This window comes from Sus scrofa, chromosome 1 (genome assembly GCF_054392235.1).
Source record: "Sus scrofa isolate SSC_HxYL_T2T_F1_AM1 chromosome 1, Sscrofa_HxYL_maternal_Yorkshire_Landrace_v2.0, whole genome shotgun sequence".
NCBI lineage: Eukaryota > Metazoa > Chordata > Mammalia > Artiodactyla > Suidae > Sus > Sus scrofa.
Genome location: NC_139383.1, coordinates 63308608 through 64462040, shown reverse-complemented (window position 1 = coordinate 64462040; position 1153433 = coordinate 63308608). Strand labels below are relative to the sequence as shown.

The 1153433-nt window shown below is 37.5% G+C and overlaps 8 protein-coding genes and 3 long non-coding RNA genes across 84 annotated transcripts in view; 7 read left to right on the top strand and 4 right to left on the bottom strand.

Annotated features, from left to right (window-relative positions):
• The window catches only part of MMS22L (MMS22 like, DNA repair protein), a 153865-nt gene extending 133065 nt beyond the window's left edge, over positions 1–20800 (top strand). For all 9 annotated transcript variants that reach the window (XM_021073207.2, XM_021073193.2, XM_084960511.1 and 6 more), the window contains 5 exons: positions 260–471; positions 2735–2898; positions 14423–14519; positions 15842–16009; positions 16830–20800. In XM_021073207.2, coding sequence (XP_020928866.2) covers positions 260–471; positions 2735–2898; positions 14423–14519; positions 15842–16009; positions 16830–16923 — 735 coding nt within the window. In that variant the 3' untranslated portion in view covers positions 16924–20800. The remainder of the gene's footprint in view (positions 1–259; positions 472–2734; positions 2899–14422; positions 14520–15841; positions 16010–16829) is intronic.
• On the bottom strand, positions 19695–246895 carry KLHL32 (kelch like family member 32). Of its 50 annotated transcripts, XM_084960653.1 has the most exons (13): positions 246522–246895; positions 226309–226396; positions 198301–198388; positions 198004–198044; positions 189512–189692; positions 147216–147323; positions 117967–118065; positions 92216–92431; positions 65565–66291; positions 45690–45748; positions 42296–42488; positions 40537–40631; positions 19695–23915 (listed from the first exon to the last, which is right to left on the bottom strand). In XM_084960653.1, exons 5-13 carry the CDS (start codon positions 189680–189682, stop codon positions 23754–23756), a joined length of 1830 nt encoding a protein of 609 aa, XP_084816779.1. In that variant the 5' UTR covers positions 189683–189692; positions 198004–198044; positions 198301–198388; positions 226309–226396; positions 246522–246895; the 3' UTR covers positions 19695–23753. The 50 variants fall into 50 exon arrangements, with proteins under 50 accessions (XP_084816779.1, XP_084816702.1, XP_084816746.1 ...); XM_084960576.1 differs by lacking the exon at positions 198004–198044 and having other exon boundaries at positions 198292–198388; positions 246489–246895; XM_084960620.1 differs by lacking the exon at positions 198004–198044 and having other exon boundaries at positions 246489–246895.
• An 11589-nt stretch (positions 246896–258484) lies between these two features.
• On the top strand, positions 258485–264845 carry LOC146406123 (uncharacterized). Its single transcript, XR_014806303.1, has 2 exons — positions 258485–258624; positions 263291–264845. It is a non-coding gene; the product is annotated as an uncharacterized LOC146406123 (long non-coding RNA).
• Positions 264846–266273: 1428 nt separating this feature from the next.
• On the top strand, positions 266274–280565 carry LOC110260384 (uncharacterized). The gene is made up of 6 exons (XR_014806302.1): positions 266274–267318; positions 270222–270320; positions 270474–270739; positions 274215–274318; positions 275170–275334; positions 280447–280565. It is a non-coding gene; the product is annotated as an uncharacterized LOC110260384 (long non-coding RNA).
• A 216-nt stretch (positions 280566–280781) lies between these two features.
• On the top strand, positions 280782–337841 carry NDUFAF4 (NADH:ubiquinone oxidoreductase complex assembly factor 4). Of its 3 annotated transcripts, none has more exons than XR_014806206.1 (4): positions 280782–281005; positions 281530–281633; positions 313579–313670; positions 337407–337841. XR_014806206.1 is itself a non-coding variant. In XM_001925477.6 (3 exons), exons 1-3 carry the CDS (start codon positions 280870–280872, stop codon positions 287007–287009), a joined length of 528 nt encoding a protein of 175 aa, XP_001925512.1. In that variant the 5' UTR covers positions 280782–280869; the 3' UTR covers positions 287010–290704. The 3 variants fall into 3 exon arrangements, 1 of the variants encoding a protein (XP_001925512.1); XR_014806205.1 differs by lacking the exons at positions 313579–313670; positions 337407–337841 and adding exons at positions 286722–287574; positions 287638–290704; XM_001925477.6 differs by lacking the exons at positions 313579–313670; positions 337407–337841 and adding an exon at positions 286722–290704.
• A 14344-nt stretch (positions 337842–352185) lies between these two features.
• Positions 352186–473753, top strand: GPR63 (G protein-coupled receptor 63). Of its 5 annotated transcripts, none has more exons than XM_013992707.3 (3): positions 352186–352440; positions 396004–396081; positions 409321–414775. In XM_013992707.3, exon 3 carries the CDS (start codon positions 409471–409473, stop codon positions 410728–410730), a length of 1260 nt encoding a protein of 419 aa, XP_013848161.2. In that variant the 5' UTR covers positions 352186–352440; positions 396004–396081; positions 409321–409470; the 3' UTR covers positions 410731–414775. The 5 variants fall into 5 exon arrangements, with proteins under 5 accessions (XP_013848161.2, XP_084817008.1, XP_003353313.2 ...); XM_084960878.1 differs by lacking the exon at positions 352186–352440 and adding an exon at positions 392767–394810 and having other exon boundaries at positions 394878–396081; XM_084960882.1 differs by lacking the exons at positions 396004–396081; positions 409321–414775 and adding an exon at positions 473294–473753.
• Positions 473754–574124: 100371 nt separating this feature from the next.
• Positions 574125–620301, bottom strand: FHL5 (four and a half LIM domains 5). The gene is given in 6 exon segments (NM_001243314.1): positions 574125–574463; positions 579729–579915; positions 584746–584915; positions 586810–586984; positions 587871–588042; positions 620220–620301. Coding segments are annotated over 5 exon segments (855 nt in total). The 5' UTR covers positions 588030–588042; positions 620220–620301; the 3' UTR covers positions 574125–574299.
• A 7086-nt stretch (positions 620302–627387) lies between these two features.
• Positions 627388–687768, bottom strand: UFL1 (UFM1 specific ligase 1). The gene is given in 19 exon segments (NM_001243440.1): positions 627388–627907; positions 628543–628723; positions 629536–629621; positions 630206–630286; positions 639833–639963; positions 653332–653498; positions 654396–654513; positions 656315–656431; positions 658912–659032; positions 660732–660911; positions 661461–661636; positions 662965–663111; positions 665202–665260; positions 680037–680167; positions 682243–682357; positions 682896–682993; positions 685228–685256; positions 686297–686442; positions 687628–687768. Coding segments are annotated over 19 exon segments (2379 nt in total). The 5' UTR covers positions 687705–687768; the 3' UTR covers positions 627388–627688.
• A 127-nt stretch (positions 687769–687895) lies between these two features.
• LOC110260380 (uncharacterized) lies at positions 687896–1096184 on the top strand. 8 transcript variants are annotated; one of them, XR_014806290.1, is made up of 4 exons: positions 687896–687980; positions 718730–718815; positions 721397–721467; positions 1093594–1096184. It is a non-coding gene; the product is annotated as an uncharacterized LOC110260380 (long non-coding RNA). The 8 variants fall into 8 exon arrangements; XR_014806288.1 differs by lacking the exons at positions 721397–721467; positions 1093594–1096184 and adding exons at positions 951371–951451; positions 968824–971819; XR_014806286.1 differs by lacking the exon at positions 1093594–1096184 and adding an exon at positions 934596–936368.
• On the bottom strand, positions 912192–1112826 carry LOC106508899 (4-galactosyl-N-acetylglucosaminide 3-alpha-L-fucosyltransferase 9). 4 transcript variants are annotated; one of them, XM_084960883.1, is made up of 3 exons: positions 1112094–1112331; positions 1003785–1003873; positions 912192–917189 (listed from the first exon to the last, which is right to left on the bottom strand). In XM_084960883.1, exon 3 carries the CDS (start codon positions 917179–917181, stop codon positions 916102–916104), a length of 1080 nt encoding a protein of 359 aa, XP_084817009.1. In that variant the 5' UTR covers positions 917182–917189; positions 1003785–1003873; positions 1112094–1112331; the 3' UTR covers positions 912192–916101. The 4 variants fall into 4 exon arrangements, 1 of the variants encoding a protein (XP_084817009.1); XR_014806183.1 differs by lacking the exon at positions 912192–917189 and adding an exon at positions 998026–1001005 and having other exon boundaries at positions 1001677–1003873; positions 1112094–1112826; XR_014806189.1 differs by lacking the exon at positions 912192–917189 and adding an exon at positions 998026–1000961 and having other exon boundaries at positions 1001677–1003873; positions 1112094–1112826.
• On the top strand, positions 1111850–1129204 carry LOC102159560 (uncharacterized). Its single transcript, XM_085013059.1, has 6 exons — positions 1111850–1111904; positions 1111989–1112343; positions 1113208–1113375; positions 1123811–1124060; positions 1124501–1124595; positions 1126694–1129204. Exons 1-2 carry the CDS (start codon positions 1111850–1111852, stop codon positions 1112273–1112275), a joined length of 342 nt encoding a protein of 113 aa, XP_084869185.1. The 3' UTR covers positions 1112276–1112343; positions 1113208–1113375; positions 1123811–1124060; positions 1124501–1124595; positions 1126694–1129204.
• Positions 1129205–1153433: the final 24229 nt, after the last annotated feature.

Sequence of the window (1153433 nt, the reverse complement as noted above, 5' to 3'; positions counted from 1 at the left end):
GCTTGCTCTGTCTTCTTTTCTTCTCCCTTGCCTTCTCGGGCTGTGCCCTGAACACGCATATGCTTGCTTAGGTATACCAAGCTCAGCTGCTCCCTGAGCTTCATACAGACACTACCTGTTGATGATGGAAGGTGTCCTTGTTGATTGGGATATGTTATAAATCCTGATATTAGTATTAATGCTGGGGGCAAAATTAGTTACTTTCTACATTTTTTTTTAAATTTTACTTTTTAATGTTTCTCTCTTTTTTCTTTTGTAGGGCATGTGTGTCGTGTGTTGTCAGTCTCAAAATCCGAATACATATTTGAGCCAATTGCTAGGGAATGTTATTGAGCTCTATATTGGGCGGTTTCTTCCAACTTCACCACATGGTTTAGGTGTTGGACAACATCCTGTTCTGTTGGCATTGAGAAACTCAGCCACTGTTCCACTGATGTCATCTCTAAAGAAATGTATTCTCCAAGTCATAAGGTACATATAAATATTAACAATTAGTGGTACTTAACTTTATTATTCTCTATTATAAAGTAACAAAGCATCTCAAAAGTATTGACAACTCTTAGGATACTGGTGATTTAAAAACATTTTTTTCCTGAGAAGCATTGTCTGAGAATTCGTCAAAATGACTTGGGAGCCAAACACAATGCTTTTTAAATTGCTTGTTTCTGAAGTTCCTGTTGTGGCTTAGTGGAAACGAATCTGACTAGTATCCATGAGGACGCAGATTCAATCCCTGGCCTCGCTCAGTGAGATAAGGATCTGGCGTTGTCATGAACTGTGGTGTAGGTCGCATACGTGACTTGGATCTGGTGTGGCTCTGGTTGTTGCATAGGCTGGTGGCTACAGCTCCAGTTCAACCCCTAGCCTGGGAACCTCCATATGCTGTGGGTGCAGCCCTTAAAAAAAACAGGCAAATTGCTTGTTTCTCTATGTAGCTGTTATTTGTCTTATATATGTCCTAAAGATATATAGAAATAGCTATATAGGTGAATATATGTGTATGTATATATATTTAGTTTTTATCAGATAAATAGTAATTATATTTTGCACTGTACAAAATGTAGTAATTAAATTTTATAAGAGATAGTTAAGTAAAAAGATGGATGCTAATATTTATGAAAAAGTAAGCACTATAAAGTCTTATTTTGTAAGTCTTCTCTCTGTCTTAATAACTCACTTTTATCATTAGGCAGAAAAATCAGTGAAACTTTTTAGGTTTTTTAGTCAACTCCCTATCTTTGAATTGCAACATTAGAAGTTATTTCTTTGTCTTCATAGAGTATTTAGCTTCATATAAAAGTAGTTTTTAAACTTTAAAATGCTATGGTGATATATATTATTCTAATCTAGTTTTTTCTTCTGTGTTTTTTAGTGATCTGATAGCTTAATGACTTGATATTACACATCACCTCACATTATAGAATTCCATGTTCTTAGGCTTTAACCTGGCACACCATGTACCCAATAAATGTTTATTCTAGGTATTGGAAATTCAGTATTAAACAAAACAGAAAAAAAACTCTTTCCTTCAAAGAATGAATCTTCTAATGTGCAATATTTGTTGGAAGTCATTGTAGGGAGTAGAAATGATCAAGGCATAGTTCTGCCCTTAAAAGCTATATAATCTTTAGTGACTTTTATGCCTTATTTTGACAAATTATTATTGCTTTGCAATTATATTTAGATGTCTAGCTTAAATTTAGCTATATTTGACAATTATTCATATTGTCTAGACTTTTTAGAAATGAGCAATTTCCGCTTTGATTTATTCACGTTAAAAAGGTATTCTGAATACCTGTTATGAGTTGAGACCTGTTCTAAGAGGTAAAGATACAAAAAAGAATCAGATAAATTATCTCTGTGACCTCTGTTGAATTCGAATACTAAAAGTTGTCCTGCTTTAAGAGAAGATATTAAAACCCAATTTACCTCCATGATTCTTCTACTTCTTAAGGGAAGGAAGGAAGTAGGCTGGAATGAGAAGATGATTCCTAGTATAAGTCCTTTTATTGATTTGGAAAAATAAGACCCCCTTCCAAATCTCTAAGTCAATAAATGTGAGGAGAAATATATTTATGCAAATTTGACATTAGGGAAAATGTTTCATCATTGACCGTCTGATAGAGGAGATCAAACATACATTAGAAAAGAAAAAAATTAACAATTAGATTTTCATTGGATTTCAGTTACACTTATTTTAAAACCAGGTTACTTTATATTTAGCTTTTATCTGTATTCTGCTTTGGTTCTTATAATGCAGAGAAAGGATGTGCAGTCATTGCTTCAAAAATCTTTTTTTTTTTTTTTTTTTCTTTTGTCCTTTTTAAGGCTGCACCCACGGCATATGGAAGTTCCCAGGCTAGGGGTCTAATCGGAGCTGTTGCTGCCAGCCAACGCCAGAGCCACAGCAACGCCAGATCTGAGCTGTGTCTGCAACCTACACCAACCACAGCTCACGGCAATGCCAGATCCTTTAACCCACTGAGCGAGGCCAGGGATCAAACCCACAACCTCATGGTTCCTAGTCAGATTCATTTCCGCTGCACCACAATGGGAACTCCCAAAAATCTTATGTTTAAAGAATACATGGTAAAATATACATACTTTTTTTAAAAAATTGTGCTTTACTAACTTGGGAGATAAAATAGGCCAGTATCTTTAAAGTATATGACATTTGATTCTGCTCTCTTGAAACTTTAAAGAGAAGGAAAAACAAAACTGTGCTTCGTTTCAGGAAGTCCTACTTTGACTTTAAAGGGTCCTTGCTCCCTCCTCGCTTAGCATCCGTTCTGGCCTTCATCCTCCAACTTGTTAAGGAAACTAACATCGATGTGTCTGAGATTGAACTCCTCCTCCCTGGAGTGTTAAAATGCCTGGTGTTGGTCAGTGAACCTCAAGGTTAGTTCATTTATGAGTGTGTGTTTGTTATACTATTATGTGCGCAAATTAAGAGAGTACTCTTTCAGTTAAATTAACATTAACAAAGACATATGGTTGTTTTATATCAGTTTGATTATATCGTGTAAATATCAAACTCCAGCCAATAGCTGAGGTTGGGCATGATAAAATTGTTAAAAACTGACATGTTTCGGTCTAGTTTGTGGGGTTCCTCCCCCCCGACAAATAGTTTATTTAAATTTATTTAATTTTTATTTAATCTCTTGAGTATTAAATGCGGCTTATTAAATATCAAGTGGTGAGGAGTCAGCACTTTATCCTATTCAGGTTTCTGCTAGCATATTTAAGCTGATCTCTGGAAAACTTGTAAGGATCCATCAATTCTTTTGTTTTCAGTATTAGCGACCTTACTGCCAGTGATCACTTTAAAATATTATTTATTTAATCCCCACTGTCTGTAGCATGCTTTAATAAGCTTATTGAGAATATGCAAAATAGTAGCCAGAGTTCTATTTTGAAGGGGTTTTTAGTGTAAATAGAGTGGTGTGAGTATGTGTGTGTGTGTGTTTATCATTAGAATGATTGTCTGGGGCAGGCTTCTCAAATGCTTCTGCCTGAGTGCTTCTTACTGCTGTGATAACTGAGTACAGTATATAGCCTAAAGAATATGAGAGCTGCACACAAAGTGGTAGCTGAAATCTCAAAGAGCTCTTTGAAATGTTCTGCTTTATCTCAAAAATGTATGCATATTTTGTTTTAATCCATATTTATTTCAGTATTTAAAGTGTTCCTCTCTGCTTCTAAGCTTGGTCTTGTGAAAAATGTTGTATTATCTTAATGTAAAATACCCTTACTTGATAGTAATTCGTCTTCAGTGAATAATATCCAGAGATAGACCCTAGATTCTACATTACAAATTTTACCCTCTTTGAAAACTTTCATATGCTTTTAATCTCCTGAAAGTCTGTTGTACTGTACAATATAAAACTTGAGACAGAGCAGACAGTATAGCATTTTAGTTAGCCCCTTGTTTCAGTGATAAGAATATTTATCATTAAGGAGATCAGGATTTGAAAGGTTAATTTTGCTGCTCATTTCTAGCTAGTAGTGTATCACATGTTCAAAATTGAAGGCATATAGAATTCTCTATCTCCACATTGCTGTCTTTGGATGCTGAAAGAGCAGCATTAAACACAGATATGGGTGACTGACTGACTTAAAGAAAATTTTCTGACTCTCCCTGTAATCTGAGCATTTAGAAGAACAATTTGTAAAACTGTACAATGAAAGTTACTAAATGACTCAGCAGTTCCATTCCTAGATATATGCCCAAGAGTATTTTAAATATATATCCACTCAAAAATCTGTGCACAGTAGCTTCAGGAGTTCTACTTCCAGCATGACAATGTGAGGAGCTCTACAGTCCTGCTCCCCAGAGGAAAAAAAAAAAAAAAAAAACTGGTGAAAATTATTTACAAGAAAGCACTTAAATTCTCTAGAAATGGCCCTAAGAGTATACAACAAATGGAAAAACATTTATTTAAGAAAATCTATTAAAACTTGGTAGTAACAACAAGTCCTTGATATTTGAACCAAGATTACTCCTTTCTTTCTTCCCAACTCAGTAAAGATGGAAACTGTGCTTTAGATTGGTAAATTGAAGCACATAGGGCTCCCTCTCCCAGTGGGAGGGCTATCATCCTGTGAGAGGCAGAATGTCAATATTGCTCATCCTGCATCCTAGCTACTTGATGCTGAGGTTATATTCCAGGGTAGTGTGGGTGATGGGGCCTTCATTCTTCCACTCAGCCCCCACTCATGGTATGGGCACACTACACTGAGTATGGTACCACTGAGAATATTGGGCCATTGATTGTCCTTGTCACAACTTAGATGTAGCGATTCTATGCCAAAAAAAGCAAGCCAAGAGGACCTGCAGCTAAGATTGTTCCTTCTACAAGCATTGAGTACCTAAAGTGGGTATATCATTCAGAAAATAGTGGATACCATCATCCCTGTCCCCAGCATCAGAGCTATACATCTAAGTTTTGCCTGGGAGCAGGAGGTGGTGGGAGGAAAGCCATAGAACAGAGGACATGGAACAGTTTCCGAAGAATCTAACTTCATTTGCAACAAAGTGTGAAAAAGTTCACGCCTCAGGGTCCTGTCAAAAACTTTGGAGTTTGTGGTTGAAATGCATTAGGTAGAAGAATGATAGATTTATTAGAGGTATAAACTAATCTGTATATCAGCTAGTTTAGTGAGAGAATGGGTGAAAGAGACAGCTGGAATGAGCCCTTAGGTCAGAACAAATCTCAACCTCAAAGTCATCCTTTTAAAAACGCCTGATTTGATTAAATCATGCATTTTTCACATCTGTGAAAAAAAGAAGTCAACAGAAACTGCCAATGAGAGCAGTCAGGATTTAGTAGACAAAGACTTCAAAGTTGCCATTATAAAATGTTCAAAAAATTCAAGGAAAGCATGATTAACAAAAGAAAGAAAGGCCCAGAGCAACAGAAATAAAAGCGAAAATAAACCAATGGGACCTAATCAAACTGACAAGCTTTGGCACAGCAAAGGAAACCATTAAAAAAAAAAAAAAAAAGACAACTTACAGAATGGGAGAAAATAGTTTCAAATGCTGTAACAGACAGGGCTTAATCTCTAAGATATACAAACAACTGGTACAACTCAACAGCAAAGAAGCCAACAACCCAATGGAAAAATGGGCAAAAGTCCTGAATAGACATTTCTCCAAAGAAGATATACAGATGTCCAACAAGCACATGAAAAAATGCTCAATACCCCTGATTATTAGAGAAATGCAAATCAAAACTGCCGTAAGATACCACTTCATACCAGTTGGAATGGCCATCATTAATAAGTCCACAAATAACAAATGCTGGAGGGGGTGTGGAGAAAAAGGAACCCTCTTGCACTGCTGATGGGAATATAAATTGGTACAACCACTATGGAAAACTGTATGGAGGTACCTTAGAAAACTAGACAGAGAACTACCATATGACCCAGTAATCCCACTCTTGGGCATACATCCAGACAAAACTTTCCTTAAAAAAGACACATGCACCAGCATGTTCATGGCAGCACTATTCACAATAGCCAAGACATGGAAACAACCCAAATGTCCATCAACAGATGATTAGATTTGGAAGATGTGATATATATACACAATGGAATACTATTCAGCCATCAAAAAGAACAAAATAATGTCATTTGCAGCAACATGGATGGAACTAGAGACTGTCATCCTGAATGAAGTAAGTCAGAAAGAGAAAGACAAATACCATATCATGTCACTTATATCTGGAATCTAATATATGGCAGAAATGAACCTTTCCACAGAAAAGAAAATCATGGACTTGGAGAATAGACTTGTGGTTGCCAGGGGGGAGGGAGTGGGATGGATTGGGAATTTGGGGTTGATAGATGCAAACTATTGCCTTTGGAATGGATAGGCAATGAGATCCTACTGTGTAGCACTGGGAACTATGTCTGGTCACTTATGATGGAGCATGATAATGTGAGAAAAAAGAATGTATACATGTATGTGTGGCTGGATCACCTTGCTGTACAGTAGAAAATTGACAGAACACTGTAAACCAGCTATAATGGAAAAAATAAAAATCATAAATTAATAGATAAAAAGCCAAAAAAACCCCAAACAAACAAAAAAGGTATGATGACAATGTTGCATCAGAGAATATCAGTAGAGACACAAACTATTTTTAAAAAAGAGCCAAGTGGAAATTCTGTTTGACCCCTGGCCCAGGAACTTCCATATGCTGCAGGCACAGCCAGGAAAAAAAAAAAAAAGCACAGGAGTCAGGTTACACAGGATGCAAAGGAGCCGTGAAACCTTAGGCAAATTATTTAACCTTTTTGATCCTTATTTCCTTTGACAAACTAATCTGTGCTTTTAGGAAGGGCAAATGAGAAAGTGGTTAAGAGTGCAGCTTGTTGGCTACAAAGCCCTGCACAAATGTGTACTGTTCATAACGTCTCTCAGTTACTCTCTGCTCCAACAGGCTAGGCCCTCAGTACTTAAAGCGAGGTCTCGGATCCACAGGGTGAGCATCACCTGGAGGTTTGTGAGAAATGCAGAGTCTTGGGCCCCATCCACCTCAGACCTACTAAATCAGAATCTGCATTTTACCAAGATCCCTGGAGGGGACTTTTTTTTTTTTTTTTTTTTTTTTTGTTTTCCTTTTAGGGCCACATCCATGGCATATGGAAGTTCCCAGGCTAGGGGTCGAATCACAGCTGCAGCTGCCAGCCTACACCACAGCTCATGGCAACACCAGATCCTTAACCCACTGAGCTAGGCCAGGGATCAAATCAGCATGCTCTTGGATCCTAGTCAGATTCATTAACCACTTAGCTGGGAACTCCAGGACTGAATTTTTGTTTGAGGAGCAGAGTTTGGCCACCACCTGGTGGCAATGTATGTTAATTGCAAATTGAAGTACAATAACTAAACTGAAAAAAATCAATTTTAATTTGAATTGGCAGAAGAATTAGCAAACTTGAAGATAGATTTTTATGGATTATGCATTTCAGAAAACAATGAAGAAAATGACAGAACTTTATAGAGAAATGCAGGATATTATTAAGCACACCATCCAAAATGTAATTAGTATACCAGGAGAGGACAGAAAGGAACAGAAAAAGAATTAAAGAAATAATGGCTGAAAATTTTCCAAATTTATGGCCTAATACTAATCTATACATTCAAAAAGCTTAACTAATTCCAAGTAGAATAAACTCAAATGAAATAGATGCATCATAGTAAAAATGTTGAAAATCAAAACCAAGAAGAAAATCTTCAAAGCAACAAGAGAAAAACAACTTCACTTTCAAAAGAACCATGGTAAGATTAACAGCTGACTTTTCAGCAAAATCAGTGGAAACCAGAAGGCAGTGGGATAATGCTCTGAATGATCGAAGGAAAACACTGTCAACCAAGAATCTTGTATTCAATAAAGCGACCTTTCAAAAATGAAAGTGAACTAAATATCTTTCCAGATTTAAAAAATGAAGGAATGTATTGCTAGCAAACCTTTATAAAAATTGCTAAAGGAAGTTCTTTAGAATAAAAGTTGAATGACCTCAGACAGTGACTTAAATCCACATGAAAAAGAACACTAAAGGTAATTATGTACAGTTGACTCTTGAACAGCATGGATTCAAATTAATATTTTCATGTAACTGATTTTAAAAATAACTATATAAAAATTATGTTTATAATATATTGGGGGGCCAAAACATAAAGTAAAATTCATAACAACATATTGCTGGATTTTAAAATTTGTTGATGTGATATGTATAAGAACAATACCACAGAGAGGGGGAAGGGGGTAGAGCTATATAGGAGTAATGTTTCTATATTTCAATGGAATTAAGTTCATAAATCTGAAGCTTTGAAAAGTTAAGATGTATGTGGTAAACCCAGAGTGACTGCTAAGGAAATAATTCAAAACTAATGGAAAATCATTAAGGTAATTAAAATGCTGCATTTTAAACCATTCACTTAATGCAAAAAGAAAAGTAATGAGAGGAACAAAAAGAAGACATTTAGAAAACTAAAAGTAAAATAGCTGATGTAAATCCAACTATATTATTAGAACATTAATTGTGATTAAATTGAACAATCTAATCAAAAGATTATCAGTTTTTTTTTAAGGTCTAACTATACTCTATTTGCAGGAAACACTTTTGATTCAAAGATTGAAAGTTAAAGGATAAGAAAGGTTATATCTTGCAAATTGTAACCACAGAAAGCTGGAGTAGCTATACTAATATCATACCCAAAAAAAGACATTAGGCAAAAAAAAAAAAAAAAAAAATCAGATTAAAGGGAAACATTTAAAGTGACAAAAGGGCTAGTCATTCAGGAAGATTTAATAATTATAAACATACATGAACCTAACAACAAGCAGCAAATTACAAGAAAGAAAAACTAAGAGAAATGAGACAAATAGACAATTCATAATAGTAGTTGGAGACTTTTTGGTTTCCACTTCACATTTAAAGAGCTTGAAAGTTATCACTTTCATGATGGAAGTCATAACAAAAAAAAATATGGACTGAAAACAGCTCTTCTTAGATACATCAGAAAATTGAGGTGATAGGGCAAACTGTTGCCCTCAAAACTGAGTATACAACAGTTTGTCAAAGAGTTTCAGTTTAAATATCCTACCAACATCAGCTTCATCAGAAGGCTTCTACTCCTGGTAAGCAGCGATTCTCTGTATCCACCACTTTCTCTAGTTTTAACTATTCAAATAGGTCATTCTTTGGTCAAAATAATAGAACAATGTATTTGATGATTATATTTTATGAATAAATGAGATATTAAGACATCAATGTTATAAGGGATAGGAAAAAGGAATTGGGAATACTCTCTTTAAAGTACCTGTACTACCCATGAAGGAATACAGTGTATTTGAAAGTAGACTCAGTTTAGTTGTAAATATATACTATAAACTCTGGGGCAACCTCCAAGAATTATTTACAAAGATATAAACCTGTTGTGCTAAGAGAGGAGGGAAAATGGAATCATAGAAAATGCTGAATTAAAACTTTCCAAAGCTCCCACTGTGACTCAGTGGCTTAAGGATCTGACTGCAATGACTTGAGTCACTGCAGAGGCTCGGGCCAGCTCTGTCCAGTGCATTAAAGGACCCAGTATTGCTGTAGCTGCAGCGTAGGTTGCAGCTGTGGTTTGGATTCAGTCCCTGGCCTGGGAACTTCTTTATGCCACAGATGTGGCTGAAAAAGAAAAAAAAAATTCAGAGAAGGCAGGAAAAGAGTAAAAGATTAAAAAAAAAAAAAAAAAACACAGAACAAGAGAAGGGAATAGAAAAATTACTTGCTTTAATAATTATTGATGTGAGTAGTCTAAACCAATTAAAAGATAAGAGACAGAGTGGATAAACATGGTCAAATTATATGTTGCCTAAAGAAACCCACTTTTAATATAAAAACTCAAATGGAGTAAAAGTAAAAGGGTTGAGAAAAATATTCAGTGCTAACAATTCAAAGCTGCGTAGCTATATTAATTTCAGACAAAGCAGACTTAAGAACAAGAATATGAGGCATAAAGAGGGGCATTACATAATGATGAACTAAGAATAAAAGAATGTTGATTCAATCAGATGAAGGACATCTATGAAAATCATAGAGCTGATATCACACTTAATGATGAAGGATTAGATGCTTTCCCCTAAGATTAGGAACAAGACCAGGATGTCCACTTTTGCCATGTCTATTCAACATTGTACCGGAAGTTCTAGTCAGGGAAGAAAAAGAAATAAAGGCCATCTAGATTGAAAAGTAAAATTATCCCTATCCATGTTACAGAAAATCCTAAGGACCCCACTGAAAGCTATTAGAACTAATTAATAGGTTCAGCAAGGTTTTAGGGTACAAAATCAAGTTACAGAAATCAATTGTATTTCTATATACTTAAGTGAACATGTGGAAATTAAGTTGATTCTATTATAATAGCATCCAAAATAACAAATAGGAAAAAATGCAACAAAAGAGAAATACAAAACCTACCATATGAGAACTGCCAGTTGTTCTTGAGAGAAATTAGGTAGTATCTAAATAAATGGAAAAACACCTCATTTTTATGGATCGGAAGAGTTAATATTGTTAAGGTGATACTCTCCAAATTAATCTTCAGATTCAGTGCAACTCCTACCACATTGGAGCAAGCTTCTTTGTAGAAATTGATAGACTGATTCTGTAATTCATATAACAGTGCAAAGGACCCACAGTAGCCAAAACAATCTTAAGGAATAACAGAGTTGGAAGATAACACATTTCAATTTGAAAATTAGCATAAAACAATGGTAATTAAGGCAGTGTGGTACTGGCATGAAGATAGACATAGATCAGTGGGATGGAATTCAAAGTCCAGAAACAAACCCATGTGTCTATGGTCAACTGACTTTTTTTGACAGTGGTGCCAAAATGATTCATTGTGGTGGGGTTGGGGGACTAGTCTGTTCAAACAATTGTGCTGGTTCAAATGGATAGCCAAATGCAAAAGATCAAAACTTGCACCTTTATTTCACATTGTGTATAAAAATTAGCTCAAGGAGTTCCCATGTGGCACAGTGAATTAGGAATCCAGCAGTGTCACTGCAGCAGCTTGGGTTGCTGCTGTGGTGCTGGTTTGATCCCTTGCCCAGGAACTTCTGCATGCCGCAGGCTTGTCCAAAAAGAAAAAAAATTAACTCAAAACGGAGCATACCCCTAAATGTCAGAGCTAAACCTATAAAACTCTTGGAAAGAAGCATAGGAGTAAATCTTTATAACCTTAGATTTGGCAATAAATTATTAAACAGGACACCAAAATCAAAAGCCACAAAACAAAAGAGAAATAAATTGGACTTGATCAAAATTAAGACCTTCTGTGTTTCAAAGGACACTATAAAAAAGTGAAAAGACAACCTGCAGAATGGTCTCCAGAAAGCATTTGCATATCATTTATAACGAGGTTGTATCTAGAATATATGAACTATTAAAACTCAAAAAAATTTTTATTGTATTTTTTGTCTTTTGTCTTTATAGGGCTGCACCCATGACATATGGAGGTTCTCAAGATAGGGATCCAATCAGAGCTGCAACCACCGCCTACACCACAGCAGCAGCAACGCCTGGTCCTTAACCCACTGAGCAAGGCCAGGGATCTAACCCACAACCTCATTATTCTTTACCTTATTTAGTCAGATTCATTAACCACTGAGCCACAACGGGAACTCCTCAAAAAATATTTTAAATAGGCAAAGGATTTGAGCAGAGTTTTCTGCAAAAGATAGAGACAAATGGCTAATATGCACCTGAAAAAGTGTTTAACATCATCAGTCATCAGAGGAATGCGGATCAAAACCATAATGAGATACCACTTTGTGCTCACTACGTTGGCTATAATGAAAAATATAATAACAAGAACTGGCAAGACCATGGAAAAATTGGAATTCTTATGTACTGCTACTGGGGATGTAAAATGGTGTAGCCACTTGGGAAAGAGTCTGTTAGTTCCTCAAATGCTTAGACACAGAGTTACCATGTGACCTAGCAGTGCCACTCATAGGTATATACCCAAGAATAATGAAAGCATATGTCACACAGAAACTTGTACATTAATAGTTATAGCAGTATTATTCATAATAGCCAAAAGAGAGACTGCCTATCAACTGATGGATGGATTTTTTAAATGTAACACATCCATACAATAGAATATTATTTGGCCATAAGAAGGAGTAATGATACATGCTAGCAGGTATTGCTGAAAATATTGAAAAAATTCATGTAGGTGAAAGAAGTTAACAAAATGTCATATATAATTCCATTTATGAGATGTCCAGAGTAGTTAAATCTCAAAAGTAGAATAGTGGTTGCTTAGGGAATATCAGGGGATAGGGAGTCATAGGTAAAGTGTACAAGGTTTCTTTTCAAGGTAAAGAAAATTTTCTACAATCCCCTGTGGTGATGGTTGCACAGTTCCATGATTATATGAAAAACCATTGATTGTACATTTTAAATTAGTCAATGGTATAGTATATAAATTACATGACAGTAAAGCTATTATTTGAAAAAAAAAAAAAAAAGCCCAGTTTTTTAAAAAAGAATGCTCGGTTCAATTGAAGAAATAAACAAAGATAACAGATTTTTTTTTTTTTTAGAAACCATGTACACTAATGCTTGTTGCAGCATTATAGTAGCCCCCAAATGAAAACAACCATATGTCCATCAACTAATGAATGGACAAACAAGATGAAATGAATCCATACAGTGGGATAGTATTTGGTCACGAAAAGAAAATGAAATAGTAACATTCTATAACTTGTATGAACCTTAAAACATTATGCTAACGGAAAAGAATTCAGTCACATAAGACTACATGTTGTTGATTCCATTTTCATCAAATTCCCAGAATATGCAGTCCACAGAAGCAGAAAGAGATCAGTGGTTCTAGGGACTGGGAAAGGAAGAAAACGGGGAATGACTGCTAATGAGTCTAAAAGTTTTGGGGGGAAGTGATAAAAATGTTCTGAAATGAGATAGTGGTGATGTCTTTACAATTCTTCTGAATATGCTAGAAACAAATGAATTGTAGACTTTAAAAGATTGGTTTTTATATGCGAATTATACATCAATAAAGCCGTTATTTTTTTAAAAATATGATTATGACAATACTTTATGAAGACTATTTTTCATGTTCCAGTACTTTTCCACAGAAGAACTTTTGGGCTTCGTTTTTGGGGTATTTTTGGTTTGTTTTCAAGAAAATATCTTTAAGAAGAACCAGTTGTATTGGCTCTAGAATTACATCTAATATGAGAACTTCTTTGTTCAGTAAAGACTAGTTAGTATGCTTTATCTTACCCACTATCCTCATGCTATGGGAAAACATTATTTGCTACTTAATTTAAGTTGACCTGCATCACATGTTTTGTGCTCCTGCCATACTAGATTACAGTTTCTAATATTTTTCTTATTAAAGAAAGTAATGTTTTCCCAGCTACTTATATTTAATGTGCCAAAAACAGTATAACAGAAATGTATGAGCATTTGGAACATGGTGAGTGTTCTACATTCTTTCTTGATTTTTTTTCTCATTTTTATATACAGGTGCACAGTTTTAAAGTAGGGATTTGGTTAAATACTGAGGGAATATAAATGTTCTTTTTCTAACTTTACTGTCTTTCTAAAGGAAGATAGCATCACAAATAGTTGATTATGTTTCACTAATTTTAAATGGAGGTAAATTGTTGGTAGTTTCTAATTTGCTACATTTATATTTGTTAGGAAGTGGGAGGAATACGCTTATGAATTTAAAAATCAACCCACTTGTCTCTAAATCATCAGATTTTTGTTGTTTTTTTCTTTGTCTTTTTAGGGCTGAACACACAGCATTTAGAGGTTCCCATGCTAGGGGTCGAATTGGAGCTGTATCTGCTGGCCTACACCATAGCCACAGCAACGCCATATCTGAGCCATGTCTGCAGCCCAAACCACAGCTCACGGCAACGCCGGATCCTTAACCCACTGAGCAAGGCCAGGGATTGAACCTGCATCCTCATGGATGCTAGTCACATTCGTTTCTACTGAGCTGGGAGGAGAACTCCTCATCTGAATTATTAATGGTTATCTTTGTCAGTATGTAACAATGTTTGAAGGACTAGAATGATATAGTGTTTTGGAATATGGGCTCCTTTCTCAAAGACATAATCTTTACATGTGTTTTTTCAGTTACAGGATTGTAAAAAATAGAATCTTAAGCATTTTATATTTTCTAAAATGGAAGATTGGGAGACTTTACAACGAAACAAAAACTCACAACTATTTCATTTTGAAAAATAACAAAAAAGATTGTACATACTTTTTAAGAAAACAACATATTTTTCTAAATCAAGAGTGCTCATAAAATGAGGATCCAGATGGTCAACTCAGACACAATGTGTAATGCTATAATTTTTCCTCCTAGTTAAAAGGCTGGCCACCGAGAACCTGCAATACATGGTAAAATCCTGCCAAGTGGGGTCAGGAGGAGAACCTGCCGCCCAGCTGACTTCAGTGTTTAGGTAACTGGAAAATATGCCAACTGGCAAGGAAACTATTGCCAGCCATTTGACAGCCAGCATGTTTTTTAAACAACTAATTATCCAAAACATAATGTGTTACTACTTGTTTGTAGTTTCAATTATTGTATTTTTGGCAGTAGTCTTGTTACATTGTGTTGTTTTATTAAAAAATAAAAGTACCAGGGAGAAAGATAAGTGAGTGGACTTAAAATTACCTGCAAATTTAGTAAGGAAGATTCTTGCATGTATTTAAGAGAAAAAAATGGGAAACGTGAGTCATGATGCTTTGGAGCTGCTAAACATGTTACTCAGTATCCAGGGTAGAAGAGCCTGTCACTGGTTTTCCTACTCGCTTTAGATGTTTTGACCCATAAAGCTTCATTATATGTAATTTATGAAGCATAGACTTGGTCGATACATTGTTCTTCACAAGGATAACTGCAACTTGACCAACATCTTCTGTAAAGTCTTATGCTTTCTGTTAGAACAGTATTTTTAAGTATTTCTTTTTCACAGTTTCTACCAGTTCACCTTTACTTTATGTATCTCCACTCTAGCACTACCATAATCAATAATTTGGTCCATTTCCATTTCCTATGTTAGGTTTTTGATTCTTCAGGTTTTATTTCATTTTGTATCACATAGTTGGCACGTGTCATTGTGTACAGTTTATTTAAATTATGATCATTTGAAATAAATACTGGTTTTATGAAAACTTAAAGCCTTAAGAGAGGAGGAAGGATTATATATGAACAAAGAATGCATGTTTGTTAAGCACAATTTATTAAACTAGGTGGCTTTTATTTTGTTTGGGGGGAGTAGAGATTTTTAGGGCTATAATATGTAAATTCTTATTCATAAAAGGCCTTCTATGAAGGCCTTCTGTGGGTCTAAAGTCTCTTGTCCGGTTAACAAATATAGGAATTTTTACAAATAACTTGCTTTCCTAATAGAAATATTGTTTGGTTTATCTAAAGCTAGGAAGAACTGAAAGATATAAAAGAAGTTTCTTCTACACCCTCACCATGCAGATGTCGACATGCAGAGTATAGCACAAAGGTCCCTGGGATTAGGTTTCCTGCTTATTTTTCCTCCTGGGATTCCAGCTCTTCCCTCTTTCTTCTAATGTCATCACTTAATCATGGCTCACACTGAAGCCACGCTGTTCTTTACTAGAAGTGTTTGTATAGCATCTAGATTCTTACAGTAAACTTACATGAAAGGATCTCTTTCTTGTGTCCAGCTTAGAGATTATTGCCATATAGATACCAGCCCAGAGAATTGTCCCAGAAATAATTCTAAGTAATCTGTTTTACTTTCAGGCAATTTATTGAGGATTATGGTATGAGATATAATTATCAGATTTACAGCATTTTAGAAACAGTAGCAGCACTGGACCAGCAGGTTGTAATCAACTTGATTTCTACCCTTACTCAGTCTCTGAAGAGTTCAGAGCGGAAATGGGGCCTTGGCAGAAATATTGCCCAGAGGTATGTTTGGTAATTTGATTATATCCTTTTGGACAGTGATTATGAAATCTAGAATCATTTCCTAGAATCGGACTGTGTTCCCAGTCACAAAAATGTGTAGTATATTCAAGTTGAAAAATGTTTTGAGGAGTTCCCTGGTGGCCTAATGGGCTAAGGATCCAGATTGTCACTGTTATGGCACAGGTTCAATCCCTGGCCCATGAACTTCTGCATGCCGCAGGAGTGGCCATAAAGAAAAAGTTTCGATACTGTGATTGACACAACTGTTCACATATTGTTCTTAAAGTGACCACCTTAGAAAGCTATGTATTTTATCATTGCTGCTGTTGCTCAGAACACACTCTGTTCCTCATTGGGAAGTGGACCTAGAGCCTCAGGTGTCTTATTTCTTTATAAGATCCATGGTGGCAAATCAACCCCTTTGAGGAGTGCTTGATTTACTGAATCAACTATATCATGTTTCCTCAGTAAATAAGAATAGTGACTCATTTAGATAATATGGGTTTTGGTCAAAAAGAGATAGAGGGTTTTTTTTCTCATAGACCACAATCCAGCTGAAGATAGTCCTGGACTATTTAGAGTAATGAAACCCTGCGGGGATGAGCCTGTATTTCCTAAGGAGATTGTTTTCAAGGGCTAATACTATAATTCCTGTGTCCTAAAGTGGTGTATTAAAGAGTCAAAGTACTTTAGTCACATCGTATGTGATGTGTGTAGACAAATAGACATTTGGGCAGGCTCAATTTGTACATACTTAGGTGAAAAATAATGGAAAAGGCAATAAATACATGTCTGTCTTCTTTTCTTTTTTCTTAAACAGGGAAGCCTATAGTAAACTTTTATCTCACCTAGGACAAGTGGGACAGGATGAGATACAGAGACTGGAAAATGATAATACTGAATCGATTTTGTGATTCGTTCTCTATATTAACTATAACCACCTAAAGCCACTTTGCACCATCTGACTCCTACTTTTAATTAATTGTATAATGTTCTGTTAAAAATACCTTCTAGGATTTTATCTTTAAATAACTGTAAGTATAAAGTATATAAATAAGGAAATAAAAGTTAAATATGCTGTAGGACATTTGGAACTGGGTAAAACTGCATTCTATTTTGAAGAGCTTTTAGTTAAACTAAAGAAACTTAACTGGGAGTGTTATCTGTATATATCTGTTAAGCAAGTTTGTACTGGTTGATCCATGGATATTTTACCATAATATGACTTTTCTGCCTTGTGAGTAATTTGTTTCTGTGTTTTTTGTTGTTGTTGTTTTTTGCATGTTTTTATTATGATACTATTTCAAATTACCTGGCTGCCTAATGCTGGTTTTTTTTTTGGAGGGGTGGTCAGGAGCTAGGACTATATGTTTGTTATCCTCTTTTATACTCTGCATGAGGCAAATTAATAAAACCCTTACAAAGCACACTTTGTGAGGAATGAGACTGAATCTGGCTCAATGATTATACAGATAATACAAACATTTTATTTAAATTTAGGCCAACAGCGTTTATGCTTAGGTTCCAACAGTTGCCAGATGTTTTTGTCTACTCACCCTTTCTTTTAGACAATGTCATTAAAAAACATATCAGGAGGAGGGTAAATAAGAGTCTTTATGAAAAGAGAATAACTAATATTCTGGAAAATTTTAAGATGACAGATTAATCTCATTGCTCTTACATGTTTATGGGTAACCAGTTTAGTTTCCTGTAGCAGCTCATCTCTCAATCCTTTTAACTATCTCATTCAGATTTATTTTACCAGTTGGGCTTTTGTCCTTGACTCCTTTTTCTAGTGAGCATTATTTGAGCCTGTATTTCATGCACGAAGATAAAGAACACCTTTCAGTTGTGCTCCTCTTGGTGTGTCCAGAATGAATGATCCTACTTCTTTTCAGTGTTTTCTTACATATTGTTTTCTTCTTGGGCCTCTGGTGTTTATCATGGTTTTACATTTCAACCCCCTTCTGGCTCAGGAAGTTATCTTTTAAAATCAGATGCACAGCAATCAGGAAACTATGGTTAATAGCCCTTTCCTAATTGTTATCTGTGTAGTCTAAAGGACTTTATGACATATAAATGGTCTAATCCTTGCCCCCCAGATCAACTGTCTTTACTTAAAACAAATGGGATGAATAAAAGCCTCTCTAAGATTACTTAAGACTTCGTAGCAGTGAGTCTTTTCATTATAATTGTTTCTTGTTATACTAATGATGTATTATTACTTTGCAGATTTTAGCAATTGAAATTTAAATTATTTAATGGGATGCCTTTAAAGAGCTTATTTGTGTATGTGTGTATATGTGTATTTATATATTCCCCACCCCAAGATATAAAGATACGTTGGAGAATCTTGCTCCTTAATGTATGAAGCTTAAGGGTTAAGAAAATCTGCTGCTGAATCATGCATTAGGGTGTATCTCTAGATGCTAAGAATAACTAAAGCTTATCCATAAAAAATCATTAAGAAGAGAAAGTCTGTAACAATATGTGTATAAATATGTATATAGGTATTTTTAAAAGTGTGTTTCAGTAAAATTTTAAAGAAAGTTTTATTAGTTGAAGGAAAAATTTGTGACTCAGTTCCATTTCTTAAAAATCTTCACTGACCCATAATTTATTACTATAGTTGAATCTTTTTCCATTCCCAGACTTATCTATGTTATCCCTGCTTCCTTAAATAGTCATCTTCTCCTAAAAACCCTATAATCCCTGAGGCTGCTGCTTCTACCATCGAAAGGTAAGCCAGTCTCTTTTGGTCAAATCCGGGGTGTGTTCTCCTTTTTCTTGGTTTTTCGCACTTCCGTGACATTTGCATTTTCTTTTATCTTCTCATCCCTTCCTCAGCAGTCCTGCTTCTTCCTGTGTAGGTGTTTTTCCTTCTTGTCCCCACTGTAAGATCTGGCCTTTCACCAGCTCTATCTCAACATTCTTCTAGTGGTGAGCTGATCAGACTAGCTTAAACTTTTCTCTCTCTAACCTAGCTCTAGTGCTAATTTTTCTCTAAACCTGTCTAGTTACTCTCATGAAATGTCAAGGCAGCATATCAAGCTGCCCTTGTCACCTTCTTTGCTACTCTGATGCTTTCATTTTCTACCCAGAGAATACACCATTTTCTCAAGTCACTTAGCCTTGGCACTTCTCAGATTCTTCACTGTTCCCCACTTTTTATTTGATCACCAGTACAAGCTCTTGCTTTTTTTTTTTTTTTTTTGCCATCATATGCATCCAAATGTTTTTCTCTTGGGTATTATAAGCTCCTTATCTCCGGTCTCCTGAAATTTACTCTTCTCATAGTTCTGATATTAGTGTTTCTAAAATACTACTTTCCTCTTGTTATTTTCTGCCAAAGACCTCCATTACTCCCCATTGTTAATAAGCTAATATTCAAGTCCTTAAGTCAAGAGACTTTCTGCTAACTGCTTCTATTCCTTCTCTAACCTTTTCTAACCTCAAGAGGAACTAGAATATCTTAGCTGCTTCTTCTAAATGACATTTTCATTCTAAACCATGGGCCCCATTCAGTTTGCCAACTTAGAATCCCATCATTTCTATAGAAACCTAACAACCTTAGGACACTTAAATAGGAAAAAAATTAAAATATACATGTTGAATACATAAGTATTCTAGTCAAAAAATTTCTTTAAAATATCACATGGAGCATTAAAGAGATGATTGAAGGACAAAGAGTGATGAAAAGACTTTATTAAACACTCATATTTGGTTACGATTTAAATTTCAATTGAACATTTACTTAGATTTCCATAGGAGAGAAAAAGACATGGAGTATTCTCTCTGTACAAAACTCATTCAGTATTGAATTCACTTGTATCAGAAGAGTTTCATAGTTTAAAACTTTTATATATTATTTATAGCTAGCATATTTTCTTTTCTTCCTAAGCATATTTGACTTTTTCTTTATTTTTTGGTATGTAAAAAAATAATGATTAATGAGTTGTTACTATGTGTTTTCATTACACATTGTCATCTTCCATGCTTCATCACAAATTTTTAAAACAACTTTGTTCTTAATTAGTTACATGGGCCCATTTCCATGTACTTTAACAGAATCTTTGACAGTTTTTATTTTTACCTCCCCTTTGTTATGATTATATGTCATATAAAAATTTGACAGTCCTTTGCAGGTAGAAAACACCTTTAAAAAACCTATCTTGTTTAAATCCTACACATTAATGTAGCACTTGTGTTTCAAAGATAAAGGTAGATATCATAGAAACTTCACCCAAAACTGTTCTATCTGTTCTAAACCAGTGCTTTTTGAATGCTGGAATTTTTACATAAATCTTACATTTTCAAAAACCGATTTCCTGCCTACTCCTTATAGGGTTAAAACAATTGCCTTGTCAATCAAATGTATAGTATGCTAGTATAAATAACATGCCTTGTTTGGCTTAAACAGTTGGTTTGGGAACCTAGCAAAATAGCATATTCTTTCACGTATTTAATAAGATGAGATTTATATTTTGATTTTGTGATAAACTGTATTGGTAAGGTTACCAAAATCAGTACCAAATGATTGGAATTTACCAATTTCTCCTTATTAAAGTGTTTGGTGTGCTGATAAGTTATCCATTTTATTGCATTTGTAAAGTCTGCTTTTAGAAAAATTCTGGGCATTCTTCTTTTTTTATGCATGTTTTAAGTTATTTGTGTATGTAGTAATGATATATAATTAATGTATATACTCAACTTACACACAACAGTGATTATTCAACCCCCTTTTTATGACAGCTGACTCTTTGAAAATAAAAATAAAAATGAACCATGTTACCTGGAGGAATAATTTTTATTTTATTCATTTTGCTGTTATACCCTCTGTGCTATAAAACAAAAGAAAGTTAAATTTTTCAGCCACTGAAAAAGTAAGGGTATATAATGGCTGAAGGGTATATAATATACATGTAGTTAAACTGTGCGGAAAATATGAAAAAGTATGAAAAATATCCTAACCACTTGGCATTTTGTTAAGGATCTAAGGAACTTTATTGCATTTCACATACATACATATTATTTTAGAGATTCATGTCTCTTCTGGCTTTTCCTCCTACAATAAGAATACTACTAGTATCTGTTTTACTGCTTTTAAGTCTTGAAATGATGTTAAAATTGTTGGAAGTTTCATGGTCTTCTTATGGAAATTCAAATATAAATACAATGTGGTCTTTAAGTTTGATGAGTAAAAACAAAAGAAGCATTACTGTAGGATAGTTCACTTAAATGGAAAAATATATTTGAATAGTTTCAATGGAATTTGGTTTATGTGATCAAACACTACTTTCTAGAATTTTTCTTATACACTCATGATTGATAATTCGAGGAAAAGGATCAAATTATAAGTGGTTAGGGTTTTTTCTTAGGAGATGGATGTACTTTCAACACAGTTCTTTGGCTATAATTATGTTTTGAAAAACTATGCAAAACTTAAAAATTCTGACTTCAATTCTGTAATATTAGTGAATAATACATTAAATTTCACTGAAGAAAGGTTTGCTAACATGTACTGATTAAGAATAGGAGTTCCCATTGTGGCTCAGTGGTAACAAACCCAACTAGTATCCACAAGGACTCAGGTTCAATCCCTGGCCCCACTCAGTGGGTTGAGGATCTCACGTTGCCATGAGCTGTGATGTAGGTCGCGGACGCAGTGTGGATCTGGCATTGCTGTGGCATAGATGGCAGCTGCAGCTTTAATTTGATTCCTAGCCTGGGAACTTCCATGTGCCACAGGTGTGGCCCTAAAAAGACCAAAATAATAATAATCTCAGGCTGTCTTTCTGTTATCAGTCAAGCAAGCTTACTTTTAGACCACTTCCCTTCAATTGGATAGAAGGTCTAGGATTAAAAACAGATTGTTTTATAAGGTAAAACTGCTGGAGAGAAAATAGATGTGTCAAGTAAAATTTTAGTAAATCTGCAATAATTCTTGTTTAGGTCCTTGTTGAAAAGATTTCTGAAGTGCTGGAGTCCATTTTCCTGACTTGGTAAGACATTTTAAAAATTAAGTTTAGAGGTTTATATCTTTTAAAGAGACTGTCTTCCTTCTAAATATCAATTTTCAATTTTCAGAACTTTACAAATACTCTTAAGATTTTTTTGTTTGTCTAAACTAAATCTCTGTTCTTTAAAAAAAAAATTACCCTTTTTTTTCTTACCCCTAGCCTCCCCTCCCACCCTTTAATCTGAATACCTGAAATTATATATATATTAAAATTAATCTTTTAGGTATCTTTTAATGTATAAAATTAGTGAATTCTGTATTTAGGGTAAAAATATTTTTATTCACTTATAATTTACTAAAAGTGGATACATGAATAAAATAACAGTTTCCCATAAGACAGGGATTGCAGAATGATTAAACTATGCCAAGGGAAAAAGTCAAATCTTCCTTTTAATAAAGATGACTTAGATCCTAACAAGATTAGAGAAAGGGGGGGAAACTCACTTTATACCTCGAATTTTGTCCAAATACGATTATTGAGTTGTTTTATTTTTTATTTTTTGTTATAGACAAAGCAAATCCAAAAACCTAGCCTAAAAAAATCCTTATGCATTATTAAAAGTGGTAGTAATAAAATATGTATCGGTGGTGGTGAAGAATTCCACAAGCACTCAAGATTGACATAACCTTTAACAAAGTGGAAAAACTTTTATAAGAACTACTGATTCTAGGTTCAAATTTATGTCAAAGCACTTTATGTTACCAAAATTAGCACAACTAATTTTTTTGTGCTTTAAAATGTCATTTTTCACTAAATGAGCTTAAATAAAATGTTCAAGAGACTTATTATTTGAGGCAGGGATTTGTACAAGTGCAGGAATCTTTGGCTTTGGTAAACTCCCTTTTTCCTAATTAGCATTTCTCTTTCACATGCTTTTCAGAATCATTTATTTCACAACATATGTTCCAAGTTCTATCCAGTAATTTCTAAACCTCAAAAATAGTCTCCTGTTCCCTTACAAGTTTCTAAAGATAGTAAAATACCTTGTAATTTGAGTGACATTTTTTTTTTCTTAGGCAAAGTACTTTAGAGCATTTGCCTAATCCTCACAACATTCTTCTGAATTAATATGGAAATCAATAATTGCCCACCTTAGAAAGTGGGAAAAGTGAAGCACTGTATAGTTAAGCTCCTGGCCCAAGGTCACAGAGCAATCACGGTGAAAAATCTGTGTATTCCATCTGCTATTCCAGTGTACTTCTATTATTCGTATTACCTTGAATAAAATATGGCATTTAAAAATTTATGATGTCATAATGGTGAGTCTCTACTGAGCAGGGCTGTATAATATTAAATTTTTAAAGGAAAAATTACAAACTCAGGTTTAAGTAGTAAGGGGATTAAGTACTAACAAATTTTTTTAAGATCATTGATGAAAAAAAAAAAAAATGCCTTACTAAGAGTGTAACATCCTGGACAGCACTGATTAGACAAAGTGTACAAAGAATGTTCCAAAGACCCATGGACCATTGAGTTGGCATTAAGCGTCATCACAATAAAAGTCATACATATTGTATATTGACACACACTGGGAAGGGTGACAGGTATTTTCAATAACGTGTATTTTAGAAAACTGTTCATTTTTTGCTAGTGTTTATCTGAATAAAAGGCCTAGAAAATAACAAGGAAGCACTGAGTATTTTCATGCCCAGTATCCAAAAGTCAGACCTTTTTTTTTTTTCCCCCCTCCTGTTCATGATGGTTATTAAGAGAGCATTGGCTTTTCAGATGGTGCCAATCCTGTGATGAGGCACTTGAAGAGTCTGGAGGTTAGGGCATGTGAAATATGGAGCTGGGAGGAAGCATGCTGCAATTCCATTAGAAGCAAAGGGGAGTGTAGGCCCATAGAATACTTCTTCTTTGCCTTCTCTACTCACATCCAATACCTACAAAAGAGGAGAAACCTGTACATTAAATGATGGTCATTCAAATAAAGCTGTGTACACATAAAAGAAAGCCTGAAGTTAAATTCAGTTATGCCACCATGACTACACCCTACACATTACTATTTTTCTCATGGTATAGTACCAGAAATATGTATTAAGTTCTTACAAAGTGCTACTCTATATGTTTATGTTTATGCATATATATATATATATATATATATATATATATATATACACACACACATACACACACAGATATAATCATGTAATCTTCACAACAGTGTTGAGGTAGGTAGCATTATCCTCCTCTAATAAAACTACCTTAGATTGGGTTAAGCAGTTTGCCCAAATTAGTGTCTTCAAATGCTGGCTTTCAAATCCTCATCTATAAAATGAAAACAACATTGACCTTGCAGCTTTGCTCTGAAAATTGGTGATCTAGCTCATTGCCTAGCACGTAAAATATTATAGCACAGCTTAGTAGCAGATTCAGAAAAATCACCTGATTCTGGACATTTTCCCCCAGTTATTCCCCTTTAAGTTTATAGGAAAAGATTCTTTTTGTTAGTCTGTGCCTGCTGTCACCTCACTGATTCTGGCTTAAGCTTACTACTAGGAAAATCCTTTCTTAAGGACAGTTGATCCTGTCCTATTTGTTTAAAGCATATTGCTCCTTCCAACCCTCAATCATCTTAACCTCTCTTCCTATGACCTTCCTCTACCTTCATTTAAAACCTTTCCTTCCTTGGGTCCCATGACCTAAACAAAAAGTTTATCACTGTCATTGGCCTGTTGCTAGCCACCCTTGGTCCACTTCTTCCACCTGCATTCTAGAAGTAGGCAAGCCCCAGTATTCCAACCACAGACCCCTTGGTACTCTTCCTAATTTTACCTACTCTCATGCCTTTATCTCTCACCTAAGTGGACAGTTTTAAGCCTTTAATGCAATAATGCATTATTTTAGATGAAAGGGGCCCTCGAGACCTGGGGAATCTAAGCTCATAAAAGAGGAAATCACTAAGGCCTAGAATAGAAGATCAAAATTATAGCTTTTTTTTCTCCCTAAATGGACATTTAGCCATCCTATCCTGTTTATTGAACAATATGCCCTGTCACTACTAAGTTTAAATAGTCCTAATATATGCTACATACAAATTTTTCATTGTTCTCTTTCCTTGATTTATCTCCCCACAGTACCACATTTACAGTTCTTTTGACTGAGTAGGGCATGTCTCCCCCATTCATTTTCAAGCATTTTTGATTACTTGCTTATGTCTGCTTTCCTGGAGAAAGTTTAAGATCAATTTGACAGGATTATTCTCCCACCTTTTGAGAAAAAGGAAAATTCCAAGGGGATTTTAACTATATTTCTTTATAGAAAGTAGAGCTCCTTCAATAGTTACCTCATCTATATAAGATTGTTGTCTTTGAAGTTGCAGAGAAGAAAACTGAGATACAAAGAAAGTTCAGTGACTTGCTCAAGGTCACATGGCTAGTAAGTGGGGGAGCCAATATTTTATCAAGGTTGCAGCCCAAGAAAGAGCCAGGATTTCATGCCATTTGTGACATCCCCTCCCCAGCTGAATACATTTTTAGAAGACAAAATACATCAGCTGAGGTCATTGTCCAGGGAGTCTTGTCTGGTTCCCTGGGCCAACAGAGACTGCATATGTTAAGCAGATGCAATTTATTTAATCTGTGAGATGGGAAAAGGGAGTCTTGGCAGTTTTTCTCCAAAACACTCCCCTGTAAACTGGCAGAAAGAAGGCGTTTGGGAGAAGAAGGTGCCAGCTTGGCAACATATCCTGCAGCCCAAAGGAAGTAATCACAAATCAATAGCAATGGAGGTGATCTGGAAACGCAGACTAATCACTTGCACACTCAGGCAGCTGCTCCTCACATGCTGCCTGCCATCCTCAGAGTACCACATGAGAGTCAACCTCTGTGCCAGGCATTAGCTTACACCTTCGCTGAATAAACAAGGGTGCCTGACTCTCCTCAGCAGTCTATTCGTAATATTTTCCACAAGTCAGTATTACCAACAAATCCAAATCTCAATCTTTAAACAAGTATTAATTTAAGAGCATCTCAGCTTTTTTCTTGTATGGGTTGCCCTTGTAATGGATCAAATAGTCCATGCTAAGTCAAGTACTAGAAAACAAAATAGTACACTTTCTCAACATGCCTCATCCCTGTGTGGCTAAATCCTACAAATGACAAATAAGCTTTTATGAGAGTCCAGAAGGGTCAATCTAATGAGACAAGTTATTGGCTAGTATTTAAGAGGAAAAACAAAAAACAAAAACTTTAGTCCAGGAAGTTAGTGGACCAATCTATGAACTATTTAAGTGTGACCTTCATTAATCTTAACCATGCCTTTAGAATCCAAGGATTCTATAGATTTGTGACTTATGAAAAATTTAAACTTTGATATTTTTAATATGTATACTATTTTATCTACCACTCTTTCCTGTATATTGCAACCTGCTGATTCATGCTTTAGAATTTCTACTGTCTTAATCAGCATCTTCTCATGAACACTCTGTCTCTCATTATCTTACTTCTCTGTTGATATTCTTCTAGCAAGCAGTAAAGAAATGGCTCGCTTTTGAACATTCAGCTAGTCTCTCCAACCATCAATATATTTCTGTTAATGAACCAGAATAAACAATTCTGTAGTGACCAAAAAAATTTTGAGATTGCGCAACCATAGTTTAAATGAATAACATAACCAATTGTCAATAACAAAAATGAAAGGATATATGATGAGTTTGTTTCCATGAAGACCTCCATTCCAGACATCTCTTTGGCAGTCCATATGCTTATATGAACTTATAATCTATAAGCAGTAAAGGCTCTAAAAGCCTTTGTCAAATTTATCTGTGCTTTGTGGGATTAGCGTGCCAGCCAAGGGAATAAACAGAGCATTTGCAGAAATGATTGATTTTGTACATCAAAATAACTACTGAAACACAGAACTAACAATAATGCTGACTTTTTTTAAAAAAAGCAAATGTAATAGAATATTTTATTGTCCAATTTCAGAGATAAAATTTATTCCACTGACATAGGCACTGATTAAAACATTTATGAATCGCCTCTTTTAGAATCACCCGAATCCTGGGGCTACTTGTCAGTGGTTTAAAATATACACATGTACCCCCTCATCTTTTGAGGATAGAGTTGTTTGTTTAGGAACAGCCAGAAGTCATGAGTTAATTAGTGTATATGATTAGTGACCATTCTAACTTGATTTCTATTCCTTGAGCTGATTTAATGTAACAATGAATGGAAATATACCCATAAGTATTTTTAAAATTCGCATCTTTATTACCCAAACGTGTTTTCATCGGTTAAGTAGTCAAATGAAGGGTTCCAAAGCCACTTAAAAATCAAGGTCCCAGCATTACAGAGCAATGCCTGTTGCCCAGTTCAGTGTTTGACAATTCTGAAAAGTGCAAAATAAAAAGAAACCCCCAAAACAGTGAAGACTAACAACTGCATAGATGAAAGACTTGAAGCATTCCTTAAAAGAAAACTGTTGTTATCCAAAAGGGTGGACCAAGCTCTAGTAAAAGGCAGATTTCAATTAACTAAAAACTCCACTAAAGACTTACATTGTTTTTCAAAGAACCAACTTGTGGGCTTTAATAGTATATGTTAATCCCAAACTCAGAACATATCCCTCCTCCTTTCCCCTTTGGTAGGCATACATTTGTTTTCTATGTCTGTGGGTCTACTCTGTTTTGTATAGATTAGATTCCACATATAAACTATATCATGTGATATTTGTCTTTGTCTAGCCTACTTAGTATGATAATCTCAAGATTTACCCATGTTGCTGCAAATGGCATTATTTCATTCCTTTTTATGTCTGAGTAGTAGTCCATCGTGCATATATACTACATCTTCTTTTTTTTTTTTTTTTTTTTTGTCTTTTTGCTATTTCTTTGGGCTGCTCCCGCGGCATATGGAGGTTCCCAGGCTAGGGGTCTAATTGGAGCTGTGAGCTGTAGCTACCGGCCTACACCAGAGCCACAGCAACGCAGGATCCGAGCCGCATCTGCAACCTACACCACAGCTCATGGCAACGCCAGATCCTTAACCCACTGAGCAAGGGCAGGGACCGAACCCGCAACCTCATGGTTCCTAGTTGGATTCGTTAACCACTGCGCCACGACAGGAACTCCTACTACATCTTCTTTATCCATTCCTCTGTTGACGGACATTTAGGTTACTTCCATGTCTTTCCTGCTGTAAATAATGCTTATGTGAACACTGGAGTAAATATATCTTTTTGAATTATGGCTTTCTCTGGGTATGTGCACCACTCCTGGTTTAGGGTCATACTGTAACTCTATTTTTAGTTTTTAAGGAAGCTCTATACTGTTCTCTATGGTGGCTGTGCCAGTTTGCATTCCCACCAATAGTGGAGGAGGGTCCTTTTCCTCCACACTCTCTCCAGCATTTATTATTTATAGACTTTTTTTAATGATGGCCATTCTGACCACTGTGAGGTGATAGTTTTGATCTACATTTCTCTAATAACTAGCCATGTTGAGCATCTTTTCATGTGCTTCTTGGCCATCTCTGTGTCTTTTGTGGAGAAATGTCTACTTAGATCTTCTGCTCCTTCCCACCTGCATTTTTTTTTTTTTTTTTTTTTTTAAGAGCTACACCTGCAGTACATGGAAGTTCCCAGGCTAGGGTCGAATTGGAGCTGCAGCTACCAGCCTATGCCACAACCACAGCAATGCAGAATCCAAGCCACATCTGTGACTTATACCACAGCCTCTGGCAATGCCAAATCCTTAACCCACTGAGCAGGGCCAGAGATTGAAACTGCATCCTCATGGATACTAGTCAGGTTTGTTACCTCTGAACCACAATAGGAACTCCTGCCCATTTTTCGGTTGAGTTGTTTGTATTTTTGATATTAAGCTGTATACATTATTTGCATATTTTGGAGATTAATCCTTCATCAGTCACATCATTTGAAATTTTTTTCTCCCATTCTGTCGGTTGTCTTTGTTTATGGTTTCCTTTGCTGTGCAAAAGCTTTTAGGTTTATTTCAGTCCCATTTGTTTATTTTTGTATTTATTTCCATTATGAGAGTAATGACAGGTCCAAAAAGATGTTGCTGTGATTTATGTCAAAAAATGTTCTTTGTTTTCTCCTAAGAGTTTTATAGTATATGGTTTTACATATAGGTCTTTAATCCATTTTGAGTTTGTTTTGGTATATGGTGTTAGAGAATGTTCTAATTTCATTCTTTTACATGTAGCCGTCCAATTTTCCCAGCATCACTTACTGAAGAGACTCTTTCTCCATTCTTGCCTCTTTTATTATAGAATAATTGACCATAAGTGCATGGGTTTGTTTCTGGGCTTTTCCTCTCACTGTATTTTCTCTTTCCTTCTACTTTAAGTTCTAACTTAATACAGTGCAGTTAAGAGATCAGGGTCTGCATAATACTTAATTTTTGAAATCTGCTGAAGTCTTCTTAACCTTAACCCTAGTATATGATTGGTTTTTGTAAATGTTGCATTTATGCTTAGGAAGAAAATATTCTGAGAGAGTCTATATCTATATATATATATCTATATATTTATCCTAAGCCATATATGTGTGTATATATATCATGTTAGACCACAAAACCAGTCTTAATAAATTTGAGCCTAAAATCATATCAAGAATCCTTTCCAACCACAATGGTATGGAAACAAATCAATGACAAGAAAACTGAAAAATTCAAAAAAAATGTAGAGATCAATTAACATGCTACTGAACAAAACAAAACAAAAAATGACCAAAGAAGAAATCAAAAAAGTCAAAAAATCTTCAGGCAAATTAATATGGAAATACAACATACTACAAGTTATGGGATACAGCAAAAGCTGTTCAAGGAAAGATCACAGCAATACATGCCTACATTAAGAAAAAAAGCTCAAATAAGCACTCTAACTTTACACCTCAAGGAACTAGAAAAGAACAAACTAAGCCAAAAGTTAGTAGAAGGAAGGAATTAAAGAATCAAAGTGGAAACAAATGAAAAAGAGATCAAAAAGACAACAGAAAAGGTCAATAAAGCTAAAAGCCACTTTTTAAAAATGATAATAAACTAGCTAGACATATCAAAAGGGGAAAAATTCAGAAAGGGAGAGGTTAAAAGTAGAAGGAATAATGCCAGTTACTCCAGATGCCAGGAAATGGAGAGACATCCAAAAAAAAAAATAAAATAAAATTCTTAAGACTGATGTCAAAGAGATCTGCCCCAAGATCAGCCAAGATGGCACAGGAGTAAGATCCTGAGCTCACTTTCTCTCATAAGCACACCAAAATTACAACTATTTGCAGAACAACTATCAACTAAAAAGACTGGAACCTACCAGAAAAGATCTTCTACAACGAAAGACACAAGGAAGGAACCACGGCAAAACAGGTAAGAGGTGTAAAGTTGTAATTTAGTCAAGTCCCATACCCACAAACAGCAGAATAACAATTGCAGGGGTTCTCCCCAAAGGAGTGTGGGGTCCAAGCCCCACATTGTGTTCCCCAGCATAGGGGTTTTCCACCAGGAAGATGAGTCCCCAGAGTATTTGGCATTAAAGGTCAGTAGAGCTTACTTTTGTGAGTCTTAGAGGGTAGGGGGAATAGAGACCTTATACTTAAAGTGGGTACACAAAATCTCACATACTCTGGGTACCAGAGGAGAAGCAGTAATTGAAAGAAACTTTGGTCAGACCTGCTGATCTTTCAGAGTATCCTAGAAGGCAGGAGGCAACTGCAGCTCACCCTGGGAACAAAGACAATGGTGGCAGCCATTTGTAGGAGCTTGTTCTACCATGTAGACACTGGTGCTAGGATGTGCCGGTAAGGAATCCTCCTTCTAGTTTATTGTCCTCAAGATTTATCTTACAGGTGCCAGTGCTGGAACACCTCAGGCCAATTAACTGGGCATGAACACCATCCTACCTACCAGCAGACAGGGCTGCCTTAGATCTCCTGGGTCTAGTGGAAATGGCCCTGTCCATGAGAAGCCCTGGGACCTGGCCCCACACAGTAGTTTGCAGACATTAGAACTGAGACCCTAAAGGCCTTCTAGCCAGACACCCTAGGACTCAGCTCCACCCAGGACTGGGCAGATACCAGCCCCAAAATCTTCTGGGACCTGGCCCCACCCTCCAGTGAACTGTCCCTAGCCTCCCTGCTGGCCTCACACACCAGGAGGCAGACACTACCTTTCAGACAACAACTGCAGCCTTAGAGCCTGTGGACCCAGCACACACCCCAGCCAGCCAGATCCTGCTGGGCCCCAGCCCCACCCATTAGTGAACCTGCTCTAGTCTGGGAATCAACCTCACCTACCAGCAGGTGGGTTACAACACCCTACAGCCTGCAGACCTGGCCCACAGACTAGCAGGCCAGACCCTGCCCTGTGACTGGGTGGACACCAGCCTCGCCTATCAGCCAACAAAAGCCCTGGACCCCATAGCCAACTGTCATAGCAGCTCTGGCAACCAGACCCCAGGACCTGGCTTTATCCACAAGTGGGTAGGCAACAGGCCCTGTGAACTCCTGGAACCTGACTCCACCCACCAATAATAGTCCCAGGGTGACAGAGCCAGCCTCCTTGTGACACAGTTCTGCAACCAGTGGCCAGCAGCCTCTGCCCAAAGGAAAGCCTGACAACTAATAGGACTGGGGGTCAGCCAAGCCAACCAGACTACCCACAGTAGGTAGTCAGTGCACATAAGGGACACATCTCGAGAATGTAGCCCTGGTGATGAGAGAGGGTTGCAATGCTGGGACACAGGGAAATGAAAGAGTTCTGAGTAATGATTATAAAGATGATATGAGAGCTCAGGAAAAGAATGAATGCATAGAATGATAAATCAGAAGTTTTTAACAACGTGTTAGAAAATCTGAAGAATAACCAAACAGGAGAAGAATACGATAAGTGAAATGAAAAGTACACAAGAGGAATCAATAGTAGACTAAACTACATAGAGGGATGGATCACTGATTTCCAGTTCACTAACTGCAAGACAGAATAGTGGATATTACTGACACTAAACACAATGAATGAAAAGAAATGAGAATTGTTTAAGAGACTCTAGGACAACATCAAGTGCATTAATAGTTGCATTATAGAGATCCCAGGAGGAGAAGAGAGAGGAACAGAGAATATATTTGAAGACATGATGCCTAAAAATTTCCCTAACCTGGGAAGGGAAACAGACATCCAGGTCCAGAAAGGCAGAGAGTCCCATACAGGATTAAACTAAAGAGAAATACACCAAGACACACTGCAATTAAAATGAAAAAAACTAAAGATTAAGAGAAAATACTAAAAGCAGCCAGGGAAAAGCAACAAATAACATAGAAGGAACTCTCATAAGGCTATCAGCTGACTTTACAGCAGAAACTGCAGTCAAGAGAGGGTCACAATATATTTTAAGTGATGAAAGGGAAACCCCTATAAACAAGAATAGTCTACCTGGTAAGGATCTCATTCAGATTTGATGGAGAGGTGAAAAAGTTTTAAGAAAAGCAAAGGCTAAAAGAGACCAGCATCAACAAACCAGCTTTACAAAAAAGGTTAAACAAACTTCTTTAAGTGAGAAAGAAAAGGCCACAATAGAAACATGAAAATTATGAAAGAAAAAAAAAAAACTCATTAGTAAACGTAAGCATGCATACAGTAGACATTAGAAACTGTCCATACACAAAGCTAGTAGCAAGGTTAAAAGATAAAAGGAGTAAACATCTATATTCACAGTAAGCAGTTAAAGAGATATACAAAACAATTAGAAGCAAAATACAACACCAAAAATAATAATCATGAGAGAAAGTAAAAATGCAGGGTTCATTTCATTTGAAGTTAAAAGATCAGCAATTTAAAACAATCATTCATATACACAGATGGCTAAATTAAAACCTCATAGTAACCACAAAGCAAAAATCTGTAATAGATATACATACATACACACGCACAAAGGAATCTAAGCATAACACTAAAGACAGTCGCTAAATCATGAGAAAGAGGAAGGAACAAAAAAGACTTTAAAAAGCAATTAACAAAAATATCAATAATGACTTTAAATGTAAGTAGACTAAATTATTCAACCCAAAGACAAAGAGTAGCTGAATGGATACCAAAAAAAAAAAAAAAAAAAAAAACCCTTATATATGTTGCCTACAAGACATTTCAGATCTAGAGAAATAGACTGAAAAGTGAGAAGATAGAAAAAGCAATTCCATGCAAATGGAAATCAAAAGCTGGAATAGCAATACTTACATCAGACAAAATTGAACAATGTCTATAACAAAAGACAAAGAAGGGTGTTATATAATGAACAAGAGCTCAATCCAAGAAGATATAACAATTCTAACTATATATGCTCCCAAGATAGGAGCATCTAAATACATAGAGCAAATATTAATTGAGAGAAAGGGAGAAATTGACACTAACAATAAGAGTAGGGGATTTTAACACTCCGCTTACATCAATGGACAGGTCATCCTGACACACTGAACCCAGGAATAAACAGAAAATAGGAATAGACCAATTACCAATAATGTAGTTTAATCACTAATAATTTTTAAAGCAAAACCTCCCAATAAACAAACTCCAGAACCAGATGGCTTCACAGGTGAATTCTCTATCCTCAAACTATTCTAAATACTAACAACAAAGTATCAGAAATTTACAGAATCAATCCCATTTACCACTGTATCAAAAAGAATAAAATGCCTAGGAATTAACATACTCAGGGAGGTAAAAGACCCATACTCAGAAAACTAGAAGATGCTGATGAAAGAAACTGAAGACAATGTAAACAGATGGAAAGATATACTGTATTCTTGGATTGGAAGAGTTAATATTAGGATGACCACACTACAATCTAAAGATTTAATGCAATCTCTATCAAAATACCAATGCTATTTTTCAAAGAATTAGAATAAACAATTTTAAAAGTTGTATAGAAACACAAAAGACCCTGACTAGCCAAAACAATCTTGAGAAAGAACAGAGCTAGAAGAATCATGTTCCCTAACTTAAAACTATGCTACCAAGCTACGATAATCAAAACAGTAAGGTTCTGGCACACACAAAAATATATAGACCAATAGAACAGAATAAAGAGTCAGAAATAAACCCACACACGCATGGTCAATTCATCTATGACAAGGAGGCAAGAATACACAAGAAAATTCGTTATCTTTAATAAATGGTGCAGGGAGAACTGGACAGCTATTTGTAAAGAATGAAATTAGAATATTCTCTAACAACCATACACAAAAATAAAATAAATAAAAGATCTAAATATTGGGAGTTCCCATTGTGGCACAGTGGAAACAAATCTGACTAGGAACCATGAAGTTGCAGGTTCAATCCCTCCCTGGCCTCGCTCAGTGGGTTAAGGACCTGGCATTGCTGCGAGCTGTGGTGTAGGTCATAGACGCAGCTCAGATCTGATGTTGCTATGGCTGTGGCATAGGCTGGCAGCTGCAGCTCTGATTGGACCCCCAGCCTGGGAACCTCCATATTGCTGCAGGTGTGGCCATAAATAAATAAATAAATAAATGTAAGGTTGGATAATATAAAACTCCAAGAAGAAAGCATAGGCAGAACACACTTTGAAAAATTGAAACAATATTTTTTTGGTTCCTCTGCTAAAACAAAACAAAAGCAAAAGTAAATAAATGGGACCTAATTAAACTTAAAAGCTTCTCCACAGCAAAGGAAACACCAGCAAAATGAAATGATAACTGACTGAACAGGAAATGATAACTGTAAATGGGAAGACTCACAAAGGGTTATATATAAACAATTCATACAACTCAACATCAAAAAAAAAAAAAAAAAAAAACCCGGTGAAAAAGATAGGCAAAAGAACTGAATATACATTTTTCCAAAGAAGAAATGCAGATTACCAAAAAGCACATGAAAAGATACTCACACATCACTAGTCATCAACAAAACGCAAATTAAAATTACAATGAAATATAACCACACCCCTGTCAGAATAGTTATCATTAAAAAGAACACAACAAATGTTGGCAAGGATATGGAGAAATGGGAACCCTCCTGCACTGTTGGTGGGACTGCAAATTGGTGCAGAACTATGGAAAACCATATGGAGATTTCTCAAAAAACTAAAAATACAATGACTATATAACCTAGTAATTCCACACCTGGGTATATATCCAAAAGAAACCAAAACTCTATTTTGAAAGGACATATGCACCCAAATGTTCATAGCAGCATTATTTACAATTGCCAAGGTATGGAACCTAACTGTCCATTAGCAAATGAATGGAAAAAGATGTGGTATATATACAAGAGAATGCTACTCAGCCATAAAAAATAAAATTTTGCCATTTGCAGAAACATGCATGGACTTGGAGGACATTAGGCTAAGTGAAATAAGTCAGAGAAAGGTAAATACTATAGATATCACTTATATGTGGAATCTAAAAAGACAACAAAGTAGTAAATATAATAAAAAAGAAGCAAAGTCACATATATAGAGAATAAACTAGTGGTTACCAGTGGGGAGAGGGAACAGTGAAGGGGCAATGTAGAGGTAGGGGATTTTTTTTAAGGGTTATTATGGGATTATATGAAATCGTATCCAAGAAACTTTTGAAAATTGTAAAGCACTAGAGAATTTAAAGGATCTTTCATTCAATTCAAAAAAGATTGTGTTTAATAGTCACCTCTTGATGGTTCAGCTTCTCATTTGAATGTTGAAAACACTTAGAAAAACTTAAACTATAAAATAGCAATCAGACAAATGAAAGAAATAAAAGGTATCCAGATTGGAAGAGAAAAGGTAAAACTGTCACTATATGAAAGCAATTATTTTTAGAAAACCCTAAGGACTCCACACAAAAACTATCCAAACGGATCCATCAATTCAGCAAAGTAGCAGGTTACAAGATTAACATTCAGGAATTGCCACAGTAATCCTAAGGGGGGAAAAAAAATCTCAGAAAAAGGTATAACTCTTCCAGACTTCCAGATAATGTTACAAAGCTTCAGTAACCAAAACAGTGTGGTACCAAAACACATATTGATCAATGGAACAGAACCGAGAGCCCAAAAATAAATCCACACATCTATAATCAGTTAATCTTTGACAAAGGAGGCAAGAATATAAAATGGGGAAAAGACATTCTTTTCAGCAAGGGGTGCTGGCAAAACTGGACAACTGCATGTAAATCAATGACACTGGAACACCCCCTCACATCATGCACAAAAATAAACTCAAAATGGCTTTAAGACTTAAGACAAGACACCATAAAAGTGCTGGAAGAGAAGAGAGGGAAAACATTTTCTGACATCAACCATACAAATGTTTTCTTAGATCAGTCTCTCAGGGCAACAGAAATAAAAACAAAAATAAACCAGTGGGACCTAATCAAACTGACAAGCTTTTGCATAGCAAAGGAAACCATTAAAAAAGAAAAAAAGACAACATAAAAATGGGAGAAAATAGTTGCAAGTTATGCAACTGACAAGGGCTTAATCTTTAAAATATACAAACAGCTCATACAACTCAACAACAAAAAACAAACAACCCAATTGAAAAATGGGCAGAAGACCTAAACAGACATTTCTTCAAAGAAAACATACACATGGCCAGCAGGCACACAAAAAATGCTCAACATCACTACGAATTAGAGAAATGCATATCAAAACTACAATGATAAACCACCTCACACCAGTCAGGATAGTTATCAATGAGTCTACAAAATAAATGCTAGAAAGGGTGTAGACAAAAGCCCTCCTACACTGTTGGTGGGGAAGTAAATTGATACAACTGCTATGGAAAACAGTATGGAGTTTCCTCAGAAACTAAATATAGAACTACCATATGATCCAGCAATTCAATTCCAATCCTTGGTATATACCTGGACAAAACTACAATTCAAAAAGATACACGCACCCCTACATTCTCAGCAGCACTATTCACAATAGCTGAGACATGGAAACAACCTAAATGTCCATCAAAAGATGAATGGATTTAAAAGATACACATGTATACATAATGGAATAGCACTCAACCATAAAAAGAACAAATTAATGCCATTTGCAGCAACATGGAAGCTGTACAGGAGAAATTAACACTGTACATCAACTATGCTTCAATTAAAAAAAAAAAGAAGACAAATGGAAAGATATTGTGCTCATGGATTAGAAGATTTAAAATTGTTATGATGTCCATACTACCCAAAACAATGCAATCTTAATCAAAATGCTAATGGTATATTTTGGAGAGGAAAAAAATTCTAAAGTATGTATGAAACCACAAATGATTCCAAACAGCCAATACAGTCTTTTAAAAGCAGAACAAAGCTGGAGGCATCACAATTTCAGATTTCAAACTACTGTACAAAGCTATAGTAAAGAGAACAGTATGTTGTTGACATAAAACCATACACATAGATGAATGGAACAGAATAAGGAGCCCAGAAATAAACCTATGAAAATACAGCCAATTAATTTATGACAAAGGAGCCAAGGATGTACAACAGGAGAAAATATGTCTTTTAATAAATGATGTGGGAAAAACTGGACCCCTGTCTTATACTATACACAAAAATAAGCTCAGAAGAGATTAAAGACTAGAACATGAGACCTGAAACCATAAAAATCCTACAAGAAAACTCAGAGCTTAAACTCTCTGACATTGGTCTTGGCAAGGATTTTTTAATTTAACACCAAAATCAAAGGCAACAAAAGTAAAAATAAGTGGGGCTACATCATATTAAATAGCTTCTGCACATCCAAGGAAACTGTCAATAAAATTAAAAGTCAATCCATGGGAATGTGAGAACATATTTGCGAATTATATATCTGATAAAGGGTTCATATCCAGAAAATTCAAAGAACTCATAACACTCAATAGAAAAAAATCTAATTAAAAAAATGGGCAGAGGCTCTGGATAGACATTTCTCCAAAGAAGACATGCAGGTGGCCAACAGATATATAAAAACATGCCCAACATCACTAATCATCGGGGAAATGCTAATCAAAACCATAGTGAGATACCACCTCATACTTGTTAAAATGATCATTAAAAAGACAGGAGATAACAAGAGTTGGCAAGAGAAACCTTATACACTGTTGGTAGAAATGTAAATTGATTCCGCTACTATAAAAAACATTATGCAGCTTCCTTAAAAATTTTAAAAAGAAACTACCTTATGATCCAGCAATTCCACTTACAGATATTTATCCAAAGGAAACAAAATCACTATCTTGAAGAGACATCTGTACCCCCATAGTCACTGCAGCATTATCTGTAACAGCCAGGATATGGAAACAACACAAACGTCCTTGACGGATAAATGGGTAAAGAGAATGTGAAAATATATTTGTGTGTTTGCGTGCGTGTGTGTGTGTGTGCCATAAAGAAGAAAGAAATCCTGCAATAATATAGATGGACCTTGAGGGCATCATTATGTTAAGTGAAATAAGCCAGAGAAAGACAAATACTCTATGATCCCACATGCAGAATCTAAACTGAACACTGCAGCAGCATGGATGGCTCTAAAGGTTCTCATAATAAGTGAAATAAGTCAAAGAAAACCAAATACCACATGATGTCAATTATGCATGGAATCTAGTAAAAATGATATAAATGAACTTATATACACAACAGGCACAGACTCACGAAATTCGAAAACAAACTTATGGCTATGAAAGAGGAAATGTAGGAGGAAAGGGATAAATTAGGAGTTTGGGATTAACATTTACACATATAGAATAGATAACCAACAAGGACCTACTATATAGCATAGGAAACTCTACTCAATATTCTGTACAGATATGGAAAAGTATCTGAAAAAAGAATGAATGTATACATATAACTGAATCACTCTGCTGTATACCTGAAACTAACACAACATTATAAAGCAACTATACTCCAATAAAAATAAGATTTTTTTTTAATTAAAAAAGATCTCATAGAAACAAAAACAGATTGGTGGTCACCAGAGGCAGCAGGTAGGGGAGTGATGGAAATATGTGAAGGTGGTCAAAAGACACAAACTTATAGTTATGAGAATAATAAGTTCATGGGATGTAATGTACAGCATGGTGACTATAGGTAACAATACTGGACTATATACTTGGAAGTTTCTAAGGGAGTAAATCTTAAAAGTTCTTATCATAAGAAGAAACTTTGGGGAGTTTCCATTGTGGCACAGTGGAAATAAATCCGACTAGTCTCCATGAGGATGTGGGTTTTATCCCTGGCCTTCCTGAGTGGGTTAAGGATCCGGTGTTGCTGTGGCTGTAGCTCGGATTCGACCCCTAGCCTGGGAACTTATATATGCTCTGGGTGTGGCCCGAAAAAAAAGAAAAATACTTTTGCAACTATAAGAGGCAAAAGATGTTAACTCATTGTGTGGATCATTAAGCAATATATACATATATAAAGTTATGTTGTACACTTTAATATAAAGTGTCAGTTATGTCTCAATAAAACTGAAAAAAAATATATTCTTTCTGCTTGATCTGGAACATATATATCCATTAACATAGCTTGTTAATTATATTATTCATATTTGTGCTTCCTTTGATGATTTAGATCTACTTGATCTATATCAACAAAAGAAATATGTTAAAAATCTCCAAACGAACCTCTGGCAAAACAAATCAAGAAGAGAAAAAACAAACTCTATTGTGAAACATAAAGGGGATTATGAGGATAACTTAACAACTATAGGCTAACAATTTTGAAAACTTAGCTAATAAGGAAAAGTTTTTTGAAAAAAAAATATTTGAGATGTGACTGAAAAAGAAATTAAAAACTTGTAGTCCTGCAACTATTAGTCCTGCAATTATTAAAGATATTGAGCCAACTGTTTAAAACCTTCCCACAAAGATGGGATGAGATAATACCAGTAGTTATAAGAATATATTTTTCTGGAGACAGGAGAAAGGTCAGGGCTAATACAGGTCAATATGTTATCAGAGAGCATATAAAGTAGAAAAACAACTATGGTAAGAATTGTTGAAAAATATAAAAGAAAATAATAATATCTTGTCTATATATATCAAAAAAAGCTATAGTTCTGAAAGGCCACTGGCAACTTGCCCAGCCTGGGCTCCTCACAGGCTGATGTGCCAGGACTGTTTCCAGGGCAGAAGCTGTCCTCAGCAGACCAATCATAAACCACTACTGCTCACTTCTGCCAGAAGGAAGAACACTTTTGAAGGTGGCATTTATTCAATGAATAAACTGCAATACAGAAAATAAGGAAATAGAGGTTGAAAGTAGACATGTGGTAAAAGTACTATTACCAAAACTTTGTAGGTTTTTTTGGTTTATGACAAAGGGAAAGGTATCCCACTTTCCCACTTCCAGAATATACTACATACATTTCCAAAGCTCATTCCCATCTTTATTTTCAATAGAGCTCCATCATTTCCTAGATATCATCTTTTGGATGCAGGATGTTCAGTGGCTGAACTAGCTGCACAAAGAAAGTTCAAGCTTCTTTTTACATGTAAATATCTTTTCTTTCCATAACAACATTGCAAAAATAACCTCACTGAACCACTTGAACAAACTTCAAAGAGAACTTCAACTACTCACCTGGATACAAGCCAGAGGCTCATTTGTCCAAATCGAATATCCACCAACTAAATATATTCTCTCATTATGGACAGCAACTCCAGATTCATTTTGGCCTAAAGTAAAGAGAATTGAATAAAAAGGAAAAATACATCCATTTTTTTTGCATGTCTTAATTAACCCTTTTGCACTGAGGGATACAATTTCTCCCTGAGGCACACTTGGATACTCCACGGGATTTCTGCAGGAAGTAATCACTGCCTCCCGGTTTTCAGAGGGAAGAATTCACCACTCTGAGAGAATGAATCTGGTTTGGGTCAGAATCAGGCCATAGCACTTATTAGCCACACAAGTTAGTAAATGCAGCACTAAAACAGCAATAATAAGCCACATAGAACTAAGGGTTTTATACTGTGTTGCATGCCATTAATTTATAGTGATGGAAATAAGGTATATTCTAGGAATGCAAAACACTTCTTGTACTACAAATGCTTTTAAGGCAAGTGCTTACATTTGTTAACAGCTACAACCTCAAGAAGCCAATAAAACAGAGCCCTGCCCCCTGGTGTGCCCCAAATGAAGACAAATGAAAAAAAAGATTGATAAAGTTTGATTCTCCTTTTCTTTACATACACAACAGTTTTAAGACTACATTAAAGTTCCTGAGCTGGGACCAGCCCGGGTAGTCTCTAGGTACTGACACGCCAAAATGATGAAAGGTTCCTCCCCCATTTAAAAAAGAAGACAAAATAACTCACTACCACATATTCATCCCTGGAGGCCATCAGAGAGTGAAATAGTTGCTTTTTATTGATGGGCTGACACAGGATTGACTCGAGTCATAAATAAGATGGATCCTATAGCAGAGGGGACCGAAGGGCTAAGGTACCACTACAGCAACTTAGAGTTAAGTGCTTGTAGGTAGGACTCAAAGATCATTTTCCCCAAGACAGGAACTCAATATAAAGCACCCAAACCTCTCCCATTGGTTATGCTCCCAACGTGGCGTCCCTAGCGGCAGCTGTGAATGACAGAGCGCCCACTCAGCGTATTGAAATGTCTTCAGGCACTAGTCCTGCCCACCCTTCTGAGTTAGTGATTTTCCTATTATCAGAGCAGCCTGGAAGGGATCTGATCACTTTTGGATGTTAATAACACCAGCCAAAAAGGGAGGAAAAGTTTTCAACTTCATTAAAAAAAAACGTCAGGTATAAGCCGCTCACGGCTTTCATTTTATTCCCCTGTGGGACGAGACTGATCCTTTCCTGGTGCTGCCACATGGTAATGCTTGGAGAGGTCTGTGTGGTCAGCATGCACAGAACTTCTCTAAGGGTTAGTCTTTCGGAGAATACAGCCAGAGACAATACTTGACAGTGACAGATAATGAAGACCATTCTCCTGAGCGCACAAGAAACAAGAGGACTCAAAGTAGTGAGAAGTAAAAAATAAACTGCTTCTGTAAAGAATCATTAACTCCTTCAGCACCTGGTTCCTCCTCCTGGTATCAATCTTCCCACGTGAATATTGATTGATACTAATGGACTTGAGAAGCCTCTCTTGGCAACATGCACAAAGTAATACAGGCCTCGAGAAACCAAATGCTTGGCCACCTGACTTAGTCGGACTTTGTGAGATAAACGGTTTGCACATTTCTGGGTAATAAGAGCAAGTTGTTTTACCATCATGCACTTCATGTTTAAAGCTGCACTTAGATGTTTAAGAAAACAAGTTTGGCAACTGCTTGAATCCCTGCTTTTCCTAGTTAATCAAAGGTACTTGCCAGTCAACAGGTTAAAATTACAGCGCGTCCACTGGTCGGTGTCTATGTTATAGGAATCTATATGCCGCACGAGGATCCGGTCGTTATTATAGTCCAGGTCATTGCCTCCAAGAACATAAAGCTTTCTTTGGACAGCAGCCATGGAGTGGTAGACCCTCCTCTGCAGCATGGGGCTGCGACTTATCCACTTATTCTGAAAAAAGAAAAGAAAAAAATTCAGGTGATTTCTGTTAAGTGGAGACTTCGATGGCAGAAAACAGCAGTGCCTCATTAGTACTGGGCACCCTAACATTGGTCAATAACATTCAATTTGAATGTTGTTTACATACTTTGAAAGTATGGGCTTCTTACCTAAGAACAAGTGCAGAAGAGCCCACATGTTCCAACCCTATTTTGCAACTTGACATAAGGCAATTACTCGTGTTTGGGTTGCATGTTATATGGCAGTTTGCATTTGTAAGGGGAGCATTGAGAATTTACAAACTTTTATGATGGTTATTTCTCCCAATTGAGAGAACTTACTCCTCCAAATGATTTAAAAGAGCAAGTGTCTGGGTAGTTATACTGTGTATGGTGGTGTAATGATAACAAAAGAGGCTCTGGATTCAGGATGCTTGCTTTAATAATCTGCACATGACCTTGGCAATTTACTTAACCTATCTGTGCCTGTTTTCTCATCTGTAGAGTGGAGATAACAGTACCTACCCGATAAGCCTGCTGTAAGATTAAATGAGCTAATACACCTAAAGCATTTAGAACAATGCCTGGCACACATGTCCAATAATGTTCAAATTTTAAAAGTTATTATGATATAATCATTGACTGCCTGAGGCCCCTACATAAGCTAATGTTAGGGCAGCTTTGCTGCTCTTTCCAGGATGAACCTCATTAGGTCAATGAAATAGCTAAAGATTTGGTTCAGCAACAAACCCCTCAAAGCCCTTCATATATTTACACTCACATCTTTGCCAAATTGGGAAAAGTTATTTTCAGGCACACAGTTTTCTTGTTTTTATTTTATTTTATTTATTTTTTTTGGTAGAAGACCAAATTTTCTATGATAATTTTAGGGAAAAATGTAACTGCTATTATTTGGTTCTAGATCACTCTCAGGAATGAGAAACATATGCTCAACTCCTATCAAATAAGGCTATTTAAAATATAAAAATAGATGAAAAGCAAATATGACTTTAATTTCAAATCTCAACTAAGTAATGGACAGGTAAGTACGCTTAACCATTTTCTTTCTACATAAACATACAGAAAGAACACAGATTATTTCTTTTTGCCAAGAAAAATTTGGATTTTGACCAGAAAAATCATATGATGTTTTGAATACACAGAATTTCACCAGTTCACAGAGCTATAAAGGAAGGAGGAAAAAAAATGTTTTGTATAAATATTGGTCCATCACTATTGGCATATCAACTAGCTCATTTCTAATTACTCTTTTAAAAATACACTAACAAGAAAAAAGGAAATGATTTGTCCAGTTTTTTAGGCTTGCATTTATCAGCTCCCCCTTTTAAACCTGTCATAATAAGAATCTCCTTCCAATTAAATGTATCTTTAATAAAACAGTCAAACCTTTCTTTCAGATATTCTGCTTAGAAATACCTTTAATACATTATGCATGAGTGGATTTAACTCAAAAGTCCGATGATGCTTTCCTTAGGTCCCTTCTATGAGGCAACCCATCATAGTATTAGGAATCACTGTTTGCATTAGCAGCCCAGTCCCCTGCCACAGGACTATGGATGCCATCTGGTTTGCAAAGCCTGCCTGCATCCCCTGATTATATCTTTAGCTTCCTTCACTGCCGTGCCTGCCAGGTGAGCCGCCAACCGCTGCAAAGGCAAAGAAACAGGGAGGCCTGGTGGGGTCATTCCTAATAAGCTAGCGTGTGAATATTAATCAGTGGTGGGGAAGCAGAGGTCACCCCAGCCTGCCTGTTGGCAGGTAGCGATGTGCTCTGTGGCAGATGGCAGGCATTATCGACTCTCCACAAAGGCCTAGAAGAGAAATAAGCACCAGCGCTGAATGATAGAGTTATTGAGATTCTGAGCAAGATGCAAGCAGATGTGATGTTTGCCAGTACCCACCGTAAACAATATGCCAGCAGAATTTTTAAAAAGAGCATGTGTGTACAAACATGAAACAGAACTCATTTGAGAAATGTTAACACCTTCTTCCCTTTTAACCACGTGTGCACCAAACTCAATTGCAATTAGGGATCCCTCTTGAGACATCCAGCCCAGGGACATGTGGTCTCTGAAATCTATAGCTTCTAATGGCATCAGGAAACACGCTTTCAAAGATAGAAATACCTTCGTTAAACTCAGAATCAAGTAATTGCTAAAATAAAAAAATCCTAAATAGGTTGAGATCACTCTGAACATATATTTGATGGCAGTCCTGACCCAGACTGCCAAAGCCAACCTGTTGGTCATGATCCATTATCTTCAGCTGATGAAGATTAAGTTTCCAAATCAAATCACTCTGGAATATTGTCACAATCATGAAAAATACTTACATTACCCAAATTGCAGAAATGGCAAAATTCAGCAAACATTTGCCACAGTTACAGATACTTTGGTAGAAAAGAGAATAAAAATAGTTCTTCTTTTGGGGGTAAAAAGTCATTAGTGGACATAAAAAGTGGACAGAAGAAGGGACAGTCACCATCAAAATGCCCCCAGTTCCAGGACAGCTGTTAGATGAAAAACACTCCAACTCTCCAAATACTTCTACTTCAGACTTGTCCTACACACTGTCCTGGGTCATTTGGCTATACTGAGTTAAATAAAAGTTGGTATTTTATTAGGGAGTAATGACACCATAAGCATGTTCCCTCCTAGAATTACAGGCCTTCTAAAAGGATGTAGCAGGGGAGTTCCCTTGTGGTGCAGCAGGTTAAGGACCTGGGGTCGTCACTGCAGTAGCCTGAGTGGCTGCTGTGGCAGGGATTCAGTCCCTGGCCTGGGAGTTTCCACACACTGGGTGTGGCCAAAAACAAAAATTAAAAAAATAAAAGGATGTAGCAAGAGGACAATCCAAACCCTTTCTTAGGATGCCTCTAAGATGAATAGTCACTTGAGATAATGGAAATAAAGGCATTTAACTCATCAACATATTTTCCCTTTTTCATACATTATGCAAAACTGTAAAAGAGTTAAGCACTATGTACAGCATAAAACAAAAAGAGCTGAAATTTTGTGTTTTTTGAAAAAAAAAATAGCAAACAAAAGCAGTTTATCCAGATGCTTCCTTTTCTCTATGTAAGTTTAAGATGCATATGTGTGTATAGACTTGGCATTCCAACTCCTAATTACTGTGGAGATCTTTAAAAATTCATTTTAATTAAGGTAATGAGCTTTTCTTATATGAGTCTTACCTGGTTAGGTTCATATACCATTAGTCTGTTCTGATATTGTGCTGTGTTAGTTACTCCACCTGTAATGGATTAACACGTGTTAGCACTTTCATGAATAAGAAATGGGATATTCCAACACAAGAATGTGATACAATTAAAGGAAAATTAGCTACTGCTGAGGATCTGTTTGTATACCCTCGTGATGAACCCGTGACATAATTAAGAAGCTTATTGTTGAAGCAGTTTCATTTTCAAGAAACATTTCAGAAGCAATCCAGTTAAGAGCAAGCAACAAGTATGCTGAAATTACCAGGAGGCCCCCAATTCTGGCAAACTGCTCTGCATGGCCAGAATGAGGAGCGAAGTAAGGCAAGGAAGTTGGAACGAACACAGCACACAGACGAATCTCTACACAATTTATGCCAGGGACTTCAGTACATGGAAAATTCTTGTCCCTAGCTAACCTGGCAGTTTTATAGCTCTAATCTTTTGTGCACTAACAGAGATATCTTGATCTCTCTCTGCAAGAACCAAATCTAAGAAAAGACATTACTTATCAAAAAAGATCTAGAGCCAGTGCTATCCAGGAGAATATAATTAAGAACCACAAACAGGAATCACATAAGCAATTTAAAATTTTCCAGTAGTCACATTAAAAAGTAAAAAGAAACTCTTTAAACTTAGGGAGTTCCTGTTGTGGCTCAGTGGGTAAAGAACTCGACAGAGTATCCATGAAGATGCAGGTTTGATCTCTGGCCTTACTCAGTGGGTTAAGGAGCCAGCATTGCTGCAAGCTGTGGGGTTGGTGGCAGGCGCAGCTCAGATCCTGCATTGCTGTAGCTATGGTGTTGGCCTGCAGCTGTGGCTCCCATTTGACTCCTGGCCCAGGAACCTCCATATGCAGCAGTTACACCTGAAAAAAAATTAAATTAAACTTAACATGTATTGAATTTAACTCAAGACAGTAGTCCTCCCTTATCTGTGGGGGATACATATATTCTAAGACCCGCAGTAGATGCCTAAAACTGTGGGTAGTACCAAATGATATACATACTGTAGTTTTTCCTATACATGATACCTATGATAAAGTTTAATTTATAAATTAAGCACAGTAAGAGATTAATAATAACAAGGAACATAAGCAATTATAACAATATAGTCTAATAAAAGATATCTAAACGTGGGCGCTCTCTCAAAATACTGTACTGTATTGTACTCCTCCTTCTTGCAATGATATGAGATGATAACCTACTACTTGATGGGATGAAGTGAGGGGAATGATGTAAGCATTGTGACACATCATTAGGCTACCACTGACCCTATGACAACATATCAGAAGGAGGACCATCTGCTTTAGGTCACCCTGGATCATCAAGCCATGATACTGTGAACGGCTGGATGTCAAAAGCAGACCATGTCAATGGTTGGAGATCCTGAGTGAGACAAAGTGGAATGGCACAAGATTTCATCATGCTATTCAGGACAGTGCTCAATTTAAAACTTATAAATGGTTTATTTCTGGACATTTCCATTAAATATTCGGAGACCAATGTTTGAGTGTGGATAACTGAAACAGCAGAAAGTAAAACGGCAGATGACAATGAACTACTATATAGCCCAAATATCACTTCAACATAAAATCAACATAAAAATCATTGAGGTATTTTATATTTTATATCATACTAAACCTTCAAAGTCCTGTGTGCAACTGACACAGCACATCTTGAACCAGATTAGCCACATTTCAAGTGGTCAATAAGCCACATGTGGCTAGTGGCTAACCACACTGGACAGCACAGATCTAGAGTAAGCAGTGCAGTTACTGTTCTCAACTTAGATCAAGACTTGAGACCTCCTACTTAATCAAGAAACACTAGGGCTCTCTTGTGGCACAGTGGGTTGGGTCACAGCTGTGGTGTGGGTTTGGTCCCTGGTCCAGGAACTTCCATGTGCCATGGGCACAGCCAAAAAAATTAAAAAGGAAAAGAAAGAAAGAAACATTGTGGAGTCCCCAGTGTGGTGCAGTGGGGAAAGGATCCAGCATTGTCTCACATCAGCACAGGTTTGATCCCTGGCCCAGGAACTTCCACAAAATACAATGCTGGTACAGCCAAAAAAGAAAAAAGAAAAGAAAGAAACACTAAAAAACTTCACACTTCTAGCTAAGTTTCTCCCACTTGTCCTCATACTTCTTTTCAGGCTTGTGGTGTACACTGAGCCCCATAAAATCCCAGAAATTATTGATTCTACTTTAATTTTATCACCAAATGGAAAAAAGAACACATAAAACAACACAGTGAGAAAATAACACTAGGAGATATTAAATATTAAATAATAAAATACCAGAAATATGAGAATTCCCCCCAAATCTATCTTTAGAAATACCGCCCTATACATACTTCTAGATGCTGGTGTGAAATGAAAAACATTCTTATTTTAATAAGTACCACAAAGAAGCAACTCATTTTGCAATAAAGATCTAAAATTCAACCAAACTAAAAGTTTCCTAAGGGAAATTTTTTGAATTTAAAAAATTAATACTGAGGCAGGATCAAGATAACAGAGTAGGAAGATCCTGGGTTCACCTTCTCCCATGGACACACCAAAATGATAACCACACATATAACAAATCTCTGGTAATGACCTGAGGCTAGTAGTACAGATTTTCTACAATTAAGGATATAAAGAAAAGGCCACATTGAGATGGAAGGAAGGGCAAAAACACAATCTAGTCAGAATCCACACACCAGGTACAGCAACCTATAAGCAGGAAAGATAGCACTGGTGGTCACTGCTGATGAGCAAGAGGTCTGAGCCCTACAACAGGCTTCCCAGCCCAGGCGACCTGCACCAGGGAACAAGCCCCCATAATGTCTGCATTTGAAAAAGAGTGGGGTTTATGTTTAGGAGAGGGCTATAGGAAATTAAGTCTCTGCTCTTGAACAGCTTGCACAAAAACTCACTCATTCCAATCCAGGGCAGAGGCAACAGCTTGAAAAGCACCTGAGTCATATGAAAAGGAGATTCATTCACTAATTTTAGGACTTATGCCAGAGGGACAATAATCTAGTGGAATTTTCTCTAGGGACAGAAGCACTGGCAGGAATCTTTTTACTTTCCTTCCACCTAGCTGTCCCCAGCACAGGTGGGCACTGTTTTTGTCACTCTCTATCAACCTAGCTAAAACTGTACACCCTACCCCAGCATTCCTTGAGGATCAGCCCTGCCCAATCTGCCTGTCTCAGCTGGCCTCTCCAAAGCAGCTCCTGCCTCAACCCACCAAGTGGGCTACTCCAGCCAGCAACAGCCAGTGCCCCTCCAAAGTAGATGCCACACTGGGGGACCAGTCCCATACAACAGTACACTTTTAACAGTCAAGGCTGAGCTGGGCTGGGGGCCCAGCCCCACCCACCAGAATATCTGTACAAATCACAGCCTAAACAAAACAGGAGGGTACATGTAGCCTACACATGGGGTACCACTGGAGCACCTGGCTCTCATAAGCAAAAGAGATTGCTCCACTGGGCCCCTCAGGACACCAACATAAGGGCACTCTTTCAAGACTGAGAGATGTAGTTGATACATCTAATACAAAGAAATAAGCATAGTGTTAGGCCAAATGAAGAACCAAGGAATACCTTCCAAACAAAGCACAAGACAAATCCTCAGAAAAAGAAATAAACCAAATGGAGATAAGCAATTTGCTGGATAAAGAAAGAGTTCAGAGCAATAGCCAAAATGATGCTCACCAAACTCAGGAGAAGAACAGAGGAACACAGTGAGAACTTCAACAAAGAGACAGAAAATATTTGAGTTCCCTCCTGGCCTAGCAATTAAGATCCACTGTTGTCACCACAGTGGCTCAGGTTGCTGCTGTGGCACAGGTTTGATCCCTGGCCTGGGAACTTCCACATGCCATGGGCAAAGCCAAAAAAAAAGATGTAAAATATAATATCAAAAATGTGTAGGATGGGCAAAAATGTAGTGCTTTTAGAATGTACTCAAACTTAGGTGACCATTAACTTAAAATAAACAGCTATATGCAGAGATTGTTATACGCGAATCTCATGGTAACTACAAACCAAAAACACATTAACAAAGACACAAAAAATAAAGAGAAACAAACATACTACTAAAGAAAGTTATCAAATCATGAGGGAAGGGAACAACAGAAGAAGAAAGGACAGAGAATAACTACAAAAACAACCAGAAAAAAATTTACAAAATGGAAATAAGTGCACACCTATCAATAATCACATAAATGTAAATGGACTAGACAATCCAATTAAAAGACATAGGGTAACCAAATGGATGAAAAAATAAGACCCGTATATATGTGGATATATATGCTGCCTACAAGAGACTCACTTCAGGCAAAGACACACACAGGCAAAAGTGAAGGGTTGGAATAAGCGACTCCATATAAATGGAAATGAAAAGAAAGTTGTAGTAGCAATACTTATAGCAGACAAAATAGACCTTAAAACAAAGACTGTAACAAGAGACAAAAAAAAAAAGACATTATGTAATGATAAAAGTATTGATCCAAACAGAGCATATAACACTTATAATTGTTTATGCACCCAACATAGAAGCACCGAAATGTATAAAGCAAATACTAAGAGACATAAAGGAGATATTGACAGAAATACAATAATAATAGGGGACTTTAATTCTCCACTTGCATCAATGGATACATCACCTAGAATGAAAATCAATATGGAAATATCACCTTTAAACAACATGTCAGACCATACATAGCTTTAATAGACATATACAGAATATTTCATCCAAAAACAGCAGAATACACATTCATTTCAAGTGCACATGGGCCATTCTTCAGGATAGATCACAAAACAAATTTCTTTGTTTGGGCCACAAAACAAGTCTCATAAATTTAAGAAGACTGAAATTATTTTGAGCAGATTTTTTGACTGCAACAATATGAAACTAGAAATCGACTGTAAGAAGAAAATTAGAAAAAAAATATAAATACACAATAAATGCAGAAAAAGAATTTGACAAAATTCAACATCCATTTATGACACAACTCTCAATAGAGTGGGTAAAAAGGAAACGTACATCACCATAATAAAAACCATATATGACAAACCCACAGCTAACATAATACTCAAAGGTAAAAATCTAAAATCTTTCATCTAAGGTCAGGAAGAAGACAAGGATGCTCAGTCTCACCACTTTTAACACAATATTGAAAATCCTAGTGCAAGAAATCAGATGAGTGAGAGAGAGAGAGAGGGAGACAGAGACAGAGAGCAGACATCCAAATTGGAAAGGAAGATGTGAAACTGTCACTTTGCAGACGGCATGATAATTATATATAAAAACCTTCACAATTCCAAACAAACAAAACTATTAGAACTAATAAATAAATTCAGTAAAGTTGCAGGATACAAAATTTACATATATTTATAAATTTATATATATATATATGTTGCATTTATATACACAAATAAACTATTAGAGAGACAAAGAAAATCCCACTTTTAATTGGATAAAAAAGAATAAAATACCTAAGAATGTATTTAACCAAGGACGTAAACGGCCTGTGCTCTGAAAACTGTAAGATATTGATGAAAAAAAACTGAAGAAAACACAAATAAGTAGAAATATATGCCATACTTAGAAATTAGTACAGAAAAGAGTATCCAGAAAGAAACCCATGTTTCTTTTTCAAATAAGAAATATTTTGTCAAATAAAGGAAATATTTATATTGTCAAATAAAAGATTTATTATCAAAAAGAAGCCAGAAAGATACTTTTGGGAAAAGACAGTCTCTTCAATAAATGGTATTGGAAAAACTGGACAGCTACATGCAAAAGAATGAAACAACTATTTTTTTACATTATACACAAAAGTAAACACAAAATAGATTAAAGTGTTAAATTTAAGACCTGAAACCATAAAAATTCCTAGAAGAAAACACAGGTAATACACTCTGACATCACTCTTGGCAATATTTTTGGATTATCTCTTCAGTCAAGGTAAACAAAAGTAAAAATAAAAACAAATAGGACTACATCAAACTAAAACGTTTTTGTGAAGCAAAGGAAATTATCAATGTAATAAAAACCAGCCTAGTGAATGGGAGAAGATATTTGAAAATCATATATCTTACAAGGTGTTAATATTCAAAATAGATAAATAACTCATACAAATTATCAAAAAATAAACAATCTGAAAAAATGGGCAGAGGATCTGAACAGACATTTTTCTAAGGAAGAAATATAGATGGCCAAAAATGCATGGAAAGATGCTCAACATCACTAATCATCAGGGAAATGAATCAAAACCACAATGATATATACACAATGGAATACTACTCAGCCATAAAAAAGGATGACATAATGCCATTTGTAGCAACATGGATGGAACTAGAGAATCTCATCCTGAGTGAAATGAGCCAGAAAGACAAAGACAAATACCATATGATATCACTTATAACTGGAATCTAATATCCAGCACAAATGAACATCTCCTCAGAAAAGAAAATCATGGACTTGGAGAAGAGACTTGTGGCTCCTGATGGGAGAGGGAGGGAGTGGGAGGGATTGGGCTTATCAGACACAACCTAGAATAGGTTTACAAGGAGATCCCACTGAATAGCATTGAGAACTATGTCTAGATACTCATGTTGCAACAGAAGAAAAGGTGGGGGAAAAACTGTAATTGCAATGTATACATGTAAGGATAACCTGACCCCCTTGCTGTACAGTGGGAAAATAAAAAAAAAAAAGAAAGCAAGACACTTTGAAGAAAAAAAAAAAAAAAAAAACCACAATGAGTTTTCACTTCGCATCTGTAAGAATGGCCTTTATCAAAAGACAAGAAATAACAACTGTTGTCAAGGAAGTAGAAAAGGGGACTTTTGGTGGGAATGTAGGTTATTGCAGCCACTGTGGAGATCAGTATGGAGATTCCTCAATAAATTAAAAACAAAACTACCTTATGATCTACCAATTCCACTTCTGGGTATTTATTTGAAGAAAATGAAAACCTAATTCAAAAAGATATATGCACTCCTACATTCATGTCCATTGCAGCATTATTTCAATAGCCAAAATATGAAGGCAACCATATGAAGGGTATTATGTGAAGTTAAATAGACTAAGAAAGACAATCACTGTATGATTTCACTTATATGTGGAATCTAAAAAGCAAAATAAGTGAACAAAGAAAACAAAACAGATTCATAGATACAAAGAACAAACTGGTGGTCACCAGAGGAGGAAGGGGTGGAGGGTTGGGTGAAATAGGCAAAGGGGATTAAGAACCATAAATTTTAGTTATAAAATTAAAAAAGTGGAGTTCCTGTCGTGGTGCAGTGGTTAACGAATCCGACTAGGAACCATGAGGTTGCAGGTTCGGTCCCTGCCCTTGTTCAGTGGGTTAACGATCCGGCGTAGCCGTGAGCTGTGGTGTAGGTTGCAGATGCGGCTCGGATCCCGCGTTGCTGTGGCTCCAGCGTAGGCTGGCAGCTACAGCTCCGATTGGACCCCTAGCCTGGGAACCTCCATATGCCGTGGGAGCGGCCCAAGAAATAGCAATAACAACGACAAAAAGACAAAAAAAAAAAATTTAAAAAGTCACAGGGATGTAATGCACAGCATAGAGAACGGTCAATAATATTGCGATAATTTTGTATGGTGACAGATAGTTACTAAATTTACCATAATGATCAATATCACGGTAACGTATATAAATGTTGAATCAATATGCTGTAAACCTGAAACTAATATAGTATTGTAGGTCAAATGAACTGCAATTAAAAATTAAAATTAAAAATGTATGCCATTACAGTATTAACCAAGGTAGCCTTAACATTCCCCTCAGCTTGATTAAACTTTAGACAGGCATCCTCCTGACTCTGGTTCTTCTGACTTCCCTTTTCTTAAAGCATTTGTTTTAGGAAACTTGTAACTGTAAATTCTTTCTCTCTACCTCTTGAGATATAAATCATTTAAGAATCTTCTTGCAAGTTTTACAACCCAGGAATATCTTCCTTAAAGACCTGGGAGCCATCCCATTAAAATGCTATCATCAAGGAATATAACTCTCCTATCTCCCAGTTTCTCTGGAGGCTAGAAGCCTAACTCTGATGAGTGCAAACCAGCAAACACAAATGACCTAATCCCAGAGAAACACGTAAAACATTTACAGGTAACTCAATATGTTCAACACATCACATGGATCAAGCTTCCTCCGAAAGTACTTTAGAACTTTTCCACTAGCTCATTCTACTGCTTTAAAAAAAAAAAATGTTTTTCAGAAGAGTTGATTTCAGACTGCATTCTGGTTTCCCTCCCCTGGTACAATAGTCTTGAATAAAGTCTTCCTTGTCTGTTTAACTTTGTCCAGTATAATTTTTACTTTTGGCAGTTCAAATACTTTGAATAGGTCACCACTATCAACTCCATGGCCAGAAATCAAGTCAACTAGAATCCAGAGAATTAGTGCATCATCTTAACTGGAATAATCAATCAATACTAATGGATACATAAAGGTGAGGCAACCTGTCCAGTCCAATCATTATTCTCTCATTCAACCCCAGTTAAGAAGATTATATCTTTTATGTGATTAACCATGGGTATTATTAACTGGAAGGCTTTAAAAAAATCTCTCTCTGAAGCTTGCATCCACTTTTAAAGATCAATGAAAGCTTTGTCTGTAGAGGAAATTCACAAAGAACAGAGAGAAATGAGCTTCCTGCCCTCAAAGAAAGTCTTCTCTGGATTTCTCACTGAATGTCTCATTTATAATGATGAAATCAAAGGAAAGATAATATACTTAAGAAAGCTGAGGCTGAAATGCCTATATAGAGTCAAAATGTATATCAAAATAAATACGGAGTATGTTTGCTTTAACCCCCCACCTTCCTTTTTTACAAATCTGATTAAACATGGAATATCCAATAATTCTTTCCCCACACAACAACAGAAGAATAATCAAATCTACTGAACCTTGTAAGTCTTCAGGGTTAAAATGATTGCCAAGTGCTTTTGATCTGGGCCATAACCACCAGATTAATGTCCAGCTTGCCTATAATCATTTCTCCAAATGAGAGGGAACAGAGGGTAAACTCCTCCCCATTACTTCAAAACTTGGACGCTTTCTCTGCTTGTTTTAGAAATATGGGACAGAATTAATAGCTACTGCAGTAAACTATCTGTTTATGACACTATTGGAAAATATTTACACTACAATATGTATCAGGCGCTGCCCATTATAGATTAAATGTACAACCGATGGATTAGAATGCAGCAATTGCATCCTCTCTCGCAAGCAGGGCACACCATTTATCTTCATGCTCTTCAGAACTACTATTTACTGTCTTCCATAGATGCATTTATAATACAGGTTTTTTTCCTTAATTTGCACTCAGTAATTAGATTCCTTACCCTTACACACAAATTTTCACTCACATGACAATGTTTAGAAATGAGATATCGGGTTACTAGTTGGGGGTAAAAATAAAAGTCCTAGTTAGTTATTTGGTTGATTACTTCTAGAATGTTACACCACAGGAGGTGCCTAAAAAACCAAGTGCTGTAACTTTTGCCAAGTCAGGATTGCAAGGGAAAAACCTTAAAAAGTGGTTCTATTGCTTTCCCCCTTTGAAATAACTTACCAATGAGCATATAAATAAAAACCATTTCTTCTCAGTACAAAAAATAAATAAATTCAAAAAAAATCCAGGTTTGCAGCCCCCATTTCTCTAGCAGTGTTACTTATTTTCAGAGCTTTATCATTACATTCCCTTCACATAACACTCTTCACTTTTAGATTAATCTTCTGAAATGAGATGCTAAGGATTTGCATACAGATTTGACTATACAAAAATAGATATGGAATTAATAACAGTCTCTATATGTTTTAATTTCTCCTAGACTGGAGTACCCTTGCCTGCAGCAGTATTCCTGGCTTTGAAAGTCATCAAGCTGATTTGTCTGCTCTGGGTTATGATGCCACATGCTGCTATACTGTCCCCTGCAATCAAAGCACTTGCAAAGATAGATTCCATGCCTTCCTCTATCGAGTATATTTTATAGATTGGCAGTTTTGATCTCCCTCCCCCACCCCAGGGGGGGATAATCTGCATCTTAACAGCTTTCTATAGATACATCTGTCATTAAATATGCCATCTCGTATCAGCATCCATTTTGAAAGCCAAGTTTTCCCTAACTTTGAAGTGCCAGAGTCAAAGTTAAGACTGTTCAGCCAAAATTGAAAATGAACAACCCTGTCTTATACTTTTGAACTGTGACTTAAAGATATACTGCAGGTTCCCCCAAAGTCAAATAAGTCTTTAAAAACTGCCAGAAGGAATGAAAAGTTACCACCACACTACCAGCAGTAAGAAATGCTTTCTATCATCGAGACAAGAGTAAAGCATTTTTCTTAAGCTTCCCTGTTCAGCTTCCCACAAAACGGTGTGACAAATGGATGAATGCATGCCCAGGAGAAGATGACAGGTGACTGCCAAACAAACAACCTTTGTCACCACTACTCAGAGGTCACCAGCTCCTAAACTCATTGTGCTCAAAAGCAACTTAACAGTATACATAGAAAAGACACTGGCCAGGGTAGGACAAGTCTGGTGGCTCTATTTTTTTTTTTTCAGGGACAGAAAATATCTCTGTCGATAAATAGCGCTACACTAAACTCTTTAGTAGAAGCCTGTGGTACCCAATGCAGTGCTCTCACCCTTAACTGGAACAGAGCGAGATGCAAAGAAATGAACAGGTCCATGCTCTTTATGAAGATGCTCCAGACTAGAATACTGTAAGCCAGTTCAGTATTGTGGAAAACCATCTCAAGGTCTTTGCCACTCTCTTGGAGGTTTGCAGTGCCAGCTTCACACTAGTCTAGGGGGCGAACTTCAGCACAAGTTGTGCCATCAACCCACACAGCTCCTTTATGATGCCATCCTTGGGGGAATCACATAACAGTCAAGCCTAGGTTTCTCATATGCAAAAGGGAGATGGTAAGACCTCTCTCATAGGTTTCAGATGAAAAAGAGTACTTGATATAGAAGCCATCCATTAAGGGAAGTTTACTACAATACTATAGTAGTTTGTTTATGAAAATGTCTTGCCATTTTCATAAAAGGTACAAATAAGGTACAAACATTTTCATAAAAGGTACAAATATAAAAGGTACAAATACGGACTATTGAAAAAATAACAAAGTATAGAATGCTGAATTAATAAATGAATAAAATTTGTAGTCTGAAATAGATTACTTATAGTTCTTTTTTCTAAAGACCACAATTACTCGCTGGTTTATAAGAGTATCAGAGGCTTTTTCCAGCGTTCCATTGTGGTACAGTGCATTAAGGATCCGGCCTTGTCACTGCAGCACTCAGGTCGCTGTTGTGGCACAGGTTTGATCCCTGGCCCGGGAACTTCCACGTGCCGTGGGTGTGGGGAAAAAAAGTCTTTTCCCTCATTTAATAGTTTAAGCTTCTCTATAAATTTGTTCCGATTCTCAAAAGACGAAAAACCTCACACTCAGTCTGATTATCAAAGAATGACCTGGCATTAGGCATGAGCTCATATGAATCATTTTTTAAGAGAACTAAACTCGTTAATATTCCTTGATTAAAGGGATACCATGAGAATATTTACCATAAATGCAAAAAAATCATTTTTATTATCTATTGTTACATTTTTATTATCTATTTTTAGACTGTCTATATTTTTGGAGTGTTTATAATGCTACACAAAAAATTAAAGCCAAGAATATTTCTACTAAATTAGCATCTTGAATAGAAGCATACTTAATCCATGCATTAAATTAAAACTAGTATCCATATTATTTCTGTCACACTTGAGGAAACCACACAAATGGATAGATAATTGATATACTCAAAATTAGCAAGGAAAGTCTCAAATTTACAAAATATCTATAAAAAAAGGTTTATGCACTTGAAAATATATTTATATCACCTAGAGTGCAAAGCTATCAACTTGTAGTCCAAAATATGTAAAGCATGAATCGTGTGTTATTTTAAATAAGTGAAATAATAATTGATGGTAAAATCTACTATAGCGCAGATGTCAGCTGCTCTTTAAAATCACAATAAAATTTGCTCTCCCATTCCTCAATCTATGAAAGCTGAAATCCTACCTCCAAAAATTTCTTCAAGTTCCTAGCAGAGTTAAACTCTCAAGGTCACCTCTGCCAGCTCTAGTATCCTGGTTTTGCTGTGTTCTTGTTGGATCTCTAGTTTCCCACCATCAACCAAATTCTTTAGCTATTCCTCATTTCCATTATGTAGCTTTAACCTTCTTCTCTCCTCTTGGGAATAAAGAAAATGACATATATCCCATATTCTTAGATAAAGCAATTCAGCTCACTCTTTTTTCTAACTTCTTTTTCCAGATTCATCTAGACAGATACAAATGGATCATCCAAACAAAGGCTGTTCTCACCATAAGAGGAATTCTGGAACCAGAGAGGTGGACTTTTTTTTTTTTTTTGACTACTTAAACTACCAATTTTAAAGGCCACTAGACTATGATATTATAATATGTAATCCTTTCAGAAAACAATGTTCTAATCTAAACCAATATACTTTAGAGTAGCTCTATATTATCACTAAGTTTCCTTATACATTTTAACTTTACTGTTTATGTTTTAGAAACTAAACTACAGAGATACAAAAGGGAAACATTACATAGCTCAGTTTCCTGCCTTGAGAAAAGATGGGCAGTTAAACAATTAAAGACAATCGGGAGTTCCCGTCGTGGCGCAGTGGTTAACGAATCCGACTAGGAACCATGAGGTTGCGGGTTCGGTCCCTGCCCTTGCTCAGTGGGTTAATGATCCAGCGTTGCCGTGAGCTGTGGTGTAGGTTGCAGACGCGGCTCAGATCCCGCGTTGCTGTGGTTCTGGCGTAGGCCGGTGGCTACAGCTCCGATTCAACCCCTAGCCTGGGAACCTCCATATGCCGCGGGAGCGGCCCAAGAAATAGCAACAACAACAACAAAAGACAAAAAGACAAAAAAAAAAAAAAAAATTAAAGACAATCAAATGATTATTGACCTTAATCAAATCTCCAGGTATGGTTACTTCTCTGTGTATCATTTCCTTTCATTCATGCCATTTGGAAGTCCTTTTGTACAATGTAAGCATCTGTCTTTGAGACCTCTGTGGAAGTAATAAGCAACTGGTTTGTGTGGTTTTGTGGGAAAAGTATTGTTTTCAAAAACCAGAGACACAGAGATCAACTCTAACTTTGTCAAATACTAGCTGTGTGATCTGGAAAAGTCGCTTAATCTCTTTAAGCTTTATTTCTTAAGCAGCAGTGTGAGGGGAAACCAAGTGTTACTTCAGAACAAGGGAAGTCAGTTCAGGATGAAAGCTTAGACAGTTATTTTGGAGAATGTAGGTGATATGATTGCTTTCTTCAAACCATTTAGCTCTTTCCAAAGCACTGTAGAATGGTTTGGTTTTGTTTGGCTTCCATCTCAATACAATCTTGTAATGGTTTTGTTTCAATCTCTTTGGGATGGATGGAGAGTAGTAAAGGGGCAGAAATGAAAAAAAAAAAAAAAAAAAAAAAAAAAAAAGGATCAGAAAAAGCAACCACTGGGGGAGTTCCCATCGTGGCACAGCAGAAAGGAATCTGACTAGGAACCATGAGGTTGAGGGTTCGATCCCTGGCCTCGCTCAGTGGGTTAAAGATCAGGCATTGCTGTGAACTGCAGACATAGCTCAGATCCTGCCTTGCTGTGACTGTAGTGTAGGCCAGCAGCTTTAAGTCCAATTCGATCCCTAGCCTGGGAACCTCCATAAGTCATGGGTGTGGCCCTAAAAAAAAAAAAAGAAAGAAAAAAGAAAAAAGAAAAAAAGAAACTACTGGGGACAGTTGGTTCCTAGAATCTAAAGCAACAAGAACATTTCATTCTTAGTGTAATTCCAGTTCACCAGGAACTTTTAAATGGAATGTCAAGCTATCAACCCAAACCTCTTCCAGGGGCAACAAACAGGTCCTCTCAGTACTCACTCCACCACACAACATCCTTGTTTCTCCCTCAAGCAAACCTCAAGCACTTGACTCTCACCTAAATGGGGTCCCAACACGCTGAGCTCCTTCCAGTAGGATCATCTGGGCTATTCCCAGCTGAAAATCCTTCCATCAAGAGTGAAGCCAAGGATTCGCCCTCTCCAGTTCTCTGGTGAGCACCACCAAAACATTGAATAGGAATTTGCCAATCTCTAGTTTGCAAACTACAGCAACGTTGCAGTTTTCAACCTTAGTGTGGGTTCAAACACACTTTTTCAAAACATGTTTTCTTGGAGTTCCCATCGTGACTCACTGGTTAACCAATCCGACTAGGAACCATGAGGTTGCGGGTTCGATCCCTGGCCTTGCTCAGTGGGTTAAGGATCCAGCGTTGCCCTGAGTTGTGGTGTAGGTTGCAGACTCGGGTGGGATCCTGCGTTGCTGTGGCTCTGGCGTAGGCCGGCAGCTACAGCTCCGATTCAACCCCTAGCCTTGGAACCTCCAAATGCTGCGGGAAGTGGCCCTAGAAAAGGCAAAAAGACAAAAAAAAAAAAAAAAAAGGTTTCTCTCAGGTTTTTCCCAAGGCCACTTCCCTCAGGCCCCCTACCTGCTGAATCCTTCCCAAGTCCCTCAGACTGTCGGGGCCCCTGTGTCTGTGGTCAATACTGTATCCCCCAGACTCATCCCCATTCTTGGTACCTAGGAGTTGCTCTCAGTGTTTACAGAACAGAGGAAGCCCCTACTCCCTTCAATGCAATTCCACTCTCTCCTTCCCCTTATCTATAAATCTGCTAATGCACTCAGATCCTTAAAAGAAAAAAAATCCCTCCTTTGACCCTGGATTTTCTCCTCTAGCTACTCTTTCTTCCCTTAGCCAAACTTCCTCTTCTTTTTTTTTTTTTTCTTTCCTTCCATCTTTCCTCCTAAAACCAAAACACAATTTGTTGATTTATAATGAAAACTACAGCTGTCACTCAGACCAAAACATGTGTGTACCTAGAACAGCACAGCCTCTGCCCGTAGGCTGGAGTGTAATAATTGGAAAGTGATCAGATTCAGATTCAGGCAGAATCAGATTCACTCAGATTCAGGCAGCAAAGTTTGGCTGAAATCCCAGCGCTGTGCAGAGGTGGCTTCTGCCTGCAGTGTGCACTTCCTCACGCTCCTTCCACACCTGCAACCACTGCATTCTAGCTTCCACCTTCTTCCACTCTCCGGAAGCTGCTTCCACTAAGATTACCAAGTAGTTCCTGACTGAACACTGCAGAGGAAATACTCTGGACTTGGATGGACCCACAGTACTGGACACCTCTCACAGCCCTCATCTGCTTTGGCTCTGGTTTCTACAACACTCCTCCTCCCCTGGCCTTGCCCATCGCACATTCTCAGGCTCCTCCCCTCTTTCCCCTCCTCTGCACCCTTCTTGCCAGTGTTTCACAACCATTTGTCCCTCTCCAGACCATCACTGACTTCTCCGTCTCCTCGCACTCTCCACTGACCTCTCATCCCACCTGACTTGTGATAACCTCCTCACTTCCATTTGCTCTGAGAAACAGCGGGCAAAGTTCTCTCACTAGGTCTGAGGAGAGTGAGGGCATGATAGCCGGTGAAGGAGTGGGTGAGACCCCAGCGGAGGGTGTGCAGGGAGCTTTGGGGCTGCACGGATGCACACACCAAGCCCTGCTGCTAGCAGGCCTCCTCCCACGGGGTTCGGCTGCCCAGGTACGGGGACAGAGTAGACGACTCGGTTGGTCCAGCAGTGTGTGCCTTTCAGAGGGCAAGGGGATTATTGAAATGGTGGGACCATGAAGCCCAAACCTGAGCACAGGGACAGCTTAATGGGTAAGTGGGAAGCCAGTGGACCTGAGGTCAAGTGAGGCTGAAGGTGTCATAAACTTCTGTGTCGCCTCTCATGCCCCGAGCTGATTACTTCCTACTTTATACTGCTTCTGTACCTTGGAAAGATGTCTATTATCACACACATCACATGCTATGGCGTAATCATCCATTTAAAAACTGTGAGCCCTGGCATGGGACCCAGCTTACTCTTCTCTGTGGCTCCCATGCTAGCCCAGAACAAGACGAACAAGATGGAGGGAGGCAAGGAATCTTGCTCAGCATCTCCTGGTTGGTAAAAAGTAAGCAAGCTTCACATGTGCATGTGTCCTCACTCCGTGACCTCAGTGCACCACAATCAGCCTCTGCCATGGCCCCTGTGAGTTCCTGATATTTTGTATACAGTTATTTCAGACATAAGTAAAATAATACTTGTACAGTAAAGCTACAGTTATGGCATTTTTAAAATGTTAATGATATTTTATATTGTTCTAATTTTAATGAATATGAGAAAGGCCAAAGTTCCTTTAGTAGGTTTGAATAAAGTTATTTAAAATGGGGCAATGTAAACTGCATCTAAATTTTAATCAAGATGAAAATAAACACATCTTCTAGGGAGTCAAAGATGTTCTAACAAACAAATGTCCTTAAATTAATGAAACAGCTGAAAAACGCTGGATTATCAGCTCCTAGAGGGCAGGCACTGTATTTGCTGAATTAATCTTATTTATCTATGAACCAGCACCACTTCATAAGGATGTGGCATTCACCAAGAGAATCAAGAAAACACTAAGTGCTGCTTTTGAGGAAATGGAGTAGAATTTGTCTTATTTTTACAATTTTAAAGCACTAATTTTGTGGTTAGTTTCCCATTATCCCGTTGCCATTTGACAAAAACGAAAGGTAAGTTATTCTGCAAGATGAGCTCAGGATTCATTTTCACTCACAAGAAAATCTTTTTAGTAGTTCACAAACAATTTCTTACAATTGAGAGCGTACCTTTTAAAGCACAACTGCAGGATATTTAACGCTTATTTTACTTCAGTATTGTGGATTTCAAGTAGAAATGATGTGGCGCATTTGTGAATTGGGTCACAATGTCAAATGCTAGAGGAGCCGATAAAATCTGGCCATCTCTAACATCTTAAATGCAAATGGGCATATCTATACAGCCTGATTTTCTGAATTCATCTCTGCTTGTCTCATTTTAAAAACCATGGACAGGTTTCAAGATGTCCTGACCCCTAAAATGGACAGAGAAAGGGGAGAGGGGTACTGAGAGGGAGTAAGCACACTGGAAATATCAAGTCTCTAAAGAAACATTTATTTTGTGTTCTGTAGAACAGAAATAAGCTCCTAAAATCCACATCCTATAATCCTTACTACCTTCACCTTAGGCAAAGCTTACAAAATGCCAGAAGGATGCTAACGATCCAATCCCCCATCAATTAAACTGGAAATATCTGATTATTTGGTAAAGGGTAAGGAATAGCCTCAAACATTTTCATCTGTTCCCCCCCCAAAAAAAAAAAAAAATCAGAGTAACACTTCCAAATCAGGATGAAATACAACTGTTTTTTTTTTTTTAAGGGGCCCATTAGTAACCCCTCACTATCCATGGTTAGATTCACAATTGATTTATTATAAGCTGGGCCTGAGGAAAGAGGCAGATGACTGAAGGTATTAGAAATGTCACTGGTGATTTCCTCTTCTTTCCAATTAAAGGTATTGTACTGTACACAGGGAAGTGAGTTTTTCATCTCAAGTACACAGTAGGGAGAAACAAACCTGAGAAAATTGTGATTGTTTTCATTAAGTATGGTTAACACAGGCAGCATATATTAGCACAAAGGAAGAACAAAGAAAATGCATTTCCTTTCATGATAACGAAAAACAAAGTGATATAGCAGTACAAACTGTAATAGGTTGATACATTTAACAAAACAGAAAAGGAAACATACAGACCCACATGGAAAGAGAAGTCAGCTTGATGCCAAGTTGATAGATTCTAGCCAGGCTAAGATAAGCTTCTCTGCTTTCTTAAGGCCTCACTAAAGAAGGTATTGTAGTGATATCTTTAAACCTATGTAAGGGAAACTCGAGCAATTTTTTTAAAAACTAGTTTTATAGCCAGAAAATAAAAGTGAGTGAGGAATATTTATTACACTACTTAGGAGAAATTTATACCAAATTTAGAAAATGCAATGCAAAATTCAGGAATGCTGTATTTTAGCAATATATGAAAACTAAATGAGTCAGTGAAAAGAATGTCAATTGGAAGAAAATACAAATTACCCTGATTTCATAAATCCATCATTGTTTTATTATCTGAGGCAAGTATAGATTTGTTCCTCCTAATAGCAAAGACTTATTTGCAGCTAAGTTTAAGGTTTCTTCAACAAATCTAACAGGATATAGTTCTGGTGGCTTTTTTCTTAACTACTGATATGCATACTTAAAAGGGAAAAAGTTATCAGATAAATGAGGCCTTTATCTAAATATATGTGTGTGTGTCTATATATATATATATATTTCTTTGTTTTTTTTTAGGGAGAGGGAGTGTGTGTGTGTGTGTGTGTGTGTGTGTGTGTGTGTGTGTGTATAGGAAAAGGAAACATACAGACCCACATGGAAAGAGAAGTCAGCTTGATGCCAAGCTGACACACACACACACACTCATATCTAGTGTTTATTTGCTATACAGGACGAGTAACTATTGGATACAGCTTATTTATCCTCTTCCTCAATCCCAATCTTCATTCATTAGTTACAGAGCACTTAAACCTGGACATGAGAGAGGTTTCATCAATAAAAATCAGTGAACTGCTAATAATTTAGGCACTACCCAGAGAAGCCAAGACTACAGCTATCTTCCTAGATATTGAGGATAGCAGAAGGGAAAAAATGGGCAGGGACTAAGGAATTCAAATGCAAGGGAGAATTTTGTCAGAGTGGATGCTAAACTAGTAGAAGATTACTGAGGGAAGTTGAGAGATCTTCACAAGTGTGCTTAAAAGTTATTGTTAGGCCCAAGTACAAACATCTCCAAGCTACTCTTCGTATTTAAGGCATTTGATTTTTCTATTCTCCCTTGTCCTTGACAGAGAAATTCAACAAGTTCCATTTGGGTCACAAAATGAGTATCCTCCACTGAGAGAAGATGCAACTTTCTTCCCTAATAGGCAAACCTTTCAAATGAGGACATTTTAAGTCTTTTCAGTCATAGAACTGGAAACATAGCTTGATCATGTGATATTTATAACGCATGTCTCAGAGACTCCTTCTGTACCAGGGAAAAGAGCACGTGGGTGTGAATGAAACAAGACAGCACTGATGATAACTGCTGAGGCTGGTTATGGGCACATGAAATTCCTTATACTATCTCTCCTTTTGTCATAATCAAAACACTTAAAAAAAGAAAAATAAACTAAAATAATTGAAACCCCCAAATAATCAGGAAGAATGAGAGAGTAATGAGGTATGGTATGAATAAATACAATTCAAAGATAACAAAAAAAACATTACTTTAGCCAATAACATTTCTTCTAGCAATACACAGCATGGCTCCTAGGATCTATATATACCCACGTTTATACCATCAAAATGGACTTACTGAGCTTTTACTTTGCCTACCCTGTCTTTGATAAAATGAGTCCTAATCAGGCAGCCCAATGTGAAAGGAAAAGCAAATGACGCGGATAAACCACAAGGTTTTGTAATACAATCCATGAATATCAAAACCTGACAATCAAACGATAGAAGGCTTGGCAGAAAAAGAGATGTGATGGGCCATTATTTTCTATCTTGAAATTTTACTCCACTAATCACTCACAAAGTCACAGAAAGGTCAATTACTTCCCATTATACTGCTCTCTACAGAGCAGGTGCTCAATAAATGAATGTTAATTAGCTAACATGGTAACCATGGCTGGACGGTTCAGTTACACAACTACTAATGCTTGACTCTGCAATGTATGCCACAAGGAAAGTATTTTGCAATCAATCCAACACATGAAGCATGTTCTACCTGATATCCAAAGAAGACCATCAGCCACATATCCAGCATGACACGACAGGGACCGGTCAAAGGACTGCACGAAGGTCCATTTGTTCTTCTTGGGGCAATATCGCTCCACTGTGGGCAGAACCTGGCGCAGTTCATTCCTGCCCCCAACCGCATAGAGGTATTCATCCACAGCTCCCAGCACAAAATGCTCTCGACAGTTTTTCATGGGTGCTATCTCTGCCCAGGAATTACTGCGGGGGTCATAGCGACAGGCAGTCCTCACAGCACAGGTCCGGCCGCTGGCATGCTCCACTTCCCCTCCCGCTACAAATAGGAAGTCCCCCATGACTGCCACACAGTGGTGGCTCCTTCCCACAGGCATGGGCGCCAGCTCACTCCAGTTGGCAATGGCAGCTATGAGGGCATTCTCCTGGTCCACGGGATTGAAGTAGCGAAGTTCCTTGACCTTACAGACCTCACGTTTCTTCCCACCAATGATGTACAGCGTATCCGACTGGAACCGCGGTTTGGTCCTGCGAGTCTGCCACACGGGCTGTGCGTAGATGCTCTGGTGGTATTCCAGGGCTTCATTGACAAGCGCTGTTGCGGTTTCACTTGCCTGGACCAGGGGATGGGACAGGGCAACCGTATGGAGGGTATCCACATCCATCAAGCCAAAGCGGATGTACTGCAGGAGCTCATCCATGTATTGGTAATGGCAGCTGTGTTCCAGCCACCTCACAGCTAGCTGAAACAGAGGCAGGGAGGTAAAGGAAGTGCAAAGGTAAGAAAAAAGCCAAAGCAATGGGGCTCAGTGGCTGGCTGCCAGTGTATTCTTTCAGACACTTAATAACACTTTTTTTTTTCATAAACCATGTAACACTCAAATATTTTGATACCCAGTTGAAGTATTTTATTTTCTTTCTCTATCAGCAGAGACACAAGTGAACTCAAGACATTGTTGGAGAAATAAGAAACAATGTTAAGCAACACTAACATGACAAAGTATCACTTGGGATAACCAACAATTACTTTTCAAAGAAGGAGTATAAAGAACAGCCTGTTCCCCTATGTTTCATGCATTAGAGTCTCCGGTCCACCTCACCACCCGGAAATGTCAACATTAAGCAGTGTCATCAGTTCAAGCAACATATATGTCAGCCTGTGAGTCGAGATGCTGTTATCAATATGAGTAATGTGAGAAAATACATGATCATCTGAGACCACTGTGTGTACTTGAGAGAAAATCAATATGACACTAGCAGCTTTAGAAAAAGGGCTTTTTTTTTTCCCCCTGCCCCTTTGGTAGGTATATCAGTCAGGAAGAAAGAGAAGAAAAAGAAAGATTGAAATCTATCAATTTTATTTTTCTCAATTAGTTTTCATCTCAAAGACAGCTGTTGTTTGCCCATGAAAGATACAGGAAATTGGTTAGAGCCATTTTCATAAAAACAGGATACAGAGATTATTTTTGTATTATGGACACAATAGCAGAATAGCAATCCTTTTTGTTTAGGTCTATATCTCTTTCAAGAAGGAAAGGAGTAAGAACTTATGTCCACAGACAAAATTTCTTAAAAACTAAAGCAGAGGCATTAAGTCATAAATAACATAATTGAACTATAGTTTAGAAAACATCAAAAAACCAATACATGTTATGGCACACCTGAAGTAATTTAATTAATGTGACCATATTTAAGTCTGGCAAAATTTTACCCACACCAGCATAAAGAAATATACCTAAATATAAATAAGTTCTATGGATTGTACCAATGTCAGTTTCTTAGTTTAGATACTGTACTATGGTTGAATAAGATGTTAACCTTGGCTGAGGCTGGAGAAAGGCTATGTGGGACTGGCTGTAACCTTCTGTTAAACCTAGAATTATTTCAAAATAAAAAGTAAAATACAAAAAAAGAAGTATATCTACTATCTGCAGTCAATATATTTGATAAAATTTATGCTTAGCAGTACCTATATTAAACTAGACCTCCCAAGCAATGTAAACGTGGACCTGAAGGAGTTAGAATGAAAAAAAGCAATGGGTTAGAATACTGAAGAATTTTGTTGTGTGTTACTTGCTTTCTGACCAATGGAATTGGGATTTCTGGGCTTTCTTTTTCAGCTGATGCATCTCACAGGGGAAAAATGTATACAGAAGAGAGAGAAGGAAGTGCAATGCCCTTGGACTATTACTCCTTGACAAACATGAGCTGGGTTTTCATCCTGGAGGAAAGGATCACTAAATTCTCTGAAGCACTAGATGATTTCAGACTTTTACAGTTTTTGTATCCATCTGACAACTAGCTCCAAAAGCCAAGGCATATTTGGGGCATGCCTTTTTAGTTTTCCAGACGAAGAGAATGTCAGAAGTGACTTTACTTCCAATACATTCTGAATTGCCTTTCTTAATGAAGAATGAGTGAAGAGAAATGAAAAAAGAATGTCACTGTGTTCCAGGTAGCCTACAGATGCCATGGAAGCAGACACCATGAAGGGTAGATGAGTGACACTCTTTAGCTATTCTTCTAGAAACCAGTATTTTTATTTAAATAAGATACCAACCTGATGAAAAAAAAAAAAAGTATCTGTGTATGGTAACATCATTAAAATCAAAGATAGTGCAGAATAAAAACCCATCAATCACCAGGTCTCTGCCAGAAGTGGAGTTTTCCCACAGGCAACATCCTGGTTTTCCTCCACCCTAATTTTAGAAGTTTCAAGAGATGGGTTCCAATTATTTTCCTGGGAAGATAATTCTACAACTTAATAAATGATTTTCCATTCTTTGCCCACAGAGCTTTCAAGAGTTTTCAGGGATAAAGTCATCCCACTCAAGGTTACTCCTCATGCACCTGGCAAATTTTTCTGAAACTTAATCTTTCCTATCGCTCCTAATTTGAGTAATTCTAGCTGGTATTGCTCTGATTTGTAACAAATGTCTTAGCATCCCTATATCCTAATGTTTCTGCATCTTGCATATGGATACTATAGGAAAAGAGCACTGGAGAAACATTAAATAAATATCCATGCCTCTATAGCCTCTTTTTATAGCATAGTGCTACCAATTTAATTATTTTTATCATTCCTCATAAATCAGTTCTTCCTATGCCATAATCAACCTTCTAGCTCATCTCTTAACACTCTCTGATTTACCTTCACCTTTTTAGCAAACAGTGTCACTGTGTGAAAGGTACACAAGCCACAACTAGGTTTTGCCTTTAAGAAAATTTCTAAGGAAACCCACTGGCACTGGAACAGCGACTACTGTGATCTACTGCTGATTCATTTCTGGCTTTCTGTCTACTAATCACCCCTTACATCACAAATATCACAATGGTTGCCATGTCCAATTTCTCCAAATACTATGTAATACAGAACACTTTGTGCATATACATTTAATTTCCATTTCCTGTGATAATGTTTATTTATTACCAGTGTCTAACTTCTCACATTTTTCATATAATTTTCATTTATTATTTATAAATATTTTCAGGCTGCACAAGTCATCCACACTTGTGGGGTTTATCTTTTCTCCAAATCAAAGGTAAATATAATTTACAATTTTGCCAACTTTAAACAAATCTCACCTAGATGTAGTATTATTTGTAGATTTAAATCCAGTGCTGCTCAAACCTAACATGTACACGAATTACCTGAGGTTTCTAGTCAAAATAAAGCTTCAGATTCAATAGGTAGGAGGAGGAGGAAGAGTATAATTCTGCATTTCTAACAATCTCCCAGGTGATCATATGCTGCTATAGTCCATGGACCACACTTTGAGTAGGAAGGTTTTAGACAAGACTCCCACTCATGAGACAGTAAATTCCTGCTTGACTAAACTAAGTCTGTTGTTTTAAATTTAAAAAGGTTTAAATATAATGAAGTTTAAGTAGGATGACTTAATAGAGATATAGGACATGTGAAACTAACACCATGGATAAGACAGTGTATTTCCTTTATAGTATGATACGGGGAAGATCTTACTATGAGTTAGCATATTTTGAGACTTTGGTTCTATGAAATCTATAAATCAACAGCTGATTCTGATAGTATAAAGTAACCCATATAAACACTCTGTGCAGTTTTGTTTTTGTAATAATAAACAAACAAATGTAAAAGTGGTATTATACTCACTTTTTACTTTTGTGAAAATGTAAAAGTGAAAAATGACTGAAACCACGGAACTTTTATTTATGCAAATAATGGAAGAAACAGCAAAGAAAATCCAAAACAATGGGCTACCTCAAAATCACTACTATACCATGAACCCTACCAGAGCACTATTCATTGCCAGGCTGAATTAAGGGGCAAGGGGGTAGAAGGAATTCTGGAGCCCATCTAAGAAGTTTAGAAGCTATAGTAAACAGAAGGCTGATTCCTCTTTGGGGCGTCATGGAACACAAAGGCCACAGTTAGCTTTGTAGTGTATTTTGGGGCTCATGTTGAAAATGCTTATTCTGGGAACTTCTGCCTTTTAATGATATTACACTTGGAAAACATAACTCAGGGCAGGCTTGAATCCTATTCTATCTTACTTATTCTGGCACACAGACATCCTCATCACCCTAAACTCTAGCATATTTTAATTGGGGGAAACACAGAGCATATAGTGAAAGTTTTCTCTCTCACTCTTTAGGTGACAAAGCTGGCAACAGTGGAAAAGAAATCAAGGATTCAGTTTGGAAGGGCATGCTAGAGAGTACTTAGGAAACAGGGCCATTAGGCAAGATGTTTTCTAAACCATCTGAAACACAGGGACTGTCATCTCCAAAGACCATAGGAGATCTCCCAAGCACCCTGCCAAACCATATCTAGTTCATCTTACCCTGATGGAGAACTCATCCTTCCTATAAAAAGCATCCACTACAGCTTATTCCAACCTCATCTCATCCTCAGATTCTTGATAAGAACGGTGTCTGGCACATAGTGGGCTATACATACTTGTTGCATAATGGAAAATTCTTTATAACCATTCTTAGGCTATTTCTCATCTTTCTCTTGAACAAACAATAGCAGTCTATAGGTATATATACATATTTATACACACACACATATATTTACTTATCACAGGCTTCAATCTCCTATTTTATTATCTCATCTTTGTGGCTTTCCTATAAAGCCCTTAAAAGCTCTCCAAACTCCATACGGCAGCATCTACTATATTGGACATACTTAAATAGAGCCCTTGTTTTACACTCTACATGGTTGGTGCTGGTCACCTCTATTTGAAATTCTTGGTAATGAAATGAACACCACAGTCTGTTAAATCCTCAAATAAATAATAAAATATTAGGGCAAGAAGAAACTTTAGTATTCTTTGGTTCAAGCTTCTCAATTTTACAAACAGAAATTAAATCCAGACAAGTTATTTGACTTACTCCAAGTCATGCAGCTGATGAGTGGAAAAACCAGAACCAGAAATAGTTTTTAAACTATACAATGTGTTCTTCAATTATATCGTGTCATCATTATTTTTCCATTAACAATTATTTTCAGGTAGAATCCTCCAGTTACTCAAAAAAAAAATGTACTCAAAACCAAACTTAACTCCTATATATTGTCTAAATTAGAAAAATAAAGGTTTTTTTTAAAAACATTCTTTGCTTCTAGATAAGTGATAATACGTTTCAATGAGTTTCATTTACAGATTACTTTTGCATAAAAAACATGCATTTAATAGTACCAATTAAAGAGTTTATAAATAAAGAAGTCTTTAGAGGAAAAGGCATCCTTTGAATCTTAAATAATTCTTCCACTTTTTATGGAAATATGTATTTTAATTCTAGGTTATTCCTTGTTAACTAAAGCTGGCTCAAATATATGGAAAAATAATCCCTTCCTTTTCTCAGTGTATCCCTACTGATTGCTATTCTATGGATAGAATATATGATATATATAATCCTAAATATAAAAGTATATAATTTTAAATTATACAATTTTTCTCTAATTCAATTGAAATGTGTAATCTACTCATATGTATCTCAGAAACATATCAATTAAGGAACAAATGTTATATTCCCAACATTAAAGCCCACAAGTTATGATCCAAATTCCTTTCCTGTTCTTGCTTGAATGCACCCAGATAAAAGTTGCTGTTTTAAAATCTAAAATTCCTATCCTTTGAAAGAAGCTGATGTTTTGAAATCTACCTTGGCTTAAATGTATGTATCCTACCCAACATGACCCCAAAGCAATGCCTAAACAATAAGAAGTCTTAAATTGATAGATTTCCTGGAAAATATATGAATTGTGAAATCACCCCAAATCCAAGAATACCTATCAATGCATTCTTCCATAAAACTGCCTTTATGTCTTGCAAATAAACAAACAAAAAAAGGCCCTTTACAAAAACAGTTCTCATCGGATGTGTGATTGAATTTTTTTAAGCAACACTAATGCAAGCTAAAGCCCTTACAACATTGTCAAAAAAGCCATAACTATTTCTTTCTTTTGGATCACAATTCTTCTTTTTCACTGAAAAGGATATTCTCATCACAGAATTCATCAGCCAGAGCTGAGTAAGCAAGAACCAGTATTTTTGCCCACAGTCTGATTCTTCCCCCTTGGCCAGGGGCAGCTATAATTGATCTCCTATTTTTAAAACCTGGTTGCAGAGAGCCTTGCTGAAGGAGCAAACTGAGCCCTGCCTTTTGCAGGATCCCATGCTGTGAATGTCCTTGCCAGTGGTGTCTATGGCCTTGCCAGTCCTGTTATCCCACTGAGGTCAGCCAGGACATCAGTCTCCCCTCAGTGCCCAAAAGGTAGCACAGATTCCACGCTTTTGCAAATTCAGCAAGGAACAAAGGAGAGGCACAGGAGCAAATTGACAACCAACTGGCACTGCTGAAGCTCCACCAAAGAGCCAGGGATGTTAAAGAGCGCTTGGGCAACAAGAATTGGGGAGCCATGAGGGCATGTTTTAATAGAATGAATGAGAAGGCATAGACAGAATTTTTCTATTCTAAACAGAAGATCAAGGATGCTTATACCATTTTATAATCCATGTGCTCAAAGGGAAAGTGCACTATTATAAACTGAATTAAAGTAATTAAAGTAATTATGTATTATTTTATAATCCCTTAAATACAAATAAATATAAACATACAACCTTTAATATATATATATATGGTTAAGATACCCTTATAATACATATACAGTTACTTTAGGTAATGAGCGTGAAAAGTTTCCTTGGTGCAAGTGAGCAGGCGTTGAGATTTACCATATTAAACTATACAGAAGCTCATTTCTTTAATGTGAGTCATGTAAAAGGTCCAAATAGTGACATATTAAACCAGAATAATGACTGACATAGAGAGGAAAGTTTGTATTAATAAATAAATACACCAAATTTTGTAGCCCTATTTTCTTCTTTGAGACAAAATGAAAGATTTCTGTTCAAAAGGCAACATTCCTATAAAATCCAAAAGCACCAGAAACTGGGGTCATAAAATCAGAGTATTTTGCTGTACCAGAACAATGAAAATGTTACCATGGAGGAATATTAAAAATTATAAGTGTTCACTCGAGTGCTATAATTAAAACTGTGTCAACATTTTGCTTGTAAAACAGATTTTTCAAGGGAGGTTTGTATATTAACCATTATAGCTGACTATGAACATATAGGCTATTTTTCCCTCTAAGAAATATATTTCAATAGAATCAAGTCTGATGAGATCCCAGGTTCATAGAAAAAAAAGATCAGGAAAAAAGACCTGACAGATTTTAAAAAGAGTATTCAGCTTAACAGGAACGATAAAAACACATATTCTTTCATTGTTCATTTCAAAACTTATAAAGTTAGAAGACTAACAAATGCTCTTATTTTCACCTTTAACCCAACGTTTGTGCTTGATAATACTATGATATTTATAGATAGATTCCTAGAGAGTAAGACAGAGACAGAGAACATATGATAAAGCAAATGAAGTAATTTGCTTAAGAAATTGGTAAATTACATGGGTGTTCTTTACTATTCTTATTCTTGCAGCTTTGATGTAAATTGGAAATAATTTTTTTTCTTTTGTCTTTTTGTCTTTTCAAGGCCACACCTGCGGCATATGGAGGTTCCCAGCCTAGGGGTCCAATCAGAGCTGTAGCTGCCGGCCTACGCCAGGCCACACCAACGCCAGATTCGAGCCACGTCTGCGACCTACACCATAGCTCGTAGCAATGCCTGATCCTTAACCCACTGAGCGAGGCCAGGAATCGAATCCACAACCTCGTGGTTCCTAGTTGGATTCGTTTCTGCTGCGCCATGATGGGAACTCCAAATTTGAAATAATTTTGGAATAAAAAATTGAAAGAACAAAAAATAATTGTGCCTGATAATCCCCTTTAATATCGTATTTCTTAAAATATATATATACTGCCAAGCATCAAAAGCAAAAGCCCTGGCAACCAAGGGTGTCTTTCCCATAAATAGTGATAAACACACAGGACTGGAAAAATCACAAAGAAAACTGGTGTTTAAGTTCCAGGTGTTTGGGAGGGCACATATAAGTAACCTGAGTTGCCCTTTGGTTCAGTGTTATAACACAAGGCAATTTTTTTTTTTTTTTTTTTTTTTGCTATTTCTTGGGCTGCTCCCGCGGCACATGGAGGTTCCCAGGCTAGGGGTCTAATTGAATCTGTAGCCACTGGCCTACGCCAGAGCCACAGCAATGCAGGATCCAAGCCGCGTCTGCAACCTACACCACAGCTCACGGCAACGCCGGATCGTTAACCCACTGAGCAAGGGCAGGGACCGAACCCGCAACCTCATGGTTCCTAGTCAGATTCGTTAACCACTGCATCACGACGGGAACTCCATAACACAAGGCAATTTTTTAAAAAGTAAATTGTGTATAAAGATGAAGAGAAAAACAAAGATAGGAAAAGAGATGGAGGTTAGTATACTTCGATATCGTTTTCACTTTCGAGAACTGGCTACCAGTTTGAACTGATCTTTGAAAAGTCAATACAAAAAACAGCATGAATACATGGCCAACACTGGACCAGTCATTTAGCTTCTCATCTATAAAATGAGTGCATTGATGAGAGCATCTCTTCTACCACTAGGGTATATATGCCATTTATGGATCCACCAAAATGTAATATTTTAAAGTAGAATCCTCCAAAATTCCTATAGGTGGGAGAGGCCATCGCAATTAATCACTGTCTCATAGCCAAGCCACACATTTCCATGACATAGTTTATATAAGTCTCTTTTTAGAAAAACGAAGTGATTTTTTTGTTTGTAATTCTGAATTCATCAAAAATATACACGTGTGGCATGTGAAAATGTGCACACACAGGCCACATAAAAATAAAATAATCCCAGCCATGAATGTTCATAGCAGCTTCATTTATAATAGCCCCAAACTGGGAAAAACCCAGAAGTCCTTCAAGAGGTGGGTAAATGGTTAGATCAACTGGGGTACCACAGAATACTACGTAGCAATAAGAAGGAACAAACTATTGATACATGCAATCTAGATCAATATCCAAGAGAATTATGCACAGCAAAAAAAAAAAAAAAAGTCAGTCCCAAAAGGTTAGGTAACACATGATTCCATTTATGTAACATTCTTGAAAAGGCAAAATTATAGAAAGGGAGACTAGATTAGTGGTTGCCAGAAATTAAGGACACAGGAGAGGGCATGAGATGAGAGGGAAGTGGAAAAGGGCAACATAAAGGATCTTTATGGTGATGGAAACATTCTGTGTCAGTGTTAAGGTCCTGCCTGTAGCACTGTTCTATGGTTTTGCAAAATGTTACCACTGAAGGAAACTGGGTAAAGGTTAAGGGCACACGAATCTCTCTGTATTATTCCTTACAACTGCATTCAAAACTACAATTATTTTTAAATAAAAAGTTTTTACAAAGCCCAAAAAATAATCTTAGCCAAATAACACACATTTCAGATTTGTAAGGTGACTGCTTCAAGGTCATCCTTATTTAGAACCCTGGGATGAGGTTTCATTTAGCAATGAAAATATTTAGTAAACTCTTCACATAAAATTTTTACCTCAGGACTATATTTAAATATACCATCCCATCCCCATATCTAGTATATATAAAGCTTTGTAAATGGGAAGACTGTCCCACAGGACAATAAAGACAACCAACATCACCTACGCTGTGGGGGAAAATGGAACCCACTCTTGGTTTTCTCACACTTGAGCAAAATACAGGAACAATAACTTCCTGTATTTGCCACCAATGGTCTAATAATAATCTCTGAGCCAAAAGGTAATTAATACTCATCCATCTAATCATTGATGGCTTCAGAGTATCACTTGATGCTGAACTGATGACATGAGACTTATAAGTAAGATACTAGTGATGCATATTTATACATGATGTCCTTCTGGATAAAAAAAGCACACTGCATGTGGTCACTGAGGTATTAAGCTAATATTGTCAGAACAATACTGGAAAATAAGAGAAAAACAACTTGGTAAACAGAAGAAAATCCTGCAGTATCCCACTGGCAACAGGGACTAGGCGTGATCTTTCATGGGTCACACCATTTCACATTATTTCCCAGCTATTACATGCAATGAGGATGCAGTATCAGGATAAGTCGACTGAAAAGGCAGGGATATGCGGATTTTTTTTCTAACACTAATTGGTACACAGAGGTGAACGTGACACAATAAAAAGGGGACAAGACTTGATGTCAAAAGACCTGCTTCTGCAACTTAATGTATTTGAGCATTTATAAAAAACATACAGAGGCTCAGTTTCAATATGAAACAATGAGGATGTTACATTTATCACAGGCTCTACACAGGACTGAATGAGATAACATGTTAAAGTACTTGGTAAACTATGACATGTAGACAATAAATAGAATTAATATGATGGCAATGAACCACCAACATATGAAGCTTATGCTCAAATCAATCATCCTCTGAATTCAGGATAAAGCCAGCACATACATTCAGATGATTCTTATATAACACAATATTGTGCAATAGTGACATAAAATTTGAGAGATCTCTGTAGTTGATAAGGAACTTGCTACACAGTATTCAATTCTTCACATGTTGTAAAATGATAATAAAAGCATAGCAGATAATCTGTTGCAGATTACACCTAGCCCTTGCAATGAGCCTATTTCCACAACAACAAATTCAGCAACTCTAACCCTGTAGTTAAAGGTATGTGGCTTTGTCAAATTTGAAGTCAGAGAAGCGTGAATAAATGAAAGATGAATGAATGAATGAATGAAAAAGAGACCTAAATCTATTTGTCTCTGCATAACACTCAGCATATAATCACCTTCTTTACTTGGCTTGAGTCTCCCATTAAAATACTTGGGCTCACATCCAGGAGTCCTCTCAAATCTCAACTCAGTTAACTTCATAGCAAAGAAAAATACATATAAACTAAGCTATCTGGTTTGAGAAAACTAAAATAATGATTAACTACTTTCTTCTTGTTTTGTTGCTCTGGGGTAAATACTATAATCATGAATCTTTTCTTTTAGTTTTTTTCATTTATCCAATCCTCAATTTCTTATTGAGTGTCCACAATGGGCCAGGAACTTACTGAGTGAGAAAGAAGATTCTCATTGTTACATATACACAGCCTTACTTGCCATTCACTTCCAAGCTCTACCATAAGACTAAAGCCCTACTCTTGACCTCAAGTGTCTTAATGCACTCCTGTAAAACATACTCAGGGAGCATGGAATTAGGGGAAGAAAAATCTTTCACTTTTGGAAGTTTTATTGCAGACAGATTTTCCAACACAAGCCAAAAATCATCGTTTTATGTTGTCATTTTCCTCATGGGTTTTTTTAAATGTTGCTAGTACGTTTATACATTTTATGTTTTGTTTTGTTTTGTTTTTTTAAAAAAAAGCTGTTTAATTTGTAAACATGCCCTGGAGCATCCTGAGAGCATCAAACCTTTGAATATTTCTTTATGAACTGACTCAATAATAATGAACCAATTACAGGTTCACTGGCACATACCTGAAATGAAACCTTAAATGACCAAAAGGAGCTCACAGCCTCAAGCAGCTGCCCCAGGTCATGGATACAGAGATAGTCATATCCCTCAAACATGTGGTACTGTGATGAATGTAGATGTCCAGGAAGTACTAAAGCTGCATTTAAAGGTTAATGTTGGCAGCCTCCAAAGAAAAAGAAAAGAACCCTCAAAGGCCACTGTAAGCATGAATTTAGAGTCACAGACCACAGTGGTTCGAGTGGGGAACCCACCAGCTGAAGCACATGCCTAGCCATGGTCAGGGGCTGACTCTGCTAGCTAGGGGTGGGGGCAGTGGGCTGGGGCCAGGGCCAAGGCTCCAGGGCCTACATTTTCAATGAATTGCAGAGAACACACACAAATGCCATGCTGACCACTGACCACCCTTACAACATGAACTTCAGCCTGGCTAATGATGTCTGAATAGAATACTTCACACTGCCTTCTCTAGCTTCATCTCAGTATAAACAAGTGGGCAACATCAAATCCTCTACTTGCACTATGAAGCATCTTTCAGCATAATACACAGTGATATTTCTGCCCAAGAAGATACACTCTTTTCAGCACAATTATCACAAGTGTTTCTGAGTAGGGGAAGTGGCTTAGAGAGCCAATCTGGAATAGTCAGATATGGAAAATGGGTATGTGGCAAGATGGGCCCAGTAGAGGAGAACCAGTGGTTTGACAATCTCAAAAGACTTGCAAGGGCAGAGGGGGCTGTTGTGGGTGAAGGGAGGAGTAGAAGGTAGCAGCTGTTCCATAGGCTATCACTGAGACAAGGATCATGTTTCAGCCCCAGGTCCAGGCACCTAGAAGGAAACCCCCACGTATTTGCTGAAGGAGAGAAAATGGGAAATATGAGACTGCAGTCTGGAGAAATCATAGATCCAAGGCATCTTTAAAAGCTTAGGAGGAACAATGTGTTTGAAGAGCAAGAGAAATCTTGAAGGTGATGGAAGGATTAAAAGGAAAGAGAAACTGGGTCCAAGGACCAGAAGAAATGCCAGCCCAGCTTAGGAAACGAAGTGTGAGGCTTTGGGGACCTTCTAAGGGGCACATCCCTGCTGAAAGGATGCAGTCTTGATGAACTGAGTCAGCGAGAGAGCACAGAGTTGGGCGGGGGATGGAGGGCTTATGAAGACAGGAAAGGTCCTTTATTTTGAATGTTAGTTTTCCACAGGTAAAGGTGAAAGGTACAACAGCTGGGGGAAGGTGGAAACTCAGTCAGGCTTGGACCAAAAACAATTTGAAATAATGAGTTATATTTCCTTTAAGAAGAAATTCTTTAAGTCTCATGAATTTGCAAACACAGTGAATCTAAAAATGAAATATAGATACCACTGTGACAATGAGTCACACTACCTTTTTAAATACAAAAAAAAAAAAAAAAAAACCTCTCTTGATTGATTGGACTGATACATTTCCCCCCCTAATTACCTTTTTACTCCCCGTTGCTGAAACAAAAACAAGGCATAACTAATCAGTCATTTCACTGAGCATCCCTGAGGCCTATTTTATCCACGCTGTCCAGAGAGCTAAACAAAAATAATCATTCGAGGTTTAGTGCAGTGAAGACCATATATATGCACAATCCTATTCTCATAGCTTTTGAAATATTTTAAACAGCACTGTTGCTTAAATAAGGGCTGCATTAAAACAGTAACTGGATTCAATGACTTAATTCATTTTTTTGAGCCTCTTCACGTGAGACTGAATTACTGCTTAATGACTCTCTTCACCATTCAAAAATGAATAGCTTTTTTTTAAAGCAAGAAATAAATAATGTGAAAATAGAACACTTGAAGTAAAATTATAATCATTACGATGCTGTCACTTTAACATCTATAGACTTAATTGTTTTACAATTGACATGTGAGAAAAAATGTCAAGGCTAGGTAGAAATATGCTGCTGAATGTTCACTGGTGGTGGGGGGAGAATCCAAAGACAACACAAATGAAAGAGCAGAACAATGATTCCGGCTCTCAGGTGCCTAATCTATGGGACCACTATGCACAGCTTAAAGACAGAAAGAAAGGATTTCCTTTACTTTTTCTTTTCCTTTATTTTTCTATTTTACAGGTGCGCATAAAAGAGGATTGTAATGAGCTGCACACTGTAAACACCAGCACTATTAGGTGCCTGCATCTTTTCTACCCTATGCTTCAAAAAGCAACAAGATTAGGTGCTGGGATTATACAGATTGAAATTTGCAACTTTTAATAACCTTCATACTTTGCAGACAAATATCTGTCTCCCTGGTTCCCTCCCCCCACCCAAGCCTCCCAAGAAGGGAAAAGGAGTCAGATGACGCCTTTGGAAACAAGAATTCATCAAACTGTTGTGAGACATGCTGGTGAGAGAAACATAAGGAGAATAGGGCCTTCGGTTCCATATATGTGCTCATTTTGAATTTACTAGCTTTGCTGGTTGGTGTAAGAAACAGTGCAGAGCAACTGTGGGAGCTGCTGCATTAGCAAACTGGCCAAAGTAGCCCTGTCATTTATACCGCCTGCCCCCCTCCCCAAACTCCCTGCACAACCGGAATGGAAACATTTGCTCTATTGGAAGGCAGTGATAAGGATGGATTTTTAAAGTTTCCATTTTTAAGTGAAAATGAAAGAAAAATGCTCTTCTAGATGTGTTGTGCCTTTGAGCTCCATTTGAAAAAAGAAAAAAAAAAGGCAGAGAAAGCTGCTGTGAAGGTCACTGAGTGAAAGAACTTCCTCAGGGCACAGAATAAATTAAATCCCAAGGAAAAAATAAAATGTGATTTCTAGAGTGTGAGGCACAAACTCCAAATGACAATGATTGACAGCCAAACTATATCCGTGCAATATCCAAGTCTGCACGTTCTCATTTACCTCAGTGTAGCCAGCAAGCGCCCATTAAACATCCGTCTGATGCCCAAATTAACCTTCTTGGCAAACTGAAAGAGGCACAAACTATCATAATCAACCTTTCATTATCACAGCAGCCTCTAGTTAAAGGGTCAGAATAATTGTGCCATCAGAGCCTTGATTGTTTTCAATCAACAGACGGCTGGAGTGACAGCTCGGTGATGGAGGGGTCTGATGAAACCGCACCAGGCCTAATCAGAGCAGATGAAAGGAAGGCATGATTGGTGCAAATGAACAGTCGTGCCTCTCCTTTTCATTTACAATCTGAAATTACTCTTAAATTTGTGGGGTTTTTTTTTCCTCCCTTATGAGCACCACTGAAAGAATGTTTGACTTGTTATGAGTTCTGACAGTGCAGAGTTATAAAACACAGGTAGGGTTATCAGCTGAGGCTTTAAGTGGGTATTCAGCATAATTCTAGCAAATTCACTCTTGAAAAGCACAAAACGACTAAAAAGGCTTCCAATGATCTAACCTCTCAGTGCTGTTTGATTAACAGACCCATTTATTCTGCTGGCATTCTAAATGATGAACAGATAAAACCGAGGGCAGAAATACCCTGTAAATGTTTTCTCTCAACCCCTCAGCTGTTTACTTCAGCACCAGTTGCTCTGCCCCACATCCTTACTGTTCTCGAAGAACATCCCATTGAGCTCAAAGGAGCTCATCCATCAGAGGACCTGGATCAAATAGGGGCGGTTTGGGGTTAAGAACATGAAGCTGCACTGGGAACCACAGAGGTAGGAAAGACTAGAATCCACCAACCCTATGCTGATATCAAAAAGAATATTGGGAGAAAGGGGATAGAAAATTCTGTGATAGACCAGGCTAAATTTGGAATAAAAGGGATTGGGAGAAAATTGAGATAATATACAGATGCATTTACATAGAAGTTATACAGACTATAGATGTGAATATCATTTAAAAATTTATCATGGGAGTTCCCGTCGTGGCGCAGTGGTTAACGAATCCGACTAGGAACCATGAGGTTGCGGGTTCGGTCCCTGCCCTTGCTCAGTGGGTTAACGATCCGGCGTTGCCGTGAGCTGTGGTGTAGGTTGCAGACGCGGCTCGGATCCCGCGATGCTGTGGCTCTGGCGTAGGCCGGTGGCTACAGCTCCAATTCGACCCCTAGCCTGGGAACCTCCATATGCCGCGGGAGCGGCCCAAGAAATAGCAACAAAAACAACAACAAAAAAAGACAAAAGACAAAAAGACAAAAAAAAAAAAAAAAAATTTATCATGAATGGAATATCCACTTGGAGTAGTGAAAATAAGCTGCTAACAGAGTTCCCCTGTGACACAGTGAGTTAAGAATATAACTGCGGTGCCTCACATCGCTGGGAGGTGTAGGTTTGACCCCAGCGCAGTGGGTTAAAGGATTTGGCGTTGCCACAAATGCGCAGGTCGCAGCTGAAGCTCAGATTCAATCCCTAGCCTGGGAACTTCCACATGCTGTAGGTGTGGCTGTTAAAAAAAATAGTAATAATAAGCTTCTAACTTTTGTTCTTCTTTAATCTTAGGAATTAACCATCCAATCATGAGAGTATTATGACTCAGGTCAGTACTACAAAACAAAAGTCTTTTAGCTGCAAAAATTAATATGCATGCAACATGTGATATGTGTGTGTACCTGCAAGTGTGTGTATGGTATCATACCCCAACTGCGTGTGTATAAGAGATGAGGAACAGAGTAGTTTTTAACTTCCTACTCAAAATTTTTACATAAAACTTGGGCCACTCTATTTGCTAGAGTCCGAGTTGGAATGCTATGATAAGGGTATATAATCAACAAAGTAAAAAGAATTATTAAAGACACTTTGGAATTTTCCATGCAGTATTTAGCAAAATTTGTTCCCTCATAGCTAGACTTCATTTCATGAGTTAATTGCTTTCCACAAAGTACCAAGAATATACAACATTCCCATAGTTCTACCTACATGTAAATATACTTCAAGCAGGATATTGCTAAATCTGTCCTAGGACTTTTTGCAGCATTTCAACGTTTTCATTTTGGTTTTGTTTTTTTTTTTTAAGGAGACAATTCTCAAAGGAAGATATCAAGAGAATGGTTCAAACACAAGTATTGTTCCAAATTCATCCTTGTTCTCCCATCACTTGTCCCAAGTGACCAATTCTTCAACAGTCACCTTACTCCTCCCGCACACAGGTACCTCCAGCTTTCTCGGTGACCCAGTTCCATTATCTCCTGAGGGCTTCGTTCTTCTCTCAGAGTGGCATGGCTTTTTAAGGCACAACTTCCTTATGCCCGGAAGGCAGTTTTGGTATTGGTTAAATAGGAGTGGTTTGGAATACCGACAGCACATGGGACTTAAAAGGAGATTTCCTAACTGGTTCAACATGAGGACGAAAAGCAGATCAACCTGGGTCAGTGCCTATTCTAGCCCCCTAGAATCCAATGGGTGTGGAATTCATCATTCTAAAGGACTACACAGGCTTCTATGTGGCCTATATAGGACAAGAGATGGAAAAAAGCAGAAAGATTCTTCATGGGACCTGGAAAACCTGAAGAATCAACCCCTTTGTTTACTTTATTATTCATTCTTTGTCTGGGGCTTCACTCACAGGTTACAGTCCCATCAATGGGCAGAATAAGAAACCACCTCCACCATAAAAAAAAGAAAAAAGAAGTTTCCACCATGGCACAGTGGGTTAATAATTCCATTGCAGTGGCCCGGGTTGCTGCAGAGGTGCAGGTTCCATCCCCAGCCCAGTGCAGGGGGTAAAAGGACCTATGCCACAGCTGTGGCTCAGATTCAATCCCTGGCCCAGGAACTTCCATATGGTACAAGTGCAGGCATAAACAAGCAAATAAACAAAAGTTACAAAAATAAAGATTTTTTAAAAAGAAAATCACTTATAGTCCTTGGCAGGTTCAAAGTCATTCTCACAGCCAAAGAGAAGGATGCCTAAAGTCTATTTGCCTCTTATCTAAGCGCCGTCCTTTCTGGATGGAGAATTTTAGTTTTACTTTCAGCTGTGAGTAATTTCCCATTGTGATTGGCTGACTTATAGTCAATTTAGTATAATTAATGCCAAATTACATTGTAATTCACAGAGAATTACAAATTAAAAGCTATATTAAGAGCAAATGAATTAATCAAAATTAATGATATTATGCTCACTTGTTTTAAAGTGTTAATAAGACGGGTCCTCTTAAAACGTTTAAACTTTAGCGCACCATCCATCACTCCCTTCAATTACCTGATTTCCTTGTGCGGCCAGAGGAGGTGGTGTGTGGGCATTTGTCATCAACAAGAACACACATGGAGAAGATATGTGCATTCACCCTCTGGCTGGCCTGCCTCTTTTCAGCTTCTGTTCCTAAAGCAAAAGTAGTATTTGTGCCACTTATGGAAACAGACTTGTAATACTTCCTAAAGACAAAGGAAAACAGTGCAAAAATCTCTGCTATTTATCTTTTGAGCCCATGAAGTTTTTTTTGTTTTTTTTTTTTTTTTTCCTAAGAGAATTTTTCTTCCCAATTATGCTTTGGCTACCAGAATATGGAAACCTGTTTTCATTCCTCCAAGGTGCCACCCCAAGTAATGAAGAGGTGGTTAGACTAAGGAGTAGAACCTCGCCACAGAGAAAGCATTACTCCGTATTGTGGACACAGAAGTCTGAGAACGATCTTTATCTCTGAAGGCCACCGACAATTACTATCTTAGAATGGCCACGCTTCTCCTTCAGGTGTGTCAAGCTGAAAGATGTTCTTATTTTCACGTGGAGCAGAAGTTCTGGAGGCAGGGGTAGGAGAAGCAGTGTGTAAGTATGTCATTATTCAACAATAAATCCCAAGGCTTCCTCAGACAACTCTTTGGATTATAGACACGTCTAGACCTCTGGGCCACTCCACAGCTAAGTTTAGATCCTCTTCTCTAGAATGCTCTGAATGGGCAACCTCTATGGTCTGACATGGCCAACTGGCATAGCCAGTGGGCACTCAATTGGCCTGATAAGGATTCCTAGAGAATCTGCCTGATGATACAGGATATGGGGCCCAGGATCACCTCGGTTTTAAAGAGACTAACATTTATCAGAATCAATAAATTAACATTTTTCCCTTTCTCTTAAACCCCCCTATCTAGACTATCACTCAACTGTCAATTTTGCTGCATAAATTTCTTAATTTTAATATTTGAGTATAAAATGCAGATATCACGATTAATCATTTCCATTTGTTCCATCTACACTCTAACAACAGCCTGCAGACGTCCCACATGCAGTATGTAGAGCTGCAGCAGAAATAACCATGCTCTAGGTTCTTTTCCATACTGATTTAAATCTCTTGGTCAGATTTTAAAGTGATCCTCCCTTATGGGCCTTCTCTGTCTGCTTGAAACTTCATCACTTTGTACCTTGAAGGAATGACAAGGAGTTCCCTAGAGTCTACCAGAATTCTCCATTCAACTCCTTCTCATCAAACCATCTAGAGCCTCAATTTTCTAGGCTCTGATAAAGACCCTCAGCAACACTTTCTTGTATGACTTTTATTAGAGTCATTTTTGCAACTTCCCACAAAGCTTCACAACAGGTGAAGGTGAAAATTGGTAATTTATTAGGAAACATATACTGCTGGCTCACTCATTACAGAGTAATACAACTGCTTTGACTTTTGAGAAGATGCATCAGGTATTTTGAGTTTCTGTTTTCTTAAGAGATTTGGAAGTATCTGAGAGAATACAGTGAGGCAGGGAAACCGATACTGTAAAAGGAGTCAACCACTTAACCTCCGTGAGCTTCCATTTCCTCACTTGTTAGAATTTGGGGAATACTTGCCTTATCAACCTTAACAAGGCTGATGAGAGACTTGGATGAAATTTTGTGTGTAAAAATGCTTTAAAAGTATAAAGCTCTCTAAGGATTGTAAAAATTATTATTGCTGTTATTATTATTGATGAACTTCTTTGCCTAGCCTCGGGGTTTCCACCTCATGTTTAGCATATAGTTAGGTTTTATTTTTAAATCCCTGATAACCCAGGTAGCAGCAATATTACTGCAGGCTACCAATGCATAAGTAATATTCTCCAGTCATCTTTTTCCTTCTCACAGCAGCAACAACAAAAATATCAGTCTGGAAACAACATGAATCACAATGAAAATTAGAAGCAGAGAACATAAATATGTCATATCTCATAAATCACCTTGTTCTGTTGTGCTCATTTAGAAAAAAAAGGGGTGGGGGAGAAAAAACAACTATTAACTCATGGGAACGGCAGCACATGAATACAAGTTAGGTCTCCTATAATTTCTGATAATCACTGCCCCTCATAGCTACTTGACAACGTGGAGCTGTAGCACCGAGGATTAGCTGCAGCAAAGTCCCTCTGAAATGAATGTGTCATGCATCTCACAAAGGTACGTGGTCCAGACAAACAGCAGGGCTGCTGGTCAAGCTCCTCAGGTATGAGTCCTCAGGGAGATCACAGATCAGGACAAACGACTAATACACACTCTGGCAGCTTCAAACACCATAAATAGCAGAATTGCTCAGTGTCCAGCTGGGGGCCCTCGGAGGATCAAACATCCTCTGGGCACAGCACTACTGGGGATATGAAGGAACCACTATTTTGTTCTCTTCCCTAACATCCAGTAAAGAGGAAATGGCAATGTTCTCAGCACATCTATAGAAAAGACTGAAGGTAACTGGGAGGGACTGCCAGAGGTTTTGGGAAGAAAATTGAGAAATGGTACACATTTAAATAGTTTAAGGAATGATAAGTAAAAAAAAAAGAGAGAGAGAGAGAGAGATACCATGAAGATGCTCTCTGAAAAACATGGTAATGACCCTGGCATATATGAACTTGAATTGAGGAAGGGAGGGGATATAATGAAAGACTGCAATTTTAGTGGGGGCGATGAGAGTTCCCAGGCCACAGTATTTTACTCCATTTCTAGTTACCAAGGTCCTAGGGTTAAGAATGAGGATACTACCTACAGAGTTTTTGGATTAAATGATCACCCACGGTCCAGTTTCTTTGAGGTGTGGACTGGTACCACAGGGATTGAAAGAGGTTTGCAAAGCTGATTAGAGGGTACGTACAATGAACAAGAGTTAACAGTGGATAAGGCTCTGACGAAAAGGCAAAGGGACACCGGGTGGTACTGAGATGTCCAAACAAAAGGATTTCATTTTCCAATCTACTCATATCATTTCGACATGCCCAAAATTAGCAAGGAAATCACTACTCTACTTGGCATGGGTCAGTCCCCACTGGGAAAGAATCAGGCCACAGAGGGGAAGAACATCAAGTATAAAGCTCCATGTCAGACTCTGTAAGATCCAGGAAAGCAGGGCCACATCAGCTCTTTCTATTATCAACTGCCCAGAACCCATCACACAGCAGGCAGCAGTGGTGCTTGATAGCACATGACCGGGCAGAAGAGGCGCTCAATGACAATTTGAAATGAATGAAAGATCGAATTAAGCACCTGGAGCAGAGAGTTAGAGACACAGGCATGAAGGGAGGCAGAGTTGGCTGTTATCCCTTTAATCTACAGTCACTTCACCAGAGAACAAGAATGGCCAAGCCCTTCCTAATTTTTTTTTAAAGTCACAGGATTAATCTGATGCACCTCTGGTCCACCATGCCCAAGTACTTTTGCACGTCTATTATGAATGTAGAAGTTGTGGACCAAAGTAGGGGAAAAAAAACCCCAAGAATTAGAAGACATGAATTTGATTTCTAGCTTTGTTACCTCAGTTTCCCCATTTGTTCCCCAGGAGAGCAAAGCAGTGCAAAACACAGAAGCATCCTGGAAACTGTGATGTGATATTCTAATGTGAAGTATGATGATAGCATTAGTGGATGCATACTACTGTTTGAAGTCCTGCTTCACCCTGCCTAGAGGTGCATTTGAGACAGTTTATCATCTAAGAGATAAAAGATGAGAGCTGAGGACGTCACTGGTGTCCTCTATTTTCCATCTATAAAGGGATAGTAGCTTTTTGTTTGGTTCACTTTCTGGGACTCCTTTTGAGGAAAATGTCTAAATCAAACCCTAAAGTGGGTGGTTTGCAGAGTAGATAAAAGCTCAGGAGGGGCTTGTCAAAAAAAAAAAAAAAATCACTGCGTCTGAGGATGCTGACTGCTCTAAACAATATGCAAGCTACATCTCTAGGGATATAAAGTGAATGTGTTGTTAACAGTGTGACTACAGAAGCACATTTCCAACAAAAATACAAGGAAAAATGCAGTTTTAAAAGGTCAAACTCATTTTGTATACCAATTTTCCTAGACTAAATCCAGCCTTATGTAGGAATAGTAGGATGTCTAATTATCCATTCAGTACATTTTAATATGAAAACCATACATTACTGTTTTTATTTATTATTTACAGAGTGTAAGAGAATACCACAGTAGCACTCAACACAAACCCTGCAGGCACTGCCTCTGCCTTTGGGGGTGTATAATCAAAGACAAATGTAAACATGGTCACCCACCCTCACCCCCACCCCAAACCAGGTAACATGGTCCCTCTTTGCCAAACTAAAATGGGACAGGAGTGGGATACAGGAGATTTTCCCTGCTAAAGGTCTGACCTTGTCTGACATCAGTGATATGACCAATGAATTGTTTGGTCCTATTTCCACCAAAGTCCAGGAAAAGTTAGACTCAAATATAAGAAGCAGCCCTCCACCCGAGGTTAATGAAGGAAGAAAACCACTGTCAGATGTACTATCTTTATAAAATAGTAAGATGAGCCCTCTTCACGAAAAGTAGGAACCAGTTAATAAATTAATAGTTCAAGGTAAATAAAGCTTCAGAGAGATGACACTAAACTAAAAATCTCTAACCCAATAATTAAACATTTTTATAAAGCTTTTTACCCTGGGACCTAGGTTCTAACATTGTGCTGAGCACATAACAGGTGCTCAAGAAACACTCATTTGTATTTCTATAAACTATCCATTTTTAAATATCCTTGTTTCTGCTACTTCAGAGATGAAATAATAACCCAGAGAGCTGGATTGATGGTTTAAAATTCAGAAGGATCCTTCCCAATTGAGGTGGGGCCTGGGAGAGGGAAATGGAGGTAGCTAACCTGTACTCTGCCTTCCATTCCATAGTTTGGGGTATTTAATTTTGGGCTTAATAAATAATGAAGGACAGAGAGCCACACCTTATTCCTATGCTACCAAATATAAGAATTTACATTACATTCAGGTTTGTCCATAAACTATACTCTCACGGAAAGTAATCTCCTCATTCTCAGAAAAGAGAATCGGACATACAAAAGGCAGAGAGTGCACTTTCCTGAGGAAAAAAAAAAAAGATTAGCCAGAGCTTCCTATCAAATGAAAACAGGCCCAAAATGTGGAAGTGGTATGGAACTGTTTCATTATTTCCTCTAAGGTTTTAGAGCAGCACTCCCTGCTCGTAGTCTAAAATTATATGTTGAATCTAACAGGAGAAATTTAACAGGGCCCTGTTGAAACAAAGCCCTAAGTTAAAGCTAAAACCCGAAAGCAAAATAAAACCAGTGGAGATTTGCCAGGTCACGGATGTGAGTGACCTCATGCCCCGTGTATCCTTTTCAGCTGATTTGCTCATTTTTAGTCTCTTCTTTCTTTGAGCCCAATAACCAATTTGGTGTCTTTCATCTGGAACCTGAGAAATTGCTGGCCTTGAACCCTAAGACCAAACTGTTGAGCTGAATACTTTTAAAAAGATTTTTTTTTGAGGGGATTTCTCTGTCCTTGTAAATCCAAAGTGTGTATATGGTGCAGTCTCTATATTGCCTGTGAATATAAAGTGAAGTTAACAGACTGAGTAGTTTCAGGCTATGCAAGGCAGAAAGAATTGTCTAGGGGGGATGAAGAAGCCTTCTGTGAGTGAGGAGACTTAAAAGTTTTAAAAGATCAGATAAAAAAAAAAGACAGAGAGAAGACATAAAGCATAATTCTGGGGGATTTCACAGGTGTCCAGATCCACAGGATGGTCATTACGGCTGCGGCACATTTTAGCAAGAAAGGGACTGGATAAGGAACAGGAAAAAGTGAGAAAAAAAAAAAAAGAGTTTCTTTAGTGAGCACAACTTAATGGTTAATGGTTCTTATGACACATCTTTAGAGCCAAACTGGGTAAAGTTTGATGAATAATAAAAATTAGGCTTCTTGCTAAATAAAGTGAATATTCCAGGTTAGACAGTGGAAGAGCCACATGTGTAGATGTACGTGTGTGTGTGTGTGTGTTCACTGAGTTCTCACAAATTACCAGTCGCACATATTAATCAAACAGCACTACGCCTCCCTCTGCTTTTCTATTACTTGTCCTACTTTGTGCCAATTTCCTTTTTTCCTCCCCAACACCCCTTGCTTCGCTGTTCTTCTTTAAGACACAGGATAGGGATTTGTCAAAGTCAATGAGCACTTTATTACAGTGAGAACGTCCCGTAATGAACAATTCAGCAATTTAATGAGATTCTGTAGATCTGTCTCCAGCCTGTCCATCAAGTTTCACTTCTATAAAGCACCCTGACACTAATCCTCTGGCATACCCAATCTTCACCCTGGGCTGAATATTAGATTCTTCCATGGTATATTGCATTTCTAGTATAACCTCAGCAAAAATGATGAACTTAACGATACTTGAGGCAATATAACTGGACTGATTAGATTTTTCTCTATTGGGTTGAGTATGAGGGAATTACTTATTTACTAAGATAAAGCAAAAACAGTTTCTTATTGCCTACTGAATGCCTAAATTGATAATATTTATATGAGTATTTTAATTCTTTCTTGAGGACCAGGCATAAAAAAATATTGCCTGCAGTGGAAAGCAGCTTTTGAAATTCTACATTATAATATTAGTAGCCTTTACAGAGGTCATTATGATAACTCTTATGTGGATAGTATGGAATTTTTTGGACACTCAGACATCTGCACATTACCATGTTGATATCTGGCAGTGCCTTCAATAAGAGACAGAAGCCACAAAAAGAGACAGAAGCCACAAGGATGGTTGGCTCAGATCTCAAATTTGGTTAGAAATAAATGCAGAATTCATTCTAATTATTGCAAGTCTTCCTTTTCTAAGTAAGAAAAATTGGCAACTCCCCACTTTGAATTGACCAGAGTAATTCTGATGATTTGTGTTTTTCACAGATAATCAGAATTCGTATAAAAAAAAAATCATCCTCCCCAATATTTATGATGTCTGCCTGAACAAACATTATCAGAAATACCTAAGAAGTGGAAAATAATTCATGGCTTGTATTTTCTTGTCAAGACAGTGTGGAATACTGGAGAGGCGTCGGCAGGTGTCAGCATACGTGGATTTGAGGACTGGCTCTGCTCGTAACCCTGAGGCAAGACACTGAAGCCTCATTTTGCTTGTCTGGAGGATGGAATGATAACAGCCATCTTTCAGGCCTGCTGTGATGATAAGTTAATGAGACGCAAAGAGCCTGGAAGGCCCTCAGTGCACCACAGCTCTTATCATCCTCACTGGTGGAAGCAACAATGAAGAGGGAAGTTGCTAATTAAAGTAAGATAAAGAAAGAAATAAGGGAGAAAGGCATCAGGAAAATCATTAATCAGTAGAATTAGATGCTGGATAATTAACAGCTACCTTTGACTCTGTTTCGGCCAGAATTAAAGTAGACTTTGAACATCACGTGACAAGATACAAAGTATTCATTGCCTCATCAGCTAATAGAAGGTTTCCTATTTCCCCCTGTATTCTGCATATAAATATTTTTCAAATGATCATGAAATCTTTTTTTTTTTTTTTTGCTATTTTTTGGGGCCACTCCCGTGGCATATGGAGGTTCCCAGGCTAGGGGTCTAATCGGAGTTGTAGCCACTGGCCTACGCCAGAGCCACAGCAACGCGGGATCCGAGCCGCGTCTGCAACCTACACCACAGCTCACGGCAATGCCGGATCGTTAACCCACTGAGCAGGGGCAGGGATCGAACCCGCAACCTCATGGTTCCTAGTTGGACTCGTTAACCGCTGCACCACGACGGGAACTCCTGATCATGAAATCTTGAAGGTATGGCACCCTAGAAGTAACAGCAGGGTTAGCCAGTGCTTCAGAGAGTGAGACAGAAAAAGTGGGGGTAAATGGACTCTGTTTCCCAAAGACACTATGTGGATTGTTCAAGGATAGTCACTGAGGATGAGCAGAAATGGATTTAAATTGAATAAGCAACTTGAAAATACAAAACATCCTCCAGTCCCCCAGACAAAGAATATTTGAAAAGAATGCTATGTCAGGCAAAAAGGCAGGGCTGAGGAAAATGGCCATGAATGCAGAATGAACTAAGGAGGGAGATTTTTCCACTGCAGAGCAAGGGGAGCTTCGTCTCATTTAAGGCCCCAGCTACTCTCCACTGCAACAAAGAAAGGTTTCTGAATTGTTTAGAGGAAAGCCCAGAATTTATTCTGATTCCATTGGTCTTAAATACGCATAACTATCCTTCTACAATCCATTTTTCTTATATTCAGTTTAGAAACTATGTTTGTCAGGGGAATAAAAACCCTTGGCTCTTTCTGATGGAAGCAACTTAGGTTCTGGGAAGCCAGGTGAAGGTCTGAGGACTCTCACCTGTGGTTCCCTGAGTTAAGCTGAGCAGCCCGAGGCCTCAAGCCTCAAGGGCTGATGTTCTCCAATTACTTGCCCATCAAGGAGCGCGACTTCTAAGACTTCAACACCAGTGTGGACCAAACCAGATGAAATAGCTGTCATTGTCCCTCAACCCCTTAACTTTTAATCATGCTATGTCTTCACGCCAAAAGAGGACCCATGCAGAGCGCCCTTACCTGCCAGATCTGCTCTTCACTCAAGGAGGTCAGACGGTCGCTTTTCAGGACCTCCTGAAGCAGACAATAAGGGAGCGTTAGAATGTCTTCCGGGCGACTCTTCAGGAGTTCAGAGAGATGTTTCACTAAGAAATCGATCACTGCCTTCTCCAACAAAGTGAGGTTAAAGAGGTCAGCAAGTCTGTACAGATCCAAGTAATTAAAGCTATTTAATTCCTGGGTGCCAAAAAAAAAAAAAAAAATGGAAAAAAAGATCTCTTAGAAATCAATCCAAGAAAGAGCAAGCAAGAAATTCAGATTGACTCCCTAAAGTCTGCCCAACAGGAGTGGGAGAAAAGGACCTGCACTCTGGTTGACAATGTCAACAAGATCCTCAATGGTAAGGCTCTGGGCAGAGAACTGCTGTTGTGGAATTTAACTTTCCCCCTCTTGAAACCCATATACTTAAAGACATCTTAAAGGGATTGAATGGGGTTTCTGGTTTAACTGGCTAGGAAAGCAGTTTTTCTACCTTTGCCATATTTTACAGTTCTCAGGAGGTAAGTTTCTTCTCCTAAAGATAATGTGGGGCAGAGTGGGAGCCCTGATTAGATAACAGACTATATGAAGACAGACTAACCTCTTTCCAAAACTTCAAATTCAGGGCAACTTTGAGTAAAAACTACCTAACCTGACTTAAAAAACCAAAACAGATTTTTATATGGAAAGTCTCAAGAAATGAAGAAATCTCACAGAAAAGATTCCCATCCTGAATAATTCTATCTACATCAAAGTCACCTGAGATGGATGATTTATAATTGTTCTTTGCTTTCTGTTAGCCTCAAAATTCAATCAACAACAATCTTCAAAGAGTTTCTATAGCAATGCTTCTTTTACCTATCCCTACAAGTTCTCAAACTCATAGCCAGGGCATAAAATAAGGCCCCCAGGGAGCCAGGACATCTGGAAAAATGTTGCCTTGTAACTCCTACTAGAACCATAGTGGGCATGCAGGTTTGTTAATAGAAAACTCACCTCTTTCCAGTAGACTGAGTGGGCTGGGTCCTAGTTTCCCCTCATTTTCAACTTGTAATTTATTATTATTAGGTGAGCAATATTTTCCCATAACTTAAGGAATGCAGAATACCATTAGAGAGCTATTTTATTCTATTGATCTATTTAAGTATTTTCAACATATTTATCCCATTTTCTAGTAATATAACAGTATTAAGAACTCTTTCTAAAATAGTTATATTCTATGTCAAGTATTTGTTTCTCTAATATTTGAAAGCTTAAAGGAATATGGGCTGAATCTGCCCTGTCTGACATGTAGCTATTGAGCATTTGAAATCTGGCTAGTGTGATATGAGATGTGCTATAAGGGTTAAATATATACCAAAAGCAAGGAGTAAGAAAAATAAAATGTAAAATGTTTCATAAATAATTTTTAAATTGATTATGTGTTGGAAATGGTATTATTCTGGATATAGTTAGTTAACTGTATCATAATTAATTCCACCTGCTTCTGTGTACTTTTTACTAGAAAATTTAAAATTAACATACATGGATTCCATGATGTTTCTCTTGTACAATGCTGTTCTAAATAATGAAATGTATAATAAAGAACGTATAAAAACAGATCTCAGAGTAACAGCTGCATCATCACCACAGCTTCCTGATTCATTTTTTTTTAATTCTAGATTCAATTTCTTTCAGTGGGAGATGACACTTTAATTACATTCCTAACAGGAGTCAAGCTACAGGACTTCAGGAATCAGCCATAAGAGCCTGGCTCTTAATAGCTCTATTTGCCAACACAATTGAAAAGGAATAAATGTTTATCTTTAAAATGAAGTTTACCACAGTTGCCCACTAAAATCCATTACAACTTAAGTATCTAAGGGCCCATTCACAGCCATTCAATAAAAACATCCTGGCTTCCCATTCAGCAGATTTTATCAAAGGAATACTGAAGATTTTGACTCCATCTCCAATTTTTTTCAAGTTATGTTTAAACTTATTCTCCAAATCTTGCTCTTTAGGATTGGTAAATTCTACTGTGGGAGAAAAGAAAGTATAACCTTTGCACGTGGAGCTTCCACAGCAAACTTTAGGAATATCTCCTCGGGATAAATAAGTTATTTCTGGTCAGTGCATCTATGAAGCAAGTTGAACTGTTTCAGGGCCCTGGATATGACTTCAGCATCCCAGTGAGTCACTGTAGAGTCTCCCAGAAATGTGATTGGGGTGGGAGCACAGTGTCAGCACCTTTCAGGTAAGGAAGCTCAAGCCTTGGCTCAAGGTCCTGCTGCAATGCCCGGTGGCACCACCCAGAAAAATGAGCCTGAACAGAGGCCATAACAACCAAGCTCTGCAAAATAACAGGTGGATGGGTACAGCTCAGGAATGGTGTTTTCTTCCCACTTGTTCTGTGAGAAAGGTGTATATGACTGAGTTTGGGACTGGATTATGCAGCAGCAGTCAAATATTCTTTAGTAAGTATCCTTATCTTTACATTGAGATAGTGAGTTTCTTCTGATTGGAAGCTTGCAACATAAAAGTAAGCCAGTTGAAAAGCGGGTGAACCGGAGAATTAATTTAACTTAATATGGGAATTTTAAAAGTGTGTTTCCTTTCTGCTGTGTTCCTTTTGAATGTAATTATTTAACGCTTGCTTCCAGAGTCCTGAAATATTTTGTTTCCTAAGGGTAAAATTTTAGATAACCCCCAAATCCAATCCTTTCAAATTAACAAAGCCTTTCAAATTAGTGGAGAACTATAAAGACTAAAAGGACAAGTGTCACTGGCTAAGTGAACAGCAAAGGGGGACTAAACTGATACATATTTGTGTACGAGAGAAACAGTAGTTAAAAGTCTGCTCCCTGGGAGTTCCCATGGTGCCTCAGTGGAAACAAATCTATGCAGCTTGGATCCCACATTGCTGTGGCTGTGCCATAGGCCTGTGGCTACAGCTTCAATTCGACCACTAGCCTGGGAACCTCCATATGTCGAGGTGAGGCACTAAAAAAAGACAAAAAAAAAAAAAAATTTTGCTAACTTTACCTTTTCATTTCTCTTCTGCTTAAAAACATAATTTCCCCACATCTCCAGTGCTTTCCATGTATGTCAAAGATTTCTCTCCCCCTTGCCCCATATACTTAGCACCTCAGTAGTTACACTGTATAATGTGGGGCATTGAGGAAAAAAAGAAACCCTTCATTGAAACCTTGATACATTCCTCCTATTGGTGCCAACATGCTTATGTGAATCTTAAGCAAAATCATCATTTCTTTTCCTTTTGGCTAAGACCACGTTCAAGCAAAATAATCACCCATAATGCTGCTTTTAAGGATTCCTATTAACGTGACAGGAGGGAGGCGGGAAGCAATGATTAAACTACATTAAATGCCCACCTATAATACTCTTCATGGAAGAAAAAATCATCACTGTTATGGAAATAGCACCATTATGTTTCTGGTTATAAAAAGAAACAAATGTTCATAAAATTCAGGAAGTACAAAGTATGGAAAAGAAAACAAAAATCATTCATATTTCACCATGCAGAGATAATCACTATTAATGTTTTTATAAATATTTCTAGACTTTTTAAAAAATAAGGCTTTTATATATCAAAGAAAGAGAAAGAATAATAATTGAATTCAGGAGCAGAATAAACCAGCAGCAGCCATAGGCACTTGGAGGCAATCCAGGTAGGTGGAGAAGAGCAAAGACTATAGAATCAGGCAGACCTGGTTCAAACCCAGTCCTAATACTTACTGTTGGCTATGACCTTGGATCAGTCACTGAAATTCTGTTATTTCCCCATTACAAAATAAAGAGTTCACCCAGTTTATGTGGTTATCATGGAAATAATGAATGAAAAGCACTTATTACAGAGCTCGGCACCAAGTCAAGAAAGTAGACTTGGCAGGTAAGGAACAATCAAGCATATGAGCATCACTGTTTGCCATCCATAAACCCTGATGCAAGGAGGTCAAAGTGAAGAATGTGGTCACTTTAGCTATCAAAGTCTTAAATAAGATGCACCATTAGGTTAAGGAAAAGGCGGATAGCCAATGTAAAAACCATACAATTGAATTATACACTGATTATATATTAATGTCTCCCATATCTATATTTCAAGCCCAACTCCCTTCCCTAAGCTCTGAATTCTTTTCCCCAAATGCTGATAAGAGGGCATCTTCTCTTGGATATTCCTAGCCCACACTGGACTTACTTTTTGCAAACTTGCATCTTCTCCTATATCCCCTTTCTTAGAGAATGACCACATCCTGTCCCCATAGCAGGATCCTAAAAGGTGGCCCATACTCTTCCCTCATAGCCCACTGGTCACCTAAGTCCTGTTTGCTCTTCTTCCTTGGCATTTCTTATTCTGTTTGTCATTCCCTATCCAGACTTCCCACAACAGGGTCCTGAACTACAATTCTTGCCTCCAGTATTAAACTCTCAATCCTATCTTTTCACAAGAATCTGACTATACTGGTCATCTATGTAAAACCCATTCATAGGTACCCATTTGCTTAATGGAAGGAGTCCAAACTCAGTAATAGCCCATAGCCTTCCATGACCCAGACCTGCTGACCTTGCTCTGCAGTATAACAGACCCGCCCACCCTTGCCTGGCTTCTGCCATTCCAAGGACCTACACATTCACATCACGCGCCAGGCATAAGCACAACAATGACAAGGAAAAAGAGACAGGTCCTAGGCCTCATGGAGTGTATAGTCCATTGGAAGAGTGAGCCATTAATCAAACAATATTATAAATAAATGGAAAAATATAATTGAGGTAAAGGTTACAAAGGGTAGAATATAGAGCTATGAATGCCCAGAAGGGTGGAAAGTCAGCAAAGGCTTCCTAGAGAAGCCACATAGAGCTGATAACTGAGGGAAGAGCAGATATTGACTTAGCAAAGGGTAGGGTAGGGATGCATATTAACTATATACTCTGACTTTATGGTGCTCTGGCATCTGGGGCCTCATTGACTGAGGAAAGACTGCTCCTTCCAGGACTAGCCAATTTTTTTTTTTAGAGCTAGAAAAACAACTCACCCAGGAATGCATCTTTCATATGCAAACTAGCTAGCTCCTACACTCCAGGTGTCAATGTTCCTGTGCCCTAATAATCCCAGGGCCAAGTACTGGACAACTAAAGATGGCCTATATCCCCCAGAGCATGCTTAAACTATTCAAACGAGCCATCATAGGACTACTTCTGCTCTTGCCCGCTCTCTTCCCTCACTTCTTCTACCTCCTGACCAACTCTGGTGCTTCCCTCTGTGGCTCTGTGTGCTAGGCCATGCCCCCTTTTCTTGGGAACTGTCAGTAACAGAGCTCTTTTCAATGGCAGTTGTCTCCTGATCAGTTGGCTTCACCGGATATGAATAATAATAAAACTTATAATTTAAAACATGATGGTTGGTGATGGGATTGAGGGAGAATATTCCAGAGGAAGCAGCATTTGCAAAATTCCTATGGATGAGGATCGTGTTTTCATTAGCATGTCCCCCTTCCCCTCCCAACCCCCCTCTATCACATTGCTCCATTTTATTTGCCTCTAGCAATCATCACTGTCTATAATCATCTTCTGCATTTACATGGCTACTTATTCATGACATAGTTGCCCCCTTTCCCCAGCCCCTATTAAGAAAGTTCTCTGGGAGAAAGGACCTGTTTTACTGACTACTGTATCCCTAATGCCCCCAAACGGTGCCAGGCATGTGGTAGGGACTCAAGCCACACTTGCTGAATGAATGAACCCATTTCACCCTTTCAGCTTCCCTGGTTCAGATCGAATTGACCACTTCCTCCTTTGTGCTTCCACCCTGTCCCCTGCAGATTTCTAGCATGTAAGTAAATGCTCTTTGATTACAGATCTGCTTACTGAATCTAAGGTCCTTGGTGCCAAAGATTGTATTGCATCCCTAACATGTATGAGGGAGCAGATGCTCAATATATAATAGTTGAATGAAAGAATGTCCATGAATGTTTTCTATTTATTTATAATCAAGCAAAAACAGAATAGGCCATGCCTTTCCAACATGTCTACTCAATTCTGAATATCATCCAAATTGGCCCAATTTCATATCTCATTGGCCTTCCTCATCTTCCTTTTCTCTCTGGCCTCTCAACACATACACATGAGGCAAAACCAGTGGCCAGTTTTACTAATGGGAAAACCATTAACAGTGGCTAGAGTGGAAAGTGTTAATGGATAAGTGCAATATAATAGCTCTGCTGTGAAAATAATTTTCAAATACTTCGATCCACCCCAAATTTCTTTTTCAGCCCAAGAAAATTATTTTCTCTATCAATCGGCTATTCAGATCAAAACAGCTTTTCAAATGATACTTGGTTCTAATTATGAGATTGTCTCCCTTCTCTTATATTCTACGACTTAGAAATCCAAGTACTCAGGTAGAGGCAGTGGTTTTGAATTGAAGTTATAGCTCAGCAACAAGAAACTCTCTTGAGTAAAAGGAAATCTTTTTCTCTTTTTCTAAAAAGGTTTCATTTCTGTCACACTCTTTCCACTTGAAATTTAGTTTCTATTCAGAATTATGGTGCATACATTGTTGGTCTTTGGGGACTCTTTTTAATAGTATTTATTTTCCTTTGGTTTAGGGCTATTTGGCTTCTCTCTTCCCTTCTATTTGTTTGTTATAGTGTGAATGACAAGTTAAATAACAGAAGAAGAGCCATAAAATGTGTCCCCAATACTATACTAGCTATGGAATAAACGTCAGTTTCCCAAGTGCAAGAATTCTTCAACCTTATATACTGCCCAAATTCAGTCTTTTGGTGTGGTTTATTCCCCTAATTAATGATAATGGTTATTCCCCAGATTACTGAATATGGCAAGGAAAAGAAAGCCAAACACTGTCTTATTTGGCGTTATATTCAAATATAATTTTTTTCTTTTTTTGTTTTTTTTCTTTTCAAATATAATTTTTTTGTGAGGCAAATTATCAGGTGGTAAGGCTGTGAGTGGGGAGGAAGTAGGGCAGTTGGGGGTCAGTGGGGAAACCTGGGATCCTTTTACCACTTTTCCCAAACCAGGGGAGGCAGCAAAAATCCGCCTTTGTGATGGATGTCTCCTGGTGGGGTTCTCATTGGTAGCAGAGTAACTGGCCATTGTTTTAGCAAGTATCTTTCAATATCCCAATTAGTATTAGTGATGAAAGTTCCTACAAGACTTTATCTATATTATAATTTAGAGAAGATTTAAGCCTATGCCTGAACTAATGTCACCCAGACTCACTTGCATAACTAAGATACTTTCTGGAATGAGAGAAAAACATACAGCTTTACAGCTGAAGTCTGCATGCTCACCATGCATAACCCACAGCCTAGCTCCCGTATGCCACAACATAGAGATGTGTGTTGATGTATGCCAACAGCAATACAGGCTGAGAATCAATAATGGATAGGCTAACACATAGTCTATATTTGTTTCAGTCACACCCCTGTGTCTCCCAGCCTATCAGTAACCTCTTGCCCCCCTAGCACTGCAGTGTACTTATAGCCCTGGCACAGGATGCATACAGAACACAGAAAATATCTGTCATCTTGTGACTGCAGCCACTGTAGATGATCCCCAATATCTGCCCAGTAAATACTCTTCCTCAAATCTAGGAGTCCTTGTTAAACTGACAAGATCTGGAAATCGGATGAAGATGCTCTGAGTTAACACAAAGGATAACCATGCAAAAACATGGCCTTAATAACACCGATTTCTCTTCTTGCCTCATGTAGCTCTGAGAACATTACTGACTTATGCAACAAAAAGAAACATCAATAACCTGTACTATCAGTATGGAAAACTATGACTTATGCTCAAGATAATAAACAGCTTCTCTCAAGGTCAAAATAAAAGTAACACCATTTTCATTTCTTGAATTTTTCCCTTTCTCAGACAACCAAGTTGAACAGGATTCCAGATTTTTCTAGGTAAGAACACGCAAAAGATGTGACTATTTTGACAATGCTATTTTTCATCATTACAATTATAACTTTTCCAATTATTAATGCCCTTCACTTATACCCCCTTCAAAATGTCACCTCAATTACCACATGTAAATACTTCATTACAGATAAAGATGGTCAGGAGATACAGTGGTTTCTATGCTTCTCATATAATAGCACACATAAAAATTGAAGTTCTATTATAAAATGTTGATATTATATCACATTTTGAGGACTCTTCTAAATAAAAAGTTAACCATGTTATGTGAAAAAAAAAATCTTTTTTAAAAGGCTATTCTCAAATAGATTCCAAGTAGCTTGATAAAGCCACTCTGCATATAAAACCAGTATGATTTAATTTTTAGCAATGGTAACTAAAAGTTAAATAAAAACATTGTATTGACTGCTTATAGAGACCAATACCAACCTAGACGTAGTACACAGAAACCAAGTTCTTTCTCACTAAGTCCCAATGTTTACCACTTCAAATTGCCCATCACATACCAATGAACTTGTCGTAAGATACTCATGGATATATCTTCCAATAAGTAAAACCATTGCTAGTAAAAAGTAGATTTTACATCTTACGCTTTTTGTATCCTCTATGATGCCAGCTGCAATGCTTTATCACAGATTGTAAATAAAAATATTTGTTGGATTAAGGATTTTTAAAAAGCAGCATGTTTTTTTTTTTTTTTAATTTTTTAAAGCACACCATGACTTCAAATGAAAAGAGGAAATGACAGTTTGGTTATAGGTCTGATTTCATAATTGGGCAAAATGAACAGATTGCTCACCATTAACTGGGGCAGGTGCTCTCAAACATTTGATCTGAATTTAGAAAATTCTCTCTTGATGCTAACTACTCATCAGGGTTTTATACAATCAGTAAACATGGTGGAACACCCATTTGTGGTACCAGATGCATCAGGCCTGGCTTCTGCAGTGAGGCTTGGGTCCTCTGTCCTTTCACATGTTGATTTTTTTCCTTCCCAGAGGTTGAAAAAGGAACCTTACATCTCTTTGTATATAGTGACAACTAGAAATACATAAATGTCCATGCTGTTTGCCAAAAACATGTCAAATATTACCAGTGTTGGGGAGAGGACAACGACTAGCATCAGACTGCACCTCCTACGTTGGAAGGACTGTTCCCTCTTATGACTTCTAATTTCAGGAGCTATTTGTACACCCAGATCATTTGCTTAACCCTTTTCTGTAACCCTTCGCTACAACTCTTTGTTGTAACCATTTGGTGATTACATACTTTTTCCCCCAGTTGTACAGACTTTTTCTGTAGTTCTTTAGAGCCATCTATCTTCACCAAGTGGCAACTTTATAAATTTTGACTTATGGATAATGGGTACATAAGAAAGAATATGAGACCTATGAAAATTCAACATTATCTCCATTTCTCAGTTTACAGTAAAACATTGATTCTTCTGCTCCTCTAAAAATCAAATATTTTAAATATTTAAATAATGCTGTATTAAATATTAAATGAGTTGATTAAATATTTTAATATTTAAAATGCCTAGAATGTTAGCCACACTGGAAATAAATACAGCAGGCAGAAAGAGAAGAGGAAAAATAGATATTGCCTAAACTTTTTACAACTGTATGTCATTTTCGGCTTACCATTCCATAGCAGGCATATTGCCATTTTATTCTTTATGACTCAGAAAAACTGTAAGCTCAACTTGTACCTATGTATTTAAGTTCACAATTTTACGTTTTCCCTCTATCACTAGGTTATAAGTTGTGGGGACAAGGAACTGGCTGCCTCTTTAGTTTGGAGCTATAGGAAAAGCACATGATTTGAAGATGACACATAAGGATGGCTTCAGCAAATGATTAACCTCTCTGAGTCTAATTTTCTCATCTAAAAAATGGGGAAGGCGATCTGTGGTAAGGACTTCCAAAAACATATGTAAAGTACCTTCCACATAGTAGATGCTCAACATACAGTAGCTATCTCATTATTATAATTCCCTTTTAAAAATACTATTAACAGTGCTTAAATTATAGCTTTGCATATTCTGTAAATATTACTCACTGATAGGGTCAGAGGAAAAGACTGAATATCTAATATGGATGTTGTTTTTCCACAAATAACAGCAAAATCACAGTTATTATGTAAAATCATTCATTTCTTTTGTACTTAAAAACCCTGCACCAGAGATAAAAAAGGAGAACAGATTGAGACATTATACTGGACCATCACCAAGTATGTATGACTACAATGTACTCTGGTTTCCATGTTCTATATTACACACAGCGGAAAAGGCACACAGAGAAATCTAAGGACAGAAGAGCTGCATTTCTTTATGACCTTATTTGAAAGATAAACTCCTTGGGGAAATACAATTTATTCAGATTATCAAGACCCTGCTGTGCAAATCTACAGTCTGGGAGCACACTATGGAGATCAAAAAATATTTACTTTATTCTGTTGGGTATAAAAGCTTTTAATGAATGCATAATTAAGGCAAAAAAAAAGTGTATACAGCTTTAGAAATTCCACTGCTGAGCCAAGCCATTAATATCCAAGGCACCATACCCAGTTGCGATTCCACCTGTTTCATATTTGGATTACAACCTAGTTATAAATCAAGGTATTACATGACTACATGACCTGGTGCTGCAGAAAAGGACTGCACTCCAGGACTAGAGAAAGCAACATAAAGGGCTTTGTTGTGGATGTGTGGTGAAGGGCTGGCCCTTTGGAACATGTTGAAACAAACAAATAAACAAAACCCAAAGACTGAGGATGAACCAAGGAGGAAAAAAGTCATCATGCATATCAGGTACATAAAAGGACCTGTGAGTCTTCTCCATAGTATCTTAGATTAGGTTTGATAGGATAAAGTCTAAAAGTTATGGAAGAAAAAAATGAGCAATTCATTGACAATGCAGGCCAGATTATTTGTGATAGGATAAAATAATGTAAAACCAGATATAATTATTTGCATAAATGTATAGAGAGATATAGATACATTTATATACAAACAGATATATCTGGACAAGTGAATGCAACTATTTATTTATGAATCAATATAAATATGCATATGATACAATGCGATTAAACTAAAACAAAATATTAGCAGCAATTCAAAAATACAAGGAAAAAAAACCCAGCATGCTCTAATTCTTGGAGTCTTTGAAGGCCTATTTAAATACATTTGTGCTGTATAACAGAGGAATTCTACAATTAGGTTACTAGTACATTTTCATAATCAATTGTATGCATAATATCCACGGCTCATGAATAATTTTATATTGTTCCTTGGGAAAGTCCGTAGCAAGCTGGAAATCTCGTAGGATGGAAATGCAGAGACACAACCATCATCAACAACTAAATAATTCTGGCCCCAGTCATCACATGCTGCAAAATGCTATTGCAAAGTTTACTAAAGCTGCCTCAGCACATCAGGTGATTACCACTGAATTACAGACTATATAGAGGAAATTAATGTATACTTTTCTTTCTTTAATTGAAAACAGTCTATTTGGGCAACTGGGGCTTTCAAACTAAAATTTCAGTAATTACAAACCTTTTTTGAATGATGAGAGGCAAAATCAGGTTAAAAAAAAATTTGGAGAATACAGCCTAGACGCAATTACGATGTATTTCCTTACTTAGCTCTGCTATTCAAAGTCGACGTGCTAAAGATTAGCCCAATTCTGCAGAATTTCAATAATCCCTCAGTTATCCACATACGCTTTGTCTTAATGGTTATTATATACAAGAATAAAGATTCGTAAGGGTTTTTTTTTGTTTCAAATCTGCATTGTTTTTGGCTTTTTACATTTTGGAAGCTATGAAGGATATATAATGGTAGTATTTTTATGTATTATACATAAAATTTTAGATATATTTAAACTAGGACCAATTCCAATTTATCTAAATGTTTTGGCACTTTCAAAATCTGAATATCAGTGGCTTAGGCTGGTAATTGATGTGAAGTGAGGTGGCAAGAACACCTAAAGCAGTGTTTCTCAAACTGCGGTCCCCAGACCAGTAACATCAGTATCACCTGGGAACTTGTTAGAGGATGCTCAGCCTCCTCCTCAGACCTGAATCAGAAATTCTACAGGTGGGGCCCAGCAGCCTGTTTTAACTAGCTATTCAGGTGATTTCCACAATGGTCAAGTTTAAGAACTCACACAGAGCCTGCATTTGAGTGAAGAAAGGAATGACTCTAACCTGCATAAATCTATTCTCGCAGAAGAACGAGATGTAGAGCCAGCCCCTCATCCCTGCCTCTGAAGGGGGTAAACATTATACTGAAGGTATGGGGCTGACTGCATGGTACCTGGAGCTGAACTAATGACACAGATAAGCAGTCACTTTCCAGGACCTGAGCACATGTCCCTCGAAATGCAGCAAGGAAAAAGTTGACAGCCTGCTCTAAAGGATATTTGTGGAGAGACAGTGAGAAAGGGGGTGAGGTAGATGTCTAGGAAGTAAAGACAGCTGGAGTGAGGCAAGCATGTGCAGACAGCAGTCTCCTAGTAAGAAATAACCTATATTTTTTTTCTGTTAAACAAATGCACTGCCTATATTTCACCTAGCCAGGCAACTCAGGGCACCATGCAACTATAATACAAAAAATTCCTATCATGGAAGCACATGTAGAAGGAACTCGAACATGCGTTTCTAAGCAAATATTAGAAAGATTTTTCCAATTTTTCCTTGAATTCTGTATATGAGGATAGGGTAAGATATGTTATTACCAGGAAGGGCACAGGAAACAATAAACCAAAACTCCCTATCTACAAAGCATCAATTTTGGAGTTCTCACTGTGGTGCAGTGGATTAAGAATCCGACTGCAGCAGCTCTGGTTGCTGCGGGGGCACAGGTTCCATCCCCAACCCCAGCACAGTGGGTTAAAGGATCTGGTGTTGCTGCCAACTGCAGCTCAGATTCAATCCCTGGCCCGGGAACTTCCATATGCAAGGGTGTGCCATAAAATTTTACATAAAAGTAATTTTTTTTTTTACTATTTATTAAAGTATAATTTCAGTGTGATGTTTTCATTTATTAGAGGCAGGGAGAAAGCAATAGCCCATTTAATTATTTGTGACTTATTTTTTTTCTAAAACAATACATGTACTTCTACAAAAGCAAAGAGAAGTGGCCCAGAGGGGAAAAAAATACCTTTTACAGAATCTTTTACAGAATGGTTACTATTTCCAAAATTTTCAGGAATAGACTTATCCAGTATGCTATTGACTGGAAGTAGGTTGTAAAGTTTGTGACATTTCCAGGAATGAAAGAAGACAGGAGTGACAGGAGTGGGTAGGAAGGTACCTGCAGAGTAGGTAGAGAAATTCACAAGTGAAGCATCCCATTCTACTGGTTCTGGTTTTCAAGGTACCTACTGCATGTAGCATACTATGCTACAGGATACTTTGCATGCACTATCTTATGAACACTTCAACAGCCTTAAGGTGTACTCTGTGTATACAAGAGCATATCTGTATTTTACAGATGAGGTATATGGACAAAGAGGTTATGTTACTTACCCAAGATCACATAACTCCGGGACATGAATTTATATCACAGGGAGACAAATAAGTAAATCAACACAAATAATGTAGTGTGATTAGCACCCTGGATGACTGCCCATAATTAATGAAGAGGAGGGAAATCTAACTCCAACTATATGGATTGATCAGGCAGCTCTGGAGGAGGAGACAACACATGAGCAAAGTACTTGCAGGTTAAAGAGGAATTCATAAGGTGACGTAGTGAGGGAAGAATAATCCATGGAGAAGGAGGCTTCATACAAAGTGGTTTGGGTACAGGGAAATGCATGAAGCTCACAATGACTGTGGCAAACCATGTGGGCAGTAAATTGTTTTTTTTTTTTTTTTTTTTTTTTTTTAAAGGCTAATGATATAGGAAGTTTCATAATTAAAATGGGAACTGTGAGCCACATTAAGGAGAATGAACCTTATTCTGAAGGCTATGGTGAACCACTGGTTAATGAATGATTTTAAGCGAGACTTTGATATAATCAGATTATTATTGTTTAAAAAATTAATCAAATACAATTTTTTAAAGTTTTTAAATATCAATTAACCAGAATTTTGGAGGAAGGATTGGAGTGAGGCAAGAACGAAGGCAGGTTCATTGGTTTCTTTAGTCCAGGAAATAAGGGGATTTGAATTAAGACAGTGGTATTCAAAATAGAGAAAACGAAAGATTTTAAAAGTTGAGGGAGTTCACCCAAAGCTCTGCCTACAGATATTTATAACAACTTGGTCATAATTGCCTAAACTTGAAGTGTACAAGATGTCTTCAGTAAGTGAAGGGTTAAGCAAATTGTAGTACATACATCCAGACAGTGGAATATTATGCAGCACTGAAAAAAATGAGCCATTGAGCCATGAAAAAATATGAAGAAAATTTAAATACCTCTTACTAAAGCAAAGGAAATAAATCTAAAAAGACTATATACTGAATAAATCCAACTACATGATGTCCTGGAAAATGTGGAGCTATGGAGACAGTAAAAGATCAGTGGTTGCCAGGGGTTGGGGGTACGGGAAGGAAGGATGAACAAGCAGAGTACAGAGGATTTTTAGGGCAGTAAGACTACTCTGTATATTATAATGGTAGATACATGACATTGTACATAATATTAGTCCAAATCTACAAAATGTGTAACACCAAGAGTCACCCCCAATGTAAACTGCAGACTCTGGGTGCTAGTGATGTGTCAATGCAGGTTCATCAATTGTAACAAACTGATCATGGGGGAGGCTATTCATATGGGGGAGGGGGAAAGGCAGGCATATGGGAGGTCTTTGTATCTTCCTCTCAATTTTGTATGAACCTAAAACTGCTCTCTGTTTTTTTTAAAGGCTGCACCTCTGGCATATGGAAATTCCCAGGCTAGGGATCAAACTGAAGCTGCCGGCCTGCACTACACCCACAGAAACATCAGATCCAAGCCACATCTGAGAACTATACCACAGCTTTCAGAAATGTTAGATACTTAACCCACTGAGTGAGGCCAGGGATTGAACTCATATCTTCATGGACACTATGTCAGGTTCTTAACCCACTGAGCCACAATGGGAACTGCTAAAACTGCTTTTCAAAAACAGTGTCTTTAAAAACAAAAGGAGTAGAACTGAAAGGTTTTGGTGACAGTATACGTGTAGCTCAAGGAGATGGAATATTGTAGGATGACTCCTGGGTTTCTGGCTTGGGTTAATACTCAGAAAGGTCACGTGCCCACGGGATCTCCAAGAAGAAATGCTGACAAGGCAGTTGGCCTAGAGACAATAAAACATGCTATCCTTGGGTACCGTAAGAACAGGTCACAATCAGGAGACAAGAAGGAAAAAGGACAAGGTTAGAAACCTCGTCTGTAACAAGCAGCTCGGGATCCAGTTGTTTTGGGGCCAGAAAAATAATTTAGCTTATTCAGTATGGATTAGCTTTGGACAATAGGCAGGAAGCACATTTGAACATCTAGGAAAAATAATCCAGACCTGAACAATGTCAGTGACAATGAAGAAAAAGAGAAGAAGGTGTATTTGAGAACTACTTAAGAGGCTAAACCAATAAAATTTTGTGGGAACTCATGAGATCATGGAGCAGCATAATATTACCATCCCTATAACATGACGGTCCTTAATAGAGGATCAGGTGCATGAGACTTGGTGATGATGAACTTGAGATGCACATGTGATGCCAAGTGGAAAGACTATCTGAACACAGAGGTCAGAGCTCTGGAGAGAGGACTGGGACCCTCCACATGTGGATGAAACAGAGTGAGGGTGAGCAGAAGAGAGGGCCACCCATGTGGCACCACTGTACTCAGAGGGATGATCATGGCACTAATAGAAGAAGAGCTTGTAAAGGAAATGAAAAGAGGGAGGAGAACTAGAAGTCTTGAGACAACAGAGGTGTAAGAAAGAAAGACTGAAAAGACTACATACCAGAGTCAAAGACTGTAGAGTGGTCACATGAAGGGACCATAAAAAGCCCACTGCCTTTGACAATTTGGAGGCTTTGGTGCCCCTTGTTGAAACAGCTTTTGAGGAGTAATGAAGGCAGAGCACTGAGTTCAATAGGATTGAAAAATGAACAGAAGATAAGAAGTGCAGATACTATTACCAGTTTGGTAGTGAATAGAAGGATTTGGTTGTGGTAATGAGAGAAGAGAAGTTTCTCCTATCATACTGATCCTATCTTAAAAGGAAAGGAAGGAGTTTCTGCTGTGGTGCAGTGGGATAAGGATCCGGTGTTGCCACAGCTGCAGCTTGTATTCAATCCCTGGCCTGGGAACTTCCATATGCTGTGGGTGCAGTAAAAAGGAAACAAAACAATAGATAAATACATAAAAAGGAAAGGAAGGTGCCAGTGGAGAAGACATTGAAACCAAGGGACAAGAGGTATCTGATGCATCAAGTCGCTGCAAGATAGTTTAGCTGTAGCGAGCAGGGCAGACATTAACTATGGCAGAAATATTTGCAAGTGGAGGGTGGGAGGATGAATATCTTAAATGAAACATAGATTTTCTTTTAATGCCTCTAATTTCAAGTATTGATAATGGAATTAAGTGAGATTGATTTTGTTTGCTTTGTTTATTGATTCTGAACTCAAGCATTAATAAAACATTGGAAACATTTTATTTTCAAGAAAAACATGCTGAAAGTTATTTTAAAATTGCCCACTGAACAAGAGTTAGTTCAGAATAGGAATGACTAATATTAGAAAAATCCTTCAAGACAATCTTTCTTCCCTTGAAAAACTCACCAACAAGAAACAGTGAACCCAAGATTATCCACATAACAAATTAAAATGCCAAAATGACTTCCTTGGCCAGTCAGCGTATCTCGGGGCTCTCACTGACATCTTTTGCTGTGGGCTTAGGGAAGAAAAGCCAACAGAATAGCATATGAAAAAATTAACTGGAGTCCTAAAATGGCTACTAAAAAAACTTACATTTTAGAGCCAAATATTAATGATATTTGGCAAATATGATATTCAGGATCATCCATGCCAGATAGCAAATATCCATGATTAGACTAATTAGGAGTTGGATAGGATTTAGTAGGGCTGATAAATTTCTACCCTTTTTAATCATTTTAACTGAATTTTTTAAAATACTAAAAGATTCAACTGTTTGTAATATACTTTCCAAAATTCATACTTTAACCTCCTCCCAATACAAGGGTATCAGCTATAGTGAACTATGGAATAGCACACAGTTAGTGTACTTGATTAGAGACATATTAAATATATATGCTGGTACAATCATTTGTCTTAGCTAATGTGGAAAAAAATAGCTCAGCAGTGGAGAAAAATGAGTGTAAGTTATAACTTCTCAACCTTGAAGATAAATTATTCTACTCAGAACACCCACTATATATTATGTATTTAGGAGATACTGCTAATTTAATAATTAAAATTATAATAATACATTGTTTGGAAGAGATAACCTCCTATAAGTCATTGTAATATTACTTAGTTTAAAAAATGATAACCGATTAAAATACTGTAAAACATGAAAGATTTCAGTGCCAAATGCAATCCCCATAGAAAGCGTTTTCAACATACACAAAAAAATTCTATTCAATGGGTAAAACTAATGAAAGACTGACTGATTAACATATTTTTTGCCCATAGTATAAAATTTCAACATTTAAGCAGGAAAAAAATTACTGAATGGATGCACCATTCATTCCCTCAGTACATACTGCTGTGGACTAAACTATGTCCTTCCAAAATTATATGCTGAAGTTCTAAGCCCCAATGTGATGGTATTTGGATATGGGCCTTTGGGAGGCAGCTGGGTTTAGGTGAGGTCATGAGGGTGGGGCCCTCATGGTGGGATCAGCGTTCTCCTAAGAAGAGACATCGAAGAGCTTGCTGTGTTTCTCTGCTATGTGAGAACACAGACAGAAGGTTGCTGTCAGCAAGCCAGGAAAAGAGTCCTCACCAGTGCAGCACCTGGCCATGTTGGTTCCCTGGCCTTGGACTTACAGCCTCCAGAACTATGACAAATAAATATTTGTTTAAATCACCCAGTGTGGGAGTTCCCATTGTGGCTCAGAAGTAACAAACCTGACCAGTATCCATGAGGACGCATCCAGGTTCGATCCCTGGCCTCACTCAGTGCGTTAAGGATAAGACGTTGCCATGAGCTATGGTGTAGGTCACAGACTTGGCTTGGATCTAGCGTTGCTGTGTCTGTGGCGTAGGTGGGCAGCCATAGCCCCAATTCAACCCCTAGCCTGGGAACTTCCGTATGCCACAAGCTCAGCCCCAAAAAGCAAATAAATAAATAAATAAATAAATAAATAAATAAATAAATCACCCAGTCTGTTATATTTTGCTATGGTAGCCTGAGCTGACCAATACACACACCAAGCTTTTGTGACTGGATGTGAGGGAGGGGTAAAATATAAAGAGGTATAAGACAGGCATGATCCCTGCCTTTAAGGGTCCCACAGAATAACTGGGGTGGGTAAGACACTTTCCAGCCACATTAACCCATGAGAGAATTGATGCAAATGCAGCACTCAGATACTTTCTGCTTCTCTGAAGCTATTTCAAGGATCCAGTGCTTCCCAAAGTTAAAAGAGGAAAAATATTTTCTAAGTAAAAGAATATTAAAATCATCATTTATGGAAAAAACCCCAGGATACCCAGAATTCTTCCTAATACCCTCATGAGAGAATAACATTCTTTAAACCTCTGTACCTCCACTGAAGAGAGAAAATGACGAATTCTCACAGTAGCCCATTTAGTGTAAAACTAAATGAAGACAAGGGATGACTAATCAGCATCAGTCACAGAGGAGGGAGATTTGGGGCAGGAAGCCACTTCCTCCCTCCTGCTCCCTTTACCTTCTCAGCTTCCAAATGATTAATAGCAAGAATTTTGGCTTTGCTTTATAAGATGGTCCAAATGTGTACACTGTAAAGAAAGCAATGCTTTCAATTTAGGGAAATAATCTTTTATGTTTGTAAAAGCAGAAAACAAAACAAATGAAAAAAAAAAAAAAAAGACACCCCCTCCCTGTTTTCCTTACAGTGACAAAATGCTCTACCTAGAGCATTCCTGTCCCTTTCCTGTCACATCACAGTGGCACGTCTCCTCTTTCAGGTCACGTCTTCCCCATAAAAGTGCTAAACTAATGCCGCTTAATGACAAATTAATGTCCATGAATAAAAAATACACCTCTAATAGCATAGAGTAATTTGCCATTACAATATCATCATTGGACATGCCCCTGGTTTAATACGATGTATTTAATTCATAACCTAATGAGTGATATATAAAAAGAGGGAGATGAACCCTGCAATTACATTTATGTGAGTCTGTCACCTTATTTGTAAAACCTTAGAGTCATTTACATTCAAATTAGAACAAATGAGTGATTTCACAAAGTACGGTGATAAATGACCACAGCAGCCCAAGACAAAACTGTATTTCCTGTGAACACATTAACAGTTTCCTATTATTTGTTAAAAATTACAATGCATATTGCCCAGTGTGGTGTGAATAATGACTTTTTTACTGATTAGGTCACAAGACTAATATGTAGCAAAATAAATAATTTTTCTTTTCATTTTTTCTGATTTTTGCTTTAAATTAACTCCTGAGTTCTGGTGGATTCACACTGCCACCTGCTGCCTAGGAATAGATACTAAAAGTACATTCCTATCAAAAGGAGTTAATTTCACCACTTTGGTGGTCTTATTGAGAAAGTTGGGTGAGGGTTCTTTCTTTGTGTGTGTGTGTGTGTGTATGTGCGCGTGTTTTTTGTCTTTTTAGGGCTGTACCCGTGACATATGGAGGTTCCCAGGCTAGAGGCGAATCGGAGTTGTACCTGCTGGCCTACATCACAGACACAGCAACTCGGGATCCGAGCCTCGTCTGTGACCTACACCACAGCTCACAGCAATGCCAGATCCTTAACCCATTGAGTGAGACTGGGGAATCAAACCCCCATCCTCATGGGTACTAGTCGAGTTTATTAATCACTGAGCCACGATGGGAACTCTGGTTCTTTCCTGACAATATTTAAATTGCAGTTCATAATAAAGGCTGATACCTAGCAAACAAAAATAACACCTGCTAATCAAATAACAGGACGTACTATTTGCTATCTAGGGGACTACAGAATGTACAAACTATTTTTTTTGAAAGGTAACTACAAAAGAAGATATTTTCAGAAATTCATGTGTCTCTCCTCATGCATTACTTTCAGGGGGTACAACACAAAGTCCACTGGTCAGTACCCTTGATGTTATGACAGGGGAGGGTGAGGGAGGGTGGATGTGTGTGTTTCTGTGTCTTTTCCCTAATCCTGCCCCTTGGTGCAATCTGAAGGCAATGCCTGAAGGCTCTGCAGATCTCTGGGGCTCCTCATCACCTAGTCTTTCTTCTTGATGACAAATTCCAACATGAAAGGAAGGCCTCAGGGTCCAGAAAACAGCAGACTAGGAAAGGCATGGAGACTGGAGATGAGGCCAGGGTGGAACAGACCTGGCTACGGAGAGCAGGCTAAGGGTTCTCTAGGTGAAATGATGCTCCTGAATGATCATGAGGGGTGCCAGTGGAGGTTTTCAAATTGAATCAACATCCTAGTTCTGAATATAAGTTTCTCCATCTGTAAAAAGGAAAGAACACCCACCTGCCTTAATGGGTCACTTAGCAGAGCGGAAATGGGAATCCTTGTGCAAAACACTCAGTACAGACAGGCTCTCCATAAATACCTGTCCCCACTCCCACCCCAAGAAAGATAATGATGGCTCTGGCGACTATGGTTTGGCATGGATGGAAGCTAGAGAGGGAAGACCCTGCAGGAGAAAATTATGAACTCTTCTTAACTTACAGCCAATTATAGTGAGAGTCTAAAGAAGGGTAAGAAAATTAGAGACAGAGAAAAGACAAGAGCCTGAGAGATATTTGGGAGGTAGAATCAACCCAACGTGGTAACTGATTGGATACGGTAGTGAAGAAGGAGTTAGAGATTGTGTCCAATTTTCTGGACAACTAGTAGCTCAATAGCACTATCAACAGACAAAAGGGCAGGTCTTCTCATGCTACACTTGAAACGCCTATGTGATATTTAGATAGGCATGTTCAGAAGTTAATTTTTAAAAAGACTAGGAAATGAGTTCCTTCTGTGGCTCAGCAGGTTAAGAACCTGATGCAGTCTCTGTGAGGACTCAGGTTCAATTTCTGGCTTTGCTCAGTGGGTTAAGGATCCAGTGTTGCCGCAAACTTCAGCTTAGGTCACAGGTGCAGCTCAGATCTGATATGCTGTGGCTATGGCATAGGCCTGCAGCTGCACCTCTGATTCAATCTATAGCCCAGGAGCTTCCATATGCCACAGGTGCAGCCAAAAAATTAAAAAAAGAGAAATAAAATAAAAATAAATAAAAAGGCTAGGAAAAATCAAACTTTGGAAAAACAAAGTAGATTCAAAACGTCTGTAATGTTTTTCTGAGGATAAACTAGTAGACACACATCCATAGGCCATTTCTCCTGAGAATGGTCTGCAGAGATTCCTTTACAGGATTTAATATAGTGAATCGCATTCATGTAAACATGCATACTCTGAAAAACAAGAAAATCTGTGCATTTTACTGGACCCATTTTAAACCCAAATATTGCTCTTTAATGAACTGATGCATCTTTCTGGTGAAACGTTTTTTAAAAAGCAACAGACAAGGAAGAGGAGTAGAAGGAGGAAAAGGGAAAGAAGCATTCACTTTTTATTGGGACTGAATCTCAGACAGCAGATAAGTCTGACAGGTCATACTTATTAATAATATATAATACGATCAGGCTACATTTCGTTGCAAAGCAAGTGAGAGAGGATGCAAACTCAGGAGTTACTTCTGAATCCTTCATCTTGGGATGATGGGCTATTGCCGCAGCCCCTTCCCCTTGTAGCCACCCCTCCCTACATCAATTTGCTGTTATCACCATCAGGCTACCAGTTAATCCCACCCACATGCACTAAGAATGTGTGTGTTCTCAATGAGGGATCTTTGAGAGGGCCTGGAGCCAAAAATGAATATGGGGAAGACCTCACAGTCTGGGAAGGGTAATTTGATGGTGGTCTTCACTGACACAGAGGGGCACTGCTCCTGTGCTATGGGGTCCCGGCCCTCAGTGGACTGCCAGAGGAAAAGCAAGAAAAAGGAGCCCCTACAGTGGCCTCAAAGTGTCCCTTCCCTGGGCTGGGGGCAGCAGCAGCAGCATCTAGGCATATGCAGAAGAGCTTTAGGTCAAGGCAAGAGCTTTGGGTCAAGGCAAGAACTCCCTGGGAGGCCCAGGGAGGCTTAGGGGGAAGCTCAGGAAGTGTCCACCAAGGCTTCTCCTAGCACATGCTTTTTTTTTTTTTTTTTTTTTTTTTTGGTCTTTTCTAGGGTCACACCCAAGGCATATGGAAGTTCCCAGGCTAGGGGTCTAATCAATCAGAGCTGTAGCTGCCAGCCTATACCAGAGTCACAGCAACGTGGGATTTGAGCCGCGTCTGCAACCTACACCACAGCTCATGGCAATGCTGGATCCTTAACCCATTGAGCAAGGCCAGGGATCGAACCTGCAACCTCATGGTTCCTAGTCGGATTCGTTAACCACTGAGTCACAACGGTAACTCCTAGCACATGCTTCTTAATGGGCACTGGAGGACACAGGAGGTACAGAGCAGAGGTCTACCCTGCACAGCTCTGAAATGATGGTCATTTGAGAACAAAATGATGTATCTTAGGAAAATGGTTTCCCAACTCCTATTTGGGAAAAGTACTGAACAAGGGTGGAGAATATGTTAGCCTATGTTGATGGGTCATAACTTCTAAGTACATTTTAAGTGCTGGAGATTTTTTTAACAACAAAAAAATATTTTATGTACCCAGTAAAATGATTTCCTAGGAAATTAAAAATCAAGTGGGCAACAAAACTAAAATCTGTAAATAGATTGAATCAAAATATAAAAGCAGACTGACCCTTTCTGGAAATCTGATAATCCCCAAAGAGAGGCAGGGCATATATTTTTAAAAGACTGACATAATGAAAGTTTTTGCATATGTATGGTCTTAGTCCTCTTATAGTGAAAATTTTCTTTTCCAAGTTGGACATTTTGCAATATCACAGATAAAAAAGAAAAGTTATTTAAGAGAATGAAATGAAAACATATTGGGAGTTCCCATTCTGGCTCAGCAGGTTAAGGACCTAGTGTTGTCTCTGTGAGGATATAGGTTCGATCTCTAGCCTTGATCAGTGGGTTAAGGATCCCATGTTGCTGCAAGCTGTGATGGTGTAGGTCACAGATGTGGCTCAGATCTGGCACTGCCATGGCTGTGGCATAGGCTGGCAGCTGCAGCTCCAGTTCGATCCCTCCTGGGAACTTCCATATGCTGCAGATGCAGCCCTAAAAAAGAAAACAAACAAAAAAAAAAAGAAAACATATTGATGAAAAGAAAGTGAAAATTCCAACCACTGCTCAAGAAAACTAATAATAAATGAAACTGTCCATAAAACATATCTGTATTCAAACTACACTTTTCCCCAGCAAAAATAATGAACTGCAAGAATTAAATTCCAAAGTGCATACACGTCACCTGGTATCTCAAGAGATTCATTTGATGGGGTAGGGAAGAAACACATGTACTTCCAATGTTCACCTGGAATTCTCGTTTAGAGAAAATTATAGGTATAAGTATTCACATACATATCTGTATATACACACTATTTTAATATGCATCATGATAATCAGCACTATAATCAAACTTTTGTCAACACATATCATCGATTTTTACCTGCCATGGAAAAAGTGAATCAGGTGATGATGCTGAAAGCTCAAGTTGCAATATTTGATATAGAAATGTCAAATAAAAGTAATTTCAATTTCACAAGTCAAACACACACCTCTGAAGGCTTGTAACCTTTCTGTTATTCCCATTTGTTACAGGAAGAAAGGGATTAAAACAGCTTTCCCACATCACCCGACAATATCGGGGGGAAATGAAAGGAAAATAAGATAAAATTCGTTAAACATTTACTGTTAGATTAGGGATTCTGAGATAATGATAAAACTTTCATTTGCTGTATTTGAACTGCTCCGTAGGTGAACATTGCTGGCAGTCCTCTCACTACCTCCCTGGGAAGCAGTGGTTCCCATTTTCTGAGGTTGCCAGGAAGACGAAATAAGATGATATATGAGAAAGAGCTTTGGAAATGACCTAACGAGGAACAGAAGTAAAGACTGTGTTTAGAATTAGAGAAGGGATCAGGAAGAAAATAATTAGGCAGCAAAACAAATAGGATGTTTCTCCTTGTTAATAACATGTCATGTGCCACAAGGATAGTAGAATTCAATTGTGTAGATTTATTATTTTTTAAAATTTATTTTCACCATTGTTTTAACGCTATAAGAAATGCAAATTTAAAAACTACACCAGGAGTTCCCATTGTGGCTCAGTAGGTTATGAACCTAACAAGTATCCATGAGGATGCAGGTTCGATCCCTGGCCTCACTCAGTGGGTTAAGGATCCACCGTTGCCCTGAGCTGTGGAGTAGGTCGAATACTCGGCAGGGATCCAGAGTTGCTATGGCTGTGGCTGTGGCTGGCAGCTGCAGCTCCAATTCAGTCCCTAGCCTGGGAACTTCCATATGCCATAAGTACAGCCATAAAAAAAGAAACAAAACAAAACAAAGCCATACCAGTGGAGGAAATGGAAGGATATAGGGGATTAGTACTTAATTATGCAAAATAAGAGACTTACAGCCAGGCTTTCTCCCTAAGATGTCCCATGTCTTACTATTGAACCCAAGAGGTTTCATCCAATAAGGAAAAAAAGGTCTTTGGAATCAGAAAGGCCTATCACTCATCAGTTCTGTCACCCAAGGCAAGCTGAGTATATTTCGAAGCTTTGAATTTATTTATTTATTTATTTTTTGCCTATAAAAATGTGCAATGTTGTTATGAGGACCAAACATGAAGCATCAGTGAGCACACAGCAGGTGCTCAGGAGGTGGGAGTTTTCTTCTCCTTCCCCCTTGCAGAGCCTTTCCTGAAACCCTTGCAAATCAGGGCAAGAATGCATAGATCACTCATCATTTCTCCAGCAATTATTGCCTGGGAAGTTCATGCAGCAATTAATTATGTATGACTTTGTGATATGTTAGCTACTGCTACTGAAGTCTTTCTTTTTTTTTTTTTTAGGGGCTAAAATCGGAGGTGGAGCTGCCAGCCTACATCACAGCCACAGCAACTCCAGATCGGAGCTGTGTCTGTAACCTATGCCACAGCTCATGGTAACACCATATCCTTAACCCACTGAGCGAGGCCAGGGATCAAACCCATATCCTTATGGATACTAGTTGGGTTCATAAACCATTGAGCCACAAGAGGAGCTCTCGTTACTAAAGTCTTAAATGACTATCCAACTTTCATGCATTTCTGCAACCAAATAGCAACTGCTTCAAAAAAAGAGTCTTCCCAGCCTCACCTCCCAGGGCCCTAGCAGTGAACCCTGTGTATGGTTGTTGAGTTCCTCTGCCTCCCAAGGGCAGTGGGAACCTGGGGTGGGCAGGAAGAGTCGGGGACACGAGAGCTGCAGCTGCCTTCCTAGGAGCCTCTGGGCTTGTGTTCTGGAGAAACTCCACCACCAAAGGCCACATCTCCTACCTCCTGACCCCCCACCCCCATTTTACCTGTCACTGGGCTCCAGTCCATGAAGTACTGCAGGGAGAAGGGAAGCACAGGGCATATTAACAGGATGTAAGCTCACATACCTGGATGAGATAGTGGGAACATAAATTGAGAAGCTCCAACAGCTGTAGGTGACTGCCAGCTGCTAGCACATCCTGGATCACGCCTGGCTCCAACAAAATCTGTTGTTTTTTTTTTTTAATAAAAAGAAATGATCAGTTACTTTAAAATTAATTCTTGCTTAACATGCAAATATACTGTATTTAAATTGCTGCTTAACATCCTACATCTGAATTAATACTGTTCCTTATTATGGAAGTCAGTTCTTTTTTTCTATTCTGATTAACGAGCTGTGGCCCTCACTCTAACAGCTGAGTTCTCATTTCCAACACTCATTTCTTGTGGATAAGGGCTTCACCCTTTTTAAAAAAAAATTTTTTTTGGCCACATCCATGGCACGTAGAAGTTTCCAGGCCAGGGTTTGAACTGTTAGGGGACCATTGACTGGAACTGCCCACTTTGGACAAGCACAACAATAGCCACTTGCAGGAGTTGTCTCACAGCAGGAGGCCCTGATAAGCAACAGGTGCTGCCCTGAAGACTAACCAGGAGGATTTGGGAAGATCCACTAGGATGGAGGAGACAACCAACCTCCCAGAATCCTTGGCGATGGAATCCATCTGGGCTAAGAGATGCACAGGCCACCAAGAAGGACCTTGAGTCAGACCAAGTACCAGCCAAGCAAGATGATTGGCCAGAGACAACCCAGAAATTAACCCCATTCCCATAAAATTGGAGACCGCGAGCCACATGGCAGAGCAGTTCTCCTGGGCTCCCTGACCCTCCTGCTCTCTGCCCTGGAGTCCCTTCCCAATAAAATCTCTTGCTTTGTCAGCACTTATGTCTCCTCGGACAATTCATTTATGAGTATTAGGTAAGAGCCCACTCTCGGGCCCACGAAGAGGTCCCCCTTCCTGCAACCATGGCAGTGACCTGAGCCACAGCAGTGATGACGCCGGATCCTTAACCTGCTGAATCACCAGAGAATTCCTAAGGCTCTGTACTTACCCACTTGTTGTAGAAGGATGTGAATGTTTGCAAAGAAAAATATAATAGTCTTAAAATTCAGTTTGTGATAAATATCTTATAAATACAAAAGAACTGAATTTTAGTTTTTCAAAGTATATTTCAGAATGTTGTTCTGTCGTAAATCATAGAAACAGTATGGCTGACAGGTATTTCAGGGAAAGGGGGCGTACATTTCTCCTTGAAATATGAGATCAGAGGTGGATATTACTCATTTTACTTCTAAGTCCAACAACAGTAAACTTCGACCATACACTCATTTTTTTTTTCCTTCTCAATCTCAGGTTCTCTAATCCATTCTGTTTCAAAGGAAAGATGTAGCAATAACATTTTAAGAATATAAATGCATCACAGAGAAACAAAACTTCCCAAATATATTGGTGACATCAATTCTTCATTTTTCCTAGTTGGGGTCCAACTTTGTGCCTACTGCTGCCAGCTCCTGAGCTGGGGAACAGGGCTGGAGAAAAACATACAACCACCTTGACTAAATTCACTTTCCTCGAAAGACTACCAGGCACAAAGAGGTCTTCAGTGCTGCTCCCATCATCCTAATGCATTTCCCGAGCCCAGTGGTTCCTAAAGTCTAGCCTCTGCACCAGCAGCATCAGCATCACCTGGGAGCCTGTGAACACTGCAAATTCTTGGGCACTTCCTCAGACCTAACTGAATCAGAAACTTTCAGGGTGAAGCCCAGCAACTGGTATTTTAACACTACCCCTTTTCCCCGGCCTGTGCTTCTGACGTACATGGAAACCTGAGAAACACTGACATGGTCAGTTTGCTTTCCCACTCAACTCCCTCTCGCATGTTCCCTTTTCCTTAAGCCTCCACCTCCTCCTCTCTCTCTTTTCTGTGATCTCATGATCTTCCAAAGGCTCCCACCACCAAATCTACCGTTCCACCTTCCTGTACCTGTATCAGCACATTTTACTTTTCTCAGCACCTCACTTGTGCACTAGATCCCATCCCCCCATTCCCATTTTGTTCTCCCTCGTTCCTGCATCATTATCTGTTCCATTTCACTGGGTGGTAATTCCCATCAGCATACAAATATGCCCTTATGGCTCATGAGTCATAAAAATCCCCTCCCTTCACCCCACAGATCCCGCAAGGCTCCCCCTTCATAACCAAGTTCCTCAGGAAAGTTGTCCATATAAAACACTGCTATTTGCTCTACACTGCTCTCTCTCAAACCCACTCCTGCTGCGTTTTGTTCCCATCATTCCTCTAAAAATGCTCTCGTCAAGGTCACCAGTGGCCTCTGATTCCAAATTTCTCGGTATTTAATCTTACTCCAGCCGGCAGCAGTTAGCAGAGTTGATCGCTCTTCTGGAGTGATTTCTTCCCTGGTCTCTAGCACAACATTCTCTCTCTCTTAGTTTCTTCTACTTCAATAATCAGCCGCTTTCCAACTCCTTCCACTCTGTAAGCTTTGAGATGCCCAGAGCTCAGTTCCCAGATCTCTTCTTTCCTCTCTCTACTTATTCCATGGATGACCTCATGTAATCCCACGGCTATACAACAATCCATACAAATTTGATTACACTCAAATTTGCTTCATTAGACCCAACCTCATCCTTGAACCCCAGACTCTGATAGCCAACTGCCCCTTCCACATCATCACTTGGATGTCTAAAGGGCAGCTCAAGCTGAACATGCCCCAAACTCTACTCTTCACTCTCCACCAACCTCCAAATCTGCTCCCATTCCATCCCTACCATTTTAGCAAACAGCAACTCTCAGTTATTTACACCAAAACCTGAGTCATTCTTGAAGCCTCATATCTCACATCCAGATCCATCAGCTATTCCTGTTGGTTCTATCTTCAAAAGAGTGTAGAACCCAAAATAATTCTCAGTACTACCTCCACCATTGTCCCTCTAGTCCAATCCGCTGTCCTCCTAGACTATTATACCCTCCTAACTAGTTGAACTGCTTTCTCCTTTGCCTCCTCCCACTGTTTTTAATAGTACCAATCAAATGGGTCCTTTAAAAACATAAATGAAGTTATGTCATTCCTTTATTCAGAACTCTCCAATGACTTCTTATCTCACTGAAAAAAAAAAAAAATCCAAAGTCTTCACTATCCCATAAAAGGTTCTTTGAACCCACTGAGCACCTTAGTGTTTATATCTAGCTGTTCTCTCTGCCTGGACAGTCTTCCTCAAGACATCAGGGTGGCTCACTCCCTAATGTCCTTCAGACCTCTGCCCAGATATCACCTTACCTGAGAAGCTTTCTCTGCCCATCCGATGTAAAACAGTACCCCACACCCCATCACCCTTATTCCCTATCTCCTCACTTTGCTTTATTTTCCTTCATAGCACTTACCACCTCTCAACATAGTACATATCTATTTGTCTATTGGATGATTTTCTACTCACTAGGATGTAAGATTCAGCAGAGTAGGGACTTGGTCCATTTTGTGTCACCAGCACTTAGAACAATGCCAAACAAAAAAGCTTTCACTTAATATTGATGGGTTTATCATATAATACTTCATTGACAAATTACCTTATCTCTAGGTAGATTTTTAAGTTCAGAATTAATTTAATTAATGAGCCTAACATGAGAGGAAAGAGGTAAAAGGACTACAAATTTTATTTCTGAACTATTAAAGAAGTGAAAAAGTTAATAAGCACATGTGCCAGAAATGCCAACATTAATCTTTTTCTGAAAACTCTCTACAGCTCCTTTCTTGTCTAGTCAGAAAGAGAGACTGGAATTTCTCCAGCTCCTCAAGGAGAGAGGCTTTGACTGACATTCAGGAAATTATTGCAGCTCTCATCACAGTAGCGTATTCTTGCAGAAGAGGCATGGCCTAAGGCACAGAATGGGGAATAGATGGATTAGAAAGGTTAGTCTTAGCCTTTAAATCCTGTCAGTTGCGCTTATTTCACACAACTGGCATTCATGATAACCTCCAAGGCTCAGTGATGCCAAACACAAAGACAGATATCACAGAGAGACAAGTGGAATACTCCACAGCACGTGTAACGTGTCCAGCAGGCTCACCTGGAGAAACCTCACAAGAGAAACCCATACTGGCGCTGTTCCTATCTTTGTTTATTGGTTTTGTTCTGTAGTTTTTTCCCTTCTCTCATTACAGCATAGGTTTACCTAAAAGATGCTTTAGCACAGAAAATCTCTACATGCTCTTATAGGGCATAGTTTGAAAAAAAACAAAAAAACAAAACCCACCAGGAAAGCTGGGTCTCACTTATGGAAATAGAACCAGCATTCCTCAGCTCCACTTACAGTAGAGTCTTTTAAATTCCACCATGTTAATCTTTGATGACTGGTGGTCCTCGACACATTTTCCCAGAGAATTTGTATTTGTGTTTGGGTAGGAAAACAAAGGTTCCATCTCCTCACGATTTATAGTATGGTGAATCTGTCCATCAGCCACTTAGAACTGGGTGAAAATGGGCCGCTTAGAAGAACTGAGTGGAAATGGCCCCTGGCACTCAGATGTGCCAGTTTATGGAAGACAACTGAGACTGCTAAATTTAGGCGCTGCAGAGCCCGTCTTCATTACCTTTGGGCCTTTCAAAAATGTATACCCATCCACGTCTAGTCTGGCACCCAAAGCAGGACAGACAGGAGGAAAGAGCACCCCAGGACCACCCACAGGAGGGACAGGTGTACCCTGAGAGTTCAGAGCACCGAGTGGTGCAGGGGAGCTTGACACATCTAGTCATTCATCAAACTGGAGGAGCTTAGCTCAGAGGAGGCATCAACAATGGACAAAACAAATGTCTAAATAACAAAAGAGATCAAGAAATGCAGGATGCATAAAGCTAAGTGGTCTAGAAAGCAGAGGCAAAGGTGAAAACCACCAAAGCCACCAAACTGGGCTAGGCATCATCTCTTTCCTAGATGTCGCTCACCTGCTTGGGTTGAGTCAGAGCCGGGGGCATCTTGAGATTAAATGGAACAGTTCTGATGTAATCTCAGGTGGGGCACAAGTGCCTCCTGCTCACAGGCCATCTGTATGGAATCTGGTCCCCCAGCCACCCATTACACCTGACCTCCAGGTAACAGAATACAGGAGGCTGAACTTGAGAGAGGGAAGCTGGACAGTACTAGCTGGGAAGGTGACAATCTCATTACAAACGCTTTCTTGCAGCAGTGGCAAGCTAGGCCATGTGAACTGAGGAACGGTCCACAGCTGGCCTCTGCCCCAAATGCTGAGACTCTGCACTCATTTCGATCCACTGAGGATAAGAACTGGCCAGGAGCTATGGTCAGGGTGATACTTGGGGGGCATGACAAAGTAATAGAAGTAAAAGCTACAATTGCAGTTGAAGAGAGTGGCTCTAAAGATACCTATGAGAGTTACTACATGAGAATTCCGTCCTGAAGGGGTCTAGCTGCCCTGATAGAAGGAGGTACTCTTGAATACTCCGTCCAAACATAGCCTCTGCCCACCAGTCCAAGAAGGGTTGAATCTGTACAACCCTAGCGAAGGTCTCCCAGACTGGAGTAAGACTGGGGCACCTGGTCCCAGAAATATCCTCAGGCAGAACACAAGACCAGACACTCATGAAAGAGGAGTATAGGAGGTGAGGTGAGATCCTGCATGTGGTACCACTAGATGGGCCATCTCCCCATCTTCTCACCTGACCAGACTATGGGAGGGCAGGGCTTGGACTGATAGCACACAGACTCCAAGGCGTTCCTGCCTTTCCTTCTTCAGCTCCTTCTGACCAATCCATCCATCCTTTTAAATCTCCTCCTTGTTCTTTTTCTTCTATTTTCCCTCTCACTTTGACTTTGCTACTTACATTAGCTGCTGGTATGGACTGTCTTTAATAGCCATGGAAAGGCTCACTGTGATTTTTTTTCCCTCTGCTTTATGAACAGGTGAGTTGGCATCTCCAGAAAATGTTGTATCTCAGGTCTTCAAAGCTATCATCCTCCTTTCTTGCTTTAGGAGATCTTTTAATTACTTACTTTTGCATCTGTGGACTAAGTAGCCAGAAGGAATTGAACTTGTTAAAGCCAGACAATGAAGGTCTTTACCAAACGTACAACTGTGCACACAGGAACACAAGCACTTTTGAAAGCTCTAGTGGAAGTGCAAATTGGTTGTACCCTAAGGCTATTTATAAGAATAAATAAGAACATTTATTATCCTTTATACTTTGTTTCTTTAAGATTTTTTTCTGTATGATATAGCAAAAGTGGCAAATTATCACATTTTTGTACTTATAAACCAAAAAAGTCAATTGAATACAGCAACATAAATAGCTTTTAAATGATCAAGATACATAAAACCCTTTGCATAAAGTTCTTCAAGAGTCTTATAGACAGACTACGAATCATGAGATCTAGCAATGAGTAATTGCCATCAATTTAGTTTCATTTCAAAACCATTACACTAAGGATTTTTTTAACCACCAGGTGGCGCCCATGTTTAAAGGAAAAGAATTTTCTAAATTACTCATGTACTGCATCTTTATTACAGACAACTTATTTTTAAGGAAGAAAGAAGCAATTCAAATAAGTATAATAAAACATATGAATTCTACTTTACAGGTGTCTCTATAATTTTTGGTAATGTTCATAAATATTTCTGTTGAACTGTTTGTTCTGAGTGACTCTGATTAGAATTCAGTAGTTCTCCATAAATGAGGCCCCAATTTATGAATATAGTTCAAACCTTTTGTCTTTCTTTTCAGAAACTCTCATGATATGGCCTCAACCTACTGTATAAAACTTATTTCCAACTCTGCAACCTTATGGCCCCTTTGTTAAAGCCAATAGCCCAATGTTACCCACATAAAAGGCCATACATTTTTCTCCATCTTGAATGCCCTCCTTCTAACTTCTAAAATCTCTATATATCAAAAATCCTGTTATTCAACATATTATTGGAAGTCCTAGCCACAGCAATCAGACAAACAAAAGAAATTAAAGGCATCCAAATAGGAAGAGAAGAGGTAAAACTGTCACTATATGCAGATGACATGACACTATACATAGAAAACCCTAAGGACTCAACCCAAAAACTACTTGAACTTATCAACAAATTCAGCAAAGTAGCAGGATATAAGATTAACATTCAGAAATCAGTCGGATTTCTGTACACTAACAATGAAATATTAGAAAAGGAATACAGAAATACAATACCTTTTAAAACTGCACCCCAAAAAATCATATACCTGGGGATACACCTGACCAAGGAGGTAAAAGACTTATATGCTGAGAACTATAAAATATTAATCAAAGAAATTAAAGAAGATGTAAAAAAATGGAAAGATATTCCATGCTCCTGGGTTGGAAAAATTAATACTGTAAAAATGGGCATACTACCCAAAGCAATCTACATGTTCAATGCAATCCCTATCAAATTACCCAGGACATTTTTCACAGAACTAGAACAAACAATCCAAAAATTTATGTGTAACCACGAAAGACCCAGAATTGCCAAAGCAATTCTGAGGAACAAAAACCAAGCAGGAGGCATAACTCTCCCAGACTTCAGGCAATATTACAAAGCCACAGTCATCAAGACAATGTGGTATTGGTACTAAAACAGACAGACAGACAGACCAATGGAACAGAATAGAGAACTCAGAAATAAACCCTGACACCTATGGTCAATTAATCTTTGACAAAGGAGGCAAGAACATAACATGGGAAAAACACAGTCTTTTCAGCAAATATTGCTAGGAAACCTGGACAGCTGCATGCAAATCAATGAAACTAGAAGACACCCTCACACCATGCACAAAAATAAACTCAAAATGACTTAAAGACTTAAATGTAAGACAAGACACCATCAAACTCCTGGAAGAGAACATAGGCAAAACATTCTCTGACATCAATCTTACAAATGATTTATCAGGTCAGTTTCCAAAAGCAACAGAAATAAAAGCAAAAATAAACCAATGGGACCTAATCAAACTGACAAGCTTTGGCACAGCAAAGGAAACCAAAAAGAAACTAAAAAGACAACTGACAGAATGGGAGAAAATAGTTTCAAACAATGCAACTGACAAGGGCTTAATCTCTAAAATAAACAAGCAATTTATACAACTCAACAGCAAAAAAGCCCTCAACCCAATGGAAAATAGGGCAAAAGATCTGAATAGACATTTCTCCAAGGAAGATATACAGATGGCCAATAAGCACATGAAACAATGCTAACATCCCTGATGATTAGAGAAATGCAAATCAAAACTACCATGAGATACCACCTCACACCAGTCGGAATGGCCATCCTTAATAAGTCCGCAAGTAACAAATACTGGAGGGAGTGTGGAGAAAAGAAAGCCCTCCTGCACTGTTGGTGGGAATGTACGCTGGTACAATCACTCCAGAGACCAGTATGGAGGTACCTTAGAAAACTATACATAGAACTACCATATGACCCAGCAATCCCACTCTTGGGCATATACACAGACAAAACTTTCCTTGAAAAAGACACATGCATCCGCATGTTCACAGCAGCACTGTTCACAACAGCCAAAACATGGAAACAATCCAAATGTCCATATACAGATGATCGGATTAAGAAGATGTGGTATATATACACAATAGAATACTACTCAGCCATAAAAAGAACAAAATAATGCCAATTGCAGCAACATGGATGGAACTAGAGACTCTCATACTGAATGAAGGAAGTCAGAAAGAGAAAAAAAATACCATATGATATTAATTATATTTGGAATCTAATATATGGCACAAATGAAACTTTCCACAGAAAAGAAAATCATGGACTTAGAGAAAAGACTTGTGGTTGCCAAGGGGCAGGGGGAGGGAGTGGGATGGATGGGGTGCTTGGGGTTAATAGATGTAGACTATTTCCTTTGGAATGGATTAGCAATGAGATCCTGCTGTGCAGCACTGGGAACTATGTCTGGTCACTTATGATGGAGCTTGATAATGTGAGAAAAAAGAATTATACATGTATTTGCAACTGGGTCACCATGTTGTACAGTAGAAAACTAACAGAACACTGTAAACTAGCTATAATGGAAGAAAATAAAAATCATTATATATATAAAAAAATCCTACCCATTACTCAAGACTCAATTCTAAGTCAATTTCTTGTACAAAGTGTTTCAATATCTTCCATCACTCTAGTCTGCAGCTGGGATTAACCTCCTGGGACACGAAACCACAACAGATGCCTATGGACTAAACCCATGGGCTCTATGTCACACCATCTGGCTTAAAACCCTGGCTGAATGAGACCGGAAAACTACTCAATTCTATCTGCCTCAGTTTTCTCATTTGTACAATGGAAATAATAATACCTATCCCAAAAGGTTGTATTAAGGACTGAGAAAATACATGTTTATCATTACAGTTGTGTATGGCCATGTCAGAAAAATGGCTTAAACAATTTGGGACTTATTTTTACGATAAAACTTGAATTAGGCAGCTTTGAGTGACAACAAACCAGGCTCCTTGCATTTTCCTACTTGGCCAATCCTATCCTATGGTTTCATGACCTCAAAATGGTTGCCATACTTCCAGGCACTGCATCTACATTCAAAACAGAAAGAAAAAAGAGGGAAGAGAAAAAAACAAAAACTTGTGCCATCTGAGTCTATCATCATTTATTGGAAAACAAGAGATTTCCTACAAACACTACCACATACTTCCATTTACATTTATCTGCCAAGTCTAGGTTATATGGCTACTCAAAGCTGTAAATGAACCTGGGAAGTTGAATTTTTACAACAGATGCACTATTATCCTGAATTAAATTAGAGTTATATATGTAAAAAAAAAAAGAAAATGGATGTTGTACAGGCACTCAGTACAGGCCATGGATCTTAGCACAGTATTTGCTTACATAAATCTGTGATAAATGTTAACTATTATATGCTTCTTTTTCAGGTGACTAAATGCTTTTGCCCTAAATGAGTTAAGTGTGTATATTTTATGTTTTACCTATGAGACTTTGATGGCAGGGTCCATCCTATTTCATGTTCATTGCTGTTGAACATCCTGAATACCTCAGGAATTATTTAGTAAAGAAATTTATAGGCTTGAAAAATACAGGTCTTGGAGAAAAGGTTAGAAGATGTCGAAAGCCCCCATGGGAGAGCCTGGTCCTACGCTAATTCTCATCGAGAATTATCTAGTTGAAACAGTTAAGAGGATAAAATTTACATTTCAAATTATAGTTACAGTAATATGTCCAAAGAAAGGTCAACTTTGGGTTGGATGTTACACATAATGAATTTGTTATTTGATTGTTTATTCCTTAAGTTACAAATTTTGTCAGGCAGCTTTCTTCCAAACATAGAACACTGAGTCAAATTTCTAAAAGATCTCAATACCAAACATTTTAAAATACTAATTTATTTTCAAATTATAAGAAAGAGATCAACTTTTCCATCTATTTGGATGTGAAAAGAGAAAGCTAGATTTGATTTTCAGCACATTTTAAAAGAATATTTTTAAAAAACTACAAAGGTAAAACCATAATAATAACATACTAGTAAAAAAGAAAAGTGTGGAAACCCCTTAGAGAGTCTATTGTTTTCCTTCACAAGTTTACACATCCTTGTTTGGTGGATTTCAAGTTATCTAAGGTTACAGACAGGTGGCAGAAGCATAGCCTCTAAACACCAAGAAGAAACCTAAAAGAGATAAGGACACTATATTACATTACTGGGAAACTGCATGCTACCCTACAAAAATTTTATTTATTACCATTAATGCAACTTAAAGCTCTATACATGGTTCTATTCATTCTTCCTTTCCTATTGTAGGACATGTGGAAAGTGATGAATTAAACACTCAAGAGAGGTGCTCAAGTAGAAAGAAGAAAAGAGTCAGATGGAATGACTAAGCTGGAAGTCACGCTCTGACAGCGGTGGGCACAGAGTGCTGCAGAAGCACTTGGCTGGAGCTGCTCATTCCATTCAGTCTGTGAAATAATCCTTCGTATTAAAAAACTTAGTCCCTGCAAACAGTCTGAGCAAGGCCCGCTTTGCCTATCTGGCAGAAAGTCATTTCCAATGTGTTTTTCTTCACTGTGTTTATATTAACAAAATACATTATTTAACAACGTGAAGAGATGAATTATATATACTTACATTACTTTTAAAATAGGGCCTAATTTAAAAAAAAAAAAAGAGAGAGAACAAACTTTTGAGTTTCTAACTCAAAGTGAAAGCAGTAATCCCAGCAATTAAATATAATGAAACATGAAGGTCATCACAGGTTATAAGAAAAGCCAAATTGATTACCAGAACTTATTGTTGTAACCAGTGCCCTTTCAAGAGTGATGACTATGGGAAGCTTCCTCCCATAGAGCGTTATTAATGAAGCTAGGTTCTTCCACACAGAGCTAGTTTCTTGCAATGCCAGCATGGCCAAAGGAGAAAGAAACATTACTTTAAAATACTGATGTCCCATGATGGAAGATCTCTGGAAGAATGAATGGAGCTGGCGCCAATGTTCTTTTATAGGTGGTTACTACTGTGTCACTGCTGGGTTCCTGATCAGAGACAGAAGTAGAGAGCCAAAAGGAATCATTATTCTGTGGTGTAATTTCTGCTAAGATAGCGTGGGCACAGTATGGTATAGGAACGCTTGGCTGGGGATGTCTCATTTCATTGAAGGAAACCGTAAAATAATTTTTCCTATGAAAAAATACCTCAGTAACATCCAATGCCATGTTCACTTGGGGAATTCCTTGAATTTGCTGTATAAGGAATGGAGATAAAATTATGGCTCTAGGGGCCACTGTAGGAACATGGGCAAGTCACTGGCACATTTATTTTTAGTACCATCGTGTAAAAAAAAATGGGAAATGACTATTACCTACTTTAATAGAATCTTTACAATGATAACATGAGATAATCCTGGTAAAATGTTTAGAATTGGGCCTGGCATGTTTCACAGGGTAAAAAAAATGTGGCTGCTATTGTTATAACTGTTGTTGTTAATTCTATGGAAAAATAAATCTACTTTGCAAACAATGACCCCTATTTCTATGTTTACATATTGTCTACTATGTACTAGGTACCATGTGAGGTAATTTTGGACATGTTATCTCTCCTTCTTACATTCTTCCCCATTTCTCACTCCTACAAGGTAACTATTAACCCATATGGCAAAGAAATTTAGCCATTCAAATAGCAAATCTTATCTGAGTGCTACAGTGTGGGAGGCACCTTTCTAGGTACCGTGGATATGACCATAAAAGCAAGACAGACAAGTTTCCTTATTGTATGGTGCTCAGAGTCTAGGCTTTGGCCAACTGGATAGACCGTGGTGCCATCAATTGACAAGAGTATAATAAAGAAAGAAACAAGTTTGGAGGGAAGATCAAGAATTCTATTTGGGGGATATGTTAGGTTTGTGATGGTTGTCAGTCATCCAAAGAGAGAGATCGGGTAGACAGAAATATGAATCTAGCTGGCAAACTCTAAGTACAAGACCAAATTCTCCTTTCACACATCTTTGCATGGCCTGTGAGCTAAGAATGGTTAAAGACAAAATTTTTACTAGCATTTCTTAAATTTCGCTTCTTCATTAATAGACTTGATTTTTAGAGCATTCTTAGGTCCACAACAAACTGAGCAGAAAGTCTAGACAGCCCCATATTCCTCCTGCCCCAACATACATAACCTCCCCCATTATCAATGTGTCCCACCAGAATGGGACATTTGTTACAATTGATGAACCTACATTAACATGTTATTAGCACCCGAAGTCCACAGTTCACGTTAGGGTTCGTTCCTGGTGTTGAGTTAGGATGAATGTATAATAACATGTACCCACTGTTATAGAATCATATAGTGCATTTTCACTGCCCTAAAAACACTGTGTCCCTTCCTCCCTACAGCCCCTGACAACCGCTGATCTTTCTCCTGTCTCCACAGCGTTGCCCTTTCTAGGATGTCATAGAGTTGGCATTCGAAAGTATGTAGCCTTCAGACTGTCTTCTTTCACTTAGGAATGGGCACCTAAGTTTCCTCTGTCTTTTCATAGTTTGATAGGTCATTTCTTTTTAGTGCTGAATACTACTCCATTGTTTAGATATACAATAGTTTCCTGAAGGAATTTTGGTTGCTTCCAAATTTTGGCAATTATGAATAAAACTGTTACAATCATCTGTATGCATGTTTCTGTGTGAATGTTGTTTCCAACTCCTTTGGGTAAATACCAAGGAGCATAATTACTGGAGGTAAGATGTGTCTTTTGTGAATATTTTCTCCCAATCTGTGGTAATGCATGCTCATTCTCTTGATAGTGACAATTTACATAGCAGTTTTTCATTTGAATGAAATCTAGCTTATCATTTTGTGTGTGTGTGAGCCATGCCTCTGGTGTTGTATCTTAAAAAAATATCACCATACCCAAAGCCATCTAAGTGTCCTCCTGTTATCTTCTAGAGATTTTATACTTTTGCATTTTACATTTAGGTCTGTAATCCATTGAGTTAATTTTTGTTTAGGGTGTTAAGTCTATGTCTAGGTCCATTTTGTTGTAGGGGAGGCAGTTTTTTTTGCATGTGGATGTTTGGTTGTTCCAGTACAATTAGTTAAAAAGACTATCTTTGATCCATTGTGTTGCCTTTGCTCCTTTGTCAGAGATCAAATGACTATATCTATGTGGGTTTTCTATTCTGTTTCACTGACCTATTTGTTTATTCTTTCCAGCCTATATCACATTGTCTTGATTACTAAAGCTTTATAGTAACTTGAAGTCTAGCAGTACCAGTCCTCCAACTTTGTTCTTCAATATCGTGTTGGCTCCTCTCAAGTCTTTTGATTCTCTCCATAGAAGTTTTAGAAACAGTTTGTCGATATCCACAAAATAACTTACTAGGATTATGATTATGATTGGATTATGATTATGATGGCCCCTCATTTTTCCAGATCAAATAGGGAAGACTGACATATTAACAATATTGAGTTTATCCACGAACATGGAATATATTTCCATTTGTTTAGCTGATTTCTTCCGTCAGAGTTTAATTTTCATCATATAGATCTTATTCATATTTTGATGGATTTATTCCTAAGAATTTCATTTTTGGGTGCTAATGTTTAAGAATGGCTTTAACTTTTTTAAATAGTTAGGGAAAATCAAAAGATTAATAATATGCTGTTATACATAAAAATAATATGAAATTTCAGTATCCTTAAATAAAGTTTTATTGGAACACAGCCATTCATTCATGCATTTGTCTCTGGCTATTTTTATGCTACAATAGCAGAGTTGAGTAGTTGTGACAGAGCTTTATATAGCTTGCAAAGCCTAACTTATTTACTACTGACCCTTCACAGAAAAAGTTTGCTGATATCTAGTCTGAAGTATAGGTAGGGAGTGGCAGTCAACAGCATGAGAGCATACCAAATAATATGGGTCTGGACGACACCATCAAGGAAGCTGGTTAGACTTAAAAAGGAGAGTCCTGACACATGAACTCTGAGCCTGTGGCAAGAAGGAGCAAGCAAAGACACCTGGAAAGGAATGATGGGGGAAGATCTGGGGGGCACAGAATAATAACCCAGAGTGTGTGGCATCACAAAAGCCAAGAGAGAAAAGTCTTTTTTTTTTTTTTTTTTTTTGTCTTTTCTAGGGCCGATCCCATGGCATATGGAGGTTCCCAGGCTAGGGGTCTAATGGGAGCTGTAGCCGCCAGCCTACACCAGAGCCACAGCAACGCAGGATGCGAGCTGTGTCTGCAACCTACACCACAGCTCATGGCAACACCAGATCCTCAACCCACTGAGCAAGGCCAGGGATCGAACCTGCAAACTCATGGTTCCTAGTTGGATTCGTTAACCACTGAGCCATGACGGGAACTCCTGAAAAGTCTTCAATGGAGAAGCAGGTTGGCTGTACTGAATGAAGCTGGGGTGGGGGGGCTTGTCACAATGATATCACTTCATTGTCTTGGCAACAGCTGTGATCGTCAAGGATAGTTTCAGCAGCATACTGAGGATGGAAGTCTCCTGACTTGATGACTGGAGAGTGAGTGAAAATGAGAAAAAGGGAGAGCATTTATGTAACTCTTCATAAGTTCTGTTGTGAAGGAAAACAGAGGAGTAAATGGTAGCTGAAGAAGAATAGAACAAGAAAGGGATTTTGAAAGACGAAAAATAAAGCATGTTTAGACACTGATGGGAATGTTGCAGTGGAGAAGAAGAAACTGATGATGGAAGAGATTTAAGGGTGAAAATCTTCCTGTCTGCATCTATTTTCTCAATGGAAGGTAAGTTTTCCTTGTAATAAGTGTACCAGAGGTGGGTAATGAGGGGGGAACAGGGTTTGAGAAGAGAGCAGAAGGAGAAAATGATCAGGCAGAAGAGGAAAGCAAATTTACTAAGGAAACAAATTAGCACTGATTAGCTAGGATGAGTATCGGCCTGAGATTTGGGATTTGAAGTGAAAACGGTATCTTTTTCCAGCAACAATCAGCAGAATTGATACTTTACAGTGGGATTCAATCAACAATTCTTCAAAGTTGCCATAGGCTGGAATCAAGGTTGAGGCCATACTCTTTGGCATGTGTCAAACTGTTTCTACTCTCACAGATAAATGCTAATATAAGGACGCACAGCTAGCATCAGTTTTTCAGGAACTTCATCTATTCAGTTATCATATATCAAATGGTTACCTTTTCTGCCTGCAAAGTAAAATGCAGGTAGTACTCTGTGAAGTACTAAAGTTCAATTATTCATTCTCCTATCCGAACTAGTGTAACTTTTGGAGCACTGAACATCCTCAGATGCTTCACACACAAATAATTCAGGCCCTTGGTGACCCATCTCCAATAAATGAAATGGTGTGTTAATCTGGCATTTCCATTCACTGTTCAACCCACTCTGAGAAGCATTCACAGCGTTTTTCTTCATCCATGCCTCCCTAACACCTAGTGGGTCCTTAACACACAGTGGCTGCTCATTAAGTATTTGATGAATTAATGGATCTCATTTTAAGAAAAAAAACATATATAGCTGGATAGTTTTTATAAAGTATATAAAAGAAATAAAATACTCATAAATTTACTTAGAACATTCAATGCATTTGAATTAGCCCTTCATTTGAATGTTTGCATCATTATTCTACTCATGGAATATCTACTTGCAATATAAATTTTGTCAAAAGTTTTGTTTGACCAGTTTTGTTTTTCTGCCTTGAAATTAACCACAAGCACCATATATTTTTGCTATCAGGTCATTTGCTTTTTAAAAACCTTACATTTAGAATTGCAAAACTCCCATATATTACTACTCATACAAATACTAAATGCTTCCAGCAGAGGGCTCAAGAATTCTTTCCAAAGGAAAGAAATTTAAAAGCTCACTGCCCACAGTAGCTATTACAAAACTCTTTTAGAAGGCAACCTTAAAAAAAAAAAAAAAAAAAAAAGTTTCTCCTCTTGACCAAGAAATTTCAGGTCGATGAACTTATTTAAAATAATTCAAATGAGGACTTCCCGTTGTGGCGCAGTGGTTAATGAATCTGACTAGGAACCATGAGGTTGCAGGTTTGATTCCCAGCCTTGCTCAGTGGGTTAGGGATCTGGCGTTGCTGTGGCTCTGGCGTAGGCTGGCGGCTACAGCTCCAATTAGACCCCTGGGAACCTCCATATGCTGCGGGAGCAGCCCTAGAAAAGACAAAAAAAAAAAAAAAAAAAAAAGAAAAAAGAAAAACACACACACAAGAAATAATTCAAATGAAAGAAAAAATTGTACTACAATAAGGCAGCATTTTTTTATTGCATTTGTGGATAAGTGTGCTTTTACCTAATTTCAGAAAAGACAATGAAGTAAATTATAATCACAAAAATCTATATAAAATTATTCAGGCAGATGGTCCAAAACCAGGAAAAAAAAAAAGAAAGATAACATAATGTATAAGTAAGTGAAAATTTGGGTGAATAGTGCTTTTCACTTTCACTCTTCTTTATGTTCATGTAAACATTTGGGGGATTTTTTTTTCATTTTCAAAGATGAAAAATAGTCATTTATTTTTACAGAATTTGCATGTTTTTTAATTTTAGTTCTGAAAATAAGGATGGAAAAAATTTAGGAAGCCAGCAGAATGGCTTATTTAAGAATAACTTGGGATTCTGGAGACACTCATTTTTGTAGGCACCACTCTATTCAAGCCTACTAATAATGTTAAAATGCCCCTGGGATTCCAAAACCTTTTAAATAGAGGTCCCAAATCTTTTTATTCACTTTATTTTCCAAAGGATCTGAGGCATTAATACAAGCATATAAAAATCAGGAACATCGACAATTTGAGCTGGGAGTAAACAGAAAATAAACAGTAATATGAGGTCAGAAGAGGAAACACATTATGCATATATCCTCATGACTATTAAAAGTGGGCCACAAATATGGCTCTAAGCTTCCCAGTATCAAAACTAAAAAGATAATGTAGCTGAATATGAGATAAAAAGATGAAAATACTAAAATGAATTCTGGCCTCTCCACGTCCTGAGTTCTAACAGAAAATTTTCTGCAGACATTAAGTCTATCACTGAATGACTTACCTGGTGATCCTTTTAATATTGTCATAAGTATATTTGATAAAACTTTGTATAGGAGTTCCCGTCGTGGTGCACTGGTTAATGAATCCAACTAGGAACCATGAGGTTGCAGGTTCGGTCCCTGGCCTTGCTCAGTGGGTTAACGATCCGGTGTTGCCATGAGCTGTGGTGTAGGTCACCGACGTGGCTTGGATCCTGCATTGCTGTGGCTCTGGTGTAGGTCGGTGGCTACAGCTCCAACTGGACCCCTAGCCTGGGAATCTCTATATACCGAGGGAGCGGCCCAAGAAATAACAAAAAGAAAAAAAAAAAAAAAAACTAGAAAAAGTTACTAAAGAGATTCTTCCAAATTCAAACACTCAATTTTCTGATTTTTCTTCCTTGATACCTTGATCTGGGTATAACATTGAGAGTAGCTGAGCAGTGGTTCTTAATGGAGGAACTACAACTTTCTAGGGAGCAACTGAGAAATGCATGCAGGTGTTTTTTGGTTGCCCAGGAGGGGGACACTACTGGCCTTTACTGGGCGGTGGTCAGGCAATGTACAGGATAGCCACTAACCACAAAGAACTGCCCTATATATCCCGAACTTCTGAGCGTCCTGCCAGACATGTACCCAAGTGAAAAACTTATTTATAAAACTCTAAACCTAGAATCTAACACTGTTTCAAATATAAACACATTTTTTTTTGCTTTGTTTTGTGTCAAGATACACTGAAGTGTATTTTCCAGGAATGCTACCACAATAGAAACCAAGAAAAGACTATTGTCTTTCATGAAATTTTACTAAGAATTGTTCACTCGTTCAGAAAATCATGTTACCAAGGGCATGCCCTTGTAGTATCTCAGTTGCCGGCAAAACACCCATGTGTCAGTCTGCATCTGGATGCAGTCGTCCCAGCATGAGGCTCTAGACAAGCCACTATTTCTGTATGTCTTCCAAAGAGTTCTATTCCAGCAGGGACAAACTAAAATACCTATTATTTTCATTATATTTTCTTTTCTCTATCAATTTGTATAAGTTACATTATTAGAAATTTCAGAAGTTCCCATCGTGGCTCAGCTGAAACAAATCCAACTAGTATCCATGAGGATGCAGGTTCGATCCCTGGCCTCGCTCAGTGGGTTAAGGATCTGGCGTTGCTGTGACCTGTGGTGTAGGTCACAGATGTGGCTCAGATCCCGTGTTCTGTGACTGTGGCATAGGCTGGCAGCTACAGCTCCGATTCGACCCTTAACCCGGGAACTTTCATGTAGCCCTGAAAAGCAAAAAAAAAAAAAAAAAAAAAAAAAATTTCATTTCAGGATAGTAAAGGTGGCCTGATAGATGACACTGAGAACCACCAAGCCAAAGAGACAGGCTGCCCATCTTCTAGAAATCCATTATGTGTATAATTTCTCTCAAAGAACTTTTAGTGAGAGTTTTCTAGCAAACAGGCTGAGGCTGGAATGTAATCATCATCTTTTGCTGATTATGGGGAAAAGTTCACGTTCTTCAAAAAGCCATCAATAAGCTGACGTTTTCTTATGAAAACTAAGGAGCTAATCAAGATTCTCCACTATATATATATTGTTAACCTTCCTCTACCCAGAGGTGATTCGATGCAACACCTAAAAGAAGGGTAAGAATTTCCTTAGGGAATGATTCTGAGTACAGCCAACCCTCAAAAATTCCAATAATCAAGAAAGAACACAACTGTAATGATTTCTGCTTAGAAATATTCCAAACAAAAGCTAATGCTCATCCACCATGCCAAAGGAAAAATATCAGATGGACATGTAAAAATTAAAAAAAAAAATGTTTCACAAGGGAACGTTCTGACAAAGAGAAACAAATGCACAGAAGCTCAAAATCCACCCTGAGTTAACTTAGTGAGGATGATCTACTATTTTGAGTTGCTGGATATTATCTATTTCTACACTGGAGGACATCAACTAGAAAAGAACTGACTGCTTACTGCTCCACTTCTGACAATAAAGCCATTATCAAGAACATACAGGAAATACTTCTCTTTCTGTGCCCTGTACTGGCGGGAGGGTGGGGTAGAAGGTAAAGAGTAAAGGAAGAAGAAGGAGGGATCCAAGGGCAACAAATCCAGCTCATTTAAATGGAGTTTTATACAATGAAGATGGTGTTAAAACACAGAGGGGTCATGCGCATCCTTGTCATCCAGTGTTATCTCAGATACCCAGAGCCCCTCAGAGTGTGTCCAGTATGCATGTTCTGTACACATGAGCTCCAGCACCTTGGCCTACAATGGGACCCTCAGCACAGAACTGATGCCAAGATTATAAATGCTGCAAGCAAATTGTTCAAACACATTTTGTTTTCATTAAGTGGCTAAGTTTCACAATGTCCCAAAGACAAATACCTGTGCCTAAAATGTGACCATTACTCAAGTCAAGTGCTAGACGAATGTACCACAGTCTGACTCTACTTCTGATGTGTGACTACTGACAGCTCTGAACCCCCACCACTTGTTCTTCCCTGCTTGCCCTGCAGCTGGGAAAATACAAGAAAGTCCGAGCACCCTCTCCCTTGGTGCTGGTGCGAAGTTCAAATTACATATGCCCCTGCCTGCATGGGCAACCCTCCAGCTCCACTCCAAACCACAATAAACACCAAAGCGGATCATTCGCCCCTATTTGCTCTCTCAAACCATTATTGGACCTACTGGGTCACCCTTTATTCCTCCGTAAGGCCACATTATGTAAGTAATAAACCCTTTCCTAGCCTCTTGGTGCACAAGTGGTGCTGTGAGTCTCAATAGCTGAATCAAATGGTGGTGGGTGAGGAGGGCATTCTCCTTCTGCAGAGGGACTATCAGACAACTAAGAAACCCCAAACTTGCAAATTGTTACAGAAAAGCCAGGAAACACTTTTTTTTTTTTTTTTTTGGCTTTTTAACAAAAAATCTTCCATTTGGAAATAATTTCAGAGGTCGAAAACTTCAAGAACAAAAAGAATACATTGAAATAAAACCATCTACCTACCCTTTGTGGACTGTTAACATCTTATTTGTTTTATCATTTATACTCTCTCTGTGTGCATATGTAATTTTTTCCTGAATCATATGAGGTTAAGTTACATATATCTTGGCTCTTGATCATGGTGCCCATGTTTAAAGGAAAAGAATTTTCTAAATTACTCATGTACTGCATCTTTATTACAGACAACTTATTTTTAAGGAAGAAAGAAGCAATTCAAATAAGTATAGTAAAACATATGAATTCTACTTTACAGACGTCTCTATCATTTTTGGTAATGTTCATAAATATTTCTGTTGAACTGTTTATTCTGAGTGACTCTGATTAGAATTCAGTAGTTCTCCATAAATGAGGTCCCAATTTATGAATATAGTTCTAAGAAAAGGGCTATTCCATCATATAACCACAGGAAAGTGGTCCGCTTGGTAAATTTACACGGATACAATATTTTCCTCCGCCCCCACTTTTGGAATTCCAGGTTGTCACTGATTTAACAGGGCTCTTTTTAGCACTTCCTCCTTCAGTTCAGGATCCTGTCAAGGCTCAGGTCTCCCATTTAGTTGTCCCTTTAATCTAAGCCTTTCTTTGCCTTTTCGGAAATTTATATTGTAAGGAATATGGGTTTCCTTCCCCAACCCCCATCTTTTTTTTTTTTTTTTTTTTTTTGGTAATGAAGGTTCCTTATTTTGTGTTTGTCAGATGAGGAGGCACTTTTTAAAAGTATCAAAATTATCAGTTTGATTACCAAATTGGAAAACTGACTTAAGAAGAGGGCCACAGTTATTCCTCACACAGAGACATTTTAGACATTGTTACACTGAGCAAATGGCTTTATCAGGCCTGCAGTACAATCAACACCCTGAGTCCTTTCTGACCAGACAGTACTCGCTTGGCTTTCATGAGGGAGATCATGAGGGAGAACAGGCTGGCACAAGGTAGAGTGTCAGGTGAGCTGACCCCTGCTCTACAGTAGGAGGCGCTCTCACGTGACTTCACTTTATCTGAATCACTGCTCTCCATGAGGAACAGACAGGGTGTGGGTTCAGTATTGTTCTTGGGTCCTCAGCTGAGAAAAGTAAGCTTTTAAGAGTCAGTCTAAAAGTCCTTAGTTTTTCACATTAAACATTTAGATCTCCAACCTGTCCTTATCAGTTTTGACCACCAAGTCAGGTCAAGGATTTGTTTTTTTACTTGACACCATGAGACGCCATTAAAATTTCATCTGGCATATGGTTCTTGTCTGTCAAGTTGGTTGACACATTCTAGGAAACCATGCATGGAAACGTGTAACCACTTTGCCCCCCTAAAACAAGCAGACACATCTGCTTGTCTGTTTGTTTCAATAGTGAACTGATAAAAGAGAAAAGCTCTCCAAAGGCAAGTAATAGAGAGTCTCAAAAGATCCAAAAAAGCAAAAACTCACTGATGGAATCTGCACTTTTTCCCTTCATTTCACTCTTCTCAAACTTTCTATGTCAACAATCCAGGTATGGACTCTGGCATAGCTCTGACAAGAATTAAGGTAGGAAGAGAATAATCACTGTAGGCACAATTCAAAATATTCTTCTTTAGTATGTAGATTTTAGACTGAGTGCTCAAGAGCCTGGGGCACTGAGTGGGTACCCCAGGGGCCTCTTGCTTGCCAGGCTTCTGAAAGTACTGCCAGGTGAAGAAAGGATGCTGCAGCTAAAATATTTAAACCACTGTATAGTCTTAACACTGCTCCAAAGAGAAGCGTTTAAGAAAAATTTCTCCCAGATTTGTTCTATGTGCTACCATTTAGTTCAACCCCGTCATGTTTATAAGAAAACTTTTCTCATGTAAAGTGACACATCTAGCCCTGAAGGGGTGGACCATGAGAAGGCAGCTCCAATTACGACTCCTGTCACTCTGCTGTCAGGTCTGAAACTCAGGTCTCCAGAGAAAAGTATTCTGTTGTGGAGAATAAATACAGTTTCAAGGATCATCAAAATACAATGCTATAGTGTCTGCCTTATCAGTGCTAAAAAAAATGTCATGTGAACACATTAAGGAATCAGATGAGAATCAGGAAGAAAACCTTTACTACACAAGAGCATGAAAATTAAGGGGCAAGTTCTTCTAGTTTTCAATTCCTGATTGCATGACTATCTTTACATGACCACAATTACATAGCTGGGAAAAAAAAGGTTTTTTTCACTCAACAGAGTATCATGTTTTCCTAGATTTCCAAAGACTTCAACATATTAATACTAATAGTTACACAAAATATCCTTGTGAAGACTATAGTAAAGCATCCTCTAGATTGGAGAAGCGTAATTAGGATGTGTATCTCCACAGAAATGGGTTCTTCCATGATGTTAAGTTGCCTGGGGTTGGAGTTACTGGATATGAAGAGAAAAGAAGAGTAAAAACAGATACCAAAAAATTCTTTTTATCTGCCAGACATGATGTAACTGGTTCATGACTGACAAAGTCAGCAAGGAGGGGTACTGCTGGGACATTTCAAAGGGAATTGCAAATTGAAGTTTCCTGGTGGCACAGTGGGTTAAGGATCCATCACTGTCAATGCTGTGGCTTGGGTTACTGCTATGGAGTGGGTTTAATCCCTGGCCCAGGAATTTCCACATGCCAAGGGCATGGTCAAAACAAACAAACAAACAAACAAACAAAAAAACTTGGGACTGCATATCCTTCCACATTTTGAGCAGGGCTCTTCTCCCTATGAAAGGGTTTTGGTGTTAAGTGCTCCTCACTGTCTGGCCAGGTTTTCTTGGCAACCTCTGTTGCTCTGAGTGGCTGACCTCTTGTCCAGTTTGGACTGGGATTCCTCCCCACCAGGCAACACCTCCATTAGTATCCTTTTTTGCTCCTTCTTCTTTTTTTTTTTTTTTTTTTTTTTTAAGGGCTGCACCCATGGCATATGGAGGTTCCCAGGCTAGGGGGTCTAATCAGAGCTGTATCTGCTGGCCTACACCACAGCTCACAGCAATGCGAGATCTGTAACCCACTGAGTGGGGCCAGGGATTGAACCTGCATCTTCATGGATGCTAGTCAGATTTGTTTCCCTTGAGCCATGACAGTAACTCTCTTTTTTTTCTCCTTTTTTGTCCTGTCTCTTCTACTCAGGACTTGGCTGAGATACGAATTAATTTCTGGCCAGAGTTGGAAAGCAAGCAGATGGGGAGAGTCCTGGGTAAGAGGGTCCCTTGTTCAGCATAGGGAGTGAGAGCTGGCATTTTCTTTTTTTTTTTTTTTTTTTTTTTGTTGTTGTTGTTGTTGTTGTTGTTGTTGTTGCTATTTCTCGGGCCGCTCCCGCAGCATATGGAGGTTCCCAGGCTAGGGGTTGAATCGGAGCTGTAGCCACCGGCCTACGCCAGAGCCACAGCAACGCGAGATCCAAGCCGCGTCTGCAACCTACACCACAGCTCACGGCAACGCCGGATCGTTAACCCACTGAGCAAGGGCAGGGACCAAACCCGCAACCTCATGGTTCCTAGTCGGATTCGTTAACCACTGCGCCACGACGGGAACTCCAGAGCTGGCATTTTCTTAGGTTCACTTTGTCCTTTTCTCCCCAAGGCAGATCTGCCAAGTGAGAGTTTATATCAGGCCCTTTGCTTCCAACCTAGCTCCTAGCACCAGCCCAGATCAGGCCCTGCTGAGCAGCCTGGCTCCCCTGCCCTCCACAGTCAATTCTGCTGCGTCTAGCAGTGCAAAGTCACCCACCAGGGCTGCGATGCACATGGGGCTTTACTCAGGCTGCACCCCAAGCAGGGTCCACCCACACAGGAGGGGCACGCCTCTAATTATCGTGAAGGCAGAGTGTGTGCTTGCTCAGCCTTGTGTGTGTTCCTTGGTAAGAAAAGTGCATGTATTTTAAGGATGTGTTAGTATTAGGGGGAAAGTTTGCTTTTTTCTATAAATTTTCCTGGATGAAATCTATGACCAATTTTAAGAAGGCTATGCTTTAGAACAGTGCGTTGGAGGCACACACACACACCTTGTTACACTTAGTGGCACTCACTACACCCACTCTATACTTCCAATTTCTTTCTCAAGACAGCAATGATTTTCAGACACTTATAATACTTAACATTTTATACTATGCTTACTATAACAGACTAAAGGTATAATCAACTGTCAGTAGAAATAGCTACAGGTAGATGAATTCAACATTAATCCTGATTTTTACAAATCTATATACATATCATGGCTACAGACCACATATCAGTGAATGTCCACAACAGTAAATAACAATTAAGAAATTGAAGAACTAGGCTTTTATTCACATTCCCATATTCCAAACTCTTTGTTTAATTTTAATTTCACTTCCACAGTAAGAGAAAGCAGCTTCCTTGCATTTTCCAGGTACACTACAATTTCACTTTTGCCATTATCTGAGTTCATGTCTCAAAGGGAAAACGAATTTATTATGAAATCCCATTGTGGTGTTTAAGAAACAGAACTGCCATGGATGTTGTCCAAGAAAGTCTATATCAACTTACGCTCTGAAGGAAAGAAAAATCATGTACAGAGCATAGTGCCGTAACTCGGAGGCAGGTTGAAAGAATCATCAAAAAGAGTTCACTCTCTGAAATGTCCAAACACTTCCCTGCCTCCTTCATCAAAGTATAACAGATGTCACTTAACCCTTTCTTAATGACATAGCACATTAGGAAAAAACAATGGATTTGAAATTAAGAGGCGAGTTTGACTCACTGGGGCAGTACACCCTGGGAGACTGTTCTTGGTCATTAGTGCACCTTCCAAGGCTTATCATCTTTAACTGTGAGATCACTGAATTCCTCAGAGCTGTCCAGAAGATTAGGGAACATGGCAAACATGAAGTGCCTGGGGCAGTGCCCTGGCTCTTGCGAAGGGTGCTCCATGAAATGCCAGCTTACTTCCTGTCCCCTCAGAGCACAATCTGAACAGATGAGTTACTGCTGTATGTGCTGCAGGGCTCTATGTGTGGAAGCAACATCAACAATGGGTCACTGGGCAGAATAAATTCAACTCCAGGTCTTGCCCTAGAACTTTCTTTTTAAGTGTAGGGGTGTGTGTGTGTGTGTGTGTGTGTGTGTGTGTGTGTGTTCTCTTATTTGGCTTTCTTCCTCATAAAAGTAAAATATGAGCATATGACTCCCAGGCAGTAAAATATGCCTGACCTTTGGCAAACTTCTTCCCTCCTCCCAAGCAATTTTCTTACCCTTCTGAAAGTCAGCTCTCCTTATGCCTTTATACTATCTTCAGTTCATGTTTCACAGATCCTTTGTACCACAGGCACATTTATATATATATAACTTACAGCAGCTTCATTTATAATCACCCAAAACCAGAAGTAAAAGGATGTCCTTCATATCCTAACAATGGAAGAATACTCAGCAATAAAAATGATTGAGTCACAAAAAGACAGGGGGGAACATTAAATGCATACTGCTAAGTGAGAGAAGCCAGTCTGAAAAGTCTACAAACTAGATGATTCCAAGTATATGACATTTTAGAAGAGACAAAACTATAAAACAGTAAAAAGATGAGTCAGCGGTTTTCAAGGAGAGAGCAGGAGAAATGAACAGGTGAAGCAAAGGGCACTTTTAGGGTGAGGAAATATATATATATTTTCTATACATATAAGTTTACACACACATGTAAACTTCACCATTGTGAAAGAAACTGTAAATCAAGGCAAATGATAAGGCAGCCACTTAAATTTACATATATGTTTTACTTCAGTGTTCACAGCAATTTTTGTGCTCTTTTGTTTACCTGTGACTTAAGCATGATTTACAGACTATAACCTCTGAGCTTAAACCATTTCATTGTTAATGCATCTTAGAAACCACTTACTTGGGTAGCTCTATCAAAAAAATGCTATTTAGGAGTTCCCACTGTGGTGCAGTGGGCTAAGGATCTGAGGGCAGCAATCTGGGTTGCTACTGAGGTGAGGGCTTGATCCCCGACCTTGGCATAGTAGATTAAGGATCCGGCATGGCCACAGCTATGGTGTAGGTTCAAAGTGCAGCTTGGATTTGATCCCTGGCCTTGGAACTTTCATATACTGTGGGTTTGGCCAAAAAAAAAGAAAAAAAAACACAATATTTTTACTATTGCATCCCCACTGCACACCAGTGAGGTATGAACTATGAGTTATCAATTATACTTTAGAGATGGGCACATGCAGATGCAGCTTTAACTCAGGTGTGAAGACAGAAATATACACAAGACACAATTTAGGGCTGGTATCTTTCTTTATGTCTATAAGCCAAAAAGCATACAACACATTATGCATTCTCTTCACTAGGAATATGTTTTGGCAACTCTGTGAACAATAACTGTCTGCCTTAATTTTCTAAGGCATAAAGTTTGGTTGAGCTGACCTGAACTTGTGATCTATCTCCTTTCTATTCTCCTTTATACCTGCTACTTGATGGATCACTTTTTCCTTTATATATATCTACTATTTTTATTGCAGTGGCCAGAGTTCCCTTGTTTTTCTATGGAACATACCTTAAACTCTACTAGCTCTAGAGAAGAGAATGGATAATGTCATATACCTTAATAAGCCTCTAAATAAAACAATGTAATAGAAAGGTAAACTCCCAACATTCTCCAAGACCCAAACACCACCTTCTTGGTGAAGGTTTGCACCGATGGCCCCAGCTAATCACACCCTCCTTTTTGTCCCCACTGTGTCTTGTATTCTGCTTCTATCACACCTCCCAAACTGTAAGGACATGGAACTATGTATATGACTCCTCCCCCCCTCGCAGGAAGTGGGCCTGCCAAGAGAAGAAGCCCTTATTTTAGCACAGAAGACACTGAACATAAGTAGGATGAAATGGAATTAAAGAACAAAACCCTGTAAAGAAGGTAAACATCTAGTCTGCACCTGGTTTGATTTAGGTGAGGAACTGAAATTTCAAATGAAAAGGGGAGTGAGGAGGGTGGGAAAAATGGGAGAAGGGGAGTCAAAGGTCCAAACTCTCAATTATAACATAAATAAGACCTGGGTATATAATGTATAACAGGGCAACTGCAGTTAACAATACTGTATTTTATATCTGAAAGATAATAAGAAAGTAGATTTTAAAAGTCCTCATCACACAAAAAATTTGTGGTGTGGATGTTAATTAAACTTTAGTAATCATTTTGCAATATATATGTATGGCAAACCACTCTGTTGTATACCAAAAACTAAAACAATGTTATATGTCAACTGTAACCCAATTAAAAATAACTCTAAAAGGAGGGGTTCTGGAGTCCCCACTATTGCACATTGGGTTAAGAATCCAACTGCAGCAGCTTGGGTCCCTGGGGAGGTGTGGGTTTGATCTCTGGCCCAGCACAGTGGATTAAAGGACCTGTGACCTACATTACAGTAGTGTGCAGGTCAATCTCTCACCTGAGAACTTCCATACGCTGCGAGTGCAGTCTTTAAAGAAATACATGCATATATACATACATAAATGGAAAGGTTTTGTGTGTTCTAATACTTGCTTCACCAACATGAAAATAGATAAGAACCATGAAACTTCAGATCTGGATTCATACAGTTTTTATGCAGTTTTGTTTTGATTTGCTGTAATAGTTATACAGGGACTTGTATTCCTTGTCACTATTATCCTTTCATTTAAAAAAGAAAAGAAATAAAGTGAATGTTCCCTGGTAATCTCTGTAAATCCTAAACAATTTTAGTGATGAACAACTTTGGCTTTTAAACCATCACATTCTAATTTATTACTTGAGGCCCTGATCCTGCCTGAAATAAATGTAGAGGACAGAGTGCCAAGATGCTAGACTAGCTCTTCAGGGCTTAAAAAAATTTTTGGTCTTGTTTTTAAGCCAATAAAGCCATTGAGTCACCGAGTTTCAGTTACAGCAATGAGAATTAACTTATCTTGCAAACTCTTTCCCACATAATAATTCTTTAGGATATTTTAAAATTACACCAGCAAGCCATTGAGCTAAGATTAAAATACTATGTTCCCTGGGTCATATTTAAAATCAAAATGTTTTACTTACCTTTCCATTATTTTAGTTATAACATTAAGTAGATGTAAAACTTTTTTTTTAACATCAAAATGAATAACAGGAAAAGTACCTAAACCAGGACCTACTGTATATAGCACAGGGAACTATACTCAATATTTTGTAATAACCTATAAGAGGAAAGACTCTGAAAAATAATATTTATATATTTCAGTATAACTGAATCACTTTGCTGTACACCTGAAACTAACACAACATTGTAAGTCAATTATATTTAAATTAAAAATTTGGGGGGGTGAGTTCCCGCTGTGGCACAGCAGAAATGAATCCAACTAGTATCCATGAGGATGTGGGTTCAATCTCTCAGTGGGTCAAGGAGCCAGCATTGCCATGAGCTGCCATGTAGGTGGGAGACATGGCTCGGATCCCACGTTGCTGTGGCTGTGGCATAGGCTGGCAGCTACAGCTCCAAAGCTACCCCTAGCCTGGGAACTTCCATATGCTGCACCTGCAACCCTAAAAAAGCAAAAATAAAAAATATAAATATAAATAATTTTTTTTGAAAAAGAAGCTAGTAACTATTTTAAAAAGGAAATTATTCTCTAGTAACTAACTTATTTTCTAGTAAACTTCAGTAAAGAAAATTTACTATGCACAAAATAAGAATAAAAATAAATGAGTTTGAGTATGGACATTGAAAAAAAAAATGAGTAAAAAGAAAAATACCTAAATCTTATTCCTCAGGGAAAATGTTAAAATGTTAAGCCTCTCAGATGGTGTTTGGTACCTTACCTGTCCTGTGTATGCAAACTCCAGCGCTTGCTTTAAGCCAAGGCTGGTCACACCATGTAAATTCACCTCGTCGGCACCACTTTCCACCATACAAAGACTGAACATGGCCTGAGGTGGGAGAAAAAGAATACAGTTATGGGACTTAAAAAGCAATGGAACATGACAAAGTCCTAGTGAAACTAGGAGAGAAGAAAACGTTTTAAAGATTAAAGATTGATTTTGGTGTTTGAAATGCTTCCCCAAAGCTTCCTTCACACAAGCCACTGTAAGTCATTTTGCTATCTAAACAGTTACTACTGTTTAGGGCTCTGTGTACTTCACGCACAGAGTGGCAGTGAATCCCATAGCTGTCCTCTGGGGTCACTTGGGTTTCGCTCACTCCCTGAAGTCATTCTCAATCCTGGGGTCCCAGAGCTAACCATGCTATAGGTAGCAGTTCTGAACGTTCTTGCCAATGGGACAGAGAAGGTAGTGCCTTGTCTCTCAAGTTGTCTCCCTTTTTTCTGCCTCACCTCAATGACACATCTCATTCCTCTCATCTGCCACACTCTAGTCTGGCCTCTGGACCAGCAACATGCATCTTTTGGGAACTCCTTAGAGTAAAGAGTAATGGGGCTCTAGCCTAGACCCACAAAATCAGAAAGTCCAAGTGGGATGCAACCATCTGGGTTGTAATGAGCCATCCATGTGACTCTGATGTGTATCTGAATTTGAGAACCACTGTCTAAGTTATTCAGTGAAAATCAATTTGCCTTCAAGCCAATTCTCCAAATGACCATCTTACTGAAAATCAGCTTGTCACAGGAAAACTTTAAAATTAAAAAAAAAAAAATGAAAACTTAACAAATTAAACAAAGGCATAGGTTCCCTTCCATCAAAACAATGACAACAACCACCCAGACTAATGTGCATACCTTTAACAAGTCTGACTTAATAAAGAGAATATTCAATTTTGGGCTACTAATGATGAAATACACCCTTTAGAAAAGTGTACATCTGTGTAATGAAGAATTAACCTTACCCAAAGAGAGGTCCAGGCTTTGCCTTTGGTTTCTGGGAGATGATCTCTAGGCCTTTGGAATATCCTACCTGATAGGAGCATCTTTGTTTCCCAGGACTTTGGCCATGGACAGTCTAACAGCATGATGTATGATGGGGGCTTTGGGCCATACTGTTTCAGTTGTGACCTCCAGAGGAACTAGAGATTAAAGGCATCAGTCTGACTGCCAGGAGAGGTTGGAGATAAAACGTCAGCCAGACAAACTGTGATTGAGCACCAATAAAAACTCTGAACACCAAAAACTTGAGTGAGCTGCCTGGTTGGCAGCCCTCTGTGCACTTGTCACAGAGCATGGTTAGGAGGGGGACGCTGACTCCGTAGGTGGAGGATGGCTAGAAGCACCACAGGTGGTCCCCTTCTGGACCCATGTACCTCTTCCCTTGGCTGGTTCTTATTTGTAGTCTTTCCCCTGTAATAAGCCATACATGAGAGTATATAACCTTCCAATGAGTTCTGCAGTCTTTCTAGCAAATTATCAAACATGAGAGTAGTTTTAGGCATCTCCTCAAACTTACAATTGGTGTCAGCAGTAAGAGAAGTCTTGATGGGACTGTCTCTTCAGATTTTGCAGTTGGGCTAATTTCTCAGTTGAAACAAACAAACACACCAGCCCTCACTGTTCTATGTGGTAATATTTCAGTTCATACTTTTTAATTTAATTTTAATTTTAATATTCAGTCCATTCTTTTTAATTTTAAAAGGTGATTTTTTTTTGTTTTACCAATGGATTAATATTCACCCTCTAGTAATTTTTTATCGAGATATATTTATTTTTGAGCCTCACTATTTTATATGTTTTAAATTATTATGTATGGAAGAGTGGTTTTAATTGATGGTCCATCGTTCTTTCTGGAGGCCCTCATTTCCATCTCATTGCATTCAAGTTGTGAGTTTCATAATGAATAGGCTGCTCCTTGATAAAGCTAAAATTTTAATTGTTAGAAATACAAACATATTGCTCTCTTGTCATTGGAGAAATTTTGTAGAGTATTTTAAATGCTTACAATTTGAGAAAATAAACATTCAAAATATCCTAAAGACACTGGGAGAATGTAACATGTAATATATGCAATTATATTTGCTATATTAAATAGTAAGCATTCAGAATATATTTAACTTTCAAAAATTTACTTTATCATGAATAAATGAAAGCTAACATTTCTTTAGAAGCTGTTAAATGTGAATGGCCAAAATGGTATTTATGGCAAGATGGTTAGCTAGTGAGTTAATGTGACTTTCCACTGATGTCACAGAGGGTAGTTAAGTACTATGTATAGGTTAAGAACACTAGATTTGAAGTCATATAATTTTTAGTTTAATGAAACAGTGATTAAGGGCAAACTTTTTTTTTTTTTTTTTTTTTTTTTTTTTGGCTTTTGCCTTTTTAGGGCCACACCCACAGCATATGGAGGTTCCCAGGCTAGGGGTTGAATCGGAGCTATAGCTGCCAGTCTAAGCCATAGCCACAGCAATGCCAGATCTGAGCTGTGTTTGTGACCTACAACACAGCTCACGGCAATGCCGGATCCTTAACCCACTGAGTGAGGCCAGGGATCGAACCTGAAACCTCAATGGTTCCTAGTCAGATTCGTTTCTGCTGTGCCATGACAGGAACTCCATGGGCAAACTTGTACCCAAACAATTCTGGGTTTGAACATTGGCAAGTAACTATGATAAACATGTAACCTCTCTGTGATTTGGAGTTCTTACCTGAAAAATGGGGCTAAAAATTGTACCCACTTCATAAACTTGTTTGAAGATTACACCATAGTATATATATTCAGTACAGTGCCTGATACATGGCAAGCTCTTAGTGAAATTTCTATTTTATGACAATAATGACACAGAATGAAGTTTCTCTTATGTATTCTTGGGTTAAAAGAATTAATACATCAAAAGCATCAGTTTGGGGTTTTTTGGTTTTAAAATCAACTATGGCTATAGATAAAATATCCTAATAAGAAATTGACTTAATGTTCACTAGATTCTGCTTATGCATTTGTAGAAGATCTGAAATTAAAAAGCACAGGTTACAATACAAATCTTTCAATTTGTGTAATTCTAAATTTGCTTCTAGATTTCTCACAGATGCTTTTAAAAAAAAAAACCTGAAAGAAATTTGTTTTTTCAATGTCCATTCTTTTACCATATGAGTGTTTTAGTTTTTAATATTCCTCACATTAATTTCTTTTTTCAGGTCTTTCAAATTTTGCATCTGATATGGTGACCAGCTGCTCTCCATTAACCTATATATAGAGCAGGACAGAAATGACTCAAACTGCAAAAAAAAAAAAAAAAAAAAAAAAAAAAAACCTATCTGGAATAATTAAATGAAAAGTTTCTGAGAGCAAAGGTTAAAAAACAGAACAAGTTGCCAAGGGAGTTTTTTGAATCTGCTTTCCTAAGAGCCTTCCAAGAGCAGCCAGGGAAACAATGGCACAGAACATGTAACCATCCTTGCCCAGAGACTTGAGTGCTCCTGAATTTGAAACCTGGCTTGGTAGAGTCGGGGAAAGAATATAACCCCTTAAATAATGTACAGATATATTTGCACATGTTTGTATAAGCAATAAAGCAACACCAAACTGACCACTGCAGTTATATTACAGAGTATGACTTAGAGGGAAGGAAGAGACTATCACTTCAGTCCATTTTATATATAATATTATTTGGATGATTAACATGAACATGTGTTACCTGTGTATTTCCTACACCTGTCTTTTGAAAACCTTGTTTTATTTTTTTTTTATTTATTTATTGGCCATTCCCATGGCATATGGAAGTTCCTGGGCCAGGAATCACACCTGTACCACAGCAAGTGACCTGAGCCATAGCAGTGACAATGTGGAATCCTTAACCTGCTGAACCACAAGGGAACTCCTTGAAAATTTTGTTTTATTTTTAACGTTCAGGTTTGGGCAGAAAGACACATCTGATTCAAGTCCTGATTCTATAGCCTATTGGTCATGCAGGTAATTCACCTTGAACATGTGACCTTTGGCTAATTTGTTAACTTCTCTGAACCTCAGGCATGTATCTGTACATAACGGATAATACCAGCCTCACAGGGTTGTCTTGAAGTTTAGATACAATCTGCTTAATATCAAGGATAACACCTTGCACATAGTAGATACTTAATAAATAGAAACTGTTACTCTAATCTAGGCTGATTGTCCTATTCTCTTGTGTCTCCCTTTGATTCCAATTGGAATGAGCTAAGAAACACACACCCCACCCCCTGCCCTCTGCCCAAATCCATTCCTTTTGAAGACTTTCATATTGGCAATCCCACTCAAAATTCCTATGTCTGGCTGCAGACTTCCCTTCACCACACACTCCTTTACCTTCCTTTAAGGTAAGGACTGACTTCATCATAGAAACCATCACCTCCATTTCTAAAAACACAAAACTATGATCCTGATAGCATATCATACAGTCTTGGAAATTTAATGTCACAAGCAAACATACACTTTTTTTTGGTCTTTTTGTCTTTTCTAGGGTCACACCCGCGGCATATGGAGGTTCCCAGGCTAGGGGTCTAATCGGACCTGTAGCCGCCAGCCTATGCCACAGCCACAGCAATGCGAGATTCAAGCCGCGTCTACAACCTACACCACAGCTCACGGCAATGCTGGATACCCAACCCACTGAGCAAGGCCAGGGATCGAACCTGCAGCCTCATGGTTCCTAGTTGGGTTCGTTAAGCACCGAGCCACGATGGGAACTCCTATAATTTTTTAAAATTAGAAAAAGTGGTTAATTAAAAGATAAAAAAGACAACTACTAAAACAAGGTCAATGTCTTGAGTTTAATAAACTTACAAGGCACCTCAATTAGGAAAAGCCTCACTGGATACTAGCAAAGAAGGAAAAACCTGGCAATTGGACACAGTGAACGCCAGCTGCCTAGGTTGCCTGAGCTTCTCAAACAATGTCTAGAGGCCTGCTAGAGGCCTGCTAGAGTCTATGGGGAAGGGCAGAGTCTCCTTTGTAGCAGAATAGGTGATGAGACAAAGAGTGCTATCTTTTAGGATCAAACTTACTGAAAAGTAAACTGTAATGTGCATGAAAGTGGTCACCACATTTCCCTTCTTTACCATGGAGCCCCTAGACCCTAGCATTGCATGCATGCAATAAATACAGGTCAATAAATGAAGAATGAACTGACATACTCTTTAAAAATTCAGCTGCAAGTGATGTCCAGCTATTATACATTGCTGTAAACAAAAAGAACTCGATATAAGAAAGAATTTTCTGGATGTAAGGTGTTTTAGACACTGGGATGTAAAAAGTAGTTCAAGTTTAAGATTATCTACCAAATGAGTGCAAAGTTAGACATTTAGAAAAAAGTAAGAACCTACAGCAAAGTCCTCTATCAAGCCACAACATTCTGCCAAAGAATGGGAGGGTTCTGCTTAACATAGGATAACATTGCACAGGCTCCTTCTTGGTTCACACTGTTTTGTCTTTGGGAGCATCTTAGCCAGGAGGAGATTTACAGTCATCACAGCTTACTCTTGACTGATAATGTGCTCCAACCACCACAAATCTTTCTAATAGAAACCCCAGTTTGTAAGGATACAATCCACTTTAAGTGTCTACCACAGAGAGAGCTGTGGATTTATAATGTGTCATTCCTCCTGTATTTCACACAGAAATGACACAAATTGAGTCCTAAAATCACAGTATATGAAGTTTCCTTGGGTCACATTAGGTTTCATGCAGTCCCAAGATGAGCTCCAACCAATTTTAGGCTGATACGTGATGCCGTAAAACTGACCAACTGGAAATTCTACTATATCCTCAAAGATAAGTAGAATGACAGACGACAGACTTTTTTAAGCCCTTAAAGTTGGTGAAATATGATCTTTTTACCCGGCAAATTACACATAGCTTTGGAGTTGCACTGGATATGGGCAAGATGTACAGTGAATTCCCATTTTATCAGGAACCCAAAGGATTTTATAGATGAAATAACTGGATTGTTTGGGGGCAGAGTCAACCCTTATCCTCTACGAGAGAATTAAATACAAGTAAAGAAAAAACTTAAGGAAGTTACTGAACAGAGCTACTTAAAATGATTGCAGCAGATCTAATCCTCTACACTTTTTATATGCCTTTTATAGGTTTTATAACTAGTGATGCTTGCAATGGCCATGAGGCGTTAAAGAGATTTGAGCTAACTTCTGAATCAACAAAGATTACATTTTGCTCAATTCAGTGTTAACTGTGATTATTCTTTATTGCATTTTTTAAACCTCACATATAAAATAGTAAATCTCAGTTAATGAGACTGTTCAATTAGCCACAAGAGCCCATTTCCCTGACATTAAAAAGAAAAGGGTCCTATCCACAGTTGAGTTGGACTACTTACTTTATCTCATAAATGCAAAAGCAATCTAATACATTTGAGGAGCTTAATTGCCTGAAAGAATAGGGATGTTTGGTTGGAGGGTTTTTCCCCCTATAGATTTACAACTGTTTTAATTCTTCCTCAAATAGTATAATAGTACACTAAGAGAATAAAATGTCAGGACAAATGAACACAGTGAAATTATATTACTATAAATATAATTAGGGAAGAGTTCTCTTGTGGAGCAGTGGGTTAAGGATCTGGCATCATCACTGCAGTGGCCTGGGTCACTGCTGTGGCATGGGTTCAATCCCTGGCTGGAGAACTCCACAAGCCATGGGTGTGGCCAAGAAAATAATAGTAAAATAGGCAGAAAAGTTAATATTTCTGAAATAGCAGTTTATCCTCACTTTAGCCATATAAAGAGAAATCCACTTTATATGCTAACAACTGTGAGACATTTTGGTTTTCCCAACATCTTCAAATATGTGGTTCATTTATTCAAAGAATCTAACTATGCTTCACAGCTTTGCTATTGGCACAGTTACTTCTTAAATTAACTACATGCTAATAATGGGCCCTTTGAAAATAGCTTGATTATGGTCTATCCTATTTCTCCTGAGATTTCTCCTCCTCCTATGATGTGGCTATATTTCAGCTACCTGGGTGTTCTGGGGGAGAATGGAAAGGAATGGAAAAAAGACACAAATCAAATTATAAATGAAGGCCAGAAGCTGTTGCTCATCATGAAGTCAGGTTCTCCACAAATGGTATTTATCCTTGTCACCTGTTAGGTACCTTGGAAAATGATACCCACACATCTGGCTTTAGTCTTGGGTCACTCTCTCAGATCTCTCATTCCTCTGGTGCTTCTGTTACCTTCTGGTCTATGGTTATATCCATGGGCATGGGATTTCAATACTTCACTACACATATGCAAAGAAATCTATTCTTTTATCTTTAGATGTCTTTCAACTACTTAGGAATGGCACTCTTATTCTTCCTTATTGAATATGCTGGATAAGCTATTACTGGATGAATCATTCCTATGTAGAGACCTTTTGGTCTGTCCTCATATGTTGTAACCAATGCCACAATCTTGCTTTCCAGATCCACTAAGGATACACCGACAAAGACCAAACCTAGATTTCTTGAATTTTGACAACTGTCCTAAGACAGAATTTGGGGCTTATAGGAAGGAGAGACCTATCAGATGTGATACAGAGTCAGAATGGATCAGGGGAAGCAGCTATGAAGAAAAGGCATTTTTAGAGGGTATTAATATCAGAAAAGTTTGAAAACCTTAAGAGAAAAAGAAGAGGTGGAGGTACTGGGAAGGGAGAGCGAGAGATTCTGTGTAGACTGAAATACGGTAGGCAGTCAGGAAGAATGCTGTAAGACACAGAAGAGACACTCATGTGGCTTATCAGAGCTGCACAGTATCATGAGTAGACTCCAGATTTTCTTCTATAAGTAGAATTTTAAAAACTGGAAGGTACTTTAGAGATCACTGGCACCTTACACCTCAGGCTGTGGTCCCTGGGCCAGCAGCATTGGCATCACAGGGACCTTGTTAGCAAGGCAGAATCTCAGATCTACCCACACCTACTAGATGGGAAGCTACGTTTTGTTTTGTAAGATATGGTTCCTGGCCTGGTAATTCGCAGCCTCACCCTATTACAAGTTCTTTGAACAGCTTTTATTTATCTGCTTGTTTGATTTTTTTTGGCTGTGTCTGTGGCACATGGAAGTTCCTGGACCAGGGATTAAACCCAAGCCACTTCAGTGACAATGCTGTATCCCCAACTGCTAGGCCACCAAGGACTCCAGAAGTTGAGTTTTTATAAGCGTCCCTGGTGACCCACATGCAGGTCAGAGGCTGAGAGGCACCGCTGTTTGGGGGGGGTCCTCCCCCTGCCTCACCTATCTGAATATTTGAGGCGATGAGATGCTCAACACTTCACAGGAGAACACGATGTATTGGTAACACTTTTGGAACACTGAACCGTGGACATCCTCAGGATAAGTTTCTCCCCTTGGTCCTAGTAGAAGGTCAGTTAACTCACACTCTTCCACTTAATAGCCTTTCTGCCATTATGGTAACAGCTCTTAAATCTCCTACTTAAAGAGCATCTACTCTAAATTCTCTCAGTCATAAATTGTGAGCACTCAAAGCCAACGCTAGAAATCCTGCAGTTGTGGCAGGGGACCTGAGTTCAAATCCCAGCAAGTGAACACTAATCTTCAGATTCAGAGGAAAGGGAGGGAAGGTTATTGCTAAGGCAACAGAAGTTAAGGAAAGACCCACGGTTCCAAGAATGAGTCTTTCAAAAGAATAAATCATCCCATGTTCCTGGATGGTGGAGTGGTAGGAGACTTCAGGCAAATCCATCATGTCACCTTCCTTTTCCCAATTATTTTCGTTGACTTTCTCTGGCCCATTTCCTTCTTATATTTTCCTAAAGGGGAATTTTGTATAGCCACCTCAGAGTTGCTATTGACACAAATCCCTCAGACTCATTCCTACGTAATTCAAAAGTAGAAATTTTTGGGGTTCCCTGGTGGTGCAGCGGGTTAAGAACCTGGCATGGCCACTGCAATGGCTTGGGTCACTGCTGTGGTGTGGGTTTGATCCCTGGCCCAGGAACTTCAACATACTGTGGGCAGCCAACAAAAAGTAAAAAATAAAAATAGAACTACCATACGATCCTGGAATTCCACTGCTGGATATATCCAGAAAAAATGAAAATGTGAATTCTAAAAAAAATATGCATCCTGATGTTCATAGCAGCACTAGGTACAATAGCCAAGACATGGAAGCAACAAATGACTGGATTAAGAAGATGTGGTATACATACACAATGGAATATTACTTGGCCATTAAAAAGAATGGAACACTGCCATCTGCAGCAACAGATAGACCTAGCAAATATGATGCTAAGTGAAATAAGTCAGACAAAGATAAACTCTGTACAATATCACTTATACATGGAATATAAAAAATTAATACAAATGAATGTAGATACAAAACAGATTCACAGATATAGAAAACAAACTAGAGTTTTACCAAAGGGAAGAGAGAAGGGAGCAGGGACAAATTAGAGGTATGAGATCAACGGATAGAAACTCCTATATATAAAATAGTTAAGCAACGAGGATATGCTATTACAGCCATTATCTTGTAGTGACCTATAATCTGCAAAAATACAGAATCACTATACTGTACAGCTGAAACTAACATAATATTGTAAATCAAATATATTTCGAGTTAAAAAAAAAATAGCCAAAGCAGTTTCTTGTCTGCTCAGTCTCATACTAGTAGTGGCTGCATGGAGCCCTGTTTAGGGCTGTGAGGCCACATCCAGGCTTAAGAGAGAGTGGTCAGGATCTAGTTATGATGTCTGTCATAAATTTTAAGAGGAAGCAGGAACAGGTGTGCCAGCTCTGTATCCTAAAGTAAGCATATGTCCAAGCACTAAAACACAGTTTCTGTCCTAAGACCCATGACATCGTCATATAAAATGCTTTACCTCTTCTCTATAGAGAACTTGTGGGAAGAAATGTTGAATAGTGTGGAAACACCTCAGTTACCATTCATTATTCTACTCTAAAAACTCAATTAAAGTTAGTGATCACTCTTTAAAAATTTAACCCCAAATTTCAACAGTTCCTATTTTATTTTTAATGTCCTCTCAATATATTTTTCTTCAACATGCTAACATAAACTCAGGTGTGTAAGAATACAAATACAGGCACCTAGTCGAGCTGCACCATCTTTTTTCAATCTTTCATTTTATTCATCACTTTGGTTTGACAGCTGTGAGTCAGGCAATACCCACTGGAGCCACCCTCCCCATTGTTCATTGTTCCGGTCTTCACACAGTGGAGGGCAAGAGTCCCAGCTAACACATGGTTTCCTCCAACTCCATTAGTTGCTAAGCAACCACTTCACTGGAACCTTCCTGATCCAAGGCAGAAGAGGCCAGTCTAATATGAGGTGTTCAGGTCGTTGCATATGCTCAAGTTCACTCTTGCAAACACATCTGATGCTTTGTGCATGCAGGCAACATGCAAAATCTCCACACCTTACAAAATGGGGGAAAAAAGTTTAAGAATAATCCCCAAGAGCTCAAATACCTTTCCAAAGTAACTACATGAAAAGCTTCTTTTAATCCTATAAAACATATATATGCATAGATATATAATCTGTAAAGTGATATGAATTGTTTGATATGAAAAATCTCTCATCACTTTAGAGTCACATCTCTCTAAATGAGAATACTGTGATTCATTCCTTCAGGAATCCAGGCATGCAAGCCCCAAATCCAATCAACATCAGATGAGCTAATTAAAAGCAATTGATTCAGCAGGCAGCTGGATCAACCCACAGTGTGGACAACTCATTTTGTATCAGTTTTTTATAAAAACAATAAACAGAATCAGGACATATCTATAGATTCCAATAACACTTTCCAACAAGTCATCAGATTCACATGATCAGCTGCTTGTCCCTCTTTTATAAAACATCTGTCTTTGCTCAATACTCAAATCTCTAAAGGTTTAAAATTTTCATCAGCTTCATTATCCATGTGTTCTTGTTCTTTCTGATGCAATTAAGGTTGACTCTAATACTGTGATTAAATAAGCATGAATAAAATCATGATCTTAAATAAAACAGCATGAAAGTCATAACTTTAAAACATAAAAAAGATTTGGTAAAAAAAATATTTCAGTATAAACTTTGGTACATATAAAGTGCTTAGCACAATGACTACAGAGTAAATTATAAAAAAGTTATCTATTATTATTACATAAAAAGTATTTATCTAATCTCATAGTATTTATATTCAATGGAAGTGAATCAGTTTAAATAAAGGAATAAAATGCAGACTAGAGTTCATCATTCTACGCTCACTACAATGAGCACAGTGCACTATCAGCACGAAATGAAATGAATAGTTATCTGTCTGAAATGTTAATGATTTCTCTGGCACTGATGCAAGTAATTTTAAAAGGGGATTTAACAATGACTGTTTAGAGCTCTTAGTTTTCTATTTAAAAAGGAAATACCATTTGACCACTACCACTATTAACTGGTACTTCACCTTGAATTAAAGGCAGGAATACTATTTTTAACTAATGTGTGCATTTTCAAAAGAAAATTATGAACTCATTTTAACGTAAAAAAACAGAACTCCCCATACTTTTTGGTGCTCACAAGTTTCCTATCCCACAGTATATGTAAAATCAGCCTTCTCCTCGTTATTCAAACACTGCAGCTTCTATAACAGACAGATGTGTAGCTGTTCATTGTTGGCCAGGCAATTAATCCTTATCGACCATCCACCAGGTGTGAGGCTCTATAACAGACTGTCTATAAAATGTCAGATTGACTGCTTAATTTGGCTTTGCTGAATGTCAAGGCCATCAATAATGGTGCCATTTTTTTCTGGCTAAATTTAAAAGCTAGTTCATGAGGGCTTTTCTTGGTAGACATTAACTAAATGACTAATCAGCAGACACAAGTTGCAGAATGCCAACCTCTACTCGTAGACAACAACTGATTATGATTTAGGTGAGAAATGGAGCACATTTTCAACTGTTGGTGATTTTTGTCAATTTCGACCGCTAGAAATTTGGAGCTAGATTTGTAGGTCGTTTTAAAGACATCTTTGCCTTTAAAAGTCTATTGTAGGAGTTCCCGTTGTGGCTCAGTAGAAACGAATCTGACTAGAAACCATGAAGTTTCAGGTTTAATCCCTGGCCTCGTTCAGTGGGTCAAGGATCGAGCGTTGCCCTGAGCTGTGGTGTAGGTCGAAGATGTGGCTCAGATCCTGCGTTGCTGTGGCTGTGGTGTAGGCCAGCAGCTATAGCTCCAATTCAACCCCTAGCCTGGGAACCTCCAACTCTACATGCCGTGGGTGCGGCCCTAAAAAAGCAAAAAAAAAAAAAAAAAAAAAAAAGTCTATTGTAGTACTTTAGGTACCACTCTGAACCGGATTCTGGTATTTTTGGAATTACAAATTGGAAGGAATCAACCAAACACTGCCACATTAGGTCCCCAGCTATTTAGCTAAGGGCTCTAAAACTTAAGAGGGGCTAGGTGTCCGGGTTTCCCTGATTCCTAATTTCCTAGTGGCTTCAGGCAATACTGCACAAGTTAGATAATATCAGCAATGCCATATTCTCAAGTGTGAGGAGTAAACAATCAGTACCCCCGTGCCTCTGAGCCTTACTTTTGCTCCCCACCTACCCATTAGCTATTATACAAAGAGATCTGTACAGATAAAAATGAAACATATTATTCAGTTTTAATGAAAATTATTTTTACTTGTGAAAGCTGAGACAGGTATTAATGACCAGTTCTGTATTTACAGTTGAATCTACATGGACCCAGGCATCCAGGTTACTACTGAATAAATACCATCTAAATCTCAGAAGCAAAAGAGCTTTTGCTGACTGGACCTATGACTCCAAAAAGTTTTTTAAAAAACATATGATGGCGTTTTGTCTTCACCATTTTCTAGTAATATAAGTAATATATAACCAGAGTCTTCTTTGAAAATTAGGTTATCATAGATAAAATTAAAGTCTTACTTTCTAAGAAAGGAATATTTGAGCAAAGATCTGAAGAGGAGCAAGTCACATAGCTATCTAGGAGAAAAGTAATGCAGGCAGAGGAAAGAGCTGTGCAAAGGCCCTGGGGTGACAGCATGCCAGGAACATCTGAGAAACAGCACAGAGGCCACTGGTGATGGGAGTGGAGGGAGGAAGAGCAAGAGTTACAGGAAGGAGGTCTGATGAGGTAGAATCATGTAGCCCAAAAGACACTGGCTTTTACTCTGAATGAGTGTCGAGTAGAACTGATATACCCCAACTTGTTTTTGTGTATGCGTGATTTTTTGGGTTTTTTTGTTTGTTTTTTTTTTTTGTTTGTTTGTTTGTTTGTTTGTTTTGCCTTTTAGGGCCACACCCACAGCACATGTTCCAGGCTAGGGACTGAATCAGAGCTGCAGCTGCCAGCCTACACCATAGCCACAGCAACTCAGAATCCAAGCCGCATCTGGGACCTATACCACAGCTCACAGCAACGCTGGATCCTTAACCCACTGAGCAGGGCCAGGGATAGAACCTGCAACACCATGGATTACTAGTTGGGTTTGTTACCACAGAGCCACAATGGGAATTCCCCAACTTGCTTTCAATAAGATCACTGAGGCTGAAGTATTGAAATAAGACTCTGGGGACTCAAGGATTAAAGCGGGAACATAAAGCTGGCAGATACGGCAAAACTCCAGGCAAAATTGATCCCTGTTTGCACCCGAGTGGTAGAAGTAGCAGTGGTTGGAATCTGCATAGATTTTGAAAGTAGAGCCATGGAGCTTTCTAGCAATCTGGTTGCAAGAGAAAGGAGTCATGAATTACTCAGCGGTCTGGGGCCTGCACTAACTATAGAGTTGATGTTAACGGAAATGCAGAGCACTATGCAATAAGCTTGTGGGAGGAAATTGGCAGTTTTATTTGGACACAGTACATTCGTGATGCCTCTTAAACATCCAAGTAGAGATGCTGAGCAGACAGCTGGATAAACAAGTTCTGGAGTTTAGGGGAGGGTCCCTTCTGGAGATATCAATTTGGGAGTTATCATCTGCGATGATTAAGTTTATTTGTCAACTTGACTGGGTCACAGGGAGCCTAGATATTTGGTCAAACATTATTCTGTGTGTTTCTGTGAAGGCGTTTCTGCATAAGATTAACATTTGAATCAACGGGCTGAGTAAAGCTTTTTCCTATTTTTGGACACAAACTGAAACATTGGCTCTTCCTGGACCTCCAGCTTGTTGACTGTGTAGATCTTGGGACTCATCAGACTTAGTAATTGCATGAATCAGTTCCTTGTAGTCAATCTTTTCATGTAAAATTCTACTGGCTCTCTGTTTCTATGAAGAACCCTAACATATCATTTTAGGTAGATGATAGATGATAAACAGACAGACATACATATACCTATTGTGTGTGTGTACATATATATATATATATATATATATATATATATATATATACACACACATAATGTAAATTCATGAGAAAGTTTGACTATTATAAAAGCTAGTATAGACAAAGAAATTGTTTAAGGACTGAGTCGGGGCCACTCCAATTTTAAGAAGTCGGGGATAAGGCAAAACCAGCAAAGAGTATTAAGAAATAGCTGCCAATAAGTGAGATAAAAACCTGAAAAGGGAGTTCCCGTCATGGCACAGCAGAAACGAATCCAACTAATAACCATGAGGTTGCAGGTTCGATCCCTGGCCTTGCCCAGGGAGTTAAGGATCCAGCATTGCCATGAGCTGTGGTGCAGGTCGCAGATGCAGCTCAGATCTGGCGTTGCTGTGGCTGTTGGGTAGGCTGGCAGCTGTAGCTCTGATTCGACCCGTAGCCTGGGAACGTCCATATGCCGTGGGTATGGCCCTAAAAAGCCAAAAAAAAAAAAAAAAAAAAAACTGAAAAGAACCAAAAGCCAAGTGACTAAAGTGTTTCAAGGAACAGGAAGTACTGAGATTCTGATTAAGTTAGAAAAAAAAGAAGACTGGAAATTAATCATAGGATTTGGCTCTATTTTATTGATAATTTTTGTATCTACGTTCATAAGCGAGATTACGTTCTCATTTGGCTTGCTGCACTCGTGTCTTGGTAAAAGAATCATGCTAGCCTTAAAAAATTAGGTGTGTGGCTTTCGATTTTCTTCTATGCTTTAGAACACGTTTATGGGCAATTGCTGTTACACAAAGAGTTGATAGTACTAGCACGTAAAAAATCTGGGCCCGCTCACTGCCTTTCAGAGGAAGTGTGTGGCTATGACCGCTACCCAAGTTTCTTTTAGTTCCCCTTTTCTTTTGGTCCAATTTTGGTAATTTATATTTCCTAGAAACATATTCACCAAGGTTTTGGTGTTTATTACTATACAGTTTCTAAGGTTCCTTTGATAATAATTTTTCCTTTCTTCATCTTCAAACATCTTTTTCAGTTTTTATATAAAGTTGTTTTCAATTTTTATACATTGACTCTTCCTTTTTTATAATTCTTACATAAATCTGGCCAAAGTTTATATAAATAAATCATATTTTAAAAATAGTTAAGGAGTTCCTACCATGGCCCAGTGGGTTAAATATCTGACTGCAGTAGCTTGGGTCACTGCAGAGGTGAGGGTTCGATCTCCAGCTGGGACCAGTAGATTAAAGGATCTGGCATTGCCAGAGTTGTGGCATAGGTCAGCAGCTGCAGTTCTGATTTGATCCTTAGCTCAGAATCAAATGTGCAGCCATAAAATAAATAAATAAATAAAAGCTTAAGGAGTTCCCCAGTGGTCTAGCAGTAAAGGATCTGACGTTGCTGCCATGGGTTCCATTCCTGGTCCAGGACCTCTGCATGCTGTGGGTGTGGTCAAAAAATAGTTAATGAATACCTGATAAAAAATTTTTTTTCTATTTCTCGAATACCTGCTTTTATCCTTATTTCCTTCTAGCTATTTTATTAGGGTTTATTTTATAATTCCAGCTTTTAGAGTTGAAATCATAGTTCATTATTCTAGATCTTCCCTATTTTAAAATAAATGCACCAAGGCTTGGAAAGAACACTGTGATGTGGCCCCCAGACCTCTCTCCAATGAAAAGTCTGTGGTGCCAGCTGCTGGGAGAACTGTGGGCAGACAAACTTCAGCTGCCAGCCTCTTCAGGGACTGCCCAGCTGCTGAGAGTGCCTTGTCTAAGATCCTGCCCCTTCCTGGGTGGCCCAAACTCAATGACTGATCAGTGCAAGAATATAATGTCCTGGCCACCTTGACCCGATAGTGAAGGGCATTTTAGCTCCAGCGTTCCCTATGGAGTCAGTTGAGACTATTGTTGGACTGGCATCAAAGAGCAACTTCTGCTAAATCCTGCTTTCTCCACCTCCTTCTGTGGGTGTTGATCCCAAAGCCTCTTCACACTAAACTCTATCTCAGAGTTATCTTCCTTGGGAACCCAAACTTCAAAGAAAGCTACATTGTTCTTCAAATCCATGTTATGATCAATGCTTTAATTAGAATTCAGTTTTAAATGTTGTGTAATTTTCACACTGATTTTCTTTTTAATTCATGAATTATTGAATGTTTTTTGAGAAAAAAATTGCAAGTATATGAGGGTAAGACCATTAACTCTGATTTCTGTTTTAATGAGTTCTTTATGAGCTACTTATACCACAGTTTTCACATCTACTTTGTGTGTTGAATGTGTGCTAGCTAGAGCCTCCATTTAATTTTTTTAATCTACATGATCTGTCAGTTTCGCAAAGAAGAGTGTTAAAAATCTCTCACTATGATCGAGGATTTGTTGATTTATCCTTATGATCCTATTATTTTCCTAGGATATTTTGAGCTTTAATAAGTGGATACAGATTGATAACTGTCACCTTCTTGATGGATTGTTACTTTGGTCAGTACAGAATATCACCTTTTGTTCCCTCTAATTCTGTTCATCTTGAATTCTAGCTTATGCCATATTAATATTATTACACTCACTTTGTTAGTGTCCGACTAATATATTTTTAAAGGCATGTTTCTTATAAACAAAATATAATTAGATTTATATTTTCAGTCAATCTGAGTTTGCACCTTTCAAATGACTTTGAACAGTTCATATATAATGTTATCACTAAATATTACTAAAAATACTTGGTCTAACATCTGTCATCTTATGTTGTGTTATAATTTTTCATGTTTTTGTTACTTTTCACCCTCTTGGACATATGTAGCAATGAAAAACATTTTCTTCATTTAGAATTAATTATACTTAATGTAAAATCTCCTTCTGATTGTATCAATAACCATTTTCCACACTGTCACAGTTTCATCCATTTGTTGAGTCTGTTGATAATGTGACATTATAATCTTAGGTGGCTTTAAAACAGATAAAACCCAATTCCCATGGCTTCACTCACTCATGACACAGCCCAGTTGAGTATTCCTAGGTAAGCCACTATCCACACGGCTTTTTAGGGCCAGGGTTCTTTCATCTTTGGGCTATGATCTCCTCCAGGTCCTTTTAATTTGGCTTGTAGACAGAAAAAAACATGGTGGAGCAGTAACATCTGCTCATAACCACTTTATCCTGTAAGCAACTCATACCTTCTCTTCATGTGCTCTTGGTAAGAACCAGTCCCATGGCCCCACCTAGAAGCAAAGGTGGTGGGGGTTAGGAAATGAAGTCCCTGACTAGGTAGATGCTTCCAAGCAACAACTCCAGAAGGGGAGGGGATTATCTGGCCATCTCTGCCACATTCTGGTCTCTGCCTTCCTGAACTATCTGGTTTGTCTCTCACTGCTTCAAGGACAGAAAACACATGGCACAGTTCATTTCTCTGTGCTCCATGCTCTTGTCTACTTAATCCTTGCATGAGTCCCAGTCTTCTGTTTTACGTTTGGCATTATCTGCTCCATTAGCCCTTCTCTGCAATAGGATGCTGCCAGCAAATCTTTACCTACAGGTAAGCAGACCAGTTATTCTTCCAGTGATGAAGGTATTCCCACTGTTGACCTAAACCTTGTATAAGAAGCCTGAGAACTCAGAAATTTCCAGTTAGAATTAGCTTTGCCACTGTCCCTGAGCTCAAGAAAAATTCTTTAGACAGGAGTTCCCGTTGTGGCTTAGTAGTTAACAAATCCGACTAGGAACCATGAGGTTGCAGGTTCGATCCCTGGCCTCGCTCAGTGGGTTAAGGATCCCACTGAGCATTGCCGTGAGCTATGGCGAAGGTCGCAGACACGGCTCTGGCGTAGGCCAGCGGCTACAGCTTCAATTAGACCCTTAGCCTGGGAACCGCCACATACCAAGGGAGCGGCCATAGAAAAGGCAAAAAGGCAAAAACAAAACAAAACCAAAAAAAAACAAAAACTTTTAGACACAACCAGGCTCTGCTTGTTAATCCTTGAAGTCCTAAACACACCTACTTACTTCTTGATAATTATATGTATCGGTCTATATCTATCAGTTTATTTTGCTATATGTTTTCATTGCCTTTTAATTTTAAATCCTTTTAGATATTGTTTACAGCAATATACATGATTTCACCATAAAAAGCCAATTCCTATTTATCTAGAATGAAAAAACTAAGGAGCTTGTTTACTCACTGTTTCCATGGCAACATAAATGAAAACTGAAATTTGTATTGGACATCCTAAGGCAAGGAAAACGCCAAGTGGTTTTTGAATCTCAAAAAGATTAAATTCCATCAGAATAGCTTTGCCCTATATATGATTAACCATATGCACATGCTTTACAGAATCCATAGTTCATACTTATTTTAGGTTAAGGTTTTACATCTATTGTATTATTTGTGTAAAACAATCTAAATAGATACATTTCTCTTAGCTAAAATTATTATTATTATTATTATTTGCTTTTTAGGACTGCAGGTATGGCATATGGAGGTTTCCCAGGCTAGGGGTCCGATCAGAGCTGCAGCCGCCGGCTTACACCACAGCCACACCAGATCTGAGCTGCATCTGCAACCTATACCAGAGCTCATGGCAACACTGGATCCTTAACCCACTGAGCAAAGCCAGAGATTGAACTCATGTCCTCATGGATACTCGTCAGGTTTGTAACCTGCTGAGCCACAATAGGAATTTCCTCCTTAACTAAAATTTTAACTATTTCCCAGCCACATGAAGAGTGGTAATATTTAATTTAACTATATTAAAAGTACCAAGATAAAAAAATAAATGTAAGTATTTTTACGGGAATTAGGTGTGAAGGCTGTTTCATCTACATTAAGACAGTCAAGTGTAAAGGTAAAAAGACATTTTTCTTATTCCAAAATAATATCCAAAGGCCCACATTATTAAAAGTTAATTTAATACTAGGGAATTTTGTTTGAGAAAAAATTTTAAATGTTCCATTTGTCCAACTGATAAATTATCAATATGTACTTCAAAATCTACTCAATATAAAGCCAAACTGTGTTTCTATTGTTTAGGGAGAGATGTTTAAGGGGAAGATCAGTGAAAAGATAAAAGAAAAATGAAGGAAAGAGGAAATAGTGGTACAAAGTAAAACAGATACATAAAGAAAACCATAAATAGCCAGACAAGAAACTAGAAGAAAAACAAATACAAAAAGTCAAAGAGAGTACCATGGATTGAGGGATGCAGTCATCCACTTACAGGCCAAGCAAAGGACATAAAAATGAGTCAAGCTTTTATCAAATAACAACTCTATACCTTGAGCCCAAGAGTTTATGATACGCTACTATGGCTATTCTGCAACTATAAACAAAATGACACGTTGCTTCTATTTTTTTTTTTTTTTTTTTTTTTTTTTTTTTGTCTTCTTGGGGCCACACCTGCTGCATATGGAAGTTACCCAGGGCAGAGGTCAAATTGGAGCTTTAGCCACTGGCCTACATCACAGACACAGCAAAAGATGTGGGATCTAAGCTGTGTCTGATGCCTACACCACAGCTTACAGTAATGCCAGATCCTTTAACTCACAGAGCAAGACCAGGGATCGAACCCGGGTCCTCATGGATACTAGTTGGGTTTGCTACCGCTGAGCCACAACAGGAATTTCGCATGTTGCTTCTTGAAACATAATACCAGCAAATTCACACCAGCAAATTCATACGTGCACTCAGTAATTATTAGTTGAGTGCCTGCTAGATGCTAGACTCTGTTGGAAGTGTTGCAGGTTTAGCAGGGAATAAGAAAGACCAAAATCTTTGCCCTGATGATGCTTTCAAGTAGAACTGAGTTAGCTGTCTACAGACTACAGACTGTGGTTTCTTTGCTCAACTGTGGAGTAACTTTTCAACTTAATTGCCAATCACTTAAAGGTCAGTCATTTCCTTTAATCTCAGTTTTTGATTTCTAACAATGCTGAAAAAGCTGTGGCCTTGAATACATCTATCACCACAATCCTACTTAGTACACAAAAAAGCTAGAATGTTGAACATTATATTCTGTGTTCTGTTTCACTATTCTAGTACTCTCCAAACTTTTTTTTTGATTGTACAAAAAAAGCATAAAATTTTGAATATTTATATATTTATAAATTATGGAGATATATCTTGTTCCCATCTGTTCCATACATTACAAAACCCTGAGGCAAAGGAGTTCCCACTGACGCACAGTGGGTTAAAGATCTAGAGTTGTCTCTGCAGCAGCTTGGGTCGCTTGCTGTGCTGTACTGTACATACAGTTTGATCTCCGGCCCAGTGCATCAGGTTAAGGATCCAGCGTTGCTGTAGCTGTGGCTTGGATTTGATTCCTGGACCAGGAACTTCCATGTGCCATGGCCCCCAGGTAGAAATTAAACTGCTAGAAACATTTGCAGATAGTAAGTGTTCTCCCACATCCCAGGGCTCATCTGTGCTCTGAGGGGTGCACCAAAGTTCCACGTGAAAAACCACTGTACTTAAGGTAATTTTTCACACTTTTAAACTTTATGACAACCAGCTTATAAAATAACCCTTTATCCATTTTGACAATTATTGCCTGTGACAAAAGGAAAAATAATCTAATTCAGTAAGTTGCAGCAAGTCGCAAAGCTGGCTTGGTTCCCATAGTTTACTGTTTTCTTTCTTTGCCTCAGTAGGTGATAAACATTTCTGCTCTGGGCACAGTGAGAAATTAATATAAATTCTGACTGAAGACATTTGTGAAGCTTATATGAAAAGACTGAATTATTTCTTAATGAACACTAACACCATTAACTAAACGTTACTTTATCCTTCTATGGAGTCAAAAGGTCACACAAGGCCTTCCACTGTTGGAGCTGATGTATGTGTGTATGTGAATTTGTGAATGTGTGTGTTTGTGTGTGCTTCTTATTAATAACAAGAACACTACCCATTGGTGTAGCTATTTTTATTCTTTTCGAATCATTGACATTTATATTATCTCGGCACATTTTTTTTAAATGAGATAACAGAGCAGGTACCATTAATGCAATTTCACAAAGAAACCAAGGCACAAAACCTGAAGTAATTTTCCTAATGTGGCAAATGAACAATAGAAATTCTTAAAAAAAATTCACCAATACTAGCTCAGTGTGCCTTCCTAATACCAAACTGCTCTGATATCCTAACAATTGAAATTTGCATTTTCTACTACAATGCGTAACTTCACAAATCTTTTCCTTGTAAAGTACCAGGAATGCTATTCCTCATAAGGTTTGTTTTAAGAGCACTTACTGTATTTCACTTATATGAAGGATAGAGGATATATCCTTTTCTCACAAAATCACAAGTCACAGGATTTCTTCTATTTAAGCTTACAAAACTCACCTTTCAATCGAGGCTAGAGAAATGACAGTAAGTGAAACCACATCTGAAAATTCACAAAAACATTAAAGGAGAAAAAATCACTGCAACTTGCTACTGTTAAGATGCTTATATTAGTTTCCTACTGCTGCTATGATAAATTACATAGACTTAGTGGCTTAAACCAACACAAATCTATAACCCTCAGGTCTGAAGATCAGAAGTCCAAAATGAGTTTCACTGGACTAAAATCAAGATGTCAGTAGGACTGTGTTCCTTTCAGAGGCTCTAGGAACAATCTGATTTCCTGACGTTTCCAACTTCTAGAGGCTGGGGCATCTCTTGGCTCATGGTCCCTTTCATCAAAGCCGGCAATCACATCACTCCAACCTGTGTTTCCATGGTCACATCTCCTCTCTGATTCTTCTGATTCCCTCTTCCATCTTTGAGGGACCCTTGTGATTACACTAGGCCCAGCTATATAATCCAGAACAATCTCTTACCTAAAAGTCTTTAATTTCGTCATATTTGCAGAGTCCCTTTGCCGTGCAGGACAACAGTCACAGACTACAGGGATTAGGATGTGGACATCTTGGGGCCATTATTCTGTCACAGAAAATTCTCTGAGGTCCATAGAGTTTGGTGTCAGAGAAAATTTGGGGGTTTTGGAGCCATGTGGACCTAAGCTGGGATTTTGACTCTGGCATGGAGCAGTTACTCAATCTTTAATTACTCAACAGTGAGCAAGCTCAAGTTCCTTGTCTGTGAAGTTGATATAAATATCTACATCTGATGGGATTAAATGAAGATAAGGAATGTGAATACACAGAGTACTGGAGCTGGTTAACAGAGAGGTTAAATGAATGACATAAATAAATCTTTAGACTTTACAGTCTGAGTAACAATCATTACTTAGTAAGAAAGATATTAATTTCCTAGTCAAGCCTTATATTATTAACATTCTTTTCTACTAAGAAGTTTCAAAGAACTTTAACATTTAAATAACTATGGGATCATTTGCAATGAACCTGATGCTTAATTTTAATTCAAGATAAAAGATCGATCCAAAAAAAAAAAATACCTCAGTGAGTTAGGGTTTTAGAAGAATTTATAGTTTTTAAAATTTATGGCAAAGGAATTCAACACTTTTATAATTTAATAGTCTTTGCCTTTAAAAAGTGACATTTTTCATTCATTATATAAAAAAGTACATAACTCTTTTCATTACAGTTTTGAGATCTGCTCCCACCACACATATACCTGGTGATGAGTAATTAATAATTGTCATCGCTATTAGAAAGCTTGTCTCATTCCAACCATTAAGACATAATTCACTGTTTTTTTTCTAGGTGATTTATCATGAAGCTTCTTTAAATTGACTTTTGGCTATAATATGAAGATATGGTTCATATTTTTTTCAGCAACCATCTCTTGCAGCATTCAAAGAAGAACATGTCTACCATTATAAAAACTAGAAATTTTATCATAGGGCCTCAAATGCTAACCAAATGGAATTTAATGTGGACTTGGCTAGACAAGAGATGAACAACCCAGCAAGGAAATCACAGCATACATCACAAACACATCGTGTTCCAACACTGTCCCTCCTCCCATTCCTACCCCCATCCCCACCCCCACCCCCACTCCTACCTCAACTCCCGACACAATAATGCTCCAGTGGGACTCGCTCATTTACCAACTAGAAACAGAATCCTATTATAAGCAGACTGCCAGATATACCAGATATGAGAGTTAAAGTCCAGAAAATACTTCCACACATGCACAAATATTTGCTTTTTGCCTTGCTGGAAAATCTCCAGTAAATAATGGTAACCTTGAGACTCCACATGTCTTAACTTGTTGTCCAAAAGACTCAGTGAACCTAGTGACAGTTTTGCTGCTCAGAAAAAGTAAAAGGGGTAAGAAAAGACTGATAAGAGATACAGAATAATGTACTTTTCATCCTTCTAGGTTAGCTTTATTAGGTGTAAAAAGAATGCTATTTCCTTCCCTACCTGGCCAGGTTTAAAGCCATTTGGATTTTTTCCCCCAATATTAGAATCAAATACAATATACAGGATATTTACAGGTGTTTTTTTCTTTAATAAAATACTTCCTGGAGTACTTTGTTCACTCATGTACACACAAAATTGAGAAAAGATAAGAAATTCTTCTCTAAGATAATATGATACATCAACAGAAATAATTTAGGGGAACAAAGCTCTTTATAGGACTCAATTTATGAAATATTTTGTGATGATCTGAATGATGTTCACAAATGTTTTCAAAAGTATTTGCTGTACTAATTATGGGCAAAGCCCAGGGTTGAGAGAGCAAGGTGGTTGGAGTAGGGACAGACATACGTACAATACTGACTTTCTTCCAATACCATCAGCCCTGCTCTACCGGCCATACCAGAACCTACCAGAGTTGTTTCTGCAATCACAGTCCTTAGCTCTCTATCTGTTCTACAACTGCTACCATTGTTTCTACTATTTTTTCATTTATTGATCATCTTCTTTGCTTATTTTTGGCCACACCCGAGGCAGTTAGAAGTTCCTGGGCTAGGGATCAAACCTGCGCTTCAACAATGATAACGTCAGTTCCTTAATCTCTGGGCCACCAGGGAACTCCTGTTTTTATTGATAATCTTCAATGAGCCAGGAGCATGACCTAGGTGTCATATATTTTCCTGTATGCTCACTTAAAAAAAAAAAAAAAAATCTGCCCAATTCTTTTCTGGCCCCCAAATCAGGGGGAAAAAAGAGTAGCTTGTTTGGGCCATCTCAGTTTGTTTGTTTTGGCTTTTTCTGTATGAGGCTGAAAAGAAGTCCTCACAGGCTGCAGGATGGAGACAGAGTAGCCTGTGTGTGAGGCCATCTGACTGACAATGCCTCTCAGTTCCCAGAATTGGTATCAACCCGATTTCATGAGGAATGCAAATTGCCCCTGAACGCTAATCTCTGCCTACATTTTAAAGACACTAGGATTAAGGTCAGGAAGTTTCTTACACACTGTCAAAACTGCTCTTAAATATGTAATCGTATAATACTTTGGGTAGGTGTGAGCATGAAATATAGGCAGGCTTCTTTGCTACTATCCAGCAAGAACTCAACTAACTTCCATCAAACAAGGAATTCAAAGAGGAAAGCAAAGTCTGTTCAAAACAGTAAACACAACGGCAACAAGACACACAAACAAATTCCCCTTTCATAAAATATAAAGCAAGGGAACATTTCACTTGCATTCTTACTAATCCCACAAACCACTTTTCAAACATTTAAAATTACATGTATAGTTATCCTGGATTTTATTTTATTTTATTTTACTTTATTGCTTTTTAGGGCCACACCAGCAACATATGGAAGTTCCCAGGCTAGGGGTCAAAATGGAGCTGCAGCCGCCAGCCTACACCACAGCCACAGCAATGCCAGATCCAAACCGCACCTGCGACCTACACCACAGCTCACGGCAATACCGGATCCTTAACTCACTGACTGAGGCCAGGGATCAAACCCGTGTCCTCATGGATACTAGTTGGATTCATTTCTGCTGTGCCACAATAAGAACTCCATATCCTGGATTTTAAATTAAAGCAGAAGCAATTCCATGGCCAGTAAATTCAGTGAAGAAAAATGTGGGTGACTGGAGAGCTTGGCACATTTCAAAAGATTAAAGATTTATATCTTAAAATACTGCCTTAGGGAAAAAATCATTTCACTTGAAATCTAAAAAACAGACAAAATTGGCAAAAGTTATCTTTGCTGAGTAGCCTTAAAGCAATGCTGCCTCCTAAAAGAATTTAAAAACCAAAAGTCTGCTCTCCTCTGCTTGGAAAATAAAAGCCACCGCTAATACCAGTAAACCACCAATTTAGCATCCAGTATATTTCAGACCTTTGGCTTATACCTAACATTTACTATTCCATTTAATTTCCACATTCGCCCCATGAGGTAATTCACCTACTTTTACAACTGGAGGAGACAACAAAACTTAGAAAAAAAGCCACTTGTCCAAGGACAGACTCAGTCAGAAAATATTTGAACTAAGCTGTTATAAACCAGATTGATGTTGTCTAAAACCATACTGCCTCTACAATTAATTCCTTTAAAATCTGAGCTCTTTATTAGAATACAAAATATATTCTTTCTTGCTCATGGCTGTGTGACATATTTTTTAAATTAAGGGTTTTTTTAAATGTGATACCTTAAAAGTGAAATTATTAGAGGCAGGAGGGGATACCCCAGACTCATGTTAGGACTTGAAACACATCCAAGCCCTGGTGTGTTTTCAGGGGAGGAACTGAAGGAAGTGGAGCTTGTGGCAGGATCCTCCTCCCTTTTGCCAGCGGAAGGAAAGGGACAGGGTGCCGTTATGTCACAGTGGAAACATGATTACACGTAGGCTTTGGAAGTGCCAGCCTTGGCTCTGCATTGCTGCTCTATGACTTAATTACCACGAAATTGTAGGATACTTTCCCACATCTTCAGTCTTAGCGTTCATATGGGTAAGTAGGAATAATTATCACATCTGGTGATGTCACAGTCATGTGAGACTGAATAACTCATTGGTACTAGTTACCACAGGACAGGAGGAGGTCTCATGATCTTTTCTTGCCCTCGACCTCCAGGACTACCTTACTGCTTCCCTACCCTGGAATGCACTCCTGGAACTTACACTGTGTGGGTAAGGTCCTCCTCTTCCAAGAAGTCTCCCAGATAACTGCAGACCAATGTTTCCTCCATCCTTCAAAATCATTTATTTATTCACCCATTCAATTCAGCAATAACATTCATTATGATACTGCACTCAAAGCACTTTGCTAGATAATACAGGAGATGGGAAAAAAATCCGATTTCTTCTCCCAGATAACTGAGAGCCAAATATATAAAGCTATGCAAGTCAGCTACTGTCATGAGCCTGGTGTTTTAACCAGGAATAAAAACATCTACATAAATGGCTGTTTTCAGAATTAAATGGGGATGGTTTTGATAAATATTATTACTATTACTATTATCATTGGCACAAGTCTATCGTTTTGGCAGTCTCATCTTCCTGTTAAAGTGTGCATGCTTTGGCCCCTATCAAGCCAGAAGAGGCTTCCAGCTAGTGCTTTCAGACCAGCTCTTGGTCTGGCACAAAGTTGTGCACATAAAAATACTATTTGCTGGAGTTCCTGCTGTAGCTCAGCTGTAACGAACCTAACTAGTATCCATGAGGATTCAGGTTCAATCCCTGGGCCTGCTCAGTGGGTTCAGGATCTGGCGATGCCGTGAGCTGTGGTGTAGATCACAATTCAGCTCAGATCTGGCATTTCTGTGGCTGTGGTGTAGACTGGGAGCTGCAGCTCCAATTCAACCCCTAGCCTAGCAACCTCCATATGCTGTGGGTACGGCCTTAAAAAGAAAAAAAAAACACTATTTGCTGGATGTTTCAGCCCCACAGAGACTAAAGACTTTTGTATGATTTCATTACCAAGATAATAATACGCTACTTCTAGTCAATAGGTTCGCTGGTGACAAATCTGTACAAAACCCATCACCTTTAGAGAAACACAACTCTCCTTGTCTACACTTCCAGACTCTAGAATGCAAGTAAACTATAATTTATCAGTATATTCATCCTCAAATGCCCAGTGAGTATAAACCATGGGTGAAGCACTGCGCTAGGCAGAGGGCAACAAAGTGAACAAGATCCTGTGATGAAGACCAAAACCTTTCCTCCCAAGAAGGTCTCCATCTGGTGGGGGAGACCATGTGTGCACAACTACTAGATAACATGTCGTAAAGCCTATATTTTGTTGTTAACATAACCAAAGGACTACAAAACTTTCCACAACCTCCCTAATCCTAGTAAATGATAACTTCACCCCTCCAGTGCCTTAGGCAAATGCCTTGGAGTTGGCCTTAACACCTCTTTCTCTTACACTCAGAGACCATTACATTCCCTGAGCTCCTCCTTCAAAATGCATCCAATAGTCCTTACCACCTCCAGCCCCGTACTACTCTAATAGCCTTGTTCCCATACTACTCTAATAGCCCCCTTTTAGAATCCTTGCATCTATTCCCATCTCCTGACAGAAGCTGGAAAACCTACGAAGACCTGAATTATTAAGAAACAGAATCTGAAATGACGAATAACAAACCAGGAGATTAAATCAGTCATCGAGGAACTTCCAACAAAGAAAAGCCCTGGACCAGATGGTTTCCCTGGTGATCTACCAATCATATGGAAGAATTAAACGCAATCCTTCTCAACTCTTCCAAAATCCCGAAGAGGAGGGATTACCCATAAACTCGTTTTACAAGGCAACTATTATCCTCACATCAAAGCCAAATAAGGACACTACAGGAAAAGAAAAACACAGGCCAATATCCCTGATCAATACAGATGTAAAAATCCTCAACAAAATATTATCGAGTGAAATTCAACAGCACATTAAAAGGATGATACACCATGATCAAGTGGGATTTATCCCTGAGACATAAGGATAGTTCACCGTATGCTAATAAAGTGTGATAAACCACATTATTAGAATAAAAGACAAAAACCATACGGTTATTTCAATGGATGCATAAAAAGCATTTGACAAAATTCAACATCCTTTCATGACAAAAACTCTCAACATCCTAGAAGAAAACAGGCAATAAGCTCTTGGACATCAATCCTGGTGATAATTTTTTGGATTTGACACCAAAAGTAAAGGAAACAAAAGCAAAAATAAACAAGTGGGCCTATAGCAAACTCAAAAGCTTTTGTATAGCAAAAGAAACCATTAACAAGGAGTTCTCGATGTTCCTGTCATGGCTCAGCAGTAACGAACCTGACTAGTATCCAAGAGGATGCGGGTTCAATCCCTGGCCTTGCTCAGTGGGTTACGGATCAGGCATTGCTGTGAGCTGTGTTGTAGGTCGCAGATGTGGCTTAGATCCCGAGTTGCTGTGGCTGTGGTATAGGCCGGCAGCTGTGGCTCTGATTTGACCCTTAGCCCGGGAACTTTCATATGCTTCGGGTGTGGCCCTAAAAAGAAAAAGAAAACAACAACAACAACAAAGAGTTCCCATTGTGACTCAGTAGGTTAAGTACCCGACATAGTGTCAGTGAGGATGCAGGTTCAATCCCTCGCCTTACTCAGTGGATTAAAGCATCCAGTGTTGGAAGAAGCTGCAGCTATAGGTCAAAGATGAAGCTCAGATCCCACATTGCCATGGCTATGGCATATGCCGGCAGCTGCAGCTCCAATTCAACCCCTAGCTTGGGAACCTCCATATGCCGCTGGTACAGCCATAAAAGGAAAAATAAATAAATAAAAGTAAAAATGGAGTGGTGTATATAGCTACATTGCTATTATTTGTGTCACTGCTCCTCAAAGTAGGCTGTCTTCGAACTGCTTTTCTCCCATCTGACACAAGGTGAAAAATCCCTGCCAGAACACAAATAAAATCACTGCTTGTTTTCTTGAGAAAGGCTTCCTGTGAAAAAAACGGCAGTTGAACTAACATAGTGTTTCATGATGTAGCGGATTCACATACTCAGTAGCTCAGCAACATGGACCATTAACAAGCATTTCACAGACTGGCAGAGTTCCATGGACCTCAAGAGGCACTGATCAATATTTTTATACATCACCCCTCAGGTTCTGGCTTCTCTTCCCACACTACTGAGATCAACTTCTTTAACAACAGTGAATTTTTTTCTGCATCCTCCTTGGTCTTCTGCAGAATACGTTAATATCTTGAAACCCTTTTCTTTTCAGGGCTTGAGGAAAATGTACATGCTAGTTATCTTTATAAATCTTTGACTCTTCTTTTTTTGCCCCCTTGGCCATCCTCTCATTACCTTTCTGCCATGTGACTAAAGGCATCTTTTAGGTTCTAACCACAGACATTTTTTTCTGCTCTCTCTTTTCCCTCCTGATATGCAATTTCCAATGTTCCCAAGGTATGTCACCACCTTTACCTCTGATGCAGAAGCTGCAGTGGTGATGTTTTCTGTATCCTTTGCAACATCAAACACAAACATTTTTGAATATAGTAGATGCTCAGTAAATACCTATGGGGCGGAGAAAGTAGTGAATTATATGCACCATTCGGCATCTTTATCAATCATGGAGTTAATCTGTCCTTAAAACATTAAGTAATAGAGAGTTCTCACTGTGGCTCAAAAGGTTACAATCCCAACTAGTATCCATGAGGATGGGGTTTGATCCCTGGCTTCAATCAGTGGGTTAAGGACCCAGTGTTGTTATGAGCTGTGGTGTAGGTTTCAGGCATGGCTTGGATCTCTGCAGCTCTGATTTGACCCCTAGCCTGGGAACTTCCATATGCCACAGGCATGCCCTAAAAAGCAAAAAAAAAAAAAAAAAAAAAAAGAAAGAAGTACATTGATTTGTGAGGTAGTAATAAATACTGTATTAATATATTAAATACAATTAAATATTAAGTACAAAGTACTACCTAAGAAAATGAACATGGAAATGTTTAAAATATTACAAATAAAAGATATTAGAGGTAAATTATTTCATAGCTGCATCAGTGAAATGTTTACCATCAGAAAAAGAATATAGCAGGGATAAGATGGTCTTAATATTTGGTTTTTATCTTTTCTGTGGCCAGGAGTTCCTCATCCCACAATTTAACCAAATGCAGTGAAAACAGATAACTACCACCTACAAATAAATTATTTTCTTGGTGGTCTTGCTATAAAAACTCACACAAAAAAGGAAATAAACATTTTATTTTTTTTCTTTTCTTTTCTTTTTAGGGCCATGCTTGTGGCATATGGAAGTTCCAAGGATAGGGGTGAATTGGAGCTGCAGCTGCTGGCCTACACCACAGCCAGAACAACATGGGATCCAAGGCACATCTGTGACCTTCACCATAGCTCCTGGCAATGCCTGGATCTTAATCCACTGATCGAGGGAGGGATCAAACCTGAATCCTCACAGACATTATGTCAGGTTCTTAAGCCACTGAGCCACAAGGGTAACTCCAGGAAATACATATTTTAAAAACATCATATACCTGAATTACTTTCCAATAGTCTTTTTAATCTGCCCAGTAGAATCTTCCCGTTAGTCTTTTTAAACTTCCTTAAGAGTCTCCCCTTCCCACTAAGGTCTTGACAATATCTTCAGTACTGTAAACCTCATCCTCCAGCCATAGTCTTCAATCACTAATAGATATTGTTCTACTTTTTAACTATTTCTACGAACAGATATGAGAACAGTAGAGGTTAAAGCAAGTATCCATGTGATGGAAAGCTATAATAAGTTTACCACGTAATGCATAAATCTGTGTACTATGAAAATGATAGTCTGGTGCCTCTGTGATTGATACACAAAATGCAGATGGTAGGGAAAGGAAAGAACACGGAAGTGTGTGAATATGCAAGAACTAGCAAGGCTGCTGCTTCAGCATAAGCGCCCAATAATCACAGAACTCTAGTGCTTATTTAGCCTCAAGCAAAGTAATTCATCACAGAACAGGCCAATGTAAAACAGACTATGGAAAATATTGAACATCATGGAATTTAATTTTAGTGACATTCATGCACCAATTAAATAAATGTAGAGTAACAAATTGCTCTTTAGAACAGTAGTAGATATCTATATGCTTACAGCAAGCATTAAAAAGATAAACTGAATATAATTATGTATTGAAGGATTTAAGGGTTATTTACTATTTATTCTTTTTTTTTCTTTTTTCTTTCTTCTTTTTTTTTTTTTTTTTCAGGGCTGCACCTGCGGCATATGGAAGTTCCCAGGCTAAGGGTCTAATCAGAGCTACAGCTGCCAGCCTATGCCACAGCCACAACAGATCCGAGCCACATCTGCAACCTACACCACAGCTCACGGCAATGCCAGATCCTTAACCCACTGAGCAAGGCCAGGGACTGAACCTGCAACCTCATGGTTCCTAGTCAGATTCGTTTCCTCTGCACCATAACAGGAATTCCATCTTTATTCATTTTTTTCTGAAAAGGAGGTTAGTTCTAAGCTATTCCCCACTAAAGTTTAATTATTGAGAACTATACCTATCAGAGTGTGACAAAATCCTGTGGATCAAAAAGAGTAAATCCTCATTACAGTATTGAGCCCAGAGATTGCTCAGAAGGTTCCTGCAAGAAAGCTGTGGCAGAGGTGACTGAACAGAAGACAAAAATGGACTATGAAAGTCCTTTAATATTTATACAGATAGCATTTGACTGTATACAATGTACATTTAACATTATTGCTAATTTTATCTGTTGAAGCAAAAAGATAGTTTACTAGAAGCATATTGGGAGCTCAGAGAATCCACAGAGGCTCAGGAATAGGCAGGGAATGAAGGCAGGAGGCTGCAGGCTCAGCGGCTGGAAGAGAAATAACTGGCAAGGGTATGTTGCTGTTTACTGTCAAAGTGATAAACACAATGTGTCTTATAGATAATTTTTGAAAATCAGAAATTTAATGGAGTCTATATAAATACCAAATGAGACAGCAAAAACCAAACAATGATCTCATTTATATGTTTTAATGTCAGCAGTGCTATTACTTTCAAATCTTTATAGGAAATCTGCTTAAGAAATGAGAGGAATTGGGGTTCCTACTCTGGTACAATGGGATTGGCAACATTTTAGGAGTGCTGGGCCTCAGGTTCAATCCCTGGCCAGGCACAGTGGGTCAAGGATCCGGTGTTGACACAGCTTTGGCATAGACAGCAACTGGGCTTGGATCTTATCCCAGGCAAGGAACTCCATATGCCTCGGCAGTCAGAAAAGAAAACAAAAGAAATGAAGAGTTCCCATCATGGCTCAGCAGTTAACAAGCCCAACTATATCCATGAGGACGTGAGTCGGCTCCCTGGCTTCACTCAGTGGGTTAAGGATCCAACATTGCTGTGAGCTGTGGAGTAGATCACAGATGCAGCTTGGATCCCTCATTGATGGGGGTGTGGTGTAGACTGGCAGTTGCAGCTCCAATTTGACCCCTAACCTGGGAACCTCCATATACTGCAGGTGTGGTCCTAAATAGACAAAAAAAAAAAAAAGGAGAGAGAGAGAGAAATGAGAGGAACTAATGTGTTAAACAGAGAGTACATATAATGGGTGTTCTGAGGGAGAATGCTCTGAGAAGAGACTGGTGAGGCCCCACCCACATGACACAGCAGGAAACGGTTCCAGTCAGATTGTAGCCTGGAGAATAATATGGAGGGTCCACTGTAGTGGATGCTGGGGAGGCAAGGATCAGAAAAGATCTGGCCCTCAAGGGGAACTTAAAGCCCTCACTCAGCCTTCCCGCTGGCTCTTTCAGTGGTACAGCTTCCTTCAAGATGGTGCTCTTTTCCTAACACCCTCCTCACCTCTGAGGTGAGTGCGGGCACCCCCTGCTCCCACCACTCCTGGTCCTCCAGTCAGGCGCTCACACATTTTCAGGGTTTTCCTCTGCCTCACCATCTATTGCGTGGTCCTGGGGATTCTCCCTCCCCAACACCATGCCTCACACACATCTTCTCTCCATGTCTGCTCCCCACCCAGGTTAAGCCTCTATCAGCTCTCGCCTAACTGCTTCCATGCCCTTAACACGCACTATTTCAGTCTCCATTTCTTTTTATTTATTTATTTATTTATTTATTTATTTATTTATTTTTGTCTCTTTGCCATTTCTTGGGCAGCGGGGCAGCATATGGAGGTTCCCAGGCTAGGGGTCGAATCGCAGCTGTAACCACCAGCCTACGCTAGAGCCATAGCAATGCGGGATCCGAGTCGTGTCTGCAACCTACACCACAGCTCACGGCCACACCGGATCCTTAACCCACTGAGCAAGGCCAGGGATCGAACCCGCAACCTCATGGTTCTGAGTCAGATTCGTTAACCACTGTGCCACGACAGGAACTCCTCCATTTCTTTATTTTTTAAGTGGAGATGATGATGATGGTGGTGATGATGATGATGATGACGACACCAATGACAATAATATTTAATAATAATACCATTCATCTTGTAGGTTTCTTCAAAGAATGAAAGGAATTGATACACATAAAGCATTTAGAATAAGTATCTATAGGATAGTACATATGTAATTAGTGGTAGTTATTATGACTGTTATTAGTGATTGAGAGTGCCAGAGAGAGGAAGAGGGATTAAAAACAAGGCCCACCCCCCCCAACGCCACCCAAACATTAATATAATTACACTACACTGTGGTTATCTGTTCACTTGCCTGTATCTCCTACCACAATGTGGCTTCATTCTGCATCTAGAAAACAGTAGGTATGCTTATTGAATTTTAAAAAACATTTATTTGTAATTACATATTACATACTCATTTAATAGTCTTTAATGCCATTTTAATCAAATCATGACTGGGAGAGTATGATTATCAAAATACAGAGAATATACTTTTATTATCATGGGCCTTATCCTCTTCTCTCAAAGCTAAAAATTAAATAGGCAGAGCACACTGAGGCTCTAATGGAAAATGATACTCAAATATTTAACTTTCCAAAATGTCATATTTGAATCACTTTACCATCACATATGCGAAGCTATGTTAGACAGTCAAGACATCTGCTTCCTTGACCAGAAAGTGTAGGCATTCACAGAGATGGAAGATAGAGACAGCAAATGTTAAACAAACAGCCTCCAGAGCCTAGGGCTGCCCACGCTGGGGCCCCCAAGTCAGAGGGGTTGTGCAGCGAAGAGGGTGGAGGCTGCCTCATCCCCATTTCTCACAAACACCCTAGGTCGCAGGGCCCTTATTTTCTCCTGATACCTCTGGTTCAGTACCCCTTCATTCAGCTCTGCTCAACATTACTTGGATGGACTTCATGTATCCTCAGCTAGTCATCATCACTCTCAGAGAAGCCACTAGTGAAAGGGACTGCAACACATGACACATAACCTTTGATTGCTTTTTAAAAACAATTTTCCAGCTTTACTGAGATATAACTGACACATAACATTGTGTATTTTTTTTTTAAATCATTTTTTGTTGTTGTCTTTTTAGGGCCACACCCCTGGCATATGGAGGTTCCCAGGCTAGGGGTCTAATTGGAGTTGTAGCTACGGCCTACGCCACAGCCACAGCAATGTAGAAGCTGAGCCACATCTGTGACCTACACCACAGCTCATGGCAACGCCGGATCCTTAACCCACTGGGCAAGGCCAGGGATCGAACCCTTGTCCTCAGGGATGCTAGTCAGGTTCGTTAACCACTGAACCATGACGGGAACTCCTAACATTGTGTAAGTTTAAGGCATACAAGGCGATGATTTGATACATGTATATATAGTGAAGTGGTTATCACAATAAAGTTAGTCAAGCCATCCATCCATCACCTCACACAGTTCTCTGTGCATGTGTATTAAGAATTTGTAAGGTCTACTCTTGCAGAAATTTTCAGGTCTGCGATATACCATTACTAACTATAGTCACCCCGCTGTACATTAGAGTCCCCAGAACTTATTCATCGTGTCAGTGGAAGTTTGTGCCCTTTGCCAGCATTTCTCCATTTCACCCTCTTCCCAGCCCTATCTTGTTCATCTTCCAAGGTTTATCACAACCAACAAGTGTTAGTCAAGCCATCCATCCATCACCTCACAGATGAGGATGAATGATAATTACACAGCATGAAGGCCACTCCAGGGGTCTGGCAGACAGGCCTTGAGAAGCTCTGGAAGACCTGAGCAGGGGAGTGAAAGTTAATCACACAGTCATCTATCTGCACACAGGTTTGCCAAGGGACAACCAGAGGAGAAAGTTACCATTTTATTCAACTACCATTTTATTCTCAGTTTCTATGAGATCGTGCAATATGTGTCTTTCTCTGTCTGACTTATTTCACTTTGGTTAACCTGCTCATGGTTCATCCAAGTTGTTGCAAATGGCAGGATTTCCTTTTCTCATGGGAAAGAAGGAAATAATATTCTATTACATACACACACAGACAGGCAGACACAACATATTCCTCGTCTGTTCATTCAAAGACAGACATTTAGGTTGTTTTGGCACCTCAGTTATTATGATTACGACGGCCATGAACATGAGAGTGCAGATGTCTCTTTGAGATCCAGATTTCATTTCCTATCAATATATACCCAGACGTGGGATTACTGGATCCTACGATCCTTCTATTTGCAAGTTTTTGAGAAATCATAGTGTTCTCCACAGTGGCTGCACCAATTAATATTCCCACCCACAGTGTATATGGGTTCCCTTTTCTCAGAATCCTAACATTTTTAATATCTTGTCTTGGGAACAGCCATGCTAGCAGGGTGAGGTGATTTTTCATTACAGTTTCCCTGATGGTGATGCTGAACATGTACCTGTTCAGGCCCATGTGCCTGTGGCTATTTGTATACCTTCTTTGGAAAAATGTCTTTTAACATCTTTTGCCTATTTTTTAATCCTAGTATTTGGGTTTTCACTATCAGGTTGTAGGAGTCCCTTATATATTTTGGATATTAACTCATTATCAGAGAGACGGTTTGCAAATTATCTTCTATTCTGTAGGTTGCCCTTTCGTTCTATTGATCCTTGAGGCCTCAGAAAAGAGGAACCTCGCATATGAATTAAGAGCGATGGGTGGACAGAATAGGGCTCTGTGGAGGACTTAACACTTGTTGGTTGTGATAAACCTTGGAAGATGAACAAGATAGGCTAAGAGGTGAGTAGGAGGCTGAGGTAGAAGGAATGGACACTGGCAAGGCTGAGAAGTGAAAAGGCTCTCGGGTGAATAGAGTATCTGGAGAACAGTTACGGCTGTCACATCAAAGCACAGATGGGAAAACACAGATGAGGATGAATGATAATTACACAGCATGAAGGCCACTCCAGGTGTCTGGCAGACAGGCCTTGAGAAGCTCTGGAAGACCTGAGCAGGGGAGTGAAAGTTAATCACACAGTCATCTATCTGCACACAGGTTTGCCAAGGCACAACCAGAGGAGAAACTTAAATGGCTACTAGAATGTTCTAAACAAGAAGGAAGGAGGTGTCAGATTCAGAAAATAACCAAATGGGAAAGGGTGAAACCAAAATGTTATTCTGACCCATCAAAAGGTGAGGGAGTCTGAAACCACGAAAGCCTAAAGGGGAACAGCCTTTGTTTCCCACAACTGGCCAGTCAAAGCATGACCAGGGATCCCAGGTTAGGGATAATGTTTACTGATGTTCTGCTATGTATCAGATTCAGTGCTAAGTGCATTATACACCTTCACATCTGAATCTCTATACCAACTATTCTGAGAGTTATACTTTATGATCACTAATTTACAGACCAAAAAAAAAAACACAGGTTCACAGAAGCTAGATGGCTTACCTATGCTCAAAGAGTAATTAGCAAAGAGGGTGAATAACCCAACAGATATTAATAGAATAGCATCGTGGAGTTCCCGTCATGGCTCAGTGGTTAATAAATCTGACTAGGAACCAAGAGGTTTCGGGTTCAATCCCTGGCCTCGCTCATTGGGTTAAGGATCTGGTGTTGCTGTAAGCTGTGGTGTAGGTCGCAGATGTGGCTCGGATCCCATGTTGCTGTGGCTTTGGTGTAGGCCAGTGGCTACAGCTCCAATTAGACCCCTAGCCTTGGAACCTCCATATGCTGTGGGTGTAGCCCTGGAAAAGATTTAAAAAAAAACAAAAACAAAAACAAACAAAAAAAATAGAATAGCATCTACTATTTGTCAGAGACTGGGAAACAATGGCAAAAGGAGAGACGTGGTCCCTCTTGCTATATTCACATCAGGTCTGACTCCTGAGCTCTTCCTTTCTTTCTTCCAGTGCTGTTTTAAACTTTTTTTTTTTTTTTTTTTTGGCCATACTCGGTATGCAATAGTTCCCAGGCCAGGGATGGAACCCGTATCACAGCTGTAACCAGAGCCACAACAGTGACAAGGCTGGATCCTTAACCCATTGAGTCATGAAGGAACTCCATACTTTACTCTTATAAAAGAAGCCCCTGATCTGACACAGTTAGAGCTTTTGACTATTGCCATGTTAAGCCCGCACTGCCAATATAAAGCCTAAACTTAGTTTTTTTAAAAAATCATATTATGGTTGAAGAATGTGTCCCTACCCTTTCATTTAAAATGCTGATGATCACAGGAAGCCACAATATTTTGTGCTCAACTGCTCATTATTCATATTTAAGCGAGAAAAACTGATACTATCTCTCAGATCAATGTAAAGGAAGTTTACATCAAAACTTGGGCCTTCTTGCTCTTGCTGTCCCACATTTCCTGAATCAGAACAATAACTTCAGCTTCAAAATAATCTGCCAGATATCAGAATACAGAGTACAAAAATCTATTTAGGTCAGAGCCCTAATTAATGCTAATAGATCACACTGGAAAGAAAAATCCATAAATAATTTGCATATTTTATATGCAAGATGTTAAAATTGAAATATACATGGAATTCTCTGAAAATCAGAAAACATTTTTAATTCACTTAATAAATATTTACTGAGTACTGACGTAACATTTAAGTGATGTGAGAGATACAGAAACTACTACAACAGGACACTTGGTAATCCTACTCTAAGTGTAGAACATTAAGACACAAGGAAGACAGATATAATTATAGTTCATAGCATGTGGTGGTTAGGAGGCAATTCTCCATGGGTATCTCACGCTTCTGTATGTATTGTGAGTGAGGCACTGAGTGTCCTTGTTCTGAACTCTCTTTTCAAGGGTGTTTCTATAGCAAACAGGCTTGGAGGACAGAGTGGTATCTCCTTTCAGAGCAAAGATTAGTTTTGCATAAGATCCTAAGAGATAAGAGTGTCTCTTTGCAGAGCAAAGGGTAGGCATGCTTACTGTCCAGTATAATAATATTTTCCTCCAGAGCAAAGGACAGATACGTTTCCGACCCATTATGAAAGATTTGGGTTCCCTAAGCTCAATGAACCTCTCCTATAACAACCCACTTTGTGTGACTTGAGATTTTCATGTCTTCTAGCAGAATCTCTGAATCTGTGATAGACGAACTTGCTGGTTCCCAACCCACATACATCACAGATCCTCGACAGTTCTTGATAGTGATAGGTTGCAAAATGGCAACAAATTCTTCCCCTGCCTGCATCCATGCCCTTTCATAGACCCTCTTACACTGACTCAGCCGGGCCATGTGACTTGTTTGGCCAACGGGACATTAGTAAACATGAGGCAAACAGAAGCTTGAAAAGCACCTGTGCATTGAAGTGAGCCCTCTTACCGTTTTCAGAATTTAGTTGTCATGTGAAATAGCCCAAGCTAGCTTGCTTATGAGAAATACAGGCCCAGTGTCCCCTACAACCCCAACCACAGTCTACCAATCACCAGACAGGTGAACAAGGCCAACTGAGATTATCTAATCTCCAGCCAACACTCCAGTTAACTGCTGATGTGAGAATGAATCCAGCATCAATCATGGAAGCTGGCAGGCCAGAGGAACTATCCAGCTTCTAAGTTTTAGTGTGGTTTGTTATGCAACAAAAGCTGACAAAGACACAAGGTACAAGGCAAAAATGGTTTCCTCTAATAACAACTGTATTACAAGTTCCATAGCATTCAATATTTTAGGTTTGGTAAAATATTGTATAACTAACTATAGCACTTAGCATACTGCCCAGAAAAGAGTTAAGTGCCAATGATTCCAAGTTTGCCTTGGTTTCTACATCTGAACAGTCAACCCACAAGTCACTGAAATTCTACCTCACAAGCAAGTCATGAAATTAAAGGAACAGTGTATGAATCTAGCAGGGCACATAGTTAAGTAGGAAAAGCACAATTTGGTTGGTACTCAAGGAGACAAATGCTCTGATATGTGGAAATCAGCTCTTCTACTTAGTATTTGGCAGTCCTTGGGCAAGTTATTTAAACATACTGCAATTTAGTTTCCTTATCTGCAGATGAGAGTAAAAGAGCTTTCTTCGCAGGCTTTATAACATCAGTATTTTAAAGCAGGCACTCTGTCGGAGTATGAGGGACATTGTCGCAAAAAAGATGAAAAACTTGGAGTACAAACTTCAGCAACAAGTGAAATGCTCTTTGGTGCTCCTGTGGATACACTCACATCTTCCCTCTCCTATATACGCATGCACAAAACCCAACATACTGAGACCCAGGAAGAGAGAAGCTAAGAACCAAGAGGGCTATATTATGGTGTGCAAAAGAAAAAAACTCATATTCTGTGCGCATACTGTATATAACAACTCAAAATAAGTTATTTCAAAAGCATTCCAAGTACTATAAGCTTTTTGGATTAATGACTAACAATGTGAGAGTGTAAAAATGGGCATTATATTAATGAAACTGTAAGGTCACTTTATAGATATTCTGCTTCATTTCTGCAGTTTAGAATTAAATCTTTACTTTTTTTCTTTTTTGGCCACATCCACAGCAAGCCAAAGTTCCTGGGCCAGGGATAGAACCCCTGCCACAGAGGTGACCAGAGCCGATGCAGTGACAACATCAGATCCTTAACCCACTCAGCCACAAGAGAACTCCTTAAATCCCTATTTTTAATTTTAGATAGACGTTTTAAGTAATTATCTCTTTATAATCCACATTATTAGGTTTCCTCATATTTAAAACAATTTTTTTAAAAATCTTTCTTTTATGATTTGGCATCTTTGAAAATTCTCTTTAACTGATAGTTGGCAACTGAGTACAGTTGATGTTATCTAGTGAGCATCAAAACACAAGATTCCTATTGAAAACTTCCAAATCAGGAGTTCTGCTGTGGCACAGCAAGTTAAAGATCAAGCATCACCACAGGGCTAGGGTCACTGCTATGGCACTGGTTTGATCCCTGGCCAGGGAACTTCCATATGCCACAGGTACATCCAAAACAAAACAAAACAAAACTTCCAAATCAAGACAACATATTGCCCCAGGCTGGAGTCGGTTTCTATATCATTTTGAGACTTTGGTAAGAAAAAACGGTTTTCTTTATTTTTTAATTATCATTATTTTTTTTTGGCTTTTTGTCTTTTCTGGGGCCGCACCCGCAGCATATGGAGGTTCCCAGGCCAGGGGTCAAATCGGAGCTGTAGGCGCCACTCCACGCCAGAGCCACAGCAATGCCAGATCCAAGCAGAGTCTGCAACCTACACCACAGCTCATGGCAACACCGGATCCTTAACCCACTGAGCAAGGCCAGGGATCGGACCCGCAACCTCATGGTTCTTACTCAGATTCGTTAACCACTGAGCCACAACGGGAACTCCAGAAAAAATGGTTTTAATTCACAGTTAAATGTGTATTCTAATTTATAAAGAGACTGAGAGACTGAATGCTTCAATGTTTTGAAATTACCTAGTCACTAGTTAACTGAAATAACATTGAAAAGAATATGAAATAAGAACTATGTAGATTAAGAAATTGATACTTCAAAAAATCTGATTAATAATTGTCACAAATTTCTTATATACGTGTGAGGTAGATTAGCGTGCTGGTTAAGAGTCAGATATGGATTTTGATTATAGACTTGCCATTTCAGAACTGTGTGACTTATTACTTAGTCACTGAGAGTCAGTTTCCTTATATGTAAAATGGTAATTTTCATAGTCTATATATTTATAAAATGGATTACTGTGAGAATTAAATGAGATATGCATATAAAGTCCTTTGTCTACTACCTGAATCATAGGAAACACTAAATAAATGACATTAAATTTAACTATAACCATACACTATGCACTCATCTTAAAAAAAAAAAAAAAAAACAAGAATAAATACATCGTCACATATCATTAGCCACTAGAAATCAAATTTCAAAGTTCTAGGAGTTCCCGTCGTAGATCAGTGGTTAACAAATCCGACTAGGAACCATGAGGTTTTGAGTTCGATCCCTGGCCTTGCTCAGTGGGTTAAGGATCCAGCATTGCCGTGAGCTGTGGTGTAGGCTGCAGATGCGGCTGGGATCCCACATTGCTGTGGCCCTGGTGTAAGCCAGCGGCTACAGCTCTGATTCCACCCCTAGCCTGGGAACCTCCATATGCCGCAGGAGCGGCCCTAGAAATGGCAAAAAAAATTAAAAATAATAAATAAATAAATAAATAAAAACAAAGTTCTACTAAACTAGACAACATGTCTTCAGCCAAAGAGATACCCACAAATAATAAAAATCAACCAATAATATCGACCATAAATACCCTTTGGGCCAATTCCATCTCTGTCCCTAAAGCAGAATGTTGAAAGCACTAATACCAGAACATCCATAGAAAATCAAAAAATCAAAAACACTATATATTTATGGAATTTAAAAAAAAATTGTTTTACAGAGTGTCCTTCTAAACCTGAATCCAGAAACATCTGTCCCCACCCCCCAGGCTGCACCCCGCTATAGCACATTGCAATGCCACACTTTCTTAGGGTGACAAAGTGTCCAATGCCCCTTGGCTCAGACACAGAGGAGAGGCATGCTTCCCCTTGGAGGGACATCCAGGGTCCAGCCCTGGGAGGATCCCATTGGGGCCCCAATTACAGCCTGACCAGGAAGGCCCCTCACATTCACAACACTGGGACTGATGTCTAACTGGCTGACTCACATGTCAGTTCAGGAAGCTGTCACCCTCTATTTATTCATGTTTTAAGAGCAACAAATACACAAACTACCGTGACTTACCCGGAAATAGTCGCTGCAGGCGGCGAGGACAGCCTTGTGAGCATGGAATTTCTGCTCCTCAGCTATCAGGGTGACATCGCAGAGGATGCCATCACTTCTCTGCTGATTCAGTGCTGCCAGGACACTATCATTGTGAGATTCCGAGTGGCAGAGCCTCTGGCCTGTCAGCATTTCTTGAATACTGTGAAGGAGAGCAATCAAGTCAGCATTCTTCCTCTCACCAGGCTGGCCACCCCCACGCTCCCTTCCTCCTTCAACAGCTACTCAGGGAATGTGGATTCCAACGCCAGCAGTACTGTGAACCTCCCAGTCCCCGTTTTCCACCATTCTCCTGCTTTCCTTTTCTCTAATTCTCTTTTCCTCACCTTCACAGTCCCCCTCTTTCAGAATGTGTGTTCATGGGTATCCATCTGTGTCTGTGTGCCTCTGCTTCCAGGCCCCCAGACCCTTAGATGTGTACATCTCTATGGCCAAAGCTTTCTCTGGATGTGTGTACATATGTGTGTGACCCCTTCCACTTTGGGAACCCCTCTCTAGCTGATTCCCTTTCAAGATTTGTTCCACCTATATGGGATTCATCCATGCTCAGAACTTGATCACTGCTGTGCCCTCATCCAGCACAGAATCCACTGCACCTGCATGGCTCACCAGAGACATGGGAAGTTACCAAGTCTCCCCACAAGACACAATAACAAATAAAACAAAACTGAGCAAATGTTGATAAAGCATAAAAAGGGCTGCCAGTCACCATTTCATGCAAAAGACTATCAATTGAAACACAGCAGCTTATTATTTAATTTAGGAAATTATGTACCACCAGGAGAATATCGAAAGAAATGTCATTGTAAATGAAAAAAAAAAAAAAAGTTAAGGCTGAAAGTAAAACATGTCATCAGCCCACAATGTCCATGTGTGATCACTGTACTAGACTTGGAACGACTGTGTAATATATTTTTTGTTCTTTTGTGAACTGCTATGCTTTCAAAACTCCTGGGTGAAACCCCAGATCTTCCTGGAATAATGTAGAAGTAATGCCATAAATATCAACTGCAAACTGAATTTGTACATAATTATGAACAATTCCATCCTAGACCCATGAAAATCTCCACAGCACTCCAGACTCTCAGAACTGGCACTAGACCAAGAAGCATGAGCTACACCAGTCATACATTAGTTACCCCTCAGGATGAGAACAAGGGCCATCAAGCTCTATTTCTGCCTGCAGACTCTTCTTAAAGCTGAGTAGAGATACCACAGGAATGAGTGAACGCTGTCTCTCCCATCCTGACAACTCCTGCACCCCGTCTCTCCCTCGGAGTATGAAAGAGCTATTCCGGGGAGCCAGGGAGTCACCACCAGCCTAGTCTGCACGGTTGGTTTATCTGACAGCTCTGCCCAACCGATGGTGCCAGTTGGCTGGTAAATTACAGTTCAGCACAAATCACCTTAAAGTAAACCAAATGAAATGCCAGAATGCAGCCAGTAAATTTTATCAGACTTTTTTTTTTTCACTGGGGAGCCTGAGAAATGTCAGAACTATTGAGAGAAAAAAAAAGAAACTTGACAGGAGGTGATGATATAGGAAGTTCTCGTGGGAAGGTGGGAGGATTATTTTCAGTTGAAATGCAGCAGTGAGTTTGGAAATGGTTACTGTCATCGAATATTCATCTAGTGGCTCTAGCTATAGGCAGACTTTTAAAGTCAGTAATTGAAAACCACACTCAGAAGCATAAACAACACTTTTACAAATTGCTATGCAAAGCCTAGAATGGAGATAGCATGGCTCAGTTAAAGAAATGAGGGAAGTGAACAGTAATAGAAATATGACATGAGCTAAGTAAGCTTCAGAATAGTCTTTAAAAAATCTTTCCTAAAAGGCTGACATTTTTACATATTTTACAAACACAAAGTCATGAATTATTCTAGTGATTTACAATTATTAATTCATTTAATCTTCATAACAACCCTATAAGGCAGGTACTAATATTATCTCTCTTTCATAGATAAGAAACCTGATAGTCTAAGATCAAGCATTTTGAGAACCTGTCACCATGAACACAATGATGTAATTCATTCTCCTGTTTAAAAAATAAAAGAAACAAGAAAACCCAAAATAAAATCAAAAAATTATAATCTGGAGTTTCTGTTGTGGTTCAGCAGTAACAAACTCAACTACTATCCAGGAGGACATGGGTTCAATCCCTGGCTTGGCTCAGTGGGTTAAGGATCTGGTATTGCTGTGAGCTGTGGTGTAGGTCGCAGACACAGCTTGGATCCGGTGTTGCCGTGGCTCTGGCGTAGGCTTCAGCTGCAGCTCTGATTCAACCCCTAGCCTGGCAAATCCCACATGCCTCAGGTACAGGCCTAAAAAGCAATAAAAATAAAATAAAAGACAGTCTGTAAAGATCTCAAAAATCTAGGCTAGAGGTGAAAAATCCCAAAGTCCATATTAATTTTATATTTAGATTGTGCATAATTAATCTCAACATGAAAGTTACCTTTAAAGAAAAATAAACATTTATATTTCAAAATAAACATGAGATAGTGATAAGAAGTGTTTGAAAACATGCTTCACAAAAATGTATCTTTTGTTCTCTAAGTTTGAAGATAGAAAATACTTTAATTATTATAATCTTAAAACATTTCTCTGAAACTTTCATAACTTTTCTCCCTTTTAATATCACCTTAAATGCTAAATAAATGTATTTTGAAATTTCATTTGTGGTGGAACAGAAGAATATATTAAAATAATTGCCTCATAATATTTCCTTACTCATTCTCCAAATATAGAGCCATAATTCATGTCCTTATTATTAATACTGAATCAGTATTTGCATTTCAGATCTCCATTGACAGAGAATAAATCTTGCCAGGGAAAGAGCAGCTGTAAACTGAAATCTGGCAAAGAATAAAGGGCTCAGTTCTGAAACAATTGTGATGCTGCACCATTTCACAGGATCATTCAGTTGGGCCTGAAATATTCAAGCTTAAAGAAAACAGTATGCTAAATATTTAAGGCAATACTTGGCACAAGATTCTAAATATTTTGGAACCAATATGTTAGAATCCTTAAAAGCAGAAACAAATACTCCAACATTTGGCAAGAAATAAAGGCCCATTAATCAACAAGTCATTATTGTATTTTGAAAATAACTTCCCACTCAGCTCTCAGATGTAAATCTGCAAAAAACCTCAACCCCTTAAATGCTAAGGCACAAGTGGCCATAGCACACAACTGGACAGCCACAGGCCCATGTAAGCCAATAATCATAAACCAGGGAGGAGGTGATTCAAAGACCATCATGAACCATGTCTAAATTAGGGTGGGGAGTAGTCCTAAGTTTACAAATGGCTGGCTCCCTTGGCATCAAAAACTTATATGAATTAGCAAACTGGAGCTCCCAACTTAGAGCAATGTCCCTACATTATTTGGTAAACAAGGAAGAAGGAAAGAAAAGCATAGTCCTAAAACTTTCTAAATTACTAGAAAAGAATCTCAAGAAAAAAACCCAAAGAAAAATGCATAAAACAGGAGCCACGTGTCCTGAGGGTATATAGATTTAAGTATCACCCTAAAATTGGGAAAGGTCTTCCATGGAAGCAACACTGCCATTTCAAAATTCACAAGTGAGTGCAGAGGATGACCTGGCTTCCTCAAGGCAACCCCAAAACCCTTTCCTCTGAAGAATTCCCTAGAACTGCACTGTCCAATGTAATAGTCATGAGTTATATTTGGCTTTTGAGTACTTAAAATGTGGCAGATGTGCTTGGAAGTGGAAAATGTACACTGGATGTCAAAGATATGGTAGGAAAAAAAAGAATGCAAAACAATCTCATTAATATTTTTATACTGATTACATGTTGAAATTTGAGGTATACTGGGCTAAATATATTATTAAAATTCATTTTACCTCTTTCTTTTGTCTTTACTTTTTTTAAATTTTATGGGCACTCCCATGGCACATGAAAGTTCTTGGGCCAGGGACTGAATCTGAGCCTTAGCTGTGGCAACCTGGCATCATTTAACCATTGCACCAGGCCGGGGGTTGAACCTGCACCTCCACAGGGACTCCACTCAAGCTGCCACACCCAGATTAGTAACCCACTGTGTGACAGTGGGAACTCTTTATTTTTTTTTATTTTTTAAAAAATGTGTCTGATTGAAAAGTTTTAAATACACACACACACACACACACACACACACACACACACACACACACACACATCACATTATGGTTCTACTGGACAGTCTACAAGTTCCCTAGGATGTGTCTCTCATTTCTTTCCACCTGAACTCTAAAAGGGCTCCAGGTGCCGATGAGCCTGGGCTGTTGCTGAATCTCACAGGGCTCAGCCTCTGTCAGCACAACCTGGGAAGCACCAGACTCCTTGAGCAAGAAACTGCTTTTTAGTGATGCAGGGAGCAATCATTTGATTGGCCTGAGGTTAGCATACAGTAACGGGAGATAAATAAATGAGGTCTCAAGAAAGACAACCATTCATGACTACAAGTTTTTAACTTTCATTCTGGAGTTAACAATAAAAACTAAAAAATCAAATGCAGAGCATGGTGTTCATAACATCATGAATACGATACTTATCACGAAGCACCATGTGGATACAAACTGCTATTCAAGTTTGTTGTAGTTAATATATTTGATTATAGAAATCTCTCAGGATCTCATTTTCATAGCATAAATTTTAACTGAGTTCAGTCAGTTCATAAGATACAAATTCCGAAACAGCTGTCCTGTCTTGTTTTTAAGCACATCTGCATTTTAAATTTAATATTTAAGTCCATTTATATATCAATGTTTATTGAGTATTTAGACAAAGTATATGCAAGTAGTCTTTGAGTAATGAGGCATTACATACTTATATACCAAAAATATTCAAATAGTAGAAAGACCCTCATTTCCTAAATAGATTACTTTACACAATAAAGAAAAAGGACTGGAAAAAAAAACCTGATAGTACTGGCATTATGCATGATTATGTCAATTCAGGCTATTGATAAATTGTGCTCTAAACACTTCAATTCTACAGTCAAAATATTTTAATAAAAATTAAATACATTAATATTCAAACAACTCTATTTATTTAAGCAGACAGGTTGCTTAAAAAAACCAGTATGGAACTTAATTTTATTTTTATAGTATACTTTATAATTTATAAATACTTTTAAATTAATACTAGTAATTGGGAGTTCCCATTGTGGCACAGCAGAAATGAATCCAACCAGGAACCATGAGGTTGTAGGTTCGATCCCTGGCCTTGCTCAGATTGTTAAGGATCTGGCGTTGCTGTGAGCTGTGGTGCAGGTCACAGACATGGCTTGGATCCCATGTTGCTATTGCTGTGGCTGTGGCATGGGCCAGCAGCTGTAGCTTCGATTGGAACCCTAGCCAGGGACTCTCCATACGCTACAGGTGCAGCCCTAAAAAGCACACACACACAAAAAAATTAGTAATTAACAGCAATGGCCAAATAATAAGCAAAGAAGATCGAATATGCTTACTGGATGACCAACAAGTGATGAATACTATGAAGAAAGGAACTTAATTATAAATGGATAGTCTTGTTTCCTTCCTTTCTTCATTCATTCAACAAACGTTTATTCATCCTGGGCAGGTATTGTACCAGATACTGTAGATAAAATGATGAACAAACCAAACTGCAGCAGCCCTTGTGGAACCCTTAGTTTAACGAGGCAGTTACACTTTAATCAAATAATCTAGCCTTCTTGAAGGAATAATACTGGAGCTGGGCTGAAGGATCAGAACACATTACCCTGGCAAGAGCGTATGAGTTTTCCAGGCAAGGGGACAGTAAGTGCTCCGATCCTGTGGCAGAAGGGAGCATGGCCCTTACACAGTCTACAGAATGTTCGTGGCTGGAACTCTAAGGACAAGGGCAGGCAGGATGCAGGACCTGGAGCTCAGAAAGAGGCCGCGGCTAAAAGTCTAAAACTCATCTGGATAGAGAGATAACAGAAGCACAGCTGTTTCCAGAACACAGCTGAGAGACAACCAACAGTCAAAGGCTGCTGAGAAGATAAGAAAGATAGGATTCAAAACAGAAGCAGGGCTGGGCTCAGTTGTGGAAAAGGACTGCCTTTTGAGTAGCAGGAACAAGGGAATAAGTGAAACAAAAACACAGAGGAAAATTTCGGAGAATTCCCAGAGTGGCACAATGGGATTGGTGGTGTTTTGGGAGCACTGGGACGCAAGTTCTATCCCTAGCCCAGCACAGTGAGTTAAGGATCCAGGGCACTGCGACAGCTGTGACTTAGGTCTCGATTGTGGCTCAGATCTGATCCTGGCAGAGGAATTCCATATGCCTCAGGAAGGCCAAAAAAAAGGGAAAAAAAAACAAAAAACAAAAAAAACCCAAGAAACTTCGGGCATTATTTCGCTTGTTGACTCTAAAGATTTAGTGGAACCAATATCCACTAGATGATATGGTCATGGAAACATGGATATTTGAGTTCATGTGGGTTTGATTTTTTTTTTTTTCAGGCAAGTGCATCAGGAATGCAGAGATCAAGAGAAACTGAGGATTTAAAAGAGTGATAGAATCTAAACCAGGTAAGAAGGAAAATGAGGGAAGGAAAGTACTGCTGGGTTGGTAGAAACTGATAGGGCCAGCAGATGTAGACACTGCAGTGAGGTCAAAGTACAACCACTGTGGGGGCAGGTAAATCAGCAAGCTACAAGGTCCTGGTAAAGGCTGATGCCATGGTTTCAGAAACAAAGTGACTACTGGAGATGCAAGATCCAGGGCACGACCATGGCAGCAGGTGGCTGAGGGAGGGAGAAGGTCCTTAGAAATGAGCAAGTTGGAAATCAAGACCATGAACTTGGACAGATCCTCACACAAACAATGAGGGAACCAGGAAGTTGTAAAGGGTTTGTGGTGAAAAGGAAGATGGACAGCCAGGTGCCAAATGCTCAGTGAATGCGGGGAAGTACCCTGCCAGCAGTGAATGAGGGGAGGAGAGAGTTGAGGAACACAACCTTCAGAAGTGCCTGTCTTGGTTGGTTTATTGTTTTCTCCAACAATGGATATAAGGAGTAATGATCTAGAAGCAAAACTATGTGCCAGAGTGACAATGATCTCTCTACCCACTGCTATAAAACATAATATATGAGAAAATAATGCCAGGACTTGAGAGGGCTACAAAAGAAATGGTGCCTCAGAAGAAGACAGGTCTCAGGGAAGGCAGGTGATGCTTGGAGCTTTTCTGGGTGAGGGAAATGATACAGCAGGGCACATGTACGGTCCTGGTGCAACTGTTCCACAGGGCACAGGGGAAGTCTCAAAGGTGGGCAAGGGAGGGTCTGTGTTGTGACAGAGAAGGAAAGTCCATTGCAGAGATGATAGAGCTGTGGAGGACAGCTGGTGGTGGGATCAGGGTTGACCAGTGAAAGCAGAGATGGCAGATTTAAAGTAAAAACTCAGTTGGAGAAGAATACACATGGATTCTGGTGGCCAGAAATAAATCACGTGGCTGAGGTGGCAGCAGACAGATACCATGGTCTCCACATGCTGTACTGGCTGGACACTAGACCCAGAGCAGCATCTCACAAACTCAGTGAAATTGACATCCTGACATTTTTTGCTAGGGGGGTATCCCGTTCATTGTAACATGTTTAGCAGGATCCCTGACCTCTATTCACTAGATGCCAAGAGCACCCCCAATCCTGGTGACAACCAAACATGATGCCAGATATTACACATGTACCCTGAAAGCAAAATCATCCCCCAGTGAGAATAACCCATCTAAACCAACAGACTCACTAGGAGAGCACAGAGGCACTACATGCCTCCATTTCTGAACACATTTTTGGAACTTATCTCTAATAGCTTCAGAGTCACGGAAGAAGGCTGGTCCCATTATTTCATAGACACATCCAGTCCTTGATGTTTCAAAAGAAGGTAGTTCCCAGGCTTAACACCGCTCTCCTTCTTTGCTTTGAAGGTCCTTTTGACCACTTCCTTGGATGATGATAAAGACTTGCCTCCACTGAGAACATTCAAAGGAAGGCCCTGCATTTTCTTATGGACTGCACCCCTCAGTGTGGGGGATGTGTCAAGCTCCTTCCTGCCCAAGGGCATTTCCTCCTGTCATCCCACCCTTCAGATCTCACATCACAGAGCAGTTCTTCAGAAAGGTTCTCCCTCATCCTATCAATCTCTCAAAGCACTTTTCACAATTACATTTGCATTATTACTGGTGTGATTTGTTTAAAGTCTGTTTCCCCTATAGAACATACACTTTATGAGAGTAAGAAGCCTTATCTGGTTTATTCACCGCTAGATTCTCTGCACAGTAGTTTTCTTGGCTCAGTAAATATCTGTTAAATAAGTACTAAAGGAAAATATTATGAGTACTTGGAGAATACATAAAATACTCCCAAAAGTGATTGCTTTAAAGGGGACCATAGTCATTTACATGTATAGTTCTCTGCTTATTTATTTAAATCATATACCTTTATAGCAGTATGCCTTTTGTTTGAGGGAGGTAAGCATCCTAAATAAGAAAAATATAAAAAGTAGTATCATTAAAAGAATTATGAAACATATCTAGATTTGGCCAGTAATTAGCTCTCTGCAGTTGGTCCTTATGCTACCATACTACACTCAAACAAACTCTAACTGGTTTGCTTATTTCCTTCAAATACAAATTCAGCCTCTGCTCTGTGCTCACTCTTGAAATGTACAGTGTGACAATTTCAAGTCACACATGGCTCACTACACCAAGCAAAGATGTAACCTACAGGGCCGACCTGAGGAAGCGTTCAGACGGCATTCTCCAGCTGGGTTCCTCAGGGTCTCAGCCTTAGAAGTTTGCAGAGGAGTCAGCAAGCATTCCAGCTGAATAAAAAGATAAAAAAGAAAAGAAAAGCACAGTGAGCTTAATGCAAAAAAGCACACTCTGGGCCATGATGATACTAATGTTCTAGAAGCTCAAGGAAGCACCATGGAGTTATATAACATTCTAACTGAATCCTCTTGTAACAGGCAATGGTTCAAAATGTTTCTAAGTTTTAAAGTTTTTTCACCTAATCAGAATTTCACAGACTAAGAAGTAAAATGTGTTTGAGAACAAAATATAGCAAAATTAGGAGTTACAGTAAAGGAGTTCCCTTGTGGTGCAGGGGTTAAGGATTGGGGGTTGTTACTGAAATGGGTTGCTGTTGTAATGAAGGTTTGATCCCTGGTCTGGGAACTTTCACATGCTCTGGGTGTGGCCAAAAAAAAGGTACAGTAAAAATTAAAATATCTTAGGAGTTCTTTCTGTGGTGCAGCAGGTTAAGGATCTGGTGTTGTCTCTGCAGCTATGGCATAGATTGCAGCTGCAGCTTGGATTCAATCCCTGGCCTGGGATTATCCATATGTCATGGATATGGAGAAAAGAAATTAAAACATCTGATGGTCAAAGGGAAAAATTAAGATTTATTAAATATTGCTATGATTTATGTCAGAGAATGTTTTGCCTATGTTCTTTTCTAGGAGTTTTATAATGTGATGTCTTACATTTAAGTCTCTAGGCCATTTTGAGTTTATTTTTGTGTATGGTATGAGAAAATGTTCTAACTTCATTGATTTACATACGGGTGTCCAGTTTTCACAACACCACTTGCTGTAGAAATAAAAGCAAAAATAAACAAATGAGACCCATTCAAACTTATAAGCATCTGCCAGTAAACCATAACAAAACAAACAAACAAACTATAGAATGGAGAAAATATTTATAAATAATGCAAACAACAAAGGCTTAATGTCCAAAATATATAAACAGCTCATATAGATTAGTATAAAAAAACAAACAGTCCAATCAAAAAAATGAGCAGAAGACCCAAATACATTTCTCTAAAAATGACACAGAGGTGGCCAACAGACACATGAAAAGATACTCAACACTGCTAATTATTAGAGAAATGCAAATTAAAACCACAATGAAAAATCACCTCACACCAATCAGAATGACCATCATCAAAAAGTATATAGATAAAAATGCTGGAGAGGGTGTGGAGAAAAGAGAGCCCTCCCACACTGTTGGTAGGAATGTAAGTTGGTGCTGCCATTATGGAAAACAGAATGGAAGTACACTGAAAAACTGAAAATAGAGTTACCATGTGATCCAGCAATCTCAGTCCTGGGCATACATGCAGAGAAAACCATAATTCAAAAAGATACACGTAGATAAAGGGATTAATTCAAGAAGAGGATATTACACTCATCAGTATATATGCCCATAGTATAGGAGAACCCAGACACATATAACAAATGCTAACAGACATAAAAGGAGAAATTGATGTGAATACAATAATGGTAGGAGGTTTAACACCCCACTCACATCAGTGGGCAGACCCTCTAGATAGAAAATCAATAAGGCAACAGAGATCCTAAATGACAATAGAAAGGTTAGACTTAATTGATATTGTCAGGACACTACAACCAAAAAAATCAGAATATACATTCTTGTCAAGTGCACATGGAATATTCTCAAGGACTAACCACATACTGGGACAGAAAAATAACCTCAAGAAATTTAAGAGTACAGAAATTATATCAAGTATCTTCTCTAATCACAATGCCATGAAAGTAGAACTCAGTCACAGGAAAAGAAATGAGAGAAGACTGACTACATGGAGACGAAACAACATGCTACTAAAAAACCAAAGGGTTAATGAGGAAATCAAAATGGAAATGAAAAAATAACTCAAGACGAATGATAATGAAAATACAACCATTCAAAATCTATGGGATGCTGCAAAAACAGTGCTTAGAAGGAAGTTCATAGTGATACAGGCCTTCCTCAGAAAAGAAGAAAAATCTCAAATCAACAACTTAACCTACCACCTAAAAGAATTAGAAAAAGAAGAACAAACGAAACCCAAAGTCAGCAGCAGGAAGGAAATCATAAAGATCAGAGAGGAAATCAATAAAACAGAAATTCAAAAAAGCAATAGAAAAACTCAATAAAACCAAGAGCTGGTTCTTTGAAAGGGTAAAAAAAATTGACAAACCTCTAGCCAGACTCACCAAGAAGAGGAGAGAAAAAACTCAAATAAATAAAATAAGGAATGAAAAAGGAGGAATCTCAATGGATACTGCACATATACAAAATAAATAAATAAATAAGAAAATACTAGAAACAATTGTATACCAACAAATTTGACAACCTAGAAGAAATGGACAACTTTCTAGGGACATACAGCCCACCAAAACTGATTCAAGAAGAAACAGAGCATTTGACCAAATTGATCACTAGAAATGAAATTGAATATGTAATAAAGAAAAAACCCTACAAACAAAAGTTCAGGATCAGATGGCTTCACAGGTGAATTCTATCAAACATACAAAGAACTTATACCTATCCTTCTTAAAATTTCCAAAAGGGTGAAGAAGAAGGAACACTGCCAAAGACATTCTATGAAGCCACCATCACCCTAATACCAAAACTAGACAAAGATACTATAAAAAAAGAAAATTATAGGCCAATATCTTTGAAGAATATAGACACAAAAATCTCAACAAAATTTTAGCCAACTGAATCTAACAACATATAAAAAATATCATACACCGGAACCAAGTGGGATTCATCCCAGGTTCACAAGGATGGTTCAAAATATGCAAATCAATCAATGTCACATACCACATTAACAAAAGAAAAGTCAAAAACCACACGATCATCTAATATATGCGGAAAAAGCATTTGACAAAATCCAACATCCATTCATGATAAAAACTCTTACCAAAGTGGGTATAGAGGGAACATACATTAACGTGATGAAAGCCATTTATGACAAACCCACAGCCAATACAATACTCAATGGATAAAAGCTAAAAGCCTTCCTGCTGAAATCTGGAACAAAACAAGGCTGCCCACTCAAACTACTTTTATTCAACGTAATATTGGAAGTCCTAGCCACAGCAATCAGACAGACAAAACAAATAAAAGGTATCCAAACTGGGAGAGAAGAGGTAAAACTGTTCCTCTGTGCAGATGATATGATACTATATACATAGAAAACCCTAAGGATTTCACACAAAAATTACTCGAACTGATCAATGAATTCAGCAAAGTAGTAGGATAAAAGATTAACATTCAGAAACAGGATGCATTTCTATATACTAACAATGAAATATTAGAAAAGGAATATAAAAATGCCTTTTAAAATTGCACCCCCAAAAATTAAATATCTAGAAATAAAACTGACGAAACAGGTAAAACACTTCCATGCTGAGAACTATAAAACATTAACAGGAAATTAAAGAAGATATAATGAAATGGAAAGATATTCCATGCTCCTGGGTTGGAAAAATTAATATTGTAAAATGGCCATACTACCCAAAGCAACCTACAGATTCAATGCAATCTCTATCAAATTACCCATGACATTTTTCACAGAACTAGAACAAACAATCCAAAGATATATATGTATCAATAAAAGATCCAGAATTGCCAAAGCAATCCTGAGGGACAAAAACCAAGTAGGAGGCATAACTCTATGAGACTGCAGGCAGTATTATAAAGCTACAGTAATCAAGACTGTGTGGCATTGGCACAAAAAAAGACTTACAGACCAATGGAACAGAATAAAGGATGCAGAAATAAGCCCATACATCTATGGTCAGTTAATCTTCAACAAAGGAGGCAAGAATATAAAATGGGAAAAAGAGAGTCTCTTCATCAAGTAGTGCTGGGAAAACTGGACAGCTGCACGTAAGTCATTGAAACTAGAACACACCCTCACACCATGCACAAAAATAAACTCGAAATGGCTTAAAGACTTAAAAGTAGGATAAGACACCATCAAACTCCTACAAGAGAACATAAGCAAAACATTTTCTGATATCAACCTTAACAACTGTTTTCTCAGGTCAGTCTTTCAAAGAAACTGAAATAAAAGCAAAAATAAACTAATGGGACCTAATCAAACTGACAAGCTTTTGCACAGCAAAGGAAACCATAAAAAACAAAAAACAAACAACAAAAAAACAGATAACCTATGGAATGGGAGAAAATAGTTTCAAACAATGCAACTGACAAGGACTTAATCTCTAAAATATACAAACGACTTATACAACTCAACAGCAAAAAAACCAACAACCCAAATGAAAAATGGGCAGAAGACCTGAATAGACATTTCTCCAAAGAAGATATACAGTGGCCAAGAGGCACATGAAAAAATGCAGTAGTTTGCATCTACTAACCCCAAACATATACATATATATATATATATATATATATATATATATATATGTATTCATATATATTCTTTTTCTCACGTTATCCTCCATCATGTTCCATCACAAGTAACTAGATATAGTTCCTTGACTATACAGCAGGATCTCACTGCTTAGGCATTTCAAATGCCTGAGTTTGCATCTATTAACTCTTAACACAAGTCTGGGTTCTCCAAGTCCATGAGTTCCTTTTCTGTAGAAAGGTTCATTTGTGCCGTATATTAGATTCCAGATATAAGTTATATCATATGGTATGCCTTTCTCTTTCTGACTTACCTCACTCAGTATAAGAGTCTCTAGTTCCATCCATGTTGCTTCAGATGGCATTATTTTGTTCTTTTGTTATGGCTGAGTAGTATTACGTTGCGTATATATACCACATCTTCTTAATCCATTCATCTGTCGATGGACATTTGAGTTGTTTCCATGTCTTGGCTGTCTTGAACAGTGTTGCAATGAACATACCAGTACATGCTATCTTTTTCAAAGAAAATTTTGTCCTAATATATGCCCAAGAGTGGGACTGCTGGGTCATATGGTAGTTCTATATTTAGTTTTCTGAGGTATTGCCATACTGTTTTCCACAGTGGTTGTATCAATTTACATTCCCACCAACAGTGTAGGAGGGTACCCTGTTCTCCACACCCTTCCAGCATTTGTTATTTGTTGACTTGATGGTGATGGCCATTCTGACAGGTCTGAGGTAGTACCTCATAGTAGTTTTGATTTGCATTTCTCTAATAATTAGTGATGTTGAGTAGATAAGCAATGAGATCCTGCTGTACAACTCAAGAAACTATATCTAATCACTTGTGATGGAACACAATGGAGGATAAAGTGAGAAAAAGAAATGTATATATGTAAATATATAAATAAATATATAAATATATATAAATATATAAATATATATATATGACTGTGTCACTTTGCTGTACAGCAGAAATTGATGGAAGATTGTAAATCAACTATAATTTAAAAAATTAGAAAAAAAACAAAAAGGTACATGTACCCCAATTTTCATGGCAGCACTATTTACAATAGCTGCATGGATGCAATATCTAAGTGTCCATTAACAGATGAATGGATAAACAAGAGGTGTTATAGAATATTATTCAGTCATAAAAAAGAATGAAATAAAGCCATCTAAAGAAACATTAATGGACCTAATCAAAGACAAATGTCATCTGATATCACTTATATGTGGAATCAAAAAAAATAATACAAATGCACTTATTTACAAAATAGAAATAGATTCACAGACATAAAAAACGAACTTATCATTACCAAAGGGGAAGGGTGGGGAAGGAAAAATAATATAGGATCAACAGATACACATGACTATATATAAAATAGATCATCCAGGTCCTACTGTAATAGCACAGGGAACTATATTCAATATCTTGTAATAACCTATAATGGAAAAGAATCTAAAAAAGAACATATACATAACTGAATCACTTTGCTGTATACCTGAAACTAATATAGGCCTGTAAATCAACTATACCTCAATTAAAAAAAAAAGATTTGATAAAATAAAACTGCATAGGCTAAACAACAAATACTAGGTGACTTGTCCCTTAGAGTAATTTTACTTTCCTTCTAAGCATGAATATTAGTGAAATTAAGTTAAAATCAACTATGCGTTGGTTAGATGTGAGGGAAAGATGATTTTCAATTCAAGGAGTGGAGTTTTGAAAACTAAATTAAAAGTTACATATGGAGAGAATGAAAAGTAGAAGGAAATGGAAAACAGATTCTTACAGGAGCTTCAGTATTAGCATAATTGGAAATACATAATAGGATGATGTTGTTACGCTTGAAATCGCTCCTTGGCTATACACTCATTTAATCCCAAACTCCACACCTAGTCTTCATTTTCAATCATTGATTTAACTCTATATTGAGAAGTAAATTATTTGAATAGTCTGGGACATGGTCCATGGCTATGCTTTACAACCCTCATTAGACAGTCTAGCTCCCACTTTCTAATATACCCAGGAGCAAAATTAATGCCAATTTGGATAAACAGGCTCTCTTTGAGCTTCATTTTGTAAAGCAGTAACAGTGTAAATAACACTTATGAAAGGAATATACAAAGCTGTGCCTATTTCTGCTGATTTACATAAAAGAAAGAGCTATGATTTCCAATCTAACTAAAAGTTTTGCTACATTGTATACAAACCTTCAATGGCTATGCCCATAGTAACTCGCATACACATATCATAATTTGCAGAAAATTCCAAACAAGGACCAAACACCAGGTCCTTTCAAACATTTTTCATACAATTATACTTATTTGGGTTTTTTTATTATTGGCCACACCCACGGCACATAGAAGTTCCTGGGCCAGAGATCAAACCTATGCTGCAATTGCAACCTATGCCACAGCTGTGGCAACTCCAGATCTATAGCCTGCTGCACCACAGGGAACTCCCACAATTATACATATTTCTTGTTTTCTTTTTTAATTAATGAAAATAAGATGTCTATACTTTCATTTATTTCTTCTTTGTCTTTTTTTTAAGGCTGCAAGTACAGCATATAGAAGTTCCCAGGGTAGAGGCTGAATCAGAGCTGCAGCTGCTGGCCTACACCACAACCACAGAGACACCATATTTGAGCCGCATCTGCAACCTACACTATAGCTCATGGCAACATAGGATCCTTAATCCACTGAGCAAGGCCATGTATCAAACTCGAGTTCTCATGGACACTAGTCAGGTTCATTACCACTCACCCACCACAAGAATTCCAATACTTTCATTTATTTCTAATTTAAGTTTTGACAAACCTAAAAATAAGCATCATTTTCAATTGATCCATTATGACAAGCAGTAAAGAGACTCAGAAAAATTCAAGGCACATTGTTTAATTAGCTAAGAGACTTTCTTAGCAACCTATCACTGCTAGATTCCTTTCAGAAACTAGGTTATACACTCCAGTCTCTTATAGCATAACACAAACACGAACAGAGATGGATACTTGAGAATTAAGATGGCATAAGGCTATTTATTACTACAGAGAAGTGAAAAATAAACCCTTAATATTTCTGAAAGTTTAATATTTTTAAATGCTCCCAATATTTAGGTGAGTGTAGAACAAGAATCCTAAAAGTTAAAATAATAAAAAATTAAAGGACACATTTAACTTGATATTTTGCAGACATTACAAACATGACAATTAAAAATCTTAAGATAAATAAAATTCCCATATTGTTTGGAAACCAAATCACTAAATCAGCTTACCTTAGGAATTATCTAATTATAATCTGGTCCATTCTACAAAGTTTAGTAGAATAAACATTTTAAAGGTGAATTAGGAGTTCCCATGGCGGCTCAGCGGTTAACAAATCTGACTGGCACCCATGAGGACGCAGGTTTGATCCCTGGCCTTGCTAAGTGGGTTAAGGATCTGGCGATACCATGAGCTGTGGTGTAGGTTGCAGGTGCGGTTCGGATTCCACGTTGCCGTGGCTATGGTGTAGGCCAGCAGCTGTAGCTCCGATTAGACACCCTAGTCTGGGAACCTCCATATGCTGCAGGTGCGGCCCTCAAAAGCAAAAAAAAAAAAAAAAAAAAAAGAATTAAAATGAGTTACAGATGAATCAATCCCTGAAAATTATTATTTACTATTATTACATATTACTATTTACTACATTTTATATAAGCTGTATCAATAAATTCTAATTTTCCTTTTGCGTAACATTCGTTTTTATATTTTGTTCATTAATTCTATTTTAAGTTTCCCTTACATGAAGTTTGTCTTTCAGCTAGCCAGTCCTCTTTACCCTCCCCCTGTCTCCTTGTACTTTTTCCTGCACCTGGGATGTGGATTCCTTTTTAACTCAGTGCTCTTCACTTTTCCAAGTGCCCAAGGAGATCCAGGCCAGGATCCTGCCTTTCCCTTCCTTAGAATTCAAAAAAGGATTCAGGGCTGAGCCAGTTTGGAAGGGCTGTAGGAAGCAGAATGATAGGAGAAAAAGTTAGAAGTGTTCTCTAAGCATCTAGATCTAAGGGCTGCTCACAGCCCCTTAGAGATAATACTCACTTTTAGCACAAGTCCTAAAGGTAGTGCTATGTGGGGTTGGGAGCACATGAGGTGGCTCTTTTTCTGTTAATTGAGAGTGATCACTTTCAAGGTCCCTTTGTGACCATTTACAAGTTTCTAAGCCTATTGGCACCATAAGTCCAAATCATCCTATGATGAATTGTATTCGTCTCAGCCCTGTAGATCCATGACCTTAAAACTAAAAAACTAATACATTCCCTTCCACCAAATTAGTCTTTGTGATCACCTGGGCAAAGAGCATGCAATTCTGACTTGTTTGTCTACTTCCACTTAGAGCAGTATGTTCTTCCCAATCTTGCCTCACCAGAAGGACCATCACTCCTGAGGTCTAGATCTGTTCCTTTGGTCCACCTGATCCCTAACCAGAGTCCACCCATGTCCTTTCAAATCCAGGGCACCTATCAATTAGCCCAAGAATAAATGAAACCCCTGGGGTCTGACCCCCACCATCAATGCTATGCAGTTAGGAAAGAATTTGAATGTAGCAAAATCAAAAATACCTCCAAAATTGTGGAGATTTTTTTCCCCACTGATTCATAAAATAAATCTTTCTTGAGGAACCACTTTACGCAAGAGCCAGAGCTGAGTTTCTAGGATACAGTAATTAATAACATGAGTTCCTCTTTTCACAGGGCTCGTAGGGGGCCATAGTGGTCAGCAGGGAGTGCCCTGAGAGTATTTTAGCCTTCACTATTATCATTCATCGCTCTCAAAGCCATCCCAAGTAAGCACTGCCCAAGCCTCAGGATCACCTCATAGCCCTTCCCTTCTTAACAAAAGGCTGCCCTCCAGCCCCATCCTGGCTACTGCCAGTACCTGTATAATTCATTCTTTAATCATAATTGTCATAAGTACAAAGGGCTCTAAGCACAATTTTCTCATCTTAAAAATAGCAATACCCACCTCATAGGATTATTGTGAGGATTAAACACAATGAAATTCTCAGAAGATGTCCGTCACATAGTGTTAGGTATTATTATTATTGTTTTATTACTATTTATGATTTATTATTGTTTTAACATAGCAGGAGACTTGTCCCATCCTGTGTGATCAGGGAAGGGGCTTCCTTGAGGATGTGACACCTGAGCTGCTTTCTGAAAGATAATTATTACCTTGGTGAAGGGGTGGGGGAATGATGGTTGGGAGGCATCCTGGGCAGAGCCAACAGCCTCTGCAAAGATCCTAAGGCAGGAATAAGCGGGGCCTATTAGAGGTCAGAGGGAAGATCACACAGCAGTGTTAAGAATACTGGTCTTCACAGACATGGAGAACAGACTTGTGCCTGCCAAGAGGAAGAAGAAAGGAGGGGGATGGACTGGGAGTTTAGGGTAGTAGATGCAAACTATTATATTTAGAATGGATAAGCAATAAGGTCTTCCTGTATAGTCCAGGAAACTACATCCAATCACTTGTGATGGAACATGATAGAAGATAGGAGATAGTATGAGAAAAAGAATGTATATGTATGACTGGGTCACTATGCTGTACAGCAGAAATTGACAAAACATTATAAAACAACTATAATTTTAAAGATTTTTAAAAAGAATATTGTCTTTATCCTAAAACTAGTGGGAGTCCACTGAAGGTTTTTTTTTTTTTAATCTTTTTAGGGCTGCAGCCGTGGCATATGGAGGGTCCCAGACTAGGGGTTGAATCAGAGCTGTAGCTACAGGCCTATACCACAGCCACAGCAACTCCATCCAAACCACACCTGTGACCTACACCACAGCTCATGGCAATGCAGCATCCTTAACCCACTGAGGGAGGCCAGGGATTGAACCTGCGTCGTCATGGATAGTAGTGGAGCTTGTTACCACTGAGCCACCACAGGAACTCCTGAAGGTTTTTAAGCAAGAGACTTGCATGATAAGACTGGCATTTAGAAAGACCACTCTGGCTGTAGTTTGAAGGTTACTGGAAAAGTACTGGATTTCCCAAAGGAACAAAACACAATCTTGTATTCTTTGGCCTACTGTATAAGGGTAACCACCAGTTCACACAATCAACCTTTTCCCAACATCAAAACCCCTCTGGCTTTCTGTCTGAGAAATGGTATTTACTTTCCTCATCAGACCCTGACCAACAGTGCCAAGGACTTTTCTCCTGCCTTGTACATGGCTAGTACTAATTTCTCCCTGGTTGGCTGAAATTAAATTCTCTGTTCAAACAGGCTCAACTCTCCCCTTCAGGGCTTGGTAAAGTTAGTACTGGTGTCTAAGGTGAGGAGAAGGAGAGTCCAAGTGTCAGAGTTCCCTGGCTTATTTGATCCTGTCCAGTCTCTCCTCACATGCAAGAACTGGTGCTTGGAAAGAGTGACCACCTATTCTTGTGCTTGCACATCATCCCACAAGGTTTTGTTGGTATCAAGCACCTGCTACCACCTGGCCTGAGCTGATTGGTCAAAGAGTCTGGGCCTAAACCAAGTGGAGCCAATCAGAGCCCTCCTCTGGGATTTGGAATGGGAACCACAATCTCAGGTTAGTTGGGCTGCTGATTTGCAAGTAGAAAACAATACAGTAACTGACAGATGTGGCTCTTTTTACACTAATCCTACCTTTATTAAAATGTTTATATTATGGGAGTATGCCGTGGGTGCAGCCCTAGAAAAGGCAAAAAGACAAAAAAAAAATGTTTACATTATGTTCATCATCATCTATGAAATTAAAATATTATTTATTTTACAATGTTATTATCTAATTACATTTAATTACATATAATTGCATAAGTTACATATAATTTCATTAAAATATTATTTATCAGATCATCTAATTTTTTGATGCCTTCTTAAATTTTGCACCTCACTTGCTTCACCCTAGCCTCAATTCTGTTTTCTGTCGTGTGGATCAGGAAACCAAGAAAACAATTCTGTAGGGAAAAAAAAAAACAGAAAAAAGAAGCAAGTGTGAAAAAGTGAGAGGCAGGAGATGGAGAGAAAGATGACATTCTGGATTTTCCACGCATTTCTGCCTTTTGGGGTAAATGAACCAATCCAGATTTTTATAGCAAATTCCTTGTTTTATTTAGACTAACTCAACTGAAGGTTAAAAGATTCCCAAGAAATTCAATTAGAGTCCTCCATAAGATTTTGTTTGTGAAAAGGGGGGGAGGGGCTCTGCTGCTTTAAAAACCCAGAGAGATGGACATATTCATTTATTATGAACTTATCAGAAAACCTAACCACCATTTAAATTTTAAATATTGCTTCTATGAGAAAATGCACTCCAAGAACTCCCCTGAAATCATGGGTTTAGATATGTAATGTTCACATTTTGTTGAAATTTAATGCTGTTTACCCTACATTCTTTAAAAAGCCAAGCTCCTGAAGACTCAATTTTAACTGCTTTCCTATGCAAATTCATTATATGAGGAGGCAAAATAAAAAGTTTATGCTCGTGACTTAGTGGTCAACCACTGAATGTACAAAAGTATTATTTTGGTGAAGAGAGAATTTACTGACTTTACTAAATATCATTCAAAGCCTAGAAATATATTTATAAAAAAATTAAGAAATGTAAACATTTTAAGTATATTTTGACCAGCTTCAGCTTTTAAGCTCAGCTTAATGAACTTGGGAAAAGAGTAGGGAATTTTCCTCTGGAGCTTGATTACAATAAAAAAACAAGGTAGGTAGAATTCTTCCCACTTATCAGATGGCTGTGGTACCTTCCAAAAGTTGTAATGCTCCCTAAAAGACTAGTAATATAAATATCAGTTTTTGTGTGAGATTAAAAATACAACCAAATAAATTTAGCATGCAAAAACAAAATAAAACATAGATTCTAGGAGTTCCTGCTGTGGTTCAATGGGATCAGGGGCATCTCTGTAGCTCTGGGATGCAGGTTTGATCCCTGGCCCGGCACAGTGGGTTAAAGGATCCACTGTTGCTACAACTACAGCATAGGCTGCAACTGAGGCTTGGATCTGATCCCTGGCCAGGGAATTCCATATGACACAGAGCAGCCAAAAAACAAACAAACAAACAAACAAAAAGATTCTATAAAATAGAGCTGTGTTCAGGTATCAACAGCTGGCCCTCCCTAGGCTGCCCACTCTTGGCTAGTTACCTAACTTTTTTGAGTCTTTTTCATTTTCTTTTTTTTTTTTTTTTTTTGTTGTTGTTGCTATTTCTTGGGCCGCTCCCGTGGCATATGGAGGTTCCCAGGCTAGGGGTTGAATCGGAGCTGTAGCCACCGGCCTACGCCAGAGCCACAGCAACGCGGGATCCGAGCCGCGTCTGCAACCTACACCACAGCTCACGGCAACGCTGGATCGTTAACCCACTGAACAAGGGCAGGGACCGAACCCTCAACCTCATGGTTCCTAGTCGGATTCGTTAACCACTGCGCCACGACGGGAACTCCTCTTTTTCATTTTCTAAAAACACAGATTAGAGCACCTCATCACAGGGCTATACAATACATGGAATATACCCAGTTCAAAGACTGATACTTCACAGGGTCTCTGTAAACATCAATGTGTCTCCTTTTATTATATGTACAATATGAATCGCATAGTGATTTGCTCAGGTGATGGGGATATATATAGGTGAATTTTTACTTTTGTTTCATTTCTTTGCTAATGTAGTTCACATATTAAGCGCCAATTTTTTTAATGCCAAAAATATCAGCAACCCTCCCAGGGCTGTTCTCCAGACCACTCCTACTCTAAGCTTTCTAGAGGAAGCTTGCACTCACTTTGGGAAAGGCAGCCAACATTTCTCAAAACTACAGCAATTCTTTCATGCAATCAAAATTATTCATTGCCCTCACCTTTAGGGAAAGTTCATTAATGAAGTCCCCTCTCATACTGGTGAATTTCTTTTCAAACATAACTTGTTTGGGATGTAGGATTGATGGGATTTAACCTTTATAGTTTTTATTTTTATTAAAAATGTTTCAAGGTTGTCAGAACTTCACTTTGACAGTTTTATTTTTTGTCTTTTTAGGGCCACACCTGCACATATCGAAGTTTCCAAGCCAGAGGTCCAATCAGAACCAGGATGGGAACTCCAACTTTGATAAATGAACATTAAAATGTAGTATTTTCGAAGAAAAAAAAACCTTATTAAGCCATACTAATGTGAAAGGGAAAATAAAAAGCCTCTCATAGGTCTAACTTGATTACATGCAAAGAAAGACCAGACAGACTAATCTAGGTTAATATGATTAAAAAAATTAAATACTAAAAAATTAACTATTGGATACACACCCATATATAAGAAACCAGTTAACTCCTGCTATTATCATAGATTTGTTTAATAATATTTTAGTATTAACTCCTTTTTAAAATGATGATTTTTTAAATATATTAGTTATTCATGATTGATCTCAGCAATTTACAGTAATTAAAGGGAAATAACACCACATTTTAAGCAGGCAAAAGTAAAAAGCAAGAGATATAGACATGGTTTGCAGAATAAAAACCCAGGGATTTTTTTAAAAATGAATTATAGGTATAAGTCTTGACCATGAAAGAGTAGTTACATTAAATCATTCTTCAATATACTCAAGGCTTATTAATCCCAATCAACAAATTACATCAAATTAATACATCTTGAAAGGAAATGCTCCTTCTAAGCATTAAAGAATCAGCACACATGCAGTGGGCCTGGTTACTATTTTTTATGTATTACATATGGCGGTAATTTATCTTTAATTCTGATTATTTCATAAATTGGTGTATTTTTTAAACCAGTACAGCATCACATGGCATGTAACGAATGATATTAGCTATCTTTTTAGTCTCAAAGGCAAGCATTCAGGGTACCCCACTGGCATACCCTTCTTGTATAGAACATCATTCCTGAAGGTTAACAAGGATGCTTGCCCTTTCAGAGCAACACATCTAAGCTCTCCCTCCACATAAAAAGACGTTAGATGACTTAACTCTAACAGGAAAGGTCCAGTCTGTGATTAAAGCACAGTTCACTACCGGAATAAAAATTTAAGCCAAAAGAACACAATTGTTTCATTCTTACAAAACCCTACAATCCTTGTAATGCATAAAATTTTAAAAGACATAATCATTCAAAACGTGTTTCTGAGATCATAACCTTAAAGCCTTTCTAGGAGTTCCCGTCGTGGCGCAGTGGTTAACGAATCCGACTAGGAACCATGAGGTTGCAGGTTCGATCCCTGCCCTTGCTCAGTGGGTTAACGATCCAGCGTTGCCGTGAGTTGTGGTGTAGGTTGCAGACGCGGCTCGGATCCCGCGTTGCTGTGGCTCTGGCGTAGGCCGGTGGCTACAGCTCCAATTCAACCCCTAGCCTGGGAACCTCCATATGCCGCAGGAGCGGCCCAAGAAATAGCAACAACAACAACAACAAAGGACAAAAAAAAAAAAAAAAAAGCCTTTCTAGTACATAGCTGCTATTATAAGTTTTAATTGAAAATATATAAATAATAACCACTTCACACACCACCATGAGTGATTGCTATTATGCTAAGAGATACTTCACATGTATGATCTCATTTAATCCTCACAATAACCTGATGTGGAAAATATTATTATTTTTCATTGTACTGACAAAGAACCTAGGGGTAAGTAATTCACAAAAGGCAGAAGACTAGGAATTGGTAGAGTCAGGGAGCAAAATGCAGTCTGTTTGACTCCAAAGCTTGTACCTTAATTATTCTGCTTTGATCCCAAATATTTTTAAAAATTTATTTTACTGAAGTAGTTGATTTACAATGTTGTTAATTTCTACTGCATAGCAGTGTGATTCAGTTATATACAAGATATTGAATTTCTCCCAAGATACTGATTGTAGTTCCCTGTGCTAAACAGTAGGACCTTATTGTTTACCCACTCAATATACAAAATAGTTTGTATCTGCTAATTCCAAACTCCCAATTCATCCCTCCCTGCCACTAAATTCTCCCTAGGCAACTGCTAGTCTGTTCTCTATGTCTGTAGGTCTGTTTCTGTTTCATAGATAGGTTCATTTGTGTCATATTTTAGGTTCCACCAAATTTTATAATAAATCATAAAAATACTGCTTTTGAAAATACAGCTAATCAAAACATATTAGATTATATGAAATTACAGAAGAAATACAGTCAGTAATTTCTTAATATAATCTATAAATAGATGTATAATGATATACTAAGCATTTCTTTTAATCCTATAAGAGGGAGAAAAAAATCAAGAGGTAAAAAGTTCATCATCTTCTTGTAGATGGATCTTACCAAAAGTCTCCAGAACACATAGCCAACACAGGTTGGGCCAGCACACTAATGCCAGATAAACAGATTTTTATAGTAGGAAGAGAGCAAACTCTTTTTAAATTATGGAACACAATGAATCATCAGTTATTCTGAAAAGGGTGATGTGTAACCACATGTGTCATTGTTGTGAAAGAAGAGTCAATATCCACGTCTATAAATGCTCGTGTAGCAGAGCTCTGAGATTTTCTATGTTATTCTACTTCAGATTTTACATATTTGAAAGCATCTAGTATAGTGTTTGGTATACAGTGGTGCTCAATAATCAGTAGTTTGACTCTTCTTCCTCACCTCCTAGACAGAAAGACTGAGGGCACACTGTGCTAAAATGTAGATAAGTGCATCACTGGAAGAGAAACTGTGCAGGATGGATGAGTCAGCCTCAGGTAGCATCTGACATGATGAGGTTATCAGGGCCCAGGAAATGCTTCTGTACTTCATTAAAAAGTAATTATTAAAACAGAGGAAGTGTAGCTTAACAACCTCAGGAGATTTTTTTAAAAACCCTAGTAATTTGCATGACTATGAATAGCTGTCAAAAGAGCATGAGACAGTTCAGTAAATAAGCTATTTCGACATCAATAAGAAAAAGATGAACAACTCCATGGACAAAGAGCATGCACAGGCAAATCATCAAACTAGAGATATAAAGGAACAGTAAATATACAAACAAAAAATGTTCACTCTGGTTAGTAATAAAAATACAAATAAATTAAAAAACATTTCCTTCCAATCACACTGGCAAAGAATGATTGATGGCCAACGAGAGCAAGGAAAATGACACTCACATACACAGGCAGGTATTTAAATTAGTGCGATCCTTCCAGAAGGAAATTTGTAAATATATATCAAAGGCCTTAAAATGGGCAAACCCTTTGATTAGAAATTCCACGTCTAAAAATCCACCCTAAGGAAATAATCAGGTAAGTGTACAAAGGTATGCGTGCAAGGGGTTTCACAGGGGTGTTGATTATACAAGTAAAACACAGAATTAATCTGTTTGTTTAGGGATGAATTAAACAGCATATGTATTTCAATGGAGATACCAACCAGTAATTTTAAATGACTCCAGAGTTCCCATCGTGCTTCAGTGGTAACGAACCCAACTAATATCCATGAGGATGCAGGTTCAATCCCTGGCCTTGCTCAGTGGGTTAAGAATCTAGTGTTGCTGTGAGCTACAGCATAGGTGGAAAATGTAGCTCAGGTATGGTGTTGCTGTGGCTGTGGGGCAGGCCAGCAGCTAAAGCTCTAATTTGACCCCTAGTCTGGGAACGTCCATATGCTATGGGTACAGCCCTAAAAAGCCAAAAAAAAATTAAATAAATAAAAAATAAAACCAAATGACTTGAGAAGTATATTTTTTTGTTTCTTTTTTTTTTTTTTGCCTCTTATGTTAAAAGGAAGGGCTGCTGAGACAAACAACAATGTCCTACTGTACAGTATAATGAACTATATTCAATATAATGAAAAATAATATATATGTATACCTGAGTCATTGTGCTGTACAGCATAAATTAATACAACACTGTAAAGCAACTATACTTGAATAAATGTTTTTAAATAAAAAAAAAAGGGAAGGATGGGTGATGATGAAGATGATAGGACAACCTTTATTGAGCACTTAATAAGCATCCAGAACAGGAACTCCTTTCTGTACCTCATGTAATTCATTAGGCACTTTATTATCCCTGTTTATGGATTAAAATACTAAGGCATAAAGAGGTTAAGTAACTGGTTAAAAGCCACACAACCAGTAAATGGTGAATCCAAGGTCTAAACCCAGCAGACTGACTCCGGAGTCCACACTTTCAGCAAACCTAATGAAGGGAACACATTTTCCAGGACACAGTCCTCAAGTGCTAAAGAGATAAGGAGCAATAGCCACAGGCACCTAGTACCAAGGCCAGAGAGACAAGGCAACATCAACTCTCTCTGACTCAGTACACAGTTTCCAATAATCTAAGATGCCCAATGGCGAAATAAGTAGCTATGCCAGATAATATCTCCCTCACTGGAAGTCAAAAATGGGACCATAACACATTCGAGGTTGTTCTAAAGGGAATGCAAATGGCCCTAGGACTGCCTGACCCAGAGAAGCTGACAGCAGGGGATGAGGACCTGCCACCACCACTGGTTGGTGTCTCCCATGGAGGTCCCACTTATGGGCTGAAAGGGGGCCCCCAAATTCACACATGCAAGTCCTCACATTCAGTCCCTTACAATGTGACTGTACCTGGAGATAGGGCCTTTAAAGCAGTAATTATGGTAAAATGAGGTTAGATGGGTGAGTTCTAACCCAATATGACTGGTGGCCTTATAAAAAAAGGAGATCAGGACTCACACAGATAAAGAGGAAAGACCATGTGAGGACACAGTAAGAAGGCAGCCATCTACAAGCCAAGGAGGGAGGCCTCAGAAAAAACTAACCCTGCCCACACCTTGATCTCAGACTTCTAACTTCCAGATCCAAGAGAAAACAGATTTCTGTTGTTTAAGCCACTCCGTCTGTGGGATTTTGTTATGGCAGCCCTGCAAACTAATACAGCCCCAAGGACAGCGCAAAGCGCAAGGTCCTCGCCCTGGCTGTTTTCTGGCCATCACTCTGCTCCATGATTGAAATCAGTCTTTCCTAGCCACTGCTGACATGGCTGCCAGTTTCCTCCAGGCTTCTGAAGCTCATAGGCTGTGCCAGACCTGCTGACCACCCTACCTCCAGGTTTGGGATAACTGCTGCTCTGCTCAAAAGCTGGATCACAGGTGACTCAGAAGTGTCAGCTTTGGAGGACCCCTGGGGACTGGGATAGCTGCTTCTCCACCACTGCTCCCTTGAGCAGCTGGCTCCTGACTTTCACTTCTCCAATCAGGGCTCACCAGGTGCTAAATCCCACCATCCTTAGAGGAAATTCCCTCTGGGAAGTTGCCTGGACTCCTAGAGACACAGCTGGTTTTATAGGAGCCCTCTCCTCACAGGTTGCATAAGCACTGTGAGGGCCCAAGCAGAGCGGGAGGAGGGGAGGGTCCACACTGTGGAGGCACAGCCTGGTCATGTGCTGAAGCACCTGCTACCTCCCCAGACTCCGTCTCTGAGCCCAAGCTAGGTGCACCTGTGAGCCTTCCACGTAACTTCAGGTAGGCTTTTACCAAATTCCCCTGGGCTACCCCATTAGCCTGTCACTTATGACTGAAAACATCTGTACCCTACCTAATACAGACCTGTTCTGGATCCACCCACAAAGGTAATGGGGAACACTGCCCATCTCCACATGCTGGGGGATGTGGAGATGCAGCCCTTGCCAAGATACCCTGGTACATTGCAGTCAAATGGCAAAAGTCCTTATCCATCTGATCATTTCAATGCTCTGGTTTAAAATGTTGTGAAAAGTCAAATTCCAAAATGGTACCCCTGCCACCATTTCCAACCTCTGTCCTGCCACTTGACTTTGTTTTCTGGTCACGGTTACAGAGAGCTTCTCATCTACATCAAACTCTCTCTCCCTTCAGGACACTGGTATTTACCATCTTCTCTGCCCAGAATTTTCTATGCTCCTCTTTGCTTGATTAGCTCCCATTCAGCTTGCAAGTCCCAGATGTCACCTCCACCGGGAAGCCTTCCCTGAGCCACCCTGAGTTCATTACTCTCATATGAGCTCCAATAACACATGTATATCCACATTCACAATATAACTAGCACCCTATACAATTACTTGTTTGGGGAAAGTGGAGGCAGAAGCCATTGGCTCAGCCTCATTTCCACCCCTAGCCTCACCCAAAACACTAGGGTCTTTAAGCAAGATGACTAATCATCTTGGGGTAACCACAGTTTTGTCTGTTGTTCCAGTGTAGTTACCAATTGCACCCCCATTTGTTCTCTTTGGTTTCCCAATTTGGATGGTAAACTATTTTGATCATCCTGTCTATGTAGACAGGATCCACATCTGTCGTGCTGTCTTGAAGACCCTGGGACTACCATTATTGTCACAAAATGCCCAAAAGCAGAAAAGGTGAAAGTATAATGTATCTCTGTTTTAGAACGAAGAGCATGAGATCTTAATGTCAGATTATTCACATATATTGAATCACAACGTTTTAATTTATATTATCGAAATTCATGCCCTAAAAGAATAAAATGGTGCACTGAATATCAAAAATTCCTCTAGCAAGATCAAGGATGAATTATCTAATCACCTTCATGAATACAGCTGGAGACCTTAGAAATCAAACTAAAATATAATGTTTGAGTCAATTCTTCCAGTCACATTTACACACCCCTTTTCAGCTCTTACTTTAACTTAATTTTTAGCTTCATCACTCCCCTATGAATAGAAACATAAAATGCTTGGATCGGTTACACAGTCTTGTCAAAATAACCTAACCTGCAATTATAACATCCTAAGGTGCTTTTTTAAAATGTTGCCATGAAAACTTTTTATTAAAGAATTTCTTACAGCTCTCACACCACTGAAAATTAAAGTATCCATTTGCATCTTTATAGATGACAAAATGTAAATCTTGAGTGTTTTGCTATATAAAAATTAGCTATATGATAAAAAAAAAAAACTGTATGGAAAAAAATCAATGTGGTATGTAATTATTCTACCTCATTAGAAAACTGTATAAAAAAGTACTTAAACAACAAATGAACATTCTTCTCTAATTAATGACTGCCTTCTAACAAACAGAAAATAAAGAGTTTTTAGTTCTCTAACCTATGATCTAGGTGTAATCCAATCCATTTTCAAAGAAAGAAACAGTCTTAATATTAAATTCTAAAACACAGACTCTTCATTCATTCAAATATTTACTAAAGGCTTAGTATATTTCCAGTAATCACTGAACAAGATATGATGACAGACACAAAAGAATTAAAAAGAGTCTCTCCCCTTCAAATAGCTTATAATCTACAAAATAAGGCATAACATGCATATTTGCATCCCCCTGATAGTACAAGTCATTCTGCGTTTTCTTCAACTGAGATATGTACAATTTTTCCTCATTTTAAAATTTCTAAAATTGAAGTTGTACCTTAAATCGATATGTCCGATAATATGCTGATATACTGAAAACCTGGTGTCTATCTTATATCTGCAAGCAGCATTAGAACTGGGGAAGCACCATGGTTCAAGTGCCTAGATAAGGAGACTAGGAGTACAGACCTGCACTATTACGTTTCATTCTCACATTAAACTGGCATTATAAGAACTAAATGGATCCATTCTTTTCAGAACTAAATGGATCCAGCAATATTTGAGAAATTGGAATACTTGAGGTTAAAACAAAACAAAACACAACTGCGAAAAATAATGAAGCTGAGGTTCAAATCCAGCTCTGTTACATTCTGTTGCACCACACCAACCTACCTACGGCAAGAGGGGTGTTGGTTAGAATAGCAGAGGAAGGTTAAGGCGAGGAGCTCTGAAGCATGCAGAGAAAAAGAAGGAGGCTTTCCAGATGAAAAGTACAACACTGAAAGATACAGAGGCTTCTTGTAAAATAAGAACCCTGTACCAGCTGGAGATGCAATGTAGACATGTATTCAGCATGCAATCTTTAACAGGAAGCCTGTTTGGTACGTTCCATTTTTATACCCATTTTACTGATTAGGAAGAATAAGTTTAGAGAAATTAAGCAACTTCACAAAGGTGACACAACTAGTATGGGAGAGGGGGTGAAAACCTAGGCAGTCTACCTCCAGACCCACTCTTTTTAACTAGTAAGCTATCCAGCATCTCTAGCTAGTATAGTATATTTTATAAAAGTATAACTCAGAAGCCTCTATATCTTTGAGTGTGTTGCATCTCTCACCTGGAAAGCATGTAGCAAACATGCTAATTCTCTCAGACGAAATATTTGGTTTTCCATGAGAACACAGCTCTGACCAAGCTGAATAACAAATAATTCACTCTAACTAACCATTCACTAACCATCTTCCCACTCACTCATTCAACATTTAAATAGCGTTTTCCATACGCCAGGAATGCATGTAAAGGAGTAAGATTAAAACGACTTTGTAAAGCAAAATGTCTGGGTTTTTTTTTTTTTAACATGACAAGTGATAAAAGTTATCACTCCTTAAAGCATAATTTTCTTTTAAAAAATAGATGTAAGGTAGAGGAAAAGACGTGGGCATGAAGTTAATTTCCTTCGGCTGAGCAGAACTACACATGAACTGACATCTTAACTGTGAGTTATAGGGACAGGGACCATGTCCTGCTCATCTCTGTGTTAGATCTGTTCCCAGAAGACTTGTTAATAAATGAATTGTTTATAAATTGTTCTTGTTTAGGGAGTGAATGCGCTTTTACCACAAATGCAGGAATTCCAGACATCTCCAAAACCACTTTTCCCTGTCCCTGTTTCCAAGTCTTTTACAGAATATGCACATAATCCTAACCACTTCAAGAGATCAAATTGAAAAGGAAATCCACATTTCACTTTCACTTAAAAATTATTGTCACTTTAAAACTTGGGTGCAGTACTGAACAAAACACTGTGATGTGAGAGACTCAATGGGCATTTGGTTTCAGTGGTCAGGGAAAGCCTCTGAAGAAATGAAGTTCATCTAAAACATCACTTCATTATACCAATGACAAAATACTAAAGAATATTCCAGAGACCAGAAAGTTTTCCACATTATGTTTTTTGCTTGGAGACATGTTTTGAATTGCTACATGACTTAGTGGCATGAGTCAGAAGAAGAGGAGGAAAGTGGAGTCTGTTTTCTTGGCTCAGTCAATAGGCTTGGGTGGGCCCAACAAGTGGGAGGATGAATCTCAGAGAGAGGAGTGTGGAGGAGGTCGAGGGGGAAAAAAAAGGCTGTCAAATCTATCATGTTTGGTATTTCACAATGACGAGGTAGAATCCTTCATCAATCCTAATTTTCCCAGTGCACAAAGTCTAAGATCACATAATTTTTAAGTGTATTTTCTAATGAAGACATTATTGCTCTTTGGTGATAGTCTCCCTATGGATAGGGTATATGGTGTACAGTGCTAGATACTATTAGTTAAAAACACCACCACCATGTTTATTTCATGAAGAAAGCACACTGTAAAAATATCCTATGGTTTCAATAATTATGTATAACAGAGAAACAGACTTGCCCACCTACAATCACAATTTTAAGTCTCAAGAACTAGTGTCTTGGCTAAGTATTCTGTATCCACATACCGTTAAAACAACAACTTTTGGTCTCTCTGGGGAATTTACTAAGAATACCACCTATAGGAATCTTCTGAGCAGAGACTATGAATCCAACATCAAGTCTTAGGTAGAGGTGAAGCAACTTTCCCAAGGTCACTGAGAGAGTAAGTGACAGAGCTGGGACTGAAATCCAGGCAAGTCTGACTAGAGTTCACACCCCTCATTGTAGACTATGTTGCCTCCAGAATTACCAGCACAGAATAGCTGGACGCCAGGGATTTCCAGTGAACAAAATCTCTTTCATCGATGCTCAGTAATTTCCAAGATGTCAGCTATCAGGAGTTCCTACTGTGGCTCGGTGGTAATGAACCCAACTGTTATCCATGAGGATGTGGGTATGATCCCTGGCCTTGCTCAGTGGGTTAAGGATCTGGCATTGCTGTGAGCTGTGGTGTAGGTCACAGACACAGCTCAGATCCCTCATTGTTTCAACTGTGGTGTAGGCAGCTGGACCTGTGACTCAACCCCAAGCCTGAGAACTTCTATATGCCACATGTACAGCCCTAAAGAGACCAAAAAAAAAAAAAAAAAAAAAAAAAAAAGTCAGCTATCAAAGATAATTTTCTGGAAAACATTCAGCATAATCATTTCTCTTGTGGATTCTAAAAATCTGGCCTTGGGTTCTAGAAAGGCATTTAGCACAAGGATAACTATGCAAACACTGTAATCACACTGTGTGGTATCAACTCCCAGTCCACTAGAAACATAACCTTGGACAAATATACAACCCTTCTGTGCCTTAGTTTCCCCTTTCTGCAAGATGGTGTTAATAACACTACCTACCTCAGCATCATTATAGGGGTTTAAGAAGTCAATAGAAGTAAAATGCTAAGAACATAAGTTTTAGCTATCATTCTTAACATGGCAGAGTAAAAAAGGGCTAGACTTCAAGCCTATTACACCTCCTCATCTATATTCCCCAATTACCACCACTCTATATACTAAGGCATAAGGTAAATAAAAGCTGTGACAATTCTGTAAAGATACCTAGGGATACACTGCTCATGATACTAACTTTTCACTGAGATTTCATTCTGATGCTAGGATAAAGAAATGAATTGTACTGATGCTCCTGAACAATCGCTTTTCTTTTACTTATAAATGCTTTAAATCACATAACTAACCAAGCTTCGCATTTTATGCCACTGAGAAGAATATTTAGAATGAAACCTATTCCTCCTCCTAGTAAGTATCTAGAACCCAGTGGTGTGCTTTTTTCTATGATTGTTCATGGTTCATTTTATGGTCATTTCCTTTCTGTTTCCTTTGCCAGCCACTTCTCATTTAAGTTAAACTGCATTCTTTTTTAATAATCAAAGTATGAAACAAAATGTCTGGAGGAAGAGGAAAGGAAAACAAAGTGAGAGTGGTGATCTCCTTAGGATCTACTTTCAGGTCTGTGGGAGCAGCTTGATGCCTGCTTCCGAACTAATGGCTTAGGAAGGGCAAAACAATAAGGTAAAAAGCACAAATTTGTAAGGGGCCTGACACAGGCTTGCCCTCACCTATATGTTAATCTGCTTAAGGACCAATATAAAAGTATTCTCCAGGCCCCTATTCCTCACAAAATACAAGTCATAGGACAGAACTGACAGATTCTTGACTTAATAAACAATAAGGATCTGCTGAGTGCCTACCACATTTCGGGCGTTTTTCTAGGCACTTGGAATATATCCTTGTACAGAACAGACTAAGTGCCTGCCCCCAAATCTTATCTTCCACATAAGAAAGCAGGTCAACAATAAACATGGCAAATAAGTAAATTACACGGTGTACCAGGAAGTGATAAGTGCTGTGAAAAAAGTCAAGCAATGTAAATGGGATCTGGGTGAAGGGTTCATGTATTAAAATATTTTTTTACCAGAAACTGAAAATAGATACTACAATAATTCTAAATGGTTATATTGGTTAAAATGATACATATCATTCAATATACATACTTATTCTATATACATAATTCTATATGTATATACATTCTATATACATAATTATATATATATATATAAATTTTTTTATCCTAAATAAACTCACATTTTAAAAGTCTGAAATACCACTAATTCTATTGATATTTCTTTGGTAAAGTGAACACTTTTCATAAAATAAAATAAATCACATCTTATCATTTGTATAAATCCTTTATTTCCTAGCTACTTTACTAAAACCTAGGATTCCAGAAACTTTTACATGATATTCTGGTCTTTCACCCACACTCATAACTTTGGAAACTCCAACTGCACAGAAAGACAGGTCATCAGTTTCAGAGTTTGTTTCTTGGGTTCCCACAAAACATAACCATCCTCTCAGTTCTATATTCTCACTTGGTCACTGTGCAACACGCCCGCCACCAAATCTACCATGTACGGAAGGGCAGAGGTTCGTGCCAAAATCACTGAAAACAGCGGCAAAGTCCACAACAGCCTCTAGGCAAAGACACTTCTCTGGAGTCACTGCTCAAAACTGCCCTTTCCTAAAATGACCACAATTCTAAGCACCAGCACTGCCCACCTCACCAATGCCACCCTTCACTGAGAATCCACAGGGGTTGCAGTCAAACAACGTGTTTTTGTTTTTCTTGCTCTTTGTAAAGGATCCTTCTCTTTCCAGGCCTTACACTTGAATCCAGGTGAACCTGGGCCAGGGGACAATATGCATGACAGGTGACAGACACTGTGCTGTACTTGGATTCAAGCTTTTGTTCTGATATGGGCCCACTGGGCTAGAACTAAGCTTCTAAGCTTCATTCTCTCCATGAGGTCTCTGATATCCAGAAGTGCTAGGCCCACAAGTTCTCCAGACATGCCTCAATCTTAGGGTACGTCTTGGGACTTATGAGCCAAGGGAGTTCCAGCTCTTTGGGAAGGAAGCACAGTTTGTGGGTTCTATGGCATCATGGTGAGCTTGCAAAGTGTTGGATTTGGCTTGCTATGCACTGCCTACAAAGAGCTGGCACAGCAATGTGCTGAGATAACGGGAATGATCTAAAAAAACAACATATAAAAAACGAAGGTGATGATTCAAATACAATATAAGGTGATAATTAAAAAACAACATGGAGTTTCCTTGTGGCTCAGTGGTAACGAACCCAACTGGGATTCATAAGAACTCGGGTTTGATCCCTGGCCTCGCTCAGTGGGTTAAGGATCCAGCATTGCCATGAGCTGTGGCGTAGGTCGCAGACTAGGCTTGGATCTGGTGTTGCTGTGGCTATGGCATAGGCCTGGGAACTTCCATATGCTGCAGGTGTGGTCCTAAAAAGACAAAAAAAAAAAAAAAAAAAAAATGGAGTTCTCCTGTGGCACAGTCACTTCAGTGGCTTGGGTCACTACTATGGTGCAGGTTTGATCCCTGGCCCAGGAACTTCCAGATGGCACAGGCGTGACCAAAAAAAAAAAAAAAAAAAAAAAATCTCAAAGAAAAGCTCTCCAAAAGACAAAAGACAAAAAAAAAAAAAAAGAAAGAAATAAAGAAAAGAAAAGAAAAGCTCTCCAAATTAACATTAAAATATTCAGGGTAGCTCATGATAAAAGATATACAAATTCAGTACAAAAATACTAGAACTACACAATATAGGGCAGTCATATCCTACATGTGAAAAGAATTTTCAAAGTAGTATTGTATTCTTAGAATTACAAATTTAGGAATAAAGACGATCATTCTTCCAATGAAGAAAAGTCTGTAAGTATATTAAAAGTATTTTTCCTTCCTGTGACTATTTATTCTTCTGATGAAAAGCAAACCCCAGAAGATTCCACCAAAGAAGTTTTTCTTTTATATTCCCCTGAACATAAGAAATATTGCAAGGGGAGTTCCCACTGAGGCTCAGCAGATTAAGAACCTGAAACAGTGTCCACAAGGATGCAGGTTTGATCCCTGGCCTCCCTCAGTGACTTAAGAATCCAGCCTTGTGCAAGCTGCAGGATAGGTCACAGATACAGCTTGCAACCAGTGCTGCTGTGGCTGTGGCTGTGGCTGGCAGCTGTAGCTCTAATTCAACCCCTAGCCCAGGAATTTTTACATGCCACATGTATAGCTGTTAAAAGATTTTGTAAAAAAGAAAGAAATATAGCAAGGATATATAGAGCTTTCTGCCACCTCACGGATTTGGAAAGTGTTATGAAACCATGAACCAATCTTATGTTCTAACCCAACCCCATAACGTATTACTTGCGTAACCTGGGCAAATTCCTTATCTTTCTCATCCAACATTTACTTGTCCATAAGACAAGAGTAAAACTACCTGCTGTCCAAATACTTTCAATTGACAATAAACGAAGTGATGAGTTTGAAAGTACTTTCTAAACAATGAGGTACAATATAAGCAAACAACCTCATCACACCTCATTCTATGACTGCAGCAGATGGGGCACTTCTCCCATAATAACCTGAGAAATCTAAGAAAACAGACTTGTTCACCCAAAACGGCATTCCTCCAGATCTTATTACATAATTCTGTTTTGTAAAGTAGTTAAAAAAGACAATTAGCTAAACTCAAAGTTCATTATCTCCATAGAGCATTTTTAGCCAGAATACCTGAATAAAACAGAATGAAAACATTTTAGTACTGCTTAGGCTATTCTACATACTGCCTTTTTTTTCTGACACCTTGAATGGATGCTTGCCTCTTAGGTAACATTTTCAATTATTCAGGCACTAGTTAATATTGCTGGTGTCGGCATGATCAGTAATTACTATCTTACTAATCACAGGCATCTGATTCCAGCTGCTCCCATCTTTGATATAACCATTAGCAACAGCCTGGAGGACAGGAACTGACAGAGAAAGAATACGGTTGGGGGTCAAATGAATGCTGGTGGTGTACTAGCTTTCAGTGAGCTGCCAAAGTCAGAGACACAGGCCAAGAAGTGAGACCTCCAATTCAGAAAGCAAAAGATGAATGTCCTGAGAATTTTATACAAAATAAAATATTTTTTATGAACACGAGAATGGCTTTCGAATCTAGATCTGAATAAGCCGGCTAAATACATCATACCTTCAACAACTTTCTTTTGAGTAATTATAAAAAGAATTCATCTGCATACTCACTCTCCTGCCAGATGAGACTTTTCCTTTCCCCAGATGGCTGGGGTGAGTGTCTGTGCTGGGAAAATCAGCAGGAGTTCAAAGTCCTTAACTGTAAAAAGAAGCAAAGGCTTATGAAACATGTACTATGTGAGACACCAAAGGGACCATAAAACCAAAGAGCAACCAATGAACACAAGTCCTGGGTAACCTGTGTCCTGGTCCCAGTTCTGCTCCTGTCTCTCTTGGACAAGCCAGTTTGCTTCTCTGGACTTGTGCTTTCTCACGTGGGCAGTAGTGTGATCCAACCTAGTCTGGAGAGTTCTCTATAGCCTATCTGAAATTACCCAACGCTGAGGGTCAGCAAAAATAGGTAAAGCAGCATCCTTCAGTATTCACCGGGGACTGGCTGCTCCAGGACCTGTCTGCGAGAGATACCAAAATCCACAGATGCTCAAGTCGCATAGTATGCCCTCTATGTCTGTGGATGCAGAACCTATGGATACAGAGGCCCAGCCATAGAGGTAAAAATCATATTACCACAGAGATTCTGTGTGAACACCACCAAGAGACCCAGTCCTTTAAGAGCTGGTTCTAGGGGAATATGGAAACTGCATTTACCATAAATGAAATATATTTTGAGGGAAAAAATTAGTGCAGGAATGAGAATATGTGTATATGTGTGTGCATGTCTAGTGATGCATGTGTGTACATATACATGTGTAGGTATGCATATGTGTGTATGAATAGGTAGACTGTGTTGTGTGTGTGTATATATGTTTATAGAGAAGTATGGACAATCTATCTCATTTCTCTTTTTTCTCTTTTTGTTTATTGCCCCTCCTCTAAATCTCTGGCCCTGAGCCCTTAATTCGACCCCCCCAGGCTGGAGGTCGAATTGGAACTGTAGCTGCTGGCCTATGCCACAGCCACAGCAAGTTGGGGTCCAAGCAGCATCTGCAACCTACACCACAGCTCACGGCAAGGCCAGAATCTTTAACCCACTGAGCAAGGCCAGGGATCAAACCCACATCGTCATGGATACCAGCTGGGTTTGTTACTGCTGATCCTTGATGGGAACTCCTTAATTTAATTTTCAAACAAGGCTTGTAGACAAGGAAGAGCTGAGTAACAGCCTACTTATTACTCCCGGATAGCTCAGAAGCCATTCTGTACTATGAGTGATTCTCTACAGAATGAGGATGCTAAAGGATCAGTGATGCTGGTGGATGGGGAAGTGGTGGCATCAGAATCATCTGAAGAATGGCTTTTTAAATTTCTCTCTGCTTTCTCCTTACTCCTTCCCTCCTTGAGATTCTCATATGACCCTAAAAGGATAGTCTTAATGCACCACACACACACACACACCCTGCAAGTCATTGCTATCAGTTTGCTGGATAGAATAAAAATTGAAGTATTTCCCTGCCAATGTCCTTTCCTGCTCTGACACTTTAGGACATTGATATACGTTCTAATTAAAGAAACACTTGAGATGATCAGAGAACAGCAGAAGTCAGCACTGCACAGCTATGTAAAAACTGAGTGAAGTAGATGAGGACTTTAAAATAAGGAGAAATACAGCATGACAGAGCTATGCAGCAGTGGTTTCATGGAGGAAATGGGTACTGAGCTAAGCCTTGGTACCCAGATCTAAGCACACCAGGGGATCAGGCATGCACAAGATCCAGCACATGCATGAGGCATGAAAGACATTGAGAGGGGACAGCAGCAGAGCTGGGAGTAGCACCAGGTAGGGATGACCAGGAGAAGTGGGGCCAGCTGACCTTTGGCTGCAAACTGCATGGCACCAGAACTTAGAACAGTGACTGTGGAATCACCACTGACTGGCTCTAAAGCAAGAGATTGCTAGGAGGAACAAAAATGCGTCTGAGGAAGCGCCTTCAGATCCTGGTACCCAGGACGGCTCAGAGCAGAAGGTTCTAACCTGGCATCTACAAACAGACTTCAAGTATGTGACAGCCCCCACTGCTCTACGCCACTCTTTTAGGAATCCACATGCAAACATGCATTTTGTACAGAAAATAGGAATTTATTTAATTCTCAAAAAGCTGTGTGACAACCCCTTCTCCCATCCGACCCCCATACCGCCCACACATAACACAGGAAAACTGAGACTTCAGTAGAAGAAAGTGTTTGCAGATTTTCCTTGTGAGTCAAGGAGGGTCTTCTGGCACAGGTGAGGTAGATCCGTAAAGGGTACAACCTAGAAAAAGAGTAGCTACAGAGCATCAGCCCAGGTGATTCTTGTGAAGCAGCAGCCTCCACAGAGATGGCAGGGGGCAGGGGGAACAGAGAAAGGAGGATGGACACTGAGAAGCCACTTTCCAGGCTCAAATTTTTTGGGAGGTGTTGATAAAAGGGGCTTTCATTGATTAACAAAGTTGGCTACAACATCGGTCTTATCCAGAATTGTTTGCCGATTATCACCTCATATCAAACCTCTTTTGCATAAGAAAATCAATTTCCCAGAGCTATAGTTTCACATAAAGTGTGTCTAACTCATTCAGGAAACTAATTTAAGGAATTCAATCAAATCAAATACAGCTAATTCTTAATGGGGATACAAACAAGCTCCAAAAAAGGAAAGCAAGAATCATCCTATTTCTTAAATAAAATACCAAAATCCACATTTGACCACCTCCTAAATAGAATCGTTATTTAGCAGAGATATTTCTCAAAATTAATATTTTAAAAGCTAGCATCAATCCAAGTTGAAAGAACAAAACATACCTTCTTCACTCTCTTTATTTTTCATCCAAAGTAGTGCTGATTTTTTGGATACTTCAGTTAAATTTAGTTTGTTATTGGAACATATGAATCATAAAAGCTGTACCTTTAAAAGCATTTTCAGAGAAATTCATTTTTTCAGATTTCAATCAGGTAAGCAAACCTTTGAAAATGACTTGAAAAATTTGTTTGCAAAAGTACAAAGGAAGAAGTAACACCTGAGAAAGTCTAATGAGCCATTGGTGTTGCTTTAAAGTAAATCACAAGGTGTTAATTATCTCAGTTTTCCAGGAGGCTTCTTACCCTAAAATATGCTGTTTTTTGGTTGTGCATTTCATGTTTCTGTTTCTGACTGTGCATTCCATACCTTCTATTAAGCTTTCCCTTCTCTGAATGCCAACAATTTGTGCCTGTGTTGGGATACTTACATTAGGCCCAGGTGACAGTTATAGATGTGTTATAGTTCTAGCTTTCCTCTCTGCTGTTTGGGGACTGTATTCAGGACATGGAGCACTTCTCAACCAGGTCCATGAAAGTATCCAATAGAGTCTGCTGAATGAGTAAGCAGACATCATTTAGGGAGTAGGTAGGAACCTTACTGTAAACTCCAGTATGCAAGAAAATTAAAAGCTTATCTCTATGTTTTCCACAGTTCAAATTCAATTCCTATTCTACCAGCTGGGAAGCTCTGCCTTCCTGGGGTGCTCAAGCAGAGTGATAGCGTAGTTTCAGGATTTACATGGTGGCAAAGTGACAAGGGCTGGACTGCTTGGTGCCTCTGCTCCCCACGTCACTGGGCATCTCTTAGCTTGACTGTCAATAAATCCAACTGTCATTTTCTATCCTTGGCTTATTGAATATGGCAGCATTCAAAACCAATGAATGCTCTCTCCTCCTCGAATCGTACTATTTCCTTGGCTTCTATGATCCCACCCGTTCTCGGTTTACCCCCTTCCTCTATGGCTACACATTTTATTTGCTCCTCCCTCTCTCCCTAATCATTCTGTGCTATGGTCTGTGAGATTCGGAGTTCAATGATCTGCTTTATCTCTAAGCAATTCGAACCCTAATTAAAAATTGCATCACAGGCCTAGAGTCTTCTATGATGTCTTCATTTGAACACCTTAAAGACAGCTCAAATTTAATACTGCTGTAACCACACAGGTAATTTCCTTCACCCCCCTCCGCTCCTCTCCTAGAATCCCTTTCGTGATGAATCATACCAACATACATCCAGCTGAATGGAATGTCACCACCACACAGTTATATGTATCACCATCCATGCAAATGCCTCCACCCACTCATTTATATGTAATGCACCACCACCACATAGATATAGAACTCACCAGGGTTCATGCTCTCTCATTCTCAACATCCAATCCATCACCAAGACCTGGAATGGTCTTCTTTCTCTGTCCCCACTTTCCCAAGCCAAGGTATTACCATCGTCTCTAATTTGAGCCAGAGCAATAGAGTGCAGCACCTTCCTATACTGAAGAGTGCTCTCCTCCTACCAGGTCCTCTCACTCTTTGATTAAAATCCTTCCTTGGGGGCTTTCCACTGTTTCCAGGATAAAGACCCAGGTGTGGTCCTGCCCTACCCACCCTCCAGCATCACCTCCCCCCACTCTCCCTGGCTCTCAGCACCCTACTCTACCCTGTTGTCATCATTATTTCTTCCCCCTGTTGCACTGGACCTCTGCATATGAGGTTTTTCCTCTTATCTGAAGCATTCTGGACCTCTGGCTTCCCAACCTCATTAACTTATCACATCCTTCAGACTCCCAACTCCACAGTCTCAGGGGAGGCTTCCTCTCCACACCTCAGAGCAGGTCAAAACCATTTTTACACTTTCCATAACACCACGAACCCCCTATTCTCAGCATTTATATCTATTATAATGTTGCCTTATTTGTGAAGTCATCTGGTGAGTGCCCATCACTTCCACTAGAGTGTCTGCTCCAAGACAAAGCTCTGATCTGTTTCCCTTACCATTGAATCATCAGCACTTGGCACAGTGCCTGACATCTAACAGATGCCCCAGAACTAGGTGCCGAATGAGCATTCTTGACACAATAGGATAATGTTAATGAGAAAACTGGTGATGCTTTGAGAAGCAAACACACCAATGGCGGCATATTTAATAAGCAACAACAACCCAGGCTTTTATAGCTTTCATCCTGAAATGAGAGATAAAGGGTTACACAGGCACACCAGGTGTGGCCGGTGAAGCACAGCTATCCTTCTGCATTAGACACTGAGTATTAGAAAACGAAAGCTTTCTACAAACAAAATAAGATTGCCTACATTCTCATTATCCCCACACCTAGGGAGAGGTGATGACGGGGAGAAAGACCTGCTCGTCTTGATGACAGGGGAGCAACCTCAACTCCCAGTCCCTCCTGCCTCTGCTTAAGAATAATCATAGACACCCAGCAGACATTCAATATGTACTGGGTGCCTACTTCCTGCTGAACAAGGAAATTTACATTCCCTTTTTCCTCACGGATCCATTGGATCCATGATTACACTGCCAAGTAGGTATAACGGTCTCTGGAACACAAATGAGGATATTCAGGTTCAAAGAGATAAATAACTTTCTCAAAACCAAACAACTAATAAACAGAAGAATCAGGATTCAACCTTAAAGCTGTCTGTCTCTAAAGCCATCCCACAGATGCATCCCACTGCTGCTGTTCCACAAAGAAAGGCAGCTACAAGAAGCCAAAGCCCCACTGGCTGTGGAGGAGCTAAGGGGCTGGGGGACAGTGTCGTTCAAAGGCAGCTTTAATATCACCGATCTTCAAAAAGGGCCAGAGCAGCCAAAAGCAGTAACAACGGCACAGAAGAGGATGGACGTGACATCTATAGCACGTGGGGGGCACCCGAGAAGGCTGGATCCCAGAAGAAAAGGTCTCCACTGTGGGACCCAGCCCTGCCCAGTACCCTGTGGCAGGGAACAACAGTGAATACAGAACCCAGAACCATGACACAGAGCTGAAGTCTGCTCCTCATGCTGGAGGGCCTTAGCCAGACATGGGTTTTGTTTCCACTATAGAATTAATCTTGTAACTTTCTTTCACTACACCGGTGGCTAGAGAAGCTCTTGATTTAAAAACAAAAACAAAAAATCCTGGATATAAAGCAAATTTGGAAGTGTCACTGTTTTGAGAATACTCAACATAGAGAAATATAATAGAGATAAATTAATGGATTCCTTTAAATAGCCAACTCCCAGGAGCTTTAAACGTTTTTTTAATTAAATCACACATTACTTGACAAAGAGGCTTAGGAATCAGACATACATCACACTAGAGGTTGGAAAGAAATCAGTACCTCCGGAAAGCCTGCTTATTTCCAGAGCCCGAGAAAGGGAGACAGTTCACATGGGGAAGAATTAGAAGGCAGATGGGGAAATGTCTTTTGAGACTAATTTGGCCATGGGTCGAAAAGGGGCATAGGAGGTTTTTAGAAAGAATGGATGGGATCAGCAGGAATTGACAGAACACTGTAAATCAACTCTAATAAAAAAAATTAAAAGGAAAAAAAAGAAGAATGGGATAATGAAAGCCAAGTTTCTAAGGATATTCGTGTGACAGCAATCCACAGGAAGGGATGGAAGAAAAAACGCACTACTTTACTGGGAGACCTGAATCAGCCAGTAGAACTAAGGGAAGAGGAGGGCATGAGAGAGGCCAGGAAGGAGAAATGCAGAGGCCCTATAACACCCCAGTAGCTGCGGGTAAGGTCAGAGACACACTAATAGGCTAATATTTAATTTTACAGAAATACACAGCTCCTTTAACCCACACGTACTGAGCACTGGTGGCACAAAGTCAGAGAAGACCAAGATTCAAATGTCTAGAAAAAGGTGCATTTACTGACATAAAAGATCAGAAGTCACTTAGGATGGAGTTGGGGTGGGAATAACTACAAGTGGGCACAAGGGAACATTGGAGGTTGGTAGCAATGTTCTAAAAGTGGATCAAGGTGATGGCTGTACAACTTATATACATTTATAAAATTATTGAACTGTACACTTACGCTGGGGTGAATTTTATGGTCTATAGACTATATCCCTCAGTAAAGCTGTTCTTAAAAAGTAATGAGGGAGTTCCCGCTGTGGCGCAGCATAAATAAATCCAATTAGGCAGAATTATACCATTTGCAGATGAGGAAACTGAAACACAGAACATGGAAAGTTGCCCAGGCTTATTAAGAGACAGTATCAGGGACTTCCCATCATGGTGCAGCAGAAACGAATCTGACTAGGAACCATGAGGTTGTGGGTTCGATCCCTGGCCTCGTTCAGTGGGTTAAGGATCTGGCGTTGCTGTGAGTTGTGGTGTAGGTTGCAGACACAGCTCGGATCTGGCATTGCTCTGGCTGTGGCACAGGCCGGCAGCTGTAGCTCCAAATGGACCCCTAGCCTGGGAACCTCCATATGCCATGGGTGCGGCCCTAAAAATAAAAATTAAAAAAAAAAAAAAAGTAATGAGAGCTATGGAAAAGGAAGGATAGTACAGGATAAGGAGAATTGTGGGTGAAGGGGGTAGGAGAGGTGGGGAGTCTGTGTTTTAAATAGTTGATGACAGTGGGTCTCAGTGAGAAGGTGACATCTGAGCAAAGACCTGAAGGAGGTGAGAGAGGGAGCCCAGGGACAGCCAGGAGGAGCAGCTATCCAGGCAGAAAAAACCAGGAATATGCACGGGTTCGAAAGCAGAAAAGGAGGCCAGGGAGGTGGAGGCAAGAGTGTACAGGAAAGAGTAGAAGAGGGTGGGTAGATGGGAGGGAGGGTAGATGGTTCAGATTGTGTTGGTTCATGGGATGGAATCTATTGCAGTTTTGAGCCAAAGAGTAAGGTGATCTCATTCAGAGTTTCCAAGGATCACCTTGGCTGCGGTATTGGGAAGAATCCACAGGAGGCCAAGGAATGTGCTGCAGTCATTTAAGCATCAGGTGATGCTGACTGGGGAGGCGGTGGGAGCAGGAGGTGGTGAGAAACGCTCAGATTCCCAGTGTACTTTGAAGGCAAAAGCCAAAAGAACTTCCTGACTGCTTGGATGTGAGCTGTGAGATAAAGAAGCACAGATAACTCCACAGTTCTGTGCTTGAGAAACTACAGATGGGGAAGCCCTGGATGAGGCAGGTTTGGAGGAAAAAACTTTAAAAGCATCTATGGGGAACTTCGCTACTACATTCTCTTATTTATGCCAAAGTCCCGTCCCATGATATTGGTAACTTTCTTTTAAAGGTGAATTTCACCATAGGGTAGGTTCCTGTCGACACACTGATTAGGTGGGGTATTTTAGAGAAATGAATCAGCCACGTATAATGTAGAAATGTTTACTGAAAATCCTGATTCTTGGCCTTTTTATCTTAGGAATGCTGAATAGCTTACTTTTTAATAACTTCTTAATTCTACTTCTAATGACATGAGACTTAACCTGGCCTGGAAAGGTCCTGCTGTTGGTCCAAGTGAATCGACAAAAAAGAGCAGTGACAGGAATGGCAGCCATGCATCCCATGCATCCCTTAGAGTTGCTGAGCTGGGAAAAGGCCCAATAAGTAAATGCTGGGATACAATCATGAAATCCACCTTCTGTAAAAAAATTTCACTGTTAGAGCAGCATGCAGAAAGTATCACAACGAAGTGCCAAAATTCAAGGTCAGTCTCTCTTGTGAGTTATTTATTGCTCCTTAGAAAAAAGCCATTGTAAAGAGAGGAAGATAGAAAAGGTTAAACCCTATCTGCAGATTTAAATAACACCTACTCTCATTTCACAATGTAAAATACAGGGTTTTTTTTCCTTTCTTATTTTTCTAAATTTTTGTGTTTGGCTCTATTTATTCTGCACATTTAGCCTCCAGACTTCTCCACGTGATCATTATCATTAATACATGAATTAGAAATACACATTAGACTCAGCAGCTGTGCCCAAGGCCATTACTTCCTCTAATTTGGCACAGATGGCTAAAAAGATGATTTTGGCAGAACAGCCAAGTGCTTACCCCCTAATGAAGCTGCAGCCTCAAAACCAACTGATGGTAAATGCAGTTCTACAGTTACCTTCATCCATCCTCTCTCTGTCTCCCTCTGTCTCTGTCTCTCTCTCCTGTCCTTAACACAAAAGAGAGAAGAAAAAGTAAACCCTAACTCTAATTTGGCAAAGTTCTAAACACAGCATTTCATCTGATTTTCTAGGGAGGAAAAGGTAACAATAAGACAATTCCAGTTCTGAAATGGCCATTCTTTAGGTCAAAAGACTTTTTCTTCAGCTCAACAATTTTCCCGCAGTAGGGCTCAAGCTGGTCTGTACCTAAGTCAACATCAGAGAAACCATCATAATAGTCAATAATGATTAAAGGACACAAACAAATATACTATGATATCTGCCCTCCTTTCATACACTCACACACCTCAACATAACTACTCTTAATATTATAAGTAGGTAATATCCTCACCATGACCACCACTCTGATCATTTTCATAGACGTATAAAATTCATCCGTAAAGTCACAAGTTGTCTAATGGCAAGGTTTCTTTTTCTCCTTATCTCCATGTGACTAACAGCTGCATATCTCCTCAAAATGCCTGATATTCAAATGTTCTGATGCTGTTCGATCATGATAGTTAAGAAGGTCATGAAAGTCCCCTCAGGCATAAAAAGATGCATGAGTGCGCACACACAGTCACACTGTTCCAGCCAGTCTCTAAAGACAGAATATTAAATTTAAAAGCCTATTAAAAACTTGCAAAGCACCCTCTGAACTCTCCCTAAAATAAAGAGTAAATGACAATTCAAATTTATGGTTTCTCTGCTCCCAAAATCCTGCTGTAAAAATCTACACTATTCTGCCACAGTTCACCACAGATGGGTTAATCAATGACTCATAGGATTTCATCCACCATGAAATACTGTATTCTCCAGCTGGCTTATATAAAGCCATGCAATCACCATTAATGCTCTAAATCTTAAAAGATATAAAATAAAAAGCATCTGATTTTGTGCGGAAATGTCTTATTTTTTAATCAAACTACTTCAATATTGAGTAAAACTGCAATGAGGATATTTATAAACATGCTCCTGTAGTAATTCACCTGATTAGTTGTACACAAATCTGAGTGGAAAATCCTAACCTCTGTTCCAGCAGTGAAGATGTTTTTAGTTTTCATTTGCTTGGGCCACGCCCACAGCATATGGAAGTTCCTAGGCCAGGGACTGAACTCGAGCCACTGCAGTGACCCAAGCTGCTGCAGTGACAAGACCAGATCCTTAACCCACTGAGCCACTAGAGAACTCCATCAGCAATGAAGATGTTAATCACACATCACAACTCTTATCCAGATGAAGCACTTGGTTAGTAAAAAAGTGCCTGCAATGTTTAAACATCGCTTAGTTTCCAGAGAGCTGTGTGACCTTGGAACTGATTTACCTTGTTATTCTTTTGTTAAGTGTAAATGATGACAAAACTGAGGCCATGGTCCAGGTGGCATGTCCCTGGGAGGTAAGATATAAGAGGCAGAGGGTGAGCAGGTCACTGTGTTCTTGACCTGCAGCTCCTAGATCAGACCTACCATCAGAATCACTCAGAGAAGGTGTTTTAATACACAGGAGTTCAGCGCCCATACAGATTCCAACACAATAAACACAGAGACCCCAGGAATTTCTTTTGTTTTTGTTTTTTGCTGCACCCACAGCACGCAGAAGTTCCCAGGCCAGGGATCCAACCTGAGCCACAGCAGTGACAAAGCCAAATCCTTAAATGCTAGGCCACCAGGGAACACCCAGGAATATATATTTTGAAAACAACTAGGTCCTGAGGATCAGCCTGGCTGCAACCTCTGAGCTGGACTTACTTATAGAACAGTGATTAGACATGAACTTCTAAAACAAGTTTTCCAGAATGGCCAAAAGTAATAAAAGAGCTCTTTTAACATACACAGAGCTTTTAAAAATTATGTCTAATTTTATTCTCATGATTCTTACCATGATCCCAGTTTCTAAAAAAGAAGACTCGGCACAGAGTTCTGAAGTCAAGTCCCCCAGCAGAGCTGAACCCTTAAGGACCCCGAGGGCCCTTGCCCTCCTGATCCGTCTCATTGTGCCTGCCTCCAGCCTCACCTTACTCCACAGAAATTCAGAGCAGTGAGGGATTTTCAGTTCTGCTCTGGGACCCAAGCAACCACAGGTGGGAGCAGCCTTAAGAAAAAGCCTTATCAACTCTGGTCCTACCCTTAGGAAGCCTGGAAGTTGGCTCTGGAGGGAAATGTGGCTTACTCCTGTGACAGGATCCTCTTTCCAGGCTGAAATAATGATACTGAGCTACTGGTGGGTACTGTACTGTCACAGAGAAAGACCCTCTCCTGAAATTCTCAATCTGCTCCCAACCCTGAGGTCCACCATGAGGTTCTAGATAAGAGAGAATAAAAAGTTAAGTCAAGTGATACCTGGCCTTCTTAAATATCTTGGGTCTGAGTTCCCATTGTGGCTCGGTGGGTTACGAACTCAACTAGTATCCATGAGTATGTGGGTTTGATCCCTGACTTCATTCAGTGGGTTAAGGATCTGGCAGAGCTGTGGTGTAGGTGGAAGTCACAGCTCAGATCTAGCCTTGCTATGGCTGTGGTGTAGAAAGAAAAAAGTTTAAAAATTAAATATCTTGGGCCGCATGAGCAAAGAATGAAGAAAACAAAATTCTGAAGCAATCAGAAGATACAGTTTTCCAAAAACAGGTCAATACCGAGGGAGCAGAAGAATGCTAAGAATACAGTGCCCCTAAAGAAAAATAATCAAGGCATATATTTAAGGGGTCTGGGAATTTCATGCCCCTTTAGGTCCAAGGGTAAAGTATGTCCTTATTTATAAAGGTGATGCCTGGGGCTGATGCTACTACATAGTGAAACCATGGAACTGACTCCTCCTATCCCAGTTCTATGCTTACCAAACCCTTCGCCACAAAGAAAAAAGGTGCTGGCCACTGAGTTCTAACCACATCTGCAAATCCCTTGTCAGTTACATACATCAAATATATCAATATTCCATTTTAACAATTAATAATATGTAGTGACAATAAATTAACTACTGACTTCTGGAGAGCAATACTGATAGAACAACATGAAACACAGAAATCAAAAGTTGACAACTTTGTGAAAGATGACAAGGCCAGAAAAGCAAATTTAACCATAAAACCCTACAGATGACACTAAGATTCACAAATTAAAGTTCCAGTAAAAAGTCAAGTTAAAGGCTGTAGAGAAGGGCCTCAAGGCTGTGCATGAGTTTCTCAAATGACATTTGATCAATTAGGCAGCCCTATCTGTAGATAATATTAAATACCTTCAAGAAATGATAAACAGTTTTGACCCAAAGCTAAAAAAGATAAGCTGTCCCCAAATTAAATCAGATTGTAGGTAATTAATGTTCCCATAGAAGAAAAAAACCCAAAACCTTCATTCCATATTTCTTTAGGCTTTGAATTCTCAAAAAACCAATCAGCCATATCAGCTCAAGGACATCAGTCAAGAAAGACTAGTGAATCTTTGCAGCTGAAGGGTTATTGTATTATATCTATCTACACTAGGACCTATCAGAAAAGCTTTAAAAAAAAGTCTCCCTTTAGGGAATATCAAACAATAGATCAGGAAGCAAGTCAAAGAGAGACTATCAAAATAAATCTATTCAGATATCTACCTCAAATATGAAGCTAAGTCTCCAAAATAATAACCGTAGCTGTCACTTGGGAAGTGGTGAAGAATATGCTCATACTTAAAGGCTTTTTTCCCTGAGTAATATGATTTTGTAACTTTGCTGGTCTGTAAACTGAATTCAAATGTAAGATCTGGCGCTAATGTCATCCTGGCTACCATATTTTTCATTCTGAAATTCACACCTCACTGTAGTTATTATCTACTACATATTGAATCTTTTTAAAAAATTTACAACATTCTCTTCTGGATTCATAGAGAGTAAAAAAATGGGTAAAGAATATTCTGACAAACAATCACAAATTTACCATCGGCAATTCCCTAAGCCTTTCTTATTTTAGGTATATAAACCAATGTTACTTACCAACTACTAAACATATATCTGAATTATTAAATTGCAAAACATTCAAAGAAACAGTAAAAAATACATACCTACATGCAAACATGTATGCATACATACATACATACCAGAGCACATTTTAGCACAAGAAAGAGTCTTTTCTGGAATGAAGTGCTCTGTAATTCCCTGTATGATAAAAACAGAACTTAGCTTGGTAAGTTTCTAAAATTTACTTCTCGGGCTACCTTCCTAGAAAAAATGTCTTTTGTTATCACTGCTACAAAAGTCACCAGTGTGGTAGGCTGCCAGTAGTTCCCACTGCTGTCTGGGTTACCCCAAGCCCATGGGGGTGACCTTGAAAAAAAGTCAGGACACACTAACCTCATCTGCACTCCTAGGTCGGCAAAGAAGCAAAAGATATCACAAAAGCAGAAAGATTACTCTGCCATTTGTGAGGATGAGTTGCTTAGCAGGGGCGGGGGAGGGGACAGTTGGTGGTACGGAGAAGAAAGAAAAAAAATAGATTTAACTAGAAAGTATTCTCTTTGGGAAGACTTTAATCCTATCTGACTTGAAAGTGAATTTGAGGAGTTTTTTCTCTGAGCCTGGGGAGCTCTTGACCTTTTCATAAAATTTACATAACTCAGCATGAAGGGAAACTCAGTTGAATAGAAACATGTTGGCAACTAGAACTTGACCTCACAGAAAGGCTAGGAGGTCTGTACCCACCAGGTACTAGGTGCTGCTTTTATCAATCCCCAGGGGACACAAGGGGCAGCTTTGTGTTTTTTTACAGATGGGACCTCCTGAAGAGACCCTATAATAGAGCCCCGTCGAGTTGCCTGACAGGAGAAAACTGACCCGCCCTCCTTTGCTCTGTGGTTAGGCTGGGGCTCCAGGAGTGGCAGAAAAGCAGGGGAAAGCTTGCCAGAGCCTTCCACAGACATTAACCCCAACATACACACATCCCTCTTCCCCAGGAGAGCCCAAACAAGCAGTCCACTGCTCACTCCAAGCTCCATTACACAAAGAGGTTAGCTCCTCTCTAAGGCAGGGACCAGATTCATTTTATATAGTACATAAGACATAAGTGAATTCTACCCTCATTTTTTTTCTTTTTTTCATTTTTCCTTTTTAGTGGAAGTTCCCAGGCTAGGGGTCAAATTAGAGCTGCAGCTGTCAGCCTACACCACAGCAACAACAAGCCAGATCTGACCCTCGTCTGCCACCTATGCTGCAGCTCAGAGCAATGCCAGATCCTTTAACCCACTGAACCAGGCCAGAGATTGAACCGGAATCCTCATGGATACTGGTCAGGTTTGTTACCACTGAGCCACAAGAGGAACTCCTACCATCACTTTTTTTTGTTTGTTTGTTTTGTTTGTTTGTTTGTTTTTGCATGTGAGTGACTAATTTTTCATCTTTTTGGGGACGGGGGGCACTGTGCCTTCAGCATGTGAAAGTTCCTGGGCCTGGGATCAAGCCCGCACCACAGCAGTGACCCAAGCCACAGCAGTGACAATGCCAGATCCTTAACCTACTGTGCCACAAGAGAACTCTACACTCATTTTAAGGAAGGCAAAGATAGGAGGGGAAAGAGAAGCTAAGGGAAGGAATTAGTAGGTATTCAGATTGTATTATACATGCAGCAGTGTGTTAGATGTTTTCTATGCCTATCTTATTGAGCCTCAGAATAGTCCCATCACCAAGGTAATAGAATTCCTATTTACAGATGAGGAAAACAAGACCAAGAGGGGATATGTAGCTGGACTCTGGATCACAGAGCCAAGAAGGCTCCACAGTTCTCATTCTTTTGACTGTGCCATGCTACTTTGCACATACAATGTGTAAGAACTGGAAGAACAAAAACTCATAAATCATAGGGCTTCTAATTAATGATTTTAAATAAGGTACAGAACTTGTGTCATAAAAAACTGCAAAATGCCTCCTCCACTGCTCTAGGCATCTGTCCCATTAGCACTGACTATGTTCCCACTAAAGCAATCAGCCGGGATGGGATTGCTTATTCGAACAATATACTGTATGCCAAACAGACAGTTCGGTGGGGGGGTAGAGGGATTGTAGGAAAGTCCTGCTTCTAAGTAATTGGGACGAGCTCATCTGGCACGGAAAGTAGAATATATTATATCTCAAATAAACATGTAGGAGAAAGTCAAGAGTCTATGAAAACTGCCAAAGATTTTCATTTAAAAATCATCTTATCAGTCAGTAATTCCAACCTCACAAAACTCTTTTAGACAAATTTACAGCTTTTTGTGCTTTTGCCATATGCAGAACTAATTTGACTTCAAGTCAGGTTTGCAAAACTGTTATTTTTTTATACATGGTTCTTTTTAAAATCTCACAGAAATTTATAGTGCCATATGTCTAAATCAAGTTATATTAAATGCTTTAATGCATTATAATGTGCATATTGAAACAAGGCAAGAGCAAAAGAAATATGAAGAAAGTTTAGTGCTTCTTGCATCTCTTAGGTAAAGATCTCGGCAAGAAGGGTATGAGTAGGAAGGACCCTATCAGAATTACAGAACCAACATAAACAAAATGAATTTCATCTATTAATTCCTAGTAACAGGGAAAGTAAGATATTCTAGAATAAATGTTTAAGTTCTTTTCTCCAAACTAGAAGAAATTCTGAAATAATGTGAATCAAATATAGAAGGGAGGCAGGAGTAAGGCATTGCCTGACAGAGACAAACCCACTCTCACATGGAGTTCTCTTGTGGCGCAGCAGATTAAGGATCCAGCAATAGCTCAGGTCACTGCTGTGGCACAGGTTTGATCCCTGGCGCAGGAATTTCCACATGCCGTGGGCATGGCCCAAAATCAATCAATAAATAAAAACCACTTTCTTCAAAAGCCCAGTTTAATAAGAAAGATGGGCTCCCAACATCATTTGTTCATAATATTTTCCATTACCTGCCAAAGAGCAAATCATTACACTGGCTGATATTGTATTTAATGGGAATGAAAATCCAACTGCAAAGAGAACTCCTGTCATGCCATGTCCTCAGCACTAGACCTTAACTGACTATGTCTTCTATGTTATTTCATCTTGTTACCTTGTGCCCGTGGTTCCAACTGGTGGTTCTCCTATCCAGTCACTGCAGATCTAGTATTTGAATCCAAGTCTAATTTCCACTTAATTGTCACATATCTTTTTCCACTCAGGTAACAAATAAAAGTTGACCCAATCAGGATCAAGAGCAAAGTACGTTGATCCATCACCAAGGGCTTCCTACTGAGTATGAGTGTAGTTTTCCAAACAGCAACACACAGCATACTTCTCTCCTCTCCGGTCCCACAGCTATGAGATGAGACTTCATCAAAGGTGTGTCTAACATTAAAATCTCTCTCTGCCAAGAGCCTCCCTAACCTCCAAGTCTATGGCCCCACCAAAAGAAAAAGTTTACAGTGATACATTCATTTCTCATCAAATGTTCACAATTTCTCATTTTTGAAAATATAGACATTTGTCCACTCTGACTGCATTCATGTAAAATATCGCTATACACTTTCCTTCCATAGAAAAGTGATAATATGAGTAGAAATTGTCTACGGGGTGTTGGATATTAAGAATACACACACACCCTAGTAGTTAATGGGTACTTACTGTGTACCAAACTCTGTACAGAGAACATAATAGTTAGTTCATCCTTTCCCTTATGGTCTGTCTTTTAGAAGAATCAGCACTACACTCTGGATTCTTTTCTGGGTCTACAATTCCTCTCTTAGTCTCCTTCACCAATTTGTCTTCCTCTACCCCCTCCCTACATCCCCAGTTCCTTCTTCTTGATGCAGTCCTATTGGAGACCAAATTTCTTCCCACCGCTTGTGTCACCCTTCCAGTTACAACAATGAGTTCATCAGTATCAGAGATCATGCACATTATCCTCTCAACTCACAATTCCAACTGACTGGTAGAACCTTCCATCTTTCAACAGCTAAAGGGATCTTCATTTACTATAACCAACTCAGCGATCAGGGTCCAGCACTAACCCTCCTCCCACACTGGACCTATCTGACCTCCACAATCATATTTTTAAGTATTTTTAAATATTCTAAAATTTTTTTCATGGATCTGTGCTTCTGTGGGATTTTGTATCTCTGTTGCAGCATTTAACATATGGCTGCCTCAAAGTCACAATTATGTACAGGTCTATAACCTCCATTAGGTAATTGGCAGGGAAGAGTGGGTATGAAATAAGGAGAGCTGCTGAGGTTTCAAGTTTTCTTTCATTGGACAAGCTTAATTTCACATAATCTTGGATTCTTCATCTGTCAAATGGAAATAACTTCCTCACTTTAGAGGGATATTGTGAAGACATTATGGAAAGCAGTTCGCATATAAAAGGGGCTGGAAAAACAGAAATTGCAGGAGCAATATATTTGTTTGCTTTGAATCCTTGAGGGCAGAGATGTTAGCCCCACAGCACCCAGGCAGGATTTTGTTATTTTAGTACTGTCTAACATCCACCTGGCTCTTTCCTAGAGTTGTAACACAATTTCCAAGAATTGAAACCTGAAATGCATGTATTTATTACTAAAGCCTCTTAGAGGGTGATTTTAGAATAAGAAAGCTATTAGAAGCCACCGTCAAAACGTCGGCTTTTTTTTTTAATGAGACCTATTTGGATCCACAAAAGAAATGATGTAAATAAAATAATACTCCTTCCTGACCAGGTCTGCTTCAGTGAAGTCTACTGCCAACTCTGCAGTTTTAGGAGACATAGCAGAAAGTGGCAGCCTCTCAAAAGGTATTTGCTTCATTAGAAGATTATTTAAAGCATAAAGAGCATTTTCTCTGCCAGTGTCCTGAAATCGAATGTCCATTCGAGTTACCATTAACATGTCTGTCCCTTTATAATCTTACAATATTCTATGGTAGGTTTTAACTAACTTCCTAAAGCCTTAACAGGAGCTTTCATTGAAAGCCCCAGGATGATCCTTTTTATAACCAACGTTTTATTCTACTTCTTCCCACGATGACAGGTACTTGGACTAACTTTTTCTATACTTTTTAGTCCAATGTCCAGAAAAAAAAAAATTAAGCTAAGAGCATGAAAACTTTTAAACTATAAATCTCTCCTTTCATTAGATTCAAAAATTCCTCTTTTGAAGCACTTCACACTCTTTTATTTTCTCTGAAGTATAAGAAAGAGACCAAGGAACCCTCAGAAACAAAATTGGACCTGGTTATTGAAGAAAGGATGTAGTGCACTTTTCGGAGATTTTAATATCAAAATCAGAAAACTTCCACTCTCATAATGATGAATGTATTTGTTTACATCAGTATTCTATTAAAGAAAAATAGTTTAGAATTGAATGAGACTACAGGGGTTATGCACTGCAAACAGGTAGGCCACAGGCCACTTCTGGCCCAGATATATTTTTAATGTTGTCCTCACAGTTTTTTTAAATTAAGCACATTCCTAATTTAAAAATCTGGAAGTTTCTTTGGGGGAAAAAAACAAAAAGCTTTTAAAGCCAGGGTGGCAATAACTACCAATAGGCAAGTAGGAGCTGCCCCCTTTACAATGATTTGCACGTTCTAGAGGCCACAGTCTACTACCCCTCTCTCCCACGTTTCTCCCTCTGGGCCTGTTCCAGTCCTTCACCTTACCTGTCAGACTCCTGCACACATTGAAAATACAAACACAAGATTTTTTGTTTTTGTTTTTTTGGCCACACCCTCACCACGTGGAAATTCCCAAGTCGGGGATCAAACCTGCAATACTGCAGCGACCACTACAGTGACAACGCTGTATCCTTAAACCCCTGCACCACAAAAGAACTCCAGAGGATTTTCTTTAAAGGCAATGAGCCTGGATCCAACACGGGCTTTCCCATTCACTAGCTCTGTGACCTTCAGCAAGCTCTGAGTGTAGGTCCCTCAGGCTCTAAATGGAAGAAAACTCCTTGACCTAAGAAGGTTGTTATGGGATTAATAAAGAAGTGTACAGAAAGTACTTTGTAAACTGGGATGTAAAATGTTCATTCCCAGGCCCCTTACTGGCTGTATAAATCCCCTCTACCCACCTCAGTTATCATTGCCTCCCTTCTTCCTCATGTTATTCCACTCTGTATGACACAGCTTAAAATCTAAATTAAAAAAAAAATTATATATTTCCTGGCCTCACATAATAAGAAGTAGCAAAGATGAACAAAGATCAAAAGAAAACAAAATGTATTGTTCAATGCCAGTATCTTTACTAGATCATTTCTATTTGTAATGAAAGTATGAAATTGGTGCAAAATGTTAATTACTGGGCTGCTGCTCTCTCCAAGAGCTATGTTATAAGTTCACCCATTTAGGCACCTGAGGACTTGAGGCCCCAGTGATTAGGGGTTCCTGTGAGACAGGAGAACCAACCTCCTCACTGGGCCTCTCCCAGTGCTCCAATAAAGGATTCAATCTATCAGAAAAGCCCAGCAGGATCTATAAAGCTTTCTTGGCTTCCTTCCTCTCCACATGCTAATATAAGCTCTTAAAGCTTAGAATCTGGTGTGTTAAGCTATGGCAAACATTTTATATCTACATCTATAGATATATGTCAAACATCGTAAGACACTGAAAGAAAACAGAATCTTCTCAGAAATGGACAGAGGGGCAGAAAACTTAAATAGTGGTGCAGTGGCTATAGAAATGTTAGCAAAGATGTATGTTATGAATACTCTCTCCTTTCATTAAGAATTCACATAAGTATTCCTGTTATGGTCATTATACAACAGAATATCATCCTTTTGTGGGGAACCACAATTAATTCATCTTCTGCTTTTAATGTTAAGACAGTCATGCCTGAGTGAACTGCAAAATAACTGGAAAGAGAAGGGAAGAGAGTTTAACTGGAGTCAGCTTTCTTTATAAGATCACCGAAATGGGAGTAATTTATGATTCAAGACACAATCCGTTGAAAAATTCATCTGACGAATCCTTTTTAAAGCACTCCATACAGTGCAATTACCGTTTTCCTTGAAGTTGAATGAAACCGTTGCCTGAATACAGATTAACAAATGTCAAATCACATGGTCCTCAATGTATATTTCCGTTTTAAAAATCAAAATAAATAACAGAATCATTTAAGAAACCAATTCTTTCAATAGACGCCCCAAGGCTGATGTTTAAGCAAGTCTCCTTGGCAACCAAGGTGGAAAGTACATCTTGGGCTACGAGAAAGGGGAGAAAGGGGGAACAACTCCAGGATTGAGTAGAATAAGTAACCGGGAGTAATCATTGCTCCCGCTAGACGATACCAGCTAGAGGCAGCACGGGCTGCATGCCCCTGAATTTCAACTCCGGTTTCTACCCCATTGGCTCACCAGCAGCCTCCCTCCGGTCTACAGGCACCAACCCCGAACAGGTTACGAGAAGAGATACTGGCTTACCCGATGGGGTGAGCAGTCTGCTGGGTTACGTACCCGAGGTGGCAGCGCAGGCACCGGGCTCTCCCAGATGTCAATGGCCCTGCTTCGCCCCACGCGGCTGAGGTTAAGAAAAACCGCAGTAGCTTCGCTCTGCCGGTTTGGGGATGCAGTTGTGAAGAACCAAAGCGCTAGCTTGCGCGCGCGCGCGTGTGTGTGTGTGTGTGTGTGTGTGTTCGTGAGCGTGTATGATGTGTGTGCGAGCGTATGTGTGTGTGTGCGCGCGCGCGCTCCTGGAGTCTCCTGCGGGGAAACAGTGTTTCCTAGTAAATAAAGGCAGCAGTCAGCCCTGCGGGTGGCGCGTCCAGCTGGCTCCGCGCTAGGCGACAGCGTCAGCCTGGAGACGCACCTCCGCGATCCCGCGCGGGCTCAGACCGCGAAGCGACTCCGCCCCCTCCCGCCTCTGGCGAGCCAGCGCGCACGCACGCCCCGCACCCATCGCCGCCGCCGCGGAGGCGCGCACGCCTCCCACCCCCTTCCTGCTCTGGAGGGCGAGCTGGCGCGCACCCTCTCTCCCCGGAAGTCCCCTTCTCTGGGCCGCCGTCTTTCTGCTCTCTGGCACCTGCAGTGCCGGCCGCTGGGTCACTGGGAATGCCTGCGGGCTCAGCTGCGGTCCCTCCTGCGACTAACAAGACCCGGGGGCCCAGCTTGCCTGCTCCCCCGACTCCCTCCCAGGGCGGAAGAGCGACATGTAGGAAGAGACGCCCAGTCCCCAAATTGGTGTGGCCGTGGGCTCTGGCCCTCTGCTTCCTTCCCCAGACCCAACAAACTTGTGAAGTTCAAATCGTCCCTATTACTAGTGGTCCCTTTTTCAGGACCTATATAGTGGCCCTCCTTCGGATAATAAACTTCATGGTGCTGTTGAAAACAGCTATCCAGTAATCTTAGATGAAAGGGGATCCCCAGGGATGGACAGAAGCCCTGAACCTGAGAAATAAGAATATTTGGTTGCAGCTAATACAGCATCAAAACTGCAAACAGACAACAACCCTAGAATACCACCATTAAATTCCGGGTACTGGCCCACTCTTGCGGGTCATTCTTGTCGTTCCTGTGTAAACATGCTTAGAAACCTAAGCAAAGTGAATAGTTTCGATAGGTAAAAATAATACATATTCGACTTTTGAATTGAAAAACTTGGTTCAATGTAGAGTTATGCAACCACATAACAGTGAAATGAAACTAAATTGGAGTAAACTGTGTTTAGAAGAACCTCAAGTGTTAAACTACTACAAAGATGGAAGTTTCTCTCTTTCAGGTGTGTTCTTCTACAGTTAGGTTAGAAATAGTGCCCTGATCTATTTTGAGATGTCCTTAGCATTCTCATTAGTGTCAAATCAAATGTTCAGCAATTTTTCCACTTTCAGACCCAGAGGTTTTCTGGGTCTCTTCCTCCTTCACCCAGTCCCTTGAGGCCCACCTGGTGTCCAGTGCTTCATTCCAATGGTTTTGATATTTGAACACTCAGTTCCACTTGTCTATTTGTCCTGGACACCAAGATAGGCACAGGGAGAGTGACAAACAGTTGACTACAAACATTAGGTGCAATGTCATCCTCTAGAATTTTTCATAAGCAATTTTATATTTTTCATTCGGTATTATTTTGTACCAGAAGATCAAATGTCTGGGTGAAACCAAAATATTTACAATGACTTGGTAGCAATAAACATAACACTGTTAAGATTCATAAAATATCTGTCACTAAACTTAATGTACTTAAAAATGTAAGCCCCATCTATAATCATTAGATTATCTGTTTGTTTAGAATGCACAGAAGCTATTTATTAAAAAGAAAGAGAAAAGCAAAGACTATAATTGTATTCATACACACACAAAAACACAAAATATGTCATCAACTCACTGTCCGTGTGACTATGGAAATGTTTCTTACTGCCCACACTGGGTCTGTCTTGTTCATCATTGTATTTATAACAAGCTAACACAATGCCTGTCCCGTATTAGGGGCTCAATAAATATTGCTGATGCATAGATATAGAGGATTAAATAAGATATGTTAAATGTCTACTAAAATGTCTAATTCGGAGAGGGCAATTTTTTCCTAAATGACTTCTTAAAATTGATTTAAAGTATAAGTTTTTTAAAATTAAGAAAGCCTTTTATTTCTCTGAAATAAAAGACTCCGTAATTTGTTAGATAGTCATACGAACTCAATCCAAGCATGTTTTCCAATATATCCTTTCACTAGAGGAGGAAATAGATTTCAGGTACTATTTCTCTCTTGGGTATCATTGCTATGGTCTTTCTTTGTTAAGAAAATAGTTTAAAACAATGCTTCACAAAAACTAGTTATTTGTTCAATAAAAAAATTTTGATACAGTGGGAAAATAAAAAAAAAATTTTTTAAAATTAAAAAAAATTTTGAGCTCTTAGAATGTGTTTCACTGTATGATCAATGTAGGGCTTCAGATGTAATTAAATAGACTTTTCCCCCATTTTAGTCTAATATTATGAGCAGCAAGCTAAATAAGGGGGGAGGGGGGACTGTGAGTCCTTTGGTTACAAAGTAGCAGAAAACTTCTCCACCAGATTTAAACAAAAAGGAATTTGATGGAAGGATTACAGGCGCTCTGAGAATTGATGAGCAGCCTAACTAGATAGTCAGGCTAGGACGCTGACAGGAGTTAAAGCAACTCCAGGGGGCAGAGTGGCAGTGACAACAGGATAATAGAATTAGTCTATTTTATCTAAGGCAGAAGTAAAGCAGTAATACACCCCAAAGGAGAAGTAAGGATGCAGGCATTCCCCCAAATGAGGAATGTGCCAGAGAGGTGATTTAAATCACTTACATGGGACTGTTCTGGGTCAGGCAGGAATGTTGTGATTGGTTGTCCTCCACTTTTGGAATGGGTGGGCCCTGATCTACTGCTCTTTGATACTCCAAATCCAGATTCCAGTTTTCACTTGTCCTAACTTGGAGTGCTGGCCTGTCCCTCAGCTAAGGTAGGGTGGGATCGATTTCAGTGAGACAACAGTGTGTGATCGCTTGAAGCGCAAGATCTTAATTCTCTGCTCTGGAGTTGAACCTGGCTGCCTAGATGAAAACCAGGAATCCTAGCCACTAGACCAGACAGAGGCTAGAAGCAGATTTTCGCCCCCCATTGAAAGCAAGAAAGTCTCAAGGAGGCAAAGATAGTAAAAACCGGTACAAAGTTTATTGTTAGAAACACAATACAAGTAGGAGAGCACACAGAGAATTAGTCTATTTTATCTAAGACAGAAGCAAAGCAGTAATACACCCCAAAGGAGAAGTAGGGTGCAGGCGTTCCCCCAAATGAGGAATGTGCCAGAGAGGTGATTTAAATCACTTACATAGGACAGTTCTGGGTCTTTGTTTTCCTTTGGCCAATTATCTTGTTTTATCTCTCATACCTGACCAGACCCAGGGACCTCCAGATCTGCATGCCCATCTTTTGGCAAAGAAGAATTCCAAGTGATGGCTATATTGGGCTCAGCTGAATGGAAAATGAGTGACAGGTGGCTCATAGTGGTGGAGGATAGAATCTGCATGCCAACTTTGCTCCTGTCCAAGGATTCTTCTCGGCCAGGACCCTTGATCTGGCCCCAAGGACCATACCTCCTTGTCAAGTCTTCAGTCTCTTCCCATCATCCCAGTTCAAGGAATTGGGACCCTCGTCAGGAAGCTTCACTCGTCCTCATCATGTTCTTCCCCTAAACTGTTTTTGCTTCTGGCCATATGAAACTCTGCTTTTTCTCTGAGACCTAACATTTTAAAACTCATAGGTTAAGAAGCAAATCTGGTTAGTTCATTTATTTCCTAAGCTGTTGTCTCTAATGTCATCCCTCCTCGGAAGCAAATTGTGTAAAATGCCCCCTCGGTTAAATGAGGAATAGGCCCAAGTACTAAGAAACATCAAGAGCCAGAAGCATATCAATTATATCTAGAAATACCCTGAATACAAAATGTTTAGGGAGTTCCCTGGTGGTCTAGTGGCTAGGATTCAGTGTTTTCATTGTTGTGTCCTGGGTTCAATCCCTGGGAATTGAGATCCCACATGAAGCTGCTATATGCTGTGACCAAAATGTTTATCCTCTCTAGAAAAGGGGGTAATGTGGTTCTTTTATTTTTCACTTTATAGCTTTCTGTACTGTTTATACTTTTTTATGATGAGCACAAATAAAATTAAAATGCATTTTTCAATAAAAAGTACACTTTTAAAATTGACCTTTTTTTTTTTCTTTTTTTGGCCACTATGTGGCATATGAAGTTCCTGGGCTAGGCCCAAGCCATAGTTATCACCTACTGCAGCAAAGCTGGATCTTTAATCCACTGTGCCTGGCCAGGGATCAAACCTGTGTCTCAGCACTCCAAGATACCACTGATTCTGTTGTACCACAGTGGGAACTCCAAGAACTGACCTTTTAAAACAGGTATTTTTTTTTCTCTCTCTCTTTTTAGGGGCATAACTGTGGCATATGGAAGTTCCTAGGCTAGGGGTCAAATCAGAGCTTTGGCTGCCAGTCTACACCACAGCCACAGCAACACAGGATCCAAGCCACATCTGCAACCTACACCACAGCTCATGGCAATGCCAGATCGTTAAGCCACTGAGAGGGGGTAAGGATCGAACCTGAATTCTCATGGATACCAGCTGGGTTCGTTAACCACTGAACCATGATGGGAACTCCATAAAATGGGTATTAAAATACTTTTACTTGCATGACTAGAAAATAATAGTCACCACAGTCAGAAAAAAGTGACCTAAACATTTTGGGAGTCTTGACATTCATCAGGCTACACTGACAATGACCTAACTATACCTGCATATAAGCCTGGAATGGATAGAAGACTGAAAATCAAACACAAACACATATAAATCAATCCTATATTCCAACACTTAGTGAACACAAACCCAAGATTTCTCTCTTTCAACTCTGAGTCCATACTCTTTCCTGACCCTCTCCCTTTCTTTTTAGCCATTATGACAAACCAGTGACAATATTTTGGTCAGAGTCTCCTGTATCGATTACAGCTCTTTGGCTTCTGTTCTAAGTGGTAGAAACTGATTCTGGATCACTTAAGCAAGAACGCACTTTATCAGAGGATACTGGTGACTCAGTGTATAGGACTAAGAGGGGAATTCCTTGGTGACCTAGTGGGTTAAAGATCTAGTGTTGTCACTGCTATGGCTCCGGTTCAATCCCTGGCCTGGAAAGTTCCCTATACCATGGGTATGACCAAAAACTAAACACACACACACACACACACATACACACACACACACACAACCACCCCCCCATCCAAAAAAAAAAAAAAAAAAAGATTAGGAGAGAAAATCCAAATAGCTCACAAGAGCCCAAATAATATCACTCCATCCATGATTCAAATTCCCAGAAGAGGAGTTCCTGTCATGACTCAGTGGTTAACAAACCCAACTAGTATCCACGAGGACACAGGTTCAAACCCAAGCCTTGCTCTGTAGGTTAAGGATCTGGCATTGCTGTGAGCTGTGGTGTAGGTCACAGACATGTCTCGGATCCCACATTGCTGTGGCTGTGGCATAGACCAGCGGCTACAGCTCCAATTGGACCCCTGGCCTGGGAACCTCCATATGCCATGGGTGCGCCCCCCCCCCAAAAAAGGACAAAAGACAAAAAAAAAAAAAAAAATTCCCAGAAGAGCCTAATAAGCCCATCACTATGTGGATTGTGGTTGGGGGCTCTGTGGGGTGGGAGGTGGGGATCTGACCATATGGAATAGAATGGGAAAGAAGTAGTTCCCCAAAGGAAAGGAAGAGTGAAGTTCTCTTATCTCAATAAGGTGTAAGAAATTCTGTGCAAGCAAAAGCAATAACTACCCATTACTGTCAGCTTTTAAATGGAGACATAACTAAAGAATTTTACTATTTCCTTTTATTATCTCCACTCTTGCCCTTTTGCTGCTTCAAATATATTTCAGGTGGAACCATAATTATTTCGAAACAAATTAATGAAAATGTAATGATATAAATTCTTTAAAAGTAAATGTATTAAATATAAGGATGACATCTTAGTGACCCTATTTAGAAAATTTTCTCTTATGTTTAGGATACTTATCATGGAATTTAAATCAAACACTTGATGATACATCAAAATTTTAGTTTCTAATCTTAGAACTCTCTGTGTGGGATCAATTTTCACAGCAAGTTCATCACTATCTTACAGTAGTATAATGGAGATGAATGTTCCTGATGCTTCTAAAACTCTAACCCCACAGCAGTAATATATGAATTCAGGCATGCCATTAAGAAAAAAAAATTAACTTCATTCATTAAAATCATCCTTTTATTGTAACTTTACTAATGTTTCCCAGGTCACATCAGCCTAAAGGTAAAATAGGTCATGTAACTGTCAAAAATAACAAAAATATTTTTCCAGCTTCAGCCTGTCAGTTCACAGAAACCAGCAGCCCCACTTCAAGTTATTTCAAAGGTATTTTACCAAAGAACTCTGATGACTCATCCGACACATCTCTGGTAGCAGAAGAGGCAGCCTTTTTGCTGCAGACATAGCAAGTGCTGCCTCCACTCATGCCCTGGACATCAGCTCTTTCCCTTTTACTTACCTTTTTTTATTTTCTTAATACCTCCTTTCTTCCAGAGCAAAGGCAATCTTGCTTCCAGGGGCATAATGTCTGGAGATATTACTGTTTTTCATGACTGGAAAAGGAAGGCATGTAGAAGGGGCAGACCTAGGCATGCTGCTGAACATTCTGCAATGCACTGGACAGCCCCTCACAACAAGAACTATCTGGACCCCAATGCCACTGGTGCTGTGGCAGACAGACTCTTCTCTGGACTTGGACCTAAAGTTTAGAGAGCTGACCTACAGGACGATCTGGAGAAGAGAAGCTGTTCCATCCTCAAAAATCACCAGTCCTCTGATATTTTTAAACTAAACATGCTCCTCCTCTCTGCCTTCCCTTAGGATGATGAGACCCTTGCAACATTAAAGATGGAATTGCCTTCTCTCTAGAGAACACAATGATCATTTGGGGCACTGAACAGGAAATGGTCCCTCAGTCAGGGCTATTGTTTTCTGTTACCACACCTTTCTCTGGCCCCATCCTTCTGGTAAGAGATCCCACAGTCAAGTCCTCATGGGTGGGCCTGTAACTCAGGTCAGCCAGACAATGGGCCTTTTTCTGAGGAGGTTTTCTTTTTAAGTCAAGCTAAAGAAAAAGAATCTCTTTCCTGGTCTGAAGGCTATAAAGTAAGAGGCTCTGGGGGAAACCATTTAAAAGGCAAAAGATTTATGTGATCTGAAGAGAAACCAGAGTATGGGGGGAAACCATTTAGAAACAAGGAGGCTCTCCTGCAGAGAGAAGCAGAGAGGAGGGAAAGCAAGGTGAGAAGAGGGAGTGAGGGAAAGTGAGTGCTTTTGTCCCAGGTCATCCCAAATCCAGCTACATCCCCATACCTCCCACAATTTCATTTTGTGTGCAGTAAGTTTTCATTATCTGTTTAAGCTAGGTTAATCTGAGACTTATCATTTCCAACATAAGAATCTTGACTAATAGACCTGTCTTCAAAATCCTTACTATTTAACACAGAAGTTTAGCGCTAGCATGAAAAATGCTTGTATAAAGTACACAGGGTGCTCTGGAGGCTCTGGTTATGTTTGAGACTCTAAAAGGCATTTAGGATTATTCACTTCACAACCATTCATTGAGTTGTACATTCATGTTTTATGGAAAAAGCACTTCCTTTATGATAAGCACTAAAAATAGCAACTTAAAGGAATCTAAGGAAGAAATTTAAAGGAAGGCAAAAAAGAAATGCTATTTGACCTAGACCATTAGTAATGGGTTTTATTTAAATAAGTGTAGGGGAAGAAAAAAACCTTTTCCTCTACTGGCTAAGGAAAAGTTATATGCCTGACACCCATGAATTAAACTGGCAAAAGACAGATTAACAGAAGAAAAGGTATACAAACTTCATTTAATGCTAATAGTTCAATTTTTATGCACACAGGGGTCTTCACAGAAAAGAAGTGAAGACATAAAGAATTGGTTTTACCTAGGGACTTATATAACATTTTTATAAAGGGCAGTAAATTGTAGCCAAGATAAAGGAAAAGAGGTTTGGGGTTTAGGGGTGGGAGACTGTGGGAAGGTAAAATAAATATGGGGGAAACTAAAGGATTTTAAGTAAGGTACATTTGTGCAGACCCACCTCAGTGCTGACTTTCTGGCTCCAGTGATAAGCCTTGTTCTTCTGGTGTGGGAAAGGAAATGGGAAATGGCTTCAGAAGGGAAATATGTGTCCAGAATTTAGGAAGATGGAGGGAAATGAGGTTTTGTTTTGTTTACGGCCACACCTGAAGGACATGGAAGTTCCCAAGCTAGGGAGCTGCAGCTGCCAGCCTATGCCACAGCCACAGCCACACCAGATCTGCAACCTATGCCACATCTCGAGGTAACGCTGGATCCTTATCCCGCTGAGCGAGACCAGGGATCAAACCTGAACCCTCCTGGATACTAGTCAGGTTCATTTCTGCTGAGCCACAACAGGAACTCCTATGTTTGCTGCTTCCTAATTGCCTTAAGCAAAAAATTAATCCTTAGGCCAACATGCAATATTTTGGGATAGCATATTCTAGTCCCTTTTATAAGTAAACTGGAATCATATGTGTCACACTTTTCAGATGACAGCATTTTAATTCTCACTCTTACTATTCACAATTCTATGGGTATTCTCTAACCTGTTTTGTCTTCATGAATAAATACTCAGTTAAGAAACTAATTGCCAAATTGGGGCTGAAATCCAGGTTTCCAGCTCACAAACTCAGTGTCCTTTCCATTAAGATGTAGCTGCTTCTAAATGCGGGAAGGAATCACAAAAAAGACAGACTAGGCCACTCCCTCCACTGAGCTCCCAGTGTACCTGGCATTCATTGTCATACATTTCTGATCTCTGATGTGCATATTTCAATTTCCACCATTAGGCTATAAGTTTTACCTGTATGTTTTTGGTCTTCCTTCTTCCGATGCCCAGCACGTGTGTTAGAAAAGTACTTGGTAAATATTTGTTAGATGATAAATGGATAGATGAATGCATGAATATGAATTAAGAAGCAATGAAATGCAGAACAGCTTTAGGCATTATTGTGATTGAACTATACACTTGAGTAGAGGAACACTGAGAAATACCTACAGCAAAGCAGATTAGGGCAAAGTTATGGGAAGCTGTGGATGCCAACCCAAGGTGTTTGTACTTTAGCTAAGAGGTACAGATGATATTAATTCTTTCTATTCAGGAAGGCTTACCTTCCTAATGGGTTGGAGGAAGAGTTCCTGTAATTATCTACAATTTAGGTGCTGGAAATGTGACTGTGGGGGCTGAGGAAATGGAAAGGGGGGGAACAATGTTGAGGCTATGACAAGCTCAGTCCCCTTCTGCCTCTTGAGCACACGATGTTAAATGGCAGTGGTGCAGGGATAGACAAATCAGTCTGTCAAGCCAGGTTTTAAATGCCAGCAGGATGGAGTACAACTAAGATCATAGGGCCAAAGGCAGAATCATGCTTAGGGTTGTAGAGGATTCGGAGCCCACAGGATATAGACTCAAAGTTAAGCAGGTCTTGAGCAAGTGCAGAGGGTCCTTGGTAGTGTTTCATAGTGATTCCCCTTTGTATTAGTTTCCTGTTGCTACCACAAATGGAGTGTTGCCTGAAACAACAAACTTATTATACTACACCTCTGTAGGTTGGAAGTCCAACATAGGTGTCACTGGGCTAATATCAAGATGTCAGCAGGACTGAGTTCCTTCTCTGGGGGAACCAGAAGCAAACCTGTTTCCTGGTCTGTCAGCTTCTAAAGGCTGTCCACAATCTGTCACTTGTAGACCCTTCCTCTATCTTCAAAGCTGGGAACATTTGACCAATTTCTGCTCATGCTGACATTTCTCAGGTTCTCTCTCTTCTACTTCCTTTTATTTATTTATTTATTTATTTATTCATTTATTTGGCTCTACCTGCAGCATGCAGAAGTTCCCATGTCAGGGATCGAACCTGCACCACAGCTATAACCAGAGGCATAGCAATGCCAGGTCCTTAACCCGCGCATGAGGGCACTAATCACTCTTCTACTTTTAAGGACCCTTGAGATTACAGTGGGCCCCCTGGATAATCCAGGATAATCTCCTCATTTTAAAGTAATTTGATTAGCAAGTTTAACTACATCTTCATTCTTAACTCCTCTTTTACCACTGACATAGTCACTGATTGCAGAGATTAGGATATGGAAATTGCGGGGGGGGGCATTATTCTGTCTACCACACGCTTCCCCCCCTGCCAGAGGGATGGCGTCAGACCTGGCTTGCGTAAGAGACCTACTTGCTAAGGTGCACATATGCCTAAGGAAAGCATGGAGATCGCCTGAGCCAGGCCAGTCTCAAAATCACCACTTTCTCTCAGATACATTTTCCAGCCATAATGAATATTCATTCATGGAAAAAGAGTTCACATAGTCCCTCTACCCACCTATCCAGACTGGTGTACTGGAGCCAGCCTGGAAGGCTTACAAAAAGTTTCCATTACATTTTCAAGAATTTTGAAACATCAGATTGACATCAGCTAAGGTAGGCCTGTTTACACCATGGCAATGAACAAATACTACAAATTAGCGCCTTCCCCTTGGGAGGTGTAGGTATTACACGAGTGTCTATTAATTTAAAAGTGAGCACCATTGGAAGTTTCCCTATGGTGCAGTGGGTTAAGGCTTCAGCGTTGCTGCAGCTGTGGCACAGGTTGCAACTGGGACATAGGTTCGATCCCTGGCCTGGGAACTTCTATATGCTATGGGTGTGGCCATAGAATAAAATAAAAAAATAAGCAAGCAAATGAAAACTGGTCAGGTGGGGACCCACATTATTTCAAAGATAGTGGCAGTCTACTGTAATTAGTCTGGATCTCCCAGACAAATGCCAAAACCAAATAAATTACAGTTTTGTCTAATTGGTTCTGCTCTCCACTGGACATGCAGAATCCAGTTTATTAGTTGCTGGGGTATTGCCAAGGCTAATTGGAGTCCTGATATACCTAAGCTGGGTGGGCATGCCAGGAAGGCCATACTTTGTTAATATACTTCCCGATCTTAGCAAGATTATTGATGAGGACTCAAGTACTTTGAAGCTGGCCCAGGAAGTGGAGAATTAGCAGAACAGATAGCAATATCACATCGGACTCATGTTTTATCCATATTCTTGAGTCAACAAAAAATTTTGAGCTTATACTAAGAGTACAGAATACCACAGGAAAAAAGACAGTTATGGTTCCTGCTCTCACAAAGCTCACTTGGTAGGAAGTGTGTGTGAGTGAGTGTGTGCACGTGTGCGCGTGTGTGTGCACGCACGTGCGCACAGGTATGTGCAGTTGGTGGGGAGAGAAGAAAACAGACGAATAACAGGCAATTCAAGGTGACTGGCTCCTGGAAGTACTTATGAAGGTCATCTTACTGAGATTGCCCAGGTCAGGCAAGAAGTCCTGGATATAGTGACATACAAAATTAACCCAACAAGCAGCAGCAGCAGTAGCGGTAGTAATAATAGTAGCAGTAGCAGCAGCAGCAGCAGCAGCAGCAGCAGTAGTAGTAGCAGTAATAGCTAATACATATTAAGTTCCTTCCATGCTAAGTCCTAAGCTCTTAAACTTGTTTTACTTCATTTACTTCTTCTGACATCCAGGAAGGAGGTATAACTATTATCCTCATTGTAAAAATAAGGAAAATGAGGGGAAGCCAAGTTAAAGTTTCCCAAGGTTTCATAGTGAAAGTAGAAGTGGGAGAGTAGGAGTTACCCCTTTTAAGGGATGATGGGGAGAAGCGTGTTCCAGTAAAGTAAACAACATATGTTAAGTCACAATGGGTTCCAGGAAAAGAGGAAGCTTATTTGATTAAAGATTAGAGTAGGGGGTTATGAAATGTGAAAGCTACAAAGAAAAGCACAGACTGGATAGCAAAGGACGTGGTAAGCAGTGTTTGTTTGATGTTAATCCAGGTCATGAGCAAGTTGGCTTACTTTTAAAGGATCACCACAGTATAAGTATGGATGCAGAGGGAGAAAGCATGTGATCCAGGAAAGAGGTAAGAGGGGATGAGCGTGCAGTGCATGATGAAGGGGGTGCAGAGGGGGTCAGAGTTGAGAAGGCTACTCGGGTATGCCTTAGACCCCTGGAGTGGTGGTGAGGTCCGTTAATGTGACAGGGAACACTGGAGGAACAGCAGATTTGTGGGGTTCAGCTGAGAACACTACATGTTCAGGGTCTACAGGACATCCAAGAGGAAGTATCCAGGAAGCAGGTGGCTCAATGGGTTTGGTGCTAGATAATACTGTTATTTAGGGAAAGAGAAAAGAAAAAGTTGATGTCATCTCTCAGGATGTGAGAGTAAGAGTGGTATGGAAAAGACTTTGATTGATGGTCAGTTGTGAGTGCAGTGTTGGCTGGTCCACCTGCCAACCAACTGAGAGTGCTGGAACCTGGGCCTTGTCATTCTAAATAGTGCAGACATAGCTGCTGCTGCTTCTTTTTTTTTTTTTTTTTTTTTTTTGCATATGCAGACTAGAATTAATTTTAAGGAATTGACTCACTTGAATGTGGCGGGTCGACCAGTCCAAAATATAGACCTGCAAGGCTGGAGACTCAGGGAAGAGTTGCAGTTCAAGTGCAAAGGCAGAATTTTTCTTGCAATTTTGTCTTTCTATCTATGTCTAGATGTTGATGGCTGCTGACAGATCACGATGGTAGTTGCTAAAGGCTGGGGTGGCTGTGGCACTTTCTCTTCATATGGCTTCCTCTTTGTCTTCTGGAGTAGGATATCTTTTTGAAAGTTTCCAGTCCATTTCGTTGAAGGTTGTTCAGCATTTGATTGTAATTCTGTTGTTTTTATGAGAGAAGGTGAGCTCCAGTCCTTCTATTCCACCATCTTAATCCCGTCCACCTCAGACATAGCTTCTTTTTTTTTTTTTTTGCTTTTTAGGGCCGCACCTGCGGCATATGGAGGTTCCCAGGCTAGGGGTCCAATTAGAGCTGTAGCTGCCAGCCACAGCAGCTTGGGATCTGAGCTGCATCTGCAACCTACACCATAGCTCATGGCAACGCCAGATCCTTCACCCACTGAGCGAGGCCAGAGATCGAGGCCAGTAACATCATGGTTACTAGTCGGGTTTGTTAACCACGGAGCCACAATTGGAACTCCAGACATAGTTTCTATATCGCCTATTTTTCCTGGTGACAAAAGGCTCAGTATGGAACACATCCCTCTGCACTGGCTTCAAGGGAAGGGGAGCTGGCCTGACAGCTGAGTTTCTCTAAGTTACACACTTTCTCAAGCTGTAGAGTATCAAAGACAGAGTGTTTAAAGCTGAGTGTTAAGTGGGAATTTGAAATCAGCAAATCATGGGAGTTCCCTGGTGGCCTAGCAGTTAAGGATTCAGTGTTGTCACTGCTATGGCTGGGGTTCAATCCCTGATCCAAGAACTTCTGCATGCCTCAGATGTGGCCAAAAAAATAATAATCATAGAAACTGCCCCTTGGAATCACAAATCCAAAGAGGAGAGGTAGTTATTAAGAGCTAACAATGGAAGTCAGGAATTTGAAAGTCTGGCGTTAGAGATCAGGAAGCAAGGGCTCTGGTGAGTAAGAGGCAGCCTTTAGGAGTTCCCGTCGTGGCGCAGTGGTTAACGAATCCGACTAGGAACCATGAGGTTGTGGGTTCGGTCCCTGCCCTTGCTCAGTAGGTTAACGATCCGGCGTTGCCGTGAGCTGTGGTGTAGGCCACAGACGTGATTCGGATCCCGCATTGCTGTGGCTCTGGCATAGGCCAGTGGCTACAGCTCCGATTTGACCCCTAGCCTGGGAACCTCCATATGCCTCGGGAGCGGCCCAAAGAAATAGCAAAAAGACAAAAAAAAAAAAAAAGAGGCAGCCTTTGAATACTGGAGAGCAGTGCTTGGTGAAGAATGATTCTACTTGTTTCCAGCAGTAAGGAATGGTGGGAGAAAAGGGGAGGATGCCAACTGACTTAATATATCACTGAGTTGTTTGTATCTGAGGTGCATACAAGAAAAACAAGAACCACAGGGAAACAACATACCAGCTTTCATAACATTGATCAAGTGCCCAAGGAACCTCAGTGCAGGGGCAAGAATGAGGTTGAGCAAAGGGCTCATACTTAATGCTAAATGAGGGCATCCTATGTCTTATCCCCTGAAACTGCCCATTTGACTCCCAAACCCTAAGTGTAAGATCTCACCATTGACTGAAAGAAAGCACAGTCTGAAGCACACCCACCTGGGCCAGGGCTCATTATTGGCCGGAGAGGCCCTGATAAAAACCACTCCCTCTCTTGCCCTCTTGCAGTGTGCCTGGCAAGCATGAGGCTTAGGCCTAGAAGCTTCAGTGCCTGCAAGGAGCTCCTGACTCCCTCCCGAACACTGTGATGTGACTGCCTGCATCAGGGAGTGGAATGAGCCAGCTGCCTCTTAGCCAAGGAGCTGGTGATGCCAGTAGGGGAGCTGGCCAGAACTGCCTCCTCCAGGAGGAAGACCAGCCCCTTGGCTGGTTCCATGTGCAGGATGATAGCTAGAAGTACAAGGGAAAGAGAAAGGTGCATGCCTGGATCCTGCCTTTAAGGCAATAATAACCTCATCCCAGAGAATCTGACATGTTGAAGGTTTATCAGGTTACCGTCATCATTCCTCCTGCATTGGATGGGAGCTAAAAATGGGGTAGAAAGATGGGGTCACTTTTTCTGCCATAGGTAAGGAGGAGAATCAGGCCTACTTGCCCTAATTAGAAAGAAAAGCAATGGAAACAGATTTGAAAAAATCATTTAGTTAGACATAAAGAAAAATATTTTAACTGTAAGGATGTATGGTGAGTCAGACTGGGTCTTTCTTTTCTTTTTTTTTTTTTTTTGCTATTTCTTGGGCCACTCCCGCAGCATATGGAGATTCCCAGGCTAGGGGTCCAATCGGAGCTGTAGCCACTGGCCTACACCAGAGCCACAGCAACGCAGGATCCGAGCCTGAGCCTCGTCTGCAACCTACACCACAGCTCACAGCAATGCCGGATCGTTAACCCACTGAGCAAGGGCAGGGACCGAACCCGCAACCTCATGGTTCCTAGTCAGATTCATTAACCACTGCACCACGTCGGGAACTCCCAGACTGGGTCTTTCTAACTGCCAGTACCTCAGAATAGAACCTTATTTGGAGACAGGGTCACTGTAGATGTAACTGGTTAAGGTAAGGTCATACTGGAGTAGGACCAGCATGACTAATTCAATGTGAATGATGTTCTTATCAAAAGGGGGAATTTGGACATAGACATGCACATGGGAGAAATCTACGTGAAGATGAAGGCAGGGAACACCAAACATTTTCAGCAAACTGCCAGAATAGCCCTCAGAAAGCACCAACTCTGCCAAAACCTTGACCTCAGATTTCTAGCCTCCAGAACTGTGAGACACTAAATTTCTTTTGCTTAAGCCAATCAGTCTGTGGTACCTTGTTAAGGCAGCCCTAGCAAACTAATACAGAATATTGAAGCACTTTGTGTACAGTCTATTTTTTTTCTTGTCTTTTGTCTTTTTAGGGCCACAACCCCAGCATATGGAGGTTCCCAGGCTAGGGGTTGAATCAGAACTGTTGCTGCCGGCCTACGCCAGAGCCACAGCAACGCCAGATCCAAGCCGCGTCTGCGACCTACACCACAACTCACAGCAACGCCGGATCCTTAACCCACTGAGCAAGGCCAGGGATCGAGCCCGCAACCTCATGGTTCCTAGTTGGATTTGTTTCTGCTGCTGCATGCAGTTTTTAAAGATATTTAGAGTATAGTTGTATCATATATGATTTATATAAATAATCATATTCACTTTATAATACATATTCACATCAAATTAATCATATATATGAATAACTAATTTTAGTAAAGAGTAGTACTTTAAATAAACAATTATTTTCTCTGCACAGCACCTGCTTGAGTGTCAAAGCTTGAGTTTCTTCTAGTTTCATGTCTTTTTAATTTTATCAACAAACTGTGCCAAATCTAATTGCTTCGTGGTAATCCAGATTAAAATCATATTTCTATTAATAACTGAGGATTTACCTAAAAGGCTTAAGGGATTACATGTGGAAATGCAGCAAAGATTGAGGAATAAATCAGTAACTTCCATCAAGATACAATAGGAGTTCTCTTGTGGCACTGTAGGTTAAAGATTCGGCATCATCACTTCAATGGCTTGGCTCACTACTCTGGTTCAGGTTTGATCCCTCGCCTAGAAAGTTCCACATGCCGTGGGTATGGCCAAAAATAAATAAATAAAGATACAACTGATTTTTTAAATAAACAAAAATTATAAACTTCATTTTGTTATCAGCAACGAACATTTATTAAGCATGTATTGCATGTATTTCTTCTTTCTTTCTTTTGACTATGCCCACAGCATATGGAAGTTCCTAGACCATGGATCAAACCTGTACCACAGCAGCAACCTGGGACACTGCAGTGACAATGCCCAGGTCCTTAACCCCCTGCTCCACAAAAGAGCTCCTAAGCATGTATTTCAAATCACCATATATAGTACTGGAGATACATGGAGGAAGTGATAAAGATACTGCTCCAGGAGTCTTACATTAAGGTTGGGAAAGCCAGTGTCAAAGTAAAAATAATAAATAACACAAGTTAGAGTGTTTGCACAAAAAGATACTGTTGCTTATCTAACTACTGTTTACATTTTCTTTCAGGAACAAGGAAGTCGATCTTCATTCTATCACATTGGTTTATCATATAAACTCATCCTTGGATATGGTTCTTTGAGAGTACCCTCTCTGACTTAACTATGAAAAAAAAAAAAAGAGAAAATCTTATTTTTTGCATTATCTTCTGTAGGACCAGGGTCATTAAAAACAGGGAGGTCCTAGGTGTGGGACTTCTCAGATGCCACTCCCTGGTTCCAAACAAAGGAGACTCCATAGAAGGGGTGTGTTATGGGTTGTGGAGAGGTCTGTACAAGAACCTGGTATAGCTCTTGGCTCCTAAAGTGAGAGGCTCTTCCATGGGGCTTAGGGGAGATGCCATTTCGTAACAGAGCTGCGGTAAGCTTTAGTAACCTGGCTCGTTTCCCAAACTGGCTATATGAGCCTTGTCTCTGGACTCCTGGCACACACCTCCAGTCTTCCTCCTGCTGCTTCTCCTTCCCACCCATCACATGGATGGAAAGTGCAAAGAGCAACATGCTTTAACCACCAACTATCTTAATATTTATATAATTCCAGCTGGACAACACTGCTGACATTCTATTTCTTACTTTCAATGTGTCCAAATCACAATCCCTTTCAGTCTCTTCTGAATGTGCTGATGTCCTGGCAATAACTCTATCCATTTTCCTTTTCTGGTCAGCTCTGAAATGCTAGATTGAAAATCATTCCATGCAGAAGAACACTGGACGGGGATGGTTTAATCCCTGCTTGGGAACTTTTGCATGAGGCAGGTGCAGATAAGAAAAATTTAAAAAAAAAAAAGAAAAAAAAAAAAGAAATGTATCCCTTGATTCAAAGTCTTCTTTTGTTGGGACAGTTCTCATCAGTTGCAGCTAAGGGATCAGCGATTAGGGAAGATTTCAGCATCTGGAGAGCACATGATACTCCGGATGGCAGGCCTGGGCCAGGTATCCTGGGGCAGACTGCACAGGGAACTCTGCTCAGAGGTTAGTACAGGCTGAGGCAAGGGATAACATGGCCAGAGCAGCCACGGGGAAGGTAAGGCTGTGAGAGATGAGCCTGACACTTTTGATTTTTTGTTTGCCCTAGCTCTATAAAAGCTACCCTTTAGTGAAAGTCTTGGCAGGAGATGGAAGAAACTTAAGGTTAATGAGTGAAAATATTTTGGCAACTTGACAGGATAGTGTCGCAAGACATGTTTCCTTGAAAACTCCATCTTGTCCTTCTTTACTTTATCCCATCTTCTTGTCTTACTTTATCCCATCTTCCTGCTTGGAAAAACAGTCACAGTGCTGGTAAATGACTTAAGCTTAAGAACAAAGACCTAAAGGCATAAGTGTCTTAAGCTTAAGAACTGTTATGTGCCTAGAGGTCAGAGTAAGAGCTTAACCCTTTACCACCTAAGTGGCTTTTTAAATAGTAAAAGAACTTATATAATAGTAAATAAACCCTGTATCATCCACCCATAGCCACTCCTCACTTGATCTCATCTAAAGAGCACAATAAAAGCAGTGTGGATTCTTGAGGCAGGGCTCTTGGTCCCTGAGAACTTGAGTCCCCGGCTCCCACCTTTACTTAAGATAAATGTCTCTGTGTCTTGTTTTATGATAACCTTTTTTCCTTAAGTTCCAGAGCACTCGTTCTTCAGCCCCACCTGCTGAGCTGGCCCGGCAGGATAGTAAAGTCAGTCTATCTAGTCTGAGGTAGTTCCTAGGAGCTGGGAGGGGTGGGAAGAAGTGTGAAGACGAGTCACAAGTCTCATACACCAGGATGTTGTAGATGCCCTGTTTACTAACAGGTAGTTATTTTCTCCATTAATCATGTGTCTTTTGTGATAACTCCATATACGCCATCCTGTTTTTCACAAGCGAGGCTTGGAGCTGCCTAGAAAGCATTAAGACAGTGGAATGAATGGGAGCTCTCATAGTGGCTCAGTGGTAACGAACCCAGCTAGGATTCACGAAGACGTGGGTTCTATCCCTGACCTCCCTCAAGTAGGTTAAGGATCCAGTGTTGCCATGAGCTGTGGTGTAGGTCACAGACATGGCTCAGATCCTGCATTACTGTGGCTATGGTGTAGGCCAGCAGCTGTAGTTTCTATTTGACCCCTATCCTGGGAACTTCCCTATGCTGTGGGTGTAGCCCTAAAGAGACAAAAAAAAAAAAAAAAAAAAAAAAAAAAAAAAAAAAAAGGAGAGAGAGAGAGAGAGAGAAAGAGAGAGACACACAGTGGTGTGGATATCATTTTCATTAAAATAGACGTTAAAAGACATGGGAGCTAGTGCAGCTAAACTCAGCCTGGCCTTGTTTCCTAAGGCAGGACAGGGATGACTGCTTGTGTTATCCTCCTATAGCAGCTGAACCAAGGACGTCCGGTGGCTGAAAACCATACACATCTCTGCTCTTACAGTTCTGGAGTTCACAAGTCTGGAGTCAGTTTAACTGGGCTGAAATCAAGGTGTCTTATGGGCTGTGTTCCCTTTGGAATCTCTAGGGAAAAGTCTGTTTCCTTGACTTATGGCCTTTTCCTGTCTTTAAAGCCAGCAAAATAGCATCTTGCTTCACTGATCACATCACCTTCTTCTGTGTCAAATCTTCCTCTGTTTTCCTCTTTTTGCAGAAACTTGTAACTGCATTTAGTGTTCAGGAGGATAATCTCCTCAAGACCTTAAATTAATCACACCTGCAAAGTCTCTTTCTCCAGGCACGGTACTTCCACAGGGATTAGGACCTAAATGTCTCTGGGACCCTTCTTCAGCTGCCACACCTCTAGATCTTAGTTGATCTGTTAAGTTTAGGAATTTTGCTGCAAGATCTACTCTTCCTGAGTATAGGAAACCTCTGTCTGTTCCACCAGATTCTGAGTTAAAAGATGAAAAATTAAGAGTACCCAGGTGGTGCAGTGGAGTCAGGATACAGCACTGTCACTGCAGCAGCTTGGTTAGTCACTCACATGCAAAGTAGAGCTGTTAGTTGTACATCATGGGCACCAACCAGAACCCTGATGTGGTGGGTAAAGTTAAGGAGCTGGCCAGGGAGCAGGGGTGGGATGTTGTTATTCACATGAACCAGACTTCACTTGTTCATCTGGATCAATGAACCAGTTGAAAAAAAAATGGCGTTGTAGCAGGAACTGCTATAGAAATGAGCCAGGTTGTCAAGAGACATGCTTCTACAATATTTTCTTAGCCTCTTTGCTTCTATTTTCTATGCCGAAAACTCCATCTTGTCCTGCTTTACTTTACCCCATCTTCCTGCCTGAAAAACAGTCACAGTGCTGGTAAATAACTTAAGCTTAAGAACAAAGACCTAGGAGTTCCTGTCGTGGCTCAGTGGTTAACGAATCCGACTAGGAACCATGAGGTTGCGGGTTCGGTCCCTGCCCTTGCTCAGTGGGTTGAGGATCCGGCGTTGCCGTGAGCTGTGGTGTAGATTGCAGACACGGCTCGCATCCCGCGTTGCTGTGGCTCTGGCATAGGCCGGTGGCTACAGCTCCGATTGGACCCCTAGCCTGGGAACCTCCATATGCCGTGGGAAGTGGCCCCAGAAAAGGCAAAAAGACAAAAAAAAAAAAAAAAAGAACTAAGACCTACAGACATAAATTATTCATGTGGTCAGCTGAATGAGGACATAACGCGTTGGTCTAGGCATGACGGACCTGTGCAGATAGGCACGGAGTGGTGATTCTCTAGATGCTATGCATAGATAGCTGACACCAAGTTTCCTCAATGCTAATGATTGTTAAATGCCTAAAGGTCAGAGTAAAAGCTTAACCATCTACCAGCTATGTGACTTTTAAAATAATAATAAAAAAAAACCCCACTGTATCCTGCACCTATAGCCCCCTCCTCACTTGGCGTAATCCTAAAGAGCACAGTAAAAGCAGTGTGGTTTCTTGAGGTGGGGCTTTTGGTCCCTGAGATCTTGAGTCCCCCAGTTCCCACCTTTAATTAAGATAAATGTCTCTGTGTCTTGTTTTATGTTAACTTTTTCCTTAAGTTTCACAGCACCCGTTCTTCAGCCCTCACCTGCTGAGCTGGTCTTGGCACCAGGTGAGTTCAGTTTTGGCATTTTGAGATTACAGAGTCACTCTTCTGATGAACAGCCAACCCTCCAGCCTTTTAGAGGGAGGAAAACAGTGAAAGAGAAGCCTGTGGGCAGGGAGGTATGCAGAGAGGGTGATGATTTCAAGACCTTTTTGTTCATGAAGTGTTTAATAGCCATACTATGACTTTACTGCTCAAGTTCAGTGCAATTCATATCTAACTTAACAAATGTAAACCCATTAAAAAGTCTGTAGTTCTTTTTCATTCATAGCTTTTAAAAAAAAGATTGCTATTTTTTTTTGGTTGTTTTAAAAGAGCAGTCTTTGGTGAGACACCCTTAGAATGATATGATGAATAGAGTTTGCCTCAAAATAACCAGGGGAGGTAGGAAAATGGGAGGGTATACAAAAAAAAAAAAAGAAAAAAAAAATCAGGTTGGCCATGAATTGAAAATGATTAATTCTGGGTGATTGATACACGGTAATCCACTATACTAAACTCTGTACATTTAATTGTGCTTGAAATTTCACAATTAAAAGTTTTTTTGTTTGTTTGTTTTTTGCTTTTTTAGGGCCGCACCTGTGGCATATGGAAGTTCCCAGGCTAGGGGTCGAATTGGAGCTACAGTTGCCAGCCTACGCCACAGCCACAGCAACATGGGATCTGAGTTTGCATCTGCGACCTACACCACAGGTCACAGCAATTCTGGATTTCCGACCACTGAGCAAGGCCAGAGATTGAACCTGTATCCTCATGGATGCTATTTGGATTTGTTTCATCTATGCCATTATGGAACTCCCAAAAGTTATTTTTAAAAGGGCTACCACTAGTTTTATAATAAAGCTACATTACTAAATCATATGACCTCTTAGTTGCATAAACATTTAAAATTTCTTATAGTAAACATATTCAAACTCCTTAACAAAATAAACCTAGGTACACGAATTTTTTTTGACAGAAATCTCATATACTAGTTTACTAGATCACAGTGCTGACAGCTACAGACAGAACTGATATTTTTAGCTTTCTCTGGCAGTATAAGTATTATTGTGCCTGTGGCCATGGGCTGTGACCTGCAAGTCACCGAGATAACACAGGTACATTCTGAGCTTGTCCTCAATCATAAACTCTAAAAAAAGACTAACCACACCAAGAATGGCAGAAGAATATGAAAATAGCTGACTACATTTCATGTTCCAGCCTCTGAATCCCAGATCCCACTATCCATTCATCCAGCTGAAGTGGAAGATATACATTAACAGTGTCCCTCCAAAGATCTCTTATTGTATAGCTATCCTAAGAAAACTGGACAAAAAAAGCTTACCTCCCACACGGACAATAAAAATAGCATCTTACCTGGTCTCTCTTTCTCTTCAAAACAATCCTTTATGTAGACGTCAATCATCTTTTTAAAACAGGTCTATGACTCGCTTAACTTCCATTCAAGAGACCTGCACACATAGAAAATAAAGACCAAACTTGATTCCATCAGCTAAAGACTTCCACCAGCTGATCTGTGATGACCTCAACAATAGCTTCTCCCTGCCCTGTCTCTTTCTTCTTAACATTCTACTCCTTAAAAAAAAAAAAAAATCCTGATGGCATGTGTTTTGACTCTTTGAACCTGTTGTAAATCTTGCTGGTTCTCTCATTTATGAATTAAACAAAATCATCAACACATATAAAGTATGAGTGTGATTTTCCCCTTTTACTGGCAAAATCTTTGTGAGCTTTATGTATGCTTACTCCTACTTAGCCTCTCATGTTTTTGGTTCCTAGTATGTTCTTTCTGTCACTATTCTCATGTGATAACACTGCATTACAATACTGTCACCGGTGGTTACAAGGATCTAACCTTGACTTTACCCCTAGTCCTTCATATAGTGCCTTGGTATGTTGTCAGGCACTTGATATGGGAGTGAAATATGGGGGCAGGATGCAGTCCTTGAGCCCTTCTAGGTTCGTACATTCAGGGGTAGGGGGCACATCTTCCTCAGGCTTATGATTGCCTGGATGCCCCACCATCCACCCCATCCCCAACCTTACTCTCACATTACTTGCTCTATTCATTTTCTATTGCTATATAACTAGTCACCACAATGTAGAGGCTTAAAACAATATCATATGGTTATTATCTCATGACTCTGTAGGTCAGAAATCCAAGCAGGCTTGTCTGGGTTTTCTGTTTAAGGTCAGTAGGGGCATAGAATTCTGCCTCCCACACCTGCCTTCCTGCCAGCAGTGTCACATCCACAAAAATAAGATTCAGAAGGAGGGGGTGTGTACACTAAAGCTGGGGGACAGAAGGTGGCAAAAGGGGAGCCTGTTGAGATAAAGAGACAGAGTTGTGCCTGCAACGTCCATGACCAACACTAAGAAACTGCTCCCAAAGGTCCATGGACATGAGTAAGTGCACTTCATGTACTTTCTATTCCTGCCACTCTAAAAACAGGCAAATAAATGCATCCTCTGAAATGACTAATATGGATACAGCTCTAGAGAGTGTTGCCAAAACATATCTGAAATAATGTAATAATGTATCTGAAATAATGAAATAATGTATCTACAAACACTAATTTCTAAACTATAAAATACTAACCAAACCTAAGCTATTACAACTTAGATGCTTCATATTTTATTACTATTTTTGTTATATAAAAGAAGAGCTAACAGGCTTCGAGTGTTTGCTGCATGCCACGATCTGTGCTTTCACATGGATTATATTTCACAGCCATCTTACCTGGTGAAGCAGTATTGTTATTCCCATTTTATAGATGAGGAAACTGAGCGCCAGAAAATTTCAGAGACACCCCAAAATCATGCAGTCAGGAAGAGAGCCAAGATTCAAATGCAAGACTGTCTAATGCCAAGCTTGTTTGTAGTCATTATGCTTTTCTGTTGCTGTTAAGGAAAGACTCAAGGAGATAGTTATAATCAGGAAGAAAGACAATGGCGAAACAAATACGGACCCAAACTCTGCAGTCACTGGGCTGGGCTCACTAGATAAGGTAACCTGCTCTAGTTGTAATTTGCTTTTCTAAAGTCCTTCTGGAATTCTCTTTCATATTCCCTGTTTTCATAATGTTGGAAGTGAAAATTGGTTCTTGTATTTGCTTGTTCTTTATGACTTTTCACTTTTCTTTTCCTTGCCAAATTGTCAGGGATATCCTCTGAGGCTGGGGCCAGGATGGAGAATCACTGTGCTGATTAAATTGCCGTGGACAAAACAAAATTACTTCATTGGAATCAAACCAAAACCTAGCCATGACTAAATGTTCCCTACATCTATAAAAAAGCAAAACAGTGAGGATCTGGAGGGGTAGATATGTTATTAAAGCTATGCGATGCAAGGAAAACTAGAGAGAAAAAAGGAAACAAGGAAGCAAGAGACACATGGGAAAAGGGAGGAGGAGGAAATGGTGGACTGGTAAGTCAACGATGTTGGAAATCTGGCTATCTATTTGGGGAGTGGGGAGTTAGATGCTTACATCATAGGGTGATTTTAATGTCACCCAGTATTCAATCTGTCTGATCACTATTATATTTACTGATTTATCTATTCCTATATCAATAGCAGAATGTAATTTTTAAATTGTATTCTGATCTTATAGATTATGTCCTCCCTCATTGCTGTTTTTCAAAAATTGATTGATTTCAAAACAATCTTTGCCGCCTCCAGCACTGCAGCACTGCAGAGATCCTGAAAGAGGGAAGGCGCAGTTTAATAAAATACACAAGACTCCTTTACATTTAGAAAGTGGGGGACCAGGAGGCACTCTTGTTCTGCAGAACAAAGGTGCCTAGGCTTTACCCCACATGACTTTTATTAAGGCAGGTGACAAGATTAGTGTTAGTGGGGTTAAGAAGGTTACAAGATTAGTGGGCAAGATCAGGCATAGGCAATGACTAAGGTTATCTTCTTTGTGATATCAAAGGGGTATACCCTTAGAATATAGTGTAGTCATTTATAGAATAACATGGTTAATGCATAAGTCCCCTATTTTGTCTTTGAAGGAGACCCTGAACTTTAGAACTCTGCATCCACAGATATTTGCCTTCTGCAGAGTTCAGCTGTTCAGTGGTCTCCAACAAATCTTGAGAAAGAACAAAACTAAAGGCGTCACGCTCCCTGATTTCAAACTATTTTACAAATTATAGTAATAAAAACAGTATAGCACATAGATCAACGGAACAGAATACAGGACCTAGAAATAAACCCATACATACACAGTGAACTAATTTGTGACAAGGAAGCCAAAAATATATAATGGGGAAAGGACAATGTCTTCAATAAATGATATTTGGAAAACTGGACATGTAAAACAATGTAAAAGAATCAAATTCAACCACAATCTTACACCATCTATGGAAATTAACTCAAAATGGATTAAATACTGGAACATAAGATCTGAAACCATAAAACTCCTAGAAGAAAACATAGGAGGCAAGCTCATTGATATAGGTCTTGGTGACTATTTTTTGGATCTGAAACCTAATGCAAAAACAATAAAAGAAAAAATAAATAAGTGGACTACATCATACTAAGAAGCTTCTGCACAGAAAAGGAAACCATAAACAAAATGAAAAGGCAACCTACTTAATGGGAGAAAATGTTTGCAAATCACACGTGTGATGAGCTACTATCAAAAACACATAAAGGACCCATACAACACAACAGCCAAAAAAAAAAAAAACGGGCAGAGGGGAGTTTTCCTGTGGTGCAGTGGGTTAGGGATCCAGTGCTATCACTACAGTACTCAGATCACTGTGGTGTCACAGTTTCAATCCCTGGCCTGGGAACTTTCAAATGCTAAGGGTGCAGCCATAAAAAATAAATAAACAAATAAATGGGCAGAGGATCCGAATTGACATTTTTCCAAAGAATCATACAGCTAGCAGACAGGAACATGAAAAGATGGTCAACATCATTAATCATCAGGGAAATGCAAATCAAAACCACAATGAGACACCACCTCACACCTGTTAGAATGGTTATTATCAAAAAAACAAGAAATAACAAATTCTGGAAAGGATGTGGAGAAGAGAGAACACTTGTGGACTGGCGTTGTTAATGTAAATTGGTACAAACATCATGGAAAATAGTATAGCAGTTCCTCAAAAAATTAAAAGTGGAGCTACCATATGAATCAGCAACCCCATGTTTGGGTATATATCCAAAGGAAATGAAAACACTATCTTGAAAAGATATATGCACCCTCATGTTCACTGCAGCATTATTTACAATAACCAACATATGGAAACAACCTAAGTGCCCGAGGATGGATAAATGGGTACAGAAATTATGGTTAAGATACACACAATGGAATATTATTCAGCCATAAAAATAGTGAAATCTTGTCACTTAAGATAACATGGATGGACCTCAAGGGAATTATGCTAAGTTGAAATAAGTAGGAGAAAGACAAATACCATACAACCTCTCTTATTCGTGGAATTAATAAAAGAAAAAGAGCAAGTTAATAGATACAGAGAACCAAATTGTGATTGCCAGAGGACAGGGTGGGGAAAGTGAGAAATGGGTGAAGGGGGTATAAATTAATTTCAAAAGAAAAAGAAAAAAAGAAAAAGATACAAAACAGTATAGACTGTATGCTACATTTGTGAAAAAAAAATTATTGGCTGTTTTTTCACATTTTCTCTGTCAGGTGATCTTTCATACCAGTTGCCAAGTTTCACTTCACAATTCTGACTGAAAGTGAATCAAATTTATGGATTAATTTGTGGAATAACATTATTACACTCCTGAGACTGCATCAAGGAAATTTATATGTCTACCACTTGTTCTTTTTTGTTTTTTCATAAATTTGAGGGTTTACCTAATTTAGGTTTTGCACATTTTTTGAAGATGCATAATGGTTTTTGTGGCCACCATCCATGAGATTTTTGCCATTATATTTTCTAGCTCGATAGCTAGCTTATGAGTTCTTTCATGGGCTCTAACAGTTCTTTGAATGATTTCTTGAAATTTCTAGGAAGACAGAGGTACCGATTGTTCAAAAGAACAAATAGTTCTCACTTGCTTTCCTTGTTCTTTATCAGCTAGGACCTTCAGCAAGTGGTGGAAGGCACTGACTTTATTGGGCTGGCTTCTAACATTTCACCATTCCATATGGTATTTTTGTTTATTTTTGGTCTTTTTGTCTTTTAGGGCCACACCTGCGGCATATGGTGGTTCCCAGGCTAGGGGTCCAATTGGAAAAGTAGCCACCGGCCTCCGCCAGAGCCACAGCAATGCAGTGGCTGTAACCTACACCACAGTTCATGGCAACGAGGGATCCTTAACCCACTGAGCAAGGCCAGGGATCTAATCCGAGTCCTTGTGGATGCTTAGCTAACTGCTGAGCCATGACAGGAACTCCTGTTTGTTTGTTTTCTTAGTTTTTTATTTTTATCGCTCCACCCACAGCATATGGGCCAGGGATTGAATATGAGTTACAGATGCAACTTGCACCACAGCTGTGGCAACTCCGGATCCTTTAACCCACTGTGCCAGGGCAGGGGAACAAACCCATGCCTCTGCAGTGACCCAAGCTGCTGCAGTTGGATTCTTAACCCACTGCACCACAGCAGGAACTCCAGTGGTATTTGCTACCATTTTTTGATATGTATTCTTTATCAAGCAGAGGGAGTTTCCTTTTATTCTTGGCTAAGTATATTATTACTAGTAGGTACTGATTTTAACCAATTATATTTTGTGAATCCATTGAAATACGGTATTGACTGGGCTGTGTTAATTCCTGGAGCTTGGGTCCTCTTTCAGGCTCATGTAGTTGTCGCTGCAATTCAGTTCATTGTGGTTGTGGGCCTGAGGTGCCTGTTTCTTTTTGGCTGTTACCTGGGGGTTGCTCTCATCTCCTAAAGGCCATGTGGCCTCTTTACAGGCTATCTACAGATGCTCTAACAACTTGGCAGCCTGCTTCTTCAAACCTAACAGAAGAATCTCTCACTCCTGACGCCGAAGATTATGAGTTTTAAATACTGTAAGGTAATTACGAGAGTGACATATCTATAGTCTATTCTGTTCTATATGCCCTACACTATTCTATTCTGCCCTGTTCTGCGTGATTTTATTCACAGTTGCCACATTCCATTGGCTATAAGCAAGTCACTCAAAGAGAGGAGATTATATATTAAGGCTCTGTATAAAGTGGTATATATCATTTTCTCTCATTAAAAATAATTTTCTATACTTGTGATCATTCTCTTCCAATTCCTAAGGATTTTTATCTATGCCTTTATTTTTACTTAGATATTTTCAAAGAACTATCTAGTTTTTACTATGTAATTAATTTCTGTTTTATCTTTACTCCTTTAACATTTTTTTTGGATTTATGTATATTTTTTTCTTGTGCTTTTGATTTGGATGCTTAATTCAAATTCATTTACCTTTGATCTTTCTAGTGTTCTGACAAATGTATTTAATAGAAACACACACACATTATCTTTCAGTACTGCTTTGGCTGCATCCCACAGTTTTTTAAAAATGAGTTATTTTTTTTGGCCACACCCACGACAAGGGATCAAATCAATGCCACAGCTGTAACCCAAGCCACAGCAGTGACAACCTGGATCCTTAACCTGTTGCACCACCAGGGAACCCCTGCATCCCACAGGTTTTTGATAATTATTTCTTTCAATGTTGTTCATTTATAAAGAGTTTGTACAAGGAGAGACCAGGAGGAAAAGCTGTTGGGAGAGGACTGGGTCCAAAGCTTCCTCAGCCCCATGAAAGGTTCTACACGCCCCCTTTCTGCCTTTGATTATTCTTTTGTTCCTTTCCTTCTCTCTCACCTCCCATTTTTTTGCAGTAGCCTCTCTCTCTCTCCTCTTTTACAGATAGCTATCTCCTTCCATTCCAAGTCCAGAGAAAGGATGAATTCTTCCACAAATGGCCTGCCTTCTCCCAAAGCACCTGCCTTTTAAAAGTGGATACAACAGGGGAGGAAAACCTTAATGCAAAGAAAGGAATGAGAGGGTGATTGTGAAATTCTACGCTGAGAGGTAAGTAATGGAGTGGGAAGGAGAGAAAGGTAGTAGACTTTTGGTCTCTCTAAAATACCATAATAACTAATCGTGCTGCCAAGGGAGACACATATTTTTGCTCACTGAACCTTCTTAGATACAGGTGCTCCAGAGAAAGTGTTAGCTTGGGACGCAAGAAGAATTGTTCTGTGTAACAGAATTGGCAAAGTAGTGGCAAATTTACTAGTGAGTTATGACAGCTCTTAGGCAAACTCTGAGAGAAAGAATGCTATTGCCCAAGAAAGTTGGTTTTATTCTTTCATCAATTAAGTTCTTTCATTGGAATACAGACACCATGGGGCTGAAGGGATACTAGACATTCTCTCCATTGTTCTATTTTTGAATTTTACTAATTTGATCATAGAGATACTCTGAAGATGATGACTGTGCTGGGCAGAACATGGTCCTCCAAGATATCCATCTATTAATCCCCAGAACCTGCAAAAGGTACTTTGCAGACATGTTGAAATTAAGGATTCTGAGATGGGAGATTATCCTGGATCACCTATGTTAGGTCCAATGTAGTCACAAGGGTGTTATAAGGGAAAAGGGAGGCAGGAGGGTCACAGCCAGAGAAGGAAGGAGATGACAATGAAACGATGCATTTGCTGACTGCCAGATGCTGAAGAGTCTAGAAGCCAAAAATGGCAAGGAAAGAGATTCTCTTTTAGAGCCTCCAGGATGAAGACAACTCTGCTGACCCCTTTATTTTATTTTATTTTATTTTATTTTATTTTATTTTATTTTATTTTATTTTTTTGCTTTTTTAGGGCCACAGCCATGGCATAGAGAGGTTCCCAGGCTAGGTGTCGAATTGAAGCTATAGCTGCTGGCCTACACCACAGCCACAGCAAATTGTCAGATCAAGCCATGTCTGTGACCTACACCACAGCTCATGGCAATGCCAGATCCTTAACCCGCTGAGTGAGGCCAGGTATCGAACCTGCAACCTCATGGCTCCTAGTTGGATTCATTTCCGCTGTGCCACAACAGGAACTCCTGACCCCTTGATTTTAGCCTCTGAAAACCCATTTCCAACTTTCCAACTTTTGACCTCCAGAACCATTAAGATTGTAATCTGTTCTGTCTTAAGGAACTATCTTGTGGTAATTTGTTAGTAGCAATAGGAAACTAACAAAATGACAAAAGCCATGACTGCAGCAGTCACAGAGTAGCCATCTAGGTATTCTTGCTAGTTGATAATTATAATCTCTGAAAGTCAGGCTTTCTCAATATAAGTACTAGATCTGCCCAAGCCTAATCTGTTCCAGGTTTTGGTTTGGGTTTTTTGTTTGTTTGTCTGTTTTTTTTGTTTGTTTGTTTGTTTTTTTTGGCTGTGCCCGTGGCACATGGAAGTTCCCAGACCAAGGATCTAATCTGTGCCAAGCAGTGATAACCGGATTCCCAACCCACTGTGCTACCAAGGAATTCCTAGTTTTGCTTTTATTCCAAAATATTCTAAGTTTCACAAATATACAAGACTGCATCACTATGGAAATGGTAAGGCTTGGGAACCTGGGAAATGATCACAGCTGGCCTCACAAATTCCTTGGACCCTGGAGCCAGAATTCGGGATCTGGAGAAGTTCTCTGTTTAAACCTGGACACCCCTGCCAGTAGGAATCATTCCTCTGTGAATCTGCTGTGCTGCCCAGTAGTGGTTGGGATTTGGTCAAGGAAACCACTGGGGACCATCTTGGGCGTCTCGAGTTACTTGTCACCCGGGTTTACTGACTGCAATCCTTTAGAGAACACAGAATACCTGTGAATTATGTTCAAAGGAAGGAGTGCACAAAGGTAAAAGTCTAGGCAGAAAAAGAAAGATTCAGGATGGAAGGAAGATTGAGAATGTGGTGTGGGGGGTAAGCACAGAGGGACTGGTAAGGGACTCTCTCTGCTGCCAACAGCAGGCAAAGGCAGGTGGTATTTTGTGCCTCTGAGCTAATGATTCCACCTAATTCTAACCCTAAGGAGCCCAGCAACACCACCACATGTGCAGAGCATGCTAATCAGTGAATAAAAATCAAATTTAGAATACTTACTTTTAAAATTCTTTTTTATTTTTTTAATGTATTTATTTTGGGTTGTGCCCTCAGCATGTGGAAGTTCCTGGGCCAGGGATCAAACCCATGCTACAGCTGTGACTTGAGCCACAGCAGTGACAACACTGGATCCTTAACTCACTGAACCACAAGAGAATGTCTTTAAATTCTTTTTCTTTTTCTTTTTGTCTTTTCTAGGGCCGCACCCACAGCATATGGAGGTTCCCAGGCTAGGGGTCTAATCAGAGCTGTAGCCATCGGCCTACACCACAGCCACAGCAACTCAGGATCTGAGCCGCGTCTGTGGCCTACACCACAGCTCACGGCAACGCTGGATCCTTGACCCACCGAGCGGGGCCAGGGATCAAACCGTCAACCTCATGGTTCCTCGTCAGATTTGTTAACCACTGAGCCACAACAGGAACTCCCTCTTTTTCTTTTATTTAATTGAGAAAATCTTCACAGCCACACCGGTGGCATATGAAAGTTCCTGGGCCAGGGATTGAGCCCGTGCCTCTGCAGTGACCTGAGCTGCTGCAGTCAGATTTTTAACCTTCTGCGCCATAGCAGGAACTCCTTTAAATTAAATTCTTGAAGAACCTGAATCTTACTTTACTTTCAGATATTTAGTTATTTTGTCCTTTTCACTCACCTGTAGACTGGGGCATCAGAATAGCTGGTCCTTTTTCAAACTTCTCTCTGTTCCTCTGGAAAATGGAAAGCAATGCAAATACTGAACATGATATTCTGAGTTAGGCACTATATTAGATGCTTTAAAAGTTTAAAGTGTGTGAAACTCATTAGATAAATACTATCATCTAAGATTAAGATGAAGGGGGCTCAACTAGAGTGAATTTCACAAGGACTCACTTCTGGCAGAGGGGCTGGTGTTCAGGCAGAGAGCCTGTCTAGGGCCTGGACTCATCAGTCCTACTCAGCTTGTGGTTCATTTAATATTCACCTAACATTTGTTTAGTACCTACCTGCTGTGTACCAGGCACTGTTCAATGTGATGAATACAGCAGTGAACAAAACAGACAATAATACCTATACTTATAGAATTTACATTGTATTTCTTGGCAAGATCCTGGGTTATTTCACTGGTACCTTAAGATATTCAGCAGTATATACCCATCATAACACTCCACCCAGAGAGATGCTTAATTCTTTTTTTTTTTTTTTAATGGCCACACTAGCAGCATATGAAAGTTCCCAGGCTAGGGGTTGAATTGGAGCTGCAGCTGCTGGCCCATGCCACAGCCAAAGCAATGCCAGATCCAAGCTGTATCTGAGACCTACACTGCAGCTTGCAGCAATGCCTTTACCTACTGAGTGAGGCCAGGGATCGAACCCGCATCCTCACAGGTACTATACCAGGTTCTTAACCCACTCAGGCACAACAGGAACTCAGAGAGATGCTTAATTCTGAGTAGCATCCTAGATACTCTTTCCTTGGGGACCTCACTTTATCCCTAACATAAGCCTAGGGAAAGTTCCGAGTTCAGATTTCCTGATAATTTGCATGTTTGACAAGAAGAGCTGGAATTATGCATTTATGAGATAGATTTTATTTCCAGGGATGATTCCCAAGGAGTGACAGTCAATGGTGCATTTCTGGTGAAGCACCTCTGCCTTCTGGTCTGCCCTTTGAAGACTTGAGTAGCACCTGGCCAGGACTAGGCAAAGCAACTGGCCCAAGTTAGACGCTTCTTAGATGCTGAATCCAAACGCTACCCAAATGTGGGAATTCAAAGAATTCTTTCACATGATACTTCCCACAGCCCCCTACACTTGCTGTAACTTCTGCCTAACAGTACTTTTTCATGCTGCCAGAAATACGGAATTTCCATGAAAGTGAATTTTTCACTTTGAAAATATTTTAATAGTGAATGTAATTGCCACCATAATTGTAAAACGCATGGATACATGAGGCAGATGAAAATTTCTTGGCAGCCACAAAAATATGAATACCTGGTCTATAAAGCCTTAAGTTACAGGCTCAAAGATGTCTCAAAGATGGAAATCTTGGAGCAGCCTGCCACCTTCAGGATAACTTCCCAACTAACTCTACCAGAGAACATTGGTTTTGGCTTCTATAAATTCTAAATACCAATTCCAGTAAAAACATTTCATGATAATCAATGGCGAGAGCTATGGTCCTTATAGAACTTTTGCTATGATTATCATGTGTAATAGTTATATGTTTTCTTTAAATAAAACTGCCCCCTTCTTTGAGATTCTTTCCAAAAAATTACTTTGATTCAATTATCTTTACATCAATTATTTCATTGCTTTTATACTTCATTTCACTAAAAAGAGCTGAGAACACTAGAAACAGACCTTGCAGCCAGAGTTTGTGAAAAATACCGTAACTTTGGAAACTCTGCTACTTCCTAGTGGGTACTTTGATTATGGATTAATGACAATATTTCTAAAGAATCTTAAGTAAAAGCAGCAACACAGTAGTCCATTTGAAAAACAGGAGGCAGAAGAGGGAGAGAGGGAATGAGAAAGCGAGGAAAAGAAAATATGTAAACAGGACTCGTTTTTCCTTTTCTATTGGCTGTTCCTTTAAGATACAGGGTCTCCCTGGCTTAAAAAAAAATGAGGAAGGCACAATGAGATATAGACTAAGGAATGACGCGGTGACCCAGCATTTAATAGTATGGAGACATAACACAAAGTGACATAAAAAATACACAAAAGGAAGGGGCAGCTAAACGGAAATCGATATAATTAGGTCAAGAGAATTATGATGACGTGAATGCAAAAAAGATTACTGTAAAAGCAAACAGGGCTCAGACTCAAACGCATTGGGCAAGGGGACAAGAATATGAGGGGGTATTTAAATAAAAGAGTAACAGAAAAAATATTCATCGAAAATAAACTTTCATCATTTTCCTTTCACAAAAGTAGTAAAGGACCATTTCAGAACCTTCTTGGCGCAATGAGTTCATTTTTAATGGAGTCCTCTCTGGCTGTACTGACCAGTGACAGGACTTCAAAGTCAATTACCTCAGATTGATTCTCAGCCTGCAACTTTCGATTAGCAGAGGAAGCATGGACCAATGCCTGTCCTCATTCAGGCGGAATTAAACGGAAACTCTGGCGTCACGCCCAGCAAGAAATTGTTTTAAAACTTCCCGCCCGACTGCGCCAGGTTCCAAAGGTGAGCGCCAAGGTGGTCGGAGCCTGAAGTCCCGCCCCATCTCGCGGGAGGCAGCCGCAGATTGGAGCACATCCCCCACCCCGTAGAGAGGCGCTCTCTTTGTTTTACTCTGGGTGGAGACGCGGTCTGTGCCCTCCCGACCGCGAGGGGGCGAACCGCGCGCATTTAGCTCCGGTTTTCCGGCGCAAGACCGAGCGGACTCCCCCCCCCCCCGACGTGCGCATGCTCGGTCCGTCCCGGAGGTCGCCGGCGCCGGTGTTCAACCACGTGTGTTTTGAACTTAAGGGCATTATGTTGTGAAGAAATGGGGGCTGCAGTGACTCGTGCAGTCCGGAATTTCAACCTAGAGAACCGGGCGGAACGGGAAATCAGCAAGTTGAAACCTTCCCCTGCTCCCAGGCACCCCTCCACCAAGACCCTCCTGCGAGAGCAGATAAACAGTAAGTGGTGCATGGGCGCGTCGGGCTGCGGCTCGGGGGCTCCCTGTGCCGGCTGAACGCAGCCGGACCTCGGTCCAGCGGCCTGGGGAGCCTGCTTTATTCGCAGTCACTCGGGTCAGCCGAGCGCGGAAAAGTGGAGCCGCCAGGCCGGTGACATTGAGACAGGCTCCTTGCGCTCGTGAAGGAGTCCGCGGCTCCACCTTCTTCGTGTCCTAGAGGTTTTGACTTGTCCCCGCCGCTGACCCCGTTCTCGCCAGCTTTTGTCTTTAATACTTACTGTCTCGATACAAGGAATCAAAATCAGAAGGGATTGTGTGCAAGGGAACTTTTCTCTAGATGTCTTCACAGAACGATGGACACCGAGCTCGACCTAGCACTTTGATTTATCTTTAAAACATGTTCCGTACTGTCCGAATGATTGCTAATTAAGCAAAATTAAAGGTGACTGTCTTGTGCTAAGTGTTTAGGATCTTAGATAAAACTTTCTTTGGCATTAATATTGTGATTTTTTTTCCCCCTCTTAGGCCATCCAGAAATTAAGGGAGAAATTGCTAGAAAAGATGACAAACTGTTGTCACTACTAAAAGATGTGTATGTTGATTCCACAGATCCCGTGTCTTCTGTGCAGGTAATGTGTGTTTTAATAAAGTTAAGTTTATAATTTAACTCTTTGGGGCTCCAGGAAAATAACCATGAGAAGTGTGGCAAATAGAAGTGAGTGAGTATATAATAGCTAAGCGTAATTGTCAGTGTGCTTGTGACCAGAATGCAGAGCATTGGCAAAACTGAAGCACAGCAGTCGTAGCAAGACACACATGTTATTGGATATTTATTAAAGTTAAAAAGTCTTGTGAAAGTATGGATTGAAAGCAGTTCTGTGGATTATTTGTTATTATTTCAGAATTTGTAGCATTTGGTAAGTAAGGTACTTCTAGGGGTTATCATCTGAATGACCAAAGATGAGCTTTAATACTATTTTCTCACCCTTCAGTGTACTGAGGTATGTTCTATCCTTAGTGGTTCCTTTAATATTGTGTTGGTTTTTTAATTTTGTTTTTAAAGAACATATTCTGATAGACTGTAAAAATAGGAGATCACAGAACATATTGGGAATGAGAACCTTTATGTAAACGGCAGGCACAAGTGCTTTGTGTATGGTGATGAACAAAACAGCTCCAGTCCTTGCTTTCATGGTACTTAAGGTTTTGTGATGGACACAGGCATTAAACTGATGAGCAGCCATAGGTACATAATTACTGATAAGTCTGTGAAGGAGAAATACAGGCGCTGTGAATATATCAGAGGGACCTATTGGAATTGAGATTGAAGGATGAAGGATGGTTTCTGAGGAAGTGACATTTAAACTCAGGCCTAAAGGATGAGTAGGAATTAACTAAATGGGTGTGTAGAGGTAGGAAGGTTCTAAGTAGGGGCAAGAGTTTGATGAAAGGAGAGGGAACTGCCAGTGACAATTCCCAGATTTTTTTCCATTCTAGAATTCTCTGGTTGTCTCTCTCTTAGGAGGTAGACTGTTCACACAGACATAGTTATTAGTGAAATAAAACTCATGTGTAGAATAAGGTATGTAAATTGTTGCACACACCGGGAGTTCCCATCGTGGCTTAGTAGTAGTGAACCTGACTAGTATTCGTGAAGACGCCAATTCCATCCCTGGCCTTGCTCAGTGGGTTAAGGATCTGGCATTGCCGTGAGTCGCAGGTGCAGCTTGGATCCTGCATTGCTGTGGCTGTGGGGTAGGAGTTCCAGCTCTGATTCGACCTAACCTGGAAACTTCCATATGCCACAGTGCGGGCCTAAAAAGACCAAAAAAAAAGAGAGAAAATTGTTGCATAGAATAGCAATTAGAGTATTCAGTTATCTCCAAATGCTTCCATTAAAATATATATATATATATATATGGGGGTATTTTTCTCTCTGTCTCTCTCTCTGTGTGTCTATTTATTTATTTATTTATTGGATGGTGGCCTTGGCATGTAAGAAGTTCCTGGGTCAGAACCTGTGCCACAGCAGTAACAACACTGGACCCTTAACCACTAGGCCACCAGAGAGCTCTCATGTTCATGTTCTTTGTTATTTTTAGACAGGTGTTAGATAATACTTCCAAGTATTATTTCTTACATGTTATTCTTAATCATTCATTCCAAAAATGGCTCTTGGGGCGCAAAAAAGCATTTAACATTTCTTATGTATAAAACACAGAAATGTAGATAGAATAAGCAGATATAGAGTGGTATTAAAATTTCATTGGGGGGGTATTAGGAAAAGTCTGAAAAAACTCATGGAGGAGTGATAATGAAGAAAAGGTTGAAATACCTGTTTGTGTTTTTTGTCCCTTTCTTTTGGGCAGTTCAGAATTTTCTTAATGATTTGTAATACCTCTAGACATGTGATACTGTGTTGTCATGTGTTAGTTTATTTTTGTCTGACTTTTTGTTGCTGTTCAGAATTCTGTGTAATATATTTGCCTGTTCATTCTTCATGGTATAGGAAATCTGAGCTCGGTCCAACCTAGAAACAGTCTCATGTATTTTCTCTTAATATTTTTATGCCTGTATATTTTATGTTACAATGTTATATTTTATTTGGCATTAAAGTATAGGGAGATCTTTTCAGTTGTATGGTCTGTTGTCTAAATATAATTTATTGAATAACCCAGTCCTTTTTTCCACTCATTTAAAAATTCTAATACATATAGGTCTGCTTATGGATTCATCCATTCTATTTATTTATTTTTCTATTTCTACACTAAAATCATACTATTTTAATTAATAGAGCTTTATAATGTGTCTTGATACATTTTGTGATCTTTTTTCTTTTCAGAAGTTTCTTGACTCTAACCTTGCTTTTTTTTTTCTCCCCAGATGAACTTGAACAGGTTCTTTTAAGTCCTGTTTGGATTTTGAGTGTAATCGAATTGAAATTTAAGATAAATTGAGGAAAATTAATATCTTGTATTCTTGTATTATTGAGTCTTTGGGGGATGGAGGGAAGGTTGTTACTTAAGCTTCACCTTAAGTTTTTAAACTGTTTATTGCTAGTGTCAAAAGTGAGTGGTTTTTGTACTGCAGGTACCCACTTTGTAGTTTATTTCTATTAGTTTTTCAGTTGATTATCTTATTTCTCTGAAGTTGTTCTCATGTCATTGGAATATAATTACAATTTTCTCTTCCTTTCCAGTATTTATGCTTAATTCTTACTGTTTTGTCTATAGCATGAACGTAGCAGTGAAAGTTAGTATTCTATCTTGTTTTTGCCGTACATAGGATGCCTCTAACGTTTCAGAATTAATTATAATGAAATGATATGGCTTCTGATTAAAGATACTTTTATCATATTTGGGACATTTTCTTCTATTTTTAATTTGCTAAGTTTTTTTTATTAAAAGAACATTGCATTTTATCAGATATTTTTTCAGTGCAAAATACTAATTTTGGTATTTAATATTAATGAGAAGGGAAATCTGGATGAACGTGTGTATGATGTGGAAGGAAGATCTGGGAATAGAAGGATAAGAGAAGCCTTGAGTTTTGGAAAATGAAGTTGTCAGGAGTGTTTCAGGCCAGACTTACAGTATAATATAAGGGTAGGAGAGTGTAAGATGCCTTTGGAGAACTATTAGAGTTCACTACAGTTAGGAGAAAGTACAAGGGATGAATTTGGGAGAAATGAGGTAGGATAGGGAGTAATAGGGACCAGATCATGAAGGTTTTTACTTGTCTTGCTAAGGAATTTGGGTTTTATCCTTAAGGCGATGGGAAGTCGATGAACAGTTTCCTGTTGAAAAGTTACCTCAGATTTGCTTCATTCTGGGGGCTGGAAGGGAATGAAATGCATTTTATCCAGTTAGAGGAGACCAGGCTTTTGCAGTAGTTTCTGCAAGAGGCATTGGCTTGGACAAGGCTGGTTTAGTGATTTGGAGAGAAGTTAATGGATTGAGAGGGACTTAGGTAGCATCAGCAGGATTTGGTCATTGCTTGGCTGTAATGAGTGAGGGAGAGGGAAATGTCAGGTGTAACATAGTTTTGGAGTTTTAGAGCAGGATGTGGGAGGTGGGTGGTGTAGGTCACTGACCCAGAGAATAGGGAGATAGAATTGGATTTTCAGAGGAAAAGAATAAGCTCAGTTTTAGACATGTTGATTTTGAGGTGCTTGTCAGTTAACCAAGTGAAGATGCCCTTAGTCATTTGGGAATTTGGATCAGGAAATCAGGAGAAAGGTCAATGTTTGTGATCAGATTTGATAGTCAATAACAAGTAGATGATAGTAATAAGAGGGTATGTGAGATTGCTTGGGAGGAATGTGTAGGGTGAGAAGAGGGCCTGGGCCAGAACTTGGGCCATACTAACATTTATGGGGCAGTGGGAGGGACATAGTCTGCAAAAAAAAAAAAAACAAAACAAAGGAACCACTGCAGAGACAGATGGAAAACTAGGAGAGGGTGGTACAGAACCCAAAGGAAAGTTCGGAGTCTGTGGCCAGGTGGGAGTGGCCAGCTGTGTCAGATGGTGCATTGAGTTCAAATAAAGCCTGAAAAGTGTCCTCTGGATTCAGATCTAATCCTCTGGATTTGAGAGCACAAATATTATCTTTTAAAGTTGATCGAAAAAGAAGGAAAGTGGTCATAAAAGAAGTGTTGGTTTTGGGTTTGGTGGGTATTTGCAAAAGATGGTGACTACAGCATTTTAATATTTTGACCAAACAGCAGTAGCAGGCAGGGTGCATTTGAAAGGAAAAGTAAAGGGGGTGGTTGGCGTTGCTGATGGAGGAATGAAATGCAAAGCACGTAACCCGAGGATTAAGCTTGGATGGAAGGATGGGTGTGTGTAGGTGGTTTCATTTATATCTGTGGGGGTTTGGGAAGCATTAGTTTATTTTCTCTGAAGAGGCAAGATCTCTAACTATTTAAATTCATTCCATCCATTTGTTTGGAAGCACTGAATATGAAATAGAAAAGTAGAAAGCAGAGGATTTCCCTTGTGGCACAGCAGATTAAGGACCTGGCCTTATCACTGCAGTGGCTTGGGTTCCCTCCCTAGCCTAGGAACTTGTACATACTGTGGGTGCAGCCAAAAAAAAAAAAAGTAGGAAACACAATGGAGATTATTATCAAGTGAGCTGTTAGGGCAGCATCAGAATCCTGCCTTTGTAAAGCAGTTTCGTTAATCTTTTCTGTTCAATTCATTGCTGTTTTTCTTCTAATATATATATGAAATAATGTAATGAGTGAATGGTACACATTTGATTATTGTCTTCTAGAACTTCCTAAATTTCTTAATGATGTTTGAGCTATAGTTATGAAATGGGGATGTGGCAAAAGTGCCTTCGAAACTATGGCTCATTATGATAGGAAAATGTAGTTTGGAAAAGCACGTGCAGTATTATTTGAGGAAGAATAATGGGAGAGTTTCTGCTGTGGCTCAGTGGGTTAATAATCCAGCTTGTCTCTGGAGTTGCCAGTTCAGTCTCCGGCCTGGTGCAGTGGGTTAAAGATCCAGCATTTCTGCGGTTGTGGCATAGGTTGGTCCCAGTTGCAGCTTGGATTCCATCCTTGGCCCAGGAATCTCCATATGCTGTGGGTGTGGCCAGAAATGGGGTGGGGGGCAGAATAATGAAGATTTGAGAAGCTCGGGAGTAGATGTCAAATCTGTGCTCTCATCTTGAAAGCCTATTTTTGGTTTTTGTTTTTTGATACTAGGTCAAGGATACAGGAGCACATCAGAAGCCAAAGGAGTTCAGGTTGCCGAAAGACCATCAGTTTGACATGATGAATGTTAAGAACATTCCCAAAGGCAAAATTTCTATTGTAGAGGCATTGACACTTCTCAATAATCATAAACTGTATCCAGACACATGGACTGCTGAGAAAATAGCCAAAGAATACCATCTAGAACAGCAAGATGTGAATTCCCTTCTCAAATATTTTGTTACCTTTGAAGTCAAAATCTTCCCTCCGGGAGGCAAGAAGGCAATACAATCAAAATGAAGAAAATCTTGAAATTACTTTTCCTATATGTCTTCCACATCCTCATGCCCTGTTTATTTTCTCATTTTTAGCATACTAAATTATATAAATTACCAAATGTATAAAGCGCCTTCCTTGCGAGAACATGCTATTTATTGAGCTCTGCTGAATTTTCAGGATTGCTGATAGAAGGAATTTTGTTCTCTTTTAAATTTTAATTTGGTTTAGGCATATGTTCATATGTAATATCAGCATGACTAATCAGCACATGTATAAACGTATTATAAATAAAAGAGTTATCGTATTTTGGCACATCATATCATCAGCTTTTAAATGGTCATATGGTTTCTTGGAAAATGTCCAGAATCCCTCATTTAACATTCAAAGCTTCACCTTCCAATTTAGGTGGTTAGTTTATTCTTCCAATGGAATAATGAAAGTAAGAGTTTTCCAAACTCTTAAGGCTTTTGTCATTTTGTGGTTAAGGAAAGGGAGACTTGTCAGTGACATCAGTTAACAGTACTTCCTGAATAAAGGCAGACAGGAGACTGGATCCAAAATCAGTAGAAACTATATTATTACTTCTGTGGGGAATAAGAATTAGGACTTTGTTTTGAATGGATTTTACATATAATATAACTTTATATAGATAAAATGTGGGGAATAAGAATTAGGACTTACTTTGTTTTGAATGGATTTTACATATAATATAACTTTATATAGATAAAGAAGAATTGATGTTATAGAATGTTAGCAGTCTGCTCTGACAAACAGGTTAAGTCCAAAAACTTACAGAGAGGCAGGCACTAGTTCAAGCTATCTGAAAAAATAAATTTTCTCTGGACTTAATGTAGAAACACAAGAAAATTTTGAAGAGTGGTTTAAGAACTACGGTAAACTGAATTAAGTGATCAAATAGGTATTTTCTAATTTAAATGTGAGAGAGAAAGAAAATAGCATAAAATGTGATCACTGGAAGGGACCTGGGAAATTGCTGCTTCATCCAATGAACAAACTTTTTTTTTTTTGTACAGAATAAAATACATACATTTACACACAATTACATTCACACAGATTATTATAACATGGATCTTAAGAAACAGATTAAGTGACTCCCACTGGAGAAGTGGAATGGAAAATATGCTGAGACCAATGGGAAATTTATTCTATACTTTATCCCAATTTTATGGCTTTCATCTTTACTACTTAGTTTTATCTATTACATTTCAATTTTTCTTTAAAAGTTAGCATTATATTAAATTGTTATATTATGCAACTAAAATTTATAAAGAAGAAAGCCTTATATACCATTAAATATTTTACATAGCATAGTAAAAAGAATAACAACTGGTAAGCATAACAAAAATAATACACCCTCTGAAAATAAGTAAAATATAAAATGCATAAATTGGTTAAAAAACAGTGTAACTATATAAATATGTCCTCACAATTTGTTCCATCTCATTGGTTCTTCAATAAAGGCATTATACCATTCTAGGTGATGTGATAAACAAGGCATTATAGACTTTACATTGTACCATGGAGAGAAATGGTTATTAATAATACAATTGTAGAACTGTATTATTTAATTGTACAGTGGCATTATTTAATTATCATAAGTTCTTTGATGGAGAGGAAATCAGAATCAGATCTAAGAAGACTTCAGCATTCCAAGAATGATGTCAAATGACCCCCTTCATGGTGGATTATGCACTTAATTTGCTATGAGATATATTTCTTCTCTGGAGATTCCTTGTTTGTGTATCAATTGTAGATTTTTGGTTTGCAATTATTCTGAAGTTTTGATGTAAGAGTCTATATGTATATGAGATTGTTTTAAGTTGTTGGTCTCTTAATTGCAAGTTCATCTCCGGTGTCCTGCATTTGTACCCACCTCTTCTCATGATTTCTGATTTTGATGGTATAATTGTGCATGGATGATTTCGTATCTTTACTGTATACATACCTTCACTGGTGAGCCTTGTCATTTGTGGAATTTTTGTTTCCTGTTGCTGATCTTTTCTTTCCTGCCTAGAGAAGTTCCTTTAGTATTTGTTGTAAGGCTGGTTTAGTGTTGCTGAATTCTCTCAGCTTTTGCTTATCTGAGAAGGTTTTTTATTTCTCCTTCAAATCTGAATGAGAGCCTTGCTGGGTAGAGTATTCTTGGTTGGAGGCTTTTTACTTTCATCACGTTAAGTATATCATGCCACTCCCTTCTGGACTGCAGAGTTTCTGCTGAAAAATCTGCCGATAACCTTATTGGGGTTCCCTTGTATGTCACTTGTTTCTTTTCCCTAGCTGCTTTCAAGATTTTCTCTTTGTCTTTAATTTTGGTCAGTTTGATTATTATGTGTCTCGGTGTGTTCCTCCTTGGGTTTATTTTATATGGTACTCGTTGTGCCTCCTGGATTTGAGTGAGTGGTTCCTTTCCCATGTTAGGGAAATTTTTGGCGATTATCTCTTGGAATATTTTTTCTGTCCCCTTCTCTCTTCTCTTTCTAGCACCCCTATAATACGAATGTTGGTGCGTTTAACATTGTCCCAGAGTTCCCTGAGACTCTCTTCATTTTTTTTCAATCTTTTTTCTCCTTTCTGTTCTGCATCCGTAATTTCTTCTAATCTGTCCTCCACCTTGCTTATTCGTTCTTCTGCCTCCTGTATTCTGCTGTTAGCTGCTTCTAGGGAATTTTTTATTTCAGTTATTGTATTTTGCATCTCTTCTTGTTTAAGTTTTATATCTTGTATCTCTTTGGTTAGTGTTTCCTGTAAGTTATCCATCTTTGCCTCCAGTTTATTTCCAATGTCTTGCATCATCTTCAGCATCAACAGTCTAAAGTCTTTTTCCTGGAGGCTGAGAATCTCCTCATTGCTTAGCTGATTTTCTGGGGTTTTTCCTTTCTCCCTCTTCTGAGTTATAGTTCTCTGTCTTTTCATTTTTATAGGTTTTTGGTGTGGTGACCTTTTTATAGATAATAGAGCTGTAGCCTCTCTTACTTCTGGTGTCTGCCCCCCTTGTGGCTGAAGTTGTTATGGGGGCTTGCTGTAGGCTTCCTGATGGAGGGGCTGATAACTGCCCACTGGTAGGTGGAGCCAATTCTAATCCCTCTGGTGGGTGGGGCTTAGTCTCTGGATCAGATTAGGGACTGCTGTGTGCCTGAGGCTCTTTAGGTAGCCTGTTTACTGAGGGGTGGGGCTGTGATCCCACCTGGATTGTTGTTTGCCCTGGGGCTTCTCAGCACTGACTGGCGGTGGGGCCAGATTTTCCCAAAATGGCCACCTCCAGAGAAAGGCAACTGCTGAATATTCCCGAGAGCTTTGCCTTCAATGTCCTTCCCTCACAACAAGCCACATTCCCTGTTTTCCCATGATGTCCTCCAAGAACTGCAGTCAGGTTTGACTTAGGTTCCTGTGGAGACCTTGCTCTGCCCTGGGACCTAGTGCACGTGAAAGTCTGTGTGCGCCTTTTAAGAATGGGGTCTCCGTTTCCCCCAGTCCTGTGGAACTTCCATTAACAAACTTAATGAACACAATGTACTAGTACTAAGATCTTGGGCAAGACTGTAAGTTTAGCTCTGTCATATTACTACCTGTGGAATTTGGGATAGATTGTATAACTTTTCAGATTGAATTTCTTCTGTAAAATGAGTTATATGCTGCCTTATTTTAAATCAAACAGTTACTGTGAAGATTCATAATAAAAGACTGAACAAGTCTGACTTTTTTTTTGAGAACAGAAGCCTGGGGAAGTTTCATGACCCATTTAAGATTATTCTGGAGTTTATGATATAGCCAGGACCAGAACTGAGGTTTTCAAGGTTGTTGTGTTTTTGTTTTTTTTTTTTTTAACTGCCAAAAACATCTCAAAAGATCAGGAGGTGTGAGTTGTGGAAATATTTGGACAATGTGATAAAAATTCCAGAGTAATGTCTTTCTGAGGTGAGCAGACATTCCCTACTTCTAGGGATTCCCCTCAAAATGGCATGGACGATGATGAGAGGCACTTGTAGTGCTCAGAAGAGAAAAAATTGAAATGGGAAAATTTTACAGTATTCAAATACAGTTTCATTATATTAATATACCTTGCTTTTATTTGGTTGAAAACTAATTCTTTTAAGAAAACAAGAATTAATATATAGTTGTATTTTAGAACTCTGGTAGCTCCATCAAAACTGTTTTCCTTTACCAAATAAAGGTCAATACCTGTACTTGAATCACTGCTATTTCTGAGCCATCTTCCCTATTGAAATCTGCACTGTGGCTAGTCAGCCATAAATATGGCTGTTATATGATGTCACATGATAAAGTACTTCACATATTATTCATTGACCTATTACTGCTTTTTATTACATGTAGGGGAGTGCTTGGGTAGTAGTGGTGTCACAGAAGTCATGAAATTTAGATTCAGAAAATCTGGGTGTAGCTCTCAGCATCACCACTAGCCATGTGATGTTGGACGTGTCCTTCACTGTAAAACAGGTAATAATTGCTAACATTTTAAAAGCAATTACTGTACCAGGCATTGATCTAGGTGCTTTACATATATTAACTTGCTTAATATTTACCACTCTTAACCATATTTTATAGGGAAAATGAGGATAAGTTACTGTTAACCATATTTTACAGGGAAAATTGAGGCACAGAGAAGTAACTTTTTTTTTTTTTAATGGCCACACCAGCATATGGAAGTTCCTGGGCCAGGGGTTGAATCAGAGCTGCAGCTACTGACTACACCATAGCCATGGCAATAGCAGATCTGAGCCACATCCCCTGGGCAACACCAGATCCTCAACCCATTGAGCAAGGCCAGGGATTCAACCCCATCCAGAGACAGCTTTGAGTTTTTGACCCACTGAGCTACAATGGGAACTCCTAAAGTCCCTTTTTTTTTTTTTTTCTTCTTCCTTCTCCTGCTTTTTAGGGCGGTGCCTGCAGCATAATAGAGATTCCAGAGTAGGGGTTGAATCGAAGCTGTATCTGCTGGCCTGTGCCACAGCCACAGCAATGCAGGATCCAAGCTGCATCTGCGATCTATCTCACAGCAACGCCAGATCCTTAACCAACTGAGCAAGGCTAGGGGTTGAACCTGCGTCCTCATGGATGCTAGTCAGGTTCATTAACCACTGAGCCATGATGGGAACTCCTAAAGTAACTTTTAAATGATCATTTAGCAAATGTTGGAACCTGGATTTAAACCCTAGTAGATTATTTTCAAAACCTGGTGCCACTAACTGCTACCCTATGTTGTCTGTGGGATTGATCATAAGAATTAAGTGCAATGGCATGCAGGGTGCCTGGGACAGGTGAGGCCAGGACTACTCAGTGTCCACTGTGTATAAGAATCACCTGTGGACCTTTGTGAAAATAGATACCTGGGCCTTCTCTGCTGTGGTGGACTTCTTTAGTAAGGCTGAGAGACTCTTGATGAGCTCTGGATCAGGAATATTATAAAAATATTTAGTGGCCAGTGTAGCACCAGACTGTCCACACCACATGCTGACCATCTGTTTGGTTTGAATATTAGCCTTAACTGGGCCTAAAGTTTCCTGTGAAAGAAAAGGAGCAGGAGATAGGAGGGTGGCTTTGAAGGATTTTGAAGGAGAGATGCTTTCTGGGCCATGATGAAGGGAAGGGGAAAGAATTCCTGGAGATGAAAAAGTTTGAGGTTAGTAGAGTCAAGGGAAGAGGGAAGGAGGTTAATCAGGGGTGGGCGGAAGAACAGGGATCTAGGAAGCAGATACAGAAAAGCTCCCCAAATGGGGGTTTTCACAAAGTTCTACCATAAGTAGAGTCACCATATAATTTATGGCCCAAACTGGGACAACTTAGAGAGTGAAAAGGGCACCAATTACATTAGGACAATAAGGACAATAGGCATAAACTGGAACTATACTGGACAACTAGGAGGTATGAAAAGGAACTAATGGAGGTCTTGAAGGTCACCTGGGATCTGGATGCAACCCTCTTAGCTCCATTTGGTCAACATTTAGCACCTCACCATTCACCACTCAGAGCAGCCCCTGTCTGTGTTCTATTTGGCCCCAACTAAGGCTTGAGCACAGATATCCCCTCCTCCATATCTACTCCATGCTCTGAAACACCCATAATCCCCCCAAAAGGAGGGTGCAGTCTTGGACAATTAAGGTGGTGTGATGAGGTGCTTCTGTACTCATACCTGGAGGGACTTTAAAGTGGCTCAAAGTACCCTGGATTGGAATTAAAGCCAGGTGGTTGGGTACAAGCTGAAAATATATAAGAAATGAACACATATAGGACGGAAATGGTTTTATGCATCTTAAATAGCCATTACTCGTTGCTGTACTAGCACACTTGTTCTGGTGACCAACCCATCAAACTGTTTGAGAAAAGGACTGTATCCGATGGTTTATCTGGATATTCCATTTCTTCTGCTAGGAATGGTAGGACTGAGTTACTTATTAGGAGAGATGGTAAAATAACAAGCCCTTAGATCTAAGTCCCTAGTCAAAACCAAGCTTTACATTCAGAGCATTTGGGTGCCTAGTTCCATGGCCTTTGTGTGCCATTGTCAGCACTCCAACGATAGAACTGTGTCTTGGGTGCACACATGGGTAGATTGTAGAAGAGGGACTCACTGAGTAGAACAGAATCCTGAGTGCAGATTAAAGTTCAGTAATTTTTTAATGTGCTAATATTGTGAAGTATATAGCAGGTAACACCAAAAATGATTCTTTACTTCCTGTGAGGAAAAAAGGCAATGGCTAAGTCACTATAAAGAAGAATAATTTGGAGATGAGAATTTAGTCAAAATGATATTAAAGCATTACTTGGAGAAGTAATCCCTGGGGTGAAAGAAAATAGATGACACTGAGCAGCCTTGATGAGCAGGAAGATTTCTTGGTTGCGTGAGTGAATATAACCTTCAGAAAGGTTATCTAATTTTGAAAGAGGAAAGCTACAACAATGCAATCTGAATGAAAATGACCTCAGTTTATGGCTCCAAAGAAAATAAACTAAAAAAAGGATTTATGTGTAGGATTGATTGCTGACATTCACATCTAGAAGCAGAGGGGGGCCACTGAGTTAAAAATAAGCAGTATTTAATTTATTTGTAAAATAAGTCTCAGGTCTTTTTTCTTATCCTGGAAGGACAAGCAATAATTAAATTTAAATCATAAATGTTTGGTAGTAAAAATTCCATCTAGAGATAGTGATTTTGAGCAATTGTGCTATTTTACTGTACTTTATAGCACTTATATATGGGAAATATTGTAGCCAGATTTTTCTTTAAATGCCTGCCTACATTTCTAAGTAAGCATAATTTATTAGACTAACAGAACTATATAATGAAGATTATTACTTTTATTTTGTAATATCTGTAGTTTCATTTTTCAGTATGCTTATTACACAATAGTATGCTTTTTGTGTAATATTTAAATTTTATTTTTCTTTTAGTGTACTTTTCTCAACATATGGCATTATGATTTCATACAAATTTATATGAATTGGTGAGTGTATAAACAGATGCTGCTTTTTAATTACCCAACTAAGAAACAATACAAATGGGCTCCTACTTACTATTCAGATTTTTTCATTAGCATAGGGAACCTGCTGCACTGAGTATTCAGCTCTCGTTAACTCTATTTACTGCTCCTTAGGCCATTATCTATTAGTTATTTAATCATTTCCATTTCAGCCTTCCTGCTCCTAGTGCTGGTCCACAGCTGATGCTGTTGGTTTGGATAAAGAGCTTTAAAATGGAAAACCACTTAAAATTCCACACTGTCACCAAAGTAAATGAACACCTTTTCTCCCTTTTGGTTATTCTTTTGTTGCTGACCATGGTGTTTCAAGAGGAATAGTGAAAGGTAAGATAAAAGATTTTAAGAGGACCAGATTTAAGAGATTCTAAAGCTTTTAAAACAACATCCTTAATGAGGCCTTTGCTAAATATTTAGGTTGCCACATTCTATTTTTTAAGAGACCCACTTTTAGGTAGGTCATATATGTGACCCAATTCTGAATGTAGATATAAGATTAATAGCATGATTTTTAAAAACTTTCTCTGCTTGTTCAGGTAGAAAAGAGAGAAGTGGCTTTTCAAATCATCTCCTCAAATCAATAATATTGCTAATTATTAATTTACATACTCATCACTACAAATATTTATTCTGTTTACTGTGTGGCAGACATTGTTCTAAAGCTAGGGGCACAGAAGGGAAGGTAACAGTCTCATGGGCCTTACTGTTTTACAATATTAGCTGCTTTTTCAGTTACCTATTTCTCCATGACAAAGCGTCTCAGGACCTAGTGGCTTGAAAAAACAATTCCTTATTATCTCTCAGAGTTTTGCAGTTTGTTGGAGCTCAACTGGACAGTTTTCCCTTGAGATCTCTCACACATAGTTATGGCTGCTGGTGTCACCTGAAGGCTAAACTGGGCTAGGTGTCGTAGAAGGCCCACTCTTAAGGCAGGCAGTTGATGCCGATTGTTGGCTGAGTTCAGCCATGACTGGATCAGAGCATCCGTTGGCAAGCTCTCCATGTGGCACGGGCTTCTTATAGCTTGGTCACTGGCTAGGTTCCAAAAACAAATGTTGCAGGACCGAAAAAGCAAGATTGTCAAATCGTCAGAGCATCATTTCTTTATCCTATCTGCCTGCGAAGTCACAGAGCCTGCCTTGATTCAAGGGTCCCTTTGCAGTGCATCAGATCTGGAAGTGCTTGCTGACAGTTTGTCTGATTTGGATGATGCTAACTTTGACAGCCTGGTGAAGGAGGTATCTGCCATCTTTTCTCTATAAAACTAATATTATTTTTCTCTTGTAATTAATATGTTATTGATTAGGAAGGGGCATGAGAGGTACTGGATGTGTTCTCTGTTTTGATCTGGATGGACACTACTTTGGTATATATTCATGTACAAATACATCAAGGTATTCATTTCTAAATAGAGCATTTTACATACTTGCGTACAATATGCTTAATACCTCAATTAAAAAAATAAATTTAAAATCATAGTTGTCATTTTCACCTTGCCTGGTTGTACTCTAGTTGTTTTGACAATGATTCCACTAGTCTCCCAGTTACAAAGTCTAAAAAAACTCAGCCACCTCTGGCTGAGTTTAACTACCTCAGTCCCACCTACAGCTTCCGGCCTCTGTCATGACTCTATAATTCATTTTCCAGTTGGCACCCAGACTAATTTTTCTGAAAAAATGCAAATGTGAAACTGTTGTTCCTCTGCTTTAAATTCATTTCATCACCCTTAGGATAAAATCCAAGTTCCTTGAATTTTAAGGAGCTCCACGCCTGTCTAATCGCTCTAAATTCATCTCTTGTGGCTTTCTCAGTGTGAATACAACCTTCCTAACTGGGTTGCTTATTGAAGTATGTGCTTACCTATGACCTAAAAGGCAAAATAACACTTCAGTGGTTTATTGAATGGTAATTTAGTTCAATTCTGTTTGATGAATATTACTGAGTTTTAATTGAGTGCAAGTTTCTGAGCTGGGTACAGAGGTAAGAGTTATGATAAGGAATGAATATAGTCCTTGCTTCCTGTTGGGATAATAGACGTGTACAAATTACTCCACTACAGGGCAGAATCTAATAAATGCCCTGAGGAGTATGAACACAATACAACGGGAATTCATAGGAGGGTGAGAAGAGAGCTCTGCTGAGCAGGGTTTGTCTTAATGCTGCTGTCCTGAGGAGAATGAGGCAGACATTTAAGGGGAAAATCAGATAAAAGTAATTAGCTAGTCCAAAAAATGAAGGTTCCAGAGAGCCCAGTCTCTTGATGTGGGTGGCATATTTGGTGACTGTGCACATAAGTTCTTCCACTCCCGGTGAATACACTTTCACATTTCTTAAGAGGCTTTTGAAAGTATTTGCCTTTTGTGTGGTTTTGATTTTCCTTGCTGATAGTTACTGTTTCCATTTTTATTTTCTTCTTGCAGAGCACTGTGGCTCATGCAGCGTAGGCTGACCCTCTCTCTCTGATGCTCATCCTGGGGCTCTTGTGCTGAGCATGCTACCCTGAGAGGGATCTCGGTAATGTTTATGGAAAAGGTGTGACCTCAGATCTTCATATTCCATTAGGTATCTAATGTTCCTTTTATACCTAGTATTTACATACATTAGAATCCTTGGTTTATATAGTGGCTATGGAGGAACCAACTTTGATTTGCTGGCATTGCCATAACAAGGTACCACACACCTGGTGGCCTAAACAACAGATTTCTCCCAGTTCTGGAGTCTGGAAGTCTGAGATCAAAGTGCTGGCAGGATTGTTTCTTCTGAGGCCTTGCTCGAAGATCACCATCTTTTCCCCATGTCTTCGCAAGGTCTTTCCTCTGTGCCTGTGTCTTAATCACCTCTTCTCATAAGAACATCAGTCCACATTGGATTAGAGCCCACCCTAATGACCTTGCTTAACCCTAATTATCTCTTTAAAGGCTCCGTCCCCAAATATAGTCACATTCGGAGGTACTCTGGAACAGGACTTCAAATTTTGAGGGAACATGGTTCAATATGTAACACCAACCTATGTCGGATTTTAGTTGCATATAATTATTTTTTAAGGACATAATTGATTTTGGTGCATTTTGTATACCAGAAAGTTCAAGTTGGGTAATGCTGCAGTTTAGACTACACGTTTCTATTCATGATAACTGGGACTTCTGCCCATTGAAGCATCCTATAGCTTTGAATGGTATTTTAGTCAGGATCAGGTAAGTCCAATTCCTTCATTTTGCAGGTTCACTCTGGTGTCTAAAGTCAAGCAATTAAAAGTAGACTCTAGAACTCAAGGTCCTTGTTTCCCTAGTTCACCTTGCAATGTTGCACCTACTTTGTAAAATACTGCTTAATTTCCTAAAGATGACCTGAAAACACTGTAATATTTTATAGCCTCTCATTTGTCATCAGAAATAAAATTAGTAGTACTAGTTTTAGGTTTAACATTTTTAATTGTATTCCAGTGCTTTGAAAATATTTGCAATCCATGTGTAGTACCCATGATAATTTTTTTGTAAGTGAACTAGAGGTTATAGATAGAACATATAAGCAAGGCATACCTGTGTTCAAATTTTGGCTTCTCACACACATTGGGAATTACTTAAACATTCTCAATTGCGTTCCCCCGAATGAAGTTCCGCCATACTTGGCTCTGAGAATGTATCAAAATAACAAGAAATAAAATGTATGATCTTCAGAATAAAACAAAAACCCATACAGCAATGTACCATTTTTACATCTCCCTACCATAACTGTAATAATGATTAAAAAAAATGGTTTCTGGGTCTATAGTAATTCTTTATTTGGTTATTATTTTATTTATGACTTTGTAAATTTAAATCTTTTCCCTGTCAAATGTGTTTCCAGATTTATAAACATTTATTACAGTTTTGAATTTTTTAAAGAATTTATAATACAGTTCATAACTGTAAAGTAGTTTCACTGAGAGTTGAATCAATTAAAAGGAAAGAAAATTCTGTACAAGAATGTATTAAATTTTTTTCTTCTTTTTTAAGGGCCAGACTTATAGCATATGGAAATTTCCAGACTAGGGGTTGAATTAGAGCTGCAACTGCTGGCCTATACCACAGCCACAGCAATCCCAGATCCGAGCCATGTCTATGATCTACACCACAGCTCATGGCAACGCTGGATCCCTTAAGCCACCGAGTGAAGCCAGATATTGAACCTGCATCCTCATAGACATTAGTTGGGTTCTTAACCCACTGAGCCATGATGGGAGCTCCCAAGAATGTATTCATTTAAGAGAAATGTCAAACTTGATTTGTGATAAGTTATGAGAAATAGTATGAGATATAAGACATTAGAAAGAAGATTAATTCTTAATTAACTTGATGCATAGTATATTATAACCAGACTCCATCATTTGGGATTTTTATTATTTGACAGTCCTAGACAGAATCAAATCATTTAAATAAAAGTGGTCTCTAAGAAGAAAGCAAGTACTGGGAACACATTTAATTTGTTCGGGAGAAGAAATTGCTTTTAAAACTCAAAATTGCTTTAAAGACATAGTATAGCTTTTAAACTTTTTAAGCTCAAAATTGCTTAAAGACATATATTACTATGTATTTGAGGAGATAATGCTAATTACAAATGTGTGATAATTCTTTTTCCAAGGAGACTTCTATTTATTTTATGGTTATTTTGTTTAATGGTCACGGCCCCTAGCATATACAAGTTCCCAGGCCAGGGGTTGAATCCAACCTGGGTGGCAGCTGCGGCAATGCCAGATCCTTTAACCCACTGTGGGGGAGGGGCATTGAACCCACACCTCTGCAATGACCTGAGCCACTACAGTTGGATTCATAACTCACTGTGCTACAGGAACTGCAAGACTTCTATTTAGAAAGATGTGTATGTTTTCACATTTTTGCTTATTCTGTGAATGTTCAAGAGATAAAACTGCACTCCTTTAAAAATATTGTCATTAGTGCGTTTTCCAATTTTGTCAGCTTGATTTGGGAGATTTCGACCTAACTCTTAAAATGGTAAATCTTTATGAAATGAATAATCTGTAGGAAACCCCAAAGTAAAATATTTTATTCCTTTGTGAGAGTACTACAAATATATGAACCATTGTTTATAATGATAATGTTGATAATAATAATATTTTTATTGTGACATATATGTAGAGTGTTTATTATTTACTAGCCATGGTAGTAAGTACATTTCTTATTTCATTTTATTCTTACAGTTACTTTATATGGAGCTTTTTTGTTATCTGCAATTTATAGGTGAGAAAACTGAATATTATGGTGCTAAGTGCTTGCTTGACCTACAGTTATGTTGTCAGTCAAAGGGGAAGGGGCCATCCCAGGCGCACTTTCTCTCTAGAGCCCAAGACTTGACCATGCTGGCACTAGGCCACTTTATCATCACCACATCTCTATTCTACTTGTAATCCTCAGTGCCTAGCAAGCAAACTCTTTTTAATTCTGAGGCTAGAAAAAATATGAGCATTGTGTACAGCAAAGATTCCCAGAGAGATAATTTCAAAGGAAAGTGATAAACCACAATGAATCTTACAGGAAAAGTGGTTATTTGGCTGCACATTAAAGGAAAGAGAGGAATTTGAAGGAAAGTTGAGTGCAGAGAAAGGGAACAACATCAAATACTGGAAAAGGCGTTTTACTTGGTATTTATTGAGTATGGATCAATAGTATGCCTTACATTCTTTTATCCTTCATTTCCTCTGCCATCTAGGAGAAATTATGCTTTTGGTTTCTTTTTTCTTTTCTTTTTCTTTTTTGTCTTTTTGTCTTTTCTAGGGCCGCACCGGTGGCGTATGGAGGTTCCCAGGCTAGGGGTCTAATTGGAGCTGTAGCTGCCGGTCTACACCAGAGCCACAGCAACGCACACGTCTTCGACCTACACCATAGCTCACGGCAACGCCAGACCCTTAACTCACTGAGTGAGGCCAGGGATCAAACCCGAAACCTCATGGTTCCTAGTCAGATTTGTTAACCACTGAGCCAGAACGGGAGCTCCCTGGTTTCTTTATTTTCACAGATTTAGAGGACCTAGGCTACCTTGTATTCTAGAGCCTATCTTACATCACCTTTTGTCTTGAGACCATAGGAGTCTGGCTGTTTGCCTCATCTTTGATGAATCAGTGCTGGCCTTTGAGGTGCACACACTAGGTTCTGCATAGTATCCCTGGTGATGAGATGCTGATACAGGCTTTCAAATGCTGATTAACTAGACCTTTATACCTCAGACATCTCAAGGGCTCGGAAAAGAAAGGTCAGCTCCCTAAATGAGATTTCTAAAGTCATGCACCAAAAGCTCTCTCTTAACAGCATCTTATTATGTTAATTATGGCATGTAGGTTGGTTGTTCTGATGATCCTTAAGGGAGAAGAGGCTGAGCAAGGAAAGGGTGGTTAAAGGTTTTGCTTTGAGGAGAAGGAAGCAGGCTCCAGCATCTTTTACTAAAGTTCACTCCCATTAAATGGCCTTGAGTATCATGTTACCTCTGTCTGTGGTGCTGTATATATGTAATAAATAAATACTTGAGAATCCTGGAAGAGTAAGAAAAGGACTAAGACATTTGTGCTTGTTTTCTTCCATCTGACTAGGCTCTGCCATCACTTAAGCCTCTTGACTTAACATTTATAGTCATGTCCTAAAAGCAGTATTGATACATTGTTTCTGTTTGATTTTTTGTTAACAGCATTTAAAGTTTTCAAAGTTTGGGGTTTGTTTGTTTGTTTTTTTTTTCTGCTTTTTATGGCCGCACCTGCGGCATATGGAGGTTCCCAGGCTAGGAATTGAATCAGAGCTACAGCTGCCATCTTATGCCACAGCCACAGCAAAGCCAGATCCAAGCCGCGTCTGCGACCTACACCTCAGCTAAAGTTTTCAAAGTTATTTCTCTTGTTCTATTGCTAATGTATTTGATTTTAACAATTATAATTAAAACATAATAAAGTAAATACTTGATCTTTACCATTCTTCAAAGCTCAGCTATTGAGGTCTTTAGGCAGAATTAATTCACTCCATTGATTAAGATTTTGGCAAATATGCCCCCTTTCCTCCTCATATCTAACAGTTTTGACTGAGAGGGTTTTGGGTGACCAGACATCATCATGGGCTTTTCCTGGGCTTCTCTCCTTCCCAGCCAATTGTGATCTTTTATTATTATTATTATTATTTATTATTTTTTTTTTTTGCTTTATAGGGCCGCACTCGAAGCATATGGAGGTTCCCAGGCTAGGGGTCCAATTGAGCTGAAGCTGCTGGCCTACGCCAGAGTCACAGCAATGCGGGATCCGAGCCGCACCTGCAACCTACACCACAGCTCACAGCAACACTGGATCCTTAACCCACTGAGCAAGGTCAGGTATCGAACCCACAACCTCATGGTTCATAGTTGGATTCATTAACCACTGAACCACGACAGGAACTCCTAATAGTGATGTTTTAAAAAAGACATCCTATCAGGCTGTATAGTGCCGTCCAAACAATTACAGATATGAAAAATGCAGACTAGCCTCCTGCCACACTGTCTATATTAACTTAGGATTTGGAGAGCCAGTGAGTTGGCCTAGATTTCCCTCTGGCCTATTTGAAATATCAAAGGAAATATTAGGGGAACATTGACCGAAACTGCCCACCTTGGCCAAGCACAACAATAGCAGCTTGTGTGAGTTGTCGCACAGCAGGAGGCCCTGATGAGGAACATGGTGCTGCCCCAAACACTAACCAGGAGGATTTGGGAGGGACCAATATGAGGAAGGAGACGACCAACCTCTCAGAATCCTTGGTGCTAGAATCCATCTTGGCTGAAAGATAGGCAGGATACCAAGAAGGACCATGAGCCAGATCAATATGGGCTGAGCCAGACAATTGGTCAGAGACAACCCAGAAACTAACCCTATTTCATAAAACCAAAGGCCATAAGCCACGTGGCAGAGCAGTTCTCCTGGGTTTCTTTACCCTTCTGCCCCCCCGCCCCCGGGCACCCTTCCCAATAAAGCTCTTGCTTTGTCAGCACGTCTCCTGAGACAATTCATTTCCGAGTGTTAGACAGGAGCCCATTCTTGGGCCCTGGAAGGTGTTCCCCTTCCTGCAACAGAAAGACAAAGCAATTTCACCCACAGTATGAGAAACCTCTTGGGTGAAAAGTGAAGGTGGATTGGCCATCTAATTTATTGTTCATTTCTTCCTTTCATCCCTTCCCCAAAGTCAGTTAGGAAAAGGGAGGTCAAGTCTCTTTTCGAAAAGGAAAACAGAGAAAGTTGGCAAGAATTTGAAGAAGATGGCTTGAATTGTATTTTCCCCTGGATTTTCAAAAACAGTATTTGCATGTATAAATACTTTTACGTTATCCTAAAAGTGAAGGAGGAAAATGATCATTTTTTTGAGAAGGGGCAAGCTAGAGTTGAAAATACAGGTATGAAAGTTCTAAAAGAATGCAAATGTCTGCTGTCTCGATTTACTTTCACTGTCATGCCAGGGGTACAAAGAACAGAGATTCTGCTATTTTCCTCTACCAGGCCCCAACCTCCTTTCTTTCTCAGAAGTCTGTTTTGTGTTTTTTGCAAAATCCCAAGCCCATGTTTATTTTTCCAATACAGTGTACAGTTTAACACATCATTTATCTTCATTCATTATTTTGTATACTTAGGACTTCATAAACATCTTGTTCTCAGGATTCCAGAAGGCACTCAAGTCACACAGGCTTCTTCTCCACTTTACCTCAGAACGACACAATATTATCTGGGTATTTCTATTTTTACCTTATAATGAGGACACTCAATCTAAAATTGCACACAGCCCTGAGCTGTTACATTTCTGGTTCACTTTAACCTGAACTAGGGCTTCAGATTTTCCTGAAATCAGATGCATGCCATGCCTGTTTCAAGGCAGAACATAGCTTGTTACTGTCAGAATTCAATATTTATTTCTCACTGTAATGAAAACAGCCCTCTGGCCTTACCAGCTGTAATCTTTCACCAGTTCTGAATAAATATTTCAACCCATAATGAATCATTGTTGGATTTGATGAAGAAAATGGAATTAGAGTAATTTATATCTATGCTGACCACACATAAAAGGTTCTCACCAAATGTGGGTGAGACAAAAATATGGCTATGGTTTTTCAGAATGCAGAAAAACATTTGAAAAAGACTGATGTTACCCTAATATACTGCTCTGTGAAGGAAACAAGCAAAGCTGCTGCCCTTGCTGGGGTGACTGACTGGCCTACAGACCTCTTACTCTGTGGCAGCAAATATTCTATGGAGATGAAGTTGGATCCCCTCAAGCAGGACCTAAGTTTCCACCCTGGGAACTGACCCTGAAGGATCCATCCCTGCTCTACATTCCAGCACCTTCTCATAATTGAGGTGGGAGTTTGGGCAGAAGGAGGGCAGTCCAGGAAGATGGTTCCTGTGCTAAAGAGGCCTGGGTTGGCTTCTTCTGTAACCTGCATGCCTCCTCTTGAGACCTGGAAATCTGTGCCCTTCTGGGCCAGTCAAAGCATTTGGAGCAGAGCCTCCTTTGCAGAGCCCCAAATAATTCAGAACTCTCCCAGGTGTTTTAAGGAATTCTTCTTTTATCCCATCTCTATTCAGGGCAATTTCTTAGGGATAGCCTCCCTAAATCTCCTGTAGTTCCCCTTTACCCATTTGAACCACATGAGGCATTTTTCTCAAATAATCAAGTAAACTGGCCACATTTTAGCCAAGACAAGTCAAGTTGCACAGCTTTAGCTTTTGAGCTTTATACACTTTTAAAGTTCTGGCCTTGATGCCAAAAAGTATCCTTCTCAGTGTGAAACTGTATATTTGACTTTGTTTTTTATTATTATTATTATTATTATTATTTTTTGGCCTCACCTTGGCATGTGGAAGTTCCTGGGCCAGGGAGGAAACCCACAACGTAGTACTACAATGATAATGCCAGATGTAATAGCTCAGGGCTGTGTGCAATTTTAGATTGAGTGTCCTCATTATAAGGTAAAAATAGAAATACCCAGATAATATTGTGTCGTTCTGAGGTAAAGTGGAGAAGAAGCCTGTGTGACTTGAGTGCCTTCTGGAATCCTGAGAACAAGATGTTTATGAAGTCCTAAGTATACAAAACTTAGGCTGCACCACAAGAGAACTCCCATATTTGACTTTTATAGTGGAATTTTGGGAAAGATCAGGATCCTCAGAGTGATGAATGATGGCATAGCTAACCAGACTACCACAAAAAAAGGGAAAGGAAAGCTTGAGAATCCAGTTAATAAGCCTAGGCTGCAAAGTGCAAAACCTTATTAGCATTCAGTATTATTCCTTGGAGCAAAGCTCCACATCCCATGTCTTCTGAGTTGCCAGTTTCCCTGCAGCCTCCATGCCCTCTCAAACAAGACACAATTATGCTTAATTTTATATTCACTAGTTGAATTTCCTTAAAACACTTTAAATATCACAGTAGCATTCTCTACCATAAACAGAAATGTTGTTCTGAACAGAATGCTTTAAATGAGTTTGTCACTTTCACAGACAAACTGGAGATCTTTTAGGAAATTTTGTTTCCCGAAGAACTTTTGAAAATACTAGCAAAGATCTTTTGTTAAAGTGAGACAAGTGATAAAGAACCAAATCTTTCTAAAATTACAGATTGTGAATCACCGGAAAAATGAATGGCTTATGCATATCAAATCTGTGCACCAAAACATCATATTGCCAGAGGGCTGTGACTGGAATGTAGAGTGGAAAAAAGATGCAAAACGTCAATGGCGAATATGTAAAAATGATCAGACAGATCGTTTTTGACAGAAAAGCAGCCCTAGTAACTATTTTTACTACTCGAGCAGGCAATATTACCCACCTTAGGTGCTGAAAAAAAAAAAAAAAAAAAAAAAAACCTTGTGTGATGGTTCCGAGTGAAAGAAAAATCAGATTATTTTAAAGGATATTGACATTTACATAAAAAGCCATTTTTGCTTACAAAGGCCATGGCTTCCTTTTTTAAATAATGATGTGGGCTTTTAAAAATGATCTGATTCTTATATCTGAGGGCATGATGATTATAAAATATGAGATAATGAGAGAAGGAAAGTCTATTAAAGGATCTATGGGTAGTTTTTGCTTTTCTTATTTTTTAAAACATTGTATAAGCAAGGGAATTATCTTTTCACATACCCTCTGCCATCCCACTTCATGCTTCCTCTTCAGGAAATGATGGCTGCACCACAGAGCTCTCTCCTGGGTGTTCATTTTACTTGTCCCTGTAGGGGAGAAGGATTTTATGAAGTTAAAAAAAAAAAAGAAGGAAAAAAATTATGTATATGAATTGTATATGAGTTTTAGATGTTGGTCTTCCCTCTTTTTTAAAAGTAGAGTGGTCTTTTATATTTCTGCATTTCCTCTAACATGAAACAGAGAAAATGATCAGTAACAGATTTTTTAATAAATGAATATGCACATTCAGACTAGTGCAGATTTCCATATAGACAGAATCCAGCATGTATCATACCTAGAATTGATATAACCCATTAAAAAATCAACTCAGGAGTTCCCATCGTGGCTCAGCGGTTAACGAATCCGACTAGGAGCCATGAGGTTGTGGGTTCGATCCCTGGCCTCGCTCAGTGGGTTAAGGATCTGGAATTGACTTGAGCTGTGGTGTAGGTCGCAGTCACAGCTTAGATCCCGTGTTACTGTGGCTGAGGTGTAGGCCGGTGGCTATAGCTCTGACTGGACCCCTAGCCTGGGAACTTCCATATGCCCCAGGTGCATCCCTAAAAAGACAAAAAGACCAAAAAAAAAAAAAAAAAAAATCAACTCAGAGATCGCTATTAAAAAAAAAAAAAAGTTTTGAGACAAATGTAAGCTAGGCAAATGTAAGCTAGGAATTTTTTTTTTTTTTTGGTCATGTGTCTTCAGATACACTGCCGCTTAGAGCAATATTGAGGGAACCAGTGTGTGAAAGGCTTTACTACTATGCCGAAGACTTTACGCTTGATGCATTGGCCCTGGGGAGGCACCAAAGGCTTCAGAAGATCAGAGAAACATAAAGAAGACATGGTGAACATAATGTTGTGTCCATGACAGTTGGGGCTGGGAAGCAGAGACACCAGATAGGATTCTACAGTGACTTGTCCAGGTGTTGCAGGAAATAGACCTGGTGTCAGTAGAAATGGAAAAGAGACAGAAATAAGAGGATTTTTGAGAAACTATAAACTCCTTGAGGGCCAGAATTTTGTTTCACATCTCTCTCTCTCTCTCTGCCTGCTCCATCACCTCATTGTAAGGGACACTAAGTATCCAGTAGACATATATTAGGGTAGCACATGAAGACTAAGTACAAAGCAATAATGCTTACAGTGCCTATGATGTTGTTCGGGATGAATATTGTTCTATTTTGAAAAATGATTCTAATATATCAATAAATAGGAAAATTATACCCTTGAGAGAGACTTCCCTGGGGTCAGGGTCAAAATCAAACACTAACTCCATCTTTGCTTATGGTGCCTTTGAACCTTCCCCAGACAGAATTCCTTAATTCGCCCCCTGTGCTCTATGGACCCTCCATTCACTAAGTATATTGTTGCTCTTATTATGTTATATTACGATTAGTCTCTTCCTATTATAACTTCTTGAAAGTAGGGACCTGATCTTGTTTATTTTTTAAAAAATTTAGTACGATATTCATGCAGTAAAATAAACATACAGAATGTATAGCTCGGTTACTCTTTGCTTCTGTGTACACCTGTGTAGTCGCTACCTAGATTAGGATGTAGAATATTTCAATCATCTCAGAAATTTCCCTCCTGCTCCTCAGTCAAAGGTCAAAATGCCTCTGCTTAAGCTCCTAGTAACCACTATTCAGATCCCTACTATATAGATTAGTTTTGCCTGTTCTTGAATTTCATATAAATAGAAACATTCCGTGTGTATTTTCACCCAGTGTAAGATTTTTGAGGTTCATTTGTATCACTGTTTGTATCAACTAGTTGTTTTTTAAATTGTTATTTATTATCCTATTGTATGAATATGTCATTTTGTGTTTCCAATTTTGAGTTATTATGAATAAAGCTGATATTAACATTCTCGTACAGGTCTTTTATTAAAACATGAGTATGTTTATTTCTCTTGGGTATGTATCTAGACATTGGATTGCTGAGAGGTACATATTTTTTTTCCCACTCTATAGCAAGGGGATCAAGTTATCCTTACATGTATACATTATAATTACATTTTTTTCCCACCCTTTGTTCTCTTGCAACATGAGTATCTAGACAAAGTTCTCAATGCTACTCAGCAGGATCTCCTTGTAAATCTATTCTAAGTTGTATCTGATAACCCCAAGCTCCCAATCCCTCCCACTCCCTCCCTCTCGCATCGGGCAACCACAAGTCTCTTCTCCAAGTCCATGATTTTCTTTTCTGTGGAAAGGTTCATTTGTTCTGCATATTAGATTCCAGTTATAAGTGATATCATATGGTATTTGTCTTTCTCTTTCTGGCTCATTTCACTCATTATGAGATTCTCTAGTTCCATCCATGTTGCTGCAAATGGCATTATGTCATTCTTTTTTATGGCTGAGTAGTATTCCATTGTGTATATATACCACTTCTTCCTAATGCAATCCTCTGTTGATGGACATTTGGGTTGTTTCCATGTCCTGGCTATTGTGAATAGTGCTGCGATGAACATGTGGGTGCATGTGTCTTTTTTAAGTAGAGTTTTGTCCGGATATATGCCCAAGAGTGGGATTGTGGGGTCCTATGGCAGTTCTATGTATAGATTTCTAAGGTATCTCCAAACTGTTCTCCATAGTGGCTGTACCAGTTTACATTCCCACCAACAGTGCAGGAGGGTTCCCTTTTCTCCACAGCCCCTCCAGCACTTGTTCTTTGTGGATTTACTAATGATGGCCATTCTGACTGGTGTGAGGTGGTATCTCATGGTAGTTTTGATTTGCATTTCTCTTATAATCAACGATGTTGAGCATTTTTTCATGTGTTTGCTGGCCATCTGTATATCTTCCTTGGAGAAATGTCTATTCAGGTCTTTTGCCCATTTTTCCATTGATTGATTGGCTTTTTTGCTGTTGGGTTGTATAAGTTGTTTGTATATTCTAGAGATTAAGCCCTTGTCAGTTGCATCATTTGAAACTATTTTCTCCCCTTCTGTAAGTTGTCTTTTTGTTTTCTTTTTGGTTTCCTTTGCTGTGCAAAAGCTTTTCAGTTTGATGAGGTCCCATGGGTTTATTTTTGCTCTTATTTCTATTGCTTTGGGAGACTGACCTGAGAAAATATTCATGATGTTGATGTCAGAGAGTGTTTTGCCTATGTTTTCTTCTAGGAGTTTGATGGTGTCCTGTCGTATATTTAAGTCTTTCAGCCATTTAGTGTATTTTTGTGCATGGTGTGAGGGTGTGTTCTAGTTTCATTGCTTTGCATGCAGCTGTCCAGGTTTCCCAGCAATGCTTGCTGAATAGGCTTTCTTTTTCCCATTTTATGTTCTTGCCTCCCTTGTCAAAGATTAATTGACCATAGGTGTCAGGGTTTATTTCCTGGTTCTCTATTCTGTTCCATTGGTCTGTCTGTCTGTTTTGATACCAGTACCACACTGTTTTGATGACTGTGGCTTTGTAGTATTTCTTTTTTTTTTTTTGGTCTTTTGTCTTTTGTTGTTGTTGCTATTTCTTGGGCCGCTCCCATGGCATATGGAGGTTCCCAGGCTAGGGGTCTAATCGGAGCTGTAGCTGCCAGCCTACACCAGAGCCACAGCAACGCGGGATCTGAGCCGAGTCTGCAACCTACACCACAGCTCACGGCAATGCCGGATCCTTAACCCACTGAGCAAGGGCAGGGACCGAACCCGCAACCTCATGGTTCCTAGTCTGATTCGTTAACTGCTGCGCCATGACGGGAACTCCAGTAGTATTTCTTGAAGTCTGGGAGAGTTATGCCTCCTGCTTGGTTTTTGTTTCTCAGGATCACTTTGGCGATTCTGGGTCTTTTGTGGTTCCATATACATGTTTGGATTGTTTGTTCTAGTTCTGTGAAAAATGTCATGGGTAGTTTGATAGGGATTGCATTGAATGTGTAGATTGCTTTGGGTAGTATGGCCATTTTTACAATATTGATTTTCCCAATCCAGGAACATGGAATATCTTTCCATTTCTTTACATCTTCTTTGATTTCTTTGATTAAAATTTTATAGTTCTTGGCATATAGTTCCTTGGTACATATTTTCACTTTAGAAACTACCTAATGCTTTTCCAAAGTGCTTGAAGCATTGTACTCTCCCTACATTAATGAGCCTTGCAATGTATCCAAAACTTTACCTATACTTGGTGTAGTCAGTTGTCTAATCTTAGCCTTTTTGGTGGATATGTAATATGGTATTGATCTGTATTTCTCTGATGAGTAATGATGTCTAACACTTTCATTTGCTTATTAGCCATTTGGATCGCTTTTGTAAAGTGGCTCTTCAATGTTTTACACATTCAAAAAATTGGATTGTTTGTCTTTTCTTATTTAATCATGTTAGCAGTTCTCCTGTGACACAGTGGATTAAGGGTTTGGCATTGTCACTGCAGCAGCTTGGGTCGCTGCTGTGGCTAGAGTTTAATCCCTGGCCCAGGAACTTGCACACACAGCAGGTGTGGACAAAAAAAAAAAAAAAAAAAAATTACTTTTTGTTCCTTGTATTCAGCATGGTGACTGGCAATTAACAAATGTTTTTAAAGGTTTGCTGAATAAGACCATGAGAGTAAATAAAACTGGCTTTATTTACAAATTTTTCTTTGTCACTGGCCACAGGAAATAGGTTGTGGAAGTAATTAGCTTCTATGGTGCATTTAAATTTGTTGGGTTTTGAAAATATCGAGACATAAATTCTAAACACAGCTGGTTACATTTGTGATAGAAGCACTTGTGATTTTATGTTAAATTTTGGTTCATTCATGCATTTAAAGTACTCATCATCATAGTGTCTGGAAGCCCAGAAAAATTTTGGACTAGAATACAAATTGTAATATTACTTTCTGTTCTTCTTTCATCATGTTAATAAGGTAGATTAGATATGATATCCCAAATGCAGGATTTATTCCACTAGTTACATTTTTCATCTGATTTCTAGACTAGAAACATGCTTTCAAATTTCTTGAAGATAAATGAGCTTTAAAAAACACAAAAAATTTAAAGTCCAGATTTATATTTATTTTATATTTTATTAGCATTTTATAATTACAAAAATAAAAGCCACTCATTTTTTTTTCTTTTTTAGCCTATGGAAGTTCCTGGGCCAGGGATCAAATCAGAGCTACAGTAACAACCTACTAGCCATAGCAATGTGAGATCCTTAACCCACTGAGGGAGGCCAGGGATTGAACCTGTGCCGACACAGAGACGACACCAGATCCTTAACACACTGCACAGCAGTGGCAACTTCAAAGCTACTCAATTTTGAATACTTAGCAAATGCGTCAATGTAAAGATAAAAACAGTCTTTAAATTGAAGTATAATTGATTTACAACATTGTACTAGTATCAGGTGTACAACAAAGTGTTCCATTATTCTTTTTCAGATTATATTCCATTATATGTTACTATAATACATTGAGAGTTGTTTCTGTGCCTTGGCTACCTTAAATAGTGCTGCTATGAACATTGGGGTGCATGTATCTTTTTGAATTAGAGTTTTTTTTTTTTTTTTTTTTTTCGGGTATATACCCAGGAGTAGAATTGCTGGATCATATGGTAGCTCTATTTTTAGTTTTTTAAGGAACCTCCATACTGTTCTCCATAGTGGCTGCACTAATTTACATTCATATCAACAGTGTTCTCTAAGAAAAACAAACTTAATTTGACCAAATACAGATTCCTACTCTGAACATCTAGCCTTCTTTCTCTGGTGTTTGTGTGTGCATGCATGTGTGTATGTATCCCTGCATATGTATGTAAATATATGTGATGTATGTAGCTACATGTTTATTTTTGCAGCTCTACTCAACCTTCTCCTATGGTAGATTGGAGGGTTGTTTGTATGTACGTTTGTAAAAAGAAGAAAGTTGGCTGTTTAATGTCTCTGGCATCTTTTGTATAACTCTTTGCTTCATGAAGCAAAGCTGAAAATAGGTATATGTTAATCCTTTCCTACTCTCTGTGCTTCTTTAGGATGGTAACTGTGTCCATTTTTCCTGCCTTCTAGCCCCAATCATTATGCCTTGTGTATGTAGCAGGCATACATCACAGGTTAAATTATCAACAGGACTTTGGAAAGCTGCTGGCTCTATTAAAGTCATCCCCAATGTAAAGAGGATGCCAGATTCTGTGTACTAAGTAAGAGTAGGCTGTTCTATGTGATTCCAAGTTGATGTAAGAAACTCTTGGTTTGTTTACTCCTGAGGTTGTATAGACTTAGGAGCTCAAAGGGTCCCTTAAAAGTCTTCTAATTTACTTCTTCTTTTTAAGGGCTGAATCCTCAGCATATGGAAGTTCCCAGGCTAGGGGTCAAATCGGAGCTGCAGCTGCAGGCCTATGCCACAGCCACAGCAACACCATATCTGGGCCATGTCTGCAACCTACACCACAGTTCGTGGTAATGCTGGAAACCTGACCCACTGCCCTGACCCACTGCATGGGGCCAGGGATCAAACCCCTGTCCTCCTGGATACTAGTCTGGTTTGTTACACTGATCCCAGTGGGAACTCCTGAAATAGCTCAGTTTCAACTTTGAATTTTCCAATCTTAATGCAAATAATTTTATTCCACATTTAGGTGGTAAGAGACAATGGTAGCAGAAAACAGTATGCTGAACTTACAAAGTAAAGAGGTTTTTTTCTCTAAATTTTGGATATACAAAGTTGTAGCCCTGCAAATTAATGTGACATATAGTTTTATTTTATTTTAAAATTTTTTTTCTTTTGTCTTTTGTCTTTTTAGGGCCCCATGCATGGCATATGGAGGTTCCCAGGCCAGGGGTCTAATTGGAGCTGTTGCCACTGGCCTACGCCAGAGCCACAGCAACACCAGGTCCAGGCCGCCTCTGTGACCTACACCACAGCTCATGGCAACACTGGATCCTAATTCACTGAGCAAGGCCAGGGATCGAACCGGCAACCTCATGGTTCCTAGTTGGATTCGTTTCTGCTGCACCACGACGTGAACTCCATTTTTTTTTTTTTTTGACATATAGTTTTAAAATATAAAAATTAAATGTGATTTTATAAAATATCACTTATAGAGAAATAAACCCAAAGGAAATAACAAACATAGTGATCACTGATTAGGTATGTTTTCCCTTAGATCTTTTTTTTTTTTTTTTTTCTCATTAACCATCTTATTTTATTTTATTTATTTATTTATTTTATTTTCCCACTGTACAGCAAGGGGGTCAGGTTATCCTTACATGTATACATTACAATTACAGTTTTTCCCCCACCATTTCTTCTGTTGCAACATGAGTATCTAGACATAGTTCTCAATGCTATTCAGCGGGATCTCCTTGTAAATCTATTCTAGGTTGTGTCTGATAAGCCCAAGCTCCCGATCCCTCCCACTCCCTCCCCCTCCCATCAGGCAACCACAAGTCTATGTTACAAGTCCATGATTTTCTCTCCTTAGATCTTTTTAAAAAATTAAAAAAATTTTTTAGGGCTGCACCCACAGCCCTGTGGGAGTTCCCCAGGTGAGGGATGGAACTTGCATCCTCACAGAGACAATGTCAGGTCCTTAATCCACTGAGCCACAACAGGAACTCCTCCCTTAGACCTTTTAATAAACACTTTATGTGTAATGTGCCTTTAAAGTTACCTTCAAACATTATTTTCTCTTAAAATGAGGTTTATGTTGATCACTCACGGGAACTTTACATGAATTTACTATGTCTTTAAAAACTTCAAAAGGCTTAATTAGCACAAATGAAAATGAACCTTGACCCCAGACGTTCCCTTCAGGTAAAAGATAATGCCAGGTGTATGGAAGGCTGCCTCCTATATCATTATCTCCCCAGAGTTTTCTATTAAGGGGGAGAGGGGATCTACCCAAATCCTTTGATAGGCCAAGATGCTCTGGAAAATGGTGTATAACCTACACTACCACGAATTTTCTGGGTGTTACAGTGTTGAAGCTGTGAAATATTTGTAGCAGCAGTGGTACTGAGCAGCTGCCCCCAGGAATACAAAGCCAGTGCATCATTGCTGACCCTGAACAGGTAAAATAATTCTGCTTTTCTTTTCTCTGCCCATCTCCTTTCATAAGGGTTTCCCTAATAGGAAGAATTAAGCTTCTGAGTATGATCAGAGTGCATGTTATATTTTTGCAATTGATTATGGTTAGTAAATAGGCAAATATTTTGTCAGTACCCAATGTGGCATTGAAATCCTATTATAAATCTAGTTCTTCTTATGTCTGAAATATCAATTTAACTGAGTCTGATAAAACTCAAAACTTGGAAAGCTTAATGGAATTTAAATTCCTTGAGCAGTTCCATATCAAAGTACCTAGTAAGGTTAATGTCATACTATATATTTATTGCACCTTACTTCATACAATATAGGACATTGAAAAACAGTTTGTGTTTTTTGTGAGTAAGAAGGTGAAATCTTTGTGTGGCTTATTCTTTTAAATACATCCCTTTAAAATAAATAAAATAGATACATAGGTAAAACAGACACCGTCTGCTGTTAATCCCTAATGTTCCCTTTCCCACTAGACATCAGGTCTGTTGATCACTGCTCGGGAGACCTTGTTGGCCCCGTGAGTCTTTAAAATTGCCAATTAGCTGCCTTGCCCAGATGCAGCTTGTTACCAGCCACAAAGGAGGGATGTTGTTTAAAAACAGGCAGCTCGTTTCTCCCATGATTGGGCTAAAAACCTGTGAGTAGAGCTACGTGAAACAAAAGGATGGCTTTGAAGTTGTTGAAATCACTCTAAAACTGAGAACTGATGCTGGAAATTTTACTGTATGCTTCAGTACCCCTCCACTGAGGATAAGCACCCTGGAGACTGCAGGTGATGTTTTGCTTCTCTCAGTGCAAACTGCTTTGAGACTCTCTGACATCATTAAGTCAAATTTCAGCCCAGACGTTTTGTTGAGACCTAAACTCTGAATGACACTAGCTTGGTTGATTATGAGGGAAGTGCAATGTCAGGGAACTGCTCATAATGTGATACAAATGTCAAAGGGTTCAACTTGGGCGGATATAAACATATATACATACGTATATGTGTGTGTGTGTATACAAATACAAATATATATGTATGTAATTTATATGTCTATATCTATCAATCTATTATCTATCCATTATCAATCTACCTATCTAGTATGTATCTCAGCTCTCAATATTATATCCTGCAGTAAAGATTTTAATTTTTTCTCCTGCTGACACAGACACGCACACACAGGTTAGTAGTTCCAGGTGTGGGGTAGAATTTTGTGAGAAGCGTGAATATTCTTTTTGTTTGAGGTGTTCTCTCCCACTCCAGCTTCCCACCTCCCATCCTCTATCTTTAAAAAAACTGTTCACCTTTCCACTTGTAATCTTTCAAATTTTAATGTTTTAGTGCTGTGAGTTGAGTTTTAAGTTTTGTGTTGACAAACTGTTGTCAGCTAAAAATAAAACTGGGCCAAATTTATAAAAGATCGATTAAATAAGTTTATTTAAAACAAGTTCTGTATACTTAATTTTGTTGGGATAAGACCTGGCCTCTTGCCTTTAAATAGAATAGTAGAAATAATAATGTAAGTAATAACAACATTAACATTTATTGCAATCTTATTCTGTGGTAGATATTGTATAAAGTAATTTTTTTTGGTCTTTTTTTCTTTTCTAGGGCTGTGCCCACAGCATATGGAGGTTCCCAGGCTGGGGGTCCAATCGGAGCTGTAGCTGCTAGCCTAAGCCAGAGACACAGAAATGCCAGATCTGAGCCACGTCTGTGACCTACCCCACAGCTGAGAGCAACGCGGGGTCCTTAACCCACTGAATGAGACCAGGGATTGAAACCCGCAACCTCGTGGTTTCAAGACAGATTCATTAACCACGGAGCCACGATGGGAACTCCTGTATAAAGTAATTTAAGTGAGTAATCATCTAAGACAAATTCAATGATCCCCATATTTCAAATAAAGAAATCGAGGCCCAGGAAGGTTATGTAACTAACCTAAGGTCACACATGTCAAATGGGACCCAGGTAGGACAGATTTGGACCGAATTTGCCTGACTCAAGGCTGACGTACATGCACAAGGCAGTAACCATCTGTGCAGGGCATCAGGAGAGCACGTGTTCAGATATAAGGAGGGTAAGAAAAGGAGGCATGGGTGGTCAGGAAAGGTTCCATGGAAAAGTGAATGCTCTTGGAAGTGGTAAGTTGGAAATGCGAAGAAGAGGAGCCTGGAAGAGCTCTTGAGGGAAAACTCACACCCTCTGTAAACCTGTACAGACTGTCCCACATTGAGTCTTTAAGTCCTCAGGGTCCCCATGTTTGCCAATATTGTCAGGCCGAGCAAAGTTGTGTCCATTCACTCTGCCTCTGGTTGGCCTTCTGTGTACAGAACCTAGTGGGTTTGGTCTGCATTATAGCACTGACTTACAGCTTGGGGGAAAATATCAGCATTAGATTCAATTAAAGAAACATAATTTTTCAGAAATTATTTCCATAGCATTTTCAAGAAAATTATCTTATTTTGGTTCTATCAAAGTGGGATTTAATTGTGGTGAAGAAATTAAGTCTCAGAAAAGCTTTAAAGAGCAGTATCATACTGTACTTTTAGGTATCTTAAAGGTACTTTTGTATTGTATCCTTTTTCCTTAAAAATGTATCATTAGCATATTCTTATATGATTAAATATTCTTTTTTTTTTTTTGTCTTTTGTCTTTTTGTTGTTGTTGTTGCTATTTCTTGGGCCGCTCCCGCGGCATATGGAGGTTCCCAGGCTAGGGGTTGAATCGGAGCTGTAGCCACCGGCCTACGCCAGAGCCACAGCAACGCAGGATCCGAATCACGTCTGTGGCCTACACCACAGCTCACGGCAACGCCGGATCGTTAACCCACTGAGCAAGGGCAGGGACCGAACCCGCAACCTCATGGTTCCTAGTCGGATTCGTTAACCACTGCGCCACGACGGGAACTCCTAAATATTCTTTTACACCATAATTTTAAATAGTTGCATACATTTCCTCATGTGGGTATGACATAGTTGCCTTAAGCAGTTCTCTGCTTTTAGACATTTAGATTGACAATATTCCTCTATTGCCAATAGTGTGGGAAAATTTTTCCTACATTGTATATATCGTAGATGGGAGTATAATTGACAATATTTATTAAAATTTAAAATATGTATTAAAAATTTTTTATGGCTGTACCCATGGCACATGGAAGTTCCAGGGCCAGGGATTGAATCCATGTGCTGGACCAGCAATCAAACCCATACGTCCACAGTGACCTGAGCTGCTGCAGTCAGATTCTTTTTTTTTTTTTTTAAATCTGTACCTGTGACATATGGATGTTTCTCAGGCAAGGAATCAAATTGGAGCTGCGGCTACTGGCCTACATCACAGCCACAGCAACAGCAATGCTGGATTTGAGCCACATCTGTGACTATTCCACAGCTTGTGGCAGTGTCAGATCCTTAACCCCCTGAATGAGGCCAGGGATTGAACCTCATCCTCAGGGACCCTGGATCCAGTTCTTAACCCACTGAGCCACAATGGGAACGCCATACATTTAGATTCTTAACTCGCTGTACCACAGCGGAAACTCTGAAATATATGTATTTTTTTAGCAAATGACTCTACTTAGAAAAATTTGTCCATTAGAAATATTCACATATATACAACAGAAGCATTGTTGATACTTCCAGAAACATTGGGACTAACTTAAACATTCATGTATTGCAAGTTAGGTGGATCATGATATATCCATACAACGAATTCTCTACAGCCATGAAGAAGATCCAAATGTGCTGTCATGGAAGGCTTTGCAAAATACGTTTTGAGTGAAAAACATCAGATGGTAGAACAGTATTAACCCATTTATTAAATATGTGAGTAGAGGCATATATGTGTAAAACATGTTTGGAGTAATATAAACCATGTTATTAAGAGTGATATTTTGAAAAGTTTGTGGGGTGGGTCCATGTTTATATTGGACAAGAAAATGGAGGCAGCTTTATATTTGATATGTTTCTGATTTACCTTAACTTTAATTTTACTTTTATTTCTAAAACTTTTTAAATTAAAAAAACCCCGAAGTTTTCTCTGGGAAAAAATGAACAAGTGTCACAGTTGGTATGGACCTTCTCTGCTTGACTTCTGACCCCTCAACTTGGCTGGGCCCAGGTTTGAGTTGTGTTTCAGGTAACTTGTGCCTTCCTATTGCACCACTGGCTCTTTGCTCAGTCGAGCTGCCCTTACTCTGGGGTCCCTCCTACCCGGGTACCCTCAACCACCCTCTCTCCCCTACACCTGGAGCCAGCCAGACTCAACTTTCCCCCCCAAATTCTCCCATCTATCCCATAACCTACTTCTGCCCTTCCAATCAAGGAATTACTTGTGAGATTTTTTTTCCCCACCTAATTTTCTGAGAGGTCAGGCTTTTCAGTGTAATGAATTTCACAGCCAGATTCCATGCTGTTCTTCGATCTGGACCCATCTGCACTGCATCTGACAGATGTCTCTCGTATTTCAGTGGTTTATTCCCAGTGCTGATGTGTACTTATTCCCTGTTTTTACATTCCCTTAATTGTTTTGGTCTGGAAGAGAGGGAGGAGAATTGTCTATCTCTTCTCACATTTCCATCTTTACAGGGAACTCACAGAGCTCCCTAGGAGGGTGTATCAGACCTAGGGGAGGGTAGCGCAAGCAAAGGCACCAGATAAGAGAGAACAGGGTACATTGAGGAAACTGCAGGTAATTAGGCATAGCTTAAAGATGTTATAGGAATATAAAATATGTGTCCTTAAGCCATAATTGCACCTTCATCTACTACACGCAGCCAACTCATGCCTGTGGCAGACTTCACTGATTAATTATGGAGGTGATCCCATAATCCTTTCCACAGACTCCACCATCTGTGGGTATTAGTTTATGAGAGGAAACTCATTTTCTGTCTCAGCTGTAAAGCCTTCCCTGGGGCCCCAGTATAGTTGGTCACTATCTTTGTAGTGTGACCTTATTTATAGCAATCATGACAATACCACGCTGACAGTATTCAATGGGTGACCTTCATTCTAATTTATTTAGTAAGCAAATATATTCACTAATCTTCCTATTCATTCCTGGAAGGCAAATGACTGTCTAAGGAGATGAAAATTTCTTGAGAGTCTTGAAAAGAGCATCACTATGTGGTTGAGAAAAAAATTCAGGGCTGAAAATTTCATTTTGATTTAAGAGGGAGAGATAGAGCCACTGTCCTCCACTAACAGATAATTTATCTCTCCATTGTTCCCCACATTTTCCATTGGATAAGTATTTCTTAAGTTTATTGTTCTGTATTTAAGTATTATATTTATTCTTAACATGTATTTGCTGACAAGATCAGCTTTAACCAATGACAGAGAAATTTAAGACATTTAAAATGGATGTTTCAATGTTAATAGTTGGGGATTAAAGATGTTTATTTTATAAAATTATTTTTATCTCTGAAGCAATTAACATGCACTCTACATTCAACAGTCCACTTTTTCTATTGAATGAGTAGACTCTTGGAGATACTTACAGTCTAAAAAACTGCTGAAATTATGGATTGAATTAAATCTGAATCCTTCAGCACTATTTCATATCCTTAGTTCTGTTTTTAATTAGGAGGACTTTTAATGATCATCATTAAAATGTTTACAGTTAAATTTATATTCAATTCTTTGTAATGAAATGCCATAAGCAACATTTGCATTAATAGAACAATATTTTCCTATATTTTTTATGTTTTTAAAATTTATTGTCCAAACCAAGTAAATTCAAAATAAATATTCTCTCACAGTCTTACCCTCCAACATTTCCATCTGTTTTCATTTTTATCTGTTCTAACTTCTTGTCTATGTATAACAGAAAATTTTAAGTTGTACTATAATAGAAAAACAATGTTTATTTTTACTATAACAGGAATTACATTTTACATTTCACAATGCAAATCTTTGTAAATAGCTTCTTTTCTGGTGTCATTTTTCCATACCAAGATTTCTTAGGTTCTTGCCAAACTCCTTTTCAGGTGTGTTCTCTCACTGAATTTGCATGGCATGCGGCCTCATCACTTAGGAAATTACCCCTGCAGTCATTTCATAAAGGAAAAGGCAGGAGAGTCTCACATTTTGAATCTGTTGGCTTTGTAGCATAGCAGATCCATCTTAGCTAAGAAAAAGAGGAAAATGTAATAGGTTTGTACCCAGGAGATGGGCTTGGCTGTAGAACGGGGCTCATGAGGCCAGTGACCCAGGATAACTTGGTAAAGAGGATACTTCTCCCGTCTTTAATGGGTACAAGAAATTGTGGCCACAGGAGGACCCGAAGCCAAGATGTTTGGTTCTCTAAAATACAATGACCTTGAAAGCAGGGCAAGAGTCACTGTTTAATTCAAGATGGCCCTGACTGGAATTCAAGTATCAACCCTTACCAGATGTGTGCCACAGAGCAACTTGTAAACAGCTATTTTAAGACTTATTTATTTATTTATTTAGGGCTGCACCCACAGCACTTAGAGGTTCCCAGGCTAGGGGTCCAATCAGAGCTACAGCTGCTGGCCTACACCACAGCCATAGCAACGCAGGATCCGAGCCTGTCTGTGACCTATACCACAGTTCACAGCAATGCTGGATATCCTTAACCCATTGAGAGAGGCCAGGGATCGAACATACATCCATCCTCATGGATTCTAGTCAGGCTCATTAACCACTGAGCCAAAAGGGAACTCCCTATTTTAAGTTTTAAAATCAAGATGTATCAAAGTATTTTTACGTATTATCTGGACTATAAATTCCCTCATGTATGTCAAAATCCCATTAATTTTTATAAGTTATAGCCTTGTCTAAGATCAGCAAGAGTTTAAAATCTGCTAGATACTAAGAAAGTTTTTATTTTTAAACATTAAAAATTTTTTTTCTTTTTCTCTTTTTTTTTTTTTTACGGCCGTACCTGTGGCCTATGGACATTCCTAGGCTACGGTTGAAATGGAGCTGCAGCTGCCAGCCTATGCCACTGCCATAGCAACACCTGTTCCAAGAGACTTGTTGGGAAGTTGAGAAGAGTTGGTGAAAACTTGTTATGGGAGACATGGCAGTGCAAATAGGAAATGGGATAGAAACTTCTCATCTGTATTCATTCTGACTATTCCAGAGAAGGTGTTTGAGCTTCAAATTATTTGTAGAATATAGTAAAGCCACCCCCCTTTTGTAACCTAGGATGCAAAGGAACTGCTTGGACGTGATACTTCTGTGGACAGGGAGACACCTTCCAGAGTTTGGGTAGAAGCCCTTTCAGGCTGCATTTTAACCTCAAATTTCAGATATGCCTTGGTCTTTTCACACAATGGCACCACCCAGACTCTCTTCTCTAGTTTTCTTTTTCAAGATAAACCTTCTCACCTTGTGTTCTCCAGTGATCATGACTGCATTATTAATGCACATCATTGTTATCACGCTAAGAATCAACACTCAGCTAGAGCTCAGTCCAAGATGAGCTTATTAGGATATTTGGGGTAAACTGAAATTCCAGGCCTCTAAGCAAATTTTAGATCAGAGGTGATTGTGTCAAAGAAAAAAAAAAGAGGCTGGGAACACAGTAGTTGAATGTGAGGAAGAAAAACAGTCCTCCCTAAGATTTTGCCCAGAGCCCATCAGGATTCTGTCTCCTGCTCCATGGTCTTCCTCCTCTCCTCCTCTCACCTCTCCTTCCCCCTCCTCCTCCTTCTCCCACTTGGGTGCAGCTGGGAAGGAGGAGGCTTGCTTTTAATGGAGATTTGGTTTCCCTTTGATTTAGCTATTTAGATTCCATGCGCTTAATCAGAGCTGTCAGAGCCACACTCCATCCTTTCGACTTAGTATCGTTTCGCTTCTCTTTTTTTTGTTTTTTAGGGCAGCACCTGTGGCATATGGCAGTTTCCAGGCCAAGGGTCCATTCGGAGCTACAGCTCCCGACATATGCCACAGACACAGCAACATGGAATCCGAGCTGCATATGTGAACTACACCATGGTTCCCACTAAGTGAGGCCAGGGATCGAAGCTGTATTCTCATGGATACTAGTTGGATTTGTTTCCACTGAGCCATGACAGGAACTCCTCATTTCACTTCTTTATGCACTTTGATAATAGTGAATTAAGTCTTCTCTATTTAAACCACTGTGGTGTTGGCCTGAGCAGTCCTATATTATTTGCTTAAAGCTCAGTTTAGGTAGAAGAAACAAGCTCGAACCTATTTCTGCTGCGTTTTAGGGTTTTTTATTTGTTTGTTTGTTTAGCTTTTATTTTAAAAAAAGTTAGGTGAAAAATGGAACAAATTATTTAAGATTCCAAATTTGAACTCTACTTGATTTAATAAACCAAATGCTTCCATGTGGAATTTAAACAAAAATCATTTAAAATAACCAATTTGATTCTTCTAGTGAAAACAAGAATAATAACAACAGCAAAAATAGAAAGTTCCTCTTTTTTGTAAGAAACGGCTACTCTGCGACTGAAAAACAAACACACAAAAAACAAAACCCAGGCTTTACCAAGAGAGAAGTCAGCAGATACATGGATAAAACCAAGAGGAGAGAGAGATTCATGAGTGCTTGCTGATTCTTGGCATCTGTCTTCTCCTTGGGTTGGGTTCTGTTACTTATAGCTAGAACTGTCTTCACTAATATTAGAAATGATATGAAAAGCTGTAGAGTCTGAAAAATGAAATTCAAGAAATACTTTTTGCTGAAAGGAGTGTATTGGAAACTCAGCTACTGAGAACTGTTTACCTTTCAAGGTCAAACATTGAATGTCCTCATGGGGAGGGAAGAGCTGCTACTACAGCATTTCTCAGGCCAGACCCCGACACCCAGGGGAAGGAAGGTAACCTAAGGGTAGGAAGAAGTCATGGAGTTAACACAGGAAGGCACAGTTCTGATGCCCTTTGTTGTGCTTGGCTCAGGGAGTTGTTCACTTGTGTATGACAGAATACTGGGGCATTTCAGGAAGGGTTTGTGGGACAAGATTCTGATAGGGAGATGCCAAGTGCACTAAATGCACTTCCTAATCCCTTAAGATGCTCAAAAGAAACCAGAAGTAGACAATAGAAAGAGAGAAAAATAAAAAATTGAGAACGACTTGAAAAGACATATTTACTTGGATGAAATACAAAAGTGTAACTCATCTCAAAGTTGCTTCAACTGGTAAAGAGGCATGAAGGTATGTGGACTTTAAGGCACTTGAAAATGGTTTGAGGAAGAAAAAATAATGAATGGATAAAAATAATGTAGAAATGGAGTTCCCACTGTGGCCCAGCAGGTTAAGAACCTGACTAGTATCCATGAGGATGCAGGCTTGATCCCTGGCCTCATTCAGTGGCTTATGGATCTGATGTTGCTGCAATCTGTGGCATAGGCCTCAGCTGCAGCTCCAAGATGTGAATGTTCAGACTTGTTCAATTTAGATACTTTATAAATTTTGTTTCATTTTATCTTTGATGCCCTAGAAATATAAAATGACATGTTTCTCCAGATTTCTCCACCACCAAAGAGTTTGAAGAGACAACCATTCCTGCTTTTGAGGAAAGAGAAAAGTTTTAAGATTTAGGCTCTGGGTGTAATGAGCTTCACAGCTCATTGTGAAAGAACAGAATAGAGTGGAGGGTTTGTAAAAGAAGCAGAATAGCATGGAGTAGCTGAGGCATGAAGGGACTTCCTCAGCTTGAAATGAGATTCTCCTGGGAGGAAGGAGGAGAAGGGGCTCAGAGCATCTGGAGTCTCTAGTTCCAGCAATGACTGCAAGGTGAGCCTATGGAGGGGAGATCCTAAGTACTAGAGCTGCCAGACTCCTGGAAAATCCCATGTCTTACTCAAGCCACGCAAGCAGAGTTTAAAAGACCCTGTCAGGCTTGAATAATGAAGATGCCTGCAGCAGCCATGGCAAAAGAGATATTAGGGGTCTTTCTCCCAACACCTAAGTGCCTTCTGGTTTCTGATGAAGCTCTGAGATGGGTTTAGGGGTCCTAATAAAAACACAAATAGAACTGAACTCCAATAAGATAGGCTCTAAGAATTTGGACTGAGTTCATGAAAATTAGGTAATTTTTCCGTTATGCTTGAAATTGTGGACTGAACTTCTTACTACTACATAGTTTTACACATAGTGGCCCAAACTATCAATGCATTCACTCTTGTTTTCTGTGAAGGTACTTTAGATACACATTTCTCTATGAAGTCTGTATTATCTTCCTTTTGGAACCCAAAACTTTACCCCCATTTTCTCTTATGGAATCTAATAGGAATTCTGAGAGTGAATAAAATTACCCTATATTTACAAGATCCCCAAATACATGGAGTAGTCCCTATCTATCATTTCTTTAATACTTCTTTAAAAGGATTAGGTGTTAACACGTCTGATGAGGGTTTATCTAATAGGGCCAGGCTTCACTGGATTTGGTTATTAATTTTAAGTGTCTCTCCTTCTAAGCAGACTGGATAGAGGGAACTCAAATTTACATTAGCAACTGATCTGTTTTGCATAAATGGAAGCCTGGAATTTAAAAAGTCTTTGGCTGAGGTACTTCCTGCTTGTAAAGTGGTAGCAAAATCCCATTTTTCTATTCTATGTATTCATTCTCAGATGAAAGGCCTAGGGTGTGGAGTAGCAAAGTCATAAATCGCTGAAGCTAATTCAGGGGTCTTTTCTTGAGAGAAATTTCTGTGAAGTAGAAGCAGCAGAGGGCAGATTTGGATTTGATTTGAGCAAGTGTTCTTACCTATGACGTGCTGAAAGATTTGTGAAGCAAATATGAATTGCAAAGTGGAGATCAGCTCTGTCATAGACTGGTGGTTGTGTTTATAAGATGTGTTGGATCAGATGTAGAAGAGGGCAGGAAAGGAAGATACCAAATTAGTTTGAAGTGTTATCTTAATGATAAAAGTGTTGCATACTCAACAGAGGAAAATGAAAATTAAATATAGAGAAGAAAACAAATCCAGAAATACCCATTAAAACATTTTAGTGCATTTATATGTAGTGTTTCTCTCTCTATATATAGATACATATAGAAATGCATACACATATATACATGCATACTGATATTCCATTGGAAATGTGTAGCATAACTTACTTAATCATTCTGTCTTTTAAAGGATGCACATTTATTGCACATAAACCTTAGATATAGTTTATTTCCTCATAAAGATTAGTAGATGTAGAATTACTTGAAGAGACAAAATATATGAACTTTTCTGTGGCTCTTAAATTATATTATGAAATTTTTTTCTAAGAAGGTTGTACCAGTTTATGCAAGAGTGCCCATTTTATTATACCTTGAACAGTATCTTATGAAACTCTTTACAATTCAGAATGCTTAAAAATTCCAGTTATTTGAACTTGCATTTCCTTGATTGTGAGTGTGTGTATACACACACACACACACACTAATATATATTAGTGATCCTTTGCTGTATTTGTGATATACATTATGAATTACACAGTATAAATGTGTTTCTATACTAAGATTATACCATTCTTTGCCTTTGCTGGAATCTATTTAAAATTTTTTTTTATTATACTTGATTTACAATGTTCCATGAATTTCCGATGTACAGCAAAGTGACCCAGTTATGTATATATACACACACACACACACATATATATATACACACACACACACACATTCTTTTTTTTTACATTATCCTCCATCATGGTCCATCAGAATTGATCAGATATAGTTCCCTGGGCTACACAGCAGAATCTCACTGCTTATCCATACCAAATGTGGAATATATTTTTATTTCATGTATCTATCCTCTGAAGTTCTTATCAATTCTTCAGGGGCCAGGTCAAATCTTTCATCTGCCTCAAAGCCTTCCACTATCCCTGAAATGAAACAACACTTCTCCCTTTCCACAATACCATCATATTTGGTTTCCTTACTCTATGTCACTTATTTTCAACTGCTTCAGAAGAAACCTTCCTTCCTTGGAAATAATGATTCTTTTTTATCCACATTGATATCCCTTTCAGTACTCACACAATCCTTTGCACAAAAAATTTTCAAATATATGCTTGCTGTGTTAAATGAAGCAATATCAAAGCCATTATAGCCTAACTTTCAAGGAGAGTAGATTCTTATCATCTTACAATTACAACTGCAGTAGACTTGACAAAATCAGCTATAATCTGGTTGAATTAAAAAAAAAAAACTCACCATGAATTTTTCTCTCATAATCCAAAAACAGGCTGTGGGATTTGTAATTCTGTAGTAGTTTGGTTGAAGTAAGTCACTCATATGGGCTTCTTCTAAACTATAACCTTGAGCCCATATAATTAAATTTCACTGGGAAAATATATCATAAAAACTACTCCAAGTAACACAGTTATAAAAATGAGAAATAGAAGTTAGGCTGGCCCACTTAATCACAACTTCTAATGGCATTAGAAATAGAAAAACAATAACCAAAACAATAAAACATACAAGAATTAAATTAACACACCTGAGTCAAAATTGCCAGGAGGGACTGTGAGTGGTAGAATTTTTGTTTTATTCATACCTAGGGCCATTAAGGATACAGAAAAGAATGATAAATGTAACCAATAAATAGGACATTACATGCTGTAGTAGGAGACTATTCACCAGGAATGCAGATGTAAAAGGCTTTAGCCACACAATTGTAAAACTCGGGGCCTCAGGTTTTTGTTTTTTTGTTTTTTTCTTTTTAAGAAGCAAGAATTTTTTGGGGGGACACAACGAACTTCTTTGCAGAACAGATACTGACTCACAGACTTTGAAAAACCTATGGTTTCCAAATGAAACAGGTTGGGGGGGGTGAGAGGATGAGCTGGGGGTTTGAGATGGAAATGCTATAAAATTGGGTTGTGATGATCCTGTACAACATAAATGTAATAAAATTTATTGAGTAATAAAAAATAATTGTTTTTTAAGGAAAATTCATATGAATATAAGTCTAAAAGATGGGCCATGAGCAGAGCCTAAGACTACTGTTAAGATGCCAGTTAAAGCAGGATTACTGGTGCCCTGTCTCCTTGGCTCAGTGGGGATGGAGATTCACCTGGTGTTCAGGTGTGCTTATTCCTTCAGGTTGACAGAAACTGTCCCCTGAAGCTGGTACCACTTATGGGGGAAAGGATTTAATAGTGAGTGCTTCCTCTAGAACTCAGAAGACAAAAAAGAAGGAAGCCTCTAATGGAAGACATACTAGTTTCTTCTTCCTCTTCTTTTTTCTCCTCCTCCTCCTCTTCTTCCTCTTGTTCTTCTTCTTTTATTGAAACATAGTTGATTTACAATGCTTCTTCCATTTCTGTTATACATCAAACTGACCCAATCACTTTTTTCTTAAGCTTTGATGTTCTAAGGTACAACTGAACTGTGCAGCACCAGAGGTCTGGAACATCAGTCGTTCTGCCAACGAGATAAAAGACTTCTAATGCCGAGTCACAGAGATGGAAGAGAAATAGAATTCTGGGCAGTGCTCATCTTCTCCAGCCCTCCCTCCTTCCTTCCTGTTTTCACGTCCTCTCCCAACAACAAACTTTTTTTTTTTTTTTTCTGATGGGAGATACAGCAGAGAACACAAGGGAAGCTGTGCCCCATTACTTTTTAAAAATCTCAAATAAAGGCAGTTTTTTCTCAGCAAATGTTCCTGGGCTGTCAGGCAGGGGAAGTCTAACAGATGGTGGCAAAGGGATAATGGACTCATATGAGTGCTCACCTCATAGATAATAATACTGTGATCGAAGATTACATGCTACTCTGGAATAGTGGTCGAAAATTTAATTTTAGAACTGGAATGCACTTCAGTGATGACCTATTCAAACTCTTATATTGTACACATGAGGTGGTCTGACCAGAAAATTTAATTACTTAGCAAAGCCACTCAGCTCATTGGTGGCAGAGTCCAGATTAGGATCCAAGCTTTCTATTGCCTGCTCTCTAGGACCCCAACTCCTCATCTTCCCAGGTTTCTAAATTCTGATCCCAAGCATTTCTTTTATAGCTTTGCATTTTATAATTTTTTTTCTTTGTCTTTTTTTGCTATTTCTTGGGCCGCTCCCGCGGCATGTGGAGATTCCCAGGCTAGGGGTCCAATTGGAGCTGTAGCCACCGGCCTACGCCAGAGCCACAGCAACGCGGGATCTGAGCCGTGTCTGCAACCTACACCACAGCTCACAGCAACGCCGGATCGTTAACCCACTGAGCAAGGGCAGGGACCAAACCTGCAACCTCATGGTTCCTAGTCAGATTCGTTAACCACTGCGCCACGACGGAAACTCCCATTTTATAATTTTTTACATAATTAAAATATTAAGGCACATATATAAACAGACTGTGTTTGTTTGTATTTTTGTTTTGTCTCACATATATAAACAGACTGTGTTTGTAGTTTTGTCTGTGCCCACAGCATTCAGAAGTTCTTAGGCCAGAGACTGAACCTGCATCATGGCAGTGACCTGACCTACAGCAGTGATCCAAGTCACAGCAGTGACAATGCTGGATCCTTAGCCCACCAGGCCACCAAGGAACTCCTAAACAAAGTTATTTTTAAAAAGAAAACCATAGAGTTGCTGCTGTGGTGCAATGGATTGAAGAATAGAGCGTTAGGGTTCTTGCTGTGGCTCAGTGGAAATGTACCCAACTAGTATCCATGAGGATGAGGGTTTAATCTCTGACCTCACTCAGTGGGTTAAGGATCTGGCATTGGAGCAAGCTGTGGTGTAGGTCACAGATGAGGCTTGGACCTGGCATTGTTGTGGCTGTGGTGTAGACCAGGCAGCTGTAGCTCTGATTTGACCCCTAGCCTGGGAACTTCAACATGATGCAGGTGTGGCACTAAAAAAAAAAAAAAAAAAAAAAAAAAGAATCAACATTGCCACAGCTTTGGCTCAGGTGGCAGCTGCGACCAGCTCAGATTCCACCCCTAGGCTGTGAACTTTCATATGTCAGGGTTGCGGTCATAAAAAAAAAAAAAATGCATTGCTCATTTTTGCTTGTTTTTGGGTTCTAAAATATCTATGGTAGCATATTGTAAGTGCTCTTCTTGGACTTGCTTTCTTCACTCAATGTTAATCAATTGTGCTGCATTTTTCTGAGTTCATTGTAACATCTTTGTGATATTCCATTATGTGAATGCATTTGCATTACAAGTTATTCATCCTCTCTCCTGTGGACATTTGCTATTTCCTTTTCTTCTTCCTCCTGCTAGGAGCCTTGAGAGGAGGAGCGTTCTTGTGTTTCCTGGTGTTCATATACACAGTTTCCCTTAAGTGTATAGTTAGGCGTGAGATTGCTGGGTCACCTGCTATAATAATGGTTAACTTTTAGAGATATTGACAAATAGGTCTTCCCTCTAGCCATAATATATATTTTCATTGATTCAACAGCTTTCCACAATCACTGTGAAATGATATGCTAATGGAGTTGAAAAGTTTTTACATTTTAAATATTGACTGATCATTAATTTTCCTCTTCTACGAAAAGCCGACCTATATTTTTTGTTGATTTTTCTATTAGATTGATTATCTTCTTCATGATGATTTGTGGGAGTCATTTATATACTATGAATATTGTATGAATTATGTCTTGTGCTTGTTTGTGGTGGAATCAGTAAGGGTCCTGCCAGGAAAAGAAACCACACCAGTTATTTGAACAGGAAAAATTTAATATGAACAATTGTTAAGTATTAGAAGGTAGTTATCTACTGAGAGGGGTGGAATATGAAGCTAACAGATCCAGAAATAGTAGGTAATTAGCCTCCCAACCTCCCACTGCCATGACTGAGATTCAGACATCTTTGAAGACGAAAAGGATACTTCAGAAGCCAGCTAGTGGTGTTGCCAAAATTTCCTAGTAGTTGCTGCCTCTGTACACTGATTGCCAGATAGAAACTCAGAGACAGAGTTGGAGGAAAAAGAAAAAGTAGCTTTAATTGACAGGCCAAGAGGGAATAGAGCAGGCTAGTGCCTCAAGGACTGTGTCCCCATTGGAGGGAGTAAGCGAGGAGTCTTAGAGTGTTCAAGGCGCAGGGTGTGATCAGCTCCTGGACATTGGGAGTCAGGGTCATCAACCTTCTGGTTCCAGCAGATCTGGGGTCTACATGCTTATGGGCAATACACATTTGCCTTCTTCCACCTGGTGGGGGCTTCAACACCTGGAAAACAGCTTCAAGGAAATGGCTCAGAGTATTATATATAGTCCTTGAGGAAGAACTGAAAGTCCTTGAGTTGTATTGAATGAATGGCTAAACTATTATTATTCTCTTTCTTGACTGTTTCCCTTTTTTTTTTTTTTTTTTTTTTTTGTCTTTTTAGGGCCGCACCCAAGGCATATGGAGGTTCCCAGGCTAGGGGTCCAACTGGAGCTGTAGCCCCTGGCCTACACCACAGCCACAGCAACTCAGGATCTGAGCCGCATCTGAGACCTACACCACAGCTCATGGCAACATGGGATCCTTAACCCACTGAGCAAGACCAAGGATTGAACCTGCGTCCTCATGGATGCTAGTCAGATTCATTTTCACTGAGCCATGAAGGGAACTCCTTGACTGTTTTCCTTTTTCTCTGAATATTCTCACTTCCCTGATTAAATTGATTCTTTGACTAAAGTTTTTCTACAGACAAAAAGGCAGGCAGAGGACATGAGTGGGGTCCACTCTGGGAAGGCCTCACGGGGTCCTGATCAGTTACAGTGGTGAAGAAAGTTTTTAGAGTGTGTGGCCATAGCTATTCTATTAGAAAGACTTGCCAGTCTAGAAGGTGTGGGTGAGCTGAGTGTGACCTCTTAAAGCAGCTCTTCATTACTGGAGGGCATAGGTGGGTGAGAGCTGGCCGGTAGAGCCAACAGCCATTGCAGATGATGTGATGACTCAGGGATGGACAGAAGTTGTGTCCTAAGGTTTGATTAGATTCAGATTAAACACTGTTGGCAAGACTACTTCATAGGCAATATTGTGCTATTGGACCTTACCAAGCAGCTTCTGGTAAGTTAGTTCTTGCTATCTCCTAGAACTCTCCATGATAAACCTACATTTCCCTCTTTGCTATAAGATGATCTGTGGGATGAAATTTCGTACTCTGAGAATATACTTTTCCTTGACAACATTTCATGTAATTTTAAAAATCATTTTTACCTTGATCAAATTATACATTGGGAATTGCAGTGGTGATCATTCCAAATCTTTAGTGCTGCTTACATTTATTAACCTGCATTCTTCCGTAAAGAAGTACTTTCTTTTGATTTTTCCCTTTTTCTGATGACAGCAAGTAAGCAAACACCCAAAGACCGATAAATAGTGTTAAAAAGCTATAGAAGTCAGCCAGAAGAAGATTTCATACCAAATTTGAGCACCCAAAAGAGTCATACTATAATTAATTATAATGTACGCAATAAACAAAATTCTTAAGTCTATAGTGATACAAAGAGCACAAAGAGAAAGAGATCTTTCAAGTATTAAGTTTAATCTATTTACATTTTTGGTTATGATTATTGATATACTTGGACTTATATTCACATTCTTACTTTTTGACATCCATTTTTGTTCCATTTTTTTTTTTTTCTGCGATTCTAGTTTTGAGTTTGTTTCTTCTGGTGAAATTAAATTTAGTTGTTAGTGTTCATTTATTTTTGATTTTTCCTTATTCCTTTTTCCCCCTTCACATAATCTAAATTTATAAATTATTTTCATTCATTTAGTGTTTGTCTTTGAAAAATTATTATTTATATTTAGTTTTCCAAGTCTCAAGATAAAAAAATCTGTATCTCTCACCTGTACACACAAAGACCTTAGAACACTAAGTAGTTACCCTCCAGCTTTGAATGCTATTTTGATTCTATTTTTGGTTCTATTTTGGGGGGGAGGGCAGATTTTTAAAAGCATTTTAAATGAAAAATTGTTTCATTATTTTATTATTTTAAATAGAGATATAGTTGAAGCTTCCATTGTGGCTCAGTGGTAACAAACCTGACTAGTATCCACAAGGATGCAGGTTCGATCCCTGCTCCTGCTTATTGGGTTAAGGATCCAGCATTGTGTAGGTCACACACATGGTTCAGATCTGGTATTGCTGTGGCTGTGGTGTAGGCCTGCAGCTGCCACTCATATTTGACACCTAGCCTGGGAACTTCCATGTGCCATGAGTGTGGCCCTAAATAAATAAAATAAAAGTAAAAATCTTAACTTGAGATATAGTTGATATAAGTTTCAAGTGTATATCATAATTATTATTTTATTTAGAAATTTTTGTTGGGATTTATGTTTCTGTTTAATATTTTATTAATTTTTCATTCTTTCTAGCATCTTCCTCTAGGATCATTTTACTTCCTCTAGGATCATTTTCCTTTCTTCCAAATTACATCTTCTAGCAGCTACTTTAATGATGATCTTGTGGTTAAAAAAAAACTCTCAGATTATGCTTATCTGCAAGTGTCTTTATTTCACTTGCATATTTTTTTTTGTTTTGTTTTTTTGTTTTTTTTAGGGGTGTACCTGCGGCATATGGAAGTTCCTAGGCTGGGAGTCTAATCCAAGCTGCAGCCACCAACCTACAACAGCCACAGCAACACAGGATCCGAGCCTCATCTGCAACTTACACTGCAGCTCATGGCAATGCTGGATCATTACCCACTGAGTGGGGCCAGGAATTGAACCCTGAGTCCTCATGGAGACTAGTTGGGTTCATTACCACTGAGCCACAAAGGAACTCCTCACTTGCATTAATAAGGAAACAGTTTTGCTGGCTACCCATTTCTAGGTTGATTATTTTCTCTCAGCACTTCGGTGATTTTATTTCACTGCCTTCTGAATCCATTGCTGCCCTTGAGAAGTGTGTGTCGTTCTAATTCGGATTCCTATGTGGGTTAACAGTCTTTTATTCTGTCTGTTTTTAAGACCTTCTCCTTGTTTTTGGTGTTCTACACTCTACTACCATGTTTTGAGGTGTGGCTTTCTTTCTCTTTACACTGCTTGTATACAGTTCTTGAATCTGTAGAGTCACCATTTTAATCAATTCTGGAAATGTTTCCATTACTAGCTTTCTAAATATTACCTGTTCTTTATTATAACTGTTCTTTCTCCTTCTAAGAGTTATTTTGTATGTTAATTACTTGTGTTCTTGTATTAGTGAAGTTTCTCTAGAGAAACAAAACAATGCAGGATGTGTGTGCACACACATACACACACATCTTGGGGGTTTGAAGAGAGAGAGAATAGAATTGGCTTTCATGATTGTGGAGGCTTGGTGTAATCCGAAATTTGTAAGGTGAGCTAGCAGGCTGGATGTCCAGGAAGGAGCTGTGGTTGAATTCCAAAGGCAGTCTACTGGCAGAATTCTCTTTGTCAGGGAGGTCCATCTGTTTTTTACTAAGAACTTCTTCAACTGGTTGGATGAGACTCACTCATTTTATGGAAGATAATCTACTTTATTAAAAACCTACTGATCTAGGCGTTCCTGTCATGGCTCAGGGGTTAACGAATCCAACTAGGAACCATGAGGTTGCAGGTTTGATCCCTGGCCTTGCTCAGTGGGTTAAGGATCTAGCGTTGCTGTGAGCTGTGGTGTAGGTTGCAGATGGCTTGGATCCTGCGTTGCTGTGGCTGTGGTGTAAGGTGGTGGCTACAGCTCCGATTCGACTCCTAGTCTGGGAACCTCCATATGCTGCAGGAGCAGCCTAAGAAATGGCAAAAAGACAAAAACAAAACAAAAAACCCCAAACCAAAAGCCAAACCAAACCAAAACAAAAAACCTACTGATCTAAATGTTAATCTCATCTAAAAAATACCTTCACAGAAATATCTAGAATAATGTTAAATAAATATCAGGGAACTTTAGCCCAGCCAAGTTGATATATAAAATTAACCATTATAGCCCCTTTCATGTTTTCTCTCCTGTTATTCTATTATGCATTCTGAATAATTTCTTTGCATCTATTTCAGCCACTATCTATCTCTTAGATTCTTTTCAGTTTATATAATCTACTATTTAATAATAAATAGGGTGGTTATTTCAACAAATATATTTTTAATTTCTAGAGGTCATATTTTTATTTATTTATTTTTAAATGAATTTTATTACATTTGTAGTTGTTAAATGATCATCACAATCCAGTTTTACAGCATTTCCATCCCAAACCCCCAGCCCATCACCCCCATCCCCAACCTGTCTCATTTGGAGACCATAAGTTTTTAAAAGTCTGCGAATCAGTATCTGTTCTGCAATGTTCATTGTGTCCTTTTTTAATTTTATTTTTTATTGTTATTTCCCCAACACATTTTTTCCCCTACTGTGCAGCATGGGGACCCAGTTACACATACGTGTATAGATATTTTTTCTCCCATTGTCATGCTCCGTTGTAAATATCTTGACATTGTTCCCTGTGCTACACAGCAGGATCTCATTGCTAATCCATTCCAAAGGAAATAGTCTACATCTATTAACTCCAAACTCCCAATGCACCACACTCCCTCCCCCTCCCCCTTGGCAACCATAAGTCTATTCTCCAAGTCCATGATTTTCTTTTCTGTGGAAAGGTTCATTTCTGCCATATATTAGATTCCAGATATAAGTGATATCATATGGTATTTGTCTGTCTCTTTCTGACTTACTTCACTCAGGATGACAGTCTCTACTTCCATCCATGTTGCTGCAAATGGCATTATTTTGTTCTTTTTTTATGCCTGAGTAGTATTCCATTGTGTACATAGACCATGTCTTCCTAATCCAGTCACCTGTCAATGGACATTTGGGTTGTTTCCACGTCTTAGCTATTGTGAATAATGCTGCAATGAACATGCAGGTGCATGTGTCTTTTTAAGGCGAATTTTGTCAGGATATATGCCCAAGTGTGGGATTGCTGGGCCATATGGTAGTTCTATGTATAGTTTTCTAAGGTACCTCCCTACTGATCTCTGTAGTGGTTGTACCAGCTTCCATTCCCACCAAGAGTGCAAGAGGGTTCCCTTTTCTTCACACCCCACAGCATTTGTTATTTGTGGACTTATTGATGATGGCCATTCTGACTGGTGTGAGGTGGTATCTTGTAGTAGTTTTGATTTGCATTTCTCTAATAATCAGGGATGTTGAGCATTTTTTCATGTGCTTGTTGTACATCTGTACATCTTCTTTGGAAAAATTTCTATTCAGGTCTTTTGCCCACTTTTCCATTGGGTTGTTGGTTTTTTTGTTGTTGAATTGTATAAGTTGTTTGTATATTTTAGACATTAAGCTCTTGTCAGTTACATCATTTGAAACTATTTTCTCTCATTCTGTAAGTTGTCTTTTTGTTTTCTTTTTGGTTTCCTTTGCAAAAGCTTGTCAGTTTGATTAGGTCCCATTGGTTTATTTTTGCTTTTATTTCTGTTGCCTTGGGAGACTGACCTGAGAAAACATTTGTAAGGCTGATGTCAGAGAATGTTTTGCCTATGTTCTCTTCCAGGAGTTTGATGGTGTCTTGTCTTATATCTAAGTCTTTCAGGCATTTTTAGTTTATTTTCATGCATGGTGTGAGGGTGTGTTCTAGTTTCCTTGATTTGCATGCAGCTGTCCAGGTTTCCCAGCAATACTTGCTGAAAAGACTGTGTTTTTCCCATGTTATGTTCTTGCCTCCTTTGTAAAAGATTAATTGACCATAGGTGTCAGGGTTTATTTCTGGGTTCTGTATTCTGTTCCTTGGTCTGTCTGTCTGTTTTGGTACCAGTACAACACTATCTTGATGACTGTGGCTTTGTAATATTGCCTGAAGTCTGGGAGAGTTATGCCTCCTGCTTTGTTTTTGTTTCTCAGAATTGCCAAAGCAATTCTGAGTCTCTTATGGTTCCATATACATTTTTGGATTGTTTGTTCTAGTTCTGTAAAAAATGTCATGAGTAATTTGATAGGGACTGCATTGAACCTGTAGATTGCTTTGGGTAGTATGGCTATTTTACAATATTAATTTTTCCAACCCAGGAGCATGGAATGTATTTCCATTTTGTTTCAACCTAAAACCCGAGAATATGGAGTTATATTACATTTGTATATATGCTGTATGTATATGTATAGACATATGTATATAAGTACATACGTATAGATAAATGCATACACATATAGATATATGTGTATATACATACTCCATAATCTTGGTTTTTGTGTTGAAACAAACAAAAAACTTATACAAGTAACATGTTAATAGTTATGATATTTTCTACTGAAGTCTATAATAATTGATGCTTTTCTTATAAACCATGTACACATGAAACCAGCTGAAGAGTGCATCTCCCTGTGGGAATATGAATTCCCTGATGGTTGGTAATAGCATAGTCTTAGTAAATATATAACCAGTTGTCAGTGAAGGAGGCGTGGGTTAGCACTAAGTGCTTTAAGAATATTTATGGAGTTAATTGCTGTCTTTTCAACAGGTCATTCTTCAGGATTTATATTGGTATCTGTTATTTGTGAATTTCCTAACTATTCAGAGGTAAATGTTGTTATAATGTCTTTATAAATAACAACAGTATATATACTCCATAGACCTCTTAAAAGGATGTCTAGTTTATTATGTATTATTTAAACTGTGATATTTTGCCCATATAAGTTAACTCCCTATTACCCATGTTTGAAGGAGAAGAATGAGGAGTGACTATTGTTAGTGTGAGGTTTCCTCAAATTCCACCACACCCTTTCTTCCCCTCAGGGTTCCCTTGCTGACACAGTGGTACATACTTGGACTAAGCCAACTGGGGAAACAATAAATAGGGTACTTTATTAATAACTGGGAATATATCTAATATTTCAGGTTAAGACTATAGGAAAAAACAGCATTGGCTAAGCCAGAAAGATATCTGCTATGCACTTGAATTAAGTGTACCCGGCTGCTAGACCTGGATACTTACTCACCCAGGAAAGGGCAGGAGATGATGTTCAGGTCTGATGGGGAGACTGTCTACAGGAAGCTAAAAGATTACCCACTGCACACAGGAATAGGACCTAAAGGAAATGCTTGGTTTGGTTTCTTCCTTTAAGACACAATAGCCTTGTACATTAGATGTTTATGGCCTAATGAGGGTTGATCTGCTCACCAAATATTTACTTAAAATGTATATAACCAGATACAAAGAAGAACACATTTTATCCTTATTCTAAGAGTTCACAAGCTAGAAAAATCTTTTTAAAAATGTGAATTCTAAAACAGGTTCTCCACATAGAAGACATTTGTGTTCAGGAAGATTTGAGAAATGCTGAATTGTTGATGTCTGCTTGGGCTGCTATAACAAAAATCCCAGGGACTAGGTGACTTAAACAACAAACAGTTATTTCTCACAGTTTTGGAGGCTGGGAAATCTAAGATGAAGGAGCCAGCAGATTGGGTGTCTGGTGAGAACCTGCTTCCTTGCTCATATCTGACTGTCTTCTTGCTGTGTCTTCACAAGGCAAAAAGAGAGTGAGAGAGCCCTCTGGGATCCTTTCATAAAGGCACTAATCCTATTCATGCCACTGTCACCCTTATGACCTAATCACCTCTCAAAGGCCTACCTCCTAATACCATCACATTGGGTATTAGGATTTCAACATATGACTTTTAGGGCAGGTCACAAATATTCCGCCCATTTCATGGGTTATAAACATTAAACAGGCTTATTTTTGCAGGGCCTCTTAGAGTACTTAATATGCAGAGGACATTGTGGTTCTCCACAAGGAACAGAGACTATAGTGTTTCCCAAATGGACTAAGCCTCTAATGTCCCATTGGAACCATGTAAAGAGACACTGACCTCATCTATTCTTCTCTCCTTTTCTCCAGGCCCACCAGTCTCCTGGCTGTTCTTTGACTCTTCTAGACTCCCAGCCGCAGGCGCAGGCATGGCTTTGATGTTCTTCTGTGGTGGGGGCACTTTTCCCCAGATAGTCACTGCCCTGACCACTCTGTTGTAATTTTATTAATTGCTCTTCCAACCCTCTTGTTCTCTCTTCCCTTTCTTTTTCTCCATAGTAAATATCACCTCCTAACATACTTCATACTTTATATATTTATTGTGTTCATTGTCTCTCTCTCCCCAAGAAAATATAAGCTCCTGAATACCGGAGTTTCTTTTTTAATGAAATATACTGATTTATAATATTGTGTTAATTTCAGATATAAGCAAAGTGATTTAATTTTTTATATTTTTTTTCAGATTATTTTCCATTACAGGTTATTATAAGATATTAAATATAGTTCCCTGTGCTATCCAGTAAATCCTTGTTGCTTATCTATTTTACACACACACACACACACACACACACACACACACACACACACATACATATATACATACACACAGGAATATTACTCAGCCACAAAAAGAATGAATATTGCCATTTGCAGTGACATGGATGGACCTAGGAATTCTGTTCACTAACTTCCAATAACCTAAGGAACTGTATATATGACTGAAGGAAGAACTGCTCTAGAGGGAGAATTGCTATGAGTGAGTGAGAGATATATTGTGCAATAACTTTAAAATTATAAATGATTATATTATTCTCATCTGTAAATATTCTAGATTATCCCTCCTCCTTGGTTTTCAGAGATCTAAGCCTTTAATGTCAATAATTTATGACAATTTAAAAAAGAAAAACTACTATTTAATTCTAAAACTTGCTCTACCCAGATTCCACTTGCTATAATGGAGAGGTTGGTGTTGATGAAAAAGGAGTAGATCTGACTTTAAAGTTACTTTTCAAATCTTATGGAGCACTGATCCAAAAAGACAAGATCCATAGGATGTATCTAGAGCAAAGCCTAAGAAGAATTGGGCTAGGGGTCGAATTAGAGCTGCAGCTGTAGGCCTGCACCACAGCCATGGCAACACCAGATCCAAGCCAAATCTTTAACCCACTGAGTGAGACCAGGGATTAAACCCACATCCCTGCAGATCCTGCTTTGGGTTTTTGACCCACTAAGCCACAACAGGAACTCCAAGAAGAACTTCTAATTTTGACCTTAAGTTCATTCTATCCTCACCATTGTCTCCCTTAGTAGTAAGATATAATAGAAATATATCCTTAAATAGGGACCTGTGAACCTGAAAAAAAAAAAAAAAGACCACTCCTCCATCCTATGTTAAACGCTTGTTTATTGAATTTTCCTCAAATGTAATTAAATTAAATTGTGTTCATTTAAGCTTATATCCCTGTATGCCACAACAAGACTTCCAAGATTTATTGGATTAAAAACTAACAAAAATAAGAAAGAAGAAAGATTAAAAACTAACAAAAATAAGAAAGAAGAAAGTAATACAAGTTATTTTAGCTTCATCTCCCTTTGAAAAATAAACTCATGAAAATCTAACTTTTCTGATCTAATTTTTAAGGAGCATTGGGTGTCAATGCTTAATTGAATTGTCAATGCTTTAATTGAACTGGAATAAACTTTAATAAATTTTTGTGTTATGAAAGTTTTCAAGCATACCCAAATGTTGAGAGAATAATACAATAATCCTACATACCTCTTCTCTAGCTTCAATATCTATCAGCATTATATCATCCTTGGGCTAGACTTTAAATATATAAAAAATGAGTCTTCATTCTCAAAGGAATCTTGTTTTCAGTACTACATCAAGTCCAAGATTTATAAGATTGTAAGATTATCTTGATTTCACAATCTATCTTAGAATCAGGGGAGTTCCCATCGTGGCGCAGTGGTTAACGAATCCGACTAGGAACCATGAGGTTGCGGGTTTGCTCCCTGCCCTTGCTCAGTGGGTAAAGGATCCGGCGTTGCCGTGAGCTGTGGTGTAGGTTGCAGACGCGGCTCGGATCCAGCGTTGCTGTGGCTCTGATGTAGGCTGGTGGCTGCAGCTCCGATTTAACCCCTGGCCTGGGAACCTCCATATGCTGCGGGAGCGGCCCAAGAAATAGCAAAAAAAAAAAAAAAAAAAAAAAAAATATATAAAAAAAAAAAAAAAAAAAAGAATCAATGGAAAATGTTAATAACTGAATTTGTCCAGAGACTAAAGGTCTCTGCTTTGACCTATGGTCCAGGACTAAGAGGGGGAGATTCCTTACAGCACAGCTGAAGGCAATGGTGGGAGGGAAAATAGCTTTTTCCTTTTGTTTACTGTTTGTGCTCCTATTGAGTTTATCCCACTTAATAAAATAAGAACTATTGTCAATATTAGTTACCATTTATTGTGTTGTCTTCTCTTCTCTATTCTAGCCAATTTACTTTTTCCTTTACAAATATTTCTTCTTCAGTTTTCACCAACCCTACAAGCTATTCATCCCCATTTTACAGATGAGGCAATTGAAAATCAGAATGACCAAGTAAGTTTCTAAGGTCGCACAGAATCTAGAGAACAGGGCTGGGATTCAAATTTAGGTCTGCCAAACTCTTAATTAGATACACACCACTCTCCGCACCCACCCCCAGGCTATGCTGTTCCTAGTCCTGACTCTTTGAGACTCCCTGCAAATCTCTTTACCTTCACACAAAAGATGCTATCACCACCCTGCTCAACCTCCTTGGCATGTAATAGGTGCCTGCAATCCAATCCTTCTCACTGTCAGAACCTGCATCTCTGCAGGAGGGCTCTTTGCCATCTGTTCCAGCACCGGATAGATAGGCTGGACGTTCCAGGGAGTTGCCACTCCCTTCTCACCTAGTGATTGACGGGAGCTATGTATCCTAGCTTTCTCATTCGCAGCCTGCTGACTCTGAATGGCTAGCTCTGTTTGGCTCCACAGTTTCTCAGCAGTATTCAGTTCTAGTTGCATGCAGTGTGAACACAGCCCTTAACTATTTTTCCCCCCTCCGTCTCAATTAACTTCTTGCACTCAAATCATTGTCAGAATATGCATCTACAGCAGCTAAAACGCATATGCTTCAAGTTCCTTAAAGGTAAAGTGTGAAAGTGTTGTATTAAGTCAATTTGAATTCTATAATTCTATTGTATGATAGAAAATATAAGTCGGAAATCAAATGGAGTTTTCTTGGCTCTTATGCAACAGATAAAATGAGCTCAACATCAACCCCAAAGTCATGGCCTTGGAAGTCCAAAGCCTTCTCAAGTGTTCTGAGAATTCTTGAAAGACTTAAGCTCTATATTCATATCTACTTCTTGGGCTTCTGCTTTTTTAGGTACTCTAGCCTGTACCATGTAAACCTAGGTAGGGATTTCACTGTGAATTATCTTAAAGCAAACAAACAACAAACAAAAGCAATTGTCCTAAAAGCATTTGTTAACAGACCGTAATGAATTTCTGGAGCGACAAGGAAGGAGTGGTCTAGATTCTAGAAACACGAATAGCCTCAAACGCTCCAGCTCTTAGCATAAATCTCACAAGGTCCTTTGAGAATCCCATTTGGGGGGATTCACTGACCCTTCCCTCATTTGGTTTCAGTCTTTTCTTTCTGGTTCTTCCTCCTCTCTGGCTCCTTACCGTTTCTCTTTCTCTGTTACTCTCAGGAGCAATAACATCCCACCCCCATTCAGGCAATTCAGCTTTTCCCTTCTGGAGTATTCAGACATGTTTGTCATCTAAGTCTTAACAGTCTTGTTTATATCAACTGGAATTACCAAGTTATTCTCCCAAATAATGCCACCTTTCTACTTAGGGAGATTCCTGGTTCAGTGAATCATCAATTCCCATTCTCCCAACCCTGTCCCATAGGAGTTAGAAAAAAATTCTTCTCTTTCTCTTCCTCTAGTGGGCACTGCTGTTATCACCTCGCCTTAGCAAAGCAGGAATCCTATATTGGTTTTCACTTTCTGATTCATATTCTTTTCTTTTCTTTTTTTTTTTTTTTTTTTTGTCTTTTGTCTTCTTGTTGTTGTTGTTGTTGTTGCTGTTATTGTTGCTATTTCTTGGGCCACTCCTGCGGCATATGGAGGTTCCCAGGCTAGGGGTTGAATCGGAGCTGTAGCCACTGGCCTACGCCAGAGCCACAGCAACGCGGGATCCGAGCCGCGTCTGCAACCTACACCACAGCTCACGGCAACGCCGGATCATTAACCCACTGAGCAAGTGCAGGGACCGAACCCTCAACCTCATGGTTTCTAGTCGGATTCGTTAACCACTGCGCCACGACGGGAACTCCCATATTCTTTTTTTTTTTTTTTTTTTTTTAATTGAAGTTGCAGTTGATTTACAATGTTTTATTAGTTTCAGGTGTAAAGCATAGTGATTCAGTATTCTTACAAATTATGCCTCATTAAACGTTATTATACAATAATGCCTATAATTCCCTGTGCAGTACAATGTATCCTTGCTGCTTATCTATTTTATGTATAGTAGTTAGTATCTGCTATTCCCATACTCCTAATTTGCCCTTCCCTCTCTCCATTTACAACCACTAGTTTGTTTTCTATGTCTGCGACTCTGTTTCTGTTTTGTATATATGTTAATTTGTATTATTTTTTAGAGTCCACCTATAAGGGATAGCATACAGTATTTGTCTTTCTCTGACATTTTCCTAAGCATAATATTCTCCAGGTCCATCTATCTCTAAGTTGCTACAAATGGCAAAATTTCATTCTTTTTTTAATGGATGAATAATATTATATATATTTTATATATAACATTATGTCTTATATAAATTATCTATATATGTTTCCTTTATCCATTCATGCCTGTTGGGTGATATTTGGGTTGCTTCCATATCTTGGCCATTGTGAATGGTCCTACTATGAATATTGGGGTGCATGTATATTTTAAAATTAGTGTTTTCATTTTTTCTGGATATATACCCAGGAGTGGAATTGATGAACCATATAATAATTCTATTTTTAGTTTTTTGAGGAAACTCCTTGCTGTTTTCCATAGTGGCTGCACCAAATTACACTCCCATCAGCAGTGTACAAGGGTTCCCTTTTCTCCACATCCTCTCTAACATTCTGACAGGTAAGAGGTAATAGCTCATTGTGGTTTTGACTTGCATTTCTCTAATCATTCACAATGTTAAACATCTTTTCCTGTGCCTGTTAGCCATCTATATATCTTCCTTAGGAAAATGTCTATTGAGATCTTCTGCCCAATTTTTGACTGCATTGTTTGTTTATTTGGTATTGAGTTGTATGAGTTGTTTATATGTTTTGGATATTAACACCTTGTCAGTCATATTGTTTGCAAATCTTTTCTACTATTCCATAAATTTTCTTTTCATTTTTTCAATAATTTCCTTTGCTGTGCAAAAGCTTTTTAGTTTAATTAGGTCCCATTTGTTTATTTTTGCTTTTCCTTCTCTTGCCTTAGGAGACAGATCCAAAAAATATTGCTATGATTTATGTCAAAGAGTATTCTGTATATGTTCTTTCCTAGGAGTTTTATGGTTTCAGGTCTTATGTTTAGATCTATAATCTATTTTGAGTTTATTTTTGTATATGATATGGGAAAATATTCTAATTTTTTCTTTTACATGTAGCTGTCCAGTTTTCCTAGCATCACTTATTGACAGTACTCTCTTTTCTCCACTTTTTTTGGTCTCCTTCATCTTATTGACCATAAGTGCATAGATGTATTTTTGGGCTCTCTATTCTGTTCCATTGATTTCTGTGTCTGTTTTGGTGCCAGTGTCATGCTGTTTTGACTACTGTAGCTTTGTAGTATAGTATATTACAAAGGAGACAAAAATATAGTGGAGAAAAGACAGTCTCTTCAATAACTGTTGCTGGGAAAACTGGACAGCTACACATAAAATAATGAAATTAGAACACTTCCTACCACCATAGCAAAAAGAAATTCAAATGGATTAAAGACCTAAATATAAGACTGGATACTATAAAACTCCTAGAGGAAAACACAGGCTGAACACTCTGACATAAACAACAGCATTATCTCCTCAGATCTACCTCCTAGAATAACAATAAAAACAAAAATAAACAAATGGGACATAATTAATCTTAAAAGTTTTTGCACAGCAAAGGAAACCCTAAACAAAATGAAAAGACAACCCACAGAATGGGAGAAAATATTGGTAAATGAAGCGACTGACAGGTATTAATCTCAGAGTTTATAAACACCTTCTGCACCTCAATACCAAAAAAAAAAAAAAACCCAAACAAACAAAACAACCCCCCCCCGAAAAAACCCAAACAATCCCATCAAAAAACGGGCAGAAGATCTAAACAGACAATTCTCCGAAGACATGCAGATGGCCAAAAAAGACCATGAAAATATGTTCAACATCACTAATTATTAGAGAAATGCAAATCAAAACTACTATGAGGTATCACCTTATACCAGCCAGAATGGCCATCATGAAAAAGTCTACAAACAATAAATGCTGGAGAGGATGTGGAGAAAAGGGAACCCTATTACACTGTTTGTGGGAATGTAAACTGGTGCAACCATTGTGGAAAACAGTATGGAGATTCCTCAAAAAACCAAAAATAAAATTACCATTTGATCCAGCAATCCCACCCCTGGGCATATATCCAGAGAAAACTATGACTCAAAAAGATACATCTACTCCAATGTTCATTGCAGTGTCATATCCAATAGCCAAGACATGGAAACAACCTAAATGTCCATGGACAGAGGAGTGGATAAAGAAGTGGTATATATATGCCGTGGAATATTACTCAGCCATTAAAAGGGAAGAAATAATGGCATTTATAGCAACATGGATGGACCTAGAAATGATCATGCTAAGTGAAGTTAGACAGTGAGACACCAATGTCATATGTTATCACTTACACGTGGAATCTAAAAAGGCACAATTAATGTCTTTGCAGAACAGATACTGACTCACAGACTTTGAAAAACTTATGGTTTACAAAGGAGACTGGTTGGTGGTAGGAGGAATTGGACTAGGGGTTTGGGATGGAAATGCTATAAAATTGGGTTGTGATGATTGTTGTACAACTATAAATATAATAGAATTCATTAAGTTAAAAAAATAAAAATGTGCATAGCTGATAAACAAAACAAAACAAAAAGCCCACCATCAGCAGGGTAGGAACTACTTCACTTGCTAAAAAATCATGCTGGAAAAAAAATTCCTCACTGATATTGAATATTTTTAGTTATGTTTCTGAATGGAAAATTTTCAAATCAGCTGCCCATTATTCCATGACTTTCTAAATGGGAAAGAGATAAAATATAAACACTGTGATGGCTCCAACCCGCATTGACCTTAACTTTGTATCAGAGACTGTTAATAGTTTTAGATGAATATCTCAATCCTCATAACACTTCCTTCTTATTTTCAATTTACAGATGAAGAAAGTGAGGGTTGAAGAGGTTAATTAACCACCTCATTTCCCTCCATCATGTAGCACTAGAAGTAGAGCTTTTGATCATCAAACGCCAAAGGATTTATTTATCTACTACACTACCCTGCATTTCTAGTGAATCTCCTGATCAATTGGGCTATCTGTGTGGGAGCTACCAAGCTTCTTTCTGCTTCTGTAGTTAGATGCAGAATTTTAAAATTCTTAGTTGTTTATGAAACACTTTTGTGAATTTTGTCATATCTTGATAATAGCTGACCCTTTTGGGGGGGAGGGGGGCTCGCCTGTGACATATGGAAGTTTCTGGGCCAGGGATCAAACCCATGCCACCGTGGTGACCCGAGCTGCTATAATAACAATGGCAGTGGGATCCTTAACCCACTGTGCCACAAGGGAACACCAGTAGCTGTACTGTATTCATTTAGGGTTTTTTTAGTTGACTAATTTTTTTAAACTTAGCTTCATCTAAAGAAGTAATACCCATGAGACTGATGTACTAGTTATACTTTCTAATTCATAATAAATTAAATACACATTGTAAAAGTTAACGTCTCCTAAAATTGAATGAGGTGCCAATAGAGGTCCAGATACAGTGTTGGAGAAACACTGTACTAAGACGTAGGCTAATAGCAGGCGGAATGGCTTCTCTCCATCTCCTCTCACTGGGCTGCATCTTACTACCACAATATTTATTTGGGGTGTGTGTGTGTGTTTGTTCATGTGTGAGTGTGCACCTCCTCTGGAGAATGGGAAACAGTGTGATGGGGGAAGGTGTGGGAAAGGAAAAGGCCAAGAGATGATGTCTCCTCTAAGGCTTACAAAAAAGAGAGGAGCATCCAGACAGCTAGTCTCTATGGACTCACCTGTCGAATTCACCATGGATATTCCAAGGTGGAGGCAGACAAAGTAGTCATTGGAGATAGTCACTGGGGCACAGAGACCCTTATAGAGCTGGCATTTGCAATAGAGAGGGCAAGCTGGGTAGGGTGGTCAAGTATTCTCACCACAGAGGGGCCTCACTGATACTCTTTTTGTCCAATCCTATGCCACTGAGGATCCTGTAGCAAAAAGATTGTCTTTATAGCTTTGTTTTCTCTGTGCAATGAGTTGAACAATGGCTTGAATGTGACCAGTAATTGCTGGCCAAAAATATTATAACAAAAGACTCCTGAGCCTAAAACTTGTTTCTAAAGATACTCAAGATGCACCAAGCCCCACACTTATATATATTTATCACTATCTTTTTTTTTTTTTTTTTTTTTGCTATTTCTTTGGGCCACTCCTGCGGCATATGGAGGTTCCCAGGCTAGGGGTCTAATTGGAGCTGTAGCCACCAGCCTACGCCAGAGCCACAGCAACGCGGGATCCGAGCCGCGTCTGCAACCTACACCACAGCTCACGGCAACGCCAGATCCTTAACCCACTGAGCAAGGGCAGGGATCGAACCCACAACCTCATGGTTCCTAGTCGGATTCGTTAACCACTGCGCCACGACGGGAACTCCTATTTATCACTATCTTATTGGCAGAACCAAGAGAAAGATTTTAATAAAAGGTTAACTCAATATTAAATTCATCAAACAGAAAGTTTTTTTAAAAAAATAACTTTATTAAGAGACTTTCCAAATATATACAGTAATAGGAAGTATCAGATAATAAACTTCCATGTACCCATCCAGCAGCTTCACAAATGATAAATCATTTTTCATCTATTCCTCCTTCCATTTTTTCCAGGATTATACAATTTTTCAGTATGTACCTCTGATGACAGTTTTATATATAATTGTCATGCCATTATCACATCTAACAAAATTAACAACAGTGCATTTATAGTTCTTTACTTAGTCTATAATCTGATTTTCTTGACTGTCTCAAGTGTTCTTTTCATAGGTGATTTGGTCAAAACAGAACACAAAGTCCACACATTGCATTTCATGATCATGATCTCAAATCTCTTTTACTTCTTTATAAACTGGCCCCCTGTTTTTTCATGCTATTGATTTGGTATAGAAGCCAGGTCATTTTTCTTATTGACTCTTCAACATTCTAGATTTGACTGATTGCTTCCTTGAGGTGGTATTTATTTTTTTATTTATTTTGCTTTATAAGGCCACACCCGTGGCATAAGGAGGTCCCCAGGCCAGGGGTCAAATCAGAGCTACAGTTGCTACGTCCATAGCTCATGGAAGCGCAGGATCCTTAACCCACTGAGCAAGGTCAGGGATTGAACCCGAAACCTCATGGTTCCTAGTTGGATTCATTTCCAGTGAGCCACAACAGGAATTCCTTGAGGTGGTTTTTAAACTTGATCCTTTGTCCTTTGTATTTCCTATTAGGTCTAGAGTCTTGATAAGATTCAGGTTCAAGCAAGAAGACCTTATATTTGTTCTGGGTACTGATTTTGTCATATCATAATGCACATAATACCTGTGTGCTGGATTTTTGTATTTTGGTTTTTTTCTTTTTTATTTAGTTGCTGGGTCTATGTGGCAAGACTCAAAATTATGCTACATTGACTATCTTTATCCAACAAAAGAAAGTCACGATTTACATAGACAAAATGACTAGGCAGAATACCAGTGATTCTGAGTCTCTTGGACATCTGTATTTGAAGAAAGTCTGCTTTGTATACAAAGGGATTGACTCTACAAGGGAAAATGTATAAAATATGAACACTTGGGAATTACTGAATGTAAAATTACAAAAAGCACATCACTAATTACTATGTTTAGAAGCTAAACTATTTTAAGTCAGGATGAAAATAGCTGAAATGTAATGAGTCATTTGCTAATTATTTAGCTTATGGATTTCCAATACCATTTGTTTTTAGCCCTTTTCCTTCTCCTTAGGGAATTTTTGGTGGCATTTTACTGCTTTTTAAAACCTCCGGAAACTACTGTATGCTGATAACCAACCATAAATTGTACATGTGGAGAGACATATAAGAGATTATGACTCAGGATCCATGCTGTGTTATTGAATGGGATAAACCATGAGCAGATTGCACCATAGTTGAAGATTTTCAGAGCAGAAATTAGAATTCTGCTGACTACCTAGTATGCTATCTATTGCTTGGTAAAGAAATAGAAACATAAATCATGAAGGTTGATGTACCCACTGAAGAAAAGGTGTATCACCATGCTTCTCAGATGTGGTCTCAGATGTGTGCTAGATGGTTCAGCTATGGGTCCAGCTCATGAGGTTGCAGACTAACTGATGCCCAGACTCTATGACAAAACTGAGTGTGGGTTTCTGAGGGTGGTCCCAGGCATTAGTATTTTGAAAGAGCTCTTAAGGTCATTCTAAGATGCAGTCAGGGATGAAAATATCCAATCTAGCCAGCAAATAAGAGGTACCACTAATAGGTCTAACTCTGTACAAAAGACTGTGTTGGATATCTCTTGCACATTAGGAAACTGATGTTTGGAGAGATGATTCTCACTTACTGTTTTGCTACAAGGAGTTTCACACCCAGTCTGGATTTAGAACAATGGGTTTTGAAACTTTTTTGAATATGACCCAAAGTAAGACATGAAATTTACATGATAACCTAGAACACAGAAGATAAGGAAACACAACTTTAACAAATAATCTTATTAAGTATGATATACTCTGATATCTTTATTTTGTTTAATTTTAAAAATACTGGTCAGGAGTTCCCACTGTAGCTCAGCAGTAATGAACCTGACTAGTATCCATAAGGATGCAGGTTTGATCCCTAGCTCTGCTCAGTGGATTAAGGACCTAGTGTTGCTGTGAGCTGCACTGTAGGTCACAGACAAGGCTCAGATCCCTCCTTGCTGTGACTGTGGTGTCAGCCAGCAGCTGCAGCTCCTATTCAACCCCTAGCCTGAAAACTTCCATATGCCATGGGTACGGCCCTAAAAAAATAAATAAAATGAAATAAAATAAAAATACTGGTGAAAACCTACTAAAATGATTTCATGACTTTCAGTTTGAAACACTCTTCTAAATCATAATAGAACATATTTCCTTTCAGTTCCAAATGGATGGCAAGATCTTTTTTCTATCAATGCCTTCTTACCTATCTTCTCTCACCTGGAAAGCCCATTATTTTTTTCTCTGAATTTTTTAAAAGCCATCTAGCTGGTTCCTGGCTGAAAAGCATTTCCCAAATTATTCCAGTTCATTGTGTTTCTTACTTCAAGGCCTGTAGTTAACACATAGAACTCATCACATATATTTTAACACTCTGTTATGTGATATATTGTGATGGAATTGTCCTATATCTTGGATGGTTATGTCTCCTTGACTAAATTTAACCTCTCTGAGGGCAGTGATCATGTTGTATGTTTTCACTTGTCTACTTTTTGAAATGTCTAGCACAGAGCAGGGCATATCACGAATGCTAAAAACAGGCCTGTGACCCTAGGCAATTAGATCTCTAAGCTTTTATTTCTTCCTCCTTAAAATGAAGAGTTTTAGGTTAATTACAAAGTCTTCTCCAAATTTTTAAGTCTATTTGTCTATAATATCTGTGAATTTCTACAAATACAGAGATGAAGGCAGACTACATGAAACATTTTTATGAGCAACCAAAGAAAAGTTCTTGTGTGGGAAGAAAAAAGGCTGAGATTATTTGGCGTTTTTGGTAGGCAAAATATAAACTCCCCCACACTATCTCTGAAAAGATAAAGAAGAACTTACTGGAGTTTGGAAATGGAATTGAGTCCTCTGTCCTCTGGATGCTGAAATGTGATTATTCAGAGGCTGTATTTCTTTTTCAATTTAAGTGAAGATAAAAGTAGCAAGAAATATCCATGAACTTTTATCAAGCTGAATCAATTACATAACAAAACAAGGTTTAACAATGAATGTGGGGGTGCGGGTGTGTGGAGGCAGGGGTAGCATGACTTAGGAAAAAATTATTGAATACAATTATATTTTAGATATTGTTGGTTTGCAAGTGGTTTGTTAACATTACTGTGGACTTTCCGAGGGGCTTCTGAGGCCAAAGGATGTGGCTGCCTGGTTCAATTACTTCCATTCTTCTCAACTTGACAGGTTCTGGTGGCAGAGGAACCAGAGAGGTAGGTGGTGGGTGGGTGGGTGGGTGGGGGTGTGTGTGTGTGTGTGTGTGTGTGTGTGTGTGCGCGCGCGCGCGCTCATGCTGGAGAATGGGAGGTGTGGGGAATAGGTCATCTATGGTCTTTAGCTGCTTAACATTAATTTCTTGTTTGTCAACAACAATAGTTTTCTTCTGGAGAACCTCCTCTTTCCTGCTCAGTCCATGTGGTTTGGGTGGGTATTGGGTGGTGGGCATGAAAGCTACCTTCCTTGAACTTTCTCAGACATAGGCAAATGTGACCTGTCAGTGGTATTTCAATCCATGGTTGTAATGGTTAATTCAGAGAAGGGCACAGGATCTAAGTGAGTCCAATGAGACTCATTCCCTGGCCTGCTTTCTTGTTCATAAGACCAATTGTTAAGGAGGCTGGAAGTGGAAGAAAGCCCTAGGCCCTGATTAGAGAAAATAAAACCAGTGCAATGAAAGCACAACTACTATTTAAAGAGAAACTGAGTCCTAACACTCTTTGAGGCCCTGAAGGATAAAAAGGATTTTAAAAAGCACTGTTTTTTTTTTTTTAAAGGCCACATCTGCAGCATATGGAAGTTCTCAGGCCAGGGGTTGAATTGAAGCTGCAGCTTGAGGCAATGCCAGATCCAAGACGTGCCTGCGACCTACACCAAAGCTCACAACAACATGGGATCCTTAACCCACTGAGCAAGGCCGGGGATTGAATGCACATCCTCACAGAGACAATTTCAGGTCCTTAACCTGCTAAGTCACAGTGGGAACGCTGGCGGGTTTATTATTTATTTATTTATTTGCCAGTTCTACTCTTGGGATTTATAAGCATGTGAGCCAATATATTCTAACCTCCTTCACTGTAGGCTTTCAAAAGTCAGTTTGGGTTAGGTACCTATTACATCCAACTATCATGACTGTACAGGAGTTTATCATAAAACCAAGATATCTTCCCTCTTGCTCACTGCTAACCTTCTCTCTCATCTTATGTTTGGTCAGACAGGACCATGTCTCCTGCTTTTATAGATCCCAATACATATTTCCTCTCTGTCTGGTAAGAGAAGTTTCTCCCACCTTTTGCATATTGTCTCCCTGCCCTCTTCTTCCACAAGTCAACATTGGCTTGTTTCAAAGTTGCAGGTAGCAGGGGAGGAAGAAATGAGGTTGTCTCAGGCAATTGATGCAAGTGCCTCTATGTGAATTAGAAAATACCTCTTCCTCAAATGCCCCACTCCCCCTTCTTGGGAGCCCAGGCTGGAGCTTAATCTTGTCCAGCTCTATCTCAGCCAGAATACACTGTAGGGTACAGATGACACAATATTGTGCTGAGGCCCCACAGTACTAAGAAGCAAGAGTTGGAGCCATGAGGTAGAAAAACAGTCCTCTGCTGCCCACGTCCCATGGTTACTATGGTCTCTTCCCAGAGCGTTGATAGCTGCTGATGCTGTGTGTCTTGGGCATTCCAACGCTGCCCATACCCCACTGTGCCCTCAGCAGTGATCACAAAGGTTGATGAAAGCTGTAAAAACAATCTCGCTTGTCCGTTGAAAGCTGCATTTCCCAAGATCATTTTGATCTTAAGGATCATAAGGTGGTATCTTTTGTGGGGGGCCTTCCTGAATTCAGCTTGGCGATCTTTACAGCTGGTCTTTGTTGATGAAAGTCAATGGTTCAAGAAGTCCAGTTGGAGGTCACTGGCCATTGGCCACTGGAAGAGAACAGCGTATATAGTTAAAAAAAAAAAAAAAAAAAAAAAAAAAAGGGCAGGGTATTTGGTAAGTCTCCGTGCCACACAGAAGTGAGACCTTCAGCGGTCAGTCCTGGGGCCCCCTCTGGTCTTTAGTTATCTCCGCCACCAGCGCACCTGGGGGGAGTCTCTCATCGCTGCGTTGGAAATGGAGGAAGGAAAACCTGGAAACACGGGAGGAAACGCAATTCCACTGGGCAGTCGCCAGCGGCGCGCACGGGCTTAGGGGGCGTCGGCGAAGGCGCTGCCACCGGGGGGCCGGGGAGACAGACCTTAAAGGAGGGGGAGGGCTGGGGCAGTGAGCATAAGGGGAGACGTTCTCAAACCGTCATGGGGTGCAAGCCCGCGGCGAAGGCGGCCCCCCGGTGCCAGATCCCAGCACTTGTCTTTTTTTTTTTTGCCCAGGCGGTGGGTCACCAGACCCGGCAGAGAAAGAGCGGCAGCCTGGGTGGTGGCCCCTGGACGCTCTCCGCCTCTGCTGGCCCCTCCCTCCTTCCTTGTCACCTCCCCCTTGCCGCGCGTCCTAAAACGCGGCGGGCGCCTTTAAGAGGGAGCTCGATTACCCTAGGGGCGGGAACCCCTCGGCAGATCGGGAGGTAGCGGCGCTCGTCCGCGATGCTCCTCACTTTCTGCTCCAGCTCCAGCCGCCACCGCCGCCGCCGCCTGGACCGCCACCGCCACCTCCGCCTCCTCCCCCTCTGCCTGGAAGCGTCGTTTTTTGCAGCGGAGGAGAGAAGTGCTATGTCAGGAAAGTTCCGGGAGGCACTGGCTGGGGCCATGCTCCCTGGGCTCTCCCGCAGGCGCCCGCGCGCAGCCCTTTGTATGAGGTGAGAGTTGGGGTCCCCGGCCCTCGGGACAGGTAGCCGCCCGCGGGGAGCGCTTTGATTCGCCGCGCTGGGAAGGGTGTGCGGTTGGGCGGAGTGGGTGGCGGAGGAAGAGGCTGGTTAGACCGAAGTTGAGCTGAAGAAGCTCGGGTTTTTGGAAGGATTTGTGCAGCCGGACTAGAGGGCTTTCAGCAGCCAGCACCGCACAGTGGGGCCCGGCCGGGACTCGGTGTCCCCCAGGTGCCGCTTCGCCTGGCCTCCTGCCGCCCCCTGCCTTGTCCCCTGCCTGCCCGGGCGCCGAGGCCTTCGAGGAAACTGGTCGGCTGCAGGTCGGCACCCAGTGCCGGGCTTTTCTCTGCCGGGTTCTCCCCTAGAGATGCTAAGTATTGGGAGTGAGAGGAAGGGGATGGAATCCTGAACTTTTACATGGTGGGCTCGTCACTTTTGAGGGGTGAAATTTGCCCAAGTCGGAGGGCTCCTTCCGATTCCAGCAGTTACGAGGGGTTGCCTTACATGTGGGTAAGCTTTTGGCGCTGTGGATCTTTCAGCCTTGGTCGGTGTTCAGCCTTGCACTGATTTTAGTCCTCCCTCCTCCTCCCCTTTTGGGAAACATTTTTTTTTTTTTTAAAGGAAAAAACAATCCTGGAGGATGAGGATGCTAAAATAAACAACAGCAAAATCCAACAGTTTATTTATTTATTTATTTTTACTGAAATTTACCCCCTGGGGCTGACCTAAATGTTCCAAGTGATCTTTTAGTCCCCATGAAATATTTAGTCTTGGTCTTCATATTCATACTTATGAAAGGCAGATATCCCTATAGTAGGATGCGATGTTTTTTGGTTTTTGTTTTGTTTTCCCATTGAAGTAAGATGAGGATTTAACCATGCTTTTTAAAAGTAGGATTTTCTCTTTGTTTATTGGTGAATTTGGTTTTCATTATATCTTAAAGAAGGCTCCTACTAATTTTAGGAGTACTGTTTCTAAGAATCATAAATAAAATCTGATGTTTCTTGCATAATCTGACATTGCTTCAGATAGTTTTACTCCTGGATGAGGTATGTAGTGGGTGTAATTATTTGATGGAACCCAGTATGTAAGTACATTTATTGCACAAAATGGCTAAGTTTTCTTATTTCATGTGTTCCGTGGGTGAAGGAAGCTCATTTTCTCACACCCCCAAGTCTCCACCACACCTGTCTATTCCTGTTTCTGTCTTCTCCATTCACATTGTATTATCTGATGCTGACAAATCAGAGGTGCTGATGACAAGTCCCTATATTTTGTGAAGTGTTACATAGTCAGAATTGTAGTGATGAAATTGATTATATATCATCCAGATTATTTTGAAAAAAAAAGTGGGAGCTTGTTAAAAGAAAAAAGTGTTAGAAAGTATTTAAATTGTCATATAATCTGAGTGTGGGAAAATGTACTATCAAAATAGACAGAGAATATGGTAGGAGACAGTTTATGTTTGAAAGAAAATTATTCCAGAGTAAATATTAATATGATAACATTTTGTTTGGGGTATAGGTTTTTATTTCTACAGTTTTGTCACTCTGCTGTCAAATATACCAGGACTGAAACTTTAATAGAAGAACTCACCATCTCAAGCATTTTTTGAAAATTTGCAGCAAACTGAACATTCTTGGGAAAAACTTGCTTCGAGGAAGTCATCTGCTTAAATAACTGCAGTTACTATTTTACGTTAAGTTTGTTGAACTCCAGGCAACAAGTACTGCATTCAGTAAGAATTTGGGGTTCTAAGGAGGATGTGACTTAGTTCCTAGAATTGTGTGGATTAGAATGAGTACCTTGATTTTTGATATGTGATTTATTTGATTTGAGATTATTTTGTGAATGATTCTTTTGAAACTGAATATATGTGTATCATATATATGAATGTATGTCACATATACATATATAAATGTATAAAATCCATATCTAGCTATAGATATGGGTATACATAGGTTTATGTATCTTTATATGTCTGTAAAAGGGAAAACTGTTCAGGGACTCAATAATACTCCTGCACTAAGAACAGCAGGTCTGAAAGATCAAAAGCTAAAAATAGTTCTTGTTAGGGCTTGTCATTTGTTCAGCAATTTCATCAGTATCAGTTAAGTTAAAAAATACTGTGTTTTCTAGCATGTTCTTATTCTCACACAAGGCTTGGACCAGGGAGCCACATGCCAGTGATCCTAACTACATGTTTATTCAAATGGACTGAATTATTCCACTAACAGATGATTGAATCAGACATTTCTTAAGCTCCAGTATTTATCTTCTCTAATAGAAGATTCCCTAGGTAAAATTTGGCTTGTCAATATAGAGTTTTCTTTTTTTTTCTGTCTTTTTGCCTTTTCTGGGGTCGCTCCAGCAGCATATGGAGGTTCCCAGGCTAGGGGTCGAATCGGAGCTGTCGCTGCCGGCCTACGCCTGAGCCACAGCAACGCAGGATCCGAGCCACGTCTGCGGCCTACACCACAGCTCATGGCAACGCTGTATCGTTAACCCACTGAGCAAGGGCAGGGACCGAACCCGCAACCTCATGGTTCCTAGTCGGATTCGTTAACCACTGCGCCACGACGGGAACTCCCGAGTTTTCTTTTCTTTTCTGTTTTTTTTTTTTTTTTTTTTAGTCTTTTCCAGGGCTGCACCCGCAGCATATGGAGGTTCCCAGGCTAGGGGTCTTATCGGAGCTGTAGCCACCAGCCTACGCCGGAGCCACAGCAATTCGGGATACGAGCTGCGTCTTCTACCTACACCACAGCTCACGGCAACGCCAGATCCTCAACCCACTGAGGGAGGCCAGGGATCAAACCCGCAACCTCATGGTTCCTAGTTGGATTCCTTAACCACTGAGCCATGATGGGAACTCCTTTCTTTTTTTTTTTTTTTTTCAGTTTTCTTTTAACACTTCATTTATTTATATATTTATTTATTTTGCTTGAGGCATCCGGAAGTTCCCATCCCACAGGCTAGGGAACTACAGCTGCTGGCCTGTGCCACAGCCACGCGGGATCTGAGCCACATCTGCGGCCTACATCACAGCTCACTGCAACATTGGATCCCTGACCCACTAAAGGAGGCTAGGGATCGAACCCACATCCTCATGGATAGTAGTTGGATTTGTTTCTGCTGAGCCATGATGGAAAACTCCCTCTTTTAACATTTCAAAAATGACCTTTAGAGCATTCCCCATAGGTCTGGGACTTAAGAGAGTGGACCTCAAAGGCATGGCAGGCAAATCTTGGGGAAGTTTTGGTACTACGATTTGTGAAATGATACCACGAGTATTTGATTTGAGAGAGGTACTTGTTAATACTTGGAAAAATAATACCTATGATGCAGTGTTCCATTTACTACAGAGAAGCTTTGGAATATTTCTTATCATGTTCCATAGCTGAAGCTGCTATATTTCAGCATGTATATGAAAATTAGAAGTGGAATGATTTTTTTTTTAGACTGAGTTTTTCTTCCCTCTGCTAAGCATTTACCAGAAATGTGTTTGTATTTGCTACAAATGCCCTTTATTTTGTTACAGGTAGCAATTCTTTTTCTTTTTTTTCCAACCATAATGTGTATATTTAGGATGAGTTCTTAGTGTTTACTGGAAACAGACAGTAAATGCTTCACAGAGTTTATATTGTGTCTCTTCAATTTTAAAAAAATAACATTTGAAATGTTTGACTGTGAGCATGAGATCACAGACTTTCAGAACTGATGGGATCTTGGTCAATTATAGTTTCGGTTTCCTGGGAATTTTCTCTTTAAGGTCAGATGTGGCCCTGATTTGAACTGGATAATCCACAAAATAGGTACTTTTGCAACCACAAAACATGGAGTACATTCCAAATAATTTGCAGTGTGGGCAGCCCAACATGCTTTAGTGTTTAGTTGGCTTGAGGCAGTATGCCATGCTTGTGAAAAATGGTTTTGAAGCTGACAGCAAGCTGTTTCAGTCTTTGAGTTTGACACATAGGATAAAGTGCCTTTTAGCCTCTGTGCCAGTAAATATGGACAGGATTGGTAAAAGTAATTTGTTCTTGTTTCTGTATGACAGGAGATTCAGAAAACTCAAGCATGAAACTAGCTTAATATACTGGAAAGCTCATTTTTATTCATTAAAAATGTAATGAAGAGTTGAGAAGGTTGAATTTTAACATAGGCTTTCAGGTCTTGGGCAAAAGAGTGTATTTAGCATTTAGGAGGGTAATTTAATGGTCACCTATTGAAATTAATAATGTGGAAATCTAGTTGTTATTTATTGAAATTAATAATAACATTGTATTGAAGTTCCTGTCATGGCTCAGTGGAAATGAATCTGACTAGCATCCTTGAGGAGACAGGTTAGATCCCTGCCCTTGCTCAGCGGGTTAAGGATCTGGCATTGCTGTGAGTTGTGGTATAGGTCTCGGACACGGCTCAGATCTGAAGTTGCTGTGGCTGTGGTGTAGGCCAGCAGCTGTAGCTGCGATTCAGCATCTAGCCTGGGAACCTCCATATGCCGTGGGTGCCTAAAAAAAAAAAAGCAAAAAGAAAATAATAACACTGTTATTAACAATATTTCCTTTAAGTGATAATCTTCCCAGGCCCAACTTTGATTCAAAAACATCCCAGCCAGAGTTCCCACTGTGGCTCAGGGGAAACTAATCCAACTAGTATCTGTGAGGATGAGGGTTCAATCCCTGGCCTCTCTCAGTGGGTTGTGGATCCCGCATTGCTGTAGTTGTGGCTGGCATCTGTAGCTCAGATTTGACCCCTAGCCTGAGAGCTTTCATATGCTGTAGGTGCAGCCCTAGAAAGCAAAAAAGAAAAGAAAAATTCCAGCCAGCATATATACATGCGAATCACATAGCATATATGTTAATCAACTTTAAATAATTTTTAATTGAAAGGCTATGTGTTATTGTAGTTATAAGCTTTACATACCTTTGTTTTGTTTTATTTGGCCATGCCTGCAGCATGCAGAAGTTCCCGAGCCAGAGATCGAACCTACACCACAGAAGTGACCCAAGCTGCTTCAGTGACAACACTGCATCCTTAACCTGCTGCAAACTCCCCTTTGAGATTTTTTGGCCAAAGTTTCTTGGTTAACTTATTTTCTTTCAATTGATGAAGCACAGTCTATATCATTAAGGCATTAAAATTTTTTTATTTAATATTTTATTTTATTTTATTTTATTTTTTTGTTTTTTGAATCATTGATATAGCTGCTTGGCTTATGCCACAGCCACAGCAACATCAGATCCGAGCTGTGTCTGCTACACCACAGCTCACCAGCAGCTGCGTCTACTACACCACAGCTCACCGCAATGCCAGCTCTTTAACCCACTGAGTGAGGGCAAGAATTGAACCTGCAACCTTATGGTTCCTAGTTGGATTTGTTTCCGCTGTGCCATGACGGGAACTCCCAATTTTTTTTTAATGTGGGAATTTCTAAGGATTTGTCTTGGGGAGGGAGTGCAGAAGTGGCATGATTCTTTATTGTATCTGTTACCTCCTAAAGGAAGATGAGTTCACTTCTTCCTATCTTTTGTAAACAAAAACAAATGCATAGGTAATTTTAGAGAAAGAATATTTGCAGGCATTTAAAGACACTTGAAGTTTGGATCAATATAAGTGTTTCAGCTCAAAGTTACCTGAGAATCGGTTATTGTCTGTGCCAGGTGTTCGGTACAGTTCGGGCTGAGGGTGTCTGCTTCCTGGTTTTAGTTAGTCCTGGGATAAAGATTCAAAGGGATTTGGGGTGGAAGGGGGCTAATTCCAGGCATGGTAGCCATTGCCTCCCAGAAGTAGAAATGTTTGCCTAAGTGTGTACTTCTAGTAAAATCTACTTTTCATCATTTTAGCTTATTTTTTCCAATTCCTCCAGGATATAAGTGAAGTATAGTGTCTTCCTGCTCCATTTTGATTAACTTTGCACAAACTGTGATATCTTCTAAGGTTTCACACTCTTTAGCACTAGCAGAAAGTCTGTTCTTTAAGCCTTTCCGCTGTTCTCAGCAGTACTTTTCAAACATTTCCCCTTCTTTTGAATTAATGAGTTCTTTAATGATATATCATAGGTTTTGAATTTAAGGTTCCCTCATTTTCCTTAATAGGCCTTGGTTAAATTTGTTTCTACTTAAAGGTTGTGATGATGTTGGGAACTTCTCATTTTTGTGTCTATATTTCATGTATAGTTGCTATTGTAAGGTTTCAAATCTTTATTCTTTATTCATATGTATAGAAAATTTAGAAAATCCATACAAGCCACACACAAAAAAAGGAAAAGATAATTACTCCTAGAGGTAACTATTGCTAACATTTTGATAAATATTTTTATATACATATAGAAAAATATCATATTTCATTTTCTAAAAATGGTGCTTCCTATATGTATTTCTTTTTAATTTTCATACAAAGATGAACCACATTCTGTATCATGGAATGATTTTCTATAACATATTTTATAGTAGATAGTGTTTTGTTCTGTGGGTAGGTCATATTTCATTGGGGATATGCCATAATATCAGACAGGCTTTTTTTTTTTTTTTTTTTTTTTTTGGTCTTTTTGCCTTTTCTGGGGCCACTCCCTCAGCATATGGAGATTCCCAGGCTAGGGGTCTAATTGGAGCCATAGCCACCAGCCTACGCCAGAGCCACAGCAATGCGGGGTCCGAGCCGCGTCTGCAACCTACACCACAGCTAACAGCAACGCCGGATCGTTAACCCACTGAGCAAGGGCAGGGACCAAACCCGCAACCTCATGGTTCCTAGTCGGATTCGTTAACCACTGCGCCACAACGGGGAACTCCCACACAGGCCTTTTTAAAGAAATTGCACAGGGAACTGTGTGTGATTGGGTCACTTTGCTGTACAACAGAAATTGAAGAAACATTGTAAATCAACTATACTTTAATAAAATAATTGCTAGTATATAGCAGTAAATATCTTAATGCTCAGTTTTTAACACATCTATGGTTATTCCCTTTAAAACCTGAGAAGTAGAATTTTGGGATAAGGACAAAGGGCCTTAATGTTTTTCATTGACCTCAAGGCATTTTATTAGTCCCAATGTAAGATCTGTAGCTTTCCTTGAATCCCTTCTGCAGTTTTTTGGGGCAGCATAATATGAAAGACTCAAGTCAGATAGCATTTGAACCCATACCTGAGTGACTAGGGCTTTATCCAAATGAAATAACTCTAGATGCTTATAAAGACTCAGCTATGAGATCCAGTCTCAACACTAAACCATCCATTAGTGCCCAGTCATAGCTATAAATGCTGTTTCCATCTAAACAAGTATAACAGTTGATAGTATGCCTGAAAATTCTCTTTTTCACTTTCAGTCTCCTTATTATATACCATTGGACCTACTAGCCACATGTACCGATGCGTACGTAACTGCTGTGTGGCAGAGTGAATAAATATTTTTTCCTGTATCGTCATTTCTGGGATTTAAAGATGGTCTGTTTCTACCCTTTTCTGCCAACATCTGGACTCTTAATGTCCTTTGTGTGTGTATATGTCTATATCTATATATCTATATATCTATATTTTATATATCTTTAACTTTCTTCTTCTCTCTCTATAATATAAAACTCCACCATAGCCAGAAATTACCTTTTGAAACCAGATAAGTATCTCTCTAGCTACCACAAAAATATAGTCTCTCCCAGGAACAAATCTAGGGATATAAAACCGGCAAAACCCAGGAAAAGGACATGAGTGAAAACTTAAGGATTAAAGGTTTAATGTAGAGAGAAATTTTCTCCTTCATTTTTATGGCTAAAGTTATCTTTAGCTGTCAAACATGACATTAATGACTGCAGAATAGCATTGATATTTTCCTGTACATTTTTCATTTTTAGAATTTTATGCTGGCCATAAAAGGAAAGAGAAAGTAACACACACACACACAACTTATTTTCTGGGCCAGTTATTCTTTCAGACACTGCCTTCTCTGTGAAACCTCCTTTCTCTAAGTCATGCTCTGTTTCTCTGTTTCCTTTGTACCTGGTGCTTACCTCTGTTTTAGCACTTCAGAATGAATTTTTTGTTTAGATGAGTATCATTTCCCACTTTAATATCTCAAACAGCTGGAACTATATCTTTGTATTTTGGCATGGAATATAACAGGCATGTAAAGACTGAATAGGTACATTTTTCCATGAGATTTTGTGGATATTCACTGTTTACATGGGAAGGTTCAGAATATGCTTTTGAACCTAATTTTATTACATTTAATTTTTTTTTTATTTTTAAAATTTTCTTTTTAGGTTCACATCTGTGGCATATGGAAGTTCCCAGGCTAGGGGTCGAATCTGAGCTGCAGCTACCAGCCAATGACACAGCCACAGCAATGTGGGTTCCGAGCTGCCTCTGTGATCTGCACTGCAGCTTGCAGCAACGCAGAATCCTTAACCCACTGAGCAAGGCCAGGGATCAAACCCACATCCTCATGGATGTTGTGTTGGGTTCTGGACCCACTGAGCCGCAAAAGAAACTCCTTGATTTTACTACATATTTTTTAAAGAATATTGGTTGTGAAGTACATTGTACATGTAGAAGTGCATAAAGTATATTTGTAAGGTAAAAGAAATAGACTACTTTGGACCTATATCAAGATTGAAAAGTGTAACCTGCTGAGAATCCCTCAGTTTATCCGTTCCCCACCTAAAGCAACATGTTCTTTAGTTTTGTTTACTTTTGGACTTTACGTAAAATTTTATTTAATTATTTTATATATGTGCTTTTAGGTTTGCTTCATTTGTTCACTGTTATGTTTTTGAAATTCAGCAATGTTTATAGCTATAATTAGTTTTTATTTCTATTTAGTGTTTTATTGTATGAATTCTTTAATTTATTCATTCTAATGTTAAAGGACATATCAAAAGCATAAAGTATAAGCATAAAGTTTTCCATGATATTCTTTTATGTGTTTAATCATTGCCATATCTTTAATATTCCCACTTTTTTTTTCTTTTTTTACTCCTGATGCTGCTAATTTCTCTTACTCTGTTGCTCCGTCTCTATCTCCTTGTCTCTCTTTCCTTCTTCAATCTTGAGAGATGTATCATTTCTCTTAATCTTTTCAATCAATCTTTTCACTTTTGGCTTTGCTGATTGTCACTATTCCATGTTTATTTTGTGATTATTTCATTTTTGCTCTTCTTTTGTTTCCTTTTTTTTTTTTGGTTTATTCTGCCATTATTCTAATTTCTTAGGTTTGGTGCTTAGCTTATTAATTGTGATCTTGCCTCATCAGAGGACAGTGACTTTCCCTTGAATCATCACATTAGCCGCTTATCAGAATTTTTTTATGTAGTGTGCTTTTGTTATACAGTTCTAAATATTTGCTATGGTTTCTTTGATTCATGGATCCAAGATCCATCTTGAGAATGGTGTTTTCTTTCTTTTCTTTTCTTTTCTTTTTTTTTTTTTTCTTTTCAGGGCCCTACCCGTGGCATATGGAGGTTCCCAGGCTAGGGGTTGAATCAAAGCTGTCAGAGCTATAGCCACAGCCCTGTGCCATAGCAACATGGGATCCGAGTGGCATCGTCTGTTACCTACACCACAGCTCACGGCAATGTCAGATCCTTACTTAACCCACTGAGTGAGGGCAGGGATAGAACCACATCCTCATGGTACCTAGTCAGGTTCGTTTCCACTGCACCATGATGGGAACTCCGAGAACTTAATTTCCAAACAGAGTTTGCTGTTGTTGCTGATTTTCAGCCTACTTGTAATATGGTTGAAATACATGGTCTCTGACATACCAGCCTTTAATGCTTTTTGAGTTTAGCGTCATGTGCTGGGGCAAATATTTTCTTTTTAATAGAAGTTCCACGTGTAGCTTGAATATAATGTGTATTCTACAGTTCTGGGTGCAGTGTTCAATATGTTTTCATAAGATGAAATTTAATTGTACTTTTAAAATCTTTTTTATTTTTAATGATTTTGTCTGCTTGATTGTTCAGTTACTGAGAAATTATAATAATGGATTTCTCAATTTCATCTTGATATTCAACCTTTCACTTTACATATTTGAGATTTGTTATTAGGTGCTTTAGATTAAATTATTAAATATACTATGGCAAATTGAACCTCTTATTATGTGTAATTCCCTTCTAAATCTCTAATAGTGCTGACTTAATGTTTTTTTTTCTTTGATATTAATGAAGCAATACAGGGTTCTCTATAGGTTTTGATTGGCTTGATATATCTTTCTCTGCTCTGACTTTCAAGTTGGATTTATGTTCTTATGTTTTAACATGTGTCTTTTGTAAATGCATACAGCTGCCTCTTTGCTTTTAACTGGAGGCTTTACTCTTTTTATGTTAAGAATGAAGACTGATATATTCAGATTCATTTATTATCGAATTATGAAGTATTTTCTATTCTACTTTTTCTCTTTCTACTCTCCTTTGTTGCCTTCTTTTTGATTGATTGATTCTCTTTCCCCCTTTTTTACTGTTCTTTTTATTTTGAGGGTTAGTAGACTGGCTATAAGCCTTATATCTGTTCTTTTAGTGGCTACAGAGACAGTTCTACTAAGCATATTAATCTTAATCTAGTCTAAAGTTAATCAGTATCTTTGCCTTCTGCTTTAGGCTGAATTGTGTCCCTCCAAATTCGTTATGTTGAAGCCCTAACCACCCATATGATTGTATTTGGAGATAGAGTTTATAAGGAGGTCATTAAAGTTAAATGAGGTCATAGAAGTGAGGCCTTAATCTCATAAGACTGGTGTCCATATAGGAAGAGGAAGAGACACAGAGATACCTTTCTTCCTTTTACACATGCAGAGAGGAAAGGCCATGTGAGGGCACAGTGAGAAGATGCTCTTAATGACTCACCAAGGTTTTGTGATTTTTTTTTTTGTCTATGAGCTGTTCACTTTCCTTAGAACATTATGGGTGGTAATTCTTTCAGGTCTGGGTTGGAGTTGAGTTCCTCCATAGGGGAGATCTATTTTGCTTTTTTTACTGCTAGCTTGGGCACTCTATTGACTCAGGCACATTTAAATCAGATTTCTGCTTAAGGGTTTTTTTAAATTTTTACTTTTTATCTCAGGGCTAGTTTGTGGTTACAAATCCCTTGGGGCAGTTATTTTCCCTTATCTATCTAGCACTAGATTCAAGACCCACAGTTTTCGATTTGCTGTCTCTTTTGGCATGGAGACAAAAGAGAGTTTTGGAGTTTCTTTGTTCACCTTTCATATAGCAAATTAACTCTTTGAAGTTCTGCTTGCTCTTGGGATCTTCTGAAAATGCAGACACTAAAACGTCAAGCTAAGAGAGCAAAATACTTACTTTTCTTTTTTATCTTTTAATTCCAATTTTATAATTTATCATTTTTCTCTGCTGATACATTTTGAATTTCTGTATGGTATATTGTATCAGCACTTTCTCTTCCTAGGCCCTAAACTTCATCTTGTTTACACATTTAGTATTTAGTTTTATATTTTGTTCTTCAGGGAGTTAGTACACGCATCTTATTTTTTTTTTTATTTTTGCTTTTTAGGGCTGCACCTGTGGCATATGGAAGTCCCCAGGATAGGGGTCTAAGCAGAGCTACGGCTGCTGGCCCACACCACAGCCACAGCAATTCAGGATCCAAGCCACATCTGCGACCTACACCACAGCTCAGGGCAATGCCAGATCCTTAACTCACTGAGCAAGGCCAGGGATCAAACTGGATACTAGTTGGATTTCTGCTGTGCCACAATAGGAACTCCCAGGCATCTTATTTTAAACTATTCAGTTACATCTGGTTATATCTTTAAGCTTGAAAGTCACTGTCAGTTACATTTATTTTTCTATTGCATCAGGTTTCTGTGCTTTACCTTTAAAATGGTAGTGAGGAAAGTTACCTTTGGTCTTCATTGCCCTTATTTATAATCTCCAAAGCAAGTTAAAGATGGCAGATTGCAGGGTAGTTCGCCTTTGAAAAGGAGTAATTATTCTGTGCTTATTTCAAATGGTTATATATGTCTTGGTAAACATTTCAAGAAATGTTCAGTTTTTCTCTTTGTTATTACAGTATACTTAATTTTTTTCCCTTTAACCGTATATGGTATACCTATGTGGATACAGCCTTGGTTTGATGAACAGCTAAAATGCAAAGAGTTTGAGAACCTCAGCATTTATATTTTTATACTCAGTTACTGTGGATTAGCTATTAAAAAAAACTTAGAGGTAAAATGAACTCAAATACAAAAAAAGACTAAAGCAATTAATTTGATTACCTTTGGGTAATTATTTCATTCATCAGGTCATAAAACTAAGCCTTGAGTATTGTCTGTGCTTTTCACTAAATAATTTTTCTTTTGCATTCTTAGTTTTAAAGTCTTTTTGTCATACTAATTTTTCTCATCATGCATAAGGAATCACCAGAATAGAAATGAACGAGGCTTATATAATAGAATCTCATTCTGATAAAGTCTTTGCTAATATCTACATTTTAGGTTGGAATTAAGTTCCAGGAAAAGATCTTTCTGGTAATTTGTTTTTTAGTGGATAGGAAGGGAAGGCTCATATGAAAAGCCACATTACATAACATAAAGCATCCATTTGGTTTGTGGCCCTTGTAGGAAGGACATTTTCTTTTTGTTTGATACAACTTGAGACTTGGAATGAACATTTTACTAAATACTCCCTCCCAAATCTATGTTAAATTCTTAGTCTGCTCGATTCCAGTGTAGTAAATAATCTGCATATAAGAAGAATTTTCATGTTTGTTTTATCAGCCGTTAGGCAAAGTCTGCATTTGAGCCATTCTGGTACAGTGGTTCTTGCCATATGGAATCTATATTGCATACACCCACATGTATACACACTTGCACCACTTTCTGGTTATCACTCTTTCATAAGCTCTGTTTGCTAGGGGAAATCAAATGAGTACTAGGCGTGGACGAAGTATAATAAAACTGGAAGAACTCCACATATGTATAAGCAGTAATGTTTATACAGCAATATTTAGTGTTCTTCCTTCCCCTTTTTTTTGGTGCAGGAGGAAATCTAGGAATTGCAATTCTGACTATTATGTGTACAGTTGACAGTGGGCAAGTGAATTCCCTATGGGTCCTTGGTCTTACCACCCACTTGTCAGTTGAATCAGCATTTCATGAATTTGCAAAGCTTTACTGATGCTTTGATCTTTGAGCAGAGGACCAGAGGACTGAATGGCAGCATCACTGGGCACTGTCAGGGGGAAACCTAGTAACAAACAACATCACAACTTCACCCCAAATTCCTTTTCCCTTGTGATTTTATGATGCATAGTGAGGAATTGTTCTTTGGTGTTTAGAATATAGCCATTTTATCAACTTGAGTTTTTTTTTTTCATTTATAAAGATTCAAAGTGAATATTGCAGGTTTTCTATAAAAATTTCTTTGCTAAGGCATGATTTGTAGGTGGGGAGTAGGGTGGGTGTTAGGAGGTGACATGTAGTACCTTGAATTTAGAATGGTAGTTATGTAACCCTTTTTACTTAGGGCAATCCTTTGCAATTATTGGATGCACAGAAAACTAGATTGAAAATTAAAATGTAGACATGATAGAAATGGAAATAATGTTATATTAAGGGAGATAATAATTTTTATTCATGAACTCTGCTTTATGGCAGGATTTAGTAGAGAGTCCTTCAGCTGGTGAGATTTCAAGAAACATTTTCTTGAATTTGAAAATATTTCTCAACAATGAGGTTTTAGAAGACCTTTGCAGGATCACATGCTTTTTTATAAAATTATACTTATTCCTACAGTGAAAGCGTCCTGCTTTTAGCCATTTATTTACTATTTTATTTTACCTCTTATTCCCTCTGATCTACTTTCTCCCATTAAAAAAATAAAACAAAATGCAAAATAAACTATAACTTCAAAATCAAAATATACAGGCATACCTTAGAAATATTGTAGGTTCAGTTCTAGATCACTGCAATTAAGTGAATACTAAAATAAATCAAGTCATGGACTTTTTGGTTTCCCAGTGCATATAAAAGTTATGTTTACACTATACTGTAGTCTGTTAAGTATGCAACATCAGTCTTGAAAAACAACATACGTAACTTAAAAAATACTTTATTACTAAAAAATGCTAATTATCATTTGAGCCTTGACCAAGTCATAGCAAGTAACATCAGAGATCACTGATTTCAAGGAGTTTCTGCTGTGGTGCAGTGTGATGAGGATCCGACATTGCTGCAGCTGTGGCGTATGCTGCAGCTTGGATTCATTCCCTGACTTGGGAACTTCCATATGCCATAGATAATGCCAAAAATAAAAAAGATGACTGATTGCAGATCACCATAGCAAATATCATGTTTTGTATATAACATGTATAATTTAATTATATATGATAATTTAAAAGTCTGAGATATTACCAGAATTACCAAAATTTGAGTCAAAGACACAAAGTGAGTGAATGCTGTTGGAAAAACTGTGCCGATAGACTTCCTAGATGCAGGGTTGCCACAAACCTTCAACTTGTAAAAAATGCAATATATGCAAAAAATAATTGACAGAACTTTTTTTTTCTTCTGCTTTTTAGGGCTACACCTGCAGCATATGGAAGTTCCCTGGCTAGAGGTCGAATCAGAGCTATACCTGCCAGCCTATACCACGGCCACAGCCACACAGGATCAAGGCTGCGTCTGCGACCTGCATACAACACAGTTCATGGCAATACCAGATCCTTAACCCACTGAGCAAGGCTAGGGATCTAACCCGCATCCATATGGATACTAGTTGGTCTCATTACCACTGAACCACAATGGGAACTTCCAATTGACAGAACATTAAATCAACTGTAATAAAAAAATTAAAAAAAAAAAAAAGCAAAGCATGATAAAACAAGGTATGCCTGTACTAGTCTTCAGCTTAGTACTTTTGGATTTTCTTAGTGGGTAATTTCTTTTTTTTTTTTTTTTTTTTGTTGTTGTTGTTGTTGTTGTTGTTGTTATTGTTGCTATTTCTTGGGCCGCTCCTGCGGCATATGGAGGTTCCCAGGCTAGGGGTTGAATCGGAGCTGTAGCCACCGGCCTACGCCAGAGCCACAGCAACTCGGGATCCGAGCCACGTCTGCAACCTACACCACAGCTCATGGCAACGCCGGATCGTTAACCCACTGAGCAAGGGCAGGGACCGAACCCGCAACCTCATGGTTCCTAGTCGGATTCGTTAACCACTGCGCCATGACGGGAACTCCTTAGTGGGTAATTTCATACTACCATAGAGCATGACATTTAGACAATGTTGTAAGATAATATGGACAATAAATGAGGAATCTTATTTTCTGTTTTCTACTCTTAGGGCATCCTGAGTTTTTCTTCACAGCATGTGCAACAAGGTATAATCCAGTGGTTACTTTGTATGTATGTTAGCTATGAGTCAGTGTTCTCCAGAGAAAGGGAACCAATAGGAAATACATTTGGTTTATTATAATGAATTGGCTCATGTGATTATGGAGGCTGCAAAGTCTCCCAGTGGGCCATTTGCATTGGAGACCCAAGAAAGCTGAGGATGTAGTTCTGAGAAGTGAAAGGCCTTTGGTGTGAGAACCATTTGAGGGTAGAGGATTGAAGTTCCATCTCAAACAGGGAATTCCTCCTTTTTCCACCTTTTTGATTTATTTAGGTATTCAATAGATTGGTTGATATCCACTCACTTTGGGGAGGGCAGTCTGTGTTACTCAGTCTACTAATTCAAATGCTAATCTCATCTAGAAACACCACCACAGACACACCAAGAAATTATGTTTAATCCAAGCACCCTGTGTCTTAGTGAAGTTGACATGTAAAATTAACCCTCACAGTGGGTCTCCCCATTAGACTTGAGAGTTACATAAGATCAGGAGATAAACTTCTGTTTTTGTTGTATGCCATGCTGAATCAGAAACCAGCTTAGAGCACATGCTTAAAAACTTTTTTTTTCTTTTTACAGCTGAACCTGTGGCATCTGGAAGTTCATGGACTAGGGTCTAATTGGAGCTGCAGTTTCCAGACTACCCACAGCTATAGCCACACCGGATCCCAGTGGCATCTGCAACCTATGCTGCAGCTTGTAGCAACACTGGATCCTTAACCCACTGAGTGAGGCTGGGGATCAAACCTGCATCGTGACGGAAACTAACCGACTGAACCACACTGGGAACTACTAATAACTATTTTTTTAGAGGAAGGAAATGCATGAAGTGTTTAAGTTGAAAAATATTTGTCAGAGATTTATAACATGGATAGCACAGTGAAAGACTGAGTATCAGAGCAAGGTATGCAAGTGAAGGTAATTTTAGTTGGGATATGATTCTTTTTTTTTTTCTTTTTGTTCTTTTGTCTTTTTAGGGCCATACCCACAGCATATGGAGGTTCCCAGGCTAGGGGTCTAATCGGAGCTGGAGCTGCCAGCCAATGCCACAGCCACAGCATAGCCAGATCTGGGCCATGTCTGTGACCTACACCACAGCTCATGGCAATGCCAGATCCTTAACCCACTTAGCGAGGCCAGGGATTAAACCCACGTCCTCATGGTTGCTCGTCGGGTTTGTTAACTGCTGAGCCACGGTGGGAACTCCTAGTTGGCATATGATTCTGTTGACATTCCCTTTGTCTTTATTTGGTGGCCACTTTGAATATTAAAGCTAAAGTTTTCATAAATTTTTAAACTCTGAGTATTTTAAGTATGACCTTTAGATTTTTCGGAATCTTCTCAAGTTAAACAGAATTATTTTGATCATGGCAGTGAATCAAGGTCAAAACAGAATTGCCATTATTTCTGCAGATTAGTCATTGCTGCTCTTCTGCAATGCTAGTTTGAAATGGCAAGCCAAGAGCATAATGATTTTTAATTCTGTGCTCTTTCTCTTGCATTATTTTCTAGCTTCCCACTTATGAAAATATTTAGTAATTCCATGTTTTCCCTTATGTTCATTATTGGAATTTGCTATGGTAATGAATTATATTTACAGGAGCCAGGGGGCAAGGATTTTAGCATCTTTTAGAAAGATATATATAAAATTAAGATATATATTTTTAAAGATATATGAAGATATATATTTTTAAAGATGTGTATATATTTGACTCTTGTATATACAAATACACACTCAAGAGATTTTTTGAAGTCTCTGGTGATATCATTAAGGTCTTCCAAACCACGTTCTGTGACATTTCTATTATACCATAGAAGAAGATGTGTCCAGTTGATGCTGGTGGGGTGGAATAGTAAGGTGGTGAGGTAGGAAATCTTACAGACCGTCTTATACCAAGAGGTGCTTGAATCATCTCAGGCAGTGTCATTGCCCAGTGTGTAGGAAGAAAGAGGAGGCCATGGTATAAGCATATATGTGTGTGTATATATACATACATACATATGTGTGTGTATATACATACATACATATGTGTGTGTGTATATACATACATACGTGTGTGTGTGTGTGTATATTCTATTTGTTTTTAATAGCATGTCACATAAATCTCCAACAGCTAGCACATTACCTGGCACATGGATATACCCTGAACATTTCTGTCGAATTGACTTGGCTGGAGCTCACAGGCACAGTAACAGTCAGCAACAAAGTGTTGTTCTGAAAAACAAGGAAGCTATACAACAGTTGTACCTGGAGATAGAGGAATAAACTGGGCACAGTTGTAGTAGACTGTTTCTAGGTCAAGGAAGAACTATATAGACTTAATCATGTTTGAAGCAAAGACAGAACAAAGAGTAGTTGCGTCTGTTTTGTTTTGAAGAGACTGTTAGAAGTCACTTTTCTTAAATAAAAGTGGTAGACGCTGGAGTGGGGAAGGTCGGAGGAAGACAAAGGTGTCACGTAAAAATCACAGTGCAGAGTTGTTTCCAGAGGGGACCCCTTCCAGGGCCTAGGAGTGGGCTCTTTCTTGTCCAGCACATACAAATGAATTGTCAAAGGAGACATGCATACTGACAAAGCAAAAAAATTTATTGGAAAGGGATGCTCAGGTGGAGAACAGCAGGGTAAGGGAACCCAGGAGAACTGCTGTGTCTCATGGCATGCAGTCTTAGGTTTTATATTTGTGGAGTTAGCCTTTTGGGTTGTGTCTGGCCAATCGTCTTGCTCATGGCCATATTTGGTCCAATTTGGGGCCCTTCCTGATGGCATGCATCTCTCAGGCAAGATGGTTTCCAGCGTGAGGCTTTCTGGGAGGTTGGCAGAATGTATTATGAGGCTGACGTCTTCCCTCCTTTTGGCCCCTCCCAGATTCTTCCACTTTGGCAGCAGCTTGTCAGTTCCATGTTCCTTATTGTGACCTCCTGTTGTGAGACGACTTATGCAAGTGGTTATCCTACCCAGCCAGGACAGGTGGTTTTGGTCAGTAGTTCCTTAACAGAATTTCTATGTGAGAGTTTAAATTGAGTTTGGATGAGATATGGAAAATAGTCATTTGCAATGGTGATGGAGTAGAATAGTCAATGTCACTGAAGTGCTGGTGTTGGGAGAACATGGTTTTCTTTTCTGGCCTAAGTAGAACTGCAGGCTCATAAGGATGGTGCACTAACTATGTGCTAGTATCTCACACATGCTGTCTCATTTAACAAGGCCCCACCACAGCTTCAGGAACTAAGGTGCACCATGGTCATCTTCATTTTTCTGAGGAGGAACCTGACGAACTGAGAAATTAAGTAACCTGCCCAATGACACATAGTAAGTAAATGATACCCACTGTGAAGTGGACACAGTGGGTGCCTGGAGGAAGGGCATGGAAGTGCTCAATAAGATGTTTATTTTGCCCTTGAATGCCTTTTGATTCCCTCCAAGGAACATGCCAAAGTCATTTCTCAATAAGAGGCAGGGGAGAAGAGTGTGGCAACATTTTTAGAAGAAATACAGTATGATGGTGGAAACATTTAGTGTTGACTAGGTAAACTTATTTTAAGGCCGTGGAAATTTTGTTGTGCTAACCTTGTGCTAATTAAAGAAAAATTAAATGTCTAACCCTCACATTGAAAGGTGTATGAGGTCAGATGAGTTACAGAGTTTATTCAGGGAACAGTTTTAAAAAGTGGAGTGGAAAGCTGAGCTGTACTCAGAAATTCAGATAACTCTAAAGCTGGATTAAAAAAGCAAAAACCCAAAACATTTGTAGAATAGCATGAAAGCAAACAAAAATAAAGGTTTTTTTTTTTTTTTTCTTTAAAATTGCAGATTCCCAAGGGATGTTTGTGGGGAAACAGAAAGGTGATCTAGAGAGAAATGTGAAAAAGAAGACACTGTTTTTTTGTTTATTTTTTAATTTTTTAAATTTTATGGCCCACCCACGAGGTATTGAAGTTCCTGGGTCAGAGATTGAATCTGAGCCACAGCTGCAGCATAAATTGCCAGATCCTTTTAACCTACTGCACTGGGCCAGGGGATTGAACCTGTGCCTCTGCAGTGACCCAAGCCGCTGCAGTGGGACTAACCCACTGTGCTATGGCAGGAACTCCTAGGCACTGTTTTTTTAGATTAGTAGATAAATGGAGGAAATATGGGGTACTTTTAAATGTAGTGACGAATAAATTACCATATTTAAATTTTGTGCTTTAAGGGATAACAAAATTCTACTCTACTCATAAGTCTCTTATGCCCTTTACCAATGAGAGTACATTTCTTGCATAATAACAGTAACACTTGCCTAAAGGATAAGGGACATTAAAAAAAATTTAATGGAAGTATAGTTGATTTACATTGTGATAATTTCTGCTGTTCAGCAAAGTGATTCAGTTATACATACATATACATTGCTTTTAAAATATTCTTTTCTATTTTGGCTTATCATTAGCTGTTGAATGTAGTTCCCTGTGCTATAGGGACCTTGATGTTTATCCCTTCTGTATATAATAACGTGTTTCTACCAATCCTAAACTCCCAGTCCATCTCTCCCCTACCCCCCACCCGTTGGCAACCACAAGTCTGTTCTCTATATCTGTGAGTCTGTTTCTGTTTTGTAGCTACGTTTATTTGTGTTATATTTTAGATTTCACATATAAGTGATATCATATGGTATTTGTCTTTCTCTTTCTGACCTACTTCATTTAGTATAATTTCTAGGTCCATCCATGTTGCTGCAAATGGCCTGATTTCATACTTTTTTAATGACTAGTTTTCCATTATGTGTATCTTATTTATCCAGTCATCTGTTGATGGACATTTAGGTTGTTTCTATGTTTTGACTGTTGCAAATAGTACTGCAGTATACATAGGGGTGCATGTATCTTTTTGAATTATAGTTTTGTCCAGATACTATGCCCAGAAGTGGGATTGCTGGACTTAGAGCAACTCTATTTTTAGTTTTATGAGGATCTTCCATACTGTTTTCCATGGTGGATGTACCAATTTACATTCCCACCAACAGTGTGGGAAGGTTTGGAGGGTTCCTAAAGGATAAGAGACATTTGAGTAACTCTTGACACCATTTTCCAAATTTTTAAAATCTGTCTTCTGTTCTACCCATGGACAATAGGTATGTTGAGATAGGCAAGAGAATGCTTGTTTTGCTTCCTCATAAGGAATAGATTTTTTTTTAAAGGAATATGTCTTATCATTGAAAAGAAATGTTAATGTATTATTTATAATATATGAAAATATTCTTCAAGAAGATTTTTTTTTGAATATAAGAAAACCACTCGTTTTAGAATATTTGGAAATTACAGAAAAGTAAAAAAAAAAATGTATCACTGATAGTCCTACTGGTCAGAAACCTTTGTTAATATTTTGATGTGTTTCCTTCCAATCCCTTTTAAGAACTTGAAAAAGCACATCAAGAGCATGTTGTATATATAGCTCTGTAGTCTATTTTCTTCACTCAAAATGCTCACATCATATTGTGTCATTATTAAATACTCTGAATGCAATTTTAATGGCTACACAGCATTGTATTACATAAAGAGCATAGTTATTCTCTTTACTTAACGTGAACCTTTAGGTTGGTTCCATTTTGTTAACAGCTCTAGTAGGAGATATATTTAACATATCATAAAATTCAGCCATTTCAAGTGTACAGTTTGGTAATTTTACCGAGTGACACAACTGTCACCATAATGAGTTTTAGAACATTTTCTCTCTCCCAGTAAGATCTGTTATGCCAATTTATAGTTAATTCCCCATCTCATCCCTAGTCCCAGGCATCTAGTGATCTAGTTTCTGCCCCTCTATTATTGCCTTTTCTGTGCATTTCATATAAGTGGAATTACATAACATGTGATTTCTTGTGACTAATTTCTTTTGCTTACCATAACATTTTGAGGTTCATCCATGACATAGCATGTATCAGTATATTATTACTTTTTTATTGCCAAACAGTATTTCATTGTAGGGATATACAGACATACCTTGTTCTATTGCACTCACTTTATTGAGCTTCATAAATATTGTGTTTTTACAAATCGAAGTTTTGTGGCAACCCTTCATTGTCAGACGATCGTTAGCATTCTTTTAGCAATAAAGTATTTTTTAGTTAATGCATGTACATTGTTTTTTTAGATGTAACCCTCTTTCACACTTAATAGACTACAGGATAAGGTAAACATAACTTTTATATGCACTAGGAAACTAAAAAGTCTTTGTGATTCTCTTTACTGTGATACTCATTAAAATTTATTGTGGTGGTCTGGAACCAAGCATGCAATACCTCCAAAGTATGTCTGAAGTCCATTTTGTCTATCCATTCACCAGCTGATGGACATTTAGGTTGTTTCCAGCTCTGTGCTATAAAGAATAATGATGCTGTAAACATTCATGTGCAAGTGTTTGTGTAGACGTACATTTTTGTTTCTCTTGGGTCAATATCTAAAAGCAGAACTGCTGAGTTCTTAGGAGTCTTAACTATTTGAGAAACTGCCAAACTGTTTTACAAGGTGGTTCTCCTATTTTCCATTCCCAGCAATATATGAGGGTTCCTAATTTCTTCATATCCTAACCAACATTTGTTGTTCGTCTTATTTATTACAGCTGTTGTAGTCGACATGAAATGTCTCTTTGTGGTTTTAATATGCATTTTCCTAATGGCAATAATGTTGAACATCTTTTCATGTGCTTATTAGGCATTTGTATATCCTTTTTTTGAAATGTCTATTCATATCTTTTGTCCACTTTTCACTTTAGTTTGAATGTTATTAAGTTATAAGTATTCTTTGCAAATCTAGGTACATGTCTTTTGTTTGATATGTATTTTGCAAATACTTTGTGGCTGTTACTTGGTTTTTAATTTTCTTAATTATGTCATCTGAAGTCTTGGTTGTTAATTTTTTCCTTCATGGACTGTTCTTTTAGTGTCTTGTCTATGAATTTTTTTGACTAACTCAAGGTCTGGAGGATTTTATATATATTTTAATTACTTGAAATTTTAAAGGACATTTAAAAATATTTCTGTAAGATGGATTTTGAGAAGTAAAAGCTCTATAAACTTGTAATATAGTTAGTCTTTCATATCCACAGCTTCTGCATCCATGATTCAATGATCTGTGGATTGAAAATATTTGACAAAAATTTCAGAAAGTTTTGAAAAGCAAAACTTGAATTTCCATGCACTACCAACTAATTATATAGTATTTACATTATATTAGGTGTTATAAATGGTCTAGAGGTGATTTAAAGTATATGGAGGATGTGCATATTTTTTTATGAAAATACTGTGCCATTTTATATAAAGGACTTGAGTATTTGCACATTTTTTTCTTTCGTTCTTTTTGTTTGTTTGTTTGTTTTTTATGGCCACACCCACGGCATATGGAGGTTCCCAGGCTAGGGGTCCAATTGGTGCTACAGCTGCTGGCCTACACCACAGCCACAGCAACACAGGTTCTGAGCCGTGTCTGTGACCCACACCACAGCTCACAGCAATGCTGGATCCTTAACCCATTGAGTGAGGCCAGGGATTGAACCTGTAACCTCGTGGCTCCTAGTCAGATTCGTTTCTGCTGCGCCACAATGGGAACTTCGAGCATTTGCACATTTTTGATATCCATGGGGGATCCTAGAACCAAACCCCCACAGATACTAAGGGATGACTATATATTTTTAATAAAGCTTTTTTTGAAATATTACATACAATAGGAAGTTGTACAAATTCTAAAGGCAAAACTCAATGAAATTTGAAAAAATGAACACATGTGTAGAACTACCACACAGATAGTGAATGTTACCAGCATCCCAGAAACTTCCCAGAACCTTCCAGAAACCCCTTCCCAGTTATTACTCCTACTTTTCCCAAAAGTTAATCAGTCATTACTAACACCATAAATTAATTTAGCCTGTTTTTGACTTTTATATAAATGGAATAATATTGCATATACATTTTTATGTCTGTCTTTTGCTCAATATTATATTTATGAGATTCTTCCATGTGGTGTATTGCAGTAGTTTGTTCCCTGACATGGCTATATAGTGTTTTATTTTATGAATACATCACATTTATTTATCAATTCTACCTTTGATGGATATTTTTATTCTGTTTTTTGGCTATTTTTAATAGTGCTTGCCAGCACTAAAATATCCAAATACCAAAATACTTGTACATGATTTTTGGTGCACAACTGTGAGCATTTCTGCTTATTTATTTATTTATTTGTTTTAGGGCTGCACCTGTGTCATATGGACGTTCCCAGGCTAGACGATTGAATCAGAGCTACAGCTGCGGGCCTACACCACAGCCACAGCAACGTGGGATCTGAGCTGCGTCTGCGACCTACACCACAGCTCACAGCAATGCCGGGTCCCTGACCCATTGAGTGAGGCCAGGGATGGAACCTGTATCCTCATGGATACAAGTCAGATTCATTTTCGCTGAGCTGCAACGGGAACTCCAACTGTGAGCATTTCTGTTTAATGTATCCTCAAGAGTGGGACTGCTGGGTTACAGAGCAGGCATAACTACAAGTTTACCATAAAGGCAAGCTATTTTCCATTCTCAGTGGCAGTGTATGAAAGTTTTGTTTGTATTGTATCCTGACCAACATTTGCTGACTTTCTTTTGAATTTTTGCCATTCTGTTGGATTTGTGTCTTACTGTGGTTTTTATTTGCATTTTCCTAATGAGTAATGAGGGAGAGCATATTTACGTTTGTGTGTGTGTGTGTGGAGCGGGGGTAGCTATTTAGATATCTTCCTTTGTGAAGTTTTTGTTTAATTCTTTTGCTCCTCTTTCAGCTGGGTTTGTTGATGGTTTTTTCGGGGGAGGAGATAAATTTATAGGTATGAGTTCTTTGCCAGTTATTGCAGGTATCTTCTATTGTTTGGCTTGGCTTTTCTTAAAATGATGCCTTTAGGTCAGCTTTTCAGTCTTTCCTTTTTAGCTAGTGCTTTTAATGTCTTATTTGTGTCATAAAAATAAGCTGGATTTGGAGACTTCATTAAGATTACGAAATGTAAACTTGAGCTAATTAGAAGCTGGTTTGTTATGAGGGCTCTTCAGTTTCCTGTCCATGCCTGTTCCAAGGGTGTAATCCTTCAGAAGTTGTTTCTCCACTCTTCCATGGCCCTGAACACAGCATCAGCCCCTTGAGACTGATACAGACTCGACTCTGCTCAGTTTCTCAGCCTTCCAGCTGCCTCTCTTACTCAACTTTAAGCTTCTCAGCTGCCTTTAAGCCTTTCAGCTGCCAGTTTTCAGGCTTTCAGCTTCTTCGCTGCCTTGAGAAAAACCTCTGAGCTGGCGTTTTAGAATTGGCCCATACCTCCAGGGGAAAAGTATCATTGAAGACAGAGCAACCTCACTTTCCCATACTTCCTTTTTTCTGAGATATTGGCTTCTCAAGTTCTCCCTGCTTTGGTAGCTCTTAGATGCTTTCAAAGAGGTTTTGAAAAAAAAATCAGGTTTTTTGGGTTGCTTTTGGTTGGTGCATTGGTCTGCCAGAAGCTTGCCTTTCTTTGCTGGGATTGCAAGTCCCTAGGAATGTTTTTTGAGGCTGTTGATGAAGCTTGTTGAATTATTATTATAAGATTGCATTTCCATTGATGGAGTATTAGTTTGCCAGAATTGTTTTCATTCAAAACTTTTGAAAATTTGCTAAGCAAAAAATAAGCCTGTACTTTCTCTTTTTCTTTTAATTTTCATTCTAATGAGACTAAACACTGTTTCAGATAATGGTTGGTCCTTTGCATCTTCCATTTGTGATTTATCAATCTCCAAGATTTTTCACTGATTTTTAAGAACTAGATAATATACTTGTATTAATAGTTAAGAACTTGTGCATATGAAGATAAAGGATTATTACCTTAATGAACTTAAACATAATTGGAATTTCCATTAATCTTTATAATGTTTTAAGACTTTTGAAGGCAAGGATTGTATCACCTCTTCTTTTGTGTTCTTTATTGGTATCTGGTAAATGGTATATCCAGGTTTCAGTGATGCAGATTGCATTAAAAAATAATTCAGGGATAGGAGCAAGAAGTTCTTGAAGATTGTTTCCTGTGGTCACTGAGAAAAATGGCTACAGTTATTGATTTATATTATTTCACTTAGTAGCATAATCGCAAGTCTCATCCCATTTTTGAGTCATTATCTTCTTTCTCACATCCATTCAGATCACTAATGAGGGATCGGATTCTCCTTTGTGATGTCCCACATCCACTGGGGACAAGTATCTGCTTCATAAATCTCTGCAAATGTAAAGTGGAATTCTATGTCTTACCTTCCTTACATGAAATTGAATTAATGTTGTTCCTGGAAACATCATCTCAATGTTGAATGGCAACCTTGCCAGTTGCATTTGGAAGGAGTTTAAGGCTAAGACAGTTTTAGACTGATTTCAGAGTTCTAAAGCATGCCTATGAAATTTAAAAAAATTGAAAGCATTCTTCATTCACTTCGTTCACACTCTAAACAAGTGTTTGGATTTCAGGAAATCATCTAGACAGTTTAATTTTTAGTCACATTATGAAAGTAGTGTCTGAGGATGAGGGAGAGTGGAATTTTCCTTATCATGTTAGGCATACTTTGCCTCTTTTAATTGTAGAAATATAATTTTACTCCCAGAAATGTCCTTGTTTTAGTCACTGCCCTACCTTTTTTTTTTTTTCCTGGTCATTTCATCAGCTCTTCATAAAATATAATATTTGCGCTCATGCTGCTGCCTCTGGCCCTCAGGGAATGGTGTTCTGAAGAAAAAATGAAGTCTTTGGGGAAGACTGGTCTAAAAATAAAATCCTCAAGGTGTCAGACCAAGGATGTGGGCCAGATCTAGGGACAGCATTTTTAACATTGCACATTGCTATATTAAATGGAATAAGAGAGCCTTTCTCTTTTTTTTTTTTTTTTTTTGTCTTTTTTATTGTTGTTGTTGTTGTTGTTGTTGTTGTTGCTATTTCTTGGGCTGCTCCCGCGGCATATGGAGGTTCCCAGGCTAGGGGTCTAATCGGAGCCATAGCCACCGGCCTACGCCAGAGCCACAGCAACGCGGGATCCGAGCCGCGTCTTCGACCTACACCACAGCTCATGGCAACGCCGGATCGTTAACCCACTGAGCAAGGGCAGGGACTGAACCCGCAACCTCATGGTTCCTAGTCGGATTCGTTAACCACTGCGCCACGACGGGAACTCCCTTTCTCTTTTTTTGAGTGATTTTGGAAAGAAGAGGGACTTTGTATCCAGGTTGCTCCAGGTTCCAATTCCAGCTCTCCCACCAGCTGTGTGATTAGAGACATTTTACTCTCTGAGTCTCAGTTTACTTGTCTTCAAAATGGGGAAAATAACTTCTCTCTTTGGAGTGGCTTGTCAGGAATAGCAATAAAATATGTGAACGTCTGGTCCATGGTGGGTTTTTAAGAAATGGTAGTAGCTTAATTGCATGTCTTACATTTTTTCTCTTATTCTGGCACAAGATGTCTTTTTCCTCCCTAACGTCTAATGATTCACAGACTGGAGCCAGGTTTCCTAGGTGCTGATCCTAGCCCTGCTTTTTATTCGCTGGGTGAGCTTGGGCAAGTTACCTGCTTTCTTTGTAGCTCAGCTGCATCTGTAAATTAGGATAGTTATGATACCTACTTCCTAAAGTTGTTACAAATGTTAATGTTTGTAAAGTACCAGTATTGTGTCTGGCTAATATGTAAGCACAAAGTAAGTGTTTGATATTTACTCAAAGCAAACATTAATTGGTTATCGTTATGAATAGAGGAAATGAGATTAGGTATGGGACTAGGCACCATTGCTGTATGACAAGGGGTAACCCTCAGGTAAGAGAAACAGACTCGAAGAAGTTTAGTGAGATAACAATTGGCACCTCAGAAGCTGTCACAGATTCAGATGGCTGCTGTTGATCAGTAGGGACATCAGAGTGGTAGAGGTCTTTTCTTGTAGCTCATTCTTATGAGAACCTGCAGAGAGATGTTCTCACAAGAACGGTTTCTGCTGTGTTCACCACTGTCAGGAAAGAGACCTAAAGGAAACAGGAGCTTGAGCAGTAAATACTTCCATGCAGCACTCAGCTGGCACTGGTGCTCCGTACACTGTCTCGTTTGGCAGGTAAATATATATATATTTATCTGTATATACATAGTATGTTCCACAAATGAAGTTGGAGATTGAACCACTCTATTGATTATTTTCTTAGTACCACTGAATGTTATGGTGCATAAAATGTTTTATTTTTATTTTTTTCATTTGCTTCAAATTAGCATAAGCAATACCAGAGTTGTCATCTTTTTGTTGGATTTTTATGATAACTTTGTTTTATATCCTACATTTCAGGGAGTTCTTATCTTCACCTTTGTTTTAGTACAAATTGAATATCTGGTAGACACACGCTGATGTTTATATGTTGTAGTCATAGCTACTGCTCAGAGATACGTCGAAGAATAGAAGACATATTAAAGGTAAAACAGACTTGGAGGGGAGACTCAAGAAAGTGTCCCTGACTATAAAATAATAAATGAAATGCTTTTTATGGCAGAGTGATTTTCTCTCCATCTCAAGTATTACAGTTCTTTGTTATTTTATTTTATTTTATTTTATTTTATTTTATTTTATTTTATTTTATTTTATTTTATTTTGTCTTTTTTCCTTTTCTAGGGCCACACCCTTGGCACATGGAGATTCCCAGGCTAGGGGTCTAATCGGAGCTGTAGCTGCAGGCGTACACCACAGGCACAACAACTTGGGATCCCAGCTGTGTCTGCAACCTACAGCACAGCCCACGGCAACGTTGGATCCTTAACCCACTGAGCGAGGCCAAGAATCAAACCCACAACCCCATGGTTCCTAGTTGGATTCGTCAACCACTGAGCCACGACGGGAACTCTTGTTTTTTTGTTTTGTTTTTTTTTTTTAATAGAATAAAAACAGATAGGTTCAGTAATTTCTTAGCATGGACACTGAGAATACATTAATGAGTGAGGATTTTTGGAAAGTTTCCACAGTTTTCTGCAGATTTTCACTGCCCATAGTAGGTATTTTAAGTAAAGATTCACAGAGCTGTCTAATTGCAATAAATGGAAGAGGTAGAATGAATAGCTAAGCTGTGCTCCACTCTTGCACTGTTTTCCTGCTACCTGGAAACCTATTTTGTAGGATAGAGCAGCCCAGTATTTTACCCTTGAGTTGCAAACTAGAGACTTCTTTTCTCAAAAACTCAAAAGGACTGCCTGGGGCAGAATTGGAGCTGATAAGGGGCCTGCTGCATGTGCCTCAGTAAAGCCCTGGTCTTCTTTCTATTTGAAAACCCATCCCCTACTCACCCTAAAATAAAGGCTGTCTTTTGTTAAGTTCAGCATTTCCATTGTCATCTTTTTTGTTGAATTTTTATGATAACACAGAACTCCATGCCAGATGCTTTATAGAAGAGACTATAATAAAAGCAGAGGAAATCCACATTAGCCATAGGGGGGAAAGCCACTCTCTCCTTTACTCAGAAATAGTCTCCAGATTTATGACCAGAAACAAAAGAGTGATAAAACAAACAGAACAAATGTCCCTAGAAGAAACAGGCTAATTAAAGAATAGAAGAGACTATAAATGAAAACTTTAGGGAAGTTTCAAGAAGATGACATCTGGAAAATAACCAGATGCAGTAAAATAGCAACATCAAAGAATAAGAAGTCTTGAAAATTAGGCATTTGTTTGTCGAAATTAAAATAATTCAATGGAAAATTTGAAAGGTGAGTGTTAGAAATCTCCTAGAACACAGTGCAAAAAGAGAGACAGAAAACTTAAAGACAAAGAGACAGGCTCAGTTAAGTTGGTCTAATATCTAAATGCTTGGAATTCCAGAAGATATGATGGAGTAAGTGAAGATTTGAAAATATCAAATAAATAATAGAAGCTTCTCTTGTGCTCTGGGAAATAATCCAGATCTTCAGACTGACAAGTTCTGAGAGCCCAGCAAAATGGATGAAGGCAGCTTTAAATTGAGACTAATTTCTGAGAAATTTAAGAACACTAAGTATAAAAAAAAGATCCTCAAAACTTGTAGAGAGGAAAGTGAGGTTTTCAAGTCCCCATTCATCTTTGGACACTTCTTTGCTCTCTGGTAAAATAAGCCTCAGCCTATACTTTTCCTATCCCAGATCTCAAATCAGCCACTTTTGCAAGGAGTTTTGATTTCTTTTAATGGTAAATGTGTTTAGACACCAAGACAGGCTGGACATTAATTGTATCTGGATATTGTAGTTTCTAGACCCTTTCGGTGGATAGAGCTGAGTGGGGAGGGAATAAATTTATATACACTTTTATTTCGTGATACATGCAAAGTAGTTTTACCAAATAGCAGTATCACTACTAATAGCAAATACATTAAAGTTCAGAGTTTCTTTGCAAGTTTTTTTTCTTGTCCTTAGGATGTAGGGTGTTCTAAGGGCATACAATTAGAGTGCTATGTTCAAAAGATAAATTCTTTCTTCAGTGTGATGTTAATTTGATAATAGGGTTAGGTTCATTTATTGTTATTAATTAAATTTTGAGGGCTCATATTTTTATCCCTTTAATATTAATTTTTGAGTAAAGTTTTTAAATGGTTCAAATGTCAAAACTATATTAAAATTATACTCAGAGAAGCTTCACTAGTGTCTCTATCTTTTCCATTTAAATACTTCCTCACTCCCTTTTTTGGTCTATCCTTTTTTTCTAAAAGTAAGTGAATACCTGCATATATTTATGTTTGACCTTTATTCACAACGAGCGCATAATATATACTCTTTTGTACTTTGCCTTATTCACTTTACAGAATGTTTGGAAGTCACTATTAGTTTACTGAAAGCGTCAATCTTTTTGACAACATTATAGTATGCCATTAAGTGGATGAGTAAAATTTATTCACCCAGTCTCCCAGATGAAAAGTTTGGCTGTTGGCAGTATTTTGCTTTTATTATTGCAGTGAGTAATTTTGTACATTTGTTGTTTTGTATTTGTGGAGGCTTTTCTGACGAGATCAGGTGCGTTCAGGGTGGTATGGCTGTATACTGTGGAGGCTTTTCTTTAAGATAAATCCTTGGAACTGAGCTTGCTGGGACAAAGGGTAAAGGCATAAATGGTTTTGTTTGCTGAGCTCCTCTTCAAATAGGTTATATCATTTGGCATTCCTGTCAGAAATATGTGGAATTGACTAACAGGTTTGCCAACATTGGGTATTTAAATATTTTTGCCAGTCTTATATGTGAGTAATAGCATGTCTGAGAGTTAATTATTTGCTTTGCTTTTAGTGAGAATGAAGTTGAGCATCTTTTCTTGTGTTTGAAAGCCATTTGTGTCTTTCCTTGTGAACTGCCTATGTCTCTTGCTCGTTTTCTTTTTCTTTTTTTCCTTGACTTATGTAGGCACTCCTTTAATAAAATTTCTTACTGACACGTGACATTCTCATACAATTAAGTACACAAATATTGTGTCTACCTCAATGCATTTTTAAGTTGTAGCTATTAGCAGGGAAAGAGAGAGATCATCACCAGATCCCAGAAGCTCCCTCAGCCTCTTCTCATCCTCACCTCTCCCTGCAGCAAAAGTATCCACTCTTCTGACTTTTATTATCGTGGGTTAGTTTTTCATGCTTTGGAACTTACTATGAAATGGAACCAAAAAGTATATCTGGTTATTGCCACTGTTAAACATAATATTTTGTGTTGTCGTATGTAGTAGTAGTTATTTTAAACTATTATGATTGATGTATATATTTTGTTGTGTGAATACACTAAACTTAATCATTCTACTATTAATGGACCTTTGGGTCATTTCTAGTTTTTGGCTCTGGAAATACCCTTGTGCATATGTTTTGGTGTATTTATGTACTCAGGATTATGTGTATTTCAGGTTAGTAGGACAACCATGGAGAAGGGGCTGTACCAAGCTGCATACTACCAGCACTCGGTGAGGGTTCCAGCTGCTCCAAATCCTCAGTTACATTTAGATTGTCATTTTCTCCTTAATTATAGCCATTTAAGTGGGTGTGCAGTATTATTTTATTGTAGTTTTAACTTGCATTTGCCTAATAAATAATAATATTGATCACTTTTTCATATGCTAACTGTATATTTGTATGTCCCATTTTATGAAAAGCCCATGAAATACTTTGCTCATTTTAAAAAAGAAACTTAGTGTGTCTTTTTTTTTTTATTTGCTGATTCCAGAAGTTCTCTGTCAATTCTGGATATGAGTCCTTTATAGTTATCTTCTCCCTGTTAGTGGCATGCCTTTTTACTTTCAGTGATGATTTTTTATGACCAGAGGTTAATTTTAATGAAATATTATTTAACCATATTTTACTTGAAGATAATATGTTTTGAGTCTATTTAATACATTTTTGCTTACCTAAGGTCCTGGTATTATTCTCCAACATTATCTCCTAGATCGTCCATATTGAGGCCTCAAATTCCATCTGAAGTAGATTTATGTATATTAGGAAATAAGGCTTATTTCTTTCTTTATGGATATCTAATCAATTCAGCACCATTTATTGAGATAACTCTTCCTTCCGCTATTGAATGGTAGAGATATCTTTGTTGTAAATCAGGTAACAGTGTATGTATGTATGGGTCTGTCTATTCTCTTCAGTTACTCTTATTAATGGCAGATACAATGGAAAGATTCAGGGGCCTAGTAAACTTTTGCAGTAAACAGTGATGTTGACAAATAGTAAATAATTGAATCAACGCCACATTCTTCTTTGAGCAAAACTTTTGTCATTATTCTGGTTCTCCCATGTGTTCTAGGAATAAGGAGTTCATTTCCCAAGAGAACCTAGGACATTTCAAAAATGTCGTAAATGAGGAGAATCAGTAAATTAATCAGTACATTAGCAAGTATTCATTGAGCACTTTCTGTGCTGTATGCCTCTCCATGTGCTGGGGCCTGGGCAAACAGAATGACAAGCCCCCTTTTTTTTTTTTTTTTTTTTTTTTTTTTGCTTCTAACTAATCCTCTGTGGTCATTAGGTGACCACAAAGTAGCATTTATAAATAGTGGAAGGTGTCTGGGAGTTCATTTCTGCATATTCTGGATATTCTCTTGATTATTTTCTGTCTTCCTTCTCTTTACCCCAGAAATAATATTTTTACACATTAGAACTTATGCTTCCATCAATAGTGAGTAGCCCCATCCTTTCCAAGTCCTCTTGAATATAGCACAACGGGATTTATTCCCTGGCCAGGTGCAGGGGGTTAAATGATCTGGCATTGTGGCAGCTGTGCATAGGTCACATCTGTGGCTCAGATCCAGTTCCTTGCCTGGGAACTTCCATGCAAGCGTGGCCATTAAAAAAAATATAAATGTTTTAGGGAAGAAAATAGAAGGAAATCTTGAGTATCTAGGGCTAGGGAAAGATTTCTTAAACTTGACACCAAAAGCACCACCCATAAAAAGAAAAACTGGTAAACAGGACTGCACCAAAATTAAGAATTTCTGCTCTGCACAAGACTGTTAAGAGGTTGACAAGAAACTATAGACTAGAAGAAAATAGTTGGAAACTACATATCCCACAAATAGTATGTAGATATAAAAAGAATTCTTAAAAAAGAGTAACAGAGAAATTCAGCTAGAAAAATGGGCAAGAGACATTTCACTGAAGATAATATACAAATGGCAAAGAAGCCCATGAAAAAATGTCAGCATCATTAGTCATTAGGGAAATGCAAGCTAAGACTATAATGAGGTATTACTACCCATCTACTAGGATGGCTAAAATAAAAAAACAAAACAAAACAGTGACAACACTAAATGCTAGGGAGGATGCAGGACAACTGGATCACCTATACATTGGCAATGGGAATATAAGGTGGTACAGTGGCACTTTGGAAAACTAGCAATTTCTTATAAAATTAAACATGTAACTACATATGATGTAGTAATTCTACTCTTGGGCTGTTGCGCTAGAGAAATGAAAACATATTCACACAAAAACTGTATGATAAATGTTTATAGAAACTTTGTATGTTGTATACAAAGTCTGGAAACAACCCACACATCCATCAGGGGGTGAGTGGTAAGCAGATTTGGAGGTTGATGGGAAGTCACACAGCAAAAAATAGGAGCAAAGGAGCAAACTATTGCTTTAGGAAAGGACTTTGATGAGTCTCTAGAGATGTATGCTGAGTGAAAAAAGCCGGTCTGCAGAGATGATCTACTATATGATCCTATTCATATAACATCCTTGAAATTGTGTCATTATAGACATGGACCGTAGATTAGTGGTTGCTAAGGGCAGGGACCACAGTGGGAGTGTGTGTTGACAGGGAGGAGGTGTAATTATAAAAGGGCAACAAGAGCGAGCCTTGTGATTGAACTGTTCTGTATCTGACCGTATTGTTTCCAATATCTTGTTTGTGGCATTGTACCATAGTTTTGCAAGAAACTTAGGGAAACTGGATAGTTGAGGTGACCTCTGTGTTATTTCATACAACTGTATATGAATCCACAATTATCTCAAAGTAAAAAAAAGTTTAATTAAAAAAGTAAGTGTTGCTTGGTTTTTTGGTGTTGGGTTAAGATTTAAATATAAATATAGATGTGATTCTAAATGCTAGAGAGGATTACTTTTTAATGGGAACAAAACATTCCATAATTGATTTAAAAATGTATATGTTCACTGTAAATTTTTGATTGGAAAAGAATTAATTCATATCAAAATATGAATTAGAGGCTGTTTGCATTTGCTCAGTGTTTACCTCACTTCAAACTAGTGAGACCATGAACAAGTCAGTGAGAAAGTATTTTTTCTTTTATTCTTTCCCTTATATTTCTCTAATTTCTGAATGTTTGGTATATATATTTTAAGCACTTCAGAAATATAGGATGGAATATAGCACAGAGTTTGGTTTTTGTGGATTTTGGAAAACGTGTTAAAGCAGCTAGCATTTTAGGAATTGCTAACTATTGGTACGTTTCCACAAGTCCAGGCCAGTGTGGAGTTGAGCTGATTTAACGTCACCTGAAACTTCAGCAGCCCCTGGAAAAAGCCCTGTTCCTGGAGCACAGATGGGGCAGTTCACACATCCTCATGGCTCTATCGCTACTGCTAGGCTATAAATAATGAGTGTACTTCCTGATTTATTGATAAAGTGAAGGCTAGTTTGTCCACTTGGCTTTCGGTTAGAACAGCATTAAATGTGTAAGTAGAGCTACAAAGGTTTGGCAACTGAGAACAGTCTAGCCAGGGACCCCAAATTGGTACTTCTGTTTAATAAGCCTAGGAATCACCTCAGGATCTTGTAAAAATGCAGATTCTGATTCTGTAGCCCTAGAGCCTGATATTATGCATTTCTAACAAGTTCCCAGGGGATGTAGATGCTGCTGGTCCGTGGACTGACCACCCTTTGAGTAGCAGGTACCTGGATGATATTGCGGATTTGCTATTTTTCACTTGACATTCCAAGGACAATAAGATAGCAACTAGCTTATATTAAAGGCTTACACTTTCATTCAGATCAAAAGAGTGTGAGTGAAATGATGGGAGATAGAAGACGACACAGGAGGGGAATGGATAAAGAAGATGTGGTACATGTATAAAATGTGTTATGACTCAGCCATAAAAGGGAATGAAATAATTCCATTTGCAGCAACATGGAGAACCTAGAGATTATACTAAATGAAGTAAGTCAGACAAAGACAATACTATCTGATATCACTTATATGTGGAATCTAAATATGACACAAATGAACTTATCTATGAAGCAGAAATAGACTCACAGACATAGAGAACAAAACTGTGGTTACCAAAGAGAAAAGAGATGGGAGGGAGGGATAGATTGTGAGTTTGGGATTAACAGATACATGATATATAAAATGAATAAACATAAAAGACCTACTGTATAGCATGGGGAACTGTATTCAATATCTCGTAATAACCTATAATGGAAAAGAATCTGAAAAAGAATATATATATTCATATATGTATACATATATGTGTATATGAACACATATGTATACATATATGAATATAGGTAAAATATACATGTTCGTATATGTATACATATATGTATACACTCACACATATAACTGAATCACTTTGCTCTATGCCTGAAACTGCCCAACACTATAAATCAACTATACTTCAATTTTTAAAAGAAAGAAGGTGTGGGAATAGCTCTGTTGGGGTGGTGGTAGAGGGTAGGACAGAACATCTACTGCCCTTCTCTGCTTTAGCTGAAAGTTACAGGCATTGGAAATCTACTTGAAATGTATGCCTCTGTGCAAGCTTCACATGCAGTTGGTTTAGTCACCCCCAGGCACAACCATGTGTTGCACTAAGGAGAGCCACCATTCAGATCCTGTCTTTCTGCAGTCTTGGAAACTCTCAAGACATTCAGGTAGTAGACCAGCCATGAACCTGAGCCCTTTGTCCTGCACATCTGGTCTGTATCTAGCAAGGCTAGGAAACTGAAGAGTACTTGTCAAAATATGTCTGTCATCAAGGTGGTGAAACTCATTCACTCATTCTTCTCAGTGTTAGTTGGGTCACTCAGCTATAATGAATAATTCTTATAGACTGAGGTTTTATTATATTAGAATTTTATTAGGATTTTGTTTTCTTTCAGATATATTGAAAATATTCTTTAGGTTTCAGGTTAATTTTTTTCTCGTAAAAATATTTAAGCACATTAAATTGTAGAAAGAAAAGGAAAAGCCCACATTCTTTTCAGCATCTGGGTGATTATTTCCTTTGAGTGTGTGTGTGTGTGTGTGAGTGCGCGCATGTGTGTAAAACAGTTATAAATATATAAAAATGCAATATTCCATCCTGTTCTTTATGACTTTATAAGCATTTCTTCGTATTTTTTCAGCCTTAAGTAATACTTGAAATGGCTGAATCATGTCTTATTGAGTAGTAAGCTTCTAAATATTGGTCATTTGGATTGAAAGATTCTTAAAGAGCTGTCAGCATTTGGAGTATATGTGGGAATGGGAACTAGAAGCAGATGATCAGGGAAAGGAAAATGTTCTTTCTTTTTGGTAGCATTTTTCCTCTAAGTTTAGAATTATCTCTAAATCTTAAGGTGTGAGACAGTTCTGTTACTTTATTTCAGAAATTCACAAAGATGGGTATTTTACTTGGTAAGTACTTATATTTAACAGAATATATTTAATCTAAGGGAATCCCAATTATTTTTTTAAAAATCAGCCTTTCTCTCACCATCTTGCCTTAGCAACCTAAAAAAACTTCTAGCTAGTGCCTTGCTCTTGGGGAGAGAATGTCACTGTAATGCAGTGTTGCCCTGGGGGTGTGCAGACAGTGCACTTGGAGCACAGAGACAAGAGCCTTAGTCCTCTTGCAGCCTTGAGAAGGATTCCTGGAGAGGAATGAGATCTTAGAGGAACTGTGAGAGTGTGAGTGTGACCTGACATAGAAATGTGGAAGGCTCCCCAGGTACAGGGACAAGCAGGTGTCATGGGCCTCCATCCCTAGAGCTGTCACTGCATGGAGATGAAATGCTTGGCAGTCACTTGGCTACCTCCATGGCTCAGGGACCCTGTCCCTCCCAGACAGTCAGAAGAAAACAAGAACAGTGACAAACCATGTAGATATATTATCATCTGGGAGAGCAGAGAGGAGAGCTTTCCCCAGCTATGCATGCATCCATCAGAAATTCTAATAGCGTTTTTTGGGTGACCATCCTTCCATATCACTCTCAGCCTTTGAATTCTTATCATTTATCAGTATGATGGATCCCTCAAGTTTTTTGAGGAGAAGCAAACGATTGATCATCACTGATGTAGTTGATAGGAATCCACTAGGTATTTAAGTGATTAGGATTGTGATTTAAAAATACAGTTCACCTGGGTACAGTTTGGTGGGTGAATTTAAAAGGGGAGGACAAGACTGAGGAAGGCCTCTGTGTAGGAGGCTCATGCCTGGATATGGTCATAGGGACGTGGTGGAGGGCAAACAGTTAACTTCTTAGGAAGTAAAATGGACAGGAGCTCCTGGTTTGGTGTGCTGGTAGAGGGGTGAGAAGAAATGGTGCATGACCCCCCAGGTTCTGGGTTGAAGTAACCCAGAGGTGAGGTCATTAACGGCAATTTGAGTAGAGAAGACAGTAGTAGTAGTAGTAGCAGCAGCAGCAGCAGCAGTAATAGTATTTATCATTTTAGATTAGTATCTCTCTCTCTTTTTTGGCTGTGCCTGTGGCTTGTGGAAGTTCCTGGGCCAGGGATCAAACCCATACAACAGTAGCAACCGGAACTGCTACAGTGACAATGCTGGATCCTTAAACCACTGTGCTGCAAGAGAACTCTGATTGGTATCTCTTTTTCAGTGCTTTTGTGTTTCTTAGGTGGGATTTTCCAGATACCACAGCCTGAGGCAAAGCTAACCTAATGGATGGCAGAATTGGGCATTGCAGTCCCAGGGCAGCAGGAGTGGGGGGGAAGGAGAAGTGAGGTAGGGAGGGAGGAAAAGCAGATGCAAGGCGGTGTGTTACTGATCTGGCCACAGAGTCTTCAGGTGGGTTGTCCTCTAGTCAGGCTCTGAGGTACTGCATGGGCCTGGTGGCCAGTCAGGGATGGAAGGCAGGGACATCCTTAGTCTCCTGTGTTTCCCAGTTGAGAATTCACCCTGGGAAGCATTGTTTGGCCTTCACTATTGGATTGGGTGAAAGAGACACTCTGGAAAGCTGGTGGGAAGCAGATTCCATGCTCCCCAGTGTGGTGAGTAATATGATCTGAGAAGCGGTTGGAGGAGGTGGCCCCTTTGTGGGTTGTGTAGGGTCACCTTTGGGCAGACAGCTGAGGTCCAGGGATGTAGGGCCCAGGTGGCAAGTGTGCACAGTGACTAGAGAGAGGCTTATAAACAAGGTTAAATCACTTCCTAACTTTTCTCAACCTGTTCTCATCTCCTAGTTTCCCATTTATAGTTGGAAAGAGTCATATAATGCTCTGATTTTTATTATACTGTTTTAATTTAGTACTGCTCAAGTGTTAATTCTGGATGAAATTCATATTCCTCTAGTTTCTATGAATCTGTTGCCTCCATTCACATAGTTTCTAGACTATGGATTTTTTTTTAACCTTTTTTTCTTTTTTTTTGCTTTTTAGGGTCGCTCCTGTGGCATATGAAAGTTCTCAAGCTAGGGGACAAATCGGAGCTGCAGCTGCTGGCCACAGCCACAGCCATAGCAACATGGGATCCAAGCCATGTCTGTAGCCCACAGCACATCTCATTGCAACACTGGATCCTTTATTCACTGAGCAAGGCCAGGGTTCAAACCCGCATCCTTATGGATACTAGTTGGGTTCTTAACCTGCTGAGCCACAATGAGAACTCCCTTTTTTACCTTTTTCTAATTGGCAGTTTATTTATTTAATTGGGGGTATTCAGATTTATAGCAGAGTAAATCAGTTTTATATATACATATATCTATTCTTTTTTCCTATGTAAGTTATTATAGAACACTGAGTAGGCCTCCCTGTGCTATACAGTAGGTTCTTTTAGTTATCTATTTTATATGTAGTAGTGTGCATGAGTTAATCCCATCCTCCCAATTTATCCCTCCCCCTCCACGGTTTCCCCTTTGGGAAGCCTAAATTTGATTTCAAAATCTTTTTTTTTCTGTATAAATAATTTCTTTTGTATAGTTTTTATATTCCACATCTAAGTGATATCATATGATATTTAACTTTGTCTGGTGTACTTCATTTTATAAAATCTCCAGGTCCGTCCGTGTTGTTGCAGATGGCATTATTTTGTTCTCTTATGGCTGAGTAGTATTCCATTGTATATATGTACCACATTTTTTTATCCATTCCTCTGTCAGTGGACCTTTATGTTGTTTCCATGTCTTGGCTGTTGTGAATAGTGCTTCAGTGAACATTGGGGTGCAGCTGTCTTTTTACATTATTCTTTTCTCCAGATATATGCCCAGGAGTGCAATTGCTGGGTCATACGGTAGTTCCATATTTAGTTTTTTAAGGAATAAGACCATAGGTTTAATATAATTGTGTTCCTCTACTTATTCTTGTCTTAGTCTGTTCTGGATGCCAAAAAAAAGAAAAAGAAAAATCCACAGATTGGGGTGGCTTGTAAACAACAGAAATTTCTTTCTCACAGTTCTGGAACCCTGAAGTCTGAGATCAGGGTGCTAGCATGATAACATGGGCCTATAAACATCCTCCAGGTTGCAGATGGCTGACTTCTTGCTGTGTCCTTGCATGGCAGAAGGGGCAAGAGAGTGTTCTAAGACCTTTGTTATAAGGGCACTAATCCCATTCATGAGTGCTTTGCCCTTATGATCTAATTATTTCCCTAAGGTCCCACCTCCTAATCACATTCGTCTATAAGGTTTTCAGAATAGGAATTTGGCCAGGACACAAACATCAGACCATAGCAACTCTCTGGCTCATTACTTAGAGAACAGAAAACTGCCCTGAGGGTTAGATCCTGCTGGGTACTTGAGTTCATCTGTTCCCTGAGTATTACTATGCTAATCTCTGTGGCTTGCTTCTCAAATACACACAATGCACCAAATTGTTTTAATAAAGAAGTGTGAAGGCAATGCTATAGAATAGACTCTGATTTCTCTTTTGTAAGGGTTTCACAAACAGAATAGAAGGAGGCTTTAGGTTATAAATGTGAGGACAGAATTTTTTTTCTTTCTTTTTTTTTTAAATTGCTTTTTAGAGCCGCACCGGCAGCATATGAAAGTTCCCAGGCTAGGGGTGGAATTGGAGCTACAGCTGCCTGCCTACACCACAGCCAGAGCAACTGGGGGTCCACGCTGTATCTGTGACCTACACCGTAGCTCACAGCAATGCCAGATCCTTTAACCCACTGAGCGAGGTCGGGGCTCAAACCTGCGTCTTCATGGATACTAGTTGGATTCGTTTCTGCTGCACCACAACAGGAACTCCAATGACAGAATTTTTTAAAATTAATGACTCACTGGATTTTATTGGGTGTGTACTCTTATGTCAGCTCTTCACTGGGTTTAAGGATATACTGCTGAGCAAAAAGTATGTCACATCTTTGCCTTCCTAGAGCTTGCTCTGAAGCTGGGTTAGGGGCAAGGGCAGGGCAGCCCTAGGCACAGGTATGGTCTAAGAATGCCATAAGCAACTGTAAAATGACTGCTGATGAAGTGTTATCACAGAGAACTATATGTTGAAATGAGACCATAGAATGGTTTTGGCCAGAGAAGACTCCCATAGTAAAGACTCTCCACTCACGAAGCAATTGGGGAGTGAGGAAACGTGAATAGTTAGCAAGATTCATTTAGCAAATATTTACCAGACATGGCCTCTATGGCAGGCACAGTCATCAGTGTTGGGTATCAGTTGTGAATAACCCAGGCAAACATTCCTGCCTCATGAGACTTGGTAATTTGCATCATGATAATAGATGAGAAGTGGCCTGATAGGAAGAATATTTAGGAGTTGAAACTGACAGTTCTTAGGGGAAGGAATGTGTTATAACTGAAGGGGGAAGCTGTCAAGGTGACTCTTAGGTTTCTGGCTTGTATAACCAATGGGAACTCTGGTGTGGGGTCACTTAATAAGGGGGAGGGGACCATTCCACTAAATTTAATTTGGACATTTGGGGTTTGAGGTACCAAGTGCAGATGTTAAATGAGCAATTGAGTATGTGAGCCTGGAAATCAGAAGTAAGGTTTGGGCCATTGAAATAAATTTGCCAGGTATCTGCATATAGGCAGTAACTGAAGGAATAGGTAGGGAGGAGATTGCTTATGGCATGAGAAGAAAAGAACTAAGTTTGAACCTTTTTTCTTTTTCTTTTGTTTTGGCTGTTCCTGTGGCATGTGAAAGTTCTGGGCCAAGGATGAAACCCACGCCATGGCAGTGACCAACACCACAGTAGTGACAACACTGGACCCTTAACCCATTGAATTACCAGGGAACTCCTCTTTTTTCTTTTTTATGTTTCTCAAAATCAGACTAAATTATTTTGCTTTTAATTAGCATGTGCATTTCAGCCTGAGTGCCCATGTACTCCCTTAGCTGTAAAAAAACAAAACAAAATGTGTTTTTACCCTTTGCTCTATGCAAGTAGTTTATAGGCTAAAAAAGGAGATATTCAAGCTTTCATGGTTACAGTTCCAGGCAGAGCTCTGATATAAGATACCAGCTTCATTACCTAATAAGACTTGGCATTTCCTTGAATTTACAATGGAACACAGCTGTGAGAAACATCAGTGGCAGATAAGTATCTATGAACTCTCCAAAAAAAAGGCTGATAAAATTAAATTGTCTTGCATTTTCCCCAATAGTTGTTTCAAGGCAGGTAGAGATTCTCAGCAGAGCAACAACCTAAAGAATGTAAACCAAAGAATAAGAATTAGAAACAGGAGACAAAAAGAAGATGAACAAAACCCATCACCCATGGGGCTCATCATTTCTGTTGCTTTTTGTATTCCTAGAAGGGTTCCAAAAGGTTAATCTTCTATTAGCCACTTAAAAAATACATTTTCCTAGTTTTTAATTCTAATTAATTTACTTTTCTATTAAATGCTGACATCTTGCCGCTTGGGTTTCAGTTTTAATTGTCATCAGAAGTCACTTAGAATAGTCTCCTCTGAAACAGAGCCCTTGCTGACATTTAGTTTAATTTCGCCTTGGTGATTGTGAGGAAAAGTAACACGAATGCAAATAAATCCTCCTGTTTAATAATCTAATTTTAAAAATGTCCATGGAAGAACTAAATGTTCCTTTGAGCATTCATGAGAAAAATTCTTTTTTTGTGGTGAATATTCTGGTTGGAATTAGAAACCTATTTGGAACGAAACAGTATTATAAATAGAACAAACATTGCCTATGGTTCATACTTAAAATGTACATACAGCATTTTTCCCTTTAACTTGATTGCATATAGGTTTTAAGTTAGATATACCTTGAAAATAAATGAAATTTTTCTGCATTGATGGTTTTCTTTTCATAACAATGACTTCAAATAAGCCCTCTCCTACCCGGTCCACTCCACTTGGTTGTTAAATATTCTCTTGTGGTTAGTTTGTTCACAGCTTCCTTTTACTCCATGTACAGATAAACCAAAAAAGTACAATTTAGCCAAAAAAGGTAGACATTACTATAGTGATATAAATTTTAAAACAGGAGGCTCAATGAAGGTGATTGCTTTTTAAAAAGTGAAATTGAGCTGAAATTTGGGATACTTCTGAGGTGAAGTGCCTGCTTCTTTATTTCTGGTTCTGCCTACCTCAGAGAGCTCAGGAGCAGACTCGCAGTATATCTGCATCCATCCTGGTGTGTTCTTTGTCTGCCTGCTCTCCTTTTCTAATTAGAATCTCTAGACAAGTATCAAGGGCCTACTTTAGGCAAAGCATATGGATTTATGTGTGCTGCTGTATGGTCTCTTTCCTCTCTTAGTTTTCAGTTTTATTTTTTTCAGTTTTATTTCTTTCCTGAATGAGTGTAGAGATAGCGGTGGAGGGAGGAGGCCTTTGGGACCAAGTAAAATTCTTGGCTAAGAGTGTGGTGAGTATCAGAGAAGGATAGAGGGGTGATGCCTTTTCTCCTCCTCCTCCAGAATCACCTGTGGCCCAGAGTAAGAGAGAGATGGTCAGTAACCAGGACAAAAGCATTCCCTTCTCTTAGACATTTTCCTTTCTTTTAGATTTTTACTTTGCCTAAGACAAAAGCGGGCAAACTAAGGCAAATTTTTTCCTGTTTTTTTTTTTTTTTGTTTGTTTGTTTGTTTGTTTTTGTTTTTCTTTGTGTCAGTTACAAATTTGCTAGTACATTTGGGTTATCCCATTTGTCCTCTGATAGTTTTCACTAGCAGCCAAATATGTGTTTATTTTGTTCCTTAAGAGAGGAGAGTTCTAGAGCAGCCATTGTTTCAAAGTGGTGCTGCCTGTCCTTCCCAGCAGCCTGGTCTCAGTGGGCTAAAGGGCACCCTTTGGAGCATCTACGGTGAGTTAGAACCTGGGGTGCTGGGAGGGTTCTGTTGGGAACCCTGAGAAGACTGAGTTCAGGGCTTTTACTGGGCCCAGTTGTCAGGAGGATCCCAAAACTGGATGGCCTGCTTCTCTTCTCCATGGTTAAAGGGCGCTCTAAATGATTATTGCCCTTTTACCCTCACTAGCATAGACAGCTTTGTGTTAGGGCTGATAGGTTATAAAGAAGATAGGCTGTAGCCTGTGTCCTGTGTTTTTTGTTTTTGTTTTGTTTTGTTTGTTTTTTTATAGGAAACAGTGAAGTAAAGTTCAACAGAATAATACAGATCAATATTGGTTGAATGTGAAAAAACTTTTACAAAGCCAGAAGTAAGTAAAGAAAATACATTTTGTACCCTTATTTTCATACTGTAGAAGAAATTCTCTTTGTCAGTTTGTTGTCTGTTCTTCCATCTGTTTGTCTGAACATATACGTACTCATATCTACATACTTACACAACAATGGAACTATGTTATATTTCATTCTGCAGGTTAATTTTTTTTACTCAGTGTAAGAAGAATATTCTCTGGTTCTGCCTGCCTCATCAGAGAACTCAAGAGTAGATGCAGTATATTTGCGTCCATCCTGGTGTGCTTTGTCTGCCATTATCATCATCTAATGATAGTCTGTAATCTACTCTATATTAGAGATTAATTTAATGTGTGTGATAGCTCAATGGTGTTCTTTCTCTAGCATGTGTGTACTCTAGTTCATTTAACTATTATTTTATTAAGGATCATTTAGAAGGGATCTAATTTTTCACTCTTAATAATGCTGTAATAAATATCCTTATCTACATTTTTTTGTTATTTGTATAATACCGAGTCCAGACAATGTTTAAATTGTTTATTTTTAATGTTGAAAAATACTTCCTGGTTAACTTCAGAAAGTTGAACTAGTTTATACTCCCACCAATGGTACAGAGTAAATACCATGATTGCATAAAATAGTTGAAGTGTTGAAGAAAGATTATGGTTGTAATATGTTGTATTTTGATGGCACTTTGTAGTTTATAATCTATTTCCATCTATCTTATTTATTCTCGTAACTACCCTATGGTGTGGTTTTATGTCTGCGTTTGTAGGGATTGTATTGAATCTGTAGATTGTTTGGGGTAGTGTGGACATTTTAACAATATAAATTCTTCCGTCCATGGCTGCAGGTTGTCTTCCCATTTATTTGTGTCTTCTTCAGTTTCTGTTGTCAAAGGCTTATGATTCTTAGTGCACAGGTATTCACCCCCTTAATTCAACATGATGCTGTTATAAATGGGATTGCCTTCTTAATCTGTCTTTCAGATAGTTTGTTAGTGTCTGGAAGCACAGCTGACTTTTATTTATTTATTTATTTATTTATTGTCTTTTTTTTTTTTTTTTTTTTTGCCATTTCTTGGGCCACTCCCATGGCATATGGAGGTTCCCAGGCTAGGGGTCGAATCGGAGCTGTAGCTGCTGGCCTACGCCAGAGCCACAGCAATGCAGGATCCGAGCCACGTCTGCAACCTACACCACAGCTCATGGCAATGCTGGATCGTTAATCCACTGAGCAAGGGCAGGGATCGAACCCGCAACCTCATGTTTCCTAGTCGGATTTGTTAACCACTGCGCCATGACGGGAACTCCTACAACTGACTTTTATATGTTGGTTATGTATCCTGTAACTTTACTGAACTTATTTATTAATTCTAATAAACTAAGTCTTTAGAATTTTCTCTAAAATTGAATCATCTGTAAACATAGGTAGTTTTACTTCTTTCTTTCCAATTTGGATGCCCTTTTTTTTTTTCTTGCTTATTTGCTATAGCTAGGGCTTACAATCTATGTTGAATAGAAGTGGTGAGAGTGGGCATGTTTGTCTTGTTCCAGATTTTAGTGGGAGGCTTTTGACTTCTCACCATTGAGTATTATATTGGCTGTGGGTTTGTCATAAATAGCTTTTATTATGTTGGGATATGTTCCCTCTTTACCCATTTTGTTAAGAGTTTATATTATGAATGGACGTTGAATTTTATCAAGTCGTTTTTCTGAAGCTATCGAGATGATCATGTGATTTTTGTCTTTTCTTTCGTTGATGTGGTATGTCACATTAATTGATCTGAGTATATTAAACTATCCTAGTGACCCCGGGATGAATCCAGCGTGGTCATGTTGTATGGTCATTTTTATGTGTTGTCAGATTTGGTTTCGTGACATTTTGTTGAGAATTTTTGCATGTTATTCATCTAAGATATTGGCCTGTGGTTTTTTTTTTTTTTTTTGGTGGTATCTTTGTTTGGTATCAGGGTGATGGTGGCTTCATAGAATCTAACTAAATATCTTGATATGTTTCTAAGTACTTAAAAACAAAAATTACTGATTTTTTTTATTTTTGAATTTCCACTGCTTTTATTCCTAAAGTGTAACTACAGAGGTAGAAATTTTTAGCTTTCTGATTATTTTCTCTGATACATACAGGATATTATGTGAAAGAAAGGAAGCATATATACTAAACACATTGATCTTATGATTGACAGTTTGATTTTATAAAATTGTCTAGGATATGAGTGTATTCCAGTAAGAACAGAATGTTTCATGATGGAAGTAGTCCATGTAATCAGCCTGCCACCAGATGGCTGGGTAGTGCCCCAGAGAATGATGCCATAGTCAGTAAGTCAAGTTTTGGTCTCTGTGTTCTCAGATTGAGCACTCAGTGGCTATAGCCAGATTGGTTTTGGTGAGTGGAAATCCATATTGCTTAGCTCATGTACAAACTCTAACTCTACCTACATGCCACTTTGTATATCATCCCTTTGTAGAAGAGCAAGAGTAGAGTAAAAGGTTGACCTCTGTAGAATGGGTCATCTTATCTACTGGATTATTTTGCTCCTTATCTTTGAGGTTAACTGTTTTGTAAAGTTATCCCTGAATGAGTATAGATCTGTACATTTAGCTTATCTCTTTCAAAATGAACAACCAGGTACAGCCAGCCTTCTGTATCCGTTGGTCCACATCCACAGATTCAACCAAATGCCAATTGAAAATATTTGAAAAAAATACCCAGTATTTTCCAAAAAGCAAAACTTAAGTTTGCTGTACACTAGCAACTATTTACATAGCACTTACATTGTGTTAAAAATGATTTATGTAGAACTTACATTGTACTAGCTGTTATAAGTACTCTAGAGATGATTTAAAGTATACAGGAGGATATGTAGGTTATATGCAAGCCTTATGCCATTTGATATAAAGGACTTGAGCATCGTTGGATTTTGATATCCAAGGGAATCCTAGAACCAATCCCCTGGGGGGTGCTGAAGAATGACTATATACTGTTCAAAGTTTTGTCTACTGGGAGGTCTTCCCTTTGTCGTGTCTCTAAGGGCTCCTGAGTGGGGCTGTTGTGTTACAACTCTTTACTTGTGGCACCAATGTATTGTATAGAACCATTTCCAAATCATGCCTGGATTTTCTTTAGTCAGCTGGTCATAAGGAACTCCTCTTGGTGAGGCCACAGGTGAATTTCGAAGAGACGATCAGTGTAGCAAGATTAAGAGCTTTAGAAATATGAGCTGCTTGCTTATTAACTCTGTTCATAGGATCCCCCAGGCCTGATTTCATATATACCACTCTGTTTAAGGTTGAAGAACTCTGCGCACACCCAACTTGATGGCTTCGGAAGGTCAGATAACCCCAAGTTCATGTGGCATGCTCTCTGCCTTTTTCCCAAAATCTTGGAGGTCTCTGTTCACCTATAAAGGTGGTGATTCACCTGTAGATTCACAAAGATGGCAGGTCTTCAAACTTTTGTAGTAATCTTTCCCCACCATTTGGGAAATCTGTGTTTTACCAAGTATAGAGTAGTTACTACCTATTGCTCAGGAAGCATGTAATGCAAAGCATGGCATTCTGCAGAATGGAGAGGCAGTCAGGGTCCCTATGGACTATATTATAAGAGTATACTGGAGAACTGATACAGCCCTGAGGTAGGATAGTAGGGTACCAGCTGGAGCCAAACTGCTCAGATTTCTTTGCTAACACATATGAAGAAAAAAAAATAATAATTTGCCCTCAGTAGCTGTGGACCACATGCCAGGGAATGTGTTGATTTTCTCCAGCAATGAAATCACATCTCACACAGAATCTGTACTCTGCAAGATCCATCTGTTTTCTGTAAGGCCAAATAGGCAAGTTGAATACAGATGTGTTAGGAATGATCACCTTCATCCTTTAAGTCCTTAATGGTGACCCTAATCTTTGCAGACTCTACAGGAGCAAAGTGTTGCTTGTGGTTCTCTAGTTTCATGGGTAAAAGTAGTTTGCATTTGACCTTTCTTAGCATTATAGCCTTAACTCCACATGTCAGGGAGCTTAGGAGGGAATCTGCCAGTTGCCAAGTGTGTCTGTACCAACTCTGCATTTCAGAACTGGGAAAATAATGATGGCATGAGTTCTGTGATGAGTGGGAGTTGGAACTGAGCCCAAACTCCATTAATCATTTGAGCTTTATAAGCCCCCACTCTGAATGGTGGAACACTGTACCATTTTTGGTGTTCAGGAATGAATATTAGTTCAGAGTTATATCCACCAATCCTACAAATTGTGATTATTTCCCTTTCCTTAATGTATACCCTTATAATTTGTAACAGGTTTTAGGGGGAAAACTGGGAGGAAGATTTACAGTATAAATTTATGGCTGTGTAGCAAGGCCCTTTTTCAAGGGGTCCTGGCCTCCTTTGATTCAAAAAGTTCTAGGTCTTTGTTCTGGCTCAAGTGTGGGAATTGATTGAAGAGTTGTGTTTTTCTATTTTATAGCTTTGCTGCTTGTACAGATCAAGTAGGAGTTGGTAGATTTCTAACCATTTCTCTCTTAGAAACACCATGAACAAACATCAATGATCTCTGCATGCTAGACTATTCTGATTTCAGACTTTGCTTGCTGCCCATTTTGGTAACCATGCCCTCCTCATCTCTGGTTAAGTACTGTCACTCAGCTCCTGCCACTCTGGGATACTGTCATCCCCATTCAATTTAGGAACCCATTTCTTGGATGGCAGCATTGCCTGTTGTCTTTCCTGGTCTGCAGAGAATGGCTACTCTAGAGATTGTCAAGGATGTTAGAAGTACTTTCAACCAGTGTATCTCTCATAGACTTGGTAAAGGCATCCTACCAAGTGATGTAGTTATAGGTGGATGAGCAGGTCTTACATGATAAGTCCAGTTCAGCATTCCTATCTGCCAAAGTCTTTGAGTAGCTCCCTCTCTACCAAGGATGTTATGGCATCTCAGTTTCATGTAGTGTAGGTTACTTTTGGGACCAGGCTTCTGTCAACAAACTGAACAAACTATTAGAAACATTTTTAGCCATTTAAGCTAACATAGAGAACCCAGAATATCTGTTCAGTATGCCCATGTCAATAAATTTGGTCTGATCTAACATTCTGTTCCTTCTAACTTGACTCAATACCCTCAGCATCCATTTCCATACATATTGCCCGGTTTCTGTCTATATAAATTGGAAACACCATACATATATTTTGATGTAAATGCTGCTAATTTCTAGGTCACAATTTACACCTCACACTGGATTCTGCTGGGGCTTGATTCTGATCATAGGTCTGGAAACAAGAGAGGTGGTTGGGAGATCCCACTCTGGTGCGGCCGATTAATAATCCACCTGCAGTGGCTTGGGTCACTGCAGAGGTGCAGGTTAGATCCCTGGCCTGGTGCAGTGGGTTAAAGAATCTGGAGTTGCTACAGCTGCAGCGTAGGTCACATCTGCAGCCTGGATATTTCAGTCTCTGGCCTGGGAATTTTCATATGCCCAGGGAAGCCATTAAAAAAAAAGAGAGAGAGAGAGAGAGGTAGTTGGGACAGTGGGACAGGGTCCTTAGGAGGGGCAAAAGTACCTTCCAGGATGCTGTCTTAGATGAGGCCCTGATTTATTCTTCAGGTAAAGAGAGACTAACCTCATTAGACAAGGGAGGAAAGGCTATTACTGCTGGCAAAGACTGCAGTATGAGGTCCTCAGCCTTAGCTTCATTGAAATCCCCATATATCCCTCATCCCAATTTTCAGGCTCTTGCTTCTTCCCACTCATATCCTAATTTTAACAGAAGAGACTCTATAAGATTGGGAATTCAATTTGCATTGTAATATTACCCCCATATAATTACACTTTGATTTAGTTTTGAGAAATCCCATCTCTGGGGCAATAGGAGGTAAAAGTTTTCTTTCACTGTGGTTAAAGAAGCTTTCTAGTTCTTCATCTAATCCTTGAGCTTGGAATTAATTAATTAATTAATTTATTTATTTATTGTCTTTTTTTGGCCACACCCATGGCATATAGAGGTTCCCAGGCTAGGGGTCAAATCGGAGCTGTAGCCGCTGGCCTATGCCCCAGCAACGCCAGAATTGAGCTGTGTCTGTGACCTACACCACAGCTCATGGCAACGCCAGATCCTTGACCTGCTGAGCAAGGCTAGGGATTGAATCCGCAACCTCATTGTTCCTAGATGGATTCATTTCCACTGCTCCATGTCAGGAACTCCTTGATCTTGGAATTTAAAGGTCTCAATTTAATTTTTTCTTTCCTCCAGAAATTCACATTTTGGGCCCCACCCCAGACTACGGACTCAGAGACTGAGGCAGTGGGTGAGGCCCAGCAGTCTGTAGTTTAACAGATGCTCCGTGGGATTCTTATGTCCCTTCAACTTTGAGAACCACTGAAGGGGAACAACACCTTCAGAATTCTCAGAGAAAATGGTTTGTAACTGAGAATTCTAAACCAAGGCAATTAATTCAGACAAAATAAAGACTTGTTCAAGCATTCAGGGACTGAAAATTTACCTGCTTTCTCTTCCTTCAAAAGCAGTTGGTTCCTGGAGAAGGAGGAAGTACTTGAAGGAAGAAATGAAGTAGAAGACAAAGGACATAGGAAATATGGAAACCGAGAGCTGAAGCAGAAAGGAGGATTTCCAATATGGTAGTAAAGGGGCCGTTCCCACTGGCTTCTGTATGACAGACCCAGTATCACATCAGGGAGGGACATGAGGCCAAAGGAATGACTCCACGATAAAAATGTAGTTGATAAATCTGACCTTCCAAAATATAATACTTCTAGGTATAAAATCTTCTTGGTAGAGCAGGTTAAAAAAAAAAAGTTGATAGTTACTTAAAAAATTGAAAATAAAAAGGAAGTAAATTATTCTAGGAAATCCAAAATTGATATAAGAAAGGAAAACATTCTTTTGGCTTATCAGTAAATATACTATCTGCATAAATACATTGACATAAACACTAACTTCTACTGTAATTCAACATTTTCAAATAAAGATTTAGTTGTATAAAGAGGTAAGTTGGGAGACGCTATGGCGGCTGAACCCTTACCTATTCTAATAGGAAATCAGAAGTTAATTTTTTTGTTGTTGTTGTTTTCTTGTCTTTCCCAGGCTATTATGGGTTGAATTGGAGCTTGTAGCTGCCGGCCTATGCTAGAGGCACAGCAATGCTGGATCCTAGCCACATTTGCAACCTACACCACAGCTCACAGCAATGCCAGATCCTTAACCCACTGAGCAAGGCCAGGCATCGAACCCGCAGCCTCATGGTTCCTAGTTGGATTCATTTCCATTGCACTACGATGGGAACTCCAAATCAGAAGTTAATTTAAATATGTAATACTGACAAATCAAAAAGTAGCAATTTATTTACCCTATTTAGTTATATAAAGAGTAAGTACTTTAGAAAAAAACCTTTAATATAGTTAAAAATGACTACCTCTAAAAACAAATGGAATGGTGAAGGGTAGTTCAGGATTTGACTGTTATTTTAAAACTCATTTGGTGATTTTTTTTTTCAAAAAATTATGTGCATATAACAAATGTTAAAATGAGTAAAGAAATTTTTTGATCTGGCAGAAGATAATGCAAGTAAATTTAAGTTACGACATGGGTACTGGGCTGTGTGCAAAGCATAGTAGTCCCAGAGGATGATGGGATTTATAAAATTAATCTCTGCCTTCTAGGAGAATATACTATTTTCAGAGAATGAAATAAATATCTAAAGCGCTGGAATAGCGGATAACACTAAAAGACAAAGACCAAGAGAATACTATAAGCTCCACTGCCCATTCCAGCCTCTGAAACCCCAGTAATTGTGACATTCTGGCATACCCCAAACATCAAACACTTACTTTTATCATTAATCTGATTGTCCCAATGTTGTTTTTGTAGATGCTGTAAGATGAGAGAAAGAATCATAAATTCAATCACTTTGCCATATGTAAGTTTTACATGTGCACATCCATGTGAGGTATGTGTATATAAGTATATATGTATGAATATATACACATATATACACTTTCATGTGTAATTTTAATTTTTCCTTACTTGGAACGTGTAGTAAGAGTTTCCGACAAATGGCAAATAAAGACTAGCCTAGATTAAACATTAGTACCATTAAGCAAATACCAAGTTAATTTTCCACTCTTCTCATGTTGCTACTGTCCCTTTTCCTCTGGAAATACAAATTTTATTTTTCTGTTTTGGCCGCCCCTTGGTTTATGGAGCCAGGGATCAGATCCAAGCCACAGTTGCATCCTATGCCACAGCTGCAGCAATGCCAGAGCCTTTAACCCACTCTGCCAGGCTGGAGATTGAACCTATGTTCTGGTGCTGAAGAGACACTGCCCATCCCATTGCACCACACTGGGAACTCCTGGAAATACAAATTTTAACTATATAGCGTTTATTTGGTCTTCTATAAAATTCAAAGAAACTTGAGGTCACTTTGGTATTTGATGAGAAGCCCCAAGAGGAAAGAATCTTTCAACATAGTTACAAGGAGCATTCAGAAGCCCTGCTTTGGTTATTACACTTCGCAGTGAGAAAAGGAAGGCCAGAGGATGTTTACATCCTGGTAGCCAGGAGTACAATGAATGGAGAGCATGCATAGATAGGTACAGCGGCAAAAGGAATTGCTAAGTTCATGTGTGCTATGTTTCCTGATTTTAGAAATTCAAGTTCTTTTCTTTGATGTGTGCCTTTAAAATTGTTTTTGTCTAATTTTTCATAGACTGTATATTTGGGAAATTCGCCATTAATATTTAATGGGCACTAGAAAGCTGATTGGAAGCTCCGTGTGTGGGAGTTGGGCTTGATAGTGGATGGGCTTCACTATACAGGGTGACTGGCCATGAAGCTGGCATTTTTCTTGGCACATCATCAAATGTTAGTATCTAGAATTTTTTTCTCCTAGGCCTTGTTAGTTATTGGAAACGACGAGCCCTTCAGTACTGCATGTAGCATATGCCTGGCTGCTGGCCATTTAGGAACAGGGTGGCGAAGAGGGCTGGGTTCTCATGCTGAGTGTGTAGACATTCACCCAGTCCTGCTGTGTTCAGCCTTGCACTGATATGCTGTAAGGTTTGGTGCTTATCAGGTTCAGTTGTGCCAGGGACTTGGGCTACTGGCATGGGGGTGTGTGCTTTCATGTGGTTACCCAAGCCTGGAGTGGGGTTCCAGTGGCTCTGTGTATAGATTTTTCAGTCAGTTTTCCAGTTTTCAGCCCCATCCACACTTGTTCTTCTAATTCCTAATCCAGAGCTTCTCTGGGGACCTGCAGAGTGTGTCAGCTTCTTCTGAGCATGTTTCTCTGAAAGTATTGAGGATAAAAAAATTCTCTGTTCTGCTCTGTTCAGTTGCTATACCACCATTTGCCTTTTGCCTTAAAACATTTATTTTAAAACCTCTTATCTATTGATGTATCTTTCTTTCATACCTTTTGTCCTTTTGGGTTGTACATTTTGTTAAAAAAAAATCATTTCAGCGTACTTTTGAGAGACAGAGTCGATGGTCTGTTTGTCCTGTTTAACAGGAAATCCTGGAAACATTTGTTTATCACTTTCTCTCCAGTGCCTGACACATAGTAGGCTCTGAAATAAATATTTGAAGTTTGAATATCTGAGTGAATTGAGTTAGAAGTTTTTATAATAATGGTAGAAAATATTGTGAATGTATATGTACATATAACAACCTAAAAGGCATCTTTAAATTATGGTTTTGTTTTGGCTCCATTTGATCTTTTGTTTTTGCATTTCTCAACATGGTCAAGAAAACTAAATGCTTTTTTTGGGGGGCTGCACTCAGCATATGGAAGCTTCAGGGTGAGGGATTGAACACGCAGTGACAACACCAGATCCTTAATCCGCTGCACCACCAGGGAACTTCTAAACCCGGATATTTACTTGGTATAACTGTTTACTTTGGCTAAAGACATGCATTTGCCTAAGATGTACACTTATTTTTCTCTAGATTAGAATCATATTGAAGCTGATTTATGTAGTGAGCACATTCTTTATTCTTATTTGTATGTATATCTAAGTAGTTATAGAGACATATGATGATCATGATGTAAAGCTACCACTGCCCCTTTTCCCATTGTTTTTTTGTGGTTAATAAAGTTTGAGAGTCACTAGCTTAGTGGGGCATCTTATCCAGGTATATTTTGCTTCAAAGACCATATATGATAATGGATAATACCCTGTAGAGACAAAGAAATTAAGCTATAAAAGTAGAATTATATAGTAAAATTAGTATTTTGAACAAACAGATGAGTGTTCTCCTTATTTATAAAGGTAGCCCTGCACAACCAAGAGGAGGTTATAGAGAGATGTGAGTATGGTAGACAGTCCATGATTTGGCTACAGTTCTGGATCTTGGGTCTCGTAAATGGGATACTTCTATCCTCTCTACTACGGGATGTGAAGAAGTGAACTTTTGACATTTTTCCCTAAAATCAAGGGTTGATTATAAGTTCAAATAATAAGAAAATTACAGCATTGTTTTAAATTTCTGTGCAGCCCTCACCCTCAATCTTTGGGATTTATTAAAGGAATCTACTCAGAAATCCAAAAAGAGTTCTTTCTAATTATAGAGACTAAAGTTACTTCTCCAATAAAGAAGGAAGAAGCCACATCAAAAAAGAGGGTTAGGAACATAGATTAAGAAAGTCCCTTATGGAAAACAAGGGTTATGAAAATTGTTAAGAAGTTGAGCGTAAGGATAAGAGAAAAGTGATAAGAAACTTTTTGGAACAAGGTATTGAAATATCTTTCTAAGTTTTCTAGAATGCATTTTTCACACCTGAATATTTTTCTAGTCATCTTCTTTAGCGTCCCCATCTTTATAACTTGGTTGACGTCTTCTGTCAAGTTGTTGACATACAGTGAGGTCTGTTTTAGGGAGAAGAAATTGAGAAGATAGAAGTACTTGAATCGGAAAACAGGGATGGAAATGGGTGTACATGGGAAAGAAGAGAGAACATGAGCAACAAAGAAAGTTTCAGAAACAGAAAAGAGGTCTTGAAAATATGACCAAGACGTCCTCCAGATAATTTTTCTTCTTTACTTGAATAACTTTGACAGTAGTGTTGTGGTGGGATTTCTGGGAAGAAACACAAAAATAATAGAAAGCCAGGAAACTGTTTCAGACCCTTCCTTGAAAATACCTAGTGCCTACTTGTGAGGACATTAAAGCAAAAGTGTGTGATTATCATATGTTAAATAGGAAACTGATTTCCAGGTTCTTTGCCAACTAGTTTTGTGCTAATGTGAAAATGGATTATGAACTTGTACCAAAGATCTATCAAGAAAAGTATTAGTACTCTCAGGAGACCCAGAATTGCCAAAGCAATCCCGAGGAACAAAAACCAAGCAGGAAGCATAACTCTCCCAGACTTAAGGCAATATTACGAAGCCACAGTCATCAAGACAGTGTTGTACTGGTACCAAAACAGACAGACAGACAGACCAATGGAACAGAATAGAGAACCCAGAAATAAACCCTGACACCTATGGTCAACTAATCTTTGACAAAGGAGGCAAGAACATAAAATGGGAAAAACACAGTCTTTTCAGCAAGCATTGCTGGGAAACCTGGACAACTACATGCAAATCAATGAAACTAGAACACACCCTCATACCATACCATGCACAAAAATAGACTCAAAATGGCTTAAAGACCCAAATACAAGACAAGACAAGATCAAACTCCTGGAAGAGAACATAGGCAAAATATTCTGTGACATCAATCTTACAAATGTTTTCTCAGGTTGGTCTCCCAAGGCAACAGAAATAAAAGCAAAAATAAACCAATGGGACCTAATCAAACTGACAAGCTTTTGCACAACAAAGGAAACCCAAAAGAAAACAAAAAGACAACTTACAGAATGGGAGAAAATAGTTTCAAATGATGCAGTGGACAAGGACTTAATCTCTAGAATATACAAACAACTTATACAACTCAACAGCAAAAAAGCCAACCACCCAATGAAAAATAGGGCAAAAGACCTTAATAGACATTTTTCCAAGAAAGATATTTAGATGGCCAACAAGCACATGAAAAAGTTATTTTCTCTGATTATTAGAGAAATGAAAATCAAAACTACCATGAGATACCACCTCACACCAGTCAGAATGGCCATCCTTAATAAGTCCACAAATAACAAATGCTGGAGGGAGTGTGGAGAAATGGGAACCCTCCTGCACTGTTGGTGGGAATGGAAGCTGGTACAACCACTATGGAAACCAGTATGAAGGTACCTTAGAAATCTATACATAGAAATACCATATGACTCAGCAATCCCACTCTTGGGTATATATCCAGACAAAACTTTCCTTAAAAAAAACACATGCACCCACGTGTTCATTGCAGCACTATTCACAATAGCCAAGACGTGGAAACAACCCAAATGTCCATCAACAGGTAATTGGATTAGGAAGATGTGGTATATTTACAAAATGGAATACTACTCAGCCATAAAAAAGAACGACACAATGCCGTTTGCAGCAACATGGATGGAACTAGAGACTGTCATCCTGAGTGAAGTAAGTCAGAAAGAGACAGACAAATACCATATGCTATCATTTATATCTGGAATCTAATATACAGCACAGATGAACCTTTCTACAGAAAAGAAAATCATGGACTTGGAGAATAAACTTGTGGTTGCCAAGGGTTAGGGGAGGGAGTGTGGTGGATTGGGAGCTTGGGGCTAATAAATGTAGACTATTGCCTTTGGAATGGATTAGCAATGAGATCCTGCTGTGTAGCAATGAGATCCTGCTTTGTAGCACTGAGAACTATGTCTAGTTACTTAATGATGGAGCATGATAATGGGAGAAGAAATATCAATACATGTATGTGTAACTGGGTCACCATGCTGTACAGCAGAAAAAAAATTGTATTGGGTAAATAACAGTTAAAAAAAAAATCTGTGTTAGTAGTGACAGTGGAAAGGCTATGCTGTTCCTGGAAATTTAAAAGAAAAATTAACCATAAGGTTATAATTTTTGCCTTTGAGGCAGTAATACATTTTTATTCTTTTTACCTTCACTTTATATATGAATATCATGAAGTGTCCATTATGGTTGACTAAAAATAAAACATAGAACAACATCTTAGTGCTGACTTACATGTTTTTAAAGGATTTAAAAAAAAAGCAAAACTGGTCCTTTGTGATGAAAGGTAAGAAGTCCGATGTTATTTAGAAAACTCATTCCGCTTACTGTTTGTGTTTTGGACTTGTTTTCAGGCAGAAGGACACGTGTGGAAGATGGAACTCTTTGTCCGTTTTCCAGAGTGTGTGTCCAAGCCCGTCAGTGACACGTGATATTGCTGCTCTGTGCTGAAATGCTCGAAGAACACCTCCATCTCTGCTGGCGCCTTCCATCCTGCTGAAACCATGGTCTTCTCTGCAGTGTTGACTGCATCCCATACTGGGGCATCCAACACAACATTTGTAGTTTATGAAAACACCTACATGAATATTACGGTCCCACCACCATTCCAGCATCCTGGCATTGGTCCACTGCTGAGATACAGTTTTGAAACCATGGCCCCCACTGGAATGAGTTCCTTGACAGTGAATAGCACCGCTGTGCCCCCAACACCAGCAGTCTTTAAGAGTCTAAATTTGCCTCTCCAGATCATCCTTTCTGCTCTAATGATATTTATTCTGTTTGTGTCTTTTCTTGGGAACTTGGTTGTTTGCCTCATGGTTTACCAAAAAGCTGCCATGCGATCTGCCATTAACATCCTCCTGGCCAGCCTGGCTTTTGCAGACATGTTGCTTGCAGTGCTAAACATGCCCTTTGCCTTGGTTACTATCCTTACTACCAGATGGATTTTTGGCAGATTCTTTTGTAGGGTGTCTGCTATGTTTTTCTGGATGTTTGTGATAGAGGGAGTAGCCATCCTGCTTATCATTAGCATTGATAGGTTTCTTATTATAGTCCAGAGGCAGGATAAGCTAAATCCATACAGGGCTAAGGTTCTCATCGCAGTTTCTTGGGTATTTTCCTTTTGTGTAGCTTTTCCTTTGGCAGTAGGAAACCCTGACCTGCAGATACCTTCCCGCGCCCCCCAGTGCGTGTTTGGGTACACAACCGACCCGGGTTACCAGGCTTATGTAATTTTGATTTCTCTCATTTCTTTTTTCCTACCCTTCCTGGTGATACTGTACTCCTTTATGGGCATACTCAATACTCTTCGGCACAATGCCTTGAGGATCCATAGTTACCCTGAAGGCATATGCCTCAGCCAGGCCAGCAAACTGGGTCTCATGAGTCTCCAGAGGCCCTTCCAGATGAGCATTGACATGGGCTTTAAAACGCGTGCCTTCACAACCATTTTGATTCTCTTTGCTGTCTTCATTGTCTGCTGGGCCCCATTTACCACGTACAGCCTTGTGGCCACGTTCAGCAAGCACTTTTACTATCAGCACAACTTTTTTGAGATTAGCACCTGGCTACTCTGGCTCTGCTACCTCAAGTCTGCATTGAACCCGCTGATTTACTACTGGAGGATTAAGAAATTCCACGATGCCTGCCTGGACATGATGCCCAAGTCCTTCAAGTTTTTGCCGCGGCTCCCTGGTCACACAAGGCGACGGATACGCCCCAGTGCTGTCTATGTGTGTGGGGAACATCGGACGGTGGTGTGAATAGTGGAATTGCCTGACATTTGGGGTGATGGTGGTTCTTTATCTGACTTTGAATTTTCTTTCTCATGGCTTCTCCACTTAAACTATGTTGATTTTCATAGAGCGTGTGTGTGTGTGTGTGTGTGTGTGTGTGCCCACACATATGCGCGTGTGCATGCATGTGCAGTGTAAAGAAAGAATGGTGATTAGTTACATACTGTTACCAAGGATATTCAAGGGGGAAGTGATCACAAGTGTTACCTCCAGGGTTCAAGAGAAATCCTTGATTTATGATGAGGTGATGGTTTTCTGTTCCTTTGATTGATTTTGTTTTTATAGCAGGAATCAGGATTGTGCTTTATTGAGCCTGCAGTTACATTGGATTGTAGGTATTTTGTATGCTGCTAAGATATACTTAGTTGAGTTTATTGGTTCTTTTTTTTTTTCTGGAAGACACTGCTGCTTTTTGCCATCACATTGGAGCCAAAAACCACATACATTTCAGTAGATAAATATTTAGTTTTATTAAAGAAAAATAATCCAAAGGGGTTAGTGACATTTTAAAGATCATTAATATTTACTTTGGTGCACTTTAAGAAATAATGTAAAAACATTCAATTTTGTTTTTCAGAATTGTTTTTATACATGACATGTTGTGCTTTAGAAACATTGTATTATTTCTAGTAAGATAGTTTTTTTCAATGTTTTATCTGCATGTGCGGTTTTAAAGGAGAGAACATAAAAATGTGGAACTTTTCCTAAGCACTGTAGTGAATCTTTAAACCAGTAAGGCAAAGCTGAGGAGATGGAGCACCCTTGCAAGTTTAAATGGGATGCAGAGAGGCTGCGGCTGGTGTGGGCTGTAGTGATTCCTTTTACTCAAGGATTCTTTCTCTGAGTCCACTAGGGAGAAGGAGAACCAGTTATTAGACCTTACCATATGCCAGGCACTGTGCATCATTTTATCCTCACAGCACCCTGTGAAGCAGGTATTATTTCTTCCTTTTTTACAGGTGAAGAAGGCAAATCTCAGAGAGACTAAAACTCCACCTAAGTAGAGTTAGTGGTAGAGCTGAAATCTAAAAATCTGTCAGAGTCCTGAGACTAGTTCCACAGTACCACACAGACACCTCATTCAGGTTTGGATGTTTCACAGTCAAGAGGGAACTATATGTATCCTTTCTTTTTTTTTTTTTTAGACTAAAAATTCCTTTTTAAAAGGAGTGTCATTTTTTGTATTACCAAAAGAAGTGTCAAACTATTGCAGAAAATCTGAAAAATAAAGAAGAAATCACTCATAACCACCTTTCAAAAGTGGAACTTAAAATCCTAGATCAGTAAGGTTATAAGGAAATAAGTGATGTTTTTGGTGTGCAAAACAAGTGACCATCATTGGGAGGTTCAGTACAGCTCTATATAAGCCTTTGCCTTCTAGGTTTGGATGTTGCCAGTTGTCTAGCTATATTTCCCAGTGTTCTCAGTAGAACAGCATTTTTGATCAAGTGCTTGGCTGGAGCAGAGCTGGTGTTTATGAACATGCTTAGAGATGTGTCTCTTATGAAGAGGTGAAGATACAGCTCTGCACCTAGAGCGAGTTTTCATTTAAGGCAAGTCTGGAGTTTCAGATTCTTTTTCTCTCGATGAAGATCTGCCCCTTCTCCAGCTCAGGTGCATCCAGGGCCCTTGGTGAACTTCTCTTATCAACCCCTGGAACACTTTATAAAACAGCCCACAGGGATGGGGCTTCAGACTGAGGCCATAAGTGCTGGAAGTGTAGCCCTTTGACTACATCATAGGCTTTATAAATAGGCTCATTAACCATGAACACTTCTTGGATTTATAGCATCTTTTCAGAGTTTTAGTGCTTTGTGACCAGTGGGAAAAGAGCCTTGGTTTTTTCAGTTATACAACCAGAGTTGAACTTAGATGAATCTTTAAGGTCTTATCCAGCTCTAATGTGATAATAGAGATTGTTAAAGAGCCCAGTTGATGTCAGCATCAATATTTGGTCTCCAGTATTATTTCTTTACATTTTACTTCATTAGATGTTTCTTAACCTTGAATGTCTGAAGAGCACATGGCACCATATCAGAAATTAGGACTTTGGAAGATGGGCGTTATCATGAGAGACCTGGGAAATCCTGCTCTTGAGGCAATTGCCGTGGTATTGGAACTCATTTTCCAGTTAACTTCTCTTAATGGGATTATTCATATTATGATGATGGACATGTTGCTTTGGGATCATCTTCTGATGATAGTCACCTACCTCTTTGGTTTCTAATGTATATTATTCACAGGTAAAATTGCTTTTCTCCATAGGGATCTTAGAGAACATAAACACTGTAGTAGATAGTAGTAGTACATTGAAGTGTATCATGAGATATAAACTAGATTTCAAGCAGATATTAGTAAGTATATTTGAAATTAGACTTTCTCTGAGGAAAGTCAACACGATCTGTTCTTATCTTATCTATTTGCAGTAGGTCTTGAGATTCCTTTTATGGTTGGAGTTGAAACTGAGCTTTGTTTTCTTTGTCTGATTTTTTATGAACAATCCTTAGGTACTTTCATGCTCCCTGGTAGGCATTGTGCATCGTTTGGTGAGAGTTCTGCTAAGAGGCTAGGTGTTTGTGAAAGACCATGAGGGGCCTTTGTGAGAAATCACCAACGCTGAACAGCAGTTCTCTTTACACTGGATCATCTCGATCAGAGGATGGTTTACAAACCATTTTGAACATTTTTATTATGTATACATTTTGAAAGCTTTAAAAAAAAAAAGTACTGTGGTGTACCTTTGAAAAATTTAGGTGCAGAATCATATGTTGCCTATTCTCCTATATTTTCTTGAGGGGAAAAATAATACCACCACTGGTTGTTACTGTTGGCTGACATAATCAGAAAAGTTTTTGTTTTTCCTTCTGGCTAACGAGTAAGAAGCATGAAAGAGGTAATAAACTATTTGTGTTCAAAAGAAATCCCCAATAGTCTGGAAAGGTGATCTTCAGACTTTCAAGTGAATTTGTGTTCCAGTGTTCCCAGGTGGGGTTGTAAACAGTACAGACCCCCAGCACCCTGAGAGGGTCTGAGATTGGGGCCAGGAATGCACACTTTTGTTTGGTTCAGAATTCAGCCTGATTCTGATCCACATGGTCTCTGGGCCAAACTTCAAGAAACACTCCTGTGGAAAATACATCCACTTAAATATTGTCTGTTTTATCCAAAAAATATTTGTTTTGTGTTGGAAGTCATTATCTCCGAGTGCATGGATAATCCACATTGAGAGGAAAATCTGTGTATCATTGTGCCTAATTTGCTGCCACTTGTGTTAGTGCTGGATCGAGCCAGTGTCAGCTTCAGTGTCTTTCAACTGACAAAATTTTGGCAAACCAAACAGTAGAGCAAAAAAAAAAGGTGACTTAATATATGAAAGTCATGACTTTTGGGATTTTGATTCCTCTAATATTTTCTTTTCTCATAGAGAGGTGTCTTTATTGTATGTAACCTCTGGAAGAGTATGAGGGGAATGTAAAGATTCATGTAATTCCTGTTGCCTTGCTTATGCCAGTTGTGTTCGATGGAAGCATGAAGAAAATAAAATAACCATTTTAATCTATGTATTTCAGATGCTGACAAGGATATTTAACTTAATCTTGATCTTTGCTTTTGTTTACATGAAAATATTTATGTATATATCACAGAAAAAAATGTTCACTTGCTTGACATTTGATTCTTCCATAATTTTAAGTTTACAGGACTGTTCAATTCAAATTTATTTTCACAACCACTATCTTCATTGAAAATTCAATTTTTATAATAATAAATGAAGACATCAAAGCACATGTTTGTTATTACAAGTAAATGGTAATACATTTCTTATATATTGGTACTAGTCCTTTGTAATTAAAATTAATTTATTTTACAATAGCACCTAACATGTATAAAAATTACTCTGCATTTGGGTTGTAATATTCAAACATCAAAAAGTATGATTATTTGTGCATATTCTGATTACAACCAGGTAAGAGCTCCCAATAAGATAATGAATAAATGCCTAACATTTCTAAAAGTGGGTTTTTTTTTTTTTTTTTAAAGGACTTTCATTTATCTTAGAAATATTTGTCAGGAATAGTACTTTCTGTTAAATTAAAATCTGAGTATAGTTTCAAATCCTCCTTCCTTTGGGTTTTTATTTTCTAATTAGGTCTCAAAGCCAGTATATGTATAACAATATTCTAATTTTACTCAGAGGGCTGAAGAAATTTGGCAAAAGACCATTAGTATTAAGAAACAGTTTTGAGAAATTCTGTCTAGGAAAGCTATAAAAATTTTCCTGTTAAGTATTTGATATTGGATTGTCACTGGCAAAGTAATGAAAATGTTTGCTTCCATTTTGACAAAATGATCTCATATTGCACTTCCTTTTCTAAAGTCTAAGGCCTTTCTAAAATCTACTTTTAAATCTTTAGAAAATATTCATTTTTATATGAGTTTCAATTTTTTGCCAATTAGACATGAGAGTCTTCTTTTTCACTCACGTGGAATAGCTAAATGTATTTCTTTTTTCTTTTCTTTTCTTTCTTTTTTTTTTAGGGCTGCACCCATAGCATGTTTAAAGTCCCAGGCTAGGAGTTGAATCAGAGCTATATCTGCTGGCCTATACCAAAGCCACAGCAACTCAGGATCCGAGCTGCATCTGTGACCTACACCATAGCTCACAGCAATGCAGAATTCCTGACCCATTGAGCGAGGCCAGGGATTGAACCTACATCCTCATGGTACTAGTTGGATTCATTTCCGCTGCACCACAGTGGGAACTCCAGCTAAGTGTATTTATTTTGAGTTACAAAAGAAGGTTGATTTACCAAAGAAGGCTCTCATTGAATCTATATCTGATAGTTCCTTCTCAAAGGGAAAGGTAAGAAAGATATAGCAAAATAGAGGAACATGTTGAATTAAAAGCATTTTCACATCTACCATGAAAACAATTAGCCTCATTCATTCAATATAAAGAGAACCTTAAGGAGAAGTTTCTACCTTATATGTCACAGTGCAGTCAGATTTCATGCAAAATGAAAAAAAAATCATGTTTTTTAATATTTAACCCAGGGGAGCAGAACTAGTAGAAGATATTTATTAAGATGTGTATTGCAAGAATTGGCTTTCATGATTAGGGGGCTGGCTAGGAGATCTGAAATCCAAAGGGCAGGCTGTTGTGGAGGACTGGCTGGAGGTCACAGGCCCAAACCAAAGCTACTGCCACAGGTGGAACTTCTTCCTCAGAAAAGCTTCAGTTCAGCTTTTGGTCTTTTTCAACTGATTGAATCAGACCCATCCAGATGATCTAGGATAATCTTAGTTAATATGGACTGATTATAGATTAAAATCACATCTACAAAATGCTGCACTGCAGCTCCTAGACTAGTGTTTAATGAAATAACTAGGGACTGCACCCTAGTCACAAAATGACACATCAAAAAACCAAAACAGTGATGACATCCAAATTTATAATAATATCCATCTGTGATGCCATAGTGATAGTATTAAAAACTTAATCACATAAATCTCAATGTTGAGATTAATATAATGACTGAGAATTTTGTTGAAGAGGATGAGAACGTATTCTGACTGATTATATTCAAACTTGCATAAGTACAGGGCACAATATTTATCTTTGGGTTTCACTGTATCTTTTGAAACTTCTCAAAAGGGAGTAATCAATTGATCAGATAATTTGTAAATCAACTCTGAATTTTAATTATTTATGATACTTGCCAAGGATGATGCCTTCTAAGAAAGTTGAAAGCATAAATAGATAAAACAGTATTAAGTCTTAGCATATAAATATACCTAAAGTAATAATAATGATGAGGGGTGCCATTTTTGGCCACTTACTGTAGTCAAAATGCACTTTATTTTAATCCACAGCCTTTTCTCCTTCTTCTGAGGCAACTGTGTATACAAGAGATTAGGTAACTTTTTCAGGTAATAGCTTGGATTCAAATATGAGCCTAATGCCAAAGCGCACAGTTTTCGAGACCTCCTGGCTCCTGTTCCCTGGTAATGGAACCAAGTTTCTAGTGAGTCCAACTTACTCAGCATCATACTAGATGATTATTCCTCTCCGTGCATGAGATAAATAATTATAGCAGAAAAACCTGTGCACAAAGTTGTGGATATTAAACACAAAACCTAAGCTGATTTATTTTTGACGTTACTTCATTACCTAGGTTTGATTAAAGCAGAATTGAACCCATCAAGCTGTTTGGGGCCCTGGGTGCACTAGGTACACCATATCTTATGTCAGAGAACCTTCAGGAACTTGCTGTGTGTGGCACGGATTTGGGAAATGTTTAGATACCCAGACATGGCGTTCTTGCTGTGGCACAATGGGATCGGTGGCATCTCCGGAGTTCTGGGATGCAGGTTCGATCCCAGGGACAGCGTTAAGGATCTGGTGTCAGATCACAACTGTGGCTCAGATCTGATCTCTTGCTTATGCACTCCATATGCCTCGGGGCAGTCGAAAAAAAAAAAATACTTTCCTTAGATTGTGTAGTTCCCATAACCTCTTTTGGAAAGAGTTTCACACTTTGGGGAGTTCCCTTCATGGCTCAGTGGTTAACGAACCCAACTAGGACCTGTGAAGATGCGGGTTTATCCCTGTTGGTGTGGCTGTGGTGAAGGCTGGCAGCTACAGCTCCATTTTGATGCCTGGGAACATCCATATGCCACAGATGTGGCCCTAGAAAACAAACAAAAAAAAAAAAAACAAAAAAAAAAAAAAAAAAGAGTTTCATCTTATGCACAATTGGAGCTCGGGTACCTATTTTGTCTGGGTTTATCTACAGTAGTTAAGACTGGAGGAAAAGGTAGAGGTGATGAAGTCAAGAGTGCTTGGGTCCTCCTGCCAGCTTTGAGACTTTCTGTGTCCCCAGCAGGACTCCTTCAGCCTGACATAAAGTGGCAGTGTTTTAAGATACCTATTAACTCATGATTGGTATAGTAATTAGAATTCCTTAGTTGATGGAATCATTTGTAAAAGAAAAACAAAACCAAACGGTTACTGTAGTTTATGTATTTTTGCAAGTGATGGAAAAATTCTGTAATTTATCTTATTGACCTTCTGTTCTATAACAGTACCTTGGGTTAAGAAGGTTTCTAATGCATTACAGCTGACCTTGAATAACTGGGGTTTGAACTGTGCAGGTCCCCTTACAAGCAAAAATTTTCAGTAGTAAATACTGCAGAACTACTGGATCCGTGGTTGGTTGAATCCCGGTGGGAAGAATGGCAGGGGCTGATAAACTTGGGGCTGGAGAGCAGCGTATAAGTTGTAGGTAGATTTCCAGCTCCTGGAGGGTGTAATTCCCTAACCCCTTGCTTAAGGGTCAGCTGGATTCGCAAGTGGATGAAGAAACAGGTTTAAACAATTAAATGACTTTCCTAAATTCTCACAGCAATTAGCAGGAAGAGCTGGGATTCAAACCCAGCTTGACAGCTCCCAACTTTAGAGCTCATAACCACTTCACCTCGAGTCAGTGGGATTTTGCTGTCAGAGAGAGAAGGGCTGGAGAGTGACTTGTGAGATTTGGAAAGACTAGTAACCAAGTAAGATCAGATAAATGATTCTGGAAAGTCAGATAAATGATCCTGGAAAGTCTCTTAATCAAGTAGGTGCATTTTTTATTGGTAGAACAAAGAATCATAGAATGTTTACATTTTTATGAAAACTTTTTTTTTTTTATTTAATCACCCAATTTACCACTAAAAAAGAGCTGAGCTTGTGGACAAAGGAACACAGGCAGATCAAAGTGAGGAGGCCAGAGTGGCCGCTTCCCAGTGTGGGGGTGAGCAGTTTGTTCCCAATCTGGACTAAGCCTCTGAGGGGGCCTAAGCTGGGTCTACAAACCCCAAACTTCTCTGGTAAGCATTACTATCAATACTTCTTTTGCTTTTATGAACTCATACTGGAAGAACTTTTTCTTCAGGGGTGCTGGGACTCCTTGGGAAACAGTCAGTGCCCAGGGAATTTCTTTCTGCTCTCACCTCCTCTTGCAAGATTCATCTCATGAGCAAAGTAACTGCAAATGGCACAGAAGACCTTTCTCTCTGACAGGAAGAACGATGAAGTTTTCCTATATGATGTCTCCAAAGGTATTTATAATCTCAAATGCTATGATTAACTTGGATTGCATGACATCACAATATTTTATGTTCATCTGTGTGAAGTCTATTATTGCTAAGCAACAGGTTCTATTAGATCTCTCTCCAGGGCAAAATCCTTCTCATGAAAACAAATTTACAGTAAAATAAGATGCATACTGAAGGGAAGTAGAGACATAGAGAACCTAACATGGTGGCTCAGAGAGAGGGGTGGTTCCCCCAAATCTGGAAGTTGACCTTTTGATATTAGAATCTTTTTTTTTTTACTTACCTGAGGCATATGGAAGTTCCCAGACCAAAGATCAAATCTGAGCCACAGCTTCAGCAATGCTGGATCCTTAACTCACTGCCCCACATCAGGAACCCCTTGATAACAGAACCTGGATGGTTAAAATATTTATGTACTTAACCCAAACCAAACAAGTTCTTAAGTAGCAAGGGCTAAGATCAGCACACAGCTTTAGTCTCCAAGTCTGGTGATTTACTCACATAAACCTGCTTCCTTAACTTAGGGGAGAAAGTGGTCAGAGGGCTTTTGGACACTTTTTAGGCAAGCTTGGGAGACACTGCATGGAGTGCCTAGGGCTGCTAAATGTTTGTTTGCTAAACCTAGCAACCCTAAGAGTAGTGTACATATGTATATAATTTTTGACCCTATATTGTGCAAGACATGGCATGGAGGAGATCCTCTGCCCCCTCTTATTTGTGAGGCTGGGCCGTGACCACATTGTGTGGTCTTGACTAAACATGTTGGGATTCAGGCTTCGAAGAGCAGAGGAGGACATGATGCGTGGTGCAGCTGAGGAGCAGATACAGATGGGCCAAGAAAAGAAGTAAAAGGTGTGTTTTCTAACTGTTTTGTGTAATCTCAGTTTGTTGGTACATGAATCATGATGGTGATAAGGACAAGATGTATTCAATAACCACCTCCATCAGGGGGATTATGGTTGGGAAAAGTTTTCTATCGCTAGAATTAGATATCCATATGTTGAATGCCATTTGAGCACTTGCAACAGAAATTCGGAGTTTAAATCACTTTCACCATAATTTTGGCAGGACTGGGAACACATTTTTTTTTTTCAGCTGTTCTTCCTGATAGGAGTTATAAATAGCTTTGGGGAAGTATATAATTATCTCGAAGTAGAAGCTAAAGATAAAAAGCTGCTTGAGATTTCAAAGGAACATTTAATAGTTATTATTATGTAACATTTATTAAGTATGCTCACTGTGCTCATCGTCTATTTCCAGGAAGAAACTTGGAATAAAAAGTCAATTCAAGATGTGATGTATATAAATAGACCAAAAGGTATATTAACGTGGTGCCAGAACAAAGGGTGGATTCAATAAAAAGGAAAATTTAAGGGAACAAAAATGCAGCCAGTTCAGTGCAGTGTTATATAGAAGTTAAAGAAATTTATATTTAGTAACATACCTTTAAAATACTGAGAGTTTAAAACAGAGGTGCATAGCCACATAAAAACAGGTAACAGTATGATATATGCATGGGTAATACTGTTTTTGGCAGCTGGCTTGCCCTTTTATATATAAAAGGAATTTGCTTAATCTGTTCAGTGAGTAAATACTAAAAGATTTAAGTATTAAAGATTCATTTTTGGCTGAAGCAAGGTGAGCGTTATAGATAATGATTTCAGTCATTGGCTTCTGGCTAAGACTGTTACTGCTGTTTAAAGCCTATAGAAAGTACACAACCAAGTAATCATTTTGACATCCATCATTTGTTTGATTCCTGCTAAATGAGGCAAGTACTGTATCTATATAAATAGATAATCTCTAATTCTTATAATAATTCTAGGAGGTAGATGTTATCATTCTATTTTACAAATCCTTCAAGGTTCTAAGCAGTTAAGTGAATTTTAAGAGGCTATAGGACTTTTTATTTATTTTTTTTACTTTATCTTATTCCCCGCTGTAGAGCATGGGGATCAAGTTACTCTTAACATGTATACATTTTTTTCCCCACCCTTTGTTCTGTTGCAATATGAATATCTAGACATAGTTCTCAATGCTACTCAGCAGGATCTCCTTGTAAATCTATTCTAAGTTGTATCTGATAACCCCAAGCTCCCAATCCCTCCCACTCCCTCCCTCTCGCATCGGGCGGCCATAGGTCTATTCTCCAAGTCCATGATTTTCTTTTCTGTGGAGATGTTCATTTGTGCTGTATATTAGATTCCAGTTATAGGTGATATCATATGGTATTTGTCTTTGTCTTTCTGGCTCATTTCACTCAGGATGAGATTCTCTAGTTCCATCCATGTTGCTGTAAATGGCATTATGTCGTTCTTTTTTATGGCTGAGTAGTATTCCATTGTGTATATACACCACCTCTTCCTAATCCAATCCTCTGTTGATGGACATTTGGGTTGTTTCCATGTCCTGGCTATTGTGAATAGTGCTGCGATGAACATGTGGGTGCATGTGTCTCTTTTAAGTAGAGTTTTGTCCAGATATATGCCCAAGAGTGGGATTGTGGGGTCCTATGGCAGTTCTATGTATAGATTTCTAAGGTATCTCCAAACTGTTCTCCATAGTGGCTGTACCAGTTTACATTCCCACCAAAGTTCAAGAAGTTTCCCTTTTCTCCACAACCCTCCAGCACTTGTTATTTGTGGACTTATTAAGGATGGCCATTCTGACTGGTGTGAGGTGGTATCTCATGGTAGTTTTGATTTGCATTTCTCTTATAATCAGCGATGTTGAGCATTTTTTTCATATGTTTGCTGGCCATCTGTATATCTTCCTTGGAGAAATGTCTATTCAGGTCTTTTGCCCATTTTTCAATTGGGTTGTTGGCTTTTTTGCTGTTGAGCTGTATAAGTTGCTTATATATTCTAGAGATTAAGCCCTTGTCAGTTGCCTCATTTGAAACTATTTTCTCCCATTCTTTAAGTTGTCTTTTTGTTTTCTTTTGGGTTTCCTTTGCTGTGCAAAAGCTTTTCAGTTTGATGAGGTCCCATGGGTTTATTTTTGCTCTAATTTCTATTGCTTTGGGAGACTGACCTGAGAAAATATTCATGAGGTTGATGTCAGAGAGTGTTTTGCCTATGTTCTCTTCTAGGAGTTTGATGGTGTCCTGTCTTATATTTAAGTCTTTCAGCCATTTAGTGTATTTTTGTGCATGGTGTGAGGGTGTGTTCTAATTTCATTGCTTTGCATGCAGCTGTCTATAGGATTTTTAAGGTAGAAATATAAGAATTCAACCCCACATCTGTGTCAACACCAAAATTCAGGCTTTTTTTTCTCATTGTATTATCCCTCTTGCCTATGCATTCTTGTTTCCTTCACCTTATTTTTCCTTCACTTACGAAGGATTTTTCCACTTAACCTAGCTTGGACGTCCTGATTCATCCTGTTGCCTCTGGACCAGCTCTCAGCTTTTCCTCAACTCTGCCATGATCTCCTGGCCCTAAGCTTTGGTCATCTGTCTACATTATTCATCACATCTTCATTTTGGTATATACTAGGTTCATTGTTTCTAAGGCTAAAAACTCCATTGTGCTGACAGTTTTCACAGATGCCACCCCAAAAAATGAATATATTATTAAGGCCTGAAGTCATGTCTTTCCTTTTCATAAACAATAAGCACAGAAAACCAAAGACCCTTATTAAACATTATTGGCCCTTATATTGTCAGATAACTTCCTGATATAGAACAGAAATCTAGGCAGGCACACAGCTCCTGGAGGCCAGGACCAGCAGGAGTCTTTTGAGATCTAAATAATCAAAACAATAAACAAACAATGATTCCTTGTGTTGGGGTTCTTCTTGGGAAAAGATTCAGACGTGGCGACTACTAGAAAGGCAGGTGAGATTTTAGTAGTGGGGAGGGACTCAGGCTTTTTAAGTTCCAACTCAGACCCTTAACCCAAATCCAGATATCTCCTTCCTCAGAAAGGTTAGGTTAGCCAAGATCATGGAATGCCTAAGAAGCATGAAGTCCTGATGTCAGAAGCAGAGTTTCATGAGCATTTACCTGCTTCTGCAGCCTGAGTGCTCATCTGGGTGCTTTTGACCTAATCCCAGATTGGGGCTGACACATGTCTTATATAGTTAAAGGGCTAGGAATAACAACATTAGAGTGCAAAGAGTGGTTCCTTTCTCTTCCAGAAAGGGGCCACTTACCCCCAGTAACCTACTCATCAATCAATCACTAGCTTACGTGGATATGGTGAGAAAGTAGAGCGTGGACTCTGACAGTGTGTGGCAGGTGCAGTCCAGAGCTAAATAAAAGAATTTGGGAAATGTTACATTTGGGACAAACTCCACTTCATTATGTGCATTATTTTATTTTGTATCTCTGGATTTAATTTACTAATACTTCGTGGAGGATTTGCACAGGGAAATATATCTAATCACTTGTGATGGAACATGATGGAGGATAATGTAAGAGAATGTACATATATATGTATGACTGGGTCACTTCGCTGTACAGCAGAAATTGACAGAACATTGTAAATCAACTAAAAGAAAAAAAATTTCAAAAAAATTAAAAAAATAAGAATTTGGGAAATGACTGAACCCTGAGAAATGGGGTTTGTAGGAATGAGACAAGTGAGTAGAGGCTTTAGTAAGCTAAAGGATAAAGAGCTGGTTATAGAAGATGGGGCCTGAAATTGTCTGAATTTGCATAGTTCTTTTACATCTTTAGGTCTGCTTCTATTGGCATTTGAAGAAACTGTACCTTTGCTGCTTTTGTATCTCTGCCCAAATCCTACACCATATGCTCTGTCAACCCAATTTATTTGCAGGCCTTTATTATTTACTGTATTGTGAATGGCTTTTGTGAATATGTTCCTAGCAGTTAGTTTTGCTTCCTTATACTACAATTAAAATTACTGAGCTATGCTTCCTCAAGCCACCCTAGGTAATCATCTCCCCTGGGCCAACTATAACTCTGGGTGTTTTTACCCTGGCCCCTAAATGTGACTTGAACATCAGTCTGTGTATGCTTTCGTTAAAGTAGTGCCAGCTCTTTTTCACAACAAACTTCTCAAATCAGTAGCTTAACACAACAGTAATTTATTTCTTTTTCATGTAACAATTCAATTTACATGTTTGTGGTTGGCTCCCAGTAATCATTCAGGAATCCAGGATGATAGAAGCTCTACTACCTTTAGCATGTGGATTCCAGTGTGCCAATATCTAGCCCAGATACTTTTATGGGCCAAGCCTGGAGATGGCATTCATCACTTCTCCCCCATATTCTGTAGGATAGAATTTAGCCACATGGGTACAACTTCTTGCAATTTTTGAGATTGAGATATGTGGTCTAGCTATGCAGCCCCAATGCAGAAGAAACAATGTTTTCTGCCATAGTAGAACCGGGAGTGACCTCTTTGTTTCTGGCTGGAGTATCCCAAAGAGAAGAAACTATCTGAGACCATGGGCTTCCCTCACTGGCAGTGGCCCAGAACAGTTACCCCACCTGCAGGCCCAACTTCCCATTGACTCTCAGCAGAAATTTATGCGTGAGCCAGAATGAGTGACAATCTTGATATCCTGGTCAAGAAGAGAGACAAACAGATGAATGATCCCACACTCATGACCAGCCAGACTCTTGGAGCACCATGCAGGATTTCTGGAAGTATCTCAGGCCATGTCAAGTCATCTGACCTGGCAACAAGTGTCTCCATTATCTGTCACCTTTACAGGGGCATCAGACAATGTGTAGCTGTGTATAGGAAGGAGTTCTGGTTGCTGGTAAAGGTTTTTTTTAAGAGCAAGGAGAACCTGAGTGTCTCAGAAAGGCTTTCTGGACACTTACATGACTTATTAGTCTAGGCCACAAAGTCAGTTGTTTATGCATGAAAAGTCAGGGGGCAAGCCAGCTGTATGATCTCATTGGCTGAGAACTGGAGATAAGCTGTGTGAGTGGAGGAAGCATGTTGGTGCTGATGAAAGTGCAATCAGTGGGTGTGTTTACAGTTATATCCTAGAGAAACCAGCTACTTCTGTAAATATTCCCCTCCGTCTATTCAAAGTGCCCTTTACTCAATGATGGGAAATGTGCAGTCTGCTCTAGTAAGTACACTGCTGTTTTTTCTCTCTCTTCCTCCAGGTTGTTCTCTTCTCTCTTATTTAATAAGCTGATGGACACTGGGTCCCGTGGAACTGAGATGGGCTGGGCATAAATCCATAGAGCGGTCATTGCAGACTATCTGTTTTCTGGACCCCAATGCATAGGCCCAGCTGCTGCGCTGCCCCAACTTTGTGCAAGTCTGAGTAAATACCACTGATTCCCACTGATGGATGGACACTGGGGGAGGGCTCAGGACCCATGAATGTCTGGGTGGAAGATCATGTGTAATCCCTGGTGCTGGACTTCCACCATGTGACACACAGGTATAACACATAAAAGTGGACCTTAAACATCCTCATGTGCCTATGACTCTAGCATTTGTGAAAACTCATGAATGAGATTCTCTTACCTTCTGAGCATATTTCTTGATTCTCCCATTTATGCATACATTGTACTTTTAGGATCAGATGCTTGGCTATAAATTCCTGTTGTTTTTCCTTGATTATGATTCATATTGTGCCCCTGGAATCATGGCTGTATGCTTCCTTGGGAAGATGTTTCACCTAGTTGCAGATTCTTATAGATCACCTAAGTCTTAATCTACAGCTCTCCTGTTGGGGCTTTCTGGGCCTCAGGAACTGGAGATGGGTAGAAGAGACCATTTGAACAGATAGGATAAGTCCTTAATGAAAGTCAATGCCCTACGTTGCCAGTATCTCAGATACTTTTGCCCCTAAATTACTATATACCAAATATTTGTGTGTATGTGGGATAAGCCCTTTTAGCTTATTAAAAGTACAGAGCCCTAAGACCTACTGAAGCAGAATGTTTAAAAAATAGTTTTCTGGAGTTCCTGTCGTGGCGCAGTGGTTAACGAATCCGACTAGGAACCATGAGGTTGCGGGTTCGGTCCCTGCCCTTGCTCAGTGGGTTAAGGATCCGGCGTTGCCGTGAGCTGTGGTGTAGGTTGCAGACGCGGCTCGGATCCCGCGTTGCTGTGGCTCTGGCGTAGGCCGGTGGCTACAGCTCCGATTCGACCCCTAGCCTGGGAACCTCCATATGCCGCGGGAGAGGCCCAAGAAATAGCAACAACAACAACAACAACAAAAAGACAAAAAGACAAAAGACAAAAAAAAAAAAAATAGTTTTCTGTTTTCTAGGAGGTACTCTCTTGCCCATTGCTTTCCACGGCTACATTTTAGATGGTTATTGGGGAGAATGAGCTATCTATTAGTATCAGCTTGGAGCATTCTACTTTGGGCTAGTAAAATTTCAGGGTCCTAGGAATTAGTTGATTTAGAGGTGAAGCAAAGCAACCTCCTCAACAACTTATGAGGTTTCCCACCCATCACCTCCCTTTCATTCCCTGGATTCTATAAGCTAGCAACGCAAAGTCAGACATCATATCAAGGCATAGTTTTTGAAATATGAAAGTGGGCATGGGAATTTCAATCTCAGCAGCTGGTGTTGTCTTAGTCTCAGACATTGGCTCTGTACTTGACTCTCAACTGAATGGCTTTCATTTTCTCTCTGCCCAAGGATAACATTAAGCAATAGCTGTGGTATGAGTCACCAGTAATTTGTCTTTTGATCCCAGCTTCTTTGCAGTTAAGTTAGTTTTCCCCTTTGTCAGTCACTCCTAGAACGCAGGACAGCTGATAGGGGAGTGGGAACACATCCCTATATTGTCTTCTGAAATGACTCCTTCCTGACTTTTCTGGCAAGAACCTTAACTGAAAGGATTCTATCTCTTCCAACCCCTGGTTTCATTTCATTGGGTTTTTAGCGAACTCAGACTGCAGGCCACAGGCAGAAATGATTTCCATCAGCATAGTCATGACTTTTCTTCTTTCCTGCTTTCAGATGGGCCAACTTCAGCTCAGCCTACATGAATCTTTTCATTATAGGACCTTACAGAAGGCCACAATAAGTAACAATCTTTAACTCTTTTCTTATCAAGTCTTTTATTGGGAAACTTCAAGAGGCACGTGGTGTCAATCCCAAAATACAAATTTAAATATTTTATTGCTCCACGTCAGGGATTATCAACTTCCCTGCCCAAAATAGAAAGGTTACTTTCTGACCTACCTTTGCCTATTCCATCTTTTCTTTTCCATCACTTGCACAGTCCTACTTCCACTTCCATTTTTCTTTTCTCCTTTACAGGGCTGCACATGCAGTATATGGAGTTTCCCAGGCTAGGGATCAAATCAGAGCTGCAGCTGCTGGCCTACGCCTCAGCTACAGCAATGCCAGATCCAATCCGCATCTGAGACTTATGCTACAGCTTGTAGCAATGCCTGATCCTTAATGTACTGAGTAAGGCCAGGGATCAAACTCACATCCTCATGGATACTTAACTTTCTGGGGCACAATAGGAACCCCCACACTTCCATTTTTAAACAGATTCAGTGAGGACTCTTTCCATTGTAAGTGACAGAAAACCAAAGAGTCTGGTTTGGGCCTAGGGAACATGTGTAATCTGGAGCCCAGAAGTGTATAGGCTAAAACTGAGGAAGCAGTGGGGTACAATAAATAAAATGATGGTCTATGCACAGTGAGTGGTCAAAATCAACAAATTTCCCATTATACTTGTTTTCTTAGCTGGGCAGCTGAATGCTGCTGGAGGCTATCACACAACCTTAAAGACTGGTAACATTTCAAGTTCAGGTTCTTCAACTTTATTTTGACTTCCATCCCACTCAGCAAACGTCACATTGCCCTGGCCATGCCTTTATAGTTTCCAAATATAATTATTCCTAACCTCATCATTCTTCCTTAGACCCAACTCTCCATTCACCTTCAGCCTTTTACTTTTTACAGAAAATTGTGGATAAAAGGTGAGACTTCTCTCAACTCCCTGTTTCTACATTTACAAATTTGTCTGTATTGAAACCATTTTCACTTCCTTTCCTGTGCCTGTGTCCTATACTTTAGCCTCCTGGCTTATAAAAGAAGCCCCCAGTTACTATCGTGCCCTCTGTCCTATATTTGCAAAGACTTCTTCTCTACATGCATCTCTTTCACGGCCAGAGGTGAATCTACCAGAAAGCCAATGAGGCTTAAATAATCTTCAGGGCTTCTCACTTGCCTGAGACTTTCAAGGCTCTGGGTGGGAATTTAATGGTATATTCATGTGGTAATATGTATTTGTACAATCTGCAAGAGTAATATATACTAATGGTATATTTCTGACTTTGCTTTCTGACTCACTCGAGGACCACTGTCTCCACTTTGACTTACCTTCTGTCACATTTCCTTTGTGTCTGGGAAGTAAGTAGGCATTTTGGGATCCAAATTGAACTGGGGAAACATTTTAACTTAGATTTAGTGGAACGCATATACAGTTAAGTTGTTGCCTGCAAACCCAGGATAGGAATGTCTTCCAGAAATACTCCCACTCCTCACTGTGCTGACTCACACTGCCTGTGACGTGGAGGTGCTACACGGATGCATCTTTTGGTGCCTGGCACGGGAAGCATGAGGATAGTGGAGGATAAACAGCATTTGAAGCATTTGGAGCCAGAAACTCATCTGTGGAAAGGTCTTCCACTCTTCACAAAAATATGTAAAATTGCAAGTAGAGAATTCACCTCATTGAAGCTCACTAAAAACAAAAGTTCTCTTTCTGTTGGGATCATATAAAATAGTATCATAAAAATTCCACTTAAATATAAGGTTCTTTTGCAATGGGAATAATGCAAAGTAAAATTTATCAGAATTCCTATGCTTGGAAAGTAGAAACCTTTAGAAGTATTACAAAGTTCAAGTGTCAGTGTTGAAATTTCATGTTTCATGCATTCCAAACGTGACTATTAAAAAATAAGTTTTGGGCGATGATATCAACATGACCAAATCATCATGTTACTGTTATAGAAAGTTACATTAGACAATTTTTGTCATACAAAGAGGGAGTACACATCTGAAAGATGGAGAAAAATGTATGATGATAAAGTTAATAAACATATTTTTTTGGATTTTGTGATGGTGTGTGCCAGATCTGAAAATGAGTGATTTCTCATGATACTCATTTTATATATTATTTTGAATTCTTAATATTATTTTTAATAAAGGTCTATTACCCACTCGATCATACAAGCTTCAGGTTCTCACAGAACCTGGATTCTTGGCTTCCCTCAGTGTGAATGTGTGTGTGTTTGTGTGTGTGTATGTGCACATGTGCTTGTGTGTTTGCTTGCCAAGTACAAGCCATTCATTCTCCCAATCATGGCCAAGTTTCTGGAAAGATTGGTTTGAACTTTCTGTAATGCCTTCTTACTTTCCAATCATTTCTTTTCTTTTTTTTTTTTTATTATTTTCCCACTGTACAGCAAGGGGGTCAGGTCATCCTTAGATGTATACATTGCAGTTACAGTTTTTTCCCCCACCCTTTCTTCTGTTGCGACATGAGTATCTGTATCTAGCTTCCACAGCGGTCACCTCACTGAGACGTGCAAAACTAAAATTAGTATTTCCTTTGTTGCTAAATATACAGGACACTGTTTAGTCCTTTTAAAGCTTGATCACCTTCAGCATTTGACATGGTTCACTACTTTCCCTCGTCAAAGTTTAGTTCTTTCCTTGCTTTCTGGGACATCACTTTCTCTTCATTTTCTTTCAACCTCGCTGGCTACTTCCCATCTTGTCCAGTCTTTGGTTTAGATCTTAAATCTTGATTACTTCATTGTATAGTAATAGAGATAACTATCATAACAAATTGCCCTTTAGTGTAAGAAATTACCCCTTTATTTAGTGGCTTTAAATAACCCAAATTTATTATCTTAGAGTTCTGGAGGTCGGAGGACTGAAATGAATCTCATTGTCCTAACATCAAGGTATCAGTAGGGGACATTTTGTCTGAGGGTCTAAGGAGAATTTCCTTGCCTTTCTAGCTTCTAGAGGCCACCTTGGCTTGTGGCTCCTTCTTCCACCTTCAAAGCCAGCAGTCAAGTGTCTTTACATCTTTCTCTGACCCTTTTGCCTTCCTTTTTTACTTTTAAAGGTGCTTACATTGGGTCCACCTGAAATAGTCCAGGATAATCTCTCCAACACATGATTCTTTTTTTTTTTTTTTTTCTCTTTATTTTCAAGTGGCCGCACCTGCGGCATATGGAAGTTCCCAGGCCAGGGGTCGAGCCACAGCCACTGTAGAAGCAACGCCGAGTAGTTATGTTGTGAGCCACACGGGAAGTCCAACACATGATTCTTAACTTCGTTACATCTAAAAGTTCCTTTTAAGGTAGTGTATATACATGTTCTGTAAATTAGGCCATATTTAAGGGGTTCATTATTCTGCTTGATATGTCCATTGTTACTTCTTTGGTTTTCTTCTGCTATGGTCTGAATGTTTGCACCCCCCACAAATTCATAGGTTGAAATCCTAACTTGCATTGGTGATGGTATAGGTTGTGGTGGGAGGGTGGACTTTGGGAAGTTATTAGGTCATGAAGGTAGAGCCCTTATGAATGCAATTAGTGCCTTATAAAAGAAAGCCCACAGAGCTCTAAGCACAATGCAAGCTCTAAGCCCAGTGAGCTCTAAGCTCATTGTATACCACATGAGAATACAATGAAAAGCCTGCAAGCTGGAGGAGAGTCATTGCCCACTCTGCTGGCACCATGATCTTGAACTTCCAGCCTTCAGACTGTGATAAATACATTTCTGTTGCTTATAAGCCTCTTAATCTGTGGTATTTGTTACAGCAGCCCAAATGGACCAAGACATCTTCTTTTGCTATACATGCTCTTATTTATTTATTTATTTTTGGGCCACGCCCATGACATATGGAATTTCCCAGGCTAGAGGGTTGAATTAGAGCTGCAGATTCTGGCCTATGTCACAGCCACAGCAATGCCAGATCCAAGTTACATTTCCGACCAACACCACAGCTCGTAACAACACTGGATCCTTAACCCACTGAGTGGGGCCAGTGATCTAACCCACATCCTCGTAGATACTAGCCAGGCTTGTTACCACCAAGCCACAGTGGGAACTCCTACATTCTCATTTTAAAATCTCATCTAGTCTTTTTGGTTCAACTCTCACCAGTATGCTGATAATGCCCATATATGTGTGTATGTGTACATATATATGTGTATGTACATATATGTGTATGTGTACATATATGTGTACATATACTTATCAGATTAAATTTCTTTTTAAAGTTGATCACTTAAGCTAAGTGTGGAGGGTGGATTTACAGGAGACAAGCCTGAAGCCTATTCAGAGTGACAAGAGAATGAGTGACTGGTCTAGCGTGGATGAGAATGGAAAGAAATGGATGAGCTTAAGAAATGAAAAAAAGAATTAACAGAACTTGGGGACCAACTGGATGGCAGAGAAATGACAAAGTATCAAGGATGAAACACAGCTTTCTGGCTTGTTAAACTGGTTGAGTGATTATGTCATACAAAGAAAGGGGGGATAAAGGGAAAGAGCAGGTGTGAGTTGGGGTGGGAGCTGGGCATGTGAAGTAAGGATGAGTTCTTTTTTTTCTAAGTAGTTTTGGGTTATTCAGATGAAGGTACAGTAAAGTATCAGATTGTTTCAGTGCTCAGGACTGAGATTTAGGCCAGAAATACATATATTTCTATATATATTAATATATAATCTGTATATATAAATATATACACACATACATATATGACTTTTAAAAATACATCCTTTTATTATAAAATGAAAACATGTTTATTATAGAAAATTTGAAAGATGCTACAAAATCCCTCTAAATTAAGAAGTATCAACTGACAACACACATAGATATTTCTTCAGTCTCTTTTGTGCATGTACATTATTGCTATATAAAGCAGAAATCAGATAGTGATGCTGTTATAATTTTTTTCATTTAATAAAATGTCATTCAATACTTAAGATATGCTTTAAAGTGACTTTATAATAGTCTACCAGTGAGACAGGCCATCATTTATTTAATGTGCTTTGTTTGTTGGACACTTAATTTGCTTTTAACTTTTTTTGCTCTTACATATAATGCTGTGATGAATATCCCCAAATGTATCTACTCACTTTCATGGGTTTTGTTTGTTTTAGATAAATTCTAAGGAGTGGAATTGCAAGTTTCAGAAGGCAAGTTTCCTTTAAATTTTTGAGGGGGCGATTTTTTGTTAAGTTGCCTTCTAGAAAAGTTGTATGATTTTATATTTATTCTAGTGAGAACCTATGTCCTAACCTAAGATTTGACTCTAGAATTAATTTCAGTTTGTATTTTGCTAAATGAAAAATGGAATATATTTTTTCAAAATGTATTTCTTTGATTTTTAGTGGACCAAATATTTCATATCTTCATTTGCCTATTTCAATTACGTAGGATCTACTTTGCCTATTTTTTTCCGCTCTGGGCATTCATCTTTGCCTTGGCAACTTATAAGAGTTTTTTCTCACATACAGAAGACATAGCCTTTGCATCGATTTCCCTTGGCCCTGGCCATCTGCTTTCGGTTGTTTAAACCACTTGCTGACCTTCCTATCTTTCCATGTTCTGTCTTCTCTCCCCTTTCTTCAGGTCATGAGCATTCCTTAGGGTAGTCTTCGGTAAACTTCTCCAACCTCATTTGTCAATGATAAATCCTTTGCTATCTGTTCCCAAACCATAACACTGTATACTTCCTTTTCCTAATGCTGTTCACAGTCATAATTGCTTGTTTATTATTTACCTTCTGCAACAATGTAAACTCCATTAGGGTAAGGACTGTGTCAATGTTGCCCATTGCTGCTTGACCAGACTCATCATTTCTCTGCTCTCTTTGCTAATGGAACCTTATTCTGGTATCTATCCTGTCCCCCAAACTCAGCCTATCTTCCTTAGTGGACCATGCTCACACCCCACTGTAAGAGTAACTCTGATTGACCTAATGGCCATCTCCTTTGCCAATAAAAATTTTTAAGATCGGGAATTTGTCACTATTTAGGCGAGTGAAGCACCAGGAGAGATTTGATGGGAATATTTACTTTGTCTTTTGGGGAAGCTTCCAAAATGCAGTTTTCTCTTCTGGACAAGTGATACATGGAAATCAGAGCCTTCCTATCAGACAGAGGACAAAGTCAATGCACAGAGGAAGGGAAAGCCAAGAGAATCTCAGAGAAATGGAACTAGTGTCCATAGATTATATCACTCCTGAAACACATATCACTGCTAGATTTTGGACTTGTGTGTCAATAAATGCCTTTACTTAAGCCAGTTTGAGTTGGGTTTTCTACTAGTTATAGCCAAATGCACCATATCTAAGCTATATGACCAATTCCTAGTGCTCAACGAATACTGAATTGAATAGAAAACTCCCATATATATGTGTCTTCCTTGGTATATAGTTTGTCTTTTTTTTCCTCCATATGTTTTTTGTTTTATTTGCTTATAATAAATACTCATTTTCGATAGTCAAAGGGAAAAAAAACTGTTTTCTAATTATATCATCCTGAAGTACCAGTGTTGGTTATATGTGTTTACCTATTTTCTTATATGCTTATAGAAAGTTATAAGCATAAAAAGATTATGCTCAGTCTATTGTGTTTAGTTGTGTTGATTCATTTTATAAAAATGTGTTCATACTGCATACATTATTGTATAATATCTTTTAAAAAAATAGATCATAGTTGCTTTTACAGGTCAGTCTACATAGATATAACTCAATCCTCTTCATAACTGCGCACCACAGCTATATCTTTTCGCATCTTTGCTCTGCTTAAATGTATTTCATAGAGCTTTATTCAAATTATTTTCTTTAACCATAAGCCTGAGCCTTTAACTGTTTCCTCTTTTATTCTGCTTTATGTCTCCAAATGTGGACCATTAGAAGAAAACAGTGGTTGATGGAGTCACTTAGATATTGGGAAGTGTATGTAAACTTCATAAGCATTAGGCATATTGCTTACCATTTTGAATTTTACCTGTCTATCATCTATCTATCTATCTATCTATCTATCTATCTATCTATCTATCTATCTATCTATCTATCTTAAAAAAGCAGATTGTCAGAGTTCCTGTCATGGAGTGGCAGAAACGAATCCAACTAGGAAACGTGAGGTTGCGGGTTTGATCCCTGGCCTTGTTCAGTGGGTTAAGGATCTGGCGTTGCCATGGTTTGTGGTGTAGGTCGCAGACGTGGCTCAGATGTGATGTTGCTGTGGCTGTGGTATAGGCTGGCAGCTGTAGCTCCAATTAGACCCCTAGTCTGGGAACTTCCATATGTCATGGGTGTGGACCTAAAAAGCAAAAACAAAACCAAAAACACACCTGAAGAATAGCCTCAAAAAACTGCCACTAATAAGGCAATGATTTCACAAGGAATCTAGAAATTAGAAGAAAACCAGAAAGATCTAAGATTTTATCCCAAGCCCAGCAAATAAAGACTAGGTTCTTTTGAATTGAAGATTTAACTCTCCTATATATTAATTTATTTATCACCATTGGGAGACATAAATTTTATTAATAATTCTTGCTGTATTTAATTAAATTGGTAGTTTAATTCCTTGTTAGTAGATATGCCGTAGTTGAAAGTGTGAGTGTAAATGACTTTATAATGTCAATTATATGTCAGTTCTCCCCACCTCCCTTAGAAGATATGGAAGAAGAGAAAACGGTGATTTTAAACTGAAGGAAAACTTAAATTACCCAGCGGTTATGTGCAAGGTGACATATAATCAAGATTTTTCCTGGTTTCCCTAAGGAAAAATTCATTCTTGATAACAGCACAACCTAATTTCAGAGGGAGAAAAAAAGTGAGAGAGAGAGAAGGGAGAGAGAGGTAGGATGATATGAACCAAATTGGACAATATAATAAGGTTGAGACACAGGGAGTCACAATATTTCCAAGCAATTTTTATCGGCTAAACACCAAGGAGAGCCAAATAGAACACCCTGTGGTAAATTAACCTATAAGCCAGATAGACAAAGGCAGCTGTGGCTTCTGTATAAGTTCAAAGCACAGATGAAAATTAGCTCCTCTGGGTATAGTCATTTTAGACTCCAGGAACACACGTAATTTTCTGAGGTTAGAAATATTGCAAAAGTCTAAAAGCATGATTTTTCCAGAGATAACTGGACTCAGCTTGTCCAAGTATAAAATGAGCCAAGGCTTAAGGAGAATAATTCCTGAGAGGTTCGTGAAGTCATTGAAAATGAAAACAGAAACAAAACAAATGAACAGATAGATGAGCAAAGCAAAAACCAAAAATCCTTTCGCTTTTATTCTTTCGTTATATATAAAGATATTTGATTTTCTTAGTTTTGATTTTTTTTTCTCACAATGAGCTATGGTTTTATTTTGTGAAATACATTTTTGCCTGGGTTGAATGCATCAGTAGGCTTCTGTGGGTAGAGTGATACAGAGAGAAGCTTGAAAACAGAGGGAAATTCTCTCAATTGAACTAATAGTCTGGAATTTGTAATTTACTGAAGATTAATGGAAACAAGTTACTAAATAAGTACTCTAGGGTACATTTGGATCCTTTCTGACATAATCATAGATTTCTATTCTGCGGCAAGTAATATTTTAAAATGATATTCCAGGTAATTTTAGTTTGCTCTTTGAGTGATTCCATTGTAAAATACAGGGGCCTATTTCTAAGAAGATTACATTTTGAGCACCAATTTCTACTTGAATTTCAAGGCTTCATGTTTGTTTGCTTCAAAGCAGTTAGCAGCAGAAAACTTTTCTTTAATGATTTAAGCTTGATTTAACCAGGTAGCAAATAGCATGTCAGGCAATTGGCGTAATCTGAAAAGAATTCTGGCATTACTTGACTCTTCTCTCACCAGACATACAAATTATCACGAGTTTCTAGGCAAGTTTCATAGCCAGCACAAGGTGAGAATAATTTAGTGAAATTCTGGTTTAGATGGAGTAATCTTTTATTTTCTTTTTAATGGCCATATATGCAGCATATGGAAGTTCCCAGGCTAGAGGTTGAATCTGAGTTTCAGCTGCCAGCCTATGCAACAGTAATGTGGGATCCTAGCCTCATCTGTGACCTATGGCAACACCAGATCCTTAACCCAATGAGAGAAGCCAGGGATCACACTCATATCCTCATGGACACTATGTTGGGTTCTTAACCCTCTGCACCACAAAGGGAACTCCTGGAGTAATCTTTCTTTACTTAGTCATTTATTTTGGGTCATGGTTTAGATTCAGTAGAGTCCTAATCATGGTGTTTTTGCAGTGTTCTAAAGAATGGAAATTGAGATTAAAACATTTAGCTTGAACATATGTTTATACTCTATCTTCTTTAAAATTAATTTAGGTGACAATATGATCCACACAATTCATAAGCTACATTAATTTAAAGAAGTACAAAGACAAGAAGGGTAAGGTTGTAAGATAGAATTTGGACTTAAGTGACCACACAAAGTGCATGTGTGTAGCACAAACTCTAATCCGAGCTTCCCTATAGCCAATTCAAAGAGGGAAATATCATTTAGAAGAGTCTCTGCATCCACAAGGTATACAAACCTCAGACTCAGTAGGAATAAAACTATTCCTGACACTAAGACCAGAAACCACTTTCAGTTTTTTTTCAAAGAGAAGACACTGAGGATCATGTTGCATAGCATCCTGAAAATCACCTTAGCCAGAAAACATAGTTTTCTAGACATTTCTAAAGCTTTCTCACTATAGATTGAGAGCATCACTTAAGATCAGATTTCAATAAGAACAGTTGCCCAGGAGAGAGAACTATAAATCAGGACAGGTGCTTTCCTCTCTGTCAGCCTGGCTTATACTGGAGCTAGATCTTGCTGAGGGGAATTGATAGAGTACTAACCCTTTAGAAAGTCCTTCATAAAGACTCCTCTGCAATGATCTTCTGAACATTTTGAATTTGAGGTGATAGTCCCTGACAAGAAGCTGGACTGTGGCAATTTGTGTTTCATTAAATGCACAGCTAGGAGCCATGGTTGTGACTGTTGCTCGGTGTAGTGACAGCATCTGGTGAAACTGCCCAGCTGCTTGAACACTGGCATGACAATTTATCATTATCTCTAACACAAATGAGACTAAACTTAAGAGTTCCAGCAAATGGAATGATAGCAACTGTCCTTGTATGCAGCTCTATTTTATTTTTTAGCTTACTTCTATTTTTTTTTTTGGCAAGTGGTTATTTATTTGTTTGGGTACCATTTGGAAAAGACTCTTCTTTCCTGATCATTTGTCTTTTGCACCTTTGTTGAAAATCAACTGACCATATGTGTGGGTCTATTCTTTTTTTTTTTTTTTGTATTTTTAAAAATTGTAGTTGATTCACAGTGTTGTGCCAAATTCTGCTGTACAGCAAAGTGACACCATCATACATATACATACATACCCTTTCTTATATTATCTTCCATCATGGTCCATCCCAAGAGACTGGACACAGTTCCCTGTCCTATACAGTAGGACCTCATTGCCCATCCATTCCAAATGTAGTTTGCATACACTAACCCCAAACTTCCAGTCCATCCCACTCCCTTTCCCCTTCCCCTTGACAACCACAAATATCTTCTCTATGTCTGTTTCTGTTTTGTAGATAGGTTCACTTGTGCCGTATTTTTATTTTTTAATTTTTTTAGGGCCGCACCTGCAGCATATGGAAGTTCCTGGGCTGTGGGTAAAATTGGAGCTGCAGCTGCTGGTCTTCGCCACAGCCACACCAGTGCCGGCTCTGAGCCACGTATGTGACCTATACCTGCAACTTGCAGCAATGCCGAATCCTTAACCCACTGAATGAGGCCAGGGATTGAACCCCAATCCTCACAGAGACTATGTCAGGTTCTTAACCTGCAGAGCCATAACAGGAACTCCATTTGTGCCATATATAAGTCATACATTGTATTTGTCTTTCTCTTTCTGACTTACTTCACTTAGTAAGAGGCTCTCTAATTCCATCCATGTTGCTGCAAATGGCATTATTTTGTTCTTTTTAATGGTTGATTAGTATTCCTTTGTGAATAAATGTACCACATATTCTTAATCCATTTATCTGTCAGTGGACATTTAGTTTGCTTCCATGTATTGGCTATTGTGAATAGTGCTGCTATGAACATAGGGGTATGTATCTTTTGAGTTATAGTTTTGTGCAGATATATGCCCAGGTGTGGGATTGCTGGGTATACGGTTATTCTATATTTAGTTTTCTGAGGACTTCCATACTGCTTTCTATAGTGGTTGTACCAATTTACATTCCCTCCAGCAGTGAGGGGGGGTTCTCTTTTCCCTACACCCTCTTCAGCATTTGTCATTTGTAGACTTATTAATGATGACCATTCTGACTGGTGTGAGTTGGTATCTAATTGTAGTTTTGATTTGCTTTTCTCTGATAATTAGTGATGTTGATGTTGATTTTTTTCATGTGCCTGCTGGTGATCCGTTTGTCTTCTTTGGAGAAATATTTATTTAGGTCTTCTGCCCATTTTTCTTGATTGGGTTCTTTGCTTTTTGTTGTTGTTGAGTAGTATGAGATTATTGTATATTTGTATGACAAGCAACCCTTGTCAGTTGCTTGTTTGCAACTATTTTTATCCCATTCCATACATTGTCTTTTTGTTTTTTCTTAAGGTTTCCTTTGTCATGAAAAAACTTGTAAGTTTAATTAGGTCCTATTTGTTTATTTATTTATTTTTATTTCTACTGCCTTGGGAAACTGACCTAAGGAAACATTTGGATGGTTTATGTCAGAGAATGTTTTGCGTTATGTTCTCTTCTAGGAGTTTTATGGTGTCATGTCTTATATTTAAGTCTTTAAGCCATTTTGAGTTTATTTTTGTGCATGGTGTAAGGGTGTGTTCTAATTTCAATGATTTATGTGCAGCTGTCCAGTTTTTCCAGTACTACTTGCTGAAGAGACTTTTTATATTCTTGCCTTTTTGTCGAAGATTAACTGACCATATTTGTCTGGGTTTATTTCTGGGTTCTCTATTCTGTTCCATTAGTCTGTATGTCTGTTTTTGTACAAGTACCACCCTATCTTAATTATGGTAGCTTTGTAATATTGCCCAAAGTTTGGGAGAGTTATGCCTCCTGTTTTTTTTTTTTTTTTTTGCCTAGTATTGCTTTGACAATTCTGGGTCTTTGATGGTCCCATACAAATTTTTGGATTATTTATTCTAGTTCTGTGAAGAATGTCATGGGTAATTTGATAGGGATTACATTAAATGTATAGATTGCTTTGGGTAGTATGGCCATTTTAACAATATTAATTCTTCCAATCTAGGAGCATGGAATATCTTTCTATTTAAATCTCCTTTAAATTTAAATCTATTTAAATTTCCTTGATTGATATGTTATAGTTTTCAGTGTATAAGTCATTCACCTCCTTGGTCAGGTTTATTCCTAGCTACTTAATTTTTGGGGTTGTGATTTTAAAAGGCATTGTTTTCTTATATTACTCTTTTAAAAAAATTTTTTATGGCCACACCTGTGGCATATGGAAGTTCCCAGATTAAAGGTCAAATCAGAGCTGCAGCTGCAGGCCTATGCCATGACCATGGCAACACGATCCAAGCTGCATCTGCAACCTGTGTTGCAGCTTGCGGCAATGATGGATCCACTAAACAAGGTCAGGGAACAAACCTGCATCCTCAGGGGCACTATGTCATGTTCTTAATGTGTGGAACTACAACAGAAACTTCCTTATATTCATTTTCTAATATTTCATTTTTAGCATACAGAAATACAACTGATTTCTGAATTTTAATCTTGTATCCTGCTACTTTGCTGGATTCATTGATCAGTTTGAGTAGTTTTGTGTGGAGTATTTATAAGTTCTTTCTATATAAAGAAATTATAGAATTATGTCATCTGCATATGAAGACAATTGTACCTCTCCTTTTCTAGTTTGGATACATTTTATCTCTTTTGTTTGTCTGATTGCTGTGGCTAGGACTTCCAATACTATGTTGAAAAAAAGTGGTAGGAGTGGGCATCCTTGTCTTGTTCCACATCTTAGTGGGAAGGCTTTCAGCTTTTCTTTGTTGAGTATTATATTGCTGTGGGTTTGTCATAAATGAATTTTATTATGTGGATATATATTCTCTGTGTATCCACTTTGATAAGAGTTTTTATCATGAATGGATGTTGGATTTTGTCAAATGCATTCTCTGTGTCTATTGAGATGATCATGTGGTTTCTTTTGTTAATGTGGTGTATTATAGCTTACCTCTATTATTGTAGCTGGTTGCTTTTCTCTCTCTGCTACTGGACTGTGTAAGTTCCTTGAGGACAAGGACAGTAGAGCTTGGAGATGATGCACTACACTTTGGACTCAAACTCTGGAAACTCAATCCTTGATGAAAGGCTTCATGCTCCCTGGGAAACTTATTTACCCTTTCAAAATCTTGATTTTTTTAATCAGTAAATGGTGATAATAATAATAATAACAATAATATCAACTTCATAGAGTTGTGAGGATAGTTAATGTAAAGTGTTAAAAATTATTGCTTTCCTTATTTTTTTATCTTTGTGGCAAGACAGCAGTGTGGTATAATGTATATTACAGCATCTTCTAAGTCAGATACATGGTGGGTCTTATGTGTTCTTTGATAATTTACTTAATATTCCTATAGCTTAGTGTCCTCTTCTTTAAAAATGGGGAAATTGTGCTGCCATCTGGGGTTGCGTGAAGTTTGGAAAGGACGATATGATCATATGCTACACACATTTCATATTAACTTATCTAATATGAAAAGAGTTCCTAAAATTGTAAAGATCAGAAACCCCATAGAAAAACTATTAAAAGGCAGGAACCAGTAGATTACATAAAAAGAATAGGAATGCCCATAAGCATATAAAAAATGCTTAATTTTTCCATTCCAAATATAAGAAAGAAAAATGAAATCTGTGAGATACCATTTCTCACCTATCAGAATGGCAAAAGTTTGACAACGCACTCATACACTACATGGCTGGTGGCAAATGTAGCAAAGTGGTACAACACCTGTGAAATATTATCAAGGAATAGCTACCAAAATTATAGATGCATTTTACTCTTTGCTCCAGGAATCTCACTTCTGAGAATCTGTTCTATAATTATATATGCACCACACAAAATGGCACTATGAACCTAGTCATTATGGCTTGGTCTTCAGTAGCAAAAATCAGAAATATCACACGTGCCTAACAATGGGGACTTATTATGCAGTTGTGACTTATTCATCACACGATGACTCATTATGCAGTTGTGAAAAGAATGATGACATCCATAATGTGCTGATGTGAGATCTCGAATTTACCTTCCGTTAACTGAAAAAGCAAGGAGCAACCTTGTGCGTGTAAGTTACCATTTATCTAACAAAGATGAAAGAAGAATATATGTTTGTATTTGTTTATACTTGAATGAAAATATTTTAGAATGCTAATCAAGAAACTAATATAAATGGCTATTTGCAATGGATGAGGGGACAAGGTGGACAGGAATGGGGATGGAATTATTTCTCAATAAATTTTAAAAAATTTAATGCCTTACTTTTTAGTACCATTTCCGTTTCATAGCAAAATGGAGTGGAGGGCACAATTTCCCATATACTAACTGTCCCCACACATGCACTGTCTCCCTCATTACCAACATTCCCCAACAGAATGATACACTTTTTATAATTGATGCACTTACATTGACACATCATTATCACCTAGAGTCCATAGCTTACATTATGGTTTACTCTTTATATTGTACATTCTATGGATTTGGGCAAATCCATCATGACCTATATTCACCATTTTAGAACAGAATACTTTTACTACCTCAAAAACTCTCTATGTGCTACCTATTCCTTCCTTCCCCCTAACTCCTGGAAACCACTGATATGTTTACTATCTCCATAATTTCATCTTTCCAAAAAATGTTACCTAGTTAGAGCCATAGAGTATGTAGCCCTTTTAGATTGTTTCTTTCACTTAATAATATACATTTAAGGTTCCTCCATGTATTTTCATGGCTTGATAGCTCATTTCTTTTTACCACTGAATAACACTCCATTGTCTTGGTGTACCATAGTGTATTAAACACTCACCTACTAAAGGACTTCTTGATTGCTTTCAAGTTTTGGCAATTATGAATAAAGCTGCTACAAACATCTGTGTGAAGCTTTTTATGTGGACATAAATTTCCAGCGTTTTGGACTAAGAGATATCGAGGAGTAAGATTACCGAGTTGTATCATAATTGCACATTTTGTTTTGTAAGAAATGACCAAATCTTTTGCTGTACCATTTTGTATCTCCCCCACCCGCCTCCAGTGATGAATGAGAGTTCCTATTGCTCCACTTATCTGATGGTATTTGATTTTTGTCAGTATTATGGATTTTGGCCATTCTAGAGGGTGTGTAATTGTATCTCACTGTTGTTTCAGTTTGCATTTCCCTGTTGATATATGAAGTGAAGCATATTTTCATATGCTTCTTTGCCACCTGTATATCTTTTTTGAGTCTTCCTATCTATAAAACATGGAATATCTCTATTAATTTAGTTATTCTGCAACCTTGTTATACCTGGTTATTAGTTTCATAAATTTTTTGGTCAATTCTTTTGGATTTCTACATAGATGGTCATATCATCTGTGATTAAAGACAGTTTTATGTCTTCTCACCACATATATTTTTAATTTCCTTTTCTTGTGTTATTTTATTAGCTAGGATTTTGTTCAGTGTAATATTGAAAATCAGTGGTCAAGGGGACATCCTATTCTTGTTTCTCACCTTAGTGGGAAAGTTTCTAGATTCTCACTATTAAGCATGATGTTAGCTCTAATTTTTTTTTTTTTGGTAGATATTCTTCATCAAGTTGAGGAAATTCTATTCCCTGTTTACTGAGAGTTTTTAGTCATTAGTTGGTACTGGTTTTCATTACTTTAAAAATATTGTTTTGATTTTTGAAACTTGTAAAACCATTAGATATTTATAAAATATTATGTATAAACATTAGCTGTAAAGTAGCAAGCCCTCTGCCATGTAAGTTTATGTCTTTTTCTCCAGGAAAATTTGGCTCAAAATGAATATTCTGTAAAAACAAGAGGTGCCACATATCTTCCTATGTCTAGATTTTACTTTTTTTTATAACTGGCCTTGACTTTGGAACAATTCAATTAGGATTTATATAAATTAAACAAAAATTTAAATACTTATTTTTTAAAATAAAAGTAAAATTTTTAGCCTTCTCCTTGTTTGTGTTCCCAGGTTGCTTGCTTGTTCCTTGGCATTTGAAGTTTTAAGGGACTAAATGTTTACTTAATTACAAACAAAATCTCCTAAGTTTCCATTATTTTCTTCTTTCTTTCTTTCTCTCTCTCTTCTTTCTTTTTTTTTTTTTTTTTGTCTTTCTGTCTTTTCCAGGGCTGCACCCGTGGCAAATGGAGGTTCCCAGGCTAGGGGTCTAATCAGAGCTGTAGCCTCCAGCCTATGCTGGAGCCACAGCAGTGCCAGATCTGAGCTGCGTCTGTGACCTACACCACAGCTCACGGCAACACCGGGTCCTTAATCCACCAAGAAAGGCCAGGGATCGAACTTCATGGTTCCTAGTCAGATTCGTTAACCACTGAGCCACGATGGGAACTCCTAATTTCCATTATTTTCAAACCAGGATATTACCTGATATTGGGCAAAAAAAAAAATTGACTTGAACATTAAGAGACTGAGTTTTTAATCTGGAATCTGATGCCGAGGAGCTGATTATCTTACTGGATTGTCTGTGGATGGAGTACTTCAACCTTTACCCAACGAAGTTTATTGAGTGTCAGTATGTTCCAGGACCTGTTATATGGCAAGAACAAAACTGACAAAAATCATTACCCTCCATTTTTAATGTTTTTATTGGGAAGTACTTCTTGCTGTCTGATGGTGCACAATGAAGGAAGCCATTATATTGAAGACACATATGAAGGACTTTGGAACTCAGTACACAAAGGACCAATGAAAAGTGTAAATAGTTTCTTATTGCAATCATAGGTCAGTGTGCCCAAGGTGTTGGTGAGAGGGCATGCAGGGACAGATGGGACATTGTGCTTTTAGGGTAACAACTTTGTTCCCTGGTCCTTTACAAGGGATGAGAATAAATACCTTGGCCTCCCCAGAAGGGCCAGAACTGCTCCCTCTTTCTTATCATCTCTCTTTATCATTTATTCCCTCTGTTCTAATTCTCTATTTTTCTGTATTTTATGTTTCTCTATAGATATTATAACATCCCAGTTCTTCTTAATGTTAAAGAAATTCAAAGATATTCTGAATGTAAGTAACTTTTTTTCTTCAGCTAGGGTCCTGCATCTTTAAAGAGAAGGGGATTACATTCAAATCTAATGGCATGGAGAGTGGAAATGGAGTGTGTGTGTGGCGGGGTGGGGAGTGGAATTGGAGTTACCTCCTCAGGTAGTTGGAATCCTTCTAAAGTATATAGAATTAAGTATTTTCCCTAATTTTTCAGGATTAATGTCTTTCTTAGGAGAGCTTTGGGTTGCTTGAGGGATTCACATAGCTCCTACCACTTGTAAAAATTATTTCTTGAAAAGGAATAAACTTTGATATTCTTATACTTGGACTTTCTTTGTCCTGTCTAACACTGAGATTGATGTTAATTGTCTTAAAGGAAAACCTATCCAGTTTTTACTAATTCCTAAGTTTGTTCCCTAGGTAGAGTTTAGGGTAGCGAGATACTATGGTGGAGTTTGTGTGTGGGTATGGGAAGGCTCAGTTTTGGTCTGCCGCAATTTCAAAGCTGGAGAGTCAGGTTAAGAATTAAATTGAGCTCTTACTTTCCCAGCTCCCTAAATTCTACAAAAGAAATTTTAGCATTTTTCATTAAAACAAACAGGATAAAAAATGACCACAAACAATAGGAAACAAGCACTTTTATATTGGGAGTTGCTGATTTCATGCAGAGGAACTATATAGGTATAACCTTTCTTTACTATGTTGAGGGATCCTTGCAGCTACAGGTTTAGCATGCTTTTGAAATATCTTTCTCAGGAGTAGTAGCACTTGGTAAAGATTTGTAGTGATAATGGGAGAGGACAAGAAGATGGTTAGCTTAAATTATTAATAGAAAAGTACAGAAGGAAATTAACTTAAGACTTTAGAGCCTACCCTTGAAAACTCCTTTTTCTCTTCTAAGAGAAGCTATGAGTTATAAAAGATAGTGTTCTATAGTTAGGGGGGAAATCTGAAGTTGACATAGTCTACATTTACTCTTTTTGAAGCCTTTCTAAATCCAAAGCAGCATCCCTTGACAATAAGCATTTTAAAGTTCTTGCTCTCTGTAAAGAGGATTTTCTAACCTAGGATTAATGTGGCCATCACCACTTCAAAGACCTTTGAATATGTAGAAAACAATACTAATTATCAGAGGAATTGTTCACAAATTTGTTTAATATTATTTGTTTATCACAAAAGATCAGTTACATAGTTAGTAGACTTGAGTTCTTATTGTGGGCAAATGGCATTTAGTTACTGTCGCTAGTTACTGTCGAAATGGTGCTCATCAGGACAGCTTTTCTTAATTACTGAAGTATAACAGAAATAATTCGTTTTCCATATACATTTATTTTGTCTTTTTCGGACTGCACCTGCAGCATATGGAAGTTCCTAGGCTAGGGGTGAATCAGAGCAGTAGATGCCGGCTATGCCACAGCCACAGCAATGTGGGATCTGAGCCGTGCCTGTGACCTATAACACAGCTCATGGCAAGGCTGGATGCTTAACCTACTGAGCGAGGCCAGGAATTGAACCTGCATCCTCATGGATACTAGTCAGATTTGTTACCGTTGAGCCACAATGGGAACTCCCGGCAAGTATTTTTGAAAGAACAAATACCGTGATAATTTTTGTTGTTAAGTGAAATCTTCTGCTGACTTAAATCGTAATGGAGATGAATATCTTCTTGTATATGTAGAATAACTACTTTTCTTCAGTAAGCATAATTTAATTTTAATAATCTTAAATTTAAAAGTGGAAAAAAAACCAAATAAACTAAACATAGTTGTGCTTTGGTATGTTTCTAAAAACACAATTGTAAAAATATCCATTTATTTATTCCCACTGCCTTTCCCCCCCAGTGGCCTTTAAATAATAGCTGTGGCCTTGACCAAAATAAAGACTTCTTTTAAATAAAATCAAATCACTACCTTTGGTGCTATCTAGATAGAAAGTATACTGCCTTTTTATTCTAAGATTCATTTGTTTGGAGGAAAACACTTTCTTTTTTTTTAGGGCCATACCTATGGCATGTGGAAGTTCCTGCGTTAGGTTGAACTGGAGCTGCAGCTGCCAGCTTATGCCACAGCCATAGCAACACTGGGTCTGATCTGCAACTGTGACCTACTTTGCATTTGCAGCAATACCTGATCCTTAACCCACTGAGTAATGCCAAGAATCAAACCTGCATCCTCATGGGCATTGTGTCAGTTCTTAACCTGCTCAGCCACAGTGGAAACTCCAGAGAACACATTCCTGAGGAGGTCAAAAAGGCTATGAACACTTATATGGATGATTAGGCTATTAATTTACTTAGGGGTATGGAGTAGGCCACAAAAATAAGCATTTTTAATGAAAATGCATTATTAAATGAATGTATTATGTATGTTTATATTCTGTAGACCTGGTGTAGTATGAGAAAGTCAAAGGGCACACTCTCTTTTACAGTGTGGGCTTTTCACCTCACATGAAATTTTGTGTCAACAGTCTGTGCACAAAGGAATTTGTAAGCCTATGAATCTAGGATAGGTTGGGAATAGGCCAAATTATTAGTTGGGCGAGCTGGATAGGAAGTTTCTGAAAGTAGTGTGCTGATGGCCATTCTCTCTGCAGAGTTAAAAGAAGTTTATGTGAAGGCACCATCCCCCCACCCCACCATGGTTTATGAGAAGAAGGGGTTGTGATAGAGAAAATGATCATATTGGTTTTCAAGGGATTTCCCAAGGGATTTTATTGTTTTTTTTAAGCTATCTTTCTGCTAGAGTCATCCTAAGGTGTAAACCTAAGGTCTTCTTGGGTCTTTTCTTAGCTTATCCCTGGACATGCCTGTTCACCTTTTAATATTACCTATATATACTGTTGTTTTGAATATCCTAATCTTTAATGTCTTTGGCTCTCAAAAAGGAAAAAGAAAAAATTAAAGAGGGGAGGACACTGGCTCTTTAAACCTCTTGGAAGGCACCTCAGCCAGGGGAGAGGGGCTTGCACAAAGGGAGAGTGGTTTTACAACAGTGGCTATCCACCTCTCATCTGCACCTCTGTGATCAGAAGCAACAATCAGGAATAGTGCAAAGATTTCTGATAGTTGGAGGGTAGGATCATTTTTGCTCACTTTGACTTCCATAAGTTGCTACAAGCTGTTCCAGGAGTTCATGTATAGCTTCCTGCCATGTAGCTTAGGGGTGGGATATAGGTGGCTGTTACCATTCTGAGAGCTGAAGTTAACCAAAAATTAACTGCAATTTTCCATCCAAACCTTCCCCTGGAAGTTGCAAGTCTATAGTAGACCCCAGAGTTCCAAAATAGTTACATCTGATTCTGCCATTGCAATTTTTGTCTAAGCATAAGGACAGATTCTTGGTTCTTCCAACTCTACCATCTTCTCAGAATATCCTCCCAATCCATCTTCTAATGGCAAACCTCCATGACCTCTGCAAAATCTCTACATAGATTATTCATATATTTCGTATACATAATCCTTGCTTTTGTTTGCTAATATTTTATTTAGAATACTTGTATTTTTGTTAAGTAAGATTGGCTACTAGTTTTTTTTTTTTTTTTTTTTTTTTTTTTGTACTATTCTTGCCCAATCTTGACATCAGGATCATACCAGCCTTGTAGAGTGAGTTAGAGAAATTTTCCTCATTTTCTGTTCTTTGGAATTGTTGATATTAGAGATAATATGATTATTGATAGTTTTGAAGTATATACATATAATGTTTTTTTTTTGCCACAGCAAGTTTTTTTCCCCCTTTTAATTTTGTAAGTAGATTTTAAACCACCAACCTCAATTTGTTAATGTTTATAAATCTATTTAAGTTTTCTATTTCTTCTTGTGTTAGTTTTGGTAATTCGTATTTCCCCATAAATTTTATCAACTCTGCCCATATGTTAAAACTTGTAGAATTATTAGAATCTATATTCTTTTATTCCTCCTGTTTTATTCCTGATACTGTTTGTTTTTTATCATTTTAATTTTGTCAGTCTTACCAGCAACTTGTCTATTTTACTGTTTTTTCAAAGAATTAGCTCCAGTTTTTGTGAATCACATTTTCTTTATTTTCTTATTACTTTCTATCTAATCTTTAATTCATATTTTATAGTTTTTTTTGGGTGTATATTTGTTTTAAATTCTGTTTCTATCTTCTTGAAAACAAATTGTTAGCATGCATATTTGTGGCCTTTCTTGTTTTCCAACATACATTTAAATATATGCATTAAAAAGAGCAAATGTAACTACTTCAGAAATTCAGTTATGTAATGCTTTTTACGTTTCATTCCAATATAAATTCCTATTCTGATTTTTAATCCATGAATTACACTTTTTAGGTTCCATCTATACATTAGCTTTTGAAAAGCTATTTTAGTTTATTTATTTCTAGTTTTATTGCATTTGAAGTAAAATAGCATCTGTATTATATTAAATCTTTTATGTTGTATTTTATTTTGCTGTTTAACATGGTTTGTTTTTGTAAATATGTTAACATGCTTGACAAAGAAATGATTTCTCTGTTGGAAATGAAATTGTATACATGTCAAGTTTGTTTACTTTGTGATTCAAATTTTTCAGACTCACTCATGTTTTGTTGTTGTTGTAGCTTGATTTCTCAATTGCCCAGGAGTAATGGTTGGATGTCCTATAGCATAGAAGTTTAAAAAACATGTAGCGAAAAACAGAAGCAAATCCTTATTCTGTCATTCTCTAGCTGTGAGAACAAGACTAAATTACTTAACTTATTTATACTTCGGTTTTTTTCCTCTGTAATATTGGAGTGATAAATAATGCCACCTACTTCTAGTAATTTGTTTGAGCACTCATTCATTTATTCATTCAGCAAATATTTATTGACTCCATTACATGCTAGCTATGCTCTTATCATATGTAATATACAAGTGAATAAAATATACAAAAATCCCTTCCCCTGCACTATAGTTTATAGTCCATTGAGGAAGAAATATAAAATAAATATAATAAGTAAGTGATATAGTATCTTAGAAGATAAGTGCCAAGGAAATAATGGAGCGGAGGAGAGTTTAGTGGGAGGTAGATTTCTATTTTAAATAGGGAGGGCAGGCTAAGCTTCATCAAGTTGTTGGCATCTGAACAGAGACTTGGAAGATGTGAGAAAGTTTGCCATGCTGATACCTGGGCAAGAGTGTCCCAGGAAGAAGAAAGTGTAAAAGGCCCAGGACCAGAGTATGCTTGGCATGGTGTGGGATTCCATGGTTTTGTGCAGAGTTGTGAGCAAAGAAGAGCATGGTAGAATTAATGGTCTGGAAGGTAAAAGTGGCCACATCTGTGCAGTCTTGTAAACCATTATAAGCAGCTTTTGATATTCACTGTAAGTAAAATGAAAAGTAATAAGATTTTGAGCAGAGAAGTAACATGACCTGACATATATTTTAAATGAATGACCCTAGCTACTGTGTTGATAACAGTATGGTATGGGGGAAAGTATGGAATCAGGAAGACCAGTTACAAGGCTACTATACTAGAGAGTAGTAGACAAGGGGGTGAGAGGTGGCTGGATATATTCTGAAGGCAGAATCAACAGGACTTCCTGACCTTTTGAATATGTGGTGTAAAAGAAAGTGAAGAATAAAAAATCACTCCAAGGTTTGTGGCTGGGGGATTGGAACAATGGAGCATCAATATTACAATGGGGAAGATATGGGTGGGGCACATTTTGGGGTGAAAATTAGGAGTTCAGTTTTGAGTGTGTTAAGATGAAGTCTATTACCCAAAGTCAACTGGTAACAAGGACCTACTATATAGCTGGGGGAAATCTATCCGATGCTCTGAGATAAGCTATATGGAGAAAGGATCTGAAAGAATGAATGAAAATGGCTGATTCATTTTGGCATATACCAGAAACTAACACATTGTAAGTCACCTATACTCCAATAAAATTTGTTAAAACAAAAAAGATTGGAGTTCCCATTGTGGCTCAGCAATAACGTACTTGACTAGTAACCATGAGGATGTGGGTTGAATCCCTGGTCTTACTCAGTGGGTTGAGGATCTGGTGATGCCATGAGCTATGGTATAGTTTGCAGATGCAGCTCAGACCCCACGTTGCTGTGGCTATGGTATAGGCTGGCAGGTGCAGCTCTGATTTGATCCCTAGCCTGGGAACTTCCATATGCTGCAGTCCTAAAAAGCCAAAAAAAAAAAAAAAAAAAAAAAAAGAAGATCTAGTCTATTAGTCATCTAAGTGAACATGCTGAGGTGTAACAGATGAAATAATATACATTGCAGAAAAATACATTTACAGAATAATGTCCAAAATATTAATGCTGCTAAATGCTATTATGTGTTAATTATTATTATTGCTATTATTACAAGAGAAATATCCTCACTATAACTGCATATTTTCAAAAATATTCTTGAAGTTAGGTTTTTACAATCTTAGAACTATTGTGTGATTCTGGTGAGTTGTTTTTTTATCATATACTGGATTCTTTATCCCTCATGATGGTTTTTGCTTTAAACTCAGTTTCAAATGACCTTAAAATAAGTCTGCCACCTTTTTTGGTTATTATTTGTCTGATGCCTTTTTTTACCACTTTAATTTCAATATTTATATATAATTACGGTTTAAGTATATTCCTTATAAACTACATATAGTGTTTAAAATCCAGTTTGAAGAATCTGCCATTTAAAAGGAATTTTTTCCATTTTATTCCTATAGTTGCTAGTACCTTTGGATTTATTTATGATGCCATATCATATAGTACTTTCTATTTACTATGCATTTTCTTTGCATTTTTACCTTCTATCAGGTTTAACTAGATTCCTTACTATTTATTTTTTTTCTCTACTGGTTTGTGATTAATAACTTAATTCCTATTTTTTTTAATTGTGAACTTTATATTTTTAACATTCCATTAACATTTACATTTTAACATTTAATTAGAATATTTAATTTTCTCAGTAAGTAGGAGTCATCTGGTGACATTAAGGTGGGAAGAAGACCATTAGACTTGCAAGGAGACTGGAATAAAATTTAATCCACTGTGAGGCAGAGAGGATGAGTTGAATAGTGCATCATAACTGCAATGGCAGGTAGGGTTGGGAGCCTATCTGGGTTGGTGGACATGAGTTTAAAGGACACTCCACCTTATTCTATGATTTCCTTCAGCCAACACAAAGAATATACTAGTTATAGTCAACCAAGTTGGAGATATTTTCTGACAGCAGCAAAAAAGTACAAGAGGATAAGAAAATCTGAGTATCATAAGGTTATAATTCAAGTTATGGATCACGAAATCAAAGATAAATAAGAAAGAAAGGAGCCTTAGATTGAAAGCAAGAAGATTGGTTAATTAAATAGAGATCTCAGAGAGGTTGAAGTAGAAATACTTCAGCCAGCCGGCTGGAAGGGAAGAAGTTTGCGAGATATTTGAATAATTTATTTTGGACCTAGTGGAATTAGAGAAAGTTTCTAGAGCATAATTGGACTAGAACCTCAGAGACCAGGGTTTAAAATGAATGGAGTTTCATGGTGTCTCAGTGGGTTAAATATCCAGTGTTGTCACTGCTGTGGCTCAGGTCACTGCTGTGGCATGGGTTTGAACCCTGGCCTGGGAATTTCCACATGCTGTAGGTGTGGCCAAAAAACCAAATGAACACTGAAGTCCCTCAGGATGATGCTAAGGCTTGGGGTAGAAAAGACTACACTCCAGAGGCCACTGTATTTGCCAAAGGAAGGAGAGTAATGAGGTCATTTGTAGGGGACAGCAACTGAGAAGAAGAGAGGAAATGACCCTCATATGAAGTGTTGTTTCACTTTGTTTCCTATATAAGAAAGTGGAGGATTTATCACCTGGGAGACAGTGAAGAACAAGAAAGGCCTCAATCCATTCTCAGGATTTTGCTTAAAATCTGGTTATTTTGGAAGTTTGGATTTTATCTGGATGTGATAGAATGCTTTTGGAGTGCTTTCAGCAGAAGAGTAACATCATCTGTTTCATATTTTAAAAGAATGACTTTGGCTTCCATGTGAAGTATCAATGACAGAAGGCAAACGTGAATGTAGGAAGATAAGAATGTTAGTGGAGATGGAAAAGAGGGTGGGATGACCTAGGGGACAGCTGTGGCAAGACGAGAAGTCAAATTCTGGAGAATTTCAATGTTTGATTTATTTCCAAGAAGTCTAGGATCTCTCCCCCGAGTAAAGGCTTTGCCCACAATCTAGAAGGCACATTTACACCGTTGACAAGTTCCCTTCATTTCTAGGATCCATTTTCTACCATGCCAAGTACTCATAGTCCACCTGTCAGTCTGGCCTCCGTGGGAAGGCAGGCTTCTAGCTCAGAGTCCAAATATAGAACTAATTTCACTGGCAAGGCCTCTTTCTCTTTGTCCAGTCGCTGTCCATCATCCTAGTGATTAGGTTGCAACTCATGAAGTCTGAGTGAGTGCCAAGGGCTCTATATTCACCACACAGCAAGAACTAGTCATCCTGGCTGACATGCCTTCTGAAATATATAGCACCGTAGAAAGGGTGTTCTTATTGGATGGTTTGCATTTCAATTCATCCAACATAAAAGTATTCTTGGGCAGGTAAACCAAGGGGCCCTTAGCCTTGGTCTCAGTAGTCAACTCCTACTCATGTTTATGTAATTTCTCCTTAGGACCAGAGACTGGTGAAACCATCTTCTTTTATTTTTTCTCAGTTTGAGCCTTCTGCTTTTCCTTCTTATGACCTCTTTCTTTCCACTGGCTAGCTATCTGCAAACTTTTTAAGCATTAATTAGGCTGTATTCTCACATGATATTAGATTGTTTTCATAAATAAAATCTAATAGGAGTTAGTTACAACTGCCTCAAGACAATCCAGAGTTGGGGTTGGCAGATGCAGGGAAGGAAACTGTGGTTGGTATTGGGATGGCCTGGTGGAAAGAAGTCTATTCGTTAAGACACAGTGGGATGCAGCCAGTGATAATGGTCGCTAGTGAGTCATTTTCACCTACCAGGAATGTCCCAGTCCTTATGTGAGCCTCCAGCAGCCTCAGGGTTTTCTTGACATCCTCCTAATTGGGGTTCAGTGGGGCTGTAGGCTGGGTACAGGGGGAAGGATGGTGTTGCTGCCAACAAAACACAGCTATTCACTGCTCACTGCCTTTGCTGTCAAGGACTTGGAAGCTATTGCTGACAAATATTGTGACATCCCTGAAGGAAGTTTGCAGGCAAATTTGTGTGGGAGGTAGGTTTTGCCACAGTGGGATGTGGCTGTGATGAAATCCCCTCATTACTAAGGGGCCTGAGGCTTGGGTTTGTATCTGGATTTGTGCACAGGGCCCAGCTTCCAAGAACCTGCAGGAAAAGGGGCTGTTTGGAAAATTTTTGAATATGAAGAGCTAAGAGGACTTGTTGAGTGTTGAGATGCAGGGTTTGTGAGGGAGAAAGAAGTCAAGAGAATACTTAGATTTAGGGGTCTCTTTCAGCTATATGTTTTATAATATTCTACTTCTTTCAAGTGAACTACCTCTGCATTTGGAAGATATATAGCTTTTCCACTGGGATGCTTCTAGGAATTGACTATCCCTCTATTTTCTTGTTTAGAAAACTCACTTTGTAAGCCTTTAAAATTAGTTTCATTGATTTGCATGTAGCTGTCCAGGTTTCCCAGTAATTCTTGCCGAAAAGATTTTTTTCCATTTTATGATCTACACACCCTCACACCATGCATAAAAATAAACTCAAAATGGCTGAAAGACTTAAATATAAGACAAGACACCATCAAACTCCTGGAAGAAAACATAGGCAAAACATTCTCTGACATCAACCTTACAAACGTTTTCTCAGGTCGGTCTCCCAAAGCAACAGAAATAAAAGCAAAAATAAACCAATGGGACCTAATCAAACTGACAAGCTTTTGCACAGCAAAGGAAACCCAAAAGAAAACAAAAAGACAACTTACGGAATGGGAGAAAATAGTTTCAAATGATGCAACTGACAAGGACTTAATCTCTAGAATATACAAGCAACTTATACAACTCAACAGCACAAAAGCCAACAACCCAATGGAAAAATGGGCAAAAGACCTGAATAGACATTTTTCCAAAGAAGATATACAGATGTACAACAAGCACATAAAAAAATTCTCAACATCCCTGATTATTAGAGAAATGAAAATCAAAACTTCCATGAGATACCACCTCACACCAGTCAGAATGGCCATCATCAACAAATGCTGGGGAGGTGTGGAGAAAAGGGAACCCTCCTGCACTGTTGGTGGGAATGTAAGCTGGTACAACCACTATCGAGACCCGTGTGGAGGTACCTTAAAAATCTATACACAGAACTACCATATGACCCAGAAATCCCAGTCTTGGGCATATATCCAGACAACACTTTCCTTAAAAGAGACACATGCACCCGCATGTTTGTTGCAGCTCTATTCACAATAGCCAAGACATGGAAATAACCAAAATGTCCATAGACAGATGATTGGATTAGGAAGATGTGGTATATATACACAATGGAATACTACTCAGCCATAAAAAGAACAAAATAATGCTTTTTGCAGCAACATGGATGGAAATGGAGACTGTCATCCTGAGTGAAGTAAGTCAGAAAGAGAAAGACAAATACCACATGATATCACTTATATCTGGAATCTAATATACAGCACAAATGAACCTTTCCACAGAAAATCATGGTCTTGGAGAATAAACTTGTGGTTGCCTAGGGGAATGGGGAAGGAATGTGATGGATTGGGAACTTGGGGTGAATGGATGCAAACTATTGCTATTGGAATGGATTAGCAATGAGATCCTGCTGTTTAGCACTGAGCACTATGTCTAATCACTTATGATGGAACATGATACTGGGAGGAAAAAGAATGTATACGTGTATGTGTAACTGGGTCACTACGCTGTAGAGCAGAAAAAAATTGTATTGGGGAAATAACAATAAAAGAATAAAATTAGCACATAGCTTATAAAATAAAGAATAAAACTCAGAGACAGATAGCCCTTCACCTACTACTGACTTCTTATTGCAGTGCAAATGCCAAATGTGCCTTTTAATTTTTCCCACTAAATTGAAATTGTATTTTTGGAACTCCTGGTAGAAGTTAATGAGATTTAGATTGTTATGATCTGTGAGTCCTAACTGAAGAGTGATTGAGGACTTGTAGTTTTCCTATTGCAGGAGCTTATAAAAGCAATGAGATAGAAAAAAATCTAAGAAATCTGTCAAATGGTATGAATTGATGTTTGATGAAATCAAAAAGTGTAGATGGCTATCATTGTTCCATCTGTTCTCTTGAGGTCTAAACTTTTTCTTTTCAAAATGCTTCATATGGATATTTGCTCCATCTTCTCTGTGTGATCATCCAGGTTTTTTAGGAAAAGATGTTTGGAAAGCTTGGGTAAACAAGGGACATTTTTCAGAATGACATGGCTATGGATCTAGCTGGAGGTGAAAATTCCGCAACCCAAAAAACTGCTTATATGTGAAATCCTTAATTTACTTAAATTCCTCTCTGAGTCTCATGAAAATTTCCTAGAAGTCATTTGATTAAGAGTGAATATTCAAGGACGTGACCTTGGAGCTATTAAAAATCTGCATATTTAAAACTTCCAAACAAAAGTCATTATATCTAAGGATGTTTATAATAGAGCAATGCAATTTTTTTAGTCTATTAACATTGAAATTATTGAAAGAAAGTCTGTAACAGTCCTTGATTTACAAGATGTTCTCTATGAATAAGCTTCCTCAGGAAACCTGGGAATTAACATAAGTATATGTACTCCTTTACAATTATAGAGCAGCTGCTTAAGTGTGCAATATGTTAAACATGAAAAGAGATTTTTAGGACTCATGAGAAGAAGTGTGGTCTCTTAACTTATCCAAACACTATTGCTTTATAAGATTTTAAAACTTCATCTAAAAATTAGTTTAAGTTTAGCTCATTGACTGGTAACTATAATTGGAAGTATCTTTGCTTTGTTTTTTACTGAACTCCCAATATGATCTCAATCAAAGCATATTTTATCATATTTGAATTATTGAGAGGTCATTTTCTTGGTTAAATTCAAAAAGCATGATTATAAAAATGAGAAAGGAGTATCTTATTGAGGTGGCAATAAACCAGGTGAAGAGCAAAAGCAGCTGTTTAGCTCACAGACAGGATTAAATGAAACAATGCAGAAAAAAAATCCTTGGGTGGTTAAAAATAGTTAAAGAACATTATTGTGTTGAAGCTCTTTTGATCCCTTTTGCTCAATTAAATGACTTCTAAAACATTTGATTCATTTTCAGAAGTGAATATGAGATGTTTTAAAAATATTTCCTTTCAAAATTGCTTTCCATATTCCCAAATAAATTGAGCATAATTATTACTGTGATTATATTATGAATGTAATCATAGTAATTTTATTCTTATTCATGTATTTATTCCTTGAGAAATAGTTGCAACAGAGTTAAAGAATTGTGGTGGTTAATATTAACATATTAGAAATGAGGTGGTGGTTATCTAATCAAATGGTGATTTTTTTTTTTGCTGTGTAAAAGGCAATTCTTCCCACTCAATCATTTTGTTTTTTTCCAAGGTTAGCTAATCTTTATAATTGAGAGGCTGGATATTCAGAGTGTAGATTAAAGATCTTTTTATTTCTTGTCCCCTTTTATCCCTTGACTGGTGAGATTTGATTGACGGTCCAGCATTGTCCACATATATCAACCTAGAACTCATACCTGTGCCACATTGTGTTATGCCCGATATTTCCATTTACTAGATTAAATAACTGTAACTGATGTTTTTAAAAGATACTTAATGATAATTTATATTACATAAAATTTTATGCCAGATGTTTCAAACTACATTATTTTATTAAATGTTTATAATACACTTGTGGGTTAAACGGGAGGGGTGTTCTCATATGTGAGCTACTGCAGAATGGCTTCTGGGCCAGTTTTAATGTACAGACAACCTATCCCATTGATTGAGGGATGTTTCAAAAAATTATGTTCTTTGAACACCAGACTCCAGAAGGGAAAAAAAGCCCCTGCCTGCTGGCTCCTCATGCTGGGAACCCTTCTGATCTAGACCTTCTTTCCCAGGATGGGTAGTGCTGAGGGGGCAGGATGCTGATGGCTCCTGCAGGACACCACTTGGCTTTCTTGGAGCCCCATTTTCAGTTGAGTAATTTACTCTTGGGGCAGATGTAAACTGAGTTTCAAAGTTTTGCATTCTTATACAGGCCTCTCCTGAGCAACTGTCCTTCTGAGAATTTACATAAGTAAGAAATATATAAAGAAATATGAGAAATTAGTAATTCTATTGATTTATTTTTCTCCTCCACATCCAGTTGGAGGAATAAAAGTTTGATGATATTTGTTTCCACTAATATCAATCTAACTTAGAGATAAGTTTAGCAGTAGTAAAACTCAAAATATTTCTTTGTCAGGCTATTTTCAATAGTTTAAAAATAATCCTTAATTCATGATAATTTTGAGCCAGAATTTTTTGTATTTTGTACCCTGAATCTTAGTCTAGCTTGGACTTCTGTTTTTCAAAGGGAAGGAAAAAAATAATACGTTTATATGAAGGAAAAGCCTTATTGCACAGGCTAATACCAGTTTTATCCTTTGATCCCAACTAACGTAATATAATCACAAACATGAAAAATACCTAGAATCAAAACAAAACCTGAACATGTATAACTGAATCACTTTGTTTTACAGCAGAAATTACCGCAACATTGTAAATCAACTATACTTCAATAAAACTTAGGAAAATGAAAAAATAAACAAACAAACAAACAAAAAACAACCTGAACTGGTCCATCATACTGCTGCTAATGCATCCATTTCCTGGTGCCTCTTGTGAAGATGCTGATCAGTAGGCATTGCCCAGTGATGGGGATAGAAACGTGTGGCTAGGATACAATATACTATTATGGCTAAGATAGAATTCCACTAGAATATATACTCCACCTAGGCAAGGACTTTGCTTTGCTTACTGCTGTATTCCCAGTGCCCAGTCCCTCAATGTTTGTTGAATGAAGAAATGACTCTGTAGGTATGTAATAGGCATTAGATAGACCATGCATTAACTCTGACAAAGTATTTTGATTTCTATGAAGCTTAATGTCCCTGCCCTTTAAAATGAGGATAATCATGGAGTTCCTGTTGTGGCTCAGTGGGTTAAGGACCTGACGTCTCTGTGAGGATATGGGTTTGATCCCTGGCCTTGCTCAGTGGGTTAAGGATCCATCATTGCCACAAGCTGCAATGTAGGTTGCAGATGTGGCCCAGATCTGGTGGTGTTGTGGCTGTGGTGTAGGCCTCAGCTGTAGCTCTGATTTGACCCCTGGCCTGGGAACTTCAATATGTGAGGATAATCATGCCTCCCTTATAAGGTTGTGGTGAAAATGAAATGATTTGATATACTCAAGTGCCTAAGGAAGTATCTGGGATTCAATTGGTGTCGAATTGGAAGAGAGACCTGTGGAGAAAAAAGGTGAGAAAAAGAACAGCTTATAAACATCAGATGCTCCTGTTTTCTTAAGGTGTAAGAAAGTGAGTGTGAGTACTTTTTTTGTTGTTGTTAACAGCAGGTTTAAAAACCTCTGGGAGGTTTTATGTATTGCCATAGTGTTTCTCTGAAGGGACTTCACATATGGTAATTTCAATAAATTCTAGAAATAAGTGTTTATAAAGGTAGAGAGAGGTCAGTATTAGATTTAATTTTTGCAGGATACTTTCCTCAGAAGCAGGGGTTCCTTGACTATTCACAAGGCTCTATAAAGTCACACCTGTCACACATTGACACTGAAGAGATGGTGCCCAGTCCAAAGCACCAGTTTTTTGCCTTGAGCTGAGGGTGGCAGTTGGCATGATTGTATTGGCTGTGTCGTGTGCATCAGATGATGGCAAGTGAACATGGCTTTGATTGAAAAAATAGGGAAAAAAGGGAGTTCCCATGTGGCTTAGTGGGTTAAGAACCCAACATAGTTTCCGAGAGGATGTAGGTTTGATCCCTGACCTTGCTGAGTGGGTTAAGGATCCAGTGTTGCAAGCTGAGGCATAGCTCGCAGATGCACCTCAGATATGATATTGCTGTGCCTGTGGTATAGGCTGGCAGCTGCAGCTCCAATTTGACCCCTAGCCTGGGAACTTCCATATGCCACAGGTGTGGTCATAAAAAAAAAGAAAAGAAAAAATTGAGAAAAGAAGTAACATGGTGGAAATTTGATTTGGGGAGGCGCAAGGAAGACACTGATAGAAAAAAAAATAAAAGAATGAGAAAGAGAAAGTGTCGTAGATTTGGCTTTGCTAGGTCGCCCCCAGATCCATTCCAATGATCTAAAATTTACCTCTTGTGATTTGCAAAGAGAGCTAGTGGAAATTACTCATGAGGAGATTAAATGTGATACTATCTCATTTAACCTCAAAAAACAAAAACAAAAACCCACCACCTACGCAAACTGCTTCATTTGTTAGAGAATATCACCTAAAAATGCTTCTATCTTTTATCAAAGCTTAAAAAATTTTAGTCTCCCTGTCAACAATATTACTTTTGAATTATTTAAGGCCCGTTAAATTTGCTTCAAAATTTTTCTTTGATCTCTGCATTCTGAGCCATGCTAAATTGAGCGCCACCTATTCAGGAATACAGTTTCTACACTTTCTGAGAATCAGGCAGCCTCCCCCCTCCAGCCCATGAGAATAGTAACTCTTCTATCAAAGATGATGGAACTCTTTGCTTTCCTAAACAGCTTTGCCTCTTATTTCCATGTATGTATCCAATTTCTATTTCTGGAAATATTTAAATTTTTTTAATTAAAAAAAGCATTTTTTTTTTGGCTGCACCCCTGACATGCATAAATTCTGGGATCACACCATCACCACAGCACTGACCCAAGCCACAGCAGTAACATGCTAGATCCTTAACCCGCTGTATCACTTGGGACCTTCATGGATATATACTATACTATACTATACTATACTATACTATACTATACTATACTATACTACACTACACTACACTATACTATACTATACTATACTACACTATACTATACTATACATTTATTTATTTATTTATTCTTTTTAGGATCACAACTTTGGCATAAGGAATTTCCTGGGCTAGGGGTCAAATCAGAGCTACACCTGCTGGCCTATGTCACAGCCACACCAGATCCAAGCTGCATCTGCTACATATGCTACAGCTTGTGGCAACACAGATCCTTAACCCACTGAGCAAGGCCAGTAATCAAACCTGCATCCTCATGGTTACTATTTGGGTTCTTAACCTGCTGAGCCACAACAGGAACTCCAATATATTTTTAAACTGGAGCTCCAACTATGGTTCCATCTCCCCAGCCAGCACCCTTAGGGATGCAGTGATGACCAACATGCCTTCTACTATGTGTCATGTCTCCCCTAAACCTGGCTTTTCCTCCTGTTTTGAATTCCCTTGGTTTTGGATACATGTCCTTACTTGGATGGCAGCACTATCACTTCCTGACATCCTTTTCCTCTGGAGTATAGCTGAGAATAGAATAATGTAGACACTGATGTTGAGTCAATAGTGATCTAAAAGCCGGTGCACCAATACTCTTCAGGGGATGTGTTAGGCTTGTGCTGGCCATAGAAAGAATTGTTATGTCTGTCAGACCTGCAGCTGTTCTTACAGTCCCTATCCCTGCCCATACCCAACAGCTTGTACATATACAAATCTTCTCTCAGCTGTAAGAGATTTATTCTCACCATATGGGACTTGGCCTCCAAGAAATCCAACTCTTTTTGCATGCTGATGTTACTGAGTGATAGACTGCTAAATCACTTATGTGTACCCAAGTCTGCCTGCTAAACTGGACCCTATAAAACTATCATTTTGTAGGTCTGAAATTGTCAAATAACTTTAATTTTACAATTCAACATAACATAGGCACTGTTTGTAAAGTAGAGTGTGAGACTCTTTGTGAGAGCCATGAGAACTTGTGCTATCTAGAGAAAAAAAGGTTGAAAACAGGTTGAGTGGCTTCTAGGTCTTCTGAAACCCACCTTGGTTCTGGCTTGAGCTTCTAAAACAGGCAGGAAACAGTGGGAAGACCGCCTTCAAAACAGGTGACATTAAATTCAGGAACACGTTATAGCTTCAGAGACATTGCTACAGGACCCTGTCCTGACAATCAGGAAAAACACTGGTACATCTAGCTACTTAAATATTTGAAACCTTTAATGATCGAATGTAGCAGAATCAAATAGGTAAGCTTGGAAGACATTTACAAAGAGTTAATATTAGTATATAAAGAGAAAACACGTCAGTAATAAGAAAACACAATTATCTAATGGCCAATAAGCACTTAAATATATTTAACTTCTCTAATAGCCCAAGAAACATAAATCCAAACAAATTTTTTGCCTTGCCTTTTTTTTGTGGTCCTTTTCTTTTTTTCAGCCTTATGGTGTACAAGTGATGTAAAAATAAAGTGTAGGTATTTGAAGTATGTAATGGGTGAGTTATGACATCTGTGTGTACCTGAGAAACAACACTGGAATCAAGAAATGAACATATTCATTATCCCCAAAGTCTCCTCTTTTCAGTTCCTCCTTAAACTTTTAAAAACTAAACCAGTGTGGCAAAATAAAAATAATAATGATTGATAAGAGCCAGTATTGGTGAGAGTGTCAGGAAAAAGGCCATTTTGCACACTATTAATAAGACTATAAATTGGTACAAAATTTTGGAGAAAAATCTGGACATATTTAACAAAAACTTTAAAATTTTACATCCGCCTTTGACCCAGCAATTCCAACATAGAAATTTATGAAGTAAAGCACATAAAAGTGTAATAAGAATGTTTATGAAGTATATATTTTGATGCCACAAAATAAATGTGAAAACTAAGTGACTTTAAAAATGGATTGGGGAGTTCCAGTTGTGGCGCAGTGGTTAACGAATCCGACTAGGAACCACGAGGTTGAGGGTTCGGTCCCTGCCCTTGTTCAGTGGGTTAACGATCCGGCGTTGCCTTGAGCTGTGGTGTAGGTAGCAGACGTGGCTTGGATCCAGCGTTGCTGTGGCTCTGGCGTAGGCCGGTGGCTGCACCTCCGATTCGACCCCTAGCCTGGGAACCGCCATATGCCGTGGGAGTGGCCCAAGAAATAGCAAAAACAAAAACAAAAACAAACAAACAAACAAAAAAAATGGATTGGTTGGAGTTCCCTTTGTGGCTTAGCAGTTAAGGAACCTGACTAGCATCCATGAGGATGTGGGTTCAATCCCTGGCCTCACTCAGTGGGTTAAGGCTCTGGTGTTGCTGTGAGCTGTAGTGTAGGTTGCAGACATGGCTCAGATCCCAAGTTGCTGTGGCTGTGGCATAGGCCAGCAGCTGTAGCTCCAATTTGACCCCTAGCCTGGGAATTTCCACATGCCTCAGGTGCAGCTCTGGAAAAAAAATGGATTGGTTAAATATGCAAGGAAAATATATAACTTGAAAAAACACTTATGTTAAAGAAGGTAGAATGTACATGTAGGTACCAAAGTATTTTAATAGTATAAGTAAAAAATAAATAAATGAAGTAAATAAGTATAAATAAGTGAGTAAATGGAACAAGACAAGGTATGCTGTTTAAAAATCATTCAGTTTTTTGTAAAAATATCTATATAGGCAGTAGAAAGTCTGGAAGATATAAAGAAAAATGTGTTTTTTTTCCTAGGTGGAGAGATTAAGGGTGATTTTATCTCTATTCTTTAGGAATAGACTTCTGAATTGCATGGAAATTGTTTACAGTGAACATTTATTATTTTTAATCTGAGAAGAGATAAAGCTATTTTTGCTTTGCATTAGGTAATAGTCTTGATAGTCCAAAGAGTTTGGAGAACCATTACAATTCATGAACTGTTATTTTGACATATTTGTGTGGACTTATATTCATTTTATTTCATTGCTTAACAGTTATGTTTGTGAATAACGTGATGTTGGTGGATTATTTTGTTCCTCAAGATACATATCCGATTACAAATTTCCTGACAACACAGCTACAGCAAGCAGCCAATTTAGGATAGGCAATTACACAGTTAAAATGATTAGTTACAATTATACCTAAATTTCCAATTTAAAGATTAACTTTCATGTGATGTATAGTGTCAGTACACGTTAATATTTAACTTTAAGAAGCTCAACTACAGAACTCATATGAAATCTAAGAATACTTACTTTACCTAATTTCCAGTCAATGAATTAAGTACATGAAAGTTGAATTTACCATTTTACTAAGTGGAAAAATAAAGCTTTCTCCTTTTGAGAGTTTCCTCTGCTGAAAATGTTTATGAATACGGTGAATATAATAATTCAATGAATGGCTGAAATAAGCACTTATTTCTCCAGGCTGAGCTATTAGGAAAATAGCTACTATAGGCAATTGTATGATTTCTAACTGCAATAATCTGTACATATTTCCTCTCATCTTTAAATTAAAAACTTAGGTAACATATTGCCTTGATTTTAAAAAAGATGTCTCTGTATAAAGTATATCCACACACATGAAATTTTTTTTTTTTTTGAGACTATCATTAGGTTATTTCTTTTTTGAGCTGGAGGGTTTAAGATATGCGGTAGGAATATGTTGCGATCTACCTTCAAACAAGTGTGATCAGAAGTGGTAGTGGTGGACCATTCAATAATGGTATAACAGAGAAAATGAGTGTCCTGAGCAGGAAGCAGCCTCGAGAGAATCTGGTCAGTTGTTAAAGCTTATATCCCCAGTTTGTTGCTGATGGAAAGATATTAGAGCCTTCACGTAATTGTATTATAGTGGGACATTGGAAGTGTTAATCACTGCAGGTCACATAATGATTTCTTTCTATACCTGCTATTCAATTAGACTGTGAGCTCCTTGCAGAGCCATTTTTTATTTGTTATTCCCAGTACCTGGTGGAAGACCCAGATAGTTTAAGCAAACAACAAAAATTGGTTGAATAAAGGACGAAAGAATATGGAAAAATCATAACCAGTAAGTTGTCTTCTCTTTGTACAAAGCAGTTCTTTGAAAATTTCCTAAAGGCTTAGCAGTCATATCTGAAGTTAAGAAAACAAATAAAGGAACACTGTGATATTGTTAAGGAAATGAGATATGATGAATATTATCATTTTCCAGAGAAGTTTTTTTAACCTGAAGATCATCATTTAAAATCCATTATTGTATTTAGGTTGTTGTAGTTAATACTACCTATTCTTAATTTTCAATCTCAGTTTAGAATTTTTACATCTAGAAACCTTCCCTAATGCCCCAAATATGGGTCTCAGGTAACATCCACAGCATCAATACTTTTCATTTCATAACTTACCCAACTTGATTATAATCATCTGTTTACAAGTGTGATTTTCCTAATACCTTGTAATTCCTGTGATGATAGGGATCTTCGTGGCTTTGTTTACATACAACACTGGCTGATATATAATAAATAGGTAAATGTGGCAGATCTAAATACTCTACATTTAGTGTAAGAATGTCCCATTTCACTACCTTAAAAAATAAGATGACTCTGCTTTGAGTTACTTTCTTCCCATCCCTGGCTCAGAAGGAATTCAATCTGAGTCGCATATGAAAATTGTCCTTCTTTTATAGAAGGTCATGCAATGATCATAAGAATCTTAAATTATGCCAGACATTTTGGAAGAACAATGGTCTCCAGTCTTGGAGGGTAAAATGCTATATAAGCCTTCTGCTAGTTTCACAATTTAAGAATGTTCTCCAAAGAAGACATACAGATGGCCAAAAAACACATGAAAAGATGTTAAACATCACTCATCATTAGAGAAGTGCAAATCAAAACCACTCTGAGGTACCACCTTACACCAGCCAGAATGGCCATCATCCAAAAGTCTACAAACAATAAGTGCTGGAGAGGGTGTGGAGAAAAAGGAACCCTAGTACACTGTTGGTGGGATTGTAAATTGGTGCAACCACTGTGGAAAACAGTACGGAAATTCCTCAGAAAACTAAAAATAGAACTACCATTCGATCCAGCAATCCTACTCCTGGGCATCTATCCAGAGAAAACCACGACTTGCAAAGACACATGTACTCCGATGTTCATTGCAGCAGTATTTGCAATAGCCAAGACAAGGAAACAACCTAAATTTCCATTGACAGAGGACTGGATCAAGAAGATGTGGTACACATATGCAATGGAATATTATTCAGCCATTAAGAGGAACAAAATACCAGCATTTTTAGCAACGTGGATGGACCTAGAAATTATCATGCTAAGTGAAGTCAGCCATCCAATGAGACACAAACATCAAATGCTTTCACTGACATGTGGAATCTGAAAAAAGGACAGACTGAACTTTGCAGAACAGATGCTGACTCACAGACATTGAAAAACTTATGGTCTCTGGAAGAGACAGTTTGGGGAGTGGGGGGATGTGCTTGGGTTGTGGGATGGAAATTGATAGTGATGATCATTATACAACTACAACTACAGAGGTTATAAATTCATTTGAGTAATAAAAAAAAGGTGGGGGGGAAGAATGTTCCTTCAATGTCCTGAAAGTCTTCTCCCTGGAATGTATTCTCAAGGAAGATACTGCTCACTACCTGTGGGAAATTCTGAGCTTAACTTCAGCTGTCACCAGACTCCAGATTTGAACTCTACCTCCAGTCATGGAGATAAGAGAAAATTAGCAATTTTCTATTGAAATCATAAATGTTGGGTTATATCCATTTAGCTTTATAAGAGCTATATTAAAGACTAAGATATTTTTCTGTCTTTGCCTTCTCTTTTGCCTGTGATGAGCATTGCATCCTGGTAAAAGCTTATTAATAAAGTTGTTTTTGGAGTTCCCGTTGTGGCGCAGTGGTTAAGGAATCCGACTAGGAACCATGAGGTTGCGGGTTCGATCCCTGCCCTTGCTCAGTGGGTTAACGATCTGGCGTTGCCGTGAGCTGTGGTGTAGGTTGCAGACGCGGCTCGGATCCCGAGTTGCTGTGGCTCTGGCACAGGCTGGCAGCTACAGCTCCGATTAGACCCCTAGCCTGGGAAACTCCATATGCCGCGGGAGCGGCCCAAGAAATGGCAAAAAGACTATAAATAAATAAATAAATAAATAAATAAAAATAATAAATAAATAAATAAATAAAGTTGTTTTTGAAGTTCCTATTGTGGCTCATCGGTAAGGAACCTGACTAGTATTCATGAGGATGCAGTTTCAATCCCTGGCCTTGCTCAGTGAGTTAAGGATATAAATAAATAAATAAATAAATAAATAAAGTTGTTTTTGAAGTTCCTATTGTGGCTCATCGGTAAGGAACCTGACTAGTATTCATGAGGATGCAGTTTCAATCCCTGGTCTTGCTCAGTGAGTTAAGGATCCAGCATTGCCATCAGCTGTGGTGTAGGTCACAGATGTGGCTGGGGGATCCTGTGTTGATATGTCTGTAGCATAGGCTGATCCCTACCTGGGAACCCTAGCTGGGAACTTCCAAATGCTGCAGGTGTGGCCCTAAAAAGATGAAAAAAAAGAGTTGCTTCCTTTCTCTTAAGTCTTTGTGGAGAGGTTTTCTGGGTTGAAAGGAGATTACATTTCCCTGACACTTGGAACACTCCACAGACTTCTGCTTCCAGCCACATGTGGGACACTTCAGCCACCAACACTTTGCCCAGTCTCTGAGTGAATGACTGCATTATACTTCCTACTGTCAACTGCCAACTTCTGAACCTTGCCATCTTCATAAAAGCCCCCAGGCAAATGCAGAGGTTTGAATGGCAAAGGATGAAGACATGTGACTTTGAGAACAAAATTGAGATCTCTATGATAGTAAGAAGATGCTGGAGGAAACTGGAGTTTGTATTGAGAATTACTCTTTTAGGAACAAATTAAAATTAAAGAAGCTTAATTTTATTGAAAATAAGGGAAGAAACATTTCCATCCTACTTTTTCTTTGAGCATGCTCTTTAGAAAATTGTATTTTTTCTCCTCTTTGACATATACGTATAGGCTTTTGGAGACTAGATGAGCCTTTTTGTCAGCTTTATGACCCAGGAATGTCTTTCTTAAGTTTTGGGGAACCAGCTCTTTGAAATGTATACATCAGGCAGATAGCTTCTCCCCAGTTTCTGAGTGAGAGTAGGAACCTAACTGAAATGGGCACCTCCCTGAAGTTGCAAAACTACCTCTTGTCATTAAAATGTGAGAAGTTTGTTTCTTCTCTGGATAGTGTTTTCTTTCACTACTATCTTTGCAGAGAGGATTTCTGGGCTAGGGGAAGGTTTGCCTTTTATTTCCCCAACACTCAAATATAGCCTAGTTACCCACATATGGTGGACCAAAGTAAATATTTTGATTTTGATTTTTATAATTGCCAATTGTAGCCTACCTTCTAAACATTCTTACATGTCTTAGACATCTGCGTCCCCTGCTTTCCAATAAACTACTTGTCTTATTCTGTAAAGTAATTTAGCCATTGCTAATAATCAACCTAAGATCACATGGTATGTAGAACATTCTTATTTTATATTATTGATGCCATTTATTTTTTTCCTGATCAATTTTTTTTAACTCCAAAGATGTAGATATATGGATTCAAATGGAATTTTGAGAAGTAGGACAGTGGGCAATAGTGAGCATTTAAATGGCTCTTTACTGCTTAGAAATTATATCAGTTGCGGAGTAAGAAATAGATCTTGGCTTGTTTACATTCAAGGATGGCATAGTATTCTAGCCCAGTGATTTCTTTGAAACTATAATTCAAATATTATTTAATAAGTAGATGACCATTAAAAATACAATAGGAGTTAATTTTTTTTCATAATTAATGACATAATTTAAATCCTCTTCCCTGTACCCCAGATAAATTGAGAATCTGAGGTTGTTACAGAAGGGGGAGGTTGTGTGATGATGCTAAGTTAATAATGAATAATGAATAAGCTTCCCGGTGCCGTGGTCAGAAGAAGCAACAACCGGTCTCTAGAAGCTCTTTTGTTTTTAGAAAGCTAACTTTGATTAAACAAAGCTGATAGGTATTCCTTGCTATCCCCAGGCTTTCTGAGATGTAGCAAAACATCTGCTGCTGAAACCTGGGGAAATGTCAAAGGAAAGAGGTGGAATACCCTAGTCACTCAGAGCTGGATTGATGTAGAGAACCACCATCAACTTTTGTGTTTGAGAGCCAATGTTTTTCACATGGCCTCAGTAGCTTTTAAAGATCAACAGGCAGACACGACGTCTTATTCATTCACAGACCAGATGAGAGTGTGTTAGAGGCTGGTAGCCTCTTTCCCTTTATATGTCATTTGGATTTCTCACCATGTTTAGCTTGTTATTGGACTTTCCCCTTTTGGGTGACAGAAAGGTGATCACACCCTTCTGCCATGGAGCTCTCACTGAAGATTTTATTTGAGAACCTTTGTGAACGAGGATAGTTTATAAGTGGGCCCTAAGACACCTTTATTATTATTGTGACCAAATAGTCTAAGTTCCCAGTGAATAGTAGTCACTGAAACAGCAAATAAACACTAACGTAATACCTTAAAATGAACTGGATTCCTGCTGTAAGGCTCAGAATGTAATAAAGTGATGGACCGTAGAATTCCAATTATCTCTGGAAGTTTCATCTGTATTTCTTACTCAGAGAAAAGCATCACTGCACTTTTTAGACAAATAAGGAGGAGTGGGGAGGAATAAAAATGGCAGAAATAAAAACAGGGTCTGGCTTGAGAGATGGGGGTTAAAAGGGGAATGTGTTTGTGATTTCTATTTTTTCCCCAGTCTTGAATAATAGTCTCTGTCATTTAAAACTGAATCTGATTGCTGCAGATAACAGTTTTGCAAATCTAATTTTCAGCCCCTTCCTATTACTTTTATTAATATTGTAATATAAGGTGGACTTTCCCAGGGTCTTCTGACATGAATCAACATAGTATTGGAGTAGATTTCTGTTATAAAAGAGACATGTTGTAATCGTCTACAGCTAAGTGTTTAAGAATGGCTCTTTATCACTTTATTCACAGAATCTATCAAGGAGCTCATGTCTTGGCCTGCTGCACAGTTGTAAGTGGGCAGCATGAAATGTAATTGCGTAACCAAGAGTACAGAGTCTTAGAAAGCTATTTATTCCTCCTCTTCCTTTTTCCTTCTTTATGGCTATACCAGCAGCATATGGAAGCTCCCAGGCCAGGGATTGAATCCAAGCTGCAGCTGCACTCTATGTTGTAGCTGTGCAATGCCAGATCATTTAACCCACTGTGCTGGGCCAGGGATCGTGGCTCTCACCTCCACAGTCACCTGAGCTGCTGCAGTTGGATTCTTAACCCACTGTGCTGCAATGGGAACTCCTCACCCTCTGTCTTTACAGATGCTTTTGCCTCTGAATATGACTTTGCTTACACAGTGAAGAAAGAAGGAAAATTTGGAAAGTCTGCTAGCCTTATTTAAATCGTAATAACTGATTAACGGCTATGACTATCATTTAAAATTGGAGACCCTTAACTCTTGTATTTTTGAATAAAAGCAAAATGTTCCATTAGTGGCTCAGTCTATAAGGCTGAATGAGTAAAATGTTTTGTAAATATATAAAAAGAGGAATGTGATTAAATAGTAATGATAATCATAACAGTGGCTGGAAATAGAGTTTTTTCAGGCAGATCATCAGAATTTTGCTATTATACCTGTCAATGGAGAGAGGAGCATTTCTTCTTAACCAAGTTTTCCTATTACATTAAACTTGATTTTTAGACCTTGCTGATTATCCTACTTTCCTAAAGCATCTTTGTTCCCTTTTTATTAGTCACCTTTATTTCCCTTCCCCATTTCTCCATGTTTATTTTTTAAATGTAACACCTCTTCTAGAAATTTAATTTCCTTTTCTCATCACTAAAATAAAACAAAAAAGCTAAGTAAATGAACCAAATACAAACAAAAACCTTCATTGCAATTTTTTCAATTTTACGTTTAGATTACTCACTTAAGTTTAGATTCTATAAGGAACAGTTGTGTGCCATGAAAGCTAACTGATGTAAGGAGCAGGATTAACTCATAACACTTTGGTTCTCAGTGGCTTCGGGGACACTGATGGTCTTAAGAAGTCTTCACAGAGATGTATCTTACTTCTCTCATCTGTTAGTGGCCATAATACGCATTTTTTTCACTCAACATAAATCAAGTGATTTCCTATGACTGTCTCAATGGGAGCTACACCCTAATCTCCATGAGGATTTTTGTTTTGCGGGTTTGTTCTTCAGCATGTAGGTAAAGTAGAATAAAGGAGTAGGTACTAGTTGAGATTTCAAATGAAAAGACATGGGACCCTCGAAAGACATCAAGAGAAGCCTGTGGTCTGCCTGCTGTTACAGGGCTCCTCTCATGGGTGTTTCTTTTGTGAATTTATTGGGAAGTGGCCCTCAGCCTTAAAGGGTTAGAAACGTGATTTGTCAGTACCCTGTAGAATAGGTTATGTTTTCAAGGGTGAGTGTGTAGTAATCAGACTCTGAAGAGTGATATATAACCAATAATTCCAATTGATTGACGTGTATAATGAGTGATAAGTGTGACTTTATCACAGAATATTCCTGTTGGCATGGCTTGTACATCCTATCTACCTGAAGTAACTTGTGGGCAGGTGTCTAGCCAAAATATGGTCAGCAGAGAGGGCTTCTCTGTTTATGTTTCTGTACTCACCATGGTCTATCTCTAGCTCTCAGGGGGAGTAGGGCAGGGAAGAGTGCTTCTGTAGGGGGAAATGTGTGCCTGAACTCATCCCTGCAGCAGGACCTGGTGCAAAGTAGAAGAACTTCATCAGTACATACTCATGCTGAGTCTGGATAAAAATCTGGGTCAGGTTCATCTGTACATTCTGTCTCAGGTTAAAAAGCTGTAGCAGTGGGTACCTAGGTGATTTTAGCCCTTGTTTGTCTCTCAAGTCACACTATGACCACTGGTAACAGTGGGAATCCTAGGGTCTTCCTTTACTGACCTCCTTATGTTTTCTTTCCCTGTTGTGTATTGTATCTCCTGTTGTCTGCACCCCATCTTCTCTCTTGGCTTTTTTTTCTCATTGTGGTAAAGTAGATCCTTAAGGGACTTCTTAAGAATGGGTCATGTTTGACAAATACTTTGATACCAAGTAGCCCCTAAAAACATTTTTATTCTACCCTCATATTTGATTGGTAGCTTTGATTTGGCATAGCATTCTATGTTGGAAATTATTTACCTTCTAAGTTGTAAAGGAGTTGATCTGTTGCTGCAGGTGTTGTTACTTAGAACTTCAGAGCCACTTGATTCCTTATCTTTTGTCTGTGATCTTTTCCCTTCTTCCTGTCTCCATGAAAAATTATAGACTCTTTTCTATGTCTTCATTTTATCTTTCTAATTTTTTGGTTAAAGTGTAGTTGGTTTGTAAGATTACATTAGTTTCAGGTTATGACATAGTGATTTAGTGTTTTTACAGATTACATTTCATTTAAAGTAATCATAAGATAATGGCTATAATTCCCTGTGCTGCACAATATATCCTTCTTGCTTATCTATTTTATATGCAGTAGTTTGTTTCTTTTAATCCCATACCCCTATCTTGTCCCACCCTTCTTTCTTCTTCCCACTGGTAATGACTAGTTTGTTTTCTATATCTGTGAATTTGTTTCTATCTTGCTGTATACATTCCTTTTATTGTTTAGATCACACATATAATGATACCACACAGTATTTTTCTTTCTCTGTCTGACATTTCATTAAGCCTAATATTCTCTAGGCCCAACAAATTTGCTACAAATGGCAAATTTCATTATTTTTTGTTGCTGAGTAATATTCTATTGTATGTTGTATACATACTGTATATATCTTTTTGATCCTTCCATCTCTTGATGGATAGTAGAGTTGCTTCCATATTGTAAATAATGCTTCATATGAACATTGGGGTGCAATTTCAAATTAATGTTTTTGTTTTTTCAAATTAATGTTTTTGTTTTTTCCAGATACATACTCAAGAGTACAATTGCTGGGTCAAATAGTGGTTCTATGTTTAGTTTCGTTGAGGAAACGCCATACTATTTCCCACAGTGGCTGTACCAATTTACATTCTCACCAACAATGTATAAGGGTTCTCTTTTTCCACATCCTTGCCAACATTTGTTATTTGTAGACTTTTTTATGATAGCCATTCTGACAGGTGTGAGGTGATATCATGTAGTGGTTTTGATATGCATTTCTCTCATAATTAGCAATGCTGATCTCTTTTCATGGGCCTGTTAGCCATCCATTTGTCTTCCTTGGAAAATGTCTATTCAGATCTTTTGGTCATTTTTTTTCATTTTTTTTTATTTTTTATATTGAGCTCCATAGGCTCTTTTATCTTTTGGATGTTAACCTCTTGTTGGTCACAATCTTTTCAAATGTGTCCTCCTATTCCATAGGTTGTATTTTTGTTTTGTCAATGGCTTCCTTTGCTATGCAAGAAGATTTTAAGTAATTAGGTCTTGTTCATTTATTTATTTTTGCTTTCCTTTATTTTGCCTTAGGAATCAGCTCCAAAAAATATTGCTACAATTTTTGTCAAAGAGTATTCTACCTATGTTTTCTTCTAGGAGTTTTATGGCTTTAGGCCTTACATTTATGCCTTTAATTCATTTTGAGTTTATTTTTGTATAATGTATGAGGAAATGTTCTAATCTCATTCTTTTACATGTAGCTGTCTAGTTTACACCATACCACTTATCAAAAAGACTGTCTTTTCTCCATTGTATACTCTTGCCTTCTTTGTTGTAGATTAATTGACCATGGGTATGTGGGTTTATTTTAGGACTCCCTGTTCCATTCTGTTGATCTGTGTCTATTTTTGTGCCAGCCCTATTTTGTTTTAATAACTATAGTTTTGTAGTATAGTCTGAAGTCTGGGTGGTGATACCTCCAGGTTTTTTTTTTTTTTTCAAAATTGCTTTGACATTTTGGAGTCTTCTGTAGTTCCATATAAATTTTAGGATTATTTATTTTAGTACTGTGAAAAATGTTCATAGGTATTTTTATAGGGATTGCTTTAAATCTGTATATTGCTTGTGTTAGTATGACCATTTTCACAATATTAGTTCTTTCAATGCAAGAGCAGGAATACCTTTCCATGTCTTTGTGTCATCTTCAGTTTCTCTTTATCAATGTTTTATAGTTTCTAGAGTATAGGTATTTCACCTGCTTGGTTAAGTTTATTCCTAGGTATTTTATTCTTTTCAATGGTTTTTTTTTTTTTTTTTTCCCCTGCACTAGCATCATGTGGAAATTCCTGGCCAAGATTTGAACCTGCGCAACAGCAGTGACCTGGGCCATTGTAATGACAATGCTGGATCCTTTACCTGCTGCACCACAAGAGAACTCCTTGAGATTGTTTACTTGCTTTCTCTTTCTGACGGTTCATCATTAGTGTGTAGACAAGCAACAGATTTCTTTGTGTTGAATTTGTATCCTGCAACTTAACTGAATTCAGTTATTAGCTCTAATTTTTCTTTTTTTGGGGTGGAGACTTTAATGTTTTACATATATATTATCATGTCTTCTGCAAATAGTGACAGTTTTATTTCTTCTCTTCTAATTTGGATGTCTTTTAGTTCTTTTTCTTTTCTGATTGCTGCGGGTAAGACTTCCAATTCTATGTTGAGTAAAAGTGGCAAGAGTTAATTTAGAGGAAAGGCTTTCCATTTTTCCCCATTGAGTATGATGTTAGTCATGGATTTGTCACAAATGATCTTTATTATGTTGCTGTGTTGTCCCTCTATACCAGTTTTGATGAGAGTTTTTATCATGCTTAAATATTGAATTTTGTCAAAGGCTTTTTCTGTAACTATTGAGATGATCATGTGATTTTTATCCTTCCTTTCATTAATGTGATATATCACATCGATTGATTTGCAAATATTGAGCTATTCATGCATCTCTGGAATAAAGCCCACACAATCAAGTCTAGTGCTTCAATTTTCTTATCTCTTTCTTTCTTAAATTTCATTATTTTTTCTTTTTGCTCTACTCCATGGAGTATTTTACTCAAAATATCTTCTAAGCTTACAATAACGGTTTTAAAAAAATCCTACTAGAATATTTTTAAATTTGAAGATTTTTTCTTTTCTTTTTAAATGTCCTCCTATTCTTGTTTCATGAATACCACATCCTTTTTTTTTTTTTTTTTTTTGTCTGTAGGGCCACACCTGCAGCATATGGTGGTTCCCACACTAGGGGTGGAATTGGAGCTGTAGCCACCAGCCTACACCAGAGCCACCACAACTTGGAATCCGAGCCGCATCTGCGACCTATACCACAACTCACTGCAACGCCAGATCCTTAACCCACTGAGTGAGGCTGGGGATCAAACCTGCATTGTCATGGATGCTAGTCAGGTTTTTTAACTGCTGAGCCACAATGGGAACTCCCTGCATCCTTTCTTATCTCTCTGAGAATATCAATGATGGTTGCCTAGATTGTGTTTCCTTTTGTCTGGTTGTTTGTTTTAATCTCTTCCATCCTCATTCAAGATTTTACTTAGATATTTAGTAGTCCTTGATTGTTTATTCATTATTTACAATGAAGGAATAAAAAAGCGATTAGTGATTTTGAGTGCATGGATGTCATTTTCATATTTGAGTCTCAAATTTGACCCTGAGAGAATCTCTTATCGGGGAACTCTCTTGGATATTTCCTTTGAGGAAAGTCAGTTTCCCAGACTGGACAGTGAGTGCCCAGCTACCAGAGCCTTTAAGAGCTGAGTGGGGTCAGAGGAAATGTAGGATTTGAACTTTCAGTAGGTTCAAATTTACTTAATATGCCTACATGTCTTCACTCTGTCTCATGTCTTCAGCCTCCTTTTTAAAAAACATTTAGTTACTTTAGTTTTCATGGAGTTTGGAGAAGTGAGATAATATCTAAGTGTTCAATCTGCTGTCCTAACCAGGAATGTATAGGAAATTTTCAGGCCATCTCTTTCACAAGAAGACCTACTTTAAAACTACATTTACTTATAGCATTTAAGGGGGATAGTGGTAATTTGGTATAATATCCTAATTTTACAGACCAGGTAACTGATGTACAGAATTTTTATCATTTGCTGGCTTGAGAGTAACCTAGACTCAGAAGGAGAGTTGTAGCATATTTGCTTTATCTTGTTGAGTGGCAAATAGGGATTTGACAAAGAGGAAATACCATAAATAAAATGAGGTATAAAGGACATAAACTTCAGTATGTATGTTTAAAGTTTTTCTCATGATGTTCATTTTTATACAAAGGAAAATTTCTGGTCATATGAGGCCTGTAAACCCCTATTGATATGAAGTAATTTTACTGAAATATTACATCTAAGAGTAAATTTAAATATAATATATCAGTAGAAAAAAATACCTTGTACAATTTTTTCCATACACATTTACAGTGGCTTTAAACTTACCTTGGGTTGTAGGTCCATGCTATTGAGTTGTTTTGTGTGAAAATTTCTAGATTTATAAGAAGAAAAAAAAACATGGCAATAAAAATGAGTGTAGGAAAAATTGGCAACATACAGCTTTTGTGGGTGGTCATATTTTAAAACAGATGCGAAATTAAATATTTAAAGCCATGTTTTCCACGGACAAATAAACGTTTAAGAGTAAGACAATCACATTTTGAAAATTACGATAAAAACATTCTTTCTAAGGATTGGAATTACTGGTAAAATGAATCTGGCTTTTTGAAAACATTATAAAAATGTTCTACAATATAGGAAATTTTGTCATTTTGATATTTCAATTATAGCCTCCCTGAGAGACACAGTTCTTTATGCTTTTCTAAATATATAAACATATTGCTGACACACAATTAGGTTCAGGGCCCTGGACATCATCAACACTAAATAAATATTGTCTGACTGACAGAGAAAACGGGAGACATGATTCAGAGATGTCTGAAAGGAATTTTTTAAAAATAGCAAACTATTGAGAACATTAACATATAGAGTTTCAAGAAAAAGTAGAAATTATGACTTAGATGTATGACGATTTTCATTATTTTGCTGCTTTTCCATGTTAATTGTATTATGCCTATGGGAACATTGACACCAAACATATTTAGGGAGTTTTCCTCTCAGTGCTAAGATTGCTCTGAGTCTGCTGTCAGAGCTAAATAAATATAGTAAGAAGACATTTATTCACAATATGTCTGTGCAAATTTACTGCCAGCAGTCTCAGTGACCAAGAAAAGGTGCCCATGTTTAGGATCATCTCAGACAAGGAAGTGATTTCTCTCTGTGTAATTGTTAGCTGCAGCCATCATGCAAAACCTTTTACTATTACCAGTTTGCAGCCAGAAAGTGCTATTTTCTGTTTCATCTAGCATTCATTTGAAAAATGTCTGACTTAGATGGCATAACAAATGACAGCCCTATTAAAACTTTCTGAATGTACATTAAAGAATTTTAGGAGAGCTGGCACGAAGCTGAGTGGGGAGTCGGGAGTGAATCCTCATGTGTGGGCAAACAATCACTGCCCTTCGGCTGGATGCAGGCTTTCGTTCCCTGTGTTCTCATCATTCCTTTGGTCTTGCCGATACTCCCCTTGGTTTTCCCAGTGTGTGATTTTTTTGAAAAGGAATATCTAACTATAGCAATACTTCCTCTACTTTGTTCAAACTGTGCACCATCGATGGTGCATGTGTCCGGAAAGATGTTAATATGTGTTCTGGGGAAGTGAAGTGTTTTAGCTAAAATCAGTTTGGGACTGTGGCTGGCTAAGGCCACATGGAGGGCACAGTATCAGCCCCTTTAGCCCCTCTGGCCCTTGCTGGGGCAGCTAATTTCCACTGGTATCACCCTGACAGGTCATCCAGTCTCTCTCCAGACACTCTTACATGTGGTCTGGAAAGGCCAGGGGGTTAACCCCTTACAGGGCCACACTCAGCCAACAGGCAACAGAACCCAGAGGATAAAGGCTCCCTCCTTCCACCTCTCAGCACTGCTGAAGCACCTTCTGTTTGGCTCTTCAGAGGCTCCCAGGGAGAACTAGCTCAGTTTCTGCCACTGTGGCTGGTGCCCTAGTAACACACCCTTGTGTTGATTTCTTCCTTCCCTGTATTACTGTTCTCATCCCCTGTGGTTCTCAGGGATCACTTCTCCAGATAAAAGCCCCAGCCTCACAGATTTTGCTTTAGACAGGGGGAGAGTAGGCCAGAGAAGTCCCAATGCACATTAGCTTACCAAAGTTTCCTGAGAGCCCCTACATTCAAAAAATAAATAGGAGTTCCCGTTGTGGCTCAGCAGGTTAAGAACGCAACGTAGTCTCTGTGAGGGTGTGGGTTTGATTTCTGGCTTTGCTCAGTGGGTAAGGATCCAGTGTTGCTGCAAGCTGCAGTGTAGGTCACTGATATGGCCTGGATCTGGTATTGCTGTGTCTGTGGTGTAGGCTGGCAGCTGCAGCTCTGATTTGATCCCTAACCCAGGAACTTCCATGGGCCACAGGTACAGCCCTAAAAAGAAAAGAAAAATTTAAAAACAAAAAGCAAAACACACAAACATAAAAAAAGACCAAAGCCTTGTTCAGTACCCTTTCCCAATTTATAGCTGTGGAATTAGATTTTTTTTTTTTCTTTTACTAATCTTGTTACTGAACACAGCCATCTTCAGAACTGGGCCAGGGTCAGCTTCATGAGTGTGTTTCTTATGCAGCAACATCAGGCCCTACTCTGAGAAGGGCCCTGAGCTTGGTTTAAATCTCTGCTGCCAACTTTCTGAAGTTCTTAATAATTTATGAAAAAGGGGTTTCACGTTGTTTTATTTTGCACTAGGCCTTGCACGTGATACAGCTGGTTCTGGCCTGAGCTAAGTTGAAAGAAATTCAGACCATAGCCTACATTCCTCAGGAAACCCTTTGCAATCCTGTAGTCCTTGTAGTTGAAAGAATCCTGCACTGAAACATGAGTCTCTAATCCTTTCTTTGTTGCTTTTTACTTTATGTGGTGGGTTAGTGACTGAGCCTAGCTGGGCTTCAGTTTGGCTGCTGATGACTGGTGGATAAGACCAAAGGATCTCAGTCCTGGCTGCATATTAAAATAATCTGAGAAGCTCTGAGAAATATCAAGCCAGGATGGGGCTGTATTAGTGGTATTTTAAAGCTCCTTCCAAGGATTGGGCTACTCAGCCAGGGTGGAGAGCCCAGGAAAGAATGATTTCCAGACTTGGCACGCAGATCTGATTCTGTGTGTATAATGTTAGTTACAGGCTTGGGCTACACAGGCTTCCACAATTGTCATTTTATAATACAGAATAAATTATCAAGAGAACATTGAAAGATATTTGAGACACAGTAGAGTCTAGGGAGGAAAGTTTATAGGATCTTATTGTAGGAAGGTATCTGGGAAATTTATAGCCCATTCTCACACCTAATATAAATAGTTATAATACTTCAGCTAAACACACAGAGGCACAGTAAAAAAGTTGCAGGAAAGGGAAACAAAGTTCAGAAGAAAGGGATAAGTCCAGAAGGCTTTAGTGTGAAGAAATACTCCAATGTGTTATGAAAACAAACAAGCAAGTAAGCAAGCAAACAAACAAAACCAATTGTTGGATCACACTTCATGTCAAGGACAAATATATATCTCCAGATAGAGACATCCCCAGAACCATCTGCAAGTTTGTAGAACTTTGGTGAAATAAAATGCTCTTATTTGGGGGGAGAATAACAGAATCAAAGATAAGTCTGAAGAAAAAAACAATCACGTAAAAATGAATTAATTAGCCGCCTCTATCTAGAATATAGCAAAGCTCTAATTGATATGCAAAACAGACTCATGAATAGTTTTTGATGGATAGAAAGTATGCATCTGAATTCTTTCCCAGATTTTTCTCTGTTAATAGAGAGGGAAATCATTAATAATTTGCTGTCTGATGGTAGCTGGAGTCATTTTAGAACCTAGCTTTTACATTATTGATATGTGCTTCATTGTGTTTCCCCCACACCAATTATTTTTCTGGGAAGGAGGAAGTTAGTTGTCTGCCATTTTTCTAACAAAATAGGTTGCTGTTTTCTCTTCCTGGGATCTCTGGACACTTGATGAGAAGAAAACCACTTTTATTTACTATCACCTACTAATGCTTATCTAAGTTCAATGTGCATCAATGAGAGGTCCAAAAAAACCCACATCTCTATTTTATTTTCTTTTAAAAAATAATTCTATAAGACCAAACTCCATGCCTTCACCTGCTGGTTTCCACATTAAATGCGCTTCTGCAGGATGCATGTGTCATTGTACAGAAGACACTTAAGCACAGCACCGCATGCCCTCATCAGCTGTCACAGCCACCCGAGCTGCTTATTCTGTCTCTGCCTTTTTTTTACCTCAGAAATTTCAGTCCTCTTGAAGCATAATCAGGTCACTGAATTAGACGCTATCAGCTGCAAATCTTGTGTACTTTTTTCTGTCTGCCAGATTTGGTAACAAGATCTTCCTCTGTGCTTCGGCTTGTCTCTTGAGAATGTGTCAAGCTTTCAATGAGTCCATCCACCCCCAGATACACTTTCCATTCAAAATCTAATTTTTGTTTGTTGCTGTGAAGGCTCAGGTGGGCTTTGTTCAATTTTGGTGAAAGGAGTGAGATTGACAGTCCCAGCTGTCCTGTAGATCAGGAGGATGGGCTTTTATTCAGAAATTAAATATATGAAAAAAGAAAGGATTACAGCTTCAATTTTCATTTTTATAAATTTGTCGCAGGAAGTTCATTGATATTCTGCATATTCAGAGCATATGTCAATGGAATGACATGCTGAAGTGATTACATTGTGTAGAGAGAAAAATTATTCTGAAGGAAACCAGGAATGTTTTGCTGATTCTTCACTCCATGACTTAGCTACATTTTGGTTCTTGTACTTTTGTAAAATCAACAATAAAAGAGTAGCATATTACCATTTAAGATTAATGTGCTATATCTTGCTCTAGTGTATGTGCCATGCTGATCATTATTTTAAATGTTTATAGTATTCATATGTATTTTATAGATGGAGAAATTGAAGTACAGAAAACTTAAACATCTTGCCTATAGTCACTTTAGTCACTTCATCTAGAACTCATAATTCTTTTCACTTAAGTATTTGCCAGTTGGACCACTCTGCTTTTAGGTAGTTTTAAAATCTGAGCCATTTTATTATATGTATGTGTATATATAAAATAAAAAACATATGTATACTTATATTTTATATTATATTTTATTGTGTATATATATATGTATGTATATATATATACACACACATAAAGTCCCATAGAGATAATTTTTTCCTCTATTATAACTATTATATAAGAGAGTATAATCTGCTTACCTTATTGAATATATTTTTATGATGAAATACTTAACGTAAACATTATATTTATTAGTGAATTTTGCAGTGACCTATAAAGTAATTTAAGCATAAAATTCAATTCTTTAAGTATATGTTGAAGTGAACTTTACATACTACTTTCTCATTAGTTCCCTTCAGAATTGATAGAGTGTTTTTATAACATAAAGCTTCATTCGAACTTCCAAATTGACATCTTTCCCTTACTTAAAGCTTATCAGTTCTTTAGACAGAGAAAGTGTTGTTTCTTATATTTAGTAAGCTCAGTAGAACAATAAGAACTTCTTGCAGCCTTGGAGTTTTATAGTGGAAAATAAAATGACTGTCTTCTTAAAACACAAATGGAGGATTATGTAATGAGTATAAAAAAATAATTAACAATGATTTTTACACATATTGAAAAGGATACACTTTAGGAGAGTGGCCATATACCAATTTGGTTATTAAGGATAAACATGAAATTAATAACGAGTGAATTTAAATATATATATTTGAGATCTATTCTGGCTTACTCATATTTTCAGCACAGGAATAGACTAAGAAAACAGTATTTCTTAATGAAGTCCTTCCCTGGATAATCTCTGGATCCTCGTTCAAATCCTAAACTTAAAAATCCATACCTGCTAGATGTTAGATCGTGGACATCTGACAAACCCAATGGATATCTATTCTCCTTGATCTCTTTGATTTTTTTTTTTTTTTTTTTTTTTTTTTGCTTTTCTGCTCCTCTCCTCCTTGGGAAATGTTCTCTTTCTCTTTGACTTAGGGTCTCTGAGAGCTTGGTTCTCCTCCTGTCTCCATCACTGCTTTCTTTCAGTCTATACCCTTTCCTCTTTTGCTCCTGCTTTGTTGCTAGTCCCCAGTTCAGCCCTCAGCCCTTTGTTATTTCTCTTTCTCACTCCTTCAGCTTTCATTCATGCACTCAGCTTCCACTTTCTCTTCTGTTTCTATAGACAAATAAAGCTTTTGAAATGGCTTCCAATGGATTTTTCCTTCTCAAGTATTTCTTTTTCATTCGTTGTGTTCCAGCCTCATCAAGGCTAAGTCAGAGACCAATACTTATTGCTCAAAGGAAGGAAAGAAGAGAGACTGTCTACAAACCAGAAGTCATTGTTCAACTTTTAATTTCAGATCTGACATTTTTAAAGCCATAGAGAGGCTATATGTTAAAAAGCTAAGGGGCTGTCTTTAAATACTCAGATAAATTCAGAAGATCCAAGGTTTCCCAAAGTATAGCTTGAGGGAGCATGCATGGCTCTCAGAGAAGTCCAGATTGATTCATCACCATGCCCACCAAGATGTGAAAATGATTAACAAAGAGGAAGGTGGGTGGTCTAAGCAGTTGGGCTTAATAACAACTTCACTGGATAGAGAATACATCAGAATGATGCAGAGAAATCAACTGAGAATTCCAAGGTCCCTAAGAGGCAAGTGACATAGATATGCTGAGAGGACGGCAAGAGGCCTTTGATAAGGATAAGGATGAGGTGGTTGCACTATCCTGCAGCTGAAGGCCGTTGCATCTGCATCAGTGTCAGAGTGATGCTGAAATATCCACATGGGATGGTCTCAACTCAGCAGAGACCAGTGTAGTACACCCAGGGACCTTGTTGTAGGGTTAGGGTTAGGGTAGACATATGAAGATTCAGAACAAGGCATTAAGGGCTGAGCATCTCTTCCCATAAAAGCTACATGGATATGTATGGTTTCTAGAATCCTCATATAGAAGTGGAAAGAGAAGGGGAGGTCCATTAAGAAAGAGAGAAATCTGTACAACTAGATGGTTATCACAATGAGGCTATTTTAAAATCAGAAGTGTTTGCAATATGTTTGATTAGCAAGATCAGATATTTTCCTCATCAACAACCATGTCCACCATATACTAGGTGCAGCTGGCTGTGTTTGGATTTGTGGTAATGAGAAAAAGACTATGTTCCCACTTCCATGGAGTTCAGGGTTAGTTGGCAGTACTTCCACGTCATCTTTCTCTCTCTGTTTCTGACCAATGGATTTGACCTCAGTACGCTAAACTTAACCTGTGCAACACTTAACTCATTGTTTTCCTTAGCACTTCCTGTTCTGACTAAATTCTCTATTCTATCAAATATACTTTAAAAATTGAAGTATATTTGATTTACAATATTGTGTTTATGGAGTTCCCGTTGTGGCTCAGTGGTTAATGAATCCGATCAGGAACCATGAGGTTGAGGGTTCGATCCCTGGCCTTGCTCAGTGGGTTAAGGATCAGTGTTGCTGTGAGTTGTGGTGTAGGTTGCAGATGTGGCTCGGATCCCGCGTTGCTGTGGCTGTGGTATACGCCGGTGGCTACAGCTCCGATTAGACCCCTGGCCTGGGAATCTCCATATGTTGCAGGTGCGGCCCTAGAAAAGACAAAAAGACACACACACACGAAAAAACCCAACAAACAATATTGTGTTTCAGGTGTATAGCAAAATGATTCAGATATATATATATATATATATATATATATATATATATGTTTATGTATATATATCACATTATTTTCCATTATGGGTTATTAGAACATACTGAATATAGTTCCCTGTGCTATACAATAAATCTTTGTTGCTTCAATTGTACTTCTTACACTTATAATTTAGATATCTTCTTTGAATTTTCCTTCTTTCTTCCAAGTTCCTCAGAGACAATTTATAAGACACCATATCTACGTTTCTTTCTCCATTGCTACCACAATAGTTCAGAAAGCCAGGAATAAATGTAACATCATGGTTTATCTTCAAAATGTGAATTTATTCCCACCCCTATCTTAGAAACAAACAAAAAATGCATGCAGGGGATATTCCTGGTTATTTAGTACAGTCCTCCAGTTTCCTGAGACCTTATTTTTAAGGTAACATATTACCACAAACGGGAGTGGCTTAAGACAACCCATATTTAATCTTTTCCAGTTCTGGAGGTTAAAAGTCGAACATCAAAGGATTGGCAGGGCTATGTTCCCTCAAAGGAGAGTCTGTTCCCTTGTCTTTTCAGGTTCGAAAGGCCACCTGCCCTCCTTGGCTCATGGCCCTTCCTTGTATCATCCAACTTCTTGCTTTCGTCATAACATCTCTTTCTACTCACCCTGACCTCCTTAAATCCCTATATAAGGACCCCGGTGATTATATAGTGCCCATGTGGATAATCCAAGATAATCTCCTCTCAAAATTCTTAAATTAATCACTTCTGCAAAGTTCCTTTGTCATATAAGGTTAACATTCACAGGTTTCAGGTATTGGGCATGGATATCTTTGGGCGGGGGGGGGGGGGGGGCGTCTCAGTTTCGTCTCTCATACCCACTGACCATTCTAGGCTATCTTCCACTGTACCAACCTCTGTTGTAGCCAGAGTCTTGCAACTGGTGTCCCATAAATGGGACCCTGTGCATTCTTATCTCAATACCTTTGCTCTTGACTTTTTGCATAGTTGAAATGCTTTTAATTAGTGATACCAGCAACTAAAATTCTGCTTACTCTTTGGTTCTCAGCTTCCTTTCCTCACCACCCCAACCCACTCTGCCTTTCTTCTTCCTAACCTCTTCTCATTGCTGTTTTTATATGCCATGTGGGGAAGAAGGTATTTACTATATTGTATCTTGCATTATTATAATAATTATCATGAAAAAATTAATCAAGTTCTAATATGCATAAAGCATTAATTTCAGATGTTCAGGGAAATACAGACACATGTAAAAGGGTGATTCCCTACCTAACAGAATTTATAATCTATTAAGAAATTTAAGAATCATTGTTAGGTCAATGTGATGTGTTGAAAAGAACAGACTTTTTCATTTTAACATCCTGAGTCGAATTATTGCTCTAGCTTGGGCAACTTACCTATCTCCACTGAAATTCAAATCTTCTCATCTATGTAATAGAGATTTTTCACTATAAGATTCAAAGTGCAAAAAAATAATAGTTTGTAAAATATCTGGTTCATAATATAAACTCAGTAAATTTTCCTAAATGAGTTTTTAACATTAAAAAAAAAATCTGTGGAGGAGAGTTCCTGTTGTGGACTCAGTACATTGCAAACACAACCAGTATCCATGAAGATGTGAGTTCGATCCCTGGCCCTGCTCAGTGGGTTAAGTATCTGGCGTTGCTGTGGCTATGGTGGAGGCTGGCAGCTGTAGCTCCAGTTCGACCTCCTAGTCTGGGAACCCTCCATATGCTGTGAGCACGGCTCTAAAAGGTAAAAAAAAAAATTCTATGGGTGTTCAGGGGACAGAGAGAACACTGAGTCAGAGAAGGCTTTGTGGAGAAAGTAGGCCTTAAAATCTGGATGTAATTTACTTCTTATAGATATAAAATAGGATCCTGGACATGGGAATTTGGTTTCAAATGATATATGCAGACAACCACTTGGGGAAAAGCATAGTATACTCCCTCAAGGAAGACATAAATATAGGCTTAAGAATTTGAAGGACAGACTAAGGGTTCATCCTATTGTCAAAAAAGGCTGATTTGTTCACAAGCCTTTGTTTAGGCTTTCATCATTTCTTACCTGTGCTATTAAAAGTTCTATAGTGATAGGAACTATTCTGTCTTATGCATTTCTAGCATCAGGACAGGGCTTGGTACGTATTAAGTACTTAGGAAATAAGTACTTAGTCTGTTGAATAAACAAAGAAGCATAATGTTTATCTAAACATTACCATGTAATAATTATTATTTTTTCATCTCATGCAGAACAAAATGATCTGAAAATAGAGACATTTTGTACACCTTTTCCAGGCTTTCACTCTTCCTAAAAAATGGTAGTGAGGACTATAAATTGAGAGAAAAATGATCTGCTGTGTTAGAAGCCAGATACCTACAAATATTTAGTCCTTTTAAAAATACAATAAGCAAAAGTATCATGCATTATAAGACTCAAAGTCTTTTCTGTGAAAAACAGTTATTAACCTTATTCCTATGATTCTGAAAGTTTGACTGCTTTGGTAATTTATAGTGATAGTTTTGTACATAGACTCAGGAGGATGGGTTTCATAAATAATTGAAAAAGAATAAACAGATTCAATTTGCTGATGCTTTATGGTTTTTAAACAAATGTGTGTGCTTGCATAATTCATAATATCTCTCACCAAGTCTATCTTCCCAGTAAGTCATAATGACTGTATGATGCATCAAATGCTTATCTCTTTGAAGACTGATTGCTGGAGCTGATAAGGGGAAGAAAAACCTACACCACAGACAAAGAGAAAAATCTTTTACATATCAGAGCCTGAATTGGTTTCTAATATTCAAACTTCTGTTTGAGAACTTTAGATCTTACAACCTGCTAATAAACTGAAATCGCTCCTCAGCTTTTAATGTATATTTTCTAACGAGCAGAAGGAAGCAAGTTTAATCATTAATAGGTAGATAACCATGGCGACACCATAGTTACACTGCTATAATCACCATCATTTTCTATCTGAACTAAGAATAGCATAACATGTTGAGAATTTTATTTTAAATATGATTTCTAAGACTGGAGGTTGGTGGATGAGAAGGTTTAAATGCCACATTATAATTGCTCAGCCAGCAGTTTGCATTTTCTCGCAGATAATGGGAGTGATTTATTGAGATGCCGGTGATATCTTCATCAAATGTCAGTTGGTATATTTTCACCACATCAGGCTACATTAGCCTAAAGGAATATGTAAGATTTTTAATTAATAATTTCTTTCTAGTCAGCATCAGAAAAGTAGTCACTTGGGAAGTAAAAAAAAATTAAAGAAGGTCACAGAATAAGGGAAATATAGAAACCTTTTTTTTTTTTTTTTGATGTATATGGCAAAAACTAGTTGGTTACTATGAGAATAATTCTTGCCAGTGGAACATGAGAACTAAGTGTCACCATCCTGGCTGAGATGATCAGACCAGGTGTCACCTTCCTTCTCTTACCACTTGTCAGCTGTCCAGATGGAGAGGAGCTAACAAAGGAAGAATGGTGGGGTCACTAGTCAGAGGGACCTATGGTCCTGGAATCATTGCATAAAATAGAGCTTACCACCTACCCTCACTGCACTGCCACAAAATGAGCAGGAAATCTTGTGTTAAGCTCTAAAATTTAGATTTTGTTTGTTTCAGGGATTATCCTGAAACAAAGGATGGAAGATTTTGAAAGTCAAGGAAATCCCACCTTCTTCTGATGCCTCAGGCTAAGGACGGGATGTTGGCATACGCATCAAAATATATTCACAGGAATTCATCGCTTTTCTCTTTGTCCAGTGAGCCATGGCAGGGGCTGTGGATATCCTGTCTTTCCCCATCTCATCACCTGTGCTTCTGGGGTACCTATTTTTAATCAACAAAGGCCATACCATGTGTCCTGCCTTGAGTGCATGACACAGAGCTGAGCTTGGTTGAGGTGAACTGCCAAAACCATTATGTGTGGAAAAATTAAGAAATTTAGCTAAGCTGCTGCTTGAAACTCATTTAATCCACTGATGTTTTTGCTAGTAAATACAAAGCCATTAGAATAGCTTTATTTCTCTTCTTATTTATGAGTGTTTGAGTCTCTGTATTTACTATTTCCTAAAATATTGTACAGAGATATTGATAAAATCTTTGGGAAACTTTTTTTGTAATATAACTTCCTTTAATAATACACCTAATGTCAAGAAGGAAAGCACTCAACAAATTTTAACTTAGAGTGCAATTTTTTTTTTTTTTTTTTACATTTGGTAGTTCTGAATAAACCTTGGGTGTATTTATTCCCATGTATGAATTTTTTAATTAGCCAAAATATATTTGCCTTACCTTAAAAATGTTTCTTCAAGAAATGGAAAATCATATAATCACCTGGGTCATGGATTACTTATGGTTTATATTTTATTTATTTTTAATTTTATTTTTGGCCATGCCCATATCACAGCGGCTACCCAACCCACGGCAGTGACAACGCTGGATCTTTAACCTGCTGAGTCACCAAAAACTACTTGGATGACTTATTTGGGGTTTAAATTTAAAAAGAAAATATACTTTCAGCTTTCCCTTAAGAAGTCATCTATGAAGGTGCTGCTGAGAATATTTGTAAGAGAGTGAAAGTGACCCACAGGAAGCTGACATACAGGATGATTTAAAAGAAGCCTTTCTACATAAAAGACACCTCCTCCCTAGTTTTTGGATTTATGGCTTCCACCTGCTTGATTCATAGTAAGAAGTATTTGTGGCTCCAAATTCAGGCATCAGACATGGGTGCATTCTGTCTCTTGCAGAACTGAGAGTGACAGATGATCTTCGATCAAGGCTACTGAGAGGCAGAGAAGAGCAGGGGAAAGGCAGACAGAGAGATGTAGGAATGTCTGGGTGCTGCCTCTCATCTTTCAGTGCTTTAAATGATACAGTCTTTTCTTTAAACTTAGGGTGCCATAGCAAGCCCAAACATACTCAGTTTGAAGAAAATATATTCCTTAAGAATTAGTTATATATTTTCCTAAGGAATGACTGTTCTTAAGGCCCCTGAATAGTTTCTTTCGACAATAACAACTGCAAAAGTGTTATGTAGAATACTCAGCAAAAACAATATTTACTTTATTTTCCCTTCTGAAGAAAAGAGGCCGATAATGAAATGTGCATACCTGAGTATGGGGAACATATCAATAAACTGTGTTTTACTGCCCTGGAGTATTGGGAATTATTCCAGCTATCTCTTTCTGTGTAATGAGACATCCTCCCCTCCAACTTAGTGGGATAAAACAACAACCATTTTATTTACCTAACACTTTTTAAGGGTCAGAAATTTGCCAAAGGCACTGTGTTTGTTCCCCAAAGTTTGGTGCCTCAGCTGGAGTGATTCAAATGGCTAGGGCTGGAATCACTTATCTGGTGCCTTGCCTGAGATGTTTCAAAAGCTGTGTCTCTGTATGCAGATGACATGATACTATATATAGAAAACCCTAAGGACTCAACCCCAAAATTACTTGAACTGATCAACAAATTCAGCAAAGTAGCAGGATATAATAAGGTTAACATCCAGAAATCAGTCGCATTTCTGTATACTAACAATGAAATATTATAAAAGGAATACAAAAATAAAATACCTCTTAAAATTACACTCCAAAAAATCAAATACCTGGGAATACGCCTGATCAAGGAGGTAAAGGACTTATATGCCAAGAACAATAAAACATTAATCAAGGAAATAAAGAAGATGCAAAGAAATGGAAAGATATTCCATGTTCCTGGGTTGGAAAAATTAATATTGTAAAAATGGTCATACTACCCAAAGCAATCTACAGATTCAATGCAGTCCCTATCAAATTACCCATGACATTTTTCACAGAACTAGAACAAACAATCCAAACATTTATATGGAACCACAAAAGACCCAGAATTGCCAAAGCAATCCTGAGGAACAAAAACCAAGCAGGAGGCATAACTCTCCCAGACTTCAGGCAATATTACGAAGCCACAGTCATCAAGACAGTGTGGTACTGGTACCAAAACAGACAGACAGACAGACCAATGGAACAGAATAGAGAACCCAGAAATAAACCCAGACACCTATGGTCAATTAATCTTTGACAAAGGAGGCAAGAACATAAAATGGGAAAAACACAGTCTTTTCAGCAAGTATTGCTGGGAAACCTGGACAGCTGCATGCAAATCAAGGAAACTAGAACACACCCTCACACCATGCATGAAAATAAACTAAAAATGCCTGAAAGACTTAGATATAAGACAAGACACCATCAAACTCCTGGAAGAGAACATAGGCAAAACATTCTCTGACATCAGCCTTACAAATGTTTTCTCAGGTCAGTCTCCCAAGGCAACAGAAATAAAAGCAAAAATAAACCAATGGGACCTAATCAAACTGACAAGCTTTTGCACAGCAAAGGAAACCCAAAAGAAAACAAAAAGACAACTTACAGAATGGGAGAAAATAGATTCAAATGATGCAACTGACAAGGACTTAATCTCTAGAATATACAAACAACTTATACAACTCAACAGCAAAAAAACCAACAACCCAATGGAAAAATGGGCAAAAGACCTGAATAGACATTTCTCCAAGGAAGATCTACAGATGGCTAATAATAACATGAAAAAATGCTCAACATCCCTGATTATTAGAGAAATGAAAATCAAAACTTCCATGAGATACCACCTCACACCAGTCAGAATGGCCATCATCAACAAGTTCACAAATAACAAATGCTGGATGGGGTGTGGAGAAAAGGGAGCCCTCTTGCACTGTTAGTGGGAATGTAAGCTGGTACAACAACTATGGAGACCAGTATGAAGGTACCTTAGAAATCTATACACAGAACTACCATATGACCCAGCAATCCCAGTCTTGGGCATATATCCAGATAAAACTTTCCTTAAAAAAACACATGCACCCGCATGTTCATTGCAGCACTCTTCACAATAGCCAAGACGTGGAAACAACCCAAATGTCCATTGACAGACAATTGGATTAGGAAGATGTGGTATATATACACAATGGAATACTACTCAGCCATAAAAAAGAACCACACAATGCCATTTGCAGCAACATGGATGGAACTAGAGACTGTCATCCTGAGTGAAGTAAGTCAGAAAGAGAAAGACAAATACCATATGATATCACTTATATCTGGAATCTAATATACAGCACAAATGAACTTTTCCACAGAAAAGAAAATCATGGACTTGGAGGATAGATTTGTGGTTTCCAAAGGGGTGGGAGTGGGATGGATTGGGAACTTGGGGTGAATAGATGCAGACTATTGCCTTTGGAATGCATTAGCAATGAGATCCTGCTGTATAGCACTGGGAACTATGTCTAGTCACTTATGATAGAGCATGATAATGGGATAAAATAGAATGTATACATGTATGTGTAATTTGGTCAACCATGCTGTACAGCAGAAAAAAAACTTATTGGGGAAATAACTTAAAAAAAAAAAAAGCTGTGTCTGTTGACTTGCATTCCTGCATGATACCTCTTCATGGTGTCCTCAAGGTAACTGTATTTCTTCCCTGGTAGATTAGGGCTTCCAAGGAAGGTTTTCTGCAAATTAGGCAGAGGTGCCATGGGTTTTTATGATTTATCTTCAAAAGTTACATTGTGTTTCTTCCTACATACTCTATTGTCCAAGAAGCCACTGCCTACCAGATTCCAGGGGAAGGGGCATAGACCACACCTCCTGATGGGAGAAGGATGGAAGAATCTATAGCCCTATTTTAACATCACCACAGTAGAAATAGATGCAGATGAAATTTAGAATTTAGCAAATTATTTTTCTTGATCTCTCAGTATTCCGAGGACTAGGTGTAAGGATATTAGTTTTCTCCTTTGGCCCATTCCTACCTTTCATACCCTCACATTTTGGATTCCTGAGAATGTTAATAATTTTTTCTTGTGATATTCTTTCTGTTTCTGAGCATTAGCAAGCATCTACAAAGTAACATTAAACAACATTAAACATTGTTTCCTCTGTGTTTAACTGGTCACATATCCTTAACAAGACTAGAGAGTCTTGCTTAGAAAGTTAGACACTGATACAGTATTATACATCCCCTGGAAGAAAGAGAACCACTTGGGGGAATCTCAGTGTTTGATGTGCTCCCCTCTATTAGCTTACCCTGCAGAACTGATTGTTTGCTCTCCAAGGTTTTCTTTCTCAGGAATTGGCTTCCCCTGATTGGAAAGAGTAATGCAGACTGAATGGTGGCATCCATCTGCCTCAACCTTCCAGGCATTGACTGGATGTGTGTTTGTACTTATCCCTGCCTTTTTTTTTCTCTTGCTCATATACCTCTTGATTTCTGTCTAGTCTTCTAGAAATATCCTCTAAACCTAATCATTGAATATATCTATCACAAAAAGACTCCTGATCAGCTGACTTCCTCTGAGCTTGCTTGTACTTACAACCCTCCTTGTATATGTGACAAATCAGCTAACTCCTGAATCCTGGTATTCTCTGGTCACTTGTCATTCACCATAATTTCTGCCTGCGTGACACCAACAGTGGCTCACCCTCCCCAGAGACCCATGTGACTGTAAAGAACAGAATGCTAACCTATGGAGAAAGTCTTCCCAATGTGCATCCTGGCCAGATGGTAGGAAAAGTCAGAGTGGGAAGGTTTCTTTTTTCTTTTTTTTTTTTTTGACAAATTTCACCCATCAAGGTGAGTTATTGCTTCAGTTCAATTATAAGATCACACAGCCCGTGAGACTAGCACTAACTTTCTAAAGAAAAATATCTAGTCCTATGCTTTTTTTTATTTACTTGTGAAATAATCAAGGAATTTGTTGTTATAGTTTAAATCAGTTGTACTCATTATTGTAATTTTTAAATTTAATTAAATAATATGGAAGTGAATGAAATATAAATGCAAAAAGACAGCTGTGGCTTCTTGGGAAAATTAATTAAATGCATAAATTGCTTTATTAAATGCTTTATTAAGCAAAATCTTTGCACGATTAGATGAGAGAGAGGTAAGTATAAAAGGTAGTAAGATTATTGTAAAATAGAAGGATCTTGCACTGAGTTTGCTACTTCATATGAGATTTTGAAGTCCTCATTAAATGATAGCTATTTTGTATTACATTTAAGGATAAAAAACCAGGTGGACAAAGTACATATTAGGTTCTTTTGTTTTTGGACTAATACTTGAAACAGAACTTGGGTGGGAGGGAAGAGATTGTGTTTCACTTTCAAGGCATAAAAAAAATGTGTCTTTATCAAAAAGCTTGATTCTTCCAAGCTTTGATGGGCACAGTCTGTCAGATGGTGATAAATTGTATGTTTGCTCAAATGATGTGTCCTGGACCCAAGACCTTGTATCAAGGAATTTTTGTAATCTAAAATTGAAGAACAAGAGAGTTCCCGTCGTGGCGCAGTGGAAACGAATCCGACTAGGAACCATGAGGTTGCAGGAACCTTGGCCTTGCTCAGTGGGTTAAGGATCTGGTGTTGCTGTGAGCTGTGGCGTAGGTTGCAGATGTGGCTTGGATCTGGCATTGTTGTGGCATAGGCCAGCAGCTGTAGCTTCAATTAGACCCCTAGCCTGGGAACCTCCATATGCTGCGGGTGTGGCCCTAAAAAAAAAAGACAATAAAATAAAATAAAATAAGATAAGATAAAATAAAATAAAATAAAATAAAATAGAAGAACAAAAGTTTCACATGATACAGCCTCATTTCTATAGGTAAAATTGTCCACCGGCAGGATAGCCGTGTGATTAAACAACACACAGTGATTAGATATGCACAAGACAGTGGGGACTTGCCTAATCCCCTTACTTAAAATTGCAACCCTTACCCCATCCCTTGTCCATGGTTCTCCCTACACTCTTTCCTGCTCTTGTTTTTCCCTCATAATAATGATCATCTTATTATATACTATAAAATATCCTTATTTATTTTATTGCTTCTTTTCTCCCACACCCTAGATTATAAATTCATATGAGCAGTGATTTTTCATGTTTAACTCACAGCTATAACATACATTAAGAACATATTGTAAATACATCCTCATGCACATGTGCACCTGCACACACACACAGTTATGAATAAATGGATTTATGAATGAAAAAATGTGGATTAGTTGTACTAGTAATTAATAGAAAGTTCCCACTATGTAACATAATAAAGCTTACCTTGAAGTCACTGCAGGATTAGACTAGATTATTTCATTTTTTCTTATTTGGCTGCCCTGCAGCATATGGAGTTCCCAGGCTAGAGATCAGATCCAAGCCACGATTCTGACCTATATGTTGGGCCCTTTAATCCACTGTGCTGGTACAGGGATTGAACCTTGTCTGGTGTTGCAGAGATGTTGCTGATCCCTTTTCACCACAGTAGGAATTCCTAGACTAGATTATTTTATATTAAGTTGGACTGTAGACACAAACACACATAAAATCAGTAAGTGATCTGTGATAGATACTTATGTCCATTAGGATAACTTTGAAGATAATGTCAGATTCAATAAAACAGAAACCCATCTCAAAATGGCTTAAACAACAAGAATACTTATTTCTTTATGTAACAAGAGGTTCCAGAAGCAGTGTAGCTCCATTCTGTTTAATACAGGAGTAAAACACAGATACCATGGACCCAGCTTCCCTGAATCTTTCAGTTCCCACTCTTAAAAAGAATTAGATTTATTGTCAGGCAACAATCCAAGTACTACAACCAAATGCAACAATGTTCAGAAGAAGAATAGATTTTTTGCTTCTATGAGTTTCCTTTTAAAAATTAGGAAACATTTCCTGGAAGCCTTCCAACCAAGTTACCCTCATGTCTCATTGGTCAGAATTGTATCTGACCTACAGTCCTAAGAGATCCTGAGATCACCATGGCTGACCAATTAAGACTCTCCCTCTGGCACCAGACCTGACCTGAAGCACATGGCTACAAGAAGGAAGGAACTGGAATAAACAGATTTTTGGAGAAGGGGAAAAAGGGAGGAGGCAGAAATAGATGCTTGATAATGTTTGCTACAACACTAAATGCATATGTATGTGGAGGTTAAGGCTAAATATTTGTAGGATTGTTTGAAGTATTTAGTTTAAAACAACACAATAAAACCAACCTCTTTAATGGTTTTTATATTTTTCCTTATACTTAATTCTTTGTCAGAAGAGACATTTGCCTGATTTCATAAAATCTTCAATTTTATTTCAGTTTTAAAAATTATCTATTTTTAAAATTCAAGTAAAATTGTATTTCTTACTTAAAATATGACATATTTTAAAGTTATTTATGTATATATTAATCTGTTTCTGTATTATTATTCTATATATTTACACATAAATAACTGGAATGAAGTTCATTTAATGTTAATGCGAGTTAATTTTAGTTGTTTAAATTTTGTGTATATTTTTGCTACCTTTTTTTGTACTCTTCTGGAGAGCTTGAAAACTTTGGAATGAGAAAGTTTCATTATTATGAAAATAATAATGGTATTATAAAAGGTTTAAAAAGTACATGTATATATACATATACATGTTTTATATAATATTATAAAAGAAAGCATACTGTTAAATCTAATAAGAAAATTATTAAAAAAAATGTGCAGTGTAATCCCATTTTGTAAATAAGTAAATAATTATAAAAAGAGAGGGAAAACTATGTTATTAAAGAAATAGAAAAATTCTAGATACATATATAAAACAGAAAACCATTCTTATCTCTGGGGATGATGTTGATTTATGGGGACTTGCAATTTTCAAAGTTTCTATATTGTTTGATTCTTCAATGATTGTGTAATTCTTGCGTAAGTATTAAATATGGTAGATATAAATGTATAAATAATCATCAATCCCATTCCGCAATAATTGATCCCTTTTTTTGGGTTACTCTCCCAAAGCTACAAATTCCACCTTCCTGTGGCCTCTGCAAAGGATATTGTCAGCTTGTCATTTTCCACTGATCCATGAAGCCCCTGACTGTTGAATCTCTCTCCCCAAGATTACAGGGGCGAGTGCCAGGTGCCTCCCCCATTATGGTAAGTACTGACTATTGCTGCCAAGGCCAGTTCAATGGGAGGTCAGTGCTATGACCCTGGCCCTTGCACTTAAACACCCCACTCTGCCCTCTTTGCATTCTAACAGAGGTGTCTTGATAAGTGCACAGCAAATGGTGACCTTGATCTGTTACTGTAAAGTTAATGATAAAATGATTGTTTCCCTTCCTGCTGTATAGCACTGGGAACTATATCTAGTCACTTGTGATGGAGCTTGATGGAGGATAATGTGAGAAAAAGAATGTATATATGTATGTGTGACTGAGTCACTTTGCTGTACAGTAGAAAACTGATAGAACACTGTAAACCAACTATAATGGAAACCATTAAAACACTGAAAAAATAAAGACAAATTTTTGTATTAGAAAAAAAAAATTCTTGACCTTTTAGTGCCCTAGGGGCATCATAGGTAAGGCCAGCACTGTGCAGGCAGTTGGAATTTCTTTGTGACTGAGCCTATCAGATTTGGACTCAGAGAGGTTGATTTTTAGGTATTTGTTTCCTCAAGTAAGTGTTGGATTTTAAGTCCAGTTTTCCTCAGTGTTGTCAATTTTCTCCTTCTTTTATCATGAAGATTAATTCTTCAATAGAAAATCTCTTCCTGAATGCTTAAGTTTGTAAGTTACAAAATGTCAGCTTTAGGAGCACCTGTTGTGCATTTTTAACTTCCCACTGAAATATCAACAAACAGGGCAAAATGACCAAGCATACACCACCACTAAGGCAGTTTCAGACATGTTATTGCTGTATTTTGGTAGCATTTCATTAAGAAAAAAGATGAGGGAGCTGCATTGCGAATTCCTGGCCTTCATGAAACAGAATACTAAAAACACTGCAGTGAAACTAGAGATTGTTCCTATCTGAATGAACATAATGGGATGCCATATCAAAATAGCAAAATCTGGGTGGCTTAAAAACAACATAAACTTGTTTTTTCATAGCTCCAGAGAATAAGAGAAGTCGGAAATCACAGTGTTATCCAGACCATGCTCCCTCTGCAGGTTCTGGGGAAGAATTCCACTTGGCCTCTCCTGGCTATTGTTAGCCTCCAACAATCCTAGGCGTTCCTTGTTTGTAGATGCAACACTCAGTCTCTGTGCATGGCTTTTCCACGGCCACCTTCTTTTCAGAGGGCCCTCTTCCCTGCACATATATCTATCTCTGTATGCTCTTCCTTTCTTCTCTTAAGGTCAGCAGGAATTAGATTTAGGGCCAATACTTATCCAGTATGACCTCATCTTAACTTCTGCAAACACCCTATTTCTTTTTTTTTTTTTTTTGTCTTTTTGTTGTTGTTGCTATTTCTTGGGCCGCTCCCGCGGCATATGGAGGTTCCCAGGCTAGGGGTTGAATCGGAGCTGTAGCCACCGGCCTACGCCAGAGCCACAGCAATGTGGGATCCGAGCCGCGTCTGCAACCTACACCACAGCTCACGGCAATGCCGGATCGTTAACCCACTGAGCAAGAGCAGGGACCGAACCCGCAACCTCATGGTTCCTAGTCGGATTCGTTAACCACTGCGCCACGATGGGAACTCCAAACACCCTATTTCTGAATATGATCACACTCACAGGCATTGGGGGTGTTAAGACTTAAACTTAACTTTGGGGGGACACAATTCAACCCATTACACTACCTGTAGTGAAGAGAACTACCCCAAGTGAATGCACACTAGATCTCCTTTTTAGTGAACTGTTAGTGAGTAAGGCAGTGGTGACAAAACAGCCCTGAAATCACTGACATACTGAGATTTATTAGTGGCTTATATTGAATGTCAACCGTAGTTCTGCAAGGCTTTCCTTAACATATCTTCTTCATTCTTGGATTCAGTATGGAAAGGCAGTTGTGATTTGGGACATTATTATATGTTGAATTCTGCCCCACCCCCCATTTTCATATGTTGAAAACTTAACTCTCAGTGCTTTAAAATGTGATCTTATTTGAAGACAGGGATGTTGCAGGTATGCAACTGCTGTGTGCGTTCCATTCTGGCACAGAAACTTCTGCATGCTGTGGGTGCAGCCAAAAAAAAAAAAAAAAAAGCTAAGTAAAAAGGACAGGAGAAATTGGGACACAGAGACAGATATGTAGAGAAAAAAGACAATGTGAAAACACAGGGAGAAGATAGCCATCAACAAACAATGAAAGATTCCTGGAAACTTCTCTTACTCCCTCAGAAAGACCCAACCCTTCCATCACCTTAACTTAGGGTTTATAGACTCCAGAACTGTCAGACAATAAATTCTGTGAAGCACCATAGTTTGTGATAGCATGTTACCACACCCCTAGGTAACAAATATAGTCATGCCAATCTCATGGCAGAGGGAAAAGTGTGTATGAGGAAACATGCAGTGACTTTTGAAATTTCTCCTCAGAGCTAGCTTACATAAATTACTCTCATATTCCTTTGGTCAAACCTGACAATGGGGTGACTTGAAATAGAATCTGGAGGAACCGGGCATGTATGGGTCTGCTGAGTACTGGGGCAAAAACGTGATGGGGTCTGGACTGAATAGTGAAATGAAATTTCCCGCAGTCTTCCAGAGCTTTCATAGGCAAAGCCCTGCTGGAGGAGTGGGCCCGTCATAAACACAGGCGTGGCCTCAAATATCTGACACTAAGGTGAAACTTAGTAGTATCTAAAATTACAGCCATCTTGAGTCAACTCAGTTCTTGGTTACAGCCCAGGAATCAGCCTCTCCCTTTATTTGCCAGGTAGAGGAAATGCAAGTCTTCTCTGAAAAATGTAGGGTGAGAATAATACAGACTTCACTTTCTACCATCCCCTTGTATGAAAATGTCTGGAAGAAAAAAAGAGAAAGAAAGCCATGCAATGAAGCAGGAAAAGATAATTAATCAGGTTATAGATTTGGTACCAGGCAAAGAGTTTTCCTCCTGTGGTCTTTTAGGCAGAAGCTTTTAGGCATCTGTATTAGCTCAGTGCATCTGTATTGCTCAGACAACTGCATCTGTGAGGACTCCACACCACCCCCCACTTTAGCACCTGAGACCTATGTTCAATTTTCAGTAGGACAAGGAAAAATAGTATATATTTAAAATTTTAAAGGATACTTATGATTCTAACCGCATGCTTTGAAATTATGAGAACCAAAAGAAAATTAAAGCTAATTTCTTAGTATGTTTCATAACCACCAATTTATTTATTTGTTCAACAAATATGTTCCAGGCACTGTGCTAAGTGTTAGAAATCTGGGAATGAACAAGACACCCTCAAGTTCTGTCTCAATGGAGTTTAGAGTAGGACAGGCAGAACCACTGATTAATGAAATTGAAGGCCAAAGGCTGTTAGGGTGAAACAAATACAGGGCTCTATTCCCCCAAATGGTGTTTCTGGACCCCAGTGCTAGAATGAAGATGGGATCCATCTCTCTCTTGTGAGTGGGCATTTCAGTCATTTGCCTCAGTGGCTCTGGCTCCTGCCTATTCTTATGAAAACCAACTCCTATGAAAGACTCCTCCCCCAAACTCATAGTTGTTTCAGCTGGAGAATCTGCTTAGAAGATTTCTGCATAGAAGATTGCTTCAAGGGGCCACATGAGACCCATGCCAGAGGCCCTGACCAGCAGTTTCACCCTCCATTGTTTTCAGCCAAAGTGGGATATGTTTCTGTTAACATACTTTCCTTCTCTTTTCCACCCTTGCTCTTTTGGGAAGTCCCTGTGCTGTCTGTTTATTCTTCTTGTTATGTTAATATCTTTACGCCTCTCATCAATAATGACAATAAATTCCATGGATAACAGTAAGATAGTCACCATACGCAGGCCCTGCTCTAAAGACTTTCCCTATATTAATTCATTTTATCCTTAAACCACCTGGGAATAGTGTTCCTTTGTAATTATTTTATTATAATAAAACATTATTGTTTCCTATTGTATTCCTCTCATTATTGATCTATTCTGGCCTTTGAGAGCTCATGTTTCCTTTAATATCCACATCTGTTTCCTCAGATCTTAACCTTTCTCTGGAGGAAATTTCTTCCTTCTTCAAGTTTAATCAGTCTGTCTTCCTTGATTTGTTTTCATTCTTCCACAGCCTTTCTTCTGAGTATAACACTAAACCAACTTTTTTTTTAAAAATCATTCTCAATTTCTCCTTGATTCCTGGGCAAACTAGATTGCTAGAGGCAAAATATTCCAAGTGTGGGCTTTTTTTTTTTTTTTTGTAAACATAGGTTTATTTATTTATATTTTTATTAAAGTATAGTTGATTTACAATGTTATGTTGATTTCTTCTGTACAGCAAAGTGATTTGGTTATACATATATACATATTCTTTTCCATATTCTTCTCTATTATGGTTTATCATAGGATACTGAGTATAATTTCTGTGCTGTAACAGTAGGATCTTGTTGCTTATCCATTCTAAATGTAATAGTTTGCATCTGATAACCCTAAACTCCTTGTCCATCCCCCGCCCCTTGGCAACAGTAAGTGTTCTCTATGTCTGTGAGTCTGTTTCTATTTTATAGATAGGTCCATTTGTATCATATTTTAGATTCCACATATAAGCAGCACGTATAGTATTTGTCTTTCTCATTCTGACTTCTCTAAGTATGATAATCTCTAGTTGCATCCATGTTGCTGCAAATGGCATTATTTCATTTTTTATGGCTGAGTAGTATTCCATTATATACATACCATATCTTTATTCATTCTTCTGTTGGTGGGCATTTAGGTTGTTTCCATGACTTAGCTATTGTAAATAGTGCTGTTATTAATATAAGGGTGCATGTATCTTTTTGAATTATAGTTTTGTCTGGATATATGCCCAGGAATGGGATTACAGGATCATATGGTAATTCTATTTTTAGTTTTCTGAAGAACTTCTATATTGTTTTCCTTAGTGTCTACTCCAGTTTGCACTCCCATCAATAGCCAAGCACAGGCTTTTGAAATCCTATCTTTGTTTCTGCAATACTTTTAAGCCCCCAAAAGCAGCATTTATCTATGTATTAAAGGCCTTGTTCTTTTTTATTTATTTAATAATGAAATGTACCACTCTTCCATGAATTTAGTCACAATTTGAGACTTGTATAACTTTTAAGTCACTTAAGAATTTAGGTAATTAATAATCCAGAGCCAGCTTGGGGGGAGACTTTTAAGACCCTGTGGATAAGCCACATATATCCAAGCTCAGCTCCTCCACCATTTCCAGTTTTTTGTAAGTGAAGTTCAGAATGGCATTAAACATTGCAGAATTTGGGGAAATCTGTCCCACTGCTGACCTAAGCATCATATGAATAATTTAAAGCTAAAAATCAGCACCCTATTTTTCTCTAGTACCTATAGAACGTAATCATAATTTAAAATTTGATCTAGTTGATAAAACAAAACAAAACACAAACAATAAAAAAAAACCTAAGCAAGGAGTTCTCACTGTGGCTCAGTGGATTAAGAATCTGACAGGGTTTCCATGAGGATGAGGGTTTGATCCCTGGTTTGCTCAGTGGGTTAAGGATCTAGCATTGTGGAAGCTGTGATATAGGTCACAGATGCGGCACAGATTCAGTGTTGCTGTGGCTGTAGCAAAGGCCGGCAGGTATAGCTCTGATTCAAGCCCTAGCCCTGAAACTTCCATAAGCAGCAGGTGAGGCCATAAAAAAGGAAAAAACAAAACAAAAAAACCCTAAGCAAAACACCAAATCATGTCCATGACCCCCAAATATCTAAAAAGCCTGACAAGGAAAAGTTTTTCCTCTGTAATCAAATTCTCTCACTATGGCCCTTGAGACTCACCTGCATTTGCTAAGTCCCAGCTGTATTTATTGTCTATCCTGGAGTCTGTGTTATTTCATGGTTAAGCTACAGCAGCATTCAGCCTGAGGCATGGGCCTTTGCTGACTCTAGGGCATATGCTATGCTGAGACCAAGGCACCCTGTGCTTTTGCTGAGGGAGGCTTGAATTTTCCTAATGACAGAAGTGATGTACAAAGTAGCTATTTGCCTATGAACAAAGCTTCCTGGTATGTCAAGGAAAAATTTGTGCAGCTTTACTCGCTCTGTTCCCACCCCTCCCCTCATGCCTCAATTCTTTCCTTATTGTCCCCTAAATTCAGTTTTCTATCCTTTTCTGAACTTTCCAACAGATTTCTGAGGTTTGCTGAACCCCAATGAATGTCTCCCTTGATTTCACTACCCAAGATTTGAACCAGTTGAGTGAAACAAAGAAGTGGCAAATAGAGAAAAAAATATCTCCATTCTGACAGAGCATTTCTGGTGGCCTATGGGAGTGGCAACACCGAGCTCTCTAACTTTGAACCATAGAATTAGGCACACTTGCACACTGAGCCCCAGACTTCTCAAGTTGAGCTGCCATTCTACAACTTGCAGCAAAGAGGAGCAGATAAGACAAGTGCTTCCTGTAGTTTCTGTTACGGCAGGACAAGGATGTTGGATGAAGAGTAAAGCTGGGCATGCTCAGTTCCTTACCCTAAACTCACCAATCAGATATTTCTCATCCCAGAGATAGAGGGATTGTGTGGAGGGGAGGGGGGTTGAAGGACCAGGAGCGTTAAGCAGTGGGGGTCCATTCACATAGAAGGTGTTTTGGTCTAAATGTTTATATCCCCAAATTCTTCCATTGAAATCCTAAGACCCAAGAAAATGGTATCAGGAAGTGGACTTTTGAAAAGTGATTAGGTCATATTGATAGACCCCCATGAATAGGATTAGTGCTTTTCTAATAGAGTTCTCCAACCCCTTCCACCATGAAAGGATACAAGGAAAATCTGTATCTGGAAGGGGGCCTTCGTGCAGCTATGCTATGCTGGCCCTCTCATGCTGGTCTTTCAGTCCCCAGGACTATGGGTAATAGGTTTCTGTTGTTCATAAGCCACCTGGTCTGTAGTATTTTGTCCCAGTAACATAAATGGACAGAGGGAAACAACAGGAGTGGGAAGGTACATTCCTTTACTCACTTTTCAATAAAGAAAATACTAACAATTATGCTAATTAGGCAAAGGACAACAGAACAAGAAAATTTTCTATAGGAAATTAGGCTAAAGACATAATTAACAGAAAAATCCAAATTATAAATAAGTAGCTTAAAAATTCTCCAATATTATTTGTTGTCAAATAATAGAAATTTAAAATAATGATGAGGTACTATTTTTCCTCCAAAGGAGATAAAAAATATTACTGAATTTCTCGAAAGTATTTTGATGCAAAAACTTGAGTTTCTGAAATATAGGCCAAGTAAATGAGGATAATGTAGACAAATATTTAAGCACAAAGACGTTTCTTATAATGTAATTTATACTAGCCTAAAATGGGTTAATAATCTCAATATTCAACTGTGGGGAACTGGTGAATTAACTAGGGCATGATGGAATATTATGTATCCATTAACATTAGTATTCAGTACAATTTAACAGATTGGAGGAATGCCCATGATCAAAGTTGAAATAAAAAAATCAAGCAGCAAATCTATCTACCTGTAAAATGATGAAAATTTTGTTGAACATGTATATGCTTAAAAAAATATGCTTAGAACAAATATATAAAAATAAACCTGTTTAATTTTTGTTTTTCTCTCTATACTTTTTATGTACTTTATAATTCTTTGGCAAAAGTATATATTACTGTTTTACAATGAGGAAAATATACATATTTAACATAAGTTATAAATTTTAATACAGATTAGTTCACAGTCATCAATCCCATTCCATAAAGAAGAAACCAGGGGAAGTAGGAGTTCAGAGCTCAGAACTGAAATAACTGAGAACAATTCAGCACCAAATGGAAGCATTTGGCCATCAGCTCATACTTTTATCATCGCAGTGAGTATTCATTCCATTCTTAGTGCATCCCACATGCTGTCCTAGGAGCGTGACATGAATTAACACATTCAATCCTCACAACAACTCCGTGAGGGAAGCACTATTATTATTCTTATCTCATAATTGATAAAAAGACTGAAAGAGAGAGATTAGTTAACCCATCTGAGTTCTGACAGTCCCTAAGAGCAGAGGGTAGGATCTGATTAAAGGCCATCAGATCCTGGAGTCCGTGCTTTTAATCTTGACATTTCTCTGCCTTTCTGCTGGCATTAGTTCATCTGTGTTATGGTCCAGGAGGGACTTGTAGAACAGCATCTTATCTTGTAGGTACTTTGATTATACCATTTTCTTTATTGCTGTGTTAATTGTGTGGCTCCAGAAGTTTGGCAGGTTTCAACTCCAGGGTTGAATCCAAATTTCATGTTCTTTCTACCTTACCATGCAGAATACCAGGAAAGCTCTTTCTTGTAATTATAAGACTGAATTTTCTTATAAGAAAACTAATTACACAAAGAGGCCAGTTTTGTTCTGTCTTGGTAGCATCTTGGCACACACACTGCTGATTATTAAAGACAATATTTTGATTCATCATGAACCATTCGTGTTTTGTTTTCTAGGTGGGTTAAGAGATAATGCTGTAGCCTAATTAGAAGGCCAAATTAGATTACTTTAAATATTAGGATGTAGCTAGATGGTGAACATTGTTTAAAGAGAACAGGACATAGAAAATCAACTTCGGAAGACATATATATCCCCACCTAGCTTACAACTAAGCGTAAATTAGTCAACAGGTTTTAGAATTGATATCTATGGATTAAAGTAACCCAGTGGAAAAAAAATATGAACTCTTTCAGTATCCTGAGCTTCTACATGCCCTTAAAACATACGTAAATACGTCATTCAATTGTGGTCTTTAAACAAATGATCTTTCCTTTAATTGTGCTATAGTGGGAATTAGCTTTAAGAACCCCTAAAAACACTGTCAGTACAGAGGGGTTTGAGAATAATTTAAAAAGCAAAATAAATGACAGCCCATTAATCCCTAATTAAAACAAATTAACTGCAGAAAGTTGCCATCAAAGAATGCTTTATAAGGCAAGTGAATATAATCTGGAGAGCTCATTGATTGCAAAAGAAATTCAGATCATATGAGCTTTCATTAAGGAGCACTAGGCACTTAAAATCTTTGTTACAACTGATGGTTTTATCCTGTGTTCCCATAGTACTTCATACTTTTTTCCAAAATATTTTGCTTTAGTGAAAATTACAGGGTTTACAGTGTTATAAGTGCAATCCATGGACCAATTCTTGTGCTCTATGACTCTCCCTCCCCACAACTTTATTCATGGTATCAATTCTCAGCCATTCAAAGAAAATAATTTTCATAATGCAGTAGATGGTTCTCTCTTTTCCCAATCTGGAAAAGTAGTCTGCTCTTGAATAAGCAGTTTCTTGAGAAAACTTTAATTTTGAAGACATTGTCTTAGACAACTTGCAGATGGAAATTAGGAAGGATTATAGAAGGAAAATGGATGGTTTTGATTAAAGATCAGCCTTGAATAAATCCTTTTCACCAGACCTCAATATGGAGAAATGATGGTATCTAGGACTGGCTGATCCTACCCAATGCCTCCCTCTGGTATGTAAGGTTGCAGAGCAGTGAGAGAGAGAGAGAAAAAAAAAGTGGTGAGCTGATTTTGTACACACACACACATACACACACACAGATTTCGGGATCTACCTCCTAAATTACCTGATCAAGAAAGGCATGTCAAAAAAAGGTGATCTTTAAGCTGAAACTTGAAGGATACATTGAAATAGATCATAAAAGTATGTGGAATCTAAAAAAGAGGAACTCATAGAAACAGAGAGTAGAATGGTGGTTTCCAGGGTCTGAAGGATGGGGGAGACAGGGAATTGGTCAGTGAATATAAACTCCCAGCTCTAAGATGAATAAATCCTTGAGATCTAATTACAGCGTGGTGGCTATAGTTATCAATACTGTAATACATATTGGAAAATTGCTCTGAGAGTGAATTTTAAATGTTCTGAACACATACACACACAGGCACATACAAATGGTAATTCTGTGAGGGGATGGAGGTGTTAACTAACCCTATTATGGTAATCATTTCACAATATGTGTATGAAATCATCATGTTGTACAGCCTGAACTCACACAATGTTCAGTGTCAATTATATTTTACTAAAGCTGGAAAACAAACAATTTAAAAAATTGTGGAGAACAGAGCATTCTAGGCAGAGGCTGCAGCATGGGGCAAGCCCTAAGGCGGGAGAGTGCTTGCTCTTGGAGAAATCTGCAAGATGCCTGTGTGTGTGCGCATGTGTGTGTGTGTGTATCATAGTGAAAGAGGATGTGAGTTGTGCAAGGACAAGTAGGATAGGTAGACAGGAAACACATTGCCCTGTCAAAATACCCCACCCACCCACAGTGCTGGGATAGGTCAAATAGATTTAACTAGATCCTTGAACTAACTCCAGTCCATCATTCTTTCCTTTGGAAATTCAGAATTGGGAATGAGCTGAGACAGTGGAGGGCAGCAAGGAGCTGAGCTGCATGGTCCTATTTCTGTGGGTCATTGTCAGCATTGGGGTGGAGGGAACAGAGCTAAGGATGTGGGATCCAGAAACAGGAGTTTTCAGAAAAAGGTTTTCTTTTTCCTTTCTTTCTTTCTTTTTTTCTTTTCTATTTTTTAAGAGATAACAAAAGAACAGAAGCTCAAAGAAAAACAAACATGAGAGCATGTGTGGATCTAGAGACTGACCATCAGAGAAATTTGTTGGCTGATGATTTTTCAGTTTCTAAGAGGTCCTACTCTTAATTCTTGTAAGATCCTGCTCTTCAAATTCCATGCGAGTCTGTGGTGGATACTCTCCATTTTTGTCTTCTCAACACTTATTTACTTCTTTTCCAACTATGGACTTTGGAGGGACTGTCAGTTATTGAAGTAGCAGTTATAATTATGGCCAATATCTACTGAGAAGCAGGAATTGTGGTAAGGAACTTGTAAGTGTTATAGCTACTGTGAAATAACAATGTAGGCACTCTATTATGCTCTTTTTGTAGATAAGAAAACTAAGGATTAGAGAGGTTATTAGTTGTATTCTCCTATACAATAGGATGTATATATGTGTCTGTCTGTCTGTCTATCTATCTATCTATCTATATCTATATATCCATCCATCTATCTATATATTGATATTTATTTTAAGAAATTGGTTCATGTGATCATGGAGGCTTGGCAAGTCCAAAATCGGCAGGATATGCCAGCAGGCTGGAGACCAGGGAAGTTGCCATTCAAGTCTGAGGCAATCTGTGTTTGTGTGCTAATCTCTTCTTGTAAGTACATCAGGCATATTGCATTAGGACTGACCCTGGTACCTTCTTTTAATCTTAATTACCTCTCTTTTTTTTTGTCTTTTGTTTTTTAGGGCTGCACCCACAGCATATGGAAGTTCCCAGAGTCGGGGTCCAATTGGACCTGTAGCTGCCAGGCTATGCCAGGGCCACAGCAATGCGGGATCCAAGCTGCATATACGATCTACACCACAGCTCACGGCAATGCCAAATCCTTAACCCACTGAGTGAGGCCAGGGATTGAACCCACATCCTCATGGATGCTAGTTGGGTTCGTTAACTGCTGAGCCACAATGGTAATGCCCTTAATTACCTCTTTAAAGAGCCTGTCTACAAGTGCAGTCACATTCTGAAATATTGGCAGTTAGGATTTCAACATACAAATTTGAAGGGAACACTGTTCAGTCCATAGCAGAGGTTCATTCATTTGTTCAACAAACATTGACTGAGAGTTTACTATGAGTCTCTTTATGTGGGATTCTAGAGAAGGAGTAGCATATTTAAGATCACACAGCTGATTACTGTAGAAACACAGTTTTGTTTGATATCAAAGGATGTACTTTTAACCACTCTAATGTCTTTTAATAGCAAAAATCAGAAAATGAACTAATAAGTAGAGTGTTGTATAATCTTTTATTGGAATACTGTGCAACTTAAAAAGGCTGTTTATGAAGAAAAGAAATATGGGAGGCAGCACCAGAAAACTTAGAACTCATCAGTGAATTTGGCAAAGTTGCAGGCTATAAAATTAATACACAGTAATCAATTGCATTTCTACATACTAACAGTGAATGATAAGAAAGAGAAATCAGGAATTCCCATTGTGGCGCAGTGGCAATGAATCCGACTAGGAACCATGAGGTTGTGGGTTCAATCCCTGGCTTTTCTCAGTGGGTTAAGGATTCAGCATTGCTGTGAGCTGTGGTGTAGGGTGCAGATGCAGCTCAGATCTGGCATTGCTGTGGCTCTTGTATAGGCCAGAGGCTACAGCTCTGATTTGATCCCTAGCCTGGGAACTTCCAGGTGCAGCCCTAAAAAGGCAAAAAGACAAAAAAAAAAAAAAAAAAAAGAAAAGAAAAGAAAAGAAAAGTAAGAGAAATCAGAGAAACCATCCCATTTACAATCGCATCAAAAAGAATAAAATACCTAGGAATAAACCTACCTAAATATACAAAAGACCTATACTCTGAAAACTATAAAATACTGATGAAAGAAATCAAAGATGACACAAACAGATGGAAAGATATACCATGCTCTTGGATTGGAAGAATCGATATTGTAAAAATGACTATACTACCCAAGGCAATCTGCAGATTCAGTGCAATCCCTATCAAATTACCAAAGACTTTCATCACAGAAATAGAACAGAATATTTTAAAATTTGTAATGGAAACACAAGAGACCCTGAATAACCAAAGCAATACTGAATAAGAAAAATGAAAATGGAGGAATCAAGCTTCCTGACTTTAGACAATATTACAAAGCTACAGTCATCAAAACGATATGGTACTGGCACAAAGACAGAAATATAGACCAATAGAATAAGATAGAAAGCCCAGATATAAACCCAAGTACCCAAAGTAGGACAGAACATACAGTAGAAGAAATATAACCTCTTCAATAAGTAGTGCTGGGAAAACTGTAAAGCTACATGTAAAAGAATGAAATTAGAACATTCTCTAACACCATATATAAAAATAAACTCAAAATGGATTAAAGACAAAAAAGTAAGGCCAGACACTATAAAATTCCTAGAGGATAACATAGGCAGAACACTCTGACATAAATCACAACATCTTGTTTGATCCACCTCCTAGAATAATGACAATAAAGACACAAATAAACCAATGAGACCTAATCAAACTCAAAAACTTTTGCACAGCAAAGGAAATCTTCGAAAAAATGAAAAGACAACCCACAGAATGGGGGAAAATCTTTGCCAATGATGCAACAGACAAGAGCCTAATCTCCAAAATATAAAAACAACTCATGCAACTCTACAACAACAAAACAAACAACCCAATTGAAAAATGGGAAGAAGACCTAAATGGACATTTCTCCAAAGAAGACCTATGGATGGCCAATAGCCATATGAAAAAATGCTCAATATCACTAATTATTAGAGAAATGCAAATCAAAACCACAATGAGATACCACCTCACACCAGTCACAATGGCCATCATTAACAAGCCAACAAATAACAAATGCTGGAGAGAGTGTGAAGAAAAAGGTACTCTCCTCCACTGTTAGTGGGAATGTAAATTGGTACAACCACTGTGGAAAACAGTATGGAGGTACTTCAGAAAACTAAATATAGAGCTAACATATGATCCAGTTATTCCACTGCCGGGCAAAACTTTCATTCAAAACTTTCGCATCTGGACAAACTTTCATTGAAAAATATATAGACACCCCTATATTTATAGCAGCACTATTCACAATAGCCAAAACATGGAAACAATGTCCATTGACAGGTGAATGGTTTAAGAAGATGTGGTGCATATATAAAATGGAATAAGCCATAAAAAAGACAAACTAATGACATTTGCAGCAATGTGGATGGATCTAGAGATTCTCATACTAAGTGAAGTAAGCCAGAAAGAAAAAGACAAATACCATACGATATCACTTATTTGTGGAATCTAAAATATGGAACAGATGATCTTATGTAAAAATAACAAACAAACAAAAACCAGAAACAGAGCATGGCCCATAAGAGCAGACTCAGTGTTCCCAAGGGGGAAAGGGGAGGGAGTGGGATGGGTGGGCATCTGGGGTTTTTTTTTGGCTGCAAACTCTTACATTTGGGATGGATGGGTGATGGGATCCTACTGTACAGCACAGGGCAATGTGTGTGATTGAGTCACTTTGTTGTATAACAGAACTTGATGAAATATTGTAAATCAACTATATTTTAAGAATAATAAAAGAAAAAATATGGGAAAATGCTTTTGGTAGAAATAGAAAATGCCAGTTATTTATGCTTATATATTGACTGCTTCTTTGAATAATTGCATAGGGGAAAAAAGTCTAAAAATATATACTTCAAAATACTAATATTATCTTTATTGGAGCAATAAATATTCTTAGCATTATTTTTTTTACTAGGAAGTTTTTATAAACAAACTTTTCTAAAATTTTCTAGGAGATTAATAAAGGTGATTATTTTTATTACTTATAAGACTCAGATGGAATAACTTTGACATAGCTAAATCTCTTTTTGGACATATTGGTTAATCAAGGAACCATGAGAATTAGAACCAGAATGTGAATATGGGGACAGTTAGTAAGTTAATGATATTAACTGCTGCCCATTTTACAAGCTAATAAGACTCACTGTCATCAGTATCTAAGTGATCTAATGATGTTGTTGACCAAAAATTCATTTATTTCATTCTTCAGCTCTATTAACTTTAAACACACTTTACTGCTTTAATGAATCTAGAAAGTCTCTGGCATTTAAAAAAATTATTATGTATGTTTCTTTCCCTTTTAATCATGGAAACTTAATGAGGTCTATGGGAATTTATGGCATGGTTAAATGGAAACATATATATTTTTATGACTCCCATAAATTTATTCATGTTATACTTCTGTAATGACTAATTAATCTTACTTTTGTAGTCTAGTTTCATGTACTTTTCCAAACATTAACTATTCTCATTGTCCTTCTCCAGCCTTTTCCAGGTTAAATTATTGTCTGTTACCATAAAGTAAAAAAAAAAAAAAAAAAAAAAAAAAAAAGCACAAATTATTAACCATTCAGTAAGCACATACAATGTTCTGACCACTGCCTGTTTTCCTTAGCAGGATGGCCAGAGCATTGGAATAAATTTCATCATTCTATCCAATAACACAGCCTGATCCTTTTTCCACAGCCACCCACTAATCAACAGAGGTTTGGTTTTAAGTAGACACTTTGAATGAGGTTATTAAATTAGAGGACACTGAAGAATACAAGGAAGAGAAAGGACTATAAACATGTTTCAGATGATTGATTGCTTATATAATATCCCACAGGGATCAACAAAAGTGCTTATTCCTTCCAATAAGAATTCCCCTCGATAAAACCTAAAATCTTCTATCAGTGATGATTAAGTCAATCTTTTAGTACTTTAGTCACACTGAAGACTCTGTGGCCTTGGTGTGAAAGAATTGTTAAAATGTCTTCTGTTTGACACTAAAATAAGAGGCAACAGTCAGGCCCAAGAAAGAGGAACTAACTAGAGGGATGGATGGGCTGCTGAATAAGGAAAACTGACAAAAGGGAGAGCAAAGATGAATGATCCTATTATGATCTGAATGTGGGTGCCCCCCAAATTCATATGTTGAAATCCTTGTTCCCTATGTGGTAGTATTGGAAGATGGGGTCTTTGGGAGGCAGGTACATCACAAAGATGGAGCCCTTCTGGATGGGATTAGTGCCCTTTCCAAAGAGACCCTAGAGAGCTCTCTCGCTCTCTCCTAACCCTGAGAGGATACAGGGAGAAGATAGCAGTGTGTGCCTTGGAAGAGCACCTCACTAGAACCTGATCATGCTGGCACTGTGATCTCAGAATTTAAGCCTCCAAAACCTTGAGAAATAAATTGATGTTGTTTATTAGCCACTCAGTCTATGGCTTTCTGTTATAGCATCCAGAACAGATCTGAACAGATTTCAACCTCGCAAGAGTGCCTGGTGCTAAGCTTTATCCCAGCAAGGGCAGGTATGGAGACAGTGTGAGGGAGAAGGTGGGAGGGAGAGACTTACAGTTTGGAATGTATCTCTGTAAGTTGAATGGAAAGAATGACAAATAACATTGCAATCGCAATGCAAGGGCTAAAATCAGTTTCTCTTATTTTAAAGTGTGCCGTACTAGGAGGTGAGTCTGATGTCTGTGAGGGGTGGAGGTGACACGATGGAAGAAACTGTCTCCCCAGGCATTGATCATGGGTCAGCTTGGGTAAGCAAGGTGAGCTAAGGGAACTATAAAGAGGATAGCAGAGGTCTTAGCCTCTTTGCCCTCTAGATTAACTTTTCATCTTTGACCCACGTTCATACTATCCATTCTGTTCATACTATCCATTCTGTTTCTTATGTAACTACAGTAACTAGGAGGGCCTTGCTGTGTCTCCCACAGAAGAAGGGTGATTTTACATTGGAGAACTTCAGAAAGGGGAAGGCTTCAAAAATTCCTGGTCAGATCTTGGTAAAGGGGTGGGGTGAGGAGAAAAGCTGAGAAAATGATGGCTATTGCATGAATAGAAATGTAGGTTTTCCTTCTCTCTCTACTCAAAATGAGGATGTGTTATGTCATGTATTTTAGGGCAGTTGAAGAGTCAGAATGGTTGGCAACAGTCAGACCAGTGTGTGACTCTTTGTTCTGCCTGGATGACTTGGGGCAATTCCTTACGCTACTAGCTTCCTTTCAATGACATAATACTATCTATTTCATGCTTGAAGATTGAGATAAATGAGGTGGGTAGGACATTTAGCTCAGTACCAGGCACACAGAACTCAAGCAAAGAGTTACTGATTTCATTATTCTCCTGGGGATATTGGCCTGAAGAATGAGTGTGGTCGCAAAATAGTGCTCCCATCCCCACTCAAGAAGTCCACATCTGAATCCTCAGAATGTATGGCTATGTAAGCTTATGTGGCAAAAGAGACTGGCAGGTGTAATTAAAGATAACCACATTGAGGTAGGGAAAGTATCTCCCATTAGCCAGGTGGGCTCAATTTAAATACATGGTCAGAGAGAGACATGGCTATGGAAGAGGGTGAGAGAGAGATTTGATATTCCTGGCTTTTGAAGTTAGAGGAAGATAGCCACAAGCCAAGGAATGTGGGTGGGCACTAGAAGCTGAAAAATTCCAGTAGACATATGCTCCCTTGGAGCTTCCAAAAAAAGGTCTTGGTCCTATTGACGCTTTTTTTCCTAGCCCAGTGAGACCCATGTTGGACTTCTTACCTTCCTGGAAAAGAATAAGAACCTACACTCTGCTGGGAGAAACATGGATATATACACACAGGTCAAGCGTGATTGTTCAAGGCAAGTACCACAGGGGTATAGAAGAAGCAGAAAAAGCTGAGAATTTATGAAGGGTTGGGGAACAGGTAAATGACACAGACCTTGACAGATTTCAACAGACACAGAAGTGAGATGCAAATTAGTCTGAGGAGTAGCACAGTGGAAGCTTGAAAGGACAGTGTGTGTTCACTAGTTGGTATTCCTTTGGAGCTCCACTTGGGGTAGGAGGAGAGAAGAGTAGAAAGTGATGCTTCTGTGAAGCCTGAATGGAGAGGCAGCATTGCCCACAAGAAGGTGCACAGCTCTGGGGGTAAAGAGACCATGGTTGACATCTTGAGATTGAACTCTCCAAAGATAACCAGGATTTCCCATCATGGCTCAGCATGTTAAGAACCTGACATAGTGTCCCTAAGGATGCAGGTTTGATCCCTGGCCTCACTCAGTGGGTTAAGGACCTGGCATTGCCACAGGCTTTGTCATAGGTCACTGATGTGGCTCAGATCCTAGTGTGGCTGTGGCTGTGGCTGTGGCCAGCAGCTGCAGCTCTGATTCAACCTCTAGCCCAGGAAATTCCCTATGTCACAGGTGCAGCCTTAAAGAAAGAAAAAAAAAAAATAACCAAGGAAAGCATCTGCAACTCTGTTCCAGCCCAGTGCACCTCTACAATCTGAGTGGAGCATTTACAAAAGCACATTCTGGCACTAATGGCCTCAGAGGATTCATTCTAAGCTCACCTATAAACAGCTCACTGCAAGGCCACTTTGCGGAAACAGAACGGGAAAACACTGACTTGCCTATTTCTTTAAAATGGCCTTGCAAGTTAGCTTTAAACCATTTTTCTTTATGTTATTCCTTATCCCAAACCTCTTAACTTCGTACTTCCAAGGATATATTTTTTAAAAAAAACAGTCAAAACTAGAGACCTCCTTTCCTGACGCACACTGTCCTCATATAAGTCAGATGTGCTTACCTGACTCCTTCTCAGTGCCCTGCCACCAACTGGGGCAGGGTAGACAGTTTGCAAGCCCTGCAGAGTGAGAAGATGCAGAGCCTGGCAAGCGGATCCCCAGAGGAGATAATTTGGCACCTAATACAATGTCCTGTGAGATCCAGGCTCTCATTTAGGCAGCTCAGACATTTCTATCTTTATTCTTGTGCCATTCCTAGTGAAATTTGCAAAGCTGAGCCATCCAGGCAAACCAAGGATACAAATCCAGTCACTGAGCCTACAGATTGAAGAAAAACTAAAATTTAAACTCAGGTAGAAAGAAGCTATGAAGGGCTTTATATTTGAGATATCCTAAGCTGCTTTATAGAACAAGATTGTTATTTTGTTCTGGCCTAGGCTGTGTTGTGAAATCTGGAAACATAGACGCCAGTCACTGGAAATAGTTGGCAAGAAGAGTTTAATTGTTTCAATAATTGAAGTGATTACTTGCACTTTGGATGCAAATTTGCAGAGCTTGCAACAGCCCAGCATTCCCAGACAACCATTCTCCAATGGAGCCTGTAAAATTTCTCTTCTGATCTTTCCCTGGATCTCACGTCCTCATCATAACCATCATAACCCTCCTGGAGATAGCTTTAGTCTCCATGTTACTCTTTGATGAATCTACCCACTGATGCAGTAGACTCTGTAGGAGGTAGGGTGTCTAGGTGGGGTGGTGTTAGCTACAATTCCTGGGGCTTTTTAAAATAAATTAATTAAAAAACTCCTTCTCTTTTTTTTCCCCCTAAAAATGAGTTTCTAAAAATGTGGTCTTTTCCGGCACTGCATTGGAATCTCCTAGAGAATGATTGTTAAATTCAGATATCTGGTCTTACCAGACCCACTGCCTACCCAGGGAATGGAGACCTGGAACTCCATCTTTAGAAGGCACCCCAGGTAATTTTGTTGAGCACCATTGTTTGAAAATCATTGCTAAGGTAAAAGAATAAAACTACCCTCTTTCTCTCTCAGATTGCCTTACAGTGAACATTTTTTTTCCCATTCAAGTTTCCTTTGAAGATGTGCCTTAGTCTTTTTGGGCTTTATGATAGAACAGCATAAATTGTGTGCTTTATAAACTACAGACATTTATCTCTCACAGGTCTGGAAGGGGGGAAGTTCAAGATTAAGACTCTGACAAATTCAGTGTTGAGTGAGTACATGATTCCTTGCTCACTGTGCCCTCACACGGGGGAAGGAAGGACATGGGACCTCTGGGGTCTCTTTTATAAGAGTATGAATCTCATTTATGAGGCCTCTGCCCTCATGGCAAAATCACCTCCCCAAAGACTCCACTTTCCAATGCCATCATGCTTGAGATTAGGTTTTAACATATGAATTTGGTAGGGGACACCCACTTTCACTTTATAGCAATGTGTTTGAGGGTGCAGGAGGTTGGGCGGCAGGTAGGGGGCAGGAAAGAAGCAAGAAAGTTTGATGAAAAAGGACAAAATTCAAGATTCCTCCCTCATCACATCTTGATATCTGAGATCTTCCCCGGGACTTCAAACATGTAGATTTTGCCATAGATATGTTTAAAATGAATACCCTCGTTTCATGCAGAGTTATGGTTATCACAAGTTGGATGTCTCTGGAGAGAAACTTATTAAAGGCTAAGGATGAGTAGAATGGGAAGAAGGCTATAGCCAAGCCAAAAGTATTATATTTGTTTCAGACCAAATTTGGAATTTGGATGAGTAACTGTATGTTGTGTATTTCCTGGGAATATCAGGATTCTCTGCCATATTTACAGTATGTTAATACTCATTTTATTCATTTATCTATCAGCTCAGTACTTATCCCAGTGTGAGTAATAGGAGTTTGATAAATAATCTAGTAGAGGCATGTTCCTCATTATGTTTGCCATTATGTGATGTTGAGTGGTTGATCATGAATATAATATCAATTATGTTGCTGAAAAGATGGTGTGGCATAACAGACTTTGTAGATGAGGATTGTGGTTAACACGAAACAAGAGAGTTTTTGAAACTGTGTGGCAGAGTGCTGGGAATATAACCAATGATAAAAGTTTGGATCCTTTAGATTTGGTCTTGAAAAATATGATTCCCGTTATAAGTTCCTAAAAAGCATCTGATAGAAAGCAGAATTTAGACAGACTATGATGAGATGATGTGGATTTCTGGGGCTGATAAAGCTGTACTGCTGGACGTAGAGGCAGCATGAGGCACCATGGCATTTTCTCAGCAAGGGCAAGAAAGGAAGACAGCTCTGAAGAACCAAGTTTCCATTTCTCTTGGGTGGACACAGATGACAACCAGAACTAAACACGCAAATACTGTGCCAAGGATATGCACTTTAGTGACCATCTGTCTAACTCATTTGCCTTTTAACTGTTCATCCCAGATAATAAACAGACCTTTATGCATCATTCCTTTTCCACTGACTTGGATAAAAGCTAAAGTATAACAACTTTGTAGCAAAGTTATATAGGCAAACTAATACCTAGCATGTGAAAATAACACCAAAGTAAAATCAGTTAAGAGCAAGAAGACTACTTTTCTGCTTTTTGACCTTAGACAATTTACTTAGCTTCCTTTTAAGACTTATTTTTTACATCTTAGTAAAAATGGGAATAATAACATCTAAAAGGATTTCTTGAATTATTAAATAAGAAAATTGGGAGTTCCCGTCGTGGCGCAGTGGTTAACGAATCCAACTAGGAACCATGAGGTTGCGGGTTCGGTCCCTGCCCTTGCTCAGTGGGTTAACGATCCGGCGCTGCCGTGAGCTGTGGTGTAGGTTGCAGACACAGCTCGGATCCCGCGTTGCTGTGGCTCTGGCGTGGCCTGGTGGCTACAGCTCCGATTAGACCCCTGGCCTGGGAACCTCCATATGCTGCGGGAGCAGCCCAAGAAATAGCAAAAAGACAAAAAAAAAAAAAAAAAAAAAAAAAAAAAAAAGAAAAGAAAATGTATGTAAAGTGCTTAGCATAATATAAATGCTCAATGAATGGGAGCCACTTATATGAAATGGAATAATACAGAAAGACTAATAGTCATTAGAGTTAAGTTATTAAAACATGTCTCTGAAGATAAGAATGGGGGTGTTGAGTTTAAGTCTGGATTTATTTTGACGACACTCTGGATATTTCCACTGCAGCATGTAACTGCCTTCTCACTGACATGCACTATTTCCAGTGCTGAGGTGGATTTTAAAAATGGATCAGGGAAGGTAATTGGCTCTCTATCTAAAGTTACTATAATAATCCCCATAAGCCCCTCAAGCCAGCAATGTTCTCTTATCTGAGTAAATTGATTTAGTGAGTCATGCTTGATGTTTTAACTGTAAGCTGCACAGAAATCTTGATCAGTATATTTTATGGGAAAAATTACACTTTTAGGAATGAATTTTTCCCTCACAGAAATATAACTTGCAATGAAATCTCAGACTATTGCTTAGAATTATACAATTGCTACGCATCAATTAAAGCAGTAGAGATGAAGAAATGAGAGGAGTTTTTTAAAAAAAAAATTGTTTTAAATCTTTCTGCTTTTCCAATACATACATAAACAAAAGGGTTAGGGAAAATATTGTATGGCTTTAGAAATTATTACATATCCTTATGTATTATGGTTTGGATAGTTTTAATCCAGTCAAATGAAGCCATGTATTTATTGCTTTGGCAAAGATAAAAAAATAAGACACAATTCCCACAATTCCCTATCTAAAGGAAGGAAAATAATGATATAAAAAATCTGTTTAGCTTAATAAAAGCCAAATGAGATGTACAAAGTGCTATGCGTGGAGTGCACAGCTTTAAGGTGCTGGGAGCGGAGGCAGTGGCATGAGGGAATGCTTCATTGAGAAAGTACATTTGACTTAGGCTTTAGAAGGTTGAAAGGATTTGGATTCTGGAAATGGGCATTCTGCTTCTCAGAAAAGACATAAGCCAAGTCACATAGAGAAGAAAATACATGTCAGACTAAGGAAACAAACAAAAAAAGGGCCAATTTTGGTTGGTGCCAGGGTCACAGGGAATAACATGTAATAAGTCATGATGGCAGATGTCATCTCCTCAGGTATTGTAAGCAAATTAATTGTTGTGCTGAGAAATAATCCTGATGGAAAATTGTTCATCTGAATAGCAATGAAGACAGTAAACAGATTGAGAACTACTCTAGTCAATGGGAAACAGTTGCTTTAGTCAACAGAAAACCTGATTATTTCCAAGCAGAAGATTGACATGCTCAAGGAATTAGGAGACTCTAGTTAACTTACTAGAGGAAATAAAGGAATAAAGGCCAAATATTCCAGTTAAGCATGAAAGTCAAATTAACTCTGCCCCCCAGCCCCAACCCACACTAAAATAACAGTGAAGAGATTTTAGCTTTTCAACCAAAAAGGACAAAGGAAATGGAGCGGAGCCAATAGCAAAAATTTGGGAGCTGACAAAGTAGATGCATGACCAAAAACTTAATTACTGGACCTGATAAATATTAAGATCTAAAAAGTAACCCAGTTTGCACTGCAGAATTCTCAGTGGGTGAGGAATAGTGGAACTGTATGCCTCTGGGAGTGTAAGTGAATTGGGGGCTATAAACAGAAGAATTAGTTGAAAGTTTGTTGAGGTAGAAGGTGGTCCCATGAGGAAGCCAACATTTTGGTGCTACAATCTTCGGTTCAGCTGGAACACTTTAACAAGACAAATTAACAAGAGGGAAACATTTATTAATGTGGGCTGCACACATCAGCAAGAGAAACCTAAACCCAAAGTAATTAAAAATGGTGTCTTAGAATTCCAGCCTGTACTGCATTTTCAACAAAGAACAGTACCTTTGTGGATAAATGACATAATAAAGGAAGGCAGTTTTAGCTTCCAAGGGCAGCAAACCATAGGAATGTAAATATATGGAAGAAACTACTGGAGGGAGGTTTGTTTGCAAATTCCTCTGGTACCTTCTCTGGACTGATAGGAGTGTGTCTTTAGTAAAAGGAGAATTGATATCCTGCCTTCAGAAAATGGGGAGCTTTCCATAGGTTGTCTAAATCTTGATTACCTCAGCTCAAAATATTTTTTATGTCAAAGAGGCATATTTTGTAGTGACATATTCTGGTTTCCTTTATCCTCTCTGTTCATTTTTCTGTTGCATGAAACCAAGATAATACCCTCTGTTAGCCACATAGAAGATCAGAGATTTATTCTCGAAGGATTGTAAAATACAGGGTCTTTGGAGTCAGGAATACCAAGCTAATTCGAGGGCAAGATTATTGCCTGAAAACAGACAAGTGAAAAGTTTGCTCTGAATCTGAGATCTTCTGCCTCTTTTCTCTCTTACTTATCATAATGCTGGTAGCAAGGCTTATACCGCCCAAGCAGACAGTGCAGGCTTTTCCCCAGGGAATCTGCTCAGTCAAAAAGAAAAGTTTTATGGAAATTGGTGTCAGATGTTTCTCCCAAAATCTAATCTGGCCTTTGAGATGATCTTTAATCAAGAGGCTTATTGAAAACCCCGCCTATTCTTTCAAGGTTTTGAAATAGCCTCAGTGAACCATCCTGAAATATAAGCTGGCAGATGCCCCAAATCATTACAAATTTGAATAAAACTTCTGATATGGAAGATAGAAATGAAACTGACCTGAGAGAAACAGACTATGCAGGGATAAGAAAACCACAAAGAAATTAATCATTAATATCCTCTGAGAGACAAAAAAAAGAAGCATCCATGGAACAGCATCATGCAATGGAACAGAGTACAAAAAAGAATTACAAAAAAAGACTTTCTTAAAATTAAAAACATGATAGCAGAAATGAAAAAAGAAACCCACTACAAACAATTGGAAGCAAAAGTTAAGAAAATCTCCCAGAATACAGAGGAAAAGAGAAATATTCCAGGGAGTTTAATATCAAAATATTAGGAAACTCAAAGAGAAAACAGAGAAAGTGAAGAGGAATAATTTCATTTATACATAATATTTTAATTATTTATATATATAATCTTATAATTTATCTATAGTATGAGATGATGTACAATATAATTTAAATATATTATATTATATAATAATATAATTATATAATTATATAATACCAATGTAATATTATGTAATATATAATATAATGTACTAATATAATATTACATTAATATTACACTAATGTAATAATATAGGTAATATATTATATATTATATATATTATATACATACATCTCACTATTAAAGGGCATAAGTTTCTAATGGAAAGGGCTCTCTGAATTGATGCTCCCTAAAATGGATAAAAATAGATTCACACTAAAGCACATCTTTTTGAAATGTCAGAATACTGGAGACTAAAGAAGGATTCTACAAGCTTGAGAGAGAGAGAACAATAAACAGTAGTAGAAGGAGAGGAAGATTCATACAAAGAGAATCAAGAATAAAATTGTCACAAATAAAAGCAACACCGAGGACTAGATTTTGTTTTCTAACCCCTACAACAGTTATCTCTACTTACTCTCAATCAAATGGGAGGGTAGAATTTTAAAAGTCTCAAAAATTTACCTTTTCCTAGGATGTTACATCACCAACGTGAGAAGTTACAGCTGGAATGAAGACAGGGGGTCCAGAAAACAGAGATTCAACTCAGGAGTTGGGAGAAGGGGATCAGGATGCTGGTGAAGGAGACCTTAGTATGGCAGCAGTGCAGATGGCCTGGGTAGGGATGAGGGCTGGGGAACAGTGTTCGTGGAGGGCAGTGTTCATTGAGCATATCTGAAGTTCCAGTAAAAGATGTCTTGAAGATGAAATTGAAAAGACACTTGAGGAGTTCCTGTTGCGGCTCAGTGGAAACGAACCCAACTAGTATCCATGAGGATGAGTATTTGATTCCTTGCCCTGCTCAGTGGGTTAAGGATCCAGGGTTGCTGTGAGAGGTGGTGTAGGTCACAGACATGGCTTGCACCTGGCATTGCTGTGGCTGTGGCGTAGGCCGGCAGCTGTAGCTCTGATTGGACCACTCGACTGGGAATTTCTATAGCCTCACCCGCCCCCCTAAAAAAGAGAAAGAACACTTGAGCTGTTGAGAAGATACTGATGCAGCAGGGGAGAATTTGTGGTTAAATTCATGATGGAAAATCGTGAATGAAACTCTGGTGAAAACAAACTGTTCAGTAGGAAAGACATCATGCTATGCTACATGGATCAATAGAAACATTTACTTAGTCATAACAATGTAAATATTGATCCAATCTAGTTACAATATATTTGAAGAAAATGCAGATTGCAAAACATGTGGTGGGAGCTGGGGAGAGGAGCACTCAATCTTCCTCTTCTATTGTGAGAAATCAATAGTAAACACCGAACATTAAGAACAGTAACAGCAGACACATGTTATTTGGAAGTAAGGATGCACATATGCCAGAAGAAAGATTTAAAAGAGCAGAAAATATTTGGCTCTGGGATGAGAAAAAGGAAGTTGGATGGTCTAAAATTAGATGAGAGGGTGAGGTGAGGAAGGAGCTTTGGAGAAAAGAGACAGGACTAGATGAGTGAGAGGTGTCAAATTAAATCTGTAGGACTGGGCAAATGGTTGGATAAAAAAGGAAGTGTTTCAGGCAGGATAACTGAGAGGACAATAACGTCATTCACAGAATTAGGAAATCATGGGTTATAGCGGGGGAAGATAGGGGAATGAGTGGAATATAACAAGAATGTAACTGCTCAGAAATGGGAAGATTTTGACTCTGCCACCATGTCTACATGACCATGGCCAGACACCTAACTTCTACAGGTGGCCTGCTTACCTATAAAGCAGGAGAGGCAGAAGAGCATAGGGGTGAAGAACCCAGACTCTAGAACTGGATAGCTGGTTGAATGCCAGCAACTCCAATTATTTTATCCCATTTACTATTCATGTATTTTGGGCCATTTACTTCTATATGCCTCAGTTTCATCATTTGTAAAATGAAGGTAATAGTATCTGTATTATATATATTTTTGCAGAGTTAAACAAGTTAATACATGAAACACTTAGAACAAAAAGTCATATATTTATGATTTTTATTATGTCAACTCTAATGTCAATTCCACATCTACATTTTTATTAATACATATCAGGATATGTTGTATTTGAGCTTTCAGTGGGATATTCAGGGAAAGGAAGAGGACAACAGTTATAAATACACTTTTGGAACTTGTGAGGGGAATCAGAATGATAAAAATTTGCAAGTTATCTGACTACAAGTGATTGTTGATGCTAGGATAATGAATTAGATTAAGGATAGGAGAGAAAAACAACTGATTGTATACAATAAAATCCCTGGTTGAACATAAAATATAGATGGACTAAATTTGAAAAATCACATGGAAGCATCTGTAGATTTTCTCCCAGTAGGCACTAAGTAGCACTAACAAATCATGGCAAAACTTGAACCTCGGACCTGATTTGAGTCTTGATTCTTAAGCCTTGTCAGTTGGGGGAAGTTTTTTATCCTATCTAAACACAGTCTACATCAGCTGAGAATTGCATTACAGTTTTGTATGAATTAAATTATGTATTATGAGGAATGTGCCCAATAAAGTGAATATAACAGAATGTACATTGGAGTGTTCTACACACACCGTGTTGGACACCTCATGGGAGTGATTTATGACTACTAGCCTGTATATTTCTGGGGTATCAATGTCCATGCTGTCTGGAAGTCAAGCTGCTTCCTAGATTTTTTCCTCCCCTTATTCAGTTCCTCATCTCTCTTGGAGTCCCTGTGAAGTCACAACTTTCTAATAAGTGTCATTATTCTGTTGTCTGCTCTGGAAATAAAGTGAACAAATGACCAAGAGCCATGACCAGGTGCAATGTAACCTCTATGAGGTAAGCATAGTAGTTTGCATCTGCGCCCTGAATTAATGCCTGATGCTATCATTGTATTCTCGAGAATATGGTTAGATTTGACAGTCCTAAGGTTTATACAATAATGAAGGAAATTCAAATCCTAGAAAATGATAGACTGACCTGACTGTGATGTTCATTAACTACGAGTGCAGAAAACAGTCAGTTTTGATAGGGAGGTATGTACATCACTAGGGATTGGTGGCAAAATGGAGGAAAATAAGTAGGAGTTCAATACATGCTGGTTTTATTGACTGCCCAATCTTTCTACAATCCAAAGCATTGATCTATGTGCTTGAGGAAAGCAGAAAAATTTTTAAATTACAACAAAATAAAAACAAATAGAACTAGTTCTTGGGATAGATTGGAGCAGATAACTATAAGTTAGGACTCAGAGTATAGGATTTTCACTAATTATTATGGCTTATTTATTTATTTATTTATTTATTTATTTAACTTTTTAGGGCTGCACCTGTGGCACATGGAAGTTCCCAGGCTAGTGGTAGAATCAGAGCTGTAGCTGCCAGGCCACACCATAGCCATGGCAGTGGGGGATCTGAGCCATGTCTGTGACCTACGCCACAGCTCAGGGCAACACCAGATCCCCAACGCACTGAGTGAGGCCAGGGATCAAACCCGCATCCTAGTGAATGCTAGTTGGTTTGTTTCCGCTGTGCCACAACAGGAACTCCTATGGCATATTAATGGTCACATCATGATAAACATCTCAGCCTTTCCTTCCTATTTGAGTATTTTGTGCTTCTTCAAAAAAATTTTTATATTATTTCAGCATTTATAAAAAGCTATATGCAAGAGATCAAACACAACTCCCAGAATATATATTACACCCTCTAAAGTGTCCATATATTCATAACCTGGGTTTTGAAATTGTGTCTTTGCAGATGTAGAAAAAAAAATCTGTTCTGTTCTATAAGATACAAGATGTGTCATGCTAGATGGGCCAATCTTTTTTTTTTTTTAAATACTGCACCTGCAGCATATGGACATTCCCAGACTAGGGGTTGAATTGGAGCTGTGACTGCCAGCCACAGCCACAGCCATAGCAACACCAGATCTGAGCCGTATCTGTGACCTACACTGAAGCTTGTGGCAATGCCAAATCCTTAACCTGCTGAGCAAGGCCAAAGATCAAACTTGCAGCCTCACAGAGACAATGATGTGTTCTTAACCTGCTGAACCACAATAGGAACTCTAGATGGACAAATCTTATAGCAAGAGAGATGCCAGGAAAGAGAAGCACCCAAGACTGTTTCATTGCCCATCAAAAACTGAGTTCCACATGTGTTTGCTTCCAGTAACCATAGCATCATACCAACAGATTTATGCTCCTACTGGCAAGGAGTCAGCTGCTGGTCAGAGTCAAACCAATATTCAGAACTAGTGAATGATTATTAAGGTTTTATGTGCAGAAGGTTTTTTATGCCCAATCCAAGCTAGTCAACAGGGTCAGAGTGGCCTCCAGTGATAGACAATATTTTGGTTATTATGTAAAGTTTCCTGCTGCAAGTAATGATTTGCTTCCATCCAGCAAGGCCCAGGCAGCATGGGGAGGGCATTGGCTTTGAAGGCAGAAAGTTCTTATGTGTTATATGTCTTTGGCCAGCATTTAAAACATCAATTCCTCCATCTGTAAAATGAAGATAATAACACTTTGCAGGGTTCTTGTAAAGGCTGAATGATTGAACATAAAATATGACCACTTCAGGGTCTAGCATAGATTTAGAACTCAATAAATTTTAGCTGTTTTATTTCTCTCTGAGTGGAAAATGGTCTTAGGTAAATGACTGCAAAACTGATCTCTGGCTACCTGAAAGTAAAGAGGGGCTTACCCTTGTAATCACATTAGCTGTTTGCCAATTTGTTGTGCCCAGAGAGGTGAATGTCTGTTGGCTCTGCTAACTTAAATCTGCACAATCATTTTTTTAGGTGGGGGGGGGCGCTGAGAAAGGCAGTCTTGGTTAAATGCCAGACATGTGCGGTTGCTCAATTGATATTAATTAATCCTCACTAGCAGCATTTTGGCACCAGACCTTGACTTCTGTGACCTTTCAGGCTGGATCAAATTACCCTCCGATGTTTCCTTTTCTCAACCAAGCCCTTCAGAACCTTCTTAGGCTGCTGGCAGAATTCCATGAGCACTACAGTTTCCTAAGAAATCTAAAGTTGGCATTTTCCATGTGTTATTGCTAAATAAGTAGAATGTGAGACATTACATATCCAATTTTGTTGATGGAAGATACCCAAATAATCATCATAAATATGCAAAAATCCCTACTCTGAGCTCTGCAGAGGCTCAGGATGGATTCAGGGAACAGTGTCCCGCCTCCTGCCTGCAATCATTCACAAGCCCTGTGGTTACACAGCACGTCCAGTCACCACAACAAGGGCTATTGCTGGCAAAACAACTGCTTCTCTCAGAGGATAAGAAGCTTACATTTGGTGCCTTGGGTAGCATTGGCTTTGTATTAGTTTTGAGTCCTTCTTTACTTTTTCTCCCGCTGTTTATGAAAAGGTGTTTTATTATGTGATTTTGTTCTGTGTTTGAAATGAAGGCAGCAACAGCCACAGAGCTGAAACCAAGAGCTGACACTTCTAGCCCTACCTGGATCTCTTCCTGCCTGAGATGACCATCCCCAGGTACCAGGGATGGCACGTAAGGGACCTGTCATGTTTGCATCCTCACACCTGCATTTCCTTATAGGAAGTGTTTTATGCAATTTAAAATTCTACTGCAAAGATGATTTCCCAGAACTTGGTAATAGTGATTGTTATTTTGTAATGGGAGATTAGAACTGTTACAACTACTAATGCTTTTTCTTTCCTGGAACTACCCAGTACTGTCACAATATGTTGAAATAGTTTATTTTTTCTTTCTCTTCCACCATATTTTAAGATTTTTTCCCCCTTTGTATCCCAGTCACCTGGAACTGTGATGGGTACAGACTAAACTGTTGAATAAATATTTGCTGAATGAGTTAATCAATGATGAGGTCCTCAGAACGTAGTAGGACCCAGGTGACAGTGATGTAGCAAAATAAGTTACAGACTTGGTCCAATGAAAAGTAGCATTGGTTACATATTTTCTCCCCATCTCCAACCTGCTCTTAATTAACTCCAGTTTATCCTTCAGATACAAGTTTCTCAAGGAAGCCTTCTTTCATGTGATTTATCTTTTAACTTTACAAATATGGAGACCATGGTTGTTTTTGCCCAGCGTTCTATTCCTGGTACTCAGCACAGAGCCTGGGATGTTCTAGACACACAACAAATATTTGTTGAAAAATTCCCCTGTGTTTTGCGCCTCTTTTCTCTACCAACTATCAAATGGTCTAGGCACTCATCGCGTTTCATTTAGAACACTTGAGCGATCTTCTTGATGGACTTCATTCATCCAGCCTCACCACACTAGAATTAGTATGGACACAGTTGCCAAGATAAATTTCACCAAGCTGTTCTCGGGCCATAAACTTCCTTAAATGGCTTTCAAATTACTCCTCTTTATTCCCTTGTAAACAGGGGCTTTTAAGTTTTACACCAGTTGCTGTCCACTGTCTTTCGAAATCTCATTTCTCTATAGAAGTTCTTTGTACTACTGAAGACATGTTTGCTTTGTCTTTAAATGCATGCATACTTCTTTCTGGTTATGCCCAGCTTTTTTGTCTTTCTCTCAGGTCTTCAGAGTCATGTTTATCCTGCATATCCCATGTGCCTTATATATGTGAAAGATACCCAGGAAATGTTTTCGCTCTACAGAAGATGAGCTCTCAATATTAAACAGCAAATAACAAGAGGAAATGAACCACACACAGACACTTGAAGTTTTCCATTGCTGTGGCTGTGGCACAGTCCAGCAGCTGCAGCTCTAATTTGATTCCTAGCCTGGGAACTTTCATATGCCACACATGTGGCCCTAAAAAGCAAAAACAAAAACAGAAACAAAAACAAAACAAGAAAACAAACAAAAAGATCAATTTAATACTACTACTTACTTGGGACTTTTAATGCAAAATAGCTCACTTTCATTTTTAAAACGAAATGTGTACTAGTCTCTTTTTCCCACATAAATATGTGTTTGTGTTCCTCTTACCAATTTTCATTTAATAAATATCAGTTACTAATTATAACATAAAAATAAAATATTTTTTCAATTTAAAAGTATAGTGTTTCTTAGCAAATTAAATTGCCCATTCCATTTGTGAGGAATTTTGTTCTGAAAGGTTACAGCAGTATACTCCAAGTAAATATACAATTGGTTTACCTTTTCTCTTTAAATTTAATATCACCAATTATTAATTTATTTCTCCACCAACAACCCAATGGAAAAATGGGCAAAAGACCTGAACAGACATTTCTCCAAGAAAGATATACAGATGGCCAATAAGCACATGAAAAAATACTCAACATCTCTGATTATTAGAGAAATGCAATTCAAAACTACCATAAGATACCACCTAACATCAGTCAGAATAGCCATCATTAATAAATCCACAGATAGCAAGTGCTGGAGGGGGTGTGGAGAAAAGGGAACCCTCCTGCACTGTTGGTGGGAATGTAAGCTGGTACAACCACTATGGAGAACAGTATGGAGGTACCTTAGAAAACCATACATAGGTCTACCATATGACCCAGCAACCCCACTCTTGGGCATATGTCTGGGCAAAATTTTCCTTAAAAAGACACATGCACCCACATGTTCATTGCAGCTCTATTCACAATAGCCACGACATGGAAACAACCCAAATGTTCATCAACAGATGATTGGATTAGGAAGATGTGGTATGTATACACAATGGAATGCTACTCAACCATAAAAAAGAATGGCATAATGCCATTTGCAGCAACATGGATGGAACTAGAGACTCTCACACTGAATGAAATAAGTCAGAAAGACAAAGACAAATACCACATGATATCGCTCATATCTGGTATCTAATATACAAACAAATGAACCTTTCCACAGAAAAGAAAATCATGGCCTTGGAGAATAAACTTGTGGTTGCCTGAGGGCAAGGGGAGGGAGTGGGAGGGATTGGGAGCTTGGATGCAAACTATTGCTTTTGGAATGGATTAACAATGAGATCCTGCTGTGTAGCACTGAGGACTATGTCTAGTAACTTATGACGGAGCATGATAATAGGAGAAAAAAGTATGTATACATGTATCTGTAACTGGGTCCCCATGCTGTACAGTGGGAAAAAAATTGTGTTGGGGAAATAACAATAAAAAAATTATTTCTCCATTAGGTCTTTCTCCTTTTAATCTATCTGCATATATAAATTGAATTTCTTATAGAGAACATATATTGGATCTTGAATTTTTTTATTCTCATACTCTTTCTTTAATTGGTAGATTTAGATCGTTCACATTTAAAGTGATTATTGATAGTTTTTTAGTATCTAGCATGTTTGTAACTGTCTTCTGTCAGTTGCTATATGATCAGGCCACCCAAGACAGCTATTCTTTGCTCTCTGTACATCCTCTGGTCAACCAGTGCCTGCTTCACCTGCAGCCTCTCACACTCCCCTCTAACCCCCCACCTCAGCTGCTAATTGTTCTAATCTTTAGATAGAATATCTTCACCTGATAGCTTTCGAAGTGGTGGTGAGGGCTGTGCCTCTCTGCTGGTTTCCCTTGTAATTGATGAGCCAACCTGACATCAATTCCCCCTATAACTGGTAAACTCCCCCTCCATTCAGGAACAAAGACTACTTCCACATCCTGTCTCCTGTCTGCCACACAGGGTTGGGGGTTGCTCCAGGACCTTGCTTCAGACATGTAAGCTCCCCCTTTCTGTTAAACCATTGATGTCTTTGTTGCTGACTCCAGGTTCTCTCTTTGAACTTGAACCTGGGCAAGTATAAGGCCTTGTATGCCTATGGGGTGTACCCCAAAAGCAGCAGAGACAGTTGGGAGACCAAAAAAACTCCTATGAGAATACAGGACAGGGAATGAAAAGTTGAGGGGGTTATCTGATAACATGTGGAGACCAAAAGCTGCAAGTGTAACCCCAAGGTGGCCATCATGGGGCTCAAAATTTCCCATGGTGGCCCCAAAAGTTGCAGGGGTAATCTTGTGGTGGCTGTTCACTAATATGTGAGGTCCTGTGGTGGCTATCTTGATGAATTGGGGGGTGGTGCCAAGAGACTGTGGAGAACTCAGTGACCCCCCCTCACAAAGTTGTGAAGATACTGGTCCCTGTTGTGGTGGGGAAAAAAGTAGATGATAAATTTGTGGCCACAGCTGTGGGCTGGACATTGCTTTTTGTATTAAGAAATGCCACAGAGGTTGAGCTAATAGCCGACAAAGTTTACCTTGAATGCCTATTCCTGTTTGTCTGAAAGTGAGGCATGTGGATGAAATGTATTATTGTCTATTACCATTATTTGCTTAAACTCTGTTGACTATTTAGAAACTGAAAAAAATCCCTGAAAATGGCCAAGATGCGAATCTTTTGATATTCTAAAACTGGTGCTTGCATATACCATTAGGGGAAGTTAGTTTTCTAAAAGGAATTGGTAGTCCTGTGTCTTTGTAATGTCCGTGACATAAATGGGCTCTGGAGAACTTTAATCAACTGTGATCTCTGAGAGTGAAGAAAATAGAGGACTTTTAAAACTCTAGCAAGAAAACTGTGAGGTTACTATCTATATAGATATATGAAGAGAATTTATTGATTATCTGGGTAATTTCAAACAGGATAAAACCCTGAACTATTAATCGCCGGGCAGGTCTAAGTGTAGCTACCTTTTCCCTCGTAGGAGAGGAAGACTATAAGTTTTCCAATGAGGAAATGTTGATATGACAAACAGTTTACAGTTACTTGTTCTTTGGTTTTTGCTAGAAATTAAGGTTTTTAAATATTAAGATTATAACCAGTCATAATTCTAGTTATTGTTACCAAGTTTCTTTATTGACTACATCGTATTCAGGTGTTTAACCATGGCTTTATAAGTCTTTTTTTCATTTATAGACAGTTGTTGTATTCTGATGCTGTCGCAAAAGTGCTTCAAGAGGATTCGTAGGAAGGATATTTTGATAAATACTAGTCTCTGATAAATTTCAGACACTGCTGCTGAATGGGGAAAGAAATTAAAGACTCCTAATGGGAAAACCTGATGGCTTCATAAAAGGGTCACAAAAGTTTTGGTTACTGAGTGATCGGATGAATATGGTTATAATTTTTATTGTTTTTGTCTGAAATATTACCGGTTTTGATTTGGATTTTCCAGATACAGGGAAGGCTTTCTCCTTAAGTTAGTTATGACTTAACAGCAGCTTTGTAAACTACACCTGTGGGTAGAATTGAAACATTTTTATTTTCTCTCTGCCTGGTCCCCCCAGCAACTGGAGACTTGGGTTCTGGGCAACCTTATCATGTGAATGGGAAAAACTATCTCCTGGCATGTGCAGAAATCTTGATATTTTAGGGACCTCTAGAAGAGAAATTCACCAAGGAAGAGTCTGATGGCAGGCCTTTGGTTTGGCTTTCTCTGTTTAGAGAGGCTTTTTGGGAATTCAGTAAGACCCACTTCTGAATTCTGTGGGATGCTACCACAGCCAGTTTAGAGGAGCCTATGTGGCCAATTGACCAGACTTATTTTGCAAACAAATTAGTCTTGATTTGGCTGTCTTCGGTGGAGATAAGGGTAATTTTGGGGAGAAAAAATTGTTTCATTGGATATTAAATTCTTGTTCTGCTAACTGATGTCTATATTTATGAAAGTTATTGTGTTAGCCATATTTTGCCCTGATGTTCAGAAAGGAAAGAGAATTCTCTAGTGAAGTTGTCACACATCATGAGTCATTATACTCTGTAAATACAGGTACAATGGGTCCACCCCCAATGGCACATAATATGGAGTAGCATACCTGTACTGTGATCAACTCTTGGCTAGGCCACCAGAATATTTTCTTTTAGAGTCAGGGTCTTGCCCTCCCCATGAGTGTGACTCTGAGTTTGTGAAAAGCAGAAGTGGCCTTACTTTCCTTATGTCTGGACAGGGTGCTGCTGCCACTAAGTCCCTTTCCATTGACCTGGTAAGTGCTTAACTTGAAAATTTGCCCACATCCTGGCAATGACTGCTTCTTAGTGTTAAATTATTCTTGATTTAGAGGTTTTTTTTTTTTTTTTTTTTTTTTTTTTTTTTTTTTTTTTTTAGGTATCTTACTCAATAACTCTTAGGCTGCTGTTGATTTTATTGTATTTGTGGTGTCTGGTTGCTGTGCCCCATACATACCTGATCCCAGGAATATTGTGGAAGAGAGATGGATCAAGATTGTAAGGGTCGTGCAGGATGTGTAGAGGTAGAGTGTATGATCAGACCACCAAAGATGAATGTTCTCTTGCTTTCTGTACATCCTCTGCTCGACTAGTGCCTGCTTCGCCTACACCCAACTCACATGTCTGACCTTGGTAAACATTTCTCCAACTCCCCACCCCCAGCTGGTGACTAATGTAATCTCTAGATGAGAACATCTCAACCTGATAGCTTTCAAAGTGGTGGTGAGTGGGTGTGCCTCTCTGCTGGTTTCTCTAGTAATTGATAAGCCAACCTGACATTAATTCCCCCTATAATTGGTAACCTCCCCCTCCACCTGGGAGCAAAGACTGCCTCGATTTCCTGCCCACCATTAGCTACACATGGTGGGGTGTGGCTCCAGGACCTCGCTTCCACATGTAAGCTTCCTTGTCCATTAAACCATGGATGTCTCTGTTGCTGACTCCTAGCTCTTTGTTCAATTTTGAAGCTGGGCAAATAATGTCTTGCAGGCCTGTGGAGTACAGCCCAATATCTGCCCTTGCTCTCTCTCTCTTTTTTTTTTTTCTTCTCGATCTTCCACTCTTTGTCTCCCTTCAGTAGTTTTAATTGAACATTTCATATGATCCTTTATTTTTTATTACTGTATAAATTATTTTAGATTTTTTTTTAGCCATTGCCCCAGAATTTGCAACATGCATTTACAACTAATCTTCTTTCAAATAATACTATATTATATCTTATGGGTAGTATGTGTACCTTATAACAGTGTTCCCCATTCCTCCCTCCCATTCCTTATAATATAGCCATCATTTTACTTATCCATAAACAATAATTAATGGATAAATCACTGCTATCATAATTTTGTACAAAGTGTTATTAGATCATTAAAAAATGGAAAATAAAATAATCTCATTTTATCTTTACTTATTCCTTGTCTGATTCTCTTTATGCAGATAAGAATTTCTGACCTATGTCATTTCCCTCCTATCTGAAGAACTTCTAACGTTCTTGCAGGGTGGGTCTACTGTCAAAAACAATACAGCAATAATAAATTTGCTTGTTTGAGAAGTCTTTATTTCTCCTTTATTTTTGAAGGATAATTTTGCTGGATACAATTTTCTAGGCTAGTGGGGTTTTTTTGTTTGTTTTTTGTTTTTTTAACTTCACTCTTTTCTTGAATGCATGGTTTCTTTTCTTTTCTTTTTTTTTTTTTTTTTGTCTTTTTGCCATTTTTGGGGCCATTCCCGGGGCATATGGAGGTTCCCAGGCTCGGGGTGAATCGGAGCTGTAGCCGCCAGCCTACGCCACAGCCACAGCAACATGGGATCTGAGCCGTGTCTTTGACCTACACCACAGCTCATGGCAATGCTGGATATCCTTAACCCACTGAGCAAGGCCAGGGATCGAACCCACAACCTCATGGTTCTTAGTCGGATTTATTAACCACTGAGCCACGACGGGAACTCTGAATGGTTTCTGAAGAGAAATGTATGGACCTTCTTACCTTTGCTTTTCTATGTGTTTAAGTAGCTTTTTTTTCCCCTCTCACATGTTCAAAAATTTCTCTGGTTTTCTGAAATTTGAATATGATATGCATAAGTGTAACCATTTTTGTATTTATCTTGCTTGGTATTCTTTGAGATTTCTGGATCTGTAGTTTTGTGTATGTCTGTCATTAATTTTTGAAAATTCTTGGCCATTATTAAACTAGAGACTATCAGAGCGAATATATCTTAAAACTTGCCCAATAGGAAAGATACTCTATATACAAAAAAATGACAATTAGATAAACAGAAACTTTCTTTTCAAAAATAGGAACTTGAGTAAAATAAAATGATAGCTTTAAAGTACTGATAGGAAAATAAAAAACACTTTTAATAAATTATATACCCAGATAAACCACAACTTAATAGTGGGGTCACAATAAAAAACATTTTCAAAGAAAGACTAAGAGGGTCTACCAGTCCTTTTTAACTCTTTTAATAAGAACTATTAAAGGATATAGTTTAGTGAGGGGGGGAAAAATATCCAGAAGGGATTCTGGATTCTGTCAGAGAAAAATTGACTAATTTATGTTGGTTAACACGGTGGACTACATATCCTGAAGAAACTCACTCAACAAAACACAGACATTCTAAATATACATAATGATAATTAACACATATTCACTTAAGTGCATACTTCAAAGATTAAAAATTCGAAACTGAGGAGTTCCCATCGTGGCTCAGCAAGTTAAGGACTCGATGTTTTCTCTGAGTTTGTGGGTTCAGTTCTTGGCTTTGCTCCATGAGTTAAGGATCCAGTGCTGCCTCAAGCCGTGGCATAGGTCATAGATGGGGCTCAGATCCAGTGTTTCCATGGCTGTGGCATGGGCCTCAACTGTTGCTCCAATTTGACTCCTAACCCAGGAACTTCCATATGCTGAAGGTACGGCCATAAAATGAATAAATTAAATAAATAATACAACTTTAAAAGTTGAGATCATGGTTGTAAGTGATCACAGATGCTTTGACTGCTCCAAGAGGGTTTATTAATGACTTTGGGTTTAGATTAGTAGAATTAGAAACGAGGCATGGGAGTGAGTTGGAAGTGTAATCCCTCTCCTCTCATACAGCTAAGAATCTTGTGTATGGCATTACTGTTCCCAGTTTTTCACTCCTGCCCTTTCAATGCATACCCTTTGCCATGTTGAAATTAAGTGAGAGGCAGTGACCATTATTACAGGCTTTTGGCTATGGAAGTCAGGATCTGTTCATAAATCAAGTGATATTTTAGCAGGCTGTCAATATACTTCATTCTCACGGATACGCTCATCTACTAGCTCACCAAACATCCCTATGAGTCAAAATATTTGGACCACCACTATGTGCCTGAGTCCTTTTTTATTTAGAATCACCTTGTCTCTGGCATCAAAGTGCTGAATTTTGGTCTGCTATTTTGAAGTCTCCAATGTATTGAGGGAACTCATCTCAGGGACAGTATCTCAAAAGTCACTACTATTTAAAAATGAGGACAAATAGATATTTTTAAAGGATATCCTCATTAGTATATTTCTTAGTGCCCAGTGAAGGGAGTGTCTTCTGGAGCTTCTCTAAGATATAGTTGGTATGTATCTGTATGTAGATTATACAGAATAAGTTCACTCTAACAGTCCTGTCTTCCTAAATCTTTGTATTCCTTTCTCTGCTTTAGTGAAGGGAAACATTGGCATTTCAATTTCATTTAGTACAGGCCACCATTAAGTTCAAGTTTTAGCCAGCCAATTACACTGTTAATTGTACAAACTAACACATTAATTTCAATATCTCTAGTAAGTTCATCTGTATCAAAGAATTTAGCCTAGTAGAGTAGTATAATATGTCCTCCTTAGTATAACAACTTTAAAATCTGTTCATATACATATTACCCAGGATTCTCCAATATACAGTAGCAAAATATTGCAGTTCTCTATTTCCTCTTTGATCACACTTGTATTTGACCCCCTGGAGCAAGTTCAGATTTGACCCTAGTTATGGATCTAGTGGCAAAGATATGGTTGGCATGCATCTCGAGCAGAACAGGCATTCCCTAGGAAAGCATTTGTCTATGATGAGGTTATTATAGAGTTACAAGCAGAGGAAGGATATTCTTCTTACAATGTACAATCTTCTTGGTGAGAAAGGCTAAGACTGACTCAGGATTTGAAGATTCTCAATTTCATCTGAGTCAAGCCAGATACTCATATTCTGTTTCAAGGCCTCATTCCTTGCCAAACAGTAGCCCTAAATTTTATGTGAGAACACTGAAGCCTTCAAATTAAACTATCTTTGCAATTTTGCAACTCCTCTATTAATCTTGCATTCAATTTTAGTTAATGATTCTTAATATTAAAATTTTCCTATTCAAATTATTAGTAATCCTGACCAGATTCTGACAGGTACCAAACATGAATTACAAAAATGTTTGTTAGGTATTGACTTAAAGATAATGTCAACATTCAGTTAGAAGAGCAACACTATAGCAGCAGTGATGACAAACAACATGGACTGATAAAACAATAGATTTTGTTGAGTCCCCTAGCGTTCTTATATAAAGCAAATGACAAGCTCATCTCCAGTCACAGTCTGAGGACTGAGAGTTAATTTCTGGGAACCATGGGTCAGATGTTGCTGGAAAAATGTCTTTCTCTTCTAGTCTTGTCTTCTTCCTCTAACACCCACTTCTGGCAGAGCCTAACATCAAGGCAGCTGGCAAAGAAGAAAAGTCGTTCAGAGAGTTTAGATCCAGCATCATAAAGCAGGGAAAAGACAGGTAGGCTTGATGCTGGGAAGCAATAAGATAAGGGTTTAAAACAAACCTAAACTGCTATAGATAATCAGTTTTAAATTGAAAAAAAGTAAATCTGGTTTTCACTTAAAAAATTAGAGATTGCACTGTGATTCATAAGAAGAACTTTAACTTTTTGTAGAAAGGGACAAAAAACTCATGATTTAGCCACTCAGTTTTAAAATAATTTTTTTTTTTTTGTCTTTTTGCTATTTCTTTGGGCCACTCCCGCGGCATATGGAGGTTCCCAGGCTAGGGGTCCAATCGGAGCTGTAGCCACTGGCCTATGCCACAGCCACAGCAATGCGGGATCCGAGCCGTGTCTGCCACCTACACCACAGCTCACAGCAACGCTGGATCGTTAACCCAATGAGCAAGGGCAGGGACCGAACCCTCAACCTCATGGTTCCTAGTTGGATTCGTTAACCACTGTGCCACGACGGGAACTCCTAAAATAATTTTTCTGATGTATAAAAATTGTACCCTTAGTATAGTGATCCTGTAGAGCACCACTTTATGGAATTTCAGAGATGGAAAACATTTGTTTGTTTTCTAGTGAATCTTCGTGTTTTTGACCTGTCTGGGTTACACAGTATTGATACTAGCCCACTGAATTTCAAGTGAAAAATCCTAACCTAATGAGAGTTTAAGTCAAGTCAGGTTTTATTAATAATTAGCCTTCAATTTACTGTTTTCTTTTTAATTGGGCAAGTATATTGATTCCTTTGGTTCTTTCTTTATCATTGACATGAAAGTGTTGAGGTTTATTATGACTCCACACAGCTATGAAAATACCTCACAGAATGTCCTCACTTTCCATTGGGATTAGAAGTATCTGTAAGAATGATAAAGAGTCAGAACTACATTTCCAGTTAAAATAGGTATTTCCAGTAAAATAGGTATTTTACCAAATGGTAAAGAGGAAGAGGAAAAAATACTTCTAAATAACCCGTCCCAAGTTTTTAGCATTGAGAAGGTACAGGTGCACCAGTGTTTGTGGGTTTTACGGTAATGAGTTGGGTTTTCATCTGTTGGGATTTTTCAACTGTCATTTTAAAATGTATGACAGATGTTACTACAGCAGAATTAGAGAGTATTTAGCTCCTTAAAAGACAGAAGCAGCAAAATACTAAATTTCTTTTTTAGGTTTTAGATTTAACTGTAGCACTCGTGAATGTCTAAGGTTTCAAACTTGACTATTTCACATCCATATTCATGATGCTGTTTTTATCTGTAAGTGCTACCCACTAGGTTTATTTTAGATGATCTTGTTAACACCCTGACAAGCAGTGAACCTCCCATCTTTAGGACTCAGAAATGTGAAATAAAGATGTGGTGTGGTGTGGAAGGATGATTAAAAAGAAAGAGGATACCGGTGGGGGGGTAACCCTTCCATTAATGTTCAAATACCAACATGAAAAGATATTGAGAGTTAGAAATGAATCAGAAATTAAATAAAAAATGTATAGAATATATAAAAATTTATAAAATATAGTAATTGAGATGCAGAATATTTAATTCACTAAATTAATTTCAGAGTAGAAGGGTATTTTCAGCTATCTTAGAGATGTATTTCTCAAAGATCTTTTAAGTACCTGGAAGGGGAGCACTTGACTCCTTATTTAAAAATAAATCTGAGATCACTGAAGGATTGCTAATCATGCCTTTTGATCCAGGATTTTAGTTTTGATTAGGACATTTTCTATCATTTTTGTAAAAAGAAAAACATTTTTATGTGACAATACAAATCTAACAAAAAAGTAAATTTTGCTAATTTTTAATGTAATGTCTTCAGCTATAATTATAATTCATCCCTAAGGCAAAGCTACTTCAAAGCTTTTTCTATTTCTTATGCCTAGTCATCTTTTTTTTTTTTCCTTCAAACTGCTGGAGTCTGGGGTAGATGTATATGTTGGTATTAAGAGAAGGAAAGAGAATCTATTTTTTAGAAACATCATAATCTGTAATTATTTTCTTTCTATAATTCAATAACTTTAGTGGCATTTAAATGTACTTTTAAAAAGTACATTCAAATATATCCAATAAAATGTTGATAAGGGATTATATCATCCAATTGCTCATTAAACTATGGAAATGAGTTTGGACCCTTGCTCCCTCTTAAATTATGTTTGGCCAGATGGATGACACATGTAACTTGTCTATGTTCAATGAGAAATATATTCAGAACTGTTTTGCTGGACAGCCCATAGAGGTGTACTATTGAGTACTTCTGATTCCATTTTGAGTTGGAAACTGTAGAGCTCTTGAGAAAATAAGTGAGGAATGAAAAAGAAATGTAGAGAATTCTCTCTCTTTTTTTTTTTTGTCTTTTTGCCATTTCTTGGGCCGCTCCCGCGGCATATGGAGGTTCCCAGGCTAGGGGTCTAATCAGAGCTGTAGCCGCCAGCCTACGCCAGAGCCACAGCAACACAGGATCCGAGCCGCGTCTGCAACCTACACCACAGCTCACGGCAACGCCGGATTGTTAACCCACTGAGCAAGGGCAGGGACTGAACCCGCAACCTCATGGTTCCTAGTTGGATTCGTTAACCACTGCGCCACGACGGGAACTCCGAGAATTCTCATTTTAATATTTGTCATTTAAAGTAGACCTTATTCTTGAGTTCCCTGCTGGCCTAGTGGTTCAGGATTTTGAGTTGTCACTGCTGTGGCTTCACTTCAGTCCTTGGCCTAAGCACTTCTGCATGCTGCCAGAATGGCTTAAAAAAAAAAAAGAAAAGAAAAAGTATACCTCATTTTAACCAGTGTGAAAATATACCATTCCCACACTTACTCGGCTGATCATTTTCTCCTTGAGCCAGAGGAGTCTCAGAGAAATGGAGTTTTTATGGTAACCTCCAGAGATACTGAGGTAACGATAATATCTGTATTCTAGATCAGAATATGTCTCTCACTGGCAAAATGAAGTAGCATGACTAAAACTCAAATGAATCTTATTTCTACCTTTTTCCCACCTCCAGAGTACTTAACTGATTTTATTGTTATTGCTTGTTTAATTTTCCTCCTATGACAGTGTAAGCTAAGTAAGGGCAGGATCTGTATATACTTTATTTTGCACTGTTTTCGCAGTAATTAGTACATGGCTGTGATAAATTGTTGGCTCATGGTAAGCTGTTAAAAAATATCTGCTGCATGTACTTCTGAGAATTAAGTAAATGAATAATGCTGTGATCTCAGTTACTGAAGTGATGCTCTACTAAATGGAAAGCAAACATTTTACTAAGAGAATTATAGTCTATAGTAAGAATTATCAAATGATCAATCCTCAACCAAGGCTCAGTGGCTGAGCTGGTAATAGTGAACCTACAGGGAAACTCTAAGATTTAGTCATTCATTAATCACTTTGAAAAGCACTTATGGAACACCTATTAAGTACTAGTTCTTGGAATAAGCACTAAGGCCACAATTCCCAACAGCTGCAGTACCCAACTCCCACCTCCTGTGCTGATAGTCGTTTGCAATTTATGGGGTATTTTAATTTTGTTAAAAGTATATTTAGTGGTTAGGAGCCAGTAATTCTAGACATCTTTGAATCTTAGGATAGCTCTTCATAGTGAAGAATTCATCCAAGCTTCCATAGGATTTTGAAATATTTTGCCATACATTCGCATAGCATATTTCATTTAATATAAGATACCATTGTTTTTTTTTAAGCTGTATCATTATGTTATAATAACTGAGAAGGAAGAATTTCTGTAATATGACAAAAGCCTTTACTCTAGTTCTTTTTTTTTTCTTTTTTCTTATTTTTAAAAAATTTTATTGGGACTTGTTGCTGTAGCACAGTGGTTAAGAATTCGATTGCAGCAGCTCTGGTCGCTTGCAAGGAGCAGGTTCAATCCCTGGCCTGGTGCAGTGTATTAAAGGATCCAGTGTTGCCACAGCTGTGGCACAGGTCTCAACTGTGGTTCAGATTCAATCCCTGGCCCAGGAACTTCCATATACTATGGGTGCAACCATAAAAATTTAAAAAAAGAAAAAAATTTATTGGAGTATAATTGACTTACAATGTTGTGCTAGTTTCAGGAGTACAGCAAAGTGAATCAGTCATATACATATATCATATATATATCAGTCATATATATATCAGTCATATATATATCAGTCATATATATATCAGTCATATATATATCAGTCATATATATGTCGTATATATATCACATATATATCTGTCATATATATATCACATATACATCATATACATCTGTCATATATATCATATATGTGATATATCATATATGTATCAGTCATATATATATATATATATTATTACTTTCCAATTCCTTTTCCCAAGTAGGTTATTACAGAATATTGACTAGAGTTCCCTGTGCTATACAGTAGGTCCTTTTTAGTTATCTACTTTATAGAGTAGTGTGTTTATGTTAATCCCACCTCATAATTTATTTCTCCCCCCAATGTTTCCCCTTTGATAATCATAAATTTGATTTAGAATCTGAGTATGCTTCTGTTTTGTGAATAAGTTCTTTTGCATCTTTTTTATTTTTATTTTTTTAGATTATACATATGTGATGTGATAGATGATATTTGTCTTTCTCTTTCTTCACTTACAATGATAATCTCTTGGTCCATCAATGTTGCTGCAAATGGCATTATTCTTTCTTTTTTATGGTTGAGTAATATTCCATTGTAGATATATACCAATCTTCCTTTTTTTTTTTTTTTTTTTTTGTCTTTTTGCTATTTCTTTGGGCCGCTCCCGTGGCATATGGAGGTTCCCAGGCTAGGGGTCCAATTGGAGCTGTAGCCACCAGCCTACACCAGAGCCACAGCAACGCGGGATCTGAGCCGTGTCTTTGACCTACACCACAGCTCATGGCAATGCTGGATATCCTTACTCACTGAGCAAGGCCAGGGATCGAACCCACAACCTCATGGTTCTTAGTCGGATTTATTAACCACTGAGCCACGACGGGAACTCTGAATGGTTTCTGAAGAGAAATGTAAGGACCTTCTTACCTTTGCTTTTCTATGTGTTTAAGTAGCTTTTTTTTCCCCTGCACATGTATCATTAAGAAAATGTATGGTCACCATCTTTTTATGGTGTATACCTTCCTTAAAGAAGGAAGGTGTACATCTTTTTAAAGGAGGAAGTAATTTAGATGTTCCTTTGGGGGGAAAAATGTTGACTCTTGTGGCCATTCTTCCAATAATTAGTATTTTAAAATTTCAAAATGATGTCCAGTTATACTGCTTCAGTGCCTTTGAATAGGTCTTTACTTCAATGCTGAATAATAGCATGATCTTTTAAAATAGCATTTTGTATAGTAATTAAATTCAACACAGATAAAACCCACTTCAATAACACAATTGAAGTAATGCCACTAAGAGCAGCTGAGCAAGTTTACTGATCTTGACTGCCACCTGGTTGAAAGAGACTGTAAGAAGCCATTGATTGTAAGATAAACTTGCCAGTTTCAAAGAGATTAAAATGTGAAGGAAAATGTTCTGAGACAATAGGTGAAAGATGTGTTTTTGTAGTTATCTGAATCTGGAAACTAAATCCACTTTATTTATGTATGCTGAGTTTTCTAAGAATGTAAATTATCTGTAAATCACTCTAAGGTTGTACTTTGCTTTGCTCAAAACTTTGCAAGAGTTGTTCATCATTTTGGAAGGTCAGGTCACTGATGGAAAATATATTTGTGGTTTTAGAGGCTCTTCCATTATACCTTTCACTGTCAGCACTAGGAGTTACTACACTCAACATAATTCTTCATTGTTGCAAATAATCTAGTTCAAATGTTATCCTGTTTTAGGATTTATAGATTGACATATAGCCTCCTTAATTATAATTTCCCCTTATTATTCCCTTACACTGAATTCAGAGTATTTTGTTGATTTCTTTTGAACATAGTTTGCTGCTTTATTATGCTTAACAATATAAAAATAAAATTTCACTTGATCATATGAGTGATAGTTTATATATACTGAAATAGTGAGATAGTGTTTAAATAATACTTCAGATTCACTGACATTTCTTCATACAGATGCCCCCACATTTTTCCTAAGGTCTATAAACTTAATCTGACCTCATTCATCTTCTAGGAATTTTCATACATTCTTAATGAGTTAACTAAACTCAGGAATCTTTTTTCCTAGAAGAACTAGCCTTTTTTCACTAAAACAATTACTCCCCAAGCAGCTGTGCTTAATAATATACAATAACTAATAGGATACATGCTTTTTGACCTAGTTCCTTTCTATTTGGAGCATAAGCAAAAAACTTTCACCTGGGCATCCAGACCACCTTTTAAAGATGGATCAAATCCTTGAAACGGAACTCTTTCAAAGGCATTTGACAGCCATTTTCCTTTCAGATGAGGATTATGACCTTCAGTCTTAAACTCTTCAGCTGTGAAGTCATTAATTAATCTGTTTTTTGAAGACTGTGAAGTTAGGGAAAGGTCTAAATAACTTTCAATTGTTCAGTGTGACTTAAGTAGTCATGAGCCTCTCCCAAACTTCTTGCAAAGTCACTTGTCTATAGGTCTGTGATGTGTGGCATCATGTAAGTGATGCTGAAAGGCCCCTGGTGACCTGTGTCTCCTGTCACCTGGTGAAGTTCTCTGTTCACCATAGGACTGGCAACTGGCATGACACCAGCACCAACAAAGGGAGTTTTTTGGGGTTTTTTGTTTTGTTTTGTTTTTCATTTTTTTGTTTTTTGTTTTGGTTTGGTTTGGTTTTTGATTCTAAGTGCACCTGATGATTCTTTGGTCATTGAGTTGGTTTTGGTTATGTCAATAACCTTTGGCAGTTGGTCTATTTCTTGATCTGAATAGTCTGAGTTAGCTCTTTGCGTTTCATCCCAAAGCCTTGACTTAAAATCTTGCTCCCGATCCCCTCTGGTGAGGAATCACAGATTGTCCAAAAAGGTTTTGGGATTCATTGGCATAGTCAGACCCACCCTCTTGGAATACAATTCTTCAGCCTATGTGGCTGCCTTGATAACCACAGTAAATCCTCCAAAACATCCTCTTAGAACTGATGTACCCTTCTTCTTGTAGCCACAGTGAGAATGTGCTCCATCATCCCTGGTCCTAAAGCTGGTGGCGGTGGAGCGACTCCTGCTCCAGCAGAGCCAGTGGGCAGGTGCCAGGAGTTGCATTCCACTCCTGTGCAGCAGGTGGCACCTCGGGCTACTGCAAAGGCTATAGGGCCTAATGATACTCTAAGTGTGTGTTGCTGTAGGTCACTTTAACTATAGATTTCATAGCAGATGAGAAATGTATGTAATTCTTTTGCTAAATAGGAGGGCTTGGTCTGAGAGATTGAGAATCACAAAACAGAAATATGCTATTCCTGCTCTCAAGTAGCTGATTGTGTCATTGGAGAGGTGGAAATAAACAGCTACAGCAAAGTGGAAAAAGCAATGTGATCGTGGTAATCACAAGGTGGTGCTATAAAAGCACGAAGGAAGGTGCTTGCAGGCAGGGCTTCCTAGGGAAGGGGCTTTCTGAGCTGACTTGAAGAAAGAGTTGAAGTTAATAGCCAAGTGAATGGAAGTCATTCCAGGCAGATGAGCAAAGCTGTAAAGATGTGAGTCTGCGTAGCACAAGGAGACTGCAAGTGGTTTGGGAAGTTGAATACAAAAAGTTTTTAAAGGTGAATCTAGACTTCTTTTTAAAGGCCAGAATCTCATCCCCCACCCCCACCACCCATCCACAATAAGTATCAATCTACAGGGAAAAAGAGAATGAAAGAAAGGATATTGGTAGATAAAATTTGTTACATTTTGTGACATTTGTGTATCAGAAGAAGGGATGATAGTTAAAATATTTTTTACAGCACAGGGTCTGAGAAGAACTGCCAGATGTAGTGCTGGAGCAGTTTTCTGGTGACCCTCTGCTAGACAGTCATGTGCTGCATGGTCTCTGCCAACCCTTGTTTGCCTCTTTAGATTTACTATCCACCTGACCTTTAGGGCTGAGAGGGCTCCCTTGCTCTTTGGCTTCCTGTTGGTTCAGCTAATGGAAACACCAGGAGATGTAGGGTCTTTATTCCAGACCCTGGCTCCTTTTCTCCTGGGTTAAGGTTTGGTAATGCCTTCTGTGATCTACCTAAGACCACAGTTTCTGTGGGATGATTATTCTGTAGTAATAGCTCGGCTTAGTTGTGGTAACTGTCCCCTTGTCTTTTCAGGTTTAGGTGGTTATAGCTTTCTAATCTTTATGAATCTGGGGTCCTGCTCCCTTGCCTCTTGATTTCCCTCAAACTTTTTCATAGCTCACTCAATGGTCTCTTCATTAAAACTTTCAGTGACCCACTGAGTTACTTTTGTGGCTCAGTGGTTAACAAACCCGACTAGGATCCATGAGAATGTGGGTTCAATCCCTGGCCTCGCTCAGTGGGTTAAGGATCTGGTGTTGTCATGAGCTATGGTGTAGGTTGCAGATGCGACTTGGACCTCAGGTTGCTGTGGCTGTGGCTTGGGCCGGCAGCTGTAGCTCTGATTAGACCCCTAACCTGAAAACCTCCACATGCCATGGGTGCAACCCTAAAAAGACAAAACAAACAAACAAAAAACGAAATAACTTTCAGTGATCCATTTCAGGGCAGCATCTGCTTCCCATGAAGAGCTGTGAGTGTGTGTGTGTATTTGCGGGGGAGTGGGGAAGGAGGGAGGGAGGGAGAGATGGAAAGAGAGCGGAGGGTTCCTAGGAGATGATGTGGTGGCAAGAGGGCACACAAGAATTTTTGGGGTGGTAGCCGGTAACCACCACGTATAAGATTACTTCTATTTCAGAATCTGCACTTAAGTGGTGAATGCTGTCGAGCATCAGCAATGGATGGAAAAACGATACTTAACAGAGCAGAAGTTTATACAGGAGAGAGGAGGGCTTATTTGCACTTTCAAATGCAGTCAGAACTTAGAGATGACATAAATATCAAAGAATAGGAAGTAATTTCCAGAACTGAAATTGGTATAAACTAAAGCATTTTTTTTTCTCTATTTGGAACTGAAACCTCAACTACTATTTCCATCCCTGTGCACATAAAATGAATGAATAACTACATATGTATCTTTCAGACAAGAGATTGCGGGTTATGCTCTAAAAATTGAACAAAAGACTATTTGGAATTTAGAATAAATACAGGTTATTATTGAAAATCTTTGTTTGAGAATGATTGATATCTATTCCCTTGTCCCCATCTTGCCTACATTGCATGTGTAACCAGTTAGGAGATCGGAGATTTTTTCCTCTGGAGAACTGAATGGCTCTGGAGAAAAGTCCTTCATGTATTGAGCTCAATATGAAACAGGAATCCCAGGAACTCCCCAGTGGAATTATAAATCCCACCCAGTGATCCCAAAGTGAAACATGCAGGTTGACATATCTCATCCATACATAAAAAGCTATTGGCTTTTTATTTTTTTGTCTTTTAGGCTGCACCTGTTGAATATGGAAGTTCCCAGGCCAGGGATTGAATTCGAGTTCCGGCTGCAACCTACACCATGGCTGCGGCAACACTGCATTCTTAACCCACTCCTCTGGGCCAGGAATCAAACTAGTGCCTCTGCAGCGTCCTGAGCCATATTCTTAACCGTGACACAGCAGGAACTTCTGCTAGTTAGCTTTTTAAACATTCATGTTTAATACATATTTTCAACTAAAAATATATAGACATGAGTAAAGCCTCCTAAATGAAAAAGAGAGGCAGAATGAATTTATGGAAAAAATACCCAAAGGAAACAGAAATAATGCAACATCAGAATTAACTCATCCCAGATAAAAACACTACAACTCTGATATTTTAAGATTAGTGAGAACATGTTGCAGCTATTTAAAAAAATAGAATACTTCTTTTAAAAATCAGTAAACATGTAAGAAGAGTTGTAAAAATTTGATAGCCAAAATAAATAAAGAAGGTTTGGGACCTAAAGTTAAAAGAATTTCTCAGAAAATATGACAAAGCAAGTGCAGAAAAATCAAAGAAAAGATGTTACTTAGAAGATGAATATAGAATTTCCACATCCGACTAGGCTTCAGAAATAAAAAGAGTGAAAAAGTGAAAGGAAAGAAATGATAACACATGAAATACAAGAAAATATTTTAGAATCGAAATATATGAATATCCCGATATAAATGACTTGCCAATTCCCCACTGCTAAGAATGAAAATGACCCACACTAGGGCCCTTCATAATGAAATTTCAGAGCACAGACAAAGAAAATTTCAGAACACAGGTGTGAATATCTCCCAAGTATCATATGCAAAGGATTGGGTATCAGAATAGAATCAGGTGTCTCAGGTCTAGAAACAACAAGGCAATAGAAGATGCTTTTCAAAATTCTAAAGGCAAGTCCATCTACTTGCTTGTTAGCTAGCTATCAGCTATCTTTTTGAGAACTGCATACTCTAATTACCAATGGAAAGTAGAGAAGATGAAGACTATTCAGAAGGTTTACCTTCCATGCAAACTTTTCTAAGCTATTAATGGGGGCTGTGTTCTAGTAAAATGAGGGAATATAGCCAGAAAGAGGAAACTATAGAATCTAGGAAACCATGTCTGTAACAAAGGAGAGTAGCAAAGATATGTGCCAGGATAAAAGCTGTTCAGCAACCAAAAGGACAACCAGTCTTGTTTGGAGTAGGAGAGTGGAAGCCTTAATGACAGAGAGCTCCAGAAACAAAAAAGTGGACCCAAGAGATTGCATGAAATCATAGATAGTAAATTAGAAAATAAACTCTTAAAGATACTTACATGGACATTATGAAAGGAAAAAGTTATCACAATACTAAACAAAAAGCTCTATAAGATAGGCACTAAAGTTTGGTAATATTTTTCCAGGCAGTAAATTGTATTTCCTAAATCATGTTACTAAATTGATTCAACTAAAAGTAGTTTTAGGTCTATTCAAATAATAGAGGGGAAGTAGAGGTATAAGAGCTAAAAGCACATATATCATAAATGGAAATCTGTAATGTGTAAACCATTGGTAAATCTAGATAGAGAAGTATGAGCGTAAGCAGCAAACTCGTAGTTGTCATCCGGTAGCCTGAGTCCCCTTCTTTAACAGGAAGAGCTGGTACAGAGCTGGCCCAGTGCAAGCACTGACTCTCCATCCTCACTGTGGTTGGGATGAAGTTTTGGCTAATGAGATGTATGCACACGTTTTAAGTAAAAGTCACCTGTAATCTCTCTTTAAGAACAAGCGCATATGCTCTTGCTCCTTCTTCTTTTCTCCCTCTTGCTGCCTGACACATGAATTCTACCTCAGACCCTGAGGATAAAGTCCACATGCTGGTGGTGATGGAATGTGAACTGGGAAAAGCCTAGGTGCTTCTACTACAAATCTTTTAAGTAAGAGAAAAAAAAAGCAAGGAAACAAACCCCCCTTTTATCTGACTTGAGCCACTGCTTTGAGTTTGTCGAAGCCAAACCTAATGCTATTTCAGAGTGTTATGAGAAATGTGGAGTTTGGCATCCAGAAGAATCAACTGAAAGGATGAGAAGTGGCTGTCTTTGGGAAGCAGGCCTGGAGTTAGGGAGGGACAAAGCAAGTAACTGCAGTTTTCCACTATAAACTTTAGTAACAATAGGTTGAAAATAAAATTGCTATTTTTGTATACTAAATTGAGTTGAACTTCAGCAATTTCATACCATTCAGTGTAATAGATTTTTTCAAACCAGGTGCATGTGTTTGTATGATTAAAATATTTGCCCATATTTGCAGGAGTTTCTTCTGTGGTGCAGGGGGTTAAGAACCCAAGTGCAGGGAGTTCCCACTGTGGCTCAGTGGGTTAAGAAGCTGATGTCTCTATGAGGATATATGTTTGATCTCTGGCCTAGCTCAGTGGGTTAAGTATCTGTAGTTTTGCCATAAGCTGTGGCTCCAATTTGACCCCCAGCCTGAACTTCCATATGCTACAGGTATAGTCATAAAAAGAAAAAAAAATTCAACTGCAGTGGGCTGGTTCTTTGCAGAGTTGTGCGCTAAATTCTACTGGCAGAGTTGGTGAAAGATCTGGCCATCACAGCTCATTGTAGGGCACAGCTGGCTCATATTCAATCCCTGGCCTGGGAACTTCTATATACTGTGAGTGTGGCCATAAAAATAATAAACTAAACTAAAATATTTGTAATCATACAAAAAGACGATACTGGGAAAGTAGACAGGAGTCACCTTGAATGACCTTGTATATTGTGGTAAAGAGTTTATAGCTGAATGTGATTGGATGGTGTTATGGGGGAGAATATGTAATATGGAGAATAGAGCAGAAGGAGCAAGAGTAAGCAGCTATACTCAACCAAAAAGAGAGGTTTTCATGGTAATCAAGTGACAGATAATGAAGTCAAACCAAGGCTACTGAAGAGAGGATTAGGTTAAGAAATGTTAGAGAGCTGGAACCAACAGAGCTGCACTATGCACCACAAGAAGAGGGTGGGAAGTGGAGGAGAGGTGGTACAACTAAGTTGTTCAGACCCTATCCCAGGATCCTTCCATTTGCTTCTGTCCATCTACATTTGACTTTAACAAGACTGTCAGGTGGCTGTTCTTCCCATTCCTCTGCAAAGTGCATAGAATAAGAGTACCTCCTCCTCAGTGTTGTGGTGAACATTAAGTGCAAGAGTACATATGAGGCACTTAGTGAACTGCCTCATGCAGAACTGAGCCTTGAGTAAATGTCAGCGACTATGATTACTGCAGGTGGATCCATTCATAGCCAGGCAGGCCAGGCACAGGCTCAGACTGGGGAGTGGGAAGCTCTTGAACTCTAGGCCAGAATGTGGAGTTTGGGTCCTGGCTCCCCAAGTGGTTTGTCCACTGAAGAGGATTTCCAGGAGAAAAGTTGGGCTACATGTAGGGATCATTGGTATCCAAGTAGAATTGAAAGCTACAGGAATGAATGAATTCTATATCCAAGAGCAGTGTGCAGAGTGGGGAGAGCATGGAAAAAAGCAGGAAAACCAATATTTAAGGAGAAGAGAGGCTTCAAAGAAATTACAAACGAGATATCAGCCATTCAGGAGGGGAACAGAGGGAAGTAACTCTTTCAGATAGTCTTTCAAACATGACAAGGCTGTTGAGCATGTCCACAGGCTTTAACTCCCAAGGGGTTGATGCCAATCCTGTGATCATAGGAGCACAGGAGCCAGAGGGCGGAAAACAGAGACGCTGCAACATGAGGGAGATAAGGCGAACACCTGACTTGGCCTGCTCTTTCTAGGACCTTGTCTAGGAGTGAAAAACCTGGGAGAGATTTGAGAATGTGTACACCTGCAAAAACATAAGATGTCAGAAAGAAGGAAAAAAATATAGGGAAGAGAATACACCTCAAGAGAGCAAGATCCTTGAGGATCTGATCTCTGATTCTGCCATTCTTCTTTAAGTAGGATTGGTACATTCAAAAAGAGGAATCCTTATTCATGGCATTTACTTACATAAGATCTGTCTGTCTTAAAGGCCTCATGGGAGTGTGTGTTTTGTCCTGTTACATACTCTTTTTCTTAAAATAAGTAACAGCATATTCAAAGAACCGTGGGAGAGAGATCAAATGAAATGACATCACATGTCTAGGGATTATTCTCTGTGTACAAACAGAAATAGCTCTTTTTGGTATCTTTTCCTGTTAACATGCCACCTCTTGGAAGAATAGGAAAGTGCAGTGCCTCACAGCTAGAAAACTGTTTTCTATTTTAACTTCTCAAAAGTTGAGTGATTTCATCTGTCTATACAGGTAGCAGGTGTGTGTGTGTTTAAGAGACTTGGGAGTTGAAATTAAAGTTCTTTATATAATTAGAGATTTTTCAAACTGTCAGTGAAAATAGTCATAAATAAAATATATTTGATCTCAGGATGTGACAAAAGACAGTTCTTATAACCAGCAGTGAATGCATGCAGCTCTTGGGAGGGGCTCCTATGCTGAGCTCTGCCCCTGCAACTCTGGTTCATAGCCACTATAAATAGAGACAGAGCACAGAGAACCAATATGCTTTTATACATCAGCATCTGATTGAACCCAGGAAATTAACTGCTATTAAAGCTGATGAAAAGAACTGGATGATTATTTTCAAATTATTTTGAATAGGTTTTCAATGTATATGCTGCCTGACATGTAAGGAAAAGCTTATTTCCATCTATCATTTTTGAGGGAGCTGATGAAAGGCTCAAAGAGAAATGACCTTTATGATGATCAAGCACACATCCTTCTATGCAAAATACTGTCATGTGTGTTCCTTATGCGAGTTCTCGATTATTTGTAGGTGCTGTACCATGTACTTTAAAAGCATTTACAATTTTCATCAGTTATAATCCTATGCTACAAATGGTAATATCACTCCGTTTAGCAGAGGAGGAATTTGAATCTCAATTAAAGGACTTTCTTACTTTTTGAGATTTGGCATGTGGGATTTAAAGCTAATTAGTGGGGAGCCAGGCCTCCGAGCAGTTTGAAAATAGAGGGATATTTTGGGGCAAAGCAACTAAGACTGTGGAAAATATCCTCATTGGGGGTACTGGTCATTTATCAAAATTTAGTCCTTATGTCTAAGAAATTTTCATCCTTTGTGAAAACCTCAGCAAAGTTATTTCTGTTCTAATTAGTATTTTCAGTCATATTTTATATATGTTAAATGATTAAAATCTATTGTCATTTTACAGGGTGCCTCATTTTATAAAATTGGTGTATTCCTCAAAGTTGTTCCTTATATATGTATATTATATATATTAGATGTATATATACATGTATGTGTATTATATTGTGTATTTTACATTATATATAAAATATATAGAAATATAACTATATTATATTATGCCTACAGCTCTATTTGAAAGGGACTCTGCTATGAACACTGAGTGTTCTATAGCATAGTATAAATGATTTTTTCCCAAATAAACACACTTGTATCTAGCTGCACCTGTGGGGACCTGAATACTTCAAACCATGTGGCTAAGATATGGACTGCTGTGCCTTGAGTCCCATGGCTCATGGTGGGCACTAGAGATGGGGTCACTCTCCATCTGGGCTGTAGAGCCAGCACGAGGCCTGGGCCTGCCTGCAGAGAAACAGCATGCCATCTCCTGTGCCCTTCTTGCTAAGGCTTATCTAGCATAGACTTGTATGATTCTTGCTATGTTTCCATGATTCCAAATCTTTTTTGAAAAATTTTTTATACATATTCTCTAGTTTCCTAAGAAAATTACATTATGTGCTCCTTTATTTCTTACTTGCAAGGCTGACAGAAATATGAGAATAGTTCCAAGAATTATGTCCATACCCTTAAACAGATAGACCAATTGCCTCCATTGCCTCCATCTTTCTCTACCATTCTCTCACTCTAGATGTTATTTTTTCCCAAAACATCTAAGAATAAGTCTGACATCATGCCCCTTGTCCTAAAGACTTCAATGTGTGTGTATCCTAGGAACAAAGGTATTCTACACAACCCACATGACCACAATTGTAAAATCAGGATATTTAACAATGATATATTACTATTACCTAACGGTCCATAGTCATATTTTATCGATTGTCCCAATTATGTTCTTCGTAGATATTTTTTTCCCTGAGTCTAGGGTCCAATCCAGGAACATGCATTATTTTTAGTTATTTTGTCTCTTTAATCTGTAACTGCTCCTCACTCTTTGTCATTCATGATTTTAACAATCTAAAAAAGTACAATCTAGCTATTTGAGAGAATGTCCTTCAGTTGGGGTAGGTTTGATATTAACTCATAATTAGACAATAGACTGAGTGCTATTAGCAAGAATTACAGAGAAGTGAGGTATCCTTCCTGGTGTTTCTCAGCAGGCAGCACAAAATTCACTTAGTCCCACTACCAATGACCTGGATTTTCACCACTCACTTAACATGGTGTCCACCAAGCTTTTCCTCTGTAAAGTTACTGTTTTTCTCTTTGTCATTAATAAATAACTGTGATGCATCCATTGATGATTCTTTCTCAAATCAGTTATTATTGTGATCTTTAAAGATGCTGATTTTCTAAAATTTCCTTCTATAGCAAAGAACTTTTTCTCCCCTGTTAGATATTTTATTCACTTATCAGTTTGGACTCATGGATTTTATTTTATTCATTAGGATCAGTATTTCATTATCACATGTGGTGATGGATATGTTCATTTACTTCATGGGGGAACCACAATGTATATCGAGTCATCACATTAAATACTTTACATATCTTAAAATTTTCCTTGTCAGTGATACTTTAATAAAGTTTGAAAAAAATACATTCTCATAGCATGGAATTTTACTCTATTTAATTTATACAAAAGCAAATCTTTAATATCAGTGGTTTTGAAGAGTGGTATCTTTGTTGTAATTAATGTACAACTTCTAAACAATCTTCTAGTATCTTTCTTTGCTAAGCTAGTATAGTATAAAGTTCACCACTATCAGTAGGATAATTCTCTTAGGTATTAGGTTTTGATAAATTCATATTAGTCATACCTTCTATAAGTTCTTTATGTTTTCTTTGCTCAGGCCCCCTCTCACCTCAAAGAAGAACAACTTTAGAGGTCAGGAGTTGTTTAAAATATACGTTGATAATAAATAGTTCCTCTTAATTATTAATTATTGATTCATTTCTCTGTGTAATTTAGCATTATCCATTTGAGCTCTTAACAATCTGTTTTGTTTGGAATATCTTCTGGTCAGTTTCTTTTTGAAAATCCTACATTGTAGAATTTTCAAAATTGGATCTTACTTACATGTGTACAAGGCTAAAAGCTTATGACCAAAAGTTTATGCCATTTCATTGAAGTGTGAATCTACTGATGACTGTTGGCTTCTCATGTTGTCATCAAATGACAGTTGTGTGGAATGGTTTAATTCAACTTGCACCAAGGAAACTCTATCTACTATTGTTTGGAGGCTAAAGACCAAGAAAGCTAATAATTAGAAAACTTGTTAGATAAAAACTACCTGAACAAAAATTAGAGTTTGGAAGGATTTCAAATTTAGATCAGAAGTATGGAAAACATACCTAATGCCTTTTTAACTAGGCTTCTTCTTGGACTTAGGAAAATAGGTAGGGTGATTAGGAGGGGAAAAAAGGATTCTGTTGGTTGAGAAGCATTGAAATAAGACTAAATTTTCCATTTAGAAGGTTATTTAGAATTTGCGTTAGTTTCATGTTTAGCCCAAATACGGCATTCTGATGTTTGGGGAAATATTTTCTCTACTGTAGATATTCCAAGTCCTTATTTTGTTCTGCGGTAATTTTAGAAAAGAGCCTTGACTCTCCATTAGAGGAAGGTTTGTTTGAGTATGCAAGTTGTTATTTTAGATGGCGAAATCCACACAGATGTGCAACTTCATCATAAATATGATCTTAAGTAGCACCTAGTCCTGATCATATTTAGATGCTTCTAATGGGAAAACAGATCTTGCTTTTAATTTTAGAGGAATAATATTTATTTGGCAGTGGCCTATCTGAAACAGCATTGGTGCTGGAAACCTAGCACTCTATGACAGGTTTGTGTTCATTTGCCAGAATGGCCGATACTGAAGTTTGAAGAGCTCTGTGCTTCCTATAGCAGCATATGCAAAGTGAATTCAGATAGCTTTCATCCATCTCCAGATGCTATGCTTCCATTCTTCTCACACTGATACAAACAATCTAGAAAACAAGCCAAATTTTAGCCATTGAAAGCTGCCACTCTGGTCTGTGGGTGTATAATGGCTTTCCTGTTCAACCCTGCAAAGCAGGCTGCAGCTCAATGATGACACATAGGCTCTGAGGCAGAGAGCGTCAGTGTGAGGATGATGGATCCATCCAAATTCCACGGTGCATTGCCCACTCTCATTTTCATCATGGCCTGTGTACTATTGCTATCATCCATTTTTCTTCGCAAGAATATGAGTATTTCCTTACAATTGTTTAGTCAGGAATCAAGCATCAAGTAAGCTGGGGACTGCTTTAATATTACAGGTGGTGAGTCAACGATTTCCTCATGTTTATGACCAGTTGATGACTAGTTCCAAGTTAGAAGCAAATGTTGACTGATAACATCTATTAAATACTTACAAATGGTAAATGCAGTATAAAGCCTAGAAAAGCCATGTTTCCTGTCATCTAACAGCTCATAATCTAAGACTATTAAGATAGTCATACATTCACTGTCTGCCTTACTCACCAGATCCAAAGGAGAGTGGCTAAAAGGCTGTTAGTGAAATAATATCTTTCCTAGTCATTCTGAATTAAGTCAGCTTTTTGTCAAGTAGATGGTATTTGAGAATGTTTTCAGGATGGGCAGTTGATTACAAGTGGACCCATGGGAAGTTTGTGGTGATGGAAATGCCTTCAGTGTTTGTTGTGCTGATAGTGACATGAGTGAATACATTTGTCAAAATACATCAAACTACACATTTAGAATAGATGAATTTTAATATTTTTAAATCATATCTAGTTTCTAATTTATAAAACAATCTTAGAAATTAATATAAATCCCAACTACATGATAGAACATTCTTCAAAGTATATGAACAATCAATTCCTAGAAAAGGAAATACAAATGACTCTGAAGAAAATATACTGATGCTAGACTCCTCTCAAGACGAAGGCAATTGAAAAGAACATGAGATAACTTTCCTCAAATTTACAGGTTAAAAAAAAACTGCAACAAACACACTTTATAGGAAAACAGGTGCTTTCATGCTTAATTTGTTGAAGTGTAAATTGATGCTATTCCTATGGAAGTAGTTTGACAGTAACTATTAAAATTGCAAATGCATATACCTTTAGAACAAATAATTGTCTTGGGGGAACTTTTTCAAAATATATAGTGACATGCATGAAAAATAACATATATATAATGTATTACTTGAAGGATAATTAATAATAATTATTCAAATGTACAAAATAGGGGCCTGGCTAAATGAATCATGGGACATCCCTGGAGTGGAATACTGTGCAGCTGTAAAAATGATAAAGACTCTATGTACTGGTATAGTTCTTGATATTTAAGTGAAAAGACAAGGTACAATTTCCAGGAAAATAGAATGGATGGAATATCCCCTATTCCTCTCCTGAATACAAATAAAAGTCCTGGACATTATATATGTAAACAAACAATCAAAGAAAAGAAAACAGAATAGGACTCTAAAATGTTGGCAGAAAGCACAGCAGATGAGCTGGGAATCTCAGGACTCAAGAAACACATAGTGGTGCATGTTCTGGGTTTTCTTTCTGCTTCATATACTCCAGACTTGTTACTGAGAAAGCTGGTGATCTGGAAACACCAAAAGGAGCACAAAAAAATCTTGCCCTCTCCAGCCAAAGAAATGGGCAGTTTAGCATGAATAAAAACTTTAAGATAATAACTACTCAAGCCAAACATCACAGGAAAAACTATGGCCCCACCCCCAACCATACAAGCAAAGGCTAAGTATGGAGAGTTGACTTCCTGGCTGGTCGCACTCCCCAAACGAATGATGGTAGGGGTGGTATCAGAGGATGTACATCAATAGGGAGCTTGAACTTACATCCATAAATTGGAGTTAATCGCATTTTGAAATTTGCCTTTTGAAGACTCTATTAGAGGATGGAAAGCTCTACAAACTACGGACTAATAGAAAATATTTGCAAACCATAAATCCAACTTAAATATATTAAAAACTCTTGAAACTCAAAACATTTTTAAAAACCCAAATATACTTTTTCTTTAAAAAAAATATATATTTTTTTACGGCCACACCCGCGGCATATGAAAGTCCTCAGGCTAGGGGTTGAATTAAGTTGCGGCTGCCGACCTCTGCCACAACCACAGAAACCAGGATCTGAGCCATATCTGTGACCTATGCATCTTATAGCAACACCGGATATTTTACCCACTGAGAGAGGCTGGGGATCGAACCTATATCCTCATGAACACTATGACAGATTCTTAACCCACTGAGGCACAATGGGAACTCCCCCCAAAAAATCCAAATATAAAATGGGCAAAAAAAAAAAAAAATGAAGAAAGCTTTTCACTGAGGAGGATCTACAGATTGCCAAAAAAACGCAGAAACATATATTCATTAGCCATTAGGAAAATGCAAATTAAAACCAGAAGGAACTACCACTACACACCTATCATGGCTAGTAAAAACCAACAACAATGCCAAATGCTGGTGAGCATGCACAGAAATTGGATCACTCATACATGGCTCATGGGAATGTCAAATGGCATGGCCATGCTGGAAAATAGTTCGATAGTTTCTCATGAAACCAAACATTTAATTGACTGTGTGAGTCAATAATTGCACTCCTGGGCTCCTGGGAGTATATCCCAGAGAAAGGCAAACTTATATTCACATAAAAACATATATGTGAATGTTTATAGTGGTTTTATTCATAATAGACAAAAGTTAGTAATATCTTTTGAGTGAAAACTTAAGTGGTATTTCTTGGTATAGATACATTGTTTAACAATAAAAAGGAATGAGCTATTGATATGTGGGACAACCTGAAAGAATCTTCAGAGAATTGTGTTCAGTGAAGAAAGCCAAAGCCAAAAGGTCACATACTGCATGATTTCCTTTGTATAACAATCTTGAAATGACAAAAACTGTAGAAAATTGAGTACATACTTGTGGTTGCTGGGAGCTAGAGAGGGGGAGGGAGTAGGTGGGAAGTGGGTGTGGCTATCAAAGGACAGAATAGAGTCTTTGTGGTGATTCTGCATCCAGGTTGAATCACTGTCAACATCCGGCTGTCATGTTGTGCTATAGTTTTGTAAGCTGTTAGCATCAGGGGAAACCAGATAAAGGATATCTAGGATCTCTTTAAATTATCTCTTTCCTCTGTGTTTGACTCTGAGAGTACCTTAAAATAAAACGCTTCATTAAAAAGAATCAACCTACTGGAGTTCCCATTCTGGCGCAGTAGAAATGGATCTGACTAGGAACTAAGAGGTTGTGGTTTCGATCCCTGGGCTTGCTCAGTGGGTTAAGGATCCTGTGTTGCCATGAGCTGTGGTGTAGGTCACAGATGCAGCTAGATCTGGCATTGCTGTGGGTATGGCTGTGGCTGGCAGCTACAGCTCTGATTAGACCCCTAGCCTAGGAACCTCCATATGCTACAGGTGCAGCCCTAAAAAGACAAAAAGACAAAAAAAAAAAAAAATCAACGTACAGATTAGCACGTGTAATATGGTACTTTGTATGTAAAAATTGTGAGAAACAATCTAATTGTCTTATAAATAAATAAAAGAATGCTAGAAAGATTCTTAAGAAACTTAAAAATGTGGCAAGGAGGGTTGGAGGGAAAAGGAGGGACATGAATAGAAAGGAGAACTTTCACTATATATTCCTTTAACTCTCCAGTTTGTTTATCACACTGTTTTAGATGATAAACTCCCACAGGCCAAGAATCTGTGTTTACTTAACACAGACCTTCCCATTTCTCCGTGCAATTAGTCACTTAATAATTTGTTTAATGCTTACGCACTGGTTTATAAATGTGAGAAGATTTTCCAAGAGGACAAATGTAGTTGAATAAAAATTTAGAACATGGAGAATGGATTAAAGCTGAAAGTTGAATAGTAAAATAGAAGATAGTAAGAAACATGAGAAATAAACATACTTATGAACACATCAAATTTAGGGTTTTTTTATCATTTTTTTTTCATTTGATATGTACTCATCATTCTGAAGCTACCTCTTCTGTCAGATCTGGCTGTTGGGTAACTAGCTAGTTCTTGGATCAGTGTTCATTTAGTCTGTCTGCTTCATTGACTCAGCTCTTACGTCTTGCTTCTGCGTGTGCACGCATGCACATGTGTGAGAGAGAGAGAGAGATAGTGAGAGAGAAGTGTGTGTGAGAGTGAGTGAGTGAGAGAGAAAGAGAGAGAGAGAGGTGGAAAGGGATTAAGAAAGTAGGATAAATGTCAAATCCTAGAGTTTAGTCTTTAGGTTTCTTGTCATTTCTCAATTTACTTTCTACATACTAAACACTTAGATACCAGACACCATGCAAGTAATTTATACATTTGTTAACTTGATCCTTGTAACAATGCTATGAGGAAAGTTGTGTTATTACCATGCTCACCTTTATTTTTCTCACCTATAAAATGAGTGAGGTAAACAACTTTCCTAATGTCACATAGCTAGTAAGGAATGGAACCAAGACTCAGATCCAAAGTCTGTTTGACACCAAAGTGTTCACTCTTTCTTCTCTGCTTATCTGACTGAGGATTATCAAGTGAGCAGAGCAGAGGTGATGTGGTGATTAATGATGTGTAGCCCATCCCCAAAGGAATTAATGGGGCGAGAGGTGAGAATTGATAAACTCTTTTACTAGATTATGGTAGTCTGTATAATTAAATGCCTGAGTATCATAGACACTTAGGTCATCATAAAGGAAATGTGTGTTTTATAAAAAGAATGAAAGACATTTTGTCAAAAAATTGAACATGGGAGAAAAGAACAAAGCATTTGAGGTTCTGTACTGGGTAAAAGGACATGGTAGTGCCTTTTACTAGTGAAAATTGCTAGTAGAATTATCTTGGTTTATTAAAAAAGAGAAATAAAAGCTTCTACTGCCAGGTTCTGTTATATGCATTAGGATGTTACTTGGACAGAAAATGAGGGAGAAGATTGGCTATCGGAAGGAAGAGGAGAGGTTGGTGGTTTGAAGTGTATGAGGAAGCTGAGAATCAAGACAATTAGAATAGCTAAGCTTGTCTTTCTTTTTTTTTCATTTTTAAAAGTTTTATTGAAACATGGTTGATTTACCACGTTGTGATAATTTCTGCTATACAACAAAGTGATTAGGTTATACATATATACACATTCATTCTCTTTCAGATTCTTTTCCACATAGATTATCACAGAATATTGGGCAGAGCGCCCTGTGCCCTACAGCAGGTCCTTGTTTGCCAATCATTCCATATACCATAGTGTGTATATGCCAATCCCAAACCCCTAGTTCATTCCTCCCCTCCACAACTCATCCCCTTTTGTAACCATAAATTTTTGAAAATCTTTTGGTCTGTATCTGTTCTAAGATTCCACGTATGCATGATATCATACAATGTTTGTCTTTCACTGACTAACTTCACTTGGTATGAAAATCTCTAAGTCCATCCGTGTTGCTGCAAATGACATTATTTCATTCTTTTTTTATGGCTGAGTAATATTCCAGTGTATATATGTACCATATTTTCCTTATCTATTCGTCTGTCGATGGATGTTGAAGTTGTTTCCACATCTTGGCTATTGTAAATATTGTGGCTAAGCTTGTCTTGACAGCATACTTGGGAAGAAAAGAACAGGACCAGAATGAAGATTAAGAATCCAGACTCCTAAATTAGAGAAAATGAGGAGAAAAGAGAGAGACTATGAATCAATTCAATGATAGATTGATAGATTTGAAATAGATCTTTGAAAGAAAATATCAGATGTGCTTGGTATTAACACTAAGATAAGACGTTTCACTGTGCTGAATGACATCGGGATATAATTATCAGTTAATTTTAGGCTGATAGAAATAGCACTTTAATGTATTGCTCTTCTCCTCATGTTTGGATTTCTGCTGCTGAAAGTATACTTCAGGGACCCGTGTCATAATCAGGTGCCAAGTCCCATCTTAACTCTAAAATTAACAATGATATGGCCCTTTGGGAACCTCAAGGATGGACAGACTTCAATTTTAAATAGTCTCCTTTCCTTCATGCACCTCTTCACTCCGTGAGGCCAGAATTTATGCCTGACTTTCTCACTAGGAGGGCATAATGGGGACAATGGTTTAGAAAAATCCCTCTCTCTCTGATTTCAGTGAGTTTGCATGTATTGTGGGGGAATTAAACCTTGCTGTAACCCACCCCTCTGGGAATTCATGGCCCAAGTGGCTGCACATAGGAAGGCTCTCCCTGGGGGAAGAGAGCATCCACGTTAATCCAGTTATCTTCAAGAGAGAAAGTCTGAGCCCAAAGAGCTGCTCTCAAGATTTATCTCCTTGTTGAGGGTTCTTCCTTTAAATCAGCCTCCTTCCATTGCACTGTCCAGCTGCAATGGGAGTTTCTCTGCAGCTTAAAAGTGATCACCCAATCCACAGTTTGGGGGCTGCAAAGTAAACCTCGGGGGCGTGTTAAATCACCATAGTCTACTATCTCATATGTCATATGTTACTGACATTTAACTCAGAAGAAACAATTTTTTTTTCCAAAAATAAAAATAGTTACTAAGGTGATGACAACTATCAGACAAGAATCAAACACAGTCTAAAGTTTGGACAAAGTGCTGGGAAAGAAAAGATAAACCATGGTATAGTGTGGAGGCCCTTTATATTCCTCCTGATTAAAATTTGCCTGATAATTTACTTCCTGAAATAAAATCTTCAGTGCTAACCTACAAATATTAAAAGCAGGGCATTCAATAATGAATGGGACCTAGATTAAATGGGTTCTAAAGTTGCAATTTTTACTTTATTAGATATTATGTTTTCTTAAACTCTTTTAGAGATATATACTAAATTATTTACATATGGAGAACAGTATGGTGATACCTTAGAAATCTATACATAGAACTACCATGTGACCCAGCAGTCCCACTCTTGGGCATATATCTGGACAAAACATTCCTTAAAAAAGACACATGCACCCACATGTTCATTGCAGCACTCTTCACAATATCCAAGATGTGGAAACAACCCAAATGTCCATATACAGATGATTGGATTAGGAAGATGTGGTATATATACACAATGGAATACTACTCAACCATAAAAAAGAATGACATAATGCCATTTGCAGCAACATGGATTGAACTAGATACTCTCATACTGAGTAAAATAAGTCAGAAAGATAAAGACAAATACCATATGATATCACTTATAACTGGAATCTAATATACAGCACAAATGAACCTTTCCACAGAAAAGAAAATCATAGACTTGGAGAATAGACTTTTGGTTGCCCGGGGGCGGGGATGGTGAGGGAGGAAGTGGGAGGGATCGGTAGCTTGGGGTTAATGCATGCAAACTCTTGCTCTTGGAATGGATCTACAATGAGATCCTGCTATGTAGCATTGAGAACTATGTCTAGATACTTACAACGCAACCCAAAAATGGGAGGAAAAAGTATGTATACATACATGTGTAACTTGGTCCCCATGCTGTACAGTGGAAAAAAATAAATAAAAATTTAAAAAAATTACAAATGAGGACTTCCTGTTGTGCCTCAGTGCGTTAAGAACCTGACTAGTATGCAGGAGGATGTGGGTTCAATCCCTGGCATATCTCAGTGGGTCCAGCATTGCTGCCAACTGTGGCATAGGTTACAGATGCTGCTTGGATCTGGTATTACTGTGGCTATAGCATAGGCTGGCAGCTGAAGCTTTGATTTGACCCCTAGCCTGGGAACTTCTATATGCCCCAGGTGCAAAAATTACAATTGAGATAATAGGATGTCTAGGATTTCCTTGAAAATAATCCATTTGTAAGGGAAAGGGAATAGGTATAAATAAAGAAGATTATCTGGGAGTTAGTTACCCATCACCCAAATTCAGTAATTGTTATGTGTGTGTTTATTCTACTATTCACTGTACTCTTGTATATGTTTTCCATTATGAAAAGTTAAAAAAATATTATCACATAGTGGTCAACCTCACAGTCATTTAGTTCTTACGAGCGGGACTACTCTCCTCAAATACAGATCATCCAAATTTTCATAGCAGCTGTACATCATACTTACTACTTAGCTCTACCCCCTAGATGTTTATTTAGCAGGAAATGTTTCCAAAAATATCATTATCTTTTCAAAGAGGGAGCTCCAATGAATTCATTTTGGTAAGCGAAGTAGGGAAGAGTCTGTATCACATCCACTTGGCGTTTCTAAGGAAGCAAAGTCTGCTGGGTCAAGAGACCTCTATGTTCAAATGCCAGGAAGAGAAAAATGACCCTCTAAAAAGAGAGGACAGAGGTTGTATAGAACTCAATTTGTATTAGTCTCTATGAGCCTTGGAGTCAAATCCATGTCAATGGATGTTTGTGAAGTTTATTAGAATTTTCCTGAAAGTTCTAATACGTGTATTTCAAATTTGCTTCTTCTGCAAAATACCAGGGATTACTGAGTTCAATTACAATTTCATCCAGAAAAAACAGCACTCCCAACGTACCAATCTTTTTTTTTTAAGAGTTAGCCTTTGCCAAAGTACGGTTCCCAGATATTTTTGCCAATTTTCCAACCAGGTTGGCAGCTACAGCTTAAATAACAATGTTGGAACCATTATTGTTAGAGCAGATGCAATTTAAATATAGGCAGAAAAATAGTGAGATGGATGTTGTTCCCTCATCAACCAACCATTTCAGAGGGAGTTATGGCATAAGGGTGTATGCTCAGCCTCTGGAACCAGACTGCCAGGAAGAATCTCAACATGCCTTCTTACCATGTGGTCTGGGGCAAGTTATGAAACTTCTTGTGTCTCATTTTTCCCCAACTCTTTCAATACTGTAGTGGATTAAGCTCATATTCATGAAAGATCTAGAACAGAATTAGTTCTTGCATTAATGAAGCCGATAGTAATATACATGCTGTTAGACAATGTCCATCTAGAATGCTGGAGGCTGAAAAAGACTGGAATGTCTAGTTGAGTCTTCTTATTTTATAGCTGAGGAGGTGTGAATGAATACCAATGTCCAGGCTCCCCCATCAGAGAACTGGTGTAGGGCCCTCCAGTGAGTTAAATGTGCAACCCAAGGTGAGAGCAGTGATTGAATGCTACAGAAAACTGTCCTAGTGGAGGCCTTTCCACTTTACTGTCTGACATCCAGATGGAACATTCTATGAGGGCTCTCAGCCCTTTGCCCAATATGTCTGTGCACCTGTTCCCACCATGGTAAAGCAGAGCAGCACAAACATATAATTAGTATGCTTGTACCTAATATTTATTACTGTGAAAACCTCTGATTTTTCGTCCCAGCTTAAAAATAGTCATTTGCTTTAAAATGCCATGCATGAAAATGTCAGCATTGCTAAGGGTAGAGGTGAAGGCAATTGGCATAAATCTAAAGTTTAGCAAAGAGCCTGGACTAATCCAGTCATTATGCTTTGGACAGTAACAACTTTCTGCCACCTAGTGGATAATTCAAAGAACAAAAGTCTTTATTTTAAAAAAATCAACATTGTCATAAAGTTATGACTTCTAAGAGTCCTGCTACGGGAAGGAAATGTTTTTGTGATCGTGAGATACTTTTCCACAAACTGTCTGAAATGTAGTTTTCTATTTTTATTGATTTACTCAATTATTTTTTCAATGTAAAAAACTTATTGTGTCCCATCACTTCTCAATGTTGCAAAAAAAAAAATTGTGGACACACAAAATATGACTCCAAATATGCTCAATTCCTAAATATTTGCATACTTACAGGGCTGTGGTATAAATAAATGTGCTTATATTTGATTCTTTAAAATTTTCACCTTACTGGAAGAAATTAAAATACCATTTACATGGAGACTCCAAAGGAATCTACAAAACTAATCTTGGGACCAATAAATGGGTTTAGCAAAGTTGCACAAGGCCAACACACAAAATTCAACTGTATTCCTACAAAAAAGTAAAGTACAATGGAGAATCAAAGTTTTAAAAAATACTACTTACAAAACTCCAAAATAACAGAAATATTTATATATAAGTCTAACAAAACTTGTATGGACTCTGTATGCTTAAAATATCAATCAAGAAGTTCCTGTTGAGGCTCAGTGTGTTAAAAACCTGACATAGTGTCCATGAGGATGTGGGTTAGATCCCTGGCCTCGTTCAGTGGGTTAAGGATCCATTGTTGCCACAAGATATGCTGTAGGTCACAGATGTGGCTCAGATCTGTTGTTGCCGTGGCTGTGGTGTATGCCTCAGGTGCAGCTCCAATCTGACCCCTGGCCTGGGAATTTCCATATGCCACAGGTGTGGCCATAAAAAGAAAAAAAAAATCAGTCAAAATACCTACTGGCAGACAAATAACTATTCTGAAATTCAGGCAATTTTCTACCAGCCAAAATATAAATGTGTTAACAAAATTTCAATAATAATTTAATGTTCAGAAAAATAAAGCACATTATTTTTTAAAAAGTTCTCCTTTCCAGCATCCAAGGAAACAGTAATGGCAGTGGTGTCCAAGCTTAAAAGCATGAACTTGAAAGCCAAACCTCCTGATTTAAAGTTGGGGCTCTCCTTTGTAACAACTATAGGAACTTGAAGAACTTAACCTCTTTGTGCCACAGTTTTCCTATGTGATAAGGATAGTACGTGCCTCATAGGGCTGTTGAGAAGATGAAATCCATGCAAAGCCCTTAGTGTTCCATGGCATTAGTATTTTTACCTTCAGTATTTACTAATTATGGGGAATAAGTTCAGAAGCAGTTTGTACTGAGACTCAACCCAATTTAAAAAATTAACAAGCATTTATTTAGGCTCATTTTTATATCCAGCATTACAGGGAATACAAAGCTGAATCAGATACTGCCCTGTTTTTGAGTCAATATTCTCAAAATCTAATGGGAGAGAATTAACTAATTCAAAGCAAATATATTGAGTGTGAGACTGAAGGTATCATAAAGTTCAGAGGTGTGGGGGGTATCCAGCTAGAGAAGACTTATGAGCTGTAACTTAAATAATGGTTTTAACGGAAATTAAATTGCCTAAGCGGAGAAGGCAGGGAGAACTCCATAGGCATATATTTTATTTTTTATTATTAAAATGATTTTTATTTTTTCCATTATAGCTGGTTTACAGTATTCTGTCAATTTTCTACTGTACAGCAAAGTGACCCAGTCACACAGACATATATACATTGTTTTTCTTACAATATCCTCCATCATAAGTGACTAGAAATAGTTCCCAGTGCTATACAGCATTTTCTCATTGCTTATCCATTCCAAAGGCAATAATAACTATTTCTAGTCACTTATGATGGAGCATGCTGGAGGATAATGTGAGAAAAAGACTGTATATATGTCCATGTGACTGGGTCACCTTGCTGTACAGTAGAAAATTGACAGAACACTGTAAACCAGCTATAATGGAAAAAATAAAAATCATTTTAAATTTAAAAAATAGCACAGGGACATATTTTAAACAAAAGAACGAAGTAGGGGAAAATCTTGGATGTATTTATTTTGGATGCAGTGGGTAATAGGATCTGGCTAAAGCATAATATTTCTTCATTCTTTCACCCAGCACTTCTGTGATCTGTTAAAGGTACATACATGATGGTTCAAGAGAGTAAACAAAGACTCCATCCTTAAAGATGCACATTATTGGGAAGTGGGAGGAAAACTGAGAGAGAAATGTGGGAAGACAGGGTGGGCTAGATTTGGGAGGGGACCTAATGAAAGGCCAACAAAGGCTCCTGAGTCAGATGAGCCATGATCAGATGCTAGCTGAGAAATACTTACCTGGTGGAGGAAATGAGTGTCATAGATAAAAGGATGGGGCCAGAGAGGCTTAGCAACATGCTTCAATAGGAAGCAAAATTTAAAAGAGTCCAGGCGAGAAGCAATGAAGCCCTGAACCTTGGATCCGGAAAGGAGAAAACTGACTTAGAAGACATCCAGCTGGTGGAGCAGGACTTGGGCCACTGGCAGGAGGACAGGAGAGAAATGATGCAAAATGAGTCCCCGAGGCTTGCTGCAGAGAGAGGAGGCAGGTCATCCAGGATGTCATCAGCATCACTGGCAGTAGAGACTCTGGAATCAGACCCACCTGTATCGTGATGACTCAAGCCAATTATTCTAGCTCTATAAACCTCGGTTCCCTCATCAGCACAGTAGAAATAATTGAAAGTACCACTTTATTAAATGATTGTAGAAAATAAAGGGAAGTACTTCCCACATTACTGCAGACATGGCTAGCACTCAGCCTGGGGGCTATTCTTGGGAGATGAAAGGAAGGCTAAGCAAAGTCCCCTGTGCCTGCTTGTATTTGGCATCAGATGTGTTTGCTGGGGAGGTTGCTCTCACCTTAAGGTTGACAATTCACAAAGAAGATAATTAAACCAGAGTTTTTCAACAATTATTCCACATTGGAAAATGAACCACAAATTAAAGGACCTTGTTTTGTATTTGGGAATTCAAGCAGTTGTCAATTTTGGTAACATTCTCCTCATAAACTGGCATAGACCTCATTTTAGCAGCTAGAAACATACGTCTTATGAGGGATAGATATTTCATGAAAAACCTAAGAATGAGAATTGGACCAAAAGTTCAATAGCCAGAGTGGGTTTTTTGTTTGTTAGTTTATTTCTTTTAGGGCTGCACCCGTAGCATATGGACATTCCCAGGCAAGGGGCTGAATTGGAGCTGTAGCCTCAGCAACACAGAATCCGAGCTTAATCTGCTACCTACACCACAGCTCACAGCAACGCTGGATCCTTAACCCACTGAGAAAGTTCAGGGATCGAACCTGCATCCTCATGGATAATAGTCGGGTTGGTTACTGCTGAGCCACAATGGGAAATCCCCCAGAGTGTTTTATTTTCCCCCAATCTCAGGACCTGTCTTGGAACATTTGCTAGCTGAAGACTTTTATTATCCGATCTTTAATTTTTTTTTTATTTTTACTTTTTTTGCTTTTTAGGGCCACCCCTGTGGCATAAGGAAGTTCCCAGACTAGGGGTTGAATCAGAGCGGTAGCTGCCAGCCTACACTACAGCCATGGCAATGCTGGATCCTTAACCCACTGAGTGAGGCCAGGGATTGAAACTCTGTGCTCATGAATGCTAGTCAGATTCGTTTCTGCTGAGCCACGATGGGAACTCCATATTATCCCATCTTTAGAATCTACCTATAGAGCATAATATCAGGCAGCAGAATTGTGCATGCTGGTTAAGAACCAGGCAATATGGATCAAGAAATGTGCCTAATTGTCTTTGTTCTGGAATTCCTTCCAAAGTAATTATGTGAATGGTCTGAACCTATATCCAAATGGAATTAATGCATGTTAACAGAAAGAGAATGCTGAAATGGGAGAGGTGAAATTGTCAAGGAAAGGGGAAGCTTAATGAGGAACAAGAGAAATGCTGCACCCTAGGAGGACAGAGGCAGCTCACCCATGCTGTTCTGCTGTAATAAGAGAATTTAGGAGGCCTAGAGCTACTGCAACTGGTTAAAGAAGAATTGTCTGCACTTTTGAGAGAGACAGAGAACACACTTTGCAGTTTAAGCAAAGTGAGTACAATTACATTTCTAACGGTTTATAATAAGTACATGATACAAAATTTATTGGACAGATTGACTCCAAATTTGGGAAGAGTATTTGGGATGGTCTGGCTTAACATAAAAGCTACTGTGCATGCAAAATTTACTTTGAGGGCAAAGGAGGAAACTTCAAATACAGGCAGTTATTTTCCAGAGCACCTGAAAATCAAGTGCCTTCAAGATGCCCATGTGAATGCTGGTTGAAAGAAGCACTCTACAGATCAGTAGTTTCTGGACAGAGGAAACTGCAATACTAAATTCAAAAATTCAATGCCGATGCTTGAAGATGCAGGTGTTTATTTGCAATAGCTGCTTCTCACATGGGCCACTTATAACATGATCAAGATGAGTATCAAAAAAGATCTACATATTTACCATGGCTACTGACAATCATCATAAGAAAAATACTATAACCATAGTAACACTTTAACAGCTAAAATTTATTTTTTTTTCTTTTTAAAATGTTATTAATGCTTTTCTTTTTTTTTCTTTTTTTTTTTTATTTTCCCACTGTACAGCAAGGGGGTCAGGTTATCCTTACATGTATACATTGCAATTACAATTTTTCCCCCACCCTTTCTTCTGTTGCAACATGAGTATCTAGACATAGTTCTCAATGCTATTCAGCGGGATCTCCTTGTAAATCTATTCTAGGTTGTGTCTGATAAGCCCAAGCTCCCAATCCCTCCCACTCCCTCCCCTTCCCATCAGGCAGCCACAAGTCTCTTCTCCAAGTCCATGATTTTCTTTTCTGAGGAGATGTTCATTTGTGCTGGATATTAGATTCCAGTTATAAGTGATATCATATGGTATTTGTCTTTGTCTTTCTGGCTCATTTCACTCAGGATGAGATTCTCTAGTTCCATCCATGTTGCTACAAATGGCATTATGTCATCCTTTTTTATGGCTGAGTAGTATTCCATTGTGTATATATACCACATCTTCCGAATCCAATCATCTGTCGATGGACATTTGGATTGTTTCCATGTCCTGGCTATTGTGAATAGTGAACAGCTAAAATTTAATTCAATGAGTATTTATTGGTTGTCTACCAAATGCCAGATCTTTTGCCAGCTACTGAATTTATAAAGGATGGTCTGGGGTGGAGTGAGGGTGGAAAGGAAGGCAAAGATAACTGATGTTTAATAAATTTTAATAAAAGTTAAAAATGTTCTCGGTAGATGTGAAGCAATTTGCCTCTATTTCATTTGCTATTTGGAACAGCTTACTGAAGTTCATATTATAGACCTCCAATTAAATGTTGGAAAACCAAGGTTCAGAGAGTTCAGTAGCTACCAAATGTCACACATCAAGGAAGCGGCAAGGCTGGGATCTGAACCTAGTTTATCAGGCTCCAAAACCCATCATCTTTTAATTAGATTACCTCCCATTCCTAATTGTAATATAAAGCAAGTGATTTAAATTGTTCACAGAACTGTAAAAGAAGTGGGAAAACAATTTATTTTTTTCCAAGGGATATTAGTAAGGATTTGACATAAAAGGTAACTTTGATCTGGGCTTTAGAGGTTGATTAACATGTTGACAGGCAAGGAAGAGGAGGAGGATCCAAGGCACAGAGAGTATAAAGGAATGAAATTTGGGGGAAACAACAAAAAAAGGCTTGCGGGCAAAAGTTTGAAATTGTGGCTTTTCTCACAGGAATTAGATTTAATGAACTGGGGAGAGGGAGGAGCCAAGACAGATTTTAAAAAAAAACCAAAGGACTTATCAAGATGTACTTTACGTTGGGTGCAATTCACTCATTTCAAGTGTATAATGCAATAATTCTTAGTAATTTTACCAAGTGGTCCCACCATCACCATAAACCTGTTTTAGAATATTTTCATTCCTCTCAGTAAAGATCCCTCATGCCCATTTACAATAAATCCCTATTCTACTCCCAGCCCTAAGAAACCATGAATCTACTTTCCATTTCTATAAATTTGTACTTTTGGGACATTTCATAAAAATGGAGTCATGCAATATGTGACCTGTTTGGGTCTGATTTCTTTCACAAAGAATAATTTTTTCAAAGTTTGTCCATGAACTTCATTCTTTTTTATGATTGACTAATATTCCATTGTATGGCTATTCTGTTTATCAGTTGAATACTTGAGTTGTTCTTCTTTTTTGGCTCTTAGGAATAATGCTGCTATGAATGTTTATGTGGCCATATGTTTTCATTTCTCTTGAGTAGATATCTAGAATTGCTGGGTTGATGGTAGTTTTATATTTAACTTTTCAAGAAATTGCCAAACCATTTTCCAAAGTGGCTGCATCATTTTACATTCCTATGGCAGTATGGGAGGGCTCCTGTTTCTCTACGTCTTAACAGCACTTATTGTCTGACTTATAAGTCACAGCAATTCTAAGTCTGTGTGAAATTGTATCTTGTTGTGGTGTTACTTTGCATTTTCCCAATAGCTAATGGTGTTGAGCATCTTTTCATGTGCCCAAGACATAAATCTAAAGGCTCTGTTTGGATGATGCATTTACATAAGATGCAGAGCATAAGAAAATAAGTGGAATTTGTAGAAAGGACAATAAAGTTGTGAGCTGTCAGCATAATATTGAGTTGCAGATGTCCAGAGGCAGAGAGAAACTTGGGTCTGGAGCTCAGAAAACAATTTTAGGCAGGACATATAGATTTGAACTCTGATTTTGAAGGAATACAGGAAGACCAATAATAGCACATAACTCACAACAGGATAGAAAGGTGAAGATTTTGGCAACTGTATATCTATTGGTGGCATCTGAGAGAATAATTTTCCCTTGAAAAGGAGAGACATCGAATTATGGTTCTCAAGTCAAAAATGTTATCAAAATTTTTCTTTTCCTTTTTCATTTACTTTGCTCTCTTTAAATGCCTCGTGGTTTTGAAAAAGTTTTATTATACTTCAGGGAAGAAGTTTTAAAAATTTAATTAAATTTTCTATTTTTTCAGAAATGTTAAGATTTTTTAATCACCACTTTTTTTTTTCCACCCAGTTCTCCTTTATCTATACCCCATTCATTTTCTGTTTGAGAGCTTGGGTTTGAGTTCTTAGATAAATAGCTTCACAAATGATGCTACAGAGACAAATCAGGGATAGGCTGTCATTTGTATAAAGAAAGAATAAGCCTTTGGGATTCAGTATGTGGACTGCCATAAATGTCAAACAATTTTTGTTTTTGCATGTGGTGGGAATAGCATTTAATGTCACTGCTTGAGTCATTGAATGGATGTCTGTTGAGCTCATTAACGTTCCTCATTCAGAGAACACTTTAAGGACATCCACTCCATAAGTTTATTACCATTCGTGGGAAAATATTTGACCTGAATACTCTTTGCTTCTCTGTGACATGGATCATAATTCTATCACAATGAGCTGTTCCCTTTCTCAACCACAGAAATTCACAATCCAAATACACGGAAACTCTGTTATTTCTTTTATAAACTCACACTTGAGCATGAATTGCTTCTGTTTCTTTCCCCTCTTTTTTTGATTCCCAATTTGAGGAAAATCTCCTCCAACCCCATATGCAGCAGGGTATCTGATCCTAAAGCTGGTCATCTGGGAAAGTTCAGAATGTTCAGAATTCTGAAAAACAACTTTACTAATTCTCTCTGGATGGTGCATTTTTAGAACCGCCTAGGAAGCCGTGTGGATGACTGAGGGGATGGACTTGTTGCTAGTTTTCCTAGAGTTTGATGGTTTAAATGAAGACTCTTGGTATCTTTGTTCCTTGGTGTCCTGTTCATTATGTTGGCAAAACAAAATATAGGTACAGTAACTTCTGAGAAGTTGTGAGGTTGAATCTGTCTTCTGACCTCTCCCCCAATTATTGCTAGGTCTCCTTTATCTTTACTGACAAAGAGGACCTCAGAAGCTCCCCAGGCATTTCTTTATAGTTATCCCAGCTGACTCTTGGAATGTTTTTGGTAGAATAATGAAGATTTAAAAGGTCTTATGCTTCTAGGGGAGTAGGTTTAGGATGAAAATAGTATGCTGGTAAGTATAATTTTTAGTGTTACTCTATTTTGTTGAAGAAACACCTTTCAAAGACATAAATTTTATCTTTTGAGTACTCATAGAATTTCAAAACCATATGATTTTAAAAAAGGAACTATAGGAGTTCAAGTTGTGGCTTAGTGGAAACGAATCTGACTAGCATCCATGAGGACACAGGTTTGATCTCTGGCCTTGCTCAGTGGGTTAAGGATCCAGCATTGCCATGAGCTGTGGTGTGGGTCACAGATGTGGCTTGGATCTGGCATTGCTGTGGCTGTGGTGTAGGCTGGCTCCATTTTGACCCTTGGGAACCTCCATATGCTGCAGGTGCAGCCCTAAAAAGACAAAAAATTAAAATGTAAGTGTTTGGTGAGAGATGTTCCAAATTTTTCTTTGCAGAACACATTTTGGCATTAAATTAGTAATACAAAGTATCTCTGGAGACAAAATATAATGTAACTCTGGAGAGAACCTCACAGATGCTTATAGTGTGGATTAGCTCAAGTTTCCTGAAGTCATGAAGTCTGTATTACAGACACAGATTTTGCTTTAGATGGAATAAGAAATTAAAAGCACTAAGGGTTTTAACAATTCCTCTGCTATATAAATGAAAGATATTAGCAGAAGACTACCTCAGTCAAAACAGGAAAATCTACTTGAAGTGGAATATTTCTGATAGAATATTTTTAGAATCACAGAAATGATAATTAAAATAATTCTTCTTACTTTAGAATATTTTAAAATTTGATCACTATAAGAAAGAGTATATATGTAGAGGCATTATTATTTGTTCATAGAATTGAATTATGGTATTTTTGTATTAAGACCCTGAAGTGATATTTGAACATAATAGTTAGTTTAGGTGTTGTGGAAATGAATTCAAGAACATAGAAGTCATTATGCCCCTTCATGTAATAGAAGTAGAAACATTCCAAAGTTATTCCATACCTATTTTGCTTGCTGCACAGTTAACATAAAAAAAAAGTCTCTAAAAACAATTTGAGGAAGTTCCCTGGTAGCCTAGTGGTTAAGGATCTGGCCTTGTCAGTCCTGTGGCTCAGGTTCAATCCCTGGCCTGGGAACTTCTGCAAACCACAGTCATGGCCAAAAGAAAACAAAAAGAAAACTTAAATAAAAACAATTTGAGAGATATGTACTACACCAATTTATTCAGCATAAGAAACTTGTGAAAACCAGCATCAGAATTTTTAAAACAAGTAAAAACTGTATTATTGTGATAATAAACATCTATCTGTAAATGTATTTGAGAATAATTTATGTGCTTAATATATCTAAAACATACATAACAATCATTTTCTTATTTAAAATGTGAATTATCAATACACCAAGTAAATTAAAATATATTTTTTTCTTAAATTCAAAATGGTGTTACTAACATCACACATATGTTTCTAGGTTGATTTTTTCATTAATAGCACTAAATTTTGCAGTGCTATTTAACCAAGGCCATTTGTGACAGTGTTCTTCCTTTTCACAATGATTAACCAATTTTTTACTCCAATGTACAGCTTAATGTTTCTTTTTTTAAAAGTTACAGTGATCATGTAAATTTTGAACCCATGATGGTAGCGCTATCACACTTCACTCAACCAATGGGCCTGGATTGTCCCAATATAACATGTTTATGATTTTGTTAAGGGAAAATTGAACACTTGGACACCCTTCCTGTTGTCATGACAGTAGAAATTCTTTCCTGCTTTTTTTCTTTTTCATCTCTAACCCCAACGTGACAACATAAAACCTATGATTCATTGACTTGATTACTCATCTATATCAGCAAATATAGCTCTTGGCTTGTGTTACCTGTTGCCACTCTCTTTTCATTTCAGTGGCCACTAACCCAATGTGTTGCTGTGGTCAGAGATCTAACCTTTGGAACCTTGCCCTCTTCAGGTCTAGGCCACATGGGATCATTAGTGCGATGCTCCTCATACCCTGTCATAATGTTTTTCCTCCGCTATTGAAAAATAGTTAATAACTTTCTATTGCCTCTTTTATGAACTATAAACATTTTACCCTAGGAGTTCATATTCTCCCTTTGACCTCTTCTTATTTAGCAGTCTCATTTCTTCTCACTCTTTGGCACAGTTGATTTGCCAGCCATTTGGCTGTTATTAGCACATAGGACTTCACTTCTAACTCCTTCCCTGCCCATGCAGATGCCATGCCCTGAACCACTGAGGGCCTATAGCTTCCTGAAGTAGCCCACTCCATCTTTGGATAGGGCCATTAGAGAGCTTTTCTATTGATTGACCTAAATCACCTATAGCATATCATAGTATAATGTGTGTGGTTTTTACTTTTATCTTTGTACGTATCAGTCTAATGGTGTCTCCTTTCTCAGTTGTTATGTTTATGTGTGTTATGTCTACAGCAGAAGTTTTTTTTTTAAGCTCTCTGCCTTTGGCACTCCCACACGTCCATACCTGATCTATCCTCCCACCATCCCAGGACCACAGCAGCTTGAGCTTAAAATGTGCATAGTACATGTTTCATACATGTTTGATGACTAAGCTACTTTCCAAATATGGAATTATTTCTATGTGAAAGTGTATATACTTAACTATACTTATCAAAGGATCACAAAATCTCTTTCTTAGAAGTGTTCTGTGAATTTTATTGTAAAGATCAAACACAAGCCTGATCATATGCCTACTCACATTCCCCCAACCCCACACAGCAAAATAAATAAACATGACCAATTGTTTAACCAAGAAAGACCATTCCATTTTGTATGTTTGCTTATAATTGATTAATGGAGCCAGTTTTAAATGTTGTGTATCTATCCAGATTCATAATGGCTTGGTTTTCTACGTAATAACACTGTTATTTTCTAGATAATTGGCACATTCAGTTCCACATGCGCAATTTCAAACAATGCAGGAAAAATATTGATATATTTGCCTACATTTAACAATGTGAAGATGAGAAAATATCTTGGAATTGTTAATACAAAAAAGAGACAATGATATCTTTCAAATAGCCTGTGTAGCCTGACTTTTCATTAGTGTCTCTAAATTGCTAGCATTTCCAAATGCCCTTGCATTTTAAACTATTTCCAAAATTGTTTCCATAACAATTTTAATTGAATCTCCTGTGATGCTATTTTAATCATTGTAATCAGCCAGAGCACATAATTAGATTTCAGTCACAACTTTAATGCTGTGCAATAATTTGAGATTAGACACTTAGAAAAATGTTATGTCAATGCAGTTTTCTCCCCCGACCTCTCTCTGCTCCACCCAAGTGACACTATAACCAAGGGTGATAACTGAGCATGGAGATCAGAGGTTGCTTTCCATTTGTCCCACATGATATGGAAAATTTTATCCAGGGGCAGCTGGGTAGGGTCATGATCAAGGGGTGTTTGGTATAAAGAGACACATGTGATGATAGGCTTTTCACTAAGGCTGTGACCAAGAATCACTGGCTTATTTGTAGAATGGATACTGAGGGTTGAGTGTATCTCTCACAGTCCTGCAAGAGTCTGAAGCGAGGGGATATGGTTGGCATAGATGAGGTGGATGGTATGCATGTGGAAGAACAGCGAGGGGGGCTCATCTACAGACCACATTGCTCTGTTGTGCTGCTTTGCAGGTCCACAACAATCAGCAGTGGATTATTCTTTCTCAGTTCTTATTACTAGATTTCTTTATAGCCCACTTTTATGTCTTCCTATTAATAATCTATATAATTTTGGAAGGCAAAATGCATGAGGCTCCAAGCTAATTATGCATTCTGTCACGCTTTTAGATATCTGGATGAAAGTCAGGTTCCAACACCAATTCCTTCCCTAAAACTCATTTCCACAAGTGATGATTTAATGATCTATTTACCTTAAAGGTTTGCCTTTGGGGACAGTGATTATCCTGGTTAGCTCATTTGAAAGAATAGATTTTTCTTTCATGGAATCATTAAGTATTTAGAAAAAATCATTGTGGGCTTTGAAAATGCATTTAAGACAAAATGTGTTGAAACCTATGCTTTTAACCTCCCCACATAGAAAGGACCCGTTTATCTCTATGCAGAGAATGAGAGTCAGTGTCCAGAAATCCCAGATTCCATTGATTAAATACGATAACGAACTAGCTGTGGGAGCAGGTAGATGAGGGCAAATTGTAGCTTTGTTTTTCAACTCCAAAGTCAGTACACATGAACAATTAAAGAATGATAAAATGACAGAATACTTAAATGTGGTGATTACTAATCTATTTTCCTGGATCATTTTTGTTCTACCATTCATAGCCAATCACATTGTGTTTATAACTAGCTCGTTAGGAATGCAAACATGAGTCATGTATGCCTTCAATTTGATCTCTTTGTTTCCTCTCTACTCTGCAGTTTTGGGACACAGCAGTCTTCAGTAATAATAGCCATGACTTCTAGGTATGGGTCATACACTGGATTATAATAAAGAGATATGTTCCTGTATTTCTAACAGCAGAGTGCAGCATTTTGCAAGGAAAGGTGCCTTTGTGATTCAGTATAGATTCATTTCTGTTAGACCGCTTTTTTTTTTTTTAGTTCTTATATTTCAATCAGAATGTGTGCAAAAACTCTTCCGCTATAAACTCTACATTAATTTGTTCTAAAAATTAAGTCAGAAACATGATATCATTCGAGCTCTGGATTTAGTGAGAACAAAAGCAAGGTGGATATTTCAGTGGGAAAGGACTGTCTCCTTCTAGTTGTCAGCGTCCACCCCGGAGCCACATTTGCGGCAGAAGATTTCCTTGTTCTGGGTCAGGAAGCCTTCCCCCACCAAAGACACAGAGCACTTCCCACAGTTAAAGCACTCACTGTGCCACTGGCGGTCTTGAAAGCAGATAAACTTGGCGCCTCTGAGACCTAGAAAGGAATTGGAGAAAAAGAATAATCTATTCTTTCAACAAATAGATTGAACAGTCTATGAGATCCTCTTCTGGAAACTGGAGAGACAGAAGTGAGCAAGACTGCTCACTGGAAATATGTAACCTTACAAGGAATGCTGCCCTCAGTGGCCCCATGTCCATATGGGAATGTCACCCATGGACAAATTCTTCTTAGGAGACCCAGTCAGAGTCCTAGCCAATTTTTTCCATAATAAATATAAGTAGGTCAAACCTGGGTATACAAAGCATACGTTTTTGAAAATAGTTAAATGATTGCCTAAGACATAAGGAAAACAGGTGTGCAGTGAGAAGAAGGTAGAGGTTTTGAAGTCAGACATGTCTAAGTATGAATACCTTTTTTTTTCCTCTTCATGTCCCTGTTTACTTAGAAGCAAAATTAAGATAAAATAAATGTGTATTCACAGCTGATATCTCTTACTTTTAGTTCTCTTCTCCCTTTTTCCAAGTTTAATTTCATTTGGATAAAGTCTCATGGTCATACTGTGACAATTTCCAAAAAGTCCCCAAAAGAGAATTCCGTCCAGACTCTCCTGTAGCTAGGCTAATGTGACCAACCCATTACCTTGCCCAGAGATTACTTCAGCTTAGGCTTGCAACAGAAATCTGTGAATCTGATCCTCTGGCCACTGAGCCTGTGCTACCCAATGATTAGTTTCTAAGAAATGCCTTGTCAGCCTCCACCACCTCAGCTTGGGCCTCTCTTGAATCAAAGGGTTTCTGTGAAAGGCATTAAAATTCAAGTCTTCAGTGAGACTCTATATGCCAAATATGAATCCAGGATCCAGTTCAAGGAACTGATTTTGAGGATTTGTAGAAAAGGAGAAAAGATCTTAAGAATTGGGTTGGGATGCCCTAAGCTTGAGTCTTTATTTATTTGTCAAATTTTCTCCAAGTGATCTTAGTGCTATGAACTTTATGTGATTTGCATAAATGTTTCATGTGCTGATTCACATATAATTTCTAAATATTCCACTTGCGATGCTGAAGCAGAAAGGGTGAATAAATATTCTAGTTCAGATAAATTCTCCTTAAATATGATAATGAAGTTTTGTTTCCATCCTAGAAAAATTTTCTGATGGCTTCACATATAATTTGCTAGTTCAGGGATAAATTTACATCAAATTCTTGTACTTTTCTTGATTAAATTTATAGCTTGCTTATTTATGATGCTGTCATCACTACTTTCTAATAAGAGTAAATCAATAAGGTACCAATTAATTCCCTTAATGTTATTCAAAACATTAATAAGCTGACAGCAAGAATAATGTTCTATATATACATACATCATTTCTGTTTATAAAACTAATTATTATACATCCAGCACTTGGATGAGCATGAGGTTTTCTTGATCTTATTATTAAGCCTTGTACAGCTGGCAAATGTAAAAATAATTCTTCTGGAATTTTTTACAAAGAAGAAAAAAAAAGAAGCATCTATTAGCAAGAATTTAAGAAAGGCCTGATTCAGCATGTGAGATGATAGTTAATTGTTTCAATTTTGGATATAGCTGACTCCCTCAGGTCATGAGGGTCGTTTGCAATAAGAAGGCCTCTGACACCTGTTTTATCTGGCTTCATTTATTCCTGAAAATTCAGGAAACTAAGAAGTAGCATTTGGTGAAATGCTACTTGACTTGAAGATGAGTCAGTCACTATTCTAAGCTCTTGACTTCATATAGCTCGCACCTCACCTTCATGCCATAGATAAAACACTCAGCCTGACATTGCAAACAAGAAACAGAGAACTTAAATCTCTTGGCCAAATCACCCAGCTGGTGAGTGGCAGATCTGGGAGTCAATCCTAGGCCATCTGACTTCAGAGACTAAGCTCCTAATTTCATCAAATTAAGTCTGAATTTTTCTTTTGTGAAAAACATTACCAGGAACATTAGCATCCCTTCCTGAAGAAATCCACATTTGAAACTCCTTTTACTGAAAATAAACAGAAAGTGAAGAAAGTGAAGATGTCACCTCATTTAGCTACTCCTTTTGCAAATGAGGCAAATGAGGACTCCAGAGCTGCATCGTGTACACACAGCCACACAGTAGTCAGGGACAGAGGCAACATCAGGGTATTTTACTCCCTAGGACAGAGCTCTTGCCACCAGATCAAGCTCCTTCATCTATCCCAGAAAGTTTGAAAAGTAAATCCTATCTTAGAAGAGAAAAATACTGTAGTTATAACTTGAGAATCAATTGAGATTTAAAATAGTGTTTTAAAAACATTCTAAGATAGTTTCTTATCTTTCTCATGGAGGGTGTCATGTTTGTATGAATGTACAACTTTGAAAAAACAAATACATGGTGGTATAGTTCTCTGTGGTATATTACTTCAAATAGCTTAGTTTTAAAGAAGCTCAACTACAGGGCTTGTATATATTTAAGACCAAAACAAATCAAAGTGAGCTGGAAGTTTTTGCAGGCATATAGTGCCTGGTATGTCTCAATCACAGAGCCAAAAGGAGATTAAGATCATTATCAAAAGACTGACTGTTCTAAACTAAATACATATTCTGTATTGGAATGACTTTAGGGTCAAATCATTGGTTCCTGATCACTTTTATGTTTCATGTGGAACAATGCGGGTTTTTTGTCTGACCTAAAAAAGTTGGGCTCAGTGATTGACCTGCAGAATCTGGCAGAAAAATCATTCAAACCCATGACTCTGTGATGGATCAGAATTGAAACTTATCAAGTTAAGGGCTCTTATAGGCTCTTTCAGGTAAGTATTAGCCCTTAGAGTCCCCAGAAAGTTTTCAAACCCATTTGGAGTTGTTAATTGTTCTCATTTTTTTGTAGAAGCCCCCCACCCCTTTTATTTTCTGGCTAATTAAAGAAAAGTGTTATCCGATACATCTACTGAGTCTCCATTGGGCTGTGATTGCAGATTCTACTAAGATTTTGGAGTGTTTCTGGAAGTGCCCCCCCCCTTCTTTTTTAGGGCAGCACTTGCAGCATATGGAATTTCCCAGGCTAGGGTTCAAATTGTAGCTGCAGCTGCTGGTCTGCACCACACCACAGCCATGCTAGATCCGAGCTGCATCTACGACCCATAGTACAGCTCACAGTAGTGCCGGATCCTTAACCCACTGAGCGAGGCCAGAGATCAAACCTGCGTCCTCATGGATATTGGTTGAGTTGGTTACCACTAAGCCATGATAGGAACTCCTGGAAGTCCCATTTTTAACTAAAACCAGTGGGATGGTAGCTTATTTTTTTGGTTGCGGGAGTTGCCAGATGTATAGAAGCAGGAGAGCAGAATGCTTAAGACCCCAAGCTTTGGAGCCTGATAGTCTTGGATTTGCCAGTGCAAGTCTGTGAAAGGACTGGGGAGGTGACATAGCTGAGTGGTGGAGACCAGGTGGAAGGAATACAAGGCTCATGCCCTACACAATGGGCCAGCCACTCAGCTCTGTATGATGGCAACCCAGCCAGGAATGTGAGGGCAGTCTGCTCACCCTGGGCAGGTTCTTTATTTACTTTTGTGCATACATGGACTTCACATTAGTTATTTCCAAACATGTGCAGGCCAAACAAAACATGCTTGCTTGCTAGATGTAACCCATGGGCCAGTGTGAGATTCTGACAATCATCGTGCCTTGTACCACAGGACTGGGTTCTGTTTATCCAGGAAACTCCCTCCCTTGCAAGGAAGTGAAAGCCTTTCAAGCTGGGTTTACAGCAAAACTCTTTTCTTTGCATACGAATGAATATTCACTTTTACTTTGTGACATATTTGAAGATGGAGGAGGAAGAAAAGTATAAAATAATCTTTAATTCTATGTTACATAAACTGAGCTAAAAAAATGAAATATGGTCTAAGAGTACTAGAAATGGGGAATAGAAGTGGCATTCTGCCACTTTATTTGGTGATCATATCTTGCTTACGGAGAATAGCTGTTGGGTTTCTCAGGTGTGATGGAAACTTAATTCTTTTACTACAAAATCAGCATTTTAGACTTGTCTCTGAGGAAAATAGATTTTTTTTACCTTGAAAATCCATTTAACACGGATGGATTTACCATTTATGTTATTTTCAAATATGTCCCATATATTTCGTTTCTTCAAGAGAATGCTATCTTGTTTTATCTCATCTATTCATAATTAAAACTTAGTGTAAGGGCATAGAAAAAGAGAATAAGACATTTGTTAGAAGCATCTTAAATTAAGGTTTAATTAATTCCCGACCTATGCTATCCTAGTTATTATAACTTCAGATTTTTATACAATACTTGTGTTTAATTAAAACTTTTTCGGAGTTCCCGTTGTGGCTCAGTGGTTAACAAATCCAACTAAGAACCATGAGGTTGCAGGTTTGATCCCTGGCCTTGCTCAGTGGGTTAAGGATCCGGTGTTGCCGTGAGCTGTGGTGTGGGTCACAGACATGTCTGGGAGCCTACGTTGCTGTAGCTGTGGTGTAGGCTTGGCAGCTACAGCTCCGATTCAACCCCTAGCCTGGGAACCTCCACATGCCGCGGGTGCGGCCCTAGAAAAGGCAAAATGACAAAAAAATAAACCTTTTCTATTTTGGAGTTCTCATTGTGGCTCAGTGGTAATGAACCTGACTAGTATCCATGAGGATGCAGGTTCCATCCCTGGCCCCACTCAGTGGGCTAAATGATCTGGTGCTGCTGTAAGCTACAGTGTGGGTCGCAGATACAGCTCAGATCTGACGTGGCTGTGGCTGTGTCTGTGGTGTAGGCCAGCAGCTGTAGCTCTGATTTGACCCCTAGCCTGGGAACTTCCATATGCTGCAGGTACAGACTAAAAAGACAAAAAGAAAAAAGAAAAAGAAACTTTTTCTATTTTAAGGCCACTTCACCCTCTTTTGGAACTTATCAGGATGTTGATTTATAAATATCCTTTCCCCAGTCAACTCTTTAAAGTTTTTGCCTCATATCATGCCTCCTTGTAAAGATCTCCAACCTCTCAGCTTGTCTTGTTCTCCTCCTGCCCCGAGCTATTACTTCATGAAGAGTCAGTACAGTTAAGTTTAGTATTAATTACCCTCTTTAGAGCAGAGCTACCTTAATTACACTTTATATGTGCCATGAAGTTTCTGTGTAATACATATATTTATTTATTGGTCCCCAGGTTTATTTCAAAAGGAACCATAAAGGAAAGATCATGATTTTTTCACTTGCATTTCCTAAATTAGCTAAACAGCATTTACATAGCCACAACTGTCCCCTGGTAGGAGTGTATTAAACTGAAGAACTCACCAGTAATAGGTTTGGTGCAGGCAGAGCACTTTTTGGCATAAAGATGGTTGTAGCAGTCCAAGCAGAATGGATAATCATCTTTGGACATAAACTCTTCTTCACAGAGCTCCTTCCTACAGCCACTGCACAGAAAACACTCTTTATGCCATGGCTGGTCATGAAATGTTATCCCACCTGAAGTTATCACCTGGCAAAGGATCACAAAAAAGGCAATGACCATGGAAGCTATTAGAATGCAGATGCTTTTCTGTGTCCACAAGTGGTACCTGGGGCTATTCTATCACATTATGTCAGGATATCTTTTCCCTGTTGTTGTTGCTGTTGTTTTAAACTACTAAGAGAAACAAATGGCTATAGGGATTAAATAGAACTGGTGAGAAATATCCTAGGTTTTCTTCTACAATGGAACAGAAAAGAAGCAGGATCATAATGGACTCAGGAAGATGAAAAAGAAATAGGTCCTTGATTTCCTTGCTCATCTTTTTCTTCTTGGTCTTCAAAAGACCTGCCATTAGAGCTAAGATACTTTCTATGCTTTGTTCTTACGTCCATGTATAACTTTTAAGGATATTTAAAAAAAAATCCCATTTTTCATGAATGCTTTATTCCAGCAGTAGCAACTTTGAAAGGAATTGATAAACACAATCATTTGCTAATAATAACTAATATTTCTTAGGTTTTATTTTTTTTCATTCTTCAGCCATGTGCTTAATCTCTTCTTAACATTCTCAACATCCTGACACAGTAGGGACTATTATCTTTCTCTTTTTATTTTTTATTTTTTTGCCTTTTCTAGGGCCACACCCATGGCATATGGAGGTTCCCAGGCTAGGGGTCTAATCAGAGCTGTAGCCCCTAGCCTATGCCAGAGCCACAGCAACACAGGATCCAAGCCATGTCTGCGACCTACACCACAGGTCACAGCAATGCCAGATCCTTAACCCGCTGAGCGAGGCCAGGGATCGAACACACAACCTCATGATTCCTAGTCGGATTCATTAACCACTGAGCTACAATGGGAACTCCTATCTTTTTAGAGAAGAGTAACTACTGAGTGTTAGAGTAGTTAAGTCACTTGCTAGGATCGCATTCAAACCTGCACAGTCTGACTCCACAGCCCATGTGCTTAATCTTGAACGCAGCACTGAGGCAAGATTCCTTTGCACCAATAAACCCTTGACAAGTCTTTGTCGAATGAACAAACACCAAGGGAAAAAAATGTTTGGAATGTAATTTCAATATTGTATCTAGAACACATGGGGGTGCTGTTGGTAACTTCATGAGATTTCAGCATGAGGGCTCAAAGTCATGAGGGCTCAAAGTCATGAGGGCTGGTTAGACATTAAATATTCCTGGGTCATGTGCTAGTTTGGCAGGGATACATACTATTCCTCCATATGATTATTTTTTCCAAATCAGTTGAATCTATGGATTCCACTTTTTTAAAAGGCTGAGATATCTTTATTTAAAAATCAGATGGAAAAGTATTAGACAACTTTTCTTGTGTGGCAGTTTTCAAGTCATAGCCTCTGTCAAAGCCATGGCTGCTGAGTTCCTGGGGGGGGTGTCTGTGGAACCTGGCCTGCGTTCATGGAAATGTCTTATACTGACTGAAGTAATGGGATATCTGAGATGGTGCCTGCAATCTTTGTATTCAAGTTAACTAGATATTAGAAAATGTAGAGTCTACTCTAAGCCATCCTATTGTAGACAAATGTATATGTCTATGCTCTAGGATTTTGAAAAGATTATTTTAAATCTTACAATGACTATCTTAAAAATTAAAGATATTTGATAGAAATTTTTTTTTTTTTACAAAGGAGAAAAATATACTAGTCTAAATAAGTAAATGGAAAACATAATGGCGTGTGTGAACTAAAGCAATTTAAAATACCCCCTACTGACTTCAAATGCCTTACAGCAAGCACAGCAGAATCCAAGGTTCCTTTGATTTGTTTGGTCAAACGATTAGCAGGAAATGCTTAAAAGATTCAGAACTTGAAAAATGTATTCACAGAAAAAAAAAATCCAGCAATTTGATGTACACAGCAAAGATCATTTAGCTAGGGTGAAGAAACTGGAATATTAAAATATAGTTTGCTTATGATTATATTCCTTTTGAGGAGGCAGACCGGCTAAAATGAAGTCTAACATTCTGGCTTGTTTTTTGCCACTAATTGCTCCCAGGATTTAGAACAAGTTTCTTCTCTGGCAAAGTGGAGGCAATGATGACTTTGCCCTCCGTGGACAACAGCCGATGAATCGAGAATACTCCATGTGAAACTGGGGGAGTCTGAATTCAAAGCACTACAGTTTGAGGTTACTTGTTTTGGGGTAGGAAATAAATTTTAGTTTCACAAAATAAAATCTATGGAAAATGTTCTAAGGGCCTGGCTGTTAAGTAGGTTTTGCTTATTTTCTTCTATTTTATATTTGGTCTTCGGCTTGAGTTGAAACAAATTGCTTATCCTCAGCTTGGATCATCTTGATCACAAACATTTTTATCCAACTTTCCTTAAAGGACTTGTGGTTTTAAAAAATTAAATAGAAAACAATCTGGCATGTTGTTATATGTCTACTACCCAATAAAAACATTTCATAAATTTTTTTGGTGACTTTAAATCATATCCTAAATATAGGGCAGGCTCCTATAACCTGGGAAATGCCAATGCTTTGACTACAAATAGTGCTTAGCACCGATGGACTAGAGAAGTTCTCTTGAATTTTTATAGCATTGAAAGAAGATTTTACTCTGTGCCCAACAAAAGATTTTAAGATAATTCCCACATCTCATTAATATTTTAGTGTAAATCCTTAAGAAACATAGCCTAAAAATGGCCAACTTAGTTGTCCCTCGAAACAGTGAGATAAATACATTTTATTTCTTTTATAGTCGATTTACAATGTTCTGTTGATTTCTGCTGAACAGCAAAATGTCAGCTGGGACATATATGACTGGGACATTATATATATATACATACTTTTTCTCACCTTATCCTCCTTCATGTTCCATCACAAAGTGACTAGATATAGTTCCCTGTGCTATACAAGAGGATCTCATTGCTTATCCACTCCAGATGCAATAGTTTGCATCTAGCATCTCTTTCTAAATGCATGTATTGAGTGATAATTTTTTAGTGCTTTATCTGTCACAGGGTCATAGTATCTGACTATTTCTTATAAAGTCATTACCTAAGTTGGCATTTCTGGTAAAGTAATGGCAGTCTCCGGGTATAAGATGGTTTTGTGTCATGTTACTTTTCATTGTAATGTTCAGCTATCATTAGAGTGAAATTCAGTAATTACAACTAATGGAGTTCTCATTGTGGCTCAGTGGAAACAAATCCGACTAGTATCCATGAAGATATGGGTTTGGCCTCGCTTAGTGGGTTAAGGATTTAGTGTTGCCATTAGCTGTGGTATAGATCGCATACACAGCTCAGATCCCATGTTCCTGTGGCTGTGGTGTAGACTGGCAGCTACAGCTCTGATTCTACCCCTAGCCTGGGAACTTTGATATGTGGTGGATAAGGCCCTAAAAAGCAAAAAACAAAAACAAAACCCCTACAACTTAGGAGTTGATTAATGCCTTCTCAGATGCAGTACTAATATTTTGAATATATATAGAAAATTGTGTGTGTGTGTTTGTGTGCGTGTTTGCATATACACTTGTAGAAAGTGGCAATGATACTTCTAGCTGTCCAGATACAAGCATGCAAATAGTCTTTTTTTTTTTAAATTAGTGAATAAACTAAAGATACATGTAATGGCAGGGTTAAATCTCACTAACATAAGATTCACTACAAAATAGAAAAACTGATCTACATTACTACTTATGAAAATATTCTAAACTTAAAACAATGTCAACCACTCTTTTGGTTATATAAATATTAGTTAAAAAGGTAAGGATATGGATTGGATATTTACAAAATTCAGGATGGTGGCTGAATATAAGGAAACAAGGAAGGAAAGATGATAGGTAATTTATAAGGGAATATAGGGAAATTTAATCTATTCATAGTTACTTTTTTAAAAAAAATTATTGGAATATAGTTGACTTACAAAGTTATGTTAATTTCAGGTGCAGAGCAAAGTAAATCAGATACCTTTATCCACATACATATATCCATTCCTTTTTGGATTCTTTTCCCATATAGGCTATCAGAGAGGATTGAGTAGAGTTCCTACTGTATATAAAACAGTAGGTCCTCATTACCCATCTATTTTATATGTAATCATTATGTATGTCAGTCACATTATATATGTCAGTCCCAACCCCCTGATTTACCCCTTCCTCCATGTTTCTGCAAAGGTTCTCAAGAGATCTGCCCAAGTAGCCTGCATATCAAACATGTTTAGAAACAAGTGTCCTAATCCAACATGTTTTCATGATTTAAACTTTCTCATCATAATGTATTTGAAATTTTGATGCCTCACAGGTCAAAGATTTCTTTGAGAACATCAATACATATTTCATGGACTATAGTCAGGTTTATCAAGGTGACAGAGATGAGTGACTTTTCATATAAAAGCTTAGAAATAAAAAAGCTTCAAGTCAAGAAGGTATTTACATTGTTTGGACATAATGTGAGGAAGGAAATAGCCTGTTTAAATTGGTTCTCTTAGTCACTCTGTGAGACAAATCCATATGTCTCTGAAACTAAGTGGACCAAAAACTATTTTCCAAAAAATATTTTGTATTCAAAGAGAGATGTGTGCCTCCTACCAGGATACGTGAAGTCTTCAGTTAATCACAGTGAATGGAACTGGGATATCAAATCAACTGAGCTTCTGGAATATCAAATTAATATTCTGGGTGGAACTTTATGGGGATAAAAATAGATGGCCATCCTCACAGCTACAGGTAGTGCTTTTGAACAGGTTGGAATTCAAAACCGACACGGATGTGTAAAGACAGATACAGCATGATAGTATGGGTTTATTACAAATACGTAGCACAAGCTAAGAAGAAATGGTTTGGAAGATTTCACAAGCTTCAACCTCTTGAGATAATTACCTTCTTACAAAAGCTGCAGTAGTGAGCAAACTCCTTCTCAAAACAGGGCACACAATAATTGCCATTCTCTTTGGAAATCAATGGTTTAGTTCCTATTGGTTGTCGGCAGTGCTCACACACAAAGCAGGTTTCGTGCCAGTAGTTTCCCTTAAATTCCATTTTGCGGGAACCTGTACCCCAACAGCAAGAACTGTTAGTATAAATCAAGCCTGATTTCTTTCTCCCCCACCCCCTTTTTTGACCACAACCATGGCATGCGGAAAGTTCCCGGGCCAGCTATGAACCCATGCTACAGTTGCAGCCTGCACTGCAGTTGCAGCAGTGCTTAACCTACTGCACTACAAGAGAACTTCTGTAATGGTTTTCTTTTAAGGAAAATATGTCAAGATATTTAAAATATACATTAAAGTTAAGGTGATCAACTAATCATCCACATAGAAAAAATAGTGTTTTGTCAAAACATTTATCTGAAAAAAAAAAAAAAGAGATGTAAGTAAAGAGAGTTCAGCCCTGCTGATGGTGAATCACTCTTTCACTGGAAACTCGTGCTGTCTCACAATTTTGAGATGGGAAAGTACTATAAATGCAGACTCTGAAAGCATGGTTTAGATAAATTGGGCTGTAATAACCATTACAAGGATATTAGAAATGCCCAGGGCACAAACTCTGGAGATTGATGTTGTGCACTTGGAGTCTCCTAGAAAATCTTTGAATCTATAATGAGAAAATGAGAGAGAATTGTGTTCTCATGCTGCTGTCTATAGGGATTGAGAAGAGGATCAAAACAGAATTAGTGCTTGCCTACAGGTGTAACAATTTACGTGGGTCCTTGTTTTCCCTAAGAGAAAATAAAGATGACTGACCCTCAAACGAATCTGTGTTGAGCTACAAAATGAGGATCGGTTCCATTCTCCTGTGATGGATTATGTTTCCTGATGCTGTTAGGCCTGCCTAGGACAGGGTATTTAATTCAGTGTTAGTATTATTTATTGGTATAGGTTTTAGCATTATTCCATGGCTCAGATTCTGGTTCAAAAGGTTGCTATAAAATTAGGTTTATGAAAATACACAGAACGCAGTAACTTAGCAATTGAAGACAGAATAATCTTTGTATTTCTAAAGTACACCAAATGAGATGAAGATATATCAAGAAAGATGTCTTTTCTCAAAAATAAAGTCCTATATAGTAGTCCCCCCACTTTATCTGTGGAGGTATGTTCCAAGACCCCCATTGATGCCTAAAACTATATGAGGATTGTATAGAACCCCATATAAGATTTTTTTTTCCTATTCATATGACCTCTGTTAAAGTTTATTTATAGACTAGGCATTACGGGAGGTTAGCATCAATAAAATAATAAAATAGAACAATTATAACAATATGCTGAATAGAAGTTACATGAATGTAGTCTCTCTCTCAAAATATTGTGTTGTACAAATTCAATACCTTTTCCATCTTAACTAAACATTTGTCATGCACCATGGCCCTAATTTTTGCAGTTGGAGGTGCAACAGCAAAAGCACAAACTTCTTTTTTCTACTTTACAATTTCATGGATGGAAAATTTGTTCTTACATTAGATCTTAGCAACCTCAACATAGGATTTATTTTCTTTCCTTGTTAGGTCAAGAACTTTCTTTTCATTTAAAGGAAGTACTTTATAGCTTTTCTTCAGCATATCTGAATTGCCACCATCACTCTCCTTGCATTTTAACTAAAATAGGGGTTTCTTGAACACAAGCACTATGATAATAGTGTCCAATCTGATAACTGAGATAGTTGTTAAGTGACTACTGGGCAGGATGCTGTGGACAAAGAGATGATTCACATCATGGGCAGGATGGAGGGGGACAATGAGAGATTTCATCACACCTTGCAGAACAGCACACAATTTAAAACTTAGGAAATGTTTGTTTCTGGAGTTTTCCATTTAATATTTTCAGGCTGAGGCTGACCTGAAACCATGGATTGCGGGGGACTATTATACTACTCTTTTCCTGTGTTTGGGTTTAATTCAAAGCATTGCAGCTTCAGTTCTAGACTAAAGCTCCCTCGCGGTCTTACCTGGCATGATGGTCCTCTTGCAGTGGAAGCACTTGGAGGAGCACTCATTAGAATAGCATTCTGAGCACAGCAGGCGCTCATCCTTGGCAGCAAAAGGTTTTTCCACCAAGGAGTGATTGCATTTGGCACAATTGAAGCATCCTTCATGCCAGTGACGGCCTTTGTAACAAAGATCCTTTGAGACAGTAAGTCAAAATTAATTAAATGTGTTTGTGATGCAACTGGTCGTTTTATAAGACAAAACCAAACACTCCTGGGACTCTGGTGCCAGTAGGTTGTGCTGGTAGCTTGAGGGAATGTTGTTATTGATACTATTACCCATAGAAAGGAGATTGTCTGGGGCAATTAAGAACTAGAGCCTCGGGCTTCCTTGGTTGGTTACAAAAGCCAGATGGAAAGTAAGTGGACTCTCCTATTTCTTCAGATTTTGTCTACTTTCCTTTTATAAATTATAAGAGAAGTTTTTCATGGAATGATGTTTATTTTTAGGTTGTAATATCCTGTTACTCTTTGAGTTTCAACTAAACAAAATCTTAACACTGTTTAGCCAAAGCAAAGGCCAAAAAAAAAAAAAAAAACCCCAACCCCCCAAAAAAAAAAACACAAAAAAACCCCAAAGACAACAACAACAACAACAAAACAATAATGTGCATTGTGGGAAGAATGGGCTGTATGTGTGAGAAGTATCAGGGCACTATGGTTTTAGGAGAAATGAGGCTGATTTAAAGTTAGATAATATAAATGCTTGAATTTTTACACTTACAATTATGTATTTCATTCTAGAAATACATGTTTTAGCTCTGTGACTTTCGGCAAATAACTCTTTTAATCTTTAGCATTCTAAATTATCTCCTAATATCACTATAAGGATTAAAGCATATGTTACGGTTTGCAGCATTGAGCAGAGTGCCTGGACCTTGATTGAAGGTAGCTTTGAAAAACCTTATATCTAGTAGCAGAGCAATAGGGTATTAACAGTCAACACTGAAGAAAAAGAGGCCTTCCAAAACAGTTGTCTGCTGTCCATATGCAGTCATTCTGTGAATTGAGGTAAGACCTACCTTGGAATCTGATTCAATTGGTTCTTTGCACTCCTCACAATAGTTAGAAAAGATGCGATCATAACAAGAAACACAGTATGGATTGTCATCCTTTAGTACATACTTCTTCCCAAGAAGTGATGCCGTGCAGTATTGACAATCAAATTGAGCAGTCGTCATTTTGGTTTTTGTCCTTCAAATAAAAAAAATTCACATATATAAAGGCAAAATTTTTGATAAGGTAAATTATAAAGCCTCAATACACTTGAGTTAAGCACTCAAATGGGTTTATATTTTTTACATGAAAATGCCCTAATTTAGCAAAAATGCTGTTGTCATGGTGATACGTGGAGTGACTTAGGAAAGGCTACTCTCCCATTGTGGCAGTTCTCTATGTGTTTTGCCAGCCAAAATGCATCAAGTCAGCAGCCAGACTGTGGGAAAAAAATCTTGTATTCATCATTTGCCAATGTAGAATTCAATGAGAAAATGATATGCATTGAAATAGTCTCTATATGTGCTAACTGAAGTAGAAATTACTGATGAAGTGCAATGTCATTTTCTGCATCGCTCTTTGATCTCCCAACTCTTTACTGGGCACCTAATGGGGGTTCTGCTCAGTAGTTCTAAGGCCTTGCTGTACCACAGCCTCTCCCTTGCGACATCCTCCTCAGCTGTGGCTTGAACCTCTCCAAATGTACTTTTGACTCTGAAATCTCTAGTTTTAGCCTGTTCATTGTTTGCCTCCTGGGCATCTCCATTTAAGTGACCCACACCTGGTTGGTCAAAACAACCTCCTCAGCAGTGAGGATTCAGTCCAAGTGTTAGGTCTTGGTGACTGCCATTGAGTCATTTCCCAGATGTGGATGTTGGTTAAAAATGACAGTGGTACAGTCATCAAAACAGAGTGGTACTGGTATCAAAACAGACAGACAGACCAATGGAACAGAATAGAGAATCCGGAAATAAACCCTGACACCTATGGTCAATTAATCTTTGACAAGGGAGGCAAGAACATAAAATGGGAAAAGGAAAGTCTATTCAGCAAGCATTGCTGGGAAACCTGGACAGCTGCATGCAAAGCAATGAAACTAGAACACACCCTCACACCATGCACAAAAATAAACTCCAAATGGCTGAAAGACTTAAATATATGACAGGACACCATCAAACTCCTAGAAGAAAACATAGGCAAAACACTCTCTGACATCAACATCATGAATATTTTCTCAGGGCAGTCTCCCAAAGCAATAGGAATTAGAGCAAAAATAAACCCATGGGACCTCATCAAATTGACAAGCTTCTGCACAGCAAAGGAAACCAAAAAGAAAACAAAAAGACAGCTTACAGAATGGGAGAAAATAGTTTCAAATGATGCAACTGACAAGGGCTTAATCTCTAGAATATATAAGCAACTTATACAACCCAACAGCAAAAAAACCAATCAATCAATGGAAAAATGGGCAAAAGACCTGAATAGACATTTCTCCAAAGAAGATATACAGATGGCCAACAAACACATGAAAAAATGCTCAACATCGCTGATTATAAGAGAAATGCAAATCAAAACTACCATGAGATACCACCTCCCACCAGTCAGAATGGCCATCATTAATAAATCCACAAATAACAAGTGCTGGAGGGGCTGTGGAGAAAAGGGAACCCTCCTGCACTGTTGGTGGGAATGTAAACTGGTACAGCCACTATGGAGAACAGTTTGGAGATACCTTAGAAATCTATACATAGAACTTCCATATGACCCTGCAATCCCACTCTTGGGCATCTATCCTGACAAAGCTCTACTTAAAAGAGACACATGTACCCGCATGTTCATTGCAGCACTATTCACAATAGCCAGGACATGGAAACAACCCAAATGTCCATCGACAGAGGATTGGATTCGGAAGAAGTGGTATATATACACAATGGAATACTACTCAGCCATAAAAGAAAAATGACATCATGCCATTTGCAGCAACATGGATGGAACTAGAGAATCTCATCCTGAGTGAAATGAGCCAGAAAGACAAAGGCAAATACCATATGATATCACTTATAATTGGAATCTAATATCCAGCACAAATGAACATCTCCTCAGAAAAGAAAATCATGGACTTGGAGAAGAGACTTGTGGTTGCCTGATGGGAGGGGGAGGGGATGGGAGGGATCGGGAGCTTGGGCTTATCAGAGACAACCTAGAATAGATTTACAAGGAGATCCTGCTGAATAGCATTGAGAACTATGTCTAGATACTCATGTCGCAACAGAAGAAAGGGTGGGGGAAAAAACTGTAACTGCAATGTATACATCTAAGGATAACCTGACCCCCTTGCTGTACAGTGGGAAAATAAAAAAAAATAAAAAAAAAAGAAAACAACCCCCCCCCAAAAAAAAAAATGACAGTGGTAGAAAAGAGCTTTAGGTCAATTCTGGTTTTAGGGCTAAATGAACATGTACCCAGAAAGAATAATAATGGCAACATCTTACAGGATGAAAAACTGATATGAAACACAAAGTCAAAGTCAGGATAAGAATTCTGGTTATTTTGTAAGTTTATGAAAACCATCAAAGAACAAAATGCGTGAATTTCAAAAAGGATAATTAGGCATTGAACACGAGTTTTTTTAATCATCAAAAACAGTACCACTGATTTTCTTGGAAAATAAATATATTAGGAATTACAAATATATTCTATTTCTCCACCTCAGAAATTTGTTTTTTTAACTTGAGCCAAGTCAGAAAATCAATTAATTATTCTGATGCTTTCATAGTGCATTAATACTAGCTTTTATTTACTACACTCAAACTGTATTTCCATATATTTGCCACCTTTTATTTTAATAATGAAGTTTCCAGCACAATGTCTTGCTGAATTTACATTGTCATTAATTCTCTATATAGCAGATCTTCACTATCAGAGAAAAAACTGAGGATTTGGCACATGTGTGCCTTTTCCCAGGAAAAATGCACATTCAGACTAGAAGTTCCCAATGGAACATGCCAAAATTATCTGCAAAGAACACTGAATTCCCTATTTAATTTTCCACAGTAATGTCCCTGCTTAGTGAACATAAACACACTAAAAGAGTTACTGAGGTCTTGGAAACAGGAGGAAAATAGTCCTGATTCTCTTGAAAGATTTAAAAAAACCTAAGTTTTATTCATATTTACAGTGATCAAGTGTTTATCTCTTACTAGTGCTATGACAGTAGAGTATATATCTTAAATGTTCATCACTTAATATGTAAATGCCATTTTCGTTATTAATATTTATTTAGTTTTAGGGTATGTAATAGCACTATGAAACACAGCCTCTCGGGACTTAGGAGTACTCAGGCTACTTCCATTTTGTGCGGCTTTTAGTATATTATAAAATGAAGAAACAACTAAGGGATCACATTTGTAGAATTTCTAGCATTTATTTTATTTTATTTTTTTTAAATTTTTTTATTTTCTCACTGCACAGCAAGGGGGTCAGGTTATCCTTACATGTATACAATTACATTTTTTTTCCCCATCCTTTGTTCTGTGGCAACATGAGTATCTAGACAAAGTTCTCAATGCTATTCAGCAGGATCTCCTTGTATATCTATTCTAAGTTGTGTCTGATAAGTCCAAGCTCCTGATCCCTCCCACCCCCTCCCCCTCCCATCAGGCAGCCACAAGTCTAGCATTTATTTTAAATAACACTTTTTTTTTTTTTTTTTTTTGGTCTTTTGTCTTTTTTTTTTTAGAGCTGCACTTGTGGCACATGGAGGTTCCCAGGCTGGGGGTCTAATCGGAGCTGTAGCTGCTGCCTATGCCAGAGCCACAGCAAAGCCAGATACGAGTCTTGTCTGCAAACTACGCCACAGATCATGGCAACGCCAGATCCTTAACCCACTGAACAAGGCCAGGGTTTGAACCCGCAACCCCATGGTTCCTAGTCTGATTCGTTTCCACTGCGCCACGAGAGGAAGCTACCCAAACAACACTTTAGAAATACAACATTACAATGCCTGTACCTTATGTGGTGATCAGAGCAGAAGCCTAAACATCTAAAATCTAAATATCTGAAAGGGATATTTTATAAATATATGAATATTGATATAGAAATATATAACAATAAATATAAATACTTGTCTAAATATAAGAATATGTGGTCTTGCCCACTCCCATCCCAATCACATAATAGACCTTGCTCCTTAGAAAATTCTAATGAAATTGACTATATTCCATATTTTCTTCTTCTTCTTTTTTTTAAAGGAAAAAATTACTTCCTATTCCTTCTTTTTTTCAAAGCAACATCATGGAGTTGAGAGGGTGAGAACAGTCCATTCAGTACCTCAACACTATATAATTTTGCATTTTATAGAATTTTTTCCCTACAGCGAGAGAGGTATTTGATCCAGGTCAACATGTAATAAATAGCTAGTAAGTAATAGTTGAACTCCCTGCCCTCAAGAAGTCTAGATTGTTTTATTTCTTACCCTGGTAATAGTGACTATAATTTGAGGAAAGAGAATAAACTGAACATTCACTCTCTTATTCTTTCTTGGGGAAAATATACGAAAGAAATTTAGTCTTCATTTTCATGAACTATATCATCAGGTACACAAATAGATGAATACATCCATAGTTTCTTAAACAGAGGTTTTATAACCATAAATATGACACATATTTCCCTAGGACTATGTAGGATTCTTAGCAACTAATAGAAAGGAGTGGGGAAATATAGGGAGACTTTTCTAGGAAGATTTTTAGGAAGTTAAGCTTTTGCAGATGTATTAAGAAGGGGAGAAGGATCTTGATTAGCAGGGAAGAAAGGGGAAAAGACAAATGTGAGAATGGCACAGATCGCATCTCAAGTTGGGAAAAGGTGAGTTATTGCCAACAGATTTTCACCCAAGTATATCAGGATTAAAAAAAAAAAGACCTTAGAAGTATTTAAACTTTTTAAAGCTATCTGAATTTTTTAATACAATCAGTCCTAAAGGGGTTGGGGACAGGCAAGAGGCAAGAGTGTGAATTTTTCCAATCAGGTTACATTTTACCACTGTATTCTCTTCTAAACATCATTCTGTACTTTTTCCTCTTCTTCATCCTTCACATTATATTTTTGAATAATCAGGGAATAACTTGTGTCCACAAGAGCAGACCAAATGGCTTGTTTTTAATCATCTTCTAACAGGTAAACAGGAAAAGGGAGTAGGGGACTATGTGATTCATATCTCAGAAGCCCCCATCTGAGCATTAATTTGGCAAAGATATTGAAGAATTTTTGTTCAAAGATTTGAAATCCTTGAACAGAGCTGATGTATAACTATGTATAACTAAAAGAGATCTAGGGAGTTCCCATCGTGGCGCAGTGGTTAACGAATCCGACAAGGAACCATGAGGTTGTGGGTTCGGTCCCTGCCCTTGCTCAGTGGGTTAACGATCCGGCATTGCCGTGAGCTGTGGTGTAGGTCACAGACGCGGCTTGGATCCCGCGTTGCTGTGGCCCTGGCATAGGCCGGTGGCTACAGCTCCGATTCGACCCCTAGCCTGGGAACCTCCATATGCCGTGGGAGCGGCCCAAAGAAATAGCAAAAAAAAAAAAAAAAAAAAAAGAGAGAGAGATCTTAAAGTTTTAAATCTTAAAGTTTAATTTAATTTAATTTTTTTTTTTTTTTTTTTTTTTTTTTTTTTTTTTTAGGGTTGCAGGTGCAGCATATGGAAGTTCCCAGGCTAGGGGTCAAATCAGAGCTACAGCTGCCACCTTACACCACAGCCACAGCACTGGGGGATCCAAGCCAAGTCTGCGACCTATACCACAGCTCACAGCAATGCCAGATCCTTAGCCTGCTGAGCAGGGCCAGGGATTGAACCCACATCCTCATGGATAGAGGTTAGTTTCGTTTCTGCTGAGCCACAGAACTTCAAGAAATCTTAATGTTAACGAATACCCAACTGGATAGCATTTGACTTTTCTAGGCATGAACTCCAAAATGCTAGTATCAACATCAATAGGACATTCTTGTCAACCTTTTCAAAGGGATCAGATTAGATATACTCTTGTCAAACTTCTTTCAGAATCATTCTGCAGTTATACAATAATTTAAGCACAGAATTTTTATCATTGCATACTGAGATTTTAGAAGATTGAGTTACAGGTACATTGATATATTAGAGAACCTATGAAGATACATAAATAGCTCAGAAATCCAATGTTGTGAATGGAATTGGTTTTTTTTTTTCAATTTCTCCCTTTAGATTTTAGATTTCTGCATAAAAGAATGTGAGTTTGTCATAGCTTCCATAACTGAGAATGCTGTTTCTTAGATGTTATTTTAAAACCAGGAATAATTTTGTGTCAAGTCCTGTTATACGGTGAGTTATTGATTAGAAGGCTAATGTTGTGAGCAATATATACATATTTTTACTATGCTGAGCAAAATTAATAGATTCACAAGAAATACATGTTAAAGAATGTCAAGCAGGAGGGAGGCAAGGATTTGAGGCTATACATGATATCTTTAATATGTTTTTTATTTGCAAGGCATCACATACCATTCATTCATTCATTCATTCATTTGATAAACAGGTAAATATTTTGTATTTGCAAAGTAATCTGCTAGAAGGTGTGAAGGATATAAAAATTGATTAGACTCAAATCCCATCTGCAGAGAGTTTATAATCTAGTAGGAAGACTGAGGACAGTTTACAAATAACTAAACAAAATTTGGAAGCGATGAAAAAATGAAAGGTTATGATCATTTAGAGCAATGATTCTAAACACAATTCATGTTAGAATTTTAAAAATTTCCAAAGTACTGCCCTAGCCAAAACCATTTAAAACAGGGTTTCTGGGGATAGAGTATGAGAAGTATTTTTTTAGCTCTCAGGAGGTTCAAATGGCCAGTGATAATTAAAAACCATCAGTTTAGAGAAGGAAGAGGGGAATTATTTTTAGCTGGGAAAAATTCAGGAGCAACTTAGGTGGCATTTGAATTGATCCTGTGGTAGATATTATGGCTTGGTTCTCCCAACCTTGGCTCTATCCTACTTCTACTTGGAGAGGTCAGGCAGCTAGATATTTTCTGGACCCTGTTAAAGCTACTGTTCAGGATACAAATTTGGCTCTGCTCACTGCAAACAGGTGTGTAAACTGGAAGGTGGGAGAAAAGCAGAGGGCATGTTCCTGCTGCTGTTGATGCTGGCAGGCTCGGTTGTAGAACTGTGGGGTTTCCCCCATTCAGAATGCCTGGACTCAGGTTTTCTGGGGTCCAGGGATTTGTTTATGGTCTGAGAGAAAGTTGCGGCTGTAGTCTCAGTGGCAGCAGCAGCAGGTTCCTCACCTCCAGATTACAGAGCAGAATGGGTGTTGGGAAGCCTCTACCACCTTGGAGGAATTGTTAACTGTACTAACAATGAGATCTAATGTTCCTATGTTTCCTGAGAGCCAGGTACTGTGTAAAGTTCCTTATTAGATGATCTCTCATAAACATCAATGTAGGGTAGGTCTATTATTATTTTCATCCCCATTTGACAGATGAAGAAACCAAAGCTTAGAGAGGCCAAGATCACTTGGCTGATAAAAATGCTGAATCCAGGATTTAAACCTACACCTGTTAGAAACTGAAGCCCAAGATCTAAGTATTCTTTCCTGAAGATGTGAGGAAGGGCATTTGGGATTGACCAATAGGATTAGAAAAGATGTTGGAGTTCCCATTGTGGCACAGTGGAAATGAATCTGACTAGGAACCATGAGGTTGTGGGTTCGATCCCTGGCCTTGCTCAGTGGGTTAAGGATCTGGTGTTGCTGTGAGCTGTGGTATAGGTCACAGATGTGGCTCAGATCCTACATTGCTGTGGCTATGGTATAGGCCAGCAGCTGTAGCTCTGATTCAACCCCTAGCCTGGGAATCTCCATATGCTGCAGGTGTGGCCCTAAAAAGCAAAAAAAAAAAAAAAAAAGAATTAGAAAAGATGTTTACTTGATAGAAGAGGCTCATATAAAAAACAGAAAATAATATATTTGAAGTGGCTTGCAGGACATGAGAAGGATAAGTTTGGAGGACAAGTTTGGAAAGGTAGACTGGGCAAGATCACCAATGCTTAAGTTTCAACTTAGAGTTGAACATATATTTTTTCAACATAAAATATATAAGCATTGAAGGAGTTCTCTAGTGGCGCAATAGATTAAGGATCTGATGTGGTCACTGCTGTAGCAGGGGTTCAATCCCTAGCCTGGGAACTTCTATATGCCATAAACACTGCATACGCACACATCTGAAAGTATTGATGATTAAGAATAAATGAGTCAAGTGTTTTTGAGCTGAGATTTGTGAAAATTAATTTAGGAATACTAATAGAAGGTATTGGAAGGTAGATATATCACAGACAAGAAATCAGTTTATTTTTCAGTATTCCATTTAATCAACAAATATTATTATTCCCATGTAAAAAGAGATGTTTTATGTATTTTGGTGTGTATATAAAGGAGAAGTCTTATTGAAGGAATAATGGCCAGTCTATTAAAACCGACAAAATACATCATGTTATAAATTTAAAAAACAAAGCAAAAAATATGAACCTCCCACAGATTAAAAACACAATCTAGGGACCTCTGGGTAAACCTACTAAAAATCAAAGACAAATTACATCTTAAAAATAGGTTAAAATACTACCTTTAGAGTAACAAAAAATAAGTCACCTACCACTCACAGAAAAAAAAAAAAAAAAAAGGAAAGTAAATGATGGAATGTTAAAATTTCTGAAAGAAACTAGAAGCCAATTTAGAAGTCAATACTCAGATAAAATATTTTTTGATAATGAAGATGAAAAAAAGATATTTTCAGACAGTGAGAAGCAGAATATATCAGTAGTACACACATTTTAAAGAAAATACCAAACAATGTTCTTCAAGCAAGAGGACACCGAACTCAGATTGAAGCTCAGAGATAAAGTGGTGAAAAACAACAAAAATGATAAATCTGAATAAATATGAACATAGAACAACTTTAACCAAAGTATTTGCAAATGTAGATAAAATGAGAAATGTCTAGGATAAGGAAAAAACATTAAAACTGACACAGGAAGAAATATAAATTTCAACTGGTTGGTATTATTAATGAAATTGAATTTGAAATTAGAAGCTTATGTAGAAAGTAAAATACAATCCCACATAGCTTTACCAGTAGGTTTTATCAAGCTTTTAGGAAAAAAATAATACCAATCTTAACAAACAATATCAAATAATTAAAAACAAGAATGATCCACTTAATTTTGAGCCCATTAAAACTTTGATACCAAAACCTAAAAATATTATGAGAGACATTGTGCAGATCAAACTCATAATAATACATTCTCAAGTAAATATAAAAGTTTCAGCAAATCACTAATTGAATCCAGTGATATATGAAAAAATTTATAAGTTGAGTTTATCCCAGGAATACAATTTTGATTTAAAATTGAAAAGAGAATCATTGTATTTTACCACATTTACTAAATAAATGAGAAAGCTAAGTAATTATTTTAGCAGATGCAGAGAGGGCATTTGATAAAATTTACTTCAATTCATGATTTAAAACTTATTAAACTAAGAATAAAGGAATTTTCTCAATATAATTTAAGGAATATTTCAAACATTATCAAAAAGGCTGAATGTTAGTAGCTTTACTGAGATGGGAAATGGGAAAAGAATGTCCATGATCCTCCTTTCTATTCTGTTACAGCAAAAGTCATAGACTGTGACTAAGCTGAGAAAAAGAAAAGCATAAGAATTGAAAGGAAAAATACTCATAATTTGTTGATGGATAATTTTGTGAAGAAAACCCAAATAATTCTGTAAGTTGCCAGAGTTGCTGGATAAAATATCTATGTATAAAAATCTATTGTATTCTTATATGATGGCAACAAACAGAAAATGAAATTTCAAAATATATAGCATTTATAATATAATTAAAAAGATCCTCAAATACCCTGTAATAAGTCTTATAAGAATGTGTAAGACCTCTACATAAAAGAAAAATTTGAAGGAACATAAAGAAAACTCAAATAAATATGTGGAAAGATACAATATTCATGGACTTTAAAACTCACTATTTTGAAGGTATTATTTCTTTTAGTCCTTTCAGAAAATGGGAAAATATTTTCATTAACTTGTAATGGGGAAATATTTCTTAAGCAAGGCGGAAAACATACTAGCCACATAGGGAAAATTTAATAAATTAAAACTACATTAAAATTAAGAACCACTGTTTTTCAAAAGACAGGGTGAAAATGATAGCAGAGTCATAGAAAGGTATTACAACTCAAAAACCAACAAACGTATCATAGAGAACCAGAACACATAAAGAAATTCTGCAAGTAAATAAGGAAAAAAATAGACAATCCAATAAAGATGCAAAAGATTTGTATAAATACTACACAAAATAGAACATTCAAATGATGTTAAACCTAAGATTGTGCTTAATCTCATTAACTATCACTGAAAGTTTCACAAGTACCTTGATACAAGAGCAATATAAGAAAACTCATGGAATTACTCTACCCTAGAAATATAATGTTTAAAAAAACCCATGTTCAAAATCAATAAAAATTGTACTTGTATTAAATGTAGTATGATAAATAAAAAACTTCATGAGTGGATTAGCTTGTCATATGAAATATTAAAATTTAAGATAATTAAGGTAATATAGTATTGAAACTGACTAAACCAAAAGATCAGTGTAATAGAAAAGAAAATGAAATCATATATATTATCTATATTTATATGGAAATCTGATATATTAAAACAGTTTAGTAAAAAAAAATTATTCAATAAATGTTACTGGAATAATTTGTTATTTACATAACAAAAAAATTAATTGGGTCCTCCCTTACACCATACTCAAAACAATTCCACATTCAATATGAAAAGCAAAACTTAAAATTTAGGAGTAAATTTCTATGAAGTCAGAGTAGGGAAAGTTTTTTTTAAAAGATGCAAAAATAGAGAGTTCCCTTTGTGGCGCAGTGGTTAACAAACCCAACTAGGATCCATGAGGATGCGGGTTTAATCCCTGGTCTCGCTTAGTGGGTTAAGGATCCTGCTTTGCTGTGAGCTGTGGTGTAGGGCACAGACACAGCTCAGATCCCACAGTTGCTGTGATGGTGGTGCAGGCCGGCAGCTGTAGCTCTGATTTGATCCCTAGCCTGGGAACTTCCATATCCGTGGTTATGGCCCCAAAAATCTAACTAACTAACTAAATAAATAAATATAAGCTAATGAAAAAATGGGCAAAAGATATAAGCAAAAAATCTTTTTAAAATGATAAATATTTTATTTATTTATTTATTTATTTATTTATTTATTTATCTTTTTGCCATTTCTAGGGCCGCTCCCGTGGCATATGGAGGTTCCCAGGCTAGGGGCTGAATCAGAGCTGTAGCTGCTGGCCTACTCCAGAGCCACAGCAACGCAGGATCCGAGCCGTGTCTTCAACCTACACCACAGCTCACAGCAACACCAGATCCTTAACCCACTGAGCAAGGCCAGGGATTGAACCCTCAACGTCATGGTTCCTAGTCGAATTTGTTAACCACTGAGCCATGACAGGAACTCCATAAAATGATAAATATTTTAAAGAAAGCTCAACCTACCCAATGAAATATGAATTTACCTGACCAGCAAACTGTAATGAAATAATTTTTACTCACAAGTTCAGAAAAAATTAACAAGTATGAACACATAAAATGTTGGTGAGGATAAGGAGCAAATGGAATTCACACACTGAAATAAGAATGAAAGATGGATGTATAAAAGCACTCTGAAAAACAATTTTTCATTAGATTGTAAAGTTGAACATGTACTTTTCATATGACTCAGTAATTTCACCTCTAGGTGTGTGACTTATAAAATTGTGTAGGGGTCACCTAAAAGAATGCTTATGGCAGCATAGTTTATAGTAAACCTAACAGCAGGAAACTCTGAACTTCTGTCAAAGGGAAACTAGATAAATAAGCAGATGTATGGTCATATAACACACTGCTATATGGCAAGAAAAATAGATGAATTATAGGTGCCCTCCTCAATATAGATAACTGTCACAATATCGAGTGAAACAAGTAAGTCATAAAATAGTAAATGCACCAGGATTACATCTTTGTAAAATTCAAAAACAGTCAAAATTGATTATTGGTAATTATAATAAATATGTTAACGTGTTTTTAAATATAATAAATGTCATTAGAGCTATTAAAAAACATGATTATGATAAACCCAAAAATCAGGATGGGATTTAAGATTATCTAACTTTTAGAATTAGATAAGGATTGGGAAGTTGTAGGGGTTTTCCATATGGGGTTTTCCAAAATATTTGATTTCTTAAGCCAAATTATTTTATACTTTGCATATATTAAAATATTCTTTTCTGTATAGGTAATGTTTTATTTTTTAAGGTTTAAAAATGAGTGGATGAAAATCAAGAAGTAGTATATATTAAACTATTCCTTCCTTATGTTTGTCAACAAAGAGGTAATCCAGAGAGATGTAGCAGTACCAGAGATTATTTCTGCGTGCTGATGGTAGTCATGGAATTTATTGATCAAACAGAAAAGATATGGGGATAATTGTGGGTTGATTCAAAGGTGACCATTTTAGATGCAAAATAAGGGAGAAGGACCCAAAATTCTCTCTCTCTCTTTCTCTTTCAATACTCAGTTACCACGGAAGTGTGCAAAGCCAAGGCATGGTTCCAATATGCACAAGCTTTGTGCATGAGAATAGTGCAAATAAGAAACAACTTATTAATATTTTATTACTTTCCTGCCAGAGATTACAAGTTTCTAAAGTAAGAGGGCTTTACTTCTTGTGGTTTGGTTGAAATGTGCTAGGCTATAACTGGGCCTTCTGGTTTCCAATAACGTTTCCATGTCGGTATGGTTTTGAGGAATTTTATTTACTTAAGGGAGTTGAATTGTCATATATCCTTTATTCTAAATACCAAATATAAGTTGTTACAGTGATTTAATTATAGCTTCTTGTTCCCCATGGAGGTAGGTAATACTATATAAAATCATCACATTGATTATGTCTTAATAAGAGGATATACATGATCTGTAAATTTCACTAAATAGGTGAAAATAATGCCACAACCACTACTTTTGCACATATCTAAAAGTGAACTGTTCTTTAATTCAAAGTTGGCTGGGTTGTCTGCCTGAATTTTCATCTATCCAAAGTAGCTTCATTCAGCCTATAGAGATACATCTCTGTTCATCTAAAAGTGCTGTGTGACAGTTCTATAGCCTGTTCAGCTCTTTCATTGACTCTGTAAAGTAGATTTGTTTCTGCTTTTCTTTAGGAAAGAACTTAAATCTAAATGGCATGAGGAATATTAAAATGCCCTTGGGCAATGTTAGTTGAAAATGTTGAAGTCTTTGAAACTTGTGTGATTGATATTTCGGACTTGAATGTGTCGGAAAGTGGATGAGGAATCTTGATTTGAACTATACCTAAATGGATATAGCTGTGCTGATTTTTCCCGTTTAGGATTTTAATTTGAATTGTTGCTCTGAGGGTAGGTGGGGCCGACACCAGTCAAGATTCATTCGGGAAACCTCATTCAACAAGGCTCTATGCTCTCTAAGGAGGTATAGAAACCATCCACAGCATGTGGTATACAATCCACCTCTTCTGCCAAGGTAGTTGTTTCAATCATTCTCTCTTCCATCTCTGCCCTTACATGTATTTATTAGAAGCGTGCCTTGAATCTTTGTTTAGATCCTCCTTTTATCTCTGACAGACCATAGTGGCTTATCTTGAACTGAAGATATTATTAAAAATTTCTCATTCTATTGAGTGGAACCAAGCACATTTCTGCTATGTGACTTCTGTTCTCTAAATAAGCTCAATTTCCCTGGTAGTTCCAGAACATCCTCCACAATGCTCAAGAAATATCTTTCTCATATTCATGAGATCATCTCCCTTCCCTAGAGAAAAATCTCCAATAGCTCTTTGACTATAAAATAAAGCCCAAACTCCATTACTTAGCATAGAGACACTTTGCTACTTTTCTCATTCTCTCTCCATCCCTTTTCCAGCCCTGCCCTCATACATACACCACACACCTATGCTTTAAAACACTTCCCGTGACTCCCTATTCTTCAAGTATACTATGTCCTTTTATGCCTTTGAAACTTCACACAACTTTTATCTCTAATGACTTCCTCCTTGTCACCTACCTACTTTGTCCTCCTAGATTAAGGACCAGTTAAAAAATTCTTCTCTATCTTTCTCAGATCTCTCAGGATACAGAAGTTTCTGTCAGTAGTTCACATATAAGTCTGTTTTCCTTTTGTCACATGTAGTAACAACTGTTTTGTGCTGTGTACTTCTCTCTCACTTAGCTCCTCAAGGGTAAAGATGTTACTTCTGTTTATCTCAGGTCAGAGCATAGCAGGACCTCAGAACATGCTTTATGGCTAAAGAAATAAGTGGGAAACTTCCTGTTGCCTATCACAATGTTGTAAATAAACTATACTTCAATAAAACTTTTGTAAAAAAGAAAACTTCCTGTTCTCCAAGAGCTTGGAATCCAAGACAAGGACTAATGAAAACACATATGCAAGGAAGATTCTAAAAGTTTAAGACTTTGCATATGTTTACTTGAATAGTGAATTAATTCATGTCTATTATATCTGTGGAAAATATGTCCAAGGACTGTGATAAAGTTTAGAGAACAGAAGGTGAAGCTCTAAGGGCCTGTCTATGGCAAGGAGAGTCCTTTCAGTTTCCCTGAGGAAGGCAGCTGGAGTGCCCCTTGAATACCAGCTGAGGAAGATATCAAAATAGCAGAAGGTAGTCAAGCTGTTGACATTATTAAAGGATTTTATTCTAAACTCTGGGCACAGTAAGCATCTATTAACGGTTTTGAACTATTTGATCAGTTACTTCAATTTTCCGTTAAAAGATGCACCAGCCTTTTTCCATCTGTGAATATGATTTTTGGAGACAAATCGTGACTTTACCAAAATTGCAAGGTCATTGTCTTCTGAGATCTATGATGTTAGCTGAAGTACTCTTTCACTAACATGTTATTTCACTGACTAAATTTGACAAAATTTGGGTGGTGGTAAATGAGATAATGAAAAATACGTATCTTCCATAGTCTGTGTGAACTAGGTCAGACAAAATAAGTGTATGTTCTACAACAGAAAATTTAAATCCACAGATTTTAAAATATCATGGAGTAGAATAACTAGTAAAGTTCTACTTTTAGGTTTTCCCTTGTTTCTTTTCCTAGTCCTGAGGATGGAGTTGAGCAGACCTGTGTGTATTTCCTTATATGTTTTCTGCTTATAGCCCAAGACATGACATATTGAGAAAAGTATTGGGTTAGAAAGCAGAGGCCATAGATTGTTGCACTGGTTTGTTTAGCACTGGCATATAACTTACCCATTGTTATAGAAATCATTTAACCATTCCGGCACTTACTTTCCTCAAGTATGAAATGAGAACATTATCAGCTTCTTACGCTCCCACTCAAGGATCAAGTGAGATTAGAGTGAAAAAGTCAGGACTGTAGGTGTACTTGACTTGATGGAAAAAGTAAAATTATAACTGTAGTTCCCACTTTGAAGAAGGAGGCTATTTTCTTGATCCCTCAAACACTACTTTTTAAAACTCAACAAACAATTTTAAAAATAACTAAAGCCATAACTTCAGGCCATCAATCAAAAATAACCTAAAACAAGCATCATAGTCTTGTGGTGGAATGTTTGATATTAGTCTCGAGGGACATATTCACAAGCCCAGTTTGTTGGAAGCTGAATGTCTTGTGTAGAGAGGTCAGATAGGAATTCTCCTGAGAGCTGGTGAGCTACTCTCCCATGAAGCAAAACAGCTGACGAGAGCTTTCCATCTGGTTAGTTTGTTCTGTGGATACCAACAAAGAAAAAAAAAAGTGCTTCGTATGATTTTCTTGGAGGGATGATGTTCAGAACCATGTAATTATGGTGGCTATTACTGGAAGAGGGGTAAATGTAGTTCATGGTGATATATAGCCATATTTTATCAAACATCATATTTGCTACAAAATTTTTTAAAGAGTAGGACTCTTAACACCATCCTTGATTTTTTTTTTCTCTCACTGGGATATAGGAAAAAATTAAACACATAAAAATACCACCTTTTACAGTGAAACTAGGTTATCCAGATCTCTATCCTGATACCAACTTCCTGCTTTTAATCCATCTTTGGGCTTGCCTCAATTTTTATCCCAAAAGAACCACTGTCATTTCAGTAGGCATAAGCTGTCTATCCCTTCTACTCCCTGTAAACTTGCTATTATTTCTGTAAAAGATGTTCTGAAAGAGTAAATACAGTCCCTAGGTCACCTGAGGATCTTCTCAAGGTCTTGTCGAAGTTCTCATTTAGTGCCTGGGTTTGGTATATACAAGGGCTGAACTAAAAGAGGTAATTGATCTAAATGTATTTACTATAGGGTCAGCACAGAGTAGAGGTAGGGTAAGTATTTCTTATGCATGAATCCCTCAAATCAATCTCATTTCCTAGAAATGGAGTCTACAGGGACATTGCAGATCTAATATACATATCAGAGAGAATTCCACGCCCCCCATGCTTTTTGAAAAAGTCAACATCAACAAGTACTCAATGGAATTCTTTGAGAGTAGTAATTGTGTTAGTTTTTTTGGTCTGTTTGGTTTTACTTTGTTTCGTTGGTCATCCTTTCTCTTTGAATATCTCCTTCATCATGCTCATTCACTACTATTAGTATCTGAGCTCTAGTACCTATTTTCTCAGCAGTGAGGAGAGAGCACCATTGATTCATCGATTTAACATGGTTCCTACCTGCTTCCTTCTAATGACAAATGCAAGCTAATTTAGCAAGAAGTGTGATCTGCCACTGGAGAAGCTAAGTCTGCTGTGGAAGAACTGCATCTCTAATACATGCTAGTCAGCTAAATAACCCTCACAGGGCCGGGTATGCGACTGCGCAAGATCAGATGAAAAATGTGCTATTGCCCAGCAGAATACACTCCATCAGAGAGGAAATACAGTATCTTTTGTACCTTTTTTCCTTCAATTTTTGAGTTCAGTAGCATGTGTTTATAAAGATATTGTGACTTGATCACTGTAAAACCAAGATAAGCTATTTTATTTTCCAGGGTATTTTAAAATAAACTCTAATTTCCTTCCATAATTAGTGATGAGAAAACATTATCCTTAATTAATTCACCTTAAGAAGATGACAAACATATTCAATTTACACAAAGGCTGGAGAGCAGATTAGGTTAATAACCACAGACCGAGGAATTTAGAGCTGAACCGAGGAATTTAGAGCTGAACCAAGTTCTCCAATGATCACCATTCAGTTAATTCATCTTAACCCCATGTAATCTTGAAAACCTAAAAGTACACACTCCTTAAAATACAGAAGAATCAAGCAAAAAATCCTTTCTATGATTTTCTTTCCAATCAATGTGTTTTTAAGTATGAGAAATAACCCATTTCTATTTTGACGAAAGATAGGATTAGAAACCGTCTGATGAAATACAGAGTGTGCTATATTTGGAATGTGGTCAATATAAAATGATAGATGTATTCTTTATCTAATAGAGCCTATAAAGAGTTTCTAAATCAATGACTTAAAATGACAACTCCAGTTAAATTAGGAAGAACTGTGAGTCATTCAACTACGAGAACTAAATAAGATTTCACAATCAATCCCATTAACTCTTCCTGAGAATAAGACCCATCTAACCATGTAATATATTGGCTTTCATGTATCCTGGCATTAATGTAAATTACAGATTCTGTTGTTTTATGACCTTCTTCAAATTCATGAAACACGATGATGAAAGAAGAGCCCATTTCTGGGCTCCCTAAAAGAAGGAGAGTCTGTCAAAAAACTGTTTCTCCTCGATTAAAGCAATAGACATTTTTGAATTTTAAGGTGTATGGTTTTATATTATAAGGCATATAACTGGTACAGGAGTTACATTTATAAGTTGTATTATGATATATTCAATGAATGCCCTTTGTGTTTCTCTTAGATAATTTTTATATTCTCCCTCTTATCATAAATTTTGGAGGGGAGATTCTTGTATTCCTTATGATTATAATGTAAGCTCACCTAGAGCAACCACTGTGTCTTACTCATTTCTGTACTCCAGCCTGGCAGTGCCCAGTATTTACTAAGTGATCTTTTAAAATGTCTCAGATAAAACGTATATGGTAATTTTTAGAGGATTTCTATTTGATCAAAAGTGATGATGGCCCAAACCAAGAAAATAATCTGAAACATCCTCAGTCTTGAATCTTCTATTGGAAGGCATCATTGTGATTGACCAGTGACTAGAAGCATGCTAGGCAAGCATTCTTCCCTCGATTTCTAGGGAGAATATTTGATACCCTTCCTTCTCACCTGGACTGATAGGTGAGTCTAAGGATAACAGGGGTCTTATCTCTTTGCACATCTACCAGCAGTTTTGTAGATGGATGCAGGTGTGGAGTAGGTATCTCTTTGGAATTTTTTATTCTGTTTTCAACAACAGTAGTGCCTGCAGCCTTTACACTTCTACTGAGCTTGTAGCAGGAGCCCTCCTTGGCCCCTCACAGACTGGTGTGGGGGTGGGGGACAATTCAGCAGCCTGCCACTGAGGACTGGCCCTAAGGCATATGTGCCTCTTGTCATATGCATACACTTTCCAATCATTCTCCAAATTCGTAACTCTCAGTTGATCATTTTCATGATTTCCTTTGGGACAGGTTGCAGTAACACTTAATAAAATTACTCCATTACCAGCATCCCATTTGGCATTTTGACAGCATCTAAATATATATATGTCAAAGCAACTTGACATTTATGTTCTGCCTTATGAGGCAGAATATTGTAAATTATACCCATAGATGGTGCTTTATAAAGAGCAAATGAAATAATACATATCAAAACTCCTTAAAAACAGTTATGAGTGATGCAAAAATAAATCTTGCTGAGGATATACAGGAATTAAAGTAATGGTAGATAGAAAATTTTAAGAATATTTATAATAGTACTGTAATATTTGGTACCTATTAAAACCAAACTTACTTTCTCTTTAACATATAATTGAAAAAAAAACATATAACTTAAAAATACCTAGGCATTTTTCATCATAAAAACAGTGATGAATAGATAGGGGCAGTAATGAGATTTACTTTCCACTTCTATATATCATTTTACATCTTTTGAATTTTGTACCAAATGTATGTATGGCCTATTTTAAAAATTAAATGAAATCTTAACATGAGTCAAAAGACTAAACTTATTTCCCTTGAATCACTTGCTCTTGACCATAGAACATGAGAACTATTAGAGACAGATCAGTATTAGCTCCTCATTTACAGGGATAGAAACTGAAATCCAAAGAGGATATTCATACACTAGTATTTCTTTCCAGAAAAATTAGGAAAAAATGAAATATATCTTCCAAATAAAATTTTGTAAATACTTAAAATACCCACGTTGTTAATCACAATGAATTTTAACCAGATTCTTTTTGGACTAGATTACTTGTTTGTAATGAATGAACTCTTTAGAACCAGACTGTTAAATAGAAACGAGATTTTCTTTAAGATTGGCCAAAATTGGATGCTAGTTCAGTGACCCATTTAAAAGAATCTTACATTTACTACCATTTTGGTAATTTTGCACAATTTGTTTCTCAGCTTTGCTCTGTGCGACCTCGTTTTCTCAAGGAGAAAGAATTGGCTTCTACTCCTCATTACCTTAGTTGTAGAACCAGTCTTTTCTCTAACAGTTTACTAAAATAATTAAATCCTAACCATTAGGACAAGGAAGAGGAAGAGAGATTAAAAGGAAAGATGAAGTATGGGGAAACAAAGAAGAGGAGAATTATAGAGAATCTCAGGAAAAGGAATTGACTATAGATACAAGAAGATATTTAGAGAGAACCTCTTAGTGCTGCAGTCATTTTGGTGTTTTTCCTTCCTGATTTAAAAAAAAAAAAAGTTTCTGATCCAAGCCCATTCTCACAGAACCTCTAAATCTAGGAGCTGAGAGGGAGTTTTTGAAATTCTCCAGTTTGTTCCTCTCATCTCTCGAACAACTGAAGTTCAGGAAGGCAGATAGACATTGTTAAGCTGACAAAGAGGTTAGTAAAAAAAAGCCTCAGCCAGAATTCAGATTTCCTGGCTCCTAATAGAAGCCATTTTTTGTGACTGTGTTCATATGTAAATAGGCAAAAATTTTGTATGGAAGGACAGTTTCGGTTACCCTGTGATTTTTTTTTTTTTTTTTGGTCCTTTTTGTCTGTTTAGGGGCACACCTGTGGTATATGGAGGTTCCCAGCGTAGGGGCCGAATCATAGCTGTAGCTGCCAGCCATAGCCACAGCCACAGCAATGCAGGATCCATGTCTGAGACCTACACCACAGCTCACGGCAACACCAGATCCTTAACCCACTGAGCAGGGATCAAACCTGTGTCCTCATGGATGCTAGTCAGGTTCATTTCCACTGAGCCGTGATGGGAACTCCCACTGTGATGTTTTTAAAAAGAGAAAAGATGAAAGCCCTTTTTATATTTGTATCTGGCACTCCAGCTTCCCATTGCTGACCAGATAACAGACTCACAGGCAAGAAGATGAAAGTTCATTCCAAGCCTGAGGCCCAGCTGCCACTAGCCCTACAAAACCAACCCTTATCCTCAAAAGCGAGTACTCGTCCCCTCCAACATTCAAGGCAACTCAATTTCTATTGGTTTATGTTTATTATAGTTACTATTGGTTTACTGTGGAGTTGGAAGAAAGGGCCAAAAGCACATTTGGCTTTATTTTCTGGATCCTCACCTAAAAAATGAGGCAGCGGTGTGTGTGCCTGTGTGGTGTGTGTGTATGTTCATTGTGAAGACTGTGTATGGGTCGGGATTGAAGAGGAGATGGAAGTTGATATGAGCTAGTTTTTCCAATATTTATGCCTGAAGAAAAATAATCTTCTTCCTGCTGGAATATGATTTAAAAAGATATGAAGCAGAGCCATATTCTGTGCTTCATTGATAGCACTAATCAATAATTACAAGCTACTATCCTGACAGTTTCAAAACTTTTTGGTGATGAAGGAGTGGCCACTGAAACAGTTGTATGGCAAGTTATAAAACTTGTTTTGATTTTTTTATCTGTTCTCAGTCTCAGAGATTTAACCAAAGTTGGTTCTCAGCATCTGTCAAAGGAAAACGATCGGAGCCAAAGGATTCACAGCCTTCTCTCAGCAGCTGTGGGCTTACAGCTTTAGAAACACATGTGGATCTCGGGTTGTTTATGCTAATTCTGTGTATAAAGTACAGGGGGAAAAAATCTGTTATCATTCCTTTGGAAACCAAATGTTCTCAGTATTAGTTGCCAAGTATTGGTTCTGTGTAGTGCTGTTTTCACCTTCGCCCCAGGCCTCCCTCCATGCGTGAGTTTTTAAGGCATGTCAACCTGCCATACAGCAGGAGCAGAGACATTTCCTCCATTGCTCAGGGCTGCGTCTCTGGCACCTAAAGCAGAGCCTGGCACAAATGAATGACCAAAGATAATTCAGTTGTTTGGCCATAGAATCTTAAAGGTTTAGAGCCAAACAGCCACTTCTCTCTAGTTTTATAAATAGAAGCAGAAACATAGTCTTTAAATGACTGTCTTTGAACCAGACTATTTTCTGTCACCTTCCTAGCCCAGGCTCTTTAGCACAACATTTCAGACCTTTCAAAATCTGACATCCGCCTTGACCTGGTTCTTTCAGTTTTAAACCCAGCAACATCAAAGGACACTCCAAACATAGTGAATTTAAAGCTACGGGTGTCACAAAGATCTCTTGAGGGCCAAACACGGTGCTTGGCAGTGAGGGGAAAACCAGGCCTCTCCCTGAGAAAAGCTTCCATTCTGGCATGGGAGAGACTCACAAATAATTCTTTACTCCATCCCTCTTCCACCAGATTAGGGCCCTGGATCAGAGGCCTCCTGGCTCTTCTTTCTTCGGCACACACTCTCCACTATAGCCCTGGTTAATCATCTTTCTTGCTCAGCAGTAAGCTTCAGGCAGGCCAGATGCTATGTCACTACCAAACTAACTGGTATCTCACATATCATCAGCGCGTGCTAGGTGCTTGCTAGATACTGTGGATGAGAGAGAGAGAGGACAGAAGAAGAGAGGCCATCTGGAAATGGTAGGCACAGGATGCCCTGGAAATTTTAGGGCATTTCTAGAAAAGGTCAGGTAATGCTTCTTCTAGAGATGTAGCTTGAAAAAGGAATAAAAGCTGCTCTCTAAGAAAAGGTGATGAAGATCAGAGGCAACTTCACACAGTTGGTGGAGGTGGGTAAGCAGCTCATGGGGGTGTGGACTAGGCCTGAGGGCTTGCCTAGGGCTGCCTGGGGCTCACACCTGAAGGAGGGCGTTTTGTCCATACTTACATAGTAGAAAGGTGACTTATGAAATGAAATATTTTTACATGTCAGAGCTTTAAAAACTCAGCTACACATTTCTATGAATATATTTAGTCCACTGTTCTCTTCTTGGCCAATGGAAGACCATGCAGTTAAAAGCAGGCCTGGGACATATGCCATCAACTAGAAATTTCTCTTACTTGGCATTTTGACAATTCACACTGATGATTTAAATTTATATAGAATTAAATTAAACTTATACAAAAAAGCAGGTTTTTTTTTTTTTTTTTAATTAAAAATACATAGGAGAGAACCTCTCATTTCCCTCAAGTTTCTACACTGGTTGTGGAAAGGAATTCTTCCCTGTTGAAAGTGTTGGGGGTAAAATGTTCCTTCCGGGCTCAGTGATTCTGTCCTACCTGGGGAGTGATTGAACTGAGAAGTATCTGGACAAAGGGACCCCATCGAGTGTCCACCAGTTCCCTCCCCCTCACCAGGTAGGATTTGCCAGTGCACAGGCCTAAGTTCTGCCCTCCCCCATGGAGGGAGCCCATTGAGCCCCATCCTGACCTGCCAAGGAGCCCCCCTCTGAGTCCCACTTGTCTACCCCACTGCAAATAGCTCATTCAGGCTGGGAGGGGCAGTCTCTGACAAAGGTTTGTTTTCCAACCTAGCTTTAACAATAATAAAATTGACTTTTCTCTAGTTCTAAGCCCAGAAGTGGGATTGCTGGATTATATGGTAGTTCCATATTTAAGATTTTTTTAAGGAACTTCCATACTGTCCTCCATAGTGGCTGCATCAGAGATTATCATATTAGGTAAGTCAGACAAAGACAAATGTCATAGACTGTCACTTATAGGTGGAATCTAATAAAAAATGATGCAAAGGAACTTAGTTAACAAACAAACTCACAGACTCCAAAATCAATATTATGGTTATCACAGGTAAAACCATTGGGGGGAGGGAAGAATTGGGAGGCTGGAAATAACACCACTGTATAAAATAGATGATTAATGAGAACCTATTGCATAGCAAGGGAAAATCTACTCAGTAGTTTGTAATAACCTATATGGAAAAAAAGAATAGACATATTTATATGCATGACTGATTCACTTTGTTGTACACCTGAACACAGCACTGTAAATTAACTACACTTCAATAAAATCAAATTTAAAAAATAATAAAATCAGGGAGTTCCTGTCGTGGCTCAGCAGTTAACCAATCTGACTAGCATCCATGAGGACGCAGGTTCAATCCCTGACCTCACTCAGTGGGTTAAGGATCCGGTATTGCCGTGAGCTGTGGTGTAGGTCACAGATGTGGCTTGGATCTAACGTTGCTGCGGCTATGGTGTAGGCCAGTGACTATAGCTCCGATTCGACCCCAAGACTGGGAACCTCCATATGCTGCAGGTGCGGACCTATAAAGCAAAAAAATAAAAAATAAATAAAGTAATAAATTGATTCATGTATGAATCAATTGTCTATTTCACATTTGTCTTGGAACTCTTGAAAGGAGAGATACACGATTAACTGGGACTTGCAAATCCACACATACATTACAGTAAAGGGGTTTTTATTCCTAAGTGTTTACTGTACTGTGTGTTTATGTGTATGTGGCAGGAGGGAAGAAAAAAAAAGAATAATATATACATTAGTTTTTATTAACCAGGATGGTAAATTAGGATTCTCTGATTATGCTAGCTTTGTAGTTTAAAGTTAACAGTAACAAAATGAGGGAATGAATAGTGTCATTTCTAAGCTCTTGTCTCAGTCAAAAAAAAAAAAAAAAAAAAAAAAAACCAAAACAATATTCTCATTTCTTTGATCAGAGTAACCATTAATTCTTTTTTAAAATGTGTTTGGTAATTTAATTGTTATTTTGGTAATTTAATTGTTATCTATTTTCTCCTTAGGTGATAGTTATATTTTGGATTTTGAGTTTCAGTTTCTCAGGTGGAATTCTGAAAATGGCATACATTTATTTTTATTAATCAATTTTTTCAGATCATTTGGTTTCTAAGCAAAAAGTATCAAAAGGGAAGTACTAATAGGTATTTTAATATTAATTTGTGGTTTACAAAGTGTTTATCATGTATGTTATCTAGAACAGTAATTATTTCATATTGCAATAATTTTCTCTTTGATCATTTTCTTTCCTAATAAAAATGAAACTGAACTAACACAGCCTCAAAAAAACTTTTTGTATTATGGTTGATTTACAATATTCTGTCACTTTCTGCTGTACAGCAAAGTGACCCGGTTATACATATATATACATTCTTTTATTTTGTTCACTACTGAATTTTCAGAGGCTAGGACAGGCACTGACACTAATACATATTTCTGAATGAATGAACAGTGTAGATGCCTAGGAGTAGAACAATAATTCTTAAACATTTTTATCTTGAGAATTTTTTTAGCACTTAGTGAAAGTTATTTACCTCTTCTTAAGAATATATACATATTCCTGTGTTCACAGAACTTTCTCAAATCTGATGAAGACAGGGTTCTTGGAACCAGGCTGCAGTGTGGAGGTTGGCAGCTGTAGCCCAAGAACCAAAATCTAGCCACAACCTGTGTTGGTGTGGCTTGAGACCTAAAAATACATTTATATTTTAAATGATCAAAAAAAAAATTCCAAAAGGGATAAATTTTTTTTGTATGTGAGATTATATGGCATTCAAATTTCAGTGTCTATAAAATTTTATTGAACATAGCCTTACCCTTTCATTTACATACAGTCTGTGGTTATTTTTGAACTATTACATCAGAGTGGAGTAGTTTTTTAAACTTTTATTGGGGTATAGTTGAGTTGCAGTGTTGTATTATTTTCAGGTTTACAGCAAAGCGAGTCAGTTATATATACAGCCATCCTTTATTTCCCATATAAGTTATTACAGAACACTGAGTAGACCTCCCTGTGCTGCACAGTAGGTCCTTATTAAGTTATCTATGTTATGTATAGTAGTGTGTATGTGTTAATCCCTTCCTCCCAATTTATCCATGCTTAAAAGAATATAAATTATCTACTAAATGACTTTTAAAATAACACTAGAAATCATTAACATGGTGTTTGGAAAATTACTCAATGACATGCTCAAAAGCTTCTGATATTCCATTAAATGAAAAAAATAGTATGGATTAAAAAATCTGAATGATCTTAACCCCATAAATACTTTTTTTTTTAAAGAGTAGAAACTAGTTTAGAACAAAATATGCTCAAATGTTGACTCCATTATGGATTTTTAAAGATTTTTAAAAGTACTTTCTAAATAATGCATAATGTATCACTCTGATAAGGAAAAATAAAATATTCAACAAAATTAGAGAACAGTCATTCAGTTTTTCAAAAACAAAAAAATTCTCAGAAATGAGAATCTTCTGTGATAGTAAACTGTAGAAATCTTCAAGAGAACAAATTAATAGAATGAATGTAATTACAAGACCAGAAATCATTTAAAAATCTTAGCGTTCCTGCTATAGTGCCCAGGAATTGGCGGTGTCTTGGGAGTGCCGGGACACAAGTTTTATCCCCAGCCCCACACAGTGCATGAGAGATCCAGCCTTGCTGCAGCTGTGGCTTCAATCTGATTCCCAGCCCGGGAATTTCATATCCCACAGGGGTACCAAAAAAACAAACAAACAGACAAAAAAAAAAAACCTTACTTCATTTAGGGGGTATGACAGCTTGGTGTCAGGTTGTTTTTTGTTTTTTGTTTTTTCCTGATGCAAATAATACTCATGAATCTGCGAAAGAGGTGCCACATTTTATGAAGAAAAAATACTGTGCAAAGTCAAACCATTTTTATTTCTATACTGAGAATTCTTTGGTCAAAATTTGTGATAGGCAACTCCTTGTTCAAAGGAGACCCATGAAATGGTCATTCATGGTGCAGAGACTCATGGTATAAGCGGTTGAACACTGTAATGAATGTTTCTGTAGATACTCTACTGACTTGATCTACTTGATAAATGAATGAGTGAATATGTGAGTGAATGAAATACCTGTATGTATTTTTTGGCTCTCTCAAAAAATGATAAATAGTTTGATACCTTGAGCAGAACAACTATGAACCGTCTTTTAGAACATATTAGGAGTTACATGATTATGACATGTTACTTAAATAGTCTTATCAACAGTAGGAATCATTAAATGTAAAGAAAGGATCATTAAAGGGAACAGAATCAAACTGGAAAACAAGAACCTCAGAAGCCCATTTCCTTACCATCTTCAATGCGTGCCATAATTGCAATTAAACTGAAAATAAAACTCCAAAGTGTATTCTTAAATAACATGAGGGGAGAATCTGATATATCAAAGTAATTTATTGATATATAAGGATCCATTGATTATACCACTCTGGCAAAATGAATAAGCAAAGGAATATCTCAAAGCTTTGCCAACAAACAACTAAGATGGGTTTAAGGCCCAGAGGCAACAGAATTATAAGAGCAGAACTTGAGAAGAGATAAAAATAAAAATGAATACTGTTGGCATTACTCTAATACAAAACTCTGCAAGGTGAGTATTTTGATTCCAACTTTCAGATAGTGAGGCAAACTAATTTGTGTGAGTTCACAGAGAACTCAACTGGACCAGACTTCAAAGTTTTGACTCTCTTCTTTGTATCACACTATTGCTCTTGCATTTACTTTCTAGTCTTGCATATTTATTTAATGAATTTAAAACATTTTTTTTCTTTCCAGTGGGTTAACGGTCCAACCCAGAGGTAGCATTTGGAAAGAAGCTCATTCTATTATATCCAGTATTTCCTTTTTTTCAAACCAGATCTTAAAGCTTTCTGTTCCCTATCTCCATGTCTCACCTTATAGGTTTTTGGAAATGTGTCTATAAAATGAATTCTTTCTTACTGATAACCTGAAATAAGTAAACATGTGTGGGATGCTAGAAATTCAAGGATAATTGCCACAGTCCCCTGCTTTAATAGAGCAAATAGTCTTATGGAGGTACAGATAAATAAATGAGATTATAATGTGAGCCCAAGAGGGCACATTGATAGCATGAGAATGTGCAGAAATGGCACCAAACATAGATTTCGATGGAGGGTCTGTAAGTTCCTTCCAGAGAAGGAAGAACCTGAGGGCAATTAGGATGAGTTAGGTGTGTATGCAGAACTTTAAAAAAGAGGCATTTGCTTAGTTCTTAATTCACTGAAGCTCATTTGCTGTGATGGAGCAGTGGAGTGTACACACGTTTGTGCATGTGTGTGTGTGTGTGTGTGTGTGCGCGCATGCACACACGTGCGCACATACATGTAAATGACATAGTAAAAATTGTTTTGGAGAAGAATGTAGAGGCTAAATCATTCGGGGTCTTGATTAATAATAATAACAACTATTTGCAGTTAACACCTATTCTGTGCCAGGCACTCTTGCAAGTAATTTTAATATAACACATGTATTTCTCATTACAAAACTAAAAAAGAGTTATACTATCATGATCTCGATTTCATATACAAGAAAAATGACACACACAGAGGCTAAGTGACACCTCTAAGTTTCCAAACCTAGTGAGTAATAAAACTGAGACCTGAGCTCCAGCCAACTGGCATAAAAAATGTAGCCCATGGACCAGTATTGGAGCTTGTTAGAAATGCAAAAAGGCAGGCACAAACCCAGAGCTACAGAACCAGAATCCATGTTTTAACAAAGACTCAGATGTGGTTCCTGAGTACCTTAAAGTTTGAGGACATCTTCTGTAATTCACTAAATTCTATTGCTTCCCTATAACCTTGAGAAGGAACCTCAGCATTACCCTAAGGCCAATGCACAGTCAGGAAAGGGTTTAAAGTAAGAGATTGACAAAATCAAGTCTGGTTTTAGGCCAGTAGTTTTAGGTTAATCACTCTGGCTTCAGGATGGAAAATGCAGCAGAAGAGGGCAGCTCTGGGGGCAAGGAGAGCCATGAAAGGGCTACTGTTCACCAAATAAAAGAAGATGGTAGCTTGAAATAGAGTGATAGTAATGACAAAGGAGAGAAGCACTGACAGAATTTGGAGATTCTTTGGGTATATGAATTGAGGGAGAGGTAGAGTTAGTTCATCCCCTTTCTGGCTTGAGCAGCTGGTTGCATCATGGTGTCATTTTCTATACAAGAGTATATTTGGGGGGTGGTTCCCTGGTGGCTCTGTGGGTTAAGGATCTGGTGTTGTCACTGCTGTACCTCTGGTTATTGCTGTAGCATGGGTTTGCTTTCTGGTCTGAGAACTTCTGTATGCGGTGGGCACAGCCACAAAAAAAAAAGAGAAAAAAATAGTATACTTGGGGGAAGTAGAATGGAAAGTAGGAAAAAGAAATGATGAATTCACTTTTAGATTACCAAGAGGTTTGACCAAAGTGGGTGAGTTGTAGGATGGACTGGGAGTTTGTGGTTGTTATATACAAACTATTACATTTATAATGGATAAGCAATGAGTTCCTACTGTACAAAACTGAGAACTATATCCAATCTCTTGTGATAGGACATGATGCAGTATAATAGGAGAAAAAGAATGTACATATATGTATGACTGGCTCACTTTGCTGTACAGCAGAAATTGGCACAACATTGTAAATCAACTATACTTTAATTAAACAAATGAAAAATGCCACTATAGATTAACCAAAAAAAAAAAATGAGGCTTTAGAGGATTGTAAGAAAGCCAAGTAGACCTATGCATCTAGGGCCAAAGAGACATGGCAGAGAAATCATAAAAATTACTTGGGCATTTGTGAAGGAATCCTAGGGCAGATTCTGTGTCAGAATGTTTACCCGGCTTGCACATGATGCCTCCCTCTTCCCCAGTTGTATTATTGCCTGTGGCCTGAGCCTATTCTGGGCTGCCCTGTACTCAGCAGCCAGTTGGATATAGAGGTTTATAGCTCAGAAAAGATACCCTTTTTAGAGATGAAGATTTTGGATTCATAAGCATACAGAGTAGGTGGTAAGAGAAGCAATGAAATTGCTCAGAAAGAGAAAAGCATCTAGGATATAGGAGAGAAGAAGAGAAATCTATGAAACTGAGAATAGATGTCTTAGAGGTGAGAGGAAAACCAGGAGCTTGATGTCATGGAAACCTTGGGTACAGTGTGTTTCAAGATGGGAAACTGGAGAATCAAATGCTTCTGAGACACTAAGAAGATAGAATGAGGAAGTTCTGCTGGATTTAGCAATGCACTAGTGATTGATCACTTCAGGGAGAGCTGAGGAAACTGATGAGGACCAAAGCCAGACAGGTATAGACTGAGAAGTGGGGGCTAAGAAAGAGGAGATTCTTACCAGAGTGTAGATAGTACCTTCATGAGATGAACTTACAAAGCTGAGATATGAGGGTAACTTGTGGATCTCAGTAATGAAGGAGAAGCTTTTCCAGATGGGAAATTTGAGCATGTTTAAATGCTGATGGAATATAGTACTGGAATCTGTATTGTGGCAAGCACTTGAATTTAAACCTCTCAGATATTTGTAATAACATGCATATGAATTGAGAAGAAACTTCATTTCCTAAGAGAGAATACAGAATTCATTCAAAGAATAAAAACATTCATTTTAACTGATATAAAACAAATGCCTTCTCTAGAAACAAAAATTTTAAAGGTCATTATCTTTAAATTTTTTTTCAAATATAGTTTATTTGAAATAGAGTCAAATAAAGAAGGAAAGATTAAAGGCCATGATCCCTGAAGCAGAGGGTATGAGATAATAGGCACTAGTTTAGATTCTTCCCTTTTATGTTGGGAAGCTACCAGTAGGTTACTTTGGGGATTCAGGAGAATGGACAGAGAAATGCAAAGATCCAACCAAGTTTGCCTGTTTCACATTCTGGGGCCTCTAGAGGCTTAATCCTATCACCTTTCTCTTCTAAACCTTACTCTCCACAAAAGCAACTATTCTGCTACTTGAATCTTCCACTTTTATTTCCTTGGACACACTGCCCAGAGCAAGAATGGCCATGAATTAACTACGTAACTGCTTTGTAAATGAACTCTTAAAGTTCACCTTCAGTTAAAAGCCTTGCCTTGACCTTACTTATCCTCAGGTTAGGACAGTTGAAAGAGACAAGTGTAGGCATACTTGCGCCTTAGGCCTTTTAGAGATTTGGGGACACTGACAACCCCAAGGTATGTCTGATGCTGAGGTTTATGGCATCAGAATCCCCCAAGAATATGCAAAGACAGGCTTCAAAAGTCTAGCACTGTAAACCAGCTATAAAGGAAAAAATAAAAAATATATTAAAAATATATTAAAATATATTAAAAAATCTTTCAACCTGAAAAGTCATTGAAAAATCTACTTGCAATGGGCTTTTTTTTTTTTTTTTTTTTCCCTAAAAAAAAAAAAAAGACCCACTGATTTTTGTCTGATTCTTTAGGGAATCTGGGATCCCAAAGTGGTATAATGTGGAGAGAAATAAACACTCAATCTGATCATTTTGGCAGAAAGAAGCCCTCTTCCTCCTCCTCCTCCTTCTTTTCATAGCTCCCTCCAGGGAGCTACAGGTTACTAAAAGGTAACCACGAAGAATGATAATAATCAGGAAAAAGAAAATTACAAGAACATAGAAATGCACTGTTGTTTAGCTGACATCTGGCTCAGAACTTCCCATGTGAACCCAAGTATTTGGTTTTCAGTTCTAAAGAGATCATATTTCTTAGACTGAAAATGTAAACAGACAAATCAAAGCTTCTCCAGTGTGTTCTAGATAAACATTTTATTTTCAACATTATAGTAGAAAGTTGCTAGGCTTGCCAAAGGAACCCAAATTAATTCACCTTCACTTAGAATGTTGTTGGTAAGTATAATAAAAATTAGAGGTACACTTGTAGCTAAGTGATGTTACATTAAAACACAATTCTGCTGCTCTTGTTTAGGTAGAACAGTCCCAGAATTGGAAACTAATGATAACACATGGGAATAAATAAAACAAGTGCAGAAAACAAACATCTGAGTTTATCTTCCCCACTAAGCAATTTGGATTATGGCTTTAGGCATATACCATAACAACATGTTAAGAAATATCTTGTGTGATAAATGTGTTTGCAACATTTGTGTTAAAGCTTAATCCGTATATGTTATTAATGAAATTCCTGGAATTTATACACAATAGTACTGTGAAGGTAAAATGATGGCTTAAATGACTTGAAGAATTTCTTATATTTTATTTATTAGAATTACACATTTTACTAATGACTTTTTTATTTCTCACATTTCCAAAACCCAAATTGACAAGCTGAGGAGTTACATTTGGTTTTCAAATGGATGACAGACACCTAAGAGGGTCTGATTAAAATAGTGAGGGAAAAAGCATAAAAACATACAGGAAAGATACTCTTGCCTATGTAAGGCTATCACAGTTTTAGGAAGTAATGCTCTAGATTTCATGTAGTATATTATATTCCTGTGTGGGCCAGATACAAAGACATTTTAAATCAATCTTAGAAAGCCTGAGATTAGGAATTGTCTTTATGCCGGTTTATGGAAAGTAGGCAGATTGGGTTTTTTGTTTTTTTGTTTCTTAATAGCAGGAATCTCACAAAGTCACTTAAAATCTGTAAATAACTTTTAGCTATTCTCTGGATATATAAATCCATCCCTAAAATATCCTTAGTGATAAAATTAGTCATTCAAATAAATTAAGCCAAATAAAATCCCAGAATTGAGATTTTTTTATGAATACAACGAATATGCCTCCAACTATAAAGACAATTTTCATAACTCATGGGCAACTCCTAAGAGTTATCTGGCAACTGTGTTGCCTTCACACATGGTATCGAAATGAGAAATCTGAAAGACAGCATATAATTTTGATAACTGAATTTCTAAGAAACTTCAAAAGTAAAAGCAAGTAACTAGAAAGTTTCTTTTAAGCAGTCACTAGAAAGTTTATAAGAACACCTCATACTTAAAAGAAGCCTCAAAACCACATTAAACATACACACACACATTAAGGAAAAAAAAAAACAAAACTTACTTTTTCTTAAAGCTCCTTCTTCCAGTTATTTAAACAGTATGAAAGGGGAATATATGATGATTTATTTTCCGTTCCAACACATCCGTATGTCAACTCCAAGTGAACAGAATAGGCCACCAAAACTATCTGAGGGTCCCTCCCTTCAGCTTTTCTTTAACATAGTGGAAGAAAATAGGAGGGTGTGTGGATTTCCTCCAAGTCTTATGACGTGCACATAGCTGACTCCAAGCACTTCTTGTCAATTCTTACTTAAAATTATGAGTAAGGAATTCTCTGCAGGACATCCTTAAAGGGAAATCCTGCCAGAATTAGTGCTTGAAATGTCTGGATAATCTCCGAAAAGTTTAAAATAAAAGTGCACATCCAGACTTTCACATACACTCAAAAAATTTCCACTGCCTAGGCTGAATGAAGTACATATTTAAATTTTTAAAATTATATAAAGAGTGATGTGTTTTCTGTTTCCTTCATTAATCTGGTTTTTGTTTTGTTATTCAGTGACTATCAGAATCCTTCTTATAGGTTAGAAATGACCAAACTACAGAACTTTTCTGCTAGTATCTGGAAAGAGATGAGGCCCAATGTTCTCACCTGCAGAGCTTTTGGTAGTTTGAGAGATGAGCAGTGGGTTGTGGCCTCTATCACTGCCTTCCTGGGAAATTTTCAAACTTTGAGTCTGGATTTGACTAGCTCAAAGTAGTTACCTGCTTCCTGCACCTGCCCTGTGGACTTGACATTGCCTGCTGCTGCCTATTTCCCTATGAGCTGCCAACAATTGTTATGTCATGCCAAGCTATATGACTTCATTTAAGCACAGACTTAGTTTTTTGAAATCTTAAGTCAAAACTTGCAAAGTGGCTAGATATTTCAAGAGTTGGATCAAAAGAAAACTTTAATGAACTATTCCACAACAGGAATTCTTAGTGGGTCAAATTGATTTATAAAGTAAGTGGCATTTGATCCAAAACTCTCTATTTGAGGCTGTTTCTTCAGTTTGCAAAGATGGGTGAGGAAGGAAATGTTCTGCCTTAACTTCATTTATCCCCAGACCAAACTTGAACTGTCCTTGTTCTAAGTGCCAGAGTAATGATATGTTAATATTTTCTGAGGCCACACTCAGTTATGTACAACCAAAAAATTAAGCTAGGGAAATAAAAAGCCAATCAATTCTATACTTTGTTATTCACCTGACTTTGATGATGAAGATATTATGAAAATGAAACATGGGTGATTAGCAGCAACAAATTGATTCAGTGAAAGGACACAAGTACATTCAATTAGTGATAGGTTTTAATCCTCGTGACACCAGAGATAGACATTAATCTTCTCCTTTCTCCTAGAGTCTAGGAGATAGAAGGCTGCCTATGTCCCCTTCTAGCTATGGAGCTACCACCCTCTTTATTACTCCTGTGCTTCCTGAGAGGGTTATCTACACTGAATGATCCAACCTCTAGATTCCTGCTCCCTCCTCAAACTCCTCCACCAAAGCTTCATTAAGCTCACAAAAGATCTTAATTAGCATCCCAGAGAGCACTATTTTTTTTTTGTTTTTTGTTTTCTTTTTATGGCCACACCCGTGGCTTGGAGAGGTTCCAAGGCTAGGGGTCCAATTTGAGCTGCCGCTGTGGGCCTACACCATGCCTTCCCTTTCTTCCATCACACCCCATAATAATCCCTTCCTTCTTGCTCTTCAAGCACAGATCCAGGTTAAGTCTTACTAATCATTGAAGAGGAACAGAGGTGCAAATAGAGGCAAGCCTGGAAAAACAGATTAAACACAACATGGGAACTTAAAAAAATTTAAGTAGTCGTTCCTTCCTTTTCTGTATGATGTAAATGGAAGTAACACTGTTTCTGAAGGCCCAAAAGTCAAGATTTCTTGCTGAGAGGGTTTGGAAGAAGTCTGTCCTGGGTTCTAGTTTTTTCTTAAAATTATTTTTATAAGAAATATAGCTGATTTAAAATGTTTCAGGTGTACAGCAGTGATTTAGTTATACCCACACATATACATGTATATATATATATATTTTCAAATTCTTTTCTATTATAGGTTATTACAAGATATTGAGTATATATAGTACCCTGTGCTATACAGAAGGTCCTTGTTTATTTCCTATATAGTAGCATCTGTTAATCCGAATTTACAAATTTATCCCCATCTCCCCTTCCCCCCTTTGTTTTCTATTTGTTTGGAAATAAGTTCCCTTACACCATTTTTTTTAAGATTCCACATATAAGTGATCGCATGTGTGTCTTTCTCTGACTTCATATGATAATTTCTAGGTGTCTTCATGTTGATGGAAATGGCAGTTTTCATTCCTTTTCATGTCTGAGTAATATTTCATCGTGTGTGTATATACTATGTCTTTATCCATTCATCTGTGGATGGAAGTTTAGATTGTTTCCATGTCTTGGCTATTGTAAATAGTGCTGCTATGAACATTGGTGTGCATGTATCTGTATGAATTCGTTTTTGTTTTTTCCAGATAAATGCCCAGGAGTGGGATTGCTAGATCATATGGTAACTCTTATTTTCAGTTTAAGGAATTCCCAGAATGTTCTCCACAGTGGCTGTGCCAATCTATATTCCCACCAACAATGTAAGAGTATTTCTTTTTCTCCATACCCTCTGCAGCATTTATTATTTGCAGTCATTTTAATGATGGTCATTCTGACTGGTATGAGGTGATACCTCATTGTAGTTTTCATTTGCATTTCTCTAATAATTAGTGATTTTTTTGTGTGTGTCTTTTGAGGGCTGCACCCGTGTCATATGGAGGGAGGTTCCCAGGCTAGGGGTTTAATTAGAGCTGTGGCCAGCCTACGCCACAGCCACAGCAATGTGGAATCCATACTGCATTTGCAACCTACACCACAGCTCATGGCAACGCCAGACCCTTAACTCACTGAAAGAGGCCAGGGATTGAACCTGCAACCTCATGGTTACAAGTTGGGTTCGTTAACCACTGAGCCATGACGGGAACTCCTAATTGGTGATGTTGAACATTTTTTCATGTGCCTACTGGCCATTTGTATGTCTTTTATGGAGAAATGTCTACTTAGATTCTCTGCCCATTTTTTGATTTTTTTAAATATTGACCTCTATAAACTATGTATTTTGGAAATTAAGCCCGTATTGGTCACATCATTGGCACATATTTTCTCTCATCCTGTAAGTTGTCAAATTGTTTATGGTTTCTTTTGCTGTGTAGTCTTTTAATTTTATTTGGCTCCAATTTTTGTTTTGTTTCCATTACTTTAGGAGATAGATCCAAAACATACTGTTGTGATGTATGTCAGAGTGTTCTGCCTATGTTTTCATCTTGGAATTTTATTTATTTTGCTTTTTAGGGCCCCACCCACAGCACATGGAGGTTCCCAGGCTAGGGGTCCAATCAGAGATACAGCTGCCAGCCTACACCACAGCCACAGCAACTCAGGGCCGAGCCGCCATCTGAGACACACCACAGCTCACAGCAACACCAGATTCTTAACCCACTGATCAAGGCCAGTGATGGGACCCGCAAACTCATGGTTCCTAGTTGGATTGGTTTCCACTGTGCCATGACAGGAACGCCTGTCTTGGAGTTTTATAATGTCGTCTTATATTTAGGTGTTTAATCAATCTTATTTTTGTATATATGGTATTACATAATGTTCTAATTTCATCCTCTTACAAGTAGTCTTCCAGTTTTCCCAGCACCATGTATTGAAGAGACTGTCTTTTCTCCATTGCATATTCTTCCCTCCTTTTTTGTAGATTGACCATAAGTGCATTGGTTTATTTCTGGGCTCTATCTTCTTCTGTTGATCTATGTTTTTGTGCCAGTACCATACATTTTTGACTACTATAGTTTTATAGTGTAGTCTGAAGTCAGGGAGTGTAATTCCTCCAGCTGTTTTCTTCTTGCTCTAGATTGTTTTGGCTATTTGGGATCTTTTTGTTTCCATAAAAATTTTAATTTTTTTTGTTCCAGTTCTGTGAAAAATGCCATTGGTAATTTGATAGGGGTTGCATTGAATCCATAGATTTCCTTGAATAGTAGGATCATTTTAACAATATTAATTCTTCCAATTCAAGAATATAACTTTCCTTCTGTTTGTGTCATCCTCAATTTCTTTCATTAGTGTCTTATAGTTGGTCTTTTGCCTCCTTAGGTAGGTTTATTCCTTGGTATTTTATTCTTTTTCATGTGATGGCAAATGGGATAGTTTCCTTAATTTCTCTTTAATATTTCATTATTAGCGTATAGAAATGCAACAGATTTCTGTATCTTGATTTTGTATCCTGAGACTTCACCAAATCTATTAATGAGCTCTGGTAGTGTATTGGTGGCATCTTCAGGATTTTCTATGGTATCATGCCATCTGCAGTGACAATTTTTTTTCTGATTTTTATGGTTATAACTGCAGCATATGGAAGTTCCTAGGCTTGGGGTTGGATCAGACCTACAGCTGCCAGCCTATACCACAGCCACAGACACACCAGATTGAAGCCACATCTGCAACCTACACCACAGCTCATGGCAACAACAGATCCTTAACCCACTGAGTTGAGGCCAGGGATCAAACCTGCATCTTCATGGACACTAATTAGTTTCATTACTGCTAAGCCACAATGAGAATTCTTGCAGTGACAATTTTACTTCTTCCTTTCCAATTTGGATTCCTTATATTTCCTTCTTCTCTGATTGCTATGGAGTCCTGGGTTCTAATTTGTTTGTTTGCCTAGTGTGGACTTCATGATGGAGTAACTTGTGTGAATCTGCAGATCATTTTAACAGCTACTTTAATAGTGCTGCCAGATTTGTGGAAAATGTACATCCCAGAGTTTATAAATGTTTTTATTTAATCTCCCATATACACTGGTGCAAAAGACTAACTGGTATTAGTCAAAGCAAGCAAATCTTTCATCGTCCCACCCCCTACCAAATTCATAAAAATTAGTTACAGGATACCTATCTGGCCATGGGTCAAGTGGAATTTCTGATGAAGGAATGAACCATTCTTTCTTAATTTACAGGTACACTATACTTCAGATCACTTTTGCACTTTGACCTCATTCTTAGTGCTTTATGGTCTGATTAAAGTACAATCTCCGAAAAGTTCAAGGTGGTGCTATACTCAGGTTAAGCAACTCCAACATTTATTGTTCTAATTTAGCATTAGGGCATTAAGATCTTTTCATAAAATACACTGTGATTTTGGTAAGATACACAACCTTCACTGAATCTTTCTGATGGCCAGAAGTAGGTTTCTTTTGACCATGTGTTTCAAAAACACATGGTCTAGAGATAGAGCACATGAATACACTATTTAAATATCTCTGCTATGTGCAATAGTAGGGAATAGCGGGTAAGAGTTTAGCCACAGGTTTGCTGAAATCTAGCTAATTGAAAATGCTTTTTTTCTAAGGTGAAATGTTTCGTTAATGACAAACCTTAAAGGAATGAAAGACAGAGGACTATGGAACTATCTTTGTGTAAAAAAAAAATAAAGTGCTTTAAAAATGTTCAGAATAAGAATTTTAAAATGTAAATACATTACATATAATATATGCATCAATTAATCCTAACAAGTAAATAAAATAATGGAAGCATCAAAGTATCATAAAATTTAACAGAAACCACAAGGTAATTTTATTTTAAATAACATCCTTAAATCTGCCCATTAAGATCATAGTAGATAATTTTTTAACAATTTTGATATTATTAATGAAATTAGATTTTTACATACAAAATCAGCTACATAATTTTATTTACAAGAACAATAAACTACTCTTATTTACTGTGGAAAAATAAGAACCATTTTGATAAAATTTAATGCAGACAAAATAGGACAGTATGGTTTTTTTAGCTGCTTCATTTTCTATGACCTAGTTTTACACAAATGTGGATTACTTTGGTATCTCTTGAAACATAAGTGATAAGGTCCTTAAAGAGTGGATAAAAAAATGAGGTTTTGTGTTCAACATTTTGGAAGCTAAATCAATAAATAAAACTATTTGGAGTTTATGGTCACAGAGGATTTGTCACTTTTTTTTCCTTTGCCCCTTAGAAAATATATTAATAGAAAATTACAAGTAGAAAATATTTTTAAATTTCTTATATTCCCATCAACTTTAATAAAGCTTAGCAAATTAACTTCAGTCAATATTAATACTTTGTCTAGAATTAGAGGTAGACTGATCTTTGTATTCAAACATTTCAAAACATAGTTATAAGGAATTATATAAAAGTTTTTTTAATATTTGAGATTTTAAATAATTAAGTTCCTTTTTGGTACACAATAAATTGTTGCTTCAAGCTCATTTGGCTGAAATGATTACTCTAAGGAACTATTTTAGTTCCTTTTAACTACTGATCTTAACAAAACAAGAATACTTTTTGCTTTTTAGGCTGCACCTGTGACATATGGACATTCCCAGGACAGGGACTGAACTGCCAGCCTATGCCACAGCAATGCCAGATCTGAGAGCTGCATCTATGACATGGCAACACCAGATCCTTAACCCACTGAGTGAGGCCAGATACCAAACGAACCCACACTGTTAGGATTACTAGTTGGGTTCCTTATTGCTGAGCCCACAATGGGAACTCCAAGAATACTTACTTTTTAATAAGGGTTTCAATTTTGAAAAAAAAGTTTCAATGATTTAAATGTACTTATAGATACTCCTACAGCATAGTATAGGGTGCTAGAGTAACTAGTGATATAAAAAATGAAATCTGGAAATGAAAACTGAGTTAAAGAAAACTATCTGTATTAAATTTTTAGCTATTATAATGTTAAAATGTGACATACCTATGAGTAGTAAATTATATTTTTTCTCTAAATATTATTAGTATCTTATTTTAGAACAGGGTGCAGCAATGCATGGGCCCCTCTAGTGTCCTTTTGCACCTGTAAAGGTAATCCTGAAACCCTCAGCCACAAAAAAGTTCACTCCTGTGGGGAGATGAGAGGCCCTCTATAAGTAAAGGCTTAGTAATAATATCTTGCAAATTTTGGTATTTTAGGTTTGAAATATTCTCCGTTAAAATTTAAAATACACTCTTTTCATTTCTGACACCAAGGGCTTTTTTTTTTAAGTTGCTGCCTAATGTGTGTAAATATAATAATGTCACTTGAAATCCAATAACACAACAAATGAGCCCTTTCCTAGAAATGAAAAATATCAGAGAATTTATTCTTCATTCAGCATCTAAAAAGAAAATAAACATGAAATGTATAATTTTTAGAATTATAATGTGAAAAAGAAATCTTCCATGGAGAACTCAATTTACAAAAATTCACATTTTTATAAGATTTACAGTGAATGCAATGCTACTGTTTTAACTAAACCGTGAATGTGGGAGGTGCTATTAAGGGGACTGAGGCTTGTGAAATGATTATTTTTTTTGGTAACCACTCACCTTTAACTCTAGGCAAAAAATGTCTACTATACAACATTAAGTAAATTAAAATCATTATTCTTCTGTCATTGATGATTTCCTCGATTTGAGAACAAGGTCTTTAATGGATGAAGAAAGTTCTTGAAGCTCTTTACGAGTAGTATTTGTGATATCTTCTTGTTCTTTGTCTAATTCATCACTCAAGGAATTTTCTCCCTGCCCAGTCTTCTTATTCTGACTAAGTAAATGCTTTACAACCAAACCTTGATACTTTACTAAAAGGGTATGCTGATCCTACGAAAAGAGAAAGGAGAAGAAAAGTTAAAAAACATGATTTAATTTTCTTTGGAACAAAGTAGGATTTGTTCAGTATACATTGCAGGTCTTCATCTTTACAAATTATTGTCCTTATAAGCAGAAAACTGAAACCAGCAAAGCCCTTGCCCTCAAAGAGTTTACAGTCTGGGGGATATAAAACATGACTACAGATTATTTAATTAAGTTGACTGAGCCAGATTCTATCACCAAAGATACAGTCAAAGTGATACGGAAGTTCAAAGTAGCCAAGATACTTTTTAGCTGAGGAGCTTCTCAGAAGAATTTGTGCATGACAGACTTTTTAAGCAGATCAATCTTTGAAGCTAAGTTACATCTGCATAAACTGAAATGGAAGACTGAACATTAACATTACATCTTTTCTAAAAGCTTAATTTCCAAATTCAGAATATACCTTACCATGGGTCTTATAGGAATCCTGAAACATTCTGGAGCTACGCTGAGTTTTTAAAATCAACATCCTAGTTCACTGTTTCCATTCTTGGAATCAGGAATATCAAAACATTTTGTGACCTAGTGTTCACAATGATTCACATCTATCCATTAAAAATATTAAGAATCAAAAAGCTTCGAGTGTACTGAGAATGTAATACCTCTGGAATTTTACTACTCAGAAAAGCAATGATCTGTGGGACACATCTTCCGGGTGCATGAAGCATGCTGTGGGTCAAGAACTGAAACAATAGAACTGATGTGAGATGCAGAATAAGAGCAGGGTCTTCTGTGACTTTTAGTTGTTCAGTCAGTGCTTGTCGATGCTGGAACAGTATCTGCCTGAACAAAAATAAAATCACATAAACATATATTATATTTTAACAAGTTCTCATCAATTTCAGTTCTTCCATTATGTATCTATCCATTTTTAGCTTCTCTAGTTTAATTAACCTAGTTCCATAAATATTTTAAAGAATCTTTAAAATAGAATACAGACATACATAACCCTAAATGGCATGGATAAAATAATTTGCTAGAAAATGATAAAAAAATATATAGGGATACTCAAAGTATGCAATTTATTTTGAATTGTTGGGTATCAAACAGAAGTGCACTGTTTAAGATTTCCTATAAAGGAGTTCCCGTCGTGGCTCAGTGGTTAATGAATCCGACTAGGAACCATGAGGTTGCAGGTTTGATCCCTGGCCTTTCTCAGAGGGTTAAGGATCCAGCATTGCCATGAGCTGTGGTGTAGGTCGCAGATGCAGCTTGGATCCTGCGTTGCTGTGGCTCTGGTGTAGGCCAGCAGCTACAGCTCCTACTCGATCCCTAGCCTGGGAACCTCCGTATGCTGCTGGTACGGCCCTAGAAAAGGCAAACAAAAAAAAAAAAAAAAAAAAAAAAAAAAAGAAAAAAGAAAAAAAAAAGATTTCTTATAAAGAAAGTCTTTAGGCTAGTAAGTTCCCAGGCTTCATCAACCTATTATGCTGCCTTATTAAGTTGGGTCTGAGAGGGCCACCTAAGGACATGAAGACTGACTATGCTTAAAGGTCTACAGGCATTCTCTATACAAGATTCAGATAGTCAAAATCCAATTTCAATGAAATATGACACACCTAAAAGTTTATTAATACAGATTAATTCAATGTTACCTTTCCCTTTTTTTGTCTCCCTTTTTCACCATAATATCACAAGCTTCTGCTGCAGAATCCAGGCAAGAAAGAAAGTCTTCTATGCTCTGGAAAGGTATTTAATACCATTATTTACTTTTACATAAACAGGTAACCTAAAGAAAAACATTCATTTAATACTATTTTATAATTTTATATCCTGAATATAATTAAAAAAAAATTTTTTTTTTTTTAGGGCCACACCTGCAGTATATGGAAGTTCCCAGGCTAGGGTTGCAACTGGAGGTACAACTGCCGGCCAATGCCAGAGCCACAGCAATGCCAGATCGGAGCCATGTATGCAACCTGCACCACAGATTATGGCAACGTTGGATTCTTAATCCACTTAGCAAGGCCAGGGACTGAACCTGCTTCGTCATGGATACTAGTCAGGTTCATTACTACTAAGCCACAATGGGAACCCCCTGAACATAATATTTTAAAGGGTCATTTTTTCATTAAGTTTGAAATTGTGATTTAGGACTAGAGAGGGTAAAATGCCCCCTATGATGGTCTCTTCTTTCACCTCCCAAAGAGGTATCTGAGTGCAGGACAGTAGTTTTAGATTTACTTTTAAATTATTCTAATAAAAAGCCACTCGGAGACCACAAATTCTAGGCCAAATATCTAAACAGAATAAAACTTTACTTACCTTTTCATTCAGAGAGCTATGGAGTTTTGAGAGAGCTACTTTAGTTTCCTCTGACAATTTACTTAGAATTTTTTTTCTTACCTATAGGGAAAAAAGATTTCTTTGGGATTATGCCTTTGACACTTATTGAGTAAAATTTCAAAAAAAATGTATATTCACTACTGTAAAAAAAAAGACGAATGAAATTTATCTTTGTTCTTGAATTTTAGACCACAAACTAGGGATAAATATATGCTAAAGCACTCTAAAATCAGAGAGCCAGTCAACATCCAGTCAGCCAAAGAGGCTAGATGCAGTCCTCATTCCTCTCATCTGCTCCAGCAGTGTAAGAGAAAGATGAAGGGAGAGAGGGAGGAAAAGGGCGAGAGAGTATGCACCACCTACCTTGTGAAAAGAAGAGAATTTGGGGTAAGAGAGGCTGCTCCCTCTTTTTTCCACTGTGATGGGAAAAGTGTTTTTCCCTAAGGCCAGGTGAGGGGTCCTCACTCATAATAGGATGCCTCTAAAAATAAGGGGATTTGTACCATGGATGCTCGTTATACTGTCTGGTGTGTGGCACCTTTTCAGTACCCCTCTCCAAAGATGAGTTTTGTAAAAAGTTTGGCAGCATTCTTGATCATAGTATTATGCTTCTCCAGCAAAATTTCTGTAGACCTTATTGGAATGGCTTGGCCAGCAGGATCTGAAAATCATAATATGCCTTGGAAGACTCGACTAACCTACTGACTTCTGACCCATGCTACAACAATCCTTCTGTGGCTCGTGAAGAGCATGGCAAGCAGGCAGATACATGGACCTGTCCAGGCAGTTGGGAATCACTGCTCAAGCTTAAGAATGGAAGGGAAACAGTACCTTGCTGGGGTAGGAGAGAGATTTAAATGGACCCGTTTGAAGGTTTAGGCGGAGTCCTTGCTACGAGAGGGAGTCACATCAAACTGAAAACATCTGACCAAAACAACATATCCCATCTATGTGGCCACATCATGAGAGGCCACAAGCATTAGACTGATTTCGTTTGATTTAGATCAATGCCAGTGATATGTAGTCAGTCATATGAAGGCATGTTTGACTCTTTCATTTTTCCTAAATCTCTAAATTTAAATGGATCTAGGGTGAAAAAGAAGAGAAGCAGTCCCAGGGACAGACCATATCTTTCCTCCTCTAGGCAACAGGGAGCTATAGCTCCACCTAACATTTCAGGAAGGGAAGAGATGAACCCTGAGTTTGAAATTAGAATTTAAGAAAATGAACAAGGGATCTGGGAGCAAAATGGCAGAGGAATAGGACATGGAGCTCAATTTTTCCACCAAACACATCAAAAAACCCCACATCTACATGTAGAATGATTCTCACAGAACACCTACTGAACTCTGGAAGAAGACCTCAGACTTCCAAAAAGGGAAAAACCTCCACCTAACTGGGTAGAACTAAAGAGCAAAAAAAAAAGAGGGGAAAAAGGTACCACGATGGGATCAGAACTCCTGAGAGGGAGCAGTGAAAGAGGAAAGGAATCTGCACCAGGAGACACTAAGGCCAACCAAATGGAGGGAAGATAAACAGGGAGGAGGGAGACAAAAGCCTTGGAAAAAGTGCAGCAGCCCATCTGAGGAGGGCAAAACAGAAAGAGAGCCACAGAGACCACAGGTACTACTGCTCAGTGCACCACTGCCTAAGACACTTGAGCTGCGTCTGGTGTTGAGGCTTGAGCTCTGCAGTTCAGTCCCAGGGAGAGAATAAAGATTGGCTGTGTGGAAACAGCCTGAGGGGGCTAGGGAGTTTGAGAGGAAGCCTGGGCCTGCCAGAGAAGCAAAGTGCCACTGTTGGGAAGTGTGAGAGAAGGGTGGGCAAGACTGCCATGTGTGGGTGCTCAGGCGGCATGGTGCCTCTTGTGCAGCTATAGGGGTGGGTGCAAATTGATGCAGCCATCTCACACTCCAGAGGTGGGCAGAGCCCACCACCACTTAGGGTCCCATGACCAGGCAGCACCTGCAGACCCAGTCATACCAGGGGTTGCTGCTATAAAACACCCTGCAACCAAGTGCCAGCTGTTGCCCCTACCTTCCTGGAAACGTACACACTCTGCTGCTGCCAAAGGCCTTGGAAACTGCCCCCACCACCATGGGGATCACTTCCACTGCCAAGGGCCCTGCAACCAGGTGCAGCCTGCTGTCCTCCGCACCCCCCCCCCCAAGGCTCACTGCCACCAACAAGGGCCTGGTGACCTGACACTGCCAGCAGCTGCCACCCATTGCCCCCACCTTCTTGGAGGCATGCTCAGGCTGTGCACCTGTATAACCTCTATCAAGGGGATAACAGTCTCCATGCACTGAGGAAAGAAACAGTAAACATCCAAACAAAAAGCAGCCCTGCTACAAAAAAACTGTAAGCCTACACAAGCTATGCAGGGATGCTCCCGCATATAAATTAGCTCTCCAAGACTATATAGTAGGTAATTGTTTTCCCTAAACTCACAGAGAAAGAAAAATATAAGCAGAATAAAGAAGCACAGGTACTACTCCTGTTGAAAGAACAGGCGAATTCCCCTGAAGGAGCAAATAGCAGACACTAAATTCAAAAAGGAGGTAATGAAAATACTGAAGGAATTAAGAACAGATATCAACAGTAATGCAGTTTAAAAAGCAACTATAAACAAGAGCCAAGGAAAATTAGAAAATTCAATTGCTGAGAAGAAAGCTAAGCAAAAGGCAATGAAGAGCAGAATGAATAATCCAGAGGAATAAATAAGTGACTTGGAAGGTAGAATAATGGAAATCACCCAATCATGACAGCCGACAGAAAGCCTGAAAAAAAAAAATGAAAGCTATGTAGAGAGATCTATGGGATAATATAAAGTGTGCCAATATATGAATAGGGTCCCAGAAGAAGAACAGAATTGAAAATGTGAAGAAATTATGGCTGAAAATTTCCCATGCCTAAAGAAGGAAACAGAAATTCAGATAAAGGAAGCGCAGAGGGGCCCAAACAAGATGAACCCCAAAAGAACTACACCAAGACATATTACAATAAAAATGGCAAAAGTTAAAAGATAAGGAAAGGATGCTAAAGGCAGCAAGAGAAAAACAGTTAATCACAAGGGAACCCCCATAAGGCTATCAGCTGATTTCTCTACAGTGATGCTACAGGCCAGAAGAGAGTGACAAGATATATTCAAAGTGCTACAAGGGAAAAACCTGCAATCTAAAATACTCTACCCAGCAAGATTATTATTTAAAATGGAAGGAGTAATAATTTCTCAACAAGCAAAAATTAAAAGAATACATCAATATTAAACCTATCCTAAAAGAAATATTTAAGATCACCTCTAGATAGAAAAAATACATAAGATGGAGGAAATCACAATTAGGGAGTAATCACTTAAGCCAATATACAGATCAAAAAGAAAAGCTATTTGTGAGAGAAATGATAAATAAGGAACAGCAAGAGGATAAACATGAACATGTAAAAAAGGACATAAAAGTCATTAAGTGTGGGGAAGTAGAGTAAGAGAATCCAGATCCTTTTTTTAGAATGTGTTTGAGCCTACATGACTATCAGTCTAAAGCAAGCAGATATAGAAGGGGGTTATCATACTTGAAAAACAGGGCAACTACAAATCAAAACCAAACAATAGAGATTCACAATAAGCAAGAAGAAGAGAACATAAACATAAAACAAAAGGAAATCTCAAACCACTAAAAAAGGAGTTCCTATTGTGGCTCAGCAAGTTAAGAACCTGACCAGTATCCATGAGGAATTGGGTTTGATCTCTGGACTTGCTCAGTGGGTTAAAGGATCTGGCACTGCCATGAGATATGGTGTAGGTCACAGACATGGCTTGGATCTGGCGCTGCTGTGGTGGTGCTCAGATCTGGTGCTGCTGTGGCAGCTGCAGCTCTGATTCAACCCCTAGGCTGGGAACTTCCATATGCTACAGGTATGGCCCTGAAATAAACAGAAGAAAAAAAAAAAAAAAACCCACGAAAAAGAAAAAGGAAGGAACAAAGGAGAAACACAGAATCATCTGGGAAACAAGGTTTAAAATGGCTATAAATACATATCCATCAATAATTACCTTAAATGTCAATGGAATGAATACTCCAATCAAAAGCCATAGAGTGGCAGAATGGATTTAAAAAAAAAAAAGCCCACAATATGCTGCCTATAAGAGACCAACCTTAGGGCAAAGGACACACACAGATGAAAGGGAGAGGATCAAAATGATACTTCGTGCAAATAGACGTGACAAAAAAAAGCAGGAGTTGCAACACTCATCTCAGACAAAATAGGCTTTAAAACTTTTAAAGGCCATAAGGAAAGATAAAGACACTACTTAATGATAAAAGGATCCATTCGAGAGGATATTACACTCATCAACATATATGACACTAATACAAGAGCACCCAAGTACATAAAACAAATAGTAACAAACACAAAAAGAGGAATTATTTATTTATTTATTTTTTTTAAGGGCCATATCCGTGGCATATGGAAGTTCCCAGCTGTAGCAATGCAGGATCTGAGCCATGTCTGTGACAGTTCACGGCAATGCTAAATCCTTAACCCTCTGAATGAAGCCAGGGATTGAACCTGCAATCTCATGGTTACTACTCAAATTTGTTTCTGCTGTACCACAACAGGAACTCCGAAAAGGAGAAATTGACGGGAATACAATAATAGTAGGAGACTTGAACACCCAACTGACATCAATGGACAGATCTTTCATAGAGAAAAAATCAGTAAGGCAATAGAGATCCTAAGTAACAGAACAGAATAGTTAGACTTAATATTTTCAGGCCACTACATCCAAAAATATGGAATACACATTCTTTTCAAGTGCACATGGAATATTCTCAAGGATTGACCACATATTGGGGCACAAAGCTAACCTCACCAAATTTAAGAGTACAGAAATTATTTCAAGCTTCTTCTCTGACCTATGGCATGAAACTAGAAATCAACCACAGAAAAAGAAATCAGAAAAGTCTGACTACATGGAGACTAAACAACATGCTACAAAAAGCCAATGGGTCATTGAGGAAGTCAAAAGGGAAATTAAAAAAAATACCTTAAGACAAATGATAATGAAAACACAACTATTTAAAATCTTTGGGATGCCACAAAAGCAGTTCTTAGAGGGAAGTTCATAGTGATATAGGCCTTCCTCAAAAAAGAAGAAAAATCTCAAATCAACAACTTAAATGACCACCTAAAAGAATTAGAAAAAGAACAAAACCTAAAGTCAGTAGAAGGAAAGAAATAAAGATCAGAGAGGAAGTCAATAAAATAGAGATTAAAAAAAAAATCAATAAAACCAAGAGCTGGTTCTTTGAAAGGATAGATAAAACTGACAAACTTCTGGCCGGACTCAAAAGAAAAGGAACCAAAATAAACAACAAGAACAACAAAAAATAAAAAATAAAGAAATCTCAATGGATACTGCAGAACCACAAGAGAATTTTATGAACAATTATATGTCAACAAACTGGACAACCTAGAAGAAATGGACAACTTTCTAGAGACTTACAGCCTGCTGAAAATGAATCAAGAAGAAAGAGATCAAGTTAACAGACGGGGAGTTCCCGTCGTGGTGCAGTGGTTAACGAATCCGACTAGGAACCATGAGGTTGCGGGTTTGGTCCCTGCCCTTGCTCAGTGGGTTAACGATCCGGCGTTGCTGTGAGCTGTGGCGTAGGCCATTGGCTACAGCTCCGATTCGACCCCTAGCCTGGGAACCTCCATATGCCGTGGGAGCAGCCCAAAGAAATAGTAAAAAGACAAAAAAAAAAAAAAAAAAAAAGTTAACAGACGGATCACTGGAAATGAAATTGAGTATGTAATAAAAACACTCCCTACAAACAAAAGTCCAGGACCAGATGGCTTCATGGATGAATTCTACCAAACATACAAAAAAGAACTTACACCAATCCTTCTTAAAATTTTCCAAAAGGCTGAAGAAGGAACACTCCCAAAGACATTCTATGAAGCTTTCATCACCCTTATGCCAAAAGCAAAGATACTACTAAAAAAGTAAATTGTAGGCCAATATCTTTGATGAATATAGATGCAAAAATTCTCAACAAAATTTTAACCAACTGAATCCAACAACACATAAAACAGACAATAAACCATGATAAAGTGGGGATGCACCCCAAGTCCACAGGATGGCTCAACAGATGCAAATCAGTCAACATAATACATCACATTAACAAAAGAAAAGTCAAAAGCCACATGGTCATCTCAATACATGCAGAAAAAGCATTTGATGAAATTCAACAACCATTCATGATAAAAACTCCTACCAAAGTGGGTATAGAGGGAACATGTCTCAGCATAATAAAAGCTATTTATGACAAACCCACAGCCAATATAATACTCACAGGAAAAAAGCCAAAAAACTTTCTTCTAAAATCTGGAACAAGAAAAGGATGCTCACTCTCATGTCCATTCAACAGTATTGGAAATTATAGTCACAGCTATCAGACAAAATAATAACTAAAAGGTATCCAAATTGGAAGAAAAGAGGTAAAATTATCACTACATGCAGATGAAATGATAATGTACATAAAAAACCCTAAGGACTCCACATAAAAACTACTGGACTTAATAAATTCAGCAAAGTAGAATATTGTATTAACATTCAGAAATTGGTTGCATTTCTGAATACTAACAATGAAATATTAGAAAAGGAATATAAAAAACAATGCCTTTCAAAATCACATCAAAACAAACAAACAAACCAAAACAAAACAAAAAACCCAACCAAAAAAACGCCCCACAACAACCTAGGAATAAATCCGACCAAGCAGGTGAAAGACTTAAATGCTTATGTACCATACACAAAAATAAACTCAAAATGGCTTAAAGACTTAAATATAAGATACCATCAAACTCCCAGAAGCAAACATAGGCAAAACATTCTGACATAAACTGTACAAATGTATTCCTATGTCAGTCTCCCAAGGCAACAGAAATAAAAAGAAAAATAAACAAAGGGACCTAATCAAACTTACAAGCTTTTGCATAGCAAAGAAAACCATTAAAAAAAAAAAAAACGATTGGAGTTCCCGTCGTGGCTCAGTGGTTAACAAATCCGACTGGGAACCATGAGGTTGCGGGTTCGATCCCTGGCCTTGCTCAGTGGGTTAAGGATCCAGTGTTGCCATGAGCTGTGGTAGGTCACAGACACTGCTCTGTGGTGAAGCTCGCAGACGCAGCTCAGATCCCATACTGCTGTGGTGTAGGTCGGTGGCTACAGCTCCGATTAGACCCCTAACCTGGGAACCTCCATATGCTGCAGGAGCAGCCCTAGAAAAGGCAAAAAGACAAAAAAAAAAAAAAAAAAAAAAGAAAAGGCAACCTACTGAAAGGGAGGAAATAGTTGCAAATGATGCAACTGACAAATGCTTAATCTACAAAATATATATAAACAACTCATACAACTCAACAGCAAAAAACAAACGACCCAATAGAAAAATAGGCAGAAGACCTCCTAAATAGACTTTCTCTAAAGGTGACACAGGGATGTCCAGCAGACACATGAAAAGATGCTCAACATCACTATTAGAGAAATGCAAATCAAAACTACAATGAGGTACTACCTCACACACCAGTCAGAATGACCATAATTAAGAAGTCTACAAATAACAAATGCTGGAGATGATGTGAAAAAAAGGGAACAGTCCTATACTGTTGGTGGGAATGTGAATTGGTACAACCACTATGGAGAACAGTATAGCGGTTCCTCAGAAAAGTAAAAATAGAATGACCATATAATCCAGCAATCCTACTCCTGAGCATATATCCAGACAAAACTTTCATTGAAAAAGATATATGCAAAACTGTTCACTACAGCACTATTCACAATAGCCAAGACATGGAAACAACCTAAAAGTCCACTGACAGAAGATGTGGTAAATATATACAATGGAATACAACTCAGCCATAAAAAAGGGATGAAATAATGCCACTGATAGCAATGTGGATGCGACTAGAGATTCTCATACTATGTGAAGTAAGTCAGAAAGAGAAAGACGAAAAAATATAATTGTAATGTACACATGTAAGGATAACCTGACCCCCTTGCTGTGCAGTGGGAAAATAAAACAAAACAAAACAAAAAACAAAAAACAAAAAACAAAAAACAAATGGAGAGAGTGTAAAGTGACACTGAAAGCCTGGAGTGAGGCTGAGAAAGAAGTGTGTCCATCCCATAGGTGGTATAGACATGGGAGATAATCAGGCTGGTATGAAAGAGTGCCCTCTGAAGCCAGGACCTGAGCGGATAGATCAGATTTGGATGAGTTTAGGGAGGAGGGGAAGCAGTCTTTCTGGTGAGGTGGGATTATGGTTTATGCCCAGGCTTGGGAATAAGGGCGAAAACTGCAAGTAAATTGGAGAGATGCAGATATGAATAAACTGGAGCATTTGAAATAGAAAAAAAAAAAAAAGGAAAGAGAAAGACAAATACAGTATGTATCACTTATATGTGGAATCTAAAATACGGCATGTATTAACCTATCTACAGAAGAGAATCAGACTCACAGACATGCAGAACAGACTTGTGTTGCCAAGGACGGGGAGTTGGACACACTTGGATTTTGGATTAACAGATGCAGGCTATTACACATAGAATGGATAGACAATAAGATCCTACTGTATAGCACAGGGAAATATGGGAAATACATCTAATTTCCTGGGATGGACCATGATGGAAAATATAAGAAATATATATATATATATATAAGAAACACACACACATATATGTATGACTGGGTCACTTCTCTGTACAGAAGAAATTGGTACAACACTATAAATCAACTATAATTTTTAAAAAAAGTGTAAAAAATGAATTAGAATTAATCCAAACAAATGAGATGGTGTCATTCAATGAAATGACTGAAAAGTTATAGAATCTGGTCATAACAATGAAAAGGGATTTGCAACTCAGCAGGCAAAAAGCATGTAACACAACATTAGGAAAAAATGACTTTTGGTTATAAAGTAAATAAACATCATTACTTTTTTTCCCCCCTGTTATGGTTGCTACATGAAATTCTAAATGATTGTGCTAACCTAGAATTAAATTTCAGTTCTAATTTCCTCTTCTATAATGGACACCTCCTGTTCCTAAAGATCTACCTAAAGTAAGCTTGTTCATTTGCCTTGTCTTTCAATCCCACCTCTTTGAATAGCCACCCTCACTCTTTGGATTTAATTTTATCAGGCAGCCTTGCAATCTGAGCTATCTTAAGAGTTTAAAGAAAGATTCTGTAGACTATTAGGCTTATTCATTTATTTATTTTAGAGAAAAGTAAATATATAGTGTTCTTCTGTTGCTTTCTACATGATAAAAAAAGTAGAAGGCAAAACACGCATAATTTTTACATGGCATTTCCAGATATAATGACTATTATTTCCTTAGTTTTATTATTACTTTTGATAGGCTGATTAAATTACCAATCCTGCAAATAACTATATATACATGTACTAAACTTGAACTAAAAATATGACAGATTTTTTTCCTAAAAATTCTTCCTGAATCTTATTTTCCTTTAGATGTGAGAAAGTGAAACATGCTCAGATTTCAAAGCAAAAACATGAGAAGTGGTAAGAAAATCACTAACTTACTTCACTTGTAATGGCTGCAGGATCATCCACTGCCATCATTAAATCCGAAGCTAAGAAGTTGAAAATGAGATTAGTGATATCAGTACATACTGTCTTCAGTAAGTGCTTGGTAAGAGCAGCCTGGGTATCATCTGGAAAATAAAGTTGCTTTATTGAAATGAATGTCTTAACACATAAATGGATCAAGTTGTACATATAGACAACGGAATACTTTTCTCTGCCATTAAAAAAAAAAAGGAAATAATGCCTTTAGCAGCATATACAGAAAAAGAGATTGTCATACTAAGTGAAGTAAGTCAGAAAGAGAAAGACAAATACCATATGATATATTTATGTGTTGAATCTAAAATATCATATGAATGAACTTATCAATCAAGCAGAGGCAGACTCACAGACATAGTATACGGACTTATGCCAAGGCATAGGGGGAGTTGAGGGAAGGTGGACTGGGAGTTTTGGGTTAGCAGATGCAAACTATTACATATAGAATGGATAAACAATAAGGCTCTCTGAACAGCACAGGAAGCTATAATCAGTATTTTGTAACAAACTATAATAATAGAAAAGAATATGAAAATATAAAATTGAATCATTGTGCTGTACAGTAGATATTAATACAACATTGTAAATCAGGTTGAAAGGCAAGATGGAGGAGTAGAAGGGTTCAAGATTACCTCCTTCAATGAAAACACCAAAATTACAACTGGACCAACCATCAACAAGACAGACAGGAAGCTACCAAAAAAGATATCTTACACCCAAAGACAAAGAAGAAAACAATCAAGATAGTAAAAAGAGCTCTTTCGCAATGTAAGCAATCCCATACACCTGCCAGGTGGGTGACCCACAGACTGGAAAGTAACTATATATATATCACAGAGGATTTCCTATAGGACTAAGAGTTCTGAACTCCACACCAGGTTCCTGATCCTGGGGGTCTGGCATTGGGAGGAGGAGCCCTCAGAGCACTTGGCATTGAAGGCCAGTGGGGTTTCAGTGCCAGAGCTCCACAGGACTGGGGGAAAGAGAAACTCCACTCTTGGAGGGCACGCAGAGGGTTTCATGTGCACTGGGTCCAGGGAACAGCACGGGGTGGCAGTGGCTCACTATGGGGTCAGGACGTTGGAGGCAGTGGTCCCAGGGAATACACTCATCAGTGTGACAGCCCCTGAAAGTCTGGCCCCATCCATCAGGACTGAGAAGTCTCATGGCAAACAACAAACTGGATGGGAACACAGCACCACCCATCAGCAAACAGGCTGCCTAAAGTCCTCTCATCAGCTGCCTTTAATCACACCCAGAGAGAAAGCCTCACTCCCTAGAGGGCCAAGACTAAGCTTGACCTACAAGTGGGCAGGCACCAGTCTCTTCCTTAAGGAAACCTGCCTCAAGCCCCTGTATCAACTTCACCCACAAGGTAGCAGACACCAGAAGCAAGAGAGCCTACAACCCTGTAGCCCACAAAAAGAGACTAAACAAAAAAACTATACAAAATGAAAAGGCAGAGGAATATGAGCCAGATGAAGGAACAAGACACCCCCAGAAAAACCACTAAAGTGAACTGGAGATAAGCAACCTCCATGAAAAAGACTTTAGAGTAATGATAGCAAAGATGATGCAAAATCTCATAAAAAAAAACTAGAGAAGATCGATAAATTACAAGAATAAATGAACAAAAAAATAAAAGATTTAAAGATTATACAGACAGATGAAAAACACGGTAACTGAAATTAAAAATTCACTAGAAGGAACCAACATGAGAATACAGAAGGCAGAAGAACAAATGGAAGACAGAATGGAGATGATCACCGATGCAGAACAGAATAAAGGAAAATGAATGAAAAGAGAAGAGGACAATCTAAGAGAACTCTAGAATAACTTTAAACACTCCAATAATGCATCATAGAGGTGCTAGAAGGAGAAGAGAGAGAAAGCGCCGGAGAAAATATCTGAAGAGATAGCAACCAAAAACTTCTCTAACATGGAAAAGGAATCACTCAAATCCAGGAAGCATATGAATATCATATAGAAGAAACTCAAGGCAGAAACATATAAACCAAACTGATCAAAAATAAGACCAAGGGAAAATACTGAAAGCAGCTAGGGGAAAAGCAACAAATAACATACAAGAGAACCCCAATAAGGTTATCAGTTCATTTTTCAGCAGAAACTTTGCAAGCCTGAAGGGAGTGGCACTATATACTTAAAGTGAGGAAAGGAAAAAACCTACACTAAGAATAACTCTATCCAACCAGACTTTTATTCAGATTTGAAGGAGAAATCAAAAGCTTTATAGACAAGCAAAAGCTAAGAGTATTCAGCACCACCAAATGAGCTTTATATTAAATACTAAAGGAACTTATCTAGGGAGAAAAGCAAAGGGATAACTAGAAACAAGAAAATGACAAATGAGAAGGCTCACCAGTAAAGGCAAGCATGTAGTAAAGGGAAACCATCCACAGACAAATATGATACCAAAACCAGTAATCGTGAGAAGAGGAGGGTACACATGGAGAATTCTGGAGATGCATCTGCAATTAAGAGGGCAGCAACTTATAACAATCTTACATATATAGACACCTATATCAAAACCTCATGGTAACTGCAAACCAAAAACCTAAAACAGATACACACAGGAATTAGAAAAAGCAATCCAAGCACAACACTGAAGATAGTCATCAAACCTCAAGAGAAAAGTGGAGAAAAAAAGAATAAAAACAAATCGAAAACAATTAACAAAATAGCAATACAAACATATATATCAATAATCACCTTAGGAGTTCCTGTTGTAGATCAGCAGGTTATGAATGTGACTAGTATCCATGAGGTTGTGGGTTTGATCCCTTGCCTTGCTCAGGGGGCTAAGGATCTGGCGTTTCCATGAGCTGTGGTGTAGGTCATTAACACAGCTCTGATCCCACACTGCTGTGGCTGTGGCACAGGCTGGCAGCTCCAATTTGACCCCTAACCTGTGAACTTCCATATGCCACAGGTGCAGCCCTAAAAAGAAAAAAAGAAAAAAAATTATCTTAAATGTAAATAGATTAAATGCTCCAACCAAAAGACATTGATTGGTTGAAAGGATACAAACACAAGACCCATATAAATACTATCTTATAAGAGACTCACTTCAGTTCTAGGGACAAAACAAACTGAAAAAACTGAAAGTGAGAGGATGGAAGAAGACACCCCATGCAAATGGAAATCAAAAGAAAGCTGCAGTAGCAATACTCATTATCAGAAAAGTCAGATTTTAAAATAAAGACTGTTGTAAGAGACAAAAAAGGACATTACATAATGATCAGAGGAGCAATCCAAGAAGACATAACAACTATAAATATATATGCACACAACATAGAAGCACCTCAATACCTAAGGCAACAGCTAACAGCCATAAAAGGAGAAACTGATACTAACATAATATTCATGGGGGACTTCAACACTCCACTTACAGCAATTCAGAAAAAAAAAATCATATCCAGATGGACTTAATAGATATTTATAGAATATTCCATCTGAAAAGAGCAGAGCACACATTCTTCTCAAGTGCACATGGAACATTCTCTAGGATAGACCATATCTTGGGCCACAAATCAAGCCTCAATAAATTAAGAAAATAAAAATCATATCAAGCATCTTTCTGACCACAATGCTAAAACTAGAAATCAATAAGAAAAAAAAAAATCCAAAAAACCCTACCACAACTGTATGGAGACTAAACAACATGCCACTAAACAACCAATGGATCAAAGAAGAAGTAAAAGAGGAAATAGAAAAAATACCTAGAGACAAATACAGACAGACACATTTATCTCAAACCTCTGGCATGCAGCAAAAGTAATTTTAAGAGGGAAGTTAATGGCAATATAAGCCTACCTCAGGGAACAGGAAAAATTCCAAATAAACAACCTAATATTACACACAAAGCAACTAGAGAAAGAAGAACAACCCCAAAAATTATACAAGAAAAAAAAATCATAAAGATCAGAGCAGAAATAAAATAGAAACAAACAAAAAGGTCAAGAAACTAAAAGCTGGTTCTTTGAAAAGATCAACAAAACTGATAAAGCCTTTGTGAGACTCATAAGAAGAAAAGGCAGAAGGCTCAAATGAATAAGATCAGAAATGAAAAACTAGAAATTACAAACACCACGTAAATACATTAAAGGATACAGGACCATAAGAGACTGCTACAAGCAACTATATGCCAATAAAACAGACAACTTAGAAGAAATGGATACATTCTTAGAAAGGTACAGTCTTATAAGACTTAACCAGGAAGAAATACAAAGCCAAATGGACCAAACACAAGTCCTGAAATGGAAACTATGATTAAGAAACTTTCAAGTGCCTCCATTGTGGTGCGGACCTGCCAGGAAGCACTCCTTTGCCTCAGAGCTACCTGGCTAGCCCAACCTGCCCTCAGGAGGCACTGTAGTCCTGTGGAACAGCAGCCCAGCACTGCCTGCCCTCGGGAAGAGCTCTGCGGCCCAGGAGCACCAAGGCAAGCCCTGCCCATCCATGGGAAGGGCGCCTCCATCACGGTGAGGACCTGCCAGTCCCACCCGCCCTTGGGAAGCACTCTTTTGCCTCGGAGTGACCCTGCTAGCCCCACCCGTCTTTGGAAAATGCCCCGCTGCCTCAAAGAAGGCCGGCCAACACTGCCAGCCCTCAGGAAACACTTAACAGCAGCGCCAGGGCAAATCCTGCCTGGCCATGGGGAGTGCACTTCCACCACGAAAAAGAAAAACACAAGCAAGATGAAAAAGCTCAGAACTATTCCCAGTTAAACCAACAGGAGAACTTACCTAAAGCAGTCAACAATGAAACAGACCTCTGTAGTATGACAGACTTGGAGTCTGAAAGGGACATAGTGAAAATACTGAAGGAATTAAAGAGAAGAAATGAACAGTAATGCAGACTCCCTCAGAAAGGAACTAGAAAATACAAGGAGGAGCCAAGAAAAACTAGAAAATTCATTTGCAGAGATGCAAATTGAGCTATGAGCAGTAAAAACCAGAATGAATAATACAGAGGAACGACTTAATGATGTGGAGGATAGAATAATGGAAATCACCCAAATCAGGACAGCAGACAGAAAACAAAATGAAAAAATGTGAAAGCAACATAAGAGACCTATGGGATAACATAAAGTGCCAATCTACACGTAATAGGAATTCCAGAAGGAGAGAAAAAAGAAAAGGGGAATGAAAATATATTTGAAGAAATTATCACTGGAAACTTTCCAAATCTAAAGGATACTGATATCAAGATACAGGAAGCACAGAGGGCCCCAAACAAGCTGAATCCAAATAGACCCACACCAAGACATAATAAAAATGGCAAAAGTTAATGATAAAGAGGATCCTAAAGGCATCAAGAGAAAAGCAAAGGGTCAATTGTAAGGGAATCCCCATAAGGCTATCAGCTGATTTCTCTACAGAAACACTACAGGCCAGGAGAGAATGGCAAGAAATATTTAAAGTGCTGGAAGGAAAAAATCTGCAACCTAGAATACTCCATCCAGCAAGAATATCATTTAAAATAGAAGGGTAAATAAAAATTTTTTTCTAACAAACAAAAGCTAAAAGAATACAGCAATACAAAACACATTCTAAAAGAAATATTGAAAGGGCTTCTCTAAATTAAAAATAAAAAAGAGGAAGAACTAGGATGCAATCAGAGAGCAGTCACTCAATTAAGCCAGCATACAGATCTAATTACAAAGATGTTTAAAATAAAATTAAAAAAAAGACATCAAAATCATAAAATGTGGGCAAGGGAAGTAAGGAAATAAATACATTTTTTTCTTTTTTCTTTTTTAAAATTTTATTATGGTAATGAAGTGCTTGAAGCTACAGGACTATCAGGCTAAAACACAATTATAGGAAAGGGTTAACATACTTAAAAAGCAGGGCAAGCACAAATCAAAACCAAACATTACATTCACAAAAAATTAAAAGTACTCAAAGCAGAAAATCATCCAATCAAAAAGAAGAAAGGAAGAATGGAGAATCATAGAATCAACTGGAAAACGAGGTTTAAAATGGCAATAAATAATCATCTATCAATTATCACCTTAAATGTCAATGGACTGAATGCTCCAATCAAAAGACACAGAGTGGCTGACTGGATAAACAAGCAAAAACCTTCAATCTGCTTCCTACAAGAAACTCACCTTTGGACAAAGGACACATATAGATTGAAAGTGAGGGGGTGGGAAAAAATATTTCATGTCAATGGACATGACAGGAAAGCAGGAGTTACAATACTCAGACAAAACAGACTTTAAAACGAAGGCCGTAAAGAAAGAAAAAGAAGGATACTATTTAATGGTTAAATAGAATGGATCCATTCAAGAAGAGGATATTATAATCGCCAACATATATGCCCCAAATATAGGAGCACCCAGATACATACAACAAATATTAAAAGACATAAAAGGAGAAATCTATGGGAATACAATCATAGTAGGAGACATTAACACCCCACTCACATCAATGGACAAATCCTCTAGCCAGAAAACCAATAAAGCAACAGAGATCCTAAAGGACACAATAGAAAAGTTAGACTTAATTGACATTTTCAGGACATTACATCCAAAAAAATCAGAACACATTCTTCTCAAGTGCGCATGGAACATTTTCAAGAATTGACCACATATTGGGGCACAAAGCTAAACTCAACAAATTTAAGAGTAGAGAAATTATTTCAAGCAACTTCTCTGAGCACAATGGCATGAAACTAGAAATCAACCACAGGAAAATAAATGACAAAAAACCTACTACATGGAGACTAACAACATGCTACTAAAAAACCAATGGGTCAATGAGGAACACAAGAAGGAAATTAAAAGATACCTCGAGCCAAATGATAATGAAGACACAACCACTCGAAATCTACGGGATGCCGCAAAAGCAGTGGTCGGAGGGAAATTCATAGCAATACAGGCCTTCCTCACAAAAGAAGAAAAGTCTGAAATTGACAGCTTAACCCACCACATAAATGAATTAGAAAAAGAAGAATAAACAAAACCTAAAGTTAGCAGAAGGAAGGAAATCATAAAGATCAAAGAGGAAATCAATAAAATAGAGATTCAAAAAATGATAGACAAGATCACTCAAACCAAGAGCTGGTTCTTTGAAAAGGAAAACAAAATTGACAAACTTCTGGCTAGACTCACTAAGAAGAGGAGAGAAAGAACCCAAATAAGCAAAATAACGAATGAAAAAGGTGAAATCACAATGGATACTGCAGAAATACAAAAAAAAGTAAGAGAATACTATGAACAATTATATGCCAACAAATTTGACAATCTGGAAGAAATGGACAACTTTCTAGAGTCTTAAGAGCATGCCAAAACTGAATCAAGAAGAGACCAAATGAACAGACAAATCACTAGAAATGAAATTGATTATGTCATAAAAACACTCCTTACAAAAAAATAGTCCAGGACCAAATGGCTTCACAGGTGTATTCTACCAAAAATACAAAGAGGATCTGGTGCCTGTTCTCCTTAAACTTTTTCAAAAGGTTGAAGAAGGAACACTCCCAAAGACATTCTCTGACTCTACCATCACCCTAATTCTAAAACCAGACAGTACCACCAAAAAAGAAAACCATAGACCAATATCTTTGAATAATACAGACGCAAAAATTCTCAACAAAATTCTAGCCAACTGAATCCAACAACATATAAAAAAGATCATACTCCACATCAGGGTCACAAAGATGGTTCGACATACGCAAATCAATCAATGTCATACACCACATTAACAAAAGAAAAGTCAAAAACCATATGATCATCTCAATAGATGCAGAAAAAGCATCTGACAAAGTCCAACATCCATTCATGAGAAAAACCCTCACCAAAGTGGGTATAGAGGGAACATTTCTGAACATAATCAAAGCCATTTATGACAAACCCACAGCAAATATAATACTCAACAGAGAAAAACCGAAAGCCTTCTCACTAAAATCTGGAACAAGACAGGGATGCCGACCATCACCACTGCTATTCAATATAGTTTTGGAAGTCCTAGTCACAGCAATTAAACAAACAAAAGAAATAAAAGGCAGCCAAACAGTAAGAGAAGAGATAAAACTGTCACTTTATGCAGATGACATGTTTTTTTTTTTGGCTTTTTAGGGCTGCACCCACAGCATATGGAGGTTCTCAGGCTATGGGTCTAATTGGAGCTATAGCTGCTGACCTACACCACAGCCACAGCAACACCAGACCCAAGCTGAGTCTGCGACCTACACAACAGCTCAGGGCAACACCAGATCCTTAACCCACTGAGTGAGGCCAGGGATCGAACCTGCAACCTCATCGTTCATAGTTGGATTTGTTAACCACTGAGCCACGACGGGAACTCCAGACGACATGATATTATACATAGAAAACCCTAAGGATGCAACCCAAAAACTACCTGAACTGATGAACAAATTCAGCAAAATAGCAGGATATAAGATTAACATTCAGAAATCAGTCGGATTTCTGCATACAAACAATGAAATATTAGAAAAAGACTACAAAAATACAATACCTTTTATTTATTTATTTATTTATTTTGTCTTTTGTCTTTTTTTGTTGTTGTTTTGTTGTTGTTGTTGTTGTTGTTGCTATTTCTTGGGCTGCTCCCGCGGCATATGGAGGTTCCCAGGCTAGGGGTTGAATCGGAGCTGTAGCCACCGGCCTACGCCAGAGCCACAGCAATGCGGGATCCGAGCCACGTCTGCAACCTACACCACAGCTCACGGCAATGCCAGATCGTTAACCCACTGAGCAAGGGCAGGGACCGAACCCGCAACCTCATGGTTCCTAGTCGGACTCGTTAACCACTGCGCCACGACGGGAACTCCGAAAAATACAATACCTTTTAAAATTGCACTCCAAAAATCAAATACCTGGGAATACACCTGACCAAAGAGGTAAAAGACTTATATGCTGGGAACTATAAGAGATTAATGAAGGAAATTAAAGAAGATGTAAAGAAATGGAAAGATATTCCATGCTCTGGGGTTGGAAAAATTAACATCATAAAATGGCCATACTACCCAAAGTGATCTACAGATTCAATGCAATACCTATCAAATTACCCATGACATTTTTCACAGAACTAGAACAAACAATCCAAACATTTATATGGAACCACAAAAGACCCAGAATCACCAAAGTGGTACTGAGAAACAAAAACCAAGCAGGGGGCATAACTCTCCCAGACTTCAGGCAATATTATGAAGCCACAGTCATCAAGACAGTGTGGTACTGGTACCAAAACAGACAGACAGATGAATGGAACAGAATAGAGAACCCAGAAATAAACCCAGACACCTATGGTCAATTAATCTTTGACAAAGAAGGCAAGAACATAAAAGGGAAAGTCTATTCAGCAAGAATTGCTGGGAAACCTGGACAGCTGCATGCAAATCAATGAAACTAGAACACACCCTCACACCATGCATGAAAATAAACACAAAATGGCTGAAAGACCTAAATACCTAAATAAATAATAAAAAATAAAAAATAATAAAACATATAAAAATAAAAAAATAAATAAATAAGACAAGACACCATCAAACTCCTGGAAGAAAACATAGGCAAAACATTCTCTGACATCAACCTTACAAATGTTTTCTCAGGACAGTCTCCCAAAGCAACAGAAATAAAAGCAAAAATAAACCAATGGGACCCAATCAAACTGATAAGCTTTCGCACAGCAAAGGAAACCAAAAATAAAACAAAAAGACAACTGACAGAATGGGAGAAAATAGTTTCAAATGGTGCAACTGACAAGGACTTAACCTCTAGAATATACCAGCAACTTATACAACTCAACAGCACAAAAGCCAACAACCCAATGGAAAAATGGGCGAAAGTCCTGAATAGACATTTCTCCAAGGAAGATATACAGATGGCCAACAAGCACATGAAAAAATGCTTAACATCCGTGATTATTAGAGAAATGCAAATCAAAACTACCACGAGATACCACCTCACACCAGTCAGAATGGCCATCATTAAGAAGTCCACAAATAACAAGTGCTGGAGGGGGTGTGGAGAAAGGGGAACCCTCCTGCACTGTTGGTGAGAATGTAAACTTGTACGGCCACCATGGAGACCAGTATGGAGGTACCTTAGAAAACTATACATAGCAGTCCCACTTCTGGGCATATATGTAGACAAAACGGTCCTTAAAAAAGACACCTGAACCCACATGTTCATTACAGCACTATTCATAATAGCCAAGATATGGAAACAACCCGAATGTACATTGACAGATGTTTGGAAAAGGAAGATGTGGTATACATACACAATGGAATACTACTCAGCCATAAAAAGAACGACATAACACCATTTGCAGCAATGAGGATGGAACTAGAGACTCTCATCCTGATTGAAGTAAGTCAAAAAGTGACAGACAAATACCATACAATATCAGTTATATCTGGTATCTAATATACAGCACAAATGAAACTTTTCACACAAACGAAAATCATAGACTTGGAGAACAGACTTGTGGTTGCCTGGGAGGAGGAGGGGGTGGAGGGGGAGGGAGTGGGAGGGATTGGGAGCATGGGGTTAACAGATGCAAACTATTGCTCTTTAAATGGATTAGCAATGAGATCCTGCTGTGTAGCTCTGAGACCTATGTTTAGATACTTACTTTGCAACATGACAATGGGAGAAAAAATTATGTATGCATGCATGTGTTACTGGGTCCCCATGCTGTACAGCGGAAAACAAACAAACAAAAAACAATAAAAAAAAACTTGCTACAAAAAAAAGTCTAGGCTTGGATGGCTTCACAGATGAATTCTACTAAACATTTAGAGAAGAGTCCACATTTATCCTTCTGAAATTCTTCCAAAAAACTGAAGAGGAAGGATCACTCCCAAACTCATTCTATGAGACCACCATCAATCTGATACCACAACCAAACAAAGATACCACAAAAAAGAAAAAAAAAAAAAATTACAGGCCAGTATCATTGATGAAAACAGATACAAAAATCCTTGACAAAATTTTAGCAAACCACATAAAATGATCATATCATGACTTTGACCACCATGTTCACGTGGGATTTATCCAACGGATGCAGGGATTTTTCAATGTTTGCAATCCAATCAGTGAAGAATATAAACCAAATGATCATCTCATTAGATGCAGAAAAATATTTTGACAAAATCCAACACCCACTTCTGATAAAAACCCTCCAGATAGTGGACATAGAGAGAACCTACCTCAACATAATAAAGGTCATTTATTACAAACCCACAGCTAACTAACATCAGGTTCAACAATAAAAGGTGAACGAATTCCTGCTAAGATGAGGAATAAGACGAGGATGTCCACTCTCACCACTTTTATTTAACAGGTTTTTCGAAGTCCAAGCTCCACGATTCAGAGAATAAAAAGAAATAAACGGAATCCAAATTGGAAAAGAAGTAAAACTACCACTGTTTGCAGATGACATGATAGTATACATAAAAAGTCTGAAAGATGCTTCCAGAAAACTATTAGAGCTCATCAATGAATCCAGTAAAGTTGCATGATACACAATTAATACACAGAAAACTGTTATATTTCTACATACCAGCAGTCAAAAAATCAGAAAGAGAAATTTGGGAAATGATCCTATTTACCATCACATCAAAAACAATAAAAAAACCAAAGAATAAACCTACCTAAAGAGACAAAAGACCTGTACTCTGAAAACAGTAAGATGCTAATGAAAGAAATCAAAGATGACACAAACAGATGGAATGATATACCATGCTCTTGAACTGGAAGAATCAATATTATTAAAATGACTATACTCTCCAAGACAATCTACAGATTCAGTTCAATCCCTATTAAATCATCAATGGCATTTTTCACAGAACTTGAACAACAGCTTTACAATTTATATGGAAACACAAAAGACCTGGAATAGCCAAAGCTATCCTGAGAAAGAAAAATGGAGCTGGAGGAATCAGGCTTCCTGACTTCAGAGTATACTACAAAGGTACAGTCACTAAAACAGTATGGTAATGGCACAAAAAATGGAAATACAGATCAATGGAACACAACAGAAAGCCCAGAAATAAACCCATGAACCTAGGGTCAACTATCTATGACAAAGGAGGCAAGAATATGCAATGGAGAAAAGAAAGTCTCTTCAATAAGCTGGGGTGCAATATTGGACAGCTACACGTAAAAGAATGAAATTAGAATGCTGTAACACCATACCAAAAAAAAAAACACCTCAAAATAGATTAAAGATCTAAATATAAGACCAAATACTATAAAACTCTTAGAGGAAAACACACACAGAACATTCTGTGACATAAACCACAGCAATATTTTCTCAGATATACCTCCTAAAGTAATGAAAATAAAAACAAAAATAAACAAATGGGACCTAATTAAAAGTTTTTGCACAGAAGAAATCATAAGCAAAATGAATTAATCCCCAAAACATATACAAACAATTCATGAAGCTCAAAATCAAAAGAGCCAACAATCAAAAAATGGGGAGAAGACCTACTAATATGTTTCTCCAAATAAGACACACAGATGGCCAAAAACACATGAAAATGCTCAACACCACTAATTAGAGCAATGTAAATCAAAACTACTAGGAGGTACCATCTCACACTAGCCAGAAGGGATACTGTCCAAAAGTTTATATAAACAATAAATGTTGGAGATAGTGCAATGAAAAGGGAATCTTCTTGTATAACAATGGTAAACAATATGGAGGTTCCTCAAAAATTAAAAATATAAACACCATATGACACAGCAATCCCATTCCTGGGCATGCATATATACAGAGGAAACCACAATTCAAAAAGATACATGCACCCCAATATTCACCACAGAACTATTTACAATAACCAAGACATGAATGCAACCTAAATGTCCACTGACCAAGGAATGGATAAAGAAGATAAGATGTAGGCAATGGAATATTAGTCAGCCATAAAGAGGAAGGAAACAATGCCACTTGTAGCAACATGGATGGACCTAGAGATTATTTTGCCAAGTGAAGTTTAGTAACATTGTGAAAGACTGCTATCACTTATATGTAGAATCTAAAAAAAGATACAAATGAACTCATTTGCAGAACAGAAATAGATTCACAGACTTTGAAAACAAATTTGACAGGTGGTAGAGGGAGGAATGGACTTGAGGTTTGACACTGGCATATGCACACTGGTATACTGAATGAATGGCCAGCAGGAATCTGCTATACAGCACAGGGAACTCTATAATAATCAGTGATGGTCTATATGGGAAAAGAATCTGAAAAAGAATGGATGTGTGTATATGTATAAATGAATCACTTTGTTGTATAGCAGTAATTATCACAACATTGTAAATCAACTATGCTTCAATAAAATTTTTAAAAATGAAAAATAACCATTGTAATTCAACTGTACTTTAATAAAATAAAAAAAGAATTCCAAAAACAACTAGAGAATCAATGACAAAACAGTATTAAATATAATACCTGTGAAGAACTTGGTCCCTTTTTCAAATAATCGAATATTATTGTAAAGGTTTGAAACCTCTTCTTGCAAGTCCTTGATTGTGCGCTTTCTGCCAGTTCCAGAGGCAGAAGAAGTTGAAGACATGAATACTGAACGTACCACTTCAAGATAAGTTTTATTTAGTGGTCTGTGTATGAGATAGATATATTTAGTTTATTAAAACGTACTGGGCTTGTGTAGATAAGAAATTCTGCTTTTATGGGATAAGGCTTTAAATAAGATTCCTACTTTTTTAAAAATAAAAATTTGAAGAGTAGGTCACAAGAATTTTCTCTCAAATCCCAGGAATTATAACTTAAATGAATTATTCTTCTCATTTTTAAAGTACTCATAATTATTGTACTAAAGCCAACAAGAACACAACAAAAAAAAGCTTCATTTTAAATTCAATTCAAAGCAACTTTTTACAGTTAACTTGGAGAATATTAGACTATAAATCTATTCCCCATCCTCAGGAAAAATTTAAATTCTCAGTTTTTAAAGTACTATAATAGATATTAAAAAAAACCTTTTTATAACCAAAATCTCAGAATAGATTATTTTTAAAAGTAATGGAAAATGATTAATAACTATTTCATCTCTTTGCATATGGAAAATGTAATTATGTTACATATTCAAGCACAAGAATGCTCACTTAAATTTATAAAAAAAAATCTGTCAAATCCAGATAGAAGATGCTCTTTTCATTTTAGATGTTACTTTTCATGCAACGGAAGGGACCAGCCAGTGATCAGTGCTATTCTTCTCCCAACTAGGATGGTAAGATTAGTGAAGAACAATGCCCCAGTCTACTGCCCTGTATTTCCCATACTGCCTTGCCCAGAGCACTTATATATTTAATGAACTGTTTCTGTAAGTAAACAAAATCTGGAATTTGGTTACTAGGTTAAATTAGGTTTTAACCTAGTCTAAATGGAAAAGAAAACATCTAAATTATATGTTGTCTATGATCTTGGTGAAAATTTTAGGTAATAACTCACTAAATTTCTATCATAAAAAAGAAAACATATGTTCTTATACTTGCTTTATTAAGTACTCGGCAAGTTCAGAAATAAACTCCTCAGGGGCATCTTGTAAATGTTTTCTTAAAAAATCTTCAATCTCATCTTGGAACATAAAAGTGATCTCTGGTTTCTTCCTTCCTGTAATAAAAATGAGCCATAGGAAAAACCAAGAAAAACAAAACAACAAGCTACATGCAAATAAAGTTCCATTAATATATTTAATAAGATGGTAATTCATTCACTGCCTACCATAAAGTCTCTAATACTGTTTTCGTCACCAAAACTGCCAATTTCAAATTTCAATAACTCTTGAAAACTGTTAAAGTAGGAAATACAGTGCCAGTTCTTTTGAGTAATAATTTTCTAACTTGTTTTCTCCAAGTCAGTCAAAAATAATAAAGATGATTTCACTCCAAACTAACCTGGATGATGCACATAGCTGGAAATCAAAACAAGTGGATAGAAAAAAAAAAAAAAAAAACTTTGAGGAAATGACAATTTCTCTTTGTTGAAAATGGATACTGAGCAGAATTTCCTTATTTATAAAAATAAATATTTACTAAAAATCAAATTCTTAAAATTTATATGAGCATTATAGGAAAAATCTTTATAATCAAGTAAACCACACACATCTCCAGTAGAATTAAGCTAAAATGTCTTTTTGGAAAGGCATGGATGAAAAAAAAAAACTCACAATTTTATACCTATAATTTATTTTTGCTCTTACAAGAATAATTCTATACCAAGGAAAATTTGTATGCAGCTACTGTAATGAAAATGATTTTTAACTGTGGAAATGCTATGTCTAATCACTTGGAAAAGTCTGAGTTGCAAAGAAATCTAACAATATTTCCATTATTAATTGTAAAGGCATAAAAGAAGTAATTATTTCCAGCTAAATTAGGTTATTGAACATAAAAATGAAACATAAATAAAAACAGAATGGCTCAAAAATCACTTATCACTATGCATCAAGATCTAATCGTTCTAATTTAGTACACTGAATGATTGTATCAGAAACATGGAGAATGAAAATGTTTTATTTCTTTGTAAAAAATTTATCAAAAGTAGTTTGAACAGTGCTTGTCTTCTCATTCTCTAAACTTAAAAAACAGAGCAAGCATCTTTTTTATGCCTGGACAAGTTGTCATACTCCTTTTTTAACTCTGGATCAGCTTCCAACATTTCATCCTTTGCCCTTTTAATATTGTGAAACATCTCTGGGAATTCCTTTAATGTGAAGCTTTTTGCCAACTTCACATCCTCTAAGACATTTTTATCCTTTTCGTCAAAGCCATTTCCCTCATTTACGTCAAGTGTGCCTTTACCAAGTTTCTCTGCCTGCCTGGCTAGAGTCTCTTGAAAAAAAGCAACATTTAATATTCCCACAGTCAGGTATTTCTTCTGTAACTTCATTTATCCTTGATTCATATTTTATATCCAATGTTATCATTTTTCCCTTCTTAGCTGTACTTTCATCTTTGTTGGCCAATTCCCTTTTTTGACTATCCATTTTTGTAAAATGTCACATGGATTTATCACTGGGGGACAAGGAGGCAACACAGCTACAAGCTGTGTTTTCTGTGCATAAAGTGAATTAAGAGATGCACAGTGATCAACCTCTGACAAACTTTAAAATAAGTGATGTGACTGTCACAGATCAGGAATCACACCTGCTACTTATGTGCTGATATGTGGACTAGGGAATCAGCAAAGTTTGTAGTTTAGGCAAATACTCACAGTTAATATACTCTGGTAACTAAAATATGAACTGTTATTGGGGAACTGATTTTATTTAACTGTGAAATTTGTTCCCAGTGAAACTGTGCAAGGCAAGGGCATCCTGTATAAGCAGACATCTTAAGATGTATGCATCTTAAGAAAATGTTAAAAAAAACATGCATATGTGGGAAAAAAAGAGTGAAACAAGGCTACACACCAGTGTGAGATGACTCATCATCACTATCGTCATCTTTTCTTCCTTTCTTCTTGATTTTTTTAATTTTGTACTCTCTGGCATTGCCACCACCTCCTCCTCTCACACTTCCACTGCCCTCTGGAGGAAAATTACATTAGTTAGTATTACCTAAATTACTATTTTTAGAAATGACATTATATTGCTGTATTTAACTTTAGAAAGATAAAAGCCAAATAAAAACAAGTTTTGTAAATTCAGTCAATAAAATTTAATAAATACTAAAATATGAAATATTTTGAATTTGAGCAACTCACTTAGATAGCCTGCCTGCTCTAAATGCAGTCTTTTCCTCTTTCTCTAATGATACCTATTTTCAGTATCTTTGACTGGCTTTTTCTTGGCCAAACCCATTCCTTTACCTCCTCTTCTATTTTCCTCAAAGGTGCTCTAATTTGCTCAACTACAGCCTCATTAATATACCCTAATATAGTATTTCACAAATTTACTACTACTTCGTTTTGTGTTCTTGACTGAAAGCTTATTCCTCAGGTTTATAGGAGACATCCTGACTCTCCCTCCACCCAAAAAGATAATGAACTACTTGAGCAGGGAGCATGTCCCCCTAGTGTTTGTATCCTTGGGGTTAAGGCAATGTTTGACACATAACAGGTGCTCAATAAATGATCATAAATTTTAAATTGGTTAAGTAGAAAAATAAAGTTCTCAACCATCTACTGGCTAAATGAAGATAAAAATATACAAACTATGAAACAGTAAATAAAAGTAAAAAAATGTTAGAGGTAAATTTCATCTCTATAAGATACTTACATTTAAAATATGAATTCAAAAACAGAAGACTAAAATATTATATTATTTAATAACAGAAAAACAGAATAGTAATCGGATTTTGTTACGTTGAAAATTACTGAAAAAAATAAATATTCATTTACTTTCTTTTGGTCTTTTTTTAGGGCTGCACCCACAGCATACGGAAGTTCCCAGGCTAGGGGTTGAGTTGGAGCTATAGCCACCGGCCTAAGCCACAGCCATAGCAACGCAGGATCCAAGCCATGTCTGTGACCTACACCATATCTCCTGGCAACACCAGATGCTTAAACCACTGGGTGGGGCCAAGGACTGAACCCATGTCCTCGAGGATACTAATCAGGTTCATTACTGCTGAGCCACCATGGGAACTCCATGAAAATATATTTATTCATAAAATATTCAATTTTTTCAATAAAAAAATTTATATAAATGAAAGATCTTTTCCTAAACTCTAAGAATTCCCTTAGATTTCATCATATCCTATAAGTTCTATTAATTTATCTTCCTTTGCTTTTATGATAGATAAATATAAGTCTAAAGTATTTTTTACATTTGGTAATACGTTTCTTATGGGGAAGATGTTCATGTTTAACATTATTCCATGAACTGTAATCAAACAATTACAATAGCACTATCACTAAGAACAAAATACCAGATGACCTTGAATTTTAAGGAAAAAACCAACTAGTTATTCTGACATAAGTGCACTAATTGATTAAGATGGATTTATAACTACGTCTTCAAATAATACGATAAAATACGCATGGCTGTGAATACTAATGTGGTTTACTGGGGTAATTTACCATGTAATTTTCCCAGAATAGAAATTTCAAAATATCATTATTGAAAGATTTTGCAGAAGAATTTTGAAAGTAAAACAATCTTAAAAGAAATAGGAGTGAATTCTGACAGCAAATAAAAATGAAGTTTTTGTAACCCATGTTCAATATAGTATATTTAAGTGAAATGTGTCTGCTGAACATTTAATTTCTTTAACCCTGATACAGCACTAAAAAAATTATTCCTACTATAAAAAGTATGGAAAATATATATTAATTTCCAAATACAAGTTACCAGTGTATCAGGGCTACCAAGGATAATTTCCAGTGACTCTAGATTAAAAAAAGAAATATAAAAAAATCTTCTTGGGAAATTAATTTATTCAATAAATATTTATGGGGCACTTAAAATACACCAAGGAGTGCTCTAAGTACTAGGGAAACAATAATAAATGAGGTGGGAGAAGAGTCCCAAAGGATAAAAAGCACATCATAGTGATAAAAGTGATGTAAAAAAACTGGGAAGATAATATGATGGAAAAGTGACAGTGTGTCTACTACTCTGGATGGTTAGAGAGGCCTCTGTGAGGAACTAACATTTAAAGGTGAGCTCTTAATGATAAGAAGAAAATAGTTACTTGAAGTTCAGAAGAAAACATTCCGGTACAGGGAAAAGCTTGTGCAAAGGGCTTGAGATGAACACAAGCTTGCAAAGTTTGAGATTAAAAAAAAAAAAAAAAGCTATTGGGGCTGGAACATAAAGATGAGATGGGAGCAGGAGGTCATGACATTAGCATAGTTCTCACAAAATTAAACACAGAATAAATAATGACCACTATTTTCATTTTTATAATCAAAGTTATTAATTCATTAGCAAGATTTGGTTAGTATTAGCAGTGAAAGGTGAATCAATCAAATAAAAGGCCTTTCAAAAGACCTAATAAACGGAATGTTCACTGCAACAAATAAAAAACTCATTATGAAACTTCGCTATTAATAATAATTTGTTACCTGTTGCTTTCCTCCTTCGTTCATCTTTTTTATCTTTTTTATTTGTATTAGTGCTTTCTAAACTGGAGATTTGTTTCAAATCTTCTTCAGTGATTAAATGAACAGGATTATTTTTCATTTCCTGAAATAAAACATGCTCATTTTTTGTAGAAAAAAATATACAGTAGTACAAAAAGCTTAAAAATTGTTTATATACTCACATCCTAACTATTCTTATTTGGTTTCATTGCTAAAACTGTAGTGCTCTGTCTTAGCTGCCGCTCACTCAGACTGTTTTTCCTTGCTAAAAATCAGTGTCTTCCCTTACTGTTCTTGGCTTTTTGTATCTATTACCAGCTAATGAGAAATCCTATCCAGTCACTGAACAACCGATCACACAGCATCAGATGCAATCCTCTTTAACCATTACTGGCTGATTTTACCACTTGCTCCCTTTCTTTCTGAGATTTCCAAGTCCAGTGCCCCTTGGTATCTGAGATTACTAGAAAGATAACAAAATCGCCATCCCCACCATAATGATTATATATGAATTGCATACTTTGTCACGTAAACTTTTTTCCCCTCTGGACTCATTCTTTATCTCTGCTTTTCATAATTTAAGTTAGAAACAATGAACTATTTCTAAGTTCAGAAAATGGTTCTTTATCATGGGAGAGGGTTCTAAATCTGTAGAGACAAACACACATTTTCACATTAAAAATATTTCCTTGTTTTCCAAAGAAATATGTTTAGAATATTGACAATTCAAAGAAAAGAATCACTTTTTTCTCCTGCATTTATTTTTATGGTTGGAGGGAGGAGCCCAAGGAAAGAAAAAAAATGGATAAATTTTTATTTTAGTAAAAGGTCACAAATAAAAATAATAGTCATTTAGTAATTTGTAACTAACATATACCAGACTTTTTATTTACACTGCCCCTCAGTTTATAGTTATCCTTGTGAGAGTAGGTATCACTATCCTTTTCTTTGTAGATGAGGAAACTAGAGGTCTATTTGTCAAAGCCAACAGAGAGTAAACAAGTTGAAATTAGAATTCAGGTTTACTGACATCAATCCTGTGTACTTTTTACTCCTCTCTGCTGCTTTGCAGGTCAAATGTAGAATGCTATCTCATTTTATTTTAGATTAATAAGGAGTGTAAAAGGAATATAGATGAATGCAAATTATATATTTAATAAGCCCTTATGAATTTATTAACAGTCTCACCAAGATAAATGGGCTTCTTCTATCTATTTGTGAGCAGCTTTGTAAGCAGATGGTGGTGTTAACTAGAAACATGAACTGAACAGCCATTAAAGCAGACCTGGCATGACCATCACCTCTAAAAACTTCTAAGCAGTTCCTCAGAGGAACTAATCAATTTTGATTTAGTAACAATTTCTTTCCTCAATAAGTTATCCTGTTGGCATACCCCAAATAGGTAATATTAATAAAGCTCTGCTAAATTCAGTAAATATACTGTGCACTGATTGATAAATATTACTATATACTTATCCATATACCACAGATATCATTTTAATGGCTTTTAATATTGGACCTATACCCTCAGGTTACTTCATTGTGAAATGTGTAATTTCTTTTATAAGATTTCAATTCATAAAATCAGCTTCCTAAGTTCTAATTTATATATCTGATGGGAATGAAGGAGAAAAACAAATCCAGGAAAGAAAAATAAAAAGAAATGATGCACTGAAGGAAAAGAAGGTAAGAAACAGTCTTTGGTTTTGGGTATAATGCTTACCTCATTTTTCAAAAATCATAAGATGATTCTAATGTAAAAATACTGTTAAAATTAGTAGATGAAGGAAAATCTGACATACCTTTTCAGCTTTTTGGTGCATCGGTTCACTGAACAATTCTACACAGTCATTTATAAATTTTTCACTGACTACAACAGTGTCACTAAAGACTACAGCTGAAGTCTGTTTGCTGAGTGCTCTCAAAAGGTGTTGAAGCAGTATTGCAGCATCTTCAACTGACAAGGAACTGGGTAGCAGAGGCTAATTACAAACAAAATAAGAACAAAGTATAAATGTAATACAATACAGATATAGCATTTGTTATATATAATATGCTTTCATTAAATCTACGGGGTCTCAGAACCATCTATGTGCTGGCAGCTTCCCAAATTATATTTCTGCTTTTCTCATTAACCTGAACTCTGAAATCACATATCCTACTTCTTCCCTAACCTCCCCACTCTGATATCTAACAGGCATCTCACATTTTAACATATCCTGTTTAAAACAATGTGGATTTATATCTCCTGCCCACAGACTCCCATGTTCTCTTTCCCATCATTCTCCCATCCCAATTTAGAACCACTGGATGTTGATATTCCATATATAAAAAAATCACCCTTCTTCAAAAGGTAAGAAGTCTTCAAGCATAAAATAATTATGATTATTTGTTATAATAATGACTACTAGAATTTAGCCCTAAAGCCATGACTATCTTTGTGTATTCTATTCTCAAAATGGTCATATACTAGTGAAATATCAGTTGCCACCAGTTTAAAGAAAAATTAAGAAGAAAAAGATAAAACATACAGCAATATCAACCCATGTTCCAGAGCTGATGGCTTCCTCTACTGATGCTTCCACCTGATCCACAAGTCCTTGACCAATACAAGCTGCTTTTAAGAACAAGAGCTGTATAGTCTTATATCTTTTCTTTATGTAACTCACAGCATCTGGGATTCCAAGTCTGGACAAAGCATCAAATTCTATAAATACATCACAAAGTTGGAACAGAACTGTCAATCATTCACACCTTTTAGAAATCTTAGAAAAAGTTAAGTTCTACCAAAATCTATTCTTTGGGAATGTATTATATTCTAATATTGCCTTCATAAGAATAAAATATAGAAGGTTACCACAGTTTATTCCCTGATTATGTTACTTTAACAATTTTTTATTATTAAACATATTTGTAGAAAAATTCATTCAAGTACTTCATTAATCCAGCTATGTCACTTCCTCTCTAATCAAGGGGACAAAGGGAAATATGAGGACTAAAGAGTAATAAAAGTAGAAATGGGGTAAAGGAATGTAATGGTTGAAGTAGAGAAAAAAAGAAATTCATTTTGCTTATTACAGTTATCTACAGGAATGGAATTTATTTCTCAAAAGTTTCATCAAATGAGGACAAAGCAATTCTCTAGTCTAATTTAAACTAGTAAAAGATTTAGCATTTAACAGAAGTACAAACTTAAGACTTTAATTTGCAGCCATTAAAGTTAATGGAGATATCTACCATCCTCTCTCTGGCCCTAAAGAATTATATTTAAGAAAATTAATTACAACAAAATTCTAATTCAAGTCCTTGGCTGAAGAAACTGAAAAGGTACATTACAGGAAGTCAAGGAAACATAAGGTAAACCCAGTATTCATTCTAGCAAATTTTAACTGAATGCTAATGACTTATAGGTTTACTTATTTATAGGTAAATGATCTCTTATGTAATTTGACTTGGGTTATGAAATTGGTCCAACTCAGTCCTGAATCTCTCTCTCTCTCTCACACACACACACACACTGTTTCAATGATTAAATTTAATCAATATACTTGATCCAAATGACAGAACCTCATAAATATTATTTAGAATAATTTCAATGTTTCTGAAATAGTGGATAAGTAATAAAAATAAATACTGTAAGACTGATAGCCAAAAAAATATTTCTAAGATTATGTAACTAAACAAACAAAAGAACCAGGCAACTGCATAAGTTATAGGATTAATAAGTATAATTAATTTTTACGAATTAAAAAGTACTTGAAGTATTTTATATATAGTATCACATTACTGGGAGGATGATAACAATTTACTACCAGCTTTTGGCCTTTCTACATTATAACAGTTCAATAACTATGGAATTAAACTCAGTTACATGAGCCACAGAAACCTGCAGTGTGACTACTTTTGTACTCAAAAAGAACCACTGCAATCTGCTGGCAACAATAAAGTACATGCGTATTCCCAGGGCTAATACAATCTTTCTAGGAATGTGTTTAGAATTACAAATGAGTTTCAGTTAAAAAAAAAAAGACTTACCTAGATAACCATTCTGCCTGAAAAAAGAATCTACCCAAGTACTTTGTGTTCTGGAGTAAATGTCAGGGACAAACACCGCCTTATCCTGTCTTCCACCAACCACGGTGCCTCGTAAGCGTCCACTATTAACAAGTTCCTCAAGAACAGCTTAAAAGGAAACCAAACAAATAGCAATAAATCAGAGTAGGTAAAAAAATCTCAAAAGTAATACACTATTACAAATTACATAATATTATTAATTGTGAAATAATGCTATTTCACAATTCCGTTATTCTTACCCTTTAAAAATTATAATTTAAAATTCAAATTGCATATGAAAGACACTATATTTTAGACAAAACTCTCCTGTCATTTATGAGAATACTCAGGTCATAAATTTCGGAAATTCTGGCAACTTGCTAAAGACGCTGGACTTGTAATTCAAACTAGTTAATATTAATGTTGAATTTTTTTAGTCTGAGTAATTTTGGGGAAAAAAATGCCGTTATTTATCTCATGATTAAAAGTAGATGACTACACACTTTGAGAATAGACAATAACAATCACTAGTGTTACTAAGTTCAAATTTCTCATTTTTAGAAAAAAATCAGGACACCTGGATCCTATTAGAATCAACAGTGTAAAATAAAGCCATGAAAATTTGTACAAATTATTTCATTTCCACTGTTTAAACTGAAGCAACACATTTTAACCCTACCTATAACAGAAGTATAACACCATGGTTACTGGATCCAGACAGCCTAAGACCAAACCTCAACTCTACCTACGAACTGACAAACACTGGGCAAGTGTTTCATTTTACTTATGCCTCCATTTTCTCATCTGTGAAATAAGGATAATTATGATCCCATCTCATAGGGCTGTTGTATTCAAGTAAAGTGCTTAGAACATTAGCTGGCATATAATAAATATTCAATAAATATTAACTAACTAAAATATCACCACCACTGTGACAACCACAACCACCACCATCACTACATCAAAATCAAAGGATTAATGCCAGCTTGAGAACTGGATAGTGCTGCCATTAACACCAAATTTATGCTTTTTATTTCAACTCTAACATTTGATTATACACTTTGTTGTTTTAAATATCAAAATTCCTTAAGAAAAGGAAGAAGATAGGAAGGAGTTATTTCTAAGCAAACCAACAAAAACATTCACAAGGTGTCTAGCACCAAGAATGATTTAGGAAAATTAGCCTTAATTTAACATAAATAAAAATTAGTTTACATATGAATTTCAAAATTTCAATGCTAATTAGAGTACATCAGAAGTCTAGATAACTTAATAGACTACAACACATAATTTTAAATTTTGTGTGACTACAACATAAATCCAAGCTAAATTCAAAGTTATCAATTTTATCAATTACTTGAAAAACTTTATCATTACAATGAAATTCCACCAACCCCCAATTATGCAGATCTCCAAATCACCACATTTTGATTTTAAATTTGTTTTAAAAAACTTAAATTCAACTCCAGATTCTGGAAAACATAGTGAATAAAAATTAATTTTTGGTTCTGTATTTGAGCTTTTTTCCCTTATTCATTTTAATTCTTATATTTGCACAGATTCCTGAGTCAAAAGATTAAGTCATTGCTTTTAAAAATTATTTCAGCCAGAGTTCCTGCTGTGGCAAAACAGGATTGGTGGCATCTCTGCAGCATCAGAATACAGGTTCAATTCCTGGCCTCAACAGGTTAAAGGATTAGCTATTGCCACAGCTGCAATGTAGTCACAAATGTGGCTTGGATCTGATTATTGGCCCAGGATCAAAAAAAAAAAAAAAAAAAAATTCCAGCAAACCTTTAAAAACAACAACAAAACTGTTTGAATGCCAAAAAGTTATTTGTAATGCTATAAACTTTTAGTAAAAATTTTTAGCCAAGCACTACTTTGATAAGAAAATGTAGTAAAAATCTGTAAGAAACAAAATGAAAATCATTCTTAATTCTAAAATTTTAAGTCTCTATCTATAAGACAAAAGTATATCTTTATACACACACATAATTTGCTTTTAATTCCACTCTTTTTGCAGTACCCAACATTAATATTTGGTTGGGTACATCAGGTAAGACACATACATGACAACTGGTATACAGAAATACTCAACCAGAAATACTTAAGTTATATAAGTTTTAATGTTAGATAAAAACATTAAAATTGGTTAAGTTTTATAATAACTCTATTCAACAGCGAATTAACTGATGTATAATTTAAACCAAACTCACAGTAAAGAAGTTGTTCCTGAAATCCATATTTTGAAATCAAAGAATTCACTGGTGTAGGCCTTTATGAAAAAGAAACAAAACAAAACCCTTTATCTGTTATAGAATAATACATATTTACGACTTAAAAAAACCAAACTAAGATGATTAGTTAATGAAAGACACAAATTAATTTAGAAGAAAAAAGTGAAGGCAAAAATTGCACCAGAGATCAAGAAGGCAGAACCCAAGGACATGGAACTCACCTCTTTCCACAAATACATCAAAAACACATCTACATGTGGAACAATTCCCATGGACTACCTACTGAATGTAGGCAGATCTCATACAATCAAAATTGTAAGAAACATCAACATGTAACTGGATAGGACAAGAAAGAAAAAGAAAGGAAGAAATTGGGACAGGACCTGTGCTCCTGAGAGAGAGCTCTGAAAGAGGAAATGTTCCTTCACCCTGCCCCCTTCACTAGCTGGAAAACATCCAGGATAGAAAGGGAGCTTCAGGGGCTCAGAGGAGAGTATGGCAACCAACTTGAGGCAGGCATAACAGAGAGTCCTGACCATCTATCTGCACTCCACAGCCTGAGAAGCACATCTGCTAGTGCACACACTGGCTGGGTGCTTAAACTCAGGCTTCAGTGGACAGACTTGGGGACAGGACTAGGGTTGGCTGTGCAGAGACAGCCTGAGGGTGCTAGAGTGTGCTCCTGGCTGCAAGCCGGGGTATATGCAGGACTGAGACCAGGTCTTCTACAAAGCCCCATTGCTAACTTGTGAACAAAGGGATGGCAGGGATCCCACCAGAGCAGCCTTATTCTCTGTGTGCTTAAAGCAGGCATGGTTCTATCTCTTCAGGCCCTGAGAACATGCAAGCACCAGTAGGTTTTCTACATGGGAGGTAGTGCTGAAATCTGAACTGAACCCTAGGAGCCCCAAGACCTCAGAGGCAGAGCTGAAATCTGAGCCATGTCCAGTGGCTGACAGAGCTACAGATTTGCTAACTTTAAAGCTTTGCACCTGTGAGACATCCGAGCAGATTACTGGTGTTCCTGCAGCTGGGGCAAGTCTGCTATTAGCAGCTATGGGCTTTACAGGTGCATGCCCATTGAAGCAGGGCTGGGCTCTAAGCTTATTCCACAGATCCCAAGGCAGGTCCAGGTGTGTAACTACAGCAGTCCTGGTGTCTGACTTAAGTGGATCTACACTGATGGATCTGCACTAGTGGCTTTGTGAACAAAGCACCTGAGGGTCACCAAGGCCAACAGTCTGCATTCCTATAGTTGAGGCAGGGCCAGGGGCAGTGCCAATAACAATATACTTTGTAAGCCCACATATGGGTGACAGGTGACGGTACTGAGTACACTCCCCAGTGGACAGCTCCTGTGGAGGAATACTGAGTGGATCCTCTGCCAGAAGAAGCACTGCATCCCACCAAACTCACATGGAGCTCAAAAACGAATCTGGGGGCTTCTACCACAACAATGGGGAGCATATCCTACCCCTCAACTGGGCTAGTACAACCACAGAGCAAAGATGAAGCTTCACTCAACACCCATCATACCCCTAAAAAGGGGATAAGAGCCAGCACTCTTGGAAGAAAGTCATGGCATATATTCATATTAAAAAGAGCCCTCATACCAAAGATATCAGACTCACATAGGCTATACAGGGATGCTCCCACATAAAAAAAGCCCTTCAAGACTACACTAGATAAGTTTTTCTCCTAAATCCAGAGTCTGAGAAATAGAGTAAAAGGAAGGAGAGGAACCGTTCACAATTAAAAGAACAACAACAACAACAACAAAAAAAATCCCCTGAAAGAACAATGAAACAGACCTCTCTAGTCTACCAGATCCTGAGCTCAAAGAGAAACTAATGAAAATACTGAAGAATTAAGAGCACATATCAACATTAATTCAGATTACTTTACAAAGGAACTAGAAACTATAAGGGGGAGCCAAGATGAAGGTGGGCTAAAGGCAATGAATAGCAGAATGAATGACGTAGAGGAACCACTAAGTGACTTGAAAGATTGAATGGAAATCGCCCAATCAGGACAGCAGATAGAAAGCCAAACGAAAAAAAAATGAAAGTAATATGAGATCTATGTGATAATATAAAGTGCCAATCTACACATATAGGAATATCAGAAGGAGAAGAGAAAAGGGGACTGAAAATGTATTTGGATAAATTAGGGCTGAAAATTCACCAAATCTAAAGAAGGAAACAGATATCCACATACAGGAAGCACAGAGGATCCCAAACAAGATGAACTCAAACAAAACTACACCAAGACGTATTATAATTAAAATGGAAAGAGTTAAAGAGAGGATTTTAAAGGCAGCAAAAGAAAAACAAAGTGTTAGTTACAAGAAAACTCTCATAACGATATCAGCTGATTATAGAAACAGTGCAGGTCAGAGGAATGGCAAGATATATTCAAAGGGCTGAAAGGGAAAAACCTGCAATCTGGAATACTCTACCAGCAGGATTATCATGTAGAATAGAACAGAATATAAGGAATTTCTCAGACAAACCAAAACTTAAAGAAACAACAATACTAAACCTATCCTAATGGAAATATTAAAAGGTTGCCTCTAAATTAGAAAAGAAAAATTTATAAGAGAAAAATCACAATAGGAAAGTAAATCAAATAAACCACTAGAGATTTTTTAAAAAAATCAAAAAGATTTTGTGAAAAGCAAAGAAAACCACAATGAATAAAAAAGGATAAGCATGAAAATGTAAAAGAGGACATCAAAATAATAAAACATGAAGGGAGTAAGAAAATTTAGGTTTTACTTTTTTTAAATAATGTGTTTGAGCTTGTATGACTACCAGTCTAAATGAACTAGTTAGTAATGGGTTAACACACTTAAAAAACAGGTTAACCTTGGGAGTTCCCATTGAGGCTCAGTGAGGTACCCACCCGACTAGTATCCATGAGGACGCAGGTTCAACACCTGGCCTCACTCAGTGGATTAGGATCTGGTACTGCTGTGAGCTGTAATCCTCATTGCTGTGGCTGTGGCACAGACTGGCAGCTGCAGCTCCAATTGACCCCTAGACTGGAAACTTCCATATGCTGCAGGTGCAGCCCTAAAAAACAAAAAACAGCAAGACAAAACAAACAAAAAAACAAGGCAACCAGAAATCAAAAACAACAGATTCACAAAAAACAAAAAGAGGAGAACTTAAGCATAATATCAAAGCAAACCATCAAACCACAAAAGGAAAAGACAGAGAAAGAGAGAGAGGAACAAAGACGACAAAATCAACTGCAAAACAAGGTTTAAACTGGCAATAAATATACATTAATAATTACTTTAAATGTCAATGGATTAAATGCTCCAATCAAAAGAAACAGTGGCAGACGGGATAGTAAAACAAGAGCCCACAATATGATGCCTACAAGAGACCCATTTTAGGGCAAAGAACACACATATACTGAGGGTTAGGGGATGGAAAAAGATATTTCATGCAAGTGGAAGTGACAGAAAATTCAGCGAAGTAGGAGATACAAGATTAACATTCAGAAATTAGTTGAATTTCTGTATATTAACAGTGAAATATTAGAAATGGAATATAAAAAAATATCTTTTAAAATCACACCCCCCAAAATTAAATACCTAGGAATAAACCTAAGGAGGTGAAAGACTTATATGCTGTAAACTATAAAACATTAATCAAGGAAATTAAAGAGGATTCAAAGAAATGAAACAATATACTATGCTCTTGGATTGGAAAAAATAAATATTGTTAAAATGGCCATACAACCCAAAGTAATCTACAGATTTAATGTGACCACTATCAAATTACCCATGAAATTTTTCATAGAACTAGAACAAATACTCCAAAAACTTACATGGAACCATAAAAGACCTAGAATTGCCAAAGCAATCTTGAGGAATAACCAAACCAAACCAAACCAAAGCAGTAGGCATAACTCACCCAGACTTCAAACAATATTACAAAGCTACAGTCATCAAGACAGTGTTGTACTGGTACAGAAACAGACATACAGACCAAGGGAACAGAATAGAGAGCCCAAAAATAAAGCCAGATACCTACTGTCAATTAATCTTCAACAAAGGAGACAAGAATATAAAATGGGAAAAAGTTTCTTCAGCAAGTGGTGCTGAGAAAACTGGACAGATGTATGTAAATCAACAAAACTAGAACACACCTTCACACCATGCACACAAACTTAAAATGGCTTAAAGACTTAAATGTAAGACATGACACCATCAAACTCCTAGAAGAGAATACAGGCAAAACATTCTCTGACATAAACCATACAAATGTTGTCTTATGTTAGTCTCACAAGGAAATAGAAATAATAACAAAAATAAATAAATGGGACCTAATTGAACTTACAAGTTTTTACATAGCAAAGGAAACCATAAAAAAAAAAAAATCAGAAACAAAAAGACAACCTATAGGAGAATATAGTTGCAAACAAGGCAATGACAAGGGCTTAATCTCTAAAACATACAAACACCTCATAAAACTCAAGAACAAAACATAACAAACAAAAAACAAAACAACAAACAACCCAATCAAAAAATGGGCAGAAGACCTAAACAGACATTTCTCTCCACAGAAGACAAGGATGACCAGCAGACACATGAAAAGATGCTCAACATCACTAATTACTAGAGAAATCCAAATCAAAACTACAATGAGGTACCACCTCACACTGGTCAGAATGGCCACCTTTAAGAAGTCTATGAATAACGAATGCTGGAAAGGGTATGGAGAAAAGGGGACCCCTCCTACACTGGTGGTGAAGGTGAATTGTTACAACCACTATAGAAATCAGTATGGAGCTTCCTCAGAAAATTAAAAGCAGAACTACCATGTGATCCAGCAATCCCCCTCCTGGGCATATATCCAGACAAAACTACAATTCAATAAAATACATATATACCCATGTATTCATAGCAGCACTAATCACAATAGCCAAGCCATAGAAGCAATTAAAATATCCATTGACAGATGAATAAATTAAAAAGATGCAGTACATATATACAATCCAATACTACTCAGCCATAAAAAAGGAGTGAAATAATGCTATTTGCATCAACATGGATGCAACTAGAATTGATCATACTAAGTGAAGTAAATCAGAAAGGAAAAGACAAATACCATATCACTTACAAGTGGAATCCAAAATATGACTGAATCCAAATGAACCTATCTACAAAACAGAGACTCATGGACCTGGAAAATGAACCTGTGGTCGTCAAGGGGTAGGGCAGAGAGAGTGGGATGAATTGGGAATTTGGGATTAATAGATGCAAATTATGGTATTTAGAATGGATAGACAATAGGTGCCACTGTATAGCACAGGGAACTATATCCAGTCTCTTGGAAAAAACCTTGAGGAAGATAATATAAAGAAGATACACACACATACATACATACACATGTATGTATGACTGCTCACTTTCTCTACAGCAGAAAGTAGCACAACATTGTAAATCAAGTAAACATTAATAAAATTTTTTTTTCTTAAAGAAATGAAAGAGAAAGGAGGAGAAGGTGGTATAGTAGTGGGACATGAAGCTCATCTATTCCCCCAAATATATAAAAAATACATCTATATGTGAATGTTTCACACAGAAAATTTGCTGAACACTGGCAAAAGACTTCAGAATTCTGATAGAGAAAGCAAATTGTCACATAACTGGGGAGGATAAAAGAAAGAAGAAAAAAGCTAAAGAGGAAAAAAAAATAAGAAAGGAAGGGGGATGGGACCTGCACCCCCAGGAAGGAGCTGGGAAAGGAGAAAAGTTCCTTTACACTGGGAAGAACCCCCCTACACACAGTGGTGAAATCAGCTGGGACATAGGTGGAAGTTCAGAATCTTGGAGAAGGAGAACATAGCAATTGGTTTGAAGTAATTAAAATGGAGTCAGTCCCGCACAAGTAGCCAGTGCTACCACCCTGCCCTTCCCAGCCCAAGACAACCATCTGTTGGTGCCAACAGGGGTTGGGAACTAAAACTTGGGCTCTGGGGATCAGACTCAGGGAGAGAACTGACTCAGTTCTGTACCCTGAAAACTATAAGATGCTGATGAAAAGAAATCAAAGATGACACAAACAGATGGAAAGCTGTACTATATGCTCTTGGATTGGAAGAATCAATATTATCGCAATGGCTGCACTACCCAAGGCAATCTATGGATTCAGTGCAATCCCTATGAAATTACCAAAGGCATTTTCCACAGAACTAGAGGAAAAAATTTTACAACTTGAATGATAACAGAAAAGACCATGAATAGCCAAAGCAATCTTGAGAAAGAAAAATGGAGCTGGAGGAATCAAGCTCCCTGACTTCAAACTAACTATAAAGCTATAGTCATCAAAATAGTATGCTACTGGCACAAAAATCAGTGAAATAGGAATAAAAAGCCCTGAAATAAACTCATGCACATAAAGTCAATTAATCTGTGATAAAGGAGGCAAGAATATACAATGGAGGAAAAACAGTCTCTTCATTAAGTGGTGTTGGGAAAATTAGACAGCTACATGTAAAAGAATGAAATTAGAATGCTAACGCCATGCACAAAAATAAAATCAAAATGGAAGACCTAAAATGCTAGATCAGATACTATAAAATTCCTATAGAAAAACTAGCAAAACATTCTTTGACATGAATCACAGAAATATTGTTTCTGATCCATCTCCTAGAGTAAATGACAATAAAAACAAAAATAAACAAATGGGACATAATTAAACTTAAAAGCTTTTGCATAGCAAAGGAAGCCACTGACAAAATGAAAAGACAACCCAAAGAATGAGAAAAAAGGGAAACCACCTGCACTGTTGGTGGGAACATAAGCTGGTGCAATCACTGTAGGGAACAGTATGGAGATTCCTTGAAAAATTAAAAATAGAAATGCCATATGATCCAGCAATACCACTTCTGGGCATATATTCTGAGAAAAGCACAACTCAAAAAGATAAATGTACCCCAATGTTCACTACAACACTATTTACAACTGCCAAGACACAGGAGCAATCTAAATTCCCATCGCCAAAGGAATGGATAAAAAAAACGTGGTATACATATACAATGGAATACTTAGCCATGAAAAAAGCATGAAATAATGCCATTTGCAGCAACATGCATACACCTAAAGATTACCATACTAGGTGAAGTAAGTCAGAGAAAGACAAATGTCCTATGAGATCACTAATACGTGGAATCTTATAAAGATGATATAATAGAATTTACAAAACAGAGAACGGACACAAAGATTTTGAAACCAAACTTAGGGCTACCAAAGGGGAAACTGGGGGAGAGACAAGGGATAAATTAGGGGTTTGGGACCTATATATATACCCAAGAACATATACAAAACAGACAGCTAACAAGGACCTGTATAGTATAGGAAAAAGTATATAATACTGTGCAATAACCTATGTGGGAAAAGAATCTGAAAAGAAATGGACATATGTGTATCTATAACTTATTTACTTGCTGTATGCCTGAAACTGACACAGCATTGTAAGTCAACCATATTCCAATAAAATTAAAAAAAATGAAAGATGAGAAATAACAATTGATATTGCACAAATACAAAAACCGTAAGAGAATACCAGAAACAATTATGTGCCAATAAATTCAACAACCAAGAACAGACAAGTTTCTAGAAACATAAAAGCCTACCAAAACTGAATAAAGAGGTAGAAAACTTGAACAGACCAATCAATTGATATGAAATAGAATCTATAATTTAAAAAACTCAGTGCAAACAAAAGTCCAGGACTATGTGGCTTCAATGGGAAATTTTACCAAATATACAAAGATCTGGAAGAATATCATGGTATTTTTATCAAACACACAAAGAACATACTGGAAGAATATGGCAGTATATTACTCAGCCACAAAAAAGAATGAAATAATGCCATTTGCATCAACATGGGTAGATCTAGAGATTATCACACTAAGCCATGTTGGTTATACAGTGAAAGATAAACATCACAGGATATCACTTCCATGTAGAATATAAAAAAAGGATACAAATGAACTTATCTACAGAACAGAAACAGACTCAAAGACTTTGAAAACAAACTCATGGGGGAGTTCCAATAGTGGCTCAGCAGGTTATAAATCCGACTAGTATCCACGAGGATGCAAGTTCAATTCCTGGTCTTGCTCAGTGGGTTAAGGATCCAGTGTTGCTGTAAGCTGTGGTGTAGACCACAGACGTGGCTCAGAACCCACATTGCTGTGGCTGTGGCAGAGGCTGGCAGCTCTAGCTCTAATTTGATCCCTAGCCTGAACTTCCATATGCCACAGGAGTGGCCCTAAAAAGCAAACAAAACGCCCAAAAAACTTATGGTTACCAAAGGGAAGAGGTAGGGGCAGGGGATGGGTGATCTGGGGGTTGGAGATTAGCATATGCACACTGAGGTATATGGACTGATTGACCAAAGGGACCTGCTGAATAGCACAGGGAACTCTACCCAAATATTCTATGATAATCTATGTGGCAAAGACTTTGAAAGAGAATGGATGTGTGTACATATACAACTGAGTCACTCTACTGTATAGCAGAAATTATTGAAACACTGGAAAGCAACTCTACTTGAATAAAACTTTAAAAAAGAAAAAAAACAACAACTAATATTGATTCCTCTCAAAATCTTCCAAAGGAATGATGAGGAAGGATCACTCCCAGGGAGATGGTAGCTTCATTCTAAGAAAAAACACTTATGAATAAACTTGACCAAAGAGGTAAAAGACTCATATGCCAAAAATAATAAAACACTGAATAAAGGAAATTGAAGATAATTCAAAGAAAAGGATAGATGTCCCATGCTCCTGGAATGGAAGAATTAATATTATTAAAACAGCCATACTACCCAAAACAACTCACAGATTTATAAGTTTCCATCGTGACTAGTATGCATGAGAATGTGGGTTCAATCCTGTCCTTGCTCAGTGGGTTGAGGATCTGGCGTTGTGATGGGCTGTGGTATAGGTTGCAGATGCAGCTCAGATACTGAGTGTCTGTGGCTGTGGCATAGGCCAGCAGCTGCAGCTCTGATTCAACCCCTAGTCTGGAACTTCCATATGCTGTGGGTGCGGCCCTAAAACAAACAAACAAACAAAAAAACAAACAAAAAACTTACAGATTTAATGTGAGCCCTATCAAATTACCCATGACATTTTTCACAGAACTAGAACAAATAATCCAAAAAAATTATATAGAACCATGAAAGACTCAGAATTGCCAAGGCAATCCTGAGGAAAAAGAACAATGCTGGAGGCATAACTGTCCCAGACTTCAGACAATACTACAAAGCTACCGTAATCAAAACTGAGTGGTACTGGCACAAAAACAAACATGGATCAATGGAACAGAATAGAGAACCCAGAAATATACCCAGACACCTACTGTCACTTAAATTTTGACAGAGAAGGTAAGAATATAAATGGGAAAAAGATAGTCTCTTCAACATGTGGTACAGGGAAAGTTGGACAGCCCCATGTAAATCAAGGAAGTTAGGACTCTCACACACTACATAAAAAAATTAACTTAAAATTCCTTAAAGACACAAATATAAGACATGGCACCATTAAACTCCTAGAAGAAACATAGGCAAAACATTTTCTGACATAAATTTTATCAGTGTTTTCTTAGGTCAGTCTCCCAAGGTAACAGAAATAAAAGCAATGTGACCTAATCAAACTCACAATCTTTTGTACAGCAAAGGATCCATAAACAAAAGAAAAAACCCCACAGAATGGGAGAAATTATTTGCAAACAAAGTGACCAACAAGGGATTAATCTTCAAAATACATAAAGAGCTCATACAACTCAATAACAAAAAAATAAACAACCAACAAAAAAATGGGCAGAAGACCTAAACAGGGCCATTAAAGGTGCATTAAAAAGTCCTCTACAGCACTAATTATTGCAGAAATGCAAATCAAAACTATAATGAAGTATCATCACATACCAGTCAGAATGGCCATTATTAAAAATCTGTAAACAATAAATGTTACAGAGGGTGTTTAGAAATGGGAACCTTCTTACACTGATGATGGAAATGTAAATTGGTACAACCACTATGGAAAACAGCATGGAGGTGCCTCAGAAAACTAAAAATAGTTGCCATATGATCCAGCAATCCCACTCCTGGGCATAGGTCCTGAGAAAACTCTAATTTGGAAAGAGCACTGTTTACAACAGTCAAGACATGGAAACAATCTAAATGTCCATCAACCGATGAATGGATACAGAAGATGTGGTGGTATACAATGGAATACTACTCAGCCATTAAAAAGAATGAAATAGTGCAGCAACATGGATGGACCTGGAGATTATCATATCAAGTGAAGCTAAGTCAGAGAAAGTCAAATACCATATGAAATCACTTATATGTGGGACTCTAGAATATGATACAAATGAACTTATTTACAAAATAGAAATAGACTCACATAGAACACAAACTTAGAGCAAATGGGGTGGCAAGGTGTAAACTAAGAGTTTGGGATTGGCAGATACAAAGTACCATATATAAACAACAAAGTCGTACTGTTATCGCCTAGGGAACTGTATTTAATAAATAAACCATAATGGGAAAGAACAAGAAAGAAATATATATACATAATATGTATAATAATCACTCGTTGTACACCAGAAACCAATACTGTAAATCTATAAAGAAAAAAAAATTGTACCAAATTTTACATCTTTAATCAGAATTATGCTACTGAGATACTAGGTAACTGACAGGTCTTCCCAATCTGGGATCAATTTATTTTCCCACCAAAATTTCACCTCAAATTTAATGATTCTTAACTATCTGTCTTGCCCTTTATTGCATGTTTATTTTTCTTCATTCTCTTAGTTCTGTCTGGAAGGCTCTTTTCCCACCTGGGAAGTCAGTGAATGTTATTGGATTCTATTTTTAAAGAAAAAAGAGATCACACACGTATTGAAAGGAATATGGAATGATGTATTCCAGTTAAGGTGCATGACTGGAAGAGATCCAATTTAAATATCTTTTGCTTTTTAGTATTTTCTTTCCTTCCTTTTTTTTTTTTTTTGCTGCACCTGTGGCACGTGCAAGTTCCTAAGCTAGGGGTCAAATTGGAGCTGAAGCTGCCAGCCTATATCACAGCCACAGCAACACAGGATCTGAGCCGCTTATGTGACCCACGTTGTAGATTGAGGCAATGCAGGATCCTTAACCCACTGTATGAGCCCAGGGACTGAACCCACATCCTTATGGATACTAGTTGGGTTCTTAACCCACTGAGACACAACAGGAACTCCTTATTAGTATTTTCTGTGATAACTGTATACATTTCTTAAAAAAAAAAAAAAAACTTTAATGAGATATACATAATTTATATATAAATCTACTCGATCCTAAATATACAATCCAATTATCTTAATACCTTTATAGAGTTGAGTGATGAACACTACAATCCAGTTTTAAAACTTTTCTATCACCCAAAAAGTTCGTTCTGAGAAACTCAGGGCTACTTTGAGTCAGAAAAATATTATTTGTTGAAACTGATAACTACACTCACCACTAATAATTAGTCAGAAAAAGGATAAATATTTGTTAACAGGAAAAAATATTTTTCGTTTTTCTTTTTGACTAAGTAATAAATAAATGTAAAGAGTATAAGAAGTTACAAAACTGAGTCCCCCTTCATTTTCACCATTCAGCTGCTCATTTCCTTTCACGGAAAAAAAACTACTGTCATCCATTTCTTGTGTTAGGAGGGTGATCTCTATAATCTGTTAGAGCCTATGTGGAGTAAAGAGGGCATCCACATAGGGAAGAGAGCTATAGCAACAATGGGAGATCAGTGACAAAAAAGGGAATTATTCAAAAAAGTAACTACATTAAAGATAATAGGAGCTAGGTTTCTCATGGTCAGAGATAAGAGTTATGGAAAAAGAAAAAATGTATGGTGTTGAAAGAGAACTGGAGGTATCAGTGTTAACTCATGGTTTCTGATACACAAAGATAAAGATAAAGAAATACAGACACAGAGGGTGGTGTATTAATGTGTATATGTGTATCCCTTATCTATTTGCTGAGAGAGCTTGGGAGCAGGAAAGATCTAAAGCAATAAGCAATTTAGTGTCTAGATCCTGGTTTCTAAATACTACACTCTAGTAAAAGGAACCAGGGCTTCTAGGAGAAATGGCTGGTTCCAAGGTTGGTCCAGGGAAAGTATGAACTGAGGCCAGAACTTCTTGTTGTGCCAGAAAAAAGTTTTGCAAGAATGATGGGGATCTGTCAAAAGGACACAGAAGCCAGCCTAAAGGTCCTGCCACTAGCTAAATCAGAGCCAATTTGAAAATCTAAGTAATGATAAAAATAAATTATATCCAATGACAATTATTGGAAACCCTAAGTCCATAGTGATTTAATAAATGAATACATTGAAAATTTTACGAAAAACTCACATCATCTCAAACTGCCCTCCCACAAATACTTAAAAATAAAGAGAAAACAAGAGTTCCCTTTGTGGTTCAGTGGTTAAAGAACCCAACTAGGATCCATGAGGTTGCGGGTTTGATTCCCTGACCTTGCTAAGTGGGTTAAGGATCTGGAGTTGCAGTAGCTGTAGCATAGGCCGGCAGCTGCAGTTCCGATGTAACCCCTAACCTGGGAACTTCCAAGCCGCAGGTGTGGCCCTAAAATACACACACACAAAAGAGAAAACAAGCAGCTTTATAAAAAGCCTATCATATATTTCCTTATTAATGAAGTCACAATGCACTTCATCGGAAACTGGAAAAATATAAATTGTATGCTGCCTGACAGGGTTCAATGACAAGAACACATAATCACTTCTGTGATATTCCTGCCAAAGATGCATAACCTGAATACCAGCATGCAAAAACAGCAGAAAAGAAAAACTGAATATTCTACAAAATAACTGGCCTGTAATCTTCAAAAGTGTCAAGGTCATGGAAGTCAAGGAAAAACCAGGTTAAGTGTTCCAGATTGAAGGTGACTAAGGAGAAATGATAATTAAAGGCAACAAGTGATTTTGACCTGGATCCTTTCTCAATAAAGACTATTATTGGAAAAACTAGTAAAACACAAATGGGATTCAAGGTAGTATTATAGTTCTACAGGACATTGTCCTTGTTTGTAGGAAATACTTTTTTTTTAAAGTATTTGTGGTTATGAGACATCATGTCAGTCACTTTCTCTCAAATGGGACAGAAAAAAAAAGGTTCTCTTACAACTTTTCTCTGTAGGTGTTAGATTAAAAAAAAAAAAGAAAGAAAGGAGAAAACTGTTGCATTAAGTTGCAAGCTCTCCTTTTAAGCTTCTAGTCTTTTGTTCCAATCACCATGGCTGCCACGTAAATAATGTCTTGAAAGGTAGCAAGAGTAGAAGAAGGGAGAGTTGTTAGACAGCTACTAAAACAGTCCAGGTAAAAAACAGACTGAAGTGGTGAGAATGGTGATGTCAGAGAAGCAAAGATTACATAAATATTTAGAACAAAGAATTCAAAAGATGCTGTATATGGAAAGGGGTGTAAGAGAAAGGATGGTATAAAGGATGACTCCCAGTTTTCTGGCAAAACCACCCTGATGATGACTTATACTGGTAACAGAAGTGGACGTGGAAGAATTAATTCAAAATGGGGGTGGAGTGGAACAGCTCAGAGGTAGTGAGTTATTTTAAATATGTTGAATTTGAGGCACTTGTAAAACATTTCAATAAAGATGCTGTACATGTAGTATGAGTGTGAAATTTAAAAGAAAGGTAAAAGCACCTAGGAAGACAGGGCAGGACTGAGACAATGGCCTAAAACAAAACTTAAAAGGCTAGGGAAAGGAGAAAGAGACAGAAAAGGTGACTTATAAGGTACAGCCAAGAGAGGTTAAGAAGAAACCAGTAAAAAAGTGTGGTATTAAAAAAAAAAAGGGATGAGAACATTTCAAGAAGGAAGATGCAACAGTAGTTAAATACTGCTGCAAAGTCAAGTAAAACAAGGACAGAAAATACCCATTAGATTTAATGACACTGAGATCACTGCTATGTTAAGTGGTAGAAGCCAGATGGGTGAGTTAACAAGTGACAGAAGGTAAGAAAACTGAGACAGTAACTGTAGGCATCAATTTAAGAAGGTTCACTTTAATGAAAGGAATAAACAAGGTGGTAGAGGGAGTAGAATATGGGGTTGAAAGAGATTTGATTGTTTTAAAATGGGAGAAATCTGGACATATTTTAACATGGGTGGGATCCAAAAATCACAGAGATAAGCTTAATGACATAGGAGACAGGAGATAACTGAGAATGTAGGTTTTCTTAATTCCACACTGGAGTTTGTCACACAGGCCCCAAACATCTCAAAAATTCTTATTTTAGAAAAGTTAAAGTGATTTTCAAGTAACATTTTTTCATTAGAATTCTAGAATGTTATTTAACTAAAAGAGCTCTAAAGTCATCCAGCCCTATCTGAGTCTCAAAGAAGTTAAGTGACTTACTTATCTGCTCAAGGTCACATGGTTACTACCTGATAGAGCTACCCGAGGACTTCTGACCTTAAACTCTATGCTTTTTTCAGGATCCCAGGGTGACACTGCATATGACACTGTATGTGCTCTGCAGAAGGGCATCTAGGTCCTAGGGTGGTAGGGAAGGAGAGGAGATGGGGTTGGAGAGAGTGCAACTACATTCTAAGGCCTGGAATCCCTATTCCTATTTCACAGAAGCTCTTCTTCTATTTGTTTTATAAACTAGGGTCTTGAATGAGATTTTGCATTAAGAAAAAAAAAGCAAACCATGATTAAAGAAATGTAAAAATACACATACTTTAAAAGATGCTTACCGGGTAATAGCACTGAACAGCCCACGGATGCGTGCTTTATGTCTAGCTACAAAAGCTTCAGTATATATTACTCCTCTGTTATCAAGATCAATGTGTCCATTAATAATTTTACCTAGTCGCTGAGTTAGTGCCTAAGGGTAAAGATGAATAAAAATTTGCATTAATTTGAAAGAACAAAGTTGCACATTTACATTTGTACAGTCTTACTAAAGTCATGCTGCATGCTGAGGTTGTATTAATCATATGATGGAGAAATTTCAGCAAGCATGAAGTATATATATAATAAGCTAAAATGAAGACTGTGGATCTAGGAAACTTCATAATCTTATGACAAAGCCAAGAAGTGAATGAGTCAAATAGCTGATATGTTAAAAGGCTCAGCTAATAAGGCCTATTTCTATGGTAAAATAAAAGAGACTGATTAACCAATATCCCAGACACAGCCAGCATGAAACACAGACAACCAAAACGTATACATGGGTCTTAGAGAAGACCCTATGTCGAGCTTCCAACAATAATAAAGAGAAATGTTATTCCAAGATTCTGTGGCCCAAGAATACATAAGACCTGAAAAGTTATCTTCTATGATGCAAATATTAACAGGTTATCTGTGTCCAGAGATCTACACTGACAACCCGATTTCTTGGTAATCTCAAGAGAGTATTTGTCCATAGGTACATTATGACTAGGATCAAGTACATATGAAATAAGCCTAAACAATATTTCACACCCCAGGACAAGTTAAATCTACTCCAGTCAGCCTGGCTGATATTGTTAGGGTACAGAAAAAGGTTTTCAAACAACTTCTTAATGAACTTTTAGAATACTGCCTGTGACAGAAAAATTAGAACTGGAAAATATTAAGAAACCATATATATTTTCAAAATGTGTCATTAACACAATTTTATAAGAAATCATTTGTATCTGTTCAGATACTTTTACTTAAAAATGTTTAAAATATTTTTTAACCTTTTTGATTTACATATATTTGTAAATCTTGATTATATATATTCCCTACAGGAACCCAGGCTCTTGAAATGTTTTGTAAAATACATCTATGCCTTAAATGTTAATTCTGATACAATTAGGAGAAATCACTCTTAAAACAGCTAAGTAGATTTGTTTTATTGTAAATTAATCTCATGCAATTATGGTTTAGTAAATTTTTGGAAACTGTATTTTCTTAAAGTGATATATACCTAAAAAAGACTTGGCTTTCCCCTTATTTGTTCCAGCAACCCAAAACAAAACTATAATTTATTGAGTACTTCCACTATGCGAGCCATTTCACTAGGTATCCTATGTATATAACCTCACTGAAGGCAATGAAAAATTATTCCCATTTTCATAAATGTAACTTGAAACACAAAATGTAACTTGAAACACAAAATTTTCTTAACTGAATTACTATGCAGTGGCAGAGATAGACTTCAAATTAAGGTCTGTTTAACTCCAGAGCCCATGCACTTTCCACTGTACCAACTGGACTTCTGAATTCTAAAATGTCAAACCACTTTAAGAAAAAAGAAATAACAAACAAGGAAATAGCCTGTATTTTCAGGGCAGCTTTGTTTTACATTATGAATCAAGCTATGTGATTTGAGAATTCACATAAGCACCTAAAATTAAGAGGATATAAGAGATTCCTTACATTGACAGTTTAGAGGAGCTAAAAAGGTGACATCAAGAGATGTTGGTACTATTGACATTTGGGGGAAGAAAATTCTTTGTTGGGGGCATGTTCTGTGCACTGTAGGATGTTTAGCAGCATCCTTGACCTTTACCCCAAAAGAGGTCAGTAATATCCCCTCTAAATTATAATCTTCATCAGTTATTTCTTAAAATATGACCATGCAATCAAAACTGTAGATATCCTGGTTAAAGTTTCTTATAGCTGATATGAGAAGCATTAAATAAACCTATGTACTTATGGTATACTTGCTACTGCATCAAAGCAAACTTAAGAACTTAAGTCTATTAAGTTTAGGGTGTCTCTGGATACAGGAAGATTATAACCATTTTTAAACAATCTCACCAGAGCCATCAATGTATAAGTGCCCCCCAAATATACTGCTACAACATCAGTAGTTAAATATTTGCAAAAAATCAATTAATGGTAAGAAAGTTTAGGTTTTTTTCCTCCCATTAGAATGCTTTGGTTATTGATCTGAAAAGACTTATTTTACTATTAAGAAAAAAAAAATACCTGTGTCAGAAAGTTTCCAGGAAGATCATAGGTTTTACATAGTTCTGATATGGTTACCTGACCACTTTCTTGTAATTTATCATTTACCTCTTCTGCTAACCGATCCAAATAGTTCCTAATATTTAAAAAAAATTTAAAAAAGGGAAAAAAACAATTAGGAATTAGGATTTTCCTCTATCTTTTAATTTCTGTTGAAGTAAGGTATGCCACAAAAATAATGAATATAGTAAGTTTAGGTAAATACCCATTGTCACTTATTCTGAAAATGATTTTCTTCTTGTCAATGTAATTAAGTTTAAGATTAATCAAATAATAAATGCTGGAATTGTTTTCAACAATTAAAATTCTGTAGTCATTTTCATCAATATTTTTGGAACAATTTTGCATTCAGAGTTAAGGTCATATAAGAAAAATAATAAATTGTGTTTTGTGTTGCTTTAAAATAATAGAAAAAAATAAAAGTTAATATTATTTCCGAGTACTCCACACAATTAAGCACTTACTTTTTTAAGTACAATGATCCTTATGATGAGAACTAGCTCTAGAAGAGTTCTAAACAAAATGCCGCAGTGGTCACAATTGTTCTAATTTTAAATATAAATTTACTTACAAAAAAAGAAACACAACAAAGTGCTCTTTAATATTGTACTTACTCATCTATCAATTGTCCCAACACTAGTTGAACATGTTTTTCTGATTTAATGATGTCACCAACTCTATTTTCAATATGAGTCAGATCCACATTAATTACCTGAAGAATAAGTACAAATTCTATTAGTGATAAGTTCATACTGTTTCTTAAGTTTGAATTTACATATTTAGAACTTTTTAAATAACTTACTTATCCTTAGGTGAATTTCAAATTGATTTGAAATATTATAAAAAGTCTCAAAAAAATTAGATGCTCCTTGCTTATTTACTTTCATTTCTGAACTATTACACTTTGACTTGCTAAGAAGGTCTGTACTAAAGAGCTATAGTTTTATGGAGTTTCCATCATGGCTCAGCAGTAACGAACTCGATGGTATCCATGAGGACACAGGTTTAATCTCTGGCCTTGCTCAGTGGGTTAAAGATCCAGTGTTGTCGTGAGTTGTGGTGCAGGTTGCAGGTACCTGGATTCCACGTTGCTGTGGCGTATGCTGGCAGCTGTAGCTCTGATTCGACCCCTAGTCTGAGAACTTCCATATGCTGCAGGTGTGGCCCTAAAAAGAAAAAAAAGCAGCAGCAGCTACAGTTTTAAATAATAGGCACCATTTCACAAGATTTGCCAGTTTCTTGTAATATATTGTAGTGTATCCTACTGATGACATATACACTTGTATTTTCTAAAAAAATCTACTTTTTTAAATGTCTTTATTACTTTCACATGCTAAAAACAAGCAAACATGAAACTAGTGATTTTCCCCCCAAATTACATAAACTCTAATTACATAAAATGCCAACTATAACTTTATTTTGTAAAGAATAAGCAAGTAAACTAAGAAAAAAAAACTTATTAAACTGATAAAATGTACCAGTGAGGGTTATATAATATTTTCTTCACAAACACATGAAATATGTATCAGTGCATAATTAAGACACTGAAAAAATTAATAGTATCAAAATATTGATGAATCAAGTAAAAACTTTGATAAAGTCAGGAGCTCCCACTATGGCACAGAGGCCTAGGAATCCAACTGCAGTGGCTCTGGCTCCTACAGAGGCACAGCGTAATGGGTTAAAGGATCTGGCATAGGTTGCAGCTGGGGCTCAGATTCAATCCCTGGCCTGGGAACTTTCATATGCTGCGGATGCAGCCATAAAAACAAAACAATATTTTGGAGATTAGGCCCTTGTCAGTTGCATCCTTTGCAACTATTTTCTCCTATTCTGTAGGTTGCCTTTTTTTTTTTTTTTTTTTAATGGTTTCCTTTGCTGAGTAAAAGCTTGTAAGTATAATTAGATCCCACTGGTTATAACTCAACAGCAAAAAAAAAAAAAAAAAAACAAAAAAAAACCAACCCCAAACAAACCAATCAAAAAATGTACAAAAGACCTAAACAGACATTTCTCTAAAGAGGACATACAGATCACCAGCAGGCACATAAAAAAATGCTTGACATCACTATTAGAGAAATGCAAATCAAAACTACAATGAGGTACCACCTCACACCAGTTGGAATGGCTATCATTAATAAATCTATGAATAACAAATGCTAGAGAGGGAACGGAGAAAAGGGAGCCCTCCTACACTGTTGGTGGGAATGTAAATTGGTACAACCGCTATGGAAAACAGTGTGGAGGTTCCTTAGAAAATTAATATAGAACTACCATATGACCCAGCAATCCCATTCTTGGGCATAGATCCAGACAAAATTACAATTAAAAAATATACATGCACCCATATGTTCATAGCAGCACTATTCACAAAAGCCAGGACATGGAAATAATCTAAATGCCCATCAATAGATGAATGGATTAAGAAGATGTGGTACATATACATAATGGAATACTACTCAGACATACAAAACAATGAAATAATGCTATTTGCAGCCACATGGATGCAAGGAGATATTCTTATATTAAGTAAGTCAGAAGGAGAGAGACAAGTGTCATACATCACTTATGTGAGGAATCTAAAATGTGGCACAAATGAACCTATCTACAAAACAGAAACAGTCTCACAGATATGCAGAACAGACCTGTGCCAATGGGGAAGGGAGGGAGTTGGATGGACTGGGAGTTTGGGGTTGGTAGGTGCAAACTATTATATTTAGAATGGATGCGCAATGAGATCCTTCTGTATAGCACAGGAAACTATATCCTATCATTTGTGATGGAAAATGATGGAAAATAACGTGGAAAAAGAATGTAATATGCATGTATGACTGGGTCACTTCGCTGTACAGCAGAAATTGACAGAAATTTTAAATTGACTATAGTTAATAAAAAAATTTAAAAAATAAAAACAAAACAAAACCTTTTTAAGAAACTGAAACTTACCTGTTGCAGATCAACAATGTTCACACGACCTTTAAAGAAAAAATATTCATTTAAGTTACGAGTAAGACATATAAACCAGAAACTGGAAATTCTAACAGATTTATGTTTTGGACCATCAAGGTCCTCCCTCTACAAAGAACACACGGAAGCAGTAATTAATGCCTTCAAATATAAACCATTAGCTAAGTCTTCGTGGCTGACGGTATAGATGCTAATTTATTTTCAAAGTTTCATTTACCACATCAGGCCATTTACAAGCATCAACTGACATGTTAGCTGGCCAGATCTATGGGGGTTATTTATTTCCCTTTACAATTTATCTACTGTGACCAAAGAGATATTGACAACTAAATTGAGATAAACTTTTAAAAAATATTTGAAACTGGTAAGTTTCCATTTATTAGCAAAAGAATATCTGTTAAGTATTCCAAATTATAGTTAATATTTTATTAGGCCTATGTAGGAAGATTAAAAAAAACCATCAAGGGTATATATCTAGTAACACCTAATGAGTTGTTTTCACAGTTGCATCCATTTTAATAAAACAGTGTCAAATTTTCAGTAATTTGTTCAATTTTTTAAGAAGAAACAAACTTTTTTTTATATGCTATAACAGCATTCTCTACAATCTAACAGATGTAGCACCATATTAAACTGTTTCCTAATTTGCAAAAAAGAAAACATGGTAACACAGCCTTGATTTTCAACAATCTCTAATTCAAAATCTCTGTTCCTCCTTCATAATTATCACCTGGTAACAGGCAGCTATGTTATGCAGTAAATTCATGAACTGAGTCATGCAATAAATTCATGAACTGTGAAAAGAAACTGATTAATTCACATATAGAACACAACTCAAAATAATACATGCTATTTTGTAAAGTGACAATATTTGATTTTATTTAAATTACATGATCATGTTTACCCAAACCTATTAAAAATAATAAGGCTGATCACATTAACAATTGAGAAGGGTGTTCTATAATCTCCAAATCATTTATGATTTAAAGGATTTTTTCCCCCTCTGCAAACAACCAAAAGAAAAAAAAAAAACTAAGGAATTACTTACCACCTCGAACATGTAGCTCATCTCTCATTTCTTTACTAATTTGGGCTGGAGTAATATATTCTTTCCCATCAAGTGTGTGAACTACTTCTAGCTGCTTCTGAGCAATCAATTTATTTACAATCTCAATGCAGTTCCGCTCTGACAACCTGAGGGAAATAAAAGTTTTAAAAATGCATTTGATAGATTTAGTGCTCAATAAAATTAAGAGAATGTATGAAAAAATGGGCTTTTGAAAAGGCCTGCATAAAAAGGCATTAAGTTTTATATTGTAAAATCTGTTTCTCTTATTTTAAAAAAATTCTAGGGCATAAACAGGTTTATATGCACTTAATCACTTACTTAACTGTTACAAATCTTTCTATTACAGATTTCAAGTTTGCTCTTTCCTAGGCCTGCTTCTACTCTTTAAATACGAACGGTAAAGTGAGGACACGTAATTCAGGTATGGAAAAAACCTGCCCTACTTTTACTTCAATTTTCACTTTAGTTTCAGTTAAAAACAAAATTTTGTTTTAAATTAAATGCATAATTACCTCACTCTTACAACTGATCTGTAGGCAGAAGACCTGCCTAGGAAGACCACAACCACAACTGCAAGCACTTAAGTAAGTGTCCTAGCTGCTCACTGTACTACCGAACACACAGCATCAAGAGATTAAGGTCTTCAGCATCAGAAGGAACAAGGCAAGAAACAGTCAACAGATAAAAAGGGTTCTACTAGCATTTCATATGCTCTGTAATGGTAAAAAGCAGAGTCAGTGTGCTTTTTAAGACACAATCCCCACAAGCTAGCAGGTTGGTAGTAAATGTCAGTGTCTGGAGTCCCTAAAAATGACAGATGGGACAGTGGCTCTGGCCTAGCACATTTGTTCTAGTGAACAAAAAGGCATAATATTTAAAGAGTCAACACAGTATTTACAAAGGACTGTTTGTGGGGTTAATCTCTGCTTTCAAGCTCTTTCTGGGTCAGGAAACGTATAACAGGCAATGATGCCACAGGGACTTGCTGATGGTCAAGTAAACATCAGAGGGGCACTATTAAGACAGCTCCAAGTTACCAGCCCTGGCCAGGGGTGGAAGCGGGCAGCGCCTCAACACCTGGCTGGGGCTCGGCTCCAGGAGGGGGCTGGGGTTAGTTCCCGGGAGTAGATTTCGGCCTTCCTGCCCGGAACTATACTTGGAAACGCAATCCATGCTGAGGGAGGAAGGGGGAGGCGGGAACCCTGACAGGAGATGGGAGGGTCCAGGGCCCAGGGTTTGCGGCCTCCGGTCTTGGTTTGGCCGCCCAGGGGCTATTTGGGCCTCCAAAATGGAGAGGGAGGGTCAGGCACCTCTGTGTGGCCTCTGCGAACTGCGCCCTTTGGAAGTCAGCCGCCAACCGCCTGATCTCTTCCCAGGCGTCCGCCATCTCGGCCCTACTCGCCGAGCTGCCGACAAACTGCAGACACGTCAGCCCAAAGGTCTCAGGAGCTGAGGCAGAACGGGCCGCGCGGAGGGACAAGAAACTCCTCCCCGACGCAGCTACGGAACGCGCGCGGCCGGAGCCGCCGGGGGCGTGGCCGGAAGAGCCGCAGCCCCGCCCACCCGCGCGGGAGGTTTGTTCTAAGCTGTGGGAGCCGGGCGAGAGCTGCTTGAGAGCCAGGTTGCAAGGTGTTTGGCTGCGGATGTGATGCAGGAAAGCCAAGTTAGTAACGTTTAATTTAGGTATTTGTTTGCATTATCCCTAATGTTTTGGCGCAGTGATAATCAAATTAACCACTTTTCTTTTTTTCTGCCCTCCTTTTGGTTTTTATCTGGGGAAGAGGCGCGGAGATGTGCCAGGGCCTTCAGTTATCTTCCCCTCTAGCTGTTAATTAATGCAGGGCAGTCCCATTTGTATAGGGAATTAAGATAGTTTTTACTTGGGCTCAAAGCTTTGCACCTTTTAGGTAATTACTTTTCTTTTTGCACAAATATGAATAATTGGGGTACCATAAATGCTGAGGATTGTTTTCATGTATCCTAGAGCCTTTCCTTTTCCTCTTAAGGAGAATATTAGCTCCAGCAAATAATGAAGAATATAAACATAAGGTAATAAATGTAAAGGGCTGTGGATGGAACGGAAGAAAAGAAAAGCACATTTGTTTTGCTTTTCCCTACATTGAAATCAGTAAAAAGTAGATAATTTACTCTGGTGTACTTTTCTTGATCCCTTTTACTTTTATACCTCCCTCTTCACTTAAAAAGTGTATATATTATACATACATATTCCTTTTAAATAAGCCCTATAGAATAAGTGAACATGGTTATTTCAGTTACTTTCCCATCTCGGTATCTCATTCTGGTAACTCAAAGCCAATGCCACAAATATTCTTGTCCAGTAAAGTTCCCAGCTTCATTTAAAATGCAAGAAAACACAGTAATAGAACCTGTTACTAAGTACTACCACCAAACAGGCAAGCTATTGGGCTATGTCATCGCAAACTGAGAGGTAGAACACCAGAAGTTAAAGAGATAACTTGGAATAGAGTAGGTGATATGATCCCAACGGACATCAAGCCTCAAAACAAGCAGAAGCATTCATGCATATAATATATACTTACTGATTATCAGATGCCGTGGAGTACAGTGGTGGATAAAGCAGACATGGTCTTGCTATAAACAACTTGTACACCTGCTGAAGCAGATTTTTAAAAAATATTTGATAAGGGAAATATAATGTGCTATGTGACTACTTGACATCCAAACTTCTTGCTTACCATGTAAGACTCTTATGATGGAATGAAGTCTTCTTTTCATCAGCATCCTCTGCAGCTGCACGCCACATATGGAGTAGCTTACGGTGTCCTAGAAACACCGAGTCCTTTCAGGACTTCATGTCTTTTCTGGAATGCCTGTCCTCTTCCTCACTCTCCCCTACCTGCATTTATTTTTAAGTTTATTTTTCCACGGTGTCCAAGCTTAAATAAAAATCTTAAATGAGACTTTTAAAATTCCTGTGATTATTCTACATGCTATGTTCCCTGAATTCTCTATTCAGGTGTCTCTAGTAGCAAGCAAAATTGTACTGTAGTCTTTAGTCTGAGTTCCTCAATGAGCTCCTAAATGGCATGATTTATCATTTAGTATGGCAGCTGGTATGTAGTGCCTAATATAGTCCATAAATGTTAAATGAATAAGTCAAGGTAAATGTTTTGGTGCAACATTACACTTCAATAATAGGAATAACATTTATATTTATTCCAAAAAAGGGAATAATTCCTAAAAAAGAATAATTCATGATTATACTTTGTAGTTTATGTTTGTGCTGTATAAAGTGATAGCTACTAGACAGATGAAGTTATTTAAATTTAAATTAATTAAAATTAAGATTATACCAGCAATGAACAAGTGGAACTTGGAACTGAAAGCACACCTTTCTCCTTAGCAATCCCCAAAATGACATACTTAGGTATAAATCTAACAATATATATGTAAGATCTACATGAGGAAAACTGCAGACTCTAATAAATGAAATCAGAGAACTAAATAAGTGGATAGTTCATGTTTTTGGATAAGAATGCCCAATATTGTCAAGATGTCAGTTCTTCCCAACTTGATCTGCAGATTCAGTGCAATTCCAATTAAAATCCCAGCAAGTTGTTTTGTGGATATCAACAAGCTGTTTTTCAAGTTTATGTGGAGAGGCAAAAAAACCAGAATATTCAACACAATATTGAAAGAGAAGAATAAAATTGAAGGACTGACACTGTTTAAATTTAAAACTTACTGCAAAGCTAGAGTAATCAAGATAGTGTGGTATTGGTAAAAGAGTAGACAGGTAGATCAAGGAATCAGAATACAGAGCCCAAGAATAAACCCACTAATTTTTGCAAAAAAACAAAATGCAATGCAATGGAGTAAAAATAGTCTTTTTACAAATAGTACTGGAAGAACTAGGCATTCACATGCAAAGAAAAAAGAATCTCGATATAGACCTTATAGTCTTTATTAAAATTAACTGAAAATGGATCACAGACTTAAATGTAAAATGCAACTATAAAACTCCTAGGAAAGGAAAAACTATAGCAGAAAAATTTAGATGACTTCAGGTATGTCAACAACTTTTTAGATACAAGATCAAAGACAAAACACATAAAAGAAATAATCGATAAGGTGGACTTCATTAAAATTAAAAACTTCCCTGGAAAAGTCCATGTCAAGAGAACAGAAGACAAGGTGTTCCCATCGTGGCACAGCGGAAACGAATCTGACTAGGAACCATAAGGTTGCAGGTTCAGTCCCTGGCCTAGCTCAGTGGGTTAAGAATCCTGCATTGCAGTGAGTTGTGGTGTAGGTTGCAGATGCGGCTTGGATCGTGCATTGCTTTGGCTGTGGTGTAGCCCAGCATCTGTAGCTCTGGTTGGATTGCTAGCCTGGGAACCTCCATATATCATGCGTGCGGCCCTAAAAAGCAAAATAAAAAAGAGAACAGAAGACATGACACAAGATGGGAATAAATATGTACAAAAGACATATCTGATTAAAGACTATTTTCAAAAATATATAAAGAAGTCTTAACATTCAACAGTGAGAAAACAAAGCAGATTGAAAAAAAAAGGGGGCCAGAGACCTTAGACACATCACCCAAGTAGATGTACAGATGGCAAAGCAGCCTATGAAAATATGCCCCACATCATATGTCATCAAAGTAATACAAATTGAAACAATGAGATACCACTACACACTTAACAGAATGGACAGAATCTGGAACACTGATAACACCAATTCTGGCTAAGATGTGGATCAATAGGAACTCTCATTCATTGACTGGGATGCAAAATGGTACAACTATTTTGGAGACAGTTTGACATTTCTTAAAAACAAGACATACTCAACGTGTGTGTCAGCAGTCATACTCCTTGGTATTTACCCAAAGGAATTGAAAACTTAGATCTACTTAAAACCTGCACGCAGATGTTTATAGCATCTTTGTTTATAATAGCCCAAATTTGGAAGCAACTAAGATTTCTTTTAATAAGTGAATGGATAAAGGAACTGTAGTATATCCAGACAATGGAATATTAGTACTAAAATGAACTGAGCTATCAAGTGGTGAAAAGACATGGAGAAAACTTAGATGCATATTACTTAGTGAAAGAAGGTTACATAATATAGGATTCCAACTGCATGACATTATGGAAAAAGCAAAACTGGAGACAGTAAAAAGATCAGTGTTTCCCAGGTTTGGGGAAGGGAACTGGGTTTAATGGATGAAACACAAAGACTTTTTAGAGCAATGCAAATGTTCTGTATGATGCTCTGATGGACTTGTCATGCATTTATTCACGTCAATAGACTGTCCAACACCCAGAGTGAGCCATTATGTAACTGTGGACTTTGGGTGATTCTGATGTGTTAATGTTAGTGTATCAGTTGTAACAAATGTACCACTTTGATGGGGGATGTTGATAATGGAGAGGTTATACATGTGTGGAAGGCAGGGGGTATATGGAAAATTTCTGTGCCTTCCACTCAGTTTTGCTGTGAAGCTGAAACTGCTCTAAAAAAAATAAAGCCTTAAATATGTGTAGGTATAGGAGTTCTTGCTGTGGCTCAGCAGGTTATGAACCCGACTAGTATACATGAGGATGTGGGTTTGATCCCTAGCCTTGCTCAGGGGGTTAAGGATCAGGCCTTTGCCATGAGGTATGGTGTAGGTCACTGACTCAACTTGGATCCTGCATTGCTGTGGCTGTGGCATAGGCTGGCAGCTACATCTCCAATTTGACCCCTAGCCTGGGAACTTCCATATGCCATAGGTGTGGCCCTAAAAAGCAAAATATATATGTGTGTGTGTGTGTGTGTGTATGTGTTTAAGACTTTATATATGTTATACATAAAATCTTATTCCTTTAGTCACAATAGCCACCTTTCAAGTACTCATTTGTTGTATGTTGCTCATGGCTATCTTATGGAATAGTGTAGGAAACCAATTTTCACTAAAACTTCTATTGTACAGCCATGGTTTAGACCTTTGATAAGGGTACACATTTGCTGAGACTCTGAGATCATGTGACTGAAAGTAGCCACCTACACCTAGCAACCATGTATCCCAACTACAGTTTCAGTTATTTTGAATTTGAATGGGGAATATTTTACTGTTGCCCAACGTCTGATATGTTGCCTGATAAAATAATGGTAAACAGCACAAATGGCTGCTGAATAAGAGATGAGAGATTCTTTCTAAGAACAAGCTTTCTGTAGACTTGAAAAATAGAGATTCAATTCTCCGGAAAATTTTCTGACAGTTTGTGCCTACAAACTTAAGTTGAATTTTGGGTGCACATTATGTAGGAAGGACTCAAGGTCTTTTCAGCTACACTAGGTACATGATTGTGACACTGTCCTTAGATTCCTTTATATTTCAAAGGATAATAAAATATTCTGACATCTGTAATGTGTATTGATAGTTTCATATGATATGAAATATGATCCTAAAAAGTTCCTCCAAAACAAACTTTCTCCAACTCATCTAGGAAAATAAAACTGGGAGTTCCCATCGTGGCTCAGTGGTTAATGAATCCGACTAGGAACGATGAGGTTGTGGGTTTCGATCCCTGGCCTCACTCAGTGGGTTTAGGATCCCGCGTTGCTGTGAGCTGTGGCGTAGGTCACTGACGCGGCTTGGATCCCGCGTTGCTGTGGCTCTGGAGTAGGCTGGTGGCTACAGCTCTCATTAGACCCCTAGCCTGGGAACCTCCATATCCATGGGTGTGGCCCTAAAAAAGGCAAAAAGATAAAAACAAACAAAAAAAAACCTGAACAACTACAAAATGGGGATTTCAAGCAAGTCAGCGTTTACTATTTGTCATTCTTGATAAATTACTAAGATATAGTGTTAATAACATAGCTGTAATTAACAGCTTATTGTAGTTAGGGATTTAACAGTGAATCTCACAATCAAAAATGACAGTGTAATCCTATACATAGAGAGCATCAATGCCTTAGGAAACTACTGATTCATTGGTGCAGAAAGAGAAAAAAAGTCAGTGGGAAAAGGAGATGTAATTTAAGAAATAGAAATAAAGAAAGCTAGAAGGCATAGGAGATAGAACAGTTAACAATACCTCTGCACAATCAAGGAGAATGTAAATAAATGCAAGCCCATTGGCTTTTAGGCCAAAGAGGTTGTGACTTTTAAGAGGGAATTTTTTTTCCCTTCTGCGATTGCAGTGGAAGTCAGATTGTAGGACTACCTCATGAACTCTAGAGAATAATGGGAGAAAGAACAAAGAGAACTTACCAAATATTAAATGAAAAGAACATAAGTCAATGAAAAGAGAGATTATGATGATGTTGAGGGTTAGGCCGCAAATAGGTCAGGGTTCATAGAATCAGAGAATATCAGGGCAGGAAAGGCTCTTCAGTACTTTCATGCTAATACCATCGTCAGTAATAATGACTTTGCAAGGCCCTGGCAGACTGTGCCTTTTGCTTGAATGCTTAAAGTGATGAGATGTTCTCTTCTTTGCGAGTAGATTAATCCAGAGTGGGACAGATCTGACTGTTAGAAATTCCTTCCTTATGCTAAAGCAAGGTCTATTTCCCTAGAACTTCCATATCCTTTCCTTGGGTGATTCACAGAATGACTTTAATATATCTTTCTCATGACAGTTCTCCAGATATTCAAAGCATGTCCCTCCTGTTTTCTTTTTCCAAATTAAATATCTCAGATCCTTCAATTCTATCTCCTGACAAGATTTTCAGACTTCTAAATATCCTGGTCACCCTCTCTTGTTTAACCAATGTCAGTTTGCCAATGTCAGCTTTAGAAAATGATGCCCAGAAGGAATTTAGTATTTTACACATAGTCTGACTAGAGCAGATGATAGTGAGATTAATTTCCCTAGATAATATGCTTCTATTAATTGTACGCTTGGCTTCAGTTGAGCTGGTAATGAATTGTATCTGACTGGTGTTTATCTAAATTGCTATCAAACCGGGTTTAGTCTTTTCTGTACCTGAACAAATTAATTTTATTTGATAACTTTCACTTGTTAGTTTTGACCCATTCATTCATTTATTCTTTCAGCAAATTGTGTTTTGAGGTCTACTGTATGCTAGGCTTTGTGGTATGCCCTGGGGATACCAAGAAGAACACTGTCCTAACTGGTTGAGATTATTTCGGGAATTAACTGTGTCATTCAACATTGTTATTTCTGACATAACCTATCATTTATAAATTTGATAAATATGATCAAGTTTTTATTCAACTCACCAAAAGTGATTAAGAGAGAATCAAGGACATATACCTGTGTAAGTGGTAACACTCATAAAGTAGGATCCTAGATTTAAAAAACTTTAGAGCCAGAGGGGACTTTAGGAACAACTAACAGTGTGATTCGTTTATTTTACAAGAGATGGTTAATGGTTAACATGCATCTCTGGTATAATTGTCTTAGAAACTGTATTTCTCCTTTTGTTTAAGGGGAAGATCATGGAATACCACCTTGTTTATGCCACCTTTTGAATTTCATAATTCAAAATTATTAATCTTTATTAATCTTATGAGGAGTGAATTTGTCTTACTCTTAATAATTTTTCAGGATTATTTCCTAATAATCACCATTTTCTTTATTTAAATCCTACAAAGCCATCTATTTAATGATTTATTTTAGAATATGCCCCTCTTCACATATTTTTGTTTTTCTTCTTATTCCAAAATGAGGTTTAAAATTCCCCTTTGTATATTTGTACATTTTGTTGGTGGGTGAGAGAGCAAGTTTCTGTGCATTGTGACATTTCACCTTCATCAATAAAGCAATAACCATCGCTTCTGGTTCACATCACTTTATCTTTGGTACATAATCTTTGCAGTCTGACCTATGGAGTCAAATGCATGTAAATACTTTATAAGCTATAAAATTCTCTCTATATTTATGCCCCCACTTATTCCTTGCTAGTAATGTTTGTGATTATGTTGTCAGAATTTCGTCTTAGAGCCACACTTTTGTGAAAATTGTACTGCAAATATATATATTTATTCCAAAAGCACGAAGTATTCTTTCGTTTCCAAGGGAACGAATTCTGTTTTAGTCTTTTCTGGTTTTGCTTTTTTTTTTCCCCAGTTACTTCACAGTGCTGTATTTAGAGCCAGATTTATTAGCTCCAGGCATCACTTGCTTTCCTGTGTACACTTCTCCACAGTGTAACTCCAGGCAAAAATGACAAAACGGCAAATTCACAAAGGAACACGTTAGTGTTCTTGGCAGTGCTTGGGCTTTGTTCTCAAAGGAGATGAAAAATTCTTCTATTTCACCAACAAAGTATGATTTAAAGGAATATATTGCCAGCTTGTATCAGTGCTAAGGCTGTTGGTATGTAGAGTTAACAGTTGTGGGAACACATTTTAAAGAAATAGGTATTATCTGTGCTTCCTGACAAGCAAGAGAATAGTGAGACCGACTGACTCACTTCTCCAGGAACAACTTGTGTCTTCCTTCTTCTTTTGTACATTTTGACCACCTTTACCCATTTCACCCACTCCTGACTGTTCACCTCTGTCAACTATCAGTCTGTTGTCTGCATCTATGAATTCAATTTTTGGTTTTTTTAGATTTCATATGTAAATGATATCATACAGTATTTGTCTTTGGTTTCTTTCTTCTTTAACTCTTGTTCCTTCTCCTCTCTCAATTTCCTATTTCTCCATGTATTAATTATTAATTATACCAACAAGATGATATATTGTAAAGAAAGAGGACTTACAGCAAATGTCATACTATGGCAGCAGCAGTGACAACACCTGGAAGTTGTCAAGAGCCGCAGCTGGCATCCCTAAAATTCACCTGCCTAAATTCCATTCTGGGGAAATTGTTTCTGAAAATAAGTTCTGGCCAGCTCCTAAAGTGCCAAAATCAAGGAGAGTTGGCATCTAGCCTAATTCATGTGAAAGGTAAAAGTGTCTTCAGATATACAAATATACAGGCTATGTTTTGCAAACCTTTAAGGCAATTGTTATGCTCTTTTAAATGACTTTGTTTCTTTGGATCTTAAAATATATGCTTATATTTTAGGCAGATTGAGCTTGTTTGTGATGGAGATAGTATGGCTGATATCTGTAATTATTCACTATAGTAACTACATTTCTGTGTAATTTTTACATGGACTAAACATTTATCATCTTGCTCTACATTTGTCTGACCATAGCAATTCCAACTGATTTCATAGGGTCAGCAAATACACAGCACACAAACTAATACTTTCTTTGAGAACCCAGGGCAGACCACTAATCAGGAATGGCATTTGTCTTGCTAAGCCTGGAAATGCCTCAGATTTCTTCTCAAACAATATTCCAGCCAACTGCTAACAAGATGTTGGAGTTAGCACTTGCTATGAAATATATTTGCCATTCCAGACCAAGGCCATGCCTCTGAGAAACAGCCTCATGTGAAAAGATCTGTGGGCAGTGGCATCAGAAATGTAAGGGTCACCGAGTATGGGTATGTCAGCAATCTGGGGAATTATGCCAAGAGAATCAGAGATCCTCACTTCCCAGGAGCCAGGGAAGGTAGTTCTGGTTTGGACTTGGAGTAAATGTCAGATGGAAGTGCAAAGAGAAAAATGACTTTGGGGCCGTACCTTTAGATCTGTATACTGTCTATCTGTGTAGCTCAGGTTCCTCTCATTCTACTGAGCATTTTTTGTGTTCCAAGACGGTGCCCACTTGAGACATCATGAGTAGTCCCTGGGACTAGCAGCCCAAAGGAGTAGTGAAAGAGAAAACATTTGTTTTCGGGTTTGTTTTCCTACTACACAGAGGAAGGAGCTCCTTTTAACCTAGTCATTCTCATTTTTTAGTCTTAGGAAAATTTTGTCATCTGAAACATTTTGAGGATCTCCCAAAGAGCTTTTGTGTGTGGGTTGTCTCTAACAATATTTACCATGCAAAAATTTAAAACAGAAATAAAATAGTTATTGAAAATGACTACAGTAAATGCCTGTTAACATCAATATTCATTGTAAAATTATCTAGTGTTCAGAACAAAAAAATAGAAGAATGGCATTGTTTTATGCTTTTGCAAATCTTTTTAACATTTGGCTTGTCAAAAGAAAATTCAGAGAACTTTACTTGATAGAAATATTTGAATGATGAAGAAGCAAATTATTTGTGAACAAGGAGATTTCAAAACTTTTAGTGGCAAAAAGTTGGCTTTCAGGAATTACAGCTCTGTTAAGCATGAATGAGGAAGTGCATTGTTTCCTAGTATGATTGGTAACCAGAAACCCGCATCTTTTAGGGTAATGGCACTGTATTATCTGGCTGTTTGTATATATACTCACTTGATTGGCTAGGAAGCTATAAGGTGATACTGATAGGAGGAAAGCTTCAGTTTTGTTTAAAGGTCAGCGTCAACATTTCAGAGAAATTGGGATAGTTTTAGGTTTTGGTTCCATGACCATATGTGTTTGGCCAAGAGGTATATTCCGACTGTGCCCTCCGTTTTGGTTCCTTTTTAATAGGCCTAGGAAAAGGTAGCTAGCTTCTTAATTCAGTTTGTTATGCTATCACTTATAATGGAGTCTCTGGAAAACTTCACTACCCTCAGGATAAAATAAGTGTGAAAAAGACAAATAATATTTTAGTACTATTTTAAAAATACTTTTGACATCATAGACCCCCCTCCCCCGAAAGCTTTTGGGGACACCACATGTTCCCAAGTGACATGTTCAGACCTGCTGCCTTAACCTGCTGCAGTCTGTGATGACTGCAGATTTGATGTAAAATGAATGCTGAAAGTCTCTTGCTAGGGCTGTCTCTGACATTTTACCAAAAAGTATCAGGCCTGTGGAAACAATTTATGTCAACCAAGATAATTCATTCAATTAAATGTTTATTGATATTTTCATAACATCTGAAGTATATGCATTCATAATTTAGAGAAGGTAAACTCCAAAGTGATTGATACAGACCTAATTTATTTCATCAAGGATAAATAAAAAAAAAAAAAATAACCAGGTTCAGGGAAGTACAAGTAAAAAGAGAAAGTCAAGATCTGGAGAAAAAATAACAGTGCAGATATTCAGGCTGTATCACCCTGTAAAGTAGCTCATTAATTTATTTAGTAAAATTTTTGAGCACCAGTTGTAGGCATAGGGGATGCTTGTGTTGTTGAAGCCACCCAATCTGTGTTACTTTGTTATGGCAGCCCTAACAAACTAGTAGTGTGATTATATGAGAGGAAGAAACCACTTAAGGGGAGGAATCAAAGATACTAAAGGAAGGGAGAAGGAGGCAAGAGAAAGTTGGGAATCAGAGGTTAAAAATCTCAGCAGAGGCTGAGAAGGATGGGGTAAAACCACAGATGGACTCTTGCGTATTTTCTATTTCTGTTGCCTCCTGACTTTGGCCCTTCTCTAAATTGCTGGCGTTCTTCTCACAGCTTATACATGTCATCAACTTGTACAAAAACTCTTCACACCAGAAGATCTCCTCGAATGTAAATAATAAATATTTATGAAGTAGTTATTTTAAAAAAAACCAAAAACCCAGATGGATGGTGTGGTAGGCTGAAGAAGATATCATTGTCAGTTCCCTGGAATCTGTGAATATTACATGACAAAAGATGCGATGAAGTTAAGGCATCAGGCTAGTGTGCTCTCTCTCTCTCTCCTGCTCTCTCTCTCTCTTGTGCTCTCTCTCTCTCTCTCTCTCTCTCTCTCTCTCTTGCTCTCTCTCTCTCTCAGAACAGTTTATCCTGGATTATCTGGTGGGCTGGTGGGCCCTAAACAGAACCATGTGTATCCTCATAAGAGAAAGGCAGAGAGAATTTCAAGATAGACACACACGAGAGGAGAAGGTAAAGTGATGCAGCCTCTAGCCAAGGAACACCTGGAACCACCAGAAGCTGAAAGAACCTAGGAGAGAATACATTTCTTTTGTTTAAGTTTGCAGTCATTTGTTTTTGTTTTTGTCTTTTTAGGGCCACAACCGCTGCATATGGAGGTTCCCAGGCTAGGGGTCTAATCGGAGGTACAGTTGCCGGCCTATGCCACAGCCATAGCAATGCAGGATCCGAGCCGAGTCTGTGACCTATACCACAGCTCACGGCAATGTCAGATCCTTAACCCACTGAGCGAGGCCAGGGATCGAACCCTCAACCTCATGGTTCCTAGGCAGATTCGTTTCCTCTGCACCACGATGGGAACTCCAAATTTGTGGTCATTTGTGATAGCAGCCACAGAAAAGCAATAGAGAAACTAAGCTTGGAGATTAGAGGGGACATTTCTTTCTTTCAGACATGAGGTGCAAAAGTAAGGATATTCATACACTGATTATATTGGAGGTGTGGTAATGCAGTCATTGAAGTATTTTGAGACTGTCCATTTTGTAAATAATGAGCCTGGAGAACTTTTCTGATTTTTTTTTTAATTAGGTAGAAAACCATAATTTAGACTGAATTAGACCGTAATTTAGACTGAAATTATGAAAACCGTAATTTAGACTGAACCGCCAATATAATAGAAAGCATTGAGATTTTCTTAAAAAAAAAAAAAAACTTTTAACTTTTTCAGCAATAAGCTTCTTGTTTTGCTTCAAGTCTTTAGTTATAAATAAACCATCAGAAGGTAAACAAAGGGTCAAACCTGAGATACCCAACTCCTTGAGATATGTATGTTTCATGAGTTAGAAATTTCCAATTGTTTTTCTTGAGGTTGAAACAACTTTCATAACAAGATTGCTTCTTTGAAATGCTGTTAACAGTACAGTGTTCTAGATTGTGATATACTGCAGTATATTAAAATCTAATGATTTTTCCTCATAAAAATCTTTAATATTACTATGATGGAGCACTGCTTCAGAACTTGGTAAATACATTGTTTTTCTAAAATCTTGTGTTTGTTATCATACTTACTCTGGCAGGTGGGGGAACATTTGGGTGAATGTTTATTGTTAACAGAAGGATGAATTAGTTTTGCAGCATGAGTTGGCATTCCGTAAAAATCCATTCACAAAATAATTGCATACTGGAGTTTTTCATCATTATAGCTGAGAAAGAGAGGCACATCTGTGCTCCTTGCAATAGGAGACATTCATCTTTCAAGTAAATGATACACACTGGAATAGGATATGGGAGAGAAAAGGATTCAGTAGTTCTACTAGAGACTGCTTCTAACACTAGAGACAGAACTGAGATTCAACTCTATAGCTCTACCATGAAAAGCCACAGTAACCATATGGAGGCTTCACTCATAAATTTTATTCTGTCTATGATAGCTTTCTTTTGCATAATTTGTAAGAGAAAAAACAGTATGAAAAAGAAACATGTTTAGAAGTCCATAAAGTATTGCTAATTATTTATGGGCTTGGTTTCAGAAATTTGGTATGTTACCATCTTAAATGAGTACGTAATGCTGTAATTTAAACTAGCAGCACGAAATAATGTCCTAAACCCGAAAATGTTTTCTCTTCCTGATGATGTTGTTCAACAACACACAAGTGAAACAATGGAAAGGGACATTGTATGTGTGTGTGTGTGTCAGGGGGGTGGGTATGGAGGTGCAGGAAAATCAACCACTAGAACATCTTCTGGCACTTTGAACCCCAAAGATTCTTTGCCTCTAATCTCTGGCATCATTCATTTTTTTTCAATTCTCTCTGCAACCACCAGCAACTTGTCTTATAAATTATATGAGTCTGGGGACAAAGTCATTCATTTTTGTACTCAACAGATGTACATAGCACGTTATATTTGATTTTTACAAGAGTTACTGTTGATTTCAGTTTATGTTTCTTTAACATATTTATGCTTGACATAATTGTATTTAAAAGCATAGTTTAAGTCACACCCCTTGTGCTTTTTAAAACATTTATATGGCTCTTCATTGGTCAAAGAAAATGAAATACAGACTCCTAAAGATCTGAAATAATCCTATGCAATGTATCCCCAGATTATTGCCCCAGATGCAGCCTAATCTTCCTCAGGACCCTTCAGCCACATGCCACATCGTTACCCTTCTCAAAACCTGCAGGGGTCTGGGCTTTTGCACATGACAGTTTACCTTTCTGAAATAACCTTTCCCCTCTTTTTCATTTCTGACAAAGTAAGTTTCTTCCTAATTTTTGCTCTATAACCTTTATCTGCTCTCCTCATGAATAAAATAGAGACTCTAGAAAACTTTTAATTTTTCCACTTATATGATTTTTAAACTCTACTCCACTATTTTTGTTCTTCAAATTAGTCAAAGGTTTAACATTTTCTTTCCTCTGAGTTTCATCTCCCATCTGTTCCTTTCTTGGTTCAAATTCTTTCATTATGAAATAGATCAATTAGGAATGATATCTGCAAAGAGCTATTAGTAGTAAAGCTATTATAGTCTTTAACTGTCTGTCAGTAGACCCCATCAGATCTTCAAAATATCTGCAGAATCCAACCACTTTTCACAAACCTCACCACCATCATCCTGGTCCTCTTCTAATGGGTGACCAGAATAGCTTGCCAACAGGTGGTCCTGCTTCTACTCCTCCCCTCTTAGTAAACACTGTAAACATTGCTAACTGCTAGTCTGTCTGCATTCCCTATAACTGATTTTATGATTTGTGATTTTTCTTCCTTTTTCACTGGTTTCATTATGATGCTCCTCCATGTAGATTTCTTTTTATTTATCTCTCATAGGTTTTTTAAATGCTACCTGGATCTATGGCTTGGTCTATTTTGCCAGCTTTGAAAAATCCATAGCCATACTCTCCTCAACAATTTTTATGACCCATTTTTCTCTCTTCTGTTTCTGAGCTGCCAAGTACACATCTGTTTGAACATTTCACAGTATCCTCTGTCAATCTCCTGTGTAAGTCTTTCTATTTGTCCTTCCTTTTATTTCTCTGTACTTCATTCTGTACATTATTTTCAGACCAATTTTCCAGGTGACTTATTCATTTATATCTATTGGCCAATTTACTATGAACCTATATATTGAGTTATTAATATTTATTCATTACATTTTTTCACATCTAGAATTTTCACTTGATTTTTTTAATATAATTTTTAGTATTTGCCAATATTTTAAATCTTATCTCCTCAAAAATACTCAGATCTATTTCTAATAATTCTATTATTTGGCTTTTCTGTTTGTTTCTATTGTCTGTTTTTCTCTTAGTTGTGATCACGTTGTTGTCTCCCTGCATCTTGTTTATTTCTTTTTTTAAAAATTTTTTTTTTTTATTTTCCCACTGTACAGCAAGGGGGTCAGGTTATCCTTACATGTATACATTGCAATTACCGTTTTTCCCCCACCCTTTGTTCTGTTGCAACATGAGTATCTAGACATAGTTCTCAATGCTATTCAGCAGGATCTCCTTGTAAATCTGTTCTAAGTTGTGTCTGATAAGCCCAAGCTCCCGATCCCTCCCACTCCCTCCCCCTCCCATCAGGCAACCACAAGTCTCTTCTCCAAGTCCATGATTTTCTTTTCTGAGGAGATGTTCATTTGTGCTGGATATTAGATTCCAGTTATAAGTGATATCACATGGTATTTGTCTTTGTCTTTCTGGCTCATTTCACTCAGGATGAGATTCTCTAGTTCCATCCATGTTGCTTCAAATGGCATTATGTCATCCTTTTTTATGGCTGAGTAGTATTCCATTTGTTTATTTCTTAACGTAAACTTCATATTTAACACAAACTAATAGAGATAATTTAGGGGTATGACAATGTTATTTTCCACTAGAGAGGATTTATAGTTTCTTCTGGGAGATGGGTAGAAATTCCAGATCATTTAATTTTATGAAAGCTTGGGATGATTCTTAGCTGGGCTTCAGTTCTTATAAAAGCCTGTCTTTTTATGATAGATCCTCATTCATATGTTATATTTCTTTGTGGTTCCAAACCAGTGTCCACGGTGATTATCATTACCCTATCTTATGTGGGAGAATGAAAACCAGTTTTGTTTGTTTGTTTGTTGGTTTTTGTCTTTAAAGGGCTGCAGCTGTGGCATATGGAGGTTCCCAGGCTAGGGGTCTAATTGGAACTGTAGTCACTGGCCTACGCCACAGCCACAGCAACGCCAGATCCAAGCTGTGTCTGTAACCTACATCACAGCTCACAGCAACACCGGATCCTTAACCCACTGAGCGAGGCCAGGGATTAAACCCTCAACCTCATGGGTCCTAGTTGGATTTGTTTCCGCTGCACCGTGACGGGAACTCCAGAAATCCAGTTTTTGTTCCTTTGGCACAATGAATCTGTTCAAAATCTTGCTACATTCCTGATTTTCTCAGATGTCTCTCTGGTATGAGCATGTTCATAAAGGAAAAGTGGCCCTAAATCCAGGGATCTTTTTCTTATTTCATCCCCTAGATCTTGCTGTTTTGATTAATCCTTGCCTCTTTCATCCTCAGATGGAATCAAACAGGTTTAATAAAATTTTTTTGGCAGATTTATTAGTTCTTAGCATGAAGGTTGATCTGACCTACTTTGCTAACAATTACTGGAAATGAAAAGCATGAGCAGTTTCTAGGTTTTTCATTTATGAGTTCCATTTTATTCTTTCAATTTTTTTTTTCTTTTTCTATGACATCTCCTTTTGGTATGCCTTGAGTTTCTTGCATACATCTTTCATTTTTATTCTAAAGTAGTTATTTTATAGTGTCTACTCAATAAGTACACTGTTAGAAGTTCTTAGAGAATATAATCCTGTTGCTGATTGTAGGCTTTTTAAAAAGGGAGTTCTGAATTTACCTACCAGACTCACCCTTAATTGTGTGACCTTAGGAAGTTTGCTTAAAATTTTAAGACCTAATTTTCTCCACTTTTTTGAAATGGAAGTTATGTTAAATATAATAGCAGTGCAATGCAGATTTTTTTTTTTAACCTGTTCTGTTAATAATAATGGTGAGGAAACTTGGATTATTTTTTTTGCTTTCTACCAGAGAATAAGTTATAATCCAAAAGTTTTTTCTGTAGATATATAAAACTGGGTATTTTGGAGCTCCCTGTAATCACAATGATTCAGTCTGACATTAGCTTGATGGACAGAACGCCCATCTTTACTGCTAGAAAAATGAGGATTTTCGCTTCCAGCAACATGGAGGGCTAGATCACCTACTTCAGATGTGCTAGATATAATACGACAACTTTTTAAAGTCCACAAGGACACTCTTCATTGTTCAAAAATAAAGAAAAACCGGGAATCTGGCATGGTAAGCCAATACCAGATTTGTGGCTTTATGTTTCAAGGAGACTTTTGTTTTAATGGCTCAAGACCTGTACCTATGCAAAGTGATTCCTTTGTTAGTTCCTTCAAAGGGATATTTTCTCAATGAAAAGACAAGCTAGGAAAATAAAGCCTTCCTACCAGCAAAGATACATGACAAGGTCACTTATTTGTCCTTGGATCTGCCTTTAGGTAGGATTAAAAAGACTCTGTTTCTAAGAATTCCAAAATATAATGATGGCTTCCTATGGAATTGATACCTGGATTTATGTAATCCCAATCCTAGAAATTAAAATAATGTGGCCATGAATATCTGGCAGAAGCAAATAAAATGACTCACTAGAAGATCAACACTTAAATGAGGTCCCCTCATCATTTCCATAGATTTAGATTAACTGAACTCAAAATTCTAAATTCTAAAATACTCAAGAAACAAGTAATCGCACGTGAGCATCAGTATGGACAATAAACAATGGACTTTGAAAGGTGGTACAGCATCAGTGGGAGTTTTTGTTTTGCTTTGCTTTTGTTGTTGTTTTATAGATGCAGTAGACTTAAGTATATTTATAGGTCAAGAGGAAAAATAGATTTAAGATGGAAGAGTCAGGGTAAATAATTGATGGAAATCCTGCCATACACCAGAAGAGAGATTGAAAGCAGGGGTTGAAGGAAGAGGAGCCATTCATCCCCTGAGGAAGGGAAACTGATGTTGAAATGTTGAGTTAGGAATCGACGGGTCCTTGACAGATTCATGGTTCAATTTTCTCAATGTAATAGGAAGACGAAGGAGGTGAGAGTGGGTAGTGGAATTGGAAGCTATGGATGTAGATAAAAGTTTAGTTTCTACATGAAGAAGGAGAAAAAGATGAACAAGAAAAAGAGAAGAGCTGCTGATCAGGTTGCAGCCTGAGTGTGGAAAAGGAAATTTGAACTGTATTCATTTTGTGAGGTTGTGGCATATTCTATCAGACATGGAAACATGGAGGACGTGTAAAAGCCACAATTACAACTAAAGGTAAATTTAGAGCAAAGGTAAATGAGTAATTGTAATTCTTATATCAAGAAAAAGATAAAATTCTATTCAATGTTCAGATTTTTAAGAAAACAAGAAATTGTGTAGAGGGATTTGAAAGCTTTTGTTGAAATTGAAACAATTATAAATTTCAAAGTTTTTATGTTAAAAAAGAGTAAACATTAGCTATCCAGAAAATGTTCTTACATGGACAAATATAGAACAAATGAACTTTTGCTGAATTTCTTTAATTTTTACCTGATTAAACTGATTGCCAAAAAATTTGAATTGTATTTTTCTCTTTCTTTAAACAAAACATGAGGAAAAATCAATCTTAAACTTCTTTCAACCAATATATTAGGAAGTGGGTTATGTGCTATGCATAATAAGTTTGAAATCTTGAGAGCCAGAGAATAAGTGCATGTATGAATCTTAAGTGATTTCCTATATCTTTTCAACACCACTGGAATCATTCACTGCTTCAGGTGTTCTAATCATTTATTGATCTTCTGGTAACTAGCATGGCAGCTACAACAAAAGCCCTACCGCACTTCTGCCCAGAATCACTGCAGCACTACAGCACCTGCTGTGAAGAAAATTAAGTATGGCTGGAGAGATCCTTGCTGATTTCACTCCCAGCAGGTTCCATGTGATAAAAAAAATAAATAAATAACTTTGGTTCAGCAGATTCTGAAATAAAAGAGAAAATAGGAGAAATGAGGGGCATCTGAAACAATAAAAGATAAAATGAGTTGAAAAAGTAAACAAGGTATGACATTGTTTTAAAAAAAATTGTGAAATTTGGAGACTGTCAGAAGAAAGAGCATCTCCAATGACGGTTTGGTGAGGGAGTTCAGTTTGGGAAGTACCCACAGTCAAAGGAAGCAGGGTGTTGATATGATTCCAGTGCCCTTGGCATCTAACACAGCTGCTTGGCAAGCACATCTCCTCTGGAGGCTGCTAACTGCTTAGGACCCCTCAGGGGGAGTTTATGAAGCACATTAAGCAACAGAGGGCCTTGTTTTGTTTTCAGTTTCAGTGCTAAGGATTTCATTGGTTGCCAATATTTTCCTTTTGTTATTTTAACATTGGGGTGTTTGTTTTAAATGGTAGTGAGAATTAATTAGCATGAGGTATATTTTAAGGCTAACTAAAATCCTATCAGGGCCAAGAAACTTCTCACCAAAAATCTCTTAGATTCATTATTTTGATTCAAGCTAGGAAGCTACTATTTCCAAACAACCACCCAGTTGTTACATGCTAATCCCTCAATAGCATGCTGCTTCAGTCAGTCTGTGCCCTGCTTTGGCTTCTGCCTTAGGAAAAGGCAGCACCTAGGAGTGGGTAACTGAAAATCAACGGGTGTGAAAATATGGTTAAAGGAAGTAAATTTTTTATCTATGAATGTGACAAACTGCCTCTTACACAATGATAGCAGTATACTGTAAAAATAGAGCATCCAAAAAGAAAGGAAAATAAACATCCTAGTGTTTAAACTTCACATCATAAAGCCCATATGCTTTATTATTATGGGAAATCCCCCTAGGTCCTCATTCAAAGGCTACTTACTATCATTTGTATAACATTCCTATGTGCCTGATTATCTATTTTTATCAGCTTACAAGTAGTATATGGAATAGGAAAATCTAGACAACTGTGAGAAATTCACTCTTAACCTCCATAAGTATAGAAACTATATTTATCTTATTCAGTTTTGGGTTTCCCATGCCCAGCATGTGCCTACCACACAGAAACGGCATAAGAAATATTTGTTGAATAAATGAATGAATGAAAATTAATTAGGGTTATCAGGAAATCTAGATCTTTCCAATAAGCCAGATGTGTGATATATCCTGAGAGACTTGAAAAAAAATATCAGTTAAAATGCTAACAGTGTGGTCTTTTAGAGATAATTGGAATGGAAAATATTTTACCCTTTTTTTCTTAAGTCTGTTAAGTCTGTTTTCAATGACCTAAACTGAAATTTATAGCTGAGAATATTGGCAGCTACTTATATCGAAAACAAACTCTGTTCAAAACAGTAACCTCCAAGTAAAAAAATTGCTATCTTTTTATTAGCTTTTTTTTTCTTTTGTCTTTTTAGGGCTGCACCCATGGCATATGGAGGTTCCCAGGCTAGGGGTCTAATCAGATCTATAGCTTCCAGCCTATGCAGAGCCCATAGCAATGCCAGATCCGAGCTGTGTCTGAGACCTACACCACAGCTCATGGCAATGCTGGATCCTTAACCCATTGAGCGAGGCTAGGGATCGAACCCGCAACCTCATGGTTCCTAGTCAGATTCATTTCTGCTGAGCCATGATGGGAACTCCAATCTTTTTATTAGCTTCTTAAGCCATGTTTGTTTTTTAATGTGTCGTACATGTTTAAAACGCAGCCCTTATCAAACTCAACTCTAAATTATGATGCATATGACCTCAATCTTATCTCTACCAAGAATCTTGTAATCAAACTAATAATTTACTTATTGTCTCCAAAGGCTAATTCCATGGTAATAACAATAGTCCTTGAGTTGTGCAGATTTCTTTTGCTTTATTTTTAAGAAAGGTAATAAATATAAAGACTACTGACAACAATAGAAATTTATTCCTTTTGAAAGTGGCTTAGTCAAGTTGAAAATGTCAGAATAGTATTTCTGCTTTGGAGTGACGTATACTTAGGTCTTCTGCCCATTTTTTGATTGGGTTGTTTGTTTTGTTGTTGTTGAATTGTATGAGCTGTTTGCGTATTTTAGAAATTAAGCCCTTGTTGGTCACATCATGTGCAAATATTTTCTCCCATTCTGTAGGTTGTCTTTTCATTTTGTTTATGGTTTCCTTTGCTGTACAAAAACTTATAAGTTTGATTAGGTCCCATTTCAGAATAGTATTGTTATTAGTATGTGTTATAGTCAGAGATGTACTATATTCATCTAGAATGAGGGAGCTAACCATAATTTATATTGATTAAGAGCACAGGCTGTAGAGCTAGACTAAGGTTCTTAAACTCTGGCTGTGCCACTTAGCAGCTGTGTGACTTTAGTAATACTTAACCTTTCTGGCTTTCAGATTCTTCATCTGTAAAATGGTGATAATAACGTAACCTTTATAATAGGATTTATGGGAAGATAAAATAAATTAATATGGAGTTTATATAAGGTGCCTGGAATATAGTAAATGTTAGATAAATGTTTGGCTTCTTGTCCTTTCTAATAAAGAAACTTTAATTATCCTTGGGTGAAACATATAAAAAGCAAAAATGGCATGTAATCACACAACACCTGTATTCCTTGAACAACTGGGCAATCATTCTACTATTAGTTCATTGAAATATGACTTCATCTGACCCTTGAAGAAATTTAATGTTGATTCCCCCCACCCCGACCCACCACCATGAATGGTTCAGTAGATTATTTGGAGACCAAGTTCCTTGGTGTGCCTCCCTCTTGACTTAGACTGGCGTACTCTATTCAAGCAGTCACACCCTTGAATAGAGCACTCAGCCACTAAGAGTGTAGCTGCCTATCTCCAACTCCTCTGCTAAGGCCAGTTTCCCCTCTTAGGTGACAATTTTGGACAATACATAAGACAACTCTCAAGCTTGTTACTTCTAGCATGTGGCCACATCTGTCCACAGAAAATAGACATGCATCTTTATGCAGGCTAACCCTAAAGCAGTAGGATCTTTCCTTCTCTTGCCCACAAGAGTACCTGGGCAGGAGTCACTTATCAGTCCATTGGATCTCCCCAACTCTGGGCACATATCGAGCCCTTCAGGTGCTTCTGTTGAAGACTCTCTGTCTTCTCCTTGGCTCACAGCATCCCAGCAACTCTTTGCTCCCCAAATCCTCCCAAATGCTTTTTCCAATCTCACTGATAGCCCATTAATCTTCCCATGAGTTTTAGAATAATCAGTGTCTAATTCTTGACTATACTACTTTGAAATGTTTAAGTTCTATTGGATATTGTCCCTGAACTCATTTTGATATTCATTGTTCACCTTATCTTTGTGTCTCAGTTAAAATTTCCTATTTTATCTCATTATAGAAGCAAAGCTTAGTTCTGAGTACATTAGTGAGAGGTTTTTTAAAAAGGGTTTTTATCTAGAATTTCTGGTTTCTGCAAGTTTTTTTTTTTTTTTTTTTTTTTTTTCAGATCGTGCTGTTTTCTGCCCTCTATCCTGGACTTTTCCTTAATAGTCTGGTGCTCCCTGACTGGTGCTCACATATCAGAGTGACTGGAAGCTGACTGAATGCTTTCTATGTGTATATGTAGACTAGACTATCAACTGGTAGGCTTCTCTGTAGTGTGATCACGCTGGGCAGTTTTACAGCCAAACACTAGTTATGAGGACTCTGTTAGATCTTTATCCTAGGCATGGTCACTCAAGAAAGGAATTCTGCAGTCTCCTTCTTTTAAGATGTGTTGGTAATGGTGGCGGATTGAATCCTGGTTGACAGTTTTCTCTAAGCCAATAAGGGGAAAGGTACTTCAGTTTCACCATTCATAATGTAGTACTTGACTAAAGTAATCTGTGAAATCAGCTCACTGTCTTTGTGGAAGTGATATTTGGGTGAAAATTTAAATGTTGTGAGGTTATCCATATAAGGAGTAAGGGAGACACTGGTATAGTAGAGGGAACAGCATGTCTGAAATTCCCAAGCAGGTATGTTGTTTGCCGAGTTGAAGGATTTGAGGCGTGAGTGAAATCTAATGAGCAAATAAGAGAGCAGGTAAGATGGAGTGGAAGAAACAGACAGGGGCAGATTATTTAAGTAACTAAAGGCCACATTTGGAAATCTGGATACCATTCTAGACGTAATGCAAAGCTATACAAGGGTGTTAGAAGAGGAATCTCAGTTATTGTAGATAATTAAACTGAACTTTCCACAGATAACAATTGTAATACATATGCGTTTGTGTGTATATAATTTGAAAGCATTCAATAGTGACCAGAAGCAGACAGAACATACAGAAGATTTAAACCTTAAAAGAAGATACCACATATGCACAAGTGAGATTCACATTTATATGAGTCCCTCCACACCCATTTTTACACAAGTCACTCTGCTATCTGCATAATAAGAACATTTAGATTTAAGCAAAATGTCAAAACCCTATTGGCTTGAGAAATGAAAGGTTAGTGTTCAGGAATGCCAGAGTGACTAAAAATTTAGGAGGACACACTGTAAAGGAGGAATTTTTAGAGAAGGAGACACAAAAATAAGAGGATGAACTCTCTCCAAATGCTTAGTTGACCTCTGGACTATGCAAGCATGGGAGAGACTCCAAGAAACCCACTAGGGAATAGTTGCTGAAAGGATGAAAAACTTAGAGATGTTAGATGCTTCTCAAGGCAGAAAATACAGAGTTAGGAGTTTGAGTTCTTTCAAACTAGGGAGTTTGGTAAACTCCTAGGGTAATCCACCTACCTACCTTAGCTAAACATAGCACCAAGCCTCCACAAGTTCTAGGTGATCATCCAGTAATTTAACTCACTTCTATAACAAAAACCAACAGTCTTCTGGGAAAGAAAATAGATTATAGCATTTCTACAATGAGGCACAACATGTGATAGAAAAATTTCTAGATATACAGAGAAGAAGTAGTATGTGACTTATAATTAAGGGGAAAAATCAGATTAATCAGATATTAAAATTAGCATATGACTTTATTTTTTAATTTTTTAAAATTTTATTATTTTTAATTACTCAATGAATTTATTACATTGATAGTTGTACAATGATCATCGCAATCCAGTTCTATAGGATTTCCATCCCACAACCCCAGCGCATCCTCTCACCCCCCCACCCCGAACTGTCTCCTTTGGAAACCATAAGTTTTTAAAAGTCTGTGAGTCAGTATCTGTTCTGCAAAGAAGTTTATTGTGTTTTTTTTCAGATTCCACATGTCAGTGAAAGCATTTGATGTTGATGTCTCATTGTCTGACTGACTTCACTTAGCATGATAATTTCTAGGTCCATCCATGTTGCTAAAAATGCCAGTATTTCATTCCTTTTAATGGCTGAGTAATATTCCATTGTGTATATATACCACATCTTTTTAATCTACTCCTCTGTCAGTAGCATATGAGGACTTTAAACTTGATTTTGTAAACATGTTAAATGACCTAAGGGAAACAATGATTATAAAAAAGGAATAGATGAAAAATCTCAGTAAGGAAAGAAAACAGGAAATTTTAGAGTTGAAAAGTCTATTTTCTGAAATAAAAAAAAATCACTGAATTGACTCAACAGCAAATTGGATAAAGCAGAAGAAAGTCCGTGACTAGAAAACAAGTCCATAAAAATTATGAAGAAGGACTATCTGAAGGAAAAGAAGGAAAACAAAAACTGAGAAAAATAGCACAACTTCAGTGGTTTCTGGAATAATAACAAGTGATCCAGTGTATGTCTAACGAGTTCTAGGAAAAGAGAGGACATAGAATGGAGAAAGAAAAAGTTTGAAAAAATAATGGCCCACATTAAGTGAAAAACATCAGTTTATAGATCCCAGGAAGTTCAGAATACTCCAAACAAGACAAATGCAAAGAGAACCACACCTTAGACACATCATAGTTAAAGTTTTGAAAAGCAAGCATATGTTTAAATTTTGGAAGTGTTCAGAGAAATAAGATGCATTACATGTACAGGAATAGTGACATGAATGGTAGCCACCTTATCAACAGAAACGTTGGCGGACTGAAGGCAGTAGAATGACATCTATAAAGTATTGAAATTGAAAACAATATAACAACCAATCTGTGATTCTATATCCAGTGAAAATATTCTTCAAAAATGAGGGCAAAATATTTCAGATAAATGAAAGCTGAGAGAATTAGTTCTCATCAGACCTGCGCTTTCAAGCAATACTTAAGGATGTTCCTCCAGCTAGAGGGAACTAACAACTGATGAAAACTGGATCTCTTGCGAGGAAGAAAGGATAAAGAAACGGCAAATATCTATATAAATATAAAAGACTATGTTTTTCTTTTATTTCTTTTACAAGATAACTGAGGTTTGTAAAACATGAATAAATTATAAGAGAACAATAGCACAAAAATAGGAGAGAGTTAAATGGAATTTTGTTTCTATAAGATTTTTTATTTTACATTAATTAACACACTATAAAATCTAAGTAGATTGTGATAAATTATTCCCTGGAATAATGGCACCCAAGTAATATAAATAGGTAGGTCTAGTTAAAAAAAGTCAATATACCAATTAAAGTGAAATACTAAAATTATTTAACCCCTCCTTCCTCCCAAGAGATGCAGGAAATCAGGAACAGAGAATCAAAAAACAGGACAAATAGCAACCAAGTAGTAAAGTGGCATACTTAAATCAACCATATCCTTAATGGCATTAAATTTAAATGATCTAGCAGACTAATCAAAAAAGCAGAGTTGATGACAATAGAGGTGGGATTATAAGGATGAAGCAGAGATGTGCTGGTAGTTGGAGCTGGCTACTGCTTTTCAGTAGAAAATGTGTAGTGTTAAAACTATCTCATATAATGTGATATTGCTATATTGTCTGTTAGAACTTTTCACTAATTTGTCAGGCCTAACTTTAGAACTACAAGTAGAACTCACTATTGTTACTGGTTTACTTTATTCCCTACACACTGGAAATGAAAGTGCACATCCAGGTACTAAATTATCTTTCTTTTGGATGTTTACAGTCTGGAAGGCAGTGAAATAGATAAAGAATAATGAACAGGAGAACTGGGGCCAGTACACCCCTGGTTATTTCTTTCCTGAGTTATCACTTTCCTTTATATCATCCAGCACAAAATAGTGTGTATCTATTTTTAATGACACCCAGGGGACAGTATTCCTCTTGGCAACTTAGAGCAATGCTTAGCAGCTTTCTCTGGAAAGGAATGCTTTATATGTAGCACAAATCCCTTGTGTTGCTGTTTGAGTTTATTTTGAATGAATTAAGAACTCGTTGAGCACCTGCTATGTGCAGTACTCTGGGGAAGGACAATTAAAGGCAAAAGCAATATTAAAAGGTGCCCTCTATCCTTATTAAAGCCAAATATGTGTGGAGAGAGATGTAAATATTCAAGTACTTAATGAAAAATACAAGAAATATTAAAAATATTAATTGGTTAGCAAAGATAATAAATGTAATACAAGTCCTAGAAAATATAGATAACTGTGAGATGGACAGATTAGGGAGAGCTTCAGAGAGAACATGTGACTTTCCCTGAACCTGAAATCATGGGCAGGGTTTAGACTGGTAGAGTAAAGAATGAGAACTCATTCCAAGTGAAGAAAATTGGGGGACAGTGTTGTGCCATAGTGAATCTACACATTGTGCTTGAAACAAAGGGCTAACAAGCCCAACTAGAAAAGAGGCTTTGAGAGGCCAGGCACAAGGGTCTAAGACAGGAAAGGCAAATTGGGCAAAGCCTATGGGAGGCATGGAGGCAGGTTAAGTTACTTCATCTTTTGTGAGGAAGCCCCTGGATGTGGTTGAGAAGAAAAGTGACATGTCAGACATAGTTCATGAAAATTAATCTGATTGTGACTGGTTACATGGAGTGGAGGGGAGAAGAGTCCTCTTATTTTGCTTTTGGTAACCAGGGAAGAATTTGAATAAAGCAGTTTTATGTGAGGAAAGAGTAAGTGCCATTTACTACAGTTTACGTTTTAAAGCAGAGAAGGAAATGCTAATGTTATTCATTGTGGAGCTGTTTTGGTGAGAATATTACACATTGGTGAGTATCTGTGAATTTTTGATCAAGAAATTTTATGTGACTTTAGTTCTGATCTATTAGTAATCATATAGTTATATCTTCTTAATAGTCTAGAACTCATACTGCATGAACTGTACTGGATCCCAGGAGAAGGGACTCAGAATTTAAAAATCTGTCATTGGCATGACTTTATTATCTCTCCTTTGTTCATGGCAGATAGAAACTTTCTCTCAAAATTTAATTTTTTTATTAATGAAAATAAATTAATAATGCCTCCATAGAGGCTTTCATTCTGCATTTCATTTTGGCTTTGGGCTTATTTCAACCTTCTTTGTGATAAAGTGGAGGTACATTTTTATCTTTACTTACTTGCTATGAAAAATTTATGTAACTCAGATACCAAAATATCAAGAACACCTGCATGAATCTGGAAACTTTATAGTGCTAATTGGCAAAATGGGACATGGCCAGATAAGCACATCAGATGGAACTCTTTAAAAGAAGTATCAAAACTCTTTTCTTTGACTTTTCTTGATAACAGCTTTATTTACTATGAAATGTGGGAGATGGGGCTAGGAACTAAACTGGGAGAGAATTGGAGAAGATTTTTTTTTTCATTTTTTTAATTTAATGGTTTTTATTTGTTTCCATTATAGTTGGTTTACAGTGTTCTGTCAATTTCCTACTATACAGCAAAGTGATCCAGTCATGTATATATATACTTTTTCTCACATTAACATGAAAAAGAAAAGAGAAAAAATTTATTCTTTTGAGCTTTTCTTGTGATATTGTATCATCTGGTTCCATGATGATAGTGGGCATTCACAGTCAATGGAATTTCTATGAATTCTACTCTGCCTTGCCTATGTCACCCTACTGTATCAGTGAAGCTCTGTCAAAGGAGGTCCTGGGAGCGGTATGGATAGGACTTTGTCATTTAATGACATAATGATATCACATGTTGAATCATTTTGTAGAAAAACTTGGTAATCATTAGGCTGGATATGACTTCTTATATTGTTGTGGATGAAAATGCTAGAAAATAGTTGAATTCTGATTTCATTTTCAACATTTTTATATTGTTTTGGATCACACGAGTTAGGATTTGGTGAGTGAAGATATCTTTTAATATTACCCATAATTCTACAAACCCAACACAATTTGGATACATTGTGAATGGTTAGAATTACTGACTGTTAAATGAATCATTCCATGCATCAAAGTAATTTTATATGCATAAAAATAATTAAGAATTTTTTCTTTTTATGGCTGCACCTGCAGCATATGGAAGTTCCCAGGCAGGGGGTTGAATTGGAGCTGCACCTGAAGCCTAAGCCTCAGCCACAGCAACACCAAATCTGAGCCACATCTGTGACTTACGCTGCAGCTTGTGGCCACACCAGGCCCCTAACCCAGTGGGCGAAGCCAGGGATTGAACATGCAGCCTCAGAGAGACTATCCTGGGTTCTTAATCCACTGAATCACAATGGGAACTCTGAAAGTTCACTAATTTTTAAGGCATAGCCTTTGCATTATTTTCTACTCTTAACATAAAAACGTAGCTTTAGAAGAGCCATGAAAAGAAATTAGGAATTCTCTTGCAAAAAAGTCCTCTTTGTTAGAAGCTGGACAAATCTTTGGCCAGGCCATTCTCAATATGTGTAAATTCTAAGATAATTGTTCTCCACTAACTTTTAAGGAGTGTGGAGGGAAGAGCCATCCATTCAGAGATGGAAAAGTTTTTCAAAAATTTTTAAATTATAGTTGATTTACAGTGTTCCTTCAATTTTTGATGTGCAGCAAAGACAGCCCATCACACATGTATATATACATCCTTTTTTCTCATACTTTCTCCCATCATTTTCTAACCCAAGACATTGGACATAGTTCCCTGTGCTGTACAGTAAGACCCCATTACTTAACCATTCCCAGTTTTTCTGTCCTTCATCCTCTTTTTGTTCTGAGATTTTACATGAATAAATTTTTAATTTCCATGAAAAGAAAGCTTCTCACTTTTAAATGTGAGGGATGAATATGAAAGTATTCATATGGTGGCTTTTATCAGCATCTCTCCGTGGCTTAGAGATGTCTTACTGTGTCATGAGTCTTTTTCTGATTTTTTTCACTTGCACTTGTGAGTGTGTATGTGTGTGTGTGTATCTGGGTTTTTGATCTCTAGAATGCATTGCTGTGCTTCCTGATATTTTTCCCTTTTTTCACATTCACATAACTTATGAATCCTTTCCTCATATATTTTGTCTACCTATTTGAAGTAGAATATTAACAAAAAGTATTCAAAAAGCACTACATATAAATTGCTTCAAATATTCACTTCAGTATGGAGTTTGCCAAACTAGAACCTGATTTGCATTTTCTTCAAAAGAATAGAATAATCCCAAGTTTGACTATAGCAGAGCAAAACCATGATAATACAGGGAGAAAAAAATTAGAGAAACTTCTTATCATTTACATTTTCCTTGTTCTTTTTCCAGCCTTCCAGAACAAATGTGATACAGTATTATCTTATTGCAATGCCTATTTCTAATTGGAATCTGTAATTTTATTGTGGTTGTGTTTTGATGTACATATTCAAATCCTAGCTTCTTGTGAACATTGAGGTCCAAGTTTATATCTCACCTTTGAATGCATTATATACTATATGAGTGTTTAGCCGCTAAACAGGGGGAGAGTTGTATGATCATACCACTTCTTGATAATTGTGCAATTGGGTTGCCACTTGGCCCAGAGTCTAATGAAAGTCATGCTGACTTTCATTCTTTTTTTTTTTTTTTTTTTTTTTTTGGATTTCCAAGTACAGGTTGGACTGTAGCTAAAACATTTTTGGGGAATTAATTTTTATTTTTATTTTTTTTTTGTCTTTTTAGAGCCGCACCCGTGGCACATGGAAGTTCCCAGGCTAAGGGTCAAATAGGAGCTGCAGCTGCCGGCTTACACCACAGCCACTGCAACGCCGGATCCTTAACCTGCTGAGCGAGGTTAGGGATGGAACCCCCATTCTCGCAGAGACAACATTATGTCCTTAATCTTCCGAGCCACAAAACCCCATGGGAATTAAATGTTTTAATATTTTTTCCTAAATATTAAAATTTTTAGTATTTTTTTCCACTTTTCTTTCAAATGACCTAAACATAGCTCTGCTATTTCCATGACTGTTTTATTCTATTCTCATTATAGGTGGGACAATTGCACATAGCTGTGGAATGATTCTACTCCAAGAGTTTATAGATGAATACAAAGTGGACCAGAGTATAGGGAGGAAATAGTGGTGAAAACAATGAAAAGATGAAGTTTGCTTAATAAGAATCTAAGACAGTAATAGTTTCCAAAAGCAACACGTCAGCAAGAAATTTGAAGGCTGTGAAGGAGGCACTGGTCACATAGTAATGGAAAATGTAGAAAACAATGTATTTGTGGTTGGAGTTTTATTCTTTGAGTAATAATAGTGTTAGCAAATATTCTTTCTTGTGGGATAGAAATAGCAAGTTAAATTTTTTTCTTCTGATCCTCATGAAATTTCTAATTGTAACCAAAGAACTTAACTAGCTGCTTATGTCCTATCTTCCACCATGTAATGTCAGTAATTAAACACTGAAAATAGTTTGCCCAAACATATGTGCACAGAGGACTTGAGAGAGGAGTTCCTGCCGTGGTACAGTGGGTTAAGAACCTGCCTGCAGCAGCTGGATCCCTGCAGAGGTGTGGGTTAAAGGATTTTGGATCCTCGTGGCACAGTGGATTAAAGGACCCAGTGTTGCTGCAGATGCAGCTCAGATTCAATCTTGACCCTGGAAACTTCAACATGCTATGGGTGTGGCCATAAAAAGAAAACGAAAAAAAGAACTTGAGAGAGCTGCACAAAGCCTGGAGCTCTGGGAACCACCCCATGCATGTACCATCTGGTCTCTGATCTCCTGGAGAAGTATGTGGTTTATCAGGGCAGAGTAGGTGGAACTGTGATCCCCAGACATGGGTAGTGGGCTGGAAGGCAAGATGTTCTCACTCCTATTCATTCCCATTCTGTGCTGAGTAAAGGATTATTCCAGTCATAAAAACAAAAGCAGAACACTGCTTGTAATGGACAACTGATTTAACTAATTATGAAGGATGCTATTTATTTCTACATTTAATTACTTTGGCTTTTTTCTTGATCCTATTTATTTTACGCAAAATAGGTAAATAACCAGTTTACATGATAGAATTTAAATATGACATGTAGAATGCATGTCCAAGTTCTGTTTTAGTGATCTTTCATGATCACTGCCTTCATAACATTTAGGAAATTGTTGTCTCTAGATGGCAGCATTTCAAGCCTTTATAATACATTGTTTAAAAATAAACAAAATGAAGTGTTCCTGAGTGTGGCTAGTGATGATTTGGGGGAAGTTTGGTTAAAACAGCATAATTTGCTAAGGAAAATCAAGGGCTTGTTGAATTTTGGGGGCATATTTGACACTAAATTAAAACCAAACTGGCAGGAAAATAACTGCCCATGAAATAAAATGACTGTGTTTTTCTTTACAGCTGGGACCCATGGGTGTGATTCTTCATCTATCATGCTGGCTAGAACTTTGGAGGAAAGAAAATCTTCTCCAGTCATCCTTCTCAGAGTAAGTGCAAAAAGCATTCTGAGCTGCAGCATCTGTGTGGCTTCTTAACTAGTTTGGCAAAGGGGAGTAATTAGGACCTGGGCTGGGCTGCATATACCCTGAACCATACCAGGTTGGATGCTTATCATTATAGCTATCATTTATTGACTAGCATGTGATTGTGTCCATCTATATACTTTTATAAATGCCTATGGCTTTATTCCTCACAATAACCCTAACAGGCCCTGCTTCTCTCCATTTGCAAATGAAGTATTGAAGTAAGAGATGGCAGGTGACCTTGTCCAAGGTAACACAGAAAAGTGGCAGATCTGGGATTTGAACTCCACCATCGTGCTGCAGACATCTTGCACTGATCTACCACGCTATGTATACCATGTAGTCTCAGATGGAAAAGGTCTGGAGAGAGTGAGAAAAGCATAGTGTAGTTTTATTGAGCTTAGGAGAGAAATACCACTTTATGCTCAGTGGTCTGTAAAGTATTCTTTTGAACATTTCGAGTCTACTTTCTGACCTGGTACTTTAATTCAGTTCAGCATACATTTTTTGAGTACCTCTTGTGATCTAAGACACTAGGGACAACAAGATGGATAAGATACAGATAAGACTCTATGCTAAATCTTAAGAAAGATGGTCTTTTTTATAAATCTCCTCAGATGGCATTCTTCGCTGATGCCCTTGAAGTAGCAGAATGACACAGTGAACATGCAAAGTTTCAAATGCATGCTTGTTTCGTACTAGAAGTCAGCCTGCCTTTTTGTTCACATCTCAAGTCATTCAGTGAAGTGCAACAAAAGATATCTGTCTTAGATATTCAGACACTGGATCCAATTCTCAGTGTCCTCTGTGGCTAACAGCAAAGGCCATGGCTGCTTGAAGCTGCTTATCAACCTGCTGGCTTACTGAGAAGCTTCTCAGACCACAGACATGCAATAACTGAAATGGAAGAAAAGAAGTCAACTTTCTTCTTCCACTCCTTATTTTAGATTGTTTATATTTTGATTCTTGGCTTTACTTGTTCTCTAAAATAGCAAATAGCATGTTAGCAAAAGCTATTGTCTGATAGTCATGCAAAAAAAAAAAACTGCCTCTGAAGCAATGAAGGTATCAAATGAAATAATATTTAGACCATCATATGCCATAAATTACCAGAAATAAATGAAAACCTCATCCTTCAGCTGTTTATCAGCAACTTCACTTCTTGATTTTATGATTATTTTCAACAAGTGATTTTGAGCAACTAATTAAGAATTAGAAAATGTGGACAAAGATGCTTGTACTTCATAGATGATATGTTGACAAAGAGGACTGCAAAAGACTTACTATTTCTCTGTCTCTAAAATCAGTGGGTTAAGTGGCAACTTTAAGGTGGAGATAACTTGGGGCCATTCTGTTTCCGGTAATCAAAGTATTTTCTGATAGTAACAACACTAACCAACATGTATTGAATCAGACCCTAGGCTAAGTATTTAACATGCATCATCTCGTTTAATCGTCCCAAACACCTATTTACCCTGACTCCCTGAATTTTTATGGATTTATTGTGAGAAATAAATTCATCCCCTAATGATGTACTTACTGCTCCAGAGGCATTTTCATTTTACATTTCATTTTAAATTTATTTGTGTTGTGATTTCATTAGCATCAGTTATCTATTGATGTAACAAATTCCTCCAAAACTTTGTGGCCTAAAGCAACAATCATCACTTATTATCTCTCATGGTTTCCGTGGGTCTGGAAATTCAGATAGTGCTCAACAGGGATGGCTTGTTTCTTATATCTGAAGCTTCAGCTGAGGCTAGAATCATTTGGAGGCTTGCTCACTCTTTCGTGTAGTGATGACACTGGCTGTCAGCTGAAGGCCTGGCTGGGGCTTTGGTTGAAACATCTATGTGCAGCCCCTCCATCAGTCCTGGGCCTTCCTTATAATGTCATGGCTGGTTCCAAAGGCAGATATTCCAAGAAAGTACCAATGCAGAAACTCCATTACCTTTTATTTGTGGGGGTGAGGTGGAGGTGGTGGTGCAGCTTTAGAAAGGTATAATTCACATACCATAAGATTCACTTATTGCGAGCATATTGAATATTTTGCAAAGTCTATACCATTGTCATTTATGTAAATGGATGCATAGTTAAGTAATATATTCACTAATTCTAGGGTTAATGTTAAAGTGAAGTTAATGATGTGTATTTGAGGTATTCCATGTCACCCCAGCGTCTCTGACTGTGGTGCCTTATTTAAAACTGGGGTCTTTTGACTGGAGAAAAAGCTTGTTGAGTACTAGGACACCACCCTGCTACACATACACACTGTATACGTTTGTCGGGAACTTTCTGTACATATGTGACTACCCCAAAAGTTATTACACAGAATACCTGATAAAAGTGGCTTCTGTGGTGGAGCAAGGAGGTCCAGCTGTAGACATTACCAAGTCTACTTCATTACAAACAAAACCCTGATTTTCTTTAAGTATATGACTAAAATGTGAGCAGATAAGGGTGGAATTCCACTCACGCCCTCTGCTCCAGGGAATAAACCATAAAGTGAAGCCCACACTCTTCTTTTCTGCCTTGGGACATGTAGTCTGAGAGCAAGAGGCTTGGAGGTGCTGCAGCCATTTTGTGACCATGAGGGAAGAGCCAACAAAGTACCAGGTAAGCCAACCCAGAATCCTGACATTTCTGAGCCGCTGTCTTAACCACCTCTGAAACCTACTTCAAAGAATCTTGATAAGTGAGTTACTAAAATATCCTTAATGTTCAAGCCAATTTAATTCTCGTATTTTGTTACTTGAAGCAGAACTCCTCCTAAATGACAAATTCCTGTGAAAAGAACAAATCACATTTGTTCCTGTCAGCAACAGACTGAAAGTATACAACTGCTTATTCTCATTAACACTAGAGACTGAATTAATCTTGAGACTGGTATAATTTATCATTTTTCTTTTGGAAAGTCAGTGCCAGTAACATGGCTTAGAACTTCTAGGTACTTTAGACCATGGTGACTATGTTAAAGATATATTAAAAATGGTTTTCCCAAGCTTTGAACTTTATGCTCTAAAATATTAGAGAATATGTACAGAAAGCTCAGAAGAGCTGAGCAAATGATTTAGAAAATAAAATGTCGGGAATTGAAAGCTATACAATATGTAAGGGGGCATAGTCTGCTAGGCTAGGGGTCATTTTCTACTACTGAATTGTGTGAAGGACTCCCACTGAAGCCAATCAGAGTCATATGCAAAAATAGATGTCAGGACCTTTCCCTGAAACTAAGGAAAGCTGAAAAATCTGAACTATTTCTTGATAAATGTGTGAGAATGTACCAGCTTTTGAGGAGGTCAGGTGTTTGATGGAAATGTGTGTGCTTGAAACTCTACAACCCTATTGCTGGATAAATTAAAAAGAATCCCATTCACTGTCTCTCTTTAAATTTGAAATGATATTTTTTTTTCCAAAAAAAGCCCTCAGAAATTCTTCAGTTATTAGTTTTCCCAGACAGTTAAGTATATCAATGATGAATACTCACTTACTGAATAAATGGAATAGCATTCGATTTGTTTTTTTTTTCCAATAATCTTAGAGAGAATTCCTTTCCTTTTAGACCTAAACTTAGCCTTTAGGTCAGAGGTTAACTTCTGTGTGCTCTTGTTTCTGGATAGGAGGTATTAGTTTAATATGCACTTGCACCAACTATTTCACTTTGAGTCTCCTTGACTGTTAGAAAGGGGGGAGAAGAGGACAAGATGGTGGAGGAGTAGGGGGACACGCTCACCCTCTCCCACAAACACAACAAAAAGAGCACATCTACAGAATAAATGACTCCCACAGAACAGCAACCAATCGCTGGCAGAGGAACCTAAACTCCAATAACAGCAAGAAGTTCGTGACATTATTGGGCAGAACGGGAGAAAAGAGGAGAGTGAGAGAAGGTGAATCCAAGCGGGACGGGCGCTCCCAAAAGGGAACTGCGGAGGAGAAAGGGATCCCGCACCCTGGAAAGTCACCTACCGGGCGAAAGATCAAACGAACCGGAGGAATCTCCAGATGCAGAGAAGAGTGTAGCAGTAAGTTGGAGTATGGAAAAGCCGATCAAGAACCCAACGGACCATCTGAACTACGGGCACAGTCACCAAAATTGAGACACCTGGGTGGGGGCTGGGCACCGAATCCTCGGCTCCAGAGGTTAGTCCCCGGGAAAGGGCTGGGGGATGCCTGGGTGGGGGCTGAACACCGAAACCTCGCCTCCGAAGGTTAATCCCTGAGAAAGGGCCCTGCGATGCCTGGGTGGGGGCTGGGAACCAAGACCTCGGCTCCAGAGATTAGTCCCCGGGCTAGGGGGGCGGGGCAGAGCGGAAACTGCTTGGGAGGTCTAGAAACCATTTGAAGGGGCAGAGACTGCCTGGGAGACTAGAAAACAAAGCTGTCACAGAGGAAGGGAACAATACTCTAGGAGCGGGGAAGTGGAAAGCCGCCTCAGAGGGAACCTGGGAGAAGAGCCTGATCTGCGCCCGTGCTGGGGAGGGGAGAGAAGGGGTGGGTCCGCATAGAATACCCCCCACACCACAGCAAGCTTACAGGCCCGCTAGCTAGCAGAAAGCTGTGCTTCCAGCGCATCCCCTCCCCCACCCCCGCCACGCCCTATGCTCTCAGGGACCTGGGGCTGCCTGCCATCCGGGAGGGCTGGCCTCAACAATTGCCTGAAGCCTACCACCGCAGGGGCTGTCCCTGCACAGGCCTGCTTGCCCATTGGAGGGGCTACACTTCTGCAGAGCAGCACCAAACACCACCAGCCCGCAAGAAAAGGCCTGCAGCCCAGAAAAGCTAGAACAAGCTTAGCCAGGCTGTGAATAGATCGGCCTAATTCTCGGACGGTTTTTCTGAGTCGGGTTGCCCCGGGGAGGAGCCTCTTGGGTTTCCAACGGCCCTGCTACCTGCCCAAGCCCCCAGGGGTTGCTCTAGTGGACCAGCTGCATAGGACTGCCAGCTCCAGGCAGGACCCCCTGCAGCCCAGAAAAGCTGCAACAAGCCTGGCCGAGTCGGGAAAAGATCTCAGATGGTTTTTCTGAGTTGGGCTGCCCTGGGGAGGAGCCTCTTGGGTCTCCAACGGCCCTGCTACCCGCCAAAGCCCCCAGGGGGTGCCTCACTCCCGTGAAATAACTGTTCAGCACCACCAGCCCCCTGGAAGAGCCCCTGCAGCCCAGAAAAGCTGCAACAAGCTCGGCCAGACTGTGAAAAGATCCGCCTACATTATCAGGCTGTCCTTCTGAGTTGGGCTGCCCTAGGGAAGAGCCTCTTAGGTTCTCAGTGACCCAGATAGCTGCTCCAGCCCCCAGGGGGTGATGCACCCCTGAAAAGCAGCTGCCCAACACCGCCAACCCCCTGCAAGAACCCCACAGCCTAAAAACACCAGAGCAAGCTCTGCATGACCAAGTGAAATATGCTACCATCGTGGTGTGGACCTCCCAGTCCTGTCTGCCCTCAGGAAGTCCTCCTTTGCTTCAAAGAAACACTGTTAGCCCCATCAACACTCCAGAAAAGCCACACTGCCTCAAAAAAAGATTGACCAACAACGCCAGCCCTCAGGAAATAATCCACGGCAGTGACAAGGCAAACACTGCCCGATAACGGAGAGTACAACTCCCTCAGGAGAAAGAAAACAACAAGCAAGATGAAGAAGCTGAGAAACCACCCCCAGTCAAACCAACAGGAGAACTCACCTAAAACAGTCAGCAATGAAACAGATCTCTGCAGTCAGACAGACCTGGAGTTCAAAAGAGAAATAGTGAAAATACTGAAGGAATTAAGAGAAGATATGAACAGTAACGCAGATACCCTCAGAAAGGAACTAGAAAATATAAGGAGGAGCCAAGAAAAAGTAGAACATTCATTTGCAGAGATGCAAACTGAACTAGGGGCAGTAAAAACCAGAATGAATAATGCAGAAGAACGAATCAGTGATATGGAAGATAGAATAATGGAAATCACCCAATCCGGTCAGCAGACAGAAAACCGAATCAAAAAACTGGAAAGCAATATAAGAGACCTATGGGATAATATAAAGCGGGCCAATCTACGCATAATAGGAATTCCAGAAGGAGTAGAAAAAGATAAGGGGATGGAAAATATATTTGAAGAAATTATCGCTGGAAACTTCCCAAATCTAAAGGATACTGGATTCAAGATACAAGAAGCACAGAGGGCCCCAAACAAACTGAACCCAAACAGACCCACAGCAAGACACATCATAATAAAAATGGCAAAAGTTAGTGATAAAGAGAGGATCCTAAAGGCAGCAAGAGAAAACCAGAATGTGACCTACAAGGGAACCCCCATAAGAATATCAGCTGATTTCTCTACAGAAACACTACAGGCCAGGAGGGAATGGCAAGAGATATTTAAAGTGCTCAAAGGAAAAAATATGCAACCTAGAATACTCTATCCAGCAAGAATATCATTTAAAATAGAAGGGGAAATAAAAATTTTTCCCAACAAACAAAAACTTAAAGTGTATACAGCAACACAAAACCCAGGTTAAAGGAAATATTGAAAGGGCTTCTCTAAACCAAAAAGAAAGGAAGGAAAGGGAAGAAAAATGAAAAGAAAAAAAAAAAAAAGAAGAAGAAGAGGAAGAACTAGGACTGAGGAAACCGCAATCAGAGAGCAGTCACTCAAATAAGCCAGCATACAGATTTAATCATGAACATGCTTCAAACAAAATAAAATTAAAAAGAAAAAAATAAAAAAGAGTCATCAAAACCATATAATGTGGGCAAGGGATGTCAGGAGGTAAATAACCCTTTTTGTTTGTATGTATGTCTCTCTTCTTAATTTTAATATAGTAATGAAGAGTTTGAACTTACAGGACCATCAGGCTAAAACACACAATTATGGGAAGGGGTTAGCATACTTAAAAAACAGGGCAACCACAAGCCAAAACCAAATATTGCATTTGCAAAAAATGAAAAAAAAAATACACTCAAGCAGATAATAACAGGAGACCATCCAACCAAAAAAAAAAAAAAAAAAAAAAAAAAGAAAGGAAGAATGGAGAACCATAGAATCAACGGGAACACGAGGTTCAAATGGCAATAAATAATCATCTATCAATTATCACCTTAAATGTCAATGGACTGAATGCCCCAATCAAAAGACACAGAGTGGCTGAGTGGATAAAAAGGCAAAAACCTTCAATATGCTGCCTACAAGAAACTCACCTTAGGACAAAAGATACATATAGATTGAAAGTGAAAGGGTGGGGAAAAATATTTCACGCCAATAGACATGACAGAAAAGCAGGAGTCGCAACACTCATATCAGACAAAATAGACTTTAAAACAAAAGACATAAAGAAAGACAAAGAAGGACACTATTTAATGATTAAGGGATCCATCCAAGGAGAGGATGTTACTATCATCAACATATATGCCCCAAATACAGGAGCACCCAGATACATACAACAAATATTAACAGACATAAAGGGAAATATTGATGAGAATACAATCATAGTAGGAGACCTTAATACCCCCCTCACATCAATGGACAGATCCTCTAGACAGAAAACCAATAAAGCAACAGAGATCCTAAAGGAAACAATAGAAAAGTTAGACTTAATTGATATCTTCAGGACACTACATCCAAAAAAATCAGAATACACATTCTTCTCAAATGCTCATGGAACATTCTCAAGAATCCACCACATATTGGGACACAAAGCGAATCTCAATAAATTTAGGAGCATAGAAATTATCTCAAGTATCTTTTCTGACCACAATGCCATGAAATTAGAAATCAACCATGGGAAAAGGAAAGAGAAAAAACCTACTACATGGAGACTCAACAACATGCTACTAAAAAACCAATGGGTCAATGAGGAAATCAAGAAGGAAATTAAAAACTACCTTGAAACAAATGATAATGAAGACACAACCTCTCAAAATCTATGGGATGCTGCGAAAGCAGTGCTCAGAGGGAAATTTATAGCAATCCAGGCCTTTCTCAAAAAAGAAGAAAGATCCCAAATTGACAACTTAACCCTCCACCTAAACGAATTAGAAAAAGGAGAACAAAAAAGTCCTAAAGTCAGCAGAAGGAAGGAAATTATAAAGATCAAAGAAGAAATCAATAAAATAGAGACTCAAAAAACAATAGAGAAAATCAATAAAACCAAGAGCTGGTTCTTTGAAAAGGTGAACAAAATTGACAAACCCCTGGCCAGACTCACTAAAAAGAGGAGAGAAAGAACCCAAATAACCAAAATTATAAATGAAAAAGGAGAAATCACAACGGATACAGCAGAAATAGAAAAAACCACAAGAGAGTACTATGAACAACTATACAGCAACAAGTTTGACAATCTGGAAGAAATGGACAATTTTCTAGACTCTTACAGCCTGCCAAAACTGAATCAAGCAGAAACAGACCAACTGAACAGACCGATCACTAGAAATGAAATTGAAGAGGTCATAAAATCACTCCCTACAAATAAAAGTCCAGGACCAGATGGCTTCACAGGTGAATTCTATCAAACATATAAAGAGGAATTGGTGCCCATCCTCCTTAAACTCTTTCAAAAGGTTGAAGAAGAAGGAATACTCCCAAAGACATTCTATGAGGCCACCATCACCCTCATTCCAAAACCAGAGATAGCACCAAAAAAGAAAACTATCGGCCAATATCATTGATGAATATAGATGCAAAAATTCTCAACAAAATCTTAGCCAACCGAATCCAACAACATACCAAAAAAATTATACACCATGACCAGGTTGGGTTCATCCCAGGTTCACAAGGATGGTTCAACATACGCAAATCAATCAGCATCATACACCACATTAACAAAAAAAAGTCAAAAATCATATGATCATCTCAATAGACGCAGAAAAAGCATTTGACAAAGTTCAACATCCATTCATGATCAAGACCCTCGCCAAAGTGGGTATAGAGGGAACATTCCTGAATATAATCAAAGCCATTTATGATAAACCCACAGCAAATATAATCCTCAATGGGGAAAAACTGAAAGCCTTCTCACTCAAATCTGGAACAAGACAGGGATGCCCACTCTCACCAGTGCTCTTCAACATAGTTTTGGAAGTCCTAGCCACAGCAATTAGACAAACAAAAGAAATAAAAGGCATCCATATAGGAAGAGAAGAGATCAAACTGTCACTGTATGCAGATGACATGATACTATACCTAGAAAACCCTAAGGACTCAACCCCAAAACTCCTTGAACTGATTAATAAATTCAGCAAAGTGGCAGGATATAAGATTAACATTCAGAAGTCAGTTGCATTTCTGTATACCAGCAATGAAACATTAGAAAAGGAATACAAAAATACGATACCTTTTAAAATTGTACCTCACAAAATCAAATACCTCGGAATACACCTGACCAAGGAGGTAAAGGACCTATATGCCGAGAAGTATAAAACTTTAATCAAAGAAATCAAAGAAGATGTAAAGAAATGGAAAGATATTCCATGTTCCTGGATTGGGAAAATCAATATTGTAAAAATGGCCATACTACCCAAAGCAATCTACAGATTCAATGCAATCCCTATCAAATTACCCATGACATTTTTCACAGAACTAGAACAAACAATCCAAACATTTATATGGAACCACAAAACACCCAGAATCGCCAAAGCAATCCTGAGAAACAAAAACCAAGCAGGAGGCAGAACTCTCCCAGACTTCAAGAAATACTACAAAGCCACAGTCATCAAAACAGTGTGGTACTGGTACCAAAACAGACAGACAGACCAATGGAACAGAATAGAGAATCCGGAAATAAACCCTGACGCCTATGGTCAATTAATCTTTGACAAGGGAGGCAAGAGCATAAGATGGGAAAAGGAAAGCCTATTCAGCAAGCAATGCTGGGAAACCTGGACAGCTGCATGCAAAGCAATGAAACTAGAACACACCCTCACACCATGCACAAAAATAAACTCCAAATGGCTGAAAGACTTAAATAGACGACAGGACACCATCAAACTCCTAGAAGAGAACATAGGCAAAACACTCTCTGACATCAACCTCATGAATATTTTCTCAGGTCAGTCTCCCAAAGCAATAGAAATTAGAGCAAAAATAAACCCATGGGACCTCATCAAACTGAAAAGCTTTTGCACAGCAAAGGAAACCAAAAAGAAAACAAAAAGACAACTTACAGAATGGGAGAAAATAGTTTCAAATGATGCAACTGACAAGGACTTAATCTCTAGAATATATAAGCAACTTATACACCTCAACAGCAAAAAAACCAATCAATCAATGGAAAAATGGGCAAAAGACCTGAATAGACATTTCTCCAAAGAAGATATACAGATGGCCAGCAAACACATGAAAAAATGCTCAACGTCGCTGATTATAAGAGAAATGCAAATCAAAACTACCATGAGATACCACCTCACACCAGTCAGAATGGCCATCATTAATAAATCCACAAATAACAAGTGCTGGAGGGGCTGTGGAGAAAAGGGAACCCTCCTGCACTGTTGGTGGGAATGTAAACTGGTACAGCCACTATGGAGAACAGTTTGGAGATACCTTAGAAATCTATACATAGAACTTCCATATGACCCTGCAATCCCACTCTTGGGCATCTATCCGGACAAAGCTCTACTTAAAAGAGCACCCGCATGTTCATTGCAGCACTATTCACAATAGCCAGGACATGGAAACAATCCAAATGTCCATCGACAGATGATTGGATTCGGAAGAGGTGGTATATATACACAATGGAATACTACTCAGCCATAAAAAAGGATGACATCATGCCATTTGCAGCAACATGGATGGAACTAGAGACTCTCATCCTGAGTGAAATGAGCCAGAAAGACAAAGGCAAATACCATATGATATCACTTATAATTGGAATCTAATATTCAGCACAAATGAACATCTCCTCAGAAAAGAAAATCATGGACTTGGAGAAGAGACTTGTGGCTGCCTGATGGGAGGGGGAGGGAGCGGGAGGGATCAGGAGCTTGGGCTTATCAGACACAACCTAGAATAGATGTACAAGGAGATCGTGCTGAATAGCATTGAGAACTATGTCTAGATACTCATGTTGCAAGAGAAGAAAGGGTGGGGGAAAAAACTGTAATTGCAATGTATACATCTAAGGATAACCTGACCCCCTTGCTGTACAGTGGGAAAATAAAATAAAAAAAAAAAAAGAAAGTGGGTGAGAAAGGGACAGTGGAACATCTGGCAATGTCAGGACTCTGAAAATAATTTTTAAGGAATTTGGTCATGGAGAGTCAAGGGAAGAATTAAAAATGATCATTGAAATTCTGATATGTTTATATAACAGGTGTAAGTTTTAACTGACTAGCTATTTAAAGAAACAGCACACAGAATCTTGCTTGAAGTTAGTGTTGATTAGAAGCTTTTCTTAGCAGTTACAGAGAAACTTTTTTTTTAAATCTTGACTTTAATCTTTAGTTATGAAAATTTCCATAGGCGTTACTCACACCAGGTCTATAATTTATAAGTTCATCATTCATGGGGATAAGTGGTCATTATATTTTTGTTGCTGCCTCTTCTCTTGGATATATTTCATCACTTTTATTAGAATTTTAACACTTCATAGTATTTATTAAATTGATATTAGAGGTTTAAACTATGTATCATTTTAGGGTGTGCTATATGAGATCTAAGGCAATTAAAATTTTTTTTTAAGATTTTATTTTGTTGGGGTATAGTTGATTTACACTGTTGTCTTAGTTTCAGGTGTACAACAAAGTGCATCCGTCATACATATAAATATATCCATTCTTTTTTCCCATGTAGGTTGTTATAAACTATTGAGTAGGTTTTCCTGTGCTATATAGTAAATTCCTGTCAATCATCTATTTTATACAGTAGTGTGTATATGTTATTCTCACTCTCCCAATACTCCCTCCTCCTCAAGAATGATTTCACCCATGGTAATCATAAGACAATTTTGTTAAAAGTAATACTGTTGATTTATTGGTTGAGGAATCTGTTTTTGTTGTTGTTGTTTATGTAAGAATTATAAGAGGTTCTTAGTGGATAATATCAGAGGTATAAACAATCTAGTATTTGCAGACAGAGTCCCCAAGAAATTTGCAGAAAGTGTGATTTTTATGGAATCGTGGAATTTGGACATTACAGATCTTGTATTGAGCCTTCTATCTTACACTCAAGTGACTAGAGGAGCCCCTAAAAAGTCCATTATCTTGTTAAGGACCATACAGTGGGTTAGTGGAATAGGAAGAGCCTATATCTTTTGACTGCTGTCCAGAGGTCTTTAGATTGTATCAAAATATCAATCTCAAACAGCACTAAATTTGCCTAATAATCTACTTAAGGCCTATATTTTATAGTTATCTCAACCCTTGTTTTCAACGACATTTGCAGGGTTACAGATTCAATTAAATTAACATATCAGCACACAACATTTGCATTCATTATTTTTGTCCTAGAACAATCTCTTTAAAATTTCCAGCTGACTTCTGGTTGCAGTGTTTTGGGATTTAGAAAATCATCACACAATCTACTTATACTCTATAATACAGCTCTTTTGGTTTCAGTGTGCTCATCATAAAATGAGAATGTTGCTATAATTGATCTCTAAGGTCCAGCCCTAGAATTCTCTTAGTCTGTATACAATTTCCACTTATGCTTCAGATGAACTCTTCCTGGTATTAGTATTTTATTGTGTTTCTCTCATTGGGGAATAAAGGCATTCTTTGTGTATGTAAAGTAATTTTAGGCATGAATGATTAGAGCTATTTTTTTTGGCAAGCATCCTCTATTTCTGAATTAAATTGGGTTTAAGACTGACGCTAAAGGTAAAACCACTATAATCCTTCAGAATGTCCTAGAGTCTGGATTAGAAATCAAGTCGCTGGGCTAGCCTCAGCCTTCCATGTTCTTTACTGTCAGTCTCTCTTTTCTGAGGTCTCAGTTCTTACATTCTCAAGTGCAGAGATGCAGATTACTCATTCTGCCTTCTCCCACCACACCTGCACTTGTGGAACTAACACTCTGCATATACTATGCCTCATTCTCCAAAGATCCTAGGACCTTAAGCCCCCTGTTGCTCAGAGATCCAGAGCAGAGGTGGTCCAGTCTTTAGTTCTTCACAGGTTTCTGATTGTGGTAAAGAGTGTGGGAGAGCACCGGGGGGTATGGACATGCGTAACATCAGGGCTAGGGTGTGAAGTGGAGTCCGTGGTGCTGGAACTTCAGATCCTGGTTTTTCTAATGTGTCAGCACAGTGTCAGTGCGAGGGTGATTATAGTAATAATGACGGTGAAGAGAACTAAATAGTACACTGGCAAAAACTAGAAATCTGTGTTCATAATAGATACAACGTAAAGAGGAAAAGTCAAAATTTAGTTTGGCTATTAGAAAATACTAATTATAGTACTTTTGTAACCTAATTTTAACTTAGGTTATTTACTGAGCATTAAAATAACAATTAGACATGAAACTAAATATGCCAACATGAATTCTTTTTTTTTTTTTTATTTATTTTTTTGTCCTTTTGCTATTTCTTTGGGCCGCTCCCGCGGTATATGGAGGTTCCCAGGCTAGGGGTTGAATCGGAGCTGTAGCTGCCGGCCTACGCCAGAGCCACAGCAACGCAGGATCCGAGCCGCGTCTGCAACCTACACCACAGCTCACGGCAACGCCGGATCGTTAACCCACTGAGCAAGGGCAGGGATCGAACCCGCAACCTCATGGTTCCTAGTCGGATTCGTTAACCACTGCGCCATGACGGGAACTCCGCCAACATGAATTCTATTCTAAGTTTTATTGATTTCAATATTCACATTTACTCATGTACTCAACAGTGTCCCTATAATCTAGTTGTGTACTCATGCAATGGGATTATTGTTTCAGACCTTTTAAAAAAAAATTAGATTGCATCCTGACCAAGGTAATTTTGAGCTTAAAGGATTTGTGTGAATGCTAATGAATGCTGCCTGAAAACTGTCAGGTATGTACAGGCAAATCTTGAGACTCATTTTGGAACAGAGGGCTTTTACTTACACACTGATTCTTTGAACAAATTTTAAAAAGTAAAATTTCTTATAAAAAAATAAAAAGGAGTTCCCACTGTCACACAGTGGGCTAAGAATCTGATCACAGCCGCTCTGGTCACTGCAGAGATTTGAGTTCTAACCCCAGCCCCAGCACACTGGGTTAAAGCACCAGACATTGCCACAGCTTTGGTGTAGGTCACAGCTATAGCCTGGATTCAGTCCCTGGCCTGGGAACTTCCATATGCTATGGGTACGATAATAAAATAAAATTAAAAAATAAAATAACATTTCTTATTTGTTCCTACATGTTCATTGCAAAAGTCACGAAAATAGAGAAAACTTAATATATGAAATAATTATTATCCATACTTGCACTACAGGTAGATAAGCACCTTTTGGTGTGAACTCATAATTCTTTCACACACACACACACACACACACACACACACACACACACTTTTTTGGATGCAAAATTGTTCTCAGCCTATTTCTTTTGCTTCTACATTAAAATATTAGCTTTTCTGGGTTTCAGTGGATTCATCAGAAAATGAGAGTGTTGCTATAATTGATCTCTGAGATCTAGTACACCTACCATTCTGTGACTCTTTATTAAAGTGTTATTTATTCTTTGGATAAAAACTCTTTCACATCACTATAAAAATTCTTTTAAATTCATCATTTCATACCTAACAATGTTTTGTGAACATTTCTAGTACATGGAATATTATTAAATATTATGATTTTTAATGGCTTTATATTATTCCATGATTATATCATAACATTTACCAATCTTTCTTTAAACACCAGGGTATTTTTTCTATCTCTCCTGTTATATTTTATGCTCAGTTATTATCTTTGTAAATAAGCTCTTCTGCAAATGCCTGATGATTTCTGTATAATAAATTCCTAAGTGTATAATTTAGAGGTCAAAAGATTCCCCAAATTTAGGTATTTTATAAATAAAGTGAAAGTTAACTTCCAGAAATAATGTACCAGTTTACATACTCCTGAATTTCAACTCAGCATATTGTTATTTAAAACATTTATTAATATAGTTTAACATGATAGCACATTGTTTTATGTTCCTTTCTACTAAATTTTTCCAGTACATTTATCACTTGTATTCCTTTGGACATTTTTCTGAGTATTCATCCACTTTATAGATTCTTTCACATATCAGTATTTTGTGATAAGTTTGCACATATCATTTCCTGAGTTTATTCCTTGACACACTAGCTGTGCAATCCTGGGCAAGATATTTGTCTTGGCTTTGCCTCAGTTTCTCTAAATCAAAGTTGGACTGATCTAGCCCATCTCTTCAGTCGATTTTTCTGGATTTGAAAACTGGCTCAGATTTGGGAACCCAGTAAGACTGTGACTGTTTATTGGGGGGGCCACTCACACTCACCTTCTTGCTCTTCTGTTCCTACCTTTTCACCTGGTTGTAGATTTTAAGGAGCACCCATGTTGGCTGCATATCGATTTTACCTCTAGGAGGTGAAGCCCTATTACCAACTCCGATGTGTCAAAGCCCCTGGGCTGCCTTTCTGGCTCTGCCAGTTGTCCAGGTAACGGTGGCCTCCTGGCGTCTGCTGCCGAGCACCATGTTCTGACTCTCATCTCCAGGAACAGTAACAAACCTAGCTCTGTGGCCTCCTCCCCACAGCCAGCCCTGTCCTGCAGCTAATGCCTCAACAGAACCACCAGCTCCCCTCTCACCAGTACTTTCCTTGAATAGTTGTTTCCTCAGTGTCCTATTCTTCCAATGGAACCCAATCTGGGTGGTTTTATATTCCAGCCCTTCAGTTGAGGTCCCTCTGACTTGGCTGCCAGATGCCCTCTCCTGGCTACTTCTGGTGTTGCAGCTCCTTGAGCGTTCAGCCTTCCTCCTTTGTTGTACACAGCTTGGTTGGCCCCTGGCAGGTTATGCTGGGATTTAAACCTAGTTATCAGGCTGGCAACCAGGAGAGGAGGTGCGGGCAGCTTCTGAGAGGGGCACCTGTTGCTTTACATGGGAGAGGCCTCTGTAGAATCTTCTAACACAGGGACCTGTGGGTCAGTGTCCCCTGGTTTTCCAATTCAGACCTTCCTTGATTATTTAATCATCTGTGGAACTCTACAACTTTAACTTTTAGAGCTTCAGTTGGCTGCTCAGCTCTGTCTTCTCTTCCACTTTGTAAGCTATTAAACAGGCCAACGGCTTTCACACTTAGCCCTTAACTGATTTTTAGCAATGCGCAGTTTCTTATTATTCCTTTGTAGTTAGCAATACAGTTTATCAGCAACCCAACTAGCTCTACTGTTTTTTGTAGGTATTGTTCTTTATCTTTCAAATGCTTTCCAGGCCATCAGTGGTAACCATTAGCAACTGGGCTGCCTTGTGGCAGGGACTGTCATGCCCCATTCTCCGCTCAGGATGGCATCACCTTAACCTGCTGGGCAGTGAGTGAATTCACCACCAAAACTCATTGCCGCTTGACTTGGATGACATGTGGTACCATTTGTGTAAATTCAGGTCCTTAAGAAACAGAATTAGACCTGTGTATTAGTTTCCTATGGCTGCTTTACAAAATTACCATAAATTGAGTAGTTTCAAACAACAGTCATCCCTTCTTCTGCAGTTCTGGAGGCTAGACTTCTGAAATCAGTTTCTCTGGGTTGAAATCAAGCTGTCAGCAGAACTACATCTCTTCTGGAGGCTGTTGAGGAAAATCTCTTCCCTGCTTCTTCCAGCTTCTGGTGGCTGCTGCATACTTTCCATTATCAGCATCTTCAAATCTCTCTCTTGCCATTGCCTTTCCTTTTGCTTGTGTTTATGTCAAATCTAGCTTGGCCTCTCTCTTATGAGGGCATTCGTGATAGCATTTAGGGTCCATCTGGGTAATCCAGCCTCCTCTCCTTCTCTCAATATCTTTAACTAACCACAGCTGCACAGAAATCGTTTTTCAAATAAGATACATTTACAGATTTTAGGATTAAGGCCTGATACCTTTGGATATTAAAATGTTAAAATATACCATCCAACATGCAAGAGATTTATTGTGGAAATACCTGTGAAGGAAAACGGAAGAGACATGCAGAGACGGTGGGAAAATGCAGTTCTGACAGATATGACATCTCCGAAATAGAGTGAGAAGGAAGGGGCAATGTGTATACAGTGTGTCAGACCTCAGGGCAATTCCAGAATAGTTTGCTGAGGCTGATGGAGCGTCCTTAAACCAAAGTACTTCATTTAAAAAAGTCCCATGTCTACAGGGATGGGTCTGTATCCATAAGGCCATCATACCAAGTCACTGGCTCAGTGCTACCTATGGGAAGTGTGGCCTGGACAGGAATGTGGTGGAGGATCCAGAAGAACAAAGCTCAGGGTCATTAGTCAGTTATGCTCCATGGAGCTGGGAGGCTGAGCAAGGCATTTTCATGGCCACCATGTCCATCCACCTACCTTTCACTCAGATCCTGTTGTTATCAATCTTCACATTTCTAAAGGTCCCTGACACATAGGGAACCCATTAGCCATTAACCAAGGATTAGTTTAGATTGGTACCCATATAGTTTAGATTTGTACTACATCTCCTTATACAAAAAGTGGAGCACGGATTATTGCCTGAAGTTCTGCTCAGCAGGAGAATTTCCCTCCCCTACTGTTGTTTAGGGAGACCCTTAAGTGGGACTGTAATAAAGCAGTGGTCTATTCTTGGCTGGGGACTTAAGAACTGGCAGACTTACCTCTAAAAAAGGCCCATGCCTTTTCCCCTCTGTAAACTAGTCATAAGGCATTGCTTATGAGTTCATAGGTGCTGGTGAGGGGGAGGCATCAAGGCACCAATCATAGGTGCCCTGGGGTTTGATTTACCAACCCATGTGACTTACTTGTGCTTTCCAGACCATCTTAAGCCTGGTTATGAGTGTACCATTTCAATTTAAGAGGGGAATGCTGCTGCTCACGTCCAACTCTGTGCTTTGGCACATGAGATAAGTCCCAGTTCATGCGTCTTATGTCTCTGCTGGACCCAGATCAAAGCTGAGACCTGCTTTGCAAATGAAGGACAGTTGTTGGAAGAGATCTTGTGTCCTAGCTCCCAAATCCTAAGATCTGTGTTTCGATTCTCCTGTTGAGCATCTGATCACCAGAGGCATTTTGGGTATCTTTGAATCTGCTCAGTCATAGAGCCTAAATGGCAGCTTGCACCACAGCTTGTGCCCAACATTGAAGCTTCTCTTACTCTGAAACCCACCTAAAACTGGCAGCTTTATATAGTACCTTGTGATTAGATTGGGGCAGCACATCCAAACATCATATATGTTTTCTCTAAAATCTCAAAAGTTCTATCAAGCACTGTGTCTTTCTTCGAGATGGGAATGCTAAGTGCAGCCAACTTTTCTCACTTTAGAGAGGCTATCCTCACCTGCCACAGACCACTGCTCCTCCAGAAACTTATCCATGTGGCTGGTCTCTGAACTTTCCTAAAGTTTGTATCACCTCTCTCTGGCATGCGTGTGCCTTTCTAAAGCATCTCCTTTTCTTACTGCCTGATCACCAGGTCTCAGCATATTTCTATTAATGTAGTGAACCAGCACTGTGCTCCGTAGAATATCAAGGCAGTAAAGGTCCCCCTAGTATATATAATAAGACTGAGAGCTTGAGCTGACATAGCCCGGAGGTGAAAGAGAGTGAATCACTTCTAATTTTCTCTAATACCTGGTATAGGAAATAAATGTTTGCTGAGTCAATGACTGTACAAAAAGTGCCAAGGGCTGTGGTGATTTGCTCTAGTGATGATATCATATGGGGAACAGCACTTCAATTGATGTCACAACATGATAAATTTTATGATAATACATAGGTATCCCTGAACATATATCTGGGTTTTTCACTAGCTAGTAGGGGAGTAAAAAGAGGATATGGTAGGAATCATTGCCTCTTCATCTTTGATGTCTTTGATAGTGACACTAACATGTGATACGCAGGGATACAGTATTGCTTTTGGTGATGGGGAGCAAGGTAAAGGGGGCTTCTTACATGATAGCCTTTACATACTGTGAGTTACAGAACCGTTGTGCAGACACCCCCAGTTTTGGAGTAAAATAACCACAAAATGGGTCTGCAGGTCTAGTAAATCAACTATGGGATGGACTCAGGCCAAGACTCCATCTATCTCTTTACTTCTGCAAGCTCCTCTGACTGCTTGACCTGGCTGGCATTTCAGGTCTCTGGGGTGAGCATCAGTTCAGTATCTGTTAACCTCTGAGGGTCTGAGTATATCCCTTTTTCCCGTGCACAGTTACCCTGTACCCATGTGGTACATGGCCACATGCCCCTCTGGGGAAGGCTTAGAAGAAGAGTTTCAGTAAACATTTATGGCCACGCGCAAGGTCTTCCTCTAATCAAAAGACTCTGGGTCGAAGGTCTGGCTTAAGGTTCAGAACCAGATAAGTAGTCTTTTATTACCACTGCAGTTACTCACATCAAGTCTCTGTCACAAGACCTAATTTTTTATTTTTTTATTTTTACATATTGAGCAATGTTTTAATGGCTGCCCATCTCTTTTATTGTTAGGGATTTTCAGTACTCAGCTACCACCAGAGATCATTTTAGGTTGAAAGACTGGTTATTGCTCCACCCCACTGGCTTATTAGGTAATTGCACACAGCAGTTCTCTAGAGTCAACAGTGTCATGTGGGCTATGTCCATCTGAAAACGAGACTGTAGAGATCAGCCACCATAAAGCTTTCTGAGGATGTTGGTCTTCCCCACACCAATGGATTTCTTAATATTTTGATGAAAGGGATATCCTCTGGGCCCTACCAAGAAGAGAGGCTGGAGGTGGCTAAGCAGATGGCACATGATAGTTTTATTCAAATATTATCTCCCCGAGTCTTTATAGTCCTTCCTCTATTCTGTGCCAAGGTCTGGTGTACTGTCCTCATTGGAGGCCACTAATAAGCTCATAACTTTAAATTTTATCCATCATTTCTAGGTGTTTCCTATTTGTAATTTTTTCTGGTTATAGTCTGCCAAACTGCAAGAAATGTGTTATTCTTATGGTTTGAGGTTAATGTTTATACTAGAAATCCATCTACACTTATTCATTATTTCACATTGCTCTTGATGATAGGACCTCATTATACTTTAACTATGTTAAATATTCCTTACCCTGTTATTAATACTGTTGAAAGTTTTTGAGTACAACCTTCTATTTATCAACTCACAAGTATTTTTTAATCTTGGTTTCTTTCGTGTTTTTATAAATTCCTTTGATTCTGCTTTGTATTCTAGTGAGTTTCTTAATGCTGTCTTCCTACTTGTTGAGTCTCATTTTGACTGTCTACCCTTTATATTTTATCCCCTCCATAGATATCCCCTCCATAGATAGCATCACATATAAGCAAGCACTTTCTGTTGGTTCCCTTACATTGTGGAGTGCATTGAAAGTGTCTCCAACTTTTCAGATTCAACTATCAAGCTACCTTTTAAGGCTTCCCCTCTCATAGTTACTAGGAAATTCACAACCTCTGCTTCTTCTGGTCTCTGCTTTCTCTTTACACCTCCCAGCTACTGCTGGCCTGGTTTCTCCTCAGCCTCAAGGGAATAATTATTCAGTCCCATCTGTTTCTATTTTAGATAGGGTTGAGATTGTGTGTGGGTGGCTGCATTTTGGATTCTGTTGGGGGAAAAGCTGCAAAGCAATGAGATTTATTACTCAGACCAATTACAATGCATTTGTCCTGTGCTCGATTGTGCTAAGGGCATCCTAGTTTCTCTCTCTAGTGTTAGATGCAATACCAAATGCTTACATTTCTCCTCCTTGCTTAGGTATGTGACAAGAAGCAGGAAGTCAGTTGGCATTTTCTAGTAATCAGAAATGGAAGGTGGGAGGAGAATGAGGAAAAGACTTCATTCTGCTTTGCTTGTTTTATGCTTTTGCTTTCTCCAGACTTACCAGTTTCTCTCACTTTTTTTTTTTTCTTTCCTGCATTCCAATTTGACTCCTTGTGTAGGCTTATTTTCTCCTCTGGTGAACTGAGAAGTTCTGCATTCTATTTTTATTGTACTAGTGGTTATTTTTGACTTTTTACAGCATAGTTGAAGCTCTTTGTATTGATCAGTGTCAAAGTGAGAGAACTTTCACTGCAGAGTGAAAATGCAAACATAAGCAGTCTCATTCCATCATTATTATTCTCAAATATTAAGCTCTTAAACCTGCACAATGATTTTGCAGTCATCTTCTCACTTAGCCTTGTTTTAGCATTATTTCCTAGACCCCTTAACAAGAATTGTTGAGAGCAAGATTTCTTCAACTGGGGTTACATACTCCTGGAATATTCCTTGCCAACATTTATTTCAACCAGTAAAAGATAGTTGTTTGTTTTATTGGGATGTTGTTTATCAGAAGACTTGGGAAAGTATTGTTGAAACTTTGTTGTCACATATACTTACAAGGGAATCAGCAGAACTCCAATTCTATATGTATTGTGTGTGTGCGTGTGTGCATGAGAGAGAGAGAGAGGGATTACCTTGAAGGAAGAAAATAATCAAAGAGTATATGGACAATTTTGTACTCTACTCCAGGAAACAACTCATATTAGGTTAGTATGTAGATGAATCAAAGTGGGCTCTGCCAATGTTAAAAACATAAGCTTGTGTCATCTGCCCCTATGGCTTTTCAAATCCATCAGGCAGAGGAATGGGGTGTGTGATAGTTTACTAAGTCTGTAGGGGTCCATATAGCTGTTTTTTTTAAAATAAAATTTACTTTATTAAGAAGACATTGCTTCTTTTTCCAACTTTAATTAATTACTAATCAACCAGAACTCAGATCCATCAATTGAATCAATTCAGAGTTTTTGCTGAGGTTGTGCTTTAGTCACTGCAAATTTATAAGCGTATGATTCTGCTTCTTATTTTTTTTTTTTTCTTTTTTGGTATTTTCTAGGGCCGCACTCGTGGCATATGGAGGTTCCCAGGCCAGGGGTTTAATTGGAGCTGTAGCTGCCGGCCTTGACACAGCCACAGCAACGTGGGATCTGAGCCGCGTCTGTGACCAACACCACAACTCATGGCAACGCCAGATCCTTAACCCACTGAGCGAGGCCAAGGATCGAACCAAAACCTCATGGTTCCTTGTTGGATTCGTTAACCACTGAACCACAACAGGGACTCCTCTGCTTCCTTCTATTTCTAGCTAAAGTGAGGTTCCTTTTCTCCAATGTCCTCAATTATTGTTATCTTTTATTATGTTGCTTGTCCTCCTTTATTATTTTACTTAAATGTCCTCATCTTAAAAAATACATATATATATATATGTATATATATAAATATCAATATCTTTGGAACCTGAATCAGTGATGCACAGTCATGAAAAGACAGTACAAAGCATGATAAGAAAATTGAGAACAATGTGAAATCATCATAGATTGTGGTAGATAAAGGTGTCATCCCTAAGATTCCCACAATTAACAACAAAGAAGATGCTGGTTTTCCTCAAGCACAACCACTAAATTGATGGCAAGCAGTAGTTATCCATCAAAAGAAGCTTTCCATGCATTTTGGTGCCAATTTCAAAGTATAGGCTTTTGTTATTGTATAGATGCAAATTACCCTAAATTTTGGTGTCTTTTATGTAAGAAAACAATGAGTAATAACTTCATGAAATAATCATTTTTTTCATACCATTTATGAAAAAACAGCATTTTCCCTTTTGTGTAAAGTTTTCCTTTTTTCTTTTTTTCCAAATTCTAAGTTCAGAATTTTACCAGAATATATTTAAATATACATACACTTTTTTCATTAATTATTCCTAGAACTCTGAACTTTTTAATCTTTGACTTGCAGACTCAGGGTTTTTTCCAGTGAATAAAGGCTTTCCTTGATTAGCTTTTAGCTTTTAAACTGTTCTTTCTCTTCTGTTCATCTTATCTTGAAATTCCTGTCATGTATAGGTTGAATATTTTATATCTGCATCATTTGCATCTCTTAAAATTTTATTCTTCCTCTTCGAGGTGATTTTCCTAATTCTACACTTCCGACTTAAGACTTGCTGCTATTTTGGGGTTCCAAAACAATTGTTTTCTTTATTATCTTTTAGCAGCATGCTCTTGGTAGAGTTCACAGAAATGGTGATCTAGCTTCTTTGGACAGTCGAAGAACAACTAAACAAACATGTAAAATGAACACAAGGATTGTAAAAATATGAACCAGAAAATCTGGTTGAACTTGGTATAGGACTGACTTGGTAAAGAGCATGTGCAAGACTAAGATGGGGAAGAGAAGGGAGGACCAGGAGGTGTGTGTCAGACAGTTGATACTGCCTTTTCCCCGCATTGCACCTGACAATTTGAAATCAGGGACTGAGAGGCTTGGGGGGGCTATGCAGAACTTCTAGCAGTCTCACTGCATTGGCAGGACAAAGATTGGAAATGGGGCAACAAGACGTATCCCAGTAAACTAACGAGGCTTTCGGCTAGAACCCTGGAGGACTACAGCTTAGGAGTAAGGGTGAAAATAACACAGAGCAGCTCTTGCCAGGCCTGACCCTAGCTTCAAATAATTTCCATTCATAATTGGACAAGAAGATAGCGTTTTAGACTTGTTCCTGGCAGAAACAGAACAAATACATTTGGATGAAGAAACAAATTATTGTATCTTCGGATAATCTCTGGATATTTCTACATATAATTTTCAAGACTCAGTAAGAAATAAGAAAACATAAAACAACTGATTAAAAGCCAAGGGAAAACTTAACATATCTAATAGAGATACAGATATTAAAAATAGCAGACACACTCTTTAAAATTACTGTAAGAATACATAGAAGACATTCAATTACAAGTTGACATTGTTTTCTTTTATTTACAGTCACACCCGCAATATATGGAAGTTCCTGGGGCCCACAGTTGAGGTGTAGCTGCCAGCCTGTTCCCCAGCCATTGAAGTACCTGATCTGAGCTGCATCTGCGACCTACACCACAGCTTGTGGCAATGCTGGATCCTTAACCCACTGAGCGAGGCCAGGGATCTACCCCACATCCTCACAGAGACAATGTCAGGTCCTTCACCTGCTGAGTCACAATGTGACATTTTTAAGTAAAGAAGTAGAGATTATTGAAAGAATTGAATAGAAATTTAAAATTAAAACTAAAATGAATACCTATAACTACTACATTAGAAATAAATGTATTTAAAACAGCAAACTAATTAAGTATTTAATGTCTAACTTTAGCAAGAAAGTGAATATAGTTGTGAAAAAAAGTGAACTGAAAAATAGGTCAGAAAAAATATTCACACTGAAGTAGCAGACAAACGAATGGAAAAGAACATATGATACAGTTAAAACATCTGCATCTGGAGTCTTAGAGGAAAGGACAGAGAGAAAGGCACAGAAGGAATCTTGGAAGAGATATGACCAAAATGTCTCCAAAATTAGTAGAAGCTCTGAAACCACAGATACAAATGCATACAACCCTCAAACAGAATAAGTACAAAGAAAATCCCACAAGTAAAATGATTGAAAACAAAGACAAAGATAAAATTTTGGGAGAAACCAGAGAAAATGTTGTATTACTTCAAAGAACAACAACAAACTGACAATTGATTTTGCAGAAGACAAGGGAATAATATCTTCAAAGTGCTCCAAGAAAATAATTACCAACACAGAATCCTATACTCAATGGAAATACTCTTCAGAGGGAAGACAAAGAGACAAAAATTGAAAATTAATCAGCAATAAATGCACAGGGCAGGAAATTCCAAAGGAAGATTATTAGACAAAAAGAAAATATGATAGATGGAATGCTGGAAGTGAAGAGGGATAAAGTACATTAGAAAGGATAAACATCAGATAAATGTAAATGAATGTTGTCTTTTAAACATAATAATGTCTTGTGAGGCCTTAAGTATATTTAGAAATGTACAAAAACAATAACATAAAAATGTTCATTTTCTGGGAAATGGTTTAAAAAAGGTAAAATACATAACAAGGCTTTAGTAAATCACGTAGTCAGGCTGTGATCACAGATAGCAATTCACTAGTATAATAAAAATAAAAGAATATATAAACCACACCTATGATAGGAGAAAAAAATTCATTAGAAATATTTAGTTAGGAGTTCCCATCATGGCTCAGTGGTTAATGAATCCGACTAGGAACCATGAGGTCGCAGGTTCGATCCCTGGCCTTGCTCAGTGGGTTAAGGATCTGGCATTGCCATGAGCTGTGGTGTAGGTCACAGACGCAGCTCGGATCCCACATTGCTGTGGCTCTGGTGTAGGCCGGCGGCTATAGCTCTAATTTGACCCCTAGCCTGGGAACCTCCATGTTCCACAGGAGTGGCCGAAGAAATGGCAAAAAGACAAAAAAAAAAAAAAAAAGATATATTTAGTTAAGAGTTCCCATCATGGCTCAGTGGTTAACAAACCAGACTAGTATCTATGAGGACATGTGTTTGGTCCCTGGCCTCAGTGTGTTAAGGATCCAGCATTGCCATGAGCTGTGGTGAGGTCACAGACACAGCTTGTATCTGGCATTGCTGTGGCTGTGGTTTAGACCAGCAGGTACAGCTCCAATTTTCCCCCTAGCCTGGGAACCTCCATATACCACAACTGTGGCCCTGAAAAGACAAAAAAAAAAAAAAAAAGAGAGAAATATTTAGTTAATCCAAAAGAAGATAAAAGAAAAAAACAAAATAGGATAGAGATGCTAAGAAGGCTATGAACCATTACATATCACTTAATGATATTAAAATCAAATGTAACAAGTATTTTAATAAAAACAAAGACTGTCAAGCTGGATTAAGAAATAAATCAGCTGTATTCTTCTTATAAGGGACATTTTAAAAATACAAACATACAGAATGGTTGAAAGTAAAACTATGGAAGAAAATACATAGTACAAATTCTAAATAAAAGGAATCTTTTATAGTTACAGTAGTATCTTCTGTGAATAGTATATAGCTGGATTTTATTCTTTCATTCAGCAGCAGCTCCACTCATTGCCAGCCTGCCAATGGGTGACCAGTTCTAACATCTCATTTTAGGTTCTACTTCCAAGGACCACTCCCGATCCAACTATCTTAGCCTGTGTCCCTAGGATGGAGAATGGAGTGGAGAGGGTTTGGGGGTATGCTCTTGGGCATAACACCATTTAGGGAATGAAGGATCAGGATTATGCACACTGAAATTGAATTCAGATGGAGTTACCACAGAGGTTTCAGCCAGTCCTATGAGACTCTCTGAACCTGGGATGACTTCCCAAATTGAACCTATACGCTGGTCATTTGTAACCTCGCACCTACCAGCATAGAATGCAGGTACTCTCACAGAGGATAGTGTGATATTGGGCTCCACAGCTCTCTTCATTGGAGTAAAATTTTGGTGGTGGGACTCAGCTGTGAGTCAGTAGCAGCCACCATTCCCAGCAGCTGGGGTGGCGGGGAGTGCCTGTGTCCTAAAGGAGAGCATGGGCAGCACACCGTGACATCCAACATAGGAGGCTTTTGCCAGTTTACCTTGGTGTCCCGGAAGAGGGTACAAAGAAGAAAAGACACAGCTGCTTTTGACCTCCAGGAGCTTACAGTAGTTGCCTCCTGAAACAATCCTTTACACAATCTGCCTGTACAAAGCAGAGTATTAATACTTGACAAATATTAATTGATTCACATTTATATGTTGGGAACTGGGCTAGGAATGGGAGATATGTTTAACAAAACATTCTACATTCTATCCCCTTCACCATTTAGATCCATTCTTGCTCCTATTCAGTCTTACTCTGTCCTGTCAGAGCTTCTTCAAGGTGTCAGACACTCAAAATTTCTATCAAAAATGATTAATAGAGGAAAGGTTTATAGGACAAGCTTATTCTGAGGCCACAATTGATATTCATCATCCATTTCATGTACCACCCATTCTGTATATTCCTCACTCTCAGCCAGCCTTCCACTGATCTGCTTTGGTTGGTCAGTGGGGTAACCTAGATCTTTACTCCCCATGGACGCTGGTTTCTGCACCCTTGTTGGGCAGTGGTTGCTACAATGTGGAAGTACTCAGAGGTAAGTAAGCCAATGAACTTGTCCAGACCAAATATTCTGTCCATTATATCCGTGACATACTTTATCACCTCAAGATTAATCAAGCTCAATTACTCCTGGTATAGTATGTATATGTATAGCAATTCCTTTTTTTTTTTCTTTTGCTTTCTGGTCTTCCTTTTTAAATGGAAAATAATTTTATTTATTTATTTAATAAAATAGATTTTTATTACAGTATCATTGATTTACAGTGTTGTGTCAATTTCTGCTGTATAGCATAGTGACCCATTCATCTATCTGTCTGTCTGCCTATCTATCTATCTATCTGTCTATCTATGCACACATTCTTTTTCTCATACTATCTTCTATCATTCTCTGCTCAGGAGAACAAGGGGTAGTTCCCTGTGCTACACAACAGGACATCATTGCTTATCCATTCTAAATGTAATAGCTTGCTTCTACCAACCCCAAACTGCCAGTCCATTCCATTCCCTCTGACAACCACAAGTCTGCTCTCCATGTCTGTGATATGTTTCTGTTTTGTATATCGGATAATTTGTGCCGTATTTTAGATTCTTCATATAAGTGATATCATATAATATTTGACTTTATGTTTCCAACTTATTTCACTTAGTATGAGAATCTCTAGTTGCATCCGTGTTATTATAATGGCATTATTTTGTTCTATGGCTGAGTAATATTGGATTGTATATATGTACCACATCTTCTTAATACATTCATCTGTTGATGGACATTTAGGTTATTTCCATTCTTGGAAATTTTTAATAGTGCTGCAATTAGCATAGGGGTTCATGTATCTTTTTGTTTTTTTATTTTTTTATTTTTATTTTATTTTTTTAAAATTTTTTATTACTCAAATGAATTTATCACATCTGTAGTTGTATAATGATCATAACAATCCAATTTCACAGGATTTCCATCCCATAACCCAAGCACATCCCCCCAACCCCCAAACTGTCTCCACCGGAGACCATAAGTTTTTCAATGTCTTTGAGTCAGCATCTGTTCTGGAAAGAAGTTCTTTTTGAATGAAAGTTTTGTCTGGATATATGCCCAGGACTGGGATTGCTGGATCATATGGTAGTTTTAGTTTTCTGAGCAACCTTCATACTTTTTTCCATAGTGGTTGTATCAATTTACATTACCATCAAAAGTGTAGGAGAGTTCCCTTTCTCCACACCCTTTTCACCATTTCTTATTTGTTGACTTGTTAATGATGGCCATTCTGACCAGGTGAAGTGGTACTTCATTGTAGTATTGATCTGCATTTTTCTAATAATTAGTGATGTTGAGCATTTTTTCATGTACTTAGTGGCCAACCGTATGTCTTCTTTGGAAAAATGTCTATTTAGGTCTTGTGCTCATTTTTCGATTGGGTTGTTTGTTTTTTGTTGTTGAGTTGTATGAGCTGTTCGTGTATTTTGGAGATCAGGCCCTTGTTGGTTGTAATATTTGCAGAGATTTTCTCCCATTCTGTGTGTTGTATTTTTGTTTAATGGTTTCCTTTGCTGTGCAAGAGGTTTTGAGTTTAACTACTTCCCATTGGTTTATTTTGTTTTTATTGTCACTATTCTAGGAGGTGGATCAAACAAGATGTTGCTATGATTTATGTCAAAGAGCATTCTGCCTATGTTTTCTTCTAGGAATTTTTATACTATCATGCCTTACACGTTTAGGTCTTTAATCCATTTATAGCATCAGGCCTTACATTTAGGTCTTGTTTATGGTGTTAGACAATGTTTTAATTTCATTCATTTTTTTTTTTTTTGTCTTTTTGCCATTTCTTGGGCTGCTCCTGTGGCATATGGAGTTTCCCAGACTAGGGGTCTAATTGGAGCTGTAGCACTTGGCCTACGCCAGAGCCACAGCAACGTGGGATCTGAGCTGCGTCTGCAACCTACACCACAGCACACAGGCAGCACCGGATCCTTAACCCACTGAGCAAGGCCAGGGATTGAACCAGCAACCTCATGGTACTTAGTTGGATTCGTTAACCACTGCGCCACGACAGGAACTCTGACAATGTTTTAATTTCATTCTTTTACAGTTTTCCTAGCACCACTTACTGAAGAGACTGACTTTTTTCCACTGGAATCCAAATTGGAAAAGAAGTAAAACTATCATTGTTTGCATATGACATGATACTATACCTAGAAAATCCTGAAGACACTAAAAGAAAATTGAGCTCATCAATGAATTTGGTAAAGTTGCAGGATATAAAATTAATACACAAAAATCAATTATATCTCTATGTACTAATAATGAAAGGTCAGAAATAGAAATTAGGGAAACCATCCTATTTACCATTGCCTCAAAAGGAATAAAATACCTAGAAATAAACCTACCTAAAGAGCAAAAGATCTGTAATCTGAAAACTATAAGATGCTGATGAAAAAAATCAAAGACGACACAAGTAGATGGAAAGATATACTATGTTCTTGGATTGGAAGAATCAGGGTTGTCAAAATGCCTGTATTACCCAGGGCAATCTTCAGACTAAGTGCAATCCCTATCAAATTACCAATGACATTCTTAATAGAACTAGAAAAAAAACATTGTATGGAGACACAAGACTCCAAATAGCCAAAGCAATATTGAAAAGGAAAATGAGCTGGAGGAATCAGGTGCCCTGACTTGAGACTATACTTCAAAGCTCCAGTTATCAAAATAGTATGGTACTGGCACAAAAACAGAAATATAGATCAATGGAACAGGATAGAAAGCCTAGAAATAAACCCAAGCATCTATGGTCAACTAATTGATGACAAAGGAGGCAAGAACTGACAATGGAAGAAAGGGAGTCTCTTCACTAAGTGCCTATGGGTGTTCTGGTACGAGGAACTCAACAGCTTCCAAGGATAAAACAAATTTAGATTTAATGGAACCTTACTGTGCCCCCTCTTAGAAGCATTTCCTCTTCCATTCCCAGAAGAATGGAACCATAAACTCTAGACCAGCAAAGCCAAATGTTATGGGCATAGGAAGCATAAATTCTCCAAGTGGGTCACTGAGAGTTACAGTTAGATAAGCCACTCCTATTTTTTGCATTGGTTTCTAGATCCCACTATCAAAGACATAACACTATAAAATACCCTTTGGTTCAGTGTACATTCTGAACTTTGAAGGAAAGCACTGCACATGTGACCTGCGATCTCAGTTGTACCATTAAGGAGCTGTGATATTGGGAAGACAACTTTTGAGTGATGAGGTTTATAGTAGGACCAGGGGAGTCTGTGTGTATGCTCATCATTGCACCATTTTTCCTGTGGGTCCCTTGGCCTGTGGTGATGTTACAAAGGATCCCATGATAATAAACAGACACTCTAAATTCTTAGAATGGTGCTAGTCAAGGGCCTGCACACAGAGACAAACCTATACCCAGAATATGGAATAATTCTGTCCAAGAATGAATTGGTTACCTGAAATAACCAACTTTCTATCAATGTGGATGGTTGGTCTTCTAGAAGGGTGCTATCATGTTAAAGACTTAGTGTCCATCTCCACAGCTGGCCACCTAGATAATAGCTAGATAAGCACAGGTGAGAAGGACCCTGCACTTCGAGACCCATGTATAGGCTCTGGTAGAGATTGTCACATGGTTTTATTGGCCTTTCTAGGTTGAATAGTGTGATAGGAAATTTTTCACAGCACTAGCTCACATTGAATTCTTTTGGCTATCCACTCATAATTGATAATTAATCAGCACTCCACTCAAATTCATACTCGTGACATTTGAGATGGGTATGTTTCAACCTTGGATATGTTGCTTGCTCTATGTTTTGCATTTTTAGGTGCCCTATTTTCATTCCATACTTGTCTCATGTATTGTTCACTGTAAAATCTGAGAGGGTGAGCATTTTTTCTTGGTAATTCCCTTTGAATTACACTTACTAAATATATTATAACAGTGATAATAATAGTTATTATTGAACAGTGGCAGGCAAGATTCTTAAAATATAAGTTCCAAAAGGGCAAGGATTTTTGCTGTTTATAATATAGTCTGAAAACTTGTAAGAGTGCCTAGCACATGGTACATGTCAAGAAACATTTGTTGACTAAATAGACTCCTGAAGGGTATTATTATCCTTATCCTACTGTTACAAAGGTTAATGCTCAAAGTGGTTAAGTGACTTTCTGAAAGTAATACAGCCATGGAGTGGCAGAGGGAAAATTTGAACCTAATTCAATTTGACTTCACAGGTGTCACTTTTCCAACCATTCAGTAGGGATTATAGGGTAACCCTGATCTCAAACAAGCCATTTGTGTTTCCCAATATATGGAAAACTCAGTGGGGACAGGAAACAGTGGGAGTTAGCAAATAGCTTGACACAAAATAACCTTTCCCCTAAGTATTTGTTAAATAAATGGCACTGATTTACTCATATAACTAAGGTAAATTTGCTGCCATGGTGTGTCTGACTGATTAATTTTGCTCTGTCTGTTTATTGGTCATGACAGTCTCTTTGAGTGTAATTATTTTGCCCAAGTTTTCTGATTTGTCACAAGGGGCTCAAGGAGCCTCAGACACAAAGGATGGGAGGCTCATTTACCAACTGATCTTGGAAACAAGAAGGTATGAGGTGTGGGGAGAGAGGAAAAGATAGGTTCATAGCCTTCTTCTAACATTATAAAATCACAAAAAGATTTCTTAAAAGCTTTAAGGCAATTATAACATAATATTTGGTTAGAAATTTGTCACTGATCAGTTATTATTCTGGAGTGATTTTTTTATATGGTTTCAAATGGTCCCCAAAGACTGTGGACTTTTATCCCATATCAATTAATTTACATGGAATTGGGTTCACTATAGAATTTAGAAATGGGAATAGAAAATTTCTCCTTGAGCTTGGATTTAGTGACTTCTAAACTAGCATATTCAGAACAGAGACTCTTCTATGCTTGTATTTGTTTTCTGTAGACCCTACATCATTTGAGATTTCTTTTTGTAATGTAGGAATCAGAATTTAGTTTCCATGAGGCATTATTTAAAAACTTTTTCTTCATTTTCACATATGTTTGTTTTTAAGTTTGAAAATAACTTGTATAGATATAATAAAACAGGAAAAAAATATTAACAAAACCAGGGCATTTATAAGATCAAGAAAAGTAAGAGAGAGTAATTCTAATCACAAAGGTGAAAAGGAATTAAGCAAAATTATCAATTTCATGTTTTGATTCAATAATTCAACATAAACTTATTTTCCCTAATGAAAATACAGCCAAAAATATTTGCTTTATCAATCAACAGTAAGACTCTCAATATAATCTCAAACATAAGAAGGGGCAAAACAGTGAGGAACTGCTTTTAATAGTAATAGCAAACTGTTGTAACAGACACACAGCCTTGGAACACTGCCCTGCTGCTAGAACAACTAGCCTTTTAAAACATCTTCCACAAACACCAGAAAAGAGGCAAGGAAAAATTTTACCCTATTTCTTTTACTTTTGCATTTTAACTATCAAATTAAGATTAAAAGGGAAAGACATCACCAAGAAATAGGATTGTTTAGCGTTTAAAAATATAAGTTCAGGAGTTCTCATTGTGGCTCAGTGGTAATGAACCTGACTAGTATCCATGAGGACATGTGTTTGATCCCTGGTCTCCATCAGTGGGTTAAGGATCCAGCCTTGCCATGAGCTGTGGTGTAGGTTGTAGGTGTGGCTCAGATCCTGCATTGCTGTGTCTGTGGTGTAGGCTGGCAGCTGCAGCTCCAGTTCAGCCCCTAGCCTGGGAACTTCCATATGCTGCCTGTGTGGCTCTAAAAAGCAAAATAAATAAATATATAAATAAAATTTCTAAGTTCCGAAATTTTAGTTTTTAAGAAGGAAAGAAGAAAATTGGGTTTCAATGATACTTGATTCTCTGATTTTATTTTATTATATTTTATTTTTTGTCTTCTGTCTTTTTAGGGCCACACTCGAGGCATATGGAGGTTCCCAGGCTAGGGGCTGAGTCAGAGCTATAGCTGCTGACCTACACCACAGCCACAGCAATGTGGGATCCAAGCTGTGTCTGCGACCTACACCATAGCTCATGGCAACGCCGGATCCTTAACCCACTGAGCAAGGCCAGGGATCAAACATGCGTCCTCATGGGTATTAGCCAGGTGTGTTAAACACTGAGCCACTCTGGGAACTCCCAAGTCTCTGATTTTATGCTTGAGTACGGGTCAGCTAAATTCTTATTTTAATATTCTATCAGATCTGGATAGTTACTGTTTGTTGGGGGCGTGGGACTCAGGGGAGAAGGGTATGGGTTTGTGTATTGTTGGTTAAATCTATCATATGCCAAGTTTGCTAGAATAAACTTTTGTTAGATTTAGCCTGAGGAATATCACTAGCTATTATCATCTTCTTTTCAACAGTAGGGGCCAAAATATGAATGCATAACATTAGATTGTATCCCAGTGGAAAAGAACTGAGAGATGTTTCTGAAGCAGAGTAGGGAGGTTTGCATTGTTCTGTTATAATTAATGCTTTTCCTGGTCCTGGAAAAAGAGGCATTTATTGCCCTCTGCTCTAAGCTGGCATTCTCTTATGATGAATTTGCTTTGAACTGTAAAACAAAGAGATTTTTCAAAACACAGACTATAAAGAGATGAAAGTTTCTACAAGGGTGACCAGTATGATGAGAGAAATATTTCCATTCATCATGTAGGTTTGTATTTTACTCAGTAGGATTAGGGAAGAGAAAAGCACTCTTTTTGTACAAGGATCTGTGAAATAAATCTGAGTAATAAATGCAAAGTTGAATTTCATAATTCCAAATTAATGAATACTGATAATAATAAAAAAGTACTTCAAAATCAAATTGATTAAAAGTTTAAAGTAATTTAAAACCATAAGTAACATCAATGCCATCGTATGGATACTGTCAGAACAATAAAAAGACCCTTGTGGGCCAGATTGACAGGTGCATCAAGAGATCAATGAGGGGTTTGTAGTAGATAAGGTCCCAGCAGGACCCACACCCAAGTGCCTATCATTACAGGGTTCCTCAGTCTGATGATTTCTTCTACTCAGTTCTAGAATTTCTTCTTTGTAATTTTATGGGTAGTATTTATAATTTTGGATTAGGTTCAGATTTATGGCAAAGTGGATTAGTTCTACATATACATATATCTATTTCTCTTTTCCATACTAGATATTACAGATATTACAGATATTACTACTGTGCTATACAGTAGGCCCTTTAGGTCCTTGTTATTTATCTACTTTATATATAATAGTGTGTATGTATTAATCCCATCCTCCCAGTTTATCCCCTCCCCCAACACTTCCCTCTTTGGTAAACGTAAGTTTGATTTTGTGCCGAGACCAGCCCAGGAGGATGGGGGTGAAGAATGGGTGCTGTGGAACTTAAGGAAAAAAAGTTAACATAAAACAAGACACAGAGACATTTATCTTAAGTAAAGGTGGGAACCGGGGGACTCAAGATCTCAGCCCTGCCTCAAGAAACCACACTGCTTTTATTGTGCTCTTGAGGACTACCTCAAGTGAAAAGGGGGTTGTAGGTGCAGGATGTAGGTTTTTCTTATTTTATAAGTTCTTTTATTGTTTTAAAAGTCACTTAGGTGGTAGATGGTTAAACTTTTACTCTAAACTTTAGACATTTATGAATCATTAGCATTTGAGTTAGCTATCTATGCATAGCATTTCAGAGAATCCTCACTGTGCTTCTGCAAATGGCATGCCTTTAGGTCTTTGTTCTTAAGCTTAAGTCATTTACCATCACTGTGACTGTTTCTCAAGGAGGAAGTCGGGACAAAGTAAGGAAGGACAAGATGGAGTTTTCAGCAAAGAGGCTAAGACAATATTACAAAAACATGTCTCGCAACAATTTTGAAATCTGTGTTTGTTTCTGTTTTACAAATAAGTTTTTTTGTATCATTTTTATTAGATTCCATATATGTGATATCATAAGATATTTGTCTTTCTCTATTTGACTTACTCATCAGTACCTAATGTTATCCTTTTAACTTGAAACATTTAGAAAGGCACAGAATGGGAGCTCCCATCGTGGCTCAGTGGTCAATGAACCTGACTAGCATCCATGAGGATGTGGATTAAATCCCTGGCCTCGCTCAGTGGATTAGGATCTGGCATGAACTGTGCTATAGGTCGTATATGGGGCTTGTATCCTGCGTTGCTGTGGCATAGACTGGTGGCTGCAGCTCCAATTTGACCCCTACCCTGGAAACATGCATATGCTCCAGGTGAGGCCCTAAAAAGATAAAAGCAAGAAAAAAAAAAAAAGAAGAAGAAAGGAACAGAGTGCCCAATATGGCATGAAATGTATAGAGTTGACCAAAAAGTAAATGAAATTTAAAATACATCATAGTCAAGGCTTAGCTAGAAAACCCTTCTACTGATGTACTCATCATGGTGAGAGGCATACAAATTCTGAAATCATGGATATGGAGGAAGACAGGGAATCCAGAAAGCACAAGGGATAGAGTATTGGAGATCTATGGTATATATGTATGGACAGGAGCCAAGACCGAATACCAGGAGTGAATGTTTAGTAGAGAGCTGAGCCAGGGTAGCACTTTCACCAAAACAGAAACCTAGAAAGCAAGTGACTTAGATGAGTTGGAGATACTGGGTCATCTAAGTTAATTAGGTAAACTGCATCTTTCCCTGGCCTGGGGTTGTTTATATATAGGCTGGCTGGATGTGTGGCCTGGGAAGGTGCTGACTAGTACCTGAACACCAGAATACTGCTGACACCATGAGTAGGGTTGAGTCCAGTAGTGCCCCTGCTGCAATCCTTTCTGCATGAATCTTCTAGTTTACCTTGTTTTCTACTGGTGCCTCTGCTTCTAAGGTCCATATACAGTTACAGTAAATAATGAATAAGAACATGATTTTGTATTATGTTCATTTTACTATTTACTTTTGTAAGCTATAATCAGTTAAAAATAATCAAGACGTAGAACTTGTCAGGTAAATGGTAAGGTATTCCAGGATGTTGTATGTGGCCTCAAATGACATTTAGAAATGAGAATAGCCTGGGAAAGATGCAGTTGGATCTTGCACATGTTAGAAGACGTGTATTCCAGGGCAGTGAGATGGGTGTCCTGTAGTTAGGCAGCATCAGCATAACGGGAGGTTATTAAAAATGCAAATTCTCAGCTCTACCCTAACCTACTGAATCAGATCTTTGGGGGTAGAGTTCAAAAATCTGTAGGAGTTTTTGTTTGTTTGTTTGTTTTTATAGCTGCTCCTGAGGCATATGGAAGTTCCCAGGCTAGGGATTGAATCCAAGCCACACCTGTGACCTAGGCAGCAACTGCGACAATGCTGGATCCTTTAACCCGGTGTGCTGGCTGGGGCTCGAACTCATGTCTCCACAGCTGTGAGCCACTGCAGTCTGATTCTTAACCCACTGCACCACAGTGGGAACTCCCAGAAACCTGTGTTTTAACAAGCCCTCCAGGTGATTCTGATGTACATGAAAACTGAGAAAAATTGGTCTAGTGCACTTATGTCTTTCTTCAGAGACTATATGTTTGGGTTTTTAAGGTTTAGTAGTGTATCTTACACTGTGGAAATGTTGCTTGACTTGTTTCTCTAGAATCATACATATCTTAGAGAGTGATTTAGTTAGGATTTGGTTCCCCCTAAAGAGACAACAAAACAAAACAAAACAGCAGTGAATTTAAAAGGTAGAAACTGTTTTATGTCTTAAAGTACAATGAGATAGAGCAATAGAGGACTGATTTGTCCCTCCATGATAGTGGAGACTCAGGCTTCTTTTATTTTATTGCTCTGTCTTAAAGCACTGCATCCCTAGATTCACTCATTACCTCCTAAGGCTGCTCTGGCCAGAGCATGTACATCTGCACTACAGTCAGCAGAAAGGAGAAAATGGGGAGATCACAGGACGTGCAGACACAATTGCCACTTACATTCCATTGGCCAGGACCAACCTATTGGTCATTGTTAACTTCTTAGATGGTGATATATCACATTCATTCAAAAAGGTGACATATCCGACTAAAATTCAAGGGTTTTGTTATTGAACAAGAAGAGGAAAAGAGAAATTGAAGGAGAAGTTGGGAGGTGGATTGGTTATTACTGCTATAGCGGAAGTTCTCTAGAGAACTTTCATTTCTGATGTGCTCTTTTTCTTTCTTTTTTAACTTTTGCTTCCTTTGCATATAGCTTTTTATTCATTTTTTTTCCTGTTTTTCCACTTCAGATTTTAATCTGGTTCTTTAGTCATTCTAAATAATTTGAGGAAAAGTTTGCTTAATCCTACAGAAGTTATAATGATAAAATGATTTTTGTTGTCTCTCTACTTATCATCTGTCTGTCTGTCTGTCTACCTACCTATCTCTATATCTATCTGAAGGGGTACATAATGTTTCCATGACAAGCCTTTGCTTGTTTGCTGCTATATATTGTGTATGTGAATATATAAGGAAACTCCCACTTAATGCTTCTAATGGTCCATTTTCTCAGAGTTTGAGTTATGCCATGTTAGAGAATGATTCCAGAACCTTTAGGGAAACATCAAATTTACATGATAATACCAATGACTTATTTTAGATAGCTTTAAATAATTTGCTTCTCATTTTTTCCAACTTAATATTTCCTGACATTTGAACCAGACAATGGCTGAATACAAATGTTTTATGTGCTCTTTAGTGGAGACACCTACTGTAAAAATGATTGTTGAAAAGCCTATGAATCATCCCTTCCTCTAAAATATTCAGTTCTTTAAAGCTGATTGCTATTAGCTGTTCGTATTATTTTAATTAGCAGAAAACATGGCTGCTGAAAATCAGCCGAAGGTTCTATAAATAAAAGTATCCATCCTGCAGAGTCAAATTTTAATTAACCTTTTAGCATGCCAACCTTTCCACTGGAATTTTTCAGGGCTTTCAGCCATTCATTTTTCTCAAAAGCCATATGGGCTATTTTTCATCTGTATGTAATCCAAATCTGTGAGAGAGTGCTCATGGAATACAAACACACTGTTCATCAGCTGTCACTTGAATACCTTTATCGAAATGAAAAGACACCCCAATCAATAGTGTGGTGTGGTGGAGGGAGAAATACACAAAACAAAATAAAATAGCTAGCTCTTTTTCTTCCCCCATTTATCTCCTCATTTGAGCCTCAATTTGTGCTCTAACCTGCTTTGGGCTTGTGAGTTTCTTAACGATAGACTATGTATTGGTGATTAAAGCAACATCGGGCTGTAATTACTGAGAATCAGACAGTCCCCTTTTACCCTTAGTTATTATCCACATGAAAAGTGTTTTTATAAGCTATTTGTTGGAAAATCTATATTTGACACAAATAAGTATTTTCTGCTGATTGATTTTATGTGTTGCTATGACTGTGACTGTGAAAGAAATGCCAGATCAAAGTATGAAAGGTGGCTGGAACTGAATTCACTTTGGTTCCCCATTACCAGAAAAAGCAGTTTTCAGGAAAAAAAAAAATGTTTCTAATTGTTATGCAGTCAATGAAATTCTTCAAACACAACCATAGCAACCACTGTCAGAACCTGACCTTAATGAGCAAAGAGGCCTGATATTAATTCAGTTTCTATGGTTATATTTCAAAATAAATGTGGTATTTTCCTATTTAAAATCTATAATCCTCACAACTTTCTGTGTTTATTATAGAAAATAATGATAAAACAATAATAATAATAAACACCCCAATCAATACAGTGTGGTGTGGTGGAGGGAGAAATTCACAAAACAAAATAAAATAGCTAGCTACTTTACTAGACTCACTAAAAGAACTAAATGATAAAACTGCATTTTGTAAATAATACCCTTGATCTTCAGTGGTGATTAGGTGACTCTAATTTTCATTGGAAACACAAGGCCGACTGTTGGATGCTTGAAATTACTTATTGCTATGGTCCTGTGCTCTCTGGATGCTTCTACTTCTCTGACCACTGCTTTTCTGCCTTTTGATTATACCTTTTCCTGAAACCCAGTGTCTTACGGGAAAATGCTTTGTGATCCGTACACATACCAATATATAAACGTTAGTTTATTGCTGTTGGGCAGGGTGGAAAATTAGACAGTCAGGGCCAATGGTTAAAACCAGAGGTTCAATGAGTATAGAATCTTAAGGTAAGAGCAAAGTGAAAGTCTAGGGTGTGGGATCAAAGGAGACAGAAAAGGACAGGTGCAGATTTATGGGGGGTGAGCTGTAAAGCCAGGGAGGTAGGCAGCTCTGACATGGCTCCCAACCTTTGGCTCTGTCCTTCAACCTCTGAAAACACTTCCTGTCCCCTCACTGTATGTGTGCTTGGTGGGCAGTCTCTGAAAGGACCCCTGATGATCTCTACCTCTTGGTAGTCACACCCTTGGATCGGTCCTTCTCCCTGAGTGGATTTGGTAACTCACATCTGATGCACTGAATATAGCAAAATTAATTGGTATGACTTTAATCTGATTACAAAAGGCAGTGACTGCCATCTTGCTTTGTAGCTTGCTTGCTGTCATGGACAAGCTGCAATGTTGTGCTGTGAGATGCTCTATGGAGAGGTCCACGGAGTGAGAACTGAGGGAAGGCCTTCTGGCCAATAGCTCGTGAGGAAGGAAGGCCTCAGTCCAGCAGCTACAAAGAATTGAAATATTCCAGCAATACCAGGAGTGAGCTTTAAAAAGGATCCTTTCCAGTTGTACCTGGCAGTTAAGCCATATCTGCACTCCTGACCCACAGAAACTGTGAGATAATTGCTATTGTTATTTTAAGAGACCAAGTTAGGGATAATTTATTACACAGCGATAGTTAAGTAATAGAGCCAGGCTCTGAAACAGCCATCCAGTCAAGCCATGCAGGAGGCAAGCAGAAAAAGGACTGGAGTGTGGAAGGGAAGGGTCCTCTCCGCATGCAGGCAGGGATCAGTGTCTGCAGACAAAGATTGGGAAGAGGCAAAGGGAAAGAGAGAGAAAAACTTAAAGCATAATCTCACTCAGAGGTCAGTGTTTAAACTGAAAACAAGGTCGACATGAACATCATCAGAAAGCAAAGCAGAAGGGTTGGGCCACAGTACAGCCATGGCGGTGCTCAGAGTGGAGCAAATCACGGCATCTCCTGCTTCTCCTCACAGGTTGCCACAGACCCAAGGAATTACATTTGAAGAAATAAAATCCATTATGTTCATGATAGATCTCTCCATGAGATCCTCAGTTTAAAAACTTAGAATAGTTATACCATTGCAGGACAAACAGAACTCAGATTTATGACTCAGATATACCTCATATTTCATGTTTTACTTTTCATTTTTAAGGATAGAGTTTTCCTCTTCCTCTGATTGATGCACATGTTACAGATCAATGTGGGTGGGGTGTGTGTGTAATATTGTTGGAGGAAAGTGCCCTGGATGTGCTCTCTGAAGCCGCTTATGCAGCCATGCCTGCTGAGATGTCTCTCACTCACAAAGCTTGGTGTTTGCAGGGTATGTCACTCACAAAAAAGCATGCTTCTGCAGACATCTGTCGTGTGGCTGATAATAGCAGAGAGCTTTCTGCAGTTGTCATCCAACACGACATCCAGAGAATTCTCACAATTCCATCAGGGACTGTGGGGAGTACTGTTCCAGGAATATGGTGAGTGATCATCTTAAATCTCAGATATAAAAATTTCTCTTACATCTTTTGATTTGGAGGTTTCTCTAGGAAGACTTGCTTTAGCACCTTATGCAAAGGCCCACAGAGTGAGTGACTTCAGCTAACCAGCTGGTAGGCTCTCAGCACACCCCACTTCTTGTGTCTCTCAAAAGAAATTTGACTGCAGTGTGCGTGGACAAGACACCTGTTACCAGGATCAGCTCCCTTTGCCCCAGCCAGTGATTAATTTCTCCTGAAGAGAAGGAAATGGTTGATGTGTCCCTGATGATGCTCCACTGGACTAGCCATGGAGTGGAGCTGAACCACTCAGTAAGATGTGCTCTAAGTGTTAGCTTTTCTCAATATTTACTCTAGTTCTGCTTTGCTCCCAGCACTCTGTAGCCAAGAAGTGAATAGTTTTCTCTTCCACATCCTGCCCAAAATGGAGTCACCAGTGTCAGCAGCCAGGAATCCTAGTGATCTACTTCAAGTGCAGGCTTCCTCTGCCCCTGGAACCTGGCTCCGGATATTTAAGACCTGGTTCCTAATGGACACCCTCTGAGAACTCAGTGTCGTTTAAAACATCTCCTTTAATCTGCTCATCTCTTAAAACTTGGCTTCCATGGGAAGAAGGGAAATAGGCAGTCTCTTCAGGTACGTGATTATAGATCCAAATCCCAATTATAGGCATGTGAAGATATGTTTATAAAACTATTATTGCGTATCAATTTTCAAACATTAGCTATGACCTTTCTCTGAGTGATAAAGTATTATTTCACTTATACCACTCTCCTTTTTTTTCCCTTTCACATAATTTTATCACTTTTAATTTTCTGCATTGGTTAACTTATAATTTTAAATAACAATGCTTAACATTTTGTCAATTTATCATTTATAGATTGTACCTCTTTCTTCCTTTCTATATAGATGAACTATTATTTAAGTTATAAGGAAATAGTTTATCTGTCAAAGTCTGGCATGAATGCCTGTATAGAATTTTCTTTCCCATTCTGCATGCCTTTCCAACAGCTGCCTAAGAAACAAAGGAAATTTTTGTAAATCTTCATGTATCTGAGAATATCTTTATTTTACTCTTAGACTTAAATGAAAAAATCTACGTTGAAAATATTTTCTCTCTGTATCATCATGTGCTGTTTTCGAAAATCTTGAAGTAATTCTAATTCTCATTCTTGGGATGTGATCTCTTCTTACTAATTGTTTAGGATTCTCTTTGACAGATTATTCTGATGTCATGACAGTATGCTTTGTTGTAGATATTTAAGGAAATTAAGAATACTGGCACACTTTTTAGATCTTTCATTTTTTGAAATGGATACTCTAGTTTTGAAAAAGTCTCTTTTTAAAAAATATTTTTATGCCCAATGACTTTCCTTCTATTCTCTTATAAAATTAGTATTAATTGGTTATTTGACCTCTTCGTTTAATGCTCTTAGTTCTTAGCTTTTCTCTCACACTTTTCATCTTCTTGACATTTTTGTTTACTTCTAAGCTTCTGTAGAAATTTTTGTTTCAAAAATGTTATTTTAACTAAGAGTTCTTCCTTCTAAATATCATTCATTTTTATTGGTGCCAAAACTTCCCCCTGATGTATTAATCTGCATTTTGTGTTTAAATTTGAAATGTTCTTCCATTTCCTGCATTATCTTTCCTCTGAATTCCAGAAAAGAAATTCAGAGGGTGATTTGCTTTCTTGGCCACCCTCTTATATCTTGGAGGCTTTCGCATATGCGTCAGGATTCTTGGTGTCCATTCTTATTCAACAGCAAGGCTCTGTGATCTCAGATTGTAATGAGTACTTCTCACTCTTATGAAACTGGCCCTAAGGGTGGCCAGTCACTCAGGCCACCAAATTTCAATACAAGGAAGTCTATCTCTGAAATCTTGTAATATCTACAGAAAAAATAAATTCTCCAGTCTTCTATCTGTGGGTGGCTAGGGTGGGGCAGGGGTCTTGGAATAAGTCTGTTATGTATACAGTGGATCAGTAATTACTCTTATTTTCAAGTGTGTACCTCATTCATGCTCTATTATGTGCCTTATATTCCATTGATTTTATCTTCATCTATTACCAGTGACTAAACCTTCAGTTTCTGGCCTCTGGGGTTGGGGTGCCCGATGACTTGTGTTCAGTGTGTGGAAGTGGAGGAGGAGAATTGAGGATGCTGAATGGAGACCTTCAAGCTACCTTCATCTCCCTCCTCTACCCACTCCCACACAGACCTGTTTTCGTCTCTGTAATTTTCTGCCCTCCTCTGTATCAAATGCTTCCAAATCTTGTGCTTTGCTGGGATACTGAAAGAGCTGGTGGTGGAAACCAGCTCCTTTTTTATCAACATCCTCCTCTGCATGCCAGTAGCCTGAGATTCTGCTACCAATGTGTTTTTGCTGCTCCATCTCCTAAAATTTTTCTGAGATTTCATGTTTCTTGATCTTGGGGCTGATAAACGTGTTCAATATAATAGTCTCAGTTTGAAGCTGTCTAATGTAAAATAAACTATATATATGGATACCATTTGCTGGGCACTTCTGTGCCAAACTTTGTACTAAGCACTTTACATATGTTATGTCATTTAGCATTCATAATTTCCATTATACACACAAGGAAACTAACAATCAGAGAGATATTAAAAGGTGATATAATTATAAATATGGCCATTATAAATTTTATTTCAATAAGTACTGCTTAAGCTCAGAAATGTTTAATCAACTATGAGAAAATAGGCTTATATGAGTGAGCATCTCTTTCATCCTACATGACTCTCCTGAACTAATGACAAGACTATGTGAAGGTCTGCTTATGACATTTTATAAGCATTTTATATGTCTGCTTAAGCATTTTATATCTAATGAGTGACAGAAAGTGTCACGTCTAATAAATACTGCAAATTTGGAAAAGAATGGGTAATTTATTTTTAGGGATTTTTTTTCGAAAACTAACTGAGGGCTTATCTGAAATATGCATACTCTTTTCAATGTGACTTTGTCATAAATATTAGCTTCAAGGGTGGAATTCTAATCAGAGTTCATTAGTAAGTGAAAAATATGCTGTAGCTTATCACATAAAGGCTATCAACCATAAATAAAAATGAGTAAAAGAAATTTTCTAGCAAGGGAAAAGATGCAAATGTCCTAGGATCCCATTCCCAGAAAACTCAGTCTGTTTTCTTCTCAAACAATAAGAATCTTGATCTCTTTAACAGAATTCTTAAACCTCACGCAGTTCGTGAGAGACAGTGCTCAAACTGCTATGTGTGTTTCGAGTCTTCAGAATAGCTGTAGGCTTACAAATATCCAGCTACTTTAGAAAAAGTTTTATTTATTATTTATTGAAAATTCATCAAAAATCTTTCACCAGCAATAAAAGATTTTTTTCCCTTAGCCAAAAGAATAATCAGCTTGATTCTTGCTTCCTTCTTCCTATTCTTTCAATCAAACAAGAGAGAACCAGACTTGAGATGAAGGCATCTATTACCTTTGGGGACTCTTGCTAGTAGAGTAAAAGAGGCACTCTCTTCCATACTATCCTTCAAAGACCCTGGAGGTAGAAACACTGGAATTTTGTATTATTATTTTTGGACTCAATCGTCTCCTGTTGACAGTTTTTTTTTTTTTTTTTTTTTTTGGTTGGGAGAGAGGGTCTGACATGTATTTATTTATTTGCTTGTTTGTAACTTTTCATTTTCATATGCTTTCAAACAGAAAGTTTTCAGGAATAGTACGAGGAACTAGGAGTACACATGTAACTTAGATTCAATTATTTACATTCTGTTTCCTCTCAATGTGCTTACATGTTATTTTTTTCTGAATCATTTGAATATAAACCAGAGAGATGAATTTTTTCCCCTAAATAATTCATTGTGTGTTTCCCTCTTCAAGATTCAAATCAGGAATATGGATCACATTTATTTTTCATGTCTCTTCGGTGTCCTTTAATTTGGAATAGATTCTTAGCTGTACTTAGTGTTTTCTGCCTTAAATTTTTTAAGGGTATAGATCAGTTATTTTGTACAATATCCTTCAATTTGAATTTATCTGATGTTTCATTGTTATTAGTTTCAGGTTATGGATTTTTGTCTGGAACTCCACTGAAGTGATATTTTAGCCTTCTCAGTGAATCGTATTGTACACAATTCAAACTGCACTAATATTAATGATATTTGTTCTGATTGCTTGCGTGAAGTGCGTGCACCAGGCTTCTCCATGATAAATTCACTATTTCCCTTCCTATATAATAGATAACTGTGGAGAGGTACTTTGAGATTATGTAAATATCCTGTTCATCAAACTTTTATCTACTAGATGTGATCCCCACTTTTTTTTTTTTTTTTGGTCTTTTTAGGGCTGCGCCCATGGCATATGAAAGTTCCCAGGCTAGGGGTTGAATCAGAGCTGTAGCTGCCAGCCTGTGCCATGGCTCACAGCAATGCCGGATCCTTGACCCACTGAATGAGGCAAGGGATTGAACCCATGTCCTCATGGAAACTAGTTGGATTTGTTACTCCTGAGCCACAATGGAAACTCCTTGATGCCCACTTATGGTTTTCTAACTCCATCATTCTTTCTTCACTTACTGGTCTGCATTCTATGAAAAGTACATTTCCAGAGTTTCCACTGTGTTGCAGTGCTTTAAGAGCTTGATTGATTGTAGCTGCTAAGGTCCTGTGGAGGCATGGGTTTAACTCCCAGCCTGCACAATGGCTTAAAGAATCCAGCATTGCCAGAGCTGCAGTGTAGGTTGCAGCTGTGGCTTGGATTCAGACCCTAGCTTGGGAACAGCTGTATGTCATGGGTGCTGCCATTTAAAAAAAAAAAGGACATTTTCTTCACCCCTTATTTATTTATTTATTTATTTATTCACCTATTTATTTATATCAGTGTGGAGTCAGGAATTTTTCTTTTACTCACTAGATTATAATTCATTGTATGAATTATGTTCACTACTATCTATCTGTATACTACCTATATTCATTATCTATCTATCATAATATTACTGTCTATTTTGTAGTCAAATTGTTCCAGATTTGGCCAGTGGGAATCTTTTTGAGCTGACTCATGTATTCATTTGACATGTCCCTTTATTCTTTACTTCCTTACTTTCTGTCACAATGAGGCTTGTCTTGTACCTTCCATGCCTTAGCACTGGTATCAAGTATTTCTCCTAGAAATCCTGGTTCCCTTTAGCAGAGAATGGAATTTATAAACCAAGATCTGAAAAGTAGGCACGCCATTGCTACTGGTGTATCTTTGCTCCTATGCCCTCTCAGTAAATAGAACTAAAAAATATCCATATGGGTGTATAAATGAGAAAACTTGTCCTAATTACTGTCAATATATTTATTTGTTTGTTCAAGCCTAGAATATACAAAAGGGAATTTTAGAATTGATAAGCTTCAAAGCAAACCTATTAACTGACGTTTAATGTTTAAGTTTTCTTTTTGAGGTAAAATTCATATAAGTTGAAAAAGACAAACCATAAACATACAATTCAGTGAGGTCTGATAAAATAATATACCCATGTAACCCAATCCCTAACAAGTTAAAGAGCATATTCCTCACCAAAATGTTCTCTAATCCCTCTTCATGGTCAATGCATTCTTCTAGACCCCAAGAAAACCACTCTTCTGTTTTTTTTCACTTTAGATTGGTTTTTGCCTCTTTAAGGACTTCACATCAATATTTATATATAATCTTTATATATTATACATTATATATTTATAAAATTATATGTAATATACATATAAATATTTATATGTAAACTCTTTTTGCCTGGGTCTTTTGCTAAGTAAAGTGTTTTTGAGATTCACATGTTGGTGCATATATCAATACCTCATACTCTATATTGCTCCATCATATGACTAATGTTCCATCATATGAAATGCAGTTTATCCCTTCTTTTGATGGACAACTGAGTTTTCCCATGTTAAGCTATTACGAATAAAGCTGCTATGAACATCCATGTACAAGTCTTTGTGTGGATATGTTTTTATTTCTCTCAGGTAAATATCTAGGAGTGGAATTGCTGGGTCAGGTGGTAAAAATGTGTTGAACTTTGTATGAAAGAGCATGACTGTTTTCCACAGTGGCTGCATTATGTAACAGTCCCACCACATTGTATGAGCTCCAGTTTCTCTATATCCTCATCAATGTTTAGTATGATCAGCCTTTTTGATTTTAGCTATTCAAGTAAACGTATAGTGGTATCTCGTTTTAACTTGAATTTTCTTGATAACATGTTGTTAAGCCTTTTTTCATGTACTTATGTATTTTGTTTTGTGACTTGTTAGTCCCATTTATTAATATTTCTAATTTTCTAATGTTTTTTAAAAATCATGAATGAGTGGGTTTTTTTGTTTGTTTGTTCGTTCGTTTGTTTTTTAGGGCCGCACCCATACATATTGAAGTTTCCAGGCTAAGGGTTGAATCAGAGCTACAGCTGCTGGCCTACATCACAGCCATAGCAACACCAGATCCTAGTTGCGTCTGTGCCCTACATCACAGCTCACAGCAATGCTGGATCCTTAACCCACTGAGCAAGGCCACGGATCAAACCCACATCCTCATGGATACTAGTTGAATTCATTTTGACTAGCCACAGTGGGAACTCCTGAGTGTTGATTTTGTAAAATACTTCCTGCATCTATTGAAATAGTTTTGTCTTATTCTATGTTCTGTTAATATGAATTACATTGATAGATATTTTCAAAGGACTAACTTTCAGCTAATATCCACAGTGTTTATTATTGTATAGTTTTCTTCTCTCTTTTCTTTGTTCTACTTGCTTTTATTTTAGTTTCTTCATATTTTACTGGGTTTCTAATATGACATTTTTTTTTTTTTGGTCTTTTGTCTTATTAGGGCCACACCTGTGGCATATGGCAGTTCCCAGGCTAGGGGTCCAATCAGAGCTATAGTCGCCGGCCTATGCCACAGCCACAGCAATGCAGGATCCAAGCCGCGCCTGCGACCTACACTACAGCTCATGGCAACGCTGTATCCTTAACCCACTGAGCGAGGCCAGGGATTGAACCTGCAACTTCACGGTTCTTAGTTGGATTTGTTTCCATTGCACCATGATGGGAACTCCTAATATGGCATTTTAAATATCTCACTTTGATTTTCTTATTTTCTAATATAACCACTTAAAACTAAAAAATTCCCTCTAAACTCTGCTTTGCTCGCATGGCACAAATATTGATAGTTGTATATTTATTATTATTCATTAGAATAATGTCCAATTTTTAATGTCCATAGAATCTCTTACACATAACTCACACCATATTGGCAATGGTGTTCATTGCTGATGTGTGAGGCTTCTGGTATCTGCTTTCATGACCTGTTCTGGCCACAATTACCAAAATAGTCACACAAAACTTGTATGTGACTTGATCCCAGAGTCAGTCAAGTCATCTCAAATTAACTGATGATAATTTTGTCTGTTTCGTATTTGAAGTTGATTCTACAAGTTCATGACCAATGGAATGTGTGCTCTCTCCACTTCAGCCTTCATTGATGATGGAGTTATTACAAGTGTATCCCTTGGGAGATGTGGTAGAACTATGCCCCCCCTTTTTTTGGCTGCCCATTTTGCGTATCCCTTTTGTATTTTAAGAAAGCTATTGCCAGGGCCATTGACTCTGGGGTAATAAATTCACAGATGGAAGGGCAGTTTTAAGTTTAGTACTAGTCGTAGTGTACAATGACTATGATGGCATCCAGTGGTTTCTGAAATAATGCCCAGGGACTGTGGTGTCTCTCAGTGGTTAGGGCAGTGCAGCTAATGGCTGCTGAGTAGACTGATTCTGCAGAGTGACCTCTCTTGGTGCTCTCTACCTATCTTTCTTGGTTTCTGCCTGTTTGGGGAGACTGAGTTCTAGTTTTCCTCATGATTCTTAATATCCTACATCCTTCCAGTAGGTTAGACAGAGTTGCTGGTTCTTGAAACTAGGAACCCTAACAAAGTTCACAGGGATAGTTTGTAATCAATAAATAGAACTTTCAGCAAATGAAAATCCAATGCATCTCTGAGTCTTATTACTTAGGTAGCAATAGCACTCACTTCTCAGTCAGCTGAAGCAGTAAGTCAGGTGAGTATATTTATCATTGAACTTTCTGGAATTTATTCTCTTATTACGTATGAACTAATGAAATGTCTAGATTATTAAAAAGGCATATGGTAGAAAATGACAAAAGGTATATCCTAATTCTTGTATACAAATCACTCATTTTCATCAATAATATTAAAAGTAGATAATTATTAACAACGTGGATCATTCTCTTTCTTTAATAGGATGGTATAATATTACACACACTCTAAAAGTTCTACCAGGAAGTAATACTACACATTAAGGAAATATGCATTGGCTTTCAGGCAAAGCTAGCTCAGCCTACATATATATTTTTTCTATAAAGTCAGTTGTGTGCACTCGGAGTTGTACAGTCTAGCTGTTATGGTGCTATGTTTCCAAAGTGTAACCTGGCTAGAGCTAACAATAAGACCTACCTTCTGTTTGCTTTACCATTTACACTTCTACATAATGTAGAATGTTTTTATTAACATTAATTCCCTCTTTAACTTTTTTAGTACATTAATATTAAGATAGATACATCATGGGAGGGAAGGCTACAAGAGTATATGACTAGAGAGACACAGGTGTTGGGAAAAGCAACTAGGCAAAAATAGCATTAACGCTGTGCTCATTTTTTACTGCAGTATTCTAACTTAGTCTCTCAAAGTCCATCTCCCAGAAAATGAGACAGTTTTTAAACTTTCAAATGTAAGTTAACTTAATTCATGGGCACATTTTGATGCTGTTTCACACAGAAATGACTCAAATGTGAAATCAAGATCACAGCCCTGATGGGGAGGAGGGTGTGAGTAGGAAATCAATGTTTTTAAAAAGTCCCCAGATAATTCTAACATATAGCCAAGGTTAAAGACCTGTGTACTAACCTGTCTCCTCGTGGTCTCACTTTCTACCCTAAACTGCTTTTTCCCAAAAGAATTATAGTGCCAGATCTTTAAAGAAAAGAAAATTCCTTTTTAACTTAGTAAATGAAGACTATTTTTTTAAAGGTATTTAATAATAGATTATTACAGAAATGCCCTAGTGGCCCTGGAAGAGCAAACAATCTGCTCAAACATTTAATTACCTAAGAACCACTGGTTGACGAAATATATCACATTCTGTCACATAATGCATTTTCTGGGAATTTTTACTTTAAAAATAAAGTTAGAGGAGTATTGTCAGTGAATGTCCCCAGAGCCATTCCTGAGAAGGTGAAAACCATAAACTTGGGCTCAGATAGGTCTTCAACTTAGAGCAAAATTACACTCCTCCCCATCTACTTTAACCCAAGTTTTTAGTAATTGATTTGACCTCTGGGAGAAGTATTTAGAGTGCCTATAAGCTGTTCCCTGTTTCTCTTGAGGCTGCTTGACACCTCTTCACCTTCATTGACCAGTCTTCTGGATGATTCTGTAGCTACTGACAATCACAGAAGACTGCCTTGGGAAGTCATGTTGAGAATAAAGATGTAATTCCTCTTTAACTCTGGAGGTGAAGGTGGGAGGTGAATTGTGTGATATATTTCTGTCTGTATATAGGTATGTATCTGTGAATATATATATATATTTTTTTAAAATATTTTTTGCTACAAATTGACAGTTATATCCTGAAAACCAAGAAGAGTACTTGTAGCTCTTTTAGAAATAACCTTCCATGAAATCTCCCCATTTTTTCATTACCTTTTTGATAATACCGGAATATAGTATATACACGATTTAGGAATAACTATAAAAATATTCTGTTTTTGCATCGAAGTAGGGTGGAATGAAGAAAAAGGTGATTTCCCTTCCTTTGCATACACCATCAGAACACCAAGCTTGCAGCCTGCTCTATCCAGAATGGCACCCAGGGTGCGGGGAGGGGAGCGAAAAAGAGCCCCCATTACTGAGGCATTAGAAAACCCCCTTCAAGTCACTTCTACAATAAAGTGAAGCTAGAGGAAGGTTTCTCAAGCCTCTGTTTCTCAAGGGGGACTTTGGACCTTTGGGGGTAACTCTTTCACTTGATTTCCCTTTAACGAAGCAGGTGAAAGGCCATTTGGCACCAGCCGGTTCCTTTTACCCCAGCTGCCTGTGAAGAGCGCGGTTGCTAGGCAACCAAGTCTCCAGCTCTCTTTGTGCCTACATCAGGCTAGGAAATTTGGAGGTTTTTAAAGCTGTTGTCTATTGCAGACAACTTACACGGAAATGCCTTAGGTTTCTAGGACTATTTTTTAATTCCTTACAGTAAAATGGCATTATCTTCTCTAATTTTCTCTCCTTTGTAGAAGACACTATTTAGAGTGTGTAGGCTATATTTCCACAGGAAAAATATCAAGACCTTGACTTCAAAATCACAAGTAATTTACATTTTAAAAGAAGAGCAAATGAGCATCACAGCTGTATTTCATATGTTCCTTCCTGTCAGCTTAATTTCTTTCGTTTTCTTTCTTCTCCTCTTTTGCTTTTAAATTTTTTATTTGCTGTCCTCTCTTTTTCCTTTTCTTCATTCCACCCCACTTCAATGCATTTCTCTTATCTCTTTCTTATTCTCTCCAGTAACATAAACTGTGTTATTAATTCATTTATCTTTAATCAGTTGCTAATCTAATGAATTGGAAGTGAATCAAGCTTTACTTTACAACCTCACTGGTTTATATTTTCTTACTTTTGAACTTTTGTCATTATCATTATTATTATTACCTTTCGGGGACCGTTGATTGAAACTGCCTACCTCGTCCAGGCATGATAATAGCCCCTTTCATGAACTGACTCATGATAGGAGGCCCTGATTAGGAACATGGTGCTGCCCTGAAGACTAACCAGGAGGATTTGGGAGGGGACGGTAGGAGGGAAGAGACAACTATCCTTCCAGAATCCTTGGCACTGGAATCCATATTGGCTGAGAGAGGTGCATGCCACCAAGAAGGACCCTGAGCCACACCAACTGCCAGCAGAGCAAGATGGTGAAACTAACCCTATTCCCATAAAACCTGAGATTTGTGAGCTGCATGACAGAGCATTTCTCCTGGGTTCCCTGATCCTGCTGCTCTCCACCCAGGCACCCCTTGCCAATAAAGTCTCTTGCTTTGTCAGTACATGTGTTTTCTCAGACAGTTCATTTCGGACAGTGTTAGACAAAGCCCATTTTCGGGCCCTGGAAGAGGTCACCTTTCCTGCAACATTACTATTATTTTAAACCTGTGGCTAGGGAGGGTTAAGGGGAAATAACTAACAAAATATTCCCATTTGCTATTTGGACTTGCCTTGTCCTGACAGGGTAATGTGCCCCAGAGCCTCCCAGTGTGGCCACTCTGCTTATATGGTGGCCCTCTTGGCACATTCCATTAGTCTTGAACCCACAGAGTTCTCTAACTGTTTTGGTCCTGCATTAACATGGGACACTCTCTTACATACTTAATGTTATGAAGATATTTCATTGAGTGCCATTCAATTAAAAAAGGCATAAAAAGGATGTGCTTCCTTTTGTTCTTTATTTCTGAGCCTGTCGTAAAGTAAATGAGGGCAGATTGGTCTTGCTATGCTTTTACTACCAGTGGTGACTCTACTGCTGTGACAAGAAACACCTGGTATTGAGCTAAGGAAAATAGGTCAGTTTTCCTGGTATATGCACTGCTGTACACTCAAGATAGCAGTGCCATTTCAAACTTGGACACCTTCTGATGACCTCCCCATCAGAAAAAATCCTGATACTTATTTAGCACTGTGAGCTAATAAGCAGTATAAGGATTTTGATTTACTTGCTCACTAAAGATTTTTTATAATGTGGAAGTGGACATGCTCAACATTTTTGCCTGAAAATCCAGTGTTGCAGATAAATTCATCTATTAAAACTGATCAAATGAGAAAATGTGTTTAATTTTTAATACTGATGTGATTTTTAGTGAGTAGGTACACAACCAGTTACTTATATTTCTGGAATTTATTAGTAACAAAATACTCTACTTCTATGGCTCACTATTACCATCTTCCATGTTTGCTATGGAAAATGTAATAGAAGATTTGTCTCCTTTTCTGTATGATAAAATCAGGGTACTGTATTTATAGTAGGCTAGAAAATAGGAGGTATGGATTTTAATCTGATTTCAATCCCTAACTAGCTTTTTGACTTTGGGCAGTTCCCTTAATCCTAGTCTCAGTCCCCTCATCTGTAAATTTGTAAGGTGGGAGTAAATAGTCTCTGAAGTATATTCTATTAAAAGTCTACTATTGGGTTTGAAAGGCTTTTCAGTGAGTCTGATTTAGGAAAGGGATGAAATAGCTTTTCTTTAAATTGGTAAAGTTTTTAAGTGAAAAAAAGTATTTAAACCTCCTTGTTTTTGTTAATTGAGTTTTTTTTTTTTTTAAACCTAGGCATACAAGTTCAAAATTTATACCTCTTTTTTACTCTATAGGCAGTGGTTAAAAAGTAAAGTTTCTGGAGACTGCCTGTTCTTCAGTCTGCCTTCTTCATTTACTAGTTGAAGGTCACAGACATTCTCCTTAATGTCTTAGTGCTCAGTTTACTCATCTGTCAATTGGGAATAATAAGAGTACCCATAACATAAGGATACCCTGAGTATTACATGAGATAACTCAATTAAACCCTGAGCAAATAACTACAGCATTAATATATTCTTGATATATGTCAGCTTTTACTGTCACCTTTCTGTCAGCCTCTATCCCAGGCTGTTATCACTCTGCACTTTATTACTGTAATAATGGCCTCCTAGTTTTGAAGTCTCTTTCTTAAAGTCTGTTCTATATATTCCTCCCAGCTTAGACTGCCCAAAACACAATTGTCATAATTTCACTCCCCTGCAAAGAACTATAGCAAAAGATTTCAATGAACCTATATACCCAGCAGAACTGGATATAAATTAGCCTGGCATTTAAGGCTCTCATTAATATATTGGTTCAATTTATTTTTCCAGCCTCATTCTATTATTTTCTTATATACAAATGCTCTGCCTGAATGGAACTCCCCAAATGTCCCTGAGAAGTGCTCTGCTCACCCGTGTTAATCAATTAAGGGCAGAGACTGTAAGGAGTCTTTATACCCCAGTCAGTCCAGGGTATGGTACACAGTGGGCACATGATGTTTGTTGAAATGAACTGCTTCTACTCATTCTCTTTTCCTCCCAGGAGTCCTCCCTTATCTTATGTGTGTAACACCTATCCATCAAGGTCCCATCCACATATTTTCAGTTACACTATTCATATGCCACCTATTTCCTCTGATAATATGAACATGCTTCTATCTGGTAGCACTTATGTTGTGCTGTGATTATAATTATTTTTGTCATGATCTTATACCCTAATTTTTTTTTTTTTTTTTACTATTAAAAGTTTTATTTTTATTGTTCTTGAAATCAAAATCTTTTTTTGTTGTTGTTTTTTTTTTTTAATTTTTGAAAAGCTTTATTTTTTTTTTTTTTATTTTTTTTTTTATTTTTTTTTTTTAATTTTATTTTCCCACTGTACAGCAAGGGGGTCAGGTTATCCTTACATGTATACATTACAATTACAGTTTTTCCCCCACCATTTCTTCTGTTGCAACATGAGTATCTAGACATAGTTCTCAATGCTATTCAGCGGGATCTCCTTGTAAATCTGTTCTAAGTTGTGACTGATAAGCCCAAGCTCCCGATCCCTCCCACTCCCTCCCCCTCCCATCAAGCAACCACAAGTCTCTTCTCCAAGTCCATGATTTTCTTTTCTGAGGAGATGTTCATTTGTGCTGGATATTAGATTCCAGTTATAAGTGATGTCATATGGTATTTGTCTTTGTCTTTCTGGCTCATTTCACTCAGGATGAGATTCTCTAGTTCCATCCATGTTGCTGCAAATGGCATGATGTCATCCTTTTTTATGGCTGAGTAGTATTCCATCGTGTATATATACCACATCTTCCGAATCCAATCCTCTGTCGATGGACATTTGGGTTGTTTCCATGTCCTGGCTATTGTGAATAGTGCTGCAATGAACATGCGGGTGCATGTGTCTCTTTTAAGTAGAGCTTTGTCCGGATAGATGCCCAAGAGTGGGATTGCAGGGTCATATGGAAGTTCTATGTATAGATTTCTAAGGTATCTCCAAACTGTTCTCCATAGTGGCTTATACCCTAATTTTTAAATAGATTCAAGAGTCGTGTACTATGTCATATTCAGTTTTATTTCCTACCACGTCTATTATTTTGCTGTGCTAACTGCCAGTGGCTAGTTGTCAGGTGAATGAATATGACTGACCCACAGAATAATGCATGTTATTTTGTTACCAGTATTTAAAAAGAACTATCCTATTTCCATGGAAGCAGATCTACATTCCTTTCCTGGCATCTCAGTCTTGGCCTGTGCAATCACATGCTCTCTATTTAACACGACTTCAGGTAGCTGCTGAAGCCATACTGGGTTACTCATTATTCCATAGCCAAGTCATAGTCAATCTTACTCCATCTGAGTGCAATCTTGTCTGCTTTGTGACCCAAACTTTATTGAAGATTCCATGTCAGTTCCCACATTCTCCATGGAGTACTCCATGATGACTTCTGCAACATTTCTTCTTTTTCACTCCTGAAAAGAGAAAGTAATGCACTTACTTCAACAGTCATACAGCTTAATTATACAAAGAAATCCCCCTGCCCAGAACAATGGACCTGAAAGAGAATTGAAAAGTGTGGTACTACAGAAATTCTAACATGGAAACTTGAGAGGTGCTGTTTCCATACTAACCCACTCTTTGAAATTCCTTTTTTCCCTCCTCCCTGGATTACCCTTATATTATCTATACAGATATCATTCTTGGCTACTTGTTTGTAAGATATTTAAGCAACTGAATCACCTCTAGCAAATAATATGACTTTACATGTGATAAGTGCTGATTATATTTTAGTTTAATAGAAAAATGCATATTAAATTTGTATCTTAATTTTTTATGGCTTTAGTCTTTTAACTATTTAGATATTAGGTCCTTTAGGGGCAGAGGTCAAATATGGAACTGCCTTTGAATTTCTCACATTAGCAAGCATAATGCTAATCACACTGGAGATTTTCATCATGTGAACAGTATTCATTGTTAGATGAGATCTGCCTGCCAAACAGCCTAGTTCACTTTAAATTTATTTTATAACAGGTGACACTCTAACTTCATTCCATTTTTCCTGGTCTGCTGATTCTAAGTTATTGCATATTTACAGTTTTTTCCTGGTCTGTTGCCTTCTATTTTACTTACTGGACTTATCAGTAAGTAAAGCAACTAGAGCTGTATCTTTGGAGAAGACTTAATTACACTGATATATCTTTGGAGTAGGTATACAGAGTGGGATAGGATTTACTCTTTCTACTGCATTCATACTATTTTTCACCTATGACTGAAGACGGGAAATATAATGTATTATAAATATTTGTTGAGTGGCCTGTATAAAGAGCAGTGTGTTAGACCTTTTACATATACCATCTAATTTTGTCTTCTCAATAAGCCTATGTAGTTGATCATACTAAGCTATAATTATAGACAGGAAAGCTAAAACTAAAAAACTGAAACTAAGCTAAGTCTTTATCCTTAAATTTGATTGCAAGCCTTCCTGGTTCCAAAGTCTCTGCCAGCAGAAGGGGTTAAGACATTGGACCTCGGAGTTCCCTTCATGGCTCAGAGGTTAACGAACCTGACTAGGAACCATGAGAATGTGGGTTCTATCCCTGGCCTCGCTCAGTGGGTTAAGGATCTGGTGTTGCTGTGAGCTGTGGTATAGACTGCAGATGCAGCTTGGATCCCGTGTTGCTGTAGCTGTGGTGTAGACCAGCAGCTGTAGCTCAGATTCGACCCCTAGCCTGGGAACTTCACATGCCACCAGTGCAAACGCCCCAACCCCCAAAAAAGCATTGTATCTCCATCTTCAATGAGCTGAAAAGTCACCCAAAGAACTCCCTAAAGTAGATATTACTGGATCAACTCCAAAGATTACAATTTGTTAGGATTGGGGTAAGTCCTGGGAATCTTTATATTAAGAAACACGTAGGAGTATTTCTTTGGAAAAATCTTGAGATAAGGAACAGTTAGGATAATTGTAGTAAGAGTGATAATAAGAGTGACAACAGTGGCAACAACAGCCATACAACACATGGATTAATACCACACTGTCTACTAGTTATTGTGCCACAATACTATTTGGCAGGTATTGGGTTGTTAAGCACTTATGACATATTTTGCCATTTGATTCTTCTCTCTCTCTCTTTTTTTTTTTTGCTTTTTAGGGCTGCACTTGCAGCATATAGAAGTAAGGGTCAAATCAGAGCTGCAGCTGACAGTCTATGCCACAGTCACAGCAACACCAGATCCAATGTGTCTGCGACCTACACCACAGCCTTAACCCACTGAGTGAGGCCAGGGATTGAACCTGCATCCTCATGGATACTAGTCAGCTTTGTAACACACTGAGCCACAATGGGAACTCCCCTGATTCCTTTTTTAATGTTTTCTTGAAGTATACTTGATTTACAATGTGATAATTTCTGCTATACAACAAAGCGATAATTTATGTTATACAGCCACCTGATGAAGTATACACAATTATCATCTACCTTTCATGAGGGAAGGGAACTAGAGTCAGAGAGGTTACTTAGCTGATAAGTGGTGGAAATAGCATATGCCCACAACTCTGTGAAAGAGGCAAATAGGAAGCTCTGTTGTGACTCAGCAGTAACGAGCCTGACTAGTAACCATGAGCATGCGGGTTCAATCCCTGGCCTCTCGCAGTGGGTTAAGGATCTGGTATTGCCGTGAGTGGCTGTAGCTCCAATTCAACCCGTAGCCCAGAAACGTCCATATACCACAGATATGGCCCCAAAAAAAGCAAAAAAAAAAAAAAAAAAAAAATCATCCAAATGAAAGGAGAGCCAGGAAGACTGCTGTCATAGAAACTAAAGAAAGAGAACACAACAAGAGCAGATGATGTCAATGCTTTAGAGTAAAGTAAGTCAGGTAGTGAAAAGTGTCCCCTGGATTTGTAAATGAGGAAGTCATTGCTGATATTAGCAAAATCAACCTGCGTAAGATGGGAGTAGTAAGGCACAATATGGACAATTAAAGAATGAATGAAAGATGTGAAAAAAAAAAAAGAGCTTAAATCCTCATTTTATGAATTTCCAACAAAAAGAAAATAAGGAAGTGTCGTTCTAGGGGATGATGCAAATTTGATAATCATTTTAAAAATATGGGATAGTGCTTAAAATATTAAGGGAAAGGCACAATGAAGAAAGAGAGGTGGATAAAGATGAAAGTCAGTAGATGAGTGAGACAGTCTTGGAGAGGATGGGATAGATCCATTAGCTTTGTATAGAAGCACTTATTTTTCTGGGAAAGGTTAGTGCAGCTGTGGATCAGATATAGGTATTTGGTGATGCAGACCTGGGTGTTCATGTGCAGGGAGATGGAAAATTAAAGTAGCTCCTATGTGATGGACTTTATTTTTTGTGTTGGGAAAATTAATAGGGTCTTTAAGTGAACTGATGAAGTTTTAGAATAGCTACTGTGAGGAAATAAAGGCAGAATTGACTAGAAATACATAAAAGGAATACTGTGGAGTGAAAAGCCCAGCTGAGAGGAAATTTGTTGTGCATTAAAAAAAAAATATTCTGGTAGCATCGGTGGGTAAGATTGTGCGGTTTTTATTCAGTGGTGGTCAGTGGAAGCAGAGAGGTAAAATGAGGATTGGGTTCACCCTAGCTTAGTAAAACAGGTAGTGTGGGCAACAGTGAAACATACTTAAGAGTGTTGTCAGTAGGATGGTGACATGAAGACTCAGTTTCGGGGGTGGGGGATGTGCTTGGGCTGTGGGATGGAAATCCTGTGAAATCAGATTGTTATGATCATTATACAACTACAGATGTGATAAATTCATTTGAGTAATAATAATAATAAAAAAGACTCTAGAGCTTGCAGCTTAGGAAGACAGTGAAGGTAGTAGAGCCTTATAGACATGGAGAAAAGGGCCAAATAATTGGGTCTGTAAGAGATGATAAAGTAGTAAATAGTAAAAACAGTGAAAGAACTGGAAAAATAAGCAGTCATGGGATGAAAATGGGAATGACTGGGACCTAGTGTATTTTAGCTACATAGCAGCAACCTGAAAGGAATGTGAATTTTTTTAGCTCCCATGGTCTCATCTCTTTCCTTCTCTTAGTTTTTAGGAAATCTGAGATCCTAATGTCTAAGGAAGAGGTCTAATTTTGGCTGTGTGTTTCCTCTCAGGTATTGTGAGACTTTTGATTACCAGGACATTTATTCCTTGTGTCTCCATCCCTATCAATTCTGCTATCACTTACCCTTTGTTAGTTGGGTGAGGATAGAGATGTATCAATTTCTGTAATTTCTAGAATAATGACTGCGGCATGTAGGGCTATACATCAGGATTACCTGGAGAGCATGTTGAAAATTTATAATTCTGGCCTTTACACCAGACTTAATCAGAAACTCCATGGGGGTGGATCTCAAGGAATCTGTATTTTTAATAAACTCCACAGGAGATTCTGACTCATGTGACTATTTTAGGAGACGGCAAATTCAATAAGGCAGACTTTACCAGATTTTTCTCCTTTAATTTACCAGTTCATACTCAGTTTGTTTTTGCTGTTGATTCCTATTTGTTAAATAATAATACTGCTGCTAGTGGGTTTTGACATTGGCGTGAAGAGGCAAGAAAGCAACAATTTGATCTTGAAATTGGTATATTTTCTAAATGTTATTCTTACACACAACCTCCCCCTTACGTGCCACATCTGCATCCACTGTTAACGCTAACACTAGAAAACCAGAGTAGACATCAAAATGGAAAAGATTTCTAGAATTAAAACACTTACAAAAAAACTCCAGCAGAGATAATTGCACGTGAAAGGTGAATGGAGATTAAGTATAGAGAACAGAGTGGCGTGTAAGAGTTTTAATTCAGAAAGATGTGCCGATGGTGACCCAAGATGTTCTGCATTCGGTTGAATTAGGCATGTGGCGATGCCCAAGTATTTGAAACTTACTGCTACACTTACATTGTGCTTTTTTGGTGGTTCTGTGATCCATTAATATTCAATGAATTCTCTTGGCACTGAACTCTTGTGTTGTTAGATTTCCCACACTGAACTTTCAGTTCACGAATAAGAAGTCTTATTTTTGCTATCTTAGTACCTAGAGGTAAGGAGAGCATATATTATTTTCTTCAGTATCTGCTGACAGTTTTCAAGGAACAAAGGCACAGTGTTGCATCTAAAATCTCCCCTTAGTGACAGAGAAGTCGGGCTTTCTGTATATTGGAGTTATGAATCATACAACAAAGGACACACTCATGAATGAAAAAAATGCATCACCTAATAACATTTTGTGTGGTGATTTCATAATCCGTAAGCAATTATAATATTTTTAAAGTATCCTTTTGAAAAGGAACTTATCTTAGGTATATTTTTTATTTTCAAGTTGTGCTTTTATTAAAGCTTTATTTGATTTTGGTTTAACCAAATTCCAAGGCCCTCTCTCCTTCTCCTTCTCCTTCTCTTCTCTCTCTTTTTCCTGTACCACCTTAGCACTCTTTTCTCTGTTTCTCCATGTATGTAGGCTCACCAGCATCTTTATTCCTTCATGTTAGAAATCTTATTACATAAAAAACTAGAATAAAAAAACTCAGAATCGTATAACCCAAATAAGATTTAGAACATGGAACATGCCCTTCTTTGTTGAAGAATAAATGACTGGATGTCAGTGATCACGGAAACTGTTCTTCACTTGATAAAAGTACATGAATTAATCTAGTTGCCTTATTCAGTTTGGACTCTGGTGAATGATAACTCACACCCTGCTTCTGAGCATGGTCAGTGTATTTGCTCCTACTTGAGGAATCATGTCAGCTCTGGACCTTGCCCTTGCCCTTGTTTCTATTTTCAGGTTATGGGCCTTTGCACAACTTGTTGGGCTTTTAGTACCCTGGTTCCAATGTTCTCTCTTCTGAATTCTGCGAGCCATGAATGAAACCATGGACCCTGTTGCTCTTAATTTTAGTCCCAAGAAATCTGACTTTGTCCTCACTGTGTAGTCCTTTCTCACACTGTAGCCATCCACCTTCATTTAGGTGTAATTACATCATACCTTGGTACTGGAAACATTCTTCTAAATTGTCTCTGTGGTACTCCTCCACAGATCCATTGTCTACATTACTACCAAATTAATACTCCTAAGTATATACTTTCACTGTGATATATTTCCTAATGAAGAACCTCAATGAAAAACTCTGCCATGCTTATAATATCAAATTGACAATACACCATCAAATTCCTGGAGGAGAACATAGGCAAAACATTCTCACACATCAACCTTACAAATGTTTTCTCAGGTCAGTCTCCCAAAGCAACAGAAATAAAAGCAAAAATAAACCAGTGGGACCTAATAAAACTGACAAGCTTTTGCACAGCAAAGGAAACCAAAAAGAAAACAAAAAGACAACTTATAGAATGGGAGAAAATAGTTTCAAATGATGCAACTGACAAGGGCTTAATCTCCAGAATATACTAACAACTTGTACAACTCAACAGCATAAAAGCCAACAACTCAATTGAAAAATGGGTAAAGGACCTGAATAGACATTTCTCCAAGGAAGATGTACAGATGGCCAACAAGCGCATGAAAAAATGCTCCACATCCCTGATTATTAGAGAAATGCAAATCAAAACTACTATGAGATACCACCTCACACAGGTCAGAATGACTGTCACTAATAAGTCCACAAATAACAAATGCTGGTTGGGGTGTGGAGAAAAGGGAACCCTCTTGCACTGTTGGTGGGAATGGAAGCTGGTACAACCACTATGGAGAACAGTATGGAGATACCTTAGAAATCTATACATAGAGCTATCATATAACCCAGCAATCCCACTCTTGGGCATACATCCAGACAAAAGTTTCCTTAAAAAAGACACATGCACCTGCATGTTCATTGAAGCACTATTCACAATAGCCAGGATGTGGAAACAACCCAAACGTCCATTGACAGATGATTGGATTAGGAAGATGTGGTATATATACACAATGGAATACTACTCAGCCATAAAAAAGAATGACATAATGCCATTTGCAGCAACATGGATGGAACTAGAGACTGTCATCCTGAGTGAAGTAAGTCAGAAAGAGAAAGACAAATACTGTATGATTTCACTATATCTGGAATCTAATATATGGCACAAATGAACCTTTCCACAGAAAAGGAAATCATGGACTTGGAGAATAGACTTGTTGTTGCCAAGGGGGAGGGGGAGGGAGTGGGGTGAATTGGGACCGTGGGGTTAATAGGTTCAAACTGTTGACTTTGGAATGGATTATCAATGAGATCCTGCTGTTTAGCAATGGGAACTATGTCTAGTCACTTATGATGGAGCATGATAATGTGAGAAAAAAGAATGTGTACATGTATGTGTAACTGAGTCACTATGCTATACAGTAGAAAAAGAATTGTATTGGGGAAATAACAAACCATAAATAAATTTTAAAAATAAAATGAAATTGACATTCCTTAGGTCATCATTTTATGTCTTCATCCATAATCTATTCTCTATTTTCCAGCCTTGTCTCTAGTCATTTTTCTACATAGATTTTAATATGACTTTCTTGATATTGCTGGATGATACATTTTGCTTTTTAATTTATTCTTTCTCCTTGAACTACCCTCCCTCTCTAATTCAGTTATGAAAATCCTATTCATTTTCTATGTTTTGATTAAATTGTTTTTCTTCCATGAAATTTTCCAGAATTTTTGTATAAAGTTATCTCCTTTATCTGAATTCCTATAGGTCTATGTTTTATTCATTTGATATTCACAGATAACTATTTTGGAACATAGCAAATCTACTCAACCAGATAGAAAACTCTGAATAAAGGAGACTGATTCTAATATATCTTGGTATATCAAACAGAGGATTGGGTCTAAAAGATACATGGTAGATATTCTTAATGTAATGTCTAATTCACCAAAATAAAATACCTTTATGAAATAGTAAATGTTAATTTTTCAATTATGATAATCATCCTTAAAGCATGAGAGATGAAATTTACTGGTACATAAGAATATTTCCACTGTGCCCATATAATTTCAGTAGCATATATTTGGCTTTCAAAATTATTTCCAACCAGCAAACCATAAGATTTAATAGTAATTACTTATTTGATTTATATAGAAAGAGGTGCTAGAGTGCCCTAGGAGCCATCATTTAGGAGGTATCAACCTTAGCTTTATTGTTTGTAAAAAAAAAAAAACTACAAAAATGCTCCTCAAAAACAAACCATATAATATTTACATTATAGATTCATTACTTTATTTTTTCATTCATTTAAAAATGCATATTGAGAATTGACTATGTGAAAATCACTGAACTTATAACTAGCGATTTGATGGTAAACTGTTTCTTTTTTTGTGAATTTGGAAAAAATTAAAGTATTATGTTATTATTATCATAAGAAGGGGAAAAACATTTGTATTGCAAATATAGACAAGAGAACATGGGCTGTTTGGGGAAGATGAATGACATGTTATCAAATTTTATAAATTCTTCAAAAAATTAAACATCCGCTATGTGTCATGGCCTCTGCGATGCAGTGAGTGTTGTAGATTTTATTACTGTTCAGCAATTCATTCTCTCTCCCCCAACATAGGCAGAATATGGCTCCCCATTCTATTGATTTTGGCTTTGTCCACGTGATTGCTTTGACCAATGAGATGTGGGCAAAAGAGATAATGTGAATGTTTTAAACTGAGCCTTAAGAATCATCATGAGTTTCTGCTTCCTCTTGCACTTTTGTCATTTGTCATGAAATCAAGCCCCATGTTGTCACTGTTCTTTTAGTCTTGTTTTCAGAATGAGAAATACGTGGAGTAGATATAAACCCAGCTAAAGCCTAGGCACGCCAGGCTGAGTCCAGTTGGGCAAAGCTGTAGTCACTACAAAATCATGAGGAAGAAATAGATTTGTTGTTCTAAGACCATAAATTTGGTTGGTTGTTAGTGCAGCAAAAACTAAATAATGCAGCAATTAATGAGGTATTGTGTCTAGTGGAGAAGAAAGGCATTGTTAAACAGGCAGTTATCAATTTTTTGAGTTCGGAGGAAATAGGATGTTCCCACAATTATATATATCAGGTGGAGTTACATTATTCTGGAAGAATGAAATCTTCTAACTGGCTGCTACTTATACATAAAGCAGTTTAATTTAGCATCTAGTCATTACTTAATATAACTCACACCAACTTCTTTTGGGGAATAGATGCACCTTTGGGAAACTATATCCCAGAAGAATCAGATGCTGTATCCACAACAGAAAGCAGTTGCCTTTTTCACCTCATGTAGTAGTTCTCCATAGTTATAAATTATCTTAATGAAGGACTAAAAGGATACAATTCCTTATTTCACTTAAGATCAATACTCTTGTAGCTTCTATATGACTAACCTCTTTGGGCACAAATTTATTCCAGTAATGTTTCTCTTAGGTTATAGACCACAGGCCATTTATAAATATATTTTTATATACTACTTTAAATTTTTTGTTTAATTTAATTTTATTTATTTTAATTTTTATTTATTTTTTTATTACTCAAATGAAGTTATCACATCTGTAGTTGTATAATGATCATAACAATCCAATTTCACAGGATTTCCATCCCATAACCCAAGCACTTCCCCGCACCCCCAAACTGTCTCCTCTGGAGACCATAAGTTTTTCAATATCTGTGAGTCAGCATCTGTTCTGCAAAGAAGATCAGTCTGTCCTTTGTCCAGATTCCACATGTCAGTGAAAGCATTTGATGTTGGTGTCTCATTGGATGGCTGAATTCACTTAGCATGATAATTTCTTGGTCCATCTATGTTGCTAAAAATGCTGGTATTTTGTTTATTTTAATGACTGAGTAATATTTCATTCTGTCTATGTACCACATGTTCTTTATCCACTCCTCTGTCCATGGACATTCAGGTTGTTTCCATGTCATGGCCATTGCAAATAGTGCTGCAATGAACATCGGAGTACATATGTCTTTGCGAGTCATGGTTTTCTCTGGATAGATGCCCAGGAGTGGGATTGCTAGATCAAATGGTAGTTCTATTTTTAGTTTTCTGAGGAATCGCCGTACTATTTTCCACAGTGGTTGCACCAATTTACAATCCTACCAACAGTGTAATAGGGTTCCTTTTTCTCCACACCCTCTCCAGCACTTACTGTTTGTGGATTTTTTTGATGATGGACATTCTGGCCAGTGTAAGGTGGTGCCTCATAGTGGTTTTGATTGCGTTTCTCTGATAATGAGTGGTGTTGAACATCTTTTCATGTGTTTCTCAGCCATCTGTATGTCTTCTTTGGAGAACTGTCTGTTTAGATCTTCTGCTCATTTGTTGATGGGGTGGTTTGTTTTTTTGGTATGGAGCTGCAGAAGGTGTTTATAAATTTTGGAGATTAAAGCCTTGTCAGTTGATTCACTTGCAAAGATTTTCTGCCATTCTGTGGGTTGTCTTTTTGTTTTGCTTAGGGTTTCCTTTGCTGTATAGAAACTTTTAAGTTTGATTAGGTCCCATTTGTTTATTTTTGTTTTTACTGTCATTACTCTAAGAGGTGGATCCAAGAAGATGTTGCTGTCGTTTATGTTGGAGAGTGTTTGGCCTATGTTTTCCTCTAAGAGTTTTATAGTGTCTGGTCTTATATCTAGGTCATAATCCATTTTGGGTTTATTTTTGTGTATGGTGTTAGGGAGTGTTCTCATTTCATTCATTTCCATGTGGCTGTCCAGTTTTCCCACCACCACTTATTGAAGGGGCTGTCCTTTCTCCATTGTATAGTCTTGCTTCCTTTGTCATAGATTAGTTGGCTGTAGGTGCATGGATTTAATTCTGGGCTTTCTATCCTGTTCCACTGATCTCTATTTCTGTCCTTGTGCCAGTACCATACGGTTTTGATGATTGTTGCTTTGTAGTATAGTCTGAAGTTGGGGAGGCTGATTCCTCCTGCTCCATTTTTCTTTCTCAGGATGTCTTTGGCAATTCCGGGTCTTTTGTGCTTCCAAAAAGACTTTAACATATTTTGGTCAAGTTCTGTGCAAAATGTCCTTGGTACTTTGATAGGGATTGCATTGAATCTGTAGACTGCCTTAGGCAGTATAGTCCTTTTGATAATATTAACTCTTCCAATCCACGAGCATGGTATATCTTTCCATCTATTTGTGTCATCTTTGATTTCTTTCATCAGTGTCTTAGAGTTTTCAGAGTACAGGTCTTTTGTCTCTTTAGGTAGTTTACTTCTAGGTATTTTATTCTTTTGGATGTGATGGTAAACAGGATTGCTTCCCTAATTTCTCTTTCTGCTCTTTCATTGTTGGTGTATAGAAATGCCATCAATTTCTGTGTATTAACTTTGTATCCAGCGACTTTGCCAAATTCATGGATGAGCTCTAACAATTTTCTGGTAGAGTCTTTAGGATTCTCTAGGTATAGTATCATGTCATCTGCAAATAGTGATAGTTTTATTTCTTCCTTTCCAATTTGAATTCCTCCTCTTTCTTTTACTTCTCTGATTGCTGTGGCTAGGACTTCCAAAACTATGTTGAATAACAGTGGCGAGAGCGGACATCCTTGTCTTGTTCCTGATCTCAGTGGGAATTCTTTCAGCTTTTCACCATTGAGAATGATGTTCACTGTGGGATTGTCATATATGGCCTTTATCATGCTGAGGTAGGTTCCCGCTGTGCCCACTTTCTGAAGGGTTTTTTTATCAGAAATGGGTGTTGGATTTTGTCAAAGGCTTATTCCGAGTCTATTGAGAGGATCATATGGTTTTTATTCTTCAGTTTGTTAATGTGGTAAATCACACCAATGGATTTGTGGATACCGAAAAACCCTTGCATCCCTGCGATAAATCCCACTTGATCATGATGTACAATCCTTTGAACGTATTGTTGGGTGCAGTTTGCTAGTATTTTGTTGAGATTTTTGCATCGATGTTCATCAGTGAAATTGGCCTGTAGTTTTCTTTTTTGTGGTGTCTTTGTCTGGTTTTGGTATCAGTGTGATGGTGGCCTCATGGGATGAGTTTGGGAGTATCCCTTCCTCTGAAACTTTTTGAAATAGTTTCAGAAGTATAGGCGTTAGCTCTTCTCTAAATGTTTGATAGAATTCGCCTGTGAAGCCATCTTAACTTTTATTTGTTAGAAGTTTTTTAATCACAGTTTTGATTTCAGTTCTTGTGATTGGTCTATTCATCTTTTGTATTTCACCTTGGTTTATTCTTGGAAGATTGTACCTTTCTAAGAATTTGTCCATTTCTTCTAGGTTTTCCATTTTATTGGCATATAGGTGCATATAGTAGTCTCTTATGATCCTTGGTATTTCTGTGATGTCCATTGTTACTTCTCCTTTTTCATTTCTTATTTTATTGATTTGAGACTTCTGTCTTTTTTTCCTGATAAGTCTGGCTAAGGGTTTATCAATGTTGTTGATCTTTTCAAAGAACCAGCTTTTTGTTTCATTGATCTTTTCTATGGGTTTCTTTGCTTCTATTTCATTGGTTTCTGCTCTGATCTTTGTGATTTCTTTCCTTCTACTAACTTTAGGTCTTGTCTGTTCTACTCTCTCGAGCTGCTTTAGATGTAAAGTTACCTTGTTTATTTGAGCTTTTTCTTGTTTCCTGAGATGGGCTTTTATTGCTATAAACTTTCCTCTTAGAACGGCTTTTGCTGCATCTCATAGGTTTTGGAGTGTTGTATCTTTGTTGTCATTTGCTTTTAGGTATTTTTTAATTTTCTCTTTGATTTCTTCAGTGATCCATTGGTTGTTTAGTCACAGGTTGTTTAGTCTCCACATGTTTGTGTTTTTTGCAGTTTTTTTCTTGTTGTTGATTTCCAGTCATATAGCGTTGTGGTCGGCACAGATGCTTGATATGATTTCGATTTTCTTAAATTTACCGAGGCTTAATATGTAGCCCAGGATGTGATCAATGTTAAAGAATGTTCCATGTGCACTTGAGAAGAATGTGTATTCCGTTGCTTTTGGATGGAATATCCTATAAATATCTATTAAGTCCATCTGGTTTAATGCATCGTTCAGGGCTTGTGTTTCCTTAATCAGCATTTTATATTTTAGATACAACTACTTTATCAGACACATGTTTTGCTAATATTTTCTTAGTCTGGCTTGTCTTCTTATTCTCTTTCACATGACAAGTATTTTTAAATTTAAAATTATTTTTAATTATTGTAAGGTACACATAACATCAAAGTAATCATTTTAACAGTTTTTAAGTCACAGTTCAGTGGCATTAAGTACATATTTTTATATAGCCATTACCACTATTTATCTTCAGAACTGTTTCATCTTGCAAAACTGAAACTCTGGCCCCATTACCCATACTTTCAGTCCCTCCCTTTCTCCAATACCTGACGAACACCATTCTACTTTTGTCTCTATGAATTTGACTACATACCACGTATACGTGGAAACATAAAATATTTGTCACCGTGTGACTAGCTTATTTTAAGATACTGTCCACAAGAGTCATCCATATATTATGTATCAGAAATTCTTTCCTTTTTAAAGCTGAATAATATACCATTTTATGTATTTACCACATTTTGTTTATTCACTCATTTCTTGGTAGACACTTGGATTTTTTCCATATTTTAGTAATTTTGACTTATGCTGCTATGAACAGGGGTGTATAAATCTCTCTTTGAGTCCTTGTTTTGAATTCTTTTCAATATATGTCCAGAATTAGATTAGCTGGATCAAATGTTATTTCTATTTTTAGTTTTTTGAGAAACCCACATTTCGTTCTCAATAAAGGCTACACCATTTTGCATTTCTATCAACTGTGCACAAATGTTTCAGTTTCTCCACATCTTCACTAACACTTGTTATTTTCAGTTTTTTTGTTTGTTTTGTTTTTGTTTTCGATAGAAGATATACTAATGTGTATGAGGTAATATCTCATTTGGGGGCTTTGATTTGCATTTCCCTAATAATTAGTGATGTTGAGCAACTTTTCATGTGCTTATTGGTTGTATGAAATCACTGATATGTCTCTGAATGCTTCAGCAGACTAGATTTGTTTTACTTGATTGAGTTACTCTACAGAACTTTCCTGTGGGCTTCTAAAATGCTTATCATTTTTTGAGGGATCTGTGCCTTTTTCTGGACACTTACCTTTCAATATGAGTTTTGACCCTGTAATCTCAGTGAGGTGTCCTCTGCCCCCTTGGTCAGTTTGAGGTACCCCAGTTGGGCCCTCCCTGGTTCATGTATATTATAGCACTTATCAAGCAGTCAGGAGAACTTGAAGTAATTTGAAAAGAGTACAGAAATCCTTTATTTGCATTTATGAAACATCCTGAAAGACACCCAAAATCATTAACATTCTTTCTTAAAGTCTTTTTTATTTTTCTTCCATCCTCTGCCAACACAAACCTCAGCTTTTTTTATACACGTCTGTTCTCAAAACTGTGAAGAAAACTCCTTTGACTCTCAGGAGCTTTTAGTTCTGTAACCAACACCACTCTAGTTTCCATACCTTTTGTGTTCTAAATGTTTAGGTTTTCCTTGGGTTTAGCAGCATTATAATATTTTATAACTCAAATATTACAGGTCACTTGCACTAACTTAAGATACTTTTGTTCTTGTTGTTGTTATTGCTAGCCATTCTTGACTATACTCACACCCTGTGGTTCAGTTGTTCAGAGCTGATTTTACTCGGATGGTTTTCCCTCTCTGGAATGCAAACTATAATGCTCAAATCTTAGTTTCTTTTTTAAATATTGAATTCACAAGGCACAATTTATGAGTTCACCCACTGGATTGTAATAGTTTTGTAATCTTTATATACACATTTCTTCCATCACTAGACTAAACACAGAAAGAATGAGCATCTCTGATTATCACATGCAGTAGCATAATATGAGGAATTTACCTCCATCCTTTTACCTATTATGTGGCCTATGATTTTTATAATTCTACCAAAAAGAGTCAGTCCTAGAGAATAGGATCTATTTACGTCTCTGGTCAGAATACACGGAAAACTAACATTTCCTAAGTTAAATCATGTTTCAGATCCTCTCAAAACCACCTTTGGCTCAGAAGGAAGCTGAGTAAAACATAAGGCAATGTGAAGATCCCTGCCACCCAGTAACAACAAGGGAAGTTCAAATGATAGTCCTGGGTGGGCCGTGCGGCAACTAGATTAACCATTCCAAGGAAGGACAGTAATTTACTTTCAGTTGCTGCATATAATTGTTTATAATCCCAATTTCTAAATGTTTACACAATGTTCACCACCATTTACTTATTTCAAATGGTTACTGCATAAATATCAATTGTATACATTTTAGAATACAGTGAATTACAAAATGAAAGATGCTCCAATAATAGTAAGAATTATTAAGTCTCTTCCTGAGAAATAAAACAGGTAAGATACAAATTCACAAAGTTTGCTGATGACAGGCAACTTTCATCTATTGTTCACTGGGAGGAAAGGGGAAGTGAGTCTCAAAGAGATGAAGGAGCAGAGTTTGTAAAATGAGTAAAATGTTATGAAATACTCATGGAGATCTAAACACCTAGAGAGAAAGAAGAATGTATTTACATTAAATAACAGAGAAAATCATATTTCAGGGAGCAAAAAAAGCAAGTTTCATAGTTGAAGGAAAGTTAGAATAGTATTGTATAATGTGAAATAGAAACAGAAAGAAAAATGTGTTGCAGTGGTTTTTCTGAAGCATCAAACTATGAACTAGCCAGGTGACAGTTCCTTTCCTTTCTGCAGTGAAAATGACACAGTAGGAGATAAGACTTTTCACTTTCCCTAGGATTTTTACCATTTAGGAAAGGAATATGTGAAGGGATTTATTCTATTTGGAACAAAAATATAATTTTAAATATGGCATCACAAATTTAGATTTGAAATATTAATAACATGATTTACAAGCTACCTCTCTGGAAAAATGTAAGCAAGAGAATTTTCATGAAACTCCAGGGATTTGAAATTAGCTTAGAGAGCTACTAGGGCCTGATACATTACTACAAAATTTTTGAAGATTGTAAGCACCATGATGGAGAGGAGAATGCTGTCTGACCTGAAAGGGAATTATGAAAAGAAATAGAAGGAAATTGAGCAAAGACAACTTTATACTACATCCAAAAAATTGCTCAACAGTGACAGGGAAACAGAGCCCCCAAAGAAGTACTAAAAGCTTGATGACATGAATAATTGTAGCCAGTCTGCATTTCATTTTGTTGAAGAATGTCTTTAAAAATCATGTGAAAAATACTGTGTAGACTTGGTGAGAGAGGCATCACGTAGCCAGTATTTTTTTCTCTTGATCTGTGGCATCCTTAATAGATTAGGTTCACATATACTGTGCACTTAATACTTACTGTTGTATCTGGAAAAAATGAGTGCGTGGCACATGGGAAAAGCCAAAGATAATCAGTTATTTAAAAACTGTAGAGCTATAATAATCTAAAGAGACAACTTTATAACTCTACTTGTCATTTCAGATTAAACAACAACCCAACCAACCAAACAGAAAAAACAGGAAAAAAAATCTGGAAACCTACTTAGTACCTGAGAATAAGTGACTCATTGAGGTCATATAATTAGACTATGCAAAGCTGAGACGAAGATCCGCATTTCCTGAAAGAAAAATCTAGTTCTCTTTCCAACTATACTCTCTTGGCTAATTAAGAGCTTCCATCAACTCCTTAGTAATTGAATGGCAGGCGCAGCTGAACCTTGTATCTTCCTGAACTTCATCTGTCCAGTACAGCATATCTCCATGGCCTGAGCTCCTTAGCCTGGCTTAGAGCAGAAGCTGAAAACTGATGCACCTGGGAATATACTGGTGCAATAAATTAGCAAAGCAGGTAGACATTTCCTGTCAGATGAATAGAAACAATTCTCATTTATCTCAATGAAATGTATACCTTATTTTCTTAAAACATATACCATCATGATTGTCTTTTTCTTTCCTACTTTATATTGTTCATTCAATCATTCAACACAAATTTAAGGGGAAAACAAGCTTGATATGTTTAAATAACATTAGAAGGTCAGTGTGGCTAGAGTTGAATGATGAAGGCAAAGAGTGATGGGGGATGATGTCCAAGAGAATGGCAAGTACAAGATCATGTAGTTGACCTAGTATGTGGTAGGGATTTTAAATCTATGTGATTTTATTTTACTCTGTACATAATAGGTAGGATGGCCTGCTACCTCAGCTTGCCCAGGGTGGAGCAAGTTCCTGGGACATGAGAATTTCATGTTAAATCAGGAAAGTCCCAGGCAAACTGAAATGGTTTGGCCAAGCTAGTGATGGGAAACCATCTGGTGGTTTGAAGCGAGTCATAACATGATATGGTTTATCTTTTATAAAGGGCACTTTGATGGAGAACTGAGTCAGAAGGTGACTATAGAAGCAGGGAGACCTGTTAAGTAACACTTGCTAAGTCTAAGTGAAAGATGATGGTAATCTTTACTAAAGTTTTAATGATGATCCATAGTGAGATGTGGTCAGATTCAAAGATCCTGAAAGGAAAGTGAGTAGACTTGTTGATAGAGCATATATTAAGGTATGCGGAAAAGAGAAGAGTCAAGCATGAACAACTTCTAAAAGGAACAATTATGATTCCTTTTACTGAGATGGGTAAAGTTGAGGCAAGAGCAGATCTGAAGGAGAAATTCAAGAATTTGGATTCAGACATCTATGCTTGAAACCTGATCTGTATTCAAGTGGAAAGGTTGAATTAGTCTGGGTCATGAGTTCAGAGTTCAGGGTAATATTTGAAACTAGAGAATTCTGAGAGTCGTCAGTATGTAGAGAAATATTTAAAGCCTACAACATGAGTAAGGTCAGAGAAGAAATGAGATGTGAGAAATTAGATTGGGGCATTTAAACATGGATAGAAAATTAAAGAGTAGGATGCAGATAAGTTGAGAACCTTTCAAAGAAGCCTGAAAAGGATCAGTGAGTTAGGAGGAAAGTATGAAAGTGGGGTGTCATGGAAACCAACAGAAGAAAGTATTTAAGCTAGGATTATTGCAGAACTTTTCAAATGCCGATGAGATGTCTAATTAAGGTAACAACTAGGAGTTGGTTTGGGGATTAGGCAAGATGGAGGTTATTGAGGACTTTGACAAGAGTGGTTTCAGAGGAGTAAAGGTAGTAAAGGCCTGATTGTTGTTGCTTTGAAAAGAGAATGAGATAAGAGGAAGGAGAGACAACTCATGCATCAACTAGTTGCTGTTTTGCCATGAAAGGGAAATAAGGCAGTAGTTTGATGTGGGATATGAAAAAAAATGGAATATTTTAAAGATAAAATATATTACTGCATGTTTGTGGGCTGATAAGAATATGCCAGTTAAAAGAGGAAAAGTGACAGTGCAAGAAAGGGCAAGATCTTTGAGAATGCAAAAAGAATGGGATTCAGAGTGAAAAGTGAAAGTTGGCCATAGATGGATGCATGACATTTTACCCCTTTTAACATTAAGTAAAGCAGAGGATATGTGTACAGATACAGGTGGATTGGGTATAGGAAATGTATATGTATTAGAAGTGAAAGAACAGAGCCATAGATGTAAACCACTTGACCTTAATGTGGGTAGTCCATGTGCAGTGGAAGCACTGGGGCAAACTGGAAAGCATGTGCTCTCTGTGTGGGGGCAGCTGCTGCTTGGCTATACATGAGGTTTTTTTTGTTGTTGTTTGCTTGTTGTCTGATCTTTGGATATTTCAAGAGAAACCTTAATGTGAGTTTTAAGGGAGATCTCCCAGTTTTTATTTTTTGCTTTTCAGGGCTGCACCTGCAGCATATGGAGGTTCCCAGGCTAGGGGTTGAATTGGAGCTGCAGCTGCCAGCCTACACCACAGCCACAGCAACACAGGATCCGAGCTGCGTCTGTGACCTACACTGCAGCTCATGGCAATGCAGTGAGTGAGGCCAGGGATCGAACCTGCATCGTCATGGATACTCCTTGGGTTTGTGACCAGCTGAGCCACAATGGGAACTCCCAGATCTCCCAGTTTTTAAATGTTGACTTAAATTTTATAAACAAAGCAAAAAATAGCAACAACAACAAAAAAAACACTAGGTAGGGACAAGCGATTACTTCTAACATCTAAATTTAATCTACGGGCCAGAGTTAGGAACCACTGTTCTACAGGCTTTAAAACCTGGTCTCACACTGAAAACGACAGTTGGCATTTGTTCTTTCCTTCAGAGGAAATGGAAATCTGGCAAAGAACATGCCAGCCCTAACTGTTGCTCTCATTCTGAGAGGGGAAATTTGATTTTCCAGGGAGTCCCTACTTTCCTTGGGACCTACCTGAATAGTCGAAGAGGAGTTTGTGTAGAAGCTGCTGGTTATCCACACTTCTGTACCATCCTCTCTGGTGGGATTTCTTTTTATTCATGAATGGGTAAGTGGGAAAATAAACCTGGGAATGAAGAGAGAATTCAGTGATACAAAAATAAACCAACCCCCCCAAACAAAAGTGGAGGAGGATTCTGAAAAGTCAAGAAAAAAAATAATGCTGTCCAATAGGACTACAACCTAGCTCCCAAAGAACTTGTTTAAATCTAATTAAAATCCAATAAACATTAATAATTATAAAATTATAAAATAATAGCAGCTGTAGCAGTAGCAAAAATTTATTGAGCCTCAGTGTAGGCCAGACACTACATGCTTAATAGGTATTAACTTATTTAAAACTCACATCAACACTATAAGGAAATTACTGTCTTTATACTCCAAAAAGTACAGATGTGGTCAACCTGGGAGATGCCCCACCATATTATTATTGTTATTATTTTTTGTCCCACCATATTATTAAACAGAATGCTTAACACAATATAAATACTTTACTAATAAGCCAATAAATTAGCAGGTGAAACTATGCACATCAACAGTGAATTCCTGGAGTTACTATGGTGGCTTAGTGGTAATGAACCTTACTAGTATCTTTGAGGATGTGGGTTCGATCCCTGGCCTCGGTCAGTGGGTTAAGGATCCTGCATTGCTGTGACTGTGGTGTAGGTTGGAAGCTACAGCTCCGATTCAACAGATGACTTCCATATGCCACAGGTATAGTCCTAAAAAGACCAAAAACAAAACAAAACAACAACAAAAAAACAATTCCTCACACCCCAAAGTTATCCTAGGTTCCTTTTACATAGTACCTGATCAAGTATTAGTTATGCATCATTAAATTCTTACACAGAGAGATCCAAAAATCTGAAAGGTTCCAAAGTACCTGCTGTTTAAGCATAAGCCAGAAATTTAAATAAAATTAATCTCTATTATCTTAAAAAGGCCTACCACTCTTAGGGGGTTTTATTTTCATTTTGGCTGACAGCAAGCACTGAATACCATGTTTCAATTCCATGTGTGTTTTTTATATGTGTCAGGTCATTCAGAACAACCCAAAGAGATACATGTTATTACTCACCCCCTCTCACTGTTGGGAAAGCTGACACATAGAGAAGTAAATTTATATGCCGTATCTCACATGTTTTGTCAGTGGTAGAGTTGGAATCCAAGTCCTGGGATTCAAACCCAGGTATTTTGACTCAAGTCAACACTTAACACCAAGCTACATTGAATAGGCTATGTTTTGTGTTACTACATTTAGAAAAAAAAAAATGCTTCCAGAAACCTATGAAATACACATGTATGTGTGTGTGTGTGTGTGTGTGTGTGTATACATATATATTTCAAGAATTTTCTAACATAGAAAGTAGAAAATAGCAGGTTTAAAACTTGAAAAATATAGAGCTACCATAGATTCAGCAATCCCACCTATGAGCATCTGTCTGGGGGAAAACCATAATTCGAAAAGGTACATGTACCTGTCACCCCAATGTTCATAGCAGCACTGTTTACAATAGCCAAAACATGGGAGCAACTTAAAATGTCCATCAACAGAGGAATGGGTAAGGAAGATGTGGTACATGTGGTACAAAATGGAGTATTACCCAGTCATAAAAAAGAATGAAATGATGCCGTTTGCAGCAATATGGATGGACTTAGAAATTATCATACTGGAAATTCCTGTTGTGGCTCAGTGGTAACCCAACTAGTATCTGTGAGGACAAAGGTTCAGTTCCTGGCCTCCATCAGTGGCTTAAGGATCCCGAGTTGCCATGAGATGTGGTGTAGGTTGCAGACACACATAGCTCATATCTTGCATTGCTGTGGCTGTGGCATGGGCCAGCAGCAGTTGCTCCGATTGGACCCCTCTCCTGGGAACTTCCATATGCCATGGGCTTGGCCCTAAAAAGCAAAAAAAAAAAAAAAAAAAAAGGAAAGAGAGAGAAAGAAAGATAGAAAGGAAGGAAGATATTATCATACTAAGTGAACTAAGCCAGACAGACAAAGACAAATGTCATATGAGATCACTAATATATGAAATCTAATAAAGAATGATATAGGGGAACTTGTTAATGAAACAGAATCAGACCCAAAGATTTTGAAACCAAACTTATGGTCACCAAAGAGGAAGCACTGTGGGGGATAAACTGGGAGGTTGGGATTGATATATACACACTACTATATATGGAATAGATTAGTAACAAGGACCTAATGTATACTACAGGGAAATATACACTCAATACTCTGTAGTGACCTATATGGGAAAAGAATTTGAAAAAAGGATGGATATATGTATATGTATAACTGATTCATATTTCTGTATACCTGAAACTAATCCAGCATTGTAAATCAACCATATTCCAATAAAATTTAATTAATAAAAACTTGAGAAATCATAGAAAACTGCTGAATGCTCTGGGAACAGAATGCCTAGTTGGTAAGTTCTTTTGAACTTTTTGCCACAGGTAATTTGCATTCCACATCCAACATACTAGTCTGTGTGTAGGTGGAGTCTGCTTTCATCTTATTTCGTGGTGTTTAACCTCGTCCTGAACCCCAAACTGGTAAAGATGGTACAAAATATTAAGTCATATCCATCTTACTTTTTAGTGTAGATGTAAAAATGTCAAGAAAGGATTTTTAAGGAATATAGTTCAAATATGTAAATGATAGATCACAGACAAATACAGTTTGCCGTAGATTGCAAGCAGAGTTAAATGTTATCATGTTAATTAATGAATACATCAATATCATGTAATTAAAGTAAGAGAACACTGCTCAGATATGGCCTCTACTTGCCTCATGGAAGCCATGGCTACCAGTTTTGTACAGTGACGGTTCCCAAGCTGGTCTTTCTCAGTCGCTATTGCAAAGATGCTGCTAGGCACTCATGAGTGTGCTGTGAAAGAACTGCTCCATGCGCTTTGACTCTTTGTTCTCATGCTCACTTTCAAGGTTCAATTCAAATGCCACTTCCCTCTGGGCCATCTTCCCTGATCCTGTTCCTTCCAAGCAGAAAGGAGGGCCTGCACATCCATGGTTCTTTATGGGCATCCAATTTATGGGTGCTTCAGACTTTCATCTTGAGTTGGAGTTTATTCAAGGATGCCGTACCTTTTCTTTTAGATTCTTAGTTCTTTGACATCAGTCTCTCGATACCTTCCACACACAAAATAAAGCATAATCCTACCTTTCAATATAAATAACATGATTATTTGAAAGCTAGAGAGGAAAGGACAATAGTTATCTAATCCTACCCTGTGGTTATTTCTCTTTCCAGGACAAATCCGACCCTCAAAGAAGTTATAAAAGCTGCTTAGATCTATGTGAATGCCTTTTAAAGATTATTATTAAAGATTAGTTCAAGCATTGCAAATTATGCAGTACTTTTACTGATTGATTTTAATTGACTCAAAAAAACCTGCCTGATATATAGTGAATATATGTTTTCTAATATACAAAACTAATGATTTAGAACATATTTTCTTTCCTTAGAAATTACCTAGAGAAACATAAAAATGCAACTTTATATAGAGACATAAAACAATGAGGATAAAAATATTATAAATGAGCTATCTGAAGTATAGCTTACCATTAGTTTTCTATTAGCAAGAGTATAAAAGATTTCCATTTGTTTTAGAAAGATGTATTATATAAGGGACTGAAATCCCAGATACAGAGGGAATGTACATTGATTTCCTTGAAAATGATTTATGATTTAGGCTCTGGTGGGATATACATTTTTTTTTCATTTTACATCTCACTTGAAAACATTCACCTAATTTAGTCCAAAATGTTCTTCATTCTCTTACAACTGTTGTTAAAGAAAATTTCTAGGAAAGTTTTATATGTCCTGTTTTAGAGTTCAGAGTAAAAATGAAAATTACGTGGACCTAGAGCCACCCCCCAACTATATTTAGAATGTAGATCAGTTATAGCTTATGACTGGCTTGATAATAGTCTATGTGATGGGGAAATAAATTTAATTCAGGTTGGTTTTTTTTATAGTCAGAAAACCATTGTAGAGTAATTCATTTTTAAAAATCTGATTTATCTACATGATTTATGTGAGAAAAGATTTTGGTCTATAGATTTTAAGGGTTTAACCAGTTGTTTTATTAAAAATGACTTAAACTTCTTTGCTAATGGCATAATATTTAATTAATTTACATAATTACTACTGATAAAGTACTGATATTTTGTATATCTGATAGTACAGAGATATTTGAAACTTTCAAACTTTCTTTAAAGTTTTAGGAAGCACATATAATTTCATGCCTTTAAAAGAATATATCATACCTATGTACATCAATAAAGTAAAATATTAGTGTTTGAATATACAATTTGATTTGCATATGGTAAATTAAGACATAATGACAGGTCTACAACTTTTATCTTGCTCACCATCTTCACATTAGGATTATTTCTGCTTGATCTCAATCTGATTGAGGATTGATATTTGAAAGATTTACAGACAAACGTAGCAGTTGAGTTTTGATAGTTCAATTTTTAGCAAACATGAAATAACATTATCGAAGACTTTAGTGTACCAAAAATTCCCCACTCAAATATGTAACTGGAAAAAGTCAGGAAATTAGATTCAATTTCCCATTTAGGGACCCTTTAAAATAAAGCAGAAACCAAAAACTGAAATAGGGCCTTAAAAATTCAATTTGAATATTTATGGTAATCTCAACATCATATTAGACCATTCTATATTAATGTTTCTATAATGAAATGTAGCTTTCCCTGTCTTTCTTTAGATTTTCAACACTGCAAAATACCATTTTTTCCATCACACTTAAGGAACAAATACAATACTCTTCATTAAAATCATATTGACTTTAGCTTGTGATTTCTATGTTTGCTCACTAATCTTGGTACCACTTAGCACTTTGTAAAAACTAGCATGAGGGAATGAGCTACATAAATATTATTATTCATCACGACAAGTAGCTCATGAAGATGTCCATTCAAGCCCATGTACAAGGTCATAGTTTTTCATGACCAAGTAATGAAAGGAGTCACAGTTCTGTGCAATAAGGGTAAACTTTCCACAAATGTACATTGTTTACAACAGAAAGATACTATTAATATATGTGCACTCAGAATAATGTGCAGTTAAAACACTGCAGTTTTTGATACATGAGTTTTAAGCCTAAATAAAAATATTTTTCTTTCCCAAATTAAATTAATCTTTTTTCCTTGTAATTTTTTCCTTCCATATCTCCCTTCCTCTTACTTTTCCTTAAATATATCTGAAGAGCTCTGTGTTCTTCTTCCCAACTGCGACCCTGCCAATCAAAATTCAAAATAAAAATTGCAAAATGAATGATTACATTTTGCTTTGTTTCTAGAGTATAAGTTAGATGTGGAGTTAACTTTTAACTTATAGAAACTTTAATTAAAACAGGTTCCTTAGACCTCACCTACTATCTGGTGTAGTAGGCTCATTTAAATGATGGGGAAAAAAGCAACAGGTCATTAACAGTAGAAGATATCCAAAGGTTAAAAGAAAATTGTATCTAATGTAATTCATCATAAAATTTGGAATTTTTTAGCTTTTGGTTTTATTTAATGAATAGAGAGAAAGAAATCAGGGGAAGGAGTTACTGACTTCATTTAAGGACATTGCTACTAAGAAAACTTTACAACCTTGAGACTGATTCTACAGAGAACAGCCGAAAGAGTAAATTAGTATGCTATAAGGACTGGTTAAACTCTCAGCTGTACCACAAATGTGTTTATAAGTGTGTTAAGGGAGGCATTCATCACGCAGTTATGATTTAAAACTTTAAATTATATATAATTATAGTTGGATGACAGCTCTAGAATTTCTCTTTGTTTGCTTCATCAGTCATGTTAAGTGATATTTCAGCTTTGATGCTGATTTCTTAGTGCTCAAATGACAGCTGTATAAATGTCATAGGTTAAGGGGAGAAAATGCAACATCAGTTTGATTAATATTTGGAGCTAATGGGAAAAGAATGATTGATTTTAATCTCCTTCACTAAAACAACCGCTCTGGTGCAATAACCTGCAGAATTACCAAGAGAACTGATATGGTGCTTGTAGAAGCAGTCCTACCACAAAGGTCAAGAGCTCATCTGCAGTCTGACATCTCGTGTTCTAATGCTAGTTTGACATTTATTATTGCTTCAGTTTCCATATAGCTTATTAGTGATTAAATAGATATTACCAATAAATCATCTAAAATAACACCTGGAACCACAATATTATACCCCTATAAACCCACCAGAATGACTAAAAATGAAAAATTCCAATAATACCATGTGGGAAAACATGAAATATCTGGAACTCATACAGTGCTGGGTACAAATAATAGAACCTCAATAAATAGTTAAGTGAAACATGAGAAACTCTATCTGCGTTTATAACTTGAAAAAGGTGAGTTGGTAATATCGGGGCCTGTCTCAATTCATGTCAGAATAAGTTACTTATCTGTTTGGTTCATAGTAGTTTATATCTCTTAATCACATACCCTTTCCTTATCCCTCCACCATTCCCTCTCCTCATTGGTAACTGCTAGTTTATTCTCTATATCTGTGGGTCTGTTTCTGATTTGTTACATGTACTCATTTGTTTTAGTTTTAGATTCTACATATAAGAGATATCAGAGTGTGTGTATGAACACACACACACACACACACACACACATACACACAATGGAATATGAAGCCATAAAAAAGAATTAAGTCCTTTCATTTGCAACATGATTGGGCCTAGAGAGGATTATGCTTAGTGAAATAGATCAGAGAAAGACAAATCATCTGTTATCACGTCTACATGGATTCTAAAAAATAAAACAAATGAATGTATATTACAAACTTGTGTTTAAATTATGGTTTCCTTAGGATTATTAGGTCAAAGGGTAAGTACTTGGTTGTGATTCTGGGTAACTATTATCATTTTTTATACAAAAAAATACCATGTAAAGTTTTTTTCACTCTGTACATTGCAGATATTACCAATTTTAGCCACATCCTTGTGATGGAAGGACATCCTGGTTAGCATGAAATATTATCACTGAAGAAGTTACTTTTACCCATTTATCAGATAATAAACACCAATTTTAGCTATTTTGGTGAGCTTGTGGTTATATATTTTCTCAAATATTTGCTTAAAATTGGATTTCCTCTTCTTTTAATGTTCTTTATCCATTTAGCTATTTGAATCCCATTTGTTGTATGATGATATAATTATCTGTATCATGTTGGCATTAGTCCTTACCTGCTGTATCTGTTAAATTTCATTTCTTTTTTTTTCATAATAGTCAGTGTTATATATGCTTTCTTCCTTTGGTCAATGTGTTTTTGCACTGATGATATAATTTTTTCTAATTCTGCTCATTAGTGCCGTTTTCTTTAGTTTACTTCAAATTTTGATCTTTTTCATTTTACTCTTTATCCTAAAGTTAAATATATCCCTTTAATTACCATCAAGTTTGTTTTGTAAATGTCATTAGGTATGATCTAAATAATTTTCCCAAACATTTTAGCTTCACTCCCTATCATCAAAACAAACACAGTAAACTGAATTAAGCCTTGCCTAGGGAGCAGCCACCCCTGATTTTGACAAGCACCAAGTAAAATGTCATCCTAACATTGAGAGGCAAGAATTCTCGTGTTAGGTTTATGTTTTTATTTTTACACTTATGATTCATACCAGTATAACCCAGATGTCTCCTGGGGTCACAACATTTCTTGGGAATTAAATGCAAATTGAGTTAAACTTCTACCACAAGAATGATGCAGCCCGTGTTTCTCTTAATGTGTCAGGGATGGTTGGAGGAGATGGACTTGCATGTTGGAGTTCTATAGCTTCTCAGCTTTTCTTACCAATTTGTTTCCATTGAATTCATAGGTTTACCTAGCTTTTCCTCTTGGAGCTGCTGTTCTTTTTCTGCTTCAGGCATAAATTGTATAAGCCACATAACTCTTTTTTTTATGATACTTTCTTGCCTAGGAATTTTATCTGTGCAACAAATTTTGATATTTTACCCCCTAATATTAGCTTTAAAGTTTTTGACTCAATAATGATTTTTCTTATTACTAAATAAAATAAAGTAAGCATTACTAGTCTCCAAAAGATTTTAGAGACTCCGTCATCAACAGTTTCATTTGTATCCACATTGCCCAATATCCCACTATGCAATTGGGACTAATTTCTTCCTTTTCTGCAAGCTCTTCCTTCAACTCCACATTTCTGCTAAGTGGCTACATAGGGGCCTACATAGAGTTCAGGTGTCTTGTTTGTTTTATTTTTTCACTCTGATGTTTATATGAAGAACATACTATCAGACTTGGTGTTCACCTCCTTAGAGTTCTGTCAAGGTATTTCCTAAGCAAAGGCATTTCCCTCTGGGAATCTGGAGCCAGCTGTTAATATACACATTTATTTCTCAATGCATAACAAATGATGCCCTTATTTGGCCATAAGAGAATGATATTTAGGTCTTTTTCCCATTTGTTATGGTGATGAGGAATTTAATTGTGTGGGATAAGCCAGGATTTCAACTTTAAAAGTTTTTTTTTTTTTTTTATTTCCTGAATTTGACCCTTGTTAACATGAACAAATAGAGAAGATGGGACCTTTAGGAAATACCACATGTCATTTTGTACTAAGTAGTGAAAATTTCTGTGGTAAGGTGAAAATCATGAGCTAGACTGAGGGACAGAAGACCTATGTTCTATTTCTGGGCAGCCCACTCTATTTTTAATTTGGAGAAGTTCATTTTGCCATTCCATTGTTAGCTTTTTATTTGTAAATTGAAGACATTTGACTAGTTCTTTCCTTCTAAAGTGATAATTTTGGCCTGTTTAAAAGATCCTGCTTTACAGCATGTTGATTTTTGCTTCCAAGCTTGTGACTTTCTGGCTTACCTAAAATAGTATACCTCTCTACATATTCAAAAGTTTCTCAGCTAATTTTAAAATAACATTTCATTTTTGAAATTATAGAACAGTTAGACTGTGTGGGAGGAAAAACCTTCTAACTATAGAATATAAATATCTACCACAAAGTACCTAATTGTGGAACAACCAGATTTTTCTTCATTTACTTAGTTCACAGATTCAATTGACACAACTTGGAAAGAACTGGAAAAACACCAAAAAAATAAAAATTTGTGGAGTGAAAATTATAGGCCACTCACCACAGAGAGATAATATTGAAATATTATTATGTAGTTTTCATACATTTCGTTCTGTTCTGAAATTTTTGTAGGGCATGGTTAACACAGTCCTCTATTGTTTAGTATTAGAAAAAATGTGAAGTTTAATACTTACAAGAAAGTTAATGGTCTGTCAGTATCCATGAGTTTCTTCACTGTTGAATGGCATGGCTCAAATGCTTTATTTTCAGATTTTTTTTTAAGGTAAATAACTAAACACTTCAGGTTTAAGAAAAAGTGTTCCTTCTTTCTCAAGGAACTTTTTCTATTTTTTCCTGTACAACTAAGGAGAATGTTGAAAAAATAACCGAGACTCATGCCTGATAATCCTTTGAGCTTGTAGGTGGGTACTTTGGGTGAGATGATAAGGTGAGGAGGAGACAGCTGTGGTTGGTATGTAGCGTTTTGGATTTGGAGTCAGAAACCTAAGTCCCCTGAGGGTAGTACTGAGCATTCCATTGGGTTATCTTTAGAAACAAATGAGATCCTTACGGTGGGCAGTGTGCTGTAAATAATGCCTGGAACCAGTACAGGTAGATTGCTGTGATGACTTTTCATGGAACATTTTGTCCTGTAGTTCCTGGGTTACCATGTTTCCTTTGGGGGCTCTGAGGTTTATGTGTTTGAAGCTGCAAGGATGGAGGAGCAAGTGGGTTCTTTTTCTCATTGGAATTATCATAAATGAAAACACCAAGTACATTCTCCTGATTTCAGATGGATGATGTATCTAGGAACATGGGGGTGATGTGATTCCAGTGTTACTGAGAACGAGACACATAGGGTGATGGCTACTGGCAAACACAGGGGCCAGGAGCTGTGAAAATCCAGAATCCCTTTCAGGTCTTTGCTAAGTTCTGTGGCATAGAGTGGGGGCGGGAAGAGGTAAAGGAACTTTCATTCTTAAGTCCCTTTTGACTGATTTCTGCTTCCAAAGTCCTTTTATCTTACCCTGGGATTGATCTGAATGTGGAAACATCTTTTGCATTGGGATCATAACACTCCAAAGCACCACAGATAAAAGGAAACACATGAAGAAGCTTTGATACTAAAGCTTTACTAAAGGGTCAGCTTGGTCACCTCCAATACCTTAAAATCACACAGTTTATTTTCCACTTAGAGACCACTGTACCACTATCCAGGGAGCACCTTGGCTGACTGCCAGCATCCTTGCTCTTCTCCTGACCTTCCTCATCCCTTTCCCTCACTCCTCTCTCACTGTTATGTAGAACAATATCGATCTCTAATTCCTGGCCCAAACGTGCAAATCTATACTTATAAAAATGCACAGAGTACAAATTCACAATATCCTTGCTCCTTTGAAGGCACTTGTATTTATATAGAATAGCTATTTTTCTGTGAGGACTATGTAGTAGTTACTATCTGTAAGTATTTTTGTAATATCATGCATTGGCTTGTATAAAATTGAGATATAAACTACTATTGGGATCACCTCATTAACATAAGTGCTGCCAGGCTTTCTGTGAACATGACAATTAGATTCTTCTTTGGCTGTACCTTGAAGGGTGTTTGGAGGTTGTTTGAACTTTCTTCACGTTCTTCTGGGATTCCTTAGCTAATTTTCTCCTGACTGCCAAGTCCACACTCTGGATATTTTTTCTTGTCAACTTGTACAGTGACGCTACTTGTAACCATGCTATAATTTCTCTTTCTTATAGAACTATTGATATGTCTAGTGAAATTCACTCTTTGTGTTGTTGACTTATTTTTAAAAAGTACATTTTAGCATTAGAACACCTAAGCCATTAACATTTGCAAAACATCTGTTGTAGCATTTGGGAATAAATTTTGAATTATTTAAAACATCCTATACATTGATATCATAGTTGCTGCCAACCTGTATACTGGTGACATAAGGACTCACCTGTTTCCAATTCTGTGGCATCACTGCAAATCATAATACTCTTTGAGCTGAGTAAAGACAGTATAATCTTAGCAATATCCCTAAGTATATTTAAAGGATCTTTTAAAATGTCAGCTGAGAGCTCAAAAATATAGAGAGCTGGAAAGGACATTGCTCCTACCCTCATAACAGAAAAAAAAAAAACAAAAACAAAAACAAAACAAGCTGGACAAACTGCAAATTAAAGAATGTTCAGAGAAAATAACTACCTCCAAAAAATGGCACGAGAGAGGGAAAATCTTGGGAAAACTTGGGCAGATGCTACCAAAAAACACACTGACCAGTAAGAACATGTAGCTAAAATTCTTCTGAAGACTTTGATAAAGGCCATATATGGGCTAGTATGAGTATGAAGCCTTTGAGGTCCACAGACACAGGTAGTTTATACTCTTTTGCAGCCTTTTCCTCCATGACTGCCATCAAATGTTCACAGGGAAAATTCTAAGGAATCCTGAGAAAGGTTCCCTGAGGTCCTGACTGGGCAAGAGGAATAGCAGTCACCAATAAAAGCCACCCAGATCCATTTTTGCTGTTTCACCTATGGAATAAAAACCTTGTCATGCACAGGGAAGAGCCACAACAGTTGTTGCATTGGAGTACTGGATTTTTGCAAAAAGGAGAAGAAAATGAGGAAGGGAATAAAAAATCTCCACTTCTGGGAAAGGGGTAGGAGGACATGCTAGACCCAGCTGAGGGGAGAAGCCGGAATAATGGTGAAAACATAGCACATCTAGGTATAGCGTCCTAAAGACATAGGACTACATCTAACTAAAAAGCTTCTGCCAATGAAGGATGGAATCATCAAAACAAAAAGGAAACCTACTGAATGTGAGAAGATATTTGCAAATGATATATCCAATAAGGGGTTGATATCCAAAATATAAAAAAAACCTCTTACAACTCACTATTGAAAAAAAAAATCAAAACCAAACAGCAAGATTAAAAAGGGGGCAGATATCTGAATAAATATTTTTCCACAGAAGACATGCAGACAGCCAACAGGCATATGAAAAGATGTTCAACATCACTAGCTATTAGGTAAAGGCAAATAAAACCCACAATGAGCTATCACTTCATTCCTGTTAGAATGGCTGTTATCAAAAAGACAAGGAATAGCATATGTTGGTTAGGCTGTGGAATAAAGGAAACCTTCATATGCTATTGGTGGGACTGTAAATTGTTGAAGCTACTGTGGAGAACGCTATTGAGATTCCTCAAATAATTAAGAATAGAAACTATTATATGACCCAGCTATTTCACTTTTGGCTCTTTATCCAAATAATACAAAAACACTAATTTGGTAATATATATGCACCCCTATGTTCACTGCATCATTATTTACAATATTCAAAGAAATAACCTAAGTATCCATTGATGGATGAATGGATAAAGAAATTATGAGATACACACACACACACACACACACACACACACACACACAAAATGGAATGCCATTTAGTCATAAAAAAGAATGAAATCCTGCTGTTTGTGAGAAAAAAATTGTGGACTTTGAGGTTATTACGCTAAGTGAAATAAGTCAAATGAGCAAAGACAAAAATCATATGATTTTACTTATACTTGGGATCTAAAACAACAACAACAAATGAACAAACAAAATGAAAACTCATGGATACAGAGAACAGATTAATGGTTACCAGAGGGGAAGGGGTTTGGAGGATTGGTGAAAAGGGTGAAAGAATTCAATTGTATGGTGCTGGATGAAAACTACACTTGTGGTGGTGATCACTTTATAGTGTATACATGTGGTGAATAATAATGCTATTCAACTGAAACTTGAAAACAATTCAGATATATTTCAACAGGTGAATGGATAAGCAAAACTGCTAGGTCCATATGATGAAATATTACTCAGCAATAAAGAGGAATGAAACATTGATCACACAACAGCATGAATACATCTCAAGTTCACTATTCTAAATGAAAGAAGCCAGACTCAAGTTCACTATTCTAAATGAAAGAAGCCAGACCCTAAACCTAAGGCTACATAGTATATGATTTTATTTATATGACATTCTGGTGAAGCCATAGGAGTAAAATATAGATCAGTTGTTTCCAGAGTTTGGGAGAATGGGAGTAAGGGTTGATTACAAGGGGCTGCGTAAGTGAATTATTAGGGTGATTAAACTCTTTTATTTGGTACTGTGATAATGGTTATGTGAGTCTACTCATTTTTCAAAACCCATAGAACTTTAAACTACAAGAAGTGCCTTTTGATATGTGCAAATAAAAAATTAAAATTGGGGTATCCCAGAATGGAATGCAAATTAGGGCAAATTAATCCTATCTATTAACAAACCCATGGCAGAGATTCACTGAAGATGGGGGAGTAGGGGGAAGAACTGAGCTAAATTTTTTTTTGTTTCATTTAAAAACTGAAGGCTAAAAGTATAAACTCTCAAAAAAAAAAAAAAAAACTACTCTGGTAGGTTTTTTTCTTACAAGGGTATGGTTTCTCTATCCTTAAATTACTTTTCATGTAAACTAGGACTGAACAAATCAGGAAATATACTGTAGATAGGGAGAGTCAGACTTCTCACTGCCATAGAAAGAAGTTACAAAGGGGAAGGGTAGAAGGAACCCTGTGGTGACAGATTAGAATTGGTGATATCAGGATGGACTATTGCTTGTTTCTATATACATTTGGAAAGATATATAGAGAAATAAATAATAGAGTTGCAAAATTTAGCATTGGAAATACAACCCATCCGCTAAATGTGAATTTCAGATAAACAAGATATTTTTTTAAGTGTAAGTATGACATTTGTTATTTGGGATATAGTTATACCAAGAAAGTCAGTGTTTATCTGAAATTTAATTTTAATTGGAAATCTTGTGTTTTATTTAGCAACTCTAACTTATAGATTTGTGTATGTACATGTATGAAGATATGTACTTAAATTACCTAGTTCTATTCTCTGAAAGGGCCTGGAAGCATGAAATCTCAGTAGCCAGAAGCACAACTAAATACCAGATTTTGGTTTCTAAATATTATTCTCCAATAAAATGAACAAGTGCTCCTTAAAGAAACACCTGATTTTATATTTCCTAAAAAGTCAGGAAGTACTTTAAACAAACAAACAAACAAACAAAAAATGACAGAAAAGATGAAGGCATGTTAAAATGAATTGAAACCATCCTAAAAGAACTCCAGATATCCCAAAACAATATAATTTGACCAGTAAAATAAATGATGGTAGCATTGGATTAATAGGTAAAAAAATAAAATATCCTTGAGTGCATACTGGTATAAATAAATGATTTAAGAAGGAAGGAAGTAAGAAGGGAGGGAAGGAAGGAAGAAGAAAGAAAGAAAGGAAGAAAGAAAGAAAAATTCTTACAGAAGAACTCCAATTAATAACTATAAAGGAAATGAAGAAAAATATGATCATTTATACACAATAGTAGTTATTGTGGATGAAACACTAGTGAATACTAAAATTAGTGGACAAAATAATTAAAGATTAACAGAATATTTTCATAGCATCCATCAAAATATTTATTGATTCATACAGTGTTTTTAGTATAGATTCACAAATTATCTGATGGTCATCTGAGTCTATAAGATACAGCTGCTGTTCAGAATACCACAGACAGGGTAGCTTATAAACAATAGAAACTTTTACTTCACAGTTCTAGGTTGATACTGGGAATTCCAAGTCCCTGGCAGATCCCATATCTGGTGAGAACCCACTTCCTAGTTTGTAGAGGACTGTTTTCTTGCTGTGTCCCTTTTTTTTTTATTTAAAAAAAAAAAAAAAGCTTTATTGCAGTATAGATGCTTTACAAAGTTGGGATAGTTTCTGCTGTACCGGAAAGTGATTCATTTATATGTGTACACACATCCATTCTTTTTCAGATTATTTTTCCATATAAGGTTATCACAGAATATTGGGTATAGTTCTCTGTGCTATACAGCAGGTTCCCATTGGCCAATCATTCCATACACCTCAGTGTGCATATTGCTGTGTCTTGACTTGGCAGAAGGAAACTCTCTGAAATCTCTCTTATAAGATCACTATTCCTAATGATGAGGGCATCACCCTCATGACCTAAGAATCTTCTAAAGGCCTCACCTCCTAATATCTTCACATTGGGAGTTAGGTTTTAAAATATGAATTTTAGCAGGTAACAAATATTTAGTCTATAGTTCTTTCAAAAATGTAGAGTCTAGTTCTCCTTCCTGTTGAGGGGGCTAGACTTAGTAATTTGTTTGTGACAAATAGGGTTTGGAAGGGTAAACAGTCCTTAACCACCTGTCAAAGTTAACATCAACAGTAGTAAGTCAAGCTACTTATCTTCTACACCCAATAGGATGTCATGAGAAGGAAATGTCGCTTTTTTTGGTACTCTTCCAAAAATTCATAACTTCAGTATAATTATGAGACAATATAAGATAAACTAAATTAAAGGACATTCTACAAAATGTCTGGGCAGAGTCTTGAGGAAGGGATTAAGATGGCGGAATAGGAAGATTGGAGCTCAACTTTCCTAAAAACAACAAAATTCACAACTAAAGACTGAGTACTCTTCACCCAAATGGACTGGAAACCCTAAAAAAGATATCCTACTCCAGAAGAAAAAGAGGAGGACACATCAAGAGGGGAGATTTCACAGTATAAACAACCCCATACCTCCTGAGTGGGAAGCCCCACAGACTGGAAACTAACTGGTTCACAGAGACTCACCCACATGAGTGAGAGTTCTGAGCCCCATATCAAATCCTCACGTGTGGGGATATGGCACAGAGAGAAAGAGCCCTGGAGCATCTGGCATTGAAGGCCAGTGGGGCTTGTGCACAGGAGCGCCACAGGACTGGGGGAAACAGAGACCCCATTCTTAAAAGGCGCACAAGACTTTCATGTGCATTGGGTCCCAGGGCAAAGCAAAGTCTCCATAGGAGTCTGGGTCAAACCTGACTGCAGGACATCCTGGGAAAACAGGGGTAAATGTGGCGTGTTGTGAGGGAAGGACATTGGAAGCAAAGCTCTCAGGAATATTCAGCAGCTGCCTTTCTCCGGAGGGGGCCATTTTGGGAAAATCTGGCCACACCCATCAGTCAGCTGCTGAGAAGCCCCAGGGTAAACAACAACCCAGGGGGGATCACAGACCTGCCCCTCAGTATACAGGCTACCTAAAGACCCCTCAGGCACACAGCTGCCTCTAATCCCATCCAGAGACTAAGCCCCACCCACCAGAGGGATTAGAATCAGCTCCACCTACCAGTGGGCAGGCATCAGCCCCTCCCATCAGGAAGCCTACAGCAAGCCCCCCATACTGCAAAAAACACAAACATGTGGAGACTAAATAACATGCTACTAAACAACCAATGGATCACTGAAGAAATCAAAGAAGAAATTAAAAAATACCTAGGAGCAAATGACAACAAAGATACAACACTCCAAAACCTATGGGATGCAGCAAAAACCATTCTAAGAGGAAAGTTTATAGCAATAAAAGCCCATCTCAGGAAACAAGAAAAAGCTCAAATAAACAAGGTAACTTTATATCTAAAGCAGCTCAAGAGAGAAGAACAGACAAGACCTAAAGTTAGTAGAAGGAAAGAAATCACAAAGATCAGAGCAGAAACCAATGAAATAGAAGCAAAGAAACCCATAGAAAAGATCAATGAAATGAAAAGCTGGTTCTTTGAAAAGATCAACAACATTGATAAACCCCTAGCCACACTTATCAAGCAAAAATGAGAGAGGACTCAAATCAATAAAATAAGAAATGAAAACGGAGAAGTAACAATGGACATCACAGAAATACCAAGGATCATAAGAGACTACTATATGCACCTATATGCCAATAAAATGGAAAACCTAGAAGAAATGGACAAATTCTTAGAAAGGTACAATCTTCCAAGAATAAACCAAGGTGAAATACAAAAGATGAATGGACATATCACAAGTACTGAAATTGAAACTGTGATTAAAAAACATCCAGCAGATAAAAGTCCAGGACCGGATGGCTTCACAGGTGATTTCTATCAAACATTTAGAGAACAGCTAACGCCTATACTACTGAAACTATTTCAAAAAGTTTCAGAGGAAGGGATACTCCCAAACTCATCCCATGAGGCCACCATCACACTGATACCAAAGCCAGACAAAGACACCACAAAAAAGAAAACTACAGGCCAATTTCACTGATGAACATCAATGCAAAAATCCTCAACAAAATACTAGCAAACTGCACCCAACAATACATTCAAAGGATTGTACATCATGATCAAGTGGGATTTATCCCAGGGATGCAAGGGTTCTTCAGTATCCACAAATCCCTTGGTGTGATATACCACATTAACAAACTGAAGAATAAAAACCATATGATCCTCTCAATAGACTCGGAATAAGCCTTTGACAAAATCCAACACCCATTCCTGATAAAAAAAACCCTTCAGAAAGTGGGCACAGCGGGAACCTACCTCAGCATGATAAAGGCCATATATGACAAACCCACAGCGAACATCATTCTCAATGGTGAAAAGCTGAAAGAATTCCCGCTGAGATCAGGAACAAGACAAGGATGTCCGCTCTCGCCACTGTTATTCAACATAGTTTTGGAAGTCCTAGCCACAGCAATCAGAGAAGTAAAAGAAAGAGGAGGAATTCAAATTGGAAAGGAAGAAGTAAAACTATCACTATTTGCAGATGACATGATACTATACCTAGAGAATCCTAAAGACTCTACCAGAAAATTGTTAGAGCTCATCCATGAATTTGGCAAAGTCGCTGGATACAAAGTTAATACACAGAAATTGATGGCATTTCTATACACCAACAATGAAAGAGCAGAAAGAGAAATTAGGGAAGCAATCCCGTTTACCATCACATCCAAAAGAATAAAATACCTAGAAGTAAACTACCTAAAGAGACGAAAGACCTGTACTCTGAAAACTCTAAGACACTGATGAAAGAAATCAAAGATGACACAAATAGATGGAAAGATATACCATGCTCGTGGATTGGAAGAGTTAATATTATCAAAAGGACTATACTGCCTAAGGCAATCTACAGATTCAATGCAATCCCTATCAAAGTACCAAGGACATTTTGCACAGAACTTGACCAAAATATGTTAAAGTCTTTTTGGAAGCACAAAAGACCCGGAATTGCCAAAGACATCCTGAGAAAGAAAAATGGAGCTGGAGGAATCAGCCTCCCCAACTTCAGACTATACTACAAAGCAACAATCATCAAAACCGTATGGTACTGGCACAAGGACAGAAATAGAGATCAGTGGAACAGGATAGAAAGCCCAGAATTAAACCCATGCACCTACAGCCAACTAATCTATGACAAAGGAAGCAAGACTATACAATGGAGAAAGGACAGCCCCTTCAACAAGTGGTGGTGGGAAAACTGGACAGCCACATGGAAATGAATGAAATGAGAACACTCCCTAACACCATACACAAAAATAAACCCAAAATGGATTATGACCTAGATATAAGATCACACACTATAATACTCTTAGAGGAAAACATAGGCCAAACACTCTCCAACATAAACGACAGCAACATCTTCTTAGATCCACCTCTTAGAGTAATGACAGTAAAAACAAAAATAAACAAATGGGACCTAATCAAACTTAAAAGGAAACCCTAAGCAAAACAAAAAGACAACCCACAGAATGGCAGAAAATCTTTGCAAGTGAATCAACTGACAAGGCTTTAATCTCCAAAATTTATAAACACCTTCTGCAGCTCCATACCAAAAAAACAAACCACCCCATCAACAAATGAGCAGAAGATCTAAACAGACAGTTCTCCAAAGAAGACATGCAGATGGCTGAGAAACACATGAAAAGATGTTCAACATCACTCATCATCAGAGAAATGCAAATCAAAACCACTATGAGGTACCACCTTACACCAGCCAGAATGTCCATCATCAAAAAGTCTTCAAACAATAAGTGCTGGAGAGGGCTGGGAGGAGAAGGAACCCTATTACATGGTTGGTGGGATTGTAAATTGGTGCAACCACTGTGGAAAGCAGTATGGAGATGCCTCAGAAAACTAAAAATAGAACTACCTTTTGATCTAGCAATCCCACTCTGGGCATCTACCATGACTTGCAAAGACTCATGTACTCCAGTGTTCATTGCAGCACTATTTACAATAGCCAAAACATGGAAACAACCTAAATGTCCATCAACAGAGTGGATCAAGACAATGTGCTAAATAGACAGAATGAAATATTACTCAGCCATTAAAAAGAACGAAATAATGGCATTTTTAACAACGTGGATGGACCTAGGGATTATCATGCTAAGTGAGGTCAGCCATCCAATGAGACACCAACATCAAATGCTTTCACTGACATGTGGAATCTGAAAAAAGGATGGACTGAACTTCTTTGCAGAACAGATGCTGACACACAGACATTGGAAAACCTATGGTCTCCGGAGGAGACAGTTTGGGGGGTGAGGGGATGTGCTTGGGCTGTGGGATGGAAATCCTGTGAAATCAGATTATTATGATCATTATACAACTACAGATGTGATAAATTCATTTGAGTAATTAAAAAAAAATGTCTGGCCAGTACTCTTCAGAAGTGTCAAATTCATGAAGACAAGAAAACAACAAGAAACTGTCATAGGAGAAGGCCAAGGCAATAATATGTTTTATTATGGGTTGGATCCTGGAACAAGAAAAGGACATTAGTGCCAAAACAGTGGGCATTTGAATAAAGTCCATCGTTTAGTTTAGGGTTGGCAAACTGGGAACTGTGGTCCAATTCTAGCCTATGGCCAGTTTTGGTAAAATTTCCTTAAAATAGAGTTGTGCCTGTTTGTGTTACCTATTGTCTAAGGTTGCTTTCACTCTGTAGTGACAGAGTTGAATAATTGTGATAGAGCCCATCTCATTCACAAATATTTACTATCAAAAAAAGTTTACAGATCCCTCATATATGGGAATGTCTATGTGGTATTTTTTTGTACAGTCTTCCATAGATCTAAAATATGTTCAGTATAAATTTTTTAAAGTCATATGATTTAAATCATTATTTTAAGCTACCATCATTTGAGAGCTTACTATTTGTGAAACACTTTGCTAAATGTTTTTCATGTACTACCCTCATTAATCCTCTCAGCAGACCTTTATAGCTTATCCTATTATTATTCTTCTTATACACCTTAGGAAAACCAAGGTTAATTAAGTCAAGTGACTTGGAAAGGCAGAGAGTTCACATGGTTAAAAATGCAAAACTAGAGTTTAAAACAACGTCTTTCTGAGGCCAAAGTCCATAATATCCTATTCTGTCACCCATATGCATGGGTCAAGCGCAGATGTCCAGTGTCATCTTAATCTAAAGGTTAGAATTCATACATTCAATGTATTAAACACCTACCATGTGCCTGCTACTCTACAAGTATAAGATCAGCATGCCCAATGCAATTTTCTGAGCTCCATAGAATGAGAATTCCATTACCCACTGCACCTTCTGAACCTACCTTTGCTCCCTCAATGCTCTGATTGGATTTACAATTATGTATATAGCACTCCCTCAAGCTAGTTTCCTTTTAACTTTCCAGGTACATTGCCTCAAATAATAAAATGTGTACCAAAGAATAAATCTACATTACCTTTCCTTTACCTTTTCCCATAGTTTTTTATTCTTTAATGCCCTCTGTGCCCCCTGTTGTTGTCCTTAATAGTCTTCTAATTGGTAAACAGACATATCTAGTCTTTACTTGAAACTCATTTATTATCCAGTTTTCTTATAAATTCTTTTTTTTTTTTTTTCCTTTTTACATCCACACCTGTGGCATATGGAAATTCCCAGACTAGGGGTCAAATCAGAGCTACAGCTACCAACCTTCTCCACAGCCACAACAATGCCAGATCCAATCCATGTCTGTGACTTATGCCAGAGCCTGCAGCAACACTGAATCCTTAATCCACTGAGTGAGGCCAGGGATCAAACCCGTATCCTCATGAACACTGTCAGGTTCTTAATGCGCTGATTCACGTGGGAACTCCTCTTGTAAATGCTTGAAATGACAGGCAAATTTTTTCAGGCCCCTAAAAATTGTCTAAAACATCAGTTACCTGAGTCTGTTGGCTATTTGTATTTTCAATAGATGGTGGTTTACTTTACTTCTTGTCTCTAATTATTAAATAATACACACTGGTTATAAACACATCATTTGAAACCTAACCCTGGAAAAACAAATCTATTATTTACTCACATGGAAAATAATTTCTAGGTACTGCAATTTCCATTAGTTAAAAAGGGAAAGAAAAACAAACAATCTCTTTGATCTCTGTGGATACTTTATGGTTGGGAAAGAGGCACTTTCCCTGTGAAGGTTTGTCATTCATTTTAGGAGAAGTCTACTTCTAGTTGATAGGATATTGTCAATGTGCAGATGAATGACTGAAAAAACATTAAGCCCCATTGAACACAGTTAAGTATTCTTGCTATCTGAGCCCTGGTTTGACATAAGCAGAGAATGATTTTATTTGAGCCACACTTAGAATTCATGACAGGTTCGCTTTCAAACACCACAACGCTAATGGCATTGCTGTCTTCACACGACGCTTCACTTCCCTTTTAAGAGGATATAATACCTGTCTGGGTTTGACAAGTAAAGCTAAAGTTTTAATAACTCCAAAGGTGTGCCATCACTGGAAAGGAACTGATGAAATGTTTAAAAGAATTATTTGAAAGGTACCTTATTACTTTTATATCAGAATGCATTTAAATAAGAAGACAATTTCATTACTGTCAAGAAGCACATTTTCAAATATACATTTCTATAGCAACATCTCTATCTATAGCAACACGTCACTGTTTAATTTTGAGTTATGGACTACCTGAGGAACATGTTTCCTTGGCTTATTCTGTAGGCAATTCCTAAAACCGCTTAGGAGTGATATCAATATCCAGACATTGATAAGAAACTCAACATGACAGCTTGTTGGATGGAGGAGAAAGAATTGTGATTCAAAAATAATAAAGTTATCGTTTACTACTAAGGAATAACTCCAAATCTGATATTCACAGTCTTCCTCCAGGATGTCCATTCGTAAATGATTTCTCCAAATTCCTTATTGTCAGCATCCCTCTAATCCTCAAAAATCCACCCTATACTCTTAAAGATCACAGTGTTTCTATGAACATTTTTGTGACTTCCTAGAGGGCATATGTTTTCTTCTTGTTTTCTACTTTTCAGTTGCTACTTTTGTTCTTTTTAAAGGTTGTTTTTCCATCTTTGTTGTGTGGTGCCTAGTTCATGCCATGCTGATCTGAGTATGAAACTCAATACCTTTTCTTAAGTTTTGCCAAATGAACTACTCACACAAAGGCCTTTGTGTAGATGGATTTGGCAATTTGGCAAAGCGTTGGGAAGATGAAGGATCATGGCAACAATACAGACAATTTCAAAATCAAAGTTCGATCGTTGTGGTTGTAAAAATCTCTTGGCTATTTCAGTAATGAGGGACAATCTGCCTGTCACATAACTTCATCTTCTCTTTTCCTCTCTCCTTCTTTTCCACTTTTCCAAGTTCCCTGCCTTCTTCTTCACCACCCTTCACCACTACTTCTTCTTTACCCTAGATCCCCTTTAGCTCTCTCATCTACACCCTCATTCCAAGTAAACCTCAAGTCCCCTCTTCTTATTAATTGCCTAAGTTCTGTTTTTAAGCAAAGACATAACCCCTATTAGGAAGAATTTTAGTAACAGCTCTAAAGATACTTACCCCATCATATTTGGATATCAGAATAGCTTCATTTGAGGTCACTGCGGTCATCAGTGTTTTTGGTTTGAAAATCATAAAGTCATTGGCAACCTGTCTAATTATTATCAGTGCCATTTCTGATCTGTTAGCAGTGGAAATGTAACCTTCCTCTAGTATGATTTTGAACATTAATATGTGAGTGCTCGATACTCGCTAAGTTATTTTCCATCCTTTCGTGGTTTAGAGAAACCACGATCTGATGATTAGAAAGCCATTTCCTCTGAAGCAGTACTACTCCTGATGGCTTCCAAAGTGCTGTTCACAGTATTCCTGGCCAGCAAACCTGATGGAGGCAAGCTTTCTGCTTTTTCTTCCCGTTCCCCTGTGCGGTGTTACCACCATTTCTTGCCTTTGGTTGACTAAATACCTTACGTGCCCTGTACTGTGTTATTCATGTTTTTGTTTCTTTTTTAGTACTGGTATACTATTGGATTTTATAGAGGACTGAGGAGTTGGGCTACATTGCTGAGATGGCAGGTGGTGTCTCTGTGGGCAATGCTAGGATAAGCCAGGCATCCATTATGCTGGCCTTGTGGACATGGAAAGATGTAGCTTCCTGACTGCTTAGCTCTTGCTCAGCTACCTCACTTTATGCTTTCTTGAGTTCACTATGCACAGCTTGTATGACTAGTCTTTCCTACCATAACTTTGCTAAACTGTAGTTACTAATTAAGTGTTGTGAGTTTCATTTTTATTCACTCTTGTACTTGTATCTCATGGTGCCATGAGGTCATCTAAGAAAAGAATATAGTAAAATTAGGATGTATTTGTGAACAATTTTAAAATCTATTAAAGCTCTAGGAATTTGCTAGCAAGTATTTACTGTACATGTAGAGTACTTAAATAGAAGATATTAGCACTATGGAAACTAATTACATAGTTGGAGCAAGAAAAATGTCAAGTCCAAAGTCATAGGCTGTCACTTTGATTTTTAGTGCCTTCTATTGGGAGGGGAAAGCTTTAGTGTGTGGAAAATGTACTTATAGAGACTTGTGTTTAAAATTTAGACTCTGGAGTTCCCTTGGTGGTGCAGTGGTTAACGAATCCGACTAGGAACCATGAGGTTGTGGGTTCGATCCCTGGCATTGCTCAGTGCGTTAAGGATCTGGCATTGCTGTGAGCTGTGGTGTAGGTCGAAGACGCAGCTCAGATCTTGTGTTACTATGGCTCTGGCCGGAGGCTACAGCTCCAATTAGACCCCTAGCCTGGGAACCTCCATATGCCACAGGTGCGGCCCTAGAAAAGACAAAGAAAAAAAAAATTTAGACTTATATCCAGAGAACAAACTGGTGGTTGCCAGAAAGGATGTGAGGGAAGTAGGGGGTTGGGTAAAATAGGAGAAGGGGATTAAGAGGTACAAACTTCCCATTATAAAATAAGTCTTTGGAATGTAATCTACAACATAGGGAATATGGACAATAATATTTTAATAACTTTGAATGGTGACAGATGATTACTATAGTATAGTGGTAATCAATTTGTAATGTACATAAATGTCAAATCATTATGTTGTACACTCGAAACCAATATAATATTGTATGTCAACTATAATAAAAATAAAAGGATTCTAACTTTAATAAATTGCATTTAAAAGTCAACTCTTTAGCTTAGCTTATAAATCTTAATTTAAAATCACATCTATTTTTATACTTAAAATACTTTTATTTTTTCTATTACTATTCAATTAGATTATAGATTTAGCAGGCTGAATTCCCTAGATTCTAATACGATTTAAATAGTTGATTAATGAATACTTTTAGCGATCTCATACTAAAATCTTAAATCTATTATATCTAATATTCTTAAGAAGATTAAATATAGAATAAGACAGATCTATAATTCAAATGAAAGGGACTTCATAAACTCTTAAATGTGTCTTATTAACCTAAAGATCTATATATGTGGATTTAATAAATTATGTTTTCCATCATTTAATATTGTTTTAAACAAAAATTACATATGCTTACATTAATACCATAAATAGAAGCAACTCAAATTATCCTAAAAATAATTTTTAAAGTAAGTCTAATACTATAATAGTTAAGACTTAGTTCAGAAACTACAGCTACTCTGAGTATTTTACAAACACTTACTGAATATAGGAAAGATCCTTGAAAGAGCTGAGAAGCAGGGCATAACTGAAATTACTGAATTTAAAGTCTTCTGTCTAAGAGCTAGACATTTCCTACATCCACAGGCACTTCTGCGGCCCCTACTTTATCTCAACATCCATGAAACTAATGGCTAAACTCTGAATTCCACGTTCTGCTACGTCATCTTCCTTTATGCCCTTTTGTGTCCACAATACTACTTGTCAGGTGGATACAGTGGCAGTGTCCTCTGCTTCTCTTCTACCTTCAAAGTCTCCTGAAATTCTATTTTACTAGCAGAAATTATTTCATTTACAGTCCTAACTGCCAGGGAGTCTGAGTGCTGTGATTTTTATTTCTTGGCTCTTAAGACCAGAAGGCACATGGAAAGGTAGAATGTGGTCTTGTCAACCAAAGGCTATTTGGGGGAGAATTCAAACATGTTAAACAGACATAGATTGCAAGTAATCTTTTTACCGCCTGATGCAGAGAGATCATTCATCAGTAGTGGATCTAAATGTTATAATGTTATAATGAAATATTTTACAACATGGTTTGGCTGAATATTGTTCCATCTGTGTGTGCTGATATAGTATTCTCTTTAGAAAAGTGAGATTTTACATTTGAAAGTTGCTCTTTTTCTATTGAGATAATAGGCTTCTTACAAATCCTCTTCATCAGGTTAACAGTTATCCTAGCAAGTTGAGACTGGATTTTACAGTCAAAGAATTATTGGATAATGACTTAGGTAATAATTGCTCTTTTAGCACTTAAGTTTGATTCTCTACCAAAATAACTGACCACTTTTAGTTTCTTATTAATCATTTATTTATTTATATATTTATACCTCAACTCAACTTAGAGCACCTTCAGGACAAAACCATCATCCTGTATTCTTACAGCATCCAGTAAGAATGTGTATCTTGTACATCAGTATTTTTCAAATCTTTTGAAGTACACGCTCTATTTTTCTTTAGCATAAACATTTTTTCCTCGAATGTTATTTAAAATTTCAAAATAAGCTAAAAGTATGACTCAAATCTGATAAAAAAAGGTAATTTCAGAAGAGCAACAGTTATTTTCAGAGAAACAGAAGAGAAACAGGTGAATATTAAAAGCTGTTCATCTCTTATTTTGTTTCCACAATGTCAAGATGCTTATTGGCCTGCTTGTGTGTTACATATCTTTTTTTTCAATCCACTTAATATCAAAGGCTTATGTTATACTTCTTGCAAATCAAATATTTTAAGTACTTTAGATGTGCTAATTAATTAGTTCTCACAGCACCTTTGTAACATCAGTATCATTATCATCCCAACTTTGCAGATGAAGAAACAGAGGCACTTAGAGGTATAGTCACAGGCTGAAGGTGACACAGCTAGAAAGTGGTAGAGCTAGGATTTAAACCAGGCAATAGGACTCCAGACTACACGTGTTTATCCATCAGGCAATGTTGTCTCTGTGTCGTTCATCACATCCTAGATACTTTGAATGTGCTTTGTAAAGGTATATATCGTTCTCCACAGGGAATCACTGTGCCTAATAAGATAATGGGATAGAAGTGCTTAATAGAATGAGAATTAAAGGCAGAGATTAAATTTAATATTTATTCATTACATTTTTACTGAACAAGTGTATAATAATATACATTATTATGCAGTTTGGATGCCCATTTTAATTTGTATTACTGTTTTATCTATTTTTATTTAAATAATTTTATTAAATATACCTAAAATTTTATTTCAGTTTCCTTTCCTCCACCCGTGGAAATGAGGGGGAAGTGAACTTATTTTTATTCCTGGCACTTTCTTTGGCTTCATTTTCACTGGGCAAGATCATGGTACCTGCTATTGGTGGCCAGCAGAGCTGAGTGTCATTTTCTTCCCAAATACATGCATTTACATTTAGATTTGAGATACTGTGAATGGAACAGGGTAGGCTACTGTCAAATACCAATTTTTTAAAACTTTTAAATAAATCTTTTATTTTATAATGAATTTAGGTTTGTATACAAGTTGCTAATATAGTACTGAGGGTTTCAATACACACCACACCTAGTCTTCCTTATTATAAACATCTTATACTAGGTATGCATATTTGTCACAGTTAACCAACCACTGTTGATAACCTTATTATAAGCTAAAGTCCGCATATAACTCAGCTCTTATCTAATGTCCTTTAACTACTCTAGGATCTTATCTATGATGTGGTCTCATGATACCATATTACATCTAGTCATCTTATCTCCTTGTGTTCTTCCAGGCTGTGGCTGTTTCTTAGATTTCCCCATTTTTGATGACCTTGACAGTTTTGAGGAGTGCTGGTCAGATATTTGATGGCATGTCACTCAGTTGGGATTTTTCTGATGTCTTCCTCATGGTTAGATGTGGTTACAGATTTAGGAGAGGAAAGTCACAGAGGTAATATAATATTCTTATCGTATCATTAAGGGTACATGCTATCAACACGATTTGTCACTGTTGATGTTAACCTTGATCGTGGCTGAAGAGATTTTTGTTGGGTTTCTCCGCTGTCAAGTTACTCTCTTACCCGCTTTTTCCTATGATGTTACTATGTGCAGCCACATGAGGAATTGTGAATTTTGCTCCGTCTCTCTGACAGTGGGATATATACATACATTATTTGGAATTCTGCAGGAGATATTTGTATTATATCTGTCATCTGTCTATCTATCTATCTATCTATATTTATTCATTTATTTAATAATTTATTTGTATCAGTATGGACTCCTAATTATTTTATGCTTTTGGTTATATTCCAGTACTATTTTATATATATTCTTGTTCACATTACTCCATCTTTGGACATTAGGAGATCTTTTTATTGTCCCCTTGGCATACTCTGTCATTGTGATTTTTTTTATTTCGGTTGTATTTTGCATCTCTTCTTGTTTAAGTTTTATATCTTGCATCTCTTTGCTCAGTGTTTCCTGTAAGGTATCCATCTTTGCGTCCAGTTTCTTTGCAATGTCTTGCATCATCTTCAGCATCAACAGTCTAAAGTCTTTTTCCTGGAGGCTGAGAATCTTCTCTTGCTTAGCTGATTTTCTGGGGATTTTCCTTTCTCCCTCACCTGAGTTATAGTTCTCTGTGTTTTCATTTTTATAGGTTTTTGGTGTGGTGTCCTTTTTATAGACAATAAAGTTGTAGCCTCTCTTACTTCTGGTGTCTGCCCCCCTTGTGGCTGAAGATGGTATGGGGGCTTGCTGTAGGCTTCCTGATGGAGGGGCTGATAACTGCCCACTGGTAGGTGGAGCTGATTCTAATCCCTCTGGTGGGTGGGGCTTAGTCTCTGGATGGGATTAGAGGCAGCTGTGTGCCTGAGGGGTCTTTAGGTAGCCTGTATACTGAGGGGCGGGGCTGTGATCCCCCCTGGATTGTTGTTTGCCCTGGGGCTTCTCAGCACCTGACTGATGGTGTGGCCAGATTTTCCCAAAATAGCCACCTCCAGAGAAAAGCATGCTGCTGAATATTCCCAAGAGCTTTGCTTTCAATGTCCTTCCCTCACAATAAGCCACATTCACCCCTGTTTTCCCAGGATGTCCTCCAAGAACTGCAGTCAGGTTTGACCCAGACTCCTGTGGAGACTTTGCTTTACCCTGGGCCCCAATGCACGTGAAAGTCTGTGTGCGCCTTTTAAGAATGGGGTCTCGGAGTTCCCGTCGTGGCACAGTGGTTTACGAATCCGACTAGGAACCATGAGGTTGCGGGTTCGATCCCTGGCCTTACTCAGTGGGTTGAGGATCTGGCGTTGCCGTGAGCTGTGGTGTACTTCGCAGACGCGGCCCAGATCCCGCGTTGCTGTGGCTCTGGTGTAGGCCGATGGCTACAACTCCGATTAGACCCCTAGCCTGGGAACCTCCATATGCTGAGGGAGTGGCTCTAGAAAAGGCAAAAAAAAAAAAAAAAAAAAAAAAAAAAAGAGTGGGGTCTCTGTTTCCCCCAGAAAAATGGAGAAGTCACAATGGATACTGAAGAAATACAAAAAACCATGTGAGAATACTATGAAAAATTATATGCCAACAAATTTGACAACCTAGAAGAAATGGACAACTTTCTAGAGACCTACAGCCTGCCAAAACTGAATCAAGAAGAAATAGATCAACTGAACAGACCGATCACTAAAAATGAAATTGAATATGTCATAAAAACACTCCCTACAAATAAAAGTCCAGGACCAGATGGCTTCACAGGTGAATTCTACCAAACATATAAAGAGGAACTTATACCCATCCTCCTTAAACTTTTTCAAAAGTTTGAAGAAGAAAGAATACTCCCAAAAGACTACTATGATGCCACCATCACCCTAATTCCAAAACCAGACAAAGATACAACCAAAAAAGAAAACTATAAACCGTTATCTTTGATGAATATAGATGCAAAAATTCTCAACAAAATTCTAGCCAACCAAATCCAACAACATATCGAAAAGATTGTATGTCATGACCAGGTTGGATTCATCCCAGGTTCACAAGGATGATTCAATATACGCAAATCAATCAACATCATACACCACATTAACAAAAGAAAAGTCAAAGTCCACATGATCATTTCAATAGATGCAGAAATAGCATTTGACAAAGTCCAACATCCACTCAGGATCAAAACTCTTACCAAAGTGGGTATAGAGGGAACATTCCTTAACATAACAAAAGCCATTTATGACAAACCCATGGCAAATATAATACTCAATGGAGAAAAGCTGAAAGCCTTCCCACGAAAATCTGGAACAAGACAGGGATGCCCACTCTCACCACTGTTATTTACCATAGTACTGGAAGTTCTAGCTGCAGCAATCAGACAAACAAAAGAAATAAAAGACATCCAAATAGGAAGAGAAGAGATAGAACTTACCACTGTATGCAGACAACATGATGCTATATAAAGAAAACCCTAAGGACTCATTACAAAAACTACTTGAACTGATCAACAAATTTAGCAAAATAGCAGGATATAAGATTAACATTCAGAAATCAGGCACATTTCTGTATACAAACAATGAAATATTAGAAAAGGAATACAAAAATACAATACCTTTTAAAATTGCACCTCACAAAATCAAATACCTGGGATTACACCTGACCAAGGAGGTAAAGAATTTATATGCTGAGAACTATAAAAGATTAATCAAAGAAATTAAAGAAGATGTAAAGAAATGGAAAGCTATTCCATGCTCCTGAATCGGAAAAATTAATATTGTAAAAATGGCCATACCACCCAAAGCAATCTACAGATTGGGTACAATCCCTATCAAATTACCCATGACATTTTTTACAGAACTAGAACAAACAATCCAAAAATTTATACGGAAACATAAAAGACCCAGAATTGCTAAAACAATTCTGAGGAACAAAAACCAAGCAGGAGGCATAACTCTCCCAGACTTCAGGCAGTATGACAAAGCCACAGTTATCAAGACAGTGTGCTACTTGTGCCAAAACAGATATACAGACCAATGGAACAGAATGGAGAACCCAGAAATAAACCCTGATATCTATGGTCAATTACTCTTTGACAAAGGAGGCAAGAACATAAAATGGAAAAAGTCAGTTTATTCAGCAAGCATTGCTGGGAAACCTGGACAGCTGCATGCAAATCAATGAAACTAGAACACACCCTCACACCATGCATCAAAATAAACTCAAAATGGCTGAAAGACTTAAATGTAAGACAAGACACCATCCAACTCCTGGAAGAGAACATAGGCAAAACATTCTCTGACATCAGCCTTACAAATGTTTTCTCAGGCCAGTCTCCCAAAGCAACAGAAATAAAAGCAAAAATAAACCAATGGGACCTAATCAAGCTGACAAGATTTTGCATAGCAAAGCAAACCAAAAAGACACCTTACAGAATGGGAGAAAAGAGTTTCAAATGATGCAACTGACAGGGCTTAATCTCTAAAATATACAAGCAACCTACACAGCTCAACAGCAAAAAAGCCACCCACCCAATGGAAAAATGGGCAAAAGACCTGAATAGACATTTCTCCAAGGAAGATGTACAGATGGCCAACAAGCACATGAAAAAATGCTCAGCATTCCTGATTATTAGAGAAATGCAAATCAAAACTACCCCAAGCTACCACCTCTCACCAGTCAGAATGGCCATCATTAATAAGTCCACAAATAACAAATGCTGCTTGGGGTGTGGAGAAAGGGGAACCCTCCTGCACTTTGGTGGGAATGTAAGCTTGTACAACCACTACAGAGAACAGTGTGGAGGTACCTTAGAAATCTATACATAGAACTATCATATGACCCAGCAATCCCACTCTTGGGCATACATCCAGACAAAAGTTTCCTTAAAAAAGATACATGCACCCATATGTTCATTGCAGCACTATTCACAGTAGCCGAGACATGGAAACAACCCAAATGTCCATGGACAGATGATTTGATTAGGAAGATGTGGTATATATACACAATGGAATACTAGTCAGCCATAAAAAAAGCAAAATAATGCTATTTACAGCAACGAGGATGGAACTCGAGACTCTCATCCTGAGTGAAATGTCAGAAAGAGAAAGACAAATCCCATATGATATCATTTATATCTGGAATCTAATATATGGCACAAATGAACCTTTCCACAGAAAAGAAAATCATGGACTTGGAGAAAAGACTTGTGGTTGCCAAGGGAAAGGGGGAGGGAGTGTGGTGGATTGGGAGTTTGGGGTTAATAGATTCAAACTATTGACTTTGGCATGGATTAGCAATGAAATCCTGCTGTGTAGCAGTGGGAGCTATGTCTAGTCACTTATGATGGAGCATGATAATGTGAGAAAATAGAATGTGTACATGTATGTGTAACTTGGTCACCATGCTCTACAGTAGAAAATAATTGTATTGGGGAAATAACAATTAAAAATAAAATTAAAATTTAAAAAAATAGGCATACATTGGATTAGGGCCCACTCTTATGACCTCAATTTTAAATTGATTACCTCTATAAAGACCCTATTCTCAAATAAGGTCATATTCTGAGATACCAGGGGTTAGGAACCAAATGTATCTTTTCAGAGAGTCATTTCAACTTGTGACAGTGTCTATCTATATTTCTATTAAGCTAAAAATGTGTTCACATTTACATCTCCAACTTTAATTCATTACTATGTGGATAATGATAGCTTCCTCCTCCTGCAGGTCTGTCAGCTCTCTATCCAGCAATAAGAAAACTGACTCCCCACTTCTACCATCTCTTTATGTAATTGTTAAATTACACTCTTCAGATATGGAAGTTCAGGCTTCCTACCCCCATCCCAATTAAAAACAACATGATCAACTAGAGTACAGTGCTTGGCTCTTCCTCTTATAAGGACACCAGTCATATTTGATCAGAGATGTGCTGTGACAGCTTCTTTTAGCCTAATTCTCTCTCTCTCTCTCTCTCTCTCTCTCTCTCTCTCTCTCTCTCTCTCTCTCTCTCTCTCTCTCTCTCTTTCTCCCTCCCAGCTGTGCCTGCGGCATACAGAAGTTCCCAGGCCAGGGATTCAACTCATGCCACAGTAGTAACCAGAGCCACAGCAGTGATCACGCTGGATCCTTAACCCTCTGAGTCACAAGGAACTCCTAATTTAATCAGCTCTTTAGAGACCTTATCTCCAAATACAGTTACATTCTGAAGTAACAGGGGTTGAAATTTCAAATATGGATTTGGGGAGGGGGTGCATTCACAACTCAGCTCAATCAGTCCTTCAACTCTTCAACCCTTCTTCCCACCCCTCCCAACCCTGTGAATTACTGAACTCTTTACCATCTGTTTATTTTTGGCTTTCCGGAATGTCATATAAGTGGATTCCTATATTAGCAGCCTTTCAGGCTGTCTTCTTTCACTTGGCAATATGCCTTTAAGATTCATTCATGTCTTCATGCAACTTGATAGCTCCTTCTTTCTGTTACTGAATAGTATCCCATTTTATGAGTGTACCATAGTTTGTTAGTCCATTCACTTGAAAGCTTTGGCAGTTATGAACAAAGCTGCTATAAAATTTTTGGGGCCGGTTTTTAATGGATGTACAACTTCAAATCATTTTAGCAAATACCCAGCAGCAGGATTGTTATATTATATGTTAAGCTATAGGGTGTAAGAAACTGCCGAACTGTTTTTAAAGTGGCTATACCATTTTGCCTTCCCTCCAGCAATGAATGAGAGTTTCTAATGTTTCCATTCTCACCACTAATTGGCATTGTCAACTTTTTTGGTATCAACATTACAACAGATGTATAATGCTGTCTCATTGCTGTTTTAATTTGCATTTGACTAAAGACGTACGATGTTGAGCAAATTGAAACAACAAAGAGAGTTCCAGTTTCTCTGCCAGCAACTGTTACTGTCAACTATGGGGATATTAGCTACTCTAACAGGTGTATAGTGCTTTCTTAGTGCCTAATGGCAAGTGGTTGGTGTATCTTATTTGGTAAACTGTCTTCAGATGTTTAGTATCTTTAAAAATTTAGTTTGTTGTCATAGTGTTGAGATTTAAGCAACCTTTGTATATGTTTTGCAAATATTTTCTCCCACATTTGATTTGCTAATATGTTTGTTGTGGATTATAATGGCAAATGCACATACAGCATGAGATTCGCTGTGTTATCTGAACCAAAGAAATTTTTGAAAAAAACAAAAAAATTTCCTAGAGAAGATGTTGGGTAGAGCCATTAGAATTAGAGAATTATAGAAAATGTGATTTCATTTTATATCACTGACTCCAAAGCCTGTAGACTTGATTTCATCCTCTTTCAATCTAATGAGGTTGGCATAACTTTTGTCATTTCTCAGTTTAAGAAGCTGACCATTACAGTTTAAAAAGGATGTAAATAAATTGCTTAGAATCACCTAACTGGTAGGTGGTGAAGCTCTGTTTTATATCCAGTTTTTATGCCTTAAAAGTCCATGTTTTTACCCATCACAAGCAGTCTTGCTAAGAGTAAGTGAGATGGAAAGTTGATGTATTAAAAAGTCATAAAGCAAATCAGTAGTAAAGTTTCAAAATGAAATATATTTATTAATGACATCTGTATTAAAACCATCAGTCTAAGGTGTGTAGTCAAGATTGCATATGTATGTATGTATGTATATGTGTATACATGTATCTATTTTTCAATACTCAACACATAGTATATATATATATTTTATATGCTGAGAACTTAAAATATACATAATACATATTTATATAATATATTGTGTAATATATTGATATGATATATATTAAATACATTGATATATAATCTAATAATATATATGTTAACATACACCAAATATTAAAAATAAACTGCCTAAGCTGTATTCTAGTGAAGATGATTGGGGTTGGCACATACTCATTTACTATGAGAAACTGATATTGAGTCTATACAACTCAATACTATGCTTCTTTTAAAACTATGAAAAAGTGTTTTGTTTCCCTGAACCTCAAACTCATTTTCTCAGACACAGTGTTCTCTTATTCAGCAGTGTCTTTTGTGAAATTATCAATGCAACACTATTAATCATTTAGCAGCTGGTAGAAGAAAGAGCTTTTAGGAGATTTGGGTTGATGTACAATGCAGAAATAATAATTTGCTCCTTATGCTGCCTCACACTTCATTCAATGAACCAGAGACACATTTTACTTTTTTTTTTTTGCCCTTCTCATTTCTGAAATTGAAATGTCTAGTATATATTTCTTTAAATAGGCCTTATCATGTTTATAATTTAGCGCTATGAGAACAATATGTGGCATTCTTTTGATGAAAGATTAAAGGTAAAATAAAGGAAACATTATCTTTCAATTCTCTGAGGTGGTTCGTTTTTTATCTATTAATAATGCAGAATAGCAGGGAAGTGTTTAGCTGAGTTTTACAAAAGGAACTTGGCATTTAAAAAATTTCTCTATAAAAGTTTCATAATGTGTAAGATGTTGCCTATGATGGCTGTGAATTTATGAATATGGAATTGGCTTGTTAAATTTTATTTTAATATCATGAGGTACTGTTTATTGTGTGGTCAAAGCTTATAAGCTGAGACATTTAATATTCCAATAAGATTCTATAATCTGTAAAAATACACACTTTTTAAGAATTAGTTCAATCACTAACGCTTAGGGAATTCCTGCTGTGGCTTAAGAATCTGACTGCAGCAGCTTGGGTTACTGCAAAGGTATGGGTTCGATCCCCAGCCCACAGCAGTGGATTAAAAGATCCAGCATTGCTGCAGCTGCTCCATAGGTTGCAGCTGTAGCTCAGATTCAATCCCTGGCCTGGGAACTTCCATATGCCGTGGGTGTGGCCATGAAAAAAAATCACTAATGCTTGTAGTTAGAAAAAAAATAAGTTTATGTGAGAAAAAATCTTGGCAAATTGTGGATGGTATTCATTTAAATAGAGGATGAACATTTGATGTGATTTATAATCTGGTATTAATTGCCCAAAATAAGTTAATGTTTTGCTTATCAAGGTAAAATTGACTCAATTCAATTTTTAAAATATTGAATTTGAAAAAATTTAAAAATTGTTCTCATCTATGCAATGCCAGTTAAACTCAGAAATTGGTCTTTTTCCAACTGAGTCCTTTTTTCCACCAAGTCTTCTCACATGTGTGAAGTACCTTAACAAACAAGAGAAGGTTCTGCCCTTCCTATGATTCTCTCAGCGAACAGCCAAAATCTTGAAGGATTACTGTAGGTGTTTAGATAATCTAAAAGCTGCACCTGTTGGTGCCAGTGCAAAGTGGGCTAAAATCAGAGGGGTCAAGGATCAGTCAGTGTCAGTGGCATCACTTCAGGCTGTGGCTTGTCACAGCCTAAAACCACAGGGTCATTGAAGATTGTAAGCCCTTGGAAAGACATGGTGCCAAGTAGCAGCTAAAAAGCCTAGAGTCAAACTGTCTGGCTGAAATTCTGGGCTCCATCCTCCACTAGCTGGCTGACCTTGAACAAGCTACTTAATAACTCTGTGCCTTACTCTCTTCATATCTGATTGGGAATAAAAATTGTGCCTACCTCATAGCATTTTGAGTTAAATGACATAGCACACATTTAGCACCTGATTGGCATTTGAAAAATACCGTGTAGTAGGACTAGTCCTAGAAGTACCCTGTAAGGCATACACTCATAATTTTTGTTGTTCAGATTCTTTCCACATTTCCTTTGCTATGTCTTTATCTGCTTTAAAAAATGGAAGATGATGGTTTGCTTTGTGTCATATAACATTGTAAATATTTTGTTATGTCTTTTTTCCATTTGGAAAAAATACATTGTAAAATTCCAGTTGATTGCTAAGTCTATAACCAAATAGAAGTTAAATTTTCTCATTCCTGTTAATTATTTACTAAACTTTAAAAACACCGGGGAAGAGAGTGCTCCTGTGTGATGGAAAAATTTTGAACTCATTAGATTTCATTTGCATTACTGAAAGAAATTTTAAACCTTACATTTAATTAATTTTATCTTTTGTGAGATGAGGCATCAGATCTCCACATTTTCTCATTGTAAAATGAGAGGCGCTTGTAGACCTCTTATCCAATTAACAAGAATTAATTATTAATAATGTATTGTTCCATCTACCAGGTTTTTTTTTTTTTTTTTTTTTTTTTTTTGTCTTTTTGCCTTTTCTTGGGCCGCTCCCTTGGCATATGGAGTTTCCCAGTCTAGGGGTCTAATTGGAACTGTAGCCACCGGCCTACACCAGAGCCACAGCAACATGGGATCCGAGACGCGTCTGCAACCTATACCACAGCTCACGGCAACGCTGGATCCTTAACCCACTGAGGAAGGGCAGGGACCGAACCCTCAACCTCATGGTTCCTAGTCGGATTCATTAGCCACCGCGCCACGATGGGAACTCCTACCAGTTATTTTCAACATTTCAGATATTCCATACTTAATTTGATTCATACAATGGTTCCTCCTCACATTCATCTCCTACCTAGCTTTTGACCCATATGAATTAAATTTGTTTCCATTTACATTTCGTACATTATTTTGATTTAGGACTTCATCATCTATGAGGATTTTAAGTTCCTCAAGGATGTCGTGACTGATATGGATATAAAAGGTCATAAAGAGGTATAACATGGAATGTCCATCATAGCTACAGTGATTATTCTAAAGAGTAGATATATGCCATGTTTGTGGCTTGCCAAGGTGGATATTCCAGCACACATACTTTTTGATAAACATAAATGTTTTAAATTTCTTGAACAACTTGATTTTTAAGATACTCAAAGAGAAAAGTTTGATCACTTATGTCTCCTGTGATGTTAAAACACCAGTTTTATGTACAATTGTATTTCTTGGTTAAATTGTGTGGCTTCTATTGCTATTGTGAATTTCACCTAAACCTATGATATGTAGAAAATTCTGTCTCAGTTGGGGACTTTTCTTGCTTGTTCAATGTTGTAACTCAGTGCTTAATATAGTACTCAGCAGTTACTAAGTACTCAATAAATATTTTGTAACAAGTAAATGTCTGAGTTACTGCTGATTAACTGGACAGAGAACCTCAACCATTGAAAAATTTTTGTAAAATTAACTTTTTATTATAAATAATGTATGTGCACTTTTGAAATTTTAGGTAATGCAAATGAGCATATAATAAAAACATGAAACTTGTAAGAATCCACTAATTATAAACAATTTTCTAAGCATTTGTCATGTACTCTACACACTATCAATGTTGTATAATAAACCCTCTACTGTTCATTAAACAAAGTAAATAAATTTTATGCAGCAAAACTCAAAGTGTTAATCAAGGATTTGGCTAGATGGGCTTTTGTCTGAATGCTAGGAGAGATGCAAAAAGCAAGAAGCAGAAAGAGGTGAACAGAGGACCATTCAATACAAAGAGTATTTAAAACAGGGTCAAAGGGAAACCTGGGGCAAACCTGTGTATCTGTCTTAGAGCCCTGTTCTCTGTTCAGCCTGTGTTGTATCTTAATGAGAGAAGGGGCCAGCAAATGTGGTAAAGACGATTTACAACAAAATGTTTGGGCAACTTGAATGGTCGTGGAAGTCCTTTTGAAGATCATCCTGATGTGTATGTGTATGTGGCAGAGTGGCAGTGAATCCCATTTAATTTTAATTATTCTTTTAAAATGCAATATATAGAGGTTGATATTTCCAGGGAAAAATATTGGACAACTTTACATAAGGATTGTTCTTGAGAGGCAGAAAACAGAAATCTTAAACTCTCCTGAGAGTCAAAGTTACTGAAACCTGCTGAATGGGCAGAGCAGCCTTGACCAAGACTTAGAAACATAGAGGAATAAAGACACTCTTTATATTCATATCACTAGGTGATAGAAAATGGATGGGATGGTTTCTGCATGTGGCCAGTCATCCTGAAGTAAGCATGCATCTAACAGGAAACTTAGTCTTTATCTAGCCCTCTTAGATCAATGAGGAGAAAACATGAGCAAATCATGTTATAGCTTTGGGACTCCAGACGGTCCTTGAGCCGACTGTGGCTGTGCAGGGGGAACAGCCATGCAGGGAACCATCTCCCTTGAAGCTTGAAGAATGACAGCATCCAAATCAGGCAGCTGGTGATCTGAAACTGCAGCAGGAGTCTTGACTTTTGCCATGTCACTTCAGATGGGTCAATTGCTTCAGATGAGCCTGGCTGTTACATGGATGTCTGTTTACCTATAGAAGCCAGGTTGGAAGCAAACTTAACTTATAGTGTTTGGTTGTAGTATCTGCAGGGTTCAAGGAGTTAGTGCCATTCTGTAAGACAGGAACAAGTAGTACTAATTGGAAACAAAAAAGTACTCTGGGGATTCTAAAGATTATCATGGAATTAGAGTGACCCTGTGGCAATAGCATTTAAGCATTAAAAAGTGATGGAACCATAGCTGAATCCCTTACTGGCGAAGAGTGTGAGCCCTTATGCCTGAAGGAAGGAGGAATTCTTTCCATTTCAACCAAGCGGCCTGTACAGCTTTTGGGTGGTGTGTCATGGTGAGGTCATCAACTGGGAGAGTATTTGTTTCTTATTGCTGCGATAACAAACTTCCACAAAGTTAGCTTAAAACAATACACATTTTTTATCTTACGTTTCAGATGGATAGAGTTCTAAAAGATTGTGGGGACTTCATTGTCTCTGGAGACTCTAGAGAGGAGTTCATTTCCATACCTTTTCCAACTACTAGAGCCCACACACATTCCTCAGTTCGTGGCCCTGCATCACACTGACCTCTGCTTCCATCATCTCATCTCTGACTCTTCTGTCCTTGCCTCCCTCTCACTTTCACTTGTAAACATCCTTGTGATAGTCTTGTGCCCACGTGGATAATCCAGGATAATCTCTGTATCTCAAGATCCTGAATTTAATCAGATCTGCAGAGTTTCTTTTGCCATATAAAGTAATAGAGTCACAGGTTCCAAGTATTAGGACATCTGCGGGGGCCAACATTCTGCCCCACCACAGGGAGCAATGCTAAGAGTGGGTACTAACATGCACCTCTGTGACAGGGGCTAACCCCCTACTCATAATTCTACCTCCTCTTTGTAAATACCAGTTTTTATGGGTTTGAAAAGAATATATTCATGACTCAATAATTTTATATTAGATAAGTTGCTGTTCAGAATGGCATTATTAGTTACCTAGGAGTTGCCAAAAATATTGTACATATACCCTTGAAAAATTTTATTTGAAACTGTATCTTAGTCAAGTGGGAAATGAATTCTAAATTAAAAATGGGAGTTCCCGTCGTGGCGCAGTGGTTAACGAATCCGACTAGGAACCATGAGGTTGAGGGTTCGGTCCCTGCCCTTGCTCAGTGGGTTAACGATCCGGCGTTGCCGTGAGCTGTGGTGTAGGTTGCAGACGTGGCTCGGATCCCGCGTTGCTGTGGCTCTGGCGTAGGCCGGTGGCTACAGCTCCGATTCAACCCCTAGCCTGGGAACCTCCATATGCCGCGAGAGCAGCCCAAGAAATAGCAACAACAACAACAACAAAAGACAAATAAATAAATAAATTAAATAAATAAATAAATTAAAAATGGAATAATAAATAATTAAAAATCAGATCGTAAATATAAAAACCAGGCACTTTAGGTAAACATAAATTATTATAAAAATACTGTTTTTAAAATGAAATACAAGTCAATATTTTTGAAAAAATGCTGAAGCTCAGAGCAGGGACATTTGGTTCAAGTAGTCATGAGTTCAAATCCATGCTATGCAGTACAATAGTTGAAAATAATAGTTTTGCATGGTTAAATCATTGTTTTGTGATTGATGATGTAACTACAGAAATGAAATATAAAATCATGTTTTTAAAGAACTTATGGGAGTTCCTGTCATGGCTCAGTGGTTAAGGAACCTGACTAGTATCCATAAGGACACAAGTTCGATCCCTGGCCTTGCTCAGTGGGTTAGAAGAGCCAGCATTGCCGTAAGCTGTGGTGAAGGCCACAGATGTGGCATGGATTCTGTATTGCTGTGTGTGTGGTGTGTGGTGTAGGCCGGCAGCAGTTCAGCCCCTAGCCTGGAACTTCCATATGCCGTGATTGCAGCCCTAAAAAAAATTAAAAAAAAAAAGAGCTTATAATAAATATTAAGACAATGAAATTCAAAATTATTAACTTTTTATTATAAATTTCATATAAATAATATAAAAAATGAAAAATTATAAAAATATAGAAATTCATAGAAACAGAAAAATTAAAAACAACTTCCAAAGGAGAAAATATTTAAAAAGTGACAGAAGTAAGATAAAGCATGCTAATTTTTTCAACTAATAAAATTAGATAAAGCATTTTATTAAAGGTTAAGACAATCAGTTTGGCTATAATGAACAAAATTATACATGATATACCCCTAAAATTACAGGAGTCAAAATTATTCCTTTAAGTAAGTGGATGGGCAGCATTTCTTATATGAAAAAAAGTAAGCTCTAGTTAAAATTTTAATTTTAGGCAATTTGAGAATTAAAGACAAGATTAATTAAGTGGGCTAAAACCTGTTTTTTATATTTATATTAAAATATACCATCTTGGGTTCTTTTTGGTGATTCTTAATAAAATATCAAAATATGTAATTCAAAAACCAATGCTTAGAAAAAGAGATAGAAAAGTAGATGAGCTAGGATAACTGCCTTTGCCTTCATCAGACTAAGTAGAAAAACAGAAAATTAGAATAACATTATTAATAAAAATTAGCTATTGGTTTATATGTAAACCTCTTTAATCTAAAAGAGATAGTAAAACATATTTTACAATTTCCATGAAATCTTTAGCAAAAAAAAGTAGAGCTACACATATTAGCACACAACAGGCTACAAAGTAAATTTAGAACATTGCAAATGGCAGAAATTATTCGGGAAAGATTTTCTCTGACCAAAAGGTTATACAATTTTAATTTATAATTAAAATTTAAAAGTAAAAGTAAAATTTTAAAGTGAAAATGTCAAACCTAAAAAACAACCAAGCATTTGTTAGTTGATACAATAAAAATCTCCTTGGCAACAAGAACATCAAAGAAAATACTATTAGACAAAGTATTATAGATGTCTAGAAAGGTGAAAGAATCAAATTCATTGTCAAATGTATCTATTATTAAACACTGACTTAAAATGAAAATTAAAATGAAACCGAATTTTAAAAATCATACTTTAATAAGTGTATTTATACATAGTCTCTTCGAGTAGATTCCAAGACATGGAATTACTGGGTTAAATGATAATGCACTTTTTATAAGCATTTAATTTGTATTACAATCATCTTTTCCAGACATGTTAAAAAATTAAAAATTATAATTATTGCCTCTATTAGAACACAATAAGAATTAACCGAACAGCCATCAATCAGATGTGTACAACTGGGAATCCCACTTTTCTAATGACTTGTATCAACTCCATTCTTGAGTCTGCATTATTCAACAGAGTTAGCAGCTTGTTTGATTTCATTGTAATAATCTTGGTCAGATAATTCTGAACTCAGAGTTGAAGTCTTTATCAAGGGGCCTAAGCTAAGTCACAAAGCTGTGTAGGCTCCAGCTCTCCTTTCCTGACTGGTCTGTGGTGCAGGTGTACCTCACAGTTGATTTTGACAAGTGGCCCACCTGGGGACCCAGCTAGGCATCTGCCCTTCTGCTGGCTGGGGGGATTCTAGAGAAGCAGTCCATGGAGTGTGACCCCATGAGTTCTATTGATACAGAGAAAAGCAAACACCTTTCTTCTCCTGCCCCTTCCCTCCACCTTCCAAACTGGCTTAAGTCCTATTCTTATAAGAAAACACATATATCCTTGCAATTCTGTGGAGATCTTTAAGCAATCTCTCCTTCAGTTGTACCTCTATGGGGATGTTATGTTGTTGTGCTGTAGTCGTGTGAATGTGTGTGTGAATGTGTGTGTTACATACATACTGGTACTTGCTCATTTAGGCTTTTCTGTCTTTTGTACAAGTTGGCTAAACACCAGTCTCCATGATAACTTTATTTTTTAAATGTATCTAAATAATTTTTTGAAGTATAGCTCATGTACAATATCATGTTAGTTTCAGACATACAGAACAGCAATTCAGTGATATATATATATATTCCATGATCACTTTAATTTTTTTTAAAGGGAGCATGGTGATATATGGGGGAGGGCAGTGCCTTTTTATTTATTTATTTATTTAAATTTTATTTATTAGCTTTTTAAGGCTGTACCCATGGCATATGGAAGTTCTGAGGCTAGGGGTCGAATCAGAACTACAGCTGCTGGCCTACACCACAACCACAGCAACATGAGATTTGAGCTGCATCTGCAACCTACACCACAGCTCATGGTAATGTGGATCCCAGACCCACTGAGCAAGGCCAGGGATCAAATCCGCATCCTCATGGATACTAGTCGGAATCATTTCCACTGCACCACAATGGGAACTCCCCCATGATCACTTTAATTTTCTTTTTTTTGTGTGTGAAATTTTATTTTTATTTTTTTTGCAGAATAAAATACATGCATTTAAACACAGTTACATTCACACAGATTATTATATCATGGATCTTAAGAAACAGATTAAGTGACTCCCTCTGGAGAAGTGGAATGGAAAATATGCTGAGACAAATAGGAAATTTATTCTATACTTTATCCCATTTTGTATGGCTTTCATCTTTACTATTTAGTATTATCTATTACATTTCAATTTTTCTTTAAAAATTAGCATTATATTAAAATTGTGTATATTATGCAACTAAAATTTATAAAGAAGAAAGCCTTATATACCATTAAATACTTTATATAGCATAATAAAAAGAATAACAACTGGTAAGAATAACAAAAATAATACACCCTCTGAAAATAAGTAAAATATAAAATGCATAAATTGGTTAAAAAACAGTGTAACTATATAAATATGTCCTCACAATTCGTTACATCATATTGATTCTTCAATATAGGCATTACACCATTCTAGGTGATGTGATAAACAAGACATTATAGACCTTACATTGTACCATGGAGAGAAATGGTTATTAATAATACAATTGTAGAACTGTATTATTTAATTGTACAGTTGCATTATTTAATTATAATTATCATAAATTCTTTGATGGAGAGGAAATCAGAATCAGATGTAAGAAGACTTCAGCATTCCAATAATGATGTCAAATGACCCCCTTCATGGTGGATTAAGTGCTTATTTACTATGAGATATATTTCTTCTCCAGAGATTTCTTGTTTGTGTATCAATTGTAGGTTTTTGGTTTGATATAAAGTCTACATGCATATGAGATTGTTTTAAGTTGTTGTTCTCTTAATTACAAGTTCATCTCCAGTGTCCTGCATTTTTACCCATCTCTTCTCATGATTTCTGATTTTGGTGGTATAATTGTGCATGGATGATTTCATACCTTTACCATATATATACCTTTACTGGTGAGCCTTGTCATTTGTGGAATTTTTGTTTCCTACTGCTGTCTTTTCTTTTCTGCCTAGAGAAGTTCCTTTAGTATTTGTTGTAAGGCTGGTTGAGTGTTGCTGAATTCTCTCAACTTTTGCTTATCTGTGAAGTTTTTACTTTCTCCTTCAAATCTGAATGAGAGCCTTGCTGGGTAGAGTAATCTTGGTTGGAGGTTTTTTCCCTTTCATCACGTGAAGTATATCATTCCACTCCCTTGTGGCCTGCAGAGTTTCTGCTGAAAAATCTGCCGATAACCTTATTTGGGTTCCCTTGTATGTTACTTGTTTCTTTTCCCTAGCTGCTTTCAAGATTTTCTCTTTGTCTTTAATTTTGGTCAGTTTGATTAACGTGTGTCTCGGTGTATTCCTCCTTGGGTTTATTTTATATGGTACTCATTGTGCTTCCTGGATTTGAGTGAGTGATTTCTTCCCCATGTTAGGGAAGTTTTTGGCTATTATCTCTTGGAATATTTTTTTTGTCCCCTTCTCACTCTCTTCACCTGGCACCCCTATAATACAGATGTTGGTGTGTTTAACATTGTCCCAGAGTTCTCTGAGACTCTCCCCATTTTTTTTCAGTCTTTTTTTCTCTTTTCTGTTCTGCATCCATAATTTCTACTAATCTGTCCTCCACCTCACTTATTGGTTCTTATCTGCCTCCTGTATTCTGCTGTTACCTGCTTCTAGGGAATTTTTTATTTCAGTTATTGTATTTTGCATCTTTTGTTTAAGTTTTATATCTTGCATCTCTTTGCTCAGTGTTTCCTGTAAGGTATCCATCTTTGCGTCCAGTTTCTTTGCAATGTCTTGCATCATCTTCAGCATCAACAGTCTAAAGTCTTTTTCCTGGAGGCTGAGAATCTCCTCATTGCTTAGCTGATTTTCTGGGGATTTTCCTTTCTCCCTCACCTGAGTTATAGTTCTCTGTCTTTTCATTTTTATGGGTTTTTGGTGTGGTGACCTTTTTACAGATAATAGAGTTGTAGCCTCTCTTACTTCTGGTGTCTGCCCCCCTTGTGGCCGAAGTCAGTATGGGGGACTTGCTGTAGGCTTCCAGATGGGAGGGGATGCCTGCCCACTGGTAGGTGGAGCCGATTCTAATCCCTCTGGTGGGTGGGGCTTAGTCTCTGGATGGGATTAGAGGCAGCTGTGTGCCTGAGGGGTCTTTAGGTAGCCTGTATACTGAGGGGCGGGGCTGTGATCCCCCCTGGATTGTTGTTTGCCCTGGGCTTCTCAGTGCTGACTGATGGTGTGGCCAGATTTTCCCAAAATGGCCCCCTCCAGAGAAAGGCATGCTGCTGAATATTCCCGAGAGCTTTGCTTTCAATGTCCTTCCCTCACAACAAGCCACACTCACCCCTGTTTTCCCAGGATGTCCTCCAAGAACTGCAGTCAGGTTTGATCCAGACTCCTATGGAAACCTCACTCTTCCCTGGGCCCCAGTGCACGTGAACGTCTGTGTGCATCTTTTAAGAATGGGGTCTCCATTTCCCCCAGTCCTGTGGAGTTCCTGCGCACAAGCCCCGCTGGCCTTCAATGCCAGAAGCGCCAGGGGCTCTTTCTCCCAGTGCCAGATCCCTGCACATGAGGGTTTGATGTGGGGCTCAGAACTCTCACTCCTGTAGGTGAGTCTCCATGAACCAGTTGGTTTTCAGTCTGTGAAGCTTCCCACCCAGGAGGTATGGGGTTGTTTATATTGTGAAATCGCCCCTCCTACCTCTTGGTGTGGCCTCCTCTTTTTCTTCTGGAGTAGGGTATCTTTTTTAAGGTTTCTGGTCCATTTGGGTGGAGATTTCTCAGCTTTTAGTTGTGACTTTTGTTGTTTTTAGGGGAGAAGTTGAGCTCCAGTCCTTCTATTCCTCCATCTTAATCCTCTGATTCCCCCTTGATCACTTTAGATGAGAAACTCTCATTATGCTTCTGTACCAAACTACAAGGGGAATTATTCTAGGGATGGGGACCATCGGGGCAGAGGCACAAGTCACCTTATCTATACACAGTATCAACCCCCCTCCCCAAAGGTTTGCCTCTTTTTATTTCAGTTTTTTTTGTGGACTCACTTCTGTTAGTTGGGGGATGATACAAACCAGTTCTTTGGTTTCCTTCATTGATTTATTTTACATCTTGCCAGATATTGTAGAGTTTAGCTCTCTGTAATTTGGAAGCTGTCCTCCACAAATAAATATGGGGATGGTTGCAATGGAAGGCAAGATGACCTAGGACTGATAGTGGATGTCTTACTATGTCATTCCATCTAGTATGAAACCCCGTTAGCGCTCTGGCAATCAACAGTGTGGTACTGACAAAGTAATTAATGTGCAGAAAGGGAATAGAACATGCATTGATGCATCTCTGAATTAAGTACATACTAATGGAAGTTTTATAAACCATTGCTGAAAGGACACCTTTATTTGATTAATGAATGATTAGGGAAAAGTTATTTCTAGATAGATTGAAGAATTAAATAGAAAAGTATGAAGGAAAAGATTTTGTCAATGTTTTTCAAATAAATAGTATTTAGCTGTGGAATTGAAATATCTTTAATTCTGTGGCTTAGATAAATGAACTTCAGATAATTAACTGGACAAAGGCCACCTTTGAAATTATTCTTGGGGAATGGCTTCCACCAAAAAAGGAATGAACATATGAAGAAGAGGTACTATGAAGTGAAAGCTTAGTAAGTGTGCTTATTGCCTTAAAAAGCAATAACAATATAACAACAACAACAAAAAAAAACAGACCCTATGGCAATCTAGAATGAAAATCCCAGATAATTCTAACATGACTTAAGATATAAGGGATATTGGACATCAGTGGGAGCTAAGAATAATTTAAAGAAAATACATGAATATTAATAAATTTAAGAAACTGATAGGTTAAAATAAATGCAGATTTTGGCTTTAGTTAGAAATAGTCACATAGAGACAAAAATAGTATGTCTCCTGTTTTCCATACAATTTGAAATGCTATTGATTATAAAATACATCATTATTTCATTTACTGCTGTGAAAGAAAAAATTCTGCCAAGTATAAAAAGGGCTGCCCATAAAGACACAGTGCTTTCTTTTCAGTGGAATTTATTCATATTGAAACAAGTCTTTCAACAATGTCATTTTCATACAACTGCAAAAAGAAAAACCAAAATAAAGCCAGTAAACATATTCTTAAAACTTCTTTAGAGTGAGTCCAACTCTTCTAAGTGGCTTTTTAAACTTAGAATCAGTAATGTTTGTGTTTTCTGCACAAAATCACTCTCTGTGCAGTGAAGAGTGGAGGTACACTATTTTTAACAGATTCGTAGAGGTAAACTACTGTGCGTTGCAGATAGAACAGACCTACTTTAGACTTCTCCTGAGGAATGTTGGTAAGTCCAATTCATCACACCCATAAACCTCTTTTCTTGAATCATTTGGTGCCTAAGGAATATAGTTTTTTTTTCTCCATTATTTCCTCTAGGATTTTCTTCCAAACTGCTGGCACCCAATCCAAAGGTTATAATGCTGGGGCTTTTGATATTCCAGTAAGCTCAGAGAATGACAGCTATGTCACAACTACTGCCTGGCCAACAGTGATCATAAAACACTATACACTTCTGGGAGTACCTGTCGTGGCGCAGTGGTTAACGAATCCAACTAGGAACCATGAGGTTGAGGGTTCAATCCCTGGCCTTGTTCAGCGGGTTAAGGATCCGGCGTTGCCATGAGCTGTGGTGTAGGTTGCAGACGCGGCTCGGATCCTGCGTTGCTGTGGCTCTGGAGCAGGCCGGTGGCTACAGCTCCGATTCGACCTCTAGCCTGGGAACCTCCATATGCTGTGAGAGCGGCCCAAGAAAAGGCAAAAAGACAAAAAACAAAAACAAAACAGTATATACTTCAGACCCTTCCTGATTTTCAAGATATATTACAATGAGACATTCATTTTAGAAACCATGAGGTACATACATTTTAGAAACCATGAAAAATAACTTTTGACTAGCTTTAAAAAAATTTCAACCTTTCTAAAATAAAGTAAGGAGGAAAAAGGAAAAAATTAAAAATATGGTAATATAGAACACTAAGCATTACACAGAAGAAAATCCCTTATAAAATAATTTCAATAAATGTGAGTTCAACTAAAAAAATCTAAAGATGGAGACATGTAGGTTGAAGTACAATTTAGCAGTATATTATTGTATTTATTAGTCAAGATCCACAAAAAGGAAAAAGAATCTAAGTATTTAGAGGGGCTCTAATGCAGGGAATGGGTTATCTAGATGTTGGATAGGCAAAATGCAGAAGATGATTTGCAGAAGCAAAAAAGAAGGATGATATGCAAATATCAGAATTTGGCTGACATGTCTATGCGGGAGCACAACACAAGTCTATAGCTGCTGATGCACATTTGGAGATGTCACATCCTCTTCAGGATCCACCAGAGAGCTGCCCCTTTGGCAAGGGTGGAGCTGTGGCCTACACTGTGGCTATCACCAATGTTGACATGTGTGGTTGTGCTGTCACCACAATTTCTCTGCCACTGCTTCTGCTGCTGCCACCACTTAAGACTCTGCCAGAAACTGGAAGCAGGATGCGAGGCACTTCTCCCCTCCTCCACCTTACAGATTCCTATCAGGATTCCCATTAACAAAAGTTGACAGGAAGCCAGTTGTCAGGAGATCCTGGGAAATGTCACTTGTAGGCTTCCAGCCCCCCTAACACATAGCAGAATACAAAAGGGTCTTCAGACAAACATGCAGTTAACTGACACCATTATCTATAAGACATGCATTTAAAACAAAAGGATATGAAAGTGTTTATTTATTCATTCATTTAACAAATATTTATAACATGACTTCTAAGTGTCAGCTTCTCTTCCAGGTGTGGTGATACAGCAGAGAGCAAAACAGATGAAATACCTGCTGAGCATATTTTTGACCAATTAACTCAGGGAAGCCAGACAATGAACATGATGAGAGTTAAATCCTGCAGTATTTGAGGACATGACAAATGCTAGAGGAAAAGTAAAGCAGGGAAGATGGGTAGGGAGGGCATAGGATTGCAATTTATTAAAATATGGGCCTTGTTGAAAAGGTAACTTTTGAACAAAGATATGAAGGAAGATAATAAATATGTATGAATGAAATGTGAAATATTTATTTTAATAATACACCAAGTCGGAATTAGGGTGAAAGTGCTCTGGGAATAAAGAAGAGTATTATTTATTGGTAAAATGAATCTTACATCAAGAAGATACAGTAAGGAGTTTCTGTTGTGGCTCAGTGCGTTAAGGATTCAGTGTTGCCATAAACTGTGGTGTAGGTCGCAGCTCAGCTCAGATTCAAGCCCTGGCCCAGGAATTCCATATGCCACAGGTGCATCTGTAAAAAGAAAAAAAAAAAGATACAGTAATATGGTAATGTACGTAATTCACAGAATATCAGTCTAGCCCCAAAAGGTAAACAACAACAATGGTCAGAATGAGGACAAATATGTGTATCAAAAATTGTGGTTTAAATTGAGATCTAGCAGGAAAAAATCCTTATTATAGTGGATTTGGGTGACACAATAAGAAAAATATTAGCTCTATATCAAAATGAACAGCCAACAGAAAGCAAAGATTCTTTTATACAGAGTTCATTCAAGGCTGCAAAAGAAGCCCAATGCAAAAGAAGCCCAAGGAATTAGCATACATTAAGACTGTGTTCTTTGATCATAATTCAAAAAGTTAGAAATCCATAAAAAATGAACAACCTTAAGAAAATCCTTTATATTTGGAACCTAAAATAAGTATTATTTTCATTAAAGAGAAATGCATGGAAAATTATGAAATACTGAATGCAATAAAAATAGTAAAAACATATAGATATTTGTGAGAGTTGACCAGAGTAGAACTCAGAATACATTTCTGAATACATTTAGCCAAACACAAAGTATATTGGAAAACAGACACTAGCTAACCTCAAGAATATAGAAAAAGAGAAACTGAGTAGGCACTAAAACTTAAAAAGAGACTAAACATATTTGAAATAGGGAATAAAAACAAACAAACAAAAATGTTATAAAAAAAAGTTTAAAAATAATGAGGAAAAAATCTTTGGCAAGACTAAGCTAAAAAGAGAGAAGATGCAGATAAACTACAGAATGAATGAAAAGAACCTAACAATAATCATGAAAGCTACTAAGATAAAAAGGACCTCACTAACAAACACAAGTGAATTAGCAAATCTATGAATCAAGCTGTTGCATTGTACTTACCTTCCCTGCCATAGAGTTTTGGCAGTGACCCCAATCTGAACGAGAGGTGTTGTACTTCAGTGTAGACCACAGTAAGAACTTGTTAAACCACTTCTCTTATCCTTTATCTCATTCGCAGGCCCAGACTACATGGCGAATTAAGAGTGATGTGAAAGTAGAGAACTGGAGAGAAAGAGTTTCTTTAAATTGAGATTTAAAGAGTGAGATTATGTTTCTCTCCCAAAAAAATGATGAGTTCTTTAAGAATCTCATTGGTTTGCATGTCTCTTGGAACTTGGGGGACATAGGGCTAGCATTTCTCTTTGCCTTGGAAACATATTTTAGAGATGAGAGACTGATGAGAATGAACCTGTGGTGGCAGAGCCAACAGCACATAACTGTCTTTATAGAGCTTGAGGGGAGGATTGGGGTGATTGTGTTCCCTCATTCCAAGATGAGACCTGCAGGGGTAAGAGAGCCCCAATGAGGGAATTTGTGTGAGGTGCACCCCAAAAGCCTATAGCTGAAGAAAGAGTCATAACTTGCTGCCCCCAAACAGAATATCCAATATGAGGGATCTGTACAATCTCAGAAACAGATTGTGAGTGAAACCCCTAAGTAAGTGCTCCCCGGAAGAGTTACCCTCAGTCATTGGCTGCACTCAAAGGTCATCAGGAACAGATCACAGCAGTACTGGTCAAGCAACTATTTTTGCTTTTACCTCTCTTCTGTCTTCTTCCCTTCACCTCTGGTGGGGTTAGGGTTAGCAGAGTGATTACTGGGTGAAGAAGAAGAAAGAAGAAAATGAAGAAGAAGGCTCTGAAGAAGAAAGGGAAGAAACTAAGTCATACCTGAGCTGAGGAAAGGGGCAAGTTACAAATGGAATGAGATGATTTGATTAGATTTGAATGTAACTGGTTAATATGTATTAATTATGACAAGAAAAATATAAAACTTTATCTAGAAAAGTGATAAATTATTCAGGAGAGTGTATGAAGATTCTGGTCAGGAAAAGACATAGTTTCTTTCTCTTTACACCTTACCAGGTCCAACTTATTTAATAAACTACCTACATTTAGGTGAAATGGATACATTTATTTTTTAAAAAATCAAAAATTGGGACAATAAGAAATAGAACTTTTAGATAGCCTATTAAGCATTACATAAATAAATTAAAATAGTAATGAAAAATTTTCTCTTACTCTCCCTGCAAAAAGTTCAAGGTCTAAATTTTATAGTTTTATGGGTGAGTTCTACTGGAATTTCAAAGAATAGATAATCTCATCTAAAACAAGCTGATACAAAACTCATTTTACGAGATTAGTGTACCTTGATTCCACAACAGGATAGTTTAAAATATAAAACTAGAGGTTAAAATAATTTATGTTTACATAAAACTCCTGAATAAAATATTAACTACCTGAACACAAAAACATTTTTAAAACAATTTACTTTGTTCCAGTTAGTGAGTAAACATCAGAAATTCTATCAATATTATTCTTCCTATAAATAGACTGAAATTACATACAGTCATATTATGGCTACAGACAAATTATTTAATAAAATTAAAAAACAAATAATTAACAGTCTCAGAAAATTAGTAATAGGAAGAATATTCTTGACCTGATAAGTCCTATTTTTAACATTTACCACTCAGTAGAAAAAAAAAGGTACATTCTTTTTAGATCAAGAACACACCTAGGAGGTATACAATCAGCTTTTGAGTGACAAGAGATTTTATATAATAAATATCATAATAAGCTTTAGAGATCATTTTTGTTTGAATATTAAATCATATGAACACAAAAGATCCCATACAGTTTTCAATTGTGCAAGATTGGGTGCCATGGGGAATGGGAGTGGGGATAAATAAATAAAATGAAAAATTTTAAAAAAGGAACAGTGTAGTATATGGAGGTAACAACTTGATTTAAACTGAAGCAAAAGATAATCATCATCTGAGATCCTAAAATAAATAAAACTAATAAAAGCAATGGAAGAAATCAATAAGAAAATAGATGTGAAAATATAAAATAAACTATTTCTGATTTTCAAAATCATTTTAAACAAATATTTCCAGAAATTATTTAAAGAAAAAAGATTCAGGATCTGTGCTATAAAGTATATTACAAAATAAAAATAACATTGGTGTCTTAATGAAAATAAACAGTAAGCAGAATTCACTTAGAAAGGACTCAGTAGAGTCAGTAATGTAGAAAAAATTTCAGTTATTTTAGTCATAAATGTAAATCCATCACTGTGTAAATAGAGAAAAGCATTTTGGAAGATTCTTACAAAGGAATATCATACAGGATGTAGAATAATGTTCCTGGAGTGCTGAGTGGAAATTATTTTTATTGCAAGGAGGGCTCAATTCAACACAGTTACCAACTTTGATGGATGGTATTTGAAGCAGGAAAATGTGATGTCTTTACAGCTGAAAAATCTCAAATCATCTCTGTCCTTTATTGGGAAAGCAAAGTCTCAGAGCGTGACTGATTCACTGGTGATACCTTCAGTGGCTGCGGGGAGGTTTCAAGGGTACATCTCACCTTGAACTTTGCTTTGGAATTTGGGTGTCTGGCTACTTTTGTTGTGTAGATGAATTTCTTGGTTTGGAATTATGACACCCTATCCTACTATCCTATTATCCTTTAGTAAAATCAGATCTGCCTCACTTTCAGCAGGCTAAGTACCAACATGGGCAGATCTCAAAACACAATATTGAATACAAAAAGCATATTGCAGAATCATTGAGCAGTAGGAGTCTTTATGTAAATTATGTAAATGTAAGAACACATGCAAAAAATGTGACATATTGTATTATTTTGAGCATATTCAAGAAGACTGTTTTGCAGATGATTATTAGCTACTTGTAGATTATGTTTGCTTAATCCTCCTAGACACTCAAATCAGAAAAGAAAAAGCTAAGCGCATATGGCTAACTGGATTTGTCTACCATTCAATCAAAACAAATATACATGCATAGCTGTTTCCCCCTTGGAGCAGTTTAGAACTGGCTCCACCAGGCATAAGCGCCTCGGTTGATTTGTGGAGTCAGGAATTGTAATTTCTGGTTTGTGCAATGCTCTGCTTCCATGTTCTATCCATAGTTGGGAAATTGACAATGTAGGAGCGATGGACCTGTCCTCCCATCGATGTTTCCACATTCTGCTTTCAGTGCTGAAAAATAGAGACATGAAGCTCTATGTTAGAGCCAGACAGACCTCTCTGAAGGAGCCATTGCCTTTCAGGGATTTCTGGAAAGAACTCTAGACATCAATATTTCCTTTTCATCTGGTGGCAAAAATTCAAGGACCAGGGGAATCACTCAAATATTTTTAGGAGCTACCTGCCTATGTCAATGTCTAGGTTCTCATCAAACTTAAAGAAAGGCATAGACCTTGTCATCAAAGGCAGATACTTTCAAAGGGTAAACAACACACACTTTCATATATCTTTATTGCAAAAACAAATCTTCATAATTTCTACTGAATGTGTTGGTATCAATGGGATAATGGTTTGTTGAGAGTCATTCTTTGATGTGAACATTTTTCCACTTCAGGAAAAGTGGCTGCAGGCCTGACCAATCTTCATCTTAAATCCCTGTCCCTGACTGTCCTCACTAATTAGTCTTTTCCAAGAAGCAAAGGCACTAGAACAAGGTCCTCAAATCTGCCACCTCAGCTCTTTCAGCCTCACTGTGTGGTCAGACTGAAGGCAGTGATTTTCCTTGCCCCAGCCCCAAACCTGAAAATAGCCGGTACAGCAACTAAACTGCAGAAAATGTGGCCCTTCGCTCTTTTGCAAGGATCAACTCTTTGCCATCTAGTAACATAGGCTATATTTTCCTAAATTATTTATTTTGTTTTTAGATTTAATCAAGATTTTTAAGGGTTTTTATTTTCACAACCAGACCCCCTGTTTTCTGTGGCAAGGTCTTCAATGGACCATTTCAGCTTACGTGACCTGATTTCTTTTTTATTTTAATCTCTCTAACTTTTATTCACCCAACCCATTTTCCTCCTTTCGATGTATTAACTAAGTAGAACAGGATTTAATACTCTTCCAAACTGTTTGCTCTTAGGCTTTTAAACTAGTTATTTTAAATATCACTTTGAGACAGAGTTTTACTAGAAAGTAATAACTATTCTTTCATCCTTGCTGCATTCTTTGTATTATCAGTTAAGTAAAGCAATGACTGTACAAAATGTTGACTAGTGTTATTGCCAGTAGCCAAACAACTGCTGAAAACTACAAATGCCCTCTAATATGTTAATTTATTTAATAGGTATGCCAATCCATAGGTACATTGAGTAAATACCAGCTCTTGGATAGGTTGAACCTGACTGTATTTGTGTGTACCCATGTTTATTAAAAAACTTTTGAGGGAGTTCCCCTCATGGCTCAGTGGAAACAAATCTGGCTAGCATCCATGAGGACGCAAGTTCAATCCCTGGCCTCGATCAGTGTGTTAAGGATCCTGCATTGCCATGAGCTGTAGGTCGAAGACACGGCTCAGATCTGGCATGGCTGTGGCTGCGGTGTAGGCCAGCGGCTATAGCTCCAGTTCGACCTCTAGCCTGAGAACCTCCATATGCCATGGGTGTGGCCCTAAAAATACAAATCCCCCCCCCAAAAAAAACCAACTTTTCAGAAGTTCCTGTTGTGACTCAGCAGGTTAAGGACCTGACATTGTCTCTGAGAGGATCCCTGGCCTCCCTCAGTGGGTTGAGGATCCAGACTTGCCATAAGCTATGGTATAGGTTGCAGATGCAGCTTGGATCCAGCATTGCAGTGGCTGTGGTATAGGCCTGCAGCTGTGGCTCCAATTTGACCCTTAGCCCAGGAATGTCCTTAGGCCAGAGGTGCAGCCATAAGAAAGAAAACAAAAACTTTTCAAGTCAATTTAATCAGCCAAACACTTGAGGCAAAATTACCAACCTGGTATGATTGCCCATTTTGACTGAATATATTGTCAAATTCAAGATATGAAAACAGTAGGCTTTTTATCTTGTAATTATGGTCTCAAACATTCTAATAGCTTTACCTGTAATCTGAATTATGGCCAGAAGTCCTCAGAGCTATTGAGCCTTACTTCAAGTTGTTTCTGAACAAAGGAAAATTAGACATTATGCTTAATTCCTAGTGCTGTTGTTAAGTCATTTCACCATCTCCTACTTCATCCACATTTTTTCTTTCTTTTTCCCCCATATTATTTCTTTCTTAGTGCCATTATTTCTGTATCTATTTCATGGAGTTTAGTATTTCCATCTTTTGCAATCTCCTGCAGGGAATTTGGAAACTTTATTTATTTATTTATTTATTTTTGTCTTTTTGCTCTTTCTTTGGGCCGCTCCCGCGGCATATGGAGGTTCCCAGGCTAGGGGTCGAATTGGAGCTGTAGCCGCCAGCCTACGCCAGAGCCACAGCAACGCAGGATCCGAGCCACGTAAGCGACCTACACCACAGCTCACGGCAACGCCGGATCGTTAACCCACTGAGCAAGGCCAGGGACTGAACCCACAACCTCCTGGTTCCTAATCGGGTTCGTTAACCACTGCGCCACGACGGGAACTCCGAATTTGGAAACTATAACCTTCATTTGCCCCTCAGATTTATTCACAATCTAAAATCTTTTGTCACTGTGGTCAGACTTTCATCCTTCTAATACCCAGTTTCATCTTTATTTTGCATTTAGCCTTTTCTCCTCCCTTTCATGAAGTGTTTTGAATTCATTATTTCAGGTACAGTATTTACTGAATCCTTCCTTGTGTCTAATACCTTGTTAGACACAGATAAAAGAATGAAAAAGAATTCTTATCCTTGAGGCATTTATACTTAGAGAGAGAGAAGTGAAAAAAAAAAGCAAAAAAAAAAAAACCCCAGATAATTTCAACATAAAGCGGTAAGAACTATCTGAGCAGAATTTAAGAGGGCAGGCAGAAGGGCAGTGCAGCCGAACAGTTAACCTCAGCAGGAGTGACTGCCTGCCTAATCCTATACTGACTTCGCCACTTAGAAAGCATGTAACTTTGGGTAAATTTCCTTTCTCTTTTTACTCCTCAGTTTCCTTACATTTTAAGTCAAGATACCTATAAGAGTTCCTTCATAGGGTTGTTATGAGAAGGAAAAGAAATGATACACATACAATACTTAGGCTAATTCCTGCACATAGCATGCACTTGAAATCTCTTGTCATGAAGATGATGATTATTACTCCCCATGCCAACTATGGGAGGTAGAGAATTTATCGCAACTGGCAGATTGTCTTTTAGGTAAATGAGGACAAGGCTTTTAGCTGTGAATTTTTTTTTCTTTTTGGTCCTACCTATGGCATATTGAAGTTCCCAGACCAGGGAGTGAACCTGTGCCACAGTTGTGACCTGTGTCACAGCTATGGCAATACCAGATCCTTAACCCACGGTGCCACAAGGGAACTCCCTGAGCTGTGTCATTTTGACTTCTGGATCTGGTATTAGAAAACTGTAGTCACCACATCTTTCTAGAATGCAACATTTTTTGTATGTAACAAGAATGGATTTTAACAGTTTATTGTTTTTATTTCCCCAAACTTGGGTTATACATGGATCACTAAAGAAAAATTCTCCGAGTTCCCATCGTGGCGCAGTGGTTAACGAATCCAACTAGGGACCATGAGGTTGCGGGTTCGGTCCCTTGCCTTGCTCAGTGGGTTAAAGGATCTGGCATTGCCATGAGCTGTGGTGTAGGTTGCAGACGTGGCTCGGATCCCGAGTTGCTGTGGCTGTGGTGTAGGCCGGCGGCTACAGCTCTGATTCAACCCTTAGCCTGGGAACCTCCATATACCATGGGAGCGGCCCTAGAAATGGCAAAAAGACAAAAAAAGAAAAAAAAAAAAGAAAAATTCTCAAAGATCTTAGTATTTAAAGTTAGTTTTATTATAATGTACTAATGTTATCTAAATAAGTATACCCATAAAACAAAATACAAACCAAATATAAATCTTAAATACTTCTAAAAATTTTAAATTAAAATTAAAATCAGTATTTCCCCTTTTAAGCTTTAATTGCTTTGATTTGCCTTGACTTATTTTTGTTTGATTCTACAGAGTACAAAGAGATAATGCCTTCATTCTAGCTCTCACTATTGCTTTTAAATAGACCACATGAGATTTTCTTTCTTAACTCTGAATGGCATATTGGACATCGTTTTCCCAAATGATGGGAGTCGTTTTCAGATAGTAGAATGATCCCATTTTAAAATACTACAAAGTCCAATATAACCTTATTCAAATGGCCAAAGGTAATAGCCCAGTAACATGATGAAATGAAACTGGGTACCACCTGACAGAGTGCGTTGAGAAGAACAGAGCATCACTTCTTTGATATTCCTGCCAAAGACACTCAACCTGAATCCTATCATGAGGAAACATGAGGCAAACTCAAATTGTAGAGCATCCCATAGGATAACTCCCATGTAATTTTCAAAAACATCAAGGTCATGAAAGTCAATGTCATCACGAAAGACAAGGAGACAGTCTCCCAGACTGAAAGAGCATTAAACACACATGAGAGTAAAGTGCCATGTGTGCTTCTGGATTGAATCTTTTTGCTCTATGAGGCATTATTGGGGCAACTGGAAAAACTGAATGGCGTCTAAGGATTTGATGCTAGCCATATATCAGTATCGATTTACTGATTTTGATAATTGTACTATAATTATATAGAAAAAGTCCTTTCTTATAGAAGGACCTCTTACAGAAATTGCATGCTAAATTAGTTGAGAATGATAGACCATTGCATCATCAACATGCTTTCAAATGATTCAAGAAAAAGCGATTTCTTTTTTTTTTTTTTTTTTTTTTGTCTTTTTGCCTTTTCTAGAGCCGCTTCCATGGCATATGGAGATTCCCAGGCTAGGGGTCTAATTGGAGCTGTAGCCACCAGCCTACGCCAGAGCCACAGCAATGTGGGATCCGAGCCGCGTCTGCAACCTACACCACAGCTTACGGCAACGCTAGATCCTTAACCCACTAAGCAAAGCCAGGGATCGAACCCTCAACCTCATGGTTCCTAGTCGGATTTGTTAACCACTGTGCCCCGACGGGAACTACAAGAAAAAGCGATTTCTACTTGCAACTTTTCTGTAACTTTAAAATTATTTAAAAGTGATTTTAAAATGTTCTTTTATGGGTCTGAAAGGAAATATACATATATCTATCCAATTGAAGCTAAATAAAAACTTTAGCTTCAATTCAAGATTAAATAGTTGTAATTAATATTATAATTTGGTGTAGATTTATTAAATATTGTTATTAATTGAATTATTTTTGCCTCCACCTCCAGTTTAATCCTGAGTTGCAATATTGTAGTTCCGATAGAGAAGTATGTTCTGTTTTTGCCCTGCTTCATGGCCTGCTCTACACCTCTGCTGCTCCTATTTCCTCTGGTCTAGAACTTGGGAAATGGTGTTTGGAAGGAAAGGACAAAGCCTGTCTGACTTCCTCACTTTGTGCTGTTTGCTGATGCTGATAACACCTGCTCCAAAGGACTCCCATCTCCCACTCTCAATAACAGCATGCCTGATTTGTTTTAGCAGGCTTTTTTCTTTTTTCTTTTCTTTTTAATTTTTTGATTTTTAGGCTCACACCCGTGGCACATGGAAGTTCCCAGGCTAGGAGTTGAATCACAGCTATAGCTGCCAGCCTATACCACAGCCACAGCAACACAGGATCCGAGCTGCATCTGTGACCTACACCACAGCTCACGGCAAGGCTGGATCCCCAACCCACTGAGCAAGGCCAGGGATTGAACCTGTATTCTCATGGATACTAGTCGGATTTGTTTCCACTGCGCCACAGTGGGAACCCCCTAGCAGTCTTTTTTCAATATCATCCTAGCCCTAGTAACTTCTGAGTCCACTTGGTCCCTAGAAAAGTTCACTACCTCATTCCATCAAGCTCTGAAAACTAGACTTTTTTCAGTTATGCCTATTCAGCCATCAAGGGCACTCCAGCCAGTCTCTAATCTTCAGATTCATCCTAACTTTTGACAAGCACCTATTTCCCCTCATTCCGAAGCTTCAGAGAAATCTCCAATTCTCTACTTCATTCTTACCAGGGGATATGGCTTTTTGCAGCTTATCAATCATCTAACAGGACATAAGAAGCCAGTCCTGTGTTCTGGAAAATGTTGTCTTGAATATCATAGCAGGGCACTCATCGTTACCTTCTTACTTGGACAGGAAGAATAGGTAGAATGGACAAGAAACACCAGGGCATTCTCTACTCCTATGCATTTCCTTCAGAGCATCTTCTCTCCTTCTCAATCAATTCTCAGATGTGTGATGGCATCTGGAAAGGCTTTTTGGGCCTTTGTCAGCTCTTAGCAAGCCATCAGCCTCATATTAATTTAAGTAATTTCATGTTATGATAAATGATGTACTTTGGCTGAAACTAAATTGCTCTAAGCAACACAAATATAGTAATGTTGATTAAGACAGATTTTTATTTTCTTTTATCTCTACTATGTGGTAACTTATCTCTCCCATTGCCTTTCCCTATTCAAAGTGCTGGGCACCTTGATGTTTTGGCCATTAAAGAGACTGACACAGTTTTCTTATTGGCTCAAACATATAGCTTTTGACACTTAGCTGATTGTAGATACAGTTTTAATTTAAAAATTTCCGACTGCATTGCAGTTATAAGGTGTTCATTCAGGTAGTTAAGAATATCTTTGTTTTTCTGATTATCACTGGAGTGCAGACTTGCAATATGTGGATGAACCCTAATTGAAAAGCATTGACATGGACCAAATAATTTGTGTTCTCTTCTAAATATAGAGTCACTCTGACTCTAACAGCATAGAATATTCCCTTGCAGTTAGTCCTTTCTGTAGTTGAGGTTCTCTAGTATTAAAATCAAATTTGACCTTTAAGAAAACCTGACACATTTCTGTTTTATAGAAAGTCATCCTTTTCCAACACTTTCTTCCTTAAAAATGGTTTAGAAAAAACTTGCCTGTAGATAAATGTGAGACGTTATTTTTGTCTACTAGGTGTCTCTATATGAGATATGCAATATTTCATAATCATGCTAGAAACAGAAGGTGAGCTTGGTTCTCACGGGGTTTCTTATCCTGATGTGCAAGTGGTTTGTGGTTGTTGTTATTTTTTTAAGTTAGTGAAGTGTTTTCTTATATTGTTAAAATCATTGGGATGCCTGATCCTTTGAGTCTATCTTTGTAACTCTCAGATTTGGAGAAGCATGTGGAAGAAAGGAAACAAAAAAGATGGTAACAACCATTTCTCTGTTCTGGGCCAGAGCTCCTTCATCAGATGTTAATCTTAAATGGTTTAGCATGAGATGAAGATGCGACTGAGCACATCCAGGTTCTGAGGACCCTACTTTCCATTTCACTGTATTCTTCATAATTTCACATGTGGATGCATATGTAGAAATCTCTTTCAGTAGACTCCGGATGTTCAGATGAATGCTGAATGTGGCTCAGCTAGTTGCTGACAGGCTTACCGGGAAATCCTGGTTGAAATGTTTAGTAATAAATAAATAACAGAGGAACAGTGAATGACCTTCACTGACTTTCACTCTTCGTTTTTCTGAGCCCCACGTGGGAGAAGATTGTCCAGAATAGATCATTTCAAAACCTATAAAAAACCAATAGGAAATCACAGGTTTCCCTCCCAGCAACATAACTCAAGCTGTAGAATCCTCTGATCTTAATCTCTTGGGCTTCACTCCAAGATGCTCCTGCTTTTTATTTGCAGCCTGCATTCTTGATTTTGGCAGCTATGATTTGTAGGCCTGCTGTACAGGACACAATGAGAGTGTGTGCCTCTTATTCTCAAGTGTTCAAGTAGGGAAAAGTGATTGTTTCCCAATAGGTTGATCTCAAGAATTTGCAAATATTTTATTAATAATACCACAAAAGTTTCCAGAAAATGCTTTCTATTTTTTCTGGAGTATATTTCTTATTTTTCCCAGTTGGAAATTTTGTAATGGGTTTTATCTGGAAGAGAGAGAGAGGCCTTATTTTTATTTTCATCTGCCTGTTTCTACTTGAAATTAAATTGTACAATTTTTTTTTTTCAGGGAGAAAATTGCTTTAAACTGTTGTTTATTAAGGTTATCATTTGCAGTTCCCCCTTATATTTGTACTAGAAAATGATAACCCAGAAATGTTTAGCTACAGCAGGCAATTAAAAAATTTCCATACTACCTGGGCCCGTATAACTCATTAGCTACCAAAGTAACATTCATGCTAGTTATATAAAAGCTAAGAATCATATTTGATAATAAAACCCCCATTTTGATTAGTAACTATGCAATTTTAAGGATTAACTGACTTATAAAATAAGCCATCACTATTTTGTAGTTTAAATCATGAGGTGGAATTCAATACCATAAGGCAATTTGGGGCTGATGTGAGCTCGTTTATTTTACATACAAAATTTATATTCACTATCATATGACTTTTTCCATGTATACTGTCAAGGTGTATACCATATACTATGTTTAAAGCTCTCTAAACAAAAAGGAAAAACAGTATCCAATGAGAATTACGTAATTGAAGCAGTATCTTTAAGCCAATAGCTAAAAATATCTGAGTTGTATAAGGCCAGGAATCAAAATCAAAGGAGAAAAACATTCTTAGCACCATTCTCATTTTCTCTTGGTAATTGGTTTTCTTTCTTCATTCCTTTGGAATTAGAGGAGACTTAACAATGGAAGGAAAAAAAGGCAACAGAGAAAATGAGGATTTGACAGACCCACAGGATTAACATCGGCTTTCTCTCCAGATTTATTAATGACAGACTTGCACATAACGCACGTAAATCTAGGAAATCCCGTTCATTGGCAAGCTGCTTTTGGGTTTCTTTGTATTTGTGGCAGATCATATATATTTGACTGATTTTCTTCCCTGTATTTTTTTTTATGTTGGTCTGAAATATAGTGTTGGATGGTGAATGTCAAAATAATTTTTTTTTTTTTTTTCCGGGGTTAGCTTTTAGAAAATTAGAGAAACTTCAAAATGAGGATAGAGCTGTGTCCTTCTTTCATACCTTTCTCTGTATGTTTCTCTATTATTTCTTTTTAAGCAAAAATGAACTGAGTGTTTCATAAGAGACATCAGTAGGCTCCTTTAGAGGTGAGTCATCACCCAAAGGAAAAGTTCAGAACTCAGAGTAGTGGAGCAGGAATATCTTTGTACAAGGAATCTGGCCCATTTCCTTGACTCTGGTTTAAACCTATCCCTAAACTACCCCTGAAAGCTAGTCATTTAGCCTTTACCTGTGAATCCCCAGAGGAAATGCTGCAGTTCTCTCAAATTTTATAATTAGGACTTTCCCCTCTATTTCACCTTCCAATGTAATCCCTCATTATTATAATTGTATCATTACTATAATACCTGATGATGAAATTAATCCTTTTTTGGAGAAAATGTGAAGAATAAAGAAAAATAGGAAAAGAAATGAATCCCATCCAAAGATAGATCATATAATAATAATAATGTTGATATATATTTTGCAATATATAATAATAATTTTGATATATATTTTGTAAGATTTATTTCGTACATATAGGCATTTACTACATATGTTAATATCTTCACAGTGTAGGGCAGTATAGTAAATGCTCAATAAATGCTTGCTGAATGGGCCATTGAAAAGTAGAGATCAGGAGTTCCCGTCGTGGCGCAGTGGTTGACGAATCAGACTAGGAACCATGAGGTTGCGGGTTCGATCCCTGCCCTTGCTCAGTGGGTTAACAATCCGGCGTTGCCGTGAGCTGTGGTGTAGGTTGCAGATGCGGCTCGGATCCCGAGTTGTTGTGGCTCTGGTGTAGGCAGGAGGCTAGAACTCCAATTCAACCCTTAGCCTGGGAACCTCCATATGCCCCCGGAGCAGCCCTAGAAATAGCAAAAAGACAAAAAAAAAAAAAAAAAAAAGAAAAGTAGAGATCAGGGTGGGGCAAGGAGGAGACTGAAACAGTGAATATAAATGGCATCAATCTAAGGAAGATGAACAAAGTGAGAAGTGAAGGAACATTATATTCACAAGTCTTCCTTCTTTGCCTTAAATGCTAAATTACACAAATTTTATCTTGGGAATTGTAGATACTTAAATTCTGAGACCTAATGTCTAATGTCTGCAAATAGAGCAGAGTATTCTAGGGCCATCTGTGCCAAGGGCTGTCTCATCTTCTTTGCACTGTGATCATTTTGTTTGGGAGCAAGATACCCACTTTCCCTGCAGGCACCACATGTACTGTCTCCTCTTATCCTGTTTGCTAAGCATCTGGTTTGAAGAAGTCTGGAGTTTCTGCATACAATTCTATCACTTTGAGGGACAACAGTAAAATCTCTGGGGAGAATTTCCAGACGGATAGAATAAGCCAGAGCATGAGATACTTGAATAGAGATCTAAGTTTGAGGAAGTTTTGTAAAGGAAAATTTGTAAATCTTTTAAAGTATTTCTTAAACTTACTCTCAAGAGATTAATCTTATTTCATATTCTTCATTGAGCCACATATACTTCCTCAGTACATAACAGTATGTTTACCAGAAGCCCTGGTAACTGTGGCTCACTTTTTTCCCCCAGGCCATATGTTTTCTTATTGTGGATGTTGTTAGCTCTATGCAGTGAATCAGGGAGAGCAGAGAGGTGTATTCAATTAATTTCTTAGCTGAAAGGCATCAATCTGCAGCTTCTTACATCCATTATATATGTTGTCAGTGCTCTTTATGAAGACTTTCTACTAGATCTGAGACAGCACAAATTTAACCTGAGTGTTTGAACAGGTTTTCTTGATGACATGGTTGATTTCCAAGAGGATTTCATTTCACACAAGGACATGATTTTGAGAAATGGTGGAAGAGGTATTGTGGAGAAAACTTACTCTCCCGACCCTTTTAAAATCCATCTTTGAGGAAAGGACAAGATGGCGGAGGAGTAGGGAGACACGCTCACCCTCTCCCACAAACACAACACAAAAGCACATCTATGGAATAAATGACTCGCACAGAACAGCAACCAATCGCTGGCAGAGGAACCTAAACTCCAATAACCGCAAGAAGTTCGTGACATTACTGGGCAGAACGGGAGAAAAGAGGAGAGTGAGAGAAGGTGAATCCAAGCGGGACGGGCGCTCCCGAAAGGGAACTGCGGAGGAGAAAGGGATCCCGCACCCTGGAAAGTCACCTACCGGGGGAAAGATCAAACAAACCGGAGAAATCTCCAGATGCAGAGAAGAGTGTAGCAGTAAGTTGGAGTACGGAAAAGCCGATCAAGAACCCAATGGACCAACTGAACTACGGGCACAGTCACCAAAAATTGAGATGCTTGGGTGGGGGCTGGGCACCAAGACCTTGGCCCTGGAGGTTAGTCCCCGGGCTGGGGGGGGGGGGTGGAGCGGTAACTGCTTGGGAGGTCTAGAAACCATTTGACGGGGCAGAGACTGCCTGGGAGACTAGAAAACAAAGCTGTTGCAGAGGAAGGGAACAATACTCTAGGGGCGAGGAAGTGGAAAGCCGCATCAGAGGGAACCTGGGAGAAGAGCCTGGTCTGCGCCCATGCGGGGAGGGGAGAGAAGAAGGGGTGGGTCCCCATAGAATACCCCCCACGCCACAGCAAGCTTACAGGCCCGCTAGCTAGCTGAAAGCTGTGCTTCCCAGTGCATCCCCTCCCCCCACCCCTGCCACCCCCTACGCTCTCACGGACCTGGGGCTGCCTGCCATCCAGGAGGGCTGGCCTCAATAATTGCCTGAAGCCTACCACCACAGGGGCTGTCCCTGCACAGGCCTGCTTGCCCTTTGGAGGGGCTACACTTCCGCAGAGCAGCACCAAACACCACCAGCCCCCGAGAAAAGGCCTGCAGCCCAGAAAAGCTAGAACAAACCTAGCCAGGCCGGTGAATAGATCTGCCTAATTCTCAGATGGTTTTTCTGAGTCGGGCTGCCCTGGGGAGGAGCCTCTTGGGTCTCCAACGGCCCTGCTACCCGCCCAAGCCCCCAGGGGGTGCTGAGACCTAGTGGACCAGCTGCATAGGACTGCCAGCTCCAGGCAGGACCCCTTGCAGCCCAGAAAAGCTGCAACAAGCCTGGCCGAGTCGGGAAAAGATCCCAGAGGGTTTTCTGAGTCGGGCTGCCCCGGGGAGGAGCCTCTTGGGTCTCCAACGGCCCTGCTACCCGCCCAAGCCCCCAGGGGGTGCCCCACTCCCACGGAATATCTGCTCAGCACCACCAGCCCCCTGGAAGAGCCCCTGCAGCCCAGAAAAGCTGCAACAAGCTCGGCCAGATTGTGAAAAGATCCGCCACATTCTCAGGCTGCCCTTCTGAGTTGGGCTGCCCTAGGGAAGAGCCTCTTAGGTTCTCAGTGCCCCAGATAGCTGCTCCAGCCCCCAGGGGGTGATGCAACCCTGAAGAGCAGCTGCCCAACTCCGCCAACCCCCTGCAAGAACCCCACAGCCTAAAAACACCAGAGCAAGCTCTGCATGACCAAGTGAAATCTGCTACATCATGGTGTGGACCTCCTAGTCCTGTCTGCCCTCAGGAAGCCCTCCTTTGCTTCAAAGAAACACTGTTAGCCCCATCAACACTCCAGAAAAGCCACACTGCCTCAAAAAAGATTGACCAACAACGCCAGCCCTCAGGAAATATTCCACAGCAGTGACAAGGCAAACACTGCCCAATAACGGAGAGTACAACTCCCTCAGGAGAAAGAAAACAACAAGCAAGATGAAGAAGCTGAGAAACCACCCCCAGTCAAACCAACAGGAGAACTCACCTAAAACAGTCAGCAATGAAACAGATCTCTGCAGTCAGACAGACCTGGAGTTCAAAAGAGAAAGAGTGAAAATACTGAAAGAATTAAGAGAAGATATGAACAGTAATGCAGATACCCTCAGAAAGGAGCTAGAAAATATAAGGAGGAGCCAAGAAAAACTAGAACATTCATTTGCAGAGATGCAAACTGAACTAGGGGCAGTAAAAACCAGAATGAATAATGCAGAAGAACGAATCAGTGATATGGAAGATAGAATAATGGAAATCACTCAATCCAGTCAACAGACAAAAAACCGAATCAAAAAACTGGGAAGCAATATAAGAGACCTATGGGATAATATAAAGCGGGCCAATCTACGCATAATAGGAATTCCAGAAGGAGTAGAAAAAGATAAGGGGATGGAAAATATATTTGAAGAAATTATCGATGGAAACTTCCCAAATCTAAAGGATACTGGATTCAAGATACAAGAAGCACAGAGGGCCCCAAACAAACTGAACCCAAACAGACCCACAGCAAGACACATCATAATAAAAATGGCAAAAGCTGGTGATAAAGAGAGGATCCTAAAGGCAGCAAGAGAAAAACAGAATGTGACCTACAAGGGAACCCCCATAAGAATATCAGCTGATTTCTCTACAGAAACGCTACAGGCCAGGAGGGAATGTCAAGAGATATTTAAAGTGCTCAAAGGAAAAAATATGCAACCTAGAATACTCTATCCGGCAAGAATATCATTTAAAATAGAAGGGGAAATAAAAATTTTTCCCAACAAACAAAAACTTAAAGAATAGAGCAACACAAAACCCAGGTTAAAGGAAAAATTGAAAGGGCTTCTCTAAACCAAAAAGAAAGGAAGGAAAGGGAAGAAAAAAGAAAAGAAAAAAAAAAGAAGAAGAAGAAGAGGAAGAACTAGGACTGAGGAAACTGCAGTCAGAGAGCAGTCACTCAAATAAGCCAGCATACAGATTTAATCATGAACATGCTTCAAACAAAATAAAATTAAATAGAAAAAAATTAAAAAGAGTCATCAAAGCCATAAAATGTGGGCAGGGGATGTTAGGAAGTAAATAAACCTTTTTGTTTATATGTATGTCTCTCTTCTTAATTTTAATATAGTAATGAAGTGTTTGAACTTACAGGACCATCAGGCTAAAACACGCAATTATGGGAAGGGGTTAGCATACTTAAAAAACAGGGCAACCACAAGCCAAAACCAAATATTGCATTTGCAAAAAATGAAAAAAAAAATACACTCAAGCAGATAACAACAGGAGACCATCCAACCAAAAAAAAAAAAAAAAATAAAAAATAAAAAAGAAGAATGGAGTACCATAGAATCAACTGGAACACGAGATTCAAATGGCAATAAATAATCATCTATCAATTATCACCCTAAATGTCAATGGACTGAATGCCCCAATCAAAAGACACAGAGTGGCTGAGTGGATAAAAAGGCAAAAACCTTCAATATGCTGCCTACAAGAAACTCACCTTAGGACAAAAGATACATATAGATTGAAAGTGAAAGGGTGGGGAAAAACATTTCACGCCAGTAGACATGACAGAAAAGCAGGAGTCACAATGCTCATATCAGACAAAATAGACTTTAAAACAAAAGACATAAAGAAAGACAAAGAAGGACACTACTTAATGATTAAGGGATCCATCCAAGGAGAGGATGTTACTATCATCAACATATATGCCCCAAATACAGGAGCACCCAGATACATACAACAAATATTAACAGACATAAAGGGAGATATTGATGAGAATACAATCATAGTAGGAGACCTAAATACCCCCCTTACATCAATGGACAGATCCTCTAGACAGAAAACCAATAAAGCAACAGAGATCCTAAAGGAAACAATAGAAAAGTTAGACTTAATTGATATCTTCAGGACACTACATCCAAAAAAAGCAGAATACACATTCTTCTCAAATGCTCATGGAACATTCTCAAGAATCGACCACATATTGGGACACAAAGCAAATCTCAATAAATTTAGGAGCACAGAAATTATCTCAAGTATCTTCTCTGACCACAATGCCATGAAATTAGAAATCAACCATGGGAAAAGGAAAGAGAAAAAACCTACTCCATGGAGACTCAACAACATGCTACTAAAAAACCAATGGGTCAATGAGGAAATCAAGAAGGAAATTAAAAACTACCTTGAAACAAATGATAATGAAGACACAACCTCTCAAAACCTATGGGATGCTGCGAAAGCAGTGCTCAGAGGGAAATTTATAGCAATCCAGGCCTTTCTCAAAAAAGAAGAAAGATCCCAAATTGACAACTTAACCCTCCACCTAAACGAATTAGAAAAAGGAGAACAAAAAAGTCCTAAAGTCAGCAGAAGGAAGGCAATTATAAAGATCAAAGAAGAAATCAATAAAATAGAGACTCAAAAAACAATAGAGAAAATTAATAAAACCAAGAGCTGGTTCTTTGAAAAGGTGAACAAAATTGACAAACCCCTGGCCAGACTCACTAAAAAGAGGAGAGAAAGAACCCAAATAACCAAAATTATAAATGAAAAAGGAGAAATCACAACGGATACAGCAGAAATACAAAACACCATAAGAGAATACTATGAAGAACTATACAGCAACAAGTTTGACAATCTGGAAGAAATGGACAATTTTCTAGACTCTTACAGCCTGCCAAAACTGAATCAAGTAGAAACAGACCAACTGAACAGACCGATCACTAGAAATGAAATTGAAGAGGTCATAAAATCCTCCCTACAAATAAAAGTCCAGGACCAGATGGCTTCACAGGTGAATTCTATCAAACATATAAAGAGGAATTGGTGCCCATCCTCCTTAAACTCTTTCAAAAGGTTGAAGAAGAAGGAATACTCCCAAAGACATTCTATGAGGCCACCATCACCCTCATTCCAAAACCAGGCAGAGATACCACCAAAAAAGAAAACTATCGCCCAATATCATTGATGAATATAGATGCAAAAATTCTCAACAAAATCTTAGCCAACCGAATCCAACAACATACCAAAAAAATTATACACCATGACCAGGTTGGGTTCATCCCAGGTTCACAAGGATGGTTCAACATACGCAAATCAATCAGCATCATACACCACATTAACAAAAAAAAAGTCAAAAATCATATGATCATCTCAATAGATGCAGAAAAAGCATTTGATAAAGTCCAACATCCATTCATGATCAAGACCCTCGCCAAAGTGGGTATAGAGGGAACATTCCTGAATATAATCAAAGCCATTCATGATAAACCCACAGCAAATATAATCCTCAATGGGGAAAAACTGAAAGCCTTCTTACTCCAATCTGGAACAAGACAAGGATGCCCACTCTCACCACTGCTCTTCAACATAGTTTTGGAAGTCCTAGCCACAGCAATTAGACAAACAAAAGAAATAAAAGGCATCCATATAGGAAGAGAAGAGATCAAACTGTCACTGTATGCAGATGACATGAAACTATACATAGAAAACCCTAAGGACTCAACCCCAAAACTCCTTGAACTGATTAATAAATTCAGCAAAGTGGCAGGATATAAGATTAACATTCAGAAGTCAGTTGCATTTCTGTATACCAGCAATGAAACATTAGAGAAGGAATACAAAAATACGATACCTTTTAAAATTGTACCTCACAAAATCAAATACCTCGGAATACACCTGACCAAGGAGGTAAAGGACCTATATGCCGAGAAGTATAAAACTTTAATCAAAGAAATCAAAGAAGATGTAAAGAAATGGAAAGATATTCCATGTTCCTGGATTGGGAAAATCAATATTGTGAAAATGGCCATACTACCCAAAGCAATCCACAGATTCAATGCAATCCCTATCAAATTACCCATGACATTGTTCACAGAACTAGAACAAACAATCCAAACATTTATATGGAACAACAAAAGACCCAGAATCGCCAAAGCAATCCTGAGAAACAAAAACCAAGCAGGAGGCAGAACTCTCCCAGACTTCAAGAAATACTACAAAGCCACAGTCATCAAAACAGTGTGGTACTGGTATCAAAACAGACAGACAGACCAATGGAACAGAATAGAGAATCCGGAAATAAACCCTGACACCTATGGTCAATTAATCTTTGACAAGGGAGGCAAGAGCATAAGATGGGAAAAGGAAACTCTATTCAGCAAGCATTGCTGGGAAACCTGGACAGCTGCATGCAAAGCAATGAAACTAGAACACACCCTCACACCATGCACAAAAATAAACTGCAAATGTCTCAAAGACTTAAATATAGGACAGGACACCATCAAACTCCTAGAAGAAAACATAGGCAAAACACTCTCTGACATCAACATCATGAATATTTTCTCAGGTCAGTCTCCCAAAGCAATAGAAATTAGAGCAAAAATAAACCCATGGGACCTCATCAAGCTGAAAAGCTTTTGCACAGCAAAGGAAACCCAAAAGAAAACAGACAGAATGGGAGAAAATAGTTTCAAATGATGCAACTGACAAGGGCTTAATCTCTAGAATATATAAACAACTTATACAACCCAACAGCAAAAAAACCAATCAATCAATGGAAAAATGGGCAAAAGACCTGAATAGACATTTCTCCAAAGAAGATATACAGATGGCCAACAAACACAGGAAAAAATGCTCAACATCGCTGATTATAAGAGAAATGCAAATCAAAACTACCATGAGATACCACCTCACACCAGTCAGAATGGCCATCATTAATAAATCCACAAAGAACAAGTGCTGGAGTGGGTGTGGAGAAAAGGGAACCCTCCTGCACTGTTGGTGGGAATGTAAACTGGTACAGCCACTATGGAGAACAGTTTGGAGATACCTTAGAAATCTATACATAGAACTTCCATAGGACCCCGCAATCCCACTCTTGGGCATCTATCCGGACAAAGCTCTACTTAAAAGAGACACATGCACCCGCATGTTCATTGCAGCACTATTCACAATAGCCAGGACGTGGAAACAACCCAAATGTCCATTGACAGATGATTGGATTCGGAAGAGGTGGTATATATACACAATGGAATACTACTCAGCCATAAAAAAGAATGACATCATGCCATTTGCAGCAACATGGATGGAACTAGAGAATCTCATCCTGAGTGAAATGAGCCAGAAAGACAAAGACAAATACCATATGATATCACTTATAACTGGAATCTAATATCCAGCACAAATGAACATCTTCTCAGAAAAGAAAATCATGGACTTGGAGAAGAGACTTGTGGCTGCCTGATGGGAGGGGGAGGGAGCGGGAGGGATCGGGAGCTTGGGCTTATCAGACACAACTTAGAATAGATTTACAAGGAGATCCTGCTGAATAGCATTGAGAACTATGTCTAGATACTCATGTTGCAACAGAACAAAGGGTGGGGGAAAAACTGTAATTGCAATGTATATGTGTAAGGATAACCTGACCCCCTTGCTGTACAGTGGGAAAATAAAAAATAAATAAATAAATAAAATAAAATCCATCTTTATTAAAGTTCAACTTTCAAAGCAAGTGACAGTTAAATTTACATGGCAACAGAACTCTTCCAATATGGTGAAAAGCTTTGTGATTAATTTTTAATAGACTATTTTTTAGAGCAGTTTTATATTCTCAGAAAAATTAAGCAGAATGCACAGAGACCTCTCATATGCCTCCTGCTTTCACACAGGCATAGCCTCTCCCAGTATCAACTTCCTCCACTGGAGTGGTACATTTGTAATAACTGATGAACCTACATTAACACATCATTATTACTCAGAGGTTTTATTACTCCATGGTTTATATTAGGGATCGCTCTTTTTTGTGCATTCTGTAAGTTTGGACAAATCTGTAATTATGTATTTTAATCATGATTTGTTTACATGCTGCCTTCCAGGTACAATACTAGATGATAAAATTGCAAAAGAAAAGACCTTTTTTTTTTGCCTCAAAGGAAGAAGTATAGTGGAGAGAAAGACATGAAACCAGTCTAACAAAATAAAGTTTATGTGTACATGTTGCAATAAGAATGTGTACAAAGAGCAATGAAAAGAAAACTAATAGAAGACATATTAAATGTTATGTTTATTTTAGAAGAAGAAAAAAATAAGCAATGTCCAGGTTTAATGAGAAGATAGAAAATAACTGTGAAATGGGACAGGTATCATAGTTACACTGGGAATTGGATGATATTTGGTATTTAATTTACACAGTAACTAAACTCACCTTCACAATGAATTATCTGCTTTCATCCAAATCCAGGTCACTTACATTTGAAAAGAGAAAGGGACCCTTGAAAAATGAAATTCCCTCCTGTTACTTGGCTGTTTTCTGTATTAATTGTTTTTACTTTTGTTAGTTGATAAATACCTATGCTTCACGCATATGGCTCTTTATTGGCAGGAAGAGGTATTCTTTTCATGAAAAGTAAAACTCTGCTTAAATTTGGAAATGAGGAGGCCGACTTTTGTTCATTGCAAGCCCTACAGATAGGGCTTACAGTCTTATTGCCAGCACTTTTACAGGAAAGGAGGTTACAATGGAGGGGATAATCTAAAATTATTAGGATCCTTTGAAGAAAGAGTGAACACATCAGGCCCACCAGTTCTTGCCTGTCTCCTAGGGAAACTTGAACCATGATTTGACCCTCGGCCAACCACTGGGAATGTAACCATAGGAACGATTGATGCTTTTGCTATGTGCATGGGGAGCGATGGACTGTGGTATACCAGCATGTTCATGTTGCTTCACAGAAACATCAAGATTGATTACATGCACCTTATATCATCGTTAGGATCCTGAGTTTTAGTTTCATGGCAGGTCACATGTAGTATGTGTCCATGTGACCAACTCTTCATCAAAGCCTTGGGCTCTGTGACCCAAACAGGGCTTCCCTAGATAGGGATGAGCTGCATCTGTCTCTTTGGTTTGTTGCTAGAGAGAAAGCACATCCCGTGCAGCTCTGGCTGAGGAGGAACTTAGAAGCCTGTGACTGACTTCTCTGGACTCTGCTCAATGCCTCTCTTTTCCTGCTGCTTTTACTCTGTGTCCTCTGCCGTATTAAACCTTAGGCATTTAGACTTGTGAGTCCATCTGGCGATTCACCCATCTTGAGGGTTCTCATGGTACCCCCAAAACAGATCCATCATGAAAATTTAAATCTCTTTTATATACTTTTCTGTAACTTATTATAGAATTCAGTTTAGGCATTTTGTTGGGCAGCACAGTACAAAGAATAAAAATGTAAATTCCATATTCCCTATCTGTAACTTCTTTTTCATTGAAGTATACCATATATAAGGTGCACAAATTATGAGTATACGCTCAATGAGTTTTCACAAAGTGAGCACACCTGCAAATGAGCACCTTCCTATGTCAAGAAACAGATTATTGCTAGAATCCCAGAAGCTCCCTGGGCCCCCTTATTGTTATTACCCCTCCCAAAATTCATCACTATCCTAACTTTATCATGATAGTTTAGTATGCTTTTAAGTGTTTTGGGACTAGATAGCTACAGTACATACTCTTCCTAGTATGTACTGTAGTATAATAAGTATGCCTTCTTTTGATTATTGTTACATCTGTGAAATTCATTCATGTTGCTGAGTGTAGTTGTGGTTGATCCATTCTCATGACTCTGATATTCTGTTGTGTAAACATATACCTGAATCTGTGCACTTTATTGTAGATGGATATTTAAGCTTTTCCTTCTTTTTGGCAATTGCAAATAGCACAGGAGTGAATATTCTTATGTGTGCTATTTGGTAAATATTTCCAAGGATTTATACATAGGAGTAGAATGGCTGAGTCATAACGATTACATATGTCAAGCTTTCGAAGACCCTGATTAGCAGTTTTCCCCAGTGATTTTGCTAATTTATACTCTCACCAGCAAAATGAGAGTACTAGTTACTCCCACATTCTGTCAGCACTTGATATTGTCTGCTTGTTTTTTTCTTTTTAGTCCTTTTGGTATCAGTATAGATAAACATATATATTTTTTTAATTTTTTATTTTATTTTTAGGGCTGCACCTGCGGCATAGGGAAGTTCCCAGGCTAGGGGTCAAATCAAGCTGTAGCTGCTGGTGTACACCACAGCGCCAACCACATGGGATCCAAGCTGCTACTGCGACCTACGCCATAGCTCACAGCAACACCAGAGCCTTAACCCACTGAGCAGGGCCAGGGATCAAACCCATGTTCTCATGGATGCTAGTCAGGTTTGTTACCACTGAGCCACAACAGGAACTACAATAAACATATATCTTGAAGGGTTTAAAAAGTTAACTGCAGATGATTATTTCATGGTGTATACATATATCAAAACATCAAATCATACAATTGCATGCAGTTTTTATTTGTCAATTTAAAAAGATGGGAAAAAATAAAGAGCAGACTATGGTGTGCATGATTTACCAGTCAAAAATTGTATGGGTCCTGAAATGTAGCTTTACTTTTTTTTTTTTAACTAATTTCTTACTTCTTTCAAGCTCTACCTCTGCCAAGAATAGAAAAAGAACTTAAACCTGCTTATTCAAATTAGTCTCTATCCTCTTAAACAGTCCTTTTTAGGTCAGTACAAGATTTAAATCTTTTTCAGGAATATTTGAAGATGGTCCCTCTTTTTTTTTTTTTTAATCTTTTTAGGACCATACCTGAAGCATATGGAAGTTCCCAGGCTAGAAGTCAAATTGGATCTGGAGCTGCTGGCCTACACCACAGCCACAACAACACTGGATCCAAGACACATCTGTAATCTATACTTGTGGCAATGCGGGATCCTTAACCCACTGAGCAAGGCCAGGGATCGAACTCATATTCCTTAGAGACACTATGTCAGGTTCTTAACCCATGGCGCCACAATGGGAATTCCTTTTCAGGAAATTCTGACCTTTCAAAATATCTCCTTGTCCCACAATGGTGTCTTTGTAGAAAACAGTATTCTCAGGATAGCTGTGAAGGCCCCTCCTTGCCTCATCTCTTGGCTGGGCCCAGCGCTCTTACTCATGGACCTGGGACTGAAGTATGGTTAACTTCACTTGTTTTTGAGGCACCAACACTTTGACAGTTTCATTCAAGGATGAAGCGCCAGGCTGGAGTAACTGGTGGCTTGTTCTTTCCATGTGAGCCAAGCTTGGGATTTTTTCCTGTTCCTCCTTCCCTCCCTTTCTTTCTTTTCATCTTTATTCCATATTCCATTTCCAGTATATGAGAAATTATTTTTTTAAATATTCACATTGTTCCATCAATATTTATTAAATAATTTTCTCCTTTGACTCCATAATTCCACATCGATTATATATTTCTAATAATGGAAAAAAATAAAATGTTCCTCAAACGTATATGCTATAGTGAAAAGCTGAAATAACATAATGATTAAGGAAAGTGAAAGGTAAATGCATTTTGGAACATCCTCACATGCAATATTATATGGTAAGAAAAATTTTTTCCAAAGAATATTTAAGAACTTGGTTAAATGTTTATGAAAAATATTGTGCACAGAATATGCACAATGTCTATATACACATATACACATTGAACAATTTTCTCTTTCGGATCATTCAGTAGACTTTCAGACATAGCTGTTTGAATCTGCAAATGCTATATATATATATTTAACTTTACTATGCAGGATTTTTTTCCTTTATGTTCCATGGCTACTCTCTTTTCCCCATTGAATATTGTAAAATGTGTTAAAATTCAGATTGCTAGAATACAAAATAAATGAATTAACTTGGTCTTGCTCCTATTCAAGAGTGGTGGTTAAATCTTTGTCTCAGATTGACAAAGAACAGATTGATTCAAAGCACCCTTCCTATTTCATATGCCAAAATCTACTAAGTGTTCAGAGGTGTACCTCTGCTCTAGTGTAGGTTTATCTTCCTTCCACCTGTGTCTCTGGTTATCTGCTTTTCTCAGAAGTCACTAGTCCCTGAAAAATTGCATTTTTCTAGATGTAGAGCTACCAGAGTTCTTCCCGCATCTGCTTCTGCTATGGTAATTTTGTTTTCTGGTTTCTATAGGACTTGGGTCTTTGAGTTAGAAGAAATGTTTAAGAGGATGTAAGAAACATATTGCCTCAAAGGGCATTTTCTTTCCAAAGAGGCAGAACTGGGAATATATGTGAATTTCCCTCATTATCTAGTCCTATTTCTTTAACTGAAACACATTGCAAACTTAAAGGAGAGATGGGAAGAGATGGGCTGCTAAGAAAATCCTCATAAACCTAATAGAAGGACTTAATAGGTGGAGGACATTCCATGCAGAAGAAAATCTGAAAGTCTAGTTGAAAAACTCTGTACCAAAATTATACACAGTGTGTTCAGGAGACAGTTGTCATTTGTTAGAATGGAAATGGAGATGGGGGGAGAGGACATTTATAAATAAGTGATGAGAGAGAAATTGGGGGCCAGATTCTGGAAGGCACTAAGTGATTTTGTTTTTTCTCTTAATTGAAGCTAACATCATATATAATTTAGTACCAGGACTAGAGAGGTTGAGTTTTTAAGAGATGGTCAGCATCTTTCATAGCATTTTGAACTGTTATCACCAGTACTGCTTGAATTGGCATCTGATACCTTCACTATATGCCCAGATCTGGCCACTTTCTATGACTCCCCATTTCAACAGTTAGCTGGACCCACCATCATCATTCACTGTGGTTATTACTTTGAAATTCTTCTTACTGGTCTAATGAGATTTTTGGTTTCTTTTGAACAATCAGAAGACTTGAGCAGCCTGGGCCAGCAGTCAGCTGGAGATCAGTGGTATCAAGCTCTGTAAATGGGGCTCATCCTGTTTCTTTTCATTGCCCATCTCACTCTGCTGTCTTCTATCTGCTTGCTTCTCTAATGGTACCTCTCCAGCCAGGAGAAATATGTTGCAGCCATGCCCCTAGTTGCACTTTGTAAACCTGCAGTTTTGTAAATAAAGTTAAATGACTATGCAGCAAACTTAGAGATTCCTGGTTAAAATAGTATTGAGAAAAGACTATTTTATGGATTGTTCTTTGTCTAGAAACTTCTTAACTGAAAGCTAGGAATGCATATTTACTGAAAATAATCTGACTTTTAACTGTCAAAATTCTGGGTTATGGCACTATGAATATTTTAGTAGTTATACTTTATCAAAGGCAGGCACAGCCTCTTATGCTGTAACTTAATTTTTCTTTTTCAGAGATCATACAGAGAAGTTGTTGAGAAATTTTTCCTTGTCTAGCACTAAGGGAGATAATTTTAGGAAGGGAATTCATTGGCTTCTAACTTTCTGAGATCTATAGAGCCAAATGCCTCAGGCTTTCCAACAATTTGATGGAATTTAAACATGTCTGTCTTGCAATTCTCCTGTGGCCTAGCAGGTAAAGGAACAGGCACCATCGCTACTGCAGCTTGGGTCACTGCTGCAGCGTGAGTTTGATGCCTGGCCCAGCAACTTTCATAAGCTGCGGGTGCAGCCCCCCCAAAATTTTATGTTAAATATTGAAGTTAAGCCTGTCAGTCTTTAGCCTTTTTAAAGGCTTTTGTTTACAGGGGCATAAGAGCAACCAGCATGAGAGCCTGCCCTACTTCTTGATCCCTATGAACTTAATCTAATTAGGTAGATCTGTGATGTTGTAAGGTGATTGGGTATCTTTGCTAAAATGTAAAAACTTAAATGTGTGAAGTAAATTGTTTTATTAATGCTGTTCACATAATGTGAGCAATACGAAGTGTGACTAAATGAAGGAGTAGTTAGGCTTTTTTTTTTTTTTCTTTTGTCTTTTTAGGGCCACACCTGTGGCATAGGGAGGTTCCCAGGCTACGGGTCTAATCAGAGCTGTAGCCACTGGCCTATACCACAGCCACAGAAATGCCAGATCCAAGCGGGCTCACAGCAACACTGGATCCTTAACCCGCTGAGCAAGGCGAGGGATCGAACCCAAAACCTCATCGTTGCTAGTTGGATTCATTTCTGCTGCACCATGATGGGAACTCCAGCTTTTGGTTTTCAATAAGTGAATTTAAAAGCACAAGAACTACTAGCTGACGGAACCTATGATAGTGAAAAGAACCTGTGTTAATCTGGGAGCCAGCGCTTTATTGGAGTGTAAAGCTTTATTTTAGGTACAATTAGACTAAATAGACATTTCTCCAAAGAAGACATACAGATCACCAGCAGGCACATGAAAAAATGCTTATTATTAGAGAAATGCAAATCAAAAGTACAATGAGGTACCATCTCAAACCAGTCAGAATAACTATCATTAATAAGTCTACAAGTAACAAATACTGGAGAGGGTGTGGAGAAAAGAGAACACTATTGGTGGGAATGTAAATTGGTACAACCATTATAGAAAACCGTATCAAGGTACCTCAGAAAATTAAATATAGAACTGCTATATGATCCAGCATATATCTGGACAAAACTTTCATTGAAAAAGATACATGCACCCCTATGTTCATTGCAGCACTATTCACAATAGCCGAGACATGGAAACAACCTAAATCTCCATCAACAGATGAACAGATTCACAAGATGTGGTACATATACACAATGGAATACTGTTCAGCCATTAAAAGGACAGAATAATACCATTATAGCAACATGGATGGAACTAGAGATTCTCATATTAAGTGAAGTAAGTCAGAAAGAGAAAGACAAATACTGTATGATATCAGTGGAATCTGATGTGTGGAATCTAAAACTGTAGATAGGCACAAATGAACCTGGCTACAGAACAGAAATAGACTCACAGACATGGAGATAAAACTTGTGGTTGCCAAGAGGAATGGAGGGAGTGGGATGAACTGGGATTGGGGATTAGTAGATGCAAACTATTACATTTAGAATGGATAAGCAATGAGGTCCTACTGTACAGAGTAAATAATTGTATCCAATCTCTTGTGAGAGAACATGGTAGAAGATAATGTGAGAAAAATAATGTACATGTATGTATGACTGGGTCACTTTTCTGTACAGTAGAAATTGACAGAACATTGTAAATCAACTATACTTTAATAAAAAAAAAAGAAATGAGCTATCAAGCCACAAAAAGACATACAGGGATCTTAAATGCCTATTATTAAGTAAAAGAAGACAATCTGATCACTTATTATATGATTCCAACAATATAACATATCAGAAAATGCAAAAATATGGAGACAGTAAACAGATCAGTGCTTGTCAGAGGTTAGGGGGAAGGATGGATAAAGAGTCAGAACCTAGGATTTGGGGGACAGTACAATTCTTTGTATGATACTGTAATGGGGATACATTTGTCCAAACCCATAAAATGTACAACACTAAGAGTGAAACTTAATGTAAACTATGGACTTGGGGTGATTATTGTATGTCACTATACATATGTACCACATGGAAGGGGATGCTGATGGTGAGGGAAGAACTGTAGGAGGGGATCTGGGATATGAAAGGTCTGAATTTTCTGCTCCATTATGCCATGAACCTAAAACTTACTCTAAAAAATAAAGCCTATTAAGAACATTTCTTAGAGTTCCTGTTGTGGCTCAGTGGAAACGAATCTAATTAGTATCCATGAAGATGCAGGTTTGATCCCTGGCGTTGCTCAGTGGGTTAAGGATCCAGCATTGCTGTGAGCTGTGGTGCAGATCTTAGACATGGCTTGGATCTGACATTGCTGTGGCTGTGGTGTAGGCCAGCAGCTCCAGCTCCGATTTGACCCCTAGCCTGGGAACCTCTATATGCCACAGGTCTCAGGTATGGCCATAAGAAGCAAAAAAATAAAATAAAATAAAATAAAATAAAAATTCTTTTAAAAAGTCTTCAATTTCAGTGGCCAGAATTTCCTTATTGTTTAACCTTATTGTTTAAATGATGTCTCTTTTTGTTTCATGATGATGAACAGAAAAGAATTTGAAGAAACTACACTCCTTATTCTTTCTCGCAATCAGAATAAAATGGAGGACACCTTGCATTTTCCATGTCACCTCTCCAACTTATTTTCCATGGATGTGTTTTGTCAGTTTAATTCACTAACAAGAATCCTTGGAAGATTTGTACTTACCTGTGAGGTAGATAGAAAATGATGAGAGTGAGCTGCTTAAGAGCCAATATCGTCGCTGTAAAAACTACCCAGGTATCTTCATGTACACCTGCACTCAGGGAGTTCACAGGATGTTCCACAGTCAGAGGTCTCACATGGAGGCCATATTGACAAAAAGTATTTGACTCACAGTGTGACTACTAGCAGAAAACCCACTAACCTTCTTTTGTTCTGAGATGAAACATGGAGAAGAACAGAAAAGTTTTAATTTTCTTTACTAGCCTTTTAAAAACTATGCTGATCCTACCTCCCCACCCATACTCCCATTTGATAAATGTGATCCTGGTGTTTTGAAATGTAAAGAAAATGCTGCCCTAAAAAGTTCTATGGTACGTGTCTTAATTTAGAGAATTGAAGTGTGAAATTCTTCAGAGTGTGGCAGTAAAGGCATATAATGCTGTTCTGTTTTGGAAATTAGCTGAGTAAACCTATTTCTAATGTTGCCCATAAAATAGCAAAACCATTCTCTCAGTTTGTTCCATGGAGCTTTGCTTCCATTTATCAGCCATTCCCTCTATAAGAGGAGAGGATCTTGAAGATATATATATATGTGTGTGCATTGCTATCTCACTTTGTTGAAGACAATGAATCCTTCATGTGAGAGTTTATAGTAAGAGCTGTGTCATCTCTATGACAAATGAAAGGTAAGACAATAGCAATAAATATTTATCTTAGTCAAAATAAAAGCGCAAAAAATAAGCTTGTGTTGTTAATTTCTACCTTTCCCTGTCATTAGCCTTGTACTACCTCTTGTCAGTTTTACAGTGGGAAACAGTGCGAAACCAATGGAGAGGAGTTTCTGAGGTCCCCTGTCCCTTAAAAAAAAAAAAAAAAAAAAAAAAAAGAGAAAACAGGAACACCAACTGAAAGCAACATTTAAATCAAGCTTATGGTGGCACCTTTTGATGTTAAAAATACTTTCTGAGTTGGAGACTGAAAACAGAGATTTAATCAAAAGCTTCTTTTCTTATCAATTTCCATTTTCCTTCAGGAGCATTTGTGTTTTTCAAAATGAGTTAGTAATTCCCCCGATTTGTGTTTCAAGACTGAAAACTGCTATCTTGAAATGAAAAGAAACATTTTAGAAAGAAGTTATACATGATACTTAAATTCTCTCTACCAGCCTTTGTACCATATGTAGTGAATTATGTCTTTCCTGAGTTCATAATTAGAGGAGGGAGCAGATGGCTAGGACTTATTGTAAAATTATGTACCTATTAAATAGTAGCTTATGCATTTCCAGTGACTACTTTCTGTGGTGGGGTGAGCCAAACATTTAAGGTGATTTATTTTTTTAAAAGACAAAACAATACTTTTTCTCTTTTAAAAGTGTACCTCAGAATAACTTCAGAGTTATGTTTCAAATTACTATACACCAAGTGGGTGGTATTTTTGTTCCAGATCCTTTTCATAGATATTGTGACAGAGACACTTTTGGAATAAGAGTCCTTATAATACAACCAACAAGTTTATCCCTTTCCACTTATTTTCCAATCCTTCCTCTATGAAAATTATTTTCAAATATACTGACCTGCTTCATAATGATCTTACTGTAACTTCCAGAAAAGATACATTTGGATATGTACTTCATTAGGCTGTGGTGCAGGCAGGTGAGATAACCCATCACTTCCTAATTTTACCCAGAAGAGGTAGAGTTACCAAGGGTCAGGGGTATACCCACTGTCTCCTAGTGTTATCCATGCCTTTCCAGCCACACCATTAGAAGCAGGTCAGTGATTCATTCATCCTCACACATAAACACTTACGCACTTGTTGAACACCTGTGCTTAGCAAACACTTTTTACTTTCTGTGTATATTTTGGGATTACCTCCTGTTAGCTGTTGGTGGACAGAACATTCTGATCTTATGAGAAATGAGGTCTGGAAGTAGTCCAGTGCAATCCTTTTGAAGACTATTATACCTTTAATATTCAACTTGTATGGAGTTCCCATCATGGCGCAACGGAAACGAACCTGACTAGGAACCATGAGGTTGCGGGTTCCATCCCCGGCCTCGCTCAGTGGTTAAGGATCCGGAGTTGTCGTGAGCTGTGGTGTAGGTCGCTGACATGGCTCGGCTCTGGCATTGCTGTGGCTGTGGCATAGGCCAGCGGCTACAGCTCTAATTAGACCCCTAAGCCTGGGAACCACCATGTGCTGCGGTGCAGCCCTCAAAAAGAAGAAAGACAAAAAAAAAAAAAATCAATTTGTAGTTGGCAGAATTGTTAGATTTAAAATATTTGGTATTACAGAGGCTACATCCCTGGAAGGAAGCTTTTGGAATGAGTTCTTCTCTTTTCACACATCTGGATTTTTGTTGATACTGCACTTTTCCCTCTGCTTAAAATTATCTTTTAGAGAAACTGTGGGGCCTCACCTGGTAACTGAATAAAGAAAGAATTAAAATCATGAATTCCATTGTTATCTCTGTTCTGTTTTTGTGTTAGTTTATGTGTAATTGTTAAAGTGCCCCTGTCGAAAAGGAAGGGATATTTGTATTATATAACAATGATTTCATGGAAATTCTGGAAATGTCTGCTTTGTCATTTAGTGAAATAAATATATTGATGCAGAGTCAAATATGTTAACAAAATAAGTTGTTCAAAATGCTGATGGGCATAAAATTAATGTGTTTTTTTTTTCTTTTCAAGGCTGGCATATGGAAGTTCTCAGGCTAGGAGTCAAATTGGAGCTGCCAGTCTACACCACAGCCACAGCAACACCACATCTGCAAGTTAGGCCGCAACTTGCTGCAACGCTGGATCCTTTACCCACTGGTCAAGGCCATGGATCAAACATGCATCTTCATGGACACCGTGTCAGATTTTTTAACCCACGGAGCCACATCGAGAATTCCCAATTAATGTTTTCTTAATGGTGAAGTCAGATATTCTTTGCAAAGATTTTTTTCTTAATTACGTGTCTTTTGTTGAGAGAAAAATATTCTGGATTACTTTCATGCAAACAATGAAAGTAATACAAGGAAGGAAGTGATATGTTTGCAATAAAGTCTGGCTGGGCCTCATTTGTATTCCTAGTTGTAACAGTCCTTACATATTTAGGAACTGCTTAAGAAATCAGCTGTGAAATTAGAAAGCAGATTTGCCTGGAGGACCTCCAAACTGGCCTCAATGCAGATCTCATTATCTTCAAGGATTCCACTGTTTAAAGAACAACCAGTAGTTTAGGAGGATTAGGACCCTACTGTACATTTCTTTTAGGTTCAAAGTCTTAATTTTGTACATTTTCTTTTAGGTTCAAAGTCTTAATTTTGGCCTAGAGCTTTTCTTCTACAGTCCCAGATAACTGGGTTCACCATTCTGTTCATCCAGGACTTGAACTGATCTTAGGTGGCACGTTAATGTTTTACATCAAAATTCCCTTCATCTAGACTTTTGGGGTTACCCTTCTTTAAAAAGGATATAAATATGAGATTTTAGTGGACATAATACATGCAACATCCACTGGTTCCGTCACTGTTCTCATCTGAAACGTGCCCCTCTGAATGACATGGCTTTTGTGTTTGATACATAGAACTTGGCCTGTGAGTTTAATGAATAATGAGGGTGACATCCCATAGAGCAGCCCAATGACTGGGGTCCAGGTGGACCAGTGAATCAGCAAATGAAAAGTCAGGAGGAATTGATAGTAATTGTGTTGGCTCTGTAGGGGCAAAAACTTTAACTATTATAGTACATGAGATCATTTATTATATATTAACTATGTATGTGTGAATGCTGCATGTATATATTATATATAAATATATAATATATAAATACGTACATATTAAGTAGACACATTCTAATTACCCTCCTACTCATTCATTGTAAACAGAATATAGTGTGCTTTGTGATGTTTGAGGCATTTTTAGTTTGGCTCATTACCTTCCCTTGAGATTCTGTGATTATTCTCTTCGGTTTTCCATCTTTATGGTTCTTTTACATATTTTATATATCAATATACATACTTATAAATATAAGTAGCATATATTTGTATAACCACATATATATATACACATATATACATAAAAGTATATGTACACTATTGTGTATATATATACTATATATAAACTACATATACTATATATAAAGTATGTTTTTATATAGCTATATATATCTATATATACATATACAGGCTACCTTGTTTTATAGTGCTTCGCAGATATTAGTTTTTTTGTTCTGTTTGACAAATTGCAGCTTCGTATTGAGCTAGTTGATAGGCACCAGTTTTCCAACAGCGTTTGCTCACTTCATGTCTATGTCACACTTTGGTAGCTCTTGTAATATTTTAAACTTTTAAATCATTATATTTGTAGTTATTTGTAATCAGTGATTTTTGATGGTATATCGCAATCAAATCATGACTGGCTGAAATTGCAGAGGGTGATTAGAATTTTTTGGAAATAAAATATTTTAAAATCGAGGCATGTACGTTGCTTTTTGGACACAATGCTATTGCACACTTAATAGACTACGGTAGAGTGTAAACATAGCTCTCATATGCACTGGAAAACCAACAAATTTGTGTGACTGCTTATTGTGATATTCTCTTTCTTGCAATGGTTTGGAACTGAACCCCCAATATCTCTGACGTATGCCGGTACTATCTTTTTTCTCACATTCATTGCCTCCAATAAACTATACCTATATACATAGTAAATTAACCAACATAAAACCAGATTTTATCTTTCCCTTTTAATTTTTAAAACATTGCTATGGGAAGTCTAATCTAGGATAGATGTTATGTAGAAAAAATTTATTAAGTGTAATTGATAAGCTTTCCCTCTCAATAGCTAAAAGATTAAATTCTTTTAGAATATTATTCAATACTGGAGGGAAATTTGATAGCAGTCTCAGGAGAAGTAACCTGAAATTTAGACATAAAGTTAAATCACCTTCCATCAAAAGCAACTCAGAATCTGTTCAGCTAAAATAAGAAAATAACTTTATCCTAGAGGTTGATTTCTAAAATAGGGACATAAGTATTATCACTTGTCAGTTCTACGTCCTATGATGCATATACATTATTCTGTAGTCATTTCTGATAAATCTGTGATTAGTGCATGGAACTAGAGATTTTCTAGTATACGCTTGACTTCATATATGTCAAAGTAAGGACTATATATTTTTATGGTGCTGAAAATATGGATTACTAGAATAATCCATAGAATATATTCATTTAAAAAATGAACTAGAATATGTTCATTAAAAAAAAAATCTTTCTTAGGAAGAGACTACTGAAAATAATTGTTTAAACTAGGACTTGGCTTTCTCCCTGGGGATTCCTGATTTTTCTGGCTTTCCCACAATTGCAGAATTCCATTTCTGGCTTTCCTCCCTGTGCTGGGTACCACATCAGCAAATAGCCTTGAGTAGGTGATCTTCGACCACCTCAATGTTCGGATCCAAAAGCATGGGGCCCAGAGTCTGTCTTATCAGTTTGAGTTTCAGTTATAGGACCTGCCTCTTTAGACAATCGATGTTTGTTTAAGGGTTAAGCAGTAATAAAACACATGACATTTTTTAAATTTGTTTTTTAAAAATTAGATATGAAAAAAATCCAAAGGATGCTTATAAATACATGTGAGGACTTAAAAAGGCAATGCACAATGAACACTTATGTACCTACCACCCAACTTAGAAATCCATTTCCTTGGGGTCGCGGAAGCTCCCCTTGGAGTCCTATTTTCATTTCCTTCACCCTAAGGTGTAACAACCATCTTGAATTTTGTGTTTATTTTTCCCATATTTTTCTATATAGCTTAATTTTATGTTTGTATCCCAGACAATCTATTGTTTAGATTAAGTGAAGTTCATGTGACTCAATTGAATCATACTTTGTGTATTTTCTACAATTTTTTGCCAGTCAAGTTATTTTCCTAAGATCCCTTTATGTTGTTGTATTTAGCCACAATTTATTTTTTCTGCTATATTGGATTCCATTTGTAACCATTTGCAACCATTTGCGGATTCTACTGTTGATGGAGGCATGGCATTTTGACAGGGTAATTTTTTTGTGTCCACTTTCATAATCTTCAAAAACACTAAGTCATTGAATTTTGAGCACTTTAATATTGCTATTGAATTGTCCTCTCTAATGTCACCCCCTCTCTAATTCCCTTCCATCCTGAGTGTCCTTCCATTCCAGACATACATGTTATGTTACCTTACTTTATACTGTTGAGGGCAGTGATGTATGACGAGATTGAGGCTAAAGAAGAGGGTGCTAGTCAGGAATGAGTTTGGGTAATCTGTTGATAATAATAACTTTTAAGAGAATAAAATTTCATCTTAATCAGAGTATTCTGCTTTTCAGTTTCAGCAAGTAGTATTTTTAAATAAATGAAATGTCTGGGTGAGAAGTCATTTCAATTCACTTAGGTGATGCCCTTTCATATATAAACATGCAAAGCTTAGATGTTACTGTATAATTTACTATATAATTTCCTATGTGTTCATTTACCTGGCTGGGAAGACCTGAATTTTGTTCTCTTTCTCCCTTCTATTTATTGGAAAAAAAAAATTGCTATTGCCATCAAAAGAGAAGGACAATAAGCAGACTTTTTCTTCTCTATGTTCAAAGATTTTCTGAGGAGGGAGTTAATTCCCCTGGTATAATAATACTTTATAAAATGAGTAAGAGCTTATTGTGGATCAGGGAAATGTAGTGCTATCTTGGGGAGAAAGCGAAGGAAAGTTATAAAGGAGATTAGAAAAGGGACTAAAAGGGAGATTTTAGCCAAAAAGACAGAGGAAGTAATTAACTTCACAAAAGAGATAACATGGCTCATATCTTAAGTCCTTATTGGGAGTTTATGATTTTTCTTTATTGGTTGATTTACTGCATTATATATGTCAGAAATAAATGCAATGAGGCTTAAAATGAAAATGCCTTCCATTGCACATTGAGTTATTTTAATGTGCACTTACGTGCTACTGACGTTTAAAAAGCACAAGCAAAAGCTTGTGTTTGGGACTGAAAATTGGTCACACACTGCCCTGTGAATCTGTAACACTGCCCTCTTGTACCAAACAGGCTTCATTCTGTAGATATTCACAATTTAGTTGCAAGACAAGCAAGGAAATGTTCTGATGATTTTCAGGAGAGACAGCAGCCTTCTTGCTCTCCCTGTTTCTGATACCTTCCTGTTATGGCATTACTCTTGTTAAATTGTAACACCTTACACTGAAAAAGAAGCATTTAACGTTTTATTTATCTGTCCTTGTTTCTGTGATATACCAATAAGTTTCTCTTTCTTTGTAAGAAAAACGTCAGAATGTGGTATTGGGAAATTATAGACTTGAAAGTAGAGCTAATGTGTCAATTTCTCATAAATGAAGGACTTAAAACTAATGACTCCTCAAGCTGGAGTATAGTCTGTATTAGTCTGATGAACTTACACAGAGTGGGCAATGGGGCTTGGTCACATCCTCAGGAGGAAGCTAGTGCTGAAACAGGATGGGGACAGTTATTATGGTTGAAATGCCTTTAGCTGAGCCAGCAGGCCTGAGCAGGAGTGTAGGGGACAGTATGGTACCAACTAGATTGATAGATGTGTGGCTACGCAAATGCTCTGACTCTAGGACTATGCCACCCTACCAGCTGGGCTACATTGACCCTAGGTTAAAAATAACCTTTCCCTTCCATTTCCTCATCTGAAAGTGGCTGAAAGCTATACCTGACCTATCTACTTCATAGGATTATTATAATCATCGAATAGAAGATGCATGTCTTCAGTGCACTCAGCTTGTTAAATCCCAGCTCTCATCTACCAGGATGGGCAGACAATTCCAGAGTTAATGCAGTTCCAAAGCTCAGAGTATAGATTCTTTTTGTTTCTGACCTTAGTAGATTTCCTTTACTTTGCCTCCAGCTTCAAAAAAAATAATATATTGTACTTGGATGTATTTCTCTTTATATCTTTCCTGCCATTATGTTAAAATGGAATGTGTAGGTGTTCTTTGAAACAAATCAGATCAGGTAACTCTCCTACTGCAATACTCTATTGTGACTCATCATATTTAGGATAAAATTTTAATCTTTCCATGGCTTGTGCAACTTTAGACATGAATTTTTGGCTACTTCTCCATCTGATTTCCTATGACTATTACTCTTGTTCTCTCTACTTAGGCCTTAAGGAACTCTTTGATTTTCCTCTCTCATACTAAGCTCACATTAGCATTGAGGCAGTCTGATTTTCTCTTGCATTTGAATGTTCCTCACCCAAATCATGACTTGACACTTTACTTCATTCAGATGTATATTAAGTATGCAAATGTCACCCACATAAGTTTTCCATATCTATCCGATATAGTATAGCATCTTCTATCACTATTCCTGTAATCTGATTTTTCTTCATTGTGCTCATCACCACTGCAAATTTATAGATATATATTAATGTATTTTTTGTATGTACATGTAAAATATATTTATATATATTGTATATATTTTTCTCTCTTTCTATGTATATATGAGTGTGTGAATTTTTTTCTTTCATGTTAGAATGTGTGTAAGTTTTGTGGAGGCAATACTAAATCCTTAGGAACAGTAGTTCCCTGGAACAAAATAATAGTTCAATAAGTATTTGTTGAATTGACTAGTTGATGCTTCCAATTCTGTCACTTTTATCTTTTGTGGATTCTTTGTGTTTCATGTCAGTTTTGTATAAATAGTCTTCTGTATTTTACACTATTTATTTTATAATGTTATTTAGCTACCATTTATTGAGTTCTTGCTGTAAGTTAAACATGCGCATGTATTATTCAGTCTGAAAAACGTCTCTGAGTTGTGAATTACTATCTTTATTTTATTTGTGAGGAATCTAAATCTCAGGGGAATGAATAAAACACTTAAGGTCATGCACATCCAGTATGAGTGAAAACAAGAATTAGCAACAATCCAAATTATATTTGTATCACCTCAAATTTATAGTCTTTACCAAAACCAGTGCAGTTTATTTATCCTCTCTGAAGTTTACTATAGTGATCAGTTGACACAAATGAAAAAAAAAAAAAAAAACTGGTGAAATCCAAATAAAGTCTAGAGTTTTGTAAATTTAAAAACAAGCAGCTACTGATATAAACAGCAACACTGATGAATCTCAAATTATGCTAAGAAAAGCAAGACATTTTTGTTTACATACCAAATAATGGCATTTCCATGAAATTCTCAGACAAGCAAAACTATTCTACGAGGACAGCAAGCACATCAGTTGTTGCCTGGACCCAGCAAATGGAGTGGAAATTGACCAAAAATAGGCCCAAGGAAGTGTTTCGGTGAGAGGGAAATGCTCTATATCTTTTTGTGGTGGTTACACACAGTTGCCACATTTTCAAAACTCATAGAAATGTGCAATTAAAATAGATCTCAGTTATGGCACATAAAGCACACCTCAGTAGAGTTAATTTTAAAAAAAAACATATGAACAAAATATTTCAGAATTGTGGAAACATCTTCTTGAGTTATTAAAGATCAGATCTTTAAGGTCAGGAGGCTGGGAATAAGAAGTCCTGATTTCATCACTCTATGGGAACTTAGCAGTTCTCTTAGTTCCTCTGACTTTAATTTTATCATTTACAAACCCCAAATGAGTTCCTACAATTTCCAAGGTTCTTTTAGCTCTGTGGTGGTCAGATATAACGCTTTTAGAGATCATATTGTTTTGTGATCCTCCATGACTTCTGGAAAGTTGTTTTGATTCCTGAACTCTATTCCACTATTAGGCAAGCAACATTAGTTGGTTAAGTGTCCAGAAAGAGGGACAGAAGTAAGCACTTGTAGGGGTGCCCATAATCTAGGGAGTAGTCTAGTTTGACTATGCTGGTGTCATGCGTGTTTTGTGTGTGAGGGGGGGAGGGTATCCAGAATTTGGAGTGGACCAAATGCCTTATGGCAGGCACTGCATGAAGGTGATATAGAGTCTGGCTATCCCAAAGATGACTCTTTTAATTTTCATTATAGGACATGTCTCCAAAAGTCATGTGCACATGACAAACAGTCATCAATAGTAAAGCAAATGTGTGACTATATAGAGTTAGATTCTTAAAGATAAGGAGAGTCAACAAATACAGTCTTTGTACATTGTCCTCTGCTGAGCAGTGAGAAGAGGAGGAAAAGAAATATATCATCCATGACTTTTAAGAATTTACCCTATAGTGAGTCGAGGAGATGGCATACATTTCTAATATCTGACATTGGAATAGATATAACAGTAGAGGTACTACACCCTTGGGAGCATAGGGTGTAAAAGTAATTCTGAGTAGGACATCTGGGAAACTTGCTGAAATATCCATTATTTACACTGGACTATGAAGAATGAGAAAGGCTTTCAGAAATGACTATAAGAAGAAAGGTTATTTCAGCAAAGCACTCTAGAGAGACTGGGAGGCCTGTTGGAGAATCTCCAGAGGGACTCAAACAATGAGTTTGAAGCAGCTTAGGCCATGAACTCAACATTCCTGTGCTATGCCTGAGAAGATATTTGCACAAACAAGCACAGGGTTTCTGACAAGGTACCTTATGTGAATTGAGGAAATAGGTCTTATAGAAACACTTTTACTTTAGCTTTAGGGTATATTGGGAATCTCTGTAATAGTGAGCCACATTTCCTAACTCAAGCTGCTTGATAATGCAAGGAGAAATGAATTTATTCTAGCAATTACACAGATGCACTGCCTCACATGGCAGCCTTAGCAAATATTCTTCCTCATTGTCACAATTACTTTGTATGTGTTTAGGTTCCTAATCTTCAGCCATTTGGGAAAAGCGCAGTGTGACAGCATTTCCTGAGACTGAGGCGATGCATGTTCTTCCAAAGTCATGCATTGGACTAGAGTTAAGAATGCAAAAAATGGGAGCAGTCAAGGACTGGTATTTTGTTGTAATTCACATCCAAGTATTATTTTGTGTCGATGGTAATTTCAAAAACTGATTTTGCCTTTTGATAGACTCCTCAGGCATTGCTTCCCATCATTCCAAGAAGTTTTTTGATGGAGCTCTGTCAGGAAGTCGGCTTTCATCAGCTATGAAGTTTTAGCCCATGGTCACCTGCGTGTTTTTTTCCTTAAGCAGCCTGCTCAGCAGGCAGTCCCCAGGCAGGGTCATGTAGTAAAATATGCCAGCCTTCAGGAGAGGCACACCCCGATTCAGCTCAGCCCTTCCCTTGCTGACTCTGTGTCTGAGTAGTCTGAGGATTTCCATTTCCACATGGATAAGATGAGGCTAGTAACCCATCCCCTCTCCACAGAGTTGTAAGAGTTAATTGTTCAGGAGGGTGGTTAGCAGTGGAACAGGACACCATCCTCCCCATGGCAGGGTCCTTCTCTACACCTGGCCACATAGGTGCTTTTACTTGGCTTTGTCTTGCCCCAGGCTAGCTTTGGTCACTGAGCCTTTTCCTCCTGTTTCAAAAATGCCTTTTGCACCCCACGCCTCTCTGGAGATGTTGCAAATACCTATCTTTCTGAAACTCTACCCTTTCTTCATAACACTTGTCACAGTTGGCAACCTCAACTTATTGGTGTGATTATGGGTTTGTAAACTCGATAAGGGTAGGAATCAGGTCTGCTTTCCTCTCCATTGCATGGCAATTCTCTACCTTCTGCCTGATATTTGGGAGTTTCAGAAAATACTTGTTGAATTTGTAACTGAATGAAATGGAAAAGCAGAGCTTTTAAATCTTAATATAAGATACTTCAAAACCCCTGTGGAGAAGATCAGCATTTCTGAACAGAAAGGATTTTGGAGTCAGCTAAAGCTGAGGTCTGCTCTGCCAGATAATTAGCCTAGTGATCTTTAGACAAATTAACCTCTTTGAAGCTCAGTTTCTATATCTGAAAAATGGGGCTAAAACATTTACCGTATAATTTTTTAGCATTAAGTAGGGTAATGTCAATGAGAGGCCTGGCACAGTGTGTCATATGGCATGCACACCATAAATGATAGTTTTACATACAGGCAACAGTAATAATAGTAATGGTACTAACAATATCATATGTTAAGTAAATAATATACTAGATTAAATTTAAAAGCCCCATTCTATGTTGAAATTAATGAAATTGGCTAATAATCACTAAAGTTTAATTTAGAGCAATGACATTTATCTGAATAATTCAAGAATAATATAGCCAAGTAGTTTTCTTTGAATTTACAACAAATTCTTCAGTAGCTGACAAAGTATAATGTCTTAAACATCTGGGGGAGGAAAGTATTTGAAGACAGAAATGAGTTACTAATTTATGGTGAAAGACCCTGGCATTAACTCCATTTTACTAAAGATGCCTCTGAGGGGTGAAAAGTCGGATTGCAAATACATTTGAGAGCTGAAGACAGACCTGCTCATTCTCTACAGGACCCTGCTTTTTGCAGGGTTATGAAGCTTCATCTGCTTAGAAAGGACTAATCTACTGGATATTTTGTCTCTATGCTGGAGTCTCTTGAACAAGAAGGAGCCATTGATCAACGTTCTCCCTCTGCCAACTTCTGTCATCATCTCTGTCAGGTGTACTGATGTGGTTGACAAAGAACCCTTTGAGATGGCTCGTGAATAAGCCCATGAGAATTTTTAATAACAGGTTTGTGGACAGAGCAAGATGTTACCAGCTGGAGGCATAACTAAATCTCTACATGGGAGATCTTTGATCACACTGTGGCTTTGGGTTACTCCTGCAACAGGGAGAACATGCATGTAACTGGAGTTAGTTACTAACACCCCAGTGGAAAAGAATACTCATAGCCGAAAATCTGCAGCCCAGAGAACACTTTGATACTACTTGGTATGCAGCACGCTTTACAGTCTTCCAATGGCAGGAGAGCCACTTTAGAATTTATTGTATACATTAATTTGATTGCACAGTGATATATTTGTTAGACAAATTACCACAGGTCTAATTAAAAGTCAGTCTTAAAGCCACCTGATTACTGATTTACATTACATTTATTCAATTCCAATGTATTTGTGGAGATAAATTAGATGTAATTTCCAGGTAATAAAACTTAAGTGGTGTAAAATCTCAAGGTTACTAGATCAAAATGAATGGAAAAACTCAACCACATACTGAATAATGTGAGCCATTGAATGAAGTATTGTGTATCAGTACATAAACAATGTATTCAGTCAGGAGGCTGTTTTTTAATCTCTTTTTTTGTTGCTGACTTGTGGGGTCTCCACACATCCTGCAGGTAGAGATCTCAGTGTCTTCATCTGAAAATGATTTGTTTGGATTTCCTCTCCAGGGTTGTTTGTAGGAAAACAAATGAGATGAAGACGTGCTCTGCATTTGCAATCGTATATAATGACAGAAGATGAAAGCTATTTCTTTTGATGAAGTTGTGTACCCTAGGCCATCCTGAGCCATAGAAGATTTGGTTTCATTAGTCTAGAGCTATCCATGACTATGGAATGTGTGTGTGTCTGAGTTGTTTATCCTGTTGCCTGCATGTGCAGCCAATCTGTAAGCATACAAATTATCATTTGCCATAATACCAGTAAACATCTGAACAGAATGCATATTTATTCATTCGAGCTAATGATTGAATTAAATGCAGTATAAAAACAATCCACTATTTATGTATCTAAAAACTTAAATTATTTTCCAGTTATTCCAAATCCAGTCATGGTTGAGTTATTGTATATTTGTTTTTGAAGTTAGAAAGAAGACTGTGATAAACAGATGGATATCTTTCAGTGTTGCTATTGTTCCTTCATTCTGACTCATTAATGAAATATACTGCTTCTTTTTTTTTTTTTTTTTTTAATGTTGTGACACTGATAGGTTTGAACTCATATACCAGAACACAGGCAATACTTTAGCCTCTTGAACTGGTCCGTGAGAAGGTGGATGAAAATGGATGAGGAAGTGAACTGCCTTAGAAGGTGGATGGGGTGTCTCTTGAGGGTTCTAGTAACTAGAGATCATCCCAAGGAACTGCTTTCTACCACTAGGAAAGTGAATGCGTGCTCTTCTGTCTACCTGCCCTAGTCCTCTGTGTGTGTTTGTGTGTGTGTGTGTGTGTGTGTGTGTGTGTGTGTACAATTATAATTTGAGGCAGTTGTAGAGAATGGTCTTTTCTCATCTTGTCTTACCTGCACTGCTAGGAACCCTAGGTGTATGGGCAGCCCCATGCTTACTGCTTTTGCCATCTGGTGTTTGAGTAAAAAGTGACTTTCTAAATCTTTTATTAAAGATGACTTTTTATCCTCCTTTGTTTTTCCCATAAGAACCTCCATGCTAGTAATATGCATGAAAGAAGATTCTCCCTCTGACTGTGGTGAAATTTTTCTTTGTGTTTTTGTTTCTAGTAATTGATATGCCTTGAGTTTCTCATTAATCCGTTGTAACTAGTCACCTTCATAATATATTTATCCCTTTCCTCAAGCTGGCACTTTTATTTTTATATATCAAGCTTTTCCTTAAAAGAATTCTTGCCACTATCCTCACATGTTTATTATCATTTCCTGTTTTATTTCAATCATCAGGTTTTTTTTTTTCTTCTAGCACAGGACCTGGGTTGTGACACGTATTAGCAAATTCAGTAAATGTAGCCTAAGCTGGGAAGCTGAGATAAGGTGCACTGCAAGTGTCCAAGATCCGGTTTTATTTATTACACTTTCTAAAGTTAGATTAAAATGTTTTCCTTTCAAAAACGTTATCAGTAAAATCATTCAGGGTGTATAGTTATGCAGTTATCAACTTAAGAACCCAATCCTGGGGCTCTAAATTTTCAGATACATAGGTTAAAATATATTGAACCATCTCTGGAAGGCATAAACCAGACTTAAGAATTATATTTCTGTTCTCCCTGTAATAGCCTTGCAGCTGTGAATAACTCAGGGTCACAGTTTCTTCATTAATAAATTAAATACTGGAACTCAGTAAATTCTACTATCTCTTCCAGCTCTAAAAGATAGTTGGGTTGATATTATGAGTTTATCACTTTATTTTTCAGTTTATAGAGAAGATGTTTGGGTAATAAAGAATTAAGTAAATATTTCCTAATAAAATAATATTATAATTTTACCCATGCTATCATATATAATGCAAATAAAAGACCTAATGATAATTAAAGACAAGGAAAGATAAAAGAAAAGTTAGTTAATTTTAATTGAAGTAGGTTTTTTATCATAATTTTATTTACATAGAAATTTTGGCAGAACCTAGCTTGAAAAACAAGATGAATAATGGCAGTCATCATGTAATACATGAGATATTTTAATTTGCCACCAGCCACTCATGAATATTACTGACTTCCTAACCAATGGAAAATAAAAACATCTTTTTTGAAATATCTTTTGTACGTTGGCTTATAGCTAACCTTTGGCCTTGACCGGGTATATATGTTTATAATATGCTCCATTTTGTGCCTCCTCTTATTTGACATGATATGAAAACATGAAATAGAAGATGAATGAGCACAACACTAGAAACTAAGAGATGAGTACTTATTATACCAACCATGGACTATATAACCTTGAGAGAACTTGATTTTTCTGAAGTCAAATGAAGTAAAATGAAGAAATTGGGTTAGATGGCTGAGATTATTTCTGGGTTTGTGAAGCAGCGAGTAGCTATTTCTGTTTTAATGTGACTACTTGGTATTCTATGTTATTATTTTCTCTCTCTATTTGAATTTGTCCCGTGATAACTTCTGAATGAGACTAATTTGTGAGATGTGTTTGGCATCAAAGTATTCTGTAAATGTGTCAAGATTCGACTTAGATTCCATTTGTAGTAAAGATTCTATTCTTGGGAGTTCCCGACGTGGCGCAGTGGTTAACGAATCCAACTAGGAACCATGAGGTTGCGGGTTCGGTCCCTGCCCTTGCTCAGTGGGTTAACGATCTGGCGTTGCCGTGAGCTGTAGTGTAGGTTGCAGACACGGCCTGGATCCCGCGTTGCTGTGGCTCTGGCCTAGGCTGGTGGCTACGGCTCTGATTGGACCCCTAGCCTGGGAACCTCCATATGCCACGGGAGCGGCCCAAGAAATAGCAAAAAGACAAAAAAAAAAAAAGATTCTATTCTTGATTCTTATTGGAATTCATCATTGTTTCCTAAATTATTTGCATTCTCAAATTAAGTTCTCAGTTCATTTTAATAACAATTTATGAATGTTATCTTTATGTTATACACTCATAAATAAACACTACTAATTGTATTTTTTTAGCATCTATTCGTTCCCCTTAGAAATCAACTTTTTCCAAATACTGGAAGCAATTCAATTTTTGTTTAACGCTGTAACTCTAACAAAGCCAAATTTAATAATGTTGATAACCAAAATTTGGATTTCATAATGCAATGTAAAAACAACCCATATGCAATATTGCAATATTTAAAATAGTTACTTAGCTCTGATAGGTTTAATTTACCTAGAAATTCATCTTTTGTCTGCAGAAGTTAATAATAATAATATGAGACCTAATCAAACTTAAAAGTGTTTGTACAGCAAAGGAAACCATAAGCAGAACAAAAGACAACCTACAAAATGGGAGAAAATATTTGCAAATGATGTGACTGACGGAGGGCTTACTTTCAAAAATATGACAGGTCAGCAACAACAACAAAATAAACAACCCAACAAAAAGTAAGACCTAAACAGACATTTCACCAAAGAAGAAATGCAAATGGCACATGAAAAAATGCTCAACATCACTAATCCTTAGAGAAATGCAAATCAAAACTGCAATGAGTTATCACCTTATACCACTCAGAATAGCCATCATTAAAAAGCCCGCAAGTGGGGTTCCTATTGTGGCTCAGTAGGTTAAGAACCCAACATAGTGTCCATGAAGATGTGGGTTTAATCCCTGACCTCACTGAGTGGGTTAAGGATCCCTGGCCTTGCTCAGCTGCAGCGTAGGTCAAAGATGCAGCTCAGAGTCCACATTGCTGTTGGCTGTGGTCTAGGGCTGGCAGCTGCAGCTCTGATTCAACCCCTAGCCTGGGAACTACCATATGCTGCAGGTGCAGCCCTAAAAAAAATAGGCAAGTGATTTTTCCTAGTGTGCAGACGTTTGAAGTGTGTAGAAAGAAGCATTCACACAGTTAAAGAGAACATTTTAGCAATATGCAGAAGTAGAGGTAGTGGTTTCCAGAAGTACTTTGTTATTCCCTTGAAGTTAAGCTATTTGATGCCACCACTGTGAGTGCCGATGAAGAAACTGCAAAGATGTTTCCCTCTTGTTTAAGAGGAAGAGAAAGATGAAATAAAACACACAAAAAAACACTGATTTTTAAGATTCATTTTTATTTTTAATCAAACAAGATTCTGTTGGAGTTCCCCGGTGGCCTAGCATTTAAGGATCTGGCATTGTGACTGCTGTGGCCTGGGTTCACTCCCTGGCCCAGGAACTTCCCCATACCCACGCAATGGTGATGCCAAAAAAAAAAAAAAAAAAAAAAAAAAAAATGCTGTTAAAGGTAAAAGCATTGAAATGTCAGCATCACCAGGAAGGATTAATTGACCAAAATGCTGGATGCAAATTTCTGTGGCTATTTAACTATGCAAAGATTTTTGATTGTTGTCGCTTTTGTTACTTGTTTCATAAGCCTTGTTCTCTTTTATGCACAAGGCAGAATGCAATCATCAGAGCAGAATCATCCTCACTCACCATCTCTCTGTTGCATTCATATTCATGGCCACTTAGCTCAGCTGATAAGTGTCATGTTAATGAGATTATCATCTACTTCAGGGCTTCACACTGTTCTATGGCTATAATATGTTCTTTAAGATCCCTGATGAAGTTAGGAGAAAAAAGAATGTTGATGAATTAGTGCAAATTAGTCATCATTAATAGAAAACTACTTCAAAGAATTAATAGTTTTAAAGAAAAAGAACCTACACTCTAAGAAACATTTAGATCAAGTGGAGTGCCTTTTATTCTATTAAAACAAATGTAACAGGAGTTCTTGTTGTGGCTCAACAGTTAATGAATCTGACTAGCATTCATGAGGACACAGTTTCGATCCCTGGCCTCGCTCAGTGGGTTAAGGATCCCTCTTTGCCGTGAGCTGTGGTGTAGGTTGCAGATGTGGCTCAGATCCTGGTTTACTGTGGCTGTGGTGTAGGCCAGCAGCTATAGCTTCAATTTGACCCCTAGCCTGGGAACCTCCATATGCGGTGGGTGTAGCCCTAAAAAAAAAAAAAGTAACAGAGACACTAAAAAATTTTAAATCACCACCATTATCCCCACGATAACAAAACTATTTTTTGACATATTATATCCAGACTTCTTGTCTTTCTCATTAATAAATACACATTTTAAAATAGTTGTAATTATAACATACATAATATTGATATCCATGTTTTCATTTCATTTTTTTTACATGCATATAGTTTCACAATGTATCAGCAACATGATTTATAAAACCTGTCCTGTTTAGTATTTGAATGGTTTCCATTTTTTTTTTCTATTATACTTAATGAAGAAACTATCTTGGCCAAGATAGCGCTTTCCCTACTGTTAAATTATATTCTTAGAACATATAATAAAAATGAAAATTATTGAATAAATATTTCTTTAGATAAATAAAACCATTTATGACTGCTGACATATTTAACAGTACTGTTTTCCACAATACTGACAAGTTTAGAATTCCATCAGCTGTACATAAATATACTTGCCTCACCACAACTCTGTCAACATTTATTTGATCTTTTGTATTCAAGTGATGAGTTACAAAACAGTATTTCAATATTGCTTTTATTTGCATTTTTTACTAAATGTTGGACATTTTCCTATGGAAATTGTTTGTTATCTATTGGGAACATCATTTTTAAACCTTTTAAAAATAGATTCTTGGAGTTCCCTTTGTGGTTTAGTGGGTTAAGGACCTAACATTGTCTCTGTGAGGATGTGGGTTTGATTCCTGGTCTTGCTCAGTGGGTTAAGTATCTGGCATTGCTGTAAGCTGTGGTGTAGGCCATAGCTATAGCTCTGATTCAGTCCCTGGCCTGGGAACTTCCATATGCCACAGGTGTGGTTGTTTAAAAAAACAAAAAAGATTATTGAGCTATAAGTGACATATAATAAACTGCATGTATATACAGTGTAAAATTTTATAAGTTTTGACATGTTGTACACCTGAGAAACCATCACTCAAATCAAGAAAAATAAGATTGTTTTCAATTTTTATCAGAATTTGTGTAGAATTGTCATTATTTTATTTTATTTTTTTGTTTGTTTGTTTGTGTTTTTTTTTGTCTTTTTGCTATTTCTTTGGGCCGCTCCCGCGGCCCAAAAATCTGTTTTCAAAGTTAATTGGAGGTTCCCAGGCTAGGGGTCTAATCGGAGCTGTAACCACTGGCCTACGCCAGAGCCACAGCAACGCAGTATCCGAGCCGCGTCTGCAACCTACACCACAGCTCACGGCAACGCGGGATCGTTAACCCACTGAGCAAGGGCAGGGACCGAACCCGCAACCTCATGGTTCCTAGTCGGATTCGTTAACCACTGCGCCACGACGGGAACTCCGAATTGTCATTATTTTAGATGTTTGGTAGTATTTGCCAATAAGTCATCTAGCTCTAGAGATTTCTTTGTGTAAAAGTTTTTAACCACAAATTTAACTTTGAGGGAGTTCCCATTGTGGCTCAGTGGTTAATGAATCTGACTAGGAATCATGAGGTTGAGGGTTCAATCCCTGACCTTGCTCAGTGGGTTAAGGATCTGGCATTGCTGTGGCTGTGGTGTAGGCCAGCAGCTACAGCTCCAGTTAGACCCCTAGCCTGGGAACCTCCAATTAACTTTGAAAATAGATTTAGGTGTTTATCCAGGTTATTTTATTGTATTATTTTTTACTTGAATGAGCTCTGATAGTTTGTGCCTTTTTTTTTTTTCTTTTTCTTTTTCTTTTTTTTTTTCAGGGCCACACCTGTGGCATATGGAAGTTCCTGGGTTAGGGGTTCAAATCGGAGCTGCCAGCTTACCCCTCAGTCCGTGGCAATACCAAATCCCTAACCCACTGAGGGAGGCTAGGGATCAAACCTGCATTCTCATGGATACTAGTCGGGTTCCTGTGAACCAAAACAGAAACCTCCAGTTTGTGCCTTTAAAAAAAATGTGTGCATTTTATCTAAGCAATCACATTTATTAGCCTAGGGATGATAGGCTAATACCTCATTAACTTTTTAGTGCCTCTAATCTTGTTACTTAACTCATTTTCGATGTTGGGAATTTTGTCTTCTCTTTTTTCCATGCTCAGTTTAGGCAGAGATTTTTTTTCAATTTTATTAATCATCTCCAAGAACCAGTCTTTGGGTTCACTGATTTTTTTTCTGTTAATTTTCTACTTTCTATTGCTTTGATTTCTATACTTATTATTACTTTCTTCTGTTTAATTGGGACTTAACTTTTGGTTAGATGCCAGACATTGTATACTTTTTCTTATTGGGTATTTTTTTATTCTTAAAAATATTCTTGAGTTTTATTCCAGACAGTTGCTTGGAAATAGCTTGTTTCTGTGGAGGGTTGCTTTGAAGTTCTTTTGGGTGGAATCAGAACAGCCTTTAGTCTAGGACTAATTTTCCCTTTACCAAGGCACTACATTCTGAGTCATTTATTGAAGATCCTGTGAATTTCAAAGGTGTTCTCTCCTCTCTGGTAGGAACACAAACTAGTCCCAGCCTTATATTATTTCCAAGCATTGTTCCCTCTCATCCTTTCAGGTTGTTTTTCCCCTGGTCTCAGACATCTGTTTCCTTCCTCACGCACATTTCCTTCAGCTGAATACTTACAGCGGCCCTTCTGCAGATCTTCATTCAGATCGCTCTGTCTCTGTTTCTGCCTCTCTCTCACTAGCTTTGGTGCTATACCCCTCAAAATATGACTATCTTTGCCTCTCCAGAATACCAATTCTGTCTTCCTGCATCCTCAGCTCAAGAGGTTTTGTATATGTTTCTGTTGACTTTTCAGAAGTGATTTTACTGGCTTTTCATCCATGATTAGTCTTCGCATTTGTCTATTTTTTGAGTAATGGATATTATATAGGGAAAATTGTTTGTAGAAATATTTGACCACTTAGGATGATCTTCCTTCCTTTAAAGAAGATTTTTATGCCTTCTGCTGGTTTCTGGGGTCACCATTAGACTATGTAACCTCACACTGAGATTTGCATTTGAATGCTGTCTCTGTTTCCTCTTAATCTTGGGATGTGGCTCTCTAAATCCAACCCAAAGCAGACAGTGAAGCTTAGAAGGATTATACATGTCATGGGCCCTGAAGGCTGATTTTTGTCACCTAAGACATGCAATGATGTTAAAAATGTATACCGTAAAAAGTAGCTCAGTTTTCGGTGGTGATCATTTTATAATTGGATAACGCCTCCGGCAAAGTGTTCCCAGTAGCCATTTAAAATCTTTGGATTCACATCCTTTTCTGTGTTTTGCCATTTTACTTCCTGAACACCAAACTAATTGATAACTTCTGAAAGATAATTTTTTATGTTTCATCCATCTTTTATACTTATAATCATCAGAAGAGTTTTCCTGAAATATTTAGCTCACTGACTAATGATATTTTTCCCTCAAAATGTCAATAAGCTGTTTGTTACAGCTATAATGTTGCTGCCTCATATGTTAAATGAAGTATTACCTTATAATTTTTAAACTATTATGATACTATATCCAACACTAAAATAATTATGACAATTAAAAATGTCTCCAGAGGAGTTCCCTTCATGACTCGGTGGTTAATGAACCTGACTAGGATCCAAGTGGATGTAGGGTTGATCCCTGGCCTTGCCAGTGGGTTAAGGATCTGGCATTGCCGTGAGCTGTGGTGTAGGTTGCAGATGCAGCTTGGATCCCACGTTGCTGTGGCTATGGTGTAGGCTGACAGCTGCAGTTCTGATTCGACCCCTAGCCTGGGAACCTCCATATGCTGTGGGTACAGCCCTAAAAAGGAAGGAAAAAAAATGTCACCCAATGTTGCCAAATGACCTGTAGGGAGCAGAGTTGTTCCTGGTGGGAGGCTAAGACTACTGATGTCCAGACAAGTCATCCAGTCTCCACAGCCTGGGCTCATAATCATCACACTGCTCTTTCTCCTTGGTATGCTCTGCCCCAGGGTAGGTAGGGCTCTACCCCAGTGTCCACAGAACCTGCATATCTCATTGCTTATTCTTCCCCTTACAGACACAGGCTATAATTAAACTGAATTATTTTATCTTCCTCTCTGTACTTCTCTGTACATAAGTCAGTCTGTTCCCTTTCTTGTCATTCACGCCCTTCTCTTCCTAATACCTGCCTCTCCAGTTAAATGACATTCCTTTCTGTAGCCTTTCTTCATCCTCTGTGCATTTTTCCCTCCTCTGAATGCGATGTCTCCCTTGAGTATGTAAGTTATCCGAGGATAAATTATGAACTATATAGGGGCAGAATTTGTATTCTACCCATCTGTTGTCTTCTAAAAGACAAACATTTAACCCAGTGTTTCCAACCAGTAGAACTTAGTGGTTAAGCATTGAGATCCTGGATTCACTGACTGGGCTCAAATTCCAACTCTACCGTTTTTAAACTGTAAACTTGGGTGAGTGTCCCAGCTATTTGGCTGGGAAGAAATAGAGGTAATGGTAGAGCTGTAGAGTTTTGTAAAGATGAAATGAAATGAAATGAAATAACACATAAGAAGTATTTAGAATATTGCCGGGCTTATTGAAAGCCCTCAGTATATATTTACAGTTATTATCATTTATATTTGACCACAGAATTTATTTTGGAGTAAGAACTACTGGGATCACTATGGGATTTGTTAGAGATTTGGGGAAAATTGTTACAGAGATGTTTGATAATAACCATTCATGGGAAGTCTGCCCAGGTGGGTTAGTTTTATCTCTGAGTACTTATCCAGAAAAAGGATACCTAGCCTAAGTAGGAAATGGCCAGTTCATGCTTATATGTGGTTGTATCCAAGGTGTAAACTTTGAACTGAGTTTTCATTTCCCTCCAAGTATGTTGAGATGTGCTACCATCCTTTCTGCCCAAAGAGAAGAAAAAGCATGAAGCAAGAGAAAGAAAAAGATCTGCCCTCTAACCCCCACACAACAGAGATATGCATACATGCCCAGCAGCACACGACATACAGACCTACCCATCAAGACTCATATGCGGGCATCCAGACTCACACAAGACACATTCACATCACACAACACTACTGAGGTTCCTGCTGGCTCTTCTGTTCCTGGTCTCAAACTCTCAAGAGGCCAGGCACCTTGAGTTCTTTAAACCATTCTGGAATGCTTTCATTAAATTTTGTGGTGTACTTAAGCTCCTGTTGATTGATCTCCCTAGCATTTTCTCTAGAAATAGCTCAATCAAAAATTTTACTGCAACAAAAGAACTTGATAAAATCTCAAATTTTTCTCAAATTCCAAAATTATACATTAATAAATCAATACAAACTTGGATCTATTTTAACTATATTTGACAAATGTTTATTAGCTTAAAAAAATATATCCTTGGAGTTCTTGCCATGGGGCAGTCTGTTAAGAATCTGACTGCAGCAGCTTGGGTTGCTCTGGAGGTGTGAGTTCCATCCCTGGCCCAGTTCATTGGGTTAAATAATCTGGCCTTGCCATAGCTTTGGGTCAGGTTGCAGATGAAACTTAAAATCAATCCCTGGCCTGGGAACTTCCATATGCAGAGAGCATAACCTTTAAAAAAAAAGTATCCTTTATTTTTTTAATTTTATTTTTAAAATGTATTTATTTTTTGTTAAAGTATAGTTGATTTAAAGTATCCTTTATTTAGAGCCTTAGATAGATATATGATATACTTACACATTATGTTTACAAACTGAAAATAGCTTTAGTAACAAAATTAAGTCTAGTGGCAATAGAAATTACAAATATACTTGCTTAATCTATTTGAGTGAAATGGTGAATTTTGTATTTTGCCTTAGCATTCAGTTAATAAATAGGTAATAATATGGTTCAGAGCGTTTGACTAGAAAAATTTAACTGAAACAAATTAAATATTAGGTCTCTAAGGCATGTACTGTGAATTAAGGACATCACGTGAATTGGGGCCAATTCAAAATAACTTTGCCCTGAAATTATAGTGGCTGTAAAGAGAATATCCTTTGTGAAATCATCTAGGTTTTCATCTACATATTTCCCATTGTTAAGTAACTCTTGAGGCTCTATAGTGCCCAAACTAGGGGATTTTTAATTTGGGACTTACTGAAAATTATATTGTGGCTTCATTCACAGGGAAATCTAAAACTGAATTTAGTTTTCTAAAACACTGGGTGAGAAGAATATTAGTATTTTCACTTCTAGGTCCGATTGAAAATACAACTCTTTTGATTATTGACCATTTTAGAATGTAGATTTGGATAGTCACTTTAAAAGCTTTAAAAATTTTTAGAATTTAAATGTGTAAATGCTGATGGACATTTGGGTTGTTTCCATGTCTTGGCTATTGTGAATAGTGCTGCAATGAACATACGGGTGCATGTATCTTTTTCAAGGGAAGTTTTGTCCGGGTATATGCTCAAGAGTGGGATTGCTGGGTCATATGGTGGTTCTATGTATAGTTTTCTAAGGTAGCTCCTAAGGTAGCACTAGTCTCCATAGTGATTGTACCAGCTTACGTTCCCACCAACAGTGCAGGAGGGTTCTCTTTTCTTCACACCCCCAACCAGCATTTGTTATTTGTAGACTTATTAATGATGGCCATTCTGACTGGTGTGAGGTGGTATCTTGTGGTAGTTTTGATTTGCATTTCTCTAATTATCAGTGATATCGAGCATTGTTTCATGTGCTTGTTGGCCATCTATATATCTTCCTTGGAAAAATGTCTTTTCAGGTCCTTTACCCATTTTTCCATTGGGTTGTTGGCTTTTGGCTGTTGAGTTGTATAAGTTGCTTGTATATTCTAGAGATTAAACTCTTGTCAATTGCATCATTTGAAACTATTTTCTCCCATTCTGTAAGCTGTCTTTCTGTTTTCTTTTTGGTTTCCTTTGCTGTGCAAAAGCTTGTCAGCTTGATTAGGTCCCATTGGTTTTTTTTTGCTTTTATTTCTATTGCTTTGGGAGACTGACCTGAGAAAATATTCATAAGGTTCATTTCAGAGAATGTTTTGCCTATGTTCTCTTCCAGGAGTTTGATGGTGTCTTGTCTTATATCTAAGTCTTTCAGCCATTTTGAGTTTATTTTGGTGTGTGGTGTGAGGGTGTGTTCTAGTTTCATTGATTTTCATGCAGCTGTCCAGGTTTCCCAGCAATGCTTGCTGAATAAACTGTCTTTTCCCATTTTATGTTCTTGCCTCCTTTGTCAAAGATTAATTGACCATAGATGTCGGGGTTTATTTCTGGGTTCTGTATTCTGTTCCATTGGTCTGTCTGTCTGTTTTGGTACTAGTACCACAGTCTTGATGACCGTGGCTTTGTCATATTGCCTGAAGTCTGGGAGAGTTATGCCTCCTGCTTGGTTTTTGTTCCTCAGAATTGTTTTGGCAATTCTGGCTTTTGTTATGTTAAGGAATGTTCCCTATATACCCACTTTGGTGAGAGTTTTTATCCTGAATGGATGTTGGACTTTGTCAAATGATTTTTCTGCATCTTTTAAGATGATCGGGTGGATTTTGACTTTTCTTTTGTTAATGTGGTGTATGACGTTGTTCGATTTGCATATGTTGAACCATCCTTGTGCACCTGGGATGAATCCCACTTTGTTGTGGTGTATCATCTTTTTTTTTTTTTTTTTTTTAATCTTTCCACTGTACAGCAAGGGGGTCAGGTTATCCTTACATGTATACATGACAATTACATTTTTTTCCCCCACCCTTTCTTCTGTTGCAACATGAGTATCTAGACATAGTTCTCAATGCTATTCAGCAGGATCTCCTTGTAAATCCTTCTAAGTTGTGTCTGATAAGCCCAAGCTCCCGATCCCTCCCACTCCCTCCCCCTCCCATCAGGCAGCCACAAGTCTCTTCTCCAAGTCCATGATTTTCTTTTCTGAGGAGATGTTCATTTGTGCTGGATATTAGATTCCAGTTATAAGTGATAGCATATGGTATTTGCCTTTGTCTTTCTGGCTCATTTCACTCAGGATGAGATTCTCTAGTTCCATCCATGTTGCTGCAAATGGCATGATGTCATTCTTTTTTATGGCTGAGTAGTATTCCATTGTGTATATATACCACCTCTTCCGAATCCAATCATCTGTCAATGGACATTTGGGTTGTTTCCACGTCCTGGCTATTGTGAATAGTGCTGCAGTGAACATGCGGGTGCATGTGTCTCTTTTAAGTAGAGTTTTGTCCGGATAGATGCCAAGAGTGGGATTGCGGAGTCCTATGGAAGTTCTATGTATAGATTTCTAAGGTATCTCCAAACTGTTCTCCATAGTGGCTGTACCAGTTTACATTTCCACCAACAGTGCAGGAGGGTTCCCTTTTCTCCACAGCCCCTCCAGCACTTGTTATTTGTGGACTTATTAATGATGGCCATTCTGACTGGTGTGAGGTGGTATCTCATGGTAGTTTTGATTTGCATTTCTCTTATAATCAGCGATGTTGAGCATTTTTTCATGTGTTTGTTGGCCATCTGTATATCTTCTTTGGAGAAATGTCTATTCAGGTCTTTGGCCCATTTTTCCATTGATTGATTGGTTTTTTTGCTGTTGGGTGTATCATCTTTTTTATATGTTGTGCGATTTGGTTAGCTAAAATTTTGTTGAGAATTTTTGCTTCTATATTCATCAAAGATATTGGCATGTAGCACTGGGAACTATGTCTAGTCACTTATGATGGAGCCTGATACTGTGAGAAAAAAGAATGTATACATGTATGTGTAACTGGCTCACAATGCTGTACAGTAGAAAATTGACAGAACATTGTACACTAGCTATAATGGAAAAAAATAAAAATCATTATAGAAAAATAAATAAATGAATAAATAAATGAGTATTGTGTAAATGCATTTCCTATAGGCTGAATTAAGATATTAATGCTATCCTGTACACACATATACAGAGACATATACACAGACAAAATACTGTGAAGTGATTTTTACATTAAAATGACATTATATTGATACTATACTTTTTCCTACTTCTAAAGTGAAGAAAATAATTATACTGTGTTATTGCTTAGTTTGAAGACAGATTTTTTAATAAAAGATATCCTAAAGTTTATTTAAATGCAGAGAATAAAAGTTTTATGTCAAATTTTAATAGAAAAATTAGGTAAATATTATAGATTATTTTGCTTTTGATAAAAACTTTTTTGCATACCTCTTACATAGCACTTTGGATAAAAATGTATCTTGGGCAGAGCAACGTTTTCTCCAGGAGTAAACAGTTTTAAGAACATTGCATTTCTTTGAGAAAGAGCTCGTCTGAAGAGAGTTGATGACAACCTACTTCTCAAAACTACGCCAGTACTTGTCTATAGCTTCACTAGGGTCAATTTCTGGCTTATAGGTGGCTTTACAGTCAAGAAATCTAAACTACTTGACCAGATTACTAAGCTAGGAGATGTTAGAGAGTTCAGAATTCCTGGTCTTCTTTTCTTACACAGGAGCACCTTGAGCATCATCTATAAGTTTGGAGACTTGTCTAAGTTGAGGCCATGGTGACTAAGGAGAACTGCCAAAGACTTTAAGATGGTCTCACCTTTGGTCTCCGTTTTGATTACTGAGCTTTTGAGTTTTTCCTTTGGTCCAGTCTCCTTTTGAGTCCCTGCTGGCATGTAAATACTGGTTTTCATGGATCCAAGTCTGTACTTCATAGGTCTCTCAGGTGAGAAGAACCCCAGACATCCTCCCTCTTTCCTTGTCTTCTTCCAGATAATGACTCTTGTCTTCTGTGCCAAGTTCTGCCTTCTTGTTTGGGTAATCCACTTTATATGCGGGGATGTATTTGCTCCTTCCTTCTACCCTATTCTAATCATTTGCCTGTCCCTGGACTCTCATTTGTTGCCTTGCTCCAACCTGAGCACATCACATAATGCTTCACTTACTGGAATAAGCTTTCTTTTATCATCTAAAACCTGAGTCTTCTTCTATAGTACTTGCACTGCTTCAGTTGGCAGAACTATTTCTAGATCTCAGGTTCTCTCAGTTTACCCTTTCTCATGACAGTTAACAAGACCATATCTGAAAGATATTTGAGGCTAGAGATGATTAGGGTGATGGAGAAAAAGGGAACAGAATTAAGAACTTTTCTTACTAAAACTCATTGCTGTCAGTATGCTTTGTACTGAATTCAGAATTAGTACATTTTTCTCCCAACATGCACAAATCCCAAAATATAAGATGAACTTTTAACTTTCTTGGTCGTTGCATATAATATACTAGGAAAATAGTTTTATCAGATAGTCTGCTAAGGAAACTGAATGGGCTCAGGTGCTTTGGCAAATAATTAATGGAACTATTATTAAGAGTTTTAGTTAATCTAAATTGAGAGTCTAGATTAGAAATCCTAAAACAGAACAGATGTTTTGACCTGATGATGCAGCTTACTGAAGTTTCCACTAGAGAGGACTTTTGATTTGCAAGATGGGCATGGAATATGAATATGGAGCTACTCCAGTTTGTTGGGTCCAGGCCAGACAAGGTTGAGTTACAGTCCAATAGAAAAGGCAGACATCCTAAATGACTTATGATAATGAACCCAGTTTGTGTGAGAGTAAAAGCCAGCTGGCCTTAGAACAGCGTTTTTCAAAGAGTATTACTTCAACCACTACTTTTATGAGAAGTAAACTAGCATTAGAGAAAATCAGAGTTTCTATTATAAAATATATTTGAAGAATGTTGAGTTAAATAAACAAACTCCTTTACTGAAGGACATCTTTAATACATGGAAGTGCCTTGCGAATCGCAAAAAAAATTTGTGATGCATTTTTCTAATATTTGACGACTGACCAATTTTTTTATTCAATGAGCGCCACAAATAATGAATGCTTGACTCTAGCCTATTTGGAACATAGATTTAAGGAACTCATTTGATCCAGTGTTCAAATGCAGAGTGATCATTTCATCTACTAAAATAAATAACATATGTTGATAAATTTAATGAATGGCCAAATAGTCATGCAAATGTTTTCTTGTGTTTATAAGCTCATAAACCCCAAAAATATCTCTACTTGAAGTAATTATGGTTTGCATAATTAAAATCCAAATCTTAGATCTGGCTATAACTTTTGAGCCTAATATTTAATATTGTGGATGAATGTGGCAATCATAGAGGGATGCTAAACCTTGAAGAATCATCTAATTGCTTTCTTTTACTAAGCTGTGTGATGTAGGCATTCATGTCCTGGCTGTTTTCTGGGAATGGGGCTTAATTCTTCTGTTGGCTTAGGGCAACATATCCATTGTTAAATATATTGGGATTTTTTTTTTCAAGTTCTCTTTAAGTGTGAGATGGAGGGGAAAAAAGACAGGGCAGGACTGAAGGGAGTTTTCCGTTTTCTCCAGTTCTGCATTCAAGGAAGGTTGTCAGACTGCTTTTATTAAGATAAATTCTGGGTTACTGCTATCACCAGCTTACTTTGGGGATGGTAATTCCCCCAAGCAGAGTCTTCTCTATGTGGCATGTTTTGTTTCAGGGACCTGACTCCTGAGAGTAAGTTGTCAAACATTCAGGATTCTTCCCTTTTAGGATACATCCAAGAGAGACTCTTCTCTGTGATGAAAACCACTTTGCCTACCCAACAGGAGAGGAATGGTTTGGAGAGCTGAAGTCTCAACAAAAACAGTATTTTTTTTTGAACAAGATAGTTTAATAGAGACTAGAGGAACTGAAAGAAAAGAATGCTGAAGAAGGTGTATTGCTTTTAAAATAATAGCTGGAGTTCTGGTTTTGGCTAGGTGGTAATGAGCCCAAATGGTAACCAGGAGGATGCGAGTTGGATCCCTGGTCTCACTCAATACGCTAAGGATCCAGTGTTGCTGTGAACTGTGTTTTGGGTTGCAGAGGTGGCTTGGATCCCATGTTGCTGTGTCTGTGGTGGAGGCTGGCAGCTGCAGCTCAGATTGGACCCCTAGCCTGGGAACTTCCATATGCCTGAAGCACTGCCCTAAAAAGCAAAAACAGAAGATAAAATACAATAATAGCTAAAAGTTATTAAGTGCTTATTGTGTGTCAGGTATTGTCATAAATCTTTTACATGTATTAATTCATCTAATCATCACAGCAGTCCTATAAGTAAGGTGATTATCCCTGTCTTCCATTGGAGGAAACTGAGGTGAAGAGAGGCGAAAGAACCTTCCCAGGCCGTACAGCTGAGAGCTGTATGTGAGCAGTCCTGCTCCAGAACCCAGGCTCTTTTGGCCACTAAATCACACTGACTCTCTTCAGCTAAAGGGAGATACTAGTCATTAAAGCCCCTTGGAATTGGCCAGAAGGATGGATAAGATGCTATGATGCTTGTTTCCATTTTTAAAATAACTTTTATAGAGTTTTTTTTTTATTTTATTTTTTAAAAATTTGTTTGCTTTTTAGGGCCACAACTATGGCACATGGAAGTTCCCAGGCTAGAGTTCGAATCAGAGCTGTAGATGCTGGCCTACGCCAAAGCTCACAACAACACAGGATCCTTAACCCACTGAGTGAGGCCAGGGATGGAACCTGTGTCCTCATGGATGCTAGTCAGATTCATTTCCACTGAGCCACGAAGGGAACTCCGGAGCCTCATTGTTTGAATTGGGAAATAGCAGTGGACTAGAAGAAAGGAGGCATATTTAAGAACTATTTCATCATCAAGTGGACGTGGGAAAAGGTAGAGAAAGAATCAAGGATGATTTCTAAATTTTTGACTTAGGCAACATAATTGATAACAGTGCCATTAAGCAAATGAAAGACTAGATATTGAAATTCCCTCACAGTGGACTATCCAAGGCAACTGGTTACAGGAAGTCAGATAACAGTAGGCAATTGAAAGTTAGAGGTATTTGGTTGAAGAGAGAAGATCCTAATGGATAATATACTTGGGATCTTAGCCTATTGGTAATTGTTGATACTACAAACTGAATAAAAAAAACAGAAGCATATGTAGAGTAGCAGAGAATTAACAGTGCAGGGTAAGGCATCACCTGAGCTAGACTCAAGGCAGAATGAAGAGGGTTGGATAGATTTTTTTATTTCCCATTGCTCCCCAAACAAGCCCAGATCATTAATGCATCGAATTTCCACTTCTACCCAATAGAACAATGCAAGATTAAAAAATCAAACTAGTGCAGAACAAAACACCTATGTATGCTGTCATCCTTTTGACTTGGTATTTGTGATGAATGTATAATCTGTAAGATGTATTTATTTAATTTTAAAATTTTAATTCAATCTATACAGGGAATCTAGATTTTCATATAAGTGGAAATGAAATTCTTTGAGTGAATGATTTTTAACATAAACATTATAAATAACCATCACTAAGTATTGCACATTTAAACTGAACTCTTTTATTTTTAAATATTCACAGTACAGTAATTCATTAGGCCTGAATAGAACATCATTATTTACACATCCAAAGAATAACTTCAGTGGCAAATCAGTGAAGTACTTACACTGAATATAAGAAATAGGATTGAAGATAATTTTTTCTTACATATACAGGCTCAAATCTTTTGTATATTTATTTCTGCCTGGGGATCTTAGCACAGATTGAAGTCACTATTAATTGCTGAACAAGATTTCACAAAATTATAACTATAGCAATCACATCATATATTTATAAGCCTAGAAAGACATCAGTGGCAAGGAATCCATATTGTAATGGCATCTTTTAAAGGAAGGAAATCTCAAATGACATCTCCAGTTTAATTTGTGGAAAACACAAGTTCTCCAAATAGCTGAAATGTACAGATCTTCAATGGCATTTTGCCTTTCATGGCTTATTAAAATATTTGCTTAGCTGCCATAATGTTCTATGTTATTTACAGGTTGAATCAGTGAAGGAAACTGAATGGTACCAAACTCAGAGCCCATTTCAATGATTGCCAAATGGCATAAACATACAACATCCTGGTTGGGGAAGTTGACCTCCACACTGCTGAGACTGGTCATTTGGATTAATGTTTGAATCCAGAAAGCAGTAAGACTCAGTGGCATGATTTTCACTTGGAATAGTAGGTAGAGTCAGCATTTCTTACCATTATACTGACTTCACTGAAGCTATTAAAATAACCTGAATGAAACAAACTCTGCAAATAAATAAATAAATAAATGTATAAATAGGATTCCCCATTGTTTTAATAACATAGCAATGAAGTTACCTTCCAATCATGTAAATGTTATATTGGTATTTTAAGTCACCAAGGGCTATGTTATATCCTTACTCTATCATGATGAATAACTTCTTTCACTGAGGGGGTGGTTGTTGGGCCACATACATTATCTGCTTGGAATAAAGCCCTTACAAAAGGTGTCCTTTAAGAAAAAGAACACAAAAACAAAATAAAAGCAAGACCACTGGAGCAATTTCTGTCACAAGGACTACTATAAATTATCAGCATGTAGAGGCTTTATCTCTGCAGCCAAAATTCATATTTTCTATGCAATCATTTTTTTTTTCTTAATTACCCAAGAAAAAGATTGGGTTTACCTTTTGTCCTCCTATCTATTACATTGATTGGCTGTCCACACTGCCTGGATGTTCTGTTATTGCCCCATTTAGTGTTGTGCAGACCTGGCCTGAAGTTTTTTGTTTTTTGTTTTTTGCTTTTTACCCCACTGGCAGTAGTACTGATTTTGGCAGTGTCACAAAAAGACATACCATTCTTTTCTTTTTTTTTTTTTTGCTCTTCAGGGCCGCACCTGTGGCATAAGTAAGTTCCCAGGCTAGGGGTCAAATGGGAGGTGCAGCTGCTGGCCTATGCCGCAGCCACAACAATGTGGGATCTGAGCTGCATCTGTGACCTACACTACACCTCCCCAACGCCAGATCCTTAACCCACTGAGTGAGGCCAGGGATCAAACCTGGGTACTAATTGGGTTCATAACCTGCTGAGCCACAACGGAAACTCCCACAGACATACCATTCTTGATTGTAGAAAAAGCTGCCAGAATATTGTGTTCATAGTATGGAACAAATTAAGATTATTTTTTTCACATCTTCATGCTTTATTATAGTAAATTGCTATACAGTAAATTGTATCATTTGCCAACAAATGATTTTATTTGTTGTATTTTATTGCCAACAAGAAACTCCAAGAAGAAAATTGAGGGGAATGGAATTTACCACAATACGCTGCAAAGTTAGAAAATAAGCAAAGCAGCATTGTCTATGGACTTATTTGCATTAAGAGTAACATTTTCACTGCTAACGTTTAATAAGGACTTTTGAAAGAATGTGAATCATGCACATGGGTTGAGATGAAGTCTGTGGGTGAGCTGGCACTGTAAATTCCCCCAGAGTTGCATGATTCACCAATGGCATGCATTTTTTCACCTAATGTCGTCACAATCTTAATATCGTCATATAGTTTCTAACACATCTTATTTCAAACATGCACTGGCTACTAAAATAAGATTTTAAAGAAAAGCTGATGTTTGATATAAAATAATCATGTTTTTTTTCAAGTGTGGAAAAATACTCTACAAAAAAATAAGTAGAAAAGTGATTTCTGATCAATGTGTGACTTTTATCTATAAAAATTCAGATGACTAATTAGTGTGCTTACAACAACCCTATTGGATCTGCATGGCAATAATACACATACAGAAAGTTAAGAGCATTAAACTTAAGAGCATTAAACAACTATTAGCACAATGCAATTAAATCCTTATCAGAAATAACATGAATTTATAAACTGTACATTTGGCATTTAGGTTTTGGGGTTTTTTAAGAGTCTGTTTAACTATGACGATACAATAGTGCAAAATCACATTACATGAATAAAACATACAATTATCATTCAAATCCTTCAGTATTACTGACCCTTACAAGTCACATATTGGCTAGAATTGGCACATTTTGTTTCAGTATGATAGTTTTGCGCTTCCTTATTTGAATGTACTTCGTTCTATTCAAGGTGATACTAGAACTACATTTAAAAAAAAGGATAGATGTGGGTGAGGCTCTAAGTGTGTTCTTGAGGAAATGGGAGGAGGGAAGCATGTCGGGTCCCTATTCTTTGTCTGTAAAGATCCACTGAAGCTTTCTTCTTCAGCAACACTTTAGTTAGAGCTCCTAAAGAAATTGCCTGCTAACTTCTTTTCCCTGTTTCTCTGGCTCACAGAGCATCCACATGATCACATGGAAGGGAGTAGGAAGAAAAGAAGAAATATTCTAGAAGTGGCTCATGTCCTGTGCCAGGCTAATTAGCCCAGGATGTCTAATCAACAACCTAGACGTTTAAAAGTTTCTTAGGTGATCATAAAGTAATGTCTACTGCACTCTATTGCCAGATGAGAAATGTGTGGTCCAGAAGAGCTAGTGAATTACATATACAATAGACTGTGTAAACTGGAGCTTGAGTTCTGATCTTGACTCCTTTCTTGTTTGTTGTTGCCATTTTTCTCCTTTCTGCAGCTTTGTGAACTTGAATCTACCTACGGACTTGTTAGCTCTTTACTTTTTCCCTTTAAAAACATCTATTATGTACACATTGTTGTTTTGGATTCAGAATAAACCACAGTCTTCCAATGAAGATGATAAATATTCAATAATTTCACTCAAATAATTTTGACCAGTTGCATTTCCTCCTGTAACGTTGCTTCATACTTTCATCTGGCACAGGATTTAGGGAAATGTTTTTTATTTGTCACAATTACTCCACTAACCCTGACTCCTACCAAACCTAAAAAATTTTTAAAAAGTGAAAAACTTAAAAGAGGGGGAAAAAGGCACATGGACAAATATATGGTTTATGTGAAGGCTGCCATCATGCTGATAGCTCTAGAGATGTGAATTTTTATTTTAAGAATAAAAATCCATGTCATTATTTTCATAACTTTTTTTTTCTGTCTCCATTTCTAGTGCCACATAGCCTATTAATCTTCCAGGGCAAGAGCTCTTATTGATTTGAGTGTAGAGCATCTACGAGCTGAAAGTTTTTTGCTTTGTTTTATTTTTTCCTCTTAGGTAAACTCTTGGTCACAAGTATGATAGTCTTTGTCCTTTGATTCATTATTTTAAAATAATGTATAACATATTCAAGATAGGTCATCTGTTATCTAGAAAGTACACTGCTCTCAGTTTCATACAGACCACCAGATTTTTTCAATTTGCTCAAGGGCTCTTGGCAACAAGATATGAAAGGCCTGAGCTCATTACAATCCCTGGAGACACATATTCTGCCCTTCTTGATAGTGAGCTCTCTTCTGGCAATCTTGCCTTGGATGAGAATGGCATATTCTGGATTGTCTTATCCGAGGGACTGAAGGTGGCTAATGACGCCCATCTGAGATCAGAGGATGCACCATTGTAACTCTGGCAAGTATTTCTTGCATAATGAGTAGCACTGGGTTGTTAATTTAGCATGGGTACTGTTTCTGCCGAGCCTGCTTTTCTACCTCCTTGCATTCTCATTAATCAAAGTGGAACACAGCCATGTGTAGAAAGCCACTGCAGTTACCATACCTTTCTGTAGAAATCGCCCTTAAAGTTTTCCAGATAAAACTTCCATTTGTTTTTCATAATGAAATTCCAGCAAGCTCTAATTTAACATACTTTATATCTACAATTAATTCAACCATTTGGTTGCCAGAGATATCATAAGATAAAAATGACTTAATTCAGTTTTTGAAATTTTCTAATGTAGTATCTGGAATAATAAACATTTCTGATGTTCTTTAAAGTGACACAACTAGGAACTACTCAAGAATACCATTTTGAATATCATTCATTTTTTACACATTAAAAATGAAAATTTTCCTTAGGTCTACTTTTTGTTTAATGACGGTACAACTTGGAAGTTGTGCACATGAACAGTGAGATTATTTGTGTCAAAACTCTTTTTATTGTGCAATTAACAATTAGAGGAGTCTTAATCACAGCCTGGCTAAGAATTATTTTATTTCTGTGCCACTAAACAAATACATTCCTGCTAATTGAATGTATACCCTAACATTTAAAAAATAACTCACCTTTTTTCTTACCTTTAGGAAAAATAGACAGAGACTTAATTCTGTTTCTTAATTTATATCATTAGCTAGTTGTATGGCTAAAGGAATTAAGTTGTTGCATATTTCTAAGGCCCCTTTCCTTACCAGAAAATGATCTCGGGAATCTTCCTGCTATTCCATTTTGTGACTTGAGCTATGCCAACTGATAATAAGCTAAAGTGACTATTAATTTACTGATTGTTCATAGAGAATTAGGCATGCTTTCGGTTACAATTATTTTTAAGAAATGGTGTATGTGTTTAGTAATGTAGATAATGCCTATGCACTATGCCAGCTCCCCACACCCCTTGCATTACTTAGACGTGAATGCATGCTTCCACACTCTATGTATTTGTTTCTCCTCTCCTGAAAATTATTCCTTTGGCTTATTTAAATTTGCAATGATTCTGATAAACTGTCTGCTCAAAGTTTTCAGAGTTTTAGAACCCAATTGTGAAAATAATTTTGGATTCCTCACAATGTTCTTTCATTATGGTAAACCATACTAATTGGGTTTACTTTGTCTCATCACTTAAATGTCATTTCATTTGTCTTCACAAAAAAACACATCAGGAATATGTTACCTTCACTTTACAGAGGCAAAAGCTGCAGCTAAGAGAAGTCATGTAATCCACACACAGTGAGTGGCAGAACTGGAATTCAATTCTAAATTTGTGTTCATCAAAAATCCAGTGCTGTACAATATATCCTTGTTGCTTATTGTAAGTCACAGGGAAAAACAGCCATTATTTTGCAATAAATTTAAATGGAGGGCAGTCTAGAAAAACCCTGAATCACTGTGTGGTATACCTAATATAATATTGTAAATCAACTATACTTCAATTTTTTAAAAAAATCCATATAATACAGCTTGTTGCTATCTCCCAGTTGCAAATTACTTTTCCACCCATCAAGCAAGGACTTTGGAACCTGGGAAAGAGGTCTCTTAAACATATGCAGCAGATAAGCAGATCATAGAAGCCTAAGATTTTGTCTGTAAAGGATTTTAGTAATTGGGTATTCTAGACTTTCTGTTGCAAAATATAAACATCAAGTTAGAACCCAGAAAGAGACTGAGAGATATTTTTTCTAGGTATGCAATCTTTCCTTGTCCTACTAATTCCTCCAGGTCAAGAACTGTCCATGTCTTTTGTGTGGACTCTGATTCACAGAGGTAGCCCCATGTCAATATTACCTGTGGAGCCTTTACAACTGTTCACCTCTGGGTCCTATCTCAAAGCAACTGGGTAAGAACTCTGGAGGAGGGATTGGGAAGCCACAATTTTAAGTCTTTTCCAGATAATTTAGATGTGCCTCCAAGCTTGAGAAATCTGCTATGAGCCACTCAAAACTTGAAAGAAGTTCTGGAGACTGTAAACAACCTGCTCCAAATCAAGAGACTTATTCGTCAGTACTATGCTCAGGCATGAAGTAATTAGGCATAGACAATGTTTTGGATCTTGAAATAGAGGAATGAGTACTGACATACCTGGAAGATTCCCACTGAACTTAAGAAAGGTGATAGTTCATATCAACTGAGCAATAGAATACTTCCCATTTAACAGGTGGCTAAGGCACAGATCTCAAAACCTGACAGCACATCAGAACTATACAGGGGAATTTTTAAAATCCAGATTCCAGTTCCCATCCCAGACCCAGAGAATCAAAAGTATTATTAATACTTCTTCAAGTGATTCTTATGCCACTGACCCAGAAAGTTCCAAAGACATATATGTGTTTGAGAATTATTGGCTATGGGTGGTACACAAACTCTAGCATGGAACAGAATAACTTAGAACATACATTAAATCATTTTTTGGACTCATTTGAAGATATTCCAATTGCATGAGCAAGGCCCAGGAATCAGTATTATTCATAAATACTTGTGAATCTAGATCAGGTGACCTGGGAACCAGGCTTTTCACTAACACTAACAAAAGGCAGTTGATGTTGGAGAAGTTCTTTTTAAATTCTTCATAAAATATTTTAAATAGAAATCAAATGAATAAATATATATTACCATGAGTTAAAAAATAACTAAATTGTCTAGATTTATTCATTCTGGCTTAGTCAAATTAGCCTCCTTATTTTACTGTTTGTTATCTGGGGATTTGCTATGTGCCTTCATTGCCTCCCTGAAATTCTTGCATCAGTAAAGATTTTCAGATTATTGTAATAAGAATGTAGATGGTATAGAAAAATCTAACGTGTTATAATAATACTCAATATAGGGTTATTTTTCTTAGGGAAATTAAGGTCTCAGTGAGTAGTTAGATGATGAATTTGCAAAGGTAGAGAACCAAGGGGAGGAAGAAGTAAAAGGAGGAGAGTTAATTAACTGAGCACTTGCTATATTCTAAGCCTTGGATTAGGTTCTTTCCAGATGTTAGCTCAAATAATCAGTTTTATACTTCAAACATCTAATCAGAGAAATAAGAGGGAAATCTTGTTGGAATATTTACCTCCAAAATATTATTTTGCAGTGGTCATTGGAATTGCATTTGCAAATACATGCAAATATCAATTTAGATCTTAGGTGAGAGGATAATGACACTAAAAGGGCCAGTACAAACAAAAAAAGTCCAGAGAAGTTAAGTGGCTTTCTCAAAATTACAGTTTTTTTCAACCAATAACTCAGTTTAGCATTATTCATATTTCTGGTTTGGTGGGCTATTTCTCATTGATGTTGTAAACTCTTTTGTAAAATCCTTATGGATATGGATACATTCAATATGAATTACTGAGAGAAAGAACACTTTTGATAGTAGCAGAGCTTACCCATTTGCAAAATGCTACAAAATCTCTCGATGAGAGACATTCAGGAAAAAAAATACCATCTTGATAGACTGATGTTTGCGATAAAAAGGAGTGCAGTTAGGAAGCAAAAAAAAACAGCTATTTCTCCCCATGCATAGTTTGGTAATGAATATGTGCCCTTCACAGTGCTTGCACTTTGTATTCTCCTTAAATACTAATTGAGTTTCCTACTTGAAACAGTTGGTATATTAATATTTGAATACAGTGTTAACATGTTCCAAATCTTTTCATCTTTCTTGAATTGTTACTTCTTTGGGGGTTTTAGAATGCAGTAAAGCTAGAAAGATGTAAAATGCCTTCCTTTTGCATCCAGGCAACAAACTGACCAAATAAAACATAAAATAAATATGAAATAAATATATCACCTCTTTCTGGTGCCAGGAAGCTGGGAGTGTTACCATATTTAAAAAAAATATTTTCCATGATCTCTAATGCAATCTGTTCATTCAACAAATACTTGTTGACATCTTCTTCTGTGTTAGGAAATGGTTTTATTTTTTAGATTTTAGATTCCAAAATTTATTTTGTTTAACAGATTCCAAAATTCATTTTAACAGCTTAATTATAATTTATTAAGAAGTTCTCCTAATTAAGATCAGAGTTTAAGGGCACTGAAATATATTATTAAGCACAAAGTCATAGTGTAAGGATCTAAATCTTATTTTTGGTAACATTAATTCATGCAAAGACATTTTCTGGGTGATTACCTTAAGACTCATGGAATCTAGTTTGAAAATAGGCAAGCAAAAATATCTCAATTGTATAGTTTCCTATTCTTTTCATATTTAACCTCCAACCAAAGGGAAGAATTATAGGCCCAGCAAATAATGTCTAAATATTTGGTCAATTTACACCTCAAATGTTCTGAGCTTTCTAAGCCCTCAGAGCAGGAAATATTTTTGCACATTCTGGGAATATCAGAATTTATGTAGTAAATATAAAAATTTTAAACTGATAATAGTTTCCTATTTAGATTTTTTTTTTTCAGCTTCTACTTCATATTGTCAAATTTATGGCCGTTACAAACTATGACTATCATGTCTTTGTTTCTTTAAACATGATATACTGCTGGATTTGGAGAATTCAGTATATGTTCTTATTAATACAGCCTATAACAATTAACATTTATATATTCCTACTAGTAAGGCCTGCAAAAAAATCTAAATATTCAGACCATTGAAAGTAAAAGATTGTTGATATTTTAAAATAAAAATTTTTAAATAGTCTTTTTTTAATATTCACAATCTCCTGGCAAAATTGGTTTATTTTTATAACTAGCAGTGAGCTATTTTTGAAAATCTTTATCTTTCACTATGAGATATCCTTCAAAAGAACTGTAATCCACAGGATTTATTAAAGAAATGGCTGAGAAACAATCAAATCACCATCTTGAGGGTTGCAGTTCATTTAAAATATAGTGAAAACCTGTATCTTTCTGCTAGAGCTCAACTCTTAAGATATTTAAACCAGAAAGAATGCTAAAAAGTTTCATGTTTTATTTCCTGTATGTATACTTTTTCAAATGTCAAAGTGCTTCTACATAGAGCATAATATTCTATGGGCCCTAATAACACCAATAAGGCATTTACATTTTTAGAACTGAGACATAACTTCAATGATAAGGTGAAAATACCATGAAAGATAACATGGGGTCAAGAGAGACAGTACCCTTAAATTCTAATTTTGGCTATGCCAATACAGCTGTGTGGTATATGAATGTGTAAGTATGTGTGTATGCGTGTGAGCATATGTCATAAATAAATATTATCTCTGAATCTAGTTAACTCATAACTAGAACAAAGAGGTTAGTTTGTTAACATTGTTCCAATTTCTTCCAGCCTCAAAACTCACTGATCAATGGACTCAGAACTGAAGTTGACTCATTCATTTTTAGCACTTCCAATTAAGAAAACTTATTCTCTGGGACTTGGTAATGGTTTTTTAATATACAGATGTGCTAGTTAGTCATTTAGTATTATTACTTTAGCTTGAGTCGTATTTTCAGCATATAATTATAGTCTCAGACTGAGAAAGAAACCAGATTCATAGTTGACAATAGAGGCAATGCCCTCAGGTTTTTCGGTTCTTTGAAATCATGAATATCTACCACAGCAAAGGCTTTTTATTGAATACTTTTCTGCTTTCAAAGAAAGCAAAATTTTCTAAATCTGTTAGCAATGCATCCTCTTTAGATCCCTATACATTTTGTACACCAAAAATATACAAAGTAAACATAAATGCATGAGTTTGACTATTTGAACATGATGAAATAAATGTGGGTGGAGATCATTCTAAGAGGACATCCACACAGATATACAGTGTGGATGCAGTGCAGTTAGAAGAGCTAATATGGAAGGAGTCTTCCATGGGGTCAAATGAGTAAACAAAGTTTGCAGCTCAGAAACAGGCCAAATGGCTAAGCAATTGGGGAAATTTGCTATTTGACTTTCATTAAATCAGCAGTGACTCATATAAACTCCATTGAGAGTAGGATGGGCCCAAATATAGACTGAAAGGAAGCTTTCATGCATTTTTCCACTTAACTGTAAGCTCCTTTAAGGCAGTGAAGGTACCTCATTCATCTTCATTTCTGGTTAGAGCATTGCCTGACACAGGGAGCCCGTCCAATCTTGGGTAAAAGGAATGAACCTAAAGATCAAACAATCCTCCATCCAGTGCAGGAATCTTCCCAATCCTTCTAGTGATCTTGAGAGCTTGTTCCCTCACAAGGTAGTCTGGATTGCTGGACATAGAGCCTTCTCTTTGACTTCAATTTTGCTTTTCTCTAACTTCCATTTGATGAAGAAAATGTAGATTTGTGTTCTAGTGATGTTACAATGTATAGGACTATTAAAATAAATTGCATCATACACCAGATAGATGTCATCAGAACATTCTAACACCTTTGATGGGTTTTTGAATGGAATAAAGTTATTAAAGATTTTTTGGGAAATGCCTTCTTTGAAGATTCCTTGGCTTCCAATCTTTTCTCACTTAGTGTCCTCTGCTATGTCCAGCCCTTAACCTTATGCAGGAGAAACACTGTACAGCAACTGCAAGTTGAGGGGTGACTTATCAAAAAACTTAGTGTAATGAATGTTCATTTTGGTTTTGTAAAACCCTGAGGGCCATGATCATATATGCCATATATGAATAATTACAAAAATGGAATATAAAATAGCATCTCCAGTTAGTACCTCTAAGCTAGAATTGTCACTTTATCAGAACAAATAAAAATTACCTGATGACTTTCAATGCCATTCATATTCATTCAACAAATATGCATTGAGATGTCACTCTGTGTTAGCATTATGAGTTTCCTACAGATTCTCACTTGATTATGTTTAGCATCTTATACTTAACACCTCAATGGTCATTTTATTTAGGTTCTTTTAAGTTACAGGACAAACATCTCAAATATTATGCCTATTTATCTGCCCTTATGGTAAAAGGAAACTGCTTTAGATATTGGGTCTTTGGAAAAATGTATAAATTGATATGTTATAAAAAATTGTACATCAATGTATTGTTTATAAATATGATTTGTATCTGTATGTATCCTTTTCCCTTGACATTTGATAATATTGTTTTATTGTAATAATAAATGTTAAGGTCAGGAAGAAAATTGTCTTAGATTTTCTTAAGAGTTATTAAGATTATTTTCTAGGTACTAAAATTCCCACAAATTGGATATTTAAAAATACTTAAATAATTTTAACTTAAGATCATGAGAATAGGTGGGTGCATTTGCAAGTCAACTTAATGAAAATAAATGGAAAGCCTAATAGCTTCTTGAATAGAACAGTTCTGCTTCACTATCTTGCTTATTCACTACATGAATAATTCTGCATTCACAAATGTGGTAAACAGGTACAAAACAGATCAAAGAGAGACAGTTATATACTTTGTTCAACTTCAAAGTCAAAGAAGTTAGAATTCGATTACAAATGCTTTTCCTTTGTTACACTGTGCAAACTTGGAACTAGAGATAATAATATTTAATGAAAATACTTCATATTTTAAGATGTGCATCTTCATTTACCAAATGGATTAAACAACCGATCTATGTAGGAACAACAATCATATCACAAAGTTACATTACAGACAACTACAAAAATATGAAAAAACAATGTTTACAAATGATAGAGAAGAATAAATTATTTTTCAGTGCACATAATTAGGTATATATATGATAATTTAAAACCAGGTGGAGTGATTGCTGATGCTGCACTCTTAAAAATCTCCATTAAAATGTACACGTCACCCAAGAGTGATACAAATAAATTGTGACACAAAAGCAGAATGTTGACTCTCTTCTCATTGTCAAGACCCAGATAATATCTCATTAAAATAATTTGCCAAGTGTGCAAATGATGGTAAACTTTTAATTCCAAAACCATTTCTCTAAATTACCAACGGATTTATATTCTTGATGCCTTTTCACATGATCACAAGCCAAGCATGCATGTGATTCCCAAAATCGTGGAAGATTTACTGTGAAATCTTTCCTCCAGTTAAAGTAACTAAGGTATAATTTGTTGTTTTTATCTACTTCTTTCAGATACTTTGCAAGCTCACTTGGAGAGTTATAATCTTCCACGTGAATGAATGAATCTGCTGGAATATAATTCTCATAGTTTTCCCTAGATGGCCCCAAAACAACAGGCACTGAGCCAGCCAGAAAAGCATTGTAGAGCTTTTCTGTGATATAATCTTTGTGGATTGAGTTTTCAAAAGACAGATAAAATTTGCAAGTAGAGATGGTAGGAATCAAATTTTTATCATTCACATACTCTCCAAATGCTTGCCCATAGGTATGAATTTCAATGCTTTTGCTTAGCTCATTGTAATACTTGACCCTGGCATGCTCAGGGTTCCAGTTACTTACAACCCAGCACACTAACTTCTCTTTACTTGGCACTTCAAACACGAAGGGGTTTGTGCTCACCGTCAAGAAGCCATAAGGCACTTGGATATCTGAATCACGGCGATAAGTCAGAGTCAGGTTGAATAGGTGCTCAATGCCACTCTTTTGGGGTGTGTGAGTTGGTGATTCCAAATTCATCCAAATCCATTTCTGGAAGGGTGGCCTAGCTTGCTGAGGTAAATTAGTCAGATCCCAACTGATGTCTCGATGATGGATCAGAACTGCATGAGATCTGTTGTACAGAGAGCGGTCTGTTGTAAGATGGCATCCTTGGATGTTGAACATTGCTTGGCAAGATGTAAGGTCAAAGGTCTGCCCGAATGGCCACACCCAAATCAGAATAGTAGTTTCATTAAAATAATCAGTTTTGGTGGAAAAGAAATTTTTCATTTTAAGCACAGAGCTGGCTGACTCCATTGGACTGAAGATCCAGCTGTTGGTGGGCTTGATGTAAATGAGCAGACATGCCATGAAGCAGCCTAGGATAATGCAGACGATTAAAAATGGGCGGAGAATTCCTTTGGATGCTGAGGTCATAATTTTTCCTGTGAAATGGAAAGAGAAAGATATAGGGATAGGTAGAGGCAGGGATGAAGAGTTAATACATTTTGAGATAAACAGGTGGTACATCCTAAAATACACTTAATCACAAAATCAAGTGCATTTTCCTTTCCAGTGTTAGCAAACCACTGAGAGAAAGAAAAGTTTTCATTTAAGCTAAGAAAGTACTTTTAAAAGAAAGTTTTCCCTAAATTGTACACATAATGAGTCAGAATGTGTTAAAAATGTACCAGTATATCTTCAAGCCGAATTACATTTTTTCAATGCCATCCTTACCTGTTATATTTTTATTTGCTTGTAGAAAACTGGCATGACAAAGACTGCCATCACCAAAGCAAAAACTAAAAATTCAGTGTTTTAATACCATATCAGATTTGGGAACATCTCCCAGTTGATATAATCACTTATTTGCTATATTTGAGCTTGTAATATAACTTTGCAACTCAGATTCAAGAGAAAGCCAAACTTTTAAAAGGAAGACATTATGTTTTTATATCTTAGTATAAATCTATCTTCACTATTAAAAATGTATCAGGATAGTCATCCTAAAAAAAAAACTCAGGCTTTGCTATTTGTCTTGTGATATTTTTTAGTAAGTACACTGACACAAAATTTGATAAATTAAAACCCTTTATTCATTTTTTATTTTTATTTTTTCTTACAATTTTCTTTGTTCACTTTTAAGAATCTAATAGTGTACCCAGTATCCACTAGGATATGATAATCAATTGCTCTACTGGCCTTAAAACAGCTTCCTCACACAGTATTGGGGCATTGAAAAAGTTTTTCCTAGCATTAAAATTATATTAGTATAATAAAAGTAAAAAGAAATGCATTCTCTAAAGAATTATATATTCATGGAGAACAATATTGATCTTATGAATTTTAACAGATTATGGCAGAAAAGTTGAATCAAGGCTTTTATTTATTTATTTATTTTTATTTTTTGGCTGCACCTGTGGCATGTGGAAGTTCCTAGGCCAGGGACAGAATCTGAGCCACAGATGTGACCTGTGCCACAGCTGTGGCAAGGCCATATCCTTAACCCTGTTGAACCTTATGGGAACTTCTGAGTCAAGACGTTAAAATTTTTTTTAATATAAATGTCTTCAAGGTTTTTACTTTTTTGGAATTCATGCCTCCTTATGAATATGAATACAAAGATAAAATATATATTTGTATTACTGTCTTGATCAAATTCCTTTTTTTCATTTATAATGACTTTTATTTTTTCCATCATAGCTGGTTTACAGTGTTCTGTCAGTTTTCTTCTATACAGCAATGTGACCCAGTTACACATACATGTAAACATTCTTTTTCTCACATTATCATGCTCCATCATAAGTCAGTAGACATAGTTCACAGTGCTATACAGCAGGATCTCATGCTTATCCATTCCTAAGGCAATAATTTGCATCTATTAACCCCAAATTCCAAATCCATCCCACTCCCTCCCCCTACCCCTTGGCAGCCACAAGTCTATTCTCCAAGTCCATGATTTTATTTTCTGTGGAAAGGTTCATTTGTGCCATATATTAGACTTCAGATATGAGTGATATCATATGATTTTTGTCTTTCTCTTTCTGACTTATTTCACTTAGTATGAGAGTCTCTAGTTCCATCCACGTTGCTGCAAATAGCATTATTTTGCTCTTTTTTGGCTGAGTGCTATTCCATTTTGTATATATACCACATCTTCTTACTCCAATCATCTGACAATGGACATTTGGGTTGTTTCCATGTCTTGGCTATTGTGAAGTGTGCCGCAATGAACATGTGGGTGTATGTGTCTTTTTTAAGGAAAGTTTTGTCTAGATATATGCCCAAGAGTGGGATTGCTGGGTCATATGGTAGTTCTATGTATAGTTTTCTATGGTACCTTCATACTGTTTACCATAGTGGTTGTTTTTATTGATTCTCTGAAACATCATTCCTCTCACCAAAATAATATTGTCTGTTTTAGATTCATTAAAGTATTTTGAAATCTTGATCAAAACTAGTGTGTAAACATTACTTTTCTTTCAGAAAAGGGGAGAGATTAGCCTTCCTTTAATTACCTAAATTTGTGTGAATGTTTTAAAAATCATATTTTTTTTGTTATGGAATTTTTTCTTAAAGCATATGCCACTGTGGATATAATAAAGCTTGATTTTCTGAGTCCAAAATTCTCCAAGGATTCTGGAGCACTTCCTCAAACAGAATTATTGGAATCAAAGACTGAGGATGGCCATCAAAGTTAGATTCACTACAGTCTAATCAATAATAAGAGGGGAAAATGTATATACTAAATATATCCAGGAACTGTTAGATAACCCTTGAACTATAGAAAAAATCAGGAAGGAATATGAAGGAAATCTCATCTCTTCAGAACTAAATGACATTGATGGTATGAGTTTGTGGAATATGGTTAAAATAATGGTTAAAAATTTCCTTCTATGGTAATTAGAAGGAAATTTACAGGTTTACACAATTTTAGGGAAATTAACAAGTCATTCAACTTGAAAGCTACTCAACAATGGTCCAAAGCTAAAGAAATTAAAAAGTTAAAGTAAGGTTATAAATCATTCAAACTGAGATCAGAAATTTTCAATAATGAGTAACATCAAATATAACTATGGGAGGTGATGGATATTAACTAAACTTATTGTGGTAGTCATTTTGCAATATATACATTTATCAAATCATTTTGTTGTACACTTTAAATTAATACAATATTACATGTCAATTATAACTCAATAAAACTGGAAAAATGCTAAGATAAACTTCAGGGAAAATAATGAAGAAACAAAAAAGAAATTCAATTATATATCAAAAAAGAGTAAATAATTATTACTTTGATGTAGAAAAAACTGGAAATGACTACATCGGGTAATGTTATGCTAAAAAATTTGAAAAAACTAATGAAATCAATGGTTGTACAACTAGAAAAAATGCCATTTTTAATCAGAACTGCTGATTAAACAAATAACAGTTAAAGAAATGGAAAACTAAATGATAACTAAAAATAAACAGTAAACCTAGATAGTTTTGCTGGAGTGATATCAGTAATCCAATGAATAGAGAATACTACTGTCACTTTAAAAAGTAATCATTCTAGAAAACAGAAAAATAAGTAAAGATGCATAACTCATTTTATGAAGCCAATTATTATTTTCTTACCAAAAGAAAATATGGGAAGTTAAAAAAGTCTATTTTAGGAGTTCCCATTGTGGCTCAGTGGAAATGAATCTGACTAGTATCCATGATGTTGCAGGTGCAAACCCTTGCCTCATTCAGTGGGTTAAGAATCTGGCATTGCCGTGAGCTGTGGTGTAGGTTGCAGATGTGGCTTGGATTTGGCATTCCTGAAGCTGTGGTGTAGGCCAGTGGCTACAGCTCCAATTCAACCCCCCGCCTGAAAATTTCCATATGCCACAGGTATGGCCCTAAAAAGATAAAAACAAAGTCTATTTCACTTGTAAAGACAGATAAAAAAATACAAAAATTTAGAAATAAAGAGTTGAAAGTAAACCATGATATACTTCAAGAACAGCTTTATGGAAGTCTCGTTACATTTAGTCCTACTTTGTAAATTTTAACTAGTTGGACAATTTCTCATTTCCTTCCACACCCCAGAATGTACAGACTGAGAAAACGTAACAGAAGGATCTCTCTTTAATGGAATAATATTAACTTTTAATGTAGATGATGTGATTGAGGACTACAGTGGGTTTTGTTTTGTTTTTTTTCCTGTGAGACCTATGTTTAATGGTTTGGGGGTTTTTTTGGCCACACCCATGGCATATCAAACCACCACAGCAGAGACCAGAGCCACAGCAGTGACAACATAGGATCCTTAACCTGCTGCACCACAAGGGATTTCTACAATGTTTAATGGTTTTAAAAATTATCTCATTGAAAGTTTCCTTAAATCCCTTTTCAATTGAAATCTAATGGCAAAAACTAAATATATAATTTCAACTCAATAGTCTTCTTTGAACAAATAATAAAAACATCAATAATCAATTGAGGTACATTTGGCACCTCAAGTTTTACTGTCTTGATTTTAGTCTTTGTCCTTTTTGTAAGTGAGGGCTACTAGCCCATGAGTTAAATTTAGATCAGTTCTCCTTAACAGCAACAACACCCGGCACTTGTCTGGTGCTCATTAGTGCCAAGCATCATTAATCTGAGCACTTATATTAACATAAATATGTATGTGTGTTTCTGCATAAGGATATGTATTAACTCATTGTATTCCTATTTAGTCATAGAGAATTTAAGATTCCAAATGGTTAAGTATCTTTCTCAAGGTCACACAGTTAGTAAAAGAGCACACTTTTAAATCCAGGCCTCTGGCTCCAGAGTCTGGCACCTGATGACTACATTTTATAATCACTGATTCCCTGGGTTGCAGCTGGAGAATACAATCATCTTGATGATACCAGAATATAAGGTCCATGCGAAGCTCTGTTTCTTCACTGCTGCATCCTCATCATCAGGATATAGTAGGCGCTTAGCTGCTGTGTATGTTGCATGAATGAATGGGAAGATTGCTGAGTACCAACTATGCCCAAGGTAAAATGCTAAATAAACAAAAATGATAAACAAAGATGAACCACATATGAAAGGATGAAATTATACTTAGTTGCTTTCTTGGCGTATTTAACATATATCCCTCTGCAAAATAACTACCATTAAAGTTGACATACAGGTCTTCTTACCCAGTAGATGAGCAAAATCTCCTGGTTTTACCTCACTTAGTCGCATCTCAAAATTGGCATATAGTACACTTTAGTACCCAAACACTTTTTTTTTTTGGCATAACTGAAGGAATTAATCACTAGGCACAAACACTGCTCCTCCTACTGTGTGCCTTTCTATTTTCCGCTTCCTGGTCATTGGAATTTCTTGAGGTTCTTCTAGTTAACTTTCTGCATACCCTCCCCCCTCACTTTTCACTGCTGTCAGGGGCAATTACTAAACAACAGGAGTAGTTACTCAGTAACCCCTGCTTTGTACAGACACTGCCAGAAAAGTTTGCTCTTTGGTGTCAAATTGACATCCCCTTGACAGGAACTTTTTCACCTACTCCTCATTACTGAAATTCAGTGGGATACCCAGCATGTCTTAAATTGTTCATACAACCTATTTTTTAAAGGCATTTGCAGCTGTGTTACCATAGCTCTCACCAGAGATAGCAATACATTTATGGCATAAAGCAAACTGTAACAATAAATATGATAATTAAAGTTTTTCAGTTATTTTTAAAATTCAAGTAATATGAAAGAATATAGTCTAAAAATAATAGAATCCTTAGTAATGGTACTACTTGGTAAGAAGTGACATGTGTTTAATTGTGTTTTCCATTAAGAAACCTTCAGACGTACTTTAAGAATGCTGTACTGAATGTTAAAGAATGGAGGAACTTGAGGCCTGAAAAGGTTTAGGTTGTGATTCTCAAACTATAAATATACTTTAAGGTACTGGGGAGAGAGATGTGAAACCAAGAACAGGAGGATTCTTCAAGGTGTGCTAATTCTACTTTGTTGGTCTTGGGGAAAGTGTGTTTGTGTGTGTGTGTGTTGAATCCTTATTTTAAATTTAAACAAACAGGCATATATCTGGAAAACACAAAAATTCTAAATCAAAAGATACATGCACCCCAATGTTTAAAGCAGCACTATTTACAATAGGCAAGACATGGAAGCAACCTAAATGTCCATTGACTGAGGACTGTGTATACATACCACATCTTCTTTATCTACACACACACACACACACACACACACACACACATACACACACACACACACACACACAGGAATATTACTCAGCCATTAAAAATAATGCCATTTGCGGCAACATGGATAGACCTAGAGATTATGATACTAAGTGAAGTTTTTGAGAAATACAAATAGCATATCACTTACATGTGGAATCTAATGAAAATTATACACATGAATTTGTTTACAAAACAGAAATAGACTCACAGACATTGAAAATAAACTTATGGTTACCAAAGGGGAAAGTGGAGGGGAGATAAATTAGGAGTTTAACAGATACTTTATATAAACTTTATATAAACTTTATATAAAATAAATAAAAAACAGAGACCTACTGTACAGCATGTAGAACTATACTCGATATCATATATATATATTCATTTATATAACATTTATAATGTTATATGTATTCATTTATATATATAATATGAATCATTTATATATAATATGAATCACCTTTCTGTATACTTGAAGCTAACACATCATTGTAAATCAATTATACTTCAATTTTAAAAGAGGAAGAAAGAGGGGTATACTACAAAATATAATTCAATATCTGCCTAAAAGTTTAAGATAGAAGAGGACAGCTATGATTGTAATTTGACCCTTGGGTCCTTATTCCTAGATTGCAGCCACCATCCACCTCTTCGACTCACCTTTCCATCTCATACTAGCTGGGATGTGGGGTTGGAGGAGATTTTTCCCTTTGCCATTATGAGTTCTTGGGTCGACATTTTTTTTTTTTTTAATTTTTTAAAATTTTTTTATTAGGGCCATACCCACTGCATATGCAAGTTCCCAGGCTAGGGGTCAAATCGGAACTGTAGCCACCAGCCTATGCCACAACCACAGCAATGCCAGATCCAAGCCATGTCTGTGACCTACACCACAGCTCACGGCAACACTGGATCTTTAACACACCAAGTGAGGCCAGGGATTGAACCAGCATCCTCCTGGATACTAGTTGGATTCATTACCACTGAGCCACAAGGGGAACTCCACTGGGTCAACATGTTTGACAATCACTGTGTGGTACACTTACTCCCTGTATGTTGTGCACATGCACAAACATTCCTGACAAGGCAAGACTTTTTAACCCTCAGTAAAACTGCATAAAATCATAAACCATTTGAATAGAATTTTGGATCTACTTGGGGATGTTGAGAGCAACTCAGATCAACCCCAAAGACCAGAAATGAATCACTGACAGATTGATAGGTGAATTATAATTATAATTTTTAAACTATTGCTATTCCTTGTTAAATAGTCAAGAATCAGAGCTCTCATCAGAGTTGAAACTATCAGAAGGAATCTTATTCTATGCAAATTCTTACCATTTCTAACCACACAGACACACAATCTCCTCCAAGTACAAAAAATGTCTGGTCAAAATACATAAGAAAACAAATTTTAATGAATATAAGCAGGGTCCTACAATATGTCATGGTATCAGCCTTTTTACACAAAGTTGCTCTATAAGCATATTGTACTCAGAGGATTCTGCAGCAGATATTTGCTAGGTTTTACTGCCTGTCAATCACTCCCTACTTCTGATAATAGCGTCTCAATTTCCTATCTGGACATTATCTCTCCTCTCCTGTGTGCAATATTTGGGACCACAGAGAATGTATTTCCCTTTTCCCCAACCATTGTTGAGCAGGGTAACCAGATAATTCTCTCTGGGACTTTAAAACCTGAGTGTAAGGACTAAGAAGGAAAAATGCTGGAGCTGATTAATAACAGCAGGGTTCCCTGAGAAGACAATTATATAATCTCTGCTACCTGGGTTGAAGGAGCTACTCAGAACCCCACCTGCCTGGACTTAGCTTCAGATATTTCCTTGAGTTCCAAGGGCTACTCCAGAAGCCTGCAATAATTTCCTTTTTGCTTACATTGCTTATTGATTTTACTGCTTGAAACAAACAAAAAATTCAAATTAACAACAAAAACAAAACAAACCCTAACAAAGCCAAAAAATTCCCACCAATGAAAAGACAAATCCCAATTAATTATCTCTTCCTCCTTTTTCAAATTCCTGCATTAGATGAAGTACATAACTTGACTCTTTCAAAATTATCTATAATTATCTGGATTTTAAAACTATATATATTCAAATCTTATAGTAACTTCTGGTGGAAAAGAATCTGAAAAAGAATAAATACATATATGTATAACTGAATCATTTTGCTATATACCTGACACACTGTAAATCACTTATACTTCAGTAAATAAATTTCAAGTTAAAAAAATACATAGAAGTTCTCAAAACAGCAAACACAAATTTATTCACTTTACATTAAGCTATAGACTCCATCCAGAGTTTAGATAAATTTGGTGGAAGGCAATGTCTAACTTAACCATTAGTGATCTGTTTCGGCAGGCTTAGAGAACAATTATTCCCCATGTGATCATTATGGTGTTTAGTGTCATTAAGTATCCGGGATTCTGCAAAAATCTTCTGAATACTACACTGACTGTTCATAATTTAAATTGCCCTTTTTTGGGGCTGTTTATTATTGGTAGTGTTTTGTTTTGCTTTTATTCCTCCCTACAAGTTTGATGCTAAGATCCTTTATAAGAATAATAGAAATATAAGCCTTCTACTTTCTATACACCAGATTGTATTCTGCCTTGAAGTACTGCAAAACTTAATATATTCATTGCTTCACTTTCAAAGATTCTCTTGACACATCACATTCCACTAAACCTTTCTCCTATGCATTCCTGCTCTTAGTTCCCACCATTCTCCTGAGCCAAATGCTCCTGCCTTTGGGAAAAATACCATTTACTTTTTGGCACAAAGACACTAGTTGATTTATAGAATGCTATCAAGTTTGCATTTGTGAACTTTTTCTCAAAGACCTTTGGATATAATCTCTGTATTTCCAGTCACAGGCCTCTGTTTTACTTCCTCCAAACACCTGGGAAGCTGCTGCCAAAATATGCCAACTTTGGTCGTCAATCCCTTTCCTGAATATTCCTCAGAATGCACTCTGGCATAACTAGCAATTCCCTGACATTTCTACATGATTTCATCTTTAGGGGTAGTGACTCTAAATGCTCAAAAATCTTGCTGTCTTTCAATATTTTTTCTGCTTTAATTTTTGCCTGTCATTTGTTTCCTTTGGCATGCAAGCTGCCAACTACCACTTCTCCTGTACTGCACTCTTCTTTATCTTAGGCAGTTTCTATATTCAGTCTCTTTGAAGTTTTGTTTTCAATTCAGGGATTAATCTTTTTTAGTTGGATCTTTTATCTGCTCTCTTCTCTCTACTGATAATCGCTAGTTCTTAATCACTGTCTTGATTCACTTTAGAGGCTCTAATTCTTGGCTCTGGCTGCAGCTAGAACAATCAGATCTGAAACTGAGCCCAAGTATAACTTGGCCCATGTGCCACCTAACCATAGGGGACTCTATAGACAGGACTGGGTGTGACTCTGGCAATTTTCCCAGTATTTGCTTTCTGGCTTCCTCTTAGGCAGTCTTTCAAAATATGGCTGTCAGCATCAGGGCTTCCTATGATTGTCAAGTTTTAGATAAGAGCAGCTAGCCAACAAGAGTCAAGGAAGACTTAAAAAAACAAAAACAATAACAAACCCCTAAAAATAAAAAGATCCCTCATTTTTGGCTAATATATTACTATGTGTTTCTGACGCTGAAAATGAGAGTTTCTTCACTTAACCCATTGGATTCTCCTTGACATTCCCCTTTCCTTCAAATCCATATCCCAAGCCAGCACCACACCTGCCAGTTTTGCCTCCTCGATATTCCTTAGATTAGCTGACTTCTCCCCATTTCCATTGTTAAAATGTGTATCATCTCTTGTATGGACTATTGACATTGCTTTTGAAGTGGTGCACCTGGCACCCACTTTTGACCCTTTCAGTTGATCACAATGCAGCAGGCCAGTGGTTCTCAAAGTGTTTTCTCCACACTGGCAGTGGCAGCAGTAGCATCTCCTGGGATCTTGTTAGAAATGCTAATTCTCACACCCAAACCTAAACAGATGAAATCACAAACTCTGGCCCACTCAGAAATCCATTTTTAAAAGTCCTCCAAGTATGAATCCCAGTTGCTTTTAAGATCAAGTTTAAAAAAGTCTTAATGTGGCTTAAACAGCCTTGGGTGATGGGGACCCTGCCTCTGGCTCCAGGCTCAGTACAGGATATGCTCTCTTTTGCCTTCCCTGTAATGCTGTGCTTGGCCCTCTTGCTCAGGGTCCCTGCACCAGCTCTGCTCTCTCCTTGGGACATGTTCCCTGTTCTCTTGGCTGATTCATTCCTTTTCATTTTGGGGGTCTCAGCTCCACTGGTGGTTGCTTATGGAAGGATCCTTGACAGTCTCCCAATACCCTTGACTGCCCAACACACATGCATTAAATCAAAGTCCCCCCTGCCCCCACCCAGTATGTGCCTCATAGAAACATGTGTCATTTCTGCATAGCACTCCCCAGTGGCAAGTTTACCTATATTTGTGTGGGGACTGGATTAATGTTGTTACCTCTGTTCCATTGTTTTTTGGAGTGACCAAATAAGTAGCAATGACTTAGCATTTGCAGTACTAGCCACCAGGTTAAGCGTTTGATGTAGATTTTATCATTTAATCCTCAGGAAAAATATATTTCTTTTTGTTCATTTAACAAGTAAGTATGCACCACTTCCTATGTAGCATCACGATTCTAAGCACTTAATATGAAGCCTTTTAGATCCCATCATGACCAGATAAAATATACACCACAATTATATTCATTTTTACAGATGAGGAAACTGATGTCCACCTTTTTTTTTTTTTTCCATGTCATATAGTAAGTGGTCAGTCAAGATGTGAACACAAGTGGTTTGTCTCCAAAGCATGTTGGAGTTGAGATGTTAGAAATGAGATTTGAGCTGATAATTGCAAAGGCTATGAATTATAGGAGTAAAAGTTTATTTTATGACATATGTTACTTTGGAGCCATTGTGCATGAGACCAAACTACACTCATCAACACTTCTCTCCGGCTCTTGTTCTGGAAATCAATGGCCAGGAACAGTGGGTCCAGAATATGGGAAGTTTTGGGCAACTCTCCTCCTGCCCCTCCAAGACAGTGTAGAGAAGTAATCAGAGCAGGATGAGTCTAGTTTTTTTTTTTTTAATTATTTGAGTGTCTATAAAGCAATTCCAGGAATATCAAGGATTATTGACGCATTTGTAATTACTAACCCAGGGCCTCCCTGATAGTTGTATTCCTGCTAGCCACATTCTCTTTCAGATAAACTCCTCATGCACTGCTTTGTTGAGTCATCTTTGAAAATCAACTAATCTCAAAGAGCTAGGTTATCTAAGAACAATAAAGGCAGAGAAAAGAAATCATTTAAACGAAATGTTCAGTTATATCCCAGAGTTTGTTGTCCACATAATGTCATTGGTTAATATTTTAAAGAGCTTACAAGTATTTATTTTAACCATTTCTTAAAAATATAATAAGGACTTCCTTTTCTATACATTTTTATATTCACCAGATTTCACCAGACTCCTATATAAGGCCATATGCTTTGAATCACCACAGTATGATAGTTTGCTCTACATTGGTCTCACCACCAGGAACCACTCTTCTTCAAAGTGTCTCTCAGTTATTTTGGTGAAAGACCATAGGAGTTTCATACAGACTCCAGTCAGTCTGTATTGGGGAAGCAGATCCCATCCACTCAGTTTGTCCTTCTGCATTGTGTGGCTCCACTAGTCTGAGAATCCACTTGACACAGCCTCATTTCTCCTTCTAACCACTGAATGTGTGGACCTAGAAGCCCAAACGCAGCTCTTGCCTGACCTCTAACCCCCTGGGTGCCAGAGTTTCTGAGCTCACACTGCAGTTGGAAAACCAGCTTCCTGGATCAAACTTGGTCACTGACACAGCAGCATCTTTGAATGTACCGAGCCACGCTCAGCTTCTCTCCCAGAATGTCTCCCTTCATTTCTTGTCCTCTATCAGCTAATAGTAGAGGTTTTATTCCAATTTACAGGGCAAGTGAGTGAATCCACAGGAAATAAACTGCTTTATCTTCTTTGGCTTTTTCCTATAACCTTATCCCCAATATTAAATTCTTGCTCTTCTAACGACAAAAGCAAAAATGAAGACAAAAGACAAAACACCATCATGCATATTAAAGGATTCTAACAGATACTAAGAAGGAGGCTGCCAGAATGAAAGAGAGTATCTACCTGTAGAGAGAAACATTGTATGAGATGGGCATTGCCATGACAACAGTTTCTACATCCGACCAAAATTTGCAGGCTGATCATCTTTCGAACTAATGTGAAACTAATTAGCACTGGCTTTACTGGGATTAAATAAAAACAGATCATGGTAGTTAATAAGGAGCTTCTGAAACATCAAGTTGAACCTATAATAATAGAATTGGCCAGCAAAAACTAAAATAGAAAGGATGAGCCACAAGAAGTCAATGGCCTAAGAGATAATATGACAAAAGTGTAGCTAAGAATATTGTAGGAAAAAAAAAGTTTAATCAACTTGCAACTGAGTAATCTGAAAATTAACTGATTGATTAACATACTCAACAGAAGACAATAGTATTAGAAGAATGATGTAAAGGAAGAATTTATGAGTAAAAATTCCTAGAGAGAAACGGTTTTTTGGGGGCCACAGCAGCAGCATTTAGAACTTTCTGGGCCAGGGATCCAATCCAAGCTGCACCTGCAGCAATGTCAGATCCTTAACTTACAGCACCACACCACAGAAAGAAACTTTGAGAAACATTTTCTCACTCTCTTTTTTTTCAGGGCCGCACCCATGGCATACGGAAGCTCCCGTGCTAGGGGTTGAATCAGAGCTGCAGCTGCCAACCTACAGCCACAGCCACACCACATCTGAGCCACCCTGCAACCTACACCACAGCTCATGACAACGCCAGATTCCCCCCCCCCCCCCCCCGCCCCACTGAGCGAGGCCAGGGATGGAACCCACATCATCATGGATCCTAGTTGTGTTTGTTAACCACAGAGTCCTCAGCGATACTAGTCGTGTTTGTTACCACTGAACCACAATGAGAACTCTGAGAAACTTTTAATCTTAGATATACAGGTTACTATAGTCCTTGGAGGGGAGGACCTTCTAGTACATCATGGTAGGTCAACTGGCCCCACTGGCTTCTTTCTCTGTAACTTGAATGAATCATCCTCAAAGATATCCTAACTTTCTTATTCTGATTTCATTCCTTATACATAATCTTTTGAATATTTAGTTTATCAAGCAATTGAATACTCAGAAGAAAGCATCATATTTCGTAAACAGAGTGGATAAAATGGAGGCTTTCAAAGAGAACACATCAAAAGAGAATTCTTATTCCCTCCCTTCCTACCACAGTGGACAAGACAACTGTCCTCACATCTAAGGCTGATTCCTCCTCTTAATTTTGGAATCTAAATGAGTACAGCCACATCATTCCATTTATTATCCCTGATTTTTCCTGCATCTCCAATTTCAATACCTCTAATTGTTGTTTTCCACTAGAATTTAAATATAGTCACATTTTAACTTAAATATAATCACAGTTGTCTATTAAAGAACTTTCACCATCCCCAACACCATCTTTGTTGTCTCTATCTTTGCAAATAGTCCACATCATCTGTACATCTTTCTAAGTCTCTAATTGGAAATCCTTTATTTATTCCTTCACTCTCTTAAGTTGACATCTAGTTAGTTACTACAATTGGTCAGTTGAAATGATGAAGCATTTATTAAATCTCACTTCCTTTCTCATCCTTTTGCCACTTTGTTGTTTGTCTACATCGCTTATTTCCTGGATTGCTGGAATGAACTAATCTGTATCATCACTGATAACTGGTCTTGCTTTCCTTCAATTCCTAGTAAGCACCATGACCTGAGTGTTCCTTTTTTCCTTCATTTCATTCTCTCTCTTTCAAAAAAGTTTTATTATAAAAATTATGTTAGGAAATGAAGAGTTAAAGTAGCTGGCCTGAGATCCCTCCTATTACCAGTGAGATATTCCTGGGAAGTGGGAGAGAAGAAGGCAGGTGACCTGGTCTAATGTCCTTGAAAACATGATAACTTGACCTCCAGGCCAGCAGACTAATAATATTTGCTGTAAGGGAGAATTCTTATCCATGAAATACCTTGAGGAAGGTGTTCTTGGACTAGAATTGCTTACTGTAAACAAAAGTACCCTTGTATGGATTTATAAGGCATGGCTCCTTGGAGAATGTTGCATAAGCTACAGAACTCCTCACATATAAAATAGAGATGTTTTACAACTTAAATGCTCCCATTGTGTGAGGTGACACTGGGGCCTTCTATTATTCTTGACCAGAAATTTTGTGTAACACGAAAAGGAGAGCCTGTGGAGGCTAGCAGGTTGTTTAAGCCTTATCCCTGACTCTTGACTGCATTGCTAAAATATTGACAAAGCTTGACACTGGGCGTATTCTGTGATTGAAGTGAGTCTCATATGACAATCCAATTTTTTTGTATTAGCTAATGTTCAATATGTACTATTTTAAAAATACACAAACATAAGAAAAGCAGTCTATAATGTAATTCACAGAAATAATAACAATATTTTGTCTTTCTAGCCTTTACTGTATAGATCTATTTAGTTAACTATTCATCTACTTAGTTTCAAGTACCAACAGTGTATGCTACTTTTTTGAACAATAGATATAGATGGTTTTTTCTCTTGCCTTTTTAAATGTAACATTAACTTGTGAACATTTATTTATGTTACCAAGAAAAAAGCTAGATTTTTAGTGGTGGGATGATCTTTCACAGTATGAGTGTACTGTAATTTATTCACCATTCACATTCAGTGATAGTGGATCATAAATATTAGTTTCACTTTTTTTTAAATAAATATTTTACCATGATATGCAATTTATACAATGAACCTATAGCTAAATTTCAAATTATCTCCTTCGGACTGATGTAGAGAAAGGGCAAAATTAGATAAAAAGTATGAACAATTTCATGAATATATAGCCTTAAAAAATATATAAGAACTCATATTTTTTCTTAAAAAAAAAGAACTCTTTTATCAGACTCTAGACAACCTGAGTATTATCTTCTAACTTATGTGTCCTTATACTGCATTTGATAAAAAATATGTGATTTGTTAAGTTTTTGCTTAATTCACTTTTCTTTGATAAGTAGTAAGCTTATTGGCTATTCATGTTTATTTATAAATGGATTGCCCAGTTGACTATTTTCCAAATTGCTTTTACTGTTTAACTTGCTACGGTGAATGACAATTTTATCAGTTACACTTCTCAATGATAATATACCTTCACTTTTATGTTTGTCTTAAGGTTTTTAGTAAATTTTCCTCTGATTTTTGTTTTGGCATTATAGGTATACAAAAGTTATTAAATTTTATATAGTCAAATATATATATTATCTCTTTCCCCCTTTTTTCTTATTGTGAGTATTTCATAACTGAAGATCAGTCAGGTCAATATGCCAGGTTTTCACTGTAGTTGGTTTTATATTAGAATTTCTAATTCTTTGGAATATTTTCGTACTTTATACACAGTAAGGAACAGCTTAATATATTTTTCGAATACCTAGTCAATTCTTCCCAACAATATTTATTGCATAATTTTTCCTTTGCATATTGTTTTATGATGCTTTATTTATCAAATACTTTCAGGTATATGCCTGAGATTATTTCAAGGTTATCTATTCTATTTCAGTGATCCATATCTGTGGATTACATTTTAAACTGTTTATATAAATTCTTTCCTCAAAAAAATTTTTCTTCAATTGTATATAACCTGTTCATTCCTCCAGATGACATTAGAATTATTTTCATCAAGTCTATCCTTGAAAAAAAATCTCATTAATATTCTGAAGAAACATTTCATTGTGTCCATTTAAATTATTTGAAGACAATGACTTACTAAAAGGAGGAATTGTTCTTTCCAATGAAAACATGCTATGTCATTCTTTAAAGTTGTTCATATCCTGAGTAGACTAGTGGTGTCTTATCCATAAAATATTTATTTTTCTAAGGCATTTCATCTTTTTGTCACTGTTATATAGAATATCTTTTTTTAAACTCCTTCATATCTCCTGATTATTTCTGAAATATAGAAAAACGAATGATTTTGCATTTTTTATTTTATTGAAACATTTTACAGAACTCCTGTTAATTTTAAGAATTTTGTTGTTAGTTTTATTGAGTTTTTAAGATATATTTGCATATCCTTTGTAAATAGCAATTTTTTTTCCTTACAATTTCAATAGGTAAAATGCATTGTTCATGGCTTAAAATTTCTGGAATGGCATTAAACAATAAAAATGATGATTGGCTTCTTTGGCACACTTCTATTTTGTAAGGACTGTGTCACCTCTGGCCACTGTATAAGATAGAGACTCTATTCTCATGTTAAGGAAGTTGCTTTCTATCCCACCTTTAAATCAATTATCAATGCTATTTTTTCATTTGTTTGTTTTAATTGTGCTTTTCTTCTACTAAAAGTAGCCTATGATTTTTCTTATTATTAGGTCTTTGATGTGTCATGATATTAATATACTTTCTTATTTAAAATTTCCTTAAATTATTGGCATAACACAACTTTTCTGTACAAATTAGTGCTGATATTTATGTATTTTTGCAAACATATCCAGAAGTGAGTACGTATTTTTTTGTTATGGGGCCCTCTTAATTAAGTTTTGATATTAAGGCTAGACTATCTACATAAAGGATTAGACAAGATAATACAAGCATTGTACTGCTTTTAAAACATTCTAAGCACAAAATGAATGCCAACTGTTGTCAATATTTATTTTAGGCCTCAGGTAGTATTATTGAGGAACTTTTGTAGCATGAGGATTATCTTCCCTTGAGAATTTGAAAGCAGCTGGTCCTGATCCTCCTCTTTTTTCTTTTTTTTTTGTCTTTTTATCCAGCGGCATATGGATGTTTCCAGGCCAGGGGTCAAATCAGAGCTACAGCTGCTGGCAGCCTACACCACAGCCACAGCAACGCAGGATCCAAGCCGCATCTGCGACCTACACCACGGCTCATGGCAATGCCGGATCTTTAACCCATTGAGTGAGGCCAGGTATTGAACCTGTGTCCTCATGGTCAGATTCATTTCCGCTGAGCCACGACGGGAACTCCTCCCTCTTTTTTTTTTTTAGTTATCTGATATCTCTTCCAATTTCTTGTATTTATAGATTTAATTTTTTTCTATTACTTGAGTTAATTTCAATCATTTGCATTTTCCCAGAATTGCTCAAGGCATAAAGATTCTTAAATATATTATCTTCTCACTGTGTGTAGTACTTTTTAAAAATAACATTAGCAGAGCAACAACAATAACCTACTCTGATTTTGTCCTTATGTCAATTCCCCTGTGTCTAATTTTATTTATTCATCCTTAAAGAAATCAGATTTATTACTGCTTCTTGTTACAGACTGAATGTTTATGTCCTCCTAAATTTACATATTTAAGCTTTAATTCCCAGTGTGGCTGTATTTGGGGATGGGGTCTTTAAGGCAGTAATTACAATTACATGAAGTTGTAAGGGTGGGACCCTGAGCTGAAAGGATTAGTTTCCTTATGAAAAGAAACACCAGAGATCTCTTGCTTTCCTCCCTGCCCTTGCAGACCCACAAAGAGGAGGTCCTGTGAGCACAGAGCTAGAAGATGGTCATCTGTAACCTAAGGGGAGAGCTCTCACCGTCCAACAACCCTGCTGATACCTTAATCCTAAACTTCTAATCTCCAGAACTGTGAGAAAAAAAAATTTGTGTTTAACTCTCCCAGTCTCTGGTATTTTATTGTGGCAGCCCTGGCAAACTAAAGCACCTCCTCATGCAAGACTTTTATATTTTGACACTCTTTATCATGAACGTTTGTCACAAGACTTGTTTTATTTTATTGCTGAATCAATACTTCTTATCTAAATGAAATCAACAAAAAGTTATATCCCTCCTTTTGAATGAATAAGCTCACCATTCAACTGTGTATTTTTTTATTTATTTTTTTTTTAAGGGCTGCATCCCCAGCATATGGAAATTCCCAGGCTAAAGTTTGAATAAGAGCTACAGCTGCCAGCCTATGCCACAACCACAGCAACACCAGATCCGAGCTGCCTCTGCGAACTACACCACAGCTCAGGGCAATGCTGGATCCCCTGCCCACTGGGCCAGGCCAGAGATCAAACCTGCATTCTCTTGGATACTTGTTGGGTTCCTTACTGATGAGCCACCATGGGAACTCCCTCCTGTGTGTATATGTTAATGTGATCTGACAAAATCTTTTTTTCTGAGCCTGGAAAGGAGAGAAACAAATCCTGAATGTCTTTGCTTTGGTGCCTGAGTGACAGGAAGTTTTCTTCAATGCCATCTATTTCTCTCTAACTTTACAAGTAATGGTCTAACTGTAGGAGGTACAAACGTAGCAAGTGATTCATTCATGATGTGTTCATCCATGACTCAAACTTGATTTTTACTTTTATGCTATGTGAAATAAGTTAGATAGCATCTTTTTTAAAAAAAACGTGAAAAGGAAGACCATCCACTGGCTTTTAGACTATGAAGGGCACATGACACATTGTTCTATGACTGAGAACACCTGCTCTGCACACAGTATGCCTGGTTTCCAATTCTGGGTATACCTTTGGCTCTCTGTGAAGGTTTCCAGCAACATCCTGAACCTTTCCATGTCTCAGTTATTCATCTAAAAAATTAAAAGGCTCCCTAGCTGCCACATTCGTGCATATAAAATGAATTGATATTTGTAAATTACCTGGAACAGTCCCTGACCCATAGCAAGCACCCAGTAATTATGAACTGTAATACTGGCCACATAAACATGTGTATGGCCTAAGCCATATGCTTTTTCATTACTGAATATGAAACTGCCCCATATAGCAGTAGCAATAATAAACTTTGCAATTCCTCTAGAAGATGGGGTTACAGAAGATTTTACATGGGGTAACCTAACTGATCACTTAACCGCTGATTAATCAGTCACCCCTCACAAAAAAGAAAGTATTTTGCAGCAGTGAAAGTGTTGCTACTTGCCATTGGCCACAATGCAAAAGGCAATTTGCTCCATTTTAATTTGATTTTGTTCCATCTTTTAGAGTAATTACTGGACAATTATTTTGTCATAAGCTGTATGCTCAATAGGCAATTCTGGTTCCATGAGATTAAGGAACTCATTTTCTCTGATGTGCTTTACCCCTCTTTGACCTTCAATTTCTGAAAACATATTTTTCAGGTGCTCTCTTTAAAACTGTTTTTTGCTCATTTTCATTTTCTAATTGTCTGTTTTTCCATACTGAAATTCCACTTTTTTTCTTTATAGGTAGCAAACAAACTGATCCCAAGCTTTGCATATAAGCAAATGTTCATTAAATATTTTTTTAAAGTTTATGTGTTTATGTGACATAGTGTTTTAAATGGATGGTTCAAAGACTATAAGTAAGCTAACTTAGAGAACTTAGAAGCCAAAAAAAAAAAAAAAAGAAGTAGTAAAGTAAGATACAAATCCTATTGAATAATATATACTTTAAAAGACTGTATCTTAATGAGGAAGCCTTTCCTCCTCTGAGCCCTCACTGTCACTCTGCATCTCTCTAACATGGTACTAGTATTATAATGATTTGCCTTTGTTCCTCCCCATTAGACTTTAAACTCCATAGCGGCATGAACAAAATTTATTTTGACTTTCTATTCTGGCTACCTATCACAGTTTCTGGTACATGGTAAGCATAAATATTTTCTAAATGAGTAGTGAATAAATAAATGCATGAATCAAAAGTCAAGCAAACATTCTGATCTTATGGCTTCCCCTTTCTTTCTTTGGAATGGAGAGGACAAATATTCTATTGCCATATGCAATTGGGATGAGGAATCCAAGCTCCCAATATCCAATATCCAAATATCCAAATTTCCAACCATAAAAATTTCTATGCTTTAAGAGACGGGGTGTCAGCAACTTGTACTATGAAAGAAGACTCAGAACTTTTAGAAATCCCAAAGCTAGAGAAACTACAAAAGTGTTTTGTTATTGTTGTTCTTTGTTTTGGTTAGATGGCACCTCTGAGATATCCAAATATAACTGAGATTTTTAAAGCAAAATAATTTAGTACTGATTTTCACCATGTGATTCCAGGAATTGCTAACAATAGATGTTGATGTGAAGCAAACATAGGCACAGATCACATGCAACAGTGAGAAGATAGATTGATACTTTTTGACTGCTTATTATATTAAATGATTAACATAGTTCTAGGGCTTGGAGACCCTTAAATATTATACTTCATATTCCTTACTTTATATTTCAGTGAAGTAAAACAAATGAAGAACTGAGACTTATAAATAGAAATTTCTAAAAATGATAGCATTATTTAAAGCCTAGAGTTAGAGCCTCCTTATTTAATGATTGTCAAGTCGTTGACATTGAAAATATTTGCAACTCTTACATCAAATAAAGATGAAAAGATCTGTGAGCATCTGTATTGACAGTAATAGAAAATAATTAAGAAATAAATTTTAGCTGGGAAATATCTTTGTGATAATCTAATCTCATTTTATAGCTTGATAGAATTAGTAATAGAGATGACAAAGTTTATTAATTACTAATATGACATATTTAGTGACACAATAGGAACTTCAAATCACATATTTTGGCTTATGGTTCAATACTTTCCATGCATGTCTCTTCTCTTCATGAAATGGGGAATATATTTGTGATACTAAGAATTCAAATTCAACTCATTTAGTGAATTAGGATTAAGATAACTCAAACAGAAAAGTAATTGAAAAGAGCAGTCTTGCCTGGATATTAAATTGACCCAGCATCTTGTCTTGGCCATCCTGGTCCACATCCTTTGTTTACTTCCTCCTTCTCCTTCAGGACACTGCCACTGTGTCCCAGGCCCCCGAACACAGGGAGTTTGGGTATCAACAGTACCCTATGGATGTTGTTCCATCAACATGGAATCACTTTTTTTTCTTAAGTCTGATACTTCTTTAGTCCTTTCTGATATGGGAGCAAACACAGCCTGCCTATCAAATCTTGCTCCTGGCTCTGGGAAAACAGATGTTCATATAAATGTTCTTGGTGGGTATGATGCTAATGGAAGAGGAATAATTAAAAAGATAACAGGTATTATCAAGCATTTACTATGTGGCAGATTCTCAGGTAAGGTAGGATTTATTCCAGAAGAAATAAAAAGAGAAAGGAGAATGTAATTTTCAGTTTCTGACATGTAATACCAAATGAAGCTCAGTTACTAATTTGAGAGGAGATTTTTGAAATGCATTTATTCCCTTTTTCACATATCTAGGTCTAAGACTGAAGGAAGCTCTCTGGGCTTTGGCCTCAGTGGAGGGAGGGGCGTTTATCATATAACTGAAAGTGATATTGTTAAAATAGAGGAAAGTGGAGGGGGGGCTCTTAAAAACCACAGGAAGAGTCAAAGTCAACTTGGCAACTCAGATAACTAAGATCCCGAGGAACAGTTTCCCCAAGCATTCTTGGTTCATCTATGGTGTGGCTGGATGAGATGTGGCTGGGAAGTTTGCTGGGAGGGGTGGGGGGCAGGAATGCCATGTTGTAGTGAGGTGACCCTACAAGTCTGCAGAGCTGACTACCTGGCTTAAGATAGCCAGACCAGCAAAGAGCAGACCAGCAGACAGCCAAAGCAGCAGCAGCTAGATCCCTGGTCTCAGCACTAAAGAAGCTGAGGGGAACCCATGGCAACAAGGCTGTTCCGCTGTGTCATTACTGGTAATGAAATAAAAATTCATATTTTTAAGACAAGACAAGAAAAATTTAAACTTTTTTTTTTTTTTTTTTTTTTGCTGTTGTTTCAGGCCTCCTCCCTCCCTTCTAGTGTGCACTGTACATCTGAACTATGCATTAACAAGACCTCCCCAATGGCAGAAATACCTGCTCAACTCTAAAGTTCAATGTTTCTCCTTCTGGTGCCAGCCATGTAACTCTTTAGAAGACACGATTTCTTTCTCAATCCTGTAAGGGGTCATGATGACCCATCACTCACCTTGTACCTACAGACATCTTTGGCAAACTTTTTGTACAAGGCAGATACAATACATCATTTCCCTTAAAGGTAATTTGGTTCAGAACTGCCTAATGGAAGTTCTTAGCTTAAATACCTACTTATGACTTAATATTTCTAACTATATCATACTCTATTTTTACAAGATTATTGTAAAAGATTGGGCCTTTTTTTTTGCTTGAGCAAATGTGTGACTGAGCCACTGATAAAATTAGATGACTTAAAACAATTGACCAAATATACAGATGTATAAGATCGATGATTGAAATAGTGTAACGCTAGAAATAAGAAGAAGCAACATGAGGGAATCTATCTGGACCATAACAGACTAGTAAGACAGGTGATCCAGACTTTTTAGCTACTGTCAACAGAGCTAGTCCAGTATTAACACGTTAAGTAACCTATCAAGGAGTCCTAACCCAGTTTTAGCATTCCTAAAACTGTCAGACAAGAAATGCCTCCCAAACCTTTGTTAAAATTAAGACCAAAAGGGAAAAGGGAAGGGACTGTAAAATAATGAATGCAGCCCACCCTCCAATTCTATACGAATCCAGTCATTAGCCACTGCAGTCACTGATCTACAGTATTTCCTAAAGGAATTCAGGATGAAGATGAATGAGGCACTTCGTTTTCTAGGAAAACTGGCAGAACTGGCCCTCAGATCGTTAGATGTTTTCAGGAGAAAAATTTAAGAACCCAGCTTCTTACATTTTCTTATACTTCGAAAAGCATGGAAACCATTGACCAAGATATCTATTCTTATGAATAACAGTAACCTTCTACTAAGATGTGTGCGTGATTTCATGTACCTCTTTGTCAAAATCACACATATGTCAGCCTCTGCCTTCACCTCTTTGGAACAGTTCTCAGAGCTCTTTGAACAACTGCCTCCTGGGTTATAATCTTCAAATAGGCTCAAGTAAAATATCCAGCTCTTTCTTAGATTACTATTGATTAACTTTTTGTCCACACAGGTAAGTCTCAGGTCATAATTCTCCCACCCGAAAACTTAAACAGTGGGGCAAGCTAGAAGCAGGTAGACAAGAAGCATGACCCTGAAGTTGGAAGGTGTCATGCAGAAAGATGCTTCCCCATCCTCTCTTGCAAGGAAGTTTTATCTGAGGTTTTGAGAAGGGCAGGGGAAAGGAGAGAATATCTGAGAGAATAAAAAAATTTAAAAGATCAAAATGAATTGTTTCAATGAAGGGGCAGCCAACTATATGCCTGGTGGCCAAACCTAGCCATTGCCTGTTTTGTAAGTTAAGTTTTGCTGGAAATAGCCAACTCATCCATTTATGTACTGTCTATGGCCATTTTTGTGCTACAATGTCAGGGTTAAATAATTGCAACAGGGAACCTATGGTCCACCAAGCCTGAAATATTCACTATCTGGTCCTGGAACATTTTGGAATCAAAAACTCCTTTGGATAAATGGAAGCTTGAGACCTCTATTTTAAAAAAGGAAGGAAAAAAACCCCATGCATCTGAAATGGCTTACATCCCATTTCAAGGAGCTTTCTGAAAGGGGGACATTTCTAGATAATTTGTTTAGAACTGAGCATGTATAAAAGTGATTGTTGGGTTTCTATTACTCACAGATCACTTTCTGTGAGTTCCTCTTATCTTCCCTGTATGATTCCATCTTATCCAACTTCTTTAACCTAGTCATACTTCCCGTGTTCACTTTATCACCCCCACCACCCCCATTCCAAATAAAAGCATAATGATGAAAGAATAAAAATAAGATTATAATGTGTATATCTTGTTAGTACGGCAGCAGTCGTCTTTTATTTGGGGACTCGTGTCAAATTCTAGCTGGGAGAAAAATGCTGGCAGATACTATGTTGTTTAATTTCTGACTCCAAGTAATTCTATACTTATCTAGTGAAAGGTAACTGTTCTACTTCAATAGACTTCTACAGTGGAGAAGTATTTTTTTAGGTATAATCTATATTTTTCTTCCTGTAATTTAAAACCATTTAATTTGATTCTTTATGTAGATGGAAAACATTTGGCCAACCTTTTTAGAGTTTTTTATATTTTTGAAAATAATTATTAATAACTTTCAGCTATCCTTACTTTAATAGTAATGTAAGTTTCTTTAACATCTCTTCACAATGCTCGGCTGCTCTTTAAATACAAAGCTATAATTGTTAGGACATGAATCTGACTTTTTTGCCAAGTAAAAAATGTCACTTGCCGGAGTTCCTGTCATGGTGCAGCGGAAACGAATCCGACTAGGAACCATGAGGTTGCAGGTTTGATCCCTGGCCTCGCTCAGTGGGTTAAGGATCCAGCATTGCCATGAGCCGTGGTGTAGGTCGCAGACAGGGTTTGGATCTGGTGTTGCTGTGGCTGTGGCCAGCAGCTGTAGCTCCCATTAGACTCCTAGTCTGGGAACCTCCACATCCCATGGGTGCGGCCCTAAAAAGCCTCCCCCCCAAAAAAAAATGTCACTTGCCATCTGGTTCTACAAGAATTAAGTCACTAGCCACTGCAATGGCTGACCTTTCTGAACTCACCCTGAAAGGAGTTCAGAATGGTGATTAGGAATGAGGTACTCTGTGCTCTGGGAAACACTGACAGAACAGGCTTTCAGGTAGTTAGATATTTTCAGAAGAAAATTTTATGAACAGAATTTCTTGCATCTTCTTATCCCTAGAAAAAGCACTAAAATAATTAATGGAGACATCTACTCCTTGTGACTTCAGCAACCTTCTACCAAGATGTGTGCCTGATTGCACTTACCTTTCACCAAAATTATATATCCTGACCTCCCCCGCCACCTCTTCAGAGAAGTTCCTCAGAGCTGTCTGACAGGCTGTCTCTCAGACTATAGTCCTCAGTACACCCCAAACAAAATTGATTCGCAGCTTTCACATTGAGTTTTTTTTTTTCCCCCTAGTCAATGGTTTTGTCAATCACAAAGGAACAAGAGAAGATCTCTCTCCTTCACTTGAACTCTATGAGGATCTGGGTGTTGGTACCAGCAGAGGCCTCTTGTGCCCATCCGCCTCCTCAGAGAGCCCAGAAGAATTTGAGTTTTTTTTTTTCTTTCTTTTTACAGCTATACCTGCAGCATATGGGAGTTCCTGGGCTAAAGCTCAAATCATAGTCGCAGCCACGGTCCTACACCACAGCCACATAACACCAGATCTGAGCTGCAGCTGTGACCTATTCCACAGCTTGTGGCAATGCCGGATCCTTAACCCACTGAGCAAGGTCCAGGATGAAAACCTGCATCCTCACCAAGACCATGTTGGGCTCTTAACCTGCTGAGCCACTCTGGGAACTGCACCTAAGTCTTACCTGGTTCTCTGATCTCCTGATTATCGGTTGATGATCCTGAGTTTCATTTGGCCATGTATAACAGGCCCCTCAGTTGAAAGATGCTAGAGGGTTCCCACTCAGTTGAAAGATACTGGGGGAGCCCACTTGAAAAACACTAGTGTTTGCTACCTTGCTACTTTGCGAGACACTGAACAGTCTGGACTGGATGAGAGGTTGGCCTAACACTTTCCCTAAGTGAGGGCTATCAGAAAGCCAGCCTCCAACTATCACCCTAGCCAGGTTTATGTATTTAATAATCTTATAAATACTTAATTGGGAATTAAAGGAAAATCTTGCCTAAGAAAATGGCTGACACGGAGCTCTTTTATTGTGTATGCAGTTAAGCTGGCTTGATAAAACATCTTTTTGGAATTCTGACCCTGAGGGAACAAGTCCTTCTAGGAGAACCTTGTGTGTCTCCCCCTGTGTCTTGAGATGTAAATGTTCTACAAGGGCTCCCAGGAACACTTACGTTATCTACTATCTCTAATTCCAGAAACAAACAAACAAACAAACAAAGAGAAAAGAGGCCTTTTAAAACTCGGCTTATTCCAACTGCTATTATAAGCTAGTGAGTTTTATATTATAATACCTGATTGATGACTAAGTTTAAAAAATGAAGCTATAATATCTCTGGTTGTGTCTGTCTATATAGCTGTGTGTGCATTATAAATATGTGTACTTACCTCCAGACTTACCCAAATTTGTAAATGAGTGCTATTTAGTTGGCTTAAAGGAGATTAAGCACTTATATAAATTCTCAGAACTATAAAGGAAGCTAACCCAAATGAATTTCAGTTTTGAGTGAACTGGGAAATATTCAGTATTAAATTAATATTTGGTATTGGAGGGAGGGAGATGGACTGGAAGTTTGAAGTTAGTGATGCAAACTATTACATTTAGAATGAATAAACAGGAGTTCCCGTCGTGGCTCAGCGGTTAAGGAACCCGACTGGCATCCATGAGGTTGCAGATTCGATCCCTAGTCTTGCTCTGTGGGTTAAGGATCCAGCATTGCCATAAGCTGTGGTGTAGGTCACAGACGCAGCTCGGATCCTGCATTGCTGTGGCTGTGGTGTAGGCTGGCGGCTATAGCTTCAATTCAACCCCTAGCCTGGGAAACTCCATATGCCGCAGGTGCGGCCCTAAAAAGACAAAAAAATAAATAAATAAATAAAAATAAAAATAAAAATAAAAATAAAAATTAGAATGAATAAACAATAAGGTCCTACTCTATAGCACAGGGAACCATATCCAGTCTCTTGGGATAGATCATGTAGAAGATAATATAAGAAAGGGAATGTACATATATATATGACTGGGTCATTTTGCTGTACAGCAGCAATTGGCACAACATTGTAAATCAACTATACCTTAGTAAAAAAAATTTGGCATTGAATTTAAGTTTGTTGGTTTAATTAATACAGACATAACTTTAGAGTCATCATCAGTAAATGTATTTACTTTTTTTTCCCTTTTTGGCCAGATCCTCTACATGCAGCTGTTCCGGGGCCAGGGGTTGAATTTGCCCCACAGCAATAACCCAAGCCACAGCAGGAACAATGCCAGATCCTTAACCTACTGCACCACAAGGGAATTCCTTATATTTACTTGTATTGTATCTAGGTTTACCAGAAGTCAAATAAGATCTTATTATCTGTTGCAAATTTGTCAGCAAGAAAATAACTTGGTATGATGAAAAATTTTTATCAGTATATTAAATGTTAATAAGAAAAGAGCTTTTAGGTAAGCTCCTCAGGAATAATTATTTTAGGAATGTCTACTTAAAAATAATCTTTCCAGATATTTGATAATTTGAAACTTTAGAGTTTTGCTGAATTCAGTTAAATAAGGGATGTTTATTGAATATCTAGCTTATTTACTCTCAGATAAGATAGTGAAGCATTAATCACTGAACACTGGCTTCTTTTTACAGAGAAATTAAAGATATTTAGGATTATTAGTACATGTGTTCCACACTGAAATATTATCTATAATAAAGCATGTTTTTAGAAACTGATATTTATAAGTTTGCTAAGATACAGAATGCTAATGTAAAAGACAATTCATAATTGCCTGCCTCTTAGTGTTCGCTAGAAATTAAGGTTTTTAAGAGTTGAAGATTCTAATTTAAATATATAGTTAAACATATTAGAAATAATAAGAGAAACATTTCTGTATACAAGGAGAGCAGAATGTGTGCTTTCAGTAAAGTAAGGTCTGAGGAATGAAAAAGCATTTTGTTAAGGGAAAATAAAGTAATTTGTCTTAAAGCTGGTTATTTCTAAATAGGACAGAAAATAAGGGGCAGAATAATATGGATATAGAATGTTGTAGGTTTGTGAGAGGAAAAAAATCTTTATCATGGTATTTTGTGTGTTGTCGGAACTGATTAATAGGCAAATAGATGTAATTGAGTTTTAACATCAAAGGTAAAGTGATAGAAACCTGAATTTGGTTTTTCTTTCTGTTAAGAGGACAAAACTTTCTTAAAATACTGATCTGCTTTTGATAACAGATTATGAAGATTCTTTAACTAGCAATCTGTTATAACTTTTTGTATTTGCCTTTAAAATCTTTTCTTGTCACTTTAGTTACATAGATAAGTATTGTTTCACAGTGACTTACAATCTCACAGTGACTAGTGTTTTAAATCATTTAGATATTTTTTCACGAACTTCCCCAAATCAAAGTCAAAGAAGTTCCTTTGACTTCAAAGGGCCCCTGAAACATCCCCCAAAGAGATATTAAACTAGTAGTTTCATTTGATACAGTCAATCACATGGGAAACATTGTTAAATGAGTAATACACCTTCTTAGGTTATACTGTGTGGGTAAATGTTATTAACTTAGATATTCTAGAATTTATATGGAATTTCTAAAAATCTGGTATGTCCTCGAAAAATGTTATGAATCATAATTCTAGTTATTATCTTAAAATATTGTCAGTCACAGCAGTGATCAAGTTTATCTGGTTTATCAAGTTTGCATTGTAATCAGGTCTTTCTTAACTGTGCCTTCTTAAGTCTTTTGTCATTCACAGACAGCTATTGTTTCCCTCTGATTCGTTTGCAGAAATTCTTCCTCTTTAACAATATTCATAGCAAAGACTTTTTTTTTTTTTTTAACAAATACAGGTTTCTGATAACTTTTAAGTTGTACCACTGAACTGGGTAAGAAATTAAAGGATTGTAATGAGAAACCTGATAGCTTCATAAAACTTAAGAAAAAGGATTAGTTACATAGGGCTGAGTGAACTGGTGAATATGGTTATAATTTTTATGGTTTCCGTTTGAAACATTATTGGCTTTTAATCTCTGTTTTCTAGCTTTAAGGATATCCTTACCCCCAAGCTGATTATCACGTACAACAAGTAGTACCTTTGTAAGCAGAATTGAAAGAGTTATCTTTTCTCTCTACCTGATCCTTCCAGAGATTGGAAACTCTCAGGTTTGAAGGGCACCTCCTGACCCCGGTGTAGGAATCTCACAAGATTTTGGGAATCTCGAGAAGAGAGGAATCCACTCAAATCTATAGATAATGGGATCTGATGGTTAGCAGATGGGATCTGATGGTTAGCCCTTGGCGTAGCTTTCCTGGGCTTGAGAAGCCTTTTAAAAACTCACTCTGAGATTTCTCATAAAAATGTTCTAGCAAAGCCAATTTTAAAAGAGGCTGTATGATTAATTATACTTATATAAATAAACAGGCCAAGTTTATTCAAATCAGGCTTATTTTGCAAACAAATTAGTCTTAAGTTGGCTTTATTTGGTAGACATTAGAGTAATTTTAGAGAGAAAAAGATTATGTTTCAGTGGATATTAAATGCTAATTTTGTTGATTGAAGTCTGTATTTACTAACTCTCCAGATAGCTACTTGCTGTTGTAAAGTTTAACTGAATTACCAAAAGGACATCCTATGTTTGTTTCTGAAGCTTATCTCAGTAATCTATCTAATCATAGATCAGATGCTCTATGACCTGCAATAAGGAGATTATGCATACTGGAAAAAATGGAATTTAAAAGACTATCTCCAACCTAGATCAAAGGACCCTGATCAGGTACTCCTAACTTAGTGAAACTGCAGGGAATTGACTCTTTAATTAATACTTTCCACTCAGAAAGGGCTCCGGCACTGGACTGTCCTATAGAGTAGCCTCAAATTCATATTAAAACAACACTCAATCAGAGGAGTAACTATACCTACACCAGGATGAGAAAAAGATGACATCAAAGTAGCTAACTGTCCTAAGATGCCAACTTGACCCATATGATTATAGTGTTTCTTAATTTCTTGGACTTTTGCATATGAGTGAAATTTTTTTTCTACCATGAGCATAATCTTGTGCATAATTTTAAAATAATTAATGCAATTGTTGGGTTTATGGTCAATTACCTATATCCAGTACTTCTGTGTTACTTTGGTGAATTTCTCCACTCCAAATCTCTAATTTGATGGCCCTTAGGAAATGCATTCTGAAAGAAAGATGTTATAGCTCTGTTTTGGCCACTATTGCTATTATTAGATGGGACTCTCTCACTTGGCCAATCAAACATACTTATTCTGACCATGGCCAGAAAATGAATTTAAAGTTTCTTAATTAGTAAAGAACTAAATTTTGGCCAAAGAATATAACCTCCCTCAGATGTTGGGTGGATTTATATGTTGGGTGGATTTATAACACTAGGTTATAGTCACTTAATTTTAAGTGCCTCCTCTATGTTGGCACAATTAAGCCATACTAAGGATAATCAGCCTAATAACACTAGGAGATTGGACTGGGCGCTTTATGAACAATGTCAATTTCCCTTAAAGACAAGGATTGGTACAGAACAGACTAAGTCAGACAACCTGGGGATACTGGACCACATCTAATGGAAATTCCTGGCTTAAATATTTAGTTATAACTACTAAAGCTGCTAGTTAGAATACTTGTATTCTGCCTGTTTTATAAGATTGTTGTTTCCTGAGTTACCGAATGATTAACTGAGCCTCTGATAAAATGATAACTAGGGCAGCATGAGACAATTTACCAAATGTATAGTTCTACATAAGATCAAACTCTAGAGATAGGAAGAGGATATGGTCTCCACAACCCCAACCCCATAACAGACTAGTAAGATATGTGGTCCAGAGACTTTTGACTACTGTTAACAGGGTTAGTCCAGTAATAGTATGTTGAGTGAAATCCTCCCTTCACCTGGGAATGATAATTCCTAGCAAGTGGCACAAGTTGGTCACAAAATGCCTCCCAAACCTTGGTTGAACTTATGATCATCATGGGCTACTGCCAACTAAAGAATGTCACTTGCCATCTGGTTCGACAAGAATTAAATCACTAGCCACTGGCAATGGCTGACCTCCAACACACCCTGAAAGGAGTTCAAGGTGGTGATCAGGAGTATGATACTCTGTTCTCTGGGAAGAACTGGCAGAATAGGCTTCCAGGTAGTTAGATATTTTCAGAAGAAAATTTTATGAACCCAATTTCTTGCATCTTCTCATCCCTAGGAAAAGCACTAAAATCATTAATGGAAACATCTGCTCCTTGTGACTAACAGCAACTTTCTATCAAGATGTGTGCTTGATTGCACATACCCCCTTCACCAAAATCATATATGTGTTGACTCTCCCCCTACCTCTTCAGACCAGTTCTTCAGAGCTGAGAGGCTGTCTTCTGGGCTACAGTCACCGGTAAACCTCAAATAAAACTGAACTCACATCTCTCATGTTGGGTGATTTTTCATGTTTCATGTAGCGGTGAAGAATTTACATCTATCCAATCATATCTTTTGTATTTTAATCGCTAAAGTGTTGCTTGTGTATCTTTAAAGTGGGACAAGTACTATTCTATGACTTCAAAAGAAAATGAAAGATTTATTAGGCCGTTAGATTCCATATTTCCTGTTTCAACCAGAAATTCCTCATTTTGGAGGTCCTATTAAATACTTCTTGTATTTCTGTTAGTCTTGATTCACAGAATAAAATTCCACATTTCTCTTCAGAAAAACTAAAAAATCATCAACACAAGCAAATTATTAACTACTTGGTTATGAAAATGGATTAAAAATTTTAAAGACAATGTGGCAATCATATATATTTAAAAACTTAAAACTCTTAGAAATGCAATAAAATGATAGATTTCATGAAATAGCAATAGAAAAAAACTCTGTAGAGTTTTTCTTTTAAATGTCCATAATACATGTTAAATTATCACGCTGTAAACATAAAAGACCAGGTGTTCCATTTTGCCAAAGCATACCTTTGTAAGACAGATGCAAAATATTTTTATCTCATAAAGTATTCATCAATTTTTGGTTTTGTTTTTAATGAATAGACTTTAAATGAAGCAAGAACATAGTCAAGAAAAACTTGAGTGAACACAATGACACACTTGAGGAAAGGACATGCTTAAGTCCTACCTCCTACCAAGAGATAAGGTCATGTGGTTGTATGTGGTAGATTCAATTACTTCAATACATATTATCAAGTTATTATCAAGTTCATGTTGATCACTAGTCAAGTTGCTGTTGATGAAGTAAGTAAATAAGATAAGCAAGTTCTCTTCTCTCATGCTGCTAACACTTTGGTGTGGAATGGCAGGCAACACAATAAAGACAAGTAAACAAGACAGTATCAGTCAAGGCAAGTTATTTGGAAAAAATAAAATATACCACTAGAGAGCAGTTGGTGCCTACATAAATAAAATGATAGAGGAATATTAAAAGGGAAACTTAAATGCCAAGTAGGAGCTAGCCCTTGAACCATTGAAGAAAAAGCAGCAGAGAACCAAAGGAAATAGAAAAATACCATTATGACTGGACAGAATGCCATGTGCCTTTTGGAGCTGTTTTATTCTTCACAAGGAATATATTTCCTGACTTTTGCTAGTCCAAATTCAAATCTCCTATTTTCTACAAATCCTTCCCCAAATTCATAAAATCATCTATTTTGCCTCTAGCCCATTAAAATGTTTTCCTTCTTTTTTTTTTTTTAAACATATATTAATGGTACTGGGAAACTTCACATCTAATTATATATTAGGTAAATGTTTCTGCTGAGCTCTGTGTCCTCTGAGTATAAAATTATCTCTTTAAGAATGATAATTGTGTGTCTTTATATATTTTGTCCACCATAGTGATAATCCTTAGGGACATATGGTAGTAACAAAATAAGAATCTTGAAGCTTGTTGAAGATCTACCAGGATTGCCATTTAACCCTGGAATTCTTACTCATTAGATTTTCTACCTCTAAAAGGGTTTTTATAAAAAGAAAAGAGGAAAGTCTCCAAGGATAATAACCAAAGTACCTTGCACAATAGAGACAAAAGTATGTTAAATAAAAGTAAAGGAGTCGAAGCTGCTCAGATTAGGCACATTCACCAGTGTATCCTAGAGACTTAATCCTTGGTTTAAGGATTTAAAGTTGTTGGCTGCTAGTTGTCAGTTCTCAGCTTAAATTTTCAATGATTTTCCAGTAATTTTCAATAACAACTTCCTTTCTTTCTTGTCTTGGTTTTCGGCGGCAATCTCTAAATACTGGTAGTATTATGCAGAAACTTACATTGTGAAGACTTTAATCTTTAAGAAAGGGGGCAAAAGATTACAGAGGTTTTATAGTTAATAAACTAAACATGTCTCAGTGATATAGTGTTGTTTTCCAAATACAGAGCCCAAACAAGTACTTGAAACTATTCAGACCCATACACAATCATGTACAAGCATCTTGAAAGGAATAATATGTATATACCAATGCATATGGTGATAAATAACTGTGTCCCTCGGAAAAACATTAAAGGAAATATTTCATTCCAGTTAGTTCATACTAATGATTTGAGATGGTTTTTTTTTTTTTTTTTTTTTTTTTACCTTCAGAATTGTCAAATGATAGTCAACCGAAAACCACCTTAGGAGTTTCCATTGTGCTGCAGCGGAAATGAATCCGACTAGGAACCATGAGGTTGCAGGTTTGATCCCTGGCCTTGCTCAGTGGGTTAAGGATCTGGCGTTCCCGTGAGCTGTGGTGCAGGTCGCACACACGGCTTGGATATGGTGCTGCTGGGGCTGTGGCGTAGGTTGGCAGCTGTAGCTCCGATTCGACCTCTAGCTTGGGAACCTCCATATGCCGTGGGTGCGGCCCTAAAAGAAGAAAAAAAAAAAGAAAGAAAAGCAAAAATCACCTTAAATATTAAAAGAAATTACTCTGCTAGGTGTTTCAGGACAAGATCTCAAGATGGTGTTTCAGGTTGCTTGCTTAAATTAAGGGTTGAGATAATTGGGGGAAAACCAAGAATGGATATTCATTGAGCTGATGGGAGCCCTTAAATAAGGTAAAGAGATATAAAATGTTGCTGCATGGGTCCTCTTTAAAGCTGCTATGTAGCTTTATGAAGTATTTAATGTTAAAATATCTCTGTTTTGTTTTCATCTGATTCCGCAAAAATAAGTGGCGTGCATCTGAGATAAAATCACAATGAGATACAGAGGATGACAAGAACCAAGTGTTTAGGAGCCCTAAGTGTGGAGCTTAAAAGAGTCCAGACTACATAGAAAGATATGTGTTGCATACAACTCTTGTGCCACACTTCACCATGCTCCAAGCCCACCTGGCACTCCAACCCCTGCTACCTGAAATGACCACCTCCATGCAGCCCATGTAGCAGATGCAACCCCAAAGTGCCTTTCCTTGGTTCATGTAACTACCAACTACTGCCTTGAAACTTTTCTGACACATTCAGTGTGGGACATTCTTAGGATCCTGCAAAACATTCACAGATGCTGGGCACTTAACATCCAAGGAGTCAGGCTGTGCACATAGGGATGGGAACTGACAGATACATGCTTTTGTCTTTCATCCCTTAAGCAAACAGCTCTGACACAATTCATAAGGCGTCTCACAAAGTGTCACAGGCTTGAGGGCCAGTCACCTGTTTGATGGCCAACTTGATAATACATCCTGAAGTTAGCTGTTGCATCTTTCCTCTTTCACTTGCCCTGTTCTGTGCTTCTCCTTAGGATCGGATGTTCCTCAAAATTACTGGCAATCAAGTCTTTGTCTCAGGCCCTTTCAGAAGGACAGAAACTAGAACAGTGGGGGTAAGTAAGGAAAAATAAGGGAAAGCAGGAATAAGCCACACATCAGCCCTGAAACAGTAGACAGTTAATTGATTTATGTCCTAAATCAAGGCTAGGAGTAACTTAGAGAAAGTGAGAGGGCTTTAAGGGAGCTGAAATTTTCTTTGAGTTTCTAATTGACTCAGAGCACAATTCCCAAGTGCCACGTTCTCTAAGGTTTCAAATGTGTTGTCTGAATGGAGAGCTAGGAAAATATATTTCCTTCTAATCCCATTCATATTTCCTTCTAAACCACAGGAAAAACTACTACTTTCAACCTATAAGGTAATGATTCTAAGTGACAATAATATTATTTTCTTATTTTACTCCTAACCAACAGTATATATGTATGTACATGTGTGTGTGTTTGTATAATGAGAAAAAAAATTTTGTTTCATTTTAACTGGTTTTAACTAGTTCATTGGTTATTCTTTTTAAAGAAAAAAAGGACAGTTTGACTTTGACATAATATAGTTCATTACCCTAACATATTAACATGGGTTGTTTTCAGTTTATGGTTTGTAAAACACCCTGCTATTAACATTAAATCTTATTTATAACCCATTTTAAACTTATGCAAGAGGCAATCTTAGATTTCTGCATTTATCAAATAAAGCATTTAATGCTCATGGATCACAACATCAAATCGACCTACTGTGTACACTGTCAACTACTTATACTCAATCCTCATGAAACTTAGCACCTCCATGAGATTTGGGTAACAACTCAACTTTCCTTCATTATTCCACATCATTGATTTATAAGAGAAATCTTAAAATGGCAAAGCAAATTTGAGCTTCTTAGGATACTATCTATACACATACATTCTTTGAAATATTTTATTTGTAATTCATTAGACATTTCAAAACACATCAGAATGAAAACATTTTTCAGTATCTAATTTAGTTGGAACTGTAAATGAGGCCTATTTGTTTTCAGGGTTGGTTTTATTTCATTAAGGCAGAATTACTTGTTTTATAATTAGATGTGGAAATAAATAGCCTTTTCACAGGCTAATGAAAAAAAATCACTCACTCAAATTTATCCCAAATTTATTGGCTGACAGAAAGTAATCTCTCATTCACCTTTACCATAAGAAATTAATTTTCCTTTCACCACACAATAAAAACTTTTATAGGCATTTCCTCAAATGAGTCAAAATCATAAATAATTTTAAAGAGCAAAAGAGAAAAATATAGTAAACAGTATTAAAAATAAATTTGAATAAGAGAAAAAAGTCTTATTTATAATGCCTATTCATTTTAGAATAATAGTTCATTAAAAAATCCAAAGAGAGAAATAAAATGTCTAAATTTAAAATGATTCTGCACTTCAATAAATAGAACTTCTTTAGAGATAAAAGTCTAATTCTAATCTTGAAAAGAAAACAAAGCAAAACAAAACATAAACAACCACAAAACTGAATCTCTCTCTCTCTCTCACACACACACACACACACACACACACACACACACATACACACACTCTTAGCAATAATAAAAAAGTAACTTCAACTTTCTAAGAGCCATAATTTTGTTCCATTTATTTAACTTAGCTTGCATTTATCAAGTACTTACTGTATGGCTATACGATGCTAAGTATTTTATTTATACTATTTCATTCACTCCTCAAAGAATGCCTTCCTCCAGGATAATGGCATTATTTTATTACAAGTAACTAGGGGAGAATTTAAAATGCCAACTGAAACCATCAGCACAGCTTAATTTGAAATTAGAATCCTTATGATTATACTTGCTACACAGTTTTCAGAATTTCCATGGGCAGTAACACCAAATTGCCCATAAGCAGGTCAGTTATTCATTAGCATAATACAGTAGTTTAAAATATCTTTAGTCACTAGTTGGTGGGTCACTGTAGTAAACACTGTGGGGTACCACTCAGCTCCCTCCTCTGAGACCTTGGCGTTCACTCATTTTTCCACTTGCTGGGCCTGGTGATTACTAGCAGCTTGCTGCTGAGTCCCCACAGCTCAGTGCTTCTCGCAAATTTGTTCCTATACCAACTGTCTCATCAAGGCAAGAGCACAAAGGCCTGGCCCCCTCGCCAGTGCAGGCCTTCTTTGAAGGGCCGGCCATCCTAGCCCCAGAACTGCAGCTTACTACCATGCCAATGGGACTGCAGTATGAAAGCAGTGGATTGCAGCTGAAAGAGCTGCAGAATGCAGGATCCATCTAGTAAGGGTTCTAAGGGAACTCTAAGAGGAAACATCCAGGATAAAATGGCAGAAAGACAAGAGTAGAGGCAGGACAAAGATGCTTGCAGAATATAAACTCTCTGGAATCAATAGCTGTAGCAATCATTAAACAACCTAACTCTAAGCTGTCATGAAATCTCACACTACCAGGCCTATTTACCTCAGTTCCCATTTACTGATAAACAATTTCTAGTGTTCAATAAAAAACTACAATGTATGTTAAAAGGCTATGAAAAACACATTCTGAAGAGAAAAAAAAAAAATCATTAGAACCAGATTCAGATATAGTGCATATTTTGGAAGTATTAGACACAGAATTTAAAATTACAATAATTAATACGTTAAGCGCTCTATAGAAAAAAATAGTAACCTGAAAACACAGATGGTTAATTTCAGCAGTTAAGATGAAATTATAATAAATAACTAGAAATAATTTATTTTTTTTTAATGGTAGTAACGTAGTTTTACATTTTTTAAAGCTTTTTATTAATTAATTTTTTTTTCCCACTGTACAGCAAGGGGATCAAGTTATCCTTACATGCATACATTTTTTTTTCCCCACCCTTTGTTCTGTTGCAACATGAGTATCTAGACATAGTTCTCAATGCTACTCAGCAGGATCTCCTTGTAAATCTATTCTGATAAGCCCAAGCTCCCAATCCCTCCCACTCCCTCCCTCTCCCATCAGGCAGCCACAAGTCTATTTTCCAAGTCCATGGTTTTCTTTTCTGTGGAGATGTTCATTTGTGCTGGATATTAGATTCCAGTTATAAGTGATATCATATGGTATTTGTCTTTGTCTTTCTGGCTCATTTTACTCAGTATGAGATTCTCTAGTTCCATCAATGTTGCTGCAAATGGCATTATGTCATTTTTCTTTTATGGCTGAGTAGTATTCCATTGTGTATATATACCACATCTTCCTAATCCAATCATCTATTGATGGACATTTGGGTTGTTTCCATGTCCTGGCTATTGTGAATAGTGCTGCAATGAACATGCGGGTGCATGTGTCTCTTTTAAGTAGAGTTTTGTCCAGATAGATGCCCAAGAGTGGGATTGCAGGGTCATATGGAAGTTCTATGTATAGATTTCTAAGGTATCTCCAAACTGTTCTCCATAGTGGCTGTACCAGTCCACATTCCCACCAACAGTGCAGGAGGGTTCCCTTTTCTCCACAACCCCTAAATAATTCAGAGTAAACATATCCAAGGAAAGAATCAGGGAGTATGAAGATTCATCAGTAGAAACTTCTCAAAATGAAATATAAAGAATAATGAAACAAACAAACAAACAAAAACCAGACAGACCATCCAAGTACCACAGGACAATCCCAAAAGCAGGGAAACACATATAATTAGAATATCAGATGAAGAGGGAAGAGAAAATTGAATGGAATAATTAATTAAAATATTATGGTCACAAATTTTTCAAAATTAATGAGAGAAATCAGACCACAGATCTTGGAAGTTCAGAGAACACTAAGTAGGATAAATAGCACAAATTTTACACCTGGCATATCACTGTCAAATTGCAAAAAAACAAAGACAGATAAAAATCTTGAAAAAAAGCCAGAGAAGATAAAAAATTTTACCTACAAAGAAATGAGAATACAGTAGGTCCTTGTTAGTTATCTATTTTATAAATAGTGGAATGTATGTGCTACCCCATCCAGCACAAGGAGGTCCACTCAATGTTCTGTAATAATCTATATGGGAAAAAAGAATGCATATATGTATCACTTTGACGATTCATTTTGTTCTACACCTGAAACTAATACAACATTGTAAATCAACCATACTCCAATAAATTTTTTTAAAAGACGAAAAAGAAGCAAGGATAATAATTATAGTGGACTTTTCCCCAAAAGCCCCCATAAGCATGAAGACAGTGCATTGTTTTATATAAAAAAGAAAAACAACTCACCAATCCAGAATTCTAAACCCTGAGAAATTATTTCTTAAAGGGATGGAGAAATAAGGACTTTCTCAGACAATATATTGTTACTACTATTACTTTAAACAGTTATCTTTTAGCTTAAGAATAAGAAAAAGTAATGATTTTACTTTCCTCTCTTTCATTCCTTCTTCGACACTCTTCCTTTCCTTAACTAGATATGATTTTTCAACATATTTTTCATAACCCTGAAAACACTCTTTTCACATTTCACATTGCCTTAGAGAATATCACTGCCTTCAGAAAGCCTTGCTAAAGGCAGCTCCCATGACTGATTGCCAGGCTGGGTGCACCACTGCAATTTATCAAGCACCCAGCAATATTATTCCTCTGCCACCCAATAGTCTGCACAGGCAGCAAAGCCCAGCCAAACTTCCAGATATGTCACAGGTTTCCAACCTATTTTTCCTGTGGAGTAGATCAACAGGTAACCTAATCTTTGTGTACTATCATAATTTCTGCCAAAAATTTTAATAACCAAGTAACTGTAAGCCTATTTTGGGTCTTGATGGCTTTTATATTTTTCATTGAGACTTCCTTTATTTAAAAAAATTTTTTAAATGATTTTAATTTTTGCCATTATATTTGTTTACAGTATTCTGTCAATTTCTACGGTACAGCAAAGTGACTCAGTCACACATATATACACATTCTTTTTCTCAGATTATCCTCCATCGTGTTCTATCACAAGTGACTGGCTATATAGTTCCCTGTGCTATTCAGTAGGAGCTCATTGCTTAACCACTTTGAATGCAACAGTTTGCATCTACTAACCCAAGACCTCCTTTAGATTGCTGTATATACTTGGAAAGAAACCATTAGCAGATCATGATACTACATTATGATATTAGAGCTTCTAAGATAGAACTCATTTCTAAATACAGTGTCCCTGAATAGTAGTATAATACCAAGTACTTCAGCCTGGAAAAATAATTTTTTTAAACATTCTACCAAGCAAAGATTTGTAAATGATTGTTGTGTGTTTATGCATAAGAGGGACTTGGTTGATTTCTTGAACATGCTAATATTTTTGTTTGCCTTCAAAAAAACATTTATTGATTGAAAACATTTCATCATTCTGAATTTTTGGTTTATTTTACCTGAGGTGTAGTGGATACAAGCAAATGCTTTGAAAGATTAAAAACAATGTCTTCTTATTAATATTGCCAGTTATTTGTGTCCAAATAAAGGACTCTGTCAGTAGAATGCTCCTACTGTTTCAATTTTGCAAGTCCACTCTTTTGCTACGTTAACTGGGAAGCCTGCTCTGAGGAAAGAGTGCTAGTACTTTGTGGTATCTCACTATATGATTGTATTGTTCAGCCCATGGATCTGGCTGTTACTGAGAATATACAATTTTATTTCAAAAGAAACAATTAAAAATGTAACACATTATTCAGAGACCATATACAAATTTAGAATATTAAAACACACTCTTCAAATATTGCTTGGACCAGGGATCCTGTTTAAAGTCAAGTGTTAAGAAAAGGCTTAGAGTATCTTGTGATCTTCTTGGGTGTCAAAGGGTGTCACTTTTATGATTAAAAATGTATAAACTAGGAGTTCCCTCGTGGTACAGAGGGTTAAGGATCCAGAGTTGTCACTGCTGTCATGCAGGTTGGATCTCTGGCCCAGGAACTTCCACATGCTGGGAGTGCAACCAAAAAAAAATTTTTTTTAAAGGGACAAACTCAATTAAAAGATGCATAATGTCAACATTTGGAATGTATACAAAAGAACCAAATGAACATTTTAGAACTGAAAACATATTGTCTGAAATTGAAAACTCATTTGGTATGTTTAAGGAAGGGTACACTGTGTCTGGAGTAAGAAACTCAAAAAATCAGCTAGCACAAATTCTTAGAAGGGGGAACACCTCTCCATCATATCCCATGATAAATGACATCAAGGAGTGGGAGCACTTTCTTAGAGATACCTGGCATTCATTGTATAAGTAATACAGATGTTATAGATACTGTGCTCTTTTGTCTATACAATGTGGTTTTTATTTAACAGAAAGGGTGAATTCACGGTAGAGCTAAGTTTGTGAAATTGTCTCTAGATCCTCTAAATATTTGCGTGGTCCACAAGTAGTCAGATAGTCACCTCCAGTATGGAATCTATTTACTATTCTTTCCAATAAGTTAAATCCAATCTGTCCACATCTGTATCTTTATCTGCATATTCATATCCCTATCTATCTATACCTAAATAGCTATAACCTCTTCCTTGAGCTTGATCTTTCTTGTGCCAATTGTGGTTTCTATTCCGGTGTCACAAAATTAAACTAATACAGATTTTCCTTTACTGAAGGAATACATCCCTCTTACCTTACCCTGTAGAAGTCGATAGATGTAATCCAATGATTATGATTGCCTTTCCACAAACGTAATTTAGAAACATTAATATTCAGTTTTTCTTTTTTTTCTCCTTTTCCTTCCTCTTTCTTTCTCTTTCTTTCTTTCTTTTTCTTTCTTTCCTTCCTTCCTTCCCTTTCTTTCATCTTTCTTATTCCTTCCTTCCTCTCTCTCTTCCTTTCTCCCTTCCCTCTTTCTCACACACATGTAGACATACACTCATATATAAACACATTCACACTCATGATCATCATCCATTATCATTTTTACCACATTAAGCAAATAATAAGCAATACTGGAGAAAAATCCAAACGTAGTAATTTTTGTCATGGAAAAAGATATTTGTAAATATAATGTATTTATAGATGGATCTGCATTTTCATTTCCCCATGCTACCACAAAAGCCCATTTCTGTAAATGATTTAAAACTATATATTATGGCAAAATTATTAAAAATCATCAATATGCATTATTAGGTTGTCTTTTCCACATTTTTGACTGATTTGAGACAATTCAATGAATCAAGTTGGACAAAATTTTATCATTTATATGAATAATCTAATAAATAATGCCTTAAAAGTTTACAGCACTTTTTACATTATGAAAGCTTAATATACATGACTCCAACTACCGTGACCAATTATTTCACTGGGTTAATCCAGTGACTGTTACCCAAATCAGTAAACAAAGCTTTTGTTATTCAATTAGAAACACAGTCGGTGATGGAAATTAAAGCTATTTATTCTGTGAACCCAGACAGCATAACTGTGTATCTTTCATTATAGACAAACAGTTACTTGCTGCAAGGATTGGGCAATGCAGAATCTTATTCAAAGTTCCCTCCTACTCCTACCCCAGCTCTTCATACAGACACAATCTTGTCATTGAAACAAATTTCAGAATTCCCAGTTTTAATACACTGTGCCAAAAACTAAATTAGCACATTGCTTTGCTTTAAGCTTGAACTATCTCTTAAGCCTGAAAACACAGTATGCCATCATTTTTAAAAGACAAGTCAGAAAACCTGTACGGAAAAAAAATAAAACTAAACAGATCTTTTATCTCTAAGAAACTAAGAAGTGTCCCTATGGTTCTTCTACCCTTCTCTAATTTTATCTGATTTTCAGCCTAATTCAATTCTGTCTTTTTAAACATAATATAAATTTAAACCAGTGGAAAAAATATGTCCAAGGAATAATGAGTGGATATAAAGTAGAACAGCAAAAAGTAGCTAAGGCAATAACAAAAATATATGTATATGCTTAATGTTATCACTAAGAAAGCATAAGTTAGTGATACAATTCACCAAGACTATCCATTACTTCTAAAGCCAATGATAAATGCATTTGATGCATTTGGAATTTTTTTGATGCAAGACTCACTTATGAAACTGTAATGCTTGATTCACCCAGTCATTCATTCAACAGATACTAGCCTTCTATTATGCCCTAAATTAAAGTACTATGCTAGGGAGTGAGATGACAGAAAGATGCCTGGAACTTGGATTCGGCTACAGCAGAAGACACTTTAAAGCACAAAGAGTAATTTGAAATGACATGAGAAGATTTTATGTGTGTGAATATGAATGAAAGAGAACAAGTCAGAAAGAGGTAGTCAATGTATTTAGCCTGGATATGAAAGCTTGTTTAGGGAGACATTTCTATAAATTATATATATAAAACATCTTAGAGTCTAATAGTTCTACCAATGCATTTGGTCTTATAGAACCCATCTTAATAACTTATACTCTGATTTCTTTATTCCATTCTATGATTTTTGGAAGGGATTCTAGAGAAGAGTTGTTTTTAATTTTTTTTTTTTTCCTTTTGGCTCAACTTAATGGTTAGTGCATCATCAGTCAGAGTGCAAAGCCATGGATGCAGCAGATACTCTATGAAAAAGTGCTTACAAATAAATATAACAAATGATGCTAACTTTCAGAGGATTCAAGCCTATGTAGGAAAAAGGAAGGAATAAAGTCAGGGGAACTTTGGGTGATGAAACAGCAAATCTAATGTTATATAAACAGCAGACATGGTTAGAGATACTTTAAATCTCCCCAGAATATATGATCATCAAAAGACCAGACTAAGTTCCTCGTTTGAGGCTGCTTAATGAGTGTGGTCCTTAGAGTCACAGAAGGAATTTGAGAGCAATCTCTTTTGCCTTGTTGCAAATGGTTTTCACCTGAGAGGCGTTAATAACTCTCTTTTTCAGGTCATATATTTAAATAGACTCATATTTGATATCTGTAACAGAGAAAGATTAACTTACATTGTACAGGGTTTATGGTTCAATATCACACACATACAGTTGAGAAAAGTCTTCTCTACAGCTTGTACATTATGAGTAGGGGATGATTTATAGCCATTAAGCTTTCACTCTATTTTGAACATATATATTAGAAATGGAGCCTGCAAGAGTGTGCCTTTTATTTATTTATTTAGAAATATGACACATGAAATATAAAGTTAAGGGAAATAGCATTGTGAAAATTATGGTGAACACTAATTATATTTTCTTCTGAATAGCAGATTACAAAAGTACTATTCAAGAGTCATCATTAATTAGGCCATGCTAATTATCTTTTCTAAGAATATTTATTCTTCAAGTGATACTTAAAAACTGGATAATGTAATTGATATAAAGGAAATTTCAGATTTAGAGGAAAATAACACTGGAAATCATATTTGCTATAAATATATTCCTTTCATCTACATCATATAATTATGGAAAAATCTCTATATTACTTTAATGAGCTTGTCTCTAAAGAGAAGACAGTAGTAAATTTGAAGACAAGTGATCTTTAGATTATCAAAAGCCAAAAAATGCAAGGCAAGGTTGCTCTATATTGATATGGTATTGATTCAAGTTAAAATTGCAAAACTGAGTAGTTCTCACTAAGAAATGGACTCATTTCCTATTTTGGAAAATAAGTATAGAAAAATAGGTTTATTATATTATTAATATTATTACTTAATTGGCTATACAGTTATCATTGGGTTTATGAGGTTTTTAAGCATTTAAATCCTTCTACATTTTTGCTTCATTTAAAGATATTAAAATCCTGAATGATTTTTAAATGTCATATGTCTAGAGTAAATTCTAAACTAGAATTTTTTTTTTTTTTTGCAACCAACGTAAACACACCCAAATCTAAGAATTCAGGGCGCATTTCCCAAGTAGTTATTAGACAATCCTTTTGTGTTATTTCAAAAAAATAACACAAAAAGAAATTAATCAGAATAATAGAAAAATTATAGAAAGCCCAAAACATTTTTACGTTTTACCTTATTCAACATCTATTTAACAAATTTTGAGGAGCTCAAGGCCCTCCTCTGTGCTATTTTCAGTGATTTCAGTAACAAACTACTGAGCTCTTATAGACAGAAGAATTGTCACACACAGTTCACAATTCTAGGAGGAAATGAAAGCAAAGGTATTGATAACATTATATAGAATCAGAGACCAAACAAGAAGTAACCAGATCTTATTTAGCCTTCTTAGGCAGTCATGCTCTCTCTAGGCCTAGGTAAATCAGTGAAGTCCATAGAGTTAAATCAGTTCTTTGGGGGACAAGGTTCTAGGCGGCAGCTTTGCCTTTAATTTTTTTCTCTTTTCTTTAACAACAAGCCAACCCAACTTAATGGGAACTGAGGGGAAAAAGAACATTTCAAACTAGCATTTCCTGCCCATAATTTTATTTAATAGTAACATACTTCAGTTCTTCAGATATATGCAGTTATGATTTAAGATCCAAGTTAGAGTTCACAGTAAAACGGAGATATTTCATTTCTATTTTATAAAACAGAGCTTTGGTGAGATGAAATGAAAAGATATAGTACTTAAAAAAAAAAAAACACACCAAAAACCAAGAATGTTCCCAAGGCCCAAAGCTCCATGGGGAAAAGATGAGCTAATAACAACAACAAAATATAAAGAGAACATTGAGATAAGGCTCCCAACCCAAGTATTTGGAGGTTAGAAGGAAAATTACCAGTCCAGGGCCAGGGTAAAAGTTAAAAACTTTCTGGTAGCATTATATATTTCATTTGTGAAGAGAAATACATCAGGCTCATGGAGGATAAGAAGTATCCCTTGAACAGCACAAAGTAATTACTTCCTACTGTGGAATTAGCTCCCCTCCCTACAACCACAAAGCACTAAATTAAAAGGAGGGAAGAGGCAGTTTGGTTTTAGAGTCTCCAGCCATATAAAAGAGAGTATAGCCAGCTATAGGAGAAAGTCCTAAACCAAAAATGGTTAGAATGTGCCTAACAAAGGCATGTTAAGCAATGAAACTGGAAATCTGTTGCTTTAACAATCAGATATGTAATAGTACAGAACACAAACAACCCTTCTATATTAGTTTTCTAGGGTTGCCAGAACAAAATACCATAGTCTTGGTGGCTTACCAAAAGAAATTAATTCCTTCACAGTTCTAGAGGCTGAAAGTCCAAGATCAAGGCACCAGGAGGGTTAGGTTCTTCTGAGGCTCCTCTGCTTGTCTTGTGGGTGGCCACCATCTGCTGCCTCTTTACACGTTTTTTCCTTTGTGGATGCCCCTGATGTCTCTTCCTCTTCTTATAGGGACACTAATCATATTGGATTAGGGCCCCACCCTAATGATCTCATTTTAACTTAATACCTCCTTAAAGACTTTATTTCCCAATGAGGTTTTATATGAGGTACTGGGGGTTGGGACTTCAACATATGAATTTGTGTGGACACAATTCAGCCAGTAACACCATCTCCCCCCAAAGACAAGAAAAACCTTTTACAGTCAATCATTTGACCCTAAGATTTTTTTCCCCTCCTAACTCCCAATTAGTAACTTTCTAAATTTCAAAGCATTCTGGAGGACTGACCCCACTCCATGGGAGAACCTCCATGAGGTCTAATCCAGGGCCAACTCCTATTTTCCAATGTGTATATACAGGACGTACGTTGTTACACTGATTGATTATGAAATGGATACATGAACTTTTGGTCCAAGCAAGATGAAATCTAGCATTTCTGCCTGCTGGGAAAAGAGACATTCTCTTTCTTTCTGAACAATATGGTGGGTGGAAGTAATGCTTCCCATTTTGTAACCATGAGAAAAGTAAGTCTAAGAGTGAAGCTTATGGTGGAAGAAAAAAAGAGCTGATAGAATTATAAAAAAAAAAAAAAAAGAAAAGAAAAGAAAAAGAAAGAAAGAAAAAGATGAGTTAAATTTCATCAGACTGTACTCAAAGCCCTCCACCTCTTGACTCTTTAGTTATGTAAAGGAACACATTCTTTTTACTTGTTAAGAATGCTGAAGACATGCATTCTGTGACTTGCAACCAAAACTATTTTTACTAATATACCTTATGATTTCCAACTAACAATGTAAGTGTGGTTTGATTTCTTTTTTATTCCTGTTTCAAGCCAATAAAAAACTATAATTTTTAAAAATAAAACTTGGCTAGATAATTGTGGCTATATACACCATTAAGAGAGCCAGAACTAAAAACTCAGAATTAATAGTGGATCATCATTTGGGAAAATAATTTCACTGCTGTGTGCCACTGTATTTCTTTAATTTTTGCTAATATCCAACTCTAGGAAGCATGGTGAATATTATTAAAGTGCTACCTATAAAGTATTTTAGCTATCTATAAATATGACTTAAAGAGTAATATAAAGTATAGCATTATTATATGGATGTAAATATGTCAAACAAGGGCAACCATTGGACTGAAGCTTCAATTCCATTTTCTCTCAGTATGCACATTGAAAACAACTCATAAAATAGGTTAATGAAGTAGAAATATAGAGTCTTATAGTCAAATCCAGAGTGAAAGATAAACATAGTAACTCCCCCTCCAGGAAAATTAAGAATTCAGTCATTCCCTTTCCAGATTGAGATTGGCTCCTGGCCATTATTTGTAAAAGAAAGGTTTTTTAAAAGGGAGGAAATAAATTCTAGGGAACACAGAAATAAAGACATTTTTCATATACATATACATATTTTTAAAATGACAGCAGCGATCCTAGCATTTGTAATAGAAACTATAAAGAAACTCTGGAAAAATGAAATTCAAGACATAGCAATAAGTGAGAGCCCTCAGGAGATAGGCAGCATTTCCCATATTTTCACTTAATGAGTTACTATCTCTGTCTTGTCCGAGTGAAGATCTTTGTAGAGCTCTGCAATGTGCTGGTCATTGTCAGGATGCAGACAACTTCCTAGTGAAAATCACACGATTTTGTGTTCTCTTAGCTTAATTCAGTCTGACTTCTCTGATCTTTCAGATACTTCTCAATTTCATACTTAGGAAGATATCTGGAAAATATTCAGGATATTGTGAGGGGTAACTTAAATGGATTCTACACACCTATGAAAAATAATACCACACATGTTTTTCCAGTATCCCCCCAACAGAGAAGAATGCAAGGCATCAGTCAATGCTCAGTGTCCATTTATGATTTTAGGGCAAGGGCAGGGAGAAATGAAGCAGCACGCTGAGAGGGCATGAAGGACATCCCGAATGAGTTCACAGAAATCAAGTCTCAGATGATCTGATTTGATACTCTTCAAAAACTATTTACATGTATTTCTTTACAGAATTCAGATCCTTGAAAATGTATCCTACCAATTACCTGCCACAATTAAATACTTTTCCCCCCAGCTTTACTGATATTTAATTGATATATAACACTGTGTACATTTAAGGTGTACAATGTAATGATCTGATGTATATGTGTGTGCATATATTACAGAATGATTACCAAATAAAGTTAGTTAACACATCCATCATCTCACACAGTTGCAATTTTTTTGTATAGTGAGAGTTTTTAAGATCTACTCTTTTAGTAACTTTCAAATATACAATACATTTAAATACTTTTGTGAATACCCCCATTTGATACCCACGTAATAGATGGAAAAAATGATGGGCTTGTTTTAAGGCACTGTACCTTCTTTATAAATGAGAAGAACTAATGACCACTTTATTATACCTAAGATTTCCGTGTTTATTTAATGTTCTTAATCAGATTTCTGCAGTTTCTTCAGAAGGTACTCAGATGTACTCTGCCTGTCCTCTGTAGGGCAAAGTTCAGCTTTCACTGAACCATGCACATGGGAATAAAAACACATTTCATACTCTGCTCTTCAGGTATGGCTTTGAATACATATTTAGCAACATTCTTATGAAAGGAAAACATTCTCCATTTACAACTCTATCAACTGAATGGGCAGTAATATTAAATTATTTGTACCCGGCAGAATATTCATAGGCAGAGTCACAGCAAATCACAGTCTGAGAAGACCATACAGATTTCAGGTGCTGTGACCTTAAGTAGACAGGTGCATAGATAAGTCCTAATGCAGCCACTTCATCTTAGATGGCAATGGCTAGAGAGCAGAAGTTTCAGAACTTTTAAAGATAAACAAAACAAATGTAGCTTTAGCTCTGGTGGGCAGTGAAATAAGTACTTAGAAATTAATGCAAGGAGTACCAGGAGAGGAGACAGCGTGTTGTGGAAGACAAGGACCTTGATATATCTATCTAGATCACTTCAGGAATCAGATCTGTATAGACTTGGGTGTCACCAGCATGTACAAGGTGTCAGAGTTAAAACCATGACCAACAAAGAGGATGACCCTTAGAAGGGCCAGTATCCAAAGAGAGAATCCTGGGTAGCAGCAGACTTTAAAACACAGACTTCTTCCCTGTGGTTTCTTCCTATGGTTTCTCAAAACTTTATACTGACATTTATCCTAAGTAAAGATGGGAACTGTTTCAACAGCACTAAATATATCTAATCACTTTTCAACAGACTCTGGCATCAAGTGGACCTGTGAATAAGAGTGCCCTCTGATACTTTTTTAAATGCTTCTCAGCTTCATCTCTCTAATTCATTGCTTGTAATTCTTCAAGATTGTTTTCTATCTCCAATTATGAAGCCTGAGAGATCCTTTTTTTTTTTTTTTTTTTTTTTTTTTTTTTGATAAGAAGCAGGTTCTGGTGATTAGAAATAGTTTCTAAGCTTACAGTTATGTCTCAATTGTGTAACTCCTTTTATATTAGATGTTTGCTTCTTGGAGAAAGAAAAAGGATAAATTACTACTTCAGTCCAAAACATCCTAGTGGAAATCAAAGCTCATGATTGGTGAGGAGAGTGAATCTGTATATAACAAAACTCTGTTCATTTCTTTGTGTAACAGGTCTCTTGAGAATTTTGTTCTGCATAACTTTGTCAAGAGAACTAGCATATGGATGTTTTCTGAGGCCATTTACAGTGCCCTGAAGCAAATAGGAAGGCAAGACTGATGACTTTACCTTATAAAAATCTTTCAGGAAGACTAGTCTACTTAAAGTATGTCTGCATTTGATCTGATAACAGGCAAACTATTTCACTTCATCTTAGGCAGCAAAGACAAGAAAGGAAAATATATTTTTCCCATTCTCTTTGATAGATTTTCTTTTCTCTCTGTTAAAATGAGATTATCTCCTTCAGATAGTGTAATATATTTGGAGGAAAAAAAGCCCCAAATTTCTATTATATACACTCTCTATATATAATAGATCTGACCCATGGAATGAGGCTCATCTGAAGTCGAAGTTACCCCAAGGATAACTTGCTATCAAGTTTATTCAAAGCAGTTAGGCCTCAAGGAAGCAGAGCACTTCTCACTTTCTTTTAGAGCCTAAACTGAACATCTCCTTTAGCCTTCAAATAACTTTAGGTTAAAACATTTTCTTGCTGTTACCAAGTCTGCTGACTTTGAAAATCATATTCCAAAATATCAATCAGCATTCTATGTGCTAAATTATGGAATAAAACTTTTCCTTTCTGTTGCCACATTGATAAGATCATTAGAAAACTGCTATCAGTGGCACAGCACAAATTTCAAGATAAGAATTAAGTACCTTACTATTATAAAACCTCAAAATCTAAAACAGGAATAAAGTGGGAGTTGAGTGTTACCTTGCCTTTTACCCCAATCCTAGGCAATTACAACAGCTCAAGTATTAGAAAGGTTTTAACTGTTCCTGCATCTGGAGTATTCTGGAAAGAGATAGGCGGTCTTTCTGTTGTGTGCTGCAGGTGGAATGAAGGTCAATTTTCTACGGCACGTGGATGAGGTGCTACTGCTGAGCTGTTGAGCTGGCACCACCTCCTTCAACCCAGCCTACACAGGACTGTCAGAATAAATCTCCAAAGCACAGCTCTTGTTCTGCCATTCATCTTCTCAAGACCCTCCATGCCTGTCCAAGTCTGGTGATTACAGGCTGTCACGTATCCAAAGAGCTCCACCATCTGGTGCCTCATTGCCCACTGTTCTCTTCAACACACTACCAAGGCTTGTGTGAAAGAAGCACTCTCTTAGTCTGTGCCTCACACCAGCCTCACCCCTGGCTTTTCCTCACACTGCTCTCTACTTGCAGGGCTGGATCCATCCATCTCCTGCCCCTAATTCTCACACTTTGATAGTCCAGGCCTATCAAAAAATGTCTTTATTTACAATGACTTTTTTTAAGCTTTATTCTTTTTTTTTAAATAAATTTTATTGGAGTATAATTGGCTTAGAAAGTTGTTTACAATGTCTTCTTGATCCCTGATCACTTCTTTGGAATTCTCATGGTACTGCATCTGAAAGTCTCAAATTTCACCATTTTCTCCTATAGTTCTGTCATTATTGGATGTCTTATCTCTCCTAAAAGAACGGAGGTCCAGGTGGGCAGAGATTATCTTTTGTTATGGAAGAATAATTATTAAAAATTCAAGCAAAGGAAGGTTTGCTTTTGGCCTCCATGTGCACCCACAGGAGCCTGTTCACATCAACTCACCAGAGTCAGCGAATTCAACGATCAGAGCTGGGACCATTCTGACCCCAGCTTTCTGTTTTATTAAAAAAAAAAAAAAAAAAAAAAAAAAAAAAGGTTTGCTTTTCATGAAACTCACAGCTGTGTTTTCTAGCAATGTCCATATTTCAGTAAGGTTTATTCTTGGCTCTGCTGAGGATTATGAATAATTGAGTTTTGTTTCATGTTGATAACACAGACCTGATTTAAGGCAATCAAATTTCTATAACTTAGTAAAAGTAGAGCACTTTTTCAAGGAGGGTTATATTGAGAAGATATTTATTTTAGGCATTCAAAAATTTGCCCATTTTGGGTTTAAGGCACCATTTTATTCTTAAAATGTTCTACCATGGTTTTGGATAGTCTTTTTTTGTCTGTCTCAAATTCAGTTGCATGTCATCTAAATTAGTAATCATGCTGCTCATTAAAACAAATGCACTCTGGTTGTGGTAGAAGAATTAAATTCAATTTAGCAAAAATGCATGGAGTACTGACTGTGTAAGATGATGTTAGGGAATTATATAATGAAAACAATCTATTTGCTCAAGTAATTCAAAATCAAAGAGCCCAAGCTTAAAGCCAGTCACACAAAAGCAGTTGGAGAACATTTCGTCAGGATCTGTGGGCATGTATTGAGCCAGAATGAAGACATTATATTTGTTTAAATTTTCATTTATTTATACCATCATAGGAGTAGTTATTTGATTTTTTTTTTCTTATTTTAATGTCTTTTCAACCTTATTACAAAATATATACCAGGAACAGTATATATATATTGGGCAATACAAAATTGTTACAATGTGAGCTTCCCCAAGGCTACTCTGGGGTTTGAAAGATTTTGCTGTCCTTACAGGGTCAGTGAAGGTATGAAGAACCCAGAATAGCCTTCAGCTATTTCCATAGCTCAACTGATCATGCCACGTAATTTTTCCCAAAAGCAATACCGTAAAATTTTCTCTCTTTCTCTCCCTCTCTCTTTTTTTTTAGGGCCACACTCATGGCATATGGAAGTTCTCAGGCTAGGGGCTGAATCAGAGCTACAGCTGCCGGCCTATGCCACAGCCACAGCAATGCAGGATCAGAGCCATGTCTGCGACCTACACCACAGCTCACGGCAACAACGGATCCCTGACCCCCTGAGCGAGGCCAGTGATTGAACCCGCATCCTCATAGATACTAGTCGCATTTGTTTCCACTGTGCCAAAAAGGGAACTCCCCGAATCTGCTTTTGATTCACTACAGAGCACATACATTATCCACCTCAATGATGGGACTTGTTTGATGACTGCTTGTTCATGTTTTGATTATTTGGTTTTGGGTGAGGGTTATTGATTAGCTTCCATCTCCCAAACTCCCCAGAGTTCTATGGAGCTATTAGAATCAAATAATTTTGGATATAGGAGGGACATGGTAATCTGTCTAGCTTGAATTTCTCATTCTCCAGGTAAGATTCTGAGACCTAGAGTGGTTAATTGCTCAAGGTCATTTTGTAATTTACTATGACTAGAGCTTACATTTCCACATTTCCAGCTTAGTGATTGATTGGTCTACTGTGAGAAGCAGTTAAAAGAATTCTAGTTATCATCAGCTTTCTGATATGTCTGTGTTAGGTTAAAAAGGGTTGTTAATGAAGGATTGGCCTTCATTCAGTTAATTTCACATGGGCTGCCCAGCTCCAACGCTTTTTTTTTCCCAACATTAATGTTTCTTTTGAAGGTTTCTCTTTATAGTTGTCTCTAAAACTAATTTTCCCTTTGGGTGCTCTTTATCCCATATTCAATGGTTCTTTTACCTTTATCTCTGATGTGAAATCATATCAAATGTTCTTTTTTCCCCCTAAAATATTAACTATATCTCAGCCACAGAATATCTTTTATCTAGCATGGCTGTGCTATCTTCAAAGCATCCCTACAGATTAGTTATGTAAGCCTGGATCCATCATAGCTAGCCATCTTCAAGTGAGGCTTTAGCATTTAGTATGAAATGACTGTTTGACCAACCCCCTGGTGTCTTCATCACTTCAATTAGTACAAAAAGATTGGAGAGAGGAGATACTTTCACTTGGGGTGCTGCTAGTGGTAAATGTTCATATTGCTTTCAGATATAAGAAGACTCGTGTCTTTAGGTTTAAGACTCATTATATGGCTCCTATAACTTAGTTTTTCTAAGAAAAGACATCAATATCTTTAGTATTTCTATATCCTGCAGTTGCTTATCCTATTGTTTTGAGAAGAGATACTAGTACAAGTTGGGAGAAAAGACTGTGCTGCTCTGATATTGGATAAGAAAAAAAAAAAGGAGAGTTGCTTTATCTCCTATGTGAGAAGGTAATTGTGTTTGTACTGATTGCTACTCTTTGGCTTGTGAATTCTTTCCTATTTAATTTCTGGAAGAGAGGCATTTGCTTGTAAGATATTTTATATTTCATTATGAAATAATAAAAGAGCTAAAGCAAGCTTGATTAAATTACAGCTATCCAAAGATAGAGTATTTTCAGTTCCAAATTTACTGTTGTACAATAGGGCTTGTCAATTAACAGCAATAAAACCATGGCTGGAGCAGACCCATGAGCATATTTAACTGGCTCCTGGATGTATCCTTTGAAATAAATTTAAAATTCACTTTATTATTTTATAATAAAACAAAACTTTCACAAGTAGTAATGCTGTTTTATGGTAACATTGAAAATATGAGGAAGTATATAAAATAGACATTTAGAGATACTCTCTTGGCTTTCTTCTGCAACAGAGTGGCTCCAGAAGTAATTTCTTCCTCTTTAGAGTAGTTCCAAGGAAGAAAAAGTAAAGAATACTTACCATATGCATACTGTATCAAGAGAATCTTTTTTACTATCCTCAGATTAGCCCATTCTTAAGAAGTGTAGGCATTTAAACTGGATTATAAAGATATGACCACTCATACTTGCCTTAGCAGTTTCCAAATTTGCTGTGTTTAAATTAGAGCCACACAGGTGATCAACACAGATAGTAAATCCTTTCCAGTGTTAAATGCACACTAAATAATAAAGTAGATTAAAAGGTTCCTGAGTTGTATATGAACTAGTAGGGTGACAGGATACAAGAGAAAAAGGAATTTGGAATTGTCTTTGGAACTATAATTTACTTAAAACACATATCTGAATCTCATGTAAGACATACCATGTTAGGCCCCAGAGAAAGGTACAAGCTGCGTGGTCCACAACAGCCTGGCTATTCAGAAGCTCACATGTAAGGAAATAGGCAGATTGTTTCTCTTTTGCTCAAAATCACTCTGTCACTCTGATTAGAAATCAAATCCTTACTGTGACCTTGAGACCTACAAGGCTTAACAGAATAGGCAGCCCCCCCATCCCATCCTTGCTATTTCTCTGATGTGCTCTTTCAGCACAAGCTTTCTCACTGTTGCTCCCACCAGCCAGGCACATGCCTGCCTCAGGGCCTTTGCACATCTACCTAAAGGCTTTCTTCAGTAGCCACAAGGGCAGCTCCTTCACTTCATTTCAGATCTTCACTCAAAACTCTCTCAGTGAGGTCTTCTTTGACCACCACCTTTATAATGTAAATCCACTCCCACTCTTCACATTTTTCTATGTATTTACCTTCCTTAGCATTTAACACAGCCCACTATTATATTGTATTGATTTATTTTTTACATTGTCTTTTTTCAAATTGCAAGATCCTTGACGGACATTTTGCTTTCACGTTCTCTATTGTATCCCCAGTGCCTGAAACTGCCTGCCACACAGTAGTGTTCAGTAAATATCCGTTTAGTGGATGAATAAGAAGGCAAAAAAGATCTGTTCATTAACAGCTGTGACATAATAAAGACATTATGAATGCCTAAGCAGAGGATGGATTTGGTCCTTAAGTTATGAGACTCTACCGATCTGTGTTTGGGGATGGCCTTCACAAGTGTAATTCTCTTAATTTCTGATGTATTTTCTGTGAAATGGGCTTATGTGGTTAATAAACTACCTTCTCTCCTATCTATACTGATGGCAGAGTACTATTATTTCTTTAGATCTTTTTTTGTCATTTTAAAGATAAGCTAGGAATATATTCATTCTTTTCTGAGCAATTATGAAAATGCATCTTCAATTGTTATGAATAATTCCACTTTAAAAATAAGCAATGTTTGATAATAGATCTTAAATATGAAATTAATTTTTTCTTTTCCTTCCTAATCAGCCTCCTCCTATTTGGAGTCTTCGCAGCTGAAATAACAGCGATCCATCGTGTTTTTAATCAAATTAGCAGGCAGATTTCCTCCTTTATTGCCATTCCATAAAAATCTATTTAGCATAAAATAAGGGTGCTGTAACACTTCCAGGCAATATTTGATTATGTACAGACCTAAATGCTTCCAATTCTAACCAATTATTGGAGGGTGCATCTAATTATATCTTCACTTCTAATTCAGCAATCTGTTTTTCCAGTTGTTTCAATCTGGCATATCATTCTTTTCTCCCCTCAGCAGAAAAAAGTTATAATAGCCCTGCATCGCATTGATCAAGCAATTTCCCTAAATGAGTAACCGGTGTTCTTTATAGGCAACACTGGAAGAAGCAAGCAAATATCATCATTCGTTCAACTAATTGGAAAAACAATCACTAAGGAAAAATGAGGATTAGAAACTAACTTCCCACAAAAGCAAAAGTCACGGATGATATAATAAACTGTTTCCATTACTCTGTGTGTGTAAGTGGGCACACGTGTGTGTGCATGTATGGCTAAAGGTCTTAATGTTGTGAAAACATATCCAGGTGAGAATATGGAGGGAAAAATGGGTGAACAGGAATGGGCAGGGGAAAGCACAATAACTAAGAGGCATATTTCACTGTTTATCTGGAAAGCCTCTCCCCTCACTGGCTAAACCAAGGCTTTCTGAGACAGGTGCACAGAGTTGCTACCTCCAAGTGGCAAAGAGCAAAGCAGATAGGTGAGGTGGAGAGCAAGGGGCATCTGCTTAAACTGTTTAAATGATGTCTTTTCATACTCCTCTGTCATAAGGTCCCTCCTGGCTTCTAACAGGGTGGTAAGTTTCCCACTTCTCTTCTTTGATCAAAAAGAACCATGTCTAAAATTTTGATCCACCTACCAGATTTGTATTTTTATAGTTTAATATAATCTTGTTAAAAAATACTGGCAGTACAAGAGCTAATGGCTCTGTGCTCAGCACTGACAAATACTAAGATATGATGTGCCTGAGGACTGAAAGTTGAGGCATGGGGAAGAAAAGGGTGTGCTCAAAAGCAAGAAAGAATATAGGAAGGAAGGGTGGGAAAGAGGGAGAAAAGGATAGAGGGAAAGGGAAGGGGGTGAATGAAAAGAAGGAATGAAGAAAGAGGGGGAGGGAGAAAGAAAAGAAGAAACTACATGACTTACTTGCTTTTAAGAAATTATTTCTTTGCCTCACCATTAATTTCCATCATATTGTAGCCCTTGTCATCCTTACACTGTGGCTAAACTGAAGTGCTTGCCACTTTTCAAGCACACTGAAGTGGTTCCTGTTCCATTACTCCAGCTCATTTTCCTCTCTGTCTGGAATGCCAGGAAACATCCAGGAAACATTCCCTAAATCCCCAGATCTTTCCCTTTCTTGCCCACTCCTACTATCATTATGCCTATACCATCTCCTCTGCACTTTTCTAGCTTAATGACTGAAATAAGTTTGGCAGTTATTCATTTGCATGTGTTCTTTCCTTCCTTGAACTCACTTGAGGCAAGAGGCTGTATCTTTCTTTCAGGGCCGTACTTGCAGCATGTGGAAGTTTTCCAGGCTAGGGGCTGAACTGGAGCTGCAGCTGCCAGCCTATGCCACAACCAAGCCGCATCTGCAACCTACACCACAGCTCAGAGGAATGACAGATCCTCAACCCACCGAGGGAGGCCAGGGATTGAACCTGCATCTTCATGGATACTAGTCAGGTTCGTTACCACTGAGCCACAAGGGGAACTCCTGAGACTATATCTTTCTGTTCTTATTTTCCCAGTACTTAGCATGGTGCCTGGCATATAATACGCACCCAATGAACAATAATCAAATTAATGCCTGAGATGGAATCCTCGACATCTCTAATTTTTTTCTGGAAGGATTGTGATTATTTTAAATTATTTTATAGGTGAAATAATAGAACAGGTAGCATTTGAGAGGGCTTCTCTGCTTCTTGCTGCTGAACCTAGCAGTTAAAATTCAGTGTTATTTTATGCTCATAACAAACTTACAAGTGAATGTCATTTAGGACCTGCATTCCAGGTAGGGAACCAAGTAGGTTTAAAGAGGTTAAGTTAACTTGCCCAAGGTCCTGCAAATACAAACAATGAATGAAATTAGGAGACAATGTTCTAGGTAAAAACACATTCTTTGGGACTGAAATGGTCTTGGCATCACTACTAGCTGTGACACTGAATTTTTTTTTTTTTTTTTTGTCTTTTCTAGGGCCGCTAAATAGCTCCTAATCCAAGTCTGTTTTGATTCTGATCATTTTCCACCCATGCAGACCTTCTGGAATTTTGTCTTTTGTTCACTGCTGGCAGAGTGCAGGCAGCTTTTTCTCTCAGATTCCGACTTTAGATTGGACACTGACATAGCTCAGCCCTTTTCTGGTTGTTAACTGTATTTACAAATTAATTATGTTTTTTCCCTCTTCTTTATGATCCAAAAGAAGATAATATGATTAATTCTACAAGCACAGATTAATCTTGCCTTTGGTATCACTTGTTACTACAGGAAGAAGTGGTATGGATGAACTTAGGAACTAGAAGCTTGCTTCTTGCCTTAGGACTATGAATTCTAATGGAACTGATTTTCTTTGCTATCTTCCTATACCTGGTTCTATCTCTGAAATCTCTAGTTCTTAAAAGAATTTTCCAGCTTCATGGGCAAGTTTATAAGCAGAATAACCCATGTGGATAGCTGTTGGCCTTACCCCCGACACTGCCATTAAAATATCCTTCATAGACATACATGCATTTCCCTTCAGAAGATCTGGGACGTAAAGAGGAAGAGGGATAAGATTCGAACTGGGAGAGGGGAGTCTAGCAGACAGGGAGAGGAAGGTTATGAATTGCAATATTGAAAAGTAGCCGAGCTCAATTAGAGAAGACATGAGAATCTGGAGACATAACAGTAAACCCTGAATTGGGTCCCAGCAAGAACTGGTCTACCACTGTCACATTCCCCAAATTTCCTGTGTTCTCACCTTGTAACAAGTCTAGAACTTCCTCTGAAAACGTGGAGCTGGTTAATTCACCATGCTTTCTATCCCTGCCATCCTGGAGGGCCACATAAAATGCAAGCCCCTGTGATAATGTACTCTCTCCTCTTTTCCTCCTTATACGGTCCTGCTACTCTGCCTTCTTCTCTTTTGACCCAACCCCCTGCTTCTTCTCTTTGCCCTCTGGAACCCTTGCCTTAATTTCCTGCTTCTCACATGAGGTTCCTCAATCTCCTCTACCCCACCAGCCTTGGAACCTTTTCTCCTCTGCGCCCTTCTACCTTTCCTCCTCTACCTCGGGGGAAAACTTTATGTACATGATGCTCTGGCTATCCAGGTAGGTCACTTTCTATTTTTAAATCTTTTACCACCTGCTTTCTTGCTTCGTATTTTTTTTTTTTTTCCAACAAGTCCTGAATTCTTTGGTATGTGACTCTCAGCTTTAGTTAATTAATTTGTAATTGAAGTATAGTTGATTTACAATGTTTTGCTAGTTTTGGGTGTACAGCAAAGTAATTCAGATTATTTTTCATTATAGGTTATTATAAGATATTGAATATAGTTCCCTGTGCTATATAGCACTATTTATAATAGCCAAGACATGGAAATAACCCAAATGTCCATCAATATATTGGTTTAAGAAGATATAATATGTCCGAATGTGCACATGTAATGGAATACTACTCAACCATAAAAAAGAAATAGTACCATTTGCAGTAACATGAATGGCCCTAAATAATATTATATTAAGTGATGTAAGTCAGACAAGGATAAATATCATATTATATCACTTATATGTGGAAGATAAAAAATAATACAAATGAATCTATTTATAAAATGGAAGCTGACTCACAGACATGGAAAACAAACTTACCAAAGGGAAAAGGAGACGGGGGAGGGAATGAATTAAGAGTATGGGATTAACAAATTCAAACTACAATACACAAAATAGATAAGCATCAGGTTTTTTTTTTTCTTTTTTAATGAATCCTACTCTAATTGAGGGCAACCACAGTATACATACAGATAACACATCCAACATGATGGTCAACTGGTTGTTTAACCATACCACCTGTAATGACCTCCATCTGCAAGCTCCTTTGAACTCCTTATAGCCAGTCATGATGACCTATGGATTGACTTCTGAAATCTTAACTTTCAAATAGCTTATAACTTCTTAGACTCCAACCTTTCTCACATTCTAGCTTCCACTGTACTTGCCAATGAATTTGCTTGAACTATAAACCTCCTAATTTCTTTGCCATCCTTTTTCTATCTTTATTCCATTCCCTTACTTAGACATTATCTCACCAAACCTGTCAACTCCTTGCAACCTTAATCTTGGGTCAATCCAACTATTTTCTCATTTCCTGCATCCAGCCCACTGATCATTTACAGAGAAAATTATACAATCAAATAGTGTGGTGTCAATATAAATCCATTGTTCCTAACTTAAATGGGTCCTCAATAGCCTAAAATTCCCTAGTCACTTACCCATTCCTCAGAATGGCTACTAGATAACCCTCAGGACTTTCCTACAGCCTCCATGACTTAAAATTCTTTTCACTCCTAGCAACAGAAACTGCCTTCCAATTCAAAGAGAATATAAAATCCAACAGATGGAAAATCCCTCAATGTTATGAAATATTATTAATAATTATATTAAACTTAACATGCTATCCATATTTATCATTACCATTTTCCCTTCGGTCATCATGAAAGATAAATCACGCTAGATCTTATCCCTTTCTGCTGCTTCTTGAATTTGAGTTAATCAAAGATCCCCACCACCTTAAATATAAAATAAAGGGGGAACAAAATATTATTCTCTACCTTTGTCTCTGTTACTTACCATCTTGTCACTGGCCTTCCTAGGTGAATAATTGCTGACATTTGCTATCTCCACTTCTACATCTCCCACCTAATCTTTTATCTGGTTTTTGCCTTGCTGTTTCACCGAAATTGTGCTGGACACGATCATTAACAAGTGATTCATTATTAAAGTCAACACACATTGTTTCATGCATATTATACTTAACCTTTCCGTCTTATTGATAATTACTCCCTTCTCCTTGATACTCTCCCTACACTTAGGTTTATGACCCTATGTCTTTCAACCGGAAGTGTCTACTAAGTTATCTAATACAAATTTGTTGCTGTTGTGCTCTCTGTATTTTACATTCTGACTGTTGTCTCTGAGTGTCTTCATCCATTCCAATGATTTTACCACCTACCTGTAGGTACACATCTGTAGTGTAATCTTTTCTGGAATTCCATGGTTCTATATCCAACTATACACTGGGAATATTTTTTTTTTTATTTTTCTGTGGAAAACTCAAACTCAGCATATATGAAACAGATTTTCTATTTTATTCTGTCTGTTTCATGCTTCCTTTTAACGTGCCTGATCTCAGTAAGTGGCTCTAATATCCACTAAGTACCAACACCATACACTTGACTCACTCTTGAATTTTAATCCTTAACATTCAGCCAGTCTTCTGGTCCTATCATTCCTTTCTCACATACTTGTAATTTTTATACATCTTTTCAGTATGAGTGTAACTACTTTTGCTTAGTTTTTTTCTTTTGATTACTGAAAAAGTTCCCTAAATAGGTCTCTAATCCATCCTTCATGTTGCTACTAATATGCTCATTCTAAAAAGTTCCAGACTTTTCAGAGACATAAAAACAGCCTTCAGGAATTCCCATCCTGGTGCAGCAGAAACGAATCCGACTAGGAACCATGAAGTTGCAGGTTCAATCCCCGGCCTCGCTCAGCGAGTTAAGGATCTGGCATTACCATGAGCTGTGGTGTAGGTCACAGATGTGGTTCAGATCTGGCATTGCTGTGGCTCTGGTGTAGGCCGGCAGCAACAGCTCCGATTAGACCCCTAGCCTGGGAACCTCCATGTGCCATGGGTGTGGCCCTAAAAAGACAAAAGGACAAAAAACTCCCAAAAGATCCTTCATAATTTGGATTCTGTTTGCTTCTATAGTCTTACTCCTGCTTTCATAATATTTTTGGCAGACATTCTTTCTATAGAACTTACTAGAAACTTTCATATGCTAATGGGAAAAAAATTAGAGGAGACTATAGTAGGCAACATTTCTCAAACTTACTTGATCATGGAACACTTTATGTTTCCCCATAAAAATAAAAGTAAAAACTCTTGAAACTAGTAGTTTTACAATATTTGGTAAAATGATCCACAGAAATGATTTTGTCTAGACTTTATAACATGAAAACAGATAAGAAAAAATGCATTTCAGAGGGAACTTATAATTAAAGTACTGCTTCCCTATTGTGTCATAGATAACCAGTCACAAACATAATAACCAGGATAATTTGAAGGATCTCTTTAATTCTAATAAAATTAAAAATAAATCTATGCTTGTCTAGATTTAGCAAACCTCCTATATTCTAGAGAAACTCTTCTTTATGGGACATAAAACATATTTCTTATCATTCAAATATAAGTCCATTTTTGTTAAGATTTTCAGTATGTAATGCATGGCATACTTTAGATATTTGAGCACTAAAATGAAAGAATGTGAATATTCTTAGTAGCAAAAGTAGGTCACAAGGCAAGAGTCTTGTTGTCTAGCACATGCAATGTTAATTTCTAGCCAATCAACAATTTTTTAATGTAGAGGTTAAACTGAGATTTGCATTTTCCTCATTGAAGGCAATCAATATCTGGTGGATTATTTTTTTTCCTAACAGGATGACCTCTGCTTTAATGGTTTCTACTTTATGTGACATTTTTCTCTGAAATTTTACCTGAATGCTTCAAACTAAGATTAACTATTCCTTAAAGACAAACTGCTACTTTAAAGGAAATGACATGCTGCAGAAAGGATCACCTTTCCTGATTAGCAGAATTCATGTGCAAATAACTAAAAAAGGTCTATATTTTGCAATGGAAAGTGACATAAGAGGTAGATGGAAAGTGATATAAGAAGTAGACAGAAAGGAAGCAAAAGGACAGTTTATTAGTGAAGCCAATTCAGTCCTGACTGCTCTTGCCAGAGCTTCTGTATTGCTGACATACTATATTCCATACAATTTTAGCCTGTTAATTGCATCCTCAACCTTGTTTATAACCATCTGTGCTAACAGTTTTTGCTCTCTATTTCTCTTTCTCTCTTTGCACTAGGAAGTGCCATTTCAAATTTCACTTTTTCTTTTTTTTTTGTAAAATTAAAGTGTTAAAAAAGAACACATAAGTGCTTGGACTCTGTTACCCAAGAATATTCCTCCACATATCTTTCTTTGGAAACTATAATTTTTTACTGTCACTGTTCAGATCTATTTTTATATTGCAATGAAGGAAAAAAATTAGAAGTACGTAAAAGAAAGAGTAAGGAATAAAAATCAAGCAAAAGTTCACCTTTGCTAATATTATCCTGCCTCTTTTATCTAAAAACTTTAAATACCTCTTTCCTTCTTCACAAAGTCATTTTCCCCAAAGAAATAGTTCTGTATTGGAAAACTATTGCTGCCCTATTTTTTTAATCAAGAAAGGGCTGAATTAATTCAAAATTGATAAGGTCTCTGCCTTTTAGTAGCTTATTACTGACAGAGACCATAAGAGTGTAGGCAAGTATATACAGTCTCCATTAAGAGAATAAACCGAGTGGATAGGCCAGCAGTTCAACAGATGAACAGTTATAAGCACACAGAGACACATTTTCCTTCTTTTAATTATCTCTAGGATGTTCCATAGACCTTCTTTGATTATAACTTCAGGTATCCCATTGTATGTAACTTTTAAAATCATCTTTTAAATTCAGGATGGCTTTACATTTACAGAAACGTGGCAAAAATAGTACAGAGAATTTCTGTATACTCTGAATCCAGTTTCCTCCATCAACATCTTACATTACTATGGTTCATCTGTCCCAACTATTCAACCAACACTGATGCATTATTATTTATTAAACTCTATCTTTATTCAGATTTCCTTAGTTTTTAACCTAATGTCCTTTCTGTTCCAAGATCCCATCCAGAATTACCATATTATATTCAGTCATCATGTGACCTTAGGTAATTCTTTGCTGTGACAGTTTTCTCAAACATTCCTTATTTTTAATGATCTTGAAAGTATTGAGGGGTACTGGTCAGATATTTTGTAGAACATCCCTCAGTTTGGATGGCTGGATATTATTCTTCTAGTTAAATTGAGGTTATAAGGAGGAACAGTGCCATTTTTATCACATCATTCCAAGGATACATGCTATCAACCTGATTATCTCTACTGCATTAACCTTTATCAGCTGGCTGAGGTAAGGCTTATCAGATTTTAACATTGTTAACATCCCTTCTCCCAACCTCCATACTGTTCTGTAAGTCATTACACTTAAGAAGCTAGGAGTTATGCACTCTCTCCTTGAGGATGAAGCATCTACAGAAATTATTTGGAATTTTTCTACAGAAATTATTTGGAATAATTTAAAAGGAGATGCCTTTTTTTCCTCTCATTTATGTAATTAATCATTTATTCATATAAGTATACATTCACAGATATTCATTTTCAACATTGGTTTATACTGTGATACTACAGTATTCATTTTGTTGATAAAATTGCACCATTATTCACTACTCAAAATTGGCCATCAGGAGGTCTTTTGGTTGCCTTCTTTGAACCTTTGATAGGTCTCTTTTTTTAACACTTTCCATCTTTTATTAGAGAATGATATTAGAATCTTTTTGCATTTTCAATCAACAGGTATTGATTGGATGTTGAGAATAAAAAGAAACCTGGGATTGGTTTTTGTTAAGGAATACAATTGACAAAAAAATATCACTTGACAAATGGTTGGTTTGTCAAGGAAAGTATCCATGGAATACTTTAAGATTGCTGTGCTCTCTCAAATAAAACGTATGTGAAAGGAAGAATTTAGCACATAAATGAAAGGAAAATAAAACTACTAAGTCTTTGAGGAAAGATGTCATGTCTCATAGTTTCCATCTCTATAGTGCCTCTGAATGTGCCTTGAATTAATAAGTTCTTGGATTAATATTTGCTGATTGCTTTCAGATGACTATGAATCTAAATACTGGCTTGATGCATATAGAAAACAAGAAAAGGTAGATGTCAAAGATTTATAAACTCTGTCTTAAGTTTCCATGTTCCTATTCTATTCTATTCTATGCTATTCTATTCTATTCTGTTCTGTTCTGTTCTGTTCTATTCTACTCTCTATTCTATTTTGTTAGTATGTAATCTGTATGCTGTAAAGATCAAGTCAGGATAGATCATATTAAAAATTTATTCTCATAAGTCATATTAAGAGTCACACTAGGGGTTCTCATGTGGCTCAGTGGGTTAAGGGCCTAGTAATGTCACTGCCGTGGCTCAGGTCATTGCTGAAGGGTGGCTTCGATCTCTGGCCCGGGAATTTCTTCATGCCATAGGCACAGCCCTCTAAAAAAAGTCATACTAAATCATTTTTGCTGATTGGTTATAAATTGATTATTTGTAAAATGTGAGAATAGATTGTGGTTTCAGAGTACCATCATAATTATTTATTTACTCCTATTATTTTAAAACCTCAATGTTCCCAAACTCCTGCACACAACTTTGCCATAAGTAAGTAATTCTTTATACTTCTTTGGAATAAAATTTGCTCTCTTTTGAATGCAAAAAGCGTTGGGATAGCATACAAGGGCGGTGAAGAAGATATTTCTAAATATGACATCAAGCTTTCAGCATCTGCAAACTACTTAATATAATCTTAGTCAATAAAATATTGTCAATTTTAGAACACATTAAAATGCTTATCACAATTAAAATACAAAGATAAAATATATTAAAACATAATGCAATTATTTCATAAGTACAATAAGGATGATGGTGTTTATGACTCAAGAATAAATAGTTCTTAATGCATTTCATTTCTTAATATTAAATCTAAGATTTCAATTAGGTCTATTAGGATTTACAGCAAGCATTCAGAAGCTCTGTTAGATAGTTTGGAATACTGAGATGCAACGTCCTGTGCTTCACCAGATATTAAATCAACATATCATGCTCAAAGCTAAAAGGTTAAATGATTTCGATTCACTCAACTATTAGGAAGTCAGAGGTAAATGACTTTCTAATTTGCTCTTTGGTGGTATTTTACTCTGAAATGATTTCTTTATGATCTAATGCAGCATCTGGATGTGGTTTTTAAATATGCCCGATGACATCCCATCAGTATATTTCTTAGGTGATAAAGAGATAAAAAAGGAGACAAAGAAAATCCTCAAGTATTGGAAAAAATCAATCTAAAAGTGATCAGGCCTTTTGCATTTTCTTTTGGTTTTGTTAAGGGATCCTATTATCTTCCTCTTGGAAAAGCCATTTTTCTGGCAGTGAGCCATTGGTTTTGGCTCTGCTAGATACTGAATATATCATTAAGATATGCTGCTCGAGGAAGTCACTTGAAATTACAGAGATGGCAGTATTAGTCTTGGGAAGAAATGTTTGTTTCCACCCCCTCATTTCAAAAGTACTTTTCCTTTCGACAACCAGTATACTGCAGAAGAGAAAACCAGGGCTTTACATTTGCTATGTCTTCAGAATTCCTAGTGTTCATAATCTTATTATTTTCCCAACGCTCATTTTTATTACTATTATTTTTTTATATTGAACCATAGTCAAGATTAATTGGATTGGCTGGTCTACTGGTCTCTGGCCCAAAGCAGTTTAAGTACTGGAATTATGGTGCAACCTCTGGCATGTGCTTATTAACACCCTCCCTGGGGCACAATAACTGGTGCTTATTCATTTCTAATCCCAGTAGAATACTGTCTGAGGCCACAACATTTTTCAAAAGAATAATAAAGAAGTACCTAAAGAAATATCTCTTCTATCTTAGCACACGTTTTCAGTGAACAAAATGTCCTTCATGTATATCAACCATTCATACGCTAACAACCGATTACAGTAGCCACATCTGAGCTTCTGTATAACTGCAGAGAAAACTATCAGCTAACAAACTGAAGACAACAGTACTTTCTCTTCAACATTGTCTGCCATTCATTTTATGTGACATTCAACAAAATCATTTGACAAAGTAGTTTTGCCAATAACTTGTCCTGCTTTCTTTCTAAGCAACATATAATTTCTTAACTTTGCAAATAGTTTTTATAAACTCCTCAGCAATTGTGTAATTTTTTTTTTTGCAAGTGCCACAAAATTTGAATGTGCCATGTTGCCATCTGATGAGGTTCAAAACAGACTGGGGACTAGAGGACAAAATGAATTGCAATTGTCCCACAAAACAGAATTTAAGTTATTCATCAAAATTTATTAAATTTTATGGAACATTAACAAATAAATATTATAAAAAGTTAAGATGTTCATATTATAAGAGAGAGGTAGTATGTATAATGGTTACACACATAGGTTTTTTTTTAAATCAGTCTGTACTGATTATAATTCTGGCTTTGTGTGAACTTTAATCAAATTATTCAACTGTATTTATCCTCAGTTATCCTACTTGGTAAAATGGAGTTAATGCTGGTACCTGTCTCACAGGGTTATAATAATTAATAACATCTATATGTTATATATAATTATATGTATATTTGAAATGCTCCTAACACTGTTATTATCAAATACTTGCCATTCAATAATTGGTGGCTATATTTGAGAACTAGAGGAGAAATATTTGAAGGACACAGAGTGTTTTGTACAAGGACAGAAGTATTGTTTACAATCTCTAAATATTAGACTTAAAACAAATATTCTATAGTAAGTAATTGACTAAAAATTGTGATCCAAAGAATAGAACACTACACAGTTCTTAAAACAATGCTGTTAACTTATATGTGATGATAGAAAACAGCCAAGATGTAGTTAAAAGACAAAAGAAACAAAATTCTAAGTATGGTAAAATTCCATAAAAAAAAATCTTAGTTGTAAGATCTAAGATTTAAAATCTATATGCCAAGACATACCATTTTGTTCTTTTAATTTTTGTACTAACTGCATTTTTATAAAGAACATATGCTAATTTTATAATCTTAAAAATGCTGTATTTAAAATACATTCTTTCTAGAGAGTTCCCATTGTGGCTCAGCAGTTTATGAACCTGACTAGGATCCATGAGGATGCAGGTTCGATCCCTGGCCTCACTCAGTGGGTTAAGGATCCAGTGTTGCCATGAGCTGTGGGGTAGGTCGCAGACATGGTTTGGATCCCGCATTGCTGTGACTGTGGTGTAGGTGGAGAGCTGCAGGTCCAACTCAACCCCTAGCCTAGGAGCTTCCATATGGCACAGGTGTGGCCCTAAAAAGCAAAAGAAAAAAAATTCTGATGTATTTTTTTAAACTTAGTCTGATATTTTGTGGCTTTCTCTATTTAGAAGTCATGAAAAAGGAAGCACTTAAACATATCTGCTGAAATCATTTAAAAAAAACATTCCTATTTGGTTCAATTATTAAGTTTTTAACAGTAAAAAATTAAGCAAAGTGAAACTATTGCTATCCTCATTGGACCATAGGGAACTTACAAATAAATAGTATCTCTTCAAAGGTCAAAAAACGAAACTTATTTCTCACTTGAGAGACTATTAATTTTGCAAATAATTTTAACACTGTATAAACTATACAAGCATACAAAACCAAATAAAAATAAAACAAATCTGGAGTTCCCGTCGTGGCGCAGTGGTTAACGAATCCGACTAGGAACCATGAGGTCGCAGGTTTGGTCCCTGCCCTTGCTCAGTGGGTTAACCATCCGGCGTTGCCTTGAGCTGTAGTGTAGGTCGCAGACTTGGCTCGGATCCCGCTGCTGTGGCTCTGGCGTAGGCCGGTGTCTACAGCTTCGATTCAACCCCTAGCCTGGGAACCTCCATATGCCGCGGGAGCAGCCCAAGAAATAGCAACAACAACAACAAAAAGACAAAAGACAAAAAAAATAAAAAAAAAAATAAAACAAATCTTAGTCTGTAAATTAGTACTTTGCCATCCCTCCTGTAGAGATGTAGAACTAATAATTGATAGTTGTTGAACATTTATTACCTGTGAGGCACTAAGTCAAACATATGATTTACACACCTTAATTCTGTTAACTGCCTGAAGATATGGGAAGTAGCTTAATCATCACTGCATAGATGAAGATGTGCAGCCTAGTGCGGATAAACAGCTGTCCAGGATTCTTCAATCAGCAAGGTGTAGAGTTGAGGTCTGAACCCTACTAATCTGCTTTCACCATTTATTAACTGAATTTTAAGATATATCTGTAAAATTAAAAGAATCAACTGACTACTCAAGTGTCTGCAATGATTTCATTACACTTTTCCTTTTCTCAGTTTTACTCCATCCTGTACTCTCCTTCTGGCTACTTTCATAGTACTTAAGTAAATCATCATAGAAGTGAAGATAGGATTTAAAGCAAAGGATTGGTTTCTGGATATGGGAAAAGTATCTTAAGAGTTGTAGCTCCTCAGTGCTATTTTTTGGGACAATGGTGTTTAAAGTTTTTGACTATGACCCATAGTAAGTTATATATTTTATTTCATTTATTTTTTTGGCCACGCCTATAGCATGCACAAGTTCCAGGGCCAGGGACTGAACCTGTACCACCACCGTGATCTGAGCCACAGCAGTGACAATGCCGGATCCGTAACCTGCTGAGCCACTTCAGAGAACTTCAGATAATACATTTTATATCATTACCCAGTATACACACATACACACCTGTCACATACCACACACACAGATCAATGGTCCACACTATCCATAAATATGCAAGAATATTAATAAACAGAAAAATTCTCTGTACCAAATAGAATTATATGCTCTCTGAATATTTGCTTTTCATTTTTATAATAAGAGGCTGCAAATAGAACTTTGCTCAGGGTGATTATTTTTCACACTATTTCTAAGAAAGCTCATAGAGACTGATACATGCTTCTTACATTTTAGCCTAAATTCTATTAAAGTATCTCAAAACACATTATAAAGTACTTCCTCATAGCAAAAGTTAGTATGTCCAAATCACTAAAAACGAAAGAGAACAAGATAAAACTGACTGAGCATAAATGGCCAGCAAAAAGTGTCCAGTAGAGTGCTGACAAGACCCCAAACTGTCACTCATCCCCCTTCACCATACCAAGGATATGTTTCAGCTTTTAAAGATGATATTGAAGACATTCTCCCATATTATGTATCTTCTACAGTCTAGTTCATCTTCCTCTATTATGTGAACAATGGTTCCACTGTGGAATGTCCACCCTCCCACAACAAATAGACTGCAACATGCAGCTGAAACTGGAGAAGGACACACTGTATTTGGGGCAGAAGAACTAACATTTTGCTCATTTTCAGAAACAGGTCATAAATGCTTATTAGAAAGAGCACAATGTTATATGTAAATTCTTGAAATCTTTGTTTCTTGCTTAATTGGCTTGAATGATGTGGAGTATTAAAAAAAGATGTTTGATGAAGAGGGAAAGATTTCCCACTCCAAGTAAATTATTAAATCTTGTAGAAAAAAAGTAACAAAAAATATGACATCAAAAACAAAAGACCTTCATATTTCTTCTAATGTCAAGGGATGCAAATGTTAGGGTGGAAAAACACAATGTATTGTAGGGAATTGGGGGATTTTTTTCAGGAGGCAGGAGAAAAATAGAAGTAATTGATCAATGGCATCATGTGCCTCTGCTCCATTTCATGTTAGGACTTAGGCAAATCTCTAACCTCTGGGAGGCTTGTTCAGATAAGAAATGAAGACTATAATACCCTTTTCATAGGACTGTGGGTATCATCAAAAACAATCACTGTAATTTACTATCTAGGCAATAAGTATATTTCAGATCACCTTCCCATTTCCTAATTTCTCTCCATACATTAGGAAAATGGTGTACTTGTTTGGGAATAGGTGAGAAATTCTGTGTGTCAAAGGGTGAAAGAGAAAGATGACTTCTTTTGGTTTCTGTGACATCTGCAAAGTAACAGGAAATCTTTTCTCAGTCTTGATTTCTTTGGGGGGGGGGGGGCTTGTGGGAGTGACTCCAGAGGACTCGGAATGAATGTGTAAAAGCTGGGATTCCCTGAAGTATCCTGAGACAATGGAGCAGCTACAACAGCTCCTCTGAAGGTCAAGAAGCTGTAGAATGAGAAATGAGCTATCTTGATAGAACTTTTTCCTCAGAGATGGGAATTTGGAGCAAATGCCTGATTTCTTCTTTTGATTAAAGAATTATGATTGAGTTCAACAATGATCTGAAACAAGGTGTGATTGTGTATGTGTGTGTGGGGCGGTGTAATCTCACCACACTTGTAGTCTGCACAATTTTACTGGTTAGTATTAACAGCCACCTCAAATGCAAATGTGGAAGAAGAAAGAAAGGAAAACAAAAACAAGTTGAAAATAAGGAAAAAAAGACACCCTTTCAAGTGTTTGTACAATTCCAGATAGCTGAATTTTGGGAAATAGTCATTCATGGTATGTTCTATTTTTATTTCATTTCTCTTCATACAGGTGGTTGGTAGGCAACTGAAACAACATAAAATTTAAATCGTGAAAGGAGCAAAGTATAGCAATTTGCAGTGACATTTTTGAACGAAAGGGAAATAAGAACTCATAGAAAGAAACTAACACTAGCAGCTCATATTTTTAAAGGACTTCACATATATCATCTCTTACTCTCAAATCAACACAATGAGTTTGGTACTATTATTAACTCAGTTTCACAATCAGGGATAACTGCTATGCCAAACTGATTCCCTGTAGAGAGTCAGGGTAAAAAAGACTAGATTTAAAAGAGCTTCTAAAATAGTGAGTCCAGAAATGGCCAGACAGTAGCAAGCGACAACACTGCATTATCAAGAGAGAAAAAAGACAAAGTTCCAAGGGCTTCCTCTGACACTGCATAAGAGACCGTTTTAGAATGAGTCAGAAGGATCGTGAACATTTGTTCTATCCTCACACTAAGCTTGAAAACTGGACTTGCATATATAGTTCAGTTAAAACTGTATAGAAGAAAAAATATTTTAGTGCATTACCCCTAGGGAAAAAAAGAATGATCTATATCCTTGAAGGAGGAATAAGTAAAGGCAGTTTGAGTACGGATAACTGTAGCAACAACTGAAGTGTCTGAGAGTTTCACTCAGGCTAATAAATTGCAGTGAATTTATAACATTTCTCTAATATCCAAGAGCCAGAGCATTTCCATTTCTGCCTTTCTGAGAGGTAGCCCCTGCCCCCGCCAAAAAAAAAAAAAAAGAGTTCTATTAAATTTTTTAAGCAATCCATGGAGATTGAGAAGTTGTGTTACTGAAATATTCCGGGTAGATGGTGGAGAGGACATATACTTTTGTTGTTGTTATTGTTTTTAGTTTTTCAGGGTCATACCTGTGGCATACGGAAATGCCCAGGCTAAGGGTCTAATCAGAGCTACAGCCGTCAGCCTACACCACAGCCACAGCCACGCGGGATCCGAGCTGCATCTGTGACCTACACCACAGCTCAGGACAACACTGGATCCTTAACCCACTGAGCAAGGCCAGGGATGGAACCCACATCCTCATGAATCCCGGTTGGATTCGTTAACCGCTAAGCCATGAAGGGAACTCCAAGAGGACATACAGTTAACAGTGTAGCCACACTCTTCTAATGAGACCTGCTTTCACACCAGGTTTCATTCTTCGTTCTTCTTTTTAATACAAGTGCTGCAGCTATGTGGATACAGGTCAAGCCTTGTAATATTTTACAAATTTACACAATAATTTCTCTCATAGCAGAGAAAATAAAATTTTTTCACTTCTTTTTCAAATACAAAATGATTTTTCAAATACAAAGAAATTAGCCTTCCAACAGGCCGATTGAGATTATCATCACCTCTGCAATCTCTCAGTGTAATATTATTGAGGAGGTCCTAATTTTTTTTTTCCAATTGGTATCTAATTTACTAAAAAGACTTGAATCCAGCCAAACCTTTGCCCTATTAGTATGATTTTTAAAAATATATAACAACAAAGGCTTATTTAACAAAAGGTTCAAAAATCCAAACGAATTATTATTTATTAATTATTGGATAATCATCAATAAATATTCTCTGAAAACCTTTAACTATGTAGTATCCATAGTTGCATATATGTTCTTTAAGTTTTAAAAATTCCATTGTGATAGTATGTCCAGAAAATCTCACCTTATTTCCATTTAAAATCAATTGTCTACCAACCCTTAATAACAATGGATGTTATAATCCATTTAAAATTATGCTACAAGTTTTCTTGTTGCTCAGCAGGTTAGGAGTCCACATAGTCTCCATGATGATGCTGGTTCGATCCCTGGTCTTTTTCAGTGAGTTAAGGATCCGGTGTTGCCACAATATGTGGAGTAGGTTACAGATGTGGCTTGGATCTGGCATTGCTGTGGCTGTAGTGTAGGCCCCCAGCTGCAGCTCCAATTCAACCCCTAGCCCAGGAACTTCCATATGCCACAGGTGAGACTGTAAAAAAAAAAAAAAAAAAAAAAGTTATGCTAATAAACAAAATCCCATAAAACCACAAATTGCATTTTCCCTGTTTATTATTTAGTAAGATTGGGCATTATTTCCTTTTTCGTAGGTCATTTTTATCTCGCCTTTTATGAAATGACTATTTATATTTATTTCCCTCTTTTTTGTGTTGTTTCTTTTTGTAATTAATTTGTTGACACTTTACATTTTATAAAATTAAGCCTTTTTTAAATATAATTTTTACAAATATAATTCCTAAATTTTCAAATCAAATAAATTTATTTGTTTATAGTATCTGTTTTGTTATTCTGAAATTTTGGATTGTGCAGTTGAGTCTGTCACTTTCTAAATTTATTGATTTTAAATTTGCCTCAAGAACTCCTTTACAGGAGTGGATCAGTGGTAACGAATATGACTAGCATCCATGAGGATGTGGATTCGATCCTTAGCCTTGCTCAGTAGGTCAATGATCTGGCATTTCTGTGAGCTGTGGTATAGGTCGCAGATTTGGCTAGGAATCTGCATTGCTGTGGCTGTGGTGTAGGCCTGCAGCTACAGCTCAGATTCAACCCCTAGCCTGGGAACTTCCATATGTCACAGGTGCAGCCCTAAAAAGACAAAAAACAAAACAAAACAAAAAAAGTCCTTTATATTATCTAAAGAAAAAGCAGTTTTTTAAAAAGAGAAATTATTGCCTCTCAGGCTAAATAATAATCTGAAACTTCATAAATCAGTTTTTATGAATTATTATTTAGGTTAATAAGCCTTGACGCTTAGATCTAAATTCCCTGCTCAGTTATTTAATATTATTTACATGGTTGTTCGTTCTCGTTTCAATCATCAATTTATATTTCTCATTATCTGCCTGGTCATGCACTAAGCCCTACCAGAAAATTAATGCAGAGATAGCATTGCCTCTGCCTCCATGGAATTTATTTAGATCAAATGTATCTTTATAATATCAAATGCTATGAGTTCAAGTGTAGACTGAAATTATGAACATATGTATATATGGACCACATTCAAACTTCTAGTTGGAAGCAGAAGTAGAGAACACTGCCTTCAAATGCCTCGAAGAATTATAACTCATTGTGTGCAATTGATAATTTTCAGTAAGTCTTGGATCTTCAGAAAATCACAAGAGCTGGTGTAAATATTTTTCTGCTTGATTGAGTGAGCATTTTTAAAGTTTCAGAACTTTAGGCAAGCAAGAATAATGCCCAAAGACTGTGGAATAATTTTTAGGCCTGTCTGGGGGAGAGACATGAGAGAGGCTTAACCGCTCTGGGGAGGACAGAGGTGCACCTGCTCTGACAGCAGAAAGGGGTAGGAGAGAACATGCGAGCTAAGGACGACTTTCCCTCTGAAGATTTTACACACATTCCTGGAAGGAGCACCATCTTTGTAGGAGTTTTTTTTCCCCTTCTTTCCTTCCTTTCTTCTTTCCCTCCCTTCTTTCCTTCCTTCCTTCTCTCTCCCCTCTCTCACACACTGGTGTGGAGATTTAGAGCACCTCAATTCTAGCTCTACCCCCTCCTAGCTATGTACCTTTGGCCCTACTACTTCATCTTTCTGAGCTGCATTTCCTTCACATAAATGTTAGGAATAATATTAACTCGCCGATAGGTAGAGTAATTATAAAGATTGAGATCACGTATATTAAGTGTCAATAATGTCTTGCACGTAGATGATGCCAAACTAAAAAATGCCAGCAGTTACTGTTACTATAATGATTATGAGTACTTTTGTAATCATTATCACATTTTAATTTGCCATTTTCACAATGAAATTAAGATAGAGAAGGAATTATTACTACTCCCAAATGAGTAAAATTAGAGAAATTTACCTACCTAACATCCTGACAGACAAAGACACTGGGCTTTTGACATTAGGCTCCATGTGTCTTTTGGTTATGCAATGCTGAGAAAAAGTCAATTTGGTAAGTGATAATAAGAAATAAACACAAATAAGATAGATCATTTATGTAGTTTCTCCAGCATAGAGAATGTGTGCTAGGTGTTTCCTGTATATGCTTTCATTGCGTCTTCATAACTGTCCTTTGTGCTAGAATTCACACTTTACAGTTAAAGAAAGTGAGACACATAGAGCTTAAATTACCCACATAAGGTCACATCAGCCAGTAGATGGAAGAAATGGGAATCACTTGTCATTTTGTCTGATCTTAGAATACAAACTCTATTTATGAGGTCAAGCTGGGATGGATCATCTACTGATGGTGCAGGAATGAGCTGTAGAAGAGTGACAGATGGAAGATATGAACATTATCTGCAGTGGGTTAACCTGGACCTATCTAATTAACATGGTTCTCAAAAGGGAAAGAGAAATAATAGTTCATTTGGAAAGTTATATCAAAGGAAGAGAGGAGAGTTATTTGTACATGATAGATTAACAGAAGGAGTAGAAATAGAAACAAAAGAAGCCAATATTTCAGAAACTGAATTCCGTTTACAAAAAAGAAAGTATTCATAATTGCTGACTATGGAGGAGAACACAAATTCAGGAGGAAGAAAACCAAAAAAGATTTTGAAACTGGCAGGGACAACTCCCTGGGAGAAGATTGGAAATCATTCTAGAATAAAATACAAGCAGGGAAGAACATGATATACATTAAAAGGAGGGAGAGAGAAAAGATGCAAATAACCAAAACCAAACAACGAAAATAATCAGATACTCTAGGTAAGTATAAATTTAGAGGAAAACAGATCCATAAACTAAAAAGTTTAATAAAAAGATGGCATTTATGATTCCACCAAAATGTAAAATTTTAAATTTTTTTTAAATAATGAAGTAGGAATCAAATATTCTTTGACAACTTTATTAACTTACATAAAATATACTTACCTTTTAATAATCTTAGTTTCACTCTCTTTTCTATGGGAGTAACATTCCACATTTAATTTCACTGTTCGATACTGATATAGTTTTGTCAATTAAAAGACTGCATTAAAAGCAAATTACTAGTTGTTTCCTAGTCTTCCTTATGGAGAGCCCTTCTTGGCATTCTTCATCATTTTCCCCAAGAAAGAATTTACTCACATGGCTATTCGAAATAGAGCTTGAGAATAAAATATTCCTACACTCTTAGGAATGACTATCTTTTCTATAGTTGTGATAGCAAGTAGTCACCAGATCTGGTTGTATACCTGCTTACTCAATCAATGACAATTCTAGAAATCATCAAAACTAATTTCATGTAAAGTTTCAGCAAACATGCATTTGCAAATCAACCAGTTAGTAACAGTCTAACTTCTGAAAGTCAGTGATCAGAAAAGGACTCACTCTGAAAAACACACTTCTGAAAGTCAGTCAGTGACATTCCCACCTGGGGAGCCATGTTTCTACAAATGACATGCATACATTTACTTGAAAATCTGCTAATCACTGAATTCCACTCTGCTTCCAACCTCTGTATAATAGCAGTCTTTGCTCTGAGACCCTCGGTCTCGCCAATGTATCCCTGCCTTCCTCAAGTCAGCAATCAGTTCAGCTTTTTGTTTTTTTGTTGAAGGTATTGAAGACTGGTTTTCATCTTTTTGGCTGGCAGCTGAATATTCTGGAAGTTAACAACTTGTGCGACAGTTTTGGAAAGAATATGTGTAGTCATGTTCTTTGCCTTGATAGTTTAATTTCTAGGAATTTTCCCAGACACTCTGCATATTCTTATACATCTTTGCATTTAATCCTTTTAAAAATTGTATAATATAAATCCTATTTTTATTTCCATTTTTCATTTTTTTTAATTTTATGTCCATACCCGCAGCAATATGGAAGTTCACAGGTGAGGGATCAAACTTGCACCTCCTCAGTGACTGGAGCCACTACAGTTGGATTCTTAACCATGCTGTACCATGCTGTACCATGCTGGGAACTCCCTCCATTTTTTATTTTATGAGAGTCAGACTTAGAAAATATAGAAGCTTTTCCATAGCCTCATATCTAGTATACTCTGAATATTTAGAAACTAACACTTAAGCCAGAATTCTACTTTCTCTGCAAGAGAAAAAGATCCAAGATAAGGACAAAAATGTTTGATAAATACAGGTATTTAAATTGAAATGTACATAAATATGCATGAACACCTAAATATCTAAGATAAGAAAAGAGTTAAGTAAACAATCATTATAAGGACACATAAAATAACAAATATGTTAAAGTGTTTACAATTTGGTATTGAGTACAAAATCAAAACACACAATTATAATTATAATATATAAAATTGTGTATGCATGTGGATTAGAAATGAAAGGAAATAGACAAAAAGCTGTAAATTTCTGGGATGGTTGGATTCTGAGTGAAATACATTTTTATAAGTTTTTAAATATTGCTTTAATGTTTGTGTAATACCAAAAGTAAGAGAGGTGTAAATAGCAGTCTTTGAAGTTTCTACCCATTTATTCTATGCTCTATAAAAATTCCAATGTCCCAAAAGATTTTTGAGAATTCTAGGGAATTCTAGAGAATTATGAACTCCTGATTATTTAGTACTCTGAATTTCTATACTAGGCATTTTCCTAGTCCACTCATGGCTTACCTACCATAAATGTTCCCTTCTTTCACCTGGATATGGAACTTGGTCTCTTAATTTCCCCTGACTTTCAAAAAGGCACAGTTGGCAAGTATTTCTAAAGTTTTAGATGGAGAGGTGTTTTATCACAGCAAAGTAGACAAATTAATGTTGAATACAGACTACTACTTTCCTAAAATTCTTCTGGCTATCCAGAATGTTCCTTGTTTTCTCCTCCTTGAAGATTTACTGATTAGTTCCCCTCACATTATCATGTAAGACAGTTCTCCATCTTCAATCTTGACTCTGAGCAAATGAAGATGTGATATTGTGCATCCATAAAACCAAAGGGGTATTTGTCAGATTTCACCCTTTGACAACATAGAGATTTGTTTTGAGACAGATTATGACAATCCAAACATAAGGAATGGAGAATTCATTATTGTCATTTAGGGGTTTTAAATGACATTAATTTAAAGCCTCAAATTTTAAATGACACCTTACTGTTTTTTTTTTTTTTCATTTTATTGGACAATAGTTAACTTACAGTGTTGTATAGTTTCAGGTGTATGGCAAAGAGGATCAGTTATATATATACATACATACATTCTTTTTCAGATTCTTTTCCCAGATAGGTTATTACAGAATATTATAGATTTCCCTATACTATACAGTAGTTCCTTGTTGCTTATCTATTTAATATATAGTAGCATGTATATGTTAATCCCGACCTAATTTATCTTTCTCCCTGTTTCCCCTTTGATAACCATAAATTTGACTTCTAAATCTGTGAGTCTGTTTCTGGTTTGTAAATAAGTTCTTTTGTATCACTTTTATTAGATTCCACATATAAGAGATATCATTTGGTATTTGTTTTTCTATCTGACTTACTTCACTTGATATAATAATCTCTAGGTCCATCCATATTGCTGCAAATGTCATTATTTGATTATTTTTTATGGTTAAGTAATATTCTATTGTATATATGTACCACATCTTCTTTATCTATTCCTATGTCACTGAGATTTCTTCCATGCTTTGCCTATTGTAAATAATGCTGCAATGAATACGGTGGTACATGTATATTTTCAAATTATGGTTTTCTCCAGATATATGCCTAGGAGTGGGTTTGCTGGATCATACAGTAGTTCTATTTTGAGTTTTTAAGGAGCCCCCATACTTTTCTCCATAGTGGTTGTACCAATTTATATTCCTACTAAAGATGTAGGAGGGTTCCCTTTTCTCCACAGCCTCTCCAGCATTTATTGTTTGTAAACTTTTTGATGATGGCCATTCTGATTGTATAAGGTGATACCTCACTGTAGTTTTGATTTGCATTTTTCTAATAATTAATTATGTTGAGCATCTTTTCATGTGCTTTTTGGCCATCTGTCTTCTTTGGAGAAATATCCATCTGGGTCTTCTGCTCATTTTTTTCACTGGAATGTTTGTTTTTTTATATAGAGCTGCATGAGATGTTTATATATTTTGGAGATGAGTCCTTACTGTGTTTTGAGAACAAAAATAATGTAAATTAAAAAGAAGATAAAGATCCAACCTCTTGGGATAGAACATAATGGAAGATATTATAAGAAAAAAATATATATACATATGACTGGGTCACTTTGCCGTACAGCAGAAATTGGCACAACATTGTATATCAACTATACTTTAATTTTAAAAAATTAAAAATTTAAAAAAATTTAAAAAGAAGATATATAAAATGAACTTCTGGTTACCAAAGGTGAGAGTATATGGGGGAGGTACAAATTAGGGATATGGGAATAATAGATACAAACCGCTATGTGTAAAATAGGTAAGCAACAAGGGTAAACTACATAGAAATGGGAATTATACTCATCATTTTGTAATAACCTATAATGGCATATAAACTGCAAAAATACTGAATCACTATGCTATATACCTGAAACTAGCACAAACATTGTAAATCAACTGTACTTCAATTTAAAAAAAGAAGTGGTGGGACATAAAGTGAAAGGGGAAATTATTTATTAATAGGATCATAAAATGAAGAGAAAAAAACAGAATAGAAATAGTTTAAAATAATTAAAATTACACTTCAAAAATCTACAGAATGATCATTTGTTTTAGAAGGCCAGCTAGAAATTCCATAGGAGTAACATGCACGGCTTTAAATAAAATTTTATGATATGTTTGCTTATTTTAAATACTTAATAACATATATTCACATCATAGTGTTTTTCCTAGAGGAGCTGGCTCACTGTGAAGTGTTTTCTTGTCTCTTTACAATGTAACTACAGAGAAAACATAAAAATACAACTTAAAAATAAAACATAAAAATAAAAGTCTCTAAAAATAAAAACTTAGGACAAACTTGAACACAATTTAAATTCAGATATTCCAGATATCATTGTCAATTGACTCTCCTGAGCATATTATTGGAAACACAGACTGAGAGTTGCTTGCATTTGCATGTCTGAAATGCAGATATATCATTAAAGGGACAAGAATAGAAAAGAATATGAAGTAGCCATTATCATAGGAACAGTCTTCCACTGGTGTTGATTTTGACCCTACTATCAAGGTAAAATAAAGTGCTATTTTGGGTGTAACCAAAATAAAGTGATAAGTTCTTGGTACAGAGGATAAAAGTACTGCATCCTTAATTTTCTCCCAAATCATCCCAATTCCATGGGACTCTCTATAACCAATTGTGTTCCTCGGTTCCTTTATATATAGGAAGTTTCCAAATTTGGTTAAACATTTTCTATGGCTTTGATATCAAGAATCTATAACATAAGAACAAGTTATCTATCTTCCCATCAATCCATCCATCCATCCAGGATTTGACAGAACTAAGGAACACAGAATGGTTACTGCAAACACTGGGACTCTAGAGCCTCTCACGCTTATGGTCCCAGCCATACTACTCCACTTACTCCTGATTACCTAACCTCTTGAGTCTAGTTTCCTTAACTGAAAAATGTGCTCAATTGTATGTTATTTAGGAATTCAAAACTACAAATATTTTAAGTATCTATTGTTCGCCAGGTAGTACAGCAGGAAGGTTTAGTACAAAAGAGACAAGTATTACAAAAAAAGGAACTCTTCTGAATATACCTCTTGAACAACAATGATAACAACATCAAAAAACCAAAAATGAGATGTCTTTCACTATGGTAGAAGGGATTTAGATTAGAAGAAAGAAAATAGCACTCTAAGCATTCAAACATGGTACAAAGGAAGATTTGGGGGTCTTTTCAATGCATCATTATGCATTTTAACAGATATTGAATGAGATTTAAGCATAGGATGAACTGGATTGATTCTGCATTTTTCTCCTGAATCTACTATACAATTATTTGAAGATACAGAACATGTTTTTCTATTGCTGTATCTTCTTTTATTATTTATTATCCTCTCATATTCAAGAAGCTTTTCAAATAGCCTAATAAAGTATTTTCAAATTACCTAATAAAATAAGTTCTCCTAGAAGTCTGCATGGTGATTGGAAAGCTCTAGGGAGAAAGCTTGATTTATTGATAAGAGAGAGTATGCTATAAATTTTCTCCAGGTTAAAACTGCCTATGGATTATGAGATCACTCTTACTTACAGAACTTGCAGAAGATAGCCATGGCGATGCAAGTATTTTAGAAAAGGATCACAATGTCCAGGGGTAGGATGCTCTGCTTTATTAACTAAATCTCTCTCTTCTTAAATACTTTGTATAAATCTAACAAAACTACACCAGGGAAGACTGTCATCTGAGAAAAGACATGACAAGTGCTTTTGTGAGACCATCACTTTATAATTTTTTAAAAAAATCACTTCTCAGTTTAATAGTTTGTAAATTTTTTTTGTTTTTCTTCTCATATATTAGATTTCCTTAAAGTGGAAGCATACTTGTGTCTAATACAACATAAGTAATTTAGAAACAGCAATTTGCAACCTAGTAACCCAGGTCAGATTTTGAAGTTCTGCAGAAAGACATTTCAGATGAGATTTTTGGCTTTACATGCAAACTAATATTTTTTAACTGAGATAAAATTTGTTGTTATTTCACTTAAAGTAAGGCAAAGAGTTCAGTCATCTCTGGAAGTTAAAGAAAAACAAGAACATACTCTAACCAATCAGAATATTTCCATACAGAGTGGACTTTATAAAGTGGTACCATAGCCAAAGGATTAAGTTAAGCAAGGTGTGTTCCATGTAGATGCTCCATCCTGTCAAGCTTGCCTGCCTCTAGGCAAATCACTTAACCTCTCAGAGACGTCTTTCCTTATTTATAAAGGAGGAATGTGATCTGAATTCCTTCTTTACACACTTACTATAAGGCTGATGTGAATAGAGAAAACTTTAAACTCTTAGGAAAGTGTAAGGGATTTCGGCGGTGTGATATTATTATTGTATTAGATAAAGTACACAAGTCCTTAATTACCTCAATTTTAAAAAGGCATTAGAGGCATTTTAGGCCTTTATTGGTTTATTTGGTATCTGAATACACAACCATTTATGTAATAAAAACCAGTGCCTACATGACCAGCAAGACCGTATTGCCAAGAACATGGAACCAAATGGCCATAAAAGAATTAAAATTGAATCCCTGAGTTCCCGTTGTGGCTCAGCGGAAATGAAACCAACTAATATCCTTGAGGACAGGGGTTCGATCCATGGCCTAGCTCAGTGGGTTGGTGATCTGGCATTGCCCTGAGCTGTGGCGTAGGTCACAGATGCGGCTCAGATCCCATGTTGCTGTGGCCGTGGCATAGGCTGGCAGCTACAGCTCTGATTTGACCATAGCCTGAGAAATTCCACAGGGATCGAACGGGCAACCTCATGGTTCCTAGTTGGATTCGTTCACCACTAAGCCACATGGGAACTCCGCTTATAATCTATTTTAAAGATTAATGTGTAATACTTTGTGATTTCCAGAAACGTTACAAAGATGTTCAGAGTTTCCTTCATCCAGCTTGCCCTACTATGAACATAACCACAGTCCATTTGTCAAAATTAAGAATACCGATCAAAAAAAAAAAAAAGTAAACTACAGACTTCATTTGGATTTCACCAGTTTTCCTGCTGTGCCCCTTTTCCTGTTTCAGGATCAGATCCAGGATACCATAGTGCATTAAGTCATAATGTCTCTTTCATCTCAGCTGTGGTTCTCAGTCTTTCCTTTCATGATCTTGAAACTGAAAGAGTGCTGTGAGGCATTTTGTAGTATATGGCTCAATTTGGCTTTGTTTCATATTTTTCTCAAGGTTAGGGTGGGGCTGTGGGTTTGCGGGGGGAGAACATCATGGAAATCAAGTATCCTCTTCAGGTCATACCAGAGTACTTGGTGTCAAGACAGCCTCTCTTGGAGATGATAACAGTGATCACTTAATGAAGGTGACTATGTTTCACCACACAAAAGTTACCTTTTTCCCTCATTTCTAAACTCTCTGTGTAATGAAGTCTAGCCCACACTCAAGGGGACAGAAATTAAGCTTCAACATGACAGGAGTGGGTGAACTGGAATTTTTCTGTAGGAAAGATTTTTTTCTTCTCTGTCATGCATTTATATTCAACCATTGATTTGCATCAGTGTGGACCATTAATACATATTTTATCCCTTAGGTTATCATGTAGTATTATTTTTATTTTATTGCTCAAAGTGTTCAGATTTGGTCATTGGGAATGCTTTCTGGTTGGCTCCTGTGTTCATTTGACAGGCCTCAGTAATTCTAGGTGCTTCAGATTCATCCTATATTTTTCCAGCCCTAGCTCTAGAATTAGCCATTACTATTTCTAGGACCTTTCAGGAGGTGGAGCTAATAAATATTATGTATACATACCCATGTATACACACACCTATATTTGTTTTGTATTTGTATGTATATTAAAACAAAATTGAGGTCATGTTGATACCACTGTCTCTAATTTATCACCACAAAGTCTATTTTAATTATCTCCCTTCGTTTATGTGACAATGAGAAATCCAGCTTCCACTGTCAAGTTATTTACTTATGTGTTTCACCCTAGTACATATGTAAAGTAGTTTCAGAATTTACTTCTACTCCTGTGAAAAAAAATTATCAAATAGAGTATATCTACTATGTACAGTTCTTTTTCTCTCTAGTATTATTAGTCTTTGTCCTGTCAAAGCACTATTTCTCAAAATTATTTAGGGTAGATTCTTTTCTCCCTTGACCTTCAGTGTAGTTACATCTTAAATTTATAACTTGGTTAGTTTCATTTGACACAGTCTTTACTCCATCTTTGGATATTCTAGCAATCTGTTTCCCTATTTTTAATTAGCATGCTATATAGCTCAGTCTTTGTACTGTACAGTTATGTGGGTTTTGATGAGCATACAGTCATTTGTCCACCACCACAATACCTTAAATACCGTTCCATAACCCCCAGAATATCCACACACTATCACTTTGCAGTCAGTCCTCCTATATCTCTAAACTGTGGCAAACACTGACCTGTTTCCAGTCTCTATGTTTTGCCTTCTGTAGAATTTCATACATATGTAATCATACAATATTAATCATTTGGATCTCCTTCTTGTACTTACAAAATGCATTTGAGGTTCATTCATGATAGTGCATGAATCAATAATTCTTTCCTTTTTTATAGCTCTCTGGTATTCAAGTGTATAGATATACTTCATTCTGTCCATTCAATCACCACTTAAAAGATATAGTTATTTTGACATTTTGACAATTATAGATAAAATCGATGTAAATATTTCCATATAGGTTTTTGTGTAAAAGCAAGTTTTAAATTCGCCTGGGGAGCTCCTGCAGTGGCTCAGTGGAAACGAATCTGACCAGTAGCCATGAGGACGCAGGTTTGATCCCTGACCCTGCTCAGTGGGTTAAGGATCTGGCATTGCCCTGAGCTGTGGTGTAGGTCACAGATGAGGCTTAGATCCCACGTTGCTGTGGCTGTGGTGTAGGCCACCGAATATAGTTCTGATTCGACCCCTAGCCTGGGAACCTCCATATGCCGTGAGTGTGGCCCTAAAAATAAATAAATAAATAAATAAGTAAATAAATAAATAAATAAATAAGTAAATAAATAAATAAGTAAATAAATAAATAAATAAATAAATTCACCTGGGTAAATACCTAACAGTGAAAATGCTGAATCATATGGTAAGGATATGTTTAATCTTGAAAGAAACTGACAGTTTTCCAAAGTGGCAGCACCATTTTGAATTACCTTCAGCAATGAATTAAAATTTCTGAGGTTCTGCATGCACATGAGCATTTGGTATTGTTAAATTTTTAAAAATGAATCCACTTTAAAAAATGTCCAGTGGTATCAAATCATGGTTTTAATGTGTATCTCTCTAATGTTGAACAACTTCCCGTATACTTATTGGCCTTCCATATATCTTCTTTAGTAAAATTCAGATATTTAACCAGTTTTTAAATTGGGTTTTTAAAAATTAATTTTAAAAATTCTTTATATATCCTTTATCAGATATGTGATTTACAAATCTGAAGCTTACATTTTCATTCTTTTAACAGTATTTTTCTCAGAGCCTTTATTTATTTATTTATTTATTTAAGGGTTACTCCTAGGACATAAGGAAGTTCCCAGGCTAGGGGTTAAATCAGAACTGCAGCTGCTGCCCTACACCACAGCCACAGCAACATGGGATCTGAGCTGCATTTGTTACCTATGCAGCAGCTTGCGGCAAAGCTGGATCCTTAACCTAGTCAGTGAGGCCAGGGATCAAACCGGCAATCTCATGGTATGAGTTGGGTTCTTAACCCACTAAGCCACAACAGGTACTCCTTTACTTTATTTTTTTGCTTTTGATTCAGTCATTGTAGTAGGAAGGGTTGTGATCAGCTAATTCATTTAGTGACAGAAAAGCATGTACACTGAAGCAAACAATGAACAAATTCCAATGTATCACAACTTGAAGGTTTAGACCTTGTATATATTCTTATCCATAATTTCTCATAAATAAGTGGTTCTATAAAATTTCATTTTAAGTCAGAGGTGTGAGATTTGACTTTTTTTATCATTAAAATTTTAAACTGATATACTCCTTTAGTGTGCTGAGGTTAGCCTACAAAATACATTAGGTAGCAGAATTATAGCAGTATGTCAATAGTTCTCTGGAAAAGAGATGTCCAGTACAGTAGCTACTAGCTACAGGGGATGGTTGAGTACTTAATATGTGGCCATGGCTATGAAGCTATGGCTTTTAACTTTGATTAATTTAAATTTTAAAACTGATCATTTAGTTATTGAAAAACTTTCAAGTATATATGGGACAACTGGCACTGTTAATCTTTCAACTATGAATTTAATGAAATATAAATACAGATCAAGCAAATCTGGCAAAAATTTAGTATCCATACTGATATGTGCTATAAGTACACACTGGGCTTTAAAGACCTAATATGAGAAAAAAAGGACGCAAAAAGCCCCTTTAATATATTTTACATGGATCACATGTTAAAATGAGCGTATTCTGAATATATAAGGTTAAATAAGATATATTATTAACCCCATATTACCAGCTTCTTTTTACTTTTTTAAAAATGTGGGCACAAGAAAAATTAAATCATGTATATGTCTCATGTTCTATTTTCTCTAGACAGAACTGCTTTAGAACCACATATTATGTATTAAATTGTATTTCATGTTGAAAGGCATTCAGGGTTCTGAAATGGCAGGCTGATAACCTGACCACCACTACCTCCAACTCCCACAGTATAATCAGAATTGCCTCATTCTCTTTCTCTCCTGGAGAAGGATCAAGGGTCACTAAGTTCCAAGTCACTTTTGATGTATTTTATTTTCAGAAGGATTCCAGCAAGAACAGGGATGGAAGAATGGAAAGTAAGGCTTAAGATGGGTACTGCAGGTCTGACAGTATCATATGCTGTCAAGGAATAGCATCTCCTGATGCCCTGAACATGCCATAAATTTGGAAAACATTTCTGATTACTGAGGAGCTCTAGTTCACAGCTTACTTGCTTCTGAGGAAAAAGAGATTCGGTTGTCTCCTTTCCTTCCCACTGCCGTAAATTAATATTTCCTCTTAGTACCTAACTCAAAATCAAAACATAGAACCCTTGCCTTTCACCTTTATCCTTCATTTTCAGCAATTAATATTAAGAGGTTTCCTTACTGAACAAAGATAATTTTTCTTCTTTTTATTTAGCTTATTGATGAAATTAAGTATGTACATAGACCCACATATGTGTGTGTGCGTGCATATTCACACACACAAGTCTACACATATTTATATGAATGATTTAGTGGTATAGGTATTATATTGCCAAAACTAAAACCTTTCAAAAATATAACTAAAATAGAAAGAAGTTGCCCTGATTCTGAAAAATTACACATTATATTTTTCAAAAGACATGTCAAGAAATTTTAATACCTTAGCAGAGAATTTCATGGGTGCAATATTTAAGGTTTTTTTTCTAGAAAAATAAGGAATAGTATAGAAATCTTAAGGCTATTAAGTGTAATATTTACAAAAACATAAATAAACATCATGGGTATATTATTCTACCTGCTAGTAGAGATAACTATATTAAGCTTTAACTCTGATACAATGTTAAATCTAAATTCACAGAACATCCCTTCATATAAGATAAACTTTTAAAACTATTCCGTACTTTTGATGAATTTTAGCTTACAATCTTCTGAAACAAAATGAGTTACTTGTAAGTTCTAATTGAATACATTTCTTTCACAATCGAGCCAACTTGGGAAAGTAAATATATACTTACAATACAGAGAACATATCATGGGAAGCACATAGACAGTTGTTAAGCTACTCCACGGTATTATAAAATTCTTGAATCATTACATTCTAAACCTGTTGGGATAAAGAAAGAGAAATACATCAGTTAAATGTGCTGGATATATTCTATATGTAGCTAAATAACCAGTAGAAAACTAATAAAAAATCATGTCTTAACAACCATAGATCTTTATGCTTGTTGTGTCCTTTTCCTATATTAATTTGTGGTTTCTCTTAATTTTTATGAAAATATTATTGAATAACTTAAGTCATTTCAATATACAGGCAGACCTCAGAGAAACTGTGGGATAGGTTCTGGACCACTGCCATAAGGTGAATGGTTGCAATAAAGGGAATCACACTAAGCTTTTGGTTTCCCAGTGCATATAAAAGCTATGTTTACAATATACGGTAGCCTATTAAGTGTGCAATAACATTATGTCTAAAAAACAGCCGTGAGCTGTGGTGTAGGTTGCCGACGTAGCTCGGATTCCGTGTTGCTGTGGCTCTAGCCTTAATTTAAAAATACTTTATTGCTAAAAATAGTAACCATCTCTGAGCCTTCTGTGAGTCTTAATATTTTGCAATAGTAACATCAAAGATCACTGATTACAGACCACCTTAACAAATACAATAATAATGAAAAAGTTTGAAATATTGGGAGAATTACCAAAATGTGACAGACACATGAAGTAAGCCAATATTGTTGGAAAACGTGCTGATAGACTTGCTTGATGCAGAGTTGCTACAAACATTCAATTTAAAAAAACAAAACAAAACGAAGAAACCCAAAGAACTCAGTATCTGCAAAGTGCAATAAAGTGAAGCACAATAAAACAACCTATGCCTATACAATGAAACATATTATTTAAAAGAACGAATGGTCAATTAAAACCTTAAGGAAATGAGTGTAAGATATCTTGTTAACTAATTATATTTTGTGACCTCTATTTTTCATGTTTTCCACTTGCAGAATAAATGTCTACAGCACACATACACATACACAGAATGTTACTAAATCATCTGGATATTTATAATTATCTGGATGTTTAATGGAATAAAGACTAAATAATTGGACATATGCCCAAACATCTTTAATTTTCAGGTTGATATAAGCCAGCTCTTATGATCTGAATGTTTGTATCCCTCCCCTTCCTCCTCCAAATTAATATGTTGAAATGCTAATGCTCAAGATAATAGTACTGGGAGGTGATTAGGTTCATGAGGGTAAAGCTCCTGTGAATGGGATTAGTGCTTTATTCCAAGGGGATCCAGAGAGCTCCCTAACCCTTTCACCATGTGAGAACACAGTGAAAGGATGGATTCCATGAACCAGGAAGCTCTCACCAAACACCCAATCTGCCAGCTTCCAGCACTGTAAGAACTAAGTATCTGTTGTCGATAAGCTACCAGTCTGTGGTACTTGGTTGGAGTAGCGCAAATGGGCTAAGACATCAACCCACATACATGAATCATTTATTAAGTAATGAACGAAGATTACATCTAAGGCAAAGTGGGAAACTGACCCACTGACATTCCTCAATCAAGAGAAAATATTTTCAAACTACAGAATAATTTAAAGTAAAATAAAAAGTGGATTTAGTTTTCTCTTTAAGATAGTGCTTCCTGGAGTTCCTGTCGTGGCTCAGTGGTTAACGAATCCAACTAGGAACCATGAGGTTGTGGGTTCAATCCCTGGCCTTGCTCGGTGGGTTAAGGATCTGGCGTTGCCGTGAGCTGTGGTGTAGGTTGCAGACACAGCTCGGATTCCGTGTTGCTGTGGCTCTGGCATAGGCCAGCGGCTACAGCTCCAATTTGACCCCTAGCCATATACTGCAGGAGCGGCCCAAGAAATGCAAAAAAGACCAAAAAAAAAAAAAAGATAGTGCTTCCTAAAACTGTTACAGGAATTTATTCCCTGTCAATTTTTTTTTTTCTGTAGAATATACCCAAATAAGCCTCTCATAGTTAAAGGTTACAAAAAGTATCTTATAAGTTAGGTATCTTGTACTCAGTAACACACACACACACAACCTTGTTCCCATTGTATGCCCCCAAACACCTAACTTTATTTTCTTCCTGAAGTTAGTAAATTTTAATGCAAAATTTAGTCAGATTTATTTCTGTATTTACACAACCTTATATTTAACAGATAAAATTTAATTTTTGCCTTAATTTTGTACATTTCTCTCCTTATTTACACTTGAATATTGGATGTAAGTCCATTTAAAGATAAGCAAGATCTGGAGGATAGATATGGCATTTCTCCTTGTCCTTACCATCAAATCTTACCTAATGTTTACCTTTTCAAAGGTATAAGAAAGTATGTGAATAATTTGTCTATATTTTTAATAGCTGTGAATGCTTATTCAGGTGTATGTAATTGTCATATAATCATTGCAACAACAGTGTAAGTTGTGTTTTATTATCCTCATTTTATAGGGTTCAAATAACTTTTCCATATTAAGACACTGGAAGGTATTATAGCTGGGAGTCAAATACAGCCCTGAGTTAAAAGTGTCTACTCAAAAAGGACCTTCCTGTAAGTTCCCTTGTGGCACAGTGGGTTAAGGACCTGGAGTTGCTGCAGCTGTGGCACAAAAGGGTCTTCCCTTGCACAAGGCTCCCTGAATTCAGTGTATAAGATAATTCTGCCTAGATATCTACTTTCAATACTATTTGAGTCCCCAATTTGAAAAAAAAAATTGAGATTTTTTTTTAGAAGTAGACTAAATTTCTGTTGAAATTGTATATATTTTGTGCTTAGAGTTGTTAAATGAGTAAAACCACAAACATAATCATTGCATCTAACATGTGTAATGTGTCGGTTATAAATCTTGACATATAGGATCAAAATATTGAATCAGTTAAGAAAAAAAAAGAAGGGGCATTTACTTCTATGTCAACTGGTTCTAGACTGTTATGGTATCTGAGCATCTGTGTTTTTTTTAAAAATGTTTTTCTGTCTTGGCATCAAATGCCGTTCTTGCTCTGTTTTTATATCCAACATCTTATTTGGTGCTTTTGAAATGAACTTGGCTGGAATATCAGAAAAATCAAACATTTAGAATCCTACGTAGAAGAGAGCAAATAATGAAGGTCAACAAAGTACATGTGTGTATGTGTGTATTTCCTGAATCATGGCTATGATTTAATAATGGCTCACCATGCTGAATAAGTAACACTTAAGTCATGGAGTTACTCATATTGTTATTATTTTTGTTGAGAAAGTTTTATCTGAACAAACTTATTATCTCTGTTGTTCTTTTGTAGTACACGCTGGAAAACTATAAACTCTCTTAAATTTTCTACATTAGTGTCTAACCTAGTGAAACAATGATGATACATTTTTCTCTTTTGCCTTCCTACATACTTGTTTTTCTTTTTAATCAAGGCATCTGCCTGACATGGGGTAGAGGTGGAGACAGACACCTAGTTTCTGCCTTTTAAAGCATTATTTTGATGTATGGCTTAAAATCCAGCAGTCTTAAGCAGCATTTCTAAATTCCTTTTGTTTCCTCCTACATATAAAGGCAAGGCTTGGTGGATTAGTCTATTATTTGGATGTTTTACTAAGATCCAGAGGCTTAGTGAGGATGAAACATTAAGATGATTCACTGATTTTTACTCTTCATCTTAATATTTGTCAGCAAGCACAGATGACTAGGTTTCCATGAAATTGTGTATAAAAGAGACTTAATCCTGAAGAAAGAACATTAGGAAGAAAGCCTTCTTTGCCTATTCTTGAGAGAAGTGCCAGAAGAGAGGGAGTGAAGAAGACCACAGTGATAGGGAAAGTGGCTGCCACAGCTTTTGTTTTCTCCTCCCAGGTTTCTGAGTCCCAACCTCCAGGGAAAGTCGCTTTAGAAACTCCAAGTTAAACTGAGGAAATTCTAAGGGTTTTGGCTTAAAGATTTGAGAAGAGATTGCCAGGCCATATAATTCCGTGCCAATACTCAATGGTGACTCAGTAGTGTCCCGAGGGTTTCACAGCATGAACAGGCCCAGTTTACAATCCCATGTCTCCCTAGGTTATTGTGTGATATGGCTAATGGATTGAGAAAAAAAGATCTCCTGGGAGCAAAACGACTCAGCCACAGAAGTTTGTAAGGTCTTCAGTTTTAAACATGTGTCCAAAGAAGAAAGCAGCAATGGATGTAATAGCAGAGACTCTAATGAGGCTGAAGGCAAGATCTACAGCAGACTGATTTAGCAGAGCCATCTGGTAGAGGCAGAAAGAACTGACTATGAGAGGTGTGAGCAGAGTAGCCACAACAACAGAATTGGATGTCATGAGAAGTGGAAGCAGTCAGGGAAGTCATGGAGGAGGTCACGTGTGAACTCAACATAAGGAGAGGGGGTACTAGGTGCAAAGGGCCAGGACAGAAACAAGCATGGCATATTCAAGGAGGGGAAAAAGAACAAAGGTGTGCCTGTAGTGCAGTGACCCAGGGCCCATTGGGAGGGAAGGCTTGGGTGCGGGAGAGATAGCTGATAGGCAGAGAGTGGCTAGGGGACATTGGGCCTCTGTATATGTATAAACCACTGTAAGGAGTTCAGACTCCATTTGTGATACAATGGGAATAGGAAGGTTTTGACCAGGGGACTAGCATGATCTGATTAAAATTTTGAAACAAATATTCTGTGAATAGTAGAAGGGCAAGTCCAGAAGCATCAGCCCCAAAAGGACCCTGCAGTGGTTGAGCTGAGATACGATGGTTGTAAATTTGGGGGCAGTGACAGTGAAAAAGAAGTGTTTGGACTTCAAATATAATTGAATAAAGCATAAAATCCTATTTGTTAATTTCACCATTTCATGAACTTAAATGCATTTCAAACCATTACTATAGAGCAGTTCTTTCTTTAGCAAAGGGTGAATTAGAAAAATCAAAATTACATTGCTATTTTATGTAGGGTACTTCAGTCAATTAGGATAAAATTCACAAAAGAGGAAAAATATGGAGACATTTATTTTATATAATATTTTAAAGTTATTATTGAACTTTGTGATTAAAGGTAGTATGAAAATGAAGAAAAACACTACATGATTCTTATAAATAATAGGAAAATAACCAAATGGAGCATTACTTTTCTTATAAAGAAAACATACTTTAAAGGGCTCTGAACGATGTTAGAAACATCTCAGCTATATTCAAAACTGAATTCCATTATTAAGAATAAGTTCCTTAATTCAATTCACCAGATGAGATTAAAGGATATTGAATTTTGAGCAAATAAAGACAATTACTTTATGCTGTTTATAGGAACAAATGAAATTTGCTGCCAGAAGAGGTCGTTGGAGTCAATTCCAGTGGCTGTACGTGAAACAGAAATTTATAACTTCAGAATTACTAGACTGTGTCTTCAAGTCTTTTTTAATTCAAATACATTTTTCCAAATGAGTTCTATATAACACCTATTAGGTGCTATGGCTAAAAGGATGACTAAAACACTCTCCTGCCCTTGAAGGGTTCATAGTTGAGAGGAGGAAGGGAAGAAAGAGAATGAAGAAATTTGCAGAAAATGTCTGGCTAGGGGCAAACATGTAGCAGCATTCAATTTCACTTGGCTGAAGCTTAATACAAAATAGGCTGTGCAAAGTGAATGTTGAATGATAACTAGGCAGTGCGCACAGTATAAGCAAAGATAAGGAGGACAGAGATAATACAGTTCATAGTGAGGGACTAAAATGTAATCTGGGAGATAGGCAGTATGATGAAGCACAGTCAAGAGGTAGAAAAGGTGAGCAGGGTCAGGCCATTGGAGGGCCTTTCGTCAGGCTGAGAGCTTGAACCTCATTAATACTAAGAATAATGCCTCCTAGGAATATAGTGCTCACTATATATATAGGCACAGTCTTGAGGGTTTATATACATGTTCTCATTCAATCCTATCAACAAGCCTATAAAATAGTATTTCAGTTTTAGAGAAGTGGAAATGAAGCACAGGGAGGTTAAGCAATTTACCCAAAGTCACCCAGTTTGCAGATGGTGCAACTGGACTGGAACTCAAGCTGACTGGCTTCAGAGCTCCACTCTTGGCCACACAGATCTGTCCATGCAGTCAAGATGGTATGGTTCATTTATAAGGGATTCCTTCTCACAGTAAAACAAATGCTTTTTTTTTTCTCACAGCACAAAATGTTGGTTTGCTCTTTATATTAGGTAGAAATAGAACTAAGAATCCTTAAACTAAAAGCATAAGGCCAAAGGAGGAGGGAAGAAGGGTGGAAGTAAATAGTGAATGTTTTTAAAGCACTTTTCTGTAGGGCAAATTCTGGGTTAAATGGTTTAAAGGTCATCTTAGTTCATATCTCTGCAGAAGCTGGAATAAAAGTGTGACTATGGAAGTAGTGTATGATTTGTGCTTGCTTCTATACAGCTCCTTGGTTGTTTTCATTGTCTGAGTTCTTTCATGGGTTGGACTTTCCTCTCCTTCCCTTCCCTCTTAAGCAGCTGGCTTGGCTGCTACGTCCTGAACTTTGTTCCTTACAAGAATATGACACAGCTCCTTGTGAACTGCAGAGAATAGGACTGGGGCTGATGAGGAGAGACTCTTGCCCCGGATGAATGCAGACTCTTCTACTTGCTGAGTTGCTGTAGGAGAGAGGAAATTAGTAGCGCTTAGGACCATTAATAAACATCAGTGTCTTGAGGACTGAAACTGTACTTGTGCTTGGAACACAGGTTAGAAATTGTTATACTACAAGATGTTTAAGATTGATTTGTCCTTAGTTATACGTATATTTTATCTAAAGCAATGCCTTTCAACGTGCACTTTTTGAGGAATGGAGGACTGCTTTGTTCTCTTAAAATCTGCAGAAGCCTTCAGGGCAAACTCCTGAGCGTCTCCCACCTGGGGCTTGAAGCAACACTGGAAACCTCATTATGCATTCTTCACAGAGCATCCATTTTACTCAAAGATTTGGGAAAATTTTTTATTCCAAAACAGAGATATAGCAGAAATATAATGGCAAATGTATACACATTTTAAAAGATGGATTTATTTAACCAAACATTTATTGAATCCCTACGGACAGGACCGTTCTGGTTATTGGGATTGAAGCAGTTATTCTTACATATTTATGGCTACCTTATGCTAGTTAGTGAGAAAAGAACATAGAATGTTTTAACATGTATATGAGGAAGATTTTCCTCCAGTTTTTTTGAGAAATAATTGACATACAAGTTCAAGGAATACATCATGATGGTTTGTAAGTTCAAGGAATACATCATGATGGTTTGATTTACATATATTGCGATACAGTAGGTTTAGCTAACTTCTATCATCTCATATAGAATACAATAAAAAGAAAAAAGAAAAAAATTTCTTCTGAAAAAAGAAAAAATTCCTTGTGATGAGAACTCAGGATTTACTCTCTTGACAGCTTTCCTACATATCATACAGCAGTTTAACTACAGACATCATGTTGTACATTACATCCCTAGTATTATTTTACCTCATAACTGGAAGTTTATACCTTATAGCTAAGTTCCTTCAGTCTCCTTCCTTGTAATACCTTCCATCTCTGATCACCACCAGTCTGATCTCTTTTTCTATTAGGTTTTTGTTTTTTTAGATTTCACATATAAGTGATTTCATATAGTCTTTGTCCTTCTCTGTCTGCTATATTTTACTTAGCATAATGCCTTCAAGACCTATCCATGCTGTTGAAAATGGTAACAATTCTTGATTTTTTAATTGATTAATATTAATAATATTCAAATATATATAATATAACATATAAAGTATAATAAATATATATTATATACATAAACATATACTATATATATATCTCACACCTTCTTTATCCAGTCATCCTTACCAAGGTACACTTATGTTGTTTCCATGTCTTGGCTACTGTAAATAATGCTGCTATGAATATGGAGGTGCAAATATCTTTCTGAGTTGGGGTTTTCATTTCCTTTGGAAGAAGAATTGCTGGATCATGTGATAGTTCTATGTTTACCATTTTGACGATCCTCCATACTGTTTTTCATAGTGGCTACACTAAATTACAATCTTACCAACAGTACACTTATTTGCGTCTTTTTTGACTTCTTTCTTTAATGTCTTATACTTTTCAGAGCAGAGATATTTCACCCCTTGTTTAAATTTAATTCTAAGTAGTTTACTGTTTTTCATGCTATTATAAATGGAATCAATTTCCTTATTTTTTTCAGACAATTTGTTGTTAGTGTATGGAAATGCTACTGATTTTTGTGTGTTAATTTTGCATCCTGCAACTTTACTTTCATTGATTAGATCTAACAGTTTTTTGGTGTGGTCTTTTGGATTTTCTGTACATAAAATCATGTTATCTGCAAAGAGACAATTTTACTTCTAACTTTCCAATTCTGACACCTTTATGTTTTCTTCTTGTCAGAATGATCTAGCTAGGACTGTCATTTGTATGACTAATAAAAATGGTGAGAGTGGCACTTTTGTCTTGATTCCCGATCTTAGAAGAATATCTTTCAGCTTTTCACCACTGAGTATTGATATCAGCTGTGGGCTTTTCACATACGGTTTTTATTATGTTGAGCTATGTCCCTTCTGCGCCTAATTTGTTAAGAGGTTTTTTTCATGTAGGATGTTGAGTTTTGTCAAATGCTTCTTCTGTGTCTATTGAGATGATCATATGATTCTTTTTTTTTAATTCGGTTAATGTGGTGTATCACACTGATTAATCCGTGTATGTTAGACCATTCTTGCATCCCAAGGATAAATCCCATTTGATCATGGTGAATGAACCTTTTAATGTGCTGCTGAATTTGGTTTGCTAGATTTTTACTGAAAAAATTTGCATCTATATTCTTCAGGGATATTGGACTGTAATTTCCTTTTCTAGTAGTATATTTTTCTGGTTTTGATATTAGGATAATGCTGGCCTCATAAAATGACTTAGAAAGTATTCCCTTCTTTTTAATTTTTGAGGAAGGTTTGATAAGGACTGATGTTAATTATTCTTTCAATATTTGGTACAATCCACTAGTGATGCCATCTGATCCTGAGTCTTTTTTCATTAGGAAATTTTGATTACTGATTCCATCTCTTTACTAGCAATTAGTCTACTCAGATTTTCTATTTTCTTTTTTTTATGAAGTTCAATTTATTAATACTTTGCCCTCAGAAACTGGAGAAAATAAACCATGAATGTTTTGGTTCTGACCAAGGTCTAACAAACTGTGCACTAAAGCACCAGATGGTAAATATTTTAGGCATTGCAGGCCAAGAGGTAAAGTCAAGGATGTTCTATAGGTACTCATCTATTATACAGTTCCTGTCACAACTCCTCAATTCTGCTGTTGTAGAATGTGAAAGCAGACAAATAATACATAAACAAATGGCTGTGGCTGTGCTCCTATAAAGCTCTTATCTGCAAAAACTAGCAGTAGGTCAGATTTGGACCATGACCTTAATTTGCTACCTTCTGGTTTAGATCATAATAAATCCAAGAAGCAAGTGTACTTCTTGCTTGTTCAGATGGTGTTTTGAATTTAAGTTCCTACTTGTTAAAACCCTCCCTGGAAGAGGGGTCTGAAAATAGGAACTAGGAAGTAAAGTCATGCTAAAGATTGTATACTCATATCCATCCTCAGTCACACTGATTCAGAGGGAGACTGATGTTTCACTGGGACCAAAGATGGAAGACAGGCCAGGGACAGAAGGTTAATGACACTATATTTTCTTTTTCGTCTATGACAATAATTACAAAAAATGAACACTTTCCTTTGTAAGACCCTGTTTTGAGAGTGTTCAATGAGATTGAGCCGGGTGGATGTGATAAGGGAGGGTTTTTGTTGCTGTCTTCTAGAAACCACCTCCCCCCACACACTATTTTTCTGACAGTAATGGAGAAGGCATTGAGAAGAAAGATGGAGGCAGGGAAGGGAGGGAGGAAAGGAGGAAGAGAAAGAAGGAGGAAGGAAGGGAGAGAGGGAGGAAGGGAAGAGAAGTTAATGATGTTAAAATGCTGCCTGCTATCTTTGGCCAGGCTGCCAGAATTCTGGGGCATTAGGGGTGACTAGGGTTTCTCTCTTCTGCCACTTGAATGACTTCCTCTAGAAGAAGTTGACGGTCACTGCACAGGTTCTCCCAGTGAACTGGAGAGCCTAGAGATCACCAGTGTTGAAAAGGTTAAGCTCTACTAATTTTTCCCCTCTAATCCTGGATTCTCAAACATTAGTAAGCATCAGAACCATTTGCATGGCTTATTAAGAGCAATATCGTGAATTATATTTCCAGAAATGCTGGTAAGTGGGTGTGGGATAGGATCCAGAATTTTCATGTATAACATGCCCTCTATACCCCAGTGGAATTTGTGGCAGATGTTTGGGGTCCATGCTGTGAAAAATCACAGCTAGGTCAGTTCCAGAGTATTCAAAACAGTTGGCTAAAAAGGACAGTAGAAACTCATTATTATTTAAATGACCACTAAAATTTTTTCTTGAGTGTAAATTAATTGCATGCAAAATAAATTTTTTACTATAGTTTTTTTTATAACACTTAAGCTGAAACTTTTTAATTCAAATTAAATCTCTTGGGAAATCAATAATCAAAGGAATAAAATTCAGCATGTTTTCTATAATCAACAAAAAAAGCTAATTCTAACAAAAATGTAAATAGATATTTTATACCATGATAACTTAATTTAGAATAATGTATTTCCTCTTTTCTTAAGTTTAATCTGATGAAAGATTTTTAAAGAATCAGAATTTATTATTAAATTCTCATTCCCAAATAAATAATATCCTGGGAAAGAAAACAAATTTATTCCAATTTTAGCTATAATTACTGCATTAAGTACAGTGATTTGATACACATGGTGTACATAATTTATCAATAAGCTAAGTTATTAAAAATGAAGTACATTATATTGTTGAAAATGTAAGATGATTTTACCACAAAGCTCTACTCTGACTCACTGCATACAAAGAAAAGCATTTTGTTTTAAAACACAGTCATCAACTTTTGCATCATTTTAAAACATGAATTTCAAGATTTTAACAGTCAAAATAAAAGCATCACTTACTTTTGTCCTTATCCCAATTGGGAAGGATGCTCCATGATTGTGAATGAACAAGGACTTTTACTAAGCACGTACAGAACAACCCAGTTTACCTGGCTTAAACTTAATAAAGACTAGTATTTTGTTTCTGTTCATTCTTCTTACTCACACTTAGGAAGTATATTGGAAGAAAAGAAGTCCATGCCTACAAAAACCATTTCCATGTGTGTAGTTTGCTGTTGCCAATATTTTTACATGAATGCTCGCGGGCACTCTCTCTCTCTCTCTCTCTCTCTCTCTCTATATATATATATATATATATATATATATATATATATCCTTTATGTATGTAAGATACATGGAAAATATGCTGATCTAAATCCAGATTCACATGGGAAAATTAAAATGAAGTATAAAGTCATTTTACACATATTTGATCCAAGGAAAATATTTAATATTTATCATAAGAGTAAAAACATTACTAAAGGGAAAGGAAATAAGATATACAACCTAAGTTTTCTGCACAAGTATTTCCTCTTCATTTTGTAGCTGATGCACTCTGGTGAGAGGATAGGGAGGTGAACCTTCCACCATGGGTTTGCTGAAGGTTAGGAGTGAGAACATCTGGACAGAAAGCAGTTACCAGGAATGCTCTGATCCTTGCCAGTCTATTCACTGTTGAAAAATTTATTTTTTAAATTCCACTTTGATAAAGTTTTTTCCTGCTCTGGATGGTGGTGGCGAACAGGTGAATGAGTATTTAATAAAAGTTCCAAGTTAAAGAATGAAAGAAATATTTGTGTTACAAAGTTCTTGTTTAAAAAGGCAACGAGGAGTTCCCGTCGTGGCACAGTGGTTAATGAATCAGACTAGGAACCATGAGGTTGCGGGTTCGATCCCTGGCCTTGCTCAGTGGGTTAACGATCCGGCATTGCTGTGAGCTGTGGTGTGGGTCACAGATGTGGCTCGGATCCCACGTTGCTGTGGCTCTGGCATAGACCGGTGGCTACAGCTCCGATTGGACCCCTAGCCTGGGAACCTCCATGCCACAGGAGTGGATCAAGAAAAAGGTAAAAAAAAAAAAAAAAAAAAAAAAGGCAATGAACCCTAGATTTATTGACTTTGATATAAACTGGTTTAACCAATGGATCTGGTAGTCTTTCTAAATACCCAGCCAGCTAGCTGAAATTAGCCACCCACAACTACTCCCCAGCCCCTGGGGTGCACTGAACTGTGTTCCCAAAAGAGCTGTGTGTCTTAACTCCCAGTTACTGTGAATAGGAACTTATATGGAAATTGAGTCTTTGCAGATGTATGAAATTAGGATGAAGTCACCCTGGATTAAGACGAACCGAGTGATTGATGTTCTTAAGAGGAAAGAAATATTTAGAGACACAAGGACACATAAGAAATAACACCATGTAATGCCAGAGACAGAGACTAGAGTTAGAAAGCCACAAACCAAGGAACATCAGGATTGCTGGAAACCAGCAGAAGCTAGAAGAGGCCAGGGTTGATTCTTCCTGGAGTTTTGGAGGGAACTTGGCCCTGCCAACACTTTGATTATGGCTTTCCAACTTCTAGATTATGAGGGAGTACATTTCTCTTGTTTTAAGCCCCTCAATTCATGGTAATTTGTTATGGCAGCCTTATGAAATTAACACATTCCTCATAGATTTAATTTGGATTTGGGTAAGGAGAGTAGTAGGGGAAATGCCACAGTGATGAGTTCACGAATGATAAGAGGCAGAATTTTGTTCACCTGGAGATAGAAATTGAAGGCAGAGAAGAAGTATCAAAAACACACCTGCAGCATATGGAAGTTCACTGGCCAGGGACTGAATCCTGGCTGCACCTGTGACCTACACTGCAGCTGTGGCAGCGCCGGATCCTTTAACCCACTCAGCTGGGCCAGGGATCAAACCTGCACCCCTGCAGCAACCTGAGCCCCTTCAGTTGGATCTTGATACACTGTACCACAGTGGGAATTCCTAGTGTTTTACTTATATGTAAAATTTCTGATACATAGTTCTTACTTTGCCATTCCAATGAATACAGCTATGATATCATGCCATCCTTTGTAATAGCATACATCATTTTCAAAGAACAATGATTTTTTAAAAACATAATTACCTATTTCTATGTAGAGCTTTAATACAAGGAAGCCTATATCTGCATATAATTAATATGATAAATCAGCGAATTTTCACAGTGTTTTTACTGAAATACTATTTGAGATACTATATGATAAATCAGCGAAGTTTCACAGTGTTTTTACTGAAAGACTATTTGATACTATTCAAATACCTTTTGAGATTTTACATATACATATTCACACACATGCACTCACACATACATGTACTCACAAACACACATGATATCAAAGGAACTGAAATAACTGTTAATTACTCAAATATATCTTGACATATATATACATTTTTATCCATCATAGGCTAAAAATATAAGCACTCCTGGTAACAATGACCAAGTAGCAAAGGAGAATGTGGAAAGATAAAGACTGTTTCTCATCTCCTTAAGTCAGGAAGAGAAGCTGAAATCATCTTAGTGAAATGATTGGATGTGTAATAGAATGTTTGTTTTATGTTCTTTACTTTTTTGTCTTTGTTCTGTTTTCCTTGAAAAACTATTCTTGAAAAACTTTCAGTAAAACAAGACACACGCATATGCACGAACTGCAAAGATTCAGTGACGTATTTATAAATTTCCGTATATATTGTGTACATTTAGAACTTTTCAGAATTAAGAATACTCAGGTTAAAAATCTGAAGTGATAATTAAATGATTAGATACAAAATATTTAGTTATGTTTAAGAAGTCAATTTGGTTCAATTATCAGCAATACTGAGTAGAAACCCTAATGTTATTTTTACCACCCTTCCACATCGATCCAAGTCCTAATTCTAAGTTTTAACAAACTGTTATAAATCTTTCCCCTCCTTTTAATTCTACTCCAATTGCCCTAACCAAGAGCTTCTACATTTACACTAAGGAAATTACAGTTTCCATACCTTCTGTGTTGTCATCAACAATAACTTTCTAACGCATAGACATTCAGGTTTAAGTCAAGCCATTCCACATTTTAGAACTGCTCAGTAGTTGCTTACTGCCTGGAGGCAAATGTCTAACCAGGCTGAAGTGGACAGGAAGGTCTTCAACTTTTAACCCCCATCTTTATTCCTAGACTCATCGATCATCACTCCTTCCAGTCACGTGGGGCTCTACATCATTTTCCAATTATTTTAGATCTTGAGATAGTCTCAGAGCTCTTGCCCGTATTTTTGCTTTTGCTTAGAATCTTCCTTAAAACTTGTGTAACTGTGCTAATCCTCCCACAACTCCAATCTTCCCAGCTTTACGAAATTTCATCACTAAACCCTCTGTGCTCCCACAGCATTATTTCATATCACTATCAAAGTATGTCCCTTGCTTTCCTTGTATTATGATTCTCAATATTCTATTCCTCCATCAGATTCTGATATTTTTAGGGCATTAACTAAATTATTTATGACATATTCTTGGAACCCATAAAAGCACCTTAAACATAGTTTTTGTTCAGTATAAATATTCATTTCTAATTCAAAATAGGGAGCAGCATGGATTGGGAGCTTGGGGTTAATAGATGCAAGCTATTGCCTTTGGAATGGATTAGCAAGGAGATCCTGCTGTGTAGCACTGGGAACTATGTCTAGTCACTCATGATGGAGCATGATAATGTGAGAAAAGAGAATGTGTATATGTATGTGTAACTGGGCCACCATGCTATACAGTAGAAAAAAAAACTGTATTAGGGAAATAATAATTTTAAAATAAATAAATAATCAAGAAGAAAAAGAAATAATAATCTCTTTACCACCATATAAGAAGTTAAAAAATGGGAGTTCTGTCATGGATCAGCAGAAACAAATCTGACTAGCATCCATGAAGATGCAGTTAAATCCCTGGCCTTGCTCAGTGGGTTAAGGATCCAGTGTGGCCATGAGCTGTGATGTAGGTCACAGATGTGGCTTGGATCTGGCGTTGCTGTGGATGCGGTGTAAGCCGGTAGCTACAGCTCCTTTTGGACCCCTAGCCTGGGAACCTCCATATGCCATGGGTGCAGTTCTAAAAAGAAAAAAAAAAAAGTAAAAAAAATGGAAAACATGCTCAACCTTTAATGTACCCATTGCTATTAAAACATTTCCCTGATTTTTATTGGAAATGTTATTTCCATGTCAATGTAAATGGATGATAAAAAGAAAATCACTTTTCCCCCTTTAATATTGGATTACAAATGAATGGAATCAATTTTCACCCAACTCTTGGATTTGTGGAATAAACTAACAAATACAAGAGGATTTATTGATATTTTGTTGACCTTTCTGCTGCAGACTGCATACAAATCTCATGGGCTAGCTTAGAGTTCAATTACTAAAGATTGCACATCAGGTACAAGGTCACTTTGTTCTCCTTCCATTGAGTTTTTCAGTCTGTAATAGATATTAATTACTCCAGCTGTGTGCAGGAACACTGGATATTTCATCAGTGAGTATGTCCTTTTACTAACTGGCTTCGGGAAAAAATGGAACTGCATCTGGCTATCAAAAGGCAGGAATAAAATAATGGCATTTTATTCTTCAAATACATGAATAAATGTATTAGTATCAGGCAAGGAACAGAAAGTTCAGTGTAAATTTTATATACTATAGTGCATAAATATTCAGGAATAGTATGATTTTTGTGCATTTTATCATTTTCATAATGATTTTTGCAGGAGGCACTCCAAGTATTAGGTCTATGAATGGAAATATTGGCAACTTTCCTCTGAAGAGTGTTAATGAGATACTGTTTCTGACATTAAAAAAAAATACAAAGGGTACAATATAAAAGAATGAAAAGAGAAATAACCACAATAGCATGGACAATTTTAGCTTAAAAGGATGAAATTATCTTTTGTAATAAATCCAAGTCACATATTCCATATGTGCATGAATTTAAAATAGGAAGACTGTTTTAAGTGAGGCACAAGGAGATGAGGTGGCTTATCCATTCCCATGACTTGTTGCGAATTATTTTTAGTGATTTACGTCCTAGAATAAGGCCAGAGAAAACTGCACACTAGGTACAGGTATCCACATTTTAAGGTAGCATATGAGAGTCTCTTTATTATTTACTCATCAGTTGGATAAATATTTACTGGATAACTATTGTGCACAAGGTTCTGAGATTGTAGAGGTAAAGGAATCACAAGCTCATTTTCCAAAGACTTCAAATATTTTTAAGGGAGACAGTTAAAAAAAGAAATTGGGTGCATTGTGGTACACTCTGACAAGTATGCACACAATTTTGTGGAAACACAAAGGAGGTATGGACACTTCAGGGGAAAGTTTCACAGATGACATGATGCCTCATCTGAATCACCTAGATTTCAACAAAGTATCTGAAATAATTCCTAAGTACTCTTATGGTTAAGATGAAAATATATGAGTAAGGTGACTGGACAGTTTGTTGAATCTTTAGCTGATAAACATTTCCTACCAAACAATACTAGTTAATTAATGGATTAATGTCGAATTGAAGGAGGCTTCTGGTTTACATTATTGGACCTTTCTTTATATCATTTTTAATCAACTATTGGATGGCATGATGTAATTTAAGACATATTTAGTAAATTTGGGGATGACTCTAAAAAAGGATCTCAAGCTACTATGTTATGTAACTTGCAAAGAATTTTACAGACTGGAAGAGCGGGTCAAAACTGACAATGAAATTAAATAGTAAGAACATAGATTTAGGATTAAAACTCTACTGAGGAAATAGAGAAATGGAATGCCCTAGCTTAACAGTCTTTTAGGAGGAAAAGATATAGCATTTTAGCTAAATGAAAGAGCACTGTGGATCATGGGTGGTAATAAAGATGCCTGGAAAGTTAATGAAACCGTGAATTGAAAGAACTATATATTCCAGCAGGAATAAATGGCAATACAGCTTGATGCTCTCTATTACCAATCAAGAACATTGAGCTTGGTGTTATAAATGGTGGACAGTGGAGAATTATCAGAGGGTGATCTGAAAATTATAGGTTTTGGAAATCATGCTTTATAAATAAATAGTTGACAAAATGGAAGGGAGGTGTTTTGAAAAAAAGATCTAAGGGGCAGTAATAGACATCTAAAGTAACTAATTGTTCATTCCACTCATTTACTCAATATATGTCAATTTTCCTTTATTTTCTTTTATTATTTTAAAAATTATTTTTATTTATTTATTTGTTTTCCTTTTTTGGCTGCACCCATGCATATGGGTGCATATGGAAGTTTCCAGGCCAGGGGTAAAATCCAAGCTACAGCTGCAACCTATGCTGCAGCTGCAGCAATACCAGATCCTTAACCCCCTGTGCCATATCGGGAACTCCCTTGTTTTCTTTTTTTGAAACGTTAGTGTCTCAGACACTTGCTGGAAATAGGAAATCAATTAAAGTCAGCTCCTGGGGTTTTCTCTTTCTGGCACAGAAATTTTTATTCTTTAACCTAAGGCTTATAGTGGGTGCTTTGAAGGTCTATGCTCCTCTGGAAACTGTATGCACAATTTTATATATCCCTCCCTTTTTATATGGAAGTGATTCTCTTAAAAGAAACAGTGGTTTAAAAATATTTAGGGGAGTTCCCATCATGGCACAGGGGAATGAACCCAACTAGCATTCATGAGGACTAGTTAACGAACCCGACTAGTATTCATGAAGACTCAGGTTCAATCCCTGGCCTCACTCAGTGGGTTAAGGATCTGGCATTGCCACGAGCTATGGCGTAGGTTGCAGATGCAGCTTGGATCCTGCATTGAGGTGGCTAGGTGAGAAACTGTGGGGCCTTGGACCAAAGATTAGGATGGGTGCAGTAAGAAAGGTAAGAGTCCAGATAAATTTAAGGCACAGCAAGCTAGATTTGATGGGTGGATGGGTGGGTGGATGATCTAAGAGAAAAAGAAAACTTAAGGGATTCCTGCAAGTCTTTTAGCCTTTGCCACTGGATGGAGCTGCCAATTACTGAGTTCACCCTGGGTTCAGGGTGATAAGATTTTCTATTTTATACATAAGATATTTGAGATGAATATTTGACTTCCAAGTGCAGATGCTGTGTAGGCAGTTGGATAGACGATTCGCAGATTCATGGCAGAAGTCCAGGCTACGTACATTTTATGAGTCATTAGAGTATAGATAATAGCATCAGCAGACATGTATAGTGCCAGGCATTATTCTAAGCACTTTTACAGATATTAATTCATTTAATGCTCCAACAATTCTATGGTATAGGTTCTGTTAAGATCCAAATTCTTATAGATGAGCTATCTAAAGTGAGAAAGAATAGATCATTAGCTCAAGGTTACACATCTAATAAAGGAGTTGAGCTCCAATTCAAAGTCAAACAGTCTACTGCAAAGGTCTGTGCTCTCAGCTATCATACTCAACATGAAATGTAATGAAATTGCCAGTGGTATGACTGCAAAAGTCTGGGGTAGGCCAAGATTTAGACTTTGTGGAAATGCAAAGAACCAGCAAAGTAGACTGTGTGAAGGAGTTGTCAGTGATATACAAGGAAAGCCAGAGGATCAGAGAAATGATATGTGAGATATAGGGAAATGAAAGGGATAGTTTAATAATAATAATAATAATGATAATTAATAAATTATGAGCATTAAATTAAATTTGTGATGTGTTGATACAAGTCTTAACATAGAAAATGCTCATGAAAGTTAGAGGTCTTTAATATTGTTTTACTACTTTATAACTTTTAGTGCTTATTCTGTATCTCTGTTTGTGTCTGTGTGTGCACTGCACACATATGTGTATGTATATGGGTGAAGGGTTAACAGAAGACTTCACAGATGATCTAATATTTGAACTAAGGTATAAGTGAAAATGTATCACATGTCACAAAAAGGACATGGGTGTTTAAGACAAAGAGCAGAAGCAAGGAATGAGAAAGGGTATGAAGCTTTACAAAAGTGTCTGAAAACTCAGATCGGCATTAGATGAAAAAACACCCCCCTAAAGACTCTATAGTTCCATCTTACCTGGAGCAGTTTCCCAGGATATGTTGCATTTTAAAAAATCTCTGCTTGGTTTTTGTTCCTCAGAATTGCTTTGGCAATTCTGGGTCTCCTGTGGTTCCATATAAATTTTTGGATTGTTTGTTCTAGTTCTGTGAAAAATGTTCCACTCTTGGGCATATATCCGGACAAAACTTTCCTTAAAAAAGACACATGCACCCGCATGTTCATTGCGGCACTACTCACAATAGCCAAGACATGGAAACAACCCAAATGTCCACTGATAGATGATTGGATTAGAAAGATGTGGTATATACACACAATGGAATACTACTCAACCATAAAAAGAACGAAATAATGCCATTTGCAGCAACATAGATGGAACTAGAGACTCTCATACAGAGTGAAGTAAGTCAGAAAGAGAAAGACAAATACCATATTATATCACTTACATCTGGAATCTAATATATGGCACAAATGAACCTTTCCACAGAAAAGGAAATCATGGACTTGGAGAATAGACTTGTGGTTGCCAAGGGGGAAGGGGAGGGAGTGGGGTGGATTGGGATCTTGGGATTAATGGATGCAAACTATTGCCTTTGGAATGGATTAGCAAGGAGATCCTGCTGTATAGCACTGGAAACTCTGTCTAGTCACTTATGATGGAACATGATAATGTGAGAAAATAGAATGTGTACATGTATGTATACTGGGTCACCATGCTGTAGAGTAGGAAAAAAAATTGTATTGAGAAATAATTTTAAAAAATAAATTAAAAAAAAAATCTCTGGTTAAGTACCTTTTAGGAAGTGCTGAGTTAAGCAATGAAAAACCTGCTTCTTTACCAAAAACTTTCTCAGAGCTCTTTGAGTATGCAACACGCAGCATTTCCAAAGCTAGGGTGACCTTGGGATCTTTCCCAGCAGAGCATCACATTTGAGAAAACAATGGCTTATAGTAGAAAGATGTGTTTTCCAGGGTTACAAGGTTCACCCAAAACTTTTATATACTTGTCTTCAGTGCACTAAAGGAGGACTTAAGTGTCATATAAATTTGGGTTTTAATTCTGGCTGTCACTGTGCAATCATAGGGAAATTTAACTCCTCTATCCTTTAATTTATCCATCTGCAAATGCTGTAGTGCTAACATATATCTTCCTCTGAAGGACTAGTATACAGATTAAGACAATATGTGTGGGAGTTCCCTTTGTGGTTCAGGGGTAATGATCCCGACAAGTATCCATGAGGACGTGGGTTTGATCCCTGGCCTTGCTCAGTCGTTTAAGGATCTGGTGTTGCCACAGGCTGTGATGTAGATTGCAGGTGTGGCTTGGGTCCCATGTTGCTGTGGTTGTGGCGAGGCCGGCAGCTGCAGCTCTGATTCGACCCCTAGCCTGGGAACTTCCATATGCTGCAGATGCGGCGATAAAAATGAATGAAAAAAAAAACTAATATATGTAACGTCCCTGGTACAACTAAATAGGCCCAATCCATGGAAGTCAAAGTTATTAGCCTCTGCCTTGCATTATAGCTATGTCAGCGAACCTCCTTCCTCCATGTGGAAGCTCTCTGAAAGCAGTTTGTTACTTATTTATCATGGGCTTCACAGCACAAGTTCCATGTCTTAAACATACATGACACTCAATATATAAGTTGTCAAACTGAAAGGAAAGATATGCTGAAAAAACCTGCCATTATCTTTTTATTCATTCTCCATTAAACAGATTCTAAACCATATTTTAAAAATTCACTTTTTGTGGATTATCTTTTTTCACTTAATATCTTTGAAGCCATTTTTACTCTTTCTTCAGGAAGAATGATGATTATATGTTCATAAATGATGTAGACATGAAGAAAGGTATACCTTAATGTTAATTCCTGTTGCAGATATCTTTTCTGTTATATATCCTAATTCATAATACAGCTTAATGTATTAGTTCTTCCATGCAATCTCCATGCAATATATATATATATGCAAGAGTGATACAGCCCTTCCATATGTCTGGGAACTGCTCCATTCAATCCCATGGTGCTAGATGGTATTATCACCACATTCTCCCCATCCAGGGAGACATACCCAAAACTGTTTCCAACTGAATTAGTCTCATGGGAAAGATGAATGAGAACATAGAATAATCCACAGAAAGAAAAATGTTTTAAATGGGTAACAATAAAGAAAAGGAATTCTGTGAAAGAAAGGGACTTGGACAATTCATTCACCAATTTAGTGAATACTTGGGAGGCTTACCTTTAATGTGTAAGAACTATACTAGGTGCTGGGGATACACTGGTTAGCAAACAGATATGGTCTGATTTTATATGGGGGAAGTGCAAACCTAGCAGGGGGAAAATACTAATCATATAACCTCATCAATAAATGAGAAATAAAAACTGATATAAAGCCCCAGAGGGAAGGAACAGTATAGAATGTTATAAGAGGAGAATGAGGAAATCTGACCCTGTGTCTCCTGAGTAAGTGAGAAATGAGATGGGAGCTGAGAGATAAATGGTGTAGGAGGAGGAAGAAGCCTAGACTATTTTATAAAGAGGAAATGATATGTGCAAAGACCTCTTAGTGATTGGTAGTATGACACATTCAAGTGTGTGAATGAACTCAGACATAGTTAAAACACACAGTATTACACTAGAAGTGTAATATCTGCTGATTCTAGAATTGTTGGCTGGTATCAGATCATGTGGAACCTTAGAGTCTATAGTAAATATTTGGTATTCATCTTAAGAGTTATGACAAGCCATTGAAATATCATAAGCAGAAGATATACGCTCAACATCCATGTTTTTATACTTTTACTTTGAATACATGTAGCCACAAGCATAATATAGTACTTTTTTTCATTTTTTAATTTCACATTTGTGGTATCAAATGCAACTTACTAGTGCATTCAACATTGTGTTTTCAGAGACATTTCCATGAAGACACATGCAGATCAAGGTCATTCATTTTATCTGCCATTCAATACTTCACTGTGGAATATTTTGGAACCTATTAGGTTATTGCAGAGTTCTTCCTTAATCCATTAATTTGGCAAATGTTACTGTTAAAATATCATTGCATTTTAAAATATCATTGCATTTCTACTTGGTCATGGTTATTTTTTATTTAACTACTTGTAATAATTTGATATTTTACCAAATTTTGATTTTGTTTACATGTTTAGAGAGGTCTACTAAAATTTGCATTTTTCAAACTGTCCTGATCTGATTTAGTTTCAAGGTCATACTCACATTATGAAATTAGCATGGATACTTTATTTCTCAAAAAAATTCCTCACTCAAAAATTATTAAAGACAATGAAATTTGCTTGCAAAACCACCTGGTCTTGGTTTTCTCCCTACTTACCAACTTCTTATTTGAAAAATTCTCAGATTGATAGAAAGATTGAGGCATTATTAAAAAGAATATCAGTACTCGCTTCACTCAGCTTTATTGATAGTTAACATTTTTGTCAGGTTTTCTTTCTCTCTCTCTTTTACATGTTCTCTTTCATTCTCTTTCATCCTCTTCCAGTCTCTCTCTTTCTGCTTAATTATGAATTTCAGATATCACACTACTTAGGTAAATATTTCAGAATAAATTTCTTAATAAAAGTAGCATTACACTGCATGACCACATAGCATACCTCAAGAAGACAACAATGATGGCATATCACATAATATGGATCCCATATATAATTTTTTTTTCAATTTTGTGCCAAATGTTTTTGAAACTGATTTCTTTTTTGATAAATCAGGGTTCATGCTATTGACTCATGTTATTGGCTGTTATGACTCTTTAGTCTTCTTTATCTAAAATGATATCACCAATTTTTGGGGTTCCTTATGTATTGGCTTTTCACAAAATTGATTTTTTTAAAGATAATACCATAACTTATTTCATAAAATATCTCAAATTATGTGTTTGAATTTCTCATGGTTAGGTTGAACATTTACGGCAAGACTACATAGATAATGTTCTTATTGTATCATATTAAGAGTCTATAACATTCATAGATATACGAAAATATTAAGCATTCAACAAAAAACTCACAATACTTGGCATCCAGTTTAAAAAAAAAACATGCAAGGAAGCAAGGAAATAAGATGTTTCACATGTTTAAGTAAGGGAAGAATTAAGCATGTTAGAAATATGGACGATAATTTTAAATGACTCATATTTTACTTCTAGAAATAAAATTACAATTTCCGAGATGAAAAGAAAATACCCTAAATGGAATCAGCCACAGATTAGATACTGCAGAAGAAAGCTTAGTGAAATTGAAGATAAAACAATAGAAAGTATATGATATGGAACTCAAGAGAAAAAAAATGAGTAAGACATAAGAGAGCTCTTGGAGAATTTCAAGTCACCTAATATACAGGTAACATAAGTGCCCAAAGGATAGGTAGATAAAAAAGATATCTGAAGAAATATGGTTGAAAGCTTTCAAATTTGATGAAAGCTATAAAGATACAGAAGCAAGAAGTCTTATGCTGCAAGCACAAGAAACCTGAAGGAAACTATATCAAAGCATATCACAATGAAATTGCTTAAAAATGAAATAAGAAAATCTTCAATGTAATCAAAGGAAAAAGGCATAATCATTTACCAAAAGTAAAGTTAAGTTATCAAAAGTAAAGTTATTAGAAACAATGGAAGCCAAAAAACAGTGGAGAAACATCAACATACTAAAATCAGAATTCTATACCCAGGAAAAATATCTTTCATAGAGAAAGACAGACATTTTCAGACTTCGAGACCAGTATGTTTTTATTACAAGACATGTTAAAGGAAATACTTCAGCAGAAAGAACATGATCCCAGATAAAAATCTGAATTTACACCAAAAGTAGGAAGAGCACAAGAAATGGTAAATACATAGGCAAATCAAGAATAATTTTCCATTAATTTTAATATCTATAAAGGAATATTTACTGCTGAAATAAAAAATTAAAAAAGACTGCAGTGCTTATCACATAAGGATAAGTAAAATACATAAAAACAATAGCCTAAAATTTGGGGGGAAATAGAAGTCAATTATTGCAATATCTCCTATGATATGTAAAGTGATACTATATTACTTGAAGCTAGACTATGACAAGTTAAAAGTGTGTACTATAAATTCTAAAGCAACAAGGAATTTTCTCTAATAAGCCAAGATAAAATAGATGAGAAAACTATTCAAGTAATCCAAAAGAAGGCAAACCTTCAACTTCACTTTCTGGATCTGTGAGTATAACACTTCTCTCCATCTAAGAATGAGAGCTAAATTTTCAAAAACTGGTATTACAGGAAGATTAAAAAGCTAAGAATTGACCTTCACCCAAATGAATAATTGTTTGGCTCCTTTCTGATACCCATGTGTTAAGATGGCATGTGTCCCTCTGCAAGTTATATTGGCGGCACAGGTGCTAACCAAAAATTGGCAGGCCTCAAACTCATGAAATTGCAGGAAACCTACACTCTGTGACAGCAGGGTCCCTCTCCCACCATGTGCCTTTAAATACCTGAGTATAGATAGTTTTGTTTTGTTTTGTTTTAGTGTAAGGGCTAACAGAGGCCAAGTTGAGAAAAATATTAACTGAGGAAATAAAAGGTGTTTGGCACATAAAAATTATTTAGTTGAAAGTAAGGATTAGAAACAAAGTCAAAACTTCTGTAGTTAAAATAGGGCTTTTCAAATAGAGAAAATATAAAATTTGGTTCCTAGTTTGTGCTAATTATAAATTATCATCTTAAATGTTAAAGACAAAACCATATAGCCAGTGGAAGAAAATATTTAGATGAAGAAATATTTCTTCTTGGGCCTGTTGTATAGCACAGAGAACTCTACCCAATATTCTGTGATAATCTATGTGGGCAAAGAATCTGAAAGAGAATAGATGTGTGTACATGTATAACTGAATCACTTTGTTGCATAGCAGAAATTATCACATTATAAATCAACTATACTTCAATAAAACATAAAAAAATGAAATACTTCTTTAATTACATATAGCACAACTGAGAGATAAAAGACCAATTGATTCACTATATCAAAATTTAGGCCTCTGTTCAAAGATCAAGTTAATGAATAGGTGACAAACTGAGGGAAAAAATAGCTAAGTCTAAATCTGACATCCAATGTGTATTTAAAATAGAAGAAGAAAGCTGTGGGTTGGAGTTTAAAAGAAAGATTATAGTTAACACATATGTGGAGATAAATGTAGATGAAAGGGACACTGAATGTGTCAAACTGTAAAATTAGAAATCTGAAAATAAGAAGTGTTGACAAGGGTGAAAGCAGGTATCTATGCTATCTAGAGAAAAGACTTCTATATTAAGTGTATGCATGCACTTGTGATTCAGAGGACCACATACTCTGGTTTTCCCATGTTCTGTTTCATGCTGTTTAAGTATAATTATTTATTAATAATGCTATCTTCCCCTCTCAAAATTATTTTTGTGTGAATAATAAGTTAAATGATTGCCCTACTGATGACCAACAATTCTACACAAGTTTCCCAGAGAAACTCAGACAAATCTACAAGAGATTGTGTAGGAACATGTACATCACTGTGTTATTTGTGGTAGCTAGAAACTGGAGATGACCTGAATGTTCACCTCAGGGGAATGTTTAAATTATACTCAAAAGATGCAAGCCATGAAACATGCTCAAGCAATTAGAAACAATACACTAAATATACATTCTGGAGGTAGAGCTGATTTATAGCTATACTGAGAAACTCTGTCTTTATTTCAGGGGCACCTGGGCATCTGGTTTTTACTCTTAGCCAAGACAAGAGCAGTTGGAATTCATAATTTGCTGGGGACTCACAGGGTCAGTTTCTTAACAATGGTTGCAACAAGTCTACTGGGGTCTGATAAGTGTGGCTTGTTTATGTGGTCAAAGGAACACAATAGGGCTTCCCTGGGAATTTTTCCTTTGAGTTTTCCTAACAATGGCTCCTTGCCCATGCAATGTGTCTTGGAACTCGAATTCTCACTTGCACTCTCTTTCTTTGGTTGCACTGGTATATATTGCATTTAAATACAATCTTTAAGTAAGTATGTTCTGTGGTGTCTAGAGAGTCCTTCCAATAGCTGAACTAGGGAAATCTTTACATACATTTAGCTACCTAGATAGATATTGCTTAGTAAAACAAGAAACTGAACAAGATACCATTCTATGAATAATAATATCCTCTATGTAAATTAAAAAAATGAGCACACATAAAACTATGTATTTCACACAGATATATATGTATAAAATCAGGGATATATGGTATATATCAAACATTAGAGTGGATGTCTATGGGGAGTGGGAGGAAGCAAAAGGGCATAAATGATCAGAACCATGGAGAGACTGGGGACTACACTGTGCTGACAGGTATGAGTAGCATAACTCCCAGTATCTGGGCTTCAAGATATGGTTGATAGCTTAACAATCTTTTCCGATCATAAGTTTTAGGATTCTTATACTTCTAGTCAGTCCAGTCCAATTTCAATGGGACATGTGTTTGCATATATTAAGTCTAATTAGCTAATAGACGATCATTAGAGCAGTGAGTCCCAAATGGGTATGTGATCGCATTAACTTTATATATTCTGAAAAATATTCAACTTTAAAATCAGCTAGGGTGGAGTTCCCATTGGGGCTCAGCAGGTTAAGGACCCAAAGTTGTCTCTGGGGATGTGGGTTCAATCCCTGGCCTCGCTCAGTGGGTTGGGGATCTGGTGTTGCTGAAAGCTGCAGTGTAGGTCACAGGTGGAGCTCAGATCCAGGGTTACTCTGGCTGTGGTGTAGGCCTCAGCTGCTGCTCGAATTCAACCCCTGGCCAGGGAACTTCCATGTGCCGCAGGTGGCAGCCATTAAGAAAAAGAAAAAAAATAGGCTAGGGTCAAGCTTTGTTAAGTGAAAAACTCTGGGAAATTTAGATAAGTATTTTCAATTGATGATGATGATTGAAGGCAAAACTGAAGACTAAAATGTGGAAAAAAATTTGGTTTAGTTCTTTATCCAAAGCTCTAAACATCTTAGTCAGAGGGCTACTAAGTCTACACCTTTAAAAATAATACATAACACAAAATATAACAGATGGTCTTCCCTCAAAACATGGGAGTTTTTGATAGAATTCTTTGGAGGATAACTCAAAATTATTTTTAATTTTAAAAGGAAATAGAAAGATGTGATCGTCTATATAGCATGATTTATATAATGTGATTAAACACTTTAGTCTCTCATTTAATAATTTTTAAGGTTATTATGCACTTTTTTGTAAAAATATTTCCATCTCTGTAACTAGAATTAAGTAGAATCCCTAAGTATCTATTAAATATTTATTCAGTTGACAAGTATATCCTGAAAAGTTAAAATTTGGTTTGGGGTATTATCATATAATCACATGGGAAAAGAAATGTTTTCTCAAATTACTATTGCTTATCTCTGCTATGCTAAAACATGGTAAATACTTAAGAAACAGTCACTGAAAGAACACAAGTATGAAAGTAGAGATGTTTAGGATTATAAGAGAAAAATCAGTATAATGAATAGCTTACTTAAAAAATTTGAAGAGCTATCAAGCTAAAAGAGCTTAAATTTGTTTTTTGAGGATCTGATAGTCAGAGCTCAGATCAATGATGATGATTCAAGAGAAGCAGAATTCAGTTTTGCATAACGAACTCTAATATAATTAAAGCTACTTGAAAATAGAATGGCAACCTGAGGAGAGTGTGTGCTGCCTGTTACTGAAGAGGTTCAAGTGGAAATCTTATGGCCACTCAACAAAAATGTAATAGAGGGCCTGGAACACTAGATAACAAGTAGAACTGGGTGACTGTGATCAACACTACTCGTCTAAGATAAATTCGAAGTGAATGCATCCAGAGAACAGAAGAGAACAAATCATCATCAGTCCCTTTTATATTACCTGCTACCCATAAATATTACCTTTTGGTTTGCAGTTCCATGATTTTGACCCATCCTGGTTAATTAATAGCCATGATGATCTATTTGTTTATGAGAATAGCAAAGCCCTTTTGTGGATTTATACATTCTGAAATGTTAACATCATATGTGACTCACCTATTCACTTAACAATTTTTTAAAGCGACCATTTTATTTTAGACACTAGTGATACAATGTTGATAAGGAAAGGCAAATTTTCTCTTTTCAGAGAGCTAAGTTCTGGTGAGAGGAGACAGATAACAAACACATCAAAAATAAATAAATAGAAAAATTTCAGAATGTGTTAAATGAAAAGAATAGATTGTAAGCAGACAAAAGTGGAATCAGAGATATGAGTTAAGAGGTTACTGCAATATTTCAATTAAGAAATTTTAAGGAGTTCCCGTCGTGGCGCAGTGGTTAACGAATCCGACTAGGAACCATGAGGTTGCGGGTTCGGTCCCTGCCCTTGCTCAGTGGGTTAACGATCCGGCATTGCTGTGAGCTGTGGTGTAGGTTGCAGACGCAGCTCGGATCCCACGTTGCTGTGGCTCTGGCATAGGCCGGAGGCTACAGCTCCAATTGGACTCCTAGCCTGGGAACTTCCATATGCCGAGGGAGCGGCCCAAGAAATGCCAAAAAAAAAAAAAAAAAAAAGAAGAAATTTTGAAAAACCTCATTTCTAGCATGTTGGCAGACTAGATATCCAGGAAAAAAAAAAAAAAAAAAACTCTAGCTAATCAAAACATAGAGTATCTATAGGCAAGCAAACAAACAAATAACTAGGTAAATGAAATATGTAAATACTCTTCTGTTAAAAATTATAAAACTTTATTAAAAAACACAAAAAATCCTAAACAAGTGAAGAAGTATACCATGTTTTTGCCTAAAAGGCTGAATAGGTTAAAGATTGCAGTTTTCCCAAAACTAGCTTAGAGATTCAATAGAATTAAAAGAAAAAAAAAACAAACTTAAAGGATTTTTAAAGAAAATTGGAAACTATTTAGAACTTATTGAGAAGAATATAGAGACAATAATAGCCAAGACTCCACAGAAGAAGCATCAAGTGAAGAAACTTGCCATACAAAACATCAAGATGTATTATTATAAAGTTATAGCTATATAATTAAGGTAATAATGGTATATATATACCCCCCCACACACACACAAAAATTAAAACAGACCCATACATCTATGGAGCCTTGATTTGTTACACTACCAGTTACTTGAAAAGAGTAGACTACTTCAGGAATTATGCTGGAACTTAGATATTTGTTCAAAATGAAAAATGAAATCAAATCCCTACAGGTGGCAGTCACAAAAAGTTACTTCAAGAAATGTTAGCTATTTATCAAATCTGGAACAAGACAGGGATGCCCACTCTCACCACTGCTCTTCAACATCGTTTTGGAAGTCCTGGCCACAGCAATTAGACAAACAAAAGAAATAAAAGGCATCCATATAAGAAGACAAGAGATCAAACTGTCACTGTATGCAGATGACATGATACTATACCTAGAAAACCCTAAGGACTCAACCCCAAAACTCCTTGAACTGATTAATAAATTCAGCAAAGTAGCAGGATATAAGATTAACATTCAGAAGTCAGTTGCATTTCTGTATACCAGCAATGAAACATTAGAAAAGGAATACAAAAATATGATACCTTTTAAAATTCTACTTCACAAAATCAAATACCTCGGAATACACCTGACCAAGGAGGTAAAGGACCTATATGCCGAGAAGTATAAAACTTTAATCAAAGAAATCAAAGAAGATGTAAAGAAATGGAAAGATATTCCATGTTCCTGGATTGGGAAAATCAATATTGTAAAAATGGCCATCCTACCCAAAGCAATCTACAGATTCCATGCAATCCCTATCAAATTCCCCATGACATTTTTCACAGAACTAGAACAAACAATCCAAACATTTATATGGAACAACAAAAGACCCAGAATTGCCAAAGCAATCCTGAGAAACAAAAACCAAGCAGGAGGCAGAACTCTCCCAGACTTCAAGAAATACTACAAAGCCACAGTCATCAAAACAGTGTGGTACTGGTACCAAAACAGACAGACAGACCAATGGAACAGAATAGAGAACCCGGAAATAAACCCTGACACCTATGGTCAATTAATCTTTGACAAGGGAGGCAAGAACATAAAATGGGAAAAGGAAAGTCTATTCAGCAAGCATTGCTGGGAAACCTGGACAGCTGCATGCAAAGCAATGAAACTAGAACACACCCTCACACCATGCACAAAGATAAACTCCAAATGGCTGAAAGACTTCAATATACGACAGGACACCATCAAACTCCTAGAAGAAAACATAGGCAAAACACTCTCTGACATCAACATTATGAATATTTTCTCAGGTCAGTCTCCCAAAGCAATAGAAACTAGAGCAAAAATAAACCCATGGGACCTCATCAAACTGAAAAGCTTTTGCACAGCAAAGGAAACCCAAAAGAAAACAAAAAGATAACTTACAGAATGGGAGAAAATAGTTTCAAATGATGCAACTGACAAGGGCTTAATCTCTAGAATATATAAGCAACTTATACAATTCAACAGCAAAAAAACCAATCAATCAATGGAAAAATGGGCAAAAGACCTGAATAGACATTTCTCCAAAGAAGATATACAGATGGCCAACAAACACATGAAAAAATGCTCAACATCGCTGATTATAAGAGAAATGCAAATCAAAACTACCATGAGATATCACCTCACACCAGTCAGAATGGCCATCATTAATAAACCCACAAATAACAAGTGCTAGAGGGGCTGTGGAGAAAAGGGAACCCTCCTGCACTGTTGGTGGGAATGTAAACTGGTACAGCCACTATGGAGAACAGTTTGGAGATACCTTAGAAATCTATACATAGAACTTCCAAATGACCCCACAATCCCACTCTTGGGCATCTATCCGGACAAAACTCTACTTAAAAGAGACACATGTACCCGCATGTTCATTGCAGCACTATTCACAATAGCCAGGACGTGGAAACAACCCAAATGTCCATCGACAGATGATTGGATTCGGAAGAGGTGGTATATATACACAATGGAATACTACTTAACTCACTGAACCCGGCCAGGAAACAAATCTGTGCCTGCTCAGAGACAACACTCAATCCTTAACCTGCTGCATCACAGCAGGACCTCCTTAAGAAACCCTTTTTTTGAGTCACTATCTCAGTCTCTTTGCTGAATTTTTTCTCCTAAGGGACAAAGATTAGGGACTTAGGTCAAGATTGCTGGACCTTATGGTGTAGTGTTTAGGGTTCAGCACTCTCACCCCACAGCTCCTGAAAACAATAGTAACTCTCACCTACGTTAGTAGTAGTGTATATTGGCGCAGACATTTAACAGTTTGGCATCTGAACATATGAAAACCTCAGGGCTTTGTTCTTATACTTTGTATAGGTACTTCGGAGAAACTCAAACATGTAGTCACACTAGACTTGTTCCAAGAATGTTTACAGCAGCATTGTTTTCAACTCAAGATGAGAACAATAAAACTCAAGAAAAAATTGGAAACCAAATCTTTACTCAAATTATAATCAATATGTAAGTTGTGACATACTAAAACAATTGCCTAGTTTAAAGCAGAAAAAGCAGAAAAAGTGAATGAACTACAGATTCACACAGCAACACAAACAAATCTCACAAACAAGATACTGAGAGCAAGAAGCAGATTGCAGAAGAATACATACCATACAAATCCATTTATGAAAAGTTCAAAAGCAATCAAACAAAACAATGTATTAATTAGGATACATATAAAGGAAAACTTTTCAAAAAGCACATCATGAGCATATGATTTAGGATACTGGTTACCTTTAGGAGAAGCAGAGGGTAATTTTGATCAGCAATGACATTCAAGGTATTATATTGTTCAATTTCTAAGTTGGATGTTAATTGAAAAATATTTCTTATGCCTTACATATACATTTTATATATTTTCATGAAATATTCCACAAAAATAATTTGTTTATGATTTTAGTAATGGGAATGGAAAGAATGGACAGATTTGATGTATGGTATTATTACAGATAAGACTTTATGAATGGGCTACATGTCCAAAAGGAGTTAAAAAGTGATAGCAAGAATGAGGAGTTCCTGGTGGCTCAATGGAGTTAAGGATCTGGTGTTGTCACTGCTATGGGATGGGTTCAATCCCTTGCCCAGGAACTTCCACATGCCACAGACACATCCAAAACAAAAAAAAAAAAGAATTCCAAGTTTTTGTCTTGAAAAAACAGGAAACATGTTGCCATTGATTATCAAAAAAAAGAAACATATTCACCAGAAATAAGATTTGCAATCCATATATGCCACTTTTTTTAGGTTGTAATAGACATACCCAAGATGAATTTTGAGCTGAGGATCAGGGCTACATAAAGGATGCAATGAGGGTCAGAAAACATAATGGTGGGAAACTTTGATCCCAGTCCTCTAGCCATAGGGATATGCCTCCTGGGAAGAAGACTGAGGAGACTTCTTTTCAGAAAGTGAATGCCCAAGTGTGGGGAGAAGGAATCTAAATATTGATGCCTCCCAGCGAAAAGACAAACTCACTGATTAATCACTGTAAATGAAGCACTGAGGCACATCAAATAAGTTCTATGTATACACTAAGAGTTTCAGTTATCTCAGGTTATCTTTATCTTCAAATATGAATGCGCAACTAAGAACATGGGGTACTTGATTAGCCTCTGATATGAAAAAAGAGGTCAAAGTAAGCACACTAAAAAAGGGATCATGAGAGAAAAAGTACAGTGAATATCTCAGAGTTATAGAAGATGTGGTATCTATGGAACAAAAGTGGAAGGCAATGAAGCTGGAGTAGTCAAACAAGAAAACGCTCTTGCAAATATTACCAAAATTAAAATTCCAGTTGAAAATTTGGAAAACAAAGTTGAAGGGATCTTCCAAAATAAAGAATAAGAATGACAGAGAAAAGAGTTGGAGTGGAAAAAATAAAACAACTAGAGTCAATTCTGAAGGTCCAACATCTAATGCAATGGCATTCCAGAATAGGAAATAATTAAAAAATTGTTTTAAAAAACAACAAAAAACAACAACAACAACAACATAAAATACAAGAAACTAAGAGCATGGTTGCAAGGTGCTCACTGAACACCTAAAATAATCATTTTATAAATAAATGCATACCAACATGAACTGTCTTGAAATTTCCAAATTTCAGAGATAAAGAGTAAATAATAACGATTCCAAAGAGTGTGGGGAGGTCACATAAAAGAAAGCAATAGCTTCTGAATTCTCAGCAAAAAACACTGCATATCAAGAAATGATAAAATCTGAGGGGAAATGACTGTCAACAGGGAACTCCACAGCCAACCAAATTAATTGAGTGTGAGGAAAAAGAAAAGGAAGAGTGCTCCCGGAAGAAAGATTGCAAGGGGAAAAAAAAGAAACTGATAAATTATATGAGGATTTTTAATTTTTATATTTAAAATTTATAATTTTATCAGTTTAAGAATTATATTAAAGAGTTTTGATAAGTTTGATAAACTGGAAAATTAAGAATAGTTAGGTAAAAAAATCATGCATGCAAAAAAAAAGAATATTAACTCCAAGGACAATAAAAATTATAGAAAGGACAGTAGAGAATAATAATATAGAAACTGACTACTGATTAAAAGTTTGTAATATTAATAGTTTAGGGCTTCGAATAAAGAATGAAGATAGCTATAAGTCAACTAATAATCAAGATTTCCTTATTATCGTCTATGTGTTTATGTGACTATAAACCTGCAAAAGAGTTTCAATTTGTGAAGCAGCATCAACAATTTTAGCTGCTGAGCACATCATCTGGCAGATTTGAGAACTAAAGAATTACTCTTAGAGGTACTCCAACTTCTCTAGGAAATAATCACACAAACACTAAACAATGCTATAACATGCCTATTCTAAACTTTGATTTTATTGGGAATTGAGGATTTATATTTTTATATATCAAACAGTATACAACATTGTCAATAACATGTCATTTTTTTTAATTTTATGAAGATAATGCCAAGTATATATGGTCTCCTCAGCAGCTCAATTTTCGAATGAAAAAAAAAAACTGGATCACTTTGCCAGTTCTATCCCAGGCAGTGACATGCTAAATACATCTTTCTAATAGGGCTAACTAAAAAACAAATTTTAGGTGAAAACTCAAAAATATGTCGGTATTTGTCTCCTTGGATGAAAGAAGAATGTAATTTATATTCACAGGTTAGGATAAATTAATTCCAGCGGCCACTTGAAAGCCCTCAGTTTCCAAATTACCAGTAAGATTGTTTATTGAGATCGTGAACCTGTGACATTTTGTAATGATATTTTAATAATCCTTATTAACTTTTCCTCCTTTGCTCCCTCTTCCCAAAATTAATCATCCTGTATTTTCCAAAATTTCAACATTGATTTTTTAAAATGCCATTTGGTGAAGAAAATGCAAGCATTCTTTATTTCATACCTGCTCCTAATGAAAGGTACTGAACATCTCGGCTATTTCTGAATCCGTGGAAGTATTATCCACCAAGAAACTGACTACCCTGAGTCACCGCTCACTTGAGACACTCACCCAGTCATTTCATTATTTATAGTAAATAACAGGCCAGTGACACAGTGTGAATAACATAGCTTGTGCATCTTTTTTGGTGTGTTTTAAGAGGTTAGAAAAACAAAGGCTGCTCTAGCAACAGGCTATTTGGGGCTATAAATATTTAACACCTACTGCATAACATAAAAGAAGAAAAGCAATGTCATTTTCTTAATTAACTTAATGTGAATATTAAACTTCAGAATCCTATTGGGCTCTTTCACTGAACTACTGTCAAATCAGTCATTGGACTTGAAACTGAAGGAAGCAGCTGATATTAACATACAACTGATGAAGAGAACAGACTAAATAAGATTGGCAGTTTGGAAAGTTTAAAGGTTTAAAATGTGTTTTAATTTTCATTAAATTCACTTACACATTCACATTACAAGGATATCTTAGTCTATAAAATATTTAATCAATTAATTCTCCTTTCAAAATATAATGAAATTAATGAATTACTAAAAGTCAAGAAAATGAAAATCATATGTGACTTGAGTTTTTATATTTGCCAAAACCAACTTTTACAGAAAATAAAATTAATATATTTATTTGATAGAAAAGCAGGATCATTCCTGGAGCATATAGGGTTTTAATTTATGAAAAACTCTGTCACTGCACTTGGGGACTCAGGTTGGGAATTAATTAATGTCTCAATTCATTAATTCATTGTCACTTGTCTCATTCTACAAGTGACAAAAGTTGTGCCAGTATCATATGAGGGTGGTTCAAGGTTGCAGGCTAGAGTTTGCACTGGAGAGAGAACCAATATAAAAGAGGAATTTTGAGAAAACACAATCTGGCCCCTCATTAACACTTTTCCTCTCAGCATCTCCCCTTCAATGTTTCTGGTCACCATTTTCCTTCCAACCTCAATTCTTCCAGGCTTTTTGTACTGTGCAAGGATAGCTAGATATTGATGATGCTCAATCCATTTCTCTAACCCAACCGTATCATTTTTTTCTTTTTCTGCCACACCTGCAGCACATGGAAGTTCCCAGGCCAAGGAATGAATCTGAGCCGCAGCTGTAACCTACACCACAGATGTGACAACGCCATACCCTTAACCCACTGTGCCACAGTGGGAACTTTCAACCTTACTCTTGATATTCAGACCTGCATGTCCTAATCTCCACTGAATACTACACACAACTAGACCCCTAGGTCTTCACCTGACCTGCATGTTTATCAGTAATACCATCTTTCCTCTTTTCAAGGCTTTTTCCAGGAACATTATAAATATCATCTTTGGTGAAACATCTCCTGATTTCCATCCCCATAATGTCCAGGTAGAGATAATGTGCTGTTCCCTATGCTTATGTTACAAGTAATAGCATTTGTTTTCTTTTCTGATTGATTGTTCAGGAGTGTCCAACTACAATTAAGGATAGAAAGAGCCTCTGGTTCCTCTTTGTAATTTCATTGCCTGAATAGGTCTGGTCCCAATATCCCCACCACATAAGACTTTGTGTGTGATGTATAATTATGAACTGTTCAAAATACTAAAAAGTATCTGTTATCCAACTGTATTCCCAATCAGAATGATAAACTTTACTTAGCTACATTTGTGCATTTCTTACACAAATATTTTAATTAAAATATAGTACAAGATTTTTCAGAAAAATCTTGAATTTTGCTAATGAATTGACTAATGAACTTTGTTATTTGGATAGAAAAAATATGGTCCTTTTATGAAAAATTGTAGCAGAAATAGACATAAAAATAACTTATGCTAATACCATGTTGAAGTATGCGCCAAGCTTATAGCAAATTGTGTATATCAACTATTATAGACTACTACTAATTTTCAACAAATCCTCCTCATTACTTTTTAAAGATGCTATCCTAATGGATCCAAGTAGAAAAAAATTGCTGTCCTTCACTGTATTCAACAAAGACATATCTGTAAGATAATCTACTAGATGCTGCAGAGAATACAGGAATAAATCACAACGTCCCACATTGTCAAGAGAATTTAATGAACATCTCACATGCTTGAAACACGCTGCTAATATACTCTGGTTGCTTAGAAATGAGATATTGATAGAGATAGAGAGAACGTATACTGAAATGGTTCTGAGTTTGGGATTTGCTGTCAGTTGATTTTGAATCTTCACTCTGCCAACTGCAGCTAGGTGACCTTGGGCAAGTTAATTAACCTCTTTAAACTCCAATTTTCTCATTAAAAATAGAGCTAATAATAGAACCTATTTTATAAAGTAATTACAATGGTTAAAGAGAATAATGCACAGAAAGCGTTTTGAACCACATTTACCTAAACAGTAACAATAAATGAAATTAACTATTATTGCTGTAATTGAAGAATGGTTGTTACTGGAATTATGGTCATAGAAACTTTAGAAAGGACCTTAGTAATAATTTTTAAATAAATCCTCTTTTTACAGTGAGGAAACTGTTTAGAACAACTGTGAATCCTGGTCAAGTTTGTTTATGTATTAATGGTTGAACTGGCATAGTTTCCAGGTGTCCAGAATTGCAGGCTAGTGCTCTTTATATCTTTCACTCAAATGAGTACTAAAATTCCTAATTTTCTACATAATTGCTATCAATAAAACCTTTTCTTACTTCCAGAATTATTTTCTTTGCTAGTTTACTTGAGTGAAGAAAAATGGCAGACAACTCATGATGATGACATTTAGGGCAAAAGGGTGAAAATTGTTTCAAATTCTTTAGTTCACATCATGTTTTTCATCCTCATCCTCCTCATAATACTCACCTCTCCGAACACTACATCTCTTGCCAGGCAAGTAGAAAAAAATCCTGTCTCAGGTAATTTGCACCTAGCAATAGGTCCACATACATATTTACTTAAGGATGCTATTCTAATACCTGATCCTTATAAAGATCCCTAACTTGTAGTTAGTCATCAGCTGTCAGAATTTAATCACTTGGTCTTATTCTGGAAACTTTACCACTTTTCAAAAATATTTTGCTTTTAATTAGCTTATAAAATACAAAACTAGATTTCAAAAACATTTTTGCTATACACATTAGCTACATTGTTTTAATATCATTTTTGGTCAATTAATTTTGGAAAGTGCTCATATTTATTTTAGTCTTAGCAGGATTATTAAGTATATGTGTTGAATTTAAGTGTGCAGATGAATAGCTAACTGATAAGCCTTTAATTATATACACTTCAATTTTTCTGTTTAGATTACAGTATTCTTAGCAAAGCAATATATAATTCAGATCCCAAGAGAAAAATCGTTGAAAGAATATCTAGGATATATTACAAATATTCTGGTTTAAGTCAATTGGATATATATTTCTGCATTTAAGCTTTTTACTCAAACTTTTTATAAAAATGATTTTCTATGTAATTATAATTGTTATGCCTGCATAATGTTACATAATATGGATTGCCATAATTAACATTTCTTGTTTGTAGGACATTTAGGCTGCTTCCAATATTTTGGTATTATAAACAATGTTTTAATAAATATATTTAAATAAATGCCTTGTTTATACTTTAATTTTTAAAAAGAGTATAAGAAAAATAATCACTAGGGCAAACAATATAAACATTTAAAGCATATTATTTTTGTCAAATAGGATCAGTGCCCCTCATAAATCAGTTAATCAAAAAAGTAAAATATTTCTCATTGTGATTTTTATTTGCATATCTTTCATTATTAATAAAGTTTAATATTCTTTATTTCATTATCCATTATGTTTTTAAATTAATGAATAGTTTATAATTTATTTATAAACTATGCCCACAGAGATTAACTTCTCGTTAATTGATTTCTGTTTTAATTATTGTTTTAAAAAACGTGCATTAGTAATTTAGCTATTTACTCATCCTTCTCCAAATTACTTTACCAAAAGTTGTTTGTTTACATGAATTTTAGGATTGATTTTTAAATTTCCTAAAAATATGCTATTGGGGTTTTGATTAAAATTAAAGTAAATACATAAACAAATCTGAAAGTAATTTTTTTCCAATCTGCCCATTCAAAACTTTGTTTGCCCATTGCATTAAGCCAAGCAAAATATTATTTATTTCTTATTAATGTGATCCTTAGAGAAATTTCACATGTGTTTGTGTAAACAGTCATTTTCCACTATAATTTCTAATTGATTATTACTTGTGTATGGAAATCTTTGGATTTTGACCTTCTTGTACCTAGATAGTTTATTTGACTCAAAAATTTTACTTGTTTTTTTCTCCAATTAATTTCCTTAGGTTTTCCATCGACAAGTATCTCCTTTCCTCAGCCCACGGACAAAATTTACAGGCTCATCTGCTCTTACAATGGTGCAAATAATAGTATGAGAACAACTTTAGATGGAGTATAGTTCATTTTAATAGAAAAATATGGAGTTCCTAATCTGGCTCAGCGGGTTAAAAGCCCAACATAGAGTCCATGAGGATGTGGGTTCAATCCTTGGCCTTGCTCAGTGGGTTAAGGGCCAAGTGATGCCACAAGCTGCGGTGAGGGTCACAGATGCAGCTCAGATCTGGTGTTGCTGTGGATGTGGCTCCGATGTGACCCCTAGCCCAGGAACTTCCATATGCCACAAGTGTGGCCCTAAAAAGAAAAAGAAAAGAAAACAAAAATATGTCTATAATAACATTTTTACCAAAGCCTAGCTTTCCTCATTTCTGCATTAACTTAATGCTCTGAAATGTGAAGTACATACTACCTAACATTGCTTAAACTATTTTTTAGTCTAATATTTATTTTCAATATATTTGCATGCTAATCAGTGTGATAGGCACCGGATGAAAATAGCTTTCTATGTCACCAGTGATTTCCCAATTACCACATCTGTTAATTACCTAATTTATAATAATTATTTGTTAATTTAATGAGCACTCTTTAGGCGATATCATATTTTTAGAACTTGACAATGCTGCTTTATTCATCTTCATTACTGGGTTCTATCTCTCTCTCTCTCTCTCTTTTTTTTTTTTTTAAAGCAGCATACCTGTGGCATATGGACCCAGGCAAGGGGTAGAATGGAAGCTACAGAGGCTGGCATACACCACAGCCACAGCAACACCAGATCTGAGCCACATCTACACCCCAGCTCACCTACACCCCAGCTCACCGCAATGCCGGATCCTTAACCCAATGAGCGAGGCCAGGAATGGAACCTGCATCCTCATGGATACTAGTTGGGTTCATTAACTACTGAGCCACAATAGGAACTCCTGGGTTCTATCTCTGGTTATCTCACCCATCTTTCCACATTCTCCATTTTATCTCTGAGTGATCTTCAGTCTACTATGGTTGCTCATTTCTACTGATTGGATAAATATTAATATTTCCATGAGGATTTATTTTTTTCTCATTATTCCTCCCCCCACTTCTTTTTGGTACTTTCCTCTTGAGCAATTCAAACTGTTTCACAGCCTCAAATGTGACCTGTACATGACTGGCTCCCAAATTTATGTATTAGCTATCATCTTTTTCTAGAATTGTATTCCTAATTATGTACTAGGTACTTCTACCTAGATGTTTGACAAAAATGGTTGATCAGTTCAAAATGGGATTTATCTTTCCTCAAAATCATCTTCTTTGTTGGAATTCTTTATTTTGGGCAATGGTATCATGTTGATACTAGATAATAATGATGTTCTATGATAATAATAGTGATATAAAAGTATGAACAATAACGAGATACATTTTATTCAACACTTCTATATCACAAGCACAATTTTAAGAGGACTGCATACATTAATTCGTGAATCCTCCCAATAAGCCTATGAGGTAGACATTTCAAGAAAGAAAATTTAGGCACAAAGAATTTGAGCAATTGCCCGAGGTCACACTGATACATCAAAAGTGGTGAAAATAGTTTTGTAGTCTCATTTCACTACAAACTCTGTTGTTTGGAATGGTTTTCCTCTTTGAACCACAATTCTATGCTTCCAAACTGAAAACATCAGAGGCATCCCTGAGTCATTTCTTTTTCTTATATTCCTAAATAATTTACCAAGGCCTATAAGTTCGGTCTCTCATATATCCTTAGGCAATGTCCTTCTCATCACCTCTACTGCCTCTTTGTTTTCTCAAGCAACCATCAACTCTTAAGTGTGGCAAAGACTACCATTTTTGATATTTTATTGCCTCTGTGATGTGTTTAATACATCCAGGCATGATTCAATCATTCTTATGTTTAAAATGTTGCCATGATTGTTCTCTATAGGATAAAATTCAAACTCTTCAGCAAAGTACACAAGGTGTTTTATATTCTAAAGTTGCCTTATGTTTCTAGACATTTTGCACTTGCTCATCAACCCTACCCTAATACATGCTCCTAGTCGTACTGAACTACTTGACGTTACCTAAATATATGTGTGATGTGAGTTTGTGTATATGTGTATATATGTGTGCATACATGTATATTTATACATTGTAAATGAATGTATACATATATACATACATATATAGACATATATGTACCACATTCACATATGTATATATATGTTTAGTTCAGTACAACTAGGAGCATACATTTATTTATATACAACCTAATGAATAGATACATATATACATACATATCCATTGGGCTAGGATTTTATCTTATTCAACTATATATTTTTTTGATCTTAACAAAATATAATACCCCACACATGGTAGCTATTCAATAAGTTTTGGGTGAAAACATGAATGAATTAAGAAAGCAATGAATGAGGAGCGAATTAAAAGCTTTTAGGTAACTATCTTTTATGGTTCATGGTATTTATTAATTTGGTTCAGCCTCTCTCACAAGTGAAAGAGGATTAGTATGTAAGATTTGGGAATCAAGTAAAATTCTGTATGAAGTACACCACACACAGTTCCTTGAATATTTAGGGAACAGAATGAGAAAGATCTTTACCCTGTCTATATTCCAAGTAATGCCAGTCTCGAGTAGTTCTGGAAAAAAACTAAATATACTTATAACACTTATACAATGATTTACCCATACTTGCTCAGCTGACTAATTACTGGGGGTTTTCTCTGCATTTGAGGAAGCTGCATATGGTGGCCCCACTGCTTTAAGAAGTTAAAAGGTTTCCTAATTCACCATCATGGTTAGAACATAGAAGAATGTTAAAGAAGGAGAATGGTAACCTCTTTTAACAGTAATTTAAGAGTAGTGATGGATATAAATAACTATGATGACAATAGAGCTGTCCATATCAAATGATAATATTAGGCCAGTAGTTCAATAGGCCACACATGTCAAGGAGTAAGAGGTGAAGAAGCCATCAGTATGCTTGTTAGAATCATTTCACCAGTAAAACAGTTTTGAGTATAATTCCCCTGAGTTCTAGTTTTTTATATGAATTTCTAGCCTACTGATCTACTGAATTTGCATTTTAATGTCCTTTAGTAAAATAGATGAAAGTATATTTTAAAAGCACTAAGGAAAAAGAAACTAAAAGTAACCCAAATCAACTTTCTTAATTATTTTCTTACTATAAGATTTTTTTTTTGAACAAAACAAAATCATCACTCAAAAAATCAAGGTTATATAACCCTAAATAATGCAGCAGTGACCCAAGTCATTTAGCTGCACAAACACCTGGCAGGTAAAATGACAGCATCTAAATCACAGATCAGCTAGGATGAGAAAAATAAAATTTTTGGACTAGAACAGTTGCTTGATAAATGTATCCTACTTTTCTTCAGTGTCTATTTTTGATAAATAGCTAGACTTTGTCATGACTTTGCCTTGACATTTATCACAGTCAGTGGCCATTATTTTTTGACAACGATCTATTTCTTTCTATTATTTTGCAGCTCATAATTGTTAAAGCTTCTTACTGAAGATTTCCTATTAATTTTGTAATTTTTGAAGCACAGGCCCAAACTTTCAAATAAAATATTTTAGGCATAGAGCTTGTAACTAAATTAAAACAAAGTACTTACAGCAGCTGTGCTGCTTTTATGTACCTAATTTCTATAGGGGAAGTATTACAGAAAGAAAAGCAAATGTTGACATTTTAAAAAGTTCAAACATTTTTAAACTGAATATAAATTCCTCGGAAAGTTCATAGACTGGCAGCTCAAAGAGACAACAATATTTAGCTCATTACCATACTGATCACATCTCATTGTTTTAGATGTAGTAGCCACGTTGCCAGTTCCTTAGAAGACTGAACAAGTTGCCAGGAATTTGTAACCACTGGCATTCCTCTAAGTGTACTTTTTTTTTCTTCCCTAAGTGCTGTTCCTCTTGTGGAGACTATAGGAGGCTTCCCAGAGCACACTAGAAACAGTGGAATTGCCAGGCTAATTCTCCAAGAGAGCATCACTTGTTTGGATAGTTTATTTTAAAACATTTAAACTGAACAACTAGACAATGAATTGTACTAAGAAGACCTGCACTAGCCTCCATGATCATCCAATTTAATTGTTCTATTTTATAGATGAAGAAACTAAAGTCTAGAATATTTTTGTAGTATTGTCCAAGGCTATTTAGACAGAAAAGAAAAGCCTCCATATGACACTAACAGCTCTTCCAGAAATATCTAATTCAGTGTTCTTTCTACTAATCATTCTTCTTAGAAGTCACATGGAACACTTACTATAAATACAGATTTCTTGATCCCCTCTCTGAATCTGGGGTGAGGCCAAAGTATCTACATTTTTATCATCTAGAAGATTCTGATGTAGTTGGTCTAAGAACATATTTTGAGAAAAAGTGTTCTGTACCACATCTCTTCATAAATACAAGATCATCTTCCTCATTGTTATGGATGGAATACTAGATTTCTCATTAGTGGGATTTCCTAACTCTTCAGCTTTAGAAATATCTAATGGCGACTGAACTGGGGAGAGGATGGTGTGTGTGTGTGTGTGTGTGTGTGTGCGTGTGTGTGTGTGTGTGTGTAAATAAAAGCTAAAGATGAAGAATGGTTTTGGTAGGACCTTGGTATCAAATAAGCCAAGAGCATCTCTGAGGAAAAAAAATCAAATCGATTCAAGACCCAGACATTTTACACAGTCAATCATCCGTAGCCACTTGTTCTGCATCCTTGCATTTAACAAACCATTGACCAAATTCTGCAGATGCAGAACCTAGGGCTACAAGGGGCTCCTGTATATAAGCATCAGCAGATTTGGGTATCTGCCAGGGGTTCTGGTCCCAATTCCTCATGAATAATGAGGAACAACTGTATACTAGAATTACTTTTATATATGTATTTTTGGGAATGCAGATAAGTGTGTATGTTAGAAGCCAAAGAAAGATTACTCAAAGTTCAGGCTAGTGCCAACTTCTACCATAGGAGAAATGAAGACTCTGCTAAGAGAGCCTTATTCTAATAAAGTCAACAGCTCTTGTTTTTCATTTTTGTCCTTATTATGCACTCAGATGTTAGTCACATCCCATTTGTTCACTGCCTGTGTGGTATGATCAATCCTCAACATCACTTTCCACATGATCCTCTACTTGCTTTCCGTGATCTCCATTAAGCACTCATCCCCATCAGACAAGCCTTACTACAGTAGTCAGGGCATAGATAACTTGTTTCCCAGGGACCTATGAGACTACACGTCAACTGTCATGATAATCATATTAACATTATGTGGATTAGTTCCCTGTCATAGACAGCTGGTATGGACAAGCAACTCTACCAGTGGTAAAGCTGAGCTAACAAAAATATGAAATAATTGCTCCTCTTTGATGCCAGTATTTCTGGATCTTGAACCACAAATCTCCTATGCACTTTGGCAGCAATTGTGCCATTCTAAGTTGTAAATGGATCCACATATGTTGTAACCCTGAAAATGTAACCAAGTATTTGCTGGTTCAAACATTCGTGTCATCCCATTGTCTCCTCTTGAGTCTTTTCCAGTGATTTTAAGTAACAGAATCACATAATTGTCTGGTTTAATTCCAGAGAATTTTTCCCATAAGTTACTTGCCAGCCTGAAGGTACATTGATGAAATTGGCTGAGATACATTGATGCATCTGCCTTGTGCAGAGTATTGATGACATCTGCAGGATCCCTGCCTAAACTCTGTCTGCAAAGGTAAATCTGATTGCTCCCAACTTTGTGTACCTGCTGTAGCCATTACACTGTCCATCTGCAACCCTGAAATGCTTCATCGCTTTTACTTGTCTCACACAGCAGTACGGCATTTAAGATATGAAATATCTAAATTTTATACTCCAGATAGTCAGCAGACTTCCATATTTCTCATGCTCCATAAATCCAGAGATTCTGAGTTTATTTACAGAGAGCAATCCTAAACTAGGAATATCTTGCTAATAATATTCCATAGATAACTATTCTTTTTCCTGAAAATAGCATTCATTCATTTACCAAGAGGTCCACTTTTCAGCTTTTTTTCTGAATTTACCTATTCTTGGTGCCTCCCTACAACCTCATTTCTGCTTCTTCACCATGCGTGTGAATGGATCATAGGTCAGCTGCTTTAACTGCTTCCCCCCCAGTACTATGAGATAATTTAACTGAAGACACTTTGAACGCTATAATAACAGTATTATAACTGTGGCATAGTTATAAATAAAATTATTAAATTAACCCAGCCACTCCATAGGAATGATGAAAATCAACTTGACATCTAGAGTATGGACCAAGTAAGACAGAATAATGTTTCTGCCTACCAAATAATCCACAGTGCTTCTCGTTTCTGTAATTCAACAGTGGCATTGACTCACCTTTTCTTTTTGGTTTCCTGGAAAGAAATATTCTGAGAGAGTGCTTTTTATAAAACAGAGGCGGCTAAGAGCTTTCTGGGTTTGCTGATAATTAAGTATGATTAGATCATCAGCTTCTAAGAAGAGAACATTACAAGTAAAGAACATTAACTATGTAAAAGCAGCTAGATGCCCTTAGAATGAGGAACAGGAACACAGGGCATAGGTAGATAGCCACGAAGTGTGAGAAAAAGATCTCAGAACCTCAGTACAAGCTATTTCACAAAATTAAATGAGGTAAAAAATAAAAGAAACATACAAAAAGCAGCAAAAAAATTACATGAGACTTTGCCTAACTCTAAGGTAATTAGAAGTGGTGATTCTAAACAGATAAGTAGCAGACACTTCTCCGGCCAAGGCAAATATGAAATGAAGAGCAATACAAAGAGCAGAAATGTTTGTAAAACTAGATCCATGAGAAACTAGGAATGCTAAAAATATCTAGGGAAAAAAGGCTTACTGATTTCTAAGATAACGTACAGTATGATTGTTAGAATTTACCCATCTCCAGAGAAAATGGAGCTTAGGAAGTGTCATGGATGTTTAAAGAACAATTGTTAATAAATTCATTCTTTTTTTTTTTTTTTTTTTTTTTTTTTGTCTTTTTAGGCCCGCACCCAAAGCATATGGAGGTGCCCAGGTTAGGGGTCTCATGGGAGCTACAGCTGCAGGGGCACAGCCACAGCCACAGCAACACCAGATCCAAACCATGTCTGCGACCTACACCATAACTCACAGCAACACCGGATCCTTGACTCACCGAGCGAGGCCAGGGATTGAACCTGCAACCTCATGGTTCCTAGTCGGATTCGTTTCCACTGTGTCACGACAGGAACTCTGATAAATTCATTCTTCACAGGAAATATGGATCAATACTAGAATGATCTACAGGGATACCTCTGAGATAACGTAGACTGGTATCAGACCAGTACAATAAAGCGAATATAACAATAAAGCAGGTGGTGCAAAATTTCTGGTTTCCCAGTGCACATAAGTTATGTTTATACTACACTATAGTCTATTAAGTAGGCAATAGTATTATGTCTAAAAAAATGTACATAGCTTAGTTAAAAAATACTATATTACTTTAAAATGCTAGCCATTATCTGAGCCTTCAGGAAGTTGTAATTTTTGTGCAATAGGAACATCAGAGATCACTGATCACAGAGAACCGCAATACAGTAACAATGAAATAGTTTGAAATGTTGAGAGAATTATCAAAATGACACAGAGACACAAAGTGAGAAAATGTTGTTGAAAAATGGTGACAAGAGAATTGATGGACTAATAGTTGCCACAAATCTTCAAAGTTTAAAAAAAATTCAGCATCTCTGAAGCATAATAAAATAAAGCAGAATAAAACACAGTATGCCTCTACTAAAATCTGTTGTAGAATCTGCTTCAATGACACTATTATGAAGCAGATTAATAGTTGTGTTCTGTAACAGGTTAATTATAAAATGAGAGAAAGCTTTACATCGGCTCTTATTTCTATAACTCTGTGTTAAAAGCCATGGAATTACTAGAGAAGTTCCAGTTTAATGATGATTAGGTACAAAATATAGTAGGTACTCACTCCCCTATGTTTGTGACCTTTTATAACACTTTTTCCAAAACAAAGCAAAGCAAAACAAAATCACAACATACTTACTTTCTTCTTCTTCTTCTTCTTATTTTTTTTTGCTTTTTTTAGGGCCATACACACAGCATACGTAGTTCCCAGGCTAGGGGTCTAATTGACGCTACAGCCACCAGCCTACACCAGAGCCACAGCAACAGAAGATCCGAGCAGCCTCTGTGACCTACACTACAGGTCATGGCAATGCCAGATCCTTAACTCACTGAGTGAGGCCAGGGATTGAACCCGCAACTTCATGGTTCCTAGTTGGATTCGTCTCTGCTGCACCATGACAGGAACTCCCCATATTTACTTTCTTTAAACTCTGTTTCAATGTTATAAAAGGTCTTTTTTATTGAGTTCTATGATGTAGGTGCCTGGCTGGTAAAGTCCCTGTAGATGGCAAGTGTCCTACAAGTTCCAAATAGCTTTTAATGAATATAAAATGATGAGTTTACTTGAATATTTAATTTATTATTTTAAATATTATATTAATATCTTAATTATGTCAGAAGCACTCAATTCAAAATAACCTTTGTGTATTTAATAGTTCTAAATGTTTTATGTTTTGTAATTAAATTTAAATCAGTATGTAAATGTTATTGCTGAAATATTCTTTGGTACTTGAAATAAATTTGACTAGGCATTCATATTCTGTGGAATATCCTGGGATTACATAATTATTGAATTAAAGAGTTTATTTCCAAGGGAATCCCCTCTATAAGTGAGTTTGTATCTGTTCATTTTGACACCAAACAGAGTTTTAATTCAGATCAGGACCATTCCTTCTGTATAGACAGTGAGAGCAAGATGAAATTCCAAAGACTCTGCTTTCACAAAATGAGATCTACTGACAAAGAGATGATGCTACTGTTCTATGCAAACAATAGATGTGTTTCATGTATCTCTTTTTTCAAGTTACTAAGGTTTAGCATAAAAGTTCAGTATGTGATCACAGAGATACCAAATTATAAAATGAGTACTCAGATACCATTCCCAATATTCACCCCAATAAGCCTACTCCAACCACACTGCCATACTGTGCAATATTTTGGCAACTCTATTTTATGGACTGTTTTTAGAGATCGGTTATGACTCACAAAAATCAGTCTCCTCGCTTCATTTCACATTTCAGGGGGAAAAAAAGAAAGACATAATATTTTTCCATTCAGAGGCAATACTGTAAGGCAGGCTGGAAATCATTTCACAAACCAAAGTCAAAACAAGAACTAGAAATGAGTGGTCTTGCAAGGTAACACAAGTCAGGACTGGGCTTCGGAGTGATAAATGAGGCAAAGATGGGCAGATGATTTTTAAAATCCCTTGCAACCCAAAGATTCTTTTATCTTCTGACTCAGGATTCTGTCATACTCTATGATATCAGAGTGCTTCCTTCTTTTCAGACTCCTGTATGCTAGGTAATTATTATTCCTCTGCACCATCCACACTGTCGAGAGTGAAAGCATTGCTCCCAAGTAGAAAAATACTAGCCTGCTGACATGCACGTGTGCAACTGTGATGTGTGCAGTGTCCATCTGTGCTGATGGTGAGCCTAACACTGTTCTCTGACTTCCCTCGGATAGAGTCACTTCAGATTGGAAAGCTGGCACAAAGGAACCATGGGGATATTTAGGAAAGACAGCCGGCACCTGATCCCATTTACTAACCACATAACATTTTCTATTACATTTAGCAGAAAACATTCTCCTTGAAGCATTTTCCATTTTAGATCTCAACATTTACTATTCCTTACACACATTTGTTTTCATATCAAAATCCTCAAATATGAATGATTTCCATATCTTTTGTAATAAGAATTCCACCAGTAGCAAGATACTAAAATCTCATATTGTGTATTCTATTAATAGAGCTAAAATCTATTTCTATATTTTCTGAATGGATGCAGCTGCCCTGACTGCTGATGGATGGATGAATGGATAGATAGATAGATAGATAGATAGATAGATAGATAGATAGATAGATAGACAGACAGACAGTTTAAGACTGTTTAATTTGTTATTAGTTCCAATATGAAAGCGGAGAATTTTTGTAATCTAGTTATTTTATCTTTTTTTGTACGTTCAAAATTTAACTTGTAAGAGCACAAAATTCCACTGAATAAGGATGATCAATATAGCAAATATCATCACCAAGAGCCAGACAAAGCATTCAAGACACAAAATAACAAGATGGAAAACTTTGCCAGGTTTTGCGTTGTCTCCTCCAAGTAACAGCATTGCTAATGCTAAACACACATTACCAAAGGGGCTACTGCTTGGTCTCACTACATTAAACATTTATAAATTCATTACTTAGTACTTCAAACATTCATTTATATTTTCTTACATGGAATTATTATGCATTTAGCTTTTATTCATTTAAAAAAGTTCCACTGCATTAGGTCTTCAAAGAGATTTCCAAAGTGTTCAATTACTTCTTCTAACTGTGGCTTTTTCTGTTTCTTGGAAAAAAGCCAGTTTCCCAGTCTTTGCACTTTTACTCTTACTCTCTTCAGCCACTTGTTCCAAGGGTTGTGAAAAGAGGTTTTCTTTCATGACTGCCTCAACAGTGAGGGTTCCTTTCTAGCTTTAAAAAATTCAAGCTTTAAAAAAAATTTAAACTGGCATCTTTAGAATGCCAGTAGCTTTTGCTCAGTGAGGAATCAAACCCTCTGAACAATGAATGCTTGTCTAAGGCAACTATTCACAGAAGGTACAGCCTTCTGGGGAATGGGAAAAGTTTTTACCTACTGACAAATGGGAATAGCCTAACAGAATAGAACTGAGCCAGAGGCAAAGTGCCTCACATTTCCAGCACTGAAATGAAGGGATCAGTTACAGCCCCTCCACCAGTGACCCGATATAAAAAGAAGAACACTGAAAAATATCAAGCAAGATCAACAGACAGTCCAGATGAGATCATGTAAATTCTTTTTAAATGTCTTTAATTTACAGATTTTAAAAATGTTGGGAAAGGTTGGAGGCTTATCTCCATGTGTGAATTAGAACTTGATGATGGAGCTTTAGTGAGAATCTGAGAGACAGAAAGAATAAATCCTGAGAAAAGTGTCTAGTGTATATAAATAGCTTTAACAGTGACTTCGAAATTAAGTTTTATGTAATATTGTTTAGGCCTCAAGACTTTCAAAGGCATTGAAAAGAAATAGGAACCTCGTGAATATTGTCTGTGTCAAGATCTCCCGCTATTTATTGGCCCTTTCATTCCATGAAATACATGAACCAATTAGAAAGAAATTTAAAAAAATGTTTTATTTTAGCTTTCTCACTAGATTGAGCCATCATGACTACTGTGTTTAGATGAGAAAGTATTTCAATTTCTCCATCCTATTCTTTTTTTTTTCTTTTTTAATCTTTTATTTATTTATTTTCTACTGTACAGCATGATGACCCAGTTACACATACATGTATACATTCTTTTTTCTCACATTATCATGTTCAGTCATAAGTGACCAGACATAGTTCTCAGTGCTACACAGCAGGATCTCATTGCTAATCCATTCTGAAAGCAATGGTTTGGATCTATCTTCATTCTTTTCTTGATTCTGTTGGTGAAAAGGAGGGGGCAGAGCCCAGAGAAGCAGGCAGGTTGGGGTTCTTTTCCATTCTGTGCTATCTCACCCACCTCTCCCCCCACAACCCCCCTCCCATTTCAGTCTCTCTCTGGTGTGCCAGTGGGGTTTCAGTGGTAGCTAGAGAGACCTTGGACACCTAAAAGGAAGGAGAATCAAAAAAAAAAAAAATTCAGGGGATTGGTACAGCCACTATGGAAACCAGTCTGGAGAGTCTTTGAAAAACTAAAAGCTACCATATGATCCAGCAATCCCACCTCAGGGCAAATATCCTGAAAAGACAAAAACTCTAATTCAAAAAGATACATGCACTCCTATGTTCACAGCAATACTATTTACAATAGCCAAGACATGGAAAGAACTTAAATGAGTGGAAATGAACAGATGAATGGATAAAGAAGATGTGGTATACACAAAAGTGGAATATTATTCAGCCATAAAAAGAATAAAAATATTGCCACTTGCAGCTACATGGACAGACCTAGAGAATATCATACTAAGTGAAGTCAGACAGAGAAAGTCAAATGTCATATGAGATCACTTATATGTGGAAACTAAAATATGATACATGTGAACTTATTTATAAAACAGAAAGACTCATAGACATAGAATACAAACTTATGATTATTAAATAGGAAATCGAGGGAGGGATAAATTAGAAGTTTGGGGTTAACAGATACACAATACTACATATAAAATAGATTAACAACAAGGATCCACTGTATAGCACAGGGAACTATATTCAATATCTTGTAATAACCTGTAATGGAAAAGAATCTGAATACATATATGTGTGTGTGTGTGTAACAATAACTGTACGGTACACCTGAAAGTAATACAATATTGTAAATCAACTAAATGTCAATAAAAAATTCCAAAAAATGCAGGGGATAAAGGTGGTAGCAGACATGAGACAAGAGTAGAACTGGAGGGAGCACATGCAGTGACCAACAGAATCTTTACGTGAAGAGAGAGTAAGTTTTTGAAGTAGAGACCTTAGATTCCTTTGAGTGCAGGTGCCCAGGACCCCACTGTTAGTAACTGGTGAATTCAACTTTAAGAATTGTTGGGGTCTTTTCTATTAGAGTATAAACACATTAGGTTTCTTGGCTATATCTTGAACAGACTCCCACTATCATTTTCTACAAACACATTATTTTCTATGAACACGAACCAAAAGAAGTTATTTTGTGTCAGTTCTATTCCTTGAAAAGGAGAAAACTAACTGATTGCCTTCTATATGGCCACCTTGAGTACATGTGGAGAAATTGGGTTAGGTGAAAACTTTACTTTAGTTATTGCCTATACTTTTTTCTAATGCTTAATTATATGTACTTGGGAGTTCCTGTCGTGGCGCAGTGGTTAACGAATCCGACTAGGAACCATGAGATTGCGGGTTCGGTCCCTGCCCTTGCTCAGTGGGTTAACGATCCGGCGTTGCCGTGAGCTGTGGTGTAGGTTGCAGACGCGGCTGGGATCCCATGTTGCTGTGGCTCTGGCGTAGGTCGGTGGCTACAGCTCCGATTCGACCCCTAGCCTGGGAACCTCCATATGCCGCGGGAGCGGCCCAAGAAATAGAAAAGAAAAAAAAAAAAATTACGTGTATTTGAAGAAGTAGTTTTGTTTTCTCTTCTTTTTTCTCCTAAAGGTGTCTTCTCCTAATATCTAAGACATACACTCTAATTACAGCTTTATTACAGGCATCATGGAATATAAGGAAGGCTAGGCTTTGCAAGGAGTCTTCCTCAGATTGCTTAACACATCTCATTTATCCAGAGTGGAGTTTTGGCTCTTTTTATGTCTCATGTTCTGCTTTCCCCAAAAGCAGCTGTCCATGGATATACTGATTTTTATCCTGTGCTTACATGAAATTTCTGCAGCAAAAATGGCAGCTAAGAATTCCCCCAATTTATCATTTGGAAGCAAAAGGTTTTTAACCAAGTTTTAGGGGTTGAAATAATTTAGAAATTTTCAAGTATAAGTTTATAAAATCAATGGTGTAATGTCTGCCCATTATTACTCTGATAATGTTGAGTTTCTTAGAAGTGAGTGGCAATATAAATGCTTTAGCAATTGAGTTTCTTTATTACTCAGGGAATGTGTATGGAGGACTGGGGCTTTTTCTTCTCCTCTGCTTTCTAGACTGGCCTGGTTGACTGTTATTTAGTACCTCTAATGTTAGACATATAATGGAAGAAGTGGATAATTTTACTGCTTTTCTAATGTGTTAAACAGTTTAAAAAAATGTTAGTAAAGGAAGTGCAGCTGTTTTCATCTAGTCAAGCTCTCTTATCACTATTAGTATATATAAGATGTATTATAACTATGAGATATAATTATTGTATTAGATGATTAATTAGTAGAGTTAAGGTTTTAACTTTAGATAAATTTTCTTGCATCAAGGGTGCCTTTTTTTCTTGGCTAGTAATATCTTGAGAATTCAATCAGTGATGGACATGAAAAAGAGAAGGTCTTGAAACTCTTTCCTTTTTTTGTTTTTTTTATCAAGAACGCTTTGAGGGAAAAGGGATTAAAATGGAAGAGCAGAAGGACTGGAGCTCACCTTCTCTCATAACGAAACAAAGTTACAACCAACTTCTAAACAACCTTCAACCAAATAGACTGCAAACTATCAAAAAATATATCCTACTCTAGAAGACAAAGAGGAGGCTACATCAAGACAGTAGGAGGGGTGATTATGCAATATAAGCAACCCAATATCCTCCAGGTGGGCAGCCCACAGACTGGAAAGTAATTGTATCACAGAAACTTTTGGGAATGAGGGTTCTGAGTCCCATGTCAGGTCTCCATGTCTGGGGGTCTGGCATTGGGAGAAGGAGCCACTCAGATCACTTCACATTGAAGGCCAGTGGGGCTTATGCCCAGGAGCTCCACAGAACTGGGAAAAATGGAGAGCTCATTCTTGAAAGACACACACAGGCTTTCATGTGCACTAGCTCCCAGGGCAAAGCAGAGAATCCATAGGAATCTGGGCCAGATCTGACTGCAGTTCTTGGCAGATCTCCTGGGAAAAGTGGGGGTGACTGTGGATCATTATGGAGAAAGGACTTTGGAGGCAAAGGTATCAGGAATTATCATTAGCATGTGTCCTCTAGAGGGGGCCATTTTGGAAAAAATTCTCTGCATCCATCACGGCTGAGAAGCCCCAGACCAAACAATAATTTGGGTGGTATCATGGACCAACCCATCAGCAAAAAGCCTGCCTACTGACTTGCCCCTCCCCCCCCCAGGCACACAGCCACCTCTAATCTCACCCAGAGGCAAAGCCCCACCCACAAGAGGGATAAGAATCAGCTCCACCTAACAGTGGGCAGGCACCAGTCCCTTGGTACATCAAGCCCTTATACCAACATCAGCCAGAAGGCAGACAGACATCAGAAGCAAGAAAGGCAACTCTATTGCCTGCAAGAAGACTACATCGAAAATCTATACAAAATGAAAAGACAGAGAATTCTAACTCAGATAAGGGAGCAAGAAAAAAAAAAAAACCTAGAAAAACAGCTAAGTGATCTGGAGATTATAAACTTCCATGAAAAAGACTTTAGACTGATGACAGTGAAGATGATTCAAGATCTCGGAAATAAACTGGAGGCAGATATTTATAAATTACAAAAAATTGTACTGGGAAATCATTTTAAAAAATTTAAAAATCATTGAGCAAAGAGATACAAGATTTAGGGATTAATCAAGGATAGATGCAAAATATAATTACTGAAATAAAAAATTCATTAGAAGCAACCAACAGCACATACAGGAGGCAGAAGAACAAATAAGTGAAGTGGAGGACAGACTAGCAGAAAGCACTGATGTGGAACAGAAAAGAGAAAAAAAGATTGAAAAGAAATGAAGATAGTCTAAGAGAACTCTGGGACAATGTTAAATGCACCAACTTCTATATTATAGGGGTTCCAGAAGGAAAAGAAAGAAAGGGACAGAAAAAATATTCAAAGAATTAATAGCTGAAAACTTCCCTAACACAGGAAACGAACCACTCACTCAAATCCAGGCAACACTACAAGTACCATGTAAAATAAAACCAAGGAGGAACACCCTGAAACACATATTAATCAAGCTAACCAAAATTAAAGAGAAAGAGAAAATATTGAAAGCAGCTAGGGAAAACAAACAAATAACATGAGGTTATCAGCAGATTTTCAGCAGAAACTAAGCAGGCCAAAGGGAATGGTACTATATACTTAGAGTGATGAAAGGAAAAAACCTCCAACCAAGATTACTTTGCCTAGCAAGGCTCTCATTCAGATTTGAAGGAGAAATCAAAAGCTTTACAGGCAAGCAAAAGAGAAATCAGCAACACTAAACCAGCTTTACAACAAATACTAAAGGAACTTCTCCAGGCAGAAAGGAAAAGGCCACAACTAGAAACAAGAATATTACAAATGACAAGGCTGACCAGTAAAGGCATACATATAGTAAAGGTAGGAAATCATCCACACACAAATATACTATCAAAATCAGAAATCATGAGAAGAGGAGGGTACAAATGCAAGACACTAGAGATGCACTTGCAATTAAGAGACCAACAACTTGAAACAAAATTATATATATATATACAATATATATACACAATATATATATAGGTTCCTCCTACATCAAAACCTCAGGGTAACTGCAAACCAAAAATCTACAATAGATACACACACAAATAAGGAAAAGTAACCCAAATACAACACTAAAGATAGTTACAAGACCACAAAAGAAAAGAACAAGAGAAGGGAAGAAAAAAGAACAACAAAAATGTACACACAACAGTTAATAAAATGGAAAAAAGAACATACATATCAATAATTACCTTAAATGTAAATGGACTAAATGCCCCAACCAAAAGACATAGACTGGCTGAATGGATACAAAAACAAGACCCATTCTATATGCTGTATTCAAGAGACCCACTTCAGTTCTAGGGACACATAAAAACTGAAAGTGAGAGGATGGAAGGAAATACTCCATGCAAAAAGGAATCAAAAGAAAGCTGGAGTAGAAATACTCATATCAAACAAAATAGACATTAAAATAAAGAATGTTATAAAAGACAAAGGACATTATATCTTGATCAAAGGATCAATCCAAGATGAAGATATAACAATTGTAAATATATATGCACCCAACATAAGATTACCTCAATATATAAGGCAACTGCTAACAAGGTTAAAAGGAGAAATTGATACTAACACAATAATATCAGGGGACTTTAACATCCCACTTACAGCAATGGACATATCATCTAAAGACAACATGAACAAGGAAACAAAGGCTTTAAATGACGCATTAGACCAGATGGACTTAATAGATATTTATAGAACATTCCATCCAAAAGCAGCAGAATACACATTCTTCTCAAGTGCACATGTAACATTCTCTAGGATTAATCATCTTCTGCGCCACAAAACATGCCTCAGTAAATTTAAGAAAATTGAAATCATGTCAATCACGTCAAGCATCTTTGCTGACCACAACACTGTATGCCTGGAAATCAACAAGAAAAAAACTCCAAAAAAACCACAAATACATTGAGAGTAAACAACATGCTGCTAAACAAGCAATGGATTAACAAAGAAATCAAAAAGGAAATTAAAAAATACCTAGAAGCAAATGACAACAAAGATACAACACTCCAAAACCTATGGGATCCAGCAAAAGCAGTTGTAAGTGGAAAGTTTATAGCAATACAAGCTACCTCTGGAAATGAGAAAAAGCTCAAATACACAGCCTAACTTTACACCTAAAGCAACTAGGGAGCGAAAAACACAAAATACTTAAAATTAGCAGAAGGAAAGAAATTATAAAGATCAGAGCAGAAATCAATGAAGTAGAAATGAAGAAAACCAGAGAAAAGATCAATGAAATTAAAAGCTGGTTCTTTGAAAAGATCAACAAAATTGATAAACCCTTAGCCACACTCATCAAGAAAAGAGAGGGGACTCAGTCAATAAAATTAGAAATGAAAAAGAAGTTACAACAGACATCACAGAAATACAAAGTATCATAAGAGACTATTACATGCAACTATATGTGAATAAAACAGAAAACTTAGAAGAAATGGACAAATTCTTAGAAAAGTATAATCTTCCAAGACTAAACCAAGATGAAATAGAAAAGATGAATGGACCAATCACAAGAACTGAAATTAAACTGTGATGTAAAAACTTCCAAAAACACAAAAGTCCAGGGCCAGATGGCTTCACAGGGGAATTCTATCAAACATTTGGAGAAGAGCTATCACCTTTCTTTCTGACTATTCCAAAATTTGCAGAGGAAGAAAAACTCCCATACTTATTTTATGAGATTACTATCACCCTGATACCGAAACCAGACAATGATACCACAAAAAAGAAAATTATTGGCCAATATCACTGATGAACATAGATGCAAAAATCCTCGACAAAATACTAGCCAACCAAATCCAACAATACATTAAAAGGATTATATACCATGATCAAGTTGGATTTATCCCAGTGGTGCAAGGGTTTTTCAATATCCGTAAATCAATCAATGTGATATATACCACATTAACAAACTGAAGAATAAAAAACATATGATCCTCTCAACTGATGCAGAAAAAAGCTTTCGACAAAATCCAACACCCATTTCTGATTAAAAAAACTCTCCAGGAAGTGGGCACAGAGGGAATTTACCTCAACATAATAAGGCCATATGTGACAAACCTACAGCTAACATCATTCACAATAGTGAAAAGACAAAAAAATTTCCACTGAGATCAGGAACAAGACAAGAAATCCACTCTCACCACTACTATTCAACATAGTTTTGGAAGTTCTAGCCACAGAAATCACAGAAAAAAAATAAATAAAAGATTCCAAATTGGAAAGGAAGTAAAATTATCACTGTTTGCAGATGACATGATACTATACCTAGAAAGTCCTAAAGACACTACCAAAAACTGTTAGAGCTCATCAATGAATTTGGTAAAGTTGCAGGATACAAAATTAATACACAGAAATCAACTGCATTTCTCTATGCTAACAACGAACGATCAGAAAGGGAAATTAGGGAAACAATCCCATTTACCATCATATCAAAAAGAATAAAATACCTACCTAAAGAGACAAAAAGACCTGTACTCTGAAAACTAAGACACTAATGAAAGAAATCAGAGAACACAAACATATAGAAAGTCATACCATGCTCTTGGAATGGAAGAATCAATATTATCAAAATGACTATACTACCCAAGGCAAACTACTTATTCAGTGCACTCCCTATCAAATTACCAAGGACATTTTTTGAAGAACTGGACAAAATATTTTAAAGTTTGGAAATACTGGAAAACAATATGGAGATTCCTCAAAAAACTAAAAATAAAATTACCATTTGATCCATCAATCACACTCTATGCATCTATCCAGAGAAAACCATGACTCGAAAAGATACATGTACTCCAGTGTTCATTGTAGCACTATATGCAATAGTCAAGCCATGGAAGCAATCTAAATGTCCATCAATAAAGGAGTGGATAAAGATGATGTGGTACATAGACACAATGGAATATTACTCAGCCATAAAAAGGAATGAAATAATGGCATTTGCAGCAACATGGATGGGCCTAGAAATGATCATGCTAGGCAAAGTCAGTCAGACAGTGAGATACCATATGCTATCACTTATATGTGGAATCTAAAAAAAGAATATAATGAACTTCTTTTCAGAACAGATACTGACTCACAGATTTTGAAAAATTTATGGTTTCCAAAGGAGACAGGTTTGGGAGATGGGCTGGGGGTTTGGGATGGAAATGCTATAAAACTGGGTTGTGATGATCATTATACAACTATAAATGTAATAAAATTCACTGAGTTAAAAAAAAGAAAAAAGAGCAGTTTGATCTGTTATATGAATAATTACTAAAAGCAAGCTGAATCACAATGCATGTTTGTAGGGTTGATTTTAATGCCTTTGGCAGAAGAAAAATCTAGTTTCCAGATTTCATATGTATGACTTTGACATAGAGACTAACCAAATTCTACTTATCCTTTCCTATCCCATCCAATGGGAAGCAAGGGTATACAGATATTTGAGAAATTTAAAGTAGATATTGATTGTTGTTTTAGTCTCAGACAAGACAGCTTCCAAGGCAAAAACCATTAAATGGGACACAAATTATTTTATTTAGAACAACATGTAATGAAGGCATAACAGGCATTAAACTTCAAGCTCTAGCAGAGACTCAATTTATCAAAAAACAGAAATTCTTTTTAAAAAACAGAACTTAAACCAAATAGAAATAGGACTAAAATGTAAGACTTCAGCATACTATTTCAGCTATTAATTTGATATTAAGTTGACAAAAACAAATTGCAATAGAAATATGAAAATTGTATAATAAACTTTGTGCCATAGAACCACACAGGTTTTTTTTTCCCCCAAATATCTATAGTCTGTGTAATTTAAGAGAGTCCACACCATCTAATTAAATTAAAAACCTAAATAAATTATAATAGCAGAAATCACACATGCTATTATTTTTGACTAAGACACATTAAAATTAGGTATTAACCTAAGTCTTCCAACCAGAAAAAAAAGAAAAATAAAACCCCAAAGAGCCATTAACTAGAAATTTAAATCATTTATCCTTAGCTACCAGATCAAAGAAAAAAATTGAAATATGATTACACCTATTTATAAATTAATGAGTATAAGTATACTGCACATCAAAATTATATGATATGACTAAGGCTATGTTCAAAGGTAAATATGTAACATTAGATGTTTTCATAATTAAATGAGAATGAAAATAAGTTAATTAATGCACTAAGCTGACTGCTCATAATTTAAAAGTAAACAACCATAAGGAAAAATAAAATATTAAATATGAGTAGAATTTGATGAATTTGGAAATATTAACAAAAATTAATAAATCAAGGAGAATAATTTTTGACAAAATATAAAGGAATTCAAATAATCCTTGCAAAACTAAGGCTGAGAAGAAAAACAGGATATGTAAAAATAAAGATAATGATAACTAATATTTGTTTAGTGCTTACCATGTGTCAGGTACTAGTACAAGTATAATATCTGTATAATATCTATGTTATCTCTTATCTCATTAAACCTTCACTTTTAAACCCTGCAAGGTAAGCACTATCCTTCTTCCTCTTTTGGCCATGTAAAACTGAAACACAGAAGATTAGTACCATACCGTGATCAAAAGGCAATATGTAGGTGGGCTCCTCCATGTGCTGGTATAAGTATTTCTGCCTAAACTTCTTTGGTACATTGAGTGCTTTGCCTTTGAATACATTTACTTGTTAATTCTCTCATATTATCCCCTATATTGTGTTATACATCCTTTATTTAAAATGCTGATAGCTTGGGGGTTTTTTAATAATGATTTTTCATTAGACTGTAAATCCTTCAAGAGCAGATGGAAACATTTTTGTCGTCCAACGATCTAGCAGTGTGCTTGGATCTAGCAGTTACTCAAAAAATGTTGGCTAATTAAATAAGTGAATGAATGAATTCCGTAGGGGGCATCTCACATTGTACACTAGCATGTGGACTTGGTCTTGGGTTGTAACATCTGGTAAACTGTAAACAGCTGCCAGACATCATGGTCCATGAAGGCCAGGACCACATTTACCGCTTTCATATTTTTTACAGATCCAGCATTGAGCATAATACCCACCCTGGAGTAAGGGTTTAGGAAAGAAGAGCAGATTAACTGAATGAGTTGATGAGTTTGTCCACTCATCCTCCAAGGGCAAGACCTCTAGGCCAAAGAAGACTTCACAGCTATGATCACCTGGTGAAAAAGACCCTGAAGCACACTGAGACCTCTGGCTACCACACTCACCATAGCAACATTACATTGTGATACGTTAGGATACCCTGTGCTTAAACCCAGTGATTAAAGAATAGAAAAAACTTTTTTTCCATTTAATTCGGTCATACCTCACATAGCACTTTCAATATTATAAAGTTTGTAAACTACAAAAGTAATTAAAATGACCAAATAGTTGGGAGGGAAAATGCACTGATTTAATGCTTCTTGGATATGCAAAATCTCTAAAATCTAGAACAGTCTTGAAGACTATATGTAAAGTAAATTAATTTCATGGAGATACAAACTCCTGCGTCATTTTGGTATCTTTTAGACCCATGTAGAAATTATTCTCCCATAGGCCAAGAAAAAGCCTTGCTAATTAATCTGATTTGGTACTTGGTTTCAAAAGAATTTAAAAATTACTTTAATCTTGGTCAATTTTCCATGATGGCTAGGCTCTGTGGTTTGCTTAGCTAAGTGGTGACTTAAGACACAAGATTATTACTATAGGACTCTAGATTATTACTAGGACTCTATTTTTATCATTTTAATGATAGTGAAGACACAAGATTATTACTAGGACTCTTTTTTATCATTTTAATTTTTTGAATTTATTAATTATTAATTCATTCTCTAATTTTTCCCTATGTATCCCTCTCTGCAAACCACCTTCATGAAGAAAAGTTAAGTATTTCCCTTTTCTGGGATTCTTTCTTGATGCTTCAAGAAGTTATCTTGAATATTAAAAAAGAAAAAACCTTTCAGTTTAAGTATGCTAGAACTAGGAATCCATCACTCCCCAGCATTTGGCATCAGAATGACCATAGTGAAGTCAAGTTGGTTCCATTTGGAAAATCCTGTGAAGGTCTCCTCCCTGCTTCTTTTCTAGAGCAACGCGCCCATGCTGGGCAGCACAAAAGGGCGGCCATCTAGCTTTCTTTCCTTCTATCTTGATTTAACCAACTGGGAGTTGAGAAAAAAGTACTTGTGTTTATTGGCAGTAACTGCAAAACACCTGGAAATTTACAATAAGTTTTCAAAAAAGCTCAAGGGTGACTGAGTGAGGGAAAAACCAGCAGATAATTCTGCAGAGAATCAATATCACTAGAAGAAAGAGTGGCAAAGGTGGCCAGACTTTCCAGTTCATTTTAGTAAATCCTTCCAATCTAATCACACTTCTCAAAGACTTCTGGGAAATCACTGGAACTTTTCCAGAGAGAGTCAGTGCATCTGAATATTCGATTTCTTACATTAGAATTCATTAAAATAATTAAATAAATAAGTAAATAAAGTGAACAACTTTAAAAATAACTATATACATAAATTTCAACTAAAAAAAAGAATTCTACTCAAAGGAAAATCATGTATTTAACATAATACTAATCTGTATAATTTTAATTAACTACTTTATTATTGTTTATAAAAGAGAATTTAAAGCAAGTCAGAGAACAGTTTCTGGACTATCAAAAATCCATTTTTTTGAAAAATCCTTTAACAGTATTTCATAAGATAGAAATGTTAAAGATACATAACAACTATATAAAACTAAATTAAAAGACATATTTCTAATCAGGTTGTTATTGGGGACAGACACAAAATAATCATCTTCACAATTAAAAGATAATTATCCTAGATCAATGCTACTTCAAGTGTGGTATAGTATGCAAACTATTTGTTCCAAGCACCACTGAGATAGGCTGAGAGAGAGGAAATATGTAAATATTTTTATAGCAATTTGACCTGACTGGGATATTCAAATGTGTGGTTTTGTGTTTTACAAAAGTATCAGTTGGTGATGGATTGGAAGGAAAAAAATCTCTTCCTGTTAAGAGAGTTTGAAAAGCCTTGAATTAAATAATGAAGTGTGCAGTTACTCAAGAATGGAACATTAATCCACGAACCTGAACCTGGACTGCATTTTTAATTGAGGGAAATGGTGGTAAACAGAGCATGGTTTCTGTTAAAGATAGAGAAAGAGAGAGAGAGAGATACTGAATTTATCTCAGTTGGATTAAACACTGAGACAGCTTTCTGAGTTAGTAAAAATTAACAACTACAACCTCAAATAAACTATCAGGGGGCCAGAAGGAGGAGCTCTCACACCCTATGACAATAGCAAAACCCAAAAGGAAGAAGAAAGACTTTCTCTTCTTTTTGGCAAGAGGCAGTCATGACTCACTTTGCACAATAAAAAGTCACTGTACTTTGAACTCTCAATTCCTCTGACCAACTCTGTCTACTACAGCCCTCCCAACTTCTCTCCCCTGCTCCCGGAGCCTTTAAAAAATAATGGTTCTTCTCTCCTTATGATCTCAGAAAAATTTATTAATTAATTAATTTAAAAAATTTACTAGAGAAACAACTGGCAGTCTATGTACTTTATGTCAACATTTTGTTGTCCCATATCCAGAGAAGACCCTGATGGCTCCAAGGCTGGTGAGCAAACAGGTACAGTACACATACTGATTCCATAGTTGCTCACTGCTTTTCTCACAGCCCCTGGGATTTGAGGGTAAATCTCTTCTGGACCCAGGCTTTCACTCTCTTTGTGCTTTGAAGTTCTCCATGTTTTTACTCAGGATCTACTTAAGGCTTTGTCCTTTTTTGGTTAAGGCCCTGTTCTTTCCGTGAATATTCTTTTGACAATTTGGCCTGATTTTTGAAATCAAGCTATTCCAGTTGGCACTGGCTAGACTTCGACCCATTCCTTTTGGAATAGGGGCTGTTTCATTGGAACAGTGCCATTTCAGTCTTTGGCTGGATTCCTTCTGAAACAGGTGGTATTCTATTAGAATTGTGTTTTCAAGCCTTCGGCCTAACTCCCTTGGAATTAGACTGTTAGATTAGAACTGTGCTGAGTAGCCTTTGGCCTGATTTCCCTGGGACCAGACTGTTCCCTTAGAACTGGCTGGTATTAGGCCTGCAGGCTGTTTGAGCTCTTTGAGCTGTTTGGACTGTTTGAGTATTATTCTTTTACTCTAAAGAAAAAACCTCCCAGTTATCTAAATATTTTCGGGGTGCCTCCAGTCCTCAGCCCAGGATCCCTGGCTGATTTTATTTTTAAAAACCACAATCCTTCCTTATGTGCATGTGCATTTCTAACTAAATGGACTGACAAAACCAAAGGCAGTTTAAAATATCAATGGCCAGTATGGGGAATATTTGAAATCCTCAAACTTACTTTTCTTTTCTTTTTTTTGGGGGGGTGCCATTATTTTTTATTTTAGCTATTTTAATTTTTTATTAAAGTGTAGTTGATTTACAGTGTTGTGTCATCAAACTTAACTTAAAACTGAATTTGGAGTTCCCGTCGTGGCGCAGTGGTTAACGAATCCGACTAGGAACCATGAGGTCGCGGGTTCGGTCCCTGCCCTTGCTCAGTGGGTTAACGATCCGGCGTTGCCGTGAGCTGTGGTGTAGGTTGCAGACACGGCTCGGATCCCGCGTTGCTGTGGCTCTGGCGTAGGCCGGTGGCTACAGCTCCGATTCGACCCCTAGCCTGGGAACCTCCATATGCCGCGGGAGCGGCCCAAGAAATAGCAACAACAACAACAACAGACAAAAAGACAAAAGACAAAAAAAAAAAGAAAAAAAAAAAAACTGAATTTGATGACCGCAGCTCTAAAATTTCTAAAACTGAATAGAATGCTTATTTTGACTGGCATTTTGAGGCTTCCAAGTGTTATAAGGAGCCTAAAATTGCCCCTCTGTAAAATAAGATTTTTAAGATCAACTAAGGCAAACAAATACTAAAGAAAGATAAGATGGCTTCAAAAGCCTCATGCTCCTCCTCCCCAGTTTACTGTGCTCAGGCTTTGCCTTCAGTACAATCCTCCTCCTTCCCTTCTACACCACGATGTCCTCTATACCCTCAATTTTCTCATACTAATTCTCTTGCTGAACTTTCCTTTCTCTCTGAAAATCTCCTCACCCTCTTTTACTCTAAACCTCTCAGAACCTGTCCCTTAATATTAAGCCTTCTGAGGATCCAGAGGCTAAGGCTTTAATTTCTTACATCCCCTGGACTAAAGCTAAACTGCACACCATAGTCAAAGATTTTCCCAAAGTGACTAAAGATCCTTACAGATTTTCTGAGGGATTTAATATAGTCACTGTAACTTATCAGCCAGTTTCTCTGTCTTACAGAAGCTAGTCCATATGCTTATCAGTCAAAGCTAGGTCCAGCACTGGACAATAACTGCTAATTGCAAAAATCCTGTAAGGTCTCCAGAATTAAAACCAGAAGACCAACTCACTGACTTTTATGATCAGGCCTGGATGATTGCTAGGCCAATTAATCAGCCAATTCCTAGGGCTTTTTCAAAGTCTGTTGATTGAAACAAAAGTCAAGCCTGCACATAAAAATCTGATTAATTTGTTCATGGCTATTACCATCAACTTCAGATCGTTTTCAAAGAAAATTCTGGTCTTCCTTTAGATGCTGATTTCACCCAGGTAGCTTTTAAATCTGTTTATTAATAAGCTAAATTGGGACCTTTCTCTGCTACTAAAAAGGACCAGGATGGAATGGGAAATAATGACCACTCTAGATTTAGTTAATTTAGTTAAACCAACTCTCTTACACTCTAGATGAGTCACCTCAAAGAATGATCACCAAAATGCGTAATATTCAACACCAGCAAGTGAAGACCCCTAAATGTAACCCAAACCCTCCTACTTCTGCTATTAATGCACAGAGCCAGGACAGTGAAAAATAAATTGTTACCAATTTAAGCACTTTAGGTGCTTTCAAAGCCTTCCAACTAGCCTTTCCAATATTTTCCCAATTCTCAATGAAGGGGTTTCAAGGAACTACAAGGGCTCTTCCCAATACTTCCTCTAAATCAATCTGGAGACATACTTCTCCAGATGAGGGATGAATTTCTTCCAGTCTTAATTGACACTCCTGGTGCTCAACCCAATTATTGTGAAGCAGCCCTGCCTCAGAGTACCAAAACATTTCAAATTAACCTCAACATGTCCCTGTCTCTGAACCTATTCCCTTTTGTTTAAGTCTTCTGAGAGATACACACTCTATTTTCTTTACTTCCTCCACCCCATCCATTTATTAGGCTGTGATTTCTTAGGAAGTATCTGCAAGAATAAATTTATTTCTCCTAAAAGGAGAAGATAGTTCTAGAACTTGACAGCAGTCATTAAAGTAACCAACCAGGTGAATTAAATAACCCTTTGATCTATTTTATTTGTTCCTTCTCTGGAGATACTGGAGCTGATTGTGGAAATACTGATCACTTGTCCCTATTCAATCAGCTACCATCCTCCTTAAGAGCAAAATCTCCAACTGATATTGGCAAAATTCACAGCACACCTCTCATCAAGAGTCAAATAGATCCTTCAAAACCTCTCACCAGATCTAATTAACACCCTATAAGTAAAAAAGCCCTTCAAGGTATACAGCCCATAATAGATGATGAGAAGTCTCAAAGTCTCAGTATCCCTGTGCCAGCCCCTTCAACACTCTCATTTAATAAAAAAATCTAAGGGCCAAAGACAGAGATTTGTCCAGGACCTTGGAGCAATAAGTAACACTGTTATCCCTCAATACCCTGTTGTTCCTAATTCTCATAGGCTACTAACATCCACTCCCTCTGAAAGCAAATTCTTCACTGCGATGGATTTATGCATCTTTCACATTCCAGTTTATAAAGGTAGACAATTCTTTTTTTGCCTTCACTTGTAAAGAAAAACAATTCACTTGGACAGTAATGCCTCAGGGTTTTAACTGGGTCCTTCTTTCTCACAAATCCTAAATGCTGATATGAATGATATAAAATTCCCTATGGGTTCTACTTTGTTGCAATATGGGGATTATTTGCTTCTTTGCTCTTTTTCTCAAGCCTTCAAACAGGAAGATAGCAACCACTTGTAAAGCTTCTAGACATAAATACACGTAAGGTGACCAAGAAAATCTGCAGTTTTCTCAAACCTGGGTTCAATATTTAGGGCATCTGATATCAGAACAAGGGCTACACCTAGATCCATAAAGACTTCATGGTGTCCTAAGTTTCCAAAATCCAAAACTAAGGGCCAACTGTGAGGATTTTTCAGGCTATTTGATTATTGCTGAAATTGGATTCCAAATTTCTCTCTTATGCCAAACATGTACGATTTACTAAAGAATAACAATCTTGGAGTTCCCGTCATGGCTCAGTAGTTAACGAATCCAACTAGGAACCATGAGGTTGCAGGTTTGATCCCTGGCCTCGCTCAGTGGGTTAACGATCCGGCGTTGCCGTAAGCTGTGGTATAGGTTGCAGATGCAGCTCGGATCCCGCATTGCTGTGGCTCTGGCGTGGGCCGGCGGCTACAACTTCTATTCGACCTCTAGCCTAGGAACCTCCATATGCCACGAGAGCAGCCCAAGCAATGGTAAAAAGACAGAAGAAAAAAAAAAAAAGAGTAACAATCTTGACCTAGTTCTTTATTGGAGGAACTAGATGACATAGTCTTTAAGGCCTTAAAGGAGAATATGACAACCCCTTCGGCCCCTTAGATCCCAATTCTCAGATTCCTCTTTTTTTTTTTTTTTTTTGTATACGAAAATGAAAGGAATGACCTTGGGGTACTCCTCCTTCAACAAAAAAAAGGGGACCACCATCAACCCATAGAGTATTATAATTAGCATCTGGATCTTGTGGAATGGGGATATAGTCCTTACCTTAGAGTCATTGCTGCCACTGCCTTTTTTGGTTAAGGCCACTGAGAAAATTGTTGTGGGATCCCCTTTAGCCATTTTTGCACCTCATGCAGTACAAGTCCTCCTGAATTTTCATCACATTCAACATTTCTCAGTCAGCTATCTCTCCTCCTATGAAACTGTTTTGTGAACCGCTTCTCACATAACTCTTTTACACTGTAATAGCCTTAACCTGGCTATTCTTCTCAACCCTCTATCACAAACAGTCCTACATAATCACTTAATGCTGATAGATCACCTCCTGACTCCTAATGAAGATCAGTAGGAAATTCATTTGGGTAACACAGACTTTTCATGGTTCACTGATGGTTCTTATTTAAAATGCGGTAACAGCAAATATTATGCTGGATATGCTATTGCAGCTTCTTTTGATGGTATTGGGGCAGCACCTTTATCTATGGCTATTTCAGCTCAAAGGACTAAATTATATGCTCTTACATGGGCTTATACTTTAGCTCAGGGCAAATTTGACAATATTAATACTGAGACTAGGTTATGGTTTCAGAGGAGCTTATGATTTGGGTGTGCTGTGGAAACAAAATGGCTTCCTTACATCCATAGGAAATAAAATTAAAAATATCCCCATGTTCAGGAATTACTGGATACTTTTACCTGCCACATTAACTATTATTAACATTCTGGGGCATTCTAAATTTGACTCGCTAGAAGCTAAGGGAAATCACCTTGCTCTAATTTCTGTAAGAATGCTGCCCTTAAAGGAACCAGCAACAGCCAAATCTATATCATGGTCCAAAGAATTATTTCCCCAAATGATAACTTTTTAACTTTTAAACTGGCTAGAGAAGCCCAACAACTGGCTTCATAGAAAGAAAAACACAATTCAACAATTGTTGGTTTGTTAAAGAGAGAAAGTTCTAGTTTGGACCAAATAACAACTTAGTCCTACAAGAAACTCTAAAATCCCCACTCCTAACAAGTGTACATGCATTAAACCATTGGTTATGAAAGACTTCACGAATCAATTAGGTGTGGAAATGCTAACAAGGTCAAAAAAGGTACCTACCTTTCTTGTCCTATTTGTCTAAAATACAACCCTGAGCAGCGTATTTGTATTGTTCTCAGACATTTTAAACTGCCTAATGCACCATCTGAGGTCTGACAATCAGATTTCATAGAACTTCCTTCATCTCATAGATATAAGCATGTTTTATTTAAGGTTTGTATGTTTTCACACTGGACTGAAACCTCTTACAGAGAGACTACTACCTTTTCTGTAGATGGATCTTTTGGAAAAAATTGTCCTCCTCACCTGGGGAAAATATCTTGAACTTCACTGTGACTGAGGAACCCATTTTATTGGCCAGGCACTTTGACAAGTCTATGCTATTTGACTGGTTTTTCAACATTTTTACTTCATTTAACACTCTCAATCCTCAGGTTTAGCTGCATGTAATAACAATATTACTAAGACTTAACTGGTAACATTTTCTAGGCACTCCAAAAACCTTGGTCATAAGCATTGCCATTGGTCCTTCTAAAGTTCAAGCCCACCCCTTTTAGAACTCATAAACTTTCAGTCTTTGAGATGGGTATAGGACACTCAATGCACTTGGGCCCTGCCTTTTTTTGACCTACAATATATAAAATGAGAATATGCCAATATTTCAAAGGTCTAATTGCTTCTATTAAGAATATCCAGGTTTTGGTAGAACATTCTTTTCAAAATGCACTCTCAGGATACAAAGACCTTAAGCATCTTACCTGGCAGCCTGAAGATTTTTTTCTATTGGAAAGTCACCTCCAAAAACTTTCTTCAACCTTCCCGGAAAAGCCCCTATCAGATACTGTTAACCAACCCTTTCTGCACTAAACTCCAGGGAATAGGCTGTTGGATTCAGTTGGCATACCTGAAAAAAGCCCCAAACCCCAACTACACTTGCATTTATTTGGTTATCTGGAAGTAAAGAATTCCTGGAATTGAAGCAGCCCACACCTGATGAGACAGCTTTCTCAAGATATCTTAACCAGGTCTGATGGAAGTTTATCTGCCAAACTTTTGAGGATGGCATAATGCTTCAAAGGATCTCCCATGTCTATGGTCTTGATAATATACAGACTTTAGGTAAATGTGCCCGAGTGCTTTCCCTCCTACCCCTTCTTGCTACTTGAATGTGACCTCAATAAGTTTCCAATCTGTGCACTTTCCCTCCAGCGTGGGACATGACACCCAGGAAAGGTCCCTACTGGCACTGAGAAACAGCTGCTGAAACCAGAAAACCTGACTCTTGATCAGCAATGCTTTCAAAGAAAGATCTCGATCAAAGGGGGGACTGTAAAACTTAATAAAAAATAACTTCCATTAAACTGAAATCAGGAGGCCAGAAGAGGGAGCTCTCAGGCCCTTAAATAATAGCTGAGACCAATGGGAAGAAGAAAGACTGTCCCTTCTTGCCTGTCAATTCAGCCAATGACTTGCCACTGTATTTTGAATTTTCCAATGGACTCTTTGTTTACTACAGCCCTCCCAACGACCTCCCACAGCCTCACTTTACAAAAGTTCTCTCCTTATTTCAGAGAACTTGCACATGGCTCACCATAGCTGTAGTCCCCAAATTGCAATTCTTTGTTGATCCATAATAAACCTATCTTTGCTACACAACAGTCTATTTAAGGTCAACAGGCTTGTGACCACTGCAGTCACACACAGCCATAATCTCAAAGGGTCCCATACTTGGTTTACTGCTCCACTATTGCTGCCTTGAAATTACTAAGAACTTTATCTTTTAAGAACTTCATCTTTGAACTCATATTTTGTATGTGAAATTCAATGTGACAATAAATCAAGCATATAAGCAGAGGAGACACATGCAATATGCATGGCCACCATTCCTGGCAACCCTTTTGCATTAGCCTTCCTGATGCTCCTGAGTGCAGAATTCCAGTAGACCCACAATATATAGGAGTTCAACAAAATGCAAAGTGAGTTCAAGGTAGAAGTGTCTTGACTGAACAAGGGGAGGGGATGGCAATGACCACACCAAGAGGCACTGTTTTCCAGTTGAACCAGAACTTGCTTTGAATGAAGACAGAAAGCAAAGTTATTCGAAGAAACACAAAACGATTAAGGAATCTCATCATTTTTGTTACTTCTTATCATTCTTGTTACTTCTCTGTATAAGCCAATCGCTTACACTAAAAGCAATCACACAGAAGGAAAGCTGAAGACAGGGCAACCTACAGTTCCTTTTTGGTTTAGTTCTTTCTTACTCATGAGCAAGCTGAAAGTAGAAGGTGTTGGTAGAATGTGTACATATCAAAAAAAAAAAAAAACAACTTGATTTAGATAAGCCCTTTCAGTATTTCTTTTAGAATGGGTTTAGTATTGCTGTACTCTTTTAGATTTTGTTTGTTGGAGAAACTCTTTATTTCCCATTCTATTTTAAATGATATTTTTGTTGGATAGAGTATTCTAGGTTACAAATTTTTCCTTTCAGCATGTTAAATATCTCTTGCTACTCCCTTCTGGCCTGTAGTGTTTCTGTAGAGAAATCAGCTGATAGCCCTATGGGGGTTCCCCTATTATTAATGCTTTGCTTTTCTCTTGCTGACTTTAGAATCTTCTCTTTATCTTTAACTTTTGCCATTTTTATTATAATATGTCTTGGTGTGGGCCTGTTTGGGTTCAACTTGTTTGGGGCCCTCTGTGCTTCCTGTGTCTTGATATCAGTATCCTTTAGATTTTGAAAGTTTTCAACCATAATTTCTTCAAATATATTTTCAATTCCCATTTCTTTTTCTTTTCCTTCTGAAATTCCTATTATGCATAGATTGGTCCACTTTATACAGTAGGAAAAAAAATTGTATTGGGGAATTAACAATTAAAAAAAATAAAAAGGTAAAGCAGCATAGTAAAAAAAAAAAAAAAAAAAAAAAAAACACGAGATAGTTTCCTGTAGCAGTTTCAGTATTCTAATAAAAATGAAATACATATACATATATAACTATAAATATGAATTTTGTTTTTTTTGGTAATTGTATATATAAATCAAATATTCTATTATTTGCATTTAAGACTGCCATTGCACAATATAAAGAATAGTAAAACTCAGGCTAACAATTTAAAATTTCACTTTTACTTAGAAAAAAATGAAAAACAATATAAACACAATGATATGCCAAGAAAAAGACTGCAAAAGAAAGGAAAAAAATATATACTTAATACTTTTTTTCTCTTTTTGGCCATACTTTCAGCATACGGAAGTTCACAGGCCAGGAATCAAATCCAAGCCACAGCTTCAACATATGCCATAGCTAGATTCTTAAAATACTGCAGCACAGCAGGAACTCCTATATTTAATACTTTTAATGGCCCGTTTTCCCTACATTTTGAACAAGGGCCTCCATATTTTCATTTTGCATTTGGTTCCATAAATTATGTAGCTGGCCCTGGTTAAATAGGATGTGTGGTGCTTGGATTAAATGGTGACATTTGCTATTATTGAGCCTATCTGGTCATATAAATTTAGGGATGATAACTACAGCAACACTAAATAAGTTTCATTACTATAGCAGTTTCCTCACTTCAATGGGACAAATAAACACTGCAAAGAGCTAATAAGGACTTAAGAGTATGCTTCATATTGTCCCTTACTTCAGCCCTGAGTCATTTTCTCAGAGACAAACATTCCTTTGAACATACTGGGCAATTCTGCCTCTACTACTCATTAGCTCTGTAAGTGTCTTAGCTTCTTTGAATGTCAGTGTCTCCTGCAAATAGGATGCCTGTCTTAATGTTTATTATAAAGATTAAATCTTCACATGTGGCAAACAACTAGTAACTACTTAATTTTACACTTTTTTTTTTTTTAAATCAATCACGTATATATTGAGAGGCTGTTCTGTGGGAGCAATACAACTAGTTTTGCAGCATAAATCCCTTTCTAAAATTTTTGGGGATGTTGTTCACCATGAAGTAACACAAATAAAACACTGAATATTTTATAAGAATTTGTTACTCATACTTATTACTCATACCTCATTCCTTATAATTACCTAGCCTGTATTAAGTGCTCAATAAACAAGTGAATGAATACAATAATTATAAACCAAAATGGAAAATATCTCAGGTACAGCCTGGATTCATACCTTGACTTCTTCCATTAAGCAATTATTTTATTTCTCACTTTCCTCAATTTGAAAATGAAGACCATATCTGTCTTACAGAATTATTATGAGAAATAAATGACATAGCATTTCAGGTGTCTGACACCTAATAACTATTCAGTCCATGATAGCTATGCCATTATGTTAAGAATTTTACCCTTTCACCAAAGTTTTATCATAATAAAAATAGAGAGATGCTCAAATAATTCATTACCCAAAGGAAATAATAATGATAGGCATAATATTGTTTTAAAGTAAAAAAAATTTTCCAATTAGTATTTCTCCTTCCGGAACTTGAAAAAGTTGGAGCCAATAGTCTAGTAGTTCTCCTGTTTATTTTCACTGAACTACCTATGGACAAGTATTAAAATCACCCTTCCTGTTCAGATCTATCACTGACAGCTTCCCTTGGATGTTGACTTTGAAACAGTGTGAATTCACATGAGACATGGAAGAAATAAGGAGTTGCTTACTGACTTAATAATAGGATTAAGTATAATTCTTTTATTAAACTGAGATATATAAATTGTGCATAAACACCTGTTTTTATTATGTGATTTAAATACTTAATTTTATCAGTGAATAGCATGTGTTTTAGTATACGGGTGATTGGCACCTTAGGAAATTGAATGTTACTAGCTTGTGTAATTCTTAGAAAGAGGCTATAGAATAGCAGCCTGGGAACTAGAGATTCCAGAGAACAATGCTGAGGAGGCTACACTCTTGTGAAGAGACTGCTTTCTGAGACTCTTTTATGTCCTCTATGTCTTACCCATTACTTTCTGGCACAAACCAACCAAACTCTCATTTCAATAATATCTTTTCCATTAAAAAAAGAGAGAGGGCCTTTTTCACAACTGTCTCCTTGCCTTGCCATAACTATAATTAGTCATGTATCGGACACTTTTCTAGGAATTTTACATGTATTAACTCAAAACAAAACTACAAAGATACTTCTATCATTACATTTATTTCTGAGAATAGGAAACTAAAACACAGTAAGATTAAAAAGTGTGCTTAAAGGGACCCTATTAGGAGGGTGTATGGTGTATTTTATACCACTTAGAGGTTCAACTAACCATCCTCTGCCTGTGGGGAGCCATTCTGTATTAAGCTGCCTTGGAAAACTACACAAAGCACAGCCCCTGCAAATGGACAAATTAGAAAGGGAGATGCTTCTTCTGAGGTACAGTGGCACAGCAATAAACTCAGCAGGGTGACCAGCCTGCACAGCATGGCTGGTGGGCTTCGGCTGGATTTCAGCTCTCATTGTTCCCATAGCTGGAGATATCCTTTACCCTGCAGGAACTACACAACCATATGCAGGATCCCTGGACACCTCCTGAATCATCTCTGCCTCATGCCTTAGTAGTCAGATTCCATATAGTATTTGCTATCTTGGATGGTCATTACTTACTTCTCATTCCTTGGGATTTTTAGGCAACATCAGTACCAAGTACAGTGTCTGGTTTTAAATTATGCTCAAAAATGAAGTGCATAATTGAAGAATTAACTATCTAGAAATCAACAAAGGGAATGTATTAGATGATGATATCAGAAACCACACATAGGTTGCAAATGAAACAACCTAAAATTAAAAAAAAAAAAATCTGGAATAGCATCTGAGAGCCAGGGCAAGTTTCATCTGACTCTCTGAAAGTTTCTCTTAGCCCCACCTGCTTCAACTTACTCTTTCTTCTTAATTTTTGTTCTTGCTTTTTTATAATACCTACTTTTCTTCCTTTTATTTTTTTTGCTTTTTATTATTTTATTATTATTTTAATAGTTATTTCCCCAATACAATTTTTTTTCTACTGTACAGCATGGTGACCCAGTTACACATACATGTACACATTCTATTTTTGCACATTATCATGCTCCATCATAAGTGACTAGACATAGTTCCCAGTGCTACACAGCAGGATCTCACTGCTAATCCATTCCAAAGGCTATAGTTTGTATCTATTAACCTCAAGCTCCCCAACCACCCCACTCCCTCCCCCTCCCCCTTGGCAACCACAAGTCTATTCTCCAAGTCCATGATTTTCTTTTCTATGGAAATGTTCATTTGTGCCTTATACTAGATTCCAGATATAAGTGATATCATACAGTATTTGTCTCAATGGGAATACAACCATAGTAGGAGACTTTAACACCCCACTCACATCAATGGACAGATCCTCTAGACAGAAAATCAACAAGGCAGCAGAGATCCTAAAGGACACAATAGAAAAGGTAGACTTAATCGGCATTTTCAGGACATTACATCCAAAAAAATCATAATATACATTCTTCTCAAGTGCACATGGAACATTCTTAAGAATTGATCACATACTGGGGCACAAAGCTAACCTCAACAAATTTAAGAATATAGAAATTATTTCAAGTATCTTTTCTTCCTTTTAGTTTGAGTGTCTCTGGATGCTGAACCCCTGCTCTGACATTTCCACTAGTCACTTTGTTCTGGCATGATTTGCCTTTTTTTTGGATTTTCACCTCTTGGTTTGCCCCTGGATTACAGTGGTTGATGAAACAATTTGGCTCCATCTCATCCTGCTGAAGGATCCATCTGCCACATGCCTAACTCACTGAATCCCAAAATTCTCTGTTCCAGTGAGCATGGTCCATCTCACCACTTTCAATTACCCAATCTAGACTGACTTCCGGTATTGTGCCTCCCTTTATCAAATCAGATAGGTCACCTGGCCTATCAAGCATTTTGAAATATTCATAAGACAGGTAGAACATAAAAGACTCTACATATCAGCAGTCATTAATGTTAAAACAGAGTGAATTGACTTGGGCTAAGGTTGTTATTATTTAACTAAAGTGATTAATGTATACCATACTTTCATGGCTAGAATAAAAAAGTATAACTTAAAATTCATATTACCCATTAATATGGTAATTAAATAATTTTAAGTATTTATCAATACAATAATTTTTATCATTTAGACTTAGCAGATTATGGTTCTAAATAATGTGATTTTAAGTTAGAAAAGGAAGCTGAACAAACTACTAATCTAACCTAAGAGTTTTAATTAATTCTTGTTTGCTAGTTGAGAGATTCTGCATCAACGAAAATATCAAATAATATAAGAAATTAGGGAGTTCCCGTCGTGGCGCAGTGGTTAACGAATCCAACTAGGAACCATGAGGTTGCGGGTTCGGTCCCTGCCCTTGCTCAGTGGGTTAACGATCCGGCGTTGCCGTGAGCTGTGGTGTAGGTTGCAGACACGGCTCGGATCCCGCGTTGCTGTGGCTCTGGCGTAGGCCGGTGGCTACAGCTCCAATTCAACCCCTAGCCTGGGAACCTCCATATGCCGCGGGAGCGGCCCAAGAAATAGCAACAACAACAACAAAAGACAAAAAAAAAAAAAAAAAAGAAATTATGTCAAATGTTTGATACAGCAGCACTTTTGGAAAAGAAAATTTGCTTCTTTATTTATATGTTTGGTTTTTGCTTTAGTTTATCAAGCACGATTGAGCTTTTCATGAGATAAGTATATTTTGGAATATTTCCATTCAAATCTAAGTATTTGTCAATGCAAATGGGCCAACAAAAATTTAATGACTAAATTCAGAAAATTCAATGAAGAATCAAAGTAAGGCCTACGGACAAATACTTGGGTCATGCTGCCTTAACCTGGTCTTTGCTCAAGGAATCATTCCTTCAATTTAGAGGCAAATTGTTGATAATGGAAAAATCACCAAGAAGAAAGGTTTTCATTTGTACACACGTGCATTAATTTTCTTTTGTATGTGGGACATGTACAAAAATTACATAACATAATATCTCTAGTACTTTTGTTCCTCCCTCTTCCCCATATCTACTTACCCACATAAGTTATATAAATTACTGTTATAGGTTTTTTTTTTACATCAAACATTACTTTTGAAAGGTTCAAGTCTGAGCTACAGTCGCATGAAAACAGACAGAATGAAATGGAGTCAAAGGCAACAAGATTATTAGATGGTTCAAACTTGAATCTATATAGGCTAGCAACTCAGATTTACAAACAGCAACAGTGTTTGGGGTTTCTTTAATTATTAATGATACTGATATCTTTGTTCTCTGTCATTTAAGAATGTATTTGCAGGAGTTCCCTCATGGCTCAGTGGGTTAAGGATCTGGCATGGTCACTGCTGTGGCTCTGGTGACAGCTGTGGCAGGGTCAATCCCTGGCCCAGGAATATACGCACACTGTGGGAGCAGCCAAAACCAACCAAACAAATGTATTTGCAGCTTCTCTATTTTATACTCTTCAAAAAAAAAAAAAAATCCCTTGGATATAAGAGAATCAAATGTCAGAACAGAAATCTTAAGAGACCATTTGACTTGAGCCCTGGGAGATTATGAAAAGTCACAGTGGGGTTATTCTTTATAACCATTAAAAGAGAATACAATATGCTATTCAAGCAAGATTAATCTTTCATAGCAACTCTGTTCCTGAATAACTAGTAATTATAATCTGTCAATTTTCTTAAATCAAAAAGTTAAATTGTGAGGAGTTTCCATCGTGGGGCAGCGGAAACGAATCTGACTAGGAACCATGAGGTGCGGGTTCGATCCCTGGCCTCACTCCCAGTGGGTTAAGGATCCGACATTACTGTGAGCTGTGGTGTGGGTTGCAGAGGTGGCTCGGATCTGGCATTGCTGTGGCTGTGCTGTAGGCCAGCAGCTGTAGCTCCGATTAGATCCCTAGCCTGGGAACCTCCATGTGCTGTAGGTGTGGCCCTAGAAAGACAAAAAAAAAAAAAAAAAGTTAAATTGTATAAGATTTATTAATACATGCTAAAACCATGGAATATCAGATTTGGGGATTTTATGGACCAGAAAAATCTTCAAATAAAATCACATTGATATTTTCTTTCCAGTAAGAGCAATAAAATAAACAAAAGCAACCAACCGTACAAAATAGGCCTGGCATCTATTGTTGTCATAATTTAATAAAAGTAATATCATTTGATATCAAAAAATTATGAGACATAATTTTCGAATAAACAACAATCCTACGAATTGATCCAAATAAAGTATGGGAGTTCCCATCATAGCTTAGCAGAAACAAATCTGACTAGTATCCATGAGGACGCAGGTTTGATCCCTGGCCTCGCTCAGTGGGTTAAGGATCTGATGTTGTTGTGAGTTGTGGTGTAGGCTGAAGATGCTGCTCGGATATGACATTGCTATGGCTGTGGCGTAGCCCAGCAGCTACAGCTCCAATTCACCCTCTAGTGTGGAAACTTTCGTGTGCCATGGGTGCAGCCCTAAAAAGAAGAAGAACAACAACAAAAAAAACTATCAAATAAAGAATGAAAAAAAAAAAATAGTTCCCCAGTGGCTCAGTGGGTTAAGGATCCAGTGTTGTCACTGCTGTGGCTCAGGTCAATGCTATGGCGCAGGTTTGATCCCTGACTCCAGAATGTCTGCATGCTACAGGCATGGCCAAAAAAAAAAAATTTATGAAAACTCATTATTTTGAAAAAAAAATTTATATTATACTTGATTTATAATGTTATGTTAGTTTCAGGTGTACAGCAGAGTGAATCAGTTATACACATACATACATCCATTCCTCTTCAGATTCTTTTCCCATATAGGTTATCGCACATTACCGAGTAGATTTTCCTTTGCTATAGAGTAGATCACTGCTACTTATCTATATTATATATAATATGCAGTGTGTACATGTTAATCCCAACCTCCTAATTTATCCCTCCCCACCATGTCTCCCCTTTGGCAGCCATAAGTTTGGTTTTGAAATCTTCGGAAAAGTCACTACTTTTAAATGGATTTTATTTTGTCACACTCAGGGAAAAATTTAGTCAAGGACAACAATGACAGCCTGAGGTCTGAGAAACTCTATTATAGAGACATCTAAAATGCTGAGAGCATATTTATTCTGTAGAAACAGAGCTTAATAAATTAAGCCTCAATTAATACCTATTCTAGGCTCTAATTTCCTTGTGTGTAAAATGACAATAACCCACCTCACAGAGAGGTTGTGTGAATTCAGTGGGTTAATACACATAAAATCAGGATCTGTCACACACAGTAAATGCTCAATAAATGTTAGGTATTATTCTTATTGTCAAAGCAGGGTTTAGGCCTTCATTATTTCTAAGATTTGATTACTCTCTAAAATATTCATCTTTCAAGTCCATATTAAATAACTTAAAAAGAACCATCAAGAGACACTGAACTCTCAGTAGTGATATATATGCTGAAATGTCTAAGTAAAGTGTACTGATGTCTCCAGTTCACTTTGTATTAAAAAAAACAGATGATGAAGTTCCCATCCTGGGGCAGTGGGTGAAGAATCCGACTGCAGTGGCTCAGGCCACAGCAAAGGTGCAGGTCTGATCTCTGGCCAGCACAGTAGATTTTTAAAGGATCCAGTGTTGCCACAGCTGTGGCATAGGTCACAGCTGCAGCTAGGAATCAATCCTTGGCCCCGGAACTTCCATATGCTGAGAGTGCAGCCATTAAAAGAAACAAAGAAAGACAAAGATGAATTGACAGAGGAATAAATAGGTATCCAAGCACAAAATAAATATGATATATAATCTAGTATATAAAAATATAGGTACTGGGCACATATAAAATTCTCTCAAATATTCTATGTGTTCTCAAAATGGAAAAAAAATGTAAAGGATGTAATATTTTATTTTATTTATTTATTTATTTTTTTGTCTTTTTGCCTTTTCTGGGCCCACTCCCACAGCATATGGAGATTCCCAGGCTAGGGGTCTAATCGGAGCTGTTGCTGCCAGCCTACACCAGTGCCACAGCAACTCGGGATCCGAGCCGCGTCTGCAGCCTATGCCACAGCTCACGGCAACGCCGGATCCTTAACCCACTGAGCAAGGGCAGAGATCGAACCCACAACCTCATGGTTCCTAGTTGGATTCATTAACCACTGAGCCACGACAGGAATTCCAAGGATGTAAAATTTTAAAGAAATAATCTTAACACCACTATGGTATCACTCAGAAAGAATTATAATTTCACTTTAGAAATAGTTAAAAATAGTTCATATGTTTAAAAAAAATCCAATTTTTAAAAAAGGAAAAAATGAAGTCAGGGAAATAGTTGGCATTCTATTGAAAGTTTCTAGATATTTTAGTAATGTATATTCTTGTGGATGCCACCTATTTTTATATTTGAGTAGGATGTCAAAATATGAAATACACTGTGTAATCATTTCTTCCCTATGATCAAATAATGAAGTAAAGATTAATTTCAGGCAAAAAAAAAAATCCGCTTTAATCTCCTGGACATTTCCAGCAAAGCTTTCTTTTTGTGAATTATTCACATAATAATTGCTTTTTTTTTTTTTTTCTTTTTCGCCTGCACCCATAGCATATGGAAGTTCCTGGGCCAGGGATCAAATCCAAGCCTCACTGGGACCTATACTACAGCTGCAACAACCCTTGGTCCTTTATTCACTGCACTGGGCCAGAGATCAAAGCTGTGCCACCTCAGAGACAACACTGGATCCTTAACCTGCTGTGTCACAGCAGGAACTCCTGTTTTTTTGTTTGTTTGTTTTTTGTTTTTGTTTTTTTTTCATTTATTTCCATAGAAGCAAAATATCAGAGAATATATACTGTTCTTTAATAATATTTTCCCACAATAGGACTAGGCCATGATAAGAGAATACCCATCAGGATTAACAAGAGGTAGAAATGCTAACTACGAATATTAATAGATGTTCCCATTGTGGCTCAGCAGGTTAAGGACCCAACATTGTCTCTGTGAGGATACAGGTTTGATCCTTGACCTTGCTCAGTATTGCCGCAAGTGGTGGCCTAGGTCACAGATGTGACTTGGATCTGGAGTTGCTAGGCTGTGGCATAGAACTGCAGCTGCAAACCCAACTTGACCCTTAGCCCAGGAACTTATCTATGCTGCACGTGGGGCTGTAAATTTTTTTAAAATAAAATTAATAATAATAATAAATAGATTACTTAGGCTTTTAAATAGAGTTAAAAAAAAAAAAAAACATTGATCAGAGAAATTTGAAACCAGGGATGCTTTAAAAACATACTTTTAAGAGTTCTCATTGTGGTGCAGTGGGTTAAGAATCTTAGTGCAGTGGTTCAGGTCACTGTGGAGGCATGGGTTTAATCCCCACCCTGGTGCAGTGAGTTAAAGGATACAGCATTGCCCTAGCTGTGACGTAGGTCACGGCTGCAGCTTGTATTCAAACCCTGGCCTAGAAACTTCCATATGCCACCAGTGCAGCTATTGAAAAAGAGGAAAAAAAAATGTGCTTTTATGGGTGTTCTCTTGTGGCACAGTAGATTAAGGATCTGGTGTCATTGCAGTGGCTTGGGTCACTGCTTGGGTGAGTTCATTCCCTGGCCCAGGAACTTCCATGTGCTATGGGAGCAGCTAAAATAAAATAAAATAAAATAAAAGATGTACTTCTCAAGTCCATCTTAGGACCAGATGAGTGGCAGAGTTGCTTGACCCAACGCTATTTCTCCCACCCTATGCTGCCAATGCCATTATTTAACTATGCAGAAACATGACTCTGGAAGAAAAACCAGGGGAAATCATTTATATGAATATGAATAGATATCTGTTTATATTCAGGAATTAATAAACAATAACAATTTAAAGCATCCCTGGTTATTAATTTATAAATGATTCAAATTTTAAGTTTGAATCATTTATAGAAGATTTATGCAATTTACATATAGATTATAAATAATATATTCTACAAATCATGATAGGGAAGAACTAAGAGTGATAGAGAATCCTTCTCCTTGCTTTTTGTGGCTTGAGAACACTTAAATCAGAATTCAGTACATCAGCTATGAGTTTTGTCAGACACCTTGGTGGTTGCTTCATGGTATGAATAATCCCTGCCCTCAAGAAGTTGGGAGACTACTAGATGAAGAAGATACTGGTGTAGACATATCATTTACAAAGTTGTGTTTTGCAAGATTGACCACGGGAGTGTAAACTGGAGAGAGGCATAAATAGACATTAGGATGTACACTGCCCAAGAAAGAAGCAGAAAGACCAAGGAACCGGGCTACAGATGGTGAAGGACAGGGCAGTGAAAGCAGGCAAGGAACAAAACACTTTAGTTCAAAAACTGAGAATTCTGATGGATCAATTTCTCTTCCTCTCCCACCATGTGTTCTATAAGTTAAAAATAAAACAAACCAGGAGTTCCCGTCGTGGTGCAGTGGTTAACGAATCCGACTAGGAACAATGAGGTTGCGGGTTCGGTCCCTGCCCTTGCTCAGTGGGTTAACGATCCGGCGTTGCCGTGAGCTGTGGTGTAGGTTGCAGACGCGGCTCGGATCCCGAGTTGCTGTGGCTCTGGCGTAGGCCAGTGGCTACAGCTCCGAATAGACCCCTAGCCTGGGAACCTCCATATGCCGCAGGAGCAGCCCAAAGAAACAGCAAAAAGACAAACAAACAAACAAACAAAAAAAATAAATAAAACAAACCAAAATGATAAAGTTCAAGTACAGATAAACTGCTATAATGTCAACCCCATCAAACTTGACCTTCTTTCAGTAACTTTTTAAGTGCCACCACCAAGCCAACACAAGGGAATAATAATGAATTGCTTCTTTTTTTTTTTTCTCTTTTTCAGGGCCACACCCGTGGCATATGAAGGTTCCCAGGCTAGAGGTCCAATCAGAGCTGTATCTGCCTACCTATACCACAGCCACAGCAACACCAGATCTAAGCAGCATCCGTGACCTATACCATAGCTCATGGCAATGCCAGATCTTTAACCCACTGAGCAAGGCCAGGTATTGAACCTGTGTCCTCATGGATACTAGTTGGGTTTATTACCTCTGAGACACAACTGGAACTCCTCAGATTGCTTCTTGACCTTCAACCCTACATTGCATCCTTTAGGTTCTAATGATACTACCTCCAAAGTAGGTATTTGTTATATGGATCTCCCTCCATCCACACTGCACCATTCTTACCCTCTTCATCTCTTTCATTTAGAGTACTCTCCCTGGGTTCACCCTCTCTAACCCTCTACTCCATTTCCTAAGATCCTACAGAATTGGAGTCATTGCCTACAAAATAAAAATTAAGCTCAGTTGCCTGTCACTAAAGGTACTTGGTGATCTGATCCTTGTCTGTGTCACCTTACCTCCCACCACTTCCTTTTCTTTTCTATTTCCACTTTTATTCTCCAAGAACATTGAATATTTGTATTTCCAGAAACATGCCTTGTTTGCACTGTTGTGCCTTGTTCCTTGTGGAATACCAGCTGCTAGGCAATGTTCTATGTAGATCATATGACTGCACTAGTGAGTTGATGGGTAAATAAATAAATGTATTGTTGTCCTTCTTGGTTGCAATTTTTCAGTCTGAAATAGTATGTATTTTGTTCTCCTAAATGAACCTTAGATACATGAACCATTTAAATAATTATGTATGGGCACTGTGTTATGCCCTTGAATAACAAGGACAAATCACTTACAGTCATTGCCTAGCACTACAGTATACAATATTCAGAACAAGTTAGAAATTTAAAATATCTTATTTAAGGTCATAGTACATAGAATGATACATTGGTTATTGGTACCTGGTGTGAAACAATAATCTGATAAATATTTGAAAAGAAGAAGGAAGGAAAGGAAGTAAGAAAGAAAGAGAAGGAAAGAGACAGAGAAATACTTGGTTTTCAAAAGTCCAAGAGGTATGATATTCTCACATATTTTTAACCCAAAACCCCTTTTACAGATAATATTTTATAAGCAACCCAGTATATATTATTCTACTAGGTCTACATATACTTATTGATCACTTGGTAATAATACTTGGACTGTGTTAGGTGATAGAGATATAACAAAGAACAAGATCTCTGTCCTCTTGGAACTTGAAGATAGATAATAAACAAGAGAAATGTTCAAATAGTATTAGTCATACAAACATGACATGACAGGATACTCTCACTGAGACAGAGTGCAGCCACTTTTGATACACTGATTGAGACAGACTCTGTGGGAGTTCCCATTATGGCGCAGAGGAAATGTATCTGACTAGGATCCATGAGGACTCAGGTTTGATCCCTGGCTTCGCTCAGTGGGTTAAGGATCCCATGTTGCCATGAGCTATGGTGTAGGTCGCAGATATGGCATGGATCTGGTGTTGCTGTGGCTGTGTTGTCAGCCAGCAGCTGCAGCTCTGATTCGACCCCCAGCCTGGGAACTTCCATATGCTGCCTGGATGCAGCCCTCAAAAAATGAAAACAAACAAACATATCCTCTCAGGACATTGGCCTTGGCAATGGCAACATCTTTTTTTTTTTTTGGATTCACAACAAATTCAAAATCAACAAAAGCAAAAATGAACATGTAGGATTACCTCAAACTAAAAAACTTCTTCACAACAAACAAAACTGTGGATAAAATGAAAAGGCAACCTATGGAAAGGGAAAAAAATATTTACAAATCATCTATCTGATAAGCGGTTATTATCCAAAATGTATAAGAAACTCATACAACTCAAAACTAAAATAAAAACAAAAACCAATAATCTAATTTTTTAAAAAAGAAAGAAGATCTAAATAAGCATTTTTCCAAAGACGAAATACAAATGGCCAACAGGTACATGCAAAGGGGCTCAACAGTCCTCACAGAAATGTACATCAAAACCACAATGAGATATCACTTCACACCTATTATTTTAGAATGGCTGTCATCAAAAAGACAAGAGATAACAAATTTGGGTAAGGATGTGGAGAAAAGGGAATCCTCATGCTTTGCTGGTGGGAATGTAAATTGTACAGTCGCAATGGAAAACAGTATGGAGATTCCTCCAAAGTTAAAAAAGAACTACCACATGATCCAGCAATCCACTTTTGGGGTATGTATCTAAAAGAAATGAAAATAGGATATTGAAGAGATTTCTACACTCATGTGTTCACAGAAACATCGTTCACAGTAGCCAAGACGGCAAAACAATCTAAGTGTTCACTGATGAATGAATGGCTAAAGATGCGATACACACACACACACACACACACACACACACACAGAGTGGAACATTATTCTACCATGAGGGTGAAGAAAATTCTGCCATTTACAAATTTACAACATGGATGAAACTTAAGGGCATTGTGTTAAGTGATATAAGCTAGAAAGAGAAAGACAAATACTGCAGGGTATGATGTATAATACATGGAGTCTTAAAAATATGTATATTAAAATTAAAACTCACAGAAACAGAGAATAGAAAAATGATTACCAGGGACTAAGTGGGTGGAGAAAATAGGGAGAGGGTGGTAAAAGGTACAATTTTTAGCTATAAGAGGAATAAAGTCTGACAGTCTAATGTACAGTATGGTGAGTTGACAGTAAAAGTTGATAGTACTTTATTGCATAATTGAAATTTACTAAAAGTGGAACTTAAATGTTTTTACCAAAGGAAGGAAGGAAGGAAGAAAGAAAGAAAGGAAAGACGGTTGAAAGAAAGAAAGGATAAATAACATGAGGTGATGGATGAGTTAAATGACTACATGGTGGGAATCTTTTCACAATGTATAGATGTATCAAGTCATCACAATGTACACTTTAAATATCTTACAATTTTATTTATTGATTTACACCTCAATAAAGCTGAAAAAAACAAACATTTCCTGAGTACCTATTATGTGCCCATCACTGAACTTAGTGATAGAGATACAAAAATGAAAAACATGGTTCTTGTCTTACTATACAACGCAGTGAGACGGACAAGCATAATGACATACTTTTAGAATTATACATTAACTGCTAAAGTAGGAATATTGAAAACCTGGGGTGAGGATCAATTATCCCAGGCTGGTGTTTGGGGAAGTTTTCCTAGAAGAGGTAATACCTAAGTTTTGAGTTAATCAGGCTAAGAAGGGAGCTCTGTGTATATAAGCTAAAAAAATTTTAAAAAGACACATTTTCATATAGAAGAGTACAAGGAAGTTCTTTCAAGTCAACAATATTACTAAAGCTTAAAATATGAACGTAGGACCAGTGGGAAATGGGATTTGAGACATAAATAAGAAACAGATCAGGAAAGGTTTCAAGGCCATTTCAAGCTGTTCAAACACTGTGCTGAGGTCAATTAAAAGCCATTGATGGATAATAAAGAGAAAACTGGACCTAGTCAGATATGCAATTTAAACAGATCTCTGGCAGCTGATGGGGAACATCTTGGACATATTTTTTTCCCTAGCTACTATTCTGGAAGAGAACTGCTTTTCTTGAAATGCCAAACCTCTTCTGAATACTTTAAATAGCTTTTAACCATGATTGATTAATTTTAAAGGGAATTACCTAATATTTTCCTTATAGTCTCCAACATATTTTATTTTCCAAATTGATTTTATGGTTTACATGGAATAATGGCAGAGAGAGAGAATATAAAAGTGGTTTGCAGGCTGCCTTATTAGCCAGACATTCTGCTAACAGAAGCCTGAGATGTCCTTAGTTTTCTAATATGACACATTTCTTAGACTCCAAGGCAGCAGTGAATTCATCCGACCCAGATATGACAGGGGATCCTCTCTGATGAGTATTTGCAATCTTTTTGCCTCTTTCCTTGAAAACCTTTACTCCTCTTCTGATTTGACTATGTAATTGGCAATTAAATGGAAAAACCATACCTTCTTAAAACTCTTATGGATTATAAATTTTGCATTTCTTTTATCTGATGATGTCCACTGCCTTCTTACACATCTTACTTACTAGTCCAGTGACCTTCAGGCAAGGCACAGAAGCACTGCTCTCTGTTCCAGGCAGCATCCAGCCATGGTAAGGAAGTTTCAGCTGCATGCTTAAGTATCTGTATTAGGCCCTAAATAGATCTCCTATCTGATAACTTCTAATACCTTCATAATCTTGAAAAGTCTTAGTCAATATTGATATGCAGGTTTCACTGATACTATAAATCCATTATTCAACTACAATCCCATTCACCTTACCCATCACTGAAGTATTCTTTTAAGAACTTATTCTGCCACCCTGTCTTCATAATTAGGCACAGAGGCTAATGAAAACATGGTATAGTTTGTGAGTATATTTCTCTGAAGATCCAAGGAATTTTTTCTTCTTCAACATTTAATTATTGATTATTTTCACACTAAAGGCTAACTTATTGAGCATCTGCATAGTTTTATGCAGATGGAAATAAATAAAATTGAGGGGTTAATCTTTAAATTTTGTCTTTGTTTCCTCTATTGTCCTTTTCCATTATTTGCTGTTCCTCACCATTTGCTGTTTCCCACCTTCCTCTATAAGAAAACCATTAAATCTCATTGATACCATTGTTTCTCCTCCAATCTAGGCCAATTATGCTTTTCCCTACAAGAAAAAAAACTACCTCATTTGCATGAATGTATTCATATTCACCTATTTATTTGTTCCTTCATTATTTCATTCATTTATTGAATTATTAAGCCATCCTCCTCTCTAATCAATACTTGAAAGATGATCTGTTAGCACTGAAAGGCCCTGGGCTAGGCAACAGGTACCCAGATGGAAGCAGATCCTAACTGTGTAATTAACTGTCTGGATCCAGATCATTTAACCTCTTTAGACCTTGGTTTACTCATCTAAACATGGAACGGATTAAATCAGTAGCCACTTGTCTTATTTAGGTCATAGGCCTCTTGCAGAATCTGATGACTATGAACTTTCTCTCCAGAAAAGAAAAGTTGCTCGTATCCAGATACCTGTAAAATTTTTGCATTTGATTTTTTGAGACTCATGGAGTTTTAAAACCTGTGTATGAATACTTGGGAGACTCCTAGGCTCCTGGTTAGGAACCACTGAAGTACATGGTCTCCCCCTTTGGAGTTCCAGAGAGCCTTGCTACACAAGTGTAGTTCACAAAGGAGCATTTACCTGGGAGTTCCCTAGAAGTCCCAGGTCCTGCCTCAGACCTACAAAATAAGACTTTGCATTTTAACAGTAACTTCAAGGAATTTATATGGACATTAACGTTTGAGAAGCACAGCTATTAAGTTTGGTTTAAATACATTTCATGTAGAAGCAGAAAGGAAGATAATAATGATTGTTAGAATGGATTAGAAGTGCTTTCCTCTTTCCTGTCTCTTTCATGATGTCTCAAAATACAGATAAACCATAGCAAAGATTTTTAATCACAGACTTGGATCCATGGATGAACTGAACAGCCTTCCATTGAAATAAGCTTTAGATAATGCATTTTGTTTTATTCATGGAAGAAGCATTTATTTACGTTATGATGGTTCTGTTAATGATAATCATGATTAAATACATACGGTATTTGGGGAAGCTATCACCACTAATGGCCCCACTAACAAAATAGGAAGAGAAAAACCAAAAAGTTAGTTCGGCTCTATAAAAGTAATTCTTAATGTACAGTCATTTATGTGAATGACTTAACATTTATGCCTGATAATTATGCAGTATAATAATATTATGCTAATCCTTAGACAGATGCAATGTTTCAGATTAACATAGCTGTAGGTCTTATTTAATTATAGCAGCAATCTTAGAGATACATTTTGTCTTCATAATTTGTTACTCTTGCAGCATGGAAATCTATTCAGAACCTTTCCAAATTAGGGCAAATATTAGTTTAAAAATAACATATAAAATTCATTTTTTATCTAAAGCCATTTAGTATTTATATAAAATCTTTATTCTGAAGTATAGTTTGGATCAAATCCTATAAAGAAATTTAAAACTGCAGGTATTCATTTGCACATATTAAACTTGAATTTTCATATTACAGCTGCCTAAAATTAAGGTTACTTTTTTTTTTTTTTTTTTTTTTTTTTGTCTTTTTGCCTTTTCTAGGGCTGCTCATGTGGCATGTGGAGGTTCCCAGGCTAGGGGTCTAATCAGAGCTGTAGCCACCGGCCTACACCAGAGCCACAGCAACTCAGGATCCGAGCTGCATCTGAGATCTACACCACAGCTCACAGCAACGCTGGATCCTTAACCCACTGAGCAAGGGCAGGGATCGAACCCCCAACCTTATGGTTCCTAGTCGGATCCATTAACCACTGTGCCACGACAGCAACTCCGAAAAATTAAGGTTACTTTTTGTTTGTTTGTTTGTTTTTGGTCTTTTTGCCTTTTTCTTGAGCCGCTCCCTCGGCATATGGAGGTTCCCAGGCTAGGGGTCGAATCGGAGCTGTAGCCACCAGCCTATGCCAGAACCACAGCAATGCGGGATCCGAGCTGTGTCTGCAATCTACACCACAGCTCAAGGCAACGCCAGATCCTTAGCCCACTGAGCAAGGCCAGGGACCAAACCCGCAACCTCATGGTTCCTAGTTGGATTCAGTAACCACTGCATCACGATGGGAACTCTTTTATTTTTTTGGTTTTTTAAAAGTGCACTATTTTTAAGTGCTGCTGAGTAGGAGCCACACTGGTTGCAAAACTATGAGCTCCAAAATGACTTCATAAAATGGAAGAAATGCTTAGAAGCTTGGCAGCTGTAGGGACCAAGGGATAAGAAGAAAACAAGTAAGGTGACAAAGGAGGTAGAGATGAAATGAACAGAGTATGGGTCTTCATGCATAAATGCAGAGTGACATTTGCTGAGCCAAGGGAAAAAAAAAAAAAGATAAAGAGGAGGAAATAAGATGTTTTTAAAGTGTTCATGCATCTTTTATCATAAGAATAATAGTCATTCAACAATGATCCATAATTAAATCCCCCTCCCTCTCTCTCCCTCCCTCCTTCACCCACCTCTCTCAAGAGTATAAACATTAGAGAAGATGCCTGTATCATTTTATTTCTAATAAAGATTTCTTATCTTTAGTAACTCTATGACCTCACTGGAGTTGACTGTTACTCATCTCCCTCTGATCAGAGCTTTTGGAAAACTATAGCTCATTTGTCTATGCTCCTTTATTTAAGTCACTTGCTTATCTCCTATTAATCTAAGCCACTATTAGCTTCTAATTTCCAATCCATTTATTTCATGTTTCTGCTTTGTAAGTAAGGGGCAGTTACTGCTAAAACAAATCTTTCTTAAAAATTGAAAGTTGAAAAGCCAAGAAAAATAAAGCTGCTTTCTCTTACTTCATCTCTAATTAAGAGTTTTACTAACTTTCTTTGCACCTATTAAACCAGCACACTGGGTTGAATAAGAGGGCAAGGTTTGGGTCCAGGGAGGCAACAGTAAAAGGATGTAGGTGGTTTCCTAATCCTACAGAATTAAATTGCCCCTATGAGCAGTAAGAGTCTGATAAAGAATCATTCTGTTCTTTTGTATCTCAAGTTGATTCATGCCAGTTTATTTATTTGCTAGTCTCAAGTATTTATCTTGCAGTGAAACCTTCATATACTAGTTTAATAGATATTGAATAAAGACAACAATGCAAGCAAATGACAAGAACTTGCACTGTTTCTAACTCTACGGGAACTATATTTTACAGTCCATTTAGATATTGATTTATTATTTTTTCTACCTTTTTTGCTCTGTAAATTTGATTTCATAATGGATATAGTTTCCTAGGTAAAGCAGGGTCTAAGTGGGTAATAGGGTTTTATAGTGCCTAACTATAATGTCACATACAGTTACCTTTTAATAAATCTATAACAATGATATACTCATCTACTATTTTAACAGTTGTAATGATGATCTATTTCTACCCTTTCCAAAGGAGATGCAAAGACTGCCTCTGCTCCTAGGCTTGCATCACTCTGAGGGATGATGTGCTCAAAGAAGGAGCAGAAGGAGAGAATGAATCCACAAGGATCAAGAACTAAGATGGAAATAAGAACAGAATACTGAAAAAATACTACAAACAGAATTCAGATTTACCTTGTTCATCTAGCTTTGTATAGGGTTTCTCTTTCCTGTCTTTTTGTTTGTCCTATGGTTTCCCCTCCAAAGTTGAAAGCCTTTATGTTTGTTGTTAAAGCAAATTTAGTAATTGACATTTTCTGAATTTAAAATATTTAAATAAGTTAGGCATGCACATGTATCTATGTACTTGTGTATATTTCCTGATGTATTTATGAGTAAGTATATTTACAAGTATATATATGTGTATTACATTTGCATGTGAGTATATATATATGTGTGTGTATTTATATATTTGTCAGCTTGTGTTTATACGTACATAAGTATATATATCTGTGTGTGTATTTGAGCATTTATACACATATGTTTATATTTTGGTATATCAACTAACTCACATATATGATTAACTGATTTGGAAAATAAACTTTCGAATATATTCTGGGCTATTTATACCTGGTCTATGTGAATAAGCTTTTTTTGTGCTTCAAGAGAACAATTTTTAGGTAAAGAAAAATTGACCTTGGCCAGTTTTCCAAGGATTTGGACAATTTCCAGGCTAGGTAATTAATTACAACTTGTACATTTTCTGGACCCTGCTGTTTCAATTGAACGAGGAGTCGTTTCTTTTATAAGCAATTTTTATTTTATCTATGGATTGCTATACACTGTTTTAGAGGTAGCTCCATATCAACAGTCAGAAAAAAATGCTTATTCAATAGAAGTTCACTAACTGTTTAGCAGCTACAATTAGCGATGAAGAAGTTCTCAGTGAGTCTTAGAGGTAAGGTCATGTACGCTAAAAAGCATTACAATTACTTTTTTTTTTTTCCATAAAATTCAACCCAATATATTTAAAATCTTAGAACAAAGCTGAGCAATGGTTATGAAACTACTGATAATAAATGGGCTTTCAATATTTTTCATACTTTTACCAGCAGAGCAGTTTGCTTTTAAATTTCTTTTCTTTTTATCTGCATAAAGTATAATTAATTATACAGAATTTCAACTCCCATTGTAGAGAGCTGAAAACCACATGTAATTGTTCTTAATAGGTTGGATTCTTTCCCTGGTTAGCAGCATAGAAACTTCTTTCCGGGAATTACAGAATTGTCATGCCGAATTGAACTGGATGCAAATCTGGCCTGAAGTTTTCTTACAATTGCTGTAATAATATGTACTGTTCATCTACTCCCCAGGTTGCCATTAGGAATAAAAGCATATTATCTCAGTAGGACACTGTTATCTCTTCGGTTACACAATCTGCCTACAGATAGGGCCCAGCTTATGTGGGAACCTGAAATATTGAGACATGTACAAATCTCATGTAAATAATGTCTAGGGACATGTAGCTAATCATGAAGTGACTCCCAGTTTTCATACCAGGTAGTCACTTAGAACAGACAGACCTAAATGGAGGAAACATGGTTAAATTTTGCTGTCGACTTTTATGTATAAAATTTGCATTAGGGAGTTTCCGTTGTGACTCAGTAGTAAAGAACCCAACTAGTATCCATGAGGACACAGGTTTGATCCCTGGCCTCACTCAGTGGGTAAAAATTTACAGTAAATTTTCCCCACTATATTTTTAACATTGAAATTTCCAAATTACATTTTCATAGATTCTTTTCAATAAGGTATCAAGGAGAGTATACTATGATGAAGAATGAATGTACTTCAGATTTATTCAGACACTTAATATACAATACACGTGTTCGAATATATGTATTCTTTACCTTCCTTCTTCTACTACCCATCGCCTTTCTAGTTGTTCCTTACTTTGCTACAAATGTAAATGTATCATGAGAAAAAAATGTTTACTGGCCAAATAGGGTAGAAGACATGAAATTAAACAAGATAATTTATAAATCAAATCAAATAATACAATTTAAAAATATATAACACTAGCCTCTTTATAGTTATTACCGACAGAAATTCAACTGAACTTCCTAGTAACCACTGAAAAAGAAAATTACTCATTCAACACGATCAGTTATAAAATTAGTATAACTCCCCTGAAAAACAAAGTGTGAGAAGCACTTATCCTAGATCCCCATAAAAGGACCCTGTATAATGTAGTAAACTAGATTTTTTCATAACTAAAAATCTTTACATTCAACAATATGTTTCATAGGTTTCATAGGATTCAATGTAGACTGAAAACACAAAGGTAAAGCATAGTTCAGTGAAGTCAGTTCTGGAAGAGGCAAGAACAGTGTATCCCCAGCACTCAGGTCTCAAATTTAGAATATCTAAGGGCAGGACTGGAAATTGGAGAGGCAGCAGCCAAGTGTGGCCATAGGTCTGTTTCATTTGTCTTGTCATTTTTATTTAGCTTGAATGCCTAGGGATCAGTGCTTCTCAGACTAATTGTAGTGAAGCAGTAGTTTCATTTTAAAATTTCCTATCCATCATGGATCAATTATTTTGTAAGATACGATAAAAAATAAATTACTAGAAAAAAGAAATAAACACTTAAAAACACAAGACCCAGGAGTTCCCGTTGTGGCACGGCAGAAATGAATCTGACTAGGAACCATGAGGTTGAGGGTTTGATTCCTGGCCTTGCTCGGGTGGGTTAAAGATCCAGTATTGCCGTGAATTATGGTGTAGGTCACAGATGTGGCTCGGATCTGGTGTTGCTGTAGCTGTGGGTATAGGCCGGCAGCTGTAGCTCCAATTAGACATGTAACCTGGAAACCTCCATATGCTATGTGTGCAGCCCTAAAAAAAAAAAAAAAAAAAAAAAAAAAAAAAAGACCATGTCTTCCATTATTAGGTTTAACAGACATAAATTACTTAGGGCTTACTATAAGATATTCTAAATACTTCCTCTAGTTTCTGCATTTATCACGGTCCAGGAAGAAACACTTTGCAAACCAGCCTAGGCCTGCAAAACACTACAAGGAGTGGCATCCTTTTCTTGATGAGGCTAATCACTTCCATTACCCATCTTCCCACCACGACCCCATGTTTTAGCCTAGACCTACTCACTCATTTACACTGTAGACATGGCAACTGGGAATAGCTAAATTTTGTATCGATTACCTCTGAGCAATAGTCAATTCTCAAAAAAATGTTAATTCACATAACCAAACTTTTAAAAGTTTATATTAAATGGACAGGGGTCAAAGTTATACTTCCTTACAAATTACTAGGGTGCAAATATTCTATAATATCAATATAAGGATACACCAAGTGTTAAATAATTAGGGTGGAGTTGGTGGGGACAGATATTCTTTTAATAATCAAATATCTGCACTGGGTTATATTCTTAGGGGGCTGCCACTCTACTTCTGCAGTGGGGGTAAGCTGCCTCCATATATGGTTTCTAGTCCTGACCCCAGCATACAATTGCTCCAGCAAGCCATGTAACCTCTCTGAATTACCATTTTCTTATCTAGTAATCATCTAAAAAGCCTTTTCCAGTAACTCTTCATTTGATTACAAAAAAGATCAAATGAAATAATGTATATCAAGACTGGAATGATGCAAAATGTTATCTGCACAAATTAGGTTATTTGTTTACACACACGTTTCCAAATGTTCAAATGGTGAGGAATTAAAAGTGAAATAATCATTATTGTACTGTGTATAACTTTTGAGGTATCATTGACATACACTTTACTTTTACATATATGTTACAAAACCCCAACATATTATTACTATTATTATTTTAGCCAATTAGTTATCTTTTAGCAGAATTAAAAGTTAAAAAAAAAATTTTATATTTACCTTTATTGTTACCATCACTAGTATTATTTCTTTGTTGTTAAGACAGATATGCATTTTATTTTATTTTGGTTTTGGCCACAGCCCAGCATGCAGAAGCTCCCAGGCCAGTGATTGAATCCATGCACTAGGGAACTCCACTAACATTCTTCATGTCTTTACATAGACTCATGTTTGGGGCTGGTATCTTATTCCCACCACATGAAGAACCTTTTTTAACATATCTTGCAGTATAGTTTTTGCTGCTCTCTTTTCATCTTTCTTTCTGTAGTTTGAATATTATTAGAGGTGTGTATGTGTGTGTACGTGAGTATACTTTAATTACTTGCTTGTTCAGTTATCTTGTTTGGAGTTCTCTTGACATTCTGGATATATGATTTGATGAATTTCATTATTTTTAAAAACTCTCAGGAAAAATCTAGCCCATCGCCTGTTTTGGTAAGAGAAGTTTCTTCTAACTTTTTAAATATTTCTCCTGGTTTGGTCTCTCTCTCTTCTTTTGAAATTTCAATTGCATTTGTAATAGACCATTTGATATTGTCCCAGAATTCTTGGATTCTCTGTTCTGATTTTTGTGTTTGTTTTTCCTATACTTTGTCTCTTTTTATTTGGCTAATATCTAATGACTTGTCTTCATGCTCACAGATCCTTCTCTCAAAGATACTGAGTCTTTTAATAAGCATATTGAAGGAATTTGTGATGTGATAATATTTCCTTTTATTTCTATTATCTTCATTTAAATCTTTCTTATAGTTTCCATTTTTCTGCTGAAATTCTCCATCTATTCATGTATATTGTTCCCCTGTTCCATTAGATCTTTTAACTCATTAATAATAGTTATATTAAAGTCTCTGTCAGATAACTCCAACTCTGGATCATCTCTAAGTCTGGTTTTCTCCATTGCTTTGACTCTTGACAATGGGTTGTTTTTTTCCTTGCATATCTGTATAGCTGTCACTTTTAAATGCTAGATATCAAGTGTTAAACAACTGAGATGGGTGAAAATTATTTGTGCTTGGAAATAGGGCAGACCTCTTCTACTCTAAGGCCATTAGTTTGGGGCATTGAGTAAACTTGGTTAGGAGATGAGCTTTAATCTCATCAAAAATTTCAAATTCCTCTAGAATGGCCTTGTAATTAGGATGAAGCCTAGGGGCTTGGAGTAGGTGGGCTTTTGTGCTTACCTACAGTAGTGCCAGTCCTCTACTCTGCAGCTACATTCCTGAAGGAAGCCCCTTCTAGTTTCCTACCCTGCTTGCAATATTTCTCATAAGAAATATGATGGAGGTCCACATAAAAGCACTAGTGCATTTGAACTCCCCTTGTGTCAGGGAACACACAGAGGCTCTCATTCTAGTCTACTCACAGCTTTTAGTAAATTTGTTTAAATTCGAGCTGATTTATTTTTAGCCTCTTGCATTATGGCCAGGCATTCTTTTGTTCTCTGTCACATATGACATCATTGCCATGACCAATTTCCCCACAAAGGGATCTCTCAATGGGTGAGCAATTCTGGATATTTATCTGCCCTATGAACTTAGATTTCTGATGAGTTTAAGAAAAGTCATGGTTTTTCTTATTGTCAGGGTGGGATATGCACCCTTTCTAGCTGTGTTTAGCTTAAGTAGAAAAAGAATCCTTCAATCAATAAGTTTAATTCTTGGGGGGAATGTTATCACCCTAAACTAATAATAATTAAAGTACATAATTTATTTTCCAAGTGTCTCCTTAATTTTATCATGGAAAGTATGATTCTAATTAGGTCTTGGGTGCTCATTATATGCTACTTCCTGCATTACTATATTATATTCTGAAAGTCCAAAATTCTCCTAGTGGCCTGGAAGAGTGTAATCACTTGCTAATTAGCTAATTGGAAAATACACTCATTTCATTTGTTACAAACTAAAATGATTATATCTTTCCAAAATACTAAGTATGGGGAAAACACAACCTTTATTAAATGAGAATTTATTGTGCCAGATTTCTGCATATTATCTAATTCCACATTCATGATAATCATGCAAAATTTTTACTTAATGGGAAAAGCAGTCTAATGATACTAAGAAATTTAACTTTGGTTTCTCATCTAGTAAATAATCAGATGGGATAAGAACCCAGTATTGTTTGATTATAGGTTTGTACTTTTCTTCTATATAATGCAGTTTTTCCATGCAGCCCTATTTTAACATGGGTAAATATTTGTCTTTATCAGTCTACAACTTGCTGCTTAGTCCCCTCTTCTCTATATATTATTTTTTTCACCTATTGTCCAAAAGTTTCATCTTTTCCTTTGTTTGCACAAGGTTTCTACTTTCATGCTCTAAACAAGCCAAAGTCATTTCCAAGCTTCCATGTTTCCCACAAAACCTTATCTACCTTGTATCTGCTTTACTCCAACCTTTTTATTCTCCTAAATAATACATTTATCAGTTTTAAAATATTCATCTGTTAATGCTGCTATTAAAGTAACAAGGCAATGTGAGGCAAAGCAGTTACAAAAGATCTGTTTTACTATAAGGAAAACAATAAAAATTTGATTAGTCAAAATTCAGGAATTTAGAATCCTTAAATTTCTGGAACAAAACCAGAAAAGCACAGCCCCTGAATTAAAGTGAAGGTGCAGCCAGCCCATGGACAACCAGCAAACACAGAACAAGAGCCACAGAGCCTATCATTTCATCTGATCCCTCAAGTTTACTGCAGAGAAGAAAGGCTGTCCTTTAGAGAAAGACTTTTTTGTTTATGTTTTTGTTGTTTTTAGATTGTGAGTAAGCAATAGGAGACATAGAAATTGGGAAATTGAAGAAAAGAAGTGCAGAAAAAGTGTACCAGATTTAGGGATTGGCAGCATTGGCTGTAACAGCAATAAAGATCAGGGTGGGGTAGTGACAGAAACTGCAAAAGCAGGCATGCGTGAGGAACATCAGAGAAAAAAAATAGTGTGACAAAGAAACGAAGAAAGAACATCAGAGGAAAAAAAAAATAGTGTGACAAAGAAACGAAGAAAGAACATCTGTGCATCAGGGCACAATGTGAAAGGGGAGTAGGCTCATCTTCAGTCTTTGAAAAAGGTAAAAAGTCAGAAGCTTTGAAATGTCTAAACCAGGGTTAGATGAGAAGCACATCATGGATAATCTATATCAGAGACCCCAACTTTTTTTCAGATGTACTTTTAAAAATATTGTATTGGAATATTATATTCTAGTTGACCTAGAATGTCGCATTAGGTTCAGGTGTACAGCAGACCGAATCACTTATACCTAGGCATACATCCACTGCTTTTCGGTTTCTTTTACAATATAGGTTATTACATAGTACTGAGTAGATTTCCCTGTGCTAAACAGTAGGTCCTTGCTACTTACCTATTTTATATACAGCAGCATATGTGTCAGTCCAAACCCCCTAATTTATTCCTCTCCCCGTTTCCCCTTTGGTAACCATAAGTTTAGTTTCCAAATCTTTGAGACTATTTCTGTTTTGTGAATAAGTTCTTTTGTATCACTTTTTTTGGATTCCACATATGAGTTATCTCATATGATACTTGTCCTCAGAGATGCCCAAATGTTTGGTGATTAAATAAAGCCTTGCATTATATTTTGTGACCCTACCTCAATTTCTGAATGCCTATAAGCTCTATGAAAACTTGAGGTTTCACTATAAACAGGAACTCATTTTTAAATGCTCCAGGATGCTGTAAAATTAGAAATGAACATCAGAATTTTGATACTTACATATCTATAACCAAATCAGTGGTTACTAAGAACTCTTAAAAGAATATTCCAGCTCAACTATTCTACACATCTCGCATTCAGTTCCTTGTGGGACATGGTTTTCTAAAATATTCAAAGGTAAGTTCAGTGTTAATAGACACTGTTACTTTAGTTCACCTCTACGAATATTTACTGAGTACCCACAAAGTGTTAGTTGGGGAGCTAGGCACTAGGAGTATGAAGATTCATAAACAACCAGGTTCAGGGTGATCCAGTGGGGAAATACATAGAAGCATATCAGGCCAATGTGATGTTTTAAGGTCACAGTGTGGTACAGATAAGCCCCCACATTATACCAATACAGAGAAAGGGTATGTGTCCCAGACTGGCATAAAAGAGATGCCTGTAAAGAAAATGACAGCTATGCTCAGTCTTGAAACAGTCTACAAATAAGCAAAATAAAACAGCAATGAACTTTTTTCTTTTATTTGGAAAAGTTTATCCCTAAAACTGTAAAGTATTGAAGAAATATTAAGGCCTTGGGAGAATATGCATATATGCCATTTTTGTTTAAAGATTTTTATTTAAAATCGACTATAATTATTCAAAAGAGACAGTTCTTATATCCTGTGGTTTAGGCTCAAAATTTTAATTTCCTGACATAGAAATTCTCAATCCCTTAACCTGCTTTACAATATAACCTATCTAGTCAGGAGTAACTGAGTCTAATGCTGCATATTAAATATAATATATGCTTTAAAAGTTTCCTTCTTGGCTTCTGCTTTTTTGAGAGAGGTGTCAATCCCAAGTCTCACATGTTTAAAGCATTCCACCATTAGGAAGTAGAAAGGATGAATATATATCAGACAACAGATAAAGAACCCACCAAAACAAATATTTATTAAAGTCTTTTGTCACTGTTGGGAAATAATTTCCCATGAATTTCTTACATTTCTGCACATCTTATGAAAAAACCACAGGCTCCCTTTGTTCTGAACTATTTTTAAAAGATGTTTGTAAAGCAAACAGCCTTGGAAGGTAGAAATAGCAACTGCTTCTATAGCAAAGGGAAGCATACTTGCCATCCATTATAAAAGATTTGTATTCCTTAAGTTCAGAGTCCCTTTCTTATAACATTTAGGTGTCATATGGGCTGCTTTGTGTTGCCTTGTGGAAACTGGGGCTTAGGGAACCAGTGCCAAAAGGCTGATACACATGCTACTGCTACTGCTTTAAAAAATAAATTGTCCTTCAACCCTGATCCAAGAGTTTAATGTCTTCTAAAAGCGTACATGAATCTGTGGCAAACTTTTATGTCAGCTTGCAAGCAGTGTAAGTAACATCTTCAGACCCCTCAGAGTTTTTGACAATGTTGGTAATGAGGATGAGATGCTGACAGAGACATGGATTTCTTTCTGGAAAAGGAAGGATAAGGGCCTCGTAGGTTCATTAATGGGATTTGAGAAACTGGTCTATGGGAACCAGTAGCAATTATATAGTCAAGTAGGCAATTAATGGCCCTCCACTTTTTTGCCTGTAATGAAGAGGAACTGAGGGTTACCATGGGCTAAATAACAGGAAACAGGTAAATACCAATGCCAAAATGTTGCTCTGTTGTGAGTTTTCCTCTAGGTGGAAGGATTGCTTTGCCAATCTGGTAATCAGCCTCTGATCTGCAGGCACTAGTTACAACTTAGTACTAAGATTTGCACTAGATAAGCAGAAGGTTCCACTCTACTTCAAACAATAGTTAGAGTGTGAAAGGGAGAACTCCATGACATTGAACTGTTTCATATGGGAAAGAAGGATGCATGGGGAACATTTCCTGTTAAGGAATAATGACAAGTAGGAGGTTGTCTTATGGCTAAACCTCTCCTTCATTCTATCATGCCAAATTTAGATCCATTCGAAAATCTCTCAGTTTTTTACAATGGGTTCTGGCAGCTCTAGAGGAGCTTTAGCTCTCCTGGGGAGATTTTCCTGAGATAGAAAAATTCCTATGGAAAACCATAAATGAAGTCTTGACTTGTTTGGGAGCTATTACTGTCCTAGGTTGATTTCAGAATTTTAATGGGAGTTGACCCACCAGAGAATGAGAAAGAAATCCAGATAAATTCCTGAAGGCACCCCCATTGCACAGGAAAACCTTCCTTGCCCTGATATTCACCCCATCAAGAACCTTCAGGGATGTCATCTAGACAATGTGGCAGCTAATGCCCCAAATTAAGGTAGATTCCTTAAAGAAGGTCACCACTTTGTGAGCCAAGACTGAGTCAGCCAGAGTTTGCAAACATTTGTCCCCAGCCAAAAAGCAAGGGGGCTATGGTTTCTGAGTCCAGGAATTCCTAAGGCTGAAATAGATGGCATCAGCTATGAGGACCTTGCTCCCCCATATAGAATATTGGATGGGCCAAAATTTATTCAAAGTTCATTTGAACCCCTCTCTACATGACTTGAAAGTATACATGAAGCCTCTCTCGTTCCATGATGCCTGGCTCCTCTCTCCTCCTCTCCCTTAACCTGTGATTCAAAGAGAATCATGGAGTTCTCTTATGTGTAGCGGATTAAGGATCCAGCATTGCCTGTGCAATGACTTGGGTTGTTGCCATGTTGCAGGTTCCATCGCTGGTCCAGGAACTTCCACATACCACAGGAGGAGCCAAAAAAATAAATATATAAAATTATGATCAGAGGCCTAGGTATCCCCATCCCCTTATAGGGATCAAAGGATATATGCACTCACCTGAATATGCTGAAGAATTTCAGGAAGGAGAAGGAATCAAACTTCTCTGGGTATGTTGGATAGGGATGCCCAGGTTGCTCTCCCACCTGGACATGCAGAACACTCAAATTCAGCTAATGGGGTTTAGATTCACAGTGGGAAAGACAGGCTAACATGATCTTGTGGATGGAAATTTGGGGCCCAATTAAATGTACCATTTTTGTTGTTTCTATATCTGATAGTATAGCAGCAATTGATGTGTTATATGCTTATATTTTATCATCCGTTAAGTGCCTGAAAAAATGATCACAACTGGGAAAGGCCACACGTAGAGAAGTGCTAATGGAACATGTAAATCACTTTCCAATCTTCTCTCTGTTTCTTCCCAGAAACAGTATAAAATTATGAGTGCACAAAAGGAGATTACAGCTCTGATTACAGACTTGACGACAACATGGGTAGGAAGAAATGCAGCATCTCAATACAACGGTCCTATATGGCCAAGGAAAAGACTTAAATCTGAAAGCTCAGAATGGATTATCACCAATTGCTCAAGTAACTGAACCCACTACACAGAGGAAACATTTGCTATACTCTCTTGGACTCTGTCAGTGCCTTCTTTTCTACCCCACTGACTCCTAGAGACAAAGACCAACACACTTCATGTGTCATGGCCACCAATATATATTTGGAGTAACCACTCAAATTACTATAGGTTATCTCCAAGTGTAAATAAATTTCTCTGCCATCTATAGATGGGTACCATGAGTGCCTCCACCCTTTATGGTGCAAAGCTTAAACTATATAATGATACCCTGCTGATGACAAAGTCAGAGGTTTCCATTAGCAATGTCTTAACTGTGGTGTCACCATACTTCCACCAGACGCAGTAGCTGATGAGCCCTAACACAATTCAGGGCTTTGCTTGTCAAATAAACTTTCTTGGGACCACATTAGCAGACTCACAATATTCAATCCCTCTGGTAGTCAAAAAACAACAGGAGTTCCCATCGTGTCACAGTGGAAACAAATCCGACTAGGAAGGATGAGGTCGTGGGTTTGATCCCTGGCCTCGCTCAGTGGGTTAAGGATCTGGTGTTGCCATGAGTTGTAATGTAGGGCGCAGACTCAGCTGGGATCCCGAGTTGCTGTGGCTGTGAGGCAGGTCAGCAGCTATATATCTGATTGGACCCCTAGCCTGGGAATAGCCATATGCTACCAGTGCAGCACTAAAAAGCAAAAACAACAACAACAAAACCCCCCAAAACCAAAAACTTCTGTCTATTCAACTCCAATCAACCAAAAGATGCCCAGCCTCTTACTGGAATACTTGTGTGCTGGCAATAGTATGTGCTCACCTGGATTTCCTACTTGGACCTTTATATTGGCTAATGCAAACATTAGCACCCTTTGAGTGAGGCCCAAATGAATACATCACATTGGAGCCTTTCTAGTAAGCTGTGGCATATTCTCTGCATCTTGGGGCCCTACATCCCTAATAAACCTATGAAGCACAAGTCTCTTTGACCAATAATTTTGCGGACTGGAGCCTCTGGAAAAGGAAGCCAGCCTCAATTTGTAGGTTCTCTTTGGATTTTTGGACTGGTCAAGTCCCTCATCTGTAGGGTATACCCCTACTAGGTACACTTCTTTTGAAAAGCAGCTATTAGCTTGCTACTGAGCTCTTGTCAAAACTGAACTCCTGGCCTATGGAGGTCTTGAGACTGTCCAGCCTACTATTTTCATTTTGGGATGGGTCAACTTGGAGTCACTGACTCAATATAAGAAAAAGTCCCACAGACCTCACCTACAGCCCTATCTGTAAATGGAAATAGTACAGTCAAGCTTTCAGCTTGCCTGACTTCAAGTGGCATCTTAGTTTTACGTGATAAAAAAAAATGGCTCTCCCAAACTGTTACAAAGGTTCTAAATAAATTTAACTCTCTGCTGAATCTGCCATCACCAGCCAGATGGCTCTGACCATGATTTGATCTATAGTCCCCTTAATCTTTGCAAGAAATGTGTTGGAACAAGCAGGAGATGGCCCCAGATTCTGTGTTTCCCTTGTGAAATACCTGTCAACACCTCTGGCTAGGTTTCCCACTCCCATTTCTATAACTATTGCTTAGCCATTCAGTGGGGCAGACAAATGCCACCAGGCTGCTGATGTGGACAAAGAGAGCAAGTCAGATTAACTGCCCTCTTGCAGCCACTCCAAAACAAGGACTACAATCAATTAGTCATTTTTAACTTAGAGGGTAAAATCTCAGACCCTTCATGGATCTTGAAAGCCAGCAGGAATTGATTACTGAAATAGCCCAGTTGTCTCCTACAGATCAAGGCAGTGAAACCATCTAACACTAACAGTTTATATCCCTATGTATCACAGAGTCACACTTAAAAAATGTTCACCATCAAAGTAAACTGGGTATAGACATTTTTAATTATGTTTAAATTTAAATATCTTTTGTTAAAGCAATTTGTAAATTTTTAGTTATTGAATAGATGTTATGTATATTGCTCACTGCCTTCATTTTTTCCTTCTTCTGTACACACCCCTTCGAATGTTCCTTGATGATTTAGCTTTCTTAAAAAACAAACTTGATATTTCAAACTCATATTAAAAGTGGATAACTAATTATACTTCTATTAGAAAAATTACCCTCGGACCTACAAGGAGTAAAACAACCATTAGGTTCATTAGGATGAAACCATCTACATCAACTCAAGTTAATAAATTTCTGCATTGTCACAAAATTTTGTTAGAGTTACAATTAATACGGGAAAAATGAAAAAGTGTTTTTTTAAGGACATAGGTTATTTTCGTGCCAAGACTTTAGCCATGGCATACCTCCCTCTATTTTGGCAAGGCATACTGCAATTAAGCTGTAGTCATTTGGGGTTTTCTCTGGATACCCTTGTTCAGTAACATGTGTATTCTTATCTGTTCCTCCAGCTACACTGGAGCTGCTTGAGGTCAAAATCTATGTCGCATCTGTCCTTGTGTCTGTAGTCATCACTTCAGTTCTGGCCATGTTCTAGGCCCTCAATAAGTGAAGACTGAATTACAGTCCAAAGAAATTAGGTCAAGGCAGTGTTAGAGATGTAGCTCTCCTTTCAGTCAAATCTGCATCTTAATTGGTTTAAAGAAAGCCATTTCTAAGACAAGCCTTCCTCTTCAGCTTTTGAATCAGCCACCCAGCACATCCAAGATCTCAGTTTCCCCTAACTTCCATCAACCCAGGCACACTCAGATAACAGATAACGTAGCATTGCTCTATACAATGTAATTAGATGTCTATCTATGTTGTCATGTTACTCTTCCTAGATGAGATGACACTGATGAGCCACCTACACAAAGAATACATGTGAGGAGTTCCCCGCATGGCTCAGTGGAAACGAATCTGACTAGCATCCATAAGGACGCAGATTAGATCCCTAGCCTTGCTCAGTGGGTTAAGGATCTCACATTGCCCTGTACTGTGGTGTAGGTCGCAGACACAGCTTTGATCTGGTGTTGCTGTGGCTGTGGTGTAGGCCAGCAGCTGTAGTTCCGATTCGACCCCTAGCCTGGGAACCTTCATATGCCATGGGTACAGCCCTAAAAATACAAAAAAAAAAAAAAAAAAAAAAAAAAAAAAAAAAAAAACATGTGAATGTTTCCTCTTCTACCCAGTAATGACGACAGTTTCCCATTGATTGAGTTGTTCACTTCCACTGATCCTTCCTGCCATCAGTGAAAAGAAAGCTAAAAGTGCCAGGATTTTCAACTGTGGACTTGAAACTTGTTGAAACAAATTTATCTTCCCTAACCACCTGAACTATTCACAAACTATGGTGACAAAAAGCCCCAAAACATATGGATGCACTAACTTTATCTATGGTGGCAAAAATAGTGAACACGTACAAAGATGAAACTATTAAAAAAAATGATGTTTATTTCCACTGCTTTGCTTGCAGAAACAAAACTCTGTTTTAAGGTCTATTTTCCAATGAAGTTTCTATTAAAAATTAAAATGGGAGTGTCTACGACATACAATTACCATGAAAAAATGTATACCCTATCAGTGAAGAATTCATAATGACAATTAAGCAAAAATATTGAAAAGATTTTAGGTGGATCAATGACAAAATATTTTTAAATATTTAAATATTTTCCAAGCTTAACCTGAAGGTAGGAAAGAGTGAGTAGAAAATGTTTCTTTCAGCTATGATGGTTATGGCACCTAAGCATTTCCTGACAGACTACAGATTTTCATTTTATTTTTGGTTTTCTTTCATCTTGAACCGATTTCTACAATATTACCTTCCTAAAATAAAATAAGGGGGAAAACTGATGTGCAGTTTTTAAAAAGATATACAGGATGAAATCAGGAGGCATGGATTCTAATTCTGTTTCTATTACCTATTTAAGAACATTGGGTAAATTATTAGTAAAATGATGGGAATGAAATGCCTTCCTCATCCTCTAAATGATACCTAAATTCTCTGATTCTTTCTATTAAGAGTGCCAAGCATTCCGTTTGCAGCTAAATGAACAAAAGTGAATTTCACAATCACATGTAAAATCACAGAATCTGGCTGTTTCTTGTCTGCAGGAATTTTAATTGTATGTTTGGGTTGATCTTATGAGTATCACTTAGATAGCACTGTTGTAAAACTTCAGTTGAATCATCATGATAGTTTTGAAATATTCACTTTCCTTATTTGCTCTTTGAGAATTCTTTTTGTTAAATATTCCTTCCACTATAGAATAAAGATAGAAAACAAAGTCATGTGTAAATATTTATGTAATCATTTGACATTCACAAGAACAATTTCAGGATTATTTTGAATTCATAAAATTTGTAGCATTTTATAATCTACAGACTCACGACTTTGTAAATAAAAATGCAAATATCCAAAAATATTGACTAACACATACACAAATGTAATTAGGAAAATAAAATAAATATATATTAAGCTATCAAAATATTTTGTACAGTTATCCTTTGCCCGAATACTCTTGCCTTCATAAGATACTAAATCTCTTGGCTCTTTATCTAACATTGTAATTTTAAGTGTATGTGAGTATGTGTGTTTTCCTTCTTTCACGGTTTCGCATTTAAATCTGTTTAGAATTTTATTTAGGTCAATTAGTTTACATAAAGTAGCTTGCCTCTAATCCCCAGGTTTTAGTGAATAACATCAATGAACTACTTCTTTTTTAAAATTTGTATTGTTATGGCTATAATTAAGGGGACATTCTTTAAAATCCAAGTTGGAAAACATCTGTTATCCCACATACCAAAATAATAGAGCTTGTATTTAGCTACCTTTACTTGAGCAAAGAATTTAAACAAGTATCCACAGGTATGTATCCTTTATCTCTCCCTTCTTTTCTGCTTTCTCTTCCTAGACAGTCTCCCGCTCCTTCACCACAAACAAGCCAATATATAGTTTAACATGGAACACTGAACTAATAGCAGTCTATTGGTGAAACAATCTATATAGTTTCTACAATTTTCAATTTCCCTTTACCAATTTTTAATTTCTCTTTACTACTGAAATATTTAATTTAGACCCACCCCATCATCTGGGTGGCACATAATGATGAGAACTGTAAGATGTAACTTAAAGATATACCATTCAAATATAGATATGCCTTGCCTCCCCATGTCCTATATCTAAATGTTTTTGCAGAGACCTAATAATGGCAATGACATTAAATTCAGGCACATCTTCCTGAGTTACAGCTCACCAAGAGTTCTTAACAGAAATTCTGCCATTATTTATGCCTGACTGATTAGTTGCATTCTCATAGACAATTCTAAGGCCATTACAAAGTTGCAGGTTTTACCAGGATACATCTTCATAAAAGATGTGTACCTCTGACATTGTTTAGATTTGATGTTCATTGGAATCAAGTTAGCATATACTACTTTGGTCTTAACATTTACACAATTATGAGCAATAACTGACCTAAGTCAGTGTTGCACTTGCTTTTCCTTTGGTTCAATCAAAATGTATCTTTTCCCATACAGATACATTATAGTTGGACATATGGCATTTAGTAAGCATTCCACTGTTATCCAAAAGGTAAATGTATTTAGAGAAAAAAATTAAATGATCTTTTGATTCAGCTCATAACTTATCTATTCTCTAGCCACTTGATATCTGCATATTTGCAGTAAGTTTAAATACTTGGTTTGCATTATTTTTCTTAGTCAAGCACTAAATTTAACCAATCAAAATTTCTGAATTTAGAAAACCAACAGTCATTACTCATCGCCTCTCCTTACTTTAGATCCAGCTCAAAAACATTTACTCAAAACCATCCCTTGTCAGTGACTTGCTCACTGCATTTCTCTCTATGTCTACACAAGAAAAGAGAAACAAACACTCGAATACAATTTGAGTTAAAACAAAATTTAAAAAAAGGTCTTGACATTGGGGGAAGGCAAGATTTTAAGACAACCTTCACTAAATTCTCTAGATATTTGCTCAACCTTCTCTTTCCAGTTCTTTTGTAGGGAGAGGTTTGCTCATTTAAGATCAGGAAACATTCTCTCTCCATCAACTGCAAGAACAAGAATGCCAATGTGATTCTTATTTTCTCAAAATTATTTAAAAAAAGAAAAATAGAATCACCAGAAAATTTACATTCACACACTACATACTCAAATGGGACACCTTACAAAGTTTCTACCATCTATTTCTAACCACTCTTCTCTGTATTGCTTAAAACTCAAGCCCTATGAAGGTTCCAGAGAGTAAAACATGCTGAAATTATTATTTTCATCATTTCTTTTAAAAAATTAAATCAAAATTTAGGTGGGTGTAGTTTTGTTTTTATGATTTCAATACGTGGGGAATCAGGAGCACAAATTTTTGTATTTAAATCACCCCTCCCTGTTTCACTCATTCCATGATCTTGTTCATATTCATTCATTGAACACAACTCCCCTTTTTTCTCTCAAGCCAACTAGAAATACTAAAAGGTTAAATCTGGTTTCAGAAGAAAGAGCTGCTGCCCTAAGAAAACTTCTACAGAAAGACTGTCTGGATGCTAAGATACTATACAACACCCGAAGCACACAGATGGTGCAGAAGCTCTTTCGTACAACGTTTTCTGATCCTCCTACATCCCTTTCTTAGCCGCTAAACCCAAAGAAAAATAAGGGCTTTGGCTTATTGGAAATTTAAAGAAGATTTTCAAGGGTGGGATTGGCGCTACTCTCCTCTCCTTCAAGAAAAATCTTTTTCTCAAGAGTTGCTCAGCTTTCCATAGGGTTGTTGCTAAAGCAGATTCATCACCCAGTCAGGTGAAGGTTCTAAACCTGGAATTAAGACCGACACTGGAGGAACAGGTAAAATAGGAGAGTTCCCGGTACTCCGCTAAAACGCCTCTAAATGAATACAAAGAATCTGAGCAACGGAAATAGTGGTGCTCTTTAAAGCAACAATAGCAGAAAGTTTAGTCGTAAAAGGTTTGTTTTTTTGTCTTTCTTTTTTCATGCTTGATCGTAACCTACTCAGACCAGGTATGGAGAAACGCACAAAGTAATTGTACAGAAGCCAGGCTCACCGCGCGTCTGTGCCAATTTTCTGAGGTGACTGTCAGAAAAGCGGGAGAGGTACCATCGTTTCGAGGGAATGAGGTCAGAATTCACTGGGAGAACCGTTCGCTCGGCGAAGCAATACCGCGGGAAGGGGCGGAGGGTGGGGGGTGCTCTGGAGCCGGGCTTTGGAAAAGGAGGGAAGGTGGGTTAGGGAGGACTTTGTGCGGAAGGCTTTGTCAGCGCCAGCCCGGGTGCGGGGTAGCAGGCGGGGGTCTTTGCGGGCTGGCTGAAGTGGGAAATCAGAAGGGGAAGGCGCGGGGACAGTGAGGACGGAAAGGACCCTGCTTGGGGTGACCGGGGGGTCAGGGCCATCGGCGGCTGCGGCGAATGTGGTAGCTCCGGGGCTGGAAGATGAGGCGGGACCGCGAGCTGCCCTCAGCTGTGCCGGGGAGGGAGAAGGCTTCAGGTGGCCAGCAGGTGGAGTTGAATCAAAAAACCCCTCGGGGATCACCAAGCAGCGTCCTCCCGAGACCCCCTGCCTGAAGGCTAGAGAATCACAGCAGGTGGTTTGGAGGTACCCCTAACCGTAGAGTGGTAGAGGTTCTCTCCGCTCCCGGCCTGGGCGCCGACCCCCTGCGCTCTCCAGGCTACTCACCGGTCCTGGGAGGAAAGCGCCATCCGGGCGCGCGCGAGGGCTGCGCGGAGCAGGCAGCGGGCAGGGCCGGGCGGCGGTGGCGGCGCTGTCCTAGGAGCGGGACTGGAGAAGGGGGACGCCGAGGCGGCGACAGCGGCGGCGGGGGCGCAGAAAGCTGCGGACGCGGAGGGCTGTGGCTCTGAAGCTGCTGCGCCGCGCGCGCTCTCTGCCCATCTCCGGCTCTGTCGAAGCGGCTACTGCTACCGCCGCTGTGAGGGAGGGAGGCGAGGGGGAGGGGAGGAGGCACGCGGCTGGGAGGGAGAGGCAAGAAGGGTGGGGGAGAGAGAAGAGGAACACCCAGAGTGGGGAGGTGGGAGGGAGGCGCGGGCGAGCCCGGCAAATGTTCCCACCAGCAGGGCTTGGGGAGGAGGTCTCCCAGAGGAGGAGTAGGGTCTCTACCCCGCCCCCACCTCTTTCCCCTCCTTCCCCTTCGCGCCCTTTCCTTGGGCTTTTCCTCCAGTGGCCCAGGCTGGGGGTTGCCGGGCTCGGTAGCTGCCGCGGCTTCCGCTCGCTGGAAATAGAGCTGAGGCGCCAGCTACCCCGCCGCCGGCCCGAGGCACCTGTGCGCTGCACACCGCCTCCCGCTCCTTTGCGGCGGCTCCCCCGCCCGGCTGTGCCCGCCGTCGCCTTCCCTCTCGCTCCTTTCTGGTCAGATTATGATCGAGCGTGTGCATCCATGACATCTGTGTAGTCCCCCTATTGCTGTCTGCTTCCCCGGGCGCTCTTTGGCACAGGGTGTCCGGCCAGAAAGCGCCGGCGGGGAGCAGGCTACCATATCCAGCTCCTTGGAGCAGTTGCCTGGGCAGGGGTGTCGGTGTTTGTTTGCCTCTCAGGTTGACCAGCTAACAAGGTAAAAATAATAATATTTGTAATCATATGACCCAATTGCCTGGACCATTCCCTGAGATCCAGAAAGGTTTAAGTATGAAGGGTACAGAGTCAGTCTATTGCCCTCTGTCTTGGCTCTTCTCCCTTTTCTCAATATTCTAAAAAAACAGGACACGACTTAGCCAGTCTAATAGAAATATTTCTCTCTCTCTCGCTATCTCTCTCTCTCTTTTTTTTTTAATTGCAGAGCTTTTCGTTTTTATCCAAATTCTCCCAGGATTGGCCTGGCTTTTCCTCTTACAGATTTGCTTTGCTGTATATCAGTCCTGTTTATTCGCAAATTACTACAAATACTCCCAGGAAAATAGATACCTACTACACTCACCAAGATCAAGGAGGTGAATCCTGACATTCGGTAAATATGAAAACAACTGGACATTATTGAGTGATTTCTAGGAATTGTAATTTTGTTTCATAATCTTACATGGTAGTTGAGAGTGGGCAGGAAGCAGGTAGATTTGTGTGTAAAAGATATGACTGGAAAAAAAGTCTAGTAAAACTCTCCTCAAATAACATAACATATAAAGTGATGAATTATTCCCTGTGAATACCCTGGAGGGAAAAGTTTTTGATTTTGTTTGTATGTTATTTAAATTATTAGGCTTTCAGTTACTTAGAAATCATTTTTTAAATGCCAAAAGAGGCTTATCTATTAGAATAAATTAAATAGGCATTTTATTTTTCCTAAGTATGTCTTATATAACTAGTATCCTCATATTAAAATAGGTACACTCTCAATTGTAAAGGTAGTATAAACATTTTTTATGCAATAAGGCATAACGAAATATTGGTGAAAACTCTCTCGCTCTTGTCATATACATTCACATGAAAAAATAAGTGTTTGGTGATAAATTAATACTGGGTGGTCTGGAATCCAACTAGAATCTGTCCTGCAGAGAGTATCTGCTTTGAAAATATTGGTTTCACATCTACCTGATCATCTGAATGAGAGAAGCACCTCCTCATTAAGGGAACAAGAGATACCAAACTCTTCTCATACACCTCAGCTTTATAAAGCATGTGTCACAGTCTCCAGATGTTCAGTGTCGCACCATGAAAATTCACCATATGGTCTTCTTTCCAAGAAAACCATAGAAAGAAAATGGTTGGTGAAGACTTAGAGCTCATTTGACTCTCTAAGTCTTCTCAGCTGTGTCTATATAACAGACGTGAGCAGTACGTTTTTCATATACTAGTAGCTATTTGGGCAAAAAGTGGTTAACAAGAATTAAACCTCCATTTTCTCACCCCTGTTGCAGGATATTTCTCACCCTCCTTTGCTAAGGTACTTCAACTTTGTCCTATATTTGATTATGAAATTATAATAGTAATATCTATATAGTCACTTTGTGGTTGTACACGGTAAAGAAAAAAATGTAAACTAAAATGCTTTAAAGGCAAAGAAAGAAAAAAGATGGCATTTAAGAGTTCAGCAAGGCAAGGTTCTAACTCCTTACTCCCCAACCACTTGGTCCACCAGAGGCAAGAATAGGATGATAAAAATTAGAATGGCATCTCTATTTTCCCCTCTCCTTTTCCCAGGAAACAAGAGGAGAAAACTTTTACTTGGTTAATTATGAATAATAATAATAATAAAAAGAATGGGCACAGTATCAATACAAAAATAATATTGGAAAAGACTTTTAGAGGAGCACCAAAATGTACTAACTGTTGAAGAATACACACCATGACAGTGTTGCCATAGAGAATTTTAAAAATTTGTGCTAACATTCTGCCATGAATTTTCATAAGGGCACAATGAAAGAATTGCTTCTGTGAATGAAAACTACAGGGCTTTATGCAAGAACTTGATTGGGCAGGGTTGAGGACACAATAGGAACTGATGACCGAAAACTGGGTATAACTCAAGAAAGTAGTAGAATTAAATATAAACCATCACAAATTAAGAATTAATATGCAAGAATTATGAGGTAAAGTACTGAGGTAAACATAGTAAAGGAGAGAAGGAAAAAGAATGATAAAGTCTAGCAAAATAAATTGGAAATAAGGAGATGAGCAGGCTTAGAATACAAAAGATGGAGAAGGCAGGGAAAGATAATCCAACACATACATAATTAGAGACCTTGAAGAAGAAAATATTAATAATGGAAAAGAATTGATTTCTATATTATTAGAGAAAAAATCATTTTTGAAATGAAAGACTTGAAATTTCAATTTTAGGGAGTTCCCATGTGGCACAGCAGGTTAAGGATCTAGCATTGTCACTGCTGTGGCTCTGGTCACTGCTGTGGTCAATACCCAACCCAGGAACTTTCAGATGCCATGGCTCCAGCCAAAAAAACCCACAAATTTCATTTTTAAAGAAAACAATGATCACTAAAGAAAATTGCCACCACCAAGACATATCCCAGTACAGTAACTAGAATTTAAATATGTTGAAGAATCTTTGGGACATGCAAATCAGTAACTTATAAAAGAAAATATTACAATTGGTCTCATAATTCTTCAATACAACATTCACAGAACAGAACTATCCATTGTCAGTGGAGGAAAGCCCACAAGAAACCAGTGTGAGAGTTAACTTTTTTTTTCTATTTAGGCAGTCTTTCAAATATAATAGGTGTAAGCAAAGTTTTGAACACACAAGAACTAAGGGTGTATTATTCTCATGAACCTGTCTTGAGAATAGAGAATGGAATTTAGCTTTCTAAGAGATAAATGGAAGAGATATCTTGAATCAAGGACTTATTATAAGCATCAACTGTTTTTAACTATTGACCTGAAATATGAGAAGGTAAGAATTACAGCAAGAAAAATAGAATATAAATATCATAGATCCTGACGATGTAATAATAAATAATATATCTAAATAGAGAAGGACCAAGAAAAGATGAGATATAAAGGCATTAATTGTCTAACAGCTGAGAGTCCAAGAAAATCATTGCAAATAAGAAGACTATCATATTTAACAACACAAGGGTTGATTATATATATAAACTATAATCAATATATATTAAGTACTAATATTTATCACTACCTATTTTAGTAAAACAAATACAGTCTATAACAGTCAATAAATGCAGTTATTTTTAAAGAAATAAAATTACAAAGAGCAAAATACAAAAAATAAACATTGAGAATACACACAGAAGTAAATTTTAAAAATAGACCACTAAGTCAAGGAATTTTACAAAGTTAAAAATCAAAAACTAGGAGTGCCCATGTGGCTCAATGGGTTATGGATTTGGTATTGTCACTGCACCAGCTTGGGTGGCTGCTATGCTGTGGGTTTGTTCCCTGGCCTAGGAGCTTCCACATACCATAGATGCAGCCAAAAAAAGGGGGAAAGGAAAAAAGAAAAAAAAAACTAACATAAAACAGATCTTTCATATCATTGAATGTGAATTGGAGTATCTCATTCTCTATGAAAAAGCAGACTTTTAGATTGGATCACAAAGCAATAGAATTTTAAGTCATATCTACACTAAGAAAACTCAGACTATTTGAAAAATAAAAGAGAAAACAAACATATAATAAGCAAATGCATACAAAAAGTAAGTGGGAATTGCAATCTTAATTGGAGACTAGACCTCATATGAACTAAAAACCTGTGAAACAAGATAAAGAAGGATATCTTATGGTTATAGTAATGGGTACCTTCCTGTGTATACAAAACAGTCATGAATATCTGTCTACCAAATAGTGTAGCACCAATGTAACTATATCATAAATTTTAATGTGTATAAAAATGTAGCAAAAAGCCCACTGTTAGTAGGAGTCTTAATATTTTAATTCACGAGATTCCACATATGCACACAAAAAAGATATTAAAGTCTAAATATCATATACTTTTTTCAGACCAACCTCACTTAGGAGCATCAGTGGCAAATCCTAGTTAAAATATTAACAAATAAACCCTAACACATTAAGTGCTTAAAAGGACATTAAAAGAACACTATATCTTCACCAAGAGCATTTTTCCCCCAAGAATGTAGGGCTGTTTCTATATGAAAAGAGTTATTAACATACTTCATCACTTCCCTCATCTATAAAATGAAAATAAAATATCAGTACCCACTTTATGGGAATTTTTACAATGATTTAAAGAGTTATTGCTTGCAAAATCTTTAGCAAGAGTGCCTGGAATATAGTTAGCCCTTCATAAATGTTATCTGTTGTGTTTATCAGCTTTCAAAAGATATTAAAGATGACTCTGCTTATGATAGTAATATAAATCTTGTTTTCATTTTCTTGAATAACAAACTGGTGTTGATTTATTAATATTGTGTTCTCATCTTTTGTCCCTCCTCTGTGGGATTTTCATTATTAATTTTTAGGACCTGTGTTTGTTTTGTATTATTATTAAAATACTGCTAAGCATTAAAATCAATTTGCAAATTCTGAGTGTACTGCAGACTATCTTTAAAAATAATTTTGAATTATAATACTAGTATATCAGCGCAATCTCTCTCCCTTTCTTTTTTGTCTTTTTAGGGCCATACCCACAGGCATGTGGAGATTCCCAGACTAGGGGTCGAATCAGAGCTATAGCTGCCGGCCTACACCACAGCCACAGCAACACAGAATCCTTAACCCACTGAGCAAGGCCAGGGATTGAACCTGCGTCCTCATTGATGCTAATCAGATTTGTTTTTGCCAAGCCACCATGGGAACTCCCTTTTACTTATTTCTATTCTCAATTTTTATTTATTTACTACTGTTTTCAAAGTCTGTGCTGAAGGAATCTGTGAATGTTAATTTCTAAACGTATATTTACACGTATATTCTCTATATATTCAATCACAAAGATAAAAAAATTCTTTCAGCTATATAAGGCTCATTGAAATATATATAAAATATTGTTTGTATATAATTTTATATTCTTTATAGTTAATATAATAGTAGCTATATATATAACTATACATAAAGGCTATATGGTTTATATATATGTATAAAATATATGGTATTTACTATTATGTATAATATAAAGTATATTATGTATTATATATACCATTTCAATTGTCCTTATACATCTGAAAGTATACTTATTTCTGCTCTTGAATTATGGAAAAAGAAATTATAGGGAGTTCCTGCTGTGACACAGTGCATTAAAAATCCAACTGCAGTGGCTTCGGTGGCTGCAGAGGCATGGATATGCCCAGACCAGCAAAGTGGGTTAAAGTAGCCGCATTGCTGCAGCTGCCATATAAGTTGGATTCAATTCCTGGCCCAGGAACTTCCATATGCCTTGGGTGTGGCCATAAAATTATTACAATTTATAATTCTCAGTTCATTGTTACCTTTCCTCAGAATGTTAATGACTTATTGATGTCTTCCTTCCAATATTGCTAGTGTTATTGTAAACTATCTTTGTCCTTAAATAACCTTTATTTCTACTTGTTCTTCTCAGAAGCATCACTTTAATATTTTATACTGTTTGACACTTGGTAGAATTTTTCCATCAAAAGTAATTGAACAAGAAGATCCTGCTGAATAGCACTGAGAACAATGTCTAGATACTCATGTTGCAACAGAAGAAAGAGTGGGGGAAAAACTGTAATTGCAATGTATACATGTAAGGATAACCTGACCCCCTTGCTGTACAGTGGGAAAATAAAAAAAAAAATTTAAAAAAAAAGTAATTTAATCTTTGGTTTTAGGAAATTATTTCCAATATTTTTTAACACTTTTCTGTCTATTTTTTTCCATTTTCTCCTTTTGAAGTGTCTATTAGAGCATTTTCACATGCCTTCATATAAACTTGGTTCCATGACTGACCCACAATTCCTTGGAATGCAGCTCTCTGAAATGTTTTTAGGTTAATGATTAAAGATATTCTTCTATACACCTTGAGGAATGGACTGTGCTATTCTACCTTGTCAGGAATGCCTCAGACACTGAAGACCTGAGTGGATTTCCTTGAGCAGAGATATTTCACACAGGTTACTGTGGTTTCACCACTAGAGAGAAAGCACATCCTGTGCTGAGACATAGAAAGGCTCAGTAGATTGTGCCTGATCCCTTTGGATTTCACCCAATGCATATCTTTTTCTAATTTCTTCTACTCTGTCCTTTTGCTATAATAAGCCTTAACCAAGAATAAAACTTTTCTGGAACTCTGTGAATCAAATTTGTGTAACATTGAGACTCCAAAAACAACAAACGTTGAAACATTCAAATTTAGCCCCAATTTCTTCCCACACTTCTTTCAAACTTTTTATCTCTTTTTATCCTTGTCATTTGAAATTATTTCTTAATTTAATTTTCTTGTTTATCAATTTTCCAAGTAAACATTCTATTTATGCTATCTATTAAAAGGTTTTGTTATTGTTGTTTATTTCAATAATTTTATTTTCCATTAACAAGGTCTTGATTTGGTTCTTTGCAAAATTTCCAGTTCTTTTGCAAAATTGCCTTTTCTTGGTTCATAGCCACTTGCTCATTTTACATAATTTACTATTCTTGCTTCATAGATATGGTGGCTTTTTTTTTTTTTTTTTTTTTTTTTGTCTTTTTGCCATTTCTTGGGCTGCTCCCGCCACATATGGAGGTTCCCAGGCTAGGGGTTGAATTGGAGCTGTAGCCATCGGCTTACACCAGAGCCACAGCAACATGGGATCTGAGCCACATCTGCAACCTACAGCAACATGGGATCTGAGCCGCGTCTGTAACCTACACCACAGCTCACGGCAATGCCGGATCCTTGACCCACTGAGCAGGCTAGGGATCGTACCTGCAACCTCATGGTTCCTAGTCGGATTTGTTAACCACTGCACCACCATGGGAACTCCTGATGGCATATTTTATTGCTGCATAGACAGTATGTATGAGTATTTATAGTTTTTTGCCAGATTATGATGCTACCATTTCCACAAGAACCGATTCTTCGTTTGTTGAGAATATTGTCTCTTTTCATATGTAGGCCACTGTCTGATGGTTGTGTTGCAATCTTCTGCTGGAAAATATTTGTGTATTAATTAATAAATTTATTCATTTATTTACTTAGGGCCACACCCATGGCATATGGAGGTTCCCAGGCTAGGGGTTGAACTGGAGCTGGAGCTGCTGGTCTATACACAGCCACAGAAATGCGGGATCCAAGCCATTTTTACCACCTATACCACAGCTTACAGCAATACCAGATCCTTAATCCCCTGAGCAAGGCCAGGGATCAAACCTGTGTCCTCATGGATGCTAGTCAGATTTGTTTCTGCCGAGCCACTATGGGAACTCCTTTTTTTTAAATTAACTTATTTATTTATTTACTTGTGGTATAAAACTGGCAGGGTGAAAGGTGATCACTTTATGACCATGCAATCCCTAGCCTAGTGTGGCATTATTTCACCCTTGGTCTTGGAACAGAGAAGTAGGGAGAAAATGGAGGAAATTAAATACCAATGCTAATGGATTCAGTGACATCTCAACCACCAGAAAATTTGTATATAATTTTCCTCTTGCCTATATGTGTATATTCCTTGATATTTATAGTTTTTATTCATGTACTTTTTTCCTGTTTTGTATTTTGTGAGAGACTCTATAGTGTATATTAATTTATGTTTATTTAGTTCCTTCTTGATCCTCAAGACTATATTGACTGTTCAAATATCCCTAAGGACATCTCATTTACCAGAGCTCCATTTTATTTTTTTGTCCAGCATCTTACTTGCCACAAATTGTATAATACCGCCTCAGGCAAATGTGATGTGGAACAGTTACCACTGCTTGTTTTGGACAAATACCCTGGGGAGTAGATTCTTCCCACTGTGTTGGTGTGAGCACTGAGTCAGGTGAAATAAAGAAAATCTCTGTGATTGAAATTTTTTAAGATAACTGCCAGACAGATCAAATCACTAAAAATTATTTGAGCATGGGATTCTTTTGGAGTTCCTATCCAATTTACCTCCTCTAGTGGCTGCTAGGCTGCTGGTTTTCATAGCTAATAGGGTTACAGAGCTGTTGGTTTCAAGCCTACTGCAAAGCTGAAGAGAGGGACTTTAGTAGAAGTTAAAAATGAGACAAAACTCTTCTTATGGAATTTCAACAACTTATGTTCTTTAATGACTTCTCAGATCATTGCAAGCCTTTGGTTAATTTTTAAAGTTATGGAAAAGGTGATTTTCATAATTCGTGACTGTGCTTTCATTGTTTGGTAATGACTGTAATAAATACCAACCACTACAGTGAATTATGTTAGACATTACTTGAAAAATCAGTTGAGTCTAGTATATTTCAAATTGTTTTGTCATGTTGACCCCATCAATATAATTATCTTATGGTCAAATGTATTTATAAATTACATGTTTATACTCAGAAAATGTTTTCTGGTTTCTAACCAATAGCTAGCAAATATCTCTATTTATATTTACATGTATTTATATATTTTAATTGATATTTCCCCAATATAATTTTGTTTCTACTGTACAGCATGGTGACCCAGTTACACATACATGTGTACATTCTTTTGTCTCACATTGTCATGCTCCATCATAAGTGACTAGATATAGTTCCCAGTGCTGTACAGCAGGATCTCCTTGCTAATCCATTCCAAAGGCAATAATTTGCATTTATTAACCCCAAGCTCCCAATCCACCCCACTCCCTCCCCCTCCCCCTTGGCAACCACAAGTCTATTCTCCAAGTGCTTGATTTTCTTTTCTGTTGAAAGATTCATCTATCTGTTGAAAGTTTCATTTGTGCAGTATATTAGATTCCAGATATAAGTGATATCATATGGTATTTGTCATTCTCTTTCTGACACTCAGGATGAGAGTCTCTAGTTCCATCTATGTGTATTGAGCAGTAATATTAAAATTAGATGACAAGTATTAAGATTATCTATTATACCATATTGTTATAATTTCATTTGTTTATTTTTCTGTGTATCTTTTACATCATCATAAGAACATTGTCTGAGTCTTTTCCGGTATTTTAGAGAGAATACGGTGTGTGTATTCTAATAGTGCACTTATGTATTCACTCTTGAAAACAGTCGTTAATTAAAAAATGGGCAGGACTTCCTGTGTAGCTCACAACATAAAAAATGGGCAGTGACACATTTTTTCTAACCAATGGCAACAGATATGAATGTTCAAATATATACATAGAGATATAAAATATTTGAAAATATTTAGAGATAATATTTAGGAAAAATATTTAGAGATAGAAAATATTTGAAAATGGAAAATATCTAGAAAATATTTTGAAAATATTTGCTCCAATATTTGAAAAAAATGTAATATAACCTACCTGAAAAGTTAATGTGCTTACTGTATAAATAAATTTGGATAGGCTGCTTCTTAGTGTAGTTTCTTAATTTAAATCTCTACCTGAGTCAAACAGTTGTAGAATTCTTGAAACAGCTTTATAAAATCTCAGATTTCTAAGAAACACAATAGGGAATCCTGAGACCATTTTTCTTGTGAAGTTTCAGAGTGAGCACATAGCAGTAGGTATAAATAAAGAAACATAGAAAAAGTAGGGCAAAGTTCAAAAATGCTGAACTCAAAAGCTGACGCTGAAGAGCAGCAATTGAATGACTGGTTCAGATGGCATCTTTGTACATATTTCCCAGTCCCCAAAAGTAGAACTAATAGCTTTTTTCTTTGTGTTCCCATATTATTTTTTTTTTATAACTCTTATTACTAATCCCTGCTAAAAAGCTATCTCTCTAATGAGATTGTGAAGACTCCAGAGGAAGAAAAGGATTGTTAGGGACATTTTTAATGCCCTATCTACAAAAAATAGCAGAGAAAATACTCTAGAAATATATGTAGACTGAAACAATAAATGAATATGCACTTGATAAAGATAATCCAATTTTCCTTTGCCAAAAATTGATCCATTTATACTTTTATAAACTATGAACATCATGCGTAAAATAAGTCATTTTTCCTATGAATAACCTACTTTTTCTACATCGATGAAGTAATATTATAGACACTGTCATTAATAAGCATGATATTTGTGGGAGTGAGGGTTGTGTGGACTGGTGGAAGTGATGATGATTTCATGTAAACTAATTTCAAAAATGTGGTTTCTATTTTTTGATATAGCTAAATGAGAAATTCAAAGAAAAAATGTTTTTAATAAATACATATTTCTAGCTTCAGAAAATATTGTCACTGTAAAAAGAAATTGTATATAAATTGAAGACTATACAATAGAATTAAATTAAATTATCTCCAAGGCCCTTCCTAAATTATGAATATTTGTTTTATGCCTGTTTATTAAATGAAGACCAAGTCTAGCTTAAAACTCTATTTGGTAGGATTTTTAAGTAGCTGGAATTTATAGGATTTAGGAAAGCAGGACACTTGAAGAGTGAATTATGTTCCTTCAAGGACAGAAAATGACTAATTTAACAACGAAATTTAAAGTTACATGGAGCTAGTGATGGGGAAGGGGTGGAGGGACTATAACATGGTCTGGGCAGATTGACAAAGTTGGATTTACTACATTAGGGAAACAACAGTTGTACATTAAGACAAATTCTTGGCCAACTTCATTTCATATTTGACAGCCTGTATTATAACAACAATGCAATAACACAGTAACAAAAACTCATAATATCCTGAGCCTTCTTTATGTCACTAGTGCTCTGCTTGCTGAACATTTACTGATATATTCTTCAGTCCTTACAAGTGTCCAAGGAAGTTAGCATTGGGGAGTAATTCTCATCTTTCACTTGGCAATTTTCCTTACAGCTGCAGAAAGGTTAGATAACATGTCTAAGATCACAAAGCCAGTAAGTTGCCTGGTGCCAGGATTCAAATCTTGAAGCAGCCTGATTCCAAGTTCTATATTATTAACCATTATATATTGCCTCCTCAGGAAGAAGAAATCATTAGGAGAAAATACGGGTCTTTGTACTTGAAAGTCTTATACTTTGAGATTTTATAAACAAGTCCTGAAATAGAAGCAAGTTATGTTAGAGATTGAAGTGAGGAGTGACCTCCTTCTTGACATCACCCATTGAAGACAAGTGCTCTTCACCATTTTCCAGGAACTTGTTCAACCCAAATCAAAAGAGTAGAAACAGCCCAGAAATATTACTGATATGGAATTTTTTACAGTAATCTTGGTAAGTAGAGCTCAAATAATTTATAAAAATAATAAGGCAATATGAAATTTATGAAATACCAACTGTACTGGAGTAATTCATACCTATTATACTGGGAGTAAAGGACATGCTATAGTGGAATCTCCTCCAGTTTACATACTGAAATGTCACTCTGCCGTGGAGACATAAGAGGTTGAGGTCACTTCACTAGTCCACAATTTTCTGTGCTTCCCTTCTGTACCATATTGGCATATAGCTTTACTTTTTCACTAAAAAAAAAAAAAAAAGAATTCAAATTCCAATGCAGTCTGGTAATGAAGAGAAATATGAGAAGCAAATTAGAAAACACAGTAACTATCTGTAACCTTTGTAACTATCTCAAAGGCCTAGATAGGATTCCTGGTTACTCATTAGTTAAAATTTCAAATCCGGGCTGATATTCCTGCTCTGTTTCTTTTCAGAGGATGGCTAGAGAATTCTCCAGTGGTTGAAAATAGGAGGTCTATTACAGGGCTTAAAACTGGTGTTACTACACTCTTCACTGATAAAAGCACAGGTATGAGGTCCTTGATCATCAGAAGGGTTTGAGCTTTATGTCATCCTCTGCGCAATGGAAGTGTTAACACTAGAGGTCTGGTTGTTCAGCGGGTGTTAGAAAATGGGGTTGAAGATGTAGACTAAGGGCTAAAATGTGAAGGGCCTTATAGGTCACGATAAAGAATTTGAGTTTTATCTTGTTATGGAGCTATCAGAGTAGAATTTCAGTAGGATGCCCATGTTATCTGATTCATAATCATTTAGGATACTGTGTGGAAATTCCTCTCAGAGAAAGATGGAAGTAGGGTGACAAGTTATAGCAGCTCTGGTGATTGACAACCATAGATCTATATAGGACTATAGCAGTGGAAAGTAAGAAGAGTTGGGATTCAAAAACAAAAATAAAAAGAAAGGAAAGAAAAAAGAATTCCCTTGTGGTACAACTGGTTAAGGATCTGGCATTGTCACTGCAACAGCTTAGGTTGCTGCTGTGGCATGGGTTGGATCCCTGTCCCAGCAATTTCCACCTGCCTCAGGCGTAGACCCCACCCACCCCCAAAAAAAGAGAGAGAGAGAAAGAAGAAAAGAAGTAATGGTGTTCAGAAATCAGAATGTTGAATGAATGACTGAATCTAACTTTGGTGCCATTGGGTCATAGCAGATCACTGCACTGAGAAGAAAACCTCTGAGAAGGATAGTTGTGGGATGCTTGGGTATTGGGATACCCAAGCACTAGCAGTTTCATTTCTGAGGCAATTTGGGTTGAGGAACAAATGTTTCCCTTTTTGCTGAGTTTTCTTCAGAAATCATGGATTAGGAAGAAAAGCTTAAAATCAGAAAAGATGTCTTAAAGAAAATTATTAGAATTAAACAAGGAAAATAGGCTGAAGCATTTAATTGCCTACATTCTAAATGTTTGTCGGTGCCCTCTTTAAACACTTTCAGAAAGCGTCTGTACAAAAGATCTTTTTACTGATTCTCCCCACACAGAATTTAGGGTAGCAATCTGAACACACCCAGATAAATTGTCTCTAGTATAAGTTCTTTTTTTTTCTGGAAGGAACACGTTTAAATTCGGCTGTGTCTACCCAGCTACAGATTATATTTCCTGGCCTCCTGTGGAGCCAGGTATAGCTACATGACTACATTCCGACTCATGGAATGTGATGATAAGTTATGTGTGAAACCTTAAAAACAGTCACAATCTTTAAAAAGGAAATTTCTTATCATTCACTTCTTTTTCCTACTCTTGGCACAAAATGAAACAGTAGTTATGGTGTGAGTTTGCTGCAATCATGTAGTAAACTCTAACTGAAGACATGACAAAGCACAACAGAATCTGCATCTTTGCATGACCTAGAGCAGAACCACTCTGATAGCCCCTCCACCTGAGGATGTCACATGAGAGAAAATAATAAGCTTCTATTTTTGCTCAAAGAACCGTATTATGAGTAGCACAGACGGTACACTACCTCATACATAATTATTATTTATGACAAAAAATGTAATTTAAAATGTAGGCAAATTACTGTGTTATATTTCTACTACCATTTAAAGAATGGTAATCTTTTGTACCTTATATATTTCTACTTTTTCTTAAGTTTATGAATCTTATAATGATGGATTGCTGATTTTCAATGATGGATTACTGATCACTTTCCCACTCCTTATATAAGATACTGAGGTCCAGGTTTGATGCACCCCCAGAACTCATTGTCAGTGTCAAAAGAGTATGCCCTTCAAATTGCAAGTAATTAGAATCAATAAAATATTGAAATTATTACCTTCAGAAGTAACATTCTGAAATATGATTTGTGGATGTATTGCTGATGAGAATTTGGTTTCTCTGAAATCTTATTAAGAACACTAAAATGTAACTAGTGAATTTATGACCTAGTTAATTGCTATGTGCCAAATAGAACTTTGGTGCTTAAAAGTGATATAAATGTTTTAAAGAGAACAACAGGATGAATTTGTCTTGAAGAATGGTACAGTCTTACAGAGTGGTAGGTGAAGGCAAAAATCGCAATAGCATGTGGTACAGGCACAAAAACAGGTGTTACTGAGAAAATTATAATCCAAGGGACAGTAAAATGAAGCATGTTATTCCTTTACAGGCTTATTTTTTCTTGAGAGGCATGCAGTGAATCTACAATGGGAAATTGCAAAGGACACTGCTCCAGGAAAGGGGCTCTGTCACCCTCTTATTCTCAGTTTTTATAGGACTGAGTGAGAATGGCCTTGCCATTGGTGAAGCATGGAGAAGTGTTCAGATTAGTTGTCAGCTGTTCTGGAGGAAGCTTGAACACTGGTTGTTAAACACTGTTGTTTACACAGCAAAGATAACATGTGAAAGCCTTGTGGGGTGATTGACATCTTTATGGCCCATTCCACTAGGATGAAGGGGAAAGTTGTTTTTTTTTTAAATTTACCTACTTGTGATGGTATCTTAGCACATGTATACATGTACTCTCAACTTCTATCCTCCAAATACCAGAACTTTCTTCATTTTTTCATCCTAATATTAATAATATCTATCAATACATTTTTTTCTAAAATGATTATAACAAAGATTCTTCATATCAGAATTCCTGTTCACCTCTTTTAGTATGCTTTCTTCTTCCAAAAATGTATCATTATTTGAGTCTCCCAGGTCTTTGCTATTTGAATTGAGGTAAATCTGTAACTGTTAAAGATTCTGATAAATATATATCAACTCTTGGTATATATTAATTAATATATATTAACGTCATTATTTTAGTCCAAACTGTATTGTGTTCATCAAATAACTTTCAGAGAAACTATATTTTTTAATTACAGTTATTTCCTAGTTGCATTGTAGATATTTTTTCTCTTTGAGTTCGTTTTGGTAGACTCTTCTTTCATGGGAAAAACCAGGAGTTCCCATCGTGGCGCAGCAGAAACAAATCGGACTACGAACCGTGAGGTTGCGGGTTCGATCCCTGGCCTCGGTCATTGGGTTAAGGATCCGGTGTTGTTGTGAGCTGTAGTGTAGGTTGCAAATGTGGCTTGGATCTGGCGTTGCTGTGGCTCTGACATAGGCTGGCAGCTGTAGCTCCAATTCAGCCCCTAGCCTGGGAACCTCCATATGCCATGGGTGTGCCCTAAAAAGATTAAAAAATTTTTTAAAAAGTATCTATATTCATCAATGATATTGGGCGATAGTTTTCTTTTTTGGTGGTATCTCTGCCTGGTTTTGGAATGAGGGTGAGAATGTCTTTGGGAGTATTCCTTCTTCTTCAACCTTTTGAAAGAGTTTAAGGAGGATGGGCACCAATTCCTCTTTATATGTTTGATAGAATTCACCTGTGAAGCCATCTGGTCCTGGACTTTTATTTGTAGGGAGTGATTTTATGACCTCTTCAATTTCATTTCTAGTGATCGGTCTGTTCAGTTGGTCTGTTTCTGCTTGATTCAGTTTTGGCAGGCTGTAAGAGTCTAGAAAATTGTCCATTTCTTCCAGATTGTCAAACTTATTGCCATATAGTTGGTCATAGTATTGTCTTATGGTTTTTTGTATTTCTGCTGTATCCGTTGTGATTTCTCCTTTTTCATTTATAATTTTGGTGATTTGGGTTCTTTCTCTCCTCTTTTTAGTGAGTCTGGCCAGGGGTTTATCAATTTTGTTCACCTTTTCAAAGAACCAGCTCTTGGTTTTATTAATTTTCTCCATTGTTTTTTGAGTCTCTATTTTATTGATTTCTTCTTTGATCTTTATAATTTCCTTCCTTCTGCTGACCTCACACCAGTCAGAATGGCCATCATTAATAAATCCACAAATAACAAGTGCTGGAGGGGCTGTGGAGAAAAGGGAACCCTCCTGCACTGTTGGTGGGAATGTCAACTGGTACAGCCACTATGGAGAACAGTATGGAGATACCTTAGAAATCTATACATAGAACTTCCATATGACCCTGCAATCCCACTCTTGGGCATCTATCCGGACAAAGCTCTACTTAAAAGAGACACATGCACCCGCATGTTCATTGCAGCACTATTCACAATAGCCAGGACATGGAAACAATCCAAATGTCCATCGACAGATGATTGGATTCGGAAGATGTGGTATATATACACAATGGAATACTACTCAGCCATAAAAAAGGATGACATCATGCCATTTGCAGCAACATGGATGGAACTAGAGAATCTCATCCTGAGTGAAATGAGCCAGAAAGACAAAGACAAATACCATATGATATCACTTATAACTGGAATCTAATATCCAGCACAAGTGAACATCTCCTCAGAAAAGAAAATCATGGACTTGGAGAAGAGACTTGTGGTTGCCTGATGGGAGGGGGAGGGAGTGGGAGGGATCGGGAGCTTGGGCTTATCAGACACAACCTAGAATAGATTTACAAGGAGATCCCGCTGAATAGCATTGAGAACTATGTCTAGATACTCATGGTGCAACAGAAGAAATGGTGGGGGAAAAACTGTAATTGTAATGTATACATGTAAGGATAACCTGACCCCCTTGCTGTACAGTGGGAAAATAAAATAAAAAAAAAAAAAAACAAACATTTTACACCTTCTGGTTATCAAAGAGCACAGAAATAAAATATTTCTTGAAAGCACAAAAAAAAATTTTTAAAAAAGTAAAACTAGACTTTCATCAATCATATTTTACCAGATATCTCTGATTTGGATTTTTTTTTTCAAAAGTTTCTTAACCTTGGACATAGTTGGTAAAACCAGTGAAGTCCTAATTCCTATAAAGGAGAATTCACCTAAGGCAAACATCCCAGAATGACACAGGTAGTTTGCTAGTGGAGCGAGAGAAATTTTAAAATGCAAAAAGGCAGCATAATCTTGCCATATGATCCAGCAATTGCACTTCTAGTATTTACCCAATTGATTAAAATTGTATGTATTTTTAAAACCTGCAAGGCAAATAGATAAACAGACTGCAGTACATTCATACAATGCCTTAGTAGTCAATAAAAATATATGAGTTATCATAGCATAAAAAGACATGGAGGAAATTAAATTTAAACACATGTGGCTATGTGAAAGAAGCCAGTCTGAAGTACAATGATTACAATTATATGACATTCTGAAAAAGATAAACTATAGTGACAGTAAAAAATCAGTGGTAGCCAAGGGGTTGAGAGTGGAGAAAGATTGAATGATCACACTAGGGGGAATTTTTAGGATGGTGAAATTCTGTATAATACTGCAATAGTGGATACATGACATTATGCATTTATCGAAACATGTATAACTTAGAGCCAAAGAGTAAACATTAATTTATGCAAATTAAAAAATTATTTAGGAGGTCAGTGTCCCCAGGCTGGAATGCAGACTGTGACAAGAGATTCAAACTGTTAGAAATCTATGAAACAGCCTCACTGAAAGGGCTGTGGAGAAAAAGGGGTTAACCTAGGTAACTCTGGAAGAAAGTTAAGTCTGTAGGACTGAAGGCAAAAGGAATTGCACATAAACACTGTACTGCATTGATAAAGTTATTTCCTCTAAAGATATGAATTAGCAATTCTAATATGGCTATACACATATAATGAAACTAAACAATTAAGTAAATGAGTGGAGGAAGATGGTTTCTTGTTTTTGGAGTGGGAGGAGGCTAGAATGATCAATACAGTGATAGCTTAGATTTGGGCCTCAGTAAGAACTCAAGTTTAGTTTAATATAAATACAGGTGGTGTCGTAAAAATATTTTAGGTAGAAGTTCCATGGTGGCTCAATAGGTTAAGTATCTGATATTGTCACTCCTATGGCTCTGGTTACTTCTGTGGCTTGGGTTTGATCCCAAGTCTAGGAACTTCCACATGCCTCTGATATAGGGGTTAGAAAAAACATATAATATAAGCCGATTCTTATTAGTCATGATAGTTATAAAGTTACTGTGAACATTGAATTATCAAATGCCGAACCATTCCTCTTAAAGGAAGTACAGGTTAGCTTACTCTGATCACAACATTTTTGTCAAGCCATCAATACATAACCTGTTTTGTATGTGTTTCTGTTTAAAGACATCTTATTTAATACATCGCTGATTCTTTAATGTTGAAATCACAGTTAATAACACTATAACTCATGCCTGAAAGAAGCTTATCTAACACTAGTATTTTCTCCATAAAGGACATAAGAAATTTTTAGACTTAGGAATGCTAGAAACTGCTTCAGACAATACTTGGGGTTCAGCTTAAACAGTGCAATTAACAAAATAAAGCACAAAAATGGAAAAACATGGCACTAAATAGAACATAAAGGGACTCTTGCTTATATTACGAGAGCTGAAGCAAGGAGGCAGAGTGTCCTTGTTAGACCTCAGATATGCATGTTAGGTGACTCAGATTTTTGTGCATGTTTATAAATGACTGTGAAAGTGTATTGAATATTGATTTGGGGGTTACAGATAAATTTTAGCAAGTAGGAAAATTCACAAGTACAGAATGCACAAGCGATGGAGATCTACTGTATGTGTCCACACACATCTATTTCTTTCTCTTTCTACTGAAAAAGCCTGAAAGAAATGACATTTTTGTAATAAGAACACCTAGTGGCCAGATCTTGGTTTCTAATACCATTCTCCAATGACATGAGGCAGGGCTCCCTAGGGAAATGCCTGCTTCTGTGATTGGGGCAGGAAATATGTAAGATGAGCCTAGAGTATCTTAAAGTACCAGAAAGTAAGAAAGTGGTAAAAAATAAAAAACCAAAAATACATTGTAGAGGTATGTCAAAGGAGCACAGAAGCCAACTGAAAGTTTTCAATAGCCAATTCTCAAACAATTTGAGCAATAAAATAAAGTATAAAATAATTGTCTATGCATACTGATATAAATAAAAATTTGGATAACTTAATAGATGAGAAGAAATAAATCTCCTATGTAGAAAAATTCCAAATAATTTATGTATATACTCTGCCATCAAGCAGAGAGAGCATTAACTTCACATTCCTTAAGAGTAGTCTCTGAGGAGTTCCCATCATGGTGCAGTGGTTAACAAATCCGACTAGGAACCATGAGGTTGAGGGTTCAATCCCTGGCCTTGCTCAGGGTTAAGGATCCAGCGTTGCTGTGAGCTGTGGTGTAGGTTGCACACGCAGCTCGGATTCCGAGTTACTGTGGCTCTGGTGTAGGCCAGTGGCTACAGCTCCGATTAGACCCCTAGCCTGGGAACCTCCATATGCCCCCGGAGCAGCCCTAGAAAAGACAAAAAAAAAAAAAAAAAGTAGTCTTTGATTTTTATTTTCTTCCAAAGAGTCGAGTATGAAAAAGGGAAAAATAGAGTAACTTTATAGTGGAGAAATCTGATAATCACTACCTCAGCTGGTGCTCAAGGTCAACATCAACAATGATAAATCTTGCTGATTGCTTGTACTCTTGATGTGATGTGATGAAAATGGTACTTTATCTCTGTCACCTTCCTACCCTTAACCTATAATTCAGATCTAATCATGAGAAAAACATAAAACAAAATCCAATAGAGATGCATCTTACGAAATATCTGATTATTACTCCTCAGAATAGTCAGCATCACTAAAAACAGGAAAAGTTTGATAAATTGTCATAACCAAAAAGAACTTAAGAAGGCATGACAACTAAATGTAATGTGATATCATGGATATAGTGCTGGAACAGGAAAAGAATATTAAGTAAAAACTTAAAAAATATGAATAAACAATGGACTTTAGTTAACAACAGAGTATCAACACTGATTCTTTAATTATAACAAATATACCGCACTAATGCAATAATGTTAATAATTGGAAAAACTGGGTGTTGTGTGTTGGAAATCTACTATCATCTTACATTTTTTTGGTGAATTTAGAACAGTCCTTGTAGAGATAAATTTTTACATTTTCTCTCACCTTCTAAAATCAAATCTTTCTGTCAACTTTTGTGTTGCTTTATCTCTTTCAAATTCTCCTCCCTCTTCTACGAAACTTTTCCAAGGAGTGTTGTTGGTACAGGTGGGATGGAAGGCATGCTAATATCAAGGAGGAAAAGTCAAAAGAAGAGATAAAGGTATCAAAGAGTATATAGCTCTCCTCTACATAGTTGGGGTCGGCAGGAAAATATGGGCAAATACAATACTCCCATGATAAGCCAGGCCTATGACAAAAAAAGATTAAAGAAAGATTTTATCAGACTCTTGCTGAATCACATCACTTATCTCATTGAAATCAACACACAGTTTATTTCCAAAGGATGAAATATTTATCCATGTTTTATTCTTTAGAGAATAAAAGAGTTGATATATGAAGTAACATCGTCTGCCCATCATACAAAATAGCAGAAGCTTTCAAATGATTTAGCAGGTTTTCTCTGGGGGAGAAAGAAAATTAAATGGCACTACAGTGGTCAAAAAATTTTTTTTTCTTTGGGAAAGATTCAGTGACATTGAACCAAGTGATGGGTCCAATTGCTAAATTCTCATTCTTATAATATATTAGAAGAGTGATTACATTAAGTAATAAGAGAGAAAGGAGCTTTGGGACCAATGGAAAAAAAACTACAAAAATAATCTATTTTTTTTTAACGCTATAATTTTAACCTATCTGAGTAGTGGGGTTTGAGGGAAAAAAAATTGGCTTCTAAGTAATACTTGAAATATTTTCTACACATATACAAGTGGCTGCAAAGTAGCCTGCAAACAAGAAAAAGAATGACCTCTGTATCATACTCTCTTCAAAGGTAAAAAGGCATGCAGAAACCTTCGGTCCATCCCACACACCACAAAACTGGTTGTTCAAAGAATATGAACTGGCTGAAGTCACAAACAGATAATTGAACAACTAAACTTCCGTAATTCAATTTTAATAGTCCTAAATGTCTCCATTATCTGCTAGAGGAAGAACAATGAGGGGACTGGTTTGTCTCAACTATTTTCTTCCTCTGCTCTGCTTGACTACTTCTGTTAGGTGATGGTCATGAAAAGTGTATTGGCATCATTTCAAAGAATTCTCTTGGAATCAAATATCAAAGGTGATATATTGGATAATAATTAAATTTAAGAAAAGTAAAATATCACCGATTGCCATTTTATTGAGCATCTTCCTTTATTTTTTATTTTTATATTTTTTATCTTGTAAATTATTTAATGTTCTGTCCATGTTATGGCTAGATAAGTATATGTTTTCAAATCTTTTTGAACAATTTAATAAGATTATCCTTATTTCACTCCTTGAAAATAAATTTTTAATTTCTTTAATCAATAATTCTTATACCAGTTTCAAAAATCTAACCTTAATATTTGAGGAAGAACTTTAAAAATCATCCTAGTGTAGATGCCTAGGACGTAGTTATTTATTTCCACAAAGCCCAGACTTTTTTTTTTTTCAAAATAACTAGTCAATATTAGTAATATGACTGTTTGAAGCATTCTCAATTCTTGATTACATTCATGAACAGAAATAGACATTTTAATCTGAGTTCAAAATGTCAGGGTTGTCACAAGCATAAAATTCAATGCTATGCTTTTTTGACCATGCCACCATCATTAATTGCAATTTTTTTCAGTTTCTTTTTATTGTGATAAATATTTTAACATAAAATTTGACATCTTTCAACCATTTCTAAGTGGCATTATTTCGCTGGTATTAATCACACTCACCACGTTTTACAACCGTCATCACTATTTTGAAATAATTTTTGTCAACTCAGATAGAAATTCTGTAACCATTAAGCAGTAACTAGCTCCCATTCACTCCTCTCCCCAGCTCTGGGTCACCTCTAACCTACTTTCCATTTGTATTAAATTGCCTGTTCCAGATATTTCATATAAGTGAATCACACAATGTTTGTCCTTTGGTTTATTTCATTCAGCATAATGCTTTCAAATTTCATCCAGGTTGTAGCAAATATAACAACTTCATTTCTTTTATTCAATGAATAATATGCCATTATATGTATATAAACTATTTAAATTAAATTTTTGAAAACAAAATCCTTTTAGGTTTGTACAATATGGAAATTCCTTCTATTGAAGTGAAAGTGATAAATAATTAGAATCCATTGTAGATGGTTTGCTCTCCCTTTTATTTTTTTATTTTTTATTTTTATTATAGTTGATTTACAATGTTTTGTCAATTTCTGGGGTACAGCAAAGTGACCCAATTGCTCTCCTGTTTAAAAAAGCCTATGGTGGAAGTTATAGACTAACAAAGTCCAGATTATGAAATACCACTTTGGGATTTTCATTGTTATTTCAATAACGTACTACTTTTTTAGTTATAGGTGCTCTTGAAATATAAAACAAGACATAGTAACTCAGTGAGATTAAATAGAACAAAGATAGTCATATACTTCCTCCCTAAGTTTAAGCTTTCTATGATATGACAGATATTTGTGGAGTACACATCACTCTTAGGCTTGACAACACTACAAAACCTTCTACTCAAGATGGATCATAAAATTTCAGAAAGATCTATCACTGTGTGTAGCTCAGTGTATCAACTAAATTGAGAGCACTGCAGAGGATACACTTCTTAGGATTGATCATGGATTGTACTATTGGCAGTGCCAGTTGTTTTTTACTATAACAATTTGTTACAAAGGAAGTATTTTATTCCAAAAACACAGTTTCAACCAGGTGTTTAAAGCTTGGAATATATTTCCCAATGACATAATGTCTGATAAACTCGTTAGGCTCCCTATCAATCTTGCTAACCAGTATATAGCTAAATCTAGAAACTCCAGATTTTGTGCCACCAAAACTGCTGTTCAAATTTTTTTTTCCCTAAAGTCATTTCTATTAGTAATTTCAGAAACAATTTTTTTTCCCCATTTACTCCCCTCGGGACTTCAGTACTTCTTGCCCACCATCATCCATATCTTGTTCTTGGAAGGAAGTAATTCTACTACCTGAAAATGTCATGAAAACAGGATTTCAGGGGGCAGGTCAAAAACAGAAATATTGACTAAAGTTAGTTATTCAAGGAAATTAGTGAAATTTTGCAAACACCATTTATATGTATTCTGCAGTGCTAAGAGGTCTAGAGGATATTCAGACAGTGAGACACAGTCCCCCGACCTCAAGGAGCTTGCAGTTTGAGGAGCACAGGAAGATTAAGATTCCTCTGAGAAAAGACCTGGTCTGAGAGTTCCTTGGTGGCTCAGGGAGTTAAGAATGCTGAAATGGATTAGCAATGGGAGCCTGCTGTGTAGCAATGGGAGCCTGCTGTGTAGCACTGTGAGGAACTATGTCTCCTCACTTACGATGGAGCATGACAATGTGAGAAAAAAGAATGTGTACATGTATGTGTAACTGGGTCACCATGCTGTACAGTAGGGAAAAAAATCGTATTGGGGAAATAACAGTTAAAAAAAGTTTTTAAAAATTAAAAAAAAAAAATAAGTATGCAGCATTGTCACTGCTATGGTGTGGGTTTGATCCCTAGCCCAGGAAATTCCACATGCTGCAGGTGCAGCCAAAATAATAAAAGACCTGGTCTGGAAACCAGCATATGCAAGTGTTAAATAAAATCATATGAATGGAACTATTAAGTATATCTGTTTGAAGAGTCATGATACCTCCCTAGAGCGGACAGCAATAGAGATAGACCTTGAACAATGGAGGGACTTAGGAAAATCAGAGTTAGGAGCTTGGCTTCCATGGGCAGGAATATTGTTTCTGTAGTTATATATGAGAATTTTGAAGTAGGGCATAGCTTTTCAGTTCCTAATTCTGGACAAAGAGAATTGGAAATGGAAACTAGAAAGAGAGAGCGTCCTCTGGAAACACACCGTCTTGTTCATATTTGTGACTAGGACAGGCCTGTACACATGATTTTTACAAGAAATGAAGCCAGATTGAGAATGCCAGACATTTTCATCTGTACCTGAACTTGAATTTAATCAAATCCAACACTGTGCATGAACCGTGGGATAAATATCTACTTTAACAAAACTTTTTCCCCCTTGTCTCATTAAAAATTGCTTTAGTAATTCATGTTTATTACAGAAAAATTAAAGAATACTAATAGAAAAAAAAGGAAAGAAGTATTCCAGATCAAAGTTTTAGTAAAATATGTCAGTGTAAGAATAGGCATTTGGTCTTATTTCACTAGATAATAAGAATGTCCATATAAAAATAAGAATTATCAGCTTTGAGGCTGGGGGAGAATGCCAACAATACTCTAAATTTTGGACAATTTCTTTTTTTTTTTCTTGCGTTTTGGAGCTGAACCTTCGGCACGTGGAAGTTCCCAGGCAAGGGGTCAAATCAGAGCTACAGCTGCCAGCCTACACCAGTCACAGCAACACAGGATCCAAGCTGCAGCTGCGAACTACACTGCAGCTCATTGCAACACCGGATCCTTAACCCACTGATCAAGGCCGGGGATTGAACTCGCATCCTCATGGATACTAGTCAGATTTGTAACCCACTGAGCCACAATGGGAAATCCAATTTTGAACAATTTCTAATAGCTGTATTACAGATGAGACTTTTTATAAGTCTCTAGGCACTGAAGGCAGATAGATTTTTGAAAAGTAAATAAAAGGCATAGAGTAAAACCACAAGCAATCCTAATTTGAAAAGATGAGGCTAGAGGGAAATGTAGGTGAAGGGAGAGATGGAGACTATATTAATGAGCACTCGGCTGAATAGAGACCAAAATTGCCTTAAGGAAAAAGTGGCCTTGTGGCTCAGCAGATTAAGGATCCAATGGCTAAGTATCACTACTGTGGCTCAGGTCACTGCTATGCCATGGATTTTGTCCTTGGCCTGGGAATTTCCATATGCCGTGGAAGTGGCCCCCCCAAAAGTTTATTTCTTTCTCATCTAGTGGTCCTGGGCTCTTTTTCAGATTGATAGCTGACCATTCATTCTCCATGCAGATATTCAGGGTAAACTGTCTACTGTACCACCTTTAATATGTGGATTCTAAGGCCATCAACGGCATTTTACCATCAGCCAAAAGTCTGAGGTGGAGAGGGAGGGTTGCTCCTTGGATATTTATATGGGTCAATCTTGGAGGGGGTATACATCAGTTCTCCTTATAGTCTAGTCATAAACAAATAAAATAATCATATATCCACGCCCACCTTTAAGGGAGGCTGAGAACTGCACCCTAGCTGAATCCCCCAGAAGAGGCAACAGATATGCAATTATTTTCTTTTGTGTTTCTTTGTGTGGTGGATAGCTGGCCCTCTGCCACAGAGATTATTTTACTTTTTGTATACTTACTATTTTTTTTAATATTACGGCCATACCCACGGCATATGGAAATTCCCAAACGAGGGATTGCACCTAAGCCACAGCTACAGACTACACCACAACTTTGGCAACGCCAGACCCTTAAACTGCTTCGCAGGGCTGGGGATCAAACCAGCACTGCCAGAGACAAACTGGATTATTAACCCACTCCGCCATAGCAGAGTTAATAGCATACTTACTATTTAATTATGGCCATACTAAGAAAAATCTCTGGGTAGACTAATGTTTTCTACTTTATATTGCACAATGTGCAGGAAGCACGTTGCTAGTATAATAATAATTCAAAAATCAGTGAGGTGAAAATCACCCCAAAGGTCATGATTAGGGTACACCCACTGTTGATAATTGTTTGTTTGTATAGATGTCCTCTTAGATCTGTTTATCTAGCTATTTATCTAATATCTAATATTACTACCTTACATTTGTCACTAATTTTAGATTTAGATGAAGATTTTAGTTGTCAACAATGAACTCAAATCTTGTTGTTTCAAACTTTTTTTTTTTTTTGGCCACACCTGTGGCATTTGGAAGTTCCTAGGGGAGTGATCCAACAAGAACCCTCAGCAGTGACTGAAGCTGATATAGTAACAATGCCAGACCCTTAACCTGCTGCACCACAAGAGAACTCCAAATCTTGTCATTTCAAATAAAAATTGATTTATTCTAAGATATCAGAGAGCTTACAGATTCAGTGAGAGCCCTGGACTACAGGTTCTGATGTTATGTTTGTTTCTTATATGAGAAGCAGTTTTTATTTTATTTATAGTTAGCTATCTACTGAACTCTATTATAATTTCCAAGAGTTTTTCAGTTTATTTTTGTATGCATTGCAGATAGGCAATCATATCTGCAATAATGATAATATTTACATCCTCCTTTCTAAAACTTATACAGTAACTTTGTTCATTTCTTTGCCTATTTCATTAAATATCTTATCCAAGTATTACTAAATAATACATGCTTTTTCAAGGCTCTCTAAGTAGAATAGGTAAATGTTTAATGACACAGGCATAAAACTTATTTTAAGTAGATATTTTATAATAGGAAATTATGACTGACCATAAACATTTTGTCATCCTTGTTTACTTAGGGAGATAGTTTTATAGTGCGTATAAGAGAGAATCAGGAGTTCTAGGACTCCAGCATGAAACTTCCATGTAAAAATAACTAATATTATAATAAAATTTCTTCAAATCTAGATTAATAAAGAGGTAAAAGTAAAATCACCATTGATCCCTATTGTTCAGAATGATCTGATAACTGTCTATGTATCTACGTTCACGCACACACATGCATATATAGATACACACACATATATATATACACTTACACTTTTAAAAAGCTACATTGTATGATATCATTTTGCATATAGTAATTATGAATCAAAATTATATTCTTATGTCAGTGAGTCATGGCACTCATTCCATTGTAAAAATTGCTATAATTTATTAATTTACTCCAGAAAGGCTATAACTCCAAGTCTGAGTTTTGGCGATGCCTGATTCCTCCACATCTAAGCTATCATTCTATTTTATAATTTTTTAAAGCCTAAATTTATTTTTTTTGTGTTATTTTTTTTTTTTTTTTTTTGGCTGTTCCCATGGCATGCAAAATTTCCCAGGCTAGAGATCAAACCCATCCCACAGCAGGGACCCGAGCCACAGCAGTGACCACCAGATCTTTAACCAGTTGTACCACCTAAGAACTCCCAGCCTTAATCTTTAAATTTAATAATCTTCTGGTTTCAAGCCCTTTAAAACCTAAAATTCTATTTTATTTAGAGTATTATCAACCATTTTATTATAGGTCAAAAATATTATTTTAAATCAGCATATGTTTATATTTTGCCATATAGATTGATTAGCAAGTAAGAATAATTTTTTCCTTTATTTTGAATTTTGTGTCTTACAGTTAAATTGGGTAACACATTTTTAATTCGTGCAGTCTCTGGAAGAGTAATAATGCACAAAGGAAATATTGATCAGAATAAGAAGAGATGCTAGAGTTCTCTTGTCGCACAGTGTTTTAAGGATCTGGCATTGTTCCTGCAGTTGCCTGGGTTGCTGCTGTGGCACAGATTAGATCTCATTTTAGCTGATATATAAATGATATGAAAAAAGTCATTGAAACAAAAGGTAGGGGAAACAATATTCTAGGGAGAGAGAGGAGCATCATGGACATGCACCTTGAAGTCCTATAATCATTGAGAGGCAGGGACCATATCTTTTCTCTTTAGACCCCCAATCCCTAGAACATTGGATATTCTTAGAAACTGCTGTCAATTGAATTAATAATTTATTTTGGAGAGCCTTGTCTGCATGGTTTGTTATTATTTTTTACATCCCCCCCTCATATTCATCACAAGGTATGAGGAAAGCTAGAGAATACTTTCTACTAGCATTTCACACACCAACCACCATTTCATACAATATTTTGCCCCTGCATTTGATGGCGTTCAGTAAGAACCCATTTCAGCTGTGCAATTTTCTCTGACTCCCATTTACAATTCTTACAAATTACATTTATACTTTCAAATTACATAGTTTAACTTGAATAAGTGAGCAGCATTCTAAAAGCATTGGCAAAAAATGCCTCAAATAGGGCATTCTGTTTTTGAAAACTTAAGGAAAAATAGTTAATGAAAGAGTAAAGGAGTGTTCAGGTAGGACTATTTTGTCTTGCTTATATTTTCAGAAAAAAATCTTCAATTTCACCCTACACATGACCTCAGTTTTTCCAGTGTGTACTTTAGTGACTACAAGGATGAGAAACAGAATAAATGCAATAGCAACAAATTTTGTAAGCTAGAAAGCAGCAGATAGGACAAGTGGTAACTGGCTTATCAATCAAGAGAAAGCTGGATTCCAACCTTGGCATGAAGAAAGCTTAAGACTACCTGAAATCTGTTGAATAATCCTCAAAAATTATCAGAAATTTCAAAGACCATGTAATCAGAAGTGAAGAAGTGTTCTAATATGAGGAGGGTTGGGAAAAAACCATTTAGACACATTTAGATCTCCAGATCCCTTCAAAAAACTTCCTGTTCGAAAAATTACCTCTTCTTCAACCAAACAGAAGTCTAAAAGTGTATGCTATGAATTGAGTAAGATAGAGGGGACTGGTGGAAACAACCAGAGAGAATTATTCCCCCAAATAAAGGAATAAAATTATGACTCCTATACTGATTAATGAATTCAGAGATCCCAATCTTTCTCCACTACTGCAATTCCAGGTTCAAGTAGGAGATCCCTTCCAAATAGGAGCCTGCAGGTCCATATGGAAAACCTGACCAGTACCTAAGGACAGACTTGAAATTCTGATATTAAAGTTCTCCATGTATTGATGAATCAAACTAGCTTCTTCTTGGGAAGCTTCAAATAAACCAAGACATAGGCTAAAAGAGATATATCAAAGAGATTTAACCCAGGAAATAGGTAAAGAGAACTCCCAGTGAAATGAGGAAGGAAGATCCCAGGATAACAGATGGGCCCCAGATTAGAGTAATTAAGGAGATAAACACTGGAGCTCCCGACTTGACTCAGTGGTCAACAAATCCAAGAACCATGAGGTTGCAGGTTCTATCGCTGGCCTTGCTCAGTGGGTTAAGGATCCAGCATTTCCTTGAGCTGTGGTGTAGGTTGCAGATGCAGCTTGAATCCCGCATTGCTGTGGCTCTGGTGTAGGCCAGTGGCTACAGCTCTGATTAGACCCCTAGCCTGCGAACCTCCATATGCCAAGGGTGTGGCCCTAGAAAAGACAAAAAAAGAGATAAACAGGTTAAATCCTGCCTTCAACAACCTCTCCACTGGCACTGTGCAGAATGCCCAGGTAGAAACTGGCCTGATTCTTACTTGTATTTGGCTGGATTAAATCATATGCTAATGAAATTCTTGCTCTTTCTCCTCATGCTTTATTTGCTGGATCAATTAAAAACACTCATTTGAGGAGTTCCCGTCGTGGCACAGTGGTTAACGGATCCGACTAGGAACCATGAGGTCTCGGGTTCGATCCCTGGCCTTGCTCAGTGGGTTAAGGATCTGGCATTGCCATGAGCTGTGGTGTAGGTCACAGATGCTGCTCGGATCCCACATTGCTGTGGCTCTGGTGTAGGCTGGCAGCTACAGCTCTGATTAGGCCCCTAGCCTGGGAACCTCCATATTGCACAGGTTCAGCCCTAGAAAAGGCAAAAAGACAGAAACAAAAAAACCCCACTCATTTGATTCCACAAGTGTTCTGCTTTGACCAATTAGTGAAACTAAAGTTGGGCTATGCCAGTTTGGAAACAGAAAATGCAGAATTGCCCACTCCTTCTGAAAATATTCCTTTTGGATATACTCCAATACTTGCTTCTTCCTTAAGCCTATCTAGATAGCCCAGGTGAAAGGAGTCCTCTGTTTTTTGACTCTTATGGCCTTGCCCACTAACTACCCCAGGAGGGACTCTTGTATACTCTCAGGAACTCCAAAAATCCCATCAGCAGAGCTTCTCCAGAAAGCCTTTCTCTAATAACAAAGTATCTCTTTTCCTTACATTTCTAGGTTTGTGCTTGCTACTCAGATTTTCAAAACTAGATATTCATACCCATATGGTAAAAGCTATATGGAAAAAGAGAATAATAGACAAAAAGTCATTCTAGAGGGTGAGAGTGACATGATTTGGCAGGGAGACACACCAATTCTAAGGGACCAATAGTGTTCCCTCTTTTGACCTTGAAGGGGAATACTGTGATTTTCATTTATTATTACTAAAATGTAAAAATACATATATAAATATAAAATCTGTGTGTGTCTTATTTAGTTCAGGTTGCAGTAACAAAAGTACCATAGACTGAGTAATTTAAACAACAAATGTTTATCTCTCACAGTCTAGAAGCCAGAAACTCCAAGATCAAGGTGTTGGCAGTTTTGTGTCTGATGAGAGCTCACCTCCTGATTCATAGACAGCTATTTTCTCATGTTTCCTCACATTGCAGAAAGCAAAGAGAATTCTCTGGGGTCTCTTTTATAAGGAAACTGTCCCATTCATGATGTCTCCACACTTATGACCTCATTACCTCCCAAAGGCCACAGTGCCATCACCTTGAGTATGAAGATTTCAACATGTGAGTTTTGGAGAAATATATTCAAACCATAACAATGATAGATTAAACGTACACAGTTAAACATTTAGATATACAATTAAATTTTTTTCTAAGGAATTTAGTATTGGCAAATATGCAGAAATAGACCTATATTGCTGATGGCACATTACGTTGGTATAATATTGGACAAAGGCACATTGTACAAAGGTGATATATTGAAAATAATTAACTTGATAGTGTCAGCACTGACCATTGAGAAATACTTAGGTATATACCTTAGAGAAACTTCATGTATGTGCTCAAGATATGCAGAAGGCTATTTCCTACAGACTTACTTAAAATGGTAAAGTTTGATATCTAAATGTCCATCAGTTGGGAATGGAGAAATAAAACATAGATATATTATTATGCTAATGTTAAAATGAATTGACTAAATTGACTAAATTAATATCAAGTTACAAAAAGAAGTTGTAGAATCATTTGCCCGGTATGATACCATTTATATAGATTGACACATAATCAACTAATGCCAATGGCTTATAGATTATATATGTACTAGAAGAATTAAAAACACTGTCTAGCAGAACGAATACACTCCAGATTCATGATAGTGGTTGCCTCTGGAGGGGAACAAGAGTACAATCCAGAAACAGATCATAGGAGTTCCCATTGTGGCTCAGCAGTAATGAACCAGACTAGTATACATGGGGATGCGGGATCAATCCCTGGCCTCACCCAGTGGGTTAAGGATCCGGCATTGCTGTGAGCTGTGGTATAGGTCAGCAGCTGTAGCTCCAATTCAACCCCTAGCCTGGGAACTTCCATATTCTGTGGTGCAGACCTTAAAAAAAAAAAAAAAAAAAAAGGATCAGAATTCAATGTTACATGTATAGCTTGATAGCTTGCTTCTTTTATATTAAAAAATTGGAGTAACTATACCAAGAAATTGTTGTTATACCTTGGAGGTTTACATCCAACGTTTGCTATATGTACTTTGATAAATTTTCAAAACAAGAAATAAGGTGCAATCTATTGGGGGGAAATTAAATGTATAGTGAGACAAGTGTGATTTCAAGTTAGGCTAGAGGCTTTGAAATTACACAAACTATTTGAAGTGTGTTCCAAAATTTTAGTTGTGATATGGTCAAACCCCTTCACTTCTAAGGCTAATTTATCTTTTATATCACATGGGGATATAATCATATTGCAGATGTATTTCTTTAAGTTAAAGCAGAGAAATTGCTCAAAGAGTTCAATTAGTTCTAAATTTCAAATTTTGTAATTTTGTTTATTGTTCAACTAAAAGCCATTATTTTAATCTCTGCATAGTAAAATCCATGTTACATGAGTCACATATATAATAATCTATCCAATAATTGCAAGTCTTCTAGGAGACTATCCTCAGTGAACAATTCAAATTTATTCTTCTTTTCTTCAGAAATGTCTCAAAGTACCTACATTGCTTAACATAATGGCCCTTTGTTGAAAGTCATCCATTTTTCCCTGTGACATTGTATACTTTGATGACATAATGCATCAGGATACCCACTCTTGGTACCCTCCTAAAACAATAGTCCCATCTGTGGTCCCTTTTCTTTACACAGGCAAAGCAGTGTGCAACATTCAATAACTGGCTAACTAGACACAGTCTCTGCAATGCACTCACTCAGAACCACTAAGACTCACAGATGGATACATGGCTGTGATGATGCTGGACTGTGCTTCTCTCAGATGAACTGGAAAGTTGCCTTACTCATTGGAACCCAGAGAGCCATTCACTGTTATCCCAGGTTTGCAGTATTAGCTCACCCTCCAGAACCAGCCTATGTTTTGGCCTTCAGTGTACAATAACTTGTATTTTAGATGCAAGTTCATGCTGTCACTTGGTTGAACAAAGCATAACAATAGAACAAATACAGCCTATTATAACTCCTTGTACTCAGCGGACTATGTTTATGACAATAACTAGTGAGTTGCATTTTTAGCTCAACAGAAGTGATGACATAAATACAAAAACCCAGAAATTTGATTAGATTATTTACAGTTTAGGGAGCTATTTATATTAAATCAGGAAGACAACTAAGAATAGCACTACTGGACCACAAAATTGACTACCGTGTTTTATACAGAAAACTAATGTGGTTAGCATATTTAACATAATGATGTGGATATAATTATAATATCATCTCACCTAACCATATGCTACAGCGTTAATCCATATAAACAGGCTTTACAGAATTTGGTTAAACAAAAAGTCTTTCATATGGTGCACATTATTCTATTATGCTTCTTTAGTAAAATGCAGCCTTGGAACAGATGGGAATGGTGGTCATTTATTGCTTTTTTTTTTTCTAAAATCGCAAATTCTGGAATATCATCTAGGAATGCTTTTTTATGAAGTATACCAAATGGCACTTCTCAGATAGTAAAACAGGAACTCAGTCACAGATCACTGAGACAAACATACATGTGTTGAGTGATTGTATAATAACACAAAATTATTCCAGAGCAGATTTTCAAACTATTCTCCTCAGAGTCCTGGGAGTTGTTTGTCAGTGGTCAGAGGGGGGAGCTTTAATATAGAAAGCTCAGACTAAAGGGAGTGGTATGTTGGACTCTATTTAAACTTTCATATGAAGACAGAGCTCCATTGCTCAGCAATACTAAGCTACACAAAAAGTATTTCAGGTAAAATTAACCTAGTGTCCATTGCCCTATCTAACAAAGTATAAATACGTGGTAATATTTATGGAAATTGGAAAACTGATGCAGAAGTTTATATGAGATAAAAATTACAAAAGAACAACCACATTTTTCAAAAATAAAATGTTAAGGGGTAATAGAAATAGCCAGCATTAGCATTCATACGGTATTTATTAAATGATAAATATTGATCTAATAATATTACATGTATTATCTCATTTACTTATTTTTTAAACTTTAAAAATTTTTTTACGGCCACACATGTGGCATACAGAAATTCCCCAAGGGCTACGAATTTGAATCTGAGCTGCAGCTGCAACCTATGCTAGCTACGGCAACACTGGGTCCTTTGATCCACTGAGCGGCTGGGGATCGAACCTGTGCCTCTAGAGCAACCCAATTCTTAACCCACTGTGCCACAATGGGAACTCCTTAACTCACTTATTTATAATAATGCATAAAAATACTATAATCCTAGTGATCTTACAGTGATGACAGTAACCCTGTACTCTTGCAAATTTTATAGATAAGGAATGGGAGGTACAGAAAGTTCAACTGACATGCCAGTGGGTAGAAAATGCTATGGCCAGGACTGGCTCTGGAATTTGTATTCTTAACTATTACAGCATATGTACAAGGTGGGAAATGGAGGGGAGGGGGCATTGCTCTGACATATACTTTAATGTATCATAGAGTAAAATAGCACAGTATTGTTCCAGAAATATATAGGTGATATTGAATAAAAAGAAAATAAACAGACAATATGTATGTGGTAATTTAATATGTGAAAAAGATTAAATTTTAAATCAGGGAGTTGGTGGCTCAGTGGGTTAAGGATCTGGCATTGTTACCCCTGTGGCTCTGGTTATTTCTGTGGCATGGATTTGATCCCTGACCCAGGAACTTCCACATGATGTGGGCATGGCCCCTCAAAAAAAAAAATTCAGTGGAATTGATGATATGCAAATTAAATAAATAAACTCAAATTAGTAAGGAAAGTAAAACCAGCATTAAATGAAATAGGGATGGACATTTATTTGGAAACAAAATTTGATTTTAATAGCTACCTCATACTATATAAAAATTACTAGCAGATGAAGTTGTAAATATTTTTTAAATAATAGAAGAATATGTAGAAGGATATTTTTAGAATATAAGAATAAGGAGGAGTTCCCATTGTGGTGCAGCGGAAATGAATCCGACTAGGAATCATGAGGTTGCGGGTTTGGATCCCCAGCCTCACTCAGTGGGTTAAGGATCTAGTGTTGCGGTAAGCTGTGGTATAGGTCTCAGAAATAGCTCAGATCTTGCATTGCTGTGGCTGTGTCATAGGCTAGCAGCTGTAGTTCTGGTTCGACCCCTGGCCTAGTATCCTCCATGTGCTGTGGGTGTGGCCCCCCCAAAAAGAATATAAGAATAAGTAAAAATTCCTAAACAAGATGTCAAGCCCCAGAATACATAAATAAAAGATTGAAAGAATTAACTACACAAAATTTAAAATTTTTCACAATCTTTTTTTTTTTTTTTTGCTTTTTAGACCTGCACCCTCTGCATATGGAATTTCCCAGGCTAGGGATCGAATCAGAGCTACAGTTGCTGGCCTACACCACGGCCATAGTAACACCAGATCCCAGCCACTTTTGCCACCTACACCACAGATCATGGCAAGGCTGGATCGCTGACCCACTGAGCGGGGCCAGGGATTGAACCTGTGTCTTCATGGATACTAGTCAGATTCATTTCCACTGAGCCACAATGGGAACTATCTTGTAAATCAATTTTAATAAACAAAAATGAGCTTAAAATTCTTAATAGACATAATTAACAAAGGTAAAGGACAAGCACAGGATAGAAGAAAGACTTTTTTTAGTTTAAATGTAGCAAGAGAGTTGTAACCATAACACAGAGGATGATTTATGTTTCAGTAAGAAAATGGCAAAAAGAGAAAAAAATGGGGAACTAATAAGCATAGACATTTTACAGCAAATAAGTACAAATGACCAATATGTGCATTAAAAAAGCTCAACCTTCTCAATAATCTATAAAAGCCAAATCACAACAGTAATGACACACATAAATTGGATAAAATGTAAATGGTTAATATTCAGTGGTGAGGAATCTAAAGGTAAATTGAATTCTCATACACTGCTAAAGAGCATGGTATATTATTCATATTTTTAGGGTGGTTTGGTAGCATCTACCAGGATTAAAATTGCTTAGATCATATGATCTAATAATTCTACTTGTAGGAACTGTTCATATAGAAATACTGGAACAGGCTTATAAAGATACAAACATGGTAAAGTTTAATAATGCCTTGCTTATAATATTGAAAAATCCAAACTTCTTAAAATGTCATCGATGCCTACTTAAAATGCAATGACATTATTAAAAGGAATAACATAAGAATGCACATCCTCACATGGGAAAATCTCCAAGATATATCGTTAGGTAAAAACTCCCAGTTGCTGAACAGTGCATTTAACCCCATTTCTGTAAAATTAAAACTATGTATATATTCATGTAAAATAGAAACATAAGAATATTTTTGAACCGTTCCCCAGCAAGTTAGAAACACCAGACTCCTTTGCCCTTAAGTACGTCTGTAGCAGTAGAATTTTACAGAACAAAATCCTGTTCTTACACCATCTTTTATCTTAAATCATTTCATATTTAATCCACAGCCACTATTCAAATTTCATCAGTTTTTTCCAAAATGTCCCCTCATAGTCATTTTTTTTTCTTGATCCAGGGCTCAATCCAGGATTAACCATTGCATTCAGTAACCATATTTCTTTAGTCTCATTTAATCTGGAAAAATTCTTTTGCTTTTCTTTATTGATCTTGACATTTTAGGAGAGTACAGTTCAGTTATTTTTGTACCGTCACCTTCACTTTGGGTTTGTCTGATGTTTTCCTCTCTTTTGGTTTAGGTTATAAATTTTTGGCAAGAGTACCACTGGCCTTAGGCTGCATCTTCACCATGAAGCACATATTGTTGGTTTGTACCAATATTAGTGATGTTAATTCTGATCGCTGAGTTTTCCTCTGTTATCAGGTTCTGTGGTTTCCTAAGAGGCACAAGCTCATACTTAGGGGGAGCTTATTATTTTTTTTTTCAAATTTTTTACGATTATTTTTATTTTTCAAAAGTTTTTGTTTTTTGTTTTGTTTGTTTTTTGTTTGTTTATTTTTCTGCTTTTTAGAGCCATACCTGAGACATATGGAAGTTCCCAGGCTAGGGGTTGAATTGAAACTGCAACTGCTGGTCCACACCACAGCCTCAGCAATACCAGCCAAGCCACGTCTGTGACCTACATCACAGCTCACGCAATGCCACGAGCGAGGCCACGGATCGAACCCATGTCCCCATGGATACTAGTCAGATTCATTTCCACTGTGCCACTGAGAGCCTCTTAAGGGAGGGACTGTGACTTTTATACATACTTGTGAACTCCAAAGTAGTCAAACCATGACTATACTTAGTGTTCACCAAGCTTGTGAACACTGTATTGGTTCTGCTGCTAGTCATGAATTTTCTCTAGCATTATTTTATGACTGTGTTCTGTTCAAATTTGATCATCATTACCAGAGGTAAGGAAACTAGTAGCTATCCCTGAAAATTTTAGAGGTGTTAACTATTTCAGATCATCCATTTTCTAACTAATATAAAAGTGATTTATTCAGGCAATATTTCTGATGGTGCACAAAAGCATAATATTTAATGTGATTAATCTCTTGCAGGTAATGGCCTCTCCCCTGCTGGATAAGTCCCACTGCAGCTGGTTATAAGCGAGCAAAAAGAACTTGTTTCTGAAATATACCTTGGAGTCTTCAGTTTCCTGTAATTTATTGAGTAGTATCAATTTTTTCGAACTAGTGGGACTGAAAAAGTAATTAAACAGAAGTAATGAGTAAGTTATTTGATATTTTTGTGAACAAAAATCAGGCTGATTAATTTTAAAAATTTGACACTATATTGATGCATTTGTAAATATTATCCAGAGGAACTCCAAGTCTTTATAGGACTAGGATTCTTTTAGGTCTATAGACCTTACTGATAAAAGAAACTTGTTATTAACAAGTGCAAAAGTAGGTCACATCGAACTTTATTTGAAAAAACTGCTGTCGTCTTAAAGTATGGCTAATTTTGAATCAATTTCTATCAGTGTGTTAGATGTAGCAAATCCACTGTGGGATACTAATGACTATTTTTTCCATTTTTCTATCATTTTGCTTCCCTTTTTATGACCATGGAAACAGCATGACTTACTGGTTAAGAGTTTTTACTTTGGAGACAGGCAGTTTGAATTCTGGCTCTGCCATGTACCAATTGTACGCTTTGGGTCAAGGTGCTTGATCTTTTACGCTTTATTTTCCAAATGAAGAAATGTACCTAACTCAAGATTATTGTGGAATTTAGGTAAGGTAATGCATTCAAGCACCCTATTTAATGCTGTGCATAGTAATCACTCAGATATACATGCTTATTGTTGGTACCTTCTGCTCTGTGTCTCTTATCACATATGGTTGTTAGTTTTTTATATTAGCATGACAATCAGAGAAAGAAAATTCTTTAATGGGTAAAATGTCTTTCTAAATTTCTGTAAGTCTTTTGATACATTTGAACCACAGTGGTGTTAATTCTTGCCTCAGTTTTGGAAACAGAATGACAAATTATTGAAGGAGGTCATCAAGTGGACAAGATCACTGGTTTACCTGGAGCAGGACCTGGGCAATTAAAGGGTCCTCACTTCTCCCCCATGCTTGGAAAGTACATTCAGCCATTTTTAAGGACTCAGCCTTGAGAGAGTAAGGGATTGTTTAGATTATCTGGATCATGTACATGACTGAACCCAGTTAAGGCCTCTGTATAATTTTAAGATTCTGGTGGGTTGGTGCAGAGATCTATTCATCTTGCAGTCACCCAAGACAAGCCTTGTATGTAAATTCCTTTGCTTATTAAGCTTGCCACCCGCCAACCTGTAGTGGCCTGATTCTTTCTTCAGTCTCTCTTTGACCTCTGTGATTGGAAGTCAGTTTCAGATTTAACTTGAGGAACTCCCAAGTTTGGACACCAACACAATTTTAAGATCCATGGATGCTTGTCCAATTCTCTAAGGAAACATCAGATGTCAAAATAAATCATCATGGTCATTCCTTCAAAATTTAATGCTGATGTCTTTAATAATGCGTTTTCTTTTTTCCTTGAAATCCTTTTGACTAATAGAATTTTGCACACCCTGGAAGTTCTCATGAAATAGTTTATTTTGGCTGTTATTGAAAGTCAGATGGAACTCTCCGATTTAGTATGTAAAAGGCACAGTTCTACTCCAGAACAGTGTGAAAAATTTTGAAGTCTTTCTCTGTCCTGCTATTTCATAAGGAAAATTGTTATGAGAATAGAGGAATACCTAGAAATTATAACTTAATCTTTCTTTTAAAATAAACTTAGTTATATTAAGAGGGAGAATAAAGTAAAAATAAGAGATTTTTGAGTATACAGAAGGAATTTCCTAAAAAAATTAATGGCTTCTATTATTTCTTATCAATTAATATCATCACTAGTATTGTTAACTTTAAGTATATATATATGTATATTTCCTATGTAAGTGTGAATATTTAAAATTTAATTTTTATTTAATTAATAGAAATCATCTTAATCTGATATTAACTACATTGCAGTGGTCTAGGACTGAAACTTACCTTGGTTAAGTGAAATATCAAAATATTTATACAATTTTTATTTTAAATTGTACATATTTTATTACTTTGGGGAGCATTATATCTCCTCATTTGAGTATAGATTCCTAGAATGTGGCTCTCAAGAGTATTTGAAACTTTATCTCTAGGATTAAACCTTAAAAGTATGCTCAGCACATAATACCTGCTCATAAATATTTGTTGATTACATGAATGAATTGTAGATACTCAGGAGTATAAATTTATGCCCATTTTATATAAAGTTACTGCAGAATAAATACATTGATGCTTTAACTGACACAAATGTCCCATGAATGATTTTATAAGTTTTAGGCCAAAATAGAATATATTTGGTACTAAGTATTAATCTGATAAAACTTTGGTATATTCAGTAATCTATTTTCACAATGCCTTTATAAAAAACTTAAATACATAGGCCTTTCATAACTATATGTTCATCTAGTGTTTAAAATGCTTCTGGGATTGAATGTACCATGCTCATTTTTCACTATTTTTTGATTCCTTTTTTTTTTAATTTTTATCAATTAACATTGAGAAAATGCAAAAGTCAGTTTCTTATAATAAAGTTGTAGAACCTCACAAATAATCATTAAAATCCCCAGATTATATTCATTTCTATTAACCTAAAAGTTTTACTTTTTTACCCACTAATTAAATTCAAAGTGCTTGTGGAAAATATAGAGTTATAGGCAAATTATGAGGTAGAGTGTGTGTGGGACCAAAGCTTAAATCTGAGGGGAAACTGGTTGATCAAGCCAGAGTTGTGCAACTTAGCTCTAATACATTAATGGAATCCATGATAGGATTCTTCTCCCCCACACCCTCCTGTGAAAGGAAATGAATGCAGCTTCAGTGTATTTATTTAAAATATCTACACAAAGTCAGTAACCTTTGTGGAATAACTTTTGTAAAGTACCTGATCTCGGAGGGATAGCAGTGAGTGATGGTTTGGAACAAGATCTTAATTTTCTGCTCAGGAATTGAACCTGGCAGCCTGATTGAAAACTAGGAATCCTAGCCACTAGACTAACTAGAGGCTAAGAGCAGAATTGCCCTGATTCTTGCCCCCTGTTGAAAGCAAGAATGTTTCAAGGAGGCAAAGACTGTGAACACAGATATAAAGTTTATTGTTAAAGTTGTGGTATAATATGTGGGAGAGCACACAGAGAAGTTTATTTAATGCTGAAGCAAAGAAGTAATACACACCCTAAAAAGGAGTGTGAGTGTGGGTGTCCACCTGGGTGAAGAGCACACCAGAGAGGTGATTTAACTTTCTTATACAGGACAGTTCTTCTGGGTCTTTGTTTACCTTTGATCAATTATCTTGTTTTATTTCTCCCACCTGACTGGACACAGGACCTTCCCCAATATGCATGCGTATCTTTTGGCAAAGATGGATTCCAGAGCAAAGGGTGCTGGGACAGTATCAGGACTTATTACGGCCTGGTGCTTCCTCCCTTTATGATCCCTAGGAGTCTAACCACGCATGTGTAATTGGGGAGGTCTCCTTGACCCCAGGAGTGATTGAAGTCATCATCTTATCTTTCTACTCCAGCAGAGCTCAGCTCCTGCAATTAACTTTTTCCTTGAAGTGTCAAAAAGAGATGGCCCAATTTACTTGGCCTACCACGTCCCAGCTGTGCTCAGCCCAGGGGCCCATCTACCTCCTACCTCATACTCACAAAGTTCCTGGTCCAATTTGAATTTTTAAATTCTTTTCCTTGTTCTCTTCAGTTAAATTTTGTTCAACACATATTGACAGAGAATCTGTCATCTTTTTTGCCTGGTGCTGGATACTGGAGACTCTAAAATGGGGAGAATCTCATTCCAGTCCTGAGGAATGGCTACTATTTTACACTTAATTCTATGGGCTTTATGTCTTTTTTTTTTTTTTTTTTTTTTTTGTCTTTTTTTGTCTTTTTGGCATTTCTTGGGCCGCTGCCTTGGCATATGGAGGTTCCCAGGCTAGGGGTCTAATCGAAACTGTAGCTGCCAGCCTACCCCAGAGCCACAGCAACGCGGGATCCAAGCTGCGTCTGCGACCTACACCACAGCTCACAGCAACGACAGATCGTTAACCCACTGAGCAAGGGCAGGGATCGAACCACAACCTCATGATTCCTAGTTGGATTCGTAAA

Coding starts and splice junctions, on each gene's coding strand:
- KLHL32 (XM_084960576.1), bottom strand. CDS start 198,323: ATGCCGTCTGAACGCTTCCTCAGGTCGGCCCT. Junction 66,292..92,215: donor GTGAAGAGCAGATCTGGCAG/GTAAGGGCGCTC, acceptor CCTCTGTTTCAG/CTAGCTGTGAGGTGGCTGGA. Junction 45,749..65,564: donor TGGTCTTCTTTGGATATCAG/GTAGAACATGCT, acceptor AATCCATTACAG/GTGGAGTAACTAACACAGCA.
- NDUFAF4 (XM_001925477.6), top strand. CDS start 280,870: ATGGGGGCTGCAGTGACTCGTGCAGTCCGGAATTTCAACCTAGAGAAC. Junction 281,006..281,529: donor CCTGCGAGAGCAGATAAACA/GTAAGTGGTGCA, acceptor TCCCCCTCTTAG/GCCATCCAGAAATTAAGGGA. Junction 281,634..286,721: donor ATCCCGTGTCTTCTGTGCAG/GTAATGTGTGTT, acceptor TTTTGATACTAG/GTCAAGGATACAGGAGCACA.
- GPR63 (XM_003353265.5), top strand. CDS start 409,471: ATGGTCTTCTCTGCAGTGTTGACTGCATCCCATACTGGGGCATCCAAC.
- LOC106508899 (XM_084960883.1), bottom strand. CDS start 917,181: ATGACCTCAGCATCCAAAGGAATTCTCCGCCCATTTTTAATCGTCTGC.
- LOC102159560 (XM_085013059.1), top strand. CDS start 1,111,850: ATGAGGCGGGACCGCGAGCTGCCCTCAGCTGTGCCGGGGAGGGAGAAG. Junction 1,111,905..1,111,988: donor GGGGAGGGAGAAGGCTTCAG/GTGGCCAGCAGG, acceptor CCTGAAGGCTAG/AGAATCACAGCAGGTGGTTT.